A 1,153,433-nucleotide genomic window follows, 5' to 3' on the forward strand; every position below is an offset into this window, starting at 1 on the left:
AGTAATTCAACATGGGGTAAGGCTTTCTCTCTTCCTGTGTCTCTTCCTACTTAACAGCCAGAAGCCCCTTCACCTCATCCAAATAGAGATGGCTTCTTAAAGGTAAACATTTTGAAGGGAGCAGAGTTATTGAAGCATATGTAATACGTGTGTTTTGGAAAAGTGTAGCCCAACTTTCTATTGAGAAAAGTTAAGTTTTTGAGTGACCCTTGACAGTTTCTGCCACTTGCCATTATATGCTTTTTTATTCAAACTAGTAATGCCCATTTGCCATTCCATATAATGGCTTGATTTTCAAGAGAATGTGGAGAAAATGGTTGCCCTTGATGATACGCTGTTCTGAGCCATTTCCTCTTTCCCTTAATTCTTCAGGGAGAAAGACCAACGCTTTCCAATTTCTGAGAACCCATCAATCTAGTCCAAATTCCTAGATGAAAATGGTACTTAGCTTGCCCTTTCTGGACTTCTATCTCTGCCTAAATGAGAAAAAAATCCTTCCTCTCTCTGCTGATTCAACTGCAGGAGACACTAATGAGCCAGCCTGGGTATTTGCTTTCACAAACACGTGTGGCCATATTTACACATTAGCAGGGTTATGCGGTTCCTGGTGATCATTTGTGCTTGAAGATAATTATGGCTTATATTCAAGGCCTATTTTGGCTTGATTTCAGTTGTTTCTACTTGGCTACCCTCATTCAGATGCTAAGCCTTTTTCTTGTTTCTCTCCATCACCCATTTATTTTTCCTTTTTCTTCTACTTTCCATCACCCCAGATATTTACAGTATAGTAAGAGATTTTAGCTTTTACTATTATTAAAATTTCAAAATCTTTACTCTTATTCATCCTACTTGATACTGCTACTTATTTTTTAATAAACATCACTAATATAATAGAAAGCCCTAACCCATGTTGAATTACTTTCTTTCTTAATTTCAAATCACCCATTTCAGTATACCTATGAAGTATACATGATAAACATCACCATGTCATTCCTTCTGAGAAGTCTTTTGTGATCTCCTTTTAGTCTCTGTTAACTCTAAAACAAAAGACAAATTTGGCCTGGCTTTCAAGGTCTTTCATAACAAGGTTTTCCTCTGATCTTATCCTATACTACTCCTTCCATATATATTTGATCAGCTTCCCAACCGGCCTATAAATGTTTCCTGGATCCCTATCAATGTTTGTTCAGCCAGTTGATTTTGTTATTCCCACTGTTTAAAATAAAATCTCCTCAACTGATAAAATTTCATCATCTATCAAGATCCAGCTAAAATGCCATTTCTGCCAGGAAACCATTCATTCTATCCATCTGAACTTCTTTTCACAGACAATACACTTTAATTGATGAGCTTACCGTGTGCTTGGCACAGCATTAGTAGCTGGAAATACATGGTGAATAATTTGTGCCTTCAGGATTTTTAAGTCCAAGGAGAGGTAAAAGAGAAGCACAACAGTGTGTATGGAGGAACCACAGGTTTCTCTGGGGACTCATCGAAATTGAACTTAGCCTATAGGCTCAAGCAGTGGAAACAGGATTCTAAGAAAAACTGACATCTGTGCCAAGGCTGGAGTAAGGATTCATCACATGTCAGGATGATGAATAAGGAAGAGGGATGAAGACTCGATACAGATGGAAAAGATGTGTGAAGGCCCAAAGGTGAGAAAGGACATAGAATATTTGAGGGATACACAGAATTTCCCAGAGATCTACACATAGAACACATGAAAGACGTGCTGAAAGTTGACACAAGGAAGGAAGAGCTCATAATAGTTTTCATTGAACTGCAATAGGAAAGTTTATCCAGTAGGAAGGTGGATTTACAGAACAAGGAGAGAGAGAGAGCCTGAGAATTTAGATTTGATCATCTTCGGTATACTCATGGTACTAACTCAATAACAGAGCGTGATATCACTCAAGATGAGTATACGGAAGTGAGAACCGAGAACTAACCCCAAAGAATACCAGTATTTAAGGAATGGTCAAGGAATCTAAGCAGAAATGGCCAAAGAAGTGGGAGGAAAAACCAGAAAAATATGCTAGCATATTGACAAGAAATAAGGCAAGGCTTGATCACTAGAGTTTAATGCTTCTAAGAAGTTGTGTAAGATAACAAATGAGGAGTGCCCACCGAATTTAGCTAAAAGGAAATCATTGGGAGCTCTGGAAAAAGCATCTTCAGCAGATGCATGGGTGGCAGAGCAAGACTGTCTTGAATTGAAATGTGAGTGGGATGTAAAATGATGACACGGCAACTAAGAACTGGTACAAGACAACTGGCTATGAAGGAGTAGAAGGGATATTGGTAGCTCAAGGTAAACATAGTTTGAAAAGATGTTCTAAGTTATGAAAGAGATAAAATGTTTACAGAATACAGAGAAAGGCCCAGTAGAAAGGTCAAAACTAAAAATACAGAAGAGAGGGAAAACCCTTGTTAACTAAGTCTCCGAGAAGAAGGTAAAACACCACAGCGCATTAGCTTAGACACGAGGCTAATTAACTATTTGTAGCACCAGGAGGCACAGAAGATTAGACGTGAATTCCAAGGAATGTATAGGTTTGGGGGCAGGGAGATGGGGAAAATTTCTGCCAGATGACTAATACTCTCTCCAAATTTCCATAATATTTCACTTGTGGCCTCTTTTAGCACTTGACATGTTGTCTCAAAGGTTTTTGGTTTACTTGTTCTATCTCAGCCAGATTTTGGATGAGTGCTGTCCAGGAAAAATATAATGCAAGCCATTAATGTCAGCCGCATATGTAATTTTAACTTTTCTAATAGCCACATTACGAAATGTTAAAAAAGTGGAAATTAATTTTAATGTTTTATTTACCCCATGTATCCAAAGTGTTATCATTCAATACAAATTAATGACATATTTCACATTCTATTTTTTTGTACCTAATCTTTGAAACCTGATGTGTATTTAACATTAGATGAAATCTCAGCACAGACCAGCCACATTTCAAGTGCTCGGTAGCCACGTTTGGGTAGTGACTATCGGACAGCATAGATGTGACTGTAAGTACCATGAGAGCAGATACTGTTACTGCCCCCCATTTTACTCTCTTTTTCTCAATCAATGGTTATTGAACTGAAACTGCATAAAATGAGAACATCTATCAAAGTAATTATAGGATATTTAAGAATTTCTTAAAGAATATTTAAGTGCTCTGGTAAATAAAAACCAACAGTGCCTGTGCAGTGTTTGTCAGCTTCACTGCTTGGAAAAGTCATCGTTTTTTCTCTTGAAAGGCCTTTGAGAAACTGAGCTCATCTTCATGAAGGGAAGTGATGCTATGTTAATTTGAGCAGCATTATATAGGATTAGGAGGCATTCTGACCAAATCAGACTCAGTTGCTATACCTCAGGCTTTCCAGCTTCCGCCTTTCCAGAAGACATTCTGATTCAATGAGTGTAGATTAATTCAGAATTCATCTGATTTGGTATTAGAGCAGTTTGTCTTCTTTTCAGTAAACTCTACCATCTCCCTGACAGGTAAATGGCCTGGATTAGTGGAGGGACTGGGAAAGTGCAGGCTCCCTCACTATTGACTAACCACATTCAGGAAGCAAAGAAGCATCAAGTCTCCCTCCTCTCCAAACAGTCCTTGTGCAGATGGAATTCTCCTTTGTCTTAGAGGTGTAGACCCTGGTGGTGCCAGTGTGCTACATGAATGAATGAGTCATAGAATCATAGAACGTTAGAGGTGGAAGGGGCCTCAAAGACCTTCTTGTTCACCTTCTACACCCTCCTCTCCCAAGTTTGTATTTTGCAAGTGAGGAAGTAGTCATACTAATACTGCATTTCTTCCAATACTGAAAGCAGAATTGAGGCCTTGCACTAGAAACGCATTTCCTTTAAAAGTGTGGTCAGACCAGACTGAATGCATGCTAGACCCTACAGAATAATTGTTGGATGTGTGGCTTATCTGTTTGCAACTGACAAAAAAAAAAAAAAAATCCCACTGCACAAATTCTCTTCCTCTAAATAGTTAAGTTTTATGTATTCTTGAGGCATCGAATGTGTCCCTTTAAATGGATTCTCCCATTTATTTTAAAGTTCCTAAAATAAAAAAGATCCCAGCTATGTATGGACTTCTTTGTTAGTGCCTGCCACTGTACTCCCAGCTGTGGCTACTGAAGAGCTCCCAACAGATTGCTCAGCTCTGCCTAATTCCTGAATCATTAAGATTCAGGCCTGGTGGTATATTAGAAACTAATTCTCTACCAGCAGGAATAAGAAAATTAGTCTGTAGCCCTATGCCAGGTGTCCCTTTTCTCCCAAGAACTGCATCAGCACCAAGCTGAGCCGCCTTTCTCTATTCACACTCCCCTCCTCCTCTTGCTTCTGTATTTCCATTCCATGCTTCTAAGCTTCTCACTCTTCTGGGCCTCTTACAACAGCCCCAGAGCCCAAGCCCAGTTGTCTAGGGCTCGGAGCCTCCTTCTGGCTCCTGAAGATCTCTTCCTCCAGGGTCTAGATCCTATTCCCAGCGTCATTAGTCGCTGGCTGCTGCCTTGCTTCAACCCCACTGCAGCTTCCTGAAAGCACACTCAGTTCCCTCACCTACCGCTGGGTATCAAGCCAGGCCCTCCTTTGACCTCCCTTCTTTCTCTTCTGTTAAATCATACCTTTGGGAAACCTGGCCCAAGCCTAGAGGATTCCCGGTGTAACTCTGAATCTGGCAATGTGGACTTCAGTCTCTCTTCTCTTGAAATTATCACATCTACCTTAGGATTATTCCTTAGAACCTGAATTTCCTTATTTCCAGATGGCTTCCTCCTCCCCACTCTTTTGCTGCAAGGCACAGTGCGGTTCATGCTAAAATTATGTAGAGTATCCAATTCTGGCCAATTTTCAGGAACAGAATAATACATACTTGTTTGTGTGACAGTATCCCATTTCAGTGGGCAGTAGGAGTCTTCCTGCAGGGTTGCTGTACTTTTAGTGTCTTTGATGACTGCCTTACCAAGAAAGAATTAATCATCTATCTAATTTTAAATGTTGAGTTTAAAAGGCACTATCAAAACATTGGCTAGGTATAAGGATCTCATAAAGATGTGAAAGGAGATTCTAATGCTGTGAGTTGTTTATGCAGAAAATTAGATACTCGGGTTGGTTAAGAATGGAAACACATGTCATATAGTATTGTTGACTGTTTTCTTCTTTTCCTTTCACTTTTTTTTTTTTGCTTTTGAGATGCTAAGAATAAGCCCACAGTGCAAAGTCAAGATAGATTTTTTTTTTAAGATACAGAAATCTCTACTATCAGAACTGTGCATACTAGAACACACCCTGGTTCCATATATTAGCCTGTGGAGACTTCATCACATATTAGGCTGCAGCCAAAAATGTGTTTATATAGTCATCTTGAAAATTGTCAGACAATATATCACTTGAAGGCTGTCATATAAAGTAAAACATTAAGAAGAATATTTATGGGGTTTTTGTGCTGTCCCAGCATTACAACTCCAATAAATCATTCTGCAGCATGTACCCCTCTTTCTTCTCTGCCTTTGTAAAAGTTGAGCTGACTGATAGTTGGTTGGAACTTGGAAAGTCACAAGCCTGATAGAATGCTGACTTGGAGAGTGCTGATTAAACCGCTGTCCTATGGGATGTTAGTCCCTAGCCTGTGAGCACCCCAAAGCACATTTCCCCTATATACACTCTGCAGACTCCTTGGATGAAATTAAAACTAGTGGGAAAATGGCCACATAATATGAAAAAGCATTCCAACTCCCAAATAGCACTAGAAAACTGCAAATTAAAAAGATACCAAGCGGTACCCATTGTTTTGACAATGTACTGACACCAAGCAGTTAGAGACATCACACTAGCAGTTTGGATTTAGGAAGTGCTGTTAAGTAAATAATGAGTTTATCTTAAAGCAGCTGTGAAGCTCTCCTGCCCTTTCTGGTGCTTTCTAGGTCTGTGTTGATTTTTGTGTCAGACTTCATGCTGCCCTTGCCGAATGGTAAGAAGTCTAAGCAAAAGTCAGCGGCTTTCATTCTGAAAGATGGCACATTTAACGGGGGAATGAAACAGTGAATGGTATTTCCAGGTGCAGTTTCTAACATTCCATCCATATGGGTGACATTGTCGACATAGCATTCAAAAATGCATTTTTTATGTTTTAATTTTAGCCTTGGAGAAATTGTGGGTTGCTGCTGGGCACTCAGTCAGCCAGAGATGCTAATGTATTCCCAGCTTAGAAGGAAAAGAAGAGGAGATGGACGTGGGTTTTGAGTACCATTAATATTCATTCCAGAGCTTTCACAGTGGGACCCCCGGACGACATGATGGGCAGATGTGCAGGGCAGCTACAAATCCAGGAGGGGAAGCTGCTACCCAGGCCCCTGTCTTCATTCCTATTGGGTCTCTGTACATTCAGCCTTGTAAAAGACAAAATAAGTACCTTTAGGCTTTTATTTCCTTATTCTTTTTCCACGTGTAGTTGTTCACTTACACAAAGATGACAGTGAATGTCCTTTTCCTGTTTGAAAATCTCCTATCTTCTCATCAAGCTTGCTGGGTTAGCAGGTACAAAAATATAAAAATGTCACAGCAAGACTAAAAGAAAGAAATTAGCATCTTGTGTAAAATGTGGCTAAACGTGATACAAATATCCATTTCTTATATTTTACTCTATTGTTTAAGGAAGACACACACAAATATATAGTATTTTTCTGTAATGTGAATGAACATTAGGAATTCCAAGCCACATTTTTGCAGTGAGGACATACTATAACTAATCTATAATACAGTGTAGTGAGCATGCTCCATACTCCCGTGATCCTGTTACCCTAAAAGTAAAGACCCTGGTTCTTGTCGTTCCTGAAAGATAACATTTACTGTCAGAAAATGGTGCATTGTGTAGTGAAAGATTTTTAAAGATTTATATGAAAAAGGAAAAGTACACGTCCAAGAACGGGAGGTGGGCTGATCCAAGGGAGGAAAAGCGGTGGTTTTTGTCTCCCCTTTCTCTTATATCCTCACTTAGAGGTGGTCTCTTGATGGACTGACAGCTCTTGTCCCTGGACTGCTTGGTCATGTTTGGCCCCTTTGCACATGTCCTTATCCATGGTGTATACAGAAAACCCACGGGGTCAGGAGGAGGGGAGCTAAACTGCAATGTTAATTATAATACAGTGAACACTGGGTTGTGTCTGGGTAAGTCCTTTCTACTACTGCCCAGTTGTGGCTGTCGGATTCTAACCAGTTTCTTGATGGCTCTCATTTAGAAGAAAGTAAAGTCCCTTTATGCTGGAGGTGGGCATAATACCATCTTCTGGACCACCCTCCCTCTCCTCCACCTGTCTGCCCGGTGCCCCTACTTATCTAACTACCTAACAATCCACATGAAAATTGTGTATATGTTTCTAATTGCTGGTTAATATGCTTACTTCCTCAATTAAAACATATTCCCTGAATCTCCAATTTTTCCCTAATTAAAGGTTGCTTCTTTTTAAAAAATTGCCAGGTATTTCAAACCCACTTCCTTAGATCAAATTGTAAATTTAGGTACATGAATATTAATATCAAATTTATGGATATTTACCTTAAAAAACAAATTGACACAACAGAATTTGAATATACAGTATAAAACTGTTTAAATAATCTGAGTTTACATGCATTGACTTAATTTCGGGCCTCCGAATCAAGGGGCCAGATTTTTGATCTCAAACTCTGATTTTTGGGAGCTTGTGTCTTTGTAAAATAAAAATCTGATAATAAGATAGTACAAACATAAAAACAAAGATAAAATCATCTCTTATAAGACCTTATCCAAAGACAACCACTCTTAACATTTTGAATTATATATAGGTTCAATATTTTTCTTTGCTAACATAGAAGAAAACTGGATTATATGATATATTTTACTTTCCCTGTTTTCAATAAACATATTACAGATTTCTATTTCAACAAAGACAGACCTACATAGTCATTTTTAATGGCTGTATAGATTTCTATTGTATGTTACTATCATTTCTTCAATCACTTCCTTATTAATGAGCACTTCGGTTACTTTTAGTTTTATGTTCTTGTAAACAGTGCTCATGGACCTTCTTAAAAATGCAACTTTAATTTGATTGTATTCTGGTATATAATTTTGGATTCTATTTTTCATGGAATCGCTGTGTCTAAGAAAGCACATATTTGGAGTTACGATTCATCTTGCCAGGCTGCCTGATGTTTGAGCCATTTTTCCTTTCCACTAGGGGAATGCTTAATGGATCCTGGCGCTGATACATACACACAGCGATAATGAAACACCCTTCGGTGTTTGTAAAATGCTTTCACATTCACTGAACATTTGGCCCTTGCGGCTACCCTGTGAGGTGGGCGGGGCAGCTATGACAGACACTGAGGAAACCAAGGCATTCCAGGATGTGTGCTTCCTTGATAGTCCGACAAGCGCTGCTTCAGTTTGCCTTTCATTGTCATCTGTTCTGGAGGTAGGATGATAGTTTAGTATATTTATAGTTCAGATCTATTATTAAAAAATCTGTGTTATCTGTTAAAAGGAGCTAGCTGGTGCCAATTGGCCTTTCATTTGCATCTAGTTCTAGGCATTGTGTACAGAAGTCCTCTTAGTCCTTATTATGAAATAACACCATTTGGGATAAAAGTAAACAGTCATACTTCTAAGGTCAGCGCTGCTGAGATACTTCATTATCGAGAAGGAGGAGCTGAGCCATGCGATGCCACCTTGCTTCTGAGGACCACCTTCCCACAGACTATCTTACTATGAATGCTGCCATTTCAAAAATGTGCATGAGCAGCTGTGAGCAGACTTAGTGAGGAACCAGTGCAGATGGAGGCAGACGGGGGCACAATCAGGGTGGGGAGGGGTCTTAAGAGAGTGGATCCAAATGATGACTTAATGTGTTTGAATCATTCAAGATGAAATTTGCATTTTTGGTAGTGAGTTTAGAAATGAATTAGTGGTGAATACTTGGCAAATAAAACACGTGACAAATATGGCAATTGGGGGGAAATTTAAAAATTATGCTGAAAAGAGAAAATAATCACACTACGTTCATTCCATGGCTAGGCTACAAAAAATATTTACAGGATCAGAAAATGTAAAATCTGAATACCCATCTTTTAGGGACAGTTGTGATTTGACTATACTGAGGGTTATGGATAGAGGAAGTGGGGATGGGTGGGAAAGTGATGTGCTAAATGATTCAATTCTCATCTTTCTTAATAGGAGATTAATGGATAACATGTAAAACTGGAAAATCAACAAGTGGCAGTATAAGCTTTATTTTGTCATTTCCCAAAATATAGAGGTAAATATCAGAATAAACAAGAAAAAAAATTCCCATGAGACTTGATTTCTCTTTTAATACCCTGTTCACGGCCTAAATAAATAACCCTTCATTTAATGCCCATATCATAGCTGAGGCAAGTCTGGAATATTCAAGCGACACACCACTGAAGGAAAATCAGCAGAGGGCTCATGTCTTACTGTGGTGCTATTATAGACATTTAAGAACCTGATGTAAATCATAGCTTCTGTTACTGGTTAAACTACACATAAACACTCATGTAGAGGTTTTGTATATTAATAAAATCCATGGATTCTCTAGAGTCCATACATGGGCCACAAATAATCATCTTAGAATCTCTGCTAGAGATAGTGTGATTTGAAAAGCCGTATCTTACTTTCTCGGGTTACTGCTTATTACTTCAAAAAAAAAATCTTTCTTGAGTCTTTTCTTCATCTCTTAGTAGCCAGCACCTAATACTACATTTCTATACTAGATCCTAAATTATAGATCCAGACAGGCCAATGCGTGTTATTAACAAATTCAGGCCCCCTCCCCTACAGTGAGTAGTTTCTCCCCTGACCTTACCTATCAGTCAGTGCCCTGGTTCTACACAGACATCAGAATAATAGCCATGTTTCTGTATGACATAGTCATCATAACACAAAAAGTGACAAACCCATACAGAGCTTAGGTGGCGAAGACCTTCCATTCCTACTCTTGTTTTTTTGTTTCCTTCAACCTCTTTCTAATGTTTGATGTTGTTTCCTTTTTATTTGCTGAAGGAAAGAATTTAAAGTTTTTTAGTATTTTGTGTACTAAGGGACTCTGCGACTTGAAAAAACTCTTTCTCTGTCTTAAATGGTTGCTAGGAGACACTGGCTAAACAACTCTAAATCAGTCAACCTGTGGTCTCATGTCCCCTTGGAAGCAGAGGGTGAGTGTGTGTCCTTGCGCAGCAGAGAAAATACTAGAGCGAGCTGAACTACTCAGAGACAAGATCTCCTAGTTCTTAGCCAAGGGTGAGAGAGAACAGAATAATAAGGATGATTTTCTGAAGAAGGAACTTCTGAGATGAGTTAGAACATTGGGATTTGATACAGACCTTAAGATGAGACTTGTTATGGAAAAAAAAAAAAAGAAATTGCTTTCTATAAAGCCATGCAAAAGTTTTGGAAGGGGATGGGTGAAGTTTTTGGTTTAGAGCATCTTAGCAAGATGCTTTTCAGTCCAACTTGTAGTCCTGCGAAGGAAGGGATGCCTCTTTATTACTTGGTAATTCAGTAGACAAGCTCTCCTCAATTTCCCTATTTTAAGTCCACTGGAAGTTTGTTCATCTTTCACCCTTAGACAAATAAACCAGCTATTTTCTGGGGCTTGGGGTATGGGTTCTCTTCTAGTGCCCCGCGGTTCTAGGGCTAAGCTCCAGTAGCTCCTTATCCCCATGGTGTGATTTCGGAGCAGTGAGAGGACTGTGCTGCTACTCATTCTTTTGTGCTCACTCGTTCTGTCTATGCCTGGATTTCCTCAGCCATAGATTCATTTCCTTGCCTCTTAAAAGATGGTGACATGTTAAGCACATACTGTTTGGAAGGAGGGAAGGAAAGAAGGAAGGAAGGGGAAAAAAGAAGGAAGGAGAGAAGGAAGGAGGGAGGGAGGGAAGGATGGGGGAAATAAGAACCCAGGTAAGAGGTAATACTCAATCTTATCAGCAAATGCCTTAGAGGAATTAGTTGCTACAATCTGTGCAGGGGCCTCAGCAAGATGGACAAAATCTGAGATAAGGGTTGAGACCCTGGGAGGGGAATAGGTTACTTACTTCAGCAATTTTGCCAGAGGTCAATGAAGCCAGACCTCCAAGGCCCACAGGAAGTCTGAGAGGCCAAAAGGGGAATTAAGATACGAACCCTGGAGGCCAGTTTGGGCTGATCGCTTACTCAGGCACAGAATTCGTGCTCTGTAGCTCTGATCTCCATAGATACAGTCTACCCCTAGTTACTAATGTTTTTAACTCTATGATTTTTCAGTAGTTCGGACTCTTGAATAGCATCTTTTCTAAAACTACACCATTAAGAGCAACCCCACTGCTGTACAATAGTAATGACCAACAGAGCAGTTTTCTCAATTGTCTTGGTATAAAGGGTGACTGCTTTGTCTTTCTAGCACTTTTGGTGACAGTTCATCGAAGCCTGCCTGGGCTCGCTGACCCCCACTGACCTCAGCAGCAGGACTTTCTGGCCCTCAGCCCCAGGCAGTCTCCTTACAGCTCTGCCGGCTTAGGTAGCAGCGTGTAGCGCTGTGCTTCGGCCTTGGGAGGGAGCTGGGTTTTGGCTGTGATGATGCACTGTCTAACGTTTTAACTTCAGTGGGTCACGTCTCCAATCTGAGACTGAGTTTCTCCATTGATACAAGGAGAATTCATTCTTTTTATTAAGCAGTAGCTTGCTAAGGACCGAGCTGCCCTGGGCACTGTGGGTCTAGATAACCTGAACTCCCTTTCTGATCTATAATCCTCGGCTTTATTTTTCAGTCCAGGGCAGGGCTCGTCACTGAGTCGTTTGCTGCTGCTGATCACAACGTGGGCTCTGTATCCAGCCAAAAGCTTCTTTATTCCATGATGAGTATTGGAGGCTCTACATCCAGCTCTCTCAAAGGCTGGATTTCTCTCTGTTTAGTTTCCAATCACCCCATGATCGTTACTACTGCATCTTGCTTATTAGCTGCTGTTGGAAACTTTTTTCTTGCTAGTTTTTTTGTTTATTTGATTTTTTTCCTGCTTGAAAAAAGCACTTTGGCCTCTGGCCCAGAGTTCTTGAGATTTGCATCCTGCTTTTCCTGTAGAGATTGGTCAGAGTCTCCATCCCTGAATGACCATCCTTCCAGCAACCCACCCAGTCTGACTTCCATGCAGCAGAGTTGCTCCACTGGCCTCACGTGGTGCTGGCTTTCTCTCAACGGAATGATTCTCCCACATCCTAATCCCAGTTCTGACAGGAGTCTGATTAAATACACCAACCAAAAAACAGAAAATGCTTATGGCAAATCTTCAGGCAATTTCAGCATCCTTGGGTTGGCTTGTTTTTGCTGCTTATCTAAAGAGAAATGCCAAGCCACAAGCACTCTCTCGTCTGGCTGGTAACAAACCAAAAGGGAACAGAGCTCCACATTTCTGTTGTTGCATCATCCGCTTTTCTCTGTTTTCTTTTCTCTTTGATTCTGTGTCAAATATCTGTCTGTGCATAGCCTTCTTGCCTCCTAAGCATTGTCACTCTTTGGAGCTTTGGTTTTAGAAACATGCACACATATATATGCAATTAAATGTAGGCTTTGACTTTTCGCCTGGGAAACTGGAAGGATAAGGTGAGCTAAGCTTTTAATTACAAGTACCCATTCTGGGAGGCAGGGAGTGTGAGCTTCCGACAGCTACTGCTGCTCAGCCTAATCCCATCTTTCAGGGAAGAAAAGAAAAAACCCGCAAGTATCTATGTACAAAAATGTTGACTTAATATATTCGACACGTTTGGTTTTCATATTTGCTGAAGTCAACTCTGCTTGAAAACCAGAGGAAAAACAGATTGTTGTTGTTAAGGTGAAAGGCTTAATGTACCTATGATTCCTTGATTCCTCTTAGATGATTGCATAGTCCTATTTTTTGTTTAAGGTTGTCTCATGATACATGGAAACACTAGTATTTTATGCTTTTATAACTGCTTTTACCCCAAATCCCATATCTCTTTACAAATACTAATTACTGCGATCTAATGTCATTGGAAATTGTTAAATATGCTCCAAAGAGGTTAAATACTTTAAATCCCGATTTACAAATTAAAACCTAGAATGTGGAAAAAGCTAAGCTGCATTGGGGGATTTAAATAGGGTTCTGGTTGAAACAAGTAGAAATGACAGCTGTCAGCCCAGTCCCCTAGTCCTTGAACTCATTTGCTATCCTACACTTCTTGAATTATTATATGTGTCGGAAGACAGGTTGCCATTGTGAATTCAGACACTGAAGATCTCTTTTCCTCCAAATAATGTATAATACCTAAAAATATCATTGCAGAGTGGTGGCATCATTCCAGGTCAAACTTTAACATATTTCTTTCTTATGGAAGTCATTTTTTCATATCAGGAATTGTAAATAGTAAAGTTATTTCTTCCTTCTTTAGCAGTTTCTAGATGTTTACCAATTTGATTCAGGTTTGTAAGTTAAAAAAATAAAGATACACCACATGTAAGTATAGGCATGTCTATATGTCTAGGTATGTATAGGCACATGTATGTATCACAAGTATGTACATATGTCATATAAATATATACATGCACACAAAATAAGACAAACAAAAATTATCCCCATTTACAATCTCGCTGTGAGGAACAAGGAGATGAGCATCTCAGCTGTTACACAGCTATGTGTCAGTATATTTCTAACATCGCCTTCCTATTTCTTAAGACTTGTCTGTTTTTAGAGTTTTGGTGAAGCAAGAGGATATGCCATCCACACACATGCGCTAATAGTCTGTAACTTCATCTCAATGTTACCTTATTATATTTCCTCTGAAAAAGTATTGAGCAAGAAGTGCTTCAGAGGCCCCATTATAAGTAGGTACACATAGGCCAGAAAGGGTGTCTAAAGAATGAGGCTGATCTTAAAATAGGTAATAAGTGGCAAGAATTTTATTGGGACTTTCATAGGCAAGATGTAAATAGATTTGACATTAGGAAATATCAGAGTAGTACTTGGAGAGTGAGAGTAAGAATATAAAATATGGTCTATTGTGTATAGGTAGAGAAATTAGAAGACTGCCGCTGGTACCATTTAATTTTTACTGAGATTGCAAAGAAACTTTTCCAGTACAACAGGGCAGTGTTCTCTTCTCCTGACTTGTATCCTAGAGCATTAGATCCTTTGTGTCTGAATCTAAGGGACATGTTTTCTTCCCTGGCTGTGAATCAAACAGTATTTTTGATGACTCTTTTGGAAGTGGGTGACATTAAGTACAAGAAGTTTGGTTGGTGAGTGGGTGAGAGGCCGGTAAAACATTTCATTTAGCTGCAAGAATGTTCTTCATGCTTGTCAAATAACTGGAGCAATTTGTTTCCTGTTCACAAGCATTCATTTATTAGAATTTATTTTACTAATTTTCAGGTCCTCCCCAGTATCTTTCCAGCATGAAGTGTTAATTGTAAACTTTCTACCAACAGTTTTCCCTCAGAATTTACTTCCGGTTAAAAGTTGACCTTAGATTTTATGGTCTCAGATTCTGCATGAGGGATGACTTTCTTTAAACTGAACTGATTCCTGCCCTAGTCCAATGTTAGAGAAATTCCAAAAGGTTTGCTACAGTTCTACACGTGCTTTTGTCACCTGTTTTCAGGTATAAATATCCCCAAACCTGAGGACTGCAGGGTTCAGGTTTCCTGGATTCTGTCCGATAATTGGATGATTTGGACATAGGTTATGAGTGAGGATTAACTATGAATTTGAGTTTGAGCTATGCATGACTGATGTCTGTATTTATATATTCCTATCTATATATTTTTCCTTATTCTTTAAGTTAATAGACATAAAACATATTCAAGAGTTCCTGGTCCAATGTAAATACTTAATAACTGTTAGCTGTCACTGCTTTGTTGTTAGTGTTGTCACACTTGTCACTGTGTTGTAGTTTTTGAATAACATGATAACCTTCCCCAGGGAAGCATGAGCCACGGTCTGAAGGGAACTTGCATGATTAGCCACTCTTGGGTTGGTGTATTTCACGGTAACAGACATCCTGTCTAACTCTCCCCCAGACAGCAGTGCTTCATCTCACTTCAAGGACTGGCATCTTCTACTCTAGAAGGTTCCTCCATGATTGACAGCTCTCTTTCTGGTGCTGCCTCCTGGGAAGGAGCTGCAGGCCTTTCAGAATGTGAGCCAATATGTAGGACCCTCTGTTGATCTTTGAACAAGCACTAGCTGTGCAGGGTGAGTTTTCAGTCTGGCCAGGTTTTAGCAGGATTCAGAGAGGAGGCTACTAGGAGCCATCCTGGTGACACTCCCCTGGGGCTTCTCCTGTGCCTTGACAAGGCCCAAAGCTGGCCCTGGAGACAGCGAGACTGCCTCAGAGCTGCAGGTCCACATGAGAGGAGGCCCGTATCTCCAGTGAACCACCGTTCTGATCAGTGCACAGAGAGAGTGAAATGACATCTGGTTCGGAACTAAGCTTTGTCCCAGAATGAACTGAGCCATACTCCATAAGCCCAGGTTTACTGACTTATCACATGTGGCAGTAGCCTCTCCATCTTGTCACTGCCTTTGCAGCATCTTCTCTAATTTTTCTCATCACTGCAGTTTATCTCTCCAGTCTCCAGGCAGGCAGTTTATCCTCACTGCTACCATCATCATTTATCATAAATGTGTGCATTGTTAACAATCAAATTACCTTTGCCAAATTCCTCAAATCTCCACAGATTACCAGTGTGGCATGACTATTTAGGTCACAGTCTTTGGAATCCGTTTGACTCGGCTTTGTGTCCCTTCTCTAACTTGCTGGTAGGCTGACCTTGGGCAGATTATTTAACTCTCTGATTCTTCCTCTCATTGGCCACAAAGTGGTGGTATTAATAATTACTACTTCATGGTGTTTCTGTGAGGACTAAAAACAATGGTGTATGTAAAGAGCTTGGCACATGGTTTGGATGAGGCCTCAGTATATCTTAGCTGTTGCTAATATTTGCTTCCTACTCTTTTCTTCTTCCCTCACTTTCTTCTTCAACCTCTCCTTTCCTCTTCTAGGCTCTTTGGAATGGAATCATACAATAATGGATCACATCTCTGTCCTCCATCTATGGGGTGTGGGATGGCATCAAGGGTAGGAAGAAGTATAAGCACATTGTTATGGGAATTCTGAGTAGGGAGAATTTGATTCTGCCTAGAGAGGGGGATGTCAAAGAGGACTTCACACAGCACATAACATTTGAGCTGCCTCTTGAGTGGCTAAAACTGATTGCTTAATGATAAAGAATAAAGGAAGGAGAGAAAGACAGGAAATGTGATCACAGTCAAATAAATTTGAGCTACCATAACCTGTCAGAAATTAAGAATGAGGTCAGCAAAATGGCAACTATATGCTGGGACTCTTGATATAAGAGAATCGTTCGTTCAGAATAATTGGGTTCAATATTCATTTACTGCTTCTCAATTCTGGCAGAGACCTCAAAGTGAGCAAGCAGAAGGCTAGCAGTTAAATTCTTATTTCTGTTATTGTTTTGAGGCACTTAGAAAATCTGTAATGAGATAGATTTTTCTCTCCAGAAGCACATTTTTCTGAGTCAGAGATAAGGTGGTTTGCACCTGCTTCCAATCCCCCAGCCTCCGAACAAATCCATCCATATCTGATACGTTTGTTGAATCATAAATAAAAATAACAGTGAAAGTATAAACATTTCTCTTTCTGAATATTAATCATGGCTAACCAAAAGTCATTTTGATTTTTTAAAAACATAAGAAAAAATTCCTTCCTGACAATTCAGTTGCTTGTGCTCACACACACAACATTTCAAAGCACATTACAGGAGCCAGAGCAGTTGGTGTGAGACTTAGAGGAGAGATTAGCAGGACTCCATTCCAGGAAAATCGTTATGGTGATCACTTGTGACTTGTCATTACGTATAAATCCTATTGGTCTTCTTGTCTCAGTTTCAGCTTAGACTTAACTTACACTTGAGAAATCACTCTTTTATCTTTCCCTCTTCTAGAATTCACTTTATTCCTCTGACTGGTTGCCAATTTACCCTGACTATCCTATTACCCACCTTCAGGCTCTTTTTCATTCTCTTCCCTGAAACCTCTGTATATAAATTTGTATTTGTATATAAAAAATATAGAGCACATATGCTGTTATGTTGAACCGAATGCTTTCTATATTCAAAGCATAAGCAAGGTACTCGAAACAGACCAGAATGAATAAAATGTCATTGGGGCACTCCTAAAAATGTTTATGTTTTAGAATATTTAGAAATGTTATAATCAATAATGGCAAAGTCCATCCTCCCCCAAATTTGTACTTGGATTTTGGAATGAAACTCTAACCTGGTTATTATTTTAGGAAACTGATGTTGTCCTTTTCCTTTTTTTGAAATGTTCTTGCTCCATCCTACTTATCCATGGGTCCTGCATTTGTGATTCAACCAACTACGGGTAGAAAATATTGGGGGAAAAAATTCCAGGAAGTTCCAAATGGCTATTTACATAGGACTTACATTGTAGATATATAATTATTTACAAAGCATTTACATTGTATTAGGTATTATAAGTAATCCAGAGGTTATTTAAAGTACACAGGAGGATGTGCATAGGTTATATGCAAATAAACCACTGTTTTATACGAGGGATTTAGGCATCCGAGGATTTTGGTATCCACAGGAACCAATCCTAGAACTAATCCGCCATGGATACCAGATGAGGACTGTACTCTAAAAATGATTCCTTTTTTTTTTTTTTTGCTATCATTTGCTAGTTCCTCTCCCATGTAAATAACTATATGACCACCCCATCCCATCTATACATCCATTCCTTAATGGAACTTTGACCTTTTAAGTAGCTCTGTCAGAAAAATCTCCATATTCATTACCAAGATGAGTGTTGGACATATAATTAAATCTCAGGGTCAGTTGAATGAATGAATAAATGAATGAATGAAAATGAGAAGCCAGGAATGCTAGGACCTATGACAAAGTGAAATTACAGTAGATTCTCTTGTTTTATATATATATATGTGTGTGTGTATACATATATATATATATGTTTATATATATGTTTTATATATATATATATATATATTTTTTTTTTTTAAGGGTAGTGTGTGTCTGTGAAAAAACTGTGAAGAAAAGGTATTTTGACTAATGCATTAGTCAGTTTGCCAGTACAGACATAGGAAGAAATCCACAATTTCAGGCCCCAAATCGTTAAACCGCTAATGATCATTGAGTTTACTTTCAAATGGTTATAGAATACAACTTTACATTTGAAACACAACTACCACTCTGCCTTCATCACTCTTTTAAAAAATGTATCTCTTTGAGATGCACCGCCAGCTCTCTTGCTAGCCTCTTTGAAAAAGATCAGATTCTTTCATAAAATTCTGCAACAAAAAGTTTCCTGCACTAGTTTGCCACAGATAGCTACAATTTCACCTTTGGTTAAGGAATTATCCCCTGATCAAAATATTAAGAAGAGTGGCACTTGTTTCAATAACAGCTTAGTCTGAATCTATTCATCATAACCCGGGATCTCCTTCCTACTAAAGGAGACAGGAGACATAAACTTTAGTGGGTTGACATGTGAAAAGATAGATTAGAAGTTATGTTTTTAAGTACAAACAGAACAGCGTATTAGACTTGAAGGCAGGCGTGGATATGGAAGTGCAAACTGAAAGTTGTTTAGAACGGGGGATGGATGGGTTTGGTGACCTGAAGAACGAAGAAGGCATGAAAATGGTGGTTCCAACAGAAGGAGGGAGCTATTAAGACACCCATTTTGTCTAGGGCTGAACATAAACATTTCGGTAAGGTGAATTACACTTGTTCTGTACATATTAATAAGATAAATATGTTCTCACCTGCAAATGATAGTGTGTTGAAAATGAGTAATATCTTCTTCTCGGCAGTAATTTCTACTGATTTACTATTAAGACAGCATTCCTGAGTAAGCATGATTTGTATCCTACATGACAGATAATCTTTCCTTTCTGTCTCTGGGAATATACATAGCACTCTTTACAAGATAGAGTCAAATAGAGCAGGACTGACTTCTGAGATCCTTGAGTTCTCTGCTAATATTTAATGCTGCCCTAATTGGAATAAAATTTGCACTTTTCCTCAATTCAGGTGATTTTTCTTAGTATTTTCTACCCACCTGAAATAAAGAAGCCTCTTAAACTATATTAGAAAGGAAATTTTTACTCTATTATGAAACTTTTACTATAACCTAGATGTTAGAAAAGAAAATGTTACTCTATTATGAAATTTTGCCATAACCTAGATGTCAAATGACAGGTATTTCTTGGCCATCTGCTCTATACCTGGCATTGGCTAAAACCACAAGATCCTGGAGTCTACCACCATTAAGCAGGTCAAAAGTGAAGAGCCGAGAATAGTCTCTTTATCTGATACTACTTAATTATAGGATAACTATGGAAGAGAAGAGATCTAACACAAATGATGTATTAATCTCTTTAAAATACAAATGATAGCCCTTTGGAATGGTGTGATGATTCTTATATGTGGGTCACTTGTGGTGTTTGGTTCTGCAGTCCTATTCCACTTTTGCCCTGAGGGTTTCCTACCATTTTGATGTCTTAAGGTGCACACTGCTTCCAACACAATCAGGCTGTTAGTACCCTGACTTTTCCAGACTTCTCCTCTCTTCTTATCCACCCTCCACTCAGGGTCACTTTACCCCCAACCCCCGAAAAAACGCCCAAACACGTGTTTTCTCCTTGTATTCATTCAGCTCTTTCCTGGCTGATGTCCTCAGGACTCTGTCATTTGGCTAATGGCATCTAAACTCAAAGCCAAGAAGTCAAACAGTTAGAAGTTTCTGTTTCAAATTTTCCTCCATCCCTTTTTCTTCAGATTGGGCTGTACTTTCCTTTTCATTTATTCTAAATTAAACTTTTCTTCAAACGTGGATTTGACAAGAATTCCTCACTTCCTAAATCTACCATTCCCCAAATCCTTAAGCCAAGTGTTACTTGTCAGTTCACTGATTCTGGCTTGAGAGTCGGGAAAAAGAAAAGCTACCCGCCAGATAACTTGCTTGTTCCACTCTCTCACTTTGTGAAAAAAGACAAATCCTGTGCCAGATTTTTTTTTTTTTTAAGGAGTAGAACTGTTGCTCGGGATGAGAGCTTATAAAGAATGTGAATTTAGAAGAATGATCCCACATCAGAAGGTGCCATCAGTACATTTTTGAGTACTTAAAATATATGTGCTAGAACTTTCCCTCATCACAATTCATAATGAAAATGATTTGGTATTAAAGACCAAATCTACGACTCTAGCTAAAATAGATTAGTTATAAAAAATACCAAAACCCCTTAAGGAAACATAGTCTTACCTGCATGAAGTTTCATGGCCAGAATCCCAGGGATAGCCTTAGGTTTATCATTATACTTATCAAATGAGATAACGGCAGTACAGGTTAGAACAGTGCTGGTACATGTGAGTGTCCCTTCTCTACACCCTCAGTTTCCTTTCTCTCTCTCTCTCTATGTATTTATGCTTGTGTGTGTGTGTGTGTGTGTGTATAAATCTACTTAAGTATTTGTACTTCAAGTATCTTAATTATTTGGCTTTGAAATCTGAGGATATTTAATGACCTGCATATGGCATATGATACACCTTTATGAATTTCAGACGTAGAGGTGAGGATCAGTACATTGTAACCTACAGTGGATGATGAAGTAGGTAATGGGGAGCAATTAAGTCTTGTGTGTTCGGGTCCTATAGTGCATGATAATCTCCAGTAACAATTCTGACTTAGAAGCTAGTGGACACAGGCCTTTCCCCTACATGCTTTTGACTTTAGAGGCAAGGATAGCCTCAGATAGAGTTTATGTTGTATAAAACTTGGCAGGTCACCCAGCCCAGCCTTCATTTTGGTAAGCTTCCTTCTAATTTTAAACTGTTCAGAATTGTGTTTCAGTAACTTGCCTTGTACTGTATCTACGGAGTTTCTAATCCAATCCTTACAACTTCTGGGCTAGCTTTTATTTTTGGTTGTTGAATAAACTAGAAGCATGTGAAAGAATTACTTTTGTCTCAGTGTTTTTACAGCATTTCTAAAAAGTGTTTTCATAATACTCTTTACCTTCTTTCTCAACTTCCAGTTTCATGTCTTTGTCTTCAATATCTATTATCTTTCTAAGAGTCTCTTTTATTTTAATTTCTACTTTTGCTTTCGTCAGTTATTTTCCACACTGTAAAGTAAAGCTGGGGTAGAAGGAGCATACTTCTTATTAAATTCATTAAAGAAAAAAAAAGATGAATTAGCTATACTCTTAACAGTCATAATTTAATTTAGAGAATTAAAATAATACTTAATTATTTTACAAATCAAGCTCTAAATAGACTTAAATGTACTTTCTATTCAGATCTAAAATGTGTTATTTCACTAAAATTAGCATTATTATATTACTATGTTTTGAACATGAATAAAGCTTGGATGGATTAAAAAATAAAACACCTCTCAGTGGCCCCACATGCTTTACTACCTCTTACTTCATTAGGACACAATTAACAGGCCTTTTAATAACGTTGACTACGATCACATGCAAGGCTGTAATGAAGTAGTGAGTTTCTCTAACTAGAATAGTTGTAAATGTACATGAATGTAGCTTATTTAAAGTTTTCTGCTGACCACTATCTGACTCACAGACTTTCACAAAACTCTGGCTGCCCTAATGTTAATTCCACGTTTATGTTTTTACTTATAGTTTCACTTATCCATTGTGTTCCTTGGCCAGGCAGTCAGTTTTTTTCAGATTCCATGGCTTATATAAGGTTTAAAAGAATGATTTATATTGAAGTAACATTTACTTAGCAAGTATTTTTCTAGAGCCTATTATACAAAGCACTGTTCTAGACACTGAGAATGAAGAATTACAAAGACAAAGCCCCTGCCCTAATAAGTACTCATTCTACTTAGGAGAGTTTTTGGAATAATAATAATAATTATATAATAATAATAGATAATATTATTATAAGTAAACTATATAGTAAGTAGGATGGTGTAAAGTCCTGCAGAGGTAAAGAAAGCAGTAAAGAGGAATGGGGATTCCGATGGTAGTGGTACTGTGTAGGTGTGTGTATGTACACACGTGTGAATGTACACATGTGTGTGTGAAGTTATTTTTAGTAGAGTCAGCAGAAAAGTTTTCATGATAAGGTAACATTTGAGTAGATACTAAAGAAGCAGTGGAGCAAATGATGAAGCTCTGCAGAAGGATTTTCCATAGAAGAACAACACAGCAAGTGTGAGGGCCCTGAGGAGTGGCTTTGCTTGGTATGTTCAAGAAACAGCAAGGAGGCCAAAGGGGGTAGAACAGAGGTAGGAGATGAGGTCTGAAAGTGACTGGGTGGGGCTGAGGGAAGGAAGATGATGTTCAGACCTCTACGGCCTTTGTAATTTCTTACAGGACTATATGACCTTTCTTTTAATACTGAATTAGGATTTACAATAAATAAAATGCACTGGTTTTACGCTTTTAACTCTGAAAGAGTCTTGACAATTATGTATTTGTATACATCCAAATAACTACCCCCCAGAACAAGACATAGAGCATTTACATCACACCAGAAATTTCCCTTATGAACTTTTCCAGTTTTTCTGTTCTTGAACTTTACGTAAATGGCACCATATAGTATGTACTGCTTTGTGTCTGGTATCTCTTGCTCAACATAATGTCAATGCAATTCATTCTTGCTGTTACATAAATTAATAGTCCTTTTATTTTTATTGTTTTGTAGTATTCTAATATTTGTTTATATTGTTTTTGTATCCATTTTCCTGCTGGGGAAATTTGGGCTATTTCCAATTTGAGTTGTTATAAATAAGGCTGCTATGATGTCTTTTTGAGGACATATGTATTTTTGCTTGCTTGTTTGGTTTTTATTTTTTATTTATCGAGGTAACTGGTTTATAACATTGTGTAAGTTCTGTGTATACAAGATTATATCTCTGTGTCTGTTAACACTACAGCATGTTCACCACTAAAAGCTGAGTTTCAGGTATTTATCTGAAGAATACAAGGACTTACGTTTGTATTTATTTTGAGTATATATGGAGCTGTGGAGCTGGGTTATGGGGAAAATACATGTTCGACTTTATGGTAAACTGCCAAATAGTTCTCCAAAGTGGCTGTATCACTTTATACCCCACCAGCATTGTAGAAGGGTCGTGGTTGCTCTCCACTGATACTGTTAGTATTTTTAAAATTTTACTCATACAAGTGGATATGAGATGGTCTGTCTTTGTTGTTTTAATTTGCAGTTGTCTGTTAGCTAATGATAATGAGCATATTTCCTGTGCTTATTGGCCATTCCTGCATCCCTCTTTGTGATAAGCCGGTTCAAGTGTTTTGTCATTTCATAAATGAGCCGCTTGCCTTTGTATTGTTGATTTGTGGAAGTTCTTCATATATTTTCCTACAAAGGGCTGTTTTCTGACATTTGTGTTGCCAATATTTTTCCCAGTGTTTAGCTTGCCTGTTTTATTTTCTTAATGGAAACTTTTGATGACCAGAAATTTTTACATGCGGAGAAATCCAATTAATCATTTTTTTCTCTTTTCGAATCTGTACTTTATGTGTCCTGTTTAGTACATTTTCACAGGCTCACAAAGCTAGTGTCTATTGTCTTCTATAAGTTTTATATATTAGCTTTTACATTTAGCTTTATTTTATATATGTTACTTTTTGTATATAAAATGAAGTAGAGATTGAGGAGTTCTGTTTTTTTGTTTTGTTTTGTTTTCTCATATAGAGATCCATATGTTAGCGAAAATTTCCTTTCCTCATTGTATTGGTTCAGTGGCTTGGTTGAACATCAATTTACCAAATAAGCCTTATGCTTTAAAAAGATCACTGCTTCCTATATGGGAGGTGCAGGAGAGAAAAGAAGCAGAGTTAACTGTTAAAAGACTGTTGAAATAATCTAAGTGAGAGGCTTGAACATCAGTGGCAGCAGGTCTAATCCTGGACACGTTCTGAAGATAATCCCAGAAGCTTTGCTGATACATTGGATATGGTTTGTGAGAGAGAAGGTGACGTCAAGGAAGGCTCCAAGTTTTCTGGCTTGAATAACTAGTAGGAAGATGGAGACACAGAGTTGCTATTTTACTGAAACGAGGAAGATTCTGAGCAAAGAGCTTTGAATGGCAGTATCTGGAGGTATGCATATGTCTACTTGGTCTCTAAGTGGAGATGCTCACAGATGTGAACAATAGTCATTACAGTTACTTTTTCTTTTGGATGCCATTTGTGATTTGGTCATTAGGTAATTTTTTTTAACATTTCCTCAGAGATCTATATAGAAATCTAGATTCCTATATCCAACTGCCTACTAGGCGTTTTTATCTGGAAAGTACTCAAGTACCTCAAGACCACTATATTTAAAACAAGACATAACAACTCACCCTACCCTTGCTCTCCACAAGTCTCTTCATGGCTGGATGATGTTCAGGTCAAACAAAAACTACGGAGTCATTCCAGATGCTTCCCTCTCTCTTAGTATTATAGCTAAGTCATCATTTACCAAGCCCTTGCAAACTATATATTAAATATATGCACAAAAAATGACCTTTCATTTGTATCTTCTTCTTCTTTTTTATCATTTTTTCTTTTCTTTTTTTTTTGAGGGGGATGTAATTATGTTTGTTTGTTTGTTTGTTTGTTTATTTATTTATTCATTCTTAGAGAAGGTACTGGGGACTGAACCCAGGACCTCATGCATGCTAAGCATGTGCTCTAATGCTTGAGCTATATCCTCTGCCCTCATTTATATCTTCGTATAAGTCTTGCCTAAAAACTTTTGAAACCATGTCATAAAAATTCCTTCAAATTTCTACCCCTTGGTTTTTACTCACTAAGAAAATCTGGCTCCATTGGAGTATAGTGGATGCAGTACACATTGGGTGGTCTGAGTTAGACTCAGGTCTTGGTTAGAATCATTGTTTTATGTCTTCTTAGCTGTATGACTTCAGGCAAATTAGAAACCATCTCTGTAAAATGAAGGTAACATTGGTGGTGACCTCATAGGATCGTTGGGTAGATTAGTTAATAAGTGTAAAGAGCTTAGTTCCTGGCACAGGGCACTCAGAGATGTTAGCTCTTTAGCTCTTCTTATTTTTATTATTTCTTACAATGAAACACCACCACCTCCCCTCAGATTCAACTTCATCGTCTCCCACTTGGGATGCTCATTGCACTATCTTGCCAGTTGGCCTCCCTGAAATCAAGTGGCAGACTCTGTTGGTGATTTCTCTTTCTGTAAAATGAGAACCTGCTCAGTTTATTCTACTCACTAAAAATCCTGCAGTGACTCCAACATTATCTATATGATAAATTCCAGTACACAGAGTGTGGTATTGGTAACATCTTGCTATCCCTCTCTCTCCCAGGTCCACACTTCATCCCCTTCCAGTCTCATTTCCTATTGCTTCCTCCCATGGTGTGCTCAAGTCACACTCTGTTTAGTTTCCATTCAAGTACTTACAAGTGCCTGATGCCTCTCCATTCTCCTTGTCCCAACAAACTATGGTTTCTTCTGCAAGAGTCTGTAGCCTTTCTCTTTGTATAACAAACCAAACTTGCACACACTTCCCTTCATGTGTCCCTTCTTTGTAGCCTGCATATGACTCTACCACAGTGTACCAAGATGAAGTCTATCTTAAGGGCTGGCACCAGTGTTTGTTTTAGCACATGACCCTTATTTGGAAAAAAGAATGAATAAGCTGCCCTCCATAGAAGGAGCAACACTGAGTGTCTAGATGTCAACAGGAACCCGAGCAACAAAGAACACGTAAAGCTTCTCGGTTGAGTTGTTTTGTTTTATTTTTTTTTAAATTGGGTCCAGAGGAAAAAGGAGCCAGTGTGAGATTAGGCACTCTATGGGTGATGATTCAGTAGCCTGGCATTTTTGTCGGGGAGGCTGAAGGACATTTAAGAACAGATCTGCTAAATGTGCAATTTGAAATTGTTTGTGTTTCTTGAACCTCTCCCTTGCCTCCTTCCTATGTCTTCAAGAAAGTTTGCTACCTGCTATCTTGTATATGTGTATGTGTGTGGGGATGGATGGCAGTTCAGGAACAATCAAGGAAGGGCTGATTTTCACCACAGAGACAATCAGTATAAATTAGAGACAGCATATACAGAAATAGAAGCTCAGTTGCAGAGGAAGGGCATGCTGGGGGAAGCTGCAGGCTCACGTTATTTAGTGTTCAGGGATATGAAGGCTGTCGCTGACTGCCAAGTTACAGGGGTATCTATCCTTACAAGGCCCTCTCACTATTCTTTCACTTAATAAGATCTCGCCTGTTCAGCTCTCAACCTAAATATCCCTTCCTTTGGAATGCTGGCCCTCACCCCTGGGGCTAGGTTAAACTCCTTGGTTCCATGACCTCACAACTTTTGGTGTTGCAGCGCTGTGGTTCCCATCCTAGGGCAATATTCCTCCCAGCGCCATTTGACAATTTTGGAACCATATTTGATTGTACAGCTGCAGGACATTGAGAGATAGGAGTACTACTGGCCTCTAGTGGGAGTAGACACCAGAGATGCTGCTGAACATCTTATAAGATCCAAAGAATTATGCATCTTAGAATGTCAATAGTGTTGAGGTGTGAAACCCTGATGAAGAGTCTATAATTACATTTGGTACGGCATAATTACTTGTTTTATGTATATCTTCCCCCCTCACCTCTACTTTCTGTAAGGAAAGGTTGAGTTGATTTTGTTTAGCAGTGTATTTCTGCTGCCTAGGTTAGGGCTTAGCACATAGTAGATGTTCAATACAAAGTTAATGATATCTATATATTTATTGTGTCTGTTTTATGTGTCTGTTTCTCCATGGGACTGCACTCTCAATGAGGACACACCAAGTTCCTTTCCATCAGTGGAGCAACAGCATGAAGCATTGCACCTGACACATGGTTGATGCGCCATCATTTTTTTTTAAGTAAATGAAAAATTAAAGATTTTTGTTATTTTCAGGAGGATGAAATGCAAGGTTAACATATATTCTCTTTTCTCTCCCCAAATTTTCTTTAAACCCGACTTTTTCTGCATTCTTAGGTCAACAAAACTTAGCCCACAGGAATAATTTGTCTGTAGTGATAATTAGTCCAAGATTGAAAGATTTTGTTTTAAGGCAGAAAACATATAATTTTTCTTCTCTGTATAATAATTACTTACAGTCTGATTATTTCAGTCTAAACGATAGAAGAAGGTGGTATTTTAAAGTCAGAGAAGGAAGCTGTCTTCCTCAGTGATCTTTTGCCTACCAAGAATTCATAATCTATCAGGAAAAGTAGACATGTAAACTAACAATCATATTACCATGAGAAAGAGAAGAGACTATGTCAGTAGTTTCTCATCACCCAGAATCATGCCTGGTTTAGAGCAGGCACCTGCTAGATGAACTTAAAAGGACCTGATATAAGCCTAACAGTAATGAGGTTTAATAAATGGCCACTTTCACTTTTCTCCTGATAGAAACTCAGTGTGTATAAGCTTGGTGTTTCATAAAGGACCTAGCTGTGTTCGCTGAGGAATTAAGGGATCTCCAAGTTACAGTGTTTTACTGAGACTCAGTCTGGATTTTGAGGAAGGAAGACAGTGAAGGGGAGAAACCTTTTTTCACTGGTTTTTGTCCCAGTATTTGCATAGGTGAACGCTACCTCCTGTCCACACTAGAGCAGCTCTCATTCCTAAGACCCTACCTCATGGGGCTTCAGCTCCATCTGTTTTCTCATGAAATGGCTTTCCCCTCGCCTCACTTACCAAAATCTTACTTGCCACTTAATGCCCAACTCAAAAGCTCCTTGTGCCATGAAGCCCAGTAGATCTCGCCCTCCTTGACCTGGCACTAACTTTTTGATTATATTCATGGCACTTGATAACAGCTGTTTGGAATTCCATGATCTGAACTTGTATCCTATCTATTTAGGTGAAAAGAACTCTTAATAGTGCAAGAAGCATGAGCTTTGAGTTATGTAGGTTTTTAGTCTCAGTCTTGGCTATTTGGCCTTTGGAAAATTATGTAATTTACTTAAGACTCACATCCATTATCTGTAAAATGGAGCTGATAACATTGTGGTTTAAATCATATAGCATCTATAAAAATATATTAGATTTTTGGTAAACCTCACTGCTCTACCATATCCTTTTCATTAAACTATACATTTCTAGTTTCTTCTTTTTAGTCTAGAATAGCACATAAAAAGGAAATGCACAATATTTATAATAAACTTATTTTTAGAAGAGCTTTAGATTTACAGAAAAATTGTGAAGATAGTATAGAAAGTTTCCATTTATCTTGCATGAAATTTCCCATTAACTCCACTATACATATGTAGCAATTTGAGAATTGTTAACTTGTACCCCAACGAGAAGCAAATTTATTAACCTTCAAAGTAATAGGTCATCACCTCTTCCCCCACCCTCTTCAATAAGGTGGTTTCATACATTTGTGATATAGTTCATTTTTTTATAGTCCTTGACCTCATAAATACTTTTTCAATTTGCATGCATTAAAGGTTCACTTTTGTGATTTAAAGTTCTATGAGTTTTAACAAATTCATGATGTCATATATCCACTATTGCAATATCATACAGAGTAGTTTCACCATCCTGAGAAACGCATGCTTCACCTATTCGCCTTCCTCCATCCAGCCCTGGAGTCCCTGAAAACCACTCATCTTTTTACTATCTCCATAGTTTTGCATTTCCCAGAATGTCGTATAATTGGAATCACACAGTATGTAGCCTTTCAGACAGCTTCTTTCACTTAGCAATATGCATTTAAGACTCATCCATGTCTTTTTGTGGCTTGATCACTCATTCCTTTTTATTGCTCGATAATATTCCCTTGTAAAGCCATACCACAGTTTCTTTATTCACTTAGGAAGAAACATCTTGTTGCTTCAAGTTTTTGACACAATTTTTTATCAATGAAAAAATGGAATATGGGATTGAGTGAGCAAAACCATGTCCTCAGGCTTAAAGATTTAGAAAAGGCAAATAACCTAAGTCCTTTCATTTATTTCAACCTCACCTTCTCTGCTACCTCTTCCTTCCTTGACAACCCATGCCTGCCTAACTGGGAATTTATTTCCAACTACTTGTCACTGAGAAGTGTAGCTTTTGAAGTGGAAAGAAAATTTTGCAGAATTATTGTACATAGCCTAGAATTCATCAGAAATCTAAGAACAAAGAAGGCTGTATTATCACACTCTTTTCCTTGAAGAATATATGGATAAAGCCCATTAGACATAAAAGATAAAAACAAGCCAGACATGCAGCCATCATAAATAATTGCAAACGTATTACAAAACTACTATAGTTTTATTCAGATGCTGTAGTTAAAGTTCCCTGTTTCTGGACTTTTATGGACCAGGACTGTAAGGTATGATAGGTGGCAGGTACACAGGAGATAAAATACCTGGAGATGATAACTATATGTAGACTTTTATTTTTAATAGCAGGTTGACGGAAAATGCACATGCTATGCTTTTTTTTAAAAATTCTGTGCTGAAGGAGCCTCAAAACCTCTCCAGATTGGAATGCTATACCCTTTATAACTTGGAAGCAGAATTATTGGGGAACCAACTCTGAAGCAGGAAAGAAAACACACCATTCTCGCTGAAGCATGCCAATTCCGAGGCTGATTCATATTCCAAATTGAGTTGTTTTGCCTTTCTTAGCTTTCCTTTGAATCCATTTCCAAGCTATAATCTGTAGACAACTGTTCACCCACGTACCTGTGGTTAGGGCATTGTGAGACAGCTTTGCCTTTATTCCATATTAAATGTAAAAATTACTTTAATGCAGCACTGAAGTAGAAATGCTGTAGGCACTCCAGAAAATAAAAGCCAGAAATTTCTAACTTAATGGTCCTGCAAAAGAAAAATGTCAGCTTCATTGTGTATCCTGTGCATATCACAGTGTACATTTGACATAAAGCTGAAAGATAAATGAGGTAAATCATTTTCATCTTACTACTTATTATGAAGGATTAGAAAAATATATGAAAGGCCAGCCGGGGTCTTACCCTTTCCCGTGTTTTCCTCTTGTGTATCTCTCTGGGCAGGGCGTTCTTAAGTCAGGTTTCTGAGACGAGCACAGGAAGAGGGTAGAGAGGAGAGCTGTGCTCAAATGTACAACCTAGTTGAATATGGTCTTTTCAGTCTTGTAAACTATCAACCAGTTTTTGTACTAAAATGTTTTAATATTTTTTTCATTTTTTTTAATTGTAGAGGGATCTTCCATCTAATTAATAATTATTTATTGAATGCCTACTTTGGCCATGGAATGCTGATCAGTTCTGAAGTGACACCAGAGTTCTAAGGCAGTAGGTCAGATTTGTTACCTACTTAGAGAAAACAGACTTAGGCTCAAACGATGTTAACAGTAACACAGGATATGGTTAAGTGCCAAGGTTAGAGTTTATCCAAGGTTTATGGATAAAGCCCATTAGACACAAAAGAGAAAAAACAGTGGTATAGACCAGCTGTTCCCATGAAAGAGACACTGGTGGCATTGCATAAGAAAACCACAGGACCTCCTGGAACTATTGGTGTAGTCAGAATGCCATAAAATCTCAGAAAAGAGAGAGAGAGAGCATCGTGGAACCAGAGTATTTAAGAAGGACGTCAAAAAGAGGGCAACTAGACCAAGGGATTTGTTAGCTTTTGCTGCATAACAACCCCCACCAAAATGTAGTGCTTTAAAACAACTAGTTTATTTAGTTTATGATTTTGTGGGTGACTGAATAGTTGTTCTACTTCAGGCTGGTTTTCCTGACTTCTACAGAGTCTCTCATGCACATGTAGGAAGCTGGGGGGTTGGCTTATGGCTGGTAATCAAGGAAGGCCTCTTTTCTGTGTCCGGTCATTCACTGTAAGCTAGAGTGCTCCTCCATCATGCTGGCTTAGGCGTATGAACATGTTGTTCTTAAGGTTCCAAGTGCAACAAGAATGGGGAAGTCCTGATGCAAGTTCACTTTTCAAGTCTCTGCTGAGTCATGTTTCCTATTGTCCCATTGGCCAAAACTAACCACGAGACAACATGGAAAATTAGATGCCACGTTTCGATTGGAGGAACTACAGATTCATCTCGCAAAGTGGTATTCATTTGAGGATGGGAAGAGTCTATGGCCATTGTTTTCAATATATCATAATGTATAGAGCAGTAAATAAAGATGTAGCTTCAGTCGAGTAGAGTTAATGTTGAAAAGAAATGAAGAAATACACTTGCCACTAGAGGGATTTTGCCTCGGGGAAAAAGAGATGACTAAATGTTTTATGACTATTAAGGTAAAATTTGGGTTGAGCATAGTTTAAAAGAGAGAAAATCTAGAGAAACATTCAGTGTTTGTGAAAGCTGTTAGCAATATCTGGCACCTAGCAGGTGCTCACTAAATAATTCCTGTATCTTAATCTGAATCCAGATGTAAAGTAATAAGGACATGCACTGTGGTAATGATGGGAATGTAATGAAAGTGCCAGATGTGGGAGGTAATTTAGAATGAATTATTAGCATCCCTCGATTACTGACAGTTTAGGAGGTTATAGGAGATAAGTAAAAGGAAATAAAAAAGCTAGCTTCAAGGTTCCAATCCTTGGTGGGAAGACTGCTAGTACATTAACAGATACAGAGAAGGAAGAATTTCCTGGAGGAAGGTTTTGTTTAGACACATTAAATTTTATTGGATGGCAGCATATCCCATTAATCATGTTCAGTAGAGCATTGGAAATATGGGTGCAAAGCTTGAGAAAAAGTCAGAAATATGTGAAAAAGTTGATATTATTATCCATCTTCCACATAGAGACGATGAGGAAATGTAATAACTGTATGAGGTGTCTTGAGACAGAGTACAGAGAGGAAAACAGAGCATGGAGATAATGAACCTTAAAGGATGATCACTGAAGGAACAAAAAGAGGAAAGAAATCAGAAAAGGAATATTAAAGAAAAAGAGCAGAGGAAAGAGTGACCAAGGGATGAGGGGCAGGGGCGGGAGGAGCAGTGTCACAGGAAGTCAGAGGCCAAAATAGGAAAAAGGTTTCATAAACAAGTTCATGAGTTTTTATCAGGAGTATTAGAAAAGGGAAATCAATTTTTATTGTTTAACAATAACCAACAAAAGCGGTTGGCATGAGGCTGTCGCTAATGCAGAAGTCTAGAAAGGTAACTGCGGCCAAATTCCCGGTTGCAAGATACCTTCCCCGGGTCAGGAAGATCTAACCCTTACACTCCCTGTGTTTTGACCCATCAACCAGGCTCACCATTTGCACTCATTTGAAATAGAGCAGTTGGACTTGAAGATAAGAATATTCTCTGACCTAGGTGTTAGTATTTGTTAGCAGATGGGGAACCCCCTAAAAGGAGGAGAACCCCAGAGTGGGTTCTTGTCTTCTGGCCATGAAAGAATTCACAGGGGAGACAAAGGGGCAAAGTGAAAGCTGCTTTATTGCTCAAAAGAGAAAAGGAGGAAAAGACACTTGAGTCAGGGAGCTGTAAGGGCAGGTGTCTTGCTGTAAGAACTCCTACTTCTGGGGGTCTCAGCCAGGTCCTTTTATCTGTTTCTTTGATGTTTCTTCATCTCTTTCCATTGGCTGCTCCTTTCCTGCTTGCTTTCCAGTTTGTTCTGCTCCGTGGAATAAACACTCTGCCAAAACAAGATTCGGTGACCAGGGACCCGCAAACAATGTGGTGGAGCTAGATCGAGTGAGCGAGACCCTTAAACACTGCGGTCACGTGGAGTAGGTCTAGACAGGGCTTTCTGTTCCTTCAGGGTGGCTTTTTCCATCCACTCAAGCAGAAGTATCACTAAGGCCAACTACCGGTTAATTTTGAACCTGTAAAGAAGTCTCTAGGCAACAGGTCCCGGTGCAGAGTCAAGATTTCCTTCCATCATTCTCTTCTTCTCATTTCTGCTTTTTAAACTGATGCCCAGGTTTGTTAGCGCCTGCGGTTGGATGTGTGTCCACTGCTGGCTCAGCTGCTTGTTGATATGCTGACAAAGTCTATGGAGGCAGGCAGACCTCGGGGCCCACGGTTTGCACTGTGGTCAGTGTGGGTGGGGTTTCCTAGCACCATGCAGCACAAAATGTGTATGACTATTTGTGACAGTTTAGGCTGGAAGGAAACCATTTCTGAATAATTGACCCTCTAAAAGTGGAAGAAGGACAAGCAGAAAGGAAAAAAAACAACAGCCATTGTTTTTTAAAAATTGCAAAACATTTATTTCTTGGAGAGATCAAGGTAAAGGAATCAGTGACTAGAGAGAGCTGTGCAGGAGATTCTGGGAAGTATTTGTTGGGAGGAGGGTTAGTAGACGAAATCCTCTGGAAGAGAGCTCATGCTGGAGAGAAGTCAGTGACAAGGTTGGAAAACAAAATATGTGGGTCTCCAAACACCAGGTTATGTAGTTTGGATATCATCCCTAGGCTACACAGAAATCTGAGAGAAAGCAGCATTTTCAGAAGAATTCAAAGAGAAGGGAAGCAGTTAGGGAATGTTTTCAGGCAGAATACTTACCTTTTTTTTTTTTTAATTTTAAGAGTTATGTACATGTGCAACGGCAGAAGCCCATCTGATCTGCTTAGCCAAGGTAAATAGTCTGAGATGAAGTAAATCTGTGTGATAAGCCCTGCACATTTATTTTACAATTTATTTCTGGATTCCTAGGGACATTTTGTGAATTGAGTACTTTTCACACGAATCCCTATCTTTCATCCTTGTAAGAAAACTTCAGTACACACATTGAATGAAACGCAAGTCATTAAAAGTGAATTTACAGTGATCAGTGCCAAACATATTTTCCTGGTCTAGTCTTATTCTTATGGTTCTTCTTCAAATTAAATGATGTAAGTTAAGACTGTCATAATCTTGTTGACTTGTTTAATTTGAGAAGCAGACTTGTCATTGAATTGATAGGAATGAATCAATGGCTAATCAGTTTAAATAGCAATCATTACTGAACATATTTATGGGAACTTAATTACTGTACAGTAGTGCTATGTCAAGTGTGAAAAAGCATTAAAATACACTAGGATGTGTCAACAGGCAATGTCAGAGAGTGCAGTGGACTGTGAACCCATTACACTTTTATATTTTTAAGCACTTTACTTGGACAAATCATCAGATCTCAGTGATAACTTGCAAAATATGCAAATTAGTAATATTACACTTCCAAACAAGCCACGACACATTCTTGGCCTGTTTGTACATTCACCGTATTTAATACAATTCACCATCCGGGTTGCTGTGGTTGAGTACAGAGTCAGATTTCATCTGAAATTCTGGTGATGATCTAGGGAGGTGGTGAAAACTACACTGTCTATTTAAGCAACTTCATCTAGATCTAGCTTATTTCCTTGTACTGTTTTGTACTTTATAATCTAGCTTATTTTTTTGGACAAAACTTGCCTTGGAAAACAGGAACACACACATGAGACAATGGAAAAGCAAATATTCATGCAAAGGTGCTGAACTCTGTAGAGTGTTTACCATGGCCAGGAAAGTTTGGGCCTGAATTAGAGGCTGAGATGGGGGCTCTGTGAGCAATGAAGGGAAGAAGAAAGTTCCTATAGAAATAGGAGAGTAATGCAAGGAGAAATATGCCTACTTCAGAGTTCTGAAATCAGGTTGGAATCAGAGATCACAAACATATTGATGGTAGGAAATCAACACTTACTGAGATATGTTTTTTCAGCTGTCAGTTCTATCCATCCGCTCCTTCTGTCTCAGATACAGACACGCATTTACCACACACTCACTCTCCTTTCATGGTTAGAGATGATGAAATCAACATTATTGCTACCCTTATCTCTTCACTAGCCCTCACCCCAAATTCTTCTGCTGAACTTTTATTAAAAACTCCATTCCAAAAGCCAGATCATCAGTTAGGAGGGAAAATACTATTTTGCTGTCAAATGGAACCCTTTGTCTCCTATTCTGACTCAAAGGTGAAATAGGAAATAAACTATTATAACTGTTTCTCTAAGTCATTTTTTTCTGACAGTCTCTGAAGCTTATTGATAAGAACACTCGTGTCTTGAAGGCTTTTATTTTGCATCTCCTCTTTCCATGGCTTCTATAAGAGATGTGATATTTCTATCCATCTCCACCTTAATTAAAATGGTGCTTGGAAAATGGGAGGGGTAAGGAAAAGGCAAGAAGAGCTCATTTTAGTTAAAAGAATACATTTTTAAAAAAAGAAACCAATTGACTTGACAGTAGAGGCAAAAATCAGAACACACAGTGATTCTGAAAGCCAAAAGGAAACAGAAGACAAAGGTATGTAAGCTTTGTCCAAAAGCTACAGGACTATTCTGACTGATACAGGCTTTCTGTTTTCAAATCTCAGCTGCTCCTATGTTCATTCAGAAATTTCATATCCCTTTTTATTGCTCTAGAGAAAAAGAATAGCCTCTTGATGGATCCATTTCTGTGACAATTGCACCCTTAGTACAAAACTCTTCTTTCCCAGATTCCAGGATGCTAGGGCCAGGGAGATGCAAATGGTTGGGGATTACTGGCTCATGGTCAAAGTTAAATTCACCCAGCCTCCTGAAAAACTGAAATTTACACCATTTCATCTATGGACCATTTTTCGATAAAAGATATACAGTTCCACGCCTGTGTGCTCACATGATCTACAACTGCAGAGTCAACTTATCAAGTGCTCCTTCCTCAACTCAAATATTTCCAAGCTTCAGGCTTACAGTAACACTGTAGGGATGAGAACATATTAGTCCATTCTACTAAACTACTTATGGAAAAAATAAAAGGGAAGGAGTAGTGAGAGAGGGCAGTCACACCAAGTGGGCATTGCTCAGGGCCTGGACTTTTAGAGTTACTGGACAAACACAAAAATGATGATTTTTCACCCCTACAAAATTTTCTCCCATCAAATATACACAATGATAATCCGTATGAATATTACTGTGAAAATATGCAATCAGATAAGTGAAGAGAAAGGAAAAGCGTTCTGATAAGTTCAAAGAAAATGCATCCTAGAGACTGGAGGATATCATAAGTAATACTTCTTCCAGAATTTTATAGAGACAGTGAAGAGAAGAGCTGAAGCAGCTGGACGTTGAAAGTTCTTGATGAAAGCGCCCTGAATTACCCATGCCAGCTCTCTAATAAATCAGATTCCCTAGAAAATCTTTCTTTTCTTCCTTCTACTTTACCCTAAAGATCTGATAAGCATCCCAACCAAAGGGGAGCAAGCTGACCTTAAAAATTTCAGACTTGGAATCAATCCCCACTGAAAGAAGCTACTGCTGTCTCTCAGACCAAAAGTAGAACATGAAATCCATACTGGCTCATTAAAACCCTAGACTTCTTCAGGCCCATCTGTAATGATGACAAGTAGTAATCAATGTGATTGCAATATGTGCTTAATGCCTTCCTATTTCAACACATGCATACATGTAGCAGGGTTTGGAGAGGTTGGAAATATTTCAGGACGGTTTTGATCTCTTAGGATTTCAGACTGTATCATGGTTTCTATTATGCAATGTAATTGAAATGGGTGAGGATCTAGGTAAGAGAGGAGAAGATGCTATTGTGACTTTTTCTCCCATTGTAGGCTTTTTGGGTTTCAGCAGCCCAACACTCTCAGTCCCTAAAGTGATACCCAAAAATCTGAACATAAGCCAAACCACTATCTAGTGTTAACACTCAGAGACCATACAACCAGCAAATGTTTCCTTCTGGGAAGCCTCTGAGGACCCCAATTACTCTGAATCAAGAGAGAAGTCAGTCAGGCTTGAAGTAAGGGGCCTGCATTTCAGATCAGCAGAGAGGGAAAAGAGTGATGACCAGATGAAGTTTCTGGGCTTGTCAGAGCTGCTGGAAACTATTACTGTCAAACTTCCCTCCTCCCTTACGCCCCTCCTTCTCCTTGACGGTATTGATAGGAAATGCAATCAGATCCATTCTTCCTCATCTTCCTGCAAGAGCAAGACATTTTCTGAATTTCACTCTGAGAAGTTATTTTTCTGGACCGAATTCCAAAGAATTCCGAAGAATCCCATACGTCTCTCCCCATTCAGAATTAAAACCCAGGAGGTGCTTCTCAGGGAGAAGAAAAGAAGGAATGTTTACAGCTGTGTTTGCTGCCAGAGGACTTAATGAACGATTGAAGGTGCCACAGCTTCTTTAATTGAGTTTCAGTTTGGTTCACACATGGGAGTCCGGTTGTCACAAGGGAATTATAAAGGGACACACTGTCCTTCATGGCCTTGGAGGCTGGTGTAGTAGAGGATGAGAAGAGCGTTATTCACAGAGATTGTCCATCCTCCTTAGATGGGGTCAGACGGCAGGAGTCCTTGAGCAGGGAGGCACTGGAGCTGTGCTTCCAGGATGAATATGAGAGTCCAGGTAGCCAAATGCTACTCATTCTTTAAACATTTGCTCCTCTAGTGGTTGCAGTAAAAATATACGGGCTTTCTGAGTAAATAATTGCTTCCCTGGCTTCTAAGACCAGCTGTCTGTCTGCACCTGTAACAGATTTAGATAGCTTTGGTCAAGTAGCTTTATTATAGATTATGTTCTGTGTTTTTAAAGAGAATAATTAACTGTGATTGAAAAACATAATACAGAATTTATCATTTTAACCATTTTTAAGTGTACAGTTCAACAGTGTTAAATAAAGTCAAATTGTTATGCAACAGATCTCCAGAACTTTTTCATCTTGCAAAACTGAAACTCGATACCCACTGAAAAACAGCTTCCCATTTACCCCTTGCTCCAGCCCCTGGCAACCACCATTCTGTTTTCTGTCCTATGAGTTTGACTACTTCAGATACTTCAGATAAGTGGAATCACATAGTATTTTGTCTCTATTTTGTGTTTTTATTCAAGTAGTTGATACTGGCTTAGCATTAATTCCACAAAAATTGGGTTACTCTGTTCTAGCAACTATGGTATGTCCTGAGAAAAAAGTTTCAGTTCTCATGAAGCTTGTGATCTAGTGGAGGAAATATATTTGAACAGTCACTACATGGCAATGTAATATATACCATAATAGAGATATATGCGTAATACTGCTTCAAATAATCATCTTGTTTTCAACAAAATACTTGCTACCATGTTGCCAGAAAATTTCCCTTGCATTTCTGTATTCTTACCACAGGTGCTATTTCCTGAAAACTGAGATCATATTTAAATCCTTCTATTTAAAAGTCCAAGATCACTTTTAATTTTCCACAATTTGTGCATTGATTTACAATGTCTTAAGTCATAAGTTTGTCATTTTTTAGTCTTGGAGACTCAGAATGAAAAGCACCCCCCACCCTGCAACCCACACATACTTTTTTTTCCCCTCCTTTCTCTATCAACTCTGTAGTTCTCTTTTGTATCTGATGTTGTATGAGCATTCTTTTCCATCCTCTTAAGATTTCATGTCTTCTGCCAGGCATTCTTCCCCTCTGTGGTATGTACAGTATACTTTCTAGAAATCCATATTTTTGGCATTAAAAGCTACCGTTTGATATGTTTTCCTTTGAAATACCTCAGAGTAATCGTCACTTTGAATGTCTACATTTAAAAATTTCTTCAAAACGATAATCTTAAGATGGAAATTCCACTTACATCCAAAATTTCTACTCAGGTGTTAGAATGATAGAATTGAGGTTCTTGAAGGGACCCTAAATACCACTGGCATCTGTGCTCTTCATTTTGAAAATCAGAGGAAAAAAGCCTGGAAAGTAGGAAATGACTTGTCCAAGGTCAAAGTCGCTGAAGATACACAGCCCAGGGTTCCTCTGGCTCAACCATTTGTTCTCACTTGAGCCAACAGAGTGGGCGGCAAATGGTGGGTCTGATGAGTCCTGGGAGGCACAGCGTCAGCCCTGGAGAACTGCTCTGGGAAAATGCAGACCCCTCGATCAGCCCTGTCAGTCTGCACAAAGACACTTCTGCAAGTGACGGTGCTCTCATCTTCCTCTTAAGGTCTGTGATAAGATGCCTTGAATTTATTAGTGCCTGTAAGTCCTACTTAGTATAATGTGGCTCATGGGAAGTAGCTGCTGCTTCAGCTGCTATGAGAAAAGACATATAATGACTTTATTTTAGGTAATACAGTTTTTTTTTCTCCTTTTTGTATGTGCCAGGTCCTTCCTCTAAATCTCCTTTACCATTCATTCATTCCACAAGAATGAGCTTCTGATGCATTCCTGCCATTTTATTTGGCACTGGGCATGACACAGTGAATAAGATAGACTTGTCTCCACCTTCATGACTGCTTTCAGAACAGACTGTATCAGAAACACTCAAAAGTAAAAAATCAGTAACACCTGTATTGTTCCTTTTAGGAGGCCTTAAAAACCCTTTGCTTTTTAAGTAAATATAGGGGTAGAGAAATATTCCTCAAGCTTTTTTACTACACTTGTGCATACTGAGGACATCTCATGCAAGGAAATCAGTGTGATACAGACCCTCTAAGACACTGAAATCACAAGTTCCTTGTCAATTTTCTGAGATTACACATGAAACCAAAGTTTTGTACCCTTCAATTTCCAGGGCAAATTTTGAGGGTCAACTGTTCGTTTCCTTTTCCCAAGACCTGTTGACTTATGGGGTGCTCATACCTTCAATAATCCATAAGCTAGTTACATAGTTGGGAGGTGTTAACATGTCTATCTAGTTAAACATTATGTATCGTTAGTGTTTAAAACAGTGCCTAGAACATAGTAAATATTCGATAAATATCGTAGAATAAGTGAAAGGAAAAATGAATGAATGAGCTTCAGAAAAGTACTGGTTATACGCTGGCTGGTCATTTTCATCCTCAGTCCTAGAACTGACATTAACCTGAAAAAGGGTAGTAATTAGCATGAACCTTACTGTAGTTAAAGCCTTTTTAAGGAAAAATTGTTTTATGGAGTGTTTGCTATGATATTCAGTGATGCTTCTCCCACAGCCTGCCGCTTGCTTTACACAGCCTCTTTTCCTGGAGGTGGCTGCCATCCTAGAAGTCCTGACATGTGCTCCACCTGATGGAGCCACCTGGAAGCATCTCAGCAAGGTTTACTTTGGGGCAGGGGATGGAATTAGCAAGGAGCTTTTCTAGTATAGCTACTACCTACTCTCTAGTACATATTCCCATTTTGTGCTTTATTTCTTTGCCTAGGGGATGGACTAGTTTAGAAAAGGTATGAGACAGTGAATAAAAAATGCATTGGATTTTTTTTTTTTTTTTTTTTTTACATTTAGTAATTACTGCATTCCAGCAAACAGAGCTGGGTCTGAGTGAATGCTGACATCTAATTTTCAGGTTTTGAATTGCTTGGAGAAAAGCATATCTCTCTGTTGTTATCTGCTAACTTTTCACTGTGAGGTAATTATGCAGAACGGAGTATGGTCCTGGGCAGTGTTTAACATAGGCAGGTCATAACTAGACAGAAAATGGACCCTTGCTTTTAGGATAGGGATAATTAAAGGCTCATAATTTTGGAAGAGCGGTGGTGATGTTATTTAATAGAAACACATATACCGGGAGGTGCACACTTGAAAGGCATGTGTTTTATCATTTTATATCTACTCATAAACCATCAACATAATTTGGAAGCAAAGCATCTTTTCTCTGACTCTTTGTTTCATTGTTGGGGGTACATTCTATCTCGATTAGCAAAATGGTGCTTTATGGGCATTATGTTTATTTTGTTTATTTGCAAATGTATGTATGTGTGTATTTCAATCGGTTGTTTTCCTCAGGTTCCAAATGAAGCAAGCAATTGGGAAAATGGGAATCTAAATGGAAAGCAGCACATAATTGGAATTTTAGGCGTGTAAAACAGCTTAAAGGTCATCTTTTAATTCCTTTTTTATATATTGCAAATAGGCAAAATGCAGTCTTTCCCCTGAGTGATGATACTGCCATCAGTGAAGACACTAGCCACAGTTCAAGGGTCTTCAGGGTCACTCTCATTTCAGACCAGCTGGCTGCAAGGTCAGGAATTCCTGTGACCAACCTCAAGTTTGATAACTTACTAGAATGGCTCACATAACTCTGGAAAGTGTTATACTTATGATTACAGTTTTATTACAGTAAACAAATATAAAGTTCCACCCAAAGGAAGAAATGTGTAGGGAGGAATTGGACATTTCAAATTGTGAAGTTTCTGTTGTCCTCAGGGACATGTTACCCACTCAGCATCAATACACAGCAATACACGGAGAATCACAACCAGGGAAGATGACACAAGTGCTGGTGTCTGGCGTTTTTTATTGGGATTTCATTACATAGGCATGATTAATTGAATTATTGCTTATGTAGTTGAACTCAGTCTCCAGCCTCTCACCTCTACTCCCTACACGAAGCCTTCAATCACATAGTTGGTCATTCTAGGGTGTCTAGCCCTCATCTTGAGTCATAAACTATCTAGGGACCCATTATGAGTCACCTTGTTAACACAAAATACTATCAGGTGTGATTGAGGGACCTACTATCAATAACAAAGACACATCTGTCCCTCAGGAAATTCCATGGATTCAGAGATCGCCTCCTAGGAGCTATGACAATGGCTAGACCCCTCTTTAGCTAAGAACAAATACTACACATGCATGCGTAGCCCAAATTGCAGATTTGTTTTAAGGAAGTTCAAATAACTTAAAAGGAAAGAACTGGATCTCAGGGAAATATTTCCTGGTCCCTTGTCCAAACATTCTACCCAAAATATTTACTAGAATATGAATTCTGCTTTATAGTGCTGTTACAGTAAAATATCTTGAGAAATATAAAATTTATAGGGCAATAGAGGGGTGATTATTGATTGTAGACCTGAAGGCTTAATCTGCATACAGTGACTTCCTCCAAGTGAAGGCAAGAGCCTAATAAATCAGGACAAATCTGTTATTAAAGAGAAAGGGGTAAAGAGTAAAGAGAAGGTTCTATAGAACTTAAGTCAACAGGAACAATGCAGGATTGCATTTTTTGTTGGAGGTTAAAAAAAAAAGGGTGATGGGGGAAATTAAAGACCATTGCTTTAATGAAACTGGGAAGACTTTGAGCAACTGTAGTTGAAGATAAAACTAAAAAGTAACATATAGCCTGCTTATCTAACTATTAAGAAAATAATCTACAAATATACTTGAGTTGGGAAACTGGATGGAAAACTCCAGAATTAAAGAATAGTCAATAAGAACTCTCATCATCTTGTATTTTTATTCATCTAATGTAGGCAATGGGTATCTGAAAAAAAAGATGCATAATAGGATAGCTTTTGTATTTTTTTTTGTCTTTTTTCTTATTTACAGGTAAGTTACTATAAAAGCATATATATCACATGCTAGATTTTGTGTAAGGAAAAAGAGGAAATAAGAAAATATGCATGTATCTGCTTACTTTTACAAGAGAAATACAATAGATACAACCCAAATAATTAAGGAATTCTTTATATTCCACAAGGCATTAGTAAGAACAGCAAAGTAGAAGAGGTAGGGGACAAAGTGACAGTTCTCTGAATATAATTTTTTGCACAGTTTGGGCTTTTGGAAGTTTGTTAATGTCCTAAATATTCAAAAATAAAAAATAAGAATAGCAAGATGAAAACTGATAACTGGCTACAATCAGAAATAAATAATCCCATCCATTTTAGATGAAGAACACAGCCTTAAAGGAAAAAACACAAAGAACTAATCCAAATATTTTAATATAAACTTATCAGGATATAATTTACATTCAGTAAAATTTCCCATTTTAAGTGTCTACACCTGCTTGTGAACAGTACCTCGACTTCCCTCAATCTAGAGGGAAAAACTGCAAACAAATCTTAAACTCTTATTTACTCTTTTGGTTGTTTGTCTTTGGTAGTGGTGTGGATGTACCAATTCTGGAAGTAATCTGTATGCATTGTAGGACTGAAGAAATGAGTAAATGTGGTGATGTTGGTGGTAAAAGGGAATATGGAATAAGGGAAGGCAAGTAAGAACATTTTGGGGTTAGACTGGAGTTGGAGGTATCTAAGAACATATATTTCCATTGAAAGCACAGAAGCGGTGATGCTTCGGCAATAATGAGCTCACTTAAAGCCTAGATGTTGGTTTCTGAATGTCATTCTCCACTGAAAAGAACTGGGGCTAACTGAATACATGGCTGAGTCCAAGACTAGGGCAGGGAAGATGTAAGATAAGCCTGGAACATCTTAATGTTTAGGAAGTACTCAAAAAAAAAAAGGAGACAGATTGAAGGGGCTCCCATTATAGGCATGTGGGGCAATTTCAGCATCCAAAATTAAGAAGTGTCATGTATTATAACACAGTGAATAAAATAGGAACCAATGAATGCATACTGATAAATAATAGGTAAATAAACAATTAAATGGGAAGAAAGGAAGGCTCTTCCTAACTGACGCCAACTGATCATTGTGGAGAGAATAGTGATTTGGGGAAAACATTATTTGCAACCATCAGAGAACAAATTATTTTAGGCAAGAATTATCAGCGGATATGAAATCTAAAGGAAGAGTTTGATGAGAAACAGAATATTTGCATAATCCCCTGTTGCTTCCCCATAGATTGCTTATTAGTTGCAAGGAGAAAAGTTAGTTACAACACAGTGGAAAAAATGGACAACTCTTTGATTTGGTGATGAGAATTAAAACCACCAATAAATGGTAGATGGACAAGGTGCCTTCAGATATGACACCCTAAGAAGGACACATCACTTATGAAATATTCCAACTGGGCATATATTACTTCAATGGAAATAAGAGGAAATAGCAGATGTGCCAACTAAATGCAGTAAATAACCAGGAACTGCTGGATCTTATACTGGACGGAAAAAGTGCTAAAAAGCTCCTAACTAGGTCATTTAATACAACTGGAATATAGGCTCTAGATTAAATAAGCATTGTATTGTTAAATTTTGTGAATTTAAGGTATGCATATGTATACATTTAATATATATATATATACTATATATCAACATTAAATTATTTAACTTAATGACAGAGAAAAAGTGGCAAAGTAGTATATATTGGGAAAACTGGGAAAGGGTGTACAAAAGGTCTATTCTTACATTGTATAAACTTTTTATAAGTTTGAAATTATTTTAAAAAAACATTTTTAAAAGGAATAGAGAGCTAAATTTCCAAGGAATGAGCCCTAAATTCTTGGCAGTGGCAAGGTAGGCTAGGAGGTTTTTTCATTACCTTAAGATCCCCTTTTAAATAAGCCCCTTTAAAATCTTCTTTTCACATGCCACCAGCTGCCTTTCCCGAGTGCTGTCTCTGGACTCCTCCTTTCCCTCTGGGATAGTGTTCCCACGGGTCGTGCGTGTGCTCCCTCATCTGCTCCCTTTGTGCTGCTACGACCCAAGGGAGGCTCCCAGAAGAGCACGAGTGGGTACGTGGACAAATGCCTCACAGGCTTGGGCCCATTCCCAGGTCATTCCTTCCTCCAGGGACCCCCTTTTCTCTTCCAGCTCCAAATCCAATTTTTCATTCAAGGTAAGCGACCAGATGGCTCTCTCTGCTCCGAGGGACCCCCATGTGCTAGGAACTCACTTTACATCTTGTATCGCTGTGAGGATTAACAATCCTGACCGGCCAAGTCACACATTGCCTCACATTTGTGATGCCGTCAGCATCTAGGAGAACTTGAGGGAATCTAGTTTCATTTCCTCTCAGAGGACTGAGAGGTAGATGAAGGGCATCCCTCAAAAGGAATCTATTATGTACACTAGTCTTAGGCTCAGCAAAGCCTTCTCTTCAGAAAGAAAACATTACAATGGTGTGACAACAAAGTTTGGCTTTGAAAAATCCTTTTGAAGTTATAAGGTAAAATAATAATTAAGAGGAAACAATCCAAGATAGTGTTATTATTATGCATCCATCTCAGGTCACCAGTGATGGAATACCCTGTAGCATCTGTTGGAGTCTTCACGTATACACGTGACTTCTAGGCTGTGTGTGTGTGTGTGTGTGTGTGTGTGTGTGTGTCTTTGTGCGTTTTAACTGCCCTGCTAATGATTTTAATGTGATTACTCTTTAAGAAAGATGATAAGATTGTGGAATACATCATTTTTGCCTTGGATTTTGCAGAGATCAGATGCTTCCAAACTCTACATTGTAGAGTTGAGAGGAACTTGAGATATCGCATCTAATCCATTTTATGTTAGCAGCATCCTCTTTTACAAGATTATACTGTTCCTTATTATTTTAGAGATTGAAGAAACAGTGAGAACACAGTATCAAAGGGGCATCATCACCAGTATCAATGAGTATATTTAGTATGAACTTCATTTATTTTCTGTATATCTCACTAGCAGTTTCAAGCATAATTAACTCAAATTTTCTGATAATTCATTTTGTTCATAATTTATTAATAGTGTTGATTTTCTCTCTGCCCTCTTCGACTTCCCTTTCTTCTTTCACTTTTTCTTCAGCCTGATTCGGTTACCACTCACTGTATTTGTATTAAACCTTTTGAGTGTTTCTTGAGCCTCTGTATCTTCCTGTATTTTCCTCTTTATCTGCCTCTCCTCCTTCAGATTAAACACTGAACCTTTGAATCAGATCCCAAGGTCTAGTGTTTCTTCCTCAACTAACAATTACTAGATAAAACAAGAATGCCGTAATCATGGAGATATGTCAAGATTTTTTATTTCCAAAGGTGTTAAGAATAGTTATTTTAACAGGGCTTTCACACTGTAGTCCTTAAATATTTTTCCACTGGAGGTTATGTTGTGAATTCACTTCTTATTTTGTGGCCCAAAACTTTTACATTGAGGTTTATTAAAGGAGTGATTGTGAGATGTGCGATGGTGCTCAAAAGCTAATCTCTTAATACAGCACGCTGGTTCTAGCGAATACTGCAGCTCGTGCTCTGGACGTTGGCAACAATAACTGAGGGGTTGGTACAGTTACCCACTTAACTCGTAGTATGGCATACGGCCAACCTCTTAGAGCTACAGTAATTCAGGGAAGTTATCGATCTTTCAGTGGGAGAAGTTGAACTAGTTGTGTCAACTTGTTTGTTACTTCATCTGACAAATATTTATAGAGTACTCAAATTACAAAGCATTGTTTTAGCTAGAAACCAGATGTAGGGGATACAGTGTTCAATGACACACTGCTCTCAAGAAGCTTAGATCCCAAAGAGAAAGATAAATAACACAGTGGTGAACAGACAATGCACAGGGCAGCTTGTACTAAGTGCTTTGAAGACAACAACAGACACTAAGGGAAGCCTGAGAAACTGTGCCTGAGGGGTGCAGGGGGTAGTCAGATCAGGCATTCAAGGAGGGCCTCTCACATAAACTGTCAGCTGGACTGAGACCTGATAATTGGGCTGCCATGGAGAGGATAGACACAAAAATCCTAAAGAGGCGGGTGCATTTGAAGAACAGAATGAAAATCAGGATTCCAAGGGAAGCAGTGAGAGAGGTATGAAATAAGTCAGAAAATTTGGTACATCAGGTACCAAGGGGTCACTGGGTACGTGATCATCTCGTTCACAGTTCTAATCTGTTTAGTGGACGTAACAGGGAGGGGAGGGGGTCGTGTAAGGGTAGGGCTAGGGATTTTGTTAGGGGGTTGTGACTGGTCCTGGTGGCTAGGCTTCTGGTCATAAGGTTGATCATTGTCTAGAGTAGTTAGTTCAGCTTAGGCAGGTAGGTATTAAGAAAGGAATGTTTTTTGTTGTCTTTAAAGGGCAGCATCTGGGCACTTGCGGGGCTTTGGAGCAGGTATCTGCCAGATGTCTGTGGACCCCACAACAGACATTTGGGTGACATCACCAGCAGGTGTCTAATGAATGTGCTTCTGTGTAGCAAATGGAGTATTTTTAATAAACACTAAGTTGTTAAGCATTCAAACTGGAATTTGGCTAATACTCTGGAACCCTCCTCCTTGAGCACAACTGTTTTCTCTCTCAGGACAGGACAAGTGGACCAGAAGTGGCAGTAAATGGATAGAAAAATGTCTGCAGCGAGGTATTTTCCTGGGTGCTGCAGCTCTGTTGTCTTCATTCTCATCACTCGACTACCTTCAGGCATCCTCTCTCTTTTAACCAAGCGATGTGATTCGACAAGAGAGACAGCATCCCTGACAGCCTTGTTATGCCTTCAGGTCAATGCCACACACACACACAAAGGTCACTGCCTTACAAAGAGAGGAACAGTTATCTCATTGTGCCTCAGGCGAAATGCAGGACTGGAATGGCTCATTGAGCTGCCTTTGTGTTTTTTCCCAGCCCAGGTTAACCTTAGGCAAAACTGTAAGTAGTTGAAGTCTGAAGATAATCTTTGGTTTCTCCCTATGGTTATCTCCTTCCTCTGGTTTTTGGGCTTTCTCCTGTTACTTAGGACCTACACTGCGCAAGACCCTGTGGGGAAGGTTATGGAAGATGCAAAGAGTTATGAGACACTGTCCTTCTCCAGAGAAATGTTTGTGATGGAAATAGCAAACGGTACTATTATTTGTTGCATGACAGTACCAGTTTACAATGGGAGAGTGTTCTCCAAACTATACGCGGCTGAGGTCACAAGGCTGGCCTATGAGTGAGGTGAGCACACTTAAAAAAAAAAAAAGAGAGAGAGAGAGAGAGATGACATGGCCCCTAGTGATTTCTCTTTGGAAGAGCCACTGGGTTGCACAACATACTGAATGTTCTTAGACTGTCACTTGTCTCTGGCATAAAGCACAGGTTTTTTTTTTTAATTGAAGTATAGTCGGTTTACAATGCTGTGTTAATTTCTGGTGTACAGCATAGTGGTTCAGTTATACGTATATATTTCTTTTCATATTATTTTTCATTATAGGCTATAGGTATTGAATATAGTTCCCTGTGCTATGCAGTAGGACCTTGTTGTTTATCTATTTTATATATAGTAGTTAGTATCTGCAAATCCCAAACTCCCAATTTATCCCTCCATTCCAACCCCCTTTCCCCCCTGGTAACCACAAGTTTGTTTTCTATGTCTGTAAGTCTGCTTCTGTTTTGTACATAAGTTCATTTGTGCCATTTCTTTAGATTCTACATATAAGTGATATCATATGGTATTTTTCTTTCCCTTTCTGGCTTACTTCACTTAGTATGACGATCTTCAGGTCCATCCATGTTGCTGCAAATGGTATTATTTCATTCTTTTTTTTAATGGCTGAGTAGTATTCATACACACACACACACACACACCCCTCCCCCCCACATCTTCTTTACCCAGTCATCAGTAGATGGACATTTAGGTTGCTTCCATGTCTTGGCTGTTGTACATAGAAGCACAGGTATTATAAATCAAGAGTCATAATTTCAAAACCTCTGGGCATGACAGGAGTACCTAGCTTATAGCACTTGCCTGCTGCTCACAATAAATGCTCTCTAAGGTCTGTTGATGATTTTGGTCACAAATGCTAGAAAAGTCTAATGTAACTTGTATCTCAGTCTAATTTATTTATCCATTTATGTAAAGTGGCTCTCTCAACTGCTTCCCAGAGTTCAAAAAGACAGTTAACTTTTAAATAACAAATAATGGCCAAAAAGAAAAGCAACTGAGAAATAGGGAGCATATTTTTCAGCTCAAGTTATAAGTGAGATGGACCGTCAATGGTGTTTCCTGTACTGCCCCGATGAGCAGGGAGTTCACACATGAAAGATATCACACTGCTGGAAAGTTTCACTGTATGGAACCACCAAGACTCAGATTTCCCAGAGCTCTAACTTGAGCTTGTTCCCCACCACCTATACACACACACGTGCACCCCTACCTAGATTCTAGCCCTCTTATTTCAGCCAGTCTTACATGCAACTTGCATTACCTACAGTTTTGAAATAGGCAGAATTTTCCACTGCTGGTACTGAAGTCTGGACTGCATTCTAGTTGTCATTCCTCTCTGACCCAGGTGCAGTGTGTTACAGAGTAAAACCAGCCCTGGAATCTGAAAAATTGAGCTTCAGTCTGGACTTAGCCATTTATGAGCTCTGTGTCCTTAAAAGCAGTGCTTGTCCTCTCTGACCCTTAGTTTCCTTTACTTAGAAAAAGAGGTTAATTACAGCTTGCAAATATTAAGTAAACAATCAGCAAGTGTACAATGGCTATCAGAAAACTCCCTGAAAACTGTAATTCAGACGTTCATGTAACTGTGATGGGTTTGAGGTGAACGGAATTCAGGGGCTGTGTTGTGACTGTCTTGACTGACGCTGAGCCTTTTCATCTGGTGGTTAGAGACTGCCGTGGTGCTCTGGAACAGCATAAGGGACAATGAAATTCACGTGTCAGTTTAATGGGTTCAGTTGCATGTAACAAAAAACCCACTTTGTCGTGATTTTTAAAATAAGGGTTTATTTTTCTCATAAATCAAGCAGCCTAGACGTAGTCGACTTTGGTTCTTAGTCCAGTACCTCACTGCTGCCAGGACTAACGTATCTGCAATATTCCTGGACTTCCTTTTATGACTGTAGGACGAGGGCCTTGACTTCAGGTGTTGAGTCTTACTCAGGGCAGAAAGAAGATACAGCCACAGATACTCTTTCATCAGTAAAATAAAGCTTTCCCAGGCACCTCCAGCAGATATCCACTTCCATCTCACTGACAAGAAAAAAGATACTACAGCTATCTCTTAATGCAAAAGGGACTGAAAAGAGTTTTAAACCTAAGCACAATGCTGCTCTGAACCTAATTTGGGCTTTTTAAGTAAGAAAGAGAAAAAGAAAATCAGACAATTGACTAATAGACTAATAAACTGCCACAAAGTAAAACCTCAGTGAAATACTTTAAAAGTGAATTATTTTCCCCAATCTGGCACCCATATTGTCTTTACATTGAGGCTTCAATCACCAACATCCGGCGTGTGTAAAACATTTCTATTGACCGAAATATGCCAGTTCTCAAACAGGATGACTGCATTTGGTGTTAAACTGGCTTTTCTAATTAGTTACTGTAATTGAGGAATATTTAGCTTCTTGGAATAGAAACCATCCAAACCATATTTTGGTTTTTTTCCCCCGATACGTCAGAAAATAGGAGGAATCAGATCAGCAAGGCATTGACTTGTGCATACATGTAAGTTTACCAGCAGTAGCTAATTAGTAGTTGTATCAGGGGGAATTATAAATGCTGAAAACACAGCACATCAGCAACTGTGACTCCCACGCAGGCAGCTGATCTTAGTTGCGTCTGTAAGTGTGGCAAGAACTGGAATTGTGTTTCTTACAGGTTTGCTAACTTGTGTACATAAAATTTTTGTGCACATTTGATGAAGGTAATGGAACCACGCTTTTCACATCTCACTGCATTTACCCCTGTGTTTGACAGCGTCTGTCTGTATCCACAGAGGTAAAGGCAGTAGCATCCACGTGGTCAGTGTATGATGCTCGCATGATATGGTTTCTGCTCTAGTGATATGCTTTAAAAGATGGTTTTGAGGAAGAGCTAGTATTCAAAGGAGAGGGCAGCTAGGGGGGAAGCGTGCAGAGAGATGTTTGGAACAGGAAAAAACCATCTATCTGTATTTCCTGGAGGTCCAAAGTGTATTTCTCTGTTTCCCTCTTCATCAGTCTCCTCATTGGTGCAGAGTGGTAGGAATGACACTGGGTGCAGCTTGAGCTTTGACATTACAAAGATGTGAGACTACGACATGCGCACTTCTAGAGTTCTTGGTGAGAAGTATAGACATGCGTGGTCCTACTTGTCTCAAGATATTTGGATATTCAACTTTATGAAAAGTGAACTGTTAGCAATCTGATTCACAAATTGGAAAAAATACCAAAAATTTCCCAAAGCTGAAGGCATGTAATATTAGAACAGCTTTACCTTTTCATTTCAATCACCAACACCAAAACAACATCTGACTAGTTTGGTCTAGTACACTAATTTGATTAAAATCATATCCTATTTTGGATATTGTAGGAAATCCTGGTTGGCATCCTTACAAACTTCTGGAGGACATCAGTTGTCAGAAACCCATGGAGTAACAGAATGGCTCTGGCTACAGTTTACTCTGATTTTTTTCTAAATGTCAATGGCAGACAAATGGAAGGACTAGCCCACTCTACTAATTCACTTTAAAAAGTTCAGAGACCCTTAGAAGACCCAGAAAACTGCAGCTTGCTCTCCTACAAGCTTTGTTGTCCCCAAGAAACTTGCCAGGCCTACCTGATGGGTTTTCGTTCAGCACTGTTGGTGCCCAGCCTGCTGTGTCCCCATAACTGGTCAAGTGGAACCCTGCCACAGTAGACCCATTAGTATGCTAGCACTCATACCACTGTGCTGCAGGCCACAGGAAGCCTGGAGGACAACACAAGAACACGTTCCCTGTGCAGTTGGAAACGTTTTTAGCTCAGTACGGTTATGAACAGCATTAGAAATCCTTGAGACATTTCACCAGGGGAGTCTGTAGACAGAAGATGTCTTCAGTAGTGTCCCTGCACCATAACAGGAGAACAAGGAGACTGCGTCAATGCACAAATGAAGAAAATGGAGGTTGGTCACTAACCTGCTTTAAAGAGAAAAGTGATCCAAAGCAGAGTCCCTATTTGAGATACAAACCTAGGCTGAGTGCTGGACAATTCTAAATGGATGGACCATGCCTGATAAAGTGAAATGTAATTTTTTTGCTTGTCAACCATCCCTTTCTTTGAAGAACATCATCTCCCATTCTCCTCTAACTCTGCTAGCCCCTAGAGGCCCAGGAGGAGGTATCTGACTTGTGACTGGCCAATGAGAACACCTCACCTGACTCTGACCACAGCGAGTGGTTCAGGAGTGGTGATGGGACCCAGCCTGATGACTCAGAGTCCTCACTGGGTTACTTCTGAAAGCGATGGGGGTGAAAATGCTTCTGAGAGCTGCACATAACAGACTTTCCGTCTGGAAAGAAAACGTGCCTGAGAATAAAGCTAGTGGAGAGAAAAACAAAGCTGAGGGATGGAAGGAAGGAGAGCAAGAGGGACAAAATGAGAGACAGAGAGATGGATTATTAATCTATTATTAATCTTTTGAGGAGCTGGACCCAGCTGTTATTGATTCTAGATCTGTATTTGGATCTAGATCTTTCATTGCCAAGATTTTTTTTTTCTTAAGCTAGTCTGAGTTGGGATTCTCTCACTTGAAATTATGAGGATACTGTCAAATACACAAATTTGAAATTACAATGAACTTCAGAAACTAGCTTGTCTTCTCCAAGGTTTGCATAATATAGCTAAAATGTCATCACACCACAAGCCACACCAGAAGCTGGCTTAGCTGTGGCCTGGCTGTCCTGTCAGAGGAATCTGGGCCTGCTAATCCTGTCCCAGCTGGTTCTTAAAGTGATGTCACCACTAGTATTCTGGATCAGGCGTGAGCCGTCTTTAACTTCATCAGCACCATACTCTAAAGGACAACTGACAGGAGAGCACTTTTCATGGTGATCTGAAGTCAGAGCCAGGAGAGGTGTAGCAGGCGAGTGTCCAGCCGGAGTGAGCAGGACTATGTCTGTAGCTAGACATTAGAATTACTTTTGTTAGAAACACTGAGAGTTGAAGTTAATGTTATAGAGGAAAAAAATTCAACTAGCATGAGATTTAAGGGTCACAGAATACATGCTGCACTGAAATTCTGCAGTGTCCTGTGGTTTAAGGCAGGAAATGTCCTATGCTTATCCTGAGGACTACAGTTTGAGGGGTGTAAGTCCTCGGCAGAGTTTTGTTTGGGGGCCTAAAGTTTAAACTTAACACCACTGCTTCTCTACTCGCGTCGTCAACCATCAGCAGTACTGGGTATAATGACTTTTGTACAAATAGCATGAGATTAATGGGAATTCTAAATTGCGAATCTAAAACAAAGCTGAAGGAAAAACAAAACTGTCCATGTAGTTAAAAAAAAAAGATAACTTGCTGTGCTTATGAGTGAAAGCTTTGATCTAAAAAGCTACAGGACAAAAAGGGAAGGGACACTGCAGACCAGAGGCTAAAATCCTTTCCAGATCAGGTTCCCTTTGCACCTGGCCACTTGATACACATTAGTCCAGTGGTTTTTCTACCTAATAAGCGTGTTGTGGGGCTCATCTGGAGAACAGAGTCTTGTACCCACTGACTTTTTAACAGCTCCGTGAGGGCACTGATCACAGATACTCTCTGGCTTTAACCTCGGAGCATGGGGGGGGGGGCTTAGTTAAGTGCACTCACTGTCAGTATTTCTCCTCCATACATAATGCAGGGCACACGCTCCAAGTGCTAACTGGGTAATTGGGAGTTCAATACTTAGGAGGGTGAGAGAAGGGAGATCTCACGTTATGCTTTCTAACCGTTGCTGTTTAACACTTAGAGCAAAAGCTTTAAGGAAATCACAACTTTGGCACATTTTACTTGCGCAGGAGTGGCTGGAGGTGATTTACTTCTATTATAGCGTATTCCCTACGGGAAAGGTAGTAGATGTCACTGGCCGGTGCATTAGGGAGTGTCCTACTTGGCGTGAGTGTTGGGGGGACAGTTGCTATGGAGTCAGGGGATGTCTGTAGGTCTGTGGCATTTTTCATCACAAACTGCTGTGGAGTCTGTACATTCTGATTGGGCATAAACAGATAACACTGCCACTGTTTTTCCTTCTTTTAATTAGAATATATATACACATATATTCTCTGTGTGCACAGCAGAAAGGCTTCGATAGACTACTTAGCAAGATATTTTGACCCACTTAATTTTCAGTCTCAGTTTCTTTTTCCAGTGAAAAATGAGAAAAGTTTACATTTGATCTCTTGCTAAGTGTCAGACACTGTGATGACTAAATCCGTGTTCATCTTACTGAGCTTTGTTACAGCCTCATGAGGTAGGCATCAGTATCGTTCCTGTTACACAGATGAGGGCACTGAGACATAGGAAGGTCAGATTTTCTGACTGAACTCACAAAGCTAGAAAGCAGTGAAACATTTAAACGCAGAAAATTTGACTTTAGACACGTTTTGCTAACCTACTTCAGATACTACAAATTTCTTTACAACAATGGTTAGAAATGCATAAAATGAAAAGTGTCCATGAAAACATTCTGGAAACTGGAAGACGATGCAAAGATATGACGAATGTATTATTTTTAGTCACATCTAGAAATCTCACTCCTCCTGCTCTCCCTCAGTCTCCTGCTGTTTCCCTAGTGTGCTTGAGCACCTGCTGCAGTGACTCATTCCAGGTGTTTCTGCCGGCCCATTAATTCGTCCCTGTTCCAGCCACTCAGACTGCTGCTCCTGGTTGATGTGTTTTCTATGCTCAGTATACTACCAGTCCTTGATATATTAAATATACTTATTTTCTAGGTTAATATATTCATATTCTAATAGATAGTACCTCCCAGTACCTCTAGAAAAATAGTCTATTAGATAATATGATAAGCCTAAGGGGCAAGATGCCTTTAAGTGAGTAGGGTTCTTCCTTATAAACTTCCCATGGAGAGGTCACCCCTGTGAGCCAGGACTTCTAAGGGTCTGGCCAAAGTGCATTTGTATCTGAATCATCCAACGTGTATGATCAGAATTCAGACTCCCAGGCCCCATATAGAGATTCTGATTTGGTTGCTCTAACAAGTTCCTTGGTTGACTCATAAGCACTATGGTTTGATGTCCATTGCTCTGGAGTTAATTATCGATCCCACTCTATACTGTCTTACAGAGAGTTTTATACACTAGTAGGTATTTCTCATGAGGGATGTCAGGGCTAGTTTGCTCAAAAGAGTGCTGACTATGAAGGATGAGCATAACATCAACCTGGAGAAGTTTGTGTGCACCCCGCATGGAGGAGTAGATGAGCTGTGAAGCACAGAGAATCATCGCTTCATTAAAGGGCTCTTTTCCTAGTTGAGCGTTAAATGACATTTTTTTGTCTTGGTTTATATAACACCTTTCCTGGAATCAACCAGTAATACAAACAAACCCAGCTGCTCCATGGAGCTGCTTTTTTTTTTTTTTTTTGGATGACTAGTTGCTTCACTTGTAGCCTGATTTCTAATACTCTTTATTTTCCCTGAAGGAACTTTAATAAATGTGCAGTGATGTTTATTTTAAAAAGCAGACATTTCCAGCATCCCTCCTATGGACCATAAGAGAGATACGAGTCAAAAGAAGCTTTCTTCCAGGTCTGACCGTATTCTGAACAGCCAGTGAGCAGGAGGAAAGGGGTCACTGGAGCAGTATCTCTCTGACATGGTACCGCGTGGTAACACAGAAGCTTGTCCTGTGACTGAAAGGACAGGAGAAAAATCAGCCGTCCTAGAAACATTGAGATCTAGTGAACCACGTACTCTAAGTGGCCAGAAAAATCTCAACTCTCTCACTACAAAGGTTTTGGGAAACTTTCAAGTGAAAATGCCAGAAAGCTCAGACCCAGAGTTGAAAGACAGGAGTATGGGTTCTGTTTGTATTTTTAAAGGAGAGTGGTGTCTTCTGGAATCGCCACGAGTACGTTATTTTGAGTCGGGGTGGTGTCTATTTAGGGTCTCTGAAGCCAAGACAAAATACATGAAGTTGACTGTGACACCCGAAAGCACTCGCGTTCCTGCGGGTCTGTCAGTCGTCATATCCAGTGCCCAGTCTCCTCCCGCTGTATAAATTGGCCCCAGGCTGCAGTATTTGACACAGAAAGCTTCAGTCTCAGAATATTTCTCTCAATCCAATTTTCCTTAAAATTGGTCTGGCTATTAAGTTAGAAGATAGAAAATATAACCTTAGTGAGGGAGATACATTGACAGGGACATGTGCCACTCAAAGCAACTGTATTTCCACAGGCAAGTCTGTTGTCCACAAAGCACTGAAATGCTCACGTCCACAGAAGAGCATGTGAAACATCAACTTTTGGTGACTGTTAAGAGATGAGTTCATGGAATTTGCTGTAGATTCATTTGTTTGAACAAATTGGGAGCTGCTCCCTGGGGGTCCCCAGTCATAGAATTTTAAAGTTTTCACTGAGTTCCCAAAACAAAGGGAATGATCTTGTGGTTCAGCGGCTACACTGGTAAATCATTTATTTACAGGGGCTTACAACAAAAAACTCTTAAAATCCCATAAAATATAAATAGCATAAAATATTTCACACCTTTCGGAAATATGTGCATAGACTAGGAAATATGTGCATCCTCCACTAATGGATGCATTTGGGCAGCTTCAGGGTTTTAGCAGCTCCTCCTGCCTCTCAGTAGCCACACACACACAGGAGGAACAGTGCTCCGTCACGGATGCTGTCTGAGTTGGGGTATCCTTAGGAACACGTGGAAAATGGAGATCAGTTATTAAAGTGGAGTTGTTCTTTAAATTTCTGAATGAATGACCTTAGAAACAGTTCTGGAACAAATGTTTTCCACGACCTGACCGAGATCCTTCTCCAGCACAGAGTCATTAGCTCGTACTGTTATTAGGGTGTTTGATAGATGTTTACTTTTTCTTCATTTGGGCTCTAAAGATGTTTTAAGATTTTATTATTTTAAAATATTCTTATGTTTTTTTCACTGGATAGTTAGTGGTTTGCTTCCACTTTTTGTGCATATGGCTTTGAGAGAAGCTATATCCCCGTTACCGTCCACAGGAATCAGGTGTCTCTCTATTAACTATTCCTCAATTTAAGGGATATGGTGGTGATGGGCAAGATGGCGGGGCTCACATCTGACTGAAATATCAGAGAGGAACTCTGATTCTGCAAGTATTCTTTGGAGCATCTAATACACGTGAAGCAGGATTCTGGTTGTGTGAGTATAATTGTGATTCAAAGCAACAAAGCTCCTCCTTTCATGAGGCTTATATTCTAGTTCAAAAAGGAAAAAGAAACCCAAATAATTAAGCTACTATGTAGCATACCGCAGGGTGATACAGAGGAGAAATAAAATGGGGCATGAAAAGCAGTGACATGGGAGCGACCAGGCAGGGCTGTATTACTCTAATTCATCAAACCAAAGACATGAGTATTTGCAAATATGCACCTGTATTTATCCACCAACAAGAAGAACAGGAAAGCTTCCAATTGTAATGGTACAATGCCATCAATTGTAAGATACATGTAATTTGCAGAGATGTTAAAGTTAAAAAAAAAAAAGAAAGAAAAGGTCATCTTAAATCAGAGAAATCGTATTTTTGGTTGGTTGTCAGGAAAGACTTTCCTGATAAAGTGATATTTAAGCAAAGACTCAAGGGAATTGAGGGTGAGAGATGTATGACTATTGGCGGAAGAAATTTAAACAGAAGGGCAAGAAGATGCAAAGTTCCAGAGGTGGGGACATGCTTTGAATGCTCATGTTTGAGGAACAGAAAGCAGGCCAATGTAGCTGGAGGGGAATAGGCAAGGAGCAGACTCTATAAGGCTTTCTAGGCCATTGTAAAGAATTTAGATTTTACTCTGAGTGAGAAGGAAAGCCAGGGGAGGTACTGAGCAGAGGACGGACATGATCTTGATATACGATGTCAAAGAATCATTCTAGCTGTTCTCCACTTGGTGGAGAATAGACAATAGGGAACCAGTGATGAAAGCAGAACAACATGGTAGGAAGCTGTTGGAATCATCCATGTAAGAGACAATGATGACTTTGACTAATGGGTGGGGTCCTGGCAGTGCAGGTGATGAGAAGTGGTCAGATTCTTGGCATATTCCAAAGTTCTAGTCCTTCAGAACAAAAAGCTGTATATAACCCAGTTTTTTAAAAGAATTTACTGTTCTCTAGGGATGCCAGTTATGTTTGTTACACAACTGAGCTGGTATCTAGGGACATTTCTTAGATAGGAAACATAAAATTAACAGAAAGTCCTAGGAAGGAATAGAATTTAGAAAAAGAAGATATCAATGTCTGGGACCTCTGGTGAAGACTCTCAGAAGGATTCCCCATCTGGGCAGAGATTCTAGCTTACAACTATGGATTAAGAAGCAGAATCTCCCTCGAGAGTGAGAACAGCCTGTGTGCCTAATAGTGAATGTACCACTGAAAAATGTAACCAGTTGAAATTGAATAGGGAGATGTCTTGAGATTTGGTGAATTAGTATCTTTATCCAGCCACACTGATGATCCCAGTCCACACTGTTTTATAAACTCTCTGCTTGGCAAGTCAAAAAATTTTAATCTACTTTTATACTTGCTATAAAAGAGTATGCTGCTTAGTAAAATTCCAACTTTCAGTTACTAAAAAGTAAGAGGTAAAAGCAGATGAGTAAAACAGATTTAACTTTGGGATCCACATACGTGGGCTTGAACGTCAGGTTTTTTTGTTGACCTGGGCATGGGAAATGTACTTAATTTCTCTGAGCTCTCAGCACCAAATTCTCAATAATGAAGCCAATAATAATTCCTTGTAGGACCATCGCTGAGGATTAAAGATCATGGTTTTGGCATCTAGCATGAGTGGCATGGATTAAGATTTCAACAAATAGCTATCATCATTATTTGTACCGTGAAGGCACATCACTATAAAGAAGAACATAATAACCTGGAGACCAACATGGTGGGGACAGCCTTCCTGCCGTTGGAGAACTCAGAGGAAACTACTGGTCTCCTCGAGACAGGCAAATCTGCCTCAAGGGAACAGACAAGGACGAGTTCCAACTGTGGCTCTTTTCCTACCTGGGCTTTCTCCCCCTCACAACATTTTCAGTGATTTACATGAACACATTGGCTCTCCTTAATCTGGGGTCTGTATTGAGTTCCGCGTCTCATTAGAATCTCAGTGTTGTCTGGTGAGAGTCCACTGAGTTAGAGGGGCAAGAGGGAAACCAAGAGAAATAATAGAATACCTGCAATTGTGGGGCCCTTAGGGGACCTCTTTAGTGCTCACCTGGGATCATCCTTTGTTGTAATTGCGCACAGTTGGTGAACATCTTAGAGAAGTCCTGCTGAATTGGAGTGTGTTACATTTGTTGAACTCAACTCTGAATTCGGTTTGACGTCTCTTCTGTTTTCGTCTTTGACACTTGCTTGCTCCTTCTGTTGCCTGTCTGAGTATCATCTAGTTCCTCTCCTGTCTCTCTCCCTTTTTCATTTCCCATCTGTCTCTCGCTTCTTCCCATATTGGTTTGTCTCTACACATTCCTGCGCCACCTTTCACCAGAGATCCTTAGAGCTCAGCACAGTTGTTACTTCGTAGGTTTTGCAGAGCATTCATCATTGTCTTCATCAAAGGACTAATTAACTCCCTGCTGCCCTTCACGAACCTGTAGGGAGGGGCCATGCTGTTCCTGGTTAGTTTAAGGCAGCAGGGAGCTAATTGTTCCCTTAGTTGGTGTGGTGGTAAACTCTTTTTATGATGTTCACAGGTTCACACCCTGCTCTTAAAAGAACCCCCCCTTTTTTTTTTACTAACTTCTTGGCTGATTATTACCCTGCCTGTAATCTACTTTTATGGCAGGAAAGGTGCTGTCAAGGCAGCTCCAGGCAAAGTGGGATAATACAGTGTTTTTTGACACCTTTCAGTGTGAGCTTTCGCTTCCTTAAGTAATAGAGACAGCCTGCATCATTATTTTTAAGGAGAAAGATGTCACTATGGGGCTGAGTTTGTGTTCACTAATGTGCAGATTTGGGAGGCCATCAGTTTCTATTTTTCTTGGATGCATTGTCAAGAGATGGATTGAGTAGAGTGGGCCCTGCCTCGAGTTCAGTGCTACAGGGCCTGGAAAAATGTAGGCATTCTACAAAGGTTACAATTTATAAACAGTGTTCATAACCACTGGTGCATTTGTTAAGCTGTAGTTAACACCTGCATGCATCGTGAATGAGTATCAGAAATATTCATGAGAAATGCTAAGTGCAGACAACACGTAGTTCAAAATATATCTGCAATACCTTGAGAAAAAAATCTGCATATTCTTGATACTATGGAAGCAAATATGTGCAGTAGAAATGATATCTTATTGCATAAAGCTAAGTTATTGATAACACCTGGATTGTACTGATACAACATACATCCTGTGATGCTGCCAGCAATGAGAGAGACATGCTTATCATTATTGAATATCCTTGGATGTACCATAGATATTTAGCCACTACTACTGTAGTAATTGAAAGATAAAAGAAAATGTTGTAGAACTGATTTACTGACACTACTTATGAGTATCGTGATACTTTTAGATGAACTCACAACACACACACACACACACACAGTCATAGTCCTCTTCCTTTTTTACCCTACTCTCCTCATTTTTCTCTTCCTTCTACACCTCCTTTATCTCCTTTTCTAACAACTTTCTTTTCCCTTGGACTTATTAAAAAAATTAAAAGTTACTTCAAAAAGTGAATTTGGGATGGTCTTAATAACTTCTAATCAGTCCCTTGCTTCAGTTCTCTTTCCATCTCTCTCAAATTCAGCTCCATCTCTAACCCTTCAGCTTCTGCCTTAGTCTAGGGGTCTATTCACTTCGCGTTGTTGACTTGAGTCTCTCGACATACAATCCATGCTTTACACAGTTTTCAATCTTTTCTTTGCCTCTCTACCCTAACCCACCAAAATGGTTCTTGAACATCTGAGTCACATTTTCGCTCCAAACCCAGAATTCAAGACACTCTGTCAAGGGTCCACACCATTCTTCCCCAGTGGCATCGCTCGGTACCCTTATTTCTGGCCCACTTCAATTCTGGCCAAGGCCTGTTGCCTCACACCCCTGCAGACCACTGGCTCACTCCCTTCACGGTGTGCTGGAGCGCTTGTACCAGACGGTCCTGTCAGCACCCTGCCAACACATGGGCTTCATTTCCTTATGAGTGGCTCAAGCCTCTCACCTACCTGGCAGTGTTTCTGGAGATTGTCATGTGTCTTTACAAACGTTCTTCTACTTTATGTCCTTTTACTTTATGTATCAACATAGCTGGCAGCCAGCTTTCCTTGACTGCTTTGTTCCCTAGCAGTCTTTCTCAAGGAATTCTGTATGTGTGTTTTCTTTTTTTCCTGTTAAATTAGAAAGTAATGCTTTATAATTAGTATTTTAGTATAATATAATTAGTAAAATACTAACCTTGTTTACAAAATGTTTTTGTATTTTGCTGTGCCTGGCATAGAATTATGTACATTAATAGGCATGTGAGGACCATTTCTTAACTAATTCTTCTCTCACTTTCCTAAGGCTATATTCCTTGTTTCACTGTTTCTCACATAGGTGTAGGAAAGCCCCCTAGCTAGATTATAAACCCCCTGAAATTGTGGATTGTTAACTTTTTTGTAAATCTCCGCACTCAATGGGTAACCTTAATTGTCTTCACAAAATGAAATAATGAAGTCAAGTTATTTTATTTTATTATTTTTTTTGTATTATTATTATTATTTTGCCTTCTTGCTAGTGCTTCTGCAATTTATCTTGCTGTACAGTCCAATTGCTTTGGATATTATCTTTAAAGAAAAGTTGTAAGCTCCTTTAGGGCAGGGACTTCGACTTCTATTCTTATGTCTTTATAGTGTACAACACTAAAAAGGTTGAGCTGAATATGTAGTAGATACTAAGCAATAATTTGATGAATGACCTTAAAAGAAACAAGATTCTTCTATTCGGTAAACAGCCTAATACAGTCAGTGGTTAGGAGCATGGTCTGTGGAGTCAAACTGCTTGAGTGCGAATCTGAACTCTATGCTTATGAGCTGTGTCATCTGGCCAAGACACTGAATCTCTCTGTGCCTCAGTTCACACATTTGTAATATGGAAATTGCAGTAATGTCCACCTCACAGGGATGTTGTAAAGATTAAATTGAATTAATGCTGTAAAACACTTATTAGATAAAAGCCTGGCCTACAAGAATTGCTAAAAGGTATTTGCCCATATATCTTGCCCCTAAGCACTATAGTCCAGTTGGGTACTAGTTCAACTTCCATCTTTGATGGCTAGGATAATCACACTCTGCTTTGGACCTTTCCTTATTAATAAAGAAATAATAATTCCTTAAATTTTAAAGAAGTAATAATGCAGAGTCTCATGCTTCTTTTTCTGTCTAAGGTTATTAATGATTGATTCTGTTAATGTATGCAGATCCAGGAATGCTAGTCTATAAAATAACAAAATATGAATACTAAGATCAAATAAGATCTTCGGAGAACATACAGGATCTACAAAGTGTAAGTGTAACTAGTGTTTAAATCGCCATTACAGTATTCTGAGCTCCTGCCACGAAGGATGTGTTTAAACGAGCATTGGCATTTTCGGGATGATGGCTTTGGAGTGAGGCACATTTTTAGAGTTATCTCTAGGAAATTGTAATTCAAACTTATCCTCTGGGTAGCTGGATCACTCATGATATATCTACCCTCTGCCCAGAATTGCTTCCTCCTCCCATAACCATCTCAAGCCTTCACTTCTCCACCAGGCAAATTCTTATTCATATTTCAAAACTCAACTCAGGTGTCACTTTCTAATTTTTTGTTCCTCCACCTCTACATCCACCTCCATAAAGTTAATCAGTTCTCAAAGTATTGTCCACACCTTAACTCATGTTCCTACCATTGTATTTATCACCTGTGTTCTAATTTATTTGTTTACATGCCTGTCTCCTTTTGACTTAGTTACTTTATGGACTGCACTTTAATAAGTCCTTTATCCCAACTTTCCAGTCTAGTTTCTAATACACTGAAACTGTCCAAAGTTTTCTTTTTTTGTTTGTTTACTGATTTTATTAAAATTTAAAGTCATGTATAAAAATGATTTAGAGTTGTTGAATGGGGAATCAAATAAAGAAAGAGTACCAAGCACGTAAATCCAAAATTGACTAGAAAACTCTAACAATAAATTAGAAAAGAAAATGAAAACATAAAGAGCAAAGAACATTAAATGAAGCATATCTCCTGGAAGGCACATGTAGTACACTTTAGTAATTTCTATCATCTGTGCAAAGCATCTGAGTGACACAAGCAGAAAAGCCTTTAGCTGTGTTTGCTCACAGAAAACTAGACTTAAAGCAGAAATCAGAGCAAAACTGGAAGAGTGTCTGGGGCAGGAGATGGTATAGGATGGACTTTAGGATCAGATCTACTTGGTTTCTAATTGTGGTTCAGCAACTTGTCGTGTAGCTTTAGGAAATTTATGTATTCTTTCTTAAACTCAGTTTCCTTATGTGGAAGATTAAACCTACTGCTATGAGGCTTAAACATCCCAAGCTTAAATGTTTGGCATAAGTAACTGCTGAATAAATGTTAACTATTATCATCATTAGGGTAGATAAGATCCAGGTTCATTAGTGGAAGCAATGACCATTATCTTAGCAGTTTAAATTAGCAAAATTCATGAGGACTAAATCCATAGAACTAGTTGCTACTAGAAATTCATGCACCTATACATTTGATAGTCATATATATGTCATTTTCTCACTGTACACCAATTTATTATTGCATATAATTTGTGCTTTTAAGAAAGTAGTATCTTCAATACAGAAAAATTCAGTCAGATACAGTGACTTAATGATGCAATAAAATAATGATAAATTACTTTTTCATGACATTAAATATAAGAAGTAGATGTTTTCTGTTTTAATTTTTCACTGATTAAGTACTTGGTAAGGTTCCAGATGCATAGTTCATCAATATATTAAAAGAAAAGGTTAAATTCAAGCAATACCACTCTTTCCATTGTCAGTGGATATGCGTGATGAACTGACTTCTGTGTGAACATAGACACATGCAACTCGACTTAAGTTTCATATGCGATTTAAAGTTTGAATACTCTGTTAAGATTTGACTGCTCTGATAAGACTCCTGAATTATGACCATAGCTGTAGAAAACATTAGACTTAAGATCTGTTTGAATTCTTCCCTTTCCTCACCCTGGCCCCTGGAAAATAAAGAAATAAGAATGATTCTTATCAAAAGTCCAAGAGATTCAGCATATCAGTAGAATGTGCATTTAAACTTTTAATACCAAAGTTACATTTAGGGGAAGAAAATTCAGTATTTTAATATGGTTTCATTAGCAATCTTACTAATAAGTTCTAGGGACTGAACTAATAAAGACAGAGCAAAATACATCTTCCATCATTTTAAATATCCACTAGGTCGAGAAGGTTGAACAACTCCAAGCCTGATGCACTGTGGAGTCTCATGTGTTATGAAGCTCTTCCTCCACACAATGTGAGAATAAAATCTCACATAGTCCCCACTGTAGCATGGCTGCTTATTATTTTTACATCAGACTATTGCTTGTATGTTTCTTCGTAGCACACCTCTGGGATAGGTTTTACTTCCATTTTCAGAAAAATCAGAGTATAGCAACCCTAATAACTTTCCTAAACTCACAGGACAGCCGAGGCAGAGAAAGATTCAATGGACAGTGTCAGAATATAAACTGATACACTGTACGTTTTCTAGTAATTAGCTAAGAAATAATCTTTAAAAGGTACAGGGAGTTTGTGCTTACATATATAAGGATCAGGGATATTTGGAAACTTCAAACCTCCCTGAATAATGCAGTTCTTTGTGGACACAGTCATTTGTATAGTCATTTCTCCCTCCTTCATCACCCGCCCACCCCTTCTTTATTATGAAGGCGCCCCAAAGTTTCCCCATAAAACCATGGCCTGTGCCCCCTGTACTGTTCTCCTGCTTATACACACACTGCCTCAGTCTGACAGCTCAATCAATTAATCATGACCAGGCTCCTCCTGGCACTGACACAAAGGCCCTTTCAGTTGGCAGAAGACAACATTTTAAAAAGTACCTAAAAAAGAAAACATTTTAAAAATAAGTGCTTAGTAAATAATACTTCATCTGCATTTACTCCCCCCCCCACATGAATAGAATCAACTCAGATTTCCAACTAATTAAAATTTCCCACTGGCATAACAATGACAAAGCCACCTTAAAATGTTATGATATAGTAGTACTTTCTGCATCTAACTAATATAGTACCCATGTTGAAAGAATCCAAGGTAGTTTAATGATTTAAAAAAGAAACACTACTTCTCGCCCTTCCTTTTCTACATAATCTTCACTTTATACACACACACACACAGACACACGTATGTGTGTGTGTTAGGATTCTGAAATAGAACTAGCTCCTATGTTTCCTATTCTAATTTTCTTAAGATTGATGCTGTATCACTTTAAAGTTCACCAGAGGCAATTTCCCTTTCTTGGGGGTAAAAATTAAATTTTCTCACAAGAACTTATGAAGGACCTCTGCTAAAGCTCCAGCTGTCTCCAGTACCTAGGGGGATCTTGAGAGCCCCAAATAGTTATAGGTCCTGGAAATCTCCAAACTGGATTTAATCTGGCAAACTAAAGGCCATACAAACAGACTGCCTTCATGATAGATTGAGTTGTGGCTGGGGAGGTTCTTTCACGGTGGGGCTTGGTAGACCACTGGATTCAACATGAACTTTCCTCTCAGATCCAGCAAGAAGGAAACATTAATTTTAATAACTCCCCTTAAATCCATACTTAATGTATTTATATCCTTGATGGGCTAAAATAGGTATCAGGGTTCTTACAATAGCCCAGTGTATTTTGAGGCTGCTTTCAAATAGTATTTACTTCTGAGGTAGCAGAAATTTTTAGGGATGAGGAAGAATCTGGAACATTGCTTCCTTCCTTTTGGCACTGTGCCAAATTCTTGCCAGTATGGAAGCTTTTCTGATAGTCCGCCTGTCCAGAACATCTGGGAATGACAGCACTGTATCTCTCTCCTTGGTCCTGAAGCAAAAGCAGTCACACACTATGTGACTTTAGATTTAGCACTAAATACCCTTTAGCAAAAAAAGTTTGAAACTGCGTATTAAAAAAAAAAAGTGCATATTTTGTAAAAGAGTGTGGTTTTTTCCCCAATTAGTTTAGAGTTGTCTAGCAGAATGGAAAATAAAGGTAGACAAAGATGCAATAGAAGTTAATTTAGGCTAATTTGACATGCAGTTACTTAGAGAAGAATCTGTTGGACACACTATTCAGTGTTAGTTCCTACAGTTATAAAAATACTTTTAAGATGAAGAAAAGATAGAAGGTAGTACAATTACATAAATCCCTAAATATTCAACATACAACAATTTTAAAATCAGATAATTTTACTCAGTTTGAATTCAGAACCAAAAAAAAAAGAGAAAAAAAACTTAGATATTTTATAATTACATTCACAGTGTTAAGTAACACTGGATTATGAAACTTAATTCAAGGTATTCAAGTGATCACAATTACTATACCACTGGTAGGCATTCATAAATTCTGCTGCTATTTAATGTATCAAACACTTAAACCAGTTCCGCCCTTTATAGGAAGGGAAAATAAAACAGCCTCCCACAGTGCCGCTAAAGAGAAAAGTGCATCCTCCCACCTCCTGTCAGGTATTTCAGTGAAGCTGAGAGCGCACCTGCTTAGACCTTATTGCACCAGGACGCTGGCTAAAGTTGTCCTCCCCTCTCTAAAGCTTTCCAAGACATCTCTAAATTCCACCCCTTCTCATTCCTTGAAACCCACCTCTACTGACCTTTCTCTTGGCTTGTGATGAATGTGAGTGAATATACAGGAAGCACCTATGTAACATAGAAAAGGTGGAAAATGTCCCTGAAGACTAATCTCTTTTTTTTTCCAATTTTTAATTTGAAAAAATTGATGTTGATTCCTCCTTCTTAACCACAGTCCCTTTATCAGCTTCAGAGCTGGAGTGGATGTAAGCAAGGCATTACTAACGCCCACAGCCAAGGTGTGAAGAAAAAAATGGTTCCAGATACTCTCAGACTTCTGGTAAAATGCCAACCTCCCAGGAATGTCATAGTATTTTCTGAAGACTTGCCAAAAGACTTGAAAAGGAAAAATAAAATAAAGTCCCCAAAGAATTGCTGAGGGACACTGACATTATTCTAAGTAGATCTACAGAGAAGTATTATGCGACTTGTTTGAGAACTTCAGGACATTGAAGTCATTATTTACCTTATGTCTCACAGAAATGTACACATGTTTTATGTATTCAGGATTTAAAGGGAAAAACTATCTTTTTTTTGACATCAAAATTTAATCTGACATGGTTTATACCCTGTCCTTTCTCTTTTGGATTTTTTTGCTTAAACATTTCAGACATACATAGCAAAGAGATGCTTTTAAAAACTAATTTTTTCATGCCACTAGTTCATGAAACACTTTTGCAGTGATGCTATCTCTTTGATGACTTGTGATCAATTTTATTCTGCTCTATAACAATTTCAAAGTAACCACAATATTGCTATTACTAATCATTATTGAAATTTGAGTTACTTTGACTTCTATTTCTACCCATGTCTCTACCCACCAACTGCTGCTCCTCCATCCTTTTCATTTGTGTCTCCATAAAGTAGGTCCTCACAACCAGAGTCCTGAATAATTACAATAGCCTGTCTCTTTCTCTTTTTAATGTGGTCTTCAATCTGTCCTGCTCCTGACAGATAAATGGCATTTTAAAAACACGTTTTGATGATAATTCACTCTCACTTAAAGCTTTTCAGATCTCTTCTTTTGGTAGGAAGCTTTAACCTGAAATTTAAGGCCCAAATTTGTCTGACCACAGCCTCTTTCATTTTATTAATTTTCCACCTGAGTCCTTCTTTCTGGATAGAGTGTCCTATGGACCGTGTCCTGGACCTTCCATCCTCATCCTCTGCCTTCTGGATTTTGCTCATGGTGTGCTCTGGGTCTGAATTCCCTACTTCTTCCCCTTTGCTTGTAAACATTGAACATAAGCCCTTCTTCCTCTTCTATGAAGCTCTACCAGGACTTCTCAGAGTAATCCCATAACTCATACCTTTATCATTCATTCTATCAGCTAATTATTTTCTCTATTGAATTATTATATAAGTACTTCCTCTGTGTACCACCTAACCTAAAAACCTTTCAGCATTTCCATTTCCCATGAGTCCCCAAATCACCTAGCACAATTCTAGGGGGCAGTGGAGGGAATGCATAGATGAAACAAGATTATCAAAAAAGATTTGATAGTGAGATACTCTGATTTCCATTAAAACTGTATTTTAGTCCCAATAAACTATATTCATTGTTCAGATGTTAAACATTCAAAACAGTGCATCAGCACTGGGGGCAGGCATTTGGCCATTTGTAGCATTAAGGTAACAAAAAGGGACACTGGTTCATAATTGTGTATTTTTCTTATTAAATATGATATTATCATTTACTAAATAGACTCTGTATTTACATTCTTCATTATCATATCCCTATAATCACTGCTTTCTGTAATTTCTTTCATTTGTTCCATTTCTGAACCATTTCCAGGGTATAGTGATAGTAAATTATTTAGTATGGTAACTGTGCCACTGCCTCCATGATTACCCTGGTCCTGTATTCCATTCCATTCCATTAGATAGCCTGAAAGTCCTGGACCCTCCCTTGGTCCCCAAAACTGTAACTTAAGCTTTTTATGTAAAGATAAATATTTTCCTTGACAGAAAGACATCAGAATCCATGAATATCATTTGCTTACTAATACCTTAACTGGAAAAGGGAAAAGCCAGTATTTTAAACTTACATGCATTGATACGAATAAAGGCTAAGTTACTAGTCTCAAAATGGTGCTTATGGTAGGAATGCACAGTGGTACCATTTGGTAGTTCCTTAAAAAGTTAAACATAGAATTACATATGGCCCAATAGTTCCACTCCTAGGTATACACCCCAAAGAAGTGAAAACAGGTATTCAAACGAAAACTTCTACGTGAGTGTTCAGAGCAGCACTATTTTCAATATCTAAAATATGGAAACAACCCAAGTATCCATCAGTGAATGACTGGATAAGCAAAATATCATTTAGCCATACAATAAATTATTGGGTCATAAAAAAGAATGAAGTGCCTAATATATATATGATGTGCATATGCTATATAATGTAGATCTATCTGTAATGTATGCTACATCATCAACTTTGTAAACATGCTCAGTGAAAAAAGCTAGTCACAAAATAACTCATATTATGTCATTCCATTTAAATGGTGTGTCCAGAATAGGCAATAGGCAATACTACAGAGACAGAAAGTTGATTCGTGATTGCTTAATGCTGGAGTGGGAATTGGAGACAGGGTGTGATGGCTAAAGTTTATACGGTTTCTCTGTGGTGATGGTGTTCTAAAATTGATTTTGGTGATGGTTGCACACATCTTTGCATACATTAAAACCTACTGAACTGTATCTTTTAAGTGCGTGGATTGTATAGTATGTATTCTGTGCTATTAAAAAACTTAAAAAATGGAGCTTAGGAAAAGTTATTTTCAGTTTAGATAAATGGCTGTTAGCATTGAGACATTTACTCACAGGAAATGGAAAAATTAAAAAAAAACACTACATGTTTCAATGCTGCCTCCTGACATCCTTGTTCCACTGGAAAGGAAGTGGAGGAATTTTCGTCTTAATTGACATTAGGGCTTATAGTTTCTGTTCAGTCTAGGGCACATGTGGTAATGTTAAGGAAGCCAAGAATCCTCAGAGAGTTATATCCCTTGCCACAAATCAGAAGAAGGAAAGGGAGTCCATAAGGTCCCAGGCAGGTAGGGTAGCAGCAGTGTGGTCCGAGTGTGCATCTGTTTACCTCAGGTTGCACTGGAGAGCAGCCATCAGATTTCCCTTTTTCACAGGGTCAGCGGGGTATAGTCTGAGTTTTATTGCCAGAGGACAGCACTTGAGTGTCAAATAATCTACTCACTAGGAGGTTGACCAGTTGTTTAGAGGTACTGGATGCTTAGGACTCTGAAGATTATAACACTGGAAGAAGAAGAAACAAACCTCACTAATCTTTTTGAAACACATAACATTTGTTCTTAAGTTCAAAATATTGCATTCTTCCCCAAATTGTTTATTTCTCTATATGTAATTCTATTAGCCAGCTTTGTATCTAGGATTTATAGCTTTTATTTCATGGAATGACCCAGTGAGCAATAGAGAGTGTCACATTACACATGGTATTTACTTAAGAGGATGAAGCCGCAGAGAGGGTGGGTTACAGGGACTACTGACCAAAGCATTGGGCTACTGCACCCAGCATTCTCGCTTCTGCCCCTGAATGACCTCATTTCACCAATGAGCAGGATGATTGTTCTGCAAGTGCATGTAACATGTCCAGGAAAGATGCCATAAATGATATCCGGGGCTGCAACTGTTGCCTGATCCTTCTTCCCTTTGATTCTATTCCCAAACATGAAAAATAAGGAGATTATAAATGTAAACACCATCTGTCATCAGCTGCAAATCATTCCCGCCCACCACAAGAGACTTTCTCTAAAAAGACGAATTCTCCACATTACATTTTTTTTCAATGAAAGGAATTAGTGAAGGGTCATATTAAAGAGCTCTAGATTCTAATTTACTTTGCTGATGTCCCACTATTGTTTAATACAATGGGCTGTTAACGTGAAGTCTAGCGAAGTTTTCCGATGGCTGCAGTAGCCCGCGAGGGAAGGGCTGTCCTCCTCCTTTTGCCCACTCAAATCAGAGTGACAGTATCAGCACACCTGAGGGAACTTTCCCAATAAATATTTTTTTTAAATGCCATCTACACTTTCCAGTGTTAAAATAACTAGTAATACTTTCAATAATGCAGCCAAAATATGTCATATGAGTTATATACTAATGCTATATTACTATTGGCACTGATAGCACCCATATAGATCTGCATCTTCTAAGTGAAAAATAGAGGTAACTGTACATCCGTAGGGCAGTCGGTACCACTTATTGCCCTGCTCACAAATGCTGTCTATAGTAGAAAATTTTTAAAACTATATACACGTGCATACTATAAATTCTCAAATCTCTGTATCTTTCTCTGTCTCTTGTAGTGTCTGTCTCTCCCTCTCTCTCAATCTTGCCTTTCAGTTTCCATGACCTCCTTCATTCTTGATCTACTTAATGTAAAGCTGATGTACTACTAATATAAATGAAGATGCCATGCTAGCAAATGCTTGTGATTAACCACAGTCATTCAGTCACTCCCCTCCTGCTACTTCTACATACTCCACTATGGAATAGTGCGTGTGTGCGAGTGTGTGTGTGTGTGTGTGTGTGCATGTGTGTGTGTTTCTTGGCAGTCACAGTATATGACAGTGTGGAATCACTGGTGTGACAAATGACTTTATATTTCTCTTGGGCAGAATTTTTAAAAAAGTGCTCACATTCATGCATTCTGTCTCCTTCTCCACACATCGTGCACTGTGGAGCGGTGTCTTTGATTACAGTACATGAACCAGAAAAGAAGAATGGGCTCTTGCTGGAGAGAAGAAAATCTCATTGATAACTCTTGGGTTGTTTGCTTACTTACCTGGAAATGGCTCAAAGTATTTCAGGATTAAACAGAATGTTGGAATTTTTCTCCTGTGCTTCCTGAGCCAGGTGTCAGGAAATATCAGGTTTCTGTAATCATAAGTAAAACTGTTGAAGTTTGCCGAGACTGAGATTAAATCAGGAGTATAAAATGTGTTTAGGATCCAGCATAATTATCTATAGACAGCTCACTGAGAAATATGACAACAGGCTGAGAGTTCTTTGGTTTCCCCTTTATGTTGAATCTTTTCTCATATTATCCTTTTCTCATTGTTAGGTTTTGGAAATTTATATATTTGCTCATCCACTGCTGATTCTTTTTTCCTGGAGTAAGCTATTACTAGTCCTTTATAATGAAAGATATTCATTATTCATTTTATCTCGCCAAAGCCCCCCACCCCACAAAAATCACAGAGAGTGAATTAATTCTTCATTGCTATTCACTGGAAAAGACAAGACAGTATAACGTTCACCTGGGTTTTTACAGCAGAACAAAATCTTTCTCTGTGGTGGTGACGAGTAGGGCACTGTGCATCATTCTGTCCTACAAAGAGGAGCGTCCCGGAGTCAGGAAAGACTGAGATGGGGCATGAATGACACCACCAGTTTGGGCAACCAAATTAGGTCTTTATCATGAATTCAAAGGGTACTGTTCTGGGGAGGCGGATATAAGTACTTGCAGTGATTTATTCAATTTTCTGACCTTGGAGGATAGAGTTAAAGCTAGGAAATATTGATATAGGTGACACTTGACATTCATAAAAGAAATATCCCAGGCTTTCACATTGTACCCATGTCTGTCCTTGTCCTCTGCCACTGTCCCCCATTGAGAGTAACAGGTACATTATGATGCTTAGATGTGAGTGTGAATCCCTGGGTTGCAGACATTTATGTGGTATCATTCACTCTGGGTTGGAGCTAAACAGCTTCCTGAATAGACCAGGTCAGGGCCATGGGTTTCCACTGGGTGCCCAACTGGAGAGTAGGGAACCATCTCTGCTTCTCATCGTGCAGAACACAAACATGTATGTTGAATTTAAACTGATTTGCTGAGATGTAGGGGTATTTGAGAGGCCTTTCATCTCCCTTCTTACTCCTCCCTTTCCTCCCATCTCAGGGTGAAAAACCTAATGCCACTTTGTGATGGGAATGTGATTGGATGTTACATAAACTTTAACGTGGCCTTTATCTGGGAAGACTAAGTTAGCATCAGTCATTACACATTAGCTCACAATAGTAGATTAGATTTCTGATGAAAAGAAAACCCTCAAAGAGTAGAGCAAAAAAGATCATGGTCTTGGACTACTGCAGTGGTGGCTGAGACAGGTGGCAGGCAAAGGGACTTGGGAAAGAGAAAGAAAACATGAAGTCTGTGGATGCCCACTGGTACCAAGTCTGGCTACAAAGGGAGCAGGGAAAACAGATGTGACCTACTTTTTAATTATACCTCAGGCAAGCATCCTTGGGACTTAGTTTTCGGGAGTATAGAACTTTGAGTCTTTTATAAAGTTTTTTACAGTAAATATTGAGGAGAAAACATGAGTCAGAGAAAGACTGTTTTATAGCTACATGTATATATATCATATATATACACACATGCATATATATAACATATGTAATCGATACATTTATAAAGCACACAGGCGTACGTAATGAGTATTTCAAAATATTTTTCTTTGAATAGGTGAGAATTTAACTGAAGATAAATGATAACTTGGAGAGAATTCTTGATCAGAGGATTTTCTATATAGAAGCAAAGTGGTTCACAGTCAAAATGAGCCATTTTCAGGCCAGACATAGATAAATAAGCAAATCAATCAGCTAAACAACCATTTTTCATTCTTGGAGTCTGGAGGTCTCCACAGCTCTTGAGACTTTTACAGGAAAAAATGTTATATTTGAGTTCTGTTGCCAGTTGCTTGGCATTCTAAATTCAGAAAAGAGCCCAAACATATTGTCACATTGTTCATTAGAACCTAAATGTGGCTGTACCTGTTACCCAAGCATTTACTGAGGGCTGACAATGGGCAGGGCACTGAATGCTATACAGGAACTGCACAAATTTCCTGCCTTCAAAACCTCATAGTTTTGGAAGGCAGATGTGTAAAAAAAAAAAATAATAAATAAATAAATAAAATATATATATAAACAGTAAGCACATATGCCATGCTTGCTGTGTGCCAGACACCATTCTGTGCACTTTATCTATCTATCTATCTATCTTCTCCCCCATATGTATATCTTTGAGTATTGCTCAGAGCAGCCTTATAAGGAAGGAAACATTATTATCTCATTGCACAGTTAAGAAATTTAGGCAAAGAGAGGTGAAGTTAACTTGTCCCAGGTCACAGAGCTATTAAATGTTGGTGTCAGGATTTGCACCTAGGCAGTTTACCTCCTGAGTTCGTAAGTTGAACCACAGTGGATGGAAAGATACATGGGATACAATAGGGATATAAATGAGGCAAGTAAGAAAAGGTATCCTTAGAAGGTGACAAACCTGAATTGATTTTATATATATACATAGTATACATTCATATACATATATATAAATGACGGTGGGGGAGTGAGGAGAAAGAACCAGCAACTTACTTTCCTGATAGTTATTTTTGTTAATGATTTCTCATTTTACTAAACAAGGCTTCTGTACAGCAGATTTCACTTCTTCCATTCAATCAACTACACGTCAATTATGAAGGGGAAAAAAGCTGATTTTCCTAATATACCATGCTTAAATAAATTGATGAGCGTGATGGAGTGAGGGAAATAGACACCGTGGCTATAAATTGCATGAGGTAGGCGTGGAGGTTGGGACATCATTGATTTGATGTAATACGTAAGTGAAATCAGAAAGCATCTCCTTGATCTAAAATATTTCTGCTACCAGACTACATATGCCTTGGTGTTACAGCATTTAAGGCAGCAGATGTTATCTGGAAGGGATAAACCCTTTGATGGTCATTAACGCATTAGCTCATATTACACTTATCAGTTCCCTAGCAGAGATCAAAAAGGCTAAACGGTAGGCCAGTGAGGCGGAGGACAAAGAGGTTATGACTGGTAGAATTTGGAGAGAAGAAAACTGGTAAGAATGATTGACACCTTTTGGGCTGTTGCAGGCCAAGAGAGGCAGTGATACCTGGGGCAGGGGGCATGGGCAAGGGCAGTACTTCAACCTCAACCATGTAGCCATGTTGCATTCAAATACCCAAGAATGTTTATCTAGGAAGCAGTTCCAGGAATTTTCCCACAATTCTACCATTTTTCTTTCCCATGAATGAGGAGCTGGGACATTAGTCATGTCCTGAACGGATGGGATAGGGTGGAAACAAACTATTCTTTGGGTATAAATTTATTTTTTAACTTACTATATCAGTCAAGTAGTAAAGAAGGTAAGACAATGTTAGAGCTTATGGAACACTCAGTTCCCTCCAGTGACTGGCAGGTTTGAAATCCAGGGTTATTCTTGTCAACTCAGTAGGTACCCCCCCACCCCAACTCAGTGTAACTGCAATACTTTTGCTGCCCTAGATGTCAGACATTATTCTGCAAACTCTAATAATCTTCCCAAGAGCACAAGGTACCTTGCAGGTGTCAACCTAAATAATATAAATGGAGGAAAGCTAAAATTACTAGAAATTGCTTTTGTTCAGGAATACCAGAGGAACTGCAATTTAGGAACATATTCTGTAGCAAGCTACAGGCCAGTCCTTGAGGGTTTGGGGTGTGCTGTATTTATGCGAAGATGGGGAAGTCCAGCCAGAGTCCAAGCAATAAGTTCACTGGCTTGAGTATGGGGAGAGATTCTTGGCAGATGTTCATTGGTTAAGAGATGAGTCTTGGTCTTCTGTAAATAAGACATTTAATGGAAATCAGTATCTAAGCTCTTACGTTTCATTCTTCTGAGGATGCATGTGGAGATTCTCCATTTCATATCCTCTGGTTCCACTTTAGATTGAAATCCTTTCTCATGGGAACATGCTAACAGTCAGTGGGATAGGTGCCTCAATACTCCCTCCTCTCTCCCATGAAGAATGGCTTTCTTTTTCATTGTTTCACTCCCTCTCAAAGATGGACAGGTGGATCCAAAGAAGACATTTGGCAAGGGTTGCCAGGTTTAGCAAATAAAAATAGAAAATATCCAAATTTGAATTTTGGATAAATAATGGTATATTTTTAGTATAAGTATATTACATGCAATACTTGGGACATATGCTAAAAAATTATCTGTTGTTCATCTGGAATTCAAATTTAACTGGCCTTATTTTATATGGCAATCCCATATATGATGAGTGAAAAGAGAATAGGTCTTGTTATTTAGCAGAAGAGGAATTCAAATCTCACCTCTGCTACTTAGCAGATGGGTGCCATTGGAAATTTACTTGAGTCTCTAAGCCTGTTTCTTCCTTTGAACAGAGAGAACAGTACTAAACTATCACAAGGTTGGGGAGAAGATTAAGTAAGCTAATAATATGAATTACGTGTAAAATGCCTGCTAATGGAAGGATGTCAGTAAATAATGGCTCCATCTGGGGCATCACGGTACTCAGAGGGTTCTGTATAAACTGATAACAATTATTTATGACGGACCTTAATTTCTCACTTTCTGAAAGGGTTTTCATTATCTAGATGCAGGATCAATATCTAATTTTCGTGTACATTTTAATATATTTTAATCTCTGAAGAATTTAGTGGGGTTGTTTTTTATGAAAACTATTTCAAAATCTGACTGAAAGCAGCCACACCCTACACTCCTTTGCAAATTCATCCTTTAAAAATTTACTTGTTGTATGCCTATGCTTGAGTCCCAAAGCCGTGCAGCCACTCTGCCAATTACCACTCTCCCTTTGTATCCCACCAGGGCATGTGACTTCTGCAGTACTGCTCCTCCCTGCCAGTGAATCTCAGCCTCTGTGTCTGTGTCTCTCTGTCTCTGTTTATCTCCCTTTCCCTCTTTCTTTCTCATACAAACTCTCTTCTGCCACACACACACACACACACACACACACACACACACTCACCTGCCCTTGCCTGAAAAAAAAAAAAAGAAAAAAAAGGAGCCCATTTGTCTGTCTCAAAGAGAATAGGGGAGGTGTTCCAGAGATTTTTTTAAAAAATATATTTTCTATTTAAAGAGGAGAGAGAGAAAGGAAGAAGAGAGATAACCCCCATGAAAGTCAAACTATCTATTTATTTAGTTATGTGTTTTGGGTTGCATTTTGCATTAATCGCCACCACACACAGGAGCCCTGCAATTTATTATTGGTGATAAGTGTGGACAGTAGCTATTATTTTTTCTCCCTGTTCTAAAATGTGGCATAGTGGGACACAGAGATTTATGGAACATGCATTATTCAAAACTCCAGTTCTAGGATGGCTCAGCAGGAAGACTCCCAGCTATTTCCATAACCTTTTTTCAAAATTCTTCCTCACTTGCTTGCTTCGTTTCCCTATCAGGGTGTTAGAAATCACTCAAAACTCAGAAGTGGGAGAATTCATCACGGAAGTCTGTCAGTACAGTATCTTCCACAAATGGGAATGACTAGGAAACCCCTATTCTACAAAATCCACTGAAAAGCCCTGGAGGAAGAACGTAGATTTTCATTGGAAGTAATAATATGAGCACCAGTTCACTAGCAAATGCCTTAGGTGTTAAAGACCCAAATGATAGTCTTTTTTTTTTTCCTCCCAAACTTGAGTGTGCTAGTAACCAGAAATTTTCATCATCAATCACTTAAAGGTGGTTTTTTTTCACTCACTATCCTACGCTTCATACATGGGCAAGATGCTTACAAGGAAAAAAAATAAATTAGAAACCCAAGAAAGGTATATAATAAAAAATTAAAGAATAAAAAATATTTAGAAAATAAAGTATATATATAATATACTGTATTTATTAACACTGATACAGTAATGTGAATGAACTTGCAAATATACACCATTTGGAATTGTCAGAGTACAATACTTATAATTGCTACTAGTAGTAATCACCTTTGTATGTGTGTAATTATATAGAGAGGCTCTATATAAATTTGAATTAAGCATAACTAAAAGATAGCTTGTTGTGGATAAGAAATCCATCTGAAAATGGCTGTAGCTAATATGAGAAGTGTAAGCTCTCACAAGAATGAGTTAGGGCACCCACCAATTGGTGAAGTCTGAAAATGGCATTTGAAGTCATGGTAACCCACAGTGAATCAACAGGATAATATAATCCTTGGATATATACAGTACAGAAGAGAGAGATAATATAGAGGTGTGTTTAGAAGCCTGATCTCAAGATAGCTGCCATATCGTTCTGATTCTATTTGAGAATTATTTCTCTAGCTTTCAAGAGGTTTGTTCTCTGCCTGACTTTGCTCAATTTGTGAGACTATGAATTTCTTAAGGGCTGGTACCATTTTTCACATTCTGTGGTGCCTCAGTGCTTAACTTTGTACCATCATCCAACTTGTTTTTGTGTCTAATAACCATTTACAGACACCTATTATATTTCAGCCACCATGAGATAGTTAGATATCTAATTCCAAGGTCTCAGTGAATTCTTATATTACCCTGAAGAAGTTTTTATTAATATCCTCTTTATTACAGGCACTTAAAGGTAGGGGAAAGCTTGGTTGCCAAATTCCTAAGGAATTTCTCAATATTGAGATGAGAGCGAAGCTTTGGTTCACTGAAACCAGAAATTATGTGAGAGTCAAGGCATGCTTTACAATTCTCTCAGCTAGGGACCCTCCCAGCAATGAAACGGGTTCAGATTGGATCTAGGTTCTTCCATGTGACCTGGCCTCCTTCCCAGGCCCATTTCGCTATAGCATAATGGTTAAAGACTGGGACTGGACTGCTTGCAGTTGAATCCCAGTTATGTCATTTACTAGAATATGGCCTTGAGCAAGTTACTCAGGTGTAGGGAGTGGAGCCATATCATTGGTTTGTGTGAGGATTAAATGTGTGAATAACGATGAAGTACTTAAAACAGTGCCTGGCATGTAATGAGTACTGTGTGTTACCTTTTAATTACCTGTACCTTTGTGTCCTGGGCAAATGGAGACATCAAGATTTTCCCTATTGGGAATAAACAGGGATGGTTAGACAAGTGCTCTGTTAGGTTGGGATGGAAAGGTAATATATAACCTTATCTCTCCCCTGCTGTCTCCTCAGGTCAGTTCACAATTTTCTAGGGAAAACAGGGATGACAATTCAGGCCATTTGAATATGTTATGATTCTAATTGGAGAGAATGAGAACATGCTACCAGTCACACATAAAACTGAATCCAAGGTGACCTCTTAAGTGGCAATCTTCTGAGAAAAGCCTCTTCCCAAGAACTATTTTGTCCTCCTCTGGCTAATCACACTGTGGAATATTCTGCTCACCAAGATCTCTTTGAAACAGATCTTTTTCTTTCTTTCCTTGTTTACTTGATTCTTGTGTATATATGAATGGGAACAAAAAGGTTAGTTTTTTTTTTTCCCCAATTCTCAACTTTATCAAGCACACTCTTTTTTGAGACATGAAGCTTTATTAGAAGTGAATCTCCACTTGAAGGAAAGTTTGAACTGATATTACAGAAAACACCATAACAACCAAAAGAGAATAGCAAACCCAGAAGAAAAGATGCTGTAAGTGTCGGGCTTTTCACAGTTCCCTCAGTTTATATTTGTTTTAAATAGGAAGATATGGTCAGAGCCTGGACTTAACGATATGCAAATGTTGTCCTATATCATTCATTTGCTTTCTACTTATAGGTCATGAATATGGATGCCATTTACCCTGCAATTAAAATATAGTCCAATAATTTATACCTGAATTCAATAACAGCCTTAAAAAAAGTTCTCCACTAAGACTTTACAAAGTAACTGAGTTATTTAGCTCTTGTTCTCATGACGAGTAATAATACTGACAAAGGTTTGGCTGACCAGTCATCCAACCCTCTCGCTATTGCATAGAGACACTGCTTTAAGTTTCTTTCCATGTTTCATCCTCCTTAACCCTACTTTGATTATACAACATGGTTGGTGAATATCTCTTCTACTTCTATACTCAAAAAAAAGTACAAACGTTTTGAATATAATTCTATGCCACATTTACCATACTTCTGTGTTAATACTTATCATTTTGAAACTTATTTTTCCATTTCTCTCTTCCACTAATATGTGTGGCTCTAGAGAACAGGTATTTGTCCATTTCTTCTTGTCATCTCTATGGTTAGCATGGTGGCTTACGGATAGCAAGTATTTTAAATGGGTTGGTGTACGAGTGAACAAACAAGGAATGGAATATAACAAATGATGCCACAGTGGATAAAACTGTTATCTCAGTGCTTTTGAATGGTAGTTAAAAGAAGATATGAGGGGTGCACTTAGGTGGAAGAATATAATAGTGTCTTTAATCATGTTTGCTTCAAAGTGTGAGAGATGTGCTCTAAATACCTGCAACTCCCTCTTCAAAACACTTATGAACCTGTCATTCGTTATTTATCTAAACTAGTCTCCATCCTCTATCTCCTAGGGAAATAAGTTGGAATGTTTACTACCCCTTTGGTAAGGTAGCGCTTCCTTTAACTAGTTCAAAAACAAACTATGTCAAGCCCCAAAGAGGAGGCTTTATTTTATTATAATGGGATTTTGTGGGTAAGGTCACTTTCATCCAGTTCCTAACTTTCACTGGTTTAGGGCTCACATCCCTCAGCTACCTTATCTTGGCTGCATGAGAAGTTCTTAGAGTTTGGGTCTGCCATGACAATGCGCATATCAGTACTTGCTGCCATTCTCTGGACAATTTTAACCATTCAGGTCCATGTTTTATGTCTTGAGAAAAGATGACAGAATTAAGTATGCCATTTTAAGTGAGAAAAAAAGTATGACTGTGTTATATATAAAATTATGACTTGAATTTTATTTCCATTCTCTTCCTAATGAAGATCATTCTCCTGCTGCTTACGTTTTTATCCTACAGACACACTAGTTCAGATTTTTCAAGGATGAATCAGGACAAATTCCCACATCCCTTTCTAGACTGTACTTGTTAGGCTTACACTTAATGAAAGGCCTGTACTGTCCTTCTGAACATTTTTCCTAAAGGTATTTGAACATGGTCAGGAAGAAGTTATTTATCAGCAACTGTATGTGTGTGTGTGTGTGTGTGTAAAATCAACACACAGTCTTTAAGATCTTTCTGCATTTTAATATACCCTTAAGAGCTCAGGGATACCTGTAAACCTGAAATTTCACTGTTCACCCTGTATTCCAGAACTTATAATAACAGTAGTTAAAATGGGACACAACAAAGCTATCTGGGTAAGTCCACTGTATTTCTTTGTCAAATGTGTAATTGGTTTATTTTCTATATTTTACCTACATATGCCTCCTTTCATCATTATTCTATTTTTTGTCATTGTTGTTGGTTAACAAATTTCAGTTAACTAACAAGAGGCTTTAAGAAAATCTATATAAATAATTGTTATTGATTTTTCTTTTGTCATATGATTATTTACCTTCTTTTGAAAATGCTAGCTAATTAATGAACACATGCCTTCAGAAGGTTTTGCTTATTTAGTGATCCTACACTTCAACAGATATTACATTTGGAATATGTCTTTCGTTTGCTCTCTCTTTTTAAAATCAGAACTAGAAGGCGTATTTTATAATGACAAGCAATAATCTGAACCATAGCAAGAAAATAATTTAAAGTAGTAATAATAATAGTAACAATGTAATAACAACAGCTACCATCTATGTGTTTTTCCCATGTGTCCATTATTTAAAGTGTTTTCTAAGCACTTTAAATCTATTAAATTTTTTGATCCTCTCAGCAACCTTCACAGAAGCCCAGAAAGGTTGAATAACTTGCCTAGGGGTCTCATCAGGATTCAAATCCAAAGCACCTAGTTTTAGATCCTGGGCTTTTAATCATTTAGTGACCCCTATGCTCAGCTCACTTTCTTGTGACATAGTTGAGAATATATTCTTTTTTTTAAATTAAAGTACAGTCAGTTACAATGTGTTAATAACTTCTGATGTACAGCACAATGTCCCAGGCATGCATATACATACATATATTTGTTTTCATATTATTTTTCACTAAAGGTTATTACAAGCTATTGAATATAGTTCCCTGTGCTATACAGAAGAAACTTGTTGTTTTATCTATTTTATATATGCTAGTTAATATTTGCATATCTCAAACTCTCATTTTACCCCTTCCCACCCTCTTCCTCCCAGTAACCATAATATTGCTTACTATGTCTGCTAGTCTGTTTTGTAGATGAGTTCATTAGTGTCCACTTTTTTTCCTTTTTTAGATTCCTCGTATGAGTGATATCATATAGTATTTTTCTTTCTCTTTCTAACTTACTTCACTTAGAATGACATTCTCCAGTTTCATCCATGTTGCTGCAAATGGCATTATTTTATTATTGTTTATGGCCAAGTAGTAGTCCATTGTATACATATACCACAGCTTCTTTATCCAGTCATCTGTTGATGGGCATTTAGGTTGTTTCCATGTCTTGACTATTGTAAATAGTGCTGCTATGAACATTGGGGTGCATGTGTCTTTTCAAATTAGAGTTCCAGCAATCCCACTCCTGGGCATATATCCAGAGGGAATGTATTCTTTATACTGATAGCTTTAAGTGATATAAGAATTCATTTTTTTTCCCCACCGTGGGAGAAGTGAGTCACTTAATACTGTTTCTAACTTTGTTGCTAGATTGTTGAGTCCCAGATAATTGTTTCTATGTGATAAATTTCTGAGGGCTCCATTTATAAAGTAGTTATCATCATGGAATAGTTAATAGTGATATTTACCATAACAAATATTTGGGGTTTTTTTCAATGAATAACACATGGAAAAACCTAAATACCTGAACATTAAGAATATTTTGTTTATGCCTTCTCTCGGGTCTCTATAGTTGTTAATCTTGGATTTTTTTCTGACCCTAATTCAGAGATGTCTATCAGGGTTTTTTGTATAGTAGATACTCAATAATTTTTTCAGGAATGAATGAATTCCATAAGTAACTATTTTTTTGCATTATGTGAGTGATTTCACAGTTTAAGAAACCTACCTCTTTTTCCTCCTTAGATAACAGGACAGTTGTTGCAGCATTAATTTTATCATGTGTACACATTTAACAAAAATTTTTAAAAGTCCTTTGTAATCATTTAGGTGTAGATTCAAAGTGCATGCCTGCTAACTGGGTAATAATGGACAATTTCCACCAGACTCAGTTTCCTCATCTTCCATTCAAACTGTCATAGTAGCTACTTCAAAGAGCTGTTCTGAGCATTACATGAAATAATCCATGTAAAGTGCTAGCTACTCTACCCACACAGTCAGCATGACATTATACTCTATAAACCACTCTTCAGCAATAGTAACAGTAACTGCTTTTATAGTCACTTAATCTTTTCACTCACAGTCAGTATGCCCTTAAATACATATTGCTAGCAACTAAATCTGACTAGTGTTAACCTGAAATATTTTCTATGATAATGGCATTTCATTGGTATATGTATCAGTTCATTGATCAGAAGCTTCTTACAGAGAATTCAGTTCTGAGCACCGTTACTTTATGATGTATGCATTTATTTGTGATTAAGAGTAGAAAATGGTAGATCACATACACTATGTGAGAAAATGTTTCCTTTGGTCTTGTGTTTTCCCATGAAGGATCTGTTGCCATCGAAGAGCTGTTCCCATTCAGTCCCACAGTGAGTTTGTGAACCCCATCAATTCTGCCTTGCTCCTCTGAGACTGAAGGGCTGTCATCATCATTCTAATAGTTGCCTAATTACACATAATGCATGTCCAGTCTGCCAGTTTAAATGTGGAGAGCTGACATTCTGGCATGTTCATGTGTGTATTCCAGGCAGTCCTCTAAACCCTAAGAGCACCTCTCAGCACACCTATTGTAATCCATAAAGAGCTGTGAGTCAGAACCGGATGGGCAAAAAAAAGTTAGGAGTGAGGGACAAAGGAGCAATTACACTGGGGGTCTTAGCTCTGATATGAATGCTTCAGGTTTTAGTAAAATATAAGAAACACCTGGATAAAGATTTTTTTCCATTCCTAAAGATACCATTAATTTTGGGTCAAGATAATCATAAAGATGTTGTGGCATTATTTGCCACAAAGCACTGTAAGAATGGAACAGAAGCAAAAAGCAAACATTTGTTTGACTCCGATTAATGATCCAGATAATGAACAAGGTATTTGTATATACATTATCACATTTAAATCTCATAAAAGTTTTGCAAGGAAGGTTGCATTTGATCATTTTGGAGATGAGCGTTCTGGCCCAGAGGTGTTAAGTAGTTGGCCAAAGTTCATACAGTTGAAATCTGAAAAAAAAAAAAATTTATGGTTCTAAAGCCATTGAGTGTTTTTAATGTGCAACACTGCTTCCACAGGAACCCTGTGGATGTCTGTCAACATTTATGGACATAATTAAAGTCATTGGGGAAGACACAGTGAGGAATTGTAAATTTCTATTATTTGGATGGTTCTAGGATCACAGCAGAACGACGTTACCATTGCACTCCTCCCACTGCAGTCCTCAGGAAAGAGGCATTTATCTGTGAGTCATGACGAAAGGGAAAGGAAATGGTTGAGCAGTGGATAGGAAAGAAACTTGGTCCACTTGACCTTGTATTGGAAGTTCTCACCTTGAAGTTGTCCCAAGTCTGCCTAAGTAACGAGGGCTGTCATGAAGGAGACTGATAAAGACTGAATGTCTGACACTGACAATAATAACATTTCATCATTGGTAAAAATGTTCCACAAGGGGCTGATAATATACCCAGGGATCATGCATGACTTATTCACATAATGGCAGTGGCTCCCATTCAGAATAGCTTCTGAAGACAATGGAATATGGGCTGGCAAAGCGTTTCCACTCCATCAGCAAAGACATCTTTGTCCAGCGGAAAAGCTGATGAAGTAACAGTACTTGAATCCTTTCTTTCCTTTTTGTGTGTCCAAAGGTGTTAGGATGAAATTTCAAGGCAACTGAGTGGTCCTGTGTACTTTTCTGTGAAATATGGAATTTGGTGGTTCTTCTACATATTGGTATATGAAATAGACTTAAAAAAAAAAAGAAGCAACATGATAAAGGTAATTTTGTGTTCTAGAACTGACTGTGCAGAGGAGATCCACTCACATCTCAGGTTATGTGTGGTATACTTTGAATATTAGCATAACCACTTGTGGATTCTGTAGAGTTCACAAGTGTGCAATGCAATGAACATTTTAGCTGAAGAGTTGCTTTACTTTAAATTTTGTGGAAGAGCCATAAAGGAGGACAGTGACTTAGCTGTCCAATGTACACCTAAACAATCAGACAATGATATGGAAAATTTTCTTCTAATATGGGGAGAAATGTAAAAATTGGTACAATCATTTTTAAAACAAATTAAATATACTTATTAAAATTTAAAATAGATTTTCTTTGATCCAGCAATTCTTGTTATGTAACATTCACACAGAAATAGTCGTAGAGGTATATGATGATACACACACATACATAAAGTACTCATTCCAGCATTCATCACAATAGCAAAAAATTATTAATAATCTCAATTAATAAAGGATTAATTAGATCAATTTTGGAATATGCATATAATAGGCTAGTATATACTTGATATAAAAAATAAGATGAATCTATATCCATATATGGACAAATCTCCAAGATGTACTGTTAAGTGAAAAGAAGCAAACTGAGAAGGTATAGTCTTATCTTATAAAAGTCTTTAAAAAGGATAAAGTGTGTGTGGGGTGCATATGTGTGTATACATTGTTTTACAAAAACAGAAAATTGCATTAAAAATGAAGAGATATATACCAAATAATTAATGAAATTATAGGGGATTTAAATTTTCCCTATTGTCTATATCATGTATTTATAATAAATAAATATATATGCATAACACATTCATATAAACTATATATAACTTTTATAATCAGAAAAAATAGATATGTATTTGTGAAAACTATAGAGTAAATAAAGGAAAAAAAGACAGAAACCCAGGCCCTAGGGAAGCTTTTAAAGCTACTGCTTTTGGCAGAAGTACGTGGGTAATACCATTAGGGTCTCCAGTGTGTGCTGAAGACACCACCATAAAACCTCAGAAGCACAGGTCAGAAATGCCTAGGATTTATTTAGTTCCTTGACATTTCCCAGTTCTCCCTAAATAATTTTCTGAGTGTCTTCATATTTCTCTATCCTATTTCTGTGTTTCTTGCTGACTAGTGTTCCTACCTGGCTCTTAATGGATCAGAGGATAAGCAGAATAATCCCCTATAAGAAGAAAGTAAAACTCAACAGTCAGAGAAGCCACTTGAGGTTTTGATGCCTGTGGCCCAGAAGTTGAGAGAGGTAGGGGTTGATGTCACTACACATTATAGATAAATTTTGAGGGGTAGTATTCTCATCAATGTCTATTTATGAGTTGATGGATGGCTGGGGTTGTTAAAATAAAACTTTTTACAATTGGTAAGAAAAAAATGCAAATTTGTATGTATGATTCTTTTGAAGTCCAAGTGTCCCCTTGAAAACTTAAATTTGGATTGTATTTTAAAATTGTTATAAAATATATACTTGATTTGTAAAAATGGAAATAATGCCACAGTATTTGGGCATGCCTCAGCAAAAATTTTTTGAGAGCATGAAACTTATTTAGAAAATGGCACAAGTGTATTTTAACTGCAGCAAAAAATTAATATTGATTCTGAATTCATATGGACTTTATTGAGTATAACTGATTTTTAATACACTACATATTTAAAGTGTACAATTTGATGGGGTTTGACATATGTGTGTGTATACACCTACGAAACCATCACTACAATCAAAATAACTAATCTTTCCATCACCTCCAAGTTTCCTCCTGCTCATTTGTAATGCATTCCTGTTCTAACCCCTATCCTTAGGCAACCACTGATCTGCTAATTTCTTTTTTAGAAATTTATCTAAATGGATTCATCCAGGATGTATTCTTTTTGTCTGGCTTTTTCTACTCAACATAATGATGCTGAATTTTTGTATACAGGAATAAATTTTTATTTCTGAGTAGTATTACATGCATAAATATAATATAATCTGTTCATTTAGTCACCTCTTGATGGAAATTTGGGTTGTGTCCAGTTTTAAGCTATTACAAATTAAGCGGCTATGAATACTGATGCACAAGGCTTTATGTAGACATATGTTTTCATTTTTCTTGGTTAAAATACCTATGTGTAGAATGAGAGGATCATATAAGAATTATATGTTTAACTTTCTAAGAAACTACTAAAGCATTTTTCAAAATTGTTTTAGCATTTTGTATTTCACCCACCAGCAAATGAAAATTCCAGTTCCACATTCTGGCCAATCCAGAAAGTGTGTAGTGATATCTCATTGTGGGTTTAATTTGCAGTTGACTAACGATGTTGAGTAAATGTTTATGTGCTTAATGGCTACGTTTAAATATTTTGTCCATGTTTTAGTGTGCTCATCTTATCGAGTTGTAAGATTCCTTTATCTATTCCATGTACAATTTCTTTGCCTGTAAATATCTTCTCCCAATCTAGGGCTTGCATCTTCTGTCTCTTAATGGAATTTTTTGAAGAATAAGTTTCCAATTTCAGTAAAGTTCAGTGTAACAAGTTTTATTTCATGTTTTATGCTTTTTATGTTCTATGTAAGATACTTTAAACTACTCCAAGGTCACAAAGCCAATCACTTTTATTTATATTTAAAAGTTTTATGGTTTTAAATTTTATATTTAGGGCTATGATCCATTTCAAGTTAATTTTTGTAGATGATTTGAAGTAAGAGTTAATTTTTTTCTCCTATATAGATACCCAGCTGTTCCCTCACCATTTGTTGAAAAGACGTATCTTTCCCTATCAGAACTGCTTTGGCATCTTTGAGGAAAATCATTTTATTATGTATGTGTGGATTCACTTCTGCACTGTATTCTGTGCCATTATTATATACGTCCATCTTTTCACAAATATCAAACTGTTGATGACCATTAGCCTTAAAATTAGTTTTGAAATGAAGTTCAACATGTCCTTCATTATAGTTCTTTTTAAAAATTGTTCTGCTTTCCTAGGTCCATTGCATTTCCATCTAAATTTTAGAATTGACTTGTCAATTTCTACCCAAAAAATCTCTGGAATTTTTATGGAGATGGTGTCAACTCTAAAGGGAGATTTGGGGGAAACTGCTATCTTAAAAAACATGAGTCTTTAAGTCAGTGAACATGGTAGAGTTCTCTATAATTTGGATCTATAATTTCTCAAAGAAATGTTTTGCAGTTTTTTCTGTAGAGAAAGGTGGAACACCTTTCTAAGTGTATGCTTTTTTGGTTTGTTTGTTTTTGGTGCTATTGTAAATGGAATTTTAAAAGCAAGTTACTTTCCCATGTCTGTCCTTAATTTACAAGAATACAATTGTTTTTTATATTAACTGTGAGCGCTATGATACTGCTAAATTGATTTATTTTAGAAATTATTTCATAGATTTCTTGGAACTTTCTATGAAAACAGTCATACCAACTGCAAGTAGGGATAGTGCTTCTTTCTGAAACTTTCTGCTTCCTACTGTTAATGTAGTAGATCACTTTGATTTTTCAAGTGTTTCCATTTTACATTTCTGTAATAAACCTCACTTACTCATATGTTAACATCTATATATGCTATATATATGACTTAATTTTCTAATATTTTGTTAAAAAATTTTGCATCTATATTTATGAGTGACATTAGCCTGTAAGTTTTTTGTTCACTATGTCTTTGCCAGATTTTAGTATTAGGTTTATACTGGCCTCATTAAACAAGTGTTTATTCCATCTCCATTCTCTGGAAAAATAAGTATAAGAAAAATTTTTTTCTTTCTAGTGTGTCTGATACAATTCATTAGTGAAACTACTAGTATCTGGAGTTTTCTTTTAGGAAAAAAGGTTTTTAATAACAACATAGTGCTGATTTTGATAAACTGTACTTCTAATACATTTGGCCATTTCATCTAAGTTATTTAATTTGTTGTTTGTTGTTACCATCATTTTTGTGTATAGGATTTTTGGTGATAACCTCTAGGGCTATATTGATTTTGATAACCTTTTCAACCAACTTTTGGCTTTTGGAAACTTTCTATAATAGCAGTCTCCTCCCCCGCCCCCTCCCCCTGCTCACTGGCTCACTGCTAGAAGAGGTAGCGCTGCTAGTGACCAGCTACTACCTTCTGTGCTATCACCGCCTCAGCTGGTGCCACTTACTTACCTCACTCTGCTGCCTCCTCCATGGTCTAATCCACCCAGTTTCAGATGCACAGATGGATGGATCTCTTGAGTGTCCTAATATGGTGTGCAGAGGTGGTTTTTGGTTTGGTTATGGATGTCCATTAATTGTAAATCAAATGAGAGAAAAAGAGAACTATTCATGGCACCATAATGCTGACCTCACCCTGAGCTTAGTTTCTCCTTACTCCTCCAACTCCTGTGTCTATTTTGAAAACCAGTATTTATATACTCATTTTGAGATTCTAAAGGGAGGCAACCATTTCCACTTCAGGTCTATATAAATATTAAGAGGTCTTTGTTAAATTTTATCTAGGGACCCCAGAACTTAAACAAATATGACCAATTAGGGTAAGTGTTCTGTAATGCGTATATCCCGTAATTAGCCACATTCTGCAAGGAGGCCTAAAAACTGATCCCAGTATCTATTTTGAACTTCTTAAAACACAGTATACCCTGTTTTTATGGGGAGGGCATGGTCCTTTTCTAGATATCCACAAGTGACACTGGTGGAGCAGACTTGTTTCTAATTAAAGTGCTGTGCTTTTGTTGAGTTTCTGGCATTATCAGTCTTTGACCTACCTAAGACTCTCTAAATGAAGATTATAAAGTAGTTTTCGTTGAATGTGTAACAACAAACAGCTTTACCCCACCTTTCTATATCTAAGTGCCATGTCAGAAACTTTTTAGGGAGAATGATCTGTGGTAAGGCTGCAGGGCTATGGTAGTTTTGAGTCCATTTTTTGTGAAACCAGGGTGGGGACAAGTTGTTATATCTGTATTAGACAGATAGATGTTTAAAGGAGGTTATCAAATACTATTCTGACAGGACCATATCATTTTGAACACAGTCATAGTTAGCTCAATTCAGCCACAGTTAAAGTAGGAAAGATCTCTGCTTTTAAAATACTGCCTCCCTAAATTTGGACTGACAGAAATAATACCTGATGCTATATAAGCAACAATGTAGGTCATGTACCACGATGCTCCATACCCTCGCTCTGGCACTGCTCTTGTTATTCTTGTCTCTTTGCTTGTCATTCTTCCAGACAGCTTGTAAGATCCCTGAAGGAAGAAATCATGTATTGTTCATCTTTGTATTCCCAGAGTGTAATGTAATACGTGGCACAAAGTAGGTTCTCATACTTTTTAAATTAATTAAAAAACAGTACCAAAAGGCTACAGCTAAAAACACAATTAGCCAATGCTTTCTATAATGAATCTGAATGGACTGTAGATATCTAATCTGTTCTTCATATTTAAAATCTCATGTAAGCTTTATATGCTAACTGGTGGAACTACCAAGAGGAAATAAAAGTAATGCAACTTTCAGAATCTCCTTCCTAGAAGATACTGGGAAGATTATCAGATCTTTTATAGATTTTATTTAATTGAATTACATAATTCTACTTCTTCGGAGAGACCAAATAGACTATAAGGAGGATATTATACGTATTTTGGCAACTGCTTTGTCTTCAGTGCCAATTAACAGTGCCTGGCACATAGTAGGTATTTAATATATAACAGCTGAATTAATGACTGAGACTTTTTGTTAGTTTGCACTTAGTCTCTTTCTAAAAATGATATAGGGAAACTTATACAAATGGATACAAATATAAAATGTATAAAAATAAGGCAAGGAGAAAATGGGAACAAAGAGTAAGTGGACAAAGGGTAAGACAAGTGTACAAAAATACATGTGCTGTTCTACAGTTGTTAGATATTATCCTCTTTTTTTTATTCTTCCCTTATTGATGTCAAAACCAAACTAGTAATACTGGAGTAGGTGCTATCAGTGCTCTGCCCACGTTGCCTAAACCTTTCGATATGTTCCAGCCAGCATGCTGGTGACCACACCTACGTCTGGGTCTAGGACTCTTTCCCTTAGAATTTCGGAAAGCAGATAGAAATGCTGAGAACTTAACACCCCAGAGCAGCCTCAACCAAAGACAAGCAATGGCTGGTATACAAATATCCCTACTCCCCCATAACTTGGGAATGACTGTTCTAAGGCATGGGTTTTTCTCATTTCCCAGAGTCTCTCTGTGAGATTAAGTTTCAGTAGCCCACTGTGGCAACTTTTTCATCTCCTTCCATTTTCTAAATCCCTTCACCACTTCTTTGCCAGTGTTGTCTGCCCTTCCTGAATACATTATTTTTACTCTAATCCTTGTCTCAGAGGGTGTTTCTTGGAAAAGTCAAAATAAGATGGACCTATAAATCAAAATGAGATTCCAAATATGAAAAGGATAAAATAAGCCATTATGGCAGGAAGAACACTTTTCTGAAAAAAAGCATCTTCATGGATACTCCTCAAATGGGAAGAGGGTGATATGTAAAACACCACCTTTGATGACACTGATCAGGCAATGTCTCTGACTCCTATGACCATGATGCCCTCTCACTATGAGAAGAATTTGAGGAGGGAAAAAGAACATTATTTAATACATCTACTAATAGCAAAGCTCCCTACTTTTTATTCTGGATTCTCTACAAATTAGGATTAGGATTATTCTATTTTTGCTAACTTGATTACCATTCCATTTTCAGCCCAGTCCTGGTGTACTTTTGTCACTTTGGTTTTACTCATTAGAAAGCTGCTGCTCATTAGGTACTTCGTTACCATTTGGGCTGACATGCTGCTCGCTTTCCAAGTCTCTCTACACATTTGGTGTCACACATTTTCCTTGTAAATTTACCTTTAGAATAAAATTTGTCATACATGATCCCTGTGGAGGTGAGCAGCCTTTCCTTTGCTATTTCCTGGGAAAAGAAAAGAAATAATAAAGGAAAGGATGATGTGCTGACACACTGAATACTTAAGCCAGATACCTCGTTAATGTACCTAGAAGTTTTTGATCATGAGTCTGAGGGACAGGGCTAGTCCTTTGTGTGTTTGCTTGGACACAACTAGTTGTCATGTCACCTAAGCATCTGCCATACAATTCTAGCAAGTAACTGTGCTTAACTTTTCTATACTCTTGTTTCTTTTGCCATCCCCTACTTATTCAATAAAAACAGGAAAACTACATTTCAGGAAAGTAAGAGTTAACAAAGAACTGAATGGAATGAGAGATTCAGTCCATGCTTAGACAACTGAAAATAAGCAAATTGTGCCATAGCTGGTCTAGTTATTTTAGCTTCTTTGACAGCTTGTTTAGAGCACCATTGTCTAGCTGTGATTAATTGTTTTGCTATCACTTGTTAATATGGCAGAGGAAAGAAGGGGAAGAAAAAGAATCAACTATGGTGCTGCAGATTAGGTGTGTCATATAAACATAGCAAAAATTTGAGTTTATAGACTCAAAGTGAAATATATTGCTGAATAATTAAATGGTGACTAAGTGTTAACCACCAGTGTGGAAAATTCAGCATTTCTCATCACCTACCACCTTCTTTGCTCTCCCTTCCCCAGCAATTCTCCTCTTTACACATCTGAATATATGCTCTCTTTGGCAGGTACCAAAGCTGTCAGTTTGCTTATATGGTAAACACTATAGCTAAGTGTTGAGGAAGAAACGGCACTTGCCTCTATCTAATTTAGGTAAGGCAGTATCAGTCAGAATCTTAGAAAGAAGTAGGTTAAGAGTATAGGTCCTTGCGGGTGGAGGTCAACATAGAGTTGGAGAGTACAAGGACTATTATAGATGATTTTATTAATAATAAGCATTCATTGAAATCTCACTCAGTGCTAACCTCACTACTAAGCCCACTTTATGCCATTATTTTAAGGCAAAAACGTAACTGTCCCTCCTTATAACTGAAGCAGAAAAATTAGTTGTCATAGGTAAATGGTACAGTTACAATTTTCACTCAGACAGACAGATTCCAGAACTAATAGTCTGAAAAGAGCCCTCATATTCAGGGAGCCAGGAGAATGTGGCTGATGGGCAGCTCATTAGAAGATGAGGGAAGAGCAAGAAGAATCTGTAACTCTTCAATAGCTGGGTCTGAGGAAAGAAAAATGTTGGGTTCCAACACTTCCAGAATTTCAAACATTACCAAAGAAGTTTTTTCCCAGGAACCCAAGAAAGATGAGTATTGCAACAGGAATGGCTTGAATCTAGGCATCAAAGTCAGATATTCAAGAAAACCTTTTGTAGCAACTAAGTAAAAAGATGGTATCTGTACATGCTTGTTTAGTATCTTATGAATGGATTTCCCAGGAATCATCAGCAAATTAAGAATAGATCCTTAATTGAGCCTCGGTCTTCCATTTTCCTCAACACTGGATTGTTTCTGAGTTGTGGACTCATTTCTAGGAGGGTAAGACAACTAAGGTGTGGGATTATCCATCCAGACCATGTTTACTTAACATGGGGCATTAAGCCCATTGCTTTTCATGAGGTTTTGCATTAAATTTACTTCAAATATTGTTTCAAATCTCAGCTTTAATCTGTCCATGTTGTTAAGAACAGAACAACAACAAGTTTTCTTTTGCTAGGTAATTCAGGTAGCTGCAGAGGAGGTTAGGGAAGAACAAGTTTAGTATTTTTGAATGGAACAATATCGAACAATGAGCAGAGACCATTTTTTTAAGTCAATGGATGGGGGAAATATGGTATTTTATGTATTGTAATTTTTAGATGTTTTGTAGGAAAAAGAAAGATTTGAGAAATGTTATACATGCTTTTCTTCTCTTGGATATTTGCCATGCATATTTATACATGAAAGTCCTAAAGAGTCCTTCAGTAAAGAAATCCTATTAATTTTGTCTAGCCCATTGTTTCCCAAAGGTATTTGAGACATGTAATATATTTTTAGATAATGCTTTTTAATATCTAACTGTTGAAACTTACATCACATTTTGGGGAAAAATTGTATGATTAGATCATTTTACAGATGAAGAAATTAAGAGGTAATTCAGATGTAGATAAAAATATTATTGACTGAGTCCTCACCACATGCCATGCGGTATTCTAGGTGCATCTATTCTAATGATGAAGATCTCTGCCTTTATAGAGGTCGATATTCCTCGTGACAGGTTGTCTTCTCCAGCCAGTACTGGCAAACAGAACAGCCTCACTGATAATCAAGAGACTTCAGTGTGTGACTTACAGAGCCTTCCCAAGAATCAAACTGATATTTCAAAGAGATTAAAAACTGAAGGGAACACATGATATCCCTTCAAATCTAAGACTTCAGATTTAATGAAGTCTGTATCAGAATGAGATATGAGTAAGATATCAAATTACATTTGTTTAGTCCAACATAGCCTAATCAGTCACATTTAATAAATATTTATCTTGTTTTAATCGCCACTTAGTATGTTTCAGTGGTCTCATCTCTCTAAATGGTTTATTTATTAGATATGATTTCCATCTCTAATCTATTCATCTTTTTTATTTTTATAATTCAAATTTATTTGGCCTACTTCTGCAATCTTCATTGTGTTTTGGGCTGATTTTGAAATATAAATTCCTACATTTTAACAATTAACTCATTACTAAGTAATGTAATTTTGGTATTGATGTCCTATAGTACAATGACAAACTGCAGACGTGGCATTCATCATTGCTGGATTTAGAAGTTCTTAAAGGTGTAGTGATCTTGTAGTAGTTAAGCTTCTCAATTAGACCAAAATTATAAAGCATGATAATTTATATAAATGTAATCAACACTAATATTATATATTATGCATTTGATATAATTCTCAGATTTTAATTAGTAAATGGTAAATAAAAATACTAAGCAATTTCAAGGCATGTCATCATTCTGGGAGTATAGGCAAAGTGTATACTAAGGCTTGGGTTTTTTGGCACTTTTGAATTCCAATCTGCTTGATAGTTTTATTGTTGATATTATTTTCTAATGAAATGTGTTGGGTTTTCATTATTTTTTAACTTTTTTAATTGATTTATAATCATTTTACAGTGTTGTCTCAAATTCCAGTGTAGAGCACAATTTTTCAGTTATACATTCATTGTCACAATTTTTTCTCTCCGAACTACCACAAGATCTTGTATATATTGCCCTGTGCTATACAGTATAATCTTGTTTATATATTCTACAATTTTGAAATCCCAGTCTATCCCTTCCCACCCTCCACCCCCTTGGCAACCACAAGTTTGTATTCTATGTCTATGAGTCTGTTTCTGTTTTGTATTTATGCTTTGTTTGTTTGTTTTTTTTTAGATTCCACATATGAGTGATCTCATATGGTATTTTTCTTTCTCTTTCTGGCTTACTTCACTTAGAATAACATTCTCCAGAAGCATCCATGTTGCTGCAAACGGCATTATGTTGTTGATTTTTATGGCTGAGTAGTATTCCACCTCTTCTTTATCCAGTCATCCGTTGATGGACATTTAGGCTGTCTCCATGTCTTGGCTATTGTAAATAGTGCTGCTATGAACATTGGGGTGCAGGTATCATCCTGAAGTAGGGTTCCTTCTGGATATATGCCCAGGAGTGGGATTCCTGGGTCATATGGTAAGTCTATTCCTAGCCTTTTGAGGAATCTCCATACTGTTTTCCACAGTGGGTGCACCAAACTGCATTCCCACCAGCAGTGTAGGAGGGTTCCCCTTTCTCCACAGCCTCTTCAGCATTTATCATTTGTGGACTTTTGAATGATGGCCATTCTGACTGGTGTGAGGTGATACCTCATTGTAGTTTTGATTTGCATTTCTCTGATAATTAGTGATATTGAGCATTTTTTTTCATGTGCCTATTAATCATTTATATGTCTTCCTTGGAGAATTGCTTTTTTAGGTCTTCTGCCCATTTTTGGATTGGGTTGTTTGGTTGTTTCTTATTAAGTCGTATGAGCTGCTTTTATATTCTGTAGATCAAGCCTTTGTTGGTTTCATTTGCAAAAATTTTCTCCCATTCCGTAGGTTGTCTTTTTGTTTTATTTATGGTTTCCTTTGCAGTGCAGAAGCTTGTAAGTTTAATTAGGTCCCACTTGTTTATTCTTGCTTTTATTTCTATTGCTTGAGTAGACTGTTCTAGGAGAACTTTTTTGAGATGTATGTTAGATAATGTTTGGCCTATATTTTCTTCTAGGAGGTTTATTGTATCTTGTCTTATGTTTAAGTCTTTGATCCATTTTGAGTTTATTTTTGTGTATGGTGTAAGGGAGTGTTCTAGCTTCATTGTTTTACATGCTGCTGTCCAGTTTTCCCAATACCATTTGCTGAAGAGACTGTCTTTATTCCATTGTATATTCTTGCCTCCTTTGTCGAAGATGAATTGACCAAAAGTTTGTGGGTTCATTTCTGGGCTCTCTATTCTGTTCCATTGGTCTATATGTCTGTTTTTGTACCAATACTGTGCTATCTTGATGACTGTAGCTCTATAGTATTGTCTAAAGTCTGGGAGAGTTATTCCTCCAGCCTCTTTCTTTCTCTTCAGTAATGGTTTGGCAATTCTAGGTCTTTGATGGTTGCATATAAATTTTATTATGATTTGTTCTAGTTCTGTGAAATATGTCCTGGGTAATTTGATAGGGATTGCATTCAATCTGTAGATTGCCTTGGGCAGTATGACCATTTTCACAATATTGATTCTTCCAATCCAAGAGCATGGGATATCTTTCCATTTTTTAAAGTCTTCTTTAATTTCCCTCATCAATGGTTTATAGTTTTCTGTGTATAATTCTTTCACTTCCTTGGTTAGATTTATTCCTAGGTATTTTATTACTTTGGGTGCTATTTTAAAGGGGATTGTTTCTTTACTTTCTTTTTCTGTTGATTCATCGTTAGTGTAAAGAAATGCAACCGATTTTTGAACGTTAATCTTGTAAGCTGCTACCTTGCTGAATTCTTCCAGTAGTTTTTTTATGTGGACCTCTTAGGGTTTTCTATATATAGTAACATGTCGTCGGCATATAGTGACACTTTTACCTCTTCTTTTCCAATTTGGATCCCTTTTATTTCTCTCTCTCGTCTGACTGCTGTGGCTAGGACTTCCAAGACTACGTTGAATAGGAGTGGTGATAGTGGGCATCCTTGTCTTGTCCTAGATTTTAGTGGGAAGCTTTTGAGTTTTTCACCGTTGAGTACTATGCTGGCTGTACGTCTGTCATAAATAGCTTTTATTATGTTGACATATGTTCCCTCTATACCCACTTTGGCAAGAGTTTTTATCATAAATGGGTGTTGAATTTTATCAAATGCTTTTTCTGCATCGATTGAGATGATCATGTGGTTTTTGTCCTTTCTCTTGTTGATGTGATGTATTATATTGATTGATTTGCGTATGTTGAACCAGCCTTGTGTCCCTGGGATGAACCCCACTTGGTCATGAGGTATAATCTTTTTTATGTGTTGTTGGATTCTATTTGCTAATATTTTGGTGAGGATTTTGGCATCTATGTTCATCAGTGATATTGGCCTATAATTCTCTTTTTGGGTAGTGTCTTTGCCTGGTTTTGGTATCAGGGTGATGGTGGCTTCATAGAATGAGCTTGGGAGTATTCCCTCCTTTTCAATCTTCTGGAAGAGTTTGAGAAGGACTCATATGAGTTCTTCTTTGTATGTTTGGTTGAATTCCCCGGTGAAGCTGTCTGGTCCTGGACTTTTATTTGTAGGGAGGTTTTTTTATTGCTATTTTGATTTCATTTCTAGTGATCAGTTTGTTCAAGTGGTCAGTTTCTTCTTGATTCAGTCTTGGTGGACAGTATGTTTCCAGAAACTTGTCCATCTCCTTTAGGTTATCCAGTTTGGTTCCATACAGTTTTTCATAATATTCTCGTATGATATTCTGTATTTCTATTTTATTTGTTGTAATTTCTCCGTTTTCCTTTCTAATTTTGCTAATTTGTGCTCTCTCTTTTTTCTTCTTTGTGAGTTTGGCCAGAGATTTGTCAATTTTATTTACTTTGTCAAAAAAACAGCTTTTGGTTTGATTGATTTTTTTTCTATGGTCTTTTTAATCTCTATTTTATTTATTTCCTCCGTAATCTTTATAATTTCTTTCTTTCTGCTGCCTTTTGGGGTTTTTGTTCTTCTTTTTCTAGCTCATTCAGCTGGTGGGTTAAATTGTTTATTTGAGATTGTTCTTTTTTGAGGAAGGCCTGTATCACTATAAACTTCCCTCTTAGCACTGCCTTCACTGTGTCCCATAAATTTTGTGTGGTTGTGCTTTCATTGTCATTTGTCTCAAGGTATTTTTTAATTTCGGCTTTGACTTCCTCATTGACCCACTGGTTTTTTAATAACACATTGTTTAATCATCTCCATGCCTACCTTTTGTTCTCCTTTGTTTCTCTATTGTTGATTTCTAGTTTCATGGCATTGTGGTCAGTAAAGATGCTTGAGATAATTTCAATCTTAAAACTGCTGAGGTTTCTTTTGTACCCAAGTACATGATCAATCCTGGAAAATGTTCCATGTGCACTTGAACATATCCTATTTTGGGGGGGGGGGGTGTAATGCTCTGAAAATATCCACCAAATCTAGTTTTCCTATTGTAGTGTTTAATTTCTCTGTTGCCTTGTTTATTTTCTGTCTGGAAGATCTGTCTAGTGATGTTAATGCAGTGTTAAAATCTCCAACTATGATTGTATTCCCATCAATATCGCCCTTTATCTCTGTTAGTAATTCTTGTATGTACTTAGGTGCTCCTATATTGGGTGCATATATATTAACGAGTGTAATATCCTCATCTTGTATCACTCCTTTAATCATTATAAAATGTCCTTCTTTATCTTTATGGCCTTTGTTTTAAAGTCTATTTTGTCTGAAATCAGTACTGCAACACCTGCTTTTTTGGCTTTTCCATTTGCATGGAATATGCTTTTCCATCCTTTCACTCTCAATCTATATGTGTCCTTCTCCCTAAAGTGGGTCTCTTATAAGCAGCATATTGAAGGTTCTTGCTTTATTATCCAGTCTGCCACTCTATGTCTTTTGACTGGAGCATTTAGTCCATTAACATTTACAGTAATTAATGATAGATGTGTTGTATTGCCATTTTGAACTTATCTTTGCAGTTCCTCTTTGTTCCTTTCTTCTTCCTTTTGTGGTTTGGTAATCCTCCTTTGTATTATCATGGATTGTATTTAGTTTTTGTGACTTCCTTCTAAGTTTTTGGCTTGTGGTTACCCTTTTCTGTAAGTCTGTTAGCCCATTACTATATCTCAAACCCATTATACCATAAAACAAAAAATTTAAAAAAGAAAGAAAAAATACTCTATTTTCTTTCTTCCCTCTCTCACTTTTAATGATTTCGATGTCTTCTTTTACAAGTTTGTGTTTATTTTATTTGTAATTCATGAGTTATCACCTTTCCAGTTGTGAGTTTCTCATTTCTGTAGCATCCTGCTGCTTTTCTATTTAGAGTAGACCTTTCAGTATTTCTTTTAACATGGGCTTAGTGTTGCTAAACTCTTAGTTTTTGCTTGTCTGTGAAATTTTTTATCTTTCCTTCTATCCTAAAGGATAGCCTTGCTGGATAAAGTATCCTAGGCTGCATCTTTTTTTCATTCAGGACTTTGAATGTATCTTGCCACTCCCTTCTGGCCTGTAGTGTTTGTGTAGAGAAATCAGCTGAGAGCCTTATGGGGGTTCCCTTTTAACTCTTTGCTTTTCTCTTGCTGCCTTTAAGATTATTTCTTTATCCTTGACTCTGGCCATCTTGATTATGAAATGTCTTGGTGTGGGTCTGTTTGGGTTCTTCATGTTTGGGACCCTTTGAACTTCCTGTACTTGGATATCTGATTGATTTCCTTCTTTAGGTTTGGGAAGTTTTCAGTCATGATTTCTTCAAAAAACCTTTTCGTTCCCCTTTGCTCTTTCTTCCCCTTCTAGGATCTCTATTCTGCAAAGATTGGCACGCTTTATATTACCCCATAGGTCCCTTATGTTGCTTTCATTTGTTTTTATTTTTTATCTTGCAGTTGTTCTGATTGGATGCTTTATGTTGTCCTGTCTTCTAGGTCACTAATTTGTTCCTCTGCATTATCTAGTCTGCTTTGCACAGCCTTTAGATCCATTCTCATCTCAGTCAATGAGTTTACCAATTCTACTTGGTTCTTCTTTATAGCTTTGATTTCATTTTTAACATATTTTATATCTCTAAACACTATCACTTTTAGTTCCTTCAATACTTTCATCACTCATTTTTTGAAATCTTGATCTAGTAGGCTATCAATGTCTATTTCATTGATCGTTCTTTCAGGGGATTTCTCTTGTTCTTTTAATTGGGAATGGTTTCTCTCCTTCTTCATCTTGCTCATATCTCTCTGGCACTGTGGCTTATGGGGTATCAGTTATCTATTGTAGGTCCTTAAAGGAGTTTACTTATCTATCTGATGCCTATGTAGGAATAAAACTTAAAAAATAAAAAAGGAGAGAGAGAGAGAGAGAATTTTAAAAGAAGGGAGAAAAACGGTTTAAAACCAGTGTATAATCAATTATAGAAGCACAATTTGAATCAGACTAGCATTCGACTTGAGACATCTTTTTAAAAACCCTTAAAAAAGAAAAAAAAGATATTTGAAACCTATTTATAATCAATAACAGGAGATCAAACCCAGAAGAAATGAAAATGAAATCAAGTGGATTTTTTAAAAAATAATAATATAACTACTATAAAGAAAAAACTTTAAAGGAATTTAAACTAGAAGCATATACAATTGTGTAGAAATTAAAAAGGAAATAAAAAATACAGAACAGATTAAAAAAGATATGATAATTTTGAAAAAGGGGAGAAAAAAGGTTTGAAAACAGTGTATAATGAATAATTGAAGAGCAAGTTGAAGCAGAATAGCAATTGGGTTGAGACATCTCTTAAAAACCTTTAAAAAAGGAGAAAAGAGGGAAAAAATATAGTTTGAAACCTGTGTATAATCAGTAACAGGAGATCAAAACCAAGAGATAAAAATGACATGATGTGGATTTTTAAAAATATTTTAAAAGAAAAATTTAAAAGGGATTAAAACTGGGAGGATATATAATTTTAAAAAGTAAAAATTAAAACGGTACTAGAAAATACAACAGGTAAAAACATTTTTAAAAAAAGGGGGGGAGGGGGTGTTCTCCTGGAGACTGTTTGCTCTTAATAAGAAGTGTTTGTCTTCGCTGTGTTTCGCGAACTCAGCTTGCTGTTTTCAGAGGCCCTCCGTTGGTGCCCTCATCTGTGCTGCTCCCAGTGCCTGTCAGCAAGCAGATCGTGCCCCCTCCCAGCACAGCGTTCCTGTCAGAAAGGCGGGGGGGGGGCACCCGCCCTCTCCTGGCGTTGGTCACTCTGCTGCTCCTTGCGGCTGCGGGCACCGCCCTGGGTCGGAGCTCCACAGGCGGGCCCGGAAGACTGCGGAACAGCCCCACCCCTGCTCCTTCTTTGTCCTGGTGGCCAAACTTTGCGAGGCACCAGGGCGGAAGGATCCTGACTCGGGCTGCAAACAAATCACTGTCTGGCCTTTGAGGCTGCGGAGCCCCCAGGCACGGATTCAGGTTTCGCCCCGCCCCCACCTGGGTGCCAAGCGCAGAGGATATGGTGGGCTGTGTCTGAGCCCCGCCTCTCCTCGCCAAAAACCTTCCGTGGGTTTTCAGAGATGGGGGTATGCACCCTTCCGCCCAGGGCACATCAGCCATGCTGTTTTATGCAGGGCTTATGTTGTTCTGCCCTGTGCATCCACTCATCCACGTTGCACAGCACCCTGCGGTCTCCCGGGGCTGCCTCAGTGCAGCCATCCCTTTCCTCCACCCGGCTCGGGCAGCCTGGCCCTGCCCGCAGCTCCGGGCTCGGGTCGCAGGCTGGGTGTCGCAGGAACCCTCTGTGCCCGTTCAACCCAGTTCTGTCGGTCAAGGGCTGCTCTGTACAGATTCGAGCCTCGGAGGCTTTCCCTCTGTCCCACTGGCCTCTCCGTTGGAGAGGGGGACACCCAGCGAGCGAGCGCCAGTCCTCCTTTGCTGCTCCCTCCCTGCGGGACCCGTCCTGCACTGTTTTGCCTTTTCACCTTTTTTTCCTTTCTCCTACCAGATTTTTGGCATCTTTGTCTTTTGAAGAGGACAATGTTCTGTTGGAATTCCTCAGGTGCTCTGGTAGGCTGAGTGGGTCCATGGATGTGAGTCTTGGTTTATCTGTGGGAGAGGGTGAGCTATGAGCATCCTACTACTCTGCCAGCTTGGCCTCGTTTCTGGGTTTTCATTGTTTCTGGAGCACTACTTGTATTAGGAATGTCTCGAAAATAAGTAGCCATTCTGAAATGAAACCAGATTATTGCAAATTACAACCTTTGTTTTAGCTGAATAAGCTGAAGAAAATTCTGAATTATTTTTTTCCTGTTACATATTATTTAATTTACTTAATTGTATTAACAGCATAGTTGACTTATAATACTGTACTAGTCTCAGGTGTACAGCATAGTGATTCAATATTTTCATAGGTTATATGCCATTAAAAGTTATTACACAATAATGGCTATTAATTCCTTGTGCTATATTAATAGATCCTTGTTGCCTATCTAGTTTATATAGTAGTTTGTATCTCTTAATCCCACTAACTTGTCCCACCCCTTCCCTCTCCCCACTGGTAACCACTAATTTGTTTCTTGTGTCTGAGTCTATTTGTTTTGCTATATGTATTTATCTATTTTTCAAATTCCATAAGTGATATACAGTATTTGTCTTTCTCTGACTTGTTTCATTAAGCGTAATATTCTGTAGGTCCATCCATGTTGCTGCAAATGGCAGAATTTCATGATTTTCTATGGTTAGTAATATGCCATTGTATATACATATATACCACATCTTCCTTATGCATTCATCTGTTGATGGACACAAGATTAGTTCCATATCTTGTTAATAGTGCTGCTGTAAACACTGGGTGCATGTATCTTTTCAAATTACTGCTTTCATTTTTTTTCCAGATATATACCCAGGAGTGGAATTGCTGGATTATATATGGTAGTTCCATTTTTAGTTTTTTAGGAACCCTCCATATTGTTTTCCACAGTGGCTGCACCACTTTACACTTCCACCAACAGTGTACAAAAGTTCCCTTTACTCCACATCCTCACCAACATTTGTTATTTATAGACTTTTTGATGATAGCCATTCTGACAGGTGTGAGGTGATCGCTCATTGTTGTTTTGATTTGCATTTTTCTAGTAGTTAGCCATGTTGGGCATCTTTTCATTAGCCTGTTGGCCCTCTTTATGTCTTCTTTGAAAAAAATCATGTCTTCTACCCATTTTTGGATTGGGTGTTTTTTTGATTGAGCTGTTTATATATTTTGGATATTAACTTCTTGTTGGTCATACTGTTTACACAATTTTCCTCACATTCCACAGGTTGTCCTTACATTTTGTTAATGGTTTCCTTTGCTGTGCAAAAGCAGTTAAATTTAATTAGGTTCTATTTGTTTATTTTTGCTTTTATTTCTTTTCCTTTTATTTCTTTTGCTTTAGGAGACAGATCCAAAAAAAGTATTGCAATGATTTATGTCAAAGTGTGTTCTGCCTATGTTCTCTTCTAGGAGTTTTGTGGTTTCAGATACATTTAGGTCTTTAATCCATTTAAAGTTTATTTTTGTATGTGGTGTGAGAAAATGTTCTAATCTCATTGTTTTACATGTAGCTGTCCAGTTTTCCCAGTACCACTTATTGAAGAGACTGCCTTCTCCATTGTATTTTCTTGCCTCCTTTGCTATAGATTAATTGAATGCAAGTGTGTGAGTTTATTTTTGGGCTCTCTATTCTGTTCTATTCAATGTGTTTGTTTTTGTGCCACTTCCATGCTTTTTTGATTACTGTAGTTTTGTTGTATAGTGTGAAATCAAGGAGGGTGACAATTCCAGTTCTGTTCTTTTTTCTCAAGATTGCTTTGGGTCATATGGCCACTTTAACAACATCAATTCTTCTAATCCAAGAGCACAAGGTATCTTTCCACTTTCTTCAGTTTCCTTCCTCAATGTTTTGTAACTTTCAGAGTATAGCTCTTTTATTTCTTTGATTAAATTAGGCATTTTATTCATTTTGATGTGATTTTAAGCTTTTTTAAAAAAATTTCTTTCTGATAGTTCATTATTATTGCATAGAAGAACAACAGATTTCTGTATATTAATCTTATAGCCTGCAACATACTGCATTCATTTATTAGTTCTAATAGCTTTATTTGGGGAGGGGTGATGAGCTTGGGGTTTTCTGTATATAGCATGTAATCTGCAAATAATGACAGTTTTACTTCTTCCTTCCCAATCTGGATGACTTTTTGTTATATAGCAGTGTCCTGTTCCTGAATTTAGAGGAAAGGCTTTCAGCTTCAGTTTCTAAGCTGATAGCCTTATAGGGATTACACTGTCTATGATTCTGTTTTTCTCTTGCTGCCTTTAGCATTCTCTTTAACTTTTGCCATTTTAATCATGTGTCTTGGTCTGAATTGTCGCCAATACACTGCCTGTGCAGGAACCAGCAACCGTTTCCCTCATTCTGCGCATATGCAGCCTTCGGTGTAAGTCCCCTTTGTCCCTTACAGCTGATCACTGGCCCAGCTTCTACCTCCACCACCCTGTTGTGGAGTCATGCCACAGGGTTGGGGGGCCTGCGGGGACTCTCAGTGTATATGGCAAGGGTCTGGGGTGGGAGGTTGAGCTGTGGTGGAGTGGCCACTGTTTGTTAGAGTTATGAGCTGCTTAAGTAAGTGCCAACAATGGCTGCCACCACAACACCCAGAGTCCACAGGGCAGCCTCTGTGTCCCCAAATCAAAGTCTTCTCTCCAGTTGTGGCAGCCCTAGCTCCAGTGCTGTGTGGTGATATTGGAGTAAGCAGAGCTGGGCTGGGGCACACCAAGAGGGTTGCAGGACCCTTGGCCACCACTGGAGCAGTCTTCAATCTGCTCTCTGTGCCTTGCCTTGGGGGCAAGCCACTGCATGCACACGCCTCATGAGAGGAGGCCTCCCACAGCCCTGTTCTTACTCCCAGCATTCCTTCAACCAGCCAAGGGGGCTCATGTCCCCTGTATGGGACCCCGGGACTGGGGCACCCAATCTGTGGTGCTCACTTCCCAGAGAGAGTCTCCACCTGTGTATTTGCCCTTTTCCTCTGAGTCCCCTCTCAGGGACACAGGTCCTTCTATTCTTCCCCAATTACGTGTGGATCTTTCTTACAGTTTTAGTTGTACAGGAGTCTTTCTGCCAGTTTCCAGTTAGTTTCCAGTAAGAATTCTTTCACATGTAGATATATTTTTGATGTGTTCATGGGGTGAGTGAGTTCCATGTCCTCCTACTCTACCGTCTTGATCGATTGCTGACTCAACTTTACGGTATTCCAGAGCAAGTAATTTTGTAAGAGTGGAATTCAAGAAACACTTGTCAAATGAGTGAATGAACGAACAAACAAATGATTTCACTAGTGCATGCAACAGAGAAACCTGGCCACTTTTAATATCCTTTCTCCAAACTTCTAAAATACAAGTTTAGGCTATGGGATTCATTTGTTATTTGAAAATTAGCTATTAATTTTGCAGAATACTTTGTCATAGCTACAGCCCAGAAACCAGCCATTTCTGTTCTAGAGGAAACTTCCCTGAGTAGATCTCACAAATACCATTTCACTCATTCAAGAGTTGTTCTAGGTGCTGGGATATATAGTAGTAACCAAATTCCAAAAATTCCTGCCTTAAAATGTTCACAGATTTTAAATGAAATGGCATGTAGTGAAAAGTGTTCTGAATAGAGTGGACTAAGGGAGATAGTGAAGGTGTAGCATATCTAAAGTAAGATGTTCAGGGATGGCTTTTTGATAAGTTAGTTGAGCTCTAAAGAAAGTACAGAAACAAGCCCTTCAAGATTCCTGGGAAGAGTTTTTCAGAGAGAGAAAATAGCGGGTAAAACTGCCTTTGAGGCAGAATACGATGCCTAGCAAAGAGGCCAGTGTTTTAATAGGAAATAAGGTCAGAGAGAGGTAAACAGGAGGTGGATAATACAGTACTTTGTCTGAAATGGGAAACCAAGGGGTATTTTTAAACAGAGTGATGAGACTTGACACGTTTGTAAAGGATGTTCTCTGGCTGTTGAGTAGAAAATAGGACTCTGGGCTAGGGAATTCACAACAGTCCAGACAAGTAAGAGAATGTCTAAGACAAGGTCTGTAGCTATGGTGGTTGTAAGAGGTGGCCAGTTTGGGGACATATTTTGAGGGAAGGGACAATACTCTGTGCATGGATGGAACACTGGGTGTAAAAGAACGATAATGACTCAAGAATTACTCCATTGTTTTTAACACAAGCAACTAGAATAACAAATGAGATTGGGAAAACCAGGGAAAGATCAGATTGAATGGTGGTAGGGGTTGAAATGAAGAGTTCTGTCTGGGCCACATTACTTTTAAAATGCCTGTTGGACAACCATGTAGAGTTAGGCAGCTAGAAGATTCTAGATAAAGGAAGAGGTTTTGTGTGGACATATGCATTTGGGATCCATTAGGTAGCAGTTAAAGCCTAGACACCGATGGCATTAGCTGAGGATTAAGCATAGTCAGGAGAGAGAGAAGTAGTACAACACTAGGTGCCAGGTCATGGGCTAATCAGCACACATAGATGGTGAAATGTAATGAACATGAAAGAACTAGAACTATTACAAAAACAATACTGTTTGTTAGAGAAACAAAATATCAACACTGCATCTTGTTTCTTAAAATATAATCAATCCACTGATACAATTTTTTTCCCCAAAGGAAGGCACTGTCATTAACTGTCACCTTTCAACCAGCCCATTAGCCTATTTTTTGGAAGTTCTCCCTAGAAAGCGTCTTAATAATTCTGTTCCCTTCATTTGGGTCCCAAGAATTATTATGGACTAAAATATCAGTTCTTCTTGAGATTCTGAAGCTACAAAGAACACTGAATCCAAAATCAGATATGAGGTAAGCCTTCACACAGTTTATCAATCAACCATGGTTAAATCTGAGGAACACAGCCCTTGACTGTTCATACTCCCCTTGAAGAGGTGGAGTCAAAGAGTCTTGACTACCCAGAGACCCAAGAAATCCCAGGCTTCACCACCTTTTCTTCCTCTTAAGGCAGTGAATGCCTTCCTTCATATATTTGAAAGGGAGAAAAGTCTTCTCTGGCTTTTCTCTTCTGCTCCTACAGGATAGGAGACACTATGAAAATCACATACAGCCCAAAGTATTAATTCTAAATATACCCTGGCTTTACTAAGAACATAAAAACATACTGTCAGAATAGAATTGAACATAAGGAAAACTGTCTTGACACCAAGGACTGTTATCAAGCTGAAATACATTATCATTTTCTAAAAATGTTAAACACTTGAAGAGGTTGTAGGCCTCCATTTTGTTTCTACAAGGTTTGCAAAATCCTAAGTATTACTAGTCTAGAAATGTTTTAGGTGTAATTTGAAGAGCAGTAGCCCTTCTAAATTAATATCTTCCAAGGTCTTATCTAGTGCATGATTTTATTATTTTGTTTCCCTAGGTGGTTTAACCTCATTTACCTTTGATGTGGCAGAAGCTTTTTCCCCCTTTCATCATATTTTCCAGATGACTGTGCAACCATTAGAGAGATGCATGGTATAAAGAATAAAAATAAGGGGGAAAAAAAACCAAAGAAAGTACACAAGAGAATGAACCAAATGAACCAAGTTAAACAAGTAATTTTTGTTTGATATTATGAAAATCCAACAGCTACCTTATCATACCAGGTGTGGAAGATTGGGATCTCTGTGAAAAATTACCTACCCCCTACCCTGGTCTAATCTAGATACAATTAGCTATGCCTTTTTTGTTGTGGTTGTTTGTTACAATATAAAAGGAAAATAAAGTTACAATTGTTAACATACTCAGGACTCAATCTACACAAATGTTACAGATTAAAGACCCTGAAAGTATACTCAGAATGCAGTAGAATTTTATCTCACAGTGCATCACTGATGAGCTAATAGTAGTGCTCTGTTCAATTGTGATCATAAAAATGTAGCACAACCAAAGAAATACTTACATAATGGAGAAAGTATTTCCTTACCTGAGACAAAAGGAAATGGCTAAAGAAGGATTGTTTTCAAGGGCTTTAGATACTTTCAATCTACTTCAAATTAGTGAAATTTAGTAGCAAAAGTAACTCACTAAGGCCTACTGTTTATGGTTTTATTAGTTAAAAAGTAAGAGCCATTATAACTCTGTGGGTTTTTTTTCTTTTAAAGATTTTCCCCCAGTCTCTAAGGAGGATTTTTTGCCCCATTATTTATTACATCCTTGTTCCTCTAAGAACTTACAAAGAACAGACAACAAAGATGTATTTGTTTGCTGCACCTCATTCCAGTTTTAGTTTTCATTCAGTTTTCTTGGTGCATAATTCTAATCTCTGACTGTCAATACCAACATCTCAGAATTTGCAAAATGTACCAAGGGATTCTGTGCTTATCCTACAACTAATCATTGACATTAATTGACATAAAAGATCATCTTTATCATCTTCTCTATGTCAGCATAGTCAGAAAGTATTCTGGACATACAGTAGAGCCGTTTAAAGTCTTAGTAGTAGAACAGTTTTTTGGCTTCATCTACCCACTGCTGCGTAAGTCCTGAACTACTAAATTTGAAGCAGTGGTCTCTTGGATTCACAAAAGAGCCATCATGGAGAGGTTGCCATTTATGTAACATCATGGGTAGAAGAGGTCTAGTACTCAAATCACCAGTCTCTTTGACCTTCCCTGTTTTCCATTTCCTCCTTTCTCCCCTTCCTTCCTTTATCAATGTCTATCTAATGCATTCATCATCTATTTATAGACCTAGGGATCATCTATCAATCCTGACTAATGTGTAAGTATACATATAATGCATAATATAGTATATAATGTACAAGTTTGGGAACCCAACAAATTGTGCATTATCTTTGGTACAAGCTCTAAAGAGGCAGGGCAACTGAATTCCTGCAGATTCTATTACAGGACCTTGTGTGTCTGAGAGTGTGTCAGAGAGACAAACAGAGACTGGGGGCGGGGAGGGGGGTATATAGAGAGATTACTTTAACTTTTCTTGAGCATCACTCCATGTGAAACTTCAAGAATTCCAATAACAAAAGTATTTCATATCACTCTGAAGTATAAGTCATTAAGAGGCTTTATTTTACAGATAAAAAATCCAGGGCTTAGAGAGTTTAGGTGACACTATCCATTAATAGCAGAGCTTCCAGCTTACCCTCACCCTCTCTGATCTTCAATCAATCACAATCCTTTCCCTCCACTCTAGCTAAAATCTAAAAGTTCTTCCTCTATTAAGAGAAACATAAATCAAATATAAATGACTATAAAGTACAGAAATATTAAAAAGGAGGAAAAATGAAGGGCAAGTACAAGTACAGTTTAAAAGTTATCAAGTTTTGCTTATGTTTCCACATTCAATAGTTTTAACTCTTATGAAGAAAAGCGAGATGAAACAAGCAAGTTTGGTGTGATTAATAAATTGAACTTGTTTGTCAACAGGTATAGGATGTACTGCCTATCATGGCTGTATTTTGAAAATAAGTCCTTTGAAAAGTAGTAAGAAACAAGTCACTTAAGCTGAGGTTGATGAGTAATATCTATAATTTCATGACTACCATCAGGGTGTGACACCTTAGAGTAACCCCAAGAAGATGTGATGGCTTTTCCTTAGCATTGAGTTCAATAGTGTTTACATTAACTTGTGCCAAACAGAAAGTTTCCTGATTATAAAGAAACAACTGTCCCCAGTTTTTCATATGCTATTGTCACATTGTAGCCAAGGTCTAAATGCCTTCTGCAGTATCTAAGAGAGTACCTGACATTTAGCTGATCTTAGGGTCATGATTATTGTTTTTTTTTTCTTGTTGTTATTTGTTTGTTTATAAAATAATGAGAAGCTTTCTCTCAAGTTCCCAAACTGGATTAGCATAGGAACCTCCAAGAGGCCATGCCTAAACCTGCCTGTGGTTCCTTCTGGACCAGTGGAACAAGTTCTTTCACATGGCATCAAGCAAGCATACTGTCTTAATTCTCCCATCCCCATTCTATAAAAGAAAAGAAACCTTGATGAAGCTAGTTGTAGGAAGAGACCTCTAGACAAGGTGCCTTAAGTTTCCTTTACTAAGGACATTTCTAACTCTGGCATACTGTGATATGTTCATTCTGTAAAATCATTGAAGATAGGTGCCACCAGTTTTAAATTTAAAATTTTCCTGATTTATTTTTTACAAACTAGTTAACAAAACAATCAATCTGCCACTATTTGGAATCTCACAGTCTGACCTTGTACAATATCTGATGGACAGGGAAGCTTATTATGTCAGAAGTGCATACATTGTAGTTTACAATTTTGTTGAATGTTACAAATTCATTAATTCCTGAAGTCTTAAATTCAGCAAAAGTTCAAGTATCTTCAGGAAATGGTATTCACGACTGCTTTCCTTAATACGTTTTTCAAAGTTAGCTAACAATTTCATGACCATGGATCATGTAAAGGGCTTCGTTATAGGTAAGCTGTAAAACCAAATATGGAAACGTATTTCTTTATACAAAATGAGTAAGTCTGAGCTAAATTATTTATTCATTGTACTAAAAAGCAGAGAGTTCATTTTTTTTTAACATAGCAAAGACAATAACGTGTGGTACTGTAATTAAAATCTTATTCACTATTTGCTTTAGACAGGGGAAAGCAAAATATAGCCGATGGGCCAAATCTGGCCCACCACCTGTTTTTGTAAATAAAGTTTTATTGGGATACAGGTCTACTCATTCATTTACATATTGCACATGGGTAACTATGTGCTGCCACAGCAGAGCAGTTGGGACAGAGACCCTATGGCCTGAGAAGTCAAAAACATTTATTAGCTAAAAAAAAAAAAAAGTCTCTCTGCCATAGCCTTAAGCTATGATTCAATGGGAAGATAGCTTTTATAAATCCAATGTTTTCTGGCCAGGAAATGTTATTCTTGATATTTCATAAACAGAAGAATCTGAAGTGCTAGTTAAAATTTCAAATGCCATGATACATGTAGAGGAGTATTCTCTCTTGAATCCAACATTATTATGCAGTCAGTTTATACATTAAAAAAAGATTTAGTAATGTGAATTTTATTTTCATTTCCATGAGAATATACCATTTATCTGTAACTTTTTTCCATCACCTTTCTTATTCTTGCCATAGCTTTTAAACAGTTATTGGCTGGAGAATGGGGTAGCGGTGGGGCAAGGGTATGTGTAGGGAACTACCCATAAGATGAAAAACATTTTTTCTTGATTAATTTTAATACACTGGTTTCTTCACTTATCCTGAAAACTATCCCTGTTTTTAATCCTTATCAGGACACTTTAATAGGATGCCATTCAAGATTTTACTGTTATTACCATATGTTATCTTCTATTTTACTCCTTTTCTGCAATTCACAGCCTCTTTATTTTCCTTGGCACACTTGTTCTTCCCCAGTACAGTGATGTCTATCATTTGAATACTTAATTCCATTTGAGTAGAAGAGATAAAAACATAGGAATCCAGGTCTCCAAGCAAACTGTCTTCAAGTTCTCTTGAACGTCAGAAAATTGTTTCTCTTAATTGGTCTCTGGAGCTTTGACTTTATTAACTATTTTAAACAAACTTTCTCTGTTTCAAAGCCACCTGGCCACTCTTAATATTAATAATTGTTAGTGCCAAGCTGTTTCCAAGTAGACCTGTCACTGGATAACCTGACACCAGTGATAAATTTAAAAAATGATGTGGATAGGTAGATATGAAATAATTGCCTGCATTAAAGAAAACTTGATTAAGATGGCAGAGTAGGAGGATGTGGAATTCACCTCCCCCAACAAACACATCAAAAATACATCTACACATGAAACAACTTTCATGAAAAACTAACTGAAAACTGGCAGAAGAGCTCCTATACAACCAAAGCTGCAAGAAAGATCTCCATGTAACTGAGTAGGACAGAAAAAAGACCTAGCATCAAAACCAGCCCTCACACCAAAGACACTGGACACACAGTCTACATAGTGACAATTCTATTTAGAACACTTCTTAAAGACCACAGTAAATAATTGTTTCTCATAAATTCATAAAGACAGATAAATAAAAATGAAAATGCAGAGAAACTATTCCTAATTAAAAGAGCAAGAGAAATCCCCTGAAAGAACAAATGATGAAATAGAGCTCAGCAGCCTAACAGACCCTAAGTTCAAAAAGATAGTAATAAAAAGGCTAATTGAATTAGGAACAATTATTAATGGAAATGCAGATGACTGTAACAAGGAAGTAGAAAATATAAACTGAACCAATCAAAAACATAATTCAACTACTGAGATAAAAAGCAAACTAGAAGCAACACATAGCTGATGAAATGACAAAGCATAATGAATAAGTGATCTGGAAAATAGAATAATGGAAATCACCCAATCAGAACAGGAGACAGAAAGACTAAAAAAAAAAAAAAGCAACATATGAGGTCTATAAGAAAATATAAAATGTGCCAACCTATATGTAATAGGGATTCCAGAAAAAAACAGAAGGAGATAGAAAATGTATTTGAAGAATTTATGGCTGAAAACTTCCCAAACCTAAAAAAGGAAACAGATATCCAGATACAGGAAGCACAGAGGGTCCCAAACATGATGATCCCAAGAGACATACACCAAGACATATCACAATAAAAATGGCAAAAGTGAAAGGCAGAATTCCAAAGGCAGCAGGAGCAAAACAAAGAGCTATGTACAAGGGAACCCAGCTGCTTTCTCTGCAGAACTTTGTAGGCCAGAGGAAATGAGTGGCATATCATAGTTAAAGTTCTGAAAAGGAAAAATCTGTAACCTAGGATATTCTACCCAGCAAGATTATCATTAAGAATAAAAGGAGAAATAAAGAATTTCTCAGACAAGAAAAACTAAAAGAATTCAGCAGTATTAAATCGACCCTAGAAGAAACAATGAAAGGTCTTCTCTAAATAGAAAAGAAGCAAGTATCTATGGGAAAGAAAAATATCACAATAGAAAAGGCTTATATATAGTAAGGATTGAAGATCACTTTTAAAAAGTCAGTACATAGATTAAAAAACAATCAAAAGAAACTAATCAAAAGAAATCATAAAAGTGATTATAACTAAAATAAACAGTAAAAGGATAAGCATTAATATATAAAATAGGACAGTAAAATCACAAAATGTAGGTGAGTATGAAAATGGAGATCTTCTAGAATGTGTTTGAACTTCAGTGACCATCAGTTTAAAGCAAATAAATATAGTATAGACATACTTGAACTACATACTAACCACAAATCAAAACCACACAATAGATTCAAAAAACCAAAAAGAAAGGAACTCTAACAGACTACAAAAAAATCATCAAACCACAACAAAAACAAAAGGAGAAACAAACAAAAATGAAACAACTGGAAAACAAGAGTTAAAGTACAGTAAGTACATACTTCTCAATGATTACTTATAGTCAAGAGACTAAGTGCTCTGATCAAAAGATAGAGTGGTAGATAGGATAAAAACAAACAACCCCCACAAGAACCTCAATATTCTGCCCATAAGAGACTAACTTGAGGATGAAAGGCACACACAGACTGAAGGTGAAAAGAAGAAAAAGATATTTCATGCAAATAGAAACAACAGAAAGCCCGGGTAGAAACACTCTTATCAGACAAAACAGACTTTAAAACAAAAGTCATAAAGAGGGGAAAAGGTCATTATGTAATGATAAAAGTATCAATACAAGAAGTTATTATTCTTGTTAATATATACACATCCAATATAGGAGAATCTAAAGATATAAAACTAATAGCAGACATGAACAGAGAAAGTGATAATACAACAATAGTAGGATAATTTAAAACCCCACTGACATCAATTGACAGATCATCCAGATGGAAATTCAGTAAGGCAATAGTGATCCTAAATGAAACAATATGCCAGTTGTATTTAACTGATATCTACAGGATACTACATCCAAAAAACCCCAGAATACATATTTTTAAGCAAGTGTGGAACTTCCTCTAAGATAGACCAAATACTAGGTAACAAAACAAATCTGAGGATAGAAATTACTTCAAGCAACTTTTCTGACCACAATGGTGTGAAACTAGAAACTAACTACAGGAAAAGGGGAAAAGACTGAACAGGTGAAGAATATACAGCATGCTACTAAAAGCCAAGGGGTGAACACTGAAATCAAAGAATATATCAGAAAATACCTCAATACAAGTGAAAATGAAAACACATCTCTACAAAATTTGTAGAATGCAACAAAAGCAGGTCTAAGGGGGCAGTTCCTAGCAATACAGACCTTCCTCAAGAAACTAGAATAATCTCAACTGAACAACCTAGCCTACCACCTAAAAGAATTAGAAAAAGAACAAAGACCAAAGTTAGCAAAAAAAAAAAAAAAGAAATAATGATTAGAGAATAAACACATAAAATTAAAAAATTAAATCATTATATTTAAGAGCTGTTTATTGAAAAGATAAAATTTACAAACCTCTAGCCAGATTCTCCGAAAAGAAAAGAGAGAGAAGCCAAATAAACAAAATAAGAAATGAAAGAGGAAAAAATATCAACCAATATACCACAGAGATACAAAAAAATCATTAGAGAATAATACTGTGAACAGTTTTATGCCAACAAACTAAACAACCTAGAAGAAACAGACAAGTTTCTAGAAACATACAGCCTGCCAAAACTGAGTCAAGAAGAAACAGATAATTTGAACAGACTGACCACTAGGTGAAATAGAATCTGTAACAACAACAACAACAATTCCTTGCAAACAAAAATCTAGGAAAACTCCCTGGAAACTAAAGTCTAGAACAGGACAGCATCACTGGGGAATTCTACCAAACATAAAGGAGAATTTATACCCATCCTTCTCAAACTATTCCAAAAAATTAAAAAGGAGGGAATACTCCCAAATTCATTCTATAAGGCCACCATTACACTGACACCAAAATCAGACACAGACACATTCTGAAAGGAAAATTCAGACCAATATATTTGATCACTACAGATGCAAAAATCATCAACAAAATATTAGCAAACTGAATCAAACAGTACAAAAAAAGGATCATATACCATGATCAAGTTGGATTCATTCCAGGGTCACCAGGATAGTTCAATATACAAAAAAACAAAAACAAAAACAAAAACAAACAAAAAACATCAATGTGATATACCACAGAAACAAAAAGAAAGACAAAAACCACACGATCACTTCAATAGATGAAGAAAAAACATTTGATGAAATTTCAACATCTATTCATGAGAAAAACTCTCACCAAAGTGGGTACAGAGGGAACATATCTCAACATGATAAAGGCCATTTATGACACACACACAACCAACACAAAATTCAACAGTGAAAAGCTGAAAGTCTTCCTGCTAAATCAGGAATAAGACAAGGATGCCCACTCTGACCATTTCTATTCAACAGAGTTTTGGATGTCCTAGCCACCACAATCATACAAGAAGAAATGAGAGGTATTCAGATTGGAAAGGAAGAGGTTAAACTGTCACTGTTTGCAGAGAACATAATACTGTATACAGAGAACCCTGACGTTTACACGCAAAACTATCAGAATAAATGAATTCTGCAAGGTAGCAGGATACAAGATAAATGTATAGAAATGTGTTACATTTCTTTATAATAACAATGATATATCAAAAATAGAAAGTAAAAAAAGTTTAAATTTGTGTCAGAAAAAATAAAATACCTAAGAATAAATTTAACCAAATATGTGAAAAACCTATAGTGTATAACTATAAAAACATTGACAAAGGAAATTGAAGATGATTTCAAAAACAACAGGAAGATATCCTGTGCTCTTGGAGTGGAGGTATTAATATTGTTTAAAAAGCCATACCACCCAAAGAAATCTGCAGATTTAATGAAATCCCTATCAAAATGCCCATGACATTTTTCACAGACCCACAGTAATCCTAAAATTTATAGGAAACCACAAAAGAACAAGAATTGCCAATGAAATCCTGAGATAAAAAAACAAAGCTGGAGGTATAACCCTCCCAGATCTCATACTATACTACAAAGCAGCATGGTATTGACACAAAAACAGACATATAGGTTAATGGAAGAGAATAGAGAGCCCAGAATTAAACCCATGCACCTATGGTCAATTAACCTACAGTGAAGTGGTTAATAATATACAATGGCAAAAAGACAGTCTCTAAAACAAATGTTGGGAAAGCTGGACAGCTTCATGTAAATAAAATTAGTACATTCCTTCACATTATATACAAAGGTAGATGCAAAATGGGTAAAAGACTTAAATGTAAGACACAACACCATAAAACTCCTAGAAGAGAAAATAGGTATACCATTCTTTGTCATAAATCATAACAATATTTTCTTATCTCCCAAGGCAAAATAAATAAAAGCGAAAATAAACAAATGGGATCTAATCAAACTTAAAATATTTTTCATATGAAAGGAAATCATCAACAAAATGAAAAGACAACATACTGAATGGGAGAAAGTATTTACAAATGATGCGACCAACAAAGGGTTAATATCCAAAATATACAACAGCTCATACAACCCAATACCAAAAACTCAAAACAACCCAATCCAAAAATAGAGGATCTGAATAGATATTTTTCCAAAGAAGGCATGCAGATGGCCAAGAGGCACATGAAAAGATGCTCAATGTTGATAATTTTTAGAGAAATGCATATCAAAACCACAACGAGGTATCACTTTAGAATGGCTATCATCAAAAAGTCTACAAATAATAAATGCTGGTGAGGGTGTGGAGAAAAAGGAATTCACATACACTTTTGATAGGAATGTAAATTAGTGCAGCCACTATGGAAAACAACATGAAGGTTCCTTAAAAAAATAAAACTAGAGCTACCAGATGATCCAGCAACCCCAATCTTGGGTATATATCCAAAAAAGACAAGAACTCTAATTTTGAAAAGATATATGCACCTCAGTGTTCACAGCAGTGCTACTTATAATAGCCAAGACCTAGAAATAGTCCAGTGCCCATCAACAGATAATAGGCTTTAAATGTGGTATAGAGAGACAGATATACACAGTGGAATATTACTCAGCCATAAAGAAAGAATGAAATATTTCCATTTGTAGCATCATGGATGAACCCAAAGAATATTATGCTCAGTAAAGACAGACAGACAAAGACAAATACTATATAACATCACATATGCAGAATCTAAAAAGTACTTTAAAAATGAATCTATATAGCAAACAGAAAGAGTCTCACAGATACAGAATACAAATTTAGGATTACCAGAGGGGAGAGGTAGGGAAGGATGGACAAATTACAAGCATGGAATTAATAGATATAAACTACTATACATAAAAGAGATAAGTAAAAGCATTTACTGTATAGCACAGGGACTTATGTCTAATAACTTGTAATAACCAATAATGGAATATATTCTGAAAAAAAAAACTAAAGTAAATCACTGCTATACACCTGAAAATAATGCTAAATTTAAATCAGCTATACTTCAGTTTTTAAAAAATGAAGTCTTGCTGAATCTTATATATGGTAAATAAGGTAGCAAAATATGTAGTAATATTTAGAGAGACACTCTTACAAATGTCCCAAATAGATAATCATAAGCTTCTTGAGGGCATGAAACTAATATATTCATTCTTCTGATTCACTGAATTAGTGAACTAAGTTCAGTACTTACTAAGAATGCAATAAATGCTAACAGTCAACTGATGGAAATCTTTTAGATCATTAAGTCTTAGCAGTTGAACAACAAGTAAAAAAGTATTAAATCAAGTATATTGTAAATGTTGATAAACACTCACTCATTCCCCTTTCCACCACTGATTGCCTTTTCTGTTTAATCGTAAGAGAAAATAATCATTGACTTTACTAATCTTAATGATACAAAAATAGAGAAACTGAGAAATCCTACATTTGCCTCCATATACCATTATAGGTGAATTAAATTGTGGAGCAAGAAAAATTTAACATGAAAAGATAAAAATATGAAGTATATTTAAAATTATAGTAAGCACTGACTAAAAAATAGGAAAGTTCTATCTGGTCACTAGTCTAATATATCTCATTGCACTAAAACATGATCCGTATTGTGTACATTGTATAGACACGCAAAGTTAGATCACTAGAGTAATATGAGAAATAGAAGGCATATTTGTATACAATAGTTTTAAGGCATCTGTTTTCATAGTTCTTAATTTTACAAGAGAAAAATGAACACAGATTTTTGTTTTCTGGAGGGTCTCCCACTCAATTTACTTCCAAGTTTCAATTAAATTTTTAATAACTACTGGGTGTCAGACACCATGTCTTACACACAATTGGAGATTACAAAGATCCATTCATTCATTAAATAAATGTCTGTTAAGTATCTCTCATGTGTAATTTGCCAAGGTCAAATGAGAAATGAAAATTACTGCTCTCAAGTCAGTTGTAAACCAGTTAAAGAAATAGAACAAATGCAGTAAGAACTGTTGTACAAGGCAACTTGTGATAAGCATTATTCAAGTAACATTATCAACGTTATAATCCATACAGTTAAAAAAAAAAAACAGAAAGAAATCATCTCTAGCTGTAGGGATGAGAAGCAGTCCTAGAGGAGATGGCACTGAATTGAGTTTTAAAGTATATGTTTAACAGATACAGATGTATGGAATAGAAACTGGAATTCCAGGCAAAAGGAATGGCGTAAGTGGGGACATGAACTTGGAGAATGGGAATGTGCATTAATGGAACCAAGTGGCAAAGGTGAAACTCTATTAATGAATAGCTTCGTATGCAGGGAAAGGGTACAGGTGAGGTAGGACTTAAAACTGAGAAAAGTGCAAGGTAGATTAGGAGGACCTTGAACGGCAGGTTTAGGTACTTCCAGAGACAATGAAAGCTATGGAAGATTTTTAAGCAAGGGATTTAATTTCATAGATTAATTGGGCAGCATTTGGTAGGAAAGAGAATAGGGGAAAGATGTGGGATTCAGAGCTAATAAGATCAGGCCAGCACAGTGGAGAGACTAAGAGAAGAGAAAGGTACTTTAAAAAGGATTTAGTTCGAGTAAGTGGCTCTGAGAACTTACATTTCATCCGTTTTTATATTCATTTAAATGTGCTGGCAATTGCAAGGAGAGGTAAAGAAAATGTGGCAAGAGAATCCATGAAAGAAAAAGAATTTATCCAAGGATGGTAGGTAGGGAATTTTTCACGTGGCTGAAACATATTTTGCAAAAAAGACGTTAATTTTTCTAAATTTTAAAGTGGTTTTTAATATGTTTGTTGAATTTAATACTGCTGTGTATATATAATATGTATATATACACATATAATTTGGGACTCTAATTAATTTGCCTATACTACAAAAAAAATTTTATACAGTTAATGTCTTAGTTCAGGCTGCTATTATACACTGAGTGGTTTATAAACAGCAGAAATGTCTTTTCTCACAGTTCTGGAGACCACAGTGCTAGATTAGGGTGCCAGCATGGTTGGGTTCCAGTGAGAGCCAGAGAACCCTCTTCTGGGTTGCAGACTGCCACCTTCTCATTGTATTCTCACATGGCAAAAAGGTGAGCAGTGTGGAGCCCCTTTGATGAAGGCACTAAGCCCATTCATGAGGGCTCATGACCCTTATGACCTAATTACCTCCCAAAGGCCCTACTTCCTAATACCTTCACATTAGAGGTTAGGTTTCAACATATGAATTTGGGGGTGGGGAGACACAAACATTCAGTCCATAACAGTGTTGTGTAAGATAAAGAAGTACTTGTTTTCTATACTTGTGTTTAGTTAATATCTATTATCTACTGCATATTATGATGGTGGTGATTTGATCATTAATTTAAATAAGTGATGATTGAAAGTATATAGATCTGTGTTTGTTTACAGAAGTGTTAGATTTCTATGAATCAACACTGGTTGTGTGCCATGCATTAGTTCTTCAATAAAGACTGCACAAATCTAGCTTAAGTTGTTCTACTAATTACAAATTTTACAGTCCTAATAAATCTCTCCTCTTTGGAGTTTTATCCTTCTTGAATGCATCTTCTTAAACACAATCAGTTCATCTGAAGCACATTTTAATGTATAATATAAAGAGAAAGTGACAGTCTACGATGCTTAGATACCAACTGCAGAAAAATGGGGGCTGCTTCTTTTTCCTGGTGCCTTGCTCTCAACAGTGTTTTCCTTCCCAGTGACTTGTCACCCTTCTTTTGAGTGCCTTCTAGTTGTTTTCAGTTAAGTTTTAGAAATGTTCAGACATCTCCCTTCCTTCTTTATTCTCTGCCCAGGTTAAATGTCCCTTCCTTCCCATGGATACTACCATACCTGACTTTTGCGGGCCCACTGATCCCCCTATATACCCTAAATAGTGTGTGGGAAAATAGTTTCTTAGCATTTAACTAAAATATGACTAGGCTTTACCTGAATAGAAAAGTAAGTTTAAATGAAAACAATATATAAGGGCAATGAGTAGATATAAAGAACAAAGATTTCAGATCTGAATGATTAGTTAAAAATAGACTTGGCCTGGTTGAGAAAGTTGTTTTTTCCCTTATCTCAACTATACAAGAATTTAAGGTAGAAGATTACACAGTTGACTGAGACCCTCAAACAGCTACCACAAGGTTAATTCGGTTTAACAAGAAGGATTTTGGTCTTCAGCCTCACTCATAACCTAGATTACATTTTCATCTATAGGCAGGGACTCCAGGGTTATCTCTTTCACTCTAGGCTAGGTGGAAGTGCATGAGTTTTGCCTGGCCTTGACCTTACTCATCTTTATTTTCTTAACACCAAACTATCAGCTCTCCTTTGGTTCTCTATACTTAGAAGCCCTGGTTCATTGCCCTTTTTCCTATTTAATTTACCTGACCTGCTGGAGGGACTAGTTCTACTCTATGGGTTAGCCAGGGGTATTTACTTCTATTTCATCTGTAATAGTTCTGTTTCCTTCATGATGGATCAAATTTCCTTCCCTGGGGATAAGTCAGCCTCACATCATCATCCTATATTACCACCCCCACTGCCATTATCAAGTTCCTATCCAATGCAAGAATTTGACTCCTAAGAAGCAGATGCTCAGTCACACACATAAGTAACACGGCATGCCTGCCCTCAAGGTGCTTACAATTGTGTGGGAGGAATCACTGTATATTTATAATTATTAGTTTATTATTTTTCTATCATGTTTTAGTGTCCTATCTGAATCGCCCCTATGTCTTTGTTCACTTGCAAAACAGAGATGATTGATATTTTCCAATTAATCATTAGGTTATTCTTGGCTCAGGTTACCAGCTCCTAATACTAACCTCTGTGCTGAACCTGCCCTTAATTATCTCTAGTGGTATGACTGTCCAGCATCCCACAACCATATATGTATGTATATATATATATATATATATATACACACACACACACATACACACATACAGTATTGAAATTACTTTATACTTGAACTCTAGGTCCTATAGAAATAATGAAAATAAATTCTTTTCATGGAAAGAATCATAAAATGGAGAATCATAAGAATCACTGTGCAAATTTAATATGCTTATATCTTAAATATTAGCCACCTTTGCAGGTAAGAGGGAAAATGTCATAATATGAAACTGAACCAATAATAAAAAGACATTGCTATTACTGATAGTTCTTAAATAGTGTTTGCTTTCTACTATAGTCAAAAACTGTATTATTATCCATCAAAACAGTCTTAAAAATACGAAGTTTTATTTTTGATTTGTCATTTCTAGTCCAGAGGTTTATAGTCCTTTGTCCCATCCTTTCAAGGACTGCTTTTACTTTCTATTTTAATCTAAGTACTATATTTCCATTCTGTACATATGCTGAGAGCCCAAAAGACACCAACACCTGTTATGCAAATCAAACAAAAATGTACAGGGTGGACTCCAAAAGAACATGGAGCTGCAACACTTCCAATGCCTGTTTCTATGGGCAAATTTGAGGTCTTTTTATAGACACACAGCACACTATCAAAAATATTTATTCCTGGATTACTGCACAATATGGTGGAGTAGAAAGACCCTGAACTTACCTCCTCTCACAGGCACACCAAAATCATAATTATTTGCAGAACACCTATCAATAAAGAAGACCAAATCCTATGAGAAAAGATCTCCTACAAATTAAGATATAAAGAAGGAACCACAATGAGATGGGTAAGGAGGGGGTGTTGTGATATAGTCAAATCCCATACCCCTAGGTGAGTGAGTCATAAACAGGAGAATAACTGCAACTGCAGAGGCTCTCCCACAGGAGTGAGAGGTCTGAGCCCTGGCATTATTATTCCCAGCCCAGGGGTCCTGACCTACAAAACAAGCTCTCAGAGCATTTGGCTTTGAAGGCCAGCGGGACTTACTTTTGGGAGTCCTAGAGGGTTGAGGAAATAGAGACTTCACTCTTAAAGGCTGCACACAAAACCTTACATCCTCTGTAATCCAGGGCAGTGGCAGTAATTTGATAGGTACCTAGGTTAGACCTACCTGCTGATCCTAGAATCTCCCCGAGAGGCAGGAGACAACCCCAGCTCACCCTGGGGACACAGATACTGGTGGAAGCCATTTTGTGGAGCTCGTTCTACCACATGGACACTGGTGCTGGCAAGCACCATTCTGGAATCCTCCCTCTAGCTTATTAATTCCAGGGTCCAGCCCCATCCTGGGGCTAGGGTGGGGAAGCCTCAGGCCAAGCAACTAACTGGGCATGAACACAGCCCAAACAACCAGCAGACAGGCTGTTTTAAGACCCCTGAGCCCACAGCCACCTCTGGAAATGGCCTTGCTCACCAGAGCATCCAGGACCAAGCCCCATGTGTCAGTGCACAGGCACTAGACATGATACAGCCAGAGACCACAGGACCCAAATCTATCTGCCACTGGGCATGTACCAGCCCCAGAATCCACAGAACTCCAGCTCCATCCACCAGTGAGTCTGCTCTAGCTTTGGGCCCAGCTCCACCTACCAGCAGGCCAACAACAAGAATACTGTAAGTCTTGCATTCTACAGATCCAGCCTGACCCACCAGCAGGCCAGACTTTGCCCTGTCACATGCTAGGCTCAGGATCTACCCACTAACAGGCCAATACAAGCTTCAGGACACCCTGGGCCCAACAGTAAAGTGTCAGGAACCAACCTCACTCACTACTGCTCTGACATCTGCTCTGGGACACTTGAGCCTGCAACCAGACCCCAGGACACAACTCTGCCTGCTCTAGGCTAGCACTAGCCCGTAGACTTGCTTTCACTCCACCAGAGGGCAGGCAACAGGCCTGGGGTCTCCTGGACACAGACTCTACCTACTAGTAACCCTGAACTAGCCTCAGAGTTCCACAGTCAGCCACCTTGTTACCCAGTCCCACCAACCAGTGGCTGACAACCTTCATACAAGGCAGGACCTGGCAACCAAATAGACTGGGGCCACCCAAGTCTACCAGACTACACATATAGTCAGCCCATCACAACGGAAAGACCCACATAGCCCTCGTAGGTGGAACTCCTAATGTATATAGCTCTAGTGAAGATATAGAGGAGTGCACTTCTGGGACACATAGGTTGTCTCTTAAAAAAGACCATTTCCTAAAGATTGGTAAGCATAACCAATCCACCAGATATATAAAAGTAAAAACAGAAAGTTCAGAAAAGTGAAATGTAAAACAAACATGTTTCAATTGAAGGAACAAGATAAAACCACAGAAGAATGAAGTGAAGTGGAGAGTCAATCTACCTGAGAAAGAGTTCAGGGTAATAATCATAAAGATGACCAAATAAATCAGGAGAAGGATGCACAAAGAGAGAAGTTAGAAGCTTTTAACTTTTTGTAATAAAGTTATAAAATATAAAGAACAACCAAACAGAGATAAAGAATACAATAACTAAATGAAAAATATACTAGAAGGAATCAACACTACACTAAATAATACAAAAGAATGGATCAGTGAGCTGGAAGACAGAGTAGCAGAAATCACTAATGATGAACAACAACAAAAAATAATGAAAAGTAAAGAGGACACTTTAAGAAACCTCTGGGACAACATCAAGCACACTAACATTAACATTATCAGGACCCCAAAAGGAGAAGAGAGAGATAAAGGGGCAGAGAACATAACTGAAGACATATTAGCTGAAAACTTCCCTAACCTGGGAAAAGAAACAAACATCCAAGTTCAGGAAGCACAGAGAGATCCAAACAGGATCAATCCAAGGAGGAACACACCAAGACACATGGTAATTAAGATGACAAAAATTAAAGATACAGAGAGAATATTGAAAGCAACAATGGAAAAGCAACATGATATCTACAAGGAAACTCCCACAAGAAAATCAGCTACCTGTTTAGCAGAAACTTTGCAGGCCAGAAGGGAGTGGCACCACATATTTAAAATGATAAAACTGAAAAATCTACAATCTAGAATACTCTACCCAGCAAGGCTCTGATTCAGATTTGATGGTGAGATCAAAAGCTTCAGAGAGACACAAAAGCTAAAAGAGTTCAGCACCACCAAACCACCTTTACAAAAAATGTTAAAGGAACTTCTCTAAACAAAAAAGAAAAGGATACAAGGAGAGATAAGAAAATAATGAAAAGAAAAAGGTCATTGGTAAAGGCAAACATATAATAAGGTAGGAAAACACCCACTCACAAAGCTGGTAGGAAGGTTAAAAGACAAAAATAGTAAAATCAAGTATATCCACAATAAGTAGTTAAGGCATACAGAAAACATTTTGATATAAAATATGATACAAAAACAATAATCATGAGAAGAGCAGAGTATAAATGCAGGGCTGTTAAAATGCATTTGAAATTAAGAAATCAATTTAAAACAGTGACACACACATACTCCTCACTGAAAGCATAAACCATCAATCTATAACAGATATATACCACATACAAAGGAATCCAAACACAGCATCAAATCAATAGAGAAAAGAATAAAAGAAAGGGGGGAAAGATCTACAAAAACAACCCCAAAACAATTAACAAAATGGCAATAAGAACATCCATATCAGCAATTACTGTAAATGTAAATAAATGAAATGCTCTAATCAAAAGACTTACAGTAAATGAATGGATACAAAAATAAGACCCACATGCATGCTGCCTGCAAGAAACTCACTTCAGATCTAAAGACACACACAGACTGAAAATGAAGAGGCACAAAAAGGTATTCCATGAAAATGGAAATCAAAGGAAAGCCAGGGTAGCAATACTCATATCACACAAAATAGACATTAAAATAAAGACTGTTATAAGAGACCAAAAAAAAAAAAAAAAAGACATTACATGATGAACAAGGGATCAATCCAGGAAGAAAATAAAATAATTCTAAATCTATATGTACCCAACATAGGAGCAGCTGAATGCAAAAAGCAAATATTAACAGAAATACAGGGGGAAATCAACAGTAAAACAATAAAAGGGGAATTTAACACCCTACTTCATCAGTGAACAGATCATCCAGACAGAGAACTAATAATGAAACACTGGCCTTAAATGACGCATTAGACCAAATGGACTTAGTAAATACATATAGGACAGTTCATTCAGAAGCAGCAGAATACATGTTCTTTTCAAGTGCACACGGACACCAGGATAGATCACATGGTAGGCCACAAGACAAATGTTGGTAAATTTAAGAGAACTGAAATCTTATCAAGCATCTTTTCCAACCACAATGCTATTAGACTAGAAATAAACTACAAGAAAAAAAACGGCAAACAATACAAACACGTGGAGGCTAAACAATATGTTGCTAAAAACCAATGAACCTGTGAAGAAATCAAAGAGGAAATCAAAATACCTGGAGACAAATTAAAATGAAAACACAATGATCCAAAACCTATGGGATGCAGCAAAAGAAGTTCTACAGGGACATTTATAGTGATACAAACTTACCTCAGGAAATTAGAAAAGTCTAAAATAAACAACCTAACCTTATGCCTTAATGAACTAGAGAAAGGAGAACAAACAAAACTCAAAATCAGCAGAAGGAAAGAAATCAAAGATCAGAGCAGGGAAAAAAAAATGAAATAGAAACAAAAAAGTAGAAAAGGTCAATTAAACTAAAAGCTGGCTCTTCGAAAGGATAAACAAAATTGATAAACATTTAGCCAGAATCATCAAGAAAAGAAGGGAGAGGGCTCAAATCAATAAAATCAGAAATGAAAAAAGGAGAAGTTACAACCAACACCATAGAAATACAAAGGATAAGAGACCACTATGAGCAACTATATAGTAATAAAATGGACAACCTAGAAGAAATGGACAAATTCTCAGAAAGGTACAATCTCTCAAGACTGAACCAGGAAAAAACAGAATATGAACAGACCAATTATCAGTACTAAAATTGAACCAGTAATTCAAAAACTCCCAACAAATGAAAGGACCAGATGGCTTCATAGGTAAATTCTACCAAACATTTAGAGAACAGTTAACACCTATCCCTCTTAAACTATTCCAAAAATTGTCAGAGGAAAGAATGCTTCTGAATTCACTTACAAGGCCAGCATCAGCCTGATACCAAAACCAGATAAAGATATCACAAAAAAAGAAAATTGCTGGCAGATACCACTGATAAAAATAGATGCAAAAATCCTCAACAAAATATAAGCAAACTGAATCCAGCAAAACATCAAAATGATCACACTCTATGATCAAGTGAAATTTGTCCCAGTAATGCAAGAGTTTTTCAATATCTGCAAATCAACGTGATATACCACAATGATAAATTGAAAAATAAAAATCTTATTATCATCTTAATAGATGCAGAAAAAGCTTCTGACAAGTTCAACATCCATTTATGATAAAAACTCTCCAGAAAGTGGGCACAGAGGAAACATGACTCAACATAATAAAGGCCACATATGACAGGCCTACAGCTAACATCATAGTGGTGAAAAACAAAGTATTTCCTCTATGATAGGGAAAAAGACAAGGATGGCCATTCTCACCACTGTCATTCAACATAGTATTGGAAGTCCTAACCACAGAAATTAGACAAAAGAAATAAAAAGCATTCAAATTGGAAAGAAAGAAGTAAAACTGTCAATGTTTGCAGATGATTTGGTACTATATATAGAAAATCCTAAAGGCACCACCAAAAAATTCCTGTAGCTCATCAGTGAATTAGGTAAACTTGCAGAACACAAAATTAACCTACAGAAATCTGTGGCATTTCTATACACTAACAAATTATGAGAAAGAAAAATTATGAAACAACCCCATTTACCATCCCATCAAAAAGTATTATAAAATATGTATGAATAAACCTATTTAGCAAAGTAAAAGACTTGTGCTTGAAAAACTTTAAGACACTAATGAGAGAAATTAAAGATGACACAAATAGATAGAAAGATACATTAATATGTTAAAATGACCACACTACCAAGGGAATCTACAGATTCAATTCAGTCCCTATTAAAATACCAAGGACACTGTTCACAGAACTAAAACAAATAATTTAAAAATTTGTATGGAATCACAAAAGACCCCAAATAGCCAAGACAATCTTGAGAAAGAACAGAGCTGAAGAAATCATGCTACCTGATTTCAGACAGATGCTACAGGAATCAAAACAGTGTGGTATTAGCACAAAAACAGACACATAGATCAATAGAATAGAATAGAGAACCCAGAAATAAACCTACACCCTTATTGTCAACTAATCTAAAAAAAAAGGAAGTAAGAATATAGAGTGGAGTAAACACAGTCTCTTCATTAAGTGGTGCTGGGAAAACTGGACAGCTACATATAAAAGAAAGAAAACTCAAACATTCTCTAACAATACATATAAAAAGAAACTCAAAATAATTTAAGGACCTAAATGTAATAACAGAAACCATAAATAGAAGAAAACATAGGCAGAACACTCTTTGACATTAATTGTAGCAATATTTTGGAGGGGTCTATCTCCTAAGGCAGAAAAAAACCAAAATAAACAAATGGGGCCTAATTAAACTCAAAAGCTTTTGCACAGCAAACCATCAACAAAACTAAAGACATACTCAATGGGAGGAAATTTTTGTGAATGATGTGACTGATAACGGGTTAATATGCAAAATATACAAACAGCATGTACAATTCAACATTAAAAAGGAAAACAACCTGATTAAAAAATGGGCAGAAGACCTGAATAGAAACTTTTCCAAGACATATAGATGGCCAATAAGCACATGAAAAAGATGCTCAATGTGGTTAACCATGGGAGAAAGGCTAATTAATACCACAATGAACTAAGACTTCACCTTTGTCAGAATGGCTATCATCAAAAAGAGCACCCTGGAGAACAGGGAACCCCTGTTCACTGCTGATGAAAATGCAAACTGGTACAGCCACTGTGGAAAACAGTATGGAAGTTTCTCCAAAAAACTAAAAATAGAACTATCATATGACCCAGCAATTCCACTCCTGGGTATTTATACCCACCCCCAAAAAGAAAACAGTATTTTGAAAAGATACATGCACCCAATGTTCATAGTAGCATTATTTACAATTGCCAAGATATGGAAGCAACCTAAGTGTCCATCGACAGATAAATGGATAAAGAAGTTGTAATATACATACACAATAGCATACTACTCAGCCATTAAAAAATTGCCATTTGCAACAACATGGATGGACTTGGAGTGTACTATGCTAAGTAAATATTAAGTCAGACAGAGAAAGACAAATACTGTATGATATCACTTATATGTGGAATCAAAAAAAAATCTAACTGGTGAATAAAGAAACAGACTCTAAGATTAAGAGAACAAACTAGTGGTTAGCAGTGGGGAGAGGAAAGAGGAGAGGAGCAGGATAGCGCAAGGGATTAAGAGGTATAAACTACTATGTATAAAATAAATAAGATTCAAGGATACATTGTACAACACAGGGAATATATCCAATATTTTATAATAATTTAATATAACCTTTACAAATTGAGAGTCACTTTGTTGTATACCTGAAACATAATATTGTACATCAACTACTCTTCAATTAGAAAAAAATAATGTGCAGGGTGTTTGGTTTGTTTTTACTTTCAAAGGTTCACCCATGTATTCCCTGCTGCAAATAGTCTGCACATGTAGAAGCCTAAAAAACACAGTTCATTGACCTTGGCATCCCAACTCTAGTGGGCATTTTTGTTCCTTTAGTAGGCAATGTTTCTCTTTATGTTTAATAAGTAACCACAAGGTCCCATTCCCTCTGACCACAGTATTACTCCTACATTTTGGCAGCTACATCTTGAAGATTTGGTATGTCTTTAGATTTCATTAATGAATCCACACATTTCTTACTGTTGTCCCCTTGGACATCTTATTGAATTTCACAGAAGTTCTTAGGATGCAGACACTTTAGCACCAATATTTTATTGCTATTTAAGGTTCATTTGTTGGATTTAAGATTCTATGGCCAAGTCCTCCCCTCCCTTTCCCACCCAAACTAGTATTTCTCTATGCTCAAAGTATTTGGAAGGCCTATTTTTAATCCCAACACCTAGAAAATTACCCTTAGATAATTTACCCACAGAAGATACAATAAAGCATGGTGGTTAAGAGCTCAGTTTGGGGATACAGACTGAACTGAACATTCACCACTGCTGTATATAAAATATGTCACCTTGGAAAAGTTCCTTGACCTCTCCAGTTCCTTCCTCATTAGCACCACCTCATGTTTATTACTTTCACTAAATGAGACAATGCTATAAGACAGTACAGGGCTGGTGCACATTAGGTGCTTAATACATAATAGCTACACTTATTATTAACTATAGCCAGCACTGTAGTCCCAAAACATGTTCCCTAAAGCCCTCATTAATACCTGAAATATCTTTATTATAATGCTTAGACTTAAGACACTGCATCTAAATATACTAAAGACACTGCGTTGAACAGTAATACAATATCATCCAACTAATGTGGTTTTAATTTGTTGTAATAGCTGATTTTTACCTCACTTTTGAACACAAAGTAATATCAAAAAGCAGACAAACATGATAAAAAGATGAGGTTGAAGGACACAGAAAGTCAAGAACATGAGTGAGAGTGGAAGAGAACAGGACTTGGAGGCAAGTGCAGCAACTGAGCTGTGGAAACTCAGCAAGGCCAGGGTGTCTAGAGTGCAGATTTACTTTCCTTCCTATTCTCTGCTCTCTACTTTTCTTGAAATCCAAGCAGTATTGCCTAATCCAAAATACTCTTATGAAACACAGGAGACCTGATGTTTCTGAATTATAGTAGAATTCAATGTATTGATGACAATAATCACTTTGAATTTTAACAATACAGGTAAATACATATATGTTATTAAGTTAATGTTAATTGCCTATTAAGTCCCCATAAATAATAAAATTTGGATAACACAAGCCCTTTACTTAGAAATACTGAACTCTAATTCTAGCCCAGACACATACTGTGAATACAATTCAGAGACGGTGAAACTGAGCCTCAGTCGTTTCTCACCATAAAAAGGGAATAACAGTTTTCCCCTTGCAGGGTTTTTATGAAACCATGCATATGACAGTACAAGACTGTATGTGGAGATACGTAGTACAGTGCATGACACATTGTGCTGTTTCAACAAATGTCATTATCCATCTGTCTGACACTAAATTCTATACTCTTCTTACTGTTCCATGGGAAGATGCATCATTATTGCATCATTCGAACGTCTAAGTTGAGAAAACAGCTTGCATCCTCACCTACATCCTAGACTTCTCTTTTTACCTGTCTATCCATCTATCATCCTACTCATTCATTTTTTTGATTAATTTGCTATTTGTGAACCTGCATTATGTTCTTTTTACACGTGAGGTGGTGCTATTGAGGAAGGAACTGAAGAGGTCAAAGAGCTTTCCAAAGGTGACATTTTATATAGCACTTTCTTCTGGTCAAAATATTTAGCATTTTCAAAAAGTGGTTATGAGCATGAAAAGATTCTAACTATCAAAATCTTGAACTTCTACTCACTATCAGAATATTAGACTGCTAATACACATTCTCTATACAAAGCTGGCCCTTCCTGAAAATGTCAGAAGAAACAGACAACCCATCAATGGTTATTTACTGCTTTTTACACTTATTAAGAACTATAACCCAACTAAAGATGGATGTGTAATAATAGGTAGGGCATGTTAGACTGTAATAGCAGACACCTAAATTTCAATAGTTTAACAGACTAGACATGCCTGGATAGGTATTCATATGAGCAGAAACATTCTACTCCAAATATTCATTAAGGGACCAAGTTCCTTCTATCTTGTAGTTTCACCATCCCATAGAGCCATGTCATCATAAATACCCAGCCAGAGAAACAAAAAATGCAATCATGGCGGAGAAGCACCACATTTTATAATAGCCTTGATCTGACAGTGACCCACATAACATTTGCTCATATCTATTGGCAAGACAAAGTCATACAGATACACTTAGCTACAAGGGGAGATTCCTAGTTACAATCCTATTACTGAAGGAGAAAATATAATGGAATTCAATAGACAGTGAGAGATCACTGCCACAGTGTGTATTTCTATTGTATTTCTGTTTACTCTAAAACAGTAACTTTCTACTCTATTGATACTTACTCTATTTTGCTGAAGAATCCCTCAAGGAATAGTAATTTAAATTCTGCCTGTTCCCAAATGGATAATATGTTATTTGGGAGTGTGGGTGCTATTAGTTGTAGAAGGGGGATGATCTTTCTTAATGTAATTTTAAATAACAGACCCAATTTAGTGCAGCACCAGCAAAGTATTCAATTAAAATCACATTATTAAAATAAAAATTAATGTTCTGTTGCTGAACTGCTTGGCTGAATGCACCAATTAAAAGTTTTCTTATCTTCCTGACCCCTCTGCAATCTTTTTGGGAAAGAAAAAGACATACACATAAACACACAAGCACAACTGTCTGACTAAACTGAGACTAGGACTTGCTCAATCACAAGCTAGCACTGAGCAGAGCTGAGGTAGAATAAATAATTCTGGGGAGGTCAGTTCAAGATGGTGGAGTAGGAGAATGTGAAACTCACCTACCCCTATAAACACATCAAAAATACATCTACATGTGAAAAATTGTCCTGGAAAACAAACTAGAAACTGGCAAACAAACAAACAAATCATAACAAACAAACAAACAAACAAACCTCCTATGCAATCAAAGCTGCAAGAAAGATTTCCACATAACCAAGTACAATGGAAAAAAGGCACAGGGTCAGGACCTTCCTGGGAGAGATCTGAAGGGAAGATAAGGTCCTTATGGGAAGGCTTTTGTACTAGGGAGCAAGTGGGTTGAGCCACAGCATGGGCATCCCAGTCCTGGAGTCCTGTGTAAAACGGACAAACCCCCTTGACTTCTGAGAGAACTTCAGGGACAGGCAGAAGGGCTAGAGAAGCCTAGATTCCACTCTCAAAGAATGCGTGGATACTGGCTTGCCAACAAACAGGGTGGAGAGAGTTCTGCACTTCACTAAGCTCCCAAATTTAAGTGGGATGAAAGCCCCAGCTCCACACATTCCATACCACAGCTAGGCTCAGGATCTGGGCCAACAGGGCCCTAGGAAAAGATTCAACTAGTTATGCAGAGACAGATCTGGGTGGAGTGATGGCAGCCACTATCAGCACTCTCATGAACCACCAGGTTTGTCTCTGAGCCATGCACCCCAGCCCAGCCCATTCCACATAGAAGTTTAGCCCTAGATCAGAGGCAGGCAGGTCCTGGGGGAAGTCTGCCACAGAGGCAGCCCAGATCTCTGGCAAAAGAAGAGCCACTTTAATACCTGTAGCTACAACAACGTGCCCCCCTGCCCCAGCCATTCAACACCACAGCACTGCACTAGATCTGGGATGATTACAACAGAGGAAGGGAATGTGACCTTGGATTGCTTCTGAGGTGAGCTGCAGACATCTATACAGGCAGCTCACAGGAACTCTTTTGAGTGCACAAGTCTCACTTCAGCACTTCCCTCCTTTGGGGCAAAGGCCACAGTATGGAGAGAAGGAAAAACGCACACTTAAAGGGAACACAGCCATCCTGAGCCCCACCCGCAGGGCTTCTGCTCCAGCAACTAGGGAGCAGACCCTACAGCTGACAGGATGGTGACAGGTCACAAAGCAGGGTGAAAGTCCTGCCTCATATCCTGTGCAGGCTTTAGAGCCTATACACCAACCACATCCCCTATCAAGGTGATATCAGCCAGCACATCCTCAGGAAAGACATGACTGGTGTTCCCATCAAAACCAATCCTTGCACCAAACACACTGGATAGATACACTCTATATAGGGATGCTCTCACATTAAAAACACCCTATCAAAACCACAGAGGATAATGTTTTCTCCTAAATTCATAGACAGAGAAAGTTAATGAAAATAAAAAGGCAGAGGGACTACTCCCAACTGAAAGGGCAAGAGAAAACCCCTGAAAAAACAATGAAACAGAGATCATTAGTCCACCAGCAAACAAATTTTAAAAGGTGGTAACAGAAATGCTACCTGAATTAACAAAAATTATCAATGTAGATGTAAAATATTTTAACAAAGAACTAGAAGCTATAAAGATGACCCAAACAAAAATTGATAATTCAATTACTGAGATAAAAAGCAATCTAGAAGCAATGAATAGCAGACTAACTACCAGAAGAATAAGAAATCTGGAAGACAAAATAACAGAAATCACCCAATCAGAACAGCAGATAGAAAGACAAATATATAAATAAAGAAAGCAATATATAAGATCTATGGGCCAATATAAAATGTGCCAACCTACACATAATAGGAGTTCCAGATGGAAAAGAGAGATAGAAGAGAATTGAAAATGTATTTGAAGAAATTATGACTGAAAAATTCCTAAACTTAAAGAACGAAACAGATATCCAGGTACAGGAAGCAGAGAGTTTCAAACAAGAGGAACCTGAACAGAACTGCATTAAGATATACCACAATAAAAATGGCAAAAAAGTGAAAGAAAAGTAAAGGGAGGATTCTAACGGCAGCAGGAGAAAAACAAAGAGTTATATAAATCTCCATAAGGCTGTCAGATGATTTCTCTGCAGAAACTTTGCTGGTCAGAAGGAAGTGGCATGATATATTCAAATTCCTGAAAGGGAAAAACCTGCAGCCTAGGAAAGGTTCTGCTACCCATAAAGACATTCATTAAGAATAGAAGGAGAGATAAAGAATTTCTCAAACAAGCAACAACTTAAAGAATTCAGCAATACTAAACCTATATTAAAAGAAATGTTGAAGGGTCTTCTCTAAATAGAAGAGAAGCAAGAATCTATAGAAATGGGAAAGTTCCAACAGGACAGGCAAATATACAGTAAGGATTGAAGATTATTTAAGTAAGCCAGTATATAGTTTAAAAACCACACATGCACAAATGTAAAACTAACTAACTACAATAAACAGTAAAAAGATAAGCATTAAGATGTAAAATAGAACATTAAAACACAAAATGTGGGGAATTGGAGTAAAAAATGTAGATCTTTTAGAAGTTGTTTGAACTTGAATGATTATTAGTTTAAAGCAAGTAGTTATAATTATTGGTCAATATTCATTAACCCTATGGTAACCACAAATCAAAAACCTACAACAGATGCACAGAAAACAAAAAGAAAGGAACTCAAGTGGACTACAAAAGAAAATCATTAAAACACAATAGGAAAAACAAAAACAAAGTAAATCTATAAAAACAATTGGAAAAGAAGAAACAAAATGGAAATAAGCGCATACCTCTCAATAATTACTCTGAATGTCAATGGACTAAATGTTCAAATCAAGACAGAGGGTGGCTGATTGGATGAAAAAACACCCTTCAAAACAGTGAATATAAGAGACAGTTCACAGCAAAAGACAGACTGAAAGTGAAGGGATAGAAAAAGATACTTCATGCAAACAGAAAGAATAAGAAAGCAGGGGTAGCAATACTCATATAAAACAAATTAGACTTTAAAATAAAGGCTATAACAAAAGACAGAGAATGATATCATATAATAATAAAGAGATCAATACAAGAAGAGGTTGTTACACTTGTTATCATATATACACCCAATACAGGAGCCTCCCTCTATATGAAGCAAATACTAAGAAACTTAAAGGGAGAAATTGACAATAATAACAATAGTAGGAGACTTTTGACACCCCACTGACATCAATAGACAGATCATCCAAAAAGAAAAATCAGTAAAGCAACAGAGGTTTTAAATGGCATAGTAGACCAGTTGGACTTAATTGACATCTACAGGATATCACATCCAAATAAAGTAGGATACATATGTTTTTTTCAAGATAAAACATTCTCCAGGATAGAACACATACTAGGTCACAAAACAATCCTCAACAAATTTAAGGACAGAAACTATTTCAAGCACATTTTTTGATCACAACAGCATGAAACATGAAACCAACCACAGAAAGAAAAATGGGAAAATAACAAACGCATGAAGACTAAATAGCATGCTATTAAAAAATCAATGGGTTAACAATGAAGTGTAAGAGGAAAACAGAAAATACCTTGAGACAAATGAAAACAGAACTTTACAAAATTCTATGGGATGCAACAAAAGTATCTCCAAAGTGATTTTCACAGCAATACACACCTTCAGGAAACAGGAAAATTCTCAGATGAAAATCTAACCTACCACCTGAAATAATCAGAAGCAGAAAAACAAATGAAGCCCAAAGTCAGCATAAGGAAGGAAATAATAAAAATCATAGAGGAAATAAATAAACTCTTCTTTAAAAAACAGAAAAAGATCAATGAAACCAAGAGCTGGTCTTTTGAAAAGGTCAACAAATTTGACAAACCTTTGCCAAGCTCACCAAGAAGAAAAGAGAGAGAATCTAAATAAACAACATGAGAAATGAAAGAGGAAAAATAATAACCAGTATCACAGAGAAACAATAAATCATTAGAGAATACTATGAACAGTTATATGCCAACAAACCGGACAACCTATGAGAAATGGACACATATCTGGACTGCCTGCCAAGACTGAGTCAAGAAGTAACAGACAATTTGAACAGACCAATCACTAGACATGAAATAGAATCTGTTAAAAAAAAAAAAAAAAGGAATCTCCCTGCAAGTCCAGGACAGGACGGCTTCACTGAGGAATTCTACCAAACATGTAAAGAACTTATAAGTAGCCTTCTCCAACTTGTTGAAAAAGTTGAAGAGGAGGTAACACTTTAAAATTTATTTTACAAAGCCACAATTAGCCTGATACAAAAATCAAACAAAGACACTATAAAAAAGAAAATCATAGGACAATATCTTTGACAAATATAGATGCAACAGTCCTCAACAAAATATTAACAGAGTTCAACAATACATAAAAAGGATCATAGGCTATGATCAAATTGGATTCATTCCAGAGTCACTCAGACGGTTCAACATAAAAAAAAAAATCAATGTAATACACCATATTAAAAAAGGAACATGAAAAACACATGATCATCTCCATAGATGAAGAAAAAGCACTTGATGAAATTCAGCATCCATTCATGAGAAAAACTCTCACCAAAGTGGGTATAGAGAAAACAGATCTCAACATAATTAAGGCCATTTATGACAAATTCATAGCCAACATAATACTCAACAGTGAAAAGCTGAAAACATTCCTGCTAAATTCAAGAAAAAGATAAGGATGCCCACTCTCACCACCACTATTTAACATAGTATTGGAAGTCCTAGCCCCAGCAATCAGATAAGGTTACAGAAATTGGAGGGGAAGAGGTAAAACTGTCACCATTTGCAAGTGACATGGTACTCTATATACAGAACCCTGAAGGCTCCACACAAAAAAACTATTAGAACTAGTAAATGAATTCAACAATGTAGCAGGATACAAAATATTAAGAAATCTGTTTCATTTCTTTACACTAATAATAAAATATTGTAAAGAGAAAGTAAAGAAGAATCCCATTTGAACTTTTGTCAAAAATACAAAATACCTGGGAATAAACAACCAAATAGGTGAAAGATCTATACTCTGGAAACTATGAAACATTCATAAAGGAAACTGAAAATGACTCAAAGAAATGGAAAGATCTCTTGTGCTCTTGGATTGAAATAATCAGTATGATTAAAATGACCATACTACCCAAAGCAATCCACAGATTTAATGTAATCCCTATCAAAGTACTCAGGATATTTTTCACAGAATTAAAACAAATGACCCTAAAATTTATATGAAACCACAAAAGAACAAAGATTTCTAAAGCAATCCTGAGAAAAAAGAACAAAGCTGGTGGTATAACCCTTCTAGATTTCATACCATGCTACAACGCTACAGTAATCAAAACAGCATAGTACTGGCACAAAAAGAGATGCATAGATCAATGGAACAGAATAGAGACAGCAGAAATAAACCCATAAACCTATGATCAATCTATGACAAAGGAGGCTAGAATATGCAATGGAGAAAAGACAGCCTCTTCAGTAAGCAGTGTTGGGAAAGACAAGCAGCTCCATGTTAATCAATGAAATTAGAACATTCTTTCACACTATATACAAAAATAAACCCACAACAACCTAAATAAAAGACATGACACAGTAAAAGTTCTAGAAGAGAACATAGGCCAAACATTCTCTGACATAAATCATAGCAATATTTTGTTAGATCAACCTCACAAAACAGTGGAAATAGAAGCAAAAATAAATAAGTGGAACCTAATTAAACTTAAAAGCTTTTGTACAGCAAAGGAAATTACCAGCAATAAGAAAAGACAACCTACTGAATGGGAGAACATATTTGCAAATGATGTGACCAACAAACAGTTAACATCCAAAATATACAAACAGCTCATACTCAATATCAAAACAAACAATCCAATGAAAAAATAGGCAGAAGACTTGAGTATACATTTTTCCAAGATGACAGATGGCTAACAGGCACATGAAAAGATGCTCAAGGTTGCCATTAGATAAACACAAATCAAAACTACAATGAGATATCACCTCTGACCTGTCAGAATGGCTACCATGAAATAGACTGCAAATAAGAAATGTTGGAAAGGCTATGGACAAAGAGGGACACACTGTGGTGGGAATGTAAACTGGTGCAGCCACTACGAAAAACAGTATGGAGGTTCTTAAAAAATTAAAACTACATCTACCATATGACCCAGGAATTCCACCGCTGGGTTTATATCTGGGAAAAAAAAAACTAATTTGAAAAATACATGCTCTCCCAATGTTCACAGCAGCACTATTTATAATAGCTACATGGAAGCAACTTAAGTACCAAAAGACAGATGATTGGATTAAGAATATGTTTTATTTATATACATCCACACACACAATGGAATATTTTTCAGCCATAACAAAGAATGAAACTTTGCCATTTGCAGCAATGTGGATGTACCTAACAACTTCTATGCTAATTGATTAAGTCAGACAGAGAAAGACAAATATTATATGATATCACTTATATTTGGAATGTTAAAAAATAGAATCGAATCTATATACAAAACAGAAACACACTCACAGATATGGAAACCGAACTCATAGTTACCAAAGGAGACTGAGACTTCTGGAGCAACAAATGAGGAATATGGGAGTAACAGATGCAAACTACTATACATAAAATAGATTTAAGCATTAAGGGTTTACTGTATAGCACAGGAATTATACACAGTATCTTGTAATAGCCTATAAATGAATATAATCTGCAAAAAATGAATCATTATGCTGTATATCTGAAACTAACATAACATTGTAAATCAACTATGCTCCATTAAAAAAAAGTATACGTATATCGATCCTTTAAAGGGAAATGAAGATAAATTGCTATCAGCAGAAAAAGGACTATTTTATCTATCTGATGTTTTATGTAAACCTTATGGTAACCACAAAGCAAAAAAAAAAACCACAAAAAAAAAATGAAACATAAAGGAGGAGACTGAGCAAATCACCATGGATAAACACCAACTTACCAAGGCAGACAGAAACAGAAGAAAAAAAGAAACAACAGAGAGACAAAATAAAAAGACAAAAGATTAAATGGTAGTAGTAATCCTTAATAATATTAATATTAATAATCACCCTAAAGGTAAGCAGATTGAAGTGACTAATTATAAGGCACAGAATGGCTAGATGGATTTTAAAACCAAGACCCAATATACCTGCCTACAGGAGACTACTTTCAGCTCTAAAGACACACATAAGCCCACTGTGAAAGATAGAAGATGATATTCTTAGCAAATGGAAATGAAAAGAAGGTGGTATAACCATATCTTTATCAGACAAAATAGATTTCAAGACAAAAAGGGTAATGAGAAACAAGGAAGGTCATTATATAATGATAAGGGGGTCAGGACATCAAGAAGATACAATAATCATAAGCATATATGCTCCCAACACCCAACACTGAGATGTATTAAGCAATTAATAACTGATATTAAGGGATAAATAGACAAAAATACAATAATTTTAGGGGACATCAGTAACCCACTTCAGTAATGAATAGATCATCCAGACAGAAAATTAACAAAGAAACATTGAAATTGAACCACACTTTGGAATAAACTTAACAGACATATACATTCCACCCAACAGTAGCAGAATATACATTTTTCTCAAGTGCATATAGAACATGATCCAGGTTAGATCACATGACAGACCACCAAACAAATCTCAGTAAATTCTAGAAGACTGAAATCATACCATCTTCTCTGACCACAATGGTATGAAACCAGAAATCAACAAGAGGAAATTGAGAAGATTCACAAATATGTGAAAATTAAAACACATTTCTAAACAACAACTAGGTCAAAGAAATTAAAAGGAAAATAAAAACTTATCACAACTGAATATGAAAACACAACATGTCAAATATGGTGCATTGCAGCAAAAGCAGTTCTGAAAGTTATTGCAATAAATACATATATTAAAAAATTTGAAATACCTCAAATAAATATCCTAATTTTATACCTCAAGAAATAGAAAAAGAATAAATTAAGTCCAAAGTTAGCAGAAGATGGAAACAATAAGGCCCAGAATGGAAATCAATGAAATGGAGACTAGAAAAACAGGAAAAACTCAACAAAACTAAGATATCGTTCTTCAAAAAGTTAAAATTGAGAAATCTTCAGCTCAACTAAGCAAAAAACCAGAAGACTCAAAATTAGAAATAAAAGTGTAGACAGTACAACTGATGATACAATACCTACAATCGTAAGAGATTTATGACTAACCATATGCCAATAAATTACATAATCTAGAAGAAATGGTACATTTCTTAAACACACAACTTACTAAGATTGAAGGAGGAAGGACTAGAAAATCTAAACGGACCAATAACAAGTAAAGGATAGTCTCTTCAATAAGTGGTGCAGAAAACTGGAGAAACACACGCAGAACAACAATACTGGACTCCTATCTCACACTACTTAAAAATTTTACTCAAAATGGATCAAAGACGTATATATAAGACCTTATATAATAAAACTCCTAAAAGGAAACATAAGAAAGAAGCTCATCAAAATTGGTCTTGGTAATAATTTTTATGATGTCAAAAGCACAAACATAAAAATAAAATCAATAAATGAGACTACATCAAACTCAAAAGCTTCTGTACAGCAAAAGAAACAATTAAAAAAAATGAATACAACCCACAGAGAAAAAATTTTTCCAAACCATGTATAGGAAAGGGGGTTAATATTCAAAATATATAAAGAACTCAGTCAATTCAAAAACAAAAACAATCTAAAAAACCAACCTGATTAAAACATGGCAGAACTAATGAGACATTTCTCCAAAGAGAACATCAAAATGTCCAACAGACACATGAAAAGCTGCTCAACATAACTAATCATCAGGAAATGTCAACCAAAACTACAATGAGATATCACCTCACACCTGTTAGAATGACTATCAACTGGAAGACAAGAGACAACAGGTGCCGGTGAGGCTGTGGTGAAAAGGCAACACTGCTGTAGGAATGCAAGTTGATTCAACTACTGCGGAAAACAACATGGAGGTTCCTCAAACAATTTTAAATAGATCTACCATATAATACAACAATTCTACTTCTGGGTATATACCTAAAGGAAATGAAAACAGAGTATCAATGTTGCAATATCTTGTAATGACCTATAATGGAATATAATCTGCAAAATACTGAATCACAATGCTGTACATCTGAAATTAATGCAATGCTATAAATCAACTATACTTACGTTAAAAAATAGAGACTTAAAATGAACTCCGTCCGTATAATACTTTAATCCACAATTACCTATGGTATTTGAGACGTGTAATATGGTAAACATAATTAAAATATACACACACAATGCAAATACTTTAATCAACATATGCATAGCTTCTACCTTTCGGAACTTCAAGCTTTTTAAAACGCAATATTCAATATTCTTTTTAAAATGACTTGAGAAGCCAACAGAAACAGATGGAAATTAAGAAAAACAGGATAATGGCTGAAAAACCTTAGATTCAGCAAGATGTAACCTCCCATTTTAAATATGGCTTTTGTTCTCCTTTAAGTAGTCCACAGACCAAGAAAGATATCATCCTGAGACACCGGGACTTAAACAAGACTTAGACTCTAGATATATCTTCCATACAATGGTTTACTTCTACAGACAATATGCTTTTTTTCTTCATTAACCGCTTATTATAAGTCATGCTTTTATAGAAGTATATATATGTGCACTTACCTGAAAGAATGAAATGTATCCACGAACCAAAACCAAAGCATGTCCAGTCAGATGCGCACTTCAGCGTTCGCGAAGACGGCGAGGAACCCGGCGAAAAAATCTTCTCCAGTGGGCGGCCTGGTTCCGGGGCGGGTGCGAAGGTTTCTGCTTCCGGGGGCACCGCGTCGGGGCAGTCCGGCCCCTCGCAGCCTGGCAGGCGCGCAAGGCAGCGCTGTGTTCTGGGCCTGCAGCCCGCGGGAACCCCAGGTCGCTGAGGGGGGCGCCAGGCAGAACCTGTCCAGCTGGGGCAGCCCTGCCTGGCCCTCGGAGGCAGCAGCCACGACCTTCCAGGTCTCATGGGCTTCAGGGCCAGCGAAGCTCGTCCTCAGAAGCCCTCTGGCTTAGCGGGCTGTTTCCAGGGAGGTATGGATCAAAATAACCCCCACCAGCGAGGCTGGCTGCCTGGAGAGGCGCCGTGCTTCCAGGGGGCCTCTTCGCCTGCTGTCACCGCACTCTGCTGGAGGGGCGGCCCTGGGGGTGCCGTCAGGGCTGCGAAGGGACTGTGGGGTGACGGAGCGACCCTCCTTCAGCGCCTCCTGGTCCGACTGGGTTAGCAGACGGCAGCACGTCCACTGAGGGCTTGTCCTAGGGAGCGCCCAGCTCCCCGTGCGGACGTCCAACCGCTTAAGACGCCGCTGCGGGAAGAAGCGGAAGCGGACGGAGGCCCCAGCAGCCTGCGCGAAGGCCCGGAAGAATCCTCATGCAGGTGGGCCTTGTCGGGGGGTAAGTGCTGGTACGTCTCCAGGCCGGTGCTCACCTCGACCAGCTGGTTCACGTTCCTTTTCCGCTGCACCTGCTTCCCACAGTCCTTATCCTTCAGTTTCTGGTAATTGCCCACCAGCCGGTGAGGAGTGAGGGCCCACATCCTGGAAGAGGGATGGCTTGAGGCAGATCCTCAGGTTGCCTGAGGGTCCCAGTCCTTCTCAGGTTGCAGACCTCCCGCAGGGTATGGTCCAGGAGCCAGTCGACAGGCTTGTCCCCATAGAACATGAGGATGAACTCCACGTTTAGGCTCAGGTCCAGCCACTTGAACATCTTCCCAATGAAGCCCAGCCGGGAGAACTCCAGGATCATCCAGTCCTCTGCGAGCTGCTGATTGCCAATTCTTCATGGTACACAGGTAGTTAGGCTTGGCTGCAGTGTCGTCCTCCAGCTGTGCGTAGTAGATGCCTTTGGACTGTTCTTCCAGAGGAAGCAGTAATGGAGGTTCTGTTGTCATTTTCTGCTACTTAGAACTTTTCTCCTCCACTCTTTTTTGCAGGATATTTCATATCCAGGGTCCCTTGATATCACTTGTATATTTTGATGTGCCCTACCAGACCGCCTCACTTCTTGAGAACCCTACCACAGTAGGTTTGTTTCAGCGTTCATCTACCTCAAAGTGGTTTCTTTCTGCTCTAGATCTCTTTGTGGAGATGAGAACTATAGACTCTTGTGAAGCAACAAGTTTTCCAGTTTGGTCTAGCTGTCACATCCAGTCTTCCTAGAGCCATTTGATCTTTTAGGAAGTTAGCCTTTCTGTTCTAATGGAAGATTCTTCCAGTTTTATCTGTGAAGCTTTGTATTTAGATGAACGGTGATTGTATCCCTGCTATTTGTGCAGCGTTCTGCACAGCGGTGGGAATACACAGATAATCACAGCAATTGCTCTTAATTTGCAAACTGGCTTTCATATTTGTGTGCGTTGGTACACGCTGATTGATAACATGTTCTGTGAGCTGCCCTGAAGTCAAGTCTCCCTCATTTTAAAAGAACTCTAGGCCCTCCAGAAAACCAAATGGCCAGAATGGTAACTGTTGGAAGTGTTTTTAAAATGAGGCAAGTGGTGTCATAAATAATCTCAGTTTCTAAATTAATTCCGTGCCTTGCTATACCTCTGTGATGGGGCAACAGGGGTTAAGAAGGTAGTTATTAAAACATTTCAAAATCTTAGATGCAGGCAGCTATCAGGAATCATCTCTTGTCACATCATGGTTTAGAAAAAGCAGTACCCTCCACGGAAATTCTGTCTGGAAAGAGCCAATGAGACTGTTCATAGACACAGGTGCATACACACACATACATACACCAAGTATACAAATCCAACACTTACACACCTGGATACAAAGACACCTGCATAGGAAGACACAGCACACATCCTTACACTCCAATTAGAGAGAAATTGGGAAAGAAAACTAAATGGAGGAAGACGGCTTTATGGCTAGTCTTGAGGCCATATATTGAAACTGCTTTGTTCTTCAAAACTAAAAATTGTACAGACGTCTCCTGGATAGTGGTTTTATTCAGGCCACAGCCTGGAGAACATAATCCCTCATTCCAGGAAACTTGTGCATTTTCTGCAGAAATGTGGCAAGGTTGAGAGTCATAGAGACTTACTTGGGATTAGAGCTTGAAATGCCTGAAAGACAAGCTAATTTAGGGAAAGAATTTCTTATCTCCAGAAATCCTACCTGTGGTTAGTCACTCATTTCACATGAAGACACATCTCTGTCATTTCTGCAAAGGGAACATGCATCTGATCTTAACAAGTCTCAATGTATGTTTTCCTGTATGGCTTCCTGATATGCTTACCAAGAGGAGGTTCCCTGACTCTAGAAGGCAGGTCATTATGAAAGTCCTACCCAGTCATTTCCGGGGAGCTCCATTCTTTGTAATAGGAAGTTACTAGGCCACCAGAGGTCAGGAATGCTTCCTGGTTAGTCTCCCTATAACCACCGGACGCCTCTCAGTCCATAAACAAACTTATCCATCCCTGACGAATGTTATCAACAACATTCAGTTTCTCTGGCCATTTGTAAACGGTTAAATGCTGCCTTTCTCAGGAGGTGGCTCAGTTATTTAACTCAAAATTAATCAAATTACCTGAAATTAATGCCCCTTACTCTTACTTGGTGAAATTTAAAAAGACAAACTCCATATATATTAAAAAATATAGTTTCTACTAGATTGTAGATGAACAATAATTTTTTTTTAACTATATGAACAGATTGCTCTCCTAGTGGGAATGAACTCAAAATATCAGGGAGAGGGATGATTTAGAATCTTGAAAAGCTGAAACATTCCCAGGAGGACGTGGCCTCTCAGGTATTTTTCTTCCAGATTTTGCATAGCTTCCCAACCCTGAGAAGTACACCGTATTGAAATAGGTCAGTGTGTGGAGAGATACTAAAGAGGTGTTATCTCTCCTCTGAATCATGTCATTCAGTGCTTTGTATTTCCTTAGAAATTGAGGAGAAGCGAGATCTCATTAGAGCAAATGAGGCCCAAATTTACAAGCGTGCAAATTTTTAACTCTCTTGTGATGGTTTCAGCCTGGAGCTCAGATTTAGGTTGAGAGGATGGCAGTTGTTGGAGAATGGCAGAGGGAACTTAGCAGGCACCCTCTCTCTTCCCCATCATTTATAATCCACCCATGTCTCGTGTTGATTTCTTCATTATACATAATAACTGGGTAAGTGTTGCCTGAGATAAAATTAAGCCTGAGTTACAGGTACTGTTTTCAAGGATGTGACAGTCAGAGAGGGACAAGAAATCTTAGTGTCCACACTTAATTTGAGGAAATGTGTGAATTATAGCTCGGTACATATGTGACTCAGCCTCTGACATTTATGGAAGGGCTTACTGTATCAGGCTTTGTGTATGTATTATCTCATTTAATTCTTGCAAAAATCCAATGATTACATGTTTGGTTCCATTTTTCAGATAAGGAAACTGGAGTTAAGTAGTAAGCTCAAGGTCGAAACATTTCTGCATCTTATCTCTTCAGAATTTACCAGTTTTGCACACAGTTGCCAGAGAAACCTTCTTACATACTGCTTTGATGAGTATATAACTCCTTACTGACTTTTCCCAGTGATCCCCACTGCCTACATAATGAGGCTCAGTGATGGATTTGAGACTGTAGAGTAACAATCTTGCTTTGCTGTCTTACTGGCCTCCACTTCTCATAGATACCAGCTGCTTTTGCTTTCTTCTCTTGCTGTCTCTCCACATTATGTCAACTTGCCCATGTCTGAGCCTTTGCTCCCACCTTGTAGCTCCTTGCTTTCTGGTAACTGGGATCCCGTCTTTTCCCTGGCGCAGGGAAGAAAGGTCAGTCAGCACGTCTCGGTCCCTGCCATGGCACTTGCCATTTGTTTGACTTTTATATCAGGCTGTCCTTCTCTGACATCTGCACCTGTGCCACTTGTCTACAAGCCATCTTTCAAGTTGGTTGTCTGTGTTAGTCTGCTAGGGCTGCTCTAACAAAGTACCACAGACTGAGTGGCTCAAACAGCAGAATAGATTGTTCTGTATTTCTGAAGGGCAGGAGTCTGAGATCGTGGTGTCGGCAGAGCTGATTCCTCTGGCTGTGAGGGAGAATGTTCCATGCATTGTCTCTAGCTTCTGATGGCTTTCTGGAAACCTTGGTTATTCCTTTGCTTTTAGCAGCATCATCTCAGTCACTGCCTTCATCTTTACGTGATGGTCTTCCTGTGTACGTATCTGTTTCAAATCCTCCCTTTTAATAAGGACACCTGTCACGTTGGATTAGGGCCCCTCCCCCAGTGACATCACCTTAAGTAATTATATATGCAATGACCCTATTCATAAATATGGTCACATTTGAGGTACTGGAGGCTAGGACTTCAACAGATGAATTTTGAGGGGAAACCTTTCCACTCATAACACTGCCTCATTATGTATCCAGTGCTCTGTTCATGGCCTCCTTTTACTTGCTTTGCAACCACTGCATCCTATATCCTTATGCCTTTGTTACTTTATTCAGCATCTGGTAACCTGTGAATGATAGTAGGAATTGGGAGATGAAAGCAGTTAGAACAGATCCTAGGGTGAGTCAAGTCTGATAGCCCCTACCTAAGCAACGGCTTCACAGATCAGGGCCCAGCAGAGAGCAGAGAAAGAACTATTATGTAATTAATTAATTATACAATTATTGGGAAAGAGTACTTTACAAAATTCAACTTTTTTTTTGCATTTTAAACATGAACTTGACGGATTAGGCACTATGACTATGTCTGCAAAGGCAAATCCTAATCATATAAGATGAAGTATGGCTGAACAGTAGAGCTAAAACCAAGGAAAATGTCATTAAGTCCTTCCAAATATCATTAAGAGAGTTTTCTGGATCAAATCAGTTGGAGTAAATGTTTTCTTCCTGCATCTGGAACAAAAGTGCAAAATAGAGCTTATCAGTGTCTCTTTGAGTTACCATGCAATTCTACGAACATATTACTTTACCCATGTAACCCATCACAGGGCATTCACAATAACATTAGGACTTCATAGTGGCTGCACATTTGGCCTGTTAAACCAATGAGGTATTTTTAGCTTTTGGTGTATGTCACTATGACTGTGTTTAAGAATTGCTTTGTCCTTTTATACTTCAAACCATTTTTAAAGGTTAAGAAGAGAAAACTCTATTTTTGAACCAAGGTTCAGAAAACATTTTAAAAGATTGTTATGAGATTTCGTAGCCAAGTTGTACAAATCTGCTGTGATCCCTATTCCAAAAGGAAATTTATTCAGTATTTACTAGTAATTAAAAAGAAAGAATATTTTTAAATGCAGGAATAAAATACAGGAGAGATGAGAGCATTGCCTCCAAGGTAGGTATATCCAGATTAGAAATTAAAAGTGTAAAGTTTGTAGGTAATTGGTAGAGAATTAGACTAGGTAGCATTTTATCTACTTTTAAAATTCTAATCTTGTCTATTTTATTTCACAGCTGTATTATTTGCAATACAACTATGGAAAATACTTAAATTTTTAGGAGCGCTAACTCAAGCTTACCCCCTGTTCACCTGTAAGCAGCCACTAAAATCATTGGTCAAAATGTAAGAAGGACTTAACTAATTTGTTTTGAACATGATATGCAAAGTCAGGCCAATATTTTGAGATAGCCAGTATCTTGGATTTAGACCTCATCAATGTAATTTATTCCCAGAGGTACCAATTGTTTTAATCAGAACTACCCAATACTTCAGTAAATTCAGCTGAAGCTGGTTCACAGTGTGGTTTGGGAGATTTTGACATTTGCTGTCAGAGATTTAAGGTGTCACTATGACAGGGACATGAAAAGTTGGCAACACAGACAAAAGTAGGCAGCGGCTTTTAAGCCTTTGTGTCAAAAGAATCCAGGCTAATAATATTGAAAAATAATGGGTATAAGAAGAGGATTAGGAGAAGGAAGTGCAGAGCATAAGTAGATAAGGACACCATGGAAAAATGACAAAGGGCAGAAGGAATCTCCCCAGAACAACACACAGCAGAAATCTCAGGAAGGCACAAAGAGATGGTATGGGGCTTTATAGGAATATAGCTGAGACTGTTATAATTTTAAAGTCTTTTGTACATTCAGTTAATCATGAAAAATAGAGAACTCTTTATAATCACAGAAAAGTGAAAAAGTGGACCCTTTTTTGCTTCCACAGCATGCTGTATTTCTCACAAGAGGCAAGGGGGCTTTTTAAAGTTTAAAATGCTGCATTTGAACCCTTCTGATATACAGACTACAGGTGGGCTTCTCACCAGAGGTTTAAAACTTTTCAATTGCAGAAAAGGAGGAAAACAAGGGGAAATTCAGAATTGGTAAAATGCCAATAGGAGGATGAAGACAGGAGATAATTTCTCCAAGGCATGTTTTAGTCAAAAAAAAAAAAAAAAAAAAGAAAGAAAGAAAATCATGTCCTTTAAACAGCTTTCCGTAACTTTTTACTACAATTCATTATTTTAAAATAATTGTCTATTATTAAAGATCCTTTTAGGCAGATCATGTGTCTTTTCTATCAGATTTTATTATCTTGTATGATATTTTTACTCGGTAGTTAATAAGTGAAGTTTTTTAACCTCTATTTTCCTTAGATTTCATACCTATAAGGTATAGATAATACCAGTAACTAGATCTTAAGAGTAGTGTTGATCAAATGAGTTTCACCCTAAAGGAGCTTCGAACATACATACATATTGAGGAACAGGAATAGTTCTTGCTATTAATAAGAAAAGATAATCATTTCTTATATGAATTAAGTAAAAAATATTGCTACCTTCTAAATTGAATGAAGGTGCGTCTGTTTTCATTTGAATTTTTTTTTGGAGGATGTGATGAAGATATTTTAAATCTGTGCTTTGAAATTTTCATGCAATATCAGTTGTCTAAGAATGATTTTCTAACTATCATCTTTTGTGTATTTTAAAGGTTGTTTTAGAATGCAGTTGCAGTTTACATCAAAGGTAGTTTGAAGAGACCTCTGTAGAAATGTGATACTAAGAAAAATTTAAATATATATATACATACATACACAGACATCAAATGCTATTTAGTCGAATATCTCACCAATAAAAATGTCTTTTTTTAATCTTTAAGGTTTTTTTTAATCAACTGTAAAAACATTTATTTGGACAGAGTGTGAAAAATCCACTTTTTTGCTTGGCAATGGCAGTTATGTTTTTTCTACCAAAACAGTTTGAGATAGTAATTGTGATTCTGAGCTCCTCCATGACATGGGTTAGATGTTACTTGTCCAACATAGTCCCTGGCTCATAGTGAGCACTAGATACATATTTGTAAATAAATCAGTAAATCAATGAGTCATTAAGTAAATATATGAATGGGAGAATGAAAGGCAAAAGGTTAGAAGCAGAGACCCACAAAAGGAACAGAACAGTGACCATACCTGTCCTTCCTTTTTTCACCAGTTGTTTTCTTTTTGCTACTTAAGGAGTACCTGGAGAGGTATATTTTTAGAATGCTGAGAAACCATTTCCTAAGCAAGAAGCATGTGAATCAGAAGATTGGCAGTTTTGAAAGAAATTTGGTATACTTTGATACCTTGAATCAAGGACCCTTGAAAAGTAAATATAAGCACACACTCACAGACCAAATTAAAAGGTTGCAAGAGGACTTAATAGAAAAACAATCACACTTACAATTCGTTTCTTAGTGTCTCTTAGACTATAACTCCAGGATGGCAGGGACATTCTTCACCCCTGTCTCCCTGGCACTTAGATAGCATCTTGAATATATTATTTGTTCTTCAAGAAGTTTTTATGGAATAAATCAATAAGTGAATTAGTGATATTGGAAAGAGGTGTCAAGAATGACGCAAAAGGTTAAGGAGTTATTAGTATAGGCTGATAGAGAAAAGGACTATCAGCCTATACTGATAGAAGTAAACTGATGGAAGTAAACTGAAGACTGCACAGAAAGAAAGGAAAAACATGGGGTGGATATGAAAGAAGAGGTTACGGGTTCCAAGAGAAAGTGACGAGAATGGCGTGTGAAAAGGGATCTTTGTGTAAAGTTTTGGCGATATTGAGGTTTATTTCCTCTAACCAAAAAGTGTTTAAGCAATTTTGGAGAAAGGCAAAATTCAAAAAAATCACAACAAAAGCACATTATGTATTATGTTTCTCTGCAGACCTCATAAAAGAGCAATTTATTCTTGCATGTTCTCTAAATGTTTACAAGAGAGAATGTTTTATGGGCATACAGATTTTAGATTCTTTCCCATCTCTGAGTCTTAACTAATTCACTTAAACAAAATGACATTCAACACCTGGCAAATTAAAAAGGCTTTTCTACAACTGGGGCCTTTTATTTGAAGATTTGAGTTCTGGGTTGGTCACTCTTTCTCAAAATTAACATACTTAAAAAAACCATTTAAAAATAATTAGAATTTGAATAAAGGCAAAGCTAAGCAGAACTCAGTTTCTCCAAGATCTCAGTATCTCCAAATTCTTGGTTTAACTCGCAAGAAATGGCTCAGTGGGAGTACCATTAAATAGCAAGTGATGGCAGTTGTCATATTATGGTCAATAAATTAAGGCTGTCTCCTCCCACAATGAACAGTTTTCCCCCCAAGTTTGTAGCTTCATGGTAAATAGATGATATCATCATTAGTATATGTAATAAGAATTGAAGTCAGTAAAGATGTAGAGCTTATAGGATATTGGACTGATAACCATTTTTTTTCCAGATAAGGATATTAATGATAAATAGGTTACTCAAAGTCACAAAGATAGTCAAGGACAGAAATGTGAGTAAAACTCAGGTCTCCTGATTTCTTTATGTAGCACATTTTCACTATATTATATTTTGAGAAAAAAAATATTTGATTATGTTGACAATGAAGAGAGAGATATAATTGAGTTCTAAGTCCTTGAGTAGCCTAAAAAAAAAGGCCAGTTACTGGATACTCTTATTTTATGAGAGTAGTGTCTTGTTCATCATTATATCTGCAGAGAGTGATGCAGAATCTAGAACCTGGTAGGTGGTAAAAAAAAATATATACATATATTTATATTTATAAATATATAAAATGTAATTTACATACAATATATGCAGATATCTTAAGCATTCAGTTTGATTAACTTTAGCAATTGTGTGTGTATATATATATATCACCATGTACAGAATTCAACTATTCTATGTATGAGTCCTTTTTCAGGTATACATATTCTGTGGCCAGTCTGTGGCTCGCTTACTCTTTTTCCTAGTGATGTCATTTACACTACCCTAGAAAATTTCCTCATGCCATTTTATGGTCAATCTACCCTTCATTCTGCCCATCCACAGAAGTGATCACTTTCTGATTTCTATTGCCAGAGATTAGTATTATCTTTTCTTGGAAATTAGATAAATCAAATAATTCAGTCAGTATATTTTTGTGACTGATTTATTTTACTCATAATGTTTTAGAAACTAATTCATGATGTTGTATGTATCAGTAGTTTTTCCTTTTATTTTATCTAGTAGCATTTTATTGCATGACAGTAACACATTTTGTTTATGCATTCTCCTGTTGATAGATATGCGTGTAATCATGAATATGACAGTCACTATGAACACTCTTTACAATTTTGTGGGAAGCATTTTGAACATATTTTCATATACTTAATGGTCATTTGTATTTCTTCTTTGTTATGCATCTGTTCAAGTCATTACCCATTTTATAATTGGATTGTTTGCCTTTTTATTATTGCCTAGTAGGAGTTCTCTATATATTCTAGATATGTGTTCTTTGCCAAATATGTATATTATGAATACTTTCTCCCAATCTGATTTTGCTTATTAATTTTCTTAATGTTTCTTTTAATGAGATGTAAATTTTAATTTTTATGAAGTTCAATTTATCATTTTTTTTCTTTTAGAGTTACTTTGTGACCTATTGGAAACTTACAAAGTTACAAAGATACTGTTCTTATTTTTCTTCTGTGCTTTGTAAATTTAAGTCTAAGATGTATCGCAAATTAATATTTTGTTTATGGAGTATAAGAGTTGAGTTGTTTCAGCACCATTTGTTAAAAAGACTTTCCTTTCCTCACTGAATGAACTTGATACTTTATCTGAAGATCAGTTGACTTGTGTATGGATCTGTTTCTGGACTCTGCTATTTTCCACTGATCAGTATGTCTTTTAGTCCATGATTGCACGTTGTTTACTGTAGCTTTATAGTAAATCTTAAAGTAGATAGTGTTAAGTTCTCTCGCTTTCATTAAAATATTGTTTTGGCTACACTAGATACTTCTTATTTCTACTCAAATTTTAGAATCAGCTTGCCTAGTATCTTTTAAATGTCTTGTTGGAAGCTTGATGGGAATTACATTAAATATTATAGGTCAATTAAGGGAGAAAAAACATCTTTAAGATACCAAGTTGTGTCAATGAACATAGGTATAGCTCCCCATTTATTTGATCCTTTTAAATTTCTCAGCAATGTTTTGTAGTTTCATTGTGGAGATCTTGCATATTTTTAATAGATTTTGCCCCTGTATATTTAATATTTTGATGATACTGTAAATGATTTTGTTTTTCTAATTTTTATTACTGTGTATAGAAACACTAATTTTTTGTTAATTGACTTTGAATCCTGCAGTTTCACTAAATTTACTTACTTCTAGCCCCTTTTTGTGGATTCTATGACGTTTTCTACATATGTAGTTAATTATCTGCACATAACACAGTTTTCTTTCTTTTAGATCTTTAAGCTTTTATTTTTTCATGTTTTATTGCATAGGAAAATATTAAATAGAAATAATGAGAGAGGGCATTCTTATCCTCTTTGGGAGAGTATGGGTAAAACATATAAAATTTTGCAACTAGGGATTATAGTAGCTTTAGGATTATTTTAGTTCTCTTTGATCAAGTTGAGGAGGTTTCCTTCTATTCTTAATTTGCTGAGTTTTTATTCAGAATGTATATTCAATTTTCTCAAATGTAGTTTTCTCCATCAGTTTCGATGATTATGTATTTTTTCTGCTTCACTGTTAGTATATTGAATTAATTGATTTTTGGAAAAAATAGTTGAACCACATTTGCATAACTGAGATAAAATTCATCTATTCATGATGCATCACTGTATCACTGTGTATGTGTATACTCAATTTGTTTCTATTGTTTTAAAGAATTTTGCATCTGTGATCATAATAGATACTAGTCTGTAATTTTTTTTCTTATGGTATCTTTGCCAAATTTTGGTATGAAATTATACGGGTAAATTGTATATTTTCCTTCTTTATTTCCTGAGACAATTTATGTAGCATTGGCATCATTCCTTACTTAAACACTTGATAAAATTTCAGTGAAGGCCTTCTGAGCCAGCAGTACTTTTGTAGGAAAATTATTGGTTATGAACTCAATTCATTTTATATTTATGGGGCTATATTAGGTTGTCTATTCTCATTTTGACAGTTTAGATAAGTGTATTACTCAAGGATTTTGTCCATTTAATCTATCATAGAATTTAATGGCATAAAGTTGTTTGTTTATCTTTTTATTTTCTGTAGACTCTGTAGTGAAGTCCTCTTTCCATTCCTAATGTTGGTGATTTTTATTTTCTCTCCTTTTTCTTGATAAATCTTGCTAGAAATCTGTCAAGTTTATTAATCTTTTTAGTGATTCCATTTTTGACATTCCGATTATCTGTTGTTTTATATTTGATTGATTTCTGCTTTTGTCTTCATTATTTCTTTTTTCTATTTATTTTGGGGCTTAATTTATTCTGTTTTGTCTAGCTTCTAAAGTAGAAGTTTCAATCATTTATTTTAAATTATTTATATTTTCTACTCTAAACATTTAAATTCTAAATGTTCCTCTAGGGCAGCTTTAGCTGAATCACAGAGATTTTGATATAGTATAGTGTGTTTCTGTTATAATTAATTTTGTAATATTTTCTAATTTCCCTTTTGATTTCTTCTCTGATCCATAGGTTATTTAGAAATTGGTTATTAAATCCCAAATATTTTAGGATTTTTCTCTATAGCTTTTAAAAATTAATTCCTAATTTGAGTCATTGTGTCAAATTACTCTGGAGAATTATATTCCAGACAATATATAAAATTATGATTTTTGATTTTGTAATATTTTGAGACTGTTTTATGGCCTAGTATATAGTCTATATTGGTGAATGATTCATGTGTACATGTAAAGGCTGTGTATAGTTTGGGGGTAGAATTATATACACACAGTTATTGGATAGTGGTTATATAAAATCTCTGACTACAAATGTGAATTTCTCTACTCTTCCTTTAAATCTGTCAGATTTTGTTTCATGTGTTTTTAAATACTGTTATTGGTTACATACACATTTAGAATTGTTATGACTTCTGGATGAATTAACTCCTCTATAATTATGAAGTGTTCCTCTGTTTCTCTAGTAATATTCTTTCCCTTGAGGTCTACTTAGTCTGATACTAAGATAGCCACACCATTTTTTTAACCTTAGTTTTAAATGGCATATTTAACACAACAATCTTAACCTTAAAAATAAGATTTTTTAATCTTAGTGTTTAAGTGGTATACATTTTTACACATTTACTTTAAACTTCTCTATCTTTACACAAAATCTATAAAATTATGTTTTTCTTTTTTATTCAATCTTATCTCTGTCTTTTACATGGAATGTTTAGTTCATTACCATTTAATATAATTATTGATATAGTTCAGATTAAATCTGATTTTACTTTGGTTTCTATCTATCTCATTATTATTTGTTTTTCTTTTCTGCTTTCTTTGAGGTAGATCACATTTTTGTGCGTTTCATTTTTTACTTCTATTTTTAACATTTAGGTGAATGTGTTTGTGTTATATTTTAGTGGTTTACCAGAGCAGTGTTGTCTAAAATATCTTTCTTCAAAGATGGAAATATTCTCTATGTGTTCAACCAGCATAGTAGACACTAGACACATGTAGCTATTTAACACTTGAAATGTGGCTAGTGCAATTTAGGAACTGAGTTTTTAATTTTATTTAATTTAATTTTCTACCTAAATTTAAATACCGACATGTAGCTACTAACTACCCTATTGGACAATATATATTTAGAAAGTGCTTTTTATTCATTCCTACAGCTCTGGGGTTTCATTTGGTATCATTTCTCTTCAGCCTAAACACCCACTTTTAGCATGTCCTGTAGTATAGAGGTTGCTGGAGGGCAAATTCCCTAAGCTTTTGTTCTTTGAAATGATTTTATTTGCCCTATTTTTTTTTAAGGAGAGATAGCTATATAGATAGACAGATAGACAGGTAGATAAACAGATCTATATATAATACTCTTAGATTGACTTTTAAAAAAAGCACTTTATAATATAAAGCATTGCTTTGTCTAATAATATATTGTTTTATTATTTTTAGTGGGAAATCAGCCATTGTGCATATTGTTCCATTCCAGGTGATATATCTATTGTTACTGACTGTTTTTAAGTTACTTTCTTTATATTTTGTTTTCAACAATTTGACTGTGAAGAACTTATGTGTGTTTTGCTTTGTTGTACTCTGCTTGCGGTCCACTGAGTATCTTGGATAATGTCTCTCAGTCACTTTGAATCATTCTCTGCACTATTTCTTTAAATATTTTTTCTACCACATGTTCTATCTTTCTACTCATGGTAGGTTTGATATTGTCCCATAGGATTCAAACATTTCTCTGTTTTTTTTTTTTTCCCACTATTTTTGCTTCAGTTTGGATGCCTTCTATTGACTTTTTTTTCTTTTTAAACAAGAAGTTTATTTAAAAAACAAGATGCTTGACTTGAATGGAAAACTATTATTCATTTATTTTTTTTAAACTAAAGTTATTTCACAAGTCAGAATATTAACATAGTAATGACAGTGCTGATCTGTGATTATATAAACCAGCTGTATGATTCATTGCCTACCTCACTAATCGCATCTACCACTCTCCAGATCATGTTTCTACTATTACATTTAGGTTTTTTAAATATTTAAATCTTTTTATTGAAGTATAGTTGATTTACAATGTTGTGTTAGTTTCTAATGTACAGCAAAGTGATTCAGTTATACATATATATGTTGTTTTTCATATCTTTTCATTATAGGTTATTACAGGATATTGAATATAGTTCCCTGTGCTAAACAGTAGGACCTTGTTGTTTATCTATTTTATATATAATAGTTAATATCTGCAAATCCCAAATTCCTAATTTATCTCTCCCTACCCCCCATCCCTGGTAACCCTAAGTTTATTTTCTATGTCTGTGAGTCTCTGTTTTGTAAAAAAAAAAAAAAAACTCTTTTAGAGTAATTTATTTCCATTTAAAGGCAGATTGTTCTACATGCAAAAAAGGTATAAAATTGCCCTTGGTTTTACAATGATAAATGAAAAACATTAAAATTCTCCAATTGAACAAAGTATGCAAGGATTTTTGTGTTTTTATTTTTCTGTTAAACAGTGAGTACAAAATCACGTACTGGAATATAAAGATAAGAGCTGAATGAAGTGCATGCCTAGCTTACACAAGGCCCCGGGTTCAATTCCCAGTGCCTCCTTTTAAATAAATGAATAAATAAGCCTAAAATTGCCTCCCCTCATTAAAAAAAAAAAAAAGAGCTAAATGAGCATGCCACTAATGGAGAAAGGGAGGTATTTTCACAGAAGTAGTATTCCCCCCCAACCCATCTTCATTTGGTGTTGATCAAAGTATACCACTGGCCATTTGGTTTTTTAAAAAATGCAGTGTACTTTAGTATGGACACCAGTAACTTTGTACCATCAAGAAATGGGAAAGAGGAACATGAAAGAATAGAGAAAACTGTACTGTAGTAGTCAGGATGTGTTAGGACCAAATTGGGTATTCTAATTGAGAATGTCTTCATGGTATGGAGGAAGAGTTCTGGAGTAAAGTAACAGGTTCCCTTTTTTTCAGTAGACACTTCCTATCTGCTCCCAGAACATACCAGTTGCATTTTCACCTTTCATTTCCAACAGGGCAGGTGTATCTGCTTCATTGACTGGCTGCCCAACAGTTTGGAATCTGGTTTGCCTAATTGACAAACCCTGTCATTCACACCAGGCGTTCCTTAGTTTACTAAGTGCCGTTCTGTATCTTAATCTTAAACTGCACCACAGAACTATCTAGGCCTGCGGCTTCAAATTAGTATGATCATTGTTCTCAGGCTTGACTCCTCCTTGGGCGTTTCTTCAGCCATGGCAAGTACTGAATTCTTCTCAACTGCTGCTTCACAAAAGAGGTACCAGGTCCTTACCTAATGAGTGCACAGGCGGCAACAGCTGTGCTATTGATTGGTCTTCAAGGGTACTTTTTCTCATTTCTGACTCCAGTCTGCTATTAAATCCATCTAATGAACTCTTCATTCATGATACTGAATTTTTTCTGAAACTTTTCAATAGAGTTTTGTTTAGTGTAGTATTCCTATCTCTGATAAAATCCCCTATCTCTTCACTCACGTTGCCTGGTTTTTCTACACTATCCTTTAGATTTTTTACTTTTATTTTTATTTGAAGTCTGATAATTCCGCTGTCGGGGTAACCTCTGGGTCTTCCCTCTTCATATATTCTCTCAGGACCATGATTTATATTTTCTTCTTTTGTCATAAATTTTACGGCATTAAAGACATGTTGTATAAAAACAGATGTGAATATTATTTATTTCTAGAAAAATTGTAGAATAGAGAGCTAAATAAATCTGTTCTCTAGTTGAGATATGTTTGAACTTGGTTGCAACTTTAGTTTGGCTGTAGGCTTGAAATTTTTTGAGAGTGGAATTAGAATTTACGTCTGGTAGGTTTGGGATCTGAGCACTAGTGAGCTCCATAGATGTCTATGCGTCTCTACTAGCTTTCTAAAACGTGAAGAGCTCTCAGTTCTTACAGCCTGGCGTCCAGCTCTTTGTGTTTTGTAGTGGTTTTCTTTCCTCTCCCCCAGTCCTACAATGCTTAGGAAGACCTTTCCTCCCAGGATGCTCAGAGCACTCTCTCTCAGAACTCCCATGTCTCCAACTCATAGAAGCTGAAATCCTGAGTTTAAATCGCTCCCTCTCAGCTCTCCTCTCCTGCTTTCAAGCCTTTAGAAAACTTCCCTGGAACACTCAATAAAGACCCAGGCAATAGATTTGGTGTGGATGCAGATTTACTGGAGGCTCAGAATTCAAATCCTTCCTGGCAGCCCACACACAGGCCTTAAAATTTTGTTAAAGATTCTGCTGATTTCCTGTCTGGCTGATTTCCTCGTCAGCCAGAGGGGAGAGCAGCTTTGTATGTTTTCTCTTCTATGAAGTGTTCATCACTGGAGTTCAGTTTATTTAGAGATTCTTTGAAATGTGACTTCTCTGAGGAATTCAGGAAACCCGATTTTGTACCTGAGTTGCTTTGTTTTGTTGTTATGGTGAGAGTTACACTCTCTTACACCCTCCTACTTTATCAGTGGAGGTGGGACCATCACTCAGTGCATGTGTTGATGGAATGGAGGGAAGCAGGAGGGCAGTCTCTCATGTGTTGGGTTTTCAGATTCTAGATCTGTTTCTAATCTGCTTATTGCTGTATTCTTGAGCAAGTTTTTTTTTTCAACATCTCTATTTTCTCAAATGTAAAAGGACAATAATGGTGCCTAACTTATAAAGTTTTTGAGAGGATTAAATGAGTTATTATTATACATAAAGTACTTAGGATGACTCTGGAAACAGTAAAAACTATACAAACTCTTGTTATTTTTATTTTTTATTTGGAATAGAACTTTTGTTCCAAGAGCATGGAATATATTTAAAAAGTCTCAGCAAGATGGAGAGAGGATTAAGATAATTACCCCCCACTTTGTAGAGGGCAGAATTAAAAACAACTACCAATTATTAAAACAAAAGAGGTATTTTCATAAATAGCATTGTGTTTAATCAACCTGAATAACACTTTCTAGTTGCTGGCGAGTTAGGTGCTTTGTCAGTGGAATTAGGTACTTAGTTGAGTGGGGGACAAAATATGCTGTTACAGAAATGAAAATAATTGAAGGATTAATCAGCCACTCTGGCTTTGAGATAGATACCTGTCATCATTGCTGGGATGCATACCTCCTGGGGTTGGTGGAATGCCCTGCAGAGCAGTGCGCAGCTGATACTCTTGCCTTTCCTTATGCCGTCCCTCATACAGCACGGCCTGACTATGCCTGGTTCTAGGCTCCTGAGATTCTCCATAAATGAAAGAAATAAGCTGCAGAAACCAAATGAGACATCTTTTTAGCCTCCAGTTTTTCCCTCCTTTTAGTCTCTCTCTCTCTAAAGTCTTTCCCTCTCAAAGTCTCTCTATTTCTTTGTGGTATCCTCCAATTATCTTCCTATTTCTCTCTCCTTTCTTCTATTCCAAGCCAAAATTACAACAATAATAATAGTAATAATCACTATATTACTTTTTGGAGAAATGAATGCATTCTCTTCTTCAATGAATATATTTTCTTAGTTATAATTACTCAGGACTCCAAAAACTATAGAAAAATATTACCTATTGAAAGAGGTCCTTAAAAATTAAAAACAAAACTGGAAATCCCAAACCTTAGAATCATCTAAGTCAGGTCTAGCCAGTTAAAATTGCAATTTGGAAAAAGTGTGGCTCTGATCCATAAACTCTTGCAATTCCTGACATTCACAGCTCTGGTTTCTTAGGTCATTTCAGGCTGTCCTGAGTCTCTCCAGTTGTTAAAAATATGATCAGCTGCAGGGTTACCATGTTTACTACTGTTGGGAATATTGAACTACTCCATTTATCTCTCAGTCTCATTCTCCTCTAAGACCCCTTAACAACACTCAAGTCTCAATGTCTCTGTCTTTGTCTCTCTCTGTCTCTGTCTCTCTCTCTTACACACACACACACACATACACACACACACACACACACACACACACACAGCTAAAAGTAATGCAATACATCTATTCTAATTCACTTTCAGATTCTGTGCCTGCTAGTTCAGGGAGGTATTTTTAGCTAAGGGGCTCTTCCAATATAAACAACTTATATGTCAGTCTGGCTCCATTCCTAATGAATTTGCCAAGAAATAAAGGTATTTTTTCAGGATACAGTACATACATTTTCTGAACAAGTAATTGAAAGTGGGCAATCTGTACTCCTCCCATCTGTCCCTGTGCACTCTGCTAGGTGAGCAACCACCGTTGGTCACACAGCCTGGTACACCCGCCCCACTGATGGATTGTTTCCTCTTTGCCTTGTTTTCAAGGCTGATACTCTCTAAGCCAGATAGGCAGGCAGCTGCAGAGGACAGGAGCACAACTCTCAAATCCTGTAGATAATTCCCGAAGGCAGCTGAGTTCAGGAGCCCCACCTGTTAATGAGCTGCCAATTATTTATATGCTTATAAATCATCTTTTAAACACTAACAAGCACTGATAAACCTTGGCTGTTGGTTACTATGGTAACTGACCAGTCCCAAAGGGGAAGGAGACTACTGACATATGGACTCTGGGTCAGTAGTCTCTTGTCTCCTGGGACTGAAGTTTTCACTCCTGCACTTGAAACTGTTCTGTCCAAGTATAAAGAAATCACATGAAAAAGGAGGCACAGGACATGGTGAAATGCCTGCTTTTTCTGTTGCCACCCAGAGTGTCTGAAGGGCATAGAATTGTGTCTAACTCCTCACAAGCTACAGGAACAGGCTGCCCTAACTTGTTAAGTGGCAGTTCCTATCAACAGCCATACAGCTGGGCTATCTAGGCCACCTGCTCTCAGATATTTTATTCCCCAAAGCTTCCTGGGCTGCTAGGCTCTACCAGTCTGAAAAGGTTTTCCTAATACATTCAGTTTGCTGTTGCAAATAGAGATGAGAAGCTACTTGTGGATGCTCAGTAATATTTAGTAAGACACAAGGAATGGTTTCAGATGAAAAAGAACATATTTTTTGCTCCCAGCAAACTGAAGTCATTTTCTCTCTTCTTTTAAAAGCGGAGTGAGAAGGCAACCAACCATGACCCAAAACTTTTTATAGTAGAGAAAGAAAACCACCTTCTGTCTTTAACTGGTTTTCCAAACTGGGTATAGGAACACTCAGCACAATTGGTATCAGGTATGAGATGACAGCTCAAATAAGCTGATGGTTACAGGGCATTAAGCAATAGATATGATTGTAACTATTTTGCCATGACTGATCCAGAAGTGCCTGTTACCATAACTTTTAAAGGATGCTGGTTTTCAACAGAAAGTTGAATTGCTGATACCATAAAGAAGTTCCTTACCCTTCAGCAGGTGTTCAAATTGATACCTTTAACCTCCCAACTGCCTGTTAGGGCAAAAAGCATGAGCTTTAGATCAGGATTTATTAGTATCACTACCATTTAAGTGCCTCCCCTTGGCTGGAGGATACAGGAAATGAAGACAACTCTTTGCAAATCTTTAGATTTTGATGAAAATTATAGCAGTGGTGAGTATATATTACTCACTCTACCTTGGGATATTTTCTGGTCTCTCCATTCCATTATATTGTGGAGGAGGTAGGGTTTCAGAGCCTGCATGGGATTTATTTAATATATCTGCATCTTTTATATATCTAATTGGATATATGCACATGTTACCTTGGTGTTATGCATATGCCAATGCTCAGGTATTTGCTGTCTCCTTCCATTGTTACTTTAAAAAAAAACACTTGTAACATCAGAAACTTAATTTGAAAAAGGCATTTTATACCATTTGTGGTTCATTCATCTTTAATTTCGTAGCACTTATAAAGATCCAATTCATTTAAACTACAAGAAGAAAAAAACAGTTCACCAATTTTTCCTACCCCCTCCACCCCACCTCCCACCTCTGGCAACCACCAGTCTATTCTCTGTGTCTATGAACTTGGAGATTAGATTCCACATATAAGAGGGATCATATAGTTTTTGTTTTTCTCTGCTTGACTTATTTCAGTTAGCATAATGCCCTCCACATCTGCATGTTACTGCAAATAGCAAGATTTCATTCTTTTTTATGGCTGAGTGATATTCCATTGTATATATGGAATCTTCTTTCTCTGTTCATCTGTTAATGGACACTTAGGTTGCTTCCATATCTTGGCAATTGTAAATAATGCTGCTATGAACTTTGGGATACAAGTATCTTTTTGAATTAGTGTTTTCATTTTTTTTTTCAGATAAATACTCAGCATTACTAGATCATATAGTAGTTCTATTTTTAATTTTTTGAGGAATCTTGGGTAGTGTAGCTTGTTACACAGATTATCCCCAAAATGAAATATTCTAAGTAGAATGAGTACATGAGTAAAAACCCAATGGAAAAGAAAATGTAGGACTGATGAGAGTTCCAAAGGGGATTGGTTATGTTGAAAATATTGTCAAAATATAAAGGCTGAAAAAATGCCTAGAAAGAGCAATCAACCATGTGGATTGTGAAGAAAAGTTTATGAAGGAGCTTACGGCCCTTTGGTCTTGCTTCAGCAAGTTGGTGGTGAGGTTGGCAAGGTGAAGGAGTAATTTGTAAGTTTATGCATGACTGATTTAATAAGGAATCAAGTCATTTGAAATGTCAAGGGAAAATAGATGAATTTCCCATGCAGGTGGAAATTTAACCTCCCCCCCCAATTCCATCTCTTCATTTGGAGTGGTCAAGTGGAAAGAGTGGAGACTGGGAAACAGGACTCCAGCCTTGCTTGTGCTTTGGGCATGTTGTTTCTCATTTCTGGGTCTTTTTTTGTTACCCTTTTTGTGTACTTCATAAGGATATTTGAGATTACACCAATATAGTTAATGTGTAAATCTATGAAGGCTGAATGTCTCTAAATAAAATTTTGTCAGTGTAAAAGATGATAATATTACTTGTGATGTAAATGGTCCCTTTTGTCTTTTGGCAGTGGACTACTGCTCTCAGAATTGATATGAAAGTAATGTTGAATAAAATAAACAGAGAAATGAAGACTGCCCTAGACACAATTGTAAAGTTGTGGAAGAAGACAGTAGAATGGAATAATTATTAAAAGAGAATAAATAGATGTGAGCAGGATGGAAAGAGGAATTTTCAGAAGAGTCGGGTGTGGAGTGGCAGAAAAGATACGTAGTAGATGAAGGCTCTGGAGACCTGGGTCTAATCCTGGCTCTGGCACTAGCTGAGTGATTTGAAGCAAGCTACTGAATCTCTCTTAGACTGGAACTTCTCCACCGCTAACAAAAATATCTTCTATCAAATGAAATTGAACGTGGAACCTCAGTGTATAAAAGCAGCTTAGAGTTTTGTTTCTTTTGTTGAAATCTTTTTTGGCATTCTCTTTACTCCCACTCCACACTGTGACCTTGGGTCACCTGTTAAAAAATCCAAGAATTTGGAGGGAACTAGTTTGAAAACCTGGGAACTGGATAGCATCTAATGGTCTTTCTAATAGTATCATTCTTACTTTTGAGATTCAGACATTCCCAGAGAAGTTTGAATTCCCTTGAGAAGTGAATCTAAATGGATGTTAAAGATTGACTCTGATGGAAAAGGTGGCTGATCATTGATTAAGCTTATTGTTGACTGACTGGCTTGGAAACGAACATTAAGAAATAATATTCACCGTAAAAGAAAGATGATTTCATGGGGAAGTAGTCTTCCCCAAATCAATAGTATTTTAAGAAACAGTTATATAATAGAGTAAGAAGAGGAGCTGTGACAATACTGAGTGAAAATAACCTGGATCAGAAGACTGAACTTTCCATATTCCTTGATATCCAATGCAGTCTGATCAAGTTTGCAACCCAGAGGGACAAACACCCCAACACATCCCAGCAAAAGGTTGTCAGGGATTTTATCTTTGCCAGGTGTTATTTGGACTACTTTGTTTCATGCTATCCACCTTTCCCCAATAATTCAGTGATGTTTATATATGGAAGTACTGAGTGCATGGCCCATTCCTAGTAAGAGGCACCTTAGTGACCTCTGATCAGGTTCATTGAATCTTTTGGCACAAGTAAAGGTAGGTGTGGAGGCTAGGTAGGAAGGGAGCCTCCTGCCTTTCCAATGAAGTCATCATTCTTTACCAATGTTTTTTCTTTTTTTTTGCAAAATGCTAATCAGCAGTGCTTTTACAAAAAAAAAAAAGTTCACACAGCTCTTTTTTGAGTTTCATAATAGGATTGCTGTTGTTTGGGATTTTAAAGTTTTTGGAAAATCCTGAACATTTCACTTTTACTTTAAGCCTGAACTCTCGATTTCCAAGTTTGAATTAGCCCAGTGGTCTGTAAAGGTGCTGTCACATGGGCTACAGAGTTGAGAGAAGAAATGGAGAAATGCAGCATTGGGTGGGTGGGAAAATGCATTTACATGAGAGTCTTCTTACACCTCTCATCTGTATATTGTTGATGCAGTAACAAGCCCATGATTTTTCATGTTGCAACAATTTTTTTTTAATATTGAAAGTTTCTGTAGCACCCACTTTTGTTGGATCTCAGATCCAGATGCCCTCACTAAGAGTTGTAAGTCACACATTTGGCTGAAATCTCATTTGATATGCTTGATGATCCTGGAGAGTCATCTCATTTTATGGCTAAAAAGAGGAAATGGAATTATAATTTTTTTTCAGCTCCTTCTTCTCTAAGCAGTTGAAGGCCTCATGTCTAGTCTCTTTCCATTCTTTTCTGTCCTCTACTTTTTGGGGGCTCCCTTTGACTTTCCTAAATCTCTGTGTGTGTGTGTGTGTGTGTGTGTGTGTGTACGTGCGCACGCACGCACACACTTATATGTAGTAGGAAGTGATTTGAGAGAAGAAAAGAATAGATACTAGGCTTAGAGATTTGGGGAGAAAATAGAAGGAAGCATTTCAGTTCTACTTTTTATTATTTCAAGTTCTTTATGTGGGTAGAACTGAGCCAGACCCTAAAATGAATATTTAATTTGGACAAATAAATAATATTGTATCTCACTAATCTGGAAAGAAAATGAAGTGTGTATATGTGTGGAGTGTATGTGATCTCCAGCATCTGGCAAAGTATCTGGCACCTAGATATATGTTTACATGTATGGTAATAGTATATTCTATATATACCACTATAGTGGTATAAACATACACTATATATAGTAATGTTATATACTCTATATATTACTTTAGTACTATTTACATATGCTACATATGTTACATATGTTATATGTTATATATATATAAACACACACACAATATTGTGAGAAATCTGTCTTATAGAAGACTTGGAGCATCTAACTACTTGCTGATTAATTGGCTTCTGCCCTTGATATGCTGGATTTTAGGACTGGCTAGCTGTCAGGGAAACTGCTGAGAGTATAAAGCAGGGAGAGGGGATAGGGTTTTATGATGGCTGGGCTACTGAGTCTAGAGGGTGAAGGAATGGCAGTAAAAACCAATGATTACATCCTTCCTCTGCTGAGATGGCATTAGGAATGAGGCAAGCCTGACCTTCTAGAAGGGAACTTAGAAGAGGATTGAGTGGCCTGGAGCTGATTAAGGCAGTGTCAATAAAATGAAGTTGTAGTGACATTCATGGTTTAAAAACATTAACTTTACAGAATTATTTTCCTAAGGCCTCTGGGCAGATTCTGACTTGATCCAGCAACAATATCTGCTTGGCTCCAAACTGATGGACATCTGCTAACTTTTCTAACTGCTTTAATCATTTTGGGGGCTCTTTTTTAGAACCTCTGCAAATCTCCTCCTTTTCATTAAAGTCTCAAACCTTCAAAGTCCATGCCAATTTTAATAAAGGTCTAGAAGGATTACCTTATGTTCCCAATTTAGTATTCCTATTTAATATTCCATTCTTTGTCTCACTTAATATTTCAAAATGCAGAGTGGGAATCCTTGAATTTTCGCACACCAGTGACTTACAGAACAAAAATCTGAAATTCAATCTTAAGATCACACATAAGCAAAAAGCAATTTGTGTGTATGTCTGCCTTATCGACTGCAGTATGATGTTCTCAAGGAAAAGGACTTTGTCTTTCTCAAATTCACACCCCGCCCCCGCTGCCCAGAGCCCTTAGCATAGTGTCTGGCTCCTTTTTATTCCTTTTGTCAGAAGTAAATACTTAGGGTTAGTTTACTGTTTTCATCTTCAAACACTCCTAATCAAGAGTGCTTGAGAATTCAAAGCTGAAAGGAAAATTAAGAACAACAACAACAAAACAACACAAGAAAATGTGTTCAGTCCACATATTAGATACATTTTGAACTTTCAACTCCCTTTTTCATGGCCCAGTGTAGGACATGAGGTAAAGGGTGAAGATAAATGGAAAAAAAATGATATAGCCCTAAAAAAAGATAGAAGGGTGCAAAGAAGGGACATTTTAGGAATAGACACTAAACCAAATATGAATCAGAAGAGTAGGGAAGGTGGGAGAGAAGGTAGAAACAGACAAAAAGAAAGACAGGGATGATGTTACATGTTAAAACAGGGAAAAGTATGTGAGTAATCTCATAATTCTCCCTGTTCAAAATCTGTCATATTTCAGCCTGGGGAAATCTGGACATATAGCTCAGGTTGAACGAGCTTCCACAGTCATTCGCTGGAGACACAGCTGAGCTAGATGGCTGGCTCTTCTTTGCCTTATCCTCAAAGGTCTCATTCCTGCATTCCAAAATTGTAGCCTTCTCTAAATAATCTATTTAGGTCTTAGAGAAATAGATATGATAGTTCAGATATTCCCCAGTAGCAACTCTTCAGGCTAGTGAACAGATCATTAACTGAAGCATCACCCACTTAAGATGAGGCCTGAAATTTCAGGTTATCTCTGATGACTTTAATGGAATAGCTATAAATGGCTGAGAAATATCTTCACACAGAAGATTTCAGTAGGTTATTAGAAGTTACAGGTACTGCTTTTTTCAGAATAAGATTTCATGGGAAATGTAAATGCCAGTGTTGTTTCTGTTTTTCAAGGACGTGGTCCATTTCATCTAGGTTATCAAATTAGAAACATACCAATGTTGCTTCTGAAAAAAACAATACCCGACCCCACCCCCCAGCACCCACAAAGTACTTATTAAAGTTAGGTCCTTACACTTGAGTAAAATGAAGTGCTTTGTGATGCCTACAGTAACAGTATAATTCTTAGTTCGAGTAATCACTCTAAAAATCAAGGTTTTTGTTCAATTGGTCTAAATTAAATTGAGCCATTTCTACAACCCCCTATGGAACTCTCACCATCATTAAGCACTCCTCTAGGCACCATGCATTCAAAGGCAAATATAGTTCCTATCCTTAAAGGGTTCATGATATAATGATAATAGATCATAATCTACTCCGATGAAGTAGACAGAAGTATTTGCAAAGAATTCTGATATGTTTGACAGTTGTGCTACCCAAATGACTTAAGTGCTTACCAGGAGGATAAAGCGATGGGCACTGACTGAGATGGAGCAAGAAGGCAGAAAAAGATGGTGTTTGAACTGGGTCTTGATTTAGGAGTAAGGATTTGCTGCGTAAAGAAAAGTTGGAAGCAGGGAGTAGGGGAGGGGGGTAGGGATATTCTACCCAAGGAAACAGACTAAACAAAATGATATGCAGGTACAAATACACACTTATGCACATACTCATATATGTTCCCCTTTGCTTGACTGTTACCATATTTCAATCAGAGTTCTGAACTGAGAATAAGAAGAAATGCGTTCCCATTCTGGCTCTGCTAGGATCTATTGTGTGACCTCAAGCAAGACCTTTAAAGTATCCAGTTATTCCTTTGTAAAATGAAAGGGCTAGATTTCACACTGGCTATAGCCCCATCCGGTGGAAAAAAAAATGGGAGGTACAGCTAAACCTCTTTGATTTAAATTTATGATTTAGGAAATATAAGAATAGTTTAAGAGAAATGATCTTAGCTAGACTCTTTTTTGTTTCATATAAAGGAAAATATTTTAGATTCTCCTCAGTAGGAAAAAAAGCAAATTAAATTTTTCTTTGCTTTGAAATTCTTTACCATGTGATAACACAGAAATCTTAGAATATAAATTTGACATTTTTCTTTAAAAATTAAGGAAACTTTTTTTCTTAAAATTCAGGTAAGGACAGGCACTCCTCAGAACTGGGACATTGACATATAGTACATTATAACACTCTGTCTGGCTCTGCCTAGGCAAGTGAGATGATAAAGAATCAGTGCTGTACATAGCCCCAAGTCCAGGTGACAGCGAGAATTAAATGGCTGGAAATACAGTGAGAATGTACCAAATCTCATGCTCATATCTGACTATCTGTAGGATTTGTATTTGTCAAATATGAAAACTTGAACTCAGAAACCACATATTATACCAAAGATAGCACCAGACATATTATCCTTCCTTCTGCAAACATCTCTCCAAGACTTGGAGCTCAAGGTTTCAATCTTCAATTCTCTGGTATCTCATTTGTCCCATCTGGAGGCAGCTGAGCAACTTAGTGGCAACTCTAAGAAGCAAACTTGAAATTTAAATTCTGCCAATTACATAGTTAGATTTTAGATGAATTAATAATGAGTTACTAGACAAATAACTAGCAGGGTATGAAGTCACCAACTGTCCAGTTTTTAATATATCTTTGGTGGGCATATTTTTGCATGTGTGCCTCTGTATGATGGTGTATAATGTTCCATAGCTTTTCAAGTTGGGCTGAAATGTTTTGGGGGAAAAACAACAATTTAGTACTAGTTACCAAAGGTAAGTTTTTTCATTTGTAAAATGCTCGGACAATATCAGAATCTCAAAGCTTATTTGCACATTGGAATAACTATTGTAAAATGGCATTCTATGAAATAGATTCCATGTCAGTTGTTTACTAGGAAAAAAAAACATCAAACATGTATTTAGATCATTCTTTTCATAAAGGTTCATCATCTGCTAATGATGAAGTTAGGGCCTATAATGTTGGAATTTCTCTTGGGAACATGGAAGTCCCATTATACACGTGGCAATCATCTCTCTATTCATCTGTTGATGAATGTCTCTAATCATCTGTTGAATTAGTGGCAGGTCTAATGGAACTCCGGATAAGACAGAAGGGAACATTTGGAGAGGAGACCACCCACTGCTTCAGGGTGTTTATCACTTCATTACATACATAGGAATGTCCTAAGCTTTCTCTACCCTGAGTTCTTATCCTTTGATATTGATACAAACCACTTTGTGATGAATACAGCCAGCACTCTCCTTCTATTTAAAGGTCTTAAGTATCTATTATTGTTTTTATGTTTATTATCTTAATACCTGCCATTTATAATATCTTTCTTCCAAACAGCTCTCTGGAGTGCAATAGGGTGTCAAGTGAAGACAAATGAATGTGAAAGCACTTTGTGCTCTACAGATGAAAGGAGAGTCCCTCTGGACCTGCTGGTTTCCAGGAACAACTTTGCTTGCTTCTTCCTTGTTTTCTTGTTCCAACATGGCAAATCTTATCCAAGTTGCAGCTCTCAGACTCCACTCTTCTTTTTCTTCTCTCACACACATGCACGTGCATTTCAACTCTCACCTTTATCCTAGTCAGTCCCCAATCTGTGTTTCACTACTGGATTCTTTCTTAAAGCCCTGCTCCATACTTACAGCTGTCTTTTGTAAGTTTCTTCTTTACTATTTAAAGAATCTAGCATTCCCAACATAAAGGTCATTATTTATTTATCATTAAAAAAACTATCCTGTAACTTTATTTGATATTCAAAATGCATTTCAGAAGTACAGATTTTTTCTGAATGGCCTGGCCCCAGTTAGAAATAGATTAGAATAAAGAAAGATGTAAGGAGATCAAGGGCAAAGGATTATGATGAACAATCAAATTCAGTGAGCATAGAATATGCTGGACTGTTTCGGATTAAGAATTCAAGAGTGAGATCTAGTGAGAACTACTGGAAAAAAATAGGATTATAGTAAACAAATTTAGGGTAATCAAGCTTCAGTGAGTAAGGTCCACTTCAGCCACTTCAGGTGTTATGTGTATTTCAGATATGTTCCAAAGTGCGTATCACATTTTTAGAGTGGACATTAGAGAATAATTAATGTTATTTTATTTATGAGCAATAATAAATATGAGCATTAATACCAAAAGGATTGTATGTTTTCTTTTTGGAATTTTTCCTTTCTTAATTATATAAGTCTGGGAAACTCTTACCCATTGAGGTGATGCAGCCAAATCCACTAAGGAGCACACGGCCTCCAGCAGCAGCAGCTAACCAAATGACAGGGTTAGGAGGGATGGTTAGGAGGAATTAGTCCCTCCACCCACTCCTGTCCCCAGCACACTCCACTCTGCTTTTTCAACTCCCTGATCTCCATCAGTGATGACTCCATTCTCCAGAAACTCAGAGGGGTTCACGGGTCTCATCTTGAATACCTTCCTCTTATCCATTTCATATATCCAGTTACTCAGTGATTCCTTTTGATTCTTCCTTTAGAGCTCTTACATTTATCCTTCTCCACCCTCACTGAAAGGTCTTTACCTTTCAAGCCTGAGTTTCTGAGACAGTCCCAGCTGGGTCCTCCATTTTATACAACTGCTACACCAAATGCACTTTCAAGAATTTGCCCCCCACCCCCCCGCAAATAAAATGCTTCTTGTTTACTAATGCATTAAGTTTAGATTTCTCCTTTTCTGTCTTTTAAGATCTTTATAATCCATCTCTGCCCTCCTTTCTAATTGAGTTTCCTACCATTCCCCCAGCATGGATTCTCTCTGGCTGGGGACACTTTCTTCCCTGCCCTATTCCCTTGCTCTGTGATATTAGCTCCTAACTTGGCACTTATCCTTTTGTTGGCCCTCCTGAACTTTACACTCATTTCCAATTGTTAACATCCCAAATATCCTTGAGGACCCCATCCCCCTGTCCTACCTTCCCCTTTTAGGACACAGCTCGGTTACCACCTTCTTTAGAAAGCTTTCCCTCCAGTCTGGATTAGGTGGCGTCCTTTACTTGGACATAGTGCACAGTTCATACTTACTGTCATTGCTTAACTATCTGTATCTTTCCAGGCTGTTCACTCTTTGAAAGCAAGAATCTTATCCTGTTCTTCTTTGTGACCTCAGTGCATAGTATCCTGACTGACACATAGAAGGTTGAAGTGATCTCCATATGTTTTGAGTTTCTTTGCATTTAGGGCACTTTTCTTAAAATTTAAGACTTAATTATAAACTATTTTTGAATCATTGACCAATCTATTTGTTGACCTTTTCCCAACAGGGTGGAAAATTTCTTTTTACAAAAGGATCTTATCATAGAGTCCATGCTGAATGTTTCCATAGATCTTTCAGAGTACCCACTTACATAGTTGGTGATCAATAAATTCTTATTTAACTAAATAACCAAAAAATTATTGCTAGTAATATTATCAACCAAAAATAATGTAACCCAAATTGGTAGAGATGCAAAGAAGTTGTGAATTATCACTTAATATTGCTCCTTAATAGCAAAATGATCATTTTTTTATCCCAAGAAAAATAATTTACTCTGTTGGTTTACACATTAAAACAGGTACCAGCATTAGAATGTATCACATCAGCTGATGAGTAAAAATGGTCTATTTTAAGAGATAATTGATCACATTACAAGTTTCTCTTTACTTCCTTGTACATTTCCTTATTGCTTATGCTGGCTCATACTCCCTCTTGTTTACTTAGTGTTGTCACAATCCAAATCCTCACACCTGCTTATCATTTTCTGTACTGTCCTACCTACCCAAACTTAGTCCTTACATCCAAGCTGGATATTTCCTAGATCAAATCTCTACCTATAATCTATTTTTCCTGAAACAGCAGATATTACTGGTATCAGCTCATTCTCATTGCTTCTAAACATCAGAAAAGGCTTCTACAGCAAACTATCAGCCTGATTCTATCCTAACATCAATACTCATGCTTTCTTACAGTAGAAAAAGAGAACACCATTGAAGGAAAAAAAGACTCTAGTTTTGATTTTGCTATTAAAAAAGAGCATAAAATATTATGTGATAAATCATTGTTGGATATGGATATTGGGGATATTTACTAACTGCATTGGAAATTGTCTATATTTTGGAATTGTCTATATTGTCTACATTTGTTTATGTCTTATATGTGTATTATATAAAATTTTGCTATATAATTATTTCTCTATTCCTGACCAATACTTATTACCTGTATAAAAAACTGATTTAGTAGGCACAATATCTTGAGTTGATGGTCTAAGCTAGGTTTTTTTTTCTCTGTTGGAGGTACATTGTGATTTAATGGGTTAAGATCATGTAGATTATTATTTTTTTTAATTTTAGATTTCTTATGGTACTTTCACAGTTGTTGGTCTTTATCTCTTACCAGTAAGAAACAAGAGTTATGAAACTACTCTGCCATTTAAACATATTTTCCCTATTTATTTCACCTATTAAAGATTTATTGGGTTTAGGAAACTCTCCTTGTATCATATCCCTTCAGAGGTTGGAATTTAGCAGTCACTTAAACACAAGAATAAATTATTTTAATTAGAGTTTTCTTCTCTGACAAGAGAGAATGGGAATATCCGTTAAGAATGGAGTTAACTTTGGAGAGTAGGATGTCAGTTGCCAAAGAGCTACAGTACACTGTCTATGGAGGGCACATAAAGAAGAAAGGACTGCCCCAGGAAGCTAGTTGGTAAGGAATTCCACTCCAGTTCTTACGCTGGCACAATCTGTAATACTCTGGCATCCCTAAAAGTCATCTCAAGCCTTGCCCATGGTTCTAGAGCCCCGGGCTGGACAGAGCACAAATCTATTCAAACAGCAAATTGAGGATTGGTCTTTGCCTTATTATCTGTCCAACTGATGTGCATTGCTTTTGTTTCTTACTTGCTTGAGTTTAACCTAGCTGTGGATTGTTCTGATCCAGTGTATAGCTTGCCTTAGAGAAACAGGCATTTCTAATCTAATCTACTTGTGCAGATGTTTCAGCTATGATGTAAAGGATTAACATCCTGACACTATTAGTCAGGCAGCACGGTACAATAGAAAGCACTTTTTGAGAGTTGTGCTCTCTGAATACTAATCTCAGTGATCCTAAATAACCATGTAAACTCATAAGTTTCTGCATTTCAGCTGTAAAATAGGGGGACTGTGCAAGAAGATCTACTGGGTCTTTTGCAGCTTTAACATTATGCAATTATTTTAATTATGTATACTTCCTGATTTTCCTCTAATATCTCTAATTTCACTTGAGAGCTTAATGACTTGAAATCTCAAAGTGTTTTTCTGACAAGTGGGGTAATAATACTTGTGCTGTGTATCTCATAGGGTTGCAAAAAAATAAAATATAAAACTGTGTGTGTCTCTATGCATTGTGAACTGCAAAGTCCCATACTTGTGCATAACAACTTATTATTGGGTATTTTTCTTTCTACTATTACTCTGGTTTAAAAAGACCCTTGATACCTCAATGTGCAACCAGCAGAGGGAGACAAGTTCAGATTATATTTATTCTTGAGACAGAATCAGTTAACTGCTATGTGTACATGTTTTCAAAAATAAAAATGAGATTCATATTACTGGAAAACATGCCATTTTCTCAGTGCTATATTTACATATTTAAGTTACAAAAACAAATGAGAGAAGGAAAGAGAAAACAAGAAAAAATAGGGGAGAAATCTTGATTTTGTGGGCTTAGTGTATCACAGAACTCGGAGACTACCCTCCTTATAAAGAATGTCATTCCTGTGACAACTTCCTGAGCATGTCCATATGGAGGTACAAGCTATTTGAGTACCAGTTTAGGAACCAATCCAGAATTCTAAAAGTAGGATTTCCAAATTCCCTCCAAAACTAGCTTCTTAACTTCAAGCTTCCCATTTTATCAGCCTGAATTTCGAACAATAATAAGAAAAAAGTAGAGGATACTTTTGCCTTTCCTGTTTCCTCAACTTCCATATCCAATTAGTTGACAAGTCCCATCAATCCCTCTGTGAAATTCCTCTACAAGTCTTCCCCTTTTTTCTCTTTCTGCTGTCATTGCCCTGTGGCCTGCTTTTATCATCTCTTGCCTGTTCTCTTTCAAAGCTTAGAACTGGTCTTCCTGACTTTGGCTTGTCCCAGTCCATCTTCCACTCCATTGACCATCATCTTCTTAAAACAGAGGTCTGGTTATGTCACTCGCTTACTCAAAGATTTTAATGGCTCTCTTTTGCATATAGAGTAAAGCCACACTCATTATCATGCCTGTCAAGACCCTTACTGACCCCAGCTTACAAAACCCAGTCATTTTTCATTCTAATGTTTTTCCATTTCTACCCCCACGTACTTTCCTACAATTTACCTTTCCTGCTAACACAAAAATCTCTGAGGGGAGGACTTCATTCCTCATCATTATTAGAAAGTAATAGTATAAATATAATCAGTAATGTTTATCTCTTTCTCATCATGTCACCAACAACTTTCCTATTAACCTGTCTCCAAACTAGCTTCTCTACTCATCTTCCTTCTGACCTCTAATTTCCCATTGTCAAAATAATCTTTCTAAGAGACCAATGTCTCATCTCACTTCTCCACAATCGAAAGTAACCTTCTAGGTATGAGATGATGCGATGAAGTGTGGGTCTTCATTCAGGATTCTTCATTATGCTGTTTCTCACGCCAACCTTCTCTCTCTCCTTTTCCCTGCTATTCAAGCAAGTCTTCCTCCAGTTCTATTCTTTGCTTCAGGCCGGTTCTCTGGACTATCCTTTGCACAAGATGTTGCCTTCCTCCATCCTCCTCTTACATATTTGCTATGGGTTACCTAATATACCATTCTCTCCAAGAAGCCTCTTTCTTGATCACCTTTTCTGAGCCACCATTTGTTTTGATTCTGCTCCCTTACAGCTTAGTCTTCTATTCCTCACTGGCCCATCTTAGTCTCTGTTTCATCTGTATTCACCTTACTTCTCCATCTTGATTTGAGTTCCTGGGTTCCTTGAAGGTAAGAATTCTGAATTTCATTATTTTGCAGTATTTCTCAGCACCAGAGAGGGTTGGACATATGTAGTAATTGATTTTGGTCCTGCTTTATAATGGAGCACAGGTTTGAAAGGCCTGCCTTATAATTGTACAGTGATGATTAGCCCCTCTCTGGGAAGGGCTTTCAGTGGCATACCTTTCATTCAATTGCATTAGGGCTAGGTGTCAATTCTGTACTTTGTTATTTCTCCAGAGCTTAGCACAGTGCCTGTCATATGGTAAGCCTCAAAAATATTAATTATTTTAATCAGTTGCCTTGAATTGCTTTATACATGGTAACACATCTGATGAGACACAGCTTGTGAATCCTCTTCCTAGCATTAGTAGAGGCAGTTCTGCATTCACTGGTAAAAGCAGAGAGGGCTGAGAATGAGATTTATAGATAGGAAAGGAAGATACTTTTAAGCAGGCAAACTTCTAGGACCCTTTGAATAATGTAACGACCTAACACTAGACTTGCCCTGAAGCTCAATATTGTCAGAAACTCTTGAGAAAACATATTAGTGTTATTTACATGATTTATAGCCTCAAGATATTTAACTAGGCATTCTGTTTAGATTTAGTAGGATAGCTATTGCCTGCTAAATAAATATAGATATTAGGTATGTAAAAAAATATTTAGTGAAGTTTAGCAGTTAAATAGCATCGGCTCATCTTGTTAGGTACTTCTAATCTATAACAGAATTCTTCCTTATACTGACATTTAGTCAACATGTGATAACCGTATGAAGGGTAAGCAAAGTTCATACCTGAAGAAAAGCACCAACTGGGACACAGGTTTTTGTTTTGTTTGGTTGTTTTGTTCTGTTTCTTTTTTTTTTTTCCTGACCAGCTAGCATAAACTATCTACTTGGTATTCTGTTAGCTTTTACTGGATGACTGGTGGCTTCCTGCAAGGCAACACCAGAATTGAACTAGTATAGTAAGGGAGAGTGCTGGGATGTGGAAAGCACTGATCACTTGTGATAGAACATGGCCTAAATGTGGAGGGTCTTCCCATCATGAGCAAAACTAGTTAACTCAATTTTCTCTCCATTTCCATTGCTACCCCCACTCCAAGCCAGTTGCCACACTAGGCTGACTAAGATTTCCTTCTGTTTATCTCCTTGCTTCCACTGTTGTCCTTCTACAGTCCATCGTCTGTATGTTATTCAGAGCAACCATTCTAAAAAGTAAAAAAGATCATGTCAGTCCCTTGCTAAAAAACTTTTACTGGCCAGTCAAGTCACTAGAATAAAATCTAAATTTCTTACCTCAGAATCTCTTCATTATGACCCCTCCTCTATTTCTAATCTTATCTGCTTTTTCCAACTACTTCCCACAATGTACACACAAACTACTTTTTAGATTTATTGTTGGCTTGGTTCTTGGGGTATGACATACCCATTCCTGCTTCAGGCCCTTTGCACATGACATTTCTTTTATCTGGAAAGATCTTTTTGTTGATATTTGCATGACTGCCACCTTAAATTTCAGGACATACATTTCCCTCCCCATACCTGCAGCCCATTTTCCCTGTATCACACATATTTTTCTCCATGGGATTTACTCTCCAAAATAACATTAATGTGTATTTACCTGTCTAGTGTGTGTTTCTGCATTAAGGATGTAAGTTCTATGAGAACAGAGTCTTGATCTGTCTTGATTCACTCCCGTATCAATGAAAGTGTATTGAGTGAATGAGTCATAAACTTACCAGGCATGTCAGTATATGGAATTTCACACTTGCCCCCACTCACTCTTGCTCCTTTCTCCTTGGCCTGTTTTCTGATGATAGGAAATCAAGTCATTACGGCAACCACAAATAGAGGATATACTTGCCTGATTACCTGCTTGTGCTAACATCTTGCTATGCTGAAGGTGCTGCCGCCACTATCTTTCCAGATGTTGCACTGCTCTTCCCATATGTGAGGGGTAGATCAAAAAGAGCAGCAGCATTGCAGATCAGCATGACTTGGCAGTTGCCACCTCTTTGTACTTGGTGGCAGAGTGGACAGTCTAAAAAAGAGGAAAGTCTAAGGACTAGTGCATACATGTCTGTGAGATGGTGGTCTACTATGACAGTAGGGTGGATGGTGGGGGAGGACCCAAGCAGCTGCTCAAGAATCTCGAAGACTTTGTGAAAACTTGGACAGACCTGAGGCAGAAGACCAACATGGTAACAATGAACTAAAAACAAACCATGAAAGAGCAATTTTTAATTGTGCAGAGTGTAGACTGAATGCTTTACATCACTGGGGTTCTGTAGTAAGGATTTGAACAATGTTTAACTGACTTGAAGCTGATTGATTTTGTTAGGCAATGAGACACATGGGAATGAAGCTATTGTATTCAAAGTATCCACATTCCAAAGGAAATTCACACAAGATAGTGCCATGCTTATGAGCATAAACCGAGAGACTTGCATATTGCTAAATTATGATGAAATCATCGAGAATGTCATAGCAGGAATCCTAAGGAGAAGTATTAACAATTCTGAATTTCTGGTTCATATGGAAATGCTAATTCTACTTATGTAAGTAAAGTACAGGCATGGCGTTATTATGATTAAGACCTTACAACTGTAGAAATGCAGAGTGGTATATTAATAATATTATAGACATGTTTAGCATAAAATGCAACCAATGTAGCTAAATTAGTTGTACATTCCAGGCTGCATTTGGATTTCCTGTGAGCCTATTACTTTACAAAGCTAAAAAGAAGAATAAACCTTTCATGCCTCTTAGGGTACTCAGATGTTAGCTAGTTTTTGTTTTCCCTGCAGCTTTTGTCCCTGAAGAGTGCCAAAATCTTCCAAAGCCTTTTTCAGAAAAGCACTATGTTACTTTAAAGTAGTAGTTAAGATCATCTTCCTTGGGTGATGATGACTGTGTCACATGGCTAACAGCCATACTTGCCTCACAAATAACCTGGAAGAATGATCATTTTGCCAGCCCTTTTGGAAGAATATATATAGTAGTTTACAGAAAAATAGCTTGTATAAATTTCAGTAACTCAATTCTTTGTTTCCTACTCTACATTTTGTAGGAAAGCAAGCAGAGGAATTAATGTTGCAGTCGATTTGAGGGAGTGACTATTAAGATGAGATAAGTTACTCAATGGATGTTGACTGTTAGATTTATTGGAATGTATTAGATCTTAGTGAGAGATCACAGAGGAGAGAAAACCAGGAGTCTATAAGGGAATGAAAAGGGGAAGGACTCTGAGAGAACATAAAGTTGAAAAAGAAGTGTTAGTATACCCACAAATAGAGTCATTATCGTATAAATGATGAGATTACCCACGTGAGTGGGCTTGGACACCCCAACATCCCTTTTTTCTTATATTTATCAATTACAGACTGTTCTCATTAAGCCAGGGGTTGGGTTAGAAAGTTGTATTTGAAGCACCACCTTGACATAAATGATAAATACCAAACAATTAATTTACATAATAACCTTCATGATTTTGAAACTGTTCAGAAATCCAATCTTCACTATCAGTCTATATTAGAGAATTTTGAAACTGTAGTCTTCTTCTTGTGTTTTACTTCCAGTGAACTAGTAAGTCAATTTAGTTCAACAAAAGTTGCCAAGAAATGGACTTCTAAATAATGAAATTATTTTTAAAAGACTTTAATTACATTGTATGATTTTCTATATATAGATATGTGCTTCTAATTTGATCCTCTCGGGTAAGCTAGGCATAGGTCTATTACGATCCTGATTATAATCTGGATGAATTTAATTCTTCATTTTCTCAGAGTGAGTGTAGAGACAAACTCAAGATCTGATTGACTTGCTACAAATTCCTAGTACTTTGGTGTGAGTTAATTCATACCCCAGTGTGTTAAACTTTATGCTTCATCCTAGGACCAGACGAGTCCTACTGGTAACTTGAGATTACTTGTATAGTCAACAACCAAGTATAGGCATCTACTGCAAACAATATGCCACAACCCCACCATACTTTCTCCTTGCCCTGGTAAAACCCCTTCCTTTCTTCACTCAAAATGTAGTCCACTGATACAAGAGAATTTTCATACTCTTGATATGTCTGATCCTTCTCCTCAGTATCTAGTTCTCCTACAAAGAGTCAAACCATTCACCTACCATCATCAGTGGAAATAGACATTCAAGTAGCCCCAGTCCTTTGTGTCTTTCTTTTATTCCTCCTGACACTGGAGAAAAACCACCCACCCAAAAAATGCTATATATATAAGTGCTTGTCTAGGCCAACCCTTCATCTCTAAAAGCTCAGAAGAATCCTGCCAAGGATTGTGAAGCTTGCTGGCAGCAGTGGGGGGTGTGGTGGGTGCTATTTTTCTTGGACTCTTCACATAGACTTATGTAATCCTTCCATCTCCATTTGGCACTTGAAGCTTATTTTCCCATTGCTACTGGGAACCACAGGATTATTTTTTTTGTAGTTCAGCCAGCACTTGACATAACCATTTTTTTTCTGTGGCAAAGTGGATTCCAAGTTTTTAACAGCTAAGTTACAAATTAGTGATAGAACATCATTGGTGTATTATCTGGGGACTCTTTATCAGCCTCAACATAGGACAACTTGATTTAGATAAATGTAATGCATAGTACAAGCAAAATTAATTGAACTCTACCAATCTTGAATTTGTGACATTTTGGATTCCAATCCTTCAGTTCTTTTCTTAAAAAACAAAAGGTATTCCTTCCTTTCTTCACTTATCTATAAGTGTGAATCTACCTTTTAAGCTGATAAAATGTGGCAGATAAATATCTTTGAATATTCTGGGAGGACAAGGCAGGTGTCAGCACAGTAAGTGCCTCCTTAGGCTTGTACTCTTGTAGGGCTTGATAAGGATTCCTAAACATATGTCTTTTTTTTTCTTTTTCAAATGTCCATGGCTAATTGTGCAAATAAGAAGGGTGGGCATAATTTGTGTGTGTGAGCATTTACTTGTATGTACATGGGATATTTAGAGGAAAATGTGTAAGAACCTGGAAATATTTGTTGCCTCCGAATAAGAGATGTGGGTTGCCCAAAGACAGGGAGAGGAAAGATAATTACAGTTCCCTCTACAGCATTCTGTACCACTTGATTTTTGCACCATGTAAATACCTTAACTATTCAAAAAAACAAAAAGAAAAGAAAAACAAAAAGTTTTGGGTTGGTCCACTCCTATCTTTTATCCTCAGCATCGGTCCTGAAGGCTAACAGTTCAGGGCTCTCACATGGGTGACCAACAATGTTAGCCCCTTATGGCCCTTATCACTTGGCTTGACGCATGGAGTAGAAGGAATGACAAATGATAGTAACCTGTCTTCCATTCACCACAGTGCTATAGACAGCCTTAGCCTCACCCTGAAAATGACAAGCTTTCTGATACACAAATCATCTTCCTTGCATACGGATATTTTCAGAAGCAAGTCCCAGTAGAAACCTGGGAAGCAACAGCAACGTGATGCTGAAACAGTGATCCTTAATAACATTCCTCATGTGTAGGACTAAATAAGGATTTCCTGGAGAGTGAGGTTGATTTAGGGATCAGGGATCAGCTGCTGAGGCTAGCGCTTGGAAAAGACAAACCAAGCATTCACACCCCAGACCACTCAATACCAGCATTGTCTCCAATCCATCTTTCATAAGGGGGCTTCAAGTGGGGGAGGGGATAAAAGAAGGAGAGAAAGTAAACCTTTTTAAGCCTGTGAAAGAAAGTGCAGGAGAGAGGAAAGAACGAACAAGATGTGAGCATGAAAAGCCAGTTGCCAGGAATATTTAGTTTGGAAATAGACTTTGGCTTTTAATCTTCGACTCCACTGTCAAGTTTCTTCTCTGCTTTGCATTCCTCATCCCATCTTTCAGCTCTGATCCGACTGACACCCCATGCTTTCCTGTCCTTCTCTGTTTCACTCCCTTGTCTGTCAGGGTTTGTCTTCTCTCCTTCTCATCTCCTTTTCCTGATTTCTTCACTCTCTGCCTCTCCTTCCCTGGACTCTTTCTCCTGTTCTTTTATAGCTTGAGTCTGTCTCCTTCTCCCCTTTTTTCGTGCACAGTACCTCCAAACTCCATCCCCTCTTAAGGAAATGAGCCAGGCCTCAGATGGAGCTGTTGTCCTGACAACCTAAAGGCGCATCAGGCTTTCATTGAGGGCTGGCTGCTGCTGAAGGGGGCAGTTGTGCAAAGCGAGGGGCCACGCTGAGAGGAGGGCGGAGGGATGACGTGGAGGGGCTGCTGAAACCCGTGGGGGCGGGGGGGAGGTGCTGAGCGGAGGGAGGGAGGGACTGGAAGGAGAAACAGGAAAGGGAGGAGGGGGAGAGAGACTCTGGGCTGCCGCCGCTGCCTTGTGGGTTTCGTTACACTCGCTGGCAGGCTGGGTGCCGGCTCCCTCGCCCGCCTGCCTGGGAAAGTGGGTTACGGAGGGAAGAGGCTCAGCTCAGACACTGGCAAAGGAGCATCCAGCCACCGAGGGACCAGAGAACACCTTCCTTTTTGCCGCCTTCTCGTCACCTTTTTCTAGAGGGTTTTTTATATTTGTACTCTCTTCTTTGAAATTTTGTTCCTTTGACTTTTTCCCATCTCTGCTCGGGTTTTACGAGGGCTTTGTTAAGTCTTAAGAGGGAAAAGAGGCTGAGCCGGGCAAAGAGAGAGGCCAAGTGGAAAGGACCGCAAATTGGCAAAGCCCGTTCTGCCTTTGCCGTGGATGAAAGCCCTCTGTTTGTAAAGCCCTCTCGGCGCGAGCAGCACGCGCACACCCTCCAGAGTCGCCCGCGACCCGCACCTCGGCGTGGCCACCATGGTCGCTAGAGTTCAGCCCGATCGGAAACAGTTGCCGCTGGTCCTACTGAGATTGCTCTGCCTTCTTCCCACAGGACTGCCCGTTCGCAGCGTGGATTTTAACCGAGGCACCGACAACATCACCGTGAGGCAGGGGGACACGGCCATCCTCAGGTAGGGCTTTCGGGCAACTTTTCTGCTGCGCGCGATTGTGTGTGTGTGTGTGTGTGTGTGTGTGTGTGTGTGTGAGATCTCCTTGAACTCCAGCCCCTGATGCTACAGGCTTGTGGGGTGTGTGTGTGTGTGTGTGTGTGTGTGTGTGTGTGTGTACACAAGCGCGCGCTCGTATGCCTTTTACCGTCGACTGGCCAAGGTATCTGCCAACAAATTTCAAGGGGATTTTGTTCCCTGTCAGGGATCAGCAGGGTTGGTTAAACGTTGTTTGGTTCTTAGGATCTTGTTTTTCTTACTGAGAAAGCCTAATTTCAGCTATGCTGTTGGTGACATTTGGGCAGTGTTCTTGCTTTTGTAATCACAGATGCTTTGCACTTAAGAGTTTTGTTGGGGTTCCTTAATTGGGAAAGAAGAGTTGTTAAATTATGGCTCCCCGAGAGTGGTACACAGTATTGCATTATCCTTGGGGTATGTGTGTATGTGTGTGTGTGTGTGATAATACCTACGCACATCAAGGCTCTCACTCTGCCCCAGCAGTGGTTCGGATAGGAGACTTTCAGTAAGGATTTTCTAATTGACATCCAGGGCAATAAATCAATCTTAGAACTTTGGTTGGCTACTGAGCCTTTTCTGGAATGTGGATAGAAATCAACACAAGAATGAAGAGAAGGGGGGAGAAAAAGGAATTTGCCAAATCACTGATATTTAAGAATAAGAGTGTTAAGCACAGAGGTTAGGAAAGCATTAACCTGGCATAAAATGGATATTTCAAATTGATTATTGACCTCAAAATTTTATCTCTGTGCAGCTCTGCCAAGCTCTGAAATATAATTTGGGATTGAAATTTGGAAAGGAAGAGTACCAAGTCCTTGGGAGTTTGACCCCTATAAGGGACAGTGAGCTGGAGAAACTCAGATGAAACCTAGCTGTGATTGTATTTCTCAAAAGCTCCAAGCTTGTTTTTCTGTGTCTCTTCTTTCTCTCCCCTCTCCACCCATTGTATGTACCCCTTGTCCTTTTTTTTAGAGCTTTCCTGAATTTCTATCAGGTACTTAAATAAATAAGTAAATAGAATAAGAGAAAATGTTCTCCTTGGAGAGCCTTTAAAATCTCATTTCATCCAAATAAAATGACCTAGTGTCAGTCTGTCTATCTAGGTAATATTGCTTGTTGTGGCAATAAAAAGCAGTGTCCAATAGAAGGTAAACCTCTAATCTGTGTGCAAGGAGCTGATAGTGCATAAACCCTGGGGCATCAGGGAGCAGTTCTGTAGCAGAGCTGCCTACAGCAGCAAAGTTTTCTTTCCTTTTCTCAGAAATAAATTTGGTTGGCTGTCACAGTGTCCTGCTTTGGGATCTCTCGCCTTGTTAGAGAGGAATGTGCGTGTGTTGTGCCTGTTGTGGGGGGGGTGTGTGTGTGTTTCTGTAGACTGTAAAAACCAAGAAAATCCTAATATGTAAGTACTCCTTTCTTCATTTCCTTAGTATTGTGAATCCCTAAATCCTACTATCCAAAGTATATTTTCCCTCCTAGCTCTCCAGTCCTGTAAAACCTGCATGTGTGATTTATCCATATGGAGTAATAAGATTTATAGAGTAATTTATCTATTTGCAAACAGATTTGGACATGATGCAGAAAATGTTTTTGCAAACACATAAGCATGCCATCTCAACTGCTAGCATTCACATTCCCTAACACCATTAACCCTTTGCAAGTGAAGCACTCTTTGTAAATTTATGCTATCCCTGGAAAGATTTGTTTTCACTGACTATAAGACTGAATATGGGAAAAGTGAGTACCTGGGATGTATAAGTTTCTGTGTCAATGTTCATGAACTTTGTAAGGCCTTTCTAAGTCAGCATCACCTATATCTTAAGCTATAGTCATCAAAGGGTTAGATAAGTATCTAAATGTTAATTCAGAAGGAAAAAGGTATTCTTATATTTTCACACTTTATATGCATAGAAGTCTATGTCTTTGAGAGGCACTCTTATTACCCATTTATCTCTATGATATTTGCATGCTTCTATGTGTTTGTGGCTCAAAAGAAATGGAGTTTTTAAAGCATTACTTTTTAGTAGACATTTCAGTGTGGAAATGGGGGGGCAGGTAGTAAGAACAGAGAATAAATACAGAAACAGTTATTCTCTGGGAAAGAAGATAGACAAACAGAGCATGCAAAGAAGCCACCTGTGAGAGTCCATTGCTTTCCTGGACCTCACCTAATGTGCCCTCTTTTTCACTTCCTTTGCCTTGGACAAGTCTTTGCTTCTGGGTTGGTGGAGCTCTATCAGGAGTAACTATGAAAAGAGTTCCCTTTGTTTTCTTAGCTGACCTCAATCTCTTTAACTGAGTCCAGTAAGCTCTGTGGGTCAGTTTCCTGGTAAAGAATGGCACTCTTGCTGTCTGCTTACAAGTCTAGCCTGGGAAAGGCTTGCTTCCACTTTATTTGTGACATTTCACTGGGAGCATGAGCTTCCAGGGGAGGAGAGGAAGGAGAATTTGATTCTTTGGAAGCCACAGTAGCTGTTTGGCACTGAGAAAGTGAAATGGCAAGAGGGAAAGGATCCTCCCTCAGTGAGTCTGTGGCCTGAATTATCTGAAATGGCAACAAGAGGCAAGGGGGGTTTGAAATTCTGGTGGTCCAGTGATGGGACTTTGACTGACTGTCCCCAAAACATTTACCTTCACCATGCAGGTTCCATGAAACAAGTGTTTTTTGGGGGGCAATTGATTCTTACTTTTGGGTAATTATGGTCATTCATGGAAATGTGCATCTTGAGAGGAGAGAGTATACTAGCCTTGGGGTCTTGCTCTGTCATTTCTGCCTTTTGGGGGAAAAAAAGAAAGACTATAGACTGAAGGTGACAAAACTAGATGGAAAGAGAATCTCATGTGTCCCAACCTAACCCTGTTGTTTCCCAGAAGAGATCCTAGATGTTTATGAGCCCCTTTATGAGATTCTTTAAAAGATAAAGAAAACCGCAGCACCATCTTCCATCTCAAAGGCAAAAGATCAGTGTGATTCATAGACCAGTGGCGGCAGCAGCAGCACCTGGGGCACCTTTCTAAATCTATAGAACCAGAATCTGTATTTACATTTGTAACACCGTAAAGTATGAGACACATCTAACCACAGGACTTTACTTGTAAGGAAGACTCAGTTGCTTTTCTGAACAGGGCCCACCTGCCTCACTGCCACTCCCCTACCCCACCAAGTGTAGGAGTTCATCAGTTACTGGGCAGGTTTCTAGCACTGGTCCTTCCAACCCCCTATCCTTGTACATGAGCTCCCATAGAGTTTCACTTCCTGGTTAATCTTGGCAGGTTGAAACCGCATTGCTTTACTGATAAGTTAAGGGAAAAGTGGAAATAGTGTTCCAATCCAACCTTTAAAATTTCATTTTTAACAGTCTCACTGACTATATTTTCAATATGAGCAGCAAATGTCTGGAAAAAATAATTATAAAATAATTGATCCCAATATATCTGCTCATAAAGTAACTTTGTAAAAATACATGTATATGCCTATTTGGACATGTTGCTTAAGTGCATATATGATAAAATGCAGAGGCTCCACACCCATGTTGTAACTTTAAATATTTTAAATTTGAGGTATTGAAATTGCATTTATTTCACAATTCTGACCCTATTTGATGTTTTCAGGATATTGTAATACCTTTTATAGTGATAGCATTTTTCCCATTTAAGTATAAATGTACCTAAGAAGTGTTAGGTATAAGAAACTAAATACCTAAGTTTAAAATAGTTAAATTTTTAGTTTTTCAAAAATTCTTGGTCTTTATTTCCTTATTTGTTTCTACAGTAGGGGAAAAAGAAGAAACAATACAAAAGCTATGATTATTTGACAGTAAAATGTAAAAATTTTGTGCAAGTTTCAAAGGAAAAATGGCTTCTTTTCTATAAAGCATCTGGCACGCCTACATTCACAAAGGAACTGTCAACAATCAGACAAACTCCTGACACAATATGTGTTTTTCTACCACTTATAACTTACTATTTGAAAACAAACTTTGTGGGCATGGTAGTCTACAGGGAGAGTTTGTGACAGTTATGAAGTTTTCTTTTTCTGTAATTAAATCACTAAAGGTAATCAGAATTTATAGGTTATGACTGATACTTTAAGGATCATTCATTACCCATTAAATTCTTTATCAAATATATTTGGTGAATAATGGAGTAAAGCATGCTATATATTGTCTAGGAATATGACATATTATATCCATTTTTGAAAGATGTTTATGTACTTGTATCACTTGCTGTCATTTATGTTCTGGGGAACAGAACAGACCAGTCTCATGTGACAAATACAAACTGTGATGATTGGTGTTTCTGTAAGTATGAAACACTACACACTTACAGCACATATTAGAGTGATTGGTTCTATGTAATTTGACTTTGAATGACTTATTTGTCGAATTGTGGAGCAAACAACCAAAGATGACTGACTCATCTACTAAATCAGTTGGTGAGAGTTAAACATCTGTGTTTCTTGAAGCTGCTTCAACATAATAGTAAACTCAGGCAAAAGAAGGATTAGTGCATTTTGCTATGGTCTCTGAGAGCTCCAAGTACAAGTAGCTGGGACTCACCTGATGGGAGGTTGTCTGTGTGCTGTCCCCCTCACTGTCATCACTTGAGCCCTAGAGAGCCCTCCCTTTCAGGCCACTACTTAAGGCTTATAGCCCTTTGCCCTGTTCGTTTGTGAATGTCCTACCTGTTAGTTTGTACAACTTAGAAGAGCTGGGCTCTAATTTTGGATCTATCCTTGCATGCTATATGACTTTGAGAAAATCTCTGAAATATTTTGAGCTTTAGTTTTGTTCAGTTTAGTTTGTTTTGTGAGCTTTAGTAAAGAGCTCACAAGAGATAAAGTAGTTCCGTTTGGTGAACTATAAACTGCTACACAAGCATAAAGTGTTTGTGGTTTTCCAACCACATGTAGCCAGTTATTTAGACTTTAGGGAACTCTTTTTTTCAGACAGTGTTTCTCAAACTTGAAGGTGTATCCAAATTACCTGGAGTGCTCATTAAAAAACAGGTTACTTGGCCCTTGCCTTCAGAGTTTCTGATTCAGTAGTTCTCTGCTAGGGGCTGAAGTTTGCATTTGTGGCAAGTCCTCAGATTGTGCTCATGCTGAGGTATGGGGCCACACTTTGAGAACCACCGTCACTTGCTTCCATAAATGTGTTCTGCAGATGAGCATCTTCAGTATTGTAGAGTCACTTGTTAAAATCCAAAATCTCAGGGTCTGTTCCAGATCTACTGAATCAGAATCTGCATTTTATCAAGATCCCAAGTGATTCATAAACATACTAAAGTTGGAGAAATGCTGCTTTAGAGAGTCCACGGCCATGGCCACACATTACTCTCTACAGGGGACCTTTTAAAAAATAATGAAGCTACATATCCCTACTTTCAGTATCCTGATTTAATTAGTTTGGGGTTGGGCTTGGACAAAGGTGTTTAAAAAAAATGATTCTGATATGTACAGAGTTGTGAACTGCTGCTTTACTTGTTGAAAAATCTCTTTTACAAACCTTGTTCAGGGGCAACGCTTACTTGATAGGTAGTAAAAATTATAGTCAGGTTGTGTGGTTTGGGAAATATTTCAACAGCAAAGATGTACAAATTCAATTGGAAGAGAGAAAAGAGATCATCATAGATCTATTTCTTTACTACACAATCTCATCTTTCCAATGTCATGGGTAATGGAGTGACTTTATTTTAATATGGATGCATATTTACATAATATCTATTGGAATAGCATTAAAGTTCAATTTTTTTTTAATCCTGTTGTCTTGTGTTCTCTCTTTCATTTATATTAAACAAGACACAAAAGATACAAAACAGTTTTAGGTAGTTTTTTTTTTGATGGGAAAAAACAGACTATATTTAGGCAAGGAAAGTGTCTTCAGTCTTTTTCAAACAGGCTTACTTCTGTGTACTTACATTGTCATATTTGCCACAAAAATGATTTAGAAAATAATAGCTACATGGTTGTAGAATTCATCTCAGCTTTACATGGTGATCAGTCTTTAGCTAAAACTTATAGACAAGTGTTTATGTCAGAGAGTTTTTTATCAAGGATATAATAAGTTCAGAATGTTCAACAAGTAGTCTTCCCTCCGTAACTGCAGGGGATTGGTTCCAAGCCCCTCCTTAAATACCAAAATCTGCAGATGCTCAAATCCCTTATATAAAATGGCGTAGTATTTGCATATAACATATGCATATACCCCAGTATACTTTAAATCATCTCTCGATTACTTAGAATACCTAATACAATGTAAATGCTATGTAAATAGTTGTAAATAAAATGTAAATGCTATGTAAATAGTTGCCAGTGCTCTGGCAAATTCAAGCTTTGCTTTTTGGAACTTTCTGGAATTTTTCTTCCAAATATTTTCAGTCTGCAGTTGGTTGGATCCATGGATGTGGAATCCATGGATACAGAGGACTGACTTAGAAGACCAAGATCTAAATAGCTTGAAATAAACTGGTCTATTAAATCAGTGTAACTGACAGTTAGTTGGCCTACTACACAAGCTCTTTTTATGATCAAATGAGATATTATGCATCCAAGTGTTTTGTAAACTATAAAATGGTATAAAATGCAAGATCTTAATAAGATTATTGTCATTACATTCACAGTAGGAAATAACTTTTAGAAAATTAGAAGACTTAATAAAATAAGCCTTTTATTTTTATTTCTGTGGTCAAGGTTGGTCATTTGCTCTAAGATGTTTGTACCATTTTATTTCAAGTCCTTTAAAGTCATCCATATCTTAGAGTATAGCTGAGTTTGTTATCAGGAGTGCAGGGTGAGCAAACACTTTTTTGTAGTCACCTGTAATCAAAACAGTCTCTAGATAATGAGTGATTAACCTTCACAGAAGAAAGCACTTTGCTTCAGATTTTGTTAATTACTATAGAATAAATTTGTAGAAATTTAGACTAGGAAAGATCTTGGAGATTAAGCAGTCTGCCATCTCATTTTAAAGGGATATAACTGAGAAGAAAAACATTTAATTGGTTGTCTAAAGATGTGAGTGACAATTTGAAAACTAGAATTCATGTCTCTTAATTCTCATTCCTGTGAAAGTCTTTATTCCAGAGGACCACTGAAATCATCTTCTTCATGTTGATGTTATACCATGATGTGCCACGTTTTACCCCGCCCCCCAAAATGATGCTTAATATGTCTCTCCCTCTCCCTTCCCCTCTCTTCCTCTCTCCCCCTCTTTCCCCATCCTTCCCCTTTTCTTCTCTTCTCTCATCTCTTCTCTCCTCTCTCATTCGTCTCCTCTCTCTTCTCTTTCTCATCCCTGAAAATCAAAGCTGAACTTACCTGTGGAGGATCATCCAGGTAGTGCTGATCAAGGAGGACTTTTTTGGGAACTGCTGTATCTTTCCCATGTTCACTGTCTTAACCAAATGGATTTTCTTTTCTTGCAGCCTCCATCGTGTCATATTCGCAAAGCCATTTTTGTATTTGGCAGGGATCTCCTGGCCTCAGCAACTTTTTGTTTGTTTGTTTTTAATTACTTTCCCTCTTGCTTCTGATACCTCTGCTGTTAGATTTCTTATCTGAATTCTCAGCCCTTTGACCCAGTCAGTACTGGTCTTGGGTCCTGAAACTCTGCTGCCTTCTAATTGTTACTTATGACCTTCTGCCTGGTCAAGTCTCCTATGAGTTGTCCCTTTTAGAGACCCTGACCAGGATGGCTACAGTGAGGTTGTGGGCCAAATCTCTGCTTTCAGTTGGCAGACTTTCCTTTGCACAGACTCAAAGGGCACTCTGCACATGGAAGACACTGCAAATTGTATACAAGTCTTTGAGGAAGGTAGAATTTTATTTTCTAATTTGTACAAACATTACTTTGGTCTGACAGTTGGGACTGATGGTGGTAAACTGGAAGGAACTGGACATAGATCTATCCATGTCTCTTGGAATGGTGGAGGCACAACATGATAAGCCCTGTGGCAGGTGCCTGGAGAGTTTCTGGTGGGACACGCAGAACAAGGCCTCATGAAGCTTTTCTTAGAAAGTGGGTGGTGGAGCCAAGGGAGCTACAACATGTTACACCAAGTAAAGGGCAGAGCACAGTGAGGGGAAAGTAACAGATCAGTGGCTTTCAGTGGGTCCCACAGGGAGGCAGGCAGGTATTACTGGGTGGTCTTTCAGCTCATGGTAAAGACTCAGTCTCAAGGCTGAGGCTTAAAGAAAGAACACAGTCTTTGGGCTAAGGGCTGGCTTACGCAAGGCAGAGTCCTTATAATAAAGGCTATTCCCCAGACATATTACCAAGGTAGGTAACTTAGTCAAGGAGTAAAAGACAGGGATATAATTTCTCGAACTGAAGCCCCGTGTCAAAGTTATTGTAACTAAGGGGTGACATGGAGATATATCTCAGAGCACTGAGCCCCATCTTTTAAAACTCTTGCTGTATAAGTTCAGGATCGCTAAACCTGGTCCAGCTTTGTGTGGTAAACATGGAGACAAAGGTCTGGAATGAAGTAGAAATGGATACTACTTGCTTCTCTCTGCTGTAGATAACATTACTGGATTGCATCTTTAGTCTACTTAGACCTTCCAGATTCCAGGTAGTTAGCAGAACCATGGACCCGAGCTCACCTGACTGTCCCAGGCCTGTTGTTTTTTTCCAGTATCAATCTAGAAGTGTTGCCAGATCCTTCAAAGGCTTCCCATCATCTGCAACATAAAGCCAGAGGTCCTTAGCTTGGAAAACTCTCCATGATCTGCTACCTCATTGTGTCCACTAATTCAGAGCCACTTATAGCCTGTGCTCATGAGCATGTGAGTGAGTGTGTGTGTGCACACAGTGCTGGCTCTTACCTTTCTTCATGGTGCTTTCTCTCCCTGGGAACTCCTCTTCTTCCACTCCACCCCTCCCACCATACTTCTTTGCTAGGCTACTTCCTAGGTTCAAGGATAGTTCTGGTGCTAATTCAGGTAATCTTTCCTAATTTTCCCAGAATGGGCTAAGTACCCTATTTATTGTTGCTGATAGCCCCTCTGCATCCCTTCCTCCCAACCCCACCCCAAAGCTTAATTTAGATATAGTTGACAAACAAAAATTTATATACTTAGGGTGTACAATGAGAAGCTTTGATATATGTATACGTTGTGAAATGAATACTAAAATCAAGTTAATTAACATATTCATCTCACATCGTTATCTTTTTGTGTGTGTAGTGAGAACACCCAGATTTACTCTCCTCCTAGCTAACTTCAAATATACAAGGCAACATTATTAACTGTAGTCACCATGCTATACTTGCGATCCCCAGAACTTAGTCATCTTATAACTGAAAGTTTGTACCCTTTGACCAACATCTCCCCATTTCTGCCACCACTCAAGCCCTTGGTAATCACCATTCTACTTTCTGCCTCTATGACTTTGACTTTTTCAGATTCTGCATATAAGTGAGAGCATGCAGAATTTGTCTTTCTCTGTCTAGCTTTTCATTTGGCATAATGTCCTCCAGGTTCATCCACAATATCACAGATGGCAGCATTTTCTTTTTTATAGCTGAATAATATTCCATTGTGAGTGTAAATAGATATAGGTCTCACATTTTCTTTATCTGTTTATAGATCAGTGAATGCTTAGGTTGTTTCCATATCTTGGCTATTCTGAGCAGTGCTACTAAGAATACAAGAGCACAGATATCTCTTGGAGATACTGATTCCATTTCCTTCAGATATATACCCAGAAGTGGGATTACTGCAGTATATGCATACCTCAATGTAGCATTTACTACACTTAAAAAATTATATTCACATTGCTTCAGATGTACTATTAGCCCATCAAAGGCCTTATCTACTTTACATTTTCATCCCAGAATGTAGCTTAGTACTGATAGATGCTCAGATAAATACTTGCTGAGAGACTGAACTGAACAGATGACTGAACAGGTCATACTATAAATCAAGCAGAGGAGAAGTTGATTTTTAAAAGAGGAAACAAATTTGAAGGAGACATGGATGAATCATGCAAAATATGTTAGTAGTAAAATTAACCACCCCTGGAGTTACTGTGAATGTGATGAAGAAGGCATAGTGGTAAAATTAGAGATTGATTCTTTTTTGATCATTGGTGGGGTGAATGAGGGTATCTGGCTAGAAATACTGGCTAGAAATACATGATTTCTCATTGTAGCTACTCTTTTCAAGCACAGCTTTCTAGAGACAGACAAATTTTAAGATAATCCCAAAACTTCAGTCCCAGGGGCCCATACAAAGTATACTCCTTCCTTGGATAGATTAGCAGTTTCTGACAGAGCTTAGAGTCACTCAGTGCTCCTGAAGTGAGGCATTTCCGAGGCATTTCCAGTGTATGAAGAGCTCAGCCTCGCAGGTAGCTGTAAGGGAAGGGGTATACCTCCAGGGAGCTGCTGAGGCTTTCTCCCTCTAGTGGTGGCCGTGGGCTTTCAGGGACTAAGTTGGTGATTTGGGAGCAGAATTGTTTTTGTGGCACAGGTATATTCACATCATCTATTCTACTTTCTTGCGGAATGAAGCAAGGGGCAGATCACTCACATGCATTTGACTCAAAGTACTTATACACACTGAACAATGATGCCTACCTGAGTTTTGCAGTGTAGGATTCATTACTCAGTCCAGAGAAATACCAAGTTGAATGTACAGTGCCCTTTGTAATAATCCCAAATTCCCTTTTGTATGTCTTGCAGTAATACACAAAGGCATTATTGATATTATGTCAGAGGAAAAATACAACCCAGCTTGTCACACAATAATGCATTAATATTTATTCCATTATGATTTTTGATGATGTATTTCTATATTGAATGTCTGTATTGTAAAGTTATCCAAAGCTGACGACATCCTTTCTAAATTTGTGCTTTAGTCATGCTACTATTTGCCGCAGTACCCTGTTAAGGAGCAAAAGATACCAGCGAAAGTGATGCGGTTCAACATTGTGTCATGAATAGCCAAATGTCTACATGTGAAAACACTGATTGGGAAAAATAATCAGTTTTCTTATTTTCAATTTTTGTGCTTCTTCGATCTGACCTCATTCTGGTATATCTATATCAAGGCTGTTTATTTTATGTGGTTTGAGTCACATATGGCTACCAGTTTATGGCTGATCTTCATTTTAGGATAACCGAAGATTGCTGTCGTCTTCTGTATGTTCATGATGCATTTGCATGAGCATATCTTAGGATCAGCATTTTCTATTGCTGAATCATTAACTTAGCAGATGAATGGATTTTTCTTGGACTCTCTTTTTGACCTCTATTCTTCTGTCTCTCTCTGGTGACTCTAATCTGATGAACTAATATCTAATATCATCACTATGACCAGGAACTGCCTAAAGTCTATAGAATGTTACTAGATTACAGAAACTTCTAGACTGAATATCAAGAGATTTAGACTTCAGTGCCATTAAAACTGTTGTCTGTAAAAAGTTGGGAATTAGCTCGCATAGTCTCAACTCTAAAATGGGTATAATGCCTACTTGCCTCTTAAACAAAGAAGTTGGCCTGGTAAAGTGATACTATGTTTTTGAATATAGTTGAGTGCATCAGAAGGAATGCATGTTAGTATAAATGGGATGATGATATGCTCAAATTAAAAAAAAACTCCTACATTATCTTATAAATGTCATACCATAGGAAACAAAAATATTTTTGCATTAATCCCTAATCCTTGTATAAAAATAAAACAACTCAAAATATAGTTCTTCTAAAAAAAAAGAGTATTTATTTATATAGAACCTGTTGTGTGAACAATTTGTTTCACAAATGTACTTAATCTATATTGTTTAGATGAGCTTAAACACAAGATTTTTATTTTATTTTTAATTTATTCAGCATATATTTATAATTATATAAAAAAGTAAGAGGATGCATTTGCATTTTATATGTACATAAATTTTCCATACACAAAATGTGAATATTATTATGAACTTGGGTCACAGCACACTTTAATAGGAACCTAATTAATTTGATGCACTAATGATCAGGGAAGTTTATTGCAGAAAACCAGATTTTCTGGGTTATCAAGGATGTGAACATATAAAATATAGAAGAAGCATCACATGATGACTTTCTTAACTGATTTTAGTTAATATGCTTTATTTTTAATTAATCATTATGCAAATGCTAAGATTATTTGTAAGAGAAATCAGACTTTCTATTTCTTGTTTCTATTATATATTGGTTATCATATAGTCCCTAAAAAGTAAAGTAAAATCTTATATTTTTTTCTACTTTTAGAAATTAATCTTAGCTGAGTGAGAAATAACTTTAAAAAATTAAAGTTAATTCTCTGTATTTGTGATCTCAATTCTAGACTAAATTTCTGTTTTCTTTCATTCTCAGTCACCAAAAGATCTAGTGATTTGTTAACAAGCCTTCATAAAGAAGATGAGAAAATGGCCACTGTAAGGGAAGAATAAGAATTTAAATTAAATTTCAATTTGTTTATCAAATAAAATGATCATAATTATGCTTTTGTACCCTTTTCAATGTTAAAGACTCAAGGCTTGTGAGGAAATGATTAGGGTAATAGAAACAAGTTCAATTATAAGTCTCATATGTATGAAACCTAGGTCACTAAAATAAAAATAACTTGATAGAGTGATTATAGAAATACTATTGCTAACATTTAAATAACTGTAGAAAACAAACTTTTTCACAGTATTGGTGGCACACAATATTGTCCTAGTTATAAATAAAAGGGGAAAATAATATTAAATCACCACTGCCAACAACAAAAATATAAATGCTAGAATATTTACAAAACAAGCAGTGATCACCCACAACAGGGGTTCCCTGGGAACAAATTATAGCATGGTAAATACATTTCTTTAAAACAAACAAAATTCCAAACTGGTAGATCAGGGAAATGCCATTCATTCTAAGTATCTGTATTTTGACAGGTTTCTCCTGATAGATTTATTGGTCCATAATGAGCTAGAATTTTTCCATTTGATTGAATCATCATTGCTGAAGAAACCGATTGATGGTAGTAGAGGATTCTCTGTCTATCTTTGGCCATGTTCAATATTTGAATAAAAACACAGGAAGCAAACTTTCTATCAAGTGCATGACACAAGATAAAAGGATTTTCTTTATTGACAAGATTATAAGGTGAAAATTGGTGCAAGCTATAGGGAGGCAAATTGCAGCTCTCTATATAAAGGAATGTTATTCATAGATTTGTGTGTTTATACCCTACTTCATTCCAAAAAAAAAAAAAGAAAAGAAAAAGAAAAATGAAAAAAAAAGAAAAAAGAAAAGCAAAGAACTTACGGTAGTTTATAATTTAAACAGAATGTAATTTAAATAAGCAGATCAGCTTGAATGATTTTACAAAGATGAACATGTATTTTAATGGCATAACGGAAATCACACAGCTTCTGAGCCAGGAAACCTAGCTCCAAAAATTACCTCTACCAATTACCAGCTTTGGAAAGATGGGCAAATCGATTGTCCCTACTGGGCCTCAACATCTTTATTTATAAAATAAGAATGGTAATTATATTATTTACCTTCTTATCCCAGAGGTTATTACAAGAATAAAATAAAAAGAATCTACAATTCCAGTTGGCTCTCCATATTCGTGTGTTCTGCATCCATGGATTCAGCTTATTGTGGATTGAAAATATTTTTTAAAAAATTCCAGAAAAAATTTCTGAAAAGCAGAACTTGAATTTACCAGAGCATGACAACTATTTACATAGCATTTACATTGTATTTACAACTATTTACATAGTATTAGGTATTCTAAGTAATCTACAGATGATTTAAAATATATGGGAACATGTCTGTGGGTTACATGCAAATATTACACCATTTTATATAAGGAACTTGAACATCTGTGGATTTTGGTACTTGTGGGGGGTCCTGGAACCAATTCTCTGTGGATACCTAGGGATGACTATATACAGTTGACCACTGAACAGTGTGTTGGGGGTGCTGGACCTCAGCTCCATAGAAAACCTGCCTCTTTGTACATGGTTCCTCTGTATCTGCACCTGCAGATTCAATCAACCAAGAATCATGTAGTACTGTACTGTTCACTATTGAAAAAATCCAAGTATAATGGCCCCATGCAGTTCAAACACATTCAGGGGTCAACTGTATATGTATTTCTATAGGTATATGTGTATTTATTTTGTAAATGTCATTTTCTTTTCTGCCGAGTGGAATAGATTTCCTTGTAAAGAAGTAAAGTTTTAGTCATTTTAGTATTTAAGCAGGGTCCAGGTAACCACTACTGAGAAAAGTTGTTAAAAAGAAAAATGCTTTGTGTAGTAGAAGGTTGAAGCTGATTTCTCATATCTCTGCTACCATAAATATTCCATTTGTGATGTTCTGAATTTCTACTCTAGTTTATTTTGTGTATGTTTATTTTTTTGCTGGTATTCCTTTATAACTTTGATTGCTTGTAAAGAATTCCATTCAGAAATGGCTTCTCTAATCATTTTTCAATGAGTTTTAAAATTCATAGCTTTACCACTTTCTTCCCACTGGAAAATTTTCAAACATGTCAAAAGAGAGGGGCTGTGTTTCATTAAAACAGAATATCTATTTAGGTGTTGTAGCTTTCTATATGGGAGAATATCAAAATAAAATCTGGTCTCAGAAAAGATACTTTTTTATGTTCATCCAGCTTCATGGAGATAGAAGTTTGATCAAGTCAAATGGTGGCCTCACTGTTTACATCTCCCAACCACCTCTGTTACTTCAGCACACATGTTAACAAAATTCTGCCTGAAGTTCACCCTGTGGCTATCTTCTGCCATCTGAATTTGAAAATTATGAAAACAAGAATTTTTATGTTAACCTTTCAAATCTTCATCCTCAAATTCTTGGTTGGCATGGCTCAAATTGTTACCTTGTTTACTTGAGGAAAACATGATGCTACCTCCAAATCCATATTGTGGCTCTCCTCCTATATCGAGGCCTTAGATATCCCAGCCCTTGAATCTCTCCAGTCCTGGCTCCCTCTGAGCTCTGAAAAGTCTCAGTCATCTCCTCACCTATTTGATGTAAGAACCTCCTCTCTGCTTGTCTTCAGTAGAAAGGGAGTGAGTAGCAGTGGCTGTGGACTTTGCTTATGGGTGAGTCAGTTATTCTTTTTTTTTTTAATATATTTTTATTGAAATATAGTCAGTTTACAATGTTATGTCAATTTCTGGTGTACAGCACAATACTTCAGTCATATAGGAAAATACATATATTCATTTTCATATTCTTTTTAACCATAAGTTACCACAAGATACTGAATATAGTTCCCTGTGCTATACAGTATAAACTTATTGTTTATCTATTTTATATATAGTAGTTAGTATCTGCAAATCTCAAACTCCCAATCTATCCCTTTCCACCCCTTTCCCTCCCTGGTAACCATAAGTTTGCTTTCTATGTCTGTGAGTCTGTTTCTGTTCTGAAAAAAAGTTTGTCTTTTTTTTTAAGATTCCAGGATAAGTGATATAATGTGGTATTTTTCTTTTTCTTTCTGGCTTACTTCACTTAGAATGACATTCTCCAAGTCCAACCATGTTGCTGCAAATGGCATTATTTTATTATTTTTTATGGCTGAGTAGTATTCTATTGTATAAATATACCACAGCTTCTTTATCCAGTCATCTGTCAATTGACATTTAGGTTGTTTCCATGTCTTGACTATTGTAAATAGTGCTGCTATGAATATTGGGGTGCATGCATCTTTTTGAATTAAGGTTCCCTCTGGATATATGCCCAGGAGTGGGATTGCTGGATAAAATGGTAAGTCTATTTTTAGTCTTTTGAAGAATCTCCATACTGTTTTCCAGTATGGCTGCACCAAACTTAAACATACTATAAACCTTTTAGAAGAAAACATAGGCAAAACATTATCCAACATACATTTCAGCAATGTTCGCTTAGGGCAGTCTACCCAAGCAATAGAAATAAAAGCAAAAATAAACTAATGGGACCTAATTAAACTTATAAGCTTTTGCATAGCAAAGGAAACCATAAGCAAAACAAAAAAACAACCTACAGAATGGGAGAAAATATTTACAAAAGGTGGGACTGACAAGGGCTTAATTTCCAGAATTTATATAAGTAGCTCATACAACTTAATAAGAAAAAAGCCAACAACCTAATCCAAAAATGAGCAGAAGACCTAAGCAAACAATTCTCCAATGAAGACATACAAATGAGCAATAGGCACATGAAAAAATGCTCAATATCACTAATTATCAGAGAAATGCAAATCAAAACTACAATGAGGTATCACCTCACACCAGTCAGAATGGCCATCATTTAAAAGTCCACAAACAATAAATGCTAAAGAGGCTGTGGATAAAGGGGAACCCTCCTACACTGCTGGTAGGAATGCAGTTAAATTGAGGAATGGTTTGTTTGTATCATTCCCTTACTTTTCATATCAAGTGCCTTCTCCATAAATAATGAAGCAGCAGAACGTAAATGTCTGATTTTCTGCTCTTACAATTCAGATAGCCTCTGCTGCCACTTAATATGACATCAACCAACAAATGACATCCATCAGTGTATGTAGGTAAACCAGGCTTCCACCTCCTGCTGAACCCAGTCTCTCTCACTAACTTCAGCATTTTTGCTATCTTAGTTTTTGTATGTATGTTTCCTTATTTCATCCTTTTTTTTTTGTAAAATGACTTAAATTAACCTAAAAGTTCAACTGTTAAAATTTATAAATAGCAATTACCAGGGTATGAAACCAGCCTCTTTCCTGTGGGGCTGGCAGTACTTAGCCAATTACTTTGTCATTGCCTTAGCAGTATTTACAGTGAAAGAGGCATTGATGCACAGCTTTGTCTGTGGAACCAGGTGACTTTTCAGTATATAATGTGGCATTTTGGGTAGTATTTTTGAAAGAGCTCAGAAAATCCAAGCAAACAGAAAGGGAGAAAGGAAAAAGACAGAAACAGCTTAGGGGCAAGCAGACTAGGGAAGGATCGGGTGTCAGGATTTCAGTAAAACACAGATAGCCCCATTTCAAAGTGGGTTATCTGTGTGTAAAGCTGAAAATATTCCCAAGAATGTCACAGTTTCCCAACGGAAAATCCGTGGATGCTAAAATAAAAATGGAGCTTGTTAAAAGATAATGACCAGTGATCCGAAGAATTATCCAGTGAAGTCCTAAATATGTCAGAGTTAATTCCTTGTGGATAAAGTCTCAGTTTCATTCAATCTTATTCCCAAGAGGAAAGGTTTAGGCACTGAGTTCCCAAGCCCGAGTCTCTTAGGCAGCAACAGAATCATTGCACAGTGTCCAAATGTCCATTCATTACTTAAGGATTATGTGTAGACATTCTATATCTCACATGTAAATAAACTACTGTTTTTCAGTAGACTCTATTATAATGCAAAATGTGTTAAAGATTTTCTGAATGTATGTTTTTTTTTTTTTACTGGACAATTCCTCAATTACAAAGAGGTAAGAAAATTTGTTGATAAAAGGATCTTCTTATTTAGAAAGTTTGCAGACCATTCTACATCAGGTCCACTTATATTCAAGGAGAGTTGCCCACTGGCAGGTTAGTCTGAGAATTTGGTGTTCAGAAAACGATCTGAGTTACTTAGGACCATCAACTGTTTTCCTATTAGGGAATAGTGTAAACTATAGTTTGGATGAAATTGCTAAGGGAAAGAGTGTAACATGGGTAGTTAGTATGCATAACTCTGTGCTAGATATTCTATGGAGATTAAATAAATGTCCAATAGAAGTAGTTTACAGTGAAGCTTAAGCTTTAGGGCTCTTGGCTTGCACGGGCTGACTACTCTGAAGCTTTGTCTTTAATTCTTCATTTATCATTTTTTTTTAAAAGAAAGATTATACTACATATATTTCAGGCTCCACAAAAATCTGGAATCATACTGTTTTAGCCCATCAAGGAACTTGTACATATGAGAAATTAAGTAACAATGAAAGCAGTATGTTACTAATGGTGGCTCAGATGGCCCTTCAAGAATTGCTGTGGGCTGATGTGTTACTATGGACATTTTTAATGAAAAAGCTGAGTCTTAAGGGTTGTGGTGAAACTTGAATGAGGATACAGAGAAAAAAATAGAAAGGCTTTTCAGTGAAGAGATGAAGGCACAATGAAAAGGGTAAACCGAGCTCAGGTTGTGCTGGAAGAAAAACCCCAGGGGATCTTTGTTTTCAAACTTTTGTCACACCTCTTTACTCGAGCTGGATTAGTAATTACAATCATACCCCACTGTACTGTGGACTCATTTGGCTCATCATTCTTCACTACAAGATACAGCCTTACTAGAATGTTGATAGCTCTATGTTGCTTTAAATTTAGGAATGTGGTGATGATGATTCCAGGGCTCAGAAAGAAGAGAGAAGACACAGAGCAGTCCCAGAAGGTCTATATACATTTCAGAATTGGTTTCCCAATTGTGCTGCAGTGCTGTTACAGTATTTATTATTATTATTATTTGTTTCTTTTATTTTTCTTTATACTTGGTAAATTTAATGAGCTGTCTCTAAGCAAAGGGACGTCTTTATTCTCACTGCTACCACTCTACTCGAAACTTTTATTAGCGCATAACTGACTTTAGCCTTTGCATGCATTGCATTCTTACTTACTTATGCTGGGCACTGGGTTGAGTACCAGCAATGGACAGTAAATACTATGGAGCTTACAGTCTAACCTAGATTTTCACCACTGTGGATTCTTCTGCAAACACAGCTCTTCAGCAGTTCCTTTCTTTTCTCAATAAGCAATTGTTGGCTTTCAGTGAATGTCCCATCAGCCTCCATTTTAAAGGCTTTAGTGTATCTAACCTTCAGGGCTTAGTGTATCTCTCTGTAATACTCGTCCTCTCTTTTTGTCAGCAATGTTTCCTGATATCACATGCCTTCATTTACTTTTTTTATATTAATGTTTTCTTTTCCTTCAGGATGTATAGTTTATTTTTTCCCCTCAATTTGCATAAATTCTAGTCACCTTAAGCTCTTCCTCCTTTAAGAAACCATTAATTATTCTATCCTTAATTATTTTTCCTTATTTATTTGTTTGTTTATTTATTTTGGAACTTCTAGGTAATACCAAACAATTTTGTGCTTCAGTATTTGCCAATGGTTTTGTGCATTTTAGCTTTGTATCCTCAACAAGAATGCAAACTCCCTAAATCACAGACTCAGGAAAGGTTGGAGACTATACAAATGCCTTGGTCCTGGTATTCTCCTCTTCAGTACTTGTGTTGATGCACTTACTCAAGTATATCACATTCTTTGCATTTTAAAGAAGAGGAAATAAAACTCCAGGGAAAATAAATGACTTTCTTATGGTCGAGTAACTAGTAATTAGCAGACCCTGGCCTGGATCACTGCTATTTCCATGAAGCCTTGTTTTCTATTCCCTGTGTAATGCCTGGAACAGAGCTGAACAAGTAGAAAGTGCTCAATGATTTATTTTAATACTAGCTACAGAGTGGAGTGTGTTTGTTGCTATGTTCTATTCTATGCCTTGTATATGGCCAAAGGAAGGGAGTGACAACAGGACACCTATTTGTCCCTTGACATGAGTAAATATGGGGTGGCAAAACCTGTAGGGCCAATGAAAATAACAAAGGTGAGCAATTCGTTTGAAATTACTTTCATGCTGATCTGGGGTGATAATTGCATTTCTAGAGTTGATGACCTGACAGACGCTTTTAGCTGTAGACATCTAGTGTCACCACCAGATCTCAGTGTAGACATCTAGTGTCACCACCAGATCTCAGTGCCCAGCCCCCGACAGTAGGCAATTTATTTGGCTTGGCAAACTCCATTCTCTTTCTTTTCATTAGCGAAGTTGGCCTCTTGGGGATAGCATTTTCAAGAGTAATGCAAATACCTCCTTTCCTATCGATAAAGCTGTGATTTACAGTATTTAATCTACTTGAAAGGCAAGAAAAATGGAAGTCTGCATACAGGAGAAATGAAATTATAATAAAATGGCACACTCCCCAAAGTTTTCTTAATATGTGGAGTATTAACCTGGCACTCAGCCTTATTTGCTGCATACAGAGTTTCATCGATCAGAAGAATGGAAAGCCTGGATTTCTAAGACTCTTTTTAAGGCATTTGACGTACTAGGTTCTGCAGATTTTACTGGATGAATAACGTGATATTTTATCTGCAATACCTCCTCTGTTGTCCTGTGTAAGACTGAATCTGTATAGAGAACCTCTAGCTAGTTCTTACAATTTCTGCCTCGTACTTTTCCGAGTTCCACCTTTTACCTGCATACCACTGTACTCTACAGCATCCTGTGTCCCTCACTCGAGTATAAAACACTCAGCTTTCATTAGTAGGAGCTTTCTCGGATTCTTTTCTTCTCCACGGATAATTGCCCCTCAGAGAAGTTAGGGCTATGGAAAATTAGTAGTGTTTTATCACTAGCTTAGAAACACTGGAATGAAATTTAAATCTTTCCCCAATGAACTATAAACTGCTCTCTCTTCCTCGGCCTCAAAACTTTAGTGTGATTTAATGTTTATTGAGCACCAAGAACGTATAGCCTCTTCAAAACCACATTCTGTTTATCTAGCACTCTAAAGTTCTAAAGACATCACGTACTTTGCCTAATTGGTACTCCCCAGACCCTAGTGCAGAAGGAAAGGAGGACGGGAACATTATCCCCACCACATACACAGGAAAGGAAGCGCAGACTCTTCAAACAAGATAATTGAAGTCGGTAGCCACAGAACATGAATGGAACATAGATTCCTGATTCATTCTGATCTAACTGATAAATGATATTCTTATTTTTCTCTATTTTCACTTTTAAAATCATCTGTTTCTGCCACCTGTTTTAGACCCTAGTTCATTCTCATTTTGCATTTTAAAGAAAACTGATGCTTTTTTTTTAAATCTTGGTATAATCTTCATTCTTTTGTACAGTATTGTTATCAGTCCATTTCCTCTTCCCTTTCTTCTTTCACTTACAGTTGCATTTAAACTCATTATTGTGGGAAACATCACAAGAGGGAAAGATGGTGAAGACATTCAGCTTTTCTCTCTCTCTTTCTCTCTTTCTGTTCCTGGTGCTGTGTTCAGTGCAGGCTCTCTGTTCTCATTGAGGCTACAGCTTCTTTGCTAAATCACTGCTTTGTATTCAGCCAGGGACCATGGAGTATTCCCAGTGTATTTATTTTCTGTTCCTGAGCTGAATGCTGGGTGCTTCTTTGTCCTGATGCCTTCTGCAAAGGAGTTTTAAGAGGTGGGGGATGGAGGGTGAAAGAGAAGGAGGGGGAGGAATGCCAATAAAGCTTCCTCTATCCCCCAAAGGGATGTGCGTAAACGTCTTTAACATTGCTTCACTCAGTGTTCTCCTCTCTGCTGCCCTTGCCCTTAATTGGATCTAGACTCTAGAGAAAATCACTTTGTTAATGGGATGGTTAAAGAAAAAGAGAGGTGGAAGTTGGCTGTGCTCAGTTCTGGCAGTTTGTCCTCTTTGGGAATAAAGTCTCAGATGCCTGATTTGGGGAAGGGATTCTGCTTTCCTGATCATGAGGAAATACAGCTTCCCTTCTTTTGCACTTTTTTTTCCTCTCAGAATGGCAGGTTATTTTCTGTGTCTCCTAAAAAATACATAAAACTAATTTGCTTAGAAAATATGGGTCAGCCACTTACTCAGCCATGTATCTATTTGTCCATTCATTTATTTATTCATGTATTTGACAAATGGCTGGTAAACATGTCTTTGTACCAGGTCCTGTCCTAAGTTGTGGAAATAAAATGGTAAATGAGAGAAATAAAGTCCCTGCCCTCATGGGACTTACATTCCAATTGAGGAAAAGGCAATAAACAAATATTCCAGTGCATATATAAGAGTTATAGTCTGTGTTAGTGCTATACTTGAAAATCCACAGGATATAATAACAGAAACTCTAAAGGGGCTACTTTGGTTAATATTTCCAGGTAAGGCCCTCTGAAGGGGTAATATTGAAGCTAAGATGTAAAAGCTGCTTACATAAGCTTGTCAGCACTATTTATTTATTTTAGCAGTTTTAATGGCATGGAACTTATATGTCATAGAATTTAGTGATTATTAGTAAAGGTGCAGAGTTGTGCAAACATCACCACAAGGTAGTTTTTGAACATTTCCATCATCCCTAAACGATCCCTCATTCCCGTTTTAGTTAATCCCCATTCCCACTCTAGACTCTGGACAGTCACCAGTCTACTTTCTGTCTGTATATACTTGCTGTTCGTGTACATTTCTTATAAATAGAACTGTACAATATGTGGTCTTTTGCATTTGCCTTCTTTCACTTAGCATGTTTTTGAGGATCATTCATATTGTAGCATGCTTCAGCATTTTACTCTTTTTTTTGACAGAATGGTATTCCATCATATGGAAATACCATACAGTATGTTTAATCATTCACCAGTTGATGTACACTTTGCTGCTGTTATGAACAATGGTGGTGTAAACATTTGTGAACCATTCTTTGTGTTAACATGTGTTTTCATTATCTTCTCTAGATACCTAGGATTAGAATTGCTGGATTGTATACAAAATTTATATTTAACTTCTAAGAAATTATTGCACTCTTTTTCAATGTAGGTATACTATTTTACATTCTCACTGGCAATATATACAGTTCCAATTTCTCCAAGCCTTGCCAACATTTATTGATGTTTGTATTTTTGATATAGCCATTTATGTCAGTATGTGGTTGTATCCTGTGCTTTACTTTGTACTTACCTAAAAACCTAATGTTGACTTTTTCAAGTGCTTTTTAGCCATTTGCATATCCTTTTTGATAATATGCCCCATTTTTAATTGGGATGTTCATTTTATAATTGCATTATAAAACTTTTTTATATATTCTGAATGTAAGCCCTTTATCACATATATACACTTACGAATATGTTCTTATACTCTATAGCTCATCATTTCAGCTTATTCTGAAGTACAGAAGTTTTTTTTTTTTTAATTTTGATAAGTCCAGTTTATCAAGTTCTTTCTCTTATGAATTGCGCTTTTGGTATCAGATTTAAAAACTTTTCACCTAGGCCAAAGTTACAAAGATTTATTCCAAGTTTTTTTTTTTTTCTAAAATGTGTGTAGTTTTAGTTCCTACATTTAGGTCTATGATTGAATTTTCATTCATTTCTGTGAATGGTATGAGATAGATTCTAAATTCATTTTTTTTTTCATTATGAATATCCACTTGGTAGAGAACCATTTATTAAAAAGACTATCCTATATCTATAGAATTGATTTTGCACTTTGACAATCTGTTTTTTTTTTAAATTTTCTCTGTATCAGTAGGGAATAAAGGCCCACGAAGCTGAAATTTGTTAGCTTGTTCCTAAATCAGTCATTGCCATGGCATGCATGAAATCTGTAGTTTTCCATGCCTGTTACTGCCTGGTTTTCTAAAAGATGTACAAGATATGATTCTTTCATTGAGTATGGACTGTATTATGTATGGGAGATAAGAGTACTTCTTTTATTCTCAAAAATTTTTAATACAGGAATGATATATATGCATTAGCATACATATCAATAAACGTAGGTACAGTGTCACTTTTAGATGTTATAAAGAGCAAAATGAAGAAAACAAAATTTTTAAGTCAAAAGAAGCTGACATATGGGAGTTATTTTAATAAAAGCCATGATGATAAATATATTACCAGTTGCTCAATTGTGAATTCAAAATGCTTTGCTCTAATTTTTAAATGGCTATTACAAGTAGATGAATACAGAGAGTTACAGCCATCTTCATGTTGGAAGATAAGCAACTTACCATATCTTTTCAGGTCCAAATTGGCTCATTTTGCCTTAATGTTGTTTGTTTCCATCCTGCTAATTTACACTCCTGGGTTTCCACTAGTCCGTCCTGCTCCTATTGATGCCTATTTTGGATTATTTAAAAGGTACTGTTTTATCCTAAATAAATGTCTTTGAGATCCTACTTGTCTTCACACTCTGAATCTTGACCCAATCTGCATCACTTTACTCCTTTCCTGTTTTACTAGTATTGTTGTCTAGACCAAAAACCCAGAGCACTCATTTTCTAGGAAAGAGATTTAAATAATTATAAAACTAATGTAACTTAAAGTCTCATTAACCTATTCCTCAAACCTTCCAGAAACACAAGAAATAATCTAATTCCTATAACTTCTAAATAAAAGCAGTAAATGATTTATTTAATAAGCATTCAGGGAATTTAAAAAGGGAATCACTTGTATCTGGCATGGTCAACAAAGACTTCAAAATATGTGCCAAATGAAGATCCTTGAAGTATGATTAACTTTGTGCAGATGTGGGAAGAACAGAAAAGTAGGCAACTCCAGACAGTGTAGTTTCATTTATTTATTCATTTATCCATTCATTCATCACCAAGTATAATGCAAGAGAGAGAAAGCACAGAGTGTTTTTGGAGAATACTTGCGAGTCATCTACACAGAATGGGAGACAATGGGAAACACTGTTGGAAAGATGACATCAATATAGAATATTTAACATTCAATTAAAAGTTAACCCATAATGATCAGAAGGAAGGACAGATTTTCTGAATGAGGAAATAACATGTGCAAAGGCAGAGACACTTAAAGGTGTTTGGAGAATTCAGGGCATTGAAAGTGGGTTGGTAAGGAAGAAGCACAGTATGAATATAAGCATGAGCAATGGAGTACAAGGTGATTTTAGGAAATGGTGAATCTTTGTTGGGCAAGTAGGAAGACTGCAAAGAGAAGGTAGGTACTTTTGGAAATGTGGAATGTATCAGTGTGAGTCACCATGAATACTATGTTTAGTAGTCTGAATTTAATTTCAGTTTTTTCAGGCAAGGGGAAGTGATTGGGTAACTCACATTGCTATAGTTGTGGCCTGTGAGGTAGTTTGAAGGTGGGGAGAGGCTGGCCATAGGGGCATCATCTAGAAGTGTATTGCAGCAGTACATGCTTGACAATGAAGGGATAGCTAGACTAGTCAGTATGGTACTGAAATAACTAATAAGAGATAAGAAATGTTCTTAAGAAATGATCAAAAGCATTTGTGGCTGGTTGACTTAATGTGGCAAAGATGAGTGAGGAGTCAAAGATGTCATTGAAGTTTCAAGCTTGCAAGTAATAGAAAATTAAGAAAAAGGAGCATTTTGGGTGAGGAAAAGGTGATAAAATAGCTTTTCAGACCTGCTGAGTTTTAGATGACATGAAAATATCTATGGAGCTTTTCTGCTAGTCGACTAAGGTAAATGACTAAATCTCATAAGTGAGATGGGTGGTGAAGATTGGATTGGGAAGTTTTCCACAATGTGATGGAAGAAAGAATAGTACTTTAAAATAAACATAAATGGCATAAAAATGCATGGATTTCACTGCAGTTGTACAGGAAAATGACCAAGTGAAAATCCGGGTACCAGTGAGAAACATATAGAATAAACACATATTTATGAAACAAATTCTCTAGAGATGGTACAGCTTTTCAAGATTGCATCAGTGAGATCTCAAGGGAGTTTAGGTTGTTAAGTCACTTTGATTAGTCTCAAATTGGTCACTCCTATCTCTCTAGGTTGTAATATTTTCTTCCCCAATATGCAAAAGTACCATGAGTCCTTGCTGTGATCCCTTCAGCAGTAAATCCACAAGACCTGCAGGGTCCTGGTACTCAGTGACAAAGGGGAAAACTATTTTACTAATGGAACCTCAAAGAAATACAAAAGAGTTGTGTTGCCCTCTTGTCCTCATTTATTTATCATAATCAGGACTGACAAGTGAAACAAAGAGACTCATTCCCTTAAAGCAACAGGAAACCAAGCCAGTTGATTTAAAAAAAAAGGTCAGGATGTAAGCCAAACTCTCTTCCCCTTCCTTTCTCATCCCTTTGTCCTATTTCTGATTTGTGTTTTCTTGTCAGCATTTTCTCCAACAGATCGATTCCTCTTCAGCTAGTCCCAGTGATTTTTAAGCAAAAAGAGAAGCTTACTCTCGGCAGGTGAGAGATAATCAAATTGAATATTACACAGCCCCTGATGTGCAGGCGGCTGATAACAAGAGCCAGACTCAATATCCTGACAGATGTTGTCTTGGACTGATTAATCTCTGCTCTGACTCTGGTGGAGCCCTCCTCCAGTGTGGACAGCACAGCTTCTTGGCCTCATCCCAGATGGGTTTATGCGTGGCAGGGGCTGGCTCAGGATGATAGCCATGTTAACAGTGCAGTAGAATCTCTTCCTTCTGAGCAGAAAGAGATGAAACTCTGGCTTGCCTACCTGTATTGTGAAATCCACTGTAGTGGAAGGCCCGATTCTGGGCTTAGGTTATGGTACTCAGAATAAAGGAATAAAAGTGATTCTGTTCTGAGTTTTTAGTTGAGGCAAAAAAGAAAAAAAAGAAAAAATAAAAAAGAAGAGAAGGCATTTCCCTTTCGAACTTCAAGAATTGAAGGATCACACATTTTGTGGTAGAAAAAATATGGGAGACAGAACAAATAGGATTTTAAAAAGTGAAAATAGAAGAGCAAATATTTACAAGACTGCTCTCAAATGTAAGTGGCAGTGGGTGGGGGAGGGTACTTCATTCTCTCACTTTTCTTCTGGCCTCTCCTCTCCCTCCTTCCTTTTGCCTTTTCCTTCCCCACTCTCGTCTTGCCTTCCTGCCTGCTTCTTCTTGCCTCCTTCTAATCTCCCTCTTTGATTCTGTTTAACAGTATGTATTGTTTATTATTAAGATGCTCTGTGAATGCTGAGAAGATAAAGAGGACCAAGCAAAGTGTCTGCATCACGGACATGCCTTCAACTTATCAGGGGACCCAGGAGGTAGACAAATCACAGAACAGCCATGTGAGAAGTCCGTAACAAAGTACCATGTGCGCTGGGAACAAGAGGAAACTGGGGAGGCTTTATGTAAGAGAGCAGGTTTGTCCTGAGTTTTGAAGGATGGCTAGGTGTTCACCAGAAGGGCAAGGAAAGGAGTATTCCTAAGAAAAGTTAACGTGTGCAGAAAGAGCATGGTGTACTGGAGGCAGTGTGTCCACTGCAGTGCAGCCCCACTAACCAGCAGTGTCAAAGTCAGCACGGGCTCCACCTTGAAACGCGCAGCAGAGTCACCACCACCTGCCTTGCTACCTTCATTCTCTCAACGCCACTGTTTGCTTATTGTCCTTTTGTTTCTCTACCTCTTTCCAAATGTAGGATCTCAAACCAGTGACCCAGTATTCAATGTCTTCCAGCTCTAATCCCAGTGCTTCCTTTAAACTCTCGTTTTAACAGTCACAGGTCACTACAGTTGTGAAGTAAAAATGCCTCAGTCCTTGTTTTATTCCAGTCCTGGGATAAAACAAGGCTAGGCACCCACTAGAGAGGATCTCTGCATGGTTTGGAGAGCAAGCAGTTAGGTGGGGTGAGTCCTGGAAGAGCAGAGGGAAGTGAGTCTGGAAAAGCAGTGAAGGCTAGTCCAGGAGGAGGAAGGACAAAGAAAACAACCAAAAATGTGAGTTTCTTGAGACCTTGAGAACTTGAGACCTTGTCGTGTCCAGCTTTGTGACCCCAGTCCCCTGACACAGTTTCTGGCACCTAGAAGTAGTCAGTGCTTGTTGAATCATTTGTTGCAATAATGCTGATTGCAGGCAAATGGTTGAGAACGATTTCCCCCACCACCTTGGTTTTACAAAATAAAATAAAGTTATAATCTATGGAAATAAAGTCCACGTGAATTATAACTCTGCTTCTTTGAATTTATGTATGATTTCTATGCTTAGAATTGCAGGAATATATAGGGAAGCCTTTGTGAATGTCATTGCTTTAAGGAAAGTGTTTGACTTGGAATAAACACTGTATTTTAAAATTTCCAAATATACACAATACTTTGCCCCAGCCCTGCTCCTTTCACCCCACCCCCTGCTAGACTACCTGTCTTCCTCCTCTGCCTGCTTTTCACCCCATCCTTTGCCCAAAGCCCTGTTGACATATTTCAGAGTCTTTCATTTGCATTCTCCCGCAAGGGCCTATGTTAATTTGACATCAGCAGCATTACAATGCAGCATGAAGGATAAAGCACTATTATTATTTATTATGATACTTTGAGTTTACACTTTACCTGTGGGAAGTTTCAAATGCCTACATCATGCCAGTCTGCAGTAATCATCTATACACATAATTGAGGGCACGTCAGCTCTCTCTCCACGGAAGAAGAAAATAAGGCTATCTGGGCAACTCTTCCTGCACCGTTCAGAAGAGAACAATCCCCTACCCCATTCATTTTGTTACACATATTGAAAAGCACCAAGAAACCTATTTCTTGGTCTCAAGCCCATTGACCTACCTGTATTTGTTACAGCAGATTTAACTTTGTCCCCCGACCTCTGTCAGGTTGGGCTAATGTGTCTGTAGCCCTCCCTCATCAATATTTGTCTTTACCTTGTGAAGCAGGAAATATATGTCTTTACCTTGTTTAACAACCATTTTTTGAACACATCTCTCTATAATTTCTTACTCTGTCATTTGTGACCTCAGATGACCATCCTATGACCTAGGCCACCTCTGTGAGCTTCACTTTCCTCACTGTAAAATGGGCATAATAATAACTATTGCCAAATAAAAATCAATCTGGATTTAGATAGGGAGAGACTTTAATTAGAAAGCAAGGCTATCACAATAACGGTGAACACTCTGGTCTCAGAAATCTGCAGATGTTTCAAAAATCAAACAGAAAAAGATTTTCTTTTATAGGGTAATGGAGGAGCAAGGAGAGATAGGCAGAATCTTTGGAGAGGAAGCTGGACAGGTAAGGGGAGATGACCACTGGGGCCTGGCAGGAAGGTATCTCTCTATGGTCAGTAAGTTCCCAGGAAAAACTGATGGGGGCAAGGTCTGCTATTTTAGTGCTACTCAGGCTTGAGAATAGGCAGAGCTCAGGGGCCTGTAGGAAGGAAAGAAACTTGACTAAAGATGGGTCAGAAAAAGACAAAGGGCAAGAAATGGGCAGTTGTGGACCTCTGATCACTACTGTTGAGGATACTGTGGGAATTAAATGGTGCTGCATATGCAAGGCGATTGCAGAAGACCACAGGGTAGAACTCACTGAACTCTCTGAAGTTCTGTGAGTCAATAGAAATAGGATCCAACAATCCTAGTTTGACTCCTGCCAGACTCTCCTTCCAGCACCTCAAGGCACACTAAAGAGTCTAGTCAGACTTTCTTGTAAGCTAGTTGAGTTTCAGCTGCAATATGATTCCCAGTGAGATGAGAGGGACCCAGGTTTGGATGATTGCCTTATTTGTTCTAAATATTTGAAATGTAAGGTCTTTGAAATCAGGCCTATATTTTTAATACACATCTGATGATTGAGTGAATGAGTGAATGAACTAACTTGGAAGGCACAGGTCAGGCAGCATTGTGAAATGCTGAAGGAATTGTGTAGTAAATCACAGAGGATGGATGCATTGAAATCCACTATACTGCAGGGTAGAACATTTTGAGAAACCTGCTACTAAGGGAGTAGGGGGTGTTTTAGGGAAAGATAAAAATTCCACCGACTTTTCCTGCGGTGAATACTTCTGCCACTTCTGCTTTCACTGTGTCATATCAAACAGTAATAACAGTCCCCAGATGAGCTATAAAATTCACCCTCCAAAAATATAAATTCCCCAGAATAAGAATTGGTGTGATGATCTGACAGTGTACAACAGTCAGCTTAAAATGAAGAAAGTTCTCTTTAAAAAGAATAATGTATATTCCTTTATTGGGCATTTTTTTTACACCAGTCCCTTTCCCTACATAATTCCCTTTTCACCTCCTTAGAATTGATTAAATATTAGAGACATGAATGTAATATAAAGGAACAAAAAGGGATCATTTCCAAACCAGTTTCATAATTTTCTTTTTCCTTTTCTGTGAGATTTGTAAGTGACTGTTTCCAAAAAGCTTTTCTGTCCTTTCCATAGCCTGACCAGAGCTCCCAGTTTGCTAGGGAGGCCTTTGCTTCTTTCATTGGACATTTTTTCTCTTGAATTTTTCTCTGTTTTATTCGCCTAGGATATCCTGAACCACAATTGATGTCTGAGACTTTTTCTGTGGATGACTTGTACCAGCATTCTTTGGTGCAGAGTAGTCTCTTCCAATCTGCAACATGGGTACAGGAAGCAGGGGAGGAGAAAGAGTAGGACATCCATGCTGATCCAACTTGAAGTATAGTGACCTTGCTCATGGTGACAGAATTATTTGGTTCAGTGAATGTCTAATCTATGAACAATCAGATTACAAACCTCTCCATCCTTCATGGCAAGCAAGTAAGAGGGCACATAACCACGTGGGGAGAACACTTGACTCTCTTGTGTAAATATTTTAAGAATGATATAGAATATCTGTAAAGACTAGGACCATGCCTAATATAATTTAGGTGCTCCATACATGAGAAAGTGTGTTTTAAAGAAATTTTATTAAGTGTTTAAATAGTTTTCAGGTGTTCCAAGTAAATTGTTTATTCTTTGGAAGAACCTAATTTTTTGTATGTGAAATACAGAAATGTGATTTCATAGTTTTCTAACATTTTATATATTATATTATATGTTATTTACACACACACCCACATATTAAAATTGTGCTTTTCTCCCCAAAAGCATTGTTATTTTGAAATCAATTATAGACTTATTAGTAATTAGGAGTTATAATGCGATAGACCTAGGGTCTCCGAAGCCACTGTAGTGATTCTCAAACTTTAGCTTGCCTCAGAACCACCTGGAGGATGTGCTGAAACACAGATTGATTCAGCCACTCTGGGTGGAGCCCAATGATTTGCCTTTCTCACAAGTTCCCAGGTGAAGCTGAGGCAGCTGTCCAGGAAACCACATTTTGAGAATCACTGCTACAGTCAAATGCTGATGGCAAACAACCCCTGATATGCAGCTACTTTAATTTTTCCTACCTAGTACATGGCAAAGATTTTCATATTAACTTCAAAGAGTGAATTTCTACTTCCTCACCAGCACTTTATTAAGTGTCTGCACCTTAGATTTATTCTCAGGTTTGTCCCTTCATGTTGAGAATAATAAAAGACTGTTTTATGTTCCCCTGATATTTAGGTTTATCTCATTTTCTGTAATGTTTTGAAAGTGACTAACTCATAACAATGTTAAATAATGATGTTAGCTATATGTCAATTAGATCTTGAGAAAACTGTACAAAAAATAATAATGTTAAATGATAAAATTCCCCATGCTTTTTTAATTTGGGTATTTCTTACCCCTTAGGTTCTTAATGGTGTGACTGCTTCTTTTGATCCAAGCCAAATTGTAATGTAATTAGTGGTTTCTAAAGATGCTACTACACTAGGAACTTGCTGTCAGTGCTTGTTTACTTCTTGCTTGATAGTAGGTTATGTTCTCATCAAAAACCCATTTGAGATAGGTCCTTGGTTTCTCAAAATGTTTCTTATAAAGGGGGAAGAGAGTTCAAGTGAGTTGCCAGACATGTAGAAACAGTCATCAGTAAAGCACATATTTGTAACGCCCTTGATGTGGGAGCCTGCGATATTAGTACTATATGTTGTAAGGGAGTTCTAGGCAGGCAGAGCCAAGAAAATCCTCTGTGACTTTTCCTAGAGAGTGGGTCTTTTTAACTTAATATAATCTATCACCTTGCCTCCCTGTTCATTTTGTGTTTTCATCTCCGTCCTGGCCGTTGGGTAGTATGATCGTGTATGAACAGCCAGGACTTCTAGCTGAGTGCATCCGTGGGAATAGCTGCAGGAGGGCAGATGCAGTGGTAATAACGGTCTCAGTAATAAAACTTTATAGGCAGCCACTCACGGCCTGAAGGGACAGAGCTGCTGTAGGGGAGGGGGGACCACTTCGAGAAGGAAGGCCCTGTGGTAAATTGTGAAAGTCGTCATATAGCATTTGCTGCTCACGCTTTGGAAATACAAGTTAGACCAGAGAAGGGAGGACTTGAGAAAACGCCATCTCTGCTGGCAGAGTTACCAAACTTGGAAAGTGTGGAGTGAAGAGAGGAGAGCTGATGTGGATAGCGAGTCGACACAGAATTCTCCAGATAGACAAAATGACAACCCTTTGTGCACTTGTCTGATCACGTGTCATTTTATTGTGGCCTGAATTTTGCTACGAAAAGTTTTGGTATAAAAAGCAGTTAAGAAAGGTGTTTCAAAACAGAAGCTAGAAATAGAAGAAAGCAAAGGAAATTTGTGCCAAGATCAGAAAAAACTGACTAATTCAGTAATCCTACAGATTTTACAAACCAGCAGACACTTTTAGAGGTGAACTCCAGCAGGTGATGAAGAAAGGTTCAAAGAGCTTCCTCTAACACTCTGCAGTGTCCTTCAGCTTTGCCAGAGTCCACTGGACTAACATGACACTGGAGGTCTTTGTGTGAAACTCCCTTTTATGATCTCTTCTTGGCCCTTCCATATTTAACTAAGCCCCTGTTGGTGGGGGCTAAGAATGAAGGGTCTAATAAAAAAAAATTCTGTGCTTGTTCGGTATAACAGTCTATGAAGAGTGCTAAGAACCCTATCAGACTTAGGAATTCGGTGCTATTTGGAGATTTAGCAACAGATGCAGCAGAAATTGTCTTAATGTGATGAGAATCGTATCCTAATAATGAAAACTTAGGAAGGATTGGCAAGTGAGATTCACCAAGAGACTGTCCTTGAAGGAGACCATTTAAAGAATCACGGAATCCTCTTTACCTTGGCACCAGCCTCAGTGAGAGACGCCCTGGCAGAGAAAGCAGAGAGAGGTAGGAATCTGAGCAGATACCAATGTGAGAGCTGGCTTTAAATGCACCAATAATTCTCGTTTTCATTCAGTATAGGTCTGTAAATAAGTGTCTTTCTCCTTCCATTCAGCTCCTCCAGAGCATTTACAACTCCTTAATTAGACATATGTCTGCTATTTACTACCATTTAGAAGGGCAAGTGGTTAATGTCCCACTGTTGAAAATTCCTAGTAATTAATAATTAACTAAATAAGCCCAGCTCCTTCTCTGCCTACCTCATCTTTGGTTGTCTCCCTGTATTTATACATTAATATGTAGCAATTAAACGATGGCAGGAAAAGTGCCTCAGAGCTGGCCACTGGCATCAGCATAACAATGGATTTATTGCTCACCCTTCCAGGCTTAATTAGTGCTATTTCTAAAGGATAGAATGGAGGGGGCTGGCTCTACTTGTTGCCTTTACTTCTCCAGGTTACCAGGACAGCTTCCTACAGGTATAAATTGGAGCAGATGACTTTACCTTTCATTTTTAAAAGGGATGTGTGATGAGTGAAAACTACAGACCCCATCCATCATGCAAAGCAACTTCCAAGCACTGATCCAAAAAAAAAAAAGAAAAGAAAAGAAAAGGAAAATAGAAAGACTACAAAATGAGATATTTCTCACCAGTGAAAAAGAAGATAACTGAGGTCACTATAAAGTTCCTTTGCACCAAATTTGGCCTGAGAGTTATGTGTTGTCCACACCTGTCTTACATTGTGCTTGAGCAACCCAGAGGGGAAATGCTTAATAAACAACTGGTGGTTAAGCTTTTACTGAGTCCCATAACAATGTCAATGATAACCTAAAGCATCTCTCATCTAAGAAACTTGGAGAGCTTCACATAATGATAACTTAACGCTCCCAACATTCCTCCACGGGAACTAGGAGGCAGCGGTGATCTCTGGTGTACAGATGCGGAAACTGGCATAGAAGGGCAAAAATGCGTTTTTTGTTCCCACACAATGACTCAGCAGCAGTCCTGGGAATAGAACATTTGTTTCCTGACTGTAGTCTGTCTGGGTAGGCACTGGACGACATACTTAATGAGGAATTTTCTGTGAGAAAGACTCTATTTGCAAGTAAAACAAAGAAGGATTTATGCTTTTATAGTCGTTGTGAATCGCGGTATCAGTAAGCTAACTCATTTGCACACTGCCAGTTGTTACGCTTTTTTGCAGTTATGCTTCTGGTGTGATGGAAGGACCACACCACTGGCTTTGGAGTCAGATAGACTTAGCTCCTTAACTAGCTGTGAGACATTGTGCAATCTCTCTAACCTCTCTGAGCCAATGAAATGGGGGAAATACTATCTATCACACCTGGTGGCTACAAGGATTACATGCCTATTTTTACTATGCCCATAGTCAAGATTGGATGTTTGTGAATGCGTTGAACATAAATGTAAAGTTTGTACCAGTCGTTCAGGTGTGATTAAATTCCTGGGCAGGAAAACTCAATTTAATACCCACTGCTTCTTATCAATATAAAATGCCAAATATGGAAGGATGCTAAATATCCTTCCTCATTCAGATTTCATCTTATGAAGTTACACACTGTAGGTTTGCCCATTTCAAATAAATTCTCTAGTTTAGTGAATTTCTCCAATGGAAGAAACAAACATTCTTTCTGCACTTGTGGAACAAACACATAATCTCATTCATCCATTTACTTATTTACACTAACTTTTACCACTTTGTAAGTATAACTTTTAACAGAAATCACATTTCTTAATTATAAACAATATATACTCATTATATGAAATTGAAATGACATGAATCTGTGTAAAGCAGGAAAATTTCTTTTAAAATTTCTTCCATGAACATATTTCTTAAAGAGTCCATGTTTTGGCCCTAATTCATTCATAAGAAGTATTATGACAGGAAATTTGATGGTTACCTCAGTGACTACTCCCCAATAAATTTATATCAGTTTCTTATGTTAACTTCTTAACACCATGGTTCATGTAATAGTGTGTTTAATACCATATAAAATATAACAAAACTTATTTAGAGTCTAATTGTGTTCCTAGAAGCTTATGCTTGATAGAGTATCACTAGAATGGGCCCCCCTGCTGACTGATAGTTAGAACTGGAGTTAAGAACAAATACCGGCAGTGGCTATCTGGGAAGCTGGGCTTAAGTAAGTACTAGCCTCTGGATTGCTCCTGTCATGCTCAATTTACAGATCCTAGGATGCAAATTCATCATTTTACATGACAGGGCAAATCAAGCATGCAAATCATGCACCACAGTCATGAAGAGTGATATGTGAACAATAAACAACAATGTCCTAAGATTGAACTAGCCCAGGCCTGCCTCCATAAGTTACCATTTGCTTTGTGCAAACCCTCAGGCTATACTTACACCTTCCTCATAACATAAACATTTGCTGCAAAAACCTGAAGGTAGGGAATATAACTTTCTTTATCCTTACTGGGAAAAAAGCGAAAGCAAAACTCAACAAAACTAAGTGGCATGGGGGTTATTCAAAGGCTTGCTACCATTGTGAATCAATATTACCTAAGATTTATAATAATCAGTCTTCAGATTCAGCTAAGGGTCATCAGTTGCTGTTGATTAAGATTCTTCTGAATTTGACTTTAATTTTCATTACCTTCACATCTTTGAGTGTAATAACAAAGCTTTTTCTGCTTTGTTCAAAATAGCCTCCCCTCTGTCTCTGCTTCACAAAGGTGTTTGATGGATGCATGGTTGGAAAGCTACATACATAAACGATACACTGGTATGGACAAGCAGATGGAAGACGAATAGAGAGAGGGATACATGAATGGTTGATGAACTGATGGGAATGTACTGTATGTTCCCTTCACTGACAGATATGCTTGGCTATTTTTTAAATCAATCTTCTTAAAGAACTTGAAATTTAAATTAAAAAAATTCAATTGGTGAAGGCAGAAAATTAAATTTTCTTCGTACTCTCACAGCAGATGCTTTGAGAATCAAAGACAGGTGGCTTAAGGATTACTAAAAAGAGCCATCACTTGTCTTTTTTCTTTCCTTATATCCTTTTTCATAATTTTTCTTAACTTTGCTTCCCCCTCCCTTTTCTACCTCTTTCTAGCCTTTGTCTTTCTTTTCTTTACACTTACATATTCTACTGCTCTATTTGCTAATCTTTACTTCCAATCTCTCTGTTTCTCTCCTTATTTTTTTCCACCTAATGTCTGTCCAAAAAATGGCCATTTATTTTACTTTTTGCTTTTTATTGTGGGGGTGCAGAGTGGAAGAACAAGAGGTAGGCTTCTAGAGAAGAAATAAGAGTGCTTTCTAAATTTCCCATTTTTCCTCCCTCTTGCAATAGTAAGCATTTTCTAACTAACTCCTCATCAAAGAATGAGAGAAGTGGGAAGTTAAAATGGAATTATTTGATTTAAATATCAATAATAAATAGGAAAGTCAGGAAGCTAATGTATGCCAGCAGAGTAATAGAGGGCAGCAGAGTAATAGAGGGGGTGCAGTGAGGCTTATTAATCAAGAAGGAAGGAGCCAAAACGGATTCATGATATCAGTATCATTCCTCCTAAAAGACAGCTGTGCCGCCAAGAATTTAAAGCTAACAACTCTTCGATGCCACTTACTGATTCTAGGCTCTACTTTATATTGTAAACTCTAACCTATGTCCATAATGTGATTTCCAAGGTATAGAGAGAGTTGGGTGTTTGGATTCATCTCTTTCTATGTTAATTTATTCATCATTGGTATTTGCGCCCTGTACTGCTTCATGCAGTACATCCCGAGAGTCCCCCAAACCTCAAATAAATGACTGTTCCAAGTAGGAAAGGATTTTGGATACCATGTTGTTTCTTGACCTTTCATTTTTTTGGACAGATATACACTTCCCGATTTTAACCAGAACTCAAAAAGAATATAAAAAGAGATAGAAATTTAACTGCCTTGAGAAAATGGTATCATTTGAATTTGCAGCAAAGTGAATGCAGGGAAAAACCTCATAAATTATCTGGTGCCTGAGAGCTCAGATACTTTTTTAGGCTCAGACGCTAATAAGATACTCACATTTTGCTTGTTTCTAGTTTCTCCAACTTCATATATTTCTTCCTGTTCTCCCCACTCTGATTCATGTGGACGTCCTTCCTGACAGATCAGAAGGGTGGATTCTACTCCTTCTTAGTTATTAAGGAACTGCAGGACCTTGTGCAGGTCTCACATCTGCAGATTCAGTATTTTTACCTGTGGGTAAAAGAAAGATTAATCTGTACCACCTTTAGTGAGCCTTACAGACCTAAATATTTGAGACTCATCAAAAAAGCTCTCCTCTTACTTTATACTTAGCATTCTTGTTGATCAGAAAAAGTGCTCATTTAAATAGAGTTTTGCGTGTTCTTTGCTTTGTTCATTTAAAGTAAAGATGTAATGTCACCTCTAACAATTTATCATATTGGAAATATTTCATATTGCTGATGGTGTTTGTTACTATCAGTGTATCAGTCAGAACATCTCAACGAGTGGCATTTTTTAAAACCTAGACAGAGGAGTCCCCACCACTGTCTGTCTCCCAGATAGTCCCCACCTATCTTCTGCTCATATCAGGAAGATAAGTAAATGGCTCATCTTCCCCATACAAATAATTTAGTAGCTTGTCTGTCTGGAAGGTAATAACATAGCATCTGCCATTCCTGCAATTTTGATGGTGTAATACAATAGGATATTAGGCACCCCCAAACTGCAGCCCAGGCAACCCTGCTGTGAAGAGTGGTAAACTACTCTGGTCTCCTACTCACAGAAATATCGTGGTCAGCACCACTCATCTTTGCTTGTTCTTTGAGTCTTTTGAGCTGCCTACCTCTAGGAAGTAAATACGGTATTTAAAAAAAAAATCTACCTTGTAGATAGTTCAATTTGCATAAAAACTCTTGGCCTCTGAATTCAGTGTTTGGGGCTATTTCTATTACCATTTCCCATTAATTTATTATCTTAACAAATCCCTCTTTTGTACAGTGTTAACATATCTAAAGTCTCAAGTTGCATTATTACATCAATCTTGGATACTAGAGAATGAAACAGTAAGATGGAGAGAAATAGAATTGGCATATATTTAAATATTATGTACAAGACAAGAAGAAAATATCTACTAAAAAGTATGATCTATATTTCTCCTGTAAATTCTGAGCATGGCTTTTGATATTTAATCCAACAAAAACAATTTTGTCCCTTTCGTTGGAATCATGTGATCTATCTGAGGTCAGCTGATAAGAAGAAAAAAAGTATAGTTTATCCAGCTAAATCAGAGTACTTCTTTTGTGATTAGTAGAGATACAGAGTAGTTGTACTCACTATCATCTTCATCATTTCATCATCATCATCACCATCATTGTAATAATGATATTTTCCTTTGACTGTACACCTTATTTGCATTCATCCACCCATTATCCACCCATCAATTAATTTCACATATGTTTTCTGTGCATACACGAGGCACAATATAAGGAACCTGGAACTGATCTCAAGGAGTTTACATTGACTTTTCTGCTCAACACAGTTGGGTCTAGTAATCATTGATTTATTTTTACTTTAATAGAAATTCAACAGGACAGGCAGAAGTTAATATTGTCTGAGACATAAAAAAAAAAGAAGGAATTCCAACTTTCACCATTAGATCATAAGAATTAGACACTTAACTTTGATTTTGTAGGCATTGATCTAAAATGTGCAATCAGTATAATCATGGATAGAATATCCATAACCTTTCTTGCTATTAAAAATCCACAATAACATTTCAAGTGGTGAAACTTTGCCATCTATTTTTTTATTTCTTCTACTGTGAATTAAAACTTTGGGAGAAAAACATTTTTCTATTAAATCTCCTTGTAACATGTAAATGATTCTAAGCCAAACTTAAGTTTTGAAATTTTTCATGTGTTTAATCAGTCATGCATGAGAGACATTCACTGCATCAATCTTGAGAAAATATGTAAAATAATAAACCCATGTGTATTCAGCACAAATTTTTTGAGAGCACATAGAATAATTTCAATCAGTTTTAACTAAGTTTTATTAATGTAGACTTGGTTAATGCATGCTTTCCAAGCTGTAGATTGATTATATTTGGGCCAAGGGATTTTTTTTAATAGCTTTTGAAAATGAACAATATTTCCCAGATTAATTTAACATCAGTGGTTGACATATAAGGTTCAATAAACATGAATTATAAAAACAAATTCTAGGGTGCATATCTAGGTGTCTAAATGCACTTGTAGTGATTTTTATGGAAGTTAAAATCCATTGTTCATTGTAACTCTTCAGCATCCTCTTTACCAATCCCTCACCCCCTGTTGAACTGCCCACTGGCTCTGAGTGGCTGCCCTGACTCTGATATAGGTTTAAATTTCCCTTTATTTGGTTTCATTTTCGCTCTCCATGTTAACTCACCTGGCTGCTCCTGTTGTCACCATTCGTGAAATTGTAGTTCTCCAGCCCTCATTTCTGCCTTTTCTAACATATGTTATTGAAATGGAAATGGTATCTATCCTCATGGAGATTTCATTCTGTCACATGTCTTATTCTCTAAAACTTTCCTAAGTTGCTATCCTGTAGGTGAAATGTGTTTCATCCCCCAAATGAGCACCGTTATCTCTAAGAGACTGGTTGTCCTTGTTATAATTTCATAATCATTCACATATGCACATAGTTAATACTTGTAGACGTATATATTTGGAAGCACTCAAACTTTATAATGAAAATTTACCCATTGGTGTACATGCATAGAAATTATTAGTTTTTTGTCCATTTTTGTCGTTACAAAGGAGACTCAGAGGCAGGCCATGAAGTGCTGAATTTCATTCATTGGTTATTAATTCTAGAAGTATTTATTAAATTTTCATTGGGTTAGGGCTATAGGAATTGTGTAAAGAAGTTTTCTTTAAGGAGACAGATTTCTCTTAGAATGATGACTATATGCACAATATGAAATAATAAAATCATAATTTGGAGTAATATAGGGAAAATGTTATATAAAAAGAAAAAGAAAAAAATACAAAGACCTGAGTTATATGCCTACTTGTAAATATTTGGGACCCTTGGATAATTACTTAACCTCTGTGGGCCCTAGTCTCCTTATCTTTAAAATAAAAGATAAGCTAGATGGCCTACAATACCCCTTTTCTTTAGTTTGGCAGGTAACAAAACCCAACTCCTACTAGCTTAAGAAGAAATAGTTGTCTCTAGAGATATGAATGAAAATGGCTTCAGGATGCACTGGGATCTAACTTTCTTACTTGCTTGCACTGTCTCTTATTTTCTCTCTCCTGCCTTCTATCTTTACCTTTTCTCATTTTGGGGCTTTTTTCTTCTGGGCTACTCATTGGGTTTTTGTACATATCGGAGGACCACAGGGTTGCTGCAGTGCTGGGCTTACACCCATAATTATAGAGTTATGGCCACGAAGGAGAGAAAACTTTCTATTCCAACACTAACTAGAAAATCTCTGGGAAGAAGGTTGCCATTAGTCTCTGTTGTCCAGGAAACTGCAAGCCTCTCATTTCAGCATAACTATTAATAACACTCTCTTGTACTCTCATAAATCCAGTTTTGACAATAAATTATTTAATCACCCTTCTTTAGAGGAGACTGATGAACTTGATTTAGGTTTCATGTCCTTTCTGGAGTAATCACTGTGATCAGAGGAATGAGGTATAGTGATTAGCCATATCTGGCTCGTATGCTAACATTTGGGGCCATATACTTGGAGTAATGTGATTGGCAGATTCCACATGAAACATGAGTGGATGAGAAAGAAGCATTCCTTGAAGGCAAGAAGCAGATGAAAAACATAAAGATGTGCTTAATGCCCAAGAGAAACACACGTATGTCCACTATGTCAGGACAGAGTGCAAGGCATATACAAGGAATACTCAGTAGATGCACAATAAGCATTAGCTGGGGTTTTATAGTATCTAGTATTTCATATTATAGATTTATCTTTTAAAACTAATCGTATCATGGTGCATACTATAAATAAATCAACCCAGTCAATAAAATATATCGTGTATGTACACACCCATATATCTTCAATTTGATTTAATGTCCATAAATAGTAATCTAATTATTTAAAAACTAATTTAGGATCATGGTTATGTTTATGTTTCCCTAAGCAACTAAAATGACTTTTTCCTTTAAACAAAGATCCTAGGGATGCTTTATTTGTATTTTTAAAAAATGTTTCTTCTAGTCATTGAAGTATTAAGATAAGCTGTTTTTAAATTAGAGTGGTATAAGTAATGTGCACACATTTTGCTTTTCCTAGCCAGGCCTGTCCTCAGTCAGCAGTTCCACAGAATGACAGTTCTCAGAAAAAGTCAAGATCTTTCTTAAATGAAAAATGATTATTCATCCTGATAGAAATGCAAACAGTACCTTAATGAATGGATGTGTTAATGTCTATTTGCTATTTAGACATTTAGCCTAATTTTGTTTTTTAGCCCTAACATGTGCCATCACAAATAAAATATATAATTATCACTTTGAAATAGCATCATATCAGCTGTTTTTACAGTATATTTAGGCTATGAGTCACCAAATGTTTTCCACAATGACAGAGTGAAGTGTATTATTGAAAAATGACAGTGGTTGAATTTCTATTTTGATTTTCTATATTGGGCAATGGAAGCATGAAATAAGATTCTTCATGGGGTAGAAAGTGTTTTAATTCCTTTCGTAAAAAAATTAACTACCTACTACATGTCATATATAGTGCTAGGTAATGAGGATACAAAAATAAGACTGATCCTTTGATCTCAAGATCACAGTCTACTGAGTGAACAGACTTGCATAACTTAATAAATGTGTTTAAATCTCTATATGTATGTGTATATGATATTACATGGCAGAAAAACCTAATTCTGCACAAAAGAAGAGTCAGGACCTGGTTAGGTATAATTGCAAGAGAGGATTAGACATGAGACTTGAAAGATTAAAAGGGATGATCAAGTCAGCGAGGGAGGGTTAGGGTGATATAAAGATGTAGAATACAGTGCAACAAGCTTTCACCTAACCTTTTTTTCCTGGATTTTAGATGGAAGCTCTGAGATATTTAGCATGTGGTAAATATAAACTGCAGAGAAATATTAAGTGACCAATAATTTATTATAAATCCTTACCTTGCTCATGTCCCAGATGTCCTGCAGGCTGGGGTTGTCTCAGGAAAATACAAGGCTAGAGCAGAACTAAAGCTCTACCATCAGTGAGCCTTCTCTTGGGGGATCTATACTTACATAATTCCTTTCTAAAGGAGAAGGTGAGGAGATGGGACACTATTTGCTTATAGATCCATCCTGTGGCACTTAGTGCATATGCACAGGTGGCTATAGCAATAGGATCAAGCCTTGCAGAGATCTAAAGAAAAACAAATTATTGAAGGAGTCAAAAAGGACATTAAAAAAATGCACTCAGAAAAAAAGTGGTGTTTAAAAGAAACAAGGTCAGAAGTGGCTAAGAGTGGTGCAGATGTTGGCAAGCCAAGCATGGAAGAGAACCCAACTTTTGGGATGCTTAATGACAATGCCAAATGTTGACACATCTCCAATGGTGAACTAAGGCTGTTGGAGGAAAGAGAAATCTTCTCATCAGAAGATTATATGCCAGCAATGCAAAGTGAGAACAGAATAAATTAGCCTTCTAGTTTCTTCTGGAATATATGGGGAAAGCAAAGAAATTGAAGAGCTCTTTTGAAATTTGTGGAAAGTATTAGTCTAGCCTTAATCTTCAGTCCACAAATTTTCCTGAGTAGTTCAGAAGGAATAAAACATAAAAAAATAATTTGAGCTAGAATTCAGCTTTAATACTTAAATTTTGCATTTTTTATTTGCTCCTCTATTTCCTTTCTTGATTTCTGGCCATCAAGAAACACATACACTCAGCACTCTAAATACACAGTCTCTTGCCATATCTTTCCAATTCTTTCTACATAAATGAGCCCAAGACAGAGTTTGGATATGAAGTGCAATGAGGTGTCAGAGATGGTAATTCACATAGATGTTGGGCTGCTGGTCAGTAGATTTTGTTCAATGAGGTATAAACTTGTGGATCAAAAGGAATTCTTTCTCTCCATGACTCCACAGAGCATGTGACTTCAATTCACAGAGTCAGAAGGAAAAACCCAGGCACCTATTTCTCATAAGTAGCTATTTTATTTTTCCCCTCCATATTGACAAAGCCTCTGTTTTTATCACCAGACCTCGACGGAAGTTTTGCTGGATTGTCCATTTCTGATGCTTCTCCTCTCTTAACCACTTTGCCCCATTGCCTTTCCTCTCTTTTACAATGTTTCCTGCAGTGTTTCACCAGTTTCACTTTTTTAATATCTCTAAAATCTGTCCCTTGTTTTCCTCCCCTGTCATCACTACCCATAATGTAGGCCTATATTATTTCTTGCTTGTGTTGTTGAAAGAGCCTCCAACTGGCTTCAGTGCTCATTATTGTCTCCCTATATCTTTTCTACATACTGCAGGCAGAGCTTTCTAAATGCAGATTCTACTTTAATTATATCATTGCTTTTCTTATAATACTTCAATTGCTCCTTATTATTCTTGGAATAAAATTAGAATTTCTTCCAAAGGCAAACCAATTCTTTGTAATCTTGCCCCTACTTATCTACTTCCCCGGCTTCGTTTTAAATATCTTCTGCCTACCTTCTTCTTTCTCTTCTGCTTCCCTCTTGCTTTCCAGTCCATTTGAAATTCAACTACACTGACCTCTGCCGTGTCCTTCAAGGTGCCATTTTCTGTCTCACAGTTCTTTTTCCACCCCTTACTCTGTCCAACTCCAGCTCTTCCTTCAGCCTCTATCCCAGCTTTTACTCCCTCAGGGAAGCCTGCCCTGACCCACCAGTAGTCTTGGTTAGGTAACCTTATCAACACTGTCTGTTGGGTTCATTTATTTCATTACGCTTCTCCCTCTAAAGGTTGCCAATTTGTTGAGAACAGTGATGTTTCATTCACCTCTAGCATCTAGCACCAAGGCTGGTATATAAGTGCTTAAGATGTGAATTCTCCTTTTATGCTGAGGTATTCAAGATAGTTACCTTCTAAATTAAAGACCTCCTCTATGATTTTAGCAGTTACCAAATGTTGTTCACCCTTCATAAGTATACATTTCTAAAGTTTCCTTAAACACATTTATTCTCTTGTTGATTTTCCTATGTAATCTAAAGATTACACGATCCACGGACCATCTCTCTTCTCTCTATCTTTTTTTTTTTAATAAACAAAAAATCTTAAATCTCTGTATCCTTCATGGAACCTTATGAGATAATGAGGCAAGTCAGTAAGAGACGCAATGTCCCTGATCACATCTCATAGCATCTTCCTTCTCCTCATTTGTCTCTTCCCGAATGAGCACTCACTCTGAATAGTAAGTTTTATATGTTTTTTTTTACTGTCTTTTTGCTCAGTGAACATCTATTGAGCAAATGCTATGAATGAGTCAGTGTTACTATATTGAGGACAAAATTGTCAAACTCAGGATTGTAATGTAGCATTATAAAGGCTAATTGTGTCTTTATTTTGTGTGTTGCATTTATGGTTCACAGTTCTTTACTTGTTTTTCTATATCAGATTGTAAAGTTTGGGATAATAAAGATTATTTTATTTATGAATTCTCTATCATAGGTCCACTACCAGGTTATGGAATGTTATGTAAAATTGATATTCAGTTCTATTTTATTAAAAAAATTTTTTTAATTCAACTCTATTTTGGAACTTCAATATTCACAGAGAAGACAGCATGAGAAAAATTTACAAAACAATTAAAGCACTCAGGTCAAAGGCAGGCATCATAACTAATTTGTGGATGTCTACCCAAGGCAGGAAGAGCTTCAGGCCTTTCCTAAGGTTCTGTAGGTAACCAGTACCTGAGTTTGGCCTGGAGCCTTCCACTCTCAGTCATGATGGGACACATGGCAACTATCCATGCCAGAGGAGAATGCACTTTCTTTGAGTAGTATCTTTCTCTGAGATTTTTTTCAGAGCAATTCCCGTTTATTTCATACTTTACTCATTTATTAAGAACTTAGGCATTTAGCAAGACAATATTTCCTGCCTGTTTATTCATTCATCCATGTCTTCATCAGAATAATGATGGAAATATTCTAGCATTGGGCAACAGAGCATAGAAATACTTGCCCACAAGAAGTTTATGTTCTAGTGGAGGGAGACAGATAATAATAGAAATAAATAAGTAAACATTTTAGTATGTTAGTTAGTGGTAAGTACTATGAAACAAGAATTCAGTGGAAAGGGTATTCAAGAGTGTATTGCCAAAGGTGTATATGGATGCAATTTAAATAGAGAAAAGCACTCCAGGCTGAAGGGACAGCAAATGAAAAGGCCCTGAGGCAGAAGCTTGCCTAGATCCAAGAATAGCAAGGAGGTCAATGTGCTGGAGGGAAGGAGTGGTAGAAAGAGAAGGAGATGAGATCAAAGAAATAATGGAATAATGCCAGGTTTGCAGGACTTTATAGGTCACCGTTAAGACTTTGATGCTAACTCTGACATGTGAGGCATTGGAGGGATTTGGAAAGATGAGTGATATAATCTGACTTATGTTCCCAAAGGACCTCCTGGCTCCTGTGTTGAGAATGAGTTGTGGTGTGCAGGATAGAAGCAAGGAGACCAATTTGCCTATTGTAATAGTATTATAACAATAAGGAGGTGGTGATGGCTGGGCAAAAGTGATAGCAATGGAAGTAGAAGAAGTGATCATACTCTGAATTTGTTCTGATGCTAGAAGTGATACGATTTCATGATGGATGAGGGATGGAGTGTGATAGAAAGACGAATTCAAGGTGTTTTGGAATAAACAACTGGAAGGACGGACTTCTAAAAATTGAGGTAAAGAAAACAACATGAGGGGCAGAATTTAAAGGGAAAAGATAGAGAGTTTTGTTTTGGATATATTTTGATCACCTATTAGACTTCCAAGGGAAAGTGTTGAGTAGATGGATGTATAAAGAAGTCTCGAGTCCAGTGGGGGATGCTGAGGATGGAGATATGTTGGATGTGATGACAGATATTACAGGGAATAGAAAGTAGCTCTAAAATACCATCTTTGCCTTCTAGAAATGTATAATCTACTGGCTGGACATGATAGATATATAAAAATAATTAACAAACAATACAAAGTAGTAGATACACTATATTTACAAAGTATGTGAGTACCAAACTGAGTGCTGGTGCGAATTGTGGCATTAATTCCTAGAGAAGGTAGATGTACATTCAGGGAAGTGTCCAGAGAGACAACAGAGTCTGAAGTGATCTTGAAGCATATGTTGAATTTTAGTGGTTACAAAGGGGAGAGGTATCCTAGGCTCAGAAGGTAGGAAGTGGGAACAACACGAAACTCTTGAAACACAGATGAGCTCTTTCCACCTGTCTAGGATGTATGTATGGAAATCCCACATTTGGTTACAAAATGTAGAACGACTGAAGAAGTAATGTGAACTTGATCTGGTAAAAAGTATCCCTAGACATTTTTGAGTTAATGAATATGCAACACACTGCTTTCAGTAAATGAGTCCGGTAGCCACATTGAATTTATACAGTTTTGCAAGTCCAGCTTTAATACTTCCTCCAAAATATTGGCCATCAGAGTCCTGAAGCCTAGTTGATAAAGAAAAGATTATATCTAATTCCATAGCTTCGAAACACTTCCACTGTTTTAAAATATGAATAGACCTAACAGGTATGTAAGTACAATTTATATGAAATTATTATCATGTTCTCAAGTTTATGCTTATGACCATTAGGAAGTGGTCATATTAACGTTATGAATTTGGATAGTCTGGGGCAATATGTATCTTTTTGCTCTAGACAGGCTGTCTTTCCACCCTGTAAGAAAACAGACATTTTTCCATTGGCCAGTAAAAACCATCCGGCAGAAGGGGAAGCTAACAATAGGAACTCAGGAGGTTAAAATACTTTAAAACTCAAAACATGTTTGCCTTCCGTGAAGTGGCTGTATTTGCCCTGTTTCTAGTCACACCTTCATTTTCCAAGCCGACTGTCTAATCTGAGTCTTTCTCTGGAGATAATACAGGGTGCAAGCCCCTTCAAAGAAGGGATTTGTGCTTGCTGGCAGCTCCCGGAGCTCTGTTCTGTCTAGTAGTTAAGATCTCCAGAGTGGCTTATGGGCTTTGTGTAATTTCTATCTGCACCCAGACAGCTGGACTTCATTTCGTTTTATTTGCATTTAATAATAAGCCGCCTTTCCTTAGCTGTTAAATTGTGAATTATCAAACACTATCAAATCCTCCTTCCCATATTCCAACTACACTTCCTTTGAAACAGACCCATTGGTAACACGCTGGTTCTGGGGAAAAGCTGGGCTTCGTGCCATGTATTTCAGGGTGGGAAGTACTCTGATATATTTCTTTTGGGGCTAAAAAATGCCATTTCTGATCTAATATGAACACTGGGAACAGCAGAGCCAGCTTTGTGGTGGATTCATCTTTAATTATTAAAACAGGAGAGATCATTCATGCCTCTTTGAAGTTCTTATTTTATTTTCAGGAAAGGAAATGAATGTGCAAGTCACTACATGTGAAGCAGGGTAGAAGTGAGGGTAAAAGGAGAAAAAAAAAAGAATGTCAGAAGGAATAGAAAATAGAGGGGAATAGTGATTGTAAGAGGAAAGGAACTCTGGAAATTCGAAAAGGACAGAGATGGCCTGCTTGGTTAGATGGTACATAACTCTCAATAATATTTGGTGATATGTGGATTTGAGATCTCCTTGCTAAGTCATTGTCAGTCAGTGAAAATGCAACTGTGTGTTGGTAGCCACTGAGCTTAGGAGAGCTAATGATGAAGGAAAGGATGAGGAATGAGGGGGAACGATTTTACATATTAAGTCTTGCTGAGGAATTATGTCTTCTTGCTATGGATTTGGGAGGAAAACATACTGTTTCAAAAAAATTGAGAAAGCTGGAACAGGGTGAGGAGTTGCAAGGAGGAAAGAGTCACAAGCAGAATAAAAAGTCGCTCAATATCAGGCATCACAGATCTCAGTATGTGGTTTTTCTTTCTGTCTAAAATTGTCCAGTCCTGGTAATTAGAAAGTGAGCATAATGAGGGGGCTGGTCTGAGTCATGCTCTAATGAGTCAAAATTACAGCAGGCTGGCATCCGTTATACGGAAGTATTTGTGTGTGTGTATGTGGCGGTGGGGGGCGGGGGTGTCAAGGTATCATTTTTCAGGGGAGAACACTACTAAAGGTTAGGGTGTATTGACAGAATTGGTCATGGGCCCCAGGCCAGGAGTAGCAGAGGGAACACAGGATTTAGGTGCATTAATGGACTCTGTGATGGTTATTCTCAATGTTATTATTATAATCATGGATAATGTTGTGTACATATATCAAAAATTAATTATCATTTAGTTGCCTCTCGTGCTTGAGGAATTTGAGCCTCTTCTGGCTTACAGTGAAATAACCATAAGATAAAGAGTGGATTGGGACCAGGAAGATGCTACTGATGTATACAGAACCTGGATGTTTGTCACTGTAGTAAGGTTCCTCTTTATTTGATTGTCCTCTAACCTGATATATGTGGGATTAAAATTAACTTTTCCCCAAAAAAGAGAGGAATATGGAATGGAAACAAAGACATTTGCATATCGGGCATGTAGAGCCCTAAGCACCTGGAGTCAGAGGACCAGATTCACTAGTCCTCCAGTTGTAACAGCATCAGCTCCCATCTAGGACACATTCACGAAACAGGGCTCCTTTGCAAATGAAACAACTAAAGCCTCGCTTCCTTGCTGTTCCACGCAAATGTATAAATGTATAAGCTCATGTATTCTTAATGCCGCCAACCTTGCAATACATCTTAAGCTAATTAGAAACAGATTTCCCATTTCATCATGGCTTTATATTTAGTTCATCAATGAGATTGTTTTTCTACAGAATCACTTTAATAACTCACAGCTGTAAATGAAAAGGATCTCTTGGGTTGGACTCCCCAAGAAGTAGACCCTGAACTGAGGAATTGTGTCAAAGTGACTTACAGGAAACCTTTCACAGGTAAAACCAGAAGAGGAGTAGGAGAGTAGGGACTGGAGGAGAAGAGTACAAGATAATGCAGAAGTGAGAGTGAGAGTACAATAGAATGCAGAATCCCACAGTGGGTAAGGCAGACCTCCAATCTGTCCTGATTCAGTGTTTATATTTCAGCACCTGAAGTCATTGGTTAATGGCTTTATGCAGGGAGGTGGGGGTGGTGGGGAGAGAATTCCTGGGCATTTCAAGAACTCTGTATGTTTTGGCAAAAAATCTCTAGCAGCCTGAGGACAGCCCACTGACAAAGGGCCTCAGGTGCTGGCTGTTCTAAGTGCACCTCACTGGGAGACAATATTCATGAAAATGGTAGGGGATACGAAGGGATATGGGCAGAGCACTGACAGAGTCTACTGCAGAGGAAATGGCATTTCACAGGCTCCCCGTTGCTGCAAAACATGGATATTGTCATTAACTTCTTAGCATGGTCTTTGCTCTTTTCTCCATTTCCCTCCCCTGTTCCTTTCCAGCTTAACAGAGCTGCTGCCATTATCTCAAATGCACCATGTTGGTTTATGTTTCCTTGTCTTGGTGCATGGCTTTCCCTCTCTGAATCCCCATAACTAACCTAGTTCCTTTGATTGGCTGATAATCTCTTGCCCTGTCCTTGAAGACCCTACTCAAGCTTTACCTTTTATGTGAGGTCTTCTCTAACTGAACCTGGAGGAATTTATGTATTCTTATTTCATCATAAAACTGTAGTGCCTTTATTCTCTAGCATGGGGCACATCCCACTGGACTGTAATTTTTAATTTGTATGACTGCTTACTTAGATTATGTTATCTACATTTTTTTAAATCTCTGAAAACCTAGAACCCTTGGTCCATGTCTGGCATATGGTTAGTATCAGTGAATGTTGCTGAATGCAACTAAATGAATATTTAAAAAATTGCATGTAGGAGACACATTGAGTTTTTGACTTGGGGGTCCTTTTGAGGTATTCAAACCAAGTTCCCACCTATTATAAAGATCTCTATGTATTTTGTCCACACCAGTGGATATTTGGTCTGTTTATTTTTAGGTAATGTTTTAGCTAAAACTGTTACCTTTTGTTTAGGCAGGATACAGTAGTAATAATCAGCTGTGGGGATGCTTTCTTCTTGGGGTCAAAACCTCCACATTCTTCTCTTAGTCATTAGAATTGGTATTGTGCCTGAAATTCCTTTTTTAGTACTTTAAATAAAATTTTCATAGAACTAGTAGCAGTTGTGTTGATGCTCAACAGTTTCCAGGTTGAGATGCCAGTAGAGAATATCAACATAGAACAGATATTAATCTCATGTGTAAAGTTGACCTGTCCCACTACATTTTATGGACATTCTCTCTTGCTTGTGTGTTTCCCCTCTGATTATGTCAAGGAAAGGGTCTCCTCTTGCTAAATCTTTTCCTGTGACCCTGTTATGCATTTGTAAATCATATGACCAAACTTTAGCAATACAGTTTCTGGCTTTCACTAGTTTAATGTGAAGAGAAAATGAAAAATAAATAATAATAAATGGGTGTTATGTTATATTCAGAGGGATAAAGAATGTACAATTTGGACAGGACACAGACCTGTTGTAAAGGCAGAAATCATGGATGATCTAGAAGAGTTATGAAGTATAATTGGTATAAAAGTGATTAAAATGTGAATGTATCCCGCATCACTAACCAAAGCAGGCCCTATCTGCATGTCATCCTTCACTGTTAAAAAGTGTCTTCTCTGCTCTTTACTCAACTCTCCCCAACCCACTAGGATCTATATCATCCCTTGCCTATCCTACCACAGGTGGAAGTTGGCTAGCTTTTGGAATAGATACTAGAGAACCTGTGTTTGCATTTTTTTCCTCTATGCCATCTGTTCACAGAATGGATTACAGTTGCCTCCAGTTAAAAAGCAGATTGTCTTGGCCCCAGGTCAGGAGAGAAGTCTCAGCATCGTGTTTAATGGTTGAAAACCTCTTCCTCATCCCTGCAAGACTGGAATGTAACACCTGCAGTTAGAACTTGGGTCCCTTGACTGGTTCCTCTGGCTATTACTCAGCAACCCTCTGCTGGAAATTCATAGGAGCACCTCTTTTTTTTGTAGCCTGGCCTCCTGTTTCTTCATCTCAATGTGTTTTCTATTAGGCTTATCATTTTTTTTTTTAAAGTGACTGCTGTCAGCCTTGATACACCTTCAAATGTGTTTGTGCTCAGAACTTTCAGAGCTGTGTTAACATTAGGGCTAATGAAAGATCTACAGTTGTTTTTTGCCAAATCACTTTGGCATCATCTTCAAAGGAAAATTTTATGTGCTTCCATCTCTTTACTTTGTTTATTGGAGATCAGGGGCAGAGAGAGAAGACAGTGAAGCTGAAAATTAACATCTTTCCCAGATTGTTGGGCCACCACTTTGTAAGAGAGGTAAAAAGATGTCATATTTAGAATATGTATATTCTGTCTGCCTTCTCTTTCTGAGAGCTTCCTTTGGCATCTAGTAAAAAGAACTCTTATGTTCATTTTTAAAAAGATTTGCAAAAGTAGAAAAGTCCTTTTGTTAGACCCAGCCAATTGCAAAGTAATGTATCTTATGGGCAATAGAGATGGCTGTTGGTGTAAATTGTCCAGAGATGAAAAATGGCAAGAGTTATTGAGAATCAAAAGCTGAATGAAAAAGTACTCAACTGTCCCTTTACCTTTACCTTCAGGTGAACTGACCGAAAAGTTACTTGAAATTCTGAAAAATAGAGTCAATATATGAATCTTCCTAATGACTTCCTAATTTCTTAATTGAGTGGCCTGACTTGTTTTCTTGATGCTTCTGCTACATTTGCTCTACTATGACATCCTTTTTTCATACCTATTCTTCTCAAATGTTCACCACCTTTCCTCCAAAAGTCCAACTTCCACCTGTCAAAATTCTAGTCAGCCTTCAAGATCCAGTATACATGTTACTTTTTCCACCAAGACTTCCCTGATCACAGTAGCTGGAGGCTTCAGGAGGGAAGATGACCTTTTAGATAAATGAAAAATAATATATGCCACATGACTATACTGGAAAGACTATGGAAAGTTAGTGGGCATTAAGAGTGGCAACGTAGATTATAACCAGATGGTGGGTTACCTTGAATGTCTGCTCAAGAGAGTTGAATTTAGGATGTAAGAGATGTAAAATCTGGATTATAAACCTGCCTCCACTGCTTTACTGACCCTGTGACCCTGGGCCTCTTTCAGAGTTAGTTTTCTTATCTCTAGAATGAGGAAAATAATATTAATATTAAGAATTTCACAAAACTCTTTTGAGGATTAAATAAAATAATACATGTAAGGTAGTTAGTACATTTCCAGCCAATGGTACATATTCAGTAATTGGTATCTGTTGGTAGTAGTATTAATATTAATATCAATGATAATAATATTTTTGCTTGATTTCTTTAATTCACATTTCAGCAAGATCAGTGTACATATACCTACTAAAATCACCCACTGCTAAGGCATTCTTTGCTTGTATAAAACACTTGTTGTTATGGGCTAAATTGTGTCCCTGTCCTAAAAAAAAAACCCTCCTGTGTTCAGGTCCTAACCCCCAGTGCTTCAGAATGTGACCTTATTTGGAGATAGGGTACAGAGGTAATCAAGTTAAAATGTGGCCAATATGGTAGATCTTAATCCAATATGACTGTTATCCTTGTAAGAAGAGGAAATTTGGATACAGATGGAACAGAGGGATGGTGATACGAAGACAAGGAGAAGGTGGCCATCTACATGCCAAGGAGAGAGGCCTGGATCAGATCCTGCCCTCACAGCCCTCAGAGGAGCCAACCCTGCCAGCATCTTGATCTTAGGCTTTTAGCCTCCAGAAATGTGGAAAAGACAATTTCTGCTGTTTAAGAAGTTAACCAGTTTGTATGTTATAGCAGCTCTAGTATACGAATACACACCCGCAGCAGTTTCCAAGGCATTCATTATCTTTTAAGTGACCTTCTCTATGCAGTGCCCCAAATGGTCACTAGACAGGGTGATCTTTTGAAATAGGCAACCACATTAAGTATGAGAGGCAACCTGAGATCCTTGTGAATCCTTAAGTTTGCAAAGGTGAGTAGAAGCTGGGAGGGGATAGCTCAGTGGTAGAGTGCATCCTTAGCATGCACGAGGTCCTGGGTTCAGTCCCCAGTACTGCCATTAAAATAAATAAATAAATGAATAAACCTAATTACCTCCCCCCTAAAAAACAAACAAAGACGAATAGAGAATAGGAACACCTACTGAGGCACAGGCTGGATAGGCTTAAAGCTTGTTGTAACACAGCCTCTTTGGACTTGAGATTCAACCTGGCCCTAGCTAACGCACATTTTATTCTATTCCTTGCACCTTTAGGAGTGCTCTCAAGCAGTGAGGACTATAGAAATAAATCCTTGGACGCAAAGATCTACCTTGCATGGCTGAAGTCAGCTTATGTGTACCCTACTGTTTGGGGCTCTAAGAAGTCATCTCATAGAATCATAACAGCTTGCTGAGAATTAAAAGGATTTTAATCAACTTTTTCATGGGGGCAGATAAGGAAACTGAATCCAGGAGATGGGAAATATCTTGGCCAAGGGTGCCTGCCCCTCATTTCAATTCTCCTTAATTTCCATCTTCCTTGTTAGACTATTAGAGAGATAGTCATATAAACACAGTATTTTCCCTTCATCTTCTTTTTCTTTGGTTTTATCTTTTATTATTCCTCCTTCTTGAGTTTCTTGTGGATGTAAGAGGATCCAGATTCTGACCCCGTGACTGAGAGCAGCTCAGTGACTTACACGCACCCTTGCTTGTCCTATAATCCAACCAGCCTCAGCGACTGCTTAGCTCCAAGCATCTTAATAATTCATTTCACATATTCTAGGCAGTGTTGTTTCGACATACAGCTTTTGAAAGGGAAGGGAAGGAAAGTGGTGGGGGAGGGAGTTTTGCCCTGGGTATCCATGCTGGACTTCTTCAAATTAGCAAAGCATAATCACTTATAAAATCATGTGAGAGAATTGCACTTTCTAAAATATATGACTCAAAATTAAATATGTTTTCTGTGTGGGTGGACAGGTGGTGATATGCAAGGAAAGGGGAAAAAAAATCACTAAACGCCCCCTCAAAGTTACCTTTTCGCTGCTTAGGATTTTTAGATTGTTCCCATGCGCTGAGAACAATGCACCATCTGTCATCAATATTGGGAGTAATCCAACTGATTTGTTAACTTTATCACCCTGTATATCCCACAGCACCCGGTACTCCTCGTTAATAAACCTAAATATATATTTGAGAATGCAGCGACTCCCAACCCCCACTGTGCATCAGACTCACCTTGTAAGCTTAATACAAACAACCCAACACAGATGCCCAGCTCCCACTTCCAGAAATTCTGAGTCATTTGGTCTGGGATGTGGACCATACGTCAGTATTGCTTTGAAATCTTTCCAGGTGATTCTAATGCACAGACTGCTGAGGACAACTGATTTAATGGTTCCATAAGCCAAGGCGATTGATGAATGGGATGAAATGTAGAAATATTCCTCAGAATAAAGACAATAAAATGAGAGGCCACCTCTTCCTGAGTTGAGACCTGAGATAGCAGCCGCAGCCTAGGAAGTAACCAGGGTAATTGTGGAGGATGGTGCTGCCGTGTCTTCTCAAAACACATGATGCGTCATTATAAAGAGAAAGATGATAGATTACCACGTATTGCTGAGCAGAGATGGGCCAAGTAATCCTCTCGTTTGATTAATGAGTTTCTTCCTAAAGAAGTGAAATGGATTTGTACTTATTTAACAAATTCCCTTTACATGGCTTGGTTTGGGGTTAGTGGGTTTAGATCTCAGACAGAGGAGGGAAGTGCTAGTTCAAATGCAGCTATTAGGCACCAATACACTAATGAGCCAACTGTGGCATGTAATCAATGTGTGAAAAATGGGTAATTCTCACTAATGCCCTGCTAATGTTTTCATAACGATCTATCAAAGTACTGGAGCTAATTATTGTCATGGCAGTTTGGCCCAAGTTCACTGGCATAGTCCTGGCAATGGAGAGTGAGAACATATGTTGCCACTTTGAGTCTATTTTCTTATTTCTTCTCACATAGAGATCCTATGTGTCATGTTCTGTATCATTTGAAATATGTGCTTATATGCTTTGTTTTCCTTTTTTCCTGTTTTCCAAGCTCCATGTTTCATCTTTTCTTGCTATTTCCTTTTTCTTTTTTATTGCAAAAATACTGGATGGGAACTCAAGAGCCCTAAGATCTAATCTTGCTTCTATTGTAAGGGCAAGCCATTTCATCTCTCTGCATCTGTTTCCTTAAGTATAGGAATAAAGGGACCAGATAAGTCATAATAAAGGAATTAGGTAAGCGATAATGTCCTTCTTGCTTTAAAATGATAGAATTCTGGATTTCCCTTGCATGTCAGCTCTACGTTTGTGTCCACAGCATCCATTTTTATTATTTGTTTATCATCATGATGACTCATTTTTTAACACATTTGATGGGACACCTAGTAAACAAGGTACCTATGAGTAATCAATTGCATAGGAAATGGAGTTCACCTGCTTTGGATATTTAGCGGAAGAAGGAGAAAATTGAGCTTCATATGTGAAAACATAGTACAAAGTACATAACAAGGTGACACTGCCACCTCCAAACTTTCTCCTAGGTTAGTTATTCTCATGGAAAAACTTTTCATTAATAATCTCTTAAATAATGCATTATCATAGCAATGCCTTGGATCAGTATAAGCATGTAGTGAAGAGCTCAGATCTCTTCTCATCTTAGTTTTAACATCCCTGTGAGATAGTTGGGGCAGATAATAACTATCTTTGTTGATGGGAAGCAGGCAAAGGGAGATAAATAGCATTTATAGTCAAAGTGAGTTTGCATTATGCATTTCCTTTTTAAGCAATTTTTTTCTTCAAGACTGTTCCTGTGTGTGTGTGTGTATGTGTGTGTGTGTTAATTTTTTAGCAAATTCAACTCAGCATAGAAGGAACTATGTCCTTTTCCACCTTCAACTCAAACTGAGAGGGAAGTGCACTTTTTACTCCTATAAGAGGCAAAAGCTATAACAAATCTTAAATTTGGATTTTTTTAAATTTAAAATAAATATTTAAACATTACCTTAAAGCAAATACCAGCAAACTTTTCTATAAAGGAATAGAGAGTAAGTATTTTATTCTGTAGGCCACAAAGATTCTCTGTCACATACTGTTTTGTTTTTTCTTTAATTGCAACTTTTTACAAGTGTAAAAATTTTTTTTTCTTGTAGACTTTAAATAAACAAGCAATAGATCATGGGCCAGATTTATGCCTTGGATCATTGTTTGCCAGCTCTTGCCTTGGAGTCATGCCCATGTTGTGTACTTCTGAGGCACTTAGGCCAACGGGAACATGGATGTTCACACGTAGGTGCTCAGAACAGGGACAATAACATCCAGATTCATTAAACTGGTATCTACAAGATAATTGCTTTGGTAGTCAACTTGACAACCATTGAAAACAAGACCTATTTCATAGAAAGAATCAATTCTCCAGTAAGCAACATGAAATCTTGAATAGCAGATTTTCAAATTCTGTCAAAATCTCCTTGGGCTCCAGATATAGGTTGTTGTCCAGGCAATCTCCAGTTTATATAACTGATGTGTTTTTGAAAAGTGGCACTAAATTTAAAATTTTCAGAGTGAATGTTTTTTTTCCCCTTCCCTTCCCCATATAACTTCACTGATGGCTTTCCCTGGAAAAAATATTTTATTATAAGACATAATGAAGAGTATGCCATTTATAATACTAGTATTTTTTTCATTTTCAGCAATGAACAGTTTTTATCACTTTGTTCTCCTATACAATCCTCAGTGAGAAAAGTTAGTCAAGAGATGACCAATACGCACGAACTTTTGTACACATACAGTGCGCACATGCATGTGTACATGCACAAACCCACAAAACCAGATTTGTCACGTAGTTAATACCTGTTTCATCAAGTATTCCCAGTGATCCATAGAACTTGTCCATCTGCAGTAGAGAATCCTTAGTAGAGAGAGACAAAAGGAAATGATTTATAGGAAAGAACTCACCAACTTATTAATACCCTTCACTCATTTAGATGTGATGAAAACAACAGGGAGAAACAAACAAAAAGGGAGTAAACATCTCTTTTAAAATAAAGCAAACATCCCATTCCATATGAGTGCTGAATGAAGACTGAAAACCTCAGTACGTTTTGTCAGAATTCACTTCAATGTACATATGGTACATATACTGTGCAATAAAGAATATAAGGTAGGAGGCAGCATTTGATTTTGCATTCTGATTTTGATGAGTTTGATGAATTAAGCCTATCAGTCTTAAGAATGTAAGTCCACACTGTTTGTTTACTGTAATAATAATTGTAACAGATAAAAACAAACCAAAAAAAAAAATAAAGAAAAGCTATAATCAGTCTAGATACCGATCAATAGAAGAATGCTTGAACATGATTTGGTATATTCATATTATGAACTGTTTCGCAGTCACTGATAACAGTAAGTTAGATCTGAATCTGTTAGTATTGAAAAATGTCCATGATGCATTGTTAAGTCACAGAGTCCTTTATATAGTGTGGCCCCACTTTGTAAACATGACCCCCACAATAGGTAGATAGGTTTATATGAGCGTGGAGGTGTATGAGAACAGACATACATCCAGGCTATTAAAATTGGTTGCCTCAGGAGGGTACCAATGGGGGAGGCAGGCAAAGTTGGGTAGAGATTATGAAACTTTATTTATCAAGTTAACAAAGAAAATAAAGATAGGCAAAAGCACAAAGATAAAGGAAATAAAAGGCATAATTACATAAGTATATCATTAGTTTTAAACAGGTAAAACCATTTAATAAGCTATATATAAATTATATGCCAATCAAAATATAAGAACATTGATTTAATATATTTATATGATAATAATCATAGATTTTATAACTTGAATCTGACATGTAAGTAATATTATTAATTGCTAACTGCAATTTTTTGTAGTTCAAGTACTGTGCTCAGCATTTCATACGGATTGGCTTTTTTCTACCCAGAGCAACCCTAGGAGCAACCCAGGAGGCAGCTGCTATTAATCAACTCAGTTTAGCAATGAGAAGACCATGGATCAGTGAGATTGAAGCAGTTGCTCATAATCCTGCCGTCTAAATCTAAAAAGCCCTTATTCTCAGCAAAGGGTTCCTCTCATGCAAAGTGTGTGGTGGTGCCCTAAAAATGCTCCAAGTATATAGAGTTTCACACATGGGAAAGCCAGTGACTTACAGAATACTGAACCAGCAACCCACAGTTTATGACAAAGTTTCCATCTTTTAATTAAACATTTGCCTGTGTGTGAATCCAGATCATGACATTGCATAAGGTTATCCAGGTATGACTATTTTCCTTGCTTGTCAAAATATTTCTCCTAATCCTGATTACTCTGTTTATCACAAATATTTTTAATTGTGGTGATTCTCATGTCTTCTACCTCTGGTGGGTTTTTTTTTTTTTCCCTTCTATACCCTCTGACTTCCTTTAAAGGATTCTTAAGTACCATTTCCAGTTGGACCAATTTTTATTTCCTTTCCAAATGTGTACTCGATCCCAAGAGACTTTGATCTGAACAATCTTCTAGAAGATGCAAGTGACATCATATCATCTCTGCTTGGAACTCATCATAGTCTTCCCATAGCTTTTAAAATAAAATCCAAATTCCCTTCCCTGCCTGCAAAGGCCACACATGATCTGACCTTTTTTTCCTCTTCTTTTTTATTATTGAAGTACAGTTGGTTTACAATGTTGTGTTAGTTTTTGGTGTATAGCGTAGTGATTCAGTTATACATATATGTATATATTTATATATTCTTTTTCATATTCTTTTTTATTGTAGGTTATTACAAGCCATTGAATATAGTTTTCTGTGCTATACAGTAGGACCTTATTGTTTATCTGTTTTGTATATAGTAGTTTGTATCTGCTAATCCCAAACTCCCAATTTATCTCTCTCCCCACTTTTTCCCCGTTGATAACCATAAGTTTGTTTTCTATGTTTGTGAGTCTGTTTCTGTTTTGTAAATAAGTTCATTTGTGCCATTTTTTTTAGATTTTACATGTAAGTGATATATGATATTTGTCTTTTTCTGTGTCTGACAGTATGATAATCTCTAGGTTCATCCATGTTGCTGCAAATGTGATCTAGACTTTTCTTAATTTCCAAAAACATATACTTTATTCTCCATGACTCAGATGAGCTGGACTCACTTGTTGAAATACTCATATCTGGATCTCTGAGTCTGGGTCCTTCTTGTCTTTTTCACCTTCTTAGGGAGGTTTCTCTGGCCCCCTAATCACTTTCTATCTGAACAGTCTGTTTTACTTCCAGTATGAAACTGAGAACATTTAAGGACATATCCTTGGTTAGATCAATTAAAACTGATCATCTTTTTTATTTATAATTACCATAGCAATTAAATGTATAGTCAATCATACAATTAAATTGTTCACTGCTGGTGACTTTTACATCTTTAAACTCTACTTTATGTAATAGCAACATTTGGAATGCCTGCAATGCACAAATGCTCTTCTCAGTAAGAATGAACTCAGTCTAAGCAATCACTGATAGTAAAAAGAACAGACCAGGCTTAAGTCCTGCTGCGTGTGTTACTTCTGCTACCTACACATTATGTGACCTTGACCAAGGTTAATTTAACTTGGTCAAATTCAATTCAGTCAGCTGTAAAATTAAATTGATACTATTTATCTTATGGCTACATCTACCATACAGACTAGGTGAGGTGGTCCTCTAATTGAGGGGGTGGGGAGGTTCTCATGTCAACCTTACAACTGTACCTGACAATTATTTATTGCTGTAATTAGTTTAGTTTTTTGTCCATACCAATAGACTGAAAGTCTCAAGACAACAGGGTTGCTATCTATCTGGTAAGTTTATGAATCTTCACCATTTAATTCAGTGCGAATGAGTGGCAACTGAAATGCAGTCTCAATGAATGAAAATGGAAGACACTTGATAAATATTTATTGAGTTAATTAATTTCTTTAGTTCTTATAAGGATCAAATGTTATGAATTCTAAAGTGCACTACAAGTGTATAGTATTAAATCATTCTCTATACTGTTGTAACCTCTTCTCGTTCTTCTTCATACCCACAGAAGGAACACCACCCCTAGTGTGAGTGGGTAACGAGAAAAATATTTTTTGTGGAAAACCCTATTGTTGTGACTATGAAAAGGCCTCCCCAAGTTAGTGACTCAGCACCATCTGGTTGTCTAATTTCATATAGTCCCTTGAAAGAAATATCACATCAGCCACCAGAAGCAATTCACTAACCTGGCCACTCACCCAGAACTGGGTCTGATGGTGGGACCTCTAGGTTGACTCCATAGACATGAGCCTCGGTGCTCTTTATGACATGTGGTTAACCCTACACAGAGCAGAGGTTTAGAGGGCACTGTGGATGGGAGAAACAGCTCTGGCTGTTTTTAGACCTAAGACAGAAACAAAAGTTATCATAAAGGCCCTCCAAAGTTTAGCACCCTCACCCCAGGCACAGATTTCTGCTTTCTGGGGCTTGGGGTGGAAGAGCAAGTGGTGTTGACACCTGAGGCATGACTCTCAGAGAGATGTGCTAAACTGAGTTGCTGGCTCTAATTCTGGCTCCCAATTAACTGGTTATTTTCAAGCCAACTGCATTCCCTGTTTTCTTATTGGTTAAAAAGGACTACTGGTATTTTTCTAATATATAAGTATTGTGTGTGTTTTATAGATACACATATTCTTTATGAAGAAGAAAGAGTACTACAAATTTTAAATATTATTAGCAGCCACAGAAATCATGAAAATAAAAGAGGTAAATGGGCTATGACTTTGAAGAGAATGTAGGATAGTGGCCAATAAATTCAATAGTAAGACTGCGTGTGGTAGGGGAAATAGTATTTGAACTGGTAGGGTGAAGAAAGGAGGAATACCAGGTAAAAGGTTTAGAGTTGTTTTCTTCGTGGTAGTACTAGTAGATAAGACAAATTATGTTGATGGCTGTCTTAAAATACAGGGCTCAAGAGTTGGGTTGTATTTAATATCTGTGGAGAAGTTATTGAACGTGGAACTGATTGACAAAAAATGTTTTAGAAAAATTGATTTAGCATTAAATGATGGATTATATAAATATTTATAGGTGCTAATTGACCCCATAGAGGCATCTTTGAAATGTGTTCTTCTTCAATTTCCTCTAAGTTTTATTTTGGCATCAGTTAAAATATGTAATCTGGAAATATCTGGACATATAAATCAAAACACTGCTCTTGTTAGTTTAATACAAAAACTGCAATCAGAAAAAAATTCTTAAAGACATTGACTGATGGCATAGAAATGTTCTTGCTTTGCATGAATCCAAAGACCCATTAACAGAAAAAAATACAGTTCTCATGAAGTATTTGTGTAGTTTCAAGGATAAAACTCCAATCCCAGTACAATCTCCTGATGTAAGAGGTGGTGTTGTTACTCTTTGTTTTGTCTTTTGTTTTTGAAACATCAGATCAAGCTCTGGTGAGGCCTGTGAAAAGAAAATGTTTTGTCATTGTAGTAGGAAGGAATTCTTTTTCATCACGTATTTTATCCAAAATGAGAGACACGATATATTTTGTATTTGAGGAACCAGGTAATTAGATGCAAGAATAGCTCATCATTCAGTATTTAAAATTAATCTCCCCAGTGGGTGTTTTACCTCATTATGATTGTATTTATCAGAATTCGGAGTATTTCTTATAAGGAATTGATAAGACACACTGCATTTAATGGCAGCACCTCTCCAACTTGCAGATTGTGTTCCAGAGGTTTGTTGGCAAGCATTATTCTAATTATTCTAAAGTTCTGAAGAGTAAATCCTGTTATATTAGTAGCAAAACTTCCTGAATATTAATGAACTAAGTGTATTGTTGCAGTCAGATAAAAATTTAAAAAGTGAATTTATACATAGTAAAAATATGTAGAATAATTATTGTCTTATAAAGAAAGTAGTCATAAATAAACAGTACACATAAATGTCTACATTTTGAAGTATTTTAAAGAAAATGAGACTTTAGCATATAGAATAGCGTGTTGGGATTTTACTCCTGAAAACACTAGAGGATTTGGTGACCAAAGAAATAACCTGGAATGCTCCCAAAGTAAATTTGTTCTTTACATTCAGTTTCTTTTCAGTATTTAATTTCAGGATATTATGAACCTCAACTTTAAAAGTTAAGAAAACACCTTAAAAATATTACAAATGAAATCTACCATTAAGCACTGTTGTTATTATAAATAACAAAAATGCTTTTGATAAAAAGGGAAGAGAAAAAGGGAAAGATGCAACATTTTATGTCTACTGTGATATTCACAATGTGAAACAAAAACCAAACTTGTGCAAAAAACAAAAAAATCCTTACAGGAGCAATAGTAAGTGTTAGTAGTGTTTAGCATTCATGGTAGGACTAAGAGTTTTTATTTGGTTTAGGTGTATTATAAATTTCCTAAACTTGATGCATTTATCTTTTAAAAATATTTTTAAATTGTTTTTTAATGATGAAAGCTTTATTTTAATTTTTAGATTTCTTTTTTTCAAATGCTGTCCAAAACAGCAACCCAAAACCATTCAGCTTGGAACACAGTTTAGAGTTCTTTTCCCCAACAGTGGTTCAAATAGCTTCCCTTTCTTCTCTTAGTAATAGTGTAATGATGATCATGATAGTGATGATAGGCAAGGAAGACAAAGTAGCATGAATTTCGAAAGCATAACATGCATTTCAAAGCAATTTTCACATAAATTTACTCATTCATTTCTTGTGATACCAACTCTGTGAAGTAGATGACTTATTTACCAGAGGGAGTCATCCATTTTTGTGGCTGTGCCTGAGGCAGGAGAAGGATTAAGGGAGCTATACAACTGGCAGGGGCAGCATCTTGCATCTTGGCTGAACCATTATTTATTCAGCTATGGAGTACACACAACACAATCTTATATAACGGACTTGAGCGTCCAAGGATTTGGTATCCGAGAGGGGTCCTTGAACCAATTCCCCATGGATACCAAGGGATGATTGTATAGACATCACCACTTCCTGTTTCTCAGAACTTCCACTGATAGCAGTCATAGAAGAGCTCAACTTGTGACCTTCCAGTACTCAAGTCTACATCAGTTGCAAAGCCTGTGGAGAAATTTGTAGGCTGATTGTAGTTTGGGTGACACCAAAAATGCATCAGTAAATGAAATGTTAATAGTATAGTGGCTTTGAAAAGTAAAAAGTGATTGCCAACAACAAGAATTTTCTGGTCTTCCTCTCTTGTTGTATTTTTGTTCTTGTTTTTTTTTGAGAAAGTTTGTATAATCCAGGGATAATAGATCAAAATATGACCAGAAATCTATTAGCTAAAGATCAGATGAGCAGAGTTTTGTTTTTATCTCTATGGTGACTTCTTTGGTGACATGGGGTCAGACACTTAACATCCTCCTATCTCAATTCACCTCGAAAAAAGTGTGCTTAATTGTCAAGCTTATTAAGACTCTTAGAAGGTAGATACCAGGTGCCAAGTGGCATTATACCCATGGAATGACAAATGCCTACCAGTTTCCTAAAAGCTTTTCATGAAAATCAAATCCCTCCATACAAAGAATAAGTTCTCTTGAATGCAATACAAGACTAGCTTCTTACTTTATTACAACTTAATATAGTTTATTGAAAATGACTAGGAAACTATTGCTATCGTCAGCAGAATAGAGAAATTTTCATTGTCCTACAAGGCATCAACCATTTATTTTAAAGTGATCATAAGTGAATTCCACAGTCCAATCTCTTTACTGCTGACCAATCTTACCATATAATTTGAATACTATATAGATGACAGTTTCTTTCATATACAACATTAAAGATAAAACATTGAACTAGACATTAAGTGGAGGATCCTGAAAAGGTCACTATAATAAAATGCGAGTCTTCTCTCTTGTTTTGTGTCACCACACTCTGGGATTCTTAAGAGGTTTGCAGATACTGTCTTTGAACATGTTGGCCTACTCCATCCAGAATGTTCTTCTTCATCATCTTTAATATATGAGAAACCAATTCAAAGTCAACTACTCCACAAGACCTCAATATTGATTATACAATCTTGTTTAAGAGTGTGTGATAATCCAGGTGATGTTTATCCAGTTTATAGGAATCCCTTTTTCTACAATATTCAGAATTGTTCAACACAAATTCCTTTTAGCGGAAGAAATTCAGAAGTCATCCTCAACATTTCTGAAAATATCTGGAGTGTTACCTGGAGAAAACATGGGGAGAATCGGGGAAATTATATGTTTCTGGTAACTTTTTTTCCCAATATTTTATTATAGTAAAGTACATGTAACATAAAATTTACTTTCTTAACCACTCTAAGTCTACAGTTCAGTCATACTAAGTACATTTATATTATGCAGCTGTCACCATCATCCATATTTGGAACTCTTTTGTTTTGTAAAACTGAAACTCTAAACTCCTCCTCCCCCAGCTCTTGGCAACAGCCTTCTGTGTTCTGTCTCAATGATTTTGACTACTCTAAGTGCCTAACATAAGTGGAATCATATAGCATTTGTCTTTTGGTGACTGGCTTATTTCACCTAGCATAATATCTTCAAGTTTCATCTATGTTTTTAGGATATGTCAGAACTCCCTTTTTAAAGACTGAATAATATTCCATTATATGTATGTATCACCTTCTGCTTATTCATTTATCTGTCAGTGGACATTTGGGTTGCTTCCACAATTTAGCTATTATGAATAATACTGCTATGCATATGAGTAAACAAACATCTCTTCGAGGCTTTGCTTTCAACTTTGGGGGGTATATACCCAAATCATATGGTAATTCTATTTTTAATTTTTAAATAAGTTGCCATTCTGTTTTCCAAAGCAGATGTAACATTTTACATTCCTACCAACAGTGTGCAAGGGTTCTAATTTCCCCACATCCTCACCAACACTTGTTATTTTCTGTTCTTTTGAGAGCATGAGGTAAGTGAGTCATTGTGGCTTTGATTTACATTTCCATAATGACTAGAGATATTCAACATCATGTCATATGCTTATTGTTCATTTGTATACCTTCTTTGGAGTATTATCTATTCATGCCCTTTGCCCATTTCTGAACTGGGTCATATATCTTTGTTGTTGTCAAGTTTTAGGAGTGCTCTATATATTTTAGATATTCATCCCTTATCAGATATATGATTTGTAAATATTTTATCCCATTGTGTGGGTTGCTTTTTTACTCTATTGATAGTACTTTTTGATGTATGAATTTAAACAATTATGAAGTTCAATTTGTCTATTTTTTCTTTTATGTAGGCCTTTGTTGTCATATCTAAGAAATCATTACCAAATCTGATGTGAAGCTTTTACTCTTTCTTTGAAGAGTTTTATAGTTTTAGATCTTACATTTAGGTCATGGATCCATTTTGACTTAATTTTTATATATGGTGTTAGGTAAGTGTCCACCTCTATTCATTCACATGTGGATATCCAGTTTTCTTAGCACCCTTTTTTTAAGACAGTTTTGTTTGTTTGTTTTCCCATTGAATAGCTTTGCATCCTTGTCAAAATCGTTTGATCTATATGTAAAGATTTGTTTCTGGACCCTCTATTTCATTGAGCTGTATATCTGTCTGTTTGCCAGTACCACACTGTTTTGATTACTGTATCTTTGTAGCAAGTTTTGAAATCAGGAAATGTGAATTCTCTAGTTTTGTTCTTCTTTTTCGGGATTATTTTTTGAGAGAAAGATCTACTCAGGGTCCCTTGAGATTCCATCTGAATTTTTGAGTGGGTTTTTCTATATCTGCAAATAATGCCATTGGGATTTTGATAGGGATTGCATAAAATCTGCAGATTGCTTTGGATAGTATTGACATGTTAACAGCATTAAGTCTTCCAGTCCCTGAACGTGAAATGTCTTTCCATTTATTTTTATCTTCTTTAATTTGTTTCAGAAATGTTTTGTGTTTTTCATTGTTCAAGTCTTTCACCTTCTTGGTTAAGATATTTTTAAGAATTTTATTCTTTCTGATGCTCTTGTAAATTGTATTCTTAATTATATTCTTAATTTTCTTTTTGGGTTGTTCATTAGTGAAGAGAAATGCATTAATTTTTATCTTTCTACTTTGCTGAATTCATTTATTAGTTCTAATTTTTTTTTGGTGAAATCTTTAGGATTTTCTGCATATAAGATCATATCATTATCAAACAGAATTTTATGTCTTTCTATTTTGGATGCTTTTTTTGTCTGTTTTTCTTATCTAAGTGCTCTGGCTACAACTTCCAGTACTGTGTTGAGTTAAGGTGGCTAAAGCATGTATCCTTGCATTCTTCCTGATTTTAGAGGAAAAGTTTTCAGTCTTTCATCATGAAATACGGTGTTTGTGGTAGGTTTTTCATATGTGGCTATATTATATAGGTACTTTCCTATTCATAATTGTTAAATATTCTTATCATGAAAAATTATGTTTTGTCAAATGCCTTTTCTGAGTATGTATTTGTTGGTGGGTAAAGTGTTCTGTATATGTCTATTAGATCTATTTGATTTGTTTTATTATGTCTTCTTTGTTACTAGTCTTCTGTATGATTTTTGTATACAGTAATGAAAGTGGGATATTGAAGTCTCCAACTATTATTGCAGAAGTTTTCATTTTTCTTTGTTTCTGTTAATTTTTGCTTCATATATTTTGAAAGTCTGTTATTAGGTTTGTAAATGTTTATTATATCTTTTTGCTGTTTTGAAACTTTTATTAATGTATAATACCCTCTTTTTGTCTTGGAACCTTTTTTGATTTGGAATCTATTTTGTTTGATGTTAGTGTAGCCACCTCTGTTGGCCTTTATTTACTGTTTGCATGGAGTATCACTTTCCACCCTTTTACTTTCAACCAATTTGTGTCTTTTGATTTAAAGTGAGTCTTTTATAGATAGCATATATTTGGGTCATCTTTTTAACCCATTCTGCTGGTCTGCCTTTTGATTGGAGAATTTTTATTATTATTATAGAGTTTCTCTGTGATATTGAGGGGATGAATCTGAGGGATTAACTTACGTTGTTCTGATGTCTTTTCTGAGCCTGTGTCTTCCTCAAGCATATGCAGTGATTTTCTAATGTCCCTCATATATGTGGTTGCACTTAAATATCTTAGTCTTCAATGCCTGGCTCCAAAAAGAGGAAAAAATTAGATAAATGAGTCCACTTTAAAATCCTCTCAAATTTACTTCAGCCGGAGGAGGAGTTTGCAATAACGGGAGGAGGCAGAAGAACAATGGCCTCATCCTCTTTCTCTTCACATCTGTGTTGTGAAGCAATCAGAGCACAGATCTGTGACCTTTGGAGCACAGGGTGCTTTTTCCTCACCCTGGCTTCCGCGAGCTGGGTGCAGGCTGTTCCAGCAACACACACACAGCTGCCTGTCAAGCCTGAGGGGTGGAGAATGGGTAGCTGCTACTGTGTTAAGAGCTGAAATTGACCAAAATTAACCACAGTTAAATTCCAAGCCTTCTTCTGGAAGTTGCAAGCCTTCAATAGACTCCAGAGTTCCAAAAGAGTTACATCAGCTAGATTCTGCCTGGGCAATTGTTGTCTGGGTGGAGAAGACAGATTTCTGATGCTTCCTATTCCACTTTCTTCCCAGAATCCTCCTGGCCTTCTGATGGCTTTCATACTAAATTCCTGCTCTTGTTGATTTCTTCATTGTGTATTTGTAGACTCCCTCATTTTAGCTGATGGCTCTCTCTGCCCTGTGTTTCCTCAAGCAACTCTTCTATTCCCCAAAATGTACTACAAGTGCAAAAGCTTTATGTAAATAGAGTTTTTAAAAAGGCTAGATTATAATAAACAGGCATGGAATATAGGACATAACAAAAACACTTAAAGTTACTTTTTTTTTCATTTTAATTTTCTTTTTTCATTCTCACTTCACTAATTCTATGTAATAGTTTGGTAGAGCTACCATAACAAAATACAATAGGCTAGGTGTCTTAAAAGTTTATTTTACGGTTCTGGAGGCTGGGAATCTATGAGCAAGGTGCTGAGGCCTCTCTTCTTGGCTTGCACATGGCTGCCTTCCTGCTCTCTCTTCACCTTATCATCTCTCTGTGTGCACCAGCCCCTGGTGTCTTTTTCTCTTCTTATATAAGGACTCCAATCATATTGGTTAGGGACCCACTCTAAAAGCCATATTTAAATATAATGCCTTCTTTAAAGGCCCTAATCTCCAAAAATAATTACATAATTACATTCTGAGGTATGCGGTTTGGAACTTCAACCTATGAATTTTGGGTGGACACAGTTCAACCCATAACAATCTATTTCCCCTAAGATCCCAGACTACCAGTAAGTTTCTCCTGTGACCTTTTCCTCATCATTTTCTCTAGATCCCTGTGCTGCTCCATAAAATTCTTGGTCATTGTAGAGCTGCTAGAGGGCAAGCCCATGTCCCTGTATGTCATTACTTCTTGATCTCCCTTATTTTGATAGACTTACCAGGGTGGGGAGAGGGAATACAACCAGAGAGTTCCAGAAAAATATTTGCCAGAATGTGAGAGTAATTTTCTCCTTGGAAAGAGTGCCTCTATCCTTGTGGTTCAAATTGCAGCCAGTGTTGTAAATAATATTTTTCTTCCAACTGCTCTGTGTGTATCGCATCCAGAGCTTTATTAAAATTATTTGCTGCATCTGTCTGCCTCAACCTGTAGGTCGTAAGGTCTTTGTAGGCAAGGCTCTGTCTTTATTATTGTATTCCACATAACCTCTAAGTGAAAACCTTCAAATCATAGGATCTATCTTCTTTTTCCCAGCTATCTTCTTTATGCTCATGGAAAAGCTGTGAATTTCCTTCAGTGTTAAAGACTTTATAAAATTATTTCTTCTTCAAAACTTCAGGCTAAATTTTACACATTAGATCTTAAGCTTTGTTCTTGAATTTGTCCTTAAACACTACCTATGTACTTCCGTTAGCACATATTACTTTATATCGAGTTCTAGAATGGTTTTTGTTAATCTTATAGCTACCTAGGTTTATCAAAAAAAAAGCGTTCTTTTCTGATGAGGTAAAATTCTAGTTGGCCATGAATTTATGTTTCATCTTTTAAAATACCACCTGTTTTTGAAATTTAGGGAAGATTTGTGGCCAACCTTGGATGATTTTTTTCAATTAAATCATATATAGAGATATACACATAAACATATTTACCTACATGTGTATACATATAACATGGATATGTGAATGCATATATGTGTGTATATACACACATACATACAATTATACATATATATTACATAAGTCTTGAAAATACAATTGTTTTTCTAGGGAGAATCCCATTTTTAATGTTCTGACTTCTGTTTGTGATGACCAAAGCTTTTGCTACTTCTCTGAAAAACAACCCCACAATTAATAGAAGTACTGACCTATATTATAGCCTGTCTTGATGAGGCATTCAGTCACTAATGGTTCCTTTACTGTGCGATACTCACAGGTAGTAAATCCTATTAAAAGTGTCCAATGTGATCGTAGGCATTGTTTTTCCTTTAGATTTGAGTGCTAAGAAGCCTATTTGACTAGAGCCACCTTCTCTAAACTATTCATCTTTTACAGGAAGCTTATAAAGTACATTCAGAACCAGGCTAAATACTGTTTACCTCACTTTGAGCATGTTTTATTGAACAAACCTAAATTAATTTCCCTCTAGTTGGTCTCTTACTTTGACTAGAATCTAGATAATCACTGTCAGTTACAGAGATTTGTTATAATTTCCACTCCATCTTTTTCTGTATTTAAAAATATACATGTCCTCTGAGATACGAGTGAGCTACATAAGTATTAACAAAAGAGTTTTTGAGGGGCTTACGGAAGAGTCAACATGATTCCTGCCCACTCTTGGCAATCACCTCTTTTGGAGTTATGAGTGTAAAGTTGCCTTCAGTTCTGTTTTGCTGTGTATTAGCATGGTTTTAACTTGTCAGGAGAGGTTCTCCACCTCCTCTGTGCACAACTGCAGAAGAACACTGTAGGCATCCCTCTGAGCCTTTACCAGTGCTTTTCTCACACTATCAATTAAATGAGAAATATTATTACAGCATTTAAATGAAGCTATCAAGCAACTTAATATTTTCCACCCACCTTCATTTACCAAAAGCAGTTTTGCTCCCACTCACTCACCTGCCACTCATGTCCTTAGGTTAAGAGAATGTGCATTTGTACTTACAGACCAGCATATTCTGAGATGGCATATAGTCACAGTCATTAAGCCTGGAAGGAATGTGTGAGGAAACAAAGATAAGAGAAACAGAGAGTAATTACTCTAGCTTGTAAGCAGTAGGGTTTCATAGGAAATAACAGGAAAGGTAAGAAAAGGGATAATTGTAAAAAAAAAAAAAAAGGGAAAGAAATACCGTGTTCAGAGATGAAGAAACTTATGTCAGAAAGAAATAGATTTGATAGAAAGTGAGGAAAGAAAATGGATACATAGACATAAGATATAGTTAAATCTTAATGTCTTTGTAATGGATGGTTGTCTGATTTCTCTTTTTGTGATTTATGATGTATTTAGCACACTCATACTCCATGTCCAGCTTGGGAAATAGATCAATGGCACTATATTGAAGATGCCAGTGGTTGTGGTTTCTCTAGTTTAAATCCTCAGATACACGTATTCAAGAAATACAGGATTTTATTGGGCTATGCCCTTACCTTTGATTCTTCTAATGAAAGGATACAATTATCTTACTCTTAATCTAATCAGTTGCTATTGAACAGGTTGTTAACATCTAATGTGCCAATTGGAAATGTTATGTAAGACATAGGAGTAATTGTTTCAGGTACAAGATGTGCCAGCTGCCTTATTCCCAAAGTCTGGCAGATCAAATCAATCCACCCCTCCCCCACATTTTTATTTTTGTGATGGGCTAGGCAATGCAGATGGCTAGAAGGTGACTCAAGGAGACAAGGTGTGGTGTAATTGATAAGAAAGGTTCAAAAAATATTATGATATGACAAAGCAAATAGGTATTTGACTTTGGTACCTAGAATTATTCCCTAATCCCAACCACCATTATTAAGGCAAAGCAGGGAGGGTAAATCTTATAAGCACAGAATCGATCTACCATTTCTGAACTTCTAGCCCTTAACACCAAGTAGCTATGTATCAATAAATGTTTTTCTAAATTAATAAATGAGGAAATGCATTTCTTCTCAGGTACTTCATCCAAACCTTCTTGGAGATTATATGCCTGGATTTCTTTGATCCTTTGAAGCTTTCCTCCATGTTTTCTTAAAACTTTTTATTCATTTATGTAAAAAACGTATGTAGGAAGATATTGAATGACAATTCTATGTGCAGATAAATATGAATGGCCATTGAAAGACACAGTGATAAATAGTCTGAGTAATCAGTGTCAAAAACTATTGCTGGGAAAATACACTGATTCTCATTGCTTGTCAATCCTGGTCTTCGCCTTCATGAAAAGTTGACAAGTTGTAGAAAGAGATGCTTTTCACAGAAGTGAGATTCTGACTTTAAGGAAATACAGTCTGTCTTGGCCCACTTCATTAGAAAAACAACATTAAAAAAAAAAGTTTACTACAGTAGGACCTTGTTGTTTATCTATTTTGTACTTAGTAGTTTGTATCTGCTAATCCCAAAATCCTAATTTATCTGTCCCCTCCCCTTTTCCCCTTTGAAAACCAAAAGTTTGTTTTCTATGTACATGAGTCCATTTCTATTTTGTAAATAAGTTCATTTGTGTCATTTTTTTAAGATTCTACATGTAAGTGATACTGTATGATATTTGTCTTTCTCTGTCTATGTTACTTCACTTAGTATGATAATATCTAGGTCCATCCATGTTGCTGCAAATGGCATTATTTCATTTTTTGTGGCTGAGTAATATTCCAACACACACACACACACACACACACACACACACACACACACACCCCAGGTTCCTACTGTATGGGACAGGGAATTATATTCAATAGTTTGTAATAACCTATAATGAAAAAGAATATGAAAAAGAATATATAATACATATATAACTGAATCACTATACTATATACCAGAAACTAATACAACATTGTAAATCAACTATACTTCAATTAAGAAAATGTTTACTTCAAGTAAACTGCAGGTTTGTTCTGCAGGATATTGTCTTAGAACTCACCATCCTAAGGACTAAATCTAAGGAGACTCTCATTGAATTCCTGCCTCCAAGTTCTATTCCCTAGTGTTTTATTTTCCTAAGGCCTAAGTGTTCAAGTCCCACCTCAAAGGTGCTTAAGAGCATAGCTATGTAGTGTTTATACAATGTAGGTACTTAGAACTAGGTTGACCTCTGACACCTGTTCTGTATTACCAAGACAATATGATTGGTCTGACACAGGGTGATCCCATGGTGCTGTGTTGAAGAGAGGCCAAAACTATATATCTTTATTATTTTTTAATACCTTTATTGTGGTATAATTCCTATACAGTAAACCACCCATATTTCAGATATACAATTTGGTGAATTTTGATAGATGTATACACCTATGAAACCACCACCACAGTCAAGATAGCTAACATTTCCATCTCTCCCCAAGAGGTCTCTCTATTATTTTTGCCATTAGAAAAGCTTTAGCCTCTTGATTCTTTGTGCTTATATCATACCAAAAATTGTATTCTTTTAGGACCTATTAATTCAAGCGGAAATGATCTTTACACAATAATTGATGGATTAATTAATTAACTAATTAAAATATATTTTATACATAATGTAAATGTACTTTAGCATAGAAGAGAACTACTAAACTCGAAAGTATTATGTATCATAGTCTCTGTTCTCAAAAATTTTTAAATATAACTTGAAATGTGATATTTTATAGTAACTACCATTGAAAGGCTCAAATAAACCAAAATTTCTTTCATGGAAGCTAAATTTTCTTTAGTATGGCAAAAGAAATTTTATACATGGTAAGATATCAAAGGCAGATGGGCAGATATTTAAATATAATCCGAAGTTTATAACTGGACTATTTACTTCTTTACATCCTACATAACTACAGAAGTACTCTCTGGTGGGGAAGAATAATTACCAAATACATTTTTCAAATCCCTGTTTGTTTTATTAACAATTCTTAGCTTTATATTTGTACATATTACTAGTTTTAAAATTATACTGATGCCATAGCACCTATCATTAAAATATAATGTGTGAACGCCTCACATTTTTATTTCATAATAGGAACTTTTATTCAGTCAACATTTTTGTATAGAAACAAGTCTACATGAAGACAGAATGTCTTTCATCTAATACATCACTCTTGTCAGAGTTTAAAAAAGCATTCCAGCTGGTGAATTTATTATTGTATTCTAGCACTGAGCATAACGAATGGGCTTCATTTTTTTTATTCTCCCATCAGATGTAACTTGGCATAACGAGGCTAACTTTCCTTCCAAATGTGGGGACGATCTTAGGCTTCTGTGCCATTTCTTTTGTGTATCCTTATGATTGAGATTAGTGTCTTATTCTTAAGGCATCTAGACCCTTATCGTCCAACAACTCTCCTATAGTCATATATCCTCACACATGAGCTCCCTGCTGGAGTCCAGCAAATACCTACAACTGAATGCAGACCCACACTGAATGAAGGGATTTGGCCTGCCAGCATCCATTTTTCTTTATTCTTGTAAAAACGGCTAGCTTTCTCTTTGGGGAATTGTCACCCCTGCATTCCACCTGTTGCTATTTAGGCTGTGAAACATGGAGCCTTCTCAGTCTTGATTAGGGGGACTGGACCCAACAACTCTTCTCAGCGTTTTGAATATGGAGTATGCTGGCAGCTCAGGAGTATGGAGCAGGATGGGAAGTGATTGGAACTCGTGCATCCTGGAGAGACCTAAGGAGACCCTCCATGGGTTTCTGCCTCCACCTTCTCTGAAGCTTCCTTAGTATTTTACTTTCCTTGAGGCCTGGGTGTTCAACTTTTTTTTTTTTTAATTCTCTGTCTTATCTTGTGAAGCCAGTCAGTTCTATTTTTCTTTCCCCCTTATGTTACCCCTAGTGGAAATTTTCTGTTGCTTTCAACGAAGAACGTAAACTGATATAAAAAATTTTTTAGATTGTGTTTTCAGGGTTTATTTATTATTTATTTATATTAACTTTGGAACAAGATCATTGGGCCCAGTGGTTGTAAAGCTTATCTAAAAATCCATGCAGCATATATATAAAATTGGTCTTTTAAAAAAACCCATCCAGTTTGCAACTTGACCATCTCTTTGAGGACTGTACTTGGTACAGGAACATTTCATTTTATTGTCTTGTAGTGTACTGGGTGAATTATGTTTTTAAATTGCTAGATTGGGCTTTTCTGAATGATTTAGTTAACACTGTACATGGTTTGGGATTATCTGCTTTATTCCTTAAACCTGTAAGTGTTGTCCATGATGAATATTTGGAGTAATCTCAGCAGGATACTCATTGTCTTTTCTGAACTTGAAAAGACTTTGATTTCATGAAGTCTCCAGTGATTTCACAAAAGATTCGTATTTGTCAAAGAAAATTCTGGTAATTTACTTTTCAGGGAAAATGTTGAGAAGAATTACTTTTTAATAAAATATAACCAATTTTTCCATTTAATTACACAGAGATTAATTAAATGAGTAAAATCTGCTTTTATCTCATTATAAAATTATAATTTTCAGCATTAACTTTAAAAAGTAATATCGAGTAGTCAGACCTAGTGATCATGTTTGGCAATTTGATGATGTTGCTGTGAGGTTACATAAAGGCCTAACTGTTTAGGTCTATAATCATAAGAAACTGACTTTCTATGGAAATAAAATTTAAAAATATATTTTCATATAGTAAGTCCTAATCAGAAGGAATGCTTATTTTTTTCAAAATAAGAATTATCTTAAAAGAAAATGCAAAGCAGACTATATGAATTTGCTTGTTTTCTCATTGCAGCTGTTACTCAGATCTTAAAATTCAGAATCTACATGCACATATACATGTGGAAAACAAATCTGTGCTGAACCCAAGTTATCTTTATACAGTGGATTTCATTTTATAAAATCAATAGCCAGTAGATTCAGCTACTTATTTGAATTAATATAGAAGCCAGTTATATATTATTACATGAGAAACCAACAACATCCACAGTGGAATGCTGAGAAATTAGTCACATCATTTAGATGTAAGTCTTGTGTGCATTTACTCAGTCTTCTGAATCCTCTCTTCCTCAAGGAAATATTACACAGACACACATACACAGAGCACTTTTCCTGAAGCCTTAGAAGTCTGTGGCTTTCTTTCCCCATCTTCCCTTACAGAATTACAAGACCATTGATGGTGCCCTCAGTGTCTACAGGGCTCCATTTCCTTGGAGAATGCATGGATACTAGATATATTTCCTCTGGCAGACCCTAAGGCAACCACTGTAAAATTCTGCATGTCCATGAAATGCTCAATTCAGCTTTAAACTTGTAGGATCTTTTCAAGCCCTCTGAGCGCTAACAATTTTTTTTTATCATTCTGTGATCTAGGTACAAGGAAATATTTAAGCACCTTCATTGCCAAGGAAGAGCCATGGGAGCTATGATTCTATCAACCCAACAAAGGCTAACTCATAGCAAGATATTTGATAATTAGCAGAACCGTGGCTCAGACAGGAGTGGAGACAGCTAAGCGTGGAATGGCTAGAGCTCCTGGTCAATGTGTTTCTAAAAAGGTGGTTACAATAGGATACGGGCAGAGAGGCAGGTAGTGTCAGCAAAGTCTGCAGGTTGCATCCAGGTATTTGATCCTAGGCATGTCTGCTTTGGATTTTGATCCAAGAATGGTCTTAGGAAGGATCCGGGATGTATGACTGGGAGGGACAGAATAATCACTTAATTTCAGAATTTAGGTATGAAGGTGAAGCAAGACCAACAATTCTGTTAGCTCAGATTCCTTGAAATGTTCCCTGGCCAGTGTTAAATGTAAATGTTGGTGTTAAGTGGTTCCAGTTTAAAGGTTAAAAGGAAAGGGTGGGAAGAGTTCTAGCAGATCCTGATAATATTGTTTACAGCCAAACTCTGTTAGTGATATTCTAGCTGTTAAGTTCAGAAAAAAATAAACCATTGAATGGATCTGCTGTTGAGGTATTTTAGAAGCTCTTCTACAGTGATTTTTATGAACTTTCTCCTAATTGAATCATTTGGTTAATAGTCTCAAATTATTATTTCCTGAAGTGGGTCTCATCATGTATAATCCACTGCTTATGTGAATATGCACTTATCTGTAAACTTTCAGTGGAATTTACATAACTAAGACATTCCATTGTATTAAAATATGGCATGGAAAATGAATTTTATGACTCATTACATAATGTCCCGATACCCACACTTATCCGCTTTTCCCCTTCTCCCATTTTTGTATTGTCACTGGGCTGGATAGTAGCAGAAGGAGGTACGTTTTATTCTAATTTCAGCTTAATTTTAAAGATTCATATATAACAATGCAATTTAGTGCCAAATTGTAGTGTCCTCTACATGCACTGGATTATCTAAGGAGCTGTAGAAAAACCCACATTGTGGGAAGACTTGATTCCTGCCTTCAAGGTGTGTACAGTCCTGTTAAGGAAATAAAACTTGTGACCATGAAGCAATTAAATAACAATACCAAGACAGTTTATAATAAAGTGCTAAATTAAATATCAAGTACCATAATTATATGGTTCAAACTCTTAACTCTTATGGGCAGAACTAGCCTGAGTTAATTGATCATTTTGAATAATTCAGCAAGAGTAGAGGAATATAATTTATCTTTGTCTTAATTTTCCCAGTTAGGTCACCCAGCCCTTTTTATAACTTAATCACATTCCCAGACGTATGGCATTATTAACCCTCATTTCCTCTGGTTTGCCTGCAGCTACATCTCTGTCTCAGTAGCCTTATGTTTTCACTTAAGTATCATACCCAGGTTGACCAGAGGTCAAACTAGAACTAATCACCACCATCCAGAAAGTATTTTGAACACAAGAACAAGTAGTCAAGACTCTGAGGGTACAAAGCCCGGCCGAATGAATTTTAGAAAGTGAACTATATTCATAATCTTAACCGGGTTGGAAATGATATTATTCCAAATCCTATAAAAAGGTGCAAGCATTTCTGTGTAGGTAACTAATGACAAAGGGAAAAAACTAAACAAACTTAGGACAGGGTTTGAGTCAGTCCTCACTGGGACAAATAACCTATGTATATACACTAAGAGACCCCATGAAAGTCCTTTTACTGCATCGTATAAGGCAGTAAAACAGTTGATGCTTGCTGGAATGGAATATTTGTGGACTAAAAAAAATAAATTGATGTATTTTATAATTAGTTACAAGAAAAACTATTAAAACGAAAGCACGTGTTAGTGATTAAAGAGATAGTTATTTGAATGTTTTACTTTCAGGCAAACCACAGTCTCTGGAGAAGCGAGGTAAAGGAAGTCTGTATTTTTATTTAACAGAATATTTCCATATTAGACCTTAAAACTTCAAAGGAGATTTATTTAATGACCCACTGTTAGAGCTGTCTCTAGCTCACACTATAAACAAGGCTGGTTCGCCTTTTCCCACTCCTGACCTCACCTGTGCCTTCTGTTGCTGGTTCTCAGTTTCTCTTTGCACTGCCCTCCACGAGGGGCCCCTGGCTCCCCACCAAACACTCCCATTCCACTTGGCCTTGACTGAGAAGTCTTGTGCTCTGAAACTGTCTCACCTCCTTTCCCATCCCAGCTCTCTCTTTGTACACATTATCAGAACCTTATTCTCATCCAGATATTTTGATAACCAACTCCACATTCATGTTAAGTGGTTTTTAAAGAGTCCCCTCTGTTGAAAATTAACCTTAATGGTGGAAATGTCAGAGAAGTCAGGATCTTTTAGGACAGGTGGAACTTTTTGCTTAAATACCTAGAGTAGAGGTCTGCGTTCTGAGTGTACATTTGGGGAACCCTGATTAACCTTTTAAGCAAATTACAGCACTGATGAAAAATCATGTTGTGAGGTCTAAAGGGTTAGCTAAAATCGCCTCTGACTTCATCGCCCATATTTTCATGCTCTGTTACCTGAAAGAAGATAATATCCACATGTTGCCGATATTGGTATATTGAAATAAGGAGCTAGTTGGTGTTTGTTCCTGAGAAGAAATGAGATAATGTCTTTGGCTTCTGGTTAGTACTGCTCTTGAACATTTCAAGAGCTCCACATGTATGTACCTAAATCTAGAGTGAGCCAGAGCGGCCAGTTAGGAGGGAATGGTACCAGACAGCAGTAGCATCTTTCACGTTTTCAGCAGCAACGCAGATAAAAAGACCACAGCTTTGGGGGCTGTGCTTCTATTTATCTAATGAGTTCATCACTGCCACCCATTCTTAGTTTTCAGTGGTGTATTCTTCTAATCAATAGAAAATGTCCATTTAGTCCAGGCTGAGGAGCTCTGTTTCTATGCAGTTGAGAAAGGGCGTAATCACACATCATGTGAGAGCTAGGGATGGACGGGTACACATGTGAATATGGTGCTGACTCTGGAAAATTCTTTAGGATCCCTTCCTGACACAGCAAAGGCCAACCCCTTCTGCATTTCCCTTGTCAGGTGCTGAAGCCAGCTTTCCATTATTCAGAGGCTGAGGCCTCTGAGGTGTCCTCATTCTGTTTCTTCTCCCTTCAGATGTTTAGCTTTTGATCATTTGCCTATTTCACAGCACCTCCACTGGAGGGTGTGGTACAGAGAAGAAACAAAGGCACATTTCAAACTAATCATCAATTGTATGGTGTGAAGGACACGGCAGGTGTGCTGCCTTCACTGTCAGTACTGTGGCTCTTTTTTATACTCTCCTCCCCCAAGCCAACTCCCACATCCTTCCTTCCTTTATTGGAACTGTTTCCACAGACTCTCAGGCAGTCTTCAGGGCTACAAGAGGAAACGTCTTTACAAAAAGTACTGAGCATGTTCTTTAGGTAAATTCATTGAATACAAATTGGTGTCTAGTATACGTTGTCGGAAATTAAAATGTGTGTGCCCTCAACCAATATTTGACCTCTGTTGGCCTCAGTTGCCTTATCTGCCAAACCCTGGAGAGTACTTGTGTGATACCTGGACACGTTATTATTTCAGTTCCGCCTGTGTTTACTGAGCACCTACTATGCGCGGTGTCAGGAAATATATTAATCTGATTTTTGGTATTTCCCATCCCTCCATTTACTTCTTCTTTGCTCTAATTTGCTTAATTTTAATGTCAAAAGTAACATTTGTACCAGTAAAATATGAAAAGAAGGCTTTCATAACCTTCCTTACCCTTGACCCCTCCCCATCTCGATCCTTCCTGAAGTTATTAAATTTAATACTGTGGTATATTCTCTATTATGTTTCTTTATGTTCATACAAAATATACAAACATATACACATGATCAGAAAACATAGAAATATACTTTAATTTTCACCTCTTTTTAGGATTCTGCTCAAATATCTCTTTTTCCCCTGAGAGATATGTCCTAATCACCCTATTTAAAATTAGGATTCCTCCAACCACCATTGCCTCCTAAGGTGCTCCCAATGTGTAACCACACTGCTTGATTTTTTTTTCCCTCCAGCATTTATCACCATCAGACATACTGTATGTTTTGTTTTTTTTGTGGGCCCCTCTCCACTAGAATGTAAGCTGCTTGAGGGTCACATTTTGTGTCTGTTTTTATTACCACTGTAATTCAGTGCTATAATACTGTCTGGCCGTCAGTGCTCCAAAATTATTTGTAGAACGATTATTTGGTTATTTTGTTTTGTTTTTAATTTTTTTTCTTTTGGGGAGGGAGGTAATTAGGTTTATTTATTACTTATTTATTTTTTAGTGGAGGGACTGGGGATTGAACCCAGGACCTTGTGCATGCTGAGGAGACACTCTACCATTGACCTATAACCTCCACCCTCTATTTTGGTTTTTAAATAGTGAAATGATACTGAGAAAGTAAGTCTATAGTTTGCTTTTCATACTGAACAACCCAAGCAAAGACAATAGATACATATCTAACTCATTAAAAAAATTTAGTATATCATGTTCCACAATATGGATTATGTATTTAACCATCCTCATCTTGATGGACATCCAGTAGTTCCTTTTTTTTCCCTCTGGGAAACAATATAATACACTTTCAATATAATCCTTGTGTGTTGCTGCTTTTATTTCTAAATCGTAATAATAATAGCTGTTTTTGACTGCTTTTAGGTCAGAACTTTTCTAAGCATGTTATGTTTATTTCCCACAGTCCTATACAGTAGGTTTAGTTTTTATCCCAATATAGTGGGATACAGCAGAGGGAACTGAGGTCCAGGGAGTTTAAGTAACTTGCCCAAAGTCACACTTCTGCTACAAGGCTGAGCCACGATTCAAACACCAGCAGTCAGTATCCAGAGCCTGCTCTCCTAACCATTATGCTGATTACAAAAGTGGGATTTGCTTGTCAAAAGCAGTACATGTTTTAAATGTAAAAGTTACTCCAATTAATTTCCAAACAGGTTTTAGAGTTCAGACTATCACGAGCAGTGACTGAGTGGTCCCTCATCCTCATCAGGGAATTTTTGATGTTTTCAAATGTCATTTGATTGATTTAAAAAATTTTATGGAAGAAGTAGGTTAAAAAAAGCTGTTTTTGGAAACAGCTTCTAGTGAGGATTAGTTCTGTGACTGGGAATGAATACTGGTGGTTAGATTGCTTCACCAGTAGAAAATGCCTATAACTAATGCCTTCAATGCAATGGAGTGAAGGGTAATTCTTGGTTTCATAGTCATGTACTTTCAATTTACTATTAAGGACACAGGGAGAACACCTATTCCTAGCAAGGGAGCTGTTTCTAATTACTACTGCCCTTTCCCTTACGTAGGCTAGGATGAACCAAACTTTGAATGCCAGGTGCCTTTTTAAAGAGAAAGGAAGTTGAACACAAGACAGTGAAGTCATAATACCAAGTGCACTGGGCTGTTGGTGTGTTGGTGCTGGGCTAGGGATTCGCCTTGTCCACCATCAAGAGGTTGCCAAGAACACAATTGTGGCTAAGTTTATTCTGACTGGAATGAAATTCACTGTATTCAGGATGAGGAGAATATTATTCTTTGTCTATATAATAAACAATGGGCTATAAATGAGGAATGAGATAGATCTTATTAATTTGTAAAATTACCAACCTTTTGTGAGTAATTTCTGTCCTTAGAGTGACTATATAGTTTATGGTTTGAACTGTGAAACTTTTGAGAGTGGAAGGAGCGCTACCAATAATTATGCTTTGGGAACAGGTGTACCAGGCAAGCTGAGATGTGTGATCACTCTACATATCCAAGACCTTCATTTTCTACTTCTCCCATATACATACTTCCAAGTCTGGAAGTGAAAAAAAATTGAGTAAGTGCTGCACAGTAATATTTTTCATCTTGTTTACTTCTTTATAGCTATCATGCTCTGCCCCTCTTTCCATCTCTCATTTGCTTTTTTCTCCATTTTTCACAGTGCTATATTTCTTCATCTTCAAAATACAGTATTTCTGTTTCTAATTGTTAAGATTATAAATAGGAGAAAAAGATAACCTGAAATCCACTGCAAATTTCCTGGGTTCTAGTGTGGGTGCACCATGGAGCAATGATCCTGTCCTCTAAGTTTTGACTGTATACTTGCCCTTTGGTACTGTTCCATTAGCTTCAGTTTGTGTTCTTAAAATCCATTGTATGAGTTATTTTTAAGATAGGAACTCTTGAAATTCATGAAAAGAAATATATCTGAATATTCTAAAGACAGACAGATAGAGAGAGACCAAGAAGGGGAGAGGACAAAGGGCAGAGGCTGGGCTAGATAGTACAAGGAAGAAAGGATGGGAATGCTACCCTGATGTAAATGATCAAATCCTTCAACTGCAGTGAGTGTCAGTTCTCTACACATACATTGTTACTGCCTGACCACGTTAAACTAGACCTTAATGAATTTGCCTGTTAGTCTAAAGAGAGCCAATATTTGTTTTCTGAAGCAATTATTTGACTGACCTACCAACTGTGAAAATGGTTCTTCAAGTTAAGGATGGGGATAGGGAAGAAGAGGCAAGTTGTGTACATGACAGCCAGTGATTGACCTTCATCATCAAGGCTCATTTCATGAAGAGTGAGTAGAAGGGAGGATTATTATTATGATCACTTTGTTCTATCTTGTAATTATAAAATGATCAGCACTTTAATGCTCAATGCATAGCTCTCAGCAAAATTAGAAAATGCACTTGCCCTGCATTCTTCAAGCAATACTTTGGGTTTTTTTCTGATGTTACAGAAAGCTGATTTTCTGTGTTATTGTTTTCAACATAAATTAAGAACATCTCTGGATATTTTTCAAAACTGTACACAAATAAATCATCTGTATTAGTTTATCTACCAAGTCCAGGGCCTGATTTTAGGGGTAGAGGGATTTGTTGTACTATTTATTCTTATTCTGGTGAATAAATGAACATACAGATTTAAAGGTATTGGGAGAGGGAAGGAGACTCTGGAGGATGTGTCAGGAGACCACTGTTCTAGGATAGATAGATGTAGAACTCAAACCAGTACATGGTAGGTACTTATTGAATATTTGTTGAATGAGTAATTTCCAAAGCCTGCCTGAAATACCTGAGTGACAAGTGGCAACACATATAGTCTCTCTGGTTTTCAGTAACCTCCTTTGTAAGATGGAGGATAATGATCTGTATGGATTGTTTCATCTCTAAAATTCTGTGATTCATATTGATAATTAATAACAATGAAAATAGAAATAGGAATTGGCTCCAAAAGCCCACAGATACCCAGGCAAACTATAGAGAGGTATTAGAACTCTATCTGATGAGACACAGCCAGCCCTTGAGAAATAAATCATTTGTTCTGGTTGTAAGGGGAAAAACTCATTGGGCATACATGGTGCACATAAAATTTAAAAATCTCATTAATAGGAACATCTAACAATGCAAAGTAGTACCCATCTTCATGAAATGCTTATCTGTGGCAATATGGTTATTTGCAATTAAAAGGTAATTTTCTTTTTCATAAGTTTTGCCTGAGGTTCCAGAGTCTAACTCTTTTAGGATGTGTGTTAATTTTAATAATTTACACTCAGACTTCTTAATTTTTAGAATACTTCTTGGTTTCTTCATCTCATTTCAAAATGCATTCTTCCTTTAGATTATGTGTATAGCATACCGTATTTATTTATTCACCAAGTATGGCATTCATAGTAAAGGAACACTCCAGGAGGGAGCAGTCAGTGGTTTTAAAACTATCCCTAATTCTGTTTTGTGTGTCTCTGTTTTGTTTTACTTCTTGTTTTTTCATCATCTAGTTACATCAGCTCATTGAGGCTTAGTGCAGGACCAGCGGCTGACACTGCCATGCTGAATGCTAGGGAACACTTGCTAGATACTGCTTCCTGGGGTATTATCTAGGTATTAACAAAATATTTTTTTCTCCCTCAGATCAATCACAGGAAAAAAAAAAGATGTTCTAAAATGTAACATTATTTGGAAATTAGGGGAAACGTAAAAATCTAAAAACTGAAATTATGGAAATCAATGAAATCTTGAGCACAGTTTTATTACTGAATATGATTAAGTATCCATCCCAGTTTGCCTGTTTCTGGAAGTCACTGGAGACATCCCGTTTCAATGACTGTCATTAAAATAAGGTAATTAATTCTCTGCTCATTTACAGAAAAGAGAAGATTGACATACCCTAAGTCCTGAACCTGGGGACGGGTGTCTAGTTCCTCTCATTTCTTCAAGTGACCCCTGCTCTGGGGGTTGACAGCCCTGCAGAATTCTGATTTCTCCAATTTTACAATAATAAAATTATTTTATAACTCTAGTAATGATGAGGATGTCAACAATAGTATGAGACCGTTGATCTTTCACATACGGTTGATCTCTCACATACAATTGATCCCATACACAGCTACGTATTTCCCTTTATAAATCACTGCGAATCAACTTCCTCCATATTTTAATGCACAGGCTGCTATTTGGTTTTAAATAGCTTTACCTCATCAAGCAGAGCAGGCAGTTAGGTGGCAATCTTTATGAGAGCAGAGACCGTATCTGTCATTTTATCCATAGTACTTGGCACAGTGCCTAGCACAGAATTATGTGTCCAAAAGATATTTGTTGAACAAATAAAATACGTACACGCATGTGTGTATACACAGACACACAGACACAGGAAACACAGTCTACTTGTTTATAGCCTAAAAGAAATTAAAGGGAGTTTTAACAAATGTCTGCAGTTCGTTAAATATATAGAACTCAGAGAGTGAGGTCTAAATGAATTTAAGGAAACCTATTTTTCTCTTTTTCATTGTTTCGCTGCTGGAAATATTGAGTTAGCCAGATCTAGCTTTGAACCTTGAGTATTAAACTGACTACATAAATATGTATCTTCCTAGTTTTCTCCTCTTTAACATCAGAGTAATAATGCTTACCTCTTAGGGTTGTCGTATGGGTTAAATATACTTATACACCTGATACATTTTGTGTCTTGATACATAGTCATTATTCAATTATTATAGAGCTTGCATGAAAATTAGAGTTGGAGTCAATGGGAGGGAAGTTCCAGATGTTGGCATTGAGTGAGTGTCAGATATGATGATTATAGGAGGTGGAATGGAAAAGGCTGGAGGTAGAGATTTCTTTAGAAACAGGATATGGTTAAATAAAATCTCCTCTGTTGAAGGGCTTCTCAAATATCTTTGCAAATTTGCACTGAGTTGCTATATAATGTTTTCTCACCTCAACTCCGCTTTGGCTTGATAGCCGAATGACTGATTGATACCAGTTATTCCACTTTGTGTTAGACTTACCTTGTCCCACAAGCCATAAATGACTAGGGGAATTCTGGGTGATTTGCTTTTCCTTTTAGAATTTTACAGTCTTTTTTCCACTCAAATCTTTATGCACGTCTCTTGTCTGCATCTATAAAGTAACAGCTGGGTTGGACTAAAAGTGGAAGTACAGTGCACTTATGACCTAATACTTGTAGCCAATCCATATGGCAAAACTACCTGGCATTTAGTGAGGCGTGGTAGTATCGCTACTCTGATGTGATCACACATTCCTGCTAATTTTTTTGTTTAATTCTTTTTGGTGATAAGCTACATTGGTGAGCTTATCAAGCTATAGTTTAAATCCATGTATTTCTTAAAATGTTGCCTTTTGCACAACTATTACCTTAAGATTGTGGCAGGGAGATTCTCACATATTATGTAGCTTCCCTCAAACTTATGAGTAATAAATTTACTCTCTCACAATGTCTATACAGTGATGCTATAATTGAAAACTACCCAGGTTCATTTGAAGATCTTGTGGCCGAAGAATCCCTACCTGGATGTGCTCGAAACCAAAACAGACTCTGCAGGCCGGCTCATCCTGACTCTCTGTGCAGTTCAGGGTGACCTGCATTCTGTCTTCAGCTCCTGTTGTGTTGATCCAGGCTGTACCTCTTGGAAGCTGAAGACATTTATGAGGCATGGAAAACATAGTTCTTATGCTTAGCCACTAATAATCAACACAGAGAGCCACGCTATCAGTAAACCCCGAGTGACCTGAATCTATCATAAAGGCTGCCTGAGGCCAGCAGCACAGGTCACTTTATACACAGCACAATGCATTCTACTGACATGTCTGGCTAAACTGGCTGCCTTAGGGGACTATCCTGTTTCCATTAAAACACTTGTATTAGGAAATTACCTGAAACCTAAGAAGCTATTTTCTTTACTATTAGAATATAAATAACAAGTGGACCCTGGTGATTATTTTATTGCTTTCACATTCTCCATCAATCCCTTCGGGCCAGTCAGTGGCAGATCTGGGGTGGGTTTTTGCTCTGCCTGCATTGCCTACTTTCAGGGTCACAGACCTGTCCTCTCGGTAGCTTAGGGGCTCTTTAGTGACCCATGTTTCACTGTGTTTGCTCTACAGCAGATGTCTGACTCTTTAAAGTTTCCCCTGAGCGAGATATTCTGTCTTTCCAAATACATCACAAGGAGGTGCAAGAATTTCACATTTTCTTGCCTTCCACTCCAGGGATCAGTGATGGATGGTCACTGCAGTTCTTTTTTTTTCCCCCTCTGATTTCCCCACTTTTGTTTGTTAATCCTACATACTTCATCACTTACTTTGTTCCCAAATTGTATCTCCCTGGTGTTGTAAATACTTAACCCATAATGGAACTACTTTTCATCTCTCCTTCACTTTCTTTCTCACATTTTCACTTTGGAAGGAATCCATCAATATTGACTCTTGAATCATGAAAATGATCCTACAGTCACTGAATTATAGCGTCATAGAATGTTGGAGCTGGAAGGGAGCGAAGTTATATTTCTCTTGCATCCAGTACTTCCAATAGAGCATGTCCTGGCTCATTGTAGCTGCATGAAAATTTCCCCCATGCAGCTTCATATGTCGTAAAGCATGTCACATGCTCTTGATGTTTAGGGTTTTAATGCAGAACTCCAAACATCCATTAAATTGAGGCCATTCAATCTCTAAGACTATGCTGCTGCTATTTTAGCAGCTTGAAATGGTGCAGGGGGCACTTCCAAATAATGAGCATTTGCCACTTGAAGGCTTAGAAAATGTGATTTGAAGGACACAGAGGTGGTCCAAATCAAAACATGTTCTTTATCTACTGGGCAGAGACCTCTTTGTGAGGAAGAGGATATTGTCCCTTATGCATATATTTGAGACATATTAAACTGTTATCTCACATCCTGGCATCTTGATATAAATTGGTTCAGATCCTCCAATTTCTTTCCCCTATTGTTTCACTTAGAAGGAGAAAGTTCCTAGAGCTGAATAATGAAAAGCAAGATTTGATGTGGGTTCTAGAAACAAGGATGAGGAAATTAACTTTTGACTGAAGAGCCTGGTAATGGAGACCAGTGTTAATAAGAAAGGCACTAAAACCACAGTACACAGAATTTAATTGTTCTCAGTAACAACTCCCAACTGCTCGAGTTTCTCTACCATGAGATTGGGAAGAGGATCTTCAGTGTTCTCCAACAGCATGGCCAGCAGAAAGGACTGTTATCAGTATGGGTGATGTCAAGAAGTGATCTCAACCACTAACCATGTGCTAAGACTGCCAACCCACTTAGATGCTTTTTTACGCTGTTGTAATACCATTGTTAAATTTTTACATTTACATAGCCCTTTCACCTGAGGGAATTATACCTTTCAAGTACTGACTTGGTGCAATCCTAGCTCTGTTTATTACTTATCCAGACAATACACATGTAGTTGGTTTAATTTTTTCCCTTAAACACATCATTTGATTTCTTTCAGTCATTTTGTGCTATCCTCTGTACTTCCCCCAATTTCTCAACGTATTTCAAGTGACGAGAGGCCTCGCGCTGTAGGTTAGCCTAACCAGAATCAAGGAGGGTGGGAATCATTTCTCTGTGTTTTCTTCTGCCCCAACATAATGGATCATTGCATTCAGTTCAAAATAGCATCAGCCCTTTTGGCAGCCGTATCCTATTGCAAGCTGGTATCTCATTTGTCCTCTATTATTAGCTCTAGGTCTCCATCAGGGTTACTACTCTCCAGGTTTCTCCTGTCCATTGAATTATTGTGTTCAAGATGTATTGGTTTTCATTTTTCTAAGCTGAGTCTCATTTTGTTATCTTTGAGTCATATCCTTACCCACCCTAGGTCCATTTATATAACATTTTAGGAACTTCAGTGGTGCCTGCCATACATCTTAACTTATTATCACCTGTAAGTCCCATTAATGAGCTATTTCTACTTTTTTCTTACCCAGGAGATCATTAGCATAATGAAAATAACCCTTCTTCCAGGTCATTTTTAAAGAGATTTATTAGGACCTGAGCTAAGAATACCCCAACAAGAAAAATACTATTTAGCACTATTTTCATACATAACAAGGGTGTTCTTTCTACTCCTTTTCATTTTGAGTTATGTGAATTAATTGCAATTATTTTCTTAATGGAGATTCTTGAGAGTTTGCTAATATGTATTTTCATGGAGACTATATTTTACCTATGCATGATTTGGACTTGTTAAAATAAAAATCACTGTTCAAATTGTTTAAATGTCATTATCTCTGTTACTTGGAGGCCATCTGGATTCCTAAAGGATTGTTTAGCTTCTCTTTCCTCCATATGCCACATAAGTAATCACATCACCTTCTCCTCTTATAGGAGGACTGGTGATGTGCACAGAGCTTATCAGAAATATTTCCCTTCTGTTAAGTTGGAAGAGCCAAAGACTTCCTAATTGGTTGTGCTTATGTAGGATGACTTTTGGAGAGTCTAGACATGGGGAATTGAAAAAGGATGTTGACTTGCCATAAGAATTCCAGAGTTCTCTCCTACACTGCTGGTGGGAATGCAGTTTGGTGTAGCCGCTATGGAAAACAGTGTGGAGATTCCTCTAAAGACTAGGAATAGACTTACCATATGACCCAGGAATCCCACTCCTGGGCTTAAATCCAGAAGGAGCCCTACTTCAGGATGATACCTGCACTCCAATGTTCATAGCAGCACTATTTACCATAGTCAAAACATGGAAACAGCCTAAATGTCCATCAATAGGTGACTGGATAAAGAAGATGTGGTATATTTATACAATGGAATACTACTCAGCCATAAAAACTGACAACATAATGCCATTTGCAGCAACATGGATGCTCCTGGAGAATGTCATTCTAAGTGAAGTAAGCCAGAGAGAGAAAGAAAAATACCATATGAGATCGCCCATATGTGGAATCTAAAAAACAAAAACAAAAACAGAAACGAAGCATAAATACAAAACAGAAATAGACTCATAGACATAGAATACAAACTTGTGATTGCCAAGGGGGCAGAGGTTGGGAAGGGATAGACTGGGATTTCAAAATTGTAGAATAGATAAACAAGATTATACTGTATAGCACAGGGAAATATACATAAAATCTTATGGTAGCTCACAGAGAAAAAAATGTGACAATGAATATATATATATGTTCATGTATAACTGAAAAATTGTGCTGAACACTGGAATTTGACACAACATTGTAAAATGATTATAAATCAATAAAAAGTGTTTAAAAAAAAAAGAATTCCAGGGTTCTAAGCTTTACTGAGCAGTGAAGACAATTATTCTGATAGAGTCTTGGTTCTCTATTTGCAGAGTATTGTCTGTAGGCTATGTGGCAGATATACACTACTATTTTAAATATGTATATAGAAGTTATGGTTAGTAACAAAATATACATTTTTTTCCTAACATGAATACTGCTATCATATGAGTTTCCAGGGGTCGTTATAACATTTAAAAAAAAATAGTTCTCATGTTGGAAAATGTTGGGTTCACTGATCTGGAAAAAATATTTCAATGCAATGTCTCGTCTGTACAAGGAGTGTATTGGGAAGGACAGATTCTGGAATCCTTTTTTCTATCATAAGATCTATCTGCCGTGACTTGGATGTATTCTGTTGATTTCCCTCAATCTTTAGGATTAATGGCTTTGACCTCCACTGAAATAACTAGGGATCTTTGATATTTAGGTATAGCAGTAACAAAGATAGTAGCAATAATTATTAAATCCTCTCTATGCTATAGGCATTATACCAGGCACATTCTTACACATTGCTGCTTTTAATCTACCACAACACTGAGATATGCTCTTCTCTCCAATTTACATTTCTGTAAATCTGGTCTTCTGAGAGCATAAGCAGATTACCAAAGTCACACAGGTTTTAATTGAATGACAAAGCCAGAAGGATCTGATTCTCTAATCCTTGTTCCACCCACAGTACCTTGCATGATTTCTGGCCATGAGGCATGTTCTACCTCACAATGCTCAAGACTCTGTGGGTCAAGAATTTGGGTGGGGCCTCACGAGGACCGCATTTTTCTGCTTCATGATATCTGGGACTTAACTGGGAAGACCCAAAGCTGTGGGGACTCAACGGCTTGGAGTGACTCCATATCTGGAGACATCTTCACCTAGGTATATGGCCACTGATGCTGGCTATTGACTGGTTCCTCAGCTGGGACAGTCATCCAAAGCGCCTATAATGATGCCTTTCTGTGGAGCATGACAGCCTGAGACTTGTCACCTGGTGGATCAAGGCTCTGAAGGCAAGTGTCTTAGGGAATCAGAAAGAAATTGTATCATCTTTTTTTGATCTACACTTGGGAGATCATTTGTGTCAGTTCCTCTGTGCTCTATTGGTCAACTGTTAGCCCGGATTTAAGGGGAGAGGATGTAGACCCCACTTCTCCTTGGGAAGTATCAATTTTCAGACATGTTTAAAACTTTTATAATTCAAATTTGATGTGGATTCTTGAAGAACTCTCTTGTGGCTTTGGTTTCTTTACTGTGATTCTTAACAAGGGCTGCAAGTCATCATCATTGGGAAGCACGATAAACCTATCAAGTTTTGGACTCTACTCCAAGTATTCTGAAACAAAATCTCAAGGAGATGAGCTTGGGAATCTGTAGTTTTACCAAACTTCTGGTGATTCTTAGACAGCAGGCCTAACTAAGCACTAAAATTTACTTGCATAGCCTCTGTAGGTGGAGATGTTCCCAAAAGCTGGCAGCCAGACCCACTCTTGGTAGGGCTGTCCCAACCTGGTAAACTCCTTGACCTCTGCTATTATGGCTGCTTGTATGTCATTCTCACCTCTCCTCCCTGCCTTGGAGAGGCCTCTGAAGCCCTACAAAATACCACCTCTACATTTGCAAAAGGAATCCTGGGAGCTCCTTTCCCCATCTCATCAGGGATGGATGACAGGACTTTAAGCATAATCTCTGCTGAAGCTATCACAGCAAGGGGTGTACCAACTTAAAGTTGTCAGTTGATAATCACTCTACTGAGGATGGTTGGGCCAGAAGCACCCAGTGATTTGATTTGCATATTTATAACTTGATATGTGCACAAGTGCCCCTTAGGGGTGCCACTGCAGCAGCTCCAACTCCAATGAAAGCATCTTCAAAGAGCCTTGCCAGCTTCCTTCAGCATTTTTTTTTCCTGAGGTTTAGAACCAGAGGAGTGTGGCAGTCCATACCTCAGGAGAAACGGCTGATAAAATCTATTAACTCTTTCTCTTCTTAGACATCGTATCTCACAGCTGCATCAGCAACCAGGGAATCTGAGCACTGCTTCAACTAAAAATGAAAGAGAAAGGATGCTTCTGTTTTACCTTCCTGGTTCCCAGTCTTCAGATTGTCAGGAGTTTCACACATCTACTATCCATGCATGGAGAGGGAGAGAAGAGACTATAAAGGACCCGCTGGGGAGGATGAAGAGATTTGAGGAAAGAGTGCTTGCAAGAAGAGCTTTCTGTAGCTTTGAGACTGGAGGTCACTTGGTAGTTATCTTGAGCAAGGGCCTGGTTACTAAGGAGACTGACCTGCAATTCAACTGCGGAGACTGTGAAGAGAACCCCACAGCATTCATCCATTGGGCAGGAACGTCAAACTCAGCTTGCTTAGAAGCATGTTCTTCAAATCCTTCACAGTGGTGAGAGTTTTTAGAAAAAGTAGGTAAAACAAGCAAAAACCAATGAAAACCGTGTTATAGCCTCTGTAGGAGTGGAGTAAAGTTGTGGAGGGTAAGAGGCAACCAGGTAACATTTTTCCTTCCTTTCTCTCTTTTTTGGTTATTTCATACTGGGTCCAACTACCTGTATCTTCAGAAGTGTATTTCTCGAACAGTCTGCATCCAAATCCCTTAGGAGTGTTATGAAAAATGAACGTATCTAGAACCCACCTTAGATCTACTGAGTCAGAAAATCTAGGGGTGGGACCCTGAATCACAATTAATAACAAGTTTCTCAATGACTCTGAAAGACACTCAAGTTGAAGAAGTATTAACCTAGATCCTGACATTGCCAATGTTGGGGGAGCCAGCAAGGGTGTTGCAAAAGTCTTTATTAACAAGTACACACTCTTTCTCTGTCCTTGTCCCTCAAGGGGACCTACGGGCACTAGGACGGTCTTTTGAAGTTTGATGGTGTTAAGTGGTTGACCTTTATGAAATAGTCAGAGTCTTCTTTGATATTAATTAGCCATTAGGTCAGCAAACATTCTAAAGGACAGGGCTACCTATAGTGCTGAATACAGTAAAAATGACTCTTTGGTTTTTTAATAAAAGTTAGAGACCATTTTCTATATTTGAACCCAGGAAAATTGCTTGTCCAAATGACTACTAAATTTCTTCAGCCCTGGAAGAGCCAATAGAGGCTGTACAACATTCTAATCAATGTAAACACCTAACAGATACCAAATTAACTGTGGATGTGCTTTAATAAATGAACACTGTGCATGTGAGTTAATAGCCCTTTTGGCTAAATTGCTTGTAAGTGATACAGTAAAAAGAAATGGAGAGTAGTAACTACTCAGCACCTGGTATGTGCCAGGCACTGTGTTAGGTATTGACATTCAGAATTTTGTTTAATTCAATGCAAATAGGCTTTATATTATATAAAAAAATATCATTGTAAATAAGTTAACCAGATTCTTACTGCTCATTTATTATGCACAACACTAATTGCCCCCACCACCACCAAATAAATCACTGAAAATAAAATGGAGGTGATTGGAAAAGTATTTAGATGTAGTGCCATCTAACATTTGAAGTGAAGTTAAATGGTTTATTTGTTCTAGTCTAGTCTTTGCCATTAAATCGTAGAGTCCTCCTCCATAATATTTGGAAAATGTATGAACACTTGGTGTTGGCAGAATTGTTGATTCTTGAAAATTTGGACACCACTACATTTGTGACTTTTTTTCTTTGATAGTTAAGCATTTGCATATATAGCACCACAGAATTTTAGATTTGGCTAAAACATTTACTTTTTAGATGAAGAAGCCAAAATCCAGAAGTCATATTTATTAAAAATGTTTTTTCTACTAACACTTTTTAGTCTTATTCTTAATAATGAAATCTATTTTAATCTCAATGAATTTCACTAAGCCAGAAACAACTAGAATTATTTTGATATAACAATATTCATGGGAAAAAATGTGTTAAATAGCATTGTGTGTCGATTTCTTCACTTATAGCTGATATGCCTTGGGTGACTGTGCTTTAGTTTCTTTAACCCTAAAATAGGAATAAGAGATGAATCAAATTCATTGGGATGTTATGAGAACTAAATTAGAAAATGTACATTCAGTTCTTAGCATAGAGCTTATTAAAGTTAGATACATATTTCTAATTATTAATTAAACAGACAAGTTCATAATATGTATTAAATTCTACCTACATGCAATAGTCTATGCTGATTGAGAACTACCCTATAATTCATACATTTTTGTAAGCCAGAAGTTCCTTGTCCCCGTTACTCTGAATTGGGTGACATTTTACATTATTCATAGTTATGAAACCATCTTGATGATAATGAAATTCTGCATTATAAAGATTTGGAAATTAAAACTCATTTGCTTTTATTTCTACATACATCAAGCTGTAGTCCTATATTGTAGAGTCAAGTAGGTTGACTTCAATCTTAAATAGTAAGAATAATATTCTCTTAATTTTCCACAATAAGCATATGGAAAATATGTATTAGTTTTTAAAATAAAATATCTTAATCAGATGAAAGTGGGCTATCTTTGAAGAAAGACAGTTAGCTTACTTTCGTTGGCCATGAGTAACACCATCATCGTTTTCCCACTTTGCTTGGCTATGTTGGCATGCAGATGGATCTTCTCTGTTGACAAGGTAGTGATGGCGATGCCTCCATCACTCTTCAGCTCTTCTCATTAGATCCTAACCACCTTCACTTATTACTTCTGATTCCCTGCATGTTCAGTATATTAAATGTTAACAAATGGTTCTTATTTTACATGACAATCCTAATAATTAATGATTACAAAAGCATATTAGACACATAATGCCAAAATAGATCACCTGTAATGTTAATCTCAAATTTAAGTTTCTTTCATATTCTGGGAGTAGAATGTGCTATTTAGAAGTCACAGTAGAAACACAAATACACGTCTACACCTCGTCTTCTCAATCTTATGTCTATTATATATCAGTGAGGAATTCTTAATCTCATTTTCCATTAGTAGTGTCAAGCTTGCAGGAAAGATCTCTCAGGCCAGAGAAGAGTAGCTGAAATTCCTAATGGACAAAGAGTAAATGTGATGAAGAGAACTGTCCTCGATCTGGCATCTCTTTAGTGCCCCAGTGACTGTGAGAGACCACTTCCTTTGTTTAATAGATTATCACTTTTCCTTCTACCCAGCTTTGAGAAAGGCAGATGAGAACAGAGAAGTAGGCCTGGACCCTTTGATTCTTGGCTAATGAGCATCAAGAGGACCATCGAGAAAGCATTGGAAAGGAAAACACGAGATGAAGGGAGGTGAGGGAATCAGTGCCCCAGAAATAAGGAACAGAACTGAGTAAATGATGGAACCTGGCTGCACAACCATACCTCAAGTGTCCTGACCTTTGTAAGGTCTCAGCACAAATAGGATGGGTGTGAGAGACTCACTGATGTCCTCTAGGCATATCACACAGACACTAACCTAATCCACTCTGCCAGTTAAACTTTTTAAAGACACATTTTCTTGTTTTTTTCTTTTTGTCGACATCTGTCACAGTCACATTCATTGCTGACTGGGTGTTATTTCATAGTAAGAAGCTGAAATTAGGGAGTGACATACTACCTGATCCGCAACTCCCTGGTCAGTCAGGTGTGGCTCTAAAATTCAGTGTGTTCTTTATTCCCTGCTTAGTTGAGGAAATATTTACAAAGTTCTCTTGTATACCACAGTGAGTGGTAAAGCTGAGTGCTATAGAAACTCAGATGGAGTTCTTGTTCTTGACAACTTCAGGGTCTAGTGGGAAGGAATAGCCACATAAATGTAAACCTTGATATGAAGGTACCATAGAATGGAGAACCAGACAACGAGTAAGATTGGAGGTATACAGGACAAAATCCTGGAGATGATAATCTTTTGGTAGAGACTAAAAGAAATGTAAAAAGAACATTCTAAACATAGAAATTAGGATGAGCTAAAGTATAGAGTAAGAAACCACTAGAGTATTCCTGGAAACAACAGTTTGGTCTTCCTAGAAGGTAATTTGCAGGACATGTGGTGGGAGAGGCAGGCAACAAATCACAGAGGGTAGTGTAGGATCTTGTTACTCCAAGTGTTATCCATAGCCCTCGGCATTGGCCTTGGCTGGAGCTTGTAGGAAATGCAACTCCTCTAGCCAAACTTACTACATCAAAATCTGGATTTTAACAAGGTTCCCCAGTGATTTGTTTGCACAATAAAGCACAAAAAGCAGATTTGGACAGACCTAAGGAAAACCGGAAGCTGAGGGACCAGAAGTTCTTTATCAGCCAGTTGCTACCTTTCTCTTTTCCTTTCTCACCAAGAGTGGTAGCTTCAAGTTCCATGTAGGTCCTTGAACTCTTGCTTTCTGCTGCTTGACTTCAGTGAACACTACCCTACCCCCAATGCCATATCATTGAAAACCGGGGCATGGAAAGCCTTGGGTAGATGAGGGTTAAAGGAACTTAGCAAGGACACTATGGAAAATCTTGAAGGCTAATGTTAACAACTAATATTCTTTCACTGCATCAAGATTGTCAATTTTTGACATACATTTTCCTCATGTTAACTCTATGCTCTCATGATCAATTTCCTCATTTTGCAGATGAAAGGATTGAGATGAGTGATATAAATTGTTAAATGTCACATGACTGAGGAAGAAGCAAAACAGGGACTAAACCCAGCTTTTCTAATATGAAGTTCAATGATCCTTCCTCTTCTCTGAGCTGCTCTTCTAGCTCAGAAGCTCATGGAGCCCCAACCTGGCTGGTCCCTATTGCTGCACTGTGTTCTAGCATCATTTTACAACAGAGGATCCAAGGACACTAGGAATTGGGAGATACTCAGAGCAGAGGTCCATTGGGGGATGGCTGTGTTCTCCTGTTCAAAGGAATTAGGATTCAGTTAAATGTTATACAATGTGATTCTTTTTACTCTTTAAGCAGTTACCAAGGGAGGCAGAACAGAGCCAGGAAAAAAATTTAAATTAATTTTCGATTAATTCTAATTAAGAATAGGAATCAAATTCTGATGAAAGTTGGCTTGCTTTCCTTTTTACCTACTCAGGAGTACAAAAGACCATGACTTTAGGGTGAAACCACTCTGCTGAATAGTGGCTGGTCTAAGGTTTGCAATTCATCTTAATGATTGAATTGAAATGTCTTACATAGATGATTTGCTTGATTAAATTGAGATCGAGCATTACTTATATAGTTAAATTCAAAATAAAGATTCTACAGAGATATGTCTGAATGTTCAAATGTGGGTAGAGTAGAATTTCCCACTCCCCAATTATTCAACCTGTGATAATCAATTGAAAGTGGGGATAAGGGATCTATGAAAAAAGTGAAGAGTGTCTTTTGACATGCTTGTGTTCTCTTCACTCTATTTCCTTTCAGAGTTTGGAGGTCCTAAACCTCTCTTTGGCTGATAGAGAGAAAGCAGAAATTTTTATCACCAAAATAGAAGTGTTGCTCTGCTGTGGTGGTCCCCAAATAATACTTTGATCATTGAGGGTTCAAAATCCCTCTATATTCATTCTTTGGCACCTTCAGCTCAGAGGCAAACAGTGGTGCTTAAACCCTAAAACTCTGCATGTTGTATGCATATGAAGAGAAAAAAAAAACTGTGAGAAATTCAGAAAGCAGAAACCACAGAGGGAAAAGATGCTATCTGAGAGGTGAGGCTAAGCAAGTAGAAATATGATGATTTGATCTTCAGTTTATTTCTATTGTATATCTGATATTTTTTTCAGCCTTGGAAATTCTGCTTCCCATTGGAAATAAAATCTTGATTTATTTCAAGATTTTGAGGGACCTGTATGCCTTCATTGAAATCAATGATGTTAGCTTTTAAGGGAAATATGTGACTTGCCCTTCTTTCCTTGCCACTCACTTCGTAAACATAGGAACACCACTAAGACAGGGGGTCAATATGTGTGACTAAGATGAGGTTGGATTAGAGCAGAGGACAGCTGGAAGAGAGAAGTAGTGACTCCTAGGTAAAAAATACTTAAACTAGCTGGCTAATGTAGTTAACAGAGTCATCTGGGATCAGCTCTTCTAGAAATGGCCAAGAACCATTAAAAAAAAAAGTTCCCATCTTGGACCATGTCAGCAACACATAGGTGTTTATCAACAGGAGATAGCTAGCAGGAGAGGTTATGAAGAAGGGCAATAGAAGGAGTGTAAGAGGCTGAGGGCTCAATCTAGCCCTGGAAGGGCCAAAACATTACAATCTGGACAGTCTTTGAAAAAGAAGAGGCAGTTAAGAGGGAATGTAAAATCTTCAATGCTTTAGATAATGCTGAAACACACTGGTTGGTGTGGGCCAGCTTAGAGAAGGCAAGCTGCAGAAGAGAAAAGGAATTTCTCTCAATGCAAGGGGAAATGCTGTTCACACAGGGGCTGTGGGCATCCCACATGACCTGTAGCAAAAAGATCATTTCAAGGAAACTAAGAGAAGAACATGCAGGGGAAAACAAAGTTTTGTTTGTTGTGGTTCAGGTATCTAAGAGCTGAGAATGAATAGACGATGACACGTTATTCATGAAAAGTTTTATTAACTACATACTATGTAGATGTCTATATTGATCTGGCAGTGTAATCTAAAACTGTCAAATTTCTGGGGTCTGATCTCAAGTAAAAACTAAAATTCATTGTTTGTGGACTGCTTCTGTCTGCTTAATTCCAAGGCAAAACTTGAAGTTTAGAACGACCTGAATAGCCTGAATGTCACAGAGACAGAAATAAGCAGAAAGGGAAGTTTTAGCCCAAAGCTGAGCATATGGTGGTGATAAGCCCCTTGTCACAACTTCAGTAGATAAATTGAATACACCGGTTGGATCCTATACTTTGACTTGTTTATAACAATTATGAAAAATGGGGAAAGCCCTAGGATATGAGCTGAGGTGTCAGCTTGTTTATCATTGCCTTCATTCATTCATTTATTCATTCACTCACTCATTCACTCATTTATATGTTCACTCATTCTGTAAATAACAATCAAATGCCAAGTAAAGGATCAGGGAATGTTCTGAGTGCTAAAGACACACTTGTCACCACAGACCCCATCCATTGTACTCATGGAACTTACAGACCAGTAGAGAAAGACCAATAAAAACAGAAACAAATGCCAAACAGGATTATTTAAGATGGCAAAATTCCTATGAAGGAAGGGAATAAGATGGCATTATAGAGACTCATTGCTTAGATCAGATGAGGAGAATAGACTGCTTATGTGGGGTGGTCTGGGAAGGCCTCATTGAGGTGTCATTTGAGACCTTTGATAAGAAGCCAGACTACATCAGCAACATACATACATACAGCAGAATACCTCACTTATTGCAGAATATGCAGATCAGAGAGCAAAGAATAATTTGCTAACATGGGAAAATTCTTAATTTAAGGGGAATAATTTCTCTCTCTTTCCATCTAACTCTCTGTCTCTCAATAATGGAAATTGCCTACTCTTTCTTATGTGTCTGTGAAGGTCATGTGTCTCTGTCTTCTGGAATTGTGATGTTTCTTAAGCACAACAAAAACCATGTCTAGACTTTTGTAGCTCTTGAAAGACTGGTTTCTGTCCCATCAGAGTTCAAAGAATTGTCTTTAAGTTTAATATAGTGCTATGTGCTAGAAGTTGCTTAATAAAGAATTGTTAACTTAAGAAACAGAATTGTATTTAATGACCATGGTTGCTAAATATATACTTGTTTGTTAAAGGATGAAATTAATTTAATGAGATTATATTCTATTTTTATGATTCTTTTTCAAGAGCACCAAAATGTTTCATTACTCATTCCACAGGTAGCCCCATTGACTTGCCTAAGTCAAGTATAAGCATTTTAATCCTGACAGTAGTAACCCTGAGTAGTGATTCACAGTGTTGGTTCAAAAATGACATTTGACTTAAAGCAACACTTTTGTCTCAATCACTCAAATGACATTTACATAAATAACAGTATAAGGGATAACATACTTTTTATATAGGCTATTTTTTTTCAATTAGATTGTAAAATACATTAAGATAGGAGCCAACTATTTATGCCTCTTTAGAACCCTAATTCTTAGCATGTATGCAAATGATAGATGCTCACTGATCTTGAAGGCTGTGCAATGAAGTGAAAAAAGGGTGGTCTCTAAGGCCAGACAGACTGGTTTGAATCCAGTCTCAGCAACACTCCAGCCCTATGGGCTTAAGCTAATTGGTACCTTTGCTGAGTCTCACTTTTTACACCAATAGAATGGTGATCCCACTACTTTTCAAGGTGACTTTGGAGATTAGTGATATTTTAGGCAAAATAAGATAGGATAGCTGTTGATATTTTAAGAGGAGAAGAAGAAAAACAGGCAGTCTGTGCTACTAAGTTCTGTGAGGTCAGGAATGGGAACTGTATCTTTCTGTATCCACAATTCCTGACCCAGGATTAGGCACTCAACCAGTACTTGCTGAGTGAGTGGATTAATGTCCGATGATTTGAGATTGTTAGGGAGGTGAGAAATAGTGTTGTATCACTGTAATTTATAACCAGCAATAGACAGAAAATTGAAGAATTTAAGGACCACAGTAGATGACACCCTCACATTTGTTATTGCCTCTAGGAGAAAGATACTCTTCCATGATCTCTAGAAAGAAAACTGTCCCTTTTATTTAAAAAAAAAATGAAAACAAACAAAAAAAAACTTCCAAAAGAACTATCATCAATTATGTCAACTTTCCAGTAGCAATTCCCTACAAGACAAACATACAAAAAAAAATTATCAAATAAACAATATCAGAACACCTCCTCTAATATTATTTGCAGGATTTCAGTTCTCCTGGCGTTTACAAGAATCAAGCGACCTTAATGCAGATAAATCATTGGTTGAACTGTGTTAGTGTTCTGTGAAAAGAAACTATATCTCAGCCCAAAGGCCATGTAATGATTCGAACAACTGCAATTTGACCCTGGGAAGAAGGGTTGAAGATTGTTCTGCATCTTCAATTCTCACATCTTCATAAGCAGTAAGTGAAGTCGATGAAGCTGAGAGAATGTTCTAAACAAGGCAGCCTTGTTGTCTCTGTGCTCAGAAAGCAGCAGGGCAGTATGTTCTAAAAATATCCCATGATCATAGCCTGCAAGTAAGTCTATGTACCTGTTGGAAGAGCTGGTATCAACCTAAATAGATAGTGGAATAGATCTTAGGTAGAAGAAGATTCTACTTTTCCAGAGACCTAAGAATCTGAGCTAAACAGCTCTGCCCTTTACTGATGGTAGAAATAAGGAAAGTTACCAAAGAGGAAGAAAATCTATAGAGGTACAGAAATACTCAGATAGATGATCCAAGGAACAGGGTGGTAGAAAAATATTGCTTTCTCTCCATAGTTGGCTTATGATGTTTCAATTAGAAGTTTCCACCATGATGCCTGCAATGAACACAACCCCATCTGAAGGCAACTGCCCTACCCTTCACCTACAGCCTGTGCTGAGAAACTGTCTAAGATATCAGATGTTTGCCCTCCTGCCCAAACTAGTCTCATTTCGACCATTCAGCAGTTCACTGAATGAAGTGGATGTCTGCCAACTAGGAAGTGAATCTGTATAATGGCCTAAGCTATAGTCCCTGTAAAATAATAAACTGGGCTAAAGAGATTTACTCTGGACTTTGAATTGGAGTGTTACTACAAAATAGCTTAGTTAACAAAGGAAACTGAAGCTTCATCATACAGAGAATCCATAAGTTAATTGCCATAAGAAGGTTGAGTTGTGAGAAAACAGAACCTGTGATTAACCAGAAGCTATGAAGTTGAGAAAAAAGATGCACCAAAATAAGGGGAAAGAATTCACAGTCCAACTGGCACTAGGAAGAAGTGGACATTCAGAGATGGAGATTTGTAGAGAGCAGCTAAGTCACATTTATGGTAGACAAATATTAGCCAGTTCCTGTTCTTCCTGCAACCTTATTCTAATTCCTGCTCTTACTGAGGTTTAGAGTTTTCAGTCTTTCCTAACTCACTGGACAGCATATCTTTACAGTAAGACCCTATTCTTTGTGGTAAACCTACTCTATGACCAAAGTATAGAGATCGAAGCCCATCTGATGACCAAGCAGCCAGTTTTCCTTGTCACAGCCTCAGTTTTAGGTGAACATTCTATTCATTGAATACCCATTGTTCACACGCAACTAATAAAGTTGGTTCTAATCATGGTTTGAAAAATATGAATGCTATACTCTTTTTACTCTAATTCAGTTTCCAGAGAATGGGGGTGGGTGAGACAGGGACAGATGAAGGAGGGTGGGGAAACAGAGAAGGTGGGAGGGAGGAATAGAGAGTGAAAAGGAGGGGAAAAGAAGACTGAAAAAAATAACGATTAAAAAATTGAAAAATTTGGATAGGAAGAATATGGCCCAATAAATGGTTAGCAAATTCTCCTAAGTGAGTTTGGAGGTTAAGGAGGTTTGTTGACCTACAATAAGTCTTTTAAAGTTACCATCTATCAAAAGAAATGCGATAGTCAATTTCAAAAAAAAAAAAAAAATTTTGCATGTCCAAATATATAAGGCCTAAATCTTCTGGGTAAACAATATGCCACCAAGTATTACATAAAATAAACATACTCAAATGGTGTTAGGACAGGGGTGGTGTTTGCATGTGACTTGTGTACCAAGAATCCAGCTACTATTCATATTTCCTTTTTTTTTAAAGAAAAAATCATAAGCCTACTTACAGGGCCCGATAATATATTTTAAAAAATATCTGGATACCCCTGGTTGAATTCATATAAAGAAGGCAGGCGTATTTCCATATAACAACTCAATAGGACGGTTATAGCCACTTCAATAATACAATAAAATTTATTTTTATATTGGATCATAAAATTACTATACCAGAAGTGGCCAATAGTTTATCATTTTTCAGAATGGCTAATGTAGGATGTAACTGAGAAAGGTGTAAAATCCCTCAAATGTGTCTAATTATCCCAAACTGTACTGGCCAAGGGAAATATTCTCCTAACCCTTTCTGTTGATCAGTTTATGTTATAAAACATATGGGTTGATGACCCTTCCAACACAGCTTTGCTTCAGTGGATAATGTAACTACAGATCTCCTTTATTATACTATAAATACTATGTCTTCCCTTGAAATAGTATTATAGTCATTGTGTATCTTCCTCAAATTATTTTCTAGTGTCATTATTTCACATATTAATTGAACATCACTAATCCTATATAGAATGAATGAATTTTACAAAACAGCTATTACAAATGACCTAGACTTCAGCTCAGGGAAACTTGTTGAAAATAATGGGCCAAATTCAGACTCCAAACCCTCTCTTACTACTACCCCAGACTTGACCCAAGTGGTTGGTTTTAGGAAGGAGAGTTGTAGAAGCCATTTACTCTTTTCTCTCCAGGCCCAAAAATTGTGTGTGTGTGTGTGTGTGTGTGTGTGTGTGTGTGTGTGTGAGTGTGAGTGTGTGTGTAAGAGAGGAGCTCTGAAACTTTAACACTGATATGAAAGAGTGAAAGTCAAAGTTACTTAAATTTGAACCCAGGTTCCATCACTTACTAGATGTCTGATCTTAGCTAATTAATACTTCACATGGTTTCCTCAACAGTAAAACCTCGATAATAGTACTTTCCTTGTGGAGTAGTTGTGAGAAAGAGTCTGAAAAATCCCTCCCATGTAACTTGGCACATAGTAAGCCCCTAGAAAAGGTGAATCGCTAATAATAATCGTAGCTATCGTTTCTGTAGTCACAGTGATTAAACCTGCTCCTATAAGTAGAGAGAGAGATTTCCTTTTTTAATGTCTCCTATGGAAAGTCATCCTCACAAAGGAATTGTTCAGAGGTGAAAGGGGGCAGGTTTGGGCTATGGAAGCTCTTGCATGAAAGAAGGTTGGAAGAAAAATGCACATCCCAGATGCCCTCACCATGATGCTGAAGGCAGGAAAAGAAATCCCTGAAGGCAGATGAAGGAAAAAAATGCTGAGTAAGTTGAGCCCAGGGTGGGAGTCCATTTACTGCTTGCTTACACTATGCCAGGCATGTGTTGGCACTGCCACCATAATAAGGGTTGGGTGAGAGGGAGAGAAAAAGCCTCATTTTTATTAAGATATAATTGGTGTATAACATTGTATTAGTTATAGGTGGATAATATTTTAATTTGATATATGTATTTATTGCAAAATGATTACCACAATAAGTTTAGATAACATCAAGTGTCAAGAGAACATTGGGAAAAATGAAGCAGAGAACAGGATAGAGAGAAGCCAGTGAGAGTAAGGATAAATGACGTTTAAACTGTGTCTCAGTATTTGATTCTTGACCCACTCTGACCGTGATTTCTGAGCAACACAACCAGCTAGATGCCATAGCATCTTCAGAGAACCTAGTGCTTCTGGTTTGTGCCAACTGCCATGTACACTGACATGACTGTACAAAGGGAAAAATGCAGAGAAGTTTAGCTGGCAGTGCAGATGAATGCCTTGCTAATACTATTCATTGCTGCCATTGTTTCCAAGGGCTGTGGCATTGAAAATACAATAGCAATTTTCTTGTACGTTTTACCTGAAAGTCCGGCATCTGACATTATTTGGGAGGTGTAGAGGTTGGGGGTTACAAACATAAAGTATTGTTTTACTGACACATGCAAATGTTGGGAAAGTCTCCCAAATTTAGAGTAGAAAAAAATGCAACATAAATTGTAGTAAAAAAAAAAAAAACCCAAACCATTGTTTGGTTTTTCATTTTCCCTGGGGAGCAGCTGCTGATTTCACTCTAATTTTAGCTGCTATTGCTTTGAGCTAAACTTTCCATTTTTATTAAAAAAAAAAGCAAACTTTGAGTCTAGAGGATTACAAGCTCCTGTGCTTTTGATTTTTTAATAAAAAGCAAGCATTTACACTCTGAACAGTAGCAGCAAGAGAGAGAATTAAACCTGAGGCTAGTGAATTGACCTTTAGAGGGGTGCTGACCCAGAGGGAGATGAGGAATTTAACACACATCGCTTTTCTTTCTCATGCACACACTCTCCAACTAATATTCTTCTTTTTATATTTGTTTAAATGGGAAAAGTCATTCGATTTAAAAATAATCTTTGTTCCTTAATGTTTGTGCTTCGTAAATTGGCTAGGTGCATGCAAATCCTTCCCAGTGCCTTGCTGGCGGTGCGGTTGGATTTCTGTGTATAATACGAATGGTGATGGTGCTGATTTAACAGATAAAATAGGAAGAGAAATCACATGTCCAGCTCCATACACAACTCTACTGAATAAGGAATCTGTGGTGATGCCTGACATGGTGAAACTAATCACTCCAACACGGCTGACAAAATACTACTTGAAACTGGGAATAGGTATGCCCAAATTGCAGGGAAATCTCAATCTTTAATCTGTTCACTTTTTTATAGAGGAAAAGGAGCATAGTAAATTTAGTCTAATTTGCATATGACTTTTCTGTAAAACATGTATATTCTGGTGGCATTAAATGAATATCACAGTTTAAAGAAAAATGGGCCATCATCCATGAATTCAGTTTACAAATTACTGTATGCATTATCCCCTAATCCTCCCCTACTACCAAATCTGTAGGACACAATTTTGTCTCAGCAAAGGAACTTGCCTATAACCAGCGTAGGACATAAAATGTTGAGTGTGAAACTGAGACTTTCACTCCTTTCAGCTTTCCCCATCCTCCATTCCTCCTGCCTCTCGTGGAAAGAGTGTCAGCCTGATAGAATAAAGGCTGGGAGTTCACGTTTCTATTAGAAATCATTCACAGCTTTAATTCTCTCTGTCAAATGGATCACTACTTTTGCAGCATTTAATTATCTTTATTATCTCAAAATGCTCCACTTTCAGAGAAAATATTTAAAGAAGCCTTTGTTAGAGTATCTGAATAGAATATATTACATTGAGTTTTGTTTTCATGAAGTTTGCCTTCACATGGGTATTGGTATTAATTCTATGTGTACATTGAATGCTAACTGCATTATCTTTAATTACTTTTGTTATTTAACTTTTCTTATAATTTTGAGTTAGTTCAAATTATAACTGTGGGATAATAGAAATCTCTCTTGCAGCTAATTAGACAACCAAAGATCGTTTATAAAGGTCAGGTTGGCAGTTGACTTGGGAGAAGCAGAAGGCTTAGTGGGTAAAGGACAGCAGTGAGGAGAGAGAATCTGTGTAGACTTAGAGGATGTGAGACTGGAAGAGCTTCAGGAATGGAGGTGCCCAGTCCCTTTCTTCTCCTGGTGTGGAGACGAGGTTCTACATCTGTCTGTGACTTGTTATGAATTCTTTAGATGAATAATTTAGTTTCTCAATGTCTGGTTCATACAATCTGTCATCAAAACCCCAACTTTAAATTAGTGTCATGTAGGTCATCCAGGGGACTCCAAGGATCTGATGCAACTTTACAGCCATCAGAGGTAAGAGGGTATGTTTTATTACTGAGTTCACAGAAGACATTTGCATTCACAGGTTAAATGAAGAGACTTCTGGCTTCTTAAAATAAATGGGTTTTTGATCCAACTATGCACTTACAAATTTCCTTTCCTGCCACTAACCAAAGACAGTAATTATGGATTCTATCTGTTGCCTTCATTTTCCCCTTTAACATCATGTAGACTAGGCTGGGCTCTTTCTGTCACTAGAACAATATCCTTGAAAATCACCTAGATACCCCTCCAGCCAAACTGAATGACCTCTTCTCTGCTTACATCCTCCTTTATTTCATTTTGGCATTAACTCTTATGCGTATTGCCTCATGTTTGAAGTACACACTTATTTTTCTTGCCTTTCCATACTGCTTGGTCCTATTTTCTCCCAACTTTCTTTTCATACATTCACTCAACAACCATTTATGATCACCTGTCATTTTCCAGGGATTTCACTAGGCATGGAAAGTACATTAATGAATGATAAATGGTTTCTAAAACAACCTGTAAAGCATTATAAGGACAAACTCTTGTAAAAAATGTAGAATTGTGTGATCCATTGTTAAATCCCAGTTACAAGTATGTGATTCCAAATGACCAGTAGTTCCAATCCTGCTGCTTCACTAGGGGACCTGTGGTGGCTCCATGGTACTTGAGTTATCACATGTCAGCTCTTTAACCTGTGGCCAAGGCCCTGCATCAGGTGTCCTTTTTTCACCTGTTGGTCCTTATTTGTCATTCGGTCTCTCCACACAAATCATAGTAGCTCTCATCTCTGTGACTTTGTTGAAGTTTCTCCCTCCATCTCAAATGTTACACTTAAATTTCTCCAACTGTTCATTCAAGCAGTACTTTCTGTTTTAATTCCTCTCTGAACACTTGGATTCTTATTGAACACACTACACTGACTTTTTTCCCCTCTGAATACCATTAGTTTCTGAACATGCATTCAGAATTTCAAAATTTAACTATTTGTAATGTACCAGGGACAGTGCATCAAGGACATAAATTTTGGAGTCAGTGTTTTATCATTTCCCAGTTGAGCAATGGCTTCATACTTCTATTTTCTCCTCAATAAAATGGAGGTAATAATAGTACCAACTTCCTAGAATTATGCAGAGGATAAAATGAGGAGATAAGTAAGTAGATAAATGATAGACTGATAGAAAAATAGGTAGATAGATACATGGAGAGATATCACTTCATCACTTTGAACAGTTCTTAAAACATAGTAAACACTCAGCAAAATGTTAGATGCTACTTTTATTTTATATTTACAATTGAAATTAACTATTCTTTGGATATACATCTCATTTCTTTAAGCATAAACTCTTGAAACTCAGAGATACTCAATTTTATTCCTTTGGTAGCCAGCAGGAGAGCTGTCTGTGGTGCTTGTCCTTTAACAGATACTATATTGACTGACTGAGGTATTTTAACAGCTTTTTTTTTTTTCATTTGACTCTATCTCTGCCCCCAACATAGGTAGATAGATTTGCCTCCTCTACTTTTAAAAATATATGCCACATGCTGTGGGTCTTAGTTTAAGAGGCTATCTAGAACTAGTACAGGACCAGGCATCTTTGGAAAAAGACAATGTGCATGAGACTGGGCCCCTATTATATCTAGGGACCTTTTGGATTCCTTAAGAGGGTTTCAGGAAGGAGTAGGCATCTGAGTGAATCTTGGGGGCTTGGTAAATAGCACTTGAGGGATAGAGATTAGGATATGGTTAAGATCAAGCCAGTTGGAGAGGCTGGAATGAGCAGTCTGGAGGCCAGGAAGCATGGAGATCTGTTTAAGGAAATTACTAATCATTCAGTTTAGCTGGTGTAGCACCATATTAGAGAGAAAATTAGGAAATTGAAATACTCGAAGGCCATTCTGTTTAAGGATCAATTATATTTTTATCTGATTTTTATTCTTAAATGTCATCATTTAGTAGATTAAACAACAACAAAAACAAACTAGACATTTATATTGCTTTCTATTTTTGGTGATTTGTGAGACTTCTGTTTTTAAGGGAAAATGATTCATTCTTAGGTCTTATAGATGGCATGTTTGAATAAGATGAGTTCAGCTTTATATAAATGTTGACAGTTCTAAAAACAGCAATACTAATGGTCACCTAAGCTTTTGATACAGCAACCCCAGAGGGCTTCGAGAAACAGGAGGCAGAGTTCTGAGTACAAAATGGCCCCTGGAACTACCAGTTAAACCCATAACTGTTTTCTGGCACAGCCAGTTTCCATAGACACCATTGTGAATTTTGTTTTTCTTTTATTCTAGTGAACTCATTTCACATTTCATGGAGTGGGAGGTGCTAGGCAGGGATTCTCGGCTTAGATCCCAGGGTGCTTTCTTTTAAACTTTATTTTAGTATTTGACCTGTTGCAGTGTAATTTATCTGTGTATGTGTCTGTCTTTCCCAGCAGCCTAAGAGTCTATCAGGAGTTTCTTGCCGTGTTTAGGGCATTGTGTTAAGGACTTTAAATGGATAATGTATTGGCCTTCATAACAATTCTGTGAGGTGGATACTATTATTAATCGCACTTTACAGGTAAGGAACTGAGGTATAGAGAAGGTAAGGAAATTATCCAGGTAGTGTAATTAGAAGATGTTAGAGGTAGGATTTGAACTCAGTCTAATTCCAGAGCCCGGCTCTGAAACACCACACCTTACAAAAATGAGTCTCTGTTGATTGAATGTGTGAATAAATGGAACAAATACTACTATGCACATTTTGGTAGAAAGAACATTGGGTAGGGAATGAGAAAACCTGCTCTCTAGTCCCAGGTCAGCTTGGAACCAGGTAGGTGACCTTGGGCAATTATCTTAACTTCTTTGAACCTCATTTCTTTACTGGGTTATTGTGAGAATTAAGTTACATGACATGTGTGAAAGTGCTCAGCACAAGGCCTGCTACTTTCTAAGTTTTTCTAAATTCTAGTTTCCCTTTCTTTCTTACCCTTCTTTGCCCTGAGAGGCCTGTGAACCAACCTTGACATTTCTAAGGCACATGACATCCGGGCTCAGTCTGTGCCCAGCCCCCATGGGCCGGAAGGTGCTTGCCCTCACTTGAAGGAGGGCAAACACCGGCGGCACCAGATGATTACGGAGAGGGCAGAACTGGGTGAGGTTATTACAGCTGCCACTTCTGTAACCGGTCATGGCGAGGGGCCATCACATCGGTGCAGGGCCCCATGTGGCCAGGCCAGATGCACCCGCCTCAAGTCACATAGATCTCTAATGTGAATTGCATGTGTGGTCATCCAGGCCGCAGGCTAAAATATCGCCACAGACAGCCAAGTTTCGTCAGCAGAAGGGCACATTTTGTTTCCTGTGACTCCAGCAGAGCACTGCTAAGTGCTGTAAAGCTGCAGTGATTCGCTGAAGGACAAGTTAGAAAGTCATGGAGTGATACGTTGTATCTGTGGCCAGGCCGCTATGGGTTAAGCAAACTGGTAGATTAAGGAGTACACCTGAGATGTTAGGAAAAAATACTCAAGAAGTTATTTTTAGCTGTGGGGTCTTCTCTAGAATATGTTTTTCTTTCAAAGAGCTCAGAGGCTGAATTTTTGTTACTGAGTTCTTAATAACTGACTAAGGTTCACACTGCAAAATAAGGTGGAAAATCATATTTTAGGTAAAGTTGTGCTGGGGAGAAATGGCATGAGTGACATGCATGTATTCTGTGAGTCAGCTGTGTGCCTGCAAAGCAAAAGGTACACGCACACGTGCTTGCAGAGACACATGTTAGGTGTTTGTTTGATTTTTTTTTTAAGATCATTGGACTAATAACCTTATTATTCTCTTATTGTGATATTATCGTGACTTCCTTCATCCTTTCAGTTGACTGCAGGTTCCTGAGGGGAATCCTCTGATGTGTGTGTGTGTGAGGCTCGGGACCTCTACTCCTTCTTTTGGTGAATACGGACAGCTGCTAGGCCCCGTGTGCTCTGGTGTACCCAAGAAATGCTTGTGAGAACTGTGGGTAGGTTAAAAGGTACAGAAAATGGGAGAAAAACATGGAAAAGAGAAAACAGAAGGGATAAACTAGGAGTTTGAGATTTGCAGATACTAACTAATACATGAAAAATAGATAAACAAAAAGTTTCTTCTGTAATATCACAGGGAACTATATTCAATATCTTGTAGTAACCTATAATGAAAAAGAATACGAAAACGAATATATATGTATATGTATGTCTGAAGCATTATGCTGTACACCAGAAATTGACACAACATTGTAACCTGACTATACAGTAAATAATAAAACTAAATAAATAAACTAATTAGTTTTTAAAACTGCAAGGAAGCAGGGGAGAGAGGAGATACTGTCTCAGAGTAGAAAAGAGGGAAAGAGAAGGGGATGAGCATAGTCCAGGAGGGGCAAGTGCCAGCAGTCATGTTTGGTGTTACATGGGGACTGACTCTGTCCAGGTTCCTAGACTGGATGTTAGGATGTTAATACTCCCATGTTCTGTCATATGCTCTAGAGAGAGCAAAGAGAAGTCCAGAGACCTGAGGGTTACTGAGCCAATATTTCAAAGGAGCACTTTTTGTCTGACCTACTCCCTCGACTGCCATCTGTACCCAGCCCCCATATAAAGACATCTTTCATGATCTGGCACAATGGCTTTTTTTTTCCTCCCGATTTTTATTTTTCTTGGAGGATGGTGAAGAGAGAGGAAAGGGAAAGTACAGGGGGATTTATAGTGATGAAGCAAAAGGATTTTAGCTGCACAGATCTAGACCACATTTTACTGCCTTATTAATGAGAACACCAAATGGAAGTGAATCAATACCATTATTGATTGATAGATTGCATTTATCACTTTCCCTTTTCTACGTGGCTTGCCACTCAAAGATGAAAATTAAATGACTTGGGGTTTTTTCTCCTCATTTAGACCTTAGTTGTTGCCCAGGGTGTTATTTCTTCTAGATTATTAATATATATTGTTTTAGTTTCTTCCTTAGTTAAATTAAAAGGTATTTATTGAGCAAGTGCTACTAATGCTATCACTACTACTACTGTTACTGCTAGTAACATTCTCCTCCACTACTACAACCACTCGTTACCACTGATCAAAACCCCATATTGTTATGGTTTACCCGCTTGGCATGCCATCTTATTTATATTTTACAATGAACCTTTAACATATGTATGCAAGCACCTAAGGCTCATAGAAATATTTTAATTTTCTCAAGGTCATGTAATTAGTAATGACAGGGCTGGAATTCAAAGAGGTGAATTTTGAAATGTGTCTGATTCTAAACCATTGTATAGATCACTATGCAAGAAATAGGATTAGGGCCAGACCAACAAATAAATAAATAAACAAAATTAAGCCTTGTTCCTTACTTTAAAATTTAGTGGATGAAAAAAACAGGTATAGAAATAACTCTAATTCAGTGTAAATTGTATTGAATGTTCTGAACAGTGATTCTCAAATGATACATCATTACTACTTGAAGAATTTATTGAAAATATAGATTGCAGATGGCAATCAAGCAAGGGTTGGGACCAAGGAATCTGTAATTTAAAAAGACAAAATGTAAAAATCTCCATTGATTCCAAAGCCTGGGCAACTTTGATAACGGCAATTAATCCTTGATAGCCAAGGCAATATTACTGTGTCCTATGAGAAGGAGTAAAATAGATCCAACCAGGGGAAATGGAGATTGTGGGAACCTGTTTGAGGCTGTTAAGTTGGCTTTATAATTTCCAGGGTCCTCTGGTCTTAGAAATCATACCATGATTTTTGGAAAGATAGTTGTCAGTAGCTTTAGACTAGCTCCTACTAATTCTGTAAATGACTAGCCTAACCCTTAATGGCTTGAATAGATTTTATCTTTTAAAGTGCACCTAAGCTGATGTACTTCAGTACCATAATTTGATGTTCTAACCTTATAGTTTACTTATTCCAGTAATCTAGTTAATCTGCGAAAATTAAAAAAACACAATTTATCATCATCACCGTCATCATTATTTTAAGTTACAGCTATCAGCATTTTTTGCTTAGACACTATTTGTATGTTCTTGGTCAAATCACTTCACCTCTCTGACCCCAAATTTCCCATCTGTGTAATAAGGGTGTTGGTAAATAAACTAAGTAAACTCAAAGTTGTGAAAATCCATGAAATGAAGACCTTGGACTGTCATCCTTCGGTACTCAGTTATCTTGAGACATTCTTCTTTCTAACTGGGAAACTTCTTCATAATTCAGTAAATAGAATCACTACTCCAAAGGTCAGCTCTGGAATAACCAGGGATCTTGCTGGGCAGATTTGAGGCTTGTGTCTGAAAAGCTATATATGCAGAAAGCCTAGAGGATTGAAATAGTCCAGAGCTTTCAGGATTGGACAGCTGATGAGTGGGTTAAGGTTGCCTATGCCTCACTCTGTCAGCTTGTCATTTTAATGAATATCAGAATCTCTTACATACCAAGTTGGGAAGGCAAGGACCTCATCTTGGCTGAGAATGAGCCCCTCCCAGAACCTGGCTTAATTCTGTGAGAGCAGTTTAAATAGCTAAAAGTTTCGCTCCCACCTACCACTGCAAGGACTTGAAATGTTGGAATTCTGTGACCTCTCTTGTCCTTGATTATAATATAGGCGAAAAACTGCCTTGAAAAGATAAAGATACTTTACATGATTTACAGTCTGACCTTAAGATGCTCTTGATGGTATATCTGAAGGAAAAGAAGGAATGGCTGTTCCCAGACAGGTTGAGTTCTTCCCTTAGCAGAAGGGTTAAAATAAATATTCTGCTCCTTCTGTTGCCTCCCAGCATTTCTCTGGCTGATAAAAGGGGAGATCTGTGTGTTGGACTGAGAGTTATGGGGAAGCAAAGCCAAAGAGATGGGACAAACTCTTCTCTCTGCCAGTACACATCAAGTTTGAGTTTGGAGAAAAAGAGAAGGATGGACTTGTCAATCAGAAAGGGAGTTGGCTAGGGAAAGGAGCGTCACCAGAGCGAGGGCAGCGATACCCGCCAAAGCAGAATCTAAGGAAAACCTTGGCTGGTGGACTAAGTATTCTAGCAATCAGACCGGTTTGTTGTGTTGGCCAGGTTATTGTAACTGAATGCCATTAAGTGTTTGAATCTTTTAATCATCCTTCTTATTCTGATTCTATGCCCCCTAACCCAACCTCTGATCATAGTGTTCTTCAGCAATGAAGAGACACTGGCCATGCTGACAGTCTGTGAGGGAGTTTTCTTTTACATTGTAAAGTAATAAACTGTTACTCTTTTTTAAGTGTCCATTTGACAAGTGAGCAAATCTAACACTAAATACAGTGACTGGTTAAAACTGCACTGTGTAGTGTAGTAAGTACCACTAGTCACATATAGCTATTTAAATTTAAATTAATTAAAATTAAACTAGATTAAAAACTAGCTCCTTAGTCATATAAGTCAAATTTCAAGTGCTAAAAAGTCACATATGACTAGTGGCTACCATGCTGAATTGTGCAGATTATCAGGCATTTCTATTATCACAGAAAGTTCTATTTGCAGCTCTGGGTTAGAAAGGAATTTTCAACTCCTTTGCCAGATCATATGTGGTAATCTGCAGTAACACACTTAGGCCCAGCTGTGCCTCAGTTTGTCTGTGAGATGGGAGAAAGATGCTGTCAAATGAATTGTGTGGAAATTTTAATGTTATTGCTAATTGATACTTTATAAATAGAACAAAGAAGAGTGTATGTTTAAATATTAATGTGAATCACATTCCTCATTTTAAGTGTGTTCCATAGGAATTCTATTTAACAATTTTAAACCTGTCCATCTTTCCAACAACTTCTCTGTAAAATGAGGCAAAGGGAAATACTGAAAGGTCATCTTTAATCTTGTCAAAGAATTATATTGTACTGTAAATATGTAAAATGTTGATATTAACTGTGGACTTCAGAATGAGCTAAGCTTTACCAGCAAAAGAACCAATGATGATATATTTGTATGCTGCCTTTCCAAATGCTCTCATATACATTCTCTAATTGGTAGTTAAAATAACCCTGTGAAGTAGACAGGGGCAGGGTATATATTGTCATCCCTATTTTACCTTCAAAGAAGTTAAGTTACTTGTTCAAGGTCATACGATTTCAGTGTCAGTGATAGAACTCAGGCTTTTGACTCCTAAGGTCATTTTTGATTCTGTATTACCACCTTTTGAGTTATCAGGACAAGTGTTATATTTTAGGAAATGCAACAATAGAAAGAGAATAGAAATATTAAAGCTTTGGAGTCCTGAAGTACAGACTGAAGATGTTCCTCATTCTTCCAAAAACAAGACACCTCAGGTGTCCTTTGGAAGTCACAGGGAAAGAAAGTGCTGTTTCTCCTTTCCTTCCTGCCTGCTTCCCTCTTGCAACTTAGCTTGCATCCCTTCATTCATTAGTCTGACGTGAATTGAGTACTTCTTGTGTGCCAGGCACTTGGCTAGGCTCTGAGGATGCGTGGGGGAAGGAGACATGCCTCTAATCTTGACAAGCCCACGTTCTGATGGGGAAAGAGATACACACTGATTACCATTCTGAAGCATAGATGCTGGGGTCGAGTTTATTACAAAATGTCCTGGCATTAAAAAGGAAGGGGTGATTAATTCTGTCTAGAGCAGGGAGGTCATGGGAAAATGCTCCATTCTCTGTATGGGTGACATGTGAGCTGGACCTTAGAGGGAAAGTGAGAGCTAAGAGGTTACAATTTAAAAGGGGAAGCATTTCTAAGTAGAATAAACAGCATGAGCAAAGTTACGTTGATTTGAAACAAATAAAAATAGCATTCTTAATTGTGCTTACTATGTTTCAGGCATTTTATAAATGTATTAAGCATCTCTTCATCCTCATAACAACACTACAAGATAGGTACTGTTATTATCTGTATTTTACAAATAAAGAAACTGAGGCTTAGAAAGGTGAAGTAATTTACTCTAGGTCAAATATTTAATAGCTAATACAATCAGGAATGAAATGTACACAGCCGGATTCCAGCAGTTGTGCCCTTAACCGCATAGTGGTAATAATACTGTGGAATCAGTTTTATAACCTGATTTTTCTTCCCTTTTATGGTATATGATAAGCTGTTTCCCAAGTCATTAAAATTCTCTATAAATGCTATTTTAATAGTACGAGAACCCATCTTATTGATGTATTATAATTTGTTTAACTAGTCCTTTATTGTCGGGCATTAAATTGCCTCCAATTTTTTACTGTTTTGAATAACAGTGCACAGCTATTTTTGCGAATCAAAATTTTCTTCACAGGCCCAACCTAAAGGAGAAAGCCCTGTGAGATTTCTTTAGTACCATCACCAAGAGTGAGAGCCTTCCTTGAAGGTTAGAGCACACACTAAATATACTCTATTTGGGCTTATTCTCTTTGGGAATTATCTTCGGTGTATTATTGAACAACCCAAGTTGGCTCCTTCTGAAGAGTGGATATTTCCAGGCCTCTGCTGCCCAGTTAGTTTATTCTGAAGGGTTGTAAGTTAGTTTTAATATTAACCTAAGCAAAATATAATTAAGATAGAAAATCAGCTGAAAATGTTATTATAAACCGAAATAGAGGTGATCTTTGAATGATCTGCTCTTCTGAATTACTTATTACATTGCTCTGTCCATTTAAGTGAGTGCTGACAGTTTTTGATTGCTTTGCCCTAAGTCAGACTTGGCAGAGAGAAATGTGAAGGTTTAGGTTAAGATGTGAGAATTTTTTTTTGCCCTAAATGAAGGCAATTAAAATGACTAAGCTTCACTTGACCCATAGTGACTATGCATCTCTTTTCTTGCTTGGCAATGGCATGCATCCATTTTAAGGGAGAAACCTAGAAATGCTGAGCGAAGAACACACTCTTCATTTCCGAAAGGTTCATTTCCTGCCCCTGCTTTAGATTGACAATGAGTTGTGGTTCAAAGGCTGCCCTGCAGGGAAGCTCATATACCCTATAATTTAAAGGGCCTCAGATGCCTCTTGGGAAACTTGGCAAAACATTCTATTTAGAGACATGGCTGCTGATACGACATATATTTTTATAGTTATACCTCTTTATTATTGGGACATAAAACCTGTTTTCACTCAAAATGTGCCTGCTTTCAGAAAATAGAACAAGAGACATGCAGAAAACAATGATCCTATTATCGTGTATTATAAGTGTTGCTTTATAGCTCTCTTCTCCAACTCATCTCTTTTCCCTGCAGCTATGAAGTCTGGACAGTAAAAACTTCTGGACGTTTCTTCCACTACGCCCAGGGATGACTCCCAGCTTACAAACCTAGTCATATCTGCTTTGAAAGACACTTCTGCAACCCTTATGAACTTTTGACCAGTCAGGTCCTTTAGGTACAAGTACAACAGAATCATTCATTTAATTCGTCATTTCTTCATTCCCATGAAAAAAACCTCTCTACGCAATCACCATTTCAGAAGCACTAGTTTTGTGCTACCAGTTGCCTGGAATGTACACAGGAATAAAAGATTCTGACCCTGCCCTCCCCAGCTCACTCAGCCAGTGATCGTCTGTTAAGTAGATTTTTGCGTATGGGACCATTCTCCACTTCCTGATTTTAAATGTTCTAATCCTACTACACCCTCACGTATCCTTTCAACACCCCATTTCCTGTTGAAGTGGAGACAGGAGGGTGTGGTGTGCACCTTCTGTCTAAGGATAATCCCTTTCCTTCACCTCTCCCCACCCGTCTCCCCTTTGAGGTATAAGGAGTGTGTCTGCATTCACATGCTGTTGTTTCCTCAGGGTCTAGCACAAATCCTGGTGTATGATAGTCTGTCTATAAATATTTGTTGAATAAATAAAGAAATGAATTTTACTCCAAAATAGTCCAATATGGAAACTTAGACATGTGCTGGGCACAGAATGAAAACTCCAAATACTAAAGAAAAAATAAACATATGATTAAAACACACTGAAGAAATAAGCTCATGTGAGAGAGAAAGGGAAAATATTTTTCAGAAGTTCGAATTCCCTCAAACTGAGAGATGAGAGTTTTTTATTTATGGTCCTACTTCAAACTACTCTAACTTCAGCTTCTTCTGGAAAGCCGTTTCCTTCTGTTACATTCAGTAGGTTAGATAATTTCATTTTTCAGTATCCTATTACAGAATGAGTCTTATGAGGGTACTCTGAGAGTACATGCAGACCTATGATTAAAATAACTAATATAATTATTTTTGTGAAATTAAGAAGCATTTTGTTTCATTAGATTTTGATGTTTGCACTTTCATAACGGTATTATATTTTTCTTCACCCCTCCTTCCTTTTTTTCCTGTGAGCTTCCCTATATATTATTTTAACCTGAAGGAGATGAAGAATAAGAAGGAAATGAGAAAATGGAAAATGAGACTAGAGGTAGTAGATTATGCTTGAGTCAGATTCTTTTTGATATAAGGACATCTTAGCTCAGGCTTTGGGGTTTTCTAGGACTTCTTTTTAAAAATTGTTTATTGAAGTGTAGTTGATTTACAATGTTAATTTCAGGTGTATAGTAAAGTGATTCAATTATATGTATATGTACATAAATATATATTTTCTTTTCAGATTATTTTCCATTATGTGTTATTACAAGATATTGAATATAGTTCACTGCGCTATACAGTAGCAAGTGTCCTTGCTGTTTATCTGTTTTGTATATAGTAATAGGACTTCCTTATTCAAGACGAAATGAGTTGGGATAGGGTAGACCACACAAAGCTGTGTTCCTAGATTTTAGAACCATAGAAAGTTTATGGCTGCCTCTTGCTTTCATTTCCTTTCTTAACCAATAATTCTGTTTTATTTTATTGAACTTTAGTGTAAAAGAGCTAGTCCTGAAGTGAAATCTTTCTGCTGTTACAATAAATACTATGAACTATAATTGAGATATATTATGAGGGAACTATGATATAATCGTGCACATCTGTAATTCTTTGGTCCTATCATAGAAGTAGGGAAGGACATTAGAACAATGTGCTCAAGCAAAAGGAGGCTGCCTTGTTTTTGGCCTTTCTTTAAAAGACAAGCTGCTTATATCATATTAACTGTAAATATCTAGTACCATCTTGGAGTCTTAATAACACTGTAAGTTGATGACTTTACCCTCTGTCCTTGATCTTCATCTTGGATGCTATTACTTAGCTTGTGACTGTCTTCTCCTTCTCCAGGAGAAAATCATTCAGAAGCAGAAAAGTCACATTTTGCTCTTTGCCTTTCATTATCTGCCATCCTCACCAATAACATCCTAGTGTACATTTCTGTTCATGCTGCTTCAGCATCATATGGACATCCACCTTTAGGTACCATCAACACCATTGCCTTAGTTTAGGTCCTTATGAGCAATCATCAGGACTACTATATTAGGATCCCTAATGTTCTCCATCCCCTGGACTCATACCAAAATTCATTTCTCCTAACTGCTGTTAGAGAACTCTTTATAAAGCCTACATCTGACCTTCTCATTCACCTGCTTATTTTCTCTTGGACTCCATGTTGTTTCACAGTATTTTCTTGTAGTTTCTGTAGTCTGTGAATTCTTCTTCATGTCTGAATGTTCAGTTGGCTTTCACTTACTAAGAAAGCTTCCCTGATTATGAACTTCCCTTCCAACCCCAGGCATATCACTGCTTACCCCTTTTCTTTATACCTTTGTATCTTATCTGTTTTTCTGTGGTTATAAGTATATTATGTTGAACCATTTACTCATCTGTTTCTTCTCAATTTACTCTTGACTCTCTGAGGCTCTTATTGGTCCTTAGGTCCTCAGGATGTGGCACATAACAGTAGCTCAGTATCTTTGTTGAACTGCGTAAGAACAACCTACTAGATAGGCAGACCAAGCTGACTTAGCACAGCCATTGAGAGAGCACATATGTTATTAACCATGCCACATTTAACAAGGTAAAATTTATTTATGACCTGTTCACAATTATTCTTAGGAAGTTTGATATCTGCTTTGCCCCTGATCTCACTCCTTCATAGGTATTACCCTAGTCCTGTCATTTAGTGACCTTTCACCCACTGTCAAGTGATGCCAGCCCTTAAATTCTTTTGGCTGTTTTAACACTTCCATTGTTTCACACTTGCTTCTCACAATGATATAAGAGATAACAACCCAAATATCACACACTGTGTGAAAGATTGCTCTGTGCATCCAGTTGTTAAATCTGTTGTGCTCTGGGTATGGTTGTGCCAGTCTGCACATACGGATTATTCGCTTGCAGAGTTAGTGACTGTAACATTTTTGATTAACCTCTCTATACACTTCACAAGCACTTACTCTGGGCCATGTTCGGATCAAGAAGATGCCCTGAATCACTGATATGTTGCTGGATATCTGTTGATATAGTTTTTACCAGTGTGGAATAATTCAGCACTCCTCAAATTCAAGGAGAGTCAAGATGACATATTTTTCTAGTTTTATTTGTTTTTATCTCAGATATAATAGACATTGAATTACAAATCAAAAAAAAAAGGAAAGGAAAATCTATTAGAGATTAGTTATGTTATACTCTGCCTATATGCCAAAATTTGTCTATTTATAGACACATATTCAATCCTTTGGTGCCAGGTTAGCCAGTCCTTTTAAAGTCTACTTCTTCAGTGTTTTAAATGTGAAATAAGCAAAATGATGCATATCTTTCACATATGTTTTAAACTTTAATGACATATGATGACATTTGGCAATTTTCTCAAAATATTATTTTTTTCTCCCAAATATCTCTTCTACAAGAGGCATGACTTCTGTAGTTTACTTGTTTCAAGTCAGAGACAGCTTAGCCCTTCACTTACTATTTACTGTCTCTCAAGATGAAGCCAGGCATTTGCATGAGACTAAGAACGCCTCTTTAATTGTTTTATTTTCAGTGTTCATGGGCACACATTAATTCTAGAGTTCATGAAAAAATGAAGGTAAAAACAAAAACTAACTCAGAGTATATGTAACTTAGAACTTAGGACCACTGAGAGCCAGATGTCAAAATAGTTCAGAATTCTCGATTCTCAGATTTTGAAAAATTGTACATTTACTTGATAGATCGACAGATATATATATGACTAACTCATAAACGCATCCTTCCCATCTTGTATACTCTAATGGAAACACTGAGAGATTGTTGTTACCAAAGTGTCAGCTTTCTCCCTACAGTGCTATCGGCTGTCCATCTAACCATCCATCCATCTAAATATTCATTTTATCCCACAACTACTCATTTATCTCCTACTGTGTTCCATGGATGAAAGGCATTTTAGAAGAATCACTTTAAGAAAAAAAAAAAGCAGACCTGTTAAGTTCAAATGGCTGTTATATTTTATCAAAGCAAACACATGGTAAAACATGATAGCCATTCAGGCTTATAAACTGAATAATATTCATATTTTTAGTGAGAGGTATGTATTCAACAGCCCACGAAAAGTTATGGAGTACCTCTAATGTGTCATGCAATACATTAAGCATTGACGTGCTGTCCTGCTTGTTGTAGAAAGTTAGCAGAATGGAGGGGGTCTTTACATAAATTGGATTATGTAAGGAGGAGTTTTTAGAGGTGATTGCTGTTAAAAATAACTGTTGGGGAAAAATTTATTTTAGGGGCTTAGAAAGGTGAAGGCTGAGAACTAGGTAATAGAAGAAGGAGCAGATAAAATGAGTCTACTTACAGAGGGGTAGTGAATTATAGGGGAAAAAAAGTTACTTATATACAATTTTGCCTAGTGCTAGCCTAGGCATGCTCATTTGGAAAGAAACATTTTTCTGAAAATGTGCCATGATAAACAAACTGAACACATTATTTAGAATGCTGCTGGCAATTACCATCACAAGTGGACCTTTTTTGTTCCATTATTGGGTCACAATTATCAGAGCCTTCGTTTCAGAACACATTTCTTTCTTCTTGACAGAGTGCCGTGGTCTCTACAATATGTGAGCATGGAATTAATATGTGGAACCACTGGTCTGTTACAAAGAAGAGACTGAACTGGAGGATATACCTATCCTTGTCCACTTGAGCTGCTCTGGGTAGTGGAAATCTGGGTGAATCCTCACCATTTTTCTTTAGGAAAGCTTTTCACTGGGGAGGAGAGAAATACCAATTAGGATCCAATTGCCAGTTCTGTCAGGATGGCTTTGGATCAAGGAAATATTTTGCTTGCTATCTATCTTTATAAGTTCTAAAATTATAATTTTATACTTGTATTGTAATTTTTTTCATTCACTTTATAAAGCCTTCATTGCAAGGTTCAGCAGGAATATTTTTATTATGAATATATGTATAAGGAATGAGGCCCAGTCATATTGCAAGTGACTCATCCAGTGAAATGCATAAATCTCAGGACAGTATTGGAAATACCTCCCAAACCCTTCGGGGTGGACAGCTTTCTCAAGAAACGGTTTTGGGGAAGAGGTATGGTCTTGTAAATCAGCAGACAATTTACTTTCCTCTTGTATAAATCCCAAGACCCCTGAACATTTGCCCAGAGCCCCCTCCACGTGGTAGTGTGGTCCCTCCTGTCCTGTGCGCTCTGGTCTCAGGCCCTCGGGGTCTGTGGCCAAGCTCACTCTTTTGCTCTCTGTCTCCTGGCTTCGTCTGTTCAAGGGGATGGATGACCGAGGGCTGCTGCACAGCCAGCCTGCTCTCTCCCTTCACCTCTCTGCTAAATGAATGTGATCAAAGTGTGCCTTAGACACGGGAACCTAAATAATGGGGCTGCATTTCCTTGTGGAGCTCAGTAACATTTACTGGGCCCAACAGCTTCATTTTCGTCAGTCTCTGCTGCATTAATGGCTGGCTTCAGGGTGGGAGGTAAGAAGGGAGGGAATGAAGAATTGCTGAGAGGGACTCAGGCGACGCAGCTAACGGATGGCCTTATTAGAGACACTCTCCCTGGGCCTAAGTGAAGTCTTTTTGTCTGAGTTGGCAAGAAGTGGGTCATTTTCCTGAGCTGTCGGGCTCAGTGCTTACTTGACTTGTGGCTGTAGGTGCAGCAAGCTGTTGGCTTCCCCGCTGGCTTTTGGTTTTCTGAGATATTCTAATGGCCCAATCTCTCTAGGCCTTCCCAGAGCAGGACTGGACTTCTCCACAGATCATTTGTTTCTTTTCTGAGCTGTAGGCTGCTTCATAACACTGCGTGCCTCATGCACAGCTAGCCACAGTGGAGATCCCTGAATCTCTGCCCCAAGGCTGAGCTGGTCCAGTGGTCCGGTGGTTCAAAATACCTGGAGAGCCAGAGAAATATTGCTGAGGCTCAAAAACATATGCATATCAAGAAACATCTTTAAGTAGAATAAAGAGCAGGCTCAACTCATGTAAGTATTACTATTATTTCCCAATGTAACTACTATATGTGATGGTTAGTAAAATTGAAATTCATTTAAAATATTTCTGAATTTATAGCAATTCTCATCACTATGTAATTTCTCAATCAAGTGGGTATTGAAAGAATGGTCATGGTCCTGTGTGGTTCTGCACAGCCCTTTCATAATATAGTGTTTTCATAATATCTGCTAAGAATTTGCTCTCCATCAATACTATTCCCAGTATGTGACATGCTGTCTCTTGTAGGCTCTACTTGTCACAGATTATATATCAGTGACCTTTCAGCATGTTAATAGGAATCCTTCTCCACCCACAGCTGCTATTTGGAAAAAATTTGGAAGAATTCGGTCATTGTATTTACTTCTCCCATTCCACCAGTCCAAGGGGCTTGTGGGTAGTCATTCCCTAGGAATACTAAAGGGCAGAATTCTTGGATGGTCAAAACACAATGCAATCTACAGTCTGTTACTTAACAAGACTGTACTCTCAGTCTTTGAATAAGGCTGTATTATCCTGTCACTCTTGCTGGTTAAAATTGAAAAAAAATAAGTTTTGGTTCCATTCTCTCTCTACTCCCCATACACTTTTCTTCCAAAGTCCCTAAGTGATCGACAGATATACACCACAATGTAAGGGGACATGCTGCTCAATTTTGAAAACCTCTAGAAAGATAAGTTGTATCTGTTTCTGCTTCTTGCACCAAGACTGTGACACAGGAGGGGAAGCTGCTGGGAGTGGGAAATAAACCAGTATCACTAAACAGCCTCTTGCAGATTTAAAAATTCTAACTGCTTAATTAAGCCTGACTTGAAAATCATTTCTGTCTCCAGCATGAGGAAGAACAAAAAATAAAGTGAAACTGTGCCTTGAAATTACTTCTCAAAACACATGTAACATACTTGAATTGTTAGATAAGGAAATAATTTTATGGAGCCAGGTTTGTTTTCCCCAAAATCATAGATTAATAACTGCATCTTTACAGATTGAGAACACTTAAATACATTTTCTACTGAATAATACTGCCTTGATTTCTTTGTGCCACTGTTCTTTCTTCCAACCCCCTCTTTCTCTTGCATATCCCAGAAATTAGAGAAAAGCCTCCTAACCCCTAGTTTTTTTTCACTTCTGAACACACACATTTCTCAAACATATTCAGACACGTTGGAGCCAGCAGATATAAAGCTGCTGGTTTTAAGTCCATGATTTATTTGCTAAAACTGGGAATGATTTTGAGCAGAAAATTAGAGAGAGGAACAGAAGGAGAGTCTCTCCCTTCTGTCCATGGCTCTGCAGGGATTTCTGTTGGAGCCAAAAGAGAAGAATCAGACAGGAGGTTTCTTTCGCTTCCAAGAGATAGTAAGTCAATTGTTGCGTTATATTTTAGGTAGCTGCGTCTGCAACAAAAGCACAATGGAAAGCTAGATGGATTTATAGATAGATACCTAGATGGGTGATAAAGAGAAATAGAACGTACATTGAGGAACTGTGTCACAGAATGCCTTTGGAAGATTATTTGGCTGCCAGAGATGCCACACATAAAGAAGATAAAGGAGATAGAGCCAATAAGCTGGAAATCTATTATGACTACAGCGTTGGTGGATTCTGGAAGAAGAGAAAAGGAATAGTAGGGGTATCACCAAAGAAGACTAATGAAGATAAAATTAGAAAACACTAACCAAACTGAGATACTATGCTTTTTCCCCCTCCTGCGAGCTTAAAGGATACTTTTTTCAAAAAAGATAATTTTTAGCTCTTGTATTAAGGATAAAGAAACCAATATACAGATAAGTTTGTTGACTTTATCAATTTGTTTGGTGTGTCCTGCTATAATGGTTTTTACTCTTAGTCTATCGATAAAGACATTTCCCAGGATAAGGCTGAAAAGAACAAGTTAAAGAGATTGAAATGTAGCATGATATGTGGTCAGACCCAAACTTAGCATTTAGATTTTAGGTAAATCAGTAGACAGAACCATAGGCAACATCATCACCTATACAAGAAAAATTTTTGGTTTTTGCCCCTAAGGAATAACATGAAGACTTTATGTATCAAATAGAGTTTTTTTTTTAAGTTGAATATAGTCAATTTATAATGTTGTGTTAATTTCTGGTGTACAGCATAGTGATTCAGTTGTACATATTTATGTGTGTGTGTATATATATATATATATATATGTATATATATATATATATATATTCCATTTCATATTCTTTTCCACTATCGGCTAGTCCAAGGTATTGAATATAGTTTCCTGTTGTGTAGAGTAGGACCTTGTTGTTTATCTATTTTATATATAGGAGTTAGTATCTGCAAATTTCAAACTCCCAATTTATCCCTCCCTGCTTCCTTTCCCCTCTCTTAACCATAAATTTGTTTTTTATGTCTGTGAGTCTGTTTCTGTTTTGTAAATAAGTTCATTTGCGTCAGCAACCTAAATGCCCCTCGACTGATGATTGGATAAAGAAGTTGTAAGATATGTGTATACGCACACACGCACACACACATGTATGCACGCACACAATGGAATAGTACTTATCCATAAACAAAGAATGAAATAATGCCATTTGCAGCAACAGGGATGGACCTGGAGATTGTCATACTAAGTGAAATACAGTTTATTTTTAAAAATTATCAAACAGTATTTTCTTTAACAGATGAAATATTACTTCATATCTCTGATGTCAGCTAGAGGGACTCATCACCCTTTGTTACCCAGGGCAGATTTCTTTGACTGTGCTAATGGTATTGAATCCCAAGGAAATTTGGTGATCTCCCCAAGATTTTAGTGATTTAAATTAGAAGAACATTAAAAACTCATATGGACTTAATCTTACAGTTTTCTTTGCCTCTGTGTTTTCTGTCTGTGTGTCTTCTCATCTCTTTCACACACTTTCAATTTAGATACAGAATTCAGTCTCTTCACCTAAGATCCACAAAAAATCCAGTCACAACATTTTGTTTGGTTTGTAGATTTTGCAGGTAATCTGGAAAGAGGATAAAACATGGTGCTCAGAATCCTGATGTTTTTCTTGCTATATTTTCCACATCTACAAGCAAAGGCAACAGATATGAATTATGTGAAGGCATTCAGGACATGTGGCTTTTAGTTCAGGTCTGCCCTGCTGTGGGATCTGGGGCTTGTCATTTAAGTACTCTGAACTCTTGTCATTTGAGGTTATATCTGTAAAATGAAAAACTTGGACTATTTTTCCAGGTTCTTTTAGTTATAGATTTCAGGGACCTCCATGGCATAAGGGCTATGTCTTCCATTTTTTGGAATCCACCACAGTGCTAGGTCTAATGTATGTACCTATGGGAATGGGTTATTAATAGCTATTTATGGCTTTCTTAAAAAATCCTTATTCTGACATAAACCTAACACCTGGTGAACTCTCTGGACGTGAAACTACTTCAATTGGACAAAGCAAAAACTGCTGTAGTCAATGTTGTTCTGAGCTATTCTCATCAACTCCCCTTTAGTGCAGGATATTTACCACCAAAGTGAAGTCTTTAGGATTTAAATAATCCATAAAGCATAGCAGTTTTGTCATGTTCAATATCTAAGAAGAAAGTCTTCTTTATATTCAAAGTTCAGTAGATAATTAAATAAGGGAACAGATAGCAGGTGCAATATCTGTCCATTTCAGACTCTGTAGCAGTTGATTGGGTTTGTTTGTATGTGTTTTGTCTGCAGTGACTATACTCATACCCATACCCATTGCATAATGTGGCCAGAGTAGCTCAATGCATCTAGTGCCCACAGGCATGGACCTTGTAAGCTCAGGGTGGGTGGCCTTTGCTTCTAAACTAGATCTTAATGTCCCATCCAAATTTCTGTACACAAGTATGTAGGTTTCCTAGTGTGCTATTCTAAAGGCATACACACGCACAAATGCTCTCGCCCCCTTCTTAATCTGAGGCCTGAAACTTTAGGATTATGTTCTCTTTCCTCTTATAGTGCCTCACTGGTACAATTTTTATAGTAAAATATTCATAGGATCTTCTTTCTAGGGGCTCTGGCGGTCAGTACATAATATCCCTTTGTTGCTCTTCTGAGTTCTGATCCAATTAATGCAGAAGACAAGTATATCCTCTGGTATGATAAGATGGTGATTTCTTTATTACCGGGAAAATCCGCTGGAGATTAAAGCTCTGGAACTGTGACCAAAAGGTCGTGCTAATGCTTTCTGTCTCCTCTGTCCCCTTCCAGGTTCCTCTGTCACTGGTGTCTAGACCCTGTAACAGGTCATATAATAGAAAGTTTACCTGTATAGAATAGTCACACTTACCTAGAATTATAGATTTATGCTTTTCAAGATAGAGAAAGAATAAATACATTTCCATAGCTTGCCTTTAAGTGGAGCTTAGCTCTATCCAGTCAAGAAATGTAGATTTATGAATGTCATCTGATATCCAAGTAATTCAATCTTGGAGGGTCAGAGACTGAGGCATCCCTATACTGGAAGTTCTTCCACGTGGAAAACAGAAACCAAGGAAAGGAGGTTCCCCTCAGCATTACTTTTATTCAGGATTAAAAATTCCTCTAGTGTTGGCCAAAGGTATGAATCCTTGAGAGTAGGACAATTGTGTGATATCAATTGTGGCCACTTTCTCTTTTTCCCTCAACTATAGGATATGATTTTCATGTCGTCTTTTATCACCCTCCTCCCTCTAGTATTTTATCAGTCTTTTGCCTTCCACACAGAGGAATTCTTGTACCCCCTAAGGCCAGGAGGTAAAATGTGTCCTATTAATTTCTCCCTCCCTTGCCAATGAGTTTTTCATTGAGCTTTGGGAAAAGATTGCAGGAAGGTCTGAGTAATAGCTCCAGCTCCTCTGATTTGGCCTGTATTCAGTATAAATGCTATGAGTCCTATTGGCAACAAATAGAATTTTTACACCCTCTGTCACCCTTCCTGACTACCCACCATGTCCAGTCACTACAGACTTGAATGTTAAGTGCAGGTTACTTATGTTGTTTGATGTTAATGGTGAAATGGCTGGCTTGATTATATCCCACATCAAGTATTATCCAGAGAACATATAAATTAACCTTTGATTCATAACATTTCTCAATATTTAAATTTAAATGGCAATCTAAGCTTTTAACGTTGTATGTTATTTTTAATACCTTGAACCACAATAGGAAACACTGATTACTATAATGCTGAATCTGTGTGAATAGTATTTAAAAATCACTGCCACTATGGTAACCAAAAAAAAAAAACAAAGCTATTCTATGTTATAAAGAGTCTATTAAGATTTTCTTTTTACTTCAGATTGATTTCCACATGCTTTTATTCATTTCATATAAATGACTTTTCTGAAACAGAAGTGATTGTTTGCTTTGCTCCTTATTTCTTAATCCTAGAATATTCAAATGCTTTGGTAGACTATAAGACTCAGCAATCGACATCTGAAATAATTGTAGTAAAATCAGGACTCAAAATTGCATAGAAATACTGTTCCCCAAACATTGTCTTTCCAGCCCATTTTATGAAATTCAACCATGAATAGTTGGTAATCTTTATGCAAAGAATCCACTGTATGGACTGGTCATAACCATTGCTCAATGTCAAGTGGTTATACTCCAGCTACCTACCATGGTCTAGATTCTTACACCCTGGAGTTAGCAGGTATGTGTGCAGTGGGTATAGATTCAAGATGATGATGATGATGATAGTGATGATTCCTTCCATCATATATGCAATTAGTCATCCATTCAACCCCCTAAGCTAGACAACTAAACAACTAGTGAAGTAACCCACTAACATCTACTGACATCATTGTACATGGCACTGGTTTTATGTTGTAGGTTACCTGCAGAGACTAAAAGTGTGTTTTCTAGTGTGTGTGTGCTTTCAAATAATACATGCACATAGCTAAAAATATTTAAGTAAGAACAATCTCCTGCCTTATCTGCCCGCAAATCCTACTTCCTGCTTTTACAGTTTGTTTTAATTATTATGTTCATTAGCATCATATACCTCATAATGCTGTAAATAGATATATGAATTTTAGATATTTCATATTAGCTTCATGTTGTAATAGTTAACACTTCTGGTCATTCAAACCATCCCCTAATTTTCCCAACTCAATATGCTTATACATCTATTCTCAGTTCTCTTTCTAGTCACTTCTGTATGAACTGTTTACAGCCAGATTTAAAACTTCATTTTTTTTTGTTCCATGAAGCAGAGACTATTTCTTAACCCCTATTTTGTAAGTTAAGAACACTTGCATTTTTGCCTATCACTCTAGCTTGCTTCCTACCTTAAAAATATTTTTTTCATAAAAATAGGAAATAAAGTGTTATTGTCTTGTATTTGGGTAAGCCTCATAGTCTGCAAAATGTTCAGGCTTGGGAGGTGATCTTTAGGACTACTGATAGCCTTTATTAGAATTTGAAATGAAGGAGTAGCCATATATGGGTATTAGCCACATCCTTTATAAGGTTTCCTGATGTGATTACAATCTGATGTTGGTACTGAATATTGAGTCCTTTGAAAGAGAAATCACCTTGGTGGCAGCACCAGTAATAAGGGACATTCAGAGGAGATATCCCAGCCTCACAGAATAAAAGGAAAAAAAAAAGATAACATGAACACTCTTTGAAGAAAATGATGATGGGTATAAAAGAGTGAAGGTATTACAAATGAAGGCCTCTGGGTTGGTGTTTGTTCATGACAAAGAAAGAAAATAAATGGAGAAAGAAATAGTTTTTGCTTTCTTTTGTTAACGTTGACACCAGAGGGTTCAAGAGGTAACCCTCCCGTAGAATAAGGACTTTAAAAGGTTAATGTGATAGCCTTTGGATTATTGCTCGTTTGTATTATTTTGAGCTTTACCCTCACTTTCTCTTAGGTTCACTGCCTTGTAAATAAACACTTTCAGGAGAACAGAGGAACTATGTGAGCAAACCATTTAACCTTGTGAGTTTTGGTTATCTCTTCTGGAAAATGAAGGTGGGGAACATGATCGTTTGTGAAGTCATTTTTTGCTGTAAATTCTGTACTATGCATCAGAAGTCAGGAGGCTAGATCTAGGTACACTGAGGTTGAGAAAAGGATCTATGAACGATATCTCACGTTTGTAAATCACACTACAAATTATAAACTCAAATGTTGGCCTTGCCTTATTGATTTTTCAGGAAACCCTGGGAAATGCACTGGTGCATTTGCCCAAGATCTTGTAATTAAATAATGGCTGGGCTGAGATTAGAAACCTGATTTCTTCTTTCCTAGTGGAATTTTTTTTTTCATTTGCCCTTTGAGGTAGACAACACATCGGTACATGGTGTCTTTTCCATATTCACATTTCCATCACATACACACATTTGATCTTCTGTCACCACCATTTGAGAAGTTATGGTTGACCTCATCTTCTTTTCATGATTCTTAGTTGCTGCTTTTGCAGAGCAAGACCCAGGATTAAAGATGAGTTCCTTGATGTACTGACTATTAATATCTTGGAGAGATTAGGAGCTTTGTCAGTGTGATATTATTTCCTACATGTATTTAATTATAAAATGTACATTCCACCTAAACTGCAGAAATGAAATAAATAAAAGAATTGAAGGAGATTACCAAAGATAAATTTTAAATTAACGCACTGCTCTGCAGGTCAAGAGAGAAAATATCTTTTCCTGTACAATTTTTTTGTGAGGGATGTCTTTTTACATGAATGGTGTTACCAAAAAGGGTATGTTTCCAAAGGTGACACACTGTAAGTCTTTCCAGGAATTTTTTTTTCCAAACTAGAGTTGCTGTTACATAATGTATTTTGGAAAAAGATTGCTGAGTGACCTTAGAGCTGGGGAAATTTGTAGGGATGTGGAAAAGAGTAAGAAGAGAGATGAGGAGAAAAACTCCAAAGAACTGTTGCCTGGCAGATTTCTTCATAACAGTGGGAGCTCTGCCAGGTACTTTCATGCATTGGCCAAGGACTATTTTTCCCAAGAAAACTGTAGATTAATGCAGCTCCTGAAGTCTGGTCTGCGAGTGGTTGTGTCTATTTCACAACTGGGGAACTCTGCCAAAGTTTCAGGTACCCGAGTCTGTCTGAAGCTATGGTGGGCACAGAAAGTTGCAGGAGGACATGAAAACTATCTGGGCTTTACAGCAGGAAAGAAGGAAACCACCAAAGCTTAGCTGTATATCTGAAATGAGGCTTTGGATAAATCCCTGTCCCCCATTTCCAACCCAGGTCATTTCCTAACCTGTTAGCTGTGGCAAACCAAGGAAGCCAACTCTTATTAGAATGAAAACATTATCAAGACATCATAGAATATGAGGAATTGAAAACACTCCAGGTATCATCTAGGCCAGATCACTTATTTTGCAGATGAAGATACTGAAACCCAAGGAGGTTAAGCATTTTGCCCAAGGTTAAATAGCTTGTTAGTGCCATATCTGGGATTGGAGCCCAGATCCCATGACTACTGGGCCAGTGCTTTTGGTCAGATTCAATATAGTCTGTCCATATGGTCAAGCCATATGGCAGGGTCCTCAAAGATCTGGTTCTGCCCCCAGAAAATCTAAACTGGTCATTGTTTCCTTTTTAGTTTTGTTTCTAATTCACCTACCCCTATATGTCAACCCTAATTAGTAAGGTGCAAGCTTATAATTTAGACCATGTATGTGCAGAAGAGTAGGTAGGCTAAATTAGGGTAAAGAAGCAGAAAGAAACATGCCCAGCAGGGAGAATGACCTGAGAAAAGACATAAATGTGATAATTTGGCTGGTGTCCTTAGCAGCCAGTGCAAAGACTAACATTTCCCTGTTAAACTAAAGGAACACATCAATGTAGAGACATAGTTCAAGATCAGGATATTTAGAGAGTCTTTAGTGAAATTTCAGAGTTTAGGTGGGATTCTGAGTGCAAGGAGAAATCCTGTAGATTTTTGAAGAGAGCAAGGCTTGTCCTAACCATTATCAATTAGATTAATGCAATAGCAGCAAATAGGACTGATTATATCAGGAAGAACTTATAGGCACAAAGGCCAAGTAGGAAAACATTTTTATGTCTAGATTATTTTACATGTATCTTGGGGAAGATGAGAGGAAATTCTTCAATATACAGGTGCCAGTTTTTGATACCCACTTACTTTTGAATAATGTAGTACAGCACAGTGAAATTTACTGTTTCCTCCACATCAGTTTAGCAAGGGGCAGTATACAGGGACATGGTATTTAAGGAAATTGCCACATATGATGTCTCTTTTGAATTAAAATGCACTAACCCAATTCCTTCTTATGAATGTCACTTTGGGCTGCTTGAACAGAGGCCTTTTTGACTGAGAGAAGGAGCTGTACACCCAACCCAAAGGTACCACCTCTAGAGCGCATGAGATCCACTGGTACAGAGAACTCTGCACAATAGGGTAATTCATGGCTTGCTAATCAATCAAATAAGTCACTGCTCCTGGTATTTGTCTTAGGAAATATGAGAGGATGAACCTGTGGGTAATCAAAAAGGGAAGGTAGAAGAAATCCAAAAATAGCGAGTAACGGGGCCAGTAACTAGTTCACACAGCTGCCTTGTACTGTGATAGACTTTCAGCTCCAGTTTAGCTTTAAGGTACACATCTTTACAGTAAATCCTCTTTTCTTAAGGTAGCCTCAGTGAGTCTCCATTCTTTGCAGCCAATTGATAAGAATACTAAGCTAATTCTTATATCACCAAGTTGACAATTAAAAATTTAGTAAGTGAGGTTTCTGTTGGAGACAGTGGAATAAGATTTCCATTAGAGTGAGCCACCACATGACCACTAGATAGTGTATTTGACTTATAGGAAATTATCACTGAGCTACTTTGAGCTCAAAAAAGTCAAACAGATGCTGTTGCTGGGCCTGCAGTAAGGAAATAGCATATATAAAAGGAACAGAGAGGAAAGTAAGGAGAAATTGATCACACAGTCAATGGATCGTCCGCAACCTTTCTGTATCGTTTGGCTGTTAACCTAACTGACCATTTTCCTAAGTGAGTTGTGACAAACTAGGGCATCCTATAAATGTTTGCAGGTGTTTCATTTTCCTGAAAAAATATCTATTCTAAGTTAAATACAGATAGGAATTTCGGTTTAAACAGGTTAACCAAATTAAATAGGTTTTGGGAAAGTGGGACTTTTCAGAGACTTTTAGGTGTTCATTGTGAATATCTAAAAAAAATGGTGCAATGTGCAGTGATTTTCAAATATTTGGCAGTGGAAATCCCTAATCTAAATTTTTGAGAACTGTTTATTTATATCTCAGGGGAACGCCAGTTGATTTGTTCCTGTCTCTTGTAAATTGGGCTGTTGTCTTTTGTGTTAGGCCTTCTCTAATTTGCTGTAGATGCTACTGATTGTTTCTTTCATGGAATTTTATAAAAACAGATAAGAAAACAAAAAAACCTTAGGGTTCTATAAGTTTAGTTTCCATCTGTAAGCATGCTCTGTATTTTAGAGTAAATCATTTCAAGCCCATGGGATTCAAAACTGGAAAAGCACAAGTCTCTTTTTACGATGTGGGAAATACCTTAAACTTTTATAGAAAATTGAACTTAACTCCACTTCATTTATTCTCAGATGAATTGAACTACTATTTGTTTGTTTGTCTCTTCTTGGTCTTGACATGTCTTAAATACTAGGGTGGTTCATGCGAAAGCCCAGTTCTTGTTTGAGGTCCACTTATGAAAAATATTCTACCAGGTAATTGGAGAGCAAAATAAATTTCTCACTGCCTTACACCAAGAAAATTAATAGTGCTGTGTGGAAGACCCAAGAGATCAGAGCAGGTTGAAAAAAAAATTCAGCTGGTATGTGTATGGGGAAGTTGGCGAATTGAAACTCTCAGTATTTTTAGCGCCTCATCACAAGAAAACCTTCAGACTTTGTGAGAGAACACCAAAATAGAGAACTGTTTTCAATTGGCTTTTTAAAGTTTAGAGAATTAGAAATTTCTTGAGCCTGTAGTCTCCAGGCCCCCAGTGAGGAATCTGCAATATGAGACTAACCCCGTGTGCACCAATTAATACATATTTTAATTCCCTGCTTGTAATGGTCATGGTGGGGAAGAGGGCACAGGATGAATGGTACTTCTGCCGTTTTTCCAACAACTGGACTGTACTGCCCACATTTCAACATGCCTCCTCCTAGCTGTCTTTTCTTTGGGGAATCCATGCAGAGAGGAGATCAGGAGAAGCAGCAGGTGAAAGGGGGCAGGACGATAGAGATGGCGCTCAATAGTGGTTTTCATCCACCCCCATTGTGGTGTGTGTGCTCCCTCCCGCATGTGCCTTTGTTGGCATTTTTGTCCTGCTCCTTTCTCCATTCCCTCTACCTCGTATAGACAACATCACCAAAGACACCAGGATTATAAGCTCCACCTCCTTTCCCTAAAATAAAAGAAACATACCCTGTCCTTTTTTCATATGGCTATAGTCTCCTACATAATTTTCTCCTGTCTCTCTTCTGGGGAGGCAGCACTGTCTGTTCACTTCCAAGGTCAAAGTTATTAGAAATGAAGAGGAGGCATCACACTTCCCAAGTCTAAGCTAGCTGGTTTGGAATTATATAAAGTCTGAGGCTTGTGCAGGGTTCTTAGGGAAGCTGCCCATTAATGCTTGTGGCTGAGGACAAACTAAGAGCTCTATAAGAGCAGGTGGGAAAACCTGCATTGTGGGGTTAGTGATAGGAGCAGGAATTGATGAGATGGGAGGTAGGACTCTGGGACATGCTGGTGATGAGAATGGTGAAGTTAGATAAATGGCCATTGCTTTCCATTCCCATCTTCTTCATCTGATAAGGAAAGTGTTTTAAAATTTCTCCCCTCTCCAACATTCTTTTCTTTTCAGGTTCATTTTTCTATTGAAAACAGATTTTGCTTTCAAAGTCCTTAGTATTTTAAATCTTTACCTTTTCTGTCTTTGGAAACTGTTAAATCCATCAAGCTGCAGGGAGTGATGGAGCCAAATATAATGCATACCGAAAGAAATAAACATTTCACAGGCAGTCTCTCTTCCCCCATGTGCACAAGCACATAGGTACCGTACGAAAGCCTGCTGATTATGCCCTCAACCCACTTTGAGAGAGGGATTTGGGTGGATTGTAAATTAAGGCTTCATGCTTGGGAGTGCATCTTCTCATATTACAGGGTCATGTTGTGAGAGCTGTAGGTGAGAAAATCATGGAGGCATGCTCAGCACTTCTGACCTCACCTCCAGAATGCAAACAATCCCATACTAATGTCTTATCTGCAAAGATGAATTCTGGTGCTCTGCATGTGACACCAACCCTGCTCTCTGCACATATGTGTGCAATGTACACACACACACAGAGACACATACATATCACCAACCCATAAATGGGTAACTTTTTTTTTTTACATTTTTTATTGATTCATAATCATTTTACAGTGTTGTGTCAAATTCCAGTGTTCAGCACAATTTTTCAGTCATTCATGGACATATACACACTCATTGTCACATTTTTTTCTCTGTGATTTATCATAACATTTTGTGTATATTTCCCTATGCTATACAGTGTAATCTTGTTTATCTATTCTACAATTTTGAAATCCCAGTCTATCCCTTCCCACCCTCTACCCCCCCCCCCCCGGTAACCACAAGTCTGTATTCTCTGTCCATGAGTCTATTTCTGTCCTGTATTTATGGTTTGTTTTTGTTTGTTTGTTTGTTTTTGTTTTTTAGATTCCACATATGAGCGATCTCATATGGTATTTTTCTTTCTCTTTCTGGCTTACTTCACTTAGAATGACATTCTCTAGGAGCATCCATGTTGCTGCAAATGGCATTATGTTGTCGGTTTTTATGGCTGAGTAGTATTCCATTGTATAAATATACCACCTCTTCTTTATCCAGTCACCTGTTGATGGACATTTAGGTTGTTTCCATGTCTTGGCTATTGTAAATAGTGCTGCTATGAACATTGGGGTGCAGGTGTCATCCTGAAGTAGATTTACATGTACCCAACTCTTGCAACCGTTTTTAAGAACAAATTACACATAAACATTTAAGAAAACATTACAGACTTTAGCCAATTCTGGTTATATCTATAAATGACCATTATGAGACAAGCAATGAGAAGCTAGAATGGAACAGTTCATCTTATATCTAGATGGGCATAGATATAAAGGAATGAGGTACTCACAGCTGGTGAGGACAGTGTCTTTTTATAGACCTTTTAGGTCCCAGCTGCCTTTTGGTTTTTTAACTTTAGGGATGAGAGACATGGTATCAAAGTGGGAAATGCAGAGCGGGGAAGAGTCTCTGGCATTAATATTCAACATTAGGTTCTTGTACTGATAAAAACTATTTAGATGCTAAACACATTTTTTAAATCCCAGATTCCGGTTTTTGCATGGGAGAGATGATTTATGTTATTTTTGGTCTAAATAGTTTAAAAATCACTAGTTCTTACTGAAAAATGTGATACTAGTTCCTCTGCTAATCAAGGTAAATGAACCATAGTCAGATAGATGGAAAGATAGACCAAAAAATGAAAGGAAAAAAAAAGGGGGGCTGAAGGAGGGTGAGTTAGAGGTAGAGCAGTGATTAAAACCACAGAAGCTTCATCTGAGGACATGAGCCTGAAAGAGAACAGCATCGCTCTGAGCCTGAATTACTGTGAGACAGTGCCTTTCCGTCATTTTTAATGGAATGCTATTAAAGACAAATCTGGAGTAGTGAACCCTTCAGTGCTTTCTTTTAATTTATTTATTTCTGCCGAAGGAAACCCTGTTAACCCCAGTAGATAATGTATTCAACAGCTTGTATCCATGGCAAGGTTGTTTCCTAAAAATTTTATGGGATAAATTTAGTTCAACATTTGCACATATTTACACATGAGGTCTCCATTTCAAGGTCTTTGGCTGAAGTAAGAAAGTCATTCCCAAGGCAGGATTTCTGCCAGGGCTGCTGTATTTTCCATATGCATTGTTCAGCTCCCTGTTCCCTAGGACACGAAGAGGACATTGCCTCAAATGCCCTTTTCTCCTCTTGGAATTTCAAAGTATCGGCTTGGACTGCTGTGAACCGCAGGACACATTCTACAGTTAAGTCCTCTGGGTCATGTCTCAGACCTAGGCTGGCTCCCTTATAGTCTTTGCCCTCCTTTTTTTAAGCCCCAGAGATGAAGCCTGCTTTCCCTTTCTCTTTAAAGGAGTTCTGCCTCCTTTCAGCTCTTTTCTCCAAGGAAACTACTCTGGAGTGGCACAGAACCTCTCTAGCTCCCAGATTCCCATTGGTAGACTCACACAAATGCACAAGCACTTTCTCTTTTAAGGGTTTTCCAGTCAGTGTTAGTATGGGGACGAGAAGGGTAGAAAGAAAGGGGACGTTCATTTTTACCTTTCATTGACATCGAACGGGCACCTACTATACATCCGGTTATTCTAGATGCAGGGAATGCCATGGTGTCACAGCAGTCACTATTTTCAGGACTCTTAGATTTTAGTGAGATAAGACAATAAAATCCTCATAATACCAAAAAAAAAAATCACCTGCTTTTTATGTATGTTCTAGGAAGAAAACTGAAGCAGGGATGGTGGATATTTTAGGAAGTGTACCCTATTTTTTTAAATACATATTTCTCAGGAGCAGTTACACTAGAGCACAGTTCTAAAATAAGAGGGGATGAACCATGCAGAAGTCTGGAAGCAAAGCATTCCAGGGAGAAGAAATGGCAACAGCATTGAAAAGCTTGGGTTGCCGGTATACCTAGAGGAAGAAGAATAAATCTGGTGGCAAGTGATGATCTCCTCCTGTAAAGCCATCTGTCAGTAAGGTGTTGGGATTTTATTTCATAGGTAATGGGACGGCATTGCAGAAGAGTGACATGAGATAATTTGCATTTTAAAAAGTACCTTGGTACAATTTAGGGTCAGGAAATTGAAGAGAGTGTCCTAAACCACAGAGCCATTTTGGGGCTGAGCCAACCCTAAAGCTCAAGCTTCAAGTCAGCCCAGTGCAGGGATCAGGATTTTGGTCTCAACTTTGAGATCAAGACCTTTACTCTCTTTGTTCCTTCTGGTGTCTCTCTTTGAAAGCAGCTAGATCATTCAACCATTTACTAAGCAAAGATACTTTACTACAGGGTGAGGAATTTGGGGGATATATACTTGTCCTGATTTATTATATTTTCATAATATATGTCATTACATGTCTTCAAATAGCATCAATGAGCAGATAATTTGGGATTATGGATGGACTTGACCATTTCAGACATCAAGTATTTGGATTTTAGATAAAGTTGATCATTTTAGGGGGATAGTTTGGAAACTATCCTGTGGGTTCTTTGTATTAGGACTCCATGAGAAAGAAGCAATGCTGCTGATGAGCTGTCTCATATACAGCAGAGTGACAGCCACCAGGGAATTAAACTCAGTAGTTACCCTTTTTTCAGTACCACCCTAGCAATGCCTTATGCTGGAGTCAAGAATGAAATGCTATAAAAATCTCACGTGGTGCTAAGAAAGAAGATAGGCTGAATTTCTCAGAAATGGTCTGTGGGTTCCATGATGTATTAGCCCTGGAGAAAATAAAATTTAATATTAAATTGTTGAACCAGAAACATGCAAATGCATTGTTAGCAAATTGTATGCCTTCTAGGTCCTTTTGAGTCCTGAGGTATGTATATGTCTCTCCTATGGGAAAAAATTATTTAAAAAAAAAAGAGGAGTCTTTAAACTGATAGCTTTGGAGGATCAATACATACAAAAATGAACATTTTTTTGGAAGGGGGAATTACAGAAATCTGAGTTAAGGGACCAGGTAGTGAATTATTCCACAAGAGGAAATATGACGATAAAGAAGCAATTTCAGGCATGAAACAAATTGGCCTTTCCAGTGATGGAGCTCTAAAATCAGACTTCCAATCACCCTTTCCTTCTTTATTTTTGGAAAACACCAATAATAAAAATGTCCCATTTTTTTTAACCTTTTGACCATATGTAAAATCACAAGCCTATATAAAAATAATGTTTTGACTAAGTTAGACCCATCATAATGAGAAGAAAAATAAAAACTAGAGAAGACTAAGGAGGGAATGTGGTCTCCTGTTGGGTAGACTCCTCATAGCATCACACCCTTTATCTGGACTTTGAAAAAGCAAGGCTCATGAGTTTCATTATAAACCAACCTTATTTTTTGATTCCCAGTATTTTTTCTAAATTTATTCCTGGGGATATTTTTTTTCTCTATTCCTGACCAAGACTGCTGGTCACTCAGATAATCCAAAGCCCTAACGTAACTTTCAGTACAAAGCATAGATTTGGTTAAAGATAAACTGTCAATCCCTATTAATTAGTCAACAATTTAATCTTTATTCAAAGATTTCTCCCTCATCTCAAGATAAGGTCTATTTCAGTTGGGAAAAAGGGAGTACCAGCTTCTTTTCTCCTCCTTTCCCATTCAGTCAGTATTCTATTCTTTTTTTCTTTTCTACCTCTTTATTTGTCTGGGATTGGGCTTTGGAGAGGGAAGAAGAGTAAGGAGAACAAGAAATATCTGACCTTGTGGGTACTGTCATAAGACAGTTTTGCATTCTCTAATGCTGGAAAAAGTTCAGCTAACTCTCTAATGGATACCTTCGAGGATTCTTGGGAGACACTATCCATCTCTGAAAAGTACTCACCTGCAGCTCTTTTGACCACACATCCTCCCTTTCTAATGATAATTGACTCTTTTGAAAGCCCTACTAATCAAGTTTAATAACTTCAGTTGTTTTTTGCTTAATTCTACCTTCCTCTACAGGTTACCCTATTGGAAAGAACCTAGAGGACCTCATCCTGGCTCTCTGCCATGTGGGTTACATGTTAGTACACAAGGAACACCCAAAGATCCCTGTAAATGCTAGACCAAATAATATAATTGACTTCATCTTGGCTCCACTTACAGCCTATCTCTTGTGCCTCTGAATGTTCAGATGAAAGTCAGATGCAAGTCCCCTGTCACCCCTTACTGCATAAACACTCCCAGAGAGTCTTGTTGAAACCTCTCTTGGAAAGACTAGGGAGCCATCAATCATTGGGGAACAGGGATCATAGCAAAGGTTATTCTGAAGAGTTTCTCTTTTCATATGCTTTAGCTTTCAAACCTTTTATGTTTTGTGTGTGTGTATATATTTATGTTGGTGAGTGGTTTAAAAGTCTTCTAGCCTACCACTTTTTTTTTTCTGAAATGAAATCCATTTGGTATTTGATATCGCTCTCCACCAAACTTTACATTGTAATATTCTCAACATCTCGTATAACATGTGGCAGGCTGTATCTTTATTAATATCACCTAGGAATTTGGCCTTCTTACTGCTTCATTTCTTGAGGAGCCTGGCATATGCTTAAATTTTTACCAGCTTAAATTTTTATCAGCTTAAATTTTTCCAAATACTTGGAAAATATTTATTTTATTTCACCCAATCTACCTGAATAGAGAACCTGAGTATGCATGGTTTTGTTTATAGGCAGTTTGTCACTGTGGCATAATTTAATAGCTCAGAAGGCCTTTATGCTTTTTAATAACTGTCTTCCTCTACCTCCACCTCTAATAATAACTTAAAAGGTTTTTGAAAGTCCAGCATAAGAGAGCATTTGTTTTGAATTAGAGTCAGAAAACCCAAGCTTGAACCACTTCCATTTCCCCGCTCAACACCTGTAAGATTTTTTGCCAGTAGTGCAAGATATAACTTCTCTGAATTTTAATTTACTCTTTTGCAAAATGTGGTCAGAAATATCCCTCTTACAAGCTTGTCAGATTGATTCAGTAAAACAATGATTGTTTAAGGGCAATACAAGCGTAAAGTGTTCATCAGCTGTAAATTGTTGTGACTGTACTGCTACTGCTATTGTTAGACTACCACCATCACTGCTACTACACCCTTGTGGGAGGAGAGCAGGGAGACGCATCCAGAGATGGCCAGCTGTCAAGGAAGAGCAAATCATTATAGAATATCAATGAGGCCATGGGAGCCAAAAGCAGGATCAGGGCAATGAGGAGCTTGTTGGAAGAGGGGAAGTAGAAGAGAGATTAAGAAGCCTTGAAATGGAAACTGGCGAGGAGTCCAAACCAAGCATTTCCATGAGTTTGCTTGAGGTTTGTCTTTCCTGGAAGAAGGGTACTGGCTTCAGTTTAGATCTCAGTGTCAACTGTGAAGTGGGCCAGATATGTTTGCTTCTCATATTTCCTTCACAGAAACATAACTGCAGTCCCTGAGTTAATAGGAAGTCTTCTGTTTGGCAAATACATAACATATATATATGTGTATTTAACACAACATCCTTGGCTTAGTTACATTCCAGAACATTTTTGTTGTTGTTGTGGTTGTTCTATATTGTCTGAGTAGCGCATAGTTAAAACCCACTTGCCCACATGCCAGAAAATGAAGGTTTTAGGGCCTGGAGGCATACATATGTACAGATTAAGGAACGTGGGAACAGACTTCATAGCACAGCTATGTATGATACAGGTAAGATGTAAACCTCATTCCTGCTAAACTGACCCCGTTAAGGAAGTAATATCATAACTTCCTAGTTCATAAGGAATAAAGAAAGAACATATTAGGAGGAAAAAGAATGTTACAGTTACAGACTGATATCAATTAAATAACTTTTAAGAAGAGCTTTATCTCTACCACTGGCTAAAACAACAGAATTGTGGGATTTTGTTTTTGTTTTTGTTTTTTGTAAATCCCCAAACTGTAGGTTGTTTCCAGAGGCTGACTCTCCAAGAGATATTTTCGATATTACCTGATATTTTCCTTCTTGTAAAATTGAGGATGGATGGGAGAAACCAGAGACAACAGGCTGATTCTCCCCTCTAACCCTTTCTCTCTATTCTCATCCTCTTTCCCTAGTTACATCAGACCAAATTGTCACTATTGCACTATTGCAAGTAAGTCCTGCTCAGCATGAGCCTAGTCCATTTCCTGAGCATGGAAATGTATCAAACTTATCCCTCACTTTTAGTAGAGAATGAAGATGCTTTTAAAGACCATCTTGATTTCCTTATAGAAAATACAATAGCAACACATACATAATCACTTAACTAGCACCCCTTTCCTATAACAACCCTGAACCTTCTTACTGGCAGTGTCAGAAGATTAATGAATAAGACTGTTAATGTGGAAAAGTATCTTTTCTTTTCAGATTGACACCTTTCAGACGTAAGTATAACCTATGTTTATTGATTAGTACTAAAATATGACATAGACAATGTGGGGAGATACCCAATAGCCACAGAAAATTCAAAGTTCTATGGTGTGGGAAAAATATGCTCCAAATCACAGTGGTGCTTTAAATGAAATCGTCTTCCTCTCAAAAGATGGAGCTAGTATCTTCAGACTTAACAGAGCATCTATCCTACATGACGAGAGGGTCCGTGGGTCCTTGGAATTGCATTCATGCTAAAAATAATAGCAGTAATAGCATTTTATTATTTGTGTGGCTTCTTATATTTTACAGCATAGTTTCATATGCAAGTTTAGTCCTCACTTGTTTTTCAAACAGTATTTAATGCACACTCTTACTGACATGTTGAATCTGGCCATTGTATGACTCTTCTGTTTACATTTATAATTACCATAGCTGTCATTCTTTCTCATTGAATTACAAAGTGGGTAATTATCATGAACACTAAAAGAAATGGACTGTCTCACCAACTTTCCTAACGTACACTTTTCTTTGAAAACAGCAAGATGTCAGCTCATGTGAAGCTTGAAAAATAGATTGTAAGGGTTTCAAAGGAGGTACAAGACGTCTTCCCCTGCCTCTACTCCACTTCCTTGCATCATTGATATCCTTTTTCCTTCTTCAGACCTCCTTAAAAATTCTCCTCAAAGTCGTTTCAGTCTAACTTCCTCTACTTTTCATTTTCCCTCATTTCAGGAATCCTGTAAGTCTCAGGACTATTTCATTTCAAAGCTGTGACTGCTGGTTTTTCTTTAATATTGATTCCACCACCTGCATTTTCCTTCCCTCCATTTCCCTTTCCCTTTCTCCTTCCCTTTCATTTTCATTTGTGTGTTCAGGGTCTTTTAGCTTCTTGAGGATGGAATAATTTATTTTACTTATTAGCCAAGATATTTTGTCAGGAAAAAAAAAATTCCCTCCTGGGCTTTTCACAAGAGGCAGCCTATCATTCTTATTCCATTCTTTAAATCTGTGCTGAGTTATCTCTTCCCCTGGCTAGAAGGGAATAAACAGAGTCCAGAATCATAAGGGACAGAGACAAGACTTTTGGCAAGATAGAGGGGCCACAGGATAAGAGCCAATCACCTAGCAAAGGCTGTCAGTTGCCTCCTCTGGTATGTGAACCACATTCTCAAAATATGTTTATTTCCAAGTCTATGCAAGTTTGTTTAGAAGCCCCAGCCGCTAAGCATCATCCAGTAACACAGCATTTTAAAACATTCCTGGCCAGCACCATGGAAATGGATGCCAATACGGGGTCTTTTTTTTTCAGTCTGTTGAATCCTGACCAACAGCCAAGCTACTGTAGGAAGGGAGAACAATTTGGCACATATAAATTGAAAGTTCCAGTCACCAAGTCCTGAAAATGCCCCCTCTTTACAGTTTAGTACAGGGACTAAAGCAGAGAACTGAGGCTCAGGAAGTTGGAGCCAGTTCCCTTCGGGACCAGTCGTTGATCATGTGACCTTGAGATGCTTCCCTTCTCAAATCCTCTATGTCTTCATCTCTAAAGTAAAAATATCTGTTCTTTCTTCACTCTGTTGTCATGGTGGAGAACAGGTATGAATTAGGTGAAACATGTGAAATTTAAAAAGTTGTCATGTGTTAATATAATACCATTATCATTTTTGTTTTGTCTTCTATGGTATAAATGTTTCTTGTCAGATTCTGCTTTGTTTTAAGTTGCACCAATACAGAAAGTTTGTAAGGATTATCAGTAATTGAAGCCACCAGTGTTTTTAGTTCTTTAAATATATAAAAAAAAATCCCCTGTAAACGCCTGTATTACAGGCTACATATTTGGCCCAAACTCTGATTTTCAAGTGATCGTTTTCCTAACCAGGGCTGGTTTTAAATAGCAGTAAATGTTTGGAATGTATTCCTGACATCTACCAGAACAGATGATTTTGGAAAAAGGGTAAATGTAGCTAATCTATCAAAGTATATGCAAAACTCATTTACAACAGAATTCAATCATCATTAACTTGTGGAATTTGGGGAAAATGTGTCTCCAGAAATGCTTACTATTTTTAGGTGAAATCTTCATGTGCTTCATGTATAACAGATTTCCAAAATTCAATACAGATAATATATACTCAGCAGTCAGCAATATACAAGTAGCAGTATTATTGAACATAATTTTATTTCTTCAGTAATTACAAGCAATAAAATATAATAACCAAGAATATATTTTCTTTAGGCAAGCCCATAATTCTTTTTAAAAATATGAAACATTTATATAATTTTCCTAGATTTGAGACTAGCACAGGCAAAAATCAGCACAGAGAATTTTTCACGTGACATGGACACAATTTGTAGATACTGACTACTGTATAATAAATAAACAAGATCCTACTGTATAGCACAGGGAACTATATTCAATACCTTGTAATGGTCTATAGTGAAAAAGAATATGAAAAGAATATATATAAATAAATGAATCACTATGCTGTATACTAGAAATTAACACAACATTGTAAATCAACTATACTTCAGTAAAAAAAAAAATAAGCTTCCTTCACTTCTACACCTGGTTTTTGTCAGAGACCGTAATTAAACTAAAGAAGAGACATTTGTCTGGGGAGGGAAGTATACTTTCTGGGCAGCCATGAAAGCTAGTTTCAGGGAGGCCATCATTTGGGAAAAACCAGGCTGGAAATCAGGTCTTTTGTGAGAAGGAGACCATTCTGCTTTAGGTGGTGCTCTTGGGTAATTCTGCTTTCTCTGGAAGGCGAACTTCTTGTGACTGGTAATTTACCAAAGGGTGACATGTGTCTGTTTGAAGGCAAGGCAGAGGGCTCTCCCACTCTCTCAGGGTTTCTTCTATACCTCTCTTTTCCCAAGGACACATACAATTTAATATCATTTTAAAATACAGGACAAAAAATGATGAATCTTCTTGTGACTCATGTCTGAATTTTATTCAAGTGGCAGGTACTAGCAAAAAGAATCTTAATGAAAACTCTCCTACAGTAAAAGGAAAAAACCAGGTGCAAAGACTGGCTGACAGTCTTGCAGAATGAAGCATCACATGCACTTTCCCAGAGCACTGGCAGAACAGAGGTTTCCTCAGCTGTCCTGGAGGGTGACCCTTGACCCAAAGAGCCACCCATCTTGTTTGAGGCAGATGAGTTACTACAAAAAGATTAACGAAGCATTCAATTTGACAGATATACATTCTAATTCAATAAAGATGTATTTATCAAATATCTATTCAGTACAAATATATTGAGAAACAGCCATTTGCTAGGCCAGGTGTTGAGTGTTGACTTGTAACTTGATTCACATCAAACGTGGGCAACATTGTCTTCCTAGGAGCTAATTTTGGTAGATACTTATTCAACAGAAAATGGGTTTCTTGCTTTATCCATGGCCACTATTAGGTCACAATAGAAGAAACTCTTAGTAACTTTGAATCCAGGTAAAATTAAATCAGCAACTCAGAGGTGAAAAGAGCTATATGTGTGCCCATGTCTCCCCAGAGACCCCTCTCCAAGTGGCTCTTTCTGTTTTACAAATCCCTCCATTCATCTTGTTTATTTCCCTCCACTGAATTCATATTCCTGTTTGGTTGCTTTGCAGATGAGTATGATATCATGAATTGAGGATAATAGCTTCAGGTGGAGAATAAGAAGTAAAAAAAAAAATCAGCTAATAGTTTCATTTAAATATCCTCAGTAGTAAAGAGCGGGAAGAGGAAACCTAGACAATATATAATCTAGGAGCTGAATTATTTTCAAATGGAATAATTTTCAGAGTTCCACAGAGCGACAGTAGCTCTTAAATCACATGAAGGGAAAAGCTTATTTCAGCTTCTGGGTGTGTGTGTGACTTTTTTTGCTCCCCAAAGCTAGAATTGCTCTGATAATCAGCACACAGAAGGGTTGTCCTGCTGGGACTAAATTATAAATAAGGGAAACGTTCAGCACCCTCAAAGGATTTTACCTGTGATAATAGTGCTTTCCATCTTTAATACACTTCACTTTTATTATAGGATTATTGCTTTCAGCCCCTCTTTTAAATGTGCAGTTTTGTCAGCATTATATCTCATACAGATAAATAACATTAAATGGGGCTACAGTGATTATTAAACATAGCAAGTGAAATCTTGTACATCATGGTGCCAATATCATTTAGGTGTCCAAAAGATAGGACAACTTCTTATATTAAGCAATAAACATCTTTTGTGTGATGAAAATAAGAAGAGGCTGAATTCATCGTGTCAACTGGGATATCAATCCTGGGACATTTGAGGTGACTAGTACGGATCTGACATATGTATACAGGGGTAGACAGATTGTGGTTTCATTCTTTTGTGGATGTATAAAAACTGACACAAGAAGAACAAATGAATCACTATGTTCAAATGGTGAATAAGTATTGGGACAAAAGTAGCCCTGGAAATTCTTGTATCTAGAATGATGCTACCTCCTTAGAAAGTTCAGTATACTATCTGAATCAACAAGTATTGACTGATAACATTAGGTACAAGTTAACCATACAAAACTTCCCGCTAGAGTATTAAGGTTCATTTATGTTTATAGATCTAATATTGTTTGATCTTCCTTATCAGGGACAGTGTTCTACTGCAATTTGCTTGATGATCATTCTACTACACGTTCATTGATGCTCAAACCAAGAATCAAAAACTGTAAACCCTCCCGCCACTACTGGCTTTTCTTTTGATTCATCTAACTCTGTGTCTTCTGTTGCATATGTACTGACTTGTGGGTGGACAGCATCTGCCATGACCATGACCATTAGCAAATGTGAGAAACATGAGTGCATTGGAGTCCTGTTCATTCCAGAGTTCCTCCTTGGTGGGCTTTGTTGGTCAGCCCATTCAATATTGGACACTCGGCCTGGCTGCCTCTCTCAGCAGGTTGTCTAGGATGTTCTGAATAAGAATTGCCCCACTGAGTCAGCTTCTGAGTGTTTGAACTCATATTCTGTTCCTCATGGGATTTCTTTACAGACTTCAGTCTTCAAGCTTAATATCTACCACAAAGACCTTCTTTTAAAAATACCTTGTCTATCTGTTACCCATGAAACTTCTTAACTCTCTTTTGAGGTACGTTTATTTCCAGTCTAAACTAACTCTTAAAGTAATCCCTAAATTCTTACGTTGTGTAATCATGCATAAAGTAACATATTTAAAAAAAAATCTCAAATGTATCTTTTTGAGGGCTCTACGAGGTACATCCAACCCTAACATAAAGGAAGCAGGTGGATGCATTTACTTTCTAATCCAAATATTTCCTAGTTATAGATAACACTCTTTGTACCACCTCCTCTCAAGATTAAAAGAAGTCCTAAACAATAGAGAGGATCTACTAAATTTGTGTATACTATACAGTTGTTCCTCATTTCCATGGGGGTTTGGTTCCAGACTCTCCCTAAAATACCAAAGTCCAAGATGCAAAAGTCCCTTATATAAAATGTTGTAGTATTTGCATTTAACCTATGTAATTCCTCTGTATACTTTAAATCAGCTCTCGATGACTTACAATACCTAATACAATGTAATGCTATATAAATCATTGCTAGCATGTGGCAAATTCAACTTTTGCTGTTTGGAACTTTCTGGAACTTTTTTCCAAATATTTTTGATTTGTGGTTGGTTGAATTTGCAACCGTGGTAGAACCAAGACATACTGAGGGCTGACTGTATAAAGAAATGTTTCCCTGGAGATAACCGTTACTTACGTTTCCAAGGAATAGTTTTTTGAATCCATCAGATCAATTAGCTCTAATATGAAAACACAGCCCTAAGTCTGGTTGGCCTTAAAATCTATAGTCTTCAGGGTTTTTTTTTCTTATCTCCTTATGCATGTGCTTATAAATAGTTCAAATGCTTAAAATTCACACAATTTCATCTTTATGCATTTCCCCAGTTTGGTTTTATTCAGTTAAATGAAGAATGATCCTACAGCTTATACTGGCTTCCTCCTGTTTCTCTGTTATGATAATAAAATTAATTGGTATATAGGTCCCAGTTTGGAAGAATGCAGGTAGAAGTAAGAGACATGTATATAGAGAAAGTGAGGGGGAAGAATTTACTACCTCATTGTTGCCAGTGATGTTTTAAACCTCTTAAGAAACAGATTTTGAACTTTTACCCACAATCCCATTTCAAAAGTCTGGGAAGACTGTTATTTTGCCATAATGATTTTTCTGCATTAGTCTAAAAGCCTAAAAAAAAAAAGAGGTGAAAAAATAGAAAATGGAATGACAACCTGTGTGATTTTTTTCTATTGTTTTCATGTTTAACAGTTAGATAAGTAACGTTTCTTTAACTTGTAAACCCTCCCTCCATCCCCACCTGCAGACACACAAGAATTTTTTCAGAAAAATAACTGAGGTGATTAAACAAAGGTGGTTTTCAGATGTTATATTATGAAGAAGTGAAACAAAAATTACTTCATGATCATGTTTATAGAAGAACCAAAAAATGTCTTAAGCGGTTCAAAAAGAAAAGCCTGTGCTGTGGACAACAGTTTCTTGGATGCTATAACCTGCCATTATTCCTGTTTATCATAGAGATACACTCATGTGCAGATATAGATATAGGTATAGATATAAATGTTGGTATCTGGTGAGTTAACTAAATTTTGCACATTTAATTTGTTAATGCTAAGAAAAAAAGACTACAGCATGCAAATAAATTCCATCCTTTCCTACAAAAATATTTTACTTGGAAAATGATGAAAACAAAAATTGAACAAGCAAACAAACAAAAACTTCTTTACCAACTCTAGTGGCAAGTATCTTTTGCTTTACTGCTTCATCAGTTCCAACTTCATATAGGCTATGATTTTTAAGTAGCTTGAGGTATGGGAAAAACCTATTTGTTCAGCACCCAGTAAGTGCTCATTAAGTACATTTTTAATTAATTACTGAAATTATAGCACGTGGACTGAGGATATTTATTTCATGTAGGTCAACATTTTAAGCATAAAAAAGCATAAGAAAAAATGTTTAAAAAGTTAAAAAACAAAACAATGTTCAAGATTTCAGTCAGGTAACATTTAATACATAGAAAAGCATCAATTTTATTAACATCATTTCCTTTATATCCCCAGTTCTTAATAGCTCCTAACATTTCTTTATTCTTCCATTACCTAAATCATAGTTAACAGAGCAGCAAGATAATACTGAAAAAACAAAGAACTACAAACTATACAGTACAATGGCAACTTATTTTTAATCATATTCCAATATAACCTACATGTCTTTCAAATTCTAATACATGGACTAAGTATGGAAACTCAGAGCAAAGTTCAAAGGCAGTCAGAAGGGAAAATGTAAATTTTGAAAATAATATACTAAATGTGAGGCAGATCAAGCAGAAAACTTCTTCTGAGATGATTCACAATGAAGAGGTGAAGTTTGATGAGAAAACAGAAAGTGAGTTGATAGCAAATGACAGAGAAGAGCCAGAGGAGGATCTTAAATTTAGAAGGAATCTTGGTTATCTGGGCTTACTCTTCTAGCCCATGGTCAAACACATTTTACACATCCATGGTAGGTCGTTATCCAGGCTCATCTGGAGAGAGAGACAGACACACACACACAGAGTCAGAGAGAGACAGAGACAGAAAGAGAGAATGCATTACACATATATGTAACTCAAAATTATAAAGTTGTAATTGCACATTCTGAGATAGATTTCTCCAAGACAGTGAGCAGTCACTAATTTCTATCTGGGACTGAAATTACAAACCTTCCAAAATTTTTGGAGTTAATAATTTTTATTTTATAGATAAGAGTGCTGATTATCTCTCCCCAATTTCATTTTACATGAATATTCTACTTCTCTCAGTTTCCTTTTTACATCAACATGAGGGTAGGTTTCTATCTGTGACTGATCAGAGGTTACACAGCAAATCAATTTAGAAGCCAGGTTGAGAATGAGAAGCCATGTTAGTCAAGGATAGGGTGAGGTGGAGGGAGGATTGATAGGGACAGCAGTTTGTCTGGTGTAGCAGGTCACACATGAACTCACATTTGATATATAGATAAGGTCTTCTGTCCTGCTTATCTCTTTCTAAAATTAAGTGCTTTAATGACCTTTGGGGGAACAGTGTGCAACTCTTAAATAGTGTTCAAACAATGAATGACAGCACTTAACAACACCAGAAGGACTCAGGAAATCCAAGGGAACACATTAGCATGTCATAAAGCCCTAGAAATAATTTACCTGATTCTAGAAAGTGCTGCTTCCATGAAAGAGGAGAAAACTAAACAACAAAAAAAGTTTGTTTATTATGGCTAAGATATTTAAATCAAATAGCAAACCAACATTTTTGGCTTTTTCCCTCCATATTAATTGACATCTAGTACCTATTTAGAATAGATTCTTACACATAAAGGATGACATTATATGTATGTGCCTTGCATCTGTGGAGGCTAAAGTCATACAGAAAAGAATGGCTCCACTGGCAGATGAACAGTTATTCCTGCTGACTTTGAATCAAAACACAACAAAAAGAAGAAAACACCATGACCAAGAGAAACATAAAACATCAATGTAGTTCAGGGCCTTTGCTTCAAAACAGGGAGCCAACAACAATTAGGTTAATTCTTCATCAGAAAAATACATCCCCTCATTAGCAGTATCATATGACAAATTTGAGGTTGTGTACTGAACTGCTAACTGTAATCACTGTCAGTTAGCTTGGGAATAATTATTTAGTGAATGCAAGAAGACTAATCTAGATGGTCTTTACATCAAACAGTGGAACTTATCTTTCCCAGTAAAAGAATATCAGTTCAAATTCTTGATGTTGTAGGTTTTAGTTTTTGTTTTTTGAGTGTTATTTTTGCCTTTCTCCAAATACTTAATTAGTGGCTTCAGTTTCCATGATATAATGGGACTCATGATCAGGCCTCTGTCCATGCACAAATGCATCACTAGACAGAATGGTTATGAACACATGTGTGGTTTCTCTATTTGTTTTTGTTATATGCATGTTCATTTGTGGTTCTGTAATTCACAAGACATATGCATAAATAGGTGGTTGACATTGTCAAAGACAAAGAGAGAAAATGCACTTCAATAATTCCTTTCATCTTTACATCCATCTCTTTCACTCTGCTTTTGCTTTTCTAAAATCCAATCTCCATTTTGTCACTGTTTTTTTTCCCTTTCACGATTGCATCCCAGCCCATATCCCCCCCATACTCAATTTACATAGAATATATATTCCGTTGTACTTTCTTATTTCTCTCCTTAGTTTTTAGCTATCCTTCTCCACAGCAGAAAGGAATCCAAGAATGAGTTTGAGTATCATTATTCAGGAAGACTTCTCCCACAAAACAGTAGTGAAAGTCCAGCTTCTCTTTTAGACTAACCACAACTTAGTTCATTATCCCTCAGTGAATTGCATTTTATTCTCTGTCCACAGAGTAGATTTTACTTCTGTGGTACAAGATGAGTATAATCAACTGTCTCCATTTGTTTCCTCCTGTTAGTGAAGTAGAATATTCTTGTTTAATAATCCTAGAGCACCTAGAACCAACTGCTTGCTAACAAAATCCAGTTCTTTTGTTATTTTCCACCTGAATAAACCCTAAAATATGAAACAAACTAACTGGGAATAAGCAAATCTAGGCTATTTCAAGTTCTAGCAAACTTGGGGGAAATATTTAACTCCTCTGAGTCTGTTTTCTCTTCTGTAAAATGAGTACAATCAAGTTATGTATTAGAGGTTGATTTTTAAGTTGAAAAGAATATCATGGTAATAATAACATATCTTACGTTTATCTACTGAAAATAATCTGTGTCATATCAGAAAACCTGAATTCTGTTTTTCAGTGACTTAAGTTTTGAGTTAATTCACTTCTTGGTCATCAACTCTTTATACTGGAACCATGGAACCTCATTATATCATCCTATAACATCGTAGTTTTCTGTCTATTTGAGGCTTCAAGGAGTCATTCCTAAAATGTTACTTACAAAAGGAGCCTATAGTACATATTGTCCCATCCTCTAATTTTACATATGGAGTAATTAAAGTTTGAATAAGTATTCTTTGTCTAGATCTCAGAACTAGTGACTAACAAAACCTGGACTGCACTTTAAATGTTCATGCCTTTAAGTTACGATATTACTTATTATAATAGAACTATATGATACTGCTTATTATAATAAAGCTATTCAAGTTGGATGTTTGGATAGGTATAGAAGGGCTGGGTTTAGCACTTTAAGATATTACTCAACATGGTCTGTAAAGTGGCGTTCTGTGTTTGCAACTCAAACAGGATAAACAGGGGGCACTTATGAAAGTCACAGCTAAAAGATTTTCTGTAATTCTTTACTATGTGTTAAACATTAAAGCTCCCTTAGCAAGTCAAATTTATCCAGGGTCTAGCAATAACCGTGCGTAGGTGCTTCCAGGAAGACATTATCTTAGGCCTAATTGAGAGAAACTTAACCAATGTTTCACTTCTTAATCAGTCCTTGTTGGCCACTGAAGGGCCAAGACTGCTGCTCATGGCACCAGACCCATCTCTGGTATTACTGAAGTCATTCTGACAAACTTAACTGCTAAAACAATCACAATCTAGATCTCAAATGCAATGAAGAAGCTTTGTGGTCCATCTAAACCCACAAACTCAATTGCAGGCAACCCTGCTTGAGTTTCGTGGGGCAGAAGGATGCTAATTTTGTGGCCATCCAGGAACATAGGGTGCTAACTTGAAGGGAAGTTGCCATTTCACATTGCTCGATGACAGTCCTCTACCCTTTCTGTGTATCACCGCATTAAGGTGACAACTTTCATTACAGTGACAGTTTTGTGTGACTAAAAGTATCCTAGGTGCCTAATTGACCAATCACGTATTATTAGGATATGTTTCATACAGGACTCTGTCCTAAAGGTCTATCATGCTTTGGAAAACTCAATATAAAATGAAACAAAACAAACTTTAATTTATAAGCAAATAAATTAGGTATCAGAGTTCCCAGTCGGCGGGTTGATTATTCAGATTTTAGAATTTTATCACTTTAAAAATGGTTCATTACTGAGATTCTTTATAGAGTGCCCATGGGAATGTATATATACCTTCATTTACTAAAAATCCAATAAACAGTTGTTCAGGAAGCAATCCATCACCCAGAGTAAGGCATACTTGTACAATATTTGAGTACTTCTCTTGACTTAAGCATTAAGAAAAGCAAACCTGCACATACTTTCACAATTAGAAATTCATTTTTTAAATTAAAGAATAGTCGATTTATAATGTGTTAATTTCTGATGTACAGCATAGTGATTCATTCATATACGCACATATATATATTTCTTTTCATATTATTTTTCATTATAGGCCATTATAAGGTATTTGAATATAGTTCCCTATGACATACAATAGAACCTTGTTGTTTATCCGGTTTTGTGATGATTTTCCTTATAGTTCCACTTGTACAGAATCTTCTGCCAGAGTTCAGTAGGTATTCTGTGAGATTTGTTCCACATGTAGATGTACTTTTGATGTATTTGTGGGAGAAGGTGAGCTCTGCATCCTTCTCTTCTGCCATCTTAAAGCTCCTTCCCCATAAATTAATTGTGATCCTGACCAAGGATTAAAGAGCTATGTGCTTTTTAAGATGATGACCATATATGTGTCCTATTTACCCAGGACAATCACAGTCTGCATCCTTATTCTGAAGTAATCATGAATAGTGCCTCCCTTCATTCTCAAAAGTGTCCTGGTTTGGATAACATGCTCACCTTATTGTTAGGGTTGCTGCACAATGGAATATGCTCAATGTCAGACTGAACAGAATGGCATTACAAAATTTCAGCCAGGACTCAAAGCAGTGCCAGTGGGACATTCATCCATTTGTTCATTATGTATTATTCAAACTCAAGCAAGTATTCTTTGGGCATTGTGTGTCAATAAATATTTCTGAGGAATTTATTGAGCATTGTGTAGAAGATACCAAAGATCCAAACGTGATTTGTAAATTGGCAATGTATATAGTATGTGTGTTGTGCATCTCATTTAATAAGAGAGTTTGCAATTCACATTGTATAAATGAGGGAATAGTTTTGCTGAGGTTTCATGTCTTGCTTACTACATAGCTCATATAGGCAAAAGTTGAAATTTATAGCCACTCATTATTAAAATTGTGTACTTGTCCCTCCATCATTTATACCTTCTAGGCTTAATTGAGAGATGCATGAACAAACCTTGTGCTTAGTATATGGGACAGAATGGACAGAGATGATGATGAAAAAGGAATGGGTAGAGCCCTTCTCAACACAGCAGCTTTTGGAGCTTTTGGGACCATCCAGTGGGAGGGCTTGTCTTGGTTCTACCAGGGAAATTGGAACCCATGTAGCTACCCTTAACAGGGATAGCATAGCATGGCTATCCAGCCCACTGAAAGATCTGTTGTTACATAGATTCTTGAATTGGGTTGGACTGCATTTCATTTACTTTTCAACCACCCTCCCTCCTCACCCCTCAAAAAGTTACTTCCCTTTTTTTTTTAACTCAGCGGAAATCCTTACTCTCTTATCAACCCTGTCCTTTATTTAACCATCAAAAGAAGACTATTCCTTTAAATGTGCAAGAGTTTCTAAATTCATAAGAGTGAAGTCCAAAAGAAACAAAAACAAAAATGAAAGAAAATAGAAAAAGCAGTGAGAGAAAAATGAAAGAACTTTAGAAATCTTGAAGTACACCCCAAATTTTGAGGTCAAACCAAAAACAGGGATTTTACACTTGTCAAGTTTTCCAAAAAGCAGTGCTTCTTTCTGATGCCCCACGAATTTGCAGAGCCCTAAGCATGTTAAAGGAGAGGTGCCATGAAACCCTAGGCTCCCATTTGGCAATACCAACATATCAAAAAGCTGATTGTCTTTTCTTTCTAGACTTCCACCTACCCCTACAAATTCCTCAGATATAGCTAAGAAAGAAAGAAGAAAAAAAATTTTGTGCCTTACATGAAAGATAGGGTATGGATTTAAGCCCAGTCTTTGAATTATAGCAATGAAAAGGAATTTTGATTAGCCAAGCAAGAGAGGCATTTGTAGCTAACATGACAGCTTCGCCTACCAAAAGGAGTTCCTTTTCTAAACTAGATTAACAAGGGGTGGTGGTGTCTTATCTAAATCAGAAAAGGGAAACATTTGAAATAGCTATTATTAATAGTCTAGGAATATTAAGAGGAGACTGGGAAAAGTATGCATCAGTTTGGGTTAGATTTAGTTGCATATTACAGAAAGCCCCCAAAAAGTATAGATTAAACAAATGAGGGCTTTTAGCTTTCTTTAATGTAAAATAGTCCAGAGGAGATATCCAGGGCTGAAATTAGATCAGAACTGCCCTGAACCTATTATTTGACTTTGCCATCTAAATATATGGCCTCCATCCTCAAGATTCAAGGACATTTTGGGAGTCCAGCCATTACATGACCATTTCTCCTTCATGGAATGTTCTGGAGCCTCTGTCCATTGACTGACTTACATCTCATGGGGCAACTCCATCTACAAGGGAGGCTGCAAAATTTTTAGCTGAACTCATTGCCGACAATACAGATGTTCTCTGATGGAGGAAGAAGAGAAGAATAAATATTGGGGAGAACACAGAGATTACTTTTTTATTATTGAAATGCACATGATGGCAAGAAAATAGAGGTTGCTCACCTAATGAACACTTCACTGTGGGAGTTGCTGCTCTAGTGACAGTGACTCTGCCATCTTCACTCTGGGGTTCCCAGGAGGGCAGAGATGGGCTTGGCACGGTGTCTTCTCCCCTTTGCAAGTAAAAGACTTCCCCATAAATTCTGACGGCTGCTTTCCTTCTTTCAGTTGATAATTAGACTTAGGGAGAAAGGGAGTAGGTCTTCCTGACTTAAGGAAAACAGAAGCACATCAGGAATATTGTTCAAACGTATGGGGGCAGGCACAAAATAAAATTCTTTATTATGTTAATTCTATTACTTTGAAATGCATATTTCTTAATAGAGGTTAAGTAACAGAGCCAGAATACATGGTGGCACCAGCATCAGCTCACGAAAGCCATTTTTTCATCTCTAACCTTCATTACTGTTTGTTAACAAAAAGGGATGGATCTCTTCAAAGTTCACTTACATTGTTAACATTCTACTGTTTATTTCCACTTAAATGCGTACCTATTATACTCTGGACACAGAGGATGTGGACACTTAAAAGGTGCAACACCTGCCTTGCACCCCAGCTCAGTGTACATGGTGGGAGTCCATTCTCCTTGATATATTGCAGAAGTTCTTAGTTTTGAAACTCCATTTAGAGATAGTGACACTTTGCTTCAGAACCCTACACTGATCTTATAGCCCTCTCTAGGATGGGGTATCTGTGAAATAATGCATTTAAAGTGCTTAGCAGGTACCTGCCTACTGGTAAGGAAAGTCCGGGGTTGATTATCATTATTGTTAGCATTAGTGTGGCCATCTTCTTGATTCTTGCTAACATCCCTGCTCCTTCCATTTGTAATCTTTTTCTCACAATCAGACAAAAGTGCTTATAAATAGTTATTCTTTCCCTTTTCTATCTTGTCTTCTGTCTTCCTTCTTTCCTCTCTAGACACTTCTCGGCACACTTCTGCCCTCACCTCACCGTGAAATGCCAATCTTTTTACATTGTCTTTGGAGGACGTATAAACTGATATACTCAAATCTGGACGGATGGCATACAAGTAGCTAATCAATAGTTCACTTCTATTATGCTCATCTTCCATTGCTGGGCCCAACGAAGATAATAGTGAAATTTCCCTGTTTATTGAATACCTTCTGCCATGCACGCTACACATTCCATGGTTTGCTATAAATCTAATCTTCAGGGGAATTTTTTTTGTCTCTTGATTTTAGCTCAGGTGTTGCTTCCTCTGAGTGACTTTGTTGCTTGACCTTCCTGCCCTCTCCCCCAAGTTCTTGGCTCGTAAGTGGCATAATAAATTCCCATCTCATCATCATTAACTGTCAACAAATGAGAAGTCCACAGCTAGGTGAAGGGTACAATAGGAACCCACGCCTTGTTACTAAAGCACGTTGGATCGCTAATAGCTCATTAGCATACCATACACAAACATCCTGCTTTTAATTAGTTACGTGGTGTGATAATTAAGTAGTATTTCTCTGCAGTTTACCCTTGTGTGGAGAAAAAAGAGGGAAGAGATTGGCTAGCGATGGTAAAGGGTGTAAAGCTAAGTCTAAAAGTTTTAATTAATTGTGACCCTGGAGAGAAAACAACTATCAAACTCTCAAGGGGAGAAAATAAAATACTTCCCTTATGTTAAAAAACAAAAAACAAACAAACAATAAAACAGGCCAAACTCTCCTTCTCCCCGTTCATGTTGATAGTTATTTGAAAATAAAAACTTAAAAAAATTTAAACCAAAGATAAAAATGTTTATTGTGTTTGATTTGGATCTGAGAACACAACATCTATTACGGTGCCAGCCTGGGTCAGGGGAATTGGACAAGGAGAAAATAACTGCCCACATCACAAGCTGACAAAGGAACCTTAATTGGGCCTTACTTGTTCAGCATGGAAACATTTGAGGAGGCCCATATGTAAACCCCAAAGAATGACCAAGTTAGATACACTGTTGGCTGTAATACTTTCTTCTCACCTGTGGGAAAGATGATGTACCCCTTCTCTGGACAGTTGTCATGACACTGGTGTGAGGCAAGGCATTAGGGGCAGAAATATCTCTTCTTTAAAGACTCTATCACCCTGGAACCGTTATTTAAATTACTGTGGCCAGAGCAGCAGGGCATAGAAACTAAAGCCACATTTTGGCAGAGTATAAACTATTGTGTTTCTTCTGATGGGGAAGCAGATGGCAGAGCTATGAGCCACCTATATGTGGATTTGAAAAGTTACTATGTCATCAAAAAGACAGATGTAAATGTATTATGATATAAAACACCAAATGCAGTTCCATCTTGGACCTTAATAGCAATGCAGTCCTGTAATCCCTTGGAAGTCGTAACTACCACAAGCAAGTGCCAAATTCTCAACTGAAAAATTTTTTTTCGACACAAACTTTAGCTTTTCTGCAGGTGACCCTTTCTCAGGAAGGGGAAAATTGACAGCTCTGGTACTCTTGAGTATATACTTCTTCATGCCAAAGATGGTTTTCAGTAAAGTACGTGCAACATTATAAATCTGTTTAAAATGAGAGCCTAATCTTGAACCAGCCTCCTTCAACTGAAAGTCAATATATAGAGTACTACATATAGTAATATATAGAGCACTACACATATAGTACATGGACATTAGAAAACAGTTGTCAAGCCACTAGGGAGATTGTCAAAGAAATAGATGACTATAAAACAAATTTGGAAAATGGGTGGATTAAACATACAGTAGGGCTGATTAGTTTAATGTTTACCCATTCCTACCACCATCTTATCTTCTCTAACACTTCTTTATCCCTTGTTATTCATAGTAAAGCAGAAACACTGAACAATTCCCCTTAGCTCCCATGAGCCTCCCAGAGAGTCTGACCTCAGAAGCTGAACTGTGTCAACATTTAGCTGGACTACACTAGAGCTGTGATTTGGTGTCTTGAAAGACAATGCTTTTCCCACTTTGGGAAATATCACAAGGCTATTTTGGCAGGTAGTCAGTTCCAGATTACTCTCCATCTTGGCTCAAAAAGAAGTCCAGATTAAGTTCCAGATCAAGAATGCAATCTGAAGGAAAGATAGAGGAAGAACTTTCTTATCTCTTCATCCCAGAAGAGTGAATTTTTAGGATTCTACCAGATACAGAGGAAGAGACCAGGGAAGTAGCAGAATACTTACCATCTTCCGCTGTAATTTGCTGAGCTAGTATACCTGACTGGCATTCTGCAGAACTAGCAAATGACTTAATATTAAAAGGTGGTACTTCCCTTTAAAGACAGGCAGGTGGTAATAGCCAAGTGCAGGCTGATATCCAGACATGCTCCATTGCCATCCTGCCTGGTAGCAACACAGCATCGTTTTCAGAGGGAGCCTCTTGGAACTGATCTGCACTTCGCACTTGCTTCTTTTTAAAATTTTTTTTAAAAATTGAAGTGTAGTCGGTTTACAGTGTTGTGTTAATTTCTGGCATACAGCATAGTGATTCAGATATATACATATATTCCTTTTCGTATTCTTTTTCATTATAGGCTATTTTTGAAGTATTGAATATAGTTCCCTATGCTATACAGTAGGACCTTGCTGCTTGTCTATTTTATATATTGTAGTTAGTATTTGCAAATTCTAAACTCCCAATTTATCCTTCCACCCCCCAATTCTCCCAAACAACGGAGTGTGTTCCATTCTCATCGGAGTTAAGCCACAGATGCTATCCTTCCACTTTCAGTAAGAAAACTGGCTTCAAAATCATGCTGTCATAATTTCTTAGAAGTCAGAGGATGCAACAAGGTAATATATTTTTCTATGTAGAGAAATATTAGTGATATTAGTGGCATAAGTCATTAATTTTATTGAGTCTTATAAATACAAGCTCACATTTCAAGACCTCTGTACTTACAGGACCTTGAACATTTTGATGAGTCAAAAGTGGCCAAAACGTTAACATAAAAAGATGCATTTATGGGAGCATTCAAGACCTCACTATGGAGTCAGGAAGGAAATTTATCAGCATTTAAATCACTTATCCCTCAAAATCTAGAAGCTCAATAATCTGAAATCTTCTCACACCACAATGTAGGACCTATAGTTCATGATTACTACTTCCTGATGGTTAAAATCAAATTTCATATTCAGTAGCACTAAATGAAAGGCATAACAGCAGTTGGTAATTATTGATTGTTTGCATAGCCAGTGGGAGATGCTGGAATGTCTTTTTTCTTTTTTCTTTTTTTTTTTTAAGCAGAAGTCTTTACACTTGGATGAAAGACACCTAAATTAGCAAATAAAGTATGTGTATTTCTATCTCAATTTGAGCCAGAAAAATAATAAGAAAATGGTAAGAAGAGGATTCATTAGGCTCATTTGGGAAGTAATTTAGTATTTATTACATTCTCGGATTATCCTTCTGTTGTGTACATCAACCCAAGTATTAAAATATTTGCTTAACCCTCTCTTCCTTTAATTTAGAAAAATATGTGAAATGTAGGTGTGGGGATGGAGAATGGCAGCACATTCTTGTGGCAAAGAGACTGAAGTTAGCACATTTTGGGAAGGAGATTCTCAAGATCAGTGCTTTCTGCAAGCCTGCTCACGGTTGGTTGGCTAAGAATTCTCTGAAGAATCTAGTCTTCAGAAAGATTGGATGAAGGATACCATGCTGGTTTCCTAGGTAGGCAATTGTCCTTTAAACAGGAAATGGGGCAAAACACAGATTACTCAACATTGAGCAAAGAAAACCTGGAAAAAAATGGAATTCAAAGCTATGAGAAAGACTGAGCTAAAGTCTAAGGATGCCATGAAGAAGAGGGACTCAGATGACAGCTTTCTAAATGGCAAGGTGACATGCTGATAATTCAACCTGATGCTAAGATAATAAACATGTGTAAGAGCACTGGCTTCATAAACAGACAAATGCTGTCACAGAGCAGGAAAGCTGTAGCCTGTAGCTACTATGTATATGGTAAGGTGAGACTCTAGCTGGCATTCTCCTTCTAAGTCCGAGTGCCACAGGATCAGAGAGATACTGATAACTGGAAATGAAAGAAGAAACCAACAACAAAGATTGTTAAAGAACTTTAGGACTCATGAAGAAAGATTAGAAGAATAAAATAGCTCTAGTTTCACTGTGGTAACTAGGACGGAATATGCTTGATCATATAAGTGTTATATCAGAAAGTTGTAAACTCTGAGGCAACGGAATACCTTACAGTACTGTGATACCAAGGGGTCTGTGGCTAAGGGTAAGAGGATAGAATTACACTATGTAAAACGTAATCTGAAAGCTCCAAAATACACTTCAGAAAAGTTAACTGTGCACAGACTGCTTCACACGCCCAGAATGTTAATCAGGTGTGTCCTCCCCCGAATGATGCACTGTCTCCATGTGCACTTCTACCCCCACCAGCACTCAAGGAGAAGCGCTACCCTGAGGGCCGAATCTCCTGCATGAAGATGCTGCCTTAGACTTTGGGCCTTGGGCCCAGGTTCTACCTCCCCAAGGCACAGAGGCATCAGGGCTTCCACTACTCTTAAGCCTCACAAGTGTTTATCTGGCGCAGGCCAGAAAAAATGGGAACAGAGTGAGGAGTCTCACGCTTGAAAATATACCCTCTCAAGCACCAATCCATACCTGGGAAATTGCAGGTAGAAAACTGAGGAGAAAAACGACAGAAAAAGGTTGTGTTGTGGGAGGAAGCAAATGAGAAAAAGGATAGAGCACACAGCAATACACAGGTATTACAGAGGGTGAGGCTAGTAGTTGTGGTGGCTGGGAGTGAAGAAGTAGGAGAATTAAACAGTCATTTACGTCTGAGGGTGTTTGTTACCAAAACAATTTCCCAGTCACCTTTACGCTCAATCACTGGGGGATAAGGAGTTACTGCCAGTGACACTGCCACATCACCGCACGTCAGTACCAGCCCCACCAGCACCACAAATACACAAGTTTAGGCAGTGCTTTCTAAGTTAATGACCAGTTCCATGCATAGCACTATCATATTGGCTTCTAGTTGTGAAAGATAGAAAAGTAATCTGTCAAAGTGGTATAAGCCTTAAAATGGGAAAATGCAGGTATAGTTTTAAGGAACAATGGACATGTGAAAAAGCTTTGGCAAGATTTTCTAATTTTAGTTTATAATGTAGATGGTCGGGGTGAAAATGAGCCAATCTAAATTCTTTACCGTTTGTGAGCAAATACAGCTATTGAATACCATCTTATACTCATAGAACAGAATTATAATATACAAAGCATATTTTATTTGAGTGTTTTTAACTTCTGTTTGTGGACCAATGTGTCATGAATAAGTTAAAATAAATGTTTTTGAGTTAATACAATTGATAGAGGCATATGCATTGCTGGTAAGATAGTAATGGTATTTTAAGATTGACATGTTTTTGGATAGCTAAATGTACACTGTGAAAATTTATCAGCTGAATGTTTAGCAATTGCACAATTTTGCAGAATTTTGAATTTCTGTTGTTCTGATTACTAAATATGCTGAACAGTGTTAGAGCACCAAGGAACTGATGTGTTTTGGTTTAAAAAAAAAAGAGAGAGAATCCTTGTACAGGGTCAAGCTAAATTCAAACACCTACAGATTAGATTAAATAAGTACAGTGTGTGTTTTAAAAAAACAAAATTTTATTAATGAAGAATATCATTCCAATAGTTTTCAGAGTGTTACATGTAAACCATTTGCTAAGAAAGTACAAATTTATGCATAAATGCCATTCTGTTTCTCTCTTTTTTCCTATTGAGTGGTCCCTTATTACACATGCAATAAGAGATGACTGCAGAAGCATGAGCTCACCTGCACATAGTAACTGTTTTACTGTTAGGCAGTAGTGCTTCACTTTCAGGAAGCAAAAGCTAAGGTGTGATATTTTCTTATCATTTTCCTATTTGCAATTGTTGCTTTCTTAATTCAAACTATGGCCCTACAAGTTGCTTAGAATGTGATACATTTCTGTAAAAGAGATTTACATCACCTAATTATAGTATGAGGTTTTTTACAATGTTGCTTTCTTCTAAGAATTCTATTAAATTTTAATAAAAAAAGAAAAGGTTGGAAAAAATTGTCCCTGACACTGTTTAGTACTTTAAAGATGAAGGTTCTCAAAAATACTAATTTTTAAAACGGAAAGGATTCTTACTCAATTAAAACAAAAAAGGAGAGTGGAGTAAAGCTTTCATATTTAAGTTACTGTTAATGCTTAGCTAATAAAGAACGTTTTAAAGCTACTGAAAATTCAAAGGAGACATACAAATGGTAAGAAAGATTATAATGAGGGTCGGAAAACAATTTGGGAGAAGATAGAGTCATCCTTAGATTTACTCATTAATTTTGTAAAAGGCAACTGTGTTAAATTTAGTTCAGGAGGCCATAGAATTACACATTCGTCATTCTTTTATGAGAATGAGATAAAGGACAAGAAAGCAAGTTGGAATCAAAGAATCAGTCAAAAAGCAAGCTGATAAGTTAGGGTCAATGAGGATCTGTTTGAATTCTTCCCATGTTACCTGATAATTGTCAGGTTATTAATTTTATAGTGCTAATTAATATTACTCATACTTAATGAGGAACTGCAAAATTCTGAGTCATGAAAGAAGTCAGAGTATGTCTTCATGTTTACTGAAGAAGCAAGCAAAGGAACACTTTTTAAAAAGATTTCAGTAGAAGAGTTGAAATAAGAAAAAAGACACAAACAGTCACTTAATTATTCCTTGATTTAACTGATATTTTTGAGTTACCTACTATGTGTTAGAAACTCTGGGAAATTAAGTTATAGTGATAATAAGCAAGACTAAAAATGTCCCCAGAGTTCATGGAGTTCAAATTCTAACAACCAGAAAAAACATCGCTCATTACAATTCTCAACCAGATAGCTAAGCTGATTTTGTCTTCTGTTTTGTTGTTATTGTTGTTTATTTTATAATTAGCAGCAGATATCTAGAACAAATCTATAATTTATATATGAAAGTATAATACCACTGTCTCACATAATTCAAAGTTGTTACCTAAGGTAGTCGTACTATGCTACTCCAAATGTTTCTTACTGATTGAGTCCTGTGTGATTGCTCAAGAAATTACCCAAAGAATATTGGAAAGCAGAAAGTAGAGAAAACACTAAAAGGAAAGAAAGAGGACTAAGAAAATAGAAGAAAAGAGTAAACAGTTGTTATGGGCTGAATGTATCACCACACCCTTCTTAATTCATACTTTGTGTTTCTAAACTCAATGTAATGGTATAGGAGGTGGGGCCTTTGGGAGGTGATTAGTTCATGGGGATGAAACCTTCATGAATGAGATTAGTGCCCTTATAAGAAAGAGACCTCAGAGACCTCTCTTAGCCTTTCTGTCACGTGAGGATACCATGTGAAGACAACTAACTTTGAACCAGGATGCAGGCTCTCACCAGACACCAGATGTGCTGGTGCCTTGATCTTGGACTTCCCAGCCTCCAGAATAGTGAGTAATAGTTGTTTTTGTTTTTGTTATCACAGCCTGAACTAAGATGGAACCCATGGTAGAAGAAGACTGCTTTACATATTGTGTATTTGGTGACTGCCACTCACTTCTCCCAGGTTTCTGAAGGATGGTGTGCATATGCCTAGATGGCATATACTCCATTTGTAAATGAGTGTGCATTCTTTTAGTCTGTAAAATTTCCCTGTAACTCCAGTGCTTGTCTCTCTGCTATGATAGGAGGCATTAGAGAACATGACTCTGAGGCTGCAGGGCAACCTCTGACTTCCCATCCAAAATTTTGAACTTGGGATTTACACAATGAGCGTGCCTTCTTTGAAGAGCACAAGTGTTCCTATGGAAACCGTGCTTTAGGCCTTACCCTAAAGTGCCCCCAAGGTGGGATTTGGAAGCAGACAGCACAAGCTCGGTAGCCCCAGATGTGGAAGAGCAGGCAAGAAGGGCTTGCTGCACCTGAGTACAAGCAGTTGAATAAAGGTAAAATGAAACTTGTTTCCCACTACTGGGGAGCAGTAGCTTGTACCACTCATGAAAAATGACTCAGTGATTGTCAGAGTCTAACCCATCAGATTCATCCTTTCTCTCCTTGCTTGGACTGGAGAAACTGAGAGGATGATATTGATTGAATTATTTGATTTTACAGGAAAATGAGGTGACAAGGGCACAGGAGAGAGAAGAGAGTATCAAGCAGAGGAGAAGTGAATAAACTATGCTAGAGATTTAGAGATAATAGATATTTTGAGTTGCCTTTCAGCTCTTCACTCTGAACCCTTTACATAATAACCTTTGTGGGTATGTGATATATAATTACAAGTGAAGGCATATTGTATTAATCATGTCATCAGTGCATTGTTCTATTACTCGCTCCAGCCAATTCTTCAGCTTTGCTGAAGCTGCAAATCATACCATCAAAAATTAAAGATTTAATTTTGATCTTTACACCTGTATGGCCATAGCTTGTTCCTTCTCTTAAGCAGTATGAGGGAAACCAGTGTTTTCCTTAGTATTTTGTAAAAGTGACTGTTTTTATTGAAATAAAATTGGTGTATAGCATTATGTAAGTTTCAGGTGTATGTACCACATAATAATCCATTGTCTATATATACTACAAAGTGATTACCACCAAAGGGCTACTTGCCATCCATTACCATACAGTTACTCCTTCACCCAATTTGTCCACCCATCAGCCCTCTCTCCCTCTGGTAATCACCAATCTTTTCTCTGTATCTATGAATTTGTTTCTGTTGTGTTCTGTTTGTTCATTTATTTTGTTTTTAGATTTCATGTATGAATGAAATAACATGGTGTTTGTATTTCTCTCTTTGACTTATTTCACTTAATGTAATATCTGCAAGGTCTATCTGGTTGGTCACAAATAGCACAATTATATTCTTTTTTATGGCTGAGTAGTATTCCTCTGTGTGTGTGTGTGTGTGTGTGTGTGTGTGTGTGTGTGTGTGTGTGTGTGTACACTCTATCTTTTTTATCCATTTATCCACTGATAGGCACTTAGGTTGTTCCCATATCTTGGCTATTATAAATAATACTGCAGTGAACATAGGGGTGCACATAACTTTTTGAATCTGTATTTTCAAATTCTTTGGATAAATACCCAGAAATGGAATTGCTCGATCATATGGTAGTTCTATTCTTAATTTTTTGAGGAATCTCTGTACTGGTTTCTGTAGTGGCTGCACCAGTTTCATTCCAGCCAACAGTGTATGAGGATTCTCCACATCCTCTCCAACACTTGTTTCTTGTCTTTTTGATGATAGTCATTCTAACAGGTGGGAAGTGTTATCCCATTGTGATTCAACTTGCATTTTCCTAATAATTAGTGATGTTGAACGTCTCTGATTTCATGTGCCTATTGGCCATCTATATGTCTTCTTTGGAAAAATGTTTGTTTCAGATCCTCTGCCCATTTTTTAACTGGGCAAGGTTGTTTTTTGCTGTTTTGTTGAGTTATATGAGTTCTTTCTGTATTTTAGATATTAACCCCTTATTGGATATGGGATTTGCAAATATCTTTTCCTTTTCAATAGGTTGTGTAGATTGATTTTCTGTCTCCCCACACTGGTATGCACAAAGGTCTCCCCAAATGTTCTTTCCTTGCTGGTTGGTTTTGCACAGTGACAGGTTCTAAACACACTAGGGGAAAGTAGCCTTTTTTAAATGTTTTATAACGTGTCAGGAAACCCTTATTGAACATTTAATCCAAAACCTGGCTTTGAACCAGGGAGGCATACAATTCCGTAATTAATTTTTTTTACCTTCTTTTGCTAATCGCTGATAAAAAGCTTAATTCTATTAACAACTCGACTTGACAAATTGCACCGCTCAACAGAAGCGTTTAGAAATTAATTATGCATTTTATTGCATTAGATCGGATAAACAGGGAAACACCAGCAAGAAAAAGGAAAACTGGAAAAGAAGAAAAATGATCACAGTGTAGACAACCTCTTGGTGTCTGACTGTTTTTATTATGATTTAATGTGTCACCTAAAAAAATAAATAAAATAAACACACAAACCTCTCAAACAGCACCTCCTATTTAAGTATGGTTTTACCCCTAGGCTATGTTAGTGATAAATTTCTTCTTTTTTCCTGAAAGCATACATTTTTTTTTCCCCTAAAGTCCAAGCTGATTTGGATTCCTAGAGAGACTTCTTATTTAATTTTCATGGAAGCTCAACCCTTCCTCTTCTACATCCTTCAGCTCTAGTCTTAGGAATCTCAGAGCATGGCCTTCAGGAACTTAACTAAGAGTAGCAAATGTAACTGTTGGTGTAATGTTGTGCCACCAAAGTATTAAAAAATGAGGGAATAAAGATTAAATTGGCTTCCACTTCACTTCTCTGAAGTTAAGTGCTCAAGTGGTCAGAAGACCATAAGCAATTTTTATAGTTCTCTTTGTCTATAAATATACATGTTTCAAAGTGTCTGTTGAAAGACTTTGGCACATAATCAAACTGTTTTAGCATGTGGACTCCTACACTGTCTCTGCTCAAACTAAAGACTTACCCTGTAACAATCTTATCAATAAATTCATGTTTAAAGCATCATACCCTTTCCCTCTCTTAAAATCTTTTGCATGTCTCTGGCCAATCTTTCTTTTCGTAACTTATGTGCTAAAATATAGTTACACTTCTAGATATTCTTCAAAATCTAGGGCACTGAGTTGTTCAGTTTTTTCATTCCGTTCCAAAACTGTCATGTCAGTACGTAAGTATGTTACTGAAACAAACATCATCACCACCAGTGATTGTTGGGTGGATCATGAAGAGGAAGATCATGCCTGGAAAAATCTAGAATAGAGCTATTCTCTAAAATGAGATGGAAACAGAAAATGCAGTTTCACACAGAGGTACTGTGTAAAGAAAGACTCATTAAGACCAAACTGAGGGGAGAGGAATATAGCTCAGTGGTAGAACACATGCTTAGCATGCATAAGATCCTGGGTCCAATCCCCAATACTGCCATTAAAATAAATAAATAAATAAACCTCATTATCTCCCCCCGCAAAACAAAACAGCTAAGACCAAATTGCCAAGGAGAAAGGTGTTTTGCCAAATTCCAACCTCAGCAACTGGTGAAGAGCCCCCTCCAATCTGAAGAAGCATTGGAGTAAATTTCCTATCAGAAATTCTCTCCAAGGTGACAGAAAGGGGAGGTCTGAGAGACTGGACAACACCCAGTGCAAAAGTGAATATTCTTGGCAAAATTATGAGTTTTTATCTAGAGAGGTTTGTAGAAAAATACATTATGGAGTGATTTTGGGATTCTGAGAAATTTCTTGGGAAACAGTGCCAAATGTTAAGAGTTTCTTCCAAAAAGATTGGAACTAACAAAATCGGCCACTAAACAAGTTGCAGTTAAAGATGTGTATAAAGCCACTGGTTGGCTTTTTTGTAGCCCTGATGAGGTTATGGCACTTGCTTAAAGCTTAAGTCCCAGCAGGATTATGCTATGGCATTGCTGAACAGAGAAGATGTCAGGAGGAGAACTGGGTTTGTTTACCTGAAAGAGGCAGAGATGGAGGTAACAGTCATTTTTACCATGGCATGTTGGGCTTCCTTCTCTTATTAATCTTTTCTCTGTTTTTAATAGTCTATTTCCTTCTCATTCTTGCTCTGGCCACTTTAAGTCATTGTCCTTCTCTGATAAGCAAGTAGGCAGTGGTGAGTAAAATTCTGCATAAATCTATTTGTTGCATGAATGAGTAGAAGAGTTTTTGAATCCAGCTGTAAATAATGGACAGACTGCTGGTTATAAAATGGATACAGGAACTTTTATCATCAACAGATACTTCTTTACCTCCTTCTCGATGTTGAAGGATTGGAGATTCTAAGAAATGTATCATGGCCTCAGTTTTTAGGGAATATCCCATGTATTTTCAGGATATATTGAAAGAGAAACCACTCTGTACAGGTTATCGTATTAAATGTCCCGCATGAAGGACAGGCACAGGCAGTGCTGCTGGACTTCAGAAGGTGGAGGATCATCTTGGAACTCTAGGGAGAGGAAGTAGTGGGAGGAAGCACATGGCATTTCAGTTGGGAAGAACTTGATGGTCTGAAAATAAATCTGCGCTTCATAAAATGTTATGAGGATTAGAGAATGAGAATGATCTTGTCAGGCCTATTTGAGAAAGGAGAGTTATCATCCTGACTCACACAGCAGCTTGAATCATGCCATTCCACTCTGTTTCTCTGGCATTGTCCTCCACTCTTAAATTTCTAACTTTGTTAATTTTTTTTTCTTGCTACTTAAAACTTCTGAGTTCCCAGAAGCACAACAGCTGTGGGTGTCCAATGTAGAACAAAGAGAGAGAGAGAGAGAAACTTTCATATTGCAAAAAGAACCTACATAGGCCCTCCTGAAGGCTAGCTTCAGTTTGTGAACAAACAAGAGAGAATGTTTATTACATTTAGCATTATCTAGGGCTGTCTTTCCCCCTTGCCTTTGCAGTCTTATCTTGGGTTTCTGTGAATTGTCATCTGCAAAGATATGCGGAAGATAAAAGACAAATAATAGTAAGAAAAACATGCTGTATGTATCACATATATACAATGTTCTAGAAAAATCTGTGTCTCCAGGGAGTTTAGCTGATGTTTACAACCATTGCAGAAACTCATTGTTTGGGGGTTGGATGCCACTGATGGAAAATGCTACTTCCTATTTTCTGTATTTCCATGGATGACCTCTGATTACTACAAATTACATTATGTGGCCAGTCGGTATGTGCGGATGGTGAATTGTTTTATTTCTATGTTTATTCGATTTGCAAAATGTACCATTTCTTAGACCCCTGTGCAATAGTAGTGTATCAGATCCCTAGGCCTCCCTGTAGGAAAAAAGAGGAGGGAAATCTGGAACTGCTCTGGGACTGCTGGTTTAGTTCAAGATCATATTGATCCAAGAACTCTAGAAAGAAGAAGACTTATTCAATGGTTAGGGCCGTTTCTTAAAATGGTCAAGTATTAAAAAATTCTCCAATTCTCTTGATTTATCCCCTAATTCTTAATGATGGGTGTCATAGAATCAGCCTTCCTGGAGGCTGTTGCAAAGCTGTAGGAAAAAAAAAATCCGTTAAGGTTGACTTTATGGTCATGTGTGGGGCCAGTTGAAACCTATTTATAGAAATGGTAGCACTGAATGCCTGTTAAGTAAGCACTTACTGTAGTCAAGTTTTCCTTGAACTGTTCACATCTATAATGCTGAAATATTTACTTCTCAAAGAAAACTCCAAGTTATTTATTAAAAATGTTTAGCTACTTAGAATCACAAGGACTTGTGATTATAGTGCCTCTAGAGATTTTTCAAATAAACCACCTACCACCCCTACAGTGTGCCTTACAATTTTTCCCCACAATGGAGGGAAGCAGCATGGGGGAAAATGCCACAATGGTGAAATTCTCTAGTGTTTCCCAAGGCTGGATAAAAGTCTCTGTCTTGTAGGCCAACAGCTACCTAAATCCACTTCTGTTCTGGCTAACTTTAAGTGAATGAGCTGAAAAGTCTCATTTTATCTCTGTTGATTTCATGAGGTTTTCTTCTTGGTGTGAAATTACTGAGCTCTTTCTCTAGAACATCTGAATTGCCCCCAAAGGTGGCAGAACATTCTACCAACTGCCCTGCCCTCCTAAGTGTGTACCATCAGTGTGGCCCTCATATTTGCCTCTTTGTGCTTGGAGACTGCGTGTGCATTTGTAGACACTTGGCACAGGATTGGCTGTGTATACAGAGGCCCCCAAAGCCCCCATGTGTTTAAGAACAATGAATGTTAATGTTGTCACTAGCCAGCAGGGAGAGGAGCAGAGCAGAGACGCTCCTAACGAGAGCTGACACAAGGAAAAATACTGGCTTTTTGTCTCTCTTGTATGTTAAACAATTCATGAGGTTTGGGGTTGACTGAGACATTTAATAAACATTGGCCGCTTGGGCTGCCTACAGCTGGTGATTTGTCACTATTGGTCAAATGTATGAGATGCAGAATGAGTTTTTCAGCTTTGAGGACTTCAGGCTTAACAAATAATGCTGTTTACCGTCCATCCATTTAAATTTAAAGGTACAACATGGTTTAAGTAATAAGCTCTGAATTTTGGTTCAAAAAAAATAAGGCTTCCCTAAACTGAAATTAAGGTATTTACAAATTGAAATCTTTCATAGAATCTTAGCCCTGGAATTGTTCTTAAATGTTGTTCGGCCTAATCTCTGACGCCTTACAGGAATCCCTCCTGAGGAATGGGTCAGCTATCTATTCTTGCTTGAACATTTTGCCCGACTTACTCAGTTTCTTTAAAGGAGCTGCTCTCTGCAGCCTTGTAATAAAAGGAATGACCCGCCAGACTTGAACTATCTCATCTCACCTGCCTGTGTATGTATCTGTGACCCCTCCTTTGCTAATGGAGTCACCTGAATTCTATGTGATTGCCCTTATGGGTAAAGCACCTGCTGGGTGGCTTTGGCCCCCATGACACCACAACTGTTAGAAAGGTTTTCATGATATTCTGGTGTTTGCTGCCTCCTTCTCATCTCTACCTTTTGTACTATCCATGCCTTCCTCAAAAAATTAAAACTATACTTTGTGGCTGAATTGGTAATTTTAGATTCTAGAATTTATAAAATTTGAATGAGGATTTCATCAAAGAAATTATAAGTCAAATTGATGCTCAAGTCAGAAGTTTCTAACCTTAAATGAACAATAATTTTTTCCAATAGTTTATTGTTTCAGCTGACCCATGTAAATAGCAGAGGCATATTTTGTAAAAATGGAAACCGTTGCTCAGGACCACGTGTTTTCGAAAGGGAGTAATGTGTCTTAGCAAGGAGGCATCTACATATGGCAGCAAGATGGAGGTGGGCACGTGGACAACAAACTTGTCCCTTGAAGGAATCCTACCAAAAGAATGAGCTGGTCATCCATTCTCTGCTTGAATATGTTTGTCCCACCTCTAACACAGAAGTAGGCACACTGACAGCAATGAGCTTCCTTTTCCCTTTCTTTGCTTTTCTGGCTCTCTTTGCTTTTCCTTTTTCTTTCTTTTTCCTTTTTTTCTTTCTTTCTTTCTTTTTCTTTTTTTCATCCAAAGGATGAGGTAGGAAATGGATGCTCCAGTGTTGATAACAATTTACGTTTTATCTCTAACAGATATGGTTCTTTCTTAGATGTTTTCTTGGAGAGGATGAATTGAAAATGAATGGAAGTCAGAGTGAAGGAGCCAACTCTTTAGTAAGGGAAGCATATCCAAATGCATAGTCAGTAGTAGACTGCACGCTTCTAGAGTCAGTAGAATGTTCCTGACAGTACTGGTGCTCTGCAATTGACATCATGTCTCAGGCAGCAAAGTAGATGTTCCCTCATTTGAAACAAGTATTCATTGCAGAATAACAAAACCATGATATCTCTGTTTAAGTTTGGGAAGGAAATACAGCATGGATTTCATTGCCAAGCACACTATTATTCACGCTATTGATTTTGACTCTATGTGGCACAGAATGACACAGGTCATTATGGGGCAATAAAAGGCATAGGACTTGGGAGAAGAACATCTCCGGTTTTTTTTGTTTGTTTGTTTTTTGTTTTTCTAGGCTCTGCTACCAAATAGCTAAGTGATCCGGGGCGAGTCAATTATTCCTCTGGATCCCAACCTACTTGTTTATAATATGAGGTTCATAATAATTCTCATCTTATGGCTCATAGGAGACTTCAATAAGATAATGCACTTAAGTATTGTTTGTAAAGTATAAATAGTCATTTTATTGGCAGAGGTTATTGAAAGTATGATACTATCATCAGTAAAACTATAGTAATACTACTAAATTTATGCTACGGAGTAGTATACTGGTTGATAATTTTGACTAAGCATGACCTAAAGGGGCTTTGTGTGTACATCAAATTCTAATCTATGAGCTTCTTTCTAGAGATAGGACATTGATCTGCTTCATCATTGTATCTTCAGAACCTCGCACATTACCTGGCACAGAGTTTGGTAACTGTCACTAACCAAGTAGTTAAGAGTATCACTTTTAAAGAATATGCCTTTGAGAAAATATCCTTAAGGTCAGCATTCTTTTTGTTTATTCTTCTGTGATTCCTCTTCTATACTATGTGGACTCAAACTCACCATGTTCTGTAGGTCTCTAGGTGCACACGTGCTATCTCGTTATACTCTGAGGGTAGAATAAGTAAATCACGTTAAACTCTCTCAGATAGGTCAATTTGGCCTGACAAAAAAATTCCTGTTGGCTGGTTTGTGTTGTCACCTTAGGTTTAACTACATAATTCACCTGTACTTTAAGTAGTCAAAGACTAGGTACAGACGTTAGTTACTAAAGTCTCTTCTTTCTGGAGTCCATACTTGGTTCCAGGCCAAAATTCAGTTTGATATTTCTTCCTGGTTTCTATCCATAGAAACACTTTTCCCCGAGTACAGCCACAAGCTTACCCTAGTCCCTGAACTTCTTCCTTTTCAAAATGTTATGGTATACTTTGTTGCCACAATTTCTCCAAAAACATCTCCAAATATCCCACACTTTTGTTTCTCTGTGTCATATTTATAGGATATTTATTCTTAAACCATCAAAATATCATGTTAACTTTCTTAAATACTTATTCCAGTTATATATTAGTGCCTTAGAGGATGACACTGATGCCATATAACAATTTGCTGTATTCACAAACTAAGAGACTGTGTAGCAGATACATATTGAAAAAGATCTGGAAAGTCTGGAGTGTATATAGAAAGATTCTGGTCTGGGAGAGTAAGGTAATGAGTTTCCTGTCACTGACTGTGGACAAACAGAAGGCAGCTCAATACAGAGGTAGGGAAATTGCAGAAGCAATTTAAATGTTAGATGATGATCACTCCCAGACTTACAGTTCTCTCATCTTTCATGTCATTTTGTTGACATCAGACTTCTGTGGCTTCACTTCTGTGTCTCACTGAAAATGGTATGTGAGCCCTGCATGAATTGTTAACACCACACCATTCTATAGATTTTTGCCAGCTTGTTTTCTAATTACATATCCATTCCCTGACCATTTCTTTATTCGTAAGAAAAATTACCACAATCACAAAAAAAATTGAGAATAGAAAAGTTGATATGAGGCTTGTTGATTTCAAAATGTTCTGAAATGATCATCGCCCCCATCCCTACTCTATCTCCCTTCTGCCCTTTCATCATCACTACCAGGACATTTGTAAAGTAAGAGAGAATCTTTCATTCCTGTGGCTCTTTTAGTGTTTCTAGGATTGCCCTCCCATTCAACATTTTTAATGTTTACTCATTGCCTCTTCCCCTGCCCTGCCATTTGCATCACTTTTCTTTTATTAAAGTATAGTTGATTTATAATTTTATATTAGTTTTGGGTGTACAAGATAGTGATTCAACATTTTCATAGATTATACTCCATTTAAAGTTATTATAAAATACTGTCTATATGCCTTGTGCTGTACAATATACCCTTGTATCTTATTTATTTTATACACAGTAGTTTGTACCTCGTAATCCCCTGCCCTTATCTTGTCCCTCCCCTGATCCCTTTCCCCAGTGGTAACCACTAGTTTGTTCTCTGTATCTGAAAGTCTGATTCTGTTTCACATGCATCACTTTGGATGTGACATAGGGGGCCCACATCCCCTCCCCACTTCTGCCCCGAGGTGCTTATGGAGCTCAGAGAATGATGTGCAGTTGGGTTGTTTATCACCATGCTGAAAAAGGGAAGGATGGCATCGCTACAGGAGCAGATGGCACTGCACGCTTGGCATAATTTCCTCAGACAAACTAGGACTAGGGCTGTGAATACTGGCACTTGCCTGCTGTAGTCATCCACATCAAAACATAACAATGAAAATAAGGTACTTTTGTGGAAAAGGTATTGAGATTTTAAATTATGTGCATTTGAGTGCCATAGGCTCCTGTGTGTTCATATGACACAGCTGAACTTCTGACATTCTTTATTAAGCAAAATTCTGTATATGACTGAGCTTTTTTCTATTTACTGTCCTATGTATTTCCATAAATTTTCTTGGGTACTGATGTATCAGAAAATTGCATTTAAGCATGTAGAGTATGTTTGAGACAAATAGAAATAAAAATGATGGCAGAAAGAATACAAATGTGTTTTAAATTCTGCGAACTAACAAATGCCTGAAAGAAAAATATGAAGTGGTAAAGGGATCATTAATCTTTGTTTTAGAAAACTCAAATTAAGGTTATACTACTTATTAACTGGGTGATTTTAAATAGCTCAAACCTATTTGACTTACAGTTTTTCTCATTGGGAAAGTGGGGAGTTTGGACTGGGTGATTACTAAGATTTTTTTTCCTCTTTCTAATTTTCTTTGATTTGCTATTTCTATGCAAACTAATGAAACAATAATGTAGGCCGCCTACCTACCTCTTGGCCTTTGTGTGTGCTTTTAAAATTATTTATTTATTTAGTTGTTTAGTTTAAAGAACAATAAAAGGAAAAGAGAGAACACAATGAAAATGGCCTCAAGACTCAGTTTGCATTTTATATCTGAAATACATTCAACTTTTCATCCTTTTCTTCCTTCTCTCTTCCCTTAGAATCAAATCTTCTGTGCCTCAATTTTGATTTCCTTTGAGAGAATAGACAACTCCCAAGAAAATGGCTATAGTTTCTCATGTGTTTGAAGAAACAAATTCATATATTCATTTATTCAACAAACCCTATTGGAGGCAGGTGCTGGGCTGTAGGGATACAGTGATGGTTAGGATAGTTCCCTGCCCTACAGGAATCGGCAGTCCAGCAAGAGGCATGCTGCGTACATATATATTTGAAGCATGATGTAGTAAAAGTGCTAAAATAAAACACAGGGGACTAATTTTGCTAAAAAGATATGGGGAAACTGTCACCAAATTTAGGGTTGGGTGTTAGAGAAATTGCTATAATTTCTCCAACGAAGAAGGAAAAAATACTGTATGCAAAGGAAACAGTATATACTAAGACTAAGGGTCATGAAAAGGTCCAACATGTTTGGAGAAAAATGAGAAATTTTATATGGCCTGAATATAGGCTCTAGATGAAAAAGGTAGGAATTAAAAGCTAAGAGGAAAATATGGGCCAGATTTTGAAGGCTTTATATTCCTGTCTAAAAAATTTGGATTTTTAGCTTTTAAAAAATAGAGAAACAATAGAGCTTTTTATGTGCAAAATGAAGTATCGTGATCAGATCACTTGTTTTGTAATAGTTATGATGTTGATAGTGATTTAGAAGATGTTTTACCTGAAGAGAGACTGGCATCTCAGACCATCTGAAGGAAGTAGCGTGGGAGAAAAATGCTAAGAATCTGAATGAAAAGGGGAAGAATATTTCTGGGGTGGGATCGAGAAAATTTGATTCCTGATTGTATATCTAATGGAACCAGGAGGTCATTGCTTATTAATTCACGTATTAAATATTTATTGAATGCCTATAATGTGTCAGCAATAAATCAGACTGAATCCTTGTTTTCTACGAGCTTTTTTCTAAGGGAGAGGGGATAGACAACATATGAACAAACGAATGATATCCTGTGATGGTGGTGCTTTGGAGATCATTAACATGCGATGCTGCGTCAGAGCAACAGGGCAGCTGTTTTCAGTTGATGGATTAGGAAATTCTCATTGAAGCAAAGAGGAGAATTACAGGAAAGATTCAGACACATAGAGATTAGGAAGAATAATATTCCAGACACAGGGATGGACATCTATTTTTGAATTTCAATAGATAAGAATAAAGGAAACAATTTTTGGAAGTGATAATGACTTCATGGAGGACATGTCAGGAGTGAAAACATGGATTTGTCTGGTAGGTAGTTAGAAATACATCTGGTTACATGATAAGAGATCAGTGGGTACAGGTTGGGGAATAACCAAATTGTAGAGGAAAATTGACGTAGTGATTGTGGTTGAGAAAGAGATAAAGGAGACAATTTCAAAGAAGGAACCTAACTGATATAAACAATTGCCAGAGAGTTGAGAGGATAGGACCTATGGACCAGGGTAGTGTAGGACTCCAGGGAGAAGGGACCAGAGTTCTCTTGTGACAGGAATTAAGTAAAGATGAATAAACCTATAAGTGTTAAAACACATAAGGGAAACTGAGGCATATCTCATCTAGAGGAATTTATTTTTAAAGTGTTTGGAATGTGGATTTTAAAGTAGAGTGGTAAAAATTTAGTAACTCAACTGTAAGGAGTTCGTGCACAAGAGAACCCATGGGGGACAAACTGAAAAAAATTGCCAAGCAACATAGACTGTTCCACTGAAATTAGACTACTTGATTCTGCTTTTTCTGTCATTAGCCATATTAATAATATAGAAATACAAATTTCACAATTGAGTCTTCAGATAATTTATGATAGACTGTTTGACATTTGAGTAAAAAGTACTTGCCATAAATTTTATTTCCATCTGCTCCTCCATATCTGCTTATCACATCCCTGTACACATTTAGTTTGGTAGCAGCATATGATTTGTGAACTAAATGGAGGTTACAGCTGCACAGATACCCTATCTTTTCCTAGCCCTGACTTCCCCCAAATTGTATGATGTCCTAAGCTAGAGCTGGTGTACTGAATTCAGCAGATTCAGACTTGTTGAATGAGGAGACACAAGATACCTGCACAGGGGCAGCAGGGAGTTGCATCAGTATCCAAGCTCCCACTTCTGGGCAGTGAAACCCATAGGGTGGTTTTGATTAAAGACACAGTTTCAATACTGTACACCACAGAAAGGAAGTAGATTTGTAATTACGGATCCCAAAAGCGAGGGGGCACAGTGAGTCTGGGGAAGGGCAGTCCTCCATCCTAGGTCACAAGAGAGCAGGAGGTAGAGAGAATGATAGCAAGAACCGATTGCTTATAAGGTGAATGAGACAGAGGTCACTAACTTTTTGCAAGCTTTAACTCTAAGTGGTTAGTTTTAGAAGTGCCCCAGGAAAAGTTAAGCAGGGACTTAGGCAGGCATCCTAAACTCAAGTCCTTATCTATGTCCGGGCTCCGGGTGAGAGCAGGGTTATCATACTGTAACATACCTAGGCAGCAACTCAGAAGAACAGAAGTTATTTTTCTCAAAAGTTGTTTTTTTCATCACAATTGACCCCATGATGCCTAGGCATTAATCTTTAGGGAAAATCATAGGCACTGTCTGGATAGTGGAGATATTAAAAACCACTGGCAGGGTTTTGGTCACCCAGTGCATGAAACATTTAAGCAAAGCAAAAATGCCAAATAATATGAGTAGGCAAACAACAGTTTGAAATCCTGTTCATTACCATCCCACCATTTGTTGAGGTCCCCTGAAGAAAATAAATAAAAGCCCTCAGGTAAGGTTAAAGTAGGTATTTGATTAAACACTTGGGTGGAATTATGGAATACTTGTACTTGTTGAGCCATCTTTTGTAAGTGTGTCTAAATATGTGCAGAATTATTAATACATATGCAGCAGGTATACATCCTTCCTGGCCCAATAAGTGATCTAGAGCTAAATGGTTATTCAAGACCATCTGTGCTAAAGAATCATGTTGTTGTTGCATTAAGACTAGGGTTTGGTCCCTAAGGAGCTAAGGATAGTCCCTGGGAGACTAAAGCACATTGGTATGGACAGACAGCACTCCCCAGGGGCCAGCAAAAAGGCAAATACATTGAAGGTCGAGGGAAGAAGTGCACATAAGAAGAGACACATATATGTGATGGGCCTTGGACACTGGACCCACAGTGGACACCAACTGGTTGATCAGGGAAGCCAGAATAAATTGTGGTTCCTTCCAGATGACTGTGTCACTTGGCCCAAAACGTGGGGGCTCTTTTTGGGTGCGAAATACTGTATTAAAAAGTATCCTGCATGGGATCAGTTGAGCACCATAGAGAGTGGCCAGGCAAGTCACAGGGACACATGGGGTGCCTTCTGTTGGGCAAATGGGGCAGGGTCAGTAAATCAGCTGATTAGGCCACTAACTTAGGAAACAGCCTTTGTTGAGTCCAGTAACATGCCCAGCAATTACAGCAGCCCAAAATGTGAGCTCTGATTTCTGCCTATTGTATAAAAATATTAAGACTATCAGAGGTCTTGAGTGAGAAGATTGTGGAGCCCTATGGGGTGATGGTGGGGAATGGCCCCCTTGGGGCAGTGGAGGGAGGTAATTTTGCTGCTGTGGTCCTGGAGGGTATAAGGGGTGGGATACTGTGGTAGCAGCATTCACAGCCAGGGAAGGGTCCTCCCAACAGAAATTAAGTTCATTAACTCCCAGCAGGACACATGACGCAGTCCAGGCTAATGGGTGTGAAGGCCAGCAGCTAAGTGAAGGGTTTAAAGGGGCCCCTGTAAGGTTGTGGGACTCGTTGGAAAGTGAGATGATTGACATTTTAAATCTGTAAGAGGCAAAAATAATGTACTGGGGAAATATGTAAATGATACTGTCCCATAAGGTGAAGGTACCAGATTCCCCTGTGATAACAGTCACAGGCTGGACGAGTTTAGTATGAGGAGAGTGGTGACCGCGTGGCTTAGAGTTTAAAGTGGTAAGTGCTCCTGGCAACAAGGAAGTCCATTTGGGAGTTCACTTATAACCCTGTAACTTAAGGAAAAGGCTTTTATGAGACCACAGTGGAGTTCAGTAATGCCAGATGCCTGTGGCTTGTATGGGATATGAAAGTTCCATTAGATGCCCTGTTGGAGAGACCAGTGCTGTGTTATGTGGGTACAATGAGATACTTTATCTGAGTCAATGATGTCAGGAGGGCCCAATGGGGAAGGATACACTTAGAAAAGAAAGAGATTACCTGTTCCACAGAAATACTCCTGGTGAATGTAGCAAGCAGTAAGCCAGTAGAAATATCTGCACATGTAATATCAAAATGGATAGTGCCTGCTGACTAAGGAAGCAGCTTCACGAAATCAAAGGGCCAGAAGTGTTAGAACAGACAGATAGCTAGCTATGAGCAGAAAAAGGGGGACACAAGCCAAATGGCAGGAATTGGGCAGAAAGAAGGCACACAGGCCGAATACAGGAAACCATACATCATGTAAGCACCAGGGGTCCCTGGGCAGAGAAAGAAAAGCAAGAACCTTAGGGCTGATAAGTGGCCACACTCTTTGGGGGTGATGTGCAGCCTGGGGGCTGACAAAGAAAGCTGGGAACAGGCAGGAATCTCGAGTGTCCAAATGTAACCTTTTGCTCATTATGCCCTCATTTCAATAAAGTTAGCCTTGCAGATTAGAAGTACCCATCATGCACCGACACCATGACACTTCCGATACAGACTAAATAAGGACAAAAATCCCCCCTCCCTTCTGGAAGGTGGAGTTGGGATGGAGGGACTATGACCCCAAACCCCACCCTCCCCAATGAATGTTCTACCCATTCATTTTTACACTCTATGTGACCAACTTGCTTAACAACCTCAGGGCAGCTGCTCACCTGAGCCAGCCTACTCTCCCCTTGAGAGTGTACTGTCTATCCCTTAATAAATTCCCACTTTACTCTTCTTAACTTCTGTGTCTTGTCTCTGAATCCCTTCTGGAACGGGACAAGAACCTGGATGCCGGTTACATCTACTGGCAATAAAAGAGTGGTTCCCTTGCAGAACCAAAACATGAGAGGGCAATTTCCAGTGTTTGGTTTGGAAGCATACTTTGCAATTCAAAACCATGCATTTTTTAAGATGTGCCATAAACAAAACACTCCTGCCCCAGGCCCAAGTGGCAGCTGCTCCCCATAACCCAAAGAGATATGGGATCATTCTGCCAGAGGAGAAGGAGTATGGAAGTAGTGACTAAGAGAGGCCAGACTGGTGGAGCCGAGGACTGATTGACGGGGTGAGGGTGGGAGAAGCCATGGTTTCATGGTAGATGGACCTCGCAGAGCTGTTGGTAAAGAGTCAGTGGTTGAGAGCCCCAAGAGGCTGGTGACCTGGCTGGTGACTTTCGTGGTGGCACTGACGTCCAAGATCCACAAACTTCCTGCCTCTCCATAAGCTCTTCCCAGGGGCTACCCCAGGTCTCTAGAGTTTTAGGCAATGGGGCCGCCATCACTAGTTCCTCAAGGCTCATGGGCAGGGGTCTGAGGAGTGGGGAAGCCACATCCTTCTGCAATTGGAAAAGACCCATGACATCAGTACAGCTGTCAATGCCGCTCCTGAAGGTACCATTTCCATTCAGCAAAGTGGCAGTTAGGCAGTTATAGCTGTGCTGAGCTGCTCTCGGGAGACATCCCCTATCCATGGCCTAATGGGAATGTGGGTACTCAAGAGAAGAGGCTCCATTCCTGTGAGCGCCTCTGTTTCTAATAAATACCAAGAAGCAGCCAGAATCTAACACTCTAAGGGGGTATATCAAGAAACTCTGAAGGGCCACCACCTGTGCCAGAAGCCCACAGGAAGCCAGAACTGTGTTCAGTCCATATGCTTCAGGCCCCATAGTCCATGGCGGCCAGTGTCTCAACCTAGAAGGAGGACCCAGGGGGCCGAGAGAGAAGGCTTGATGGACTGACCTTCGTGCCAGCTCTAAGGCTTACCGCTAAGCCTCCCCGCAGTAAAATGTGGAGGATTTACGTGCAATGGCATAAATGGGTCTAAGAATGGTGGGTAAGTGCAGTATGCATTGCCTCCAAAACATGAAGAGGCCTAAGACTTGTTGGGCTTGCCAAGCGAGGAGGCTGAATAGTTAACAATTGATATTTAACTGCAAGTGGAACTTCCTGGCCTTCAGAGAATTTAAAAAATGCTTAGAAGTTTAACAGTGGTGATGGGCCCTTGAATTTTACGTGGGGCAGCAGCCCAGTCTCTGTGTTGTAGGTGCATCGTCAGCTGTGTTAGGGCCTCACACACTGCATCCTCCGAGGGCCCCTGCATTAGAATGTCATCCATATAGTGCCAGACGGTGTAATGGGGACAATGTAAGGGCGTCCAAGTCTTGCTGGCAAAGACTGTGGGCAATAGCCTGGCTGGTAAGATAGCCCAGAGGCAGTCAGTTAAAGGTATATTGAGTACCTTCACATAAGAAGGCGAATTGCAGCTGGGACTCCTCTGTGATCAATACTGAATAGGACATATTAGTTAGATCGATCATGGCAAAGTAGCCCCTGGAGCCCTTTGGATGTTCTCAATTAACAGGACAATGTTGAGAAAGGGAGCCTTAATAGGGGGCACCTGAGTACTTAAATTTCGGCAGTCAACTATTGCACCACTCATTAGTAGAGGGCTTTAATACCAGCCAAACGGGGGAACTGAAAGGAGAAATGGTGTGTTTAATGACTCCTTCATTTAATAAATCTTGAATTATGGGCCACAGTCCTTCAGTCCCCTGTCACAAGTGACATTGGGGCATATTTACTGTCTTAATCAGGAGTGGCAGTCTTATGAGCTCCTAATGTGCAGCTCCCACCAGGAAGGCCAGGAATCAGGGTTTGTTCCAGATGGCATGGCAGTGCAGCAAAGATCCATACCTATAACAGGAAAGGGTAGGGAGGACAGGGCCACCGCCACTGAAGTATTTTTAATAAAGATTGTTCCAAGAGTGGCATCCAGCGAAAGCCTGCTACTATTCTACCCACTATGCCTCGTCATTTAGATTGCCTCTTGCTTATATTTGAGGGGTTCCTGGGAAGCACTGAAGTTTGGGCTCCAGTGTCAGTGAGAGCAGTAAAGTGTTGTCTGTTTTGTGTGTCCCAGTGGATAATTACAGTTGTATGGGGGAGTGTCTCTTGGAGGAGAGACAAGCTCCAGGAAAGTGGGTCCCTAGGGCAGGGGCCTTGGAGGCTGCCCTTCTCCAAGTTCAGGGAATGGGATCTGGGATTCCGGATCCTGCCACCAGGACTGGGTCATTCAGAGAGGTGACTTCATCTGCCCTCACCATGGTGTGTAGTTTTCTAAAGAGCCTACAGCACCTGAGTGAAGGCTTCTACCTTAGCTCAGGCTGTCCTGAGATTAAGTCATTAGGGATTCAGATCTCTGGAGCTGCCAGTGGAGAGGCCTGAAGGTTATCCCACGAGGGAAGGAGCTGGCGAGAACCAGTAAGAGGCCTAGAAGCTTTCATAGCCTTTAGATCCTGTCCTTTGGGTTCCTAGCTGGGGAGGCAGCAGGGCTGTTCACCTTTACCAACAAACAAGATTTGGGCTTCAGGAAAATGCTCTTTTTCACATTTAGCTCCAGCATTGGTGCAGTCTAATGCCTGTTGTACTGTATTTGACACTTCTATGAATTGTAACAGCATCCTATAGTTGGGGGATGCCCTTTAAGAACTCCTTAGATTCTGATCCCAAGGGTACCTCCTCTGGTTTGGGGGGGGGTGTCTGTGGGACCGTGATGCTCAGCAAAACAACATACCCACTGAGCCATCCCAATTCCACTAAGAGAAGGCACACTTCATCTGGGGTTGCTCCCTGGAAATGAGCCTTAGCCGTAATGACCGTGATGGATGATTGTGTTGGGTTAGGGCTGTCTCCCCAAGATCAGGATCCTGGGGACACTTTGGAGCCAGCAGCTAGCCTCCCCTTACTGACACTAATCTAGGAGAACTCTCCTTGGCTCCCAGGATCTGATGGCCCACACCCCTAGTCCCTGCCTGGGGGAATGGAGGCAGAGCCCTACTGTCCTGGTTAGCTCACCTGGGCTCAATGCAGCGACTTTTGCATAAGATTATAGCCATCACATACAGACCAGACACCCAGCAGGGTCTCACTTGGAGATTAATAGGAAACATACCCATCTCAGACTGAGGCCTGCCAGTTGGTCTCTGCAGGGGAGTCTGACCTTTCACAGCAATAATAATTTAGGGCGGGGATTCACAGCATCTGAAGCAACAATACACAGCAGCACCAGCAAGCAGCGGTTCCTTCCCAGGGAGACTGAGAAGTCTGGGAGAGGAAGTGAGTGAGCCATTCACAGCTCTCAGGCATTGCAAGGGGATACAAACTATGTCCACAATCCCATCCTCCTGGTTGTCAGTTGCCATAATCCCGATATGACCTGCTAAAGGAGGAGATCTAGAGGAGATACCCACCCAAGAGCAGCAGGTAGCTCCCTCAGCATCCAAGCTCCCACTTTGGGGAAGTGAAACACGGGATTGGGATTGTTTTGATTGAAAATATGTCTTTAATACTGGATACCCACAGAAAGGAAGTAGTCACAAGATATATTACCAGAAGTGAGGGGGTGCAGTGAGCTGGGAGGAGGGCAGTTGTTTCCAGGTCTTAAGCGAGCAGGAGATAAAGAGCAGGGTAGCAAGCACCCATTGCTTATTAAGGTGGCTGAGGGGGAGGTTACTAAATTTTTGTGGGCTTAACTATTAATGATTACTTTAAAAAGTGCCCAGAAAAAAGCAGGAACTTATGGCGGGCATCCTAGACTCAGTCCTTATCTAAATACCCAGATTCCGGGTGTGAGCAGAGTCATTATACTGTAAAATGCCTAGGCAGCAATTCAGAAAAGCAAAAGTTGTTTTCTCAAAAAGTTGCCTTTCTCATCCCATGTGGATAAAGGGGGAAATTTCTTTCTACAAGCAGGGTAGTTCTTGAACTCTCACTGTGTCAAGATAGCTAGTTCAAAGCTAAAACATGCATTAAGTACTTAAGACTTTGAGAACTTAAGAAAGTTCCAAATATTTCAGACTTGAGTCTCATAGATATTTGAATTCTATTTCAACACAGGCATTGACAATTTGCTAACATATGGGGGATGCAAAATGAAAAAAAAAAAAAAGAATCATCTATTTCCTCCCTATGCTAAAGAGCTGAAGTGTGCTGGCCCCAAGGCAGTTGCTCCACAGATCCAGTCCTCACGGTCCGGAGTCTGACCTCCACAAGCTTTGGTTCCAAGGCTCCCCTGTTAAGTTGGCCTCTTGCTGGACTCAGCCGGTGGAGGCCATGGTGAGAAACTGGAGAGCAAGAGAAAGGGAACAGCTAACGTATTCCCTTCCTCTTCTCTTTGCTTCAGTTGGTTATCTTGGGGCAGCTGCTGAGTCTCTTCTGTGGTTCCAGATCCCTGGGACAGACCTGCATAGTTTTGATCTTTGCCCCTGGGTTCAAGCAATTGAACTAAACTCTGACTTTATAACTAGTGTTACTAATCACTCAGTGTCCCCTGGTTGGCTTCTCAGTCTCTTCCATCATCTGTTTGTCAAGACTCTACATTAATTTCCTTTTCTTTTAAACACTCATAGAGGATTATGTTTTTTGCTTATACCTTGACTAACAGTAAAGTTAGGAGCTCGTTTCAGGGTAAGATATCCTGATATTTTAATCCATATTAGAATATAATTCAGTAACTATTTGGAAGTGTTTTTCTAACTAGATGCAGAACAGAGTGAAAGTGCTGGAAATGTTTTTTGGAAGCCAAACCTTAATAGTTTTTTTTCATGTTAATATTCAAGTTAGCAAGGTTGAACAAGTTTGGACTGCAAAGATCAGTACACAAGGAAAGCATGTTTATAAGGGGAAAGAAAGTGGAACCAAAGCCTTGGAACAACAACAAAAAAATACAGGAGAAGTATTGAGGAAAACATTAGAAATGAGTAAAGGGCAGCAAGTGAAAAAAAAATCAAAAGAAAGAAAGCAAAATGGAAAAGCAGGGGACGTGCAAAAGAAAAGAGACAGTCATTTAGAAAAGAAGAGACGAAGCTGGCACAACGTGCCCGCACCGGTGCCGTCCCACTTCTTCAGGACCACTGAGCCTGCCCAGAGTGTCCAAAGACCTTGTTAATTTCAGTTCATGACCAGCTCTTTCCATCCCCCACCATCAGCCTGCTAATGCTTTTCTAATAATTACCATTTTTGAAACTATTTTGGCTGTTAAAAGTGTTTCTTTTTAATAAGCTGATTAAAAGAGGCTGCTTATTAGCATAAGCTCTTTGTCGTTCAGCCGTCTTCCTAATTAAAAGCACTCATCTGTGGAGACCTCAATTTTTCCCTTCTCCCTGTGATGAATTTTTGGATATTTTTCCTTGGCAGTTTGTTTTATTTTACTCCTCTGTCTTTGGTAGTTTTCTGCTCCTGTATTCCACAGAGAAAGAAGCTTTTGAGCAAAATAATACAGGGGAAGGATTGTACAGTCTGAATATTTGAAAGATGAAGAGAAGGCCTACCCATGTGGTTAAGTTTGATCTAAAGACAAAGTCCCACTTTTATGTAGGTGTACAGTTGTGTCAAATTTCCAGGCTGTCAAGTTACCGAAAGTGATATATTGAGATAAAAGGTGATGAATCCAAATCTGCTGTTCTTTGGGTAGAATTGCACTCCCAACATCAATTATACCCCAAATTATACCCCAAGTGCTATGATTTGTGTCATAATTTTACGTATTTTATAGACAGCTTTTATTATAAAGAAGAGCATACATTAAGAAATTGTCTATATAAAGAGTTTATTAACAAAAAGGGTGGTCTGCAAAAAACATGGAACAAAGTGAGTAAAAGAGAAACGTGTATGTCTGCAAGTTATATTAAGAAAAGATATTTTTGTACAGATGACAAAAGATTTCCTGTTTACTTGGCGTGGCATAATATTTAATGCTTAACATTGTTTTATGGATTCTCTTGAGGATCTGATGAACCTATTGCTTTTTCACTCCTGAAAAATAAACTCTTGCATATAAACATGCTTTTTTTGCTTACAATATCTTGGGTTTCACAAATGCCTTAAAGCCTAAGAGTCCATAGACATGAGTTAAAAATACTTGATGCAACTTCTGTAATTGGTGCTGCTAGCTATACAGATCGTTTTTCCTTTTGGCTTTAATCTCTTGCTCATGAAGTGAACTTCTAATTTCAATTTTCCTTCTTCTATAGTGTTTTCTCTAGGGGAACGATTGTGCCAGCCAGGTCTAGTATAAATGTTTTGGTTTACTTGGCAGATATATTTCTCAATGTAATTTAATAATACAGCATTCTACTTGCTATACATCTTTTTCTGAGTCTTGCTACTGTGAATTCTCCCTGCTCCAAGCCCTGTCCTACCTGGAGCTAAGTGGCAAGGTTTTATTTTGATATCCCCAAAACAGCAGATTCAGGTCCAGTGATGCGGTTTTCTCATTAAGGTCTAATGAAAGGCCTTATGGAAACTTATCGATCTTATAGACGCTTCAGGACATCTGGACTCCACTTATAAATATCATTCATGATAGATATTTTTCAATCAAGCATTCTCACTCATGGATATTTTCTTTGTAAGAAGAACATTAGAAGTTATCTGTTTTTGTAGAGCTGTTCAACTTGTTCTCAGAACACACTTCTTTAAACAACTATTAATTATATAATTTGAGAATTTTTCTACATTATGAAGATCTTTAAAAACATGAAAAAATAATCCAGAAAGTTATTTTATGTATATCAACAAACTAATTCTAAAGTTTATATGAAGTGGCAAGAGACTGAGAATATCCAATACTATATTGAAGAAGAACAGATTGGGAGGACTAACACTGACCAACTTCAGAATTTACTATAAAGTTACAATAATCAAGACTATCTGGTATTGGAGAAAGAATATATAAATAAACCACTGGAACAGAATAGAAAACCCAGAAATAGATGCACATAAATAAAGTCAACTGATCTTTAACTAAGTAGCAAAGGTAATACAGTGGAGCTTAGATAGTCTGTTTAACAAATGGTGCTACAACAACTGATCATCCACATTAAAAAAATAAAAAGGATAGACACAGAAACCTTACACCCCTCACACAATTTAATTCAAAATGGATCATAGACATAAATATAAAACACAAAACTATAAAACTCCTAGAAAATAATGTAAGGAGAAAACTTAGATGACTTTGCATATGATGATGGCTTTTTAGACACAACATTAAAGATACAGTTCATGAAAAAAATGATAAGCTAGTCTCTATTAAAATTAAAATCTTTAAGCTCTGCAAAAAATAATATCAAGAGAATTAGAAGACAAACCACAGACTGAAAAAAATGTTTGTAAAAGACACATTTGATAGAGGACTGTTACCCAAAGTATACAAAGAACCCTTAAAACTCAACAATAAGAAAACAAACAACCTAACTGAAAAATGCACCAAAGACATTAACAGACATTTCACCAAAGAAGATACACAGATGGCAAATAAGCTTATGAGATAATGCTCCACATCATATGTCATCAGGGAACTACAAACTAAAACCAATAGCAATACCACTATTCACCTATTAGAATGACCAAAATCCTGAACAGTAACAACACCAAATGCTGACAAGGATGTGGAGCAACAGTAACTCTCATACATAACTGGTGGGAATGCAAACAGTACAGCCATTTTGGAAGACAGTTTGGTGGTTTCTTACAAAACTAAATGTGCTCTTACCATTTGATCCAGCAGTCGTGCTCCATGGTATTTACCCAAAAGAGTAAAAATTCATATTCACACAAAAACCTGCACATAGATGTTTATAGCAGCTTTATTCTTAATTGCCAAAACTTGGAAGCAACCAAGATGTCATTTTGTATTTGAATGGATAAATAAACTGTAGTATATCTAGACAATAGAATATTATTTGGTGCTAAAAAGAAATGAGCTATCAAGCAATGAAAAGACATGGAGGAATCTTAAATGCAATTACTAAGTGAAATAAGTCAGTCTGAAAATGCTGCATACTATATAATTCCAACTATATGACATTCTGGAAAAGGCAAAACTATGGAGACAATAGAAAAATTAGTGGTTGCCAGAGGAGGGTGATAAGATGAATAGGCAGAGCACAGAGGATTTTTAGGGCAGTGAAAATACTTTGTATGGTAGTATAATTATGGCTATATATAATTATATATTTATCAAAACTCATAAAATGTTCAACATCAAGAGTGAACCCCCCAGACTTCAGACAATACTATAGAGCTACAGTCATCAAGACAGCATGGTATTGGTACCAAAACAGACATATAGACCAATGGAACAGAATAGAGAGCCCAGAAATGAACCCAAAAACTTTTGATCAACTCATCTTTGACAAAGGAGGCAAGAATATACAATGGAATAAAGACAGTCTCTTCAGCAAATGGTGTTGGGAAAACTGGACAGCAGCATGTAAAACAATGATGCTAGAACACTCCCTTACACCATATACAAAAATCAACTCAAAATGGATTAAAGGCTTAAACATAAGACAAGATACAATAAACCTCCTAGAGGAAAACATAGGCAAAACATTATCTGACATACATTTCAAAAATTTTCTCATAGAAGAAATAAAAGCAAGAATAAACAAATGGGACCTAATGAAACTTACAAGCTTCTGCACAGCAAAGGAAACCAGAAGGAAAACAAGAAGAAAACCTATGGAATGGGAGAAAATTTTTGCAAGTGAAACCGACAAAGGCTTGATCTCCAGAATATATAAGCAGCTCATACGACTCAATAAGAAAAAAATAAACAACCCAATCCAAAAATGGGCAGAAGACCTCAACAAGCAATTCTCCAAGGAAGACATACAAATGATCAAAAAGCACATGAAAAAATGCTCAATATCACTAATTATCAGAGAAATGCAAATCAAAACTACAATGAGGTATCACCTCACACCAGTCAGAATGGCCGTCATTCAAAAATCCAAAAATGACAAATGCTGGAGAGGCTGTGGAGAAAGGGGAACCCTCCTACACTGCTGGTGAGAATGCAGTTTGGTGCAGCCACTGTGGAAAACAGTGTGGAGATTCCTCAAAAGACTAGGAATAGACTTACCATATGACCCAGGAATCCCACTCCTGGGCTTGTATTCAGAAGGAAATCTGCTTCAGGATGACACCTGCACCCCAATGTTCATAGCAGCACTATTTACAATAGCCAAAACATGGAAACAGCCTAAATGTCCATCAACAGGTGACTGGATAAAGAAGAGGTGGTATATTTATACAATGGAATACTACTCAGCCATAAAAACCGACAACATAATGCCATTTGCAGCAACATGGATGCTCCTAGAGAATGTCATTCTAAGTGAAGTAAGCCAGAAAGAGAAAGAAAAATACCATATGAGATCGCGCATATGTGGAATCTAAAAAACAAAAACAAACAAACAAACAAAAACAAAGCATAAATACAGGACAGAAATAGACTCATGGACAGAGAATACAGACTTGTGGTTACCAGGGGGGTAGAGGGTGGGAAGGGATAGACGGGATTTCAAAATTGTAGAATAGATATATATACACAAAATATTATGATAAATCACAGAGAAAAAAAATGTGACAATGAGTGTGTATATGTCCATGAATGACTGAAAAATTGTGCTGAACACTGGAATTTGACACAACATTGTAAAATGATTATAAATCATTAAAAAATGTTAAAAGAAAAAAGTGAACCCTAAGGTAAACTGTGGACTTTGGCTGGTGGTGATATGTCAGTGTAGGTTAAACAAGTACTATTCTGGTGTGATGTTGATGATGGAGAAAGCTATGCATGAGTGAGGGCAGAGTGTATGTGGGAAATTTCTGTACCTCCCTCTCAATTTTCTTGTAAACCTGAAACTTCTCTAAAAACATGAAATATGTTTTTAAAAACATGAAAAATACTTATGGTGCTTAGTGGCCTGTGTGTAACATAAATATACACTGTGATCACAAAAATGAAAAAAAAATTTGAAGAGAGCAATAGCAACTAGAGTATGTCTAATTGAGGGGACCTCAAATGTCAGAGTTTGTAGATCATAAACTTGTTTATACAAGCAGGCATGGAAGCATGGAATATAACCTATATGATTAAATCTAACCTAGAGAAGAGTGTACAGACATGTCTCTCTCCAATTCAGGAAGGACTGGCATGGGAAGAAGGGGTATATTAGTTCTGAATTAGTGGAGCTAATTCTGCCTAGTCAGAACTAGGGGTAGTAAGAGTGATATCTGTGGAAGGGGTAGGGTAGAAAGATGTCATATTAATATCAGAGTGACTTAAAGCAAGTAAATCCATCCAACAGCAGACTATAGATCTTTTAAATTGTGAACTCTCTATCTCTGGAAGAGTTCAAGTTGAGGTTAGATGACCATTAGTTAGAAAACCTGTTAAGTGTATTCTACATGTGGGGAAAATAAGAACTACATTTTGAAAATTATTCTAAATCTAAAATGTGGTGACTCTCTTATGTGACTATTATATATCTTGTATTCCACCACTAATTGGAAGATGTGCATGCACACACAGACACACACACACACACACACTTCGGGTCCCTCCTGATTGTTCTGCAAATTAGTTTATCTTCTCTGCTTCAATCATTTAAAGATTTAATCATTTTTTAATTTACAGTACATGTTAATTTATACAATGACTCAAACAACACATTCCTTAATATAGTATCTTGCCTTAAATTTAATCAGGAATTTAAGAATAGGATTCCTGGCTTTCAATAGGTCTTCTTGATTTTACCAATCTTTTCTTCCCCCTTTCTAAAAAATGTACATTCTGGGTCATGTAGTCTAGGATTTTTGGAACTCAAGTTATAATTCTAAAGCCTAGTAAACCAGGAAGTTGCTTTAATTTTCTATAGTTTAAGTGAACTTGATCAAGACAGAGACATATGCCTGTATGCGTGCTTGTGTGTTCCCACTTGAACATTTATGCAGCAGAATATCATGATTGGAAACCCAAGTCATCCACTTTACTCTCCACAGAGGACTGTCTATTTCACAATCCTGTGGTGAGGTCAGCAACCCTCACAGAAGAAGAACTGGAATAGATTCCCTTTATTGGACTGTCACAGGTGACATGACACAAACGCAAGTCTACTACTCATAGTTTGTAACAGCATAGCGATACCTAGCCACATAGGGAGAACTAAGCTAAATTCATTCTCACCTTGTGAATCATCAAAACCTTGTCAGTGGGATTATGATTATAGAATGTAATGCTGAAGATGCATGGGGTGAGAGGAAAAATAAAAGCACAAAACTCAGTCTGTTTTTTAGACTGCAGGGAGAGTGGTTTAGCATTGGTACTTCCCCCCAAACAAGATAGCCATGTCATCATTTCATTTTTATATTAAGCACATTTTCTACTGAAGTCAGCAAATGCCAATGCATATGGAATACCTTGATATCAGGTTTATATTTTCTTAGCTAATTTTAGAGGAGGGGAAGGTGGATCAGAATATTATAGGCTGATTATACTGGGCAAAGGGAGGAGAGATTAGAAAACTGACATGATAACATGGGGGGAAGGAGCTCTAGTACCATCCATTAAATAGGTTTTGAATAAAGGCATTAGACACAGTTACCTTCTTCCACTTCTTCATGACTTTCCTTCCTGGATACCTTGCACATGAGTTATGGGCCAGGGAGTAAGCGTGCTAGACAGATGGACTCAAGAAATGTCGTCTGCTTAGCCATGGGCCCAAGGGCCTGCGTTCAATCCCCTGTCCCTCCATTAAAAATAAATAAATACATAAATAAACCTGATTACCTACCCCCCAAAAAAATTTAAAAAAAAAGAAGACTTGAGGGCTGATTGAATAGGTTGTACAGTGGTATAAAGGGTACCTAGACAATATATAAAGAAAATACATTTACTAATCCTAAAGTGTCTGCAGAGAACTGCTAGAACTCTCTCCAGGGTCAGAGGCACCAGAATGCCTTTTTTTTTTTTTTTCATTTCCCTTCTACTTTGATAGTGCAGTAGGAAGATAATCCAGGTATTCTAGCTGGCCTGCCAAGGCTGCCCACTGCACCCACACCAGTTCCAGCCAAGGTAGCCCTGGGGCAGTGTTCCCCAGCCCTCCTCCCACACCCAGCCCAGCACAAGTTGTCCCACCAAGGTTGCCCTGGCATTAGCATATGCCAGGACCGCTGTAGCCTATGTCCACTTCATCTCTGGCTGTACCACTATGCCAGCCCTGACACTGTATAATCTGGGACTTTGTAGTCTGCACTCGCTCCAGTTCCAGTCTTTTTGCTAGAGCAGCCCCAAAGTGGCATGCCCTGAGACACCCCTGTCCCACGCCTCTCCAGGTCCAGCCATCCTTCCAAAGCTGCTGGCACACGCAGGGGATGCTCTTACATAAGGCTGGAACTTCAAGACTAGGAGGAAAACTGTTTTGCCTAGTTCATAGAAACAAACACAGAAAGTCAAACAAAATGAGGATACATATGAATATTTTCCAAATGAAAGAACAAGATAAAACTTGAGGGAAAATAACCGTAACAATATGGAGACAAGTGATTTACCTGATAAAGAGTTCAAAATAATGGTTATAAAGATGCTCACCAAACTTGGTAGAAGAATGGAGGAACACAGAGAGAATCTCAACAAAGAGTTAAAAATATAAGATAGAACCAATCAAAGCTGTGGAATTTTAAAAATTAAAATTTTAAAAATTTTAAAAAGCCCTATATGGTATCAATAACAGATTAGGTTATACAGAAAACACATACACAACATGGAAAATGGAATAATGGAAATCACCCAATCAGAATATCAAAAAGAAAACAGGATGGGAAAAAAATGAGAATAGCTTAAGAAACTTCTGGGACAACACTAAGCATACTAACATCCACATTATAGGGTCCAAGAAGGAGAAGAGAGAGAAAAAGGGGCAGAAAATTTATTTGAAAACATTAATGGCTGAAAAATTCCCTAACCTGGGGAAGGAAACAGATGTTCGGTGTGGGATTGTCACCAGTTGTGGGTTCTGGCCAGCAGAAGTCCCACCGAGACGGAACGAATTATTCAAGACTGTGGAAAAAGTCAAGAGAGTGAGAGGGAGTCAGGAGCCAACTCCATGTGCCTCTCAAATGCTCCAATATTTATTGAGTACAGTCAAAGGAGGAATACAGGAATTTAGGAAAGGACAGGGTGGGATCACAGTGAGTACAAAGGCTTTGTTTATTGTTGGTGTTTGGCTCAAGGTCAGAAGACCCTTTTTGGTGAATCATGTTTCTGTTGAGCCTTTCAGCTTATCAGGGCAGAATGTATGAGAATCAGCTGCTTAACAACATTTTTCTTGGACTCACCTGTCATTGGCTAACCAGCCTTCTCACCTCTGAGTCTGCAGCTTTTTATAACTTGTTTACCATTCCAGCCCAAGGCTGTTTTGGGGATAGAAGACTATTTAACAGCAGGTATGCCCAGTTTTATAGCCAAGGGCCTGGGTTGTTGCTAAAACCTCAAGGCAGTTACTAAGCACATCTTTAAGGAGATAAGCAGCTGAGATCTGTTACCATTTGTTAACTCAATCATGGGTTCCCACAGTTCGGGTCCAGAAACTACAGAGTGTTCAAAATAAGATGAACCCAAAGAGATCCACCAAGATATATCATAAGTAAAATGGTAAAATATAAACATTAATTTTAAAGGCAGCAAGAAGAAACAAATTAGTCACATACAAAGGAATCCCTATAAGACTATGTTAGTGTCTTACATTTTAAGGATGATGTTTCAGGAGGAACTTTGCGGACCAAAAGCAGTGATGAGGCATTTAAAGTGCTAAAAGGGTAAATCTTACAACCAAGAATATTCTACTTGGCAAGGTTATCATTCAGAATTGAAAGAAAGATAAAGCAAAAACAAAAAGAGTTCATCACCACAAAAACTTACCTTACAAGAAATGTTAAAAGGTTTTCTTTAAGCAGAAAAGAAAAGGTCATGTTCAGAACTAAGAAAATATATGAAAGAAAAAAATCTTACTGGCAAAGGCAGGTATATAGGAAAGGCAGTGGATCAGCCATTTACTATGAATGTTAAAAAGACAAAAGTTGTGCAATCAACTATTCTACAATAACAAATTAAAGGATATACAATATAAAAAAGATATAAAATATGACATCAAAAGCATAAAACATGAGGTGAGGAGTAAAAATGCTGGCACACACAGCATTTTTTAGAAAATATTCATATTTAAGCAACTATCAGCTTAAAATAAATGTATATACATATATATACAATAGATCAATATATATGAACCTCTTGGTTACCACAAACCAAAATCCTACAGTATATACAAAGTATAAAGAGAAAGGAACACAAACATAATACTAAAGAAGATCATCAAACAATAGGGTAAGAGAAGGAAAAAACAGACAACTACAAAACCAACCAGAAAACAATCAACAAAATGGCAATAAGTACATACCAATCAATAATCACTTTAAATATAAATGGACTAAATGTTCCAATCAAAAGACATAGGATTGTCAAAGGGATGAGAACGGATATGCCATGGAAATAGAAATTAAAAACAAAGCTGGGGTAGCAATACTCATATTAGAAAAATAGAGTTTAAAACAAACACTATAAAAAAGAAGACAAAGAAAGGCATTACATAATAATAAAGAGGTCAATCCTAGAAGAGAATGTAACATTTAAAAATATTAATACACCCAACATAGGAGTCCCTAATATATAAAGCAAATGTTAACAGACATAAGAGAGAAGTTGACAGTAAGACAATAATAGCAGGGGACTTTAACTACTCCACTTAGATGAATGGATAGATAATGCAGACAAAAAATTAATAAGGGAATATTGGCATTAATCAACACATTAGATCAGATGGACTTTATATATAAAACATTTGGGAAGAGAATGAAGAAATAATGAACACAAAACTTGTAGAACAATATGATGCATTTGTGAAGTTTACTCATGATCAAATAGTGCAACAATATGGAGAACCGTCTGCTATTTATGTTTCATGAATCACATTTTCTACATTCGTGTGTTGCTGTATTCCTTGTTGAATTGTTGCAAAAGGTCCCAATTATTACATGCAGCAATGCCAGTACCCCCTGCAAATGTAAGTTATTTCAAGCTTTTGTCAGTAGCAAACACAAGAAAGCAACAAGTTTTGGAAATTTCCCCAATGTCCGTACCACCCAGATGTGGACCCTTGCTACCTGTGTTAATGCCAGTGGCCTCATTTGCTGTGTCAGTACAATTTGGCTTCTTATATTAGTATGTTTGAAAAGGATTAAAGCTGGTATTCTAAGGACATGTCCTTCACTGGTTGTGTAAATAAAACTGTAGAATGACTCTCTTCCTCTCTGTCTCTATAGAACATTCTGTTCAACAACTGCAGAATACCCATTCAAATGCACATGAAATGTTCTCCAGGATAGATTACATGTTAGGCCACAAAAGAAGTCTCAGTAAATTTAAGAAGATTGAAATCATACCAAGTATCTTTTCTAATCACAATAGTATAAAACTAGAAATCAATTTTAAGAAGAAAACTGGAAAAAACACAAACACCTGGAGAATAAACAAAATTCAGCTGAACAACTAATGAGTCAAAGATGCTATCAAAAAGAAAATAATTTGTCCTTGAGACAAATGAAAATGAAAACACAACTGCCAAAATCTATGCAACACATCCAAAGCAGTTCTAAGAGGAAAATTCATAGTGATATAGGCCTACCTCAAGAAATGAGAAACTCTTAAATTTAAAAAAAATTTAACTTTACACTAGAAAATAGAAAAAGGAACAACCAAAGGCCAAAGTTAGTAGGAGAAAGAAGTAATAAGAATTAGAGTAGAAATAAATGAAATAAGGACAAAAACAAACAAAAAACCCCAGAAACAGAAAGATAAAGGACACTCAGAGCTATTTCTTTGAAAAGATAAACAAAATTGATAAACCTTTAGCCAGACTCATCAAGAAAAAAGAGAGAAGGCCCAGATAAACAAAATCAGAAATGAAAGAGAAGATACAACTGATACCAACCAAGCGTTTCTTTTTTCTAGTTACCAGTGACCCAGGCTCCATTGTGTCCTGTCCTTAGCTTTTTGATGATAACCAACACAGAGTGGAGAAACACAATCATAAATACATACATACATACATACGTACGTACATACATACATGCTAAGAAGACTCAGTTTAGTCTCAGTCACATCCCAGTATCTGGATTAGAATAATACAGACAAGATTTATTCTTTAGTCCTTTATTTAATCCAAATGTAAGAACAGACTATAAAAGTGACAGGGATTGTGGAGGTGTATTATTTTCTATACCTATTAAGTCCATATGTATAGATTGGATTTACCCTGATGTTTTCAGAGAAAATATACTTTTTGCAATTAACATTTTTATAATTTTATGAAATAACATATATAATGTACCTTTTAAGGGTGAGTGACACATAGTAGACATTCAAGAACTTCCTTTTTCTTTACTAATACACAACATTACTTTTGCTATTGCATAACAGTCTTGTCTTTGCATTATAATGGCATGTCCCAAATCATGTCTTTTGGAGTATTTGTTCTACAGAAATATAATTGTGTTACATTGAAAAGATACATGTTCATGGTCGAAAAGTTTGGTGGATTCTGATTTAAAGTCTTTTTTACAGGACTTCTCAGAGCCTTTAGTATGTTTATATGGGCTGTAAATTTCTAAAAAAGCATATTATTATCTACAACATATCAAACATTTCCCAAACAACCCACATATTCCGTGAAACATCATATTTGAATGAACATTCTACTTCAGAATTGCAACTGATGGAAAAAAGTTCTGTAAAAAAATGGCTGTTTTCATTTTCAATATCAAGAAAAACAAGTACTCATGTCCTCAATACAAGAGCAGAGAATTAAAAATTGGAATGTGGAAAGAAAGATAAATTTCATTTTTCAGAAGAGAGCTTGTCTTTGTTATCTTTCAGTTAACACATTTAGAAGAAAGTTTCTTTCTTTTCTAATAACCTACTCTATCAGGACTAATGCAGTCAGCTTGGATGCTAATTTTATGGTTGAATTTTAAACAAGAAATCATTTTCCTTTGGTTGAATAGGACTTCTTATTTAGATAGATAATTAGGTAGGTAGTTAGACAGATAGACAGACAGACAGACAGGATGAATGAAGTCTTGAAGCTGACTGCAGTGTCCTTTGCTATGTCTGTCTTTTGCCAAATTCCACTTTTTTTATCTATCGGGCAGCATTTGGTCATTTCATAAATTATTCTCTGTGTATGCCCTTTCATTTTTTCTTCTTTCTTCTAACATTCATATCCCAAGAGAAGTTGAAATGAAAAATGAATGTGCCTGCATTGTCCAATCCATGGAATCTGTGATCAGACCTGTGAAATCCTAAGAAAAGCTCCTATTCAACATACACAGCAGAAGAAGACTGAACTATCACAGGAAGAGTGTGTACAGAGAGGCTGTGTCCTGGGCAGCCAGCTCCAAGATCCCAGACCTCACTGTGTTTGTTTCTATGAGCCAAGCCTGAAAGTATGCGAGCCAGTGGTTGTGTAGGTGCCAGCTGTCAGTCAGCAATTCTTTCCTTGAACCAGATTGTAAGTCCAGCACTTCAAGTGGAGCATCTGTGAACCAGTCAGCAGGAGAGTCTTCTGCTGCTCGCAGAGCATGTTGCTGTGCCTTCTGGAACTAGCAGGAGAGACTCAAGTAAACATGTGACCATTACCCATTGAACTGCAGTGTGAGTTTCATAGAGGTCACAGAAAATCAGTAATTCGCCTTGAACTAGTAATATACTATCGTTTCTATTCTGGCCCATTTCCCCCCACACTGCTTCATTACTTCAAGGTCTGTCTTTTCTTGTGTCATAAGTATAATCTAGTTCATTTCTTAATTAAAAATGGGGCTGCACGTTTTTTTCTTGCATGTTCTCAGACGTTCTAAACTACAATTTCTTTCTCTATAAGGCTCCAAGGAACGATTAAAAGAAGCTGGAAAAGGAATCAACTGTGTGTTTTAGTTTTGTCAGTGCCACACAACTTGATAGTACATTGTCACACAACTTAAAGGCAGGCAGGAAGCAGGGCTTTAAATACATTTCCTTTGCTTGCTAATTTCTGACTAATGTAGCAAAAGGATGCTTCCAATTGCAGGCCTCTCCCTCGTTTGAATAGTTCAGCAGCTGCTCAGAAGCCCATCTAACACCCATCAAAGGCCGGCTAGGTTCATTTAACCTAATAGCTCTACTTTCTCGGTGTTTAAGACCTGTGCTCATCTGAGACTCAGGACCTTCCTTGCCTCAGGCAGAAAATCAACCCTGCTGCTTTAAAAAAAAAAAAATCTTCTCAAACTGTCTCTCAGGCAACACTAGCTGGAGCTAGGAAACTGTAGGTGCTCTGCAGCCAAGCCACGACCTTTATAAAGCATCTGAGCATCTTCTATAGGGCTCAACAGACTGTCGGCAGGCTTTCCATCTAATGTGGAATGGACCAAGTGAACATTTTTCTCTAAATGTCTTGAGTTGAAGGGACTGTTAGAAATTCCCTTTGCAGAAATGCAGATGGCTTCGTAAGGAGAATATCAACTTTGTCCTTAAATCTAAGGAATCTAATTTTACAATCTGTAATATCTGAGAACAGACGTTGAAGAAGTAAGTCATATGGTCACACTTACTACCATTTTCTTGGAAAGCTATTACCTGGCGATGCTGGTAAAGTGGCCCCAAACATAATATGACTGTGGAATTTGAAGAGCTATGTTTAGTACTTCAAAGAGATGATCTGAAGGCTCCCCAGTATCTCTTGTATGGATTTCTAAACCCACACAGAGAGCTGTTGGTTCAGTGTATATTTTTCTAAAGGTGCTCAGTTCGTGCATCAAGATTAGAGGCCCAACTTTGAAAGATGAAGCGTATAGAGATCCCCAACTGTAAGCCTTGGGAATGTTTCTGGCTGAAAATGTAAGGAAGACATATTAGAGATTCAAGGCTTAAAAGGAATGTCCAATGTGTGACAATCTATAGAACTCCAAACAGAGCCAAAGGAGTTTGCCAGTTAGTTTTAGAGCACTAGAGATATTCCACGACTATTTACGTGCTGACAGTATTTTTTCCATTCTTGACCAGTGACTGAGATGTATATGAATTTTATGTTCTGAGCTGTAATGAAAATTCTTCCTTAACTATGTCCTTTTTTCTGCTCTCTTCCATTGGCTCATTCTCCCCATGAAGTCGTTGCTGACTTCTCCAGACGGTGGTGTCCCTTCTTGTACACAAACACATTTCATTTCAGAGTGTCAGAGCCTTTAGGCTTTAATTGCCCACTTGTAAGAGGTTTATGCAACTTAGTTGTTGTTTTCCTAGTGTATCAATTCTTTGAAGACAAGGGTTGTTGTTTCACTGTTTCTGTATTCCCTGAAGCACTGACATAACCCTCAGGTACACATTAGGATTTCATTAAGCATGTTTATTGATTAATTGACTGTTGTTCCTGTATGAAATTTCGAATGCTGATGCATTAAACTAATTTAAAAGTGCTGTGTCCCACAGACAGAATTGGGAAGCTAAATTCAGAAAAATCAGGAGCGTGGAAGATGAAGAAGTTGGCTGTCACCAGGCCTGCTTTCAGGATGGGAAGAAGTTAGACTTTCTCACTCCAACTTGGTTATAGTCAGTGATTGAATTTATCAGGACTTTATCCTGTAAAAAGAACCATATCTTCTCACTACATCAAGTGTTAAAAAATATCAAGCATCAGATCTAATTAATAATAATATAAAAGCCAATTTCACAGCCCATTACTTCAAACAGATCGATACGGGAAAATTGAAGGGGGACTTGACAAACATGGGCATTCATGTTTGTGGTCTTCATAGTGACCCATAGCTAAGTCGAGGAACAGTGGAAATTCTCTGTATTCCCTCTCCAACTGATGGTTTTTGGCTCCATTAACCCAGGCTGTAACACAAAGGAAAAAGAATCAGGAGAAAATTAGAAGCCCGACCTCCTCAGTTTGCTTCATTAATAAGACTACAAACTTCGTCAGGTCCCTCCTCCCTTTACCCCTCCCTGTCTCTTTCCATTTCGTTTAACTGAAGGCAATTCATCTCATTTTAATTAATTTTTACTTGCAGCATTATCACCCTGAGTATAAAAGCAAAAAGTTTTTTTTTTTAATTACAAAGCTAACGGCATTAATTACTAGTACAGTAAATGCATCGTCACTCGCAAGCCGAGTGGGTTCCAAGGAGCTGAGGCAGCAACTGGTGAACATCTCAACAGCTGGAAAAGACTTAGTCACAAAGGAGAAGCCTTTCTCTGGTAACAATACGAAGGCTGTCTTCACACTGATTGAGCCACTGTTTAATTGAAGGTGACATAGCCTACAGACCAGGGACAACACTGTCGCGTTACAGGGAAAAGGTTATTCGTACAGAGTCTCCCTGGGTCTACTGTCGGGTGGAAACCCAGAAATCAAACGGATTTTGAAATATATGAAAATAGATGCAATAGCATAGCACTGCAGGATGTGTGACTATAATATCAAATGCCCTTTTTTCTACCACCCATTTAGTTTTTGCTCCACTAAGTAAGAAGCAGTATCACGATGTGCTAAAAAGCTGAAACCCAATACCTAATACATGGCTAGAGGGAACTGGCCAACGTTGAGTGTTTCTAAGATCATAAGGTTTGCATATTAATGTGGTAAAGACAAGCAAAAGTGTTTTATACCCTAGCACGAAAGGCTCAGTAAAGTGCATCACAGCAGAGCCTCCTAAGTGTTTACCTTCTTGCCACTTGCGCGCATTCTCTGGCAACAAAGATGTCAGGAAGAAACACCTCTGCCACTTTGTAGACACCTCTTGGAACAAGTGGGCCCCTAATTCTGCCCCAGCGCTTCCTTAATCTGCCACAAAAGGATTATACACAATCCTGTACCTCTGTCATTCTCTGCATATAGCTCCTCACAGGCAATCTCCTTTGTTTCCAGACATTTCTGCATGCCTATTTGAAACCTTCCTCCCCCGACCTCACCCATATCTTCTTGCAATTCAGTTATTCTTTCTTTTTCTCTCTCCATTATGTTTTTTAGTCAGTAACTGTTAATATTTAAGTATAGTTCTGATAATCTACCTTTACCATCTGTAAGATCTGAAATTATTTAGGGAAAAAGAGAATCTGGCCTAATAACTTCTTCAGGCCTTGAAGATGCCCTTAAGCCTTCTTTGGAAACTCTACCAAAGACACCACACCTCTCTTCCCTTTTCAGTTTTGCCATTCCTTTCTCCAATGCATAAAGTTTGACTAAATATAAAATAATTTTTATCCCAGTTTAAAGTTTTATTTTATTTTATTATTTCACATTTTATTATTGAAAGAGTATATATTAATTAGTTTCTTTCTGTAGGTAGAAATATTTTATAATAATTTCATGGAAAGGTAGCATGCGTGCCCTAATGTAGAAACTTAACCACATATTATAAGTATTTCTATGGGAAAAGCTTGTGGCCAGTTCCAAACAACTGAGTTATAAATGAAATTTTGAAATGTGTGCTTTGGTCATTGGCAATTGCCTGTAGATATTGGTATTCAGAAGTGTAATTCAGTGATATCCTTATAGCAATTTTATGTCTAGCCTATAAAAATTTAAAATAAGCAGGAATTTCCAGCTAATTTTAGGTTTGTGGTATTAACATTGATCTGAATTTAGATTTTTTTCTGTAGCTACTCTGAGAATATGTGCTTCTATATTTCTTCTAGATTTCCTTTTATTTTCCTTAAATAAGTAAATGAATCTTGTGTTCTTATTTAAGGACATGAGAGAAAGGCACATATTTCTGTTCATTTTTCTCTGAATATCTTAATTTGGTAGAATAAGAGTATAATTCCCCCTAAGAGAATACTTTCAAAAGAAATTTTGGTATCTTCTGTTTGTGAAATTTCCATGAGAAAGCTAGCTTACAAACAAACAATGAAAACAAATTTAGAGAAAATTAATTGCTGAATTTGTTCAGAATTTTATGAAACATGACATTTACTTGAATTTAAATTTGTCAAACATTTTTACTGTTTTTTTATTCCAGATGTGTTCACTGATCCCTAGAGCAACGTGATAGAGCTGATCTTATCCAAATGGTTCCTCATATTATCATTTGAAAGAGCCTGTAGGATATCCTAGATGAGATATTGAATAGACTATCTGCTTGCCCTAATGCCCCCATTTTCCTTCATGAGTAAAGAAGGATTAATATTAATCTCCTTTTAGGGTCCAGGCTAGTTTCCTCAGAGTGCCCACATTTGCTTTACTTGGCATGTTTTTCGTATGACACCACTTAGAACTGGCTTCCCTTATTTATTAAAGAAATGTGTTCTTTTCACATTTAACAGGAAGAAAGTGCTCACCACCACTGCCGCAACAACTAAGCAATACTGATGAAAATCACCAGAATAGTAGTAGCTATCATTTAACTACATACTTACTCCATATACAAACTTCTGTATTACAGTGATCAACTGTCAGGCCAATATAGTTTTAATTAGTATATTAACTACATATTATTATTGTCCTTATTTTACATATAAGTGAGACTCAGAGGGTCGAATGCTTTGCCCAAAGTGACATGATTAGTAAGGGTGAAACCTGAACTCAAACCTAGGTGTGTCTGATTCCAGAGCCCAAGTTATAACTATTCTAGTGATGCTAACGGTGAAATTATACATTTGAGTGTGTCTCTTCCACATTTGCATATCCTTTAAGAATGATTAATATGTTGTTTAGCCTTGACAACATTGATTTATCATCAAATACTATCCCAGCAGACTTTATGAAGGGATATCTTGAATCACTGCAACCTCTTCAAGAAGAGTTTTGATGAATGTAAGAAAAACTATGGCTCACATACAATAAGGAGGAATAAAAACAACTAAATAAATCCGGAGAAACCAACACAAATAATGTTTTTTTCTCTTTGAAGGCAGGCTTGACTTATTTTGAATGTCCTATATTTTACATTTTAGGCCTGGCTTATACTACTTGAAAAAAAAACAGTTTGTGCTTTCTATATACAAACATATATCAATGTGTTTAGATAGATACACATTATATATGATTAATATGAATTAGTAGAATCTAGAATGCTTTATATTCAGTCTCTTTTAAACCAATACCAGTATGACTGAATTTTGATAAGACTTTTAAAATCACAGCTGTTGAGATGCTAGGCAAAATTATGTGATTGAAAATTATGACCCTTTAAAATATGAATCAACTCTCATTTTTGCTGTTCATTACCTCATAGATACTAAGTGGGGCTATATCTCCCATATGTGAGCTGTCACCCATGAAATTCATAAATAAAGTGGTGGAGAAGAGAGAGGAAAAGAGGAAAGGAGAGTGGGTGAGATGATCAAAAGAGAAATTAGAGGAGAGAGAGATATGAGAGGAAAAAGAAAAATAGAGGAGGAGAGAAGGGAAAATCCTATTCTAGAAGAAAATCTTGGACCTAAAAATATGTATCAGACATCAGTCAAACAGGGTAAAGGCGGACTTTGAATGTATTTTATACTCCATTTATCTATCTGATAAGTATCTGGTACTGTGCTAGGTTTATGGTGATGAAGAAAATGGACATGGAGCTTGTAGCCAAGTAAGGGAAGTAAATTTTAACGTGCAAATACTGGATAAATGTATATTTTAATTGGTGCTCCAATGAAAATATGCCTGGTAGATTTCTTAGATTGGGTGATCAGGTAAGAGTATTCCAAAGAGTGATGAAATTGAGACCAAAAAAATGAAAAGTGAAGAGCAGTGCATACATAGAAGCTACGTAAGTGTCATTTACAAGCACATGCACGGGTTCTACTGGAAAGTGTTCATAAGGTAAAGTCATCTCATGAATCCTAAACAAGAGACTCTGTGATAATTTAGATGCCTCACTAGGAAGAGGGTTGGTTTTAGAAGTACTTGGAGCAGATTGGCAAACCCATGGTTTACTCTCAAGGAAGACCCTTTTAATACCTTGGTGATAGGGTAGAAGGTAGCAGTCATCAGGGTAAAACACCGGTTACATATTTCTCGGGGAAAAAAAATCCATGACTTAAATTTGTAACAGAGTGGAGGGAGAAAGAAGGAACGGCTGCAAAAGACAATTAAGTGGTAGCGTGTGTGACGTGCTGTGGGAAGGGAAATTCATGGAGCCTGGTTCTTCAGAATCCACTGCAAGAGAGGTTAGAAGAGATAGTCTTCTCATTATAATAATGTCAGCCATCCTTTACAAAGCCCATATGGGACATGTCTATACTACCCCCCAAAAAAGAGAGAACAATAATCCTTCAAAGGATTAAACCATCTAATATTTAATTCTGCAGGAAAGTAAACCAAAAAGGGATGAAGAATCACCAGTACTTGAAAAGAAAAGGAAAGGAAAGGAAAGGAAAGGAAAGGAAAGGAAAGGAAAGGAAAGGAAAGGAAAGAAAAGAATGGCTAGTATGAGATGTCACTGAGTAGACAAGGGCGTGCCTGTGGTGTTACTGGGGCCTTAAGTGATATCCCAGTGATCAAAAGAAACCTTCTGTAGGCCAGAGGATGTTGTCATTGAGAGACAATTAAGAGAACAGCCTCTGGTGATAAAATAGAGCAAATGGACTGCTCTATCCTTCTAGCAAAGATCAGCACCGGGACGGAAGAGAACCAAGGAATACTAGAAAGAGAATTTAATTTGCTTGGGATCACCTTCGAATAGAAGCAAAATAAATGGTAATTTGTCAGACTGATCTCATCCCTCTAGGATAGACAATCAGGTATTTTCAGAAGGTGAGGAGGCAGCCTATCATCCTGAGGAGGGGACTTGACCGCTAAGCATGAGTACCAGCCTAGCACCTCATGATCAGGAGAATGGAAGAAGGGGGTGTGGAGATTTGTGGTTGCTGTTTTGTATAGAAGCTTATGATGTTTGGGAGAATTAGAGATAGACTGTGAGAGAAACCTGTTGACTGTTCACTGGTTAAATCAATAGTCTTCACCTGAGAAAAAGGATGATTTGAAGATGTACCATGAAGAGTGTTCAATTTGATTTTGACAGCTGGACAGCTCGATGCATACAGCACATTGTGGAAAGATTAAATAAGCCAGTCACACAGCATAGAAGAAAAAATTATGGAGATTAGAGCTTTTCTTTTTGACACTGGGAGATGATTTGTAAAATTGAGTGTCTATTTGGAAAACTGATTGTTGTTTTAAAGAACCAAATATCAAAATATAAGACAGCTTAGGGCAGTGTTTATTTTCAGCATTTTATCTAACTTTTTTCAAGTACATAGGAAATAATAGAATAATATAGTAAATATCCAGATATTTAATTCCTAGTTTCAATAATTATTCTCATTTTATCAGATCATCTCTATTTGGATGATGTACTTAAAGTCAATTAAAGATATCATGATATTTCACCTCTAAATAATGACAATTCTTTATTATTAATTTCAAAACATATTCTTCTACATAGCCTCAAGCCTACCATCATTGCACCTAACACAGAAAGCAGTAATTCCTTTATTCTTTAATACCATCCACTATAAGGCCTTTATTAGTTTCCTAAGGCTGCCACAACAAATTATCATGAACTAGATGACTTAAAGCAATAAAAATTTATTCTCTCAAATTCTGGAGACCAGAAGTCTAACGTCACAGTGTTGGAGGGATGCACTTCCTCTGAAGGCTCTAGAGGAAATCCTTTTCAGCTTCTTCCAGCTTCTGGTAGCTCCAGGTATCCCTTGGCTTGTGTCTGTGTAGGTCCAATCCCTGTCTCTGTCAGCAAAGGGCCTTTTCAGCTGTGTCTCCCTGTGGTTTCTTTTCCCATCAGTGTCTTCTCTGATAAGGAAATCAGTCATTGTATTTAGGGGCCACCCTAAATTGAGGATGATCTCATCTTGAGTTTCTTAATTACATCTGCAAAGAACCTATTTCCATAAAACATCACCTCCACTGGTACTGGAAATTAGGACTCGGACATATCTTTTGGGGGCCACTGCTGTATCCACTATATGGTCCATATTCACATGTCCTCGAAATGTTTTGTAGAATATTCTTTACAGCTGGTTTGTTGAAATTATTATCAAAGTCCATTCATTGGGCAAAGTATTTAAATTACATGCTGTGAAAATTTGTTTACAATCAATAAATCAAAATTAATGTAGATTCATTTAACAAGTATGGATTTATACTAAGCACTTACTATAAGCAAAACCCACACTGGGTGAACAGTGGTGAGCAAAACAGACAGGGGGTCACTCAGAAGATTATTCTAGGGCTGACAGCACTGTCACAGAGCAACATGATCTCACAAGTGTTGTTTCAAGCCAGATGGACTGAAGGAGCTTGGCTCTCATGCAGGATATAAGAGGTTGCCTTTTCCTTTGTGCCTTTTGACTCCTATAGAGTTGACAAAGATTTTACTGAAGTCTCGACATTTTTGCATGTGTTGTTTCACTGGTTACATGTTTATAGGCACTTTATAGACCAGAATGATCAATGAAGAGCTAGAATGTAAACAGGTTGTGAAGATTTTCAGAAGAAAAAGAACACTTTTGGACCCAGGAAAATATATCCTCTTTATCTGTTTGCCTTAAAAAAATATTTGTTGTGTATCTACTTCTGGATTCTGTATCCTTTTGTCAGATTTTACTGGAATCTGCCAGTGAGTTGAAAATTCTCAGAAGAAGAAAAGGAAGGAATCAAGAATGTCTCTCTCTTTTTTTAAAGCCCTTAGAAGTATTAGTTTTAATATTGCTCACCTGTTTCTTGACTGGGTTATGCCTAACACTGAGTGAAGAAATCTTGTAAAATGTTTGAGTATTCTCAGGTGAAGGATCTAATTAAGTGAGCATTACTATTTTTATTATTTTCTAGGCACGGTTTAAAATAATTATGGTTGGATAACATGAATAGTTGTTTCTTGAAATAGCTAACTCAGCAGCCTGGTAGGGAGGTTATGATCTTGGACTTGCAAGCCTAGTTGAGTCATTAAGTAACAGAGAGCACAATCTAATTAAATTTGACGTCTTCACATGGGGAATCACCCACAGGTAGGCCTACAGGATGAAACTTCAGGAAGGATTTTTTTTTTTTTAAGAAAGTTCATTAGAAAGAGACTGAGGGGGAAAGTTTGAAAATGAAAATTTATGAAATCTGCAAAGGAGCCACTTTCAAATCTTCCCCTAGAGAAAGAATTAGAGCTTTGAAAATATCAGCAGTTTCCAAAGGGTTATACAATCTTCTGTGAAGCTGATGCACGCAAATGGTCAGACCTCGGGCGGCCGCATTGTGGAACTACAAATCACCGTGGACCTTAAGCAGTCTCTCATGCAGTTAAATACTATCACAGTCACACAATGTGTCATTAGGGAATGCAGCCCCTTTTTATTTTTAGGCAAAGGTACTATAATATCATCATTCAACACCATCTTTAAAAGGATCTTGCACAATATCACCACTTTAATAAAAACTCAGTTTTCACTTTTTCATATTTCTTTCAAATTGCTGACCATAGGAATACACATTTTACGTGGTTTGAGATAATAGTGTGCAAACCATTTTACAATTTGTTTTTCCATTTGATGTGATAGCCTAAACATCTTCAGTAGTTTTCACGTTCTGTGTATATTTTAATGTTAAATGGTTTACGTAGTTTAACATTAAGTGGCTTAATAATATTTGAATGAATTGATACGCTACAATAGATCAATCTCCTGTATTTGGACATTTATATTGGTTCTAATTTTTTATTTCTATGGATACATTTCAATTATTTTTTGACAAATTTAAATAATTTTTGGTATAATCCAACTGCTTAATAAGTATTTGGGTGAAGAGATGAATACTATTTTTATACTTTCTTGGCTAGCATTAACAGGAATTTCATTCTGATTTTGTAATTTCAATTGCTTATCCAAATGGTGGTATATTTTACAGTGTCATCAAATTGTGGGAATACCTTTTACTTTCAAACCCTCCAGTATTTGTTACCCTGTTAAACATTTTTAAATGAATCTAGGTTAATACTTCCTTTTGGTTGCATGCATTGCATTGTGTCTGTTACACTAAAAAAGGATATCTTACCCTGTGTGCAGTTTATGTATTTCGAAAAGAGGATTTTTTGGGAAAACCACAGAAGTCTACTCAAAAATGGGTGAGGGGATGAAAGGTGAGAAAAAAGAGCAGCTGAGGTAAGGAAGATGCTAAATTCCTTCCCAGAACCCATCCCTGGCTTCTCTAAATGGGGCACATTGTCTTTCTTCCTCTTCCTCGTCCTTTCCTCAGGCCCCAGGCCCCACTGCTCACAGCACGCGGCTCTCAAGTATTGCTTTTATTACGCAGATTCCACACCCAGACCAAAAGTCCAAAATTAGACTTAGACAAAATTAGAATGCAAAATTATGAGTTTAAGCCTTTTCCTACCTCACATTTAAATAGCTAGATATAGAAATGTGTTTATGCCTGGAAGGGGATACTTTAAAAATTTAAAATGAGCACCAAATAAGTAGTTATTAAAAAGTAATTTCATCCATGGCAGGCGACTGTCAGCCCATAGGATGTAGCACTATGGAAATCAAAAAAAGTATCTAATTATTTTTTTGAAGTCTTAAAATAGCCATAACATTGTAGAAAGTCAGAGCTGGAAGGGGTCTTAGAGCTCACCCTCATTTTATAAATGAGGAACTATGTCCAGAGAGTGATGAGGTTCCTGAAATCATGCAGCTCCGTGTTGGAGCCGGAGCTAGAACCCAGGTCGGGGGTTTGTTCAGCTCCATCTTTATGTCTCGTTCTTCCAGAAAGAGAAGCAGCTGCCAATTCCCAGGGATGGAGGTGAGCCCGATGAGGTGAGACAGGCTCCTCAGACTCCACTCTTAGTAAATGCTTCAAAATTATCTTTTGAATGAATTCCCACACTGTGAAACAGTGACCAAAAAGTCTTTTGAGGAAAAGCAATAGAAAAAGGTCATGTCGGTGTGTTTACCACCTCCCACCTACACACACACACACGCTTGTTCACAGAATGTTACACAGAGGTTTTCAAACCGTTCTCTGCAAAGTTGTGTGCTCCTTGGCATCTCTTCAGGGTCACAGTGGGGGTGGGGGTGGGGGCAGGGTCTTTAATTGGCACAGCTCTGCCAGTGTCTACTACATACAGCAAAGGTCTTTGTAAGATTTTGTGACCATGAAGGTTCTGCCTCTCTCACACACATAGACACACATGCGTACATACATACATATATACATACGCACATTTGGAAACCACTGATGTAGATGAGCTATCTAATTTTACAGGCAAACCCCTAGAGGCTCAGAATGGCTCCAGGGATTGGCTGTGTGACTCCCTAATTAGTTACCAGGTAAAGTGGGAGAGTGCAGAGGGCTGTCATTTGGCATCCTGAGGTTCTTGGTCCAAAACCTGCCTCCATTAATTTATCAGATTTGTTAACTTGGGCCAGTGATTTAACTTGCTGAGTCAATTTTCTTGTTCATAAATGGGATAATTACTTTTTTATATAGGTCAGTTTTTAGAGAAAATGAAGGAATATGTGTATGTGTGCATATATATATATATATACACACACACATAGGTAATTTTAGTTTTTGAGAAACAGTGTTTGGATTATTTTTGTTGTTTCCCTTTTTCTTAGTCTCAGGGTCAGAGCTGGAACCACGCTTCCTGAATCCCATTTAATACTCTTCTGACTACAGAGTGACTGCTTCTCCTGCCCTTGTCAGAGTTGTTTACTATCCATGGTGTTGGATTGTGGCGGTAGCTATGTGGCCCCCATATCCCTTATCTCATTCCTCGGTTCCAGTTTGATAGGTAACAAATCCTGAAACTCCTACTAAAGTTATGATGCCTGAGAATCCATAATGGCTGCTCCATAACACAACAAATCCCGACACCTGACGGGAATAAGAAATTGGTGTCTCACACTGTCCGCCTCCTCTAATGCTTGGCAGGACAAAATATCCCTTAGCCTCAATATTCTCTTTTCCAATGACTGATAAATTATCCTTTATTATGCATTTGCCCACATTTAGCTTCTGTTCCAACCTCAACTCCTTTCATCTCTAGTCATTGCCCCTCTTCCTCTGGTTCTTTGTTCCTTTTAGAACTATCTTGTATGTGTGTGCATGTGTGCGTGTGTGTATTACACATAATACATATTGTATATATATACATATATGCATACACTTATACACACATGCATATATGCAAATGCCAGGACAAAATGACAAAACACTTTATTAAAATGTATGCAGTTCTTTTGCTACTAGGGCTCAAGGGCAGAAGCATAAACTGTTACCAATACACAATTTGAACCCACTCACAAAAAAGTTAAAAAGCTGAAGACTGATTATACGGTATTAAAAATGAAAGCAGAAGCGGGAGGGAGGTAGCCCACATCGAAGAAGTGCCTGGTCGTGGGAGGTTATCAGAGAACTCCACGCATTACTACTGGGTACAGAGAAGACCTCATTGTTGTAAAAATTAGGAAGGCAATTTGGCAAATTTATGTCAAAAGCATTGGCAGGTAGGGGATGTGGTAGGATAAGGGATATGCAGTGGTGGCAAGGAGGATATGCAGTGGTTGTTTTAAGTTGTTTTAAGTTAAACTGTAAAATTATGCATATATTCTGATAACAAATAATTAGGAGAAACCTACTCTTTCTGCACCTTCTAAGACAAAGTTTATCAGATAAAGCCTGTTTATTATGCTCTGTTGCACTCCATAGGTAATGTGTTGACATTTGTTTCATGTTTTTCCCTCCTGGGATGAACTGCATCATCAGCCTGCATCTTCTTTCTCCTAAATCCAGTCTATAATTCTGTCTTTTCGAACATCTCATGGGCCCTACTGCTCTTGGAAGATGACTATATAGAAGGACAGATTCCTACTCCTCTTCCTCCTCCCTCCCTACTCCCTACACTTGCCTCCCACTCCTGAGCACCAGGACCATATGACCCATATCCCCTATTCTTTCTTGCATTGTCAGATTGTTCAGTAGCATCTTCACATGCTGAAAGAATTTAAGACTACACGTTTTGTACCCCGTTTTAAAGTGTGCCATCCTTTCACCTGAACCACAATGGGAATAAAAGCCTTTCCCAAACCCTGTGAACTAAATATTACTACCCCTTGGGTTATGGTCTATGATGGGTTCCCACAGCCCTCTCTTATCCCCCACCCAGCACTTAAGCAGATATAAGTAGTGTGGTACAGAGGTTAGGAACAAAAGCACCAGGATTAGAAACACTTGATTTCAATAAATTAACTAGGTGAATTACTTAAACTTTTTAATCCTCAATTTTCTCATTTGTAATTGAAGATACTAATATCTTTATAAAGCTTTTGTGCAAAATAAATTAACAAATATACTATGTAAAATGTTTTACATACTACTTTGTACATGACATTGTTTTAAAACAAATAAAGAAAAAACTGTAATCCAATGTTCTTCTTTCCACTAGATATAAACTCTTTGGAGCACAGATTTGTCTTAATATCTGTGCAGAACATAGTAGGCATTTAATTAATTTGGAAGTAACGAGTACAAGAATGCATATACTTATGAACAAATCATAAAACTAGAGGTCAGAAGATTAAATAACTTGCCTAAAGTCAGCCATTGTTAAAAGAGCTGGAATTGAGGCCAGATGTATTTTATTATATGCTTCTAGTCAGTGTTCTATAACATAAATGCTTTCTTTAGTTTCTTTACTTTGTGAAAGGTTAGCCCTTGCTTTTTCAGGCACGATTCCTTGAGCTTTATACGCTTGGTGAAGAAAACAGCCATAAATCCTTGGGACTTGATGTTAAAGTGTTTTGGCTCAGTTGCCTACATGAATTTATCTGTTTGGTGAAGGTGTGGGCTCATACCACAACAGCCACCAGCAGTGAGAATTCATCTCCTGAGTCTTAATTAAAAGTCTTTGGAGAATACAACTGCCTCAGGAAATGCCAGAAAATCTCATTTAAAAGCTTCCTGATTGTGATATTTCCAATGTCATATAGCAGATTCATGAAACTTGGGTGTTTGGAATAAGTTTAGGATAAGAACAGCCTCACTTGAAGTGCTTATCTTAACCACCAAACCATCTGTTCTCCCGTCATGGTTCTAAACGCTACATAAGGACAAGCGTTCCTCTCTCTGTCCCATTTTGCATCTGAACACGATCTATTTCCAAAGTAGCTTATTTTTCTCCCTTCCCCATCATAAAAGGCAGAAACTAGCTGTGAACATTTTCACAGAACTGAAAGAATCTTCTTCACCTCTTTCTAGTACCTCCTGCCCAGCCCTCTCCTTCCTAAATCTCTACTCCTGCACTCATAGTTACATCAGTACAGTTGCTTTTCTTTTCTTTTTCTTTTTTTTTTAAATTATTCATCTGATTCATTACTATGCCTACTAATTTGTTCTAAACAGTTTCTTGTATCTCTTTCTTCCTCTTCACCTCATGCTTTAGATTATTACAAAAATCATTTTCTCTCTTTCCCTGCTTCTAGATTCTCCCATGCTCCTACCATCTCAGACAAGATGGAAGAATAATTGGTTTTAGATAATAAAGCAGGGCTCCCAGAAAAAAAAAAAGAAAAAAGAATTTGATCCTGTGCTCTATTACAAAATGTACAGTGCCCAAAACAAATGCACTGAATGTCACTTTTCTTCTCTGTCCTCATCAGAACATACCTAGAGTAGCACATTCAATTCTGGCCACATTTAAAGGACATCAGAAAACTGAAGCAGATCCATTACAGAGTGATCCAGATGGCAATGGGCCTGAAAGTCATGGGAGGTCAGAGACAAATTAAAAACCTAGCGGGAGTTTAGTTGAAAATAAAGAGACTAAAGGAAGACGCAACCAGCTAAGACTTAAAAGAATGTTACATGGTAGAAGGATTAACTTTTTTGTCACTTGCAGAAATAAAACTTGAACCACTAACTGGAGACTAAGGTTAGTTGGATTTCAGTTCTAGCTAAGGAAGAATTTTCTGATGTTTGATCTGTATAAAAAGGGATAAGCACCTTTGTTGAGGTAGTGGATTTCCTGTATAAGAAGCTGGTATATGGATACTCAGTCTAAATTTTGTAGGATATATTCAGGTATAGAGAAAGGAAATAGACCATGTGACCACTTGGATTACCTGCAATGTTAAATGGCTGTGATTCTTCAATATTTGAGCCTTGGTATTCACCATTTTCTATCTTTTACATTTTCTGTTTGTTTCTTAAATAGCTTTATTGAGGTGTAATTTACATATAAAAATCACCCAATTTAAATGGACATTGAAACTTTTTAAGACTTTTTTAGCGCACCTTTAGGCTGACCACAAAATTGAGAGGTACAGAGATTTTTCCATGTACCCCCTGTTCTCACACATACATGGCTTTGCCCATTATAAGCCCTACCCACTAGAGTGGTAAATTTGTTACAGTTGAACCCACATTAATGCATAATCACCCAGAGTCCATAGTTTACCTTAGGGCTCACTCTTGGTATACTTTCTATGATATTAGACAAATGTATGATGACGTAGATCCATCACTGTAGTATACAAACTATTTTCACTGCCTTATATACCCTCTGTTCTCTTCCTACCATTCTCTTCTGCCAACCCTGGTAACCACTGATATTTATCCTGTCTCCATAGTTTTGCTTTTTCTAGAATATTATACAGTTGGAATCAAACACTATGTACCCTTTTCAGATTGGCTTCTTTCACTTAGTAATATTCATTTAAGGTTCTTCCATGTCTTTTCATGACTTGATAGCTCATTTCTTTTTAGTGCTGAATGATGTTCTATTGTCTAGATGTTCCCCAGTTAATTTACCCATTCACCAACTAAAAGACATCCTGGTTGCTATTTGTCACTTAGTGAACCCTTTTTGCTTTAATCCAGTCAGTTATTCCCACCTGCCATAGTTTATCCCTATTGCTGTGCCACTGCACAGACATATCCACCCCTGGACAATTCATGCCCATCATCTCCCTGAAAGTCAACTCAGAGAGTCCTGCAATTAAATTCACCTCTCTAGTTGCTTAGCAGCTAACTTACTGAGGGTTTAGGCTAAGGGTCTGTAACAAGTATACCAGGAAAAAAACAAATGTAAAAGCAGTGGCAGAAATGCAAAAGAAGGTCATTTCTCTCTCGGGTAACAGCTCAGAAGTAGGCAGTCTTGATGAGGGTGGTTCTGCATGTTTAGTAAGTGGCTTCCATCTCTCTGGCCCAGGCAGTGTTTCCCCTTCTCACCTTCTAACAGCAACAGGCTCTTGGAAAAGAGCCAAGGCAGTGCTTGCTCAATAATTTAAAGTGCAAACTTGGAAGTCATACATATCACCTTCACTCACATTGCATTAACCAGAATTTAGTCTCATGGTTACACCGACTGTAAGGAAGACTGGGGAACAGAGTGCCCACTGACCAGCTAAAACTTAATTATAGATGAAAGGGAGAATAGGTGTTGGAGAATATCCCATGGTTGCCCAGAGCCACCTCTCAGAATTATTTACTTGGGGGTTTGTTGCTTTATTTTTTCCCTTTTTATAATAGTAAATTTTGCTTTTCAGAAAGCAAACAACTGTATTTTGAATCATAATTTGCCATTGATTCCATTAAAAGTTAAAGGATAAATCCATATGTTTAAAATTTGGAGCCCTTGATCTATCAATAATTTTAACAGCATCTTTTTTCAGCGTGAAGTTTCTGTACTTTAAAATTAATGTCCCACAATTCTTCTAAAAAGAAAATTGGTAATAAGTGAAACTTCAGAATCTTTGAATATAGTTTAAAAATATGCAAATTATAAAGTGATCCACTGAAAATGCTCATATTACTTCTAGCTTACTGATGAGCCTTTAAATCTTTACATTTTCACACAGGTTCACCATTAGTGCAGATTTTTGGTGCTTAAAGGGACAAATTAGGTTCCTTGCAACTTACTGCTCCCCAGTATATATACCTGGGGTTACACTCACCCAACTGATGAAGAGGGAAAAATGCTACAAGGAACTAGCATTTATATAAACTTGTAACTCTGAAACCTGTTTCCATGATTTTTATAAGCTTTAAACATTAGTTAGAAGGTTATTAAATGCTTAAGTAAACATTTGTAGTATCTAATCAACTCAGAATGGTGTCTTTGAAGTTCATTTTACTTCTGTAGTTTCTTTGAAGTTTTATTTTGTCTCGAAACAAAATTCTCTAAATTAAATCTCTGCCTTAATAGGGTAAATGGTAAAAGTGAAATTGCATAGTGAATATGCTTAGAAGAACTTCAGTCTGTGTGGATTAGTTTCTCAATTACCTCCTTCTCTATGCTGTTTAAAATTGGGTTTTCCTTCTGTTCTGATTTTTATCAGGGAATATTATGGTACTGTCATAAACAGAAAGAAAACCTTCACCTTTAGCATCTTAAAAATTTGCTCAGAGGGTAGCTTTCTCATCACTCCTGAATCATTTTGCACCTAAAACTGAACTTCTGTGCATCTTTCCGAATGGCTGATCATAAGCATTCTTTCAATTCCAACTTCCATTTATTTGATATCACAACACACACGGTTCATTATTTCCCAGAAGTACTAGACTGTGAATTGCCTCATGGCTGCTCAACAATCTGTGTCAAGCAATAAAATCCTGTGTCACTGGATTGGGTAAAAGCCTCCTTCCTTGGCATTCTTTTCATAGTCTTTATCACAGTCAGAATCCAACTGTAACCTGACTTCTCTCTTCTATTACACGTGAGGAAGCACAATCAGAATAGTGACACAAACTTTAACCCATAAAACCAAGGGCTCCTGCTGTGATCCCTCTCCCCTTATCCTTCCCATTTTGTTTTGTCTAAAAATAAGGGCTGGTAGGCAGCAGAGTCCCCATTAAACAAAAAGGGATATGGACCTCTTTCTTCAAGATGAATTCTGTCCCCAAATTACTTGTCATTGTTATGCCAGATTGATTAGTTCATTCAAGTCCAGGACCCAAATCTGGGACATCTAATAAGAACTGTCATATACACATAAAATCAGCACATTGCTGCCCACTACCGTATTTCAGCTGTGGGTAGTGAATCAGCCCATATTATCCTCTTTTCAAATTCTCAGTATTTAAAAAAAATTTTAATTTTTCATATATATTTACATTGAAGTATAGTCAGTTTACAATCTTGTGTCAATTTCTGGTATATTTATTTTAAATACCCTAAAAGCCCTTGGCTTTCCCATGTTTGGGGGTTGGCAGAGTCTAAAGTCAATCTCACTTAGTACAATCCTGGTTATTTCTTTTTGATAATCTGTCTTGGACTTTTCATCCATTTTTAGAAGTTGTCTCTACTACTGATCTATACCATGAATTTATGTTGGCGAATCATCATCATCAACATCACCATCACATATAAAACATGGGACACTAAAGCCTGATATGTATCACTTATTTCTAAACAGTTTCTTATTAAGTGGATAGCCAAAAAGAAAAAAATCCCAAAATCGATTTGTTCAATTTGAGACTCGAGACTAAGGACTCATTGATCCCTCCCTGTTTGCTGTTCTTTGGGCTCCACCTGAACTCTTCTCAGTTTTCCAGAATTAAAGTCCCTCCCCCCACAAATATGTATAAACATACACACACACACTGAAGCCACAGTGCATGCAAAGGACAACTCAGTTTGAACTTTACTACTTTAAATAATCACATGTGTATTAAAAAAAACTGGAAAACTATATGCATGGGGGAAAAACAAATAAAAATATACATGCTTCTAAACATAGAGTAGAATTTGGAGAGGGTATTTATATAAAAAATAATTGAGAAAAATATTTGAGAAAATTTTGTATACATTCATAATAAAACATTTGGTAAACTAGGATTAAAAAGGAACTTTTTAACCTCATAAAAGAAATCTACTGAAAATATAGTAAAGTACTCAATGGTTAATATTGACTTGAAAGTCAGTAATGACACAAAGATTCCAGATACCACATCACATTGAAAGCATCATAATTAGTCCTATAAGACAAGAAAGAGAATAAAAGGCATGAAGATTGGAAAGTGAGAAATAAAGCTCTTATTATTTGTAGAAAATATGATTGTCTACATAAAACAGGAGGATTTATATACTATCAGAACTATAAAATAATGTAGGAAAGTGGCTGGATACAAAATCAATATGTAAAAATCAGTTCTGTTTGTATACTTCGGCACAAAGAACACATTTCTGTATTTCTTCTCCTCAGGTAGCTTTAGTGGTACTTGCACACAATGACTAGGGCCTGGATGCTTAACTTGCAAAGTGATGAGGATTCCAGGGCAGAAGGCAAAAGGAGCAGCATGTAGGGAGTTTATTTGGGAGCAGGAAAGGCTATCTGGAGCAGGAGTTACTGGAACTAGTTTTCAGTATGGGTAGGAATGAGCCAAGGAAAGGATATGAATGGATGGGAGCAGGGTAGTCTTGGCTGAAGTGATACGTAATAAAGAGGTGGAGACTAGGGCCAACACAGAATTACAAGTGCCAGGGAATGATCAGAGGCCTCAGGGAAGGAGGTGAGTTTATTGGCCTGCTAGGCAACACCAGCAAAGAAATTCACTGAGTAGGTCACTGAAGGGAAATGTTAGGTGTTTATAAGTAATGGAAGGTGGGGATTCATGGTGTTTATGCTAATTGAGGATGAAAAGCTAGGACCATGGATAAGATAAAATGAGTCCATCAGGCTCTACAAATTTGATTAAAATAAGTTCCACTTTTCATTGGTCAGAAATGAGTCTTCATTTGGTCCGGTAAAGCTCTGGGGTTTGGGGGAAAGGAGTCCCTTAAAGTTCACAGTGCTTTAACAGTTTCAGTTGGTTAGATGAGTTGCAGTGAAGCAGCATTTGGTTTCTGTATCTCCTGGGCAAGTGCCTTAGTCAATGGAACATTTTCCTCTTACAAAAGTAATGTGGGGTGACTAGATCTAGATTAAAAGCCATTTTAAGAGGTCCGTTAACCTGTAGGCAACAGAAGGCACTGTAGTGCTCCAAGAAGAGAATGGCACAGACAGCCTTCCGCCCTGGGGGCTGGGGCACTCTGGCAGCTGTGCAGAGAGGAGGGTCCTGTTGGGAATCACAGAGGGGAGTTGACTGTCCATGACTCTTCCAAAGAGAATTCAATTTACCTTTGTGAAAAGACACTAAGGCACAAAAATGAGGACACAGTCCCTGCCTTCCCGAGAAGTGTTAACATTTTGAATGTTTGGACGAGCTTGGTATAAAGAGGGAGGCAAGGCTGTTTTTAAATCTGTACTTGCTGGTGCCGCCTGAGCTTTACTGGGGCCTGAAGGAGGCTCTGTTGGGAATGGCAATTAACAGTCTAGGCACACGCCAGGAGCCAGTGCATGCAAATGAAAAACAAACAAACCTGAAGGTGGGATGGCGAGAAGGAGGTGCAGCAGGGAGGGACAGAGAGCAGATGAAACAGCGAACCCACCCATCCGGTGAATTCTTCTCTGCTCTCGTTTCCAAACTGGCACAGGCTTAGCTGAGCTTGCACCTCACTTGTTAATCTCCTTCTTGCATCCCTGTTTTTGTGGCTGTCAGAACTCCATATTATGCAAATTGGGTTTAAGCAATTAAGGCAATAATGTTTCCCTTGAAAAGTCTGACAAGGTGGTGGGAGCTTGGACTGAATTTTATAGACAGGAGCTTGGATGCTTATTTACCTACAAATAGAGGAACAAGAGAAGGGAAAACACTGCAGTATCAGCCTTACCTGACCTGTGCTACTGATTTTCTTGCTTTTCCTCGGTTGTTTCACAGGAGAACAAAGGGTCACTCCACAGCATTAGCGGGTGGTAAATTTAGAACAAATGAACACTTTTCACAAGATATAGAGATAACCTGTTGAATTTGCTACTGCAAAAGGCCATGGAATCAAGTCTTTGGGCAGATTTTAAAGGGGACTAGGCAATTTCATGACAACATTTGAAGCCAATCTGTGTTTCCTGTTTGAGGTCACGAGCTGATTGTCTTGCAGCTAAGAGAAGCAAGGCCAGAAGGCTGGACTTTGTCTTCAGTAAACCAAAATGCACAGTAGATGAGAATGTCACAGTTACTTTCCTTCGAAAAGTCCACTGTCATTAGGAAACTAGATATGATGCATCAGATTCTCAACTGGAAGACTCCACATTTCTGTTCCTAGGGGAATAGTACCCAGATGATGCTGTGCCCAGCTTGAGTATGTGGCCAAAAAGAAACCCTCTTACCTTGCCAGAAATAGTTTTTTTAAATACCCTTTGCTAAAATCCTCATATATGACTGTGAATATTTCCCTTCTCCCAGCAGTGTGGTTGAGGCTTTTCCAAATGTCAAAGTATCAGTAGGAAATGATGCCCACTCTCATAATAAATTCCTGGCATTTATTAACTGTTCAGCCTTTCATGAGTGGATCAACAGGTGATCAGAAAATACTTACTTAGCTGAGCGTGTGTGTGAATGAGAAGAGAGAGTTGGAAAGTGAGACTGAACAGCAGTAAAAATATAAGGTGTCTTTCTCCTAATTGTTAATTATTCTATCACCATAGCCCTTATTTCTGGCTCCTTATACACACCTTTTCAGTTTCCCTCACATGGAAAGCTCTATGATTTTTCCAAGATTCCTCTTTCTAAAAATACAATCCCTGTCACCCAACATCAACATCCATACTCTCACTTTCCCTTAATTCTCTAAATTTCTCTGAGTATAATCAGTGGTTGCTGGAACCACTTCCTCCCTTCCATACATTCCTCAAAGAATAGAATTCTGATCTCTGCTCCCTGAAATAATTTTCTTAAAAAAAAAAGCCAAACACACAATTCAATATTAGCCCAGGCTAATCAAGTCCTTCGGATCTCACTCTGCTTGATTGCTCTATAGCATTTCACACTGTTAGCCTTCTTGAAACTTTGACTTGCCTTCAACTCATCTGTCTGATGATTCTCTTTCTCACTGTTCTTCATTCTGTTTATCCATTTATTCACTCATTCCTTCATTCATTTATTCTAGTAAACAGGTATTAGATTTCTACTCTATGCTAAGAATTGTGATATATTCTGGGACTACAAGATTTTGAAGACCCAGTCCCAGCTTTAAGGAAACTTTACGTCAATGGAGATAAAATAAATGCAAATGAATTAGCATCATGTAGCAAGTTAAGTGTAATGATAGTGCAAATATGATTGGAGGCAGAGAGAAAGCACAGGTATCTGGTGGGATTAAGTATCAGGAAAGCATCTTGAAAGAAGTGACAACTGAGTTGAATTTAAAAATTTTAAGAGCAAGTTGACCGGGTGTCTCATAAAAATAGATGTTGCCCAAGTTCTCCTGCTCAGCCTTCTTCCCAGTCAGCTCCAGACTTCCTATAGCTTTAACCCTGGAAAATCACTGATGATATACACCTCAACAGTAATTTCTAATGAGCTTTGACTTTCTAATAGAAATCCCCATCCAGATTTCTAACTTCTTGGTGGAAACGTCTCTAAATTTCCTTCTCTAGATAGCACACCTAAATATTACCCCTGCCCACGTATCTTCCTTTTGACTAGAGTGTCCAATCCAAGTTAATAATAGACTCTTTCATTCAGTCAATGAAACTTGAAACCATGGAGGCATTTTGAGGTTCTCATTCTTCTACTTCAAACTACACAACACATTGGTCACCAGCTTCTAGAAATTCTATCTCCCAAAGGAACATCAAATCTGTTTTCTCCTTCGTAGCCCCACAGCCGTGATTATCACCATATCTTATGAATAGTGACGACTTCCCATCCGATCTGCCTGAATTTAGTCTCACAGAAATGCTTACAAAGGAAGGTCCGTGCATTTTTTTTTGACATTTTATTCCTCATCCTTCTCTTTTCAACATCATCTCCCCTCATTCTTTCATTCCTATCTTGCACGTCACCCATACCAGATGGCTTCTGCTTACCTGCATAAGTCGTTTTTGTCCGTATCTACAAGCCATTTCTCACAGTGTTCCTTCTTGTGACTCCCTTTCTCTGACTGGTGAAATTTAATTTATTCTTCGTGCTCCAGTTTAAATGCCATCTTACTATAATTCTCTAGGAAGGATTAAGTACTTTCTAGGCAGATAGATTGATAGATAGACAGACAGACAGACAGATATAAAAACAGAGATAGATATACTTTTATTTATCCAGCTTTATATATTAAAACAGTAACACGCACCATTTTATAATAATGCTGGCCACGTGTGTGTCCTGCCCACTAGACTGCATCCACTTGGGGGGAGGCTGGGTCTTGTACTACTGCTCAGGCGAGGCCCAAAAGCCCATCTGTAGAATGAAAGTATGGTTCCTCTGGCTCTCAGTTTCCTAGTGTTCTTCTGAAGAACCAGAGGTTCTCATTATTAAGAATAATCTGAAATCGATGGCTTAATATTGGAACAGAAGAATTAAGATGGTACTAAGAAAAGAGACCAATCCAAATGATTTGGATACAAAATCTGCTGCCCTGTCTAGAGAGTGAAATAGGGAAGGCTTTGAAGAGTTGGCACAGTGCTTTAAGCAATCTTTAGTTTAATAAGCTGAGCCTGTAGAGTTGTAACTTATCCAATCTAGCTGAGTAAGGTGAGTTTGTATACTTCATACTAGTTTGTAAACCATGATTGCCTGGCACTGTAGTTTAAAAAAAATGATGTTGTCTGCATCTTGAAGCAGCTGGCTCTACGTGAATATTGGAGGTGAGGCATTTCGAAGGAGTAACAAGGACAAAGTTATAAATTCTATGCCTGGAGTCTCTACATTCTTGCAGTCTGTTTGCATCTCTCCCAAAGCCATCCTGGTCTTTCCAGGATGGGGAGGGCAAACAGAGACAAGGGCAGCATCGAGGGGTGGGTGATGGAACCCAGAAGGAGTGTGTGTGTGTATGTGTGTGTGTCAGAGGGGGAGTTACTTTTGTTTCAGGGCTATTTATCAGCGACCACTGCTTAAGAGTACTTGTTATTTAGAATAGAGATGCATGGCCTCTAGTCTTCCTTTAATTTAATGGACCTCTTAGGAAGCATACAGCTTGGCCCATAGGGGAAGAGAATAACAGAAGGAGAAACCATGGCAATGAAAAACCCAGGCAATGGAAGGCTTTCCGAGTTAATCAACATTAGCAGGGATGTGGCCAAAATGGGTATGGGAGCCCAAGAAGGAGGTGAGATCTTGAGTGAGGGAGTGCCTGGAGAGAGGATGATCCAAAGGAGAAAGAAGACTGCTGGAAAGAAGGAATGAAAAAAGGGAGAGGAAGGACGATACATCATCCCCTTTGAAAGTTTACCCAAGGCAAGCACTGCCTTTTATTTTGGCTACATATGGTAAGTCAGATTTCTAAAAAGGAAAAACTCCTGCTGTGTTTTTGTTCCTAAAATTCTCTTCCTGACCCAGTACAATTTTCATCAAAAATTGAAATTTTATTCTGGCAATGATAGCTGAAATGGAAATCCCTGAAAATGAATATGATCGCTTAGGTAGTATACTGGGGAGAAATACAATGAATGCTCTTAATAATTATGATCTACTTGAGACAGGACTCAAATATTTCCATCTGCCCACTGGCAAATTTGCATGAAATAAATGGGTTTAGTAGAATTATTGTCAATTCAATTCATGTCAACAAATACTTATTGATAGTTGGACACAGTATTAGAGTCTTTAGATAAAGGAGATGAATAAGACAACATCATAATCAAATATTTGCAGAGGACTTACTAGAGCCAGAAATTATGTTCTAGTCGATAAAACAGAATGGAACCTAACACCACCGTAACTAAGGATGGAACTTTTCTCCTGGAGTACTTACTAGCAGCAAAACTGTTTAAAGATATAGTTAGATTGTATATTTTTGGCTACCTAATTTAATTATATTTGTGTTAAATTAATTAACACTAATATGACAAAATGATTTGATTGGAAATATTAAAATAGACTTTAATATTAGAAAGTCTGAAAAAAGATAGTTGAATCAGTGAAGGCACAACCAGGGAAACAAAACTCTCAAAGCATTTAAATAAAGGAAATTAAATCCAAAAGATGTGTTACGCAGGTGATAGAATTGTGAGAAGCCAATCAGAGGGCACTGAGGCAACCCAGAGATTAGCATTAACTATGGAGACAATGAGAAGGATTAGGGTTACCAGAGCCAAGGGACTGATCTCCAGAGGAGATGTAGCCACAGCCAAAGATGGTGAGCAGAGCAGAGACAAAGGGAGAGAGACACCCTGGCCTCTCCCATGCCCCTGTCCTCTCATTTTCTGCCAGAGCTTCTCACTGAATGAGGGAACATAGCTGACAGGGGAGCCTGGGAAACGCAGCCTGTACCAGTCACTCACAGTGACTCAGAAGAGAAGGGGAGAGTGAGGAATGACTCTTAGGGTTGTTAACAGATAAACTGAGGCATATTAAAAGATTTTAAGAATTTATCTGAGCAAAAGTTGATCGGAATTGGGCCGTGCCACACCAGAAGTGGTTAGAAGCGTTCCATCTGACAGAGCTGGGGAAAAACTTCTGTGGAGAAAAAGTGGAAGCAAAGCAAGGAAATTATTGATTGACTGTAGTTTAAAACCTACTTGGTTATTTGTGATTGGCTGTCCTTAGGTTTTAGGTTCCTAAGCTTGAAGTATTTACAGCCTTAGATTTTGATTTGTCACCAAACTAAAACTCAAATGCCTTGGTATTAGAGCCGTCTCAGTCTAATAGCCTCCTTGTTTAATTAATTTAACAGAGTAAGGAGAGCCAAGAACCGGCAGCGAGGTGTGTATTCCCGCAGATCTACTTTAAACCAAGAACATGGATTGCCTGTGATATTCTTTACACACCCCTTTTATGTTGTCCCACGTCTGAACCATAAACAATGACTCACTGAGTATAAAGCAAGGTGGAGGGGAGGTTGGGAGGAGTCCCTCAAGGAACACCCCACATCAGCACTGCAGTCTGAGTCCTTGACACTGTGGTGCTTGAGATCCGCAGGAGCTAAGAAAGAAAATAGCTTTTCTCTGCATGTCCGTTCCACTGTCAGCACTGTAGACTGCGCTCTGCATTTCTCTCTAGATGTCATGTGGTGGCCACGTGCGTTTGGCCATCTGTAGCTCAATACATTCTGGTTTAGGCAGAAAGATCTTGTGTCATCACTTCTCACCCTTTCTCTCTCTCACGTCCCCAACTTCTTCCTATTATGATGCAGTTTTTTTTTTCATGCTGACTTCTTTCTTGCCAGTGGGAGGGGTCTTGCTTTAGGAATGGCCAGTTCCCATTGCAAACTGAATGCAGCTACTAAAGGCTTTCAGGTTTCTGTCTGAAACTCAGCATGACTTAGTTATAAAAGGAAACACTGTGCACCACAAAAAAGTAGATGTAGGACTGAACTGGGGTCAGTAAAGAGAAGACTGTGTAGCTAGTGATAGTACGGCATTTAATTCAACTCCTAAAGAATATTACTGTTACTAATTTGTTGTTTTAGCAAGGGTTTTAAAGTTTAGCTTTTATGGTTTTGTATTTTTCCTTTCATCTTAATGGTTGGATGGTGTAGGCTGAAGAGTGGAAAGATTTAGGTGTATTTTCCTATGTTCTGTTGGCCAGGCTTTCAAGTCTTCTCCAGCTTTTGTTTTTAATATGAATTTGATCAAGTTCCAATCCACAAATGAATTATATTGTTGCAAAAGGGCATCAGCCTTTATCTAGCAGTGTCTGACTTGCAGTAAGCATCCTTTCCTTTTCTTTTCCTTTCTTTCTGTAAATATAAAATCTTTTTACAAGATTTATCAGGTCTCTCAGATGAGGAGCATTTCATTTAAATCTGAGAAAGCATCACATTATAAGACAAATGATGCCCTGCTTTTCCAACACAATTAAAGACTCCAAGCCTTATGCCTCTGTGATAAGTAATTCCAGAGATGGAAACTTGGAGGAAGAGACTGTCTGAGTTCAAATCCTCCCCTTAACCTGAACAACAGAGGGAAAAAATGAGACAATCAAGAATCACATCACCTTTTTATGGGAGATAGAAGACTGCTTTATAATTTCTGGTCAAACTAGAACAAATCAAATGATTGCAAGCTCAGAAATCTTAGTTTGTAAAATGTGAAAATAGTGTCCATAGTTCATGATTTTAATAAGGACTTCCTGAGTTCATGTGTGTGGAAGTGCTTTACAAACACTAAAGCATTATAAAGATAAAAAGATTTTAACATCACCCTCACCCTCATTTCTAATTGCACAAGAAACTATACCATGGGGTTTATTCTGTCACAGTGCGGTGGTTGGCATATCACTACAAACGTTATCAAATTAAATGGTGGTGAAAACACTTCTAATACTAGTATAACATTTAGTTTACCTATTACATTTACTAGGTAAAAGAAAGTAGGCTGGAAATTAGTCTCTGGCTGAGACAGCTTTGTTCATCAGCCAGGCTTTCAGAGCTGAAACTGTTCTTAACGATCACCCATTCCAATATCTTGATTACTTCATAACCAAACAAACACCCCTGAAAACCAGGGGAGAATGACACAGAACCATTACCAAAGTTGTAGCAGAAATGCTGGAAATAATGGGGGAAAGAAACTGTTCATTTGCCTGCTCTTGCTGACTCATGCACTTAATTCTCTTCTTTAATTTTCCATCTTTCCAGGTGTCACTTATTGGTAATATTTTCATATGCCTTCGTATTTTCCAACTCATTCTCTCCAATTTCACCCCCTCCCAACATATTGAGAAATAAAGATAAAGAGAGTGAAATTGAAAACAAACAAACAAACAAAAAAACCTCAGGCAAAGAAATGGAAAAGGAAGGAAAAGTTTACTGGAAAAATTTGAAAATTTTAGAGAGGTGTTGAGGGTGGCTAGGTAGAGAGGCTGATGATTGAAAAGAAGAAGATTGGATGCTAGGGTTTGGAACAGATATCTGACATTTCATCCTATACCTACTCTTGTTCCATTTCCTTCCAACTGAGGTTCATCTATCCGTGTTACCACCATAGCGAAAAGGTGTTTCTTAAGCCACCTCTCACTGAGAGGAACAATCAGAAAGTCTCTGATAAAGCCTTTGTTTAGTTTGTGAATTATCATATTAATATTTCATCTAATGTCATGTGTTCTCATAGTTCTAACAGTCATCAAATCGTGGAAGCCATGCTCATGTTTTTGTTACCCACCCCCCAAAAAATCTTCCCATAATAGAATATTTTTTAAAAATTTGAGTTCATGTCTGTCATCTCATCTTTCCTCACAGTAATTCAGAAATTAAACAGATATTTTTGACTCTGTTTTACAGATTAAAAAAGCTAGGGCCTGTGGATGTTATGCAACTGGATATCACACAGCAAGTTCATAATGTATAAGTAAGTGATACAGGAGTTAAACCTGATTCCTGAACCAAATAATCAGGATATGACTGAATATGATCCAGAGATGTGGTTTGGAGGTTTTTAACATTTACCATACGTTCTAAAAATTTTCATAGTTTAGAAAATATGTCCTTAGAGGCCCCTGAAAAGCCCTGAAATATGTCATTGGCTACTTAGAGAAATATCATGCAGGAATGTTGGGAAAATGAGACAACGCAGAAAGCCAGATTCAGACCAGAGTAGCTAAAACAAGAAACCAGACCATGGAGACATCAGTTCCATTTCTCAAGCTAAGCTGCCTGGTTGACCATGGGACTCAGTGAGGCTGGTTGGTATCCAGAAGTTAAGTGGTATCCCCAGCTGCTCAAATCATCTTGTCTCCCCAAGGTTGTTAACCTTCCTTGGACTGCAGACCTATTTAGGAATCCCCCCAAAATGTGTCGTCATGAGAATTCACACAATAACTATTTCATTCACTATCAGGAATTCACAGACTTCCTAAAACCTCTTTATATACTGCTTCTCAGTGTGTGCCCCTTGGACCACTTCATCAGAACTCCTAGAGTGCTGGCTTATCAAAATGCAGATTCCTGATTCTCATCCCAAACCCATCAAAACAGTCTCTGTGTATGGAGTCTAGGAATTTGCATTTTAACAAGTCCAATGGCTGATTCTTATGCAGTCTCAAGTTTAAGAATCTATGGTTTAAGTTTCCATTGAGCCCAGGAAAAACATTCTATCTTAGAAAAATAAATTTGGGGCCACCCCACAAACTCAGCCATCCTGTTCCAGCCTTAAGCAATGCTGCCAGGTAGCCCATATTGAAGCTAGGATGAGCACTGCTCATGGAAGGCCAGTGGTGCTTGGTTCTTGTGTTTTTCTCCACTGAAGGTACCCAAGGTAGGAAGGCATCTAATTTAATATGAGCCTCAGAAGGCATCTAGCAGTTTGCCCATTATCTAGCACCTTCTAAAAGAGTATTCTAGCTGTTAAGTTCTGTTTACAAAATGTTATGATCTCAGTTATGCCACACACCCCGCCCCCCATAATAACAGAAAATACTGCCTGCCTTGTAGCTTTCCACTGTCCATGACACATGCACTTTTCACGTATCCCTCTGGTTTGGAAATATGAAGCCAGTGCAGTAAAAAGTCAATGAGCCAGTCCTGTTAATTTCCATTAAAATGCAGGTACACACTGTTTGTTTATCTCCCTCTGGGAACAAGCTGAGAAACTGTTAGTGTGGGGGAAAATAATAATAAAAAAAAAAGTCTTAAGCGTTGACTCCACAATTTCAGGGCTTGATAAGTCCTTCTGAGTGTAGCACTCCATCACTTTTCTCAGCAGGGTATAATTACTTATAACTTGAAGGTTTTATCTCTGGGCTGCCTCTAATATAAAGGGGGAAAAAGAAGGTAAATCTGCCAGTCACTGGAAGTATGGATGTTTAATTAAGTATCATATATAATTGTTTCAGTCTCTTGGGTGACAGTTGCATAGTCCTAGGAATCTGAGTTGGGGGTAGGGAGATCATCTAGCTGACTTACGAAGATTTATAAAGTAGAGATCTTTTAATGCATTTTGTGTGTGTGTGTGTGTGTGTGTGTGTGTGTGTATGCTTCTATGATTGCACCTGAGGCTCATCCTGGTGTTTGGTTTTTTTAATCTTGCGTTGCTTGATACTCATTGTCTCTAGGAACCCTTCTCAGTATTTTAAACCATGAAATAATTATTTTGTCCTCTGTTCAGTTTCTTTGTGTCCTCTCTCTTGTATTTAATATTTACATGCGGTGTATCTCATGTAACCTCATTGAACAAAAAATAGAGAAGGCAAACTGGGGTTCTGCATTGATAAAAAGGGGGTTGTCATAGCTCCTTCTAAAATATATAGGCCATTTAAAAACCTGTATCAAAATGCCTCTGAGGGCTTTTTCTATTTGTTCCTTCTACCATGGACCAAAACAGCTTTAGAAGTTTCCAGGCATTGTGGTTACAGGGCTGAGGCTCTGTGACTGTCCATCTCTGTTGGAGATTTTCTCTGGAACAGAGATGGTTCTGGAGGTCTGAGAAGTAGGCTTCTGCTCCGGATCTGTGGCGGTGCCCAGACAGCATGTTTCCTGAATGAGCCCCATACCAGGGAAACCCAGACTTACAGCGTTGGCCAGTTTCCATGGTGTAATACTCCCATCGTGGCCAATCAAGAGGCTCTGCTCAATCCACTCAGGATTTCTTCATAATCCTCAAACAGCCAACATCATCCTCACCTCAGAAATGTGATTATTGTTCCTCCTTATACCAGGAAAATTCTCCCCTTGTACCAGCCCCTCACTCTCTCTACTGTACTTCATTTAGGCCTCCACTATAACGTCGCCTCCTCAGAGAAGACTTCACTGACCAGACAGCAATTTGGATCCACTTTTTCTTTTTTTTTCTTTTTTCTTTTTTTTTTCCTTAATTGAAGTATAGTCAGTTTACAATGTGTCAATTTCTGGTGTACAGCATAATGTTTCAGTCATACATATACTTACATATATTTTTCATATTCCTTTTTATTAAAGGTTCTTACGAGATATTGAATATAGTTCCTTGTGCTATATAGAAAAAACTTACTGTTTATCTATTTTATATATAGTAGTTAATATTTGCAAATCTCAAACTTCCAATTTATCCCTTGACACCCCCTTTTCCCCACCAGGTAGCCATAAGTTTGTTTTCTATGTCTGTGAGTCTGTTTCTATTTTGTAAATAAGTTCATTTGTGTTTTCTTTTTTCTTTTTTTAGATTCCAGATATAAGCGATATCATATGGTATTTTTCCTTCTCTTTCTGGCCTACATCACTTAGAATGATGATCTCTGGATCCATCCATGTTGCTGCAAATGACATTATTTTATTCTTTTTTGGATCCACTTTTTCTTCATAGCACTTATCATGACTTGAAACTATTTGTTGATTTGTTTATTATTAGTTTCTTCCACCAGAAGATAAACTAGGAAATTAGTTGGTTTTCTTCATTATTTACCTCTAGTACCGAGAATAAAGCTGGCATGTAGTAAATTTTCAGAAATGACTATTGAATTAATAAATAAAATGTATGATTAATCAGTCAATAGATGAAGACTGCAAACACTGTGTTAAATTCTGGAATATTTTTGGCTTTAAATATAATAGGAACTGTCCATTCTACTGTCTTCCCCATTCTGCTTTCATCTTTTTATCATAGTCTCTGTTGAGTATATGTGAGTTTTGTCTGTTAGACTAGGAGCCTCTTGGAGGGAGGGTGATATTTCTCATTTACTTTTGAATTCCCCATACCTGGAATAGAGTAGAAACTCAATAAATAGATCAGACCGAGAGCATGAACTCAGCATATTTTCTATTTTTTTAAATTTTCTGTCTGTTAGGGAGGGTTAGTAAGAAATTTGTAGGTTAGAGTAAAAGGGTCCTTGTGCATCTATCAAGGCAAGCAAGAATTTGATAGCCGATAAAGAGACTGTATTTTACTCCACAGACAGACTGGAGGGGGCCTAGAAAATCATGGGATGGAGTGAATTTTGTCAGCTGCCAGTGAGAAACAGCTAAAATCCCTAAGGATGAACAGATAAATGGCTCCCATGGGAGCCCCAGGAAACATGCAGATGCCAAGCATTCCTAAATATGTTCTAGGGTGTCATATTAGACCTCTAATCAATTGAACCTCCTATGATAATCTCAGAGTTAACTATTCCTGGGCAATCTGACAGGAGATCCTACTGAGGCAATAGATGTTCCACATCTGCTTTCCTTGTACATAGCTGGGTAATTAATGAGGCAAACGTGTCCCCTAATAAGTGTCCAAGGCAAGGAGAGCATTTATAGGTGTGTAGGTATGATGTCTGACATCAGCAAGGAACTCCAACACACCGAGGCTCTTGTTTTTATGTCTTAGGATGATTTGCATAGAACAATGTGTCCAAAGGTAGGAGTGTGACTCCTGTAACTATACAAGAAAAAGTCCTGATGTGATGTACCTTTGGTGTGTGTGTGGAGGGACTGAAGGGAAGCTGTGTACTGGGGAAAGAAAGATGCTGAATGAGTCAGAGGGAAGTTTCGTAACTCAGTAACTTACAGTGTAATAACTCTGGAGGAAGATTTCCTCGCAAGAGGGATGGGAATAGGAGGAATACAAAACTTGCATTTTCTGCTGAGTCCTTGATACTTTGAAAAATGCACTGTTGACATTTTGAAACAATAGACAATAACTGAGCAAGAAGAGTGGGGGTAGGCACCAGGCAAAGAAGGAAGGAAAGGCTGCCTTCCCCACCCCCTGGTTTTTAAAGAAAATTTGTACCAAAAAATACTTTAAAAGTTCTGAAATCTAATCTCTCCATTTTACTTCATCTTTCTTAGCCAAGATTTCTATCTTTAAGGTGCTCAGAGCTTCAGAGATGAATACTGGCAGTTAGGGCTTGAATCCAGGAGGTTTTGGGTTTCCTCTAAGCCAGTTCACTTTTTCACTGTACTTCACCAGGATGTCCAGCTAAACCAGCATGGTACTACCTACGTACCAAGTGCAATACAGAGAAAGTGGAAAATGGCTCAAGGAGTTGATGTAGATGTAGAAGGTAGCAGGGTTGAAGACATTTAGAACTATGAGAAATCAGAGGTCAGGGTAAGGGCATGCTAACCCCCTCACACTCCATTGTGGCTTTTATTGTCCCAGGGGACATTGTTAGTTACAAACATCCTTTCATCCAAAGTTGCCCTTCTTCCCCCACCCCAGCAATACTTTCATGGATGATAGAATCTTTCTGCTATGCTAACCCAGCTCTGTTCAAAGCCACAGCCTTGAATATACTCAGAGGCATATCCAGCTGATGCAAACCCTGCTGGCCGAACAGTTTTTCCAGACAGAGGGAGGAAGTCAAATACTGAGGAAGAGCAGGCAGGAATAGAGATGGTAACTGGGGTCTGCCAGTAAAGAGAGAGAGAATACTGCATGAGAAGCGAGAATGTGGAGAAATGGATTGCAGTCTTATAATTTCATTGGACTAACTGTGAGTCCTTGAAGCTCGATTACCTCTTATAAAATGAGGGGATTTGTCATGATATCCTAATGGTGCCGACGGGATGTAATTAAGTCTATTCAAGAGATAATCCTTATCTTGATTAGGTAAATAGGACTTGATTAATTCCACTCTGATTAACCACCACCTCTCAATATCTCCTAGAAGCATTTACCCGTTCTCCCAAGCAGTTCACCATTTTCTCCCCTCAGAAATGAGAAATGCCCCAGTATCCCTCACGATAGAGATCAAGCCAAGACCCAAATGCTCTAAAACATAAAACACTTCTACAGATGGTTGTGGTTTGCCTTGCAAGTGGGATGGCATTGGTGGGGACAGGATGATGAGGGGAAAGGGAGGGGGAGGTATAAAGGAGAGGTTCCTTTAAAACATCAAAAAGATTTTATAGATCTTTTCTGCCCTTTCATAAAGACTTCAGCTGGCAGCCAGATTTCCTTAATGGTCTGCTAGAAAGGCCCACCCTGGCCTGACAGAGCCAGACACACATTCTCCAGCTTTGCTTTGCTTCTTTGATGCTGTCACATGTTCTTCATTTTCTACATTTCATTCATTCTTTGCCTTTAAGCTATAAGGATAAAAGTTCCTGGCATTAAAAAAAATCAGCTTACATTTTTTAAAGGGGTAGACATTTCGTGCAGTCTTTGATTTCCTTCTGGGAGAAAATCATTGCTTTTCTTTAAAGGAGAAACTAGAGAGATTTTTCTGCTTCCTTTTCTCCTTTCTCACCCTTCATCACAACTCTTCCATTTTCAGGCGCTAAGAAATAAGATTTGGGTGTAGTGCAAGAATGGGCTGGAGAAATGATTGTTCCTAGAAAGGACTAATGCCGCTACAGTGAATCAGAAAGTTCGAACATTCATTTACTGCTAAGCAATGACAAAAGATAATTAGACTGTTTTAAAGCACTGCCCTATGTTCAACATCTGTTAAACACTGATTGAGATAGCTGTTTTTAAAACCAGGGGGTGCTGAGGAGGAAAGATAACCAATAATGTATGATGCCTATAGTCTTTGGAATCTGAAAGGTCACAGAGAGAGGTCTGAAGGGTCGTGTATGAAGGAAGGTAAACAGAAACAGAGTAGAAACCCTCTATAGTACAAAGGAAACAGCAATACAAGAGAATCCCTGTGCTTGAAAATACTCAAATAATAAAATATGACACACACACTAGGTTTTCTCTCCAAAATAATAAGCGTGACTTTAAAATATGGAGGGACACAGAGAATCTATAAAAGAAGGATGAGTAACAATGCTAAGGGGTAAGAGTTGGCCAGATATGGAGTGTCTAAATACACACATTGGGGAAAAATAGGAAATGATAAGATAGGATAAAGGACTACTTCTACAACAGGTGTTTAGAACTCACATGGAAAAGAAATGTCTGGAGATGATCCTTAGATTTGTATAAGAACTGATGCTGGAGATATATGTGTAATGTGTGAAAACAAAACAGAACAAACACACACACACTTCTAAAGGAAGAGGAGAAAAACAAAGAAATCTCTCACCCCGATATTAAAACTCTAGGAGAGGAAACTGCCAAAATCCAGGAATTGAAAAAAAAATTAAATAGAAGATCTGCAAAGTTAGATAAACTACAAGAAACCCAAAAATATTTAAAATACCTCATTGGAAATTCAGGATAGATGGTTTTTGAGTATCAAAAGACCAAGAGCTGGTGAAGGGAAAAAAAACTGTCTGAATAACGAGCCAAGTGAAAAGAGTGTTTTGTTAGAAGGAAAGACAACAAAAACAGCAAAACATCTTTGAGAGGGAGAAAAACAATTAGAAGAACTAGACAATCAACAAACTAGAGCAAGCACCAAACGTTCAGGAAATCAACGTTAGGAGGATCCCATGAGAGATACTCAAAATATAATAGTAAAAATGTCTTTTAGTCAGATGGCCTAGTCCTTGTTAGACACCTGCCTGGGGCTCAACTAGACCTATACTCCAAGACACAGACTTTTTTAGGGAACCTGAAGTATCATTTGAAGATCAGTGTAAGAATAGTGGAATTAGGAGGAAAAAAAGGAAAATCAGAAAAGCTGATTGAAATATTGGTTTCCTTTATTCATAAAACAGGTCAATAAATCTCTGAGCAGCACTAGTGTTCCATTTAGAGTAATAAATAAAATAATGGCAACATCACTGGCTATCTTACTTCCATATTGGTCTTACTGGTGCCATGAAAATGAAAAGACTCAAATGTTTAAAAATCCTCCTTTGTTGGGGGAAAGGTAGTACAGCTTCTACAAATGGAAATAATTTATAGCAAAACCACTAGGATTTCTCTAACTTACCACATAAAAAATCTTTGAAAATTCATACTGGAAAAATATTTTGTCCCTTTGATATGGACCAGGATCCTACTTGAAAATAGGGAATGAAACATAAGGATAACATAAAAAATTGTCTCAATACAAATTTATACACATTATACTTTTTGTGAAAAATCCAAAAGAGGGAATAATTAGTAAATTCTCCCAAATAGTGAGTGCCAGCCTTTCCAGGGCTGTGAAATGCCACCTCAAAGGGAATAAACTGAAAGAAGCTCTCAAGAGAAGCTGTGATTGGTCAGTGAAGGGACAGGTGAGACCCCATATAGGCAAGTGTAAGGGGTCAACAAAAGTATAACAGGGCATCTGGAAGCCATTATATGGTATTTTCTACTGATACTGTCTGAATTTGATTTCAGTAAAATGATCCAAATTTGGGTGACATCAGATGGGAATTCAAAACTAAACACAACATAACACTGCTGTTGTTCAGCTGGACTGCATGTGACAAAGTAGAGCCACAGAAAGTGGAGAGTAAATAATTTAAAGGACCAAAGGGATGGGATTCCACCCTGGAAAGAGTGGGTCTTAGAGGAGAGCTTACCGAGTCAAACCATGAAAGTACTTAGTGAGGACAGCACTTGTTAACACAGCATGATATTCTGGCATTATGGGACATTCCCAGAAAATTGAGAAAAGTTATTTGGGCGACAAATGAAAAGATGCTCCACCTTGGTAGAATTTTAAATTCGTAGAACTTTTCAGTCTAGAAGTGGTAGATCCTAAACAAGTGAATAGTATAAAAAGGATATTTATGTATTCAAGAATGATAGTTCCAAATGGATTTTAGGGGGAAGAGGAAAATTTAAATGTTCAGACTTTACTGTGAGGTTGTAAACCATGCCCTCTCACATTCTATTCTTTGGTACCTCTGTCAACTGAAAAATATTTTCTACTGGCACAGGATTTCACTTTCGTTGTTGCAGGGCTTGAATTGGCAAAGGTGTAGGGGAAACTTATCAAGAGGTCAGATCACCAACACTATGACGCTTCAAATGTACACTTTGTGAAAGTGATAAGGACTCATTAACAAGTAAGAATATTTTATGTTCTTCTTCCTGTCCTATGGCAGCCCCTTCTTCAATCTCCAGCCTTTAAATTATGCTATAAATTACTAAATTAGACAATAATATTGGACACCTCCCTAGCTTTTTAGTGGCAAGGTGGTGGTGGTGTTTCAAGGAATGTGGAAGGCTAACAGAAAAAGGGCTTGGGAACCAAAATTACTTAGCTTAACTTTGCAAGAAATATGTAGTCCATACCCCCTTCCCTCTTTCTTACACACATGCGCACACACACTCCCACCCACATCCTTTACTTCTCCCCTCTCGTCTAACATACAGATCTATATTTTCAAATGTTTCTGAATACCACACATTTACATCTATGTTGATGCCCCAGCAGGTACCTGCAACAGGTTCTTCAAACCTCCCACCGAAAAAGAAACTGTCACCCCAAATTTCATATTTTAAAGGTACCTCCAAATCCCAGTAACCCCAGCTCTAAACATCTGTTCTATTTTTGACATCTCCTTTTTCCTATTTCCCCATATCCAATTTAGTTACCTGGTCATATTGATTCTATCATCTTGTCACCACCCTTTACTTCTCTTTTCCTCTGTCCCTCTAAGGTTTAGTGTAACGTGGTGATCAACACTGCAAGCTCTAAAGTTGACTGGTTGCATATCCTTGGCTTTTATATCCCTGTCTTTCTACTAACTGCATCTATGATCGTGGACAAGCTGCCTCACTGTGCTTCAGTTTTCTCATCTGTGAACTAGACATATAGTAAACCATACCACAGGGTTGTGTTCAAGTTTAAATTAGTTGGCCCATGCAATGCTCAATAAATTCAGTTGTAATTATAGAAATGTTAATGATGGTGAAGATGTTGATTTCAGAGCCTTGTCATCTTTCACAGTCTTCTAATGGGTCCCCCAGATTCCACAGTCTATTCTCTCACGTTTAGCCTTCATGCTTCTTTCAGAGTTGGCATCCTACAGGCACATCTGATGTTTTCCCTCCTGCTCAAAGCCTTGTGGCTTACAAAATGGCTCCTATTCCCATTAATATGGTATTTAAGGTCCTCTTCTATTAGGATCCCATCAACCCAGTATCCTATACTATACTTTCTTTCTGCTTACATGTCCATTTCCCTTCCCATCCCAGTGACCTACTTATTCTTTCCCAAATGTGTCCTAGATTTTAATATCTCTTTTTTTCTTTTCTGTTATTATTATCAGGGATACTTTTCCATCTAATCTTTGTCTATTGTAATTCTTTTCAGATCTTCTGGTCAGAAATATTGTCTATTCACTAAAATCTAAAGATTGTCCCAATATTAATACTGAAATCCGCAACTATCATTTATTAATTGAATGCTAACAGTGTACCAGGAACTCTATCTTACAAAGTAATAACTATCATTAACTCTAATACAATTTTAGAGATAAGGGAACATATGCTCTATAGTGCAGAGTAACTTGTTCAAAATCACTCAACCAAAAAGTTGGGGAGACTCAGTTTTATGTGAGTCCAGAGCCCACATATGCCCTCACTGACACATTACACTGCCCTGACCTCTGTGCATGTATTAATTTCCCATTCAAAACTCTTCTCTATTACCCTAAATTAAAATCTTCCCAAGGTCAGTGTCTTACCTGTACCTATGTTGTAACACTCCATGTTGTGCCTTCTGCACAAGAAGCATGTGATCATGATGAAGTGAATTGACTTTCCCTGGTCAAGTCAAAAGTGGGCATGGCTGTGCTGGAAGTGTAGGAAGCAACTATATTGTGTTTTTTCAGTCTTAAACTCAGGGGCCTCCTTAAAGAGGGAATCCACTTATGAGTTTACTTTTACCCCCACTGACTCAATCATTCTTACCCTAGAAGTCACATATATATAGTCCCCAACTTCAAAATAATCAAAATTAACAGCACACATTTACCTTAGTCTAAAGTCCAGTTCTGGGGTCAAATATGGAAACTCAAGGGAGATACTGATCAAAAGAAGTGTTATATTTTATATGCTTATAAACATTCAGAGACCAACAATTAGATTTATGATTGATAGTACCTATGGACCCAACCCCATCCTGTGCTGTCTATTTGTAGATCTCTCTCAGCAAATCCGCAAAAGTCATTGTGATAGTAAGGGCTGAGCCTTTCCTTTGTATTACCAATGTAGAGCACAGTGTCTGGTATATAAGAAAAACTCAAGGAATATATTTTATGTTTTATAATTAGAATATGTAAAAATACACACTGCCAGGTTCAATGCCCCCTCCCAGAACTCTAATGTGGGGGCTCAGACACCTCTATTAGCAAACAAACAAATAGCAACAACAAAACCCCAGGGGACACTTCAGTGCCTTTTATCCTCATTTTGTTTAAAATTGAGATCAGGCAAGATTTGCTTCAGGTGATTTTCTTGTTTTCTCTAACTTTTCTCCTACTTCTTCACACACACAAACACACCTATGCTGAAGAATCCGGTGCCGTCCCTAGGCATTTCCATAGCATTTTGTCATAGCACTTAATTTTTTATTTTATTTAATTTTATATATTTATTTATTGAAGTACAGTCAGTTACAGTGTGTCAATTTCTAGTGCACAGCAGAATGTCCCAGTCATGCATATACATACATATATTTGTTTTCACGTTCTTTTTCATTTAAGGTTATTGTAAAATATTGAATATAGTTCCCTGTGCTATACAGAAGAAACTTGTTTTTTATCTATTTTTATATATAGTGGCTAACATTTTCAAATCTCAAACTTCCAAATCTATCCCTTCTGACCCCCTTTCCCCCAGTAACCATAAGACTGTTTCCTATGTGGCATAGCACTTAAGATACTTTACTCGAATTGCTTATTTTCACTGGCAGGCTCTTCCGTTAGACTGCCGAGTCCATGTGGGCAGAGACCATTTCCTTCTTCTTCACTGTCTTATCTCGGTTGCCCTGTAAAATGTCTAACATATATGAAGCCTTTTCTTTCTTTTTTCTTAAAAAGTTTTTTTTGCTTTTTTTAAATTGGAGCATAGTCAGTTACATTATGTCAATTTCTGGTGCACAGCATAATGTCCCAGTCATGCATATATATACATATATTTGTTTTCATGTTCTTTTTCATTAAAGGTTATTAAAAGATATTGAATATAGTTCCCTGTACTATATAGAAGAAATTTTATCTATTTTTATGTAGAGAGGTTATCATTTGCAAATCTCAGACACCAAAATTTATCCCTTCCCACTCCACAAAAGATTGTTTACTATGTCTACAAGTCTGTGTCTGTTTTGTAGATGAGTGTCCTCTTTTTTCTTTTTTCTTTTTTTTCTGATTACACATATAAGGGATATCATATCGTATTTTTCTTTCTCCTTCTCACTTATATGAAGTCTTTTAAATAGAATGTTTTAATGAACAAATAAATGAGGCAATTAATTCCTAGAAGGTGGTATCTATTTTCCTGCAGAAAATATATTTTATGAAAAAAACTTAAGGAATAACTGAAGTATAGCTCATGGCACTGGTGTTTGGCTACATCACTGGCTACAGAGGTTTCATTGAATGTTCTTGGAGTTGACTAGTGTCTACCAGGTTATTTCCATGGGAAAAATAAATTTCAAATAAAACACATTTGGGTCCTACCTATGCAGAGCAGGATGGCAATTCTCACTGAAGCTGAAACACATGTTCTACTCATTTTTAATAAAATTTATAACATATTTCATTTTTTCCCATGACTATTCCACAACAATGGTTCCTAAATACAATCATTGCCTAGACTAAAACACAGAGACCTGGGGGAACTTTACACAAATATAGATCCCTAGGTCCCACACAAGGAGATTTTCATTTGGGAAGTCTGTGGTAGGATCTGTAAATCTAAGTGTTTTTTCTTTCCAGTTTTATTGAGATACAATTGACTTACAGCACTGTATAAGCTTAAGGTGTACAGCATAATGATTTGACTTACATACAACATGAAATGATTACTACAATGATTGTAGTAAGCATCCATCACCTTATATAGATAGAAAATAAAAGAAAAAATTTAAAAATATTTTCCCTTGTGATGAAAACTCTTAGGATTTACTCTTTTAACAACTTTGATATGTAATATGCAGCAGTGTTAATTATACTAATCATGTTGTGCAATACATTCTTTTATGTACCTTATAACTGGAAGTTTGTACCTTTTGACTACCTTCATCCAATTCTTCCTCATCCCACTCCCTGGCTCTGGTACCACAAATCTGATGTTTTTTTCGTTTGAGTTTGTTTGTTTTTTGTAGCATAATTGACCTACAATACTATGTTGGTTCCTGGCACACAACATAGTGATTCGATATTTCTATACACTACAAAATGATCATCACGATAAGTCTAGTTACCATCTGTCACCGTACTGCATACAGACATACTGCATTATTATTGACTACATTCCCCATGCTTTACATTTCATCCTTGTGACTCACTGAAGTTTTTCCTCTTGGTTTTCCTCATCTATTTCGCTTATTACCCCATCCTCCTCCCTTCTGACAACTATCTGTTCTCTGCATCTATGACTAATTTTCTATTTTGTATTGTTTGCTTATTTGTTGTTTTTTTTTTAATATTCTACAGATAAGTGAAATCATACAGTATTAGTCTTTGTCTGCCTGATTTATTTCACTTAGCATAATGCCCTCCAAGTCTATGCATGTTGCTGCAAATGGCAACATTTCATTATTTTTTGGTTGAGTAATATTCCATTGTATATACATACATATATACATACCACATCTTCTTTATCTATTCATTTATCCATGAGCACTGAGGTTGCTTCTACATCATGGCTCTAGTGAATAATGCTGCAGTGAATGCAAGGGTGCATATATCTTTTTGAATTGGTTTTTGTTTGATTTGTGTCTTTGTTTTCTTTGGAAAAACACCCAGAAGTGCAGTTGATAGATCATATGGGAATTCTATTTTTAATTTTTTGAGGAACCTCTATACTGCTTTTAATAGTGGCTGCACCAGTTTACATTCCCACCTACAGTGCCTGAGGGTTCTCTTTTCTCCACATCCTCACCAACACTTGTTATTTGTTATCTTTCTAATGATAGCCATTCTGACGGGTGTGAAGTGGTATTTCACTGTGGTATTGATTGGCATGTCCCTGATGATGAGTGATACTGAGTATCTGTTGGCCATCTGTATGTCTTTTTGGAAAAATGTCTATTCAGGTCCTCTACACATTTTTATATTGGGTTGTTTGTTTGTTTGTTTTTGATATTGAGTTGTATGAGTTCTTTGTGCATTTTGAATATCAACCCCTTATCAGGCATATTGTTTCCAAATATCTTCTCCCATTCAGTAGGAGGTCTTTTCCTTTTGTTGATAGTTTTCCTTTGCTGTGCAAAAGCTCTTTAGTTTTATATAGTCCCATTTGTTTATTTTTGCTTTTGTTTCCCTTGCCTGCGGAGACATAGCCAAAAAAATAATGCTAAGACCAATGTCAAAGTGTGTATTGCATATGTTTTCTTCTAGACGTTTTATAGTTTCAGGTCTTTCATTTAAGTCTTTAATCAATTTTGACATTTTTTTAATATGGTGTGAGAAAATCTAGTTTGATTCTTTTGCATACACCCGTGTGGTTTTCCCAACATCGTTTATTGAAGAGGCTATCTTTCCCCTGTTTTATATTCTTACCTTCTTAGGAAAGCAGATACATAGGCAGGAAATCACAGTCTTGGTTCACAATGGCTATGACTTCTGGAGTCTGGTGTATGAACAACAATGGCTATCTGCCTCAGCATATTGTGATGAGTAGTAAAAACAATTTGTCTGAAAATTCTCTGTGAAAGTAAGAGGGGAATACAAATGCCAAGCATTTAGGAGTATGCTAATGTCTTCACTTTGCATCAGTTATACTGATGCCATCATTATGCAATACTATTTGCAAGGGGTTTTGATTCTGTGAATGATGGGCATGCTTAGGGAACTGAGGAGGTGCATGTGGTATGTTGCAAGTCATTACAGACGTAAACTTTCTATGTGGACATTAAATCATATATTTTAACAACAATTGTGCCAGTTCAAAACTCATTACCAGTGTCCCTTGCATGAACTTTTACATTTGAGGCTGACAACTGATGAACTATGTGTTGAATAGCACCTTTCACTTTGGGTTGGAAATCTGTCCTTTGTAACTACTTTAGCACAGCTCTAGTGAAAGCAGAAACCAAAGAAGGTTAAAAATAATGATTCAAATAAGGGTGCTTGAGTTATTGGGCAGTGTTCTAATTTTTACTGATAAGTTATAACTGAATGAAGTAGACTAACTAGGAAACATCTACATAAATGTCAGACAAAAAGTTTAAATAATTATTTGGAGTACAAAACACCGTGAAATGTGTCAGCAGCAACCATTTGCTGTCTTTTGTTTGAGAAAATCTCTCAATATTCTACAAATCGTACTGATAGAATCCCTTCACCCATCTTCAGGATACAGCCACCTTTGGGGTAAAGAGTGAATAATTAATAAACTTTTGATGTAAAGAGTAAAAACAGCACGTTGACACATTAGTCTCTCTCAGGTCTTTAAAGGGATTTATAATAATAGTGATCATAATAGTTACGCATTTTATTATGCTGGTTGCTTTGCCCTACGTATATACCAGAGCATAATTCAGTAACAAAAACATGATAACTTTTATAGGTACCAAAAGAATTAGCCCATAAAACTATTGGTCATCAAATCCCATCCTTTTTCGTTATTATTTACTTCTTCTCCTTTACTTCCTCAACCATGACGATGAGTAACTTATTACATCCTAAGGGGATTTTGTGACTATTTGTTTGCTGTACTAGCTGAAAGCAATCTCAAGTTACACCACCCATGTTAATTGCCCTCCCAGAAGTCTTCCCTATGGAACAGCTCTTTTCTTAGCAAGGTAGATATTGAACTAGTTTAGCACCATATCTAATTCTTTAACTTCTAAGAGAAGTATGAAAATACAAAACATCTGGGACAAGTAATCTAAATATCCAAATCTTTGTATCTTCAAGTTTGGTAATTAGCTCACATAGCATCTTGTTTGTTGCCTGTCTTTCCCTTACTGTAGTTGTAATCTTGTGTTCATTTAAGCAGTTATTTGTTTTATGTCTGGCTTCTACTCCAAGTGAGTTCCAAGTTCCTCAAGGGCAGGGACCATGTCCATCTAATCCAGGGACATGTCCCCCAGAAAAGCATGGTACCCAGCATCCGTTCATTGTACGTATCCTGCTAGTGCCCTCGGGACTAATTATATAGCTATAATCTTAAAAAACATTTGTCATATGAAAAAATGATTGACTGAAAATGAGTACACATCTCAAGATCTGAGCCCAAGCTGTTTGTAATAATGCCTTTATAAATATACATGTACTTAGATACTATTTCTTTGGCCAAGTGCAAACATGCTATTTAAAAAAAAATCAACAAAGAAACTGAGCGGTCAAAAGTATTTTTTCTAGTCATAATTGGTTAGATATAATTTTATCACATTTTTTCTCACATTAGTATCCTTGGGGGCCGTCAAGCATGTTCATCTAATCAATTTTTCCCTCTCTAACCTCTTCCATCTACTGAAATTTCCCGTTCAGTCCTCAGGTATCAAGCATAGACAGAGTTTTCTCCTGGGAGGTGCATAAGTACAGAAGTTATGCACCCCAGTGATCTTTCTAGTGTATTTGTTTGTTGAGCTGAGGAATTATGTGAGGAAGTGATTACAGATGAAACTGTCTCCAGGAGATGTACTGCAAAGGTTGTTGCGGTTTGTGGGAAATGAGGTTGCAGCCTAAAGCATCAGGAGCAGGCAGGAAGAAGCCTGCATCTGTGAGTCCTTGTTTTCAACCCCTTTGACTATACTCTTGGAGAAATTGAGACTAGGATGCAAGCATCAGGGTCACTCTTCAGAAAATGAGAGGAGGCCACTGCTGTCCACAGGCACTTTTTTTTTTTTAAGTTTTAGAAATTGAGTAGCTGAGACCTGTACAGAGGCCCTGAGATGCAACATCTTTTCACAAACTATGAAATGATTGAAACTCAGTCTGATAGAACCCCAGGGATTCAGACTACTTCAGGAGGAGAAGAGTGGAAAGCAAAGACAGTTAAGACCAGACTGCATTTAAAGGAGCTTCAGGTAGGAGGTTTTTATCAAGAGAGAACTTGCAGTTTTATCCAAAAATGCCTCCTTAATACCTCTATATTTGTTTAATTTTTAAATTTGTTTTTGTCATTACCTATTTTGAAGGCTAAGAGAGACAGTCAGAAGAGAAATAGATTTGGTTTATCTTGGGCTCCCAAGTACCAAGAACATGTTCCTTTTCATTGGTAGCCTTCTTTAGGCCAGCAGAATATCTGTTAACCTATATTCACCATAATCCTTCTTAGCATTCATAGGATGCACCCCTAATCCATCCTCTACCATTTCCCTGGTTGAGATAATAAGACCCAAATGTATAATCACCTCCCAGCTGATCTGCCTGCTCTGACCTCTGCCTTTCTGCATGCATGTGTGTGCATGTGCAGTACATGCAGGTTCCCATAAACACACAACATACGCACAGGACTATCAGAATGAGTGCCCTTAAAGACAGATGTCGCTATGTACTTACCCTGCTTTCAGTGTTTTTTCATGTAAAATCTAAACTCCTCTCTCCTTCATTCAAAACTCCATTGATTTAACTCCAATTTCCCTGATAAAACCTAGCATGATTTGCCATGCATCCTAGCAGCTATGTTATGGAAGCGTCATCCTCTCTTTGTAGATTGTGAACTCCCACAAGTTGGAGGCATTTATCAATTTCCGCATTCCTAGAAAAAGTAGGATGCAATTTCAGTTTTCACATAGTACGTGCTCAGTAGGTGCTGAGCAAATGAGTAACTACTTTTAGTGATTTTGAGAGTGATCTCATCTAGGCCATTAGAAAAACTGATAAAATTATCACTACCACCCCCTTTTTTTTCTCCCTGAGAAATGAATTTTTACAAAATCCTTTGATGAGATCTGTTATACTTCTCATCCCTGGATAATTCTGAAAAAACTTTAAAATTTTTTTCAAACATCCCTTTTTTATTTACACTTGCTCCTGACCTTGTTCATAATGTGGTATTTCACATTGTAAAATATACGCAAACCCCCTTGGCTACATTGTAAAAACTTTCAGATCTATTTTACAATTATTGAATCTCAAGAGGGCTATGTCATGCCTGCCCTGTGAGAGATTTATTATGTGTATATTCTTTATTCTATATGGATTCCTGTTAACTTTGATCAGAGTGAGGTATCTCCCCTTTGATTTTGGACAAGTTCCTCTTGTCACTTATAAAACGTAGGATCCAAACATTCTTTACCCTAAATCTCTGAGACATACTACAATTCAGAAGTGTCAGCCTTGGGAATTACTGTCCTTTCCTACAATCAGTGCTCCCGACACAGCGGCAACACAGGTGCCCAACATTGTGTCTGGGAACCGCAGTGTACTTCTCAAAGCTTTCGAGGCAGTGGCTTTTAAAGCAGGTCCCAAGGACTCTCAGCATTTGTAAAGTACTTCCAAAGATGTTTCCTAGTAAAAAAAAAAAAAACTACAATTTTTGCCAACTTTGCTTTAGTTATTTTTTATAACTTGGATTCCAAGCAAATTTTTACTTTGGAAAACAGCATTCACAAAACAACAAAATTTCCAAAGGTTAAAAAAGTGAAATCAATTTCATTGCTTTAAAAATTCACCTCAGTTCTAGAAATAAATAAAATAAACTGAAGAAATGAAAAAAAGTGAAATCAACCATATTAGGGGACAAATACAAAGATATGGAAAACTGATACTAACCTTAAACAATCCTTCAAATATTAGAAGCTTTTGATACCCATTTCTCACTTTTTTTTAATACTCATCCCATCTGAAAGTCACTTATGGAGGCAGAATGTTATTGCTTTCTTTCACATTCCCTTCCTCCTCATCATATGGTTCAAGATTCAACTAGTATTTACTTCTTCTGTGTGCCAGATATTAGATATATTGCTAGTTCTAACTACTTCCAGCATACAACAAAATTACCCATGATTCCTGCTGTAGTGAGGATCTGTGTCTCCCCAGAATTCCTGTGTTAAAATCCTAATTCACAAACGTGATGCCATTAGTAGTCAGGGCCTTTGCGTGGCAGTTGGTGGAAATGGGATTAGTACCCTTATGAAAGAGACCCCCAGACAGATTCCGAGTCCCTTCCTCAGTGTGAGGATACAAGGAGAAGTCTGCAATCTGAAAGAGGGCTCTCAGCCGACCATGCTGACACCCTGATCTTGGACTTCCAGCCTGCACAGCTGTGAGAAATACATTTCTATTGTGTATAAGCCACACAGTCACTGGTATTTTGTTAAAGCAGCCTGAACCTGAATGGACTTAGTTACCACTTATGATCTAGTAGGATTACATTTTGATATCCATCATTTCTGACACTGAGGAAGGGACTTTGCTTCCTTATTTGATGGGTTATTTGTTTGCTTGGTTGGTTTTTTGGTGCCTCCTTCATTAATTTGACAGGTAAAATCATGGCAGTATATGTACTGAGACTGGGCATCATCATGACATGATGCTAATTGTTCTTAGATATTCAACAATTTTTGTCAATGATGCACTTTGTTCCAATTTTAAACATAGAATGATTACTTCTGTACTACTCCTGTGCTTTAGTATTTCTTTCATTTTCTTCTTGTGTATTTTTTCTGCAGACTTTTGCCTTCCTGCCTCTTTGAGGGCAAAGGTTGTCTCTCATCCATCTGTGAATTGCTCCATCTTCTACTGCTTCTAGTGCAATTATTTGCACATATAGGGTATTCAATAATTATGTCTGAAAATACCAGTTATTTTATTTCTCCATTTTTGACTCTACTGGTGAGGAAAGTGATTGAAATATTGCAGGTTTTTTTTAGCCTCAGGCCAAGCTTTATCACGGTGGAGAACTATTTTTCACAAGAATATTATATCAGAAATGTATGCACCCTGTAACATGTTAAACCAGGCGACCTCTAAGCTCCTTCTACCTCTCCATTTTTATGATTCTGTGTTATTGCACAAAGGTGCAATTTTATAAACAGAAAAGTAAGTCTGCCTTTGGATGTTAGGCTTTCACATCTTTCAATTTGAGCTTTCACTGGATTTACTGTAACCATTAGCACAATGTTCTTTGCATTGAACTTAAAGCACCAGGAAACTTGGCTCTGCCTCTTAGCACAGAAATGCCTTCATCGTGAGCCATCATGCAAAGATATCTGCTTGCACCTCTAGGACACCACCTTTGACCCAGCCTCCCCATTCCCACCCCAAAGTAAAGGGCATGATTCTAAGATGTGTGTATATGGGATTTTGTTTGGTTATGCATGAGTGCTGTCGCAAATCTGTTTCCTCCTCATATTCCTTGGTCATATACCTCTCCTACAGTCATTTAATCAGTATTTATTGAGTATTCCCCGGCTTCCCAGGATTGATCCAAATGCTTTGGTGGAGTCAAAGAAATAGGAGGATATATCCTTGGCCTTGCAGAGCATAATAGTCTGATGGAGGAGACCTAAAAATTATCTGGAGAATGGTAATCTCATATGTTTTGGGACAATTTTGACACATTATGAGAAAATATCATCACATAAGCTAAAGTTCCAATGGTGAATTTATTTATTAAGGAAGAATTCTTGGAGTCTAGACTTGTCCTTACATTGATGGAGAAGCCATTTGGAAGGGGACAGAGGATTGGTGGCATTAGCCAACACAAAAAGATGAGATACAAAAAAAATAAGGCCATATATATATATATATATATATATATATATATATATATATAGTCAAATTCAAAGACAATAATGAAAAAGAGAGAGGTGGATGGGCAGTTTGGAAAGGGAATTGGTGGAGCTTGTATATGATATGATAGACAGCGGGGAGCCACTCTACATGATTTGAATGAAGTGAATATTGTCTTTGAAATAGACTTAGCTATATGTAGAGAAGGAGCAGAAAGATGAGAAAGTTGGACCCCAAAATCCCCCTATGATGTAATAAGTTGCTCATTATCACGCTTGTGGAAGTGAAGGAGAAGGGACAAAAATGGTATATGACTGGATTTGATGGCCAGTAATTTCATAGGGTATTCTTTTGCTGCTTTTTAATGAAGTTATCTTGTTTTCTTTACCGAATAATGCCTCTGTTCTATGAGTAGGGCAAAAGAATGAGCATAATAAAAGACAGCTATTATGGTTGCTATTATTATAAAATCCCCTTGAAGATTTGAAGAGAGAATGATTGTCTTAATGTGTTGTTTTGTGGGCCAGTGCTATACTAAACAGCTATTACTTTTTACCCTAAGGTGGCTGCAAACTGAAGATGGGGGAGTTGATACCCAAGAATATGGCTTGTAGAATATTTAGGGATCAGCTCAAATAAAAGGTGCCATATAAATGCAATGTATCATTACCAATAGTCATAACAATGTTGGTTGTTATTGTTGTCTTGGGAAGTTTATAAGAACTAATTGCAGCGGTACTCATACGTACTGCAGCCATAAGCTGTAAGAAATAATCTTTTGAGTAATAATATTAAATATGTCCAAAGGCAGCTATACAGCCTTTGGAAAGAAATGAGACTACTTTGATTTTTACCTGTGACAATGTACAACCTGGCATTTTCTGATTTGGGAAAGTTCTGAGTCTGGAAATTAAACTGTCAGAGTTGAAAGTATGGGAATGTGAGGACCAAAAACTGTTTAATCAAAGTGCAGATACTTTTTCAAAAGGGGCAGAAAATAGATCGTCCAATAACAATGTAACTGTAACTGAAATGCATCTTCGGAACAAAGAAAGATGGAAGGAGAGGAAGAAGGCAAGAAAAACCAGAGATTACTTTTCCTATGGTTATGAAAAAGAAAATGTTTCTCCCTCTTTCTCTGTTTCATCTATCATGCCAGCCATAACATCAACTGTTACATAAACTCTATCTTTACCTTTAATTAAAAAATTTGCCTTTAAACTTCTTTTGTAACTCAATAATCCAATTTCTAGGTTTTCAAAATATTTGATGATAGATCAAAAACATACACATCAGAGAGAGAGGTATAGAGACAGACAGAAAGACAGAGAGATTTCCATCTTTAAGATTAAATAGTCCTCTTCCTGCTGTAAAGAAAGTGGTCACAGAAGGTAATGGCAAATAGTTTATCTGTCTAACTCTTGAGTTCTTAGCGGACATTTGGCACAGGACTGTAAATTCTAGACTTACTGTTAATGTCTTTCTAATGGATCTTTATTATCTACACGCTGATCAGTGTTTAGCCATTTAATTGATGCACTGAAAAGACCACAGTATATATATCACACTCTGTTACTACAAAGTTAGGAGAAGCAATTAAAATAAATATTGTGGGATTTTCCCAAACAGGGCCTTCCTCTACTTAACCAATGTTTAGGACAGCTGACCTGCCTCTTTTAACTAACATAAAATGCATGCCTATTGAAAGAAGTAGATACTAAGATTTTTGCACTATGGACAGTTTATTTCACTCTTTCTATCTTATTTGAGAAGGTGGAAATCTTTTCTCTCCTACAATCATTTCTCTCCCTATTTTCCAGTGGTGACTGTAGGTGTGGAGATTTTGTCCTGTCTCCTCTCGTAAAGTGGGGCGTGGAGGGGAAGAAACGCTTCACTCAGCAATGCCGGTATAAGTAAACTGATCCTCACTTTCAGGTTGTTAGGCAAAGCTTGAATCATGACACACAACATCGATAACCCTAATGATTCTAGAAGCGGACCTGCTTGAGAGAATGATGGAGAGTAACTAGGTGCTTACATTTCTATCCCATATCCTCGCCTTAATATTGCTACCATCCTCCTTGGGAGTTTTCAAATGCTCTTAAACTTATGTTTGAAGTTGCCTTTATCCTTTATCCCCACTGCATTTTCTCATCTCTGTTAAAAGCTTAAGCAAAATACAAATCCAGTTGATCTGAAAGCCCCAGTAACAAATTCCAGATATTTATATCTGGTTCCTATGAATATTCTTACACCTAGCAGAAGTTAGAGACAATGATAATTAGCTTAAAAGAACTTAAGAGCTTTCAACAAAATTTGAAAGAAAAACCTTAAGACAATGGAATTGCTAATAAACATCGAGGTTTACTTCTCACCTGTTTTGATGGGGAAATTTTAAACCTTTTGCCATCAAGTTATGTAGGATTGGGGACATTCAAACAGCCAGCTATAACCGCTACATCATCATCAGAGGTCTTGTCTTTGTTTACCAGCCTATACCTGTACCTGACAATGATGTAGAAGATCAATTGTTGCGTATAAAATAAATTGAGGGGGACTGTAGGATGAAACTATTCTGTGTCTTTATTGTATTGGCAGTTACATGACTGTATGCATTTTCCAAAATTAATAGAACTGTATACCAAATAAGTTTATTTTTGTATGTAAATAAAGTGTTTTTTGAGTGAATACATGCTTTCCTCATAAAGAATCCACGCATGCGCATTCATTCTCTCCTTTATTCATCGGCCATTTTTTGAGGAACTGCAATGCACTGGGCACTGTGTTAAACTCCAAAGAAATACTGATAAATAATCTCTGCCCCTCCCATCTAGGAGCCTCTTCTCCACCTGCTCCTTCTACTTCTACCTCTAGTAGTTCCTTTTTGATGTCACCTTATCTTACTAGGACCGATGGAACAGTTCCTTAGAGGAAAGTGGGTTCAGAGGTTCTAGATCCTTTGGGCTCAGAGATGCTACAGCCAACTTGACATGACTCAAGGCTAGAACGAAGTCCTATTTCAGTGATATCATGGGTAACAAGTGGTTGTGCAGGTATTTTAAAAAAAATACTTGCTGACAAAAATATGGTCTATGTTCAAAATGATAGATAAAAAAAATCAGATCATCAGATAGGACTCACCTGTAGTTCAGTTGATGGATTTTCATTTGGGAAGAAAGATAACATGGTGACGTTATTAAAAAGTAAGAGGAATAGTGAGAGTATTAGTGCTTTGAGTGTAGTGATCAGACTTGGTTACCTACCTAATATAAATCAATTATGTTAGAGTTTCTATTCTCCCACATGATTCAATGTAAAGTGACTCTTTTTCCACCTAATAAATTAATCTAAACCAATAATAGTAATTTCATTCCTCTTCTTAGTGATCAGTTTAGAATTTAAAATAGCTAATACTGATTAAACATTCATTATGTGCCAGGTACCTTTCTAAATGTTTGCTTTGTGTTAACCCAAATAATCATCACGACAATCCAATGAGGAAGGTAGTACTGACGTCCTCATATTATAGGTAAAGAATCTGAAGCTCAGAGAAATAAAGTAATTGCCCAGAGACATGCAAGCATGAGTTGTAATGCTAAAATCCAAACTCAAGCCGTCTTTTTTTATTTTGTTTTCCTGCTCTTAACTAATATTTTATTCTGTACACAACCCTATTCTGGCCAATGATATGTGAGAAAAAAAATTGCTGGGAATTTCTTAGAGAGTTTCCTTGCACCTGAGAATTGAACCAACAGAGAGAGAGGAGAATTGTCAGGAAACTCAGAGAAACAAAGCCAACGATCTGACATGCCACCCCGGAGCCTTCCCTACCTCTGCCCTTCTTGTTATGTTAGATAATAAACATCTGCATTGTCTATATCCTATGTCAGGATTTTCTCTTTTTTTTATAGTCAAAAACATCCAAGCAGTTATTAATATATTGAATGCTAATCCCACTTCTTGTCACCTAGCAAGTGTGTTACACATAATATTTTATGTAATTCTCACAACCTCAAATAGGTTTTAGTATACCCCTCTTCAGACTAAGGGTTAGAAAGATTAATTTGCCACTATCATATAGCAAGTAAGAGACAGAGGTCAGTATACTGGACTCCAGAACCCATGTTTTTAAGCATTCTGCAAAACTGTCTTTCCCAATCATAAAATTAATTGGTCCACAATAATAAACTTTTAATCCAATCTTGTAACACAAAGCAAGTTTTACATTTTATAATATCTATCTATCTGTATCTACAAAGCCTCTTAAATTAGTAAAAGAAGCAGTCACTAGCAAGTGCATTACACGATTTATCTTATACTGTTAGTCAATTAGATTAAATCATAAATACTGGTCTCTGATTGGCTTTTACAAGTTAGGGCAACTGATAGCTAAAATTTTCTTTCTTTTTTTTTGCTTTTTCTTATTTTCAATGTAGACTGAAAAAACTTTAAATTGACTTTTACTTAGTTATGTTATGCATATGACTTACCTTAAATATATACATTTTTAATTGAGTTATAGTCATTTTACAATGTTGTGTCAAATTCCAATGTAGAGCACAATTTTTCAGTTATATATGAACATACATACATTCAAATTCCAATGTAGAGCACAATTTTTCAGTTATATATGAACATACATACATTCAAATTCCAATGTAGAGCACAATTTTTCAGTTATATATGAACATACGTACATTCCTTGTCACATTCTCTTTCGGTGTGAGCCACTACAAGATCCTATATATATTTCCCTGTGCTATACGGTACAATCTTGTTTATCTATTCTACATTTTGAAATCTCAGTTCTTTTTTATTGCATTCCCTTATTAAAGAGAAACTTGAAAAATGTGTAGTGTCTTAAAAATCTAAACATTACGGTAGAGCACACAGACAAACGCAAGAAACACAAGGAACACAAGAAATGGATTAAAGATTAGCAGGGGACCTGGCTGTATGATCATGATTTCTCAGAGATGAGGTTTAAGCCCATCAATTATTAATAACAGCAGGGCTTTGGCTAAGAAAATTGCCAGCGCCCACCGTTGGTGTTTACAGCCTGTAACAAGAGGCACAAGCTTTACTCAAACTCACACCCATTTATTTTAAAAACATACTGAGTGGCAGGCATTAAAAATAGATGAGTCTCGTTTCACAAGACCCACTGACAGTAATCAACAGCAGGAGTGGGAAGAAAAATAAATTAGATTTTTAAAACCTTTTCAGCTGAAATCATCAGTGGTCTTCTGATCCTACAAAGAATGGAATGAGTATAAAGACATGGAGTTATCTTTGGGGAGAATTACTTTTAAAATGTAGAACAAGGTTATAGAAAACAAGTTTAATTTCTGGAGGGCTGTCCTTCTAGACTGTGATGGCTCTCTCTGCAGAGTGGGCAGTGTTGTGTCGGCCTCGCCGGGCTCCAGGCTTCCTGGAAACAGGCACAAGGACCGTGCCGCTCACTGCCACAGCTCTCATCATGGGAGGCAGAGAGGGATACGGGGATAAGGTGAGAGGGAAGCAGGCTCTGGAAACTTAACCTGTGGCGGCACCTCAGACCCTGTGGTCAGCCCTTGCCCAAGCCTGTCTCTCTCCTTTTGTTTCCGGTCTGGAAGTAAACTGCAAAAGAGCAAAAGATCTTCAGGAACAACTGTTCCACTACTATGATTTACCAGAGGCAGTTTAGGGAAAAAAAACACAATTTAAGTTTTGATATTTCCTGCCTTTTCTTTTTTCCCCCGTATGCCTTTTCCCAACTCTTAAGTATAGGGAGTAAAACGATTTAATGAACAAATCAGTTTTAAAAGGAGGCCATAGCTGTCCATTTTAAGGGAATTTCCATTTTTAAAAAGAGATACCAGTACTAAAGCAGAATTCAATTTCACGTTTAGAAGTGTATAATGAGTTGTACTGTGTTTTCTGGTAATTAAATTAAGAAACTGAACCTACAGTATCTTTTCTAATCCACAATGGCTCCTTGATTTCCCCTAAGCATTAATCTCTAATAGTGGAACTTTAGGCATCAGCAGGGAAGATGTTCAGGTCGTCAAGGCCATCCTGCGCCCTGTCAGCTTACACCACAGGGGCGCGTGCATCTTGCATGGCCGAGGGTATGCCAATCAATCCTGTCAGGACTTGCTAATAAGTCAGATGCTTAGGGAGCAGAGACAGGCACAGAAAAAGAAAAAATGCCTCCCACCACATGACTTTTGGGGGACATTCTTAGAGGTTGTAAACATCAAAATCATCTCATTAAAATTTTACATTCTGTGTCTGGGCTGGATTTCTATCAAAGGTCTACTTGGCAGTCGTAGTGAGGGGTGGATTGATTGGAATAAAACTGACAATAAAATGATAGTTTTTTTTCTCTTGTTTCAAATGTAAATGAATATCCTTTGATTCTTGGGAAATGTAGCCATAGTTCTGCTGCCCACACAGCCCAGAGAGAGCTCCTCTCCAGCTATGTAATCTGTACCCTAACAAACCCATTGGTCAATAAGAAATAAAAACTCTCAGGATACTGTCCCCAAAACAAACACAGAGGTGATGGCTTGGTGAGGTCCTTTGTATTCTAAGAAAAAGGAACAATTTGAACTGATTTATATTTCCACTACTATGTCTTAAAATACTTAAAAAATACTGTAATGTGAATAGTTCCACTTGTCCTAAGTACATGGGATCTACCTGCTGAGTCTGTTGGTACAAGGTTGTCATTCCTTTTTTGACTCTGTTCCTTCCCCTGCTCCCCTTACTTTCATCTCCTGGCTTCGTACTTGCTCCTGTCCTCTCACAAGTCCTTCGTCCCTTACCCAGTGCTGCTGCTTCTGATATCTGTGCCACTCTTCCTGCTCTGCCTTTGGTTTTCACACTCGCACCCAGATTTTTCTCTGTCCTGTTTACAAATTGGTTCTGCATAATAGTTCTATATAGATGTAGGGTGGGGAGTGTTGGGAACATTACATGCCAGCAGTATCTCCATGGGGGACAGGAACAGTATCTGCCTTGTCACTGCTTACATCACTTACACAGCGATGGGCTTATAGCAGACATTGGATGGATGGATGGATGGACATACAGACCAGGTACAAATGCTATGATGCTTCATAAGATTCTGAGGCCTTTCTCATTTCAGTTACCTTTTATAATTTTTATACATACAAACACACACACACACACACACACATTTTTCTTTCCATCCTTTCTAAAGAATGGATTTGTATAACAACCTTTTAGCCCAAATGATGCTGTGAGAAATGTCTTCACTCCTATGCAATACAACTGCATAAATTACTTAATTTCTAAGCTATTTAAATAGGTTCAGTGAGGTGATTTCAGGTCACAGGACTCTGCAGATGGACGCTGAATATTTACACTAGAGTTTTTTTTCTGGTAGCAATGACTACATATTTTGGGAGCCTGTGGTCTAACGCAATTACAAAAAAAAATATGTACATACACAACACGCGCATGTATACTTGGCCTTTTGTTGTTACTGTTTTATTTGTGCTGAGTACCTGTGGTTGCTTAGGCTGATGATGTAAATTGAAAGACAGTGTAGTGTAGTCCCTAAGAGCTTGGATCCTGGAGTCTAACTGCCTGAGTCCAAACACAAGTGCTGCTGCTTGGTAACTTTGTGAACACGGGAAAATCACTGAAGCTCTCTGTGCCCAAGTTTCCTCCTCTGAAAGGATATGGATAATAATAGTGACTGCCTCCTATGTCTTCTCTAAGGATTAAATATGTTAGTATGCAAAGAACAAAGAACAATGCCTGGCGTGTGGTAAATGCTTTATAAAGGGCATCTATGTTGGTATCAATTGGGGTCTTGTTACAATAGCAGAAGGTGCCGGAATTTTTTTTTCCTGAGTAACTTTTACCTCGATATATAATTTATTCATTGATTCAGCGTGTCATTGAGCAATGACATGTGATATGTTCTATTTATGGTTGTTACCAGAAATACATAGGGAATAAAATAGACAAATTCCCTGCCCCCACCAAACTTATATTGTAGTGGGAGAAACAAATTAAAAAACAAGGAAATGCATGCATATTCTATATGTTGATGGAAGGATAGATAGTAGATAAGATAGAGATAGATATACTCTCTACATGCAAGATTTTTCCATATGATAAAGACTCTTGAGATTATGCAACAGGGCTAAAGGGATCAGGAGAAACTGGATGGGATGGGAAGGCAGCTGAGAACTCAATGGGAGGAAGCCAATCATGCGTAGAGCAAGGGAAGACATTCAAGGGATCAGCAGTGCAGACTCCCTGGTGATAGGGAACCTGACATTTTTGTAGCATAGTAGTGGGGCCAATGGGGCGGAGGGGAGGTGGGGGTGACAGCAGATGAGGTCTGTGGGGAGTACAGCCAGTCTGTTCTGCTCGGATTTCCATCATAATTAAAAATAACCTATAAGGACCGCTCTTACATTTCCAAGGCACAGACAGAGCCCAGATTTTCCTTAATTATCATCTCCTGTTTAGTAGATTTCTGGAGAAAAAAAATACACACACACACACAAAAGGCATATGTCCATCTTTAGCTGAGCCTCTGATTAATCCAGTTTTAATCCATCTACCTAATTGTACTTTCCTATTTTCTCTTTCTTTATCCTTCAATTGCTCCATTGGGCGGGGGGTCTGGAGGGCAAACACATTCATTATGTTGCCAGCAAACAAGATAGGAATCACACTGCAGGGGACAAAATTAAATTTACAGCTTTCCCTTGTACATGTCATAAACTATTGATTTAGCACAAGAGGAGAAAGCTGCAGTGATGGGGCACAACTACAATGTGTAGTTGGGTTCTTACTGAAGAGAGGTCAGTGGTGTCTGCAGATATGCCCAGCTCAGGCTTCTGGAACCAGCTTCTGCACCCATCCAAAGGGCAGAGGGAAGGAAACTTGATTTATATGTTGAGTGTACAAAATTTCAACCTAAGACCATTCTCTGCTCATACTAACCATATGCCTGGACAAACCATTATGATCAGCATGCAGAGGGTAGATTCAACGAATGTTTATATCTACCTTCCCTGGTATATTAAAGCTGTGTGGGATCTTTTCAAAAGTTACAAGTGTGGAAACAGACTCAGAGAGGCAATCATTGATAAAGGCTGCCCACTTGCGATAGTCAGAATTAGCTGTCTTCCTACAGGAAGCCTTCCCTGATACCTCAGTACTAGTTAGGGAGCTCCTTCCTGTTCCACTGATGCCACGTACACAGCAGTTACACTGCTGGTATCGTTCTCACTAAGCTTTGAGGCTCCTTTAGACCAGAGAATCATCATATGCACACTTATATCTGAAGTGATGAGAAATAGATCTGAAACCTGACAGCACTCCATGTATATTAGGTGAGTGAGCGAACCCATGTTGATTTCAAATGAGACAAGATTAATTACAGTAAAATACCTTCTCCACACCAACATCTTCACCTTATAATCTCTTCTCTGTCCTCACTTTTCCTTACTATTTGATACTGTCTTAGGTGATGGAGTCAGGAGTGACAGGGAAGAAGCGGCTCTAGAATTTCAGAGGATTTAAGTAGTCTGCCTGTTGCTCTATCCATCCTAATGCGGCATTGTTGGATGTTAAATAATCCGACTGTGGAAACCCAGATGCTTGTTGCTTAAGTAAATAGGACAGGGATTTAAGAAGCATGATGTGTGATTGAGTTAAAATGCGCTATTATCCAACATTTGCACAAATATTCGGCATAGTCATGATTCAGAGGACCCAACTCAAGCTGAGACTTTAGCAGAAACAATCTTAAAATGCAAACAAACGAAAACCCTCAGCAATACTTAGAAACCTTTCCTAACAAGCTTTAACCTTAGCAACGAATGTGTTTAGGTAACTCAGAGACTCCCCAGGATGCCTGTGTGATTCTTATTAACAAATATGAAAGCATTTGAAAACTGTAAAATACACATGTGGCTTTCTTCTTACTTTTTTTTCCCCCATTTTGTTGTTTTTCCTCTCCTCCAAGCTCCTTTCCTTATCCACAGACCCAGGAACTTCCAATCATCTATTGTTCCTTGGCGGGACAGAAATCAAGAAGACTAGGGCCGGGTGGTGGCGAGTAGGGGTTGAGGGGACAGGTAGGCTGACTGCCAAGCCATGCAGCCCTAAGAGAGCTTGTGCAGGGAGTTTTGTAAGGAGGACAAAGCCTAGAATTGCTGCCAGAACTATAGGTCACAGAGATTTATCAGACCAGGACGTCTAAAAAAAGTATAGCCTTGGAATGTGTACATATACACACATACATACATACACACCTGTACAGACAAACGAAGTTGTGAGTGCAGAAGTAACACAACCAGTAAATGCCAATCTTCTTATTTCTTTTGAATGAAACCTGTAAACTCCTTTTGCTAATATTTTTTAGAAACATGGTATTAAGATAGGGGCTAGTGTGGTATTATAAAATGTGCCTGAAATTAAACATCAGAAAATCAGGATTTTAATCCCAAACCAAACATGCTGATTTTATTACATGACCATTAGCAATAGAAACTTCCTCTTTTGCATCTATATAAATTCTGTGAAATTGTGATAATCAAAGAAGTTGAACCACAGAGGGTTCCCACGAAAGGAAACTGAGATGTGCCACGTAGACGATAGCTTTTTAAAACATTATAATAGGGCATAGTTTCCCAACTCTGATTACAAAGTGAGCCCTCATGATGTCCTGGCATCATTGGGGAAAGATTTAGAGGCACTGGCTTCAGAATCTCTCTCTCCCTCTGTTTTCTGACCAGAACTAGTTTTCTAGGGAAGGATCTCCCAGGAACCAGGCGACTTCACCAAACCGCACAGGTCGTGGAATATTACCCACACCAATCCATACACGAGACATGTGTACTGCCACTCACAGACTCTCTAAGAATAATTCTCTAAGACCATGTATTGCCAGCCCCATGAGATTATCTAAGCTTTTACTTAGAAGAGCAGTAATTTGTTGTAGACCAGCACTAGAATTCATTTTCATATGCCAAAATGCTAATGTGAATGTGCAGAAAGAACCTTTGTCTCTGGGGGCAAAGGAGGCGGATCCATTAATGTTCTTTCTTTTCTGCCCTACTTCCCTTTTATTTTCTTTTCTGCTTGAGGGTGAGTTATTTTGACATGATTATGCACTCTCACTCCAGCATCCCAATCCGCTTTTCCCCACCCTCGCCTGCCAAACCCCATCTATTTAGTCTGTGTGTGTTTGTGTGTGTGCATTTTGTAGCTTTTCTATCTAAATGTTTCTCAGAAAAGGTCCACTAAAGATAAGGCTTTACATCCCTGTTAAATCTGACCTAGAAATCCGTCTAATTTTGAAGGATAATCTGCTGCATTGTCTCTTTTCGGTGTGTAAACACTACACCCTAATGCTCTTTGATTTGGAATATTTTTTGGCACTAAACCCATCCATAAGATAGCTTGGATCTCAGTTGCTTCTGTTGTGACTTTCTTGGCAGTCAGTATTCCTAGCGTTTGCTTGGGAAGGAGAGGTTGATAGATTGGAGAATTTCTTAAGCCCACGGTGCAGCCATTCCTAAAGCCTAGACAAGGCTTATGTACTTGACCTGTCAGATAGCAGCAGAATAGTCATGAAGCTAACTTGTGGGGTTGTCGCATGGTCCAACGGCGTACTTCCTGCTCAGTGTTCCGTTATGTTTAGTACAAATAAAAGGGGTTAACCACAGATGGTTCATTTAGTTCACCTTATGAATATGGCATTACTTGCTATTTACAGACTAGGGTAAAAATTAAAATGTTTACTCTCATAATACTGATAATATAAAATCATACTGCTATATTAACTTATAGATTAAATGGAAACATCCTGCAAAAATATTAATTCATGCTATTTTTATTGCAATATAATATTTCTTGCTTCCTCATTGTGGTAGGTACAATACAAAAGAAAACTGCATGTTCCTTGTCCCAAAACAAAGTACATAGTTCTAAAGCTGAATTCTCCAATATGACAGTCACCTGCCACATTTGGCTATTTAAATTTTAAGTAGCTTTAATAAAATAAAATTCAACAGTTCCTCATCTGCACTAGCTGCTTTTCAAGTCCTCAGCAGCCACACGTGGCTGGGGACTTTTCGTTGAAAAGCACGTCTATAGAGTATTTCCATCGTTGCAGAAAGTTCTGTCAGAAAGCATTGTAAATATTCTTTTTCTAAATGTGGTCTGTTTCTGCTTATTAAAAACACAAACTTTTGACCCATTCAAGATCTACTGAATCAGAATCTCAGGCATGCAGCCGTCAAACCTGCATGTTAACAAATTTCTCAGATGTTCTCTATCTGCAGTGAAATTTACGAACGCTTCATAGAACATGTCTACATATCCATGATACGTTTATACACCCATCACCAAAACGTTGCCAAATACGTTTTATTGTAAATAGTTCTCCCTTGTTTGTTTCAGTTTTGTTATTTTTCTCTCTTTTTTTTTTTCACTGAGATATATTCTCCCTCATGTTTTAGGGGGTCATAAAGTAATTCTCACCAGAATAATTACTAAATGGTTTGATTGGAAGTGACTAGCGAAAATCATCATCTCTTCTTTTTGCTAATGACTACATTAGCAAACATAACCAGGGAATGAAGTAAAAAGCATAAGGACATCTAAAGAAACTAAAAATTCTCACTGAAAACATCATAAATCATAAAATTCTTTGAATATTCATTGAAGTCCTTCTCCTTTTGTCGGTTCTTTGATTATTACTATCACTAGAAAGTATAAAGAAAGGTAGAATCAGTGTCTCAGGAATGAAGGAGCTCTTAGAAATTATCTACTTCATCCTGCTTGCATTATGTCTGTACCGTCACACAATTCACAGAATGCTCATGTAGCTCAGGGTCCTACACTTTGCCTAGACATATGGATCACTGGTATTGGGTCTGGGCATGGTTGGGAGGTTCCCCAGGTGACTCTGATAATCTGGCTGCCTTAGAAACCCATTATCTGGGCTGTGATTGATCACCTTCAGCGCTCCACTTTCAGTCTCCTTCCTGAGGCTGCCTACCCAATCATCAGAGCGCTAAGAATACCCTTCCTTAAATGGACTTGAACCTGTCTTTAAAGCTTCTATCCACAGGGCCCAGTGCTGCTTTTCAAGGCTGCATGAGATATGCCTAATTCTCCACATAATACTCCTTTCACAAAGCACACCTTCCCACTTGATACTAGCAATTGCATTCCTCCAGAGCTTCCCTTTCCCCAGTTACATCCCTGATTACGACTTGTTTTTTGTAACCATTCTATTTTAGGTATAGTATTGTGTCATCACATCATAACTGGTCTCTTTCTTCCGAAAGAGCTCCAGTTTGCTTGTATCCTTAAAAAATGTAGCACTCTGAAATATTTTTTATCTGTAAGTAAAGCCTGATTTAATTTAAAATATTTAACAAGCATATTCTCATCACATCTTACTTCCTGCCCACCAAAACGCCAGCTGACATCCTTTCATGTGCATTGTTACCCGTCTCAGACACCAAACATGTGTTTGGCTAATCTCACCACTGCTTTATATATATATATAAAGTACCATTGTGCTTTATACACACACATACACACACACATACACACACATATATGTATCTCCAGCATTTTTCCTTGAAGCCCAGCCCAAAGTAGAAGGGTTTTATGTGACTTCCTGCATTCTTTTACTCAACTTTCAGGATTTTCAGCAGTGATATCTTTCCCTTCCTATGACAGGTAGTAGAAAAGGATCTGATAATTTCTGATGCAAGTCAGTCCTAGAGGTCTCTTTTCCCTTCTTTCATTTTCTTTCCTGCAGTGTGGAATTACAGGTTTGCCACCCCCTGCCTGGGAACTCTGAGGGAGACCTAAAGAGAACTGGAATTTTCACCAGTGCCCTAAATCACCATTATTAAGTCCAAAGAGCACATCCTGTACAGGAAAATTGCAGCGGCATATGGGCAGCCCTCTGCACTTCATATGTTATCCATCACATTACAGAGCCCTGCCACATGTTCCTGAAGTGGCCAGGGAAGAACTTGGCTCAGTGCTTGCTGAATAGGGCCTCTTAATCTGTTTTACAGCAAACGGTTTTGCAATTACCATGGGCATCACGAACCCGACTGATATTTGAGCTTTGTCCTGACAAGTCTGTAACAAATGAACATATGACTCAAAGATAATCCACTGAAATTAATGGAAAAGAGAACTAGAGAAATGGAGAAAGGGTTTATTGGTTATAAGTAGAGAAGGAAGAAACCTCAGCTCTCTCTTTGATTTGGGCTTTGATTTTGGCTGATTTATATATGTACGCACATGTATGTTTCAAATGTGTACTGTATGTTCCTAATATATGCTTCACACATGTGCGTGCACACACACTTTTATGTCCATCACATATTTATAATCAGGCAACATGTTAGGCATTTTTTTTTTAAGTCATCAAAACTAAACCTCTGTGCCTTCCCTCATGAGATAGTCTAGTGAATGAGAACAGACATGATCAAATCGTCTCGGAGATAAATGTAAAATTGTAGCTACCACAGTGCTTCACAGAAGTGTATCGTGCTATGAGTCTACAGGGGGGATTTTGTGTTCACCTGGTTGATAAAGGAAGGCATTCGCGATAATAATGGAGGTGCGATCTGAGGCACTGACCTGAAAACACTTTTTATACTCCGAATATGCATTTATAACGTGTGAAGTACCTGTGTATATTCCTGTCTATAGATATCTCAATATTTTCAAAGCATAATTGGCCTTTAAGTTAGGTAAAAGTGAACAGAAATAAAAGGTTTTTTTTTTCTTTCTTGTCCCCAAAGAAATGGCTTTCATTCCTCATAGGGTGCGTGCCTTTTACTTTGGAAACTCCTCTTTGAGGATGTTGATAATCTGACTAAGCAAAATGAGTAGGGGTGGGGGGGAAATATGTGTCAAGCACTTGAAGGAGGAGGGAACGGGGCCTATTTAAAGAGCTGAAGGGAGCCCAGGGCAGATAAAAGGCAGAGGGTGCAGTGAGGTGAGACTCAAGAAGAGCTTAGGTCCCAGACCAGACAGGGCATTGCTGAACCCAGTAAAGTCTGAGGTCATTAACCTAAGACCCATGGGAAGCTGTGAAAAGTTTAATCAGTGGGTGAGATTCCTTTTGAGTTTCGAAAGATTTTAACTAATTGTGGACAATAGATTTTACCATAACATGTTAAACCTTGAGCAACTGATTCTGTCAGTGAATGGGTCACTTAAGATAAATGAAAGTGTATGAAGATACACTTTGTGTTCCACACTTTGCTATAAAAAATGGCTTTCTAAACAAGTATAAGAAAATGTTAATTGTAGAGTCTGAGTGGTGGATATATGTGTTCACTGGATAGACCAACTTTTCTGTATGTCTAAATTTTTTTCATATTAAAACCTTGGGAAAAGTAAGGAATTTTAAAAAATGCCTTTCTAAAGTAGTCAAGGTATGTAATGTACCAAGTGCCATAACACATATAACTGGATCTTTGGTTTCACAGTTTCTCAAGATGGGCCAATGTATTTGTGATCGACAGTTAACATCCAGTGCCTATCATCATCTGAATCAGATCTCTTTTGGCATATTGCTGCTTTATTGTCTGAAAATATTTAATAGACCAGCAAGTAAGTGCTTTACTTACGATACCTCTGTTAATCCTCACAACTGCGCTAAGAGGTGTATCGGCCCAGGAAAACCATTAAGCTGCTTATATTATAGGTTACCATTACAGGTTATTCCATGATATGAGCTATTTTGGGAGACTTTCCATTTTTATTTGAGTATGCAGACACAGATTTAAAATGTTGAGCTTGCTAGAGCTCTAGTATATTCATTGGTTTTGATGCCCCCAAAACAAAGATTTGACCATAATTTTATATAAAATCTATCTTGTTTTTTCTTTTTCTCATTTGCAGAGCAAATATACTAGATCTCATTAGTCAAAGTAATGAATAAGCAGTTGCTAAGTACTGTAAATGTTATAATTTGGACTAGGTTTTAGTTAAAGGCAAAGTGTTAAAACTACTGTTAAAAAAATCTCACAAGATTGAATTAAGAGGTATCTAGGTAGAGTGCCCGTTTACCTCTGGAACTGGTTCTCAGCCCTTAGCAATGGCTGAGAGAAAGACAATCTAATTGATCCAATGCCAATTCTCCTCTAAATAATATGACAGCCCACCCATACTTTCCTGTGAATTTGTAATCACATTATGGTTACCATCCTATAAAAGTTCTGTTGTTCTAAATTAAATCCACTATTGGTTTTATGTATCATCATTATTCTATACAAAAATTTTTTTAAAAGATTTATATACCTCGCTATGCTGGAGTTGGGAAAATGGACTGTAGTCCACTTAGTAAAGTGGAACAATTTGAGGATTCCAGGTTGATCTTATTCTTTCTCCTTAATCACTAGAATCATTATCAGGAAATGCGTGTGGCCTCTTCAGCACCAAAGCTATTTTCATCCTTGTTGAGTTCTTTTGCCTAGTCAATTTACTAAAGAGATAGCACAGTTTGATAAGTCATCTTTTCTTAGGAAAAAGCAAGCCCTCCGTAGCATGTGGCATAATTTAAAGCCATTATTCAGGAGAAACCTGCAGAGCTGAGCTCCTAAATACAGAATCACTCTCATTTTCCCATTGTTGGATTGAATCATTAGCTAAGTCATCATAGGTACAATATAAGAAATCCCTTTGAGTTCTCAGATGGACTGGAGTGGCTGAAAGATAACAGGGGGGCTTTTGCTTTGGAGGAACTTGTGCAGAATGTGAGATCCAACTTCAAGGAATTTTGCAACAATGCCTAATGTGGTTCTAAACAATCAGAGTTCTTTTTTCAGAGGAGGGTTTTTGTTTTGGTTTTTTTTTTTCAGTTTAAACATTTTTCTGACTCTGTATTTCTTCAGTGTAGGTCCTTTTTTAAGTATAAAAGACAGTTTAAAAAATTATAGTATCATGGAAATGTAAACACTGGTAATATTTTGACAAATTTACTTCTAATCTTTTTAAAGCATTTGTTTATTTATTTGTAGAGCTCTTCTTTATTACAGAATTTTTTTTAACAGCAGAAACTTTTTAAAATCTATTTTTGTATATAGTGGCTGACATCTGTAAATCTCAGACTCCCAAATTTATCCCTCCCCACCCACTTTCCCCAGTAACCATAAGATAATACAGATATTTTTTACATGTTTCATGGTGTATAAGTGACAAAACCAGTGGGATGGAATACCGAGACTGGGTTTTAGTCCACACTTTTCTAATGATATGTTTATAACTTTAGATAAGCTATGTGTGTGCATGTGTATGTGATTATTAGGAGTAAGTGAGTTTATACATTGAAAGTGCTTAAAAGGGTGCCTGCCACAAAGTAAGGCCCTCAGTAAGTGTTTGCAATTAGTCCTTGTGTGTATTCCAAGTCTACCGAATGAGAAAAAGCCCAAAGAAAGTCTTGGCATTAAAAAATTGTTTTTTAAACATAATCAAAATAAAATAACTTTTGTATCAAGAGTTTTATCATACCTCATCTGGACTAGGAACCAAACAAGCTTGGTGAGGAAGAACAAAGTCCCAGAATTTTCGTAGACCAGAGGTGACAGATAGTCAGGGAGGCTTGAGATCAGGTCCAGAGAGGTCAAATCAGCTAAAAAGGAAAGAAGAAAACATCAAATAGAAATATATATAAATTCTTATTCCTTTGTTCACCAACTAATTGCTGATCTCATTATAGCTAGAGTCTTATGTCACTTCTGGACCCCTCACTTAATAAAGAATATGCACCTAGTCAACCTTCTCCATGTGTCTAGAGGCAAGTGGCTAGCAGAGTTTGTGGAGTCAGGAAGTGAAGGGGATTCTCTAGACTGCATTATAATGAACAAATGAAGAAAGCTGGGGCACCTGCTCCTTCTCAGTTGAGTTGGTCAACTGGAGTTTGGAGTTTGGTCTCCATGGGCAAGTCCCAGGAAAGCAGGTACTGTGTCCACTCTGAGGTTCAATAGCAAAGTCAGAATTCTGTCTCTTCCTCACCACCTCCCCTAGCATTAAGCACCTAAAGGGAAGAGATTGAACTGATGAACAGAAGAGGTATAAGAGATATTTTTGTACTTAAAAAAAAAATTTAAAGATGGAGAGGATAGCTGGCTTCCATATTTAAAGTTATAGTGAACTTTATATGCTCCCTAATTACACCAATCTCCCTCTATTCTCTAGGCCTTTGAATATATTACCTTTGCTTGGTATACCCATTTCATTGCCTATACTTGGATAACACCTATATATTTTAGAAACTCATCTGACATGTTACCATCTCTAGGAAACCCATTCTTACAATGTCCTCTTCACCTCAGCTCAGGCTTAGGTAAACAAACATCCTCCTTCCTAACCCAATAGCACCTTATGCATGTATCCCTTACAGTCTAATGCAATGTTCATAAATTCCACTGTTGCTTTTTTTGTCTTCCTCATTAATTTGTAAGATTCTTTTTAATTTTTCTTTTTATACATATATATATATTCCTTTTCATATTATTTTTTATTATAGCCATTACAAGGTATTGAATATAGTTTCCTATGCTATATAGTAGGACCTTGTTGTTTATCTATTTTATATATAGTAGTTAGTTTGTAGTTGTAAGATTCTTGATGCTAATGACTTTGACTTTCAGCTTGGTATCCTTAGGATCTACCTTTGCTCAATATGAGGAAGGATTTTGAAATAACAGGGTTTAAAATGGGCTATCACAAGCAGAAACTCTGTAAGTGCTAGTTAAGAATGGAGAATAGGCTGTGATCCCTATTCCCCCTCCCTCATCAGAGATTCTGTGGAATGACTCTTCCAGTCCTTAAAGCAGATCCAGTAGGCTACTACCTGGAAATAATTTATGAGCCAGAAGTAGTTTACTTAACATATGCTCAAGTAGTGAAATTGCATTTCTTTATTATATTTTGCAATTCGATTTCTACCCAGTCAGCAAGTTTCTCTTCTCTCCAAATTAGTAATTTTTATTATACCATTACATCCTCATATTTTTTCTTTTTATTTTAAAACTTGCTTCTAACATTTTGGGGTCAAATTAAAACTGCTTGTGCCAAACTGTCTTAGGGCATTTTCCAGCCCTTGAGGTAGATAGCAATACGGCTTTTTTTCATCACATCTTTAATCATTCTGACTTCTGTAACTATGCATCACTTATCATCAAGCCCCTTTTCTTGGCCCTCAGTGCTCTTTGACCCCCTTCTCTCATCTCTAGCTTTTCTTTGGCCAGACTTTCCTATTGACAACAGAAGGACCATTTTCACTTTTCTTTCTGCTGCCATGTAGTTGGTATTTGAATTATTTCACCTAAAGCATTCATTAGCAGTAGAAAGGAACGAACGAACGAACGAACGAACGAAAGAAAGAAAGAAAGAGAAAAAGAAAAGAAAACATAGTACTGCTGAAAAATACTTTATTCTTGAGGATTATAAAAAGTTCTTTAAACCAAGTGTCCAAGGATATTTAAGTCAACAGGTACAGATGTTACACTTAATTAGCAAACAATAGCTAGTCTCTTCTAGAGGAGAATAACTAGCTATTTTATGAATTAAAGATCTGTTTATACATTGGGAATTTAAAAAGCAATTTGTTGACTTAAATAAACTCTTCAATAAATTTGGTATCTTGTGTTAGTTTAATTGAAAGTGATGACTAAGTTCAGGCCCTGCGGTGGAAGCAAGTGTGTGAAATTCTAACACACTCATCAGGTCAGAAGAGTGTAATTTATTAATTAAAGCATACTCAGTGGCCTTAGTGAAGTCTGTATACTTTTGAATCAGCATTGTACATTGATTCCAGCATTTTATAAGTCATCTAATAATTGCACATATTAATTGCAGCCAGATTAATGAATGTAGTTATTGCTGTTTTATACGTACCCTGAGTAATAGTCAATGCTGTAGTTGTTTCAACAGTATATATACATATTTGGTAGTGTTGTGGATATATCTCTCAGCTGCTAAAGTCAGTATATGTATAAGAAATGCTTCCAGTCACCCAGAGAGCCCCCTCTTTGAGAAAAAAAGATATTTATTCAAGAGCCCTATCAAAAAAGAAGTGCATCACCGTCACGGCAAAGTCTCCGTCCCTGAGATCTTGCCAAGGAACAGTACATATTCCGATAAATGAACCACTGAATGCTGTCTGTAATAGCAACAGCTGGCACCTCACAGATAACGCCGAGCTGCCCAGCCCCCATAGATGAGAAAATAGGCATCAACTAAGTCGAATTTTTGTAGACCTGAAGTCTGCTGAATACTCATTGAAAGAGAGCAAAACGTGCGTTAGACCTCGCTGACAAATGCCCAAGGTTCAATCTCTCGCACAGTTCTGCAGACCAACAAAAACGGGAGTGAAAGGGATTATCTCCATCCTGAAATTTTCAACATGGTCAAAGGGACTGTAAAATCCTTCTGGTGAGCAAGCCAGCTTTAATGGTCGGGAACAAATGCTTCTTTAGTCACAGGCCAAGCCTTTCGGATTTGTTGTAATTTCCCCTTAGGCACAGCAAAGGCAATACGCAACCACCACCTCTATCCCACCCTGCTTTCCAGCCCTTTTCCACCAAACTGTTTTCTCTTCCTCTTTTCTTTCCCTTTCTTCCAGCACAAATCTAACTATACTGCGGAGTCTCCTGGAGTCTACACTTTGAGGGCATGAGGACTATATCATGATCCACTTGCCACATTTCTGCACATAAACCCAGTCTCCAGAGAAGTAAATATGTAGCTCAGACCCCTAACTGCAAACGTAATTGGTGACTAGTGGAAGGCTCAACAGAATGCTAACAACAGCTCATTAGGCGTTGAATAGATGATCTTATGCAATCATTTGCTCTGTGGCTGTGCCTCAGCATAGCAGTGGGCCTCCTATTATAACTAGTCTTTTCATAGCCTGCACCATTTTCTCTATTGACTTTTGTCACTGCAGATTGCAGGGAGTAGGCACTGTTGTCCAAAATTTTTCTGTGTTTCTTTTGAAACATACTGGGGACTTTTGTCCAGTATCAGTTACTCATTTATTCTGAGATTGGAATAGACCCCTTTCTGTTTACTAATCGCATGTTAAATTACTCTGACAGATGTATTTTTAAAAGGCAAGTAAATTTACTCTCTGAGATTACGTGGAACAAAGATGTTGGATGTCTTATCATTATGCACTGGGGTCATTAACTCACTAGGACTTATATATCCATAAATTTTCCACATGGCTAGAAACTGCCTCAAACTTGTTAGATGCTCAGTATCTCCTTCTTGAACACTAGTTTGTGGCCTCAAACAACTCCTTTCATTTGGAATGGGATGTGATTATAAATGTAATATACCCAAGTCCTTTATGTTGTAGCAACATGTAAGGTTTTTACTTCAAAATGTAGGAAAATGAAGGTAAGTTTCTTTTTTTTTTTAACAACTTTATTGTGGTATGATTTCTTTGCAGGAATCTACACATATTTCAGATGTACAATTTGATGAATTTTGATAGATGTATATACATCTATGAGACCACCACCCCAGCCAAGATACCTAACAGTTCCATCACTCCCCAAGAGATACAAATTTCGAACTCCCAATTCAGTAAATTTCTTGCATTGCTCCTCACTGTACTAGCCTGAGCTCTTCCTAATACTCATAATCCAGAGATATGAGTAGGAATCACCTGTGTGACCTTATCTAAGCATTAATTCAGGTCTGCACAAGGACTCCCTGTTCTGTTTTAAAGGAAATTGGCTAAATGGTAGATTTATGTAAATAAACAATCAATGAATCAAAGACAATTCCTTTTTCTTTGTTTTGTGTTGTTGTCATTTTTTTTAACCAGCCCTGAGGGCACAAATTGAACACCGTTTCTCGTGAATAGAAGCAGCATACATTTTTGCAGGAAAAATAAGCATTAGTACATGATGGAGGAAAAAAAAACTTAAAAAAAATGCCACAAACCTCTATGAATAGTGTTTGGAAGTCTTCAAATTAGACTTAGGTGAACTGTGAGAGAAATGTGTAAGGACAAAAAAAATTATGTATTTGTTTCATTCAAATTAAGTTAAAGAATAAAGAAGAGAGTTTCAGAAAAAAAGGAAAAGAATAAAACCACTTTTTCCCCCTCATTTTGAATTGGCTGTTTGGTAACAGAGAAAGATTTTGGGAAACTGGGAAAGATGAAGCTCAAAACATGCAGAAATAATGAGAGCAATATAGGAAAATGGGGCAAGAGAGGATGGCCGTGTCTCAGGTCCCATGAGAGTCCCTGGGACATGCCCCGCCAAGTGAGGGTCCTGGGCTTCATGCAGGAAAGAATTCAAGAGTGAGCCATGGTTGAATAATGGTAGATTTATTCAGAGAGATGCAGATCCCATAGATCGAGTGTAGGCCGTCTCAGAAGGCCAGAGAGGCCATGAGGCGTGCGGGTGGGTGTTTAGTTTAAAGTGAAAGTAGTTACGGACTCCACAGAGGATAGTTCTCACTCAGAAGGGAGAGCAGCCATGAGTTGTAGGGTTGTTAGGTTTTATGGGCTTGGTAGCTTCATATGCTAACAAGTGGAAGGATTATTCCAACTACTTCTAGGGAAAGGACTGGGATTCCCAGGAACTGGGCCACAGCCCACTTTTTAACCCTTTATGGTTAGCCTCAGAACTGTCATGGCACCTCTGGGAGTGCCACTTACCATGCTAATATATTATAATGAGCTTATAATAAAGCTCAAGGTCTACTGGAAGTCAAATCTCCCGCCATCTTGTGCCTCAAGGTCTACTGGGAGTTGAATTCTCTGCCATCTTGGTGCTAATTGCTGTGTCATTCCTTTAATGGTTGTGTCCCACCCGCTTCCCTCCTGTCTCAAGAGCATCTAATTAACTTAATTGAGTTTAGTTGTCCTTGGTCAGATGAAGTGGGCTCCAGTGCCTGCTGATAAAATCAACAAAACTGACTGAGAATTTTTGAAAAGTCAAAGATAATAGACCAGAAGTTTAGAGATGGAAAACCTGGGCTTCAATTTTTTGAAAAAAAGTAAGATGGATATCCCAAACCATATAATGAGGACCTGTTACCAATTTGAGAAAAGAAAATAGGGATCTCTATCAGCTAGGATAAGATCACTAAAAATCAGATTATGTCTAACTGAACTCATGTGCTTTCCTGACCATCTTACAAAACTGTTGATTAGAAGAATGGAGTGTATGTAGTGTAGATGAATGTTAGCAAAACATGGGAGACTATATGCCATGATACCACTGGTAACAGAATGGAGAAAAATGAATAGAGCTATAATAAAGCTGAGTTCAAGTAGAGGGAATTTCTTAAGGCTTATTGTAATCATCAGTGTTTTTGTCAATGGATTATATGAGGATATAAAGCATGACGATTTGGTGTGTAGCAGAAATAGGGATGAGACTATATAACATACTGAATAGTAGACCTGGAATTTTAAAAGCTTTCAGGAATTTAAAATAATGATAGAAGTCTCAGAAACTAAGACCATAAGACTATATGTCAAGTTTACTGTTTTGGTATATGTAAAAGAAATATTGGCTGTCAAGTTGACTGCAATTTCAATTCAAGTCAATAGTCTGACAAAGCTTTGTTAAAAGATAAAGGGAAACTTAGGTTACATTAGAATTAGGGGGATAATGATCCAGCTTCACCTCTTGACCATGAAACACTGGAATCCACAATTTGGCATGACCCTGAAAAGTCATCTTGCTCAAGAAAAATTTTTAATGATTCATATGATTTCCCTCAACAACAGTTCTAATAAGTTGTGTTTCAGTCTCTTCAACACGACAAAAACGGGCCATTCCATTTTTATGTAATTAAAATTGTCACAAATGTCTTCTTTTACACCCAAATTGATTTCTCTTTAACTTTTACCAAATAGATATAATCCTTTTTACTTGAACCACACAGAAAAGTCCTAATCCGTCTTCTATCTGACAACTCTTTAGGTATCTGGGAGTCTCCCTTCCTTTTCCCTTGTCAGATTCTATTTCCCTGTGAAATATACACTATCATGTCGCCATCTTCTCTGTTGCTAGGATTGCCATTCATTCATAAAACACATAATTACTGTTCCAATTGATGTGCTAGTATTGGGGATGGAAGGAAGAATAAGACTTTTTCTCTGCACTCAAGGAGGCATTTTGTTTAAAAAGGAATAACCTACGATTGACTCATATTGGAATTTTTGTCAACTAGGATCTCTAAGGCCCCTTTTGTTTCTGCAAATAATAGCACCTGCTAAGCTATGTCTCACCTTTTTACTTATGTAAATAGTCCAGTTCCAAGTCCGCTGAAATAGAGATGCTTCATGGTCTGGTAATATTAAAGCTTTTCAAAATTTGTAAATTCAAAGCAACCATATATTAGGGAACAATTAGATGCCAACTCCTACTCTTAAGGTCACCAGTTTGGTAGTAGATGGAGGTATATAAACCAAGAATCACATTATAACATTATGTGTTTCGAAATAAAGATACATGGTGAATGGTACTGGGTTACAGAAGAAACTATTTTTCTGTTTACTATTTCAATGAGAAAAATTCATTCACAATCGCAGATGCCACACTTGAGACTATTTTTTAAAGACAGTTGATGTATGAGATTTAGTTTTTAAGAACTGAAGCTATTTATCTAGCAAAGACTTGAGAAAGAAATGAAAGCTATCTTCAAGTAATTGAAGGGAAATATATATATATAATATTATAATATATAAATATATAATAATATATATAATATATTAATATATAATAATAATATAATATATAAATATATAATATATATATTTCTGGTTCTCTGAAGAACCCTAATACAGAAAACAATTCCAAAATAGATCTAGTAAGTTTCAGAAAAAGAGTGTAGATAAAATTGGGAAAAAGAAATATTCAAAGGAATAATGGACAAGAAAGTCTTAAGGATTTAAAAGGAAAAACTCCAAGCAAAATAAACAAAAGTAAATTTGCACAAAGCCACTTTGTAATGAAACTAAAGAACACCAAAGAAAAAATGCAATCTTAAAAGCAACCAAACAAAATAAGACCAAATGCCTAAAAGAAACATCAGTTTAGTTGAAGCAGACTTCTCATCAGCAACAATACAGACCAGAGGGAAATGGAACTATTATCTTTAAAGTGACAAAATAAAATAATCATTTTTCTATAGTTATATACTCAGCTATACTATTGTTAATATATAATTAGTTCAGTTGGGTATGTATTTTTGTGTGTGTGTATATATATATATATATGGACACTCTAGAACATGGACACTTCTAGAACATAGAAAACAAAATAATGGGGAAAAAACAGGCAAATTCAAATAAAAAGAAATATGATGTAGTAATGATAATACGTGACAAAATAGATTTTTATCAACAGAATGTAATAAACCTGAGTTGGTATGTAGCCAAATGAAAGTCTGATGTTATATCCTGATAAATTTGACTGAATTACTCAAAAACATTGACAAATATAAACATGGTGGGAAATTTAATATACCTTCACTTAAACCTGTAGATGAAAAATACCCCCCAAAAAGTGATGATATAGAGATTCTAAACAGCACAATTAAGGAGCTTAAATAGGAGAATGTATAGAGCCCTGTCCTGAGCAATTGGATAATTTTTTTCAAGCACAAATGAGTCATTTTAAAAACTGACCACATTATAAGTCTCAAAAGATAAGTCTGATACCAATGAAATAACTTCCCCACTTCCCAATCCGATATGCTAAGAAACTAAAAAACACACTTCTAAATAAATAATGTATCAGAGCATAATTCATAATGGGAGGCACTTTATATTTAGAACTTAACAACAATGAAAACATTATATACCAAATAGGTTAAGACACAGCTAAACTAATTTGAGAAGGAAATTTTGGTGTATATTATAAATAAATATAATTTAAAGAAGTAAAATTGGAAATTAATCAGCTAAGAATTAAGTTATAAAAGGTAGGTATAGCAGAACTATGTTAGCTCCCCCAAAATGGAAAGAAGGCAACAAATTTATGAAATAAGTAACAAGGAAATAGAGCAGGTGAACAAATTCAAAAGTTAATTCTTTTGTAAAGGCTAATAATATAGAAAAATCTAAGCTATGGTTGATCAGATTAAAAAATGAAGCAGAAAATATCAATGATTGATGTAAAAGGAGACATAATTAAAATATAGTAGAAGTTTTAAAATCGTAAGAGTAACATAAATAACTTTATGCCAGCACATTTGAAAACTTAGATACAATGGACATTTTAGAAAAAAATGATTAAACTGATTCAAGAGGAAGTGAAAAATTAAAACTTTTTATCATTTTTTCACCATTATATTCATTTTGGTGATAGATGAGGACTGTATGTTTTCTAAGGAGAATGACTAAACTGATGAGGGGACTTTAAATCTTGTTATAAGAGTCATGTTCTGTCTTCAAATGTCTGAAGGGATAACATTCAAAAGGAGAATTAAATATGTGTATTGGGCTCTCTAACAAGAGAACTAAGACCAATATTTGAAAATTATAGATGGACAGATAGTCTATCTTTACATTGAACTAAAATTCTAGCAGTCAGAGCTGTCAGGACATGAAATGACTTATTCCTGGAGATTGTGGCTTCTCTTCTTTGAGGTGTACATGAACAGACTGGATGGTCACTTAGTGAGGTTGTGGCATAGGGGACAAAAATCATCACATGAGATGTTGAACAAGATGTCCTTTTAGGTTTAATTTTATGAACTTAAAAACTGTATCTTCTTTCCAGGTTTGCATAAGTGGAATATGCCTGCAAAATAGTTTTCCTGTGCTAACTTGTGATTTGCCATAGGCAAAGGTAAAATAAATCTCTACCACAGTCTGAGATTAACAACTTTCAAATGTATGGAATGAAGGTGCTAAATTCCTACCGTCATTAGTACCCATGCTATGCGTGTTTTACTCTCAAAGAATTCATTTAGTCATAACCAACCAATTCACCTGCTACTATAGTAGTGAGAGTGATTTGCTGGAGGGAATTTAAGGTTTCGTAATGGATGTTGTATATGCACCATCCAGATCCCCTTTTCTGGATAAGGAACTCGTTCTAAGCTGCTGAGAATATTGGTGGCTTATGACTCTTAACTGATTCCTTCTCTGGGAATTCCTTTCAACCAAAGGCAGCCACTGCCAACATCACACCCTCTCCCTGAGGACAGTTCACGTTGAATGACTGGTTGATAAGGAGTATTAAATTTCCTTTGCTTAGTCTCCACAACTCTGAAAGGCCATTCTAGCTCCAGAGCTTTTGCAAGCAAATCTCAGTTCCAGAGACTGTTTCTTGGGGAACCTGACATAAACATAAAATGATTCCTTAGTCTTTATTTTTATGGCATGTAGACTAGGCTGACCACATGAGGACTCCCATGTGACATGTGTATTGCTATAGTCATTCAGGAGTGTTAAAGAGTCATTGCTTTTCCTGCCTTGTTCCATAATTTAACTTGGGATTTGGGGAAGTTGTGATGAGAAAAGGAGGGTGTAGAAGTAATAATGAGACTAGGAAATGGAGGGGAGGAGGCAGGGAAGGTGACATAGAAGCCTGAGAGTCTACTACTTCTTTTTCTAGCTGTAATTATATTCACTCTTCTTTACTAATACACACCTTTTGGAAGCATCCCTCCCTCCATTTTTTCTCACCCTCCTCCCACCCTCTTCTATTCATCTCTCTTCAACCTGCCCCAAAATAGAAGTAGTTGACAGCACTTGAATGGTATGTAATGAGGAGAGCTCTGTTCATAATCAGGGGTCTAGAGGTACATCACAGCTCTGCCAGTCACTGTAAATAAATTTTGATATAAATATATATAGTTTCAAATAAACTATAAATAGAATCTCATTCAACTTGGCAGTCAGTGTACTATTAGAGATGCTTTAAATGAGTGGAATTTAAGCCATCAGCTCTAACAGTTGGGCACTGCCTTGCTTCTAGATGTAGAGATGGCCTAGAGCTTGAACTAGCTCCACTGGGTCTTCTGTTTATGACTCTTCCATTTAGGCCAAGGTAAATCCTTTTTAGTTACCAAGTACCAAGCCTATGGAGAAAACCATTGATCTTTTTTTTTTCTTTCTACTTTTTCTCCTATTCTCCTTTACAATAACTTGTATTTCCCACTTTATTTGGGTTAGTTTAAACATTTCCTCTCTATAGTTTCACTTCCTTAAAATTATGACCATTTCAGCAAAGGAATCCCCAATACTCATTTTATCTGTATTAGGAAATATAAACCTTTGAACAGATATGTCTTTTGGAGAAAATTACATGAATTTTTTGGGTTGTGAATTGATTATGTATTGCTTTAAGGTCTCATATTGTGTGTTGTTGCCATTATATAACAAAAATGAATTCCTTTTTCTACCTTCTGTAGTTCAATTTAGTGGATTCTGAGCTTCAGAGGGATGGCTGAAAATCAGCTTTTCAAACTGCCCAACTACTTTTCTAAGATAATCCAGTCATTCTGGCCTATTGAGCACAAGATTAACCTTCCACTGCTGCCACTTGAGTGTATGATCTCATCATATTACAATAATTGTAATGGAAAAGAAATTGAGTAACTGGTTTGATTTACCATTTAAAAACAATCATGTGATCGTTCATTCACCTTTCTGTGAAAATGTGGTCTCCTCTGCAAAACCAGGCCTGGGTGCACTACAATCAAAGATTAATTTTAGAAACACTGTCACCTGGTGGTACATTAGAGTTATTGCACTTGGCTTTTCCCCAAGTTTTTTTCAATATCCATGTCTATAGGAGAAAGGAATCAACCTCTAAGAAACTAAACAGCGCATCTTATTTTGCCAAGTGTAGTTCAGAGTGAAAATTACACAAATCTTTCCCATTGTGCCGCTATAAGACTGTAAAACTATAAGACCTAAGACCATTCCTCCTTCTGAGAATCCAGCCCAGTATTCAGGGATACTTTGTGTCCCCCCTTCTGTGTCTTCCATCACATGTGTTTGTAACTTGTAGAAACTTGAAGGAATCCTGGTAACATTTTGGACTGATAAAACCATCACTTTTCTATCATGCCCCTTTGCTGGTTTATGAAAAGTAGGGCATATGTTCTATAAGAGCCCAAGGCAAGATAACATAATAGAAAATTCTGTGTGCAGGCACAATGCTCCCCTTTCTGTACTGAAGTGAGTCATAGAATGCCTGGCCAACAGGAGAACAGAAAGCAGTGTGTTATCTCTGCCTGCATCTTCCCCATTTCCCCAGATGCTGGAACCAGGAGAAGCATTATAGGTCTAAAAATAGGCCCCATATGTGCGGTAATAAACTGGTCTGGATAGGCCTTTAAGGAGGAAAAGAAAGCCCCATAGGTTGATAATGAATGGCTTAAGCAGTGTAGCTGTGCATAAAATCCTGCAGCGTGCATTTGAAATAAGCTGGCTCGTTTGATCACTGGAGATAGTGAAATCAGACATTTCATCCACTGTGTTGGCTTTGGGGATGAGGCGATGCAGTTGAACTTTTTAAAGACAGAACTGAGTCTTTACCTTATGCTGTGAGACGTGGTGGTGGCAGTTAAAACAGCCATTTTTCATCCTTGTTGATGCCGTGATGGCAGGTTGGCCTCAGAACCCTCAGTCTGCTAACTGGTAAAAATTCATGTCTAATATCAAAATTGCAAATTCTGTAGTCTTGAATGTTTCTGACCAAAATAAGTTGAAATATGAACAGTCATCCTTTCATAATTGGTCACTGAGGACAGGGCATGTTTGTGATACTGCCAGCATAATTGTTGCTCTTTGGGGAGAATTTTGCTCGGTGAAAAATTTTGACATTGTAACTGACGTTGAGTCTTCGGACCTGAAGACAATCAGGAAGTCTCTGCTTGACCTTCCACGGCAGTGGGAGCATGAGCAGATTCCTCATAGGGCAAGTATCCCAGCACGCCAAAGACCCTCCTGATAATGTATTTAAGACATACACATATATGTGTAACGATCAGTATGTATACTTACTTGACAGTGCAAACGTTGGGACCACTGACGTGATCAGAATAGTCTCTGGGGGATTCTCATTCAAAACTGACTCAACAACAATCATAAATAAATTGCTTTGGCCACTCGCCCGCCCGTGAACTCCCCCATCTTAACTCAAGCCAACATGAAAAAGAGGCAATAACGTAAATTTAGACTTCAGCCTCCAGGACCATTAGTCTCTAGTGCATCTTTTGCAATGTGTAGAATTAAATTAATTCAAAACCAAGAACTATTGGTTTTGCTATGAATTAAATGCTTGCTTCTGTGAATGTTTTATTATCTCTTTGTGAGTCATCATGGCTCATCATTGCATCTGCTTCCAGCCTAGAATTCACAGTACCATTCTGATTGTTAGTCCCCAGATCCCAGCAAGAGTTGCACTGCTGTGGCCCCTCTCTAAGAACGGTCCTTAGGAAAGGCACTACCCTCACTGCTGAGAGGTTGCACCTTTTGGGAGAGAGACCAATTACATCAGTTTTTAGAAAAATCACTAAATCTAGATAAGTGTTTTGCCCATTTATAAAATATTTTATTTCTTTTATTTCCCTAACAGTGGTTGAAACAGAAGGTAGATGTCAAATTCTATGCCTAAAAAAAGAATCCACAATTAGCTGATAGAGAAACTCTTGAGATTCTGAATTTTATTTCATTTATCTTTGTATTTACCAAAATGACTGGCACAGGGTAGGAGCCCAATGAATGTCTGCTGAATAACTAAAAGCCTTGTAATCTTTAGCCTGTATGACTTTGTAAGTATTTGCAGCCCTGTTGGAATAGGTTGATTCTCTATAACCGTGGTTATAGTCAAAGTGTGGTCCTTGGTCATTACCTGGGAGCTTGTTAGAATACAGAATCTCAGGGCCTACCACTGACCTACTGCACTAAAATCTGTATTTTAACAAGATCCCCAGGTTTTTCATATGTGAAAGCACTGCTTCTCTATAAATCCTGTTCCTTTATTAGCATGGTCAGACTTTGTTTTCTTAAGTTCTTGCCCTATAAATATATTTATCAGTTTTATGTTGATTCCTGTGGGATCTTTAATTGAAAAGGACAGAGAGGATCTGTTTATGTTCATTACCTATAGACACAGACCTACCCCTCACCTCTTTGTGGGTATTCATTATCCTTTGATAAAGGCATCATTATCTAGGTTAATATGAACCCAATTATCTTTAACATAAAGCACAGCGGTCTCCTCACTAGAATGTAGAATTTTATAATTACTTAAGATTTTTCTGTATTGTTACAAACTCTTTTGAAGATCAATCAGTAATTCCAATATAAATTGATTAACTGGGACAGCTGCAAAAATCAACTTAAATCTTGAGATATACATATATATATATATCAGCATGGAAGACTGATCATTTCTCAAAAGATGTATATATGCAGCCTTATTGGAAGGATAACGAGAAAAGTAACTCGTGCAGATAGTTTCTTGATTTCCTTGTCATCAGCCAAATTTTTATACTCATGTTAGTCTTAGAGTATGTATCATTGCCAAGTAGAATATGCATTACTGGTTTTAAAAAAGAGTCAGCCTCAGTATGTTTTAATTAATTAAACTGAAAAATCTATAAATGGGTATAGTGAGTTGAATGGTGACTCCTCCAAAGGACCCGGATCCTTACAATGTAACCTTATTTAGAATAAGGGTCTTTGCTGACATATTTAAGATAAGGATCTCAAAATGAGATTATTTTAGATTAGGTTGGGCCTTAAATCCAATGGTGAGTACCTCTTTAAAAGACAGAAACAGAGAAGACAGAAACGGAGAAGACAAAGGGAAGAAGGCCATGTGAAGAAGGAAGGGGAGATTGGAGAGTTGCCTGTAAAACCAATGATACCAGAATTGCCAGCAGTCAATGAAAGTTGGAAGTGGCAAGAAAGGATTCTCCTCCCCTAGATCTGTTGGAGCCTCGCTAACACCTTGATTTTGGACTTTTGGCTTCCAGAACTGTGAGAAAACACATTTCTGTTGTTTTAAGCCACCTATTTTGCAGTAATTTGTTATAGCAACCCTAGAAAACTGGTATAATGAGCTAAATAAATCCATTGTCTGGTGATGCATTGACTGAGTGAGTGGCTTTGACATTATAACTCCCTCACCTGACATCATAACACCCTCATCTTACTTGGTATATCATCTTCTGATTCTGTTTCTGCAAGTGTAGAGGCACACGCGTGTGCACAAGAGGCAAGTCACATACACACACAGATAAAGATGGAGAACATAGTAAAAAGTGGACGCGTCTACAGGAAGCGATGATACTGCCAAGAGTGGGGGAAATGGCAGGAAAGAAGAACAGCAAATATCGTTAAACAACTTTTGAAGCTGAAAAGACAGAGGTTTACAAGAAACAAAGCTCTAGAATAGCTGTGCTTATAAAGGGCTATGACCTTTGGCTTTACACATATTCCCAATACACAGAGAAATCAATCAATAGCCTTTAGCCTTGAATTCAACAGTCAGAGTTTAACCTGAGGGCTTTGAAGTCATTAGAACTGTAACATTTTCTTGTGTTATTATACCTGGATCTGTGAGTGTGTGTGTGAGTGAATGTGTGACTGAGAGATGAGTTTGAAAACAGAGTCTTACCTTCTTGAAAGTGTCTGCTGTCTCTTTCACAACCGAGTGTGAACAGGGCAATAGTCATTGGCCTGGTTGAATGAATACCTTTGTGATTTGTTCTATGCATGTCCAATCCCTGGCCAAAGTTGCATGATCCAGCAGGGAGTCAGGTTATTGATATATTAGGTGTGTGAAAGAAACAGGGGGTTTATAAATAGTTTGCTCCATCTGTGTCACTAATGTGGGCATTGCCACCTTGTAGCCCCACAAATCAATATCCAAATTCAATGACAAACTTTTTCAACAACATAACTCATCAAGCTTTAGTGTTCCCTAAGACAAGGACGCTGCCTGTGTGAGGCCATCAAGCACTAATATTGACTCTGTAGGACATTTTTAAGGCTATTTATATCACAATAAAGGTGCTTTATTAGCCTTATCAATCAGGAGAGTGCAAATTCCACCCTGGAATAAGCTCTGCCTGAATGTGGGAAACAGGGAAGGGTAGAAATGATGGGATGCCTTATCTTCAATCTCATTTGAAACTTCCTAATTGAAACAACAGACGAGCTTATTGCTTATAAAATAAATGAAGGAGGCACCACTAATGTAATAATGAAAGTTTAGGCTTTGGGTTGTTTTTCCCCTGCTTGACAGAGAGTTGGTGGCCAGCCAGCAGAGTGATTCCTGGTTTCCATAGTTAGAGACACAGTGCATCTGTCATTTGACCAAGATGGATGTACTGGCCATGCAGTAGGGCTGCACCTAGCTTGTAGCACAAGCCTAGACTAGTGGTTCCTGTCATCTGTGACTTGGCAAGTAATACTGTCTATCACTGGGTCAGGGAAATGCTACCCCATAGTAGTTAACAGCTCAGTCTCAGGAGTCAGACAAGATTGGATTCTAATTCCATCTGACTTATTTGAGCTGATTTTTTCTCCACTGAAGAACAAGGGACCTACATCTTAGGGTTGTTGTGAGAATTAGCCCAGATAATTCCCTATGCGTAGTAAGCACACAGTAAATGCTCTCTGTTTACATTGTGGGTTTTGACAAGTTATCACTTCTGGTTGGGCATGAGAAGATGCAGTTGATGGTGATGTCTGTAAGATTAATAACACCAGTTTTAATGTCAGACAGAGTTAGATTTCAACCCTAACTCTGCCACTTGTGACCTATGAATTCTTGAGTAATAAACTTATTTTCTCTGACTTTTTAGTCCTCTAAGCTGTAAATGGTTATGAACACAATAATGCCACCCCCTCAAGGCTGTTGTAAAGACCAAATGGAAAATGCACATCAGTAATGTATGCTGAATGCTCTTTTATATGCTTGTAGTGCCTTACACACCATAAGCATATCATCAATAACATTTTGTATGATTATTGAAAGCCTGACAAAATATCTATGTGCATGCCCAGAGAATTACTAATTTGATAGATTTTATATATTTACTTAACAAGTATTCATTGAGTGCCTCCGATAGCTAAATAGAGGGGATGCAGAGAACAAGACAGTAAAATCTCTGCTTAGGATCCTATCATCTAGATGGGGAAGACAGACTCGTACTCTTACAAAGTGTATTTGAAAGAGACGTGAAAAGAGAGTGATTGGGGAATGGGAAGAGGTTATTGGTCAGCACAGACCCTCTGAAATGGTACAATTCGAACTAGAAAAGAATAAGCAATGTAAATAGGGAGTAAGGTAACCATATTTTAAGCAAAAGGAACTGCAAATGCAAAGGCTCTGAGGTAGAAACTAGCCTAAGGAAGGCAAGGGTGTCTGGAGCAAGTGAGCAAGAATGGATTGATAGAATATGAGGTCTAAGAGTTAGTAAGAGGCAAGATCACATGTGAGCTTTATAGGTTATGGTGAGAGTTTGGATTTTATGCTAAATGTATCATAAAGGCATCAGATTTTTAGAGCTAGTGAGGATGGTGTGATTTACCTTTGTAAAGGTGATTCTGTCTGCTGAGAAGACAGAGATGGTGGTAGCTTATACCAGGATTACCTAAGTGTATCCTAGGGCAGTAGCAATGGAGAGGAAGGGAAGGAAAATATACATGGAATATATTTGGGGAGTAGGATTGCTGATGAATTTCACAGATTTTTTAGTAAGAAATGAAGGATGACTTGAAAATAATTTATTCTAAAAAATATTTGTCTTTTTTTTAATGCTGTATTAGCCCCTCTCTTAATCAGCTTGAACCAAATCAACTCAAAAGTCAGCCACAGTATTTTATTCAAGGCAATGTTCTGGCTTATTCAAACCATATTTTGGCTCATACCAAAGCCTAACCCTCCTACCAAGGGTTTTCAAAAACCTTAGAAATGGGAGGAATTTGTAACAGAAAAGAGTTGGGAATGCCCTAATTGAGAAGGAAAACTCACCTTGGATACCATGTGTTGTTATTTTACTGTGCGCTAGGCACTGTGCTTTGGATTTATTTAAATTATATCATTTAGTTCATTTGACAGCGCTATTAAATGAAATATAAACTCCATTATAGTAGGATTTTCACTATTTTCATCAAAATGTAACATGAGCCCTTAGAATAACACCTAGCCAGATGCTAAAAAATATGTGTTGAATTAATTAATTAGATAGGTATTACCATCCTCAATTTAAATGTGGAAACTGAGACTCACTGAGTTTCAGTCAACTGCTCAGATTCTCAGAGGTTATGTAACAGAGCCGGAATTTGAATTCATTAAGTATTCTTCTGCACTTCCTGCAGTTGATTGGACAAAAAGGCAAATGCTAATCTTTGAAATCTCCATTCTGAGGCTTCCTGTTCTAAAAATGGGCCTCATTCAAACCCAGAGAAGAGGTTTGGCTATGTCAGGAAACTTGGGTTTAGTGATCTGAGGAACCATTTATGATCACGATCTCATTCTGTTTTGCCGCACCCTTCCCTATACTGCATTTATAGCAACATGGAGGAGGTGGAGGAGATGTCGTGAAGGAATAGGAAATAGGTTGAAGGATGGTTTGGAGGTACTTTTACTGGATAAGTCAAGTGCAATTGGGGAGCTATATGTCCTAAGGCTAAAATAAACTGTGAACTGATTCACTGAATCATACCAAGTTATTAATTACTAATTGATTAAAGATTTTTGTTGTTATTATTCTCGTTAAGGAGAAATGAAAGTGCTAAACTTTTGTCAGAATTATAAGGGAGAAAACTAAGGGAAGAAAGGAGAAAGGAAGAAAAGGGGGCATTTGTAGGAGAACGAAATAAGAGAGAATACACCCTAAAGGTTTTATTCTTGTGAAAATTTGGAGACTTTTCAGTCTTGAGAAGAAGTTCATGAGAAATACATTATATTCCATATATATTCTAGAAAATTATACTTTTCATTTTTGTTCAAGTTCACAAATCTCTAGTTCACGAAGAAAATATGAACAACTGTGTCTTATTACAAATCATCCATCAGGTGTGGAGCAGTGAGTTGAAGGCATCCTGACCTTTTGCATTCTTTTCATCCGCATCCTTCTTGCCAAGTGGTGCTTCTTGAGGTTTATCTCAGCTGCTGAGTGTCCTATGAGGAATATGTGCTGCTAGGTTTAAGATGCTTGTCTTTCAAGGCCCCCAGGGACATTAGTTCTGAAGCATTTGGACTATTTTCTTCATCAGATATCTGTATTGGTACCTTGAGAGTAAGCTACAAAGGATTAGAGCAGCAGTTGTTCAAAGGGGTTCTTGGACTTGAAAATGTGGGGGCTACTGATACAAGACTTGGTTTCTGTGTACATTTGGCATTGTTTATAAGGTAGTTTTATCATTCAGAACTTTTTTGGTTATGAGTCACAGAAAACCTGACAAACTGGCTCAAACAATGAGGGAATTTATTGGTTTACATCAGTGAGAAATACAGTGGAAGGACCAGCTGCAAGTGTCAGTTGACCACTTGCTCTATGTCTTGCCCAGTCTGCTTCCCTGTTGACTTTATTTCCAGATAAGTTCTCTTCTCATGGTCATAGGATGGCTGTAGTGGCTCTAGGCCTTGTATATTCTGGGCTTTAAATCCTTTGAGGAGAGCAAGCCTCTTTTTCTTGGGAGTCAATCAAAATCTCAGACCTCATTGCATTTTACTGGCTCTGATTTGGTCATATCCTTGTTTCTGAACCAATAACAGATACAGTGCTTGGCTTAGCCCTGGGCAACCTCCCTCCAGTTAGCAAGTGGGTCTCAGCCAACCTATACAGGCAAAGAGATAAAAGTGGGTATCCTTACATGGATCCTTAAGTAAAGTGAATGAAACTTGAGTGGCTAAAGAACAACACACATTTATTAGAGCAAAATTGTGTACAGGAAGTGGAAGGGCTTGAAAAGGAGAGTGAAGGATGGTAGAGAAGAGGAAAGGAGGGGTCTGGAAAGTATCTACATAGACATGATCTTTACTTAGATATATGTTTAGAATTTGTAAGTAGGTATTTTTTTTCCCTGTAAACATATTTGCTTTTATTACTTGCTACCCAGATATACCCATTATTAAAACAAGATTTCAGAAAGGTTCACAATATGAAGAGAAGACTTTGGGTATGTCATTAAAAGAATTCTATTAACAGATACACATTACTATATATAAAATAGGTAAACAACAAGGACCCACTGTACTGCACAGGGAATTATACTCAATCTCCTGCAACAACATACAATGGAAAAGAATCTGAAAAAATATGTATATGTATATATGTATGTGTATGTATAAGTGAATCATCTCCCTGCACACCTAAAACTAACATTATAAATCAACTACACTTTAACAAAAACTTTAAAAAAAATTCTATATCCCTTCATCCCCCAAATGAGTTAAAGTACTGATCCTAGTTCTCTCAAGTACTGGCAGTGCTGCAGCTTCCTTAGAGAACATGATAAAGCCTCTAGTACTTTATGATGTGAACAGAAGAAATGTATCCTTCCTCATGTACCATTTCTGCAGAACACATGGGTGTGGGTGCCAGTTGTTTTCCATGATGATTTACTGTAGTAGCTGGATGATGAGTTGTAGGTAATTTATAAATTATTTATGTGGAAGAAACTGCAACTATACTTTATATTAAAAAACCATACTGTACTTTATTTTTTATATGTGTTTTATTTTTTAAAAGAATATTTATTTTATTTTTAAAAAGTATATTAACAAAATACTAAAAAGAAGGAAAGTGAGAATAAAAAGTAAGGGGAAATTATTTTTGAGTTTCCTCATTGTCATGAAAAGAGGCCCCTATTCAAGTCATATTTCCAACATACTCAGTGATATATAAAAAATACAAGTATCCCTTGTCCAGCTGGAGGCTTTATCTTTAAAATGGAAACGTTTGTAGTCCATGTTTTAGTATCAAATAATTTTTTTTCCAATCAGGCATTTGGTAACTGAGCTGTGTTTGAAAGGACAAAATATCTCATATGAGAACTTTTGCAACCTACATTTGTACTGGCACAGCTGAGATTTAGTCAACCCAGACTTCCTATCCATACGCTGTCGACCTCGGCATTTGTGTACTAAATCATCCTAACAGCTTGTAGGACTCTTCATCAGCCAAAATACCTTCCAGGTGATTCCCTGGAACATAGACCAACAGGGGCAGGGGAGGCAGTGGCAGGTATACGAAGTGAAGGAAATGAAGAAGTCCGCTATATAGAGCAGCCGGCCATGTGATGGGCTAGAAAGCACCGATTGGGACACAGTTGCCTAGAACATTTACCTCCTTAAAGTATTTATTGCACTTGTGACTACGGGGAGTGCTCCCTGATATGCTTGGGAAAGCTTGTCATCTTTATGTTTAGACTCTGCAAGGAAAGAGTATCAGGCTGCTGTTTTTGGAATTGGTGTTGAGAGGACAGTGAATATTGAAAGTGAGATTGGTAACTTAATCCCTCTAATCACCCCCCAAATTAACACAAAGAATCCAGAGTCTGGTGCATTGCTTAAGGTGATGGCACTTTCCTGCAAGGCCGTTTAGGCAGAACCAGTGGCATTTCCATGGAAACCTTGCATATGCTCCTGTGTGCATATCCCCACCTGGCATTCATCCTTCCAGAGACCAAGCCAAATGAGGCAATTTGTGCTCCGGCCACTGGAAGCCGGGCTTGCTTCATTAACACCGTATCGTGCTAGCAGGGTTATAGGGAAAGAGGTGTTGGTTTCCTTTAGGGAAAGTGATTTTCTACTGGGTCCTTGCCAAAGGTCACGCTGACAATATTTTGAGACAAGCTGGGCCATACCCTTCACGTAACTGCTGTGTGTTTTGTGGCCAGAGTTCCTTTTTGTAAATAAAATCTAATATAGCAGAGACCTCCTTCCCTTGGAAGAAGGGGATGCTATTTACCCAAGGTAGGAAATTGGCAGTATATTATCAGACGGTATTGTCTGAGCAAATATTTAATCAGGACTCTCCTATTTGTCTTTTTTTGGCCTGAGGATGTTCTATGAAATGCAGTGCAGTTCCATTCTTATGTTCACGATTTACCCAGAGCTTTTCCACAGGCTGTTGTGTATGCAAAAGAAAGTTCAGTATTTCTAATTATATTGTGTACCTGGTCTATTATCTGACAGTCCTCTGAATTGCCAAATAAATTTTTATCAACGTTTCTCATTGCCAAATATCAAGGTCCTGTGAATTCACATTTTGTTAAGCTTTCAAAGGGATATCATGGATGTAATATAAATATAGTCACATAATCTTACACAGTCTTGCCTTTTCAGGCACATCTCTGAACCTACCAAATCCAATCTATTTGTGGATTTATATTTCTCAGTAGCCTGAACATTTGTTTTTGACAAATACCCAGGAATGTTGTCACATTGCTGAAAGGTGTTTAGTTAACTCAGGTGACATATGAATGGCATTGAGCAAAAATATTAGTGACATGTTGTTTTAATGTTCTTTTTCTTTGCAGAGGTCACATGAAAGTGAGAATTAAAAATTTCCCTCTTTCTGCATTGTGTTCTTATTTTACTTCTCAATCTAAAGTTGAAGAAATACATTGTCTGGATCTCTTAAGTTTTCTTGCCAAACAGTGGGAGGAATGTCTCATGCAATTACAGTGATGGGGTGGACCTCACCCACAGTGACGAGGGTCACTTAGATGACACTTGTCTTTGGAATATGGAAGTGGTGTTGCAGTGTGCATTCTGAATCGGTGGCAGCACAGCTGTTTCCTAACTTTGTCCATTAGACCATGGGACGCAGATCACAATGTAATTATGAGAATTTGTTTTGAGGGTTAATAACATAAACAGATACAGTTAACCTCTCACCCAGGAACATGGTGGGAATGTGTGCACTCACTAAGCATAAAGGGAGAAACTATTCTGTCAACGTGCAGGAACATCATTTAGTGGCAGAAGAGTCTGACTTCTGGAGTCAGAAACTCAGGTGTTTGAGTTTCACTACTACTACTTCTTTCTGGCTGTGTGAAATTGGCCAAGTTCTCTGACTATCTTCATTGTTTCCTTGGGAGAAATAAATGAAGAGGTGTCTATAAAAAGGGGTCTGATTGATCATAGTTATTCAATCAATATGTCACTTGATCTTGTTAGGGCAACAGTTGTATCTTTACCCCTGCGATCCTCCAAACTTACCACCTTTCCTGAAACATAGGAAACATTCCACAGATGTTTATTGAATGAATGTGTGAATGTTCAAATTTGACAATGACAGACAATCACACCAAAGATTCAAATTAAAAACTAAAACAATCCAATAAGACTAGTCCAAGGGCTGAGATCACCTTGTTTTTTTGCCCAGTTGTGATAATGAAGCTGAAACTAAGTCTCGAGGAACCTGTTGGACAATTGGCAGTGAAGCTTTGGAACTTCTATCAGAGATGCTAAGCAGTGTGATATATGAAGTTGATCTTTAAAAACAGTGGTTTTAGAGGAAATGTGTATTTCTTAAAATGAAATTAACTCTCCTAATGAATAAAAAGCAGACATAGAAATGTCTTATTTTTTAGTATGTTTCCATTATAAAAAAAGAAAGTCAAAAGATTCACTACTCTTTGCCTCACAAGCCAATGTCTCTACAAAGAAACATCCACAAACACTGAAAAGAAAAAATTTTCTTACTCAGCTTTCAGCCTTTCTAGAGACACTATTCCCACTTTGAGAAGAGGTATATTAAAAAGAACTTTCTTTCTCAATTTTTATTTTTACATGTGAGTATTTTTGTACTTGCGAATTTGCACATCTCCTGAAAATGATTTAAGACTTGTGAATGTACTGCAATAGTATTCTTTTGAGCATGTTTTCTCCTTTTTCTTCCACCTGTTGGGCATCCTTTCATTTCACTAAAAAAATGCCTTCACTGCACTTAAAAAAAAAAGAACATTAGTTGACTCTTACTGTGTGACTAAGGTGAGGTCTATAGATGCAAAAGACACAGGAAAGATATATTTTAAGTAACCACAGACAGTTGTTCATACAATCAGATCAGCCACTATGTAATTAAACATGTAAACCAAACTTGTATGGTATCCAAATCAATCGAACTTTTATATGGGAAATTAAATAATAAAAAATGGTACATTTTGCATTTTATTTGTAATTCTTAGGAAATCCTGGAGATGCCTACTATATCATTTGAGTTATTCCTTGTAAATAAATCACAAAAATGAATCTAGACATCTGAGAAATTTATAGAAATAATTAATTAAGGTCTAAACCAGCACTTTTCATTCTTGCTAGGTTTCTATATCACGGAATCGATTAAATTTCCTAGGACAAGAATTAAGATCCAGAGAAATCTTATGCGCAAGTACTAAGACTTATTGACAGACTTTCCTTATCTCCCCAGCTAGATTCTTAACCCCTTAAGGGATAGATAAACCCTGTTCATATCTGCAGGCACACCATATAGTGCTCTCTTAGATGCTTACAAATGCAAATGAAGGACATAATTCATGCTACTCTTTCCTGTCATTCATTAGATCTTGGTCCAACCTGCTTTATTTCCAAAAGAAATTTGGCAGTGGGATTGCTATCCTTCTTGCATGTCCATTGACAATGCTCTTGAGAAGGACCTGTGCTCTGGCTTTCTGCCTCCATATACCCACAAAATCTCACCAGTTACATTGAGGCAGCAAGGATGGGTCATGACTCATATGGATCCGTCTGAGGTTTAAGTTGAGTTTAGACCTTGCTAAACAGAAAATACATTTTGACATCCAGGTGTGTTAGCTGCATGCTTGAGCTTCCCAATTTTTGTCATGGTTTTTCTTTTCATGTAGACAAATGTGTAGGAGCTTTGGATCACTATATTCAAAGTCTAAACACATGTTTAGTCTAAACACATGTTTATCTCAACTTCCCAATCTTCCTCCCTCCCAAAACAAGCTACAAACAAACAAATAAACTCTTTCTCTTCATCCTTGGGGCCTGCAGAAGAATCTTGTCTGCAAATGGCTATCAAATGCTGCAGCATGAAGGTATAGACCTAGAGTCCAGATTCTGTCATCCACATTTTCCCCACAGCTCCATATTTCTTAGTGTGTGAAGGAGAAAGACCAACGAGCCCAGGCACAACCATCGATCCTAATTCCCTAACCCCTTACTGTCTTATCGCTTTTAGTTTCTAATTATAAATCATTCCAATTTTCATTGTTGCCAGAAGAACACCATCAACTTCACTCTGCCAAGATTTTTTGGTTTATTTTTCTATTATTTATTGAATTGTCCTACTTTATAAAGCCTCTTATGAGTAGTGGACTGAAGGTGAGTTCAGAACAAGACTCCTAGGAACTAGGGTACAAAATTATCCTCCATTTTATTGTTTTTCCAACTGAAATTGAGCAGCAAATAAATCCAGTCAACCTGTGGGAAACCAATTCCTGTTGAGCTTAGGAAAGTCAAGTTGAAGAAAGTTAAAGAAAAGAGTTGGGAAAATGTGTTGAAAAAGCAGGGAGAAGAGTCAAGGCAGTGAAGGAGTTTGAATGAACGAGAGGATGCCACTGGATGAAAACCCTTAACAAGGAAAGGTGAACTGCAAAAAAAAATGAACATGGACCCCAAGGAAAGACAAAGGAACACACTGAAAGAAAGAGAAAAAGTAGGAGGGGAACAAAACTCCAATCAATAATTAACAACTATGTGGAATCTAAAAAAAAAAAAACAAACAAAGCATAAATACAAAACAGACACAGACTCATAGACATAGAATACAAACTTGTGGTTGCCAAGGGACAAGATTATACTGTATAGCACAGGGAAATATATACAAGATCTTATGTTAGCTCACAGAGAAAAAAATGTGACAATGAATATATATATATGTTCATGTATAACTGAAAAATTGTGTCTACACTGGAAATTGACACAATATTGTAAAATGATTACAAATCAATAAAAAATGTTTAAAAAAATAATTAACAACTATGAAAGAGAGAGAAGTAGAGAAAGGGGAAGCAAACAGAATATTCCAAAAGATGGTCTCTCTTGATTATTGTTGGGAAAAAATAGGGACAAAGCAGATGAAGTCTTATTTTGTTCTTGTAAGAACTTTATTATATGATGGTATTTCAGAGCTGGCTTTCAATATGGAAATGAGTTTGCCACTGTCTTGCTCCCTATAACAGAAACCATTCTCTGCTTTCAAGTGGAAAAGAGACACCAGCGGCTGGGACACAATACACAATGGGAGCACAGGAGGCTAAGCTAGAGGTCCCTAGGAAATAAATGACCCTGACTGCTTCAGGGAGGCATTCCTCTTTCTAATTCTCTCTCTTCAAAACTCAAAATCTCCACATCCTTCAGACCCTGCTATCTGAATTGTCCTTTCGAAATTAGCAAAAACCAGTCAGTTCTTTGACGAGCAAGATTAGGTGTGAAGTTTTCAAATGAAAACAATAACCCTTTGCATGTGCAAAATGAACGTTTTTGTGAAACGTCCAAGTATTTCTCACCCCAATTGTATCTGTTTCTTTAAGTATATTAGGGATCATCTTCATGTCTACGACAATCGTAACTGCTATAAACAACTTATTTCTTTAACTGACTCCTAACTCAACTCATTCTGTAGTTTTGAAGTTGAATGGAGAATACTGACTCTCTTTATTTTTCCTCATATTTTTGCATTTTCATTTTGTGTTTCCAAATCTCTCTTGGCCAGAAACTTGTTCACAACTGTACTTTGCTTTTATAAATATGGTTGGTGGTAAGTTGTCTCTAAAAAGTTTTCAAAGTTATTTACGTTTAATTAGCTTAAAATGCTTAAATGTGAAGAATATATATTTAGATTGAGTCTTACCAAATGATTTAATCAAAACAAACTGTTCAAGATTTGATACAAAACCTGGATCCTGGATAATTTCCTTAAGACTGGAATAGTTTTCAGGTAAGAGTATAACACTCTAGTGTAACTCTGGAGCAGCTCCAAAGGCCTCAGAAACCACATGTAATTTCCATGAGTGAGAAGCGATGATGTCTTTGGTTCTCTGGGATATGGAAGTGGTAGGTCTTCTCTTAACACTGCAGATATTTCAGTGGATAAAGATTTATAACCTTCATGGACCTCTGTCCATTTAAGTTGCTTGGTTACTTCTCATTTTTGCCCCTCAGTTGACTATGCTGAGTGATTTCTAGATGAGAAATGTGTCTTCCACCAGACACATGAAAAGAATTTCATGTTGTTGCTTTTATGCCTACTGGTCTGACCATGTAGGGTGCTAAGGAAGTCTTTGCCCCAAATTTGCATTCTTACAGTTCCTGTGTTCATAGATATTTTTCTCCAAATCATACCTTAGTAGTAAGGAAGGCATGTGGCCCCTTGTTCCAGAGTTGTATCCCTGTATTTCCTTAGTGAATAGATCTTTTCTCCAAATTGTCTTACATTATCTGGAATATAATTTAAATCATCTCAAAATTTTATGGGACTATTGCATAGCATAACAAACAAGGCAATTAACACATATTCCAAAGATGGATTGGGTAAAACTGACTAGTATCTACTCTGCTAACAAAATCTTGGCACATGGAGTGATTTTTTCTTTTTTACATTTAAGGTTTAGCATATCAGACCTAGTATCCTGGGTACACGTAATCATTTAAACTAAAGACCAAATCCAAGAGAATACTTTTGATTCACAAGGGTATTAATGAAGGAGATAAGGAGGCAGCTTAGCAATTAAAGCAGAAGGGCTTTTGTTCTTCAAGTTCAATGGTAAATTAGTAATTGTCACTCATCTTCCGCTTTTCTCCACATCATCTTTCCCATGTGATATAGCTTTGCCTGTTGTTGGAATGTCATCAAAGTTGAAAAACCTGGACTTTCTTTGCTATTTCTTTCCATATGCATTGTCAGAAGTACAAGTTAAGTTTAGAACATATGCGGAGAATAAACTATACCTGGAAAAGAAGTGCTCCAGGACTAGAGAAGATGTCCACTTTCTCAAAGCTCTGCTCACATCCAAGTGAGAAGGTAGCTCACTTTACCTTTGCTTGTATCTATTTATAAATAGGCAAAGGAGACCTGATCAGACACCATCCCTTTACTGCTGTTTTCCTAGTATTGATTTTCCATGTGAATTGCTTCTGTAATTTGGTGATAATTTTTAAAACAGATGAGCTACTTCAGCTTCTCCTGTTCAGAAAGTCACCCAGGAAAAGCGAGTTTTTCCTCTGAGCCCCTGTAGTTTATGTTACTTCTTGTGTATCTTTCATCATTTCAGATTTACAGTTGACTACTGAGCAGAGTGGAGATTAGGTGCACCATCCCTTCATGCAGTCGAAGATCCGTCTGTAATGTTACAGTCAGCCCTCCATATCCGAGGTTCCGCGTTCGTGGATTCACTCAACTGTGGGCCATGGGATGCTATGTATATATAGAAAAAAAAATTCAAGAATAACTAGACTGTGTTGTTCAAGGGTCGACTTGTTTAAAAATCTTTCAAACTCACTAGATGTAATCTAAGAGCAGAAAGCATCTCCTCAGTGTCTCCCACGGCTGCGATAGCTCGGTGCTACCCAGTTATGTGTGATTCTATGAGTGAATGTAGGGGTGGGTGGATAGTGAGAATCTGTGAACTTCCTTTGGTTAAATTCGAGGTTGAGATTTACTGTCGTAAAATGACATGTTTTAAGAGTTTGTTAAGTTGTAGATATATTGTTTATTCATTTGTCACGTATTCGCTCATTTATTCAATAGATGTTTACAGAGCACTCACACAACTTTCTAAGTCATGGGAACATACAGAAGTGAATAAGCAGGACATGGAGATCAATTTCAGTGGAAATGACAGAAAAATAAAAACATATGTAAAAATTACTAATGAAAGCTAATAAATACTGAAGTGTGGTAGTGTGATATAGTTCTTATATGGAAATATAAAGAGAGCATATGTGGTTGTCTACTTCTTACCAACAGGTCAGGTGGCATTTAACTAAGCTCTGAAAAACAAAAAAAGAGCCAGCTGTGCAAAGATCAGGAGAAGAGAGTTCTTGAAAAAATAAATTAAATCTATTTACCCACCATTTGGTAATTATCATGATTAACATTTTGATATATATCTTGTATTTGTGTGTGTGAGTTTCTGTGTTGGTGTGTGTATTATAAATGGATTTTTCTATAAAGTATATTTGCTTTATTCATTCAGCAATGAATATGTTCCCAGTGTACTAAATGTATTTCTGTAATCTATATTTTAATGACAGCATAGAATTCCATTGAATTCAGGTCATATTATTTAACCAGTGTCCCCTGTTATTTCTACATATCCAATGTTTTGGTACCTTGATTTTTATTTTTGCACAGTGAGGGCCTCAGAGAGAGAGTTTGGTGAAATAATGAACAGTGCAGGTTCTGGAGTCAGCCTGCCTGAGTTTTGACGTGACTCTAACATTTATTAGCCATATGAACTTAGGCAAATGCTTAACCTGTCAGTTTTGTCCCCTCTAAAATAAGCATCATGATAGCACCTACCTCATAGGGTTGCTGGGGCAAGTTTCACTGAGATAATACTCGTATGCTGTACCCCACCTGGCATCTCACTCTTGGTGAGCTACCATTTTTAGGTTCTGGGGAACTTGGTAGAGAACGAAATATTCTGTGCCACTCAAACATTACCAGTTGTTATTCTAATTGTGGGAGAAGTTTGTGATTCATTAAAAAAAATAAGTTTAGATAAAGTCAAAATTGTGTGGATTAAACTGACTCACAGTAGAACAGATTTTCATGACCTTCAAGTTTGTGGTTGTATTTCCTGGGGAAGTTCTAAAAGTGGCAAACTGGTTGCTGGACCCAATATTTGTACGTTAATAAAGTACTTATCTTTTACTCACTGAGGTCTCAATGCTAAGCAAGAATGCAATATTTCAGTTTTTAGCTTTAGGTCTTACAGGAAGCAACTATTACTGGGTCTGCAGAAAGGCCAGGGAGTTCAAGGGAGTTCAAATAATAAGAAAAGTGCACACCAATGAAATGTGATTGGGATTAAAAAAAAAATTGAAGATGTTTTGATCTTTGCAACTCTTGGCCATCACATTGCCCTTAGCCTGAGTGGTCTGAACCTGAGGTTCCCGTAATGGGCTTTGTGAATCTGTCATCCACCTTAAATCATTGATTTTCTCTAATCAGAAGGTCACTTAATGAGCACAGAATTAAAATAAAGGGAATTCCCAAGAATATCTAAATGGCTCCCAAACTCAAGTTAAAATGATAGCTTGATCTATCCATCAAATTTAGTTTGTTTTTTTACTCAGGATCTAAGAAAATCTTAAAAATGTCTGTGATGTCCTTACAACTCCTGATCTCAAATTAGCACTTTGCATGTGTGTACATTTGGAGTTTTTCTAAGTAAAGGTTCAACAGCCTTAGTCATATTTTCAAAGTTGTTGGGGAGCCAAAACTGGTTAAGGCCCACTCATGGAGGCTGTTGGACTGCCCCAGGAGCTGCAGTCAGCCTCTGGTAAGCCTAGCTTTTCGGACTGCCCTTATACTGGGGTCCCAGAAGCTTGTGCCCGTGACTTCTACTGCAAATAAAGAGTTACTGGGTTCCTTGAACTTCATTCTCCCAGAGATGGGTTTCCACGCATTTGTTGCTAGAACTCCCTAGTTAGTTATGCATATTTTCTTCTATTTCTTTTCTTCCTTTGTTTGCTTTCACTTCTTATGACAACAGTTCAGAGCCCACTTAGATTAAGATCTTGTATTTTTAGAGATCTTGGCAACAAATCATATACATTTATTCAGGTATGATTTTATTTCTTACTCCATAAACCAGTCCAAACCCCCCATCATTTCCCCTGGCTAAGTTAATTTCTTCCTCATTTGTGCTACCAGTAAACTTTGTACTTCTGTTGTACACATCTTATTTGAAATTTCTTAGTCTCTCCATAAAACTGTGAGCTCCTTAATAAAGTTTTTTGTTTGTTTGTTTTTATCTCTCCATCACCAGTAGCTAATTTTATGCCTGAACTAATGTATAGTATCTGGGTTGCCATAAAAGACTACCACTCTCAGGGTGTCCTTGACAATATTGTATAGAATGTTATATAGCCTCCTTTTTGTGAAGGTAACCTAAAGAAATTGTCTTTTAGCCATACTGACGTATGTAAATAATTGTGTATCTATCCATTTTTATTCTGACTGCCCAGGGACATGTTTATGATGCCCTTGTCATTAATGTGCGGAAACCATGACATATATTTGGTGATTGAACCTCAACATTTGTTTTATTTTATCTTTCTTATCATCATTTTCTCTTTGCCTTGATTTCCTGGCCTCTCATAATAAATATTACTAGAGGCATAGTTAAGCCATCTTAAATCAGCTTAATATAAGGAAAGTATAAGGTATGATATAAAAATATATATGAAAACATACATATGTAGTTTTAAAAATTTCTAGTCCCAGCCATTTCTGTACAGAGAGCAATCTTATGGGTATTTGATGTAACCTAGTTTGTACTGGATTAGGTTGACTTGAGCCCCTGGTCCTTTCTTTCCCCAGGACAACTCAACTTGTTTCTGTCTAAGTCCTGATTTTGACAAAATTGTTACACAAATAGTACCTTTACAATAGAAATAAAATGTAAAATAGTATTTTCTAATGCCAGAATATATAATGCTATAAATCCATTACAAAACATTCTTGTGATACAAGTTCTGTGGTTCTTAGACCAGCAAAGAGACAGTCCGTCTAGACTTACTAAATCTAGAATCTTCACTTTCAGAAATCCCCACAATATTTGTATGCACATAAAAATTTGAAAAGCATTGATTTGAATGATCTTATGGATGGAAAATTCCATTTTAAACACTTAAAATACAAACCTTATAACTGATATGGGGTGGAAGTTTAGTGCAATATAAAAAATCAAAATTAACTTGGATTTAGATTTGTATTTGGGTCCTGAGCCTACTTCCTATTTTCATTTATGAGACTCAATTAGGATTTACCTTCTACTCTTTCTCAAGCATGTATGGGGTTGATGGGGCTACAAAGATGAAAAAGACAGAGCCTCTGGTCCCAGGGAGCTAACTCTGTAACCCTGAGCAAAGCTGTGAAAAGATGGTGGATTGAACACACCTTCAATTTCACTCTCCCTCAAACTCTACTTAACCTACTGTAAAGTTTTTTTTTTCTGCCTAAAGACAAATATACAAGGGGAAATGGGGAGAACAAGACAAGTAAGCACAACAAAAGAAATTTTGGAAGCTATAAAGCAGATGGATGAGTGAAACTGATTTAGCAGACATGGAAACACTGAAGCCTAAGCCAGTAATGAGGAAAGCTGAGAACCAATCCCATTCTTCCCACAAACTGTTCAGGAATTGGCAGCGTCGTATATCACTGAAAGTAGGGGAAAGATCAAGGCTGAGGTGGAGGAGCAACTAAAATAAGAAAAACTGTTTGAATGATGTTTAAAAGTCAGTTAAATCCCTAGATCCCCTCCTCTCTCCATGCGCCTGGATGACTCTCCTTCACTACACTAAGCAAAAGAATTTAGTTTAATTCTCAGGAGAAATTAAAACAGGGTCTTTGTGTGAGGGTATAGCAAATACAGTTGAGGGTCAGGTGCATAACACTTGCGTATTAAATAGCAAAACCCCAACCCTAGACCTGATTTTCCACTGAAACTCCAGTATATTCACAGTTAGATTTTATCCTCTGTTTAGAACACTGCACAGCTCTTTCCTGGGGACTGTAACTAACTCAAAAGGAAATAGCTAAGAAAAACGGGGGAAGGGCTTCATATAATAAATATCTATGAGTCCACACTGATGTAAATGAGTGATTGAATAAATAAGCACGTGTGAGAAGAGACAGATTTCCCATGCAGAAGTACTCTAAGTGATCTATGTAAATACTGCGCCGTCTGGGAGGCGGAGCATAACCACCCACTCCTGAAGTGCGGGCTGCTCGCAGAGACTTCCCTCCAGAGAGGAGAGTATGGAAAGGGAGAAGAAAAAGAGTAACTGTACAGTGGAGAAAGCTGACAGACACTACCGCTGCTTAGGTGATCTAGGTCAACGTCAACAGTGGCAATATCATGTTGACAGTTTGTACCCTTCTTAATATACAGTAATAAAAATAGCACTTTCCTCCCCCAAACCCATACATAACTCCAGCCTACTTATGAGAAAAAAATCAGACAAATCCCATCAGTGGGGCATCCTACAAAATCCCTAATACTCCTCAAAAATATCAAAAATATCAAAAACAAGGAAAGTCTGGGAAAATGTCACAGCCAAAAAGAGCCTAAAGAGACATGACAATTAATGTGATGCCCTGCATGTGATTTGGAAGAGAAAAAGGATATTAGGTGAAAAATGAAGAAAATATGAATAATGTATGAAGTTTAGCTAATAATAATGTGTCAGTATTAGCCATTGTGACAAATGTATGATACTAATGCGGTATGTTAGTAATAGGGGGATATTGACGTAGAAGCTTTTGGGACTTCTATACTGTCTTTGCAGTTTTTCTGTAAATATAAAAACTGCTCTAAAAATGAGGCTTATTTTTAAAATAATAACTAAATAAATAAATATCAGGAGGAAAAAAAAAGGACTTACCCTGAAGTAAATCTTCTAGTCAAGGAGTCCTACCCACATACTCAGAATTTCCAATCACCATTTTTAAGTCATTATACAAGTTGCATTCATTTTAACTTACCAGTATCTTAGACATCACCTTGCCTTGTTAGTCCATATAAATCTAATGTTTTGATCATCCCTTGCTTTTAAAAAAATTGTGCAAATCTTAGTGGCTTAAAAGAACAACAGCCTTAAAGTATCTCAAGATCCAGGAATTTGGCCTGCACTAGACTAGGTGATTCTTTTGTCTCATGTGGCGCTGACTAAGGTTGTGCCATGCTATTCAGGTCACAGTTAAGCTGGTGTGGAGGGGTGAGGTGGGCTTCATTCACTTGTCTGGCACCTTGACAGGATGACTGGAAAGGTGGGCTCAGCTAGAATTCTTGGCCAGATTTCCTATGCATGGACTCTCTAGCCTGCCAGCCTCATGGCAGTCAGACTTCTGACAAGGCGCCTAGAGATGGTCTTCCAAGAACTCATACATTGTATTCTTCATTTTAAATACAAACAGCAAATGAAGATTACCAGATGCCTAAGGAATGCCTCTAACACTAAAGAGAGAAACCAGAAGAAACAAACAGATAAGGCAACTTGGAGGAGAGAGGATTTGAACAGGAGAAAACTTATTAAATATTAATATTCTTAGACAAGAGAAGGTTGCACCCATACACAAGAGGTCTTGGAAATTTAAAACATGACAGTAGAAATGAAAAACTCACTAGGTGTATTCACATTAAAAGCTGAGAAAATCTTCCAGGAACTGTACGCAAAAGACAAAAAGATGGAAAACAGAAGGGGGGTAAAGATTACATTACAGACCAAGTCCAGGAGACCTACTATCCAAATAGTCATAATTACAGAAAATGAAAGTAGAGCAAAAAGAAAGGAAGAAATTATCAAAGAAAGAGTTCAATAAAGATTTCCTGAGCTGAAGAATATGAGTTTCTATATTGAAAGGGTTGAGAGCACAATGGAAGAAAGTAGACCCAACCCAAGGCACTTCATCATGAACTTTTAGAACATCAGGACAGAGAAGAACCAGTAAACATCCAAGTAGGAAAAAGAATGGAAAGGCAAGTCACATTCAAAGAATAAGATACCAAGTGATTTGGGACTTCTCAGTCACAAAACTGGGATTTAGAATTCAGTGGGAAATACCTTCAAAATTCTGGAGAAAAATGACTTCTAATCTAGATCTCAACAAAGTTGAGTTTTCTTACACTTACATTTGGTCGATAGATATAAAATTCATAAAATAACTTACATGTCGCATATCTTTATCATATAGTCACTGGAGAATGTTTTCTACCAAAATGAATAAATAAACAGAAAAAGAAGATAAAGACTAGAGAAAATAGAGCCCGAACCCAGGACAGAGGCAGAGAAGTAACAGGATGATAGCCCTGTAACAGATGTAGAAAGAAAGCAGTTTAAAGTGGACTAGATACCATTTCCCAGCACCACCATTTATTAACCAAGATTCTTTAATGTAGTTGATATATCTGTGAGCATTTTACTCTTCTGTACAATGGGAATAATCAAGAGAACTTATCTTACAAAGATTGCTGTGGGAATTAAATCTAGTAACACATAGAATTATATTTGAGCAGTGCCTGGCTCAAAATAGGTGCTCAACAATATTGGCTCAGAAACAATTTCTTGGCTCATTTTGGTTTTGCTTCCTATTCAGTCTCTATTAAAACTAACATAAATGTATTGGCTTATTTTAAGAAAAAAAAATAAGCCCCCCAAATGCAAGCCAAATTTTCTTCACTGTATCAGTTTATAAAATCTGAGCTAGACCAAAGTTTCCATTGAAAGTGTTTCCAGAAATCTTCAAAACCTGCAAACAATTGTAAAGAGATGGATAATAAGCAAAACAATTCCTTCCACTTCATAAAGTACTGTTGAAAAGCCTCTACATTTTCAAGTTATTCTAGATACTAAACATGGTGATTCTTAACTGTTAACCCAGTGGCATAAAATAAAAAGAAAACATCATAAAATGTTGGGACTCTGCACCCCACTGACATAATAACTAAACTGAACAGACAAAGAATGGCAAATTCCTAACTTTATGACCCACGTGGAGGAAAGACCCAAAGTGAAGGCGGACCGCTGGAGTCTGCAATCTACCTGAGGGGTTCACTTTTAGTATTTTCATTGTGTGACTTATTTGGTGGGTATCATAAGATTATAAATGTTGAGAGTATTGCTGTTAGTGTTTTATAAAAACAGAGTTATTTCCCTTAAATATGTGAATGTAAAAGTGGTACTACTGCTTTCTTAAGTGTCTGATTTTATTACATCTCAGGATTTTATGATACCCAGGGATCTCTGATTTTCTAATAGCAGTCCCTTAGGCACTAGAAAACAATGCATTTCTGGAATGCATGTATTTTGTGAAATAAGGGACAGCATAATGAACAGGCTCACACCCAAATAAGAATAAAAACTCCCCTCTCTGTCTTCTTCCTGCCATCCCAGGCAGTGTCCAGGATTGCTCTGGGCACTGCTCCCAAAGGGTAACCCAGCACGGAGAACTGTATGACGTGTGTGAAATACAAAAAACACCAGACAATTAAAAGAGAATAAGAAGAGGTAAGGGAGCTGTGGTTTTGTGGGGGCAGGGACTCATCAGAGACTTATGGAAGCCATGAGGAAGGATGGGGATGAGCCTTACCTCAGACTGTGTGAGGGCACCCTTACCCTCAAAGTCCTTTGTGGTTAGCCATTACCTGGAACCTAAAGGTGGGGGAGTGGATTTCCTAATCATTCTTGCTTTCTGGGAACAGGGCTTAGATAAAGGTCAACATTTTTAATGTAATCTTCTACTGTTTTCTTTCTTCCAATTTAAAATGTCAGCTCACTACGTTGTACCTCAGTCGGCATTCTCCACGAGTGGGTGTCCCTGGGGCTCTCCTCATTGCCCCTCGAATCTTGCAATAGTTGACCCGCTTGATTCAAAAATAAATTCTCACATCCCATCCTTCTTCATTCCATTTTTGTGACTAGTAAATATAATAATAGCAATAGATATAATAAAAAGTGACATTGACAATAATAATACAACAATTATTCAATCATTTTATTGATCGAAAGTCTTTACATGTCATGACCTCTTAAGCCCCCAAAACAATCTTATGGGGATAATGAGACTCAGAGAGTTGAAATAATTTGCCAAAATTATTCTAGCTGATGTGTTGTAGAGCTGAGATTTGAACTTCCTTAGTCTACGCTGGCCAATTACACTAAACTGACTTTGGAACCTCACGCCACACAGCAGCAAACACACCTTAGGGACAAGTCCAGCATTAGTTAGGGACAGCCTAGGAATCACTTACAAATCCTGAGAGTGACAGTGAGGGACAATCATTGCTGGCTTAGGGAAACAACTCCTCCACCTAAATTTAATTTTACTGAGCACAGTGCGTTAACATCCCCATCTAGTTTCATACATGGTGTAATGAACAGGCATTAATGTGGGTTGTTCCAGAATTTCTATTTTATGGAACACCTTCAAGAGCTACTTGGTATGTAGGTAAGAGGGAAATCATATTATCCAATGATTAACAGGCACTACTTGTCTAATACAATTATTTTTAAAAGCAGAGTTCAAAAGTATATATATTTATATATGTATAAATACATACAATGTATGCTAAGTGTGATTCCAATTAAACAGAAGTGTGAGTATGACTTTAAAATAAATCACCAGAGATAAGCATTGTTAATATTCTGATTGCTTATATTTTATCTATACTCTACTGGCTTTTTTCTGAATTTTTGATGCTGAGCAAGTATTTTATAATCACAAAACATACAGTAGAAACAGTTCTAAATTTCTATACTTCTCTACCCAACATCATTTACTGATCTTTCAAGTTTGCTGTTTTATAGGGAGGAGTGATGGAGGGTGGGACTGGAGATGAAGAGAGAACATGACTTAACATTTCTGAATACAAACATTTTTAATTTCTTTAGACTGATGTGACATAGGATCAGTTGACTAATTCTCTTATAGTTTTTCTTCACCATCTCTCTCTCTCTTTGTTCCTTATACTGTATCACACTGAGTTTTTGTGTGCACATTTCTCTCTGCCTCATGCACACTGTCATGTTTTACTTGTTATGTGTTACATAGTTCTAACCTGAATACACTAAAAAAAAAAAAAATCTGAACACTGGAATTCCGGAAGTTTGAACTCATTAGTTGCTAGGAAACATTTCAGCATCCTCTCTCAGAACCACAGATTTATCAGGAGGTATCTATAACACTGACACTCAAACTGAAAATACCAAAAGCTAAAGTCATGGCAGCCATTTAGATGCTGATTGATTAAAATGTAAAAAAGAACATTTCCCTTGAATCAATTATTCGTAAATACAGCAGACTGTAAATTTTTGTTATCAAAATGGCCTTGTGTGGAGTGGAAGAGAAATACAGATATAGACGGTGTGGATATTGTGGAGTGGGTTAGTTCAAGGGTTTGAAAGATTTTCTGGAGAGACAAAATAGGTCACTCCTCTGATGGTTCTTCTCTCAAACCAAACTGTCTCCTGCCTTCCTTCTCTAATTATTAACAATTCCCAGAAATTCCCAAACCTGCCTTCCACTTTTCACCAGATCCAGCCTTTCTCATTGCATACTTCCTAGGGTGATTCCAAGGTTTCTAAAAGCCTTAAGATATTATGAACTATGGATCAAAAGATTCACCTATTAACATACTAAAAGGTTGAGTAGGGGTTATAACATTTGATTATAAAATGAATGATTGATTCCCAGATTGTGAGTCATTCTAATTCCTAGATCTTTTATTGATTTTCTTATTACAGCCATTTGGACGCTCACTGCCCATCCCATGCCCCTCTTTTGAGTTCTAAGGAAAGGACATACTAGCAGTTTTAGACATGTGGTCAGGCTGAATTCTGTTCTTCTCTTTCGTCCTGCCCTCCCTCAGACATTCGAGTCCTTGTTAAGGTGCACATATTTGCATACTCTCTATCACTAAAAGAGTGGTTGGCTTTGATCGGTTGTGGTTCCAAGGTCCACATTTCTGCAGGGTATCTGTTTTCCGATCTTGAATTCTCTTGTTAAAAGCATTAGAAGACCTCCAGTTTCTCTGTCCTAACTATTCAGCTATCCATGTTGGAATGAAACTTTCTGTTTTGTTATCCAGTGAGGGAAGTCTTACTCCTGTAAGAAAGCAGGCCTCATCATGAGCACATGGCTTCTGTCCAGGTGAGTCCTACTGAGTAATTACCTTTCACTGGAGGAGAAGCTGTCTTGCATTATCTAAACCCCCTATTCATCTCCTTATCTTTGCCTCTGAAAGTCCAGTGCTAGTTAGCAGAAGTAGAGTAGCTTTCACATGCTGCTGACTTTTGCTAGAGTCCCCTTGATTTTGCAGCAACATTCATTATAGGGAGCACCTCAACCTCACTGAAAACACAATGTAAAACAGCCAGCCAATATATCTCTTTCATTAGAAAAGTCTTATCAAGAGAGTAGAGAAAAGGGAGTGAATGTCATTACCCAAAATAACTGAAAAATTAGCAGAATTAATGAAACAGAAGGGAAACAGTCTTGCAAATCTGTGCAAATAACATACGAAACAAATTTTTCATATCCTTTGGCAAAAAAAAAAAAGAGGGTGAAAGTAGAGGGAGAAGGAAGGAAAAGAAAAAGAACTAACTACTAGGAAGACTGGAAGCTGTATCACTTTATGAGAATCTACTTTTTTACCTAGGGTATTATAGCTACAAGCGTCAAAGTAGGGGCATTTCAAAATCAACATTTTATTAAGTGATTCTAAATAAACGTTGAACACTAATGGCATCGATGAAAATGAAGAATTAACTCCTGTCTCAGTGCAAATTTATGAATCCAGAAGTATCAAGATTTACCTCCTGTTAGGCACCCATCAAAGAGAATAAAACTTTTTATTGATCAAAGGAAGATATTTACAGCCTGTGCTACCGTTTCTCAACGGCAGTGCCTGCTTGGCTGTACAGCAGTCCACAGCCAGCTGCCCTACAGTCACCTCCCAAACTGTTTCTATTGGGAGAAAGGTATGTGTGTGGCAGTTAGTAGACTGCATGAGAAGCTGGGAGGTCTTTGTGGCAGTCAGTCCTTTCACATCATGCTTCTACTGTGGCTGGGACAGAGTCTCAAAGGATTGGCTGATAACACTTGTTCTTTTACCCTGTATGGTGTATCACGAGCTGTGGCCAAAAAAAAGTTTCCCCAATTAAGTTGGAAAATATCTCTTCCTTCATGAAGAGCCCTATAAAGCCTTTCAACCTGCTAACTATCCCACCCCCCCATCAAACTTTCAAAAATCTTTTAGAGAAGAAATGGCTTTTCTAGGTTTATGCCTGCTAGTGTTCAAGCACATTTCCTGCCCTCTTTCTAACACTGGAATCTGCTCTGAGAGCACCTGGCCACCCAGGGAACAGCTCTCCTATAGCTAAGTTCCTTCCAGGGCTGTAAGTAATATTCTATGAGCATGGCAAGTACAACTGTGTTTGATAAGTCAAGAATGGTTACCAAAGGGGAAAGTGGTGGGGGCAGGGGAGGGATAAATTAGAAGTTTGGGATTAGCATACACTACTATATGTAAAATAGATAAACAGCAAGGACCTACTATATAGCATAGGGAACTATATTAAAAATCTTATAATGGAAAAGAAACTGGAAAAGAATATATGTATATATTCTTATATATATATATATAACTGAATCACTTTGCTGTACACCTGAAACTAACACAACATTGTAAGGTACTTACACTTCAATTTAAAAAAATGGTTATAAAAAAAGAATGATTCTGGTCTATAGCATATTCTTAACAGCTTTTCATCTGACATTGAGAAGGGATGGTATAGCTAGCTAGCTATAAGGTCTTTTGGGGAGATTTTGGCACCAACCACTGGAGAGGTAGGTTGAAGAGGTTTAGTATTATAGAGTAACACTAGAGAGTTAATTGTGTTTTACCATTTTTAGGGAAATTTGCAGTAGTTCCCTTGTGGGTGGTCTGCCAAGAACTGTAAGAAACATTTTCTACAGTATCTTTGTCTTTTGCAACCCAGGTGTCAGACCTTCTATGCTATTTAAAAATGAAGGGTTTTTAGCCAAAAATATTGTAATAGAAGGGGTTAATAGTTTATGTAAGATTGTTAATCTCTTCTAATCTTCCTTGTGAAATAATACGAGATTTTCTACGTGATGGGCAAAGACTAGGTGAGCTGTGTGGAAGAACAAAAAATGCAGGCCTGGTTTGCTCTTGTTGTTGGCTTGTTGAGTTTTTTTTTTTTTTTAACATTGCCTTAGGCAGATTTGCATGTAACATTAGCCTCCCAGAAAACACTTTACTACACAATGGAGAATGTCTCCACTTATTTGTTGCTTGAGGCTAACAGGCTGAGCTATTTTGCATGGAATATGTATCTTTTGATCTTGCTTTATTTTTCTCTTGCCATTTTGTTGCTGCTAAAAGCTTCTGATTAGGAGAAATTTGTAAAAGTGGAAACTGCCAAAGGGTTTGAAATGATGAGATTGGACTCACTGGCCAGTGCTCACGCTGAGTTCTGTGGGGGCCACAGAGGCCCTGATTAGATCTCAGTGACTAAGAAAGAGATAAGCTTAGGCTCACTGAGGGGAAGTATCTACTTACTGAGCAATGCGTTCTTTGCCGGCTTGTGCCCTGCTTCTGGCCTTTAATGGCAGATATTCTAAAGTTCCTATGTTACCATCAATCACAGTATCTGTGATTCAGGTGTTGAAATTACCTTTATTGTTAGATTTTATTTATCAAATACCTGCAGGATTTTCATGCACTCAAATCATTTCTGCAGTAGTATACTTAGAACAGAGAAATTTGGCACTGTGACTTCCTTAATTTTATCGTCTAGCAGAGATATAATTTTAATGTGAAGCATCATATGACACGGCACTAGGTTTTACCCAGACGGGAGAACGTTCATAAAGATTAAGGGACTTGCAGTGCATTAGAGCAAAAGGGAAGGACATAGAAGTAAGCTGTTTTCTTAGATTGATTCATGTTCTCAGTGCAAATACTGTGGCAAAAAGATGTAATGAGAGGAAGTGACACAGAAAATATGAACAAAAATAAGTGATTTATACCATGCCTATGAGATGACTGCATTCTAGTCTCAAGACAGAATGAATACAGTGATTAGGACAGTAAAGAGACTAGCTACCCCGCTTCTGAAGAAGGCCATCCATGCCACCATTCCCGCAGTTTGAATATAAGACCGTATCTGGATGAGCTATATCAGTTACCTCCTTTAGCAGAGCTCTTTTGGAAAACACTGTGATTGAGGGTAAGAGAATAGCAATGTTAGGAACTCTGTCCTTATTGGACAAGAAAGGGCAAGATATAAGAAGCAGTAATACACTATTACTCATTTGACCGAGACAAGCTCAGTTCTAAATCATTTAAAATTTTTTGTTAATGCTTATCCCTATCTTGTTCTATGTTTTTGGAAAGTTTCGCTCGATCCTGTTTGCTGATTTGGACACTGTCATTCAGAAGGAGGATATTCTATCTTGTCATTATCAGAGAAAAGAAATGTGGGACAAAATTTATCAATATTAAAGAGTGAACATAATTTTAGCTGAATAACTACAGAGCCGCCTATTGACTGAAAGACTCTAGAATGTCTTTATCAGTGGCCTCCCACGCAATAAAGGATCAGTGGAGACTCCCACTCAATGTACCTCTTTATCAGCTTTCTTGCTTGTCTGCTTGGTCATGTTGTTATCGTGAAGGAAACAAAAAAATTGCTAATTTCACAGTATAGTATAGTGAGGATAGAAAAATTTGTTTAAGTTTTGTGACATCAAATTAACCTATTTCACCAGAAATAAACAGTGAGAATATTGGTTATGATTCAGTCACAGATCCTCTATCAACTCATAGAGATTAGGTTATGTTGTTGAAGGTGGTTGGTCCTCAGTGAAGTATCTGAGTATAGATTTAAAATGTTCATTTACATCCTTAACTATGAACATTAGGGCAGGACACACCAGCAAAATAATATCAAGTTTCATATTCAAGTCACTGGACAAGAGGAGGGGCACTTAAACATTCTATGTTTTCGCTATGCGGGACATTTTCAGAAATTATTCAGATTACGAAGTTTCCACTATATAATTTATTTATTTTAAGAATTTTATATTTACACATTTATTATAGTGTATCATAGATGTATCATTGAAAAGATATTATAATCTCTTCCAGGCAAAAAAAAGGCAGAGAAAATGGTAGTGGTGAATGAAGGGAAATAAGATGACTGATTTAGAAAAGACAAAAGGGCATTGTCCTGCCTCATTTTTCCTTTTTCAAAACCATTGGAAATAGTAGGATTCTTCCATGTTCAAGATTGTATTAGGAAGAAGACATCTCTAAGAATGTGAAATGAGAGGAGAAAGATTCTTGGTATATTCTTTCATCCATTGAATGAATATTGAGAGATTTTATGTGTCAGGTACTTTGTCTAGCAATAGAAATGAAAAAATTGAGAAGACATGATCTGGTTTCACTCTTAAAATTGTGTAAAGAGGCAGAAAAACAACGAATTAAAATGCTAACACAAGCAGGCCAGCAACTAGGGAACATCGAAGAACACTTCACAAGGGAGGGTACATCTGAGATGGATTTTGTATAGTAAGTATGAGCTTGCCAAATGAAAAGGTCACAAAAATACTTTGGATAAAAGGAAAACAAGAGCTAGGAGGAATGAGATTGGAGTCTGAAAAAAGAATAAGATTCATGGCAGAGAGGGAGTTTAATGTTAAGGTAGAAAGGTAGGCTGAGCTGACTTACACTAATCTATGTGAACTTTTATGAGTAAAAAGACAAAGTGCATTTACACATGATCCACTTTATGTATGTTCTGTTCTGCACGAAGAATGAACAGTATAGTTGTAGGTAAGAGATGCAAACCTGGAGACTAGACCATTAGTTGGAAGTGATATTGACAATGCCTGAGAAGGCCCTGGACAATAGTAGTGGCAGGAGGGATGGAGAGTACAGGCCAGTCTAAGGGGGAAAAATGTACAAATAACATTTGATTACACAAATGACATGAAGGAGAAGAAGAAAACAAGGATACTCTGTGGTTACTAACTACATAATCATAGATGGATTGTGATTCTGTTAACTAAAATTGGGAAATTCGGAAGGAAGACAAAAGTATGATAAGAGATAATGAGTCTTAATTCAAAATATGCTGAATTCGAGGTACCTTCCAGTATCTATGGGGAGCAGCTGAGTAGGCTATTTTAAAATTCAATCTGATGAAGTGTAATTAAAGCCAAAAAAAAAAAAGATGAAATCTATGAAAACGACTCCATGAAGCCAGAAAAGAAGAAAAATATAATCCTGGAGAACAACAGTATATGAAAGGTGAGCAAAGAAAGAGGGGCTGATTATGCAAATTGAGAAATAATAGGAGATTTAGGAGGAAAGACAGGTAAATAGACAGTGACTAGTGCTAAAAAGCTATGATGAGATTAAGTAGGACAAATATTTGAAATAAATTCATTGGATTTTGCAATTAGTGGATTAACAGCATCATTCTAAGAGATGAAGGTGATGTGTCCATGAAGGAGAGTGGATATTAATCAACCTAATGCTGACTATTAATATCAACATTATGATTAAATATCAACATAATTAATATCAACATTATGTTAACTAGTAATTAGTCAACATACTTCTTGCTACTATTCAGGTCAGGTTCCTGAGCACGTATAGAGATTTCAGCAGAGTTCCTGGTGCCATGTCAAAAGTTTTTGATCATAAATGGTGATAAGTAATATAGAAGAAATAAAGGAACAATTTCAAAATAATGCTTTATTGGATTTAGCTCTTTTCCTTTCTCTGCCTGTCTTTTCATTTAACAGCCATATTTTGAGAGTCACTATGAGAGAAGATGCCTCTTCTGTAATACAATCTCAAAGCTAGAGTGCCCCAGGGCAGAGATAATGGGAAAAGGGAATACAGATGCTCTCAGGCTAGAGAGATGGTGTTTCTGAATCATGAGGATCTTCCTAGAACTCAGAACGTGACCTTCACCTTGAAGCATCTGTGGCTCCCTCTTTAACTCAGGCTGGCTGGGGAATTTCAGAGTTAAGTGACACAGTGGATTTAGTAGCACAGAAGGTGATGGCCTTTGACTTTTTCTCTCCCCCAAGTCCAGACACTGGTTACTTCTACTCACCCCTGCCGCCCTCTGAGGGTCAGTGCCTTATTAGGCTGGGGCTTGTAGCTGCAGGCTTCATTCTCTGGTTTGAGTAGGCTGAGTTCCGTACAAGAGCTCTCCCCGGTGGGCTTGCATCTCAAGCTCATCAGTTCTTGCCTTTGTGCCCAGTCCCTCAGTAACTTACAAAGCTCTTTTTCATCACCGAATCCCAGGCCCCATTCATGTCCCAATTGTTGAGCTGTTCGAGAGAGACAGACCTTCAAGGAAGGGTTTAGATGATGGGAAAAAGTGAGGGGTAGAGAAAGAAGAAAAACCACAAAAATAGTCACACAAGGGTGAAGTCCTCCTCACACCACTGTCCTTTGGAAGAAAGTGCTGGGGACAAAAATAATTCTGGAGACAGGAAACATAGAGTTGAGATGGGGTGGAAAGTGTGTGATGGAAAAACAAACATGAAAGTCAGAAAAATCCCCGTGATTATAATTCTCCATGTGAGAACTGTCCTTGTGATTTATAGGCATTCATCAGTAATCTGTATCGGCTCCTTGTCAGCTTGGGGAGGGGACCACTGCATTTCTTTTGCCTGAGATGGATCTATTTGATAACTTTGCTCCTTTAATTTACAGCTGCTAAAGTCCTCTATTTCACATGTGAATCCACAAAGTACAACTTTAAAAAACAGAGACTTCTTTCCTTCTTTGTATCTATCTGACTTTATTTCTTTTATGTCTACCTCTACGAGTAAAGGCAATGTAGACAGTAGAGCCCTTTTCTATGGTAGCCCTGACAGACAGTCTCATTATCTGTTTATTTATTTACATGCTTACTCACTATATGTTAAATCCCAGATATCATGCATGCTGTATCTATTAATGGTCATATCTTGGTATAAATTTGATCTAAATTATATCTAAATGCATGTGATGAGTCATATTATAAAACGGTCCTGCTCCAATGATAACATTTACATAAATGCTGTGTATGATAAGACTGTAAAGTAAGGGGCTGGGTTTTCAAGTGAGACTTATGGAGAATAGTCTGCTGACTATAGCCATGCCTCTTACACCAGAATGCTCATCCTAAGTGAATTATAATTTATTGTAAGCACTTTTATTTATCCTTACTGCTGGAATGAGATAAAGAGTAAACCCTTCCTGGTACAAAGCACATTGTTTTCTTTGGAGAACTTACTTTTTTTTTGATATTTACTTTGCAATGACTCAGAAGGTAACAGCATTTTCTTTAAATAGCTATGAAATTGTTTCTAATTGCATAGTGAATGAACTTTTTAACTAGAAATCTAAGCCAGGATTCTAAGACTAATTTTACTCTTTCAGAGGTACAACTAAAGGCAGTTTTGTTTTTCCTTCTAAATGAGAGAAATTTTTCACAGAGAATAGAGACTCAGAGCAAGAATCAAAACAAAAGCCAGCTTTAAAATTGCTTCTCATCCACATTCAAACAAGGGAGGAGGAAAAGAGGAGAATCCATAGTTCAAAGGCAAGTAAAGGGTTATAGATTCTTGCTACTTTTTTTTTTTTTTTTTTTTTTTTTTTTGCTACTTCAGTGAGAATACAGTTACCACTCAGGCTCTGAGAAGGAGAAGGAATGAGCCTTGTTCTTGCAACTGAGGGTCCACAAAGCATAGAGTATGCCTCATCTAACCTAGGAGGAACCCCAGTTCTGCCAAGCATATCTCAGAAGATCACAAAGAACACAATGGGCCCGCTATTGTCCTCTATCCAGGGTACCCCGAGGAGATAAACTTGTGTGGTTTCTGTCTGACAAACGGTGAGGGACTTAAGGCTTGAGCTCCCTGTGTACAGGTCTGCCGCAAATCCTCTAAACGTGTTCCAGAGACGGCATCAGAGCCTCAGTTTACATGGCTGCACTATAATCATCTTGCATCGTCCTCCTGCTTTCAATTTCATGCTTATGGGCTTTAGAGAACCAACTGTTGCCCAGAGAAGCCAGACGTAAGAGAACTGGGGCCCCTAAAAGAAGGTTTCCCTAGAGATACCTGTTATTAAGCAAAGAATTGAACAAAACAACAATATCTGGAGATTGCTGGATTTAGCTCAAAAGTGAGATTTCTACAGAATGAATGTCCAAGATTCAAATTATAAAAATGATGGGCACAAAAATTTATTAGGCTCTTCCAAAGCTCACTGGGTACTCAATTCCTTAACCCATTTCATAGTCACAATCATATGGGAAGTAATTATTTTTCCTGTTTTGCTGAAGAAAAACGCTTGAAGCTCTTCAGTAACAGTGGACACATTTTAGGTCCAGGAGCTATTCCATATGTTTAAAATTAACCCATTTAAACATTACAATGAGCCACTGAAGTAGGTACAATTATAGTTTTCATTTTACAGATGAGAAAACCCAGGCACAGAGAGGTTAAGCAAATGTCCCAAGATCACAGAGTGAATCTGTGATGGAGCTGCAATGCAGAGCAGGAAACTAGTCCCTCAGCCTGGAACTGTAACCACCCTCCATACTGCCTTCCTTGCTAAGTAACTTGCCTAAAGCTACTAAACTCCAGAACTCATGACTTTTCCACCCCATCAGTGACAAGAAAATGAGGAATATTGAATTATGTTGGGGTTAAGATGATGATTTATTTTCTAATGGGATCAAGACTCTTCAAAAGGACCTAGAAGACCTGTTTCTAACCACTTATAAATGTTCCTGGGACTGGTCTGAACTCCAGCTGTGACTAGGCTAGAAGTCAGTTCTCTCCAGGTCTCAGTCTCAAATTTTCTCTCTCCTTAGAATTTGCGTCTTCCTCTTTTTCATTTTTTAATGTAAATGTAGAGATGACACAATTGATGTGACAGCAAGAGGAGCACAGACCGTCCTAGAATTGACTGTTGAGATGGACTCAGCTCTTAATTAGGAGGTTCTGCTCCTTCTCTTCTTACCCTTCTCCCCACCTGTACCATCTGCATGGAATATGTTTGTGCTTCTTCAAAAATATGAACCTGAAAATACAGCAATGCATATATCCTATATGTGCACAGAGGAGAATGCATATATGGGTGGGCAAGGTGCTCCCTAGTGAGAGTAAGAAGTAAAAAATATGTCGAAGGGAGGACTTTTGTTGCCCCAGGAATGACACAGACTATCCTGGCTTTACTATTTGCCATTGTGATTTTTTTTTTTGCTCTTATAGGAGATGAATCTTTCTAATAGGTAGTAACCCAACTGCAGAAAGGTTGCTTTGTTAGTATAACACATACAAGTAACTAACGCAAAATGAGAATTTAAAGAACTACATGACTGATCTGAGAGTTGGGTAATGATAAATATTTAATGGCTATCATCACATCCTATAAAGAGATCAAATTTTTGAATGATTTAGATAAGTCATTTTTTTTCCTTATAGTTGTCCCTGCATATGACTGTTTCCTTTTTATCTACCGTACTCTACCATGAGAGACTATGAATATAAGCATAGATATTGTTTTGTGTCATATGAAATGTTTCCATGGACATCACCTCATTTTATTTGTAGAACTACCCTAAGAGCAGTTCTGAGAGGTCGGGGCAAGTATCGTTAGCTTCATTTTACTTATGAAAACAACTAAGATAGAAAGGCTAAATGACTTGCTTGTTTTCCAATGGGAAATAGACTGAAGGCCAGAACTGAAATCAATTATCTTCAGGAACTAAACAGTGTATGTCTTTTACCCTAACACTCCATCGGCAGTAGGCAGATCCTGAATCATCGTGACCAACAATAGAGTCACATGAACCAGTTTCCTGTGGTTTACTACCTCTGTGTTCCCACCCTCTCTTGAACATCCATCACTACTGTGTGTGCATATACACATGTGCATGCCGTGTCTTGTACGTGCATGTGTACGAAGGACCTAGGGTAGGGGAGATGATCCTATCATATAGATGCTGTCATTGTTAATTGGTGTTATTTGGACTAAAATTCAGAGTGAATCTAGAAAAATAAACCATCATGAAACTAAGATCAGTTTCTAGCTAAAGAAGATCAAGTTTAAGAGAGCAGACACGCACAGGAACAAGAGAATGATGCCAAGAGAGCAGGCAGTGATCAAAGCCAGAAGTCAAGTCTGGAAAGAAATAGAGATGGGAGTAAGACAGCCAGAAAACTGAAACTTCTTGTTGCAGGCAAGGGAAGCAGGAGTGCCAGATGGGCAGCAGTGAGTCCCCTCAGTTCTCTTATTTCGAATTGAGTTTAATCTTAGAACATGGAAATAAAGCAGAGATGATCTAAAATATTTAATAATTCAAGATTCTTTGAATTTGTGTTTTTAACTAATTTTCTAGTCTTAATGTGTTTGCGTAAGTGTTTCTAGACTTCATTATACTTAAAATAATGCAATAAAATCAGACTAATGACTTTTGACTCAAGAAAGTTTGGGATATTTCTGTGATACTTCATTGCATCCTCTGCTTAGAACATTTCCTGATGCCACACTTCAATGCTGGGAATGTACAGCATTGATTTGCAGGCCAAGTATCTTTCCTTCTAGAGGGAAATGAGTCCATCATAGTTTTGCTGATTCATAAGGGTTTTGTTTGTAGGAGTAAAGTTATAAAGCAAAAAGCATCCAAATAAAGGGCCAACACGTTCCTAAAGACTTCCTTCCCATCCACATCTTAAATCATTCCACATCTTACAAAAGAGAGAATCGTAAATGTGAAAAAGTAATAAAAGTTAATTTTTAGAAACAGCTTTCCTATAAATAAAGGCTAATAATTTCCTTAAAAAAATCAAATTTGCCCCAACTGTGTTGATTCTCCCTTACCTATCCTAAGTATCACTGACCCATTTTTATACAGGGGGAAAAACTAAAACACTGAGGTTAAATTATTTCTCCAGCATTAATTTAGGAAGTAACTAAGTGACAGCTTTCTCATGTACTATCAACAATGTACAAGATTATATTGTTGTATAATTATGATCCTAAAATACAACAGCAAAGGGGCATGATTCATTAACTGCTAACTTATATCCAGAGTATCACTAGTCTTTATTGTAGTGTCTCTGTCGTGAGCTTGACTTATAATTCAGGGACTTTGCTAGTGGCAATTAAGAGCTTATAAAGTAAGAAGCATATGCTTATGAAAGAACACCATTGCACTATAGGCGTTTGACCTATGCTTCCAGATATTTAAACCAAGAGACCGAGGTCTAACTCAGGGTTTTTCAGCTTTGAGCCTGCCGGCATTTTAGATGGGATATGTCTTTGTTGTGCAGTGTCCTTTATGTTGTGGGATATTTAGCAGCATCCTTGGCTTCTACTTACCAGATGCCAGTAGCAACTTCCCCTTTCCAGTTGTGACACCCAAAAAATGACTCCAAGTATTGCCAAATATCATCTGGAAGCACAAATTGCTCCCTTTGAGAACTACTCATCTAACTAGTCTTTCCCTTTCTAAAAAATTTTTTTAATTGAAGTGTAGTTGATTTACAGTGTTGTATTAGTTTCTGGTGTACAGCATAGTGATTGAGTCATACATATGTAAACATATTCTTTTTCATATTCTTTTCCATTATAGGTTATTATAAGATATTGAATATAGTTCCCTGTGCTATATAGTAGGACCTTGTTGTTTATTTATTTTGTATTTAGTAGTGTGTATCTGCTAATTCCAAACTACTAATTTATCCCTCTTCCCCACTGCCCCCTTTCCCCTTTGGCAACCATAAGTTTGTTTCTATGTCTGTGAATCTGTTTCTGTTTTACAAATAAGTTCATTTGTCTCATTTTTTAGATTCCACATATAAGTGATAACATGTGATATTTATCTTTCTCTGTCTGACTTACTTCTCTTAGCATGGTAATCTCTAGATCCATCCACGTTGCTGCAAATGGCTAACTGTTCTTTTTTAATTTAAAAAACAAATCTCTCTTACAAAGTTTCTCTTTCCCCAGGCTTTATAATTTAAAAATGTGAGGATAACTGGTGAGTGATTAAGTAAACTGTATTTATTTGTTATTAATGAATAAATCCCACATTATGCTCTTGAGAAGTAGAAAAAAGTTTGAATAAATTCTAATATTGACTTGGCACACTGCTAGCAGCCAGTAATGCTTGTTAAAAATGAGTTGTATCTAGTAGCAATTGAACAGGCTTAATAGCTGGTAGATGTATATCACTTACATCATGTCTATACTGTCAGTAAATATGCCATTAAGCAATCTATTGGTACAAACCGAATTTAGCATTTCTTTTCTGCCTCCAATTACATTCATCGTTTTGGAAGCATAATCCCCAGACTTAATGCAGTGTGAGTGGAACTGTCAATGTACCTGTTTGTATGAGTGTGCATAATGTACTTGGTATAAGTATTTGCAGAGATCCAATGCTTGAGATTTTTATGGGTGCATTGATTTTTTGTGACAGTTTTATGGATTCTGACATACTGAACAGGGAAGATAGAAATTTGTTTGCCTGCCTTTCCTGTTATTTTTTTTAAAGCTGATCTTTAAAAAAAATCATAGGTTTATAGTTAAGTAACCCACCTGATATTTGTGGGTCCATGGTTAAAGTGGACAGCTCACTAAATGTTTGTCTAGTGCTTTATGCTTCTTTTCACTGTTTTTCATGTGATATGGATTATTTAATTCCCAAGGATGATCTTTATTCGTAGTGGAAACATTGAGCACACTTTTTTCTTTCCTTTGCTTTCATGTTAATGCCACACTCAATAATTCTCTGTAAATTGTCCCTATTTTTCTGATAATTTTAACTGTTTCTTAAGAAAAGTTAAAATAATTATTCATCTATCCTGTACCTATTAGATAATTAACAAATATTTGATAATTGATCTAATAGCAGTTTGTTAAATTCAGTTTATTTATTCCACATTTTAGCAAGTGCCTACGGTGTGCATGGTGGATTAATGATGCTGGCCCCATTAAGGCCATAGGTGAATTCTCAGAGGGTCACTCTTATTAATAAACTTATGAGGAGAGATGAGTACAAATAAGTCTAATGCAACATGGAGTATAATGCATAAGAAGGAGCCAAGTAACAGGGTGGGATACTGATGAGAGAGGATTTCCTGGAGAGATCACACTTTGTATCATAGCCCAATATCCTCAGCTGCCTGGCAGAAATCCCACCTAGGGTGGAGGAACATTCTCTGCCCTCTCCTCTGGGCACCAACACCTACTCTCTACCACGCAGTCCCCTTGAAATCCTGGAATGGATTGCACATTTTGAGTTCCTGGAGGAAACATTCTATTAAATCCAAACACCACAAAACACTTACAGATTTTATAAATTAATCTCTTTACACTTTTCCTGCTTTGGCCAAGGCTGATTTTAAAGATAAAGTCCTTAGGTATTTAGTTGTGAACTGGATCATCTGGTATTGAAGCAGCATTCTGACTGGGGGATAATTCATTACTATATTATGGTGATGTGGCATGAGAGTTCTCATTAACTCCACAGGCCTGACTGATGCACAGTTAAGCCACTTACCTTCCAGATGCAAGCTCAAAATACTCACTGGCCAGTCAGTGCCTGCTGGAACCCTGGGTCTGCGTTTAATCAGCATTGCCTCATTTCCCAATAGCTAGGCCTCCTGTATGACTGGTTATTTTCATATAACAAACAAAAAGTTCTACAAACTGAGACTATTACTTTGACTCTGGCCATCTTTTTCTTATGTGCACTTCTTATGGTTTAAAATAGTTGCCACCTTAAATCAAGATTTAAGCATTTTTAACATTAAGTTATTTCTGAAAAATTTTTTTGCTCATTTTTCAGTATGAAAGTTTTAGCTATGTTGTAGAAAGATTATTTTCTAGTTTATAGAATCAATACATTTACTCAGAACTATTAAAAAAAGAACCCTTAAATATCTGGAGGAGTGGTTTCCTTTTTAAAAATACTTCATTGTGCTCTGCTGCTTGGAGCTGGCTAATCATACTGGATTAGTAAAAAGTGTCAGTGTACGTGTATATGTGTGTATTCTAATATACCTTTTATTTATTTGGGAGTAAAAGATAAATTTTTAAAAGTAAATACAAATGAAACACAATGCAAAAATAAGATGTTATGTAGACTGTCATAGTAAAATTTCCACATAACGAGTAGTCAGTTTCTTCTTTAGGTAAGATAGATCTGAACTCTCTCAGATAATAATTTGAAATAATGATCTATGTGGTAATTTTAACATTCCCACAGACAAAAATTGCCAAAGTATCCAAAGGACCCTAAAGACCCTACTTAGAAACTATACCTTTTACTGATTAGGAAATGTACCCAGTTCATTAGTCAGTGCTGTAAGGGCTTGGGATTGGGGAGTGGAATATGGTAACCATATGTCCTCTTTCTGCATATATGACACTGTTCATGCAACAGGCATTTACCAGGTGTCTATTTTATACCAGATTAGTTTTTGGAGGGACTTTAACGAACAACACAAAATTCATTGTTATTTTATTTATAGGCCATATTTATGTAAAATATATTATATTATATTTTTTCCAAGATGAAGATATTGGAACCTTATTCTGGGCTAAACAGCATTCAGAGTACACCCCTGCGATGTAATATACCTAGTTGCTGCTGTGTTGTGCTGTGCAGATGAGGGGAGAAAAAATAAAAAAGCACAAGGATAAATGTGATAGATTCAAAATGCGTTTACAGAGATAAATTTCCATTCTTTTCAGTAGAAAAGATAAACACAGTAGACCTACATCAGCAACTTTATTTATGATATAGAGTAGGATAGCAAACAATCTATTAATTGATTCATGAATGATTCTAAGTTGAGAAGTGCTGCAAATACCACCAAGGACAGAGACATGATGCCACCAAAGAATAGAACAGGGAAAGTTGAGTCTGGAAAGAAGCATCAGGCGTCCACAAAGTTAGCTTTGCCTTCCCTTAGAGAGGAGTTCTAAATTATCAAACATATAATTAATCCCAATTAATACCTTCATGGCAGGGAAACACGTATTGGGTAGTGGAGATACTAAATGGTACTTTAATCTACCTATGTTTATGAAAATAACTAGGCAGAGAAGAAAAGAAAAGAAAGGAAAAGAAAGACTTACACACCATGGCACCCAACTAATTAAATAAAATCTCATGTTTCCTAAAATATACAATTCACTTGAAAATAATAGGATAAAGAGGCCTTTTGTATTATGGGTGAGTTATTTTTCAAAAGATTCAGCTTTTGTCCTGAAAAGACGAGTTGGCTGCTGTATCTTTACTGTGGTCAGCCTGTGGATTATGCATTGACCTCCTGTCCATGCATGGCTGCTTTGACCTGAGAAAACCTGGATTGGACTCAGTCTGGAAAATATGGGGAAACACGGTGTTTTAATTGTTCTGCTGTCATGCTCCTGGCTCCTTCTGTCCATCCCTCATGCCCCAGAGAGCTGACAGCTGGCTCTGCAGCTGTGAACAGGGTCTGGGACAGTCTCCCTGTGGGGCAGACATAAATCTTGCCAAAGGGATACAGAGAGATTTTTTGCTTGGTTTTTCCATTTCCAGATTCTTGCTGGACTTGAAGGAGAAAAACCACACTCCCCCATAAAGTATTTATCCCTTCTTCACTAATCCGTGTTCTTTGCCTCTTTCAAGTTTCAGAAAGAGACCCTTTTAGATTTCTAAAATAAGTAGCTATTCAAATAGACATTTTTTTCCTTCATCCTTCTTAGAATAGGAACTACAAAATTAGTTTTTTTTCATCTACCATAAAAGATTGAATTCATTCTGATGTCCCAGAAATGCTGGTAGCAATCTATCTTGCCAGCATGCAACCTGCTGCCCTCAGCAGGTGGAGTCAGACTCAGGCAACAAGATACTAGCTTTGATTTTCTTGATACAACACCTGTCTACTTAGCCTTGGACCTGCTCACAGACTTCTCACTCCTGAGAGTGGGCATTCCAAGCTTGAAAGGATCAGAAGCAAACTCTGAAATTCAGTCTAATTGCTACAGTGGTGTGACATAGCCTGGATCTGCTATCACACAAGACTTTAGGAAATACTAATGAAAGAATATGTGCAGTTCAAAACTGAGTAAATATGCCACATAATCAATCGTCTAATTCTCAAAGTTACTTAAACAGATGGAGTTTCGTGTGAATGACCTTTTCCTAGACAAGAAGATAATCCAGGGGGAAGTCAATACCCATTTAACTTTGCCTGCATTTCTTATACCAATTGTTTATTGCCGAGTTGGGTATAATATAATGACACCCATCCATTGGATGGTAATTAGATCTTAAAGGAGAAATAGTGACAATAGTTAGGACTAAGAAGTGGCATGACCATTATTCTTTCTGCACATAATTATTTCTCTTGATTGGTCTTGTTGAGTCCAATCATGTGAAGAATGAATGCAGATACAGGTATGGCCAAGGCTCTAATATCATTACTCTACTTTGCCAGGTGTGTTGTAGAAGATAAGAACTCGAAGGTGGCCTGGTTGAACCGTTCTGGCATCATTTTTGCTGGGCATGACAAGTGGTCTCTGGACCCCCGGGTCGAGCTGGAGAAACGCCATTCTCTGGAATACAGCCTCCGAATCCAGAAGGTGGATGTCTATGATGAGGGTTCCTACACTTGCTCGGTGCAGACACAGCATGAGCCCAAGACCTCCCAAGTTTACTTGATCGTGCAAGGTAAGAAAATGGTGGGAAAGGAAAGGTGGGAGGCCGAAAATAATCTTGATGTACGAAATACTCAAATAATCCTTTCTGGAAAAAAGAGCACTTCCAAGAACACTTCCAAATACATTAGGGCATTTAAGTATCTATTTTCTCTCTTAAAAGATAGACTTAAAATGAGAGAACTAAGGAGGATATAGAAAGAGAAGTCTTATCTTGTAGTAGTTGCCTATAATGAAAAAAATATGAAAACAAATACATGTATGTATATGTATGACTGAACTATTATGCTGTACACCAGAAATTGACACAACATTATAAACTGACTATACTTCAATAAAAAAACAAAACAAAACAAAGAAATTTAGGAAAAAAAAGAAGAAAATATTAAATTTGCCAATGGCAAACCATGCAGAGATAATTGCTGACATGTGCTATCGGCTACAGAGTATTTTTTAAATGGAAGTATAACTACATATATTAAAAATAAAATTGCTACCCTTTTTGCAATGAAGATGGAAAAAAAAAAAAGGAGGAGTCTTGCCACTGTGAGCCAGTGTCCTTGGGGAGAATGTTTTCTCTTAGCCTTAAGTGTGAAAACACACAGCAGAGGCTACAGCTTTGTCCACAGGGACACAAGAACACACAGAATGCTTAGAACCACATGAAATCCACTTTATCACGCTGTTAGGTACTGTATGCTTTGCTGAAGTTTTGATTTTTTCTCTGTCCTCAGTCTAAAGAATGTCACTAATTATCTGTTTCTGTGATAGTAAATGTTATTTGGAAAAATAAAAATTTCCAGAAGCATTGCCATTCACTCAGCTGGCAAGCTGTCTTTGTAGTTTGTATCTTCATTTAATGGCAGGTTATTTGTGAGCAACTCTACTGATGAGGATCTGCAGAGTCATCGGGGATAATCTGCTTCTAGATGGGGGTTTCCAAGGGCGCATCTGAGTCATGGTTTTATAGGATGAAAACCCTGAATGGCATACACAAGACCCCAAACTGTAGCTCTCTTGAGTCCCTTTCCCCATAATTGCAGAATGAGAATAAAACTGGTCAGCTGCACAATTTTATTGCAAGGGAAGTCAAACTACCAGCGGTTTCAATCCATCTATCACGGGGGATCTAAGCACTAACAAATATTAGGGCTGTGTTCATGGATTCTTGATTTACAATTTTATGTAAATTGAATGCAAATTAGGCACGGCCCCAGGGCTCCTGTCAAGATTCCAGTGCAGTCAGTTGTATGGCAAAGTTTGACTGTAGCTTCTATTAATGTGTTATGGAATTGATTATTGCAGCATTTAAATTATTGCTGTCCCAGGTCTTCTGATTAATAGATTGAAACTGGAGTAAAATACATCAGAGACTGCCTGGTGCAGGGGTGGTTTAGTCATGTGACCTCTATCTTGGTCCATTTGCAATGGCTGACAGCTTCATTTTATTGCTTGTAAAAGGCATGTCTCATGATTTGCAAAATTCCTATCACAGTCAAAGTGTAGAATGCTTTCCTTGTAGTTTAGTGGAGAGTGTTTGAAGTCCATGATAAGAGGCACCAGGGTTTGGATCTCAGGAAGCCCACATAAGTGTATAAACATAACTACAGATATGTAGATGTGTAAGTAGGTTATCAGCTCCCTCAAAACACAAGCACTCTCTCTCTCTCTCTCTCTCTCTCACACACACACACACACACACACACATATCCCTCAAGACACAAGAAGTTCTACCTCATTTAAAGGCAGAGGGAGAGGAGATAACTAGTTTACTTGCGGTCCCTTAGAACAGATTTTATCTAATGACCAGCTCCACATTATATTATGATATTCCTACACAATTTTAATACCTTCACAGCCTTTAATGTCATGGGAAAGTCACTAAAGACCACAACTAGAAAATGTGTATTTTCCTGTATGGGATAAAATTGGGTAATCTGAGTATTACATTCCTTGGTTTCTAGATGAGGAAACAGAAGTTAATTACATTTTGGTTACTTGCTAAAGGTCACACAGAGAGTTCAGGGAGTAGCTTGGAGCCAAGCAGACCAGGAATCAAATTTGCAGCACTTTCTACTGGGATGGAAATTTTTTTGTTATGACTTTAAGATTTAATATCAGATTTATATTCATCTGAGCTCTTAGTGCCAAATGCCTGAAGCTTTTCCTCCTTTTTTCTTACTTATCTATGTACTTTTTAGCTGTAAACACAACAATCTTAAGAGAATGAGAGCTACAACTAGGTTAGATCATACTGTATATACCTTGTCAGCACAGTGAAATTAACTTAAATTTGACTTAATATTAAGGGATGGAGAAGAACCTACTAAGTGTCAGGTACTGCTTATTCATTATCTCTTTTGATTCTAATGATATGATTATTAAATAGGTGTTAATAACTTCATTATAAATATGAAAAAGCTTGAAGTTCAGAAACAATAAGAAGCCTGCCTAAGGCTGCCTCTTGGCTTAGGACAGGGTTTCAAACCCATATCTGTCTGATGCAAGCTATTATTGTATTTTGCTTTTAACCATATTACTCTGAAAGAAAATATGAGCAACAAAGCCTGTACTTGTGAGGCTTTGTTGAAGCCTTATGATGAAGAAAGGATTGTCTCCTCCTTGAGCCTGAGTTTTGAAGGGGGGAATTTTTGGACAATTATATGGATGTGTTGGCATTTGATACCTAGCACCAGATGGCTGATTCACTTCCCCTTAGGACGTTCAACTCTATGATTTGTCAGTGGTTCCATCCTTTCATGCTGTTTGTTCACACAGCTTCCTACTCCAGGCCTCAACTCTACATATTTTTACCACATCAAAGATTCCGCTTCTAGGTATGGCTGGCATCCTTCTTTCCTCCAATCCCATAGTACTTTCCTTCAGAACATAAGGGTCTTTTGAATTTTTCAAGTTCTGTCTTGCTCACTCTCCATGGTTTCTGCAAATCCCACTTAACTAGTCATTAAATAAATACTCTATTATTTTTCTTTGCCCAATAGCAAGGCCACCATTAGCTCAAAGATGCTATGAAATAGCATAAAGAATAGTGGTTAAGAAAGTGGGCTTTATTGTCACACTGCCTGCTTCAAATCTCAGCTTTCCTTCTTGCTACTTGAGTAACTTTTGGGGGAAATGACTTAATTTCTCTAAGACTCAGTTTTATTATTTGAAAATTAGAGATAAAATTAAAACTTTAAGCCCTCATTAATAAGTTGTAAGGATTAAATTAGATGATCTATGTAAGCCCCTAGCCCAGTGTCTGGAGATTTTGTGTTCTCACTCAATAAGTTGATGATGATGATGATAATGATGATGATGATGCTGGCGACTACAATGATGACACCACTATGATGACAATCACGATGCTGCTGCTCTAGTATCTCTCATAAGGCTCGCTTTGCCCTGAGTGCTGCCTAGAGTCTTAAGAACTCACATTCGTCTGTTACCTTGCAGTGGAGCTCTTTCAGCTGTTATTTGGTGAAGAAGTGACAAGCATCACTTCTGAATTCTTAGCTACATTTATTAAAGATGTCTGAAGAGAACATGCAGCATGCATCAGTAACACATAGAGTATTTATTAAATTCAATTTTAGATTGGTCCCCCCCCTCCACTGAATTTCTGATAAGGTAGCATGGGGGTAAGGCCAGATAATTTTCACTTCTAACACACTCCCAGGTGATGCTGATGCAGCTGGTACAGGGACCACACTTTGAGAACCACTTCTTTAGAAGAAGCATGTACCTTGAGAACACATCTGGGGAAATAATCCAGCATAATTTCATTCAATTTCAAATAGTGTTACATCCCCAGATATTCCTAATACTAATCTTCTTGGGCATGAGACAGAGAAAGGCAGATTGACAAGTAACTTTTATGATAACATCTTAGGCCTTCCAAAACTTCTTACCTAGCCTAGCCCTGTGGAAAGAAAATCTCTCCCCAAACTGTCCATTTTCAGGTATCAAAGCTGAAAAAAAAATTGTTGAGACATAAAAACTGCTCTAGACTTCAAAAATCTCAACTTCATAAGTATTTAAGTGTTTGTCCCCCTCACATTTCTCCTGCATCCCATTTCCCCTGGAAGTTTACTTTCCTTTTTTATATTCCTACGATGTTAGTGACTTTTCAACATCTCCAACGTTTTTCTCTCTTATTTTGGTGATTATTTTTCACAAAAAAGTAAGTTTTTTTTTTAATCTGTTCATGAAGGTCATTACACACAAAATAACCTGTATTGAAATAGATATGCTGCATGGTTCACTAAACTCAATCTTTAGCTAAATGACATCTCCACATATCTTCCTCATAAGGTACACAGGTGAGAGTTTTGCATCAGCAAATACAAAAATCAATAATAACCTTTGGGATCACTTGTGACTAGTGTTATTAAATATTACATCTGTTGAAGCCAGGGCTATTCAAAACTAAACATACATTCCAGATACTTTATAAATGGAGGGACCCACTTCTAAAGCCAGATATTTTGGTTCCTACACCACCTCCTTTACAGATTCTAAGATCAAAGATTAAGAAAATGTCACCCTTAACTTCAATAAAATAAACAGATTCTTTTGTCATCCTTCTCATTAATAATGTTCATTTATTCTCCAAAGGTTACCCTGCTGTGATTTCTTGTTTTTTCTGATCATACCACAAATGGAGGCACTTGTGTTAAGGCAATATTTCTCTTTATCTGATCCTTGCATAACCTACAACAGAATCAACGGTTTGGTTTATCACACTTTTCAAAATGCAGAATCCTGAGAACCATTCCCAGAACAATCAAATAAGAATCCCTGGGAATGCAGCCAAAATTTACAAATACATTATGCTCTGCAGGTGATTCAGATACATGTGAAAAACCAAGAACTAACGCAATCGATGAGAGGGATTTGCCGCTGCCTTTCCTGTATGACATGGCATCAAATTATATCTAAAACTCTTCAAAACAGGTACTAGAGTCTTGTAATAGAAAAATTAAAGTAAAATAAAATAAACCTGTGTACTCATCGAAAACAGAAATTAATCTCATCTTCTTGAGCCCTGGGAATAGTGACTTCAAAAATGAGATTTTTAAAAATGTAATGTTAAGAATCTCTATGTGTTTGTGAATACAAGGGACATCCTGAAGTGATATTTTTTAGAACGTGAATCTTATTTTTAAATATCTCATTCACCATACCTTATAATATTTATTGCACACCTGGATTGTGAGACTCTCTCCATTACTTATAAGAAACTATATTGCATAATTACCTTAATTAAACCAATATAATTATGAAAACAAACGTGAAAGTTGACTGCTTGTAAGACCTAACATGTTTGGTCTTTCTTTTCAAATACCCACGCTTAAAATGCCACATTTCCTGTATTTCATTAATCCTAGAATATTCATATTGGCTGACAACTGTAATGTCTGTGGATCCTCTTTCAATTCAATAATTGAAAATTCAAGTGTTAGGAAACATTTAATTTTTTTCATAAATACTAGTCTAGAACTTGTTGTTTCTAGGATTTAAATTCTTAGAATGCATTTTACAATCCTATTAATCATTCCTAATTCTGACCAAAAGCTGTTACCTGGAACTCCAAAAGGTACCTCTTCTATCTCTTTTACTCTCTCTTCTTTCCTTTCTTTCATTACTTCCTTTGCTCTCCTTTCCCTTCCATCTTTCTTCTCCCCCTTCCTTATTAGCATCATGTTGCACTGATTACTCAATAACATTGCCTACAAAATTTCATACGAAACATTTGCCTTTGCATTCAATTCGACTTAGCCTGGAGCTCTTTACTTGTTTTAAATGTTCTAATAAAATAAAGAATTTGAGACCTTCTTTAGTTGAATATGATATGAGGGTGAATTCTGTTGTTTATTGAGAATCTTACTAAGTAACTGGAATTCTCATTTGGATTTTGCCTGCTGAAGTCTACTAATTCTCCTACTCTTCAGCTTAATTTTTCAGACAGTAGCCTCTTGATTGTCTGTTAATAGGTCAGGTTCAGACTTTAAGGATGTCACTATTCTCATCAGCAATCACACAGCTAATGTAATGGGAAGAAATGAAACTTTGGGGCTAAAATATTTGGGAATATTACCTTAAACAATTTTAATTTGATATTCCCACTGTAGGAAGGACTTCAAGTCTTATTTAAATCAAGCTCATCCACTCATAATTTATATAATTACTGTCCCTAAGCTCTCTATGTGTATCTGCAGTCCATCTTTTAGTTATTAAAATAAATCCACTATTTACATCCACATTCTGCTCTGTCGGGCATTTGTCTCTTCTGAAGATGAGAAAAAATAAAAGAAGAGAGATAAAGTTATTTTAGTGCCCTGAGCTGGCTCAGTGTTAAAACCCAGACTCCATGAAAAGAAGAAAGCTACTTGAAGCTACAGACCAATGTTCAGCTCTATTCAGAGATTCAGTATATTCTTGAATCATTAAACCAGTAAGGATTTTAGTACCTTCTGGTCAGAATTTTGACGGTGATTAGGAAGGATTTTGGAGTGGGATTTATTCTATATTGGATCTGCATCTGCTGGATAGTTTAGCTACATCCAGTCTTTGCCACAGTTATTTTTACTTACATTTACATGATATCATATATGGCTACTCACAGATGCACTAGTTTTTACACAGAGCTTTTACCTACCAAGATAAGGAAAGCTAGTCTTTCAAATATTTTTAATTAGTTCTGTAAGCTAACATAAATTATCATCAGTTGTAGCATTTGTTTTTTGTACATCACCAAAAACAGAAAGAAAAAAGAAAAAATCCTGTGTACTCTTAAAAATCTTAAAGGAAACTTTGTGAATTTATATATCTAAAAGTCAAGAAAGATGGTGTATATTTTTCAGTATATGCATACTTTCATCATTTTCAGTTTGCTCTAAATAGGTAACATATTTCTGGACAATAAGATGATTTGTGTTTTCTCTATGATGTGTCAAATCCTAGATCTGCCTCAGTTACAGATCAAGTATGCAAAAGACATTGAGCCCCCTTTCCTGCTTTTTAGTGAAAAAACTGTTAGACAAGGAGTGTAGAGAAATCTATCTGACATCATTCAAAGCTAGCATTATAAGTAATGGGACAAATTAGCATCATGTGCCAAACGATAGGATACAATGAACAGAATACAGCATCACTTCTGTGATTTTTCTATCCAAACCTGAGTCTAAGCATGAGAAGACATTGGGCATACCCAAATGGAAGGACATTCTATGGATTGACTGGCCTGTAATCTTCATAAATGTCCAAGTTGTGAAAGTCAGGGGAGACAGAGGAACTGCCCTAGATTGAAGGGTTTACTGTAATATGATATTGGATGTGACATGGAATCCTACATTGGACCATTTTGCTAGAAAAGACTTTATTGGGACAATGACAAAACTTGAATGGAGTCTTTGGGTGAAGAGTATATGGAAGTTCGTTGTATTATTCCTGTAATTTTTTTGTGTGTGAATTTGAAATGATTTTAAAATAAAAGTAAAACAGACACAATAATATTTAAGGTAGGTATCAGGATTAATTTCTAGTGAATATAATTCAAAATTATATTAAATATTATAACAAAATCACACAGTATTTTAATGCAAAATCCATTATAAAGAAATATATGAATAAAATACATCAAAATGTCAAAGGAAAAAATCATGAGATAATCTCAGTAACCAACAAAAATATATGCAGTATAATTCAACCAACCTCAATTCTTTTGATTTTATTAAATACTCACAAATTCAGTGAACTGAGTACAGAGGATGTCTTTTTTTAACATGAAAAAGATGATTAGCCTCAACAATAATTAATTCAGGAATAAGGCAGAGATATTAACAATCATTATTATTATTTAACATTATTCTGAAGGTTCTAGTTAATGCAATGAGATAAGAAAATAAAACAAAAAGATGTATTTGTGAAAAAGGAGAAAAGAAACTTTATATTTCCAGCTAAAGTGATTACTAACTGGAAAAAACGTCAAAAATTAATGACCAGAATATTAGCACTAATAGCAGTGATATTTGATAAGTTGTCCAATTATCTGAAGAAACATGTAAAACTAAGAGTTTTTACATTTGGTTATAATAAATACTTATAAAATAATACTATAGAATGTCCATTCACAAAGCTTCAGTAATATAAACAACATTTAAGCATAAATCAGATAAAGAATGCGGAAAACCTAAAGGCAGAAATTGATATCACTTTACCTGGCAGGAAGGGGTTTTGTTTGTTTGTTTTTGGTGTGTTTTTTTGGTTTTTTTGTTTTCCGTCTGTTTTGTTGCTGTTGTTGTTTTACTGGAAGGGAAATATTTCATTCTTGAATGGCAGCACAAATAATGTGAAAATGACAATTTTTCCCAAGATAAAAAGAATTTTTTATACATCTAAAAATTACTTTGGGAGATTTTTGATTGAAATTATACGAAGTTTATCAAATTAATTATAAAGAATAGATGGGCATGAATAGCCGGTACATTTTTTTTATTGTTTTATTGGGGCAGGAAGACTTCTGTACTTCTAGATACTAACATATGTATTTTTACTTTAAGAATGCCCAAGTTTATGGATATAAATGAAATGCATAAAACATTACTGTGTACACCACACATAAGACCCAGGTTTATTTAAAATCATGGAGAAACTATGATTATTCAACAGGTGGTTTTGAATAATTAAAGAAAAATAAAATGATATTTTTACTGAACAACCACTCATGAAAATTAATACCAGATCCCTTAAAGATTTAAAAGTAGAAAATAAAGGAAAAAGAAACCTGACACTTTTATTTCTCCCTGTTGAGAGTGTAAATTAGTAGAAACTTTGCTAGGGTCGGGATGTCTATCAAATAGAGGAAAAGCCTAAAAGAACCATCAATAAATATGCATCTGAACAGAGTGAGGAAAGCTTTCTTAGCATAAAAATAAGTTTAAAAAGCATAAAGAAAAAATGAATAAATTTGACTACAGATATATAAATGTCTAAAGTTAAGAGAAGGGATAGTGATTTAAAAACAAAATATGTAATAGATAAAACCTTGATGTCATTGGTATATGAATAGATTTCAACATATCAATAAAGAGGAAAAATCAATGCAGAAAATACGGTGAAACATGACTAAAATTTGTTGAAGGACTTAAATTGCCAATCCACAAAAGGATCCTTGAATATAGCAAACATCTGGAAAACTGTAAAACTTTACTAATAATCAAGGAAATGCAAACAGCAATAAATTATTATTTTTAAAACTAATAATAATGGGAAATGGTTAACAAAATGTGGCTAGCCAGAATTGGCAAGTCAGTAGGAAAACTGACACTTTTATATTTCCCTGTTGAGAGTGTAAATTAATAGAGACTTGCTAGGGTAATATAGGGATGTCTGTCAAAGTTTTAAACTAAATTTGGATCATTTGACCTAGTAATTCCACTTGTATGAATGTGTAGAAAGAAGATTCTCTGAAATGCACACATAGATTTGTATACAAAGTGATCATCACAGAATTATTTTGAAATAAATTATGGAAAACACCCAAAATATTCAGAATAAGGAAGGAAGAAGTTAAATTGGGGTCATTTCATAAGATGAAATACTTTTAGGATGGGCATTAGGATGCCCAACATTCAAACCTCTTCCCTGTGCTTAGGAATTTCCCTTCTTTCAGTATTGTTGGGATGCAGACCTCACCACCCAGTGTAAAGCTGAAAGAAAATCCAGATTCAACCCTCAAAACCAGGACTTGGACACAAAATACAGGCCTTGAAACTCCACTGCACCTGCCCCAGGCTCAGAATTGTTGATGGACATTACTGATACAAGAAATTCAGGGCCAAGGTATTTGGTGGTAACCAAAGTGAGTTTATTGTATAAGAATGGCTGTATCAGTGATGTTTCACCAAGGCCTGGATCTAGGGCCATGCTGACAGTGGTGAAAACCACGTTATCTCATGTTCAGGTTCACCAGCAGTCATGCCCCCTTCATAAGACTTTTTGCACATGACTCTAGTTTCAAAGATTTCCCAGTTGCAATGAGTTCTTTTTATGCACAAGAGATGCAGAGATGTTTCCTGTTTCTTCCAATTAAAAACTCTGATTTATACAACTAAGCAGCTATTAACTATCATGCTTTATAAAACATTTTGTTATATAATAAATGTGTTTGCAATATATGGTTAATTGAAGTGGCAGTTTACAAAAACAGTATAAACTGTAACCTCAATTTTGTGGACTATAATATACACTTGTACCATATGCATTCATACATCCATTGGAAAAGAAGATTGAACAAAATATACCAACATAGTTTTTACAATAATTTTTAAAATGTTGTTTTATAGGTAAAATTACATTAGTTAGTTTTCAAATTTTATTGTGTATATGCCTATATTACATCTGGAAAATAGTTTACAAATTGTTAAAATAATAAGCTCATGATTATTGAAAGGACAGGCTTTCATAAAAATTTTCAGAGAGCAAAATTTCTCTTTGACAACGTCTATTTCCATTTTATTTTCCTTTTTATGTATGTTTCCCTTCTTCAGCCCTCCATTATTCTCTCATCTATGTGTCCATCTAGCTTTTCTTTATTCTATGGTGGAAGCAAACTCATAAAATCATTTATTCTAAAATGATAAGGCCTCAATTTCTTACACCTTGCAAAGATACATTCTTTTTAAAAGAGATATTTTAAGGATAATGCTACACACATACACACCAATTACAAAGACTCAGGGAGGGGGAACAAAGACAGATTTTGTGTGAGTAAGACTTTATCAGTTTCCTCAGATCAAATAAAGTTGTAGAATAAACAATTTCCTGCATAATTTCTAAGTCTCATCCTGATTTCCAAACAAAAGACAAAACCAAACAAACAAACCTTCTATCTGGATTTCTTGGATGCCATTTTAGCCATGTACTTCCTTCATCTGCCTGTTTATCCAAGCCAGAGCCCAGAGTCTGACATTTCAGTGGCCTCCTTACTGGCACCCTAAATTCAAGTCTTTTTGATCTTATCTTCTCTTGACCTGTCTGGCCCTTACTGATGAGTAACTTCTGTAATTTTTTTCTTCCTCTCATATAAAGGTGTATAGGAAATGGGATGTCATAACATTTTATTGACTACCCTACAAAGTCATGCTAACTAACCTCAGCTGGATTCCTCATGCTTTCTCGAAATCTCTCCATACATCACTCGCTGATTTTCATCTCAATTGCTTAAAACAACTTTTCCTAGTCTTCTCCTTATTTTGTATTTACAGCTTCCCACTGTTCCTCCCTTTTAAAAAAGGCAGTCTTCTCATGTTATTCTCTTTAACTTCTACTTAGGCAGACTGCTAAGGATTCCCTTTTTTCTTGCAATTTCTTTCCTTACTTCCTGAAATAGTGCCCTATTCTAGTGTTCCTTCTTCCTCTCAGATCATGTCAGCTTGAAATCCTTTACTTGTGTGATTTTCATATTTTTGTATGTTTCATAAGAACTATTCTTGCTTCATTTCCAGATTTTGTCCATTGATGATCTCACCTTTACTATAACATCTGTATAGTTTGATTCCAAGTCTCTGTTACCAGCCTGCCCCTTTTTGGGGGGAGGGGAATCCTAGTCTAGAAATACCTTATAAACATTTCTTTCTCTCTTCATATTTATTTTTCTCAAGTCAAAATTAATTTTTCCCTCCAAAGGATCCTCTCCTCTTCCTTCTGATTACCTTACCTCTGATAATGGCATAATTGATCTCCCTGAAATCGGCATTATTTCTAACTTCTTCATCCCCAATCATGTCCATTGAATCAGTCACACATTTTTGTAGATCATACTTTCTTACCTTCTCTAATTTGGGCCCTCATTACCTCTTTCTCTTTTTTTCAAAAAATATATCTCTTTCTCTCACCTTTCTGAGTTCTAAATTGGCCTGAATATCACTTCCAGGTAATTGTGAAACATAGCTCTGATATTAACATTCCTTGTCTCAAAAACTTTCATCTTCTCACAACTACACACAGAATAGTCTAGTTCTGAGTGATTTCCCCAATATATTGTTACAAGCTATTTTTCCCCTTCTATGCATGCTCTGTATCCTGGATAATCAAACTCTTGTCCAAAATTGTGAAAATAGAGTTAGCAGGCATGAAATGTGAGAAGGGGGATTCCAAGCAGAATTAGGGCATGTGACTAATGAGCTGGACCATGGTGAGTAAGGCAGGATGGGAAACAAGAGGAGGTGGCAAAGTACATGGAGCCTTGCAGATATGCTAGGGTGTTTGTTTTACTTTGTTTTTTGGGGGGGATGTGTGGGTATTCCAAATGTGATAGAATCAATTGGAGATTTTAAGCTAGGAAACAACAGGTTCCCAATGAGGTTTTAAAAAATCACTGTGCACATTCTATGTAGGTGATTTCTTTATCATGGCCCGTTTGATCTCCAAATCCACAAGCAAGTCCTCTCTTATTTAACACTAGAAGCACTTTATTTCTCTCTGAACACATATTACATTCTACTTTATAATCTGGCTATTTGAATACACATCTTCTCTTCTCTACTGGTATACGTCCCCAGCATGCACAGATTGTGACTTGTTTCTCTTTGAAACTACATAGAACTTCAGAAAATAGAAGGTTCAGAAAATACTGGGTTAATGATCTTACATTCTAACAGAAACATCCAGGTTCACAGTGGATGATGAAATCATATAAAGAATGTTGACAGTTCATGAAAATCCTAGTCTTTATTCGTTGTGATTCTTCATCACCTTACCTTTGTGTGGAAAGAACAAATCTTTCTAATTATCTGTACCCTCTTCCCTCTATCTTTGAAACAGCAATAAATCTCATCAAGTTCTTTACAAGGGTATAATGAACATCACCCAACTTATAATTATTGAGTACTTCAGTTTTTCCAAAGAAAAATATCAGTTTCTCTTCTAGTATCTGCTATAATGAGAAAATATTAAATCTGAAAGAATACTTATTATTTTCTATCAAGTATCCAGTCAGAAGAACTGTACCAGGCCTATGTGTTAATAAAAATGAGAGCATTTCAGATCATTTCAAGGCAGAAGAAGATGGGTAGATATCTTTCCTGAATGCTGATTGGTTGTTGAGCAGATAATGATTTATAGCACATTTTAAATTACTCTTCTGGATGGAGTGGTTTATGGAGGGGGAAATGGGATTGTTCTTTAATATCCTGAAGCATCTGAAAACCTACGCAACTTTCATTGATCTGCTCTCTGCTGGATAATACTGCTATTTAAAATCAATGACATATTTACTTCTCTCAGAATGCCTTGATGGTTATAAACCATTCTTTGTTGTTTGTTGAGAAGGAAGTTTCTTATTCATTTCCCCATTAAACTGGAGTTTCCATAGACTGTGGGGGTACCAAACGTTTGTCAATATTGGCTGTATATTTTCATCCCCCTCCCTATTCTCCTTTCATTTCATAATCCCTGTGATAATTTGGTCTAGAGTTTTCTGGGCTGATAGTCTTCAATAGTCTCTGAAAAAAAAGAACAAACTGCTAAACTCTGCATGTAGCTCATCACCCAAATCCCAGCAAAATCTTTCGTAATAGTTCTTTAATAAAGAAAAACAAAACATTAGCTTGACGTTTAAATTTTCTTTTCTTTGGTGGGGGATGGTGGGGGTGGAGAATAGATTTTTTAAATGGCAAGATAAAGGAAAGGTTGTGTCCAGAGAATAAGAAATTCCGTATATGTGACTCAGATAAAACTTTATAGCGGCTTATTTCATCACCTCAAGAAAAAAAAAAGTTATTTGAGTTAAACTGAGTTTAAAAGGGGGAGAAAACCTGTTCAAGAATGCAGCCTGGCCAAATGGCCCATGATTGATGGGGCAGCAACAACCAGAGGGTATTTGCCAATTCACCAATGCCAAGTCCTTGAAGTGATTTTGCTGCCTGTGACAGCTGGTGTTCTCTACTGGAAGGCTGTATCTGTATACATCTATGATTTGCATATTTATATACTTCGGCTGCTGTATGAGGTCTGCATTTCACAGCACTGTGTGTAAGCCATGCAGCCTTGCTGCTTGAGTGCCTCTGGGCATGGGATGGTGGAATTGGTTTGGGTAAAATTAGAATTTCAGGGTTTTGTGTTTTGCAGGTTAGCCAGTAATACCACATTTCTGTTCATCTCCCTCTTCATCAACTTCAGTAATATTTTTGAATCATCTCTCTGCATGGGCTACCATTTGAGGCAGACACATTATGTGCTCTCTAGGAGGGTACAAGCTCTGATATTAAGTTATCATACGCAGATAGAAAGAAAGACATTAAATGAATATATTTAGTCAAATTGAAGCCTAAAGAGGAAATTGTGGGATTTGTACATTGAAATGTGTTACTGATGCTTTTCCCTAAGATGGGGAGAACTTAAGAATATGAGAATTGCTCTACTAAAGTAGATATGAACTCAGCTAAGACTTCTCTTTCTAAATGGTAATATCATAGGGTTTCTGGAACAGGTGGAATTTTCACAGTTGTTTGGAAGATCGGATATAAAATGGGAGGGAGAACTTTGGAGGAAAAAAATACAAAGGCTTGAAAGAAACAGGAATCAGATAAAACAGACAATGAATATGTGGAAGTGAAGTGATCTTAGGAACAGAGAGTGGTAGGTGATTGGGAGGAGATATACTAGGGGGATATACTTCTTATATATAAAGAAGTTTAAAGGTAGTTGATGAGAATTTTAGTCTTTATTTGCTGTGAGATTGAAAATTTCTTAAGGTCAAAAGGCATTAATTTGGTAAAAATGATGGGCAGGATCTTCAGTGATGAAAAAGATAATCTGAAATATGATGTTTTGAAAGGTAGCTTCTGAAAAATATTGTATCAGTAAAAAGGTACCTAGACTACAATTCTTATGGATGGAGAGGATGGGGCAATTTTTATAAACATATGAGGATTATACATACATAGCAGAAATATTCAAATTTTATCAGAAAATCAGAGTTTAAAAGTGAACCTAAGACTTCTTCTAAGCATGTTTCCACTAGAGTGGCATGGAGTGTTGCGATAATGCAATGGCTCCCATTTTGAAGAACCTGCTTTATGAACCAGACACTCACATTCACTATCTAAAACTCTACACAGATTCTCTAGCATGAATATTATCAGCCCTATTACAGATGAGATAACAGGGACAGAAAAGATTGAATAGCTCACCCAGTTCATACACTAGTATGTGCTACTGCCAAGATTCAAACTCAGATCTGTCTGATTCTAGAAGTCATTTTTGTTTATTTGTTTATTTGCTTGTTTTTCTAACATGCTGCTTCCTTAGACATAGAGGAAGGATATAAAGAAAAGACAGTGAATAGTTCTCTCGGAAACATTTGAGTTGTTGGCAGGGAAATGACCATCTGGAGATGTTGCTTAGACGAAGTTCTTCCTGGGTCTGTTCTCTGCATACCTGTAAATGTGTGGTGTTAGGTAATACAGTCTCCACGTGAGGAATGGAATACATGAATGACTTGATTACGATAAGAAAATTAGTTTATGCAAACTATTCTGAAAGTAAGGGTGATCCACATGGCTGCATTTATTCCAAATATCACCTACTAGTACAGAACAGGTCACTGGAACAGCATGTTGGTTGCCTAGACAGTTACACTAAATAACAGTTATTGCAAATGTCAACCAAATAGAAAACAAAACTGAATATATGGTTTGTTTAAAAAAATTATAGATATTGAGATATTGAGATATTACTATTTCATGAAATAATAGATACCATAAATGCTATATAAATGGAATTATTTTTTAATCATCATTATTTCTTATTTGGCTTGGCAAGGGCATAGCTGGGACCTACTCTCAGTATACTGGTCATATGGTCCTAGTGAACAGCTGCTCACAGAATCCTTCACTGGCTTAGTCACAAACTCCCAACTGAATGCTATCCATCCATCTATAAGAGATACTTCTTTTCTTTCTTTCTTTCTTTCATTCTTTCTTTCTTCCTTCCTTCCTTTTTTTTTTTGAAAGTGTCATTTTTTAAAGTAATAGCTGACTAAGTGCTACTGCTAAATTCTGTTTTTGTGCATCAGGAAAATGTCCATCTGAAAAACCAGCTTATGCATGGTAATTTTTTAGATTATTATTATGATAATGATGATGATGTATTATCTTGAACCTGACATTTAGAATAAATACCTGACAAAAAGCCCAAACTTTGGTGCATAGTGGATTAAGAGCATTGGTTCTAAGGTTGGAGCATACGAATGATTTTCCAATCTAACTCATTTACTAGCTACATGATTTGGTACAAATTATATTATCTTTTATGATTAAGGCTCCTTTTCTGTAAAAAAAGATTATAAGAGAAACCCTCTTATAGTTATGTGTGTATGTCTGTGTTCCTATGTAAACATTGAGAGAAAATATGATCTAAAGCCTTTATCACATTACCTGACATATAGTAGATGCTCGATTAATATTAGATATTATCATTTAAAAATTTTTTATCTACTCTGAAAACATGTTAGCCACATCTGCGCTAGTCTTCATTGCTTTTTCATACTAAGAAAAATATTTTAAATCCTCATTGTCCTGGACCTCCATAGGGGAAAAAAAGTACGAATTCATTCCTAAGTTTCTGAAAGTTTTTAAAATTTGTCTTGTATAGGAAATGCCAGATACTTATGATATTGAAAAGGAGGAGGTTATCCTTCCAGGAATTATTAATGAAGTATGCCTTACCAAATTACTGATTGATTAGAATCCTCTTCTTCTGAGAACAAACTCTAAACAAGAAAGAAAAGATGACTATAATCCATTGATTTACTCCTCTACATCAGCACTCATTGACTGTGTTTACCTAGAATTTGGCCAAATAAACAGCAAAAAACAAAGCAAATAACAGGAAGTTAAATAAAGTATGTTGCAAAGCAGGGAGGTGAAAGCAGATACTTGGATGGAAGGAGGGTTAGTAGAAACGTAATAGTTTTGATAGGATGCCAGGCCTTCTGAAGAAAGAAGATTAATCTTCGTTTTTTTTTTTTCAATAGACACCTACTGTAAGGTCTATATTAAATAACCTTTATTTGATTATTTTTCATAAACTACAATTATTTAAAATGTTTTATTTCCTAATTGAGCTTTGATTTTGCATTCATATTTTCAATGAAATGTTGGGCTTTCATAGAGCAAGATATACAACTATTCTGTTTATTTTTCCCATAGGACTGATGAGTCAGTCCCTTGAAGCATGACTTTACATAACCAATTCTGCCACTACTGTAGACTTCTACTTTTAACTTTTATTCACCTCAGTCTGTTTTCCATTAATTTTTGGCATCTGGAGACTATTCTGTTAGTTATGGCTCTCAAATATACCCTTTTCTGATGAATGGCTTCAATTATTTAAAAGCAACATCTAAAATATATGTGTTTAGCTTTGTACCATCTGTGGAGAATTATCAAAGAATAACATTCCTATCATTTTTCTGTTTAGCCCAAAGAGGGATTTAACATCATGTGACTTTAGTTTTATTAATAGCCACTATTTTCCTTTCTCTTATCTAATTGAATAGAAATGGTAGAAATAATAAGTACCATTATATGATTTTTAAAATACAGGGATCATAAAATGGGATTTATTCTATCATGGTCCGTGGATGTAAAGACTTTAAGGTCAAGGTGGGGGCTGGAACTAAGTAAGATGTGAGACCCTTTGCAGAGTAGAGTTGTTGGAACTGGTCTCCACACATTAAGTTCAGAATCAGAAAAGACCTGTCACTACGAGGACCAGTCTGTAGTAATTCCATCTCCCTGTCTGAGAAGTTAGACTAGAATTACAAGCTCTAGTAACACCTGGGTCTGAGACTAGAAATATACCAATATCTGCACAGGTCTTTCTTATTTTAAATTCAGAAATATTTTAAAAATAAATAGATATTGGGCTCAGGATTACCACATTTTGGGATTGTTCATTCAAGTATATGTTAAAAAGAAAAACATTCAAGACCAATGATCGTACATCTCTAGCAAAACCAACTGTGAAACTACAGCATAAGGGTTATCTTCAACTTAGGGCTTCTTCTTTCAGGTAATGATTTCCATTCAAGATGAGTTCAAAGATTTAAAATGCATAAAGCCCATGAGATAATTAGATGCCATTAAATATATTACTGAAGTCCAATATATAGTTAGATTATACTTGAGGAAGTGCTGATTGTAGAACAATTTAAAAAGGACTTTAAATTAGTATATTTAAATTTTCAAACAAATTAGCCATTAGGGAAGAACAGGATATCATGAGAAAAGACAAGATACATTAATAATAATAATTTTTTTAAAAGTCTATGAAACAGTTAAGTTCTAAGTTGGACATAGCAGAAGGAATGTTAAGGAATTGGAAGACAGACCAAAATAAATCACTAATGATGAATCCCACGTTGGTAATGTATGGAACATCTGAAACAATAAAGTATTATGAGACATGGAACATTTGAATAAATTGCAGAATACATCTAATAGGAGTTTCAGGAGAGAATAGAGGAAATTGAGGAGATATTAGTTGAATTGAGTGTGAATTTGTTTTTTGCAGAACTTAAAACATAAATCATAAATTAAATAATCTTATCCAGGCAAAAATACCAAGGATAAAAACATAGATGAATTCAGACATGTTATAGTGCAACTGAAACACATGGAAGACAAAGGAAAAAAATCTCAAAACCCTCATAGTAAAATTAGATGGCTTACAAAGGAAAAACAGGCTGATTGAAGACTTTCAGTAGCACTGGAGTCCAGGAAATAATGGAATAACTGTTCTCAAGGGCTGAGGAAAACTAACTGTCAGCTACCTAGAAATCAACTCTGGTAAAAGTATTACTCACGATTGACAGCGAAATAAAAACTTTTTCAAACCAATAACGACTGCAAGGATATGACACTCACATACCTCACTGATACATCTCCTGGGTGGGAGACGGTTTTCAGTAAGATAAAAGTTTAATCTAGAAGGAAGGGGTAAAATACAAGAAATAGTGAACAAAGCTATTAGAAAACATTTTGGTAATTATAAAAAGGCATTCAAGTGAAAACAATGCCTAATTTGGGAATTAAAAGTAAGACAGAACTATTTAATACAATACAACGATATCAAGGAAGATAAAAGAATGAAGAGATGTTAGTTAAAGAAATCTAAGTTTCTTGAGTTGTTTGGGAAAAGGCATGTCAGGCTTTAAACCACAAACCAGGCAGCTATTCACACATACTTTGGAGATACTGCAGGTTCAATTCCAGACCACCACAATAAAGTAAAGAGCACAATAAAGCAAGCCACATGAATTTTTTTTTATTTCCCAGTGCATTGAAAAGCTATGTTTACACTATACTGTAGTCTATTAACTGTGCAATATCATGTCTAAAAAACAATGGCCATACCTTAATTTAAAAATTATTAAATTAAAAGTAATCTATTGCTAAACAATGCTAATCATAATCTGAGCCTTCAGCAAGTCATAATCTTTTTGCAATAGTGACATCAAAGATTACTGATCACAGATCACCATAACAAATATAATAATAAAGAGTTTAAATATTGCAAGAATTACCAGGATGTGACACAGAGCCTCAAACTGAACAAATACTGTTGAAAAATGAAGCCAATAGACTTGCTCCATGCAAGGTTGCCACAAACCCTTAGTTTGTAAAAAATGCAAAATCTGTGAAGAGCAGTAAAGCAAATCACAATAAAATTAGGTATGCTGTAGTCTACCCCTGAGGGAGGAGCAGCAGCAAAAATTCAGGTGCACTTGCACAGGGCCAGTCTATCTGAGGAAGAAGCCAAACAAACCAAAAAACCATTCTGCACTTTGTTCTTCACACTGAGTATAAATCGGTAGCCATCTACAACCAAGGGAAGGACAGAAGAGCTGAGATCCATCCCCCTAATACCAGTGAGAAAGAATACAAGTCCTGCCTGAGCATAGGCAGAGCAGACAAAGTGAGAGAAGCCCGCTTACACTCCACAGATCTCACTGTAAGACCAAGGCATGTCAGCCTATCATTGGGAGGATTTATCCCCAGTGACGTACTGTAGTTAACTAAAGTAACAGCCTTGATTCAGATCAGCTATAGGCTAGATTTACCCCGTCTTCAACATTAACAGCCCAAAAGTAAAAGAGATGCATATGCATATATGTGTATATCCATGGATACGTGTATATGATTTGTACCATACCTCATATATACTATATGCACTTAATAAGAGTTAGCTATCAACATTATCACTATTATGTTATTATTATTTCATTGCCCTCTGAAAAGTAGTAACACAATCTTTTTTTCAGTGTCTTGGGTGTTGGTGAATAAATGAGACTATATTTATGTCATTTGGATTTTAGGGAAGGACTATGTAAAAATATTAATAGTATGTTGTATCCCAACAAATCCCTTATCTCAATATTTCTTGCTCTTATATTTTTAATTCTAATATAGTTTTATGGTTCTCAAACTACTCTGATTATTATTGACTGAAAAATCTTTTATTTATTCATTGAATGCCAAACATATGCAAAACATGTTGGAAATTTCTATGCAAATTTCATTGAGGGAAACAGTAGTAACAGTAACATAATGAAGCTGATTCCATCTCATTGCCTTATTTTTGCTTTTCTTTTTAATTTTATAAGTAATTCATGAATGTATATTTCTTATAAAATTTCAAACAATGCAGATAAATTGGAAGCTCCTTGGACCACAGTTTCTAGTCCCAATTTTCTCCTCCGAAGAAACAACTGTCGTCAGTTTGGGGTCAGTCCTTATTTCAAATAGTCATTCAGTTTGTTGAGAGAACACGTAAAATAGATTATGAAAATAGGAATAATATCTTTGAACTTTTCTACTTTACATACTGCTTACAAATTAGTAAAGATGAATACGTTCAATAAATATTTGTTGAATATGTTCTACATGCCGTCTAGATAGAGCAGTGTATATAAATGAATACGAAAACAATAAAACAATCTCTAATGACACTTAGATTCCGGAAGAGGAGACAGCCAACACAAGGAAGATGCACAGTATGTCTGATGGTGAGAGTCCTACAGAGAAAAAGGAGGAAAGGGAAGAAGGAGGGTTGGCGGTGGGGGGGGCAGTGTTTGCAGTTTTTGGTATTGTGACCGTGAAGTCCTCCCAACTCAGGTGACATTTGAGCAAAGACCTGAAGCAGACAAGGGTCTACTGATGTGCTCACTACCGCCACCTGACTCTGCCTCTCACCACACAGACCCGACGGTATCACGCAAGCACCACGTCCACACGTAGAGGAAGAGTAAGCCCTGAATGTGCCAGGCTGCTCCCTCAAACTCCTGAGGAAAAAGTTTGTCATAGTTATTTACATAACTTTTATTTTAAATTACATTCCATTAAGTGAATTGTGTACAGTTCTTTTTCCTATGTGATATGCTGGAAAGAAGTTGGGCTTTGGAGCCAAGGAACCTGGATTTATATCCTAACTGCTAATTACTATGTACTTAATATGGGAGAGTCTCTTTTCACTCATCTGCAAAATAGAAATATTAATATTAAAAAGTTCTTGTGAGAAGATACTAAGCATTACTGCTACAGTGAGTATATTAAGCATCCAGGCTCTCTCCTAGTCAGACTCTTCGCAATGGCTACATTTCCCTTGCACTTTGGGACTGAGTAGTCTCAGGTCTCCTATATACCCCTGTCTACTAGAAAGTAAACTTCTAAATGTTGTAAGTTTATAATTTCTTTATTTTTCATTGTGGAGTTTTATTTTTATTTGGGTATCTCTTATGTCCTAGTGACTTAGATATTGAAAGCATTTAAATTTAGTTAACTGAATGAATAAATTTTTAAAAAATATCCCTACATTTTAGAGATCCCATCTCTCAGATTGAAACTAGCTTTCATTAATGCTCAGGTTTCTTTAGCTATTATAGCTTCACTGAGTATTGCAGTGGCTCTTTTAAAGATTTGATGTATTTGTGCATTTTCCCAACTTTGTACTTTGATTTGAGAGGAAGGGAAAGAGAAATTTTTTTAGTAGTTCTTATTTTGCTACTTTCACAACACCGCTAGTAAGAAGTGAATTGCTGGATTTAGACAAGACAGAAAAGGAGAGGGGAAAGGAGGGTAGGTGATGAAAGCAGAGGGGAGAGAAGGGAGAAAAAAGAGAGGCAGAGAAAAATCCAAAGAAAGCCTTTGCATTTTCCCCATCCCCCATAGCAAGTAACAACTGGCAGCATCTTGTGCCGGGAGGCATTGCTAAGTAACATAAATCAAAGAATAGCTGTGCTCAGCCGGGAACTGGGAGCCAGAATCGGGACTCTGGAAAAACCTCAAGAGGTGTGGCAAGGCAGCTGTTGTTCCAGCAGGAGGCTTCAGGCTCAACTGGATCAGTGAGGGCTCTTTATTACCCTTCCTGGTGATTCACATGAGCACCCACTGCCAGGGCAGGGGGCATTTCATCAGAGAGGGTTCAGGTGATTTTTCATCATCTGAAGTTGAGATGCAGCCAAGTCAGTCAATGGCTGTCCAGACACCTAATCAAAAGACCTTATTTACATCTGTTTGGTTACTTGAGTGTACAAGAACTTCAGGTTATCACAGCTGAGATTTGATTGAAAACTCTGATGTTAGAAAACACTAGCTCTTCCTGGTAAAGGCTCACCCCATTGACTCCTCTGCTCGGGCTGTGCTGTGCCTTTCCCCAGGTAAACTATGATGTTTGATGTAGGAAATGCTGGAGGAAGAGGGACAATAGCTCAGAAGAGTAGAACAAAGGTGATACTTATTCCATCTTCAGAATGCTCGGGAGCTAGATACCTTCTCCTGCAGCTCATCCACTTTGGTCACAAAATTCCAAGGCAGATCCAAAGTAACAGAGTTGAAGGAACACATCTTTTCCTAACTGTATTTTTCTTGCTTTTAGTTCCTTCAAAAATATGAGGGGCTGGAGATAATTTGATAAGGCAAAAGGTAAGTTCTTCTCCTCTTGCCTTATCTCTGCCGGATATTAAACATCCTCTAATAAAACCTCTTTAGTCCACCAAAAAAGTAAAATAAAATTTTAGGGTGGAACCTAAAACATTTGAAACTTCAGCTAACCAGGTGCTAAATAAGTTATGCTCTTGTTTGGACATAGAAAATTTTATCTCTGGACACTCACCATTGCAGCTGTGTTTATGTTTAAACTCATGTCTGTTCTTAATTAGTGGGGAACATATCATAGCCTTTTGTATATTACTGTCATGTTTATTTGCCATGGTGTCCAGGACAGAGCAGACATGGAGCCAGTATTCAGTGGTAATGCTAGAAATACAGCAAACAAATAAATAAAATCCTTTTACTAATTTATGAACATTGTTCATCTGTGTTTAGTACACTATTCATCTGTGTTTAGTCTACTTCTTAGTGGCTAAGACTCTGAAGACTTGTATGTGTCTTAGAAACACATAAGTCATTGACCTTTAGTTATCGTTATCAAGCTTATTTATCTTTTATGTCACAGTGATATAAATTGGATTCATGCTTTCTCTGTTCCTTAACTGTTCGGAATCTGAATAGAGTATCTGAAAAACTAATTTTAATTCTCGTATTAAGTTTTCTTTTTTGACTTCTATATACCATACTCTACACAGGTAAAGATTCTGAGGATCCTAATTTGACCAATAGGCTTGGATTAAGTAAAAGCAATTACAGAAAATGGGTATTTTCTGTGAGTAAGTTACTTCATTTTTGGTAGAAAATTTAATTTGAAAATTAACTTCAGTGAGTGTTAAAAGCGAAAGGGACTTAGGGACCATTAAGCCCAGTAGTTTTAAACTCTTCCTCTGCAAATTTTAAATCACAGAAACTCTTCAGTTCAAGCTGATGTTCAAGCTTAGTAGATAAGAGATATGTTTAGAACTCTTATAGAAAGCAGGTGGAAGGGTATGGGAGCCCTACTTTGTTGCCCCATCTCACATTCCACTCCTCAAGTTGCTCCATAAAATGCCTAGGGATCACCAACTCTAGTGTGAAAACCACTGCTCCAGCCCACCCTTCATTTTAGAAAGGAGGAAACTGTAATCAAAGAGCCAGCTTGTGGCAGAATTGAATCTAGCACCCAGACCTTCTTGATTCACTTCCAAAATAGATCTGCCTTCATTCTTTTTCTGATTTTAAAAGTAAAACATATTGACTGTAGATGGTTCAGCTGACTTTGTCCCTTCTAACTCCCAGCAGAATTCTGTTCCCACTGTACCATGCTACCCCATTACAGTTTCAGTGGTATAAAGGTCATTTATTCTCAAATAAATGTGTTAACACAGGACATGAAAGATGTAAGTACAAACAATATGCCCTTTACCTCAAAACAGATTAATTTTGTCAAATCAATTCTACTTTATTTAAATCAGCTCATCAATGTATATGCATATGTATATGTGTATGTGTATGTGTGTGTTCATGTTCAGACCATAGACATAGTCCTTTATTTTTTATAATGAATAAAATCAGTGGTAAAAACTCATATCAAAATAAGTTAAGTAGAAAGGAGAAGGTATGACTCATGTAACTGGAAAACACAAGGGTGGTTTAACTTCAGGCATGGTTGGATCCAGAAGTTCAAATGATGTCATAAGTATTCCATTTCTTTCTGTACCTCTTGGCTATGACTTCTTCAGTGCTGACCTTATTTTTAGTTGGGGTTTTTACATACAATGGAAAAGTGACCCTGCAAGCATGCTCTCTCTCTCTCACCTCTTCCCTCCTTCTCTCTTTCTTCCTCTCCAGCCATTTCAGCCATGAAAAGAAAGACTCCGATTGGTCCTGTTACAGTCACATGCCCACTCATTAACCAAGCACTCTCTCTAAGGGAAACAGTGTTCTGACTGGCAAGCTTGAGCCAGATGACGAACACTGTATCAGTTGTACAGTAGCCCCAGCAGGTAGGTACAATTCTATAAAGAAAAGAGTATAGGCAAATAAAAAGTAAAAGCTAACTCTATGTGAAGATAAATCACATATGTCTGTATAACTAAAACTGCCAAAATAGCCTTTTACATACTGAAGTCCTCTTGCCTATGATCTAGTACCTGGTTGACTTATTGGAGTTTCTCGCCTGTTTCATCTTTGCTTTATTGATAAAAGTGCCAGTAAGCAAAACAGTGTCCAAAGTGCTAGGACCCAGAGGGTTTGCAGCATCACAAATAAAAGACTATCAATGGATCTGACCTTTAGTGGGAAATGTGTTCAGAAGAGGTCTCAGCAGGTGTTGTGGCTAAGGTCAGGCTTTGGTATGAATAATGTGTACTAACTTTATAGAGGCTACACCCAGAAGTCTTCATAGCTCAGTTTTACTATACATCCCTTTATATTGCACATCAGGCTATTTCTCTATTGTTCACTTTATAAATGTCCTATTTGGCTACTGCTCAGAATGTAGTAGATACTCACTGAAGATTCATTTAGTGAATCTGCAAATCAATGAATAAGAATTATCCATGGGTTGGTGTATCTAGATCCCTAATGCCTTGGTGAGGATTTGTTTCTTGGTTACCTTTCCTCCAATAACAGGAAAAAAAAAGCGATGTTGTAAGCACTTGGAAACTCTGGCAGATGAAGGAGACGTTGACAGAGCATAGAAAATATGGCAAGTGGAGGCTAGCAATGCAGAAATCATATTTTATAGAGTTGCCTTTCTAAACCTGAAGATGACTTTGTTATTAAAAAAATAACTTTTAGACTCAGAGAGTTCATTAGAACTAGTCTTTTTTTGAAGAATGTTTGCTTCTGATTTATATCATTATACAGTATATTGTGCTCTCTGCTTTCTATTAATAATAAGTACAATTATGATAGATCTGGGTTAGTTAGGTCATTTTATCTGTTGGAATCACATTTTTAGTTGTGGTTTATATTCCTCCCCAAATTGGTTAGTTCTCTACCAGATTTCACTTTATCCAGACTAGTTCAACATGTTTATTTGGTCATGGAAGAGAAGGGATAGGAATGTGGATGATCCAGTTTTATTCATTCCCAATTAAGAAAGACGCAGCCTGGTGACTCATTCAATCAAGTAGACTGTCTCTGTGTTAATATGCAAAACATGATATTGTTATTATATGACAATTCTGTCCTCTAATTTATACTCTCTCTTGAGGCAGGTATACATCCCAGAGATGAAAAGAAAAAAGAAAATCCATATCAGAGTGAGGATGGAGAGCTAACATCCTCCTCTGTAATCACGGAATAAGAAATATTGTTTTATAAAAGGCAAGCCCCAGGCTTCGTGTGGTTGCTTCTTCAGTAGTCCTATCAAATCAAGAAAGCTATGGGGAAAAAAAAACATAAAACAGGATTCTTTTTCCATCGTTTGCTTAGTTATAATGTTAGATGTACTCCTACTGCAAACCCTTTGAAAATAATGATGAAGTAAGAACAGGCAGAATTTCAGAACCTGCATGGAATTTGCAACCTTAGCTCGAGAAATCTTCTCCTGACTTGTAGACTAAGCAGATTTGCTATATAAGTGATTTTAAAAGGAAGCATATGGAATTTACTGTCACTTTTCTCCAACCACATTTTACTCCTTCCACACACGTTTGAAGAATGACAAATATGACTGAGCCTGAAATAGGTCCAAGGGTGAGTCAGGACTGAGAAATGTGGTCTGCAGTTAGTTCCAAAGAACCCTGTTCCTCTCCATTAGGTTACTGTGAGCTGAAGACACTGCCAAATGCAGTCATTTACGCTGTTTTGTATGTGAAGTATACCGGTCTTCCCAAGGCTGGAACGCCTTTGATTTCTAGAGAACACTTGCCCACATCATTCTAAATAGACGCCTCAAATTATCATGTTCCTCTCTAACCATTCAGCTACCAAATAAAGTAAGTGGAACCACAATTTCTATATATCTCTTATGGCAATGATCACAATTTACTATACTTGTTTCCAAGTCATGCTCATCTACTCTTGGCTTTGGCCACATTACTCTCTCTGTATCCCCAATATGGGACGGTGCATGACAAATTGCATGTGGTCAATGAATGGACAGTAACTTCCATTAGCTTTGAAGCTTACTCAAAGGGTTTTCACAAACAGTATCTCTTTTCATCCCACAACATCTCCATACCATACCTAGAACCAGTATTTTTTAATACCTGAGTAACACTCAGGAAAATTGAGGCACAGTAATGTTTATTAGGCTGGGCCTATTTATACAGCAAATCAGGGACAATTACAGTGTTTCCCTGTTACCCAGACCATGAATCTTTGTACTACATTCTTATGTTGTCTATACTCATATTTTAGAATATACTTCCATGTTCCTGGAACATGGAAAATATAATAGAGAATAAGAAGAAAATAACTAAACTTTTTGGAGCTCCGAATCTTAGAAAGGAGTAGCCCAAAGAAACAGAGAGCACTATTTTTCTACGATCTTGGAACAGGACATCACCACATAGTCATAATGTAACTATAAATGTCAGATTCTTTGTTGCTAATTTCTCAGGCAAAAGCAGGGGAATGATCTTGGTTTTCCAAACATGTAATCTATTTTTCTGCAAAAATTATTTTTCTACTTTTTCCATGACATTATGTGAATGTCATTTTTTATATTCTTGTTAAATATTCAGTGTTGATCAGAAATGTTAATGCAAAATGACTTGAAAATATAGGTGGGACAGCAGAGATTTTTTAATTGAAGCCCTTTCCTCCCAGACTATTTTGATCCACCAATGAGAAATTATGGTTAGGGACAGTTTCACTGGCTGCAATCTAGGGCAGGTCTTTAGGAGTTCATGCTGGGAGCATCACACCCCATCCTCTCCTTTTATACTTTATACTCTGAGCTAAGTATGTCTGTGGTAGGCCAATAATGCCTCTACTCTAAAATGTTCACGTCCTAATCCTGGGAGCCTGTGATATGTTCTCTCACAGGCCAAAAGGACTTTTCAGAAGTGATTAAGTTTGGGGCTTTGGGATGAGATTATCTTGGATTATCCAAGTTGGCCTGGTGTACTCACAAGGGTTCGTAAATGAGTCAGAGGAGATGTGATGATGAAAGCAGACAATCAGAGAAGAGAGAGATTTGACAATGCTGCGCTGCTGATACTGAAACTGAAGCGGGGCCAGGATCGCAGAAACGTGGACAGCCTCTAGAAGCTGGAAAAGGCCAGGAGTGGATTCTTCCCTAGAGCCTCCAGAAGGACCACAACCTTAATTTTAGACCAGTGAGACCCATGTTGGACTTCTGACCTGTAAAACTGTAAAAAAGATGGATTTGTGCTGCTTTAAGCCACCAAGTCTATAATAATTTGTTATAGCAGCAATAGGAAATCAACACAGTGTTCAAAAATGAAACATTAAGTGCATTCGATTGAAAGAAAAGCAGATTCAGCAATGGTCTCTAATCTAAACCCTCCAATCCATCTCGCTATTCAAGCTGCCTTTAAAAACACACTACAGAAACACTGGGATGACTCCATATTAGTGACTAATACCTGTTAATAAAGTACCACATTTTAGCCTGACATTCATCTTTCCCATGAATTTCCTATAACCTGACATTCCAATCATGTCTCTTACTACATTTACTTAGACTCTCCACATATCAGTCTTATCAAACTACTTGTCTGGAAAACTGTTGCTGGACAACTCATGGACTTTGCTGCCTTGGAACCTTTACACAAAGTGTTCCTCAACCTAGAACTTCCTCTTCTCCCCTTTGATGTTCTTCAATGTTGCTGTTCTTCTTAAATGCTATCTCCTCAAAGAGACTTTTCCAGCAACCATAAATGATCTCTCCTTCCTCAAAACTCTTTTATTTTGTTGTTTTTATTCCATAGCATCACCAATTTTATTGGTATATCACTGTCTATATGCCTGTTTCTGTCTCTGGATTGTAAGAACACTGAGTGTAGGAAAAAATCATGAGTAAATTGCCTATTTCTCTCCAAAGTGCCTTGAGCTAGAAACTCAATAAACATGATCTAATTGAATGGAACACTTGAGCTTTGTAGTCAGGGCTGCATATCTGGGACTGGAATATATCGTTCTCAAATATAATATGAAGATCAATACTTGGAGTTGTAAATTAAGAATTTTTACTTTTGGTGACAAGGAGCAACAGATGTTGGACAGTGCCACAGGGCTTCAGAGTAACTGTCCTCCTTTCCTCTCCACTAAGTCAGAGCCAAGATGACTTATAAATAGAGATACTTTACCCTGATCTCATTTCCAGTCTTTTCACTCTGCATTCTACTCTGCTTCCTTTAATGAAACCGAGTTTTGCTTCAGAACTGGATGATTCCCTTCACCAGGTTAGAGAGGCCAAAGAGCATGTACAATCAAATCCCATCCAGCTAAGCAATGAGATGTGAAATAGGTCTGGGAGCACATGAGCATCTGGCACAACATCATACTGACTTGTTTGCTACCGGAGTGTACGAGTGTGAACCCTCTCTGAAAACAATGTCCTGGGTAATGGAGCCTGAATGCCTGGGAACTAGTAGCTAGCAGGTGAATAATTTCTTCTTAAGGGGCATTTCAACACTAGAACTCTTGCAGAATGTCTTGTCTTGTTGCCTCAGCCTCCTTTAACATTGAACTTCTTGGCCTCATTGGCATAGTGTCCATCTACCAGAGACTTAGAGGCATATAAAGCCATTCAGTTTTTTGTACAAGTCTTGGGAGGAAGACTTTATAATAAATTTATACAGAGACTGTAAATTCTATATGAACAATTCCTTAATTTAAAATAAGTACTTATTTGTAAAAGCTACAACTCAAGATGTTTGATAGAATAAGAGGGAAATAAAACAAAAGCCACATGCCATGTTTCTTCTATTTTCCTCTAAGTTTTTAATTATGATGTATGTTCTGTCTTTCCCTTTCCTCTTCCTCCTCCCATCTCTCTCACCATCTCTGTCTCTATCTCTGTCCTACCTCTTTCTGTCTCTATCTCCATCTCCATCTGTCTCTCTCTCTCTTTCTCTCCTCTTCTTCCTCTTTGTCTTCTCCTTCTTTCATTATCCTTCTTCTTCTTCTTCTCCTTTCTCTTCATTGCCAGCTCTGTGCACAGAGGCTTTTGTCCACAATCATAAATTATCAGTCAGGGCATCCTTGTGAAGCATCCACTATTGACCATCTACCCACCATCCTGAAGTACTTGGATCACTAACCAGCCTGGAGTGGCAACTCCTCAGCTCATGGCTTCTCTCCCTTCCACCTCTTTTTCTTCTTTTAAATCCCACCTTCCTCTGTTTTCTTTACCTTAGTTCACATCTCAGCACTTCCCCTTGTTTTCCTATGCTTTGCCCAACGTTACAGAACAAATGGGTGCAAGCAGTTCTCTAGCAGCTTGTGGCAGGATGGCAGCTGTCCCACTTGTATCCCCCTAGGGAGCAATTTTACTTCATCAGGTGAGGAAAACGGAATCATTCCCTTCCCCAGCCTCCAGCGCCATTTCAGCGATCAGCACCTACCAGTGCCTCTCAACTGGCAGCCCGGACATGAACGGGGTCTTCGTCAAGTTCTGCACGGCACCCAGAGAAGAAGTGACCTGCCTGTGGCTCTGCTGGCAGCCAGAGCTGGCCAGGAAGTCATTGTTCACAGCTCTCTTCAAAGAAGAGGCTGGATTCTTTGCTGAAGGCCAGTGGAAAAGAAGGCTGGGGCAGTGGCTTTGGGGAAAGAATGTCTTTTGAATTTCCATTTCCTCCTCAAGTAAAGACTATTGGAGCTGGAAGGTGATCATCATAAAAAAGAAAAGGATTTTCAAGCAAAATTCTGTCATTTGGAGGGGGGAATGCTGCTGCGTTTCCCAGCAAGTTCTGCATTTTCAAAGGGAGATTTGTGCTGCAAGAAGCAGCTTTTGGAAGTCATCTCAGGAGAAGATTCTCTTTTTTTGCCTCACTAATCAGCCCTTTTGTGCTGTCTGGGTCCAGTGACAAGTCACATGGAACCTGCAGGAAAGCTATTTTAAACCCCCATTTTTCGTGCCAAATGTATAGGAGGCTAAAACCTGACAAGGGAGGTCACTGTCATTCACCTTGCTGCTCCTGGGCTGGCCTTGATGATTCACAGCTCCGAGCTGTGCCAGGTGCTGAAGCTCTTTATTTTATTTTATTTCTTTCCCAGTTGCAGATCCCATACCCTGGGAAGGAAAAATGAGACTCCCAAATATGCTCCTTACTGCTACCCCACCAGGTCTCTGCTGGAGGCAGTCGTAGAAGATTTCCTTTTGTCACCATTTCAAGGACTTGTGTACTTTTTAAAATTATTTAACACCTTCCTGGAATTTCTGGAATTGTTCCAGGGCATCGTGTGAGAATCCTGCACTCCAGTGTGCCCTACACTGTGGCCTTCCAAGGCATAGTGTATCTTTCCCAAGATTCCATTGATCACACTGCTGATACGAATAAATTTTATGGCTGTTGGAAAAAAGACAGCATTTCACAGCAACTTATATTTTGGATCTTTTAAAAAAGAAGTCATTTAGAATTAACTGGGAAATATGCCCTTGGCCTGAGGAGAGCAGAGCCGACTCCAGACCTTTTATTTTGCTATTAAAACCTTGGCTGAGAAGCATGCTTTAGTAGGTGACTGTGAGCCACATTATAATGGCGAGTATCTGACATGGGAATTTCGTCTGGTTTCCTGGTGCTTTTCTAGGCTGAACTGCCCATTTTCAACCCTGTGACTTAGTGGATACATTTTTTTTTCTAATTTCCCCAAGGACCATACTCAGGTTTCAGATTAAAGGTAAACCTGAGTTATAGAGCTTTATCAGTTAGGGTCCCTGCAGGAAACAGATGGCACACTCCAATTGGATAATTTCAAAGGAGTTTAATAGAGAATTTTTTTTAATATTTGGGCAAAAGGCAGGGGGTAAGGCAATCACAGGGATAATGTAATGCCCTAGGGCTAGTAACTTCAGGAAACTGTTATCACCAGGAGGTCTGACAAAGGTAATGGGGAAGGAGCAGTTAACAGAAGCCAGAAAAAGAGAGATCTGTGTGCTGGAAGTCTCTGACAGGAGCTGGGACTGTGGTGGGAGACTGCAGCTAGCCGATGGAGACACGGGTGCAGGAACCAGGGCAATAAATGCCTAGACGGAGGTCTCCTCTGTCTTTGAAATCTCTCAGCCATGTTCCTCACCGGCCAATACCAACTGGAAGCCAGAAGCAAGGATGCCACTGACATAATTCGTATGGTCAGCTTTCCAGGGCACAGAGCACAGGGAATCTAGGTTGGGAGGGAGTGTACAAATGGAAGCTATTCAGTGCAAAGAATAATCCCTGACCTGCACCGGGCATTTTATCTTTTGTTTAAAGAGACAGACTCTCTGTTAAGTAGGATAAATAAGCAGGACCTTTGACTTTTTCTCAAATAAGAAACATATATAGTAGCTAACTCTACCTTGCTGTCTGCTTTGGTTCAGCAACTGATGCTGGTTAAAATATACTTGCCATAGAAATAGAAAGTGAAAACACTGGTATTTTTATCTAATTTCTGAAGGCTGATCATTGATATTAAAAATGCATTTTTATGCATCCAGAATTATCCTTCTTCAGAATAAAAAAAAAAAGAATGGTTAATTGAGCCAAGAAAATAGAAGTTGGGAAATAGATGAGGCAGCTAGAGGCGCTTCATATCCCGTCAACAAAAGGAAAAATAATCGTCACAGCTTTGTGAGTAGTCAGCGAAGATGCTTACAGAAGTAACCACCCTATTGCAACCTCTTTTACTTTACAGTCTCAGAACGTAAGACAGACTTTAAAAGGCAGACACCTTTTTGTTGGGAGAGGGTGGAGGAGAGAGGTAGCAGATGCCATCAATGTCTTGCTACAAATTACTGGGATGTTTCAAATACTTTCTTTCCTGACTAATGGTCACTGGGAAGAATGGAACACTTATGAACATAGAGAAGATGAACTGTCCGCTCCCAGGTTTTGCTATAGGCTGGCCCTGAATCAAGCTTTACTGTCCATAAATTCTACTAACAGCCACTTACATAGCCAAAAACTGCTCCCAAATTACTAACACTGATGCCTTCTGATTCTATCTGGCAGAGAGCAGAGATAGCAAAGCCTGGTCAATCCCATTAAAGCTAGGACAGATGGACATCCCTGGCTTCAAGCTCCAGCAGGGCACTACAGTCCTCTATAACGCACACACTGAATTTATCGTCTCTCAATCATCATCTGAGAGTGAACCAAGAGGAGGCTCTGTGCTCAACTGAACTTGAGCTCGCACAAGATTTACAGCAGAGAATTTCAACTCATCCATTTCTGCACTGCCTTTCACTTTTTCTATTCCAGTAGCGTCTCAGCCTTCTTTATCTTTAATTCCTGTGTCCTCTCTGTGTCACACTTTATTTTACCTCATATCATAATGCAGAAAATAAATAGGAAGTTATTACATAGTGAAAAGAGTCATGGCTTTGAAACCATGTTTGATTTAGGTACTGTATCTTTAGATCTGGGACTTGGATGAATTTTATCATTTCATTAAAACTCAATTTCTAACCTTTTAAATGGGGATGATAATACCTTATCTAAAACAACGTGAAGGGACTGGACATAGTGCCTGATATATAATAAGTGCTAAGTAACCACTTCAGTTTGGTTCTCCCCTGTCCTATCATTAAGGTAGTGTGGAAGCAAAACCAACTTACAGAAAAGAGTATTGTGACATTTATATTTGTTTGATCTAGTCACCATGTAAGTAATGTAACTCTGTATATTTTATATTTCTTCTGGTGGGCAGTCCATAGCTAAGTCACACTATTCAGAGATATGCTTCTGCAGGTACTTTGTGCATTATCTCTTGTCACCCCACTTTATTTCATCATTTTTCAGGGTCTCAGATACCAAAATTTAGTCCTCAGAACTGCACTGCACAAAATACTCCTCCCTTGTTAGACTGGTGACTGGGTGATTCTTTCTTTGCCATCTTATGTAAAGAGTGCACACACATAACAAAGTTCTTCATATTGGATACGTTGGTCAACTCTGCCAAGTAAAAGATGCCTGGTCATTCTGAAGTCCTGTCACTGATACTCTTCTCCAGTGATGAACCACTCCACTAACTGCTACCAAAACAGTATATTCAGTGGCGAAGTTTTATTTATAAATTCATCCTTTCAGCACATATTTATTAAGGACCTACCCTATGCTGTATGCCAGATTTTGGAAATTCAAAGGTGACTAATAACATAGCCCTACTAGATATTTGTGTGGATGCCAAGGAGGGAAGTTGAGGAGAAGAAAGAATAGAAATGCAAACAAAAAAGTATGATGGGTGATAAAATCTATGGAAACATGAGGACAGTCCAGTTGACACACAGAGAGGAAATGACCCTCTCCCTGGAACATGAGAAAGGTTTCACTAAGGAGGAGATGTGGGGCAGGGCCTTGAAAAAAAGCCACAGTTGTCCAGGGAGTCAAAAGGAAGAAACATACAGGCCAAGAAATGGCTGGGATGTTCAGGATGGTCCATTTGAAATGGAGTCAGAGGAATATATGAATTTGGGGAGCTGAAGCTGGAATCATCAGCTGACAGAGTGTGTGAGCTTTAAACACGCTGTGAAGGATATTTGACTATACCTTGCAGGCTAGGGTGAGTAAAGATCTTCAGAAGGGAGTGAAATAATTAGAGGCATATGTTATAATGGCTGCCAGGAGCTGTGAGGGAAAGATTGTCTATATTACTGATAGAAGCACTTGCCTGTATGTAGGATTTTTCTGTTTTGGACTGAGATGCAGCCTTTTCTTTCTCTAGCTTATTTGCAAGGCATAACATTGTACTGCTTCTGAAAGGGGATCATAATCTTTTAAATGTATTCATTGCGAAAGTAGTCATCGGTACAGACCAGCTTGTGGAGAAGGATTTCCTTGAGGGCATCAGATGATTTTTCCAACTTGCTCAACTGCAAAACATGTCCCAAAGGATAGAAACTGCATTCTGACATCAGTTAAGTATCCGAGAACCGCTGCCTAAGAAAGAATAAATAAAACAGGACTTATTTCTCAGCCCTTTGCAATGGGAGATGATTTGGACAAGTCTGACCTGACCAGCATTTTATCAGCTGCCTGACTCATGTATGAGTGAGCCCTGGAGTCATCGCTGCAATGCCATGTTTGAAATACAAGAATGAAATAGACCTGGGGAGAGAAGGAGCATTGACAGTGCTTATCTGTATTTCATATTTGTTTTGGCTGTGTTGATGTCTGGAGCACCTTTCTCTTGCCCTTGGAAGTTTAAAAAACACTTACTGTTTGGGCAAACACAAAAAAGGATCAGACTGTTATGCACAACTGCCATGGCTTTCCAGCCATTACTGTTTCCTTTCAGAGTGGCTACCACAGAAGTATCTGGCCCTGCTGGGGTACTGGCAGACTCTATCTGTTGTCATTCCTCCGTCTGCTCCAGTCTCCCAAACCAGGGCCTTTGAGCTTTGCTCCACATCTAATCTGCGCCTTCCTACCTAACGACATCCGCTAATGTGTACTAACAGATGTCGGAGGGAAAATTAGCCGTGGTGTCCAAATCAATTAGACCAGAGTTGCTATGCAGGAACGATTGCTCTTGGGCAGTATTTTTTTTCCCTGTTTCTTTTTTTCCAAAGGTGAATTCATGTAGCCCAAGCTGAGCTTCACTGCTCCATATTTTCCACTTCCAGGCAGTCTACCTCAGTGCTTAATGGGTTCTGATCGAACCCCAGATGGAAATGCTGCTACCAGGTGCAAGCTCCCAGCAACCAAGTTAAGAACAGGAGGGCTGCATCCACCCCAAAGGCAATGCAGCCCAGGATAAGAGCTGGGTCAGTTTCAAAAAAAAAAGACAGCTTTGTCTTGTCTTTTAAATTCCAGGGATTGTTATGTTAATAGTGTTGCATTGTATGACTCTTTAAAAGCTAACAATTATATGGATGAAGAATGGCTTGGGTAGCAACACACTTACTTTATAGCCTATCAGAAGGGATTTCTATTTCTCATCTATAATACAAGTGTCAAATTGTCAAGAACATGGGTAAGTGGAGAAAAAGAGTTTCTACTCTGAATTTAGGCAGGCCTGGACCCTGTAGGTTATGGGACTTTGGGAGCCCTATCCTTGAGCCTGGGTTTTTGCCTTTTGAGTGTGACGCCATTTATCTTGCAGCATGGTTAATATCTTTGAGCCTCAGTTTAGTTATAGGTAAAGTGAGTTTAATCTCAAAAAGAATCTGGTAATTAAATAAGATAGTCTTAGAATAAGGCTTGCTACTATCGTACATACTCAATAAATGATAGCCATCAACCATTCCATTCTGCTTCTCTGAAACACTTAAGGAATATCCAATTTATGAAGAATTTCTACTTTTGTGCCTTTTTTATGTCCTCCCCAAGAACAAGCATTCTGAGCCGTCTGTGGTTCTACACATTTTTTACACTGTTATCATATTCTCCCATCATGTTTGCCATCTCCCGCCAAAATACGATCCCCAAACACCACCTCTATTACCTTCACTTCTTGCTTGTTTCCTGCCAATGTTCTCTTCACTCATTGTGATTATCTCTGTACTTTGGTGTTGAGAAAATGGTCACTGGTTCCCAAAATAGAATCTAATCTCCTAATAAAAATTAATAAAATATTTAAGAGAAAGAAAGAGAAATACTTGGAGGCAGTTGTAGAAAGAAGTTAAATTTTGTCTCTTCTATTCTGTGCCCCCATATTTGGGGTTTCATTGTTCTTAGACTAGAAGATCCTTTAGCGTAATTAATAACCATCTTTCTGCGGCTTATAATCCTTCGATACCATAGCACTTATTTATGTATTTTTTTTTAAGGCTTTGATGCTAACAACCTTTGTGAGGCTCTCTCCAGGCAACTCATGTATGTGGAATAATCCCTATACCCAAGAACTGCTGACATCTACAGTGTAGCTTTTTCAGAAATGGCAGCCTGACTTTTTTTTCCCACCTTCCATCCAGAAAATGTAATCCCACTTGCAAGGCATGTAGTCTCTCAGGGGCAACTTCCACTGCTGGGGGACATAGAGAGAAACGGAGTCTGAGCTCCGCATGCTCACCTCTTCCCTTGTATACACAGGTTTTCTTCTCATTACCCTCCTGTGCAGCTTTCTGGTCTGGCCAATCAGGGCTGGGAGAACTGAGGATTCTGGTATGTGAATAACCTCCTCATCAGAACTAATCAGAATGTAGTGGGGTTTGTTTTATCTTCATTAAGATCGCTTGTTCTGTTTTGTATTAGTTTTTTGTTTTTTAGTACAATTACATTTCTACTTTAGGTTGCTAAGCTGTGGCTCAGAAATAGAGACCTGCCAGACTTGCTGTCTCAGTCTGTCCTTGTTCTGTGCATGAAGCAGTTCCCCATGAACACACAAACATCACACTCAGCTCTGTCAGATCAGCTTCATGGCCACATTTATCAAAATTATCCCAGAGTCCCTTGCAGAGGCGGATATTAATAGGGTTCATTTAAAACCAAGAGTGTTACTAATGCTTTTTTCTATGTGCTAAATGGGAGGAAACAAGAATTACACAAACAAAAAAAAAAAGGCAGGGTTGTTAGAATAGTTAATAAGGCGAGGTGAAATCTTTGGGCAATGGGAAATAACGCTGAGCTTTCAGAAATCTTGATACATCAATTTACATATTATTATTCCCATTGCTTTCCATCCTGAAAGCAGAACAGCATTTCTCGCAGGACATGACACACTGCCAGGTAGGCAACCCTGAGCATTTCCCCTGAGTACATTCTATCTGTCCATGTAGCTCAAGCATTCTCACTTGGGAATAGTGGAATTAAAAGAGGAATGGCATCTGTCTTAAGTTGGTAAAGAGGGGTCAGGAAAGTAAAGTAGAGGAAACTTTGAAAGCCTAAGTAGAAAGGATTATAATAGGATGGATTCTTTCCATTTTCCAGCCGATCCTAAAGAGCCATTTGTACACAGGCCAGGTGTTATTGGCAGGTCTGCTTTGCATAGCAGCAAGATAACTTAGTGGTGTTCCTGGTAAGTTTTGTTGGATAGTATTTCACACTGTGATGCTGCTTCACCGCCCAGGAAGTATCATTTTGTTGCCTTGTGCTGAGGTGACATCTGTTCTGAGTGAGGTGGATATCAGCATCACTTCTCTCTCAAGCAGAGTAGACAAATAGAAGCAACCTTTTCATGTCTTTGGCATTAAACTGAGTCTAATAATTATGTATTAGCCTGCCAGAATCCTCGTGGTTCACATTCTCCATGGAAGAAGGTAAACAGAAGGCTGTCGTAGAACCTTCTGCAAGAACATACATTACATTTTTAATTTGTTAATCAATTTGTTATTAAAAAAGGATGCAGATCCAGAGATGCATGTTTTAAAAGTAAAAAGGAATGGAAATAGTTGAAACCATCCTTTATTACTTTTTATTAAGAAGAACAGCATCTGAAGGAATAAAATTAATAGCTTTTTGGAGCCATTTACAAACCTGGTTCCGTAGCTGATTTTACACTTGGTCCAGAGACACAAGAGTGATTTCATTTTAGGGGCAAGCCTTCTGATGTGGGAGCTACCATTGTCTTTGAGAAAGAGAGGCAATGCCATCTACAGTTGCCTGCAGCCTAGTAGATCATTGCCATTCCTAGTTTATCTAATACAACCCTCTAGAGCAGTGATTCTCAACCCAGGGTAGCTTTGCCCTCAAGGGATATTTGGCAATGTCTGAAGACATTCTTGGTGTTTGTAACTAGCTGGAGGGGGGTGGGGGGGAAGGAACTACTAGTATTTAGTGGATGGTGGCCAGGATATTGCTTGACATTCTATAAATGCATAGGACAACTCCCACAGAAAAAGAGTTATCCAGCCCATAATGTCAGTAATGCCAAGCTCGAGAAGCCCTGCACTAGAAAGTTGTGTAGAAAAGAAAATCATTTCCAAGCAGATCAGGGAGAGACTGAGAAGAAAGACAATGGAACATTATCCTCCTGGAGCTTCTAGCAGGAACCTAGCTATTTATATGGCTCTAATAAACAGTTTCCTCATCTATAAAAGGGAAATAGTAATGGCACCTATCTCCCAGAGTGACAAAGAAGATTCAGTGAATTCATGAGTGCTAAACACTTAGTAAGTGCTCAGTAAACGTTAGGTGTTGTTGTCATATCCCTCCACATCTTCTCACAGCAGGAACAGAAGAATAGGTAATTGTGAACTTCATAGTCACACACTTCAGAATGGCTGACACCATTTTTTAGGCAGCGAAGGTCCTGTTCATTACCTAACATTGTCGCTAAACTTAATATACAATCAACTTCAATAAATCTAATTAAATTATATATGTAATATGTGTGTATATATACATGTATATTCTACTGTAGCAATGTGTAGCGGTCTATGGCAAGAAAAAAACAAATAATATAGTTTACTTCAAGCATAGGTTAGTGCTCCAACTATATTCATAGAGGAAAATGCCTCCCCATTCATGAAGTTTTAAAGCAATTTGCTATATGGAATAATGTATTCCATTTGGAAGTCAAAGTTCACTTTCATATACTTTATTTTTGTGGAGCTCAAAACATACGCATGCCTTTGTTTCCTTCTTGCTGAATTAAAATAAAATATCCCAGGAGTTTGTCTATTGAGAGTACCAAGAGGTCTCTGTTGGTATCCATGTAAGCTTCTACCGCTATTTCTACTGTTTCCTTCTTTACAGTACACATTTCTGCGGCATGATCAATGCCATTGGAAAAGTGAAACATTTAAGTTTTGCCCCCTATTCCTCCACTGTAGGAATAGACAGAAGAAGCCCCATCCCAGGGGACACTCAGTTCAGTCATTTATTTGCAAACTGAATTTTGAATAGGAGTTCTGTTCACCTACCTAAACTCAGAGGCCTTTGATTTCGTAGAGGGGAGCAACAGTTTTGAGATAGCCTTGTTTCATCAATTTCCAGCGAAACCTAGGACAAGCATATTTGATAAATTGATGTTCATTAGCAGACAACTGTGCAATTCAGAAATCACTTATTTGTTATAGACTTTTCTTTTGATTTCTGCCCAAGATCAATTTGCTATTTTGTTGACTAGAATAGGCCTTAAAATCATGTGACCTTGTTCACTTCATACACTTCAGAATCTCTAACATGAAGTTCTCATGGAAGAGCCTACTGTGATTTTTTCCATCTCTCCCAAAGATGTTCAAAAGAGGAATTTCTGAGATAGTTAATAATGATGGAAACATAGAGATGAAGGACCAACCAATAAGAATGGTAGGTACAAAAATAAGCAATGGTTGGCATGTATGTCATATATATTTCAAAGTTACGTGTGCTTTTATGTAAAGAGAAGGTGAATGGATTTTTGTTCAGCTGAGCTATACCCAGAAAGCAGTCATTTCTCCTTGCTTATCTGAGGCAGGGAGTTGGACAACTGTCACCTCTCTCCATCTCCTTTCAGTGAAGACAGATTGCTCTCATCAGCCTCTCCATTCTGAATTCTTCTCCTGTGACCTCCATCTCTTAAATCCCATGCTGGCAGCAGGGACAATGGCTTTGAATTCTCTGCTCTCCATGGAAATGCTGGAGAGAGGTCAGAATCCCAGTGTTTTGCTGGCGAGTTCCCTTCCCATCAGTTTGTGTTTATAGAGATAGAACAGAACCATCCATACATAACACACATTTGCTTTCTCTCTGGGTATGCTGTTCCACTGTGCTAGCTTCAGCAAGTTTTCCATTTCTTTCTTTTGAATTCCAATACCCAATAAGCAGAAAAGAGGTCCAGGACATTTCTTTTTTTTTCCAAAAAGAAACAGGGTAAAGAGTCATTGTTACCTGGAGCATGGGCACTCAAGATGACGCAGAGCTTTGACGATTAAGTTGAGGGCAAAAGGGAGGACTTTAAAAGGTGAACCTTAGAGAGACAAGCTGGTCATTGAAAACTAAATTGCCAACTTGCCTCCAGTGAACAAATGCACCTGCCATTCGTATTGGAGCCAATTTGCTGTTTCTACTTTTATCTCTCTCACGCAGCAGGCTCTAAACTCTCAAAGGGTTTCCTGTGCCTTTTTTTGTGATGCCCAAACCAGCAGGACTGTTAGATAGAGGCTTCTGTGTATGTATTTTATTCCCATCTTCTTTCCCACTCATTGCAGTAAAATAAATGGAGACAATAACATTCATAAGAGAAGTAAAGTTCTGAGGAGCAACAGCTCTTCTCCCAAACCCTAATGCCACTGAAAACTGTCCAGCTTTTCAGATTGGTGCATGGCATCTACATAAAATGCAGGCACTGGAACCTAGCCACCAAGGGAGAGACGCTCTGTGCTGTGAACACATTCTTAGGCGTGAAGTAATGCTTTTAATCCCACTCGGATAGTGAATAATAGCTCCTAGAGAAAGACTTCCTTTGAGGGATGAAATTTTGCAAGCAAGGTCTCAGCCCCAAAACATTTTTTCCTGTGTGCAAAAATGGTTGATAATGAATGATCATCAGGTGACTATTTTTAATTACCTAAACAGGAGGGAGACACACCATCTTTCCAAAAAAAGAATTCAGAATGACAAATGTAGATTTGCTTATTTGAAAACATCCAGTTCAATCATTTCCAAAAGATTTAATTATTTCAACATGTATTGTTGAGCTTTCACAATAGTTTACATTTCTCAACCCCAAAAGATGCTTCCAGTTACAGACTTCTAATTCTCTTTGCCTGTGGTTCTCTGAAGACACTGCTATACATTTAAATATAGGTTATTTCAAACCCTGGCAGGAAAGAAAGACAGACTTTGGAACTGCATCAAATGAAGTTTTTTTTTTCCCTCTCTCATGAAGACCTGAAGTAAATGTTATGCAGAATATTCTAATGTTGCCTTAAGGTTGGTATTTTAATTGCACGAAAGAGAAATCATTCATTTGTGGTTTCCCAATCAACTGTAACACTTAACTGATATAAGAGATGATCTTAGTCATTAGTCTTACAACACGGGAAAATAAGCATTTGGGCAATATTTCTAGCCTGGTGCCCTCCCTTGCCTTTCTCACTTGCACTTCTCTATCTTACTTTAGACTTACCAAGTGAATTACTTCCAATTAAAAACAACAGTGTTAAGTGATTGTAGTACACAGCTCGAAATGGGAGCTGAGCTTCAATTCATATGAGAGCAAAAATATTAAAAACAGAAGTATATTCAATATACCACGCTATTGTGGCAATAAATACTATGCAGGTGATTTAGTCTAATCTTCAGAGACATCTCAGATCAAAGTAAATAGAAGTTACTGGTCACCATTAACCTCCTAAAAGTGTATTTCTAGAGAGAAGTTTTCTGTCCTTCCTTCATGCATTCATTCATTCGTTTATTCACTTACGTGTTCCCCCCAATTTTTTTAAACTGTGAACCCAACATCTTAATCAGGAGGCATTAACATGTTCCAAGGTCAACAGCATTTATTATAAGCACTTAGTATATTCCAGGCAATAGGTTAAGTATTTTGCACACGTTAATTATCTCATGTAATACTTGAAAGTCCTATAAGACAGGTTAAGTTTCTCATCCTGCGCATGGGAAAACTGAGTCAAAGAAAGACTAACTAATTTCCCCAAGATTTGACAGCTAGTAATTTGAGGAACCAAGATTGGAATCTTGCCTGGCTTCAGAGCCCAGTGTCTAGCCACTAAATTATGCTCTGTAAATATATATTGAAAGAGAAGGTACCTACCCTTGTATGTCTTCCAACATTTCTGAATTGTTCCTTTGGCCAGAGCATTTATCACACCCACATCTTTGGCATTAGACTCTTGACCTCTTATATTCATGGGCACACGGATGTATGAGCCATAGGGCTATGTGGTCCAACTCAAGGAGCAGTCCTCCTGGTTGGCTTCTAAAACCATCTTCTCAACAGAACATGCTTACACCACTGAAGCTGGGTAGAATCTTTTTATACAGGCTATTGTTGACCTCTATACTAACTATAAAGGTCAATCTCTAGGTCCCTAATTAGTGTTATAACCTGTGCTAGGCCAAGTACAACTACAAAGTCATGGGATATATTCTATGGCCCCCACATGAAAATCAGTCATATTTCCATACCATCCTGGCTCAATTTTATCTTCCTTTTCTGATTTCTGGGTGAAAAAGTATTTAAGCCTATATACCCAGGACATGCTTCACAGAACTAGAACAAATCATAATAAAATTTATATGCAGCCATCAAGGACCTAGAATTGGCAAAGCATTACTGAAGAGAAAGAAAGAGGCTGGAGGAATAACTCTCCCAGACTTCAGACAATACTATAGAGCTACAGTCATCAAGACAGCATGGTATTGGTACAAAAACAGACATATAGACCAATGGGACAGAATAGAGAGCCCAGAAATGAACCCACAAACTTGGTCAACTAATCTTCGACAAAGGAGGCAAGAATATATAATGGAATAAAGACAGTCTCTTCAGCAAATGGTGTTGGGAAAACTGGACAGCAGCATGTAAAACAGTGAAGCTAGAACACTCCCTTACACCATACACAAAAATAAACTCAAAATGGATCAAAAACTTAAACATAAGACAAGATAAAATAAACCTCCTAGAGGAAAATATAGGCAAAACATTATCTGACATACATCTCAAAAATTTTCTCCTAGAAGAAATAAAAGCAAGAATAAACAAATGGGACCTAATGAAACTTACAAGCTTCTGCACAGCAAAGGAAACCAGAAGTAAAACAAAAAGACAACCTACGGAATGGGAAAAATTTTTGCAAATGAAAACCGACAAAGGCTTGATTTCCAGGATATATAAGCAGCTCATACGACTCAATAAGAAAAAAATAAACAACCCAATCCAAAAATGGGCAGAAGACCTAAACAAGCAATTCTCCAAGGAAGACATACAAGTGATCAATAGGCACATGAAAAAATGCTCAGTATCACTAATTATCAGAGAAATGCAAATCAAAACTACAATGAGGTATCACCTCACACCAGTCAGAATGGCTATCATTCAAAAATCCACAAATGACAAATCCTGGAGAGACTGTGGAGAAAAGGGAACCCTCCTTCACTGCTGGTGGGAATGCAGTTTGGTGCAGCCACTGTGGAAAACAGTATGGAGATTCCTCAAAAGACTAGGAATAGACTTTCCCTATGACCCAGGAATCCTGCTCCTGGGCATATATCCAGAAGGAACCCTACTTCAGGATGACACCTGCACCCCAATGTTCATAGCAGCACTGTTTACAATAGCCAAGACTTGGAGACAGCCTAAATGTCCATCAACAGATGACTCAATAAAGAGGTGGTATATTTATACATTGGAATACTACTCAGCCATAAAAACCAACAACATAATGCCGTTTGCAGCAACATGGATGCTCCTGGAGAATGTCATTCTAAGTGAAGTAAGCCAGAAAGAGAAAGAAAAATACCATATGAGATCGCTCATGTGTGGAATATGAAAAACAAAAACAAAAACAGAAACAAAGTGTAAATACAAAACAGAAATAGACTCACAGACATAGAATACAAACTTGCGGTTGCCAAGGGGGCAGGGGGTGGGAAGAGATAGACTGGGATTTCAAAATTGTAGAATAGATAAACAAGATTATACTGTATAGCACAGGGAAATATATACAAGATCTTGTGATAGCTCACAGCAAAAAGAAAAAAAAGTGACAATATATGTATGTTTATGTGTAACTGAAAAATTGTGCTCTACATTGGAATTTGACACAACATTGTAAAATGATAATGAATCAATAAAAAAATTTAAAAAAAAAGCATATATACCCAATGTACTTTCCTTAAATGACTTAGTTAATCCTTGTATCCATCGCGGAACCTAGAGAATTAGCATATGTTATTTTTAAAGATGAATATACTGAGATATGGAGAAGTTTCTGTGGCCTGAAGGAGTCCTGCTGGGACTGAGAGGAAGTATGACGCTCAAAATCTAGGTCTCCTGGAAGCCTGGTGTTTAGTGAATGGAGCTGCTCTTAGGTAACTCTGTTATGTGGGTCAGATCTTATTTTCTACTCAGAGTCACACATTTTCAGTATGTCTCCCTCACTATCATCCTGAAATTCTCCCTGGTTGACCTTAAAAATAACTCCTGTACTAGAAATGTACTCAGTGAACTTCCTTTATGTGTTCCTTATGAAGAGATGATTGTGTAATAATGAGGCCTGCAGAATGCCAAATATAGAGCCATTTCACTACGGGCAAGCTGGGACATCCTCCACCCATGTTAGAAACCTTATTTGTTCTGATAAAATATGATTTTGTACTTAAGTAAGGGAAATGAAGTCGGAGGTCCTGGAGTCCTTGCATTGATTATGTAACACTGTTTCCTTAAATAGTTCCTAAGGCATTGTCCTCCTCCTCTACCTGGGGGGATGAAAAAAAAAAAAAAAGAATGCAACCCTGCAGATTCAAAAGATACCAAGACGGAGGGAAGCCAAAAATATAACCCAGGACTCATGTTTTTCCAGGCAGCTGTGCTATTTACAAGCAAGCATATGCAAATAGAGAGAAACTTGGTTATAGTACCTGGAGTACAAAATAAGCGTTTTTAGTACAATATTTCCTCAGGCAATTTCTAGAAATACCCAGTACTATTTCATTATCTCTATAGTTGTGAATAGAGCTTGTGACTCTCATGATAGGAAATACCACTTTGCTAATTCAAATAATATTCCTTATACCGTCTTTGCTTAGATTTTATAAAGCACTTGTTTTCACACTATGCATGTGATGTAAAATTATGAAGTTCAAACTTGAGAATACCAAATTTCTAGGATATGTGACTTACAGATGAGAGGCCTGGACACCAAAGGCTTAACACCAAAGGCTTATAATCAGAGGTAGGTGTACAGGTGGAACACTTCCGATAGGTGGCAAGAAAAAGTGAGACACAGAATTAGGAAAAGATTACCATTTCTGAGTCTGCACTGTGACCTCCATACCACAGAGCAGAGGAGAGCTTCCTATACCCCTTGGAGGCGATAACCAGTGCCAGACAGGAGACTACAGTTGGTCATAAAATTAAAAAGAAATGATGAGTAGACTGGAAGATTAATTATGTAGTCATTAGCAATGGCCAATCAAAGTCTTCACTGAATGGAGAAGAGTATTTTCATTCAACAGTCATAATCACGAAATAGGAGGGAATATGAGAGAGCATCATATGCAGTTTTCAGCTTTCGCCCAGAACATTTCTAAGTAGCATTTGTATAGTTTGCTCTTCTGAATGATGTTTCGATCAGAGTAATTAATGTTCGCTGCCACAGCAGATATTGCTGAACTCTCAAGGCTTATTTTTTGCTTATGAAGTCCAGTCCAGGTCAGGCAAACCTCTGCTGCATAGCGTCTGTGCCATCTAGGTCACATATTGCCACAGTTGTCATGACAGGGAAGGGCTGGAGTAACACACTAGCTTTTTTTTAAGGGCCAGGGCCCAGATGTGGCTTACCTCACTTTCCTCAACGTTTTGTTGGCCAGAGCCGAGTTATGTTGTCCCCAAGTAATCACAGGAGGTTAGAAAACGCAGAGAAGCACATAGATACTTGGTGAGCACAAAGAGCCTCCCTACAACTCCCAAGGACACAATAGACAATGAACTGGGAACACCATTCTGAAGAGCTCTGAGCATGGTGAGCACACACATCCATCCCTCGAGGAGGCAGATGGACCAAAGGATGAGATCCATGCCACCCTGACAGCGTACAGACACAACTGATGTAAGAAACGGGCAGCTAGTTTGAAAGCCAAAGATTAAATGTTAATGTGTTTGTCTTTGGTTTTGCATCACGGTGTGGAGAATGTGCATCATTTGAAATATGTTAATGAAAGATGTTAAATAGAAGAGAATAGATCTGCACTGGGAGATACAAACATCCATGTTAAGTGTCTCTCCTTCATTTTCCCACCGCCTTTTCCTTCCCTTAACTAATTGTTACCATTTTAACGGGACGATTTGAAGTTCCCTTCAGTGTAGTATAAGTGATATGTTCCTATTACTCCCATTAGGACCTATAAACTAAGGTGTACTTTGAGTCGAGCAGTTTAGCGACTGTTTGAATGAGAGAGAAATGTGATAAAGTTTTTAATGTGTGCATACTAGATTCAGGTGTCAGAAATAGCCAGCGCATAGAACATTTATACATGTGAATGTCCTAATCCCTAACGATGCTATCAACCACCAGCACAGCAGATTTCTGTTTGGTGGATAATTTTTCTTTTTTACAGTGTTTTAAGACACTTCTAAAAACATTTATAATAATTTACTTTACTTTGTAATTAGATTTAGTGATTAGAATCTTGCTCACTTACATGGCTGTTTTCCTTTAAATGAATGGCACCAGCTGGCTTATAGCTAAAACCTGATCTGACTCCCAAAGCCATTGGAGGGACCAGCATAAGGCAAAGCATAATGTGTTGTGGAGCTTCATGAAAAGTGGCTGGGGGAGGTGTTTGACATTCTTGTATCTGTCTTTGGTAACACTATATATACATATATATATATGTTAAATATGATGGAGAAGAGCTTCTTTTAAACTTAAACCTTAGCTACTCTGGGCATACAGTCAATTTACAAGACATGGAAAGAGGCAAGATTATCTTCTCTCATACAGCCTCTAATCATTAGAGGAAGGGCAAGTAGCTAAAAAGGTGCAATTTGGACTTGAGCCTCTTGGGCTATTACCCCACCAAGAGAAGTGTGATGGGTGTATAATTAATGGAAGAAAGCATTAAAGCATTAGCAAACGGCTAAGAGAGCAAAGTAATCACAAGTAGCCCTGAGTATTGTTTCCTTGTAATTTTATACACAGTGTTGAAGAGGCAGTTAACTTATTTCCCTCCCTCAGCGTACAATTAATGAGGAGCCACATCAGGCTGGGCACGGTGGTGTCCTGCTGGGGTGACAGGTATGGGTGAGCTGGACTCACGGAAATCACAGATACTCAGCTGCCAAAGCCTCTCAGGGCCAAGTCACTTTCTAGATGAGGTTAAGTGATTGGGCCGAGGCCAGGGGGAGGGTGAGCAGAGTAACAGACAGAGGGAGCACTTGCCCTTTCCCCGCGGACTGAACAGGGAGAGATGTGGGCCGAGATTCAAGAATGATTCTGGTGGCCAACAAGCCTGGTTCTCAGTCCATCTGGAGCTGTCTGAAATGGATGAAAACACAAGAATCCCTCGCTGCTACAGCACATCCCTGCCTCGTGAGGCCTGTGGCTTATTGAGAACAAAGCAGCTATCATGTCGGCTGCCTGCAGTCAGTCAGACGCTGGTAGACCAGAGGACTGACTGGACCACCGTTCATCCAATTGCATGACCACCTTTTCCTGATTCCTGCTCCATAACCTGCCTCATGTGCTTGTGACAGACATAGGATGGACAGAGACTGTGGGCACTGCTCACTACCCCCCCATACTCATTCTCTCCGTAGAGTTTCCACAGAAAGTCAAATGCATTTCTGTAGGATTCTGGCCTAGACCCAGTGGACAAGCTGCTATCCCTGCTGGCCTTCAGGGTATTACCAAATACAGAGCTGATGCCGAGAGAGATTCCTCCTGCTCCCTTCATGGGAGCGCTGCTGTTTCTTACCCATCCTCAGTCACGTCCACCTTACTTTCTCCCTAGACCCTACCCTGTTTTCCCAGCAGTCAGTCCCAGCAGTCAGTTTTTCACAAGATGAACTCAGAGTTCCAATCGTGGTAAAACTGTCCCTTGTTGGAAGACAGGGTCAGTGGACACTTCACGTTGTCTAAGCACAAGCGTTGTGAGATGGAGACAGTCACAGTCACGGAGGGTCACGCTGCCTCAGAAAGCATTTGCCAGAGCGCTCCCGCCTCGCAGCGTGTTACTGGTGGACTGTTTTTTGCAGGAATTGATCAGCTCTTCTAAACATGGCTATTGTGCATGTTTATGTGTGAGACTGAGAACCAGGTGGGGGAGATTTGGATGTGTAGTGTGTTTCCTTAGGACGTGGAGGTTTGAATAAAACATCACAGCAGGGTGCAGCGGCAAGAGGAGAATTTTGACATTTTCTCCATAACATGCCTAGGGCTCTGAACAAACAGGTGGGACCCGAGGTGCCTCAATGTCTAACTTCACTTTTAGCTCAAGATTAATGAGACTCATACCGTTTGGGATTCATTTGTTGAAGCAGGAACGGAACATTTCGTTCTCAGAGCCACTGCCATGCCTGCCTCTTGAGTTTTAAGAAAAGGAGAGAGAGAAGAAATTCCATTTGCACTTACCAAATTGAGGGAAAGGAAATGTGAAACAGGCAGTATTTAATGCATGTGAGGATGGCGCCAGTTTCCACTGTAAAATCGTTTAACTTATTCAAATTACTGATGTGAATATTATCAGCATTATTAAAAAATGCCTTAAAATCAGAAAGCCAAATTCTTAACTGTATCACATTTAATGACTTGAACAATGCAGGAAGAACAAACTTAAGTGAACCAAACTTCCAGAATCTCTACACAGTCGGTGGCATTCCTGTCACTGATTTCAGCACAACTACCCACTTCTCCAGATTATCCCATCTCTAGTTGTTCCTAGTTATCATAGCAACTGTTGAATTCAATCAGCATGGCAGCGTCTCACATTTTAGTGGTAGATAATATAGTCTGTGACACATCCAGGTCTTACTGGATTGTCTTAACACAATCAGAAGAGCTGGTTATACATTTAGTACTTTCCCTTTCTAGCTCTGAGACCTTAGCCAAGAGAATGAAACCTATTGAGCTCCAAGCTCAATAATTATCCAGCCAATACCTAGGTGGGAGGTGGTGGTAATAATACTGGTCAAGCTATCACGCAGGCATAGGGTATGGATCAAAAAAGGCAAGGTATATACCACTGTTTTATAAATTGAATAATATTATACTACCTAAGATAGTATTATTATTAGTTATCTTTATTATTTTTATTTTTTTTGTATCTTCTTTCATGATTTGATGTTCATTTTCTCCTCCAACAGAGGGCAAGCAAAGATGAGATGGAGATCTAACTCATATTCATGAACTTGAGGTTTTGTTTTTGGTGTTTTCTCCCCACCACAAATGCTACACACCTACTTACCTCTCTGCAATTTTCAAAACTACTTATAACCACAGAAAGTATTTTATCTCTCCTAGCTACACTGATTGCTTGCAACAATTACTGTATTTTCTACCACTGTATATAATTTTTGAAAAATTATAATTGGCATGAATGTATTAATTCACAATAGTAACTCTGTTTAGAAATAAATAATGTGAATGTTCTACATTCTGTTTGTAATGGTTTATGGTAAGCTTTGAACAGGGGCAATGCAAAAAAAGGAAATTCTAAAAACCTCCTGTCAAATCCATTCTTTGTCTAAATATTCTATCTTCTGGGCCCTTGAGCAGTGGAAGGAAACAACTTTTATTATTTTCATTGTATTCTAGGCATGCTTTAGTTCACCCTAGTTGGTTTCTATTAGAATCTACCTCCTTCCCTACACGCAAAGAACATTAAATGCCTTGAGCAACTGAAAAAAAAAAAAAAACGAATTTAGGCTAGTAATATGAGCATGAAATCATTAAGTGCAAGGAATTTCTACAAGCACCATAGTTACCTCTATGTATTTCTGATTCCCAAAATGAAATGTAGAAATGAGATGAATAGTAAGCCATTTCGAAAATGTTAGAGTGAGTGTTCTTACTATTTGTGTGATAAGTTCCACTGGCACTTCGCTGAAGCAATAAAAACTGGGTGATCTAGGTCATAATGTTCTTGTTCTATCCCCCTCCTCACCTCGGCCCATGCCCTGCACGCTGCCTTTACGTGCGGTAGGCTCTCAATGAATGTTGTTGGTTTGTGTTATTCTTAAGCAGAGTAGACAACAGATTGGTCTCTGAACCCTCCATACTTCTATTCCCTGTTCACTTACAGCTCCTTTCTCTCTGATTTAAAATCCTCTCTGCTTTTGATATAAGGTCTTGTTTATGATGTTCTCTTAATAGTTAAAGAATTCATCCATGGGATACAGGCAATGTTTTCCTCACATTTGATTTTTTTTTAGAAAAATAATGGAGCACAGAAGAAAAATTGGTGGCCCATAAAGTATTTTGTAGCTTTCAAGGATATGTCAGAGTTTAGGGCTAAATCTTACAGGCTTTTCATGGAATAAGGAGTGGGTTTTTAGTAGATGCCAGGAATACAGTCTGAATTTTCATCTGTTCTAAGAATTATACCGAACATCTCCATTTAACATAGAAAAGTAAGTCTTTTTGAGCGCAAAGGGTGAAAAGATGCAGTCTTCTTTTCTCTTATAAAGTCTCAGGGTGATGCTTCTCAGACCTTGGAATCTACCCAATAGCTATTTGTCACCTACCCTAGGTAGCCTGATATTTCTGAGTTTCCCTCTGCTCAATACCCCCATTGCTGCCAAGTAACAAAACCATCTGCTCTGGTTGGACAGCATCTAAAGACGGTTCTGCAAGTACCAGACATGAGAAAGCGATTTTGCCCAGGTGAAAGAGAGATTCATTCCTTCCGTCTATCAATTAAATCAGCTTCTGGGTGTTTTCCCAGGTTAGCAAAAATAAATCTCCAAACAGCTGGAACAAGGGTCTGGGCATAGGAGATTTGGGAGAAGCTGCTGACTGGCTGGGTAACTGCGGCCTCAGTGAGCAGAGTCAGGAGAGTTCCATTTGTTCTTATTTAGCAAGGCAATGACCCGTGCGTGGGAACAGCCATTTGCAGTCCCACAGAGGATCCCTACTGCTGAAGCAGCAATAATAGACATCCTTAGCTGGTCATGAATGCCAGTGTCGGTGCTGAATAATCTGTCCCCTTTTTAAACCAGCCCGCACTCAGATTCCAGGATAATTCTGAATGTTTAATAAATAGAGAAAAATTCCAATTTAATAGGCTTTCTTTTGAGGTAGACTAGGGAACTCAACCAGTTGCAGGTATCCACGCCACATACATGTCACCTAAGTACACATCCACCACTGGGTGGTGTGGAGGTAAGCTCGTAGCATTTCTTTGGCCCATGGCTACTGTGTTTGAGTCATTTAAAGCAGTCTGACTCAAATTAACCCTCCCTTTTGTCTGAATGCGTCTGTAGGGACTGTTTTGGTGTCAATCTGAATACCTCGGACAGTGCGGGGAACTCGCAGGGCCACTTGAGAATGTAATAATGTAGGACTCAAAGACCCAGAAGAGTGTGTCTTAACTAGCTTTGGCCAACACAGTAAAATGCCAGCTACATCTCAGAGGACAGCTGCATCTCAGAGGACTGTGGTGAGTGAGGCTTCAGGCAGTTTTAGTTTCATGTACGTTTCCTTACAGTTCAGAAACTGCTCCTGCCTGATTAATAAAGGATTAAAAGGCTTTTTCTTGACTGCACGTTGTTTTAATATGTCATTTTCCTGAGTTTCGCTGGTGCAATTTCCCTGGCTTTACCTCATTACCAGTCATATGGCACTTGGTATTGCTTTGTTTTATACATACATTTTATCTTTTCCTCTAAATTGTTAGCATCTTATTCCTCTTTCCTCAAGTTTCTTTGTTCATCATTTGCTGCATGCATAAATACAGCATTTGTAATCATTCCTGGCAGAGAAATTTGAGTAACTGATACTCATAATGAGTGTCTCCTACCTTCAGCTTCATCTGACACTCAGAGAATCTGTATTTTCCATATTTTCCTGCTCACCCATGAAATTTGTATCTGAAAGGAATCATGTTCCTGTAGGGTGCTCCTTTTCAAGTACCTACTTTGGAGGCTGATGTGTTTTGCTTTGTAAATGGATCCTAATAGGAGTGGGAGCTAGTACTCGTGGAAGAGGAATTATCATTGCTAGTTATTTTATTCTACTGTGAGAGCAAAGGCTTCAGAGACTTCAATTACAGACACAAAACACCGACAACATCTGTTGTCTATAAGACTTAAATGACAAATTACATGATGGTGACAAAATTTTATTTGGAGAGCTTTTTCTTGGGAGCCAAAGAGTTAAGCTTCTAAAAATTTGGGGAGAACTTTTTTTACTTATGGTTGTACTCTCATATCTTTATATCACTTTTTATTATAAGTATAAAATGTTAAGACATTGACTAAAAGGCTGACACATTGACGTAGCTCTGCTCATTAGTAGATAAGAACTGAGTGCATATCTTTGGAGTGATTTATTGTTAATGCCAATATTAATGATTGATTATGAACTGTAATAATTCCATACACCTTTTGGCAATAATGGTGCCTGCCAAAATATAACTAGAATGCCATTAACCATGAAAATGTATGAACTCTTTTATCATGTGATGTTAGAAGGAGTTAAGCCAATACTGTTTTATTAGCTAGTTTTAGCATGCAATAAATAATGGCTATGCTATAGAACCTCTTTCAGTTTACAGAACAAGTTCACATGCATTATCTTCTTTGACCCTAATGGCAATCCTGCAATATTGCCTAATGTCAATTTTGCACACAATTTCCAGTTACCAGATGAGGAAACTAAGACCAAAAGAGATTGAAATAATCTGTCATGAGTATGTTCATTTATGCATTCAGAATTTGTTAAGCACTTACAATGTGCCTGATGATGGGGATTCAAAAGCACATATCAGAGACTGTGTGGTTGCCTTGTGAGCTCGTGGCCCGGCAGGGTCAAAATCCCCTGGCTCTGAATCTAGTTCACTGTGCTACATTTTCCAGTCCTGTCATTCATCCTAGAAACTACCACACCATGCAGCAAAACATGTTTCAGTGGCATTTTCAGAAGCAAATGCCAGGCTGGATGGATGTTTGATGTTTCACAAGATGGCATTTATAGTGTATATTTTTATTACTATGGTTGAATTCTTAGCTCATACTCATTAAAGCCAAGTGCTGTTCAAAAAATATCCTGTAGATTTCTGAACCCAACTCATATATGCATGCCATACTGTTCCATAGTCTGTCACATATGCAAAAGATAGTGCTGAAGCTTGTCTAGCCTTATGAAAGAACAGTTAGAAATTAGGAAGTTGACAGTGTTGTTTTTTTTAACACCCCCTCACCACCATACACGCAGTAGTACATGCACCTTGCCCCAACTTCATATGAACAATAACTGAGACCAATTCATTTCTAATTTGTACCATTAGGAGTGACATTTTGAATGAATACAAGTAATACCTGCTAATTATTTGAGGTTAGAGAAATGAGCCAACTGACTATTTTTCTTCCCTAGTCTGAAACTGATTATTTCCTTCTGTAGGCTGGTCAGTCAGAGACCAAGGATAAAGGCACTAAAACATTCACAGCTAGAATTAGATGGTCTTGCAAGCCAAGGATTATTTTTAAAGCAGTGTGTACTGATAGATAAGAACCAAGGCCAAACATGCAACTAAGTTGGTTTTGTGGGAGCCCAACAAGTATCTAAGCAGAGATGACAATTTTCCCTCTATGAAAAGACCCCTCTTCAATTTTTTTCCCTTATTATGACTGCTTCTCAATTCGCAACAATTAGAATCCTTTGGTTTAAGCAACAGAAATTGACTGGCTAATTGATGTAAGAAGGAGGTGATACATTGGAAGAATATGGAATAGATCACAGAATCAAAGGAAAAACAAAAAATCTTACCATGGGAAGCACAAAATCACACATCTCTAAGGGTGCAAGTTGCAGGCCCTAGTGAAAAATAATAGTCCTTTCCGGTGGCTGCCCTTTCATGATATGTATTAGCTAATGATTGCTGATGAACAAACCACTCCAAAATTCATGGGCACAAAACAATTACTCTTTATTTCTCATATGTGTACAAGTCCACACACCTCTAGGCTGGGCTTTGCTGCAGCTGACCGTGTTCCTGGGGTTTTCAGATTCATAAAATAAAAATCTAGGATGCCCAGTTAACTTTGAATTTTAGATAATTATCTTTGGTGTAAATATGTCCCATGAAATATCTGGAACATATTCATACTAAGAAAAGTATTTGTTGTTTATCTGAAATTCATATTTGAATGAGTACCTTGTGTTTTATTTGAAATCCTATTTGCCATTTCCCAGCCTTCTTCTCCTGGGACCAGAAGACTCATTTGGGCATGTTCTTTTTATGTTGATGGCAGAGGCAGAATGCCAAGTGAGTCCAGTTGTGCCAGCACTTTCCAGGACTCTGCTTGTATTACCTATACTGATATCCTTGGCCAAAACTGGTAACATAGTCCAGGAATGGAAAAATGTGTACCATCCACTATAGGAGGGCCTGGGCGTGGCAAAAGTTGTGGACACAGGGAAGAATGGAAAACTGGAGCCATTAATACAATCAGTTTCAACTGCTTTTAAGCTATTTCTTATAATAACCAAGGTCCAGGGAAGGAGAGTCTGAATTGCCCAACTTAAGTCACTTCCCTTGGCTAAGGAAAGTGGGTCACCTGATTGACAATCTCAACAAACCAATGGCAGTGGGATGAAAAGTGGTTCTCCAGAGACAAAATTGGATGTCTTACCAGAAGAAGAAGGTGTGAATTTGGGGAGGCAAAACACTTCACCATGTTCCTGGCTTTGCCTGCATTTCCACTTTTGGTCATACACAAGAGACGTTAGTCTTACACAGAGGAGAAAAAGGGATGAGTTGGAACCTGGAGAACTGTACAAACAGGTACAGGCAGCCCTGAGTCCAAAATAACCAGGGTAGACCCTGGAGATCTGGTAGAAATAGTGGGTGAGAAAATTACAAAAAGAGTGATGAAGAGGAAGAATAAAATTGTGGGTGCCAGAGCCAGATTGACTGTGTCATAATCTTACTTAATGCTCACTCATTGCACAGCTGAAGAAATTCATGTATCCCAGGATAGCTAGATGTTAGTAATATTTTAGGAACTGTCATTCAGTTTGTACTGAATAGAAAAAACAACATACATTTCTTTAACACAGAACTTACGTGTATTTCAATGAAAGAATATTACCTATTTAATAATTCAGAAATTAAAATTAGAACCATTAGGTGTGGCATATTCATTTTACATTTTTTAAAAAATGGAAACACTGAGGATTCCTTTGAATAATAAATTTTGCTAGTGTCCTGAAAGAAGGGTACATAAGTTATATTTTTCACTCAGCATTTTAGGAGGTGTTCATCTAATAAACAGTTAATTTTGGAACTGGCAACACCTAATAATAGGGTGGGGTCCAAAAGATTAGTGACTTATATTTTGAAATATTTTGATAAAGTACTTGGCATAGTAAGTGAAGTTTATGATGTTTCCCAGAAACATTGCTCTGGCCAGATGGGTAGCCCTATATAGGGTAATTTTGAAAACCAAAATGATGTATACATTTTATATTATTTAACAAATGGTATTGGGGAAATTGACTAAAAAATGGGGAAGAATCTAGTTATAGTTCATACCATAAATAAATACCAGGTGATGTAAAGAATTGAATTAAAAAAATGAAACAAACCATTAAAAGAATAAATAACGAAATAGAGAGAAGCATTTAACTGATCTTATGTTAGAAAAGGACTTAATGTGAACAGAGCAATGACAAAAAAATCACAAAGGAAAGATAAAAAAATTTAAATCATCTGCAAAATAAATATGTTCACAAAATTAAGAAGTTAGGAACCAATTGGCGAAATTGTAAATAACATGACAACAAAAGGTCAATTCCTTATGGTATAAGGAGCTTTTATTAATTGCTAAGAAAAATAAAATAAGCCAGATGAATTGGAAAGGTCATTGAAAATGAATAGGTTCAAAACATTAATAGTTCATGACATAAAATTTAGAAAAATATGAAAAATCATACTAATAAACTATGAATAAAAATTATTAGGAAATATTCCAGAAAAAAGAAAAAAACAAACAAAAACTACCCAGAATACTCTGACAACCCAAGAATTGAACATAAATCAGTATTACAGTGATTTTGATGAACAACGTGTGCTTGCTGATGCAAGTAAGAATATCATGTTAAACAGTATTTCCTAAGTAGTAATCCTTACCAAGAATGAGAATAAAGTGAAAAAAATACTATTAGGAACCACTTCTGCGAAAGTGAGTGTGAGCTATAGGAAGGGTTAAGTCTGACAAATCTACAAGCCTTTGGTTTTGGTCCTAGCTCTGTAATTCTAATGTGATTTTTACCCACTGTGTCCCTTATGTCCACATCTGTAAAATGGCAATAAGAATAAGGATACTTTTTACTTCCCAGAATCTTTATAAAGTTCTACGAGGTAACAGAATAAAAATGTTGATTTGCTGCTTTAATGTTATATTATCAGTTATGGTGTAAATGTAGACTGATGAATTGCTGCAGGAAACTAGGAAGGAACTATGAACCTATTACACAAAAGGAGTTACATATGTATTTATATACATGCAAATATATATATAAATGACTCCTGACAGAAAAGAAAAAAAAATAAGTGAAAACCCTGAAAAGTCTATAACTGAGAAAGCTGGATACTAAGTTTGTCTTGGTTCCTGTGTTTCCAAAATATACAAATATTTTTCTGCCACATGTTTTTTTTTAATTGATTCAGAGAAATTGATAGTGAAATAGATGGCTAGATGGGTAGCTAAAGAAATATTAAAAATATTAATAAAAGCTGGTTCAGAATAAAGACTTGCTCCTTTCTGACAAAAATTCAACGCAATGACTTCATTGGGCTCAGAAAAGAGTTCGGGAGAAAATTTTCATTCCTTTCTGTTTTCAAACACTCTGTGAGCACTAACCATATTCTTAGTACCATGCTCTGTAAGATTCAGTGGTCAAGAAAACAAAGGCCCTCCTGCCTGCCTCTTTCAGTTAAGACAGGCACAGGTAAATAATCCAGCAATTATGGTTCAGTGCTGTGCAGAGAAATACAAGGTACAGTGTGAGGACCCAGGAGGGCACCCAGTATGGAGTCAGGAGCCAGGCAGGGGTGGGAATGGCAGGATAGTCCTCCCGGGAAAAGAGAGGAAAGCAAGCTGACAAGTTGAAACCTAGAGGAAAGGGGATAACCACATGAAGAATGAAGGCTTATTCCAAGTAGAATGAAAAAAGAGAATATTAAATGCCTGGGATTAAATGAGGACAGTATATTCCAGGAACCAAAAATTGTTTGATCTGACTGGATGATGCAACAATACAGAAGGAATGGGAAATAAGGCTGGATAGAAAAGCAGAGACTAACCATGAATGACCTATTAAGCCATATTAAGAAGTTTGGATTTTATCTTGAGGGCAATGAGATTAATCAAGGGCTGTTATACTCACATTTCAATTTAGGGCAAAAACAATCTGATTGTAGTATGGTGAATGAATGACAGTGAGCTTGTGGAGAGGAAGCCTAGAGGCAAAGAAACTAGTTGTAATGCTTTTGCAGTAATTCAGGCCAAAAAAGAAATGTTGATGGCTGGAACAAGGCTAGTGCGAATAGGGATTGAGAGTCATAAATTAATCTGAGAGATGTTTAAAAGTCAAAAGCCATGGAACTTAGGGATTCGTTTTATGTGAGGGGTTAGTAAAGGAGAGAGAGAAGACAAGGGAAATAAACTTCTCTTTTGGTTTGGGCAACTGTTTGCATGGTGACATCATTACTGAAAAAGTGATCACAAGATTACAGGTGCTCTGTGGGAAGGAAGATGATAACTCCAATTCTGAGCATGTTGAATCTTGGATTTCTGTGTGACAGTCAATGGAGATGTAGAGTAGTTAGTTCACTGAAAGTGAAGATACAAAGTTCAGGAGAAGAATCTAGGCTGAAGATGCTGACTTGGGAGTCATCAGTAACACAGCCTTAGCTTCTGAAGCTAAAGAGTAGGTGAGATCACTCACAGTGACTCATACAGAAAAGAAGGCAGTGATCAAACCTTCAGATACTTAAGGAATAGGACAAGAAAAGGCCAGAAGTTAAACTTGGAAGACTTGCCAGAGGGGTAAGAGGAAAAGCTGTTGAGTTTGGTGACCTAAAAACTGGACCTAGAAACTAAGAAACTAAGGAAAGGAAGAAGGAGGTTATGGTCAACAAAGTCAAATACATTAAAAATAGGAATAATAACAAAAATTGTCCATTGGACCCAGAAACAACATTGTTCAAACAAATTGGTTAGTTTCTTGAGAGCAGTTTCTTTGGAGGTTAGTGAGAGAATCCAGATCACACTGAAGATTGGGTGTGAATGGGAGATGAAGACATGGTATTGAACAGTTCCTTCAAGAAATTTGAAGATAGAGACGTTGAAAGTAAGTAAGAGGATAAGACAGGATTTAAGGAGGGATTTCTTTCCAGAGCAAAAGACTGCATCATATATGCTTATGGGAAGAAGCTGATACAAAGTACAATAAGGTAGGAAGATAAATAATGGACTAAAATCTATTGGTTAGTGACCCAATAGTGACCCAGAGGAAGGTGAGATACAATGTCAACATGATCACATCTCTAACTGTTCAACACAAACACTTTCTGTATCTCCAGTATCTGAGATCCAGAACCTGAGTGTATCACCCTTCATATGGAGAAACAATATAGTTTGGTGGCCAAAACATAGCCCTGTAGTTAATTATTCTAGATTTTATTCCCAATTTTATCACCACCTGTTTATGTATCATTGAGCAAGTGAATGCACTTGCACACCATGTAAAATCAAAGTCCTTAGTACATGTGTATCCCTCCTCTAAAGGAGAAGTAATGTGAGTAAATTTTATCATAGATAAAAACTCTCTGGAACCTTGATCACTGGAGATTTTCTCTGTCTTGCAAATTGCATGTTTATGTATTAGAGATGCGGAGTCCTTCCCCCTCCCCAGCTTTTTTTCCTTTAACCAGAACACATCTGTATTTCTTTACTCTGTGTCCTGTCTTGGAATTTAGAATTAACTATAACTTGAGTGACATGAGCTCTTATTATTACTATATAGCTTCTTGTTACAGGTTTTAGATTGTTGAGGAAGGTGCCTAGGACGTCTAAATCTTATTCTCGAGCATCATCATAGGTTTATATTGTATTGTAGGTTTTTGGAGTTGTTCAGAACCACGGCTTACTCAGCTGGGAATTAGAAACCATAACTATTAAACAGTAGAACAACTGGATATTCTAGAGCTCTGAGTTCTAAGCCTAGCCCTGTTTCTTAATTGGATCACCCTTGACAAGCCATTATTTCCCTCTGTGCCTCATGTTCTTCCCTATGAAATGGTTACAACCTTTCAGGTCCTCATTGTAAAAGTCTAGGAGAGTATATGGCAAGTCAGTGTATGAACATGAGAAAACTATTCTTAACCCAAATAGATAAAAGGGGAAACAGAAACTCTACAAATAGCAGTTGCTAAATAACAGGAATCAACTACATTCTATTTCTGCCATTGGTTTTGATCTGGAATCACTGGGTCCTATCCAGAGGCCATATAAGATGTCATTTTTGAGAATAATGCTAAAGTCAGGATAATCCTCCTCCCACTTCCTTTTTGTGACACTCTGACCTGGTCAGTTGCCCAAGGACCATCAATGACTGCTAACAGGGATCTGCAAGGATCCTATGGTTGTCAGACAGCTGCCTCTATAAGCAGAAAATATTTCTGTTGTATTTGTTACTGCACAGGGTCAGTAAGGGGCAAGAAGAGTGAGAAAAAAATAAAATTTTTTAAATTATTGAATTCCTTCGTGCTTTCTCGTCTTCCTCCCTCATCCTGACACACACTTTCTCAGGGAGAGCATAAGCAACTAACAGCTTGGGGGAAAAAAAAAGAAAATCACAGTCAAAGCATAAACTCTGCAATTTGTAATCAGTGCATAACCTCTGTGATGAAACTTGTGAGTAAGTAATTCACTTTCCACTTAAGCCCACCAATGTGAGATCTCATGTTGCCGCCCTGAACACTAATGAAGGACGTCAGATGGCAGTACAGATAGCCCCTGGGGACTCATTTCTCACATCACCAAAAAGTAATTTCTGTCATTTTGGGCCATCTGGTAACCTGGATTGTGAAGATGAAGTTTCGTTCAAGTAGGGCTGAAGAGCACGGGCCCCAGTCTTTTCAGATTCAGATCTGTTTCTGCTTCTCACCTAGCCCCTTTATAGCTTAGTTTCCTACCCGTAAATAAAACCCTTCATAGGATATTATTTCCCTATTATAAGGAGTTACTGAAATAATACTTGTAAAATAATCTATATGAGGTCTTATGTATGATAAATGCTTAATTAAAGTTAACTATTATTAAAGTGTTAGTAACAATGGTGGTAATAGTATTTGGAGTAACAGTAATATTTTTGTAGTGTCTACTTGTCTGTGACATAGGCCTTAGGAATTTAATTTTTAAGCTCTAAGTCACATCATCAGGCCTGTCACACACCAAAATGATATGTGGCTAGATTATTAGCAACCAGGTATTACACATCTTAATAACATATCTATGCAATCTTATACTAAATAATACTGTTTTTTTTTTCTCCTGGCATTTGGAGGAAAGATTGGACTAAATTCATTTTATATACATAGGAAAATAAAGGCAAGTAACACTTAGTGATAAGAAAATTTATTCTTAATGTGTATAAATGTACATTTTCTCTAATAACCACAAAAGGTCCTTTCTAATCAGAAGAGAGCTAAGACATTTTCATTGTATTACTCTGTGTACAGCACTTGACCATAATGGGGAGATTCTAACCTTTATAGTAGGACCCATGCCTTTCATCTGCTCAGTCAGTCTCTAAGGAGATCATAAAGCACTCAGGCTTCCTAAAACAAAAACTCAAATGATTTAAGTAATAAAAGCACTTAGCTCAAACTTGCCACTTTCAGTTGCATGGACCAGGGCTGCAAACCTGCTTTTACTGATATGCCTATTTCTTTACATATTCCATTTGCCTTTTCTTTATAGTTCCACCAAAGATCTCCAACATATCCTCGGATGTCACTGTGAATGAGGGCAGCAACGTGACCCTGGTCTGCATGGCTAATGGCCGTCCTGAACCTGTTATCACCTGGAGACACCTTACACCAACTGGTAAGTAACCCTCCAGTCTCCAAAATGACACAAACTGTTTAAAATACCCTCATGCTTCTGAGAGTCCATTGGACCCGAAAGGAAAGCATCTATCTTGTTATTAAAATGCTAATGGAATAGTGACACAGGACTTATTTAGGTCCCTTTCTGGTCTTTTCTAATGTGTTCCTCTCTATAAAGTCTACAGCTGTAGAACGAAATATATATATATCATATTTCATTTTCATATTGCCTTGGGGTCAAGGCAACAAATATAGAAGCATTAAATGCATTAAAAGATTTAATAATATGTCTAAAATATATGCCAGGTCAGTGCTTTCGTGACTTGGGACAATATTTTGTATGGACTAAATATAAATAGTTCTTTGTATGTTTTTTGTTTTGCTTTGCTTTTAAATATTGTTTCCAAATATGTAACAGCTTGTGAAGAAAGCTTTTAGGAATAATACAAAATTGCCTCTGACTTCTATACCATGTTATTTTGATTACTGTAGCTTTGTAGTATTATCTGAAGTCTGGGAGGGTTATTCCTCCAGCTTCATTCTTTTTCTTCAGTATTGTTTTGGCAGTTCTGGGTCTTTTGTGATTCCATGTAGATTTTAGGATTATTTGTTCTAATTCTGTGAAAAATGTCCTGGGAAATGTAATAGGGATTATGTTAAATCTGCAGATTGTTTTGGGCAGTATGGCCATTTTAACAATATTAATTCTTCCAATCCAAGAGCATGCAGTTTTGTTCCATTTATTTAGGTCATCTTTAATTTCTTTAGGTAGTGTTTTATAGTTTGCTGTGTATAACTCTTTCACCTCCTTGGTTAGATTTATTCCTAAGTTTTGTTTTTTTGTTTTTTTTTTTGATATGATTTTAGAAGGTTTTTTTAACTTTTCTGATATTTCACTATTAGTAGAGAGAAATGCAACAGATTTCTGTATGTTAACCTTGTATCTTGCTACCTTGCTAAATTTTTTTATCAGCTCTAGTAGTTTTTATGCAGAGTCATTAAGGTTTTCTATATATAGTACCATGTCAACCACATATAGTGACAATTTTACTTCTCTTCCAATTTGGATCCCCTTTATTTCTTTTTCTTGTCTGATTGCTATGGCTAGGACTTCCAATACTGTGTTGAATAGAGTGGTGAGAGTGGGCATCCTTGTATTTGTCCAGATTTTAGCAAGAAGGCTTTGAACTTTTCACTGTTGAGTATTATGTTGGCTGTGGGTTTGTCATAAAAAATATCTTTTATTATGTTGGGATCTGTTCCCTCTATGACCACTTTTGTTGTCTGTGATTTCTAATATGCTATTCTCAGTATCTGGCTCTGTGGAGGGGCACCAGGAAGGGACTAAGCTGCATAAGCCCATTATGGATCCCCATCTATTGAGGCTAACTCAATAAAAGTCAGAAAATCACTTCCCAGGAATGTCTTCTGCATCCTCCTCTCCCCCTTCCCACCATCATAACTATAACTGAGTTCTGAGGCCTTGCTGCCTTTTGAGCTTCATTTAAAGATTTTACCAAATTCTTTAGAATTAATTGCATGCATCCTCCCATACTCCACAGATTACATTTTTATACACAAAATGATGCCTTTGAAAATGACACAATATTTGTAGAATGGGGCCTGCTATTTAGTTTTTCCAGAAAGAGGAGCAATGGGTCAATTATTCTTATAAAATTTCATTTTTTGGGTAGATAGTCCCCAATATTTAACTGATTTATATCTGATATTCTCTTAAAGTTTCTTCATATAAATATCTAGAGATTTAGTTTATAACATATTAATTTTGAAATAAACACTGTGAAAAATTATTGTGCAAAGCTAGATATACAATGGGAGCTATCCTGAGATATTTCTAAAAGTCCAGGCCAGGGTAGTGTTTGGTTATAGCATCTTTAAATACTTTTGTATTTTGTGGCCTGAGAATATGGGTCTCTATTTCATATTATCCCTCAAGTTAATTTATCTGGTGAAGTTTGAACCAGCCTATGAAATGGTCTTTTATTTAGGCAGCTATTCTTATTAGAGACTTCTATTTTGTTCAGAGAATGTCATTCAAAACCCATTCTTATTGTTCATGCATACAACTTACCATTTACTGATAAAATATAAAAGCTGATAAAATATAAAATGAGGCACTTATTTGGGAGATCAACCTCAAACGCATATCATCTCATTCCCATTTGAAACCTCACATGGGAAAAATACACATGCAGGATTATCTGAAGTATGAACCTCTAGATACCATATACCTTTCCCCTGGATTAACTCAAGCCTCCAGAGCATATTCTACTTGAATGGAATTATATTAACCTCCAATCCCACACCACCTAGACCTGTCCCATGTAGAAATGCTTTTACTGAATGACAATTTGGTTTAAAGTTTTTGGCACATTTTCAAATATGTTATTTAACAAGATACCCTTTAAAATTACTGCATTTTCTGTAATGTTTTTGAGAGATTGTTCTTTCTATTACATAGTTTCTTCTGGATGGACCCTTTAAGGAATTTCCTCTGTTCTCAATATTTTGACTGTCATTTTTCTAAGCAGTGGTTTTTTTTAAAAGTGAACTAATGAATTTTTACAAATAATCATGAGTCCTTCATTGTATTGATGATTACCAAACTTAGAGCCAAATTTATGACTGATCTGTAAATAGAGGAAATCATATATAAATTAGACGTTAATGAAATGGACTTCAAACAAACTATGTGGGATTTGAGGGCGTCAGATCCATATACAGACACATTCTTGCTTCCATCTTGTTTTCTTATCGTTATTTTCATATTGTTTCACCTTTTATAAGTAATTTAAAAGTTTGTAAATAGATTATTTATAATTTCTTAATTTTTGTGAAATAAGTGGTAGATAAAGGAAAGGAAGGAAGCTATATTATATTCAAATTATAGTCAAGGAAATAACTGCATTAATAAAAATACTTTATTCCTTTGGTGCACTGTTGACTAGCAAATAGGTTTTTTTCAGGAAAAATGCTATTGGTGAACTGAACTTAGAAATATATTCTTTTGTATCCTCTCAGTTCAGAAAAGCAATGAGGTCAAACCAGAGTTTCAAGACCCTCTTCACAGACTTGTTCTAGGAGTTCAGATCTTCATGACTAACTCTAGTAAACTTTCTAATGAAAGTAAACATATGATCTTACCCCTGAACAACCTGGTTATCTATGATGTTTCAAATCATCGAACGACCAAAGGGCAAGCCAGATCTTCCAGAATAAAGACAGCACTTACATACACTCAGAGAACCCTAGAGACTTCGAAATCAACCAGAGAAATTGATGTACACACAGGGATTCCCAGTAGTCTGGCGAGGGGTCAGAAAACTATAGTCCCTGGGCCAAATCCAATCTGCCCCTGTTCTTACTACCTGCAAGCTAAGAGTAATTTTTAAACGGTTAAATGGTTAAATTTTTAAATAGTTAAAAATCAAAAAAAAATTCTATTTTGTAACATGCAAAAACTATGACATTAAAATTTCAAAGCCCATAAATAAAGTTTTAGTGAAACACAGCCATGCTTATTCATTTACATGTTATCTATGGCTGCTTTTTTTTTTTTTAATGAAACAGCAAAATTTACTTGCAAGAGATATGGCTTAGCCCCTAAAGCCTGAAATATTGTCTATCTTGCCTTTTACAGAATCGTTTACAGACCCCTGCTCAAGACTGTGGCTTGGGGCACAGGACAAGGATTTTCTGCCCTCATCTATGACCCCATGGGGCTTTGAGGATATCCTCCATTAAGTTTCTAAAGACATCTCCAGGGAAGGAACATCATTCCTCTATAATCCTCTATCTAGGCCCTCCCTGTGGGTCAAATGCTGTTCTGGCACATGCAAAACTAGCCCCGTGCTACATTCACAGCCTGAAGGGCAGACTCCAGTTCTCCCTACACCTGGTATTAATTCTCAAGCCTACTCTTTCATCTCTTTCACATCTGACCTAAATAACCACCTGATCATAATCATATTCCTGGTGACGGAAGAGAGAATTTGTCTTTACTATTCTATATAGGAAACTAGAGTTTTTGTTTTGTGTTTTTTTTTTCCCCTTTTCAAAATTTGCAACCAGAGGGTGATCCTTTTCAGCCTATAATGCAAAGCCTTTTCGGGAGACACTCAAAGAAGAGGCTCTGCTCCCCATGTGGCAACAAAGCTACCTGCAATCCATGGCCATATGAGCAAAAAACTCAAGCTAGCTTTGTTCAATTATTAATTGTACCTGCAACTGTACAGAGTGTGACTGCCTTGCTGAGGAAATGTACCTGTGATTAGCTCGACCCCACAGGGACACTGAGCCCTGAAAGGGGGAAGATCTCATGCAGAGTTCACAAGTATCTGATTATCTGTCATTTGATGACATGATGGGGAGAAAGGAAAGAAGGTGCAAGATGTTTTTTTTTTTTTTGAGAAGAAGAATATTTATTATCTCTTAATTCAGTTCTTTAAAAAAAAAAGACATTTTGGTTGGGTCATTTTGTTTCTCTTTTGAAATTTTGACACCTGAAATTTCTTTTTCAGGTACACTGCAAGTATTTTTAAAGAGGGAAATTAGAAAAATGGTGGATTTTTTTAATATATACAAAATCAAAACATATACCCAACATAGATGGAGGAGAAGAGACTGATGCATCCCATGGTTGCCTGCCTTATATTTCTGATTTCTTAATTTTTCTCTCCTCCTCACTTACTCTATATAGTCAAAATGATGTGTCACATATGCGGTTGTTAAATGTGACCTATTTTCCTCCCTTAATTAAGTTAGACTTTCATAATCCTGTGACTCCCAGAGGGCAATTGCACCGTAACATGTATTTTCTATGGAGTGTTTGATCTCCCTTCTGTGAGCAATGCAGCTCCCATCTTCATTTAACTTTGTTTTTAAATCTTTCTTCTTACTTTCCAGAGAAGTCCCTTTCTCAAGTGTGCCTCATGTGGTGTCAGGATTGTTCATGGTTACACAGTTTCTATGCACTTCATTTCTACAAAGGTTTTTACATCCTCAGTAACTTTTTATACCTGCAACATTCAAAAGGTACACTGAGAACTTAGCTCCTTAGGCTGAGAATTTAGCAAGTGCTGTACAATTCTCTTGTCCAAGCCAGAAACCAGATTTGACACCAACCCTGTGTATAGAAATCTCATGCAAGAAATGTTTTCTATTTAAAAACAAAAACACTAATTGAAAAAGATACTTGCACCCTGGTGTTTATAGAAACATTATTTACAATTGCCAAGATACGGAAGCAACCTAAGTGTCCATCAACATATGAATGGATAAAGAATAGTGGTGTATATATACACAAAGAAATACTACTCAGCCATTAAAAAGAATGAAATTTTGCCATTTGCAACAACATGGATGGACTTGAAGGGTATTATGCTAAGTGAAATAAGTCAGGTAGAGAAAGACAAATATTGTATGGCATCACTTATATGTGGAATCTAAAAAATACAACAAACTACTGACTATACCAAAAAAGAAACAGACTCACAGATATAGAAAACTGACTAGTGATTACCAGTGTGGAGAGAGAAGGAGTCAGGGGCACGACAGGGGTAGGGGAGTAAGAGGTATAAACTGTTACGTATAAAATAAGCTACGGGTGGAGGGTGAGTATAGCTCAGTGGTAGAATGCATGCTGAGCAGGCATGAGGTCTTGGGTTCAATCCTCAGGACTTCCATTAAAAAAATAAGCTACAGGATATATTGTACAACACAGGGAATATAGCCAATATTTTATAATAACTATAAATGGAGTATAATCTTTAAAAATTGTGGCTCACTGCACTGTACACCTATAACATATATAATATTGTACATCAACTGTACTTCAATTAAAGAAAGACATACTTTCTATTTTGATAGGCTTAGTGGAAAAACATTGTTCTAGGAAGAACTAAGAGGACTCTGAAGGGTCTGAAATCCCCTTTCTCATTGGAGGTTGGGTTTTAATTCCTTGGTCAGACATTCTCTTTCAATTCATTTCCAAGTTTGAATCCTTGCCTGATAGTACTCTTAGACTCCATTAATGCTATAGCACTGTCTGTCTTACTTCTAACTTTATAACTCATCCAGGTCTAGACTCTGCCCTCATGGGAGAGAAACATATAATGTTAAACTAAAGTTATTTCGTTACATTGAATTCCAAAAGCACCTGTTGCAAGTAACTATCACCTGCTCTTTTCAGTTAGCATGTTAGAATTAGTATGACTTCACATTTTACACAGAGAATACATGATTTACAGTTGAAGTTTTTGGAACTTCTTTGGGACCTTCCAGAAGGTTCTGTAAGTCAATCTTGGTAGTATATGGATGTGAAAAATCAAACCTCTGCATTTTGCAGGTAAAGGGTCTTGACTATAGTGATCAATTAAACAAGAATAACAACTTACTCTATTTATTGCTTTTATTTCTTTCTTTCAGTTTTTATTTTTTAATATTCTCATTATCCCTCAAGAGCAGAAAAATAAAGAAAAATCTTGCTATGTTTTCTTTTCATTGTCTTACTTGTATATTAGTTTGAAAACATATCTCCCACCAATACAGAATTATATTTAGATTAATCTTGATCTTGATTATAATTTGCCCTTTTGACAAGAAGTATTTCTAGAACACTCACTCTGGAAAAGGACAGAATGAGGAGCAAAACAGATATGGTCGCTGCACAAAGGGAACTTTCAGTGCCACAAGAAAGCAGAGCATTAAACTAATAAATGCATGAATAACCACTTAATTAGATTTGTACAGTGTAAAGAAAAATTATAGCATTCAATAAGACCATAAAACAGGGCTATATAGCAAAATCTGCAAGGCCAGCAAATCTCCCCTGAGGAAGCTTATTCTGAGACCTCAAGGATGAATAGGACCTGACCAAGAAAACAGGGGAGGGAAGAGTGTCCTCAGCAGAGAAAGAGTGTAGATAATACTGCATTTAAGAATCCATGCCAGCATCTTTCTGTGAAGCCATGATATTGGTGTTAAGTTATGCTGCTTCTCTTTTAATGTTTAAATCTCTCTTTTTAGCACACTTTTTCTTTTTACTTTTTAATATTCCTGGTTTCTCTTTTCAAAGGGCTGAAAAATAAGGATAAGTCTCACCATACTTTCCTTTCAGAACCTTACTTGGATGTTGGTTTTAAATATACAGTGTACTAAATACTCATGTATACACTTTCCCAGTGTCGCAGGTATATAGACAGTTATTTTTGTGTGTGAATTTCTTAAATTTAGGGCAAAGCATATTCTTTTCCCATTCATATAATTTCATAATAGCTTAATCAAGTAAATGCAGTCTTCTTTACTAACTTAATCATTAAAACAAATGGGTAATTTAGAAAATGAAAACTACAAAATTTAACCACGTGATTACTGGCATCTAAACCTTAAAAATCCTTAAGGGACTCACAATAACTGACACTGACAACCTGTAAGCCATGGGAGGATTTCCACCACCAGATGTGCTGGCCATGCTGATGAGTGTTGTACAAATGCCCTTGCACCACCAGCACCTGACTCTTACCCCTTCCCAGATCTGTCATCAGAACCCCAGATAATCTTCCTGAAGAGATACGAGCCATTCTAGATGTGACCTTGGGGGACTAGCTTGGACTGAAGTGCTGCAGGACACTTTGGAAGCTCGTGTGTTGGGGGGCAGGGGCAATAGCTTAATCACAAACTTTGCACATGGCCTAGTAGAACAGAAATAGAGCCTACATCTCTCAGCATCTCATGACTTCAAATATTTTTGCCATTATTCCAAATAGTCTGTGTTTTCTAATTTTAAAGTAAGTCTAAAAATAAAATATTTGCCAAGGCTTATCATGAGAATTAAAAAAGAACATGTAGGCAAAGTTCTTAGCACACTGTTAGCTATTACTGATATTTTAACATCTATTTTAATTATTATTTATCCATATATCAGCTTTCTATAGTGATAGTTTGAAGGAGACTGATAATCTGATTGTAAACAACCTCCATGCCATCTTTATTCATTCCAACACGGCAACCAGGGAGATTTTTTAAATGCTCTCACCAAGACCAACCTTAATATTTTAAATCTTATATTGCATCACATCTCAACATACCCACTTGAGGTGTTCATATTTCAAAAGGGCATGACAACAACATCTTGTTAGGGGGAGATTTTTTTCTAGTGTGGTTTATTTATGTGACTATGCTTCTTCTCCCAGGGGATGGTTTTCCCAGAGTCTGGCTGTGGAACGGGTAATACTTTATTAAACTGTAGCTGTGGAGAACCCATAGGTTGTAAATTTCAATGATTATTATTTTTTATGAAATTGATGTTTCAGGTGATGGTGGTACCATGACACCAAAAAATGGCCTGCAATATTCAGGGGTGAGCCATTGAACAGTAACAGAAGGACCATACAAATTTAAAAAAAAAAAGAAGACAGTAAAGTATAGTTTCTTGAAGAAGCATATTAAAAAGATCAAAGTGATAGTGAAATTGTTGAAATAGGCAGATATAAACACAATGAAATTAATTAAGGTGAGTACAGCTTAATTTACTTGGGAGCCAAACAAACCATTATAGAAGAGACAATGGGACTCACAACGTATTTGCTATGGCTCACTTAGACATGAAGAAGTCAGGGATAGGTTGTGTGACTCCTGTGGACTTCCCACAATTAATTTTGGTAACTTGACCGTGGATGTCAGGTAAGGTTTGTCCTAAATTTCCTCATGAGATGTCACAGTAGGTCTGACTTAGGCCTTTACTAAGAGGGAAGAGCCGAGGTCCCATGAATAAAGATGCTTTCCTAGGGTGGTCAGAAGCAAAGGGGACAGGGAACAAGTTCAAATAGATGCTCAGGGAGATAAAAACTGTCTAGATCAGAAACTTGAGAGTGATCCTGGCTTCCTTCTCTTCTTGTCCCCCAGCAATGATTCATTTGACACATGGTTTTGAGTCTACCTTCTTAATAGCCACCATTCCCCTCTCCATGTTGTTATTGTCACAATGTAGATAAACTAACAATGTCTCCAATTTTTCAGTTGGGCCTCTTGCTGCTAGATATTTACCCCTACTACAAAAATACTATTTCTAAATTTAAAAGTGGTGGAGTTAATTTTCCTGCTTAATTTCCCAATTTCCCATTGCCTTTGGGATAATGTTCAAAATAAGCATAGCAAAGCCCTTCATTCAACTTATTTTCCTGTAATCACTCAACTTAATGTAGTAGGTAAATTATACTATTTATATTTCAAGAATATGCCTTGTCCACTTGCTTTGGGGCCTTTACACATCCTGATTTTCTTCTTGAAACATGATTTCTCATCTCACTTGTATCATCATTTTGCCAGTATAACTTCTTTTTGCAAGACTTTCAAGATGACACTCCCTACAGGAAGCCATATAATAGAAGTAATAAAATTGCATTTTAATTATATGCAATCTCTAGATTATAAGATCCATAAAAATGCAAAAACTGTGTCCTACTTCTGTGTGTATTCTCAGCACTTTGCTTGGCATATTATAAGTGCTCAATCAATCAGTTGAGTTATTCAGTTAAGGGCTTTATAAAAATAGTATTGGTGGGAAATGACTCATCATGAAATGTAAACTAAATACTCATTGATAAGTCATTAAAGCATGAATGATTAGAAAGCAAACTGCAAATGATACAATAGATATATGTAACTAAGGCTATCCAACTAATAGTTTTGTTGTTCTCTTACTGAGAAGGTTTTGGAAATTTCAGGTCCTGTTCAGATCTGTTTCTTCTTGTGTTGCCGTGTTATGCTGATTTGCTTCTGTTGGACTCTCATCAGTATCCACTGGGCTAAGAGAAAATGCCCTGAAATTCTCACATTCTTATATCAGACCCTTTATCTCTCTTTATCACTAATTTATTATCAGAAATTGTTCTTCTCCTCAGCAGTTATCATGTTTAGTAATTGCCTTGATTGTTTATCTTTTTACCGTTCTCCTCATGAAAGCAGGCACCTACATGCTCTTAGTCCCGTCACCATGCCAAGCACAGAGCAAGTGCTCAGTAAAACTTTACTGAATTAATAAATGAATTACTTACTCTAGATAAATGTCAGCCTCTGTTAGGACCTGCTTAAAGTTTAGACTTTAAGAAGAGAATCTTCAAAAACTGTAGTTTTGCTTTATTGTATCATATGTATCTCAAATATATAGGATATTGTCTTTCTGTGAGACACACTGTAAAATGTCTGCTGCAGCTTTCTGTAACTGGGAAAAGTATTTTTTTTTAAAAGTATGTGGTAAGAAAGCTCTCAATACTGTCACACCAATGAATTAGTGTTCTAGTAGGGGTTGGGGGTTTTGTGGCAGGAGGTGAGGCCCACCCTGCTTCTGGTCGTAGAGAATAGTTCACAGGTTGAGTCAGCCTTAAAAAAGAACCTCCACTACAGAGCTGTACGTTTTATAACATCTCCTGTGACACCTATAAACCATCCCTTCTGGCTATAGCTACCTGTAGAATAATTTTCACCTCCACTAGTAGATAACCAAATGGATTTCCATATCTGGCCAATCATCAGAATTACCTAGAGGCAAAAGTTTTAAAAAATACAGATTCCCTGCCTCACCCCACACTTAAATCATCTCTTTTGGTAAACTCTGGGATTCTGTGGGAGTGAATCCTCTCAGTGAGTCAGATGACCAGTCACATGACATAATGATGACTTTGTAAGCACAGAAGAGCAAAAAGATCTAAAGAAGTGATCAGATTGGAGAATCTTGTTAAAATGCAGATTCTGATTCAGTGGGTCTGGGATGGGGCCTGAAATCCTCTGCCTTTCTAACAAGCACCCAGATATTGTTGGCTCTGCTGGACCATGGATCACAGTTTCAGCCTGAATCTCTGGATCTCAAGATCAATATAGGTTGGAAGCTCCTGGGATGTTATAAATAGCCTAGCACAAAGGAACACCTGGGGAAGTCCTAGAATGTATATAGTATTCACCAAATATTGTTATAGGGTTTTATATTTTAATTTCTCTCTTTCACTCTACAGATTCAGAGATAGTTTAGAGAATAGTAAAAATAATTACAGTTTTGAGAACTAGGATTGCTCCTTGCCTATCAAAGTTGAACCATGAGCAACAGAATTGGCATCACCTTGGAGCTTTATAGAAATGCAGAATATTGGGCCCCACTCCAGACCCACTGAATCAGAATCTGCATTTTATCAAGATCCCCAAGTGATTTGTATGCACATTAAGCTTTGAAAAGCCCTGGATTAGAGGTGAGAGTCTTTGTATGCAGAGAAAGCTGTTTTCCTTAGATTTAAAGTGTAGAAATTGAAGAATTTTCTCCTCTTTCCTACAAAAGTAGTAATCCTAAATTTCATCTCTACCTGCCTTCCCTCCACATATATTCTTTCCAAGAAAACTGAAAAAATAAAAGGTGTAAGGATAGGGATGGGGTTACAATACTGGGCCATTGAATATTTATCACTTGGAAAGGGGAACCATTCGATGCTTTATCTACTACATCAGCTGCTAAATATTGCAGGAAAATTTTAGTCGAGTATATGGATACTGTCTGAATGACAGTAGCCACTTTTCTCATCATCTTTTGTAATGGCTTTATCTACAAAATGTGGACGATAATATGTGCCCTGCCTGCTTGTGCTGTTGCTTTGAGGGATCAAATGAGATAATGAATATGAAAGCAGTTTGAAAAGTATAAAGGCGGTCTCAAAATTGAAGGGATTAAGAAGAATGACTTGGTAGAAAGAGTGAAGAATTTCCAGTCAGAAACTCTGAGTCCAAGTCTTATTGTCCACCACTTACTTTTTAGGGGTTTTGGGTAAGGCCTTTAAGCTCTTTACTTTCCATCTGTAAAATATGAATACTCTAATGCCTGCTTATCTGCCGGGATTCCTGTGTTGTCTCAAGGGAGATGGCGTACATAAAAGTGACTTACTAGTGATAAAGCGTTTCCAAGGGCTGTTTGATGTTACCATTATCTTAGATTATGCAAAGCAAAATATAGACCTACATGACAGTCATTTTGGTTACGTAGTGGAAAAACTGCAGAACTGTGAAGCACTCCATTTGACCAAAATAAGCAATAAAACCAGAGCAGTGCTTCTCAGAGTGTGGTCCCAAACCAGCAACAGTAACATCACCTAAGAACTTGTTAGAAATGCAAATTATCCGACCCCAGGCCAGACCTACATGAACCAGAAACTCTAGGAGTGGCGTCCAAGGCTGTGTATAGTTTAACAAGTCTGCCAGATGATTCTGATGCACAATGAACTTATAGAACTCCTGCACTAAAGAAGAGACATCTTTCTGAGGTAGAATTGTGTGCTATTTTTAGCAAGCACAAGTATAGGAACATTTGAGATTCTCTGTAATCATGAAATCAGTAGGAAACACTGAGATGACCTGGTTAATATGTGTATGGTGTGTTTTAAGTTATGCGGTGTATAAATGCACTATCACATCTCTATGGTTAGTATTTCTGTCACTTTAGATGAAGAGGTTCAGAAGTAACAAATGCACGGAAATTCCCACTTTATCTTTTTCCATCTACAGTCTAATGATATTTGAGGCTAACGTATCAGTTTAAATGTGCATACATTTATGCAGTCCTTATCCTTCTCTAGGCGTACATGTTCATTTTCAAATATCCCAGCACATTGAGGCTGTAATTAATTCTAATAAAATGGAAAAACCTCAATAGATAACCCAAATGGGGTCACACTGCTCACAAAAGACATGCCAATGCAGTTACCCCATGTCACTTAAACATTTGTGAGAAGCAGACTTATTTACCAAAAAAAACTTGCCATTTTCTTAATGTGCCATCATCTTCATTTTATGGATCAAATGAAGTATTTTTCTCAAGTTGATCAAGAATTCAAAAGCCCAGAAGGCTCAGTGAAGTCACATGATTGTTAAACTGTGATTTTGTCTGCTGTTGACTAAAGTGTTAAAATCTAATGAGGAAAAGAGAAAAGAAAAGAAAAAAAAACTTTAATAATTCAGTTGGCAAATATCAATGCAAATCAGATCTAATTCTTCAAGGTATTCTGGTAATAAAAACTGAAATGTCAGTCTTTGAATGACATCAGTCTTTTTTAAAAAATTTTTTTTGTCTGGACACTGAAGCTTTATGCTGTTTTGCCTGTGGCAAGACAGGTCTGGATCAGGGAATGATGGATTTGAAAGGAAAATAGTTACAGAAAGTTAGTCTTCATGGGATAATCCAAGAGACATTTTGTATTTTTAAAAATCCTCGTTACCCCCAAAATAAATAAATAAATAAAGCCATGAGAAATTTGCTTTCAATTGCAACAAATTATAAATTTCACAATTTCCCCTTAGAACAAAAGTCATTTGAAATAAAATGTGTGATATTGAGGACTTGGCTGCCCACAGCTTAGCGTCCTTTGGTATGGACACAGAAGTGGGCAGTTCTTTGAGTAGCTCTGGAATTTAGACAGCTTACTTTAGGAGCCATTTGGGAGAAGACAGGTGGATTCCCTTTGTGAAGAGAGAAGAGGAGGACATCTTTTATTTTCACAGAAGTAATTACTTGTGGTACTCTGCTGGCTGCATCTGTAATGACCTCTACAAGCCCACTTATTTAAAATAATTAAGTCAGCCCACTTATTTTTTTTAACTGTCACTATTGTATATCATGCAGCTTGGGCTGTCATAATAAAATACCATAGACTAGGGGCCTTAAACAATAGATATTTATTTTCTAACAGTTCTGGAGGCAGGAAGTCCATGAGCAGGGTGCAGCATGGTCAGGTTCTAGTGAGAGCTCTCCTCCTGGCTTGTAGACCATTGGCGTCTCACTGTGTGCTCGCCAGACCTCTTTTGGTGTGTGCACAACCGGGAGAGAGGAAACAGGCAAACTCTCTGGTACTTCTTACTGTGAGAGCACTAATCCCACCAATCTCACCATGAGGGCCCTGCCCTCATGAATTTATCTAAATCTAATTATCTCCCAAAGGCCCATCTCCAAGCATGGTCACATCAAGGAGCAGGGCTTCAGCATATGAATTCGCAGGGAACACAGTTCAGTTGGAAGCATATAGTGTCTGATCTTGTGATGCTGAGCTTATGGACTCCAGGCTCATCTGTCTTTCTCTGAGATCCTGGGTCACAGACTTGCAATGCCTCTGTTCTCATGTTTCATTAAGACTGGATACATCCTGGAGTTAAATCCTCTCTGAGACTCAGGATGTGCAGCCGTAATCCAGAGACCAAATGGGAAGGCAATAGCAGTGCTTGCTCTCCTCCCTGAGTCCGAATGTCCCATCGGTAGAAGAAACCTCAGTATACCTTCTCCAGAAAGCCAAAGAAGCAGTAGGAAGCATGTCCCTTTTGGTCATTCCTGTAGCACACGCAGGGCAGGCTGAAAGGAGAATCAGCTTTATAGTGTGAGCAGCTGTAACAATCTGCCTTTGGCAGTTCTGTCGCTGTCTGTTGCTAGAGCTCATTCCCCAGGAACATTTAAGCACTCTGAGGTCTCCAGAGCAGGGTGCCAGAGTGCCTCAGGGGCTCCGCTGAGCCCACTGTGCCCTGTTACTACAGTATATATGTGAAGTATATATGTGAATCTTCATTCAGACCTGCTTCTTGTCCACCATGTGGTTCTGCCAAGAACGTGTCTACCAGCAGCAGTGACCCACAATCTTATTCTGTCTTGCTGTGTAGGGGTGGGTGATTGATGACTGGGGGTGGGATAAAGGGCTAATGGCCAGCCTGCAAGCACATCTTCTTGCTTCTGACCTGATCCTAAATAGTGTCTTCTTATGAGTATAGGCTTAGAGTTGTTTTAGCAGATCCAGAAAATCCTTTTTTTTTTTTTTAAATCTCAGCTGCCTCAGGCAGCACCTTTCTGTGTTGGGACAGATTCTCAGTATCTACTGAAACACCAAGACAAGGTGCTGGTTCTTTTTCTTGGGTGCTTCTATCTTAAATGAGAGTGTTTCACAAGATCTGGACAAATGAAAGTGACAATTTAGATCTTTTCTCACCACACATACCATTACTGTTACTATTATTGCTACTACTGTTGCCGTCACTAGTAACAACCTCACTAATTTCAACCACTACTGTTAATGCTGGAATTTCTACTCCATGCCAGCCATGTCCAAAGTATTCAGCATTTGTATTTGCTAATGTTCATAGTAGCTCCTGTCCAATTATCCGTGAATGAGTCCATGAATCTTCAGAATCCATTCCCAACCCAAGCCCAGAGCTCTATGGGCAATAACTTAGGAATTAAGAACTGGACCTGAGACCATTGCCAAGGAGCATTCGTGGCTTTGATCGGGAACAGATTAAAATCTACCAGATATTAATAGAGTCTCTATGTGAATTTTTCTTCTGGTTGGCCCTTTGTAAGAAACCAACCAAACATGTAACAAGTGATACAAAGGCTGTATATATTTACATTATTCATATTATATACATTTGCTTATACATATATACATTTAGATATATACATATATACACATATTTTTATATGATTTCTATGAATTTAATATTATTGAACCTTTTAGGTTTTTCAAAATAAATATTCCCATACCTTGTGATGTCTCAGTTTACAGCAGTAAGAAACCAAAGTACAAAGCTGCATTCCTGAGACTCAGTTGTAGTCACAAACCACACAATTCCCTTTGTAATGTTCACTAAACTATCCTGATATCTTCATCATCAAAATATATTGGTATATGCATTTCCTAGGGCAGCCACGGTGAATTACCACAAGTATCATGACTTAAAACAACAGAAATTTATTCTCTCACAATTCAGAAGTCCAAAATCAAGATGTCATCAGGGCCACACTCCCTCTGAAGTCTCTAGGGAATGACCTTTCCTTGCCTCTTCCAGTTTCTGGTTGCTCCTGACGTCCCTTGGCTCGTGGCGGCATAGCTCCAGTCTCTGCGTGTGTCCTCACGTGGCGTTTCCTTCTGTGTCTCTGTATCTGGATGTTTTAAATCTCCCTTTCTTTTCTCTTTATAAGGGCACCAGTCACTGGATTTAGCGTCCACCCTAAATCTGGAATGATCTCATCTTGAGATCCTTAAATTAAATGCCTCTGCAAAGATTGTTTTTCCAAGTAAGATCACACTCTGGTTCTGGGAGTTAGGACTTCTAACGTATTTTTTTGGCAGCCACTATTCAACCCACTACAGTCTGCTTTGCAGAGGAAAAAAAATTAAAGAATAATGAAATTTGAGTGGAACAAAACTAAATGACTTTTGAAAGGCAGAGTATGGGAATCTCCAAGTGTTGCCACATTCAAATTAAATGTAATGAGACCTTTCCTTTATTATCAAGCAATCTGAAGAGAAGAGATTTGAAATACTGTGCAATTCTCTGAATTTACCTATGAAAACAAAAGGCTTTATAGAAAAACACAAAATGTTGCTATGTTTGTTAGTAAGAGGATAAAATTAGAAAGTAGGCTAACCTGGGTTTGTGTTTTAGATATGAGTTGCTAACTGTGCGATTGTGGCAAAATGACTTCTTTTAGCCATGTGATGACCTAAAAAAATGGGGCATAATATGACTTTCTCATTATTGTTGCGGAAATGAAAGAGATAATGTTCATGAGGTACTTCCCACGGAGCCTGACCTCTTAAGCTGTTAATAAAGACAGTTGCTAGTATTGTTGTTCCATGAAAATTTCTGATGGAAAAAGGTCTGGTTTGTGTGCAAAGGCACCAATTCCCAAGTGACCATGCTTATAGGAAGAACCAAGAAAAACAATGCAGCTAAGCATGACACATTTTCATCTTTCCTTTGCCCCAGTGCTTAAGCTGTAGATAATTTTCTCTCTGTTTTACCCAGGCTTGAACACAGTGAAATAATACTTCTTGTTCCTTCAGACATTGCTTATAATGGATCTGTTAGATGTCCTATTTAAACCCTCATGGTTTTGCAAATAGCAAGAATTATACAACACTCAAATGTGAGGTAGAAAAAGAAATATGCAACATGATTCAGAGGCAAGCTGCCAGTATGAGTTTAGGGCAAAAGGTTAGCAGAGAGGACGTTTGTCTACAGCTGAGAAACAGAAGCCCCATCTGGCTCAACCTGTGCAAACTTCCTTTCTGTATGAACAGTTTGCCCACAACAGCTGTAACCTCCACTACCCCCTTGGCTAGTGTCTCTCCCATAACCTTAATTATGACTTTCCCTTCGTCTCTGGCTGCACTGGGATGTTTTTTCCAAGGATGTGCTTTTCTATTTCTCTAGCAATGCACAGAGGGACGAAGGGTGCATGGTGCAACTGGGCAGGCAGCCAGACCTGCACATTCAAAAGACCTGTCAGATGGCATCCAAAGCTTCTTTCAGCATGGCTTTCTGCCTCATTTCTCCTTCCTGATCTCTTGTGTTCTCCACTGTCTGGCACTAGGAAAATATTCTCCATCATTTTCTTCCTTCCTTTGATGGCCCTCACTCCAAGTTGTTCTAATCTTTAAGTTAAAGGTTTAAGCAACAGAAGTCTAAGCAACTCCCATTTGGGGAGCATAAGGGCCAGTAGACCATATGTGGTACAGTGGATAATTGTCTGCTTTGCCCCTTTCTTGCTGGCTTTGACCCCCTAGGTCAAATATAAATAGAGATTCTGTATGAACTTGCTTCCTTCAATCTTAATGAACTTTGGTAATTTTCATTCCAGGGTCACCCTACTCATCATATGTGGAAAGAAGCTATTGCTTCCAAATATTTAAAGCCAAAGTAAAGGGAAATGATAGAGAAAGAAAACATTGTGATAAATGAGTTATTGTTAAGGGGAATGTGGTAGACAGAATAATGCTGCCCCCATATCTATATTGTAATTTTCAGAACCTGTGAATATGTTATTGTAATTAGCTAAAGGGACTTTGCAGGTGTGATTAAGTTACAATCTTGAGATGGGGAGATTCTTCTGGGTTATCTGTGCAGACCGAATGTAATCACAGAGGTCCTTATCAGAGGGAAGCAGGAGGGTCAGAGTGAAGAAGATGTGATGACAAGAGCAGTGGTCGTAGACAGAGAGTGAAATTTGGAAATACTACACTGCTGGCATGGAGATAGAGGAAGGGGCCATGAGCCAAAGAATGCAGGCAGCTTGTAGAAGCTAGGAAAGGCAAGGAAACAGATTTTGCCCTAACGTCTCCAGAAGGAACAAAGCTCTACTGACACTTTGGTTTTAAGCCCAGTGAGACCCATTTGAGACTTCTTACCTCTAGAAATGGCTTATTGTTTCCAGGCACTAAACTTGTGGCAGTTTGTTATAGCAGTATTAGGATACTAATGCATGGAGTGACCCTTTACAGTTGTTCATAGCCAGACATGCAGGATTTTAGGGTGCAAAAAAGATACTAAACATATGTCTGCACAGAATTACCTGTTTCAGCATAGTGGGGAATTAAGGTGCTGGGTGGGATCCATGATATTATCACGTGTTTTATTACTGGTTACTGATATTCAAAGAATTGTATTGTGATAAAATATAATGCAAAAATATGCCAATGGAAACTTCATTTTTCCCCTTTCTTTTCATCTTTTCTTCCCTTATATGATCTACAAAGCATTTTAGGAACTTGCACAGCCTCAGGGTAATCATTGTGAACATCAATTATCATTGTACCACTGAAGCGCAGAAGCACCTGCGAGTAGTAGCATTTCCACGTGATGAACACTGGATAAAACCATACTAAACCATCATTTAGTATGATGTAATGCCTAGACTATATCTGTTAAACTGCAGCATTGGGAATACTGCATACTGTTTCAGAATTAAAATACCAGTATCAGGTGTTTGCCTTGAAATTTCCTGGAGAGAGAGAGGATGAGAGATAGAAGGGTTTCGCGGTGACTATCAAGAGCTACTTTTAAATGCTGGTGCTAGAACTCACCATCAGTGACATCCACTAGAACAGCAGTGGCATAAGCCATTGCTTTGTTTTAGTTTCACTTGGTGAGCGTGTGGGATGTCCTTGATTTCTGGTGTCATGAACCTGCTATATGGATATACTAGTTTTCTTCCCAACACTTGATAAAATGTAAGTTACTTGAGGGAGGAGGCAATAGCTTCTTTTCTCCCTCCCCTTCTCCATGTGTGATGGCTAACTGTACTACGTAGAATAGAGCTAAGTTCGCAGCACATACTCAATGACTAAGTAAGTTAATATTGAATTATTTGAATGACGGCAGCTAACACTGATGCTTTCCCGCCCCTGCTTCAGCTGACCCCAGACGTACGTAGGACGAGGTGGGCATCATGGTTTGAGGAAGCTTGGTGCTTATGCATGGTAACTGTAGTCACACAGCCCAGGGTGGAGTCCTGGCCCCATTAACCCTGTCTGAGGTGTGGAAAAAGTTTACTTAACCTTCTCAAGCCTCAGTTTCCTCATCTGCAAAAAAAGGAAGAATGGTCCCTGTCTTTCCTGGTTATTGTGAGTATAGAGGAGTGGCACTTACAACCTGCCCTAGAATAGGGCTGGGTGTTTACTGAGGAATCTACAAATCACAGATTTTTGCTCTTCTCAGTGGGTGGAGACAGAAACAAAAAGAGAGGCATAAAATGAGTTAGGCAAAGTCACAAATCACAGAAGGAAAATCTGACTCAGATCCTACTCTCTTTTCCCTCTATACTGTGTAAATATCTGAGTGTTCAGAACCATGATTTAATCTCTCTTTTTTTCCTTTTTTGTCTCTTCCCGGCACACACACACACACACACACACACACACACACCCTGCATCACTGCCCGGCTTCATTTTCTAGGGAGAAGCACTGGGGAACTCCATATGTCCCTGTCAGGACCTGCTTGTAGCAGAAGTCAGCGTGCCATGACAGAAGCTGTGTGCTTCGGGGGCCAGACCCCTGCAGAGAGGTCCGGGTATCACATCCAGCCCTAAAAAGGCACTCAAGTTTGTCCTCCTTCCCATGTGAGCCTGTGGTCATCTCTCTGCCCACCAACCACGGTGTTCATACTGTGTTCTACCCTTTATAAACCTGCTAAATCCAGGAAATCGGAAAAGCCCCTCTGCAGAAGGGGTTCACCAAATCATACCCAGGTTTCCAAGGAGGCAGGGCTGCCCTCACACTCCCAAGACTTAGAGATAGAGATCCGTCTCTTGTCAAATGAAAGGCAGCCTTGAGGATTTGAATTACTTTTCTTATCCTTCTTTTGCCTCAAGCTCATCCTGAAAAGCAAGCCATCTACTTTGTGATATGATGGGGCTCATATATTGGGATAAGCACAGCATATTAGCTCTGCAGGAGCTGCCAAAAGGGACAGTAGTTATTTTGCGCTTTAGGTTTTGAGGAGAAGAGAATTTGACAAATGGTCCATTTCCCTTGTGGATGAGGAAGTGGCCAGTCTGGGCTAGCAAGAGAAGAGGATGACAAAGACCAAGGGAACACAGACTGACATGGAGGGAAAAGAAACATGGTTAAAGTTGCAAATCCTGCCGCCTGTGATCCGGAAGATTCCTGTCACCCAATACACCAGCTGAACAGCTCTCTGAGCAGGGGCTGATCTCAAAGCCACATCATCAATGCCCACACTCCAATCCTGGCATCATTTTTCAAGGGATTTGTTTTGTATTTGCAATATTAACACTCTGAGCAGGGAAAAGATGCCAGCCCTGTGAGCAGCAGCAACACAGCTTGGTAATTGGTTTTTAAACGCTTTCTTGCTTTAAATTGATACCATGGGTCTGTCGTTCTTCTTCCCTGGAGGAATTTCAATCTTTTATTTTTTGAAGGGTGACTTTTTCTTGATCTATGAGAATTAAGTTCTGTGCAATTTCTGGCTAAGAAAGGACTCTTGCAGGAGATTATCCTACCAAGAGGCTGCTGGAGAGGACCCAGAACCAGGAGATGGGAGAAGTGGGTTTTGCTTCTGACTGCCCCTGACTCTCTCTGTCAACTGAGACCACTCTTCCTCTCAAAGCATCTCTCTTCTTATAGATAAAATGTGAAGCTAGCCTAGAGCTGGTTTCTCAGACTTTGACATACAGAGCAATCACCAGGGGATTTTACTAAAATGTAGATTCTGACTCAGCATGTCTGGAGTAGGGCCTGGGGTGGTACATCTGAGTTCCCAGGTGAAGACCATGGGAATCTGTGGATCCCATTTTGAGCAGCAAAGGTCAAGAATGTTGTTTCTCCAAGTGTGGTCTACCACCAACCCAAAGTCCTCCTAGGGCTCCGTCCAGTATGCTTTCTGAATCCAATGTCTTCTTACCATCCTTGATGCTAAACACAATTTCAATCCCACCATCTGTCTGCTGTACTTCTTCAGTAGTCCCAGCTTCCACTTTCTACCTTCTCTATTCCCCACCTACCATCAGAGTGTCTTTTGGAAAACATAATTTGATTATATTACTCCCCCAATCGTAATTAAAGCCCTCCAATGACTTCCAGACTCTCTTGGAATACGATCCAGGGATTATTATAGTTCTATGTGATTTAGCCTTTCTCTGCTTCATCACCCCCTCTCCTACCACTCTCCTTCTCCCACTAGCTCTGCTATGGTGGTTCTCAACTAGGGGTGATTTTTGCCTCCCAGGGGACATTTGACAATGGCTAGAGATATTTTTAGTTGTCACAACTGAGTGGGTATAACTGATATCTAGTGGGTAGAGGCCAGGGACGCTACTGAAATCCTACAGTGCACAGGGAATCCCCACACAACAAAGAATTGTGTAGATCAAACTATCAATAGTTCTACTTTTGAGAAACCCTGCTCTACCACAATCACCTGCTCTCTGTTACTCAGGATCACTAAGGCTCTTCCTACCTCAAGGGCCTTTGCACTTGCTGTACATTCTATGCCTCATACTCATCACACACACACACACACACACACACACATGCACACTTGCTTTTTTTTTTTTTTAATCACTGAGACCTCAGTTCAAATACAGCATGTATGGAAAGCTGTTTTCGGATCACCTTAGCTTAAATAGCACACACTCTGCTACAATTTTGTCACCGTGCTTTTTTTTCCCTTGGTAGCACTGTCACTGTTTGAAAGTTTATTATTTGCTTATTTATGAGATTTTAAATCTGTAGCCCTACAGTAGAATATAAATCCCACAATGATGTGCTCTTTGTCCATCTTGTTCACAGTCATGTCCTCGGTGATGCTGCTGTATCCTAGACGGGTGCCCAGGGCATATTTACTGCTCAAAAATGTATGTTGAATTAATTAGCAAATGAATGAACACACTAAATCTTCTTGGTTATATATTTTTAAAAATATAAAATTCTAAGCCTCACTTCAGACTTACGGAAACAATCTCTTGAGTGTGGGGTCCAGGAATTTTAACAAGCTTTCCTTGTGATTTCTATACACACAAAAGTGTGAGTTCCACTAGACTAGATAACAGGTAACTAACACCTGTGACCCCCCAGGGAGGTGCTTACTCCCTAGCCTGCACATGGATCTTGCCAGCAGACCCACTTCTCCTCTGTCCTGCTAGAAAGAGACCAGGAATCCGGTCTTTGGTTTTATGACTGAGGATGGGAGATGGGGAGGAAGGCCTGGAGCATGACTCTGACCAGGAATCCAATCCATCCTGACCTGGAGGTTGAATAGACCTAGTTTGTTTTTTCTTGAAGATTGAAGGAAGCCTAAGGAGTGATGAGGAAATGACCTTTCCTGAGAAAATTATAGTAAAATGAGAAATGAATAAAGAAAGGGTAAGTAAAATCCTATAGGAATTTAACCTCAAGATTATTAATTTGGTGGAATTTTTTTTTTTTTTTTTTTTTTTTTTGCCTACGGCCACACCAGTGTCTGTGAGATCACAGTCAAATGAAAAGTTTGTGAATGGTCTCACACACAAGTCTAATGAGCCATCTATTTCCCATCTTGAATTTACATCATTGTTTCTTAATGTCAGGGAAAGGACTTTGCATCTATCCCTGTTACATGCAATCTTAGTAGATGTGTTTTATTGTTGAAGTATTATAATAAGGCAATGATCCTGAAATTCTTGAGGCAAAAGTTTAAAGAAAACATCAATTCCCTGAAGATTTTCCTTGAAATCAAAGGTAATGTGCCACCATTAAGAACAGGAGATCTGGGGAGGTGAAGTCACTTTGACATCCCGGAAGTCACTCTCCTGATTGTTATCGTCACTGCTGCAATGCTGAGTTGCCACTGGTCATTTCCAAAGGCCAGGTTCATATCACAAGGGTGGGAGGAAAAACAACAATGAAAGTTCATTTGTCCCAGCTTCCACCATATGGAAACTTTGGGACTTGAGCTCATAATTTTTAGATTCTCAAAACAGAACTGAAACCTGGAAGACAATCTCTGTATTTTTTTCTAAGAGTTTCCACTCATGTGACCCATCCACACTGTTCTTTTCAAGTATAACATGCCTTGGTCGAGATAAATCAACATTCTTGCTTTGATTCATTCATTCGTCAGGAGGAAAAATATTGCATACAAATAAGAAAAGGTAAAATGATGGGAGAAATGTGATTATTTTACATTTTACAAAGATACCTCATTTTTTACATTAAAAAAATTTAAAAATGTCACCATGGCAGAAGTGTCACAATTTTCCGGGCAACAGGTTAAAAAAATGTATATTAATCTTTGTAATGAAAAATAGTCTGTTCCTTTAGGAACACAGAGAGAATAGTCATGAAAATAAAAACTCAAATTACACGAAGTGTCATGACTTAGAAAATTTTAAGAGATAAGTCATGAGCAAATTTCGAAAGAGGAATAGGTGAATTTAGTTTACATAATCATTAAATGTTAATCAGATGATCTGAACCTGTGCGATATAGTCAGAAATTTTGAGGAATTGATTCTTTTATGGAATGCTAAATTCCCTACATCTCCTAGGTGTACCACAGATCAGAGGAATTCATGTCCATAGGTAACACAGCAGTTGAAAAGAAAAACAAAAGATGAATTTTTCCTAACATTTTCAAGGCTGTCAAAAGGATGTATTGGATTTTACAGTGGAGCTGAGCCCAGGTTTATGCCACATATTCAAACTGTCACTGGAGAAATTTAGGGAGTTGTTGTTTCCTTTTCTAAACATTTATTTATCATTGTGTTTCAAGAATCTCTGTGCTTTACAAACGTTAACTTATAAATAATAAGAATAACCCTATATGGTGTGCAGGGGAAATGTAAAATTATTCCCTGCTTATAGGATAAAACACTGAGACGTTCATAGCTTTGAGGCTAGATATTTGCGTATCAAGCTTTAGAAACCGAAACCAAGTGCTGGAGGAATCGTCACCCTTCATACAACAAGCATCATCCAGGTAGAGAGAGGAAAAGAAGCAGGAAAGAGGCCGCCACCAAGTTCTCAAAGTCCTGTGACTGAAAAGGCAGAGAGCCCTGCGGGAGGTCAGTGGTAACCTGACACAGCGTTAATCCAGGCAGCAGATAAATTTATGAGTAGTCACGTCAAAGCAACCTCTTAATTATCCATCTCAAGACAGCTGTGACTTGCTATAAATTTACTTTTACTTCAAGTTATCCCGTTGTTACCCTTTAGTCATCTTTATGAACTATGTCAACATCACGTCATAAACTTCCACAAAGGAAGGGCCATCAATACATAAAATAAATGCATTTTTGCAAAGTTTTCTATGAAGAAAACATTTTACAAAATAAATCCTTCAGTATTTATTCGCATTCTATGAGAAAATGCTTCTCTAAGGTTTCAGATGACCACATCCACTCTGCGTCATCGTCTGCTTGGCATGCTGACTTTAATCCTGATAATAGAGGAAAGGGGGTGTCTTTGATCATCCCACACACTTGCAGGAACCCAAACATCTATCTTCAAAACCATGGAGCAAGAAGACCAGCAGTCACCGCAGCAGAAAAAAGAGTTCTGACCCCAGGAAGAGTTACAATTCTGTGAATCATCACTCCATCGCCTGCACCCACCTTCTGGCCCTCATTAACTACAGCTGTCATTGCAAATGAGGGCTTAGGCAGCCATTTTGATCGGGTCCCCATCTGTGTCACACTAGGCGGCTGCTGGCGCAGAGTTGGAGCTGGGGGATGCGGACATCTAATCTGGGAAAAACAAACCCAAAGTATTATTCTTCAGCTAACACACTTTGTAAAGTATGTCATAACAAAATTGTGTGTGCTGCACATTTTCTTCCCAAACGGTACTGATGGCGAAGAAAATAACTTAGTTCCTGCAGCTATATTATCCACCTGTCCCTTTTCAGAACAAGACACGGGGCTATTTGTGAGAAGAAAAAAAAAATCTGGTAGCATATGCAAGAGCAAACAAGGGTGGGGAAAAGGAGACAGTTCCAGATGATCTGCTTTACCCTGAAGCGCTGCACCGCCCTATTCCTGCCAGCTGAGCTTCTGGCGCTGCCACTGGGCCCCCGCCAACCTCAGCACATTTAGCCACCTGCAGTGCCGTCCCGTGGCATTCCTTCCAGAGTTGCAGCCTGTCCGTCTTTAAGTGGCACTTTTTTCTCCTCTGGTTTATTGCTCTTTTTACTTCTAAGGAAGACTAGGAGGCTTGCTCAGAGAGGTTGGTTAGAAGCCACTTTTTACTTTTCCTAGGTAGATAAAGGCATTCAAAGACGTTAATATTTCTTTCTAGTCCCTTAATGATTGCAATGAAGATACAAGATTACTCTGGGTCAAGTACTTCGCTAAGTTACACACATACATACATATATATGTATACTTTACATGTATATATACATATATAATTGTGTTTAATTTTTATGGCGTTCTATAGGATATGTATCACGATTCCTATTTTACAGATGAGGATACCGAAGATTAGAAGGTCAACTAAAATTTAATAAGTGCCATAGATGGTACTTGAACCCACATCTTATCTCACTCTATTGTGAATTATAACCTTGGCAAAGTCTAATCTCTCTTTTTTAAATGTAAACACAAAAGCTCTGTATTTTTTTAACCTTCTTTTTTTTCTAAGGAGATAAATGCACTCAAACATTCATTTACAAAATAATTTAGAAAAACAATTATTTAGTTAGGAAATGGAGGCATAGGCAGAAAAGAAAATTTTAAAGAAAACTATTTTTATCAATTTATTTAGATAAAATGCTGAGATATCCTTACCTAGAGTATCCAGCTTACCAATAATTGGCTTTACAAGATTTCTCAAGATGTGATTCAGGGCTACTTGTATGGAGATCACCTGGATGCATGTGAAATGGAGTTTCGCAGGGCCATCTTGGACATAATATATAAGAGCCTCGGAGGATAAGCCCCGAGAGTCTACATTTAAAGCATACTCTCTGGCTGTACCTTATGGCCCCTGAAGGCGGAGAACAAATGCCCTGAGATCTCCTGCTGTTTCTCATCATGTTAGTGTGACAAGTTATTGGAAGGTTCCTTTGGTAAGGTTCGCGTCCACACTGTCTTCCCCATCATCACTCAATGACAGTGACGGGGCCTGTCGTAGAAGTCCTGGAGCACGGTCAGCAGCCAGGCAGAACCAAGCTACAGGTGGAACTCCTGAGAAAGTAGAAGCCGATCAGTGTATTCAGACTGTTACAATGGATGAGTAGGAGGAGAATAAACATTTTGGAGAAAACTTGTCTCTCATGGTGACCTTGTTTGCAAGACAACATGCCTACTACTAGGTCACAGAGTTTATTTAAAAGCAATGAGCATTTTACCAAAGGTTTTGCAACGTGTGCTAATCAAAAGCTGCCTGTCAAGTTGAAGTAGCATCAAGAGGCTCAGAATAAGGGCTCTTGGGCGTTAAATGGTTCCTACCAAATACCAAACCTATTATCATGATTGGCTGTTATAGTCCTCTAAACGGCAAAGTGATTAAATTGGTCATTATGAAACCCTAAAGATGCATAATTATGACAAATAAGACTCAAGTGTAAGGAGATTTCTATCTCACAGACTGGATTACGTTTCAAGGAGGAATCAAAAAAGGGATGTTTTTTAAAACCACTGTCACCTGTGTGGAAGCTGCTTAGGACCTAGACTCTCTTGATCTTCACGCAAACCTCTTTGTGCGTCATCTCAACACACTCAGTTCAGATACCTCTCCAGATCTTAACACTGATCCTAAATGTCCATCCTACTCAAGGACTTCTCTCCATTTACAGTATAGCCCTGAATGACATATCAAATACTCTTTTTGATCATTTTGCTAAATATCAGATTCCTCTATCTGATACTTGGATTTATTCTGAGTCACTCTACCTTGCTCCAACTTGAGTTCTCAGCCTAGATTTGTAGTAATGATCCACTTATCATTACTAATATTAACTGTTAAAAATCAGGACTATGAAATAATCTGTCCTATCCAGTCTGTCTTACATCTAAAAATTGAAGAAAATAACTCTGGTGTCAAAATACATTGCCAAAAAGACAGGGGTTCCCTGCCGGAAATAAACACACTACAAACCCTTGCACGATATGCCTGGGTCACTGACAATAAGGATATACCAGGCTGCACCCAGAAATTCCAGCACATAGTCAAGGATTTTTTTCTTTAGCACTGTAAAGGAGAAGGATTAAATGAATCTAATTTCTTGATAGAATACTTTTCAGTTATTGACAGGTGGATAAAGAGCATAGAGAAAGAACTCAGACAAGAAGATTTATGTGTACTTTTGGATGTTGGTAGCCAGGTATAATACTAATGTAGTGTCCAGTATCAAGATTCATCTGTAGCATCAAGCTTTGTCATTAGTACAAACTATTTATACTATTTATTGAATAGTGATATTTGTCAAATCACCAATATCTTCATGGAAAGAAGTTCTTTCCGGATATGTTGTAATGAAGTATGATGAAAATTTGAATTGTGGTGGTGGTGGTTTCCTTGAAACAGAAAATCACCAAGAATGTAGCCAGCATTTATTTTCTCTATTTATATCGTACACAGAACACAACCTATTCACTTTTTCCTTTTTTCCTTCTCTTCTCTCCCTATGTATTTCTTTTATTTTCTTCAGCTCTATTTACCACATAACTTGAACTGTGCTCTCATCCTCAGAACAACTCTTTTAGTGTGAAATTGAATGCCCTTTAAGAAATGAATTGTCAGTGTTTGATATCACTGTGCTCCTCCCATTTAGAGAAATGCTGTAGTTTTATTGGAGAGAAGGGGAAACTGCAAGAAAAAGGGAATCAAAACATCCTGAAGGGTGAAAGACTTCTAATTGTTGTCAAGTATGCTTTTAGACTGTCGTAACAACATAGGAAAGAGAACCAAGCAGATGTTGATGAAACTAAGCCAGGATATCTGGATGACATTTTTTTTTTGTAATTCAACTACAAGAACCCTTATCAACTCCAGGTTTACACAATATTAGCCATGTTGATAATAGGAAATATTGTTTTCCTAATTTAAATGAAGAAAACCAGAAAAGTATATAAAGAAGCTAATATATATTTAAATGTATAGTTCTCCAATTTTGAAGACTATGTTCTTTCTAAAGGGTTCATGCTAAATCCACCCACAATTAATCACTATCAAGAATGGCTTATCTTGGGGCTAATTCTATTCTCTGCTTTGATCACCAATATTTATCTTGTTCCAGAACCACACTTAGGAGAGCACTCGTTGCCTTGCTCTACTCTTGTAGGTATATTTGTTGTTTCCACATGTGCGTGGAACCAAATTAAATGCTATGAAAAAGAAGCAACTCTGTCATTTTAAGGGAAATATAACAAACAGCTCAAAATGAAACTAAGTTATCCATGTAATATTTGGGAGCATTGAAAGTGAAATTTTAGTGTAATTTTGTTAACACTAAATTCAGGAAATAAAGAAGTTACCCAATGTAGTGATTTACATTTATCTGGTTTCCTTGTAGTTAGAAAGCTTTTTGATGAGATAGATCTTCTCATATTTGTAGAGGAGAAGGGACAATATAGACATGGTCAGAATAGAAGTCATCCGAGTAGAGAGTGATTAGAAATACATATTTGGCTTTAGAAAAATTACAGACACAATTTTACATTGCCCTTATATCCAGAAAAGCTAAGAAGGAAAGTACAAGTTCTGGCTTGCTGGAAGACTTTCAAGGGTTTAAAGATTTTTGTATATGCAGTGATAGGGGAGCCTTTCCATGTAATTGTTTAAATAGAAAGAAGCTCTGTATTCAAACAGTTTCTCCTGATTGAAAAATATATTAAAAGTCTCATGTCCAAAATATCATTTGTAGGTGTGATGCAGAACTTGATATATAGATAAAATGGGTACTAATACATAGTCTTATGATGGCATAAACATGATTCATAAATCATCCAAGAACCTTTATATAAGTGAAACATTGTAAAACTATTTTCTGTATGATTAATTTTTCCTAAACTTTGAGGATGTTGATCCTAGTAATATTTATTTAGTAGGCATTTTTACTATTCTTATGTTGGGAGGAGAAGAGAGGAGAAAGGAATCTAAATCAGTCAGAATTAACCCTAGCTGCAACTCTAGTCCCTGAAATCTTGATAGCTTAACCCATTAAAAATGCATTCCTCCCTCACATTACAGTCCTATGTGTATGATTCTTCTCCACCCTGTGTCTCTGCCATCCTAAAACATGGCCTGCAAATCACTGTGATGGGGGAAGGAGGAGAAAACAGGGTAGGCTACTAGCTCATAACTGCCTCAGCCCAGAGGAAGCAAACTTCACTTCCATTCACAATTCATCGGTCAGAACTCCCTCCTTCAGCCCTACCTAACAGCAGAGAAGGCTAAAAATGTGGTCTCATTTGTGCCCAGGAAGAAGCAAATGAAATGAGATACAGTAAACACAACGCATTTCCTCTGCCACAGTTGGCCCTTTGGCCTCCAGGTAGTCATAGACTTCATTTTTCATGCAGAATACCACAACCCCCTCCCTAAGGGAGACAACCTAGTCACTGTATGCACCTCAGATTCCACAGTCTTCCTCATGAGGCCCAAATATTGTTCCTCCAAGTCCAACAAGTGAGAAAGTAAAAAGATAAGTTGTCTGTCTCCTCCCTTCTCCCATCATGTGCACCCCTGATACACAGTGATGCAGCAGAGGTAGTATAACTACAATGAACGTTTCACTGGGAAGAGGAATGAATGGGAGATACATACTGGTCACAGGGCCAACACAATTCCAAAATTCCACTGGGTATTAAATTATAAAAGCCCCATCACCCTAACCTGGTGGTTGTTGAGCCTCTCTGATTCTGTGTTCTTGCCCACTTTTTTCTCAGTGGCGCCTAGATCTGCCCTGTAGTGGGGAGGGGAGGCCATCACCCACCCACCATTTTCTTGATGAAATCTGAAATGAGAATTTGGAAATATGTTCTCCTTGGAGACTAGACAACTTTTGCAGCTCAACTTCTGCTCATGGTGGCCCAAAGTTTTTAAAAAGTTTCTAACAATGACATTCTTCAGCCAATTTCTCAATTAAATTCAAATTCTAAAACTACCTTTTCCCCCCCAGGAACTGTGTTTTTTTTCAGCCTGCATTCGTGATTTCTTTGGTGATGTAGTTCCCTCAATATCTTAGTAGGTTTCTGATCTATTTTTTTTGAGTCATCAACATGTACTAATAACTATGCTTAATGTTCTTTGGTGGACCTAGTGCTCAAACATGTTTTGTTCTTTTTGGTTTCTAAGCTCTATAGCCTTCGCCCTTAAACTTAACGGTAGCTACTTTGAAGGCCCACGCTTAATATAATTTCTGCCCTGAGTCTCTTTAATCAACTAAGAGGCTTTATTGGCCTTTTGGTATTCAGTCTTTTAAAATTCCATCTCCTCCTATTTGGGATCAAGAAGTAGCTGGATTCATAGTCGTAGTCATATAATAAATATTTATTGAATATATAAGTGAATATGAATACAATGACAAGGATTATTTCTTCTTCTTCTTTCCATCGTTACCATAAAGCTAAGCTTCCTAATCTTGTACTGATAGTAGACCTTCAATAAGTGCTTGTAAAATGGATGAATAAGGCTTATTCTTCTAATTGTAACTGTTCTCTGGGTAAATCAATTTATTTACATCTCCATTTATGTTCTATGCCTTCCAAAAACTGAACTCTAGTCCAGACCCCTACCCTGAGTTTTTAGCTCATATGGCTAACTCTTTGATTAAAAAAATCTCCATTCAAATCATGAATAAGCTTGAAAATAAGCTTGAACTTGATATGTATAAAATTGCATTCATCACATTTTCCCTCCATACCCATTTTTATTCTTGCATGTTCTTTCTTTATGAGCGGCACCATAGTTTGCCCAAGACAGAAGCTTGAGTTGTCATCCCAAACTCTTCCTATTTTCTTACTCCTTATACTCAACTTGTCACTAAGCTTGTGATATGTATCTCTTGAACTGTTCTTATTTCTCTACTATTCCCCCCAATTTCTTATGATGTCTTGTGTAGGTTACCTCAAGAGCCTCCTATCTGGTTTCCCTGCCTCCAGTTCCTTCTCTCCACAGCTATGAAACGATTGTTCTCCAGCATGAATTAGCCATGTGCCATTCTGTTTTTAAGCACCGTTAGTAGTTTCTCATAGCCTTCATGTTAACATAACTACCTTTCTGTTGACACAGAGAACACTCTGTGGTTCTGCCCTGTTTAGAGACACATCTCTTGCCTGTCCTCCTTCAGGCAGGCCGCAAATAATTGGCAGTCCCTGGAAGATACCATCCTCTCACGTGCTCTGCCCTTCCCTCTGCATTGCCCTTTCTCTGACTAAATGTTAACTACTTCTCCTGGAAAGCCCTACTTATAGGCAGTCCTCTCTGTGAATACATGTTGACTCAGTGCATAATCATCAGAAATCTTAACACTGAAGAGCACAAAACCTAAAAACAGATTGTATTATGTGATTTAGCTATTACTTACTTTATACTGCTAACCGTCACCTTAGATGTTGGGACCCTTATATAATGATCGAAATGATCTACCTCTTTTTTCCTTTTTGTGTCTCAGAAAGCCAAAATTTTAGTTGGGGCTTTGTTTTTTTGTTATATTTTGGTTTTGGCAGGGGCAGAAAGAAAAGGATATTTAAAAGTTTGGTTTTCTATAGCTTCTTTTTAAAATAGAATCTCAAATGACCTCTCTGACAAACTCATCATACTGTGCCTTAGACTGTATTTAAAAAGAGAAAAATACCTCCATCGGCAATGATTGCCTAAGACAGAGAAACGAGATAACGATTCACCCACAGGAGGAGGCTGAGACAAGCAAAGACAGTGACAGGCAGATAAACAGAAAAGGAGGAAGCAGTTAAAAATAAAAAATCTCAGGTACCTGAAAAGCCCAGGCTGAGACTGTGAGGAAGATAAAAAGAGAAAGAGGAGAAATACAATCAGCATTGCTGGTAATTGGAGAGACTGGAAGGATGGGGGATGGAGGCTCAGAGAGGGAAAGAAGAGCAAAGAGGCGAACAATAAAGGGGAAAACTGAACATAGGAAGGGGTTGAAAACCTGAGAAACCAAAGAGTATCGAAAAATGGGAATTTGAGACATCGAGAGAGCCTCTGGGTATCTCACTCCTCAGTTGTTTCCTTAACTTCTGTAAGAAGAATCATGGGTAATTTGGAGGACTTGTCCCCCTTCTATTTAAAATAAATAAATACTTAGATAAAGAATCTCTCTCTTATGAGACAAAGTGCAGAATCAATGTGAGTTCGCAGTAGGCAACCAGATGATCTGGGAGCTCAGTTCCTAAAATATGAAGTTAGAGAACTTGGCAAATGTGTCTCCTGAACAGGAGTCATACCGTCTGCACTTCCCGCAGTTGCCTCCCATCCCTGCCTTTCTGTCTGTAAATGTTTTCTTCTTTATACACAGTTCACCCTTTGTGCACAGCCACCAGTTGCATAAAGGTGTTAACTGACTTTCGTTCACTAATAGCAGTTGATGAAAGCTGTAGAATGTCTCAACTCTATTTCTTCCCTATCTGCAGAATACATTGATAGTAATGAGGAAGTTTTATTCTCCAGATCCTCTCTCCTTCAAAGAGGAATAAAATGTGAAGGCATTGATGTTTCCAAATTGCCTTTCTTTTCTAAAGAACACTTCACTGAGAACATAAAAGTGATTGAAATGAGTACACTTTGGACCTCCAATTTACACTTTTCCATCATTAGTGACATCTGTACCATTAGACACGCAGTCACACAAAGGTTGTGCTTCTTTAGATATCTATGTAAAAGTTTTCTTGTGTGACTGCCTATGGCACTAGGAAGGTGCCATAAAAAGAATAATGCAATTTCCATAGCTGAAGTTCTGCCTTGGAGGCTGGGAGGAAGCAAGGGCTCTTGGTTAGAATTCTGATGTGTGGATTTGTTGTCATTGTTGTTGTTGTTAAATAATGTTCTCAGAAATCAGGTCTGCAAGAGAACATGCGACAATATTGACTAAAGGACAAAAACAATTCAGCAAGTGACCGTCATACTTCTGAGCAACTAGCCAATCAGAATTCATGGCAAACACATGTTGTCCAGTCAGTATTCATGTCATGTGATTAGTAACCAGATGATGTTAGAAAATGGATAAAAGGCAGCATTCAGGTTTGAATATAAAATAATGGATCAGAGTGCAGTTTTACAGAGCTACAGGGTTAACAGGCTTGGAAAATGCATTTTGCAGCTTTAGAAAAGATACAATTTTTTTAAATAAGATCTTACTATCAACAGTAGAAAAGAAGTCCAAAACAAACAAATAAAAGGGAATTTATAACATAATACCTGTTGTTCTCTGTTTAGCACAGAAGGCTCCACTTTAGGTAAATATCTAATGACTTATCTTTTAGAAAGACTCTTTCTATAAATCTGTAATGGATGTTAATTTCCCAGAGTCTTTCTAAAAACTCAGCTTTGGAGGGCAAAGTCATTTACCCCTGTCCTAATTTTCACTGCTTGTTCAGTGAGCTCACTTCCTTTCTTCTTTATAAATGTTTTCTATGATGAAGCAGTTTCTTATGGAACAACTCTCATTTCACACCAGGAAATACCATACCATTGTTGGGTTATAGTTTATGGTTAAAAGGGAAAGGAACTCAGCCTGGGACACTGGCATTGTGACCCAGGATTGAAAACAGCTCCCAGAGGTACTTCTCAAAGCTCTGGTTATCATCAGTAAAATAACAATTCACCCCTCTGTTTTCTTTTACTGAAACTGACACTATAAGTAACAAAATCTTGTGAGGTTTCAAAGAAAGGAAAATGACCTTTAAATTTTTTGAATCATAAAGGCCACTGCATGCAACAGAGAATAGCAAGAGATACGTGGCCTTAGGAAGTGAGTGAGATGACTCAGATTAGGGGATAAAAGGGAAACACAACTGGGACTTTGGGATTTGTCCTTTCTGAAGTCACAAGGACTAAGGTCTCCTTTAGATGAAAAATAGAGGTGGATGAACCTCAGAAGGCTTGGTACATATAATAACCCAAAGGTCTCAATAATTATTCAGGATATCTAAGAGTTCCAAAATGTGTCAGCCACCTTGATGTATTCTAATGTTTTCCATTATGTTTTTACAAAATCAGGATTGAATGGAATATGTGTGGAAAATTATTATGAAAATGTTTCCTTTCATCTGTAGTCTCAAAGTGAAAATTAAGACTATCTTTTTCTACCCTAGAATAAAAAACTCCAAACTAAGGATCACTGTAAGGCTTATTTTTCTTTTACATGGAAAAAAATTGAGGAATTGTAAAACTGTATCTACTCACAAGTTCTAAGAAATGTGGAAAATTTCTAAATTATAAGAGAAGATTTCAACAGCTCAATTCAGTAGGAGAAAAAAACTACAATCTACTTTTTTTGGTATTATTATAAAACTAAATGATAACAAATTTACAGTTTAAATGAAGTGATCATTTTTTAAGGGGGAAATGAATGGGCAAAGGATTAATAATCTGAAAATTGAAGAGAATTTTTTTAAAATATCAAAACCTCTCCCAAGTCTATAATAAAACCTGCATCTAACAGGGATTCTTACGTATTTTATATGACAAGCTTAACTTAAAATAAGGTGCAGTGAATTACAGGTACCATGTCTTACTGAAATGGAAATATACATTGGTTTTAGGGCCAAAGAGTATATGCATTTAGCTTAGTAGAATATGCAAGGAAATAGTGAAACAAATATGCTAGTGATGAAAAGGTATTTTTAAGCAGAAAAATCATAAGCTTCATTAAATGTGCTTCAGTCACTCCAAAGTCTTAGAACTATTTAGCAAATATTTACTAAATACCTGTTGCATGCAGAGATTAGTATTTGGACTAATGGAAAATACACCATGATTAGAAGGAATGATCTCTGTCCTTTCTTTATCTGTATAGAGGAGAGAAATCTGATGGATGGTGATCAAAATTATTATTCATGGAATCACAGTACTCCAAGGAACTTCATTGTTTATTCTGTTCTTGGAGATTTTAGGGAGGGGAGATTTGTTAGTCTCCCTTGGAAGCTCATTCCAAGGTTATATCAGGAAACTATGTTCTAAACCTCTGATCAGGATAATAGCCACTATCTAATTTCTGTTTATATTCCTGGGCACAAACGTTCTTCTAAAGAAAATCATAGAACCATCAAAGCCATACTGTTTTATATCAACTGAATCCTTGCTGCTGCTGCTGCTAGGAAATACTTGTATCTAACTCTTTCAAAATATCTCATATACATTCCATGATAGATATGACAAGAATTTCGCATTATTTTCAAGCTTGCAAATCCCACAGTATTCTTGGCTTCTTCTCATTTCCTTCTGCCACATAAGCTTGATTCCTTAATCAGCATTTTCATCCTCCCTTTTCTTCTCTTCAAACTGTCCATCCTAAAACAAATACTAGTACAGCCTAAACAGATACAAGCTAAACAGTGTTCTAAAACTGATGCAAGAGCTCCAGTAAGACCCGCTGCCTAGCCTTTTCTTTCCTCCTTCTCCAGCTTTGTGTTCTTTTTCCTATCTTCTAAATATTCGACTTCTTTAACCCTCTTGTATTGATCTTCTTTTGTCTTTTTAGTATTTCTCTATTCTTTCTTAGCTTTCTGCCTTAAATGCATGACTCAGTTTTATTGATTTTTTTTTTCTGTTTTACAATGTTGCTTTTTCTACCAATAAACAAATTTCTTCTTTGGGGCCAGGTTTCTCAAAACAGTGGACTTTATCTCCTTAGTTATCTCTTTTGCTTTCAGTTAAATTTGGCAACTACTAGTTTCTTCCTAATTGCAAAAGCAAACCTTGGCATCATAATAATTCTACTTGTTTTATGGTAGTAGTCAGTCTTTCAACAGGCCCTTCCTCCTTAAAAACCAAGCCTCCATCAGCAATCCACTGCTTAGCCCTATTTCTTTTCTTTTCTTTTTGTTTTCTTTTCTTCTTCTTTTTTCTTCCTAACCATGTTTTTAAAAAAATTTAGACTCCTTTTCATTTTCCCATCTGTGAAATGGGATGAGATTTGCTTGTTTGTTACCTTATTAGTTGAGATCTTCAAAAGACAGAGTTTGTTTACTTAATAAGCATACTATTAATAATAACACCACATTTCCAAGCTTATTTTCTCCTTGTAATTTACCACTATCAGGAAAGAAGAAAATTTATTGCTTGGTGCTAGAGTTTTTTAAAAATTCATTGCAAATTACTGGTGAATAATTTTTTATTTGGAGGAGGATATTACTGGATGTTCAAGGTCCTGATAATTTCCTTATCTGCAAATAAGGATTAGAATGTCTGCTTACCTCATTGTTGTGATCATCAGATGACAAGTTGTACATAAAAACATCTTGTATATGTTAAATAAAGTACTATTTCAATCCATCATATTCCTACTGGGAACCAATGTTAAAAAGATCTGCATATTTCCAAAGTTGGCCTTTACCTTTCCCTTTTACAGGGGGTATAGCTTTTCCTCAGCCATAAGGAGGGATCGGCTGTAACTTCCTTGCCTTAAGGCAGGAGACTGTGCCCTTTCAAATCCCTTCCAACTCCCAGAGCTGTGTCCTTGGGGGTTTCACCTTCCATGACTACTCAAAAATGATAGCTCTTGCATCTGTCATAACATCCACCAATTTATTAATAACGTGAAGTGAATTTAAGTTATTCAGATCCTAAAGGCTATGAAAATGATGTCTTCTTTCTATTTTGGTTTGGCCTTCTTTCCTTTCTTCATAACTGGAACCACTGGAACTTGGCCCATTCAAGTATTTATATTTAACCTTGAAAGAAAGAAAAAAACAGAAGGGAAGAAAAAGAAAGAAAGAGGGAGGAAATGAGACAAAGATTCTTCAATGTTCTGTTATGTTCATTCCCACTCTTTCATTTAAAAACATTATACCTAGTAATGTGGACAAAAAGAAGAAGATATTTAAGTCGGGAGACATTCAATAAGGAATAATAATCTAGGTACAATTCAAGCTGGTGAAGTATATCAGCCAAGGATCATTTCAGGAAAAGGACAAAACCTGAGCAAAGGAGCTGAGTTGGGAAGGTATAAACACAAGAGATTCTGAGTAACCATGTCTGGCAGGAACCTATGGTAAATTTAAAGGGATTATGCTGAATCTGCTTTAGAAAGATGGAATCTTAGATGCCATGGTTTGGAAGACACCCTAGAGGTCATGGGATTCAACACTCTTTTATTGATGTTTGAATTAACCCTGTAATATTCTTCTCAGAATAAATTTAAAACCTTTGATGACAGAACACACTCTTTCCTGAAGCAACCTAATGCACCTTTAGCAGCACTGACTATGAGAAACTTCTTTCTGCACTGAGCATAAATTTGTCTTCTTTTCACCCACTGGTCCTAATATGCTCATCTGGGTCATATTATACAAGTTCAATTTTCTTTCTTCTTGATTATTCTTTATATATTTAAAAGATATCTCAGTCCCTCTAAATCTCATTTTCACGTAAAATATCATCAGTTCCTTCAACAATATCTCATATAACGTGATATGTAACATGGACTTTAATAACATAAAGTTCATTTCCTTTATTCAACATTACGCTCACTCTTCTAAGAATGTTCTCCATTTTTTCTATATCCATTTTATAGGGTAATACCAAGCCCTGAATGACATATTCACTATGAATCCTGATCAAACAAGATGAAATAATACTGTATTATCCATCCCTGAGAGACCATCTTTTTCTAGTATCTTCTGAAATCTTTTTGTTCAAATGGAAGTCCCTTTCTTGTTTGTTATTTCTGCTTAGCCAGTTTTGATTGGATTGAGTTTTTCATCACATATATAGTATGCCTCCAATAAAATAAGTTGACTTGGTTTTACGGCTGCTAAACTAGTTTCTTCCTTCTACCCCTTTCTCCTTGCCATCTCCCCTAATCTTTTTCTTGTGTACTTAATTGTTTTGAATCTAAATAGGAAATTTTTTTCCCTCTGGCAGACTGGAGCTATTTTATGGAGAATGTTTATTGAAAGGCTAGTAAATTTGCATCTAATTAAGTAGAGAGTGAGAAGCCACTGAAAATTTTTGACATGATCAAAATTTTCTTTGGATGGACTAATCTGGCAGCCACATGTAGAACAGATTGAAATGAGGAGAAACAGGAATGCAATTTGAAGAAGACTTCAATTGCCCCCTGGAGTGATATCAAAGGAAATGGAGAAGAGTGTTAAGAATGACGACAGAAGCTGAAAAACTTAGCAATGATTAACATGAAAGAGAAGAGAAAATCAAAGTTCCTTGAAAGATTTCAAGCAGTAGTGATTTGGTATATTAGTTAGGATTCCAGAAAAACAGAACTAAGGAATTATATATTTATATATTTATATAAGGAATTGGCCGAGAAGTCCTAAGATGTGCAGTTCGTAAGCTGGAGGCCAAGGAGAACCAGTAATGTAGTTCTAGGCTGAGTCCCAAGGCCTGACAACAAGGAAAGCCAATGGTATAAATTTCACTCCAAGGGAAAGAGAAGACTGATGTCCCAGCTCAGGCAGGCCAAGTTTCCTCTTACTTCACCTTTTTGTTCTGTATAGCTCTTCTGTTAATTAAATGAGGCCCATCAACATTAGGGAAGACATCTGCCTTACTGAGTCTACTAACTCAAATGGGTCTTATCCAGAAACATCCTTACAGGCACACTCAGGATAATGTTTGACCAAAAGTCTGGCACCTGGTGGCTTGGTTAAGTTGACACATAAAATTAACCATCCTACCTGAGAGAATGGTGAAATGAAGCCAGAATAGAAGTTGCTTTGGATAGAGGGGACTATTGGGACATGCTGAGTTTGAATGTCAGGTAGATAGGCATGTGAAAATGACTTGGAAGATGGTTAGAAATGAAAGGCTAGAATTTGGGGGAAAGACAAGTATTAGAAATACAGATTTGTGCTTTATTTATATAGAAGGTATTAGTTAAGGACTTTCAAGAGGTCAATAATAGGATGGTTACTGAGAGCTTATCTGTAACCAAGAAAAGGTCAGTGGTTTGGTGGTTAGAAGTCTCTATGATTAGAAAAGTAGGAGGATAACTGGGTGGGCACATAAGTACAGAAGTCAAGAAAATAGTGTTTACTCTTGAATAAGTCTTCTCTGTCCTCTACCTGTACACCATCATCTCCTGTCTGTCTCACACTCTTGAATCTTCATTAATCAAGCTTCTGCTTTTATAGATTATTGAAGTTGGTTCTCAGAAAACATTTTCTTCTCTAAGTCATTGGCTTCCTCCTTTTGCTTTCTAAATGCCAATAATCTCCCAAGGCTCTATTCTCAATCCTCTGCTTCAATCATCTTTATAGATAAGAAAAATGCCAAAACTGTATCACAATCTCTTTCATTAATTCCAGACCTGTATTTACAATAGATGAGCCAAAAAGACCACCTAGATGTCTCTCATGTTTGTATCTCAAACACAAAGTATCCTAAGCAGAACCAATAATCTTCTAATAAAATCTCTTTAATGGCTCAGGACCACTCCACTATGCCCAGGTTGTAAACCTAAAAAACAGCTTTGACTTATTTCTTTACCTTGCCCTTTACTAGCCGCTATTTCCAAGTCCAAATCCTATCAGTTCCACCTACAAAGCATCCCCCAAATCCATACATTTTACATTATTACTATCACCACTGCCGCCATTCTAATTCAAGACCTCATTGTCATTTCTGTGTGGTATTCACCTCCTAGACCTTCTTCCCATATCTAATCATTCTCATCTCTTATCTGTTTATAGATTGTTGCCAAATTAATCTTCATAAATTACAATTTAAATCATGCTGTTCTACTATTCCAAAATGTTTAATTGCTTTTTATTACCCATTGAATAAAATCCAAACTCCTTAAAATAACATTTAACACCATCCACCATCTGGTGATACCCCACATTTCTAGATGTTTCTTCCATTTCTCCCTCTCAGAGATCCAGCACTGCATTCAAACTACAACATGTGTTTTTCCTGTCTGTCTCAATCCCATTGTTCATTCTGTTCAATTTGCCAGTAACATCCTTTCTACACACTCTTCTCTGTGAGGCCTTTGTTGATTGCCCTAGCAGAAAGTAATATATAGTTCACAATATTTGGAGCTATATGTTAAGTATGTCATATACATTATCATGCCAAATTCTCACAGTAATCCTATGACATATCTACCCTTTCCTAAGTTTTACCAATATATAAGCTAGTGTTTGTATGGGTTTTTAAAATTAGCCCAAAGTAACATAACATAGCTCAGCTTTCCATATATGTCTGACTTCAAAGTCAGTATTCTTAACCTTAATCCAAATATTTTTAATTTTAGAATCACCCTTTTTGCTAATGAGTTCCATGACTCTACTGAAGCCATAGTAATGGGAGATAGTTTTTAATAATGACATTAGATACTTTAAAAAGGCTTTTTTCTTAGTCTGGTTTATCAAGGTATAATTTACAAAGAGTAAAATTTACCCTTTTTAGTGAGCATTTCTATTAATTTGGCATTTATATCTTTATTTTTCCAACTTTCTCCCTTTAGAATCAGGTGATTTATTTTTGCACTTCTTCTTAGTAGTTTGATTTAGTTTCAACAGCTTTTGGCTTTCCTTTACCCTGCTTTTCTTTGGAAATGCTGTATGTTTTCAATTTGGTGTCTAGTAACTCTTGAGATCCTTCTTTATGAACGGATGCAATTTGTTCATAGAATGAGAAACTAAGTCTGCAATTATAGCCAGCAGTAATAGTTTTCCTCCCTTTGGATCCTTCCAATAATTTCCTAAACCTAATGAAATCTGTGTTCTTGAAAATTATTTTCTTCATCTTTATCTAACAGATCTACAGAATTTGTGGGATTTATATTGTTATATTGCCACCAAAACCCCTAGAAAATATACTTTCTCAAATAATACTTCAAGACAATTCAGACTGAAATCATCGGGGAAAATGTAAGCATAGAATCCATTTTTCAAAAAGCTAAATTTCTGTTAAACCTATACAAATAAGTGATCCATCCATTCCTTCATTCAATAGCCATTTATTAAGTACCTTCTTTGTGAAAAATACGAGTCTTTTCCTTAAGCAACCTACCTTCTGATAGATATTCTAACTGGTTCACTTCATATCTAGTATGTAAAGGAAATCCAGAGGGTGATAATGACTTTGACAATAAAATGTTGGGAGTCATCAAAAGGGTAGAGAACCTTTATATTTTTATTAACTTTTAGGAAGTGCTAAGAAGATAATGTCTAGCATATTATTGTTGGTCAGTAGCAATGAAATAATAACAATTAGGGAAACAAGACTTGATGTCCAGAATGATTTTAAAGCTTCAGTACTATTAAGTCAATTAGTACATTAAAAATGGGAACTATTTTTCATATAAAAGCAAGTAATATGAAAGCAAATGAGAAAGTATTCCACTTTAGGGCTTTTGAAGATAAGATAAAGCCATTTTAAAGAGCTTTATCATGAAATTCTAACAATAATTTCCCTACCATTACAGTCTCAACACATCATTGTCCTAGTTTATAAAATCAACTGGATTTTGACCTCTCTGTTTCTTGTGAAATTTTTGTTTGGGGGGGTAGGGAACAGGCATATTTTATCATAATAGTACATCTCATCAACATTGTATAGTCATCATTTTGACCTTTTATAATGAAGAGTAAGAAACCTGTTTGGCACCCTTTTCCTGACTCCAGGTCCACTGCTATGCCTCCAGCACATACACGCTGCCTAGGATTAATTCTCAAGCCTCAGAAGTATCTGAATATACCTTTGGCCCTGGTATGCCTTGGAGAGGTTGAATGAGCTGTTCCCATTACTTTATCTCCTTCTTCCTCTCTCACATCCTCAACTCCTATAGCATCATTAAACTAAATAGAAGGATTAAATGAATTATAATGTACAGTGATTGCTGTAAAAACCACATAATACATACAGCTAATAGGTCTCATGGCAACACAAAAATCACAGAATTTTGAGAAGGAAGGATTCTCTGATATACTCCACCTGCTAACCAGCAGTGCCAGAATTACCTTTTTAAATAATAGGTAAATGTTCTATTTTTAAAGAATTTTTACAAATATTAAGTGTCATGCTCTCACCCTAACAATCTGAGATTTCACACCCCAAAGAAGTGTCTACGTATATCTGTGATATATACATTTAAGTGCATAGCTAAAATATTCAAATATACATAATACGTTAAGGCAAAAACTTCTTTGTTCTGACCTAAAAGTACCTCATTAGCAGAGATGTCCAAATAGACGGCACCAAATACGCTGAGGTCCAAGGGCATGAAAGAGCCCTTACTTCTGTAGACTAAGAAATGGATTCATACAAATTTGAGTGTGAACTTGAAATACTATTGTGACAAACTGATTGGTACACACATACTGTCAAGGGGAAAACAACAGCTAGGCAGTAGTAGTATTATTACTGCTATAATTATTGCCAAAGCCATGAGACCTTAAAGTTTTATGGATGAAAGGCTTATGAAGGAAAAACAATCTATCCTGGGGTTTGTTCTGTGGACTTGAAATTACTTTTCAACCTTTTCTTCTTATTTATCCAACTCATTTCAAAAGATGAAACACCTATTCGAAGGTGAAGAAAGAGGCTTCTGAGGAAAAGAAAAAATAAATTTTTTAGGATGGTCTTATTATTTTCTGTTCATTCTCCTGATCCTTTTTTTTTTCCGCCTATTTCTCTGGTTTTTGCCCTACTCTGTCTCCATCCTTTCATGCTTAATTTTTCAGAATGTCCTGCTTCTCTTCTCTCAATGTCTCATCTTTCCACCTTTCAGAAGGATTGTCATTAATCAGTCATATATTCACTGTATTCTTCCTTTTTTGTTAATTCTGTAGAACATCTCTATGAATATTGCTTCAGAGGAGCCATGGTACTCGTTATTGTAACTGAAGGGGTGACAGTAAAAAAATAAATAATTAAATGTATTTAAAATAAGGGCTGTAGAGAGCAGCATGATGATTGAGAGGACACAATTTGAAAACAGGTTTGCATTTGAACCCAGGCACTGTCATTTACTAGTTATTTACTAGCTATGACAAGGCTTGTTCATTTATCCCTCTGAGCTTAACCTCGAGTAGATCTTATGAAAGGTTAATTATATCTAGCTCACTGAATTGTTGAGGATTATTGAGATAAATGATATAAGGCACCCAGTAAAATGCCAGGAACATGAAAGACTTAATACAAAGTAGTGATATCAAGAGAGTGGTAGCCATGGTGGAGACAGCTGTGATAGTGATGATTAGCCATGAGATTTCTGTCTCCTTTCCAGAAGGGTGGTCACCTTCATCCATTTGGATTGATAATCATTTGAGTATTTATGCTCTGCTAAAGCAATTTTGCTTAAGCCTAAATCTTTTGGCTTAAATTTCTTCTTGTCCCCAGAGATAGATTTACTTCACACACACACCTCCCTCAAAAATCAAGCACCGCTTTGTCTCCCTACTCCTTTCCCCACTGTTATTGTAAAAATTTTTATACATTCAAAAGAATGCCTAAGCATAAATCAAGTTAAAAAATAATAAAATTAATATATTTGTAAATAGCACCTAGCATTTAAAAAAATAGAAGCTTATCAGTATTTTGAAGCTTCCACAATGCCCTTCCCTGTTTGCAGCCCCACTCCCCCAACACTGGAGACTATGACTATCCTATATTTGAATTTCTCATTCCATTGCTTTTACTTGTAAATTGTAATGATGTATGTAATCCTAAAGAATATATTGTTTAAGTTTCCACACTGTTGAATTTTGTAAATTATATCATACTGATGGCTTCCTTAGAGACTGAGTTTATTCCTAGCTGTGTATTAGTAGTTTATTGAAAGAAAACACTACAGTGAATTATCTTTTTCATTTATGGCCCCTTGGATTATTTCTAATATTTAGTCTTAGAGTCATGTTATTATGAACATTTCTGTACATGCTTCCCAGTGCACATAAGGATGTCGTTCTTTAAGGCATATCCTTAGGAGAGTACATTGCTAAGCTCCAGGATATGCACAGCCTCATGCACATTTCAGCTTCATGAGATAGTGCCAAACCTTTTCCTAATGAGGTAGTATTGGCTAGGGTTAGGGTAGACTGCTTTGAAGTAATTTTAAAAATCCAGAATCACAGTGATTTAAAGCTATGCATTTTTATCTCAGGTTCAGGAACTCTGGAGGTGGCCAGTTCAGAAATGGTAAGGCAAAGTGTCGAAGACCCAGGCTCCTTCCATTTTATTGGTCACCTCAGATGTACAGTTTTCATCCACATGGTCATCTCAAGGTCTAGAAGTTCTAGCTAGAATATCTATATTTTGGCGGCTAGAAGGAGAAAGAAACAAGAAGTGCATACATGGCCCCTTCCTGCAAAATGCACACAGCACTTCTTTACTTGTATTCCCTTGGCCAGAACTTACATGGTCGTATCTGGCTACAAGAGAAACTGGGAAATGAAGTCTGTATTCCAACTAGTCAGAGATTCAGCTGGAAACAGAGTTCTTATTACTGAGAAAGGAAAGAAAGACATATTGGGGGATACGCAGCAGTCTCTAACACACCGGTTGTACTAATTTATATCCCCACCTGAAGATTAAGAAAGATTTTGTTTCTCTACATATTTGGCACAATTAAAACTATCAGACTTTTACATTTTTGTCAAAATTACAGATATTAACTATAATACCAGTTAAAAATGTATATCTGATTAATACTAAAATTTCATCTTTTCGTATATTTATTCATCATTTGGATTTCCTTGTCTGTGAGCTGCCAGTTCATATATTTCCCATTTTTATACTGTTTACCTTCTTACTGATTTTATGACCTTTGTATGTATTCTGAATAATAACCCTTCAACAGTTATATAAATTGCAAAAAAAAAATCTTGTTGGTATCTTCGCTTTTTTTTCCCCAAAATATTGTTTGATAAAAGTAGTTCTTTAATACAGTTGAATTCCTGAGTCTTTTCCATTATGATTTAAACTTTTTATATCTTATTTGAGAAATCCTCACTTCATGATTATAAGATAGTCTTATAATTTCCTTTAAAAGTTTTGAAGCTTTATCTTTGTATATGTGTATTTTAGTGGACTAGAATTGATATTTTTATATGTTTTTGAGTAGGAATAAATTTATTTCCCCATGGATAATTAAGACAGTCTCAGCACATTTATAAAAGTCTAACTTTTTCCTGCTAATTTTAAATGCCAGCTCAATCATATACAAGTTTCCTTATAAATAAATGTTTATTTCTTAGAACTAGTTCTCTATTCCTAAATCTATACTTTCTCTACATATTTAAATATCTAACTTTCTAAGCTCTCTTAATTCTCAAAATGTACATAGTTTATTGGATTTCCATATAGACAATTTTATCATCTGTGCAGACAGGACACTTTTGTTTTTTTCCTTCTATTTCTTATACTTTTTCTTCTTGTCCTGTGGTGCCAGCTGGGATCTCCCCATAATGCTGAGTAGAAGTAGTGACAGAAGGCATTCTTGCCATTGTTTTGGTTTTAAAGGAAATACTTTTTAACATTTCACCATTAAGAGTGATTATTTTATGTAAGTAAATTAGGTACTTAATTGGACATCCTTCTTTACGTATGGTTATTGCTAGATATATAGATAGGTATAGACAGACGTAGACATAGACATAAATTAAATCTCCAGACTGTTCCATAACTCATTATTCAACTAATGCTAGATAAGTATAATATTCAAAACTTAACTGATTTTGTGAGATTTAAAGAAGAATCAGACATAAATCCTATCCCCTAGAAGTTTACTATCTATAAGAAGTGATAAAAGCTATGTAAAAACCAAATACAATAAGACACAGAGAGTAATAGGTACCATAAGAAGGGTTCTCTTAGGTATAATGAAAGCTCAAAGAACAGAGCAAAAACTGCCAATTGGAGACTATCAGGAAAACCTTTGTAACTGAGAAGGCATATAAGATGAACATTAAAGAATGAGTAGGGTTTGTACTGAAAGAGACATCATAGGTATAGGGACAGCCTGAGCAAAGGCCTCCGTCTCTTGCAGCTGTGCTGAGTAAGGTTAAAAGCCAAAAGCCTCTTAAACAGATTGAAACTAGATGTATCCGATACACCCTCACTCAAATCCAGTCTTATAATGAAGTTCAAATTCAATAAGCATATAGGTCATGAGATGGGTCCTTCATGTGACGACAAATACGACCATTCTGTTCGATCACCTACCTTAGTAACTAGAGTATATCCAAACATCTTTTAGCTGCCTCTAAATTCAAATCTACCTTCAGGTGATAATTTGCCACCCTTGAGGAAATTCAAATGAATAAATGAGTCTGTGAGGGCAATTCTCAAAGACTTCCCTAATTTTTAGCAATGGTGGTATCATTAGAATAAGTGTATAAATTCACAACATGCCTGTTTTAAAGCCAGCAACCATCTGTGTGAATTATACATTTGCAAAAATTATTAAGATTACATCATGTTGCTTAATAGTTGCACTTAAAAGCGTATTATTTCTGGATTCCTTGTTACTGTGAACCATAGGGACCTTGGCCTCACACAACCAAAGTGTTCAGGTCATTTTAGGGAGGAAAATAATAAAAAGGAAAATAAGAAAAAAACCTTTAAATATACAGATAACCTGCATCCTCCTCTCATTCATATTGCTCAGTAGCAATTTAGTCCCTGGCTAATGTATTACTCATAATTTATTGCAAATTTATTAAACCTCAGTAGCTCAGAAACCTAGTAGCTTATGGATGATCCTCTAATTAGTGGAATTAGAGGATGATACTGTTTCCTTTGATTAATTGGCACATGTGGAGACTGGGTGCCCTCTGAGGCCTTTCATTTGCATATTAAGTTACCACATCTCAATGTGCTGAAATCCAAATGGCTGGGGGCTCAAACTACTCATGTGAAGGCAATGTCCTGTGGATCTAATTAAATCACTGCATGCTCACCCTTTTCCCTTCTTTACCCTCTTTGGCACAAATTTCCAAGGAGTAACCTAAAAGTTAAAAAAAAATGAAAAAGGAATGAACAGTTTATGAATATGTAGCAATTTACCATTTACAAATTCTTTCCACATATATTATCCCATTTGACTCTCTCAACAACCCTCTTGAGGACACGCCGCTTAATTCCCATTTTATAAATAGATAGGAGATTGATAGGCCTTCCAATTTACAAGGTGGTAATTGATCAAGCTGGGATTCATACCTGAATCTTCTTACTCAAGGTCTTATCTGTCTTCACTATGCCAGTTTGTGTCATTAGGGAATTACCCCAAAGTATATAATAAAAGACATGAAGAAAATGTTATTATTCCAACCCTGGTCATCTTCTGCACAAACTGCCATTATATTCATGGCTTTTGCAGAAAGGGGTCTGCTAGATGGAATTAGTAAAAAGAGAGTTTAGACATACTACGGGGGAAATGGTGTTCAATGAGAGCCAATATGGAGGAGATTATTACTTTTATATTCTCCATCCCAGGACTTCAAGCCCAGACTGGATGACTGCTTGACTGCAATGCCAATTCTAAAGTCACGTATTCAAATGTCACACACTCAAATGCGTGATTGGGCAAGTGGATTATTAAGGTCTCATTGCTGAGTTTCTGTGGTTTTAAAACAGCATAGCATACCACATTACTGGATCAAAAAAAATTGCAGGCCAGTGCTTTTTCTGGGCATTTGTCAGAGCCTGGACACAAATAAGGGAGTTATTTTAGACAGCGGGTAGTTCCAGTAGCCAAAAGCTATGCAGCCATCTTCTGGGCACCTGTCACAAAGCACATTATCTTTGCTGGATAGAAGCAAGAGAGTATATTTGGAAGGATTTAATAAAGGTTCTGAAAGACCCTATTGGTATAGATGCCTATTATTGTTGTCAGTGTTATTTAAGAACAGCAGGAGGGAGGCATTTCAAATAGAAGTTCAGCTTCTATTCCCAGAAGCCTCTCCAGATCCAGCACTGCTGTGGTCTTCAAGCAATCTGTGAAACTGGCCTCCAGGAAGGGAGTGAGGGAGAAGGAGAGATACCCCATGTGATATTCTGGTTGCTAGTGCAGAGTCGGTTAGGGACAGTTTCTGTGTTTAGTTTCTGAGTGGCTTCTCCTTCTGGTCCTATTGCTGGAAATGAGGCCCCCTTCATTAGCAGCATGGGGTGGGTGGGGGCAAAGCTAGATCAGCTCCCCCAGGGGTGATACACACTTGAATATGCTTCAAGTCAGACCCATCTGAAAGAAAACATGCTTTTCTTAGTGTGTCTCGCTGTGAATTCTGAAAGATGCCCGCAACCTGAAGCTGTGGCCCATCCTGGGAAGATGGACATGGGTCTGTATCGCTAGGAGGGGCGTGGAGAGATACTGGCACAGTGTCCTTCAGTTTCTCCATAAGATAAAATTGTGCGAGGGTGGCCAGCCCGCTGTGATTTGGTGCTTCCTAGCTCATCTTCCACTGCGTGTTTGGATGTTAGGAAGTTCCAAAACATCACATCTGCGTGGAAATGACAACACGAGAGGATCTCAGGAGAAAAACTGTGTTGTTTAATGGCCTAGATCTAGATTTTCTCCACCACCGCTCTTCTCTCAGCTCCTCTCGGTCCCTCTAAAATATCATCTGCCTCTTGGTGATGCCAGCTCCCTCACCTAGTTAAGCTGCTGCTGCACAGGAGACCTGGGGCTTGATGGAAGACAGGTTTAACGTGGCTCACACAGAGCAGTCAAGTTTGGCGTGTGGGAGGCTGCTGGGGAGATGTTACCGCAGGCGCAGGCACGTTACCTGATTGAAGTTGCTGTGAACTGACAGTGAATGGAGGAGCTTTCTTTGATAGCTCTTTCATTTCGGGTGCAGCTGGATTTAAAAAAAAAAATTTTTTTTTTCCTCCCGAGGCAGTATCTTGACAGGCATTACACTGTTTGGTTAAACCCTTGCTGGTAACTCTTTAAGCCCCTCTTCTAGATGGTGAATATGCTAGGCGTCAGGTGCAGCTGGAGAGCAGTGCCGACCACGTGCTGGCAATGGCACTGCGAAGTCTCTTAAAGGATGGGGGTGGTGGGGGACACCGGATGGAAAGCTGGCTGAAACATGCTGGCTGGAAAAGGTAAGTGCTGATTTGGAGGGTGCCTAAAAGAGCCAGCATGTACCGGGAGCACTCTACTTAGGAAAAGGGAGAGTAGAACTGGAATTCCAAAGGTGCACCAGGCCCCGCCCATTTCCCCTGCATTTGGATTAGTAAGGAAAAGCCACCCTTCAGAATTAAACTAAAATATGAAATCTTTAAGGGTTGCTAGGCTGCCATCACAGAGTGCCACAGACAAGGTGATATGAACCACAGAAATTTATTTTCTCACAGTTCTGGGGGTCAGAAATCTGCATCAGGATATCAGCAGGGCTGGATCCTTGAGGGATATGAGGGAAGGATCTGTTCCAGGCCTCCCTTCTTAGCTTTTTTTTTTTCCTCCCTGTGTCTTCACCTCATCTTCCCTCTGTATGTTTTGTGTCCACATTTTCTCTTTTTTTAAGGACACCAATCATATTGGATTAGGGCCAACCCTAATATCATTTTAATTTAATTACCTCTTTAAAGACCCCATTTCCAAATACAGTCACATTCTGAGGAATAGCATGTCAGAATTTCAACATACGAATTTGCCAGGGCAGCGGGTGGGGGGTGCAGGGGCAGACCCCACACGATTCAGCCTCAGACAGTAGGGGATACAAATCTTCAGTTTGGTGTGGGGCATGTTTAACCAGCTCAGCATGGTTTAGAGCCTGAAACACTAGCTCCCTGTAGACACTCTTTCTGTTTCTGTGGCCACCAGAACATTTCATGGAGTGTCTCTCTCTGTGAGTGGGGGACCTTTCATTCATGGTCAGATCATTGGAGTCCCATGGCATTCTACCTAAATTCCAGATTGCAATAAGGCAATGAGTTCAACTTGTTGAAATAGATCTATAATAATAGCAGAAGTAATAGTACTAGCAATGATAAAATTGTAACAGCAGTTACCTTTTAGCAAGTGTTTACTTTGTGCCCGTCTCAATGCCAAATACTTCTATGTATTATCTCATTTCGGCCTCATTACAAACCTATGAGGTAGACAGAATTATCAACATATTATTATAGATGAGGAAATGACGGCACAGAGAGGCTACGTATCTGGTCCAAGTTCAAAGGGTTAGTTAGATGCAGAGCTGTGTTCTGCCTAAACCAATTGCCATGCTCTTAATTGCTACACTTTCTTAATGGGACAAACCATTTCCTAAATCAGGTTTTTAAAACTGTCTTTTAATTACAAAACCCTCTATTTTTCTTACATTGAGCTCTATTATATTGCACAGATATACAATATATAAGTCAGGAGAGGGATACAGAACCTGTCCATGCTGTCTCTCCATCTTCTTGGCGTATCTATTCATTTGAAAACCACAGCCCCACAGCCCAGATCATGCCTTAAGTCCTTCCACTTTTGGAATCTCTTCCTTGAAAGCCTTGAACCCTGTCTCATCTGCTCTGATTTCCTTCTCTTCCCTCTAAACCTTATATGTCTGTATCTTGCTCAAGAAAGACTCTGGGGCTAGAATCCATAATAACTTGCCCAATGTATTTTATGCAGCCCTTAAACTAGATTATTAGTGGCATCTAGTTACAGAAATAAAATACCGAGGCCAAATTAAGAGCATAGAATATTGTAGATTATTGCTAAGGAGAATATAAGCATCTAGGTCGAGAGACCTTTCTAGAACCTGTATCCTAAATACAGAATGTGGTTTGCTGAGGAAGGAGAGGGAGCGATTATAAGGCACCCCTCCAGGTCTAACGCTGGGTGCTCAGCGTGGGATTTATCGTTTATTCCCTGTAGGCCATGAGGAGGCCTGCACATCTCCTGGCCTCACTTCTACCAGCTTCCCCTGACAATAGGAACGCCCAGAAATTGATCTCATTCAAGGGGAAAAGTTGTTTCATTTGGAGATAAAAATAAGAAAAGCGCTTAACGCTTCACTTGCTGAATCGTCTGCAGGAAAAACAGCCTTTGCAGCTACCCGTCTACAGAAACGAATCCTGCTACGGAATATTATCTTCTCATCCTCTCTGCCATATGTTCAGGCAATCTGTGTTTCACAGTCTATATTAATGCACTGAGTCAGAGGCAGTGGGGTTCAGTGGGCCAAGCAACAGCCTGGAAAATGGAGGGGTGTGAGTTCTAATTCTGTCCTTCCCCCCAGCTTGCTGGCTGACCTTCAGGGAAGTTGCATCAGCTTCATGCTGCCCTCCATTTCCTGCTCAGTTGTCACACATGACTTACAATGTCTGAGCAAACTGAGGAAAATACTAACAATGTTGGTATTCCACAAATATCTTTGAAGCTTTTAAGTGCCCTCCCTTTAAAATCACTGTTCTGAACCCAACAAAGATCCTTAAAAAAAAGATTCCTACCCTTCAGTCATTTGTTATCTAGTTGTGAAATATTTATAAGATTTGTTAGAATCAAATCTCAATACAACACCTCAGATTCTTCATAAAATGATCCAAAGTATGTATGTATACATATACATAGGAATGAATACACACAAAAGTAATTACTTTCATCTCAAAAACAGTGTAACAGGCTCAGAAATGGTTATTACTACATCCCTGGCAATAGTAGAGTTTTCCTTACCCTTTCCCTTTCAGGGGCCAAAGGAGCTCCCTGCCCCTCTCACCCTGCTCTTGGGCAACTTGAGCACCACATACCTGAAAGTATTGGACAAAAGATGGGGGCGACATAGAGGTAGTAGGCAAGGACCTTCCATAACGAGGTGATGATTGTTACAGCTGGAAATCATATAGTTTAGGAGAGTGTTTTTGAAAGCTCTCCTCTATAAGAGGGTCACCATGTCTTACAGAAAAAGGTATGGTCTTGCCGTATACACTAAACTACAAGGATGTTACCAGGGCTTTGAGATAGAAGCAACTGAGTCATTATGTTCACTGAAATTACACCACACAGGCATTTGAAACTGATATGAAAAAAAATTCCTCAGCCCCTTTGTCCTGACATAGAACTCACAGTTTTGACATATTTGTCAGGTAATGGCAAAAAATATTGGTAAATTATATGGTGTTTTTCTTTCCCTTTCTAGCTTGCTTCACTCAGTATGGTAATCTCTAGGTCCACTGTGCTGTACACCAGAAACTAACACAACATTGTAAGTTGACTATACTTGAATTAAAAAAAAAAAAACAAGAAAACTGGTGAATTAGCTATTGTCCCCTGTGTTCCTGGGAGGGTCAGATGGTTCTGTCCAGTTGCCACAGGTGTATTTGGGCTTAGGTCTTCACAAAGAAGAAATTAAAAATAAAAAGTAAATATATCGGTGATAGTTCCTCCAGACACTTAGGCAGAAGTCTGGGGACAGGATAGAATTGACAAGGTTTCACTGAATGTTAGGTGGGTCAATGGCCACAAAGTGCTCAAGTTAATAATTTGCTAGACAGGCTCTGTTTCCAGTCTAAGCCATTTACACAGTCGCTTGTATCCCTTGGGAATGAATGTCATGTGGAATGGATCCTGCATCAGTAGAGCTTCCTGGTGTTCTCATATGAGCTCTGACCTCTTATGGGTACTAGACTTCTTCAGATAAAAATGTCAGGCACCTATTGCCCATTATGAGTATCTTTATCCCTCACAAATTACTCAGATAATTTAAGTTTCTGTAAGATATTAACACAAAAAAATGGAGATAGCTTCAGGGTACTCAAAACATAATTGGACAATTGTAAATGTCTAAGATATTAATTTTGATCGTAAATGTTTCTTAGGGATACATTCAGACTGGGCCTCTCAAAAAGCTGAATTAAAGTAGGTTTACAAGTTCCAGAAGGCTTATGGCATCTGAAGGGTATTGGACTGACTTCTTTGAGAAGTCTGTAAGGGGAGTTGGGGACTAAAGGCATCTTTAATCCAAGGAACATGTGAAGATTCTTATGTGCTAGAGTTAAATCTAGATTGATATATTTTATTGGAAAGTAGCTAAAGAATTGCAAAGGTTTTAACTATAAGTCCCCAACATTTTCTTTCCCTTTTTGCCTTTTGGATTTCTTCTATCGTGGAAGCAAGCTGACATGGACCTAAATCCAAATCTTCAGTGAATCTTTCATAAGGGATATCTTTAGAACATGAGTATCTTCTACCAAAAAATGTTTCCTATCTAAGAATAGAGGTGGGCAGGCAGCTGGATGTCAGGAGTCAAGTAAAGTCTATGGTGCAGAAATAGTGGATTTAGCAGGGTTAGACACTCATTGGTGTCAATCGGGCAAGCCAGATTGCCAGATCTGAAAATATCACAAACATTAAGAAGCATTTCTCCTCTGTGCATTCAGGTCATTTGGAAGTGACTAGCTGAACTACAATAGAAGATGCTCTCTTTTAGGGTTATTTTTCCATAATGACAGAGTCACTCATTCGTAGATAGGACTCCTACTACATAAGATCTTTCTTGCACAACTCTGTATGCAGGTGCAGGCTCCAAACTCCTGATCTCAGATACTTCAGTGCTTTGCTGAATCTTCCCCTCCGGTCAGATTGTAAGTTTTCCAATATAGCTATATGGAGATGATAATCATGGAAGAGGTCACAAGCTCCTCCTGAAAGTTACTGCAGAGGTTCTTAAGTCTCCAGGTGAAGTTCTGGGCAAGAAGGTATATCACTGTTGCCAATGTTTGAACTGAGTTACACCCGATATATGACACAGTTTAATTTTTCCTCCTTGGCAGTAGTTTGAATTTTCTAATAAAACTCTTGAAAAAAAGACCTGATGCTGGTCTAATAAGGGTATTGGGGATTTATGCAAGGATTTTACTCCTTTGACCTGCTCAAGTAGTTGAATAAAAGAGGCCACTCACCTTTTCAGAATCAGTAGGATTCACATTGGAGATTTGTGTTGGAGGCAACTCGAGTTACATAAGCTCCCTGACCAGCCAAGAAGGCAGGATGTAGGTTCCATCAGAGCAGCAAGAAGAGAGACTTCCCTTTGTTGCAGTTGTTCTTACAAAGTACCTGGCTCATTCCAGCATATGCCTCAGATCTCAACTGAGGTAGCATTTTTTCCAGAAAGTTTTATCTGATAGCATACACACAACACACACACACACACGCACACACACAGAGCTGCTTGCTGGGTTAGCACTCCTTCTCCCACTGACAATATTACAATGACTTTTTAAAATATCTTCTCCCATTCCCAACTGTAAGTTCCCTCAGGTTAAGTACCATGCTGCTTATGTTCATTGTTAATATAGTGTCTAGTCTACAGTAGATGCCTAATGAATACCTATAAATGGATGGGTTAAAGGAATGAATGAAGTCTGATACCACTTCTATTTTTGTAGGATTCAGACATGGTCTACTGAGCTGTTTTAGTAAAGAAGTTATTAGGAGTAAGCCAGGAACATAGATAAAACAATTATAATTCTAGAGAAGTAGCCAAAAAAAAAAAAAACACAGATAAATCCCATTCAAGATGCAAAGATTGAGCTTCAGGTCAAGATTTATCAGCCAGTTATAAGATAAAATATCAGAAACATTAAGAAGCAAACAAGTAGAAGGGCAAAGCCACAATCAAGTACAGAAGGCCTGGAATAAAGTACCAAGTACCAAGGACCGGGTGGATTCATAAAGTTAGGAACCAGCAGAAGCCAATCTGGCAGCAGGATATGATGCACTGAAGAGGAAAAATTATGGAGCTGCTTTAAAAGACTGAGTCAGTGTCTTCCTCTTTGATCAAAGACTGTCATAAAGGTAGAGCATCTAATAAATGCTGGACTCTAGTAAAAGCACACCTTTTCTTTGCCAGCCATCTTAAAGTCATGTATCTTATTAAAAACACATTGCCCTTATATTCTAGTCTATATTTGGTCCTGACATTGAAAGATCTTGGCTTTAGTGCAGCTAGAGCCATGTTCTATCTCAGTGCTGCAGCTGATGTGTCTAAGAGGAACATTTTCCCCAGTCCTCTCTCTCTCTGCATTTGCCTTGTCCATTTCAACTTATCTGGCCCTGTGCTGAATACATCCCTGCATATTTAGAACTTGGTTTTCTTGCTCCCCATGGCAGTATCCCTATACCTATATATTTGGAGAAACAGGCAGGCCCATTTCATTCCTTCTGTATTACCTCACAGAGCTAAGGACATGAATGCCTGAGGGTGGGGGAGTAGGTGCAAGGCCCTGTCCTTCAGTGAAAGCCCATTGTGGTTTGTCTGCAGTAAAGCTGTGCTCCCACGTTGGTTGCCTACTGCAGTCCAGATGCCAGAGATGGATGGGGAGAAGTTGCAGATCTTCCAAACAGGGAGGCTCAGAAAATTAAATGAAGGAAGGAAGGAAGGAAGGAAGGAGGAAGGAAGGAACAAATATTCATCAAGCACCTTATAAATATAATATGTCAGCTGAGAAAAAGAAAGAGGGATTGGAGGATAAGACAGAAAATAATTAAAAAGCAAAAGAACAAGATATTCTTAGATTATTAGATGTGATACAAAAGAAGTGAAGTAACTAGGATGATGTAAGAAAAGGTCAAGGGCTCAGGAATGATTGCTTTAGCGGAAGAGCTCAGGGACTCCCTGTCACAGAAGGAGACGTTTGACCTGAGACCTAAAAGGTAAGAATGGACCAATCATGGGAAGAAGCAGGCAAAGGGCATTCCAGGCAGGGGGATCAGGAGGACCAACAGAGGCCCCAGAGCAGGCAAGGACTAAAGAAATAGAAAGCTGGACAATGTGGGTGAAACACTGGGAAGAAGCCACCTGCCAAAAGAAGACTTTGGAGGGTGGGCAGAGGCCAGGTGCTGCAAGGACTTGTAGGCCAAGGTAAGGAGTTATGCATATTTCATCGTCTTCCCATTTTATTAGGATTCTTTGCAACCTTACCCTTGTTAAGTGTTAAGTCTCTTCTAGGTCATATTTATGGTGGCTCCGCTACTGTTAGCAGAGTTTGCTAGCTAAAACACTGAGCTCATTTATCCTGATGAGGGAAAGGTTGGGAGAAAAGAAACCGCAGTGGGAGAGATTGTTGCAGAAAACCCCAAAGTGCTGCGCTAAAAGGGAGTTTATATTTGACTGATCATAGTTTCATGTACATATAAACATAGACAACATTACTCTTTCATCCCATTAAATTTGTCTCACCGATCAGTTTTGCTAATTAACACCGGTCTGATTCCACTGCATACATACACTGGGATGTGTAGAAAATGGCTTGGTGAAAATTTGTTAGAAAATCAACTCAATGATCAAAGTTGATTACACTCCTTTTTCAAAGATAAAATTAAGTAGAAGAGAAATGTATGAGGGGAAAATGGGCCGAATTGAATGAGGCAACCTGAGAATCAAACAGAAGGGACATCCCCTATGGCTGTCTCTACTGGAGCACAGGTGAGGTCCCATGGTTGAGAAGAGGCTCTTAATCACATTGAAAGAAGTTCTGATCCCCTCTCTACCAATTACCAACCATCTCTATAACTGTGGATAAATTACTTCAGTTCTCTAACTCCCACTTTCTTCGTCTGTAACATGGGGTTAACAATGTTTTTGCATAGTGTTTTTGTAAAGATTAAATTAAATAATAAAGCACTTCACACAGAGACAGTATAAAATAAGCATCCAGTAATGGCTTCTGCTATGAGGATAATTGTCTTTATATCTCAAATTCATTTAGTCTGTTGTTTTTTGATTTTATATACCTTGCTGTCACCTTATCCTCTTCCTAAATCTGTTCCACAAGAGATCAGGCCCTAAACAAGCTATTGAGCCTGAGAGAACACCCAAGACTTTGAATAAGCAGAGAAGAAGGGAGGTGGAGTATGAACTGGAAACCAAATGAATGAAATCTTCACTCAATAAAACCTTGTCTTTGTAATATGATTTGTTACTTAATAAGGATGTGTATTTTAAAATTCGTATCATTTCAACTAGGTTATCTTTATTGTTAAGACCCGTTCCATAAAAGAAAGAAATGCTTTTGGACTTGACTATCTGACTCCAAGATTTTCTCTGTTTCATACTCAAATGCTACAGTAAGATGAACATCATCCTTCTGCATAGCTCAGTCAAAGGCCCCACCCACACATAGATGTACTTTCTCTCTGAGCTTGCTCCTGAACACTCTCGTGAATGTGCAATCCTTGGACAGTCTCCTAACAGTGGCCCTCCCATCAGCCAGTTCGCGGCTTGGAGACTCCTGAGTAAGCTATTACATGACAAGGAAGCACAGGAACGTGGCTGGTAGTATGTTAGCAGTTGAGGCTGGGTCATCACAAGTTTATCCTCTCTCAGTTTGTTCTGCTCTCCCACCAGTTCATTCACAAACACGTATCATACGTGATTGCCAGCTTGTCAGTTTGAATATAACCCTGTTAGAGGCATGGGTTATTAGGCAATTTTTAAAATTGTTTTTATAAACTTTAAATTAAATTATAATATACATACAATACAGATTAAAAATCTTACACATTTTGATGCCTTTCCACAAGGTGAATATACTAGTGTTACCACATCCCATATCAAGAAATAATTGCCAGAAATTAACAGACACCCAGATGACCCCCTTGTGCCTTTCCTCAGTATTATCCCCCCAAAAAGTAACCACTATTGTGACTTCTTCTTTTACCAGAAATAGGTTTTTTCTCTCTCTCTTTTTTAAATAAAATGGGATGCCATAATATGTACTCTCTCATGTTTGGCATCTTTCAGTCAGTATTATGTGCATGTACAGTTTACATCATCATGTCATCTGCAAGTGACAATTTTAGTTCTTCCTTTATCATTCTCATAACTTTCATCAATTTTCTTGCTTTATTGCCTTACCTGGGGCCCTCAGTATAGTATGATTAGAAGGGATAGCAGAAAACCTTGTCTCATTTCTTATTTCTAAAGGAATACTTTCAATAATTCATCATCAAATGTAATGTCTATTGTAGATGTGTGGTTGACCCCCCCCCGACACCAGATTGAGAAAATTCCTTTCTATTCCTAATTGCAAAGAGTTTTTGTAATAAATGACTTACATCTTGTATCTTCTAGTTGCAATATTCCACACTTTTATGTTAATATAATATTGTTATTTTATGCCATCATATTATTAAGTTTCCTCTTTGTCCCATCTATTTATTTTTTAGTCTTATTCCTTTCTCTTTTCATACCTTCATTTGATTAATCATGTATTTAAAAACTATTCCACACTTGTTAATTTGCTCACTATACCCTTTCATAAAATATTCTTCTAATGGTTACCATAAGGATGGCAATGTGCATCTTTGACTATGTGCATCTTTGGCTTACTAGAATTTACTTTAAATTAGTATTTTTACCACTTCCCAGACAAAACAACCCTTTAACTACATTTGCCTACCTCCCACCTCAATTTGATAGCATATTTTAATGTAACATATATCTTGAACATTGCAAGATATTATTGTTTTAAACTGTAGATACTCAGTTAGATTGACCATGCATCATCTTTTAGGATGCTCTTTATTTCTTTAGTGCTACTGTGCTTTGATATGGAATCATTTGCTTTCTGACTAAAGAACTCTTGCTTGTATTTTTTTGTTTGTGTAATGTTGTTCTCCTGCTGATAAATTTTCTCAGTTTAGTTTGGCAAAAAATTGCATTTTGCCTTCATCTTTTAATGGGTTATTTCACTGGTATAGGGTTCTAGATTGATGGGTACTTTTCTTTAGCATTGAGTATTCAGTGCTTTAAAGATGGCATTCCATTGTCTTCTGCTTCCATGCTTTCTGTTTAGAATGTATCTGTCAGTCTTTTTGTTGCTCCTATGAAGGTAATGTGTCTTTCCCTGCTAAGTGTTTTAAAGCTTTCTATTTCCCTTTGATTTTCAGCAGTCATAGCATGATAATGATTAGATGTGATTTTCTTAAATACCCACTTCTTAATGTTTATAGAGCTTCTATATTGATAGTTTGCTATCTTTTTTTCCTGTTGGGAATTTCTTGGTATCTCTTTAAATAGTGCTTCTGCTCTATTTTCCCTCCCTCTCTGCTTTGAGAACTTCAATTGAATTATGTAAACTTTCTATTGTGTTTCGTATCTCTTGTATACCCATTGCTGTATATCCTTTCATGAAACAAATTTCTCTCTGCTTAAATATGGATCAACCTGTCTTCTGGTGTCCCTACTCATTGTTATATCTGTCTTTTGAGGATTAGTTCAAATTCTGAGATTTCTAGTTTACTGTTTTTTTAAAGATTTCATTGCTTTAAGATTGTCCAAGTTGTCTTCTGTTTTCTTAAACACTAATTATAAGGTGTTAACTTCTACATCTGATAGCATCAATACGCAGATCACCTATTGGTCTGTTTTTTTGTGGAATGTTTTTAGATATATTTTGTCTTAGTCTCTGGTCATTGAATCCTGTTTCTTGTTATGTCTGGTAATGTTTTATTGGATACCAGAAATTATAATAAACAATACTACTTAGAGGCCTAGAGCGATGCTGTCTTCTTCCAGTAGGATTTGTTTTCTCTGTAGCAGTTAGAGAATGGGCAGATCAAGTTGACCCAATCAAAGTTACTTTATTTCATGGTTGTTATTATACTTGGGGCATAGTCTTTCAAAGTTCTCAGCTGGAAGCGTATGCTGTTTAAAGGGCCCCTTACCAAGTTGGACTTTAATTATCATGGCTCAGTACTATGAGAATGACAAAATCTCTGCTTAGATTTTCTACTCTCTTAGCAGCTATTTTCTTCCTGGTTTCTTGACATCTTGCCAATGCATATACATCTTGTGGGGGAGACATATGCCTTAGGGAAAATCCCTTGCAGATCCCAAGACCATGGCTTCTCACATCCTAGCTACTTTGGTAGCACTATGTATGTATATGTGTGTGTATGAATCTCCATTTCAGAGACTGCTGCTTTCTCTTGGCCTCTTTGCCCATACTTTGAATCAACAAATGTTCTAAAGGACAAAAAGAAAAACACAGCATAGCTGCAGATATGGGACTTACTTCAATCTCTGTCCTTCCTCTGGGATCTTACCCCTGACACACATTTCCAGCTATCTCCCTTGCTTTCTGATAAATTCGAAGAGTTTTGTCAGATATTTTAAAATTCAACTTCTATGATTTTTTTCAACAGAAGAGCTAATATAATACCAACTACTTTGTCATACATAGACATGGGTAGCCTCATAGCATTAAGTTTCATATTGACTGTGAGGCTTTGTTCAATCAAAATGTATTAAATATGTAAGTAGAGTTTTCAGAGAATGTTCTGTTTAAAAAGCGTGACTTTAAAACAGCCTTTTCTTCAAACTCTCATTGTATTAAAAAACTTCAGCAGAATACACTAAAGTTGCCGTAACAAAGGATTTAGCTGCATTGAATAGGTGAGAATGTCAATAAGAACTCGAAAGTGAAGTTTGTTCTTGTTGATCCATCTGTGAATAGTTGAGGGGTATCTACCTGAGCAAGAGTTTCTCTAACAGCAAAGATTCTATTAATTGAAACTGTTTTTTAAAAGCTATTAAATAATTTTCTCTTCAAAGCTGAGGTCTGGTTTCTTCTAAAGCTTCCAATCACATTGTAAGAGAAAAGTTGTTGGACTCTAGGACCAGAGAAAATGATGGTAAGATATTTAAAATATTGCTGGTTATTCTGTTCAAGACAGCATGATGTAGCAAAAAGAATATTGCACTAGTATAAAGGTGATATGAGTCATAGTTCAGTGGCTCTGAAGCTTCAAAATTGCATGACCTTTGGTAAATACTTTGTCCTGACTCTCATCCTCTACATCTTTACAATATCTGAAGCCTGGTAGAGCCTAGAAACTTAAATCACAGTCTTCAGACCTACACATGGGAGACAGAGACCCATAATTCCAGGCCTCTATATCTGAGTACCTAGTAGGACAGGTCCTTAGTCTGAGCCGTGATCTAGATGAATCCTAGAAATGCTTTCAGCAAATTAAATTTCATAAGTATTTATTGAACATCCATCATATGGAAAATATTGTTAAGTCTTTCAAGGGCTGCATGTGAGCCAGAATTTGAGAGTTTGCAGTTAAATAGCCAGTTATAAGGAAGCTGCTGAGAGTATTCAAAAATGGAGCCCATATCTAGTTAGAGGAGTGTAAAAAAGGGGAAAAGAAAATCGGGATAGTCTTTATAGAGAAAATGATACTTAAGATCAGCATTGAATAAAGATATATTCTTTTGGTAGGCAGATATGGGGAAAGAAGGGAATTCAGATGGAGAACTCTTCAGGTGACACAAATAGTCTGATGAAATGCACAGTGGGAAGAGACATGGTTGGGCCCAGTAGACTGGAGAGAGGCACTATAATAGAGTGAGTTCAAAAGGTCTGGCTATGGAGTTAGATAGTCTTGGGTTCAAATTCTGATTTTGTCACTTACAAGATATGTGTCCTTGAACAGTATCTTAACTCTGGGTTTCAATTTCCTTATTTGTAAGAGTTGGATAATGATAATAACACAAAGAGCTATTACAATTACTAAGAAAGTTTATAAAGTATTTGCCACATAAGCACTTCATAAGTAGTAGCTAAGATTATTTCAGTATTGGCAGAATGAGGTACACTGGGGTCTCAGAGCCTTTGAACTCACCCTTTTTTGTTTCCATTAGGAACAATTAAACTATAATAGGGTGGAGTTCCTGGATCTGAAACTTAGTTGATCAAGTCCTCTTTAAAGTTTCAAACGGACAATCACCCAGGGGTTCAGTGTGAAACATGAGGCTGAATTTCAAATAGGCAAAACTCGCTTTATTGATAACAATGCATCTATCCAAGAGATTGTCTTTAATAGCCTATGGTCAATATGTTCTTACTTTCAATGAGAGCTAATACCTCATCTTCAGTCCTTCATCTCCTCAGCAGCATCAACAAGGGCATTCCTACTGAGAAGAAGTTAGTGCAAACTCTAAATGCCTCAGCCAGCAGCAGTTCCCTTCCCCAGAGGGCTCTTGGGAAGAGTTAACAGTCAGAAATGTAGCATTACCACCAGCTGTCATCCTCATTAAATACTGTGGGAAAACGATATTAATGATTGTGTTTAATACAACACTAGAAATCTGTGGATTTGGCTATATATCATTTTCTTCTTAAAGAATCTCTAGATTTTGAGCCACCAGAAGGATAGCTTCTGGGAACTTGCTCCTAAATAAGTCTGTTAGAAGGAGATGCATTCTCCCTTAGGGAAAGAGACAAGCAGTTAGAAGGCAGTTGGGAATTTCCCCAAAGGCTTGTATCAGGGCTGGTTCAGACATTCTTGGCAAAGTAGGATCTTCTCAGAGCTACCCACAACCCCCAGATCCTGCCAAAGGCTCTCCAGAGGCGGCAATGAGGGCAGATGAAGAACAGAAAGCTCTAAATCTCCATATGTACAGTTCAGCTCAGGTATCATGTTAGACCTGAGAAGGTAAAATAGCATCTTTCGGGCAAGTGAGAAGGACTTAATCAAGATGAGCAGCTGTCTCTTCTCAAGGAAAATCTCCTCAGGGGGCTTAAGGAAGTAAAATCCTAGGAATTGAGTGGACAGCCTACCTGTCAGGTGCTCAGGGTTTGATTGATTTTAGGGGATAACAACCTAACAACAGAAGCAGAGTAGTAAGAAACCAGCATCCGACTTGTTCTTTCACTAAGGGTGGTCAGCTCAATTAGGGGTTCATTTCAACTTCCCAGGGAAAGAGGGAAGCATATGTACAACTGGTCTAGAGGAGGAGCCAATCCAGTTGAAGAGTTCTGAAGAAAAGTCAGAGCCAAATCAAAGAAGAGTAGTCAGTTAATCTAATTCTTAGCCCTGTGAACCTCCCCAACCCCCAATACTCTCTGACATGCACCCAGGCTTCTGCCCTCCTGACTCCCTGCTGCACCACAGGTGAAACCTTCTTCCAGTTGTTTTTTTCATAACTTACTCCATTACTGAAATGCTTTTCTCCCCAACATAGATGCTCGCTTTCAAATCTCATTTCAAATGAATTGATCTCTTGAACCATACAACTGGAAATGATTTTTTTCTTCATCTGAGCTCTTCTTAACTGGCATTGGATGAACAGGTTCATCCATGCAATTCACTGAGTACTTTTTTATTGCATTGTATTATGCTTGTTTGAATCTATGCTCATCTCCTTTCTGTAGACTATAAAATCAATCTGTGAAAGCAAATGTTGACAGCCATATACAAGGAGACTGTTAAAGCCATGGCTGCTAGTTCAGTTCTGTTTTCCCCTTTAATATAAACCTAAAAGTTCAAGCTAGGTCTTTTTCCCAAGTTTCCAAAATGGGGTCTGCAGATGATTTGCATGAAAATTTACTGGAGAGCTTTAAAAATACTCATTCCTAGGCCTTACCATAGACCTACTGAATCAGAATCTTGGAGGACAGAAGGACTGCAAATATGCATTTTAACAGGCATATCGAGAGTTTCTAGTACATATGAAAATGATATGATAGAATCATCATGTTGATGATTATAAGATGAAGCAAAAACAAGATATGAGTGAAACTAGAAATATTGCAGTTCAAATTTTGTATATAAGACAGTAGAACACTTTTCTGAATGTTGCATTCTTATTAAAGTGCATATTCTCCACCACATGACTACTTCTGTAACAGTGTGAGATAATTATCAGCTTTTAGAGGAGAAACTGACTCAATCATCATAGTCTAGCTTTGTCTGAGTTTTTACCCTTTTGCTCCTTTGAATACTGATAGAATTATGACCCTTGGTGTTGGGAAATACTTGTACTTTTTTTTAAAGAGCTAGGTTTTCATATAAAGGAGAAAGTAATAAAGACAAACACTTGAAGCTGGACAGCACTTACGATGGAGCTCAAGAGACACTAAATTTGTTTGCAAAGCTATTTGCATCTTTGATATCTTTCCTTAACCTATCCTTCCATTTCTATCTTTGTACCACATGACCCTACTATTTTTTCTTTCATCAACTTGCCAGATTACTGGTTCTCACTTGCAATATATTCTTTTTAGTAGAGTTTATTAAATAAATATCAAGTTGTTATACAACTACTAGGGAAAACGTAGTGGAAAAGAGAAGAAAATAATTTTTTAAAAGAAATAAAACAGTATCCTTCAGGAAGCAATCTGATGTAGAAAGGAGCATGTCGCTAAACCCTGAAAAGAGGTTAATGCCTACTTGTTTTGTTCTATTTTAGGTCACATATTTTACATATTTCTTCCTCACTTTTTATTTTATGTCCTTTGAAAATAGAGAAACTAAGATGGGGCTTTCATTGAAATCTATATCTCAATATTAAATTTATTTTATTATTTGTGTGTGGAACATCTGTATTCACATACAACAAACATCTTGTGACAGATATCAAGTCATTTTGTGACCTCCATAGCTGCTTTTAAGGTCAGAGAATGTTCCCTTTGTTATTTTGTTCCTGTATATACCAAAAATCATTGATCCAAAATCTGAAAGTCAATGAAACAGATAGAATAAGAACTGTCATGTTATATGTTCTTATAATAAATTAATATTTAAGGAATACCTACTGTTCTGGTGCTAGACATTTTAAAAAAAAAAGCAACTTTCTGAAACAGATGAATTTAATATCTTGGAATGAATATATTCACAGAAACAAAAAAAACTGTATTTCAGTCTGAATGGATGTTAGTCCAAGTATTTGTTTTGGCAGTCTTACATGATTGCAAGTGTTCACATACTGAAAAATCACTATTAATCCTTCTATACTGACATGTCTACATTTAGTAAGATATATCTAGACAATTAAATTTTTGTGTTATGCATCTTTTCTTATTCCTACATTTTATGTAAGTTTTTTAAAAGAAAAACTTTTTATAGTTGAACTAACATTATTCAGGACTAATTCTACCAAATATGGCATGAATTGACATTTTGCTTAGCTAAAGTGGCACCTCCATGTTATAAGAACATAAATACCACTTGTAGTTTATATGTAGTTTGTATGCCACCTCTGATATAACAGTATTCTTGAGTTTTTGTTAAATATGTTGGCAGATACTCATTACCGAAGGAACCTGATATAATAGGAAATCTAAATGGTTAGTCATTGGAAAAGTTAATTCAAACATGGAAATCATAAAAAAAACCCATAAATATTTTAGTATTTCAATATATACAAATAAGGTATACATTCATACCCTTATCTCTTTTTAAAATTTTATTTATGTATTTTTATTGCAGTATAGTCAGTTTACAATGTTGTACCAATTTCTGGTGTACAGCATCATGTTTCAGTCATACATATACAAACATATATTCGTTTTCATTATAGGTTACCCTACCCTTATCTCTTGATTTGGGATCATAGTATTTTGTGAGTGTAGGTCTGCTCATTAGAGTTCAATGTCATTTTTCTCTCATAAACCACAACTATAATAAATTCTCCTCAATTTCCTGTTTTATATTCTTTTAAGTGCAGTGAAAACCTAAAGACCTTTGTAAAATAACCTGAGTGTAGCATTTTTACAGTTGCCTTTATTCTTTTACAATTGTCTTGCCCACATCCAATGCAATAGTACTTTTTGTACAACTTTCCGTTAGTGAATATTTCCAGTGTCTTGAGTATAGTCTAAATAAATACCTTTTATTTCACACATGTATTTTAGCAGTCTATGTAATATTAAATTACTTAATGACAATTGCTATACAACTGTGAGAAATAGGTTTGATAATAAACACAAACATGTCATAATAAGCATACAACTTAAAGGTGGAAGAAGCAGGTAATCATACAGTATTAGCCAATACCATTCCACATGCTGTGGGCATCCCTTTTCACAGAGTAGAATGTTAAGTAAGGCAGATGTTGTAAAGTGAAGGCTGATTAAAAGATCCACCAGTGTATTTTAAAATTTGTATATAATGCAGGACATTCCTTTTTGATGCCACCACATTTTATTTTTTTTAAATTACAATTCACATGAAAGTCTATTGCACTAAACTATATTGTCTACTAATTGTGCCTGAAATTCTAGAAGTTGATTCCAGGCACTGCCGTTAATAGTTTGGAAGAAAAAGTGGTAGGTTCTTCTCAAAGGAAAATTTGACATAAAAAAGATTAAAAATAAATTAATAGGGCACATGTTTTCAGGTTCCATTGTGATTTGTGATCTAAAACATCTTAACAATGAATGTTATCTTCATGCCATCTTTTGTATAATTCATGAGTATTTTGTATATAATTTGGTATATTTGGTATAATTTCATGAGTATATAAAAGAGATACAATGTGGAGAAACAAAATTTATTAAAATTTCTGATTATAGTTTATATACTTAATTAAATGAAGACAACTATTAACTGCAGTTTTATCTAAGACCAAAATTATTCAGATCTAGTTTGCACATTTTCTCAAACTTCCTGCCTGGGGTTGGGAGTTCCCTAATTTGGCTAACTTCAGCGTGGCCACTCTACTATATGATCTGTTATATGTATTTCCCACATCTAGAACTGTGCCCAGAATATTGTAGGACCTCAATATTTTATAAATAAATGAGTTGAATAAATTACCTTTGGACATGACTTTTTCCCTGGCTTAAAAAATCCACCCCCCGACTCTGGTTCCCAAAGGCTAGTGTTCTAGATTGCTGTTTTCCCTTATCGCCTAGAAGTCTCACTTACCTTCCTTAACTCTGGAGAATACTGATAGGTCTTTGTCAACTCCCTGAAAAGCCAGAGCAAAAATTACCTTTTATCATCACATCCAATTTTTTATCAAGACTAAAGTCAAAAGGAGGCTGTCAAGCATATCCTCTGTTGGTTTTCTGACCACTGCCCTCAATCAAGAAAATATTTTGGCAATAATATTGCTGTGGTAATAATGTTATCACTCTCTCAAACAAACTAAACATTTAAAACACATTTGAATGGAGAGGACAGAACCAGTTTAATGATTTTCTCTTTATATATATAAAGGACATCATTTAATGACCCATGTAATTTAAGAAGAATTGACCATCCAATGTGCTAGGTATTTTGTGATAGATGTTACTGAAATAGGAACACAGGTAAGATCAAGTAATTTGCCCAGAGTTCCACAACTATCTTATGGCCGATGCAGGGTTCTCTTTCCATGACACCTCACTCTCTCTCTGTATTTTCAGAATTGATTAATAAATAGTAAAGAGGGGAAGCATCCAATTAATAAAAGCATGAAGCACTGTTTTGATATCTGAAGTGCCAGTAGCAGCAATTCAAATCTGTGACCATGTTCGTCTTGACCTACCATTTAAATCTGACATATAGAATCTTTGGTAGAACCCACTTTCCTGACCTGAGTAAAGGTCCACATGAAATGTAATCTCTTAGCAATCTCAGCTACCGAGTAATATTGCTCTCTAAAGCAAACCTGAGGTATTTAAAGCAGCAAAACACTGAAAGATACCAGGTGGATGCTAAGAAAGTATGATTCTTTCAGACTTCCAGTTCAATTTGCTTGTTTAACGGGGTTTGGATGTGACTTATAGAGAAGGTTAAAGACCTTGCCTGGTGGGTGTTCAATAAATGTTAATTGAACTGTACTGAATTAAGACCCAAGTTCAAATCCAATTTAATACCAGAATAGTGAAGGTTTGGTCAGATCACAAAGTCACAGCTGATGGGATTGCCTGGGACAGATGTTACAGTGTGCAAGGTGAGAAGAATGGAGACTGGCAGGACACCCCAAATCACATTTCGGGTTCTGAATGGGTGCTATTTACAGCTGAGAAGTGTCATGACATCTTGCTAGCTTTTACAGATACTAAAACATTTTGCTGTTTCTTGAAATTGTCATGATGTGAAAAATCCTTGTCTCTTCCTTTCCTACTTTCCCCAAAGACATCCCCCATTCTGCCACTCTGAGATGGGAGTCTTTTCTCATGTAAAATACAGCAGGAGCAGAGAGAGAGCGATGTCTCAAAATCAGAAAGAAATGAAGTGCAGCTACCCAACCAACTCCTAATAACACAGGCCTTTTGAAATCCTGTCCCAGGGCAGTGGAGAGGGGATGAAGATATAACTTGGTAGAAAATAGCAGAGCAGCTGTCTTAGTCCATTTGGGTCACTATAGCAAAACACTATAATATGAGTGGCTTATTTATTTCTCACAGTTTTGGAGGCTGCAAAGTCCAAAATCAAGGCTCTGGCAGATTCAGTGTCTGATGAGAACCAGCTTCCTAGATAGTTATCTTTTCACTGCAACCTCACATGGCAGAAAGGATAATGGAGTTCTCTAGTATCTGTTTTATAAGGGCACTAATTATGTAAACAAAGGGCTGATTCATGACCTGATCACCTCCAAGGACCCCACCTCCAAATTTCATCACCTTGAGGGTTAAGATTTCAGCATATAATTTGAGGGGAGGGATGACATTCAGACCGTAGCACCACCTATGGCTAAAAGATTTCCATTCTGCTGGGACCAGCAGCATGTGAAGTATAACACACCCTGTCCACCGCCTCCCAAGAACCATGAAGGCAAGATTACAGTTTGCCATTGTCTGTGGTTCTTTCCACTTGACTTTCTCAGGGGGCTCTTTATCCCACATCATTTTCACGGAAAACAGAGGAGTCATCTCTCTGGGCCTCTCATATTTGAAGCTCATCCATCATCCTCAGAATCAAGACTTTCTTCATCTGAAACTGAGCATGGTAACAAAATTGCCTGTTAAATGAGATTTACTTCCTCTGTTCCCTTCCTCCCTCTTCTCTCCTTTCCCATTTCCCAAATAGGATACAGCCAAAGAGTCTGTCAGCTGTCTGGAAAAATTATTATGGATTGGAAGACTACCATAGGGATTCTGATTCATTAAACCAACAGAAAACCCTTGTCTGAAAGTGTAGTATGACCACATAAAGACTTATGCTTCCATCTTTTGTTTATCAAATTATCCTCTTATATTATTTTCTTTTTCAAGATTACATTTAACTTTCCAGAAACTATTATTCTCTTTTTTTCGCATTGATGAATTTTTTTTTCCCATTGGTGAATTTCTCCCCATTGGTAAATTGGTATATTTGGTCTCATCCACACCTTGTCCTTATTTCTAAATACATAATTCAGTGCTCAGTTTTTGAAATTTTTTCTCTTAAAGCCTGACCAATTTTCTAATCCTACCCATCATATGTACATAACACTTTCAATACCATTCCCCAAATATGGCTAGAACAAGGAAGGGAAAACATAACATGTTCTAGCTGGTATGTACCTTAGAGATTGAGTCTGGAATTTTTATTTTTAGAAAATGGTGTAGGGGCTCATATAAGCCAATTGATTTGTCCCAGGCTGCAGAGCTGGTCAGTGACATACCCGGGACTATCACCTACAAAATTCCTCTACGTATAGAAGCAGAGTCAGACTTAAGTAGTCTGTGCAGAAAAGAAAACAGTTTGACTTAATGTCAGAACACATACTCTATCCGTTCAAACCATTAGTTCATCAAGTACTGCTAGTTTACATAATGCCCTGTCCAACTTCTCAGGGTCCAAAGGTTCAAATAAAATATAGTACACTTATATTTTACATAGGACTTTTATTTGGTTCAATAATACATTTAGAACACAATGTAAACTACACATTTAAGGAAACCATTTGGGAGAACTATTTTAGGGTGAATAAATGTAAACTTTTGATTTCCAAGGCCATATCCAAAAGACATTGGTAGAATTATGTATTCCATTGTAAAACTTCCCTGGAACACTGCTAGTACCTCAAGCTACTGCTCCATCTTTCTTTTTTCCTTAGTGTCAACATTGTGAAAAGGATGGATTACATTTACTATCCCTGCTTCCTTGGCCCATATTAGTTGTACTTGCTGACTGCTGTCCCAAACACTCTACTGTTTTCTCCCTAGAAAGTTACCAACACCAACAGCACTGCAGCTTTTGACACTGTTGACTCCTCTCCGTGTCCTGTAACACTTCACCAAGGTTCTGCTAACTCTTTAGCTGGCTGTTCATCCCCTTGTCACCTGAATATAGATACTCCTTATTTTTCTGCCAGTGATCTTCTCTCCCTGCATGTTCTTGCAGAGCTGCTCTATGGCTATATAGTCCAGAGTTTAAAAGCAGACTGTTCTGAACTCTAGACCTGAATTTCTCTGCCGACTGATTATTTTACCTGGGTGTCTATCAGATACCTCAGTTTCAACATGGCCAGTAGATCTTTTTGCATGACAACTAGTTTCTCTTAATATTAATAATTCTTTCTCTACTCTTCTAGCATTATCCTGATTCTTCTTTCTCCTTTGGTCCTAAATTTAGTCATCCACAAAGCCTGTTAATCTTCTCTCTGTAACAGCTTTCAAGCCATCCCATCCTTTTCATTGTCACTATCATTACCACTTGCTTGAGCAAGAGCTGTAGAGTTGCAACTGATCTTTCCCACTTCCAGTCTCTCCATCTCCAAACCATTCAAAGTTAGCACTGCAGAGTCAAATTTTCTAATGCTCTGATGCTCTCCTCTTGTCACTACACCATGAACAACCTTCAGTGGTTTCCCACTGCTGTCCTAGTAGAGTCCATACTCAGTTTGGCATGCATGACAGTGACAGCACCTTCTCATCCTTGTCCAGACTTAGATCACTCCCTTTTGTGAGTTCTGTGCTCTGGCCCTCCTCAACTACTAGCTCTCACTTCACTCACTCTGATTCCCCTCCTTTATTTTCTCCTTCTTCCCCCAAGTCATTGTCAGTTAAAGCGATGCTCAAGGACTGGTTCCGTTTCAGCTCTTTCATCTAACAACCGTATCACCTCCTATCTTCATTATGTGCTCATTGTTCAGCATGTTGTTTGTGCCAGTGATTTATCTCTTCATTTGAATTGAATTGTGTTTCTTCAATTGAATGTGCATTCCCTGGCCATTTCACTCTTACTTATCCAGTGACTTGTACATTGTTAGGAATCAGAAAACATTTTTGATCGGATGAATATTCCCCTAGTAAATGAAGTAATGATATAGACACGATTTTTTAAATGACTACCATGTTAGAAAAGACAAAGAACTGATAAACATAGACTATCTAGAGATGATGTACAGAACTGTACCATGTATTTTGATTTTTCCTCCAGATTGACCACCCTGTGATCTTTCTAATGTATAAGTTGTACTGTGTGTACAAAACAGGATCTGGATAATGGTTCTTTAGGCTTAGCTTTAGCTACAAACCGTTTCTCCTTTCTATCCATGATAGTGATTCTGGAATCCACCCTGCGATCTTATCCCATATCTGAGCCTTTGTACACATTTTCTCACTGCCTGGAATGACCTACACTCTTTTCTTCCAAAGAAACTTTTCCTATAAAAACCATATCCTTTCAGGGCCAGCTAAAATTGCAATTCCTCTATAAAAATGTTCCCTGTCAGTCAGAATTACATAGGCGTTAAGAGTGTGGGCACTGTGGTCAGAAGACTCAGGCCCACAATTTTCACATTCTTCCTTATATTGTCTTTCTATAATTTAAGTTCATATCTATTTCAACCACTGCATTGTCATATGTTCAAAGCCACAACCTGGTCTCTTTCTTCTCTGCATCCTCCTCGTTGCCCAGCTCAGTGCTTGATTTTTATTACTTGCTGTGTCTTAGGGTTTGGGCTCATAAATTTTGGAGAAGGTTGAAACTGGATTAAAATCTCCACTCTGCTACTTACTAACAGTGTTTTGGGGCAAATTACTCAACACTTCTGAGCCTCAGTTTTTCCTTTAATAAATCTGGAGTAATAACAGTTTCTACCTGGTGGGAATGAATACAGGAATGTGTGTCAGATGAGCTAAATGCTCAAAAGAATAGCTATGTATTAGATAGTCCATGAATCTTTCTTGAAATCAATTGAAGTATTTGCATAGGAGATCCTTTCTACAATTTTAAAGGTGGGTCATGACAAGGAGAAAGGAGAGACATTAGGGTGGCGGGGCAGCGGGTGCTCTCAACAGGACCTTCTCTGGTCCAAGAGCTGATTTGTACTTGCAGTCTGACCCTGTGCCTCAGAGTATAAGAATCACTTTGATCCAACCTCCGACATTTGATTTCATTCTTCTCTTTGTGAAACAATCTCATTAGAGAAATCGTGCTGCTGTGAAAGCAGGTCACTCAGCTGGGGGCAGGCAAAGAAAGTCTTGCTTGGCTTAGTCATGACCTCCATGAAAAGTGAGGCATTACAGAGGGGCCCTGGGATTTGCAGCGTGCCATGGCCAAGGTTTTCACTGGAGGCTGCTGGGAGTTTGGGCAGAAGGAAGAGTAATGAAGGGGTTGACTGAACTGCTGCTGTGGGTGTTAGCAGCAGCTCTCCCCTCCCAGTTAGTAATGAGCTCTCTCCCCATCTGGTGGGAAATCCCGGATGAAAGGAGGAAGCAGGTGCTGCCAAGGGTAGTACTGGCAGTGATATATTTAGAATAAACACCCAACTTAGTTGCTCATCATCTGCAGTCAACATTGACCTTACCGCATTTTCTACAAGAACAGAAGTGTTCATTAAAGAACCTGAGACTCACTTTGATTTAAGGTAAAATTTGTTTTGTCTTCCTGTCTTTGTAAAATTTAAGGCAAAGAAAAAAAAAAAAGCAACAGAATATGCCCTTAAGATTTTCAGGCTCACATCCTCATCCCTCGTATCTGGACATGGAGGACCAGATGACCTCCCCAAAACAGGAAAAGCCAGGGGGAAAAAACCCCACAATATCAAAGTGTTTCGGGGGAGAAACTTCCAAAGACAGAGGTAACTGTTAATCTGTCATCTGTCAAAGTGGAAAATGCAAAGGCCTAGGCCACCAATGAAATATTCTGCTGTGCTTTGAAGCTGTTCAAACCAAAAGATTCACAAAGGTTCATTGGTCTGTGGGCTTCTCAGTGATACAAAATTAAGAAATAAAAATAATAAATGCTAGTCCCACTCAGCTGGAGTGAGTTTCCTTCCTTCGTATATTTTTCCTTGTTGTGGCCTGGTTTTCCCAACTTGATCTCCCTAAGAATGTACTCAGTGGGAGACATTCCTAAGAAATTCCCTCCTTTCTCTGGTAGCGTGTTAACCACATAATAGCAATATTAATTACTCTTGATTCTCCCAGCATCCCTCCTAAAGAAGATGCTCAGATAAAAAGAATGAAAACAGAGCACCTAACCCTCTGCTTGACCCATGATAGATTCCTATTAGGTGTTTATTCTTTCTTTTAGCTATGCAGCCACAAGGTTAAAAGGCTGCATTCTGAGTCTCAAAAACAAGTCTGCAATTTTGACTGAATTAGGTTTTTTTCTTAATTACATATGCATCAGACCCAACTATAAAATGGATGAAGCTGGTTTGGAGCCCTACCCCAAGCAAGAAGTACATGGAACAGTGAAAAATAAGGAGCCAGAAAATGGTCTCAGGACTTTGTTGAGAGGGCAGAGTTGCTGTTTTAAATAGGGTTGTCAAATCAGATTCACTGAGATGGTGAGATCTGAGCAGAGAAGCAGGGGAGGGAGGGAGTCAAGACCTTTGGAGGAAGGTCTTTCTAGGCAAAGAGTGCAGCCAGAGTGAAGCCCCGAGGTCAGGGCAGGCCTCGCGTGTTTAACGAAGGCCAAGAAGAGTGAGCAAGGTTGAGGAGTAGAAGAAAGAGAGAAAGACAATGAGTTAAGGGAAGGCGGAGCGCAGGTCCTTTGCTTCAAGAATGGAATAATATATGACCGTGGTTAGGTGGGGTGAGACTAGTCCTCTCTTTGGGGAAGAAGGAAAAAGGCTTTCTGGGAGTGGATGGACAGGCAGCAAGCTGCTGTGTGTGGGAAGCAGGTAGGAGGAGAAGGGCATAGAAAGCAGCCGATTACAAATGCTCACACGGATCCCTCGGTGCACATCTGTTATTTCAGAGTGTGGTGAATATTTCAGCAAGTCAGCTGCAGTAGCCAGCTTCTCAGCAAGCTGTTTCACTCCAGTGCTCTCTAGTTCCTTCTTAATTCTGCTGCCTTGTTTGCCAGAATCTCTCCTTGTCTTCTTCTTCACCCTCCCCTATCTAATCTTTGTGGCTGGGAAGAAACTTTTGAGATCAACCTTCCATATGATGCATGATTTCCCCCAAAGCATCCTCAAAAACTGGTCAGCTAGCCTCTGCTTGAACAACTTCCCCTCTGGGGGAGGGTGGGTTGTCTCTCAATCTGTCAGTCAAACCATAGACCAATCAACAAGCCCTCATTAATATTTTTATCTACTCTTTAATAATTTAAGAGATATTTATTGAGCATTTGTGATTCCCCGGGCTTCTAAGCCATGAATATGCAGCAGTGAATAAAACAAAGATGCTGTTCTCATGGAACCTATATTCTAGTGGCAAAGAGACCAAAAGACAGATAAACAAACAGAATTTCAGGTAAGGGGTAAGTACAAAGAAGAAAAAGAAAGCAAGGCAAAGGAACGTGATGAGAGAATGTGAGATGGGCCTATTTTAGATCTGAGTGAAGCAAAGGAGCAAAACTTTCAGAAGTCTGGAGAATAATGTTCTAAGCAAAGAAGACAGTGAGTGCAAAGGTTCAGAGTCAATAAATGAATAAGCTCTTAGCATGTGCTAGGCCTTCTATATCACAGTAGGACAAGGATTCTTGACTCATAATACACATAAGCACTCCTCTGGAACAGTTCAAGACTTCAGGAGAGCATACCCCTTCAAGATTGCATAAATCCAAATTTCTGGTGATGGGAGCTAAGTATGCCTGTTTTTCCAAAAAGTTCCATCAGCTGTTCAACCAGGTTTAAGAACTGTTACACTTGTGATCCAGTTGTGAACACAGCAAACATTTTTCTCTGTCCTGTGGAACTGTGTAGATGAGCTCCCAATGCTAGGAGCTTGTTCATGTATATATTTGTTCAAAATCTGTTTCCCTGTGGCTTCCTGTTCTTTGCCCTTATGTCCTCTGGGGCTATGAAGAAGTTTACTTGCATGTGGCAGTCCTTTGGGTATATGAAGACAGCAATTTTCTCTTGATCCCTCATTATCATCCCAGTCACCTCATTTAAACATACTCCCAGTGCTCATACTCCTTTTAAAGTGTAGTTCCCAGAATTTACACAGCATTGCCTGTAGTCTTGGAGCCATCTGCTCATCTCCAGGCGCCTGTTTTCCACATTTCTTCATAGATTTCACACAATAGTTCAACATACTCCCTTGCAATTTTTTTTCTTTTTAATGCACTCCAGGATGTACTGTGATCCTTTTCTGTTATTTTCTTTGTATCTTATGTGCTTACCACTTATGTTGTTCAGTTTTCTTCCACCATTTTGCCTTTTGAACCTATTATTTTCCCAAAAGCATGGTTAAATGCATCTGGTTTGCTTTATAAAATTCCTCCCATTGATTCAGCCTCTCCTCTTCTTGTTTTCCTGCACTATGCATGTCAACATCTTCTATCAGCTCATAAATAATATTATTCAGAAAAATGTTGATTGACCCAATTAACTGGAACACTCAATCAGTGGCATTCCACATTTAGAATAAAAAGCAAAATTTGAAATAAATGAGCAAATAACAGAATTTAATTAGGAAGAACTTTCAAGGTAAGTTTCAGGGTCAGTTCATATTAGCTACACTCCAAAAATATTTATAATGTCTCTAATCTATATTGTTGTACAGGTTGCAATTATCAGAACAAATCTAGTCTTTTTTGTGATACTTAATACTTACCAAAGCAGGTAGGGCGTCCCCTAATGCTGGGTCCTGTAGTAAAAATGCAAATGGAGGCCCATAACCTAATAGATATATATTTTAAAGCTAAAAGAAAAGTTTAACAATTGTATCTTCTAACTTATAAAATTATTTTTAAAAGGTATGGAAGCCAAGTTTGAAATTCTTGAATACCTCAGAGTTCTGTGCCAGAATGTGGTGGTGTTGAGAGCTGAATCTGGGTCCTGGCTCATAGCCCATTCCTCTCTTCTTTCCACACTTGGCTTTGCCTCACAGCACAAACAGCCTTCCAAACACATGTGTGGGCACCCTGGCCCATGTGTCCAATATCCATACACGCTCCCCATACAGAGGTGTCCTTTGTCCACCACCTGGGTTTAAGAATACACATACCTAATACATGGCCTACCCTCCAAAGAAGGTAAACCAGGCAGAAGGAAGCCTAGGCAGAGCCTGGGAGCAGACTAAGAGCCATATGGGCAGGGGGTTTTGGGGTACCATATACCTAAAGTGTTGTCTAGATGGTTGTGGGGTAATTGATACTGGCTGTGGGAAGGCATGTCTCATTAGTCCCATGGATTCCTTGTCTCATGAAGAGCATAATGGCCAGAAAAGGGCCAGAACAGGGCCCGCTGAAGGGTAAGACCCACATCAGGGAGATTCTTTAGCCTGGGCCTAAGTGCTGTGCAATACTAACAGAGAAATAAGACTATGTTTTAGAAGGATTTGAGTGCATGGAATAAAGTAAGATGGGTTTCTAGTTTATCTATGCATAATTTCTAATGTAGTTTTTTAAAAGGTATTGTATTCCCCTATAATGCCTTCCTAAGAGACTTAATGAAGAATTCTGTAGGACAACAGCAACAGAAAATTTGCCCTATTTCATCAGCCTAGGTAATGTTCAATGAAATAATCTTTCAAAATTACCTTCCACCCAAACCCAAAATGAAGCAATGTCTTCACTCTTCCTAAAAGGCTAAGTGACTTTAGATAAGTTGCTTTACCTCTGTAATAAATGAGAAGTAATGCTTAGGCAATCTGTAAGGTTTCTTTTAATTTCAACATTCTCTTTGCCATGCTTATGAATTCACTATTCTAGAGCCATACAGAATAAATCCACTGACATTTCTTTTTTGCTGAGAATTTTAGTCAAGGCCAAAAAATTCAAATTAAGAAAGAACAAAACTTTATTATCTCTTGCTAATGTAAAACTGAACCAGGTTTCCTAGGGATTCAGGGAAAGCAGCAAGGCTACCCTATATAATTCAATTGGCAAACATTTAATAAACACCTCATGCCAGTCACCTTGCTGGATACTGGACAGAAAATAGAGAAGACAGGTGTCAGGAATAGAAACACAGATCAGTTTAGGTAGTATCCCTCTCCTGAAAAACTTCCAAGGCAAATAATACTGAAACTCATTATAATAGTATGTGGTAAGGGTTCTAAAGTTAAAATGTGAAACATGCTATGAATATTTTAGAAGAGGGTGTTTTTCTTTGGTGACTTACAACAAATACTACATTCAGACTTCTTCTAGAAGGCTAAGTAGAAGTTCACCAAGTAGGAAAGGCCATTCTAGGCAGAAGATACAGTATAAGAGCAAAAGAGTAAAAGAGGGGCAAAAATGCTACAAAACAGGCAGAAAACAATGAACAAAATGGCAATAGTAAGCTCTTCTCTGTCAATAATTACTTTAAATGTAAATGGATTAAATTTCAATTAAAAGACATAGAGTGGTTGAATGGATAAAGAGGTAAGATTCAACTATATGCTGGCTATGAGAGACTTGCTTTAGATTTAAGGACACATATAACTGAAAGTGAAAGAATGGAAAAATATGTTTCATGCAGTTGGTAACCAAAAGAAAGCAGGCTGGTTTTATTTATATTAGACAAAGTAGACTTTAAGTCAAAACTGTCAAAAGAGACAAAGAAGAACATTATATAATGATAAAAGAGTCAATTCACTGGGAAGATATATTAATTACAAATACATAAGCACCCAACATCAGAGCACCCAAATATATGAAGCAAATATATTGCTAGAACTGAGTGGAGAAATAGATAGCAACACAATAATAGTAGCAAATTTCAATATGTCACTTTCAGTAATGGATAAAACATCCAGACAAAGGTCAAGAGAGACACAGAAGAGTTGAAGAATATTATAGAACAAATGACCTAACAGGTACACATGTAGAACATTCCACCTAACAGGAGTAGAATACACATTCTTCTCATGCACACAAGAACACACTCCAGGATGGATCACAGGTTAGATCACAAAACAACTCTTAACAAATTTAAGATCTCACTAAACAGAAAAAAAATTTTAAATGGACATAGATAGACATACAAATGGCCAACATGTATATGAAAAGATGCTCAGCATTATTAATTATCAGGGAAATGCAAATCAGAACTACAGTGAGGAGCTCCTCATGCCTATTAGGATGGCTGTTATAAACAAAACAAAACAAAACTGAAAATAAGAAGTGTTGGAGAAGATATGGAGAAATTGGAATCCTTGTGCACTGTTGGTGGAAATGTAAATTGGTGTAGCCAATATAGAAAACAGTGTGAGTTTTCTCAAAAAATTAGAACTAGGACTACTATATAACCCAGAAATCTCACTTCTGGATGTGTATCCAAAGAATTGAAGTCAGGGTATCTAAGAGATATTGGCACCCCCATGTTCATTGCAGCAATATTCATAATAGACAAGAGGTAGAAACAATCTAAATGTCTGTCGGTCATTGAATGGAAAAAGAAAATATGATATATACATAAAGTGGGATATTATTCAGCCATGAATAAGAAGGAAATCCTGTCATGCTGCAACATAATTGAACCTTGAGGACATTGTGCTCTGTGAAATAAGCCAGTCACAGAAGAACAAGTACTGCATTATTCCAGTTGTATGAGGTATCTAAAGTAGTCAAATCCATAGAAACAGAAAATCCAGTTGACCCTTGAACAATTCAGGGGTTAGGGGCACTGAACTTCTATGTAGTCAAAAATCTGCTTATAAGTTATAGTCTGTTCTCTCTATACATGGTTCTTCCTGTGTCAACGGTTCTGCATCCACAGATTCAACCAATCGCAGATCATGTGTATTGTAGTATTTAGTATTGAAAAAGGTCCGTGTATAAGTCGGCCCACACTGTTCAAACCCATGTTGTTCTAGGGTCAACTGTAGAATAATGGTTACTAGTGGCTGGGGGAAGGGAGAAATGAGAGTGTTGCTGTTCAATGAATATAGAGTTTCAGTTGTGCAAGATGAAATGTTCCAGAGATCTGCTCTACAACAGTGTGCTTATACTTAACAATACTCTAAAAATACTTACGATGATCCTACAAATAACCATTACTATCTCTAGCTTTGCAGAGGAGAATTCTGAGGCTTAGGCCAAGTTTTTATAAGATCTCACAGCAAGCAAGTGGTGACGTTGGGATTTAAACCCAGTTAGTCTCCAGAATGCTTTGGACTACTATGCTATTCTTGTCTCTTTTCGTTAAATGACTTTCAGAAAGTATGTTATAAAACCTCTCATATACCTCGCTGAGGCTGAGGCTGAGGCGTTCGCATTTTTCCAGAATCACTGACTCATCAAGTTGAAGCAAACTTAACTGAAATATGTGCCTGTGTGTGTTTGTTTGTGTTTGTGTGTGTAGAGAAAGAGAGAGAACATGCATAATATATATGAAAGATACATTTCTATTTTTCAAGGATAAATGATTATAGTACATTCAGTTTTTCAATCCCAGATTTAACTACCCCAGAGAATCCACCAACTTCAATCTATCAACACCTACCTCTTGCAACCTGGGGTTTCTGTGGAAACTGAGTGAGTGGGGAAAATAACAAAACCTATTCTGTAGCATTTCTAGATGCAGGAAAGAAAGAAGTACACAAAATAGATGCTAACCATTCACATTTCAGACACCCCATTCACACTCATTCACAGACACACACTACATATATCCATACTCATGTGCATACACACACACACAAAACCCAGAACAGCCCTCCAGCACTCACACATTCATACACACACACACACACACACACACACCTCATATGCATACTTAACCCAAAGTGGCCCTCTGGAATTGTAGTGGAAAACGAAGTGTCGGCCGGCGGAACTCTGGCCTGTTGTGAGGCAGGTATGTGCTTCTCGCTGAGCTGGTCCAGTGGAGCTACTTTAACCACATGTATTTTTGAGTCTAGTAAGCACAAGAAAGAAAGGTCACCTGCAACCTTTTCCCTCAGGGCTAAACAAACCCAGGTGTATAGAAACGTGACTCTGAATGGATCGTGTTGGCATTTAATTTCTAGATTCAGGAAGTTAAATTTAGAATGTCCTATTGACAACCCAGCACTGAGCACGACATTTGAGGGGAAAAAAATAGCTGAATTTTTCAGGTGCCGTGTGGTCTGTGCTACAGGAAGTAGGGGAGCATCAATTCCTGTAGAGCGGATAATTCACCTCTTTTCACCTATCCTGGGAGACAGTGTAGATTGTGTTAAGATTATGAGATTAAATTAGATAATGTGTGTAAGGAAGGAGTTTAACACAATGGTTGACAGGTAGAAAGCACTAAATAATTGATAGCTATTATCTAATCTGGTCGAATTTAACTCATTCCAAACTACTTTTGAGGCAGTTAAGAGTAGCCTCGCCCACCCCCAACCCCATCTCTGAGCTCTAAGCGCCATGAAAGTAGGGACAAAATGCTGTCTTTTTGGATCTTGTCCCAAATCTAAAAATAAAGCCATCTGGGGATTTACTCCGAGCAGAGCAGCCACTGAGAGTGGCAGTTCATCATCTCCCAGGCAAAGCCTCAGTCAGGGCCAGAGTAATTGAGCCGACTGTGGGGCCGTTCCTATGCCTTCCATCACAGCCACACCATTAGGAGGCTGATGTGGGTAGGAGTCTTGGCCAGACGCAAAATAAAAAGCCCTCCTCCACACCTCAAAATTTAACAGGCTATCCTAAGTGGTTATCATGATCTCAGAAAGTGTCCCTTGAATGACTGAATCTGAATTTGTTTTACTAAAGGAACACATAATGTCATACCAGATAACATCATTCATTTCTCAGCTTTGAGAGAAATCTTTGAACATTTGATTTCACTTGGTGATTTTTTTTTATCATGGTCAAGAAGAACAATCCTTAACCTTTGCATTGCTTGGAATAATGTGATCTTATCCTAGACCTGTGCTAGGAATGTCCCTACATAAGAATCCACAAACAGACCTGGGTCTTAATGGCACTCAAAGAATAAAACCATTTCTTTGTCCCCTTCTAAAGGTCAATGACCACTGACCTGAATGATCAGAGAGCCGTAGAGGTCAGCAGATAGAAATGGGCAGTTGAACTTGACCGTTACTCACATCTACAATGTTAGCTGCAGATTCTGCTTGGCTTCTTATGCAGCTTTCACTGAACAATACTTGCATTTTGAAGCCCATGTCAGTTTGGACCAGGAGGCGCTCTTAGGAAATAATAATATATAATTAAAATCTCTTCGATGAACATAGCTAATTTTTATATTCAGGGAAGTTGCCAAGGCAGCAGATTTTTAGTCATTAGCATCTTTGCAAGGTTAATGTACTGTACTTAATAAAATAAATAGTTTTATAAATTTTCAGGCAAATTGTAAAATTGGAGAAAGTGGAGATAATTTCATTCCATTTTGAATACCCAACAGACACCAAATTAACCCTTCTTCCTACCAGGAAAACTATTCTTATCCAAAGCAAGCTTTCAGATATCTAGTAGTTATGATGAACATGAAAAATATGTTCATTAAATTGAAAGAGTGTTTAATTGAATGAGAAGGAATGAAAAAAATGGATAAGAGAATATGAAAAATGTATAGTGACATTTAGGGATGGTGTAAAACAAAGAAATGTGGGTTATGCAGTTTTTGAGGATGGGAGAAAATAAAGGGAAATCTGTTTTAGAAGTATCAGGAAGGAAGAGAGAGTGATAATAACCCAATGTGGGAGTTGCCTCTGGAAAAGTGATGAAGAAGAAATCACTGAGAGTCTGGTCCTGTGGCCACGACTGCTGAATTGAAGTGTTTTATTTCAGAAGGCAGCAACAATATATGAGCCAAGACAAGTAATAAACAATCAGCTAAAGTGGTGGAACCAAAGGTTTGGCTGCAAGTTAGAAGTATGGAAGCAAGTGTCCAGGGATTGCCCAGGGCTACTGAGCATTTTTTAATGTCCTAGTTCAACCCTCACCTTAATATTTTATTTTCCCCTTAAGATTCCCAACCTAAGAAATATTTGAAACCATCCACAGTAAGTTACTGTGTGCCGTGGGATGCAATCATTTCCTTCTTCCCAGCTGCAAGCCTGAGGCAAGTTTCAGGAAATCATTAGTAAAGGCCCTTGTTCCCCTCTTCGGTATTTTGCAGAACTACGGGTCTCTCGCTTAGACTTTTTAGTAGAATACACGTTGGGAATCTTATTCATAGAAAAGTGCAGCTACCCTTTATAAGGCGAATATTACCACTTTTTTCTGTCTCACTACTTTCTAACCTTATCCTCCCCAGGTCTCCAGAAATATAAAGATACACATTCAGTGTGTATAGTGCTTTGATGACAGACTGACTTCGGTGTAGTTTCTGTCCTTGGGCAAGTGACTTACAATCTCAGAGCTTTAGTTTTCCTTCCCATCTGCAATATGAGAATAGTATCTATTCCATCAGATTTAGAAATCAGTGTAAGAGAAGGTAAAAAAGATTACCACTAAACACTATAGAGATTTTCCTTAGTTTGATACATCTTATACACCAGTGTTATAAATGATTGAATGGCCTTTATGCTCTTGATCTGAGGCATACAGAACAATTAAGATCGGTTGATGAGAAGAGTTTACACTTTAGAGGAAGTGGAGATATTTGACAGACGTTATAGAAAGTTAAATTTCTGCATGTTTATCATATGTTTCAGATGTTCTGGCTTCCTCATGGTGAACATCAATTTACTCTGTCTCTTGGCTGCTGAGCCCCTTAAAAGCTCCCCATTTCTTTTACATTCTGTATCTCACACAGTTCAAGCCCCTGCTGATTAGGCAGTGGGTTTTGAAGAGAAGCAGCAGGTGGGAGACATCCCCATAAGCAGGGCCAGGCATCCTCTGTGGCCTCTTATACGTACTTCCATCTACTTCTCTGTTGGATGATTGGTGTTGGACCTTAAGCTTTCATAGCCTACATTTCAGATGTGCTTCATTCATCTATAAAGTAAAAACAAACCAAAAAACCAGAAATAACACATCTCATTCATGCTCTGTCAAATGAGAATGACTGGAAATAGGATGGTCTTCCCAAGGCATTTCTGGTGACTTGCATGTTAACCACCCTCCCTTCTGGGCCAGAGTTAGCGTAACATTCTACGGGTTGTCTCTAGTACAAAGTAATCCCATCACCGGATCGCTTCCCAAGACTAACATTTAAAGGCTGCAGCAAGGTGACCTCAGGAGTTTTTCAAACAGTGATAGAGAAGAAAAAGCTGGGAGTGAGAAAACTTAGATTCAAGATCCATCCCGGCCATTAATGAGGTGGATGATCTAAGTCATATTGTTTCACCCTTCTAAACTGCTTTTTCTTCATCCATGAAATAAGAGAGGAGCTGATCTAGTGGATCTCAAAGGTCTTTTCCAGCAGCGAAATTCTGTAGTCAGCCAAACCACTTAGAACTAAGCAAGCAGACACCGGAGAAACCCCATCTCATTTCTCCACTTCTAAATTTATCACTTGAGTTGTCAACAGACATTGCCCAGTGTAAGGGAGCTGAGTCAGCCATACTTAGTAGTTTGGGAGTGGCCTCAGCCAGGTGAGGAACGTCAAACTTTCACTCAGGTGTTCAGTCACAGTTGAAGAAAACAGAACCAGAGGATGGAATGGTGCAGTGAATCCTGGGTGTCCCAACTCCAGCTTCACTTACATAACAGCAAGCAAAGGGTGAGGGGACACCCGTTTTCAGACGGTTTCTATATCACAGCAAGGCGCCAGCCTCTCACTGCTTTCTGGCTTCCCAGTAAATAAAAGAAATAAACAGTCCCCACTTCCTGCACTGCTCCCCCCACCCTGCCCCTTTCAAGGTGATTGTTGTCTCACCCCCTTTTGAGTCAAACTCAGGATACAGGCCTTTCAAGTATAAAAATATACTTCCCAGCTCCAACTTGCCAGCAGTGCAGAAGACTCCTAAGAGGTTAGGAAGAAAGAAGTTTCCAGTCTCTGCCTGACAGCATTTAGGGCCCCATTCTTCCCGACACAGAGGGTCTGATTTTATGCAGCTAAAAAGCACAGAATTAGGGGTAGCTGTAAGAGAGATGCTTATTTCTTCATTTTTTCTAACTCTTGGGAGTAATAAAAAGGAATTAATAAGAGAGAGGAGGATAAAAGAAGCTACCTCTCGAGTCCTCCCCCAGTTTTAGATGCTGTTAAAGAAAGGCTTATTCTGACATTGTTAAAATGGTAAGGGAGGCATTATTCGGAAGTGTTGTGAAAGGTGTCAAGACTACCCCAGAAGGGGAGAGAGACCAAGTTCAACTCTGAATATAACAAGAACTAGTGGGGATTTATAGCCAAGGACTAAGCTGGGGCAGAGGATTGGGGGGGCAGGAGGAGGGTCAGCAGATAAAAATTACTAAGAGGAAACATCAAAGTCTAAGAGGAATTTCTTTTTTAAAAATATTTTATTGACCTAGAGTTGATTTACAATGTTGTGTTAGTTTCTGGTGTACAGCATAGCGGTTTAGTTATACATGTATATATATTCTTTTTCATATTCTTTTCATTATAGGTTATTACAAGGTATTAAATATAGTTCCCTGTGCTATACAGTAGGGCCTTGTTGTTTATCTACTTTATATATATAGTAGTTTGTATCTGCCAATCCCAAACTCCTAATTTATCCCTCCTGCTCCCTTGCCCTTCGGTAACTGTAAGTTTATTTTCTATACCTGTGAGTCTGTTTCTGTTGCAGTGAGCCAGACAGAGAAAGACAAATATCATATGATACCACTTAAATCTTAAATAATGGTGGAATCTTAAATAATGATACAAATAAGAGGAATTCCCTAATGTTTAAATTGACCTACCTTGATTCTTGCTAAAGGCAGGCCAGGATGACCAGATATCAAGGGTGGCATAGAAGAGGATAAGGAATTTGACCAGATGTTGAGGGTGATTAGGGTAGAGATTCTGGTTAAACTGACTTAGCAACATTCTTGCTAAAACTTGGTTATGAAGTCCTAGCACATACAGAGGCCATGGCTGGGGCCAAGTTGAGAAGATGCGTCAGAGAAACCTGACTAAAGTTTGGTCAAAGAAAGAGTGGCAAAGAGTCTCTCCCTGATCAAACTTTGGTCAAGCTCTTCTGAGCTCATATTTTGACAAGGCTCTAACTTTTGGGCTTTCATGTCCATCTCTGTATTGTCTAATCATAGCAAGAATCCTGCCAAGTCAGTTTAGCCAGAATCCCCACACCACCTTCCTCAATATCTGATCATCCCTGATGGATCAGGTTCCTCATCCTCCACCATCTCCCAGGTGATGTCTGATCACCCTGGCCTGCCTTCAGCAAGAATTCTGTTAGGTTGATTTAGCCAGAATTTTCTATTACCTCTTACTAATTTTCCATCCACTGACCCCCATCCTCCTACTTGGCTATAAATTCCCACTTTTCCTTCTTGTATTCAGAGTTGAGCCCAGTCTCTCTCCCCTACTGCAGAACACCATTGTAGTGGTCCCCACGTCTATCTCTGTGATCTTGAATAAGTCAGCCTTACTGCCTTTAATAAGTGTCATGAATAATTTTTCCATAACAAGAGTCTTTGTCAGTTCTCTGAATGTTCTATGTCCTTGGGGGCCTTCATTTTTTAAATCATTCTAACTCATATTCGCAGAACTGCCATTTCACACAGTGATCCTGTGAAACTTATTGGTTTAATGGTCTTTTGTTCCTACATTCTCTCTCCTTTCTTCCCTCCCTCCCTCCCTCCTTTCCTTCCTTCCTCCCTCCCTCCCTCCTTCCTTTCTTTCTTTCTCTCTTCCTTTCTCTCTTTCTTTCTTCATTCCTTTCTTTCTTTCTTCCTTTCTTCCTTTCTTTCTTTCTTTCTTTCCCTCTCTCTCTCTCTCTTCTTTTGAAATGCTTTTGGATTTGTGGAGTTCAGTTCCCTGGACATCCCCTTCTCAAGGTTTACATGGGTTTACACAAGATTAAGGCTCAGTGTGACATAGGTGGATTTTAGCCTTTGCTTTGTGCCAGGAACCATGCCAGGAGACGTGCATGAAGAAGACGCAGCTCCTGTCCTTCAGGAAAAACTGATGTTTCAGGGAAGAGCCCACATTAATAAGGCATTACTCACTTTTTTCTTCCATTTCCATGTCAAAGAGAGATCCATCATCAATGGAAAGGTAGTTTACATTTTTTTTCCCTTTTCTGAAGGTAATACTCAGACTCAGCTTCAAAGAAGTTTTGTTGAAGAAAGGCATTTCCAGGGCAGTTTTTTTAACCAAAAACACCTGTGCACCCTTCAGCTATCTGACAGTCCTTGCTCTAGGGAAGCTGAAGGCCAAAGGACACTGGCTGCTGCTAGCCTGCTAAGCACCCAGCACAAGGCTCTGCCTCTGGGGGCATTCACTAAATGTTTGTAGACTGACAGAGGCCTGAAGGTCAGTAAGGATGCGCCTTTGTCATGCAGCCTGTGAGCTGGAGATGTCCATACAATCAACTGAGTGGGATGGAGGAATAACACTGAAAAACAAGTTACTAGAAGTCTAGAGGAGTATAAAGTCGGAGAGAAAAAAAAATAGTGTCAATTATACTCTCTCCCCGGGATGTCATTAAGCGCGTAGCTTACACAGCTGATGAAGGTCGGTTCTCCCTCATTTTTAAAATCATCAACAGGAAAATCCTGCAGTTTACTGAAGCATCTGTCTTCCCTATAGCCTTGTGCTATGGACTTTGAAGAGCATATTAAAATAACATACCTTGCCCACCAGAATAAACATGACATATTTTCTAAACCATCAAGTTGTACTTAAAAGTCAAATTGAGGAATATCCGCTTCTGGAAAGGTAGAGTAGGCTTATTTATCCCTCTTCCTCCAGAAAAATAGAATTATAACCCTATATATTGCATATAAAACAAACACAGAAGACTCTAAATGTTGTAGAGAAGAAGTAAACTAGGTTAGGACCTCGGGACGCAAGGAACACAGATTATAAGTACCCTGTGTTTTTTTGTTTATTTGTTTTCTTGTGGGTTTTTTTTTTTGGCTTATTTATTTTATATATCCCGGACTTGGAGTTGTAGAAACTGGCACCTGGAAATGCCAATGGCGTAGACCAAAAGAGCCCCAAGAAGAGCCTGCTCTCTCTAGCCAAAAGACCAAGAAAGGGGCAGAATAGGAAGACAGAAAACTTGTAGACAGTAATGCTCTACTCCAGCCAAATACCAACCAAAAAAAAAAAAAAACTGGCTGCAACCCTACTCATGTCAGCAAAGGTCAAATATGAAGCCTAGATTTCTACACTCATGTGACTATAATGAGGCACCACAATACCCCTGCCAGGGTAGCATCAGAGAAGGCCAAGTAGGGAGCTGAGATTTTTATCCCCACTGGGCAGTTATGAATCCCCACCCTACTCCCTGTGTGTCAGTGAAGTCCTTCTGGAGAGCCTGGACTTCCACACTCACCCAGCGGTCGTGAGCCCCTCTAATTCCATAGCTCAGTGTCAGACAGATGGGACAAACGGTGCTGTAGAAGTTGGACATCCACAAGCCAAAATATGGAAAATAACAAAATAAAAAAACAAACACAAAACACCTGGACATCAACCTAAATCCCATATCTTATACAAAAATGAACACCGAATGGATCACAGACTTAAATATAAAATATAAAACTTCTTTGAGGAAAAAAAACTTCATAACCTAGGGGCTAGGCAAAGGTTTCTTAGACTTGACACCAAATGCATAATCCATGAAAAGAAAAAAATTGATAAATTTGACTTTATCAAAAATAAAAACATGCCCTGTGAAACCAACCTCTGAAAAGGATGAAAAGACAAATTAGAGAGTGGGAGAAACTACTTATTTGACAAAGGATTGGTATCTAGAAAATATAAAGGACTCTCAATACTTAACAGTAAAAACACAAATTAGAAAAACCAACTCAGAAAATGAAAAAAATAAATTAATAGACATTTCACTGAAGAGTGTGTATAGATGGCAAATAAGCATGAAAAGATGGTCAACATCATTAACCATTAGGGAAATGCAAATTAAAGCACAGTGTGGTATCAATATACACCTATCAAAATGGCTAAAATAAATAATACTGCAATACCAAACGATAGTGAGGATGTGGAGAAACCAAAGTACTAATAAATTGCTACTGGGATTGTGCAACGATACAGCCACTCTATAAAAAGTTTGACATTTTCTTTAAAAATTAAACATACAAGTACCATGTGCCCCAGTGATCATACTCTTGGGCATTTATCCCAGAGAAATGAACAGTTACGTTCATACAAAAACTATACACAAATGTTTATAGCAGCTTTATTTGTAATAGCCCCAAACCAGAAACAACCCAGATGTCCTTCAGTGGGTGAATAGTTAAACTGTGGTATATCCATTCCATGGAACACAACTCAGCAATAAAAAGAAATAAACTATTGATACAGCAATCTAGATGATTCTTCAGTGACTTATACTGCCTGAAAAAGAGCCAATACCAAAAGTTACATACCCTATGCTTTTATTTATATAACACTTAAGAGGACAAAATTATAGCAATGAACTTGTTAGTGGTTTCTGGGGCTAAGCAAGAGGTGGGGACAAGTGGGCAGTTTTGAGGCTATAAAAAAGCAGCGTGAGAGATCCTTGTGGTGATGGAAATATCAGTATCTTTAACTACATCAGTGACAATATTCTGATTGTGAGATTGTGCTATATTTTTCACCACTAGGGGAAAACTAAATAGAAGTTTCACAGGGATTTCTGCTTTATTTCTTACAACTACATCTGAAGTTTACAATTAACTCGAAATTTTAAAATTTAATTTAAAAAATCAAATGGGAGGGTGGAAAAGTTAGAGCAGGCATTGCTTACATTAAAACATACATTGATATATTATGGGTATTTTGCCTGAATTTTTGTAAAACATGAAACATCAAAACAGTTTACATTTGCAATAGGCTTTTGAAACAATATTGCTGACTCCTGGGAACAAGAATTTTCATGATTCCATTTCCCAGTATACTTGAGTGAAAAGCCTTGAGAAGTGCTAGGTGGAAAGAAGGAGGATTTAGAGACATAGTTGGATTACTAGCCCTGGGACTTTAAATATTTTACTTAATTTCTCTGACCTTCTGTAAACGGAGAATAATAAAAATGTTATCTTACTTTCTTTCCAGGGTTTTAAGAAGGATCCAATGAGAGAAAATGTATCTATAATGTGAAAAGTAGTGTTATTATTAAGGCAAACACTCACATGAGCACACAGTATCAAAGATTTCGATATGTCTTAACAAGTTAAAAAATAACTAACCTAAACATTGTAGTGCAAATAGAAGGATAAATGTATCTGTGTGGGCTTCTTAGAAGAGTAAAACACAAGTACTATAAATTTATGTAGAACAAGCTAGATGAAAACAAAATTATCTCCTCTCTAGCAAAGCAAATTTCTCACTGAAGTGTCTTTATCTTGACTAGTCTCTTAGTACCTTTGACCCAGAGCTGACAGAACGCCAGTGACACCTCTTCAGCTGTTTAGGACATTTTAGGTTTATTGTTGTGCACCATCTCCCCGAAATCGAACAGATGGAGGCCTTCGACCTATTGAACCAATACTGCCCATTCAAAGAAGCGATGCATTTTCTGATTAAAAAAAAAAACAAACAGTTGGGACACAGAAACCTACAGATTGAGTCAACACCTAGAAATAGGAGTTTCCAAGCCAAGGTGTATTTTTCAGGTTTGGGAGTGGTGGGAGTTTTATATTGCTCCTGAAGAAAAAACAAGTACTATTGTAAGCTGAGTGAATGACTACACCAAGGGAACAAAAATAAACACCTAGGCATTTGACACTTGAATCATTCATTTGGAGATCTTTCAAACGATTTTTTATACTCATATGTCATCCCAAGGACAAGACAAAAAGGACCACTGTCATGATTGTGCAGATTCAGAGAAGCTAAGATGGGGACCTAGCAGAAATACGAGATCTGGCAAGTGGGCAGAGCATCAGAAAACTAGAACCAAAACACTTGGAATACCAGAACACAGTTGGCGTCAGAAATCTGTGTTATTGGGATGGTAAAGGGGAGATCTAGGCTAAGGAGGGATGAGGCCAGAAGACTGTCTAAAATGAGCTCACTCCCTGATTCTAAAAGGATAATGAATCTAGACAGGCCATTAGGATATACAAAGTGTCTATAGAACAACACAGGGACCCAGTTTTTAACTAGAGTTAGGGTCTAAGTTGAGGCTTTCAGGAAAAGGCAAAAGTTATACTATTTAAATTTAAGTACAAGATCATGGGAGACAAAACAAAAAGCAAGGGTGACATGGTTTGGAATCCTGAAGAGTGAGTTAGAGCTCCTTATGTCACTTTTGACTGAGGGCAGGAGGGACTCGGTGCCTGGGGCGAGGCTGATCTTCTAGGTAGGCTGGAAACGAAGACAAGCTGGCCGTTTAAGTGGAGAAGACTTCAGCAAGTAGGCTGTAAAGGCTCTGACGTGGATTTATTTCCTGCAAACTCCATGTCTGAGATGACTCAAATTTTTTTTTGCACTAAAAGATATGTTAACATCAGTCAGAATAGTGATGCCACCTCTTGTCCTTTTATTTTGATATTTCTCTTCTGTGCTCTGGTCATGGTAGGAATAAATTCTATGTAAATATCAAAGTCTGAATATCTGAAAATTTATAGAAAAAAAGTCAAGATATGAACAACTTCAAAATTAGGCATATGGAAGATCTAAATAGGAGTCCATCTCATCCTTCACTTTGTTAAATACCATGGTAGGTTCCTGTGTTCAGGTTTCTGCAAATCTGCCCATCTGCAATGTTTTATTCTGATCCTTACAGATAGACAGATTATACTAGAGATTTCATGTTAGCAAGACAATAGTAAGATAAGGAATAAGTCTGTAATTGAGTAAGCTTGGCACGACATAATTTTCTAAGGTATGGAATGAATTAAAATCATTAGATTAGATGTAGGGAGGTAGGTTTTGAGTGGTGGTTCCTTTTTTTAAAGAAAATGTAAGGAAAGTTTTATCATCTTCTCCTTTTGGTTAAACACCAGGGTTTCATATGCTGGCCTCAAATCTCCCCATGCATTAAGTGTAGGTCACTAGCCCTCTTTTAACATTAAAGATCCATCTGTAGACTGTTGAAGTCAGCAGTGACATGAGACAAACTATGTTGTCTGAGTGGAAACTGGCCAGCAAGTGTCGCGGTATTCTTCAGGATAAGAAGGCTTTGAGTAACCCCCGGTGTCGTGTCTTAACTCTGCAGCAGCTCCACAGATGCCTTTCTTTTTTTTTCATCAAAATGCCTTGGATACAAATCTGTGACTTTGCTTTGGTTACAAGCTAAATAATTTCATTGAAAAACTTGCTTACTGTTGAGTTTATATTATATTCACAAACCAGTTCCCAATTACTGGGGAACTACCTTTTGTTATTTGACTCTTCCTATATGAGTTTTCTTTCCCATGTAGTCAGGCAGATCTGATTTGGGGAAATAGCCTACAGCGAGCTTGAGGGAGAACAGAAAATCGGAAGGGTATATAATACAGGTAAGCAGGAATGTAAACTAGAGCCAAGGTCATAAACTAAACAGGTGGAGCTCCAAGAGGGAACGAGCTGGAAGCTAGCAACGAGACTTGAGGGTGACAGTAGCAAATTCCCTCAGGTGTGTGGGCCTTGTTTAACAACAGGAGGCTGAGATGGGAAACCACCCTGCCAGTACAGTTTTTGAAGAAAAGGGAGTTTGTTTTTAATACTCCCATTATTCTGGTTTGGTGCTCACGTGAAGTTATTAGATTTATTGTTTACCTCTTGGGTTTTCCTATGTAGGACCTGACTGAGAATTTGGATAAGCCCCAAAAGTTATTTTGCTCATTCTTTGAAATCAAGCTAGCAAAGATATAATTAGCCTCCTCTAATTCAGTTTAATATGTAATACCTGATCATGGGACCACATCTTATCTTTGAGCTCTTTTGGAAAAGCATGTCTAAAATAAGGAACAGGACTTAACATGCAACAAGCACCTGCCATGTGCCAAAAACTGTGCCAAACTCTTTATAACAGTAATTTATTTAAAACCGTCAACAAACAAAGCTATTAGCTTTTCTTTACAGATGAATAAATTAAGGATTTGATGTTTGAAGTGAAATTACTCCTGGATATGCAGCCAGTAGAAGAAAGAAATGGGATTCCAAAGTGAAGGTCCTGCTTTTCCATGCTCCTCCCTCTTTGGATTCCAGAGCTGTAAACTGCTTATTCTTTGGTTTACTCTGCTGATGGCTACATGTTGCAGTAACTATGATAACAGCTAATAATAAAGTTGATCTCATAGCAATACCTCCACCCAGATAACATCTGATTCATTTAAGTCATTTGTTCTCCAGAGCAATATTATCTTCCCCAAGACTTCCATAAAAAAATTTAAAAAAAAAAACTATAAAAGAAAACTGAGGGGAAATCAAGTGTAATCTCAGTACCGTGCTTAATAAACGCTGGTCTCAGATAGATGAAATGGAATAAATAAAAGTAACTTCACCTGGTTACCTCTACTCTCCCAAAGACAAAGTGACACATGTTCTAAATGGCGGAACTCCATCGCTGAATGCATTTCTGGCACAAGACCGAAGGCAAGAGTCACAGAGTAAAATTACCTGGACTGGTAACTCATCAGCTCTTTCTTCTTTTTGACATTGGCAAAAGCCTGTATTCTGGATGGGAGCTCTAATTGCTTTCCATAAGGTTCCAGCACCTGTTTCCAGGGTCCAGTGGTCAGATGAACAGACTGAATGCCAGAAGTTGTGTTTGCTATTTCCAATTCTGCCATAGCCTCACAACCTGGGAATTCTGGCTCTCACTGACCTCATCTCACCACCCCACCCCTAGCATTTTGCAAAATAGGAATGCCCAGTATTTTCTCACTCCCAGAGGCCCCTCACAAATATTCTATAGGCTCTTGACTTGCTGACACCCTAGAATGGGAGATGCTCTGAGGGGCAGCCAGGATGAAGCTTTCTCTTTCACTGGGATCTGCAAGTGCCAGTGCAGCTGAAGGGGATGAGCATCTCAGCATCTTCTGCTCGGTTCTCATGCCAGACCTTTGATGTCTTGTAAATATGTGACTTCCCTATGTAGGGCTGTATTTTCTACAGCGTGTGTCCTCAAGTATGCCCTATACAACTGCACAGCCTGGGAGTTTAATAACTCTCAAAGCCTTTTCCTGGTTTTGTGTTACTGACTCAATAGCAAAGGATCAGCTTATATTAAAGGCCAAATATTAAAAATTCTAGGGAGGACTCTGGAGTATCTATTTTGGAATTTAATTGAAATCAGTGTAATGTGGTTCACAGATGAAAAACCGAACAGGTATATTTTGGAGGTTTGTATTGATAGCTCTGTATTGTGAAATGAAACCCAGCAGGGAGGAAAGTAAAACATTGATTTTTTTCCAGGATGCCATGTGTCTGTGCACTAAAGAATACTTCCCAATATCATCAGTATCTCATATTAAAGCAACCGTAACTTGTGTCTCTTGAAGTACCTAGGAGAGAAAGGCGATGCTTTTATTATCTCCCCATGTCCTAAACTTTTGAGAAACTTTTCATAGCTAATAGAGATAGATCCCAACCTGTAAATAGGTTGTATTCCAAAAGTGTATTTTTGGTTGTTCTTTGTACCCTGGAATGCATTTCCCCATAGAAATAAGAGTCTACTTAATTAAATTACAGGACAAGCTATACAGAAAAGCATTTCATCCACGATATTCCTGAACTGTATATAGTATGTACCCACCATGTGCCAGTCTTATACTGAGCGCTGAATACTCATAAACAAATTCCCTCAAAGAATTCACATTATCATGAAAAAGACAAACTACTATCAAAAGCAGAGTTCAATGTGGTGGGATAGATGCTGTGAAGAAGACATGCAGAACTGTTCTGGGGGTCCAAAGGAGGGACCACTAAATCTACTTTTGCAAGACAAGAATGTGAACTAATTGTCTGAGTGAAGAAGCAGAGAAGTGCAGAAACGTGACATCTTTGGAAGAGTGCAATAAAAATGCATGTGGAGTGTTAAATGATGAAGTTGGAAAGGCAGGTAAGAGATGAATGAGGAAGCAGGATACCAGAGGAAGGAGCTTTGATGGTTTATCCTGGTGGTAATGAGAAACTGCTTAAAGAGTATCCCCAAAGGATTGGCATGATCGGATATGCATTTTAGAAAAATCATGCTGAGAATGAAGCACAGATCTGGGAAAAGTGAGAGAGGATACTGGGACACAGATTAGGAAATTTAAATTTCAGATTTTTATAGTCTAATAAAGTGAATTATAAAGCATTTCCTGTGTTTGTGAATATAGAAGTAGTATGATAAATTTGGATTGTTTTTCTAATTTTTTATATAGTTTTATCTGAGCATGGTATTTTCTTTATAGGAAGATTTGAATCAGATAAATTTCTAAAATGATTGTAAAACTGCAAATAGTTTTTTTTCTTTCTTGAATAAATTTTGCTAAGTTATATTGTTTTAGAAATTTGACATTTTCATCTAAATTTTTAAAAATCACTTGATATAAATTTTTCTAATTTCCCAGTAAATAATCCTGAAAATGTTTAATCCCTCATCTTTTTCATCTATAATGAAAATTCAATTTTTGACTAGCACCTATAGTCTTTTTAATTTTTTATTCCTAGTATTTTCTTCTTTTCTCTTTTTCTTTTTCTTTTTTGACCATTCTTGACAGAGACTTGGTAATTTTTATTTTTTTTAAAGAACAAACTTATAGTTTTATTGACCTTTTCTGTTATTTATTTCCTATTGTTCCATTTTACAATAGTTTAGGGTCTTATCTATATTATCATTTTCTTCCTACTTGCTATGAGTTTTTTATGTTGTTCTTTTCATAACTTCTAAAAGGACATGCTGAGCACCTTAATCTTCAACATCTATTTCTTTATAACATAAGCACTTAATGTTATAGATCACCTGCTAAGAACTGTTTTAACTGAAGCCCAGAGGAGTTGGTTTGTTGTATTTTTATTGTTGTTCATTCTTATTTTATTATGATGTATACTGTTCCCTTGAGTTATGTAGAATTTCTAAATGGAAAACTTTTTCCTAGTTAAATTTTGTCACTAATTTATAATTTTAATTGCATTTTGACCAAAGACTGTGATCTGTAAACAACAGTCCTGTTTATTAAGAATTGCTTTTTTATTCCTGAACGTGGCCAGTTTCTGTAAGTGATCCATTTGTATTTAGGAGAATTTGTGTTCTCCACTTGTTAGGTATGATGTTCTGTTATCTGTCTAGAAATTAATTTTAGTTGCTGTAAGACCATGATGATAGAGAAAAGATGTATTATAACTATATTTAGAAGATTTTATTTAATAATTAATTGAATGTTGATATTATGGAAATTGAAGATGTAGGATGATTAAACAATATTCTGACTTAGGTTATTGAGTGGATTTAGACGCTGTACATTGAGATAGGAAATACAGGGGGATAACTGGCTTGTGCCAATAAGACAAAACGTTGAGTTTTGGCATGTTGCTTTTGGAATGTTAGTGCGACATCCAGGTTAATATGTGTAGAAAATAGTTGAAAATATGTTATCTGTAGCTCAGAAGAGAGGCCTGGCCTTGAAACACTATTTTGGGAGGAGGTAATTGCAGCCCAAGTAAAGTAAGGAGGATGAGAAGAGAAGGCAGCCAAGGACACCCTTTGAAACGTATAAAAATGTATTATTATTATACATATGCCTTCTTCACATGACTTTCTGTCTAGTATTTTGCTGCTAAATTGGCAAAAGACAGTGATTATGTAAGTTGCTGTTGGCTGCCATCGCTGACAGTTTAATCCCAGACTCTCAGACCCGGAATGTTTCTTGTAGCAGAAGCTCCAAAGGTTTGTCCAGAGAAGCTAACAGTGGTCCATAAATGTGTTCCTGCTGCTCTAGCTTCTCTTGCTAAGCACTTAAAGAGGAGCCTACTACTCATGACTAGGGCAAAGTTGACCACAAGGAGGGTGGGGAGAATATGTGTGGGTGGGAGACACAGAAATTTTTGCCTTCTCAGAATCGGGAAAGCAGGAGATAAAATTCTCAGTGAAGAATTCCTCCAAATAAATAAGACAATAGTTTATACTAGACTAGACATTTTTGACTTCAAGATCTATAGCCATAAGCCAAAATCAGCTGTTTGTACCTTGATGCAGAATCCACTGTATTAGTGCCATGGGCCCAGGAAGCACCTAATAAGAGAATAACGTTTTTCCCTAGTTCACCATTGTTATTTTACTTTCAACTTTTCCCTTGATACTGAAAACAAACAAACAAACAAACAAACAAAAAACAGGAATCGAATCAATGGGGCAGCCAACTTCTCTCCTTTCGGTTGTATACCTGCTCTTTTATCCTTCCGTCCTATCACCATGCAGAAAATTAGCACATGTCGGTGATCCTCAAATCCCTGGTCTTTGAGACTTCGGGTCAGAATTTGTGGGAAATGCTCTCCTGATATCAAATAACAATTTGAGCTTAGATGAAGCTCCTCCTGCTTCAGCTTTCACATCTGTAGCATTTAGGTTTAAAAAGTAATCACCTCTAAGGCTACAACCCACACTGAAATTCTCTCATCTGTTCAGTTTAGGGAAGACTAGTAATGAAACTGATATCCTAAGGGTAAATAAGCGTAATTCTACATCCAAATTATTTATCATGCTTAGAGCACCACTGTGAGGAGATAAAAGATTGTAACATATAGCGGTCCTTCATCATCTTTCTGTCTTTCACATCTTAAGAAAGCAAGACATTCCTAATGGTCATCAGGAAGACCATCTTTCAGTTTGGAAACTGGGTCTGTCCCTCTGAAATAAATTAGATGTGAATAAATATAGACTGCAGTGCCGTTTTTAGAGAATTCTGTTGTCAATAGTAAGCACAATTTAAAGCAGAGCCAGATGCCATGTCCCCTTCTCGGATGTTTAAAAGTCTAGATTGTTGCTGACTGTGCAAAGTTGTTTGGACTATGTATAGAGATAGATACCAAATCATTCTAATCAACAGAATAAAACAGCATCACATTTAGATTTCATGGCAATTTGACAAATAAGATTTAGTGGATGTGCAGGATTGAGTTGTTGAAATAGTTCACTCTACACCTTTTATTGAATACGCATTGTGTTCCAAGGACACGGTTTAAAAATAGGCATCAGGCAGTATGCCCACAGCGTAATCACAGCTCTCCTAATAATAACTTTCTAAAAGTACCTTTCTCATATTCACCAAGAAGAGTAGACTCAGTGATTAATAGGAACTGTGAATGCCCTGCTCTGCCTCTTCTTTCCAAAGTAAGGCATCCTTCCTTTATGTAATTCCTCTTCTGGAGTGTTTCCGAGGAAGGCTGTGCCCTCTGAAACAAACAGGTGTTAAAGTAAATCTGATGCAAATAAAGACTCCTGCTGTCACAGAGACACGTGCTTTGTACCTATATAAATGCATTTCTCAGAAAGCTCTCGCTGTTGAGAAAGACTGTTTGAAAGGAAGCCGAGCTAGCTAAAAATGTTATTCTTTATTCCCTGAATACATCTGCCTCTGCTTCAGACTGGCCGCCTTAGTTGTGTGCATGTGTGTTTAACATATTCAAATGAGGCTTCTTTTATCCTCCTCCATGATTTCAGCACAGTTCTCTCCTTTGAGTTCTAGATATGGAACTAATTTGTCAATATTTATACCACGGTGCCATCTGAGATGCCCATGGCTTTACATGTTGATGTATGGCTTCAAATGATCATTTCCCGACTCCTCCTTGGTCTCTAGCCCACACTTGAAGTGCACTCATAGTGGCCAAGGGAACTTCACACACACTAGTTCCTCTCTTGCCCCGCTTGAGTTCCCTTTGTGGCTATTTAGTGGGGTGGTCACCACTGCAGATTTCTCACAGTCTTCCGATAAGAAAGTGTCATGTTCCCCATGTCTTGAGCTTTCTTCTAAGTGAGGCCTGCCTGATTCAGGCATAGCGAGGGAGATTGGACCATTGGCTAATCACTATGTCGGTCTCAATCTAATTACACCTTGTTAAGCTCAAAGAACTTTCTTTTGAGTGCCTAAATGTATACAGCAAACTGCAGGCTCCAGGACAAATTTAGAGAATCATATATTGGTCCTAAAGTGGTCTGAGATGCAACCTAAATAGCTTGTTCAGACTGAAACGGAATCCTCAAGTTCACTTTGTTGGCTCTTCAGCGAATTCAGCTCTCTAGAAAATCCTGAGGAAGCCTAAGCCAAAAAGAAAAACGTGTAAGTGGCCCCAGAACAGTATTTCCCAAAGTGTGCCTCATGTCTTGCCCTGCTAAACACTCTGGGAGACAGTTCCATGGTCAAATAAATTTAGGGAACATACTACCTTTATCTTTTGGAAATTCACAATACATGCTAACATATTAAATGTTTTAGAACCTCTTGGAGTTAAAAATAAGCTTCTTTTTTTCCTTTTTTGATATCTTACTGAGATTTTTTATTGAAGATAGTTGATTTACAAAGTTTCAGTCTCTGGTGTACAGCCTAGTGATTCAATTACACACACACATACATATATATTTTTCATATTCTTTTTAACTATAAGTTACTACAAGAAATTGAACATGGTTTCTTGTGCTATACAGTATGACCTTGTTATTTACCTATTTTGTGTATAGTAGTTTGTATCTGGAAATCCCAGACTCAATTTATCCCTCCCCTGCCCTTTACTCCCTGGTAACCATAAGTTTGTTTTCTATGTCTGAGTCTGTTTCTGTTTTGTAAATAAGTTCATTTGTGTCATTTGTCATTTTTTAGGTTCCACATATAAGTGATATCATATGATATTTGTCTTTCTCTTTCTGGCTTATTTCACTTAGTATGATAATCTCTGGTCCATCCATGTTGCTGTAAATGGCATTATTTCATTCTTTTTAATGGCTGAGTAGTATTCCATTATATATGTACACAACTTCTTTATCCAATCATCTGTTGATGGTGTTGTATTTTTTTTAATCCAGTGTTTCCCAAATTGACTTTGCCATAGAATTTATTTTTTGCATGGCAGTTATCATCATTCAAAATTTGAGGCAATGCTGCCTCAGAACAACTCTAAACACTCATAGATAGAGCCAAGAGCTCCCCCTCATCCTAGGTTCCTGAATGTAAGTCCTTAAGCCAGTGGTCTTCCTTGAGCTTATCTAAACCCTTAGGACATCCATAGGAGGAATTTGATGTGCCAGAGATTTGGATCTGGAGTGAGATTTGGATCTAGGGTGGAAGGCTGTGTTGCTCAGAGGCAGACACTCACAAACTGCTCCCACATGAAGTGGTCCTTTGCCTACCAGCATGGCTTCCTGACGTCGCTCCTCTCATAAACCAAATATACCTTCCCAATTTAATTAACGTAAGAAATTAGAGGTGGGAAAGCCCAGTGATTTTTGCCAGAGGCACTTCTGAACCTATTCCAGCAAGCAGTGAGTCAGGTCTCATCTTTTCATTTTAAAGAAAGTCCAGACACTCATAAAATGTGCTATTTTTAACAAAACACTATTAAACTGTCACATTCTCTTCTCCCTGTTTTCTTCTCCACTGCTGCTGATGGTGACCAAGATATTTGTATGGGAATAAAAGCTGTCTCTTTTATATTCAACTGACATCTCTACTTCTCTGATATAATTATTTTGCATTTCTATAGACTTTATCTTTCCAGAAGGCTTTACAATCATTCATTAGTTATTCCTCACAGCCTCCCTATTAGGTAGAACACTATGATTTACCATTTTTACCATTTTATCCTTCTCTGCTCAGTCCCTCCCCTCTTACCCAGGGCATAGTGTGTGTCAAGCTTTTATATCATGTAATCACCGTAATCCCTAGGGCTTGGGTTAGATTTGTGCTGCTCTGCCCTCCCTTCCCCAAGTATGCCATAGAGAAAATTATGTGCAACAATAACACTGAACAAATAAGAGGACAAATCAGTGGCTTTATATGTAGCTGGACAAGCATCTGAGGAGTACCCCTCTGACACCCCTTCTTTCCCGTACACACAACGTAGCCCAACCCTGTGCAGTTCAGGGTTCTCAGGTAAGAGGCACCAGTGGGAAGCTTAAAACTTAGAGTCATAAATAGGACTTCTTAATTATTCCCTTCCCACTCTACCCACCACATCTAAAAGTCTAGGTCTGCATTTACCTAACCAGTGGCAGAGGAAAGGAATGGGCATAGAAGCAGACAGGGAGGTCCAAAGCCAAATGGCAGGCCTTGCTCAGCATCTGTTTCCAGGGAATGCAAGAGCCCCCCCTGCATGAGCACAAAAGTGCCAGGCAGAACAGAAAACCACCCTCAGGGTAAGGAAACGATGCACTTGTAAATCATGACCATAACGAACTGAGGTTCTGTTCCCTTAGATTCGAAAGTCTTTCCACTGAGGCCAATGAAGTGTGTATCACATGGGAAAACAGTAGACACTGCCTCCTTTATGACAAGTTTAGAATGTTCCTGTCTTCCTAAAGATGGTATTAACTATCAGCATCATTTTACAAATGAAAAAACCAAGGCACCAGATGATTAAATGAATGGTAAAACATCATATAAGGTTGGGAATGTCAGACCAGATGATTTCTCTATACACTGTTTCTGTGTCTACTGTCTCCTGGACCCAGGATCACCTGCCTTATAGCTACTGGTCCCATCTTTTTCTACACTCCTTTCTACCATGACAATTTTTACCTCAAACACTACCGTGTATGTCCAGAGGCAGTATATTACATCTCACTTACCTACCTAGGATAGGTAAGTACCCACCTTATAACTGTATCTCCCTGGTACTAGCTAGCCATCAATTTGAGTAGAATATCTATGTAGCAACTATTTTGATAGCTTATAGTCATTTTTTTTAGCTGTTAATGCACCTTCTTCACAGGAGACCCCACTAGGACCTTAATATGGGACTCTTTTAAATATCACACAGTGCTAAGAACTGAATTTAATGCTTTGCTGTCTTTTTTAAACCTTAGGAGTTAAGGAGGAATAAATTAAAGGGAGAAAGAATTTTGGGAAAATTAGAAAAGAGGAAGGATAATAGTTAATAGCCTGACCAGAAGACAGAAAAACAACAAAAGCAGATGTGAAAAATTTAAAACTCAGAGCAGAATAGAGACATTTAGTGAAAGGGCGAACAGTCCAACAGATCCTTCAATGAATTTTAAAGATACCAAAATCTATTACAATAATAGATGCTCATAGTTATAACCCTAGATCTTCAAGAAAATAAGTTGAATTAGTAGCAATGTTTTCTGTTTAAAATGGCAGGAATAGATGTGTGACACATTTAAGAAAGATTTCCATCCAAAGAAGTTAAAATGTAAAATATCTTACTGCTTAAAGATGGCACTCCCCAGCTATTAGGAAACAAACAAACAAAAAACTTGGCTGTCTGGAAGGAATCGTTTCCAAAGAGTCTTGGATAAATATGGCCTTACAGATAGATTTTTATTCTGCCAGGAATAAAGATACTAAAAGGGAATTACAAGTGTGTCATATGTCCTTATTATGGATTAAACACACGCATCCTTTCTCATGCTACTTCCATCCACCTGCTCCTCCCACATTCCAGAGATCCAGTCAGAGAAACGTATCACCCCTTGATGCACTTCCAGAAAAGGTGGTTATATGAAAAAGTGATTTGTTATTTACCTAAAATCCAAATTTAGCTGCACATCCTGTATTTTTGTTTGCTAAATCTGGAAACTATACTCAGGAAGTTCTAATAACCAGCCAGTTTGTGTAACCAATGGAATTTCTGCTGTTCCTGCATAGATGCCTTGCTCCCAGGACCCAGAACTTTCTAGGAGTCATCTCACTCCATCTTTCTTGTCGTTTGATGAGCATTTGGTCTCTTGACTGTTGGTAGAAGATCTTTGACAAACAAGATCAAAATGATACATCCCTGAAGTTCTTAGGGATGGTCTTACCCAGCCACCAGGACCCTGTAATTCACAGTCGAGAGATTGGACTGTTTTGACGTCAAGAGCTGCGGCTTATGAAATCGGAAAAAAAAAAAAAGCCATAGAAGAAAAACCTGATAGTTAAAGAACAAAATCCTGTATTTTTACCTGATGATTCTGGTAATTGTCACTGGGAAAAAGCATAGCACAGATTTTTCAAGGCCATGAATAAACACAGTTCTCCTTTTTTTCTTTTTTTTTTCATTTTTCTGAATTTAGCAAGGTGCATTAACCCTTAATTTGCCCTCCTTTTCATTCTTTTTTATTCATCTGTATTTGGTTCTCTTGAGAATAATGAAAGGAAATCAAAGTGCCTTTGTGAGTTTTGACAGCCAAGTGCAAATAGATTGATTAAAAACATGGTGTTTCCTTTTTTAATTTAAATAGAGGGAAGATTTGTGGGTAATATGCATAATTTGTGTTCACTGGTATCAAGCTAGCAGTGGGAAGAGGGAGAAAATATGGAGACACCATCAGTGTTGTTCTGCTTTTAAGCACAAGATTGATTTTAAATTTTTCCTGCGTGTCAGCTTCATTACAGGCAAATTAATCCTTCTTTCAGTGATTTGAGACTTTTTTTCTGAATTCCTTGTGGGGGAAAAATGTGTTTCAGTGGTTTTCATTTTTCATGAACAGTGAATTAAATCTGAATGCTGAGTTAGTGGTCCTAACCCAGAAGTTGGTAGTTTTAAATAAGATGGTCTGTCAAAGAAGCCCCTTACTTTTTACTTTATTGTGTTATCCATCTTCCCAAATTCCAGCATAAACATAGAAAGCTCAGAATGAGCTCATTCTCTCATTACTTACATAGCATTTCAATGTGAGAATATTCCTTCATCCAGAGGGTACCGAGGGTCTTGGACGAGCTCATGTATGTTTAGCACATACTGTATTTCCCAGCTTATCACCCTTGCTCTTAGATGCTGCATATAAGTAGGAGCAAAGTCTAAATACAGAAGGGGGTTAGGGTATAGACAGTGGCCAGAGGCAATGAGTTGTAGGTAGTGAGGAAAATGTTAGGACTCAGCTAGATAAATCAGAGATCTGGATATGATTGCCCTACATCACAGACCGTTGTCCAATTACACTAGAAGAGAGATGTCTAAATTCTTGGGCAAGGACTGGTGCGATAAAGAGGTATTCATGCATAATCTTTAATGCAGATTGTAGTGCATATTGGGACTATATAAATAAGAGTAAGAAAGAACAAAAGAAGAAAGTGAAAGTCAGAAAGGAGAAAAGAAGGCCTGACTGACCTACAACATAGAGGAGTTGGAAAGAGGAAGGGGGTTTGAAGCAATGATAACCTGCCTGGCAGGAGACAGCCCTGCAGCTGGGGCACACAGCTGTGGAATATGCATGGTGGTTCCCAGCCACGGGTTTGATGGGGCCTGAAACTTTCATCGTTTGGGAGAGCTCTTGAAAAATAATACAATTTGGATATAAAAGTCAATTTTTATTTAAAGGTGAAATAGATGTTACTATAAATTAGAAACTATAAAAACTGGTATATACTATAAACATAAAAAAGCAAGATAATATCATCACTTTATTAATTAACTGCTGATATATATCTAATACTTTTATCCCTACTTTTTTTGGGTTATATATATTATGATGGCTTCTTTATAAGACTACACTTTTGTAACGTTTCCTATAGAACATACAGAAAGGCAATTTATTTTTGTATTTTTTTTAATTGAAGTATAGTCAGTTTACAATGTGTCACTTTCTGGTGCACAGCACAATGTTTGTCATAGATGAGTATATATATATATATATATATTCGTTTTCGTGTTCTTTTTCACTGTAAGCTACTACAGGATATCGAATACAGTTTATACAGTACAGTATAAACTTGTTTATTTATTTTATATATACCAGTCAGTATCTGCAAATCTTGAACTCCCAATTTATCCCTTCCCACCTCCTTCCCCTCTGGTAGTCCTAAGTTTGTTTTCTATGTCTACAGACATAGAAAGGCAATTTAATTTCCCCTTTGCTACAGATGATCAAAGTTCGTATTATAGTATTGATAATTTTAAAAGTTTCACAGCTGTTATTGGCAGTATCATACAAGTGTTTAGGAATGTTGTCAACTGGGGATAAGGGAAATTCCACTGGTATCCTCTCATTTCTAAGCTATAAGATATAAGAGCACTTCAAGTTTTCCCATACAGTGACTACTCTTAAATATTCTTTGAATTGACAATAGTCTTTAACCACAATGTGACCAATGTTTTCATTCTAGTGGCAAACTAAGAGTTTTATGTTATCTTTGTTGGTTTTAGTGTTTTGTGTAAAGTTGACAAGAAATTTAAGTATTTCTTGATTCAGAGATATGGCAGGATTTTACAGATAACTTCCTGCACAGCCATACCCAGTATTTGTAGTAATATGACAGACTACTTTCCTAAAAAGAAGAATGCTGATAAATGGCTCCAGCTTACATTAAAAATATATATATATAATTTATATATATAGTATTCATGATTATATATATTACATGATCAGAATATTCCTGAAAAGAAAAGTTTTCCATTTTGGTGATAGCTGAATCCCGTTTACAGTTTTTCAAATATTTTATTGAAGTGTAAACAGGAAAAGTGCCCCTTTCATATACGTATGGCTCAGTGAGATTTCACAGATATACGTCCATGAAATAGGTGTTTAGATCAAGAAATAGAGCACTGTTAGCACTCCTCTTGCCTTCCTCCAGTCACTGCACCCATAAGAATAGCCACTATTTGCCTGCTTTTGTATAAATGGAATCCCCATAATACTCTTTTTTGTGTTTGGTTTCTTTCCCTTAATGTGTTTGTGACACACACATAGTTCAGATAGTTTATTCTTACGCTGTTGAGTTTTCCAATGTACGGATATGCCATGATTAGAAAAATTTATTCTACTACTGATGGATATTGGGCAGTTTCCAGTTTGGGACTATTGTAAATAATGCCACTGAGAATGCTCTCCTGTATGTCATTTAATAAAGACATGAACTCATTTCTGTTGGCTGTGTTTTAGGAGTGGGATTTATTGGTTATGCTGGCTATGTTTTTAGAACTGGGTCCTGGGGTAGGCAAATATTCTGCTTCAGTAGATTGTGCTAAATAGTTTTCACAAGCAGCTGAACCACTCTGCTTAAATTTTACAGGTCTGATGTTTGGGAGAATTTATAATTCACTGTCTTTTGGATTTGAACATTTCAAACTTTGTCCTCCACTACTTACGTAATTCTAGTGTTGAGCGACATAAGACACGCTCATATCATATTACAACTTTTGTCCCTACAATACTGAATAAGATGAAACAGTGGGAGGAAGGTAATTCTTACACTAGGGTGTGAATAATATACTATTCAAGGAATCAATTGTGAACCTCATAAACATATCCCATTCAACCTAACAATAGGCAGCACCAACTCAATTTCCCCTTAGCAGGAATCCCAAGATAACTGGAGCTACTACAATGCCACTCACAACTAGGAAGAGTGTGATGGAGAAGAGCGGTGAAAGAAGGCAACAGTTATAACCCGTTGGGATCAAAAATCATACTTTGCAACCTTTACAAAACATCTGACCAAACTGAACAGCTAAGACCTCCCCCAGGGCCTTAGAAAGGATCCTTGGTTAGTAAGGGACCAGGAAGCATGGGCTTTGTTAGACTATCTGTTATCTGTTGCTTGAATACTGCCACATAATAGACAACCACAAACTCAGTGACATTCAGCAATAGCGTATTTTGCTCATGTGTGTGGGGTAATTGGCAAAAGTGGCTCTGCTGATTTTGGCTGAGATGACTTGTGTGTTGGGGGGATCAACTGATCTCAGAAGGCTTTGGCATGTCTTAAGATGACTCAGCTCTTACCATGTCCCTCATCCTCCGTCAGGCCCACCCAGGCCTGTTTCTTCTAATGGCAGTAGCAGAAAACACGAGCAGAACAAGCCCCAGGGTGCATCATGTTGTCTAACATCTCAGTAGTTAAAGCAAGTCATCTAGCTGAGCCCAGAGTCAGAAGTGGGAGGGGCTTACAAAATTCCATTCAACATAGCGAGGAGTGTGGATAAGGAAAGGAGGAAGACTGGGGCCATTCCTGCCACCATTCCATGACAATAAAGTATCTGGTAAATCCACCTCTGGTTCCCTGCCTTCCCTCCACACACAGCTGGGAGTGTCTTTAAGAGTAAGCTAGTGTTGGGTGAGAAAAGTATACAGAGGGCACACTGTCATATAATTTATGTCACAATGGAAACACCTATCTCCCCATCCAAAAAGTCTGCCTTCATCCTAACTGAGCTTCACACAAGCTCTTTTCACATCAAGAAACTCATGGAAAATGATGATGTCTTTACAGCTGACTAGACTGGGCTGCTCATGATGATGGGGAAACTGAGTGGGTTCTCTGAGGGCTAAGGGGCTCAATCTCTCTTCACACCTGAAACCAATTCCTGTCGCATGTGTGTGACCCAGCACACTGGCTGTAAAGAGCTTCACTAGAGGACCAAGGCTGCTCAGCCTTTCACTAGATGCTCGTACCTTTGGTGTATGAAACTCTTTCCACATGGAAGCACCTCTGGGGGGATGTAGTATAATAAGCATCATCAGTCATTTACACATGAGTTTCTACAGGCTTAATCGCTACATCTTTTATTGAAATTTCATTTTCATCTGTGTATTTCACATAGATATGTGAAAAGCTTTACTCAGATGTGCTCTGGAAATACAAGAAAAAAACAATAGAGAAGAAGTGAAAGGGCTTAAAAAGCAAATTACCTCCATAATTTGGATTCAGTCTTCTCTACCTGTGACATCTTATCCTTGACTGGAAAAGTGAGGAGTGTCCTCATGCCAAACTACTAACCTACCCTGGAAGAGATGCCTGGCCTGAGCTCCTAGTGCCATGTTGTTTCACAGAGAGTTTAGATATAGTGGGAAAGTAAACCGTTCTTGTTGGATTATCATGTAGAGTCATGTGACTATTAATCTGTAAAGTCATTAATAATTTTACCTGGTTGAGGCTCCATGCCTTGTACAAGTTTAGGGAATTATTTGCGGAACATCTCAGGGAGAGAGCACATTAACATTTTCTGCGTTGAACCTGTCTGTAGAGCTATGGGTGCTTTTGAGATTTAGAAATTCAGGTAGAATCTTATTTTAATCAACTTGATGAGAAATCGAAATCACTGTATTGAATCCAAATCTCATTAAAATGAAAGTTTACTGCCGCAGAGTATGAAGGGACTGTTTATTGAGTTTTTTATTTGTTTACATAAAACAAGCGTTAGGTACTCACTGTGTCTGCAAACAATAACAAATGGGAGTGATGTGAAAGAGGATGTTCTTGCCAGTTCTGAGGGAGTGCCTAAAATTATCTCTTCCACTGTAACTATATTTAAATGCATTATAAGATGCTCTTAATATGATTTGTATGTTTTTTGCATTTTTTAGTAGTGATGGCGACATGGACAGGGTTTCTCTCATAGTGTTCAATTTTTAGGACTATGTCTTAGGCAATAGCCTGGTAGAGATTCCTAAACAGAATTACTAATGTTACATTGTTTATAGAGAATTCAGATATAATAAAGAAGTAAATTATTCTTATAGGATTATCAAATAGAGTTATAGAATATTAATCTCTAAGGCTATTGCCAGAGTTCTCTCTCGTTTTCCCCTCTATGGCCATTTCACTGATACTCTAATGCCACCGTCTCCATTTATGAGTTACACCTAATTGGAGACCAAAGCAGAGCTGAAAATCAGGCCTTCTGAGACTTAATACAGTGATGTATTCAAATTTGAAATGTCAGTTTTTCCCAGACTTTATAGTTTGACTCCCTCAGACGTTCCTAGACCTCATCTAAATATAACCCCAGTTTGAGCACCAGAATCCAAGTTTTATTCCTTAGTAAACACTATACACAAACACACATACCCCTAGCAGTGCATACATCTCTGAAAATTCACCAATACATCTGGCATTAAAGATATTTAGATTACACAGCTATGCAACCTCATATTTTACACTTAATTCTAAAAGAGCAACGTGTCCATTATGTAGAATGACAGCTTGCTGCATTCCAGTTTCCAACACAAGGAATGTTGCCCATCCTCAAGAGCAGCCTTTCAATTCCAGCTGACTGTTGGCAGAGTGGAGGGGAGAACCTTCTTTTCACTTCCTGTTTATTTGCTCTGTGGGCTGCAAGGCAGAGTCTGGCTCTGAGAGGGGCTGACATCCTTAGTGCTCAGAGGGCTGGTGTGGAGTGGCTGTCTCTTGTTCTCCCACACTCCCTTCTTCCAGCCAATGAGTTAGGATAGGTGAGGCTTTCTTTCCAAAAAATGTGCCACATAGTTGACTTTCCTCTTTTCTAAACTTATACTTCTCAATAGTTTGAGATAAGGGTGGTAAAGGAGAAGGGACTGTGAAGAAACAGAGTTCTGTTCAACCTGTGCATTCTTTGAATTTTACAAAACACCCAAAAGAAAGGTTGTGAGCTTCAAGAGACCAGGCAGTAAGCATGAAAGTCTGATTCTTAAAGAGAGCAGAGTTTCAGTGGAACAATGGACATGGCCTGGAGTGCACTAGGACCAGTTTAAGTATATTCCCTGCTTCTCTTTCAATGTATTAGGAAGATTTTGATTTGAGAGAGAAAGTGGGGAGACTTGGAACTCTGAACAACAGAAGGGATGATCTACACCAGGATACACTGGGTGTGGTGTGGGGTCAGATGCTGTGTAGAGTAGCAGGGAGGTGTTAAAGACGTAATTAACAACTGCATTCTAAATAAAAGCTAAGTTTGGGAACAGATGGGACTAGAAGCTGCACAAAAAGCCTAGGGGGGTAATGGGAAGATAAACACAAATGTATTAAGAGAAGCAGCTCTTAGCACAGCTAAGTCAATGACAAGATAATTAATTGGCACTTAAGAGCTTTTACTTCTTTTAAGTCTTGCTGTGATAGTTCATGGTTTATGAGAAAAAAATGGAATAAGGGTTTTTATGCTGCTTTCTAAATCAGCAGAATTGTGTGTGTGTGTGTATATACATAGCCAGATACACATCCCCACACATACATGTATTTTGAGTGAAAATATGAAGGGATAAATATTTTCTTTTTTATTCATCAATACCTGATCTAAATCCAATCAAATGACAAGGTGAATGTGGCTGTATTTTCCTGAGAGACTATCCACCATTTAGCCAGTGATTGCTTCAGTCAATTCAGGCTTAATACTTTTATCAGTTAATTCTTGGCTCTATGATGTTGCATAACAAGCCACCTTCAGACTCTGTACTTTCAAAAAGAGGCATTCACTCTCCTATTCATAGATTTTCAGGTTAACTGTGTCTCATATGATCTAGTCGAGGCCCAGCTGTGTGACTATGCATCGGGCTGCAGTTCAGGGGGCTTGGCGTCCAGCCGCAGTTTGGGTTCAAGTCAACTTTACATGTGTTTGTGCCAGAGCCAGGGCTTCAGGGGCAAAACATGTTATTCTCATGGCAAATGGAAGGGGCCTAGGGAAGTGAGCTGAAATACGGGAAGACTACACAGATAAAAGTGCTTAGAATATCACAAAGCATAGATTAAGCAGAGTAAGTCTTTATAAGCATAAATGCAGGCATGCCTCATTTTAGTGTGCTTTGCGCTTTTGCATTTTTTACAAATTGAGGGTTTGTGGCAACCTGCTTCAAGCAAGTCTATTGGTGCCATTTTTCCAATAGCATTTGCTCACTTCATGTCTCTGTCACATTTTGGTAATTCTCACAATGTTTACAACTTTTTCATTATTATTGTATTTGTTATGGTGATCTATGGTCAGTGATTTTTGATGTTACTATTGCAAAAAGATTACTACTTGCTGAAGCCTCAGATGATAGCAGTTTTTAGCAATTAAGTATTTTTAATTAAAGTATGTACATTGCTTTTTTAAACATAATGCTATTGCACACTAAATAGACTATAATATAGTGTAAAAATATCTTTTATTTGCACTGGAAAACCAAAAAAAATCATATGATTCTTTTTTTTATGTTATTTGCTTTATTGTGGTGGTCTGGAACTGACCTGCAACATCTCTGAAGTACACCTGTATACCCTTTATAAATATAAGTAATAATATTTGGTACTTACTATTAAATTCTTAGTAGGATTGGCTTTTTTTTATATTTCCATTTTTTAATCTAAATGGAGTATAGAATTTCTTTGATTCAATAAACTGCCTAATAACCACCATTCTAATTTCCAATCTGCTATTGTGATTTTCTCTGGGTTTAGTTCAGTCACCTTACAAAGAATGAGGATTCATAGCCCTTCATCTCAAATAAAATTTGTAACAACAATGAAGAGCAGTCAGTATTTTTTACCCTACCCCAGCCCCCTTAGCATCAGATGACTGCAGCTGTAAGCAAAACAAAGCCAAAAAAAATTCTGATCCATGGGACCTTAAGGTCCCAGGTATTTCCTCCTTGTAAAGTGAAGTGCCTTGAGACATGAGAGCTGGGGCTTCCCATACTGCCCACAAAATAGGTCAAGATTTTAGGGTAAGTGGCAAAACGGTATCCTATGGTACTTACTGCCTGAGAAATATCAATCAGTACCTCATTCTGTGGCTTCTGAGCATGATTAAGTTTACTGTAGCCACATGAAGCAGGTTACAGTTCACCTGCAATTTATAAAGCAGAATACATAATTCACCAATCTTTCTGAGGTCACCTACTCTAAATTCCTACCTACCTTCTGGCCACTCTCCCCTCTGTCACTTAAAATACTATGGATATGTATAGAGATCAAATGCTTGCTGAGTTGGTAATTCATTAAATGACAGTGACCTCAGTTTCTGGCCATGGCTCTGAAAAACACAACACCCTGTCCCTACTCCCCAAAACTGGCTGCAATTTGGAAGACTGGGTCAAACATCATTTGAAATATTTATCTTCCTACATGAACTTATGTAATATAATTGTTCTACTTAATGAAAAACCAGAAGAGCTGAGTTAAATGAAATTAATAAATGGCAGATATTTATTAAAACATTTCATTTTATCAAGAGCAGTGAAATGGTCTTAATATATGTAGAACTTTGCTTTTTGCTATTTATTAAAATAAGATCTGTCTTTACTTTGATTTATATTCTAAGATTAAAAAGTCAACAAGCTGTTCTTATAGTGTCTGATAGTTGCATAAATGTATGGAAATAATAAAATCATACTAATAATATACATAATAGAAAGGAGAAAGGCAGCTCTCATATAGTCACCACTCTAATTATAGTCAGCTCTACCATAGAGTATTTATTTAGTATTATAAAGTATTAACAGCTACTTAAAAACTAATTGAATTTGCTTAAAGTTTGATAAAAGTATTCATTTGAGTTCTAATGAAAGCCATTCCTGATGTAGGTTATTACTTTGCCCCATGTTTTAAGGTCAAAGTGGTTCAAAGAAAACCTACTGTTCTAATATCAAGAACATATAAAATTTCTTGTATGTTAATTATTGCTGATGCTGGCTTGGCATTTGTATGAGGTCTCTGTCATGGGAGAATGGTTTTTAAAAAATGATTAAAGTTGAGCATATTTATCCAAGGGAACATTATTGCTGAATTCTGTTTACATAGGCAGCAATGAAACATTCAGCAATTTGAGTAAAAAAAGTTGACTTACTATCTAAAGGTGGTTTCCAATTTCCAAAATACATAAGAAAGGATAACACATTGTTAACCTGCAAATGATATCCTATCCTCTGAGACAGCTGCTCCATTTCATCTTGGGTCATAAATGAAGTGGGTTTGTGGAGATGAAGCTTTAGCCTATTCAGCCAGTACCATTTGCCCACTTTGTTTCTGACAACCACTCAAAAAGGGATTAAGAACAGATTAGAGACACTGAGAGTCAGAACTGAAAGCAGCATTAACAATTTTGTTTGGGGAAAATCCAGGAATACAGTGCCACTAATGTTTCAAGTTTGAGGGAAAAAAGGGAGAATTTAAAGTTGAATTGTAGACTTTCATTTATTGGACATAGCATCTTTCCACTCTGTAACCATCTTTGTTCTAATTTTAGATGGTGCATGTTGTCATTTACATCACTGCTACTCAAAGTGCGGTCCACGGACCAGTGCCAGTTGGTAAAATATTAACTGCCTATGAATATGCACTATATATGTATAAATATATATATATATATATTTATGAGATAAATATAGAAATTGGGAGTAAATATTTGGATAAGCATACTTACATGGTGAACCAGTAAAAAAATTCACAGATTACATTTTGAATAGTAGTGACAATTAGCATGTAATTTAAGAAAAAGACTGCAAAGCAATAGATGTCAGAAGATTTAAATTTTAATTGGAGCTACTGTCAACTACTAACTTCATCTTTCTGGTCTCAGTTATCTCAAATGTAAAATAAGGACTTTAAATTAAATCTTCAACGTCCCTTCCATAATTAACATTCTGTGATTCTATTAAATATTCTTTTGACTTTTGAATATACTTTTGTAATATTTTACCTTAACTTTTCCTCATTCATTTATTCATCCTAACCTTTAAAATTGATGCCTGCAAGACATCATAAAGCATATAAACATAAAGAGAAAATATCTGAATTATCAACATTTTATCTAACTTTTGTTAAAATAAGACTCTCCCTTAATTTTGACTTTGTGCTATAGAATAGAAATTGATAAGTTATCTTATAGTTTTTATTTTAATATTTTAATATATGGGCATAGTAAAATTATAAAATATTCAGTAAAAATAAGGAAGAAATGGGCTGGTATTATATATTCATCCTGCTATTCTTGTTGAATAGTAACTCCTTTGTGCTCTTTTAAATGGCTTCTTTACCAAGAAGAAGTCAAAAGATAAGACTTGGAACAGATCTGTGCTCTCAGAGGATAAATTTCCAGCAAAGACTAAAAGACTTGAAGAATAAATCTCTGCCAAAGACTTAGAAAAACCAGCTCTCCACTAAAAGCCATATTTGGTAGACAAAGCCCTGTTACAGATGAAAACTCTGACATAACCCTTTCTGGAGGATACTTTAAGAACACAAATGCTTACTTTCTATTTGATGGGGAACTTCATGTGATGACAGGGCAACCCTGGCTTCAGGCCCACTGACATAGTGGGAGCTCTCCATGGTACTGCTTCAGATCCTGGCAGCATCAGCTTGCATGGTTCTTGGTGCTAATTTGGGCCTTGCTTTTATAAGTTGCTTCCGATATCCAGTTTGATTGAAATGAGATAACGGAGTATCTCACACTACATAGCAGATACCTGCCCCCCAAAATGTGATTTTTATCTTCCAGTCTTGACCTGTGCTGGTTACAGCATGATTTTTGACCAGCTGCTCATGCCTATAATTGATATTAAGCTTATTTCCTTTGGTATTAAGCCTGTCTCCTTCATTATTGTATTTTTTATTTTATTTTGTTTTGTTTAATTTGAGGGGAGGAGGTAATTAGGTTTATTTATTTTTTTAGAGGAGGTGCTGGGGATTGAACCCAGGGCCTTGTGCATGCTAAGCATGCACTATACCACTTGAGCTACACCCTCTCCTAAGCTTATCTCCTTCAATTCACTCTTTTTCTTTCCTTGGCTGATATGGCCTCACTTCCCCTCTAGTCTTCTAGTCTTTTCTTCAGAACTGAAAACCATGGAATTGTAACATTGAGAAAGGAATTGGGACCATCTCACCCAACCACATAATCTCATAATCATAACAGATCTTGGATCTCTGCTCACTCTAGTGTCCTTCTCACTATTTCACATTTATAGCTCCTAAAATTCTTGAATACAAGGCAGGTTCTGGTGTATTTAAATCTCTCTACCAAAGAAGAATAAAACACTGGAGAGCTGGGGCAGATGAATGCAAATTCTGCTTTTTTTTTTTTTAACACCAAGCACATTGCACTGCACACTGCAGATGTTAAATCTGAGTATTTGTTGAATTGAGTTTGCAGCATTCTTACAGTTTATCCATCTCATTAATTCTTGCTCTTCTCTTCACTAAATTTCTTCAATTTTTTAATATTTGGGTCATAAAGATATTCAATGAATTTTCCATGTTTCATATACCTTCTTCTGAGCCTAGGTTAGTATTTTGCAGATACTAGGTATTAAATAACATTTTTTATTCAATTTTCCTGTATTGTATCTGCAAGCACCTCTGTGACCTTTGAAGAGTGCTTCCTTATGATCAGCATCTAAAAGAAGAGCTCTTTGTTTATATTTGCTGTACTCAGAATATACTTGTGTTTCTTATAATCATTCATGCTTGTTCTTTTTTCAATGTTGCTGATTTCTAGGTTCATATTCTTATTGAATATGTGTGTCTGTTAGATTGTTTTCTCCTCTGCTAGAACATTTATTTTTGCCAAGTTCAATCTTATTTTAGATGCTTTCTGTTTATATTTGTAAATGTGTTGACATTCCTTGCATTCTTTTCAGTTCTCTGACATTTGCAATATCTTTAAATCTAGTGCCATCTGCAATTTCTCTGTAGTCATTCTTGTATACAATGATACTCAGTATAATACTGCCTCTAAAGAGATCACCAGAACTAGATCTCTGGTCACTCTTGATAAATCTTTACTAACTGACAAAACAATAGCATTAATTTCAGACTGAATTTGAATCAAATTAAAATCTTTACTCTCTATTTCTTATTTATTGAAATTCAACTATACGAGTTGTCCTGTGGTGACTTTTTTACTTGCTTATGATTCTGTCCACCATAAAGCAATCAGAAAAGATGTCCACCATTTGTTCTTCTCGAGGTAATATTGCTTACCTGTCATCTTGATGTTTAAAATGGTTCTCTACAAACATCTGTTTCATTTAAGAACTGCTTAAATCAGCCTCCAAAATCATTCTCTTTTTACCCATTATGAAGATTATTTCCATTCATTTATTATTACTACATCTTTTGGATATATATAGTTCTCTCTTTTCTTCATACCTTTGCAATAGTCAGATTCAGTCACTGTGACATGCAACTATCAAATCAATTGTAGGCATCATATACCCAGAGTCACTGATTTGTTAATGTCCAAATTTCCCAATTACTCCATTCTCTGCTTTTAGAAGCTGTTTTTTGCAGAAAGTTAATTATATCCTACTCATACACAGTAATTGTCTTCTTATTAAAACAAGATTTAAGAAATTAGTTGAGTCTCTCAGCCATTTGGACTTATCATTAATGTCATGTCCCTCATTTATTTTTGACTCCATTCATCAGTTATTTTCTCCACCCTCGTATCCCCTCATGAAGTTTTAAAAATACTTCATTTTAGCTTTAACCATTTGTGCCAATCCTGACTCATTCTCCTTTTATAGTATTCTTTTTTTCACTTCTAAGTTATAATTTCTTTTCATTTCTTTATGTAAACAATGGCTTAGTAGTGAGTAAATAGGGAATAACCAGGATTACTACCCTACACTTGATTCAGGTCTAAGATTCCGACAGAGCCCCAGCTTGCTTAGGGACCCAATCAGCTATTCATTGGATCTGAATTTCTACACGTACACTATCTGCATACAATGCTTATGCCATCTACACTATGGGCACAATCATATGCCCATCCCCTGCCCATCAAATACCCACACAGTCTTGTTACGAGTATTTCCCAGCCCTGGTTCCATCAAAGTACAGTCATACCAGGACTCTCTTCCCTAGACCACTTTTCCTTTCATTTACCTTTCTACTTATCTTCTTGCCTTCTGACCTTCATATTTCTCATCCTTTTGAATCAGTTCTCTCTTTCTTACCCAAATTTCCTCTAGTAGATTATAGTGTAACAAAATCCTTTGTTTAATAAAGACACTCCCAAACCCTAGTCAGTTGTCTATTTGTTCCAAATGGTAATAAATGAAAGAGGGTTTTAGGACCTGAAAATGTAAATAATGCTTCAGAATTTAGTGGAATAGGAGTTGACTTCAGTTCTCTTTCTCATTCAGTCAACTTGCCTTATTGTTCCTATATCAGGTACAAATTCTTGATTGTCCCATCTGGAAAGGCTGGGCTTAATTTTGAAACAGTCCATCCTTAATCACTTGGGAACAAGTAACTTGTAACTCAAAGGTTTCTGGACATCTTAGTTCCCATCCGCCAAAAATTCCCCAAAGAAAGCCACAAATATAAGCTGCAACCCTTAGTTCTCACAGCAGCTGTACCATCTGGAAAGGGAATCTGGACTAGCTACCTATAGCATAGACTTCAGTAATCAGTAAATATTTATTAGGTGAGTGAAAAAGATGAGCATGACCCAATCTGATCCTACTTCATATTTTACAGGAATTGGATATTTTTCCAATTTTTCTTTATGGCCATTAAGTTCATTCATCATACTACCCATGTCCCATCTGGCTTAATCAGCGTCACTTTAGAACCCCCATTTAAGTAGCAAGTGAATATAAACAACTACCAAGTCCAAGAACAGAGCAAGTCAAGAAGAAGTAGAAGAATGTTTGCTTTTAGTAAAGCCCTCATTGGCAGGGTAGAGGCAACAAGATTCATAAGCTGGATGGGTGGGATCATAAACAAAGTGAGCAGAAGACATACGAGCAACTGTTAAGCAGGAGACAGTTCTCTGTAGCATGATGTCATTAACGAAACATCTCATTCTGAGATTCCATTCAAGTTTCACATTTCCAGGGGAGAGTTTATTAGTCTAGCCTAAGTTGTTTTTCCCTCTGGGATCAGTCAGCCTGTCCAGAGGCTAGTGACACAGAAATGATCACCAGAAATATCACTGATGTCCAGGCAACCATCCAGTTTATGTTGATTGACTTAAGCATTAGAGTTTTTCCCTTGATGTCTGTGGTCACCAGTATATTCAAATCTATAAGAGCTTTTAAATTCATTTTAATTATGTGTTTCTTTAATGGGTCTTAATGTTTACACCTAATTCAGACTTTTTAAATAAGAATTAAATGAATTTAAATTCATAGGCACCAAGATTATGTTTAATGCTAGCATTTTAAAATTAAATGAAGCATTTGATCTGTGATACAAGGGTTGTCATAAAAACATATTTTTAACAAAAGGCCAGAAAACAAAGACTAGATTTGTGGTATCCAGTGCTCATATGCAATGGCTCTTCGTTTTACCTAGTATTTTGCAGATACTAGGTATTAAATAACGTTTTTTATTCAATTTTCCTGTATTGTATCTGCAAAGTTGGCCTCTTTCTCAGTGAGACGTCATTATTTCTCAGGTACACAATGGCTTAGCCAATCAGCCAGTTCTCAGTTGTTCAGGGCTTGCTGTGTCCTCTTAGAATTGTCATTCAAATGTGAGCCTCTGAAGGGTAGGAGCCCTGCCCTCTGTCTGTATAGCCCCATGCTTAGTGGAGCATATTACAAGCACTAATGGTGTGTTTATTGAATGGATGAGTGAATGGATGACATCTCCTCTTCCTACCTTCTAATGTCAGCTTTTGTTTATTAGTAGCAATGTAAATTACTGTGTAAAAGCTCAAAAGAGGTATATAAAACCAATATTTGTCAGATTTTCCACCAAATAGTAAGTAATAAATGCCTCAGTGATGAAGCTGGGATTTGAAAATTTTTAGCAATATCAAGTTTGAGCTTTATCTTTGGGTTTTATTTACTCATTTATGATATTCCAAGCATCCAATGGCTTGGGTAATCTGAACTTGACAGTTTCCATTAATTTTGTCAAATGCACTCGTGGACCTGTATCATGGGCAGCAGAAAAGGGTAGAATAGTGCATCTTCACAATAAATCTGAACCCACTTACCTGCTTGGCTGGACTTGTACTTCTTGGATCATATAATTTGCCCCCTATAAGCCCAAGGAATGGTAATAATGATGCAAACTTGACTGAACTTGCAGCCCCAAAGGCATGAGAGTGGTTATTTAGGGCCTATCATAAATACACTGTCATGTAGCTTTCATCAAAATTTTGAGATATGGGTACTGCAGATTTGGAGTAATGTATTCAACTTGCAGATGGTGCAAATACCAAGGCTTCAGAAGCATCAGTCTCTGCTACTCAATTTGACCCTGTAATTCACCAAAGCTATTTGGATTCATCAAATCCTTTTTTAGCTGCCACACTTGTAGATCCATTCCCAAGTAATTCTCACTTACTTCTGGAGATGGTAACATGTGTCACCATCATCATTATTATTGCAATTCTATTATAGAGCAGTGTGTTCTCAAAGTACCAAGTAAATCTTGTATTGGTTAATAATGAATGTGGAGGATGCATTCTTTTGCTTCTATCTTGTTTGTCATTCTTTATAACCAGAACGAAAATGCTTCATCATTGCATCTTTTCAATACACAGTGGTATCCCATGACCAATGGTATTAGGCTTGTGCAAAGTGCTCTCCATCATCTCTTCCTTGCTCCCTTCCATCTTAGATTATCTCAAGCTGAGACACACTACTGTTCTGAGAGGACACTCATAGTCTCACTTCCCTGTGAGGTTCTCTCTTCTAATCATGATCATCTCCCCATGACTCTGTGGATATTGAAAATTGTCATTTTGCTATGTCAGCATTGGCAGCCACACACCTCATAATTGTGGTAGAAAACGGCACCTGTGGGTATGGCTCACGGACGTGGAGCTCACTGGCCTGATGGCACACATCCAGTCTCACTGAGTTGAGAAGCCCGAGTTGTAGCAGAAGATCAGAGCACCTCTGTTACAGCATGATTACAGCACGCCATCATCATTTGTTTGCTTAGCTGTCTCTCCCACAGTCTATGATCTGCCTAAGTGTGGGAGCCGCATTTTATTTGTTTTTACAACTCCTCTCCCTCAAACAGTACGGGTCCTGGAACTTAGTTATTGATGCTCCAACTGACCAAAGGATTTCCTTGCTAAAGTAAACACAGAGCATGACCATATGATTGGAAGCTTTAGCCATGAAGGGACACATTTGTGGCAGCGAAACAAAAATTCAGTAAAACTTCAAAATGGTAGAAGGAGAGAGATGTGTTAAAAATCTAGAGATTTCTCTCTGCTGCCAGTCAGGAAAGGGTGTCTTTTATGAAACAAAATACTACACGCTGAGCTCATGTTCTTGATGAGATCCGCACGTAATACTGATAAGATCTGAGCCACACTGTCGTTCCTTTCTTATTTTTTGTAGACATCGCGTTCATGTATAAATGTTTGAAAAGAGGGGGGAAGCTACTCATTTGGAAATGTTATGTCTGTGAATAAAATATGTACATGTATTTGAGACTCAGTTTGACACTACAACGGTATATTTAAGATAAACTATTTATCTTCCACAAACACATTTCACTGTTTTAACACATCCATTTGTTTCTGGAATGAAGGCAGAGGCATGAGGGTGGGAGGAAGGGAGAGGAAGAGGGAGGTGGGAAGGAGAGGGAAACAGTCAGGGAGCTTTGTGTTGTGATATTTCAGCTTTCCTCTTGACGGCAAAATCCTAACTGGAATATGGTTTTGTTATCCTGGATGTCAGTTCACAAATCATGAATTAAGCAGCTCAAGCCAAGTGGCACCTAGCAGTAAAACTGGCATTTCTCAAAATATTGGCAGATCGAGTGAGCAACTGTTGATTTTAAATGTTTAATGAGCAATATGTTACTTATTCTGGTAATATTGTTGTGTTTGCCTAACCTTTCTCAGACTGCCTCCTTCTGCTTTATTGCTGGAAAGCTTCCAAAGAGAAAGGGGTGAGTTAGGGAGGGGAGAGAGTGTGGACAGAATGAGGAAGAACTATTAGAAGAAAAGCTAATTAAAACTGCTCTCCTGATAATGGGGGAAGTATCCATGTCTTCTCAGTTCATAACTCAGGGACTTTATGAAATCCCAGCATGTTGTTCCTCACATGTTTATGATCACCACGGAGGAATAAAGGATAAAGGAAGAAAAAAATAGTATGGAAGAGGGCCAAGTAAAACTGCTGGGGGTGGTGAAAATGAGCAGCACCTGGTAACTGGGAAGTCTTGGGTGAGATCTTAAGAGTAAGATCATGATGACAGGAACATGGGTGAAGCCATTCTGCACACGGTTGTCATCATGGAGTCTTGGTCCAAAGAATAGACCTGTGGCACGATTATAACAGAAATCAAATCAGTGGTGCAACTGAATAAGAGAGAAATCAATAGTAACTTCATATTCTGTGGCAGAAAGCATTTGGCTTCTTGGGCCCCCTCATAGTTAAACACTGCCAATGCGTGCTTATTTCTTATCAGTGAGTCTGAATGCATTATTGGTCAGTGTGTGTAAAATATCTGATGGAAAATAAGACCTCCGCAAGGCAAAGTTAATGAGCATGAGCACTATGAAATTCTGGGTGTCATTTGTTGCTTCAAAGAACAATTAGCTTTCTTTATCAGAACCATTTGTTTTAGCAAAAGTCAGTGAGGAACTCAAGACATCCCTGGGTAAGCTTGAAATCCTCTATAGGGCTAATGCAGATAATCTATGCAAGAGATCTGGATCAGTAGGGGTGTTAAAGTGGAGATAACCATGTGACTGATTAGCATAAAAAATTAGCTACAGAGAGAAATCTTCCAAAAAAGAGCCCTCATTGTAGTTTGGAACAGAAAGGAATTCTTCAGTGCTCCAAGAATTCAAATAAAAAAAATCAATCACCTGTTTGTTAGGGGAGCAGCTAACCTTTAAAAAATATAATCATACCATCAGCCTGTTGTTAGGTGTTGTACGAATTAGGGATATTGTTCCTGAACTTTAGAAGAAAAACACTCTTGTATAAAGCTCATCCAGGGTCACGTTGTGTAAAGTTACTTCAGATTATATGCATATTTGCAGTCTTCCCTGGTCGTGCTCCCGTAGAGAGGAACTGTAATTTTCCTGAATGCAGTCATAAGGCCTACTTTTGGTACTGGGTTCAAGAACCCTGGGATTGATGCTAACGAGGTCAGAACATCAAGGACAGTTTCCCACAAGCTAGCGAGCTTAACTTTGTCCTTTGACCACAGTCTTTAACCCTGGCAGTGAACCCTTGAATAAATACTCAGTCACAACAGCAATGGCTTGTCAAAGAAAAATCATTTCCAATTCATCATCAAGAAGTCATCATCATTTATTGAGTATCTACTATGTGACAGGCATAGTGCATAGTGATCTTTGGGATAATATTAAATTATTCTGGACCCTCTGGTAATAGGTGTCTGTTTGTAGAGATATGGCTACAACCCATCACATTTGTTAAAATGAAATACTGCAACTACTTATAAAACCCCTACTCGAATCTTTCACTCAATTAAATATTTCAGTACAGATTGGAGAGGGTAGGAGGATATCTTATTTGCGAAGTGAAGATAAAAAATGCAATTGGAACAAATAAATTCAAATGATAGATTAAAGTTACTTGACTTGTTTTCTCTGCTGGAAAGGAAAAGGATAGTATCTCTTCTGAGAAAAATACTTGGGGAGACGGAAATGTACACAGATGATGTCAGTGCAACCTGATCTAGGCCACCATAATTGCATGAACAAAATTACTGGAGGACAGAGAGAGACCAAAAAGATCTTGAGCTAAGAATAAGGGTAGTTTCAAGCAGGGATTAAGAGGAAGAGGCAGAGGGAAAGATGCTGAGAAAAATTTCATAAAGGAGATGTCATGTGGACTGGTTCTTGAGAGCTGGCTTAGAAAAAGCCCAGACAGAGAGGAGGAGAATGTCCTTCTGAAGGAAGAGGGACAGCATGTATTGTTTGCATTCATCAGTACACTGAAATCTAAAAGCTCAAACTCTATTATGGCAAACAAAACAAACTGATGTTTTGCAATAGTCAGAGGCAATGTTCAAGTCTTGATTAGATTTAAATATACAATAAAAATTCTGGAAAGGCTCCAAGCGGGAAGAATAAACCCATAAGATGGCAGAAACTCAGAGTGTAAAACATTTCTAAGGACATGCAGGCTCTGGCACATGCAATGGGTAGTGGTCAGCTCCTTTGGGCATGTACCTTTGTGGACTGATTCCTACATGGAAGGTCAAATTCTGGGATAATCTACAAAGGGGACAAAGGGGGCATCAGCTCAAAGATCTCAATAGTCTAGACAGGAATACTATGAAATTTAACTGTGTGCATTTACTTATATATATATAGTACTTGGTAATTTGCATATATTATCTCTTTCAAATTTCTTGGCCATATTATAAGGTCATCAAGAAAGGTACTATAACCTCTATTTTACAGATGAGGAAAGTGAACTTTGAAGACTTTTAATGACTCTCCCAAAGTTAATGGCAAAGCTATAAACTCAAGTTCCCTAAATCCAGTTCCAAGAGTCTGTTATACCACACAGGCTTACTTATTTTTTAAAACAAAATGAAACAAAACAGGTGAAATAAGGTAGAATGACCAGAAAAAATCAAATGTAAATGTTAAGGTAAATTTTCTAAATCTCTTGCTATATCGAAAAGTTTTAAAATCTAATCTAACTATATTTGATCTAATCACCAAATATCTCATGTCTTAGAGTACAACTCTCTTTTTTCTTTATTTTCTAGATTTCTTCTATATCAAGCCATTGATTTTTTTTTTCAGGCTAATCCCTTTTCCTTATTTCTGAAATAGAATTTCTGCTCCTAGTTTCAAAAACGTGGACTTCAGAGCTGGACAGAGCTGAATTCAAATCCTGATCCTGTCACGTATTAGCTTTAAAATCTTGAAAAACTGATTCAGATCTCTTCTGTGCCTTAACACATCTCTAAATTATGTGTATGTTTAATAATACTTGTATTACAGAGTTTTCAAGTTAAAATACTGTGATTAATGTGAGAGTCTTAGCACATAGTTTTCATTCAGTAAATGCTTGTGATTATTCCTCTACCTTTTCTTATTTGCATTCTGCACACCATTTAAATTCTTTTCTTCATTTTTCAATCCTCAAGAATCTCAGTTCTGTTTTCTTTCCCACATTCTATTGCTGCCCTTCTCCTGGCACTCATACCTCTCTGCTTTCCCAGATGTCTACTGCCTATATTCTCCTGCTCTCCCCTCAGTGGTCCTACTTCTTGATCCCTGATGCCTTTCCTCTTGCCTTTGCCAGCTCTTCAAGAGCTAGAGTAGAAACCAGGTGATGTCTAAGGTGGCAGGTGGAGAAATCACACAAGCTGTTCCAAGCACTGAAGAATAAATGATTTAGATGTCTTTGATTTGGGAGAATGGAGACAACAACAACAAAAATACTGAACAGTAAGGGTCCTGTTGATTCCCCTTCTTCCACATTTGCATGTACACACACACACACACACACACACAAACACACACACACACACACACACACACACACACACACACACACAGAGGAACCTACCCAGGAATTATGCATGTGATCACTTCCTCACTCATTCTTGTGAGTCCTTTTAGCTTTCTATTTCTATTCAATTTTCCTTCACTCATTTTCAGGACTTCAGAAATAACTGAGTATGTAAGTCAATAGAAATCTAAGAAGAAATAAAAAAGGACATAAAAAGAGAGATGCTGAGATATAAATAACAACTAGGCATGAACATTTTAATACTTTTAGAACCAGCAACCTCTTAACCGTATCAGCCAAGCTGCACACTTGTTCTGAGCAGCCTGTAACTCTTCCTTCTCACAAGGCCCTCTGCTACGTGGTACAGGGATGTTTCTGAGTCCAGCTGGTAATCGCTTTATGTCCTGAGGCAAAAGGATTGATGGGGTACGCCATACTTTTTCTAGCTTGCATAAAGCAGATGCTGTTCCTGCTCTGCTCATTCGCATAAGTGTTTATTTCTTCCTAGAGTCTTACAAAGTGTCTGCAGTATCCCAGGAAAGTCAGACAATAGGGCACCTTCGGGTGAGATAGAAAAATGTAAAGAAGTAGGAAGTTGGAGACTCTCTCTCTCTCTCTCTCTCTCTCTCACACACACACACACACACACACACACACACAGCTTCCACATTGGTTCTCTTCGGGTAGAGTTGCTCTTTGTGCACTGGAACTGTTTAAACAGAGATATCCTGTCTTTGTACCTTCTTTATTTCAGACCACACTGCTAATATATATATATTTTTTTCTTTAAGCCTCTGCCTTCCCCGAGACCTTGTAGGGCTTTGAGGATCTTTGATGGTGAGGTTGATTTCCCAGGGCTGCACCTTTCTAAGGATGACTGTCTTCTGATTCCCTGTAGCCTTTCTTTCCCTGTCCCTGCTGAATAGACTTAGTCTTAGTCTTGAGCTTTGACTCAGGACAAAGAGGACCATTTAAAAGGGTGGGAGAGATGAATATGTCTAGGTTTCGGGGTCTAAACAGTGTGGCCATTCCAGGCTGCCAGTCCCTATGAGAATGTCATGCCATTTCTTCTAGAATCCATCAATTTTAAGAACTCCCAGGCAGCATAAAATGAGAAAGAGGTTTACTGTGAATTGGGGTTACTACTACTCTCATTTGGGAAAACTTTTCAACTCTTGGAAATATAATTTCTAGTTTCATAATTTGAAAGCTCTGTGACCAATTCTTGCGTGCATTTCTTTCCCATCTTGTTGTTGGATGTTTGTGTGTGATTTCATATAACGGCTTTTCTCTGCTGTGAGAACCCAAATGCTGTGCACCTAATGGGTTTGCAATCACTGTCTCTCCAGCAGGCAAAAGAAATTCCTGGGGCCTTTTTGGCTTTTTTTTAGAAAGAAACAAGTATGAGGCTGTTAGTACAGTTCTAACTTTTACTGGATTTCTCCCAGGAGCAACTTCTGGGCAAGTGCAGGACTCTCTTCTCTAGAAAGTCTCAGGACGCAAGCTGAGACTTGCATCAGTTCATACCTACAGCCAGAGCTTTGAAAGCTTTCTTTACATTGTGGCTGGTTTGTTGAGTCTGGGGCAAAGGAGGCTGTGAACTGGGGCGCTTTTGTGAAGCTTTGGCAGTGAGAGTATACATCTGAATCACCCCCACGGTGTTAAAATGCAGATTCCTGGGGCTCACCGCAGACCTACTGGACTAGAACTTCTGGAGCTGAACCTGATAATCATCTTTTTTAAAGTAGTTCCCTGGATGGCTTTTCCCAGTTTGGAAACTGCTGCTTTAGAATGATATTTAGAATGACCAAAAAATGAAGATGACTCAGCAATACTGATACTATAATTGTTTGAAAATAATTGCTTAGATCCTAGGACATTCTGAAATACAGCTTTGTTGTTATCCACATTATTCCCCAGTTTAAAAAAAATGGGAAAAAAATTAGCTCAATGAAAAATGAAGTTCTTTGGACTTGCGTGTTAGATTTTGTTCCTTTATATCAGAGGTTGCCAAAATGTTTTTCCGTAAAGGACTGGGTAGTAAATATTTTAAGCTTTACAGGCCATATGGTCTTTGTTGCAAGTAAACTCTGCTGTTGTAGCTGACAGCAGTCACAGACAGCGAGTAAATAGATGGGCACAGCTGTATCTCAATAAAACTTTATTTATGAACACTAGGATTTGAATCTCATATACTTTTCATGTGCCACAAAATATTGTTCATGTTTTAATTAAAAAAATATTTTACAATGCAAAAACCATTATGTCCTGTACAAAAACAGGCACCAGGTCAAATCTGGCCCATGGGCCATAGTTTGCTAACCCCTATTCTGCACCTCTTTTGGTTCCAAATTAGGACAAACTTGGAAAACATAAAGCAGAATTTCAGGAAATTCTTTTTTTCAAAAACATTTTTGATTATCAATAAAATAATAGGATAGATAGATAGATAGGCAGATATAGATAGATATCTAGCTATATAGATATATATCAGCAATAAAAGATTTTTGTTCAGAAAAGACATCTGTGTTAAATCTTCAATCTTAATATTTTATAAGTGGTTCATCAGATATAGGACAGATCATGCAAAATCTAAAAGGTAAAAACTTAGAGATGGTTGTGGCAGAAAGAAAAAGAGACTAAAAAGAAATTAACTCTTAATGAATGCTGATTGTGTCTGGGCACTGGTCATTGTACTCGAATGTAGGAAACCAGAACATCCAAAGTAATGATATCAACAGTAAAAGCACATTTAACTCATCGTTAATTAATTGTCATTAATATAATGATTTCCTAAATAGTTATATCCTCTTTACATTTTAGTATTGTCTTCTAATGCTTTGTTGTATCTTCTCAGCCCAGTGCTGCATGTGTAATAGTTGTCAAATTAAATTCTTTACTATACCTTTCATTCTGAGGGGGTGATACTCATTACAAAGGGGCGCCACCCTTCCTGTATTTGTAGACTCTCTCCCTCTCTCTCTGTAGCAGGAAATAGAAAGTTCAGCTTAATGAAGAACCCAAGAATGTGAGTCTCTTTCTCTTGATCATATTTGGCTTTTCACTCATGGCTATCAAAGTTTGGCAGTAGATCCCTTTATGTTACTTGATTTTAGTCTATCTCTTGAGCACCATTGCAATAATCTGTCCTTTTGAAGCCATTCAATGGCTTTCAAACTGTGTGCTAATGAACACTGATGTTCCAGAAACTAAACTTAGTGGTTCTGCTGCTAAAATGGAAATCAGCATTCTTTTACTGAGTCGTAGAGGGGAAATATTACTGAATAAGATTGAATTTTATTGATTAAAGATTTTCCCATAAAACATTCTCAAATTTTTTGATGTCTATATGATTTTTTAAAATTAAAATCTAACAATCCAATGTAGGATAAACACAAAGTCTCTAATCGAACATTTAGCTTCTTGTAATTGCATGTATTGTTAGACAAAGAGTGCTGCGATTATCTGGTGCTCTGATACCTGGAAACTTTGAGGACCTGTGTCCTGGACTGTAATTTGGAGAAGTTACTAGTGTCTTTTCCAGAAAAGAAATTAAATCTATATGAATACATTTAGTGAAACTACTTTTAAACATTCATTCAGCTAAACTTCATTTAAATATGTGTGCCTCAAGTTTTATATTGTCGACTCTTTAGTGAAAAATATATTTTTGCCAGGTTGAGGAATAATTCAACGTTCCTGCTAATCCTAATTCTGTCACTTACCTTTCTCTAGTTGTCTATAAACATATTTTTTTACACACACACTTCTGTTTTCTTCCAAATACCTCTCATTCTTAAGTCACTTTAAGATATTCCAATTTGGGGGAAGGGTATAGCTCAAGTGGTAGAGTGCATGCTCAGCACCCGAAAAGTCAAGGGACCAATCCCCAGTACCTCCTCCAAGTGGAAATCGATGAAGAAACAAAGCCTAATTACTTCCCCTTCATAAAAAAAAAAAAAAAAAAAACAGTACAAGATATTCCAATTCTGACTCCTTGATGGAAAGAGGAACAGATTGGATTAGAGGAAGCGGAAGTCAGACACCTGACCATTTGGAATTTTATTCTTTTGATTAGCATGGATCCAACCTAGCCATGTGTTAACCAAGGTGTCAGAGGCACATGCAGTTCATCTGTGGCCAGTGCCCTATTCCTCACGCCAGTGACTGATAGCTCTCTTCCGTGATAGCACCTGACAACTCTCTAGGTAGACTTTCCATTTGATAAGCTTTGAAATAGGGACACAAGTTTTTCATTATCCCCGATGTGAAGACAATGCCTTGATAACCTGCCCTTAGACTACCTGGAACTATGTCAAGACCAGGGATTAAAAAAAAATGGTTTGAGCCCCTCCCAGTCCTTTAAGGAGGACTAAAGGTTATCACTATGTTGTCCAAAATGACCACTCCAAACTTTTGTGACCCTTAAGCTTTCCTATACCCAGCCACTTATGCAATCATATTCTTATCTATTCACTTACTCTCAGATGGGTAGAATGAGGGGTAACCACTTCTTAGCATGGTTATTTTATGTCATATCCAAATGAAGTCATGTTGTGAATAGGCTTAGGCTCAACCAACCAAAATACACCTGCCTGCCCTGACTGCCAGCAGGCTGATTTTGTAAGTATCTGTGAGTCTGCTCTAGGCTGTTGTAATTCTGATAGCATTTTCTTCCTGCTCTTATCCTTCCCCATGGTCTGATTCTCTGGATTTCTTCCTATGATCACCCTGTGCCCCTCTCTATTGCCTTCTTGTTTGCTACAGGACTTCCCCCTCATGGTTTTCTGCCTTCCCACCTTCCCTGTGGTCTCCTCTGCCCCGAACACAGCAGGTCAGACAGTGTTGCCCGAGAGCCATGGCTAAGTTTGCCCGCAGGTGAAACCATCTGTCCAAAGGCAATGATTTGAGGTGCTTTACTTTTTTCACCTTGAAATTGCAAGGTTTTTTAGACCAGGAACCTAAAATTTCATCAGTAAACATTATGTTGAGATATTGATATAATCAGGTTTAGCCTTCTGGAAACCAACAGTATTTTAGAATAGTATCCAGGGAAGGGAAGGCTGAGGAGATTTGAGAGTAGTGATTTTTTGAAGACATTCCAAGACCCCCTGCTCAAAATTTATCCAATTATCTTCTGAAAACCTGGCTATTATTGCTCTCATCAAGATAGGGATCAGCAAGCCTAAAAGAGCACCCACCTTGCATGACCTCAAATGCACCAAAAGACTTTTTGTGTTTAATTTTTTTCATTGTTTGATTTTTGGGGGTTTTTTTCCCCTTAGCAGAAGTACTAGGGATTGAACCCAAGACCTCGTGCATGCCCAGGACACGCTCTACCACTGAGTTATATCTCGCACCCCTCTAGTGTGTTTTATACCTATTCCAAGACTGACATATTTATATATGTCATAAGCCGGGACCTTTTTATCCATATCTGCAACTAATTTCACACCAAGACTTAGATATTAGTGAGACTGATTTTCTGTCTCAGTATCACCACCAACATTTAGATGCACTAAGCCAGAGTGTGTTCAGTGTGACATCTGAACGGTGACTCCCTCCTTCCCTAGCAGTCCTCTTCCTCCTGTCCTGTTCTTCCAGGTCCTCCGAACTTCTGCCCACAAGTACCCACCCTGATTGCCTGCAGGCTGACAAGTCCCTTAGGTGTTCATTGAAAATTAAGACATTCTCTGATAAAAGGTATAACCACTTGCATTAATATTTGCATTGTTAATGGAGTCTTAATGGGAAAATAATTAAACTTTAAAGCTTGATATCTTTGAGGCAATTTATCCTGCCTGGCAACCTGTAAAGTCTCACCACACAGGCAGTCCCTGCCTTGCATCACCTCATCTGCCTGCAGCTCATGCTGCCCACAGCTCATGCTGCCCACATGTAATTTCAGTGTAGCTCTACAACCAGACCACAAGACGGTGGGGTAGATAGCTCGGAATCCTACCTAACATGATCCAAAGAAATAAAATCTCTCATCTGTTTACAAATAAATTTACTCTTAAAGATCTTCTAATCCTTGAGAAGGTCAGGAGCCATCCATCTGCCATTCTGCAAGTTCACAGATAGCTTGTCTACTGATCACAAGTGCTTTTGTGATGAAATTCACGCTTAAGGGAGGTAGGACAGACAGTTTGTGTTTTCTTGTCCAACTTTGCATAAAAATGACCTATTGATGATTTTTACAATATGAAAATCTAGTGACAATGCCAGGTAAAACACAGTGAACCACAGGACAGAGAGGAAAATTAAGGACAGCAGACAATTGGGAACTGGGACCCAGGCTCTGTTTAGAGTTCCAGGAAGGCCTGCAGGTAGTCAGCATTGGCTTTTGTCTAGTGTCTAGTACTGGTAGGTAGGTAGGCAGGCAAGATGGAGATTAGTTCCAGAAATAGAGGTGAGACTTTTAAACTATGATTAATGGTTAACAACACTAGGTTCACACAGACATCTCAGCTCTGCCATTTACCATCAGTGTGATGTTGGGAAATTGTTAAAGCTAAGTAGCTTCATTTGTAAATAAAGAAAAAAGAATATGCCCACATAGATAGAGGAACAAGTATATGTAAGGAGCCTGTGTGTCACAAACTCCTTGTGGTACTAACACAAAGAGGTTTGTTAGCTCAGCAATGAGACTAGAGTGTCAAGTTCAATGCAGAACATGGATCCTTCTCTTGATAATTTAACTTTTCTCCTTCAGTCTCCCCTGACCTAAAAACCGAATTGATTCCCAATCCCAGGCCAAGGTTAAACCTGTCAGCTGCAGTTATTTGAAGTCCCTTGAGAGAAACAAAGGGATATGCTTCTGAATGTCAGACGACTAAGATCAGATGGGTGGTTCCCAAATGTAGGTGTTCCCAAGCATCACCTAGTGAGCTTTATCAGCATGTGGATTCCTGGGCCTCACCCCAAGCAGGTCTGACTCGTTGAGTCTGTGGAAGGACCCAGTGATCTGCCTTTATGTTCCGCTCCCAGTGTGGTTCTCACATAGGTGATCTGTGGATCACACATTGGGAAGCGCTGGAATGGATGCTGGCAGGAACCTGAGATAAGGAACCTGATTGCTACTCCAGGGCAGAATATTTACATAATTTTTCTAAAGTGAAAACAAAAAGGAAAATGCATTGACTCACCTAACTACTTTATTTCAAAGTAGTGGGAAGAGGTTAAAAATCTATCTGAGGAGACATAATTTTTTGCAAAAATGCACGGAGGCCACTTATCAAGGGTATTGATGTACTAGACAATATATTGGACTAAAGTTTATGAAATACACAGAAAATGTGTTCAAAAGGATAATTTTTAATAGTCTTTATAGGAAAGCCCGTGGCCTCACTTTGGTGAAGCCATTTCTTGGAAGTGCATAAATACTCATGGTCCAGGTCACCTGCTTTCTAAATATGTGATCCCTGGGTAGATTCCAGAGACTCTTTTTTTTTTCCCTTCTTATTTTTTTTATTTAAGTTCAGTTGATTTACAATGTTGCTTTCAGTTGAACAGCAAAGCAATTCAGTTATACATATACATGCATACTTTTTTATTTTTTTTTGGGGGGGGGAGTGGTTTGGAAGGGGAAGTAATTAGGTTTATTTACTTAATTATTTTTAAAGTGGAAGTGCGGGGGATTGAAGCCAGGACCTTGTGCATGCTAAGCCTGTGCTCTGCCACTTGAGCTATACCCTCCCCACCTACATACACATGCATACATATTTTCAATTTCTTCTCCATTTCCAGAAACTCTTAAATAAATGGATAGCAGCATACTGAGTAGAGATGCTATCTCAGTCAGTTCAGGCTGCTATAGCAAAGTTCCATAGCCTGGGTGGCTTACACAGCAGACGTTTATTTCCCATAGTTCTGGAGGCGGAGATGTCCAGGATCAAGGTATCAGCAGATTCAGTATCTGGTGAGAGCCTGTTTCTTGGTTCATAGATAGCTGTAGGGTAGGATTTCAACATATGAATTTTGAGCGGACACAAGCATTCAGTCCATAACAATCTACCTTACAATGATCAAGTGTCTTAAACAAGCATTTGACAGACCGTAGGTTGAAATCCACTAGCAACTGAATCTCTGTAGTTATTTTGTGCATTGCAGTTAAGATCTTTGTAAGGTGGGGATGGGAAGTGAGGGAGGAAAGCTTTCTAAACAGATCAGCTTCCTAGAGCAAGATCAAATGGCTTCAACACAGGGCTGGGAAGTTGTGTGATATAAATACATGATTGAGTACATTTATGTGCTTGGTTGAGATACAAAGTTCTGTACTATATACTGTGGAAAAAAATGCTGAACCTAATATTTTTGTATGACAGGTATTAGTTAGTACCTGCTCTCTCCATCCATAAAAGATCTCCGCATAGACCCTATAAATTGTGTACTTTTAAGGTAGTGATTTTATGGTTCTTGCCTGTTAAGCCCTGGGCGGGGGGCGGGGGGGAGGCTAGGCCACTAGCGAACGTAGACGTTCCCAGTGAGAAAAGAAGATAAGCGAAGTTTTGCTCGGGCTGAAGGAATATAAGAGAAGAAACACAGTAGGATGAAGGAGGGCTTATTCTACCCACGCCTCGGACCTCCTCCTCTTTCCTAGGAGACTTGTAGTTCATATCATTGTGGAAAATCAGGTTGGGATTGTTCTCAGAATATTCGGGTCCAATGGCTATGATGCTAGCAGGGCACAAAGACCTCTGGGTAATGGTGCTGCGTTAAGGCCAGTTGGCTATCGATCAGTGACAGAAAGAGAGTCCTTAGAAGCCTCCAGCCTGGGAGGAATGGAGTTATTGACACCTAGGTGATGGGTCAAGTTCACAGTTTAGCCCCACTTTAGTCCCAGCTGGGGACTGGAGTGCAGTCTGAGAGCCAGGGACAAGGATGGAAGAGCAATCAAGCAAACTGGGATGCAGGGTGGATGCAGCATAGGAAGGGAAAAGATACTTGACTGTGCATACAGGTGCCTGCCACCTTCAGGGTCAGCACACAAGTCCAGACCCCTCTCAGCAGTGGGCAGAGAGCTCCTAACAACTGACCAGGCTCGAGTCTCACTGCTTCAGGGCGGATTGGGTCTGCAGGTCACAAATCTGTAATAGACACGGTACGGGAGGTAGAGTGGAACAGACAATGCCCACGACCAGTCATTAAAACTCCTCACTACTGAACTAATTAGAGAACTGCTCTGATTTTATGTGGTATCAGCTTCCTTGCTACCATTCCTCCTGTCATGTGGTATTGGTGTCATATTTTCCTGTTAATTCTTCTTTCCTTATGCCAGAAATAGAAAAATCTCAGAGATTTTCTTTTTCATTATAAGAAACCTTCCCTGAGGATACAGCCACAAGGGTGGGTATGTCTTTCCCCTGTACTGAAATTATGAACTCCAATCCCATTTTTAAGAAACTTTTAATATAAAAGTAATATATGATCTATGTCAAAAATTCAAGCAGTGTAAGAGGGCATAAAATGAAGAGAAATTCCCTGACCACACACTTCTGGCTCTCCTGACTCCATTATCCAGAAGTCAGACTGCTACTAATATTGTGTAGACACAGTGTATGTATGTAAGCAAGTGTGTTAAAAAGCATATATATGAATATATGCATTTATGTATATATGTGTATATATAGCTCTTATGACACAAAGAAGATATAATACACATAGTATTTGATAACCAATATAGTTTTTTATGACTAGATAGATATATTACATGAATGAAATTTTCTTAAGTGAATACATTTTATAAAAAGCATGACACATAGTAAGCACATAATAAATGCTAGATACAAGAATGCTAAATATTTTGTGATGACCTGTTCCTTACTTTGCTTTGTAATTTTACAACTATACAGCAATCATGGAAAAAATGGATTCATTTTGCTTGTCTAATTTTCACATGAGGGGATTTATACTGCACTTATTTTGATTTATGCTTGGGAGATTGTCCATTTGCCACACCTGTCATCTTTACATTTGCTTTTCTGTATGGTATTCTGTTATATGAATATGCAATGATTTATTTACCATCCACACCATGTGGGTGCTTCCAGTGCTACTGTGACTGTCACTGCACATAGCAGTGGATTTGCTGGATCACATGCGAGTCCTCAGCTTTAGCAGATGTTGTCAAACTGTCTCCCAAAATTGTCAGTCCAGCCTGCTGACTTTGATAATTCAACTTTTTAAGGAATTTGGCCCTTTTGTGTCATATCTATTATGAATACATTTTTCATCTTGTTATTTGTGTATTAACTTTGTTGATGAAGGTTTTGTGCTGTGGAAAAATTTTTACTTTTTATGTATAGTCCTTTCTTCAATATTACAAACCATTGTTTTTTCTTTTAATATTCTTATAATTTAATTTTGAATAACTTAATTTATCTAAATTTGTTTTGGTGAATAAAATAAGGGCTTTTTATTTTTTCAAAATGAGGATAGTCTGTTGTTTCAACACCATTCTAGCAACAATAAGGAAAAGGTAGTTCAATAGGGAATTAGTTACAGTATTGACATACAAAACTGGTTTATCTAAATACGACTAATACCAGGTAGATAATGGCAAAAAGGACCCTGCTCACTAGTAATAAGAAGACATAAAATATATTAGAATAAGCTTAATTCAAAATTCTTAGGGCTTGGGAAGAAAAAAACAATTGATGGATGAATACAGAAGACTTAAATGTGATATCTTGTTCTTGCATAGAAAGAATCAAGATTGTAGAGATACATCTTTCTAAACTAACCTATAAATCCAATATAAATCCAGTAAAAAGACCAAATATTTATTTTTTGTTTGATTTAGAAGATAATTCTAAAGTTCACTTAAAAAAATAGGTAGAAAAATCAGGAAAATTCTGATAAATGACTATTCATATCTTTAATTAAACTGATTAAAAGCTATGGTAATTAACATTATAGGAGGCTGGCCTAAGAATAGTCAAAAGGTATAAAAAAAAAACCAGAATCAAGCAGTAAACCAAGTTATAATTAGGAGTAGCATTTAAAATCATTGAGGAAATATGATTAATAGAAACTAGTTCAAGTATATATAATCCCCGAAGTGTTTAATCCATTTCCCACTCAGGTGAAACAAAGTCAAGACCTTCCAGAGCTGTTTCATTGTGTCTGTCCCTGATGAGAATGTAAATACCATGAGAGCTAGAGATAGTATCTTTCTTCTACTTCCTCTGTTTCTTGTACTTCCTGTTTAAGTTATTGGTCAGCACATGGTAGCAATGCATATTGGTCAAATGACTGTACACAGTTGTACTCGAAAGCCACGCTCTACTATTCAGATCACAATCCACTTGCATAATATTTTTAAGTATTTAGGTCTCCTTATACTAAAAATGTGTATTTTGAGTTGTTACTCTTATTCAGCATCTGGGGGTACCCCTTCTCTATCTCCTAGTACCCCCTTGATGGTTAATTCTTTCTTTTTGGCTATAATTACCTTCTGTTTATAAAGACCTCAGAAAATAAATGCACCAATAAAGAAATGAAGTGTCAAAAAAGATGTAGTTTTATTCTTCATTTATATCCAGTTGTTTAGAAGGAATCTCCACTTGAATATCCTCTAAGCATTCAAATTCAACAGGGATAACATCTAATTTTATGACTCATCTGCCACCACATAAAAACATCATCCAGTCCACAAATCAGTCAAACCAAGACCTCTGGGGTCATGCCTTTCCCTCACTTGCCACTTTAATGAGTGGAGTTCGTGAAAGTAGCGCCCTGCCATCAGGCCAAGACAGTCTTGTGTGCTTTCTTCATTTCAGTCCTTTAAACCTCAGTGGTGGCCTTTTTCTCTCTCTTTGTTTTTATTTAAAAAGAAGTGGAGGAAACATCCGCATGCGGTGCTTTTAAATGAAGTGACTTGTCAAGTCAGAGACCGTGGCAGTAATCCGAAAGGCAGTAAATTTAGCGACCCTCACTCACACCGACAGCCTGTCATGCGCTTGAAACATAAATAGCAGTGGCGACAAATCGCTGCTGTTTTCCTATTAGGCCTTGGCCCACTGGCCCCGGAGCCTTCCAGGAGCACGTGGGCCCAGCCTGGGAGGGCGACTGCGTTCAGGAGCGGGCCGGGCATGGGCTCCCTCCTGGTCTCTCCTCTCCAGTCCACTCCCAACTCTGCAGCCAGGACCCTCAGTCCCCCCCATCGCAGGCCATCTGCTCCACAGAAAGGCTGAAATACCCGGGCCAGGATTGAGGGGTGCTGGTACACAGAGGGCTGCACCCCAGACTGAACGTTGATGGAGTAATTCCTCATTCATGTGCTTCGGTCTAAAAGCAAGAAGCACATGGCCAGACCCCTTACGATTATCTGTGCTGACTCCTGAGCAGCCCACCTTTTGTTAAATGAGCTGCCCACCTCATGTCAAATGGGAACATTGTAAGAACATCACTTGTCTTCCTGCTTAAACCATTTTCTTTTCTGTTCTACCCTCATCTCTACCCACTATTTTTCTCTTCATTACTTACTGACTTTTAGCAAGAACAGTTCTCTACATTGGATGGAATGGCTCCTTCAGCAGTGAGGCTAGCTGAAGAAGTGAGGCTGGGATTTGGGGGTGAACCCCAGTAAGGTCACTGCAACATCAGGGCCCATGACGAAAGGACAGAGGGCCAGATACGGTCATCGCCTGCTTTGTTTTAATTACCTTTCAGAGTCTTCTGTGGCAGCCACAAAACTCTGCAGAGCACTCCCTCCACAGCGCAGCTGCCCTGCTGAGTTTAACACATTCACGTACGAAATGCCAATTGATTTATGTGGCTCTTGAAAACAGCAGCCTCTGCTCTCATCTCTCTTCATACTTAATCCTCGGCCAGGGCAGAGTCGCTAATGACAGGTCTGGGAAGACCCCCGCAGTTCTGATGACAATGGTGAAAGATCGTGGTTGTTGCTGCCTCTGACCAGCAACTCTAATCTCTGCCTCGCCCCCTTCTCAGGAAATAATTTAGAAAACAATCAACACCTGCAGGAATTTTTATGTCTATTTTATTCCTAAGGAGTCTTCTAAGTATTTGGGGGGTTTTTTTTCCCACTTTTACCTCTTTGCCTCTTCTTCCCTTCATCCCAGAATAATAAAAAAAGTAGTGAGACAGTGACTCCTTGCTTTATGACATGATGCTACATTATACAAATGTCCCATAGTCCCTACGACAGTGGCCTGAATCACTACCAATGTATATGTTACACATTTAATCCACACTTAGCCCTCGTCTGTTAGCAGCAGCATATTTCTGAGTACCTGTGGAATGCACTCCCCAGGTAGTTCCAACGTGATACCAACCGCATCAAGCATGGAACTCATTATCTTCACTCCAGAATAAGCACTCTTTCCTACTTTCCCAAATGGTACTAATGGCAATCAAACTCAGGAAGTCGCTAGATTTCAACCTACGTGCTGTATTTAGGATACATTTCTTCATATCCAAGAAAACTCAAGTGGACTACAAGAGACCCCAGGGCAGGTGCGGGTCCAAGGATGTGGCACACATTCCCTTTTGCCCTCATAGACGTTGCCGCTCTTTCCCACTGAGTCCAGATTCTGCCCCAGCATCCTTCTCAACACTGTGCGCTAAGTAGCCACTGCCAGTTAGTCAGGGTTGATGATGACTATTTGACAACCTTGAAGAACCATTTCTGCTTTCAGAGCAATTCACAGGGCAGATTATCACAATACACGTTGGGACTCAGTGCCAAGAAACTGGCACCAAGAGTAAGTTAATATACAAAGGACTTAAACAAATACAATTTCCATGGAATTCCATGCTTATCCACCAAGTTTTCTCAAGAAAGGAAGGAAGGATGGATGGCAGGAGGAAAGCTTAAAACAAATTATTTTTTTAAATGTCATTTTATTCAGTCCCTTCTGGGTGGCAGCAGTCTTCACCGAATCTTCATTGAGATGCAGAGACACTGAACATAGCAAATCCAGAATTTTCGCACCACCCCTCACACCCTAGCCTGTGTCCTGCTGTCACATCACGCTGCTCATTTCTCCTGCGCAGAGAACTCTATTTCAGGCAGGCAAACCAGATTGCCACACCCTTTTACAACTTGCTGGCTCTGATTCTCTCGCTTGTGTTTTTCAACTTCCTGAAAACTCACTTCTCCTGGGAAGGCCTTCCTAATATAAGTGCTGTCTACAGCGTTCCTGTGGCTCCTGTCCTGTCAGCATGTGTGTGCACCAATGGCTTTATGTTGCTTTTGGAGGGACCTCTATAAATAAGCAAGTGGAGCTAAACTTTTAAATGCCAGCTTTTTTCTCATTTACTGCTTTATTTTATTCTCTCGATGAGGAAGTTAAGTACACAAACCTTATAAAAGCTGTAGGTTGTCTTTTTACTTTCTTTATCTATAACTGAGCTGTATTGTTTTGGAAATTTTCCAAGTGTCCCACTCTCAACCTCACATTTTATATTCAGAAGACAGAAATAGAGCACATTCTGAAAGCTAAGAATTCAGCAAAGTAGAATCTCTCGTGATAAAAGTAGTTGTGCCTAGTTGGGAACACAGGTTCCAAAGGTCCACAGACCTGGTTCAAACCTCAGGTCTTCCTTAGTAACATCATAAACTTAGGCAAGTTCCTTAAAGGTCCTCTCTAACCTGGGTTCCTGTGTTTCCTCCTCTGTAAGCAATCTTAATGGCACTATGAATTAAATAAAATAGTATCTCAGTCACTTAGCGAAGTGCCTAGTTTGGATGCATTAAGTGGCCGCTCTTTCCACAGGCACTCTGCAGTATTTCTTGTGCACTCCAGCATCCAGCATCCTGCTGTGCACTGGGGGTACAAGGAGGAGCAAAACCACATGTGGTCCCTACAATGGAAGATTAGCTGTTATCAATACAATTACCCTTCGGAGAACGAAACATGGGGGATCTTGATTCCAAGCCTAGCATTCAGAAAGGCTGAACAGTTTCTGAAAACTGACACCAAATGGAGGGTAACGGTTAAGTACGAGCACAATGACAGAACGCCGTGGCCCAGGGCTGGGAAGGATGTGAGAAGGATGTGTGGATGGCAGCTTCCGGTTGGATGCTGAGCTCAAACTATGTCAGCTAGCTGATTTTTCGTTTGTGAAAGCAAAAACACAAACTGTAATGAATTGGATCTCTCTGGATGCCAGGAAACATAATGCCAGGGCGTTCTTCTTCATTTGGTCCAGGCTCATTCATACAGCCAAAGCCAGTTGTGAATCTTCCCTGGCATTGTGCTTGCCTCTGATTTCTAGGTACTAACTACACCCTCTGGGGCTACCGGAGGCATGGGGCCAATTTGCATAATCCACACCCTGTTGTGTCTTACTGTTCAAATAGGGAACATTTCTCCAGCAGAGTAACCAACCCCTTCCCTTCCACGTAGGCTCAAATATCTTCATCGTCAAATTCTCTTTCTCTATAGCGCTCTCTCTTCTTCCATTGCTGTTCTTTTAACTCTTCCTTGGAATCGTGCGCATTATATCACTTCTCGGTTTTTTCCACCTCATTCTCTTCAATACATTCTTCTTCCCTGTGTCTCCGTATTCTCCTGTGATTGCTGCTCTGGTAACCGTGTCTGCCACCCACCCCTGCCATCTTTCAGTCTTGGATCATTTACCACTCTTCACCCCTCCCTTGATGGGTGATGAGAGGTGGGGATGAGAAGTGGCTTCCACCTTTGGACAGAAGCGTTGTCCAACACTAAAGGATCACTCAGGCGAGATGTGAAGCTGAGAAACAAAAACTTCAAAGGATCTAGAGAGAGACATGGCTGGAAATACAAACAGAACCCCATCACAAGCATTTTTTCTAGATTTCTCATATTTCTTTCTCTCTTCCTTTTCTTAGCATGGTTGTATAGAACGTGACGTGCAAAAAGAGGAGGGAAGGAAGCAAAGCCAGGAACAGATGAGTATGTCCTTAGGATTAAAAGGAAGAAAGAAAACATGAAATGTACCATAAGAAAAGAAACTTGTTACAGCATTTGAAGTCAGCTCAGGGAACTTCAAATGGCATCATTGATTCGCAATCCTTTTTTCTTTTATTTTTAGACGTAAAATTTCATGGCTTGCTTTTGCTCACCCTCTTCGCTCCCCTTTCCAATCACAAATCCACACGAACACACATATAGGTACACATCTACCTCTTTGTTCTTCATTAATCTATATATGCACTTGTGTTTCTAGCCTATGTGTTTACAGTCACTTACTTATCAATATTCAAATTTAGGTGAGAAAAGGGAATGTCAACTCCATTTAAAACCCATCTTCCCTTCTGTAAAAGAATGATCTACAGAAATGTTATCCTTTCAAGACTCTTCTCAGAATAGTGGGGGGAAAATGCTTCATGTGTTTTCCAACATATAATAATCCTCGAAATTCTACATTCTTAAAGTCATAAAACACTCAAATTTAACACATTTTCTAAATTTTACTTTCTGTATCTCATATAAAGGAAGAGAAAGACAGATATAATGATTATTAAGGTAGCAGTCTTTTTTTTTTTTCAATTCCAAATAGGGCGCTGTTGTCATATCCTGGAGAATATTCAAGAATACACCTGCTGTGTTTAATGAGCAAATATTTAGGTGTTAGTGAATTGATGTGCTATTTCTTTAAAGTTACAGTGAATGGTTCTATGTGAATTAATAGTTGTTTGAATGTATGCATGTGCCTGGGTGGATGGGGGCGGGAGTTGGGGAAGAGAGAAGGAGAAAATGGGAGAAAGAGAGAGAGAAACACCAAGGAAGTGTATTTAATTTCAAAGAGCTGCTTGCTTCCAAACGCCCGGCTGACCTTGGAAACCTTAATGACTCAGTGTTTTGGATGTGAACGCTAGGGATTTCACCAAAGCACGGAACTCTGAAGGCACTGGACTCGGAAGGCGGCACCTGGCGTGCTTTAACTGGAGTTACTCCTGACTAATTTGCCTCTACATTAGAGAGCACAGAAGAGAACACTTCCCTCTTGCCATTAGCTCAGGGCTCTTCCTTCTGACTTAGGAAGAAATATTAAAAGAACTAATATGTACAACCTGAGTAAACGGTGGCTGAGAGGGGATATGCTAATGACGTGAAGAGTTTGAAAGGTGCATACACTGAGGAGGCGGGGAGTTATTTAGCCTGGTAGCTGAATATTGCCAGGAGACACAAAAGCACATTAAGCAAAGGGAGGTTTAAACTAAACACCGGATCCCAGAATAAATATAACATTTGGCGATGTGAGCAAGATTGTGGAAATAGGTTGAGATGTTTAAAATACCAAAATATTAAAATTTGCATTTCAAGTACACATTTATCCAAGGGCAGAAAATAATAGAGAGGAACAAGAGAAGGGCCCACCATTAGCCAAAGGGCTTTATTTCACCAGAGAATTTAGCAAGAGATTGAGTGTCAGATTCTGGTCTAAGAGCCTTCTTAAAGTTGCAAGAGTATAGAGAGATGGTGACAGGACCCCTGGGTTGAAAGCAGCTAGTCAGTGGGAACTGACAGAATGGGAGAAGTGTGCCTGATGGGGGCCGACACACGGGGACACAGGGAGACAAGCAAGAGGATCTGGGTGCATTTTAAAATTCTGTGACCCAAAGATTTACATGGTGTGCTCCATGTCTTGAAACAAGAAACCACAGTTGGTCAGATGAAAGGAATGGCATTGTGCCCATTTCCACCTGGGGCTTTGCTGGCGTCTCCACACCTTTTCCTAAACTAATAAATCTGCATAGCAGATCCATCCTCGGGCAGAGAGGCCCCACCCCCACCTTCCCACAGCAGGGTACTCAGCACACCCACCCTTCCCTAGTGAAGGGGACTTTGTTAGGATCATTAAAAGGGAGTGGATTTATAACGCCACACTTCGTTCTCTTAAGCTCTAGATTGTGTTGAATCAGACTCTAGTTTCTGCTTGTGTTTCTTAATTCAGCTCAGCTAACTCAACAAAAATTTATGGAGTAACTAATCTGCACCACACCCTGCCCTGTGCATGGGGATATGGCAAGACATGGTACCCCCAAAATTTACAATCTGGTTCTTTTGCTTTTGAGCAACAAAAAAGCTCCCATTTCCTCTCATATCACTGTGGATCAGTGAGAAATGCTCTAGTGAACCAGGAGAGATTATGTGTTGTGGGCCGAGTCTCTTGCGGGTACAAGAAAAATAGACTAGCAAGAAATGCCAGGAAGTGTAAGAGTTTCAACTGAGAGGTCCAAGGGATACAGGGAGAAGGACAAAAAGGGCCCAGAGGTGTTGTTTAATATTTTACATTCTTGTCAAACTTGTTGCATGAAGGAAGACCAGCTAGTTTCTCTTACCTGTGTTTGGTTTGCACCTTGAGACTCCACTGCTGTAGTGAACCAGCTGTGTCTGTTGTGTCCTGGACATAGCGACGGCCAACAGAGTGATGGAAAGCGATCATGGGAGAAGCAAAAATGCCCCGTCTGCCTTAGGAGTGGGGAGCATTTAGGGGAAACTCCTCCTTCATCCTCAAGGAGTATTGGGGGAAATTCTTTCTAGAGACTTGAAAACTCATTCTGTGAAAATTTGTTTCATTATCTGCTTATCAGGCAAAAATAAGATGATGAATACCCACTTTAGTCCTCATGTAAGAATAAATCCAAACCCAATAAATACTACTTTATTTTCTTTAGTTCACCTTCATATTTACTTTCATAGGTGCCATCTTCCCAAATGGGTAGGGTCTTGCTTGTTGCTAAAAATCATCTTTCCCTCTCCTGGTACTGGCTTATATCTTTCAAAATGCAAATTGAAATTCAAAATGCAAGATAGGAATCCATTATCGAGCATTTCTAGGTGTTTCATGGGGAGTGAGAATAAGTCAGTGTTGTTGACCCTCTCCAGGAAGCCCATGCTCCTTCTCCCTTTCTTCTGCTAACAACTGTGTACCCACACGGGAGTGAGGTTGACGGATAGCGAAGCAGGGCAGGGCAGAAATCCTAAACCATTCAGAACTCATCTTCAATTCTTTTTTTCATTATAATCCACCATTATTCTCAAAATCAATAATGCTGTCTTACTGTAAATCCCACCTTTGCACTCTAGAGTTTTAATGAGCTTACACCTACCTAGTTTGGCCTCCAGTTGTCAATGTTGCCACTTGTCTTCAGGGTATTTATATTCAGCTAGAAGATTCTTAGCATCAATTAGCTGGCATGGCTCTCAGTTCACAGTGCAAGTATTCAGGAAAGATCTATTTTCCCTCCATGCCCAAATTCTTCCCACCGAAACCAATAAAGTAGACTATTCCCTTTCCAAGATTTCTGTTTTCTTTCCTACCACATTCTACTTCTGGGGCATGAGAAGTCATGTCTGACTACTTTCATGAGTGTGGAGAAGAAAAAAAGGGGAAAATACAGACAGGGAAAAAATAGTCTTTTATAATAATATGCAGCTGTATGCTTATAGACTAATACTAAAAAGTTTTCAGTAGAAGTGTGTGCTAGATAATGTGCAGGACTCCGAAACAGTTTTATGGAACTACCACCTTTTTGTTGTTGTGATTGCAACGTTTCCTCAAAACTAGCAATCATGACAGTTGACAGACTTGAAGCTTGGAGTATTCCTGATAGTCGTGTTATATAGAATGTTATCCAAGAGGATCTAGATTCTATTGGGAGCCTAGTTAGCAGGCTTAGCTGACATATGTAGACAAGGAAGTTGCCTCTGTGCTGGCTGGCTGTTATGTTGATTTGGCCATGAGGGAATTTCCAGAAAAGAGAAACAGCTTGTGGCATTTGAACAGAGCTATTAATTGGTGCTATAGGATGACCAGGAGCAAGTTTTCTGCATGGTGGCAGGACTGTGTTGTTTAGTACCCTCCCAGGTGCTCTGTCCTAACCCCACAGCAGTGCAGCTTGTAACTTGAGGGTGAGGGCAGTTGAATTTAGCTACAGTCATTAGGGCTTTCTGGCCAAGCCCAGATTCCTTTCCTCTTCACCTTCTTTTTCCCTTTTTCCTTCCCCCAACTCCATCCCTCACACGCCCCCAGAGAAAGAAATTTAATCAGGGAATTAAACAAGCTTTCCTATCTTGAGATTTCTTTACAAAAATTGACACATCCAACTTTGTGGAACCTTCCAAAAAGCACCTCCAGACCCCTAATCCCTCCTGATTAAACTAATGATGTTTAGCTCCCTTCCCCTCCACCCCCACGTAACAAAATGCACCAGCAGCAGCACATTCTCATGGATCTGGTCCATGGCCCAAGAGCCTCATTGATGATGTAGTTTGACACTGAACTGCAAGATAGGATTTCAAATACGACATTTGCAAACAAAATTCCACATAGTCTGGTGGAGAAGAATGACAGTTTCTCAAAGGAAGCCACTTGTCCTCATAACAACTTTAGCTGAGAGAGTGTTTTGCAGCACGGTGTAATTGATGATGCCAGCACTTCAATGGCTGACCTACACAACTCGTATGCACCTCCTCCGAACTCCCACTTTCCTCTGAGTCTTTAACCAGTGGCTGATGAGTGTGATGTATAAACGCTCTAGCTTCTTGACGCTTGGCCAGGACAACGGTGAAGTGGGGCCTGTGCTGTCCCCAGAGCTCCCTGAGGGATTGTGGTGCAATGCCAGGTCTTGCCCCACAGAGAGCAACAAAAATCCCATTTTCCCACTCCCCTACCAGGTTCTCCTGAAAACACTTCCTCCTTATCGTTTTCACATGATTTTTTGTCTTGGCTGGGGGTTGCCTGTATAGAACCTGACCTCAGACAAAGCACATTGTCAAATTATTGAAAAGCCATGAAGATTTATTGCCTCTAAAATGAAAAAAAGAGGTCATCTGCTGCATATTTTAAACCTTAAAAAAAAATCTTGCAAACCTCTGTTTTTCAGGAAGAGAGTTTGAAGGAGAAGAAGAGTATCTGGAGATCCTCGGCATCACCAGGGAGCAGTCAGGCAAATACGAGTGCAAAGCTGCCAATGAGGTCTCCTCGGCGGACGTCAAACAAGTCAAGGTCACTGTGAACTGTGAGTATGGCAGGAGCCAGCAGGTGCCCAGAGCCCACCTCCACTTTCAGCCAGCTCTGAAGATCCCGTGAGCAAAAGAACACTGCATTTCAAGCAGATGCCCCTCTGGTCAGGGATGCACATTTGTACATCGGACACATTCAAGGGCAGGATTTGGCCTTTGAATGTGATAAATCAACTCTACCAACTCTAAATATAACCCATCATCCATTTAACAATATGCGCTGTCTTTTATTCAGACTACAGAATTAAGAAAACATGATCAGATAGCCCTAGCATTTCTGGCGATCACTATTCTGGTCTTTGTGGAGAGCAGGATCATACCACTTTGGAAAAATCAACAATTCTTATCTGCTTTAACTGGAATTTCCACCTTAATGCACTGTTTGTCAGAAGGGAATGATTCAGGATAATACCTTATCCCCTGCTATTTAACTAATTGGGCTTGGGAACAAATTCAAGCCACTCTGGTTAGATACCATGTGTCCTGATGACTACCAGGGTCACCTGATAGGTTAATATTGGTTATCTATTTGTCCTAAAGCCTGGGCATTAGAAAGGAAGATTTCACTAAGATGCATAGGTAAGTGGGCATACTTTGAACTTCTCAGATGAAAGGATCCTTAGATGTAGTTCAAAAGACGGGGGGAGGGGGCAGATCCATATGATGTGTGTCACCCAGCAAAGGAATAAAGAGAATTCATTTCAGTTCGAATGTTCAGTTAGGACTGACTTTCCACATCATTCAAATTCAAGTTCCACATCACATAATTGTGGCTAGTTATAGGGACAAAGGGATGTCCTGACAGTTCTTCTCTCTGGTGCTATTAACACAGCCACACACGCAAACCCACACATATATATACACATGTATGCACATACAACACGCATGCACACATGCACGAAGGCACACAGACATACGTGCATAAACATCTTAATCTGTATTTGAAAATATGCTTTGGACGATAAGTTACCTTCCGTTATCTTAAGCCCTCCATGCCATTAACCTATGTTCCAGAGATTCTGTATAAAGTCCTTAGCAAAGTAGATGTAATTGAGTCCATTTTAGAGTTTGAGACACTGAAGCTCAAGGAAAGATAATTGCCTTTCCAAGGTGACACAGAAAGCAACTATGTAAAAAAGGAATTTGAAAGGAAAGTTTTCAATTTTCAGTACCTACTATGTACAAGAACTGATTAAGGGATTAACACTTGTCATTAATCCCAACACTAAACTCATGAGGTGATCATCATTAATCTGACTTTAAAAATTTGTAAACTGAGGCAAAGAGAGCTGAGGAAACTTGCCTCTGGTGACCTAGTCTGTGCTGGGCTGCAGTATTTCCTGGGGCCTTTCTCCAGCTTGGCAGCCTTCAGAGACAGAAAGCGAAATCCCCTTCACACCAGACCTAGCAGAATCCAATAGACAGGATTCTGCAGTAGCATTGATGACACTCATTTCCAAGAAGCAAGGGGCTGCATTTGATGAGGTCCAAAGGGCTTTTATCCCGTCGCGGTCTGCTATTTCTTAAGTAATGGAGTTTTGAAATGCCAGTATTACTATTCTTTTCCAGTCCTGGGTGTGTTTCAAAGACACAGTAATGATCTCAATGTTATAAAATGCTTTAGGACCTTTTTTTTCACATGAAAGGCAGTTTCTCTGGGTGTTTATACAAGTTTATAATTAGGTTGGTTAGCTTCTTTCATGTGTACACAGCCACACCATCATCTTCCACCTCTTCTCTGACTTTTGGAGTTAAGATTTTATTTTCTTTTAATTGACCTTCATCTTAATTAGATTTCTGAAAGTCCAATCATGGAGTACATAGAAAATATTTATGCTTCCATTGTGTGAAACATCAAAGCGGTCTGCATTGCAGATGGTTCCCAAGATCAAAGCCGGCCTCCTGGGCCCTATTATTACTAGAGCAATTAGTCTGACATTACTCCTTCTTGACTGTCCCCAAAGTGTAACTTAGAACAGAAGAAAATACTGATAATTTTCAAGAAAAGCCTTTTATAAAAATGTGAGCTTTTCCTCACAATGAGTGAACCACAGAAGAATATGGACAGACCCTTGAGATTCTAAAAAGACTTGTCATAACAAATTACATGGAAATCTATAATGGGCTTAGTGAAACAGCCAGTGTATCCTAACCAGCAGCACCCAGCACATGCCTGACCTTATAAAAATTGCTCAGTAAATGTTTACTGAATGAATACGAGAAAAACTCACAGGTAAACTCTGCCCTCTTAACATTTCTCCAAACTTTGCAAATGATATTTGTCACAAATCAGGAAGCGTGTTCTGAATCAATTTCCTTTGGAATCACCTTTTTGCTAACACTTTGTAAGCTCTGTTTATATTATATTAAAACAACTAGCCAGTGCACCTGTTGTCCTGTTTAAACAATTCATCCTATTTAAACGTACTTGTATTAAGTAGATGAAGAGTCCAAGATGAAATTACAGGAAGAGGTCTGGCTAGCAAAAGTCATGCAAATTGAAAAATATCTGGTATCACCTTTGTCACTTCCTATAAGCCTGCCTCCTATGTAAATTTTCCATTATTTAAGCTGACTCCTCTTCCTTTTCAAGACACAAGGTTTGGAATTAGGTCAGGGGGTCAAGATGGCTAAGATAAATAATGGCTAAATAGATTATCATCTTGGAACAGACCCAAAGTACCACTTAAAAAAAAACAACAACAACTCAGTGCTGTTAATTTTCTCCTACTAGCATTTCATTGATTCATTTACTCAACTGCCAACAGATATTTGTTGCAGGGCACTGAGAAGCTAGGGCAGTAAATAAGAGAGACAGAAGAGTTTCTCCTGTTTAGCTCACGAGCTGGATTCTGCAGTCTCCCCTGTTTACTTCTCTGGGGTAATCCTTCTCCACAGTTGATCTACAGCACTGTGCATAGCCAGCTGACAGGCACCATCTATTTTCTAAGTGGTAGGGGGTCCTGGAGTTGACAGAAGCTGCGTATTGACCTGAAACCTCCTCAAGAAAATAAGCTTAGTAAAATTTCGTACAGTAGGCAGGACTTCTGTTTTCTTGTGTCTTACAGTATAGCTGTGAATTTCTTCCGGATACCAGCCCTAGGGACAACTGTCCTTTCACTTCAAGGTTCTAGGTGTAACTCCTCAATTTTACTTCTCACAGTGCATTAAAAGTAGCTACAAATGGATTTGTCTCATCTTATTGTCCAGTATCTCCAATGTCTAGTGCATAGTAAATGTTCAATAAATGAACTTAATTTTATTTGGACTCTTCTTACATTGGAGGTTTCTCCCATTTCTGGAGAAATCCGTCTCAAAAGCCACCCCTACCTCTCAAGCTTACCCTCTACCCCATTGGCCAGCTAATACTTTCCCACAGCTATCTCTCCAACCAGGTTCACATCATCACTCTTTATGACTCTTTTTTCCTCATGTCCCTCTGAATTTCCACCCTGCCTCTGCTCCAGTGTCCAGAGCTAACCAACCCAACATAGATGCTGGGGGACATGGGACACTGGCATTTCTAAAGCTCACCCTTACATGTGATAGACATTCATTTAGAGGAAGCAGAGGTTACCTGCCATAGAAACCACAGTTAGGACTGGAGACATCTGTCATTTCCAGGTAATATATCTGTATTTTTAGTGGACTCTTCTACCCTTTGGTTCAAAAATCACCTAATGATAAAACTTTAGGAAAATAACTGCTCAGTATGGAACCAGATGGGCTACCTTCCCTAGCTGTTCGTGGCTACACCTCTCCATTCTCCACGGCAGTCTTTAGTTTACTGTTATATTTGGGATGATGTCAATAAAGATGCATCCTAATGTTTATGAATCTGTTATGGGATCATCAGAGGAAATATTCAGTAAGAATCCAGGGAACTGCTATTTTCTACTATAACTTTGTAACTTGAACAAAACCATCATTTTCTGAGAACCTTCAGAGTACCAAGACTCTGTTAGAGATTTTGTGTGAGTCACTGTAATCATCACACCAACAGTGGCCAGCCAGCGAGGGAGGTGTCTGGGGCCTGGCCTGCCCCAGTAGGAGGAGTATTTACTTCATCATTGACACTGTTGAGCATGTTTGGTTTAGTATTGCTGGTACGTGGTGATTTTTTTTTTTTTGTAAAACAATTTTAGTTAGTTTTATTATTGTTTATAAATTCTCTAGAAACAGTGCCTTTCTCATTGCCTGAGTTCTCTGCCCTCACCCCGTTGGTCCACCATCACACACTAACCTGGAAGATAATCAAATTGACTCCATGCACAGGGCAAAACCAAAGCTCAGAGAATGTAAGCATTTTCTGCCACAAAATCAAAGAACCTGTGAGTGGTAGAGCTGGGACTCAACTCAGGTCTAACTCCCAGGCCCTCTTTCCTTCCAAGATACCATGTGAGTAATAGTAATAAAAATAATAAATGTAAGCACTTCAGGTGTTAAACATGCTCTCGTATACAAGATTGCATGTGATATTTACATCAAATCTGTGATGCAGGTAGGCAGGTGTTTTCATAAACATTCAAAGATGATGGGCTGCAGGAGGTCAACACATCGCCTTCAGGAGCTGACAACCTGAGTGGCACAGGTAGAAGGTGAGTCAGAGCTCCTGATTTCTAATGTGGATCTGTATCCACTATGCCACTGTATTTTGTACCATTTTTGGTACCCTGCAATAGCAGAAATAGCAGGAAAATAATTTACCTTTTAAGCTACCAGCATGCTCCTCTAAATGGTGTTTTTCCTTATTAGGAATTAATTTCTCTCTAAAGGAACTCATTCAAATGGAAGTGCAGAGAGCATGAGCTTCAGAACATGGGTTCAAATATAGACTCCATCACGTGCTGGCTGAGTGCATTTGGACAAGTTACTAACCTTCTGCAGGTCTATGTTTTCATTCCTAATATGAGGTTAATAATCCTTACATCCTAGGGCTACTGTTTGGATAAAGAGAATAAATAAAACCTCATAAAGTGCTGACACATGGTAAATATCTATAAACTGAATCTTTTATTCAGGATTTTGTTCCTTTTTACTATTATTCCAAACATTAGGAAGATTAAGTGAATGATACTCTGTTTGCTAGGTCATTGTTATCCTATTCATTCTACTTGAAAGAGTCTTGTTATTGGTGATATAAGAGGAAAGCCCTTATTAACATTTTCAGAACCCAGCATTTTAAAGTAATAAAAACTGGAAGAGTCCTTTGACAATTGTAAGCTATTCCACAGTCATGTAAAGAATAACAGTGGACCTCTGTGCAGCACCGTTATTAAGCCACGTTTTAATTATAACCATATTTTGAGCAAGGCCGTCTATTATTTTAACTGTAGTAAGCCTGCCGCAACATGCCTTGTAATAACTTTTCTTAGCCTCACCTATATTCATTACAAATAAATTTTGAAATGTTCGTTCCAATAAGCTATGGAACAGACTTACACCATTGTGTTATTTGAGAAATATTAGAAGCAACAAGCTCTTCATACATTTATCATTGTCTCTGACTTTGCCCTGGTATGAGGAAATTCCTAGATTTTCAAGGAGAGAAGCAAGTGTTTGGCCTTTGTAATTGACCGATGTCGTCCCGTCCCAAGAATAATGTACTTAAGAGTGTTCAACCCTAGTTCACTGCCACCCTTCCCATGATGGCTTCTCTCAGGAGCTAATAAATAGCTTATTACTTAGGTATTCAGGTTCCAAACAACTTGAGAAATAAGTAAAGGAGACATATGGGAGGCCCAGCTGCACCCGTTGTTAGAGATCAAGATAGTGAGAGGTAGAGCTTAGAGTGGCCAACCAACCTCTCCAGTCTCGGCAGCCCTGGAGAACCCTGGTTCCCTACCAGAGACTTGGTCCCAGAAGGAAGAAGGGGAAGAGGTGAGGAAAAGAAAGTCTGTTCTAGTTTGTTCATTCCCAACTTTTCAGTTAGAAAAATCATTCCTTCTCCCTGGGTCCCAGAGCAAGGAGGCTCACTAGTCTTCTATTACATAGAAGGAAATATCCAGAGTAAGGAAGAACTCTCCCATAAAACTATACAGCCGGGACCTGTGTCCCTGTTCCTACAAGACCTTCATGGAATTTTTTTTTATTTTAACTTTTTTTTTTTGGTGTGTGTGTGGGGGGGTAATTAGGTCTGTCTGTCTGTCTTTCTGTTTGTTTGTTTATTTTAGAGGAGGTACTAGGGATTGAACCCAGGACGTTGTGCATGCTAAGCATGTGCTCTACCACTTGAGCTGTACCCTCCCCGCTCTTCATGGATTATGTTGAGGTGCCCCAGCTTTGAGCACCAGAGGTGGAGGTGATGGAAGATGTGGACTCTGGCCCAGGTTGGGGCTGGTTTAGCAAAGTAGTAGTCATCACTAAAGATTTGTCACTCTTAACCACTTGGCTCCAGAAACTCACAAACGCTTGTTAAAACTCATTTTACAAATTGAGAAATTGAACAAATCGATAGAATCACAAGCAAGATCATCTCTCCAGCCAACATGCTACTGATTGAAGAGTCATTGGCAGTTTAAGAACCTAATATAGTGAAGAGATGAGGACGGAAAACTAATATTTATTCAGTGGATGGCATCACTTAGATGCCCAAGACATAATCCTGGGTGTTATCTTTGACACTCGTCCTCCTTTCCCTTACTTCTCACATGTAATCTTGTGGATTCTGAGGCTCAGACTCTCTCAGTCTCAAATCTGTCCACTCCCTACCAGCTCCTTTATCACAAACTCAGTGCAGTCCTGTCTGGATTCCTTCAGCAGTCTCCAAATGGGCCTCTCTGCCTCTGGTCCCAGCATTTTATAGATGATGAAACTGACGCAATGTGACTCTATAGACAAAGCACTGAACTCTCTAATGAGCGAGGACAGTGAGAAGCAGAGACTGGATTTGAGCTCAGGTCTATCAGACTTTAAATCCAAGGTCTTAACTTTGATTTGATGCCCCGTCTCTCCACAAATATCTCCCTCATCCACACGACTGCCACCAATTTCTGCATTAGCCACTGAACTAATATGCTCTAGTGATCTACATAAGCATTCATAGAATGAAAGAATTTTAAATGGAAGCTTGTGGATCATTTTAAGCTAACTTCTTCTTTTAAAGGGTGAGAAAGAAAAACCCAAACTGATGCAGACACTTGTCCAGGTCACAGTTCTGGTTAAGAGAAGAGTCAAAATCAGACCTTAGTTGTCCTATTTCTGACTACCAATCCTGACTCCCAACCTATGGAATAGATAAATGAGTTAGAATTTTGAAGTCAGCAATTTAAGGGTTAAGGATTAAAGAAGCCATGGGTATGAAAATACACTTGAGTCATAATGCTACCAATTGCCCACTTGTGAAGAATGGGCAGTTTTAGCTAGGATTGGTGATTTTTTTCAGCTGGAAGGGATGCTATATAGATCATTAATGTGTGGTTCCTTCATTTTATAGGTAATAAAACCAAGGCTCAGAAAGATAAAATGTGTGATGGGAAATTCCACACAACCAAACTGAAATTAAATCCCAGGACTCCTAATTTCCAATCTAGGGTTCTTTCCACTCATCACGTTGTCTTTTTGTGTCTATACAAACATGAGCAGGTAAGTCTAAATCCAAACAACCACCACCACCCACTCTGGCGCACCTGTTCACACGTGGGCTGGTGGTGCTTATCCAAATGTGCTCTAACTCCTCCCCTCCCTGACAGTGATTTAAAGATGTCCAAGCTGATGTGAAAATGAAATGGGGGAGAAAATTGCAGACTCACCTGATGCTTTTGTACATCATTTTTAACTAAGAGGATCCAAATCTGCTATAGGCAGAAAACTTAGAAAATAGTTTTGAACATGAAGACAAAAATTCAAACTTAAGTGAGCTGAACCAGGTGCTGAAGAGCAGAGTTAATGAATTTTGTATACTAGATTTTGCTTTACTAATTTACCTAAATAAGCTTTTTCCTTTATAAAATATAGACAGATGGCTTGGGTCTATTTTTTCCATATTCACACAGCCAAGTTCCCATTTTCTGGCAAATGACCATTGGACAGAAAATTCTTTCTCTCCTCGAAGGTCCATAACCTGCACAAACACAGCATCATCAAGCCAAGAGCTCAAGTCTTCCATCCTAGCTCAGTCCTGTCAACCTATAAACATTTGTTCCACTTTCCATAGGATTGTTTGAAAGAATCATGGCAAATTAGCACATCAGATGTGCTTCTGAGCTCATTTCAAGCCCGTTACAGTTTTAGAGGCCTAGTTCCAAGCAACAACGACAACAACAAAAAAAACCCAAGTGCACAATTGACAGAATAGAAGACCGATAGCCCAGGAAGGTGTTTATGCACCAGGTTGGACTTCAGGCTGCACTCTCAGACATAAACACAAAATTTACCTGGGTGATAGCAATAACAGGACACAGAGGAGGGGAAAAAGTGAAATAACCATCTAATATTTGCTTGCTTCTTTTCCTAAATTCCTGCAACAGTATCAGGCTGAGCTTGGGTTGGTAGGACTTGAGCGCTCTGTTATTTTCATGAGACTTCTTACTGCCATCTCAAAAGGTAACAACAGTAATCATGATGATGGTGAAAAAGAAAAATCTCAAATTATACATTTAAAATCCCTTTTAGTATCACCACCTAATTTATAAAAAGAAAAAAAAAACTATACAAATATTCCAACCTATGGTTGGAATAATGGATGGTCTATTGGAGGAAGGGAAAAAAAAATCCTAGATTTCATTTCCATAAAACCCTGTTAAGTGTCTCATTTAAGTAAACAAATTCTACAGTTTCAGTAATCTCTCTCTCTCTCTCTTTTCTTTTTTTTAGTTTTCTAGTAATCTGTTGTATTCAGCTGATCACAAAATTCATGTAAATGGAGCTTTAAGACTGTTCCTATCCTCTCCCTCTTCAGTCAGATGGTCCTTTCTAATTCCTTCTTGCATGGAAATTCTGGAGCACCCTCTGATGTCCCTGCAAACTGTTTTCCTGTCCTTCCCACAGATCCTCCCACTATCACGGAATCCAAGAGCAATGAAGCCACCACAGGGCGAAAAGCTTCCCTCAAATGTGAGGCCTCGGCGGTGCCCGCGCCCGACTTTGAGTGGTACCGGGATGACACCAGGTATGGGCCCAACCTGCTGTGCCCTCCCGCTCCACGAGGTCTCCGTGCTCGAAAAGGGGCACCAGAAGCCCTGATGACAAAACCAAGCCCAGGAGTAATTATGTAGGCCTACAGGATTAGACTCTTCCTTTTCCAAGGCTTTTTACCAAGTGTTTTGGGGTCCATAGCTCTTAGACTGAAGCCCCAAATCACTCAGGTTACTTGCAGAGAGTGAGGTAGGTGGTTCAGTGGGTAGTTCCCACCTGCGGGTCTTTCTCGCCTATGGCAGAAACCAAAGCCAGTAAAATCCATCCATTCCCAAGTCTTCTCCATCCATGGACTTTGATTCTGATCATACAGGATTGTGTGATTAAAATGAGGAAGTGAGCAGGAACAACAAGCTCTAAGAACTTCCTGTCTCTTCTTTTTCTCTAATATAAGGATGAGAAGGAAATGACTATGCCACATCTTCATCAGTGTTTCCTTTGACTCTTCTGTCTTTGAACCCTTAGGATAAACAGTGCCAATGGCCTCGAGATTAAGAGCACGGAGGGCCAGTCCTCCCTGACGGTGACCAACGTCACTGAGGAGCACTATGGCAACTATACCTGCGTGGCTGCCAACAACCTGGGGGTCACCAATGCCAGCCTCGTCCTTTTCAGTAAGTATGCCAAAGCAGGGCCCAGCTTGTAAGAACCAAATCCATGGAGTTCTTCCCTGGAAAACTCAAAAATCATTCCCTTAGCTCTTACAAGTAAACTTATACAAAAATCAGAGTGTAGCCACTGAAGCAAAAACACAGGTTCTCAGTCCCTGTGCATAAGGTGAGATTTACAACTGGAATACCTTTCCTCCCTTACCTGGTTTGCTTTTGATAACTGCCTTGCTTTTTGTTTGTTTGTTTGTTTTATGTTTGGGTTTCTTTAATTTTTTTTCATGGTTAGTTAAACTATAAGAATATTCAGAGAACAGAATCTCTTTGGTGATGGCCTCTGTAAGGAGCAGAGACGATGTAAGATCCTAGAAAAGGGATCGCAGTTAAAAACCGGCAGTGATGGGAGGGACTGGGGAAGAGGTATTCAATGAGGATGGCTAAGGTGCTGGGATAAGAGAGAGACTAGAAAAAGAAAGTGTATTTTTAACTACACAAGAGGAAGAGTGGAATGAATGGTTAAAACATAATATAAAATCTAAAGGAGGAAAAATGGTTGCAGAAAGGTTTCTGTGTGACAGCAGGAAACATTGCTTGTCTTATATATTTTTGAAGGCGGGTCAGAATGTTAAGAGAGGAGCAAAGCTTCTTCTACCAAAGACCAAAGAAGCTCCACAAGGCAGATGAAGGAGGGACAAGTTGTTTTAAGTTACTGGTGTTACTGGGAGAGCCCACCTTAGGGCCTTTCTCTTGAGCATCATGTGATAGTCAGATATCTGAGCCCTGCCTTGGTGGCCTGCTAGTTGTGAGCATAGAATCAAATGCCTCCTGAGAAACAGAGCATGATGGGTGAGATCAGGGGGAAGGATGACATTTAGAAAAGGAAAATGTTTATCAGAATGAGTAAAACAAGCCAAAAAGCTAGCACATGCTGCGCCAGAAAGTTCATTTGGACTAAAGGAGAAAGTCCAAAGAAATTATTATTATTATTATTATTATTAGTAGTAGTAGTAGTAGTAGTAGTAGTAGTAGTAGTAGTAGTAGTAGTAGTAGTAATTTTGCAATAATGTCACTAGGAAGTTTTCGTTGTTTGTTTTTCCGTACACACTCATTTGGAAAAAATCTAGAAATACTGTGGTCAGGAGAAATGGCTCTATCTTCTTTTAAGTTTAGATGAGTCTTTAATAAAAATTTTTTGGAGAAAAACCAATTTAGGTGAGATTTTTCCTTGAAATGTAGTATTAAAGCCATTTTAAAACTGCTCAAGATCCAACTCCACTTATTAAAAAAACAACCACAAACTATTGTGTATTTGGCCTTCAGATTCTCATTTAGGACTCCCACTGACTTCAGTCTGTAAGTGTGACGGACGGGATGCAGCTATACTACAAAGGCTGCATCAGTGTGAAGTTTAAAATTCATATCTCTGTTTACTTGTCTCCAAAAACCAAACATCAGTGTTCTTTGCTTTAGCTGGAGACATCAATATCTCAAGACACTTGAGAAGATACTTATTAAGAAATGTACTTACCTGTTTCACTCCTGACATTGAGGATTCCATAGATAGGGGCAAAACAGCCTCAGCTATGAATTTGAGATTTTGACAAATCTCAGGTGACCTGGTTAAACAGAACAACATACAGTTAACAAGAGGTTTTCTGGGGATTCGAAAAGAGAAAATGATATAATTGGATTAGAGAAAGTGAGCAACGATAAATTTGCATTTAAAGTATCTTTTCTTCCTATGCCACCCAGAAGAAGAACAGCGCTAGTGATATATTTCAAAAATAAATAAAATGATACCTATAGGCCGAGACAGAGGAAGTGGAGGGGGGTTGGAGTAGGCTCTGTGGTAGCCTGTTTCACACAAGTACGAAAGAGAGAGAGAAAGAGAAAGGGAGGGAGAGAGAAAGAAAATATGTGAGGAGAAGAGAGAGCCTGGTCTAGGTCAGATATAGTAGGGATACTGCTGGTCAGCTCGTGGGGGTAAAAGGAATTCTCAGTCCCTAAAATACCATTGCTACACAAAAGCCCACTTAAAGGACTCTACCCAGGAAAATTAAGAAATATCAAGAATCTTATAGGATATCTGTTTGTAAACTAAGACTCAAGAAATTGGGCAAGTGTTTCACGATCACATTGCCCTTGATGATTTCACAGAAGTCACCCTCCCTTATCTATTTGGGAAGCGCTCAGGGCCAGGATTAATGATGCGCGCCTCCTTCCGGTGGGCAGCTGACCCAGGCACCAGCTCTGCCTTGAGCAACACAGAGACAGCACACGTCTCAGCATTCACCTTGCAATCGCTTTCCCACCTTATGGGAAGGTTAGGAGGTGTTGTACTTAGAGAAGAATAGAACACAAAGGATCACTGGGCTTTGAGGTGAAGAGAAGCTATTAAAATCGCCCCAAATTAGTGAATCTACTGCCCTATTTCTTAGACCTAAGGCCCAAGTGCGGACATTTTAAGGGGGAAGCTCTGCTCCTTACATAACAGGAATGGTAGTTGCCCCATGCCCGCCCTGTCGCCAGGATTTGGGTTTGGGAGATGTGTCGTTACAGCTTCAAAGCTTGGGAATGCAGATCTTTGGGAATGAGGCCCTGTGATAGCCAATTTTCCACTGGCAAGAAATTGAGAGAGGGAGAGAGAGAGAGAAAGAGAAGGCAGGGGAGAGAAAGGGAAGATAAGGGTAAAAAGAAAGTGCATGTGTGAACAGATGGCCCATCACCTTGCTTCAAAATACATCGGTTTAATGGGAAGAAGGAAGACACTATTGGTGGCGGTACTTTTCCACAGAACAGGGTCAGGAGGGGAGAGATGCTGGGAGGAGTAGCCGCAGCCAGCCCCCGTGACAGAGAGCGCTATGTGGGCAGCGGGGTGCTCTGCTGACCCAGCCAGTCCAGAGCAGACAAGGCAGCTGGTGAGCTGCTGCCAGCCAGAGGCAGCAGCAGGTAGAAACCCAGAGCCAGAGCCCCCAAAGAGTTCACGATTATCCAGCTTCGTTGGTGCATCAGCACATTTTCAGTGTCCACCGCAGTGACATGTGCTGACTTTGTACACAGTGTCAGTTTGCGGTCACCGATACATACTGTCCTCCACCATATACATACATATGCTTCTTCACTTTTTATGCAAATATTGATCTCCAAAGGGGTCAAAATAATTGAATGAGAGTGCAAGAATGCATTGTATTCACAGAGATTTTCCCTGAGCCAGTGGAAGCATTCCTTCCTCATTTGTCTTGTTCTCCATGCAGTCTAGCATTCTGTTTGTTGCGGATCCATAGTCCTTTAGTCCATATATCCAAGTAATGCCTTTTAAATCTTTTTCTTCATCCCAGGCAAAATGTATATTACATTATTTTTCTTGAACACATTAATCTGATGGTACAATGTGTATGGGCAAGGATTCAGCTCCTTAGTTTCTGTCAGATGTGGGAATATACATCCCATGGGTGAAGACTTGGATTTTGGTGATGCCAAGAGAAGTTCCATTGTCATAACATAACAAATTCCTTGTATCCACACTGATGACTGCAAGGCACCCACAAAGGAAACCTATCTTGTTTTGTTGCTTACATTGAGTTATTTTTAAAGCAACAGTTAGGGAGGAAGAAGAAGGGAGGTGATTTCAATGTCATCACTTCTTGTCAAGTGAGTACGTACAAGGTGCTCTGTGCATGTGCTGAACACTTAACATACATGACCTCGTTTAATCATCAGGACAACCTCACTAAGTATTCATATTTCTCTGTTATACAAAGAGGTTAAGTAACTAGTGCAACTAAGTAACGCTGCTGGGATTTTAATTCAGGTAATCTCCTTTCAGGCTCCAGGCTCTAGACTAACACATTGTCTAGACTTGTACATGTGGGGAAAATGTTAGAGGTATCTTTCGTAGTTTAGAGGCAAACTTCTTTCTCCTTTTCTCCCACAGTGAGGTCTTTTCGCTGACTAGACATTGTTATCTCCCTTCTCACCCTGGAGCTCCTCTCCTGCCACCTCCCACTTCCATTTCCATCCCCCTCATCAGCCTGGGTCCACTCCATTAGTCGGGCCGTTGGCTTATCTGTAGCACCCTGAGATTTTGAGCACATGTTCCAGCCTGGTGCTCAGCTTTTGACCCTAAGAGGGGCATAGTCAACATGTTAAAGAAGGACAGTCGTACAGATCAGTTACCTTCTACTTTAGAGAAACGTGTGGCTTGGTCATGTGTTTTGAGGCTACCGAGTACAATGAATAAAAATACAAAGAAATCTGCTCTGTGCCACATCACTTCAGTGTGTAGGAGGTTTTTAAATTTTCTTTTTAAGTTTAAAAAATCATGAACTTATAAACCTATAGTTGATTCAATCTCAAGTACTACCTAAGCAACCTAGCCCTGGAGAGAGCCCTTAAAATGAGGGCCTCCCCGCTACTTCAGAAGCCAATTTAAGTCATTATCTTTAGGACCCAGAACTTAAATATATAACTCTTGATGATGCCAGTTAAGACTTGGCAAAGCCTCTTAACCAGCTACTTCTGGATGCCACATAATAAAGCAGTTTGAGCACTTATGTGAACACTATGTACGTGTAGTTTGAAAGACTGGCTTCCAAATCCTTATAAGGGTTCTCTGTGGATACAGTAGGAAATAGATGGGCAACAAGACTCATTTTTGTTTTAAAAGCAGGCGATGAATATGCCTACTTCCAGAAAGAACATTGAACACCTGCAATACCCATTGGAAAATAAAGGAAAACCAAATCTAAGTTAACAAATTACCTCTGTAGACACACTCTAACCTCAACTCCAGCTTGTGCCATTTAGGTGCTTTTAATTCAGAGAGGTTTCTTGTGATGCGTTAATGCCAATTTAACATTTTTTTTAATGTTTTTCACCGTATCCCAGCAGAATCAGCCAGTAACACCCCCACCCCATTTAGCAGATAAGAAACTAAAGCGCAGAATTAAGACTTACTAAGAGCCACAGCAGATAGTATAGGGGTCAACCTCAGCGTTCTGTTCCTAAAGTCTCCCAGTTGGTTGCTAAGCTATATTGACCTCCTCAAATATTAGCAGCCAAAGGACAGGGCACACAGCACCAAGGTTGCTGGACTCCCCTACTTTGAATATCAAAAGTTGGAAATATCTTTTTTTATTTTAAGTGGTATTTACTTCACTTTATACTCTTACTGGAGCCCGCAAACCCTGACATAAAACAGCGAAATGATGGTGGAAGAATAAAGATAAAAAGCTGGGATGGGGAAGCATCGGAGGAATAAGTCAATAGGATGGAATTAAGAGAACGAGAGGAACTAATGGGGTGTGATGGGGCTAAGATGATGATGACAGGGTGGGGCTAAGACGGTAATAATAAGCTGGGAAGCCGTTGAAGAGGCGATGAGAGGAGGGTGGGTGAGATGGCTTAGCAATATAAATGGTCTTGTCTAAATGAGGACAGAGTGCATTTACCCAGCTGCAAACAGTGTGATGAGAAAATACTAAGCTGAATCACTTAAACAGTCTGAATAATAATAGTAATAATAAAAATAAAATAGGATAGAGTATAATACAGGACAGTGGTCTCCAACTGCTATATAAATACTGAGAGCAGTTTTAACTATCTATTTTCAAAGTGGAAACTTAATACCAAATAACCAGTGGAGGTTTAAAACATTTTTTTTCCCCTTGACACTTGTGTAACTAAGATACAATTGTTCAATGTGCTATTGACCAGCTCCATCTTAATGCACTTAAGAAACTTTGGCATTTAAGCCATAATTTTCATCTAGAAAGCTCATTCTGCAAGGAAACGTCCTGTCCAGGTACATGGAGCGCCCAAATTCCAGGCAAAATCTACTCTTCTGAGCTTATGATACGAGACGGCAGGCAGATCAGAATGGAACATGCACCTGTGCTTTTCCTTTTATGGTGTGGTTTTGATTTTTGTTGATTTTCATTTGCCATTGGTCTTCAACCAAGCTGCTGGGAGGAATGTAGAGAAGTATGCTTGGCTAAAGCTGATATGAGCTGCAGGGCTTAGAGAGAGGAACAGAGTCCTTAGCTGCCATATGTCCATCCGTCATCAGTGAAGGAGCCCAGAACCAGGGCCGAGACACATGAACTGAAGCTGATCACTACTAATTTAAACACTCTCAACCCCACACCCCTCCAAGAAATATATACTTTTGGTGGGTTTTCCAGAAGAAGGTAGGGTCCTGTTTGTAGGGTCACCCCTACTCTAGCTAATTTTTTTTAAAGGCTCTGGATTTTAAATTTTCCCAATAGCTCTCTGATAATTTACTGCTGGCAGGAAGGACAGAGAAACGCTTTATGGGAGATGTGATCCTATAGGCATGAGAATCCGTCTGTTTTATAATTGCCTGAGTAGCTAAACATGAATAAGGTATATCTATATCTATATCTATTTTATAAATTCTCTGTGACGCTTACTATTTTTTCCCCTTTAGAGCGTGTTTTACCCACAATCCCCCACCCTATTCAAGGTCAGTATGATTTTTATCGTTGTAGCTCTGTTGCTGGGTCATTCTCCATCACCTATAATGGGCAAAACCCACAAAGGGAAACACATTTACAAAATTCACGGACAATAGGAATCATTTTTTTTTCTTTAAACCTTCCCCCAAATCGATTGCCCTCACCCTAGTTGAGAGGCAGGTAACAGGTCCCAGTAACTGGGGAGACAATGCTAAACTCAGAAAGCAATTTTTGTTCAGTTAGTATTTATTATAGGTAACCATGAATTCACATATTTGAAACACAGCCAGTTAGATTCTGTAGCTCATAAAAATATGAGTCCTCTAACTGACCATCCATGCATTTGTAGGCTTATACAATCCAAATCTGAGGTCACTGGTATTGCTTGTAAAAATGAATTTCTTACTACCAAAGGTTGAACTAAACCACAGCGGACATTACTTTTTCTTAAAATCCTGGCCTATTTGGGGGCTCTTCCTTTTCAACATAACTATTTTAGAAAACACAAATGAAAAAACAAGGTAGTCATTCTGTATTCCCTTTCATAGAACTTTCTACACATTCAAATTAAATTTTGCCTCCTACATCACATTAAGATGCAAGTTGCAGCCCCAACTTTCTGGCTTAAGGCTATTTAAAGGCAAATTGGCAAATAAAATTAAAACAATACAAAAAAAATCTTAAATAAAACCAACCCTACCAACGAAATTAAGTTCAAGAAAAGTGATTTGCAAGTGACACTCAAAGACCTGAGAAAAAATGGAAGTAGGCCATGTGGGGCCTAGTGTGGAAAAAAATAAATCCAATTAAACAAGATTATCGTATACACTATAAGGGATATGCGCTCAGAATTAAAGGTAGAAAGCTGCTGTTTTATAAGTTTGGAGACAGATCGTGTTTCATTAACACTTGTCCAAACTAAAAATTAGGCCAGAATGGGGTGTAGATATGCAGAGTGTCAATAATACAATGTTTTGCATATGTATACATTCACATATATGCAAACTTATTTTAATTATATTAGAAATAAGAAGTGCAAGTTTTCAAGGATGAATTCGACAGCTTAATAAAAGTTATTCTCAAATTTTAAGCAGGGCCCAAACTATTTTTAGAAGAACTCTGTTGAATAAAATTCTTCCCTGAAACACTGATGAAATCTGTTACTTATCCCCGCCACTAAAAATAAGACTGTTAAAATGTGCCTGTTTTTCAGATTTGACATGAAACTTAGTGTTCATGGAAAGTATCCTATTTTGAATTCCTGACATGCCACAATTATTTTAAGACATTTATCTTCTGGTGTTGCTGCAGAGAGTGACACCATTTTATCATGTTGACATCCTGCAGAGATCTTGATGTGACAAACACACACACATACACATTTGTACCCAGTGGATAGCACTTTGAAAGAGGTCATGCTCCATCCAAGATGAGCTTTGTAGAGTGTCACTGTGACTCAGGGTGTCCTTTGTGAGAGCAGTTCTGCAGCCACAAGCTCAAATATTTTATCTGATCAGTCTTTATGAAATGTAAGACACTGAACAAAATGAAGCCAGACACACTGTTCACAAAGGACAGCTGTTTGATATTGAAAAACAGCCCGGATCAGGACAGAGCATGTGGTGTTTTGTTGAACTTGATATTTTTCCACAAATGGAATTGTTGATTGGAGAATGACCCTCGTTTGGTTTTGTGTTGTAGATAGACTGTAGATAGCTTCCTTAGAGCCAATAGTTTTAGAGAATGTAGTTTCTCTTACTACTAATACTGAGGGCTTCTGCTAGTAGAAATTGAAAAGCTGTTCATGGAGACGTGGGGGTAGCTGGTGTGAGAGGTTATTATAGAAGGACAGTGCCCTCTCAACTTCCCTGTTTCTCACGAGGACTTTAACTTTCTAGAATCAAAACTCTTTTCTCCTCTTCTTTCCAATCAAGTTGGCAACCCATGTGAAATGCAGTTTCTTATGGAAAAAAAAAACCTTTCAACATATGGAATCCTTAACCTTTTTCATAGTGCCCCTGGAGTACCAAAACATCTAAAATGCCTGCCTCACTATGGTCATAACTAAAGCATGAAACACTTTCACTTAATTAAATAGCATATATTGTCAACATCTATGTAGAATCCTACCATTCCACCCTAAAGTGTTAAGGTGTCTATAGGCAGTTGGTTGATGCAAATGGCTTGAAGGATTTTTGAGCCAATTAATTTCCTTAAGGTGTTTTGAAAATCCCAAGGCTCCTCTTCTGTCCTCCCATCATAAAAAAAAGAGAGAAAGAGAGAACTTTTCTACTTTCCAATAACAGAAACACAAGTTTAATCTCAGCTGCTTCACTGTTAATATCTCTCATTGGCGGGTCACCCCTCCTACCCCCACTCTACGCGGCTCATCAAGCTGACTGGGGATAAACAGCAGAATCGCAGCAGGAATGCCGTCTAAACCCCTTCAAGCTGTGATTAAACAAAAACAAGCCTCAATAAATCAAATGTATTTCCCTTGGGTTTCCTCATCATATTGCTTGATTTTCTGCAGTGATAATAATAATACTGGAATTACACCAAAGGATAATTTACATTGTCTGTGGCCAATCAGAAATTTTCAAATGTCCTTTCCTTTTATGCCAAAAACAAAACCAAACCAACCAACCAAACAAAATAAACCACCATGCTTCCCTGCTCCCTAATTTAAAAGATATACATATATATAAGTAAATAAAACAAATAGTGTTCCATTTTTTATGTTTCTGATAGGTGTTTTTTTCCCCATTAATTTTAATTTAGGTTTATTTATTCTGATACGAGTCCTGAATTGCATATATTTGCATAACTACCCCTGACTGTATCACTGCAGAAAATCCACTGAATTGTCAAAATGACAGAAGAGCCAGCTCTAAATGTCTGAGGGAAATTTTCTCACTTTGTTAAGCTCAAATCATTTCCTGAGGCCTTGGAATCCTAAGAAGTGGTAACACTGCTCCTGTCTCCTCCCCATAAGTTTACCTGTGCACTAGAGATGCTCTCACATTTAGAAGGACCGCAGGTGCAGAATGAGGTGACAACACCCACCTCAGGAAGTTCAGATGAAGGGAAAGAAGAGAAAAGGACAAGGACAAACCACCACTGTTGTGTGTTTATCACCTGCAAGTGAAGAATTCCCTTGAGCTCGGGGCTTTCTGGCCACAATCAGCCCATCCTCTGATTACTGCCACTTTAAAAAAAAAAAACTTAATAGCCCTGGAATCTGTCTCCCTTGTTTGCCTCGCATCTGATTATTTATCCCCAGTGAACAGCCTTTCCATTCACTAACCCCGTGTGGCGAATGGGTTTGGGAAATGTTGAGATTATCTTCCAAGTTCAGGCACTGCACTGGGTTTGTTCACAGCTGCTTGCCATTCCGTTCCTGTTTCTCCATTGATAAAACACATTGCACATGGCTGGGTTTGCATGATTAATACAGCTGTCTAAAGCTCTCTCTGAAAACAAATCAACCCCCCCCCCAAATTAAAGTTTGAAAAAAATTAAAACCCAACCCACAAACTAACCAAGCTTGCAGAAATCTGCAGTCCACCTGGCTTGCTTCCCCCTGCAGGGAGATTGGTGCTGCTGTGGGTGGGCCAGTATCAGAACAGCCAGACAGAGGAAGCGATGCACCCGCCCTCACCTGGCACTCCCAGAAATGGGTTCTCCAATCAGATTCCGCTGGGATGGGAGGAAAACTGGGAGAAAAATCCTAAAAATACCCCATGCTGTGAAGATGACCGGACAACCCTTTCAGCCTCATCTATTTCTGTAGGCTATTATCCCAGGTATCAATGAGAAAATGCTTGTTTTCAGCTCCTTATCATGACAGCAGTTTCATCTTATCTACTAATGATTGTAATATCATTAATAGTAATAATAATAATGGTAATAACAATAGCAGCTAACATAAAGAGTGGGCATCTCATGAACCAAATATTGTACGTATTAATCCAATTAATCTCCAGAACCCTAAGAAACCAACATGCACCTTCTCCCACACTCTCCACCATCACAGTACACTCGGATTCCAGTCTATTCCTTGTGTGCACCCAGGCACAGACATAACTCTATAGTACATTATAAATAACCATTATGTATGCATTGATGCTCATTAGATACATATTAGATATATCTGTCTAATGAATTTTAAATACTTATCTAATTTATTTTATGTATTTTATGTATCTATGCTTATAATATATAATATTCAGTTACCTTAATGTCCATACACTTTTACAAAGTCCACTTCCACGTGTGCTCAACACGTGGACACATATGCCCAGCTCATACAGAGATTTATATGAAAGCACTCATCTTTCAGAAACACAAGCTGAGCTATCTGGCATCAGCACATCTAATTTCACACACTTATTCAGGCTGATTTACATACACACCTCTATTAATCATGGATAATTACTAACATTCTTCTCTTTAATTCAGTTTTTCTAACTGTGAAATGGGAAAGAAATTACATTTTTCATGCCTGCAAGCTCAAAGTGGTGTTTTAAATAATATATAAAAGAGAGCTTCAAGTTCCTAGAAAGAAAACCTGCTGAGTTCAAAACAATCATATTCAGATACACAGATGTCTTAATTTTCCAAGGTGCTTATATTTAAAGGTGTACTTGTATCACGTTGTCTGGATATTAGTTAGATAAAAGTTGGGTGTAGCTTCATCATAGTTCGACGTATTTGGGATTCTAGGGATGTCTGAAATGCCCAGACTGCTAACAGGTGTAAATACAGAAGTATGCCAAGGCCAAATGCAGAAGACTTTCCCTTGTGTTTTAGCACCATCATAGTATTACACTTAAGGGGCACTGCAGGCAGCCCCACTCCCTACTGTGGGGCGTACACGCACACACTCACACGCTTGCAGTGGATGCCCATGTGCACATTACCACCTGTCACACTAACCCATAAGTATCAACCTCAGGAACCTCCCCTTTTTCCTGCTCAAAGATGTAAAGCATGTCCTACGGAAGGCTTCAGTGTGTAAGTACATTGCTCCTTCCCCACTAGCTAGCAGAAACCAGGGCCTTGTTTTTGTTGATAGAAGCTAGGCAGCCCTGTCAACACAAAGTTACACCAAAATCAAGGGCCCTGATTAATCCACATGAAGATAATTAAGAGTTGACATTAATACCTGATAACCATCTCCCAACTCCTTTAATGGGAATAAGAATCAGACTTCCTCTCGATTTATCCCAACTTGGGTAGTTAGTCAATACCTCACCCAGAACCAGTACTTGACCTGCCAGTCCAATGATTTAGACTCCACCGTAATAGGTGGCCCAAACCGCTGAACTAGACCCAGTTGTACCAAGCACTTCTGTCCACTGACTCTACTTCTGTGTCTTACTTTTCTCACCTTTTCATTCTTCCTTCTGCTCTGTTTCCTAAACAGTTCTTTTGCCCTCCCTGTTAAAATGTTCTATCAAGAATAAATCTGAAATTTATTCACACGATTATTCAAATGTCCAACAGAGGCTTGGAAGTGTTACCTCTCTCAGAATTTACATTTAGCTTCAAGCTAAAAGGCTAAAAACCCTACAGCATCAATTTAAAGGTAAGGGAATCTTGAGTCCTGGGACTCTTTTTAATGCCTTTTCTTTCCTATTTTCCTAGTCTGGGTCTGCCTGCACCAGTCAGCCGTTCCTGGTGACCCCCCGTACGCATGCCTTGCTGTGCTATTTAGATTTCTGGAGCCAGCAGGGATCTGAAGATGAATTTTTTTTTCTTGAAAATCCAAGCTCCCACTAAATTTTAATTTGATGGAAATATTTCTCTTCTATGAGCTTTCTGGGAAAAAAATACCTTTCAAAGTAACAATTACATTTGGGGTTTAAGTTTAAGTAATTGACAGTCTTGTCTTTTTAATTAAAAGGAATAAAGCTCCCTAAGAAGAGCTCAGTGAGATTTGCGGCAGAAGATGTTGGCAGGTGGCCCCAATGGGTGAGAAGACCAGGATCCTGAAAGGACAGAAAATGCTGATGCAGGTCCCTCTGGTCCTCACAGCACACCTGCAGCAGGGCTCACCTTGGTATCTGCATCAGGGTGGCGTTTAGCAGGAGGGTACAGATCTGCTGTAGGGAGCGTTGTGGGGTGTAGCCAGGAAGGAGGTGCCTTCTCTGGGATCTTTGCTCCAGGTTCAGAGACTTTACACTGACCAAGAGTTCTTAAAGGAAGTGGCCCTACTTAAAAGTCAAAAAGAAAGAATACGTTTTCTTCCAAGAATTCAATCGTACTGCAGTCTCAGCCCCTGACAAATTTCCTATTACAGCCCTGCAAAAATATGATCTTTCATTTTAGCCTGTCCGTAGGCTCTCTCTTTCCTTTTCACCTGAAATTTTTTTCTTGTTATCTGAATTTCTTGATTTACTTATTCTCTAACTTTTCTACCATATTCAGCTTGCATTATGTTTACAGTTTATCCTTGACATCTTTCGAATAAAACCAAAGAAAAAAATTTTTTTTAATTTTTTACTGAAGCATAGTTGACTTACAATGTTAGTTTTAGATGTACAGCAAAGTGATTCAGTTATACACATACATACATATATACTAAAGAAAAGGTTTTGATAGTATTACCATTCACTTCTAAACACTAGCCATGCATGCACCACACAGCCATTATCCCATCTATCTGGAGGAAACATCTGCTTCTGAAGAGGCAAGATACAAATTAACGTTAGTAACAACTTCCCTTGTACAGTCACTCTGTCCCCGTAATGGTCTTTCATCATCACAAGTCATTTGTACTAAACAAGCACTTCCTTAGGGGGGAATAATCAGCTTAAGTGGTCCCACCTCACATCTCCCCTTGTCTACTTCTGTGAAGAAACTCCCCTGCCAAGTAAGAGCACAGCATGTCACAGTGGGCTTGGAATTCCTGCATAAGGTGTTCACTTGTACACAGATATGGGACGGGGGTAGGCAGACCACTCACTAGGACTCCACTGAGAACTGTCAGCTTATATCCACCGCAAGCTAGTGGGGAGAGAGACCTTGCAATTGGATCATGCCTCCTAATTGGACCCTGGGGAGCTGAGCACCATCATAGTTTAGTGCACTGTTTTACTTATCACAATGCTGGTCGTGAAAGAAAACACTTCCCACGTCTCTGTAACACATGTGTACCTAGATATGGCCACTAACAGAGTGTCTTTATTATAAATCACAGCTATCAGTCCATTCTGCTTTATCTGTGCCATACTCACACGGGAGATGCTTACTTCACCACTCACCTTCTAAACCTTGCATTTGCAGTAGGATTTTTAAAAACTGCTAAGAGGACATTGTCTGAGTAACATTCTGTGACTTAAAAAAAAGCAGTAAGAGATGGCTGTGCCTTGGCTGAGCGGCCATCCTGAGTACCATCCCATCCTCCAGCCCACACATCACCAGGCATTCCCAGCCATGTTCTCTGTTGGAAAGTTGCTTGGCCATTCTGATTATATGTGTGGATGTTTGGAGGGCAGAAACAGCTAAGGAAAAAAAGAGAGAGAGAAAGAAAGAAAGAGAGAAAAAAAGATAAAGGAGGAGGAGAAAGAAAAGAGAAGAAAAGAAGGGAAGGAAGGCAGAAAGAAAAAGAAAGAAAGAAAGAAAGAAAGAAAGAAAGAAAGAAAGAAAGAAAGAAAGAAAGAAAGAAAGAAAGAGAAAGGAAGGAAGGAAGGAAGGAAGAAAGAGAAAGAAAGAAAGAAAGAAAGAAAGAAAGAAAGAAAGAAAGAAAGAGAAAGAAAGAAAGGAAGGAAGGAAGGAAGGAAGGAAGAAAGAGAAAGAAAGAAAGAAAGAAAGAAAGAAAGAAAGAAAGAAAGAAAGAGAAAGAAAGAAAGGAAGGAAGGAAGGAAGGAAGAGGAAGAAAGAAAGAAAGAAAGAAAGAAAGAAAGAAAGAGAAAGAAAGGAAGGAAGGAAGAGAAAGAAAGAAAGAAAGAAAGAAAGAAAGAAAGAGAAAGAAATAGAAAGAAAGAAAGAGAAAGAAAGAAAGGAAGGAAGGAAGGAAGAGAAAGAAAGAAAGAAAGAAAGAAAGAAAGAAAGAAAGAAAGAAAAAGGAAGGAAGGAAGGAAGAGAAAGAAAGAAAGAAAGAAAGAAAGAAAGAGAAATAGAAAGAAAGAAAGAAAGAGAAAGAAAGAAAGGAAGGAAGGAAGAGAAAGAAAGAAAGAAAGAAAGAAAGAAAGAAAGAAAGAAAGAAAGAAAGAAAGAAAGAAAGAAAGAAAGAAAGAAAGAAAGAAAAAGAAAAGAAAAGAAAAGAAAAAAAAAGAGAAAGAGAGAAGGGAGGGAGGGAGGGAGGGAGGGACAGTCGCTTGCACTTCTCTTTGTTGAGTCACAAGTTAGAGAGTAACTTAGGAGGTTTGTTCTGCCGTCTTCCCTGGAGTTCCAGAGCACAGGTAAGTTCATCGTTGAAAGCTGCTTGCTTAGTGTCGCAGTGCCGGACAAGATGGCATGCTCTCTCACCCGTTGGAGGTTGGTCTTCCCTAGGGATCAGCCCTCCCATCGTCATTAAGTGAATAGCTCCCCTTACTGTTCTGCGTTAGATGTACTCTCCACTTGCTTTTGCTTTGTAACATTTCTTTTAAAGTTCATGTTTTCTTTTCCTCTGATTTCTAACCACTAGAAATACAAGGAAGAAACTTCATTCTCGATGGGCAGTGCCAACTAGTTTCTGGCCTAGATTAAGTTTATTTGACAATGCACAATATTTTTAATTACACTATTCATTCACTCCAAAACAACAACAAAAAAACAAACAAACAAACCACGCTAGTACTTTCCACGCGCCAAGCTCTGAGCTGGGTCTCGGGGAGGGCTGTGCGCGAACAGGGCTGACAGACCAGACGGGGCAGTGGCCGGGGAAGTAAGCAATCCCGAGAAACTGCCAAGTGGAGGACACCTGTGTGGGGTTTGGAGCGCACAGAACAGGGCACCTTAGGTCCTGGACCGATCAGAGGAGGCTTCCAGGTGAAAGTGAAATTTAAAACTAAAGCAGAAAGGAGAGAAGAGAGAGGTGGGCAGAACATTCCAGAAATGCAGAGGCCAACAACCAGGTGGAACAATACTGCCTGATTAATTTTCAAAGTCTGGGGGAAAAAATCACCTTTTGCCCTAATAGTTTCTTTTCCTTATGTGCATCTGATCTGTTTAAAAAAGAAAAGAAAAACCAGTGGAGTTAAAAGAGAGAAGATGAGCTTTTCTACTCCTGAAACGTGTAGGACAAGGAGAGCGCCTGCGACGTGACCGCGCGGAGCTGCGCGGACGGCGTCCCGGGCGGGCTGGGCGGCGCTACCCAGCCGCCTGGGCCTTCTGGAGGACGCAGAGAGCCCGGCACCTGGCAGAGCCGCCGGAGAACGCTTTCAGCCTCTCCACCAGGAGGTTTGCGAGTGGGTTTTTATTTTAGGTGTAGGCACGGTCAGGTTGTACGGACTCATCAGTGTCCTCCGGGAGCTGCCCCGGAGCCTGGTGATGATGCCACGTTGGGGTCAGTGGCACAGCAAGAATTGTAGACAAATCCCTGAGGGCCTCTGGCGCTCTGGGTAATAAAGTCCCAGCGAAGCGTCCAAAGCAGAACCGCCTTCACCAAGTTCTGCGCTGTGGTGGCTGGTGCCCTAGACGTAGGTCCAAGGGTAGCTCGGAGCCTACCACCACTTTTTAATCCCTTATCTTCTTATTTCCAAGAGCCTTAAAACCCCAGGAAATCTCTCACAAATGTACTTGTTATCTCTGCATTCAAATTCCGCAGGCTACTTACCTTGCTTCATGGTATTTGAATGTTTTTGATTCGGAAACATACAAAATGAAAACACACATTATGCAGATTAAAGACGGTCTGGAATCCCTTAGAATTTAAATCTAAAATGTATTCTAAAACGGATCTGCAAGTCACAGTTTAGGGCTAGGAAATAGAAAGAGAGGAAGAAAACCAGAAAGGATGAAAACCACTAGAGACCTACCCAAACCTGCACTTTTAAAATCCTTTTTAGCAAGTCAAATACATGAAGGCACAACAGGCTTCAAAATATTCATAAAATGTACGTTTTTAAACACAAAATGTAATCTACTTTGACCCAAGAATAAGTAGACTTGGGTCTGGGAGGTAGCTCTTTATTCAATCAGATGACTGTTCCTGAATTCCAGCAAGGGGCAGAGGCCGGGGCTTTACCCAGAGGTGCAGTGGAGACATGTTCTAGGCACAAGGGCAGAAGCACTTGTTTCTTCTTTAAGACAGAAAATGCATGACTGACCCTAATACCTGACTGACAGCTGATTCAAACACACTTACCTTACCCATATTTTTAGGTGGAGTGGCCCAGGGAAACTCCTTTATTAAACTTAGCCCCTTGGGCATTCTAACATTTTAATTCACTGATTATTAAAAATTAAACCTCTCAGGCTAAATAAGACACCTGCAGGATTTGAGGAGACTGACTTGCTGTAGGAGATTAAGGACGCCTTCTCTTTACATCGGAGGTGCGTAGTGAGTGTGCACTTCTGTAACAACCCACATCTCTGCTGAGCAGCACTTAAAGTCAGTTCGTGCATCTGTACTTACTCCTCAGGACGACGGCTTCACGCCTGCAGCCAGAAGGATCTCATAAACCCATATAATACATTTTTATTGCATTGCCATGTCACGCTGTTAAGACTGTTGCTTATAGAAATTCCGCCTCACCTAGCTTACCTTCTCTTTAGTTTTACTATTTGACACCAGCCGACTAAAAAGGGGGGGGGGGGTTCAGTCCCCCTGTAATGATGTCAACCCAAAGCTAACTAATCAGAAAACGATTATTTTCTTTTCCCCAGATTTATAGAGTTTTTTAAAAAATGCATTGATTTGTTTTTATAAATAGTTTTCCATTCTGACAATAAATGTTATGCATTCTTATTATGGAAAAATTTGAAAACATATGAAACTGTAAAGAAGAAAATAAAGATTATATATAATCTCTCTCCTCAGAGATAACACCATTCATATGATATAAACAAATGTTTGGTCTGAAAGTTTGAGCTGTCAGTGTACTATGAAATATTAGGCTAGAACACCTAACCCATTCTCCGTGTTCTGCCCTCTCTCAAGCTGGGCCTGACTTGCTCAAGGTCACAGAAGAGGCAGGTCCAGGAGCAGCTCCTGCCCCAAGCCAGTGCTCTCTCCACAGGGACAAGCACACGCTCAGCTCTCCCAGCTCCTGAGTCAAACCTGACTCACTTCACAGGAGATCTCCTGTGTGTCACCTCCAGGGTTCCCAGTAAGACTCCCCCTTTCAGATGGGGGACCTCTTACATTCTCTCTGTAGATTGATGTAGTAATATTTTCCCTTTTACAAATTTGTCCTTTTTTAATGAAATGACCTTTTATTTTAAAAAGTATTTTCTCTGATTCTCTTTAGTATAAAGCATAGCTTATGTAAACACCCTGGAATTAGAACATTCGTGCAAACAATATAAATCCCCAAACTCTACGTTTCCTGCCTGTGGACTGGACTGAATGCTTATAAAGAGGGTTAGTTCATTAATTGACGAGAATAAGGAGTGAGTCTCAATTATTTTATCACATAATGAGAAGGTATGTCAGCATTAGTTTTGGTTTGGATTTATTCATTCATTCAGCAAGGAGTTATCACCATCTGTCCAGGGTGGCAAAAAGCTTGGGAAGTCATGCATGTCTCTGACTCACTCCAAAGCAGCATCGAATACCTGAAGTCCATTCCTGGTCACAATCAACTATACCAGGAAAAGACCCTAGGAGAATCTGAAAGTAAAGTTAAAGTGTGAGATTCCTTTTTGACCCACATCCAGCTAAGGGGGAGCCCAACTTCCTTTCTCAAACACTGATGACCTGCCAAAGCTTTTTCTTTTCCCAGCCAGTTTGATGTATTGTCCTACTCATCGGGGTAACGATCCACCTATGAACTAAGAAAACAGGAATAACCTTAAGGTTGAGGATTAGACCGACTTCTCTATTTTGGTTTTTGCTCCTGAACTAGACCCAGAATGACTACTGGGATTCTCAGAGAACATTACTCTAGATATCTGAGGCATTAGGGTTTATACTACATGAATATAGTACCTGGGAGAAAATTTAAAACTCTAACAATCCAAGTGAAAGTTTATCAAAAGATATTTTTGTTTTGTTTTCTATTCATTTTCCTTTGCATAAGAAATTCTGAGGTAATCCTGTATTGGAACAGTTAGTAGTCTCCAGTTACATTTAGTATGAAGGTGGAAGAGTAATTTCGTAGCTATAATGTATATTAAGATTAAAATCCTATTCCTGGAAGAAAAAAAAAAAAAACTCTAACAATCCAAAGAGAAATCACATGCATAGCTTTTTTTTCTGCGTCAAAAGGAAAAAAAATAATAATGCTTACAAGGACAAGCTGCTAATTCCTAAAGCCTCCAAGGAGGGAGGAGAAACCTTTGAAAAAGAAATGAACAATTTCAAAGTGTGGCTTTGAAAACTGAATTAATAAAAATGCCCCCCTTCAAGCCACTATAATAATAAAGGTTTTATTTTTCCAAACTGTGGCCAAAAAAACCCCACAAAACAACACACACACACAAAGGAGCACAAAAAACCATAAACTCCCATGGAGGACACTTACAGACGTCACGCTTCAGGTCCTCAGCATCCGTGAGGGAGGACGAAGCCGCAAGTCGAATGTTCTCATTCATTTCCTTTATTAAATTTCTTAATGGTTTTAACTCTGTCCCTCTCTCGCCTTTTCCAGGCAACTAAAGGATAAAATCCCTATTGAATGTGGACCCTCCTTCTCCCCTGAACATACACTCCTATTAATTCTGGCCCTGAAAAAAAATACAATTAGTTATGTTAAGTCCTCAAACTAATGTGTCATTTTTAAACTCTGTGGCCCCTCAGAAGACTGGCCTCATAGAAACACTTGTTCCGTACACAACAGAGAATGTTTCCTTGTTCCCATGGCTGCAGCAGGTTAAAGTGAGCTGTTTATGTTCACGTAAACACACTGGAGTTAGAACATTCGTGGAAACCCCAGAATCTACTTGGCCTACCTCTGGATTGGAATGAATGCTTATAAGCAGAGGATTAGAGGTAAACTGTTAAGAGTCAAAGGACTGAAAATCAGTTTTTCTCCTCAGAGATTTGTTGTGCCCTCATCTTCTCTCCCAGATAGAATCCACAAAAGGCAAAATGCCCAAACTGCTCATAAACGTAGATGCAGAAATTTCCTCAGGTACTAAGGGAGTCACCGAACTGTAAGCCTGAAGGTTTCCAATGAAGCATCTCTCAGCTTCACACCACTCACTTTAATTCTGGAGACAGATAGGCCTAATCATACCACATAATGGGAGATGAGAGGTGAGAATAAATCTTCTGGCCTTTGAACAACAACAACAACAAAAAGCTTGGATTTTTAAGATTTAAATATCCTGAGTCATGAGGAGATTCTTAAATAAAGCTCAGCCCTCCAGAAAATGTTCTGCCTGCCAGGGATCTGGGGGCTAATGAAAGGACCTCTTGGCCTCATCTGGTTCTTCGAATGGCTGTGAATTCCCAGCAATGATTTTGCCTTTGCATTAAGGCGTGGTGATTTCAAAAGAATAACACTGTCCCCTGCCCAGAATCTCAGCAAAGGCAGCTCTCAAGGGATTGATTGATTAATTCTCTCACTCATTCACTCATTCATTTATGGACTCAAACACTTACTCAGCAGATCTATTAAGCACATACTCTGTGCTGGAGAAATAGCTGAGGCTACAATAGTGGACAAGGAAGACATTGTCTATGCCAAGAGGAAAGGTTGAATTGGCAATTTTTGATGCTGCACATTTTCTGGGTGCAAAGAATCTGAAAGTCAAAGGCAGATTAGCATAAACAAAGTTGTCAAAGCTCTTGCCTATTCTAGTATTAAATTATTTCCCCATTGCCTCCTTGTACCCCCTCATCAGGAGCTAAGGTCTAAACATATGACAAGATGCTTCCACAGAATTCTAGAACTTTCTCTGTACTAGACCTCTCCCAAATTCTGTTTATTGTATTGCTGTAGTAGATTTATCTTTCTACTTTATTATTTAGGCTGGCACCGGCTCACTTGTTAGGTGCATTTGCTACAACAAGATCAATGTGTGGAGAGAAGCTTTCCCAAGAAAACATAAACATGGTAGACTTCAGGTATATTCTAACAGGTATGTCCAGGGAATCCCTACAGAAATGATATACCTGGCAAGGCAATTTTACCCAAGAACTTGAGATCACCTTCACGTTGGAAAAGAGAGAACAATTTTCAGTTGTTAAGGACCAAAATATCTCTTTTTTGTCTATAATAGAAAAGACACGTTTTTGAAAAGTAACATTTCATGCCTGCTCTGATTGAAAAAAAAATTTTTTCACTGTTGCCACCTAGTGGACAAAGGTGATTACTTTAGATGGCACCTAGGAACATGTCTTGGTATGACCACAGGATGGCAGCACACAACCAAGTTTTCAAAGAGCCAGGCTCAGGGGAAAAATTAAGGTTTTTTCTCCTCAAAAGAGAATGTTCCAACAGAAGAGGATGGGTAGGAAATAACAGTACAGAATAAGCACTCCATTCTCTTTTCCTAAATACAAATGGAAATCCAAGTCTTAAGATCATTAGTGTTTCACAAACCAGTTCATTTATTACATTAGGGAAGACTTCCTAAAATTTACCTGGTAAGCTAGTTTGTTTTTTAAAGATACTTTAAACAAATGTGTATTTTTATCTGACTTTTTATGATATTTTCTTCATAGAGTGTAACATTTGAGCAATGTTTTTAAGTTCTTCTTTTAATGAAGTCTGATTGATTAGTAGGCGAGTGTCTGTTCCCTAAGATACCCATTCAGAGCATACAGACTCTTACCCAGGCTTGTGCCAGCGACGGGTGGACCCACTGCTAGTTTTGTTCTGAACAAAATGCTGCCTATTCAGTCTGCTTCCCTGTCACTTCAGTGTGCTAGCATCCTGTTTCATTCATCCATACTGCTTTTAATTTTATTCTTTGATACCATCATGGCTTACTTTTAAGATCTATTTTTCCCTTTTTCCACTAAACTTTCATTGACAGTCCTCTCTAGAAGGGATGTTACCATAAACCTGACAATATAGTATGATGTATATTATACATATGATGAGTAGTATGATGATTTATCTAATTGGTAGAATAAATTTATAAGAAGCATTTAATTGAAATTATTTTATGGTTGATGAAGCTGAGGCAAGGAGAAGTTAAGTGATACCTTCTAGCTTAAGCAGAGCTATTATTGGTTTTCCTGCCTGCCCGGGTTCCTGAACAATTGCTTGGAATTATTCCATGAGACCAGGAATGAAGCAGGAGAAACTACGTGTTCTTTACATGGAGATGGTCCCCCCTTTTGGGTGAAGAGCATCACTCTGTGACTTTGAGAGGTCCTTGTAAATTCTAAAGCGTGATCAACCAAAGAAAGAAGGGAAAGTTGCACTTTGCACAAGAGCAGAACCAAACTTTCCCCAGTTGATATTGAACAATTTCAATGTCTCAGTAATGACCCTAGAGTTATACAGGCTGTACTCACACAGCCTTGCTTTCTTAAAAATTCCAGAGGGGTAATGGGAATCATGAACAGAGCTCTGGCTGGAGAGCTGGGGGCCCTGAATTTCAGTCTCAGCTCTGCCTCTCGCTGTCTGTGTGACCTCAGGGAAACTGATTAGCCTCTCTGGGCCTCAGTTTCCTTAGATTATAATGAGCACATTATCTACAGTGCCTTTTTAAAGAATTTTTAAGGAAATATATTGATTTCAAAGAAAAGTTGTGAGAGCAAGTATTATGAAGGAAAATAGATGCCTGTGTATTTTATACACAACTGAAATGTTTGTGATCCGACGATCAGTGTGGTCAAGAGGTGGAGACTGGCGTTTTATATCTTGGTAGAATCTGGCTTCACTTCCCAGGTGAGCTTGAAGTCAGTTGCTGGCTTCTGCTAAGAGAGGAGCAGAATTCTTGCTCAAGCTTCTGCCCGTAATGGACTAGCTCTTCACGGGCAGATGGGCAGGTGCTAATGACTTTGAGCATCTTCAGAAGTGCATCTGGAGGACCACCAGCAATCATGGTGTAAAAGAACATTCACGGTGGCTCCCCAGCCCGCCCTCCCCACATCTGACTAGTTTAGGGGAATTGTCCCTCCACCGAGACACAGCTTGCACTGCAAACAGCCTGGCTGACACTAGTTTTGCTAATGCTGAATTGTAGCCAAACATTTTCAAGACTTCAGACACTAGGACAGTTGTGCCTTTCTTATAATCGTCTTAAGAACGCTAGAAAGCATGCTGTTTGAGAGCTTCTCCTCGTGATCTCCTTTGGATGGGCAAATGGAAAATCTCTGAGGAAGGGGATTAGTAAATCGCACTGAACCTCAGAAACTTTGCAGACCTGAGACTGAAGGTCTGACCCCTTTGGCTGGATCAGAATAAAGCTTAGCTACTCAGATCCTCTGTTAGGTGAATGCTTGGCATGTCTTTATTTTTTCTCATTCCTTCAGTGACTCTGGATCCTCGCTTTAGCCCGTTATGTGCTCTGGTGCCTTCATGCATTGGCTGTGCTACAAAGGGAACAGTAACAGACACGGCCCCTGCTTCCATGGAACTCACAGGCCAGGAGTGAAGATAAGCATTAATCAAAACCTCAGATAAACGCATTTGAAATTAAAACTGAGATGAGTGTTACAAAGGAGGACAGGGTTTATATTAAAGGGACTTAACTGTACCAGGGAGACTAAGGAAGGCTTCTCTGTGGAATTTATAACAGAATGTCGAAGGATGAGTGGGATCCCTAGTAGAGAGTCACTAGGCCACAGGCCTTCCGACAGAGAAGAGTGGCAGCGTGGAGCGCCAGGTAGGCCTGCTGGCTGGAACGCAGCGATGATCAACACTGAGGAGGGTGGGGAGGTGAAAGGGCAGAGCCATGGATGCCGTGCCACATGTTGCTCTTTATCCCGGAAGCCGCAAGAAAGCATAAGCAAGTTTCAAGCAGGGCGGTGAGATGACTGGATGTCTGGATCAGAAGCCTCTCTCTGGCTTCAGAGGTCACTTTACTTCCTAAATGCAAACATGTTATTCAGGGATGCAAGGCTACATCCTGATCTTCCAAGAGAAGAAAATCCGTTTCCGACAGCCATGCTTTGGGCTCCTGTAGCAGACGAATCATTCAGTTGGCTCTGATATTCAAAGTATCCTCTGAAAATTTTCCATATTTACTTCTAAAGACCTGAGAGCACTGTGGTTTAATTAATAAGACACTTAAAAGAGAGTCTAGGTATTGACCTATGGAAGCTCTTCCAACCCTGAGATTTATTTACCCATAAACAATTATTTATTGAATACATACTGCATACCAGGCTCTAATCTAGGCACCAGGGATGCAAGAGTTGACAAAACATGAACTGTTGCGCCCTCATGGCGAATATGTTCTAATGATGGAGAGAAACTCTGAACAAGCAAATAAGTATGTGTATAACATGATGCTAAGTAGTGGTCAATGCTATTAATATTAGTAAATCAGGGTAAAAGAATAGAAAGTAACAGGGGAGATCATTTTTGATAAGGTGATGGGAGAAATCCTTCCTGAGTTGACATTTCAGCAGAAATCTGAGTGACGTAGACCGAGTAGGTGATGCAGAGATCTGGGGGAGGCACATTCCCAGCAGGTGAAACAGCGAGTGCAAAGGCTTTCAAGTTGGACTGTATTTAGTGTGTTAGAAGAAAGGGAAGAAAGGAAAAGGAAGAGAGCCAAGTGGCTTGAGTAGAGCAAACCAGGGACAGTTGGGAGGATGGGGTTGGTGGGGGCCAGACATCCTATCTTTACATTAAATTGCAGTCAGGAGTACTTTTACATGTCGTATTCAGAGTTCTTGAACTTGTCTGCACACATAACATGTCACATCAAGTATCGGTATTTGCAAATTGTTTTTTTGCCTCCTCCAACTGCACAACATTTTTTCCAACAAAACAACCTCCTTCCATGTGCCTTTCTTTCAACCTCTACTGATACATGCTCCTCTTAGAGCATCCTTGCCACCTTCCTGCTCATGCTCCTTTCCGTGCAGAGTGCCGGGCTACCTTTGTGCTTGTTCTCAGCTGATAAAGAGTTTTTTACCTGTTTTTGTTTTGCTAAATGTTTCCTTTTTAGAAATTGGCACCACCGTGCACTTCAAGCAAAAAGGTATGATTCTTATTTCTGATTACCTTCTGTATGTTAACATTAAGGTTTCACAGCAATATATCGGGGGCTCATACCATTGAGTTTATTTCATACCAATAATTTGTGGTAATAATTTCCATAACACATTGCCACTCTTTTTCCCAAATTGTGAACTTTCTCATTCACAAAAAGCCCCTGATCCAACCCATGACCCTGTATTGCTTTTGACATTTATTCTTGAATCTCCAGAACTGAGCAAGTTATACCCTCCTCCCACTTTTCTTTTCTTTTTTTTTTTTTGAGGTATATAAATTTTTTATTGTTAATGGGGGAGATGTGACAAGTTTAGTAGTAATTTAAATAAGGTGTATCATTTTTTTAAAAAAGTTCCTAGATAATTGTGATGTTTAACCATGTCTGACTTATGGACTCAGTGATTTAAAACATGTGCACATGCTCCTCTCACCCACAAACATATACACACAACAAAGCACTATTCATATGTGCATATATAGATGCATACATTGAGTTACAATAGAGTAAGAAATAATATATTAAGGATGGTTAAAAAATTGATTATGAGCTCTGTTCTACCAGGGCATTGCTGCTCTGATAGCCATACAAACATGATGCAAGGGACAGCCTATGCAAGTGCTCTGGACTGCAACCGAGGGCCATCCTGGTACCTGTCTCCTCCCACTTTTCTTATCTTAAGTGTTCTTGGTTAATTCTTGTAGAGCTGACTTTTGGAAATGTTTGCCGCCTGATGACAGGGCTCTTAGAAGGAACACAGCATCCACTTTGCCATCCTTGTTGGCTATTCAGATAGATACATTACTGAAGGAAACAGAGCAGGGTCTCCTCAAAAGAAGCACTTAAACATTTACTATTCCCTCCTGCCTCAGCGTCCCCCCAGGTCTTCCTGTCACTTCACCCTGCTACACTCCACTCGGGCTGCTGGAAATTGTCTTTTTGTGCCCTCCACTGCCCCCACGTACCTCCCTCAGCCACGTGGCACATAATTCATATTCTTGCCCCTACAAAGACGGTGCAACCAGGTCAAAGCTTCATGAAATGGACTCTAAGATTCAAGCAGTTAACCAACCTGAGGTGCCATCTTATAAGTCCAACAGAAGTTCCTAACAGTGTCTGTCCCCAGACCAGAGTCACAGAAGAATCTGCCTGGAAAACACCACTTTCCTTAAATCCTAGTGGCCACTCACTTGGATTGGTGATTGTCTCATATGAAGATGTCTTCTTCCCTGAGTCTCAAATGGGACGAGACTACCAAGGTCATTCTCAGTAGTGAAAACTGTTCTTGTGGTACGTAGACCCTACCAGCCATAGGGATTGTGGACACTCTGTTGGTTACTCCCAGGAAAGGGCCAGTACCTTGTTCACAATCAGCGCTAGCAAGTCCTCACAGAAGGCGGCTGGAAAGAGGTAACCAGAAATGTATGCGTAGGAACAAAATTATTGGGAGCAAGAAGTATAAACTACTGCCCTCTTCAACCTTTCTTCTCCCTTCAAAGCCATGATTATCAATTATATTTGCATCTTAAGTAGCTAGTGTTTGTAGAACATGATACCTCACAGCTCTGGTGTGGAAGGAAAAATAGGCTATAGGATTTTTTTTTTCAAAGACCAGTGAGAAACATTCCTAGTGTTGCCCACAGGAATTCCAACAAATGACCTAAAAATCTCAGAATTTTGCATTTCAAAATATTGGATGCTGTTTTGATGGAAAATATGTGATAATTCCAATTTTACTGTGAGAATTCTTTAGCCTTACCCAAGACTCACTTTCTAGAAGGGGGAGATAATGCATAAAGATTATGTATGAGGAACCCAAATTTAACTCTAAGACACATTACTCAAAGAAAACATCAATATATCCTCCTTTCCAGTCGGCTCCAGGCTGGAGATTATAGGCTCTTACTCCGATTCGCCCAGAGGAAGCTGTGCTGGTTGAAAATGGACAGCAGGTGGCGCCAAAGTCAGTCTTTTCCCCTTGAAACATGGCTCCCAGGACTCGGGCCTCAGTCTGCACATCTAGATAAGAGCTGAGAGACAGTTAGATTTTTTTTCTCCTTTGCTTGACAACTGTTTTGTATATTATTTATGATTTTGTTTTATTTTTAGTTACTTGGTCAACCTTTAATAACTCTAAGAAGAATTCAAACTTAAACTCATCTGGCCTTTCTTCTTTTCTTGTATGGCTGAACTATGTACAGGAATAAAAGTAAGAATGGGCTGGATTTTTTTAGTGGCTGGAAGAAATGCCCAGGCGTCACTGAGGGTGTGATTATTTTGAATAAATCTAGTCCCAAATCCCAGAAAAGAGCCCAGAACACTCAGAAGAAGCCACAGAAATGTGTCGGCCAGATTTGAATCACAAAGCGTCTCCCCGCACACGCTCTCTAAAGGAGGTGTTGAAAAATCACCGTGTCCTTTTTTGGAGATTTTACTCACGACAAATCAATTGGCTTAGCGTCCCGCATCAGATTTGAAGTAAAGACGTGCCCCCAAATTCTCAGATTTTGAAATTTCAGGATGCTTTATCAACCTTACCCTTAATCGCAAATTCCCTTTTATAAGCATTGGCAGAGCAAAGTCAGTCCAGCGTTCACATGGCTACAGAGTCTCAGCTGTCATCCCGTCCTGGGGTTCAGAACCTGGACCTGGTGTGGTAATTCAAGATTCCCAATCCTGCTGTGGCTAAATTTTGCACCCTCAGGTCAAACATTAAAAGCCTTGACCCCGTTCACAAACCAATGTCTTTGATTCAGGGGTATTTCATGTCCTTCTGTAATCCAGACTGCTATAGTTAATAATAATAATGACAATGTTACCACTTATTGAACCTTTACGAGATAAACACACATACCCACATATAGGATGTGGCTAAAATCCAGGATATGACTTGTGTCTGTTATATGAAAAGCATGTAGCAATTTTTGAACTGTGGATCTATTTGCCCATCGATTCTTAAGGCTGATTTATGTTTGCAGACTCTTGCTTTCATTCTATCTGCCAGTATATAAAGCACTTGCTGAGTGTGGCCATCTGGTGTGGGAAATAAGATTTATCATTTGCATTTCCACAAATAAGCAGAAGTTTCATAACTATGAACTAAAACATAATTAATGATTTTGCTGATTATTCTTCCCTGGACTAGCCATTAACCGAAGTAGCCTCCTCTGCACTCATATATATATATGTCTATAATTGCATACACACTTGTGTTGACTCCCCAGCTATCAGCCATTTATCTTTGTATTTTTTCAAGCCTGTTTATTTACTCCCAAAACCAATTATGAAAAGAGCAAGTCATATACACACATCAAAGAGCTATATGAGAGCACTTAATAAATAATAATTGATAGAGATGAAAATAGCTTTAACAGATCCACTAAATACATTTCAAATATGTAATAATAATTCTATTAAAAATAAAATGAAAGATTATTAACAGTCATACTGGAATTCCCTATATATATAACATAGACTAGCATGTGAAAGTGACAGTTAATTCTCGGTTGTGTACATCAAAAGACCTATAACGTATGTATATCATATGTGTAAATATGAATATGCATATAAAACATATTTACTGCATATATGTATGTACATACATCAGCAAGAACGTTATATGTGAACATATATATCTAGGTTCATATATGCATAGATCATATTTTTCAATGATGGAGTTTTTGTTTTTTCAAATACTACCCTTCAAATAAAATGATAAGACTAGACTTTTCAGATTCCGCCAGGTACCACTCAACTCCAAGATGTCTGAAAGATAATCTGGCCTGTCCCAGCACTAAAAATGAGATTAAGGAAATAGGCAGAACTGACTCCTTCTGAAAACCTTCTGCTTCACAGTATCCCTGGGGCGAAACAAAAATCAGTCTTGCTTAACCCTTCAATGTGTGTGTAGTCTTTCTCTGTTTCAGAAGTGTCACGGACACACCAGTCCAAACAAACGTGCCACAGAGCTCATGACATCTAAAGCATCTAGAGGAACTAAAACCATAGGGAAACACGCTGCTGCCAGGCTGGAAGCCCGGGGACGTTGCCATTAAAAGCTTAACGTTCCCCAAAAGCCAAAAAGGCTTAGGAAGAACACTGAGCTAAGACTCAGGACACCTGGATTCCAGTGCCTGGTCAATAATTACTAATCAGGTGCTTTATGCAGGATGCATGATCTTCCTGAACCTTAATTCCTCTTGAAAAGCATGAACCTGAGGGCAGCTACAGTGCCTTGTATTAATATGGTTCTGCAGCCATTCAGAAAATTAAGGAATTGACTGAATATTTAAATTACTTATTCTGTGTTTCCCTAGCTTTACATATAATAAAGCTCATTTTATATCATAACTCTGCTGTTCAAACTCTGTATATATTCATATTTTTATATTAAGTCATATTTTTTAATATTCTCAACAAGACAATCTAGTAAAGAAATCTTCTGCTGAAAATCATTTTTTCAAAGATAATGGATGGCTTCCTGTCATTTTGTTTGTCCTGGCTACTTTTTTAAACCCAGATTTCGTTTGCCGAATGTTTGACAGGAGACTCACCAGCACCCCTTCCCGGTGTAGCCTCACCTCATGCAGTGCGGACAGGCAAAGACCCCGGTGCCAGCCACTGGGGTGAACCCCAGCCCCTCTGCTTACTGGCTGTGTGCACTCATGAGATGGCCTTAACCTTGCTGTGCCCCCTCATCTCACTGGGAAACAGGGTTCATTCAGTACCTGCCTCATAGCATGGTCATGTGCTTATATCTGTAAAGCATTTGTAACAGTACTTGTAATAAGAGCTGTGTAATTGTTTCTTGGTTGTGTTTGGTTGTGGCTGTTCCTCTTATTATGTACATGAAACAGAGATTAGGAGAACATTCTTGAATTCAGCATTTTCCCTGTTATTTTACCTCTGACCTGGTATGTTGGTAGACAATTTTGGAAACATTCACATACCAGAGGATGATTCCACTGCACTTGAAAACCATCATAGGTTTAAACACACACACACACTCACACATACATTGATTTCCATATGTGCCCTCAAAACTTCAAAGTGACCCATAATTATTGTCACACTAAATTCTTTCTTGAATGTCATTGTCTAAGCATACAGTCTTAAATCCAAAAGTCTTTGTTGTGAAAAATACTAATATTTTCTTCTTGTAATGGATCTAAACAAACAGAACTATACAAAAGGAGACAACAGAACAAGCAAAGCGTAGGAAACAAGCTCTTCCCTCCTACGTCTTCTGCCTCAATTCTCCTCTTTCAGTTGGCACACAAATCTCTTCTCCACTTTCCTCTCCATTCGCACACCCACATCCCCGAAATCGTGCCCACGCTGGGAAAACCCAGGTAGCTGTGGGAAACCCACAGCTGGCCCCTCCAGGATGAACTCTGGCCAAACCCAAGTCTCAGTCCTGCTTCTGGTTGGGACCTGCCTCACTGGGTTGGCTGTTTTGTTTTTGTGGTTATTGTCCTCTTTGATTTTTATTTTTAAAGCATCAAATGAAGAGTTTGGACTAGATGATCCCCTGCTGCTTCTTGAGACACCGAATTGAGTTGACTTATTTTCTGCCTTGCAGCTAAGGTGCCACCCAGCCATAAATGTTACTTTGAAACAATTCTTCTCCCCATTAACAAATGAATAGCTACTGATTCCCCCCTGAGAAATGAGAGTCACAGACTGGCTCCATGTTTTATCAGTGGAGATGCTGTGATGAATCAGCTGGAGGAGCCTGCGTCTGGCTGCTGAAGGACCCTCACCAGTGCTTGGAATCTTAACTAGAGCCAGCATGGCTGTGCTGTGCAGAGCCGCCACAGGAGGAGGCTGAAGAGGAGGCTGCCACATCATGACACACCTCAGTGACAGCCAGCTTTAGGGCCTTCTTCGGCGAGAGCATTTTGTATTTGGAAGTGTTTCAACCAAAGATACCCCTTAAGATCCTTATAGCTCAAAGAGAAGGATTTCAAAAAGATCGTGAGCCCTTCCTGGGCTGTTCCTAAGTGCCCTGACATTGAGATGCTGGTACCTGGCCAGTCTTCCCTCTGCACTGTCAGCTGTAACACAGAGTGGGCTGGATGTAACTATTCTCTTTTCTCTCTCTCTCTTTTGCACTGCAGGACCTGGGTCAGTGAGAGGAATCAACGGATCCATCAGTCTGGCCGTACCACTGTGGCTGCTGGCAGCATCTCTGCTCTGCCTTCTCAGCAAATGTTAATAGAATAAAAATTTAAAAATAATTAAAAACACACACACACAAAAATGCGTCACACAGGATACAGAGAGCGAGATGGGGGGAGACTGTTTATTTCACAACTTTGTGTGTTTGTAAATGAAGGGGGAAATAAGAAAACAAAGGAGAAAAAACAGCATTTAAAACGATTTCACAGTCCATCAATAAAAATTGGAGTATAATTCAGGGTGGGGAAAGTTCTCCCAGGGTATGTGTGTATCTAAGCAAATGTACACTGTATACAGACGCCATCGTGGTAAGGAGATCCCAGCGTTGTAAAAATAAGAAGTACCAGATGGATAAGAACCCCCTACACACACACTTACTCCTTCCTTCATCCTTTTTCATCCGTGGGGAAAGAAAAAATAAGGTCTTGCCTTTGGTGTTTGTATTTCCATCCTCATTTTATTGTTTTTTATTTGAGCTGACTCGTAGCCATTCAGACCATCTTTGGGATCCATGCTGGAGTCCTGCGTTGAGCCTTTAGCTGGCTCTCCTGCCTCCACTATCTCTCCAAGTTCTAGGACCATCTCCTTTCCCTCCAGGGTGTTCTATCTCCCGCACAGCTGCCCCGGATAGTCCCTTTTGGCCTCACGGCCCGCCGCTCCCCCTCGCTCCCGCCGCCCCCGGGGCGCCAGCCACGCCGCAGATGCCAGAAAGTGTGCGCCTTACCTCTCCCCTCCGCGCCGGCCGTCCCTCGCTCTCAGCGCGGGCGTCTGTGCGTGTGAGCGTGTGCGTCTCTCTCTAAAGCATGCCGAGGGAATGGTCCACGTGTACATAGACCCATTGTGCTGTCGATACTGTCCTTCTTTGTGATCTCGAGATGCGGCTGTGCCACGGTGCCGGGGCACGCGGTGGGGCAGGAGGCAAGGAGCAGGGCCCCTCCCCCATCACGGCGCTCACGGGACGTCAGCGTGTGTTCAGACCGAGCTGTGCCCCGCCTCCGGGCAGGAGCTCATACTCCTCCTAGTCCGGTCATCAGAACCCAGTCCAGAGTCACTCAGATTATCACTGTAAATGAAAGTGCCTACTATTGACGGGGTGAGCAAACAGCAGAAAGGATCAGTGATGTGGATGATGTGACCTAGGATAGAAGGTTTCTGATTTCACTCTTGTTTCACGAGTCTGAGGGATTCACGTATTTCCTGGCTTTTTGCAGACTTGGTCCTGCTCAGCTGCAGGAATGAGTAGCATGTGTTGAGTAAATTCCCAGAAGCAGGAAGCTCTCCAAGCATTAACCTCTAAGGAAAGTGTGATGAGTTGCATGGAGATCACGTGGCTGTTTTGCCGTTTTGCCCCCTCCCTGATCTTCAGATAACACTGCATTTGCCCCACAGATTTCCCTGACTAGAGATTTTTTTCCCCCCGATTTCAGATAAAGTACAGTGAGAGTGAGCAAGGGAGAAACACAGGATGCCTGGGTCCCTACTCACGGTATAAATACTGTCAGAGCTCCAGCACAAAGCACTGACCGTAACAAAAAGGAATCCACTCTTTGTGCTCCTTTGCAGACCTCTGTCCTAGTGTTCTAGGCTAATACTTTATTTGGTTGCCCCCATTGTCTCCCTCTTGGTCCACCAGTGGTGTTACAGCACCACTGTTCATAGTGGTCCATCATTATCCAAGGCCAGGCCACTAGGAACGGCATTATATTCCACCTTTCCTGCTCATTCTAGTCTCCTGAAAAAGATACAGTGGGGGATACGGTGTTTTAAGTTTACATCACAAGAGTCATCTTGCCATTAACACTGAAATGTGAGTTCATTCTTAACCAGAAGAGCTGGGAAACTTGTAATAATTTAGGCAAAATTTGTATACATCCCATGAAGCTTGGCATCAGCATGACATCAGAAGGATTTTCTTAGGACACACCTTACAGAGAGTGTTGGCTCTCTGTGTGTAAATATCTTTGTCAGGAAACCAACCATTGCTTTCACTTAGACTATGGGAGGCATTGGAAATGGCTCAGTTCACGAAAGGACAGAGGATTGTTACTGAGATCATCATTGAATGTATTTCAGCAGAGCCAGCAGGACCTCACCAAGTCTTAGGGCCTGGACCGTAGCTGTCACGTGATATACGACAGGAAACTTCGTAACTGCAACTCAGAAAAGGAAGGGAGAAGGAAGAAAGGGAGGAAAGAAGGAAGGGAGGAGGAAATAGAAAGAAAAGGAGGGAGAAAGAGAGAAAGGAAGGGAGGGAGGAGCCAGGAGGAAGAAAGGAAGGAAAATAATCTGAAATTTACCCTGATACATTTTATTAACTGAAGGCTCTTTGCAGTGAGCTCATCTTCAAAGGGAAAGGTCTTGTTGATGAGCAGTGCTTTTAAGCTCTTCTAGGGGATTCTGTCATTTGTTTTAAAAGCTTATCACCAGACTTCTCACAATTTTGCAATTTAGACATGAAACGAAAGGACACATTGGGCTTGGGAGTGGGTAAAAGTACTTGTGGCAGATCCTGGCATAAGACCAAAATTCTTATCCAAGATGGTAGCTACGAAAATGTAGAGAAGGTGAGCCACATTCCTATGCAGCATCAATTTATGGACAATCAGGGATTTCTCTAACAGTTTAGGCTTCTTAGTCCAGGAATAAAAGCTTATCATCCTTGGTGATACATATTCCCCATATTTTGAAGAGTCAGCCACAACCTTAAGTGGAAGCTTTAGAGGAGTGCATGCTAATTTAAAGATACATAAAAAGAGAAAAGTAACAGGAGTTAATTCAGTTTAGTGTCAGTTTCAGGAACAGATCCCCATGGCATGTCACAGATTTTAATCATACACCTAGATTTCTTATTGTCTCTAGCACAAGGACAAGGTCTTGGTTTTACCGAAGGAGATTCTCCATTGAAAGAAATGTCTTTGCCATGTCAGCACCATTTGTTCCCTGAGTTTTATTATAATGGTCCATATATTAAACATAATTAAACACTTATTGAATATTGTGGTGTTTGAATATATTGCTGGTAGGATCTGGGAATTTTGTCCTTTCTCCTGTTTCAGAGGAATTATTGAGCCCCAAGAACCTCATAGGTTTGAAAATGTCTTTAAGCCATGTGAAAAATGGAGGAGAACATTGTTTGGAGAAAGGTCAGGAGAAAGGTAGGAGCCAGAGGACTGACACCAAGAGACTGAACGTGGGACTTCTTGGAATTGAGTTCGTCATAGTGCTATAAATCTCTTCAAGAATTTTGTCCATTGATAATCAAAGCTTGAAACCCTGCAGTGAAAAGAACCAACAGGTTGGAAACAATATACTGAGAAGAGGGAAATGCATCAATGAATCTGAATGGCTAATATAGTTAATGTCCTTTGTGTGCAAAATGAAATGCCACCATTCACAAAACAAAACCCTTAGAACCGACTTGCAGTTAACTAAAGCAAAAATGACCTTGACCAAGGGCACTTCCTGAAGAATGAAAACTATCCTAGATTTTACAACTACGGACTTACATCCTCTGTGCAATTGTTCACCAGAAGGTTTTGCCTTTGTTGGAGGAACAGTCTTACTGGTTTTGAGACATAAAATCCCTCTGCCCTAAAAGAACTAAGGCTTAGGGAAAAGTCCTAGCATTTTCTATGGGGAAGAATTGTCCCATTGACTTTGCCTTCTCTTCCAAGTCAGACAGACGTCACCCTTGCCATGAGCATTTTTTTAAACTGCATCTTCAGACAATTGGGGCTATTCCTAGAGACCTTGTGAAAGTACTCGTGATTTTCATGTTCTTGGAGGACAGAAACAAAAATCTGTTTCTCCTCCAGAAATGGACTTACCTCCTTTGCACACAAAAACTAAACTCCTTAGCATGAAGTTGTTCCTGCGTTGTTACTACTGAGTTATCAGCCGCTTAACCGGTCCAGAGCCGCAGACCCCAGCCCCAGGTTGGTTGTGGTTTGATTGTTTCTATTGGCTTGTCTCCCAGAATTTCCCATTTTGTTTTCTGCCAGTCTTGAATTATTTGTGGAAAAATAATATATATGTGTATGTATTTTTTTTAATCTTATCTTTGCAGATGCTATATTTACAATATTGTATGTATTATAAGACAAATCTACAATAATAATTTAAATTTGAAAGGAAGAAAAGTATCAAATTTGGTTTAAAAAAAAGAGCTATGTTTCATTTAGAAAGACGTGGGGCCCCATTTTTTCCACTTTGCTATGATCTGTTTAAAAGGAATTTGCTTATAGACTATGTCCCATGGGATTAACCATGGCCTTATTTTTCTCTTCAACTTCATAACCTTTTAGCCTGAATTTAGTCTTGGTTCTCGATAACTCTCATTTTTTAAAATAGAAACATAAGTGCAATGCTCTATCTGACCTACAAAAACAATTAATACTTTGAAGTCAAAGATTAACCATACCACGGAAATGGTGAGATAAGACCCTAGGTTAAGAAACACAAATCCAGTTTAGGAAGCCTCCTTCTCTCTTAAGTGTTTAAAATATATCTTCTCCAAAGACTGCGTTAGCGCCAGTGATGCAAATTTCTCATCACGGCTGGCATAATATCTGTAAGTCTCACTAAATGCGAAAATGGAGTTTACATTTATGTGCATACAGTGGAAGAGACATAAGCTCTTCTCTTTTGCAGGGAGCAATGTTGTCAAATGCAGCCAACTGCTATTTCAAGAAAACATTTGTCTTCACCCAATAACGTACAGGACCATCCCATTGGCCAGAAGGCTGGTGTCAACAGTAGGTGTGGGTTTAACATTTACACCAGCCTAAATGTTTATGGATATTATGGAAAATTTATTTTAAAATCTTGATTTCCTTTCAGCACATTTACATACTGTGTGCTGATTAATAAATTAGGCACCAATCATGTCTAAATCAATGTAAATCAGTAGTTTATGTACATCACATAAACTATGTAAACTTCATTTTTCATGCAGGGCCCAAGTTCAGCTAAACCTACGAATCTGAAAAAAAAAAAAAGACCAGATAAAATTAAATAAAAACCAAAGCCTGTTGCAGGTCAGAATGGGAAGCAGTGTGGCTAATGGCGCAAACAGGAGGTTGCTTCAGCAAAAGGAAGCCTACCCAGGGGCCTGTTGAAGGTTCGCATCCTGCTCAAGTCACAGGAGGCCTCCTCTCGGTTCCTTCGGGACCTGACCCCAAAGCAGCGGAAGTGCAGAGACAGAGGGCGGAGTTCTAAGGGCTTGTGTGTGTGTTGCTGTCTTCTTATTCCTTCTTACTTACTATCTTAAATAGCTCCAAGGAAGTCACCTATACCTTGATGAGTAAAATACTACAGTTTTCTTTTCCATCCAACAAAGACATCGGGATAGCTTCTTTGTCATCTTGATCCTAAGAAATTGAGGGATACAAAACCTGCCATATCCTTGAGAAACGTCTTGCTAAATCATCCTAGGAGATAACTACTTTTGCTTAATCTGGTAGACCTATTTTCTATATAACTATCCCGAATATTGCAAGTGAGGACAGAATCACTTTAATTGGGAGTATCTCTCTCAGGCATGCTCTCTTGGCGTCTTTCCGAAGTGTCTGATGTGTTTAACAGGATGACAGATCTATGTTTTCTGTGGTCTGAACAAGTGGTACTTAGAGCGTTTTCAAAGGGGTGACTTCCAGGACCACAGGAATTTTCTGCAAAGACTGTTACAGAAAGAAATTTAGGTCAGATTAATATTACGCTTAAAGTACACTCCTCTACCCAGGCTAAATGACAACTTTATGAAGTGGGGTAGGAGGAAAGTGTACTGAGCTGGGAGTCGGGAGAAGTGGGTTCTAGCCCTGGGTCTGTGACCTTAGGCAAATTAGCTAACCTTCCTGAGTCCTGGTTTTCTCATCCTGGAAGGGAGGAATTTGGATGACGACATCTCTAAAACTCCCTGACGACGAACAGGAATTTAATCCTTATGTGGTGCTGTGCCCAGCTAGTCATTCTAAGCAGCTATTTGTTGCCGCTACTTTGATCGCCACTTCTCAGAACCCTCATTTTATCATCTCCATTTCAAAAGCCGAAACTTCTAGCATACAGGGTCCCTGGACAGGCTCTGTAGTTCTCTTCTGATCCAAACTTCTTAGCAATGTAGAGAAGGGACACATTCAGGTGGCGCTGATGGCACTGAGACAGTTGTATCCTTAGTTAAAATATTATGAAGTCTAACTGTTGAGCTATATTCTGATAACTTTTCGTAGGAAGACAATGGCCGGGTTGGGTATTAGGCAGGTACCAAGTGAAGAATTTGTGCACATGAAGGGAAACATCCTTTTTTTCTCATCCTGGGCCAAGGGCCTCGTTACATTAAGTGGGTGTCCTTGAAAACTCTTTGCTTGTGCTGACGGCAGTGAGCATGTGGTCCCAAGCAGGTTCAAAAGGCTGTTCTGTGAGAAACAGGAGAGATTATATATATTGTTTTGGAAGGAATTTCTCATGGCCCAAGTCTCCCTAACCTGGACTTACAGTCTATGAAGTCAAGTAAGTGGATGGAGTGAAAACAAACCTCATTTTCCAAAAGTGCAAGTCAACACCATTTCAAAAAGACAAGTGGAAAATAGGGCAAAAACAAACACATTTTAGCAGGTTACAGGGCTGAATATAATGAATGAGTGGTGGTGAAGGCCAAAATCAGTATGAAAGTTAAGTTCTCAGAACAGAGGGGAAGTAGAGACGATGGTTTCTCAGGTGGTTCATGAGGAATTACTGTCTCATCCACGTTGCAGATGGAAGGAGCACAGGTGCACTTGTCTTGACCCAGCCTCCCCACCTGTGCATCTGTCCAGTGGTAGCTTTTCATGCACTGCCTAGGAGGACAGAGAGAATCCAAGGCTCTGGTACACTGAAGAGTGGGGGTTACGCAAAGCTTCCCAAAATTAGTATCATTTTATGTAGATAAGATTATACCATGTGCTTAGAGTACGTACGAAGCTCTTGATGTGGGAGAATGATATGCCCAAAGGACAACGTCCCAGTTCCAGGGTGACTTCAGCGGTGTGTCTCTCTGGGAGGTGCTCCTGGGTCAGCTCCTGCCCCCGCGCTCTTCCTCGCACAAGCCCTCTCCATGTGAAGCCAGGCTCAGAGTAGAAATCTGCTTCTTGCAAAAGAAAAAAACACTGGGAACCACTAGCTTCCTGGCATGGGGCCGTCCTTCTAAGCTATCTGGAGCTTTTTTTGAACTCACTTCCCTGAATATTCACTCTTCACCAGAGAATGTAAAAATCTCACCCTGGGGAATTATGGCCAAGCTCTGCTCCCTAACTCCTCACTGGGAGGAGGAGAGGGGTAAAGCGAGGACCTTGCCGAAGGGAGAGAAGCACAGAACACCTCAATGTCCTTCCCACTGCTCTGTTGAAGGCCGTATAAGTCCTGCTCTTGGTTAGATTTCCCCTTATTAATGGTGTCATATGCATATAAATATATATATATATATAAATACATTCCTTTTTTTCAGCCCTAAAGACATAAACAGAACTTTCCTTGATGGTACAAACTCATGGACAATTTTTGTTTGGGTTCTTGGTTATTCAAGGATTTTTCCATTTTTGTTTATTGTGTGGTTTTTTTTTTCCCCTGGATACTAGCTCTATGAAGGAAAATAAAACGTGCAGTGTGTGTTTAAAAAAAATGAAAATGAAAAAAAAAAGCTTTTTTCCTTTTCTTTTAAAATATATTTAAATTCTGTTTCTCTCTTCTGTTACTTTACACATATGAATGCTCTGCTCTTCTGTGATCTTAAAACAAAATGAAATAAACGTCAAAAGGAGATGTGTCTTCGTTGACCTGAGTCAGTGATCTTGTGGTTGACTAATGTTTCTTGGAAATTTTTCATGACTGAGATAGGAAATGAAGTCAATGATAATGAAAGTTATGTGAAGAAAGCGTGGACCAAACACTGAGGAATCACTTGAAGGACCTCAATCAAAGTCCCTTCTGTCACAGAAGGGAATGTGGTATTTATAACAATTGCCTTTGGGGGGAGGATATAACTTAGTGGTAGAGTGCATGCTTTGCATGCATAAGGTCCTGGTTCAATCCCCAGTACCTCCATTTAAAAATAAATAAGTAAATAAATAAATATAACAATTGTCTTCATCTAAGCAAAGAGTTCTCTGTAAGTTTTTCTTTTTCTTCCTTAAGGGATCATAAGAAATAAGCAAAAATTACCATTGGGATAAAACGTTAAGAATTCTTACTTGTTACACTTGAGTGAGACCTTAGGACGTGATGCGCCAAATCATTGGGGAGTATACTCTTTCTTTAAAGTCTCCATAACAGGGGTTCTCTGTAAGGTTTAGTTATAACAAGACACAACCTGATAGCAGGACATATATTACCTTCTAAAGCCACCCTGTTTTTAACTTATGAAAAAAGCAGTTGGTTTTCTATTCTTGCTGAGAGCTGTTACCTTCGCAAAATATTTTCAGAATCTCTGTAGAAACACTATAGCATTACACAGGACAGACGGGAAGGAAGGAAAATAATCTGAAATTTATCTTGATACATTTTATTAATTGAAGGCTCTTTGCAATGCGAAAAAGGTCCTCTCTCCACTTTCCTAGCTAAGTTCTTCTCTTCTGCTCCCTAGACTGGTGACCGGCCAGTTGGGGTAGTTTTCTATCAGTCAAAGCTATTTCCTGACCAAAGACTGTCAAACTGTTCAGGATCTACACCGAACCCTGGAAACTGTCTGAGAACGCACATGGCGGGGGTGCGCCCTCTAACTTAACCACCTCTTACAGACCCAGCCATTCTCAGTAAGGTGCTGGCTGACATGGCACGTGTTTTAAAGCAAGACATTAGTTTTCATTCCATAAGATAGTATGAAATTTTGACTGGCCATGTAATCTTTGTATCATTCTACCTGCTCACTTTGTCCCTGACTTGCCTCCCAGATCAAATTAGACATCCACTGATCTAGTAGTAAAGGCTCCTATTTCCCAAAGAACCTCCACCCCAGGTTCCGTCTGCCTGGAGGAGATGCTCCTACTTATGGGAGCAAGCCCCAGAGGTGGACCCGGATCAGAAACCTAGGAAAGGGGAAGGATGCTGGTCTGGTTAAGAGAGATGGTGCAGTTGTACTCCCAAGCAGCTCCAACTTAAGAGTCATCAAAAGCTCCCGGGCAATTGTCAATGAAACCAGTGCTGCCGCAGACTCCCAGCTATGGCGACCACCGGCTCCATCCATAGACCTGCCCCGTATCAACACTTGGACTCCAAGTCCTTGGACTATGAACACATCTCTCCGTCCTTTTATTATTTTCTGGCTCCTAGACAATTAGCCTAACCTGCACTAGTAAATTTTGCTTTAATATGTAAACTCCCAAGCACTGAACCAGCAATCCTGAGATTGCATAGCCTTCATGTAGCATCAGTCCACCCAGGTACATTATTATTTGAGTAAATTCTGAAAGAAAAAGGAAAACAAAACCTCCCAGACCCAAAAGGACTCACCAGGGGGAAAGACTGGGCACTCCTTCTGGATGGAGTCACTTCCTACAAGCAAGAGAGTAGGGTTGTACCCTGGAAAAAGCTCCATAAACACGCGCCCCAGGTCTGGCCAGTCCCTCCCCACTCAGCTCTTCCCCAGTCTCACAAGTTATACGGCCCTGAACTGATCCCTGCCCTGGAGAGTTGTGTAGCCGAGAAAGCACGGAGCCAAGAGGAGGCCTGGGTCACACCCACTAAATACACATGGGCTCTCTCAAGACACAGACACCCTTGAACCCACCTCCAGTCATCGTGCAGCCCCTTTCTGAGACCTGGAGAACGGGACTCAGGGCATGACTCGAGATGCAATGGAGAACCGGACAGAGCCCTCCCTGGGCAGCCATTAATCCTTTGGGATACAAACTCCATCTTCCTGTGCAAAAACCCAAACCAGGCTTCCTGCTGTCGGGGGGACTACATGGCACTTCCTGGTGTTTTCCCCTCTTTGATCCTAATTTGTGAGAGAATAACAATACTTTCAGGAAGACAAGATTTTTGAATATCAACTAGTTGAACTGTCAAGAGCCCCAATTACCCAACTCTGCCTCAGATCCTAAACGAATACCGAATACCAAGAAGAAACAAGAGATGAAAACACAGGAGAGTTACTTTCCAAGTGTGGTTTGTGCTAACAGCACAAGCCTGCGTCCCTCCCCGTGAATCCCTTTTTCTTGCCATCACTTGTATACACTGCATCTGAACTGCAGTGAACTCAGCTTTTCTTTTCTTTTCTTCCTGTTTAAAGCACCCTAGACAGGCAATAAGCTTCCCACCTTCCCGGAGTCCTTTTGAAAATGAGAAGTAATAAAGCAGAGGTTAAAACAAAAATTCCTGGTGGACACAGTCTCTGTCCTCACTAACAGTTTAGATGGTTATTTTTAATGGTACATTTAACTAAAGCTAACTTAGCCACAGGAAGAGAATGTGGCCATTAAGATCGGCATCTGTTGAACACACTGAGGCTCCACATCCGGCGATGCATGATTATAACACCGAGAATATTACGTTTTAACAGCAGACTCATTAGCATTAATCGCTGCATTTAGTCCCACTTAAAACCTCCTGCATATATAACATTTGCTAAATACATTATCCTTTTTGAAATAAATACGCCCTTAAAATATCATCACATAAATAAGAAAGGAACTAATTGGAGATGGGCATGATGCAGTGATGAGAAGAAAGGAGAGCTAACCAAGACCTCCGTGGCCAGACAGAGTGGTGAGAGAAAACCACCATTTGTTGACAAGGTGCAAAATTCAAGCTGAAAAGGGAGGCTCAGGCAGAAGGGCGTGGCAGCTGCAGATGCAAGGTTAACAAGCCCTTCAGTGGGAGTGGCAGGAAAAAACTCTGGAGAGGTGTGAAGGCACAGATGCCAATTACTGGGCTGTTCATTCATTCATTCATTGGTTTGTTCATTCACAACTCTTTGCGAAGAAGCTGCAGTGGGCCAGGCACCATGCTCAGTTAGTCACTTGCTCCCCGAGGGCAGATTCCTGTCCTCTGGAGTTCATATCTGGCTGGGAAGACAGACTTGACACCTCAGAGCCCTGTTATTGGGCCGAAAAGACTGTATGCCAGGAGCTGGGTCTGAAAGAGCTGGGATCCCTAAAGACAGGGCTGTGAACAGCTGATGAGAAGGGGCAGCTTTTCAGACCTCTTTACCATGTGCAGGGTCCTACTTGCTCCTTTTCCTTGCAAACTCTGATTCTTAGGGAGAGGCGATGGGGGCAGGGCAACATAGGGGTAGGGAAAAAGAGGGTTATTACGAGATTATACAAAATTACATGTGAAACTAAATTATAAAGCACTATAGCATTTAAAGACTCTTTCATTCAATTAAAAAACAACAGCTATTTGATTCTGACCTGTATTTCCTGCTTCTCTCTGTCTGTCTCTCTCTCACACACATAGACACACCTACACACACACACACCTACACACACACACACACACACACACACACACACACACACAGTGTTTCCTCCACCTTAAGCACCACGCTATCCTCCATCATTACCCCTTCTGGAGTTTTCCTCATTTGTTATCCATCACTGAAAAACAGATTTAGTGTTTCAGCTACTCTCTTGTCAACACACCATCCATGTATTCATTCAGCACCCAAATATCAGTGGGCTCTCACTACCTGCCGGCACGGTGCTGGGTGCCGGGAGGCCCTTGCAAGTGAACGGCGATCCTGGCTCTCGGTCCCCCTCTCTACCTGCTGCCTCAAGATTCAGGTTGAGAGGATGTTCTGACAGAGCGTTAAGTGAGATGGAATCATGGCAGCAACTCAACACTGCATCCTGGAGGGGATGGCTGTGATGCTCCTGTATGCGACAAGGGATTGCTCTAACAGAGGAGGTGACGGGTCTGCAAGGAACATTCATGAATACTTCTTCCATCGTCCACCTCACTGAAAGCTGGTCGGGGGAGAGGAGGACTGGGAGAGAGAACCTACAGAAGAATAAGCTGCTGTCATTGGCACAAAAGGGCATCAGGGAGATTATAGGGACCCCAAGTCAGGAGGAGGGCTGTACTCTGTCTGGAGGTTAAGGTGGTGTGAGAAAGGCTTTACAGAAATACATTGTTGATGGTGGTGATAAAGAAGCTATTTTCAAGCCCACATATTCCATATGTATTATTTTCTCTCATCATCATATGAATTTTAGGTGATTGTTTATATTATTGGTCCCAATGTGTATAGGAAGAAACTGAATTTTTCAAAGTTAAATGATGGCCCAAAGGACGTGAATAGACTGGAATGTCGGGAGCCCGGCCACCAGACCCTGAGGCTGTACGCACGGCGAGGCCTACAGGAAGCCCACTGCACGGCAGTGGTGGGAAAAGATGTGGCAAGGCTCTCTGCATCTTCTTAGGATTTTGCTTAAATATTTGTTTTGCTGTGTGGATATATTAAGAATCATGATTCTGGGGAGTCCCCACGGGGACAAGATGGGGAAATTCAGGGGAAGACTGGAACAAATATGACTAAAATATCCCAAAAAAATCTGTGCAGAGCTGTCTCTTTTATCAGGAGCCAGAGTAAGGGCAAAAGGATACCTAGAGGAAATTGGGCTTGGGTTGGAGAACCATCTAATGTTCCGTGGTGCTGCCATAGTTATTGTTGCGTATCTTGAAGGGAGGATTCTATCTGAATAAGTTAAGTAAAGTTTAAATCAGGCTTCAAAGAATTCTGATGTCAACCTGTTAATCAGCTATTTGAGAATGGTCTGTTTAGGTCAATATAATCTTAAAAATTCTCGGAGCCAAAAAGAATAAAGAGAAATTGGTCGGTCTGAACGTTCTGGTACAGCAGAGTTATTGGAAAAAGGAAAAGGAACAAGATTAAATCAAGATCCCCATGAACATTGAAGCGGCCAAATAGGACAAGTAAAAGGACAGTGAAGGCGCAGATTGTTTGAACTGTTCCGGAAGAGCTAACCGCAGAAGCGTAACAAAGACTGAAATTGTTAGTACTGTACTTCCCCCTCTGTATTTTGAAACCGCAAGTGCTTGTAAGCATAAGTATAAATACCACAACATGAGTAAAACTGGGGAGAACCTGCTGCTACCTCGTTGTTGAAGTGTGTCTTGTCTGTGTCTTTCCTTGCGCCGACGCTACTCCTCCCTCAGGTTCCTGAACCCGCTGGGGCTGGACTCCGGCACTGGAAGCCACACTCAGATCTGTATGTCTCCACAGGTACCTCTCAACCACTAACCACACCATCTCCGAGCACAAAGGGAAGTCACCGGTTGGAAGATTCACTATAAAAATACTATTTATTGAACCAGTACATATCATGTCACAGAACTTCTCTACATAATTATCCTAGGGCACCAAATAGTAGTCATAAATGCAATAATAATTAATGGCGGGACATTAAGGATTAGTCCGTGTTTCATAGATAAGAAAACTAAGCCTCAGAAAATTGACTGCCTGGCCCAGGTTGCGCAGCTGGCTGAGCAGTGGTGCCCCAGCTCCCGACCCCCAGGCCGTCTGCTCTAATGTTGGTGTGGTTTCCGCTACAGAGCTCTCTCGCTGTGGAACCTGTCTGGAGGAGGACATTCAGTGCCAACTTCAGGAGCCCAGGAGACTCAGCTTGGAGGGGTGATGGGCTGAACTGTGGTCCCTCAAAATTCATAGTTGAAGCCCTAAACCACCTGCTTTGTGACCTTAGCCTAGGACTGTGTTTGGAGACAGGGCCTTTAAAGAGGTAAAGAGGTAATCGAAGTTAAATGAGCTCGTAAGGGTGGGGCCCTCACCCAACAGGAACAGTGTCCTTATGAAAAGAAGAGACACCAGGGATACAAACACACAGAGGAAGCACCTATCGGGACGCGGCAATTAAGCGGCCATCTGCAAGCCAAGGAGCGAGGTCTCGGGAGAAACCAGCCCCGCTGGCGCTTTGACCTTGGACATCCAGCCTCCTGCACTGTGAGGAAATTAACTTCTGCCGATCCTGCCACGCGGCCTGTGGCGCTTTGGTGCGGCAGTCCCATCAGTCTCACACAGAGGGCAGGTTTACAGGTCCAAGTGAGCTTTCTCTAAATGTCTCCACTTTTCAACCCTAGGGTGACAGTTACTATAGGGACATGTATTTCTGTTGTCACTCCAGATCTGGAGGTGAACATCTGAGGCCAATAAAGTGGCAAAGGGTAAGAAACATTAGTAGGTATGTGTGTGGGGGTGGTTAATGCACATACTGTGAGAATTTATACACGCACATACAGGCACACACCCCACATTTCCACTCTCAGTAGAAAATACAGTTAGAGAGGTTCGCACCGCGAGCCCCCAGCGCAGCTCCGCAGTCGCTCCGATCCCCGTGTGAGGAGCAGTCACCGCGGCACAGCACCGAGCCGCGCCCCGGCAGCGCGCTGACCCCTGCTGCAGACTCCCCCGTCACAGCCGCCGGGAAAGCCGGCCGAGGGCTGGGTGCCCTGACTGAGCCTCTGCCGGAGGAGGGAGAGAAAATGCACCCAGCAGATTCAAGCAGAAAGAACCATCAAAAAGGAGAGAAAAGGAAACTGGGGAAGTGAAGTGCAGATGTTCAAAGGTTAGGAAGATAATGAAACAATTATTTTGTGAGTTGAAGATGCATCGTTGAAAAACCTGTGGCAAACGCGCTTGTCCCCTACAGTGTTGTCTTGCCTCGGCTCTGCAGAGCGTCTTTTGAACCTCATAAGATGAGACAGGAATAAGTCTCCCCATTTACAAAAAGGCTTTGCTTTTCCAGGGTCCAACACATTTTTCTCTTCCTATTTCTTATCTGCATCACAATCCATTAACCTCGATGAGAAATGTTTTATCTCCAAACTGCATTCCTAGAATATCCCCAGCTTGTCCCAGAATAGGGGTCAAACATCAAGATGGCCAGTCCCCTGAGAGCTCCCTCTGAGTGACCACGAGGTGCCCATGCCCTCCCCATTCGATCACACAGATAGGCAACCACTCCTCATATGGCAAAATAAGCTGTATTGACCAAAACATTTTCATGAAATCATTTGTTGTGGCAAGGGAGTTTGGGCATCACTGCCCACGCCCATATGCATTGATTTATCTCCTGCCAAAACAATTTTTATCATCCTAGCCAGGCTTTCTAAATGTGACCTCCGCCTCCCCCAAATCTGGAACAAGATTGGGTAATGTTGGCAAAATAGTAACTGAGACCAGGATAGGGAAAAATCCTTTTCAACCTTTACACCACTTGTACCCAGCTATAGCTAGCACAGACCTGGCAAAATCTCTCTTCTTGTTTTCAACTGCTAGGAAAGATGAAAGGGATTAGATCAAGGGTTAGCGATGTGATTCAAAAGAACTCATTTTTGAAGCTGTATGTTGCTTTCGGGCTTGGTTTTGTTTATTTGTTGATGATTGGGTGGCAGAAGCCTTTGTGAGAGTGTCTGTCATGTACATTTGGATTCTGAGCAGCTACTGGTCTATTTCCCAAAGGACGAGCTAGCCCATAGAGGTCGGTGGAGAGACAGTGAGCGTGAAACCTGGATCAGATAACAAAAGCAGATGTGGCTGACGGCGGCTGGGCGAGGCGGGAGTTAATAAGCCAGCGGGCACCGGGGGTTCTGTCAGACACACAAAATGTATGGCGTAATTGTTTCTGCCTCTAACGATCTAGTGATGTGGGAGACATGCGAATACTAAAACAAGACAGAAAAATGGAAACTCATTTCGAGCAGCTGCCAAACAAAATGGGATGTAAAATAGGAGAGAGGTATATTGAAATGTTCACAAGGGTCATGTCACCAAAATGAAACTTTACCTCTCACAGATGTCAAATCCTCCCCTTTCTCATGCATAAGTCCCCTCCCATTTCCCATCAAACTGTTGCTCCCTGCCTTCTCTCTGCATCCTTTGCTGTCATTCTACTCCCTCATCACTGTCACTTTGCCTCTCGTGCTTCTTAATCTCCTCCATTTTTCCTATTCCTTTCTCTCTTCTCCATTATCCTGTCACAAACATGCTCTTATAGTTGCTTGCTCTCTCTCCCTCCCCCTTCACATACACACACGCACACCCCGACCCTTTCTCATTCATTAGTAATTAACCGGAGAACCGCATCCCCTATCCCCAGCAGTTGAATGGAGCTGTAAAAATGCTGCCTTTGAAAAACACCCAGAGGTGACGCTGCGGGGGCGGCAGGTGGGCGGTGGTGCGGGCGCTGCTGCGATGCCCGCACCCGCCACGAGGGGGCAGAGGTGCGCGCCTGCGACCGCGCGCCACTGCAAAGCACACCCCGGAGCGCTTGGAAGGCAGGCTCGGAAGGGCGCTGGTTCGGTGTCACCCATCACAGTGGCTGACAGCCCGCCTAAGGATTCCGCCCGCGTCCAGGGCTAGCACGCCTGGGCGCAGCGAATAAACAAGCGAATCTCGATGAGTGCTGGCAGGGTGAATTCCGCCTCGGGCTAGTACAGATACCTTCCTCAGACAAAGGAGTAAGTCCTGCTCCTCTGATAAGGGACAGAAAAGAGGCAGAGCAGGGCGAGCCCGCTGGGCCCCCTGCAGCTGGGCATGTACCCGACGTGCCTGATCGCTGCTCTCACTCTGGGCGCCTGCAGTCCCTGCTCCTGCTCGTGCTCCTCCTAGTCCCTCTCCCCTGGTCGTTGCACAGGTCACCCCTGTTGCCAGATCAGCAGGAAGCAAACGATAGTTTGTTTGACCACCAGGGGGCCAGGCGGCGATGGAGCCGGCCTGCCGAGTGTGTGTGTTGTTGGGGGGAAGATTGATTTGCAGCCCAGAACGGCGGGCAGCCCTGCCCTGCGGGTGCGGCCGTGAGCAGTGACAGTTTGGCAAACTGGGCGGCAGGTGGCAGTAATGTTACCTGTCAAGCTGCAGGCTCGTAGCAGGAGGAATTGGAGCTGTGAATGTGTTTGTATTAGGTCAGCCCCTCTGCCACACACACACACACACACACACACACACACACACACACACACACACACACACACTCTGTCTGTCTCTCTCCCCTGGTGCCCCGCTGAGATTCTGCTCCCTCTAACATATTCCCAAACAGAGTAGACAGGGAAAATAACATTAATAAAATAGTAATAATAAATATTTATTGAGGGCTAATAGCTGTGTGCTAGGCACGTGCTGTTTTTATGTGAATAATAGTAAAATAACAATAACTAATAGAAATATGCCAAAATAACATTGACTGAGAAATTAATTCTATCTTATTTCCTTGGTTTCAGGTTGAGAGCAATGAGAGATTTTTTTTTTTCCCTTCCAAGAAGGTAGCTAGGTCTGGGGTTTTCCTACCTCCAGAGGAGCTAGAAGCCTTATTTATTTGCTCTTAGAGAAGCTAGGGTTATTTAGCAAACTTTAGGTGGGATTAAGCCTCCAGAGTGTTTTCTTCCACAATGTATTTTTGTAATGGAAATTTTCATGTCCAGATTTACAGCTTCCCTCGAACAAGTAGAACATCTGGAGACACTGGTCCTAAATGGCAACCATCAGTGGGGGCTGAGGAGCAGGGTCAGCTTTGCTGCAGTACCCACATTGCCCTATTGTCTTAACACTCAGCTTTTACCTTTTCACGTGCACGGCCTTGTGAGACATCTGAACATGAGATTCCTGGTGTACCCATGGCTTGTGGAGATTGAGAACTGAGCTATCAGAGAAGGAGACTCCATTGGCGGAAGAGAAAGCAATTGGTTGATCTGAGGAGAGTTGGATCTCGGAGCCTGGGAAGAATTGCCTGATAAAGGGTGTCACCAATAGATCAGCACTCTATTTCCACACAGTGCCCAGGGGGTGCCAAAGCTTGGGAAAGGAGTGTTGTGATACCTGGGGTCCCAGGTATAGGAGCTGGTGAAGGTCCCATGTGATGGCAATGGAGGGGGACACCAGCAGAGCTCCCTACCTGGGGATGGGCCATATGGGCAGGATGGGCCATGTGGGCTGCATGGGAGAGATGAACCGGGACCACTGACAAGGAACTTTAGTGATGTTCCTGAGCTACTGGGATTCTTGAGTGATCCCAAGGGAGGTGGAAGGGACCCCCACCTCCACAAAATGATCCCAGTAAGTTTACCTGCCAATCCTGATATGTGGGAGCTGAGCCATCATTTAATTTGTCTTAGATAATAAAGAAATGTAATTTTTTAACATCCATATATTTGGAACACTAAAATTTACAGAGGGCTTCTTACGCTAAATTTGATTCTTGTAATAACCAATTGAAGTGGACACCACTGTTACCCTAATTTTCTATCTGAGGAAAATAAGACTGAGAGATTTAGATAAAATGCTCACAGTCATACAGCTAGTAAATGGCGGGGCTAAGTCTTAAGTGCAGGTGAGTGTGTGGTTCCAGGTCAGGGGCTGGCAAACTTCCTCCAGAAAGGGCCAAAGAGTAGATACATTATAGTCTTTGTGGGCCATACAGTCTCCGTTGTAACTACTCAGCTGTTTTATTGCATGAAATGACACATAAAGGAATGAGCACATCTGTGTCCCAATAAAACTTTATGAACACTGACATGTAAATTTCTTGTCATTTTCCCCTGAAGCAAAATATTACTCTCAAAATTATTTTTCAACAATTAAAAAATGTAAAGCCATTCTTAGCTTGCAGGCTGTACAAAAACAGACAGAAAAAAAAAAAACAACAAACAGGAGGCAGCCTAGATTTGGCTTGTGGGCTGCAGTTTGTCAACTTCTCTCTAGCGTCTACTTATCTGTATACTTTGCAGGCACTTCCTGCCTCTAGACCTAAACTAGCCAGTCCTAGTGCAGAAGAAGCAAAGATATTTTGCCTTCTCACATTTAAACAAGTGTGAAAAACTGTCTGTGCCCTCAAAAAGTAGCTCTTCAGCCCCAAGCCATCATCACATCAAGGTTATATTCTATGAGGGCATATGTATAATATATTAGAAAGAGCAGTGGACTTGACATCAGAAAAGCTGGCTTCAAATTCTAAGCTGTGTGATTTTGAGCAAATGACCTAGGTTGTCAGAGGTTCAGTGTCTTTATTTGACAGTCACAATGCTTGCCTCAGAGGTTAACTACGAGCCCTGATCTAAATCAAACAATACACTTAAAACACAGAGTATAGACAGGCAAATCCAGAATTTGGCATTCCTAAATTTATTCAATTTAGAGGACATTATCTAAGAAAAAGAATATACAATTTTTATTAGAGAAATAGCTACTGCCAGTAAATATTTTGAATTTGGGGTGCCTAAATCTTATTTAAGTTAGAGGACCCTATCTAAGAACAAAAATATACAATTTTTATTAAAAAACTAGCTGCTGAAAGTAAATGTTTATTTAGAATGAGAAAAAAGATTCCAACAAATATTAGAAAGCTTCAACATTCAGATTTTTTTCTTCTGAGATTTCCTCAGGCAATTTATAAAAAATGCTTACATGCAAAATTGTCCTGATTATGACCTGGCTTTCACTTCCCATTAAGAAGGTCCTAGAACCCCTGACAACCTGCAGCATTCACAGGGGTCCACACCCGTTAGAGGCCCTGAAGCTGAGTGCCACAGTGTGGGCACAGCAGTGGGAAAGCAGTAGCACGGGGGGGGGGGGGGAACAGACTGAATAAACAAGCATCTTGAGGACGACGAAAGCCAAGTTTCCCATTGTCAGAGAACGGAAGTGGTACTACTGAAAACAGAATGAACTCTGTGGTGTTAGGATGGACTCAGAGGTGTTGGTGTGAACTCAATTTTCGATACAGATACAAATGAAGATGACAGATAGGTAGAGGATGGAAAGATAGATGGCTGAGAGTAGATGAATGTAGATGTAAATGTATGCACATGTCCGTGTGTGCACACAGACAGCATCTGGGCACTGTCCACTAAGAGCAGCAGCACCTCAGAGTAACGAGCTCACTTAGCTCCCGGAGCTTGCTTTCAAACGCCGATCTCCAATAAAAGGAACCAGGGTCCTTGGAGAGATGGCTGACGCCAGGGTCGGGGCATACAAAATATAACATAAACGTGGAGCATTTTTATTGTGTCAAAAATGTTTTAAAAAGCTCAAAGAATGAGAGAGACATGACAAAGACAGAAGCCAGCTTGAAAGGGCCCTCACTGGCCAAACTTGAGATGATCTGAACATTAAAATAAATCATGATCGCAACAGATTACAAATCATTGAATAAAATAGATGAGTCCATACTGATATAAATAAATGAACAAATAAATTGAAAGTTCAGTGAGGAAGGAGATATTTACATAGTTTCAGGGTAAGCCTCACCCCGCCGCTGCCCCCCCCAACACACACACACAGCAAGTACTCATTAATTACAAAGGGAAAAGAGGAGCTGTGCAGTGAAGTCAGGAAGACACTACTTTAATCAAGGGATCAAAGCGACCATCATCCATAAGGGAGCAAATCAAAATCACGGGCTCCGGATCGGATGCGGCGAAGGAACACAGCATCACTTCTGTAATATGCATAACCATGAGGACGCGTAGATGAGCCCATACTGAGAGACGTTCTACAAAATAGTTGGCCTGTAATCTTCATAACGGTCAAGATCACGAGCCAGGAAAGACTGAGGAACTATTCCAGTTTGAAGGAATCAGGTAGTGATCACTAAATGTAACTCAAGTTCTGAACTAAATCCTTCTGCCGTAAGAACCATTATTAAGGTAATTGGTGAAACTTGAATGGTATCTGAGAATGGGATGGGAGTAAAGTATCAGTGTTAGTTCCTGATTTTGATGATGTAGTGTGGTTATGTAGGAGACTTTTTTGTGGAAATACACAATAAAGGAGTCAGGGATTATGAAGTATTGTGCTGGTAACTTATTCTCTAGTGGCCCAGAGGAAAAGAATAGCTTTGTGCTAAACTCTCAGATTGTACTAAGCCAACCTGCATGAGCTGTAACCACACTTATAACCTACACCCACCTTCAGAGCAGAAAGCTGGCTGGTGCCTCTCTTCTGCCTTCCAGATCTCATACAATCTCTCCCGTGGCCAGTCCTAAGCTGGAAACAAAAGGAATTCTTGGAAATGTGGTTTCATCTTAGCCAGGTAGGCATAGCACAAAGCCACTGTGCACACAGGACTGTAGCATCAAAGTCACTCTGTTTATTACTTGCGAGAAGGCTGCGTATTTTAAATATTCAAAAATAAATCACAGACCTATAGCCTCCAATACTTCCTAGTCACTTATCAGACTACTTTCCTAATTTGGAGACTATGGAGACTCACTGGGAGAAAGGCCAGGAAGGAAGACAGCGCTGTAGGTGATTTTACACCATGGACTCCAGATAGGCTGACTTGGGTGGAGTCACAGAGACCAGGCCCTTCAACAGAAGTTAAGACAAGGGGGTTCACTAAGGTCTTACAAGATAAATAGAATGTCAGCTTCAGGAGTTACAAAGAAAATAAAATGTGAAGAAAAATCGCCTATTCTCATCTGTCTGGCATAAGCAGCAAACTCAGAAAAGACCAGCCACTAACAGCGATGCTGGACGCTGGTTAACATGTTGAAAATTGTACTTTTAATTTGGTCCTTCAGTCTAGTCCTTCACATCGTGCCTCTCTCCCAGACGTCTCCATTTCTGACATTGACCCTCCATCCACTCAATTTCTTAAGGCAAAAACTCTGATTTCTCTCTTTCATTCATCCCATCAACTAGCTTTGTCAACACTATCACCGAAACACATCTTGAATGTTTTCAACCTCACTACCACCACTATAACACAAGCCTGATCTGCTATGACTTTCTAACTGGCTTCCTGTTTTCCATTTTTCCTTTTCTGATCCACTTTCTGCACAGCAGCCAGAATGCTAATAAAAATAGATGAATTACACTAAGAAATTATGTTCATAATCTCTCTATTTATTAGTATTATCCTGGATGTCAACAGGAGGTTCCTGGAGTAGATCTAAACTATTGAGAGGAAAGGTGCCACCACAGAAAGTCCATGGGCTTTGGAGTCAGAAAGTCATGAATTCAAATCCTAACTCTACCTCTTATAAGCAAGGTGACATTATATTGATGAGAAATCTGAGACTCTTAGAGAAGGACTGACTTGTCTAGTGAAGATAGTAACACCAATTTTATAGGATCTTTGTAAGAATAAAGTGGAACATGCTCACCTATATATCAGTGCCCTTCCATTCTTCCCATACCCGTGGTCCTCCTTCTCCATTCCTTACTAACCACTGAAATAGTGATCTTTGGATTTCACCCCTCACCCAGTTCAACAATTGTTGACCATCTACATATATTAAGAATTGTGGGGAAATGGGGTATAGCTCAATGATAGAGTGTGTGCTTAGCATGCACAAAGTCCTGAATTCAATCTCCGGTACCTCCATCTAAAAATAAATAAATATATACATCCCATCTTCTTTATCCAATTGTTTTGTTGACAGACATTTAGATTGCTTTCATGACTTGACTATAGTAAATAGTGCTGCTAAGAACATTGGGGTGCATGTATATTTTTGAATTAGCATTTCCTCTGACTATATGCCCAGGAGTGTGATTGCTGGGTCATGTGGTAAGTCTATTTTCAGTTTTTTAAGGACTCCCCATACTGTTTTCCATGGTGGCTGCACCAAACTGCATTCCCACCAACAGTGTAGGAGGATTCCCTTTTCTCCCCACCCTCTCCAGCGTTTATTGTTTGTAAACTTTCTACTGATGGCCATTCTGAGTGGTATGAGGTGATACCTTATCCCTGTTTTGATTTGCATTTCTCTAATAGTTAGCAATATTGAGCATCTTTTCATGTGCCTGTTGGCCATTTGTATGTCTTCATTGGAGAAATGTTTGTTTAGGTCTTCTGCCCACTTTTTGATTGAGTTGTTTATTTTTTTTATTGAGTTGTTTGAGCTATTTGTATATTCTGGAAATTAAGCCCTATCTGTCATATTGTTCGCAAATATTTTCTCCCATCCCATAGGTTGTCCTTTCATTTTGTTTATAGTTTCCTTTGCAATGCAGAAGCTTATAAATTTAATTAGGGCCCATTTGTTTATTTTTGCTTTGATTTCTAGTGCCTTGGTAGACTGCCCTAGGAGAACATTATTAAGCTTTATGTTAGAGAATGTTTTTCCTATGTTTTCTTCTAAGAGGTTTATAGTGCCTTATGTTTAAGTCATATATGCAATGGAATACTACTCAACCATAAAAAAAATAAAATAATGCCATTTGCAGAAACATGGACGGACCTAGAGATTGTCATACTAAGTGAAGTAAGTCAGAAAGAGAAAGAAAAATATCATCATACCATTTATATGTGAAATCTAAAAAAATGAGACAAATGAACTTATTTACAAAACAGAAACAGAGTTACAGACATAGAAAATAAACTTATGGTTGCCAGGGGTGGAGGTGGTGGTGGGGGGACAGTGGTGGAGGGATAAATTGGATGTTTGGTATTTGCAGACACTAACTACTATATATTAAATAGATAAACAGCAAGGTCCTACTGTGGTCCTACTGCACAGGGAACTATATTCAACACTCTGTAATAACCTATAATGAAAAAGAATATGAAAAGGAACATATAGATAGATAGATAGCTGAATCACTATGCTGTGTAACAGAAATTAACACATTGTAAACTGACTATACTTTATTTTAAAAATAAATAAATAAAAAAGAAAGAAAAAGAGAGAGAGATTAAGGAAGAAAGAATCGTAATACATGTGGAGGACCTATATGATACAACCCAAGGTACATATCATCTAACTCAGTGGTCGCAAGAAACATCTGCACGTCTGGTGCCCTGTTCAAAACGTCACTGTTTTAACAAGGATCCCACGGAACTCTGTAAGCTGATATAAGCTGACACTCAGAGGCTGGTCCTCACCCTGTGGTGATCATGGACTTGTTGTTTCAAACTTCTGACTCAAAATTAAATACATGCTTTATTCCTTTGATAACTATGTAAAATTAAAAAGCTAAAGATCTAATCTGTTCTTAGAAACAATAATTAGTACATATATGTAAACTAAAAAAAGTGTGGTAGATTGTATATGTGTATTTCCATGCAATATAATGTGTATGTGCAATCAAACTGTAATAATTCTACACAATAAAACTGAAAAAGGAAAAAAAAGAAGAAAAAATTAAATACATAAATATATTACCATAATCTAATCTGTCTCCCAGTGTTTCATACAAAATAAATATTTAAATAAAGGGTGAGTGGTCTGAAAATATAATGTGCTGAATAATGTAATACGTCACGGGACCAGGTCTTGATGAGGAAGTTAGAGTCAGAACTGGTCACAAGCCCAAAATGAGAGCTATTCATCTTTCTCTCAAAATAAAAACGGCAATGCAATGCATATTCCCCGAGACTTCAGTACCAGTGGGCTCCAAACTTTGGCTCATGTACCCAGTCCAGGAAACAATCTGAGCACGTGCCCTCGCACGTGTAATTTACTGGTGACGCGCGCAGTTGCCTTTCTGTGCTAGTGCATTGTATGTAATTTTAAACATACACAAATAATAAATCTTTTTAAAAGATGAAATAAGAATTATACATAAAGAGAAATTCTGGTATTTTCTTTTCGTTCTCTGTTGAATCAGCTTGTACATACTCTACTTTGGAGACTGCTGGTTTAAGTGAATAGACATTTATTTTAAAATATTTTAATAGATAGAAAGGTTAATCCTAAATGTTAGAAAATGTACAATTAAACTAAATTCCAGTAAATTGTTCTGGATTTTGGTATGACCAAGAAGAAGGGACGAGAAAGGAATGGTGGATCTGTGACCTTTCTCCCACCCCCGCCTCTATTACCCACACCCCAGGCAGAAAGTACAGCAAAAAAGATAAGAAGAGCGAAGACATACTCAAATTCCCTTTGGACGTAAGGTGCTTTCTCTTTATACAACCAGACAATGAAAAGGGCATCTAGTTTGGAAAAACAGGCTAAGGATTAAGTCGTGATAAAAATCGGTGTCAGTTAGGACTGTGGCTACTCTCGCTACTTTTGGACTTAAATGAAGCTGCAGAGCATGGGAGCATGTGGGTAACAGAAATTGGAATGTGGGGCAGTCTGTATTCTATGGCGCTAGCTTTGATTAAGGAGAGACAAGATGGAAAGGAGCCAGCAGATGAATCTCTCTTCTTTCCCCAAGAGACTATTCTGAATTAGTCTGGACCAATCTGTCCAGTCTAGCAGACATTGCGCATGATCAAGCAATCGCTGTTTTCTTAAGAAGTGTGGCTAGCTGGGTGGCACACCACATTGGAGTGATGGTCTGGTCACATCTGGAGCCTCTCCTCACGTATAACTCCTATGCTGAAATGTCACAGCTAAGATCTGTACCAACTGTCCCCACAGCTCTAGATGTGCTCCTTGGACCAAGAAACACTTGATTCAAAGGTCATTTCTCTAATGCTGGACAGCTGTCTACGGCAGGTCAAAAGGAAGAGCTGGGTCAGGTTACTTTCCTGGTTTGGGCAATTCAAGTAAATGATGTTTATCATCTGTGGATGCTGAGTTGTTAATTCTGAGGGCTGGAGTGGCTGCTTTGGACCATGTTGGCAAAGCCTCTTGAGAGAGAAGAAAATAGCAGACATAAAAGGACAGAGGTGGAGACGACAGGCTAAGCCCAGAGAAGACAGGTAAATCACAGCTTTCGCTTCTGTGGTGCCCGGATACATTTCCCACAAAGCTCAGCTGTTCTTTGCCTCCTATATTTAAATTATGAGAGTCCTCTCTGTATTGCTACAATCTTTTCTTGCACCAGTGATGTGGGTCTCTGTTCCCTCCAATGAACAGTATCCCTGACCATGGCAGAATCGCTGCCCAATATCCATCACACGCTTAGCTGAGAGAGCAGGTAAAATGTGATGGTTTATAGTACATCCTTTTCTCCAGATACAGTAAAAATCTGCCTCTGGGTTAAATCAAGCCAGCAGAGCTGCCAAATCGATGGATTTTGCATCGCCAAACCCTTTTGAAGCCCCATAGGGTAGCTTTTTCAAAATTGTGTTTGGTATGATACCATGAGCCTTTTTTTTTGAGGAACTTTTAAGAAGCAGCTGTACAATATGCATTGCCTCAAACAGAAAAATGCTGTTGAGAAAATTGTTCCCGATAGTGTGGCATCCTTTTCGTAAAAACCCTCAGGAGAAATGTTTTTGTAGTCTAAGAAATAAACCTATTCCTTGCTGAGAAAAACTTGTTTGCTAAGCCCCTTTGTCTTAGAATTTCTGTAAATGAATACTAAAAAGCGTAGAATAGGAATTTATTTTTGCATCACTTTCACTTATGATTCTAATTGTCCTGACCTGCTGTTTAACTTTTTCTTTCTCATTTGCTTCTAATTTACAGTATCTTGATGTTTGCATGTGCCCTGAAGCCATCTTACATCATTTCTGGAGTAAAACAGATGTGAAATAAAGTATCCCAAATACTATAACCCAGAAAGCAAAAACTGTGATGATATTTATGATAATACACTTGAAAAAATTAGAATGGTTAAACTCACACAAATAATGAACTAGTTTTTAATATGAGACAAGTGATCTCACATCACAAGTCCAGTGAACTGTCTAGGTTTCTAAACTGTTGTAGATTTCTACATCGGGGAGCCATCAAAAGCCCCACCCAGGACATAGAGAGGCATTACAGAGTAAGCTCACGGAGAACACCAAGCACCGAGTGACAATCCATCATAGTTTGTCTCTTATTGATCTGGAATTTAATGTCAGTCTGGGACCTTCCTATAAAGCATAACGGCACTCAGTAATAAAAAGGAGGCAATGTAAAATTATTTTTATCAGTATGGTCTGGCTACAAAGCCACGTTTGCTAATAGAATTGAGTGAATTTAGGAAGCCTGTTAACTGCTGATCTGAGCACCCCTTTCTCGTTCTTTCTAAAGCCTAAGGGAAGGCTCAAGGGATCAAGGTGACCTTTCTAAAGCCTCTCTAAATTCACAGCAGAATCAATGCTTTTTATATTTCCTGTCAGTTTATTCACAACCCTCCCTGCTTTTCCAATTTTCCCCTGTAAATTTTTCTCCTCTTTTCAGTCTACCACCATTTTGGAATAATATGGTACAAAGAGAAGGAAGCTGTTTTCAGTCTCTAACTTCATTGCCATCTACCCACAGCAGACTGAACAGTAAAGCGGGGGAATCCTCACAGCTAATCCTATATTTTGCATCTGATTAAAGAAAACAAATCTTGTTACCCCTTCCGTGCAGCTATGACCAAACTGGAGCCCATCATTCTCCCTGATAAACCCTTCCCCTTTCTTTTCCTGTTTTTGATTGGAGACGATGGTGGGGGGTGACGGGAGAGAGTCTGGCTAATAAGTTCTTTTCAGCTGAAGCCCTTCTCAGATTGTGAGAGTGATTTTCTGAGAGGAAAAGAGAAAGTAGCCTCATGGGATAGATTTTTGAAAACCACTAAGCTATGTATACAATGGTACAGAAAGAATCAATATGTTACCAATTCATAGAATCATAAAGTTTCAAGAGTGAGAGGTGCCTTAGAGATTATCTAATGTCCTTTTACAGATGAAGATATAGGCTCTAAAAAGCATGACTCCTTTTCCTCCACCCCTGCCAAAAAATTGCAGTTTGTTGGAAACTGAGGAATACGAGGCATGTGGGAAAAGGTCGCAATTCTTCAGCAGAGAATTCAAGGCATGGATGATCTGTGCTCCTATACGTTTTAATCCTCACTTCTCACCTTCTCCACACATGCAGCCTACACAGCAGTCTCACTGAATGCAACCTGCCTATTCAGACTTCTGAGCCTTTGCTGATTCTGTTTCTTCAACCAAGAACACTCATCCCTGTCATGTCTGCCTCCTAAAATCTAGCTTCTTTCTGATTTAGATTAAATACTTTCTTTTCTATGAACATATCCTTGATTCTCCAGTGAAATTATTCTGATTAGGGGAAATATAGAATGGTAGTCAAGAGCAGATCTTTTGTGGAGAGAAAACAAGATATTTGCATAGCCTCAAAGTGTATCTCCCAAGATATTTATCAACTACAAAGGAAAAAAATAGCAGTTTTATGGTAGGGAAACCTAGCAGACACCACCTTAGCCAAGTGCTCAAGATTAATATTCCCAGTCATAAGACACTTGACATAGTGTAGCCCTGAAATGATGGCTGAGAAGGACACAGCACCACTTCTGTGATAGTCACGTCCAAAGTACATAACCCTCATTTACCTGTGAGAAGGCACCAGACAGGCCAAAATTGGGAGACATTTTACAAATAACTGACCAGGGCTCTTCAAAGTGTCAAGTTCATGAAAGAAAAGGAAATATATACATCCGGAGAAAACTCTAACTCAAAAATGTACATGCACCGCAATGTTCACAGTAGCACTATTTACAATGGCCAAGACATGGAAACAACCTAAATGTCCAACAGATGACTGGATAAAGAAGATATAGTGTATGTATGTATGTGTACACGTGTGTGTGTGTGTGTATATGTGTGTATATATATATATATAAATAAAGACATGTAAGATATATATGAATATCACTCAGTCACAAAAAAGAATGAAATATTGTCATTTGCAGCAACATGGATGGATCTAGAGATTATCGTATTAAGTGAAGTAAGTCAAAGGCAAGTATCATATGATATCAATTATATGTGGAATCTAAAAATAAAAGGATACAAATGAACTTACCTACAAAATAGAAATAGCCCTCACAAACATAGAAAACAAACTTACAGTTACCAAAGGGAAAGGCAGGAGGGAGGGAGGGATACATTAGGAGTTTGCGATTAACACATACATACTACTATATATAAGACAGATAAACAACAAGGACCTACTGTATAACAGAGGGAACTATATTCATTATCTTGTAATAACCTGTAATGGAAAATAGTCTGAGAAAGAATATTATACACATAACTGAATTCACTTTGCTGTACACCTGAAACTAACACAACTAACACAACATTGTAGATTAACTACACTTCAATTTAAAAAAAGAGCAAATGAGAAAAATAAAAGAAAGGAAAGAATGCTGGTCTGTCACAGACTGGAGAAGAGTGAGGAGACACAACTACTAAAAGGCAGTATGTGATCCTGGGTTCAATCCTAGACCATAAAAAGGACATTAGGGTAAAAATTGGTTAAATTCTAATTAAGTCTGCAGTTTGGTTAATAATACTATACCAACATTCATGTCCTGGTTTTTCATAAGTACACCATGGTTATGCAAGGTGATAACATTAGAGAAAGCTGAGTTGAGAGAATATGGAAACCCTCTATACTATTTTTGCACCTTTGTAAGTCTAAAATTATTTGTAAACGAAAAGTTTTTTTTTAAAAAATTAAGAAAAAAAAGCACATCCCCTGGAGCCAGTCTGCTTGTATGACCTTGGGTAAGTTACACATCCCTGCCTTGATTTTCTCACCCTTAAACCAAGGGTAATAATAGTATTTACCTCCTTGAATGGTTGTCAGGATTAAATGTGTTGAAACATATTAGTGCCTTAAAACTGTGCCTGGCAATTCATAAGCTCAATAAGCTTTAGTCGGTTACTCATTTTGAGTGGTTGTTCCCCATTGCCACCTTTAGACCATTCTTCTCTCCTTCTCCCCAAGATTTGCCCAACTTTGGATCCGATGACGTTAGGTTATATCCTCCACTGTCCTTTACAGATACCAACATCTAAGCCATTTCCCCCTCGTTTCTTGACTGTTTGCACTTTCGACTCATTGTAACTCTCTCTAATAATATGATTCCCTTTATTCTTCATGATCTCTGTATGCACCTGGATGATCCTTCCAATCACCTCAGATTTTTAAACTCCTTCCCTCCAGTTATTGCCTTCTGCCCCAGCCTCCATCACTCACTCTCACATTACCTTTCATTACCAATAACTGCAGACCCTCTAGAAGCTTTTTTTGGGGGGGGGGGTCCTACCACCTGTCATTGTTTCTTGCCCTCCTGATGCCTTCACTCCTCCTTTCCCGGCTAAGTTCTTCAGTCATTACAAAGTGACTTTCTTAACCCTCCACCTTTCTCTTCCTTGTACATGTGTAATTAAATTCCATGGTGGAATCTAACTCTACATACTTCAAACTGCACCTGTGTCATTGTACAGAGCTCGAGAAAAATACAACAACCACACTTCAAATTTATGATCTTGAATCCCAAGTGGGCCCTCACCACTGGCAGGCAGTCAAACTGTACGGTTCACTTCACTCTCCCAACCTTCTCTACGACTACTCAGATTTTATCTTTTCTAACCTCCAATGTCTTCTTGCCCATTCTTACCCTCCTGTGGTGGCTTATTCCCCGCTCCCTGAGAAAGCTGAAACAACCAGTAGAGAATATCCAACTACACTGTCATCTACCGGCATCTGTACCTACATACTACCACTTCCCTCCTGTCACAATTAATGGTATTCTTATACTCTTCTTATCTTTTCTGGTCTGCATATTTATTTATTCTTTTTTTTTAATTGAAGTACAGTCAGTTTACAATGTGTCAATTTCTGGTGTATAGCATAGTGTTTCAGTCATACATATATTCATTTTCGTATTATTTTTCATTATAGGTTACTATAAGATATTGAATATAGTTCCTTGTGCTATACAGAGGAAACTTGTTGTCTATCTATTTTATATATAGTAGTTTGTATCTGCAAATCTTGAACTCCCAATTTATCCCTTTCCACCCACTTCCCCTCCAGGTAACCATAAATTTGTTTTCTATGTCTGTGAATCTGTTTCTGTTTTGTAAACAAGTTCATTTGTCTTTTTTTTAGATTGATACCACATTTAAGTGATATCATATGGTATTTTTATTTCTCTTTCTGGCTTACTTCACTTGGAGTGGCAATCTCCAGCATCCATGTTGCTACAAATGGTATTATTTTATTATTTCTTGTGGCTGAGTAGTATTCCATTGTATAAATATACCACAGCTTCTTTATCCAGTCATCTGTTGATAGACATTTAGGTTGTTTCCATGTCTTGGCTATTGTAAATAGTGCTACTGTGAACACTGGGGTGCATGTGTCTTTTTGAATTAAAGCCTCCTCTTGATATATGTCCAGGAGTGGTATTGCTGGATTATATGGTAACTTTATTTTTAGTTTTTTGAGGAATCTCCATACCGTTTTCCATAATGGCTGCACCAAACTACATTCCCACCAGCAGTAGGGGAGTGTTCCCTTTTCTCCACACCCTCTCTAGCATTTATCATTTGAGGACTTTCTAATTATGGCCATTCTGACTAATGTGAGATGACACCTCATTGACACCTCTTTGATTTGCAATTCTCTGATAATTAGCAATACTGAGTATTTTTTCATGTGCCTATTGGCCATTTGTATGTCTTCACTGGAGAATTGCTTGTTTAGGTCTTCTACCCATTTTTGGATTAAGTTGTTTATTTTTTTCTTATTAAGTTGTATGAGCTGTTTACATATTCTGGAAATCAAACCCTTGTCAGTTTCATCTTTTGCAAATATTTTCTCCTGTTCCACAGGTTGTCTTTTTGTTTTGCTTATGGTTTCCTTTACTGTGCAAAAGCTTATAAATTTAATTAGACCCAATTTGTTTATTTTTGCTTTTATTTTTATTGCCTGGGTAAACTGCCCTCGGAGAACATTGCTAAGATTTATGTCAGAGAATGTTTTGCCTAGGTTCTCTTCTAAGAGGTTTATAGTGGCTTGTCTTATGTTTAAGTATTTAAGCCATTTTGAGTTTGTTTTCGTGCATGGTGTGAGGGGTGTTCTATCCTCCTATCCTCCTATCCTCCTATCCAAAGCTAGCTTCTCTATTAGTGGACTAGATTCTGTTCATTCTTGTCTACTCAAAGACTTTGAACCAGCAAGTTCCCTTTTCTATCTTCTGATTCATCAGATGTTTGCTCTCCACTGACTCGTTCCCATAGGCATGTAATCATGTTGCTCCTACTTCTCCTAAAGAAAAAAGAATGAATGGTTGAGCTCGGATTCAAAGCTCAGCTATTGCGAAGGGAGAAAGGCCTCACAATAGACTGGGACATTGTGCTGTACACCAGAAATTGACACAACATTGCAAACTGACTATACTGCAATTAAAAAAAAAACTACTCAAACGGGACTTCTTCAACTGAGGACTCTGATGAAGGAGACATTACTCCAACAACCTGCTTCAAAACTGGTGCCTGTTAGACCTGCAAGCTGCCAGGGCAAAGCCAAGGCCAAACACTTGAAGCCTGTAATTCAGCAGGCTTCGTTAATGCACAAGATCAGAGGGGAAAAAAATGTTCTGCAATACAAAACAGAACCGTGAAAACAGGGGGAAATGAGTTTTGGCTTGAATCATCTGGGAGAAATATCCAGAGCAACATACACTCAATGAGCAGGTGCACAGGGAACACTAAAGCCAATGAAAGAGGCCCTGAGGGGACAGTGGCAGCAAATTCAGTGTGCGCTGGCACTCAGAAGTGGCCGGTTTGGGCTACAAGACAGAGGAAGAGTGGGAAGAGTTGGCCCCTCCAGTCCACCTGCGGAGGTTGTATCTGGGAAACTATGCTTCACTGCAGGCCTTTAGCACCACTAATCTGGGGTCATGGGATGACATCATTAAAATAAGGTAAAAATTAGTTCTTGGTAGAGAGGCAGGGGGTAAGGTCAAGGCACTGGCCAATTGGGGACAGAAGCTGGAAGATTTAGTTCAATGCCCCAAACGCCTTTTAATTTGTTGAATTGGTTTGTCCCTAAGTATGAGTAAGAGGGTTTTTCTCCTTCTTCTGAAACAAAACAGAAGATTGTCCTAGTTTTTCTTTCCTGAACAATTTATGGAAAGACCCACTAGATCAGAAGTCATTTCCTGAAATTCTCTTGGAACTTTCAGATTGCAGAATTGCTGAAAGTTGTTCTTTCTTTGAAAGGAGGGTGATTGTGGACACGTGGATGAAAGAAATGGCATTGAAGTGAATGCTGAAGAATGAGAAAAGGAAAGTTGAGGGCCTTTCTGACAGATGGTGTGAGAAATGGCAAGATATATTTTGGTCCTGGCAAGAAGGCTAATCAGGCTGTCCCTGGTGAATATTAGACAGGGGTTGTTTAGTTACAAGAAATAGAAATTCACTCAGACCAGCTTAAGCTAATGGGTATTTATTCTAAGCACTGGAGTAGCCAGGAAGAACAGCTAAGCCTCATATCTGTGTAGAACTAAGAGCAGGTGTGCCTTCAAGGGCCGAGACATCTACTTTTCATCTCTCTCTCTCTCTGGGCTTCTTATTTTTGCAGTTTTCTGGATTTTGGCTCCATGTATGTGCTTCTCTCTGCAGAGGGCTCCTTTCATCCAGTTCTTAGCATCCATAGGCCCCAAATAGCTGTGGCAAAATGACAGCCACACACTCTTGCATGGATGTTACCATCTAAGCCCAGGAATATCATATAATCAACTGAGTTGTCTCCTAAATCCAAATTCCGTGGACAGAGAGACTCTGATTGGTCCAGCTATCTACCCCTTGTCCAATCATCTGTGGGCATGTGGGTGGGGCCTCAGGGCTACTCAGGAAGATCTGGCTTAGAGAACTCCTCAAAAAGCTTTCACAGAAAGAAGTGTAGAGGCAGATGGGAAAGGATGGATAAAAGCAAAGTGAAAAAAAAGAAACTGGGGCTTTTTTCATTGAGGGCTGTAAACGCTAGGCTGAAGGGCTTTTTAAAATATGATAAATAATTTAATCCATTTATTTAAGCCAATCATTTAAGCCATTTAACCAAAAGAGTGTTAAACCAAGGGTTGCTATTATAATATTACTCTAGCAGCAGGAGAAATTGGAAAAAAAAAAAAAACCGAAGACACAAAGACCAGAATAAAGAAGGCAATAACCTTCGCTTGGCATACTAAGATTTTAAGCTGGGTGATGGCAGTGAGAATAGAAACAGAAAGAAGGATTTGAGAGACTCCTGATAGAATTCGTTACACCCTAGTTGTAGGAATCAAGATAAAGTACTATATGAATTCATGTTAAGAACAGAAAGGAGCTGCATAAATTTAGCGATGAATGTATCTGAAAATAAAGGATGAGATACACGATGATGATATTTTGCTACCAGACATGCATTTCAAGGAAATTCATGTGATAAAGTCTGACAACCTACTGGAAAAGCCGGTCTAGAGCTGAGGAGAGAGTGAAGGACAATCATCCTGGACCTGATTGCAGTAGAGGGGAATGTGAGAGGGTTTCCTTTAAAAGGGCTGCTAAGGACCATAGGAGCATCTTAAGGGTGGGGGTGGGGGGGAGGTAAAATTATTTTTACCAATTTATAAAATAATTACAAAACTCCTTCCTTGTACTTTCTCTTCTTAAGAATATAAGATTTCTTTCCTGGCCTGATCATGAGAATTCAGCTATGGCCAGGAAGCAAAAATCCATCTTGCTGGCCTTAATGGGATTCCTCTGGTCTGCACAAAAGAAGGGATGGGCCTGACCTCACATAGCTGCCTTTCACGGTGCTTCGTGAAATTTTTGATTGTGTAATTTCCCTACTGCCGGATGATTATGCATGGCAGACTGATTCAGAGGCCATTGTCTGTTGTGAAATGAACCCTTAGAGTGCACTAATGGGATTTTATGCCATTAATGCTGAATAGAGTGGGATGAGAAGTCGCTTTTCTGATCTGTCTGCTCCTTGGTCTCGGGGCTCAATGAGAGAAGAGGCTACCGTGAGAAAATGAATTTACCGAGATCTCCGCCCCCTCCACCCTCCACCTAAGCCCCTGCAGTGAACTAATGTGGCCTTACCTTTCCCATCTTTTTATCTTTTCTGGTTTACCTCAGGACACCGAGTCCCCAGCTCTAATTTGTCAGGGTGGGTGAGTCATCTGTCAGCTTCTCTACAGCCCACTTCATCCAGAATAAAAAGCCATGTGCTGCGGAGACAGTTTAAACCAGCGACAAGCAGTTTTGTACATCGGGTTCTATGCCATGGCTTTGTTGTTGTTTTCAGAAGACTTTCCTTTGCAGATTTTCCTTCTCTGGTCCTCCTAAATCTTTTAAGAATCCACCATTTTTGTGCCTTGTGGTCAAGGAGAAGGTGCGCTGAGCCACCACAGAGCTGATTCTACTTTTGCCTTCCCACCAGCAAAATCATCGTCCAGCTCCTTCCTGCAGGAGTGAAACCTGAGCGAGGCTGGGACTCAGTCTGGACGCCTCCTTCCCTGAGGGCCAGCTTTTCAGTTACTAATTTACAACTGGGGCTCAGCCTGCTGTCCCTTCTTTTTCTTGCTACAGTCTAGAGACTGTGTGCTTACAATGCGTCCGCATTCACAAAACTCTTCTGCAGCAAAACAGACCCACTACTTTAGCAGGTTTCTTACAAATTGGTTGTATCTGCATCATCTTTTCCTCCCGCTGTGGGGGACACCTGGGGAAAGTAAAAAGGTGTGCCTGAACCTTCATCTAAAACAATTCTTGAAAATTAGTTAGCTATCGGGATCAGCCAAGAGTGGGGAACTGAAGGGCTAGAGGGGTCAGCACGTGGGAGAACTTCAGAGACTAGTAGAGGAGAGATTTTGAGTGGTGCTGGGATCTGAAGAACTGAGTAAATCAAATGACTATTACTCCTACTGGCTGAGGTCCTGCTGTACCTGCACAAAAGCCATCTCTCTCTCCCTCGTAATCCAGCCACACTGAACAGAATGAGGGTCCACGTCACCCTTGCGCCCGTGCCCTAGAGATGGTGAGGGGCTCTGAACTAACGTCTAGAAGGTATTTAACTTAATCCTGAGATGTAGGCATTGTTATTACCAATTTCTCCGTGTAAGAAAACTAAAGCTAAAAGACGGAAAGTAACTTGGCCAAGGTCGCATATCTACCAAATGCAAAAGAAGTTTAAAATCCAAGCATTGTGTGCCTCATACCCTTCCTACTATGTTGCACTGATTTCAAGCTTTTAAAATTAATGTAAAATTTTATATGTGAAAATTGAAAACCTGAAGAAGAGAGAAGTTTTAATTATATATATATAACGAATGCTAATTCCTGGAGATCTTTAATTATAGAATTTATACATGCAGTTTTCTGAATTTTATAAAATGATAGCCCTAATTAAGTGCTCAGTTGTATGGGCAATGATCCATGTTCTGGGGAAATTTGAAATAATACTAATATTAAGACATTTCTATTTTAGGGTGGGGAGGTTGGTTGAGAAATTGAGGTGAGAAGTAGAAATAAGAATTGTCTGCCTCCTTTATATGTTTTTCCATCTTCAGAGTATGGTAAAACCAAGGTAATATATTTTGTGCTTATAGGAAATTAAATTTAGGAATATGCACCACCACAGAGGGAACATGAAAACCTGCCTCAGAAATAATGCCGTCATAAAATATAAAGCTAAATCTGTGTGCTAAATGCCACCTGTAAGTGAGCATTTCCAGCCCTGTGGACTAAAGCTTGCTGCAGCTGTGGAGTTTACTGTGCGGTTCACCAGGGAAGTGCCTCCTCCTGTCTGCTCCTCCCTTCCCCTAGACAACTGCTCAAGTGATTTGGCTTCAGATGGCTCTGTGTCTGCGGAAGGCAGGCAGACAGAAACAAGACGCCTCAGTCAGTGACATGCCCCTATAGAAAGATCTGTGAGAGGCATATGAATACCCGGTAATTGCAGTGATTCTGGGCACACTAGGATGATTTCATAGAAGCATGGCACAAACTGTGAACACTTTGATAAACATTTCACTCTTGGAGAGTGTGTAGGTGGTCAGATGAATGTTTTCATGCTATGAATAAATATGTGTGTTGTGGCCTCCATCCACACCCTAGCTCACGACCTTTCCACCGCGCTATGAGAAGGTGGGAAATGTATATGAAGGGGAGGAACATATGAATGTTTATAAATGTATGTAAGTATATGTGTGTATAGAGGTGTGCATGTATACACACATACGCTTTCACATCCACATGAATATATAGTTATGCCTAGGCAAAAATGAAACAAGAGGAAAAGGCTTTTATATTTTAAAATACACAGAGGCTTTAAAATAGATCTTTGAAATGATGAGTTCTGGACACTACTTGTAAGCAGGGCAGGCTAGCCCACTGGACATCTCTGTAGTCTTGAATTAGTCTGCTTTGCTATTAAATGTCAGAGAGGGCAGGTGATCCATCTCAGACAACTGGGTTGAAAACCTAAGTTGTCCCACACAAATATCTGGCATCACCACTTTCCCCTCAAATGTTCTACATTGAGTCACATTGTCTCTAAATCTCAGAGAGGATGACATCTAGGTATATAGTAGGCAGTTTAAGTTGTAGCACTGTAGCTCAGGAGAGAGGTCTTACCTGAAGATACAATTTTGTAACTCACTGGCACACATTACATAGATGAAGCAATTGACAAGGAGGAAATTGCCTAAGGAGGATGTGTAGACTGGGAAGAGATGAGAATTGAGGACAAGAGCTGGAAACATTAGCGTTAAGGAACAGGTGAAGAAAAAAAGCCTTGAAGACTGAAAGTGACCTTTCTAGAGGTGGAAAGTAATCAGGAGAAGACAAGAAGAGAGAGTTTCAGGAGCGTGCACTAGATAGAGATCAAGTATTTTTTTATTCTTCTGAATAATTAATAGAGAAAGCAAGCACCTTAGTAAAAATGTCAAGGGAAGTACTAATATTTCTTGAGTACCCACTGTGTGCAAGGAACTAAGCTGATCATTTTGCATATGTGTTAAGAATATGAAAATATCCCTGAACTTGGGTTTTATGGATAATGATTCAAAATTTAAGAATTTTCTTTAAAATGTGGCGCTATAGTACATTTTCTAAGGAATCATGGATCCTAATTTTATTGCTGCCAGAAACTTGCACATTGACCTGGAACAAATCACTTAACTTTCTGGGATTTTTGTTCTCTTCCATAAAATAAAGCAGAGGATTTGGAAATAAGCTCTAAATTTCTATCCAACTCTACACATACACTGATTCTGTAAGTACCATTACAGTACATTGCATGCTACAAATAGCAATTTAGTTTAGCGATTAGTGAGTCTATCAGCCAAAGATCCAATCCCGACTCCACTGCATTTACTTACTTATTTGTTGAGGGACCTTGTGGAGGTTGTTTAACTTTTCTTGCTTTGGTTTCCCCATGTATAAAATGCAGATCATAATAATAGCTCCTGCCTTACAAGGCAACTGTAAGAATTAACATAAATAAGCTAATGCTTATAAAGACCTTAGTGTAGTCCCTAGAATATGGTAAGTGTTCAATAATTGTCTTGTATTTGTTGGTGTTTTACATCGTCCTAATCATCACAGATAAGGCAATTATGAGCATTGATATCTTTAAATTCCTATTTCACAATCAGGACTCAGCAGGAAAGAACCAACCCAGTAAAGAAAAGCTGTTCCAGACTGAGCTTGATTGTTTAATTAAAACCATAGCTTTAAAAGTGCTTAGTTATCAGACAATGAGTCAGCAAAAATTTTAAGCATCAACCTGTTTGCTGTGTTCTTTCTCCTCCTATCCTTGCTTATGCTGAGAAATTATATTAATCCCGACTACTGTTAGTAAGGGAAGGGGGTGAGACAGCCCTGTGCAACACATCAACACACCGCAGTAGTGATAATGTTGACACTGTAATCAAAGCATCTTCTCATGATGATGTTTGTAAAGCTGGACCATTGTCAGCCCAGACTAAAACCACTCAAGGCTATGGCAGGATCACTCTCTGTTCAAACTAAGATACTTCATCAAATCTGTGCTCCAGTCACAGTTACTGCCAATACACTTAATATTAGGCACTTGTACGATGAAAAATACTCCCAGGAAAAGGTGCATATTTCTAAAAATATACAGTTAGGAAGCTCAATGGCTAAATCATCCAACCTTATGAGAAAATTTAATATGTTAGCAATTTAAAAAGGATTTGGCCAGATTTCTGCATGCCAGGATTCTAAATCTATATTAGGATAAAGACAAGCTGCTGATAAATGATGTCAACTGACCTACAAGGCTTCCTGGTGAGTAGATAATTTGGGCCGTCACAGGGAGCCTTAATGACCACACTACACACACCTGTTTTGTTTGGGTTATTTTAATTTTTAATTTTGTTTCTCACTTAACTGGAAATGGTGCTAAATAGCAGAATTTAGAGTTGTTGTTCTCAAACTTGGCTGCCCATTAGAATCGTCTGAGGATGTTTTAAAAATGTCAGTGTCCAGACCACATCGAATACCAACTAAATTAGAATTTCTGGAGCTTGGACTCAAGCTCAGTTTTTAAGGCTCCATAGGTGATTCCAGAGACCAGCCAAGCTCTGCATCCTGGATCTTTGAACCTTGTCACTCAATCTTGCCAAAATGTAATTCATGAATTTTTATAAGTAAAGGTGTGTGTTTATGAACTATTGTATCATTTTAGACGTAACATTTTTCCTTCCTAATTCAGTTGAAAGACTTTATTTCTAAGCTTGAAGTCATCGTGCTATGACTGTAGCTAGAGAGAGATCATTTCACTCAAAGTGTGGCGTGTACTTTCAAGTTTGAAAAGTCTGTCTTAGAGCATTGGTTCTTACCAATGATTAAGAATCACCTGAGAGCTTGTTAAACATACAAGTTCTAGTTCCCTGTGCCTCTAATTTCTGATTTGGGACTGGGATAGATCCTAGAAATGTGCATTTTTTTTACCCAGCCTGGAGTTGGGATATTATAAAGTTGGAAAAGCCTGGGTTCCACCACTGTGTCTTCTGATCCAGGAGATCAAGGAAATTATAAGATATCATTAAACTCTTACTTCACAATAAATTACCCCAAAACATAATGGCTTAAAACAGCAAACACTTATTATTGCTCAGAAGTCTGTGAGTACTTCTTCTGGTCTCAGCTGGCTTCACTCACGCATCTGTGGTCATCTGGGTAGAGGCTCTGCTGGGGTTGGATGGACTCACTCTCCGATTGGGGGCTGCTGGCTGTTGGCTTTCTGTTGTTTGGTTTAGGACAGCCTTGGTTCTTCTCCATGTCTCTCCTACATCCCTCCAACAGGGTAGTCCAGGCTTATTCACGGCAAAGGCAGTGAAACAATGGAAGGAGCCAAAGCCCACGAGACACACCATCTCTTCCGCCACATTCTATCAGCCAAAGCAAGTACAAGGCCAGTACTCACCCAGACTGGGAAATAGACTCTACCTTTTAAGGGGAGAGGCTCTAAAATCATATGACAAAGGACATGCCGCCTAATGGGCTCAAGGACTGCAACCATTTTTGCAAGAGACCGACCACATCCAGGCATCTATTTAGTTATCATTTTTACATATATTATTTCATGTAATTGTCCCAATAATCTGAGGAAATATGTAGTATTAGCTACATTTTACTGAAAACAAAGAATCACAGGGATCCCAGAGGATATAAAATGGGTTGCTAATGATGTTTAGGGACAGCTTGCAGGCAAAACTTGCAGATAAATATTTTAACTTAAACGAGCAGCAGATGAGGCCATTACCAGCTTGGCAGTGAGATTGTATTAAAGTGTAAATGTACTGATTTTGTGAGAAGGAGGTGTTTTATGAAAGAAGAGGTGGCATGCAAGATTCAGTTTCATTTCCATCTCACAGCCCACTTTCAGACTAATCCTGCTTCATTTATCACATCCTGACACAAGGGGCGCGTGCAGCTGATACCTGATGCTCCTGTTCAGCTCCATCTCAGGCCTCAGAGATGGGGAACTGGAAGAGTCTACCCGTTTGACCTTTGGGGAAAATTTGCCTGGTGATCTACTTAATTGAGGCTGCAAGGAAGACTACCCACCCTCTGTCCCAGCTGGGATGATCGCGTCATTGTGTGTTTTTTAAAGCCCCGGCCGGAAAAGTTAACTTTCGTAAAGGGAAAAAATACATAGCAATGAGGGACAGGAACTCTGCTTCTGGCCCTGCACCAGCGCCATCTAACCTGCTGTTTCATTTCTCATCTCTGCTTCTCTTATCTCAGTAGTTACAGCAGGAGCCCTACTCGCTCCTTACAGAGCTGAGCGGGGATGGGGGCTCTATTTTTGCATGGCCAGGCGGAACTGCCTTTTCAGCATATCAGCGCAAGCGAGCCAAATGGTTTCTCAGATAAAATCAGAGCTCATTTTTAGACCTAATGTCAAGTTTTGCTTTTCTCCCTCAGGAGAGTGTGTTATAGGAGACTGGTGTAAGACACTTTAATGCTCTTTTATACTTATTTGACCTCTCTTACATAATTAATTCTATAGCAATTCAATGCTGGCTTCTAATTGGAGAGTCGACTTATTTTTTCTGGGTTTCTGGGGCCTGCCTTCACTGAAACATCAACAGAAGGCTGGATAGTTGGGAGCCTAGGGTCAGAGGTCGCGGGTGAGATGACTGCTCCCAGGCTTTGTTTCCTCTGAGACTGTGAGCTCCTTAGGAAGAGGGTACGTGGGCTTTGGTCATCTCGTGGCCATCTCGTGGTGTGTCTCGTGGGCTTTGGCTCCTTCCATTGTTCCACTGCCTTTGCCGTGAATAAGCCTGGACTACCCTGTTGGAGGGATGTAGGAGAGACATGGAGATGTGCAGGTCAGTGCAGTGCCTGACCTTTCGCTGAGAAGTAGTGTAGGGTAGTGAGTTAGAGACTGGGATCTGGCCATGCACTTCCTACAAAAGACACATCTGTGGATGTGGGGAAGAATGTTAGCACAGATATCTTATGTAGTATGGAAACAGGCTTCCTGAGTTTGGTTTCTATTTCTGCCATGGGCTGAGTGACCTTGGGTAAGTGTTATAACCTCTCTGTGCTTTTGCATGCTCATCTATAAATGAGAATAAAAATAATGTCATATCATTGTGAGTATTAAATGTGGTTTCATATATATATATATTTCATATATATATATATAAAATACTTAGATCAGGGCTGAGATCATAATAAGTACTTAATAAATATGAGTTATCATTGGTTAATAAACATATATTCAGTGAATAGAAAAAGGTGTTATATTAATATCATGTAATCTGACTACAGCTTATGTTAAGTGGAAGAATTCCTAGGAAAGGGGAGGACAATTTTTAAGGCCTAAGAAACAGTATTAATAAGCAATCTATTTTTGTTCTAGGCATGCTTTACCTATCTTACCTGCTTATTGCATCTCTGCTTTTATCTAGATTTTCCTTTATGCACTTGAATGCAGTTTCATAATTCCTTCCCAGAGGAATTTCTCCATTTAATATGATTTATGTCTGATTGCATGATATTTATATAAGCCTACAATGAGCAGTTGTTAATGGTTTTTATTTAATTTATGCTCTTAATTTATTTTTAACTTCTTCATTTAATTGGGGTTATTCATGAATCCCCCAAGCTTAAAATTAGAGTATCTATATTCTACTTGAAAAACATATTTTTGTTTATTTTTAAAAATAATATTAAGGCTTGGAACTCTCAAACTACTTTTAGCAAGAGAGCTAGAAAATGAAGAAGGTTTGGGCTTTGGAATTAGAGTGGGGTCCAAATCTCAGCTCATCCGAGAGAGGCTTGAAGTTATTTGATTTCTCTAAGCCTCAATTTCTTTCTTTCTCAAAGAGGATTGTATTTACCTGACAAGATAGTTACGGTACCCGGCATGTACTAGGTACTCTGCCAAGGACAGCTATTAAAAGAGCTAGACTTTGTTCTAGAAAAGGACTTGTGTTTGGTAGATAAGCAGTGGTATTAAATGCAAGCTATACACATATTTTTCTTGTTTTCACTTTAGTAAGCCAGGATCAAAATCACTGAGGGTCCCTGCTACATCACTCTGTGATGCTGTGTTCCTCCTGTGGTTGAGAGGCAACAGGCCGATGATAATAGGAAGGAGTTGTGTGGGCAGGTCTGAAGGTGAAGCTGGGGCCCCAGGGCAGCAATGAAGGTGCCATTCTGAGAAGCAGAGGGCAGTTCTTGTTTGCTGACCCTTCCCAAGTCCTTTCAGGCAGGCAATTTTTCATAATTTTTTTGAGCCCTGGTAGACATTTATCTAGTGCGGAGGGCAGACACTGGCGGAGACCAGTCCAAGGCCAGTTCCCAGAATGCGCCATTCCTCCCTCCCTGCCTTTCAGATTCCGGGGAGGCAGGCACCCTCCTTGGGGAAGAGCACTTCCTTAGGGCCCCTGGAGCTGGGTAAGCACCTGCTGCGCGCACATCCCTCCTCGGGCGCTGGCTTCCTCTCAGCTCTCTCCTCCAAGGTCTCTTCCCTAATGGAGGAGAAGGTGAGCATGAAAGGAACTGCTAAAGGCCCATGAATATTTCAAAATGCAGAGCCAAGGGACTCCATTAAACCTTGAACACGCTTCTGTAAATGGAGACAGCTGTATAATGAAGTGCGCAGAGGTTACAGAGGTGATTTCAGAGCGAAACAGGCAGACAGGAAATAAAGTGCTTCCCACCTCGACAGACTCCATTTCCTCCCTGTCTGCCGGCCTCTGGCCTCTCTTGGCAAGTCCTGTCAGACATCCACCATTCTTGCCCCTGTCACCACCGAAAGGCACAGGAGGCCAAATCGCACGGCGGTTAAAGATGAGCCTTTCTAAGCGTCTCGTCTCTCACACTGACTGGTGTTGCCTTGTTGTCTCCAAGATGAAGAAATGCGGGATCAGGAAGAGGGTGATACAGCACTCACTTTAGAGTCGTGGGATGAGCAAAACACCTGTATCAAAGAGCACAGATGAGTCGCTTAATAAATGTTTCTTCTTTTTGTTATGTATTCCTCTTCCGTCCTTTTCCCTATATTCATAAAAATTATCTTCCTCTCCCAACTTCTTTCCAGACCACAGCTGTGCACGGTCTTGGCCCCATCAGCCAGGTCTGGCGTTTCCAGTGGCTGGCAGCCAGTGTCTGCCTGGCAGATGCATATGTGCAGCAGACCCGGTCCTCTTTCTAATGGCCTTGGGGGAACAGGGCTTTTAAGCCCACACATGCATGCGACAGGCTAGAAAGCCTTTATTAACGGCCCCTGTGCTGTCAGGACCAGTTAAGTCAGAAGATATGTAACAGGCGATACCTTCTGCTTTCTGGTCCGACGGGGAAATACACCTCTTCTCTTTCCCTTCCTTTAGCCACCTCCACGATATAGAAAAATCACTTCTGAGTTGTCAGAACCATCCCTGTTTGTCATTATCAACTCAGAGCTCAAATGGGCGTCTCTTGAACGCTGGCATTACTGGAGTAGGAGAAATGGGAACGATTTTCCCACTGATGGGCTCTGTGTAAATGTCTTAAGGGCAAAGATGGCAGAGGCACTGACCAAGATGTTCTGGAATCAGTCAATCTGTAAAACATTCTCCAGATTACAGAATTTTCTCAGCCATTGAAAAATACTTTAATTTCTACTCATAGTGTCCTGGTAAGTTCAGGCTGCTATAACAGCATATCACAGACTGGATGGCTTATGAACAATGGAAATTTGTCTCTCACAATTCTGGAGACTGGAAGTCCAAGATCCAGGTGCCAGCACGGTCAGGTTCTGGTGAAGACCTTCCTGGTTGCAGGCTGTTGACTTCCCCCTGTGTCCTCACATGGTGGAAAGGACTCGGGAGCTCTGTGGAGCCTCTTTTATAAGGGCAGTAATCCCATTCAGGAGGGCTCCACCCTTATGACCAAAGCACCTCTCAAAGGCCCCACCTCATAATACCATCGCACTGGGGATTAGGCTTCAACATATGAATCTGGGGAGACACGAACTTTCAGTCCACAACACAAACATTATTGTGTGACCTCTGAATCGTCAGCCTCGGTATTAGATGCAGGTGTGCAAAAAACACTTGATCCCAGCCCTTAGTGCCCTAGAGTTCAATAGACAACTGAAGTTAGCATCTAACAATTAAAAGGGTGGTTTTAATATAGTGAAGTGCTAGCAGAGCAGTTACGTGTCATGGCAAGAGGGCCCCTAAAGCAGATGGCAACAGTCGGGAAAGACCTCTCAGAGGTGGCCACATCCAAACTGAGTCCTGAAATATACGTAAGAATTAACCAATTGTCTGATACAATTCATAATTTGTAGTTTCATCAGAGCAAATTCTTTCAAATAAAATACTGTATAGCTAATCTCAAATCTCATCTTTTTATGAAGGCTCCTGCCAAACTTTTTTATTGCAAATTAATCTTACTTAGTTTTGATCTCCTACAGCTCACTCCCTTATACCTATAATTTAGAACTTAAACAAAGCCAAAGCTTTCATTGACATTTTACAATGATTTCAATTCTTTTCATTCCCAGTGAAATTGTAAGCTTTTCAAGAGTAAGAGTTTTTATCAATGTGAATTATTTATTTCTAGTATTTCCTGTGTGGCTCTGTCAAAGGTCACCTATCTGAAAGGCAAAACCATGGAATCTACTTTTGCCTCTGAAAATTTCTGCCTGCCTTATTAACATTCTCATGGATATCAACTGCTGGTTTTAGTTGCCACGACTGTAAGATGGGGGTTGAGGGTGGTACCCCTCTTTCAGCCATTTCATGGGATTATGTAATGTTAATAATAGAATACTTCTAAACTGCTTCTTAAATAGTAAAGTAGTGTAAATTTGGTTTATTAAATATGCCTACTGATAACTGCCTTTTGTTGAATATATAATACTAGACATTCTATCCTTTGCTGCCTGTATCAGTCAGAATAGGTGAGATTAGGCTGTGATAATGAACATCCCCCAAATCTCAGTGACTTAAATCAACTATGTTATATTCTTAATTACTTAACTTGTCCCTCCCAGATTATAGGTGGGAGATGGAAGCTCTGCTCTGTAGTAACTCAGACATTGGTCATCTTGAGTACTACCAGTTGCAGAGACAGAAAGAAAGAATTTGAGAGTCTCACATGGGCATGTATTTGCTTATGCCAGGAAGTCACTACTACTTACAACAGCTAGAACTAGTCACATGACCCAGACACAGAGAATAAGAAGTACAATCCTCAAGGTGAAAAAGTATGTGACAATGAATAGATGTATGCTCATGTATAACTGAAAAATTGTGTTCTACACTGGAAATTAACACAACATTATAAATTGACTATAACTCAATAAAATAAAATTGAAAAAAAAAGAAGTACAATCCTAGCACATGATCAGAAGGCAGAGAGCCATGAAGAGCTGGTGAACAGCAGGAGTGTTCTGGTGGTACAGGTATTAATGGTCCACTGCCTTTGGGGTCTCCTAGTGTAGTGAAGATGGACATATAAAGACTACACAGTAACTGCAAGAAAATGTCATTCATAGAGTTAAGGGACACAGTGGAGCAGTTTATTCATTCAAGAAACATTTTGGGGGCACCTACACTGTGTCAGGAACCAGGGATCCCAAGAATCCAGTCCCTGCCTTCAAGCAGCACATGATCTTGACAAGATAATGAAAGAGACAAGAAGAGCATGAATTAAGTGCCACTTTTGTGCCAAGCTCTGAGGTATGTTTCTGGGAGGGGAGGATATAGTGCAGTGGTGAAGTTTATGCTTAGCATGCATGAGGTCCTGGGTTCAATCCCCAGTACCTCCATTAAAAATAAGTAAATAAACCAAATTACCTCTCTCCCCCCAAACAAACAAACAAACAACAACAACAACAAAAATTGGGTACATTTCTGATTTAATCTTCACCGCAATCCCACAAAATCACTAGTGTCCCCATGCCACATGTAACCTAGTTTTCTCTGAGTTCCCTATGTTACAGTGACAGAGCTAGGATTGGAACCAGGTTTGTCTGTTCCAAAGCAGTGCTCTTTTCACCCTGCCAGGCTGACTCACTGGTCAAAGAGACAAAATATCTAAGCAGCAAATTACAACATGGGAAATATTATGGCAGCATGAACAGCATATGCACTGTGTACTCCGTGGGCCCTGAAGAGTCAACTGAACGCCTGGGGAGTGTCTGAAAGGCTTCTCCACGGAGGTGACATTTTAGCTGGGGCTTTTGAAAGATGAGTCAATATTTGCCATGCAAAAATCAATGCAGTTTAAGTAGTAATAAATGGGGCTTAAAGAGGCAAACAGCCTAGTTGTTTATCTAATGTCAAATGTCCCCGCGATCACACGTTTCCATCTGTCTTCCTTGTCACCAGCACCCTCCTAAATTCTCAGACTCACAACCCAACAGCCACCCTCAATTTCTTTCTCTTTTTCACCTTTTACTTCTCATTGGAAATCTATCACCCACTTGTGATAAATTCTTCCTGTTTCTCAGGAGTCCACTACATAACTAAATCTCAAAAAGGATGGTTGTCTGGAGGAGAGGAATGTTGCCTGGTGTAATTGTGGACCTCTGATCTGCTTAAGTCACTGAAATATACGTGTCTCCTCATCGTCAGCAGAGCTGAAGTCAATGTTGTGGGAGCAGGGCAGAGCTATTTCTCTCACCCAAATTCAGCAACTGCTGGTTTAGCTCTGTCTAGTGCTGGCTAAGAAAGAAGGAAGAAGGATTGTTTCTGAAGGTGCAAGCTGGAGCTGGAATAATGGTACAGGGATCCCTACTTATAATAATGATGCTTCAGCATTTCCTTGCAGATGTTTCCTTCTTTAAGCATCTTACAGAAATGTAAGAGATGTTTTTGTCTTTTTAAAAACATTTCCACTTTCATTTGCTGAATGAGCCAACTTAATTGGAGAGAGATGAAAAAGGAATAAGGATAGAGTATTAATACAGATTTTGAGGACTCTGGGTTTATGCTCTGCTCGCTCTCTTAACTATTCAACCCGGTCATACCAATCAGAACATGTTCTTTTCTTTTTTTCAGTCGTCAGCATTGTAAATTTTATCATCAGCAGAAAATCCAGCTACTTTTCCCTTTACTTATGATGAAGTATGATACAAAGACCAAGCAATTAGAAATGATCTGGAAATTGTGTCAGTGATGCATGATTCAGCTTTCTATTACTTTACGTAACTTGAGAATGCTCTCAGGTAAGGGCTGACCCATGTAGCTGGCAGGATGCCAAAGACAGGGTGGGAGGCACCACTTTGCAAGTGGCATTTTATATTTACTCAAGTTTTCTAAGCAATTTCATTTTAACTAAATACAAAGTAATTACAGTAAACCTGGAAGATGGCTTCTAAACTAGGTTGGAGATGTTTGAAAGCTTCTCTAATATGTGATTTTAGGGAGTTTTGGGTAACGGGAGGAACAGTTATCAGTTCTGAATCTACATAGAAAATGGGAGGAAATGGTCCTCTTTAATATATTTGAAAAAGATTTATGGAGGAACGGAGGGGGAGGGGCTCCCTGAGTGCTAGGACAGTGACAACCTGAAAGGTGGACAATTTGAAGATGGGTAGGGGCGTATTATGTTTCCTGATTCCTAAAATGTGGATTTTTTGTATGTTAATGTTTCTAAAATGAGATTCACTTTCCAGTAAAGTATGTACCTAACATGACAATGTTGCTTTATTTACTTACTTACTTAATTACTTATTTATAAAAGAAGCTGTTATTTAGAGCTATTTTGATGGCTATTTGCATGAAATCCCTGTTAAAATCTTTTGGCCAGCATTTCATTGGATCATTTATATATTATATATATTTTATATATCTTATATGTACTCTTAATACTAAATTGTTAGAATTTTCTCTCAATATTTTTCTCAATCTGTACTTTGTCTCTTCATTTTCTTTATACAGTCTTTGGAGATCAGATGTTTCAAATTTTGATGACATTCAACCAATTCTTTCTTTTATAAATCATGCTTTTTGTATTCTATGTAGGAAATCTTTGCCTATTCCAAGACTACAAAGATCTTCTCTTGTATTTTTTAGATGTTTTATCATTTTAGCTTTTACATTTAAATCTACTATACAGTCTGAGTTAAATTTTGTATGTGATTTGGTGTAAGAGTTGAGATTTATTTTATTCCATTCAGTTATTCATTCTCTAGTGCCTTTTATTGAAACCTTTATCCTTTTCCCCATCGAATTATCTTGACTTTTTATCAAAAATCAGCTGAACATATAACTATAGGTCTACTTCTGAATTCAGCGTTCTTGTCCCCATGGCAATACCGTACTGTCCTGATTACTGCAGCTTTATAGTAAATTTTACATTTGTATTTATAGTACATAGTACAAGCTAATTCTTTCTCAAAATTATATTGCCTATTTTAGGTCTTTTTGCCTTTCCAAATAAATTTAAAAATCAACTTGTCAGTTTTCCCCTAAAGAACGTGCTGGGATTTTGACCATGAAAGGCAAATTAAACGTACAGTGAGCTACCTCTACACACCCACTAAAATGTTTAAAATTACAAAGACTGACATTATCAGGTGCGTTGGTGAGGGATGATTTGGAACAAGTGGGACTCTGCTACATTGCTGATTAGAATAAAAAATGATATAACCACTTGGGAAAACAATTTGTCAGCTTCTTAAAAAAATTAAATATTCATTTACTATATGAGCCATCAATGTCACTCTTAGTTATTTAACTACCCAAGAGAAATAAAAAACATATGTTAACACAAAGACTTGTACATAAATGTTAATAGCAATTTAATTCACAATAGCCTCAAACCAGAAATAATCCAAATACACAACAATGGGTGAGTGGATAACAACTTATAGTATATTTGCACAGTAGAATAATAGTCAGCAGTGCAAAGGCATGAGCTACTGGTACATTAAACAACCAGGATGAATCTCAAAAAGATGCTGCTTGAGAGAAGCCAGACACAAGAGTGCATACAATATGATTCTTTTTATATGAAAATCTGGAAAAGACAAATACATAGTGATAGAAGGAAGATTGGTGGTTGCTGGGGAGTTGGGGTAGGGTTAGAAATGGACTGGGAAAGGGCAAAAAAGCAACCTTTGAGGGGTAGTCAAACTAGTCTATATCTTGATTGTTAATGGGAGGTAGGTGTATGCATTTGCCAAAGCTTATTGAATAAATACAGTTAAATATATGCATCTAATTATATGTATGTTATACATCAATAAAGTTTATATTTAATAATTGGACCCCTATTTCCTTCTTGAAACACTCTTCTTTTTCAAGAATTTTATGCTTTCATGGCCTTTCTGCTGGCTTTCTGGGTGCTGCCTCCTGGTTTGCTTTGTTGACTCCTATCCACGAACGCCCCAGGGCTTAACCAGGTTGATTGAAATACTATCTACAGTATATGACTCTTATAGCTCCAGCTCAGCAATTTCTTCTCTGTTAGAAATCCAGAAATGCATCTTTCTACTGGACATCTCCTATTAAATGTATGCTGGCTTCTCAAAATTAACATATCCAAGCGGAACTCATTTAATTTTTGAAACTGTTTCTCCCTCACTCTTTGCTTCCCCAGAGAATTGCATCATTGTAGACCCAGTTGTTCCCGACAAAAGTTTGAGGAACATCCTCAAACACTCCCCTTTCTCCTGCTCTCCAGATGGAGTTGATCAGCAAGATTTGTTCAGTCGACCCTTAACCATACCACATGTATTAGTTAGTGTTCTCCAGACAACTTGAGCCAATAGGATATGTGCATAGAGAAAGAGATTTATTATAAGGATTGGCTCACATAATTATGGAAGCTGACAAGTCCAAAATCTGCAGTGAGCTGGCAGGCTGGAAACCCAGAAGGGCTAACGTTCCAGTCTGAGTCCAGTCTGTCCGCTGGAGAACACTCTCTTACTTGGGGAAGGGTTAATCATTTTTGTTCTATTCGGGCCTTCAGCTGATTGGATGAAGCCCTGCCACAAGTTTTAAGGGTGTCCCGCTTTACTCAGAGCTCTCCAATGTAAATGTTCATCTCATCCCAAAACACCCTCATGGAAACCCTAGAATAATGTTTGCCCAATTAGCCGGACATCATGGCCCAGCAAGTCGACACATACAATTAACCATCACACCACATTTAACCTCTCCCCTCCTTCTCCGCCACCATTTCCCCTGTCCCAGCCACTATCATCTCTCACTTGGCCTCCCACTCCCATTCTTTTTTGCCTGGCATTCTCCCTTCCCTTTACATAATAATTAAGTTCCTTTTTTATAAGATACATCAAATCACATTGACTCCCCTGACTTCAGCTTCCTTAAGTGTTTACCCATTCTCCTTAGTGTCAGGTACAATCTCCTTATTGAGGCTACAATGACCTAATGACCTGGCTCATTCTACCCTGACGGTTTCACACTGTCCCACCCTCCCCTCTGCTCATCACCACTAGCCAGACTCCTCTGTTTCTGTTTCCTAGAACATGGACTAGAACTTCAGGCCTTTGTACTCGCTGGTTCCACTGCCTCATCCTCTCCTCCTCACTTCTTCTTGCAGCTTCCTTCTTCTCACTCTTACCTCCTGCGTTTCTGTTCATTCCCCATCACTTCTCACCTAAACAGTACCTTTAGCCTCCTAAATAAAGTCTTCATCTTCACAGCTTTACAGCTTCCCTGTGTTCTGCAGTATTGTCAGTTTCCTTTTTAAACCACAAATTCAGTCTCCATCTCTAATATAAGGTCCTTAGCCCTTTTTGTTCCATAGCTCCTTTGTCAGCTGTTAAGTATAAGCACCCTTTACTCCCCTTCTCAAACTATTGTCAAAAAATAATAAAATAATGTGCATGCACTTAAGGCACAAATTATTGTGAAATACATTATTGAACTTTTTCTAAAATTTGTGATACAATTATCAATGTGTTCCTTTGTTAATAACAAGATGTAGCAGTAGATCTCATTGCCAAAATTTTGAAGATGTGATTAGCATAACGTTTTTTAAGGTATCTGTAACAAGTGTAATATGAAATTTTCTTTTGATGGTTTCTTTTGATGACAGGGTCACAGATATTGCCAGTACTACTGTATTTTGTTAGCTACATTAATAATAGAAGCTGTTGTGACACAGTATTTGTTTCCCCTCCAAATTCATATGCTGAAGCCCTAACCCACAACATTACAGTATCAAAAGTTGGGCCTATGGAAGGCAAATAGATTTGAATGAGGTTATGAGGGAGGAGCCCCCGCAGTGGGATTAGTGCCCTTATAAGATGAGGAAGAGACAGCAGAGCTCCCTCTTTCTCTGCCGTGTGGGAATACAGCAGGAAGGCAGCCAGCTCTAAGTCAGGAAGAGGGCCCTCACCAAGAATCAAATCTGCTGTCACCTTGATCTTGGACTTCCCAGCCTCCAGATCTGCGAGAAATGTTGTTTAAGCCATTCAGCCTCTGGCATGCTGTTTTAGCAGTCCAAGGAGACAAAGACAGAAGGAAGGATACACTAGGTTTCATATAATAATCAGTAAAATAAGGATGTATTTTATTTTCCATCTATAAGTTTATAAGCCCCTTGAATTCCATCCCAGATGGATTTTAATAGTCAAGTCCCTATAAACCAATTATTTATACGATAAAGTCCAAACTCCTTAGTCAGTATTCTAAACGTTTTACTAATAGCTCCAGCACTTTTCCCAGCCTCTTTTGTGTTCAGAATCACCCTTCTAATCTAATCTTCAGACATACAGACCTCTTATCATTTACAGTTCTATCAAATTATTTTGTGTTGTTAGGTCGGTGTAAGGGTGGTCTCTCTGGCTGGAATATTTTTCTCCTACTTCTTCATCCAACATGCTTCCTCATCGCCTAAGACTAAGCACCTCTGATTTCTCCTTCTTCTCCAGGAAGCCTTTCTCAGTCGCCGCAGTTTAGGCACACCTGCAGCTGGTTCTCACAGCACGCTGATTCCTCTGCGGCAGCCCTCACAATCCTGCGCTGCCCTCGTCTCACGTCAGTGTCCTTTATCGGCATGAACCGTGTCTTATTTCTTGTGGTGTCTCCTGTGTTTAGGGCAGAACAAATGTTTGATGTATTTCTGTGGCATCAATTGATGATGTTTTGAACCTGTAGTAGCTTCTAGGCTCCTGTGGAGTAGTCAGAAAACAAAAATTGAGCATGTGTAAGTAGGAAAAGTGAGTTCATTTCAGTTGCCCTGGTAATGGCTTGGAAGGAGCAGATAAGGACTTGAACTTATTAATACACAACATAATGCAATAGCGTCAACGTATGCCTCACAGACTGTTTGGAGAAAAGACCAGCAAAAGGGAGAGGAAAGAACAACATGACTTTGCCTGTTCAGGAAAACAGTAAAACCCCTTTCCAGAGCAGGCCTGGGGTGCTAGCTCATCATCCCTGTTTTAAGTGATATCCTGGTAAAATGAGCTCTTCCTAGATGCTAATTCCTTTGGAAAAGATCCAGGATAGATAATAGTGACAATTGGTTCTGTGTTATAGCTGTTTAGGTGAGGTTTTTGTTTTCATTTTTGTTTTCAATTTTTACGTCTTATCTCCCTTTCTACACCTTATCAAATTATTATATACATGTATATATATGTACCACGCACATATTAAATAAGTATGTATACATATATATGCATATGCATATATACAGATATTTGTGCATATATAGTGTTTTATACTCTAGGCAAAAAAAAAATTATACTAATTTTTACTACGTTAAGCACCCACTCTATTGGAGCACAACAGTAATATGCCCAGAGTAAATATTTAAAAATATTTGTTCAACATGGTTTGCTAGTAGGAAATGATTTGTGTTCATTAAGATGTGTAATTACTTTCATACCATATGCTGTTCTGATGTAAAGCAAGGTTCGATTTCTGAGGGAGATACCTATGGTTTCAAGATTAGATCACAGCCAATATCCCGTTCTTCTAAATATATAACATCGTTATGACTTTCACTCAGAGCTTTGAGATGAGGAAAGTATCACTGACCTCACTGAACCTCACTTCCAACCTTAGCCAGATATTATCATGTTTTCATCCTCAGTAGACATAATGATGTCATCTCTCAGCGTTTTCAGTTTGCACATTAAATCTTGAAAATATCTGACCAACATGTGGGGAAAGGATGAGGATATGCTATACACACTGGGCAGCAGATCACCATGCTTATGCCACTGATACTGCAAAAAAGTCCAGGGGGCAAGAAACCAGGACCAGCTGGGTGGGAGGTTATCTGGGCTGGGACAAGGATGGAGGGTCTGATACATCACGAATCTTTTAAATTGTACCCCACAGAAGCGCAATTCAAACTAGCTTAAGCAAAAAAGGGTATTAACACACTTAACTGAAAAGCCCAAGAATAACAGTACTTGCTTCAGGTGTTGTTAAAGCTAGATGACCAAACAGTGTTACCCGGATTCTGTCTCTTTCCGTTTTGGGAGCAGGCTCTCTCCAGTTAGTGAGAAAACAGTCATCTTTTGTGAAATGCATCACTTGTCTGGGCATCCTACCAGGAAATAGGTTTTTTTCCTGCTAGCTCTGGAAAAGATTCCACAGGAGGACTGATTTAAGTCACAACCTGTAATTAAACAAACCACTGTGTCCGGGAGATGTACAGTCTGATTGGCCAGGCCTGCTTCTTGTATCTATTCTATGTTGCAGAAGAGAAGAAAAGATTCAGGGTCAGCTCCACTGAGACTAAACAGCATTGATTCAACATAAGAAAGAGGATGCCCGTTGCCAGAGGACTGTGAAGGGACACTGGGGGGGCAGGAAGAAGACATCCACTGCTAAGTAATGTTATGAGACAGTGGTCCATGGATAATGCTGTTGTTAGGAGGAACTAGTTTTAAAAGTGAGAAGGTCAAAAAGTATGTACCAAATTCAAGAACCGAGTAAAAGGCTTAAAGTAAAATGTGTAATTACTATTTCGAGATATATTTATTTGCCACTTATTGAGATCTTGCTTGGTATCAGCAGTGTTTTAACAGCTGGAGACTGAAACAAAACAGGGAAAGTTCTTAATTTCATGAAACTTATGTCTAGTGATGTAAGACAGGAGAATAAAGCAATTGAGTGAAATTTTATTGGAGACGAGACTTATCTCTACTTGAAATACTCTCATAGGAAAGAGTGATAGAAAATACTGGGCAAGCTGGTCATGGAAGGCTTTGATGAGAAGGTGATAGTTGAGAAAAGACCTGAAAGAGCCATGTGGATATCTAGGGAAGAGCATTCCGAACAGAGGGAACAGAGAGGGCAGAAGCAGCAATGGAGGACCAAGATGCAAAGAGTGGAGCAAGGAGGGACAATGAGATGTGACTGGAATCATTCAGCCACCATTTAGGGACAGAGTCCAAACTTGTGAAAGTCATTTGGCCATTGCTATCAAGTTCATCATTGGGTCTGATCCTTGAGACTGCTAGGTTCTCAGGGAAATACTTCACCTTCTTCTTGGACAAGGGGCCTGGTTGCAACTTGGAGCTCCCATGGGAATTTTGCAAAAACCAAAGGAAGGGAAAAGGAGGTAGATTGACAGGCAAGAGTCAAAGCCCTTTCATTCATTATTCAGTCATCTACTCATGCAATCTATTCATGCATTCTTGAAGCATTTATTTCATATCTGCCTGCTATTTCCGGACACTTGGGTAACTAGAGTACAAGACTAAGCAGGACAAAAATCCCTTATCTAAGCCGTTTACAGCCTGGCAGGAGCTGTCCATGCAGACAGGATGGGCTACATCAGGAAGGGGAAGGCGGGTTCTTAATTCCAGACTGGCGGGAGGTCAGAAAGTCAGCAGGAGCAGCCCTGCAGAGCTCTGTCGTGATCCCTCTACACTAAGTTGGAGGCCGGTTCCCCGCCAGGTGGAGGTGATGGTTAAAGTCTGACTCTCGCTGCTGTGAGAGCTGGGACCCAGGGACCCCCCCCCCGCCCCCTCAAGTGCCACTGAGCATCCCCCTCCAGGCTCTCTAGGCCCTGTCTTTACCTAGTAAAGAAGAAGAGGGGAGGACCAAATGGGTAGAAAAACAAAGAAAGACACATACAAAATTTCCTCGCCTTGTTTCCACCCTGCTTCTTTCTTTCCCAACACGGTGGAAAAGAAATTTTTAAGAAGCATAATTCTTCTCTATGTGCTTAAAAGAAAAATTCCAAGAGAGACAGCTACCTTCTTTTTACTTTGATGTATGAAATGAAATATCTGTCTTTGCCTTATCTATAGTTTAAAAACAAATTTGTACCCATGGTGTGGTCATCAGTGAGCCCTTCATGAACACAAGCTTTGTAGTGATGGAGTCTTGCTTCATAACATGCTCTTCCCAGACAAATGCAGGTCCGACAGGTGATAAAATCCACCAGATATCGCAAACTGGTGGCTCAGTTTGGCAGCCCAGGGTTATTCTTGTTTACTATCTAACTTATTTTCAGAATGTTTAGATAGGTCATGAATTGTCCAGTTCGCCCCAGCCCCAATCAGCTTAGAACCACTCCACCTTGTCTACATCCAGATGTTTCATCGTCTATACTTTCTCTTGAAAGCAAGGAAACTTCTAGGAATATTAGACCCTTAATTCCCAGGTCCTCAGGCACCAACCCACTCTCAAGTCTTGCATTCCCTGGGGATCACAAAGACCTCACATAATCACAGCTGTCCAACTGTCATTAGAAAATGTTCATCTAGAGAACACAATTCTAGCATTCCCTTTGGGAACACCAGGGCCAGGTTAGGATGAGATGAGTGAGGTGACTCAAAAAATTAGTAATCAAGGTAAATAATATTGAACTTTTAATATTTTAAATATTTTTTATTTTGAAATATTTTAAAATCAAAATTAATGTAATATTTTGAAAATCAAAATGAATGTAAAAAGTGTCTATGATAAATGAAATATCAAAATTTCAAATTAAAAAACATGTTGTTTGTTTGTTTTTGCTGTTTGTTTGTTTCAGGACCCTGCATGATTGCCCAATAGTGCCAGCCCTTTCCCATCAGCCCTCAGCATTCTGGCCCTATCAGCAGGTAGGTTTGTGAGGGCTAACTGGTGCTGGTGTGCCAACTGGTCAGGTAGAGTGGCACTTTCTATATAGTTTTTTTTTATTTTTTTAATCATAGAGCTGTTATTAACCTTCCCATTTGGTTCAAAATACAGGATGATGTTTTAATGAGTGTATACAGAATTGCACATTTTCCCTTTTATCTCAGGCTTCACTGAAACAGCAATGTGAACCGTGAATTCTAAAGTCCTCTCTTAGCCGTCTGTATGAAAGTGTCTGCAGGGTGGAAAGCAGTTTACAAAATAGTATGTACACATGAGCCTACTTTAGTTTTAAGTATATATCAATATACACATGTGAATTTAGACGGATAGATAAGTGGATAGTATATGGGAAGGGAGGGCGGCAGATAAGCAGGCAGGCAGACTATATGAAGTTCTATCGCTAAATGTTAAAATGCTCAATTCCAGGTGGTAAACTGTAGATTCGTTTTAATTTCTTTTTTCCTATTTTCTACTCTTCTACAATGAAAGAGTATTCTTTGGATAATGAAACAATAAAATTATTTTAAGGTTCTTGTGACAATCCCACATGCCTTCATAGCCTGATTATCTGTGCAGTAATAATAACCAGCAACATTCTTCTTTGTACGGAGGCATCTTGCTTCATCAAAAATGTACTTAGTAAGGTACCATCTGTGACACTAAATATGCTATAATTACCAACAATATACCTGTAAGAAAAGAAATCAGGTAGCTAATCTGCTAGAAAATGTACGTTCAAAACATCCTCGCCACTTTACTAGAACTCACCGAGAACATTTAATGACTCCTCATTCTCATAGCTGTAATCTTGTCCTCATTCCCAATGACTGTGAATTTCTTTCCAGGAAGGAAGGGCAAAATCACAATTACACAGGAGGAGTAGATATGTGACTGAAAGAGGTGGTGAGTGTGGATGCAGGCTTTTCCTACATGATAGGCAGGCTTGAGTTTCAATCCCTTAGGGGGAAAAAAGTGAGTTTTTTTGAAATGAAAAATGCCCACATTTTTAATGTTCATTAGCTAACATTTAGCTAGAAGGGTCACCAATCATTAAATTATTTTTATAGGTGGCTTAGCAGAAGCTGTGTTTCCATGACAACAGACAATGTATGGAAGGTAAAAGAAAAAGTTAATGGAATTTGTGGTGATCTTAGTAATGCTGTATGGAAATCATTCATTAATCTGATTTTCCTGTTGCTCAGGCTTTCATGCCAGCTGCAGAACCGGCCTTCCTGGGGTTGGCTGAGATTGGAAATAATGCATTTTTGAGAGCTCCAATGTGCTTCTCCCTAGGGAGTTGAGACAGAGAGTTTGGCAATCCCTCCTTGATCTATGTTTTGAGCCAAATATGGAAAGAGACCACTATGGGGGAGGGGGGAAACACCTTAGATCGTCTCAAAGTGCCTAAGGAAAGTGTAGGCTTGGTCAGAGGAGCAGACACAAGTTTTATCCTTATTCTCTTCTGGAATCCACATCCGCAGGTTTGCTTATGAATTAAATGCTACATGAGAAAAAGAGGAAGCAGGGTGCTTTCTAGATTTCTGAACAAAACCACTGGGTGGATGATGGCAGTGAGCATCATGAGCAAAGTGTGAGTAGGATGGTGGGAACAAAACGTTCTATTCTAGAAACCCTTCATCTTCAAAGAGATCAAATTGTATTACATCATGACTGAACATGTTAGACCCAAATATTACAGCTCAGTCAAAGGAATTTACTTCATGCAGACATGGCTGTGGTTTTGCTATCAATTGCATATTGGGCCTAATTCCCAGAATATGATCTTATTACCACTTGAAAGAATCATTTGTCAAGGTCAAAGCCTTTTTAATGTGTCCTCAACCTAGTTTTTTATTTTTTAAACAGTAATCCCTATATTTAACTTCTTCAAAGTATTCTGGTACAGTCAGTATCAGATCATAGGCATGTTGCTTTGAAGCATAGATTTGGGAAAGAAATTAAAGCACTTATCTTACCAAAAAAATCTTTGGGGTAAAACAGAATTCCTAAAGTAATATCCTGCCAATATGTTTCCAACCTGGATGACCTTTTTCCAACACCTTATCTCACATCTGATGAGAACATAATCAGAACAAGACTGAGTCCCAGATATTTGCAAAGTCCTCTGTGGGACTTAGGCCATCTCAGAATAAATTAAAACTGCTTACATTTTTTATATGTTGTTGATGCTTTCCTTTTGACTTTTTTATGCATTTCCTTATAGACCTTTTCCTTGTGGAAAGCAGCTGCACACATACCTGAGCAGACTTACCAAGGTGTAGGTTGTATCTCCTAAGATCACTTATTTCCATGATCTTCATTATTTTGAAGGCTTTGATACAATTTTCTCTTCCTTGCTAGAAAATTCTATATGCAAGTGTATGCATAACACTGAAGAGTCAACTGGCAAAGCTCATCTATGAAAACCAGGATCAGGGCAGAGTATGACTTGTCCAGAATTTTTATCAGGATCAACTTAGGAATTTAGAGGGGAAAAGAACAGCATCAGATGCTTCAAGATCTGGCGGCATTGCTTTGTTTCTTATGGGAATTGTTTACCTTCTAATAGAGGGTATTTAGAAAACACAAATTGGAAGGAAATTTGAAAAGGATGGATGTGCTCAATGTAAACCTTTTCTCTGTATACTATCACCATTGGCAGGAACAATAATTTTAACTAATTAAAAGCCTGTCAGCTGCCTTGTGTGGGGATCTAACAGGAGTTAATAAACTGAAAAAAAAAATCAAATGGACCAGGTCAATACTTGGGTTAAAATAAATTATCTAAACAAAAGCCTGGGTTTCTAAGAGTTATACATGTCTCTACATTATTTAACTTAGCAAAACTTAGATAACATTCCATTGAGTAATTCTCCTGAGTCACGAAAATACTCTTGAGGTGATTTTTGTAGACGCAAGTCTTAATGCGTGTTATGGGTTGAATTGTGTCCTTCCTGATTTAATTCATGTGTTGAAATCCTAAACCCAAATACCTTTGGATGCGGCCTCATTTGGAGATAGGGTCTTGATAGGAGTAATAAAGTTAAGGCGATGTCATTAGGGTGAGCCTTAACCCAATATGGCAAAAAGGGAAAATTCAGCGATAGAGATACCCACAGGTGATGTGAAGAGACATAGGAAGAAGATGGCCAGGAAGAGAGGCTGGGAACAGATTCTTCCCTCTCAATCCTGAGAAGGACCTATCCTGCCAACAACTTGACCTTAGACTTCAAGCCTCCAGAACTGTTCGGAAATAAATTTCTGGCATTGTTTAAGCCGCCAGTCTGTGGTGCCTTGTTAAGCAGCCCTAGCGAAATAAAACAGCTCCAGGACGGCCTGCAGGGACCTAAGCCATTGGTTCTGACCCAAGCTTTCGGCTTCATCCGTCTTCTCTTGGTCAAGGTTGTTGGTGTCAGACTGTGAGGCCAGAAAAGAGACAAAACATAAGTGCTTTAATGTGTCAGACCAACTAATGAGAAGGTGGGACAGAAACACAGAGCCGCTGGAGTTTGATTACTCTCATGGTTTATTAATATTCAGATTGAAAAAGGAGCCTTAGAGCTGCAAGTTACGCTAATTGGCACATTTGCTTTATTTATTTATTTTCAAAACAAACTGGGTTTTTGAATTTTTTTTCCTTTTTGTTCATTCCATCACATTGAAGAGGAGGAAAAGAAAAATGGTTTTCAATTCACTCGATATTTTGGACTCCTCAGATAAACGGAACATTGCACACACACTTGGAACAGAGAGAGAGAGAGGAAAGTGGACTCCCACAGGGCCACACGCACCAGATCAAAAAACTTGGATACAGTGCAAGAATTTCCCAAATGACTGGATCATCATTACCAAAAACTCGCCATAACAACACCAAGAAACAAAAAATGTTTAAGCCACACTGTTTGACTTGGGATCTTTCCTGCTTTTTTTTTTTTTTAAATGTTTGCCACACAGAGAGAAAGAGGGCTAGTGGGTGGGAGAGGACAGACTCACAGACGTGAGCAGGACGGGAAGGGGAACTTCAGAGTGGAGCCGAGAAGAGGGCGGGGAGAGACAGGGCTCAGGAGAGGGGAGGGTGGGGGTGTGGAAAGCCATTTCGTAAAGTTCAGGCATGTTCTTGGTCCGCCTCGCGTTCTTCTCCTTTACCCTCATCCTGCCGGGCACTTTCCTTAGGTTTGGTTTCATCTACAGCTTCTGAGGAAGGAAACAGATGGGGTGGGGGCAGGGGGAGGAGAGTTAGTGTTTTGTCTTATTTGTTTAGATTTTAGAGCAATGTATTTCTTCTTTTGATACCACTGCATAAAAGACTTAAGCTAAAAAGAGTTTACTGCTACCTCAGTAATATAATTTCCAGGTTCAGAAGCATTTGCCCCTAGAAGGTTGTTCAGTGACATGCAGGAAATTGCTCAGGAACAAAGCTGTGACGTGAGCAAGAAGTCCACTAAAGAGAAACTGTCATGGTCGTCAGTCTCTCAGCCTTACCATCAGGATATCCACACACAGGCTCCTAATGTAGGGAATCCACAACGATCTTGTGTCTCTTTTCCATCAGTGTCAGACTAATTGTGACAGACACTTCACGTGGATCATTCCACATCCATTCCAACTCTCTCACCCCTTATTTCCAGCATTGTAAACACTGGAAAGTGAAGTACTTGCTCTTCCAGCTCCCGCTGGAGCTGGGGATGTCCATTTCACACAGTGACGGCCGATCAGCTCGGAGAGACAGCTCCCCAGGGAGGTCTCCTGAGGGCGTGTTTGCCCTTTACTTCCTCCCGTTCCTAATGACTGTGACATCGAACAATGCCTGGTCATGTAGCAGCCACCTTGTGACCATGAAGACAAAAACTATACCCTAAGGATGGCGAAGCAGAAAGACAGGAAAAGACCTGCTTGTGATCGACCTCGTTACTCCGGACACTTTTCCTCAGACTTGTTCTTATTAATGTGAGACAAATAACTAACTTCTTTAAGCCACTGTAGTAGTTTTTAGTTTCTTGCCGTGAAAAACACTCCAAGTAAATACACTTATCCGTAAAGCAAGTGTGTTTTGCTTAATAAGAAAGACTTTGTATCTTTTTAAAGGATTATTTTTTTCCCCTCAGGAAAGAGGTGACTTTCTAATAACTCTTCTGCCTGGTTTCCTGATAGAACTTAGTCAGCTGACTTCATACTATAGGCAGCTTACTAATACGCCAGCTAATGTAAAAACAGTTCATTTGCCCTGATATCACATCAGTTACTAACCTAAACTCCCTGCGTCATGGTCCCCAAACTACCCCCAGGTTCAGTGATTTGCCAGGAGGACTCACAGGACTCAGGATATAGTCCTACTCATGACTACATTTCACTGCAGTGAAAGGATATAAAGCAAAAAAAAAAAAAAAAAGCTACGGGACAAGTTGTACAGGGTGAAGTCTGGAGGAAATCAGGAACAAGCTTCCAAGAGTCCTCTCCCCATGGAGTTGTATAAGACGTGCTTAATTCCTCCAGCAATGAATTGTGCCACGTGAGAGATGTCATATATGGGGGAAGCGCACCTGAACTCACAAACCCAGGGTTTTTACTGGAAGCTGGTCCTGTAGGCACCCTCTATCGGGCACGTACCAAATCCAGACTCCCAGGAGGAAAACGAGTGTTCAGCATAAACCACACCATTTGCCCAAAGAGTTTAGGCACATTGAACACTCTTAGTTAGGGAATAGTGAGAACCCTCTCAAAATCCAAGATCCCAGATGCCAGCCCAGGGTCAATTTTTCAAACAAGTATTTCTAAGAATTGAGAGAGATTGAGATAGGAGAAATGGGGGGGGGGCTTTTAGGATACCATCAGAAGAGCTCATAAAAATATATGTCTCTTCAAAATCAGTCAGCTATATATTTATACTCAGATAAAGCTAAAAATTTATATCCAGTCAAGACCATTGTTGCTAAATCTATTTTTTGGAACTCCTTCTTTGGAACACCTATCTAATAATACTCTTTTAAATCTCTTCAGTAGCAGAAAATGTTTATTTTTTGAAAATAGAAGTATGTTTTTAGAATCAAATGAAGCTAGTCTGGTAAGGTAGCAACTATGATTTTACCTTATAGTGACTTGTCATTTTATCTTACAATGACTTGCTTTTGACCAAAGTTTTTTAAAGTCTGATTTATTATGTGGGGTTTACAACTAACTATAAGTTATTTACAAAATGTAGTTATTCTAGTGGGGCTATCTCCTACCCATAAAGACTTCTTTTTAAGGCTTTAGCCCTCCAAGGTGACCATTATTAACTCTTGAAGAACCAGCACACTGATCACGTTTTCCAAAAAAATTTTTGGATGAAACTAACTCAATTCTGGTCTTTGTAATATGTTATGTACCAGCAGTGTTTCTCATGATTACAGAACTTTGATACACTAATGAATCATTTAATTTTCTACCAGAAGAAAAGTTCCAGATTTATCTCAGCTAGATCTTTTCATAGTAATTTAGAATTCTTCCAGATAATTTATTTAGTTCCCTATCCCTGCCCAAACCTTTGGCTACTACAAGTATGCCCAATGTGGTTTACCATCCTTACCAGTTCCAAGAAACAACAGATTTAGTGCCTTCTTCAAACTGCAAAAGAAACAGAATATTAATTTCAACTATCCAGAAGAATACAGAAGGATTAGCTTGCAGGAGCAAGAGGAGACTTCAAACCTCTCTTACTAAAATAAAAACTTGGGAGCTATTATGTATGATTTGGAAGAGATTAGGAAACTCAAGTGAAAAGGTGAAAGTAGGCTAGGTAAGGTGAGAATAAAGACATATCTATGGAATAGGGAACATAATTCAAAAGGGGAAAACAAAAGAATAAAGATCCAGCTAATTCTGAGAAGCAGCACACTTTCTATCACCTGTTTGAGTGGAATATGGTTAAATTCTTTCAAATTCCCTCACTTTCTCTTGTCATCCTTTGCCTGGCCCCAGGAGAAAAGGTGAGACCTGACATGCATCTGTTTATTGTGACAGGAAGTCAGTGCTGTCTATTCACCATTGAAAGAGCTCCAATAGCTACATATTCCTTCTTTCAAATGCTTCAAAGTATTTGAAATATAATTATTTATGCATTTAGTTGTTTAATAAATTGTTATTGATATCCTGCAATGTGCCAGACATTCTTCTAGGTATTGAGAAGAAAAGTGAAAACAAACAAACAAACCCAGCAAATATCCTTGCTCGTGTTTAAGTCTTTCATTATATACCTTTAATAGACAGTGAAATCCATTAATTAGTGGGAATTAGTAATGAGAGGAACCTCTAAGATTGCTCAGTCACTAAACCATAACTCTTCAAAGGTAATGACAGTATCTACTTTTGCTCAACTCTGAACCCCCCACGTCCAGCACAGAACCCCATGCAAGAAAGGCCCCTCAATAAATATTTGCTGAATAAAGAATGAATAGACATCCTCATTCTATAGATGAGGAAACTGAAGTTCAGATACATAAAGAGATTTCCCCTAAATCATACAGTTGGCTCACGACAAGCCAGGACTAAAATCCAGGTCTTCTACTTGCCGAGATCGCCCCATTATATCAGATGGACAAATTCACCCAGAGGAGGTCAAGGTCAAATCTGTTTTGTTCATTTCAGCACTAAAACTGGGTAGCTAGAGTCTACAAAACGACAAAACTTCTGAGACTAAAAACAAATTAGGGGGGAAGGTATAGCTCAGTGGTAGAGTGCAAGCTTAGCATGCATGAGGGCCTGGGTTCAACCCCCAGCACCGCCATTTTTAAATAAATAACTATATAAATAAGCAAGTAAATAAATAAATAAACCTAATTACCTCTCCCCACCAATAAAACCGCAAACCACAAATAATGTAAAAGAAAAAACTAAAATAAAATAAAAAATTGAATGCTGAAAAAATATAATTAAAAAACCCCCAAATTGTTGGCTCCAAAATGTAAAATTTAAAACTGATAAGGTTCAATTAGATGACTCCATAAGGAAACATATCAATCAGTTGGCTGGAACTCGGGTCAGCTGACCATGTACAGTTATATATATACATTGTATTTTACATGAGATAAGAGTAATTTCCTACTTGTTTGATGTTACTGAGTATTGAACAAAGGATCATCTTTGTGTTAGATGGAGGGGAGATTAGTTAGTATAAGTAAGATACGTCGAGTCCATGAAATCAGTGAAATTTTTATAGGCCACCAGGAAATTCATGGGGAGGGAAAAATATAGAAGGAGGAAACAATCTAAAGTAACAATCTTTCACAACCACAAAAGTAAAGCAAGCTAAGAACTCATCATAATATTTTAAAAAAAACAAAAACTTACATACAAATGAAGGAGACAGTCATCAGATGTGGACCACACACCTGCTCTAGCTAATCTACTCTGATGGGAGACCACACTTGAATTTGGGGTAAGTTTTAACCTCAGACAAAGGGGAACTTTTTATGAACAGAATCTTAGTTATGTATAAATTGGTCCAATGGAGACTGGATGGCAGAGAGAGCTTCTGGATATTGCTAACTTGCTCCCTGTTCCATTAGTGTCAACTCTAGACAAGTCAGGGCAGCTAATAAATCATGTTGAGCATATGGTTATACATCTACATTTTCCTGCTTGTTCTATTCAGCAGGATCACTGCCCGGAAAGAACCATGCAAGATGGCTTTCCCAACCCCTTGTATAAAGTGTTTAGCTGTAGCTAACATACTTGTGCCCTTACTATATGTTTAGAACAGTTCTAAGCACACTTGTGTCATTTCATTAATCCTCACAGCTACCTTAATCATCTCATTTCACAGCTGGAGAGGCTGATGCACAATAAGATAAAGTAACATATCGAAGGCCACACTGTTCGTGAAGGGCAGCAGTGAATTTCAACCTAGGACAGAACATCCAGGTGGTGTCTGTTTCAGATTGGTCTCTCTGCCCGCCCCTTTGCCCAGTGGGCTCAGAGCAGGGGATCCACGGGTGTGCAGGCCTAGAGACCGTGCAGTCTACAACCTGGTCTGTGTTACCTTAAAAAGAGAATGTTAATCATGGACAGTAAAGCCATGTATTCTTCATGCTCTAGAGCTGAAGGATGCTTCAAAAGGAAAGAGAAAATGTACTCATTCATTCACTCATGTATTTATTCAGGAAAAGGTCCTGGGCCTTTATTACGTACCACACACTGTGTCATGCAATGCAATGGTGATAGAGGAATGAAAACACCAAGCAGAAATCTCTGCGTTCTTGGAACTTACATGCTAGTGATTACTGTCACGTGTATTGTTTGAGGGAGAAGGGGTGGTGAGGGGAAAAGTAATAGCTAGATCAGAACAGCTGGGTCCTAAAGAGCGTTCTTTCTCCTGGGCCACTTCTGGATTTGCAAAGTTGAGTAGTGCTAATGAATCTCGTAAATTGTGAAATATGGAGAACTCTAGTAGTTTTCACATTCTTGACCTGCAACCACAAAATCCTAAGAAAGATCAAGACCACATTAAGATAGTGATAAAGATGGAAATCATTTCGATCTCCATTTGAAAAAGTGTGGTGGTGTCTTTAAAAGAGTAAGGAGACCCGGGTGGATGACTCCATGGTGGGCCTTGAAAGATGCATGTCCAACTGGCTCTCTGATTCTTGCTGAAATCAATTCTGGAAGCAGCTCTTGCCTTTATGCATCCATTCATTTCCTCAAGAGGGTGAGAATAGCACGTCTGTGCCTTCTGTTGGTGAGCAAATACCAGGAGCATATGCAGCAGCGGCTGCGTGTGCGCTCAGCCAGGCAGCCCGGCTGCAGTGCTGCTGGAGGGATGGCGGTGTTCCCAGCTGCCATCGCCTACACTGAGCTCTAATGGCCCTGTTTACTGGCTCCGGTCCAGGCCCCTCCACAGCCCTACATTACTGAAATTAGGTTGAGTGGATTTCCGAGTAAAACATTACCTCTTGGGACTTGCCCAGCTCTCCCCAGCCTTGTCAACATTGATTAAATAGAAGCTGCGATCATCCTGGGGCCACGCCCACAATTACTCTACCAATCACCACTGGGCTAGCGTGTTTACTTCCTTTCCCTTTTTATTTTCCCTTTTCTTGAATATTAAGCATCATCACTGCAAAGGCTCAAAGTAAAAGTAATTTTTAAAAAATTCTGTAGCTAAGTCACACATGTCCTTTTGTTTCTTACATGGTCCTCCTCTTGAGCTGTACACCAGATGCCAGTCTGGAGCATGGTATTGGCTTTGGGTGGTCACATTTTGCTCTTTTTTTGTTTTTTGCCATGTTTTACTTTTTAAGTTCTTTTCAAAGCGCTGAGCCAGTATACACCATTTTGATGTCAGCAGAATAGGGCAAATATCACCTATGCCCCCAACTCCTTGCTTTCTGAGCCTTTGAGAGAGAATAATCCTACTGCTTATTACATTACTCACTTAAGGATTTCAAAGAGTAACAAAAGCCTAACCTTGGAGAAAACTCAGAGGCAGTGCCGCGCGGTGGGGCCCCAGTGATATTTGAAACATACATATACATGTCTACTTCTCTCAAAGTTTAGGCCCAGAACCAAGCTGATTTGTATCTAGCCTTGCTACCAATTAGTCATATGACCTCAGAGGAGTTACTTTTCCTTTGCCTCAGTTTCCTAATCTATAAAAAATATGGCTAATCATGACTGCCTCAACTTACTGCAGGTTGTTTGGAGACTAAAGGAAGATATTTAAAAGTACTTTACAAATTTAAAGTGCAGAATATAGTATGCTGAGACTTTAATCTAACACGTGGGATTTGGATGAAAAAAATACCCATCAAGTGTAACTTTCTCACCCCAGGAGAAAAAAGGCAATTTCCCAAAGGGAAAAAAAAATCTTTCCAAGGTAAATAATTTAGAGGGCTTCTCCCCTAGAATGTTCCTGTAAAGTCTCTGACTTTGATCAGAAAATAAGGACACAGTGATTTATTAATTAAATAGAACTAGTGTTACAAAAAATTGAGAAAGAATCTAAGATTTTTAACTTTTGGAATGAAACTTAGTGGGGTTTTTTTTTTTTTCTGAAACAGAAATGACCTGGAGATTTTTTTTTTTTAAATTAAAACGAAAGTCAAGGAAGGTACAAGTTGACTGGCCTTGAAAATTTCTTAAACACTCCCTATACAAGATGTTTATCAAATCATGAAAAATGAGTGTCCTGTCTGCTTCCCCTGTTGGAAATATGCAGAAAGGTCAAAAATTACACTTTAGCTGGCTTGCATAGTTGCCCTAAATTATTTTTAGAACAAGATGGGATAAATAAATAAAATTAAGTGATGTTAACACTATTTCTTGCCATTATTACAATGAATAAATCAACTTTTAAAGGCTGAGAATCAAAATAAAAATTTAGGAATATTTCCACTCTAGCGTCATAGTCAGGTAGACTCACTCCCTCATCCCTCCCCCAGCTAAATTAAGCCGAGCTGGCAGCTGAATCTGTAGATCTGTGGAGGCATTGCTTCCAGTTAATATGTGGGAGGAGTGGAAGGATGAGGAGTCAGTACAAACAACGACGGCTCCTATGACACTGAGAGATTTTGAGAAGGGCCGTGTCAGGGATCGAAAAGTGATATTGTGATACCGAGTGTTGCTAACAGTGACTATCAGAAGCAGTTCAGCCTAGAAATTGTTTTCCGCTTTTCTGTAGGCTATATATCTCTCTTAGAAGTTCAAAATCCCATCTGACCAGAGTTTAACTCTGCATCTCCCCTTTCCATTTCACAGTATCTCAGGTGAGGAGAATCTAGCTAGGAGAGAATCTCAGTTGCATCTCTCCAGCCTTTACAAACTCAATGTCTAAGAAGTCAGGAAGATAATATTAATGTGAAAATCTGGCCATAGGTAAATCCAGTGGTGGGGTCCATGGAGAATTAGAGAGAGCAGGCACTGCCTAAAGGTGTTTTAAAATTTTAACACAATCGCTGGAAAAGTGAAAGAAAGCAGAGTGTCTGGAGTAAGATTCTTAAATTATATCAGGAAGATACATTTCTGGAGTCTGACTTATGGAAGAGGTTCCCTTTAGTCAGAATAAAAGATAGTCATACTGTATTTGTCTTCAAGAAAGAAGTCCAAATCAGGCGCCCTAAGTAACAGTGTGATCTTTTCCATTTTGCTAAATTTAAATTACTCACATCTCAAATTTGTGGTTGTCAATGGGGAAGGTGGCGGGAAGGTACAGAAGGTGGTGGGAGTTCGAGATTTGTAGATACTGACAAGGTATATATAGAACAGATAAACAAGTTTATACTGTATAGCACAGGGAAATATATTAAAGATCTTGTAGTAGCTCACGGTGAAAAAGAATATGAAAATGAATATATGTATATTCTTGTATGACTGAAAAATTGTGCTGTACACCAGAAATTGGCACACATTGTAAACTGACTATAACTCAATAAAAAATATAAATAAAAATAAAACAAAAATATTCACATCTCAAGATTTTTTAGTGAATGAAGTAAAAATTAAATAATGACTATTTGAGGTTTTATAAATGGCCTGCCAAAGCAAAAAGTGACACCAAAAAAGTCCAGTTCTCAATATTACCTCTCTCCTCAATTGCTGTTCAAATATTCTCAACACCTCTACATCCCTACCCATGCCTTCCAGATGTCCTATGCTCCTTGTTACAGATGCTGTTGGCGACATTCTCAGATCCCCTTTACCAGACCCATGTCCCCATCTCCCAGCTGCTGGAGGTGTTGAGCCCACACCTGCTCCTTGGGCAGGGGATGTAAATTGAACCACCTCAACCTGAGGTGCCTGAGAGGCCATGCCCCCACTGCTCCCTATGACTCCAGACACAGACAGTTTCTGTCTGTGATGCAACTTGTGTTTCAGTGCTCTCCATGGGACCAGGCTGAGACCACACTTTGCTGAATCCACTTTGCCTGGCTTCTTCCCCTGGCCTCTCTTCTCTCTTCATTTCCTTACAGATTTCCACCAATAAAGTATTTGCACAAGAGTCTCTTCTCAGGCTCTAATTCTGGGGAATGGGACCAAAGTTAATCCTTTAACCAAAAATTAAGGACTGGAGTTGGGAGGCAGGCCAGTTAATTTCCTTAGTCAGTGTACATAGCAAGTCTTCAAGGTTTGAATCCTTTGGGTTTGCTGCTTAGTGAGCCCTTGGGACCCAGCTTAAATGTTGTTTCCACACCTCCAAACCTATCCTGGGCAGAATTAATCACTTCCTTCTCTTTATTGGTAAGTAAATTATATCCCTTGCATTATATGATAGTTTGTGGTAGTTTTTCTGTCTTCTTGACTGTGAACTAACTTCTCAAATGAGAAGTCTGATACATTTGCAAGAATCTAAACTCCACAAAGGAAGAGATTTTTCATTTTGTTTAGCGATGAATCCCAAATGCCTAGAAAAGTACCTGGCAAATATATATATTTTTAATGAATCAAGGCATCCACAGTAACATCAACTCCTGGATTCATGCTTATCACAAGATTGAAATTTAATATTTATAGGAGAGAAGAAAGTGATAGAAAAAGGGGACAATTTCAAATATGCTTTGTGTCATGTAGATAAAGCCTTAATTGCCTCAAGCATAAAAATTGTGGAGCTGTATTATTATCATGACCAAATAGCAGAGATTTGTCTGAATTTCAAAATATTGGATTATAAAAAGAAGCCCTAATATTATCCTGGTTTATTGGAATGGAAAGCATTATTCCATCATTTCCCATTTTGGGGCTAATTTTAATTTTATGTTTTCTAATTTTATAACAAACTATTCAGATATAAGAAACCTAAATGTAAAAAATAGATACCTATTATAAGCATTAACTATTTTTAGATGGCACAGAGTAGTGGTTAAGAGAGCTGTTTCTAGTCAGCCTGTTTGAATTTAAATTCTATCCCTGACACTTAACAATAACTTGGAGTAAGTTACTTAACCTCTTATTGCCTCATTTTCCTTACCTGTGATTGGTGTTAACATTGGTACCCACCTCACTGGGTTGTTATAACATTCAAATGTGTTAATTGTTTAAAGTAATTAATAATGAATGGCATGTTTCAGTAACTGCTCAATAAATATTGACTATTATTATTAAGTGACTGGAAGGGTATTAACACTGATTTAATGTTTACCTTGTGCCAAGCATTGTGCTAAGGGCTCTCACATATTGGTATTTAATATATATCATCTCTGATTTCCTATTTTTTCATCAATAAACTGGGAATAATAATAGTATCTACCTCATAGATTTGTGGTGAGCACTAAATGAGAGGAAAAAACCAAACTAACACAGTGCCACAACCTTGCTCACCTATGTGTCTAAAAAATGAGTTATCTTCTCTCTCTCTCTCCAATAATTCATGCTTATTTATCCTTAGGCCATAGCGAAAGAGAAACTGTCTTCAAGTACTCCAAGAAAGGAAAAGTCTGTGCCTTATGAAGTTTTTGCTTGTAAAGTTAAAAAAAAAAAAAGAAAGAAAGAAAGAAAAAATTTTGAAAAAAGGCTTCGAAGTCAAGGGCTGACATCCAAAAATGATTGCAAGGGCAAAGCTGACCATTGACCAAACTTGAGAGGCATGATTCTGTAATGCAAGAATCAAGGCTGCTAAACAGTAATGTCTCAAAAGGCAAGAACTTCTCTGCTATGGACTCTACTTCAGAACAGGATGATCTTACATATTTCACAGAATGAGAATAAATCATAATAAAATTTATATGGAACTACAAAAGACCTAGAATTGCCAAAGCATTACTGAAGAAAAAGAAAAATGCTGGAGGAATAACTCTCCCAGACTTTAGACAATACTATAGAGCTACAGTCATCAAAATAGTATGGTATTGGTACAAAAACAGACATGTGGACAGAATAGAGAGCCCAGAAATGAACCCAAAAACTTTTAGTCAACTAATCTTTGACAATGGAGGCAAGAATATACAATGGAATAAAGACAGTCTCTTCAGCAAATGATGTTGGGAAACCTGGACAGCAGCATGTAAATCAATGAAGCTAGAATACTCCCTTACACCATACATGAAAATAAACTCAAAATGGGTCAAAGACTTAAACATAAGACAAGATACAATAAACCTCCTAGAAGAAAACATAGGCAAAACATTATCTCACATACATCTCAAAAATGCTCTCCTGGGGCAGTCTACCCAAGCAATAGAAATAAAAGCAAGAATAAACAAATGGGACCTAATTAAACTTACACGTTTCTGCACAGCAAAGGAAACCATAAGCAAAACAAAACAACAACCTACAGAATGGGAGAAAATTTTTGCAAAAGATGAAACCAACAAAGGCTTGATCTCCAGAATATATATAAGCAGACTTAATAAGAAAAAAACAAACAACCCAATCCCAAAATGGGCAGAAGACCTAAACAAGCAATTCTCCAAGGAAGAAATACAAATGATCAATAGGCACATGAAAAAATGCTCAATATCACTAATTATCAGAGAAATGCAAATCAAAACTACAATGAGGTATCACCTCACACCAGTCAGAATGGCAATCATTCAAAAGTCCACAAATGACAAATGCTGGAGAGGCTGTGGAGAAAAGGGAATCCTCCTACACTGCTGATGGGAATGCAGTTTGGTACAGCCACTGTGGAAAACAGTAGGGAGATTTCTCAGAAGACTAGGCATAGACTTACCATATGACCCAGGAATCCCAGTCCTGGGCATATATCCAGAAGGAACCCTACTTCAAAAATACACCTGCACCCCAATGTTAATAGCAGCACTATTTACAATAGCCAAGACATGGACACAGCCTAAATGTCCATTTAAAGATGACTGGATATAGAAGATGTGGTATATTTATACAGTGGAATACTATTCAGCCATAAAAAACAACATAATACCATTTCAGCAACATGGATGCTCCTGGAGAATGTCATTCTAAATGAAGTAAGCCAGAAAGAGAAAGAAAAATACCATATGAGATCGCTCATATGTGGAATCTAAAAAAAAAAAGGAAAAAAACATAAATATAAAACAGAAACAGACTCATAGAATATAAACCTGTGGTTGCCAAGGGGGAGGGGGATGGGAAGGGACAGACTGGGAGTTCAAAATTTGTAGATACTGACAGGCATATGTAGAATAGATAAACGAGATTATACTGTATAGCACAGGGAAATATATACAAGATCTTGTGGTAGCTCACAGTGAAAAAAATGCCACAGTGAATATATGTATGTTCATGTATAACTGAAAAATTGTGCTCTACACTGGAAATTGACACAACATTGTATAATCACTATAACTCAATAAAAAATGTTAAAAAATAAATAAAATAAAACAAATATCTATATTTAAAGGCAAAAAGAAAAAAAAAAGAACAGGATGATTTTCTCTATTTCATATCTAAAGAATAGCAGTCAGTTGATTTCAAGGGAAACAACCTCATCCTCGGGCTTAGCTCCATTTGATTCCCTACAAGTTTTTCGGAAAAGTACATTTACTATATACTGAATGCGCCAGAACCTCCTGCTTGCAAATGTGCAGTAAATCTTGTGTCCAGTAGGCAACTTACAGAGGGGATGACAATTCTCCAAGCTAAAGACAGTATATCCAATTTTTTTAATTCCCTGATTCAGTATCAATTATTGAATTCAAAACTTGAAAGAAACCTATGACTTCTTGTCCCTTAACCTTAAGGAAAATGATCAGATACAGTGAGACTTTTCAGCTTTATTATGAGAAAGACCTTTTCATTTCCAGGAAAGCTTGCATTCATGTTGACAGGGCATACTTAGGGGGAGAAAATCCCTATGGCCCTGAGGAAGCCTGCTCTGATGGGATTACTCTTTCTGCCTATCTACAATACTCTCTTATTTCTGGGACTTCTCAAGCAGGGAATTCCAGCAAATTTTGAAAAATAAAGAGTTAAAGATGGAGTAGGAAGTGGCCACTTTCTAAAAAAAAAAAAAAAAAAATCAGGCAAAAAAATGCCATACTTCTTTCAGAATCTTGATCAAACATAACTGAAGTTAGCATTATTCCCCCTAAAGATTATCTATAATTCCTCCTCCTGCATTTTGGAGGAAGTTAATAATTTTCCAAAAATCAAACCGCATGTATTTGATGTTAACTATTTAGGTCCATACTTAGGAGGTGAGAAAATATCTAACAGGCTAACAGCATTTGTTGGTCATTTTTCATGGAATCTGCTCTCTTAGCTATTCTTTCTTGAAGTTTTTCACACTTACTGAAACAGGCTGCTTAGATATTGTATCTGCCAATTCAAAAGATTGCATTTCCTTAGGCATTTCTGTTATACTCATTGTTTTCAACAATGGGACATCCTTGATCTTATCTAGTGATCAGTTACAAAAGTATAGTAATTTGTGTCTGTTAGACCTTGAGAAAGTTTGTGAACTATTTTCTAGGTTATATTGGTTTTCACTTAAAAATTCAACTAATGACTTGTAATGTTTTAACATACATTAAATCAACATATTAATATGTCTTATTTCAAAGTTTGTATTTTCAACATTTGTCTTTGAAAGCAAGAACAGACCTAGATTTGCCCAGTCTCAAGATCTGATATTTGATTAAGTGATTTGATTGCACAATTAAAATACAGAAACCCAAACTGGAAATAATTCTAACTCTGAAAGGGTCACTCCCATAGCGACTACAGCTGCCTAAAAAATTTTCCTACTTAGGAATATCTATTGCTTGGGTAACATTTAAATTTTAAAATAAACTACTACATTTATGCGTCATATTCAGCTCATGCCTTGCCATATCTCACCATGGTATGTTTGGGTAGTCCTTGAAATTAGCTAGACAGCTATTTATCTGTGTTGTTTAATTTTCCCTTATGGCTGTATTTACATAGCACAAAGAAAACTACAGACTTGGCAGTTGTCTTGCTAATTTTATCAATGAAAAAGGATTAAACCACATAATTCAGGACAAAAATACAAAATCTGTATATATTGTCATAGAGTGAGCTTGTAATTATTTGTAAAATTACAGAATAATGAAAGCTAAAGAAGATGTTAGAGATTATTTGATCTCAGCCCCTCACTCCCTCTGAAAAAAACTGAATATAGAGAATTCTGTGACTTGCCCAAAGTCTCACAGCTAATTAGAATTCAGTGACCCTCCCATAATACCATAATGCCACTCGCAACTTTTGGAGATGATGAATTCTACTGCTTGATTTTAACTTGCATTTCTCCCCAGTAGTCCTAAATGCACTGTGTAAATCTATTCATTCTCCCTTCCCTTTCTCCCTCCCTCCTTCTCTTCCTCACTCCCTTCCTTCCTTCCCTCCCTCCCTCCCCCTTCCCCCTCTCCCCCACCACTCTTCTTCAGTGCTTCCATTCCTTTTCTACTTTGTGAAATAAAAGATAAACTCAATATAACTTTCCTTTAAGGTCTACTAGAAGTAATTTCAAGTTCTCTGGAGGCTTGCAGAACCAGGATTGAGGACTACTGTTGTATCAAACTTCAACACATTATGCACAGAGGTATGTTCTGAGACGTGGGTATTCTATGCAGAGAGAGGGAAAAATGAGGACCTCTAAAATGAGTGGCTTAGGCTTAACAGTTATCACTGATTATGGTAGGTTACATAAACTAAAGGCCTAAAGAATAACGAAAATCCAGAAGTAGCTTAAACGGCTACAAATGCTGTCATCCTTAGGAATCCATAAGAGAACAGTACTATGTCCTGAGGAGAGGAAATAAAAGTGCATCATGTCATTCCGCCATCTACAGCCCCTCCCCTGCCCAATGAAAGCAGAGTGTTAAAAAGCCATCTGAGGTTTAACTCAATTTTGAAATTAATTCAAAAGTATTATTGCAACAAGAAAGCCACATAAAAGGTGTTTGTGTTATACGCTTGCTTGCGGGTAAACAGAAGCAATCCCTGTCTCTCACCGGGACAATTCATTTTGCACTCATTGTGTGTTTTGGCTTCCTGGGGCCTGTCCAATTATGGCACTGCCTTTGAGTGAAAAATTGCTTTAAGAATCAATAGCATTTACTGGAACACAACCAGAACTATATTGAAAAAGTAATATTCATATTTGTACTGATTTGTCTCTTTTTAGTCAAAGATCTCAAAGCTTTTTACTTATATTTAGTGGCAAAAAAATATGTAATAGCCTCAGCTATTTTGGGACATTGGGACAATAAGAAGTTAAAAAATAAAGATTCATGGTGAGTCTGTAGCTCACCTAAGACAGAACTGTGGAATCATGTATGTTCTGTCCATCATCTCCTGCTGCCATTTGAACAATCACCCTGCAGAAGGCTTTCTCTCTTTTCTCCACCCGGTGTTTTTTCTCTAATAAAGCCATTTTCTGAGACACGCCTTATGTCTAGAATCTACCTGCTACTGTCTTCCTTCTTTCAAAATCCTATTTATTTGAAACTAATGAGACAGAAACCTGAGCATTGAAAGGGGCTCTGGAGACCCACCTGCAACAACTCGTCTAGTGGAGGAATCTCCCAGCATCCTCCTAGCAGGTGGACAGCTCTACTTCCATAGGCCCCTCCGGCTCTACCTGTAAATTATTCCTGATATTCAGCTAAAATCTACCTCTCTTAAGCTTTTATGGAGTTCCTTCTTCTAGAATAACAACAGAACAAAATGTATCCTCAATATGTTTTCTTTGGTACAAGACAGTTCAAAAATGCAAAGCTAACAGCAAAGCTTTACAAAGCTGTTCTTTCTCCCTTCCATCAACAAACTTCATGAAAGAATAAGCTGTAATTATGCCATCTTTCCCTCATCTCACCTCCCTTAGTTCTCTAAGAGGTGACTTTAACCTACCATTTTTCTAACAGTGCTCTCCTCAAATTCACCTCCCCCCCCAAAAATATATATATATATATATATATATATACACCAAATCTTAAGGCCTTTTCTCATTTACCATTGCTCTTCATCTTTTTCTGACTACTTCTTTGGACAGTGTTGACCTTTAGTTGAGCTTTATGCTCCAGAAAACAGTGGCAGTGAAGAAATTCCCCCAACCTTTTGTTTTCTTAAGTCTCCCCACCCTTTTATGCTCCAGGAAAGGGCTTACTGTAAAGCAGCCTTCTCCATGTGATCTGCTGTCCACTCTTTCTCGTGACTCCAGAAGACTCATGCGTGACTCCCTTGTTCACCTGTCACAAGGCCAAACATAGATCTTTCCTCCTTTGCCTGAACCTACTGACAAAATCAGGCGCAGACCCTTGAATTTTCTATTTTTTGTTTCATGAATGAGTAGCTGAGATTAGAATTGTTTGTGCCTTTGAAACAAGGTAGACACAGAAATAAACAAGTCTTGTTCAACGTACTGACCAGACTTTCCCTGATTGCAAAATAACCCCAGTTGTAAATCACTCCAGCTGTAACTTGTCTACTCCCCCTGTGAAAGTCTAAGGGAAAGCCTCCTGCCAAGTCTGTGGGAGCTGGGGTCCCTATCACTTCAGCCTGAATAAAAGCATCTTCTTCATCGTTGCTGTGCTTTTGTTTTTGACATCTTCTTGAAAGAGTCCCTTTTTCTTACCTTCACTGAAGACTAGGTTCTGGATTTATGTTTGCTGTTTCCTGGCTTTTCTTTTTCCATTCTGGGTCTAGTTTTTACTCCCTATTCCCTAACATGACACAATCCAAGATTCAACTCTACATTCTCTTTGCAGGCTCTGCATCAAATAACTCATTCTTTCTAATGGCTTCAACCCTGACCCCATAACCAAGTAACCACATTTATATTATCACTGTCAAAATATGAATCCCTATACATCACTGTAAGCATATTACTTTCTTTAACACAGGCTTTAATGATTCCTGGCCTCATTCATATCAAATTCAAATTTCAACTGCAAATATTTCTCTACATCCTTGACTCTACTCCTCCTGGCTCCAAACCTGTATCTCAATGTATACTGGACATCATGCCACCACTATCACTACAAATATAATGAGTTTGGCCTTATCATTTTTTCAGTGACCCAAGTTTAAAATCCTCTCTCTCCATGTGCACCATCTAAATCTATTTATTCTCCTTTCTCAGCAACATGTATTTCTAGTTGAGGCCATGAAACAGAAAGAACAAATTTTAAAAAGTACTGATAACACTTGATGAAAAATGTGCCAAACTCAAAGGGGACAGTAGCCATCCTACCACAGCCTGGGCATGAAGCCAGTGGGCGGTGGAAGGAAGAACAGGTGGGTAAGACCAACATGATACCTGAAGTTCATGGTTAAGGGCAAGAGTCAAACAGAAGGTCAATAGCAGGACTAGCCAACAAGCAGTGGAGGCTGGTAGAACACAGCGTCTAGAAAGAGGCCAGTATTGATGGACCATGGACATGTTCTCAGCCCTAATCATGGGACCAAGAACAAGATGTCCATTTCTAGGAGGATGGATGAGAATAAGGCAGGGCTTCAGTCTCAGGTAAAGCAGAGTACACATGAGATGCATGAGACAGGGACTTAGGTAAAGCAATCCAAGCTCAAGTCTAGTTAATAGAACTGCTCCCAAGTGAGAGACCAACTATTGGTGTTTGGGCATAAGCTGACTTAATGCTTGGATGTGTGTTGTCTTCTGTCTGTTTGACCCACATGTCTTTGCCATCACTGCTGACCAAGGTCACAGAATTCCCAAAGAGTAGTACAGAGGCTTTTAAACTCATCCAAGGACCTGGGCCATCTTGTCGAGATATTGAGACCAAAAACTAGAAAAGACTAGGGACAGGAAAAACAAATTGGAGTTAATTTTGTTTTCTAGGGTAGATTTTTATGGGAGCTTAGACGGAGTATTGGTGAACTCAGGGAGAACTGTGATAAATGTGGGGATGACATAATGAAAATATTCAGAAAATGTGGGAGAAAATTAATTTTTTACTGAAGCTAATTTGAGTGTAAATTACAATGTAGAAAGAAATTTTATATGGTAAAGTCTAGCAAAAGACTACCTACCCATAGTTGAACAGAGCTGGGTTTACTGACAGCAGGAAGAGCACACACCATGGGAACCGTGAGGCACGGCAGTCGGAGGGGGTTAGAAAGGACCAATTAGCTTAGAAAGGCTTGTGCTGAGGGATGCAGAGGTGGAGTCAAGGAAGCAGAGCTTTAATCTTTACTGGATGCTGTAATGAAACAGGTGTCCTTTTATGGCTGGGCATCTCAATAAATATTATCTAGAAGGAAGACGGAGGTAAGCATCACCATTCATATAGCCAGGCTAGGGAAATATCTGGCCAACTTGTGGTTTAGACAATGTCCATACTTCATCTGTGTTCAGACGTGACTATGGCGGTCCTGCGTCTTGAACCATCACACGAAATCTGACACTGGTGTTCTACGAAACTGCTTCTGTTAACAGGAGAATACTAAGGCCTATCTCCGAGTGCCAGGCCAGCTCCTGGCTGCGGGAGAAACAGGGGAGAGATTAAACCTGCCTTTTCAAGACCTGAGGTGTCACTGTGAAGGCCCTTCCTTGGATATGCCTGTATCCCCCTCCAGAGCTCTCCAGCTAGTAATGCGTATGAGCGGGCGACTCCCCAGAGCGTGGAAAGAGAAATTACGCTGATTGCCCAGAGACGGTGAACAGATTCTACCCCAGCCCTGTGTCATCACTGAAGCCATATCCTGAAAGGCTTTTACTGGCTCTTAAAGATGCTTATGGCTCCCAAAGGACTAGTGGCACTGTTTCCTAATCTAAAATATTTTAATTAAATAAAATCCTTCCTAAGGAGGAAAGAACGTGCCGCATTGGGTCTGTCACTTCAGTTGTTTTCTCACTTCACTGATATGACGAGACAGCAAGTTTGGGTTTCTCACCCTCTCTCTTCCCCTCCTTCCTTTAATGGCCTGTCAAGAGGAAATTCCATCCTGTGCTGGCATTAGTGCCTGCTGTAAATGCAGCGGAAACGGGAGGAAAGAGGAGGTGGGAGGAGAGGGTGTGTGTGACAGAAGCTAGATCCGAAGCTCAACTGCAAGGCATCTCTCAGTGTCTAGACACCAGCTGCCGGGTAGCCATGGAAACCCACAACTTTGGCTGATGGGCTGAGGAGTAACGACTCTCAGGAGATCCTGGCGGGAGCTTGGTGGTGGGGGTAGAGGAAGGAAGGTTGGGAGTAATGGCAGAGAGAGTCAGAGAAACACCGGCGTGAACGAGAGGAAACAGAACTCTTTCTCTGTGTAGGGGAGCATTAACCTCGCTACCATTTTTCTCATGCACATTCCACACGTGGTGACGAGGCACAAATCTGCCATTCCTGGCAGGTGTCGGGACACATGTTGCTGAAGGTGAATAGCTGAGCTGGAATGATTATATCCCCATCATCCTCCTGCCGGTGCCAAGGTACTTCCTCAGTCAACCAAAACTTTCCACAGTAAACACACGCCATCAACAACTGCCCGAGGACGTCTCAGGAGTGGGAAATCCCAGTCCCCAAGAATGGCTGCCACCTTCACAAGCGCCCAGCAACGCAGACTAATCACAGCTCTTTGTACCTTAAGTGTTCGCCCTTCCTGCTGCTCCCCCTTCCCTTGTCATCGGCAAGGGTTGGGCTGCGGGTTCAAACAAAGGAGGCTGGTGGTGGGCACACTGAGTGAGAAATGAAGAGACAGCAGTTCAGGGCCACATCATCCAACATGCAGACTTAGCTGTTTTCATACACAGATGCCTGGCATCAGAGATTTCCAATCCATAGATTTTAAAGCTTTACAGTTGCTTGCCGTATCCATGGTCCTTTTCCACCACACATTTCTTTTGGATGGGAATTTTTAAGTAGCACTGGCACCCCAACCCCCCACTCCCCATCACCTAATTTTGTGCCCACTCCCACCCCCTCCCTACATCTCTCCACTCCACTTCCTTGACCAAGTACCACCACGCCCAAATACACCCCCAGGGGCCTCCAGGCCCTTTGGTAGTGCAGAGCAGCCCTTTCTCACCAAAGTTTGTCTACAGCTATGCAAATTAGATTTATTGTGTGTCTCACAGTGTTTTGCCTTTACTCAGGCAATCTTACCCACCACAGCTAGAATCTAACAGAGGACCTGCTGGTTTTATTGGCATTATCTGGCTCATAAAACTGTTTTCTAATTGTGCAAAGCTAATAGATGGTATGAGAGTTAATCCTTGGACTCTGAGTGATCAAAACAACAGATACACACACACACATATATATGTATATATTCATATATATGCATATGTATTTATTCTGTAATTTTTTTATGCAGTGGTTCCTCCAAAGAAATGCTCCTGTATGAAAAAATGTTCCAATCCTTTTGAGCTACAATCAACATACAGGCAAATTCAACATACTCAAAAAGGGCTATAAATAGGTAAATACTGAGTTAACTATAATTTGTAAATAGAACATTTTAATCCACCAGAAATTCTTTATTAGACATTAAAGCTTCTATGATCTTGATTTAATAACTTAACTTGGAAGAAAGTCAGCTCACTCCTAAGCAAAGATGTGTCTGTATCACCTATTTCCAGTCAGGACAGAATTCCCAGGGGTTTGGAATTGCTAAAATGGTTCTCTTTTAGAAATGCATCCTCTGTATGGGGAGATGAAACCACTTTCTTCCCTATGTCTTGTGCTCCATGTAGGGAGCGACTATAAAGCAGGAAGACTAGGACACAGATCTGGTCCCCTGGTGCCCAGTTACAATCATTGCTCAGCTGCCAATATCTTCTAATCATTAGGAGGGATGGCATTACATGTGAGAACCACAGGAGTCACCAAGGAACTGCAAAGGCAAAGGAAGATGGGGGAACGTCTGCCCAGGTGGCAAAGGGGAAGCTTTTTCAGTGGCAAGGAGGAGTAAACCAATCGAATGTGAGAGTGGCTTAGGGGCACCTTTGCCGCCTATGTGCTGAGTCGAGAGTGACTCAGCTACTCTGCTTGACTAAGTAGGTATCTTCCTTCTCACACACCTATTGAGTATTCGGTACCTGTTCTAGTTGCTGGGGATATAGCCATGCACAAAACAACAATAAGACAAAAAAAAAATACCCTGTTCATGGGTCACGGGACTTAAAATAGTCTATAAATAAATAGGTAAAATATATAGCATGTTAGGTGGTGGTCAGGAAGGAGACGAGAGAATAAGAGAAAGTCTCGTTGAGGAGGTGATGTGTGAACAGGAGCTGAAGAAGGTTAGAGGGTGAACTATGTGAGCATTGAAAGGGGAGACGTTTCTAGGCAGAAGGTCAGTAGTACAAATGCCCTGGACGTGAGCACTTGTGGTTGGTGGAGCTGTAGCACAGACAGTATTGCTAGAAGACAGCAAGAAAGGGAGAAGATGAACTCCAAGTGGGGACCCGTGTGTGTGTCAGTCATGGAGGGCTTGGCGGCCATTTTAAGAACTTGGCTTTTATTGACATCAGATGAGTGCAAGAGAAAGTGAATTGTGCTCAGATTCTAGATACAGACACTGAACATGGAGCCAACAAGATTTGCTGACAGATTTAATGCTGGAAAAGAAAAAAGTCGGTGATAATTCCAAGAGATGTGATCTAAGCCTTAGGAAAAGGCGGCCTTGCCATCTCCTGAGACGAGGAAGAATCAAGAAGGAGCAGGTTTAGGGAGAAAAGACAGGAGTTTCAGTTTCAAAATGTTTAGTCTGAGGTGCCTATTGGATACACAAGTTGAGTAAGCTGCTGTCAGGAGTGGGGAAAGAGGTCTGGGCCACAGGTGGAACATGGGTTCACCAGGTGGTAGGTGGTATGGGAAGCCGTGACCTGGGAGAGATTACCAAAGGACCAGATGTAACAGAGAAGAGGAAGCCCCAGACTGAGCTGTGGGGACTCCAATAATTAGAAACCAGGAGATGAAGAAGCAAGGGCAAGGGACACTGGAAGAGAATGGTCAATGTGTCAGGAGAAAAATCAAGAATAAGTAATAGGCTGGAAGAGCAGTAACTAAAATATTTCAAAGAGTAGAAAGTGATCAACTATGAAATGCTACGGTAAGTCAAAGAAGATGCGGCCACAGAACTGAGCGCTGGATTTTAGCAATGAGGAAGTCATTTGTGACTTTGGCAAAAGTTGTTTCAGCAGAAGGTTGGGAGGGTAGGTGTGACTGTTGTGAATTTAAGAGAGACTAGGAAGATGCAGATTTGACACACTGAATATAGACAGCTCTGGTTAGAAATACAGACTCAGGGCTGGACAACCTGAGTTCACACTGAGAACCCACCATGTCCCAGAGGGGATGCTCTGAGCCTGTTGTATAAGCTCTCTGCACCTCAATTTCTCCATCTATAGAGTGGAGATAGTACCTGCCTCACAGAGGTGTGATGAAGTATGAGATGCCTAAAAAGCTTAGATGATATGCTCAGTAAGTACGAAATAAAACAGCCCTTCTCTTAATCCTTGATAAGACAGGGTCCTTGTGAACAAGTTCTATTGTTGGTTTTGGAGACTAAAAGCATAAAAAAAATCGTTTGAGCAGCTATGATGAAAATTCGGCCAACCTGGATTTCCTGTCATAGTGCTTTATGACAGATTTGGATTGAACCACCTCAAGGGAGCATCATATTTCATTTTCCATAGTGTAAGGTTCTGGTTTAATAAAAACACAGTCTAGGGATCCAGAGTATTTAATGAGTTTGAAGTTTTCCAAGCACTGATATTCTTTAACTCTGACAGACCCCAAAAGATTTTTTTCTGATCACATGGCACTTCAGTGGTGGTTCACATAAAGTACTTTGAAATATATAAAATTCATAGTGTTCAGGCATTGCTCTTTCTCTGCTACAAAAACAGTCCATCTGGCATTCTGTCAAACAGACATCTTTATCAACGAACATGTTTGCATCACAATAAAAATTGACATCTGTATAATAGTCCTAAAGCATTTTATGACTATGATTACTATACTTGTAATGTCTGTATTTTATTATATCCCAAACCTTTCCCAATTGGAAATTCAATAATGACACAGATGGCAATTATTAATCAAAACATTTGATTAACCAGAATGTTCCATTCTCCAATCAGATTGGAGAACACAGAATTTACTATAAACATGCTATTCCTTTTCTGTCTCGAGGCCATCCAAATTAAATAATAAGAGGAAAATAAAAGAAGTTATATGCAGGGAGCAGAAATGAAACTCCGATGTATTCACACTCACTAGCCATGTGGCCTGAGAGAAGTCCTCTAAGTTCCCTTACTTCAGTAAAAGGGACAATGAAGCTGCTCATCACTGGGTTATTATGAGGCTTAAACAAGAAACCCTACGTAGAGCGTTTAGCAGAAAGCCTGGCACAAGACAAGTAAATGGTGTTTATATTGTTATCATCGTCAGTATGATTGTTGCTACTGCAGTTATTCAATGGTGAGGACTTAATAAGCCAACACCAGACCAAAGACTGAGTAATTCAAAGCTATCTAATATGCATTAGGTTGGCTTCACATGTTAATTAAAGCTTGAGTTAATATTAGAAATATAGAGTCACCATTGTCTTTGTGAGGAAGCCTCAATTAATTATAGGAGCTCAATAAACACACAGGGCGTGTGATACATTCATATGGATTTATTCCAGATGGATGGCTTCGGGGTGGGGCTGGAAAAAACAATCTCCACTTCGATTTCTGGGCTGCGTGCAACAGCCGTCCCTGCCACTCCAGGCTTCAGGAGACGCTCACATGGTCTCCTGAATGCTTGCACCCCACTCAGTGACAGGGGGACAAATGGCTGCTGTCTCACCACAAAAGCCCCTTCCCATCTCCTCCACCCTCCTGCCGGCCCACCAAGCACGTGCCAGCAATGAGCTGCCTGCCTCACTGGGATCCTCAGCTCCATTAATAAGCCCTGCAAGGCTGATAATTGGGGATTTGTGGAGCCGGCAGTCTTTCAATAAGCCAGGTTGTTATGGAAACCAGAGGCAGACCTCCATGTCCATGCTATTGATCCTAAATAAAATAAAATAAAAAAGTGTGATGGAAATAATCCATGCTCTCCTCCCCCACCCCCATCATTTTATTTCAGAAGTTCACCTCCAATTTGCACACAGGAGAATTCACAACTCTTCTCTCCTTTGGTCTCCTTCTCAGCACTCCCCTACCCCTTTCTTAATTACAACTGAATGTTTTTTCACCTCTAGCAAAAAGTCAACTGAGCAGGGTACTACAGGAACACCCGAATAGACACTCTGAATCTAATTTAACACCACGGCATTCATTCTGATTAGCTGAGCCAAGAAATCAGTGATGAATATCAATGTGCTTTTCCCGTCATTAAAATAAAGAAATAAATAATAACTGAACAGGATTAAAAAATGGCCTCAGAGTCTCACTGGCCTCTCAGGAGGTATTGTTTGGTAGCACGATGGCCACCACCCACCATGAGTCATGTTGCTGTGTTCGGTGAAAGGAGTGTCCAGCTCTCAAACTGTCAAAGGGGACTGTTTCCTTGGACTACTTTTAAAAATTAGCTGACAGTCTCCTTACAATAAAAATCTGATTACTCCTTCTGGTTAATGAATTTGGGCATGGTGCCAGACCATACCTGACTGGTAAACCCCGTAAATAGCACGAAATGAATCCAGCCTGGAGGCTGCTGTGGGCCCAGAAGCACCTACTCAGCCCCTAGGTGCAAAGACCAGGACACCATTGTTTCCTGCTGAACTTCCCATCTCCTCCCAGCAGAGGGCACCAGCGTAATTCCATTCCCAGCCTTGGAGCCTGGGTGGAAGGCAAAGTCAGGACGCTCTCCAGGAAGAAACGGCTGCAGGCAAGGGACAGAGCAATGCAATAGGGTTGGAACAACCTACTGTGATTGGTTCTACTTTTAAGCTGTCCTGACATTATTTTTTCTTTTTCCGTCCTTTAGCAGTGATTAAAAGCTCTGTCTAAGTGCTGTTCACTGAAGCCACTTTTAACGCATAAACTAAAATTGTTATTGGTCTTTGAACTGAATCAGTAAGTGTAGACTGCTTTGTGTAGACCTTGTAGAAACATCAGAGTCATTCTTGGAGCAAAAATATTACAATAAAGTAAAAACTTCAGTCACTCTTGATTCTCCCTCTATTAACTGCTACACGAAGAGTAAAGTCCTCTAACCACGTTAAGGCTTTTTAATAAGCGGGCCCAGTATAACCCACCTTCCCACACTGACATGAGCGGCTGGACCGAATCTTCACCAACATTCCATAATGATGCTCATTTCCTTCCTTTGGCCCCTACCCATCATCCTGACCTCCGAATTCCTTCTTTGCAATCACAATCTGCAGCCTGCAAGCATGCACTTATTTATATTGGTCTCGACTGGTCTTGGATTTTTTTTTAAGATTTCTATTTTGTTTCTCAACCAGATTGCAACTTCCATGACAACAGGCATTCACTTTTATGTGTCTGTATCCCCCACAGTGCCTAGTGCGGTATGGAAGTTATGTATGTTAATAAGTAAAGACAGTCTTGGGACATCTAGGTTTATCTCCTTTTTTCTGCAGCTGACTCACTGTGTGACCACGGACAGACCATGTAAACTGAATCCCGGAGCGTGTTTCATCTTACGTTAAAATACACAACAATACAACATCTCCTGGAGAGTGTTTGAGGACAGTGGATCTTAATCTTTGTGTGTCATGGTCCCAGCTGAGTATCTGATGAAAGACAAGGACACGGGAATATCCATGTTCACTCACAGTATAACATGTTGCAAATAATTTCAGAGGTTTCAAGGCCCCTTCTGAAGACCACCCAGTTCCCAGGTATAGGAGATTTTTAAGTTCCCTCGTAGGTCTAAGTCTGTAAGACTGAAATCCAAGATGTAACAGTTTATAGCTGATATCTACCTAGAAAGAGTGCATTAGCTCTATCCCTTAAGGGACCCCAAGATTTTCTATTGAATCCCTAGATGGCAGTTTCTCAGGGACCAATTACCTGGAGCCTAAATTAATCTTAACATCACTACCTGGTGGCCTTGGCTGACTTCCAAGCTCCATCATTACTGATAATGTGAGGACCTGTAATCTTTCTGAGCTACAAGGTAAGACAAATAGAATAGTCTCTGACTCCCAGAAGAGACTGCAAATCATTATATGTCTCTCTTGCTGGCCATAAAACATGTCCTATTTGCCCATTCATTTTCTTTATAAAATCAGAGGTGCAGTGCCAAGGGAAAAAAAAGTTTCCCAATAGCTTCTGTTGAAAGAAACCAGAAACAATGGTGACTTTCTATTAGACACTTACTATCTTACTGTGTGTTCAATAAAATATCATAGTAGGCACGTTACATGGGATCTACTTAGTACCAGCAACTACCAAGTTCAGCAACAAAGATACTATATTATTTCACAGATGACAAAACTGATGTTGAGCTAGTAATATAAAGCCTTTGATTCAGACATACGCAGTCCAGTGCCAACGTCTATGATCTTCCCCTTGCACTGCAGTCCTCCAAGGAAGGGCGCTGCCTAAATCCTCGGCTGTTGCAATTCTCTGTCAACTCTTGCAGTATGCATTAAGTAATGCACTTTTCTTTTGTAGTACTTTATACTCTGAAATATGTTACTTCAGTTCACCAAAAAAAAGAAAAAAAAAGTGGTTATTTATTTACTGGACAAAAGAATCTTTTCCACCAACTATTTTACGCATGAAAAGATGACAGAAGATCCCTGCTTTCACTATCTCCAATTTGGAGAGCTGTCCAGAGGATTTCCATATGGGAAGAGGGGAGTATTTCAGGTTATCAGAAAAAATGGTAAAGCAGAATGATGTTCTTTGAAGACCTACTCTGTATCAGGTTCTTTTAATACGTTACATTATTAAATCCTCACAACAACTATTGAGGGCAATGTTATTATCTCCATCTTATGCATAAAGAGACTGGGGAGTTAAACAAATCATGAAAGGCACATGGGGAGAACCCAGGATGCTGTGATTCCAAAACTCTTTCCCTAGGATGCGTTCAAAGTAAAAAATGTTTCTGAAACATGCCTTGGAATCCAGAATGCTTAGGATGAAAAGAAGCCTCCTTTTAAACTTGTGGGGCAGTGAAGCGCACCTCCCCTTTTCTTTCCGTGCCTGCGCGCCAGCAGAGGCAGGGTCCGTGGCTTTGCGGAGGCTGCGCTGGCTGGGGGACTGACGCTGCAGAAGGGCTCCAGCAACAGTGAGTGGAATGTGTGTGTCGGGGGGGTGTCTTCTCCCTGGGGAGCCGGGCTCCATCTGCCACTTAGATCTGCTCGGAGACAGAAAATCCACTTGCCAGGGAGCCCTTTAGGGCCTGCTATTTGTGAAGTGAAGAACAGAGTGCTAGACACTTCTGAAAACCTTATCCTCTTACCAGAGAAGAAGGTAAGAGTGTCCTGCTCACTCCACAGGGGATGCTAGCTGCAGAGGGACCCCACATCACTCAGCGCTCAGTCACTGCCCCCGTCACTGCCCCTCCAGTCCTGCTCTTCCCAGGCTTCATGCTCCTGCTTCTTTCTCTTCTGTGCCTTTTCTTCTTTCTCTATTTCTTTTTATTCTTTCTCCCTCCTCTGAAGCTTCCACTTCTTGTCCTCTTCTACTTTTCCTCTTCCGTTTCCCTCTCCCATTTTCTACTCCATTCTTCATCCCTTCTCTTTCACCTTTCCTCTTTATTCAGTAAAAAGCCACCATCCACGCCCCACCTGGTGCTTCCTAGGGACCCGAACTTCTAACACCCTGACCAGTTTCCCTTCTGAGCCAAACAGCCTCCCCCAGATGCAGAGTGTCTGGGTGCCTGGGTGCCTGGGTGATAGGTCATGGAAAAGAGGTTGCTGATTTACTAAAGCCTATGAGAGTTGGGCTGTAAGCAATAAAATCATACTCCTGTCTAAAAAATTCTGAGCTTTTTTGGTGGGTCTTCACATTTGAAAAATAAAATGATTCCATTTCTTGAAGGAGTAAGAAACTAACTTCCCTGATGCTAAAACTGCTGATTCCTTCTAAGAAATCCTGAAGTTTGCTTTTTCCCACTGCTTTTGTGCTAAGTAACCTCTGAACTTCAATACAATAGTTTTAACCCAGAGGCTATGCCCGGGGAAGAAGGTAATGGGCCGATAATCTCAGAAGAATGGACAGGCCCTCTGCAGTTCCCCCAGGACCAGAGAGATTCATGGAGGTTAAGCGGAATGTAGCAGCACCCTGCGAAGCACCTGATTGTCACCTTTTCTGTTCCATCCAGTTTTTTTCTGTAAGACTTCAAGACCCCCCACTCCAGGATGGATCCCCAGCCTCTAAGGCACGGGCCCGCTGTGACTCCCCTCTGCCTGGCAAAGCAATACAGCTGTTCTTTTCTAATCCTCCCCAAACTCGGTCTCCGAGTCTCAATCCGTCTTCAGGGTGCAGAGGCCGGTTTTGCGGCAGCATTCCCAAGCTACATATGAAAAGAAGTTCCTCCACAGAGGAAATTCACATTATGAGTTAATCGGTGATGTCCATTAAGGGCTATCTCTGTGCTGGGGTCCATTCTGAGCACTGGGGATACCCTGCTGAAGGATGCCAAGCCCCTGCCTTCAGGAAACGGAAAGTCTAGTGAAAGATTGATAAATACGTCACTTTAGGCACTGAGAGTAATACGAAGAACACAAATTGGATAACGTGGTAGAACTGTTGGGGCTGGCAGGGGTGGTGCTGTTCTGGTCAAATGGTCAAGAACGCCTTCTCTGAGCAAACGGTATCCAAATGGAGACCTCAGGGCTAAGAGGCAGCCATGGGAAGACCAAGGGAGAACGCAAATGCAATGGCCCTGAGATAGGAACAAGCTGTGTGTTCAGGAGACCCTAAGAAATGTGGCTGAGGAGGGGAGGGTATAGCTCAGTGGTAGAGCGCATGCCTAGAATGCTCGAGGTCCTGGGTTCAATTACCAGTACCTCCATTAAATAAATAAACCTAATTACCTACCCCCACCCCATTAAAAAAAAAAAAAGAAAACATTAAAAGAAATGTGGGCTGGCTGGGGAAGAGAGAAGAAGAGTAGGACACATGATCAGAGAGAGAAGCCGAAGTTGGGTCAATGCGGCCTTGTAGGCCATGGTTATAACTGAGATTTCATTCCAAAGGTAAGCGCTTAAAGGTTTTGCATAGGGTATTTGTATGCATAGGTATAAGTCTGTAACTTTGTATGAGTTGGCTTCAAGCAGTCTGTTGGAAATTATAAGAAGTCAAAGCCTTTCTAACCCTAAGCCTGAGATTATTCCTTAGCTCATCAGAGAGAATGTTTTGTTTATACAATTATGTTGCCAATTGGAGCAGAAATAAAAAATATTGTTGCATTGTCAATCTGTTTCTTTTGCTTAAAGACCCAGAAGCTATGGATGTTGTAATTTTATTTAGCCTTGGTTAGTAATCCTGGGTGAGTCACCTAACTTCCTTTTTTCTTTTTCTTTTTTAAAAAATTTGCACTATAAATCAATGATTATAGAACATGAACCATCCGAACAATTTCTACTTGAATTTGAACAATCAGAATTTAGACAAGTTCTATAATATGTCTGGGAAGATCATCAGTTAGTAAGACAAACAATTCAATCGGAGCATAGATGGACACCTGAATGAAAAGCTGAGTTCTGAATCACGCCCAGTTGAGTTTTAATCACGCCACAACTCAAGGACTTTTGAGGTTGGCCTTAAGTTTACAACATAATTTTCAATTATTATCAGTTAAAATGCCAGAGTTTTCCTAAGATCCAGAAATAGTCAGTGGAGGAATAGGGGATTGTGGGATGGTGGAGGACCCAGAGCTCCACCAACCTGGCCTCTGTAAGACAACCCAGTTTCCAGAAACCACTTCCGTGGTGCTACTCCCTGGAAATTTAAGGGCTCCAAGGAAAACAACCCAAAATTCACTGATGTAGGGTTTTAAAACAAGGCTTTAGAAAATAAAATTTTATTAATAAAAATAAAATAAAGCTATTTAGTAATAAATAATATATACAAAGTATATTTTTTATAAAATAAATTTTGCATGACCTCCATACTACTTGGAACCAAAATAAAATAGAACATAGTTTAATGTACCTGACACTGTGCCTAGAGGTTATTCAGACCAAACCTATCTATGATGAACAATTGGACTATAATACGGGGATGGGGGAGTTTTTTGACCTTCTAAATAGTGTACATAATTTATTACTTAATCAGCGTGGCTGTAGTCAGCCACACTCACTGTGGAGACCAGCTTCAGTGAGTGAGACCGACAGGTTCAGGTCCAACTTGACCATTTCTCTGGCCACATGCGGAAATAAGTCAGTAAGAGAAGTTTCTTAAATTTGTATATTTCAAACTATCCTTCAGAGCCCAGAGAAGGTCCATTTAGAGGCGAGGGATAGAAGCAGAGTTAAAAGGACTTCTGGGCCTCTCCAGGCATCTCCATTCCCCCACCATTCTCAACCAGTTCAGCTCTGCCCAGGGTTCAGTATGTATATTTGAGACTTACTTGAACAAATGATGCCCAGGCTAAAAATTTCTTAAACTTTACTCTTTAATAATTACTAATCTGATTCTACCGCCTGTCAATTCATCATTTCACAATGTTCCACTTAGAATTAAAAGCATCATTTCACTGAAAATTACGTTGAGGAAAGGAAAGAGGTCACCCCTCCTCTGCATTAGAAGTTAGAAAAGCCAGCCATGGCCGCAATTCAGTCTGAATGCTGCACTCATCTCTGAAAAGATAAAAGGCCTTTCAATTCATTAAAAAGATGCAGCTCAGATCACACTTTTGAGGCGATATCCATCCATCCCTTCAGTACCAATTTTTACAATTCTAAACTTTACCCTTTTTCTTAACCTTTATATAAGTGTACGATGCACAACAGAAATCACTACAGATATTAAAACTAGCTCTAAAGGCATCCATATATGTATATAAGTGGGTGTTATAAATTGGTATTTATGTGTTTGGGTACTGATAATTATTGTTCTGGTATTTTAGTTACCAAAAGTAAAGTGTATTAAATTATTAAAATATATTGATTTGGGATACAATGGAGCTGACTCCCGTTGGCTACTGAGAGCAAGTTGTTAGCATCACTTCCCAACTGTGAGTTCAGTGACAATATGCTGGTAGCCTGAAATCAGCCGTGATGGGAGTGTTTACAACAAACATTACAAATCAGGGCTTTCTGAGTTGGGGTTTTGTAGGTTTTTGTTTGTTTGTTTGTTTGTTGAGAGCCAGTTTACCAGCACATCACTGGAGACATCTGATTAAAACCATACCACCAACCTCAAATGATTTATCTTTTACGCTTTTGTAAAAAATTGCGACATGTATCCATGTATAGTCACAATCATCATATACCTCAAGGCAAATGGTCAGGCAATGACCAAAACAAATATAGGGAGAGAATGGGAAAGAGAAATATTGTTTAATAATGCCCAAAGTGTGATAAATGCTTGTTCTAACTCACATTTCAAATGTAACCTTTGGTGGAGACTCCTGATGTGATAAGCATGTAACCAGAAATCCAGATTAGTTCTGAATGTGAAAAACAATTTTTTCATTTATTGTGTGGTACTCTTGCAAAAACCTGCTTTATCAGGATGTTAGGAAAACAGAGAAGGGTTTCTCCTCATAGATTTTCCAAAAGCAGTATGTAATTTGACAACCGCACCCAACTTCTAGCCCGACCACTCTCAGAGTACTACAAACACACTGGTACACCTCAAGTGCCTACTTTTCTACTGGGAATGAAGCATACCCAAACAGCTAATCAGAATGTGACAGGGTTTTGCTTTGGTTTTTACCTTCTGTTTTTCTTTTTTAAAAAAAAACTGGCTAGAAAGAGGAAACTGGCTTCTGTCTTCCAGTAGAAGCCAGGTTCTCCTCTCCCACATACTACAGTTGAGCCATCTGCACTAAAGGAGGAGGAAGGAGGGAGACAAGCATCTTTCACGGCTGCTTTTCTCTCTCTGAGGATCTGATTACACCGGTGGGGAGAGGGCTGCAACCACACTGCTAAACCCTGGCCTTGCTTAGCCCTTTAAATTGAACTGGACACAGTTTCACAAAGTGGAGTCCTTTCTGTCTTTTTATCAAATCCGTGAGAGTTGCTTCAAGTTACAGTTTATATGTGGGGAGAAGTCTATTCAGTCTCCCAGCCCAACGTCCCCTGTGGCCTGCCGTGTGAACGGCTCACAAGCTGTACACGCATGCTGTTTGCACTACTGCGGAAAAGGAGAACGGGCAGCAGGAGTGGGAAAGCCTGTTTTCTGGTCTCTGTCCCAACACCATGGGTTTGGGAACATATTAACAATTCATCCTATAGTGGGGCTCAGCAGGTTCAGCAGACTCGGAACACCTTGCAGAGATTACTTAAACATGTCAGATGAGGAAAAGGAGCCAAGGAGCCTGGCAGAGCATTCCTTCCCTGGGTGTACCTGTCACACACTGGCAAGAGCCACACACAGGTCACTCATGGGGCTGAAATGAAATTAATCACCTGCTTGCAGAAGGGAGCAGCTTTGGTTTCCTCTAGTTCTCAATATGTTTCTAAACAGAATGCAAAATGCTCACCGTGGTCTCTGAAGCCCTCAGTGGTTTGAATTCTGGCTACCTCGGGGGTGACGTGTGCCCCTGAGTAACCACAAAACTTCCCAATGAGCTTCCGTATTCAGCTTCCAAAACAGAAGAAAGGTTGGCAGCAGCACAGCTTTCTGCCTGAGCCAGTGTCTGCCTCCCCTTGTCACTTAGAATCAGCAGAAAGGTTGGGATGTGTCATAACGGGCACTGTCGAGCTATTTTAGAAATGGCAGTGATTTTGAAATCCTCTGTCCAACATGTTTGTTTTATGAAAGGGTCTGCTTACGCTCAAAGAATTCAAATAATTTACGTGCCCAAAGTTAGAATTAGGTTAAGGTTAGAATCTAGTCTTTTAGGTCAGTTTAGGATTTTTCTCTACTGTGATAACATTGTTCATTCATCCTTAACTCATTCATCAAGTACTTACTGGTTGCCTTCTGTTTCCCACTGAAAAAGGCGCGGGGGATTCCACAATAAACAACACATATGCTGGCGCTGCTTTTCCCACTCTGGGTTAATTTTCAAAACCTACTGCTGAATTACAACTTGAATGAAATTATTTATATTTCAGTGTTAATTTGAATGAAAGGTGGTTTCTCAACTTTTTTTAAAAAATAAAAGACACTGTTTTTTATTAGATACATCTTGTCCTTCAAGACTCAGTAACTACACCAAGAAGTCTTCCTGGACTATCTCCCCTTAATTAGCCTAAGCAGGCTTTGATTTTCATCCACTATAGATTTCATCACAGGTAGCCTTAGTCCTAACCCCTCACTCTTTCCATCTCGCTGTAGATCCACAAACACATCTCAGTAACACAACCAGCAGCAAAAGGAGCGTTAGTGTTCACACACACCCTCCAAGAGACAGAGAGAGGTGCCTGGAGCCATTCCCCACCTCACTTCTTGTTGACCTGAAGAGTGAAAAAACATGAAGTCCATTGTTCTTCCAGACTTTCTCCAATGGCCTGAACTCCTAGACAGGCCTTTCGCTACATACTGAGTCTGTGTGTGTGTGTTTGTATGTGTCCATATGTGTTTGTGAGTTGGCAGAAAAGTACACTATAGGCACGGATACAGTGCTTGAGCATATCTGAATCATATTCTTCACTTCTTCATACCCCAAGGCAAAGAGAATATTCTTGCAGGACTGTAAGCATGTTTGTCTCCACTCTGAGACACACACACAGATGGGACCATTTAGATGAGTGGTTTCTGGTTTCTATTCCAAAATCCAAAATATTCTACCAACTCATACTGGGAAAAAAATATTAACAAAAAACTAGCCTCCGGACTTACTTGACCATATATATGCCTCCAGGAAAGAACATTAATATTGAACATGATTTATAAGGAAAGGCAAATAGCCCTCCTAGGGTCCTTTCTTTTCCCCTGGAGATACTGCAGTTTCCATTCCGAACAGAATGGTGTGAGATGATTGAACCAACGTATTTCATCTGTTACATTAGTAACGCCTGGGGTTAAGATAGGGGTGGAAGAAAGAAAAGTAAGTGACTGATTGCTAGTGGGTAGAGAGTTCCTTTGCGGGGTAATAAAAATGTTCTCAAATTGTTGTGATAGTTGTACAACTCTGCAAATATACTAAAAACTATGGAATTGTACATTTTTTAATAGGCAAACTGCATGTTCTGTGATTTATATCTTAATAAAGCTATATATTTTTTCCAAAAAATTAAATAAAATAAAATAATTTATCTTCCAAAATCCCTTAATTTGTGGTCTGAAGATTGAAAATATGTGTGAGAACCGCTGAGTAATCGTACCTAACTTGTGCATTATTCATGCCACCTTTTCCTGGGATGTACAGTAGCCCAATTCCGACATTTAGGTCTGGTAGCCAATTTCACTAGTGGTCAAAGAGCCAATTCCTATGACTGTAGAGTGAATAAAAGAATTGGAGGATTGGGCCTATTTATATAATTCTTACACCTTAATGATGTTCTTTTGACAAAATCTTTTAAAAAGCTTATCAACCACAATTGTCTGTCAAAGGCATCTATTGCTCTACGCAAGAATCCAAGGCTTTATATACTGTTGAAGTTGTTTTAATTATTTTCATGAAATAAGATAGGTATAAAAATAAATTAATAATAAATCAAGTCTAAGAAGAAAGTATAACTATTGACAGTAAATTACAGCCACCCTTGCTGTAGTTTTCCATCCCAGGGAGGTTAAAAGCGAGTGTCTAATCATATCAGAAAATATCACTGTCAACTGTTTATTTTAAATCTCAAGTGTAAGCTGGGTTAGCAAATTTCATTGAGATTTCCTTGCAGTCTCCTGACCCTCCACTGTAACCGTCAACTTTCTTAGTGCTGTCTCTTCCTGAAATCTTTGCCTATCTATCCAGGCTTCTGTACTATCTGCCCTGTCCCTTAAGCCCACTATTTAATAGTTTATAAAATAAGAGACTACGGGAAAGTGAAAATGGTTAAGTAAGAGGCCACACGCCCCCTCTTCAAAATCCCTCTCTCGTCTACCATTGCATACCTTTTGAAGCTAGAAGTCAGAGAAGACCTAGTTGAATACACTTACTTGGCAGGTGCTGGAACTAGGCTCAGAGTGCCAAAGAGCTGTCCTGACATCATTAGCAGAATCTGAACAAGAACCTAGGTCCCTTGATTTTAGGCAGTGTTTGGTCTGTTATGCTGAAAATACAGAACATTTGCACTATGTACTCCCTATAAGATACTAGATCTATTAAAAACATGATGCTATTCATCATCGTTATGAAAATTCTTTATGGGCAATTCTTGTAAATAAGCCTCAAAGTAAATTATTTGCTTAGAAAGCCAAGCTGTGAGATTAACGCTGAAGATTTTTTGAAGGCAGTGATTCAAATTTTCTTGATGATATGAATTGCTCTGAGGTTCAGCACCTGATCCAGTCACTTTCTTATGGCACAAAATTCAAACATTTTGAATGTCTGACTAAGAGGGCTGGCAAAACTTACACATCTTTTCAAACCTCTCCCTCCTCTTTACGCATGCTGTAAACCACACAGTCCTGGGAGATCGTCAAGGGCTCGGTCTTGCAGCTTTAAGCAGCACTACTGGTTTCCTTCTTCCCTTCCTTTTATGAATGGTTACAGAAAGCTTTTCATTCTTTATTTAATGAAGCTATGATTGTGAAAACAAAATAAGAGGAATGACCACTCAGTGCTTTCTAGTCCATTACATCAAGTGCTCTGCTTTGTCTCCACGTTTAGCGAAATGGACTGACTTTCTGTAACTCTGGCTACTCCTGGTTCTTCCTCCTCCTCCTTTTAATCCTTTTGGAATTATGTGTATATGTATGTGTGTGTGTGTGTGTGTGTGTGTGTGCGTGTGTGTGTGTGCATGTATGCATGTAGAGAAAAAAGAGAAAAAAATTTGATGAATATGCATTAGTACCTGAAAAATATTCCACATTTTAAGAAATACTGTTTGATCCTCAATTCCAAATGTAGTCTCAGCATTTAAAATCAGAGGTGTTACTTACATGCCTGTTTATTGGTTTATAAGGTGACAGTAGTTATTAAATATGAGTAATGAAAGAATGGATAAAAGGCCTCACAGTATGAATTTCTTGACTCTAAAACACATCTCTTCTCTATTGTCTGCTTAAATGTTTTTGCTTGACGAGATAGTGATTGCTCTCCAAACTGCCCTACTGATTAAGTTCTTTACATTATTTTAGTTACACATGTAAAGGTATCAGGGTCCTTTGAAAATGCACTCACCAAGAAGGAGGAACAAGATATAAACTAGAAATTTAAAAGATCCTAATTCTGATAAGCTAAATTGAGGACAGGAATTGTCTAGAATACATGAAATCACTTTCAGCTGATTAAGTTCCGAAAATTTCAGTTTCTAAATTTCTGTTCTCCCGACATGTTTAATGGAGCCAGCAGTAATCCCGTTAAAAATAACTAATTCTAACTGATCTTCATAGCTCTCTTAGTCTAATAAATAATACTTGAAGGATGTTCAAACTAAGAGCTCAAGTTTCAGAACTAGTTTAATATTTCCAATAATTCTGGAGCGATGGGGCTGTGAGGAAACTATGACCAAGGAGTATGCTTCGTTACTGGATACCTGTCTGTAAATACGATCGCTAGTGATTCCCAGACAAGAGTCTGGAGTACCCAATCGTACGGATGAGGGGATGTTCTTAGACATCCCGCTCATCTCATTTCTTCCTGGCTGTCAGGGTTCAATACATGACCTCTGTAATCAGGCTGTCAGAGTTCAGCTCTTGATTTAGCTACTTGCCAGCTGTTGAAGTTTAGGTGCCTCCATCTCGCTAAACCTCAGATTCCTCATCTGTAAAACAGGACAGGAAATTACAGCACTTAAACCACAGTATGGTTCTGATGATCAAATGGGATAATCTCCACATAGCACTTAGCACAGGGTCTGACACTTAATCCATGCTCATTAAGGGCTGCTTATTATAGAAACTATGTAATTTTTTTAGAAACTATGTATTTTCAACAATGAAAAATACTTAAAAACCAACTATCCTAGTCCTCGTCTTAAAGATGAGATAACTGAAGCTCAGAGAGAACCAATGACCTGCCTAAGATCCACATCTGATTAATAAAAATATTGAGGTTAGGATCCTGGTCTCCTTATCTGAGTCCAACATTCTTTCCTTGGCATTATTTTAGTAGGTGTGCAGGACAGAGAATGTCCTAGGACCTGGCTGGTGTTTCCTGACAATAATCAGAAATTGATAAAGAGGAAATGCAGGAACTGAGATAAAACATAGCACCTTAAAAGGAAGGTAAACAACTGCAAGGCTACGGTGAAGGTGAGGTTTTAGGTATCTGTCAGTTTGACCCCTGTTTGTCACTGTCTGTGGGCAGAATATCCATTTACTTTGCCTTAATTCTCAGAATGTAAAAGCGGAAAGGAAAATATTATCAAACGCCACTGGATTGTTGTCAAGGAAAGCCAATGAAAATGATTACTCTAGCAATATAAAAATGTTTCCGTAAATGCTTAATAATCAACAGTATTTAAGCAGCATGCCACTGAGTAGCTGACAGGGTGCCCATGTTTTATGGACAGCATTTATGGACTTTCATAACCCAAATTTTCACTCTTTATGAGTTATGTATAAATTTGGGAAGTGGTTGAAACCACATATCAAATCAAAACCGCTTATGAGGCACCCTGCCAAATAAGTGTAAATATCCTTGGGAAATCTCACACATGACACAGAGAGTAGTAGAAGTGGATCTGCCCTTTGGAGGGCTAAAAATATTATGGATGATTACTTGGGCCTTAGGAAAATTTTGTTCTGGGGAATGTAAAGAATTTTTCCAACTCCAGGAACATGGGCTGGGAATTTCTTTCTTTCTTTTTTTTTTAAACACATAATTAGCATTCCAGAAACTGCATTTATTCTTTTTGCTAAATAATTTGGCTCTAGAAACACTTATTATATAAAAACCTTTTTAGCACATATCAAATTGCTTGAAGAACAGTCTCATCAATATTTTGTTCCAGAATGCACTGGCATATAGAGGTATCCCGTATCTTTTTGTAGAATTTAATTGAGTGAGGTTATTACTGTGATTGTTTTCAACACCACTGCCTGCATTTCATCCCACTCCCACTCCCAGCTCCTTAAGGGCAGTGACCGTATCTTCAGCTCTGTGACCCTAAAGCCTAGCATGGTAGAAAGTTAATATATTTATATTTTATTTTATTTGGAAGGGGAAAAGGAAGGAACAAAGGGAGCGAGGAAGAGAAGGAGAGAGGGATGTGGGGAGGGAGGGAGGAAGGAGGCAGAAAAAGAAGGAAAAGAAGTAGAGAGACACTGAGTTACTGTTTTTCTATTCAGAGTAATGATAAGTAGAACTCATCTCTTTCCCAGATCATTATTGATGACCCCAATTAGAAAGAAGTAAAGAGACCATGAAAATAAAATCAACATACAGAAAATCTAGGGTAACCCAGAGCCACACTTCTTACTAGTATTACTGGAGTATTCTGTGGAAGCCACTTATCAACATCGCTGATTTCTAGCCTCTTGGATGTGTTGCTTTGGTAATACTACATCACTGAATATAGCCATGGCAGAAACTTTAGAGTTCTCCACTGGGGAAAGCCAACAGGTTATCATGGAGAAGAGACAGAGCAGAGAATTCTTTCACTGGGAGCCCAGCGAGCACAGTGACATTATCCAGCAGGAGACACCAAACACATGATCGCTAAAAGAGGCTTGGAAGTTCTCTCCTCATAGCCGAAAGGAGGCTGTGTGCTGAAGATGCTATAAATACTCCTCCTCCTATAAAGAAATCATCATCAGAGATGCACTGAAATCTTTTGGCCATAAACATACAGAGATATGGGCAGGCAGAGTGGCAAAGCAGAGATAAGGAGATATGGTTGGAGGATTAAAAAAAGAAGGCAAAAAAAAAATTCCAAAGGTCCTAATGCAAATGGCATCCACCTTTAATAAACCCATTAATAGTAAAGGAAGTAAAATAAACAAAATGTGTGTAATTTACAAAGAATTCCCATTTGTATTAAAGTAGTGATCAGATTTGGTCCAAAGTTTTGGATCCTTTTACTGATAGCAGTTTTTGTCCTGAATTCTCTCTTTTGGCTTGTTCTGCCCTCAACCCACTCCACCTCCTCAGAATGTCTCTCTACACCCCTCCAGGCAATCACAGGACCCTTTCATTCCCAAATAGTAGAGCTCAACTGGAAATACTGTTATTTTAACCTGGATTAGAATGAAATTCAGTAGGAGATAGAGGAAAATGTGGTACAGGACCGCTGGGAATTTGGGCTTGAGATGTTGTAATAGATCTTGTCACCTCCAGTTTCTGTGATTCCATGAGACTCACCATACCTGGGTAATTTGTGCTTGTCACATACAGCAGACAAAGCTAATAGTTACATCAGTCCAGAAACAGACTACAGGCAGCACTTCAAAATCTACCCAAGAGGACAATGCCTACCCAAGCTCAGAGACAATGTAAAATAAACCGCCCTTTGTGATTACCTTCAAGTTGAACTTCATCTACACGTTTCAATTGCCTTTCAGTGTACATATTAAATTCAGACTAATTGAGACATTTTTCAGTCAGAATCAGTATTGTTTAGTACAGAGCACAATCTCTATTTTCTTCCACTGACCAGACACATTTTTAATCAAATAACTGAATGGAATAAGCAAGACTGCAGGAAGAATATATGAATGAGTAAACAAATTATTATCTATAAATTAAATTTGTCTGATTTTCATTCATTTATTACTTATTGAGCATGTACTACATAAAATATTTTATTAATTCATTTGAGTGATCATAACTTGATAAATAATAAAACTGAATTTCCTTTAAAATATATTATTTTTAGACTTCATTGATTAAAGCTATCTTCCTTTCTGTTAATCCAAATCATGAGCATATACCTAAAATCACATTATATCTTTCTGTCTCTACTTACAATTTCAGAAATCCCAGTTCAAAAAATATGATCTGAGCAATGCCAAATATTTTCTATATTTAAAATTATGACTAATTTTTAAGATTTATGGAAATTACATAAAGGTAGTCTGTCATATGCAAAATGATTTCCAGCCATCGTCTCTAAGGCTGGAACTCAAACCTTAAGAAGAGTCGTTAACAAGGTTCGTTTTGCTGAGTAAATGAAAACCAAAACCATTCTTATCACATGCCTTACCTTTTCCAGGGAAATATTCCCATCTTCTTAACCTCAAGGTCTGGCCCCTGGGGCAGGTATGTAGTTGGAATAAAGATTTAAAATGAGTCACTGGTAGAAAGAGGTGTGTGATTTATCTGAAGCTAGAGAATGCTAATAACAATAATAATTAATATAATTGGGCTTCTTCCTCACAGAATTTTGGGAGTAAGATGGAAGAAGTAGACCTGAAAATGTCTAAAATCTGCAGTACCTAATCTGGAGAAATGGATATCACGGCAAATGTCCAATAACTACTTTCTCAATCTAATGTTCAGATAACAAGACATTTCCCAGACCATTCTCATGGAGTAGGTCATTTCCCAAGGGCACAATGTGGTCCAGGCCAAATTTGAGTCCTTGGACACATCATGGGTTAAATCACTAAATCTCAAGGAGTAAACCCAACCTTTTAAACTGGCACAGAAGCAACTTTATCTTCAAGGTTTGGGGCTGAAGGGTATTCATGGGTCATACTAGGCCAGAGAAAGACCTTGGAGACTGCTGGTCTCCTTTACCACTATGAATGGGTTGGGGTGGGGGGCAGGTCTAATGTCCAGGGGTGAAATTCTGTTAAATTCATCTTGCACTGGGAATGCTCTGTTCCAATTTTGCACAGGCTCTTTGGGCAGTAACAGTGAAAACACTCCAAGTTAGAGCTCTAAGCCAAAGAGAGTCCAGTACCTTTTTGTAATCATAGTCAACACTCGATTATGTATGCATATGGCAGAAAGTAGTGCCTTCAATAATAAAATGATAATTTATGTTTGACTTCACAACATGTTCTATATTTGGGGTTTTTCTTTTGTTTTTGGCAACATCAACAGACTTATTTTCCTAATTAGCCTGACCTCGATTAATGTCACTATTAACATTCTCTGAGCGTACGTACACATACGCACACTGCTCACCAGTCTGTGGGGAGAATGCCTGGAAACATACTGTGGGCTAGGGAAAGGTGGTCTGAGATTATGTTTTCGCTGCCGGCAATTCACAAACTAGATCATCTGAATCAATAAGGAGTTGGCTGCATTTATACCAGGCACTTCCTAGAGCCAAATAATCACATGAGCTAATTCCCATCCATAAAATAAACGTAGCTTCAGTAATTTCTTATGAAACTAAGTCTATCCAGCACACAGAATATATATTTTTTTAAACCAGGATTACCTTGTTTTACTCTTTATGCCAGCTCAGTTAGGAAGGTAATTGCCAGATTTGTTTAGTACCGGCTGCTACACAGACCTGCCTGAGTTCTCTCTCAGGCTTGGAGACAATTTGAGAACTCAAGTGGCCAGAGTTAGCTCTTAGACGTACCACTTTGGGAATTAACTGAAGCTTCCCTGGATTTCCTGAAAACACCTTCTGGACATTTCCCGTCTCCCTTGATGGCGCAGGTGGCCCTTCTTTCCGAACAGGCCCCCTGGCCCACCCAGCACCAGCGTCTGCCCCGGAGGTCGCTCACCTATCTTCTCCTCGGCTTGGCTGCCCTCCGCAGTCTCCGTCGGAGGCTGGGCTGCTGCCTTGGCAGCAGCATCCTCTGCAGCAGGGGTGGTGGCGGCAGCAGCAGCAGTGACAGCAGCAGGCACGTCGGCTTGTTTAGGCTCCTCCTTGGCTGGCGCGTCTTCGGCCTTGGAGGACGGCGAGTTGTCAGTGGAAGCTTTAGTGGCACTTTCTGTCTCAGCCGAGCCGGCCTTCTCCTCCGAGGCGGCAGGAGCCTGGGGGGCTGCCTGCTCTGTGGCAGCATCGGGGGCGCCCTCCCCCTTCTTCTCCTCGGAAGGAGTTTCGCCGGCTTTGCCGGTCTCCTCGGGCTTGGGGCCGGTGGCTGAGGCCACTTCGGCGGGAGTGGAACCGTCTCCCTCCTTCTTCTCGGCGCCATCGGCAACCGCGGCGTCATCCTTCTCATTCACCTCGGCCTCGGCGGCGGGGGCATCACCCTTCTTCTCTCCTTTGAGCTTTTTCCTCGTTATGTGTCCACGGAAGCTAGCCTGAATTTTGGTCGCGGCCTTATGAGCTTTATCTTCTGGTTTGATGCCATCTTGTTCAATCTTTTGGTCCTCATCATTTTTTTCAACCTTTATGGAGGGAAGGAGGGAAAAAGGAGAGATGGAATAATGTTCTTTTCCTTCAAATCACAGCAGTCAGCAAGTATTTGTTGAATGACTTATTTTGTGCCAGGCACTGTACTTGGAGTTAAATCAACAATACTCTGGAAATTCAAACCAAGCCCCCTCTTTCCCAGGTGAAGAATTTAGGAGAGAACACACCATTTTATGGGGAAATTAATGTCCTTTTGGCCTTCCAGAATCACTGGCATGATTTTATACGTATTTCTTTCCCCAGCTCAGTGTCCCTCCATTGTCAAACTTAAATCAGCCCTTTTGTAGACGTATCTTGAAAATTCAAATCACCCTCACCCTAGGTCTTGATCAAAGTGCTCTGAAAGATACTGGTTTTTTAAGGTTTCTGAGAGCGACTTCATGAAAAACTTTATGATTTAAAAAAAATATTATGGAAAAGTCTATTTTTTCCCCAAGATTTCAAGTCTGAGGAAACCAATCAATTTGGGGCAAAGAGTATAGTCAAGGTTTAGACAGCAAATTCCATCAGGGTCTTGTGTGAAATGCAATGAGTCCAGGCCTTTGAGGGATACATTCAGAATGTGACAACTCAGAGTGCTGGTCACAAAATGGTGTCTGCTTTCCTCTGTACGTGGTCCAAAATCAGTAATGAGCATACCAGACCTTCAAAATTTGAATTCAGAAAATGGCCATTATTCCTGGGTTTTAAAAAAAAGAATGGAAAACATTGCTTCCACTTTTGAAAGAGTGGCACATATTCACTAAACCACAATTTCTTATTCCAAAAGTAGTTGAAGCTGAAAATGAGTTTTATATTATCAATAGAGCCATCCTAGTACTAAAGGCAAAGACTAGAATACAAAATCTTTACTATTTGATCATGTTACAGCATAACATAGGCTGAAAATAACTTTTTCCCACATGGAAATTAAATCAGAGGATAGGAATAGAAGGTACAGTCATGAAAAGGAATGTCTGGGCAAATACTCAGAATTCTATATAGCTCCACTGCCTACCATGACACCCCTATGTGGTTACTTATAGTTTCCATATAACCATTATATTGGTTTCAGGTGTGTAACATAGTGGTTCACTATTTGTATATATTCGAAAAAACCCACAATATGTCTAGTTAACTTTAGTGAACAGTGTTTTAGGCACTGGGGAAATACAGCAGTGAACAATGCAGCAAATTTCCTTCAAAAGACCAATAATTAAAGGATGCTTATCATGCACCAAGTCCTGTGCTTGGCCCCAATCTTGACCTTGGCCTTTGCTCTAGTTTAGGATGCAAATTGCAGCAGGCCAACACAAGGTATGTTTTCCACCTGTCATACCAGATCTGCCCCAGTGACCCAGATCTTGTTCATCATGATATAGACCTGTCTGGCGTTCTTTGTACAAGCATATGGGTCTGTATTGCTTAGGTCCATCAACATGCTAGTAGATATACAAAGGTATTTTTGAAAATAAGCTGTATGTAAGAGTAAAACCAGGACTGACAAATTTCCAGTAAAACCCAAGACAAATTTTTCTTCTTCCTCTGTTAACTGTGCATGTACCCATACAAAGAATGAAGCAGTGATGAAAGCACTTTGGAGGGGCACATCCTGCTCCCTCCTCCCCCGGCCACATTGCCACACTGCTCAGTGTTCCGATGCACTGATGCACTACCACCTTCCTGCTCTCCTGCTGCTCTTACTGACTCCTACTGGGATGCACACAGCACAATCTGGGGCACGGGAGCAGCTGTCCCTGCCAGGAGCTCTCTGCTCAGAGATGGATGCATAACCCTGTTAAATTAACAGTTGTGAATGAAGCATGCAGTCAAGATGTTGTTAATTTATTTTACTCTATCTTGAGTTTTCTGAATGAGGCTCCATCTTATATGATAAGACATCTGCAGTTGAGCACTGATGCCAAGTGGTTCTTTAATACAAATACTGCTCCTCGTGAATGTGAACAAACCAATTATTTCAGAGTGGGCAGGTGAGCAGAAAAGATCTCGTGACTAAAGAAAAAACACATCACTCTTTTCTCTTTAAGAGCACAGAGGAAAGGGGATAAAACCCTTTAAAACCTGGAAACCATAAAAAGAAGGAATCTGAGAATCTGAATGACATGAAGAAGATACTTTACATGGAAAGGAAGAGCCCCTCTCAATTCTTTCCACCCCACCCCCAAGCCATCTCTCTCTCTCTTTCTCTCTGTTTCTCAGATCATCTGCCACTTTAACTTTCCAAATGATCAGGACTTCTTAAACTTCTGTGCACCAGGCTCTATGTTAAAATGACTGTTTAGAAAGCCTCAGACTAGATTTGGGTGCCTTGACTGTGGGATCAGGCTCAACTGAACAATTCAGGAGTGTAAGGGGCACAGGAGAGGAAGGGGTGGGCAAGAAGGGAGAGAATCATGAAAGACCATAGTTAAGAGAGAGGTGAGACAATCCTGTAAGAAGAGCAGAATACCCTAATAGGTGGACATACCCTAAGAGGTGCTCCAAGTATCCCACAGGCATGCAGCTCCTCCTGGAGGAATGCTGGCCCACTTAATATCATCAGAAACTTAGGGGAACTAGATTTTAGGGATAGGTTGGAAATAGACAACTAATACAAATTTTTCAGAGAGACAGAGAGACAGGGATGGAGGGGGAAGGAGAGAAGGAGAATGGGGAGGAAGGAGGGGGATGGAGGGAAAAACCAACCTAAGATGAGCTCAGACTTAAATGATTGAACAGAGGTACCCAGAAAGAAAAGTATTTTAAGTAAAAATTGGATCTTAAGCTAGACAATGCCGGATTGTGTGTGTTTCTTTCTTTTTGTACCTATAATTGACTCCATAAATATGGCTTAAACTACAGGCATTTTCTGGTAAAATTCCTTTCACAGTACTGGGGGTAATTGCACTAGGATTGTATCTTGCTGAGAGAGGAGACAAGAAGGAAGAGAACATTTTCCAAGACTGGCTGCTAGGGTACCCCTAAGATGTCAGACCATATAGACATTTTCCCAACTGGAAATCGAAGTGCTTCCTTAAAAATAGATAAACAGCAAGTTCATATTGTACAGCACAGGAAACGATATTCAATACCTTGTAGTAACCTATGGTGAAAAAGAATATGAAAGTGAATATATGTATGTTCATGTATGACTGAAGTATTATGCTATACACCAGAAATTGACACAACATTGTAAACTGGCTATACTTCAATAAAAATATACATTTTTATTATAATATATATATTATTATGTATATAATATATACACACAGACAAGAAGTGCTTCCTTAAAACAAAGAATATTTGAGCCCAGAGACAGCAGAGATCACCTGGTACATTCAGCACAACCCTTTCAGCTTCTAAATGGAAAAGCCATGCCCTGAAAAGTTAAGTCACTTGCCTCAATTGATAGAGTGAGTGAGTCTGTCAGTGGCCCAGCTTGTAGTTGAACTCAGGTCTTCTCCCCAGCCAATCAACCCCAAGTCCAATTTTATTGCATTAGTGACCTGGAACAGCTTAGTCTTTCTTGCAGCAGATTATCCATAAAGCATCGTGTCAACATCCTCATTCACCTATTCATTTAACAATACTGAGTGCCTCTGCCAGGCACTAGAGAAACACTAGTGAACAGACAGAAAGGGATCTATCCACACAGGATTCCTTTTATAATACACTTTAAAAAGTAACCTCATAGTATTTATAATCAATAATTTCCCAGGAATTCAAGGAGACACCTGATGAGATGGCATTACACCCATCTTATAAAGTAAGGCCAAGTGTCAATACGTCAGTTATGGATGCAGGAGGTCCAGAAAAGGGGGATCCTGGTATTTAATGGCTAAAGAGTCGGTTTATAATCTCATTAAGAAAGATTTATTTTTTAAACTCAGTCTTGCCACAAATAAGCTTTATGCTGAGTTCTGATGAAATTCTTTCATTTCTGCATGGAATTGTTGCTATATGTTAATTAACTAAGGTGGACATGTCGACACAGTTCCTTATATGTAGGAAGAGTCACCATAATTTGTCAGAAATTTTCATGGCTATAGTTTAGAATCTTTGTAGAGTCTTTACTGACCAGTTTGTTTGGGAGTCCTGTAATTTCTAAAATCTTAGAGGAAACCAAGGTATGGGAATTTTTAACTTTTCAACCAAGATTAAAATCTTGGCTGAATATTGGTTTGAAGAATATGAAGGGTATCATTATACTAACTTGTTGGGATCTAGTCAAATTTTAAAATCCATTAAGTGAAAGGGCAGTAATTTTCATCAATATTTAAGAATCACGGATAAGAAAGCTAAGTGTAAGAGGTAGTTATTTAATACCCAACATTGTTGCTCTGGTTAATAGTTTCCTTTTCCTCTGGGGGAAGAGGAAGTGGACAACGTAGGATTCAGTCTAAGATGTCCAAACATTTGCATTTATTATGTTACAAAAGAGCTTTAGGCAAAAATCTATAAATGCCTAACTTTCAAGACTAAAATAACATCATCCCTCCAATTGGGACACTTCGATTCATTTATTTTTTTCTAATTATCATAGGAATACTTCAATCTTCCAAGCACAGAGGAATTTGACCCTGAATCTACTTCTGCTAGCTCTAAGTACTACTATGATAATATTTCAAATTTTCTCACGAAGAGGACTGAATTTTAAATGCTTTAAAAAAAATCACTGGTGTGGACCAGTTCTTCTTGTAGGAACATTTTTAGTAAGCCAAAATATTTTCCATCTGACTGAGCAAAAGATATTTCCAAGATGCAACACTGAAGGGCCAGAGATACCCTAAGCAAACTTTTCTCTAACACACTATAGTTTTCATGCCTATCGGAATCTTTTGCAGCCCATAAAAGAACCAGAATAAAGTGCGGATGGGTATGTATGAATCTAACAAATACCTACTTGCAGCTCACTCTATACTTATGAATAATTTATGGGGGTGAAATTCATGTAAGAATATTTATATTTTTCAGCATAGTTGATTTGATCATAGTTGATAGCATATAATTTAGGGAAAATGCCCAAGTATTAAAGAAGTTATCAGTGGAGCTTCTGTACTTGATTTAAATCTAGTCCAAGATCAGAAATAAGAGAATAAGATAATGGGTCTTCAGCTCACTTTCATATAGTAATTTTTTTTCATATAGTAATTATTTAACATGTGCAGCCCAGCTACTTTCTAAACAGTATGAGGTGGCATATTCAACACAGTATAAGGCACTACTGATGGGGAACTCTGTTTCCATTCAAAAGAGTTATCGTTTATTTTCTTCTGTATATTCATAACTCTATTTGTCCTGCAAAGACAGATGGAGAAAAGGCAAAGATCACACTATAATTGGTACCTTCTAACAGACAAAAAAACAGCACACGAAAGACTTTTCCTATTTTGCTCACAGCTGAATCTCCAGTTTCTAGAATGGTGCCTGGCATACAGTAGATGCTAAATTAATTTTGTGGAATAAATCCAAAATTTGAACCTCACAATTAGTGCCATTTAAGAAAAATGATGACAGGAAAATTAATCTGGAATCCCATCTTGTCAACTGTTAAAATCTTTCACTTCCCAGTGATGGATTTCAAGAGCACGTGGCAAAGACAGGCATATGTTTCGCCAGCATCTAACCGAATAACTGACTTCATACAGTGAGGCTGAACAAAGAAAACAACTATAGAAATGAAAGAGGTCAGACAAGGAGATAAGATATAAAACTATAGAAATGACATTGAAAATAATAATTTTAAAAGCACTTATAAAAGGAAATAAATCTAAGATAAAACACCTAACATACTCATCTGTGAGTTGGCTGGAATCATATCAAGTGTATTATTTTTCAAATATATATTTCTGCTTTTTTGTAAGTTAAACAAGTGAAAATATTCATGGAGGATTGTTGGAGACTCTCTCCTTCCCTCTATTTTGACTTAATCTTTATAACAAACCCCATGGCCTAAGGCTGTAGGCTAGAGATGACTATTTCCTTAGATATTCAAGAAAGGAAGCCCCCTTCTGTAGAGTTAAGGTACTGGACTCTCCCCTCCTGGGTGGGGATACCAGCAATCCTGGCGATGATGGGAGATGGAAATAAACTCAAGACATTATTTACTTGGAAAAAAAAATGACAGTAACTTGAATTTTTATATTTACATAGCACTTGCAACCTCATAAAAATTTTCCCCAATGAATTACAATGAAGTAGGCTGAGCAAGTGTGCTAATCCCCTTTATAAAATGAAGAAACTGAAACAGGTTGGTGGAAAGCCCCACAAATGAGGAAACAGGTCTTAAACCTAGGCCCCCAATCGCTTACATTTTAAGGAAACTAACAGAGAATTCAATCTAAGAATTCAACACTAAACATTCAGAAAGTGTCCCTGAATAAGTAGCAATTCTAGTATCAGCACTAAGACGCTTAAAGTACTTTTTAATGAATAGAATTGGTCTACATTTCAGGGCTTATAACAGAGGTGGCTCCAGAATCTCTATATAGAAGGGATTAGGGGCAGGAACACGTTCGCAAGAGGGGAACAGGTGATTTTGCTTGAAACTGCACTTGAACAGCAAGCATACTGCCTTGTACAGTGTGCTTATTTCTGTGAGGCGGACGGCAGGATGCTTCGGCAGGGTCATTGCTATCTGTCAACAGTCATTTGCACGGGCCTTCATGTTCTGTATCGATCACCAGGTAAGTGCCCATTTCAAACAGTACTTGAGAAATATAAAGAAAAAAAAAGTTTCTTTGTTTCTGAAAAGTTGTTTTCTTTCTGATTCTAGAAGATATGTTGCTGTATTCTTCCATGTGTGGAAAAACTGAATTTTTGTTGGGGATGTCAGGTAAATGGCATACAGGGTCAGGACAGACTTCAATCTTAACTGGATTTCTATCCCCAAGCTGCTGGATAGTTTAAGGACAAACACATAAGACTCTAGAAAGTCTAAGTTTGCTAATGCTATTTGTTACTTCTGTCATTCTTTTTCTCTTGTCCCTCCCTTTGTTTTTGGCACTCAGCTCTCTCTAGGTCATCTGGCACTGTCACACTGACGACATGCTCCCTGGCAGGGCTTTTGGCTCAAATGATCTGAGTTCAAATCCTGCTTCAGCCATGGCTCAAATATATGACCTGACGTAAATCCTTAATTTCGTTAGAATTCAGTTTCTTACTCCCTCATGTCAGGATACTCACACTTACTGTGCAGAATCTTTTGAGGATGAAACAAAATAGTATTTGTAAAATGCCTGGTACTTAAAAAACTCTATAAATAATTGCCTGAGAGAAAACAATACAAATGAAGTGAAAATTGCTACTTTCTGGAGACTAGGGATTGGGTGCATTATTCGATCAATATTTTATGGTTTTCTCTCTCTGATAGCTCATGAAGGAATTTTTCGGGACTATGAATATTTCATAAAATTAATAAATGCTCCTCTCAAAAAAAACACAAAACTCTTTAAAGATACTCTAAAATAGCCTCCGGTCTTTGCAGAAAATAATTGTAATAACAAATTGAAAAATTATACAGTACTATGTGCCAAGTACTCTTCCAAGCACTTTATTATATCATATATATATATATATATGCACACACAAATATATCTATTAAATTTAACTCTAACAAGGCCTGCAATGGGTACTATTATTTTACAGGTGAAGGGACTTAAGCACGAGGACATTAAGTAACTTGCTCAAAATCACATAGCTAGTAAGTAGCAGAGCCAGGATTTGGACTCAGAATACTTTGTACAGGTTCCATGTGAGGGCAAATGACCCTAGGAAGACAGAGCTGGTCCACTCTCTGCAGGCTTCTCCTCCAGGCTCCCAGGCTAAGTGACAAGCGGAGTGCAGGGTGGGAGAATCCAGAGCACGGCTTGGTCACATTCGGTGCCTGCCACTGCTGGGCTAGTTACCAGTGTCTAAAGGAACTGGCTTCAGAGCTGTCAGCCCGATTTCATCTTCCCCTGTCAAAATCCCTTTACAATAGGAAAGTACAAATACATTTTCAGAGCAGGGGCTGTGGTATCATGACCTCATCGTCCAGGTGATGCTGTGACTCATTTTCCTTGTGAAGATTTTGACAGGGAAGATTCACACTTGAGAGGCTGAGAATAGCCCAGAGACCAGGTTCCTATTAATTCTGAAAGCAGGAGAGAGAACATATCCAGAGCAAAGAGAGCAACACTGGGGGAAGTGTGAGAGGAGGTCCTCAGGTCAGGAATTACTGCTATTTAATTAAGTGAGAAAAGCAGATGAATAAAGTGGAGGCACCTTTATTTTTATCAGGGGGAGGCGGCTGAGCTGGTGGCAAAGAGCTGGTTTTATGATTTATTCCTGGGTCTGAGGATTCAAATCCAGCCAGAGTGCCTGAACTAAAAAAACCTTTTTCTTGAACCAACTATTCCTGTTGTTTGTTTCACAATTGTGTGGAGGCAGATAGGGAAATCCATTTAGAACCATTCCATGGATGTCATTCTTGTTGCTCTGATTATATCCACCCCCACCCCCAAGTGGCATACTACTTATGCCACACAGCTCCTTGGAAGAGTTAGGTGACAGTGTTCATCACGGCACCAAGAACCAGCTTTGTGGCTCTGCCAGGAGAAAACAGTGCACCCTTTGGAGCTGTTAAAGAGAAAATTCTCTCCTTTCTGTTTTTGAAACCAGTCACACAAATTCTACCCCTTCTGGATTAATCCAGATGAACCTGCTTTCCAAGGATTTATGATAACCTGATCTCCGAGCCAGAGCCATTAGGTTCATTGGGTAAAAATAAGGAGGAATTAAGCCTGATTCTGAGTCCTTGAAGTCAATGAAAATTATTTTCTTTTCCTCTTGACAACTATGAGATGTGTCATAAGCCTCTTGTGTGACTCAAGTGCCACACAGAACATGGCGTCTGTGTCCAGCACTGTGAAACTCCAAAAAATGACAGGTTATAACACAGGGAAGCCTTGGAGACTGTTCCGAACTCCAGAGTTCCAGGAAGACAGGATGATGCAACCGCTCTGCCCACAATTTGGATTTACTCAAGTCAATGATTTCCTCATCCTCCTGTGTCGGCTCAGGACTAGACCCAAGAATAGGAATAAAAGATTCCTAGGGGATTCCTCTCCCAACGGTTGGGGCAACTCAATGACTCCAGGTTAGAATAATTCGCTAGTTTCTCCCCAGGCTGAACTCATAGCAAAAGCCATGTCAAAGCCTGGTACCTACCTGGTACCTCTGCATCTCTAGTAAATGCGTGCACATCAGCCTGCCTGTGGCAATGCAGAGAAGCACCCCAGAAACACACAACAGACGATTTAAATCACTGTGGAGAATCAAGGTAACAAGAAGGTACTGGTGGCAGTGGTGGAGGGGGTGTGCAGGAGAGACCTAGACAAAGATTCTCCTTTTACCAATTGTCTGAAATTTCAGCATCATTCCCTTATTTTAAGGTTTAAAACAGACACTGAAAGCTAACACTATAGAAGCTCTCTAAACTGGTTTGTCTTCCCTTCTAGGCTACATATTTTATCAGATTAAGCTGAAATACTTAGGGTTTTATCATAAGGTGCCCAACTACCCACCCACTCCAAAAATTTTTAAATATTCCCTTTGCTTAGTAGGCTAAGAAGTTATGAATTGCTTTAGCATTTGAGCAATTTATGGGATGGACCCAGCCTGTCCTTCTTGCTTCTCTCATGAGCACATCCTTTACTTTAGCCAAGCAGATCCACATGTTGCTCATTGAACACGCTCCTCATTCCAAGGGTTCTGTGAACTCACTTACAGGTTGGCTCTCCACAAACACCTTTCTGTGTTGTGTGTTGGCTGGAACCCCACACACCCTTCACAACCCATCCCAATCCTCACGTCTTGGTTGGAGAGTTTTCTCGCATCCTCCTCCTTGGGCAGCCTAGAGGTCAGCAAACTTTTTCTGCAAAGGGCAAGGGAGTAAATACTTTTGGCTTTCTGAGCCATATGGTTCCGGTTGTTCAACTCTGCTGTTGTGGAGTGAAATAAGCTTAGCTGCAACATAAATGAGTGAACATGACTGTGTTTCAATAAAACTGTATTTATGAACAGTGAAATTTGAATTTTACATAATTGTAAGGGATCATGAATTATCATTACTCTTGATTTTCTGGAAGCCATTAAAAAAATGTAAAAACCACTCATAGCCTGAAGGGGTAGTTTGCCAGTCCCTGGGACAGGGTTTACATCTATGTTAAACTCCACATGCTGCTCACTGAAAACTGCTCCTTGTTCCCTGAGTTCTGTGACCTCACTTACAATTTGGTCCTCCTCAAACATCTCCCTCTGCTTATCTATCCATCTACCTCTCTATATTTGCATTGTAGTTATTGACGTTAGTTATTCTTCGAACTCCTCATTACTCCATAAACTCTTTGAGGACAGGAATATTGTCTTATTAATAATAGAGACTGTGACACTGTGATTTATAATAAAAAATACATATTGATCTTCATTCTCATTTTTGGCAAAGAGCTCCTAAAACCCTTGGAATTTCTGGTGATGAGAGCAATAAAAGTGTTTTGTTATGTTAATGAGGTGATGGGGTGGAGGGGCTGGTTGCCAGGAGAACTTTCAGTCCCACCCTCTGACCTCCTGGGAAGAGAGAGGCCTGGAGATTGAATCAATCACCAATGGCCAATGGCCAATGACTGTGTAATGAAGCCTTTGTACAAACCCAGAAGGACAGGGTTTGGAGAGCTTCCAGGCTGGTGAACATGTGGAGATTTGAGGAGTGTGGCGTGCTCAGAGAAAGCATGCAAGCTCTGCACTCTTTCCCCATACCCTGGCCTAAGCATCTCTTCTATGTGGCTGTTCTTGAGTTCTATCCTGTTATAAACCAGTGAACTAGTGAATAAATGAGTTTCCTGAGTTCGGTGAGCCACTTTAGCAAATTAATCAAACCCGAGGAGGGGGTCATGGGAACCTCTGACTTACAGCCATTTTCAGAGGTACAGGTAATAACGTAGACTTGCAATTGGCATCCTGAGTTGGAGAGGGTTGTCAGAACCTCCAATTTGTAGCCAATCAGTCAGAATCATAGGTAACAATCAGGGCTTGCGATTGGTGTCTGAAGTGGAGGGCGTCTTGCAGGACTGAGCACTTTACCGGTGGAATCTGCTATCTCTGGGTAGATAATGGTGGAACTGATTTGAATTGTAGGACACCTAGCTGGTGTCTGGAGAATTGCTGGTGGTGTGGTATGCCCCTTTCCCCACCACCATATGGCACTGGGTTTGAAATAGGAGGAAAGGGGGCAGGACACAACCACGGAAGGAATGACAGCAATTGAGGACAGGACAAACTGGTTAGGACCAAGATGGCAGAAGATTTGACTTCTAGGAGACCTTGAGCCTCATGGCACACCCACAAGCACTGTGACAGTTCCTAGGCTGAACTTAAAAGGTCAAAAAGTAGGCGGGGGGGGGGGTCTGTTTCCCAGATATCCTTACCCCTTCTCCAAAGTAGTTGTACTAACCCTACTCATTAGCATATAAAATTACCAAGCCCATAAAACCTAACAGCTCCGCACCTCGTGGTCACGTTCTCTCTTGTCTTCTGAGATGGCCCCGCTTTCTGTCTATGGAGAGTGTATCTTCCTTTACTTTAAACTAGACATCCTCCCACCTCTCAGTCTCTCTTTCTCTCACCTTTCTGAGATGGCCCACATTCTGCTGTGCGGTGTGTATCTCCTAAGCCGCTTCCCCTTCTGAGTGAGACAGAATTCTTTTCCTGCGCAAGGCAAGAACCTATTCTATAAAAGGTTCAGGACTCTAACTTTAAGATGCTAAAGTTTACTGATCACTTTGCTAAGGCATGAGCCAAATGTTTTGCAGGAAAATCTCATAACAAACATATGAGGTAGGTATGACGATAAATATAATAATGTATGAGGTAGCGGCATTATTATTTTCACAGATGACAAAACAATACTTGGGGAGGTTCTATATTTAATAAGAGTAGAGCTATGATTTGATTATTTAGGCAGACCGCAGAGCTCACCCTCTCTACCATATATACATGCCATATAGACATATGTATAGAGTGATAGCCTCTATCACTGTTTCACATAGTAAGGATTTAATAAAAGCCTGGTGAATGTGTGTTACAGTTGGGATTAAATTGCTTCTTTCCCGAGAACAGCTTCTAACAAGAAAGACTGAAAAAGAGCTCACAGAGCAACTGAAAGAGCCCGGGCAGAGCACTGGGAGGCAGGCAGTCTTCAGAGAAGTGAGAAATGGGTGCCACTGAAGCTCCCCTGCCTTCCAAGGGCCCTGCCCTGTCACTGCCCAGCTGTTTGCTTAACCCAGACACTGCACAGAGGCACTCAGACCTGCATCCGGGGATCACACGCAGCTGGAGAAGAAGTGCAGGACCCGAGTGACCCCGGGAAGACGCACAGAGAGCCCTGCTGAGCCCCAGGGGCAGGGCTAGGCCTGTGAGCTCACAGCGTGCCAGCTGCACTCCCAGAAGGAGAGAAATGAGCTGCAGCTGGGAGGACACTTGTGCGACAGAAAAAGGACTTTTTTTTTTTAACCACCAGAGTTGAGTGAGTTGCTTATGTGCAAAAGGTTTTGCGGAAGCAAGTGAGATGGCGCTAAGTCACTAGACAAAAGATCACACCCTCCAGCTCAAGATCCCCGTCTCTAGGGACTGCTTCTGACAGTCTCGGGTCTGGGTGAGACAGAGCAGGGGAAGGCAGCTAGATTAGCTGAGGGAGCACAGGGACCTGGTAACAGGAGAAACAAGGGCTCCTTAAGTCCCCAGGGTTGTTCTATCAGTGAGAAAAGAAAGGCGAGGAGGAAAGACGGTGTCCACAGTTTTGCTGCTCAGATACGGAGCAGCAGCATCTGCATCTCCCACAGCTGGACAGCAACGCGCTCTCACCCTGCCCCAGATCCACTGCTCAGGATCTGCATTTTCACAAATCTTTTGCACATCACAGCATAAAATGTACTGGCCTGTAACACTCAGACTAAACACACCTGCCCTGGGAGATCCTCAGTTCCTTTTGAATATCTCCTTAAACCAGAGTACAATTTCAGAGGTGCCTCTATTATGAAATTTAGAGAAATAAGAAGCAGCAGGTAAATTAGCAAAAGCCCAGGATGGGCAATCAGGAGACCACGGTTGTAAATCTGACACATCCCATCCCAGCCCAACCTCATGGAAGTCTCTTCACTTCTCTGGGCCTCAGTTTCTGTGTCTGTACCCTGGGGGAGTTGATGAGGAGATTTAAGATTCAAACATTCAAAGTATCAAAGTCCTAACTGTGTGTGAATGTATATATGTTCTGTTTTCCTCTTTCCTGAAAAAAGCAAGCATCAAAGAAGCTGACTGTGACCTAACTCTACTCAGAATGGACAGGGTCTCTTCCCCAAACTTTAACCTCTACTTCGACTTACCTTCTATAATTAGTTACGTAGTACATTGAACATATCATGAGACTACGATCTTTCTCAAATGTGCCAGTCCCTGGGAAGGATTACTGAGTACACACAGGATATATCCGCTGACCAGCCTCCTCTGCGCAGAGAATCTTGACTCTGCATAGTTCAAGTTGCCTTTACTTCTATGCTTCTGCAAACTAGCAAATGACCCACCTCATTAGGAAAGCAGAAACCACCTTCCTTTAAGCATCTAATTCCAACCCTCTCAGGATGCAGGGACACATCATTCATCAGTCAGCAAAAAGCTATACCTTCCCCAAAACCTTTGCAGGAGAGTGAAGGAACGCCTTACTCGACAATTTTTAAAGCTAACTTGTCGGTCTGTATGGAAAATCTGAATGAAACCTCCCGTCCTATTTGGGGGGAGGGGTGGAAAAAAACAAGACTGCTAAAAATAAATAAATAAGACATGCAAATCACTCATCCTCTGCCACAGTCAGCTTCAACCTATTTAAACCAGAAAAAGAGGTCAGAACACAGGGCGAGAAAGCTCTAACTCCTGTCAGCTGCCTAACCCTCATCACTTGCAAATGGGGTTGACCTTCCTTCCTCTGCAGCTCCTCCATTCTCCCAGGTCAAGATGGACCCACTCAAGAAATAGCCAGGGCACTATGTCAGCCATTTGAAACTTAGCTAATTTTCTGGTCCCTGTGAATGATCCGTTTGACCAGGAACACAGTGTAACCAGTCCCCAAACAACAAGCCAATTCTGGGCTCTATACTTACATCTTTGGTCCTTATTCTTTACCCCTTAGAAGCATCCTGCCTTCTATCCAGTTTTGCAGTTGTCTGGACCCTTGAGACCAGACACTGCTGTCTTCATGAAGTGTTAAATAAAGTTTGTTTGTATCACTTAAATTGTCTTCTGTAATAATTTTTAACAATATTACTGAATGAATGGAAAATGCATGCTGGTGCCATGTTTCCAGGCTAAGAGAAAATCTCACACGCAGCATAAATCTGGCCACATCTACATAAGTCATTGCACTTCTTCCACCTGCTCCGCTTACCCTCCCCACCGCCACCCCCCAGGAACTCGTTTGCAATTGTCTATGGAGCCTGTATTTCATCCTGGGAAATGGAAAGCTCAAACGAAGAAGCCTGGATAACTTTTTTTTCCAGTGATAAAGGATCATTGTCTGCGGCCCTGATCTTAGCTGATTTTCCCGCCTCTGATGTACCCTAATGACAAGGCCATTCCTGTATGGTATCCAGAGGGCTTTTCTTGCTGACGTACAGCAACCTCCCTGCCTGCCCGCTGCTCAGCGTCTCCCCTGCTTCTGATTGATAGAGAAACAGGAGCCAACAGCCGGAGCAAAGCTAATGTGCTCTTTGCAGCCCCCAAGCAAGGAAAAACTGGGAGGGACAAGAATGCGACTTGCAATTGAACCAGCTTTCTCTCCTCTTCCTTCCCCACCCACTGTGTAACCTTGACGCGACAGGGGCTTCAGGCGCCGGGGGGAGGCTGCGGCCGTGCTGCCGCCGCGGGGAGGCGAAGGCAGGCGGACTGATGAGGGCGAGGGAGGGGCCAGTGCATCGCGCTCCGATGCTGCTCTACCGCGGACAGCCTTGGGGCACGGGCTGATGCTTTTGTTGTCCGAGCCACTGAAAGGAGCAATTATCTTCCAAACGAGAGTTTGTGCAGGTTCGTTAAGATAAAACTGAACTCCTCGGTGTTCCGGGAGCGCAGGAAGCCTCCCGCGAGGTTTGGGGCCCTGGAGGCGGGGCTCCGAGGGCGGCGGTCCGAGCCACGCCCTGCGGTCCCTCGGGTCCGGCGGCCGGGCCACGCCCGCAGCCGGGGACGCGGGCGTAGGGAGGAGCTGACTGGTGGCAGCCCAGGAGAAACAAAGGGATGAGATCACCCTGAAGAGAGACCGGAGGCAACGCCTAAAGGAGGCAGAAAATGAGTCGGAAGAGGGACCTTGGGATGGAAACCGAAGTCAGAACGCTGGGGGAGGGGGCCGAGAAACAAAGACTGAGTGACTTGGGGAAGAGAAACCTAGCTGTCAGTTGCATGCACTGGACAGAAACAGGAGAGAGACACCAGTCAGAATCAATCCTGCTTAGGAAAAATTTTTAAAGTTTGCTTAAAACCTTTCCTCTGCTTCCCAACATGGCCCACAAGCTCCCACATTTGTGTCAGTTTTTTTGGAATGAGATGATAGATACATAGAAAGAGATAGATGTTTTAAAATGAGATGATAGATACATAGAAAGAGATAGATGGTCTAGGAACAGGCTTCAGGATGTCCCTGAATCTGAAGTAGTATGCCTTGTAGTTCAAGTATATGATTATTTTACTGTTGAATGTCCATAGCTTTTCTAAGAATGTCAGAGGTCACCAAAAAAAGTTAAATGTTACTAGGCTTGGGAAGCACTGTGAAAAGAAGCAAACAAACAAACAAACAAACAAACCCCAAACACCAAAACCCAACAAACCCACCTAAACTGCGTATGACAGCAGAGGAGAGGAGTTTTGTAACATCTCCCCTCTTAGTTAATCAGATTAATACCGGTCACCTAGCCAAAATAAACACTTTGAAGGCAAGAGGCCAGAGGCTAGTACATTCTTATTTGAGGGACAACTGAAGGCTGGATCATGAACGATCAAGAGGGTGGAGGAGAAGCTGGGAGGCAGTCATCCAGCTGTGGGTGGGTTCGTGGAGAAAAAGTACTAGTTTTGTCTGGGTTGACCTCGAGGCAGGTCACCAGAGGGGAAAGCCTGTACATCCCCTTGTAAGAAGAATATTAACTAATATTCTAGAGCCATTCTTGTACCTGTTTGGATCTCTACCCAACTGTAAGTTAACTGAGGGGCTTTGTCGGATTGGCCATTTAGACATCCGTTCCTAGCATAGTTCATGAGACATAGTGGGCACTCAGTATTTGTGGAATAAATGAATGAATTACCAAGTGCTAACTAAAAATTGGCACTAGCCATCTGCCTCTACAAGGGTTGGATCACGTTGGTACTTGCCATCTACCTCTGCTCGGATTAAATAACGAGCCGCTGTAGCCGCTGACCTCCAACACTCCCCGAAAGGAGTTCAGGATGGAGGTCAGGAATGAGGAGCTCTGTATTCTGGGAAAACTGGCTGAATAGGCCTTCAGATAGATATTTTCAGGAGAAGATTTTATGAGCCCAATTCTTGCATCTCTTCATGTCTAGAAAAGCACTAAAATCATTAACGGTGACATCTGCTCCTTGTGACTAGCAGCAAGCCTCTGCCTACATGTGTGCCTGGCTGAATGTACCCCCTTCACTGAAATCATATATAATACTGAGTTCTCCCCCTGCCTCTTTGGAACAGTTTCTCAGGGCTTTCTAGGATACTGTCTCCTGGGCTATCGTCCTCATTTTGCCCCAGATAAAACTTAACCCACAACTCTCACGTTGTGTTATTTTATTTCAGTTGACATAAGTGTCGCACATAATTCTTCTCCCCTTTTGCTGATAAACTGACCAGGAGCAAGAGGCCCCGGGATCAATTACGCCATCTGGTGGAAACTATGGGTAACTGATAAAATCTCTTACCCAGTGTTCCTTTCTTCTGCCTCGGGGGTGACCATACATCTTCTCCTTAGACCTAAGCAACTCACCTCTCCTACACTTCCACTCAGGTCATCACCTAAACCATCACATAAACTGCTCATTTCCTCTCTAATCTCCTCTCCTTTTTCTCTATTTTCCCCTTGCCTTGACTTCACCTCCCCACAATGGCATTTCTTCAAACTTTTGCTGAATCAGCATGGGAAATTTCCTTTTTATCCATCCGTCTTTTCATTCCTTTTGAGAATTCTATCATGACCCAAAGTTACCTAATAAACAGGAATTGTGCTATAATGTCCATTCTGACTACTGTTGAATAGGGCTGACATAACAGCTGTAGATCAGAAAAGGGAAGTTTTAGGGGAGGTGTGTGTGAAATTAGATATAAAGAACTGGTTCTGTTACTTCCCCAAATTGAATGATGATATTGCTTTCTCCTACGTTTTCACTGCAAATGTAAAAATTCCACTACATTTTGGATCAGCCTGAATTTTATAGGCAGCTCTGGAAACATTAACACCATTTTATGTTGTTTCTGTGGCAAAAAACATTTTTAAGTTTCAAGTTTGTTTACTTTTTAAAAGCAAGCCATTTGTAGCTGAGAAATTGCTTGCCCTTATAAGAATCTGTTTTCTAAGAGGCTGTCCTATTATGATACTAACACTTTCTTGAAAATGGGAAAGACAGATAAAGTTTCCATTATTACAAAACTGAAATTTAGCATAGACTAATGACTTTCTCCCAACCACATTACAGACTGGCAGAAAAAGTTCTCATTCACCTAGATGAAGGCTTTCCAACCTCAGTGTATGTATTTTACCACTAGGGTGCTTGTGTAAATCAGATTCACGGCCCTGCCTCCTATGATGCTGACTGAGGAAGTCTGGCATAGGGCTGCAGAGGGCCTGAAATGCATTTTAATAACCATCCTAGTGGGTTTAGACCACAATGAGGATGATAAACTGAGGCACATTCCTGTTCCTGTTTTCCAAAGAGCTTCCTTGATTTTATTGAAACTGTCTATATCAAAAGAAAAGAAAAGAAAAGAAAAAAATGTCTATATCTAGCAACCGTCAGAATCTTCTATTCTTACCCCACTGCCTCCTGAGTTTGGAGATAATTGGGGCTATCCCACACATATGACCAAGAATCCCTTTCTCAAATTCCAAAATGCACAGACATGATCAACCCAAGACGTGAGACCGGGAAGAGATCATCACACCATGACCTTTTGTAGCCATGGAAACCAAGACCTGGAGAGTGAGGTAACCAGTGATAGAGCGGGTGCTAGACCTCCTCACCTCCTGTGTTTTCCTTTGAGTCCCTAGGCCACAGACAATGAGTGGGCTGAAATCGGGACAAAGCAGAGAGCTGAATTAGATCAGGAGTGTCAAAAGGACTGCTCTGGCCAAAGGCACTTGGCAGGTCTCTTTATTATCCTTCCATTCTGGGCCTGAAAGACCCAGATTAGCAGACTAGATTGCTCCTCTGTTACATTTCAATCATAGACAGTGGGTTTGGTGCTGCTGGGTAGTTTGTGTGGAATCATGAAAAGCAGAAAAGCATAGCCTGGAAAAAGAAGATTACATTTTTTTTCTTTGCCCCAGAAGCAAAATTCCCAAATTAGGCATAATGTCATTGCATACTATTATATGCAATGTAAACACAAATTAACTTCCACTATTTTATCACAATGACTAAGTTATAGGATGTGTATTGTCTTCTGTAAAGTTTTGGAACATGTGAAGGCACAGATAGCCTTGGTCCAGGAGAAATCTCATCCTGTAGGCACATACTGGATCTCTGTACAGCGTTCTGCACACAATATTTGACACAGTTTAAGAGGAAAAGAACATTTATACAGAGAGAAGGTAGTGAAGTTTATAGTGCTATATATATTTGGAATACAGACCTGTTCAATAAACTCTTTCAAGACAATAAGCTTAGCTTGTTTGGTTAGTGTTGCTTTGTTTTAATTTTCAGGGATAATATTGATTTCCATATATTCACATAAATTTACATCCTGAGGAAAAGCAAGTATTTTCAATACAATAAATTCATTAGTAGAAATTATTTCATCTCATTCTTTTTGTTACATCTAAGGTAACACAGGCTTTTAAAATAAGGAACCACTGATCTCCCATATTCTTTAAATGTAAGCACAGAATGGTACAGCTGTGTTGCACTGTATGCGTTTCTGGAAAGTGGACTTGGTATTATTTTCCCCCAAGAAACCACCAATTTCCACATCTGTTCTTTGCAGCAATGGATATAATTACCATGATGCTGTTTGTAGACACATGACCCTCTGAAGGGGCAGTGGTTAAACATCTGTAAACAGGAATAAACATCATATTGTGTCTCTTTCTCAAGCAATTTCAGCAATTTTTGCTGGAGGAAAAAGAAAACCATCTTCTGTCCAGTCAGCGTTCAGCAGTATCTGCCTTTCTGAGAGTGTGACCGTGTGAGACTGCTTTTGCCCCCAGGAAGGCAGATTTTGCTGAAGCACTCTTTTGACTCCAGAACGTAGTATTCAAATAAAACAGGGCTTTAAAAAAAAAAAAAAAAAGACTAGGAGAGAGATGTGCTGAAGTAGTATTGGGTTTGTGGTCATTTTCTCAGATCAGCCTGGGAAGAGCTGGGCTCTTCAGTAAGGAGAGTTTATATTTCCTAAGTCTCTTTCTCTAGAGAAGAACTTTTCAGCTAAACTCTTGTAATTTACTGTTTCATCCACTGTAGGTGGATAAGTGGACAAGTATATGACTTGCTTAAAGTCATACTAAAAACGAATGTAACAGTCAGTGTTCAAATGACTTTGTAATTTGCTCTGAGCACCCATTCTGCTTTGTACAGGTAGAGGCCAACTGATACACTAAAACAATGAATACATGAGAGATAGACTGTTTTACATCAGAGCTAATGAGTTTTGAACTGAGTTTTCCAGCCTTAAGAGTGGCAGGATTCTCTTATTGTGGAAGCAATGCATCCATGCTTAAATGCAGTAGATGTAGGGTAGAGGGAAGAACCGACAGGGGAGAAATGGAGAGTGGTATTTCCTCCCCACTATGGTTCTGTATATTTTGGAAACTATTCTTCAGGGCTAATTTTAAAATTTCAAATGTTAAGTGTCTGAAAAGTGAGAAATCAATCTCTTTTTATGGGAAAAATGTCTAAAAAGTGAAAAGTGAATCTAGTTTTTCATGGGAAAAATATATTAAACATGAACAGGGCAAAAACTGTTATTTTATACTATAATGGCAACATTTCCATTTGGATGGAATTACCCAAACTCTAGGGCCAGTGCAAAGTCGGGACTTCAAGGATAAGGCCCAGAGGAAGCAAGTTGCATATCTCTAAACAAAAGGTTTCAACCAGATGGTCAAGTTCTTTCCAGCTCATTAATTCTAAGAATCTGTAAGCCTTGTCCTGGGAGAAATAGGAGTTTAAGAAGCAGAAGTTATCTTGGTGAACTAATGGCATAAAACACAAAGTAAGAGCAGAAACTATTCTTCAAATCTTTTTCTTGACAATGGAAAAGCTGCATTATGTTTCGGTCAATAAAAAGTAAGAAACTACACACTCTCTGACATAAGTATTCTCCTAAATGGGGTGTAGATGTCCAGTTTTTGATTTTTAGCTCACTCTTACCTTTCCTTGGGGTATCTGCATAACCTAACCTGACTCTAGACCCTTCAACTTGCCTCATAAAGTTTTTGACTGGTCACTTGCTCTATCGAGGGCTCGTAATAGCAGGACACATTCAGTGCAAACATGTATAAAATTGTACAGAACCCACGATTAGTAATATTAGAGAAAACGTCCTATCAGTAAATTTATTAGCAGCCGTCTTGCTTCAGATAGTGGTCTGAACCATAATGAAATCTTCATATCTACTAATTTTCATCAAAATTTGTCAACTCTTAAAAAAAATGACCACAATGAGAGAGATAGATGCAAAATATTATCAACTTAGTTGAAACATCTTAACATTAAAAATCATTTATTGAACACTGGGTAGTAATCAGAAATACAGAGATGTAAAAAATGCAGTTGTTGCCCTCAAAATATCTATGATTTATGCATGGTAACAAGAAATAAAATTAGAGATTACATAGGTAACAAACTAGCATATATTCAGAATTAAATGCATAGTACAGTTAATGTGCACTTTAGAAATTAAGATGAGACAATCATCACCGAGACTGGAAGAATCAACAGAAAGGGGGAAGTTCAAAAGGAAAGATGGATTTAGAGAAAGGTGATGGCTCACCTTCAATTATAAACATTTGGAAGGGGGAATCCAACTAGTGATATCCAGTAAGAAGCATTTTGTACAGGAAATATAGAGTTATATTCATGGAAAGCTGATAGTTGAAGCTATAAAGGTGGAGAAGATTTCTAATTAAAATTAGAGGTAAAAGGTCAGAAAGATTAAGCTCTTGTTCTGGGGAATATCTGCATTTAGAAGACAAAATTAGAAGGTTGATCTAGTGAAAGCTAGCCTAGACAAGGAGTAAGAATTGAAAGGGGCCAGCGTAGGAACCAAGAGAAGAGAGAATTGGTACCAAAAAGGGGTGTCCAGCAGAGTCCAACTAGGTTAAAATGTTAAGTGAAGACTGAGAAAAGGACTTTGGAAATGGAAATGAAGAGGTCACTGCAGGGGAGGGGGTACCGAGTACACGTGCTTAAAAAAAAGCAAGGCCAGATAAAAATGGAGAAAATTACTATGGTCTTTTGAATTTATATCATATACTGGTAGAAGGAAAGAGAGAAACTAAAACCTTCCATTTCTGCTTTGGTAAATAAAATGGAATGTAGAGAAAGGAGAGAAAAATATACAATTTACATATGAAATGAGCTTAGGATATGTTTACTCTTGATGACAGTGTCTGATTCAATGCTGTGGCACTCAATGTTGACTCCTTTTCAACCTGGGTAACTGGTAATAATATATATATATATATATATATATATATATATATATATATATACACACACACACACACACACACACATACATGTATATATATATTTTTTCGCCAAACAAACCAAAAAACCCAAACAATAAAACAAACTAAAAACTAATTAGATAATTGTCAATATCAAGCCTAACTTTTCAAACAAAATAAAACAACAGCTCTTTTGTGAGTATGCCTCTGTGTGTGTGTATGTCAGCAGGAGAGAGGGAGAGACAGAGGAACTGAGCCTTCACTGGGCAGGAAACTCAGTGCTACAGTTGACGGAACTCCATCACTTAGGCCTATGCTTCCCTATTGCGGGCTTCTCAATATATGAGTCCCAAATAAAAGGTATCCCAGTGTGGCAGAATTGGATTTTAGTTTCTTCTACACTCTTTATTTCCCCTTTACACTTCATGAGGAGTAAGGCTAGATTAAGAAACAGTGACTATTTTTGATACATAACAATATATCAAAGTTATGTTACAAGAGGTAATCAAGGTTAGCAAGCAAATGTCAGTTGCTCTTCTGTAGATACAGCTTTGAAAGCTTTAGGGACCAAATCTCTGAAGCTTCTAAAGCTGATCTTCTAGAACAGAACATGGTGCAATGCACAGAACCGTAAAGATCTAATGTCCCACCTGAGGTCTAGGTTGGAACTGGGTGGGGGAGGAGGGGGGACGAAAGGGAAGAAAGTGGGGGTGGGGAAGGGAAAAGAAAGGGAACCCAAGGAAAGAAAGGGGCGCCCAGATGCCTTCCTGAAGCAAACTCTTAATGGACTGGAAGAAAAGTAAGTAGAAAAAATAAGTGCTTTACATCAACTTGTAAACTTCACGTCAGCACGTGATCAGTATTGAGGTTTCCTTTTTGGTTACAGGCATATCTCAATGCTTTCCCAGATATTATGGATCTAACCACGAGCTCTTGCAGGTTTATGCTGGCATGAGTTTTACTCTCTTTCTCACAGAAATATACCTCATGAAGAGGGCACTGGGAGGGAAGTGAAGATTAAAATGGCCACAGGATGAGAGACATTGGAGCTTCTTACTAGTTTCCTCAATTAGACAGTGTTTTCAGGATGGCTGCACTTCCCAATAAGGCCCTGGCTCCTGCATTCGCAGGCATAAGAATCATGTGAGGAGCTTGTAAAAGAGGTCTCTCCACTGGAAGCCTTCATTTTTAAAAGCCCCTCTAGGTGATCCATAACCCACTTGGGAACGTGCTGCTTTTGCTGCTTAGTAAACTCCCCTAAAGGTGTTTGTTTCTCCGTTTTCAGTCTGAGCAGCTGACCAAAGTTCTTCACTGAGAAAAAAAAGGGAGGGGGGTTCAAAATTTGGGCAAGATCTCCTAAACATACCATCCCAATTCAACAAACCTCTCATCCATTTCTTTCTCCTTTCTATTTCAAAGGGATATTATTTTTCCACAAGGAACCCTCTTGAAATCTAATTTGAACCCATCCTCTCACTAATGTCAACATTTATTTCCCCCTTTAGCCTTTCCACCTACCCTTCTCAATTCTTGCCTCTGCTTAACACAGGTCTCTCCCTAGCTTGAAAAATAGCACCCTTTTGCTACAGTCTCACTTCTCTTATTCAGTGCCCAAATTTTTAAATGTGTGGTTTCTGCCAACTGTCTGCATTTCTCCACCTCAATACCTCCTAAACCCCTGCAAACTGGCTTTCATCCTCATCACTCTACTAAGTTGTCCACTGGGAGGTTATTGATGGTCATCCTACATTCAGTGGTCTATTCTCTATTCTCATCTGTCTTATCACTCTGCTTTACTAGCGTTCACCTTTCTGTTTTGAAGATTTCTCCTGACCGGCTTCTCTGATTCTCTATGCTAAGTTCTTTTCCTAGTTGATCTTTCTGTTTCTTTTAATGAAGTATCTTCTGCCATTGAAGGGAGCGTAAGCCCTCCCTTCAATGCTTCGCTTTCGAACTCTCCCTCGACTGAAGCCCATGAAAATGAATAAGCTTTCAGTCATCCTTTGAGTCACTTGCACCTGGTATCTCTCCCGCCACTTCCGAATCTTCCATAAGGCATTTCTTTCTGGATGCCTCATTCATACTGATCACGATGGAAATTAAAACCATTGCCTTCCTTATCAAACCAGGTCTTCCTTTCAAGTGTGTTCATTCTGCCAAGGGTATTTCCACTCCACTATCTAAGCTGGAACTCTTACAATCATATTTCATTTCTCTACCTATCACAGAGCAAATTGGGGGGATTGGCATGGCTTGTAGAGTTCATTGGGTTTGAAATGGAATGATGTAGGAGTTCCATGCTAGAGGTGATGTCTGAGACTAGAGAGGAGGGCAGGCCTGAGAGCCCAGTAGCTAGGGATCCCCCATCTCAGAGGCCAAGGGGAAATACTTGATAAGGTCCACCTGAAGGGGTCAGGAGTAGAAAATAAGGGTGGGCTAGAGAGCTAGCACTCCAAGAACCAGGGCAATGAAAATGAAAAGCAAATAGATCTGCAGCAGGACCGGTAGTAATTGCCTAAAACCAGGACTGCTTTATGACTTGCTTGTCATACTGCCCATACCACACGTCACTTGGTCAGAGAAATGAGAAGGGCTGCAGAGCACATGTATCCAGAGACTTTTCTTCATGTCCCATAGGCACTGAGAATACTCCATTTTTGTCAAAAGTTCTGTAATTAGCTTTACATTTCAATGCCAGTTGTAAACTCCCTAGTTCAAGGCTTTATTTGTTCATTCTTATTTTGTTAAAAATAACCACTTACCTTGCCTTCCTGTCTCCAGTCTCCCCATGCAATCCTGCACAAATACCAAGTACGTACCATAAAGACCTATCTCATTATGTCACTCCCTTAGTCAAAATCTGCTAAAGGCACAAATTTCTTACCACAGCAGGCTAATTTTTTTTTTTTTTGGCTAAGCCTCATCTGCACTCCTATTTTGGCCCTATCTCTTACCATTGAACACTCACTTTCTTCAGGATGGTCCCCTCAAGGCCCCACAAGCATGCACTGGGTCGTCCCACTTAGCTGGAATACTGTCTTTTCTCCTCATCTTAAACACTCTCCTGCCTTCCCCACCCTTAAAGCCCTCATGCTCCTCTGCCTCCTCCAGTGACCCCTCACTAATCTCTTACAGCACCTGTATCCTTTAATTACAGACTTCCTTGTTTTGTTTTCATGAGTGCTATTCTTTAGTTCAAATGTATTTCTTAAACATCAGTCTTCTTTCCCCTTGTTGATGGTGGGGTTTATATTCCCCTTCCCATCACAATATGTCCCATGGTACATGTTAGTAACAGAGTTAGGTCCACAGTAGGGGTTCAGGAAATATAAGTTAGTTGTGTAGTTTCCTGGAAACAGGCACTTAGCATATAAAACAGGATGAGAAAAGGGCTTCTGACATACAATATGGCACCTAGTTGCAAATTATTCTCAAAGGAGAGGTCTCTGGTGATTGAGATCTTTCCTGATTATATCTTCTCTATAAGAAACAGCAATCTACTAACTTAGGACACTGCAAATATTTCTGAGGGGCCATGTTTAATTCAGAATACCTGTAGAGAGCTTCCCCTCCTTTGTCTTAGATTATTTATATTTTCTTCCATTTCTTCAGAGTGATTTGAAGCATATGTGTGATCTCCTTCTCATGCTCTTCCATCAGACCCTTTCTGAATCTCCACCTATAGTAGCCAACCCTGAGTCTTTGCTCCATCATCAACACACTGTGCAAAGTGTAAATGCTATAACCTTCAGGTCTTGTGCTTCAACCTCTATCCTTGATCAAAGATATGGGTTAATTGAGCCTTTCTTGGCTCTGAAAGGAAGAAAGGAAGGAAGGGAAAAAGAAAGAAAGAAAAAAAGGAAAAAGCAATGTCCCAGTACAGTAACAGTTGTATAAGCAAAGCAAACCTGGGAACGAAAGCTTTGGAAGTTTCCACTGTGCATATAAACAGTTGGCATAAGCAGAGATGCTTGCAGGAAGAATCTTTATAGGTCACAAATGTTGGACAGATTGGTGGCCTAGGCCAGACAATCTGTTTATCCAAGGCTGACTTACCCTTGGCTCTGAGTTTCTGGACCCTGACAGTGAGGGAATATTAGGAGAATCTTAAATCATGGTTTAAGAATATTCTTACCAAGAGGCATAATCTAGTATGTTTTGATTTTAGTAGCACATTTTTAGTTAGTTTAGTGTTCAATTTCTTATAATTATCATTATTATTATTTTATGGAAGTGTAGTCAGTTTACAATGTTGTGTCAATTTCTAGTGTACAGAATGTTTCAGTCATACATATACATACATATATTTGTTTTCATACTTTTTCATTATAGGTTACAAGATGTTGAATATAGTTCCCTGTGCTATACAGTAGGATGTTGTTGTTTATCTATTTTATATATAGTAGTTAGTATATGCAAATCTTGAACTCCCAGTTTATCGCTTCCCACCCTCTTACCCCCTGGTAACCATAAGTTTGTTTCCTATGTCTGTGGGTCTGTTTCTGTTGTGTAAATAAGTTCATTTGTGTCTTTTTTTTAAGATTCCACATAAGAGTGGTAACACAGTTCTAAGTGACAACTGACCATTCTAGAAATCTCAAAAATCCTTAAAATTCCATAGTTTAGGTTTTGTGAGTGTATCTATATATTTGCATGCCATTTTAATTTTTATTTTGTGGGAACTCTTAATATCTAAATTCTTGCCAATGCCAAGTGCTGAAAGCCTCAAGAAATGTTTTTCTTGAGATATTTCAAAGCATCTTACAAATATAGGAATTTTGTTTTAACACTGTAGATTTATTCCAAAGCTTGATTTTTCCGTGAAAATGGAACTAAACCAAGCTGATGAGGCTTCACTGATGAAGGAGGGAAAGTGTTCTGAAACACATTAAGAGGTTTGAGAATACTTCTTGTGGCAACAAGAGACTAAAACTCATTGGGTTACAAATATCCCAATTTGGTATTCAGCTCACATCTCTGGAGGATCAGGGAGAATGGCCAGGCACAGCGAAGTCAGACAGGGCTCAAGACAAGAAGACAAAGGTGAAAAGAGTTCACTAAATGAACTGTTCAGATCTTCAAGTGTTGGACTTGGATTTCAAGGATTCTGCATCTGACTTTTTGAATGATGAGGGGGAAGCAAAGTTTTGGCTGGGCCCTACTGCCCTTTGAAGTGAGGTTACCCTGCTTTCTCTTGTTTAAGGAGGCTTGTCAGTGAATAGCAACAACACACAAAATGTTGGAGCTACTTCAGGGAAGGCTGAACTCCAACCGAACAAGGATGTCATGAAGAGGAGTTAATGCATCCTATAGAGGAGACAATCATATGTGATATATATAGATTTTCAGTCTGTATCTTTTATTTGCTAGTAGGTACTTAATAAATATTTCCTAACTCATAAATAAATGATGCCTAGACAAGGTGACTTCTAACATTTCTTTTAACTCAGAGATACTATGAAAGTGATAGATGACCAGCTGATAAACCAAAATGACATGGGGGCTGGCCACACACAGACGTTAAAGCTGTCTCTCTCCTGGGAAAGATGAAAGGTTGGAGTAGCTTTTTTAGGCTTTCTGCCTCAACAAGACTGCAGATGGATCCAGGCACGCTGAAGATGCCCCACATCAGCTAAGCTGTCACCTCACTTCTGTCTGGAACAAAGCCTCTGATGAAGCTCAGGTTTCAAGGATGCCAGGGGGATTAGGTTTTGGTTCAGGTCAGGTTGTAACCACAGAATCCAGTGCCTGGCCATTGGCTATTCTTTGCTAATGTACATTCTGTTCTTTAATTCCCACAAATCAGATTTTCTCTTAGAATGTTCGAATGTCTTGAGAAGGTTCATTTTTATTGAAATCTTCATGAGATTGTAAGTTACTGATGCTGAGGAAAGATATATGCAGAATTCTAGCTGCAGCCACAACCATGTGGAATAGTGGCAGACTCAGTAACCATAAAGGATTTTTCTTTTTGCCTTGTAACTGAAATCTTTTCTAGAAGATCTTGCTGTTTTTATCTTGGAATGTTTTTGCCATGTTGGTTCTTTGAAGATTAATCTGGAATGCAAATGACGGAGCGATGGATGGTCTATCTTATTCAATGTTTTAGAATGCCTCCTGATGTCTGACTTATTGCTACAGGTTTGTTATCCTTTCTCAACCAGTGTTTGAACTCCTCCCACTCTCACCCATTCATCACCCTGATAGTCCTGTCCAAAGACTATCAGGTAAAATATAATAATCAGTCAAAGCCAGATGGTGCCAGTGGCAAAAGCAAGCATTTCCCCTTACAGTGCCTGCAACAAATAAATAAATAATATCATCGCATCTGACAATTTAATGAGTATAAATTTACCACAGCAGGAAAATCCTCCCCAAATATTTAAACAATTAAAATGTAAAAGGAGAGATAAACAAGCATTTTGTAGTGGTGAGGCAGGACCAAATTCCTCTTTCATTACTCTTAGCAAATCTACTCTATCACATATTTAAACTGACAGACAGGCAAAAAGAAATATATGGGGTGCTGCCGGTCGAGATTAAGGGACAGAAGTCAAGAACATGGAAGAAGGTGGAATGAATGTATTAGTGATAGCACATTTTTAGCTTATTGTTATTATTACATCTGAGCAGAATTTAAAGTCGTTTATTCATTCAGGAACTATTTATTGATCATCTCATATTGCCAGCCACTCTACTAGGTGTCAGGAAATATCAGTGATTAAAAGAGTCAGGGAACCCTCATGAAGTTTACATGCCACTGGTGTTAGCAGATAATAGTAAATAAATATCTTGGGTGGATACAAGGGCTAGTGAGAAGAATGAAAGCGAATAAAATGGGAGAGAAAGGGAGTGTGAGGTGGGGTCTGCTTTATATAGGATGATAAGAGAAATCCTCCTTGATGAGATCTACCCAGGTGAGATTTCAGCAGAGCCCTGAGCAAGTAGGGGTGCAAGTCACGAGAACAAGTGTGAACAAAGCATTTCAGGCAGAAGGAATAGCGAGTGCAAAAGCCCTGGGGCTGCTGCAATAATATGCATGAAACATATTAGTAGCTTTGGTCTGATTTTTTAAGTATTGGATTCTATGAGTCAGATTTTTACTTGAAAGCATAGAAACTAGACTAAATTAAGATAACATCAGAGCTCACATTATTGATGGGAAGGCCAGAGAACAAGGCTCAAAAAATAGGAAGGAACCAAGGAATACAAGCCAGGCCCAGGAAACAGTCAAGATGAAACAACTGACTGGTTAGAACATCAGTTTGTGGGCACCATAGACACTAGACCCCAAATGCCACCATCACGGAGGATAGTTTACAACTGCCATTGCATCTTTGCATCACTCCTTGAAGACTGAAAGTGGCTGAGTCTAGGTCTTGAGATGCTCGCATTCCAGTTGCCTGGAAGTGATGAGCCTCTCCAGCTTCTACATGCAAGGCAGCCTCAAATTTCTATTTCTATTTTATTGGCCACATCTGTGAGATAGCTAATTATATCTCTGAGTTCCAATGTCCAAGAATCGATGTATATTATCCCTAAAGGCCACTGAGAGCACAGGGTGTACAAAATTTAAATCAGTGACATTGATATCTCATTTCTCAGTTAACTGACTGTATGTTCATTAAACCTCAGACATGTATACACACACACACACTACCCAAGATTCAGAAACTAGTCCTTGAGGATTTCCTACCTAAAGATATCTTGACATATGATTCATTCACCACAGACACAGCAGCAGCATCATCACCAACATCAGTAACAAGCAATAGCTAACACTGAGTCCTCACCACATGCCAGGTACAGATCTAGGTACTGTACATACATTAAAAATCCTTTGGAGTTGTAGTCTTTAAGTCTTAATACCTATCAATGTTCTCTTATTCATAAAACTCACCCTCCAGGCCTCCAAGTCAGATTAGATAGTCACAGCTACATGAGAAGAAACACTGGTGTATTCCTACAGTGAAAACATCCCTGAACAATTAGGAAAACACACCTGAGAGTAGTAAAATTATCCAGGAGCACATTCTAGAATACATACTTTTAAATAGACACAGGTATCTCTACTGCACTATATTGTGAGCTACCGTAGGGTAGAGAGTCTTTCTTTTTAAAAGAAAATTATTCCTATATTTTCAGTTCTCTGCATAATTTCTGGCTCAGTAGATGATTAATAAATGTTTATTGAATGAATAAATGACTTCCATATACCATTTAAGGAAAATATTTTCTCCCAATATTAGTCCTGGTGAAAAAGAGAATTGAAAAATAAGATAAATGAGTCAAAAAGTGGAAAACACAAAAACTTCTAGTCTTCATTTGCTGGCTATTCTTGGAGTATGATGGGATTATTGGCAGCTTGAAATTTATGGCAGCCTGACATTGTGGTGTCTCTGGGTATGTATCAATCGAGAAGTCCAGAACCTTCATGGGAAAATGGTTTTCTACTCCTTAAAGGGTTCTGTTGAGAAAAGAACCCTGTCCACTGATGAACCACATAAATGCTGACTTCACAAATTTAGAATATTTAGGGATATGCATGTCCAGAGTACAGGGATATGGACCCCTCTGAAAGAAGTAGCAGTGATACAGGAAGGAAGTCCAGCTCAGCCCTTTCTGAGCTGAATGACCTTCACTTTCCACCATCTACACCATGACAGATTGCACATAGGTCAGTGCTTCCTAAACTCTGCTCCCTGGGCTTCCTTAGTGGGGCATCAGGGGAGAGAAGTGGGGGCCGACAAGACAGAAGTCTGGGCCACCAAACTCTGCTCTAGCCAAACAGCGCCTCTTATCCATCTTATGTATTTGGATTCTGAGAATTATCTGTGACCAAAAGTTCTGTGGCTAAAAAGAAGTCAAAAAAAAAAAAAAGAAGCTAGATAATCTCTACGATACCTTTAGCTCTACTAATCAATGATAATTATTACCATCAGGAATACAGTGAAAGAGGATGACAGCTTGTCCCTGGGAGATTAAATAAGAAGGCAGTTAGTGGCAAGCATTGTACAGCGGTTTGTGAAATCTAAAACAGTGGACGGGAGGGAGGATATACCTCTGTGGTTGAGTGCGTGCTTAGAATAAATACACAAGGTCCTGGGTTTAATCCCTAGTACCTCTGTTAAAAATAAATAGATAGGTAAACAAACCTAATTATCCCCTCAAAAAAGAAATAAAAATTAAAATAAATAAATAAAAATAAAACAGTGGACAGAACATTGTAAACTGACTATATATCAATCAAAAGAAAAAAAAACCTTAAAAACAAAACAAAGAAACACTACAAAAAACAAAAATAAAATAAAACAGCGGAGAACCCAGTGCTGAAAGTTAAGCAGTGTCTGGGGAAACAGGAAAGGATAATAGGTAGAAAACATATATAAATATGCCCTCTCTCTTTTCTTTCTCTCTATGTGTGTATACATATATATGTGCAACATATATACACACACATAAATGATATGTGGGAAAAGGAATCACTAAGGAGGTGACTACAGTGACTGCAGTATGGATACAGATGGAGAATGAGGAAATGTCTGGAATGATTCTATAAAAGAGTTGATTTTTCAGCAGAATTTTTGGAGGCAGAACATAGTTTGGCAGATGGAGGAAAGAAAACATTCAGGTGGAGAAGACAGCAGCACTTAATGTTAGTTCAGAGGTAATAAAAACGTATGTTTAGTGAGCGCCTGGTAGATTTTGTTATCCCCTAGTCTAAGTAGTCTGTTCTCTAATCTGTTTGTACCAACTTAGGTCTAACCTATTGACCCTGTACTGGAATCCTAAGAAAGCTCCCTCCTTAGTTCCAGAGAATTTGGCTCAAATTTCGTTTAATCTGAACAACCCAGATTTGCTGGCTATTCTTGGAGTATGATGGGATTATTGGCAGCTTTAAATTTATGGTGGCCTGACACTGCGGTGTCTCTGAGTATGTATCAATTGAGAAGTCCGGAACTTTCATGGGAAAATGGTTTCCCACTCTTTAAAGGGTTCTGTGGAGAAAATAACCTATGGAAAAGTCTGTGGAAAGTGGAAACAAAAGAATGTATGGCTAGATCAATGGGATGAAAAATGAATTCTCTTCCTGAAATGACTCCAAGAGTTCCTCCCATGTCTGCTGGGTCTTTCAGAGTTCTGCCATATCCCATCAATCCAACCTCTCCAATGTCAAATACTTGCTTCTCTCATCTACTTTCTCAGCAACCTAAACTCCTCATGTATCTTCTCCACCTCCCACATAATTACCGAAATAAAAAATGTACAACTGAGAAAAGTGACTCATTTTTTTCAGCTGAAGTCTGCTTCAGCTTGCCTTCCTTATGCTCATCCATTCCCTAAACAGGAAAATTATATTCTTTTGGTGCTTCTTAAATTTGATTTTGGAGTGAGCATTACCCCAACCTATAAATGAGATGTTTCCAAAGTTTGCCTTGCAAGTTAGCAGCTTGAAACTTAGAATATCATTTCCTGAAGAAATAAATCTACAGGAGTGTTTAAGTCTCCATCCAAACCAAAAAAGCATTTTCAATCTCTATGTTATATAGCTTTAGTTCAGAGGGACCCAGCTACCTAGTGATCATGAACCATTCTTCTCCTTTCTTTATTCTCATACGTATTCTTGAAAAGGAAATAGACTACACTGAAGAATGCATCTTCCTTCTTGGCTCCACTCCCCAGAAGGAATCCTACTTTTGTGTGTAACAGACATATGGTAGGTGTTGTTAAGTCAATGATTACCTGGCCATTTGTTTCTTTATTTCCCTGTAGGAAAATCTTTCCTTTTGTTTATCAGTTTGGGGATAAATACAACAACATCAGACAGATGCATACTTCCACAGCACATATACAGGTACCAGAAAACAACAACAACTAAACATCATAGTGCATATTTTTTCAAACTAGAAATTAAAGAACTTAAAAGGAGTGAGAGAGTGTGTACATGCAGTCGTTAACATTAACAAAGAGGAAGTATATGAACTTGACCATGCTTCCTGTGAGACGGGTTTCAGAAGGCACCAGTTTTAGATATTATGAAAAGACTGAACATTTAGCACCAAGATTGGAAGGCATATTAATGGGTTAAAAAGGCTATAGCGATAATATTTTAAGCTGCTGTCATCCTTAGCCCAGATCATAAGTTTATAGTGTCAAGTATGGCTATCTTTCTGTCTGTGTTGAAGTATCTCTCTACAAAATGGGGCCTGTTATTTGCTGAAGCAACCAGCTGGTACCACTTGGGTGAAATCCAGGTCTGTGCGGTTTCAGCTCTGTGCATGAGAGATCTATCAGGTGCCTAACTATAAAGTGTGCCAGAGTGGGCAGGCCCCATGATTAATTGGTGGGAATTGGGCAACCTTTGCTTTAGACTTAACCAAATTTTGCCATCATGTACTACTCATTAGACACTGATATTTGTTCATTTGTGTGGGCTTCATTTATGCAACTTCTATTTAATGGGAGCCTATTATATGCAAAAATTGAACTAGGGTTATATACATAAGACAATAAATAAAATATGATTTCTACCCTAAAGGAGCTTATAATATAGCAAAAGAGACAGACATGTAAATGAGTACTTATAATAAAGTCTGTTGTATGTTGTAGTATAGATAGGCACTAGATACAATGATGGCACAAAGGGAATATGAACATATGTGCCTGGAGGATCAGGAAGTCTCCACAAAGAAAAATACAACTCTAGCCATACTGTGGAAATAAGTTAGAAATGTATTATGTGGAAAAGACGGGAAAAGAAGACATTCCAGGCAAAAGGAATAGTGTTTAGAAAGGGGGAAAGGATGAAATAACATGAGTCACTGCACAGTTGCATTGGAGTGTGGGATGTGACGAGCAGTATATTTTCAAGTTTGAAGAGATAAGCAGGGACCAGAAAATTAACAAGTGAATTTTTAAAAAATCAGACTGAGAGCTATCCTTAAAGAAAATAAAGGAAGTGAGGTAATGTGTTAGAAAGTGACCTGGACCCCATTTAAAGGGATTTGTCACAGAAGCCTCTTAAGCAAAGAGTCAGAGAAAGAGCACTCTGGGTAGAGAGAGTAACACATGCAAAGGTTTTGAAGAGGCAATATGCCTGGTGTGTTTTAAAAACTAAAAGGAGGCCAGTAGACTTTGTGAGCAGGAGGGGTATGGTTATGAGAAGAATTCAGAGAAGGAGGCAAGTCCTGGATCAAGTAGGATATTATAGACCTTGGTAATAATGAGTTTGGTTTTGGTCCTACATGGAATAGGACACTATCAAAGGTTTTTAAATGTTGGAAACACATGATGGGATAGATACTTTTTAAAAGATCACTCTTTTTACTGAGAGGAGAATGATTGTAAGGGGTTGAGGGTAAAAGAAAGCAGATTAGAAGGAAAAGCTATTGTGTTAGACTCCATGAGAGACAACTGGGTTAGAGACAGTAGTGGAGATGAAGAAAAGGGAAGAGAGACAAGACGTATTTTTGAGGTAGAGAGGGCTGGCAAAGAATGAAAGGATGTTTTGTTTTTTACTTATAGAAACTAGAAAAAGTAGTAGCATCTAATGATAAAAGGAAGACTGGGGAAATGAATCAGGGTTCCATTTCCATTTAGATGACTAGATGAGAAGGGAAAAAAGATTTGGGAACACGAGATGAAGCTTTATTTTTAGGATATGTTGAGATTGGGCTCCTGTGGGTCATCAGAACAAGATTTCTGATGGACAGTGAGGTATACAGAGCCCAGGAAGAAGATTTGGCTAGAGAGCTAGGAGAGTTTGAAACCCATTAGTCAGGTAGGAATTGTGGGTACAGATTATTTTTGGAGCTTCTGTTGAGCATGAACATGCAAGAATAAGGACAAAAGCCTGGGTAATATCTACTTTTCAGAGGTTGGCAGAAAAAGGGGAGCCAAGTTGGGGGAGGACGTGGGGCGGAAAGGATGTGAAACCAAAGATAAAGAAGGGAAAACCCAGCAGAAATGGGTGTTACAAAAGCCAAGGAAGTAAAGAGAAGGCATGTATCATGGTTTCAAATGTCCCAGAGAGGTCATGCACAGCTCCACTTGCCTTTCTGAGAGTTTACAGAGCCTTCTATTTGTCTTGAGCACTCCCTCAAAAACAATCAATATGTGTTTCTGGAGCCAGCACTGAACTCGGTATCTTACCTTCAAAGAGTTTGGAAACAAGTTTGGGGAAATCAGGTACATACAAATACAAATGGATAACCAACTAGTGTTCTGTTTAATGAATGATGAAGAAACAGGACAGGCAGTATACGCTACTGAAGGTCTAAGCGGATAAGAAGTCACGGAGAACTGTGGTCATCAAGAAAGCCTTCACAAATGAGATAACTCTTGACTCAGCCTTCAGAGATTGGGTTAAACTGAACTAGGCAAAAAGGGGACTTTCCAAGTAGCGGAAATGACAATAAACAAAAGTACAGGGAAACTAATCCTTAAATTCATACTAAGTCTGGCTGAGATAAAATGCCAAAGTGGAGGAGGAGCTTTGCTACAGAACATGTTATTTTAGAAGTTGGAAAGCCTTAGAGACAAATTAGTTCACCACTCTTACTTTATATGGAAGAAATGATAACCCAGAGAGATTACATTTCATAAGCTTAGTCAAGGGCAGAGCCAGGAGGAAGTAAGGCAAGAATAGGAGATTGGTACCAGATTCTAAGAATCATAAATAAATACAAATTAGAATTAACCTTCTAAAAAAAGAGAAATCGTTGCAATTCAGAGGAAAAGGGGAGTGAAAAGTAAGATTAACCACCAGGCAGGTACAAAAGTAATGCCAAAAGTGAGGAATTTTGGTGACTATCCAGCCTTTCTCTTTGAAGGCTTCTCATTTGAACCACAGAACACATATAAAAATGATTTGAGTGTTTTCTTCATTCCGCCAAGGATGGTACACAACTAGTACTGGTCTAGATGCATGGGAAAGAGGTTAATTCATTGAGTACATTTATGGGCTCCAGGGCCTTAGGGTGTTAGGGCTTGCTTCTCTGCTAGAATGCTGGTTGAGGAAGGCTGGCAGAAGAGGGAAAAGACAGATGTAAAAGACATTGCAAATAGAATTTGGTAACTGATAGTATGGCCTTAATGATGGAGGAAAGAGTAGTTATTTCCATATTATGAGCTGGATAATTTGGAACGGCTGGTATCTCCAAAAAGATATTGTCAGGGAGGTCTAATCTACGGAGAAGATAATTAACTTAACAGGTACAATTTCTAAGGTTAACAACAAAAAATAAAAGGAAAAATAATAACGTTTTAATATCTAAAAATCTTGGATTATGGGAAATTTTATTTTTCTGTTGGTTTCCTGTGGTTCTTATAGTCTGGTTCTTAATGAATGGACTTTTACAATACACCCATGTTCAGTAAGAGCAACAATTATGATAAGATATACTTAATAAAACAAACTTCAGTTTGTACATGAGCCAATCCATTTCCAATGACACTAGAATGAGAATATTGGGGAATTACAGAGCCTATAGGAAAACCCAAAATTACCGAAAGATACATCGTCTTTTTTTAGCCAAGAATCAAGTTTCTCTTTAATTAAGTAAGGATAAAAAGTGAATTCGACCCTAAGTGTGCTTAAGTATACTAGTGCCCAAACTTCCTGGATTCTTTTCTCAACATTCTTGTTCTTGGGCTTCCTGTATCTTCCATACGACATTCAGCAGTGAAGTCTGAACTATCTGTGATCATTAATGTTCCCCTGACAGTTTTCACTAGAGGGCAATGGCCCAATTCCAAACAGTAATTCTATTTTATAACTCTTCCTCCCTTTTCAAGGATAGTAATCTCCATTTCCTCTTCTATATTGGTTTCACTCCGCTGGTGTAAAGTATGCAGTTCAAGATGGAAGAAAGTATGCAAGAAACTAGATCTTGTTGATGTTTTCTATACAAGAAACTAGATCTTGTTGATGTTTTCTATACAGCTCTCCAGTCAACTGTCCATCAGTATGGAGGACAAATCTGGATATTACCAAAAGCTATCACTCTGTGTTCTCAATCAAAGGCAATCAAAGCCATGAGGAACACTGAATTTAAATTAGCGTGAAAGATTTATTCAGATGAATACTAAATACCAACCTGATTTCTCCAGAGTAGATTTCCAAGGTGATAAACAGAATCACCTCCTCTTTCATTGGAGAAATAAGTCCTTAAGATGCAATGGTTAAGGGAAGATTGCAAATGGTACCTAATCTTCAAAAAAAAAAAAAAAAAACCAAACCAACCAACAAACAAAAAAAAACTACATTTGAATAAATCAACCCCCTAGGTCAGATCTAACTAAGTAAGAGCCAATATTTTTTAAGTGAGATACTATTCTTCCCTTCCTTTAGAAAATCTCAGAAATTTTTAGAAATATTAATCTAAAAAAACATTGGAAGAAAAATTCTCCAAATGCCTAATGGTGAAAATGAAATGGGGGACATTTGCAATGGATTACTTATAATGTCTCACTATTCCTTTACATCTCTCAAATAAAACATTACTTTTTTTTTAATTGATTTAAAGAAATGGGACTTTGAAATGCAACGTTTACCCTAAACAGCCTCAACACTTATTTCCTTCCCTCATTAGAACCCTGTAAGAGTCTGATAGCCAAAGTGGGCTGCCCTCAATACAGTATGTGTCTAGAAATCTAATTGCAAGTTAATTATTTAGAAGCCAATAATTTCTCTTTAAAGAAATTCTGCCTTGATTTTTCCCCTCTTCGGTAAATAATGGAGACAATTGCCTCCACTGGGGTTTGAGTAGAACTGTGGAATGCATCTTTTGGAATAGCTATTGAGGATCTAGTTTGGCAATTAAGAGGAACTTTTACTTCTCAGTTTTTATTCCAAACTGGTAAATTGGTTTCTGAACCAAAAAGCAAGTAAGAGTGGGAAGAGGATTTGCATTTTAACAGCCCCTAGTCTAGGCTAGTTCCTAGGCTAGTCATGCTGACCAAGAGGTTCTGAAACCATTTGGAAAAGCAGCTAATTTCTGAGTTTGCTTAACTTTTGGAGATCATTTCGTTTATTTTTTTCTTGCCTCATCTAGCTCTTTTATGTAGTCATTAATGGGAAGACATTAGGATCTTTCAAATTTTCACTTAAAAATAACACTGAATAGTTTTGGAATTGGGATTACAAATAGTGGATGTAAAGCTAATTACCAAAAGTCTACATTTAGAGCAAACTGGTGTATACGAAGCCAACAGTTCAATATTTTAGAAAGTGCCAATTTGCTAAAAATAGATAAATATGATGATTACTGCTGGAATTAATTCAAGGACATTCAAAATGAGATGACTAATATCAAGGAGCAGCATTTCTCTGATATAAATCGAAGGGAGATGTTTTACACCCATTATTGCCCAATCCTGTAGCAGAAATGAATCCCACAAACCAAAATAAGAAAAGTCAGATCAAAGCTATGCCACATAAAAATAGCAAGAATATATGGTAGCTGATATTCCTCTTAGCCAGGTGGTACCCGGCAGAGTTCAGCTTCTGGAAAACAGGGAACATCCAGTGCCCGTCAACTCTAGGTGTGGAGATTTGCCCCAACTTTCTTTTTTAGATACAAAAGCTCATGAGATCAGTGTGGTTAAGTTTCCTTTAAGAATCACCAGTGATGATAACCTTACCAATAATAAGAATATGCAATACAGGCCAAAATGAAAACTGTCAAAGGGAAAATAGTGGTCTACCACATCTGAGGTCAGTCCCTCCTAATCTGGTGAGCTACCCTATTGTGGACATACAAGTACATATGTAGGAGACTCTCAGCCAATTTATTCTCACTAAATTGCAGGTGTGGGTTTCAAAACATTGTCTAAACCATGTGACCTGGTCCCTCCTCCAGACAGAGGTGATTGTTCTGTCGGTAACTAGCTGACTCAAGAAGGACCAATCAGATTCATTTACTCTCATTCTTTCTCTCATATTCTCTTTCTCTCACTCTCTCACTGTATGTGTGTATATATACAGAGATATAGTTCTATCTCTCAGCTAGAATTTTTAATTGAGAGGCAGAGAAGCTGGGGTTATTAGTAACTGAGTCTTTTAAATGCAGGGCTCCAGAAAGAAAGTTTATGAATTGCTTAAGTTGAAGTTCCCAGATCTACTCTGATTCCCATAAGCTTGGCTGTTTAACTTCTTAATTTCATGTGACATTTAGCTTCCTTTCAATAGATCCCTTTTACAGACCCTTAAAGGTGGTGTCTGTTACTTGTACCCAATCAAAGGAAACATAAGTAATACAAGTAAGTATGTGTGATTGTGTGTGGGTATGTGTGTGTGGAGAGAGACACACTCGGAGAGAGACAGAGAGAGACAGAGACAGGGAGAGGTAGCTAGAGTGAAAGATTAAAAGTGATCATTAACCAACCATAGGTAAAATTTAAAAAATAATTGCTTCCCTCTGGATGACCAGCTTTTCCCCAAGTTTCCAGGTAATGTATCTTTATATCAAACTCTATTTAAGCCCCCTTTGTAAAAGTATTTTTCAAAATATCCACGATACTAATTTTTCTGTTAGATTTTTGGCTTCTAGGAAAAACAAATCTCTTGGAAAAATGATCCAATTATTATACTTAAAAATATTTTCAAATAGTATCCATAAATTAAGAAATCAGATTCTTTGGGTTGCAAAAGTTTATTGCTTGTATGAGAATTTGATAAGATTTGTATTATTAAATTGATAACTTATCCCAATTAACTAATGACACAGGAGAACTGAAATGTCCTTTGTAGAGATCTTGAGAGTTTAGATTATATCTGGCATCACCTGAGTTGGAAAAGGTTCAGGGGTGTATACCACTTCTGATCAAGGTTAACTCCTGATGCACTGAGGAACCCCGAGGTTGCATGGAAATGGTGCTTAAGTGGTCACTGAACTGTGCTTTCCCCAACCAAACTTCATCCCCATTTTTAGTCTCTCAATCAAGGTGCATTCCCTCTCTACTCTTCTGCATGACTGGGCCCTGATGTGATGGACGTGAGCACAGCATGCCTGGTAATCTTAGTGCTGAGAACCCAGTGTGGAAGTGAGGTGGGGGTGGGGATGGAGATGAGGGAGAAACAGCCAGTTTAGCAAATGGAGAAGAGAAATCACAATGTGAAGAAAAGACTAAAACAGAAAAAGATAACAAAGAAAAATAGTGGATATTTCTAATCCCTTTGAACTGATCCTTGGGGTCTCATGACAATTTTGAATAATTGCTTATTTAAATTCTGTCACTGAAGTTTTCAAAGGAAGTGATAAAGATATACTATGTTTCCATCCATTAGCAAGATTAATATTTACTCTATAGAGAATCGGAGAGGAAGGGTGGGAAGGGAAATGTATATATATTCTACAGAGAGCAGGGGTAATTTTTTGTATAGAATCATGGATACTTTTAAGTTTCAATATGTGGAATTCCTCAAGCAATAATACTTTACACTTGAAAAACACATTATTTGCAAAATGCTTTTATTTTTGTCACTTTATTTGAGCCTCACACCAACACAATAGAAAAGGCAAGCCTGAATTTGGAGTATTCTTTTTATGCACCCACTTACATAGATGAATAAACTGAGGCTCAGGAAGCTTATGTTACTTACCCAAGATCACACGACAAGCAATTGGCAGAGCCAGGTCTAGAACCCAGGGAAGGGTTTATTCCACTACAAAGACATGAAACAGGACATTAAACAAACAACATCTAAAGAAATAAGTTCTGTAAATAATTAAGAACAGGAAATCTGGAGAGACACACTCTCATTTACAACCTGAACTCACTGCAAGTGTGCCACTCTGTTCTAAGTAGACAGGAGACAAAATTACAACTTTGACCACAACCACCTTGAAAGGAGGACCAAGGGCTGAGTGTGCATTTACACAGAGCCAGCTCTCAATAGGTACATAGGACATAGGAATGGTCTTCTGTACCAAATCATATCCCCTAATGGTCCATCATAATAATTCCTCCCTTCCTACTTTTATTCCCTCAATAAATATTTTTTTATTGAGAGACTGCTATGTGCCAGACATAGCTTAATATACCTGCTTTGTCTAAAACACCTATTTAGAAAGTTGGAGTGTATAGACTTTTTCTTACATTTCTCCTTTATGGCCTGACCCACTTAACATTAGCATGAGCTGGTATTACTTATCAGAAGAACTCCACTTGGACCTGAAAGCAGGAGAAAAAATAAGAAAACTCAAAGAAAGAGAAGAGATTGAGAGCAATGAGCAAGATATAAAAGAAGGGTTTGGAGATTGGGAAACACTACTCAACTTCATCTCTAGATCATTTTGCCTTACTGTTTTCTCAAGGCCATGCCAACTCAGTCAGAGAAAATGCACTACCGAGAGTCTGGCCAATAGTATTTTCCTATAAAGCTGTGGTCACAATGTGCCCCACATTGGCCACAATTGGCCTACTTGAGAATCCAAATTCCTTCAACCTATTCAAACCTAAGTCAGATAAACTTGATCTGATTCTCAGTCATTCACCAGGCACTTGAGGGACTACTTACCATTCAACCTCCTTTTACCTTCATGTAAGATTTCTCTTTTTGAAATATTATTATGTGGATAGTTCAGTGGGAAGAAAAGAAACCTAAATGAACCTAAAATTAATTCTGAGCATAAGCCCCTGAGCAAAGGCCAAGGCTATGTGTATTTTTTTAAAGTTTGTGTAATCAATGAAATAAATCAAATAAGAGCAGTGAGGGATTAAGTCAGGGCCTGTTTGAAATAGCTGTGGAGCAAAGTAACATGTGTCAGCACTTAGGGCCTAAAAGGAAGGGCATGAGAAGGTCTAGGATTATGGTAATCACGTGTCCAACCTGGGACTCTGCTAACTTCAGAGTGGGGCTAGGATGCTGGCTCGTGGGGGAGGAGGATGTAAAAGGAGGTAGTTTGGAGAAACACAGTATCAACGGGCTCATTTTGCATTTTATGCCCGATTTCACTCAAAACTGATAGCTTTCATATCTCTAGGTCAACAGCAAGAATCAGTGATGATTAGCTCCACTTCAAAATTTGGTAACAATAGATTAAAAAAAAAATCTCATGGTGGTTCTCTCCATTTAGACATGCCACAACTTATGGAAAGACTGTAAACCTAGTTCTATATTAATTTAGCAAATAGATTATTCACAGTTAAAATCCATTATTTTATGTGCCAAGCATTGTAGTAGGCACTGGAGATAGAAAAGTAATTAAGATACCACCTTTTCCCTTAAGCAGCTCACAATGTGGACACCGGTATGCGAAAAAACAAATGCTATATGTATAGTGTAACAAGTGATCTAACAGTGATTGTACAGACTATAGCATAGTCACAAAGCAGGTAGAAGAAAACTTGTCTCAGGGAGGTCAAGAATAGCCTCAAAGAGCTGACTCTTACAGGAGGAAGGGAAATTTTCTAGGCTGAGAGGGATGTGAAATGTGGGCAGAGAGTTCAGAGTGAGCAAGGACACCACAGCCTAAAATATTGGCATGGTGGTGTAAGCTGAGAAGACAGGTGTTTGAAGATGGTACTGGAAAGACAGGCAAGACTAGATCAAGTCCTCCATGCTGAGGAGTTTGTACATTAGCTTTCCATTAACAGGGAACCATAAGAAGATTTTTCACGAAGGAAATGATATGACCAGATTTGTGTTAGGTCAAGATAAGAGCAGGGTTATCTGCAAGAACTGATGGTGAGAACGATGGAGGTTGGGAGTCCTTGCAGGAAGCTATTGTCTTTGTCCAGATGGGAGGTAATGAAAGTCAGAACAAGGTTATTCATGGTGGAGTTGAAAAAGAAGAGGATGAGTTCAAAATCTTTTTAACTAGAATCAGAGAACTTCACAACTGGATGTGGAGCCTAAAAGAGAAGAATTCTTTTAGGATTACTCTCAGATTCCTAGATTTCGGAAGCTGGATAGACGGTTTAACAACAATAAGGGTGGGGATTTGGAGGAAGACCAAATGGTACAAAATGAAAGACACTGAGTTTGGCTTTGTTCATAACGAGCATGGATGTCTCTGAAATATCTAGACAGAGATATCTATGGATCAGAGCTCAGGAGTGATACCCAGTCTACAGATTTGGAAATCACACAGGTGGTTATAACTGGACATGGATGAGATCACCCTGGAATTAGTGTGTTCAATGAGAAGAGAAAGGGGTCAAGGTCATTAACCAGGAGATAATTGATATTTGGGGAGGTAGAGAGTGAAAGAAGTCAGCAAAGAAGACAGAAAAGAACCTATCCAAGAGGGAGGAGAAAGAGGAGAGCTGTCATGGGACCAAATGAGGAGACAGTTTCAGGAAGAGGGATGGACAACAGTACAAAACACCAAAAAAATATCAAATGAAATGTAAACTGAAGAGTCACTGGATATGGTGTCTTTTTCAGAATATGTTTCAATGGGAATGGAAGCCTTATTAAAGTAAATGTAATAGTGAACGAGGCATGATAAAGAGGAGGAATCAGTTATGAGCAGAAGGAACTATTCTCTAACAGAAAAACGCAGCATAGTAGGCACTTAATAATCTTGAAAGACTGGCAATTTCTAAGCCAAGCTTCACATGCAAACCTTGAAACTTTTCTTACATTTGTACTGATCTTTGTTTTCACATACATTTTGTTTGATTCCTTACAAAAACCTTTAAGGTACAGGGTGGGATTTTTGTTTGTTTTCATTTTTTGTTTTTTAGACTCCATTCTATGGGAGGAAACTGAAGCCCAAGACCATGCAGTTCATTTGAGATCACAGAATCAGTAAGTGGCATAAACAAAGGACTCTCGGCACAGTGCTCTTCCCAGCACCACAAAGAATGTTCTGAAGGTCAATGCGATATTGCAGAGGCAACCAGGCCACACTTGAGAAACTCTAAAGGGAGAATTCCTGCCCACAATCACTTCTTTGACTAACAATAGACACACTTGGTTGCCCAAATGCCTCTATGGAATTAATAAGGAAGTGATTAGTTACATGCTGTATCTTCTCTTGAGAAGACCTGAGCGTGTGCATCCTTTGAAATGTCCCTTTACTTTTAGAGGAAGATTTCAGACTTGTCTTACTTTATCAATATGACAAGGAGAAACATTTGGTTAATATGCTCTATCATTACCTCAAAGACACCCTCCTCCCTTTCCTTTCAGAGCCAGGTAAAACTGAAGTATGTAGATTAATAAGCCCCAGGCTTAACACTTGACAATTTCACTATGATGGAGGCAAAGGAGACCCTAAGCCACCCTCCCTCTCAGCGAACAAGAGCGCTGCCCTTTAGCATAAAACATGAAACGTTTCTGTAGTTTTGCCAGCTCAGCAAGAGAGAAAATTAACCCTATGTTTTCTTATCCCAATTACCTTAGCATGGGTGAGGAGGGAGGGGACCTGAGTTACAGACGGGTCAGCATGAGAGAGCAGGGATGATTGTGCACGCACCCTGGCATGGGTTAGAAGGAATTATAGTCACCAGATATTAATGCATTTCTAGATTCATCATTAATTTTCTAAGATTCTCTGCAAGTCTAGATAATTTGGCAGGAAAAAAACTGCCCTTTAAATGATATCTTCTTCTGCTTAAATTTGGAAATGTGTGGTAGAAATCACCATTTTTAAAAAAATGAACAGTTTTAATTATATTAAGAGAGAATGCCTCTATTTAATTAATTCATTTAGTCCCTGGGTGACACTGGGTGTGGCTCAGTGAGATTTAGAAGGAATCCAGTTTATCAGGAGGACTCCTCTGCACCAAGGAGCAAGGCAGCATCCTTCCACACCTTTCCAACACTGCAAGGGAAAGGCGCAGTCAGGTTGGAATTCTGAACCACATCACTCTCTCTAAGATAAGAATCACTTGTTCCACGAGGAAAGGCAGATGTTGGTGGTGTTGGGGGGGGCGAGGGGGGCTTGTTGCTTGCACTGGTATTCTTTACACTTCAATTACAAATTAATCCTTATTTTTAAACAAAAGAAACACCTCACAGTTTTCTTGCTTTGTGGACACATATCACATCTTGCAAGTTTTTCATCATCTGCAAAATGCATGGTAATTAAGCCATTTAAAGTTAGCCCCAAGATACTTGAAAATCATAAGCCACTAAAATCTCAGGGATTCTTTTATTTATTCCTCCTTTGACCACTCCTTTACCATCTTTTCCTTTCTACCCCACTTTCACTGCCTTCTTTCCACTACAATAATCTATAGTGATAATTAATGGCTAATAAAGATCATTTATGCTTTCTTCTCAGCCATTGGCAATGTATTACAACTCGGAAATCCAGGATCACATCTTTATGCAGCTCAAGTGGAAGAGGAAGGAAGTGCAATCCCGCCAGCCCCCTCCCACATTTCTGCTGGATTTCATGGGTGTGGCAGAGTTTAGACCTTTGCAGGTTTTTGCCCTTGTTTCATTCTCTGTTAAGGACTAGGATGATGCATAGATGGCAGAAGAAAGATAAACACAATCGGATTCTGCCATGAATGATATAGGATCATTTCACCCACAAGCAAGAAACCTGGGTGAGACCTAAGTACCCAGGCTATATAAATGCCAGTCAGTGTAATGTGAGCCCACGCCCTGAATACACCATTTCCTTCAGTTTGATTTAACAGCATCCTAAATACTGACTTATGTGAATGACATACAGCAGTGGTCAATAGGGGACTTGACCATTTCAGACAGAAGTACACACTTATAAAATGTATGGGCAAAATAGGAACATTTGTATACATTCAAATTTCTCTCTTGAATATGAATTATGCTAAAACACATGCCGGCATGTGGAAACCATACAGAGCACATGCATGACTGTGTACGGGAAGTATGCAGATACTATATACACTTGCATGTGAATTTCTACAACTCTCTAAACACACAATTTCAGCTTCATCACTTTGCACATATCCTAGTGAACACTTGGGGCTGTCAGTGAGAGGACCCAAGTGAAGCCAGCTGTTCCCTTTTGAGGAAGGGAATTTCTTTAGCCTCAATTCCCTTTCGAAAAATCATGCTTGGCTTCTTTTGTCAAGGAAGGGGGCGTGTGTATACATGTATGTGTATACATAGGGTGGCAAAAAGTTGTAAACCAGCATATTTTTTCTTTCCAACATTAAAGCTTTATTTAATGAGTAGCACTGACTTCCTTAGGGCTCCGCCCTCCTAAATTTTATTTCCGCAGCTCACCAGGGGAGCAACCTCAGTACTTTCCTTGAAAGTGTGCTTAGCCCAGCCACCTGTATCTATAGCATTTGTGTATTAGAATGAAGGAAGACTAGGAGAGGAAATTTCTTGGTTTCAAAAATGAGCCAGTGGAAGCATCAATCTCTAGAACCACAGAGCAGTTTAGGGAACTGGCACATGTAAGGCTCTCATGCTCTTCCCCAAACACCCTTATACAAACCACACACAAACCCCTAGTGTCTGTGACTATCTATCTATCTATCTATCTATCTATCTATCTATCTATCTATCTATCTACTTATTTATTTCTGTCATGCCTCTCCACCCTCTCCACCCACTGCTCTGAGATTCTGCTTCTGTCTCCCTTCCCCTTCCTCTTCCATCTCCTTAGTCCTCACTACTCCACTCCCCACCCCCTCCACCCCAACCCCCACCCCCCTACCAGGGCGCTGGCTAAATGTGCAAAGCTGGCAGCCTGTTTCTTCTCCACTTCCCCCTCCACCCCCTTTGGATTCAGCGAATGTATTACAAACTGCCCCATATCCAATACCTGCACAGGAATAATGCCCAAATCCTATCTCTTGCACCCCACCCCTAAGGCAAGCAATGTGCAAAGGGCTTTTTTTGACCAAGACTGCCTCCCCACCCACGGGAACGCACACGCACGCACAAGCACACACTCACCCATATCCCACAGCCATTTTTCTCCTTAACCTTCGCCAAAATCGCTCAAACGTGTTCCAATCAGTGTTTGAAAGCTCATTTTGGAGAATGCCACGGCGCTGTCCGTTGCTGCGGAACACGGTACTAGTCATTCCTCCCCACCCTCACCCCAATCAAGTTTCTAAAATGTCTTTCAAGAAATAAGTGAGCAATTTGAAATGGAAGAAAAACCTGAGCCGGGGAGGCTGGGTAGGCCGGGGAGCCGGGGCCGGGGGTGGGGGTGGGGGTGCAGAGAGGGAGGGGACTCGGATTCTCGCTTGTATGTGTCCCTCTACCTGATGAAAATGAGTCACTATGCTTATTATCCGGAATGTTAGTCCGTCCTTGGTCAATACAATTCTAGGAAAGATGCACAGGAAGGGGAGAAAAGACCTGATTTCCAACAGGTAATACTAGGCTGGTCTTTGCCATCCCATCGGAGCTCAAAGCTCCTAGGGGCGTGGTCCACCCTCTCCTCGGACCAGCTGGTGCACAATCGGCTACTGGAGCTTGGGAAGGGGATTTTCCCCTTCTACACGGCCAGTTTCTCCGCTAGCCCCAGTTGTCTTTAGATTCTCTTTTTAAAAACCTCCCAAATCACAGTTTCATTCATTGAAAAATAAATAATTAAACCTTCACATGTTTTTTTCCATTAATACCTGCGCCGATTTGAAGCTCATGCATGCAGGAAATAAGGCTTCTTCCGCAGCACATGTGAGAACATCGTACCATAGAACAAGCAATACTCATTACTGAATATTATCCTTTCAACCCCGCTTTTGGCAAATAATATATAAAAAAAGGATTGCCTCCCCATCTTGTAGGTAGAGCCCACATCTTTCCCCCCACACCCCTCTCTATATCCACACCCGCAAAACCAGAGACCTAAAATGCTGAACATTTACTGATAGCCAAAAAAAATCTTTTTTCTAGCCAAAAAGGTGTATTTTTTTCTAACCTCATCTTAATTAGCAGTAGCATTCCAAAACCAGAGCGTGGAAGAAGAGAATAAAAGCTGGGATGCAAGCATCAGTTACCATATGCTAAGGAAACGCGAGCACCATGGCCAGAGCAGAAGCAGTTAAAACATTTTTTTCTGCCTTTACAGGGAAATATTGCACTCTGGTCATTTCAAAACAGCAAGAAGTAAAAATCTTTAGGTCTACCTGTTTGGTTCTTCTCATACAGCACAGCATGGTTGTATCGTCCCTTGCCTTCTTCCTGCCTTCTCTCCTTTCCTCCTCTCTCTTTCTTATTCCCCCCCTCTCCACCTCTTTTCTGCTCGCTTGCTCACTCGCTCTCTCGCGCTAGCGCGCTCTCTCTCTCTCTCCCTCCCTCTCTCTCTCTCCCTCACACACACACCAGGGCAGTTAGCAGCAACTGTAAGGTCCACAGCTATTGCTCGCTGCACATGCTCTCTCCCTCTCTCTCTCCTCTCCCCTCTCTTCACCTTTTTTCTACCCACCACCCCCCAACTCTCTGCCTCTCTCTCTTTTCCTTCCCTGTCTCTAGGTCCCTTTCTCAGAATTGTTCCCTAGCTTTCAATGACTAATCACTTCCCCAGCCCCCACCCCCTTTCGAGACAGTCACCCCCTCCCCATCCCCTGCCAGCCTCATGAATATTTAAACACCTCCAATCTGGACCCAATTACCCACCGACTTTCCCACTGCATTGAGAGAGGGTGGTGGGGTGGGAGCAGAGAAGGATATTCCAGCCATTCTGGAGATTGCAGGGAGTATGTTTTAGAGAAGAGGGGCTTGAGGAATGCTTCTGTTTCTTTATTAACTCTTTTCTCTTTCCAATATCATAAAAGCAAAGAATATCTATTCTGACTGAGGAGTCAGAACTATATAATATGTTATATCTGCTATTTAGATTTTATGCACAGTTAATAATTGTGTGCGTTAATTTCTCTCAAAAAATGAAATAACGTGTGAATGTCATACCCTGTATATACACTGTGCTCAGTATTCAGTTAACCTAAAATAAATACATATATGTAAACTTAGATGTGCACAACGTATCTCATATATGCTCCAATATCCTCGAAAAATCTATGCAGATATATTGCATTTTAAACAGTCTAAGCACTCAAGTTCAGAAATAATGATGTTTAGGAATTAGCATCTGTATCTAAAATCACATGGTAGTTTTTTTGTTTCTTATTGCACATATACCTGTTTGAAAATTTGAGTTTCTTCTAATTTTACTGAAAAAGCTAAGCACATTTGAACAGTCAATCGTGTAATATGAATGGTGCCTGTCGACTAAAATAAAAACGTACAAAGTGAGAGCTCTGAGTTTCAATTTTACCTGGGGACTCACTGAGGACTATAGCCTGGGAGATAGCCTCTCAGATAGATCTGAGGAACTGCTCAGAAGAGGCAAGGTGGAGGTCAACATATATGTGATTTTGGTGAAGGGGTTGCAATCAAGCACACATCTTGGAAAAAATACTGCTCATCATGAGGAACAGATATCTTAGTCAATGGTTTTAGTGCTTTTCTTTTCTTTTTTTTAATTGAAGTATACTGAGTTTTCAATTTTGTGTCAATTTCTGGTGTATAGAATAATGTTTCAGTCATACATACACATACATATATTCATTTTCATATTCCTTTTCATTACAGGTTACTACAAGATATTGAATATAGTTCTCTGTGCTATACAGTATAAACTTGTTGTTTATCTATCTTATATGTAGTAGTTAGTATCTGTAAATCTCAAACTCCCAATTTATTCCTTCCAACCCCTTTTCTCTCCTGGTAACCACAAGTTTGTTTTCTATGTCTGTGAGTCTGTTTCTGTTTTGTAGTGCTTTTATAAGTATAGGAAGATGCAAAAATCTATGTTCTTAAAAATTTTCCCCTGAAAATATCTATCTGAAGGCCTGTTCTGCCACTTTTCCCAGAGGACAGAGTGTCTCCTTCCTAGTCTCCACCCGACCCCTTTCAGGGTGTGTTGAAGATCAGCAACTGCACTGGCTAATGACGTAATCCTTATAGAGCCAGGTGGCGAGGGACATTCTTTAGCTGGCATGCCCAAAATGATATTTTACAGTTTGGGCAAGAAGAATAAAAGTAAACTCATCTGTTATCAGAAGAAAAAATTTATCATGAAGCTTTACTTCTTCAATTCTGTCTGTGGTTCTTCATAATTTGGATGGAGGAAAATATGACTTAAAAAGAGTATTTTTTTTCCATATTCAGTGCTGTGTGATCTTGGGGATGTTCGTAAACCTCTCCGTACCTAGTTTTCTAAGCTGTAAAATAGAGATAACAATATCAACCTTGCCAACATGTTGTGAGGACTGAACAATATAATGTATGCAAAGTACAATGAAGTCATTCTCCATACATAACGGCTTTACCTTAGATAGCATACTCTTCTGAAATTTTGGCGATATTTTCAGGTAAGTATCTCAAATAACTCTTCAAACCCTTTCTTATCATTCATTGTGATGACAAGCATCCCCAATTAAACAGCTCATGGTCTTTCTAGCCCCCCCTTGATATGAGCCCAGTTAATACATGTCAACCAGTCAGCTTATTATCATACGTATTATCAGGATCACTGAGCTGAATAGGTACTCAGTACATTTTGACAAAATCCCAGGTACACTCACCTCAGAGTACACTATCTCAGAGAGATACTCAGTAGGTAACAGTTATAAATTATCACAGCGGTCTTCCTAAGCATGACCTGCTTCAGAGCCAGTCTTACTTGGTCTTTTATTCCTCTCAGTTTGCTTCTTAGTTTTCATACTTAAAGATTAAAAAAAAAATTAGGTTCTGAGTTTAATTTTTTTTTAATGTTACAATGAGCTCAGTCAGAGCCAAGCTTTCAAAAACAGCCATCTATGTGTGTCAGTGATAGAAGAGGGCAAAGAATGGGTAAGAAACAACCTTGTCAGAGCCGTTCCTGTTGTGGATTAGGATTGCCCTACCTGCCTGAGGGGGCTGGAAAGAAAGGGAGGAGGTGGGGGAGGTGGTATTGGGGAAAAGGGAGGAAAAACAGATTCATACGTAAGATTATTTTGTCAACTATGTGGTCCAACTTAAGGAACACAGTTGGCTGTGGAAAGAGGCCAAGTCCTTTCCCTTTCAATGTACTCCCCTTAGCCCTCCCATTTATATCTTCTACACCCTTTTATTTATCAGAGGGAAACTTGAAAACAACGTGGCATAATTAAATCAGAGTCTAGAGCTCCAAACCAGGCGTAGGCCTGGATGAACCCTGTGACTTAACATGTTAAACCACCCATGTTAGCATCCATTTCCTCAGCAGTTTACATACATTATTTCACCCAATACTCAAAATGAGGTAGGTGCAATCAGTAATCCCATTTTGAGGGGGATACTAACGTTAAGAAAATTAAATACCTAGACTAGGATACAGAGCTAAGAGGAGGTAAAGCCACAACTCTGAAACCCTGTTAACCACTAAAGTACACTCCGTGGGCTTCTATACCTCATCACTTCTGGAGATTAGACTCCGTAGTGTAAGTTTTGTGTTGAAATGAAAGCCACGATCTGAAAGGTCCACCTATTAGGCCCAGCCTTTACCTCAAGAGCCTTGAAGAACACGCTGATACTCTAATCCAATAGAGAGCCCTCTGTATGTATCTGACCAAACATCACCTACTTCAACCAGCTTCAGGTGCCTCAGCGTTTAGAGTCCTCACCACTTTTTTTTTTTTTTTTTTTTTTTTTTTTTTTAGTGGAGGTACTAGGGATTGAACCCAGGACCTTGAGCATGCTAAGCACTCATTCTACCACTGAGCTATACCCTCCCCCTAGTTCTCACCATTTTGGATGTCTCCCTCTGGACATACTGCAGTCTGTCAATGAGCCTTTAAAAACTACTTCCCAGAAGGGAGCTCAAGATTCCAAATTTAATTTAAATAACATGAAATAAATTCCAATGCATGATTTTTCCTCTAAGCAATGGAGGTTATAGGAATGCAAAGGAATGAGGAAGAGAAAAGTAGACACTGATGTGATCTTGGCAAAAAAGAAAATACAGTTATAAAATAAAAATAAATAAAATAACCAGTACTGTCCTGATCCCCAGCCAACTCTTCAGTGGATCCACTTATACCTAATCCCAGAAGATGCCTAAATTTAAGTTCTTAAATAATTTTAGTTTAGAAGTTACCTGTTGGTATGTAACAGGTAACTTCCTGACCACAGGTTAGGCAACAACGTCATTCTAGAAGAAGGTGAAGAGAGGTGAAGGCAAGGTCCTAGTTCTAGCCTCAGATCTCTTTGAATTTTATACTAAAATGACCCTGTTTGTTATAATAAACCCAGAAGTTACTAGGCCTTATGAATGGCTCTGTCAGATAGTCTGCTACTTTATGACCGGTACTTGAGAGAAGGGTGTCATTGAATCATGTACAGACTATGTTCACCTTTTCTCTCCCCCCTTGCAGGAGTTTCTTTTCTTTTAACTTTTAGTCTTAGCCTTTTACCTGCTCTATTAGTGTTCAGTGCCACAACAAAATACCACAGACCAGGTGGCTTGAACAACACAAATTTATTTTCTCACAGTTCTAGAGGCTAGAAGACCAAGATCAAGGTGCTGGCAGGGTTGGCTTCCTGTGAGGGCCTTAAGGGGAGGGCCTATTCCAGGCCTCTCTCCTTGGCTTGCAGAGGGCTGCCCTCTCACTGCCTCTTCACAAAGTGGTCCCTCTGTACACGTGCACCCTGGTGTCTCTCTGTATCCAAATTTCCTCTTATTAAAGGACATCAGCCCAGCTGGATTAGAAGCCCCCACCATATGAAACTATTTAACCTTAATTACTTCTTTAGTGGCCCGATCTCCAAATACAGTCACATTCTGAGGTACCTGGGGTTAGGGCTTCCACATGTGGCTTTTGAGGAGACACAATTCAGCCCCTGACATCTGCACTCTCCATCAGTACTTTCTGACTTCACTCACTTATTCAGCATTTCCCATGTTGCAAAAACATCCTGCCCTCAGGGAGATACACACATGTAAAAAGCAAAACAAATGCTATTTGAACAAAATAGAACTCAAAGTCAAATGTGTGTTGTAAGAACTCAGAATAGGAAAGAAATCACTGTGGACTAGGATATGTCTTCCACTTCATAATTAGGATTTGAACAAGTAGAGAGGATGCAACACGTTTTAGAAAAGGGTCATATCAGAAAAGGCAAAATTCATAAATAATCACCACCTGATCGAGGGACTGTCAGTCAATATGCAGAAGAGGGGGATCTGGAAAGGAGAGTAGGAAGAGAGAACCTGAGAAGGGATGGATGGTTATACTCAAACTAAGAAGGATCTTGAGGGTCAGGCAATGACAGTCTATTAGTGTCCTAGGGCTGCCAAAACAGATTTCCACAAACTCAGGGACTGAGAACACTAGAAATGTATTCTCTCACATTTTGTAGGTCTAAACTTCAAGTGTTGGCTGGATTAGTTCCTTCTGGAGGTTCTGAGGGAAAAATCCATTCCATTCCTGCATCCTACTGTCCGGTGGCTGTGAATCAACCTCACCATTTCTCGGTCTGAAGATGCATCACTCCAATCTCTAACTCAATCTTCATCCTGTCTTCCCTTCTTCTTATAAGAACACCTGTTATTAAGTCTAAGGTCCAGCTAAATACAGGAGGATCTCATATTCATTTCCTTAACCTAATCATATCTGCAAAGACCCTTTTTCTAAGTAAGGTCACATTCACAGGTACTGGGGGCTAGAACTTGGATACAGCTTTTTGAGGAGCACAAGTCAACCTACTACAAGGGATCAGACAGAAGCTTTGTGAGTAGGAACATTTTTGAAAATGCCTAAGGCAGTGTTGCAGAGTATGGAATGGAGAGACAGACAGAGCAGGGCTCAGGGAGAGGAGGATGGAAGTGTTCTAATGCCTAGATCAGGAAGGGACTGTGGGAGAGAAAGTGAACTGTCACTTGTTGAGCACCCAGTATGTTCCAGGTATCACAGATTTTATGCTTTACATGGTCTGTCTCATTTACATCATGGAAGAATATCTTGAGGGAAGAGAAAAATGGAAGAACCGAAAGTGGCTTGGAGATTGAACCTGGGCAGCCTGGAGAATGAGAATACAAAGCTCAGATGTGAGGATGTCCTGAAAGGGACCTGGTGTGGTAAGGAATGAGACAGTTCTGAAAATGTTCATTTTATGGAGGCTTTGAAATGTTCAAGTGCAACACAGAATCTGATTGTAAGAAAGAAGACTCTGAAGTTGTCGGAGCCTGCCAAAGTCTTCCAGGCAGACATGCTGCATCTCATTCCAAGGAAAGGCAAGCCTCTGTGATATGATGTCACCATATTCATTAGGTTGAGAGCTTTTCAGTACAGCCTCATTGCCAGAATTCATCTTGCTTCCCACAGGCAGACAGGAGTCTGAAGCCAAGACCTGGATCATTTTTAGGACCCTCTAAATCTCCATCCATCTTTCCAGACTTGCCTCAGATCCTCTCAAGAGTTTCTCCTTCCAGCAAACTCTGGAGGCCATTTGAATCACTGAGTAGTCAATATCCCAGAACAAGGATATCTCAGGGAGGGAACCATGTGCTGGTGGCAAAGGAAGAGAAGAAGAAAGGCATGTAGCCCATGAGCAAAGACTCAGTAGCCACGCAGCCACCAAGAAAGTCTGAGATTGCCTGTGTGACCAAATCTAACTCAGTGGTTTACTCAGAGTATCAAGTGGCTGATGTGAAAAATTCCATCATATTACACAAACTTCCACCGCTAACATACATACCATCAGAGATTGAAATCAGAACATTTCATCTAGTTTGATCATTAAAGGAACCACAGAATTTTCCACGTATCTTTTTTATGTTCCCCTCAAAGTACTGGAGTAGTTCATTTACCAGCCAGTCTTCTCCCTGAAACGCACATTTCTGGATGGAAAGCACTATTTCTTAGTTTTTTGTTTTTTGGAGTTTCTTTTAGTTTATTTCTGGTGTTTCCAGCAGAGGTATATATGGGTTTTTATGAGACCTAAAACTTACATGATTTGGGGGGGCCTCTAAGTATGAAAGTGAATATTTATTTGGAATAAGAAATCACAAATTATATATTTCAAAAATTGATATATACTACACATATCATAACATTCAAAAAATAAATGTAATATTTTGAAACCACTAACACATCTCTATAATTCTTTTTTTGACTACGTGTTCTTTGATCATCTCTTTGTACGACAGTGACTTTGTATATAATATTCTAAAGGAGACTGGAAAGGATAATCTCGTCTAACACAGTTCATTGGAATTCTTTTTATGATTGATAGTCGGAGGATTAAAACATGAGACTCCAAATACAGATGTATTTCCAGTGCAGGGCACTAGCAGTAATACAAAAACAGAATCTCTGAAAAATTCTATTTCAAATAATTGAAATAATTGGAAAGACAAGACATCGGTATTATATATTTATAATTGAATTATGGCCCATTATTAAATTTATTCCTGACAGAAAAGAACTTCAGTTTTGGTTAGGCTTTGGAAAGAACCGAATCTCCCACTTAAAAATGGACATAGCGGATGCCTGGAGGCATTTCCCACAGACTAGCTTCTGGCTTCATTCATTTCCAGCTGTGTTTCTCATCTTTACCACATGACTCAGGTGCACGTGATGTAGGCCAGGTGCTGTTTGTATTGTAATTCAGCTTCTGGTCCTGCCCTTCAGGGTGCCATATCCTGTGAGTCAGCACCTGGTATCCCTTGTAGCCATGGATGGCTAGCATCAACTTAACTCTACATGGAAGTCCCTAGGAGCAACATAAATATATCCCATTAAACCCAATATAAATGTAGCACTAACACAACCTCATCTTGCTTGGTTCCCAAAATTGCCCACTGCCCTGTCACACAACCTGATATGAGGAGTGCTGCAGAGGGGAAGTTTGAGTGGAAAGAGGTAGGAGTCTTAATGGGTTGCTATTAAAATACCTTACTATCTCAAACTTTATACAGAGGCACAAACATGTGGCCCAGGGCCCATGCAAGTGAGGAGCCCTGGAGCTTAATCTGAATTAGCATCTCAGTAAATTTGCTTCTGGTTTCCAGTCTTTAGTTCAGAGCCATTGAGTCCTGAATGCATAATTGTACCAGAAGAGTACTGGGGTGGGAGAGAGGAAGGGAAAAAAGGAGGGAGGAAGGAGGTTTGAAGAAAACTTCAAACATCAATTTTCAGGATCCCCAACTATTTCAACCTGCAATTGTTATTTTGTTCTACACAGACATGGCTATGTTTCTCATCATTTCCACTCCTGTGGATCCTGAATTTGTCCCATCCTGAACTTCCTACTGGAATGCTCACGGTATGGAGAAATGATAAAATGCAGCTTTCTGATGAACTCCAAACATGAAGTTTCCCATCTGGGTTCCATTAAATGTTAACTGTCATCACCTGGGGAATCAGGGCTCTGTCCTTCCCCAAAGACGATATCCCAAAACTAATCGCGGTTTATTTTCTCCCCTGTCTTATGATACCTCTTTTACTATGATGCTTTATGACACCTCCTTCTAAAACGCACCATCTTATATAGACTGAGGCAGCGTTGGGAGGTTTCATGTACTATTCAATTTTTAGTTGGATAGTAAAAGCTGTTTCAGATATATACCTTCAAATTACTAAATTTGCTCATCTTGGCTTGAAGCATTGATAGGTTTAACTGAAACATTATCAATTTCAACTCTCATTCAAACCAAGCAGCTCATCCTATAATTCAATCTTTTGGGTTGTTTTCTCCCCTTTCCTTTTCTTCACTCCATTATGATTCCATCAAATTTAGAACTGAGATTTTTTGCTTAACAAACTTGGTCCTTTTCTATCTGAAATCCAAGTCTACTCTTCTTTACATTAAACTTTTTCACAATGAAGCTATCAAAGCACACCTACAGTGTCTAATGCACTCCATACACAGAATTTTCTTGAACAGACTTCCCCCTTCTCTGTCCTTAAGGTTCTGAAATGTATGTTCCCAATAATCCTCATCTGATCATCCTTTAAGTTCCTCCCAGTACCTATAAAATTTTCCCAAACTCCTCTGTAGACTACTTGGTTTTCTCCTTCCGATTTCTCTGTCTCTTTCTTCTTTCGGGACTTCAAAATCCCAAATTTCTCTACAACTCAACGAAATAATTCCATCATTCAGGCTTTTCAAGATTTTTCATTGACTGAAATACCACTCTCTGAATTTCCCAGACAAAATTAGCAAGTAATTCTCCCAAGCTATCTTCAAGTGCACTACACTTCAGGCCACACCACATTCTCCCTAATCCACATATAAATGTTAAATACTAGAGGGTGAGATTATATTTATATTATTTTACATATTTTAATCCAATTCTTTAGATTACACAGCATTGAAAGATAGAATTATTGAAATTGGAGCCCGAGAATGTTATCTCGTTTGTCTCCCTGACACTAACTAATGATCTCAAAGTTTTGTTTGCTTTTGTTAAACTGGGGGCAATCTCTCATTAATGTTTTACATCCTCATTCCTAATGTCTGATATATTGGGAGTCTCTCTTTCCCTCATATTAGCAAATTGTCATCTTCTGGGCCTTCATCAGAGTAGATGTATTTAATGGGCTGTTGGACAATAAGGCTATGTGCATCCTCTTAATAAGTCTTCAAGTAATCAGCTTCACAGATGTCAGGCCCTGCATGACTTCAATCATTTGTATTGTCTGTCCCTGAACTTCAAAGATCCTGGGAGTTTGGATGACACCTTTAATGTCATCTGGCCCAAACTCTCCATTTGATGTTTCCAAATGTTAAAACACTCTGTGCTTGAAGGAAAGCATGTTACTTCCAAAGCTTCTCATTTTCAACTTTTGACAACTGTTGGGATAGTCTTTCCTCTAGAAACTCATATCTGTCTCCCTCTAAGGCCCACCTGGTAGTCCTGTTTGCAGTCCCTGGGGCTACCACAAATATCTTTTTCACAGATTATTTCAGCAAGTATTTAAACACAATTCATCCATCCTCTCTGAGTCTTCTGCACACTAAACATCTCTCAAGCTGTTTTTCACTTAATGAGATTTTGAGTCCTTTCATTCTGGTTAGACTTCTATCTCCTCAAAACACTACAATTTGTTTATATCCCTTAAAATGTAACATCTCTAACTAATAATTATACTTTTAGATGTTAAGTATCAATTAAAACATAAAAGAACTGTAAGAGCTGTGTGTGTGTGTGTGTGTGTGTGTGTGTGTGTGTGTGTGTGTCCCACCACACCAATGAATTGTGAGCCTATTCAGTGGTGTGCTGGTGTATGTTTAACAACTGGTTCTCCAGGGGCTGGGGATGGGGGAAACATTATTTGTACCATTTGCCGATTTCCTTGGTGTAAATATTCCTACCATGGCCTTTTCCAAACTGCAGTGTGGCATCAGTGTGCAGAGCTGGGGAGAGTCGCACAGCAAAACAACACTCTGTATTGTATTTTCACCGTATAGATAAAATAAACATAAATAATCTCAAGTGCACTGATAAAACATTTTAAAAATTAGGAAGTGATATGTTTTGAGTATTTGTTTTTCATATAATTGGTTTAATTTTTAGTTTATAAGTAGTTTAATTTTTAATAATGCTGTGTTTAACTACTGGCTTGCAAAATTCCTGGAAATTAAACGATCTGTTTGCAAAAGCTCATATGGCACCTGGCATACCACTTATTTACTCCAACTAAAATTTTGAAACATTTATGTACGATTCTGCTAAACTAAACCCAGTACCCTTCACACCTTTTTGAAGGCTGTGTCTAGAAGTTGTCTAGTTCTGTTGTTAACTTTGGTTTTATTTTTCATCTGGGTAAAATATTGTATACGAATGTAGTCTTGTTTATTTTCGTCTTGTTAGGCTTAACCAATCATTTCACCCTGTCAATAAGTTTTTAGATCCTAATTCTGTCACCCCACATTTCTGTCATCTTTATCCCTTCTGGCTTCATGTCATCTACACATCTGATGAGCAAGCCTTATATATCTTTATCTGAGGCACTGAATTTAAAAAAAATGCCTGACAGGAGAGGGCCAAGGACAGAATCCTTGGGCATGCAAATAGAATTCTCCCTCCACACAAGCATGAAACTATTAATCAGCATTGATTCAGCGAGGTAGTTTTCTACTGAACTGCCTTTGCATTTAGTCCAGATTTTTCCACCATGTCTATAAGACTTTCAAGACATTATTTATGAAGTGTATGACTTAAGTCCAGAAACCCTCACCTTCTTCCTTCCCATGTCAGAGAAAAAGATGACACTCCTCTTAAGCAAAGCTGATCACTTTCTCCAGGATCCATCAGCTATGCCACCTTTCTTTTGTCTTTCAATCTCCATCTACCCCACTAGCATATAAACAGTGCCATTTCTCCACCCTGCTCTTTTTTTTCCATTTGGAAGATTGCCTATTTCATTTTTTCCACTTTATTTCTGCTTACTGTTCCATCTCTTCTCTTTATTTTCAGCATGACCAACACCGTGTCTTTGCTCTCATTTAGCAAGTAGATGCATTTAGCAAGTAGGTGCATAGGAACTCCACCCATCTGCTGTTTTGCCACCTTCAGACTTATATGCGCCCGAACCTGGCAAAGTAGAGATGAAAGTTTCCCCTGATTATTTGGAATGCCATCTCAAAATTCCTCAGAGAACTTAGTCCTCCTCTTCCTTCTCTTGTATCATCATCTTCCTCTCAACGGAATCATTAGCTTCATCTTTTAAGAGACTCTAGCTTCTTCCACCTCTTCATAAAGAAAATAATCTCCTTTAACCCTAGCTCTGCATCTTACTGTCCCTCTGCCCACCATCTTCACTTCTTCATCTCCTCTTCAAAGTCTCAGCTCTTGGCAATTTGCCTGTTGTGTTCACCAATCCATTGGCTTTAATTAGGTCACCAGGAAACTCATAGTTGTCCTCTCTCTCTCTCTGTCTTTCTCTGTCTCTGCCTCTCTGCCTCTGCCTCTGTCTGTCTCTCTCTCTCACACACACACATACACACCTTTTCATTTCTTACCTTATAAGGCTTCTCTGAAGCTTCAAGACTAACCACTTCTGTTTAGTTTTTTCTTTAATTTCCTTTTATCTTTGTTTCAACGACACTTCGCTCACCTAGTTTTCCTTCTCCATCTCTAAGTGCCTTCTCTTTCTTCTTGTCAGATTTCCCTTCCTCAGTCACCACTTGTCTGGGCATCCTCAGCACAGCCCACGGTGTGGCTTCCACCACCACCACATCTTGCTGTCTGACTTCCAGTTCTGTATTTGCAGCTGAGAACTTGTCGGAACTATGCTTCAAGTGCAGAACTCCATATGCATGATTCACTCTCCCAAAATGAACATCTTATCTTTCCCCCTACATCCTCTCACCAAAATATGCACCTCCTCCTGTAATCCCTATTCTGGTTTGTAGGACTCGCCACTCACTCACTTGTTTAGGCAAAAAAAAAAATGTGCTGGAAAACTTTCTCTTCCTCTTCACCCACATTCAGTATGTCATGAAACCCGCTAGATGTCAATACTTTAGGTTCTCATTTCTTTTGAATTTTTTGTGATAGGTTTTTAATTACTCCCCCTGTCTGCAGTCTCCCTTCTTGAATCTATATTCTACACACAGCCAGAGTCATCTTTCCAAAACAACCTTACCAGATCATGAAACCCCTCTATTTACTATCCCACAGTAACTCCCAGTTAACTGCAGGAAGAAGTCCAAATTCCTCACCATCACACAGCCGACCTACCCACCTCTCCAATGACACCCCTAAACACCTAATTTACTGCATTTTCCAAAGAGGTTATGCCTTAATTATCTCCATACCTTTACACCTGACTTCAATTCACAGAATAACTTTCCCATTTTTTAGTGAAATAATTCTCACTCTTCCAAGTAACAGCTCTTCTGTGAAACATGACCACTCTCCTCATGCCACCATTTTTTCAATGTTACTATTCTTTCTTGTCCAGGCCCTTGTCAAGCACTTACCACACATTAGTGACAGTATTTATTTACCCGCCTGTTTTCATCATTATACAGAAACTAAGAAACCAACAAATTTCTTCAAGAAAGGAGTTGAATTTTATCTCTCTTTGTATCTCCACTTCTTAGCACACGGCCCAGCACATTCTAGGTAACTCACTATATTTTCACAGAATGAGTAACTTTTCCTTATTTAGTATTTTATACCTCAAACAAAGAAAGTAATGTGGAAACTAGCATGAATTATTCTTGGTGAATTAATGCTGGCTTTTTGGGATCAGTACTTTTACATCTATATTCTCCAGCCAGATTTTCAACACTCAACTTTAGATAAATACACCAATACTAAACATATTAGTTCATGGGATAAAAATTTTTTCTCCTTATTTTAGTCTTTGAAAACAGAAATAATTTTTTTCCAAATCCAACTCTTCTGTCCCAGAAAGAATACTACAGACACAACTTTGTCATTCACATAGGAATTATCACTGTTGGGTAAAAGTTTTTGGAGTATATGTATGTGTATAATACAAAACCAAGGAGAAAACGGGTGTAATCAAGAAGATTTTAGACCTATAAGTAACTAACTAAACTCAACTAATCATGACTTAAAAATAAGAGGTGAGCTGTATTCTATAACAAGAGGTGACTGTTTCATTCATTCATTTCATGGGTGGAACCATGAGGAACCTCGGCCCACTCTTCTTCTCTGCCATCTTTACCTGTTTTTCCCCACAAGTCCACGTATGGCTTTGGTGTTAAAATGGCTGCTGCAGCCTCAGATATTACAGATACTTTCCAGGCAGGTATGAGGAAGAAGGGGCACTGCTGACATCTGTCCCTTTCATTAGAAAATAACATCTCTCCCAGAATCCTCACTGCAGATTTGCCCTATGACTCACTGGCCAGAACTGAGTTGAATGATTCTACCAGGGAGATTAGAAAAGTAAGTATCTTGCTTTTCTTTTAGCTTCCATAGTGGGACAAAAGTAAGGAAAAAGGGGAAATTACGTCCTGTCTACTTTAGTGGGTGAAATTAGTAGTGACTGCTCAATGTTTTCCAGTCTGTATTGGTTTTTATATTACATTACTCCAGTGCTTTCTTTTTTTTTTGGATAGTGTGTATATATATATATATATACACACACACACATATATAATATTTTTATTGAAGTATAGTTGATTTACAATGTTGTGTTAGTTTCAGGTGTATAGCAAAGTGATTCATATATATATGTACATACATACATATACATATGTGTGTGTATGTGTATGCATATATATACATATACATATACATATACATATACATATACACACACACACATAGTCTTTTTTAGATTCTTTCCATTTGCTTTCTTAATTTAAAAAATTTACCAAACTTGTGTCTGGATAGTTTGAACAATGTTTATGCTGCCTTTCCCACATGCACAGCATCTGTTCTGAATAAATTTTCTTCCTTGATACATTTGATGGAATTTTTGTAGGCAAAAATCTAACCTTTCTACTCATCTTTCTAACCTCTTTAGGCCCATTTACATTATTTTTTCTATACCAGGGCTAATAAATAACACAAAATGTAATATAATTTTTGATTTTTCACTAGCATTCTGATTAGTTCCTTTCCTAGATTGTGGGTATAATACTAAACAAATCAGAATGTATGATATTGACTTTTGAGTCATCCTAACAGAAATGTTTCACACCAACTGTATACACACTCATTTTATAATTTCTTCACACCTCTAAACCAAGTCTTAAACCTTTTCCTATAGTTAAAGACCAGATCTAAAAGGAGCTTCCAGCATCATATGCCCCAACACCTTTCATTGTACAGGTCAGACAACCAAGACCAAGAAGGTCAAAATGCCCACTGTTTAAGACATTGCTGGAAGCTCTAGTTTCCCGGTCCCCAGTTTGATGTTTCCTTCACTAGGTTGAGGTGTGAGTGGGTTTTGCCTGAGAAACATATTAGATATTAGAAGTGCTGGGCCAGTGGAGTAGGCGCCAAGGAGATGGACTATAGAGTTAGCACCAGGAAGGGCAAGGACAAAGACCAGCTGGAAATTGTGAAGCAAGCTCAGGCATAATTCAAGCAATCTTGGGCACAAAGTCCAATCTGGGAGGACAGGCCACAGCAGTGGGTGAGCCCTTGGGAGCTAGGCAGGTGGCAGTCATGATTCTGGGAGATGTGCCCATATGTTGTAGAATCCCCGCCAGAAGGCTGTGTTTGGGCAAGGCTCCAGTTCCTGGAGTGGAGAGCTGACAGGTGCCAGGTGGGGTCCAGGCCCCAAACAGATGTACAACAGTTCAGAGTAGGGCTATGGTCGTAGGGAGGGGATGAGTGTCTCTGGATGACTGGTTGCAAACCAAGGAGGACGAAGTTAAGCAGAAATAAGATAACATGGCCAGGTCCAGTATCAAGGGGTAGTACTTTAACATAGGCTATACATTTAAGCCAGGCATCCAAGGCTCAATCTGGAATTCCAGCACTCATAACTGAGAGGCAGCAAAGCATACTTATAAAGCATAAAGAAAACCCAAGAGCCACAGCTGATGTTTAGGCCTCAGGTCTAGAGGTCAGGATTTAATTCGATGTCTCACTGGCCTCAGTCAGCAGTGGCTCAGGATGGGAGCCAGGACCAAGCCTGTAGGTTTGTAGCACTAATGAATGTAGTCAGGAGATCAGGGCACCACACCCTGAAGTTACTAGAATCCAATTCACACTTAATGTTTGACCTAAAATTATATTGAGATGGGGGATGGAAGAAGGCATGTCAGGATCTACAAACCTGAATTTAATAAATTTCATAGGAAAAGTTTATCTTGTACTTTTTTTAAAAAGCATCTCAGTAGTAGGTGGTGTTCATGAATTCATTATCTACAATATGTTTACAGATTTGTATGTCTTAATATAGTTACGTTGTTGGTTTGTGTTAATTTTAGATCCCCTTTAGCAGCTCCTTAGTTCTCTGAGACTTAAAAAAAATACAGCGACAGCATGGAAACAGCTCTAAGGACAGTACATGGATTATAGGAATATATCAATTGAAGATGGAAAGAATGCATGGTGGTCGGGTTTCTGCACAGTCAATACCACTGGGTCATTAAGGTGACCAAGATCACCAGACCATGAACACTTGGTCCAATCATTTCATCCATCTTAATGACCAAATCCAACCAACTGCTCAATGATACAATCAATTGCTGAGTAACTATCCATTACGATGGCTGAAAACAAAATAAAACAAATTGGCAGTGTTTGGTCAGTTCAGTAAAGCTACACAGACAAGACTGCCAAGCGTTGGCTGCCTCCTAGTTTTTATGCCTTCTGTGGCTCAGATGCATTTCTTTCATTCTGATTACTTAGGAACAGTCATCTCCCCAAGTGTTTATCTTCAGCTTGCTTTTTGCCATTAGTTTCTGTCTACTTTTACTTTCTTCAATTTATCTTGCTAGTGACAGATTTTTAAAGCAACTGGTACTTAACTTTTTTAGTTATCATTCTTTTTGACATCCTTACCTATTTATTATGTCATATTAGAAAACCTATTTTTTTCTGTGCTTTAGTTTTTTCTGCTACATTTATATGAGCCTTCCAATTGGCCTTACTTTTCTTTAAAAGCATTAAACAGAATACTGGTATAAATTATATTTTACATAGAAGCAGAAGTAAAATAGTTCCACATGTATTTTTTTTAACATTTATGTAGGTAGATAAATAACATACATATGTTTCTACCTATGCATTTTGGGATTAGCCAAAATCCACATCCAAATATTTAGACCGTCTATTCTAGATCTATTATGTTCATATATTTCAAAAGGGTTGGTTGATTTTTTTTCCCCCACTGGAATTCTGTTTTACTGTATATCCAGCTTTAATTTTCATATATTTCTATAATGGTCAGATTTTACAAGTTTTACCATTGCATTGTGCTCCTTAGCTTTTCTAGGCAGGTCTATATAACACTTCATTAAACAGTTAAATATTTGGTAATCTACTAGCTGTTTTGTGTGCATTTCTTTACTTGAATGAAAATATCAGGATTGTCTGAATGCTTTGGTACATGTAGGCACAAAAATAATTTTATAAAACTTATTTCCTGAAAAAACTTTTAAATAAAGAGAAAGCTTTATATTAAAGCTTTCAAGGAAAGGGCAAGGATCAGAATTACCTCTGTTTTCCAGGAATTAGCTTTACAACAATCTGATAATTGGCTTTCAGTGTTGAGCTGTTGGTGTGTGTTCACGTGTATGTTGTTTGTGTACATGAGTGTGGACGCATGTAACTTTTTATAGATCGTTCTCATAGTTAAATGGTAGTGGTGGGGGACTCACTGCTATAACATACAGTGTGCATGTACCTCAAGCTCTGCTATAGAAACAGATGGTATTTGAGGTCAGGTGAGGTCAGATCTAACCAACTGGAGCAGGAAACTGATTATAAGGATTAATGGTGGGCAGGTGAGGGTGTGATAGGTGTCAGGGTAGGCAGCTGCTATTGGGGGTACTTGAAGTCAGAGAGAAAAAGTTTCAGTCTAGGCACTCAGGCAGGTGGTGAGCTCGGATGTGCGAGTAAGAAGAGCACTTTATACAGAAACTATCCATGGTTTGGGCAGCTCCCCTGAAGTAGATTTAACATACTTGAAGGTCCCGAGAGGCCTTTTATTCTCAAAGTCTCAAACTTCTAAGGTTGCTTCTTCTAGACAGAACGGCAGTTAGCACAGCCCACATAAAGCTTTGTCCCATTTATAGATTTCCTCCTATTCTTATGTAAGCAGATAGGGTAGGGAGTCCCTGGAGAAAGAGAACCAGACATGGCCTTCTTAACAGAAGAGAATTTTGGCCAAAGCTATTTTGTGATCTAAGCATCGCCACAATGCTTGTCCTTGAACAAGTCTCAGTAATTAATGATCTTAAGGGAACAAAGGAATGTAGAAACCAACAATAAATTAAAAAAAAAAGTAACAATAGCAAAGATAATACATCACTTATAAAGACCCCCCAGTTCGGTTTCAATGGTAAAGATCAGCCTGCAGCGCTCAGTCACCAGATCAGCTGGAACCTGAGGGATGAGGATGTTGATCTCTTCTGACCCTCATGAATATGTAAGACAACTTCACCAATTTGGCTGTTTAGGGGAAGATACTGCTTTAGGAAAGATCCCTGGTATTCTCCTTATTTGCTCCAAGTAATAACAAATTCTTCCTTCTCCAGACATTTGGCTTGGTTTTGTGTTTTGGCTCAACACCCATTGAGAGGCAAACCCAGTATTTGGGTAACCCTTAGTCTATATGAACTCAAACAATCATCTCTATAATCTAAAGAACTGTCAATCTCCACATCAGATGGAAATATCATTTTTTTTCTGCCTTGAACTGGGCTATTCAGAGATGTCAAAGATTCTGAAGGATCTGACAAGCTGAGGATGGGGAGATTTTCACTCTTCATAAATAGATGATCTATCTTTCAAGGGACTCCATCTCTCTGAGTAGGCTGATCCAGGTTAAGGGCCTTTATACTTTCTTTCATACAGAATGTTTTCCATCTGCCTTGAAAGAACCTGAACTTTATGGATAATTTGTGGGGGAAATGTCAGCTGGGGTGTATGTGACTTTCATCAGCTGTGCATAGTTAATATGCAGTTTATCTACAGAGTTTAAAAACTAGCTACTACTGCTTCCTCTAACAGGTGTAAGAGTTGAAGGTTTTATGAAGTTCAGACTCATCTCATTATTGCTTGGGAAAACATTTGATAGATTTTGCGTGTATGTTACTTTGTTATGGTTGGCTAGTGGAAGAAAAATGAATGGGGGATATGGTACAATAAGAAGTACGTTTAGTCTTTTCCTGGTATCTGGCACAGAGCTCCTGAAACCCTGGGAATTTCCTGAGTGACAGAAGTGCCTTTTATTATTCAGAAGAAACCCTTTTGGAACACAGTCCAGTTTATGCTAATGAGGTGATTTAGGGTGAGGCTCAGGATGGAGGCTGGTCACCAGAAATACTACACAGGTGATTAGAAGGTGAGATACTCAGCTTCTCTCTTCCCCTGCCCCAAACTCTGGACTGGGGATTGGGTTTTAAAACTCTTGAACAATGGGCTTCAGAGAGCTCTGGGGTTGGTGAACAGATCCTTTAGCTGGGAAGGTGGCGTGCTCAGAGAGGCCATGGAAGCTCTGGGCCCCTGCACCCCATTCCTAGCCCTAAGCATCATTTCCATTTGGTTGTTCTGAGTTTTGTCCTCTATAAAAAACTGGTAAACATAAACAAAGTGTTTTTCTGAGTTTTTGAGCCATTTTAACAAACTTTGAAATGGGAGGAAGGAGTTGTGGGAACTCCCAACTCACAGCTGGTTGGTCAGAAGTACTGATGGGCCAGGATTTGCAACTGGTGTCTGAAGTGGGGGAAGTCTTGTGAGAATGAGCTTTTAACCTGAGAGTGTGGGCTAACTCTGCATAGTTAATGTCAGAATTGAACTGAAATATTGGACACTGAGTTGGTGTCAAATAATTGGAGAACTGGTTGGTGTCAGAAGAGATATCCCAGAGGGGAAGATTAGTTTGAAGGTCATTGCAGAATTCAATCAGTCAATTCAAAGGTTAAAAAAAAGATAAAACAGACCCAGGGTTTTTGTTTTAATGGCACCATAGATCTTTCCATACTAAACTTAACAAAAATCTTTCATCTACCTTATTAGTGGATTAAAAGGAATGTGCAATTTAAGGAAAATTTATGATACATTAGTTTAAGTAGTCTAATGTAACTTTGCCAGCAATTAAATCTAATGTCTGTATCTAACTCCCAACAAGCCTAAATATCAGAAGAATGCATTTGTTCTTTATCATTTACAACATGATAAAAGTAGAGACAGTTTGATCAACACAATAGCTCAAGAGAAAAAAAGAGCAGTTCTCATGTTGTAGCCCAACTCTTCACCCTTCGATCTGCCAACTTTCTGAAGATAGAATTGAATTCCTAAGAAAAGGCAAGGATGTTATCTTGATTAGTTATGATTTATTGATGTTGTAAGTAATAGAAACCTGAAAAATAGTGGCACAAAAAGAGAAGGGGTTCATTTTTCTCACATAACAAAGACTACGCAGGTCCAAGAACGATGTGGCCTTGGCGCTTTTGGGGACCTAGGCTCATTCTGTCTCCCTGCTTCACCATCCCTAGCTCAGAGTTTCAATCTTCATGGTTAGGAGATGATAGTTACGATTATGCAATTCACATCCAAGTTCCAGGCAAAAGAATGAACAAAGTGACAAAAGCAGAAAGCGAAAGAAAGCAAAAGGCAAAAGGAAGTGAAAGCCAACTGTCCGTCATTTTAAAATGCTTTCCATTAAGTCCTTACCAGTGACTTCTGCTTACATCTCATTGGCCAGAACTCAGTCATGTGAGGGTACAGATTGTATTCCCCCAAACTCACATACTAAAAACCTAATTCCAATGTGATTAGGAGGTGGAGTCTTTGGGAGGTGATTAGTCATCGTGGTGGAGTCCGCATAAACAGAATTAGTGTCATTATGAAAGAGGCATGAGAAAGTTCCTTTGTCCTTCCACCATGTGTGGTTACGGCTGGAAGGCACCGTCTATGAACCAGAAAAACAGGGTCTCACCATACACCCAATCTGCTGGTGCCTTGATCTTGGGGCTCCCAACCTCTAGACCATGAGAAATAAATTTTTGTTGTTTATAAGCCACACAGTTAATGGTATTTTGTTACAAGAGCCCAAAGGGACTAAGACACATGCCTACTCCTTGCTGAATGTAGTCAGGGGTCATTAGCATCTAAGCTGAGCATATTATACACTTAACAAAAATCACAGTTCTGAGGCACAGATTAATAGAAAATGGTTGTGCTGACAACAAGCACTGATGCTTTCACTCATTGTAATATAAGTAGTGACCACCTACAAAACAAAAACAAGACTTCTTAGCTATTTACCAAAAGATTCCAATGTTCAAATGCTACTCTTGACTATATGATTCACCCCAGAGGAAATCTATCCCTCTTTCTCTCTTTTCTCTCCCTTTCCTCTGTTCCTTTCATTCTTCTTGTTTTTAATTAAATCTCTTCCCTACATCTCATCTTCCTCACTAGGCATTTTGTCCCCTCTCCTCTCTTTACTTCTCTTTGTCCATTTTCTTCTTCTGTTGTAACTTTTAGAGCAAATTTATACTTTTCTTCAGTTTCATTAGCTAAAACACATGTTTTATTAATCTACTGCTATGTAACAAACCACAACTGAAGTTAGTGACTTAAAACAGGGGTCAGAAAACTTTTCCTGTAAAGACTCTCTAGTAAACATTTCAGGTTTATGGGCCATATAGTCTCTTCCACTGTGGTGCAAAAGCAGCCATAGATGATATGGAAACAAGTGGGAATGACTATGTCTCAATAAAACATTATTTATAAATAGGTAGTGAGCCGAACTTGGCCTACAGGCTGTAGTTTGCCATTCCTTGACTTAAAATAATAATGATTACTCATTTCTCATGATTCTGTGAGTTGACTGACAAAGCAGGGCAATGCTCCTGTTCCACACAGTGCAACTGAGGTCACTCATGTGACTGCATTTAACTGATAGTTTAATTGATAGTTCAACTGAAATTTAACATCCAAAGTGGCTTCTCATCCTCCAGGGCCACTCTCCACATAGTTTCTCATTACTCAGTAGTCTAGTCTGAGCATTTTCACAATATGGAATATGGCTTCCAAGAGGGAGTGTGCCAAGAGGACAAGCTCCAGAGTACAAGTGCTTATCAAGCCTCTGCTTGTATCATTTTGCTAAAATCTAATTGGCCAACACAAGTCCCATGAGCAATCCCAGAAATCACACAGGAGAGGGCTACACAGGGGGGTCACTACCCAGAGGCATGAATCATTTGGGGCCACCAATGAAAGAGAACACCACAGTCTGCCTTCTGGCCCTCAGTGATTCATGTCTCTCCTGCATTTAAAATAAACTCACCTCCTTCCCAGGACCACATAATATCATCATAATATCATTTCTGCATTAGGTTCAGGCTTGGTGTCCAGCATCTTATCATAAGATTCAGTTTCAGGTGTAGATGACGTCCCTTGAGTGTGGTTCTTCAGGTTAAGAGAGCTATGAACTAAATCAAGTTAACTGCCCCACACATCCAACATTCAGTGGTAAAAATAAGAAAGGATAACCTCAATAGACATACCTTCCACAAACGACAGCCGGTGGAGGAGCAGAGGGTATATAGTTACTGCTCCACAGCAATTCTGTCATCCATCCAGGCACATGTCACCTGGGGGCAGGGAATGTTTGTTGTGTGCTCCTTAGGAGTGGTTCCTTAATCCAGCGCTCTCCTCCACTCTGTTTTCTTCTAGGTTCTTGGCTACGCGTTCTGAGATGGTCTTCCCCTCTGTAACTATTGATTTATACTGGCAGCTGAGTAGCACTCTTAGATGGCTTCCTGCCATTAGTAAGTTGGTGGCTCAGAGATGTCTTTTAATTTTGACCTATCTCTCTGAGTCTAAGCTAATACAACTTCTTTAAAAATGCTGTGGACTTTCTAGATATCAAATTTTAAAATCCATTCCATTAGACAAAAGCCCACATCCACAAATTTAATGACACAGGTCTCTCCTTAGTTTGAACTGAGAGTATGTATGTTGTGGTAAAATACACTTAAAATTCTCAGAAGTGATTTTGCCAGATGAGAGAATCCATGAAGCATTGCCTTAAATCTTTCAGAGGCCTAAACAAAGGATCAGATAACTGCAACCTTGATTGGATATTTACCCTCAGGCCTCATTTTACCGACAGCATGTTGGAGCTGACCTTTATCCCTGAGGAAAATTCTTACTTTAAAATATTTAACCCACTGAAGAGACTGGAAATAAGAAACAGTTATACTGTATAACCCAAAAAGCCCTGAGTTGGAAATATTTCCTCTAAATTCTGCTTGGAATCTGAATAGTACTTTCTTTAGCTTCTATTCAAGTGGTACATTCAATATTCTGTCTGTAAATCTCTCTAGCTAAATTCTTAACCTCATTAAGTATCCAATCTTTCTATCTTCGAAGTTACTACAGGTAACAATTTCCTTCATTTGTCTAAAAATGTATAACATGAGTCCTTTTCCCCCTTGCCTCCAATAGAAATTCTAGTGTTCTTCCAGCCTCTGCTCAGTTTCCTCACTTTTCTACATCTTCTATGTAGTCCCAAATCCTGTATTAATCATGTTTTTTATTTTCTGTATTTTATGATGCTTTGACATTTTGAGGCCTTGCTGACCCAGAAGAGACTGACCCCTCTGAGGGCTAGCAAGTTCCCAGAGATAGCAAATGACTACAATGCAAGTATACCTTCCATATACAAAGTAACTAATCCAAAGCCCACACCTACCAATCACCCCCTTTACCAAGTTCTCACACCTCACTCACTGCCCTAATTACCCCAGGACCAGGTATCACACAACTCAAGATGATTTCTACACCATAAGCCTGCTGATATTATTCAGAGTAAACAATCCTAAACCTGCTTAGCCTGATTACCTGTTTTACCCACTCCTTCCCACGAAAACCACAATAAAGGCTCTTACCCATGCTTTTCCCTCATTCCTGTTTCTTGACAGACCCTGGTGCTTCTTCATGTGACCCTGCATACTGTAGCATGCCTCTTCCTCTTGAAAACTGCGAGGGCACAAACTATCAGTTCAATGGCAATCATCTTCTGATCTGTTTGCCTCATCATACCTGAATTAAAAAAAAATCCTAGGTATATTTTAAAGCAATCCAATGTCATATGCTTTAGGTTTCAGAGCAGCACCCCACTTCTAGGTACCAAATTCTACATTAAGTTTTGTTGCTACATAACAGTCACCCTAAACCCAGTGGCTTAAGAACTCAATAATCTTTTATTTGTCACAATTCTGTGGGTTGTTGGCTCAGCTGAGCATTCTTCTGCTCCATGTGGAGGAGCTGAGATCACTCAAGTGGCTGCATTTGACAGGGAGCACAGCTGGGGGTGGAAAATCCAAGATGGTCCTCTAAGGTGTCTCTCTTATTGTCTTCTCATTATTCAGTAGTCAAAATTGAGCTGTTTCATAACATGGCAGCTGACTTCTTAAAGTGAACATTCCAAAAGACAATCCCCAGTGTGCAAATACTTATCAAGCTCTGCTTGAGCTGTGTTTGTTAATATCTCATTGAACACACCATCTTCGAGCTCCTACTCCATGTGGGAGGGGACTGCCCAATGGCTGAAGGCTGAGCGGTATGGGTCTTCTGGGGCCACCAGTGTAACAGTCTACTACACCACTATGATAATGCCATTCTAAGTTTTCTTTTACTCTGGGGGATAGCCCATGGACTGTAGCAGAAAATGTTCACATGTTGGAATGTGGTAGAGACAAAAGGTCTGCAAAACATGAGTGTAGACAATCCTGATGGATTTGATTTTTCACTCCTCAATCAGCCATGTTGGCATTCTAGAGATTCAAACTTTCGTTTTCCTAGAACAGCTCTTACTTGGGGTTAAATGGCATTACACTGCCAGTAAGCTTTTATTTACTCGGTATCCCCGTCACTATTAAAGAGACTTTCTATGGCTAACTCTATTTGAGATGTTCTTTCTACTTTTTTTTTCTTTTCATTGCCATCACTGTTCCTGTTTCTTTTTCCTCCATAGATTCCTTTGGTTACATTGACATTCTGAGATGAGACAGTCCTCAGCAATTATCCACAAGGAAGCATGTGCTACTTATGGCAGTCTGCTCCTTCTTGTTTCCTGCCTTGCTAATTTTATGAAATTGGTTATTTGTGAATAGTTACTTGATTACAGAAATAACTTACTGAAACCTAGAATTACTGTAAAAACTTAGACGATTAAGGTCATCTACATGGTTCTGAATCATTGAGAAAAAAAGGGCATATCCAGGCTCCTGTCTGACTATGAAATATTTCTCTATTTGGGAGTATCTTTGGGCTTTTAAATCACATATAGAAAGCCAAACTGATAACTGCTTTATTGGGATGTTGAAAAATTGCAGGGCGTCTACTCATCAGATCACTCATTTCAAATGCCATCCTGAGTCAGGCCTCTCCTGAATACAGTGAATACTACACTTTGCACGTTAACCTCCACTTGCACCTTCTATTTATGATGCATTGCTGATCCTGTGATCTGGATTCATTTAGGAAGCCTCTGCTTTGCAGTTTTCTGCAGGTTTTAAAGTAGAATCCACCTATAATATTCATAAAAGGTACTTGAAGTATCATTTTAAAATATAAATCCTTGGGACTTGCTTCAGATCTACCACATCAGAGTTTCTCAAGTTTAAACCCAGGAATCTGGATTTTTTTTTGACAAGTGTCCATGTTTGCTGCATGTCCTCTAAAGTTCAAGAATTACTGCTGTAAAGGGAAGGACAAAAATAGGGTGTGAGACTCAATCTAAGTTAAATAATATTCATGTTTGGTTTCCAAGAAGAGGGACAAGATCTGAGTTTAGCAAAAATCAGAACTGAGGTTTGTCTTTGGAGACCTTCTCATCTCCCTTTCATCTCTGCTCTCTCTCATCCTTCAATAATTCAGCAGAAACTGTCATTTGTTCAGATAGTTCTGTAAGCTAGGCACTGGGCTTGAGCCTCACAAAATCCCGTGGTCTAAGTAATAGTGTCATCCTCATCCGTGAATGAGGCTGTTGAGGCTCATTGAGGTTATGGAATTTGTCCAGACCAGGAGCTAAGGAAAAGTAAAGCCACAACTGGAGCTCACATCTGCTCTCTAGTCACTTGCTTGAGAAACTAATTCACACGGTGGGGATAGGGGTGTTAGGTTCCAGCACTTGAGTATCCCTGCATCTGCCTAAGGCCATCCCCAGTTTTTCAGAACCTTCAATGCCAGCACACCTTAGAAGCATCTTTCTCTTCCCTTTTTTAATCAATTCTTTAGTTTCCTTTTTGTGGATATTTCTCCCAATTCTTTGCACCAAAGAGTGGAAGGCTGATGGCCAGTATCCTCCCCATCTCAGCCATCTCTAGAGTGTTATTAGGCAAAATGCAGCCTCTTCGATGACACAACTAGCCAAACATCTTCCAGATAAAAAATAAATAGCAAAGCTTACTGCTGAAGCCCCTTCTTCCTCATAAATGACTCCAGTGGAGTATACACCCCATGTCTATGATTCAGTCACTGGGCTCCGATACCTAGAACAGTGCCTGGTGCCTCATGTTCACAGTCACTAAATGTCAAGTGACTAAACTGCATTATTCCCCAGTTTTACTGAGAAATAATTGACATACAACACTGTATAAGTTTAAGTCATACAGCATATTGGCTTGATTTATACTTATTGTGAAATGATTACTACAATAGTTTCAGCTAACAGCTATCTTCTCATATAGATACAAACAAAAAGAAAAGCAAGAAAAAAAAAAGGAAAAAAAATGTTCTCCTTGTGATGAGAACTCAGAATTTACTCTCTTAACAACTTTCCTCTGTATTATACACCAGTGTTGCCTACAGTCGTCATGTTGTATGTTACATTCCTAGTCCTTGGAAGTTTGTAGCTTTCAACCACCTACCTCCAGCTCCCCCTCCTGTAGCCCCCATCTTTAGTAACCACAAGTCTGACCTCTTTCTATGACTTTTTTTTTATTTCACATATAAGTGAGATCATACTGTATTTGTTTTTGTCTGTCTAACTTATTTCACTTAGCATAATGCCTTCAAGATCTATCCATGTTGTCGCAAATGGTAGGATTTTGTTTTTTATGGTTAAATAATATTCCATTGTATATATAGTCGACCTTTTGTATCCTAAGGTTCTGCATCCATGGATTCAATCACAGATTAAAAATATTTTTTAAAAAATTCCAGAAAGTTCCAAAAAGCAAAACCTGAATTTGCCCACATGCTGGCTACTATTTATATAACTTTTGCATTGTATTTACAACTATTTACATAGTATTTACATTGTGTTGGGTATTATAAGTAATCTAGAGATGTTCAGAGTATATGGGAAGAAGTGCATAGGTTACATACACATACACGTTTTATAAAAGGGACTTGAGCAATCATGAACTTTGGCATCTGAGAGGGGTCCTGGAACCAATCCCACAGGGATACCTAGGGATAACTACATATACCACAACTTCTTTTTCCATTCATCCATCAATGGATACTTAGGTTGTTTCCATGTCTTGGCTACTATAAACAATGCTGTTACGAACATAAGGGTACAGAAACTTTTTTGAGTTAGTGTTTTCATTTCCTTTGGATATATTCCCAGAGGTGAAATTACTAGATCATATGGTAGTTCCATTTTTACTTTTTTGAGAATTTATCCATTCTATTTTCCATAATGACTATACCAATTTACAACCCTACTAACAGTGCACAAGGGTTGCCTTTTCTCCACATCCTCACCAGCATTTGTTATCTCTTGTCTTTTTGATGATGGCATTCTAACAAGCATGAGGTGTTATCTCATTGTGGTCTTAATTTGCATTTCCCTAATGACTAGTGATGTAGATCACCTTTACATGTACGTACGTGTTGGCCTTTCATCTTCTTTGAAGAAATGTCTCTTCAGGTCCTTTGCCCATTTTTTAGTTGTGTTATTTGTTTTTTTGCTATTGAGCTGCATGAGTTATTAATATATTTTTGGGTATTAACCTTTTATCGGATATATGGTTTGCAAATATTGCTTCAGATAACATAGGTTGTCTTTTCAAAGTGTATTTTAACACTATGATTCTTATCAGAAAATTCAGAAAGTAAGATAGCTAAGATCTGGGTAAAAATTTCCAGGAAGGGAAAGTTGATCTCCTAGATAGGTCACCTCCTGTTCTGTGCATTAACTTGACTAAGCAATATATTTGCAGTTGTGCCCAATGTGTGGCCCAGAAATGGGAATTTCAGGTGCTTTACTAGGAATATTTGGCCAAATGCCAATGGGTGTCTGGATATTAAAGCTAAGCTACAGACTTTCTGATAAATCTATAATACATTCTTTCCCTCATGAAACAAATATTTATTGAGCACTTACTATGTACAGGCATAGCTCCAGGGACTGGGAATACAGTAGCTGGCAAAATTACCAAAAGTTCTAGTCCTTATTGGGTTTATTATGTTCTGTTTGGGGAGGAGGGGTGGTTGTTCAAAAGGAAACAAAGACCATAACCAGATCTGCTTTAATGGAAGAGAACAGGCAAACATAAACACTCAGACCAACATCAGAGGCATATGCACTGAAGGAGAGAGAAGAGGCCAACTAAGCATCTTATGTAAGAAGTCTGCACTGTGCCCGTGTGGCCTTCTCTGTGTAAGGCTATAGCCCTAAAAATGGCTGCATTAGGGATGGGCTTGGACTGGGGTAAAAATGATGCCACAAAGGATGTTACCGTGGTGATACTCTAGCTCCACCCCTCTCCTCCAAAGCTTACAGTACAGATTCTTCTGCTTGGATACCACAGAAACCCTGAGCCTGTGCATCAGGGCTGCCATGGGATGGCTGACACATGCACAGAAGCCGGGCCTGCCTTCCCTGGGCTGGTGGTGGCCTGGAGAGGCACTGTCAGGGAGATCCCATGCTCATTCTCCTGGCCCAGCCTAGCCTGGTCAGGGCCATAGTAACACTAGGAGGTCCTTGCTCCTTAAGGCCCAGGAGGATTCTCCTTTTTGAGACCCCAAATGTGCTTATTTGGGCAATCTCAAGGAGAATCAGGCTGGTCTCTCTTCTCTCCTCTCATACATGTGCCTCTGATGTTAGTCTAAGTGCTGGTGAATTTTTGTGTTTCCCCATTCTGTGCCAGGCATGACATTCATGGTCCCCAAAATGTCACTTCCCCTCCTCCTAGAAAAACATCTGGACCCACTCCTGCTTGAAGGACTGGTGTATTTTTTTTTTATCAGTGTCTCACCCTTTATTTTCTCTTAACATGTGAATATTCAAGGAAGAGTTAAATGACTAAATTTCTAACACATGTGTGTGAATTAACTTCTCAGGCAGGTGACAAGAGAACTGAGAAAAAGAAAACTGGCAAGGTGGGTAAAAGGAATATAAGAGAGCAGAGAGGAGGGGCTGGGAGGGAGAGAGAAAAGGGAATAGAAATGAGCTCATGTGTCTACACCTACCACACACAGGAGCACACAGGTGTACATGCACCCACACATGCACACAACCTGAGCTCCCCAGAGCCAAGCTCCACCCTCACTCTCCTCCCCTGGGACACCCCCAAGGTGTGGCAGTTCAGCAGGAATGGTGGGGAAAGTGTCCAAGCTCTGGAGTTGGACAAAATGGGTTCTAACCCCAACTTGAGTTCTGTGCATCTGTATGACATTCTGCAAGTTACTGACTCTGAGCCTTAATTTCCTTATCTGTAAAAAAAAAGCAGGAGGAGAGATAATAATACCTATTTCTTAGAAGCTTTGTGAGGATTATGTAAGATGATGTCTGCTGAGTAACTGGCAGAGCCTAACACACAACAAACCAAAGGGCAATGAGCTTCCGGATGTGTTTGGAAGGATACCTGGCTTGTAGGAGAGAAGTTGGAGTCTTCTATCACCTCTGTTGTCCTACTCCTCTGGAAGGGGTCAGGAAGGGCAAGGCAGGATAACATAGTTGATGTGTTTCTGCTGTTCAGGCTAGCCTGCCCAGAATCTGCAGAGATTTCTCGTCCAAATTATCAGCATTGAGGCATTTATCTTGTTGCATAGTGACTTTCATCTCTAGCCACTGCTTCTTCTGCCAGCACACAATTCCACCTGATTGCGAGTTCCTGTTGGGGCCTGGAACAAGAGATGTTACAGGTGAGGATGCAGGAACATCATGAGGGAGAAGCTTTCTTGGTGCCAGCCAGGTTCCATTGGCCAGAAACCCTACCACTCACTGCAGCAACCAAGACAGAGCCCCTCCCTTGCGGTCCACCTTCCTCCCCTCCTTCCTGCTCCTGCACAAACATAAGCACATTTTCTCTAAGGTTCTATTTGCCAGCCTCATCTCCCCTTTCCCTCGCGGCATCAGGCTTTGGGTAAGAAGCAGTGGTGAGCTAGAGCAACATTCCGATTCACCTTTGTAAACAGAAGCCTAGGTCCCCAGAGTCAGCTGCCATCTTCCCGCTTCTCCTTGCTTGGGCCTGAAACTGTGTCCCTAAGTGGCCCTGTTCACTGACTTGGGGACTTCCATTCAATCCATAGCTATGACGAGAACAATGTGGGGCAGCCCTGTGGGCTTCTGAGCAGGAAGAGAGCAGCTGAAACAATAATTTCTCAGCTCGTTACCACGCGCAGCTAATAGATTAATCAGTGCCCTCGTTGCAAGCCATGAATATTAGTTTGAAATTAGCTTGGTTAAATACCCAGGGCTGGAATGTGCATGCCTGTGCATACATAAGGCAAAGGGATTTAGTGAGTCTCCTGAGAAATGCTCTTTTCCCCAAGACTTGCCTTCTCCATGCATTCCTGGCTCCCCCAGCAAGATGCACGGTTTTATCTCCATGCTGACCCTGAGCCTAAACCTGGGCGCTATTAGGTGAGTGGGCAGAGTCTGCTGTAGACAATGGTCACACATCTGTTTTGGCTTCTCCCATAATAATTGAGAACTGGTAAGAAGAGTGATTAAGCGGGGATTCTTGAAGCAGGTCACCTGAGCCTGAGATCTCTCTGGGGCACTTACTCTTATGCCATTTATCACTGTGAACCTCGGTGTCTTCCTCACTGCAATGTTGGTAAGAGTACCTGCCTCAGAGGGTTGTGGAAGGGTTAACTGAGGTAATGAATATAAATTGCCAGCACAATGCCTGGCACACAATAAGTACTTAATAAATGTCAGGGGTTATTAATAATCGTCTACATTTTTTATAGTACTTAATTGTTTTCAAAGTATTTTCACATAAGTTTCATATGATTCCCCCAATCCAACCACCAGGTAGAAAATGCAAGTCATGTAGTTTTACCCTCATCTTTACAATCAGAAAATTGAGTCCATCAGTGAGTAAGGGTCATCGTTGTAACTAATGAGAACCCATTCTGCCATTTGTCCCCTTTGCCCTCCCCACCAGCTGCTTTAAGAAGCTAAGAAACAATTCCATTCATATCAGAAAAAGCAGGAGATGGAATTATATTACGTGCATCTTACCAAATAATACCCTCCCTGAGTTTGGTTTTCACATTTGTGGTATGAGAGGGCTGCTGTGGTCTTTGGCTCTCCCTGAACAGCGGGGCTGGGTCCCATGGCAGCAGGGAGAGATTGCCCCACTGCCCACTGGTCTTTGCCCTCCACCACCCCCTAGAAGACACTGCCTGTGTTGAAGCTGCTTCCATGACTACATTATCTTCCAGGTAGAGCTGCGCTCCGGGAGTGCAGAGGAGCTACTTTAACTGTGTTTCTCCTGGAGCAGCTGTGCTGACCACAGAGTCTGTACTCAATAACTACTTGTGGATCGATGATTTTGTAATTTGAGGTTCCTTAATTCAGGCCTAATTAATGCCTATGTCAAGGTCAGCCTCATTAGCCTAACAAGCATTTTGATATTCTTAGGAGTCCAAACATTCAGATAAGAAAACTGCAGCTCTAAATGGTTTTACCAAGAGGGTAGCAGGGGAACACATTTCTATAAACTTACACATTATTATACAAAACAAGTTGCTTCAAAGCTTTCAGAGGACACCCACCACAGTCGTTATTTATCAAGAAGAACCAAAAAGGCAATCTTTCTGTATATATCAGCATTAGTCTTTCAAGATTTTAATTAAAAATGACTGTGACCCAGAAACATGTACTAGAGAAAGCAGGACATGCAGTAGACATGTAGGAGACATCGATGGCATTTCCCATGCCCCCTCCCCACCCCCGACTCCTGGTTTTGTAGATTTGGATTCCAAAGCAAAGTGCTTTGCAACTTTCATACAAATCAGGTAACTTTCTCTTAGATAATGATGGTATATTTACCATCATGGCTCCATTGGCTATGATCATGAATAATTGAGGGCCTAGACCATAGTACTTGCTAAAGTCAACTTTGCTTTTTCTTAAAATTAAACTGCATCACGAGAACAGCATTAAACTGTGAACTAACCCGAAAGTGACAGTATACAAAAGACTAACCAGAAGACAGATGAGATAGTATAAAAAAAAATGATAGGTTACTTGGAGGTATATAAGTTCATATATGTTGAAGAAATATAAATACATGATATAATAAGGTACCAGTATATCTCAACTGTTATCAACGCATGCTTAATTTAATCCTGGTTCTACATGGGGAAAATTGTTAAAAAAAAGTCTTTTTTCTTAGAGACAAATACATTCCAGGATCCACACTCTGCTTTTCAGTGTACTGGCTTATTAACAAATGACATTACAAGGAACTTTATCCCATTTTGCTTGGCATTTATACCATCTAACATTTCAGTTGTTTTACTTACTTTTTAGATTCTTTAAATTTCAAAATGGTTCTTTCTTTTTTTTTAAATTCCAAAAGCAGATAATAAGAACAATCATACAATAAGAATTCAAGGTCCTATATAAAATCTTTCTAAATAGATTTCCTTCATCTAACAACTTTTTTTTTACAAGAACCCTTTTTGAAACCTGAGGCTGACCATCAACTTACACATTAAATTTACTTATTTACTACTCATTTGCTTCAAGTTTCCAGCCTGGACTCTATCAAAGATCCATTGACCACAATGCTTCAAAATTTACTTTAAAAAACACATTCAAATGGAACACAAAATAGATAAAAAAAATTTAAACTATTTTTAGCTATTTTAATTATTTTGAAATAATTTTAAATTTACAGATGAGTTTCAAGAATAATAAAAATAACTCCTGTATTCTCTTAATCCAAATTTACCAATTGTTAACACTATGCTACTTTGCTTTCTCTCCCCACATGATATGTATTATTATCCTGAACCATTTGAAAGTATTTGTAGAAATCATGTCTTTTTACCCTTAAATATTTCAATTTTTCTTAAGAATAAGGGCATGCTCTTATATAAACAGTACAATTATTTAGTTGAGGCTGTTTAATATTCATATATTACTATTATCTAATAAAAGGTTCACTATTAAATTTTATCAGTTGTCCCTGTAATGTCCATTATAGCAATCCTCCCCACCCCATGCCCAATTCAGAATCCAATACAAGATAACACATTTCTTTTAGTTGTCAGGCTTCTTTAGTTTATTTTAATCTGGAATAGTTTCTCAGGCTTTCATTGTCTTTTACAGCATTGACATTTTGAAGAGTACAGAGTAACTGTTTGGAATCTGTCTGGTATTTCCTTGTAGGTTATCCATTTTCAGTAGGTGTGACATGTAAGAAATGCTGTGCCCTTTCACATGCATCACATCAGGAGACACATGATGTCAGGCTGTCCCGTTGTTGGTGATATTAACACATCACCTGGTTGAAGTGCTCTGTGTCACGTTTCCTCATTGTAGGCTTACCATTTTCCCCTTGATATTAACAAGGAATCTGTGGGAAGATACTTTGAGACTATATAAAATACTGTTTCTTATCCAGCTTTCATCAGTCATTATAGCATCCCACGCTGATATACTCAACTGATTTCTATGGATGACTGCAAAATGGTGATTTTTAAATGCTACCATTCTTTTCTACATTTATGATGTAACATACTATTGTAAGAAGAGCTTCCTCTTATCATCTGTTATTTATGTATTAATTTATTACCAATATGGACTTATAGGTTATTCTATTCAGTGGCTTATAAAAATTACTCTAATTATCTAGTTGCAAGCACAAATTGTCACATATTTGATTAGATGGAGCCCTTACAAGTTGGCTCTTGTATCCATTTGACATGTCCTTGTCATCATTTCTTTATTTGTAGCACAGCAAGATGTTCTTAGTTCACCCTGGATTTTCTCTCTCCCAGTCCTGGAATCAACTGTAGAGTCCCTTTTAGTGAAAGATGAGTACTTAAAATTCCAAATGTAGGCATACAATCATATTTTCAAACATAGGCTTTGAAAGATATTCAGTGTTTTTTCTGTGATGTTTAAACTGCCAGTTGGGGCAAAGCTAGCTGTGTCCATTGAACAAAACAGTGGGCATTCTATATTGACTGACATAGTGTTACAGATCTTAAGAATGTAAAGTACTATGAACTTCTTCTATTTTAAGATTCTAAGATACATGATAGCTTTAATAACAGCTTCTTGGATGGTGAAAGGAGGATAAAGTATTCTATATTAAATGTTCACATTGATTATAAGGCATCTACTAATTTCAAAAACATCAAGATGTGAAAAAATTTGCATCTCAAAATCAAGAAAAACAAGCAATTTATCTCAAAGAAGAGCATATCATTATGACTTCATGCAGAAACATTCAAATGATTTAGGGAAAGCATTAAATAATGTTATAAACTGCTTTGTTTATATTTCTTGTCTCTCTTGTTATCCTTAACTGTACATTTTAAAATTTTCATTAGGTTGTAATACAATTATAGTGCATAGGTCAAATGAGTCCATTTTAGTTTTTATAGATATATGAAAAATAAGAAATCACAGTCAGATCTTCTATTCTTCAATGATTGAGATTAAAGAAGATATATTATCACTAGAAATATGTTGATTTGTTCCACACTTTCACATATGCTAAATTTTAATAGGTCTATTATATCATCTCAATGAATCAGAGAACTAAATGGATTTTAATAATAATAACATGAATATTTTATGTAAGGATGTGACTTTATCGTTAACAAACATGTTGCAAAGGCAATTTCACCAAGGGTAGCAGGGTGTACTAACTGATTAGGAGATCCTGCTGGGGATCTGACTGCCCCAGGTACAAGTCCTGTCTCTCTGCTGCTTACTAGATTTTCACCCTTAGGCAAATTACTTAACCTCTCTAGGCTTCAGTTTTCTCATTTGCCAGAAGAAAATGATCATAAGTACTTACCTCAAAAAGTCATCATGAGGAGAAAATGAAAGAATTCGGGGGAGTGCATAGACCAATGCTTGGTACTCAGTAAACTGTTCAATAAATGTGAGCTGATAAAAAAAGTACATCAAAGACAGAAGTCAGCGTCATTCTAGGATCTTAGATGGATACATTTCCTTTGCATATTCCTTATGAGACAATGTAGTACTTTTCCCCTGCTTAAGAACTTAAGTGGATTCAATAGAAAGGATCTCCTGAAGTCCTAAGTTGGAAATATGAGTTAGGAATCTGCACTATACGGGAACATGTGCACTTACCTATGTTTGTTTCATTATCAAGCTCTTCATTTGACTGTCAACAGGTCACAGTTTGCCTAACCTATCTTCCTTTTCATCATCTACTACCCTACTATCCATAGGAAAACAGTAGTTTATGTGAGCTATTGGTTCAGAAGACTGAGCAAAAAATTTTGAGCCTGAGATAAGCAGCAAAAAAGAGAAAAGAGCACACAGCCAGTGGATTTGGATTGCCCTGTCTCGTTCAGGTTGTGTCTGCTGGGTCACCCACTCTCTGCCACAATGCTGGTCATACGTGGCCCTGAGGGTCCTTATCCTGGGACAATACCTCACAGATGATTAACATTTTAAAGAGAGAAGATACCCTTCATCTTCAACGATAAGGGATTCTCCATTTCCCTTTGAATTCTTTAATTGGCCTTTCTAATTAGAGGGATTTGTTGCTTTATTTGGCAGTAGTTGGCTATAATCTGTGTGGTTTCTGAAGGACTGGGCCAGATTGTTTGCATTTTAAAGGAATTCTGGGGAAGCCCTACCCCTTTCTAGGGTTTCTTTCATGCTATTCGAGGGTTTTAGAGAATTGAGGTCAAGGATGATCCATTAGCGTAGTGCAGAGGAAGAAAGCTGGGACGCCATTGACTATTTCAGAGTAATTACATCATCCACTCTGGCTCTGCTCCTACAACATCGTGTGAAGCTGTGGGTGAAGCAATATGCCAGATCAGACTGTCACAGGGTCTCCTGCCGTTTGCACAGCTCTTGACCCGTGAAGTTTTAGCATCTATACCACTCACTCCTGGGAAATCTCCAAAGTTCTTCCTGCTAAAGTTGGTTTGTCTGAAGTCTCCACTTAACTTAAAAGAAAGGAATTATTTTCTTGGAAAAGATTAAAGCACATGGGGACATGTGTGTAACAGCCAGCGTGGAACATAGTTCACTAGGGGCTACACTGTGATGTGGCTTAAACAAACAACGTTAGAACAGAAAGTTTAATTATATGATCATAGTAAGAAGCAATTTGTAACAATTAACTCTTCAGGGAGGCTTGTTTTTACTTTGCCCTGCGGAAGCCTCAGGTGTTTGTTCAAAGCGACCAAACCCACAAGTTGTGAAAGTCCTTTTAAAACTAGGGAGTCCCTGAGTTCTGCACTTTCCTGCTCAGGTAACTCTTCTGCTCCATTGACATCACCCACCAAACCACACACACCGCACCCCCACCCCACAAGGTTCACTAAAGGTAAATTCAGAAGTGTCTCAAGTTCCAATCTTCTCTCGCACTCTGGATAGAAGCTGGATGTATGTATGGTTGCCTTGTCCCTTGTAGCTACCAGTTTATTGCCCATGATCTGTCCTCTGACCTTTTGCTATCAGCGTGTATCTCCCCAGCCTCAGGCTTTTTCAAGGCTATTCTTGGTCTACGACTTTCTTCCTTGATTTCAGTGGCTTACCAAAGACCCAATTCAGCAGCCTGTCTGCCTCTGGCTCTTTAATTAGCTCCCCAGTGGCTTTTCTTAAAAGTCTTTCTGTATCATTTTGAAAGGGGCATTTTCTGTGTATAAAGCTCCCTCCTCATCAGGAGGTATGGCTTAATGCTTGCCTTACCCACCCCACACACAACCTACCAAGGCCTCTGATTATGAAAACATGCTACTAGAAGGATCAAGGATGAAATAATTTCTTTCTTCCAGTCATCATTTACTTCAACAGACGGTATTTGGTCACCTATTTCATTCAATACACTGAAAGGCTATAATTCCTGTTTCTGACTTACAGGTCAGAGTACTAGTTCTTAAAATTCATTTTGCGTAAGACTCTCCTGGGGAACTTGTTAAAAATCAAATACCCAGACCCCATAACTCAGAGATTATGATACCACAGGTGTAGAGTGGGGCCTGAGAACCTGTATTTTTAACAACCCCCCTCCCATACACTGAGAACTGAGGCAGGGATCCTGTGGATACTCTACTGTGTGAGAAGAAATACCACACCGCCCCACCCCTGCCAAGTCTCCACCACCTCCTTTCAGGTACAGAGTTCTGGAAACCAGTAAAAGCAGGCAAAACATAGCCTATATTTTTGGTTTACATAAGTAAAATGTAGAGCTCCTGTTGTATCTGTATTGTTTATTCCTACCAAGATGCTCCAATTGCTTTATCTCCCTTTCCTTTGTCATAGGAGCGAGCGCTAGGTAGCTGAGTTTTAGAGATGAAGAAGCTGCAAACAATCACTCACCTGCCACACATTATGCAGGAAGTAGATTCACCCTCACAACATAATGAGACAGCATTCTTTGTCATATTCCAAAAATGCAGTGGCTGCCCCAAGCTCCAGTGTGCTCTGGTCACTCAATGTTGCATGAACAAGAAATGACTTTCTCAGGTTCACCGAGCCTGGGTTCACCGTGGGACCCAGGAGTCTGAAATTTTTTGAAGCTCTGTGGATAATGATGCCGGACAATGATGCCGCTGGAGTGCGGAGAAAGCAGGGACAAGGGTGGTGTGAATCTGTTCACCCGCCTGTCTCCCCACCCTGCTCAGCTTGAGTCCATTGAACTTTGTGCTTCTGTCTGTGCTTATTCTCTTCTGGCTCCTACCCCTGGATCTTTTCTTTTTGGAAAAATACTCAGGGCACAATTCCATCTGTTTACTTGGAGTAGTGCTTGCTCTCTTCCCATATATGGTTGTCTGAGTCCATTCATCTCCAGAGTGAAGCCTGTGGATTCTCCGGTGAGTCCAAATTATGTTGGTGTTGAGAAGTCTACTTGGGTGTACAGAAAATTACAGGTAAGATAAATATACATATATTAAATAGAGACTATATTATATATAACTATATATAAATTAGATATTTATTTATATATAAATAGATGCATACTGCAAAAATCTTAAAAGTACATTTGCCCTTAACATTGTTCTTTCAATCTATTATCTTTCTTCCTTCCATCTATTATCCTTAACTTCCAATATTATATGATGCTTATATCAAAACTATTTCTAATAGAAACTGCACGAATTTTACTTGCTGGCTCTCAGTTAGAGAAATGCTTTGGAGATGACCATGTCAAAGTTGTGTCAGGTACCCTAAAATTCTGGAGTGAGGCAATGAAAGAAAATCCATAAGTGTTTCGGTCTACATAATCTCAACTGGTTCAGAGTAAATCTGTGAAGAACACCAATATTTGACTGGGATCCTATTTCTTTTTTTTTCAGGTCTACAAATATTTTCTTGTCAATTGCTTCTCTGGTATAACTTGAACATCAGTATCTTCAACTTCAAAGAAAGTTTTTTTTTTCATAAATACACACTTAAATTTTTTTTTTCACTAAAGTGTAAATGAACATTTTGAGAAGTATTGGAAAGTTCTCGATACAGTGTAACAAGTGAGGTTTGGGGGTCTACAGAACTTCATTCAAACCCTGCTCATCACCTTACTAGATCTTTGACCTTGGACAAGTTAAATGACCTCTCTAAGCCTCAGTTTCCTCAGCTGTAAAATGGAGATAATAATAGTGCCTCCCTTAAAGTGATGCTGTAGTGAGAAAAGAAGAAGAGGCACACAAAATGCTTAGCACAACATAGGCTCATGATAAACATTCATTAAAGGTTAAACCTTACTGTTATTATTATTAAATTTTGTTGTTTTATTATTAGTCTTGGAAATATTTGTATTTTCATAGATATCAGAATTTTAGGAGAAGAAATCAAACTCCTTATTAAGAATATCAGCAAGCAAATGGATAAGGATTTGGCGGGGGTGGCGAGTGCTCAATAAATGTTCTTACTTGAAAGAATACCACTAAGTTTTAAATACATTTATTTATTCAGCAAAACTGTATTGTGCATGTGCTATGTGAATTATATCTCAATAAATTAAACACACACACATACAGATAATACACACGTAACTGTGTTGTGTTGTGTACACTTGTCCATGCACGCCACTGAGAATCAGGAGCAGGGAATACTAAGATAAAGAAGGCACACTTTCTGCCTCTGAAGTATGAACAGGAGTTAGTCAGAGTTTAGTTCAGTGTCCTGACTCACCATCTAACACAGCCTGAGAGCAGACATCAGCTTTCAAAGGAGAACATGCTTGAATGAGTCAGTTTCAAGAATGGTACACAAGGTTCCCCTCTCTGAATCACCTGAGAACCCTTCTAGGCACCAAGGGACTCAGGACACATCCTTTCCTTACCCAGCCTGATGTCAGGGTGGCCCCAGTCAAGAGTTTACTTAATAAGGGATTGGAAAGTGGTAATCATGGGGATGGAGAGGGTAAAGGTCCCCAACAATTAAAATGAAATGTTTATATTTACTATGGCAGGTTGGAAGAGTGGCAAGAAAAGTGGGGAAAGAAAATTTCCTGTCATTCTGGATTTGAAATTGTGCACAATGCAAGTTCTCCTTTACTGCAGGGCTGTAGAAAGCTCTGGCTAACACCACCATCTTACCACTGTAAATTTTCTATGGTTTTTTTCCCCTCAGGGCTTAGAAGTGCTGAAGTATGTGTAGAAGTTTTCCATCCCTTGCTTTACTTTTTCTTTTTTTTTTTTGGTGGGGGAGGGCTTAGGGGGAGGAAAGAAAAAAATGTTAATTTCTAGGAAAAGACCAAAGAATGTATAGTTTTAGGTAAAGCATCTAGGCCAGCAAAGATGAGTTTCAGACCAAATATCATTCTTATGCCAATAAACTGAAACTTAAAAAAATTTTAAAAATAAAATGAAGTTTAAATAAATAAAGCAGGCCCTTAAAGATGATTCTTTGGCCAGAGTGAAATGTATTTTTTTTCAACAGCAATGGAAAGGCCCTGTAATATGGTGGAGGAGTCCTGAGCTGGGAGTTGAGAAGAGTGGGTTCTCATGCACATTCCCATTGGTCTCTGTGACCTCAGGCAAGTTTTACAACTTTCTGGGCTTAGACTCATCATCTGAAAAATAAAACTCTATGATGCTTACAGCCTCTTCCATCTCAGACACACCATCAGTGCATAAAGTATGAGAATGTAACATCCCATCTCATGAAGCCATTTGGATTATTAAATGGGTTTCCTTTCCAAGTTTCATCAAAATTACAGATACGCAGTTAATTACAGAATATTGGGCCTGTCCTGCTATTTCTGGATCTCGCCTTTTTAAAGCCTAAATGACTCCTAAGACTACCATTTTATTTCTTCAAGCCAGCTATTATGTCTGGTGATTCATAAATCAATTCCTCACACATTTTTAGTTAGCAATTATCACCACCCTATGAGGTAAGTATTAGTTTTCCATTTTACAGATTAGAAAGATTAAGGCTCAGAGAAGTGAAATATTCTATCTCCCACAGCTAGTAAGAGGCATAGCTTGGCCTTAGACTGAAAGATGTTGATTTTCATGTTAGTTCTCTTATGCTATTCTTATGCTAGGTCTTTGTGGTAATCCTGATTAATGTGGAAAGTGTCGGTGAAAATGCTGACAGTTGCTATATTTTTATCATCTGTCACTTGAGGCCCTACCTACACCTGTACCATTAAGCTGCCACTCATCCATGTGAGACCCTGCCCATGAGAGACCTATGGGCATTATTTACTTAAATAATACCACTGAGTTTATAGCTGATTTATTTCTGTCCTTTTCTATTCTCTACTTGTTAATACACAGCCACCATTTGTGCACTACCCAAGCCGGAGATGCCAGTCATCTTTTTTTCTCTCATCTCCCATACCTAGTAAGTCATAAAATCTTACATATTCTTCTTTGGAAATGTCTATCTCCCTCCGCCTGTACCCATGGCCATTTCCCATGGTCAGCTTGTGTTATCTCATCTCCCTGACTCAAACTCTGCTAGCATTAGCCCATTTAAGACATGCCACTCATTATTTTTCATAATTAGAGCTTTTACTGTGTGGCTTCTTCATGTAAAAACCTTTAATCCATCACCCTCTCTTCAAAAGAAAACTTCAGACTCCATCATACAGCATTAATATGTCTCCAGTCTACTTTCCAACTTAACCATGCTGGGCTTATCTCCTCACTCTCTGCAACATTCATCCTACTCTTTTTGGGCCCACTTCACCCAAGAAAAGCAGACATAAAAATAAAAAAGAAATTAAGTGATCCAGTTCTACAACCATCAACCTCTTAATGTCACTGGAAAAAAAGAGAAGCCAGCCATTGGATTAAGATAGAGTTATCTTAGAGGTAAAGGGCCAGAGTTAGTTAATCAAAGATGCAGAGGGATTTTTAAGAAAAGATCTGAACATAGCAGAAAGGATCTTGGTAACATAACAGGCGCTTCCTAGGGCACAAAGGAGCAGAACGTGGGAGGAGAATGGCTCCAAAAAGGGGAGGGGTTGATCTGCACGAAGCATCAAAGTGGACAGCTCTGTAGATCTTAGAAAAAGTAAAGGAGCAGAAGAAACATGACTGGACATCACCTTATCACCAAAGGCTGGTTGAAATCTGACTTAAAAGATCCTCATACATAAATTATCCTCAACCGATGATTCATTCATTCAACAAGTACCTCCTGAGTGCCTAATTTAAGTCAGGAGCTCAGCTAAGCAACGGTGACTCAGAAATTAATAAGCAAAAGGAAAAAAAAAAAAGAGAGAGAAGAAATATTTAAAAATCCAACAGAAGCCCACATCCTCAAGAAGCCCATAACCTCGTGTTTGAGAACGACAAGTAAATAGTCATAAAAGAGTATAAATAAAAAAAGTGATAAAGGCAAATAGAGAATGTTGGGGGTAGATCCAAACATGAGAGAGCCAAGTAGTTTTCTTCTTATGGAAAATGGTGGGGAGCCATTTTGGCAGCCTTTTTCTTAATTAAACTGTTGTGTTTTGAAAGTTTGACTATCTTGCATGTGACAAATATTGGGCTTCAGAAACCTACAAATATGTGTGATATTACAGTAACCTAAGAACCCTGATTATAGTTGTCCTAAGCCACACCTGCCAGTATGGTAAGACACTGGTACCTCCCCAACTCCTGTAGCCCTCTCCAAGTAATGTCAGGGCCCCTTTGTGAGGCTGGGCTTTTGCTTTTTCCCCAGTCATGTGTGCTCTGGACTCAATCTATTTCCACTCCATCTAATCATCACTGATTATACCTCTGCTGATCTCCTCCTGTAAGTCTGGGACGTCTGACCTCTGCAGTGTATTCTGTAACTATTCCACTAGCCTTGGGGTGGGAGGAGGCTGGACTCTGCTCCCAGAAATATGGAGTACATCCTTCTCTTCACTCCTTGCAGCCGAGTTGAGTTGGCTGCGCCTTTTTATAGAACTTTACTGAAGTTCCTGAATGGCAGAAGGGAATCACAATCAGTAGAGTTATCTTCAAGCGCTTCTGGAAGCGCTGCTCTCAGAGCTCAAAGGCCAGGTGCACACTCACAGGTTACTTATATCATTCCCTTATATCAACTATATGGCTTCCTGCATCCTTCCAAGCCTTTCTCTGAGGCAGGGACTGATAAAACTCCAACACCAGGAATCTGTTCTAGTCTACAATCCTTAGACATCTGATGCCAACAGCAGTAGGCCCAAAGAGAAGAAGAAGATGGACCTTGGTGAGGTATTAAATACTACTGTCCCAAATCTCATTATCTATCCAAAGTTCAGTGACTTACCAGGATGACTGCCAATGGGAATAATCACTTCCTATAAATGGAATACCACCTCCTACCCACCGGTGTCTAACCCTGTTCTCAGATCTCAACGTGACAACACTTCAGTAAGCATGATAGTGATGATAATAACAAATGTTTATAGTGGGCTAAGTGCCAGGTACTTATATTATTAATTCATTTACTCTTCAAGACAATCTCATGAATATGTACAATTTTTTCCCCTATTTTATAGATGAGGAAATTGAGGCCCAAAGTAGTTAGGTCATTTGCCCAAGATCACACAACTGTTAAATGGTAGAACTTGCATTCGAATTCAGACAGTCTGGTTCCAGTGCCCATGCTGCTACCCAGTACATCAGACAGGCTCATGTCAAAGAGAAGAACATTGTCCAAACTCTGAGTCATTCAGAGTTTTTTTAAGTCGAGATTCAAATCACATGTCCTGTAATTCACTCATCTGAAGTATGCAGTTCAGTGGTTTTTAGTATATTCTCTGTGTTGTACAATCATCAATACAATCTAATTCTACAACAATTTTTTCATTGCCTCTCCACCTCAAAAATCTCATATCCATTAGCAGTCATTCCCATTCTTGCTCCCCCTGCCCCTTGAGATCCCTGGCAACCACAATCGCTACTCTGTCTCTGGAAATTTGCTCATTTTGGACATTTCACATAAGTGAAAATATACAACATGTGGTCTTATATGACTGGCTTATTTCACTTAGGATAACATTTTCAAAGTTTGTCTGTGCCACAGCATGTATGAGAATTTCACTCTTTTTATTGCATTATATTCTATTGGATGGCCATACCACATTTTGTTTATTCATTCATAAGCTGATTGACATTTGGATTGTTTCCACTTTTGGGCTATTACGAATAACGCAGCTATTAAATTTCACGTACACAATTTCATGTGGCTGTATGTTTTAATCTCTCTTCAGTATATATCTAGTAGTGGAATTACTGGTTAACTCTCTCAGCTTAAATTATTCAAAATACAGGTCATCAAGAGAACAATCTAGATAGAATTTCTACTGACTCTCTCTAATTAGTTATCCCCTTGAAATGGTTTTTACCGTGAAAAGGGAAAATCCAATCTGTAGTTCTTAGCTTCTAGGACTCAGTGACTAGAGGATCCAAGAAAACACACACACACACACACACACACACACACACACACACTTTACATACACACACATTGTATATAAGAAAGAGTGATATGGACACAATGTAGTTTAAATACCCACAGAGACGATAAATATCCTCCTCGCTCCTATCCCAGCCTGACCCAAAGCAGCCTCATTTGAAGCAATATTTTTCTGGCCAGACCCACATCATAATTTACATCACCAAACCAAACCCCTGGTTTCTCACAGAGAAGATCTTCTTCTATTACAGCATTTTTTGTTTGTTTGTTTGTTTGTTTTTTAAGAACAAGGCATATAGATTCTTGTTTTGCATTTCTGTAACTGCAGAGTTATTTAGTTAGGTTTTGTATACCAAGGGACAAATTTGCCCTAAAGGAGCAATTCCCTTCGTCTTATAAGACAGAAAACTACTTCAACTCTTTCTAGCTCTATCAAGGTTAAGGAAAAAAATATATATATATAGCTTGATTTTTCAGCTTGAACATAATGTAAAAATGTCAAAACACACAAATTTTGCTGAGTGGCTTTAATGTCAAATGTAGTGCCCCCAAGGACTAAACTGCACTAAAAGGATTAAATAATGAGTTGATTTATATAAAAGCATAAAAAAAAAATCACAGGTGATTAAACTATTCCCGGCATTCCCAAACCACTTTCCAGCTTTTTTACTCTATGATTTTCCATTAACTAGGGTTCAGGGGTTTGCCTTTGGGACCACGTCCTACCCTTTATTTCCCTTCAACTTTCTTCTTTCATGGAGTCCCTTCCACACAGGATATGCTCAGTTAGCCATCTGATGTGCAAAGCCAATGGAAGGTAATAAAGGCTATGTATTAATAAGTAAATGTCGAAAAAGATTAACTACTTAGTCATGTGTTTCCCAGCCTTTATAACATGTACACAGTGCCTGGTGCACTCCTATAATTTCCCCTTCCCCCTGTTTCCCTTAGTCCTTGTTAGCTGTGGTCCAGGGCTTCCCCTGCAGCTTAAGTGAGGTTGCTCTCTCTCAGAACCATCTGAACATGGGCCATGTTGGCTCCCTGCAATTCTGGTTAACAAGTATTTCTGCCCCCTTCCCCCCTGAGACTTTCCTTTGGATTGAAAAATACAAGTTTGAAAATATAATGAACCTTGAAGGTATTTTGCCCAGAGGTAGAGACAATCTTGGAACAAAAAAAGGAACAAAAATTCCCTTCACAGCCATAATGTCTAAAGGCAGCCTGTCCATCTTAGACATGCCATCTGATCTGGATGACTTACTTGAATTTAACTCATCAAACAAGTTTTGGGTCGGTGTCCGTCTTGCGCTGTGACGTCTTCTTTCCTTCTTTCCAGTCAGGTGACTGACCTCTTTCCTGAAACTTATCAGTTTTCAACTGTCCACATGGTGGATTTCTTTCCCAACTGAAATCTCTAAGAAAGTTGTGGGTGGAACAGAACCCTGTGCAGAACCAAAAGACCAATTGTTCCTTGGTTGTTAGTCCTATTCTTGATGTTTCTCCTTGTCTACCAGGCTTCCTGACCCACTTGTGAGCCTGCTCCTCTCATGGGCTCCTCACACTTGCTTGTCTGCCTGGATTTGTGATTTTGATCCACCCACCTCACAAGCTATCCTTATACTCTGCCCTTCCTTTCTGGTAGGGAGAGGCCAGTCTCCCTCATCACCCAACAACTGGTTGTATCCATTTCTATCCTCTTACAGAATCATCATTGCTTTTTTGGCCTGTTCACTTTCCCATGGGCTCTGCCTTGCTCTCCTGGTTCAAATACCTGCTTTATCTTCATACTTTACTGCTGCTGCTGGTGCCGGCATGACCTAGAACATTTTACCCTACTTTATCAAGTAGCTGACCTCTGTTCTACCTTAAAAGATACTTGGCCACAATGAATTTAATTCTATTCTCTTTTCATTTCAAAAGTATCTGTACAGACTTAAGAGGGAGAAAGGGAGAGAGAGAAAAACAGAGAAAGAATTTCAGAAGCAGCATTTAAAAATGATGATTTGGAAATTGTCAGTGAATCTGTACAATAATCATCATGTGATTAAAAAGGTAGAGCTTCTCTAAATCTAGCATAACTTAAATTCCCTGAATTAAGTAAATTCAAATACTATTTTTAAAAGGGAAATATCCAGAGGATAGAAGGAAAATAATTTGTCTATCATTACATAACATTTTAATATTAATAAATTGACTGATTTTGAAGGCATTAGCAAGCCTGGTTGTACACATAAAGTTAGAATCAGAGGTACTATCAGATAAAGAGGAGGAAATGAGGCATTTATTCCTTCTTCCTTAACACAGCTACCCTATCCAGATGTTAAAATTAAGAGTGAGTTTGTGTTTCACAATTAGATTAGTCAAGTATGTTGACCACCATAAAATATAATAGCTAAGATTTCTTTATGTGCCAAGAACTGGGTTAATCCAAGAATACTTTTATCAGGTAAGTAATATTATTATTATTACCATTTTAGAGATAGAAATGCTGCTGCCTGTGATAAATTAATTACCTCCCTCAATGTCATCCAGCTATGAAAAGCTGGGTTAGTGATTCCAACACAGCACAGGGTACCTAACTCCAAAATCGGTGCAATTAGCCACTAAGAGAATCAGTAAGAGAATTCTCTGATCACTCTTTCTTTATTTTTTAATTTAACTTTTTTTAATGGAGGTACTGGGGATTGGACCCAGGACCTTGTGCATGCTAAGCACTTGCTCTACCACTGAGCTATACCCTCCCTTCAATCATTCTTTCTTTTTATCCCTCATATCCCCACACTACGTGTTCTGCCTTAACATGAAGAAAACAGCAGCATTGATTCATTTGGCTGTGCTGCTCATGTCAGGAAGGAGCAAAGGTTAGGTCAGTGAACATAGTCTTTAAAAAAAATACTATGCAAAAAGTGCCTTTTCCCAAGATATTTATTCCTTACCACCTGCAGAGTCTATCAGCACTGGGAGGACAAAAAGCCAGTTACCTGCGCATTTTTCTAGACTTCAAAAGGAACTCATCACAATGAATATTCACAAGTCACAATGTAGGAATGAAAAATTAAAAATTTTTATGATACTTCTTAGCATGCTTCATAGTAACTACTACCTATTTGGTGCAAATGTTTACTAAATATGTTTGTTATTTGTTAGTGTATATTTTTCTTCAGTTGAATTGCCCATAGTAGGTGTTCTCTTACATGGGACAGTTTATGACCAGTAATCTTGTCCATGTGATTTCATCTTTTCCTTTTCCTAATTCTCCTTTGTATCATCTCATCCATCTGTCTCTCAGAGAGCAATCAGCACCCACATTCACTATATTTTCTCAGCATTTTTTCTCTGCATAATCTTCAGGTTAAACACATTCTCTTTCTGATTTTCTTTTTCTCTGGATCTATTCCCGACATAAATTCAGCAGTTGGTTAGATTCAGTAATTTAAAGAAGAAATCAATTCCATTCTAAACTCTACTTTTTAATTGAATTCAATTGTAAGTTTTCTCTTGTCTAATTCTATCTTCTCTGCTCACCTTTTGCACTAATCTTATGTTTTATTTTGTTTTGTTTTTAACCTGGGTCTCCCTCTGTGATCATGTTTACATAAAGCCTTCGTTCATTCTCCCTGAGTGTCTAGACCATTCTATCTTTGGGAGTAGGTCCATCTATATCCCAGCTGCCTTGTCCATCTGCAACTTCAAAAGCCATGTCTGTCTGTCCCTCTGATCTTCTTAAATGATTTCCCTAAATGATGCTCCCATCCCAGCTGACCTTTCTCCTCTACTTGCTCCCTTTACCTTGTCTTCTAGAAAAGAACACTGACAGATGATATCCGTTTACAGTTTCTCTGCACCTTTCTCTGAAGTTCACAGGTATGATTTATTTCAGAACATTCAAGGGATGGAAAGTGACTGTTAGATGTGGCTGCCCAAGGAGGACCATATGCCTGCCATAAATCCAGAGGAGAGGGTCCTGACCCCTGATCCCTTGCCTTCTTCTCTCAGACTTTATATTAACACAGAACAATTTTTTCAATATATTACTCTGACACTGAATTGATGTATACAATTACCTGAAACCTCTACATTTCAAGAACTCAGTATTAAGTTTTATGTGCAAAGGTAAGCTATTTTAAAAAGCAGGGTGAATACTTTCCTCACTGATAGTCATGACAAAAATTATATTGTAAAGCTATGCTTTTATTAGGTTGAGCTCTTTTTATGGTGTATATAGCAGGACCGGAATGAAAAGATTTGGGCAAGTTCAGCATCCATCACAGGCATTACTAGTGGTTTGCAACCTGCCCACATCAGTATCTCCAGGGAGACAGTGGATTTCAGCTTCTGCATCACCAACCTGTTGCCAAGGAAACAAGAGAGGGCAAAAAAAAAAAATCCTCAATGACATTCAATTTCAAGGCAGTCAAGACACCCCTGAAAAGAATTTCAACAGTCCCATGAAGGAAGCTGAAACAGGCTTCTAATTATAAATTCTAAGCCATCTCCTCTTACAACAGATTATGCTGTCTGTGCTTAGAGCTCAGTCTTTCAGTCACTCTGTTTACAAAGGCATATGTTCCAGACGTCAGAATAGCAAGAGTGCTTTTCTGCAGGAAAGGGAAGAAAAGAGAGCAAAAGAGAGAGGCTAGGGGAAAAAATGGGTAACGGTGAAGTGGTTAAACACATAGCACACTTCTAAGGCAAATGAAGTCCTAAGGCCTAACCTAGTAGAGCTGGCATAAATTTCAGTCCAGATTTGTCGGATTTTAAATACATTTACAAGTGTCTTTGTGTTGAAGCTGGTTGAGAAATTCTATACACATGCATATATTAGAAAATATGAGAGATCGTTTGGCATTTGTGTTTTTGATTTCACATTTAGATACAAAATATTCAGGGCAGGACTCTCGAGTCACCGCTTTGCCTGAAAGCCAACCCCCACCCCCTGCCCCAGTGTACATAAAACACTTCTAATCCATTAGTTTCATAAGTGCTTCTAACTTTCAAATGCATAAAGGGTTAGCTACAACATTATATTTGAGGACACATAAGTAGTCGTGTGGAAGAGTGTAGGCATGTATAACATAGATCTTTGTGAGGACATTGATAAGTTGGTTGTGTGGAAGCTGCTGGGTATTGATGCCTTGTCCAGAAAGCCCCATTAACCATCCTCAGTGGTCTACCCCGGGCTTCCAATCAGTTCCTTTCTCTCCAGCAGCTCTTCCCATGCCCACCAGCCTCCTATCTCTGGGATGCTCTTGCTCTTTCAAATCTCTGAGATGTAGAACAATATTCCCAGTGAGGAGTATCTGTGAAATGCCTTAGACTAGTGCTTTCCAAACTTTCACATACACATGGATCACCTCTGATTCACTAGGTCTCGGGCTCCAGTAACCTTCCAGGTGATGCCAATCTTCCTGGTCCATGATCCTAGACTACAAATTCCTTGAAGGCAGCAGTTGATTCTGATTAACATATAATATAGTGACTAGCAGGATATATTTAATATATCTTTTTTGAATAAAATTGACATTATGATACTTCCACCCCACCCCACCTCTACTGCCCCCACCCTCACTGGCAAGTTCTTTAAAAGCTTTACAGAGCTTCAGAAAGTCATGATCCAACAGCACTCCGGGCTTACTTCTCGTGGCAGAGTCTAGCCAACTCATCGTCACACCTGATTCCTCCTCTTCTGTAGCTCAGAGCACGGCAATATTTCCCAGCTTCCCTTGCAGTTAAGCATAGCCATTTGACTGCCTTATAGCCAATGTAATGTGAACATAAGTAACATGTGTGCCCCTTCCCACTGTCTGTTTCCCTTCCCCTGGTAACCACTAGACCTAAGAGATGGTGTAGTCTACAGGAAGGAAAGAGCCAGGCCCCCCGAACCATCTCTTGAAGGAGAATTCACCCTCTGATCAGTCACCAATTTCAGACTTTATATGAATGAGAAATGTTTATCATATCTGAACCATTATGCACTTTTTTTGGTTACAGCAGCTATAATTAGCTTAATTATGTATTTCTTATAGATCTTATCACATGGTATTATAATTGTCTCTCCCACTGGAATGTGAACTTTCAAAGGTATATAAATTTTTTTGCTACTCTGTGCATATTACAGTAGGAGGCCAACTTTGCCCTATGAATTAGTAAGTGAAGATGGTGTTGTTATTTAGCCATTCACCTGTTCAACTGATAGAGAACCTGTTAGAAATATAATTTCACTCTCATGCTCCATAAAAAAGAGAAGTAGAGAAAGAATCAAGTTAATTTAGTCATGCTTAGACTGTAGATTCTTTCTTTGGGGCACATATGGTAATGAGTACAGGGAGGAGGAGGCTAAAGATACTGGTATAAAGGCTTCTTTACCTTCATTCATGGCATGTGTGATTTTTCCATGACAGATGAGACTGCACAGAATGAAAAAGGAGAAAGAGAAGGGTATTGAAAAGTGAACAGAGGCTTCAGAGAAAGTGAATGAGCACCGAGCACAAATGGAAAATTATAGCATAAACAAAGTGCTTAAGGGGAAAAATACACTTGTATACATATATATGAAACATGTATTTTATGTAGGTAGATGCGGCTATATAATCTACCTTTTATTTGGGCTCACTCCTTGTGTAGTACTGTGCTAGGCTTTATATACATTATCCATAATCTTTACAGCAATTCTATAAAGGAAGTATTATCCTCATTTACCAACCTGGAAGTTAAGTCTCAGAAAGGATTGATAAATTGTCTGGTGATCTGAACTCATCCATCTGGTTTTAAGCTCAATTTTTTCCCACTTCATTACATTAAGCAAATAATATACTTAGAGAGAGATTGTGACAGAATACTTGAAAACAGAATTATCCCAGAAAATTCAGGACTTATGATTATTGTAGGTACTCTGTGAGACTCTGTAAGCAACCATGCCAGAGAGACATGTCATGTTGGTTTGCAAGCTCCACGAGAGGCAGTCATGCTGGATGTGTGAAATTCTCTTGGAATGGCATGAAGGGTGGGCTCCATGGCTTGGGGATGATCATATGCTTGCTGACGCAGTGGCAGAAATGAAATTGTTTGTTCTCTTACTGAAAAAGGAAGTGAGGGCTGTGATGGTCATTACTACATGATAACTTGGGCATGGTATTGAGAAGCAAAACCTCAGGTGTTCTGACCTCTAAACCTCTGCCTTTCCACTAGACTGGCCCTTCCTACACCTGGAGATGTGGGTCAAACAGACATCTTCAAAGTTCCAGTAAATGAGTGGTTTATTGGCTCTTTTATAGTCCATTGAGTTAATCTTTTAAACTATAATCTGGATACAGTCTCTCAGTTTATTTTCTAATAGGTCTGACTATCTATATTGTTATAAAGAAACTCATTAGCTCCCGAATTTCCAAATCTACCCTTTAAAACTCTATCCTGTATCTTCCAAATCTTTTTCCTCCTTTTATTTTCTAAACTATCCATTTGAAAATGCATCCTTACTAAAAATCTACCATGAATATCCCTTCATTTTTGCATTGCATGGCATTTTTCAACATCCATCCCAGGTCTCATCCTGAGACCTAATCTAAATGGTATTTTAAGCGCTGTATTTATTTTTCCTCTTCTAATTGCAATCCCATTCATAATTCACATCCTACAATTTATTATATGTGCTTTATCCCCAAACTATTTTGTGCACGTACATCTTGCTGGCTTAATTGGGTTACAAAAACTGGGAACCTTCTTGCCACTATACGTAAGCTCCTCAAGGGCAGGGCCTACACCTTTATAAACCCTTGTAGCTCCTACAGCACTTATACATGTACTAACTGTTCATAAACATTTGGAAAAAATGAATTCCACTTCTCTTGCTGTCATATATTACCCAGTACAGTGTTGGGCCTATAGCAAAGTATCTACATGCCTGGAAACACCCATACATACAGTGGTATAGTCTAAATTATTCATAGCTGTGTCCCTAGCCCCTAGTACAGGGAATGGTCCATACAGGATATTCAAAAAATACATGTTGAGCAAATGAAAGAATATTATGAATATTCATAGCACGGTTTCCCTGTTTTCTTCTTTCATTATTCTACATCTATGAAGGAAATTACATAGTTCAAAGCTTCCCAAATTCTAATGTGCATAAGAATCACCTGGAGACCCTGTTCAAAAGCAGGTTCTGTATCAGTAGATCTAGGGTGGGGTGTCTTTAACGGATCCTTGATGATACTCAGGTAGTCTACAGATCACATTGTCAGTAGCAAGGATATAGACAAGCTCAAAAAAGGCAGTGCTTCCACATTTGAGTTGAAATTTACCACTGAACATCAGCATATCTTTCATAAAATGTGTTTAAAGATCCTTGCTTTCTAGCCTCTCAGGAAAGAGGTCCTGGGGCACTAAATACACAACATAAGTATTATACAGCTATTAAAACACCACCACTAATATCCAATCTTCAGTCTACTAAATAAGCATTGATTAAATCCAATTCTGCTTTAGTATTAAGTCTGGTGGGGAGACTCTGCCATTGAAAGATCAAACTAATGGTGTTGCCACAGGGTTTTTGTGTATGACAAAGAGGCAATAATATCAGGAAGAATTTCTCAGAAAGATTTCCAATGGGAATGGAGATTTCCAGCTATTGGAAAAGGATTAAAAAAATACCCAACAACTTTCAGTGCTGTGTGAGAGATAAGCTCATTATTCATTCTTGAATTCTTAACGCTAATACCAAAGAATGTCAAATTAACTGAATTGAGTTAAAGTTGTGGGATCAAGGAGAAATTGAATGTAAAGTTTAGCTATAATCATGCTAAAAGGCAGATAACATTTAAAAATATATCTTATTTTTTCCATATTTTATTTTATGTGCAAAAGTCTATAATCCACCATATCAGCATTTAGAGAAGAATATTATAAGCTGTCATTTGATCACCCCTTATGTCTTCTTAGAAAATAATCTTTTGCAATTAGGGTCACTATCTATACCTTAAATATTTTAAAATGCTAATTGGCACACTCCATGCTATGCAAATCATGGGTAAGGTAGATAATAATAGTTTTCACTGATTATTAAGCAGTGTTGTGCTGTAGGCAAAATCTAAGGGCTCAATTCTGTTGTGAAAGGAACTGATTTTTCATTTGTTGTTACTGCGGTAGATGCCATTATTGCTGCTATTCTGTAGAAAGGTATCCATTTTAGAAGCGCTGGGTACATTTTCAGAATGCATAATCAAATTTACTCTACCCATTTGAACACATTATAGGGCATTTCATATCTATTCAGGTAATATTTTGATATTGAGCCTCATGTATGCAACTTTACACCATGTCCAAGATATAAATTCACCATGACTATGACTATGACTATGCCTGAAAGAGCTTAGTGGATAGTTGAGTAGAATAGATTTTAGGAGATGATATAAATTAGATAGGTCAATCCCATTTTCTTCTCATATTCCTTATCTCTGGCCCTAACCTTCTTTCTGGTCTAATCTTCCTAAAATTCACTCTCCCATTAATAAGTCTTGAGATATGGGCAGAGGGAAGTATAGAGAAGAGGCAAAGAGAGTGTTGGAAAGTTAGGAGAGGTGGTCAAAAAAGAAAGTTAAACAAACAAACAAAAACCAGCAGGTAAGGAAAGTAAGCGTCAGAGAGAGGGACATCTTGTCCCTGGAGAAGCAGGGTAGGGGAAAGAAAGAACCTCGATAATGAGAAGAAATAAAGTCTGCTTAGTGAGCTTCTGACATTTCAAGACAGATTTAGACTTACAAGAAACACAAAAGCAGAATGGCAGCTTTCATTCTCTTCCACCCACTTTAACCTCCAAAACAAGTTCTTTGGAGATTTTAGTTCTTGGAATACTGTCATTATCCTCCACATTATTCCTGCCATAATTCTTGACAACTTTACTATCCACATAGACAATCCCTCTAATTCTCTCATTGTGGTTCCTCCATCGACCCCCGCTTTCAGTTCACTCTCAGACCCTGTCACACTCACTTTTATCTTTGCAGCTCATTGCTTCTAGAACCCAACTACAACAAGTGTTGGCCATCACTAGATCATGCCACTTTTTTACTGCCTCTCACCCTTCTCGAGTCCATATTTCCTTCCTTACATAGTTTAAATTCCATAGTTCATCATTAGAATGCATACATTTGCATGTGTTCCCCACTTATTTGCTCCTCCTCCTTTGTCATGATAGCAGCTTAACAAAATTTCATGGTCAATTCCCTTCAATTCTCCATCTCCTCCTTATCTGCACTCCTGTAGCTGAATGACTAGAGAAAGACATGTGAAACACTTTATCACTGTCCTCAAGCAGGTCTGTAAAGCCACCCCAATTTCATTGCTCTGTTCACTCTCTCACTCTCCAAGACAGTTATTTCACAGCTTTTCTCTTCCTAAAACATCTACCACCTTCTCCCCTATCCTCAATCTCATCTCATGACCTTGCTCCCAGTTCATGGAAAAAAAGCAGTAGTAATCAGAAGAGAATTTCTGCTGTGACAATGAATATATATATGTTCATGTATAATTGAAAAATTGGGCTCTACACCGGAATTTGACACAACATTGTAAAATTATTATAAATCAATAAAAAATGTTAAAAAAAAGAATTTCTGCAGTCATTGGTTCATTCATGGTAGTTCTCACAATGATATGGTTATTTTTATTCATTTGCTTCTTTACATGCTTTTTGTCTGTCTTCTCCACTAGACTGTAATTTCCATGAACGTAGAGACCATGTCCTTCTTACGTATTCTTGAATTAGCAGCTCCTAGTGTCATGGTTGGAAAAATGCTCAACAAATATTTATTAAATGAATAAATCAATGAGTGAATTACTGAGATAAGATGTAGAGTCATTTATTTATAGTTGAGGTTCAGAGTCAGTAGGATTACAAAAAAAAAAAAAACACATGGATCAAGGAGAAGACAGTAGATAAAACATTGTAGAAGTAGAACCCTAATATTTATGGAGCAGACAAAAGGGAAACGGACTGCTGAAGATGTAGAGGAAGTGATCAGTGGCTTAAAAGTGAGAGTACTGCTAGAAGAAAAGGGGACATTAGAACATGCCACATGCTCCGTTGGATGCCTAGCACACAGAACAATGCCCAGGCACTCAAAATACATATGTGCATCTACAGGATGAAAGAAAGAGAAGAATGGGTTCAACAATACCAAATGTTTGAGGAAATCAAGAAACATAAGTTTTTAGTATTTAAGAGGCTACTGGTCATCTTCACAGAAACATTCACTTTCTAATATATTATATAATTAACATGCTTAGTATGTTCATTCTTAACTGTTTGCCTCCTCTGTTAGAATGTACACTTCATGAGGTTAGGCAATCTTTATTTCACTAATGTATCCCAAGCTCCTAGAACAATCTTGCACAAAGTCAAGGAGGTGAGTATCGGACATTTTTAAAGCTTTGGTTTATACACAAAAAGGATTGTTTTTCCATAATGTTTAATTCTTTAGAGAGCGCAAACAATAAAAGCATTACTGTATCATCAGATCAGCCATTGTTCTACCAGTGAATGAGTTGCACATTAAGTGGTTCTAAGATTTGTGCTCAATTCTCCCCACAAATTTACTGTGTGATCTGGAGATAGGTTTAAATGTCAGCAGCCATTGTTTATTGTTCAGTCTGTTCAGTGGAAGTCAGTCCTTTAAATCTCTTATGTAACAACAATAGCAAAGACCAGATGGCCTGATTTTGTCTTTATCATTGTGGTACATACTCCTTCCTGTTCACGGAAGCTATTGTAGAGAACACGTCACTCCGCAAGAGATTCATTCAAGGCCCAGAAAGCCTGAACTTTTCTGCAGATCAAGGATTCACCACTTGAAAGAAATCAACAGAAATCTTTTCTAATCAATGGGACTAGTTTCAGAACTGGGAGATTATTGCAAAACATAATTTACTCCCATTTTTATAAATTTGACTATGTCCCCAAAAACTCTAACTTTTTCTTCATTAATTTTTCTCAAGCTTTCCTCAGAAACAGATCTCTTTTTTATTTCCTGAATTCAGTAGAGAAATATGAAATGGGCTATTTCATGCTTTTGGTGCTTGACCTTTTTTGTAGTTCTTCTGAATATATTTTTAGCTTGGTCTTCTTATTACATCTAAAACTGAACAGGCTTTTAAATTGTTTATTTATATATTTCTTGATATTGTGAAAATCGTTCTATGCCAATTAGACTATGGTGGTTTGGGATGTAAAGGTGGGGAGGATGGAGACAAGTGGATGGTGTGAGGAAATGTTGAGTTAAATGACTGGGAAAGGAGAATGTATGAGAAATTTGGGGAACATTTTGGAGGGAGAAGTAACTGCCTGTGTGGGTGTATGTACATGGAGGTTAAAAATTTTAAGACTGAAAAATGTCTACATCTGATTAAAAAAAAACAAAACAGGTGCATGTCATATATTTAGATGTCAAAAAACTATCACTGCAAATGGTATGAGAGCCAGAAGAATTCAATATCAGAACATCAATTCATCAAGACTGTTGAGTGGAGGAGGCATATGTTCTGAGTACTCTCCATTGACTGGTCAGCTGCTGTTTCCATGGCAATCCATGTACAGCTCAGACAAAAGATGTCTCTCCTACCCAATGGTATCACCATTACATAGCAAAGAACAATGCCAAGATTAACAAACAGACACACTTGGTAAATGCAGTTCGGTACTGCAGCCATCAAATTGTGGGTGATTATTCTAATTGTCGAGTATCTTCAGTCTATATTAGATCCCCAAACACTGGCAAAGCAGCAAAGAAACCTTATATTTTGTCCTATAGTTGGGAAAAATGCTGTTTATCTGGACAATTTCTTGAACATACCACATAGACTGAGAAAAATAATGGCATGTGCTTTAAGCTGGAAAAAGTGAATCTACCAGGGTTTCTTTAAATTTCTCTTTTAGATATATATTTGAATTTTGAATGTAAATGAGTACATTTATCTTAGGTATGTCTGGCATCTGAACAGTTCTTTCAGACCAAAGCCAGTACTCCGTACTGTAAATGTGAAAGAGAATAATCGCTACTCCTCAGAAACTGGAACCAGAAAGATAGCTTTCTTCCAGAAAGTTTGTTGCCACTGTTCCCTTTTCTAAATGCACCCAAAATTTCTGAGTCTTCATTGTAGTGGAATTTGCTGCCGTAGTGGAATTAACCCTCTGCTTTCCATTTGGTCTGCTTTTGATAGCAGTAGCTGGCTTGTCTTGGTGGAATGATTCCATCCCCAGTCTCACACCCTGCACTTCAGGGTAGGTAACTCTCTTCCTAGCTGAGGACTGGGTGGGAGCGAGCCTTCTGTCTGGACAGCCAGGGCCTGACATTCCCCTGGTGATTGGATTAAGATTGAGAATGGGGCCCAGACCAAGTCAGAAGTCAGGTCCAGAGTCAATTCTGGAATTATTGCCTCTGGAACCAGAAAAGAAGCAAGATTCATCTTGTGGATGTGGGTCTGAGAGGATGTGAATCTATCTGGAGCAGCTGGAGAGAAAGAGAGTGGACCTGCCTGGGAATGCAGCCATATTGAGGAGAGCACAGGCAAGAAGCAGGGAGAGAGCAGTAAGATAGGAATCATCACAGTACTTCCCTACTGAATGCCATGAGAGTTAAATGAATGTGTAATAATAAGTCCTTAAATGGTGCCTGATGTATAGGAAGTGTTCAATAAATGTTAGCTATTATCATTACTAATACTGTTTAAACCCTCTTTTAAAGTCAGTTTTAATGGATTTCCTGTCACTTGTAAAAGTCTCTCTCTCTCTCATACATATATATATACATGCATACACAATCTCAAAAGTAGTATATACGAAGCTAGATATTTACCTAGTCCTCTCACTTACAGGCATATATCCGAAATGTGGATAAAATTTATGCACAAATTCAATCATTGTAGTGTTATTTATAATAAAAAACAATTCAAACACCTTAATTATTCAAAAAGCCCAAGAAAGTTAAATACCTTAAGGCCTATCTATCTCTCCATATACTATGTTGTCATTAAAATGATGCCCATTAAGTACTTTCAATGTGCTCATTTATGATGTTATGTTAAATTAAAAGACATAGTGTGTGTCTATAGTGTATGTGCATACTAAATGAACTCAAGTACATTAAATAATTATATAAGAAGACGACTGGAAGAAAAGATACAAAGATACTAGTAGCTGTTTTCTCTGGGTCTTGGTACTGTGAGTGACTTGAATTTTTTTCTTTCATTTTTCTATTTTTATAAATTATACATATAAAGCGATTAGTATTTTAAATATTATTTTTATTATCTATACATTTGTAGAATTTTATATTTTCTATAAATAGATTTGCTATTATTTTAGATACATACTCAGAAAATGGAATTTAGAAAAAAATGCAGAAATGTAAAGACCATAAAAATGTTCCTCTGATTCCATCATTCTTACAGATTTTATAGGAAGCTGAGGCTGAGAAGTTGTAACTAACTCAACATCTCATGGTATTTAGTAGATATTTTAAGGCTCAGAAGAGATAGACGTGAATCATATTTCAGGCTTTTTTTTTCATTCCTATTATAACATATTTTTTTCCTATATGCAGCAAAGAGTGGACGTACAGATCTAAATTTGCATCTGGTTTCCATAGAAACTGTTTTTCGGCTTTTAACATTAGGCAACACCTGTTGTTCTGCGGTCAAACCACCAAATAACATCACAGATTACAGAGAAGGAAAAATGGTGCATATATCTGTCTACAAATAACAATTCCTTAATGTACTATTCCTCATGGTATTTAACCTCACACTATCATATACTTAAGATAACCTCTTTACCGTGTCGGCACATACAATAGCTCTATTTCCTGAATTTTAAAACATTAAATCCATACTTTCATACACTGCTATGGCAACATGGAGCTCACAGCCAGGCATAATTGAGCATCACATGTAGAACTATAGAATTATGCTGCATATTTCATGTGATATTTGAAGACTCTGAAAATTACAACATAGTTAAGAATTTTTCACACAAGCTCTCTGGTTTTCTACATTTGCACAAGAACACGCACACGCAGAGTCACACTTCTAAATATATCAAGTTATTTTAGAAATTGTGTAAACTCTCTTTCTCTGGTTCATTTTTAGGCTTCCTTACTTGCAAGCAAACCAGCTGTTGGGGAAGACATAGGGATTTTCCTTAATTAAAATGATTTCTCATCACTCTGATTTAAAGACCCTAAATTACGATAGCAAGAGTCTCCCTCCCTGGCAAGATTCCTTTGCAAAGAGCAAAAGAATTTTCAGAAACTGGCTTACTTAGGTTTTATTGTCCCTTGGATATATGCGATTAAACCCTTAAGGTAAGTAAAAAATGACTCAAGCGCATTTTGAAAAAAAATATGATCAGCTGCTCAAAATGGTTTACAGGCTATATTATGAGAGAATGTGGCTCATGGTCTAAAACAATTGACGCAGCAGCATTCTGGTCAGTCAAATGAGTATTCGTATTGTTTGTTTATCTGTCCGGCTGCTGCTTGACATCTACTATTTCCTGTCAGGGAGTTAACCCAGCCTCCTGTCAACCCAGCAGCATCTAAGTCAGGAATTCTGAGCAGCTGATCAGGTTCTGTCCATCAGTCTCAAACTCTGGGGTCTATGCTGCTTTTGTGAAAGCATGACTCCCTCTCCTCTATGCCTTTCTCTCCCCTTTCCTCTCTTTCATTGCAAGGTAGTTGGAAGGGGGGGTTAGCTTTGAAGGCTAGCCTGCTTAGTTAGAAGCCCAGCTCCACATGCATTAGCTAGGGGACCTGTCTGAGTCTCAGGCTTCTGCCTCTGAGAGAGATAAAAACATCCATCTCGCATAGTAAAGTGAGGAAGAAATGCGGTGAATCAGACGATAGTAAGCATGAAACTTAGTAGGCGCTCACATGCTTTATTTCCATGATTCTTCTCCACTTCCAAGGTTTTCCAGGATCCTCTATTTGAGGTTAGAGTGGTCACCTCTTGGTGGCACTCAGAAGCCCAGAGCTCCTCCCTCCCGGACAGCTGCTGCTGGCCTCATCCTTCACTCCATGTTCCCACTAATCACAGGAGCAGTAGCAGCAGCAGCAGGAGGAAACCCAAGGCTTTAGGAAAATGAAAAGCATTGCTTCCTCACAAACAGCTATGACCTGCTGGTCTAAAGCCAGGGGAAAATAGAAGATGACTTCCAGATCCCTGAAAGGATGCAATCAAAATAGGATTATGGGAAATGGTATTTGCAAAGTGCTTAGTGTAGTGCCCAGTGCACAGTAAATGTTCGGTAAATGTTACCTATTCCCATAAATTATTTTCAGAGAGAACGGCTAAACAGGTCAGTAAGGGCTCCACTGGGTATTTAGTTGAACAGTATTACATGAACTGATAATTATGGTCACATGAACATGAAACCATTTCTGGCAAAATAAGAGTTTGCCAAGATGAAATTTCACATGAAACATGAAGGGTAGGATATCACACTTCTCTCAAGACAAGAGGAGCAGGTTAAACTAAGTTGTGACAGAAACCACAGTACAGACATTAATTTTACTCTCAGCTGAAGTCGGCACAGAATGACTCCCCCAGATCTTTCACCTTGGATTTGAGAAATATTATTCTGGGGCATAATAATCTCTAATGTGAACAAGAGTGAGAGATGAAGTTGTTTTGAACTTTTCGTGATAGCTCCAAACTCTGTCAACTTTACCATTAAGATAGGAAAAGAAATAGATCAAAAAGAAAATGTTATATTGCTAGTCTGAAAGCTACAAGATGAAAGTTGCTCATCCCACCCCCAAATCCTCCCACTGTAGTCTGAAGGAATATTAGTGGTGAGTAAAATGTCTTGCTCAGAATGAAAACATTTTAGAGGTCAGAAACGTCATGAAGACCATCCAGACCAGACACTTAACCTGGAGTCCACAGGGTAAGTTTAGGGCAGGGTGGGGGTCAACGAACCCTCTGAAATTATGTGCTAAACTGTGTGTGTGTGTGTGTGTGTGTGTGTGTGTGTGTGTGTGTTTTCTGAAATGCAGGAAAGCTGGAGGTGGAAATCAGAATACTGACTGTATTTTCTCCTTAGGTAAGGATGTGGCTGAGTTGATGCCACATAACTTAAGAATAAAAGACCAGCTTTATGTAACATTTCCCCTGACTGGAAGGTCACAGGCTGTCAGTGTAAGTTCATCAACAGTGAAGCAAGCCCTGGGCATAAACTGAAGCAGTAGAGCAAGCATTCCCCTTCCTGGATCAGGTAAGATCCTAATTTGCACAAATACTGTCATCAGTTCCCTATTAGGAAACTAGGCCCAAGAGAAACTACATTGGGATTGACTGCAGCTGCTCCTGCTCTGTGCAGCATTTCCCAAATATTTTGTGTTTTTGGATAAATAGACATCCAGTCTAGCTTTGTAGAGGATGTCTTCATATGTGTGTTCACCTCTTGCTAATCTTTAATACTGCAACATGCATGACTCTGAGGAGATGAACTGTGGCTTTTGTCAGATTCTCAAAGGGTTCTTGACTCAAGGGGCTTAAGAACCAACTGGCTAGTTGAATAAAATAATTTTATACATAAGGGAAGCAAAGTATTCAAGAAGTGAGGAGATTTGTCCAAGGACAACCGGCAGAACCACAGCCAGGAAACAGTTCTATCCATAACCAGCTCACTGCTTTTGCCACTAAACCCTAGTAGAAACTAAGTACTTTTGGAGTTTTTTCAGTCAATTCAGACTATAAGATAACACCACAGGTTGGGTGGTATAATCAAACATTTATTTCTCTCAGTTCTGGAGGCTGGAAGTATGAGATCAGGGTGCCAGCATAGTCAGGTTCTTGGTGACGTTCCCCTTCCTGGTTTACAGATGGCTTGCTTCTCCATGTGTCCTCATATGGCAGAGAGAAAGACCTCTTTCATATTTCTTCTTATAAAGGCACTAAGCCTCATTCATGAGGACTTCACTCTCAGGACTTAATTAATTACCTCCCAAAGGCTCCACGTCCTAATACTATCACGTCAGGTGTTAAGATTTCAATATATGATTTTAGGATGGACACAAACATTCAGTCCATAACAAGGGCCTCCGGGATGGTCGGGTGAGCTAAAGCCAATTCGCACCCCTTTAGATCAGGATTCAGAAGTAATTCCATTCTCTACTCTCTTAATCTTGGTTTCGGAGAGAGCATGATAAACTAGGGCAACAAGCTAATGGGATAACAGAATCAAGGCAGTGGATGGACTATAGAGGCAAAACTAACATTTGTTTCTGTCAACAAGACACTTTCTCAGAAAAACCATTGCTCCATACACCATAGAGGCAGCAGCCATTAGTAGCTTATGTATGTCTCTCTTGGTTTTAGCTGCACATAGAATGGACATGGCAGTCAAAACTCTTCTGATGGATTTGTGCCTCCATGTCCAACAACAGCCTTCTTATTTTTATCTCTAATAAGATTGACTCGTGAGACTGCTTCTGGGAGATTCCAGGGAAGGCCACTTACCACACTGACAGAACCATTTCACTAAAACACCATCCCAACCCAATGGCTCTTTCGATCTCTCCTTCTCCCTTCCTGCCTTTGGTCTTGGTTCTGTCTACATCTGTTTTTCCTCCCCTGATCTCACCACCTCTTTCTGTTTGGGTCCCTCATTCTTGCTTCTTTTGGTTGCCTATTTTACTTCATAGGTTAATGAACATCTCACTAGGGGATTAACTCACACAGGTTGTTAAAGAACTTCTTGAGCTGTTATTCAGCACGGCAACAAAAAGGGCTTTTCTGGGATACAAGAACATAAGACATGCTATCCTAAAGTTAGACGAATGATCCATTTTGTGCAGTATTCATGTCTTACAAAGGAACATCAGGATGTTTATAGAAGCATATGGCAGCTCTCAATGAAATTAAATTCTAGTGGGCAAAGTATTCTAAACAGTGTCAACTTCTTAACCCATTTCCTTAGTAACAACATATACTATTTATCGACTATCTACTAGATGCCAGGCACTGTGCAAAGTTCTTTAAGTATATTCTAACATTTAAATAGCACAATTAAACATCACAAGTGCCATTATCATCCCTATTTTGCAGATGTTGAAACAGAGTGTTGAGGCAGGTAAGGGGTAGAGGCAACTTTTAACCCAGGCCAGTCTACCTCTATAGCCCATTAAATAACTATGCATAAGCCATGCATACATTTAAAACCCTGAAAGAACACATATCAACAGTTCCAGTTTTAACCACTTCTTCATCTTAACAAGTTCCATATTATCACTACAGGACACTCCATTTTGTTGTGCCTGTCACAAAAGGAGTTACTTTCAAATTTAGTAATGTAGTTCATCTAGGTTAGCATTTGGTGAATAAATCCACATTCATTTTATCACACCAGGAGATCAAAAATTTAATTAGTAAGACTTCCAGAAAAAGAAAAAAAGAGATGATGAGAAACAATTTCTCAAAGAAGTAATGCAAGAATGTTTTCTAGAACCAAAAGACATAAATCTCAAGCCCACTGAATCCTCACCAGAGTCACTGGAAAAAAAAAAAAAAAAAGATACTCCTACCGTGGAAATTCTAAACGTTAGGAGGAAAAACAAGATCCTCAAAACCTGCAGAGAGTAAAAAGGTCACACAGGAAAGAGTAGCTTCAGAATTCTTAGTAGTCACACACAAGAATCTGGAAGATAACAGGGATCAATCTCCAAAGTTCTTCAGACATGAGTAAAATATGTTTAGCAAAAGATTGAAAGAGACATACATGTAACGGGAAGCGATCTAGAAACATTTTTAAGTGCAACACAGAAAGTACAAAGTAGTATGTATACTATACTTTAATTTGTATAAAAATGGGGAAAATTGTGAGCATATGTGTGTGTGTGCATATACTTGGATATTTGCACACACACACACACACACACACATATTTTACTTATCTCTAGGTATCCCTGGACACTGATAACATTAGGACCTTCAGGAAAGGGAATAGATGAATAGTGGAGTGACAAGTGTGAGATAGGGACTTTCCTGCATCCCCTTTGTGGCTTTTGAATTTTGAACCACATAGCCATAATGCTATAAATAGTTTTAAAAATGTTTAATATTAAAATAAATCAGTCAGGATATGATGGACTTTTTATAATTGGCTTTGGAACTATCTGAGTTGGCTAATTCTTTAATCTCTGAGTTAAATATTGCCAGTATGAAGCATTCTCTGATAGAGCTGTCAGGCAGAACTAGTATGTCTCCTCCCTGGCACTTTCTGTTACAGCATTTATCACACTGCATTACAGTTGACTATGTATATTTCTGTCTCATCTACTAGAGTGTGAGGACCTCTATGGGGCAGGGAGAGATAGATATTTATAGATTCATTTATTCATCCACCCATTAACTAGCTAGACAAGGTGTCTATTCAACCCTGTATCTTTTATGCCCAGCCTGGCAACGGACATGTAAGAATTCAATGTACTGCTCTTGAATGGAAACATGAATAAATGAATAAGGTGAATTCAGCAGTTCATAGGATTCAGGATGATAGCTCCTTAAAACTGGTTTTGTCCTTTATCCTGAGGACTCCTATCTTTCCTTGCCCCAGAATTTAAGCTGCAATCATGTTGAATACACGTTCCAAACCTTCTATGAAGAAAACTCTTACTTCATTTGCAGAAAGATTAAACATATTCATTCAAAACAAAGGAGACTCTAAGTCCTTCAAATATTATTTTATTACTTTTCTTCCTGGTACATTTGCAAAAATCTTAATTGTATCAAACAGAATGATGGACATAAGAAATTAGTATTTTCAGTGCAAAATATTGCATAATTACAAAGCATCATGCATCACTTGGGCAAAATCTTTCCCACAAAAGCCCCGGGGAGTAGGAGATTTTGATAGGGATAAGTAGATAAAAGCAGAACAAATGATCTCCACTAAGTCATACAAGTCAGTAGCATAATTAGATTTCAACCAAACAAATCCATGCTCTCAGGTCATTGTTTTATCTATTTCTTCTCTCAAATTAAAAACCACATTTAGGCTGAAAGCAAAGAGGTCATATATACCCATTGGTAAACTGAACCAACAGCTCTGATAGGAGTGGGTGTTAGAAGCAGACATGAGTCAAGTCCTCGCTAGGGACTGACTACCTGTGTGTCAATGGGTATTTTGCTTGAAAAAGATGATTGCAGGTGGCTTTTCAATGAATTTCTCGGATCTATGAAAAAATATGTGTCAAAACCTGAGTTCCTTAAGGGAGTCAAATTGTCTCATAGCTCCCTTTACACACCTCTAAATTAGCCACGGCATTTACAATGAATTTACACCTTCGTTCCCCACCTGCCCCCCAGATCCCTACCCCTTGTGAATATTTCCCAAGAAGGAATTATATCATCATCATTTTTTGTTTTTAATCCCCAAGGCTTAGCCTAACGCTGTATAATAGCACTTAATAACCATGCAGACCAAAGAACCAGTTCTGGTTCACAGTCAATATGATGTAGTAGGTTCTACTCTGAGCTCTGGCCCTGAGCAGCAGATTCTACCAGCACAGGTAAACTACATTTCAGTTCATTCTTCTAAAAAATGAGTGGATTACAAGGTGACTTGTAATAACATTTTCAGTTTTAAAGTTCTATGATTTTATGTAAGTATGAGTATTAGAGCAGGAGGAAGGTGGGATTATGACAGACAAAGAAGAAATAAAACAGAAAATACAACAGCAAGCATGTATTAAACCCTTACCATGAATCAGGACCCATGCTAAGAAAGGTCTTTACATTCAATTTTCTCTTTTAATTCTTGAAACAGTCCTATGATCTAGAAACTATTGGTGTCCACATTTCACAGATGGAAAAACTGAAGTACAGAGAGTTGAGTAACTTGGACAAGTTCACAGAGCTAGTCTGACAAAGGAGTTTGTACTTTTGATCCAAATGACTCTACATAATCACAGTCCCAAAAAGGTGGCTGTGTTTAACAGCAAACCTAAAATGGAAATTTAGCCCATGGCATGCAGTAGTTACTTATGATAGATTAATAACATGATTTATTTCTTAGGAGGAAATCTAATTTGTGCAACTACATAATATACACCCCTTCCCCTTTTCCTGGACTTTAGAAGGACATAAATATTTAATCCTCCAGTTCCTTTTACCAGACTTACTGCATGCGAAGATATGAGTGACTCTGGGCAGGCTTAGTCAGCTCTAAGTACATCTGCAGCCAGGATGGATGAGTTCAACATAATCTTTTCCATTAATACACAACTTTCATTTAAAATTACCAAGAGTGTTTGACATAGCACAACTTTCCTAAACTTTATTTGTGACTAAATTTTATGTAGTCTTTGAATCATCATAGAATTTATGGGTTGTTTCATTCCATCAATCTACCGGTGTTGGGAGGCCTACGTAACTGAGGTGCTGTACAGGATACCAAGAAGGTCGTGGTTTCTGATGCTGACAAACTTACTTCCTGCAATGGCCTGCACTTGAGTATGCACTCAACACAGGCACATTGAACAGGGAGATTATAAAATGGCAGTGCTGAAACTCAAATACAGAGCTCTCTGTGTCTGAAGCTTGGACTCTCAGCAATTATGCTGTATCTAGCTTCCTGACTGATAAGTTTCTTGATATCAAGGACTGGATTATATGCTTCGTTGTAATGTCATATTGCCATATACACAGCAGAACTTAGTAAGTGTTGCTCATGGTAATTTGGAATAAAGAGTCAAATTAAACACAGATGTTAAAGAAAATATTCCCTTATGTGATGCACTGAGAAGAGCATAGTATCATGTCTGTGGTATTCCTGCAAAGAAAGCATGACTTGAGACTGGCCATGAGGAAACATTAGGGATACCCAGATTGAAGGCCACTCTGAAGACCGGCAATGTCCAACAGAACTTACTGTGGTGATGGCAATGTCTCAGAGCTGCGCTGTCAACTGGGCAGCCATGAGCCACTTGTGGCTCTTGAATGCTTGAAATGTGGCTAGTGTGACTGAGAAGTGAGATTATTAGCTTTAATTAATTTTAATTTAAATAATTATATGTGGCTAGTGGCTACCATGTTAAAGAGCCCAGCTCTAGACCCTCCACTATCTGTTGAGAACATGAAAGACAGGGAAAGGATAAAGAACTATACACATATTTGGAAGAGGCTAAAGAGACATGATCAATAAATGCAGTGAGTTCCTGGATGCCATCCTGGACAAGGAAAAAGTGTTATTGTCAGGACAGTTTGCAAATTTGAATAGGGTCTGTATTTTGGACAAAAGTGTGATATCATTATTGATTTCCTGATTTAAAGGCCTGTACAATGGTTGTGTATGAGAATATTTTTGGCAAGTTGGAGTATTTAGGGGTCATGGGGAATACTGTTTTCAACTTGCTCTCAAATGGCTATAAAAAAGACTAACGATAATGAAAATATACTGTATATGTGTATTTATATGTAAATATATGTGTAGATTATATAAATATATTTGTATATGTGTGTGTGTCTATATATGTATACATATACACATACCCAGAGGGAGAGAGAAGGAGAGATTCTGTGAAGAAGGGAAAAAAAGAGAGATGGAGCAAATACAACAAAATGTTAACAATGAGAAATCTGGGTAAGGGGAATATGAATACTCTTTGAATTGTACTTCAGATTTGAAATGATTTTGAGACAGTTTAAAGAAGAATTAAGATTAATAAAAAATCATTTGGATGTTTGCTTTTATGTGTCTTTAATCAACATTCATTCCTTCATTCATTCAGCATGAGAGATGATAAAACATATTCATAGCCACTACATGAAACAATGTGAAAAATATTAAAAGAAAAGTGCAGTAAGTACAACATGGATTTTTATTACATAAAGGGTGACTCTAATTACATAGAAAGAAAGCATATTTGGAGGATTTTTATCTTTATCTCAAAGGACAGGAAAGATTTTCAGAAGTTTAAGATGGTGTCAGTAAAAATAATATCCCTAAAGAAACTTCAAGAACCTAAGCCAAAAATAGGTAAAGTTCAGATCTCTTCTATAGCAACCTCACAGGTAGTCATGCATCCTGAGCTTGAATACTTCCAGAAATGGAGACATCATTACCCTCCTGAGGCAGCTCATTCTGTCATTAGACAGAATTAGCCCTTAGAAAATTCTTTCTTGTCCTAAACCAAAGTCTGTCTACATGTATTTCCCATCCTGACCCTGTCGGTCCTGTTTCTTCCCATTGGGGCTATAAATGACAAGTCTGACTCCCTTTGCTCTTCTGCATGACAGTTCTCTGAATATTTTAAAACAACTGACTCTTCTCCAAACTAAATATCATAAATCCCCACTTTTTTGGAGTCTTCTCATGATCTCACAGTTCTTGGAACAGGTAAAGACTTTTCTGTATCTTTCTTAAAGTGTGATAAGCCTGAATAAGCCCAACATTCTATGTGTCCTAGACCCAGGATCGAGAATGGTGGGACCACTGGCTCCTGCTTTAAGAGAGGCGTATGCCCACGAATGGACCTTCAGACACACCTGCTTTGGGGGAAGTTCACGGCACACTGCTGACTTACATGGAGTGAATGGGTAGCTAGAAGCTCTTCTGCTTGGGCTATCTTCCATATTATTGTTGGGTACTTGGATTTTAGGACTCAAGTGTGGACCCTACATTTCATTACTATTATGCAGATTTTCTTAGAGTCCAATAATCACTCTAGCTTGTGGGGATCCTTTGGGTCCTGGCTTGACATCCAAAATGCTTTATATTGCTCCCAGCTTTATGCCATTTTTAATTGTAATGAGATTAATTGCTATGTGAGTACTATTAAAATTTAATTGTAATAATTACTGTAAAATAAATTAGAAAATGATTTATATTAAGTGATAAATCATGAAAGATATTAACATACATACAAAAATGACTGAAAAAAAATGGGCATGTATGAAGAGAAACAGAGAGAGAGAGAAAGAGATAGAACACATTGAAGAGAGAATCACAAATTAAGAAGTTGGTAAAATACAGGAGAATAGGAATTTTGCCCATGTATCAAAAGTGATTACCCCAGATAGAGGCACAGGCATAATTATACCTGAATCTCAAGGCATTTAATAAGAGCTATTTCACATGGTTTCACTTGATAAAACATTGGAATGTGCCATCCAAAGTTGATGAGCTTGAGCTACTATAAATAAGTTCTTAAATCTGCTGCCTAAAATTATCAATAATCCTTCCATCACCTAAACAGGGAATCCATGGAATGACAGAAAATACTCCTTACACTGGGCCCAGGCCTTAACACCTTGCCACTCTTCTCTCTTTTCTGCATGGGGAAATCAAATATATGTACACTAGACACCAAATAGAAGAGAGACTTGCAATTCCCAGAACAGATCAAACTCTGCTTGCCTCCACACCTTTGCACACGTTGTTCCTTCTTTCTTGATAAAGCCTTGAGCGTTGGTTCAAGGATTAGTTAAGGCACCATCTACTTTCAAAATACCTATGTTCCCTCCTCTCAATCTCTATTTATTTGCCATGCCTATGTATTTTGCACATAGGTCTGATAGAGGATTTCTCTTATTAAATTATAATGACCTATTTGTCTCTCTTCATATGCTCCTGCAGGGAGGCTAAAAGAGTGTGTGACATCTAGTAGATGCTCAATCAATGTGTGTTGAATGAATGAAGGAAGATCAGCCTGGAATCAGATTATTGTATTAGTTAGGACTCTTGGTTGTCAGTATGAAATATCAACTCAAGTTAGCTTGACTGTAAAAAAAATGGGAAGGCGAGGTAGAGACCTGCCTTTCAGAGAATCTGAGAAAGGACAGAGCCAGACGCCTGGAAGGTCTGAAACCAGGAACTTAAAGGCATCAGAACACTTTTATTCTCTTTTATGTCTAAGTTTTTCAGATCATCTTCTCTTTTTCTTCCTTCTGACTGTGGAACAGCTTTTTGCATTCCCTGAACAGGTCCTGCTATTTACATCTTAGACCTCCAGCTGCATCTCATGCCTGGCTCGCAGTCTCTCCATTCCAATTCCAAGTGTCCAGGGCAGGAACGCGATTGACCCAGGCTGCGTCAGGTATCACTATTATTCAATCAGTCACTATCAGGATGGAGGTGTAACATAGTGCAAATCTGGCTGCTGGTGGGCGGCCCTCCCTATGTGTTGAGGTCGGTAAGAGCATCCTCAGAGGAGGGGCCATGGACTGAGTGGGCACCCAAATATTGTCAGCTGTAGGCTATCAAATCTGCCAAAGAAGGAAATGAATTGCTGCAGGTAGGGGAGTTTGGGTTAATAATCTTGGAATTTAGAAAAAGAAATTCTTTGAATGTTTTACGTTGAAATAGCAACGAAAGTTGACTCTGTTTTTTTTTTAACCACAGTTGGTCCAGAGCTGGCCTATCCTGAGCACCCACTCTCTAACTCAGATTACTATGAATTATGTGTGAAGGAGTGCAGGGCACAAAGGTGTGTACTAGTGGGAGGAGCATCCTGGAGTGGAACTTTGTGATTAATCTTCTGAAAATCTGCGATTTCTGTGCACTGATGATTTTCTCTGCATCTTTTCCCTCATGTTTTACATTACAAAAGATGCAACTAATTTTTTTTATAGTATATTCAAAGAAGAATGAGCAGTTTGTTTCACTGGAGCGTAGGGCATGTGGAGAGAGAACCAGAATATATAAGTTCCAAAGTTAGTATAGAGAGCTAAGTTAGGAATCTTTGGTTTGTTGAAAATTGCTGATTGGGGAAATGGCATGATTGGAAGCATATTTTAAGGTGCCCATGACAGTGGTACGAAGAATAAAACAAATTGGAAGATTGTAAGTTAGGAGGCTATTGTACTTGGGCAGAAAATGTTAAAAACCTGCAACTACATGGCAGCAGAAGAAATAGCAGTAAAGGGATGACTGTGGTATACAATCTATCTGAGATGATACACTTAAGAATTATAGCCTTTTCCCATATAATATTATACAGTTCACAGGCCTCTTAAAGCCCAATCATGATACTATGATAAGAATCTCTGGATTAGAGACACATTGAAAGTTAAAAAAGAAAAAAAAAGGTAGAAGTTAGAAAGAGATTGGATGTGGAGGTGAGGGTGTTTGAGTCGAAGAGGATGTGATGGTTTCAAGCCTTGATGACTAGAAAAGGTGGGCTGCCATAAACAGGAATGGGGTAAAAAAACGGGACGTCAAAAAGACAAGTAAGTCTTAACATGTGAGGATTATAGAGAAGATGATGTGCCTGGTTTTAAATATTTTGTCTCTGAGATTCTTGTGGGAGAGCCACATAGATGTCGGGTGGTCACCTATATTTTTTGTGTCTCTGTTATTTTCCTGATAATTGATGTTTTCAACTCACTGATCACTCAAACCCTAGGATAAAGCATTTCCTTTGTTTGACCCATGAAGCTTTGAGACTACGTAAACTGCTCAAGGTTATACAGGTCATTAGGTAGCAGAGTGAAACTTTGAATCCAGGTGTGCTGGACCACAAACTGGTCCTCTTGTACTGCCCTACAGTGCCTCCCTGCAGGTGGCTATAAAGGCCTGGCTAAAGCTTAAAACTGCCTTTCTAGTTTGTGCCAAACAGTTCAGACTTGAATTGTTCTGTAAGCGTTTTTTGTGTTTGTCTGGTCTCCACATAAATTCTTTAAGGGTAGAGATGGCATCATAAATTTCTCTTGCCTCCTTTCCCCGTACCTCATGCAGTTCTGGACACAGAAGAAGCCACACTGAATACTGAGATTGATCAATGCTTCTGATCCCTGGTGATAACTGCATAACATCCTCACATTGAGGCTGTAATCCTCATGAATCATTCATTTGGAAGGCTCCCTCTCCTTGGGTACAGAGGCAGGTATAACACAGGAGAGGAAGACAGAGCATGTAGAAATAGTAGCAAAATAATCAGTTTCATTCCCCAACCTCACCACCTCCCAGTCTCTGAACCTTTGTCCTTTTCTGTGTCCTACAGAGTCATTGTTGGAACGCTGAGGACAGTGCTTAGCCATGCTCTCTGGAGGCGGGTAGCATCCCTATGCTGTGTTCTCGGTGCTCCCACCACAGATCTCCACCATTCTTCCCTGTAAGATTCATTAAATATCCCAGCCATGACTGAGCTGCACTGTAACATTTTTTTAAATTAAAAAAAAATATTAAGTATAGTTGGTTTACAATGTTGTGTCAACTTCTGGTGTACAGCATGTTTCAGTCATCCATATACATACATATATTTCTTTTCATATTCTTTTTCATTAGAGGATACTAGAAGATATTGAATATAGTTCCCTGTGCTATATACTAGAAAGTTTTTGTTTACCTATTTTATATACAGTAGTTAGTATCTGCAAATCCTGAACTCCCAATTTATCCCTCCACTCCCCATTCCTTTGTAACATTTGAGTCATCAACTCATGTCTGCTGATCTCATGCCACACAAAAGAGGTACTCAGGCCTGAGCAAGCTTTTACAGGAATAAAAGCAATTTAAAATCATCAGCTGGACCAATTTTCCCCCTGTGATTTCCTAAAGAGCATAATGCTATAATTAATAATAGCTGCCATTTAATTGTCTTATCTACTATTTTGGGAGCTTGCTAGGTGCTTTAAATATGTTGATTTATTTAAGACCAAAGCCAGTTCCTCAGGAAAATGGTTCTCTGGGTTACTCTAAAGTCTGCGCAACAAAGCACACAGGGATGAACAGGAGGTAGGATAGAGACAACCTGTCCAGCTTAAGAGACAGAGCTACCCAAAAGCCCCTGGATAATCCATGCATCCCTGAAACCTTTTATTTTATGGGGACTCAGGGCTCCCTGTTAACAACATCATGCAAAATCACTAGGACTGTTTCTATCTTGTTTACTATTATATCCCCAGAACCTGAAATATAGTGACACTCAAAAATGTGTTGAATAGAAAAATTAATGAATCACTGAATAAATGATTACATGTAAGGTCTTTTGAGATTTAGAAAACATGAGCGGTATGCTAAGCTACTGATCTGAACAAGAAAGAAAAGTGACTTTTGCTCCAAAATGGAATTCTATCCATCTTGCACGTTGCTTGTATCCCATCATTACAGAGTGTCTGCTTCTACTAGCAAAGGCATATTAGACTCTTGGTGATCATCTGGAACTTAGAATCTGGCTATCAGGTCCCTTTATGCACAGACTGCTAGCTGAGGCATGACTGTGGTCAGAGTTGAAAAAGAAAGGGGAAGATAGGTCTGTGATGCTATTCCAAGAAGAATTAGAGACAGACTAAAGTAGGGCCCCATGCTGTAGCTGGTCTTGTGAGAATCCAAAGACCTAGAGGTCATGAGTTAGCCCTCAAGAGATAGAGCTGAAAGCACAACCCTGAGCTGTTCTACTGCTGTGGGACCTCAAGGCAAGCGAAGCTAAGCTAAAAGGAGCTTCTGCCAAGAGCAGCTGTCACAGTAGCAGAGAGCAGCCACGGGGAGTTCACCACAAACTAGAGAAAATTAGAGATGATTGATCAACTGCAATTCTCCTCTCCAGTAAAGAATGACAATTACTGCTGAATAAGTTAGTGAGGCCAGGGAAAGGAAAGTCATATGTATAATGGTTTCTTTGCAACACTACTAATATTCCAATATCTTTAGTGGGTGGCAAGAAGTAGGCAGAGGCTACAAATACCTAAGGCAGAGATTGCTAACTGTTCCCTACATTTTCATTTTCTTCTTATCCTTGGCCCATAGATAGATTAAATTTCTTAGCCTCTCTTGCATAAGGTTCTCACAAACAGAATATGAATGGAAGGGATATGTGCCAGTTCAGGGTCAAGCCATTATAAGAAGTAGGTGTGCTTCTTCCTTGCTCTCCATATTCGGCCAATGGAAGATGACAAAGCCCTAGAGAACAGCAGAGCCATGATACTGAAGAAGTCTCGGTTCTTGAATTACCATATGGAGAAAGTCAGGTGCTGATGAGGAACTGTTGAATAAGGAAGAAATAAACTTTTGCTGTGTGAAGCCATTATTCAGTTTGGAGCTGTTTGTTCCAATGGCCTATCTCATCTTAACTAAAACATGCCTCAAAATACATCTCCCAGACTTATGACAAGAGATGATTGAGCAAAGTTCAGGAAGAAGACAGGATCCCTTGGTAAGGAAGGCCCAGCCTCTCTGATTACATTTAACAAGATCACACATGCTATGGAAGGGAGTCATCCATCCACAAGAGACACTGTCTAAAGTAATCTCCCCTGTTCTCAAGGGTGACATAAAGACCTCTTGCTGGTGTCATTAGGCTGCTGGGAGTACGTGCAATGAAGAAAACACTTAGGGTATGGTAAGAACATATAACAAGGGATATAATGAAATGAACCAAAGTGTAATTACTCAAGGAAGAGCTGAAAAACTGTCTAAGTCTACAGACCTGAGATTCAGACCCAAGAGTTTAAATGGAAAGCAAGACCCTAGGGAGATTTAGGATGGTCAAGCTAAATCTCCCTGCCCACCTTGCTGCCTCTAGCTCCTTGGTTATATGGTAGAGAAGAAGAGGATATTATACCAGAAAACTTCGTTGCTAGCTGTGTGTTTACTTCCAGTCCATCCATATATATTAGGTAGGGGTATCAAATTCCTTTAAATATCCAAAATGATCAAATTCTATCTGTAAAACTCAGAAGGTAATTTACCTTAGAGTTCTGGAATATGATGAAAAGGACTGGGCTTCCAGGAATTAGTAAAGTTGTAACAAAATTTTTATAACATCTAAGGAGCTGTTCCCAATTTTGGATTCCCAGAAGCACAATAACTCCTCAAAAGCATGAATGGAAATGGGGGATAATTATTTATTATTTTCAGAATTTCAGAAAGCCCTAATAGAATCCATATATTTTTATTGAAGATCATGTTGCACTGACTATTTAAAATGCTTAAGTTTGTTGGTTTGACTGGAAATATATCATCTAGCATGACAGCAATGCTTGTTATCTTGTGTTGATCAGAAACTCAGATTAAACATTTTAGATGTTTTAAATTAAAATATACTAGAAAAACAGTAATCATTATTAGACTGAAACTTATACAACAAGGGGCTATTATTAAAAGAATAATAATAAAAGGGCCTTTTGTTGGGAAAAAGGTGAACTTGAGTCAAGGGGCAGGATAGGACTGAGGCATTCACCCCTCATGTTAGATCCAAAGGACATGAATGAATGTCCTCAGCAGAGACTACCCTGAACGCCTCATTCTATTCATTTCTGAAATGGAGGTACTAGCTCTCTTGACATCTGTCTTTATTATGGGCATTCTAAGAAATTGGTAAGAAAGCCTGTATAAAGTGTAGCTGTCAGGAGATAAGGAGGGAGAGTAGCAGGGAGAGAGGAGAACAAGTGCATATATTTGTGTAATAATAAGAGACAGACAGAACTATTATAGACATGCTTCTTTTCAACTGTGGAAATAAACAAAGACTGCCCAAATGAGAACAATCAGGCTTTAATTCAGTGTGTGCTGCATAGAAGGGATTCAGCCACCATCACATGAGTTTGGTAGAGACTCAAGGGCAGGCAGGGGAGTGGGAAAGCTTTTTGGTGGAAAAAGGGGAAGACCTGAGGTGTGCTCTGACTGAAGGCTGTTGGTACAGGGAAGCTGGAGGCGGACTAACTAGAAGCAGGGCAAATGATGGAATTGGTCTGGGAAGCGTATTTGGCTTTCTCTCTCATTGGTCCTAAATTAGAAGCAGGAGGTGGGGGGGACAAAAAATTAGGGAAGCTGACAGTCACTGGCCTAGTCCTGGACTCTCTGGACTGGTGGCTGCGGAGAGTAAGGCTTGCCTTCCTGCACTGGTTGCTGCAGAAGTTGTAGATCGGAACTGTGTAACCTTATGTGATCTGACCCTTTCCCATTTGTATTCTGTCTCTCATTTTTCTCTCCTCAACACACACTCATACTGGGATTTCACTTCTTTCCTCTCTTCCCACCATCTCCTGTTCCTACCCTCTCCTGGTTTCATGCCACAAGCCTTTTAAACACAGTTCCCCTGGCCTGGCTGGTCCTGTACCTTGACCTGACTGTGTAAACACTATCCTCATGTCAGGGCAATTTAAGCGCCATTGCTGGTCATTAAGTTTTCTTGGACAATGCTTGCTTCCAGTAGTTTTACTTTTCTCTATGCTCCTACTGCATTTAGAATTTGTGCTACATCATTAAACACTTGATTATAAAATGATTTGAATTGATTTTCATTAATTTGTGCATGTTAATCTTATCGCTACAACCAGATTATAAATTTGAAAGTGGGTATCGTAGCTTATACTTTCTCTTATGTTTCAGAATACTTTGCACTGTTGAGTCCCTGTAGTAAATTCTCAGTAGACAACTGCTAATTTAATATTTTCTATACACACTATTTAACTGCAGGGATAAAAGGGAAATGATTCATGAATTTACCCATCACCATTTCAGATGCTGATTTCAGCCTCAATCATCCCAATTTTGTTGCAACTGGAAGATTTTACACACCAAAATTCCAGGACCCAGAAGAAGGGCTTCTCTCAAATCAAGTGAAAAGGAGAAAAGACCCTAGTGATTTTTTTTTTCAACTTATGAGCCCTGTAGAGCAGTGAACCTTCTAAACAATTCATGAAGTTCATATTGGTTTTTCAACAAGAAAGATGTGGGTGTCGTAGGGGGCAGAAGGAAATAAAAGAAAAGCCAAATGGCTCCCTGAATATGTGGCAAAAGAAATGGGAATTCACGTGAAGAGCTGTATGAGTATGGATGTTTTGCTAAGGAGAATTCTCTGCATAGTTCTGAGAAGACTTCAAATAAATTCTGCTTTTTGGTGGGGGGTGGTTGTGATTAGGTTTATTTACTTATTTAATGGAAGTACTAGGGATTGAACCCAGGACCTCGTGCTTGCTAAGCACGCGCCCTACCCTCCTTCCTTCAAATAAATTCTGAATAGCAGCTGGAGTAGAATCAAAAAGAAGAAGTTGTAAATATCTGTTCATCCAAAAAGCAAAACAAGGAGATAGATGCTAAATATTTGGTGTGTGGACAATCCAGCTATGTGTGTATGCACGAGAGTCTATTCACTGGTGCAGCTCTTTCTAACTGGGGGGAGTACCAGTGGTGTGCTAGAGTGCCTCATCCCAGTTTATGAGAGCCGACTGTCAGAAATTTTGCTGGCCACTTGTTAAATCATTGATGGCTTGAAATCAGCCATGTCGGGAGCACACCATGGAAATTAGCAAACTACGGATCAGGGCTTTTCTTTTCCGAACAGACTAGTGGCAGAAAAGTAGGATCATCCATCTTCCTTTCCAGGGAGCACTGTCAGGGAAGGGCGGGGGTAATCTGACAACTCCTACATTTTCTAACTTCCATAAAGAGTACCCTAGAGTCAGAAGTACATTGTTAGAGTTGGACGACACCACAGAGGTTCAGAAATGAGAACTGACTTGCCCACGCTCATATAGCCAGCCTGATCACACAGAGAGTCTGAAGAAACACCCATCACTTTCTGGAAATACATGTAGTGTCTGATTATTCAGGATGGTATATTTTCCTCCCTCCTTCCTCTCACATCAAGGAAAGCTCCTGCTGATAAGGCCAGATCACTCTCTTGTGTCAGAGCCTAGCTCATAAAATGCTATTAAGTGAATTACTGATGACCTAATTCCCAGCTGCAGGACACATTCCATTAGAGGCAGGCTGGCTGCCAAGTAGTGTCAGCGGTGACTGGATAGTAGAAGTGATTGAAACCATCCTGCCTTGGATGGCTGGGCCTTGGAGAGTGCAGTTCCTGGTGGGGAGGAGGTGCTCTTCTTCCCCAACATCAGTCCTAGGTCTTTTTCTGGGAACTGAATTCATCAGCTTCAGAGAGAACTTTCTTGAAATACCAAGGGTCCCTGTTACAGAAGCAGCTAAGGTAATACTTCCCCGATCATAAATATCTAGAGTCATCAGCAGATTTAATCACTACCATCCATAGCACCAACTTGCAAATATTGTTTGCCAACCACATCATCACTTCTTTCTTGCTTGCCTTTATTGTCACCTGTCTGTCCTCCTACTTCTATATGTTTCATTTTCTAAAAGGACACTGAGTTCCTACATGGTAATATGGTGGGGAAAAGTAGAAAGGGTATGGTCTATTTTTAACTTACTCCAGTATTCCACACATGAGAATTAAGTTTTTGTAGGGGAACAAAACATACGGCAAATTGAAATTAGGATAAAAGTCCCATGTGGGTCATTTTATAGCTGATATTTACTTCTCTCAGAATTGGTATAGAGGTTAAATAAGATCAAGTACTTTGTAAGCTTTATAAAGCAATGTAATAAGTGTAAACATTCTGTTAGAGGTTAAAGAAAAAGTGGGAAAGTATTTAAATTTCAAAGGAACTTGGGATTCAGTTAGCCTTTATAAGTGTGGGAAATCATGCAGCAGAACTCACACAGGACCAGGAGGCACGAAACTTGGGTGCTAATGTTGGCTTCATGTCTAATCCACTCTGATAAAGTCACTCATCTCCTGACTCCTACTTTCTCATCTGTGAAATGGAAAAGTAGACTGGAAGATCACAACATCCTTTCTAGTTCTGAAATTTCTATCTTTAAATCAAGATGAGAGTAAAGTGGAAAATTTATTCATTCATTGTTCATAATCCTAACCTATTCATTAAGTGCTTCAGACATCCCATTGTTCAGTTTTTTCTCTTTATCTCACTTCTCCACCTTTCTCCCTCTCCATCTTTGTATTATTTATGACTCATTTTTTTCTTTATGATTTTTATTTTGTCTTCACTACCTGTTTCCAGCTTTTAGTGGTGTCAGGTGGGCACTCCTTAAATTACCAAACTCATTTCTAGGAACTGTTACGTCATACCGACTACCACCACTAACATGTACTGTGTAAGTGCATTTGACTGTGTTTGGACAAATGAGGTGCCCATGTGTCTGCCAGTGTTTATTTGAAGTTAAGAAGACAGAGGGTTTTATCAGTTACCTAGAAGCTTGGCAGAGCGGCCTGAAAGGAAGTAAACAGGAATCCAAAGATTCTGTGGTAAACCCTGTGACTGAGAACGATAAAATAAAAAGAATGAAAATAAGTAGATTCTTGGCATTCTGTGCTTTCACATTTTATTCATCTAAAAATTGCTAATGTCCTGCTACATTGCCAAAACTCTGGGGAGATGTTTTTATTACACGTATGTTCCTTAATCAACTGAGAGTAGGACCTAGAAAATAAACCTTCAGTAACCAATATCTCAATGAAATTATGACCAGTTTGATCTCATATGGCTTTCTTCTTTACTTCTAAGAAATAACTACCCTCCTCTAATCCCGTTACCTCCTAGTATCTTCCAAAGTCCAAAGGCTTACAGCCCCAAATTACAGCCTTTGGCTTCCTTGACCTTTAATATATTTCTGAATTTTTCCTAATTTCAAAAAGAAAATTAGAAGGCTCATGACTGAGCAATATGCACTAAACTCAGACCATGAGTGACAGGTATTTCAAAAATTTCTCCAACATTTGTGATGCTTCTATTATCTCTTCATTCCTACATACCATGACTCTGAGAAGGAGCTCCAACTGGCACAAATTTCTCCTTTATTTCAGTCCTATCTCAACTAGACAAGTTTCTTAATGCCCTTCATACTCATACAGTTCTCCCTCAGCCTGAACTCATACACATTCTAAAGCACTCTTTCTCACAATTCTAGCCTTTGGGTCTATTTTAAAATGAGGACATTAAACCCTTTGAACCTCTAATATCAAAATATTGTGGTTTAGTCAGTGGTGAAAACGGAACAGAGGCCAAGCTAGGACCAACACAAAGTCCCTTATAAATCCCAGCAATAGAAATAATTAGTCATCAGAGAGGAAAAAAATGTGGAAAATTAGCTCACTATGTCACTTGACAATTTTGCAGACTTGGCATCTACATCAGGCAATATGTAAAACTTCTTTTTCTATTCTATCCCTACAGAGGTTTTCCCTGTATCTTTCTCTTTTGTGTCTATTATAAAAGGCTAGACTTCAGAGGCATCTAATATAAACTGTTCTTTTCTTTACTGTATTATAATTAATTTCACCTTCCCTGGACTTCCCATGGTATTGACTACCTGCTGCCTGACCCTACTGGTCATTTGTAAGTGAAATCTGCCACCCCAATCAGAGTGTACGCCCCCTGAAGGCAAAGACCGTCTCATTCATTTCGCACACACTGGACTCACAGTAGACCTCTGAAAAGTGTCTATTAAATTGAATTGCTTTCTCTTTGTAAGACTGGCAGGCACTCTGATGGCTTATAATAGTTTTTCTTTCAAACACTTCCTTTTTTGGTGCAAACTCCACGTGACCCACAGTTATCTAGGGCAGTAAGTAATGTTTAAGTGATTATAGCAGAAAGCTGAAATTCCACCAGCACTCTGGGAGTTGCAGTCAAGAGATCAGCACAGCTACCTGCTTAATATTTCAAAGAAGTGGCATGGTCCTTTCATAGAGGTTTCTGCCATCGATCCCCTCTGAGGATTCATCACTCAGCCACATTTAACATTCAGTAGGTCAGACCTTTATTCAAGATGACATCATCTGAGCCGTTGGTGCAATTCAATCTTAGCATATATCCTGCCCAACCGCCAACTCCTCCTCCTCCCCCATCCTTTCACTAGGGATTCAGCCAATAAATAGCAAGTAATCCACAGCCCAGAGATTTTATTTAGTGACATTGTAGGGGGAAGGGTGGAGGGTGAAAGCGGTGTGGCCCCTCCTACACCAGCAGTGAGCCTTTAAGACAATTTGAGACTCTGAACGGAATGAAAACTCTCCCTTGCTTCATGGAAATGAAACCGAGCAGCGCTATCAGCCCGGAGCCCAGACCAAGACAGCGGGTTGCCAGTCGCCTGGGTAATTCTGCCCCTTACAACTTGAAATCAGACATAAGTCTTTAGAAGATATTTCTCACGCGTGAAATAAACACCTCTCTGCCCCCTGCTGCCCCTGCGCGAGGTGACTCAGTAACGGGATTTTTCTTCTCCCGTTTGAGTCCTTGAACACCCACAGGCTCACCTCCACCATCCTCCCTACTCCGGTTTCCTCCTTTTTACATCCCCTTCCCCCACTTTTCCTCAGTCAAATAGAAACGGTCAGGTTTCCCTCCTGCTCTGGAGCCGCCACTGACATCAAGTAGGGTCTCCATGGAAACCAGGAGGCGCATACCCGTCTCCTGCTGCCCCAGTACGGAAAGAAGGAAGGAATTCGGGAATGGGGTAGAGGCTTGGCAGGGTATGGGGGAGCTGCAAGAACACCCTCCCTATACTAAAGTGAACTTGGTTGAACTTGGTGAGGAATAAATTGCATTCAGGCAGAGGGTGATAACGTAGAAACAGAAGGAGCCAAGAGCTGAGACTCTCTTAGTTTTTGTTTCAGCCTAGAAACCCTCAAAGGAGAAAACAGTCCAAGAAATCCCAGGGTCCTCCCACTGGTCAATTTCTTATGTACCCAGTAGGGCTTAGCCTAATTTGGAGATTATTTAGGGGAGTCAGTCTCTGTGTGTAGTTACAATGAAGCAGCTGACACACCCTTCTCAAACAAAACACTTTCCTGAAAGTGCTTTAAATGAGCGAGAGCCAACATCACTGCAGCCTCCAGTGTGCCTGGACATTCTGCATATATTCACTCACTTTATCCTCAGGAAGCTGGCATTATGACTCCTATTTTACAGACAAGGGAACAAGCTCAGAGAGATGTTACTCTTCCAAGTTGATAAGATAGTAAGAACAGAAATTTGAACCCAGGCTATGATCATTAAAGCCCAGATTCTTTTCCAGTTACCGTCTATAAACTTCTTGGCCTTATATTTTCTTTCATAAAGAATCTAAGGGAATCTCTCTCATTTCTTCATTGGAAAGAAGTAATGATCATGACAACTGTTCATAAAGAGACTAGACTGGACATTTAAGAACACTGGGTTGAGTCTGTGAAGTTCTAGAAGTGACTGAGTTGGAGACAGCTGCAATGACATTACCTCTTCATGACAATGGCAAGGATGGGTGGCTGATGATGCACACTTTTGGAGAAGCTCTTGGGATAATGAGAGGGTGGTGGACAGTTATTTTGTCCATAGCCTCACATGTGATGTAAAGTCTTGGAGAAAGCTGGACTTCCAGAGTAGCTATGAAACCCAGCAGGAACTTTTGGGACCTTTTTGGGTATATGAGCCCCCTACAACTCACCATGTCCCCCTTCTTTTGAAGTAAAAGTTTTCCTTCAGCACTCATCCCACTCCAGTCTCAAAAGGCTGGCTCAAGAGTTAATGATTTAAAAAACGTGAACATGTAGTAACAAAGAATAGCAGTTGGGCTGGGGAAACTGGTAACAATTTAAACAATAGATCAACTGTATAGCAGAGTCACAGGACATTTAGTTCCTCCCTGGAGGACATAGATAATGATGTCTAATGCACATTCTTACGTTATTTTTATACAAACCATACTCCCATCAGATAGAAACTGCTGACCATAAGCACAGAGACCCCAGACTGATTGGAACCAGAAGGTTGATGATGTTGACTCCTGAAACATTGTCCTGCTATGTCAACCAATCAGTCCACGAGCTGATCAAGCACCTTGCAATCCACATCCCTAATTTTGCCTTTAAAAATCCTTCTCTGAAAGCAATTGAGGAATTTGGATCTTTTAAGCATGAGCCGCCTGTTCTTCTTGCTTGGCACCCTGTAATAAATGCTGTACTTTCCTTCATTGCAACGTGGTGTCAGTAGTTCGGCTTTGCTGTGCAGACCTGAGTGGACTCAAGTCCAGGTTAGGTAACAGCTATATCTTGCTGGATCTCTATTTTTCCTTCTCTTGTTTGAGGTAACACATCACAGTTCTGCTTTGGTTCTTTTCCTTAGTATATTAAGGATCCTTGTATTAGTACCCTAGCGCTACTGTAACAAATTACCACAAATTTGTTGAGTTGAAACAACATAAATATATTATTTTACAGTTCTGGACCTCAGGAGTCTTGCTGGACTAAAATCAAGGTATGGACAGTGCTCTATTCCTCCTGGAGGCTCTAAAGGGAGAAGCTGTTCCTTGCTTTTCCCAGCTTTTAGAGGCTGCCCACATTCCTTGGCTATTTCTTTTTCATAACCAGTATTAGCACCACTCCATCTTCTATTGTCACAACTCTTCTGGCTTTGACTTTACTGCCTTCTTCTTTTAACCCATGTGATCACATTGGGCCACCTGGATAATCCAGGATAATCTTTCCATCTCAAGATCCTTCATTTAATTACATCTGCAAAGTTTCTTTTGTCATCTACAATAATATATTCACAGGTCTGGAGGATTACGATATGAGTATCTTTACAGGGGACATTATTTGGCTTACCACAACTGCATGTCTTTTCTATCTTAAAACTGATGACACTTTTTCAACCTTTTGTCACTTTTAATTTATCACTTAGTCTGATTTATCAATCAATCTCTTTCCCATGATATTTAACTTTTAGTTTTGTTTTTTAGAAAATCTAGTTCATTGCTATCTCTATTTCCCCATTTACCATTCACATAGCTCTCCACTACTACGGGCCTCTGTCCAATACAAAAACTGTCCTGTTCAAATTCAAAATGACCTTCAAATTGCCCATTTCAGTTGACATTTACCAGTCTATTCTTAACTGTACTTGACAGTAGCTTTTGACTTTGTTTAATTTTTTTTCTTCATGAAACTTTGTCTTCCATTGGATACTAAGACAATATTCCTTTTTTCCCTCATTCTCTTCCTGCATCAGTCCTTTTTTTGTGGATTCTTGTCATCTGCCTTTCTTTAAACACTAGTGTTTTCTAGAGACTTGCTACTCAAAGTGTGGCCTCATACCTGCAGAATCAGCATTACCTAGCAGCTTGTTAGAAATGATATCAGGCCCACTCCAAAGTTACTGAATCAAATTTTGTATTTTAATAAGATCTCCAGGTGACTTGCACACACACTAAAACTTGAGAAACACCAGTCTAGAAATTTGTATTTAATGTTTTAACATGTTCCATAGAAGATCTGATCTACTATTCCATCTCTACAAGCCCCAGATTTAAATCTTCAGCCTACATCACTCTTTGTATACAGAGCTATCTATCAGACCTCTTTCTCTACACATGCCATAGGCATTTCAAACTCACCCCATTCAAAATGAAATCATCATCACCAACCCCCCCAGGTTCCCTGTTTTGGTGAAAAACTTCTTTACCCTAGTACCCAAGGCATGACCCCCCCTTCCCTTCCTCATCTCCACAATCACATAGTCATCTTATCAGGTCAATTCTCAGAGATATCTCCTCACATCTCCAACCCCTACTGTTGATATGGGTCATGACTGTATCATCTATTACCTCTTAACTTGTCTCCCTATCTGAAGTCATATCAGAGCTCTTCACATGACTGCTAATATTTCAGTGTTTGAAAGGTTTTGAAACACACATACTGGCATACAAACACACACATATCACAGACACACACACACACACACAACTTAATCAAACCAGTCTCCTGGTTTTAAAACTTCCCTATCATATATAGAATAATGTCCTAACTCTTTAGCATGGTGACAAAGGCATCACTGATTTGGCCCCTGACTCTTTTGTCTCTTTCCTACCAGTGCTCCCCTCCCTGCATAAATATTTTGAACTACTGGTATCACTTATACCACATAGCTTCATCCTTCTTAAGCCTGTAAAATTTCTGCTCTCCTCAGCATTTTGCAACTGATAAATTCATATGAAATCCTTGAAAACTGAGCTGAGATACCACATCTTTTCCTCTGACTCTAATGTGTCTTTACCCCTAGTAGAGAGGAGTATTAGTGCTTTTATATATATCTTGACTTCTTTACACACACATATACTTCTCTGATGATTATAACACTTGTCACAGTGTTGAAATTATAACTGCCTGTTTATATTGAAAGTGAAGATGGTGTTTTTTTCTTATTATTTATCTCTGTATCTTTACCACTTAGCACAGTCCTTAGCACATAATAGGCACTCAATTAGTGTTTTATGAATTAATTGATCAAATAGATAGTTGGTTGATCAACTGATTAAACAGCAGCCCCCAGGTCTCAGACTACAATGCTATAAAGATAGGGATCCCTGGACACATTCAATCCACTTAGGACTCCACTAGCAATTTAAATTGGAAGGTATCTTTAAGCCAATGCTTTTAAGTGTGCCTGGATGCTCCTCCAAATACCACAGTGTAATAATACTTCCTCTAGTTTTTGGATTATCTCCTAAATTAGCTGGAAGACTAAAAGATTTAAATATAAATCTGACTGCTGCAACATGAGTATACTTCAGCTGTTTGACTTTATATATAAAAATGTTTGAAATGTAAGAGTGTGGCTGATTTATAGTTAAATATTTTTAAGAAATTGGGGGGTTTCTCATGTCTGAGCATCTTAGACGTTGGATGCGTAGTCACTTTCTGTAGGAACGTGCTGCTTGCTGTGTAAATGAAGTGGGTGCATCTTTATGGCTATCTCTCTGGAGCAGGAGTCCACCCCTAGTCCATGAAGCCACCCTAGTCTCTGCTGAGACTTGCTAAGAGAGGTGCTCCTCCCATGGCTGGGCAAGGAAGGTCTTGGTTTCTGAGAGAAGCTTCAGGCTGCATAGCAACTCTCAACCTTGTCTCTTCTCTCTGTATATGGTATACTACCAGGAGAGGTGGAAAGCTATAATCTTTTCTCCTTTCTTCTCCCCAATCCCTTTTCTTTTCCACTAGGTCTAGGATGGACAGAGGCTAGCACTAAATCCTGCTTGTGATTATCTATACCTTGTGAGACTTGGTGCAAGTCTCACTGATAGCAACAAAAAACACCTGGATTCTAGTTCTATCTCTGGAAGTACACTGTTAACCTTTAATCAGAAAACACACAGTCCTAGCCAGGGCTTTGCTATTCTCTGCAAAGTCAAAAAATGGGAAGAAAGGGAGTCTAGGCTATGGGAGAGAAACTAACCAGGCAAAGACCAGGTTCTGGCTAGCATGAGCTGAAAGGTATGCATAATCCATTTCCATTCAGAACTGGTGGCATTGTAGAAGAGCCTAGAGCAGGGATTCTCAACCATGCTAGCACATTAGAACACATGTTGGGGCTTTTAGGAATACAGATACCTTGCCCAGACTGCACTAGAACCAAAATGGGTGACCCTGTGTGGTCAGCACCAGGAAAACCAGAGCAGAAAGTGAAAATAAGATAGGTGGAATAAAATTCTATAAAGGGATGAAAACCAAACCAAGGACTTTTATAGGAGTAAAAGGCTGGTAGGAAAAGCTGAAGTAAGGTGTCAGGACAGGGTAAAAATGAATGGATGATTGTACCAATATGGTAAAATCAGGGTCTAAGAAGCCAGAAATAAAATAAAGGTGGATGGGGCCCTCAAATTGGGTTGGGATATAAATATTGGTGTTGTACATACCCTCTATTCCCATTCTTAGGCTTGGTTGCCCCTCTCTGTGCTTCTAGAGTTTTTAATTGTATTATTATTCACTACTGCTATCTTTTGAACTATATTTGCCCATTTACATGTTTAAATCCCATGGGCCTAGTATTTTCTTATGAAGAAAAGGTGCTCAAAAAAAAACACTGAGTGAGGCACTAAAGAGTCAAAATTTATGGAACTGTACATAATAGTATGTTTAGGGCAGAGTCAAAAACATTCTCTGAGGACAAAACCGTAACACTACCCTGGGCAGGTGGGAATGAGATGCCTCCATGCATTCTTAGTAAAACCAGTGCATCCACCTCTGGGAGATATCGACTAGACTGGGTTGCTGTTTTGGAGACCTGAAGCCAGTGATGACTTTCCTCCATTCTATCAAGAAGCACAGTAGTAACTAGAGGTATAAATGGGTTGATGGTTTGATAGTAAATAATGTACAGTTCTTTTCCTTGTTTCCAATTCATTTAATCATTGAACAGAACTTTTATTTGACCAAAGGAACTGAGCTAAACATTTGGGGATACAATGACAATCGTGGTTGTGTGTGTTGTGGGTGTTCTGTGGTTTTACAACCTTATTTTTTTAAAGGAAGAGGCATCACATATGACACATATAAACGTGGATACTTACAGATATTAATTTATGATGTTATATGCCATAATTTAAATTATAATTACATAGGAGGCAGTATATGTCAAGAACTGTGAGGGATCCAAAAATTTGTACAACTTACAAACTAACAAATTAGCCCACCATAGTTTTATGAATGTTGGCAGACTTCTGGGTCAGAGACAAAGGACTTTATTACTCAGAAGGTAGCATGAGACTCATGTTTGTGCCAGTTCTCTGCGTCTTCTAAGGCCCCCATAGGTGACACAGGTAGGCATGGATAACTGCTGTGGAGTGGACACAGTTATTTTTGTTACACTGAGGAACCCTGAGCTTAGGAAGCCCCAGTGTCTTATAGTGGGCTGCAAGCAAACCCACCCAATCTTTACCCTGGAGGAAGATATTATCTTTATTATACTGAACAGCAAAAAAGCTTGCCCTCTCTTCTGGAGCAGGACACTACCTCTATCTTCCAAGGCTGTTTGCTATATACAAACAGTTGAAAGACAGTTTAGAACAAAAAGTTGTCAGTGCTTCTACTCACAAGCTGTGCAGAAACACAAAGGACTCATGGAGAACTGTCTCCCAATATTATAATGGTACAGGGTAGTGTACACTTGGATATATAAAGTGGAAGGAGATAAAAAGGAGGGGTAAATTGATAAAAGCAGATACCAAAAAACAAAGCCGACACAGCCAGGATAATGTATCCTAGGTGTAATTAAGAGCAGAGCTAGAAAAAAGCAGGTAGAAAAGTTGACATCTGCTTCAATTCTGGAGAGAGAATAACTCAGAGGATTTGAATGAGAAATAAAGAATCTAAGGAGCTTCTCAGGAAACATAGAGGTCATCAGAAAGAGCATCTTCAGGTTGCAGAGCCAGCTTGAAAGGATCTTGTCCCTTCCAAAACCATCCTGCTAAGAAACAGTACCTAACAAATGTGGGAGTAAAACAGGATAAAGATGAAAAGCCAACTTTGTCTACGTAGCTATTACAAAGACATACACTAAAGCTGCCACACTCTACTTGTAACACATTGACTTACAGTAAACAAGGTTGCTGGATGTTTGCCACTATCCCAGCTTTTTCAGGAGTCTTAAGCTGGTTCCTTTTAGTCCTACCCAGTTTGAGGATCTAGGTTCTTTCTTTACATCATCATAGTACTTCTGTTTCAGGGGCTAATGAATGTCCTAGGCTTTTGAAAGTGGGGAGGGGATTGTAATATTAGGGTAATTACTTACAGAAAACTCAAAGACTATAGGGGTTAATTCAATAACTTTTATCTCTCATTCACAAAATCCATTCCCAGTGTTCCTGATCAGATGGTATATTAGTCAGCTTTGCTGCATTCACAACTGACTGCAAAATCTTAGTGGCTTTCAGCAACAGAGCACAGTATAATTGGTGGCTGCAGCTTGGCTGCAGATGCTGTGTCTCTGCTTGAATCTATTCGGCTCTGCTCCATGTGTCTCTTTATTCTTGGACCCAAACTAAAGAAGAAATCTCTAAGTGGGATGGGCCACTTCATGGTAGGAGGCAGAAGCAAAAGAACTGGCAGAATCTCACAATGCCTCCCTTCTGGAAGGTGGTAGGATAGACCAAGTACGTCACCCAGCTGAGTACAACATCAAAAGGAAGGAGTTCTTACAGGGAAGTGAATATACCTATAAATCATAATTTAATTTATAATGAATAGTTTTCTTGGGAATTTTTTTTCAAACTGTCACTCTGGGATCTTTCCTCCGTCTTGGGGTAGTACTACTGTCTAGGGTCTCTCTGAGATAGAGAGAAACGTAACTGGCAGGAAACCTACTAGAAAGCAATAATCAAATGATGTGTGTATGGGGAAGGAAGGTTTCTAATCCAAAAGCAGACTCAAAAAAAGACATCAAGGGAAGGAAGAGGTACAAGGTCAAAGGCACAGCTTAGCAGTTGCTGACTGTGATCATGGTCCCTGGTGGACTGGGTCATTCAGGACACTCAGAGGAGTCTCCTTGAAAATCAGACAGGGGAGAGGCAGCAACAGTTGGTTCTTCTATCCGTAGCAGTTCCCTGGCAAAGATGAGTAGACAGATTCCCTGTCGCTTTGTCTCAGACATCCTGCAGGGAAAGTCTAGTTGGTGTCTTCCTGAAGCTCAGCATTCCAGTTCCTTCAACTGCTCGGGCAGATACCACTGTTTCCTTCACTTTGTAATCATGAAGAGTTCTGCTCTTCAATCAACTTTGATTTTTGTATTTACTCCAAGGCCTGAGTGCCACAGGGGAAGTAGAAAAGTAAGGAAATGCAATAAACCTGGGGATCATCTATGTAGAAGAAAGAACTTCCTTTTTATCCTTAGGTAGAGGCAACTGAAAAGTCAGACTAAGAGCAAGTGATGGGCAAAATATATGCAGGGGAGCCCTCAGTCTTTAGAGGTTACTCTTGCCCTCGCCTGGAGTACTCTGTCCTGATTCATCACTCAGGTAAATAAGAGGGCTGTGGATCTAGATTAAGATTCAAATATGCAACAGGACCTTGAAGAAATACTTTGCTCACCAGCATCCCTGTTTTATGTGTCTCCCAGCCCCCATCCAACTTCCAATCTCCCACGGATACACCCCAGATATACAGAGAATCATTATTTATTTATTTGTTTAATAACCTCACTTCAACATCTCAGCTTTAAATTGAGAGCCCACAGCTGTATAAATTGCCCCATTATTCCAGTCACACCCCAGAGCTTTCAGGAACCATGGGGACCTCGTACTTTAGTTGAAATTACATGTGTGTGTCGATGAAAACAAAGAATGCCGGGATGACTAAAAGCTTTGCTCATCATGTCCCCTTGATTCTGTATATCTTTTCTTCAAAAAAAAAAAAATCACTCTGTTGATTCCTCGGCTATTTAAACGTCATTACTATTCTAGCCACAAGTAAGATTTTGGCATTCTGCATGAGCATTTGCTTGCATGCCCAAAACGGGAGGAGAGATGTCAAGAAAGTGCTCCTGAGAGTGACAGGGAACATGGGAGGACATGGTATGTGAGACTATTTGAGTCATTTTTGTGAAAGGCTTGGAAGCTGCAGCTGTTTCTCTCCTGCAAAGGATAAACTCCCAAACCTCAGTGGCTCCATCAAATTACATATGAAATCCAAATGGCTAGCAGGAGAGAGTGTTCTCTCTGGTAAGCCTCCTCCTGAGTCGATCATATACACACCCAGACCCTATATGGGGGCATCTCCCTCCTCTGGAGGCTCAGATTCCTCTCCACTCAGGCTGTGAGTGCAGAAAGAGACTAGCGGACGAGGAGCCAGGCCTGGCAAAAGGCATCAATCACTCCTGCCCACATTCCGTTGGCCACAACTCAGCACACAACGCCACCTCACTGGAGCTGGGGGAGCCTGGGTCATGTAATCAAGCTGAATGCTCAGTCAGAAAGAACAGGACAGGAATTTAGTAAATAACCAGTCAGTGTTCGCAACCAGCTAGCCCTGAAATTAAGAGTGCAGTTAAAGTCGCCTCCCTTTGGATCCTCAATGTTCACAAATTACTGCTGAACACTCTCCTGTCTTTCTGGGTGATGCTGCTGCCTCAGAAGCCTTTGCAGTGCTTAGAAACCCTGCCAGCCAGGCCTCCCTCCCGCCCAGTAGCCCCCACCCTACCTTCTGCTCCACATGGCAAAGGTATTGCTGGCGGCAGTAAAGTGTTGTTTAAGGTGGGGAGGGGGTGGGTAAGTAACTGATTATAAAATATTGCTTGGGACACTGAGCTTATAATTTCACCACTGTCTACTTTTCCAGCTTCCTCCACATCCACAGTACTCTAGAGATAATTTCTTCTTGTTTTCTGAGGCTACAGCTGAGCTTATTTTAAACACTGGTGCCCACCCTCAGGGTTTCCTGACACTCATCCTATGGGCAAGACTGCATGCCAACTTGAGGATGTGAAACAGGTTTAAAAATAGTATTCCTGTCCCTATCCATAACTTTCCAGAGAATAGGTACAGGGATATTCTTGTGTGAGATAAAATTGGTATCTCTCCCCTGCCCCCAGCTTCCCCTTCTTTTTTAATTACTTCCTTCCTCCCACTATTTTCCACACTATCTGAATTGTATCAGCCCCAGGCATATGGGAAAGTGGGTACCACCGGATGGCTATTGTCAGTCAGGAAACAGTTACCATCAAACACTGTTTGCTAATGATCATATTTGATGTGATAAAATGGATGTGAATATTAAGTTTGAACCATCTCGGCACCATCTCAGATTAAAAAAAAAAATAGGCATGAGAACTGACAGCTGTGCATAAACCATTTTCTTTCTATTTTCTGTAATTCTGACATATTCACATTTCACTAAATAAGAGTGAACACCACCATCCGCCCACTCACCAGGCGTTCACTTTATATATAGCTATAAATATTCAATGCAAAACAAAGCAAAAAATGATTCGTGTAACATAGAGTTTGTGGGGTTCTCAAGAGAGCTGGGGTTAAAATTTTTATATTTAACTTTGGTCCTGGTTGTGGTTCTACAAACTGGTATTGGTTAAGACACTATGCAACCTTGTGCTTCAGCTCCTTGCTTATCATTCATTCACTCATGCATTCCCTATTTTTGTGTGTGTCCTGAATACCTGGGACTATGCTAAGTTCTAGGAACACAAAGTAGAATGATACCATTTTTGCATGAGGAGCTCACAGTCTCACGGGTGCTATCATAGAAGGACACATACAATAGTAACTGTTATATCTGGGGAAGGGGAGAGTGACAAAGGCTTCAGAACCCTGGATGGCTCTTCAGAGATGAAGTATTATCCAGACAGAAGACTTTATCTTACATACCTTTGCACTGAGTGATCACCACGGGCTGGGCACTGTTTGGGGAACTACAAATGTGATAAGACCTAAGGCTGCAGAGACTGTTGGAGTTTAGATTTTAGAAGGTCTTATAAACTGTACATGGTTTTGGACTTCATGCCTGAGCACTTTGTGAGTAGAGAGTCACAGGATCAGTGCCTCAGAACTGCTTTCTTACTCACTGTCATGGTGGGGGACACAAAAGGATTGCATAGATTCAAAGGTTAGGCCTCTATTTGGCAACTCGTTTATTAATTCACTCTCAAATCCTTAACTTCACACAATGAGATATTTCCGGACCTTTTTCAAATGGTCAGGGTCATTCGGTTCTATTTGCGTTCTCACCCTGGACACATTCCACATTTCAATCATGATGAGAGAAAACATTACTCTTGGCTTAACGTTCCTTTCTCCATTTCTTTCCACTCCTTAGGTACTGGGAAGTCCCTGAAATCAAATCTCTTGGAGCTTAACTTGAGGAGTCTGGGAGGTTCAATCCTTAGAAAAGAGTAAGGTGTCATTAGCGTGTGCTTTCGATACTCTGTAAGCATCTAAACACAGATGTTTTCATCTAAAGACAGAAAAACGTGGAAGGCCTTCAAGTCTGCATGCTCCTAAGAGCGTAGGTCTAGCATTCTAAACAGGTTGCGCTTGGTTCCAGTTCATAGTGAGACTCCCTGCTGGCTTTCCAGTTCTGGCTCCAACTTAGTGACTCCCACCACTGACCACCCACCACTCTCATTTCAAGAAACTCTGGCCCTGTAAGTCACCTAATTCTGGCCTTGGTAAGGTTATCCTTCAGGATACAAATGTTTTTGATGGAACAATTCGGATACAATGGTCTCTTGTGACCCACTAAGAAAGCTTACTTCCCTCTCCCCGCCTGGCCACCTCTGCGCACAGGCCCCCGCAGTCCTGGGAGAAATTTGAGTTCCAAAGACAGCCTAACCTGGATTTCTGGAGCTGTTGGTCAGGGCTCTGTCCCCGTACCCTCTCCTCCCTCCGAGATATTGGGCCTAGAGTGCCGTCCTTACTTCAGCCCCACGGTGGGTGTTCTGGACCACACTAGCGAGAACAGGCTGAGCTCCCTCTCGGTGGGATGTTGGGGTTCACTTCCTTCAGCCGCTGTCTGAGAGCCTGTGGCCAAGCACTTCAGCAGCTGAGTCCCGGGAAGCCCAGGGAGCTACATTTGAGGATTTCAACTACTGCTGCTTTCTTCCACACCAGCTCCTGTGGATAGGTGGGTGGGGCAAAACTTTCTGCAGGAAGTAGCCACACTTTCTTCTCCCTTGCCCACTGCCACACCCCCACTGCCCACCCTGACCAATGCTTACCAAATTTGGGGAGAGTGTTCAGTTTTTAAGGAAGCTGAGTTTAAAATGCAAAGTTCACTGAGAACTTGACACAGTCCTCTTGCAGAACTTCACACAGATAGAGCCCACACCAATCTCAAGTGGACCTAATTAACCACCTCCTATGTTGAGGGCTCCCTTAGCAGTGTTCTCTGAACCAGGCCTCCAGGTTCAGGGCATATGCAGAACCTCTTTTATTAACCTGACAGGCCTTCAGGAGAGTGACTTGCCCAGCTCTCCCATTCTCATCTTGTACAAAGACTTGCTCAATAATGCTTAGGCATTAAGAACAAAGATGGAAGTGTTAATCAGTTTGGAGATGTTGATGACCTCAACACAAAGTGGGGCAGGAGGCTCTGAGACATCGGCTCATGTGCCTGTTATTCTTGAAGCATCATAGGGACGTTCCCTGCTTAAGGTTTCTATACTTCCTCACTAGCACTAGAAAAGCACTTCCCCCAAACCTCAACTTTTAATGATTATTTCTTTCAGAAACAAGAGGAAAACTTTCCATAATAGTGGTGAAGGGCGATTATTCCTAATGGCAAATTGGAATCTTTTCCTGACCATATTTACTATGCTGTCCAGGGCTCTCCCTTTAGAAATAGGTTTACCTTTTTTAAAGATAGCTGGATTAAGAAGGATGGATTTGTGGATCATACGTCATGACCCTTCTAGGGAAACTAATTAGGGTCAACAGATAGAGCACCTTACAAAGACCGTGTTAGAATCACTACTCTGCTGGTATATTAGCCGTGAGAAACTTACGTCTATACAGATGCTAATTCAGCTCTCATAAGGCCTGTTATTTTCTAGTCTTAACCGCGGATTGCAGGTTACCCTACCATTCCAAGCACTTAGGAAGAGTTTCTTTTTCTGTCTCACTGAACCACTGTGTTGGTGATTGAGTCCCATCTAGAATTAAGGAAAAGTGATGTGCGTGGGTATATGTGTGCTGTGATGCCTGTGATGTAATCTAAGTTGCAATCAGACTCACATGTTAACACTATCACAAATGGTGCACACATGTAATGGCAGTATTTTGCCCTTACTAACCCAGCTGAGACTTAACTGACAGCCATCCCCAAACCAAAGCTTCTTGCAGCTTCCTTGACTGGTGTTCAGGGGCTGCTCTTGGAGTTTCAGCTTGAAGGAAAAGTTCTTGGTGCAGATGAAGAGATGGGTCTACTTTTTGAAAGACCAGGCCATTGAAGGACTCAGGTCCTAGATGTCAGCAACCTGAAAGTCCTTCTCACAGGAAGACAATGATTATTTAGAGAGAATTCTGACTCAACAAGGTTTCCAGAAGCTTCCACAGTGCCCTTAAAACAACCTAGCAACCTCAAAGCCCTTTTATCTCTTTATACCAATATTTATCCTTTTCCTCAACAAATGATTTTTCAACACCCACTATGTGGCAGACCTCATCCTAGGCCAGTGTTTCTCAGACCTTAGCTTGCAGCAGAATTCCCTGGAGAGCTTTTTAAAACACATATTAGCAGCATTCCATGGCCAGAATTTCTAATTTAGTAGATCTGGGGTAGAAGCCAAGAATTTGTGCTTCTGACAAGTTCCCAGGTGATAATTATGCTTTTAGTCCAGGGAACCTTGAGAACCTTTGTTCTACTCACTAGAAAAACAAAATAAAACAAAAAAGATACACACAGAAAAAGATCTCTATTCTCTTGAAAATTAAATTACTTTCTTTTGTCAAAAGAGCAACCTTAGTGACCCATTTAAACTGTAGTTCAATAGTTCAAACTATTAGCATGAGGAAAGCTGGCTTCTCTTTTCCTCAGTGCAAGATGGACTATAGCTTCAAAAATATAATTGCTTCATCTCTGTTCCCTGGGAGGTAAAATGGTTTCACCCTCACCCACGGAATGAGTCAAATCACTCTTACAATGGTGTAAAGAATAAGACAAAACAGGTTTAATCTTCATTTTAAAACAGATAGACATTCATTTTCTTCCACATGAGTTTTGGGAAAAATTTCTTGTGAAGGATGGATTGGAAGAAGTAAGTTAAAGGTAGGAAAACCAGTTAAGAAACAATTATAGTAAACTTGGCCGATAAAAGATCAGATTCTGAGTTAATACAATAGTAGTGGAGGTAGATAATGGGGGGAGGGGCAGATGAAAGCATTTATAGATGTAGAAACAATCAGATATAAAAACTCATCTCAACTGTGAAGTAAAAGTGAGGGTGATGTCAAGAGTGATTCCTAGATTTCTGTGTTGGACATTCACTAAATCAGTTAGTCACTAATTCCTAAGATTAGTAAAATTTGAAGGAAAACAAGATTAGGGAAAAGAAAATGAGCTCAATTTTAGAGTTTCCTTAGGCCATCCAGATGGAAAAGTTCTCTTCGACAGCTGTCTCTAAAGAAGCAGAGACTGGGGGTAAGCTTCAGTCTGCAGATAAAGATTTTTGAGCCACAGCTTATACGTAGCAGTATCAGAATAAAGTAGTGGAGGAAACGCCCAGAATTATAAAGCTATCTGTGACACACCAATACTAACTGAGTGGACAAAAGAAAAGATGCCCATATAAAGACTATAAAAGATTATCAAAGAAAAAGAACAGGAAGGAACAATATTTCAGAAGCCAAAGGAGATGTTTCTTTAAAGAGAGAAGTATACATTATGTCTACTGCCATAAGAAACCCAACAGGATGAGGACTGAAAACAGTTCATCAGATTTGGCAGTGAGGTCATCAGAGAAGTTTTTTTTAAAGTGTGGAGGCCTGACATTTAATTTTATTAGGATGAGAGTAAGAGGAACTGAGACAGGAAAGAAGGTAAGTGTACAATATTCTTTAAAGTAGCTTGTGTATGATGTTGTGTATGACATTGAAACCCAGAAGAGAGAGATGCAGAGAGTGAGAGGGACAGAGAGAGAGAGAATTAGAATGACCAGGAACACAGATGTGTGAATTCTCTTTAAGCCCAGGGTATATTATTTCCTTGAGATTTGAAGGAAAAGAAGTAAGCTGAGTACACTAATTGATCCATTTGTAGAAAGATGAAGAAGACTGCAATTGATAGCCTCTAACTTTTTGATGAAGCAGGAGGCAAAGCTGTTCACTGAGATGGAAAAAAGAACCAATAAATAGTTTGTGTAGAGAGCAGTCTGGAGGAATCACTGTGTGAGGAACAGAAGAGTCCATCAGTGATATTTGAACAAAAAAATCAGATGGTGCCAAGAACCTGAGAAGAGTATCAGCCCATGAATTTGTAATGACACCATTTTTCTCAACAGCATTCAGTAGTCCAAGTGAGGAGTAGAGAAGGAGAATTGAAGGATGACTCAGTGGGTGGTTTGCTTCATCAAAATGACAACAGGGCTACAAAATCAAGGACTCGGCAAGAGAGGGACTAAGTGATGAACAATGGAGTCTCCTATACAGACTTCTGGAAGTAAACAAAACTATGAGTGAATGACAGATTCAGAAAAGGCAGTGTTCAAAGTGTTGGAGAGTGAGAAGCTAAGAATTTAAGACATAGGAAGATTAATGTTCAGTAGCTTGCATATTTATTATTTTACATTCATGTAATACTATGATCTAAGCATTGTTTAATATTAATTTATTGAATCCATATAATAACCTTAAGGAACATTATTATGGTTATAGCCCCCAATATGCAGATGTGGAAATCTGAGTCACAGAGAAATTTACTTGCCTGTGATCAGACAGATACTAAGTGGTAGAGCTGGAACTTAAATCCAGGCAATTTGGCTACAGAAGTTCTACTGCTAATCAACACTTTATGCTGCCTTCCCTTTGACATTTTAGATTTCAGAGTTGCTCTGGGCCAACAGCTTTCAATTTTGGTTGCTTTTTAGATTTAGTGAGGCCACACCACAAACTCAGAATGTCTGGGAGTGGGATCTAGGGATCTGTGGTCTTCCAAGCTCCCCAGGTGATTGCAACATGCAGACTAGGGTAAGAACCACTGATCTAGACCTAAATGAAGAAGCAGCAGCAGTCAACTTGATCATATTGATAGACAAATCGAAGTGGTGGAAACCAGAGTGAAAACACTAGCAAGAAAACACTGCCACCCAGGTGGATCTAGTAGAATTCAGAACCTCTAAGGACAGTTAGATTAAGGATGTGAAAAAAGGCAAAAATCCAGATGATAATCTCTCTAGAGAATACTGTTGAAAATTAACACCTAATTTCCAACCCTTGTCCCTGAATATGGTAGGAGCATTTATCCTCAGGCTCAAAATTACATTAAAAAATTAAGTGATCTTCCTGGGAAAAACCAGGCTCATATAGGTGAGTGCCACACCCTGGAGTAAAGCTCTCTTCAATCTGGTACTAGGTAAGGGAGGCAGGGCACACACACCTGTCTGCCTGTCCCACTTGTGCAGCCTAAAATGAAACCTACCAACTAAAAAACTTACACAACTACCTAGAATACAAATGCACTTAGAGATAATAAGCCTAAATAACTGTATAAGAAAACCATGCCAGCTGACCTAACCCTTACAAATATTAACAACCAACTACAGATGGCCAAATTACTTATTTCCTTTCAACTAAGATGGTTTTAATTGTAGAACACATTATTTTATATACTGCAAAAGAAAAAAAAAGCATTGCTAGTTAAATTGTGACATTCTATTGATTCTAAGTTGCATCCCGATTTCAGAGCTAGGAAAATCTGAAAAAAGAGTAAGCATCTTAGAATTGATTTAATTCAGAATTTGAGGAAAACCAGTAGCAGATAAAGAAGAAAGAGGAGGAAAATAAAACCACTGACCTCAAAATAAGCAAGAATAATTCAGAACTTGAAACTATTTTATTGTATATGTTCAGAAGTATTTAAGAAAATACTGATTCCAAAAAATAAAAAATAGCCTGCTATACCAAAACAAAGAAGTCTAAGAAAGAGTTTTTAGAAATTTAGAATGTGATTAACAAATTTTGTTTAAATCAGAAAAAAGGCTATAATAAATAGTTGAAGAAATTTCCCAGAATGTAAATCAACATATAAAAGGATAAAAAATTTAATAGAAAAGTTGAAGGTTAGAAAATCATTGCAGGATACCCAATGCATATCTAATACCTGTTCTACAAAGAAGCAGCAGAGAAAGTGTAAGGGAGGAATAAGTTTTTAAATAATAAGTTTTAAATAATATTGTTTACAGCTGAAGTTGTATCCATGTTTTCAGATTTAGGGCTGGTAGAATGCCAAGCAGGGTGAAAGAAAAATTCAAACTTCAAGATAGAGGGGGAAAAAATCCTAAAAGCTTTCAAGAAAAAAAAAAGGGGAGGGTGTTACTAACAAAAGGATAATAAACAAATTGCCATCAAATATCTACTCAATATCATTGGATACCAAAAGGCAATGCAGCAAATGCTTACAGACACACACAGAGTTGATAGGTAGGAGATAACTATTTAGACTTGTTAAATAAAACAGTAGAGATATACTATTTAGAGTAATGGAGCTCATCAATAGGAGATCTAAAAATAAAATTGTCCAAAATGGGTTACTTCTTGGGAGTGGGGCTGTGGGAGAAAGGGATAGAGAATTTGTTTTTATTTCATATGATACTTAGGTTTTTATTACTGTTACTTTTATTATTAACAAAATAACAATCAAGATGACAAATATAGGTGGCTGCATACATGAAAATTTTTTTCAACATAGGCAATTCCCAGTTTCCCACAGCTATAAAATGAACCTCAATAACATGTGCAGATAATCCACAGGCCTCATTATAATCAGTAGCTTCCACATCTGCATTGTCACAAGAGCGCATTTTGGTATCCACTACCACAAAAAAGACAGAATTGATTTTTACTTCTTTTTCTCTGGCCCCCTACTGCAGGTTCTAATGAGCAGCGAAATGACCAAAAGGACAGCTACTATAGGAAGAAAAAGAAGAACAGAGACCTTACTGATCCTCTGACTTGAAAATGATTCCCTGAATAATTGGGAGCTGACTGTTTCACTGAGTACATGACCACACATTTGGAATGATGGATTCCTTTATGAATCTTATAGCAATTTAATATGACCTATAGCATAATGAAGTTGATTTTGAGCTTACAGTTAGGAGATCTACTATAAAATTGCATCCACTCTAATAAAGTTTCAATAGCCAGGTCTTGGGCAAAATCGAGGAGGTAGGCTATGGATGCACTGCATCATAGGTGGGGCTCAACAGTACGTTCCTGACTGAGGTTTAAGTGAAATTAGTAAGTAAATTCAACCAGGTTTCCAGCTGACTCTTGTATAATCTCTGATCCACATCCTTGTATTAACAAGTACCAAATGGCTCTCACATTGTATCTGACTGTTTAGTGATCAACTGAATGGAATGTTATGGGAAAGAACAAGAAATCCTACTGGCAGACAGAGAACACTTACCTTCCCATCTGCTGCCTCTGGCACTCATTAGTCACACTGGCATTCAGGAAATGGCAGGCAAGTGCAAGAGCTGGTGGGAAATGGAAGCTACAGAAAAGGAAGAAAAGGAAAGGTAAGTATTTTTCCTAAACAATCATATATGTCCTATTGATGTCTACCAAACAAGTATATGTTTGTGTTAACCAAATTCCTGTCTCCATCCCAGAATCAAAGGAGGCAAGTGTATGAAAATTTTATCTGATTTTATTTATTTAAAATTTTTTTCCATGATAAAAACTTTCTTTAATCCCTGGTTTGATTAATTATTCTATTTCTTATGTGACTCCACTGAACTCTTTACATATTTCCATGACAACATCTGTTACATTATGATGCATTTCGTTTATATACTTGCCATCTTTTTTAATTGAAATAGAGTTGATTTACAATGTTGTGTTAGTTTCGAGTGTAGAGCAAAGTGATTTAGTTATACATATACGTACATATATTCTTTTTCAGATTCTTTTCCATTATAGGCTATTATAAGATATTGAAAATAATTCCCTGTGCTATATAGTAGGTCCTTGCTGTTTATATATTTTATGTACAGTAGTGTGTATATGTTAATCCCAAACTCCTAATTTAACCCTCCCCTCTGCTTTCCCCTTTGGTAACTATAGTTTGTCTTCTGTATCTGTGAGTCTATGAGTCTGGAAATTTTAGAATAACTTTTTTATCTCTGCTTTTGGCCATTAATAATTCAGAAGTTTTGAGGTCTAATTTCAGAATAACCTACCATGAGACAAAGAAAATTTATTTTTAATGATTACAGCATGGCTAGGCACATCTGGTTTTAATTTTGTATTACCTGATTAAAAAAAAAACTACATTGTTTAAATCAATATCAGACTCCTGAAAATCTTACTACAGGCTAGAATAGTGAAGTTTTTCTATAGTAATTATTGGAGTTCATACAATTTAATACTATAGGGAAGGGGAAATTCTAGTCTACTGTTGGCAAAAGAGTGGTAAGTATGAGAATTAAATTTGGAGCCAGATGACTTTTGCCGAATCTCTGTAGTGCCATTTTCTTTGTGATCATTATCTCTCTGAGTCTGAATTTTTTCATCCAAGACATGGATGAGACAAACTCTCCTTTACATATCTAAGATTATATAGTCCTGTGTGTATTTTGAAGGATAATTTCTTAAATTTCTTAATACAGAGAGCTGAAATGTTGGAAGTGTGGGGTAGAAGTGGATTCACAATGGAGTTATTTATTGAACAAAATAGAGAGGAGGACATGGTAATGACTGGATATTTAGCTTACAAAACTCAGAAGATAGACTTAGTAATTGGGTAAAGCATAACTATAACTTTTTTGATTCAAATATACTTTCAACCCTCAGATTCCCTTGCACTGAAGTAAAATAGTCATGTCCTGCTCATTACAATAGAACATATACCGCAGAAGACTACACAAGACAGTGATATCCAAAGAGAGATAAAAGGGAGAAAGACCTGGAGTCCTAGTGTCAAATTCTTTGGAGAAAAATTAACACAGTAGTGGCAACAGGAACTTACCCCAAGAAACAGAGAACTTTCTTTTTGGCAGAGTGAATGGGAAAAGGGAAGGAGAAAAAGGGAAGAAGAGACTGTTTCATTTTAATTAATTAGAAAAAGAGAGCAAGGAGATGGAAGATTCAGAGCTCAAAATCCTTGATCAAAGGAACCAATATCCTCCCCACTTCACCACAAATACCATTATCATTTCTTAACCTTATTGCCAATTGCTTGTTACAATATAGCTCTAAAAAACTTAAGACTCAATCTGTTATCCACAAATACTAGAAAATTTCAATTGAAGTCTCCTTTTTTGCCCACTTCTATATTAGTCATATTTTCCTATTTCCATATTTTCTTCTTGCCACATTAACCAAAAAAGACCTTGCATCTGAGAATCTATTATCCTTAATGTATAGATTCTGATTTAAAATACTGAAATTTGTATTGAATGTCAAGGAATGCCCTATGTAAAAAATGTCACCAAAACACCTAAATTAAGAGAAAGCTATGTTTAATTATCAAAATGGATGCTCTGCAAGTTTTAAAGAATGTACATGGGACTCTCTTCCATATAACAATCTGTGGGATAGATTAGGTAGCTTCCTCTGAAAACAACAGATTGTTTAACGAATTATTTTGGCAATTGGTAATATACTCTCTTGAGCCATTGTTTTTAGTAATCTCTTCAACTGAATTAAATATTTTTAGTTAAATCTCACATGTTTATACCTTGCTTCCCACATTTAAGCTCACTGAGAGCAGAGACCACTTCTTAAAATTATTTATATTGCACAAAGAGTCCTGTACCTACCATAATAGGTGCTCAATCACCAAATGAGTGTTTGGATTATCTGACCAATAATTTATCTAACAACATAGAAATTCTGATTTTATCACTCTGGTGTTCCTTAATCTGATTTGTTTCTTTATAAAGTCTAACTATCAGATTCCTGGAATTGTTTTAATGAACAGGTGAGAATTACTTCTAAAAACATTTTCTATTTGTATGCCAACAGACAATAGCAAAGGTCTTGAAAATATTTTATGTTCTGTAATACTGTCATCTTTAGCAAAATGTTTAGCAAACATATTTTCGTAGACATTATTAATATAAACCTAAATCCATAAGTTTAAATTAATAGGTTATAAATGTAATGCCAGAATTAACTATTTTTACTAAAATATAAATAATTTGATCCAAAGCCCAGAGTGTTACAATGCAAATAATTTTTAAAAATGTTTATCTAAATTTTAATGTAGATCAATAATTTTCAGAAGGTTTTGAGAACAGTGGGAACTTTTCAAAATAAAATTTGTACAAATACCTTCAATAAAATTGATAAACATCTATTATTAAAGTGAAATTATTTCATAACATATTTGGAACAACTTATAAATTCCATTGAGAACAAGGCTTTTATGACTACAAAAGAATTTTAATTAGTAGTTATAAAATCCTAGTCTCAACAATATATTTCACTTCCAGATTTTATTTTAGTATGAAATAGTAGGGAAAAAAAATATGACTCACAAGGCTAAAAGCAACAAAGAACAATAGTTTAAAAAAATCTTTTTAGAGATTGCTTTTTTAAAATTTTAGAGTATTTCTCAATTAAATCCATCCAGAAACCTAAAAGCAGGTGAATGGAAGATCTTTTATACAGAAGGATAAACACTAAAATTATCCGAACAAAATAGAATTACCCTAAAATTAGTTGAATGATTATCCATTCTTAATTATCATACTAGTGTAACAATTTTAAAAAACATTTGCTATAATGTCTGGCATATATTGATGGTGTAATTCTGCAATTAACTCACCGGGGAGGGCCCAATTAAACATAATTGAATTGGATAACTCAAATCAGTAATGGCTGAATCAAAACTTACTCTCTCAGAGGCAATGAAAATCACTTGCATTTTATGGAACAAAAGTCATACACTGCCAGGGTAGAGGCAGTTCTTGTGCAACTAAAGGGTAGGCACACTAAAGAAAGCTAGAGCAAGAACAAGCACACAACATGCTTTGTCTGACCTTTTCTAAAGAGCTTTTACATCACCCTTTCCTCTAGTTTCTGCCAAGTATAACTAATGTAAATGGTTTTGGTGCATTCAAACATACACAAAGGATTTCTCAACAAATAGAAATTCCATTAAAAATATTGCATGATACTTTTTATAAGGATTAAGGAAATGAATGTGCATTATAAATTCTGACTTTTGGCAGGAGAAAGACAGAATAATGTTTTGTATTCTCATTATGTACTGTTTAAAATTTAAGATATTGTAAAAAGTTTTCTGTTTTCAAAAAAAAATCCCACATGGTGTGGTTGATGTGAAAGTACAACCATTGTTTCATGTTTTCCAACCAGTTTACATAATTTACCTATATTAAATAACAGGTTTTCTAAGGTACATTTGCTTTTTAAAACTCATTCATTTCTTATCACACCGTATGTCCCATATATCTCTTAAGTTAAGTTATTAGCTCCAATACCCATTCATGTTAAAAACTCTCAGTAAATTAGGAATAAAGGAGAATTTCCTCAATTTAATAAAAAATGCCTAAAAAATACCAACAGATAACATCATCTTTAATATTCGATACTTTCCTACTAAGATCAGGAAGAAGGCAAAGATGTTACCTGTCACCACTGATTTTCAACATAGTACCAGAAATTCTAGCTACTGCACTAAGACAAGAAAAGGAAATAAAAGGTACACAAATTGGGAAGGGAGAAATAAAACTGTCTTTATTCATAGAAGACATGATTATCTATGTATAAAATCTGAAAAGATTAATTAAAAACTTCTGGAACTTCTAAGCAATTATAGCAAGGCTGCAGGATACAAGGCTAATATTCAAAAGTCAATTGTTTTCCTATATATCAGCAATGAACAGGTGGAATTAATGGTAAATATTAAAAAAAATTGCCATTTATATTAGCATTCTCCTATAAAATGAAATACTTAGTTATAAATCTAACAAAATATGTACAAAATCTATATGAGGAAAAACCACAAAACTCTAACATACAAAATCAAAGAAGAACTAAATAAATGGAGAGATATTCCATGTTCATGGATAGGAACACTCAATATTGTCAAGATACCATTTCTTCCCAACTTGTCTATAGATTCAATGTACTTCCAATGAAAATTTCAGCACGTTATTTTGTGGATATCAAGAAACTGAATCTAAAGTTTACATAGAGGGGCAAATGACCCAGAATAGCCAACACAATATTTAAGGAAAAAACAAAGTTAGAGGACTGATACTACTTGACTTCAAGATGTACTAAAAAGCTGCAGTACAAACTTATGGTTACCAAGGGGGTAAGGGGGTGGGAAGGGATAAATTGGGAGTTCTAGATTTGCAGATGTTAATATACATAAAATAGATAACCAACAAGTTTATACTGTATAGCACAGGGAACTATATTCAATATCTTGTAATAACCCTATGGTGAAAAAGAATATGAAAATGAATATATGTATGTTCCTATATGACTGAAGTATTGTGCTGTACACCAGAAATTGACACAACATTGTAAACTGACTATACGTCAACAAAAATATATTAAAAAAATAAAAAGCTGTAGTGATCAAGACAGCATGGTATTAGTAAAAAAAAAAATAGACATATAAATCAATGGAACAGAATAGAGAACCCAGAAACAGACCTACATAAATAGTGTCAATTGATGTTTGACAAAAGAACAAAGGCAATACTAATAGAGAAAGATAGTATTTTCAAAAAATGGTGCTAGAAAAAATACTGGACATTCACATGCAAAATAACAACAACAACAACAACAACAACAACAACAACAACAACAACAGAAGGACTGTTATATATAAAGAATTCCTAGAACTCAACAATAAGAAAACAACCCAATTTAGAAAATGAGCAAAGACCTTAAGAGACACCTCATCAAAGAAGACATACAGATGACAGATAAGCATATGAAAAGATGTTCCACATCATATGTCATCAGGGAAGTGCAAGTTAAAACAACAATGAGATACTACTACACATCTATTAGAAAGGCCAAAATCCAGAACACTGACAACAGGTCCAATGCTGGTGAGGATGTGGAGCAGCAGAACTTTCATTCTGGTGGGAATGTAAAATGGTATAGTCACTTTGGAAGACAGTTTGGTGGTTTCTTACAAAACTAAACATATTCTTAGCATATGATCCAGTAACCACACTCCTTGATATTTAAGCAAACTAGCTGAGAACTTATGTCCACACAAAAACCTGCACACAGATGTTTATGGCAGCTTTATTCATAACTGTCAAAACTTGGAAGCAAAATATGTCCTTCAGTAGGTGAATGGATAAATAAACTGTGGTATATCCAGACAACAGAATATTATTCAGTGCTAAAAAGAAATGAGCTATCAACCCATGAAAAGACAGAGAGGAGACTTAAATGCAATTACTAAGTGAAAGAAGGCAATATTAAAAGGATGCATATTGTCTGATTCCAACTATATGACCTTCTAGAAAAGGCAAAATTATGGAGACAATAAAAAAAGAAGCAGTGGCCAGAGACTGAAGGAAGGGAAGGATGACTGGGCAGAGCACAGAGGACTTTTAGGACAGTGAAACTACTTTGTATACTGATACTATAATGGTGGCTACATAACATTATAAATTTATCCAAACCCATTGAATGTGTAATACCAAGAGTGAAACTTAGTGTAAGCTATGAACTTTGGGTGATAATAATATACCAATGTAGCTTCATCAATTGTAACAAATGTACCACTTTGATGGGGGACGTTGATAATGAGGAAGGCTATGCATGTATGGGGGCAAGAAGTAAGTGGGAAATTACTGTACCTTCTGCTTAATGCTGTGAACATACAACTGGTCTAAAATAAAGTCTGTTAAAAGAAGTCCTTATCCCCTTAAAAAAAAAAGTCATTAGCTGTGACTCTTGGCTCCTCTGGAGATAGAAGTATGTGTGTGTGTGTGTGTGTGTGTGTGTGTGTGTGTGTGTGTGTGTGTGTGTGTGTGTGTGGTGTAGCTGAATAGAAAAGGTGTTACTTTATTGGCACCCTTGTAATCTGTACCTGGTTTCAATTGGTTGAGGTAGTTTAGTGCTGGCACCTCCCATCAGGTGCTTTGTGGATTGCTCAGATACCCCCTCTTCTCAATTTCTAGGGATCTTTACCTGAAGCTCCCTTTATAGTACAAATGCATCTCCCCAAGCTTGTAACTTTATTCCACCATTAGCCATAGGCCTGTTGGCTGAGATCTCCTAGATCTTCCTGACAACATTCTCAAAGTGCATCTAGACTGTATCAAGCAAGTTCCTCTTGAGAGTACACACCAGGTCTGTGGATACATTCACAGATCTTTAGCCCACCCAAACTCTGGGCATGCAGACTGTCCCTGCCACAGCTACTTCTCTTTGCTTCTTATATGAGCAAGCAGCTTCAGACATGGCCTCTTGCTCAGTCTTCAAGACTGCATCAGACACAAGTTCACTGTTCTTAAAACTACAGGAAAGTTACTGAAGCTCTTTGATTGGTCCTATTGAAGTCCCTCACACCAGTAAAGTGAGGATGAAGTCCTACCCTCCCTTTTGGGAGGGTCAAAGTGGTGAATTCACATGACTTGATCTGAGCATCTCTCTGAGGAAAACCTTTCTCAAATTCCCAACTTCCCTCTGTAGGCCTCTATGTCCCCCTTCATAGGTTAAAGGTATGTGGTGAGCAAAGGGTCATAAAATGGGTATTTTCAAGCCTCCTTTGCAAATTCTGTGAGGATGATTTATCACTTCAATTTGGATTATGAATTCAGAATTTACCACCTTCTTATGTCCCTTTTAGGAATTCAGTCTAAACAATGAGTTTCAAAAAAACTCATTTAAACATCTTGCTATATAAAAAGTCCTTCTTCTAATGACCTACAAGTCCAAATCTACAAGTAATACATAGCATTTCCCATATTCGTGTGTTTGTGTAAATGAGTGACTTCCGAGCCAGGAGCAAAGCATGCACCAAACAGACATGCTTGAGCCTACTTGGCCTTTAAATGACCTCTGTAGACATGTGCTGCAGAGACATGTAGGTGTAAATCAAAACAAACCCCAAGGAATAAGAGTTTTTCTAATCTATAACATGTTATACTAAGCTTAAATACATGCAGAGTGATGATAGAAAAAGCATTAGGAATGCACAAAACTTAGCTCACCTGACAATAATAAATAATGGGTGTGGTCTTTAACATATTAATGTACATAACATGCTTAAGTGTCTTTAGTATTATCTATTGTAAGACTGCAGTTTTGAGAGTGAAAAATAACATTTAAAGGATAAAATTAAAATCAGACATTTGTATAACAAGGTACAGCAGAAAGAAGCCAATGGCTCTTGGTTATTTTTATTTAACTATCATTTAAAAATCCACTAATCTCTTTTGTGCATTTCTATCAGCATAAATAAAGAATACTTATTAAATATGTATGATAAACTTCCTATTATCTTTAAAAATTGAGTTCTGCAATGTGTGAGTAAATTAACAGCCAGATATTGATACAAAAGAGGAAACTCTCCATTATTGGATTTGTGATTTTTGCCTATTTGAAAATGTGCCTACTACCCTCATAACTGTCTCTAAGTCCAAAGGAATACAGAAATATTTACAAGGGCTCAAAAAGATGGGCAGATGAAGCAAAGCTGAACTGTTCAAAAGATGGCTCATTGAAGGAAGAGGAGTAGAGGTGGGAAGAGGCCACAAATTTGGGAAAAGCCTTCCCTCCAAACGTATAAACCCAGATCATCAATTAACATTTCACACAGACTAAAAAAGTAGAAATCTGGGAATTGTTAAATCCCACTTTTTTATAATTTCATGTGAATTAATTTAATTGAAAACCTACATAAATGAAATAAACTGCATTCTGAATCTGAGTGTTGGTTTTAATGAACTCTGAGAGGGAAGGGTCACTTGGAGCTTTGGGCATTGGCAGAGGATAGCAGTGGGCCTGGGGTGGGTAACACAACGCGAATCCTGTAGCAGCCGAAAAGTATACAAGGATTTTGGGAAAAAGAAAAAGTGAGATAGAAGAGATGTACAAAAATTTCTCTTTTGAAGAAAAAAATTAAGACCCTGAAGAAGCTTCTGAAAGTTGCATGACTTGTATAAGGTCTAGTTTCCCAATGACCCTCAAGATATTAGGACTAGAGTAGAAGATTGGGACGTCAGTCTCTTCTCCTCCCATCTCTTCAATAGCCTAGTGTCTGTCTTTCCAATGCTGAAATCTTCTCCACTCAGGGTATGAGGAAAGGGAGAAAGAAGGGGAGGTAATGACATGCACATGTACCTGCTGGAGTCTAGACACCCACCTCCTCTTCATCTAATGCCCTCCTCAGCTCTCACTTGTTATTCTGGCTCATTGTTATAGCCCCAGACTTCACTATTCACTGTGTTTTTCTTTAAGAATTCCCCCAAGGAACTCCTGTATTTTTCTGCTTTCCAAAATGTTACACATCTTCCCCACTGGACTAGAGTTAGAGGAGAACACAACTTACTCAAAATGATTGATCGACAGGCACATGTTGTTGTTACATTCGTGGAGATAATTTAGCAACCATTTATCCTCTCAGCTCAGAGGTTCAGTTTCAAGTCTTCTCCCTCCTAGGGGGAAAAAAGACTAAGCTTCACCAAGATTTGCAGCCATCATGAGACAAGCAATATGAGATTGTGGAGAGCTAGTACATACTGTGACATTCATTTCCTTCGAGGCTGAGTCTGTCCTTCTGCCGTCTGCCAACATGTACACAAGCTTCCATCTATTCAATCATATAAGCAGCCTTGAAAGTAAATTAACATGATGATTTAGCAGGGATGTAAAAGAAATCCAGTATGAAATAATCTTTATAAATCTACAGTAGATACACAAATATGTGTCTGGGTGTGTATGTGCTGATGATGATGAGGGGATGGTAGTGTGTATATGTTTGTTGTTGTTTTTTTTTTAATTAACATGAAAACATTAAGGGTATATACCCTTAATGTTTACTTTACTTAAGGAAAGTAAATTTGACACTTGGGAAAGGAAGTAGCCCAGTAAAATATGACTGAGGCAAATAAAAATTTGACAAGCCAAATAGATTCTTCCAGGTTTAATGACTTGCGAAGACTGTATATAAAAGGCTGATGTAGCATTTTTGTCTTGCGAGACTCTGCCTTCAAAAAGGTAATACAGGATAAGCCTATTGCAAGAAAGAGGCTCAATTACAGATTTCCACCTTTAAAGAAAGGAAATGGCAGGAAGCATATTATTTATTGCCCAGGTATAATATTTATTGCTGAAGAGCTTAGACAAAAATAGAAAGCTGGTGAGTAGGTTGGGAGGGTGAGAGGCAAAAGGGCCTGACTTGTCTTGAGTGCCTATAGGGAACTCGTTATTGCACATGTATTTTTCATTCATGATATCTTTCATTCTGGAAATACTAATCTGATAAGGAGCATGAATGATTCCACAAACTATGCGCTAGCAATAACAATCAAGATGTGACATTAGTCATGAAGGCCTTTATGATTCTGACATTTAACACCTAGGACAAATCCACAGTGGCTAATTAACAACGAGGTCATTCTGACATAGAGCGGGCAAGCACCTTCCCTCAGCTCACTGGGATTATCCTAGGCCATATACGCTCTTTCACATCACACATTACATCTTTGCAAGAGCACATCATTTCCACCTTTGAAATCTGTATTTAAATTCAACATAGTAATAATGCTTCTCTCAAAGAGAGCCAATCTTAAACCTACTTCTGTCTTACTCTTACACCTTTGAGTATTTGGGGGAATTTCTACTGTCTTTTTGTTACCTGATATTAGACATCAGATTAAGAATTTAGTCACAATGAGCTTAAAGTCTGGCTGGAACAGCAGGATTTATGTTAAGATACTGAACATAATGGAGCATTCTCAGAGGGATGGAAAATGGCTGACTCTTGTGAAAGATGATTATAGCCAAAAAAGGGATGCAGCAAGTGTATTCAGATGGTTTAAATCAGGGGAAAGCCTTTAACTTGACAAACTAGGATTCTTCTCCCAATACTAAAGTATCACACAATGTGGTATTTCAACTGAGTTGCAGAGATACGTAAGAAATTCTTTTTCAACTTAATGAAATGATAGATGGGAAAATAAATTTGAGGGATTATGGGAATAGGCAAGACTTCTTGTTAGTCTCTTAATGCCAATGTGGTCCTTTATTTTTTCATGTCAGTTCATGCTAAATGTAAAAAAAAAATAGAAAATAAAAAGTGAGATTTGGAGAAGTAGCTAAGACTAATCATTGCACTGGGAGCTGACAGCACTAGTAATAACAGAAAGGGATGCATATATTGGAAAGGTGGGAACAGGGAACAAAGCCCAACTTTGCAAAGTGCAAAGTCAAAGAGGGGGTCAGAGAGGAGAAATGCCATTATCCTGAATATGCTAACTTGGTGGCTAAGCCAAAAAGGTATTATTTTATTTTACTTTATTTTTGCTTTAATTTAAATTTTTGATTAGACTTTGAGAAGAAGATGGGAATTGAAAAAAATCCTCTCTGAATGATGGCATCTTAGAGCTAGGAGAGATTTGGAAGGAATCATTTCCCTAAGGCATGGCACTGCACCGCTGGTATTCCTTCTCCAGGAGCTGACAAACGGCCAGCTCCTACCTGGGCACTGCCAGAGAACGTCACATAGTTGTAGTTATTAGAAAGGTCCTCCACAAACTGAGTTACAATCTTTCTTCCTCTCACTTCCCACAGTTAATCTTCATTCTGTCTTCCGGAGCTACACAGAATAATCACAATTCTTCTTTTCCAGGGAACAACCTCTCCAAACAACCTTGGAGAGAGAAGTCAGGACAAAATAGCAAGGTGATGGGACTTTTAGTTATAAGAAAGTAATTTCTCAGGTACATTTAAAAGGGAAAATATGTTTGAATGGAAGGAGAAGAAAGCTGAATTTCCAAATTAAGAGAAATTACAATAAAACACAAACAAAGTAGTACACTTATAAATATAACTTGGAAGGAAAGAAGCTGTTGATAACATGAAAGATGTAGAAAAAAGGAAAATGTACTTATAATCCAATTGAAGAGGAAAGAAAATATGCAATAAGTATAATGAATATAATGCACTAAAACTAAGATCAAGCTATAGTACATCATTGCCATTGAGCCATGATTGGTATGGTAAGTATTCTAATTTTAAGTTTTGGAGTATAAAAAGATATTCTGAATTGCATTTAGTGAGGTAAAGCATCTACTCATGCTCTTTTTGGCCATTTGTATATCTCCTTTGGAGAAATGTCTACTCCAGTCTTTGCCCATTTTTAAATTGAATTCTTTTGTTCTTGCTGAGTGTTAGGAGTTCCCTGGTACTTCACTCTTTTTTATTGTGGAATAATATTCCATTGTATAGCTACATCATATTTTATTTTTCCACTTCCAATCTTTTAAAATTTAGAAGGCTTTTTATAGTATTAACAACAGCACAAAGGGATAGCCACTGAATATCCTCATATGTGGAATAAGAAAGAATAAATACCCCGTGGTCATAAAACATGTGAAATACTATAAAAGATAGGAAGAGGTATAAAATAACTGAGCAGTTTTCTGAGCAGACAAGTTAGATGGAAGCAGACACACTATGAACAAAACCTTCATGTTATTAAGACAAATGTGCAACCCCTTTCTGATGACATCATATAATTAGAAAGTTTCAGAAAATCCAAATACAGGAAAACTCCAAAAGCAATATACTTTTAGATATTGTCATGCTATCTTCCATAGGACAAGGAAATGAATTAATAAAACATAGAGACTTTCTCTCTAATAAACATTAAGCTATTTCCCAAAACACACAAACAAAACAAAGAAAAAAGTATAAAGTAGTCACAGCAAAAAAGTCTGATATCTAAGAACAACCCCATGTCCACATAAAAATAAATAACAGAAAAACAAAAAACTGACTTTTTCAGAGCCTATTAAGTTATACAAAAACAACAGACATCCTTTCCTTTCCATCACCCTCCCTACACATGTAGTACTGAGTTCACTTCTAAACTAAACATTGTATCTTTCTACTTCTTTTTATCTCTTCTTTTTTAACTTGAGTCCAAGACTCGAGCAATGCTTGCTTAGATTACAGCAACAACTTCCTAACCACCTCCCTCCTTCTGCTGTTCCTGTTCCCTTGCATCTCATTTCAGCAGTTGCAAGGGTTATTTTCTTAAAATGTAATTCAGGTCATATAGATCCTCTGCCTGAAATTTTTTTATGGCCTTGTACTTCAACCTTTTCCAAGGCTCTGTATTACCTGGCTCATGTCTATGACTCCTAGCCTCGTCTTCTGTCTGTCTCGCCCTTGCTCACCTTGCTCACCAGTCTCCAACTCTGCTGGCCTTTTTTCAGTACCTCAGCATCTCCCACTTTGGGTCTTTTGCACATGCTGTTCCTTCAGGTAGGAGTGCTTGCCCCTCCCCCCTTTTCCTATGACTGTCTGTAGATCTCACTTCCCCAGAGAGGCCTTTCCAAACTACTCTGAAATGGCACCTCAAAAATCATTTATTTTTATCTATGTATTTATTGTGGGGGGGAGGTAATTAGGTTTACTTACTTATTTTTAGAGGCAGTACTAGGGATTGAACACAGGACCTTACGTATGCTATGCATGCACTCTACTACTTGCACTATACCTTCCTCCCAACACATTTCTTTTTAATATTACCACAATGTTGCTCTCCTTCTTGACATTTATCCCAGTTTATAATTATTCTTATTCACTCGATTGTTAATTTTGTTATCATAAGTAATATCCTACTAGACTATATGATCCATAAGACTGCATCTTTCTCCTTTATTATTGGACTCCCAGAGCCTAGCACAATGCTGGCATATAAGAGACATGCAATAATTATTTATTAAATTAATATTTGATGGTGACTGTGCTACCTAGGTTTACCTATGAGTCAATATTATACAGATTATACCAGTCAATTACCTACATGTCAATATTGTAACCAAATTTTTCATAACATCTGAATCAGATAGTATGTGTTCTCAAACATTTATACTAAATAATCCAGATAAAACAAACTCATTTGGAGAATCTGTGTCTTTGTTGACAATCAAATTATTTGTACTTCATTAGAAGTTTACTATCTATTATCCTGTACTTGAATACATATGGCTGAACATTTATTTGTCCCAAGAATTGAAAACCAGTAACATAAAACTGTGGAGTATTAGAGCTAGCTGAAAGACATTAAGTCATCTGGTCAAGTTTGTTACTCAGTGTAGACATCTCTATGTCTCTGGGAAAAATCATCAAGCTAGAACATTTGCTAGATTAAAGAGTTCACTAACATAGCCCAAGGTCTAAATCCTGGTTTTCATTTAGTTGGTGACAACTGGCACCACTGTTCCATATTCTGGGTCATTACAGTAGATTCCGACTTTGATACCATGGCAGCTTTGTTATTTGAAAACAGCTTTTATGTAAATAATGATAGAACTAAGACTACATTTACCTGGATTTCCAAAGAAATGTCACATTTAGGACTTGTGACACAAACACAGGACATCTTAGAGGTCCTGGTCCAAGAGAATGGTGTAGGATTTAGCACAAGTCTCCACACAAATCAGTCTGTTTCTTCTGTTGTGTATCTTCCTTATAGTCTCCCACCTCAGTTAACACTTGGAAGAACTAATCAAGTTTGTGGTAATACATGAAATTAAGAAAAATACACTGGATGACTGAGAAAAGTTGACTTTTCAGAACTCAGTAAGTGAAATCATAACCATGAACAAAAGTTAACTAAAGATAGTAACTGGCCCCAGAAAGAGACTGACTTTTTTATACCTCCAGGGTTTTTAATCAATGAATTCATTCTTTTTTCTCTTAACTCTTTTTCTGTGAACAACTTACCAGCCTGCTAAGAGATAATCATTAGCTTAATTCACTTTATTATTCTATTTGTGATAAAAATTAAAAACCCACAAAAAATAAACTCAAGTAGTGAATTTGTAATTCTTGTCAAAAACAACTTTTTCTCATGAAGTATTATGCTAAAATATTTTAGGAGGTAACCAAAGTGTGTGTGTATTTGTGTGTATAGCTATATCTTACATTCCTAAACAATTTAGGTCAGTAAGTGACAGTAAAAACAGGTGCAAAAGGAATCTTGCAATACAATTTTTTCCCCAAATTTCAATATTTTCCCAAAGCTAGACATGTTTCATGACTCCAGGATTTTTATATACATCTCAACTTCTCACCTTTGGCAACTAAGATTGAACTGTACCACAATTCTTCTTAACGTTTTACCAGTGAGACCTTCAATCCTTCATACTGTGGAATTACAGAATGACTTCCACATATATAAGATGGAGAAGTTCATTTTTTCATTAAAACAAAAACCAGTAAACTCTTACTGATTAAAAGCAGAGGAAGAACATTAATTAACATAAATTTGTGGGTTATAATATGTAAAATAAACTAAGTTTTATTGTTTTTAATTGTCCAGAAAAGCTCAAATTTGAGAATGTATTGCCAAGCACTAGCCCTACTGAAATAACTTAGTACCATTTATTAACATATCAAACGATAGCAGAGCAGAGCAAACAGTCTCTGTCGCAAATATTCAACTCTGCTGGTGTGCCAGGAAAGCAGCCAGAAAAAAGACATAAAGAAATGGTGTTTCTGTGTCCCATTAAAACTTTATTTACAAAAGTAGGTGGCAGACTGGATCTGCTTGGCAGGCCATAGTTTGCCAACTTCTACGCTAAAGGTATAACCTATGCAGGATGGAGGATGCATTTTTTGGAAACGGAGGTGTTAACTCAGTCAGCCTAACCTAAGCAGAGTTAGAGCACATCATTCTAACTTAGTCCCTGTAGAGATACAGTCTCCTCACCTTTCCGTGGACACTGCTCCTGAAGACACTTCGGGCCTTCACAAGGTTTCATCTGACTATCTGATGTATAAGTATGGGTCACCCCTGCAGGACTATCAGAGATGTGCATCTCTGGTGCCCTTCATAATGCCAAAGTTCTCCTAGTAATTCTTACATGCCTGCTGTCCCTTACCCCTTGTTCTTGATCCTTTCCTTGAAGGTGACTAGAACACCCTCTGTAAAACCTGTAGGATACAATTCAGTGCAGTAGTACTAAAGCTGTCACTAAGGAAGATCATTGAGTGCACAGGTTTGTCAGCTACAAGAGTCTAGACTACTTCCCAGAATAATGGCAGAGGGAGATGCCACAGCTGAGAAAACAGTCAAATGAAAAAAAATTCACCTTAGGACAAAACAGACAAGTCTTCATTGATTGAGAACATTTGCAAAACAATGTGCTACTTCATTAGCCAGGAGTGGACAATTCAAAGCCGCTGTGCCAGCTCTCAGTGGTCATGAGGGAACTCAGCCATAGAAGCCTGTGTGTGTGTGTGTGTGTGTGTGTGTGTGTGTGTGTGTGTGTGTACATATATATGCAATGTACTGAGTGGACTGTTAGATATGCATCCAATTTTTAAAGTAAATCAGAGACATATAGGGTTATATCGATTCAGTTCTGTGCAGAGATAACAGGGACACATGTTTATTACACCTTGGGGAATTTGTCTAGTAGAAAACAAAATCCTTACATTCATGGAACTTGTAATACAGTAACCTTTAAAATGGGGAGAATATATTTAAATCTATATTAAAATGTTTTTAATACTTTGGCAATTTGTGGTCAGCCTTGAATGCAACTGTTTTAGAAAGAATCAGGGAAATGTAAACCAATTTTCAGTAACTGGGCTAGAGTTGAGAGGTGGTGTGCAGCACATGGATGGATTCAATCCAAGTTTCAGATAAGGTGACCTAGGTGAGGCAGGTCAGAGATCAGTATGCATCCTCTGGAGTCCTGTGACGCTGTTCAAGAGAAGCAATGAAAGAGCTATGGATCACAGGGGCATCACTGCAGGAAGAAGGGAGGAAGGGAGGGATGGATGGAGGGATGGATCCAGTGAGGTACTTCTCACTGGAACAAGCCTAAAACACAAAGTGTGTGGGAGGGTACCTGAATATACAAGGAGCCAGGAGAACTCACTATAGTGAAATAATAGCTGGTTCCAAAAATAAACCATCAGAGGTGTTAAAATGAAATAGCTTGCTTTTTGAATGTCAAACAACTTCCTGCAGGAATTTGTGCAATGATATCACTAAGACTCCAAAGTCAGCCTCTAAAATGTTGTCATCTCTTCACACTTAAGAAACCTCAAAGCTCCCAAAGGAAACTACAATTTTATTTCAAAAATTTGCTTTGAACTTTGAAAATAAAACAAGAATATGTATTATTAGAGATCTAGTCCTGATTTTAAAGGTTGATGACATGCAGGCACCCCCATCTTGGTGCCTCGAACCAGGCAAAGAACAGTGGGTGAGAAAAAAGGGCAACAGATCGCCAGCCAGCACAATCATCTCCAAACGCAGAGACGGCTTATCAGGACTTCTTTTCCATTGCTCTGCCATCCTCCCTCTTAGCTCTTTAACTTTACCTTAATTTCCCTCCTGGGAGTACAGGAGACATTGACTGAATACATATTCCTCTTCCTCTCCCTCTCCCTAATTTTCTTTAACTTTCCCTTAATTTTCTTTTTTTCTATTCTCTTCACTTAATTTTTTTCCCCTTTCTCCTCTCCTTTTCCCATCTCCCTTGCCCTTCTCTGTATGTCTTTCTCTTTTCCTAACTTTAAAGTTATGCCATAAAACTGAAATATATTTCTTATTATTTCTTGCAATCACTGAATTGACATCTAATCTTAAAGTAAATGATGACAATGTTATGTATGTGTACACACACACACATAATGTCAGATTGTTCTTTAGGAACAACAACAAAAAAGAAATGTAGTTGATTTTACATGGGCATTCTGCTGCGTTTTTTTTTTTTTCCTTTCTTGTTTCTCCTGTGGTTCCTCCATCATATAGCATCTTGGCTATTCAGAAGTAGTACCTTGACCCATGAATCTGCTGCTGACCTTTCAAAAGATCAATATATCACCACATTAGACTTTTTTAATCCTTTAAAATGAATAGAAACTAATGCCAAACTTTCCCTTTGCAAATGTAAGGATTTTTGGAAGGTGAGAGGAAAGGAGCTGTTTGGTGCTATATTTTACACAATTAAACAACGTGCCATCTTGGCACAGCACTCCGGGAAAATACATCATGACTCTGAAAGATTCTTTTCTAGGGTCATTATCTACCCCAGCCACACAGCATCCACTTTCCCCTTCTACCAGGAGTGTCCAGGCCCCTATGCACAGTGTAGAGCTCTATCACATCACATCATTTCTTATCTCACAACCTATTTCTGGGCTCATTTATATGCATGCAAAAGTGGGTTTCTGTCCCCTGGAGAGCTGGCAGGCACCCTGCAGTCTGATTCCTCTTGTCCCTGAACATTAGATACTCTGTTGCCAATGAAAAGTCACCAGAGAAATCACGTAGATTGACAGTCTTGGAAATTTCACTTTTATCTCAGTTGATTAGCATGGTTTTTTTTCTTCCTACTATCAGCACAGAAAGATGATAAGTTAAGGAAAATGTAAAGTTAATGCTGATGTAAAGGCAATACAGAAGTTGAGAATTGTGCAGTTCAGTTTTCAATAGCAAGACAAATTTCTACCACTGGTTTCTCTGCCACAAAAAAATATAGAGGCTCCAGCATATGTTGCTGGAAAGTGAAGTTCTCTTAGATGAGCCTCACTTTTCCATTGTCTTTCATTATGAAATCAAGAGTGTGCTATGCTAGAACACATCAATTTCTCTCTTTTTTAGTGCCAAAGAACTTAAGCTAGAACTCATGTTAACTGCCTTCACATTCCTGCTTAAGTATTCCCTGAAATCTGCTTCTGCCTTTTCCACCTTATGGAATTCTTTCTCAAGTGTCACCAATGATCTCCCATTTGTCAGGTCCAATCTCTCCTCGGGTTTCACCCTCCTGAATGTTGTCAGCCTCTTTATGATTTCTGACACTGTTGAGCACCTGCTCCTTCATTCTTGGCCTTGTTTCCATGACATTGTATTCCTTTGTTCTCCAGCTTTAATGAAAGATTCTTCTCTGTCTCTTTTGCTGGTTCTTCTCCCTCCTCCCATGACCAAACTGTGGGTTTCCATCAAAGCTATTATCTTGGCCTTCTGCTCTTCATTTTCAATTTCTTCTACAATTATTCCATCTTGTCATCTTCAATGAATATTCCTACATATAGACTCTAACTGCCAACTTCAATATTGCTCAATCAAAAAACTACCTTAATTTAAACTGTCTATGGAGCATATTTACATGGATAGCTAGCCAATGACATCTTAAATTTACCTTAATTTCAATGCACTCAAAGTTTGCCTACTCATTTTCTCTTCTCGCCTTCCACTAGGATGCACTATATATCTCCACCAAACACCATGCCTCAAAACCAAACTACAGAACAATTTTAGCTAACGCCAATGCATTCTGCAAGCTACTGCCTTAGATTAAGAACCTCTATAATGCTCCAATGTCTGCTGCATTCGATTACAACTCCTGTGCATGGCTTTCAAGATTTTTCACATATGGTATTGATCTACCTAATTTTGGTTTCCATGATGCCAATGTGAGCCATCACTGCTGGTCAAGAAAGTCTCTTCATTGCGGACATACTCCTCTAACAACCCATTCTACTTCTCCAGATTTGGCTCTTTCCTTCTAGGTGGAACTAATTTGCCTGGTCAATATATCTATCGGCTGATTCTAACTTCTTGTGGGACAGACAGTTGTGTGATAACCAGTCATCATCTGGCAATAATCAGTGGTTTACAGAAAGACATTGTATCTCAGTGGTTAAGAACTCGATCTTTGGAGAGTAAGAGTTGTGTTGAAACACAGTTCACCTGTGGAACAACCTTGAGCAACTTCTATAAGCTCCAGTTTCTTCATTTATAAAATGAAAAAAAATATACTATCTACCACATAGAGTTGTTGGGAGGAATACTGGAAATAATGCATGTGAACTTAGCACAGGGCCTACCCCTTAATAAGCGCTCTTTAAAGTTAGTTATTATTATGATTGTTTTGGCAGCACATATACTAAACTTAGTTATTATTATTATAAAATGTATCTGTCTTCACCCTGTTGAACCCAATTTCATAATTGTTTTATTTATTAAATCAATCCTAGGTGGGAATGGATTTAATAGTAAGCATGCATAAAAGACTGAAAACATACTAACACTGGATATTAATAAGTTACAGGAGACTAGAAGGTCACATGTGCATTAGATGGCAGGTAGACAATGGTACCAGGAGGGCAAGCTCTCTATTTTGATCACCATTGTATCTAAGGAGGGATACACTGAAGAGAAAATAGTTGGTTCTTCATACATATGTGTTGAATATACTATATAGAAGCCCCCAATCTGGAACTTGAATCTAAGACTTACTGAATTCCTCAAGTTCAGTTCTCCATTTAATAAGTTTTACTAAGCTGAGCAGAGCCCTTTGAGAAGCTCGTCTAGATCTCTTCCTCATGGTGGGTCACCAGGAACTCCTCCCAATGGGTGACTGAGAGGACAGCAGTCAGTGGGTTTATGGTTCGTTGTCTTCATTCACCAGTTTGGCCTCCATCTTCACGCATAGTGATAAGAATTCCCCTTGAAAGCAGTCCAGAAGTAATGCTTTTAAATGATTATTAGTTTCAAGTAATCCCTTAGGAAAGGACATGATGCGACCATAGAAAAAGTGTTTGGAAACACCTGTATATGACAAAGTTTAAATGATTCCATGTACAATTTGTCTATGAAAGTATCTTTAACATCAAAATTAAGATAATAATATATCCTCACTGATTTTCTAATTATGTGCAGGCAGCATTAACACAGGTATATAAGGAGATCTGGTTCCTAGATAAAATTGTGCAATGAAACAAATTTCCTTGGTATCCTCCACACCTTCTCCCACACCTTCTCCCACATCTTCAAGTTAACTATTTTTCCTCTATCTTATTACTCTTAGGAACAGTTCTCAGGCTGACAAAAATAAAAACCCACCTAATGGAGCCACACACAGGATCACCCTCTTCAAGGTTTTTCAAGGTCCAAGAGCACATATTCTTTTTCTCCCTCCTATTCTTCCTTTGCTTATACCTCCCATTTCCTGCAACAGCTAAACAAAAAGCAATCTGATAATCATCATGGTAAAAACTACGCATACTGGGGTATGAATGACCGAGAAGCTCAGTATTCTCAGAGATGTATCTACTTTTAAAATTAAGCTAATTAACACACTTGAATCTCTGATTTTTGAGCTGCCAGAATCTTAGATTTGGATATCTCATATAAGTCCACAATAGATTCCTCAAAACTTAATCACAAGGAAAATGTTCATCATTTCCCTTTCACCTTACCATGTCTTGAAGGGCAAGCAGATAGCAGCATTAATTGCCTTTGGAATCACTGCAGTCATTGTTTAGTGGTGGGTCGTCACTAACATTAGCTACTCCTCCATCAGGGTAGGATATTAAATGCCATCTAATTTTGTCAGTTCAATCTCCTCCATGTTTCTATTTGCAGAGAATTTTTCTAAGTATTATTATACATGGTTATTAAAAATATATATATAATAACCACATGGTCCCTTCCCTAAAGAAGGGTTAGTCAGTTTTCCAGTTCCATTGTTCCCAGATGGTGATTAACAAACAGTTTTTAAAAGGTCCAGATAATAAATATTTCAGGCTTTGTTGACCAAGAGCCAAAATCAAGGCTATTATGTAGGTATTTATATGACTAGAAAAAATTTCCACACATATTTTATTCATGAAATTAAAATCATTATTTATAAACACCAAAATCTTAATTATATATGCTTTTTATGTGTCACACAATATTCTTTTAATTTTTTCCCTCAACTATTTAAAAATGTAAAAACCATTCTTTGCTTGTGGTCCTACAAAAGCAGACTAGGAGGGGTGAGTGAGATAAGGTGGGGGGCAACATCTGGCTGTAGTTTGTTAAAATCTGTTTTTGGAAATACCTAACATGGAATCCATTCATCTAAGTTTCCAACTTTATGTGCTGCTGAAGTAAGGACTAAGTTCCTAACTTTAAAAGGAAATACAATGTACTATTAAATATCTTTGAGTTGGGTACCCATGATCTGTGAGGTGCAATAGACAATGTACAGAGTATTTTTACCAGGACTCTCTTGAATGGTTACAAGCTACAAGGCTAAATTAAGTCAGCAGAAGCAAAAAAGGAGACGTGTTAAGATAAGAGGCTAAGATAAGAGGATCAGTGTTAGAGGCTTGAAAGGATGAGAGAAATAGGTGAGGGTGATTTTCAAGAGGTACAAACTTCTGGTTACAAAATAATGGAATCAATGGTATGAAATATACAATGTGGGGAATACAGTTAATAATAATGCAATATCTTGGCAATGGTGACAGATGGTCACTAGACTTACTTGGTGATAATTCTGTAATGTACAGAAATATCAAATTGCTATGTTTGTGCCCCAGGAACTAACATTGTGTTGTAGGTCAGTTATGCTTCAAAACGAACAAACTCACAGCAAAAGAGATCAGATTTGTGGTTACAAGAGATGGGGAGTTGTGGGGAGGGGCAATTGGCATAAATAAGGTAAGTACTAAAGATGTAATGTACAACATGATAGACATAACTATTACTGCTGTTGTTTTATGAAAGTTGTTAAGAGTAAATCCTAAGAATTCTCATCACAAGGAAAACAGGGTTTTTTCTTTTTCTTTTATTTTGTATCTATATGAGATGATGGATGTTCACTAAACTTATTGTGTTAATCATTTCATGATGTATATAAGTCAATCATCATATTGTACTTCTCAAACAAACTGCTGTATGTCAACTACGTCTCAATAAAACTGAAAGAAAAAAAACAGAGTCACTGGTAGGACTGATGAGAGAGAAGGTTTCAAGTGAAACTTGAAGGACTATTAGAGTTTTCTATCCCTGTTATCTCTCTGCTTCTCTCTGAGTACAGATTCCCAGGCTTTTTTTTAACTGAAGTCAGTTACAATGTGTCAATTTCTGGTGTACAGTATAATGTCCCAGTTATACACACACACACACACATATACAAATATATATTCTTTTTCATTAAAGGTTATTACGAGATATTGAATATAGCTCTCTGTGCTATATAGAAGAAATTTTTTAATCTATTTTTGTATATAGTAGTTAATATTTGCAAATCTTGAACTCCCAATTTATCCCTTCCCACCCCCTTCCCCCTGGTAACCATAAAATTGTTTATTACGTCTGCGAGTCTGTTTCTGTTTTGTAGATGAGTTCATTATTCCACTCTCAGCTACTGCACAAGGGTCTTCTCCACAAGATAGAGAATATAGCTACATACAGTATTAGGCTCACATGCCAGCTTGCCTGTCTCAAGAGGATGATTTCTCTATCTCTGGTTCAGTCTATACAATCTCAGGGAGGATCACTGTAGCAGATGCTGTCAGTACTTCACCCATATCCTCTCAGGCTCAGGTCCATTTTTTTATGCACCTGTCTCCTGGTGTGCTGTCACTCTCAACAGCCAACACCTGCATCTCTTTGTTGGAGGATTGGCCCCAGGCAGCTGGAACCAGCTTGGTCTGCCCACACAGATTGCTAGAAGTGTTTGGAAATCTATGTCCCTGTCAGGTAGTCTTCAAACAATGACTGATAGATGTGGAAGTACTCCTTAGCTTCCTTACCCAAAAGTGGGGTGTAGCCTACAGTTTTCAGAGCTTTCCTGTGGGAATGAACCAAAGGTATCTGTGTAGGAAAGAGTTAACATAGCAGGATTGAAACTGCTAGCCTTAAAAAGGTCCACTAGAAAGATTGGTATCTGGGAACCTGGATTTTAGAAGGGTTTCCACACCACTCCCTGATGAGGGTCACTGTACCTGAACAATATAGTTTATGCTGAACATATGCTTTCTTTCTGGGAGTTTGGAAATTTGGTAAGAGTCAGGCTGAGGATGTCTATGTGAATAGCCCCAAATAAAAGCCTTGGGCATTCAGCCTCTAATGAACTTCCCTGGCTGGAATATTTCATATGTGTTGTCACAGTTCTTCTACTGGGGAAACTGTCTTGCATGACTCCACTAGAAGAGGATTCAAGAAAACCCATGCCTGCCTTCCTCTGAACCTTACCCTATACACCCCTTTCCTCTTTGCTCATTTTGCTTGGTATCCTTTCACTCAGAGCTGTCAGCACAGTTATATGCTGAGTCCTGTGAATCCTCCTAATGAATCATCAAACATGGGATCGGTCCTGGGGACCCCGACACAGTATCCTTCGTAGGACCTTCCTTGACCCCACAGCCTTGCTTGGTGTTCTTCCTTCCCAAGACCACATCCTTCTCTAACTTTCCTCTGAATGTTTCTTAGACTATTTCCTAATAAAGCATTTTCACAGCACTCATCTGAGGGTCTATTCCTGGGAAAACCAATGTAAGATAGATTCTGACTATTTCAAGCCTTAAGTAATGACTGTGATCAGGAAAACAAGGTGTTCTGACTGACCATCCAGATCTTGACTATGTGCTCATAGGTGTGGCCAGGAAGTAAATGGCCTTTCACCAAAAGCAGGTGGACAGGAGGGCAGGTGCTGCACAAACAGCACCTAACTCAAGTTTATGCCTTAGAAAAACGAAAAGTCACTTTATATCACAAAATTTCAGTGGAACTCTGAACATTAAATCCATAAAATCCAAAGATATATTGTACTTCATTTATCAAGCTAAAATTCCATCATGAATTTACTGATCTTTTAAAAAATAATACTAATTAGATGAAGTGTCACACCTGCCAGATGCATCTCGTACCCATAAGCATCTTCTCAACAGGTATTTTTCTCCTACCCTTAAAAAATGGAATCCTGGAACATGTCCCCTTTTATGTTTTTTGTTTTCCCTAACTAGGGTTTCTTTTATCCATTTGTTTAACAGTCTGATTGTAAAAGAAATATATTCACATTGAAAACATTTCAGAAGTTACAGATATGTGCAAAGTAAAGCACAAGTCATTCATAATCTCACCTAACAGATATAAGCATTGTTAAGGCTTTTTGAAGAATGTATGTGTATCTGTTTGCTTAAAAAAAAAAAAGCTTTATATGACTAATACCATCTTGTCATTCCCCTTTTTTTAGCACTTAAAAAAAGTGTTACAGCCATCTTCTTAGGTCATAATAACTGCACAGAAATCCACCTCATTTTTTATAATGGCCACGTAATACTCTGTGTTATAACCCTCACTATTTAACTGTTTCTATATTAATAATGGCGTTTAGGTTGCTTCTAATTTTTCAATACCTAAATAATTATGCAGTAAAATACTATGGTACATATTTCTTTAAGAATTTGTGGTAGTATTATTGTAGGATAAATTCCTACAAGTTGATTGGCTAAAACAAAATTCATGCATATTTAAATTTTTGAAAATAATTCTGAAATTTTAAAAGGCTAGACTCATTTTAATCCCCTCACTAGTGTACAAAAGTACTGATTTCTCTGTACCTTCAGCAACATTAAGTATTTAAGGTTTCCAAAAATTTTTCCAATGTGATAAGAACAAATATCTTATACTTTTAATTTGCATGTTTTGATAATCAGTGACTTTCAGTATCTTTCCAATTGTCTGTTAGCTGTTGATACATCTACCTCAATAAATTAACTTTTAAAATATTTTTTCCTATTTTATAAATAGACTAATAACTTTTTTACATAGGAGCACTTTATAAAATTTTTCTATTGATCATTTATCAGTCATATGTAATACAATGCTTTTCCTATTTTCATTTCTCCCTTAGTATTTTCTCCTTTAGTATTTTTAATGCAAATGTTTTTTATTCTAGACTCAAATTTTAAGTTATCTAATTTGTTCAGTTTACTCTTATGCTTTTCTCACTTTGTTGTCATGTTAACAAAGTGCTCTCCCACCTCTCCCAGCTCCATATTACAAAAACATTTTGCTGTATTTATAATAAAATTGGTACAATGCATTCACCTTTCTCTTTGCATCACTTTATTTCTCCTTTGAAGCTTCACCTTTAAAATTTGTGTCCCTTATCATCAAATTCCACTTAATCATCACTTAGTCTAGCTAAGTACATTTCCTTCCCTTCATCTTTGCAAAGCCAATCTTCTATTCTCCTAAATTCCTTATCTGAATTTCACCCAATTTACCTAATTGGTTCTTCTCTATCCATCTAAGGTTTAAGGGAGTGAGCATGCTTTTTCAAGTGCAGATTCATTAGTTACATGCAGAGGATCAGTTCTGCCCTTTTCACATAATGCTTTCCTTTCCGGCTAAATTAATGGGGACCATGTTTCTTGCCCTATCACAGAAAAATTCCAATTTACACTTGTGTCTCTACACTTCTCTTGTAATGAATCAAGTATGCCCCAAATTGAAGCTCTGTCCCGTCTCTACTTTTGTCTTCTCAATTGCACTCTCCCTCTTGGCTTTCTTGCTTGTATTAATGGCACCTAGTTACCTAGTATATTAGTTTCCTAAAACTAAATATCTCAGACTGGATGGCTCAAACAACAGAAATTTATTCTCTCACAGCTCTGGAGTCCAGGAATTCAAAATCAATGTGTTGCAGGGTTAGTTCCTTCTGAGGGCCATTAAAGAGAAACGTGTTCCATGCCTCTCCTGGATTCTGGTGGGTTGCTAATGGTCTTTGCCTTTCCTTGGGTTATAGAAACATCACCCCAGTCTCTGCCTTCATCTTCACATGGCATTCTCCCTGTGTGCTGTCTGTGTCCAAAGTTCCTCTTTTTTTTTTTAACATTTTTTATTGATTTATAATCATTTTACAATGTTGTGTCAAATTCCAATGTTCGGCACAATTTTTCAGTCATCATGGACATATATACACTCATTGTCACATTATTTTCTCTGTGAGTTATCATAACATTTTGTGTATATTTCCCTGTGCTATACAGTGTAATCTTTTTTATCTATTCTACAATTTTGAAATCCCAGTTCCTCTTTTTATAAGGCTACCAATCATTTTCCTTTAGAGGACCACCCTACTCCAGTATGGCTTCATTCTGACTACAAGGATATGATACTGTGCAGGCTAATGCTATGGGCAATGGGGGCTGATCCAATTGTCCTAGGAAGGGAACCTCTGAGGATCCTTGGAAAAATATGTCTCAGAAATGTGCAACTGACAGACAAAAGAGATAGGTATTTATTCATAAGCTCTCAATTTTCCATCCCCTGTTTATCAAAGTTTGCCCCATTTTTGTGTCAGAATGGCTGAGCAGGTTCTGCGGGTAAGCCTCATGAAGCCTAGGAGCCCCAGATCAGGAAGTAAGAAGAAATATGAGGTGGAGATGACTTGAGATGCTGTCAGATTTTCCTTTGTGCAGCTGGTTGCTGTAGCAATGGCTAGAGTAAATGGGCAGGGCAATGTGATGGGAGATTGGGCATTAGAGGTACCCAATACAAGTAGGAAGAAATGCAGGCTTTGTCTTAAAATCAATTATGTATCTCTAAAGCTCGTGTTTATAATTTCTGTAGAGAGACCAGGAAGTAGCCTGAAGGGAGGTCCTTTTCAGCATAGATAAGAAATTGCCAGTTTCCTGGTACAACATTTGAAAGTTTTATTGGCCACAGTGAACATACAGAATTTATATCATTAATGCTGGTGGGATCTTTATAAGAAATAAGGAGCACAAGACAAGGAGATGTGTGTAATGAGATAAGAAAAAAGATACATTCTGTTGAGAATGTTGAGTTAGAAGTGCCATAGGGCAGTTCAGATGGCAATGTTCATCAGACAGTCAGGAATTAGAGTCTAGGAGCTTAGGTATGGCCTGGAACTGAAAATTAGAAAGCCACCTATAAAAAAATGTTTTAATAAAAAAAAGTCAGAAACATGGTTGGAATTATCAGTGGAAACTAGAGAGAGAGAGAAAAAAAAAAGAAAAGCTAAATAAAATAAAGTAATATTTATATTTAGAGTTTGGAAAGATGAAGTATCAAAGAATGAGTCATAAGATAGATGAAATAACTAAGGGAATCAAAAGAAGACTGGTCACAGAAGTTAAGAAAAAAGAGAATTGTTAGCAAGAGGAAGCCAAAAATGTCAAATGCTGCAGAGCTGCAAAGCAGTTAAAGGAAATGAGTGTAAATAAGTCTGCAGGTGTGGGTTGCCTATGCTAGTTAACCAAAGGGAATTGTTGGAGCAAATATCCAGATGATTCCATTAAAAAGTGTACTCACTACTGTGCTACCTGACATTTCATGTCAAGAAGCTTATATTACAGTTGAGAATGTAATAACAGAACATACAGTATCAGATAACATGATAAAATTAAGTTATGTCTACTTAACATCTTAAGGGTTTAGAGAATTGTCTGTATAGTATATAAAGAATAGCAATTGTTTCCAGTTTTGACTATTATAAATAAAGCTCCAATAAACATTGGTGTACAAGTTTTTATGTGACTGTGTCTTTACTTCTATGGGATAAACACCCAAGTGGGCAACTGCTTTTGACTATTATAAATAAAGTACAGTAAACATTGGTGTACACTTTTTTATGTGAATATGTCTTTACTTCTATGGGATAAATACCAGGTGGGCAATTGCTGGGTCACACGGTAGTTGCATGTTTTGCTTTTATAGAAACTGCCAAACTGAGTGGCCATAGCATTTTATATTTCCACCAGCAATGTATGAGTGCTCCAGGTTTTTCACATCTGTAATAGTACTTGGTTTTGCCACCACATTTTACTTTAGCCCTTCCAACAGATATGTAGTGATACTTCATTGTGGTTTTAGTTTGCATTTCCACAATGGTTAATGATGTTGAGCATCTTTTTTTATGTGCTTATCTGCCACAGTGTGAAAACTTTTGGTAAAATGTCTTTTGCCCATGTTCTCATTGAACTGTTTACTTTCAGATTGTTCAATTTTGAGAATTTCTTATGTATTCTAGATACTACATGACCAATATGTGATTTGCAAATATTTTCTTCCACTCTGTAGTATGTCTTTTCATTCACTTAACAGTCTTCTGTGGAGCAAAAATTTTAAATTTTGATGAAGCACAATTTATTTTTGTTTTCCTTTTATGGTTCATGACTTGGTGTCAAGTCTAACAACGTTGCCTAACCCTAGATACTGAAGATTTTTCTTGTATGTTTATTTCTTTAAGATTTATAGTTTTACATTTAAGTCTGTGATGCATTTTGAGTTAAATTTTTCTAAAGGTGTGAGATGGTAAGGTTTTTTGTTGTTATTATTTTATTTTATTTTTTTATTTTTTTTTGGCTAAGTCTGTCCAGTTGCTCTAGCACATTTGTTGAACAAGCCATCTTTCCTACTTTGAACTGCTTTTGTACTTCTGTCAAAAATTAGATGGGCTTATTTTTGTAGGTATGTTTGGTTTTTTATTGTGTCCACTGATCTGTGTTATCTATTCCACCACCAATGTCACACTGTCTTGATTTCTGTAGCTATATAATAAATCTTGAAATTAGGTGGAATTATTCCTCCATCTTTCTTCTTCTCTTACCTATTCTACTTCTTTTGCTTTTCCATGTAAATCTTTGAATACTCTTGTTTATATCCACAAAAAGTGTAAATGAGATTTTGATAACAAATTACATTAAAACCATAAATGAGTTGGGGAAAGACTTGACATCTTTACTATATTAAGTCTATCAATCCATGAAATTGGTATGTCTCTTCATTTATTTAATCTCTTTTATTTCTTTCATCAGTGCTATGAAGTTTTCATCATACACATCTTGTTCATGTTTTCATAGATTTGCACTCAAGTACATTAGCTTTTGAGACATTATAAATGATATTGCATTTTTGATTTCAGTGTCCATGTGGTCATTGCTAGTATACAGAAATACAATTGATTTAGCATATTATTCTGTATTCTGTGATGTTGCTAAATTCACTTAGATCTAGAGTTTTGTTTTATTCTTTTGTGGATTCCCTACATAGATAATTATGCCATCTGCAAGTAGGGGCAGTTTTATCTCTTCCTTTCTGATCTGTATTCCTTTTATTTCCTTTTCTTGTCATAATGCACTTGATACAACTTCTACGCTATGTTGGATTAAGAGTGGTGAGAGTGGACATTCTTGCCTTGTTCCTGGATCTTAGTGGGTAGGCATCCAGTCTTTCACCATTAGACATAATGGTAGCTGTGGGGTTTTTTTGTTAATTCTCTTTATCAAGTTGAGGAAATTCTTTATTCCAAGTTTTTGAAGAGGTTCTATCATGAATGGATATTGAATAAGTTCCTTAATTTAAAATATCCTTTACTGAGGGCGGAGCCAAGATGATGTAATAGAGAGACTCATAGCTCACCCTCTCCCACAAATACACCAAGAATTACATCTACAAATCCACTGAATCACATAGAACACCTACTGAACTCTAGCAGACTGTCTCTCATTTTGAAATACAGGAGGAATAAATTCTCACAAAATCCTATAAACAACAAGTTTATACGGTATAGCACAGAGAACCATATTTAATATCTTGTAACCTATGGTGAAAAAGAATATGAGAATGAATGTATGTATGTTCCTATGTGACTGAAGTATTGTGCTGTACACTATAAACTGACACAACATTGTAAACTGACTACTTCAATAAACATATATTAAAAATATAAAATAAAATATCCTTACTTATTCACATACTTGGGCCCTTTTCAGTTTTACATTATTACAAAAATACTTGAGGAAAGTCTCAAGGCAAAGGAGAGACTTGAGGAGGATAGATGGCAGGAAGAAAAGAACAAACTCAAGTGAGAGGAATACTGTGAGCAGTGTCTTAGGAAAAAAAAATCACTGAGGGGAAGAAGAGAGGTGTAATTTTATTTTTGTTCAGGTTGACTGTGTATACATCTAATTGACTGTCTGTAAGATGCCACTGTATTTAGCCTGCTTTGTCTTCAGAGCTTCCCCAAACCATACGATCTCAGATGAGTCAATGAAACAGAATGACCTAATAGGAAGACAATGGAATGGGGACCCAAAACATAAAGGATGGGCACTATTACCGCCATTTACTGGGTAGTGCCTTGGTTAAGACCCCTGTTCTGTCTTATCCACTGTTTCAGTATCAGAAAGACAGTGCAGTGATAAAAAACTCAACCTGCAGGATTCTTAAGAATATCAATTGAGGTATTTTAATTAAACACAGGCTATACTGTCAAAACATTTTATCAATTATTTGCCCATTTTCAAAAATATTTGTCATTATGCAGGGTCTTTTATGTTTCAAAAGATTGCTCAGTTTTTAATTTATGTATTTTTTCAAATCTAAAAACATACAAATTAAGTCTTTCAAACTACATGAAATGCAATTAACTTACAAAAATTTACACATATTTAACATATTCACCTTGATGAGTTTAGATGTACACATACACCCATGATGCCATCACCACAATCAAGGTACTAAGCATATTCATCACCTCCAAACACTTCCTTGTGTTTGTGTGTGTGTGTGTTGGGGAGGTATGATAAAAACACTTAACGTGAGATATATCCTTTTAACATATTTTAAAGTACACAAGTACACAATATTGCATTGTTAACTATAGGTACTACATTGTACAGAAAATCTCTAGTAGAACTAACTCATCTTGCATAACTAAAACTTCATACTCTTTGAGCAATAGTTCATCATTCCCCTTCTCCTTCCAGCCCCTGGTACAAAATAGAACTTTGACAATAATAGAAAAGGTATATTGATTATTCTATATTCTTTCCACAGTGTTTTATTATTTTATTTTGGTTTCTTTAACATTTTCAACATTTCATTGTCTGAGAGTTTAGACTCCCCCTGCCCCCAATTAATGTTACATGCTATTATCATGAGCTAATAGAGCTAACTCTCTTTTAAGAAAACTTGTTTAAATTGGTCTGTATGACAAGAAAATTGGTCATTATGACAAGAAAAGGAAATACAGATTCTTTCAAAAGCCACTTTCTCAAAGACATTGTTAATGAAGCAGTTTGTAAAAGAGACAGCAGAAAAAGTGCTCTCCATGTAAAATAAATCATAGCAATGTTCAACTATAAAGGGGTAGTATTGGAGCAGGGGGTTGTTTTGTTCTTTGGTAGAATACATATTTTCATCTTCTGTTTAGAGACAATCTAGTTATGGGACAAGTCTTATAGTCTCTGTACAGACGTTATAGTTTGCCCTTTCTTTCCCTTCCTCCCCCTCTCCCTTCCTCCCTCCCTCTTCTCTTTCTCTCTCTCTTTTCTTCCTTCCTTCCTTCCTCCCTTCCTTCCTCCCTCCCACTCTTTCTTTCTCTCTTTCATTCTCTTTCTGCTTTTGCTTTGTAGAAGGAAGAAATAGGCAATCTGAGAGAGGCAGCTGAAAGCCATGTAGGATTACATTAGCACGCTATAATAAAAGAATGACTCAAGCGAATGCATGAATATATTGAAACAGAGAAGTGTCAAGTGCTTTAGATACCAAACTAACTTGAATTTTTACATCTACCTGCCATCCCCAGGTGTATATCTCTATCTTATTTCCTCAACATATACAACAGTGCCTGGCAAATGGTAGGCTTTTGAGGAATATTTGTGAAATGAATTAAATAATCAATGAGAAGAAAAAATAAAGATCAAATAGATACTAGGTATTTTAATAAAAATCTAGAAATTATATTCCAATGCTATTAAGCTAGAGTTGATAACCAGTAAACCATAAGGGTACATACATGTTTATTACATAAGAAATTAAAAGGGCATAAAAAGTAAAAATGTAAAGGAGAATAAGGCCTTTCCTAACTATTCTTGCTTTAATTTCTTCATTAAATTTATCACTTTCTGATATTACATTATATATTCATTTATTTATGTTTATTATTTGCATCAGTTAATAATCTAGAAGATTTATAAAGGTAGGAACTTTGTCTTGCTCACTACTAACATTCCTAGTACCTGAAATAGTACTGTCATATGATAGGCGCACAATAAATATTTGTCAAATGAAAGAACAATTGAGGAAGACTGGCATCTAATGACATAGAAAGATCTTGAAAACATATTACAACAAAATGAAACAACTTTCTTAATAGGTGAGTGGGAGGCAAGCTGTGGTTGAAGAGATATTTTCACATTTTAATCTATATGCCTATGTGTTGCTTGAAGTTCTGGAAACAAGAATGTGGTTAAATGGTTGTTTAGCAATTTAAAAAATTATGTTTCTAAAAATTAGGCAGTTTTTACCTTGTATATTTGTTTTCTAATTGAAATCACACAAAATAATTTTGAATATAATAGAGAATCGTGGTTATTCCACATTCTTTTTTCCATGCTTTTAAGTTTATATTAATAAGCAATTCTTGAAAATTTGGGAAAATTTGTTTAACTGTACCTGAACTTGGTTTATTTTATCTGTAAATTCAGTCATTCAACAAACACTAACACAAGACATTCCTGGAGCCTTTCAAGGATACAAAATGGAGTAGAGTTCATACATAAGCTTGGAAAAAGTTTGGGAACTGTCATTTCCATCCTTACAGCATAAAAAAAACTGAAACAAAATTAAAATTAGTAACTTGTCTTGGGCAAGTTTATCAAAGTCACAGAGCAAACAGTCACCCTTAAATCTAGACAGACAACCAAATACGGAGAGTAACAGCGAAGATCATCTTACCAGGAGTAGGGAGCCTGTAGAGTCAGTAATGATAAGAATGCTAAATGACCATTTTGATGAATTGCTGGAGGTTGAGTGTGTACTACCATAAGAGTGAGAAACTCCTGGAAGGCACAGTCTTAGGGGCACTGGGGAATATTTTAATGGCTTTGACCCTCTAGGAAGCTCACCAGGTTTTCATAGTTAAGAGACAAGAAAAAAATCACCTCATTTCTCTGGCAAAGGGAAGAGAAAAGTGACCATTTGTAAATATGTCCAAAGCATTTCCCATAACAAAGGTCTGCTCTCTAGGGAAAAAAGAAGCTATATTTAAGCTTGGGGAGGGACATTTCCCTAACTCCCTCTACTCTTCCTGTTTTATGTAAAGGTGGGGTGAGGGGAGGTAAGAAGTTTTGGAGGAGCAAAGGTGAAGGTCACAGCCTGTTGACAAAGGCCCACTAAAAGATTAAAATTTAATTATAAATTACAGAATAATTCCCCTGCCCTACTCCATATTACCACATATACAGGGCTTCAGTAACCATAACAGTATATTAAAGCTGAAAGAACTGCAAGGTTAAGACTCTATTTAAGAAAAGTTTGTCTAAATACATCAATTAAAGACATTAGAGTGCATAAAAAAACAAGCCCCAACTATGTATGTTCTCTACAAGAAACCCACTTTAAATATAAAGGCACAAAGGGATGAAGAAAGATACAAGAAAGGGGTCAATTCTTTAAGAGGACATAACAATCATTAAAGGGTATGCATATAACAGAGTCTCAAAACAATGAGAAAAAAACTGATAGTACTACAGGAGAAATGACAAATCCATGATTCTAGCTGGACAGTTAACTCCTTTATTTTGGTAATTAACAGACCAAGAGGCATAATGTTAGTAAGGATAAAGTTGACTGAAACAGCACTATCAATCAACTTGATCTAATGGATATTTATAGAATTCTCGATCCAGTAACATCAGAATACATATTCTCCTTAAGCTCATGTGGAAAATTCACCAAGATAGAACACATCTGGGGCCATAAAACACACCTTGACAAATCTAAAAACCTAGAAATCATGCAAAATATATTCTCATATCTCAACTGAATTAACAGAGAAATCAATAACAGAAGGATATCTAGAAAATCCTCAAATATTTGGAGATTAAACAACACACTGCTAAATAACATATAGGTCAGAGAAGAAATCTCAAGGGAAATTTAAAAATGTATTTTTAATTAAATGAAAATATAACTTATTGAAATGTGTGGAATGCAGTATAAACAGTATATAAAGGGAAATTTATAGCATTAAATCTTATATTTGAAAAGAAGATCACAAATTAGTAGTCCAGGCTTTCACCTTAGGAAACTAAAAAAAGAAGTGAATTTTAAGCCAAAGACAGGAAGAAGAAGAAAAAATTTTTAATTAGAGCTGAAATCAATAAAGTTGAAAACAGGAAAACAGTAGACAAAATCAACAAAATAAAAGCTGGTTCTTTGAAAATACCATTAAATTGATGAACTGCTAGTTATGCTAACCAGGAAAAAAAGATAAAAGACACAGATTATTAGTATCAGAAATAAAAGATATTTTCATTACTACTGACACATGGACATTAAAAGGATGAAAATGGAATACTATGAACAACTGTGTAATCACACATTTGATAACTTAGATGAAATGGACCAATTCCTTGAAGGTTACAAACTATGAAAAATTAAAAAAAAACAAAATAGATAATCCAAGCCAGACTATATTTATTAATTCAATATATTAAATCAATAACTAGTAGTCTTCTTAAACAGAGCACCAGGCCCAGATAGCACAGACTGTTGAAGGAAGAAATGACAGCAATTCTCCACAATCTCTTCCAGAAATCAGTAGCAGAGAGCACTTTCTATTGCATTCTACGAGGCCAGCATTACCCTAATACCCAAACCAGATAAAGACATAATAAGAGTGGAAAACTATAGACCAAAATAGATGCAAAAATTCTCAACCAAATATTAGCAAAGCAATTACAACAATGTATAAAAAGGATTTAAAAACCACAACCCAGGAGGAATTTACTCTACTTATAAAACATTGGTTCAGCATTTGAAAAATCAGTTAATGTACTCTACCAAAATCAACACGCTAAAGGAACCGTGTGATTACATCAATTTTAAAGAAAAACTATTTGACAAAATCTAAAGCCCATTTATCATAAAAACTCTCAGTACACTAGGAATAGAGAGGAACTTCCTCAACTTGATAAAGAATGTCTACTCAAAGCCTGCAAGTAACATTATAGTTAATGGTAAGAAACTGGAGAATTTCCCTCTGATTGGTAAAAGGTAAGGATGTCCCCTCTCACCAGTTCTATACAACATTATACTAGAAGTTCTAGCCAGTCCATTTAGACAATACAAAGGAAAAAAAGTATACAGATTAAAAAGAAAGGAATAAAAATATCATTGTTCCCAGAAGGCACAGTTGTCTATGTAGAAAATCTCAGAGTTGAAAGAAGGAAAAAAAAAAAAAACCTGGAACTAATAGGTGATTATAGCAATCTGTCAGGATACAAGTTTAATATACAGAGGTCAAGTGTTTTCCTTTATACTAGCAGTGAACAATTGTAATTTGAAATTAAGAACACAATGCCATTTAATATAGCAACAAAGATTGAAATACTTAGGTATAAATCTAATGATATACATACAGGATCTGTATGTGGGAAACTACAGAATACTGATGAAAGAAATCAAAAAAGATCTAAACAGAGAGCTGTACCGTATTTATGAAATGAAAAATTCAGTACTGTTAAGATGCCAAATCTTCTCAACTCCTCTATAAATTCAATGCAGTTCTATTCAAAATCACAATAAGCTCCTCCTAAAGTGATTCTAAAATGTATATGGAAAAGCAAAGGACCCCAAATAGCCAATATAATATTGAAGAAGAACAACACTGGAAGATTGACATCCAACTTTGAGATCTACAGACTTATTGTTAAGCTACAGTAATCAAGGCAGTGTGGTATTGTTAAAAGAATGGGTACACTGACAAATGGATCAGAATAGAAAGCCCAGAAACAGACACGCACAAATATCAACTGATCTTTGACAAAGGCAGAAAGGCAATTTAAAGGAGACAGGAAGTCTATTCAACGAGTGGCACTGAACAATTAGATGTTTATTTGAAAAAAAAAATTAGACACAGAACTTACACTTTTAAAAAAAGTTAACTCAAAATGGGTCATACACTTAAATGTAATATTTAGAACTATAAAATTTCTAGGAGAACACATAAGAGAAAATCTAGGTGACATCAGACTTGATGATAAGTTTTTAGATACAACAACAAAAGTAGGATTTGTTAAAGAAAAAAATAATAAGCTTGACTTTACTGAAATTAAAAAATTTCTACTCTGTGAAAGACATTGTTGAGAGAATGAAAAGATAAGCCACAGACCGGAAGAAAATGTTCACAAAACACATATCTAATAAAGATCTTGTATCCAAAATATAAAAAGAATTCTTAAAATTCAGCAATTAGAAAACAAACAACCCAATTTAAAAATGGGTGAAAGATCTGAATAGGCACCTTACCAAATAAGGTATACAGATGGCAAATAAGCATATAAAAAGATACTCAACATTATATGTCATCAGGGAATTGCAAATTAAATCAACAATAAGATACCATTACACACCTGTTAAAATGGCTAAAATCCAAAACACTGACAACACTAAATGTTGATGAGGATCTGAAGCAACAGGAACTCTCATTCCTTGCTGGTAGGAATGCAAAATGGTACAGCTACTTCAGAAGACAGTTTGGCAGTTTTTTATGAAGCTAAATGCAGTCCTACCATATGACTCACCAATCACACTCCAAGGCATTTACCCTCATTTGAAAACTTATGCTCACACAAAAAACCAGCATGCAAATGTTTATAGCAGCTTTATTCATAATAGCCAAAAACCAGAAGTAACCAAGATGTCCTTCAGTGGGTGAATGGATAGACAAACTATTCTATTCATAAAATAGAATATTATTCAGGAATAAAAAGAAATTACCTATCAAAGAATGAAAAGACATGGGGGAATCTTAAATGTAAATGGCTAAGTGAAGACAGCCAGTCTGAAAAAGCTACATGTGATTGATTGCAATTATATAACATTCTGGAAAAGGCAAAACTATAGAGAAAGTAGAAACATCAGGGGTTGCTAGGCATTTGAGTAAAGGGGTCAAGGGTTGAATACGTGAAGCATAGGGGATTTCTATGGCAGTGAAACTATTCTACATGATACTAGACATTATGTCTTTCTTTTCAAAACCTGTAGAACTTTACAGCACAAAGAATGAACATTAATGTATAGAAATTTAAAAAAATAATTTAGAAGTACAGAAAATCTCATAAAGGAATGCGGATTTTGACAAATGGGCCTGTTTTATAGAAGTATAAAAGAAGCTTACTGAATAGGTGGGTGGAAAAATGTTGACCTAAGCAATGCTGAAAATGAGTGGCGGCTATAAGACCAGAGGTAAAGGAACTGCACATAAGCACTGTACTTTGGTTAATAAAGTCGTGCTACAAGGCAGTATCAGTTAGCAATTCTGAAATCACTGTACATGTACACTGGAATCGAACAATTAAGTAGGTGGATGGTGGTTGGTGGGAACCAAGTTTCTCATCGTTAGAGTGGGAGGTTATAGGTAAACAAGAGGATGAGGCTAGAATAATCCATGTGGTAATGGATTAAAGTTGGAGACATCAGTATGACCCATGTTTACCTTAATAAAGGTACAGATGATTACATATAGAAATACTTGTAGATAAATACATATACATGAGTTAAGATACAGATATATAGAGGAAAAAAAGGAAGAAAAAAGAAAAAAAAGAAAAAAATTAAGATATAGACATATATTTCTTTGCTATGTCATCAGACAGGATCTAGAAACAATGACATAACAGTAAAAATGAGCATATTTAGCACCCAGATCTTGGATTCCAATATCATTTTCCCGCAAGAAGAATCCAGCCTCCTTGGAGAAATAGCTGACTCTGGTACTGAGGCAGGAAATGTACAAGATGCACCTGGAGCATCTTATAGTGCCAGGAAGTAAGGAAGTGCTCAAAAAACAAACAAACAACAAGAACAACAACAACAACAAAACCATACATTGATGGGATGGGTTCCCATCCCAGCCCATAGATTGAAGAGACATAGGCGCCAACTGAAAGAACCCCTAATGGCTAAAACTGAAACAATTTGAGAAAATAAATAAAGTGCTTTTGGACTATAACACAAAATATAACGTAAATATACATAAGTCCATACTGATATAAATAAATGATTGAATACATTAATAAATGGAGAGATGAGACAAATCTCTCCTGCAAAAGAATTCCAAATAGTGTATGTAAATAATCTGCCCTCAAGGAGGGTCCACAAATCCCTACTCCGTAAGTGTGGGCTGCACACAGTACAAATTGGGAAAGGGGGAGAAGGGGCGATGGTTTACAGTGGAAAAGCCTGAAAAACAATACTATAGCTAAATTAACAAGGTCATATCAATGTGATATTATGTGCCCTTAATATGATATGATGAAAATGGCACTCTGTCTTTGAGGTTTTCCTCCCCACAAAAGCCATAACCACAGTCTAAGCATCAGAAACACAGACAAATTCCAGTAGAGTGGGGTCCTATAAAATACTTGACTAGTATTCTTCAAAACTGTCAAGGTCATCAAGAACAAGGAAATTCTGAGAAACTGTCATAGCCAATAGTAGCCTAATGAGACATGAAAACTGTGATATGGTATCATTATGAGATCCTGGAATAGAAAGAGACATTTGGTAAAAACTAAGGAAATCTAGATACACTATGGACTTTAGTTAATACTAACATATCAGTACCGGTTCATTAATTGTGGCCAATGAACCAAACTAAAGTAAGATGTTATTAGGGGAAACTGAATGTCAGGTATATAGGAACTCTCTGTACTGTCTTCTCAATTTTTCTGTAAATCTAAAACTGTTATTAAAAATAAAGTCTGGTTTGAGAACTAAATGACATATAGTCAAAAAATTTTTTTAATTGATTAAAACATTCTTGGGAAGAAAAAAGGAGCAAACCTAGTTCTGACCTGCAGATGTTCACTGGGAGAAAATTAGTAAACAAGTAACTGTAAAACAAAATGGTTCTATATAAGAAGAGTCAAAAGAGTACCAAAAAGATGTGAAGACTGGAAGGGTGTAACAGGAGAAAAGGCATTCCGAATGGGAGAAAACACAGAAAACTACCAGTTTAGCTGAAGAACAGATCTGTGTGGTAAAACAAAACCAAACCAAAATAAACAACAACAACAACAACAACAACAACAAAACAAGTGGATTTAGACTCAACTGCACAAATCTTTGAGTGCCTAGTTTAGAATTTTGGTAATTTATTAAGAATTGCAATATTTATACTGCTCATCAATGCTGTTTAAGACCAATGGTTTAAACAAAGCATTTTATTTCTTACTCAAACTGAGACATCTCGAAGAACATTACTGAGAAGAGTTACACCCTGGATTAGATAAGATTAATGAAGTATTTCAGAATAGGTTGCAGAGAAGTTTTCCACAACTAAAGTTAATAGGAAAAAATATTTCTAAAGTTTTAGAAATAAAAATTAAATTTTGCAGGCTAACATGAAGTCAATATATAATGTTTTGGTTATTAATATTTCTCTTACTTATTTCATCTCTACTCTGCTGCAAGAGGGTAATGTCTTTTTAATAAAAGATCAAACATAGCAAGGTGTTATCCAGATTTTTCTTACTGAAACAACCCCCCCAAAAAATTAAACAAGTTTCAAATATTTCCATAATATCTTAAAAAATAGTTACCTTGGAGGAGACTACATAGTGACTCAAAACAGGACTTTTAAAAGTACATTTGGTTAAAGTAGAGATTTGGGGTCAATCAGAGCTGAGTTTTAAACCTGGCTCTACCATCTACAACCTACGTGACCCTGAGTGAGTTACTTCACCTATTTAAACCCCACTTTTCTTCTGTAAATTTGGGACAATAGTCTTTTCGTTAGTTTTCCTATGACATTTAAAGAAAAAAATACGTATATGTCTCAACTTCTGGCACATCATAAGCCCCAATAAATGTCAAGTATTACTATTTTGAAATAGTAATTAACAAGGCACTTCATAAACACTCTAAAATAGTATTTTTTATCTTACACTATGCCTTTCCATATGTGAATATAAATAACCATCTTGCAAAAGGCATGGGTAAAGACACTTCTACATTTTATAAGCCGCGCTTGGCAAAGCTCTGGCCTTCTGAAGGCTTTACCCATCATTCTCACATGGCCGCCTTTTCAGTTGCTCTTTATGATAAATAAAGGAACACAACACTATTCTCTCTCATCTCACCCTGAACCTAAGATGTTGCTGCTTGCTACCTCTGCCTTGCAGGATACTGCGTGGAATACAGTGCAATTAGCTAAGGAAAGGTTAAACGCACTTTAATTCCAGATATATAGGGTGATAATTCAAGTTCAAATGTGTTTTCAAAATGCAGCACCTCATAAATAATGAAACCAAGAGTGGTGTGAAGGAAAGGAGATTATCATACCAGATACTCTCCGCAGTCACTGCCATTTTTACATACAGGGAAAGACCAGGTTTCCAGAACCTGTGAACAACATTGATTAATCAGTAAGTAAAGCATCTATGGGACCAGAGTTTATCTAAGCACCCTTTTTTGAGCATTTAAAACTCAGAGTCTAATCATCAAATACACAGAAGATTTTCTTCCATATAAAACAATTACAAAATCTGGGTGGACACTATTGGAAGTGGACATTTTATATTTTCAGTTGCAGATCACCAGCCATATGTTAATCTCATACATTCATGAGGGCATGGCTCCATAGGTGGTGGTTCCAGAATACAAACATGGAATTAGAAGCAGCTTAGGTATAATGAAAGAACAGTCTATATGTTAACTAAAGAAGAGAATAGAAACATAAATAGAGAAAAAATGTAAACTTATGGGAGAATTATCTTTAAAGAGGTAATTAAGTGATTAATTATCTTTAAAGAGGTAATTAAGGTAATTGTGACAAAAATAAGAGTATGTGACAGAAGCTTTGACATTGTCTGTGCCTGGTCACTTATGTGTTGTGCTTGAGACATAAAATACTGAAGAGAAAAAAGAGACAGCAAAAGAAGAGAAAGCGTGTGTGAAAGGACACTATAATCTTAAAATTTAAGCAATAAACTATGCCTGGAATCTCCCCAGAGACCTGTGACTAGGAAACTGAAAGCATTTCCTTCTATTTATTTTATAAGTACAATAAACTTTATCAGCTTTTAGTATTGGAAACTTGTGCAGTATTTATAAGCTGTTTACTTTTGATGTTATTCAGGAGATAGTATCAGGGGGCTAATGAAAAAGAAAGTTGGGCTGGGGTTAGGGGTCTCTTGTGCTCCTGTCCAACAATCAAGATTAATCATAAAGATTTATCATTGTGCTTCCTGGCTCATTCACCAGAGCCAACAGAAGGTGCTGTCTAGCCTGTGATATAACTGGGTGGTCACAGGTACACAGCTTCCTGGCCGTACAGAAGGTCATTATGGATAGACTCCTTGCACCAACACAATAACAGCTGTGCTCAAGGCCTCCAATCAGGAGACATTAATAGAGGAAAGACTGAGCAGAAAAGACACTTGAGGTGGTTCTGTGTCATATGGTCAGATAAATAAAAACAGGTTCTTTGCAAAGCCACTATCTCGCTTCTATGTCAATGACAACTGTTGATGCGCACTCTGGACCTTAGGTTTAAACCTGAGAAGACTTAGAAGTGGTAAAGGACAGTTCATCCAGGACTTAAATCTCTTTATAATAAAAATGCAAATTTCAAGTTGTAGATCAAAGGCTGTAAATTTAAAACCTAGGCACTCTCAAATAATCTTTACAAAATTCTTCCCCAGTGTACCCACATTTTTGGTGTGTCAAAACATCCTTGCCAGGTCCTAGGTATTTACGTGGTCTTCATAGATTTCCCAGACTTTTCAGGGGCTATATAGATAGTGGCTGTTTCCACCCCTGAATCATATAGAAGTTTGTACAAGTCAGTCAACTGTTTTTACCTTTTCATACCAGTGCCACTGTCTTGCTATTGTCATCCATATGGCAACATCACTCACAATTTTGTCTCAAACTCCCTCAAAATCTCTCTTAATATACCTATTGCTCATATTTTTTAATAGAGACAAGTGTTCTAATAAATTTAGGAAATTCAAAACAAAAACAAATTTTGCCTTAATATTTTGTATCACCACCAGGAATTTGTAAAAAAGCAAATCAAAAACAATTCTTTAAAATCTCAAATTCTTTGACAGTCTGCTTTACAGAGAAATAAAATTAAACATAAAAATAAAGAGAAGAAACATATCAGCATAAGTAATATATTTAATGAAGCTTGTTTTAATCTTGTTGTTGCTTTTTGTTTTATTTTAGATGGACAACCGTACATATCCCTGAGGGTCCACTTCACTAAAACCACCTAAGTAACAGTGGAAGACTATATTATGTCCTCTGACATGTTACTATATATAAAAGACCATAAAAGGTCCACACAAAAACTACTAGAGCTGATCGAAGAATTTAGCAAGGTAGCAGGTTACAAGATTAACATTCAAAAATCAGTTGCATTTCTTTACACTAATGATGAATCAACAGCAAAAGAAAGTAAGGAAACAATCCCCTTTAAAATAGCACCCAAAGTAATAAGATACCTAGGGATAAATCTAACCAAGGAGGTAAAAGAATCATACACAGAAAACTATAAATCATTCATGAAGGAAATTAAAGAAGACTTTAAAAAATGGAAAGATGTCCCATGCTCTTGGATTGGAAGAATCAATATTGTTAAAATGGTCACACTGCCCAAGACAATCTACAGATTTAATGCAATCCCTATCAAATTACCCAGGACGTATTTCACAGAACTAGAACAAATCATAATAAAATTTATACGGAACCATAAAAAACCTAGAATTGCCAAAACATTATTGAAGAGAAAGAAAGAGGCCGGAGGAATAACTCTCCCAGACTTCAGATAATACTATAGAGCTACAGTCATCAAGACAGCATGGTATTGGTACAAAAACAGACATATAGACCAATGGAACAGAATAGAGAGCCCAGAAATGAACCCACAAACTTTTGGTCAACTCATCTTCAACAAAGGAGGCAAGAATATGCAATTGGAATAAAGACAGTCTCTTCAGCAAATGGTGTTGGGGAAACTGGACAGCAGCATGTAAAGCAATGAAGCTAGGACACTCCCTTACACCATACACAAAAATAAACTCTAAATGGATCAAAGACTTAAACATTAGACAAGATACAATAAACCTCCTAGAGGAAAACATAGGCAAAACATTATCTGACATACATCTCAGAAATGTTCTCCTAGAAGAGTCTACTCAAGCAATAGAAATAAAAGCAAGAATAAACAAATGGGACCTAATGAAACTTACAAGCTTCTGCACAGCAAAGGAAACCAGAAGTAAAACAAAAAGATAACCTACAGAATGGGAGAAAATTTTTGCAAATGAAACCGACAAAGGCTTGATCTCCAGAATATATAAGCAGCTCATACGACTTAATAAGAAACAACCAAACAACCCAATCCAAAAAAGGGCAAAAGACCTAAACAAGCAATTCTCCAAGGAAGACATACAAATGATCAAAAAGCACATGAAAAAATGCTCAATATCACTAATTATCAGAGAAATGCAAATCAAAACTACAATGAGGTATCACCTCACACCAGTCAGAATGGCCATCATTCAAAAATCCACAAATGACAAATGCTGGAGAGGCTGTGGAGAAAGGGGAACCCTCCTACACTGCTGGTGGGAATGCAGTTTGGTGCAGCCACTGTGGAAAATGGTATGGAGATTCCTCAAAAGACTAGGAATAGACTTACCATATGACCCAGGAATCCTGCTCCGGGGCATATATCCAGAAGGGACCCTACTTCAGGATGACACCTGCACCCCAATGTTCATAGCAGCACTATTTACAACAGCCAAGACATGGAGACAGCCTAAATGTCCATCAATGGATGACTGGATAAAGAAGAGGTGGTATATTTATACAGTGGAATACTAGTCAGCCATAAAACCCGACAACATAACACCATTTGCAGCAACATGGATGCTCCTGGAGAATGTCATTCTAAGTGAAGTAAGCCAAAAAGAGAAAGAAAAATACCATATGAGATCGCTCATATGTGGAATCTAAAACAAACACACAAACAAACAAAGCATAAATACAAAACAGAAACAGACTCAAAGACATAGAATACAAACTTGTGGTTGCCAAGGGGACGGAGGGTGGGAAGGGACAGACGGGATTTCAAAATTGTAGAATAGATAAACAAGATTATACTGTACAGCGCAGGGAAATAAACACAAGATCTTATGGTAGCGCATAGAGAAAAAAAGGTGACAATGAATATATATATGTTCATGTATAACTGAAAAATTGTCCTCTACACTGGAATTTGACACAATATTGTAAAATGATTATAAATCAATAAAAATGTTATATTGTTAAAAAAATATTACGTCCTCCACACTTCTGGTCCCATGAAGACAAAGTTCCAAATCTCTGGCCCATCCCAGAGTCTCCAAACTCCAAAAAATTAGGATCTGTGCTGGAGTTTGGATCAGCTGTTTTAGAGATTTTTCAAGTTGGTGGGGAATCCTGTTCAGGCCTCTGCAGGTTTCAGTCTTTCCTGGGAAGTTGGCGGAGTCTGATTCCATCCAAATTCCCACTAGAATGAATGCTCCGGGAGGAGGGGGGATTGTATGTTTTGCTCAGTGTGCTGTAGGGCCAGTATTTCGTGCTCAGTAAATATTTGTTGAATGAATGAATAAACCCCGTGAACTTTCTGGGAGTTATAAGAAGATTTAATTACATCTCACGTTTCCTGGGATTTGTGAGAAGGCCTGGAGGCCATGGGGATGGCTGGTTTGGGAAGGAAATGTTGGCAAGTGCAGCACTATTTGATAGGGTCAGCTGCAGGCATTATTAAGAACAATGCAACAATAGTACAGGTCCTTGGAAATAATAAACTGTATACGTTTAGTACATTATTAAATTTTGGTCCATATTACATTTCTGTTTTGGGGGGTTTTTTTTGACTTATAGTTAGGTCAGAGAACAAAAAGGTTAAATTTCGCTGGTAATAAGAAGCAGCAAAGCATATGAAAATCAATTCCCTTTTGTTTTTAATTTGGCAAGTATTTGAAGGTCTAAATGGTAGAGACGGTTTCAACAAAGCATCTTTTAAAGTACTTGACCAAGATTCCCCTGTAAAGAATTTTTTAACCCTTGTTAGAGGCCACTTTTACTGAAATTATAACAGATTAGGTCAAATTCAAACAAAATAAATTCAACCAAATGTCACAAACACAGACTGAATAAATATGTAACTGAACAGAGAAAACTGTTGTTTGGGACTGATTTTTTTAATGCAACCATTATCATAAAGCCCTTAGCCATTTCATCTATCTGATGGGCTGCTTCTATTAAAATGGCAGCTATTAGCTGAATTCTTCTTAATGTTACCTAGTGGCTTATTTCATCTGAGAGGTTGTCATGTTTTTCTTTTCACCTGGGAACATATGTGCTATTACAATGGGAATCTTCAATTGTCCATAAACTACCTGTGGAAAACCCAGAGGCAGCCCTAGAACAACCTTTGTGACCTGAAATATACTAGGCTCATAGTAATCTAGCAGTGTGATTCCAAAACATTGTTTTAAAAGCTCCATCACAAGCGTGGAGCACACCTCACTTTAAGGAGAACTGCTCCTCCAGACACTTGCTGTTTCTAGCTTAACCTGTGACTCATGCAAGTTCCATACAGCTGGTGCCATCACAGTGGAAAATGAACCCTCAGGAATATGTTCATCTGTAGTGTGTTCTCCTGTGTCAGTTTCAAATATTATGTAACAAGCTTGGAATTGGCAGCAATCTAAATGCCTTCTTGTCATATCTATAGGCACAAAGTACCATGTCATCATTACTGAAGGTCTATATATCTAAATTTCATTTATACAAATTCCACAAATTAGAAGTATGTATAATAGGGTTATGGGTTTAAAACCTTCATAATCAACATTGTATTACATTAAATCTGAATGTTACTTGATTTAATTTAGAGAATATAAGGTCATTTAAAAAGTCTATCTGTTTAATCTATGTATCACTTGGTCAAAGGACGAGAGTTAATGTACGGATATAAGCCTGTTTAAAGTCTACAGAGTTTAGATGACAAGTATAGTCAAATATTCAGCATAGAAAAAAAGGCAGATGAAGAATGAGTCCCAGTATGATCAGTGTTTAGTTAGAATGAGATTCACTAACTGAATAAAACTAATAAATTTAGTGAGAAAGTTAAATTCTTGGTTATTTGATGCCAAACAGCAGTGTAGAATCAACTAGGTATTTGTTTAAATTTTTCCTAGTACCTTGAAATTTTCATCTGTTAGCCCGAATAGTTGGCTTTTTTACTACAAATTAACATTATAATAGCCATGGCTATTACATACACACATGGCTAGCCTTGTACGGAAGTAGTGTAAGCAAGACTGATGACTTCAGAACAACCATAACTTCGAGGCCAACGTGAAGTCAGAGAAAATTGATGAGCAGGGTAGGTGTATGCATATGCTTGTCCTGCCTACTTCAGGGGACTCATGTGCAGTTCTGCCCACCTAAGCTTCCAAACCACATGTGACCTGCTGTGTTTTCAGCTGTAGTATTTCAATCTCAGGAAATTACATTAGATGAGATCCTATGGGGAACTCAGGAGTCTGAGGCCATTTTGGCTGAAAGAATTGCAAACGTAGGTCCCAAATCATATTCTGAAAGGGACATGCTCCAGAGCCAATTGTCTATGACTCAGTCCATTTTATTAGGCAGAATTTCCCTTTCATCCATAATTGATTAAATAGGAATCCAAACAGCTGTACCTTTCTTGGGACCAGAGAAGTTGCCATATATCTTTATACTCAATCTCTACAGTCCCAGGAAATCACTTCACCTAATCATTGATTCCATTTACTCTCATTCAGCCTTTTTTTAAAATGCTGGTTAGAACAGCCAAACTTTTTCAGTTGCTCTAAGAAGTATTTGCCATATTCCCCAACAAAAGAAATGAAAGATGTGATTTAGACGCCAGTGAGTAGATCTTGAAGACTCAGGCAGTCATCACCATTTTTTATTTATTATTTGTGAAATAGCAGCTACTTAGTGCAGGGATAGACTGAGAAAAAGGCATAGATCTTAGTCAAGAAACTAATGACCTATGTCAGACAGACAGAGCAATTTAGTCATAAAATACATCTGCAAAAAGGTAGATCTTAAAACTCAGGTTGGAGTGGTGTCTTGAATCCTTTTCAGTTTGAAAGGGGTAGTGGAGGAAAATTTTTAGTGATGGACGATCAATGAGGCTATTCACCAAGTAAGTGAGGAACTGAGTTTTCCAGAAGGAACAGAAACTCTTTTATGACTTTATGCATTTATTTCAGTTGCAGGATTTATCACATCTTGCTCAATAATATGCTTATTATATCATATCCCCCTACCCTGCTTGAGGGTGCACACAATATTGATTTTCTTAAACTCAGAGGCCAGTTCTTATTTTTATCAGAGTACATAGCATATGCTCAGCAAATGTTTGTTGAATGAATAAGTGAATTTAAGTTAATTCTTTCAAGGATAACATGTACTCTGGGAGACATTATAAGTTTTGAATATTTTTTTTTTGAATGTGGTAAGAAGACAGGCTTGAACAAACAGATTTAGCCTATGGAGGAAAAGCTAGCAAACAGAACCCCAGCAAGGCACAGGGTTAGAACATGCTGTTAAATGCAGTTTCTCTTGCCATATTTTGCAGATATCGCAATAAAAATCTAACTTGCTTTTCAGTGATTACAATGATACTGACTTTGAGATCTTTATAAAGCTTGGGATTGGACATGAAACAGACACTAAAAAGCAAAATAAGACAAAGTAAAAATAAACTTTTCTCTCTTCTCAGAGGTTCTCTATGCTAGCTATCCATGTAAAAATTGAGCTCAGATGCTAACATGTGTCTAAATTGTATGGTTGGCTCCTCTGTGATGTACTAACACAGCGAGATCCCCATGTGCTCACTGAATGCCAACATTAGCCATACTTCATTTGTTTTCTGGGGTTAATTCACAAATTAGGCTCTAGAGGTATACTTGTTTGTACTTTTATTCCTATCCTCAGAATAGAAAAGAAAAAATAAACAGCCTAAGGAATCCACAGCTTGATTGATTACAAAGACAAGGGCATAATAACGAGTTCGCCAGGGCCCCAGTGGTGAGAAGCAAGGCAAAACTGGATTGATCTCACTGGGACTCTCGCTGATCAGCAAACGTGTGGGTAACTCATTTTGTCTGTTTCCTGCTGTGCCATTTTTCAGAACTCTGGATTGAACCCTAAATATGTCTTTTACCCTCCTTTCCAAATAATTTGGTGAATGACACAGGAAAGTGAGTTGTGAAAGTCCACCTATATCTTCATAGTACGCAAAGGGAATTTTAACTTAATGGGATACAAAATTCAGGTGTCTCCTCAAGAGGATTCTGATGACAAATAACACTGTAACCATGGAAACACATATTCAATGAGTGGTCATGGGAGAAACGATATCACAATACCATTCAAAAGAGAAGAAAAACAGAGAGAGTTCCCTGCCAAATTTGATATACAGAAGGATTTTTCTCAACATAAAAGCACTGTAAAGTGCTCAGATAGGAGGATGTAGGTTTTTTTCCTGCCTCTCACAATAAGTTGATACCTTTCTATCTCACATTCACTCAACAAATAGTTTTTGAATGCCAACTACATCCCAGGCACTGTTCTAGGTACTGCAAGAAACAAAGCAGATCAAGTGGTGGATGCAAGGAAGAATATCACCAGGAAAGGAGACAGAGCATTATGATATTGCAAAAGGATGCTATTTATTAATGGGTGATCAAGAAAGTCCACTATGAAAAGGTGACAATTAAGCTGACACTTGAAGGAAATGAGGAAACAAAGTGAAGTCCTCATTCTGGCCAGAGAGAACAGTATGTGTAAAGACCCTGCAATGGGAATAGTTTTGGGATGCTGGAGCAAAAGCAAGGAGGCCTAGGATACTGGAATGGAGCAAAGGCAGATGAAAGAGTTGGGCGACAAGAGTGAAGTTGTGGGCTCAGGATCATGTAGGCACACATGGGCCATAGAAGGGACTTGGGCTTTTACTTTGAGTGATAAAAGAATTGCTTGGAGTGCTTAACCAAAGGGGTAATATGATCTATCTGGAGTTTTAGAAGACTTACACTAGGTGCTATATAGACATTAAATTACAGTGGGGACCAGGTGAGAAGCAAGGAGACCAATTAAGGATGCTGTATTACAATAATCTAAAAATTTAGATAGTAACTTGGGGCAGGATAGTAATAGTAAACAGAGTAGTAGTAGGAGTCCCAATATATTCTGAAGGCAGAACTGACAGGATTTGCTGATGAAATGAATGAAAATGGCTAGCAAAGTGTATTACTGGCAAATGAATGAATAAGTAGATACTGAGCAAATTTAAAAAATCAGTCAAATCCAATTTGCTCATTTTTTCCCAGAGAAAGTTGAAGCTTAGAGAAGTAAAACAAACAAACAAACAAACAAACAAAAAAACTACTTTTTTCATAACAATGATAGCATTTTGCATTTTCATAGTAATCCTTTTCCATGGTGCTTATGATGATCTTTTGATGTGTCCACTTGTCTAGACTACAGTCCTCAGTTATTCAATTAACTGTGAAGGTATTTTGTAGATATGATTAAAGCCCATAATAAATTGACTTTAAATAAGGGAGATTATGCTAGATAATCCGGGTAGACCCGACTCTTATCAGCTGAAATGTCTCAAGAGCAGAGCTGAGACTTCCCTGAAGAAGAAGAAATTCTGCCTGTGGACATTAGTTTCATACTGTGCCCAAGAGTTCATGGCCTGCCCTATAGATTTCAGACTTGCCTAGCCAGCCTCCACAATCACATAAGCCAATTTCTTGCAATAAATCTCGTAATATAATCTCCCACTGGTCTGCTTCTCTGGTTGAAACCTGACTGATGGTGCTGAGTTAAATTCTTCCAGTATAAACTACCAAAGGGAAATGAGTTATGAGTCAGCCATTAGAGATAACATCAACTCTTGCACTCCACTCTACTGGTTTAGACAACTATAAAAAATAGAGTTGGGGAAAAAAATCCAGCCATATTCATACAAGTAAGATGATTGATAACATGTTTATGCAATAGCAGGGTCATCAGGGGCTGAGAACAAAATTTTTAAAAGTACAGTAAGTCAACATTGTCTGGTTGTATTTGAAAGAGTCATCTTAATAATAGAAGGCATAACTAGTAGCATAGACTGTATGAATTGTATCTTGTATCTTGCCTCCTCCCACCCCCAATACAGGTTGCATAAAGAAAGTCAGTCAGGAGGTAGAAAAGAAAGGCTCAAACAGCTACAAAGACCAATAGATACAATGGAGAGAGCACTGGATTGAGAGCCACAAAACCTGAGTAATCACTCTGGCTACTATTTTAGTGAGATTACTTTGATCACGAGGAAAAGGGTCCCATTCAGATGATATAAAGAAAGGGAAGTTTGCTGTAACATACAGGATCTGGAGCGGAACTAGAACCAGGAGAGAGGGGCAGCGTCAGGGAGCACCCCCTTCAAACCAGCTGCCTGTCCCATGGACTGTATGAATCTCTCTTGCTGGGCCTCTGCTTCTTGGCCCATCCATTTCAATCTCTTCTCTCAGCCACTTGCTAATTTGTTGCACTATTCTATGGATCTGAGTTTGAATTACTCACAGCCTCTGCTTTCAGTGCCCAGGTTCTATCTCATGACTCACTAGGTGGTTTCTTTCAGCTCTGCCTCCACTGCTAACTCTCATTCTTACATCTTCTAATTCTAATTCTAGAGAGAGAGAAGAGAGGCAATCTGGTTGCCCCAATATGCAGAAAGAGGGTTGTTAAAGGTTAAAGGTTAAAGGTCATAATACAGATTATTGGTAACTCACTCTGATCAAAAAAGATGTGGTTGGGGTGAGGGAAGGAGGAATGTTCAAGGTGAAAACCAGGACCACAGGCTATTGTAATCTAACCTCTCTGAGGACTGGCAGCTTGACATCACCTCTTCTCCTGGTTCAGCAACTAAACAAGATCTTTTCTTATTCCTGGCCTATCTTCCTCTCTGTCCTTGCAGCCACTTCTTTTTCCACCTACTCATATGTATCAGTGTTCCAAGGACTCTGTTGTAGTTCCTATGCTCCTTCTAGAGAGATTCTTGGGCGACCTCTGTATAATCAAAAGAAGTCCTTGAAACCATATGTACACCACGCATTGTCTGAAAAAAAATGTGTGCTAAGTTTCCCACATATATATTCTAATTGCTTACAACATATGTTGGATTTCCTGTTGTCATTAAAACTTTAATGTTAAAAAGGAGTTCTCATATGTAAAAGGATTGATAATTGTATATCGTTCCATAGCAATCTCATCCTCATTCCCAGCTCTGTTACACATTTGCATGCCGGTGACTCCCAAATCTACATCCCACTTATTAAACACATATGTATAAAGAAAGAAAAATGTGTCAGACATAGGGCTATTCACTGGGGTTACTATAGTGCTTAAGATATAATCTCTCTTCAGGAGCTCATAGTCAAGTGGGCAAAAATGATTAGTAAATAGGCAATTATAGAGCATGATAAGCCCCAAATACAGAGGGCTAGGAGTGCCTGAGCCTTAAGGAATTGATCATGGAGAATGTCTCAGAAGAAATGATAGCTAGTAGATACACCAAAACATTGATAAGCAGGAACTGGTAAGATCAGTAGTTTTCAACTATCATTATACATCAGAAACATCAAGGGGGCCTTTGAAAATATAAATATTAAGGCTCTATCCCCAGAGATTCTGATTTCATTGTTCTGAGGGGTAGGTCCTTAGCATTAATCTTTTTAAGCAATTAAATAATTCTAATGGGGAGGAAGAATTGAAAGTCACTGGCTTAGGTGAAGCTGATGAGGACAGGCAAGAACACCTCAAACATTTACTGGGAAGTTCAAAAGCCTGAAAACAGGAAAAACACCTACCTTAAGTCCAGTTGCCTGGAAAACAGACTCTGGGCAGATATTTGCATGCAGCTTTTTTATTAGGGAGTGCTTTCCAGAACACCACCAATAAAAGAATGAGAGAAGAGGACTGGGTAAAAAGAGAAGTTGAAAGAGATCTGTGGGACCTCTAGAGCTCAGACCTAGGAGAAGTCTGAAGCTGGGATGTCCCTTTAGATTTGTCCACATCATGACAAGGCTGAACCTTTGTACTCCTGCATTATCAGGTGATTGATTTGCACTGTCCTTGGCAAAGGGTGTGGCCTTGAACAAGGCAGCTCCCTTCAACCAAGGACAATTTCAAGAGAATGTATCAGCTACAGACTATCAGCAGCCTATAGATTGACTGCTGTGGGATGAATATATTACTTCTGAAGTAAGTTAGAGGGGATCTAGGTGATATAACACAGCATCCAACACAGGCCAGCCCTTGCACCCCTTGGAGTCACATGATTCGTATAGTAAGTTCATCCCATCTGGACCCACATACAGAGCCAACTCATCAAGGAACCAGGAATGTCCTTTTCCTCCTGTGTCAGTTGGTTAAAAAGGGAGCCCCCATGTAGATATAGGTTTAAGCTGAGGGAGAGGTGCCACTGTAACAGTGGTAGACAACATGGAGGTCTGTGCTACCTGCAAATTACTTGTGCTTTGTGGCTCTGCTCATTCCCAATCCAATCAATATACTCTTTCCAACTTACAGTAGATTGATATTAGTTCAGCCTGACTTTATGACCCAGTGGATCTAAAAGACACCAGCCCATGATGGGCAGTATTGGCTGCATGGCCAATTGATGCCCCATGATTCTCCTCTACTAGGTCCCAGGAGTATGGCAAGGGTTACTTTGAAATGATAGTTTGGTCTCTAGGTGTTTACTGCAGATAGCGTGACTTGCTCTAAAATCTTAGGAGTCCACTGGAGCTGACCACAAACTTCAAACACCCTTTCCCATCAAAGATAACTACCATCAGCGCTTCAGAACCATATATGCCAGGGATGCTGCAGAGCCCCTTCTCCTCTGGGCCTTAATCAAAGCTAGTAGTCTTTTTGTGTCATTTGTTGAATGGGTTAAAACAATATTTCCAGGTGTTAAATATGCCATCCCAGAACCCAAGAGGACTTAACAGGGTTGTGCTTTTTTCTTAGGGGTGAAAGATACAAGATGTATTAATCTCTTCTTTTCTTCGGAAGGAATATCCTGGCATCGTTCAGATAACCAAGTATATTCCTAAAAATATGTATGTCATAGCCCTGCATTTTCATTAGATTTATCCCCCATTATTTGGATTGCATGTGTCTTACCAAGGCCTCCAATATACTTGCCATCTCTTTCTCATGCAGTCCACGTAACATGATGTAATTGATACAGTGGACTAATGATATTCTGAAGAATAAAAGAACCTAGATTCTACTGTCCATTCCACATGAACACAAACTATATCTGATTCTTATTCCTAAAAGGAATGGAAAAGATCCCATTTGCCATATCAATGGCTACACATTATGGATCTGAGTCTGTGTTTCTAGTCTGCAAAGATACCACATTCAGCACAGCAGTTGCAATTGGGGTTATTAACTGATTGAATTTGCAGAAGCCCACCACCATCTGCAAAAATCTATCAGTTTTTAAAATTTTTTTTTGAAGTCAGACTGGTGATTCAAATGGAGGATATGATGCTATCCATGAATCTAGTAGGTTGCTACAGATATGATAGTAATCTCGGATGGCTGGGGAAGGGATGTATCAATCCAAAGGCCAAAGAACCATAGAGCAATTCTGACAAATACCAAGTGTGTCCTTTCCAATTTTACTTTTGGAGGTTAAGGAAATGATTACATAGTGAGTCTATGGACCTGGTGAACTCACTGTGAAATGGAACCAGACAAGGCTTTTATTTATTAATTGGATCCCAGATGCTCCTACTCTAATTGATACCAAATTGTGCTTCAGGGCCCTGAATATCACTGTCCACTTAGGTCCTGTGGATCACACTACTCAAAATGACTGGGTATTCCCATTTTTTCCAGGGCATGACTATTCAAATAGGCATATCCACCTTGAGGAAGTACTGAGGGAATTATCATGTATACTTAATATGGGGTTGCAGGTCTCTTCCTCCTGAAGATCTTACTTCTCCTTCAAACAGTGGGATCTGGGGCGGAGAACTAGCCCAGGTTCCAGAAACTGAACAAGGGTTTTTGACTTTTTGGAATAAGTTCCCTTATCTGTCTTTGACTCCTTTGATTACATATATCAAGCACGCCCTTGTTGATGCGGGTACACTGTGTTCTATTAACCATCTCCTTGACCCTGTGTGGGTCATATCTTCCTGGCTATTACTCAAATTGACCATTTATTATGATCATTGCGACCACCTTGCTTTTGATAGTTAAGTGCTTATGTTGGCATCCTCTTCATTGCTATCGGGGTTCCCAATTCTATAACAGCACCTTCCATCACCAGCCCTAGCCTACAGAGGACAGTCACCAGTGAGCATCTCATTTATGTCAGTGCCTTTTTCACCAGTGCATTTTTAATCACTATGGTAAATGGAGTCCTGTGGACTCATAAGTGAAACATGGCTAGCCAATGGGATTTTCACTTTACATAGTACATCCACTCCAGCAAGCCCTCTTGTCTGAACCTTTTGTTCTCTTCTTTCACCATGTGCCATGGAAGGTCTGGTATTTTTGGTTAGTGTGGGCTATAGCTTTTCCAAGTTTCTAAGAGCCATTCTAGCAGCATGTTAGCACTGTGTCCTGGGTCCTTGACAGTGTATTAAATCCTGGATCAGTGGAGAATGTTCTCATATAAATAAATTCTCCCTTATCCAAATTTATGTTTTGCCTTCATTCTCCTCCCATCCCACCTGGATCCAGGACCTCAGGATCAAGTCCCATATATTCTCTCCTGGTCCTTCTGATACACGCCAGCCAGGTCCTATAGCTCTTTGGGTGTATAGTTCCTTTTTCCTTCTACTAGACAGCCCAAGCACTTCCCTAGTCAGTTATGTTGTGACTTGACCCTACTTATTGTTCTGGTAGCCAAGAGGGAAGGTGGAGATGTGGGGAGTGGGGAAGGCAAAGGAGGTCTAAGCATATATATTATCATGCGATCTTGCAAGCAAAAAAAAAGTGGTAACTTTTAGCAGAAGGAATAGGGCATCCTGTGGGTTCAGTGGAAACTAGAGATTCAAGATTTTCTAAGGCATCAACCCAAATAATCCTGTCCCAAGCCTCAGAGCCTCACTCCTTTTCAGTTAAGGCCCTGACCTTGGTGAAGCAGATTTGTCAGGTTAACTGATAAATCTTCTCTGGAATCTGCTACACTTAAAATCACATTCTGGGTTTGGTCCTCAGCCTTTCTGCCCTCAGGCCCTGTGGCTTTCTCACTTTGCCCTAAATTTGAGATTATTCACTCTCAGTCCTTCATTGCCTTTCTCTAATCGCATGATAGCACCCAGCCAAAGCCATCTGATTTCATGGTCTGTGTAATTACTACTTTCCTAGAACCTTCAACTGCCTGAGACAATGTACCTGCAGTACATTCTCTTTCAGTTTCCATCCCAGTTTACCATCAATGAAAGATGTCACTTTTGCATTGCTCCAGCATTACAGGAGTTATCCAAGTTCCATCTACCACCAGTAACAGGGTTCTCACTGCCAGCTAGTCAAAGGATAATATAGCTCCAAAATCCCACTTTAAAACTGCTAGGACAACTCAGGTACCAACTATTTTAGGTCAGATTTCCCAGGAAACAGACTGTGAAGCAGAGATTTGAATGCAGTTTTAAAGAGAGCTCTTAGGAAGAAAAATACCTTTAAAGAAGTAAGGGGAGAAGCTGAACAGCAATGCAGTTCCAAAACAGGACTCAGCCCATCCTATGGGAGAAGCTCTGAAATGGAATGGCATTCAGAGCTGTCCTACTTTGAGTCCTGGGCTTTATATACATCCAACGACCAGTCATGGATATAGGCTGTCTTGGAATGGGGTGCAACTTTGTGCATGGTACCTCCCTTTGGTGTAAGGCAATTCCTTCAGAAATTCTCAGCTATATGTAGGCAACAGCCAGCAATCCTGGCAGTTGTGGAAATATATGCGTTGATGCCAAAGAAGAGGTACATATGAGGTACCACAGGATCTATCACAGCACGTGTTTTTGCCAAACTGCAAGTAGTTCAGCAGGGCTCAAGTGTGGAATATGAGAAGGGGAGGGGTGTATGATAAGGCCAGGTGGATAAGCACTTCCCAGATCTGGAAGTCTTTGTATTGCAATGTCAACCTCCAAAGGGTAGCAATGCCCAACAGGTTTTTAGACATACAATTTGGAGCTCAAGAGAAATATCTTTAAGAGTGGATTATCTTATGTCTGAGACATAGAGTTGACGGTCATTAGGGGAAGTCAGTTCACCTGAGTTTTGAATCCTAGTTCCACTAATATTATTTCAAGTCCTCTGAACAAATGGGTGAGATGATTCATACAAAGCACTTAACTCGAACTCTCTGAAATGTTAAACCTTTACACAGCATACTAAACCATCCAACTTTGTTTGCAAGTCAACCAAAGGATTAATCCTGAACTGACAAAACTTCTGTCCCTATTTATCCTTTAAAAATACCTATGAAATAAGAGTGTGTGTGTGTGTGTGTGTGTGTGTGGTGGAAGGGAGCTATTATTACATTATTTGTTTTCCATAGCTGTAAAAATTGAAGGCTAAACTGTTAAGCTCTTTGGTTGAAATCCCACAGCAGGATAAGTCAGGATAAACAATTTAGATCCTTAAACTCTTTGTGCTACTGGGCTCTGTAACCACCAAACTCATAAGCTATTGGGAAAAGGAAAGGACACTGATATATAATGCTAATTCTGTAACACATGAAAAGAACTTCAGGGTCATCTTTCTGAGATCATTGCTCAGGGGTTAGGCCCCAGGTGTTGAGAAGAGCAGACATTATAAGGTTTATTGAGAAGACTATGACAGGGATGCATTATCAGGTGACAGGGTGATGAGGTGGGTGATGGGATTGCACCTTGGCTCAGAGGTCAGCCTCAGGCTGAAGGAGGCCATGTGTCTGACTCTGTGGTAGGAGAGGGGTGGAGAATTTTCAATGACTTCTCTCTGGAGTGAAGAGATGAGAGCTAATAAGCTTCCAGTCTTAGACAGCAGCCTCCCTCTCCTGCATCTAATCAGTTCGTTGAGTTTCCTGCCTGCTTAAGGCCCCTTTCTATGTAAATAACATTTCAAGAAGGGAAGATGGAGAAGCCACTCTAGAAATCCCAGCTTTGTTAGTCATGTTGAAAACAAAGCTACAAATTACATCACAGATGGAAAAGAGTGAGGGGACGGGAAGAATTCATTGAAAAGAGATGGATTAGCTGGGGGGAGAAGGGGAAAGGGGGAGGAAAAGAGGTGAGACTGGCAGCAACTGGCAGCAATTATCAAACTGAAAGATTTATCTGTTTTCTGAGAAGAGAGGAGGCAAGGTGAGAGCAGAGCCTGCTAAATATAAATGTCAGCTGCAAGGTGAACTATAGGGTAGTGAAAATAGTCCAAGATAAAAAAGAAAAAGAGAACGGTTACCAAACTCCCCTTTACTGCCATCAGATTTTTTTTTTAATTCTTCTAATTTCTCTGTTTGGAGTCGAAGAGAAGAAATTGGTAAATAATATAAATCAGGGCTTCTCCTTCCCCCCACTCCCAACCCCAAGAGCCAGTAGTTAAACACTTAGGAGCATACCACTGATAAGAATCATCTGAAAAGTGTGTTGAATATTCATATTTGTGGGCCGATCCTCAAAGATTTTGGTCCAATAGGTCTGAAGTGGCATCCATGACTGAATTTTTAGCCAACTCCCCTAGTGATGCTGATGCAAGTGGTCCTAAGAATCAGACTACAAAAAGCACTACTATTCTACATAGTCCGTTCCCAACTCAACTTTAACCCAACACTCAGGGACATCTAGAGCAAATAAATATATGTTTGCTTGGCCAATCCAAATAAGAAACCAGAATAAGAATACTACTATTAGTGTAGACACTTCTCCTTTTCCCTGGGGAGTGGGGCTGGGAGTTCTTCTAAAAGGAATCTACGGAAGACCATTCTTTCCAAAACAAAGTTAATTTCCTTCAAAGTTAATTCCCATTTCTTCCTAGAAGGCAGAGATTGCTGGTAACTTTTTAGTTTTTTTTTAACCTTCATAAAATATTAAAACTTAAATCTATATTCTATATCTTTATCAGGTCCTAGCCCCTGACCACTTTCCTCATTTCCCAAAAGCACCTGGAATTGTCACATTCCTTAACAAAAGAGGTAAACTATTTTCATCCCAAAATAATGGGAAATGGAAAAATAAACAGGATTGTTTCAGCAGGGATTATATGTTTTCATCATAATTTTTCTTTTTCAATTTGATTTATAACCACCCAGGAAAGCTCCTTCTTCTCTGATTTGATGAATAAAACTAATGTAGCATTAGTAGTTTTATAAGGAAACTTTGATTCAGAATTGGCCTCTTAATATCCTAGAGTTGTAAAACTAAGGTAATAACAAATCAAAATACAAATATCTACTAGATTACATTATTGAGATTGCAATAGTTAGGCCCTAGAGAAGATCTTAGAAAGTACCCATCTTTGTTCATCCAAGTCCTTTGAATTTGGGATAGGCATTGGAAAGCTCATGCTAAATTACCGATTTCATATTTGAGAATGCTCTAGTGTCCCCAACGTTTGGAAGTAGAGGAAGCCTCTTGAATTCAAATTCCCTTCCAAATACTATACCATTTCTTTTGTCTCTTATGCAGCCAAACTTCTTGAAAGAATTGTCTTGTTTGATGTCTCTCATTAATACTCATTAATATTTAGTCTTCAACTCAGTTCAGCCTGGCATTCAACCCACCACTGCTTTGAAACTCCGCTTGCTAAGGGCACCAGTGTTACGAATCCAATGTTTACATGTCTGTATATGTCTAACTTGACCTCTCAGCCACTTCAATACAGTTTACTCTTCCCTTTTCTGATTGTTTAATACCATACTCTCTTGTTTTCCTCCAACTTCATGGCTTTTCTTTACCAGATTCTTATTAATTGACATCTCCTCCTCTGCTTGTTTGGCTTCCTATAAATGTGAGAATTCTTTGGCCCTCTGCGTGGCTCTGTGTACATTCTCCCCAGGTGATTTCATTCAGTCTGACAATGAAAATACTATCTATAGTCCAATTAATCTAAACTTGACATCTCCAGCTCCAACCTCTCTCGTATTACAACCTAATGTATTCAACCAGCCACTTAAACATAACATATGTAAATAAAACTCTTTATCCCCTCTAATGTTGTATTTCCATGCCTTTCCTCAGTAAGATATCTCCATTTTTTCCCAAAGCTCTAAGCTCATTCTTACTTCAGGGGTTTCAGGCTTTGTTTTCTCCATCTGGAACCACCTCCTCCTATGTCTTCACATGATCAGCTCCTTCTCATCATTTAGATCTTGATTCACTTGTCACTTCCTCCGAGATGCCTCTTGGCCACCCTGGCTAAGGTGGATCTCAGCATTTGTCACAACACCCTGTTTTGTCTCTCTGTAGTACATATCATGACCTGAAATCTTGTTCATTTGTTTATGACTTATTTACTCCCCATGCCCACTAGATTATAAATTCCATGAAGGCAGTAGCCAGTGTTTAGTTTAGTGCCTGGCAGATAATAGGGTCATACAAATATTAAGTTATAAATTTTAGGATGATATATAAATTATGTATTAGAGTCAAAGCCATAGAATGTTGACAATGATTGAGTCCTTCAGAATTTCTTTTATTTTACTTGTAGTAGTGGGTCCTGATTGAGCCTTACCTGAAACTCATATATGTCTGAAGGACTACAGTAAGTTCGTGGGTAGGAAGCTTCCTGGTGTCTGTTCTATTGATTTGAATTAAATGGAAGATATCTTTAAGAAGGAAGTTTGTGAGGCAATTCAAAGAATTCAGAAGCATCTGTGGAATGGTAGTAAAGATGAGAAAGAGAGAAGACTGTTTCTCAGTGAAATCCCAAATACGAGGCACAAAGTCAATATATAAGGAATCTACCAGAGGAAGCAAACAGAACCATTTAAAAATAAATTTGTTAAACTAAAAAGATACAAGCAATGTTGTTTCAATAACCAGGTAGAAAAGTGAGACACTACATTGGGAAAAGGGCATCTCAACATCTCTGTACACCTGTCTCCAGTGCAGGATGGAGAACGGGTGATACTGATCCCTGTAACCTCTTAAGGGTTTGCAGCTTTGGGGACCTTGGAAACAGTCCTCCAGGAAGAAAGTCAGAGTTCTCACTTCTTGGTTCTGCTTTGTTAGGATTAGCTCTTGTCTCAGACTATCATGTTCACAAATGGCTGTGGCAGAACCAGACACTACATCCTCATTCACATTCAATGTGAATGACAGTGAAAGTTTCTTGCTAGAAATCCTAAGAAAAAGTCTCACTATATCCCATCAACTTTAACTTGTCATAGACCCATTCTTGAATCAATCACCATGGTAAGGGAGACACTTTAATAATGAGCTGAATCCAGGGTTCTCCACTTTTAGAGGTCAGGGCTGGGCTCCCCGAAACTAAAATTGGGAACAATAAGATGACTGTGGCTCAGAAAGTTGAGGTGATTTCTTTTCATTCATTCATCAGCACTTATTGAGCACCTACCACGTTCTTCTAGGTGCTGATGGTATCACGGTGAGCAAAGCACACAGAATCCCATCAATTGTAGCAAATGCTTAAAATGTCAAAGCCATATAATTACTTTATGGCACTATCTCAAGTAACCTACTCATTTTCTGGAAATGGAAATGTGCCCAGGGTGTCTCTACTTCACATCAGAGTAGAGAGGAATCCTTCAGCAGGGCTGCCAGTTCTCCTCATTTATAAGTCTTGCGTGATGTGACTCCCCAGCTACCAAAAGCTACAATCACCCAGAATGACCATCACCTTTCCCCTGAACTCAGAGGTTGTCAACTGCTGAAACTGTTTGCCTGCACCCAATATCCAAGCCTATGCATGGACAGAAAGGAAGCTGTGAGGGCAGAAGCATGGATGATGGGGTCATGGCTTCCTCTAGACACCAAAGAAACTTTACCTGTGCCCTCTCGACAGGAGCATTCACTGCATTTTAATATAATGTTATTCTCTGTAGTTATTTTTATTTTTAGGCTGGGGGAAAGTGAGGCATCAGAAGAAAGAATGCTGATGGGGGTTTGGGTAAGGGAAAGAGAGCTAATAAATATTTCTTTTCCAAATATGAAAATACTCACATTAAGGATAAGTAGCTTGCCTGAGAAAGCTCAGAGTCGAAATGAAGCATGAATTATTGATTTTTAGTAAAGCAGGAACTAACATTTTACTTTTATTCCCCACTCTCTGCTCTTTAATTTTGGCAATAATTCAGCAGTCTCTTTCGTGTCCAGAAGTCTGCCTTCAAAGACCACCTGATATTTTCATTTTATCTTCTTTTCTCACTCGCATTCTCTCCTTTCTTATTTTTCTCTTTCATCCTGTCTCCCTCTTCCATTCCCATTTCTCTCATTCTCTTGCTCTCCTCTTTCCCTTCTTTTTGCTTTAGGGTGTATCCTAGCAACAGCTATTTCAATTAAAAAAGATGGGAAGGGCATAAGTGTTGCCACAGTTACCAGTATTTCCTGCTGTCATTGGAGGAAGTAACTTGTGCATCCATCATAATGGAATCAGATGTAATCAGATGTTTTGGCACCTTTCTTGCTACTCTGCCTTTCTCCTCAACATCCAGAGATAATGAGAGTTCTCCACATTAAAAAATTAACCAAATTTTTCATAGTGTCATGGATGTTATCATTTAGTGAGATATGGCCCAGATGTTTATAAAAGAGTTTGGGGAAATACAAAATGGCAATAATGACAATAACTAGATTTTAACATCATTTGAGGGAGCAACAATTCAATTCATTTGACATGCTGTCAGATTTCCAATAAAAAATGGATAACAATTTTGTTTGCCAATAGAGTCTATACTATGATAATGACCCAATATCAGATATATTTGCCTTTTGGAAATATAATAACAATAGTACTTTGAACCTATATACCATCATTTAAGTGCTATATACAATTTTTAAAGATGACAATAGCTCTTAAAAATGTCTACAAATTTCTATCTTAAAAATAAAAAATTCATTCAGCAGAAACTCCTCTGTTCATCATAAAAAGATAACCGTTAGTATCCAGGAACTAATTCAAAGATCGTCTGATATCAGGCCTAGAACACAAATATGGGGCCCTGAAGACCTAAGACCAGCCTCCATATGTGGCCCCAGTTCTGAACTCATATTCCCCAGATGAGTCAGATTAAAATATTTACAATTTTCCTATATCATAACCTTACAGTGACATACCCTTTCACAAAACCCTTATACTTCCTTATTTTATTCCCACAGTGACCCTATAAGGATACACCTTCCCCATTTTATAGATGATCAAACTAAAACCCAGGGATTTTAATGACTTTAGTGACAGAGGACTTGGCACCAGAACTTTCGACTCCTTTTTACTCCTAACTTATTACACAGTGCTTTCCTTCCACCAGATGCCAATGAAGCAGTACCCATGCATGTTTTTTCCCCTACTTCTGTGTTAGTTCCTCCTGGGAGTGTTTCCTGAGTAAATAATTTGTGCATGAATTCTCCTCTGGAGTCAACTTCTGGAGAACCTGACCTAAGTAAGGTAACAACTCTGATCGGGGCACTCTTTCTCCCTGGCTCCAGCTCTCACTAATTTCTGACCTCAACCCTTCATGCCTGGGGTTGGTAACAATTCACACTGTTGCTAACCCTGGGGAAATTTAACAGCTTTGGTTCCCTTAACCCTACTCACACTCTTTTTAGTTAATTGAAGTCTCATGAGATAACCTTAGTTGGTTTCTGTTTAGTGCTGACAGAGCCTACTAACTGATCTCCCCAATTTCCCTTTCACCCTTCCTCTTCCTTCAATCCAACCTCCATAAAATGGCTGGGGTGATAATTAAAACATCTTAATTAGATCACATCACTCTCTGCTTAAAACCATCAATGGATCCTCACCATGCACAGATAATGTCCAAGTTCCCTGCCATCATATAGGAGGTATTTCATGCTTCAGCTGGGATATTCAGCCTCAGTTCTGACCACTTCCTTCCTAATATAATGCAGCACTGGCAAACTGCATGTAATTCCCAACACAGACCAGGCTGCATCTCACCTCTTTGCTTTGGTTTGATTCATGCTGCTTCCAAAGTATGACATGCTCTCTTCTCCTCCAAACATCACTAATTGATGCCTCCAGTTCAAGCAAGTGTCACCTCCGCGGGAAGGCTGAGAGTTCCTGGAAGATAGGGATTATTCACTTATTAGTTTTATACCCTCAATTTCAGCCTGACACGGGATAGAAAGCATGTTGAAAGAATGGCCTTTCAGGGAGTCAAAATAGCTATTACTATGCTAAAGCAACCTTGACAAACCCTCGGTTATTACAGGAGATATCTTTGAAAAGTGAACCAATGATGTTAATAATTGCCATTTATTTGTGCCAAAACTGTACCAGACACTTAATACTTAATGTATGTTATTATTAATCTTCACAACAAATATGAGATGTTATTACTCTTTTTTTTTAAATATGAGAAAATTTAAGCTCAGAAAGACGAGAAATGTCCCTTAGGTCACACAGTGAATAGGGATATGTTGGGGATTTGAGCCCTTCCTTGTTGACCTTCATTCCAAGGACTATGCTCACTCCTTTACAGAAAAGCATTTGTGTCATGATGTAAAGTAGAATGGTACCTATGACCTCACATGGGGACAGCCCTCAACCACGTCCTTTCCCAGACTCCCGGTCACCACGAAGGAGAAGGACACATCAGTTTTATCTATCCATGTTTATATTAAATTCATAAAGCTCCAGCAGCATAATCAATACTCTATATGTATATCTATTTCCAGCTGCTATAGAAGGCATTTTGTTTGGGGCATTCCATCTGAAGAGGCGGTAGAACTAGAGGCAGTAAGATATTTACACAGAATAAATAAATCCTTGCTATATACTCTATACAATAAAATTCTCATGGAACATTACTTCCCTGCAAGAGCTATTCTACAGCCTGCATTCCTGTGAATATGTTTCATGAGTTCTCTTAGGGCTCAGCAAGGCCCTGATCACATGCTGATCACACACACAGAGCCAGATTCAGACAATTAAAGCCCTGATTTGTTTTTGCTACCCTCAAAACTTGATAACTAATGGTAGCAGTACTTAATGTAGCATTTTATAAGCAACAGTGAATTACCTGTGGTTAGTGACTAACAATATATTAGTATGGTTATACGCAACAACAAAAATGTCCACAAATGTGTGATCATGTTATAAGCAAAAAAAGGTTACACAAAATCACAGAATAGGCAACTCAGGAAAACAGACCTGCCTCCTTTTGACTTTTGCCTGACTCCACAGTGTGCTTTTAGAGTCTCTTTCAATACTGCACGATGTGGCCACCTCCACAGCAATATGGTCCCTCTCGGCACTCCGCCACCCCAATGAAAGGATTAACTTGTCCTGTTCTGCCTAGGGCTTTACTGGTTTTAATATTGAAAATTTCACATCCCAGGCTTCTAGTTACGGCAACCATGGTAGGCAGAAGAGTAGCTCCCAAAAGATGTCTGCATCCTAATCCTTGGAACCTACTAATGTGTTACCCTACATGCAAGAGTGACTTTACAGTGTAAGTTAAAGCTCTTGAGATGGAGAGAGTGGCTTGGATGATCCAGGTGGGCCCTATCTAACTAATCTCATGGGTCCTTACAATCAAAGAACATTTTCTGGCTAGAGACAGAGAGTAACATGACTGTGGAAGAATGGTCACAGAAAAGCAACATTGCTGGCTTTGAAGGCAGAGCATGGGGCCCTCCAGAAACCAGAAAAAGTAATGAAACAAATTCTCTCTACACCTTCAGAAAGAAACACATCCCGCTAACACTTTGAGTTTAGCTCAGTAACTCTCATGTTGGATCTGATCTACAGAACTGTAAAGATAATAAATGCTTTAAGTTATAAGTTTCTGGTAATTTGTTAGGACAGCTAATAATAATAATAACAATAATAATAGTAGTAGTAGTAATAGTAGTAGTAGTAGTAATAGTAATAATAATACAGTAACCAGCTTATCCTGATTTGCCCAGGACTGTCCGGGTTATAAAGCTAAAAATCCCACATTCTGGGAACCACTTCAGGCCTGGACAAACCAGGACAACTGGTCACTCTACTCTCATTTCTTCACTGATATCTAAGTATCTAAGTACTCTTCAGCTGAAATTATACGGCTTCCCAAAAGACATCCTGAAGTAGTGATTCTCAAACACTAGTGTGAATCAGGATCACCTGGGGGACTTAAAACCGAGTTTTGCCCCCAGAGTTTCTGACTCAGTGGGTCAAGAATGGAGTCTGAGAATTTGCATTTTTAACATGTTCTCAGGGTATGCTGATGTGTTGGTTTAAGGACCATAATTTTAAACAATTGTCCTAAGACACAAAAACCTCTGGGACAACCATGAATAGAATTTCATCTGTTCACTCACATGCCAGGCATACATAAAAATGAGATGAGTTTGTGGGCAGGTACCAATTGTTAGATCTTATCAAACACACAACTCTGAAATCTCCTCTTTGATCTGCTGGAGCACTTGTGCAAAACACTTTCTCAGCGATGCAGTGAAGTGGGTTCTGATCCCATTCCTGCCTTTTATAAACCTTTAGACCCTGGGCAAGTTACCTACTACTTGGGCTCTCAGAATTGGAGCTAATACACGTACAGTACCTGGCATGATGTCTGGCATATGACATATGCTCAATAAATGATAGCCATGCAAGAATACAGACCTTTTCCAAAATACCACTCTCATACGGCTCATACAACCTAACAAGGATGTGGAAGGGGAAGGTGAGTGTTTGCTGTTCAACCCTGGTGTGAAGATTTGAAGTCTTGGCTATATCATTCAAATTCAGCAATATTCCCAGCACATTCCAGTAGTATAGGTTTCCTGGATTCTCGTATTTTTCACTCATTCAAAAACACATTTGAAGCACTTCTTATATACAAATCTCCAAGTTAAATGTTGTGTCCCTTCCAAGTTTAGCGTTCATTCATTCAGTAATTTACTTAACAAATATGTATTAAGGACCTGCATATAGTACAGCAGACTAGTGTAGGTGCTGGCATTGTCATGGACAGTAAGACAGAAAAGATCTCTGCTCCCATAGAACCTATGTTTTAGTGAAGTGAAACCAAAAAGGAATGAAGATAAGAGGAGAGGTGAAAAGAAAATAAGAATATTAGTGGTGTTAAGCACTATGGTAAGACAAAGCTGGCAAGGGATTGCTTTATAGTAAACAAGAAGCCAGGGACATCCTCTATAAAGAGGTAATATTTGAGTTGATATCTGAATAACTTGGGGAAAGTTATTGCAAACAGAGGAACAGCTAGTATAATCTAAGGAAGAATGAGCTTGGTACGTACAAGATTAGTGGCCAAAGGAGTAACAATGTGAACAAATCAGAGAGAGCAATGGGGAGAGGTATGAGATGGAAGGATTCTGTGACTCAGTGATGCTGTACATCTTGGGTTGGTGTGGATTAACACGTGGCAGCAGGAAGCCTCATTGGGTGGGAAAAATATTCTCCTAAGGTGTATTTTCTATACATAATTAATGTCTGTTATTCTTACGGCTAAACTGGTTTCTGCTTGTAGTAAATATCTGTTGTTATTGTAAGCCTGACATCTCTCTTTTTTATTGAAGTAGAGTTGATTTACAACATTATATTAGTTTCAGTTATACAACATTGGGACTCAGTATCTTCACAGATTATACTCCATTAAAAGTTATTAGACGATAAGGTCTATAATTTCTGGTGCTATACAATTTATCCTTCTTGCTTACATATTTTATACACAGTAGTTTGTATCTCTTAATCCTGTACCCTTAATTTGCCTGTTCTCCTTCCCTCTTCCCTTTGGCAACCACTAGCTTATTTTTTATATCTGTGAGTCTGTTTCTGTTTTGCATATATATTCACTTATATTATTTTTTAGATTATACATATAAGTGATATCATACAGTATTTGTCTCTCTGTCTGACTTACTTTACTAAGCATAATATCTTTAGATCCATCCATATGGCTGCAAATGGCAGAATTTCATTATTTTTTTATGGTTGAGTAATATACCATTGTATGTGTGTGTATGTGAGATATATATATCTCCTATCTTCTTTATCCATTTGTTTGTTGATAAGCACTTTGGCTGCTTCTATGTCTTAGCTATTGTAAATAGTGCAGCTATGAACACTGGGTGCATGTTTTTGAGTTAGTGTTTTCATTTTTTTCTGGATATATACCCAGAAGAAGAATTGCTGGGTCATATGATAGTTCTATTTTTACTTTTTTGAGGGACCTCATACTATTGTCCATAGTGGCTGCACCAATTACATTCCCACCAGCATTGTACCAGGGTTCCCTTTTTCCACATTCCCTCCAACATTTGATTTTGTAAACTTTTTAAAGAAATCCATTCTACTAGGTGTGAGGTAATATCCCATTGTTGTTTTGATTTGCATTTCTCTGATAATTAGAAACATTGAGCATCTTTTCATGTGCCGGTTGGCCATCTGTATGTTTTCTCTGAAACAATGTCTGTTCAGGTTTTCTGCCAGTTTTTTGATTGAGTTGTTTATTTTTTTGACATTGCATTATATGAACTATTTATATATTTTGGATATTAACCCTCCATCGATTACATCAATTGCAAATATTTTCTCCCATTCAGTAGATTGTCTTTTCATTTTTGTCAATCATTTTCTTTTCTGTGCAAAATGTTTAAGTTTAATTAGGTCCCATTTGTTTATTTTTTGCTTTTATTTCTTTTGACTTAGGAGACAGATCTGAAAAAATACAGCTATATTTTATGTCAGAGTGTTCTGCATATGTTCTCTTTAAGGAATTTTATGGTTTCAGGTCTTACATTTAGATCTTTAATTCATTTTCAGTTTATATTTGTATATGGCATGAGAGAATATTCTACTTTCATTCTTTTATGTGTAGCTGTCCAGTTTTCCCAGCACCACTAGTTGAAGAGACTGTCTTTCTCCATTGTATATTTTGCCTCCTTTGTCATAGGTTAATCGACCATAAGTGCGTGGGGTTTTTTCTGGTCTTTCCATTCTGTTCCACTGATCTAGGTGTCTTTCTGTGCCAAGACCATGCTGTTTTGACTACTGCAACTTTGTACTATAATCTGAAGTCTGGGAGAGTGATACTTCCAGCCTTGTTCTTTTTTCTCAAGATTACCTTGGCAATTTGGGGTCTTTTCTGAGTTCATGTGAATTTTAGGCTTATTTATCCTAATTCTATGAAAAATGTCATGGATATTTTGATAGGGATTGCATTAAACCTATAGATTGCTTTGAGTAGTATGGCCATTTTAATAGTATTAATTCTTCCTATCCAAGAGCACAGAATATCTTTCCATTTCTTTGTATCATCTTCAATTTCCTTCCTCAATGTTTTATAGTTTTCAGAGCACAGGTCTTTCACCTCCTTAGTCAAATTTACTCCAAGATCTTTTATTCTTTTTGATGTGATTTTAAAGAGGATTGTGTTTTTACTTTCTTATTAGTTCTAATAGATTTTGAGTGAAGACTTTATGGTTTTCAATACAATGTATCATACCATCTGCAAATAGTGATAGTTTTACTTCTTCCTTTCCAATTTGGATGCTTTTTATTTCTTTTTCTTTTCTGATTATCCAATATTATGTTAAATAGAAATGGCATGAGTGGGAATTCTTGTCTTGTTCCTGAATTTAGACAAAAGGCTTTTGACTTTTCACCACTGAGCATGGTGTTAGCTGTGGGTTTGTCATACATGGCCTTTATTATGTTGACATACATTTTCTCTATACCACTTTGATGAGAGTTTTTGTCATGAACAGATATTGAATTTTGTCAAATGCTTTTTCTGTATCTATTGAAATGACCATGTGATTTTTGTCTTTTTGTTAATGTGGTGTATCACATTGATTTGCAAATGTTAAACCATCCTTGTATTCCTGAAATAAATCCAACTTGATCATGGTGTATGATCCTTTTGACATATTGTTGAATTTGGTTTGCTAATATTTTGTTGAGGATTTTTGCATCTATAGTCATCAAAAATATTGGTCTGTAATTTTCTTGTTTTGTAGCATCTAGAGCTGGCACCAAGTATGAGGCAGGACTTCCTCTCTGCTCAGTGACCATCACTGTTCTGTCAGAGTGGGGTCTGATTCCAAGTTGCTGAAGCAGAAGCCCTGATGGTCTGGCTCGAGTTGGCTTCACTTCCTTCAGGTGTGTGTTTTTCACTCTCCCCACACCAAGACCTTATCCCCAGAGGAGAGGAGTGTTGAAGCAAGTGGGGCCTGTGCATGGAGAGAGGTCTGATGTGCTGCCTATGTAGATGACTGTGGCTCAGCTCATTTTCAGCCTCAGATGCAAGTCCCAATTGTCTCTCACAGGTGATCACTGCCCCCTACTTCCATTGCCCTGTTCTATTGTGGACCAACTCCAAAGGACTGGCAGGGCCCAGGTGGACTCTTGGTATGTACTGGAAGGTTAGCTGTGGTGTAGTGGCTGCCATCAGAGATCCGGGTGGCTTCTGAGGCACTGCTAAGTGCCAACAGTGGCTGCTTCTGCCCCACCCAGGCTCCTCCCTGGAACCGTTCCACCATCAAGTCTTTTCCCTGGTTGTGGCTGCCCCAGATCCCGTGCCAAACCATGGCATGGAGTGAGGGGGGCCAGAGCATTTGCTCAGCTTGGGTTGGGGTGTGCAGCCACTGTAGCAGACCTCTCTCTGCCCTGTCTCAGGGGCTAGCTTATGTGTGTGCTACTCACAAATGGAGCCCAGGCTTTCCCAGCCCTTCTCTTTGTCCCAGCTGTCCTCTAACCAACCAAGGGGACTTGTCTCTTTTGCACAGGACCCCAGAACTGGGACACCCAGCCTGTGCTTCGACCCATTCACTCCGCAAGGAGGGTGTTCATCTGTGTAATTTCCCTTATCCTGAGTCCCCTCCCACAGGTACAAGTCCTCACCCGATAGCTTTTCTTCCCTTCCTGCCTGGATAATGTATTTTTCTTACAGTCTTGGTTGTACAGGAGTCTTTCTGCCAGTTTCCAGTTAGTTTTCAGTGAGAACTGTTCCATGTGTAGGTGTATTTTTGATATGTTTGTGGGGGGAGATGAGCTCCACATTCTCTTACTCTACCTTCTTGATCTCCTCCACTAATATCTTTTTTCCTCTTTTTCTAGAAGAAGAAACAGTTTTCATCCTTCTGGTTGATTGGGGTGAGGTTCCAGCCAAAGTATGACCCTAATCACAGGAAGGTAAATAATCTAGGCAAAACCAATCAGAAATTGTCTAGGGGTTTTTCTAACTGAAATTTATGGAAAACAGCTCCTTTTCCCTCACATGTCATGAAGCTTTGAAGATATTCTGAGGCAGCATATAGACATGGTTTCAGCCTCATGGAGTGAGCTGGTGTCAAATAATGAAAAGAAAAGAGAGAAGCAGAGTTGCAGTATGAAGAGACAGAGACAGACAGAGACCTGAGGCCTTCATTTCCCAGATGAAGACCACTGGACCCATTCTTCTTCCAATACTGCCTTGAGACAAAAAGTTCCTCTATAATTAAAGATAGCTTGAGTTGGGCTTCAGTTATTTCAAACAAGAGCTCTCACTGTTACACATTTCATGTCTCACCTTAAACTTGATTGTTTCCCAATTTCTATCTTCCTAGTTCTTGCCTGCAGCCTCCCCAGACATTTAGGATTTACCTACCTGCAGCTTTTCTTGATTCTCCCAATCCTGGGAAGGGGTATGGCATAGTCATTAGGACCTGAGCTTTAAAAGATCTGATTTGTGGCTGAGCTCCAGCTCACTTCAGACTCACTGCCTAGCCTAAGTCAAGTTACTTAACTAATCTGAGTTTCAGTTTCTTCACTTAAAAGAGAATGGAGTAAGAGTGCTTAACTAAAAGTAAGTACAGCCCTCTCAATCTCGGTGTGTCTGGGTGGTGTTAAGTGCTGAACGTAAGGCACTCAGCACTGCTCCTAGCACGTCGTCAGTTTTCCATACGTGGTAGGCTTCATTATAACTCAGCATTCAGATACTCCCCAGTGCCCCTTAACTTCCCTTAGGGGTTTGCCTTCTGCTGCTGGCCAAATGGAAAGGAACTGCTTCCTTCTTTTTATTTTTCTCCCCACTACTGCCCCACTGACGGGCTTATCAGTCCACAATATGTAAAAGTAAAAGTGGATATGGGCTTACACAGATCTAAATAAAACTGAGGTGTGTGACCCCCATGGCTGGTGTTGTGTACTTGAGATTATTGATGTTAATTGCAAGACATTGTGTCACAGCTCTGATTGACATGAGAAACTGAGATTGGCTGCACACAGTGTTACAAGCTGATAGGTTTTTGGAACTGAACTATGAAGCTGTTCTACTATTGGGAGTGTTGACAAGATAATATATGCAAAGCATTTGGTTTCCTTGGAAGACAGGTATGAGAAAAATACAAAGTAAGATTAATTATTGATTATCTATGGGAAGGAGAGAAACATACTTCTCTTTTGGCATTTTTTACATTCTGCCTTGTACTGCAATTATTTCCCCTATCAGACTGCAAGCGCTGGGAGATGAGGGGTAATGCCTTATGAATTGTATTCTATTTGCATCCTCTATAAACTCCCTGGCAAATAGGAGGTTTCCAACAAATACTGGTTAAATGGATACTGAATGGATAAGTGGAATATGTGGTTAATAGCAAAACATTTACTTTGTGTGGAATGAAGAATAAGTAAGTAAGGAGACAGTATGATACTGTGGGAAGAGAACAGGCTTTGGGTTCAAATCCAAGCTATTTCATTCATCCATTTTATAAACTTGAGTTGATACTTGATATATTTGCTGCTTCTTCTCCTTCTTCTCCTTCTTTTTTTTTTTTTTCATCAAAATGATAGGAACGCCAATGCCCACTTGGTACTGTTGTGATAAAGGACGCTTCCCATGGCTAGGAGTTCTGTGGACTGATCCACCATAGTTCTCAGCATCATCATCATGGGTCCAACTAATACACATTAGTGATAGACATCTGTCTCCAGTTTAGTCTGTGGGCACCACCCACTTTCCTCTAACATCCTACTCTCTTTGTCCCATAACTTGCAACCTCACCACTGCTTTCCAAGGTGAAAGCTAGTTAAACTGATAAACTGGGTATATTACTCCTCCCCGGAGGTCTATTAATATTTCAGTGAGTGATTTCTGGAGGAATAGTCGATAAATACTTTAATATTTATAGTAAATATTAGTCTAAACATATTTAAATGTTTTAATAATAAGTATCTCCCATTTATTGTGCATCTAATATGTATCAGTCACCAAGAATCACTTTACACCCATTATTTCTATTTTATGTACAATCACAAAGGAGATAGATTATATTTCCCATTTTATGGAATGAGGTAACTAAAGTAATTTGCCTGAGGTCATAGATCTAGTAGTGGTCAAAGCTAGAAAATGATTCTAGGTCTACCTGTTTCAATCTGATTGAGCATCTCTAATGTAGAACTTTAGGTGCTAAAACTAACAAACAACAAGCACTAACCCCTTTTAATGCCTTAAGAGTAATGTGACTTGGGAGTAAATAGGACTCCCAATGACATTTCTATCATACCTCATTGTAGCTTCCCTTCTCCATCTCAGCATATAGGCAGCTCTACCCATCAAGATGACCCCGATCAAAACAGACATTTTACTTGTCATCAACCCCAAGGTAAACAGATCTAAAGAGGTCTCTTTATCTCAGATCCCCAGAGGTCTTGAACACAGGGCCTCTCTGCTTTCTCCAGTATTGAAATGGGGATCTCAAGGGATAATTCATAAAAGGTAGAGGAGACACTTAGAAGACAGAATTGAGCCTAAGGTATAGCCCTTTGTGACTACAGCAATGGCCAGGGAACCCAGGAAAGCACAGTTTCATCTAGGAAGAGAAAAAGAATGGAATGTGTAAGAATGTGGACTTGGTGAATAATCAGGAAGAGAAAGGTGTGGGCCAAGAATAGCAGGACAGTGTATTCAGAAGTGGTTAGTCTTTAACCTCCAAAGCTAAGGAATGTTAGAAGTTCTGTCTATTTTGGTAACTGCTTCTCTCTTTAATTATGAACAAAGAGTCTCTCATACCTAGTAGCACAGAGCTTATTATACTGAAGACAACAATCATAAGTCTCCCTGTTGACACTGAATTCTGGAAAAAGTATAGGAGAAAGAAGAATATTGTGCCTCAAAGGCAAAGCTATAAAGAAGGTATCCAAAGACGTTGGGTTGTGGTCAAAGGGCACATCCCACATACCCCTTCTCCCCATAGCTTTGCAACCAGCATCCCCTACCCCCACAACATTCACACTCCTCCCCATCTCACCCAGTCAGCTGGAATTAATTGAGCACCTTTTCTGTGTAAGCCCTTGTGCTTGGTAATTGTGAGAAACACAAAGATGCATGAATCATAGTATTTCCTAGACCCCCAGAATCACAGAGCTGAAAGTAAAATCCTGTCAGTTGAAAGTGATTTAAATCACCTCGAATTCTTACAAGTCTTTCAAAATCAAATGTCTTCTAAAGGGTCCTACTGCACAGTCTATGCACCTAAAAATAGCAGCCACTAACATTTCAGGACTATTCACCCTACTAACCATTTCACATGCATCCTTTAACCCTCACAGAATCCCTCTCAGAGAGGTATTATTATTCCTGTTTTACAGATGATAAAACTGAGGCCTAGAAAGGTTAATCAGTGACAAGACTGGACTATGCAGGGAGCTCTGATTCCAAAGCCCATGCTGATATTTACATTACTCTACTGCCTCTCACTTGCTTTAAACCAAAATGTGGTAAAAGCTGGTGTCTCAGATCATCTTTGTAACACTGGCACAGAAGAGGTACCCTGTGCTTCCCCTGAAATCACAGTGAGTAGGACAGGCTTGGCAACCTCCCCTTATAGTCCACTAGGAGAAATTTTGATCTTTTAAAAAAATAAATCCAATGAGATGATAACAACCAATAATGTGGCCCAGAATGACAAAGTGGGTGGGGATTGATCTATTTTCTACAGGCAACAGTAAAATGGATGGCTAAGGCAGGTAGGGTTGCCATGTGGAGATGATATGGAACAGTTCATTTCTGGAGAGCTGTCACAATGTAGTGGAAGGCCTTTTACTGAGTCCCACATCTGCCACTTGCATTGTGTGACCCTGGACGAATCACAGCCTCTCGGAGTCTCAGTCTCCCCATTCGTGAAACGGCCATCACAATGCCTACCTCAGTCCTCTTTTGAAACTCAATGGAATGACACATGCAAATCAATTAAAAAGCTGTAAGTTCTCTCTCAAAATACGCTATTTTAAGTTTTAAGTTATTCCCAGTTCCATGGAGATTTCCTGTAAGTAAACGTATACCTCCCTGTTCTAACTCCCTGCCTCTCACTAAGCCATTTTTCTCAGAAAGCCACAGTTTTCAATGTTCAAGGATAGAATATGATTTCTTTGTGATAAATCAAACAAGTGGGTAAGAAAGTTCTATGAAAAAGAGACCAGGATGCTCAAATCAATAACAAATGTCACCTGTGACAGATACTCAGAGCAGCACAACCTTCTCATCACGGGCCTCAGGAATCCTGAGCTGAGGGAGCAGGCAAATCCTGCTGTTGCCTCCTGGTTTTCATCTCTGCAGGCTGGTGTTCAGGGAAAGAAAACTCCTTCACCACTTGCCTGAGGGGGGATATGCCTAATTACCATGCTCTGATTTCCCTCTGGAAGGCTGGCGCCAGGGCCTGAACTCAGCTCCAGAGACACTTGCTCCTGGACAGCCCTGGCTGTCACCCTTCCCCCACCACACAGCTCACTCACTCATGCACACACCCTCCTGAGGACACAGACAGACAATAGACAGACAATGGCTATCAGCAACAACCCTGGCCTTTCCGACACCTCCGCCCTGAGACCAGGATGGAGAGTCAGGAAGATAGCAGGTGACTGGCAGAGATGCTGCACTGCACAGAATACCTCATGGAGCTTTGACCAAGCCTGTTTTAAATATTCCATTCACATGTATATTCCACCACCGAATTGACAGTTTTTCCCTGGTGAGCAAGCCCTGATTTCCATATTTCTTCTCCTTGCATTTAGAGAGAGAGGCTTGCCTTATAGGAAAAAGCTCCCTTCCCCCACCACCCTGACTGGTATTACTCCAGAGAACATTCCTGACTAAGGCTGTTTCCCGCCTCCATTCCCTGCCCTCTTCTTCTATAGCTTGGAGAAACCATACAGTGAAAACTCAGAAAATATTTCATTCCCCTTAGGAAAAAACACTTTGAATGTTTTAGCAAAAAAAATCACTTCAAAAGCATTTGCTTCCACCCACCCCCTCCGCCAGCCTAAGAAGCCAAGAAATGCAGCCATATTCTACAGTACAGACACCATCAAGGAGTAAATCAACACCCCCGGGACTGCAGCGAGGGGTGCTCTGTTGGATAAATGCCCAGCCACAGCCCATTAATGGCACTACTTTAACAGGATCACAAGGCTTTCTTCTGGGCTTCTAACCCCAAGGACCGCCGCTTACTCACCAAAGGGAAAGATGCTTGTCCACAGCGTCTTTCCCTCTGGTGTCTGCAGATTTCATCCGTATGGCTTCCTCTTTTCTTTCATGAAATGGATAATGTTGACCCTGCTAAACAAGAAGAGGCTCCAATCCAGTGGCACCTGCTACTAGCATCACAGAAATCTACAGCTTGGCTGTTTCTGACCACATAGCCAATTTGGTTTTTGTTTTTCTTTCTCTCTCTTATTTTCCTCCCTTCCTTGGTCTCTGCCATTCTCTTCAATTCCTTTTTTCCTTAGAAAGGGTGGAGATTAGGAAGAGGTGGAAGAGAAAAGAAACTATAATTACAGTAAGATTATAACTGTTTCTTTTAGATCCTGGCTCCAATTAGCTTTTAAAGCAAGGACCAGTCTTGGGCTCCTGTTGTGAAAGAGCCTGGGTTTCCGTGACTGGGAGAAAGGGAAACTATGGTCCATGAACCAGGCAGCATCAGCATCACCTGGGTACATGCTTAAAATGAAGAATCTCAGGTCCCACTGCAGACCTACTGAACCAGAGTCTGCACTTTAACAAGATCTCCAGGTGATTCAGACGCAGGTTAAGGTTTGAGAAGCACTGGTCTATGATATGGTGACATTGTATCTGCCTGCCAGGACTTTTTCTCACCATAAATCCATACTAGATCACAAGGAACAATGTCTGGTCCTCTGTGTGTACTATTACCTAGCTTAGTGGGCCCACTGACAGTATATACACAGGACTGTGCACAGGCTGAGTGAGTTGCAGGGAAGTGAAACGTAGGGACTGAAACACTGGGAAGGGGCCCATAGGTTCCCTGTCCCTGGAAGTTAATGTTGCCCAGTTACTCAGCTTCAGTTGAAGAAAGATTCTCCAAGAAGACAGGTTGCCCCAAGCCCGGGTCTTATCAGCTGCTCCATAGCCTGCTGACTCTGGCACCATGGAAACAACCCAGAAATCAGCAGACCTGGATTCTAAGTCTCCTTTCATCCCACCCTGGTTTGGGACAAGTTATTAGATTTACCCTCAGCTTCTTCATCTCGATAAACTATGATTACCAGTTTAGCCTGCCATATAAGGTAGTTGTGAGGATCTAATAAAATGACATATTTCAAAAACTCTGTGCAAACCACAGAGCAGTATTCAGTTGTTACTACTGTTAACTAGTATAGAATCATGGAACAGAGGTAGCTTCAGATTAGAAGCGTATCAATAGATCCAATCTCCTTCCTTAAACAGGAATCTCTTCTTGCTAATAAGAGGAATCACCAACTGATTCTCTCCTTTAGTCCTATGACCTCTATGAAAGAATTTAAAAAGTAACAAAAAAATGGATGGGTGGGTGGGTGGATTGGATGGACAAATAAGCATGTATTGAGCATGGACATGGTGTTAGGTATTTTCAGATGTATTCTACTGATGCTCACAAGAGAGAGCACACAGACATTCTGGGGTGGATGCTGTGATGTACTGCCCCTTTCAGGAATGAAGGACTTATTCTTCCAGCTACTGGAAGTGCTTCTGGTAGAAAGCCCTTGATTACCAGCCCCTCTGGGGGACTACTTTGACTAAAGAGGGCTGCTTCATGCCAGGCTGCATCCAATGACTGCTCAACACAAGGGTATCAAGGCCTAGGCCTCCTTCCAAATCAGGATGTCTCTGAAGTCTCACCTCATCTGTGTTTTCATTGAGACTGCATCAAAGCTCTATTTGTCTCTCTGCTCATTCCTGCTTCCTTCCTTTTCCTTCCATTGGAATCCATCCCAAGAGCACTCCCAATACACTTCCAATAAACCATCTGCTTGATAATCTCCATCTCAGAGCCTGCTTCCTAGGGGACCTCATATTAACTTCTTACGTTTTGAGCATATTTTGTCAAGCACACACATTCACAGACATCCTTGGGATCAGAGACTATCAGAGATTCATAGGGAAACAGAAACTATCCTCTCAAAACTGGAGGGAAACTTGGGGATCATTTCATCCAACCACTTTGTGTAATGCAAGATTCTGAGTTTAAGTAATTTGACCAAAGTCACTTTGCTAGTTAGTGGTAGAGCTAAAACCAAACCCTAGGTCTCCTGACTAGTGATCCAGCATGTTTTTCTAGTGCACAGCGATACTGTCCAAGAAAGAGAAAGGCCTATGTCCAAACCTGAGGAAGAACATAGCACTCTACAGCAACCTTCAGTCACAGAGCAACAAAGCACTGAATAACAAATGCTCCTGCCTCACTTTATGGTTATTTTCAAAAACAGATAAATTAATATTTCAAAATATTGCTGGTTTCCTATTCTTCCTTAAGATAAGTAACCATATATGTAAGGTTGTCTGGGGCCAACCTCCACTTTTGATAACATGCTTGGGTTGGAAGACAACACAAGACAAATTCAACAGGCTCTGTTCTGGGATCCCATAGGGCTGACTGTAGTTAAACACAAACTTTAAGGTGCCTCAAATCATTTCTATGAATTATCATCCTTATACTAAGCAAATGATCATATTTCAGACCCTGAGATAAGACACACAGCAGGCCTGGAGGATGAAAAATGAGGGCACCAAGGGAGAGATAAGAAAAGTGCAGACTCCTATGGTTCTTCTTAACTTGTAAACAGGGCATGGCAATTTTTCTTTCTGTAATAGATGTTACAGTCTCTCTTTGGCACACCCATAATATCCTGTATGGTCTTTATTTTGTATTGATCACACTGGATTAAGATTATACTTTATGGCCCTGTTTCTCCACTAAATTGTGAGTCTTTGCCATGAGGTCTGTGGTTACTTACCTGAGTGCCTGCCTGTGATCAGTACTGAATTAATGTTTGCCAAATGCATGAGTAGTTAAATGAATGACCAATGTTGAGGTCTCATTCTTTTCTCAAAATATCTTGTCCATAAAAACATAGGGCTTGAGGATCTCATGGGAGTTCAGAGCAGAAAGGGTCTTTCAGAGTTATCTTGTGTTATTTCAACACTTTTTACATATTAGGAAAAGAAGCCAGAGGGCTGAAGAAGTGAAAGGATTGGGATCTCATGCTATCAGAAGAATCATGTCTTGTTTGGGCTAAATGCCTAAAAGGAGTAAATAAGTTCTAAAGTTTTATTAGTCCACACCTTTTCCACCTCCCCTAGGTAACACTTTTCAGCTCTTTCTTCTTATGGTTTATCTCCCTATTGGAACTTGCAAATGTGCCTTTTGCTCCAACTGTCATGATAAAACTGGAGAAACCAGATCCAAGGTTACATTGATAGGCCCCACTCTACAGCCTTTGAGCCTTCCGCTTATTGAGCCTTCCATTGAGCCTTCCGCTTATGTGAAACGGGATGGAGCGCAGCTGGGCTGCCTACCTCAAGACTTATTAAGTGAGGAGCTAATCTGATCAGAGGGTTGGCTTAACTGAGGCTGACTACATTTCCTCAGGGCTTTTGCTGTCCCTGAGGAGAAGGGGAATCAGGATGCAGATCAGAAATATAAGTGCTTTCACTGAGGCATGTCTCGATTTGCAATTCAATTCAGTAAGGGGAAAAAAAATGATAGAACAGGCTACTGGGCTGAGGCTGAATGCCAAGGAGTCACTGGGTTCCTTAACAGCAGTGATTATTCAAAGGGGTAGGAGGTCGTGGATCTGGGCAGGGTAAGAAGCATCAAATGTATTCTCTGTCATTCTGGAGAGAGGTGACTCGGGGGAAATGGAGAAGATTGCATCACCGATTTGACTAGCAGAAGGAGCTGGGCTAGGACTAGCTGGCGTAATCCTGCACACTACGATTTTCTCATACACCTCCATCTTCTATTATGGTTGTTACTGCTGTGGATTATCAAACAGGCTATCAAACCCAAGCCAGGTGGAACTGGATAATCATCGAAATATCATCAGCCTTGTTATTATTTTTGTTTTCGTAATGTTACCAGGTTCCAGAAATGAACTTTGCATGAAAGCATTTTTTATTGTTAGCATTAACAACACACCTCTGAGGAGCTCAAAAGATAGTGTCAGCACAGAATTAGCAGCAGGCCCCTGACAGTAAAGCTCAGAACACAGGTGGGCTTGAGATAAAGCGGAAGTCAGGCACCCGAGGGGAGTGTGAGCCCTTAGCATTAGAAAATGAGCAATCCAGAAATTGTAAGAGGAGAGGGAAGGAGTACAGAAGCATCAAGAATCCTACTTTTGGATTAATTTAATGTGAGGAACAATTTAGGATGATTTTTTAATCCAAAACTCATTTGATAAAGAATTAAGTGGTATAACTTGATTCCCTGATTATTCAATCCAAGAGATTAAACATTTTCTATACCAGACCAAATGTCTATCTGATCGTAAAACTGGAGGGACCAGTATTAAAAGGACTCTGCTTGGGATATCCTAGGGCTGTAAGATACACCTTAACTGTACCCACCCAATGTGGCCAAAACAGCATAGGCTGCGATAATCTCACTTAGGCAGAATTTAATAACAGAAGTATCCAGAATATCCACTTCAACACCTTGAAGCAAGTATAATAAACAATTATTTCAAGCTTAACATTTGAGTAACGCTTTACATTCTTCAAAATGTTTCTGTGTTCCTCTTGGCTTCTTGCAGTAACTGAGAAAAGTATGACAGAATTATTTATCCATTTTGCCATTTTATTTTTTTTCTCTCACTGTCACATTATTAGTGGCAAAAGTTACATAGGCAAGTTTAGGACCCATATTTGCTAATTAGTTCTATGGTATTGATTTCATTATAACATGAAGTCCAGAATTTAATTTTAGACATGTGCTTTTGGTACCCAAACCACCTTCTATGCACAATGGAGAGATTGTCCACCATGACAGTTCATCCTGAGAAATGGGGACTCTCAGGACATCTGCCTCCCGTCACCATTGATCAGTTCAGGTAAATCACTGCAACTAAAGATAGCCATAGGAGCCAAAGAGGACCATTAGTGTTCCAGTCCAAGAGTCACGATCTAAACTAACTAGCAGGTAATTCACATTATGTTGAATCAGCCAAAACATACTACCTTTCATCAGTGGACTTTTGCACAATCAAATGACAGGTTCCAATGCAAAGACATGGAGGCATAAAGGGGAGAAATAAAGCTCTCCTGCCCCCATTTCTATTTCTTGTGCCTTTAGATAAAACTGATTTCTATAAAAATCAATTTAAAGAATCATCAGCCTCTGGATCACTCAATATGACTCGAATCGCCTTTTAGAATATTTCTAAAACTATTCTGTAAGACATCTTTCCTTAGATCTTTAGCACAAGAACAAAATGCTTTTCAGAACCATAAATATATGTCAAATATATTTAATATTGGCTATATCTAGAGAATAGAGTTATGGGGGCACTTTTCCTTTCTAATTATTACACGGTTCATAATGTTTTCCATTTTTAAATATTATGTACTAATTTGTAATTAGAAAATATCAATAAGGACCAGAGAGAGAGAGAGAGACCATGTAGGTTCTAGATCAGTGCCAGCATTTTAGAGCTAACACTCAATGTCAGGGAAAACACTGGGTTCATCAAAAGTTACGTGGCTAATTTTTAAGTTATCTGATTGATCAGACTTCTTTAAGCTTTCCTCAGAGTACACATGGTTAGAGAATGGCAGATGACCCTAAAGATTCTTCTTGCTCTAATAACTCATGGTTCTAAGAGTTGGAAGGTGCTTTGGAAAGACTGCCCTTGGTAGGGTGGTCATGTTATTTATTGCTTAAAATAAGACATTTTGTGGATGACAAGGGTGTACAATTAATAATTATTCCTAGACAGCAGGTATAAACCAGAACCCTTTGGGCACACTGGGTTGTATGGTGACCTGTCCTTAATAGATGATCAATTTCTAGACCCTCGTTGGGATTTCAGACTTTTAACTTTATATCTGGTTGCCAATATTTCTGAGAGTAACGGGTGATACAAAAGGAAATAAACTTTGGCCTATTGGTTACCTTTTACACATTTTTGAAGACATATGAATCAGGGAAACAAAATTTAAGCAGTTCACACTCTTTCTGTTAAAAGATTTATAGGGGCCAGAATTAGAGTAGGACATTAAATGAGCTCTAGAATATCATCAAATGCAGTAAAGTTTAAAATAGCAAAAATAGCAGTAGAGGAAAATTCTGGGTTGAAGAGAGAAGGATCATAAACTGATCCGTAATGGGTGTAATATCTAGTCACATGGTCCCCTCAAAAGTGTAAGTCACAAAAATAATTGTCCAGGCAGTAGAGTAAGTGGATAACATTGATAAAATATTGTCAGAGTAAACATTATCCCTCATGGTGACAAGAGAAGTGCCAAAACGTAAGGATGCTATGCAGATTATCACTTCCATATTTCCTGGCTTGCAGGCTGTTAAATTCCTAGCCATGATAATATATATTAATGGGAGGTTGAAAGTTAAATAAATATAATTTGAGCAAGCCAATTCTCTGTGGTATGCTTTCTGTAATGGATGAAAAGCTAACGGAAATGATTAGTCACTGTAGAAATAAGGCATTGATCATGTAATCATAATAAGACAGCTTCCAAACAGCATGAAGCACTGTTCAAAAGCAATCAAAGATACCATGCTATTTGGTCCTCCTAGCAGCCCTGAGAGGCAGGAATTATGTTATTGTCCCAATATTATAAGTGAGATGACTGTGTCCCAGGGCAATTAAATAATGTGTTTATTGTTTTACCTCCACTGAAGAAACTGGTACTAGAACCCACATCTTCTGATCCCCCCTTCACCTCATAATCCAGCATTCACTGTACTTACATGCCCAGAAAAAGAACTGACCTTCAGAAAGCTCTGGGTTTAGTGACTTCTGACTATCCACTTTGGCTGAAGTCCATTTCTTTGGTTTTCATATCCCCCAGGGATAATCCATCTCACTCAGCCCCTACCCATTCACCATCTGACCTGCCATGCTCTGAAAATTGCAACTGTGTTTTACCTTTGGAGTAACCAAATTCAATTATAGTTTCTGCCTTTGTGTTTCCTCAGCCTTTTTTCCTACACAAATTGATGGTGACAGCAGTGATACCAATTCAATTACAGACCATCTTCTGGTTCCCAGTAATGATTCTGGGTAGGTCAACAGGGACCAGTTAGGAACAAGAATGACCGTGAATTAAAAGGAAAGGATAAGGAGTGAAAGCCTGAATTAGGAACCTATTTTCACTCATTGGGAAAATTCGGGCCAACTTCTCTCATGTAATATGCAGGATAAATCACAGAAAGAGAAAGAGTAGGCTGGCCAATTTATGAAAGAGGATTTCTAGAAAGGATTAGAGAGCTTTACAATTACATTGCCCAGGTGAGCAAAATCTGAGGGGTACCAAAAACATCCTATCAAAGAACTGGGGGTTGTAACAAACACGTCACAGAAGAGTCAATTATTTTTGGCACTTCTGTTTATTCAAAAAATATTTCTGTTCTGAACTCTCACCATGTAGCAGTCTCCTCTAGACTAGAGTGGACAGACTGCTGACAATAAAACAGCAAAGCCCCTACCCCCATGCTGGTTACATTCCAGTGAGGAAGACAGATGGGTCACACAGGTGTAACAAAGGACAAAGGAAGGTAAAGGGACTGACAGTCACATGATAGGAACTTGTTCTTTAGGTAGCGGAGTCAGGGAGGGCCTCTCTAAGAAGGTGACATTTATAAATGAATGAACTGAGGCACAAACATGAACACACACTGTCAAATTCATGCAGGGCTAGGCAGTAATGACATGTAACTGTTTAGCCTTTGTGTATATGTTTAGTAGCACAGACTTTAAAGGTTACTATTTTTATAACTGTCACCTACCTGGAAATGACTGTAAGAGGCCAAGCAAATAATTTGTCTCTTAAATGCTAAACTGAATCCTCTACAAAATGAAGCCAGTTTATGAAATCAGGTGACTTTTTTGCTTCATGACAATCCTTTAGAAATCACGTCCTAAATAGTTATTCTCTTTCTCTTGTGCTAGGTCTGTTACCTGATTGTCCACTCATGGTCAGCTTTATCTTTTATGTGTTTACAGACTAATTTTTTGTGGATTTCTATCTTATTTGATATTTAAAAAGCCTAAACAATCAATAATTTAGCATCTCTTTTTTTTCCTTAAATCAGAGTTTTGATTTGCATGTAATAAAGTAATGTGTACTTTCAATTTAAGTCAATTCAACAAATAGTTGTGGTATAAATATTACCAAGATAATCTGTTAAGTCAAAGTGGGAGAAAAAGATGAGTAAAACACTGTTTAGCTCTTAGACAACATACTATGTGTACAGTAGATAAGTGTAAAAATAACTATAATATGAAGAATTGAATTTCTTTCTCAAAGGAAAAAAAATCTCAAAATTAAGAGTAGTATAGTGTATAAGTAATTTCAAGAAGGAGGAGTGATTTGAAATGAGTCTTGAAAGCAGGGTAAGATTTCAAACTGTAGAGAGAGAACCAGAAGTTATTTCAAACCAAAGGCACAATATAAACATATAAATGAAGACAAAAAGAGGTAAGGTACATTTGGAGAAGGGTAAATACTCCACTTTAGTTGAAATGCAGGTCATTAGGAGTAAAGAGTGATAAATGAGTTAGTGTCAGATAGGCCAGGCCAACTTTATGAAGAACCTGGAATGCTGGAAAGCAACAGAAGCCACTGAAGTGTTTTGAATTGGGAAATGTCTCTAAGTGTATCTAGTATAGATGGAGGAAGTAGATGTAAGATGGGAGACTGGCTAGGAATATACTTCTAAGTTACAGAGGAGAGGTAATGAAAGTCTGAAGTAGAAATGATGGCATTGGGATCAATAATTTCTGAAGAGAAACACAAACTTGTGATGGTATAATTAATGGGTGCTGGCAACTGATTAGATGTGAGGCAAGATAAAGAAAAGTGTAAGAGATTATTTTAGAAAATAATGGGACATTTTAGAGAAAGTTGTTAAGAAGAGTAAATGAAGAGTTCAGTTTTATAAATATGAAAGTATCTCAAGGACAGGCAGGTGGAGATGAGTAGGTGGAAATCTGGGATTGGACCTTGGGGGAAATTTGGTAGAAGAAATCAATTCAAAGGTGAGAACTGTGGCCATGGGAGGGAATCAAAACATTGGGGAAAAAACTGTAAAAAGAAAAGGCTAGAAAGCAGGGGCCTTATCTTAGGGGGATTTTTGTTGTTGTTGTTAGGAGCAGCAAGAAAAAGAACCAGAGAAATTAAGATGTAAGAAGGAGTTAGAGGTAGGATAGCAATTTACTTATGGAAACTAATGGAGGTGAGTTTCAAGAAAAAAGTACAATCAATAGTATCAGATATAACCTTGAGATTAAGGAAGCTTACAACTAAGAAAAGACCATGGGATTTACTACTTAGTGGTTGAGAAAAGCTTGTTTAGAGTAGGGCAGGTACAAGTACATGTGTACACAAAGGAAAAGGAGTTAGAGAACTTATGTAAAAAATGAAAGCAGGGTAGGAATTCTTAACACAGCACTGAGGGAAAGGGATAAACTAACATTTATTCTGTACCTACTTTGTTCCAGCATTATTCAAGATACACTTATGTTTCATCATTTAGTTCTCGTATCAACACTATGAGAAAGATGCTATTACTATTTTTCATTGCAGATGAAAATCTAAAGTCCCAGGAGGTTAAACAAGCTGTTCCAGAACATATATCTATATTCACAATAGGCCTGAAATTCTAGCCCTTGGGGGCGAGGGCCAAAGGCCATGCTTTCTCCATGACACCATGACACCATCTTGAGTCAGGAGGCCTAGGATTAGATCCAATGGTTTCAGGAGGGAAGAAGACCAGCCCCTCAGAAATGGAAACAAAAGGGCAGGAGGATGGTAAAATACACACTGAGGAGGAAGTCATCTGCTGTGAGTGAGTGAGTGAAAAAAATAGGAGAAAAAAGTAATTAGAAATGTCATAAAATGTAGGAGATAAGAGATTCTATAATGGTAGCAGCTGCATAATTGAAATGATCTACAATACATAATAGGCTGGAGAAGAAGGCATATGAGGCTGGAGCAGAGCTTGGAGTAGGTGGAGTTGAGGACCTGAAGGTCGTAAGGACAAACAGCAGCTCATGGGAATGAGAGAGGATTAAAAAAAGGACACAAAGTTGTGATCAGAGTAGGGAATCTGGGGCTCAAGATCACGAGTGTGGGGCCATTTTGCATGAGGTAACAAGAGGTGAAGAAATTAAAGAAGAATGGCACCAGGGTATTTATTAATAATGTCCCCACCACATGGATGGCTAAGTCTTAACAGAGTATTAAGTCACAAGAAATGTGCTGGTCAAAAAAATATGAATAGGTACATAAGTAATAATTATGATTCACACATTGAATTTGGAGGTGGAAGGGTTTCCATAATATCAGTCAATTTTTGTAACAAGGAAATAAAGAAGGTAGGTAGCATGATCAAATGGAAGAACCTCAGTGAAGATGTTATCATGGGAGAGTAGTCTAAAAGTAACCACGAGAAATAAGGACACACTGACCACTTTTTCTGGTCATGAGAGACAGGGGAATTAAAAATGGAACCGGCTTCATTGGAGAGGGTTGGGAGAGAAATGGTGTTCCTGAAGAAAATGCTAAAAGGTTGGCCAAATCTTTGAAGGGAAGATTGAAGACAAAGGGAAGTTTATCCACAATCAAAGGATAGAGAGGAAGAAACTGGTCGAGGGATGGATAGAACATAAGGGGGCCCTTTAGATGTCAGACTGAATGGCACAGAGATGCAGGTATTAGGGAGAATGATTCACGTGAAGGGCTAGGTCCAGAACAAATATTAGAGGAGCAGGGGTCAGAAGGTAGGCTGGAGGGACTTCTTAGCAATAGAACAGGGTGAGTGTCAAGTAAATAGTGATTAATGTAGGCAATTGTAGAACTAAATAGCCCTAGTTTTCTAATAGAAGAAGTGAAACAACAAGGGGAGGGAAAGCCAGCGTTCTACAAACCCTTCTCTCCACATGGTTTATCATATTGATAAGAATCCACACTTTTTGCTGGCATAGGAAGGTGGATTAATAAACCATATGGACAGAACACAGTTTTTTGATGTCTCAAGTGACTGGGTTAACAGAAAGAGGCAATTGTTTAGGACCTCAGCTTAGGTCTACTTCCAAATGATGTCACTATTTTTCTTCTTTGAACTTATCACACCTAGAATTTCATTTACATTTGTTTGTTTGTTCATTGTCTATGTCTCCCCCTCACACACACACACACTAAAATGTAAGGTAAGTCAGGTCAGGAACCTTGATTAATTTGCTGCCCAGTCCCCAGCACTTAGAACAATGCTTAGTATATAGCAGACATTCAATAAATATTGATTGGCATTGATTGAATGCAGTAAAAGTAAGTGAATACTGGGCAAACAATAGCTGGTAGTAATACAAAAATGAATAGGATTCAGTCGCTGATTAAAGGATCTCATAAAATAAAAGGAGAAATAGGTCAACAAATAATATAAAATTATGGAGGTACAAAAGAGAGCATTATCAGTTCTGCTTTGGTGGAGATCATCACAGAAAACATTACAGATTATGGTAACTGGTCTCCCAAATTCAGTGCTCTTACCCCAGGAGACACAAGCCAGTTCATCAGAGTGAAAATGACACTTGAAAATTTCTAATTATTTTTTATTTATAATTCTGTTGCAGGTTTTGTAATGTACATGTGCAATATAAATACAATAATACAAGCATATAATTTTGAATATGTAAATTAGCATACCTAAATTTGAGTTGCATGCTCTTAGTTTTTGTTTCATGGGATGCCCAATTAAAATGTCACCCATGGATTAGGGGATTAGAGCCTCAAGTTGCATCTTGAAGGATAACTAAAAATGTGCCTTCTAGTCAAAGTGAAACAGAATAGTCCAGAATGAAAGTTACAGTATAAGTCTTGGTGATAACTAGTTATGGGTTATATAAATCACTGAAGATAAAGTTCAGAGACCTAAACAGAACAGAGACCTAAAAAATAAATAATTATAAAGAGGGAAGTTTACTTCTCTCATACACAATAGAAGTCAGTTTAAGACTGGCTCCACTGTCATCATGGACCGTGCTCCTTCCATCTCCCTAGACTGTGTCATCCTTGATGTGGACCTTATTTCTCATGATCAAAGCTGGATGCTGGCACCTGAATCACCTCCATGTTACAAGCAGAAGAATGGGAAAAGGACAAGAATGGTTCATGCTTCCTGTTTTAGAGAAGACTTCCTGGAAGACTTCTGCCTACATTTCAGTGGCCAAAACTCAGACACATTACTAGACCTAGTTGCAAAGCAGAGTCAGAAATGTAACCTTTATTCTAAATATCAGAATACACATTTTGGTTCTTCATTAAAGAAGAGGAAAGTAAGGAAAATGACCAGAGCTTTATAAATTTTAATGGCCACCCTAATCACCTGGGGATTTGCTTAAAAATGCAAACTGTGAGAAGTGGCTCAAGATCCTTTATTCTTACAAATTCCTAGTGATTCCCTGGCTGTTGGTCTGTAAACCATATTCTGAGTAGCAAGGTTGTGGACCAGTGGTTCTCAAACATTAGTGTGCATTAGGATCACCCAGGGAACTTGCTATAACAGATTTCCGGACCCCAGCCCCAGAATGTCTGATTCAGTAGGTCCAAAGTGGGGCCTGGGAATTCACACTTCTTAGAAGATCCCAGAGCATGCTGATGCTGCTGGTAGGTGGGATCACACAGGGAGAACCACTGCTATGACTTCTAGTTTTGATAACAGATTGGAGAGACACTGGACCACAAAGAGACATGGTATCAAGAGAATGGATGAGGTTTGTTGATATTTCTGCCTTCATTTTATTGTTGGTGATAGCAGTGCCACTGTATTCACACTTTCATTGAATTAAAAACAAATGTCCACTATAAGCTGATCTGATATATATTCTCAAGTCTTCTCCCTCTATATTTTCTCCACATTAGCCTGAATCATAAACAGACAGCAATTCTTACTCAGCCAACCATCTGTACCTAGTTTCACAGTCTGTGAGTAAAATCAATATGTAATACAAAGAAATTAAAATATCCTAGTATCTCTAGCCAGAACAGTCTCCCCATCTTAAAGGGATGTTTTCTTCTTAGTTGGCAAAATCAACCTACTCCATTCAATCTCTTGTTTGTTTTCCATGTCAAAATTATTGGGATACCTACTGATCACCAGACCTGGCCAATTAGTCTGATTATCTCATCACATACTCTCAACTTCTCCAGCTGTGAGAGTTATTTTTTATGTTGACTCTTTCAATAAAAAACTCCCTAAGCTGAGACAAATGATGAGTAAAGTGATAAACGCCCACCAGCAATTTAACCTGAATATTTATTTAGAGCAGCATAAGCGGTACAATGGAGCCACAGTATAGAATTCAGGGAATGAATTATGGTGCCGTGTTTTGAGGCTCTGACGAAGTCAACAGCTTCTGGCACATGACAATAAAATTGGTGCTCACTTCAAATTGAATGCAGACCATTATGAATATATGAAAATAGATGAGATTACTTTGGGAAAATGTCCAAGATTTATTCTTCTATGTCCTGGAGAAGTAGGAATGAGAACAATAAGCTGGTGAAGATGTAGGATACAAAGATGACTAAGACAAGTCCCCTTCACAAGAATGCACAATCTAACCTTGTCTACCCCTTATTCCTACCTACTCAGAGAAAGATTTTTCTTTCCCTGAAAGAAAAATTGCAGAGGTGTTTATGTTTTTCCATAGTTCCCTTCTATGCTTGGTGGGCAGCAGGATAAAGGCTTTGTCAAAGAAATCTCGCAGCTTCAGCTTCTTCTATATGGTTCCCTGGTTTTAATGGACACAGTGGCTATGTTCCAAAGAGCCCCCCAAATAGAAAAAACTTAACCTGCTGCTTTAAGTCTTTAATGATGGCCACTTCCCTAAGCATGACCACTTCAGGCTCTTCTTTTCAAAAATAAAAATAAAATAAAGCCACCTTAGAAGCTCCATGAGTAAAGAAAAATAGTCTTAGGACAGAAAGGAAAGCTAAAAGCATCTTTATCATTGAGACCCTGTCTTCATTAACAGGACAGCTGGCAACCACCGTGTGCCTTGTTCAAAGCCTGCCATCTCTCCAGGCTTCCAACGTATCCCCTCCAGCTTGCTCTCTGATCAGTGAGATTGTCTGTGTCTCTGCGTAAAGGTCATGGAATCCTAACAGCTGCAAAACGTACCTAAAGGGGATTAACTAGCTTGATTCCAGCCTACTGGCTGAAACACATGACTCAGAATGAGAATCTCAGATTAGTACTACAGATTGTCATCCTAGATGCTAGGAAATTCAGACACCTATGTAACCTCTTTTGGAAAGGGGGCGATCAGTATCATTTCCTCAAAGCTCCTGGAAAGAATAAATAAACAATGAAGTGCTCAAAATTCCTTGACAGAGTTGTTCAATTTCAGCCACAAGAGTTCTAAAGACAATTACAAAGATCAACTGCATTCAGTGACATAATGACCCAGTTTTCTAGAGAATTCATCTAAGACCAACACAGGGAGAGACTGGATGTGGGCAAACAAACAAACAAAAACCCTCAAGATAATTTGCCAGATTAACTGATTAATTGAAATAAACACAGAAATCACAACTGGTTTCTAGTCATCTGGATGAGTTTGTGAGCATGGTTGGATCAAGCAATTTGAAGTGTGGTGTAGACCTAAGGAGTGTGGGAGCAGCAACATGTTTATTTGTGCTTAAATAGAAACACAGATAGCTAGTCCAAGCAAGCACTTCCTCCACAGAAAGAAACTGGAAATAACCCATCCCCTAGTGCCAACTAGAGGCTTATTTTAGAAATAGTAAGTAGGAATAGGCTGCATGGCCAGTCCAGGAGAATTTAGAGGTGCTCCTCCTACACACCAGGCTCCCATTAGCATGTCTACTCAGTTCCTCAACCATGTAACAGCTGCAAACAGACAATAGTGGGAAACTGTCACAGAGAAAGAAAAAAAAGTACTGGAAGGGCTGTTAATTAAGTAAAGATGGAGGGAGAAGTTTTCTTTAGAAAGCAATGCAACTCGAATGAAGGAAAAAGTTTCATAATAGACTTTTGAGAGAAAACAGCTCAAAGGAAAATAAATCAGAGTAAAATATGTTATCATTCTGCAAGCTGACACCACAGTCACCTGCTCCTCAAGCATTTATCCAGCACTTACTGAGTACAGTGCACCACGCTGAGTTCCATGAGGAGAAAAGAAATGAAATCAGACAATTTATACCCTTTGCCAATTGGTATTTACTTGCAAGGATAAAATATTTATACCAACAACTGCTATGCAAAATTATTAGATTTAGTCACTTGTGAAATGGAACATACCAGCTGTTCAGAACTGTTGCCTTATTATAAGCACATTGCTAGGTAAGCTTAAAAGGATGATAAGATGCCACCCTTGACTTTGGCAGAATAGAAATGTTAAATGTAGACTGTAAAGTCCTGCTGACTCCTTTTTTATTTTCCTTTTCTTAAAACCCATGGGGTCAGCAAAGTGCCCCTCCGTTTATTGGCAGTTCAGTCTCACACCACAAGCTATATTTCATTCACCCAGCAGAGCATTCAAGGCCACTGTCTGGAATGGACATATCAGGAATGTTAGGCAGAGAGTAGCCAAATAAGCGAAGCAAGTCAGTCTAATGCAAATAGAACGAAGGATAAAAAGTAAATGCAACTAGGACTCCTGGGGCACTTAACAGACACACAAGAAAAATTGTTTATAAAAAAATTCACTGCAGAATTAAAAATCAGATCACACTGATGAGAAAAGGAGAATAAAAACAATTTACTGATTAATCATTATTACTCTTGACCACCACCTTATGTAGTAGTGATAGCAGCCCCATTTTACAGATTTATAAACTTGCTATTGAACAGAGAGATAGGAGTTTGCAGAACCAGAATTCACTTCTCAGCCAATGAGCTAACCACTATGCAGTCTGGATTCCCACTATGTGGAAACTGCAAATAGATAGTGTTAGTGATAGGTTCCTGATATTTCCATCCCATGACCATGTTTCTTCTCTTACCATAGGTTTTAGGTTGGGCCATGTGCATCAAGCTTCTATAAGCAAAGAATAGCACAGAGTCAAAGTGAATGGCGTGTTCAGCCCACAGCAGACAGCAGGCATTGCTATACGCCATCATTTTCAGACCACCCAACTCCATTATATCCTTCCCCTGGGAGTGTCATCCTAGAGACTTTGTTCTGGGTAAGCCAGGGTAAATTGAGAAAAATGAAGCTCAGCAATCACAAATAATGCCCTGATGTGCAGAGAACCAGGCTCACACCTTCGAGAACAAAGTTCCTTCTTCAGAGCTGCTTCAGTACATCTAGCCAATAACTACCTGCCCCTTTGGTCTCTGCAGGAAAGAGTTCTGGGTCCAGGGCTCACACAGGCCCTCAGTTCAAGAGAATGGACATCCAGGAGGTTGGGGATGAGGAATGCAACTTTCCCTTGGGGCACAGAGGCAATGCTATCACTGTCTGTTTGCAGGTTCCAATGACAAACTTCAACCGGCTTTAAAAAAAAGCAAGGTTGGGGACAGCATGAAAAACATGAGAAATATCCTAGTTTTCCACATTTCTTAAGACCGGCTCTGAAATGAATCTACTTAGTGTGTGGATGTGCATAAATGCTAACTGTTTAAAAGGAGCAACTCCTGGAACTGAAGCTCAGTTTATTATTCTGTTATTGCTTTTAATCATCATGCTGAGTTTGCCTTCTAACATATCCAGAGAGTTTATCCAAGCGAGAGTCTGAGAAGGAGGGCGCCAATGGAGCAGAGATGTGCTTAAAGCAGGCACCATTAATAAATCACTAATAGTTAAGATATAGATTGGATGATGGGTGGCAGATGGGAAGGAGGTACGTCAAATTGCTTTTCTCATATAGATTATTGGATTAACGAGGAAGCAGCAGGCAAGTGGCAAACTGGTGTAACAAATTGCTACCATAAAAAAAAAAATTGAACTTATCCCAGGATGGTAATCAGGCTCTGTAGGCCATTAGCCCTTTGGAGAGGTGCTTGAAGTGGGACTATCCCTCTGAGATGGTAATACAGGAACGCTCTCCAAACTCCTCCTCCTCTCCTCACTATTGTACCTAAGTGCATCCTGGTGAGGAGAGAGAGGCGGAAGGGAGGCAGCCAGACTGCAGAGGGAAGTGAACTAAGGAATGTAGCTATTAACAGGTGCATGCCCCTCCCAGTAAGAGATAAGTGGAAGTATATACACCACACCATTCTGGCAACTAATACTGGTTGCATTTTTGCCCCCTCCCTTACTTCCAAATTTTTTTTAATGAAGATCCTGGGAATTGAACCCCAGGCCTTGTGCATGCCAAGCACGCATTCTATCACTGAGCTTCACGCACTCTATCACTCAGCTACACCCCACCCTCACCCTCCAACTTTTTATTTTGAAAAATTTCAAGCCTACAGAAAAGTTGCACTAGTAATAAAATGAGCACCTGATACTATTTTGCAAGATTCACCAATTGTTAACATTTTGCCACATTTGCTTTGTCTTTTATTTTCCTTCTTTTTGGGGAATTATTAAGTGGTAGACACCACAATGCTGTAGTATGTATCTCCTGAGAACAAGGTCATTCTCCTACACAGCCACAATGGAATTTATCATCTTCAGAAAATTTTAGCCTTGATAACTAATATTATACAGTATAAAATCTATGTTCAAATTTCTCAAATTGCTCCAAAAATGTCTTAAAAGCTTTATAATAAATCCAGGATTCAATCAAGAATTATGCATTGTTTATTCATCGTATCTCTTTAATAATTTGTATTCTAGAACCATGCCTAGCCTTTTTTTTAACTTTTAAGACACTGACATTTTGAAGTGTCCAGACCAGTTGTTTTTGCAGACTCTTTCTCAGTTTGGAGTTTTCTGATTGCTTCCTCATGATTAGGATAAGGTTAGACATTTTTGGCAGGATGTGTCCTTCATAGTACATCACATCAGGAGGCACATGTTGCCAGTTTGTCAAACTCAGTGATTAGTAGGCTCGATCATTTGGTTAAGTTGATACTGTCAGATTTCTCCATTGTAAATGTAGTATGTTCCCTCTGCAATTAATAAATAGTTCTGAAACTGGGTGATTATAAGACCAACATTTTACACAATGGTTTTAGCACACTTTGATAGTTTTTGTTTGGATCAGTTATTACAGTAGTCATTGACAACCTTAGAAAATAATCATTGTACATTACTTCTCCCTTTATGAGTTGCTATTGTCCTGTAGAAATCTGCTTCTTTCTTTTCTCCATCTACCCCCACTGTTCTGGATACCACTATGGACTCACAGAGTTTTACTGTAAACCATTCCTGACATTATTTATACTGATATTCTAGTTGTCTCAAATTTGGTCAGTGGAAGCCCCTTTAAGCTGGCATTCATGTTCTTTGACATTTTCCTATGTGTGTTTGAGCATTTCTTTACTTTTTGATTCAACTCAGTGCTCCTGGTCCACCTTGTACTTCATTGCCCCCAACTTAGAATCAGTTTTCCAGGGAGCTCTGGTTCCTTTGAATGGAAAATGGGAGTTAGAAACCAAGATCAGGATGATAAGTACATTCATTACTGCTAACATATAATTGCTTCTAAGCTCTTTCTTTGTACCTAGCAAGAAAATATATATTTTGATAAAGTTATGAGTTTGTACTGAAACTTCCAATTACAATTCAATACAACAGGTTCTCTTTCCCCCTTTCCACATTTTTTTACCACTCTCCTACCGTAAGAACTCCATGCCCTCCAAACACTAATATATTTTCTCGTTTGCTTAATTCTGCAATACACACAAAATCGTTTCAAACTGTTTCACCACCAATAGTTTCTTTTTGTCTTTAGAAGGTATCCCACTGAAGGTGGGATGTATTCAGAGTACAGTGTTCAAAATTTACTCTAATTCTGGGTTTGCTTCTTTGTGTTCATATTATCAGTTTGAAATATAGTTAAATTCATGTGTTTCTATTTGTATTCAATTTCTAGATTTTACACGTTTGATAAATGTTTTTGAATATGCAAAATATTACTGTGGTTTAAAAGTCAAAACTAGATTGAAAGGTAAACTTAGAAAATATCATTCTATTATTGCTTTATTTCCACCCATCCCCAATAGTCAACCAATTTCTATACTTCCTGTGTTAATGATCTTATATTTCCCTTTGAAGATATTTGCATACATGTATGTGTATTATAATTTCTTTTTCTTTGTTACAAAAATGGTAGCAAACTATTTTTACCTTTTTTTTCCTTCCAATATGATATTTTGAAATTAGAAGCTGCTTTCAAAATCCTCTGGTTCTATTCTATTCAATTTCCCAGGCAATGAAATCATATCTCAGCTCCAAGTAAAATGAGTGGTTCCTGCAAAAAGGAGTTAAAAATATTAGAGAGGTGGGTTATGTTAACTTTCTGACTCAGGGGTTTATGTGCATGTATTTTCTTTAATATACACCTAAGTGTGGTTCAAATGATCCCTTGAGTCAGAATCAGGTTAAGGTGCTTATTAAAAATTCTTATTCTGAAGCCTACTCCAGATCTATCTAATCAAACTCTCTGTAGGGTAGAGCTCAGGAATCTGCATTTTCAAACCCCTGGGTGGTATCATGGCCCTTCAGAGAAACTGAGGCTGTTATGAGAGGAATAAGTGACTGGGAAAGCCACAAAGATGACTTATTGTCATGACAGTCTTTTCACTTGAATGTCTAAGCCCTAAGGCTGCTTTTCCTCTGAGCGTATGGAATTTTTTTTTTTATTTTGGATAAAAAGCTGATTTCTTTTGGAGTAAGGTCTAAGCCCATCTCCTTTGCTGGGGTAAGTCAGCTACATACACTCTGTATCCCTCTTGGATCTTTGAGATGAATTAGAGAGCTGGATGGAGCATACCAGAACCACACTGAACCTTCCCCTAACCTCCAAATCTCAGGGGAGAGTTTCCAGGGAACACAGTGGCCTTCCAAATGTTCAGGTTTCAATCCATGCTACATTTCAGCCAATCGAAACCAGGGGAAATAAGTGGGTGGTAACTTTAAGTATCTCAAAACTCTACCATTTCTATTGCTTCTCTCACATTCCTCAGCCCTTCCATATTCTCTAATATGGATATGAAGATGCCCAAGGACCGTCCCATCTAAGTTTAACTGTTTTATTAAAAAATGAGATATTCTTGGGAGGAAGGTAGGGAAAATGAATCATCTATTCATTTTGAAGCTGTGAAAACTGAGATGCAGAAAAACAGTGTGGATGAGAAGCTAGGTGGCTGCAGGAACCTTCCAAACATTGGGGGAGTGAGCCCTTCATAACACCGTAAAGTGGGTAAACCTTATCTTTAATCACTCACTTTTAACAGCCAGTGTTTATGAAGTACCTACTATGAGCCAAGGACTTTGCTTATATGCTTTTCCTACTTTAGCTCATTTAATCTTTACACCAACTTTATGAAGCAGATACTATCACCATCTGTCTCTTACAGGTGAATATATTGCAACTTAAATATAGTGTTACTTGCCTAATTCACACAGCGAAGCAAAAGCTAAATCTATGTTGCCCAAAGTGGAACCCAAGCCCTTAACTGCTGCACGACTGAAAAGGGCCTTCAGAAACATGGTTCTTCATGATACCAACCTACGTGCTCAGTGTCACAGCCTGTTGACTGCTAGCCTAGAAGATCGCCACCTAACAGTTGACAAGAGCTACCCTTCAAATTCCAAAGAAGTGGGGATTCAAGAAACTTTGTTGTGACCTTAGCCAAGCCACTGTTTCCCAGGGTTCAGTGTCCTCTCTGTAAAACAAAAAGGAAGGGTAACTTTTTTTTAAAGTACATATATATATATGCATATATGTGTGTGTGTGTGTGTGTGTGTGTGTGTGTGTGTGTGTGTGTGTGTGTGTGTGTATATGCCCCTTTCACTTCTGATAGCCTATTATCCAAATGCCTGATTCATATTTTCACACTAAGGTTTTAATTGTTTGGTTTTCTTCCTCTTTATTGTTTTAATGTTTTTATGTGCCCCCCTTTATTACCAGAGGCATTTGAATTCCAAAAGAAGCTAATGTATTAATTCAAAGAAATGAGTCTCTAATAGTGGAAATTTCGAGACAGAGACTCCAATGAGTATTAAAAAGCTGCTGTATCCTGATTATATTTCTTTTCCCGTTCTGAGGACGACTGTGTTCAGAAAATGCTCTCAGAGATAAGACTGGATAAAATGGGAACCAGGCCCAGATCTCTAAAACAGGGTTGGCAGAAATGAGGTGAGAACACAGGGCCCACAAGCCAGCTGGCATACATGGCAGGGGTCCCTCCCAGGCATCAGAGATTCAGGGGAACCATAGAAACCATGTGTGTGAGAAACACTGGCAGAAGAGGGATAGCATATCAGAATCATTGCCACATGGGGGTAAATCCCAGGAGACTTGATGTGATGGTGGATTCTAGGATCCTGTCTTCCAGTGTTGGGGAGCAGAAACTCCTCTGCACCTCACTAGCAAATGAGACAAGAACCACTTCTCTCATCCTCATCCCTGCCTGGTCTTTTAAGATTCAGGGACCCCTCTACTGATGGTTGGCTGATTAAAAATGGCCTGTCCTATCAATTTTAAGCTTCATGAGGACAAGATAGACATTATTTACTCTGTTATGTCTCACAGATATCATGGCTTTTCTACATAGCAGGTACTACTGGTGTGTTGTATTAAAGGAAGAAGAGAGAATGAAGCCAAGTTTCCAAGCTGGAGAAATTCAATTTATATTCTAAATGAAATGAGACAACATGTAGCCCCAGTTCTTTTTAATATTGCTTGTAATTAATTCAATTATTCAATAAATATTTATTGACCACTTACTTATGTACCAGGCACTCTATTAGAAGCTGAGGCAGTAAACAATTCAGGTAGTTAAACCCTGCCCTCTTGGAGCTGATTACGTATTGAGGGAGGCAGGGAATTAACACAGAAGCAAACAAATAAGAATTTCAGATAATGAGAATTGTTATGAATAAAATTATATTGTGATTTATAAGAAAAATATATATTTGGTCATTCAGATGACCAAATATATATATTTCTTATATATATTTGTTTTTCCTTCATAATGGCTCACAACTCCCAAAATCCTTGAAATTTTTAAGTGCTAAGAGTGATAAAGGTGTCTTTTGTTATGTTAATAAGACCACTTTTTAAAAGCACCTAAGGATGGGGGCTGGTGCCAGTGGAGCCAACCCCTGGTTAGAGGGTTGGAACTTTCAGTCCTACTCTCTGACCTCCAGGGAGGGGAGAAAGGCGGAGGACTGAGTTCAATCACCAATGGCCAAAGATTTAATCGATTTCATCAATAGTGCCTACGTAATGAAGCCTCCATAAAAGACCCAAAGGAGGAGTTTGGAGAGCTTCTGAGTTGATAAACACATGGAGATTTAGGGAGAGTGGTGTGCTCCTAGGAGGCACGGAAGCTCCGTGCCCTTTCCCCACACCTTGTCTTATGCATCTCTTCCATCCAGCTGTTACTGAGTTTACAGAGTTGTATGTAACCTGTGGAGCCGGCTGGCTGGCGCTCTCTAGAGTCATAAAAGCCCCTCCCCTGGGCTCTCTCTGTGCCTGGGGCCTACTGACACCTTAACCCCCACTACCCACTGCAGAATCCTTCACATACCTGCATTTCTACAAGATATAAAATATCTTCTCGATGCATGTTTACCCTAACAAAGCTAAACTGCCTCAAGAAATAGCCCATCTTACAATACCTTAGGCAGACAGGCCTCACATCCTGCCCTTATCAAAGTCATAAAACCTATTGTTCAGAGAAGTCCCTGACTGATCTTACAACCAATCAGGTACTTGTGCACAAATTGATCATGCAGTCCCTACTCCTCTCCTAATAAAAGACTCTGCACACCCACCCTTGGTGCTCATACAAGGCACCTCTTGCCTGTGTGGCCCGCCACTGCTTATAGCAGTGTACCTATTAAACTCTCCTAAACTCTCCTTGATCTCTGGTAATTCTTCTACCAACCAGCATCACCGGCCTGCAGCATTGTGCCCACAACATAACCTTTTATAAGAAACCCATGATCAAGTAGTTAAATGTTTCTCTGAGTTTTGTGAGCCACTACAGCAAATTAAGGGAACCCCAGAAGGAGGTCATGGGAACCTTTAATCTGCAGCCAGCTGGTTAGAAACACTGGTTACAACCTGGGCTTGCAACTGGCCTCTGCAATGGGGCAGGAGGCAGGTTGAGGTATTAGGAACAGGCAGTCTTGTAGTACTGAATCCTTAACCTGTGGAGTCTGATGCTATCTCCGGGTAGATAGTGTCAGAATTGAGTTGAATTGCAGGACCTTAAACTGGCGTCTGGGAGCATTGTTTATTGGTAGTGGGGGAAACCCAAATTCCATACTGGAAATGAGGTCTACAAACCTAAAGAAAAATAAAACAGGATAATTGCATAGAAAATGATTGAAATAGGGCAGGGAAATAACTTAGGCAGGAGAATTTGGGAAGGCCTGTGAGCAGGTGAAGGTCTAAGAAATTCTGAGTATATCGGATGTGGCCTCTAACTAGGAAGGGTCTCAGTAAAGCTTGGAAACTATTTCTAAATTCATCAAGAACTTTTGATACTAGTATAAAAGCTATTCATGCACTTACTAAAATATTTTTACAGCACAAAAGGATATTAAAGACCCAATATTCTCCTCCCAACCCTACTACTCAGGACAATATTATTAACCATTTTCTTTGTATATATAAATGCATGTGTATGAATAACCTTTATATACAAATGGCATCATATGAGCTTACTCTTCTGAATCACCAAGGTCCCACTTCAAGAAAGAACTCCTTGCCCAATTCCAAGGGACACGATGAGCTGACAGCCTCTGGCTTTTAAGGTGAGCCTCAGCTTTTGGGCCAATTGTGGTTCCATCAATGACTCAGTGAGACTATGGTAAAAAGGCTTACCCATTTCCATTCCACTGATACCTCTCTAATAAAGCACAGTTAAGTTACATATCTGTTTTTACTTTGCTTTGTTTTGCTATTAAAAACAATGCAGCAATTAGCATCTTTAAACCTACATCTTCATGCATGGGTGTCTTGTTTTTCTTTACCCTCTAATACTGGTCAATATCTAACTTTTAATCTATGCCAATATGACAAGAAAAATAACACTTCATTAACTCTTTATTTTGCAACTTCATAATTATGAGTAGATTAAGAATTGTTTTATATCTTACAATTTGTATTTATCTCTGAACTTCTTTCTGTTCTTTGTGATTTTTCTACCAGGTTGTTGGTGTTTTTCTTATTGATTTGCTGGAGTGTTTTGTAAAAGAAATGAACTCTTTTCCATAAATGTTGAAATATCTGTTCCTGTGGTTTGTTTTTTAAAAATTTAATAGCATTTTCCCCATTCAGTAGTTTTAATTTGCATGTAGTCAAATTTCTTTTTATTTTTTTTTTTATAATATAGCCTCTGGGCTTCGTGTCATGGTTATAAAGTTCTTCTCAGCTCTAATAATATTTTCAAAATAAGTCCTTATCTAATTATAATATTTTTAGATATTTTTCCTTTAAAATTTGGGTTTCACCTACAATTTTTTTTCAAAGTAGTCAGTTACAATGTGTTAATTTCTGGTGTATAGCACAAAGTCCCAGTCATGTCTATACATACATATATTTGTTTTCATATTCTTTTTCATTAAAGGCTACTACAAGATATTGAATATAGTTTTCTCTGTGCTATACAGAATAAATTTACTGTTTATCTATTTTGTATGTAGTAGTCAGTATCTCCAAATCTCAAACTCCCAATTTATCCCTTCTCATCCCCATCTGCCACTGGTAACCATAAGTTTGTTCTCTATGTTTGTGAGTCTTTCTGTTTTGTAAATAAGTTTATTTGTGTCTTTTTTTTAGATTTCACATATAAGTGTTATCACATGGAATTTTTCTTTCTCTTTCTGGCTCACTTCACTTTGAATGGTGATCTCTAGGTTAATCTATGTTGCTGCAAATGGCATTATTTTATTCTTTTTTAAGGCTAAGTAATATTTAATTGTATAAATATACCACAACTTCTTTAACCAGTCATCTGTCAATGGACATTTCGGTTATTTCTATGTCTTGGCTATTGTATATAGTGCTGCTATGAACATTGGGGTGCATGTTATCTTTTGATACAGAGAAGCAGAATTTTGCCTTTTTCTCCAAATTATTCTCATCTTTTCAGAATATTCCATCTCTTCCACACTAATTCTAGATTTTTTTCTTTTATAATAAACTAAAAGTATATATCTATTTAGTTCTATTTCTGAACTTTTATAGTCTATTCTATGATCTATTTTGGTATTCTTCACTGATACCAAACTGTTTCACTATTTTAAATGTGATAGAATTGGATTTCTAGAGTAAACAAGCTTTTCATATTATACTATAGATTTACAAGATGTTACCATTGAGGGAAAGAAACTGGGTAAAAGATACACAGGCTTTCTGCATTATTTTCTTACAAATGCATGTGAATCTACATTTACTTCAAAATTAATTGTTTTGGTTTTTTTAAATATCTAGTATGATGTCTGATATGTAGTAGATTTCCCGTATTCTTTCAACATAAATTTTCAAATGTACTCTTCAGTTTCTGGGTAGGAATTCATAAATACGTCTCTAAAGCAAATTCGGTTAGCTTCAAGCTAAACTATAAAATTGGTGTTACACTCCCACCTCTCCAGGAGACTGATTAAGAAGTTACAGCAATTAAGAAGTAAGAGGATAGTTATAGCAATTAAGAAGTAAGAGAATGTATACTAATTTATAATAACTGGCTACTGGATCATAGGATCTTCTCCACTAGGGTTCTTTTAATGTTTGTAGCAATTCATGTCTTTAATCTTTTTTCTCACTTTGAAATTTCTCTATAAATCACTAGCACCCCTCTCCTTTCCCAAACTAGAAGAAATGGACAACATATGTGGATGCTATGTTACACTGCATCTGTACTTTTGAAACCAGGAAGCCTTTCTTGTTTAGCACTATTCTAGGAAATGCAGATTACTGACAGGTCTAGTCCTAAGAAAAATTAGGAGGTAAATAAATCCTGTCTTAAATCCCAAGCCCATTTCCCTTCCAATACCATCCTCCAAGGAATTCCTAGGAGACAGGTTACAGATTCCTTTTTCTGCCTAGAATCCCTCTAATGTCAACTCACTTAAACCACTTCTGGGTCCATGTTCGACATGTATTCTTCCACCTATTAGTAGTATTGTCAAAATGTATTTATCTTCTGTCTCTGGAAATCTTATTTCAGAAAATACTTTGTGTAAGATATAAAGGGCCCTTGAGCTGAAGTAGTGTAAATGTGAAACCAGCTGCTGGCAGCAGTAGTCTAGTAGGCTAATGGTCTTTCTATTATCATATGTGAATCAATGCATACATGTCCTAGCGAAAGGAGAAGAAGGCTGTTCTGTTCTTTTCAAGAGTAGAAAGGATAAGAAATAATTCAGCCAGAAAGAGAAAGAAAAATGTCATATGATATCCCTTATACGTGGAATATTAAAAAAAGGACACAAATGAACTACTTATTATTTATAACTTAGATGATTGATTTCTTGAATATGTGTAAGCACATTTGACTGTCCTTTATGATTGAATTACCTCATTCTGTTCATTCTCATTTTGTGGTTGGCTTTATTCCTTTGATAACTATGTAAGTTTAAAAAGCTAAAGCTCTAATCAGATCTTAGAAGCAATTACCAGTACATATATGTAAACTAAAAAAAAGTGTAGTATATTGTATATATGTATTTCCATGCAATGTAATGTATATTTGCCGTCAAACTGTAATAATTCTACATAGCAAAACTGAAAAAGAAAAAAAAATTAGAGCAGGGATAAATGAAATAGAGAACCGAAAAATAGTAAAGATCAATGAAATCAAAAGTTGGTTCTGTGACTAGATCAACAAAGTTGACAAAACTTTAGCTAAGTGGAATAAGAAAAAGGGAGGAGACAAACTACTAAAATTAGAAATGCAAGTGAGGACATTTTGACTGATTTTACAGAAATAAAAGAAATTATGTGTGGGAAAAAAAGAAAGAAATTCAGCAGAAATGCACACTGGGAAACTCCCTAGCGTTGGCCACATTGGGGATTTAGTCCTGACAAGATCAGTAGTTTCACCTGATTTATCTCATAAAGTGAACTGGCCTTCACTATAAGGAGAGAGAAAAATAAAAAACAAAACAAAACAAAACTAAGATCAGGGGTTTAACAATAAGACTGATGGCTAATAGAGGTAACTCTCTAATGCTGACAAACAGTTTATCATCTTAGACAGAGAGACAGAGAAGGTAAAACCACTACCCCTAAAACAAAAAGCCCCAAGGATCTTTGACACAAGATAATCAAGGCTAAATCTTAGTCAAATTTCAACACGGAATTGGATTCAAATTCAGGGGAACACTCTCACTGAAGCCTATCACTGGGATAGGGGTAGATTAAACTATACCTAATGATCATTAAGAAAGTACAAGAAAAGTATGATTTTCTTTTACTGGCATTTGAAGAAAAAAATTCAAACTTTCAGTTTTTTTAAACCTGTTGTTTCTCATACTTGGCCCACAATAATCTCTTATTCCTCTTGATATACAAACACTGCATACAAGCTTTCCTTTCTCCATCTCAATTTAACAAGCTGAAATCTTAGGCCCTGGGATGACATGGCAAAAGAAAATGGTCTTTGGAGTAAAAATTTTGGTTTAAATCATAGCTTAGTTAATAACTAGCTATGTGGTCCTGGGAAGTTTGCTTAGGCTATAAGAGTGTTTCTTAACTTGTAAAGTGAGCAATATATCACTAACCAGTAAGATTTTGTGGGAAATTAGAGATAACATATGCAAAATGATTAGTATCAATGCAGGCAGAGTAAGGACATCCATAATGAATATTTGTGATTTTTATGATCTTAACATGTTTCAACTCCCTGTGACTAGAAATTTGTTTCCAAGTTTAGCCTCTTTGAGTAGTAAATAAATCTATTTTTCAAATTGATGTAAAAATCAAAGGGTTATGTCACAGACAACGCCACAGTACTTTTCCGTCAGAGGTGATCTGCTTTCCAACAGCTAAGGTTAAATTCCTACTGAGCTAGCTGTAGCTTCAGGTGTTAGTCCTTCTTTTGCATTGGAATCATTTTAGCCAGAGCTTCCTATTTATTCATTCATTCATTCAGCAACATATCTACTAGGGCTCATACACTGCACTAGGTAAAGAAATACATAAATTAATAAGATTATCACTGTTATCAAGAAGCTCTTGAGAGCTCACAATGATTTAACATAAAGAAAACATGCTTATAGATGTTAAGACATTTGCTTTCTATTAATGTATAGAATTAAATTTATTTAAACATATAGGTATATATGTTTTATGGTAAATTCATTTATGTCTCATACCATGGGGCTGGTTAAAAAAATAGAAACCATAGCAGTTATTTTAATGGGGAGAATTTAATACAGGGATTTACTTAAACAGGTATGGGAGAACTAAAAAAAAATGTAAAAAGAGAACACTGAGGTAACTGCAGAATGACTACTCCCCCTAGGGCTGGAGTGACAAAGGGAAACGGGTTATTAGGCCAGAGAAGTTTGGAGAATGGCCCTGCAATGCTGAGACCCAGAATCCTGAGGAAGAAACACTTCCTGGCTGATGCTGACTCTGGTGCTCAGAAAAGAGTCCCTATGGAGCTGAGACTCACCTGGAACAGACATTCGTGAGAAAGAAGGCTGAGTATGAGAGCATGGGGAAAAAAACTGAAAAACTGAAACAAACTGCAGTGGAATGGGCCACTGCTACTGGGCCAGCAACCATGGCTGATATGACAGTAGCAGGAACAGAAAAGTGACAGAAAGATACATCACCATTTTCTTCCCCTACTCCTGCCTTCCAGTCTCTCCCTCATGGGATTCAGCTGGCAAAGCAGCAACATGGCCTGCAGGGTCCCGATACAGCAAGAACAGAGTCTAGAAGATTAACTTTGAATATGAAAATTAACAGCTTGATAATCAGCACATTATTTTGTTTTTAATATTCTTGTTATTTACCCATAAGTTCTGCTCACAGTTGTCTTGCATCAAGTTCAGTAATGATATCTATTCATGTGTCCACTGAACAAGATGACATAGGAGATTTTTTAAAAAGATTAAATGTCAAGAAAACTTGACTCTTGGACTTGCTCTGCCAGTATCTGGCATTTTTTTTTTAATTTAAGAAAAAGTAAATAATATAATTTTAGGGTTTTTTTGAAAGGAATTGTAAGGGCAATTTAATCTTATTCATTTATTTTATAGAGTATCTTAATAATTTTTTATATAGCAGGAATTATTTGCTATACATATACAACCTATTTTGTTTTCTATGAAATAGGAGTACTGGACCAAATGACCTTGATTCTATCCATATTACCACAGTGTGTGTGTGTGTGTGTATATATATATATGTGTGTGTGTACATATATATATATATATATATACACAGAATGAAATACTACTCAGCCACAGAAAAGAATAAAATAATGTTATTTGCAGCAACATGGATGGACCTGGAGATAGTCATTCTAAGGGAAGTAAGCCACAAAGAGAAAGAAAAATGCCATATGATAGCACTTATATGCGGAATCTAAAAAAGACAAGTGAACTTATTTACAAAACAAAAAACAGATTCACAAACATAGAGAACAAACTTATGGTTACCAGTGGGGGATGGGGTTGGGAAGGGATAAATAGGGAGTTCGAGATTTGCAGACACTAACTAATATATATAAAATAGATAAACAATAAGTTTATTCTGTATAACACAGGGAACTATATTCAGTATCTTGTAGCAACCTATAATGAAAAAGAACATGAAAATAAATATATGTGTGTATATGTATGACTGAAACATTAGGCTATACACCAGAAATAGACACAACATTGTAAACTGACTATACTTCAATTAAAAAAATAGTGTAGATCTTGAGTTGAATCCTGAAAGAAGAATGAGAATTAGATTGCTGAGAAAAGAAAGAGTAGGAAGAAATGGAAGGAAATAGAAAGCCATCTCAGGTAGAAGGAACAGCATGTGCAAAGGACATGAGAAGAAGCTGCCTTCCGTACTTCCCAGGACAAGCATAAAACCAAGACAGATTGCAATCTGTGTTGGTATACTTTCAGCTACAATTAAAAAATTCCTAGATAGCTACACTTTAAAAGCACTATTGTTTCATATAACAAGAAGTCCAAAAGAAGGCAGTTCCAGAATTGGTTAATTAGGCAGCTTAACAATATCAGAGCTTCTCCTCTGTGATTCTTTGTGGATTCCCTCTTTTGTGATTCTCTGACCTCTCTTTTCATAGCTCTAAGCATCATATTCTCAACACAATATCCAAAAGTGAGAAGAAAGGGAGGATACTTCTCCTTATGGATCTCTCCCTTTTTATTCAGGGAGAATCATCTTTCCTGAAAGCCGTATAGTAGCCCAAGTTTCCCCAAAACACAGAACCTAGACCAAGAGCCTGCACAGAGGTAGTTTTTTGGGGGGAGGGGCTAGGATGAGTGAAACAAGGGAAGAGGGAAAGTCAATGCAAAGGTGCATTATTCAGATGGCTACCACCATAATGCAATTGTGGCTTCAGAGTCCTCTGAAGAACCAGGTACACTGCCCTTCAGGGTTAGCAGTCCAAGACATAGAAGAAGGGAACATTTGTTTACCAGCTCCTGTTCCCCGTTAGACAGGGTTGACCCAGGATGTTAACTCTGTTGCGCTTCCATTCTATGAATGCATGGATATGTCTGAGGATACTCTCAACGTGTCTCACAGCGAGGTACAGAGATGGTCCAAGGCAGAAAATAAGAAATTCACAGAGACAAAGTGTTGTGAACTATACTTAGATGAACATCTGCTTGTAGCAATATCCAGAACAAAGAGGTGACCTGAGAGAATGCGAGGAACGGCCTGTGATGTCTAACACACTTTCCAGTAGCCTTCTCTTTCATCTTTACTATGAAGAATTATACCATGACCCATCCCCAAATTGCAAAGGTGGTACGGAGCAGGGACGGAAGACAGCTGAAGACTTACTTTCAAGCGTTCAGTCAATAGATAATGCCTAAAACTAAAAACTGGAAAGAAAAAAAAAAAGCAGCAATTTAGGTACATTAGAGATATAGAGGTATATTTCAAGGGAAAGTGTTCAATTTCCTGGCAAAGCAGGAAAGGTGCTCTGTTTTTTTTTTAAGTCATATATTCTTTGACTCCTTAAATAAAGTTCATGTTTTAACTGTGATTACAAATAATTAAATTCAAAAATTGTCTGTGGAAATTAACAGACACTGTGAAACTTACATAATTTATATATTTTATGCCTTCAGATGCAATTGGTGGTCCTCGATTTGTCTGAGCTTAGGTTAAAAAGGGCAGAGTCAGAGAATGCCTCTGGAGTATAGTACCTAGCCATAGTTCAGAGTCAGAGATGCTTAAGAAAGGAATTGAAAGGGAAGAAAAGAGAGTTGAGGGAAGAAATCTCTGATTAGCACCACCACCCTCACCAGCTCTCCCTCTGATGCAGTGGAAAGGTGCCCAAACACAGCAAAACCAGCCTGGAGCTTTCAATTTAGAAACTTCACTACGAGATATTTTTTAACATATTTACAATAAAGACAAAAAGGGAAGCCTTTGGACTTAGTTTTCTTTCTGTGCTTGATTCCAGGTGGATGAAATTAAATAATGGTATAATGCTAGAGTCTTAAATATCATGGTTGTGCTGGGCACATAAAGAAATCCCCTGATGAACACTTATTGTGCCAGGTAACAAAACAGCAAACCATCATCCATGCCAGATTTTCATTACTTAGTCTTCAAATGCTGCTACATTTAGTAACTCCTTAGTAAACAGTAAATTAAAAGTGGAAAAAAATGACAGTTCTCTTCGGCAAAAAGAAACTGGTCAATAAATTTCTGAACTAAATATGCTGGAATACCCCTTAATACAATGACATGTTACCTTCCACTTTTGTGTCCCTAGTGTTTACTATGATGCTTTGTATGTAGGAGGTGGTTTATAAATTATTGTTGAACTGGATTAACTGTATTGAATAGTGGAATTTATTTGGCATGTTTCCCAGTTATTTTATCTCCTGTTTATCCCTGCCTTTATTTATTCCTTACACTTGTGTGTAGACTGGCAAGTTTTCTATATTCTCTATTGTGGACCTCAGTAATGAGGAAAAGGAGAAAAGAAAAAGAAGAGGCAGGATGAAGGCAGAAGGGAGAAAGATGGGATGGGAGAGAGGGAAAGGAGAATGGGGGCTGAAGAGGAGGAAAGGAAAGGAAATAGAAGCTTTGAATGGGATCCCTGAGGAAGAACTAGTAGAGAATGGACTGAGGATGATTAAATTTGCTCTCTCAACATTCTTCATTAAAACACACTAGTTCATTCCACTTCTACAATGTCTCATCTTCAAATGTCCCTGTCCTCTTTATATTCATTTAAAATTTTTTCCCCATTTGTGTAAGAGTCTATCTAAAAAAAACTAAACACAATTGTATTCTTCAAATATCAGTATCTTCACCACTTAATGTCTTTCATTATTTTCATATACTTAATACAAAATTGATATCAAGGTTGACTTAGGTGCCATGGGAAACAAGGTTTTATTTCCCAAGACTGACTAGGTTAGAATGCTATCTTGAGCACAAGCTAAATATGGCTCAGCAATGAAATGTTGTGAACGAAACTACTAGGCTTTAGAAGACTGAAACATAGTATATTGGATTAGATTTGAATCTCCTTTCTATGTTTAATATTTGTGAGTCTTCAGTGGGAGAAATGTTCAAAATTTAGTGCTACAAGTGAAGTGTGATAAGGGATCCTTGAAGAAATTCAAGATGACAGAAACAAAAATGATTCCAGATTAGAGGAATGAGTACCAGTATGAAACCCCAAAGGAGCTGAGATTATGTCTTACAGAAAAAAATGTAGGAACATTTGGTTAATTTTGGAGATATTTACTGGATGATATAGGACTGATAGTGGTTATTTTCTATTCCTATTAAGGAAAGAACAGGTGCAAATAAGCATTAGTATCAACCAAAATGATATCAATTTGGAAAAAAATCTCTTAACTCAAAGGTTAGTGAAACCCTAGACAATATTACAATACCAAACCCTCCAGAAGACTTTCTGGGGAATTCTACCATAAATATCCAAGGAAACAAACTTATTTTGGGGTCACAGTCCTATTTCATACTCTATAGCCTCTGAGATAGTGTGTTAGCATATGGCTTTTTTATTAACCATGTTATATAAAAAGTCTGCCTTCCTCTAGGGTGAGGAATATCACATAGGTAAACTAGCCATGGCATCCAGTCAACTCATTGCAACTCAAAGCATAATTCAGAACAGTGAATTTTATAAATCTAATCTCTTTCATTCTCAGGCTAGTAAGCTAGTTAGACAAATCTTTGTCCGAGTTCGCAGGGATACTGAACCTTGTTATACTCTACATATAATTCCAGCTCAGTGACAAATGAGCCCTAAGTTATATGTTCCCCTGAGTTACATACCCCAAAATCTTTCGAATCAATTTTCTTAAATTGTTCACCGCTGTCATTATCTCCCTACTTACCCATACGGATTATTTTCCTTGTCATTCACTCTTTTTCTTTTGTGTTTCATTGCTGGTCAGGCTCATTATAAAATTCATATTTTAGAATCCTAAATTTTTATCACTATATTTTACCTAACTCAATGAACAGAAGAGCAATTCACAACTAACGGGGAAGTAATAAAAATCCATCAGAGTGACTAGCATTCTCAAGTCTCCATATTTGGCCCAATTTTATCTCACTTAGGCCTTCATGTTAGGTTCTATGACTTTAATTATCACTTACTCACTGATAATTCTCAAATCTGCATCTTCAATTTAGACTTATCTCCTGAGTTCCTGATTTAAACATCCAACTGAATATTTCAACTTATACTGCATCTCAAATCCAACTTGTCCAAATTTGAATGATTCATCTCCATCCTCTCCTCCATTATTTGTTTCACCTTCTGGGTTTTCTACCTAAGTGAATAGCATGGACTTCTCTATCCAACTCTCTAATTCATAAACTTGGTGGTCATCTTGAATTCCTTATTACTCTTTGCCCACCTATATAAAAAAATCACCAAGTTCTATCAATTATACTTCCTTAATTGTTTCAAATCATCCTCTTCTCCCTGTGCTCAGCATTTTTATTCCAAATCATTACAATAGCCTTTCAGGATGCCCTGCTCCAGATTTATCCATATCTGCATCCATTTTTGTCCTGATTCATTCGCTCATTAACTCATTCAACAAAAACTTCCCAGGGGCCTACTACGTGCCTAGCTCTGCTCTTGGTTCTGGACTCCTCCTTACATTCAGTGTGGTATCTCTAAAATGCACATTTGATCATGTTATTCTCTTATTTAAAATCATTTAATTTCATCACAGTGCTCATTAAGTTCATCACATCTACTGAAGCACCCATGTCATGGGCCCTGTGTACCATGGCACTCTCATTTCTTGCCATTCCCCTTACCCTGACTCCCAACTTTATTTTCCAGTGATCTTCAATGCTTAACACACAATTGGTCTTCAAAACTCACTGCTGCTGGTGTTTTTTGCCTCTGAGAAGCTTTTTTGACCCTGTCCTACTGCTCTGACTTCTGCTTCTCTCCTGTTTGCTCCCATACATTATGTACTTACCTCTGACATAGCTAATACACTGCTATTTGTATTTTTCAGTTTTCATGTCTACAGGTCTCCCTAGACAGTGAGCTTAGGGGAACATGACTTACTTGTTTTAGCATATCTGGTAGGTGCTTAATAAATATTTGTTAATCGAATTTTTGGATAGTTAGAAAGATGTCTATGAAAGAATACTGTGAATATGCATTCACTGTTTAAAAAGAAATATGCTTTTCTCAGGGATAGTTCGAGAGCAGTGGGATAAATGAGCAAAAGTAGATAAAGGAAGTGAAGCCATTTAAGATCATCTAATTACAAAGAAAGTCACAATTTTCCTGTGAAGGAAGTAGAAGAGAAAAGGAGAGGGCACTAAGCAAGTAATTTGTGCCATTTTCACTGAAGTCTGAAGCAATCAGAAAATGCAAGCCATGGGTGTTGTAATAGCCTGAAGGAGCAATGGTACTGATGTTGTTATTGCTTCATATATGTTGAGAATGAAGGTGAGTGATTAAGTTATGAGGGAGAAGCAATAACTTCACCCAGGCTTTGATAGGTAGGGCTGGGTGCCCCCAGAAACCTGATTATAGTTTTCTGCTGTATTAAGCTAGCAGTGCTGAGCATGGTGCACCTGTTTTCTACTTCTTGCCTCGCCTAACGGTTTGCTTTTTACATTCTGGAGACTGTCGTTCCATAGAAACACCTGATCAAGAAAGCAATGAGCAAAATTAGACAATGATACAGCATCCAAATGAGTAAGTAAGAATTCAACCAAACCAGTCTAAACCTTAGGAAAATTGTTTGCAACGAACCATGTTTATGAGAAAATGGGGAAGGGTAGGACGCATAATGTAATCAGTGCTCAACGTGATTGTGTTGGTTCAGACAGGAAAATCTTACTAAGGGTGTCAGAAATTTCATCAAACTTGGCATGAAGTCAATCTACTGCTTTGATTCTACTCCTCTGATTCTGTAGAACCATGACGCATGGAGCTGAAATAAGCCCCTGAGATATCCTGGACCAATTCTCTCATTTTATAGGTGAAGAAACCAAAGCCTAAAGATGTTAAGAAAGTGTTTACTTGAAAATTACTTTGCCTGCTCTCCTTTGATGATCCAGATAAGCAAAAAATCATCTCTTTACATTTCAAATGCTCTAATTTTAGTTTAGCCAGTAAAGAGCACATTTCACAAAACCTCTCAGGTTAGGAATCACTGATTTCTCTGCTTACACCACAGTAGCTACATTTCCAAGCTGCCTGAAAGAAGAACATAGCTGAGATTAGTTTTAACAGCTGCATCATTGATTTCTGACCCTAATGTATTTTCTCTGGAAATTTCAGCTGTCTCTTAGAAGGTCTGCAAAGGGTATTACTCAGTTGTCTTGGATATTTTATTTCATGACTTTATTTCACTGTGACCTTCACAGATTCATATATTTATCTGACAAAGTCCTTTTTTTTCAGTTATTCTTTCCAAGTAACAAAGGCTAGCTAGGTTAAAACATCTAGAAGTAAAGACCCCCACAAAGACACAAAAAATTTACCAGATATATTCTACATACTGATTTGTACGTACACACACACACTCACACACACAGATAGCCTCACTATTTAGTCTAGTGTTAATCTTTAATATATCTAAATATATGGTGATAATTACAGGAAATTAGACATGTTTTTCTTCTCTTAGGCTGTAGTGATATTCTTGCAGGTGACTGAGAAACAAAGGCTCTCTTTTTAATTTTTTTCTTTTTCAAAATATAACCCTGGGAAAAGGATCTAGGATAATACTTCTTTGATTGGAGAGCCCAGGACATGAACTGTCTAGAGTTAGTGGGATATACAGAGTGCATCCTCACTAGCAAAGAGTTTTAGGGAGTCACTCAAGCCAGAAAAGGCGATTTGGACTTCAAATTCTGCTGTCTGTCCAGGTAGTGTCCTTTTTGCTGAATCCAGAGAATTCTTGCCAATTTGGATACTCACAGTTTGTAGTGTGGATTTCTGCCCAGGGAAGTTGGATGGCTACCAAGTCTTGCTTCACAGAGAACTATCTACACTCCTGAGAAGTTTTTTCTTAGTCATAAACCACAAAAAATGAAGTTTGAAAGGAAGTTTTACATGAGGGGAAGTAGCCCTGCAAAGTTAAAAATGGTGTGGGTAGAAGAGATGGCCTACCAGATGATTTTGAAAAGTACAGGCTGGGTCAACCCTAGAAAATCCTCGGGGAGAAGACAGGTACATTGGTGCAGAGAGTTGAGGTTTACTTTGGTATCCTCCCAACTCCACCATTATATTCATTCTTTATACCTTAATAAAATAAATCAACAAAAGTTTATTAAGCATCAACCATATGTAAGATGTTGTGCTAGTACTGCATGTAGATCTAGAGATATGAAAATGACTCCCACACTCAGAGTTGGTTAGAAAAGACAAGAAGCCAAGGAAAGTAGAATGTGATAAAAACCAAAGGAATCCTACTTAATAAAGACATTTCAGATGAGAAGAATGTGACTTGAGCTAGAATTAAAAGATGGTGTGGTTAGACACCAGTTGCCACTCAGTATTTATTTTCCTCTTCATCCTTAGTAAAAGAAATCTGATTCTATTTGTATGGAAACTAAGTCAAAAGATATTTCCAAGCATACTATACACCTGGTTGTAGCCAGGTGATTAGGCCAATGAGATGCAAGCAGAAGTGTTGTGTGGACAACCAGAAAGGCAACTTAAAAGGACATGAATCATGAAGCACCAGTTTTATATGTTCACTTTTTTCTTCCTTCTCCAACCTGAAACTTGAATATGATAGCTGAGCTGTAGCAGTCATTTTGAACCAAGAAGAAAACCTAGAGGACAGAGATCACTTTCTAAGCTGGTAGAGCAAAAGGGGCACAAGAATAAGTAGGGAATCTACAGTCTTTCAAACATAAAAGTCTAGACCTGGGGCTTCCAAAATTGTGGTGTTGACCAATCATAAAGTTTTCTCAAAATAGGAAAGGATATGCCTTTATATGTTTTTAATATAAAATTAGAAAAAAAAATTCATCCTGTCATTATCTTGATTTCATATGAATAAACATTTTAACATTAAAAAATAAAATGTAATTTCATAATAACATATATTGAATGAATGAATTTAAAATTAAGAAAAATTCACATATTTTCCTTATTAATTTATTTCAATCTGGACCATCAGCAATCCTTTGATAGACCAGCAGAAGTTTATACACTATTTTGGAAATTGTTGTCCATATTTTAGAAATTTTATTCTAGAGTAGTATTTCCCCAAATTGGCCATTTAAAATGAATTTGAATTGTAAATGAGATAATTTGGGGTGGCTTGTGAGAAGGTTTCACATCATGCCTGGAACAGGCAATTAATAGCATTGAATCAAATAGTGAAAAAGAATTATCATGTCTTTTTTTGTTTTCCTTTAGCTCTTGTGATTAGAGAGGAAGACTCAACTTGGTACTAGTCGATCAGTGATCCAATGCTAATTAATCTACCATTTATTTAAGAGGTAGTGGATATCAATTATCAGAGTCTGGAAAAATGCAGGCAAGAATAATTAGTTACAATTTAATTAACATTGTTCCCATTACATTTATATTTCTAGTTACCTTCTTTTTATAGTGAAAAGTTTTCCACATTTAAATAGTGATAAAAATTTCCCTTTTAAAGGAGATATACTTAAGGTTTAAGGTTTTTAAAAGTCAATCTATACAAGAAAATATATTAAGTAGCTAATCATATAGTGCTACTTGAATATACCAAAACTCATGAAGATGTTACACAAACAACTGAGTAAATGGAAACTTAATAATATGAGGGCCATAGAGTTACCTGATACATGGCTCTACCTCAGAAACTTGGGCAACCAGTCAAAATGAAAAAACCTGGTTTATCTAGAAGGTTTTGTCTCATCTTTGAGTTCTCTTTGGTATCTCTTTGGCTTTGCCTTTCCTGATTTCTATTGCCCTGATCTGGTTAACTTGACCCTAAATCTTGTCTAGTCTTTTATCTGAAACTCTAATCCACATTGCTGTAAACCTATGCCCAATCTAATTCTCCCTTGTTCAATCCTGGGCCGCTATCAGAACTGCTGCTGACTGAATTTACTCTACCTAATACATGGATTGTTTCCCATTCTGAGCCCCTATGGCCACATTTACTAACATACCCCCTCCTCTTAGAGAACTCCTCCTCTATGCCAGGATTTATTGTCAGTCTAAAACCCCAGAAGTATAACCAGACTTCTACTCTAAATTCAAAAGGACAGGCTATAATTAATACATTTTTCAGAAAAACTGAGAAAAAATTTTGTTTCCATATTCTGTGTTCTTACCGAACCAATCCAATTCAGCTCAGCTTGGTCATTAGCTGCACCATCCCACAAACTAGATATTTTCCTAAAATACTATCTAGTCAAAAAAAAATTGATTCCATGAAATAAAAGATCATTACAGCTTCCAGAAACAAAACAAAAATCTCCTTTTACAAGAGCCTAGAGAAATAGTCACCCTTCTATTCTATTCTATGAAATCCATCAAAACTTCAAGTTTTCAAATAGATTTCCTTTCAATAGTCGATGTTCTTTTCTCCTTCAAGAGTACTGTTCTCTGACTCCAGAATCTCACCCTTATTTTTAGTAGCTCTTAGGTAAATTTTGTGAAGGTGTCAGGCTGAAAGGATCCTTAAAATTTGTCTAATTAACCTCCTATGCAATGTTTAAACTCCTTCTACTAAAAACTCTAGATGGAAATGGCTTTCACCTAAAAATGTGTTATGCCACGTGAAAGCCTTATAACATTTGTCATTTTTCTAAAAGTGATAAGATAATACTGGGATATATGCATGCGCAGGCTGAGGCCTCTTTCAGTCTATCAGAGAGATGGATGGCCAGGTTTGGTGAGATATGTTATCTGTGGCAATGTAACCATTTTTTATTGTAGAACTAACTGACCAATATAAAGATCAACTGATGACTTGGCCTCTTTATCACCCTGAACCAACAGTCATCTGAACCAAATACTAACAATTATAGTAGTAAAACAGTTATTTGGGAAAGATAGATGCTCTGAAATTAAATTTTAAAAAGTCACATTAAACTGAAAACATTTAAATTATTATAAAATTGTAAGGTTGAATTTTAATCAAACTGTTAAGTATTTGGTTGTACCTCTTGGTTTCCATTCAAAAGAGAGTGGAAGGGTATTAACACTTAATAGATGCTGGTAATTATGACGAGCATTTTCATCTTATTTAAGTATAACAATTTATGGAGATTCAGTGTTTGAAGTCATTTGCTCAAGGTCACACAGCTAGTAAGCAGTTGATCTGGGATTCAAAAATTTAATGAATGGATTAAATGATGGATTCATGACATTATAGATTTGTCAAAACTCATAGACTTATATAATACAAAGAGTGAACCCTAATGTAAACTATAGACTCTAGCTAATAATAATGTATCAATATTGATTCATGAATTCCAATAAATGTACATTAATTCAAGATGTTAATATTAGGAGAAACTGAGAGAAAAGTATATTAGAACTCTCTGTACTTTCTGCTCAATTTTCCTATAAACCTATTACTGCTACGAAAAAAAGTCACTGATTTTAAAAATAATTTAAAAATAAGTAAAAGTTTCATATATACATATTAAATTACCTAATCATTCTCCCCTAAACTCACTCCAGTCAGGTTTTCCATGATTCCACTGGTCCACGGACACTGACCTCATCAAGGTCATCTCAGACCTCCATATCCGTAGGTGTAACTCTCGGTCTTCATATTCCTAATTTATCAATAGCGTTAGACACATCAGTCACAACCTCTTTGTTGAAACACTTCTTCACTTGGCTTCCGGGCTTCACATTCACCTGGTTTTTCTCCTCTTCCTTGACCTCTCTTTTTCAACTCTTGCTGATTTCTTCTTTTCTCTCTGACCTCTTAACATTGGAAGGCCCCAGAATTTAATCCTTTTGGCTTCCTCCCTTCTCTATCTACCTCACTTCCTTAGTGATTTTATTTAATTCAGTGATTTTAAATTTAGATTATGCTGGTGATTTTCAATGTTTCTATGTCTGGAGACTTGGTCTCTCCCTAAACTTTAGACTTACATAACTATTTAACATCTTGTATTAGTTAGGGCTCTCCAGAGTAACAGACCCAAAAAGAAAACACACACACACACACATATATAATTTATTACAAGGAATTGGAGGATTAGCTCATATGATCATGGAGGCTAGCAAATCCAAATCTACAGTGTGGGCTGGTAGGCAGAGACCTGAGAGAGCCAATTGTGCAGATAAAGGTGAAGTCTGAAAGCAGTCTGTCAGAGAATTCCCTCTTTCTGGGGGAAGCCAGTCTTTCTGTTTTATTCAGGCCTTCAACTGATTGGATAAAGCCCACCTACATTATGGAGGGTGATCTTCTTTACCCAAAGTTTACCAATTTAAATGTTACTCTCATCCAAAAAAACCCTCCAAGTCAACACATATAATTAACCATCACACATGTTAAGCAAAATTTGACCAAATTTGTTCCACTTGTTTTCTTTCCCCAGCTCAGGTAATGAGAGCTCCATCCTTCCACTTGCTTCAGCCAAAAGCTGTGAAGTCATCTTTGGTTTGCCACTTCTTTTACACCTCGCATTCAGTTTTTCTTCTCTTCACCTCCATTGACACTACCCTGGCCGATGCTATTATCATCTCCTACCAGGAGTACAGCAAGAGCATCTTACTCTTCCCTGGATGTTTCTCTTACCCTCCTCCTCAGTCTGCATTACTGTTTCTCAAGCTGTATTGTGCATACAAATCATCTGGGGATCTTGTTAAAGACAGATTCTGATTTTGCAGATGTGGGGTGGGCCTGAGAGCCTCTATTCCTAACATGCTCCAGAAGATGCCGATGTTCCTGGTTCACAGACAACATTCTGAATTAGCAGAAGTCAAAGTGAGACTATCAAAACATAAATGAAATCATGTTTCTATTCGGGCTCAAAATAATCCAATGTCTTCCCATTTCACTCAGTGTAAGAGCCATATTCCTTGTCGTGGCCAACAATCCTAAATGATCCAGACTCTCCTCTTCATCTCTTTCATCTACATCTACTACTACTGTTCCCCTTGCTCTTTCCACTTCAGCCACACTGGCCTCCTCAGTGTATCTCAAATAATACAGACAAGATCCTACCCCAAGCCTTTCCACTAGCTCCTCTCCCTGCCCAGAATTCTCTTCCCCAGCATTTCCCTCACCTGTAAGTCCTGGCTCAGTTGTCACATTATCAATGAGTCCTACTCTAATTACCCTACTTAGAACTGTACACACCTTCCCAACCCCCCAGCATTTCTTTATTTTTCTCCAGGGTACCTTATCACCCTTACTACACTCTCTATCATAATTACTCATTCACTGCATTGTCCATCTCCCCTATCAAAGTATAGGCTCCTTGAGGGCAAGGGTTTTTGACTATGTACTCACTGTCATATCTCTATCATTTGACAACAGTGCTTATGCATGATAGATACTCAACAATCATCTGTTAAATAAATGAAGAATGAATACATGAATTCTAAAGTCCATGCTTGTTCCAGGATATCAGACTGTCTCTCCTCAAATCAAAAACTTAGCAGAACTTCAGAAGAAATAGATTCAAAAGCAAGTCCTCATATAAATTATATCTAAATTGAGAAATAAATACAATTTTGATTTAGAAAGACAAATGCAGGTAATGCTTATTAAATATACATAGCTAATACCACTAATGTATATAATGCAATACAACATAAACAATGTGAACTTGCTCTCATTAAAACATATACTGCATACAAAAAGAGAAAAGAAAAATCGTGTTAGCAGTGATGAGTCATGGTAATATGTACTCATACATTTTTTAACTTTTAATAAAAATATAAATAAATTGGTAGTAAAGATTTTAATCTATGCTATACAATTGTATTTTTGTTCTATAATATCAAATTTTAAACAATTACAGTTTCATTTATTCTGTGCTAAAATAGAAATAAGCTGCTGCATTAACCCAGAGTCTTTGTTTCAAATCTCAGAAGGCATCTAGCGATTTCAAGCTGAAGATAAACTGATGAAAGAGAAAGAGCACAGGATTCCCAGAAGCACACAGCCAGGAAATCAGGCTGAGGCTCAGCTCTTGGGATGCTTAGCTCTGAATAAGAGCCAGATCAATTGTTCAGTTCCCTGAATATGTGATCCACCCATCACAGGGCACAAGCAGACAGCACAGTTCTTTCAGCCCAGGAGACCTAGAAGGCCATCGGAGGAGCAGCTTCACCATTGCCCCGACTCTCCGTATCTCTCTACCACAATCCACCAGCCCTGCTAGCAACAGAGATTCTAAGCAGCACCCGCTTCTTAGGTCACATGCCTGTGGCAAGGGAGGTGGGAGAGGCATTTTGGACTCTAAGATGCTATAGGAAATTACTAAAATGTATGAAAAGCACTAAAGAGTATTGAGCAACTACAGTTATGACAAAGGTCAACTCTGTGGGCTGAGTCTGACAAACTCCAGCCCTCAGACTCTCAAACTATTAGGTCTCTGGGTTCAAAGCAGTGACACGCATGAAAATGTTTAATGACTAGCTCTCTGGGCAGGGAGACACATGATTCTGGGTGTTTGCCAATTTCCATACAGTAAATACTTCCAACATGGCTGGCTTCTAGCTACCAACATGTCACTGAATTCAGGGTTTTAGATGCACAGCAGTACTTCATTCCAAAGTATTTCCACCATACAGATTTAATAGATATAAGTCTGCTCAAGAGCAAAACTAATAGTAAAATGCAGTAAAACAAGTTTGGAGTACTTATCATCTTAGTTTTAATATAATTTATTTAATTGAAACTTTATATAATTTAATTTTTAATGATGGATGTTTAACACCTGGTTCACCGGATTTCTGAAAGTTTAAATACTGGATCTTATGAGCTGAACAGCTGACTCCAGCACACCATGGGCTCAAAGTAGATCATTTTTTTCTTACATGGCTGGTACTTTCACAGTCTTGGACATCAAAAGCTGTACAGGTTTGCTTTTTCTAATCTGAATTAGATAATCTCTTCATTGAAGTATTAAAATTCCTAATGTATTCTCTAACAAGGGAAATGGAATGCCCATTATCTTCTTTGATTTCTTCTCATTGCCATTTGGCATCTGCCTTAATTTTGGGATGCCTAATCTAGGGCTTCATCTTCAATGTTTGGCTTCAGAAGCTATCATTCCATCACACTTCTGATGGCCAGTTTCTCTTTGCCTATTAAAGCCTGCACAAACCAGTTAAGTTTATCACTTTGGTTAACTGATTACTGCATTTAACCTTTCAAAATGCAACTGTTTGCACTCAAGCCATATATTGCTTGATTAGGGCCTTTTTCCCTCTTAGCATCCAGCTAACTTCTATTCATTCTCCAGGTCCCAGTTCAGACTTCAGTCATTCAGGGAACACTTCCTGGAGCCTCCCATGTTCTAATGAAACCAGGTTAGAGGTCCTTTCTATGTGTTCCCAAAGAAACCCACACTTACCTCTACCAAAATGCTCAAGAGATTGATTGTAATTTTTAGAGACTAATGTTTTCATTGTCCACTCTATAAGCACTTCAAGGGCAAGGAGACTGCCTTGTCTTTATATCCCCAGTACCCAGTTAGAACAGTACCAGGGATTCGGTAGACACTCAACTCATCCATCCATTCATTAGTTCATTCTTTCACTTACTCAACACATATTGAGCATCTGCTGAGTTCCAGATACTGTTCTGTGTGCTAAACATGTAAGAGTGGGGGGAAATTTCCTGCAATTATAGAGCCAACACTATAAAGCAGGTGTACATAACACATAGTATGTTGGATTATAATGAGTATGTGCTATGGAGAAAAGGATTAAAATAATGAAAAGTATGGGGAATGCAAGGATAGACTGCAGGGTGGCGGTGATGGATTTTAAGAAGGTTCATCAGAGAAGAACACACTGGTAAGTTTATACTTGATCTAAAATCAGAAGGAGGTAAGGAGGCTAATATGAATAGTTAAATACGTACTGTTAGATCCCTTTCTACTTCCACAGAACAGAATAAGATAGGAGTTTTTTGGCTGATGCTTCAGGCATGGATTGTTGGATTCTAGTAGGTCTGCTTCTCTAAACAGCTCCCATCCCCAGAGCAGTTACTAACTCTACACATTAGCCTCTCCTTCCTCTTCTTCCTACTTCTCCATTCAAACCCTGCTCCTCTCACTCCTCTCTGACTCATCCTGCTCTTTTATTCTTGGTCATAATTCTGTGTTCTGACTCATTCAGTTCTAATCACTGAGAATTTACTTCCTATGTGGCCAGCACTATGCCAGGTAAGAGGAAAGATTACAAAATAGCACAAGATCCTTGAGGACCTTCTGTCTAAATAAAGACAAGACAGAAACAAGCGCTTTCTCATAACAAACACCTGTGCCAGTGTCTTGCTACCTATGATGTAATCTTTATTTTGCTAACAAAGAAAATGCATAACATTGAGTAAAGGGGAACACAGCATAATATACATTAAATCAGGAAGAGGTTTATTCATGATCAATCCTCATATCTTCTGATGATTCCCCAGATCTTGGTCTTAAAAATGACATTTTTCTAGCAGACAGATAGTAACTGGAATGCATTATTCATGTACTCAAAGCATCTACAACATTTGTATTTCAGCAAACTATCTACCTCTCTTCCAGATCACACTGTAATAATTATGCAGTGGCTAAAAAAACAACTGGGTCTCTGCCGTTCAGCAGTTAAAGGTCTCATAAAGGTGAAATTTATTTTAATTGATTTAAAAAGAATCTATCCAAGTTGGATATTTATTTGTTTATGTGTTTCTGATTTAAAGTGGATAGCGTTTTTGCAAGCAGGACTATGAGTCAGAGAGAACATTTCCAGCATCCTGGTTTGGTGATAAATAAAGAAGAAAAGGGGATTAGCAATTGAACACCTGCTTTGTGCCAGGCACTGTGGCAGATACTTTACCATATATGATTCTGTTTAACATACGTTGTCTCATCACACACACACACACACACACGCATACACACACGGGGAGGAAGGTACTATTACTAGCCTGAGTGTAAATCAAAGGCAATTGAGTTACTGAGAGAGTTTAAATAAGTTTTTCAGTGAGATATAGCTTGTGAGTAAGTAGCAGACACAACACTCCAGGTGTGTCTGACTCTGAGAATCATGGTTATTCTACTTTTCATGCTCCTCTCAGATGAGAACTTCACACTGATGAGGCCAAGGCCATGAGGTTGATCATTATCTTGCGTGGCTTTAATCTAGGCAAAAGCCTGACCCTCTCCATCCTCCAAATTCAGACTGGAGCCTTACGTATCCAAAGTGTGGTTTTAAAAGATACCAAATGAGAATATGTAAACTAGCTAAGGAGAAACCCATCCTGAACACTGGATAAACAAAGGTAAACATGTGCATCGATGATGGGCCACTGGTGCCATCTTTGTTGTGTTCAAAGGCCAAGACAACTTGACCTCTATCTTCCCATAAGTCTATGTCACTCCAAGTCCTTCAAATGACAGGGTGCTATCATTCACCATGTCAAAGAAGTGAATTATAAGGATTCTGCCGTCTAGATCAAGAGACAAAATAACCAGATGCATTTTGACTAATCATAGCCTTCTTAGTAGAATAACCAGCAAAAAACTGCTGGCCTTATGTGTCTGCTAATTCACTGCTGTCCTTTCACTGGGGGTCTCAGTTGTGAATTCTGAGCTCCAGTCTCCATTGCTGCTGCTTTAGTGTACAGAATGATGCTAAGTGTGTGTGCTTATGCTGATTATCTGGATACGCATATGGCAACGATTAGAGTGGCTAATTAATAACATAAACTGAAGGGGTTCTAGGGCTCCTTCAGGAGAGATTAAATGAATCTAAATCCCAACAAACAATAAATCAGTTGCACTCAATCTGTGCTGCAGCTTATGTGTCCACCAAATTTTGATCAACATATAAAACTTATTTTTGCAACTGAGTAAACACACGGTCAGCGATATCTGTCAAATGGACCACGAACTAGGTGAATTTTGACACATTTTGAGGAATGAGGTACAACTTGATGCCAAATCAGAGAGATATGAGGTATAGTAATAGGTCAAGCTTGTGGCAGGAGAGATAAGAACTTTATCTTGTAAGACAGTGGGATCACACATTGCTAACGCCCAGTTAAGCGCTCTTAAAAAGGAACAAAGGTAGAGCTTAGGGGTGAATCCAGAGCCCATCTGTAGGGAATTATAGTAGGCTCCACCTCCACTGATTCCATCAACAGATTTTTCTAAGCAGTTACTATGTATGATGAACAATCTTAGGAAACTGCTTCAAAGGAGACCAGCCCCAGATAGCAATAATACTGGCAGTAAATGGCCATGGAGCTCATTCAGGGCCTTGAATCAAATGCAAAGAGCATCATAATGCACTGACCTTTTCCATTCAATGTGTGTTTATCTCTCTACCTTACAGGACTCACTGGGGACATTCAGTGTCTTGTAACTTTTAATTGCCAATGAGCTTCTGGCAGGTGTGGCTTACACTAATGGACTAAAGATGTCTTAGGTGCTTTCAGTTATATGTAGAAAAGTGCCCTGGTCAATGGCAAATCTTTTTAACTGGCCTTTTATCAGGTCCTTCTCTGCTTCCTCAAAGCAGAGGAGGCTACTGGAAGGAGATCAGCGTGGGATTTAGGCAGTGCTGACACCTGCTTCTGAAAATGAATAGAGGAGGTGGCTTCTTTAGATATCATTGAAAATAGCTTGCTGGAATGAATTTAATATGGATCAGTCACAAGGGCTATATTATTGATGGATGACACAAACAAATTTGCAGCAGTGTCTAAGTCTATTGATTCTAACTCCTCTACATTTTGAAAGTGTTGTATGGCCAGTAGCCTGAAGCTTTACTTCAGTGCAGGACACTTGAGACCTGACTACCTCAGAAAATGAATATGCATCTGCTCACTTTACTACTACAGGTGTGTTAGTTAGCTAGGTCCACCACAACGAAGTACCTAAAACTGGGTAGCTTAAACAATAGAAATTTATCATTTTACATTTCCGAAGTTTTACATTTTCCATTCCTCAAAGTGTCCACAGAATGCTTCCTTCTGAGGGCTATAGAAAAGATTCTGTTCTATGCCTCTAAACTTGTTGTGGTGATTTTCTGGCAATCTTTGCCATTCCTTGGCTTACGGAAGCATCACTGTGATCTCTGCCTTTGTCTTCGCATGGCGTTCTCCCTGTGTGTGTGCCTGTATCCAAATTTCCCCTTTTTACAAGAACATCAGTCATATTGTATTAGGACTCTACTCTACTTCAACATGGCTTCATCCTAACTAATTATTTCTGCAATAAACCTATTTCCAAATAAGGTCACATTCTGAGGTACTGGAGGTTAGAAAGTCAACATAAGAATTTTGGAGAAATATGATTCAACCCTTAACAGCAGGGAAAGATAGACAGGGCCTATAGCCAGCTTCATAAAATAAATAAAATAAAAACTTTAGAACAATCTCAGAGGCCACAACTATGACTGGCACTCTACAGACAAGCCTCACAAAATTTGCAAACCTGACTCAAATGTATAAGAAAAACAAAACAAGTTATTTGCCCCTTTTCAACTTGTCAACTCTGTCTTCTAGACATTTACACAAGCTGGGAGATCAGCTTATTAAGATTTACTTGTAGAAACACTCAGCTAAATAGTAGATCACTGAGGTAGAGCAATTTGTTTTAACAAAGTAATATTCATATTATATTCTATTTTTTACTTTGGTTCCACTATAATATCACAGGCATATGTATAGAAAATACTTGTATATATTTTGAGTTGATTTTTCAAAATGGATCAAAGACTTAAACATAAGACAAGATACAATAAACCTCCTAGAGGAAAACATAGGCAAAACATTATCTGACATACATTTCAAAAATTTTCTCCTAGTAGAAATAAAAGCAAGAATAAACAAATGGGATCTAATGAAACTTACAAGCTTCTGCACAGCAAAGGAAACCAGAAGTAAAACAAGAAGACAACCTACAGAATGGGAGAAAATTTTTGCAAATGAAACCGACAAAGGCTTGATCTCCAGAATATATAAGCAGCTCATACGACCCAATAAGAAAAAAATAAACAACCCAATCCAAAAAGGGCAGAAGACCTAAACAAGCAGTTCTCCAAGGAAGACATACAAATGATCAAAAGGCACATGAAAAAATGCTCAACATCACTAATTATCAGAGAAATGCAAATCAAAACTACAATAAGGTATCACCTCACACCAGTCAGAATGGCCATCATTCAAAATTTCACAAATGACAAATGCTGGAGAGGCTGTGGAGAAAGGGGAACCCTCCTACACTGCTGGTGGGAATGCAGTTTGGTGCAGCCACTATGGAAAACAGTGTGGAGATTCCTCAAAAGACTAGGAATAGACTTACCGTATGACCCAGGAATCCCTCTCCTGGGCTTGTATCCAGAAGGAACCCTACTTCAGGATGACACCTGCACCCCAATGTTCATAGCAGCAGTATTTACAATAGCCAAAACATGGAAACAGCCTAAATGTCCATCAACAGGTGACTGGATAAAGAAGATGTCGTATATTTATACAATGGAATACTACTCAGCCATAAAAACTGACAACATAACACCATTTGCAGCAACATGGATGCTCCTGGAGAATGTCATTCTAAGCGAAGTAAGCCAAAAAGAGAAAGAAAAATACCATATGAGATCGCTCATATGTGGAATCTAAAAAACAAACAAACAAAAACAAAGCATTAAATACAGGACAGAAATAGACTCATAGACAGAGAATACAGACATGTGGTTGCCAGGGGGGTGGAGGGTGGGAAGGGATAGACTGGGATTTCAAAATTGTAGAATAGATAAACAAGATTATACTGTATAGCACAGGGAAATATACACAAAACGTTATGGTAGCTCACAGAGGAAAAAAATGTGACAATGAGTGTGTATATGTCCATGTATGACTGAAAAATTGTGCTGAACACTGGAATTTGACACAACATTGTAAAACGATTATAAATCAATAAAAAATGTTAAAAAAAGAAAATACTTGTATATAATGAAATAAAACTATAGAAAATATTTATAAATCATATTTCTCATAGATAATTTTTATTTTTAAAACAATAGTATAATAATCATGAAACTCTGGTAAATCCAAAGATGACACTAAACTTAAGCTGTAAAACCATACGTGATGGTATGCTCTTGTGAGCAGATTTTTCTGCTCCACGTGGCAGTCCTCTTAGAAGTTTGGCTGAGGTTGTCACCAGTCACAAGCTACACTAACATTTCTACCTGTGCCTTCAAGAAAAAAATCCTACTTTTTCATACCTTATTTCATCATTTGAACTTAGTAGCTGCTTCCCCCAAATCTTTGCCTGGTAAGATGTATAGAGTTGTTAGAATATTTCAGGTGGAGGAGATAATAAGACACAATTTAAGAGTTGAAATATCTGATCCTTGCTTATCATTGGAGCTCAGCCTAAAATCTGCTAGGACATGTGGTTGTCTAGCAACCAACTAATGTCCTATAATGATCTGCAAATTGATGCCTGGGCTGAATGAATGTTCCAGTCCAAACCCAAAGCTTTATATAGTTAATTGAAAGCTAATGTCCTCATTAGTCGATGTTAGAGAGGTTCAACAAGTGCAGTTTGCATGTGCTAAGTGTTGAATATTCATTAGGCATGTTGTTTGATACAGAGTAGGAGGAACTGGACAATCCATCTGGTGGTAACTCTGTGCAAAAATGATAGTTTGAAACTGCCCAATACATAAATATGTTCAGGAGAGCTGATGCCCACTCTACAGTTCGCCATAACTGTTAATCTATAGCACATCTTCCTGATTCCTCACACTTTTTTTTTTCTTAGTAGAGTTTCGATATTACCAAATCCAGGCTATTTTAATCCAGTATGCAGTGCTCTGTCCTCTTAGTACAGTCCCTGTTACTCATCTATCGTTCATCATAAAGTTAGCAGGGAAAAAAAAACGAACCTTTGATATCTGTAAGGCCCTTTTGGTTCATATTACATAAGGGTAAATTAAAAATACATTGAAATTTAAGAAAATTATGTGTGCCTTAACTTCTGCTCACACAACTACCCTGCACCTTCAGGAATCATCCTGACATGTTCCTTTTCTTCGTTAGTTGATTGGGAATTTTTTAATTTTTTTTTAAGAGATAGCTACTTTAAGAGAAATCCTCTAAAGATCTAAAAAAGTTAAGCAATTGGTTCTTACTAAATTATTCGGTTGATATACTGACCACCTATTATGAATTTAGGATTTTGCTACATTCTATGGGGGATGAAAGAGAAGTATTCCACATGATTCTTCTCCCTTATTGCCCCGGAACCCACCTTCTTCTTAAGCGTCACAAACACAGAACCATTTTTTAAAAAATAAAGTAAGATTCCCAATTATTCCTCTTTGGTACCCAATTCCTTTCACAGTGTTCCAACAGAATGTACTTCTGTTGTTAGCCCTGAAACAGCCTGACTTAGTTCCGTCTGCTCTGATACAGCTTCTTTAGGCCAAGGAGAGTGTCTTCCTCTTAGTACCATGTGGACCTAGCATGAACAAACATATGCCCAGAACATAGCAGGTGCTCAATGAGTATTTGCTGAATGAATGAATAAATGAATAATTAAATGATTATTTTATACTCTCTCCTCCAGTCCCTGGGTCTATTAACACATATCTGTGATGCTTCTGGATAAGCGTAAGGAGATCTCTATGGCCACTGAAGAGAAAACTATATGTGAAATTAATGCCCTAGGTTGGTATCAAAACTCTGCTTTATTAGTAACCTCAATCAACCAATTTAGACATAAAGTCAGTCCATTAGCAAAATCAAGTATCTTTTGGGGAGCTCTGTGTATTAGTACTATCCAACAGAGCCTTTCGAGATGATATAAATATTCTGTATCCACATTGTAAAATACAGTAGCCACTAGCCATACATGGCTGATGTGACTGAAGAACTACATGTTTAATTTTACTCAGTTGTAATTAACTTACATTAAATAGCCACATATATTAGACAGCACAATTATATATGGTTCAGAATGTAAATGGACATTAAATACATCCCAGTGTTTTGCTATTAAACACATCCCAAAGTGTTACCACTGGTGGTAACACAATTTAGATTCCTGACTTGTAATGGCCCATATTTCTAGCACACTTCTTTGCCTAATAAAGTCTAGTTTTATTATGGGAAACTTCCATTCTGTAGCCATAATTTAACACTACATTTACAAATTTTCTTAACTCTCTGATGCCACTGAATAGCACCCTTGTTTTGATAGCAGCTTTTCAGAAAACAAAGGGAAAAAAAAGAGAGTGAAAATTCTACCATTTTTCAATATGATTTTTTTTAAACTTCAGGAATATTATAATATGAAAATATGTTTATCTTATAATTTTAAAATAGAAAATTATTTAGACTTCTGATGAAGAACACATATGATAATTCTACTTGTGTCTATAGTTATGTCTAAAAATATGTTATGACACATACTATATTCTTAGAGGTTTAATTTCTCTTTGAATACATACAATAAAACAGTAAAGAATAAAACAATAAAGTTTTTTTAAGCCCATGTATGCTTCAAATACTTGTGCTTTTTAAAGCTTTCAACTAATTAGTAGTTTTATTAAATGTTCTAGATTTTTAACACTCAGAGTTTTGGGAAGCATTGGTGTTATTCTCTGCCTTTCTTTCTATCATTTTTAGCCTTGAATTCTCTTTCCTTTTACATAGTGCTCTTTCCCTGAGTCCCTGAATTCTCTTCATCTCAGAGGGATAGTTTTGTTTTTGATTGCATTATTTAATTAGAGCCCTGTTCTTTGTATTTAAACTGATAATTCTTTCACTCTTAAAAATAACTAAATTCAGTGGATTTTAAATTCACATAGTTTTCAATTAATTTTGTACTTCACCTCAGTAGGCCTCAATTTTTTTTGAAAGGTATGCCTAAAAAAGTCCTTTCATAGCAAATGTGTACAAGAGTTTTGTGTGAACATATGTTTTTATTTCTCTGGGTATAGACTTAGGAATGGAATTGCTGATTCATATGGTAAATCTATGTTTAACATTTTAGGGAACTGCCAAAACTGTTTTCCAAGTGCACTATTTTACACTCCTACCAGCAATATGTGAGGGCTCCAATTTCTCCATATCCAGCAGGACTCATTCTTGTATCTTATCACATGAAACAGTTTAATAAAGGGGAATTTAAAACAAACGTGGGTTTTCAAGGAAGGTTTTCCAAAGGTTAATTTGTAGTACTGTTTAACTATACAGAGTGAAAAAGGAAAGAGAAAAGGAAGAGTTCAATAGAGCCGATACTGGTAAATTTGAGTCCTGGCCTGAAAAACATCTTATCTCAATACTAATCTTAGAGGTTTTTTCTCAATTCTAGAAGATAATCAATTAGAAGTGCCTGATCAATTGAATTCCTTGTTTCTATCACTGCACATGATATCCTTTTGCCTAGGAAAGGACATTACCTCTGGGTCTCAGAATAAGTTTGCTCATGACAATCACATATAAAGTGCATTATTGAGAACTGACACATAGAAGATGCTCAGAATGTATATACCTGTTACCATATCATAGTTATTGGTATTTTAAAAATACATTCTGAAACAAGTGCTCATCAATCATGCTGGAAGACTATATTTTGTTATGACCCAACTTAAAGTTGGTCTTTCTATCTAAATTTTCTAAATGGTAGGAATTTCAAATGATATTCTTCATGTTTCCTACAAAAATAAACAAAAATCATCTCCAGGCAAAAAATGTGCTTTTTGTATATTCTAAGCTCACATAACGTCTAAATTTTTAACTTACACATGTTTAATTTGTATGATATAGAATATTCCATCAAGACTAGCAAAGCGATTGACACACATTAAGAACTTAGTAAGTACTTAGTGAGGGAATGAAGGAAGGAAAAAGGGAAGGAAGAAAGAGGAGGTAGAAGGAAGTTAATTCAGAAATTTAAGGATGCCTATGCGATACTGAAAAATAGGTATTCACTAGAGCATAAAAATATCCAGAGAGCAAGGGTCTGCACAAATTAAGTACCTCCACAGTATATTGTATAACTACATAATATGTGAAGCTTCATTAATATTTGCCTAAGTGTAACAAGAGATGATTATAACTTAGTTTAAGTAGCTTGGTAGATAATTGTCTCAATGACTAAATAGAAACCTGGGGTCTAGTGGAATGATGATGTATTATTGTGAAACCCATCAGGAAAGTTTATAGGAGAGGACTGGGCACCAGAGTTAAACAGATCATTTTAAGAAGGTGTTAATGTCGAATAGGTAAACAGAGAGAAAGGTATAAAATGCACAACCCCTGAGAGCTGTAGAAAAAATTTAACTTTGCAAACTAAATTGCAATTCTCAGATATAAATTTCAGAGGTTCCAACAGTCATCACTTCAGTCTTAGGAAAGCTCTCACCACTGTTTTGCCTGTGTGAAGGGAGAAATAGACCTAAAAGCAAGGTACAATGATTAAGGAGTTAAGCAACATACAAGTAGAAACCATTCCTCTCAAATACCAAAACTACAGAAACAGGTATCATGAGATGAATGTGACATAATAAGCCTCTCCCCCAGAATACTAAATGTCCACATCCTGTAAGTCAGTCTTCTTTTTATCAACCTTCCTTCATCTAGAGTTCAAACTGGAAATAATTCAATGAACTAATCTGTATTAAATACTATATTTGCTCCATCAGGGTATTTGTATTTTATTTAGGACCTGTCCCTCTGGCCAAATAGATGATGCTGTACTAGTTCTCACCCAAGTGTCAGTGAGAGTCAGATGAGGAGATGCATTTTTGAGTAGTCAGGGAAGGAGGTGTGGAGAAGGAAGCAGAGAGGATTTCAAATAGCTCCTTAGAGCATCATCATAGTTAGCACTTTCACTATCTTTTGCAAAGTAATCTCAACACACCTGATTGGGTGAAAAATGGTACATACCAAGTACTTATTGAAGCTGTCAATTAGCTGTCCTTTGGACACATGGTGTGACTTTGAAGGAAGGACCTAGAAAATGTGAGGGAGGGTGGGATACAGGCAAGTAGATCAAGGAAGAGTTCATGGTGCAAGTTCCCGTTTCTGGAATCAGGGTCAGGAGACATGGACTTGAGTATGCTATAACAAAAAGTTTGGGTAATTCACTTTCCCTTTTTGTGTTATATCATCTGTAGGGTCAAAGCACCATTATTTTAAAGGCAAAATCATGTCACTCATACACATCCAAGATTTTGAAAAGGGAAGCAATAGGATATTACAACTGGTTCAAAAGAGAATGCGCAGTGCCACACAACTGTAGTCAGATAAGGAATGCTGAATTTACGAATGCAAAACTAGTAAAACTGCTCTATATCCATAGGGTTATAATCAACTGCACTCTACCAGATGCATTCCTAGAAATAAGAATTATTTGCATTACTATCAGTTTTTCATAAATTAACTTTTATCTTGGCAGAGTTGTAAAAGATCCTTATCAAAGGTAAGAATCAATCAGGGCACTCACCATATTTTAGTCTTTCACAATTTTTCTTTATATTAGGCTAGAGGATCTCTTGGGCTCTTTCTAGTTCTAAAGTTCAATTAGTTTCCACAACCAATAAAGGGAAAAGTAGGAGAGGAAAAAAAGGGTAAAAGAGGCAATAAAATGAGAATTTTGAAAAAAAATTAACTTATACTCTGCTAATCTGGTCTCGTCACCAGTAACCTTCCTTCTGTCTCAGATTCTGGAATTGTGTGCTTATTAGTAATAGATACCATACTAGTTTAAATAGAAAGGGGGAAAATCATAAATCACAAGAGACTCTAAATGTATTATACTCATGGATAAATGGCAAAGCCTTCATTGCACACTCACTGGATGCCAATGAAACACCATGATCCTTGGTTGAAGTAAAATTTGTTCTTGGTTAGACTGACAAGGGTAATTAATGCTTCTGTAGAAAAGCCCTGATCTCAGTTACTTTATGTCACATGAAAGAAAATTCCCCTATTCACTCCTCCCTCATCTGCAGTTAATATTGAGTTATGAATCACACAATGACAGCCCTGCAGAGACAAGCAAAGTGGGGGCCAGGTGACCCCTGCAGCAAAGCACACAGCCAGGACTGCAGGAAATGGCAAGTTCACCTTACCAGAGCACAGCTGAGCAGAGCTTCTTTCATAGGTTGTGGTCCAAGAGAAGGATATCCAGGGCTCTTCTGAGGCTATGGGTTATATTAGCGTCTGTGAGCTATTTAGCCAGATTTATTCCTCTCCCCTCGCCTGCTCTCATCCCCTCTTCTTTTCTCTCTTTCATCAGAGCATGCCATTTAGTAGCAAGCCACACCATTAGTGCTGTGACTGAAAGGAACAATTACATGGAGCTCATATAGGAGTTATTTAAATTAGCATATTTTAATTTGCTAACATTTATTGAACACTTTCTTTATGTCAGGCATACTATGTTCATTATCTCATTTAATCCACTCAACAAACCCTTAAGTTAGACTCTGATATTATCTCATCTTATCAGTGAAGATGGTAATTAACTTGCCTGAAGTCCCATTGTTAATAAATGGCAAAGTCAGTCCTCAGACCTGAGTTTGGCTGATAACCAGACTCCCCATCTTAAGTATTATACGCATAGCTTCATTCCCACCATTCATCCCTACTGAGCCCTAACCCTACTTGTGGGCAGGTAAAGAGTGATTATACTGCCATCAGAAAGATAAATGGTAGATTATTTTATGTTCTCCCATACTGAGCATGGCCAGACACACACTCTCCAGGCTGTGGGAAACATAGACCCAGAGCACATGTGTGCAGGGAGAAACTGAAGATCTTAGGACAGCACAGAACTGACGCTGCTCTACTTCCCACTCACTGCTACCTTTTTTTCCCCTAGTGAGCCCACCCTAACAAAGAGAAGAAAGCAGGGTTTGCTTTTTACCACAGTTTGTTCTGGGCAGTAAGGTTTTACTTGAGTAGAATAAGTAAATACAATGAGGTCTGAGAGTTCTTTGCAAGACCTCATAACCCTACCTATTAGAGTTTTATAGTTCTCATTATTAAAAATTCTCTCTGCAAGAAATTCTTTCCTTTGTGGTCAGTATTGCTAGGCAATAAAATTAGATCAGCTTTTGGAGGAAGACAAATTCACCTGCATCCTTTACTAACTTGGTAAATTCCTAACCACTCTTGAGCCCACTTTCTCATTTGTGAAAGGATAACCTAGGACTGATCAAGAAAATTCTCCTATTCAAAAGTTGTTTAAATTTCATCTTGCAAGGCAAAATGCAAATCCCCCTGAAATTACTACTACTTTATTGCTATTTAGTTAACAAGATAATCTTTCTCTTCAATATACCTGGAGAAAATGATTGTTCTGATCAAAAAAAAAAAAGGGGGGGGGGACTCAAAAAGGAAAGAATGAACATGAAAGAGTGAAATGGAAAAAGTACCAAAGATACATTTTCCTTAAATCACAAAAATCACCTGGAGAAGAGAGGTGATTCAAAACCTGTATCATAGGTGGTAAAGAGAATAGGTGAGGGAAAGGACATGAATACAAAGGACTGATAATGTGAAGGACACTAAAGCAGCCTATGTTTATTGCAGCAAAAATCTTTTCTCTAATCCTACAATATCGCCTTCAGGCTTCATACGCATCTTGAACACAACAGAATTTCAGGACCACACAGAGCCCTAGGGCAACATTGTATTTAAAAAGTCATCACAGCATCTTTAAACAATACAAACCAGATATGCTGCGTTCATATTTTATTTTGTTTTTCAGTTACAAAAAAAATACCTGGTACGTCAACCAATTAGCAGAACACAGTGTGAGTCAAAAGGCTAACTACCAGCCTGGAAGACTGTTGAGGTCAAAAAAAGCAATACAAGAAACATCATCTATCACTGTCCCTTCCAGCCCACTTTGTTACCAGCATCACTCCCCCACAGACATATACTCATGTTCAGTATTTTTTAACTTAACAAAGGAATAGAAGACTTAACCAAACTATGTGTATGGCTGTGTACGATTCACTTCTCTGTTAATTAAGACTGGTGTCTTGCATTGTTGGACTCCCAGGATTCCCCAAGACCCAACCTGTCACTAGCTCTGTATCACTTCTTTTCTACCGCTCAGTGTCTCAGTGTCTTTTCTCCCTGATGCCCATATTGGAAAAAAATTAAAAAATAATTATAATGGATGAGTCTATTTTGTTTGTGCTTCAAAGAGCTTCCAGGAACAAAGCCCAAAAAGAAAGAACCGTACTGGGATGATTCCGCATTTAACTAAGAGATTCCTGGACTCTCAATTGAGAAAAAAATGGCAGAAACATCACAATGAATATTTATTGAGAGCTCACAGGTATGCTAATGCTAGGCTTTTGTTATTTTCACTGGCAGTCACAACCTCAGAGAGAAACAAAGGCACCTTTTTTATGGAGGAAAAAGGCATAGGGGTAGAAGTCAAAAGACAGGGATTGTGCTTCAGAATCTGATAACATTTGATTTCAGTGCTCTCTAAGTTCTTCCCTCTGAATAGAGTTTACCTGATCACCTTAAAGGGTTATGTGAGAATCAAGAGAGATAATTTATAGAAAAGTACTTTATAATATGTTATTATTATATAAATATATATTAAACTTACATAAAATCATTAAAAAATAAACACACCTTGAAAATTTAATGAAACGAAGGTGAATACCACTATTGCGATTAATTCCTCTCATCTTATAAAATGTACAACAGCAGTACGGGGAAAATGAATGTTTAGATAAGTATTCCAGGGTCTGTGTGGTCAGCAGTGCTCACTCACTAGCACAGCACCTTACCACTCCACCTCAGTCTCCCAGGACACATGGCTCCAATTCATGCCATTCAGCAAAAGTAAAGTATATGTAATTTTTCAGTATTGATTATGAACATCAGAAACATTCCAATGTCAAACGCACCTATGCCAAAGGCTGAAGTATGGTGGCAGAGGAAGTGTTTCCATTGACAGTGTAGTCAGCACACAATGTCAAAATTTTTCTCAAATTACTTTCACCCAGTCTAACCCTTCCTGTCCATTTCATAAGTATGACAGGTGTGGGAATATCTGGGGAAAAGAAAATACTTCCCACTCACTTTCAGATTTCCAAGGCAGGAAGGGTAGATATCCTAGTTTTCGGAAACATTGAAATACTATTTAAAATAAATAAAACTATATAGAGTGTGGTTAAATGCTCTTTAAATTGCATCAATTAAAATGCAAAATTTTAATCAGAAATAGAAAAATTTATAACACTGAAAATTTTAGTATTTAATATAACTTAACCAACAGTAATATTTTAATCACTTCATTTTTATCTAGCTGACATTTTTTCGTGCTGTCTACACAAAATTTATTGATATATGTCAACACTGCATCATTTCGCCTCACTTGTGGCATAGACTCCAATCGAGGTAGCTGCACAGTTCACAGTGATTAGTAGTTCTCTAACTATACTCAGTATAGAGGAGTGGGTTCCATAAACTATGTCTATACTATGAGATGCTGTCCTCAGTTTTATTTGACTGATTTAGGGTGGACACTCACCTTAAAATTTTCTCCCAGAAATTTACTATACTTTTGAAGTAAGAGGCACAATTACTTTGGGCCAAGTATTGGTTCATTGAAGAATCCACTAACTGAAGTCTCTAGGACTTACCCAGAACCTACTCCCAATGGCTGGTTGCCCAATTCTTCCTTGGAATCTGTAAGGTAGTCCAGTATATGTCCAATTAATTCCTTTGTAGCCTAAGTTATCTAGAATTGATACAGCTACTTTCAGTCAAAAGAGTCTTACTATAGAAATTGTTACACAAGTTTATTTTTCTTTTGCTTATTGTAGTAGGCAGAATTCTAAAATAGCCCCCCAAATTCCTGCACTGTGGTATGCACTCCCTGTGTAATTCCCTCCCCTTGAGTGGAGGCAGAACCACTGAATATGATGAGATACCACTGCTATAATTAAGTTACTAATAAGTTGACTTTAAATTAACCAAAAGGGAGATTATCTGGGTGGGCTTGACCCAATTAGATGAACTCTTAAAGGAGACTGGGTCATTTCTGAAGTTATAGATATTTTAAGTACTAATGGAGCAGACCATGTGACAAGGAATTGTGGGTGGCCTCTAGGATTTCAAAGTGTACCTTGGCTAAGAGCCAGCAAGAGTATGGGGGCCTCAGTCTTACAACTATTAGGAACCACAAGGTTGGATTCTGCCAACAACTACATGAGCTTGAAAGAACACTTCAACTTCCAGGAAGGAATGCAAAATCAACATCTTGCTTTTTGCCTCATGAGACCTTGAGGAAAGACCTAGCTAACCTATGCCCAGACTGTTGACTTGCAAAAACTATGAGATATTAAATTATGCTGTTTGCAAGCCACTAAGTTTGTGGGAATTTGTTATACAGCAGTAGAAACCAATATAGTTATCCATTATTTTGCCTGAGATGACTTGTGATTTCTTTTCTATCTCTGCAATTACTTGAAAATTGTCATAGGTCTCAGCGGCTAAACCACTGGAACACTATCTTACTTTCTACTTCCACTCTTCTTCAGCTTCTCATATCAACACCTCTGTCCACACCTGGTTCAGCATGTCTCAGAGTTTGAACCAATTAGCCAAGGCTAGGAGAATTAACCAATTATGGTCTAGAACCTTGGAAAGCAGTCCCTGTACTGCCTGCCAATCCCTTCCCCCATATCTGTACTCTCCACTTGTCTATCTAGTCATAGCTCCCTCAAGCATGTCAATTCTGTTGTACCATCTGTATTCTTACTATTTCATGCTATCTGTCCTCAGTACCTACAGTCAGTAATCAACAGAGGAATAAGATTGCTACATGGGTCAATGTCTGCTTCTGTCCATCATTTAGACTTGCCTTCTCCAGGAAAATTCCTATACTAACCCAGTCTGCACTGACCTTTCTCACACATTATCTTTTACAGTATATGTATATACCATACAATTTGTATAAATTTTCTTAATCCCCTCCCCCTGTCTAATGTTCTCTTTTCTTAACATGGTCATAACTAAACTCTTCAGGGAAGGAATCATATTTTGTACATTTGTATAGCCTCAAGTACAAATCAGTAAGTCTTTATCAATAGATGGAGCCATACATAGTAACACCAACTTTAGTTTTGGAGGAAAACAACTAACATTTTGATGAGGAAGGAATTCCATCCCTGGTGTATACTCCCTTTATAACCCTCTTTCCTTGAGTGTGGGCAGAACCTGTAAATATGCTGGGAATTTAAATATAAAACTATGATTTTGTGGCAAATTCATTAATTAAATTCTATCTTACACCTAGGTCTAGAAAGCCCAAACTTTTTCAAACATCAAAATGATAGGAGAATCACAGAAGCAGAGGGTTACATCAGAGTGAACAAAGCTCCCGGAGCTTCCTTCTGTTTCTTGGTGGGGTAGGGTACCTAGGGTGGTAGTGTGGCAGGCAGTCAGCATGGGGAAAGGAATCAGCTAGATCCTTTTAGAGGAGTTTCCCAAGAGTTTATCTACCCTGTAGAAATGGCCATGAATGTGACCAGGTACACGCTGTGCTTCCATATAGGACAAAACTATGCTCCTTAGCAAAGCAGAATTGCACAGACTCATTGTGAGAGTTCTGGGTACTTAAATTCTTGCTGGTGTAATCCCTCTATTTCTGAACCTCCACCTCAGATTATGTAACTCTTATTATCTGACCCTGTATTGTAGGACCTAAGAATTTTCTATTTCTGTTAATTTAGGGACTTTCTGAGAACAGGCATGATCATATTCTGCCACACATTTAGAAAGGTCAGTTCTTTAGTTGCTATACAAGCTTCTTGGAACTGACCAAAAAAATAAAAATAAAAATTTGTCCTCAAGTTAAAGTGATACATATAAACTGTAATTATAATACAACATGAGAAGTGGAAATACACAATGGAAATACAGACAAATTGCTATGGTAGAACAGAGACAAATGGAACTAACTTCTCCCGGGGATGGTTTTAGTTTGAAAGAGAAATGACAGAACAAATTGGAAAAAAATCATACAGATAGAAGTTTAAAAAGCTAGGTATTTGGTAGGGGATGTTGATAATGGGGAAAGCTATACATCTGCAGAAGCAGAGGATATAGCAGAAATCTTAAGCCCTTTCTCTTAATTTTGTTGTGAATCCAGAACTGCTACTTAAAAATTAAAGTCTTTTAAAAGAAAATGAATAGGGAATTAAATAAAATTAAAATTTTAAGAAGTTAGATATTTTTACAAATAATACCAAACAGTAAACAAAAACTAAAAATTCCTGACTGAACCATTTAATGTGGGGAAAGACCCAGAACTCATTAAAAAGATTACATGTGCCAAGGACTCATTAAGAACAGTGAGGGCCAAGAGTCATGTTATGGAGTTTAGAGTCCGGTGGCATTGCCTCTTTCCCCAGACCATTTTCCACGCTTTCTGCTCTGTAGGAGGAATAACATTGAGTGGTGCTTTATTTACATGTCAGACTAAAATGACATTGATCCAAACAGACACCAACACAGAACTGCAGAGAAAGCCCCTGCTGAGCCAGTGCTGGCAAAGGAGGACACCAACAAAAGAACAACTGAAGCCAGGAAGAACAGGAAGTGTGTGGGCATAGGTGTGTGGGATAGGACATCAACACCATGAGTCAATGCTGGAGGACAGGTGGGGGTGGCCACACACACACGGAAGACAGAGGAAGCGGTCCCAATGTATATGTTAATGGAAGAGAGATGAACTAAAGCAAAGAAGTTAAGTTACAGGATACAGAAGGGAGAAAGAGAAAGAGAAACAAGCAGAGTCCAAGAAGTAGACAGTAGCAGAGGTTCAAAAAGAGAGACAGAGACAAGAATATTAGAGAGAGAGAGAGAGAGAGAGAGAGAGAGAGAGAGAGATTATCCACAGTGGCAGCTCAGTGGGGCAAAATTCTACTGTTTGCCTCTGGGTTTCACAGGACTGTCCATTCAGCATGTTCTATAGAACACCATGCCCTAGAAATATTTTCCATTTTTTCAGAACAAGACAGAACTTTTCTGTGTTTTTATCCCTCTCCAACTATCCTGCCACTTTTCCTCTGCATTGTGCAATTTCAGCAATATTTCTCTGTATCTTGATAGCACACATGTAACAAGAAACCCATTATGAACATTCCAAAATTTTTAATGACTTTCATAATTTTCTCATGGGGGAATTGGAACTTGTAGAAGGGACATGTTTAGCCAATTCTTTGAAGGTAACTTCTGTCACTTGGGAAGAGAGGCACATTAATTACCCTCTTGTGATCAAGCAACAACTCCTATTAGGATAGGCAAGAACCAGGCAAGCAATATCTGCAGCTATATTAGCTAAGGGCCAATTTTCACTTTTCACTCCAGTTCAGCCTATAAAGCCAGAGAGGAATGTAACAAGCAGCACCATCAGGACTCCCAAATGCAGCTACAATATAATGCAATGGTCAGACTTGAGTCATTTCTGGCTTTTGAAGACCCACCACAGGGGAATGGAGGCAGAGCAGCATGCCTCCCTACCAAGGAAGAAACTTAACTTACAAGGAGAAAGGGATAACTGACAAAAGTTTTTTTTACTTTCTCTTTGCAATTTCTGGAGTCACCTCCTTCTCTCTCTAGCCCTTATTAGGAAAATGTGAGTGTCTGTTTCTCCAAATGCTGTAAAATCATACAATCATCTTCTAAACATATGAACTGAACTATGAAGGCAATTTAGCCCAATAGCCTACTTACAGTGGAATCTCATCAAACAGAAAAGAAAAATAGGCCCATAAAAGTGAAGAAAAAAAAATTAGATTCCTTCATTGGGCCACTGATTTATGATAACATATTCTCTAATGTTTCTCCTAGGCTAGCAGTTTCAAGCATCAGGAAAGGGTCAGGAGACTGGGCTGAACTCCAGGTGGGTAAAATATGCCTAAGAGACTTTTGAAATATCACATCCCCTGGCGAAATCAGAACTAAGAGCTGATCAAATAAAATACCAATCCAAAGGAACTGGGAAGAGAAACAGAAACAAGATAGCAAGTGACAAGCCAAGAGAGGAGGGTTCATCCTGGTGGTACCTCCTCAGTGCAAGAGAGGGATTCAGGGCCTTTTTGTAGAACTCATATCCCTACTCCACCTGAGCAGAGAGGTCTCTGGGAGCAAGAACCTGAGGGCTCTGCACCCAGACCAATGATTTTTAGCCCTTGCTTGAACCCTTTCAATGTTTAAAAAACTACAACTTTGCTAGGAAAGCTCTGTGTGCTAGGCTAGGTGTCCATTGCTGGACACCTCTGGTTACTAGAAAAGATGATCACATGATCTGAGTCGGAAAGCTGTGTCTTCTCTCACTCTGTTCTCTCTTAGTATCACAGTTATCTTTCTGCAGCAGCAGGCCTTGCTATAGTTATTTGTCTTCTCTCAAATCAAGATCTTTTATTATTCCTAGTTGTTGTTTTCCCCCCCAAAACTGAGCTTTTGCTGGATTTTGCTTTCTTCAACTATTTATCCAGGTTCCTGACACCTCTTTTTGGAGTAAGTTCTGATGTTCGACTTGCCATCTTCAGTGTGGGTCCATTAACAAAGCCAACTGGCTGGTGCTTTCTGTGCACCCACTTAGTTTCTAACTAGATCCTTTCTTTTCCTTCTCACAGAAATTATTCACAATTGTATTCAGAACTTTATTTTTCAAGTGTTTCAACCTTTTGAGCCATAGAGTAATATATTATTAGAGTGTTTATTTTGGAAGCAGGGATAACATTGTATCACAGTGAAAAAGACAGGCCATAGATCCTGAGGTGCGCAGAGGGCATGTGTTGCTGGGCAAATGAACACTGCAATAGCTGCCCCCTTTTAGGTAGCCCCTCAGGGGGGTTACTGCATAGAACCGGAGTACAGCAGCACCACATGAGAAGTGGTTGCTGAGCTGGGCCCATTCAGAAGCTAAGTGGTTTGCTTTGGCAGACCAGGCTTTCAAGGTGAGTGATTCTAACTTTTGCTTCAAAAAAATCGCAACTTTCAATGAGTCATGGATATTTGGGTGGCTTTAGAGTGGTTACAATCACAAATGTCAAATCCACAAATGTTAAAAGCCTACAGCAGGGATCAAAACACAAATGTTTATAGGAGCCAGGCAGGAAATATAAATGAGTAACTCAAAATGGATTTAAGACAATAGCAAGTGGCCAAGGCTATATTTAATTGGGAAGGAGTAATAATCTTAGTCATAGCAAACACTGATACTGCATTTACTTTGCACCAGGCACAGGTTGAAGAACTGCACACATATAAATTTATTTGATTCTCCAAACCATGAGGTTCCCTTATTATCTCTCAGTTTAAAGGCAGGAAAACTAAACCACAAAACATTTAAGTCAGAATCAAATACCCCATGAGAAGGAGGCAAATACTAATCAAGTCCAACATTGTTGTCGTTAAGATCAGTGCTCCAATGCTATCAAGTCTTGTGAATTCATAAGAGAAGCTAGAAATTCAAATCTGTATGTGAAATTTTAGTTTTAAATTATGGCTTACAATCTTTAAACATTTTTTTCAGACCAAACATGTCCAGCATTCAGCCCAGAGGACACTAGTTTGTGTTTATGGTATTTAGTATGCTTTAATAAAGAGAACTTCCTCAAGAATAATATCTCTTCAGTTAGTATTTTTTGGTATTTTCCTTCCAGAAAACTATAAGGAGAGACAAGATTAAAAAATCCTTATGATGGTTCAACATATGCAAATCTACGTGATATACCACATCAATGCAAGAAAGGACAAAAATCACATGATCATCTCAATAGATGCAGAAAAAGTGTTTGATAAAATTCAACACCTATTCATGGTAAAAACTCTTACCAAAGTGGGTATAGAGGGAACATATCTCAACATAATAAAAGCTATTTATGACAAACCCATAGCCAACATAATACTCAATTGTGAAAAGTTGAAAGCCTTCCTGCTAAAATCTGGAACAAGACAAGGATGCCCACTCTCACTGCTACTTCCAAGAAGCCCTCCCAGACACCCTTTCCTTATATCATGTTCAACTGAGATGTTCTTCTGTGTTCTCGCTGCTAACTTTTATCAGTGTTCTCATCACGTGGTACTGCAGTGGTTCTTTAGGTGTTTGCCCTGCTCCCTTCAACTCTTGCCTCTTGGAGAGAACGGATGGGCCTTTTTATTGCTGTGAATCCGGGGCCTGGCAAGTTACTGACAGATGCATAGTGAGCTGTCAGGAAAAGTTAGTTTCATGAATGGATGAGTAGATACCCCTCTATGTCCCTTGGGAGACACAAGGGAGAACTGATATCTCTATCAAGATTCTGAATGTCTGAAAATGAATTCTGCCACAAGGAAAGAAAATTCCCTTAGTGACCTTATCCTTTAAGGGAGGTGAAAAAGTGAATCTCTCTTCCTAGACAATTTATCTCTATGATGATGGACTTCAGGAAAATGTGGTTGCTTTATCAAGGATGATTCAAGTACCATTGATTTTTACAGGTAATCTGTTTTGACTGAACATGGATTCTGGTAGAGGGGACATGGGAGGAAAAGAAAAATAGAATTCTCTATGTTTGGCACTCATTATACGGTACAGATTAGAACTGGGCTTGCTTACCTGCTAGAAAACAAATACTGGAGGGTCAGAAACCTATATTACATTTGTTTGATGGTGTTTTGAGGCACATTTGTGTGTGTTGCATGCTTTCTTTTCTTGTTTCTCTTTTGTTTTTCCCTGGGTCCTTACGCAAAGTTCCTTTTCTAAGATTCATCTGATCTTAGCTATACAAGGGCAGAGAATAGTTTTCCCAATGCTTGTTTCATAAAGAAAGGGAGAAGAGTGTGTCAGTAGAAATAAAATGAAAGAACCCCAACGGCCTCTATACCTATCCTCTGAACACCAAGAAAAGAAAGGTCAGAGAACACAGAAATGAGACTTCTCACATACTTCTTCATTATATTATTTTGTTTTTGTTTCATCAAGAAAGTAAAAACAAAAACAAAAACCCACAACTCATGAAATGGGAGAAAATATTCGCAAGTCCATATATTTGATAAGACATTTGTATTCAGAATACACAAAGAATTCCTACAAATCAACAATTAAAAGTCATATAACCTAATTTAAAAGTGGTGTTATGGACTGAAATGTATCCTCCCAGAATTTGTATGTTGAAGCCAAAACACCAAAGTGACTGTGTTTGGAGAGAAGCCTTTATGGAAGTAACTGTGCTTAAATAAAGTCATAAGGGTAGAGCCCTAACCAGTTTGGCTGGTGTTCTTATAAGAAGAGTTTCGAGGTACATGTACAGAAAAAAGGTCATGTGAAGACACACTGATAAGGTGGTCATCTGTAAGCCAAGGAGAGAGGCCTCTGGAGAAATCTGCATACACCTCAATTTTGGACTTCCAGTCTTCAAAACTATGAGGAAATAAATTTCTGTTGTTTAAGTCACCATGTCTGAGGAATATTGTTATGGTAGCCGTTGCAGACTATTATAAAAGGGAAAGGATTTGAATAGACAATAATAACATATAAATAAACAGTACATGAAAAGCTCAAGATCAGTTGTCATCAAGGGAATGCAAATCAAAACCATAATGAAATACCGCTTCACAATCACTAGGATAAATAAAATTAAAAAAGACAATAACAAGTGTTGCCAAGGATGTGGCAAAATTGGAACCTTCATATAGTGCTGGTAGGAATATAAAATGGTACAGCCACTTTGGAAATATTCTGTGGAATATTATTCAGCCATAAAAAGTAATGGAGTATTTCTGCATGCCAAAACATGAAAGAACCTTGAAAACATTATACTGAGTGAAAGAAGCCAGTCACAAAAGCCCACATATCCTATGGTTCCACTTACATAATATTTCCAGAATAGGCAATTCGTATAGACAGAAGTAGATTAGTGGTTGCTAAGGGCTAGAGAAGAGTGAATAAAGAGCAGACTGGGATTTCAAAATTTGTAGATACTGACAGGCATATGCAGAATAGATAAACAAGATTATACTGTATAACACAGGGAAATATATACAAGATCTTGTGGTAGCTCACAGTGAAAAAAAAATGTGACAATGAAAATATGTATGTTCACGTATAACTGAAAAATTGTACTCAACATTGGAATTTGACACAACATTGTAAAATGACTATAACTCAATAAAAAAAAGTAAAAAAAAAGAGCAACTACTAATGGGTATAGAATTCCTTTGGGAATAATGAAAATGTTCTGAAATTAGATTATGGTGATCATTGCACAACTCCATGAATATACTATAAGTCATTCAATGGTACACTAAAAAGGTAGATTTTATGATATGTGAATTATATCTCAATAAAGCTTTTACTTTAAAAAAAACAAACTTTGCATCTCCCTTTTGCCTACACATTTAAGTCTACACTCTTCAGCTGGTCCTTTAGCTTTTGCTTACCTGTCTAACCTTCTCTCGCCACTTCAACATCCTCATCTATTTTCTCTTAAAAGAAGGCATTCCCTTCCTTATCTTCCTGGAAATTCATACCCATTTTTCTATATCCAGCTTGAGGGTCACTTTCTCTGTAGTCCTCTGGTAAGTAAACTTGATTTCTAATTTGTGCCTATGTTGTGTGTTTTATATATTCTGAGCATCTAAATTTTTTCAAGAAAATGGCAAACAAACATGTTCTGTGGTCACACAAACAATGGGATTGTTCAAAAAGATTTTTTTAAAGTTTTCTATTTAAAAAAATTAGACATGTTAATAATTAAATAAATGTTATGGCATTTGTTGACAGTGGCCTACAAATGACCAGTTAAGATGAGGATACTATAGGGCCTTACCTACACAATAAATACAGAAAGCAGGGAAAGACTGAAAATAAATTTACCAGAGACTATTTCATTTTATAAAAGTATTATAAACTTCATGGAGAAAATATACATGCCACTGAGCAGAAATAATTGTGCATAAGGTGAAAAAAAGTAGAAAAGCTAAGATATAAAAAATTGGCAAGTGACATATTTTCAAAAGTTTGTTCCATCACTCTGTCTCTCTTTAGTTTTTGTGGATGCTTTTCCAAAAAATCCTGATCATATGTGGTTTCACCATAACCTTATCTCCAAATAAATGGATATTTCCTGGCAAAAACCAAAACAAAACATTTAATATACTTCTTTAGTGCTGCATTATGCTTCTTGACTCTTTCAGGAAAAGGACATATACTACAAAGCCTGAATTTTGATATGATAGTACATAAAATTTACTCGTTATATTTGTCACTACAATTTTATATTTTTATATAATTTTGTTTTCTAATTTCAGGTAAATGATGAGAGATAGCTTATAGCAATACATTTTTACATTAATTTTAATATGTTAGTTAATATATTTGACTTATATTAAATGAAAGCCTTCCAAGATATAAATAAAAGTCTTTATGTGTGGTTAGGTTGATTGAATATAAGAAAGTATTGATTCGTTTTTTGGGATCAATCAAGATTAAGAATAGTCATAACACTATTTTTCTTGGTGTATCTTGAAAACAGGAATCCACTAATTCATTCATGATATATCAGCTATTTAAAAGAATGGATGAAGGAGATCTCAGTTCCCCCTCCTCTTCAAAAGTCATTATTGGTAGTGAGAATATAACTGAGTAAATACTTTATATTAGGTACAGAGGCAGTGCAATCTACGTGGTCTGATAATAACATTGTAAACACAATGATGACTGACATTTTCTATTGAATTTTAAAGTTAAGACGTCACTTTCACATACATTGTCTCATTTTATTCTCATAATGTCCTTTGAAATAATGAAGTTGAGTTTTACCTCCATTCTGTAGGTGAAAATGCTAAAGCCAGGAAGGTTGAAAGTTCTGTGCTAGGTGCTATGGCAACAGTGATAATAATAATATTATAAGATGTGATACTATGCTCTTATGTTTCCTTATCCAACTTAATATGTGTTATAATGGGGAGTAAGGAAGCCATGGATCCACTGACTAGTTATATAAACATTTATAGAATATTGAAAGGGTAGTTAAGAAATAAAAAATAAGTCAAGGGATATACATAAAAGACTGTCTTTCTGCAAGACAGAGAGAGGAAATGTACCTGAGAACCAAGGGTGTGTGGCTGGAGAAGATTTCCATTCTTGACCTAAAACTACAAAAATAACAGTAAACCTTAAAAAATACTGATGTCCTGCCTTAAAAATTACAAATGTGTTTTCCATGATCTCCCTACCATTGAAGCTATTTCTTTTTATTCTGAACTCTCTCTACTTGTACTATTGAGAAGATTTTCTACCTATTCTGTGAAGTATTACAAACTTTTATATAATTAAACTTACTATTTTAAGTGTAAAGGATTGTATCTTAGTTGGCTCAGGTTGCCATCACAAAATACATAGACTTCAGTGCTTAAAAAACAATTTATTTTCTCACAGTATGGAGACTAGATATTCATGATAAAGAGGTTGGCAAATCTGGTTTCTGGTGAAAGCTCTTTTCCTGGCATATAGATAACTGCCTTCTCACTTTGTCCTCACCTGACCTTTCCCTGATGCCTGCGCAAAGGGGTAGAGAGAGAGAGAGTGAGGGAGGGAAGGAGGGAGGGGGAGAGGTGGAGAGAATGAATGTGCACAGGGGAGCTCTCTGGTGTCTCTTATAAGGACACTATCACTATTGAATCAGGGTCTCACTTAACCATAATTACTTTCTTAGAGACCCCATCTCAAAATATATACACACCAGAGGTTAGGACTTCAACATATGAATTTTGGAGGGCATAAACATTCAGTCCACAACAGATACTTCCTCTTAAAATATTGAGTTTTTTTGAAGTATATGTTCAGCCTACTTCTGATCTTCAACTTTAAAAACCTTTGGCCTTATTTTCCCTCAAACTTCATCTTTCCAAGCTGGAGTCTAAAATTTATCAATTTAATCTAGTATCCTTTCTCTAGACCTAATGCCTTTATTTAAAGTCAACTTCACTGAGATACAATTTACATATAATAAAATGCACCTATTTTTAGTGTACAGCTTCATAAATGTTGCTAAATGTATACATACGTACAACCACCATCACAATCAAGAATAGAACACTTCCACACAACATTGTAAAATGACTATAACTCAATAAAAAAAAAAGTTAAAAAAAAAGAATAAAACACTTCCATCACCCTAAAAGCTCCCTTGTGCCCCTTAGCATTAATCACCACACCTGTGGCACCTGGCAACCACTGATCTGCTTTTTCTCACTATAAATTAATTTACCTATTCCCCATTATCCCATGAATAGAATTATATAGTATGTATTTTTTTCTCTTGGTCTGGCTTCTTTCACATAGCAGTTTTTGAGATATATCCTTATTACTTCGTAATAAGTATCTCTGTCCATTTTGTTACTGTATAGTACGATTCCAGTGTGTCTCATATATATGCCAGATATATATGTCACAATTTTCCCACTGACATGTTGATAGATGGCTGGGTTGTTTCTAGTTTTGTACCATTACAAATAAAGCTAATATAAATATTTTGCATAAAATTTTTGTAGACATATGTTTTAAGTCTCTTAGGTAAATATCTGGGAGTAGAATTGTTAGGTTGCATTGTAAGTATATCTATAACTTTATAAGAAATTAGCAAACTGTTTTTGCAAAGTAGTTGTAGCATTTTACATTCCCACCAGTATGTATGAAGGTTTCAATTGCTACGTTCTTCACAACACTTGGTATTGTCATCCTTTTAAAACTTTTAGCCATTGTAATAAGTATTCAATGGTTTTAATTTTCATTTCAATGATAGCAAGTAATATTAAACAATTTCATATATTTATTGGCCATTCACATATCTTCTTTTGTGAGGTATCTGTGCAACTCATTTTAAACATATATCATGGACGCTTGTCATATAGGAATATCTTCTCTCAATCTATGGCTTTTAATTTTGATGGTATCTGACTATCGGTCTTTTTTAGTTCACACTGTTGTATCCTAAGAAGTTTTTGCATAGTTTAAGTTGTGAAGATTTTCTCTTATGTTTTAATAGTGTTGGAGTTTTGGGTTTTGTTCCAGATTTTTTAAAAAAGTATTGCCATATAGTTGATTTTGTTCTAGATGTTTTATGGCTTTAGGTTTATGTTTAGGTCTATGATAAATTTACACTTAATTTTTGGAATTGTGTGAAATAAGGGTCAATTTTATTTCCAAATAAGCAACCACTTTTTCCAGCACTATTTGTTTAAAGGGTATACTTCTCCCCCACTGAACTGCCTTGATATCTTTTTAGAAAATCTGTTGAAAATTTATTTGTGGCCGTATTTCTAATCTTCTGTTCTATATATTCATTCTCACACAATCTTGATTACTGTAGCTTGATGGTATCGAAATAAAGAAATGAAAGCCTTGTCACACTTCTACTTCTTTAAAAATAATTTTGGCTGTTCTAGATCCTTTGAATTTCCATGTAAGTGTTAAAATTAAACTGTTGATTTCTATTAAAACAAAACAGAAAACCCTAACAGTCTGCTAAAATTTTTATTGGGATTCCATTGAACTTATAGATAAATTTGCAGAGAGCTGCCATTTTATCAATATTGAGGCTTGAACATATTTAGGGGGCCTTTTACAGAGCGGAAGTATAATTTTCTTGCAGTTTTCTATATCTTAAGCAGAAGTAGAAACTTTATGGTTCTTTTTTATATCATCTCATTCTCTTCTTTCCATGCTCATTTTTTAAAATTCTTATTTAATCAGTGTGTATGTTTATAACTATTTTAAAGTTTTTGTCTGCTAATTCTATCTTTCTGTATCTAGATCGTTTCTGTTAATTCATTTTTCTCCTGGTAATGGGTCAGTTTTTCTACTTTGTACCACATCTTCTAATTTTATTTACTTATTTTTTATTGATGTATAGTTGGTTTACAATGTTTCAGGTATACAGCAAAATGATTCAGATATATAGATATAAATATATAACATATATATATATATTTTTTTCAGATTCTTTTCCATTATAGGTTATTACAAGATACTGAATATAGTTCCCTGTGCTATACAGTGGATCACATCTTCTAATTTTTTTTTGGTTGCTGGACAGTGTGTTTTTCATTGTTTAGGATCTGGATTTTACTGTCTTTTTAAAAAAAGAGTGCTGAATTTTGTCCTGGCAGGGATTAAAATTACTTGTGGATCAGCTTGATCCTTTTCAGGCTTGTTTTTCAGCTTTTAAAGAATGGGGAGGTCTAGAGCATCCTTTCCTTTAGGGCATGTTTACCCTTACTACTAAGGTGCAACTCTTGGAGTTTCTACTGAATATCTCTGGTATTCAACAATCTTCACTCTAGCTCATTAGAACTTGAAAGTGTCAAAGTGCTGCTATCTCCTGGAATTGTTCAGCTTATATCTCCCCAACAGCACTAATCTGACCATGTGGCGTTGTGCCTTACATTATGCACAGCTTCATATTCATCAATATGTATAAGGGGCCCCATGCAAATTACTGGAGCTCTCTTTATGTATAATCTCCCTCTATCCAATTCTCTGCTCTACAAGTTCCAGAGACCATCTTCTCTCCAGCCTCTGGTGTCTGTCTCCTTGATTCAGTGGGCCCACCAGGTTTTGCTTCGATTTTTTTCTTCCTACATTATGGTCTAGAAGATACCTTGAGGGTGAAAGCTGGGGCTATCACAGGACTCACCTTATTTGTTTCCCTTTTGTAGAAATCACAGTCCTCTACTCTTATTTCCAGTTATCTGTTGGATCACAGTGGGAGGGCAAGTTTGGAACAAGTTACTCTGCATGGCCAAGGCAGAAGTCCTTTTCAACTTGCTATTATTTTGTAAACATACACAGAGTAATGCAGTATAAAACCATGATGGTTTGTTACTGTGCTGAGATGGAGCTTTGTAATTAAAATTATTCTCTTCCCAGTGATACCTAGAACATCACTGAAATTTTTTTCCATATTTAGCAAATCATGCAGATTCCCTCAAGGAATGGTTTGCATTTTTTTAAGCTAGAATTTATTATTATCTTAACCTTTTATGAACTGAAATGAGCCAAAAGGAATTAAATTGCTATCCTTTCTTATTGTGGATAAGGAGCTCCAAAGTCTTGCATATCTAGAAGTTGAATTGATATCTTCTCCCCTAGATACTGTAGAGTATAATCCTTTTAATATGTTCTTCCAACCTGTCATCATTATTTATTGTTACCTATAACACAGTTACAAATAATCAGTTCTTATATGAATTCCTACAAATAATGATTCTTTCTGGATTATTCCAAGATTTGTCAGCTGCTTGTCACTGAAGGCATGCATATTGACAGTTTCATTCTATCAGTGAAAAATCAAATCCATTTTCTTTATTAATGAACTTGTTGATTTTCTTCTATTTTTAGAAAGAACTGCACCCTAGACAAGGCATCTTATACCTTTCTTTTATTGTTATTCAGGAAATCATAGTGATTATTCTTATTTGTAGTCCCACTTTATGGTCAGATCTTTTAAATGCTTCTTTTTGAAACAAAGCTGTGGTATCCCTGCAGAGGGGCTCTATTTTTTTTTTTTCACCTAGCCATTAAATTTAATGTCATGGATTGAGGCAGTTCAGTGTAGTAGGAAAATCCAGAATTTGTGGTCATAGAACCAGGATTTTAGTTCTGACTGTGCCATTTTCTCAGCTGAAGTTTTCTCATTTGTATAATGGAGGTAGTTACAATACAATAGACAGAGCAACATTGTTAAGAGAATTAAATGAACTGTGCAATATCATTCAAGTTATAATTATGGCTACCTTTGAGAATCTTCTCATAGATGCCTTTAAAACAAGGTTTTAGTTCAAGTGTCCTCTGTTTAATAATTTCCACTTACCAATTTAACACTTACTGAGAACCTATGGTCTATTAAACAAAGCTATTGGTGCTAGAAACCCAACAGTAAGTAAAACCAACTAGTCATTGCCTTCATGGCACTTACATTCTGGTAGAGATTATTAAGCTCTAAAGTCCCATCTTTAGAGACTTTTGCTAAGAAATATGCCCTTTTAGAAGTCTGTTTTATTCAGGTTAATGGAGAAGTCACACAAGCACTAATTTTTCATTCACTCAACAGATCATTGTGCATCTGGCATTGAGGCATGGCGCTGCTCAATTACAGGACATTCAGATAACATTGCCTACAAATTTGGAAGGTTTCTCCTTCCCATCCTCCCCAGTAATAAAGTGTTTAGCAGTCTCATTTAAAAATTATTTTCATCCGTATTTGATGCCTATTAGTTGACGTGCTAAATGCCCTCTTTATGTTTTCTCCAATGGAAGGACTGAATGGGGAGTAAAAACTTTCTCAATTGGCTAGGTCAGAAAGGCCTTTTTGACACTATTTTTGCTTGGTAAGTCCAGGCAGGTTCTTCACTTCAGAACTGTCTTTGACATTTGTCTTGATACATACTTCTAAGTGACTGGCCTATCACTTCTTATAATTACCCTTGGATAATAACAGAAAGCAAACTGGAGCAGAGCTAAGAATTCTGATGGAGACTAAATAGATTCAGCTGCAGGTTTTGGAAGGGGTGGGGACTAGGTCAACTTTAATGCAATTCACTGATAATGTATTTTTAAATTACCAGTTTAGCCGGTTCACCCTATTACTTGAAAAGCTGCTAACTTTGTACCCTTGGTGCTAACCATTAATTGGGCTGAATATTTATTTGGGCAAAATATTGTTGTATTTTAGCCCCAATCTTGTTTCTGAATACTTAAAAAAATCATTTTGATTCTTCACCTTACACTAGACATATATTTCATGTTGCAAAAAGTCAGATATTGTTGTAAAATTGTCTATAGAGTGACCAAAGTTCTATAAGACCAAAGTTTATCTCGCATTATGTCAGGGTTTTTTGTTCTATGGATGCTTTCAAAACTAAATCTTTTTTTATGATGATGTATGGTTCTATTGCCCTTTCATGGCCTGTTTATGTTATACTGAAGATTATTAAGAGTGTGGTGTTGGTAGAAATTTGATGGTTTTATTCCCTTCCTCACAAAGAGAGAACTATCTCATCTTTTTTATGGGAACATGGGGTAGTGATTACCCATTGGTTTGCTGCCTGAATATAAAACATTCCTTTTTATGACTTCTGGCTTTGTAAAGGTGTCATCCTTTGATTCAAACTTGAAGGGCTAGACTAAGCTACTTAAACTTGGCACTGAGTCCTGTAATAAATTACTAATCCCATAAAGTAATTCAATAAGAGGAGTGGTTATAAAATAAGAAAGACCCCCTCCCCAGTACCTTTCTGTGGAGATGACTGTCATCCTTTCATTTGAAGTATTAAGAATGGCCTTGATTGCCTGTGATCTATCATAAGGAGAATTGGTTCTTATTGCTCTCTTTACTACTTCTTGTCTATCATGAATTGACCTGACACCTCTACATTTTACTGATATAATTTGTTCCATCCAGACATCCCCTGAAATCACAATGAGTAAGTTTCTTTTTTGACCGAGTGCATTCTGGGATTTAAAACTCCCCTCTTATTGACATAGTGCACCAAGAACGATGGTGCCAGAGCAAAGGACACCTATCATAACAGAAAAGAACACCAGTGCAGAACATGCGGATTGGACAGAGAGCTACAATACCCTATAGACAGTGCCAGTATTTGAAGGAAACAAAACTTGCAGTGGAAATCATCTGATGAAGAGCTAGCACTGAAAGGCTATTTCTTACAATGATGTCACCAAGATGGCAGAGTAAGAGATCTCAGCTTCTGTCCTCCAACAAAGATCAACAATTAGACAGTGAGCAATTATACACAAACAGAAACATCTCTGAGACAGCTCTGGTGTTCACTTAATAAATTTCAGCAATACAGTGGAACAAAAAACTTGAGAACAGCCACACAACAAGGAAAAGAAAAACAGCTTCATTTTGTATGTATCACCCCATCTCCCAAGCCAGCATTGCTCAGAAACAAGAGGGAACTCCCCAACTTGAAAGAGTTTTCCTCACTGGAAAAGGGAGAACAAGGTGAATGACCAGGTTCCCCAGCCTATCCAAGCACTGTACAAAGAACCAGATTGATTTTCACTCCACCCAGGGACAAGCAAAGCTGAGATGAACAGAGGTGGCTAGGAACAAAGAAGAAAAGCAGGAGCTACCAATATCATCTATGCAGCAGAAGCAACCATAGTTCCCTGTGACCAGCTCTTCAAACACCCCAGCACTTTCCACTACTGAGGAAACCAATGGCCAGCAGAGCTGCTGCAGAACCCCCAGCAGATTTCTCCAGGTTTTTGCCCCACAGATACTCACATTTGCTGATGCCAGCCACCTGAGTTCTTGCCTGCTCTCTCCTCCTTCACCTCCCACCCCTGCTGGAGTCCAGGATTCACACTGAAGCTACTCCAAGACTTGCAGTTGCCTGAGTGTGAGATGACACTCTAGACCCAGCAGCTGACCCCCATTGCTTGTTTATACTGGTGGCAAGATCCCTCAGCCATGGAAGTTCATGGTGATGGCTGAGGCCCTCACAGGCCTGGATTCAGCCCAATCTCTAGTCACTGGCCTGCACTACTGGGCCCTCCTGTAGTTAGTTCCCCCTGCTATCCAACCGCATGCCCCAAGCTGGACCACCCTCACCAGCCTTAAGCGCAGTGCACACTCTTATGCGGACAGTGTGCAGCCACAGTTGGTTCAACATATGAAAGTCAATTAGTGTGATGCAACTCATTAGATAAAAATTCTCAACTATCTGGGTATAGAAAAAACATACCTCAACATAATAAAAGTCATATATGACAAACCCACAGCTAACCTTGTATTCAGTGGTGAAAGGTTGAAAGATACCCTGTCAGATCAAGAACAAGAGAAGGATACCCATGCTTACTACTGCTATTCAACATAGTATTAGAAGTCTTAGCCAGAGAAATCAGAAAAAGAAAGAAAAGAAGAGAAATAAAAGGAAAAGAAGCAGTAAAGCTGTCCCTTTGCTGATGACATGATCATGTACAAAGAAAATTTTAAAGACTCCACCAACAAACTGTCAGAATTAATGAACACATTCAGTAAAGATTCAGGATACAAAATTAACATACAAAAATCAGTTGCATTTCTATACACTAACAATGAATTATCTGAAAAAGAAATAGAGAAAACAATTCCATTTCTTCTAAAACATCAAAAACAATAAAATACCTAGGAATGAATTTAATCAAAGAAGTGAAAGATCTATACACTGAAAAATATAAGACTGATGAACAAATTGAAGACATAAATAAATGGAAAGATATCTCATGTTCCTGAATTGGAAATGTTAATATTGCTAAGACGTTTATACTACCCAAAGCCATCTAGAGAGTCAGTGTAATCCCTATCAAAATTCCAATAGTATTTTTCACAGAAATAGAAGAGACAATCTTAAAATTCCTGTGGAACCACAAAAAAACCTAAATAGCCAAAGCAGTCTTGAGAAAGAAAAAAGCTGGAAGTATCATACTTCTTGATTTCAAATTATATTACAATGCTATAGTAATCAAAACAGAATGACACAGACACATAGACAAATGGAACAGAATCAAAAGCCCAGAAATAAACACACACATATATGGTCAACTAATATTCGACAAGGGAGCCTGGAATACTAAATGGAGAAAGGATAGTCTCTTCAACAAATGGTGTTGGAAAACTTGGATAAAACACATACAAAATAATGAAATGAGAACCTTATCTAACACCACTCACAAAGTTAACTTCAAATGATTAAAGACATAAATGCAAGACTTTAAACTGTAAAAAAAACCTAGAAGAAAACAGGAGAAAAACTCCTTGACATAAGTCTTGGGAATTATTTTTTGGATATGATACCACAAAAAACAAAAGCAAAAATAAACAAGTGGGACTACATAAAACTAAAAAGCTATAAAACAATCAACAAAATGAAAAGTCAACCTACAGAATGAGAAAATACTTGCAAATCATATATGGTAAAAGGCTAATATTCATATTATGTAGGAAATTCATACAATTCAAAACCAAACAAAGAAACGATCAGATTAAAAAATGGGCAGAGGACTCGAATAGACATTTTTCCAAAGAAGACACAGAAATGGCCAACAAGTACATGAAAAAGTGCTCAAAATCAATAATCACTAGGGGAATGTATATCAAAACAATAAGATATCACTCCACAACTCTTAGAATAGCTATTATCAAAAAGATAAGAGATGAATGCTGAGAGAACATAGAGAAAAAAGAACCCTGGTGCACTGCTGGTGAGAATGTAAATTGGTTTAGTCATTATGGGAATTAGTGTGGTATTCCTCAAAATATTAAAAATAGAACTATCATATGATCCAGCAGTCTCACTTAGGGATATATTATAATTATGAAGGAGAGGAAATCATCATCTCAGAGTGGTATCTGTGCTATCATGTTCATTGAAGCATTATTCACAATAGCCAAGATTTAGAAACAACCAGGTGTCTGTCAATGGATGAATGAATAAAGATGTCATTACACACATACCAAATGGAATATTATTCAGCCATAAAAAGGAAATCCTGCTATTTGGGAAAACATGAATGTGCCTTGAAGTCATTGTGCTAGGTGAAATAAACCAGATAGAGAAATACAAATAAAGCATGTTATCACTTATACATGAAATTTTTTTTAAGTTTAATACATAAAAACAGAGAATAGAAATGGTGGTTGTCAGTGGCTTGGGGCAAGGGATAGGAATAATGGGGAGATAATGATGAAAGGGTACAAACTTTCAATGGTAAGATTGGTAAGTTCCAAAGACCTAATGTACAGTATGGTTCCTATAGTTAACAATACTGTATTGTATACTTGAAAGTTACTATGAGAGAAGAGATTTAGTGTTCTCACCATAACAACAATAAAATGGTAATTATGTAAGGTGTGGATGTGTTAACTAGCCTAGTATGGTAAACATTTCACAGTGTGTCTGTGTATCAAATCACCACATTGTACACCTTAAACTTACAAAATGTTATGTCACTTTAATCTCAATAAAGCTGGGGGAAAAGAATATAAATGATTAGCTAACTCCCCAACAGTATAAATACACGTTTTGAAAGTTCTCACAAAATGCTTGCAATAGCCCTTAGATTAAAATGTTAGTAAAGCCTGGAATTGT

At 38.3% G+C, this 1,153,433-nt stretch overlaps 2 protein-coding genes, 4 long non-coding RNA genes, 1 other non-coding gene and 1 pseudogene across 14 annotated transcripts in view; 4 read left to right on the plus strand and 4 right to left on the minus strand.

Annotated features, from left to right (window-relative positions):
* Window positions 1–10,199: 10,199 nt before the first annotated feature.
* On the plus strand, window positions 10,200–746,639 carry LSAMP (limbic system associated membrane protein). 4 transcript variants are annotated; one of them, XM_072964767.1, is made up of 11 exons: window positions 10,200–10,219; window positions 33,606–33,655; window positions 181,038–181,116; window positions 499,188–499,420; window positions 561,222–561,347; window positions 705,827–705,961; window positions 714,954–715,074; window positions 715,566–715,714; window positions 722,157–722,192; window positions 740,359–740,391; window positions 746,523–746,639. In XM_072964767.1, the coding sequence occupies exons 2-11, from the start codon at window positions 33,610–33,612 to the stop codon at window positions 746,618–746,620; spliced, it is 1,056 nt and encodes a 351-aa protein (XP_072820868.1). In that variant the 5' UTR covers window positions 10,200–10,219; window positions 33,606–33,609; the 3' UTR covers window positions 746,621–746,639. The 4 variants fall into 4 exon arrangements, with proteins under 4 accessions (XP_072820868.1, XP_006210375.1, XP_006210374.1 ...); XM_006210312.4 differs by lacking the exons at window positions 10,200–10,219; window positions 33,606–33,655 and having other exon boundaries at window positions 180,501–181,116; XM_072964773.1 differs by lacking the exons at window positions 10,200–10,219; window positions 33,606–33,655; window positions 740,359–740,391 and having other exon boundaries at window positions 180,520–181,116.
* LOC102543492 (alpha-1,3-mannosyl-glycoprotein 4-beta-N-acetylglucosaminyltransferase B pseudogene) lies at window positions 141,409–142,286 on the minus strand (annotated as a pseudogene).
* LOC140697398 (uncharacterized) lies at window positions 598,358–603,657 on the minus strand. The gene is made up of 2 exons (XR_012074397.1): window positions 603,512–603,657; window positions 598,358–598,517 (listed from the first exon to the last, which is right to left on the minus strand). It is a non-coding gene; the product is annotated as an uncharacterized lncRNA (long non-coding RNA).
* On the minus strand, window positions 681,079–735,096 carry LOC140697401 (uncharacterized). Of its 2 annotated transcripts, none has more exons than XR_012074398.1 (3): window positions 734,802–735,096; window positions 717,237–717,324; window positions 681,079–681,790 (listed from the first exon to the last, which is right to left on the minus strand). It is a non-coding gene; the product is annotated as an uncharacterized lncRNA (long non-coding RNA). The 2 variants fall into 2 exon arrangements; XR_012074399.1 differs by lacking the exon at window positions 681,079–681,790 and adding an exon at window positions 710,472–710,543.
* Window positions 746,640–806,822: 60,183 nt separating the features above from the next.
* GAP43 (growth associated protein 43) overlaps window positions 806,823–1,153,433 on the minus strand; it is a 457,292-nt gene continuing 110,681 nt past the window's right edge. The window contains exons 3-13 of one of the 4 annotated variants that reach the window (XM_072964925.1): window positions 1,092,570–1,092,693; window positions 1,060,803–1,060,925; window positions 1,006,277–1,006,367; window positions 1,006,086–1,006,191; window positions 996,990–997,076; window positions 934,774–935,298; window positions 932,264–932,355; window positions 926,855–927,113; window positions 920,921–921,074; window positions 848,898–849,507; window positions 806,823–807,448 (exon numbers count right to left, since the gene is read on the minus strand). In XM_072964925.1, coding sequence (XP_072821026.1) covers window positions 807,360–807,448; window positions 848,898–849,507; window positions 920,921–920,983 — 762 coding nt within the window. In that variant the 5' untranslated portion in view covers window positions 920,984–921,074; window positions 926,855–927,113; window positions 932,264–932,355; ... (4 more) ...; window positions 1,060,803–1,060,925; window positions 1,092,570–1,092,693 and the 3' untranslated portion in view covers window positions 806,823–807,359. Of the gene's footprint in view, window positions 807,449–807,736; window positions 808,335–848,897; window positions 849,508–897,513; window positions 897,746–920,920; window positions 921,075–926,854; window positions 927,114–932,263; window positions 932,356–934,773; window positions 935,302–942,562; window positions 942,602–996,989; window positions 997,077–1,006,085; window positions 1,006,192–1,006,276; window positions 1,006,368–1,060,802; window positions 1,060,926–1,092,569; window positions 1,092,694–1,153,433 lie in introns of those variants that run through there. The other 3 variants (XM_072964929.1, XM_006210311.4, XR_012074474.1) reach the window with 3 other exon arrangements.
* Window positions 835,992–836,064, plus strand: TRNAS-AGA (transfer RNA serine (anticodon AGA)). Its single transcript has one exon. It is a non-coding gene; the product is annotated as a tRNA-Ser (tRNA).
* Window positions 872,214–895,392, plus strand: LOC140698105 (uncharacterized). The gene is made up of 3 exons (XR_012075565.1): window positions 872,214–872,272; window positions 893,170–893,233; window positions 894,714–895,392. It is a non-coding gene; the product is annotated as an uncharacterized lncRNA (long non-coding RNA).
* Window positions 996,996–1,068,499, plus strand: LOC140697426 (uncharacterized). The gene is made up of 4 exons (XR_012074479.1): window positions 996,996–997,101; window positions 1,066,832–1,066,973; window positions 1,067,931–1,068,005; window positions 1,068,102–1,068,499. It is a non-coding gene; the product is annotated as an uncharacterized lncRNA (long non-coding RNA).

Source organism: Vicugna pacos, chromosome 1 (assembly GCF_048564905.1).
Source record: "Vicugna pacos chromosome 1, VicPac4, whole genome shotgun sequence".
NCBI lineage: Eukaryota > Metazoa > Chordata > Mammalia > Artiodactyla > Camelidae > Vicugna > Vicugna pacos.

What these genes read in the sequence shown, in the direction of transcription:
- LSAMP (XM_006210312.4), top strand. Translation starts at nt 180,962, where the DNA reads ATGGTCGCTAGAGTTCAGCCCGATCGGAAACAGTTGCCGCTGGTCCTA. An exon ending in GGGGACACGGCCATCCTCAG is followed by an intron (nt 181,117 to 499,187) that starts GTAGGGCTTTCG and finishes CTACTTTGCCAG; the next exon opens with GTGTGTTGTAGAAGATAAGA. An exon ending in CGTGCACTTCAAGCAAAAAG is followed by an intron (nt 740,392 to 746,522) that starts GTATGATTCTTA and finishes TTTGCACTGCAG; the next exon opens with GACCTGGGTCAGTGAGAGGA.